The 1,153,433-nt window shown below is 39.5% G+C and overlaps 2 protein-coding genes, 2 long non-coding RNA genes and 2 pseudogenes across 14 annotated transcripts; 3 read left to right on the top strand and 3 right to left on the bottom strand.

The window, feature by feature from the left end:
- Window positions 1-28,114: 28,114 nt before the first annotated feature.
- LOC133260777 (uncharacterized) lies at window positions 28,115-33,917 on the bottom strand. The gene is made up of 2 exons (XM_061439482.1): window positions 31,748-33,917; window positions 28,115-28,466 (listed from the first exon to the last, which is right to left on the bottom strand). Exon 1 carries the CDS (start codon window positions 33,538-33,540, stop codon window positions 31,942-31,944), a length of 1,599 nt encoding a protein of 532 aa, XP_061295466.1. The 5' UTR covers window positions 33,541-33,917; the 3' UTR covers window positions 28,115-28,466; window positions 31,748-31,941.
- A 24,528-nt stretch (window positions 33,918-58,445) lies between these two features.
- LOC133260190 (poly(A) polymerase alpha-like) lies at window positions 58,446-64,170 on the bottom strand (annotated as a pseudogene).
- An 18,036-nt stretch (window positions 64,171-82,206) lies between these two features.
- On the top strand, window positions 82,207-92,469 carry LOC133260776 (uncharacterized). Its single transcript, XR_009740960.1, has 3 exons — window positions 82,207-82,982; window positions 90,092-90,253; window positions 91,669-92,469. It is a non-coding gene; the product is annotated as an uncharacterized LOC133260776 (long non-coding RNA).
- A 117,649-nt stretch (window positions 92,470-210,118) lies between these two features.
- RALYL (RALY RNA binding protein like) lies at window positions 210,119-1,036,360 on the top strand. Of its 11 annotated transcripts, none has more exons than XM_061439477.1 (9): window positions 210,119-210,318; window positions 572,448-572,726; window positions 866,444-866,519; window positions 899,991-900,023; window positions 940,933-940,980; window positions 952,351-952,514; window positions 976,199-976,312; window positions 995,304-995,525; window positions 1,035,380-1,036,360. In XM_061439477.1, exons 2-8 carry the CDS (start codon window positions 572,471-572,473, stop codon window positions 995,516-995,518), a joined length of 906 nt encoding a protein of 301 aa, XP_061295461.1. In that variant the 5' UTR covers window positions 210,119-210,318; window positions 572,448-572,470; the 3' UTR covers window positions 995,519-995,525; window positions 1,035,380-1,036,360. The 11 variants fall into 11 exon arrangements, with proteins under 11 accessions (XP_061295461.1, XP_061295459.1, XP_061295460.1 ...); XM_061439475.1 differs by lacking the exon at window positions 210,119-210,318 and adding an exon at window positions 210,793-211,063 and having other exon boundaries at window positions 995,304-995,476; XM_061439476.1 differs by lacking the exon at window positions 210,119-210,318 and adding an exon at window positions 210,845-211,063.
- LOC133260775 (uncharacterized) lies at window positions 858,132-907,387 on the bottom strand. The gene is made up of 3 exons (XR_009740959.1): window positions 907,260-907,387; window positions 892,634-892,755; window positions 858,132-858,488 (listed from the first exon to the last, which is right to left on the bottom strand). It is a non-coding gene; the product is annotated as an uncharacterized LOC133260775 (long non-coding RNA).
- A 100,670-nt stretch (window positions 1,036,361-1,137,030) lies between the features above and the next one.
- LOC133260244 (GTP-binding nuclear protein Ran-like) lies at window positions 1,137,031-1,137,612 on the top strand (annotated as a pseudogene).
- The last annotated feature ends 15,821 nt before the right edge of the window (window positions 1,137,613-1,153,433 follow it).

The raw sequence follows: 1,153,433 nt of genomic DNA, 5'->3' as shown, positions 1-1,153,433 counted from the left end.
ATAAACTGAGTATGATGGTCATTAGATTTCAGGGATCGCAAAATGGTTAGTCTGTCAGTTACTCCCGGTGGTGGCTGCCAACTCGTTATCATCAAAAAATAATTGCTGGAGAGTGAAGCATAGCTACCTTAATAAATATTGCAATGGCAGAGTACACATCTAAATTTGGATTTTAACTTGTATCTATTTATTAAAGTAATATATGAATTTGTGTAAGACCCAAGTAAGAGAGTTTAGAATGAAATATAACATTATCTTGTCTAATCCCTCCACATATTCATCTCTTTTAACTATTTTGCCTGGTGATCACACCCATATTGTCAATAACATGATGATGTTGATATGTTTTTCTTTTATCAACTTATTAAATGTTTGGTGCTTTTTGGTTACGATGTGTTCAACCTAACTCACTGTATTGTTTAGCCTGCAGTGTAATTACAATGCCAAATTTATATGTTCTATTGCTTAGTTTGGGTACATTTAAATGTTACTTATATTTTGTACACTAAAGATTAAAATATCAGGACATGGATATCAGTAATTTCTCTCTTTCTTCTTTTCTATCCAACTCTGCCAAGTGTACTTTTACTCTCATATTGTCAAGACTGATCCCATTCAACCCACAGAATTAGGTTCTCCACTTTTTCTTTACGTGGATTTTAAAGTGTGAAATGAATGCATTTTCCTGTTACCGCACATTTTAAAGTATTGACTATTTTGATGTCGAGAATTCTATTATGGCAGTTCAATTATTAGATATTTTGTGCTTCTTGCAGCTACTAATTGCCTTTAAGAAAAACAATCCATTTGCTTTTTTAGTGTACTTTCTGCTTTCAAGCACCACCATTATATTATTTAAATCTATGGAGATCAACTTGCCAGCTTCCCAGAGTAATCTTCCTTTTTGCTCCAATCTTAACTTTTTTTTATTTTATTTTTTTTTTTTTGGCTGTGTGGCAGAGCTGGTGGTATCTTCCTTCGCTGACCAGGGATTAAACCTGTGTCCTTGCTAGTGAAAGCATGAGTCCTAATTACTGGATCACCAGGGAATTCCCCCCATCTTAACATTTAAATCTGTGTACCAGTTTCAAGCTGGATTTTCGTTCATTGTTCTACTGGTTTAAATCCACTTTTTTTTTTTTTTTTCATTTTACTGAAGTATCAATATCTCTTAAAATAATGTGGTAAATAGGATGCATGATAAACAAACATTACGATTTCTAAAGTGTCTCAAAAGGGTTTTCAATCCATCCTCACACTTGATAATTGATTGATCATTTACCTGGGCACCAAATTGTCAGCAGAAAAGCAAAGAAATTGGGAGGAATTTTTCACTGTCCTCTCATGTCTACTGTTGCTGCCAAAATCGTGAAATCAGTTTAACCTTTCTTTGTAGGTGATCTATTTCATTTCTAACTTGTTTTGCTTTTTCATTCTGAAATTTCACTATCTTCTTTTTAGTTTTGGTGTTCCCAACTTTCCCAAAACAGCAATAGGAATTTTTTTTTTTCTGTTCCTAATTTCTTTTCTTTTTTTTTAATATAAATTTATTTAAATATAAATTTATTTAATTGGAAGTTAATTACTTTACAATATTGTGTTGGTTTTGCCATACATCAACATGAATCCACCACGGGTGTACACGAGTCCCCTATCCTGAACCGAACCCCTCTCCTACATCCCTCCCCATACCATCCCTCTGGGTCATCCCAGTGCACCAGCCCCAAGCATCCTGTATCATGCATCGAACCTGGACTGGCGATTTGTTTCATATATGATATTACACATGTTTCAATGCCAATCTCCCAAATCATCCCACCTTCGCCCTCTCCCACAGAGTCCAAAAGACTGGTCTATACATCAGTGTCTCTTTTGCTGTCTTGCTTACAGGGTTATCGTTACCATCTTTCTAAATTCCATACATATGCTTAGTCTACAGTGTTGTGATCTTCAGTCTGGGGAGTTCTCTATTATTTCTTTGATAATTTCTTCTCAGATTTCCTCTATTTTCTTTTTCTTAAATACCAATTAGTTGGATGTTTGGCTTCCTGCTTTAATTATCTGCATTTGTAATTTTTAAATAATATTTTCTGACTCCCTTTGTCTTAAATATTTCTGGGATATTTCCTTTTCATTATCTTTCAGCCATTCTATTAAATTTTAATTCTGGTGCAATTTAAATCTCATGAAACATTTAAATATTTCTTTCTTGGGTTCTAATTATTCCTTTGTTGTATTTTTCTTTTTGTGGAGATACACTATCTTCCTGAATGTCTCAAATACTACAAATTTAAATTTTAGATTTAAAAAAAATCCTCTTTTGATCCTGAAATTAACACTGCTAAACCAAATTGGGTTCTTGTAATGTAACTTACAAGTTTTGTTCTAAAACCTGGTGATCTTCAGTCACCAACTCCCTTCTCCAATCCAAGGTTCACAGAGCACTTCTATCCCCTTGGTTACAGCCTCCAACTTCCTTATCTTAGACTGCAGCTTCGACTTCACCAGTAACTGTCCTCAGCTGGCTTTTAGTATATCTCAAAAATGTTGAATCCTTTTTCCTGTCATCACCCGCTTTGATTTACCACTGTGAATTCTAAACCCTTTTTATTCCATTAATATCATCTTAACGACGTCTCAGAAGAAGGAAAGTTAAAAATGTGTGCTGTTTCTTTCTAATCCAGAAATGCAAATTTTCCATTAAAAAAAATTCTAAAGGGTAGCCATAAAACCAATGTTGATTTACTTGACTTTAGTGGATTGGTGAAGGATATTCTGGCTAAAATATGACTCATTTTTGCAGAACAAAATTTATCTAGGGTGCCTGAACTATTATATGTCCTCAATAAGTATGTTTTATTTGCTAGGGAAGTTGATACTTCTTTTAACCTTATCCTGGAATAAGGAGATAAAATTAGAAAGGAAGGAGTTTCTTTTTATTTTACACGTGTTTTAGGCATTATGTCTTCTGTGATATATCAAAAGCAATATTTCCACACATGACTATACACAATGTGTAGAATCTTTCCTCTGCTTGATGACCACCAGGATAGGTTAGGATTATGTAATTGATCTTTCTTCTATATGTAAACTGTCAACACTGAATGCTTGCTCAGAGTCTTCTTGCCTTTATTACTTTCCCGGATGTTTCCCTTGGTTAAATGGGGGGTTTGAACATGCGTTATAAGGTAGGGGAAGTTTTAAGGATGCTCCATGGTCTCCTCTGCCCCAGCCCAACAGCTGCCCCTCCCAGATGTACACCTGAGTATTCCAGAATGCCGACGGGCGATCAGCTCTCACATGACTGTCACATGACTCCTTTTGCAAATAGTTTTCTTCTATCTGGATTTTCTTCTCTTGAAGCTCCATACCCCTATCCACCTTCTTCTTCACAAGTTCTATGCTCCAAACTCAGCACATCATGAAACCATTCCCCACCCCCACCCCATCCCTGCCAGACATCCTGAAAAACCGCTCCAGCAGCTTTCTCTGCACCTTATCCTTCTCTCACACTTCCTGTGCATGTCTATTCAAGGCACCTACTACACGGCAGTGAATACCGGCTTATGTGTATTCCAGCCTCGCCTTTCATAAAACAATGGGTCTTACAGTGGATGCTTAATAAAATCAACCAGAGAGCTTTTAAAAATTAAGCCAATCACCATTTCCTGGAAGGAGACTCATAAGTCTCCAAAGCTCCCCAAGTGATTTATTATACCTGGTGGAAAACAACGACTGTTAGACCTCAAGAATAGGAACATATTTTGTTTGTCTTTGAAATTTCAGTCACTGATATAGTGTCTAAAACAGAGTGATTACAATATTAAAAGAAAACAGTATTAGTACATGTATTAGTACAGTATTAGTCATGAAATTTCATGACTCAAAATTAAATGGTTTCAAAGTATTCTTTAAACTTCTATTTCAAAACACTGAAAATATAAACAGCTATAATTTATCAAGCAATTCATGTGTATTTGGAAAAGACTTAAGATAATTTAATAATGACCCCCACAAATTAAAACATGAAGAAAGCATTACATGAAATTAAATATACCTGTCTTCACATGTGCATATTGCTCTATGTATAACTAGCTACACCCAAAACTAGACACACATATACACACCTACATACACACTGATGCAGCTAAGTTGTAGGTTATATTCTTGTATTATGGGTTTTCAGTAGTCAGGGGACAGAATCTTTTCCAGAAATTAAATAATATTGCTCTAAAACAGTGATTTAAAACAGGCTGATGGAAACTAAGCAGATACCAGAGCATGCTGTGTCATAATGGGATTAGTTATATTTTTCCATTACATTGTAAAAATAAAAGTAGAAGGGCAGAAGAGAGATGGAAGGAAATAAGTACCAAACAAAGTAGATCTCATCTTGAATTTAAAGCTAGAGATTAGCACTGCAGGTAGACAAAGATTTTGCTAAAGAAACCATTAACCAGAAGCCCTGCGTTCTATTGCCTAACACTGGCGTTGAAAGGAAAAATGCATATGGATAAACTGATGGATTGATAGCTTGATTTCATACATAAAGCAGATCCAGAAATAGATTCAATTTCAAAGAAAGTGCTTTGTTTTTGTTGTTGCTGTCAGCAGTCCTCTCAAAACTGTCTAGATAATACAGATTGTTATAAAATGTTTTAGGTTACAAAAAAAAAGCATTCAGCACCCTTATCTGAGAGAATCCAGCGTACAGAATTCCTCGTAAATATTACTTTCTAACATATTAAGTCACAGATTCCATTTTAGGAAAAAATAAAACTGATAATTGGTAAGTGCAACATGGATTACTTGAGAATTCAATACAAATAACTTGATAACAATGTCAGCAGCCTGTGACATAACCTAAGTGTCAAGCAAATGACTTCTTTTAAAAAGGCAACTAGTCGTGGCCACTTAGCTCAGTTGGTTAGAATGTGATGCTAATAAAAAGGTGCTAATAAAATGTTTGGTCTTGCCTATGTGTTGAAAACAACAACTTGTTATGTGGTAGTCTAGCCAAAGAAAAAAATATCCTGCCCCATTAAAAAAAAAAAAAATTTCACAAGTGTCCTTTTTACATCAGGAATGAGAATAACGTTGGCCTGGGCAATCAATAGACTATTTTTACAACTGCAGTATGATTTTCAAGGAACATAAAAGCATTTGAAAGTGTCTGGTAATATCAGGAATGCACCTCCCATTTTCCAGCAGTGCAGAGATATCTGGGCATAAGATGCATCAAAGAAAAAGTGCACTGCAGAGAGTTAAACAGACGTGGAATACTTCACTCTAGATTACTGCCATAGAGGAGAAAAAACTGAGCTCAAATATACTGAAGCAAAAGACAGAAGGATTTTTAAGTGCTTGGGGTGAACTGCTAGAAAAGTCCTGGAGAATATTCCATGGGAGATTGGTCAGTGGGATTAGGCCATCTGTGTTTGCTAATTTCCTCTTCCCCTCCCCCACAGAGATTGGAAGACAGAGGAGGCCATCCTCTCCAAGGATGACCCTTCACTGGAATGACCTTCACCCAGGTCCTTGAGGAAGACATTCCCTAGCAAATAAAACTGGCAAGCACTTGGAAGAAGATTTACATCACAAAAGGGCTGAGAAAGTATTTATTTGAAATTTTTCTAAAGTAAATGTTTAAGAAAAAAAGAAGCCAAGGGCCCATAGTAAGAAAAAAAGAAAAAGAAAAACACTGTCTAAAGCTTAGTCACGCTGAGATAAGCATTTCTGCAGTCCTTGGTCAGACAAAGAGCAAAAAGATGAGCTTTCAGGGTGCGAAAGGGTCTGTCACTGTGCCTTGCTAAGGACGACCATTCCACAGCATCTTCACTAAGTGTGGGAAACCGGCTGCGTTTCAGCAACACCTTAGCTGCTTGCTAGCTGTTTGAGCTTGAGCAGTAGTTTGATTATGATCAATGGAAGACAAGATATTAAGGCAAACAATGGTGCATGTCTTCCTCTTTACTAAAAGAAGCACCTCCACAGGACTGCTGAATTATAGACAAACTCCAATGTGAAGAGTCCTCTGAAAGAATGAAATGAGAGCCAACAATTTTTTCATGATAAAGTAAGAGGTATCTGGCATGTCTTTCACAGGATAGAGGGTAGGAGGATAGTCCTGAAAAGGAGTTGTCCAGCAATAATAATCTCCTGATGCCATTATAGCTCTTCAGTTCAGTTAAGTTCAGTCACTCAGTCCTGCCTGACTCTGTGTAACCCAATGGACAGTAGCATGCCAGGCTTCCCTGTCCATCACCAACTCCCGGAGTTTACCCAAACTCATGTCTATTGAGTGGGCAATGACATCCAACCATCTCCCATCTCACCCTCTGTCGTCCCCTTCTCCTTGTGCCTTCAATCTTCCAGAGCATCAGGGTCTTTTCAAATGAGTCAGTTCTCTGCATCAGGTGGCCAAAGTACTGGAGTTTCAGCTTTAGCATCATTCCTTCCAAAGAAATCCCAGGGCTGATCTCCTTCAGAATGGACTGGTTGGATCTCCTTGCAGTCCAAGGGACTCTCAAGAGTCTTCTCCAACACCACAGTTCAAAAGCATCAATTCTTCTGTGCTCAGCTTTCTTCACAGTCCAACTCTCACATCCATACATGACCACAGGAAAAACCATAGCCTTGACTAGATGAACCTTTGTTGGCAAAGTAATGTCTCTGCTTTGAATATGCTGTTTAGGTTGGTCACAACTTTCCTTCCAAGGAGTAAGCATCCTTGAATTTCATGGCTGCAGTCACCATCTGTAGTGATTTTGGAGCCCAGAAAAATAAAGTCTGACACTGTTTCCACTGTTTCCCCATTTATTTCCCATGAAGTGATGGGACTGGATGCCATGATCTTCGTTTTCTGAATGTTGAGCTTTAAGCCAACTTTTTCACTCTCCACTTTCACTTTCATCAAGAGGCTTTTGAGTTCCTCTTCACTTTCTGCCATAAGGATGATGTTATCTGCATATCTGAGGTTATTGATATTTCTCCCAGCAATCTTGATTCCAGCTTGTGTTTCTTCCAGTCCAGCGTTTCTCATGATGTACTCTGCATAGAAGTTAAATAAACAGGGTGACAATATACAGCCTTGATGAACTCCTTTCCCTATTTGGAACCAGTCTGTTGTTCTACGTCCAGTCCTAACTGTTGCTTCTTGACCTGCATACAAATTTCTCAAGAGGCAGATCAGGTGGTCTGGTATTCCCATCTCTTTCAGAATTTTCCACAGTTTATTGTGATCCACACAGTCAAAGGCTTTGGCATAGTCAATAAAGCAGAAATAGATGCTTTTTTGGAACTCTCTTGCTTTTTCCATGATCCAGCGGATGTTGGCAATTTGATCCCTGGTTCCTCTGCCTTTTCTAAAACCAGCTTGAACATCAGGAAGTTCACAGTTCATACATTGCTGAAGCCTGGCTTGGAGAATTTTGAGCATTACTTTACTAGCATATCAGATGAGTGCAATTGTGCGGTAGTTTGAGCATTCTTTGGCATTGTCTTTCTTTGGGATTGGAATGAAAACTGACCTTTTCCAGTCCTGTGGCCACTGCTGAGTTTTCCAAATTTGCTGGCATATTGAGTGCAGCACTTTCACAGCATCATCTTTCAGGATTTGGAATAGCTCAACTGGAATTCCATCACCTCCACTAGCTTTGTTTGTAGTGATGCTTTCTAAGGCCCACTTGACTTCACATTCCAGGATTCTGGCTCTAGGTCAGTGATCACACCATTGTGATTATCTAGGTCGTGAAGATCTTTTTTGTACAGTTCTTCTGTGTATTCTTGCCACCTCTTAATATCTTCTGCTTCTGTTAGGTCCATACCATTTCTGTCCTTTATCGAGCCCATCTTTGCATGAAATCTTCTTTTGTTATCTCTGATTTTCTTGAAGAGATCTCTAGTCTTTCCCATTCTGTTGTTTTCCTCTATTTCTTTGCATTGATCGCTGAAGAAGGCTTTCTTATCTCTTCTTGCTATTCTTTGGAACTCTGCATTCAGATGTTTATATCTTTCCTTTTCTCCTTTGCTTTTTGCTTCTCTTCTTTTCACAGCTATTTCTAAGGCCTCCCCAGACAGCCATTTTGCTTTTTTGCATTTCTTTTCCATGGGGATGGTCTTGATCCCTGTCTCCTGTACAATGTCACGAACCTCATTCCATAGTTCATCAGGCACTCTATCTATCAGATCTAGGCATAGTCAATAAAGCAGAAATATATGTTTTTCTGGAATTCTCTTGCTTTTTCCATGATCCAGAGGATGTTGGCAATTTGATCCCTGGTTCCTCTGCCTTTTCTAAAACCAGCTTAATCATCTGGAATTTCATGGTTCATGTATTGCTGAAACCTGGCTTGGAGAATTTTGAGCATTACTTTACTATCATGTGAGATGAGTGCAATTGTGCGGTAGTTTGAGCATTCTTTGGCATTCTTTCTTTGGGACGGAATGAAAACGGACCTTTTCCAGTCCTGTGGCCACTGCTGAGTTTTTCAAATTTGCTGGCATAATGAATGCAGTACTTTCACAGCATCATCTTTCAGGATTTGAAATAGCTCAACTGGAATTCCATCCCCTCCACTAGTTTTGTTCATAGTGATGCTTTCTAAGGCCCACTTGACTTCACATTCCAGGATGTCTGGCTCTAGATGAGTGATCACAGCATCGTGATTATCTGGGTCCTGAAGATCTTTTTTGTACAGTTCTTCTGTGTATTCTTGCCACCTCTTCTTAATATCTTCTGCTTCTGTTAGGTCCATACCACTTCTGTTCTTTATCGAGCCCATCTTTGCATGAAATGTTCCCTTGGTATCTCTAATTGTCTTGAAGAGATCTCTAGTCTTTCCCATTCTGTTGTTTTCCTCTGTTTCTTTGCATTGATTGCTGAGAAAAGCTTTCTTATCTCTGCTTGCTATTCTTTGGAACTCTGCATTCAAATGGGAATATCTTTCCTTTTCTCCTTTGCTTTTCACAGCTATTTGTAAGGCGTCCTCAGACAGTCATTTTGCCTCAATTCTTCTTATAAGTGTATAATTAGGAAAAAATAATGGGATCTATTAATGGCATAGCTATTAAAGATTATAAATGCAAGTTTTAAATTAAAATAAGAAAAAGGTTTTTTTTTTCTGTACATTTCTACAAAAACTGGCATAAGCTTTTAATCCCAATAGTATATGTTAAATATGCTAAAACCTGTGTAGAGACAAATGCAGAATGCAATTTCTACCATGGCATGTGTCAAAAGAAAATTCTACAACTCTGTTTTTGAGCCGTTTTATCATACATGTAAGTATATGTTTCAGTCAATCTCCAAAATGGAGGATTTAAATGTCTTATATCAGTGTTCTTACAGAAATAAGTGGAGCTCAGATTCACTCTCTAGAGCTTGCTTTTGAATATTTTTAATTGTAGGTTTTGAACATTTTTTTAGCAGCACTCCAAATAAGTATGGAGTACAGCTTATTGATTCCTTCATAATAGGAATTCTGGCTATATATCCATTATTTTGCATTCAGTTATTCACTAATTCACCAGTTGTCAAGAATTAATTATATTTAATGAGCAAGAATAATACTTATCCCCTGAAAATTTTAATCTAGTAGGAAGGACCCAAGCAAATACTATATAAAACAGCATATACTGTCTATTTGGTAAATATATGCTTGTTTAGCTCTTTGTTTTAGAGGAAAGTATAAACTACCTCTAGATTTCCTCCCTGATTTATGTACTGTTATTGCTAATCTCTTCTTGAGAAACTCAGTTTGAGACTCTCTGAATCTTAAGAGAAACCTCTTATTTAGAGAGTATTCTTGTGAACAGTTTGGACACTTACAATATACACATACATATTGGTACACATACAAATGAGTACCAAAAAAACTATCATTTTATCACAGAAAATTTAATATTAAGATCATTTAAAAGGCAACCATTTCAGAAAAGATGAGGTACTGTTTCCACAAAGGTTTCCGTTATTCAAAAAACAGGCACGCACTGCTGATTTCTTCCGAGAGATTGTTCAATACAATCTTTATATACCATTAAGTTCTGTACTGCCGAACTCTAGGAATTAATTTAATGATATTCATCTAACAAAGTGAATACAAGGGGACCTATATTTCACTTAAGTGTTCACTGAAGACAAGGCCTACATTTACTAGAGTATGTGTTTTGTATCTGTACTTATCTAAAGGTTTTATATATAGTGTGTGTATATTTATATATGGCCTTAAATATTAATTTCTATGATTAAAATATATACAAATGCTAAGTTAGAAAGTTAATAGTTTGTATAATATTTATAGGGATATTTCCTCTACAAAGAAAAAAATAGTTTTTTTTTTTAACCTTGGGTAGATGTCTACATTTGTTAAATATGTCATTAAATAATTTTCCCTCTTCAAAACTTCCAGCTATTTGTTCACTACCCTTTCATGAGAGTGTGCTTTAAGCTTAACAGCATTAAAAAAGAACGTGATTTTTTTAAAAATTGAATATAGAACATATGAAAGTCATAAGGTGTAGAAGCAAAGATAAAATAGCTATCTCTTTCTGGAAAGAAGAAGGCAAAATAATTCAAGGGAAGACAAGTAGGGAAGAAAAACAGCAAGTTTAAGATTAAAAATGAAACGCATCATGCATATAAATGTGTGGATCAGAAAATGGGATGGCAGGACTCCTATATGCTTGATTTTCAGAAACAGCAAAAGAAAATTAAATGTTAAAATGAAAGAAATAAGACAGTTTGCTTTAGATCATATACTCACTTAAATCATTCTCTGGCTATTTTTCCAGGTTCAGGTTTTCTGAGGACACATCTATTAAAGAGTTTCATAAGGTCTCAGTCTATTGTCTAGGATTTCTGATGCTTTTGAGAAAAGTTGAAAGATGGTTGGATCGTTTTTTAAAAATTACATATACAGTCACATGTGTACATGTGGGTTGTGAGTATGTATGTTAAGTTTTAAATTGCCCTGAAAATACTTATGTTAAAGTATCTATATTGCTTAATTTCTAAAATAAGTCTATAAGACAGGTGCTTGTCTTTCTACTTTAAAAATTAAAAGTCTCAAGAAGAAAGTCATCAGGTAAATTGTCCAAAGTTAAATAGTTAACAGTAGTTGAGAGCGCACTTATTTGGATGGAAATGTTCAGATTTCAGAACCTCCTGTCTTAATTACTAGTCCAAAGAAACTTAAAATAAAAAGCTCTGCAATTTATTTTCCACATGTACATGGCTTTAAAATTTTATTGATATTAAAGCTTCAGTATATTAAAATTTAGACATTTTCTCTTACATGTTTCTTAAAACATTTATATTTTATTGCTCCATTTTTTTCTGAAAGGAAGCAGCAAAATTTCAATAGTATTTTAGCCTATTTCAAAATATAATTAACATAGCAAGTAATATGTCAATATCCTATGCCTTCTATATAATCATAGAAAAAGAATACAAGAGTTTAATTATCTCCAAAGTCCAAGTCACAAAGAAGTCAATGTCAGTATCTAAATGGACTTATGATCTCTTGAGATACAAAATTGAATTTACTGCCCTCTAGAATATAAAATACTACAATGTTATGATAATGAAACATATAATTCATCTCTTCATTGAAACCCATTTATCAAGTTAAATTTTGGAATTGATCCTAATGACATTAAAAATTTATAGAAAAATGAATTCATTATTAAAAATTTTTGTATATGTATAATTTGACAGCTACGCTTGCATCTTGATTAAAGCAAATATTTGTACTCAGAAACTTTGTCTTCTATAATGTTTATTCTAAGTTCAGTTCAGTTCAGTTCAATCGCTCAGTCGTGTCTGACTCTTTGCCACCCCATGAATCGCAGCATGCCAGGCCTCCCTGTCCATCACCATCTCCCGGAGTTCACTCAGACTCACATCCATCGAGTCAGTGATGCCATCCAGCCATGTCATCCTCTGTCGTCCCCTTCTCCTCCTGCCCCCAATCCCTCCCAGCATCAAAGTCTTTTCCAATGAGTTAACTCTTCGCATGAGGTGGCCAAAGTATTGGAATTTCAGCTTTAGCATCAGTCCTTCCAAAGAAATCCCAGGGCTGATCTCCTTCAGAATGGACTGGTTGGATCTCCTTGCAGTCCAAGGGACTCTCAAGAGTCTTCTCCAATACCACAGTTCAAAAGCATCAATTCTTCTGTGCTCAGCCTTCTTCACAGTCCAACTCTCACATCCATACATGACCACAGGAAAAACCACAGCCTTGACTAGACAGACCTTTATTAGCAAAGTAACATCTCTGCTTTTCAATATGCTGTCTAGGTTGGTCATAACCTTCCTTCTAAGAATATACAGCAAATAGAGAAACACAAGTTCAAAAAAATCAATTAAATCATGATTAAAACACTGAGAGCCTGCAACATTTGAGGAGTGGCCTGCTCCCTTCCTCTCCACTAATAAATGCAATAGAAGACCTACTCTGTCTATGGTTGGTTCTGATTTCTCTTTACATCTGCCAGGGCACCGGATTCTCATTCCCACCAAGTCTGTGTAGCAGTCTATTCTGGGCAAGCGTATCTAAGAGGTCTGTGCTTTCCCTCATCTACCCTGTGCCCTCAAGAGGGAGGAAGCTTTACTTTACAGGGTCAAAATACTGGACTCTGATTGTCTTTGCCCCTTAACAGTCAAACAGAGCACAGCTAAGGGCTAAAATCAATATCACTCATGGAGGAAGAGGATGGTAGGGTGACTTCATGCATATCCAGGATTTTTCCTTGTGAGGAGTCACATCAGAAGAGCTGCACATAGTGTAAAAATATACCCAACTCAGTACTGAAATTCTTACCAAGAATCATCACTGATTTATGCATCCTCTCCTCTTCCTGAACCTCCCTGACATGAACAAACTACACTTAAAGAGCCCAAGCATGATGGGGGCGGGGTGAGGGGGAATTTAAGCTACATGGAAAAATCTAAACAAAACATGTAGTTCCTAAATTTTAGAGTCTTGTTTGCAACTGTCAATAGCTTTTATGAATCCTTGCTTTGCTTCCACACACTTGCATGGTTTCAAGTTCTTGCCCACATTCCTTTGCTACATTTTTGTTATATTAATTTCTGTTGAAAGATTTCCCAAGGTTATCACTAAAGCATCCTTTGGGAACAGCTCAAATACTCATGATATTTATTAGATTTCATTGGTTAAGAAGGCACTTGTACAGGTATGAAAGAATTCTGTTGCTAAAAGGAAAGCTAAAAGTCAAAATATATTGGCCTTCTTTCTTGTTCAACAGATCTCCTGAGAACAAGAAATGGTGGTTTAGTCCTTCTACACATAGCCTGCAATCATTGCAGCTAAAGCCAGTTTTGCAATATTATTCTTCAAGGTGAAACTAAGCCATTGTCTGTCTTTATATTAGGTGAGGAAGATGAGAAAGAACATGATTAATAGTGGAAGTGAAATTTCAAATAGGTTTTATGTCAAATAAAGAAAGAAGAATGCCTTTTCAACTCTCCCTTACTAAAATAGTTTTCTGCTTCTTGCAATCTGGTTTACATCTACTACTGTATTAACATTTGAATTCGAATTTTAAAGAATGCATTTTGTTCATATAACCACTATAAATACTTCCGTAAACTTCGGGTAAAATACAATCACGCATTCATTTCTCCGATGCCTTACCTGAAGCTCCGCGCACTTTAATAGCAGCAAGTCCCACACTTACCGCTCTCTTGAAGCATTGCTGAGAGACAGCCCCAGGGACCGAGAAGGGACGAGCAGCGAATCCGCCTAAGCAGCAGGGGGAGTCCTTAAGTCTGAGGAACCTGCCCGGCCGCCTCTCCTGCGGTGTGGCGTGGCTGCTGAAGCTTACTCCGCCTCAGAAAGAAGCAAGCAGCGCCGCTCGAGCTCCTGCCGATTCAGATCTATGCGGAGGGCGCTGGCCTCGGGTTTCTTGGGAGAAAAATTGCTCCCCCCTTGCACGTCTAAAGTTAATCTACAGACCTTAATTGACCTCTGAAGGTCACAGCTTTCTTTGTGAAACACTTTTTGGTTCCATCGTGCAAGCTCTCCGTGTGAAAACTGGCACAGAAAGCTGTCAGGCCGGGTTAGAAGAACTACCACCGGTGAAGGGCCGGCTTTCTCCCCGCTTCCTCCTCCGGAGCCCACTCAACAGAAAACAGGCGGCCATGTTTTTATTTTTTTTATTTTTTTTTTCTCTTTTGTGCCATTGCCTTAAAAGCTAACAGTGCACATTTGCATCTTTGAAAGTTTCTAACTTGAAGGTTTGTATGTAAGAGACTTACTGTATTACCACAGCCATGTTTTTAAAAGCTTCAGAAGACAGTAGAACCACTGATAAATTATTGACTTCAGTTTTGGCAACTAGCCTTATACCGAACCTGAAAGTAAGGATACCTTCACTAATTTTCCCAAGTTTCTTCATGAGTCTACTTCCATTTCTGTGAGTTTGAGATAATATCAGAGAGTCCAAAATTATTTCTGTCACAGGAGAAGAGATAATAGACCATGAAGAACCTCTTGGTGAGGCATTAGGCGATGTGTATATTTTCTTCCATACAGGGTACTGTGGTTCTTACGCTGAGGGGAAATTAGAATGTAACATTTTCATATTATATTCAGTGATTTTTACACAGTGAACAAAATTAGGAAATTTTCTGTAAACATACCCTTTCTCAGCACTACTGAGGTATAACGCATATCCTGTATAATTGACACATCTAAAAATTACAATGCAGTGTTTTCTTCCGAGTTGTGCGGTTATCATCAAAAACTAAGTTTAAAACATTTTTGTCTTTCCAGAAAGAAATTTCGTATTTCTCAGCACTCTGTCCCCACTCTTGCCCTCTAGTACTAGCCCTGGGCTAAGCTCATATTCTTTCTATCTCTGTAGGCTTGCCTATTATGGACATTTTATATCAATGGAGTCATATGCAGTCTTAGTATAATTTTTTCCAAGACTCATCCATGTTGAAGTGTGCATACATACTTCATTCATTTTCATTGCTGGATAATAGTCCATTGCACAGATATACAGCATTCCATTGAATCCTACATTGACAAAGGAACGTTTGGGTCCTTTCTATTTTGGGGCTACAATCAATAGTGCTACTCAGAACATTCAGGTACCAGTTTCTGTGTGGATTTCTGTTTTCATTTCTCTTGAATTTGCTAGAATTGCTGAATCTATTGGTAGCTCAGGGGTAAAGAATCTGCCTGCCAACGTAGAAGAGGCAGGCTTTATCCTTGGGTCAGGAAGATCCCCTGGAGAAGGAAAAGGCAATTCACTCGATTACTCTTGCCTGGGAAATTCCGTGGATGGAGAAGCCTGGCAGAATACAATCCATGGGGTTGCAAAAAGTGGACATGACTTAGCAACTAAACAACAATATTATTTATCTATATATAATATAGATATATAAAATGCTTAACAACCTTTTATCCCCTTACAAGGTTATTATAATATTATTGACCCATTCTTTATACGATACAGTACATGTGTGTATGCATGTTGGTTTTTCAGTTGTGTCCAACTCTTTGTGACCCCATGGACTGTAGCCAACCATCACCTTCTGTCCATTAAATTCTCCCGCAAGAATGCTGGAGTGGGTAGTCATTCCCTTCTCCAGGGACTCTTCCCCACCCAGGGATCAAACTTGCTTCTCCTGCATTGCACACAGATTCTTTACCATCTGACCCATCAGGGAAGTCAGTATAGTACATAGGTACAAAGAACAAATGAGTAGTTCCCTAAGGAAGGGAGACACAGAGTTGGGTGGACTTGAGTGGTATACACTTCTGATTATAAAATAATTAATCCACCAGAAGTGAATACCACTTACCCCCTGACACTTAGTTTACCCAACTCCCTATCTCCCTTCCTTTGGGAACCACTCATGTGGTCTATGTACCTATAAGTCTATTTTCATCTTAATCTGTTTATTTGCCTTTTTTTTTTTTTTTTAGTTTCCATGTATAAGTGAAAACATCCATTATTTGTTTTTCTCTGACTTATTTCACTAAGTATAATACCCTTCCAGTTCCATTCATGTTGCTGAAAATGACAATACTTCCTTCTTTGTTGTGTTAGAGTAATATTCCACTGTATATATACCACATCTTCTTTATCCATTTATCTGGCAGTAGATGCTCAAATTGCTCACATATTTGAGCTATTGTAAATAATGCTGCAATGGAAATTGGGGTGCACATATATTTTTGTTTAGCATTTTTATACTCAAGAGTCAAATCTCTGGGTTGCACGCAGTTATACGTTTAATTTTTTGAGAAAGTTCCATACAGTTTTCCCTAGTGGCTGTAACAAATTAATTTCCAGCAAGAGTACACTAGCATTCCCTTTTCTTCACGTCCTAACAAAGTTGTTATTTGTTGTCTTTTTGATGATAGCTATTCTGACATGTGTAAGGTGATATCTCAGTGTGGTTCTAATTTGTGTTTCTGTGATAATTAGTGATGTTGACTATCTTTTCATGTGCCTGTTGACCTTCGATATGTCTTAATTGGAAAATTATTCAGTTCCTCTGCACATTTTTTTTTTTAATCAGGTTGTCTTTTTGATATGGAACAGTATGTGTCCTTTGTATATGTTAGATGTGTATGTGTGCTCACTCACTCAGTTGTATCTGATTCTGTAACCCCATGGACTGTGGCCTACCATGCTCCTCTGACCATGAAATTTTTCAAGCAAGAATACTGGAGTGGATTGGCATTTCCTTCTCCAAGGGATCTTCCTGACCTAGGGATTGAAACTGTGTCTCTTGCCTCTTAAATTAGCAGGCAAATTCTTTACCACTGTACCACCTGGGAACCCTATATGTTAGATATTAATGTCTTATTAGATATGCCATTTATGTACATCTTCTCCCATTCAGTAAGTGGGCTTTACATTTGATGGATGATTTCCTTTGCTGTGCAAAAGACTTTTAGCTTGCTGTAGCCCCATTTGTCTATTTTTGCTTTTGCTTCTCTTGCCTGTTGAGACAAATAAAAAAAAAAAATAAATGTTCCTAAGACCAGTGTCAAGGAGCACACTGCCTATGGTTACTTCCAGGTGTTTCACAGTTTCAAGTTTTACATGTACGTCTTTAATTCCTCTGGTTTTATTTTTGTATCTGGTGTAAGTGGTTCAGCTTCATTCAGTTTTTCCAACACTACCTACTAAAGAGGCTGTCTTTCCACCATTGTATACTCTTGCCTCCTTTGTCATAGATTGACACATATAAGCATGAGTTTATTTCTAGGCTCTCTATTCTATTCCCATAATCCATGTGTCTGTTTTCTTGACAATATCATGAAGTTTTGATTACTATAACTTTGAAGTATAGTTTTATATCAGAAAGTTTGTTATCTTCATTTTAATTTTTTCTTTTCAATGTTATTTTAGCTATCTGGGATCTTTTGTGATTCCATACAAATTTTAAAATTGTTTGATCTAGTTCTGTGAAAAATATTATAGGTGTTTTGATTGAATCTGTAGACTGCCTTAGGTAGTGTGGTAATTTACATGATATCAATTCTCCCATTTAGTGAGCATAGTATATCTTGCCATTTGTTTGTATTGTCATCAATTTCTTTGATTCATGTTTTAGATATTTCAGAGTATAAGTTTTTTACCTGTTTGACTAGATTTATTCTTAGGTATTTTATTCTTTCTGATGCAATTGTTAGTGTAATTGTCTAATTTGGTTCCATTTCTGATAGTTCATTATTGGTATATAAAAAAATAAGGTTTCTGTATATTGATTTTGTACACTGCAAGTTTATTGAATTTATTTATTACTTCTAATAGTCTTGGTGGCATTTTTAGAGTTTTATATATATATATTTTTTTCATGTCATTTGCAGATGCTGGTCTAACACAATGAGTTCAGAAACATTCTTTTCATTTTCGGAAATAGCTTAACTTATTTGCAGAGTACATTATGAGAAACGCTGGACTGGAAGAAGCACAAGCTGGAATCAAGATTGCTGGGAGAAATATCAATAACCTCAGATATGCAGATGACACCACCCTTATGGCAGAAAGTGAAGAGGAACTCAAAAGCCTCTTGATGAAAAGTGAAAGAGGAGAGTGAAAAAGTTGGCTTAAAGCTCAACATTCAGAAAACCAAGATCATGGCATCCAGTCCCATCAATTCATGGGAAATAGATGGGGAAACACTGGAAACAGTGTCAGACTTTATTTTTCTGGGCTCCAAAATCACTGCAGATGGTGATTGCTGCCATGAAATTAAAAGACGCTTACTCCTTGGAAGGAAAGTTATGACCAACCTAGACAGCATATTAAAAAGCAAAGAAATTACTTTGCCAACAAAGGTCCGTCTAAGTCAATGCTATGGTTTTCCCTGTGGTCATGTATGGATGTGAGAGTTGGACTGTGAAGAAGGCTGAGAGCCGAAGAATTGATGCTTTTGAACTGTGGTGTTGGAGAAGACTCTTGAGAGTCCCTTGGACTGCAAGGAGATCCAACCAGTCCATTCTGAAGGAGATCAGTCCTGGTGTTCTTTGGAAGGAATGATACTAAAGCTGAAACTCCAGTACTTTGGCCGCCTCATGCAAAGAGTTGACTCATTGGAAAAGACCCTGATGCTGGGAGGGATTGGGGGCAGGAGGAGAAGGGGACGACAGAGGATGAGATGGTTGGATGGCATCACTGACTCGATGGATGTGAGTCTGAGTGAACTCCGGGAGTTGGTGATGGACAGGGAGGCCTGGCGTGCTGGGATTCATGAGGTCGCAAAGAGTTGGACACGACTGAGCGACTGAACTGAACTGAGGATAGAATTTAACTCTTCCTTAAATGTTTGATAGAATTCACCTGCGAAACTTTGTCCTGAATTTGTTTATTGGGAATAATTTTTTTAGTTATTGATTTCATTTCATTATTAATTGGTGTGCTCATATTTTGTATATCTTCCTTATTCAATTTTATATGACTGTATATTTCTAGGAACTTATCCACTTCTTTTGGGCTGTGCAGTTTGTTCATAGTAACCTGTATGATCCTCTGTATTTCTGTTTATCAGTCTTCTTTCATTTCTGATTTTATTTAGGTAGATTCCTTCTGTTTTACTCTTGGTGAGTCTGGTTAAAGCTTTATCCTTTTGTCTATCTTTTAAAAGAACCAGCTCAGTTTCATTGATACTTTCCATTGTTCTTTTTTTTTTTCAGTCTTTTATTTATTTGTTAACTGATCTTGGGGCTTCCCCAGTGGATCAGTGGTAAAGAATGTGCCTACAGTTTGGGGGCTGCAGGGGACATGGGTTTGATCCCTGGGCTGGGCAGATCCCTTGGAGGAAGACACAGCAGCCTCTCCAGTGTTCTTGCATGGAGAATCCATAGGACAGAGGAGCCTGGTGGGCACAGTCCATAGGGTTGCAAAGAGTCAGACATGCCTGGTGGCTTAGCACAGCAAAGCACATAATTGATCTTTATTGTTTCCCTCCTTATACTAACTTTAGGTTTTGCGTGTTCTTTTTTCTAGTTCCTTTAGGTGTAAGATTAGATTGTTTGAGATTTTTGTTTTGCTTTGTTTCCTGTTAGGTCCATATCACTAGAAATGTCCCTCCTAAAACTGCTTTAGCTGCATCCCATACATTTTGGATCTTGACTTCAATTTTTACTTGTCTCCAGGTATTTTAAAAATTTTCTCCTTGATTTTTTTCTTCACTGACCCATCAGTCATTTAATAGTATATTGTTTAGCCTCCACATGTCTGTATTTTTCTCATTTTCTTCTTTTAATCAATTTCCAGTGTCATACCGTCATGGTCATAAAAGATTCTTGATGTGATTTCAATCTTCTTAAATTTATTGAGACTTGTTTTGTGGCCTAGCATGAGATGTATCCTGGAGAATGTTCCACATGCACTGGAAAAGAATGTGTATATTGCTGTATTAGAATGAAATGTTATATGTATATGTACAGATAGATAGACACACACACACACACACACACACACACATATATATATATATATATATATATATATATATAATCTGGTCTAACTTTTCTATTAAGGCCAAATTTCCCTGACTGATTTTCTCTTTATTATCTGTCCACTGATGCAAGTAGGGTGTTAATATCCCCTACTCTTATTGTATTACTTTCAATTTCTCCCTTTATGTTTGCTAATATTTGCTTTATGTAGTTAGGTTCTCCTATATTGGGTACATATATATTTAAAATTGTTATGCCTTCTTCTTGTATTGATCGTTATGTACTGTCCTTCATTATCTCATAGTAAAGTCATTGTACTAAATTCTATTTGTCTGATATAAATATCACTATCCTTGCTTTCTTTTACTTTCCATTTGCAAAGAATATATTTTTCCATCTCCTTACTTTTAATCTGTGTGTGTTGTCAGACCTGAAGTGAGTCTCTTATTGATAGCATACAGATAAGAGATATTAAGCAACAAAACAAAAGCACTCAGGTGGTAATCTGTAGAACTAGGAGTACCTGCCTTCTCTAGGAGTCTTGTAAAAAAGCTCTCTGACAACTCGGAATCTGCTAGCACTAAGAAGCTAGTGGTTCAAGAGATATATATGTGATTTATTCCATTATAGATTCTGTTAAAATCATTAAATGTTTGGAAATGTGTTATTTACTGTTCACTACATTTTTTTTACTAATTCTCCTAGCCCTTTTCTCCCTGATTTCTCAGTCTGCATTGTCACCAATCCACAGCAGTAGTCATCCCAGGTAAAGACAAATAGTAATTTTTTGAGGTTGTTTGAATCTTGGTTATCCTAAAATAACAGCAAGTGATAAAAGATTCACTCATCAGACTAATCACAAATCCCTACAAATATGTACAGATACATATGGTTTTGCAGCTATGTCACATGGAGGTCATAGATAAGATTTTGTTGAATGTATAGTTTGTAGCTACATTTCGTTTGTATTCTTTGTGACATTTTATTGGTTTTCATTTTATTATGGATAATAGGATGATGTCCATAGAACCAGAAATGGCAGAAGAATGTTTCTTCTTTTATTTGTGTTTTTCTTTATTTTAAATAAGAAAATCATAAGAGGAGCATAGTAGGAAGGTGTCTCCAGTTCAAATTAAGAATTGCATACTGCAACCAACAAAGGATAATGAAAAAACCGTTCTGTATTTTTCCATTGAAAAGCATTTTATTTTTGATTCAAAAGCATGAAGTTGTTTATGAGGTTATAGGGTGATTCATAGACGAAATAGTGATTGTAGTTTATTTGCTTTGTGGCCATTTGCTAATTGTAAAGAATTAACACTTTAAATTTTACCAAATCATTTTAATTCTTTGTGAATATCAAATGAGCAGCTTGTTCAATAAATTGTAAATGAAATAAATGTTGTGTGGTTAAAAAAGAACACCAAGGATGAGGTAATTACATATAAAATAGAAAGTGTAATGGGAATTTTGTCTGACTAAAATAATATAAATCTCATTACTTGTTGCATTTAAGAATATGAAAAGATGAATCATTATGAAAAATATAATTTGATAGTGTCACTTAGTAGCAGTGTTTCTTCATATGTGGTCAACTAGACAAATTAAGAAAAGCTGATTACGTCCTAAAGAATTAATCAGTAATTTATGAGACTGAGACAGGAAGATGAATGCACAGTAGCACTCCTGAAAGATTATTTTATTGCAAGCTTCTTTGCAGCTGAAAGGGTTGCTATTTCCTTAAATAAGATTTACAAAGTGGGAGAGCAGGATGAGGAGTGAAAAGAGAGGAAACAAACAGATACTGCCTAGAGGATTATTAAAAATGGATAAGGCACAAAGCAGCAGGCGTCTATTCAGGCCACGGACTTGCCTTTGGAATTTCACTTAATTAGAACACAGAATTGTCAATCGGTCATTCCTGCAAAGACAAAACAGAACATGTATCAAATGTAACAAAGAAAGAATGACTCTCAAGCAGGTAGTGTTAACCTACCATAGAGATAGGAAACTTATTTTCCAGTGATGTAAGCGGCATATGAATCAGCCTAAGGGATTTCATCTTAGAAAGAAACCTCTTCTAAAATTGTCAAATTGTAAGTAAGATTTATTAAAATTTTTAAGCAACATAATGCATTTTTGTGATGCTACATTGCAACAGTTTATTTCTTCCAGGTAAGAAGATGTTGACCTGGAAAGTCAAGTTTGGAAGAAGACTTGAAAACTTCAGAGATGTAGTACATGGCAAACCCCTGTAATTATTTAGTAAGTCTTTCTCTCTCTCTTTCTCTTAAATTAATTTATATTTTGCATTAAGAAGCCCTAAATATTAGTTTGTTTACATTTATCCCAATATAAAATATGCTATTGATATCTCATCATTTTATTGGTTTCTTATACTAGATAAAGGATTCTTGGAGTGAAAAATTAATTCATAGGTTCTTAATTTTATTTTTAAGTGCATCTTATTCCTAATACCTTTCTCATCTGAAGAAATATAAGAGACATTATGTTTTAGGAAGAGAAGTTTAGTTCATACAAAGTTGGCAGATGTGCAGTTTCACTGATTTTTTTCTTTTCCTTGAGAAAATTTGTTGCATGGTTAAGCTCGAGGATCAAAAAATAACAATCATTATGAGTCTTTTACATAAGTTGAGTAAAGTAGTTGATTCAATAGAAAAGCGAGATCACCCTACTCAGTAAGTACAGTTTATTTCTACCTTGGGGGAAACAATAATAAATGTGTCTCCTCACCTGTTAATGACTGTACATATTGTTAGAAATAAACTTGCAAGATCTGAAATAATCAACCAAACTAAAAAGACAGCTTGACAAATTTAAGCACCTGCTCTGAGCAAAAAAAAATCATTTAAGCAAATCTTTTTCACAAGGTGGTTCAGTTTTAATGACAGCATGTGAGCTTTGGTTGAATGCCCAGATGCTGTATTTTTTTTTTTCCTTGCTAGTTTAGTGAGAGCTGAAATCCTGAAGTAGCGATTGAAGCAGTGACAGCACACAATTAGTAAGGAGTCTGAACAGCTGACTCTTCTTACCTTTTACTGCACTTGACTTCGTAGGTTTTGGATTCAGCACATTTTTTATTAAATATTCTCCTTGTGGAAATGACTGTCATAGTAAAAGGTAAAGAAATTAATAAAAGGAATTGTATGATTTTTCCCTCCAAAAACTGTCAGGGTTTTAGAAACATAGCTGTATCTAAGTGGGCAAAGTAAAATTGAAAGTTAAGAAATTTATCTACCTAACAAGGAGAAAATGTCCTCCTCCATTAAAGGAAAAAGAAAACATTTCAACAAGAATGCATATTTACATTGTCCAGATACCTGCTCGATCCCACCACATGTGGAAAATACAGCGTTTTAGCCTTATTATACTTCATATATACATCTCATTAAAATTAAAATGTCAATAGTGCTCCTTTATTTATTTATTTATTTATTTTTTGCTTTTGTCAGGCTGAGCAAAAATCTGAACAATGGGCTTTCAAAAATAAAACTTCTGTTCTCTCTTATTTGCAGTGGGAGGATGGTATGAGGGATCAGTGGGAAGCTGCTATGGAGTAGAACACAGCTCTAGTGAAATCAAAATAGCCACCATTTACTGCTGTGCTGCCATTTACCAAGGATGGCGATTATGCAGGAACTATGCTACCCTCAAATAAGCTTAGGTGTTAAAACAACTCTTCTGCCTCAGTGTCCCTGTTGAATTGTGAGTCTGCTATCAATACAAGAGCAATGCAAAGATTGTTTTCCATATATCCAGCTCGTAAATTAACACAGACAGAAAGCCTAATTTGCTATCTAATCACCTGGTAGATGGCAGAAACTACTGTAGTTTCTGAATTTTTTTTTGTTTCCTACTACACTATACACAGAAAATCCCATATTGTATTCATTCATATATATCTCTAGACCCTAGCATGGAACATGGTAAATGTTTAATAATGAATGAATGGGGTTTTTTGTTTGCTTGACAAAGAAAGCTGAAGGAAGGGAGGGCGAAAGAAAAAAGGGAGGGAAGGAGGTAGGCAGGAAGGATGAAGATTCACTCCAAAGAATACCGGTATCCTACCTTGTATGTGCCAATACAGCTTTCTCAAACGGACAAGTACAAGAACACAGTTTTACGACTACATGGATATGTCTCCTTGGGAAAAGTTGGTATTAGGGTCTAACTGCATGCACGCTCAGTTGGTCAGTCATGTTTGACTCTTTACAACCCAATGGGACTGTAGCCCTCCAGGCTTCTCTGTCCATGGGATTTTCCATGCAAGAATACTGGAGTGGGCTGTCATTTCTTCCTCCAGGGTATCTTCCTGACCCAGGGGCTGAAACCTCATCTCCTACATCTCCTGCACTTGCAGCCAGATTCTTTACCGCTGAGCTACCAGCAAATAGAAATATGTACATCGTTCTAGGAGAGTCACTGGAGCCATCAGTGGATTTAAACCTTTGAAGCAAGCGTCTGGCTTAACTGTGTACTTAAATATTACTGTGGTCCTCATATTACAGATGAAATAAGTCAGTGGTTATCAAATTTAAGAAATGTGGCCACCTAGTGAATTACAGACAACCAGAAAGTGACACATAGGCAGTAAGTGGCACTCGATTAGTAAACAGCAGGGTTGGAGCGTGATTCAGTCTTCCTGATGCTGCCAAAGATGATGGATATCACCAATTAAAGTGCCACATGGGCAAAAAGCACGCTTTGTCATCCCATGACCATATACTGAGTACCTAGCAACATGCCTGATACAAACTAGATAATCAATGGTAGGTAACCAATAAATATTTATTACATGAATTAGGGAGTTAAAGTTACCTAATCACTCTGACCCTCAGTTCTGTCATGTATTAAACAAGAATTATAGAAATCTTGCAAAAATACCGTTAATATTAGGCATAGTACATGAATAAGTTTTATCATATATCAAGCACACAATTATGCTGTGTTTTCTTCTGTGCTTGGTCATGTCCGACTCTTTGCGACTGTAGCCTACCATACTCTTCTGTTCATGGGAATTCTCCAGGCAGGAATACTGGAATGGGTTGCCATGCCTTCCTCAAGGGGATCTTCCAAAGCCAGGGATCAAACCCAGGTCTCCCACATTGCAGGCAGATTCTTTACTGGAGTGGGTAGCCTTTCCCTTCTCCAGGGGAACTTCCCAACTCAGGAATCAAACCAGGGTCTCCTGGATTGCAGGTGGATTCTTTACCAGCCGAGCTACCTGGAAATCCCACACAATTAATGGTGGTCATAATTATTACATATATGCCAAGAAAAATGGCAGTTGATTCACTCTGTTCTGATCTCTAATGACCAAGCTTGCTTTTAGGGATTTATTATGTAAATATGTTAAATAAACACAGACACATTATTTTATGCAAGTGGAGGTGACATTTAAATGTTAAAGCCACACATTGCTACATTAAGGATATCTTTATAATTGACACAGGAAGTAAACTTTAGGTTTCATTGTCCTTGTTTGTTTTCATCTTCGTAATAAGTGAAGAGCCTTTAAATACCATTCAGGTCAGAAATTGTCTCCTCTACAACAAATGACAAATTATTTAGCCCTTCCACAACAGTGAAGCCTGGATGAATTCATTCCCAAGCAGCTGCAGCACATAATTAAAATGAACATGTTGGTCGACAGCCTGCATCTTCCTAACCTCTAGCATTTTCATGAGTCTGCTTGTTAAACGCAAATAGAAATGATAAACTATTGCTAGATAAATACAACTGATGAACACACTAAACCCAAAATTCCAATTATTGAGCAATACAACTGGAGACACTGAGAACTCCATAAATAATCTATCATATTCAAAATAAGGAGAGGGTCAATCCAAGATGAATAGACAAAAGTCAACATGGAGTATAGGAAAGGACAAGGATGAGAGAGCCTGGCATGATTAAGGAAGAACAGAATCCAAATGCAAGCAAGAGAGAGAGAGTCCTCCTGTCCTTTCTTAATAAAGGCTCAACCAGGTACCCAGTGGGAACGAACTGGGTTAATCTCAAACAAAAATTCTTTAGGATTATTTGTACAGCTAAGCTTTCATGTTTACTATATTGTAAATCATCCAATAAGGTAAGCTCATTACTTATCAAAAAATTTGTTTTGTTCTTGTGGAGGTTTATATAACCGCCCTTTCAAGAGGTTTTCTAATGAGAAGTGAAAGGTTGTTGTTGAATCACGCGAATACACCGGGATTCTTGGCCCCCGGAGGAGAAGAATTCAATCCGGGGCCAGAGACGAGGCTTGATCGCTCAGAGCTTTTGTGTAATAAAGTTTTATTAAAGTATAAAGGAGATAGAGAAAGCTTCTGACATAGGCATCAGAAGGGGGCAGAAAGAGTACCCCCCTGCTAGTGTTTAGCTGGATGTTATATAGTCACTAGCAGTCTGTTAATGAAAGAAAGGAATGTCTTAAAATTCAGAATGGCACCAGGCCCCTCACCCATAAGATGCATTTTGGGATAAATGGTTTATCCTGGGCCATAAAATGATTAACTTGAATCTTGAAGAAGGGCAGACCACCATACAAATAGTTTCATTTACATAGATTAGGGGAACAATATCCATACTGGTTTGTCAAGTAGGTTCTGGGCCAAGAGGCGGAACCGACTTGGAGACAGAGTTTTGGGGTAAAGGCATAGTACATTAGCATAGCTTAAGACAAACATTTCCATAAGAAAAAGGCATTGGTTATCTCTAGACTCGAGAATAGCTAACTTCAGGCGAAACCGGGTGTCATTATGGCAACACAATATTTTAAGAGAAACCTCCCTTTAAATTTGTATAGAGAAGGAAAAAATATTGCTAGTTTGTTTCCTCCTGCCGCTTAAGAGAGATAAAAATGTCTGACACTTGCAGGCTATTTCCTCTATTTGGAGACCCCTGGCCTTCCTGCCTGTTACCCTCTCATTCCCCCCTTTTCTTTTAGGAGAATTATGTTGCCTAGGGAAAAGGGGCGTCGTTCTCATTCCATAACTACTTCCGAGCTGACAAGGGGCGTTGTCCCTAAATTGGTGAGGCAACATATTCTCCTAATCCTCATATTGAGGATATCTGATCCAGGGGCCCCAAATAGTAGCTGGAGGTAGCTACAGTAGTAGCAGGAGTTTGAGCAACCATTTGTAACTTAAAAGCTTTCATGCGGCTAGAAACAAATCCAGTTATACAATTACAGATGCAGGGAGCAAACAGCAAGAACAAAACAACCAGAATTATCGTAATTAAGATAGTTGTCCACCATGGGGAATTAGTTAACGTTTTCCAAAGTGAAGCAATTGAGGCTTCAGGAGTGTCCATGGCCCTAATCATCTTGTTCATGTGGTTAGTAAAATGAGTAACATTCGTGCTCATATCAGGTATATATGTACAGCATTGGGTATGAATAATGGCACAAGTTCCTCCTTGTGCAGCTGTCAGAATGTCTAGAGCCAATCTGTTTTGTAAAACCACCTTTCTAATTTGTGCTTGTTCAGCATTAAGAGCTGAAATAGCCTTTTGAGAATCTTGTAATGCCTGTTGAGTAAAATTAGTCAAAGCATCCACTCGTAACATAACATCTGTAGTTCCCAAAGAGGGAACAAACGCTGCAGCCAAATAATCATACCAATAAAATACAGACCTTGCCCACCGAGTTCTAAGGTGGGGTAAATTAGCAGGCTTTTCTGGAAGCTCTGAAAATATAAAGCCATGAGTAAAGGCTAGACCCAGGGTGCATCTCCCTATCCAACCAGGGGGAAGCCATGCCCATAGGTAAGAGCCACATATCCAATAAGTTCCGTTTGGAGCAAGCCAGCGCGACTGAGATATCCAGTCCCAATTCGTGCCTGGCCAGACAAAGGGAGAACCTGAACTGGGATTGGAAAACACGGGAATGATTACATTGCATGTTTCCCGAGACAAATATCCCATTTGTTTCCAATCATTGTAATTAAGTTGTTGGCTAACTTTTGGGGACGGCTCTGTTTGTTCCCAGCATATAGAGGCAGTAGATATTAAACGTCCTTTTTCAGGAGTTAGCCATGTAACCTCATCCCATATTTGATAAACGTCAGGTAAAAAGCCATTAGATCTAGACCTATTTACCTTATATGTAGCAAAATAGTCATTGAACTGAGACAATGTATAATCAAAATTAAAAGTCACATTATGTCCATAGTTAGAGTACAAAGTGTTGCACCAGTCCATTTTAGGGTTGGTAGATGTCATCAGATGACGAAGAGGCATCGCATGTGATTGTTGTCGAAGGTATTCACAGACTTGGAGAAAGTCTTTTCCTTGAAGTGGGGATGTCCACCACGGGAAGCCTTCCACTGACGAAGAGGGGAGCGCTCCGCAGACCCAGCAGTTAGACCGATTGTGGAATGCAGCATAGGAGTGAGCCCAGGACAGGAAGACATTGTCTTGAGGATCCAACGGCAGACTCAGGATATTTGGAGTCAGCAGAAGTAAGCTCACATAGGTTATCAGGCCCATCTAAAAGGTACAAAGTCAGAGCATAGAAAGTAAAGACATAAAATGAAGTCACTTAATTTTGGTCAGGGTGCCACCTCTTAACTCGAGTATGATGTACCCACGAATCAATTCCTGGCACTTTGACAGCTGTGGGAGAGGAAAGAATAACCTGGTAAGGACCTTCCCAGAGAGGCTCGAGGGATGGCCCCCCAGATCCCACTGTTTTTATGAGGACCTCGGTTCCTGGCTCAAATAGAGGCCTGCTTGACTCGGAGGCTGAGTCAGGAGTCTTCTCCCGGAGTTCTGTTAATGTCTGTTGAAAAGCTGAGAGCTGAGTTACATAATTAGTTAATTCCAAGGCTTCAGGGTCTATAACAATGTCTGTGCGTAAGAAAGGCCTTCCATAAATACATTCAAAGGGGGACAGTCCCTCTTTTTTGGGAGTAGTTCGAGCCCTCATTAAAGCTATGGGTAGGACTTTAATCCATTTGTCCTGCGTCTCTTGAGTTAATTTGCGCAGATGCCTTTTGATAATGTCATTAGCTTTTTCAACTTTTCCGGAGGATTGTGGTCTCCAGGAACAGTGTAAGTGATATTCTATTCCTAGAGCTTTAGATACCCCCTGAGTTACAGCAGCTTTAAAGGCGGAGCCATTGTCACTCTGAAGGCTCCGTGGCAGCCCAAACCTGGGGATAATTTCATGAATTAAAATCTTTATAACCTCCTTAGCCTGTTCACTACGACAGGGAAAAGCCTCAATCCATCCAGTAAAGGTATCTACCCAAACTTGTAAGCAAGAATATCCATTAGCTTTTGGCATATGAGTAAAATCAATTTCCCAATCCTCTCCAGGATACTTCCCACTTCGTTGTAATCCAGATTTTGCTAGCTTTTCAGTCTTTGGGTTATTTTTTTGACAAATCTCACACCTTTTGATAATATTCTTTAAAGTTTTCATTACATTTTTACCTTCAAACAAACGAGAAACCATTTGGTAAGTACTCTCAGCACCCAAATGAAAACTCTGATGTAAACCCTTAAGAATTTTCCACTGAGCATTTTCAGGAATTATTAATCGTCCATCCTCGGACTGTAACCATCCTTTATCAGTAATCTTTGCTCCTCGTTTCTCATATCTTTCTAATTCTTCTTCAGTATATTGTGGTCTTTCCTGTTCCACAGGACCTGTCCAGATCAAAGGCGTCTGTAGTGAAGGGGTTTCGTAAAGTGCCGCTTTTCTGGCTTGACAGTCAGCCAGATGATTACCTTCGGCTATTTTACTCCCATCCTTGCTGTGCCCTTTGCAGTGCATAACAGCTACTTCTTTAGGACAATATATAGCAGTTAAAAGTCTCTCGATCTCTCTGAAATGCTTAATAGGTTCTCCTGTTGCTGTTTTAAAGTGTCTCTCTTTCCATATTGCAGCATGAGCATGTAAAGTCAAATAAGCATACTTAGAATCTGTATAGATATTTACCCGCTGCCCTTTGCTTAACTCTAGAGCTCGGGTCAGGGCCACAAGCTCCGCTAACTGAGCACTAGTTTCCTGGGGGAGAGATTTTGCTTCTAAAACCTGTTCAGCAGTCACCACGGCGTAACCTGCTTTACGCTTTCCATCCTGAACAAAAGAACTGCCATCTGTAAATATTTCCATGTCAGGATTGTCTAATGGGGTATCCTTTAGATCCTCCCGAGCTGCATAGTTTAAAGTTAGGAATTGAGAACAATCGTGATCAGGTGTTTCATTTTCCTTCTCAGGAAGGAAAGTGGCAGGATTTAAATTTCCACAAACTTTAAGCTTAGTTACTGGTCCTTCTAACAACAATGACTGATACTTAAGAAGCCTACTGTCTGTCATCCAAATATTAACCTTAGAATTTAAGATTCCACTCACATCATGAGAAGTCAGTACAGTAAGGTTTCGTCCATTAATTATTTTTAAAGCTTCAGGTGCTAATAAAGCAGCTGCCCCAATTACTCTTAGGCAGTGGGGCCACCCACGTGCAACTACATCTAATTCTCTGCTTAGATAAGCAATAGGTTGTTGGTGAGGCCCTCGGGGTTGTGTCAAAACTCCCAATGCCACACCTTTTCTTTCAGTGACAAACAAATTAAATTCTGACCCTGTGGGCAAGCTCAGAGCTGGAGCTTGCAGGAGAGCAGTCTGAAGAACCTTAAAAGCCTTTTGAGTTTCTGGAGACCAAACCAGTTTGTCAGTTTGGGCCTGCTGAGTTTCAGCTATAAGTTTATATAAAGGCCGGGCAAGTTCCCCATAACCCGGAATCCAAATGCGACAGTAACCTGTGATTCCCAAAAATCCTCTCAATTGTCTTAAAGTCATAGGTAGGGGGTGATTTAGTATAGGTTTAATTCTCTCAGGGCCTATGGCCCTAGTCCCTTTTGATATGATTAGGCCCAGATATCTAACCGATTGTTGACAAAGCTGAGCCTTTTCTCTTGATGCCTTGTAACCACAGCCTGCCAGAAAGTTTAAGAAATCTTCTGAGGCTCGCGAACAAGCTTCCTCTGTCTCAGCACAGAGCAAAATATCATCTACATATTGTAACACCACTGCTTCAGAGCTATTAAAGTTTTGTAAATCCCGTGACAAACTTTGTCCGAATAAGTGAGGACTGTCACGAAATCCCTGGGGCAAAACTGTCCAGGTTAACTGAGAAGCTGGCTGCGTAGGGTCTTCAAAGGCAAATAGGAATTGACTTTCTTCCGCCAAAGGCACTGAATAGAAGGCATCCTTTAAATCAATTACTGAGAAATATTTGGCCCGTTCAGGAATTTCAGACAATAGAGTATAAGGATTAGGCACCACGGGGTGTAAAGGAACTACAGCCTCATTTATTATTCGTAAATCTTGAACTAGTCTCCATTTACCATTCGATTTCTTTATACCCAAAATAGGAGTGTTGCAAGGACTGTTACAGGGAATTAATAGTCCCTGTTCCTTTAAATTTTCGATGATGGGTTTTAACCCTTCTTTAACTTCAGGTTTCAGTGGATACTGCTTCTTATGTGGAAATACGTGTGGGTCTTTGAGCTTAACAACTACAGGAATAGCATTTTGTGCTCGACCCACAGATTTTCCATCAGCCCATACTCTAGGATTTACATTTTGTTCAACTAAAGGGAGAGAAAGGGAGGGCTCCATATTCATGAAAACAGAGGCATGGACCTTGCTCAGTATATCCCTTCCCAAAAGGGGTGAGGGAGATTCTGGCACAATCAGAAACTCGTGTGAAAACAGCACAGAATCCCAGTTGCAAGATAAAGAATAACTGAAATAATACCTTTTGGCTCGTCCAGACAGTCCCATTACGGAAGCGGATCGGGAAGAAAGTGGGCCAGGGGCTTCAGTAAGCACAGAATAAGTTGCCCCAGTATCTAAAAGGAAATCGACGGATTGGCCCCCCACAACTATTAATACCCGGGGTTCCTCAGGTGTAATTAGGACGGGAGCTTGTGTGGGGACCCCCGGGCACCTTCAGTCCTGATTGTCTTGAGAGTCCGACCCCGGAGACCTACGCCTCTGGGGACAGTCTCTCTTCCAGTGTGGTCCTTTGCAGACCGGACATGGAGCCGGGGGCGGCTTAGATGCCTGAGGGCAATCCCGCTTGAGGTGCCCCTCCTTCCCACAGCAGTAGCAAGCCCATCCCTTTTCACCTGGGCCCCTCTGGGCATTTTTCTCAGGCTGTTTAAGAACGTTTTTCATAGCCATGGCGAAGGCTTCCGCCTTTTCCTTTGTCTTTTTTTGCCTTTCTTTCTTTTCCTCATATTCCCTACCATAATAGACTGTCTGAGCCAGTTGTAACAGAGTATCTAAAGACTGATTTGGTCCATACGCCTGTTTTAATAGCTTACGGCGGATATCTGGAGCCGACTGAGTGAGAAATCTATCCTTTAAGATCACTTTTCCCTCTTCACTTTCGGGATCAATCTCAGTGAATCTGCGAAGGCCTTCTCTCAGTCTATCTAGGAATTTACCAGGAGCTTCTTTCTCTTCCTGTTCTATATCTGCCAATTTGCCATAGTTTAAAGGCTTAGAACGCGCCTGCCTAAGTCCTTCAAGAATACATCTAACAAAATGACTCTGATCCCATCTTCCTTTAGCTGTGTTGTAGTCCCAGTCTGGTTCTATAGTTGGGACCGCCTGATTCCCAGTGGGGAGGGCCGCTATCTCGTTCTCCCTCTTCCCTACTGATTCATTACCAAGCCACTCATCTCCATAAGCAACCGCTTTTCCCAAAACTCGAGTCTTTGACTCAGGAGTCAGCGTTTGTCCCAAGATATACATCACATCCTTCCAAGTGAGATCATAAAGCAAAGTAACACCTTTAAAAGCTCTGATATATTTTTCTGGGTCCTCTAAATAGTCTCCCAGATCCTCCTTGATTCTTTGTATTTCTTGATAAGAAAAAGGCTTATTAACTCTCATGGACTGATTATTTCTCCCGGTGGGTGTTTCATAAAGAGGCAACAGCTTGTGTGGCTGTTCCTCAGTCTCTCTGGCTGCTCTGCGCATATGATCCCAGGGATAGATTGGAGAAACCTGTTTTTCCTCTTCTCTTTGTCTCCTGTCCTCCATCTCATCGCTTACTTCGATGGTCTGAGTTTCTACTGAAACCAGAGTAGTCTGAGGTCGTACTGAGACAGGAGTTGTTTGGACCTCCATGTGGGCAATTTGAATCCCAGTTTGGAGTCCCAGGTACGGGGGCAAAGGAAGAGGATAGGGAGGAGCTGAAGGTTTCACACCCAAATCTATACCCTTAGGACATAAGTCTGGCATATTTCGCAGAGAGAAAAAGGGCAACACATATGCTACTTCTACCCATTTCCCTTGTTCCTTACAGAACCGGTCTAATTGTAGAACAGTATTATACTTAAGAGACCCTCCAACTGGCCACCGTTCGCCGTCCTCCAATGGATACCGTGGCCATGCAGTATCACATAGGAAGACCAGGTGTGTCTTCTTTAAGCCCTGGGGATCAAATCTATCCCAGTTTTTCAGGATACAGTTCAAAGGAGTGAGGCTGGAATTGTTAGCTCCCATCTGTAAGAGAGAAAAAAAAGCGACCAGCGCCATTTTTTCTACCGGAGGCGTCCCTCCCTGCTCTAGATGGGGGTGTAGACAGACGTTACACCAAAAGCTTTTCCTTCCTGGTCGGACTTAGTCTGTCCCTTACCGACGCAGGGGCCGTACTCGTCCCTCCCGGTTCTACCACCGAGATGGGGTGGGGATGTACCAGGGGTAGACTTGATAGCATCCCTACTTGACGTCCAGCTCTTCACCCTTAACCTTGCTTGCCTCTGATGTCACCCGGGGTGAATCAGAGTAACCTCCCGGAATGCCTCCCAAGCTAAGACCGCTGTAGGAAACATTCGTCACCTGAGTGCCTGTGCACGACCCTGAGTATTTCCTGACCACAATAAGACCGACGCGAACATTAAACTGAGATGTTCTTTCCAAGCATCACCACACCAGTATAACAGCCTCCTCTGATCCACTAAGAGCCGGCATTACCAAAGGAAAAAAAAAAACCCATCGCAGTCCCAATCTGAGTAACCTTTAACCTCAGAGATGTTCTGGGAGCTAGAGCTCCATCTAGCTTCCGAACTTTCGATTCCTAGCGAGGCTAGACACTTTCTTGACTACCAATCCAAGTTTGGGACCTAAGCCACAGTACACAGTAACAGTATAGATCACAAGTCCCTTGAAAGTCTATGATCCGATAGATTAGGTTAGTACTTCTAATTCCCAAGGAGTTATGAAATGGTCAAAGAGACCGAAAAGTTTGACCGAGAAAGGACAGTTCGGTCCACACGCTTTGCCCATTTCTGGTCGGTTCCCGAAGGAGACATTGGGTGCCTCTTGGCATTGGCAGGTCGGTATAACGCCCCGACAGGTTTCTGCCATGAGCCGTATGAGATCACCGTGGAACCGCAGAGCAGGGCTCCTTACTTGTTTCACGCAGGGCATGCCATTCATTCACACAAGCACACGGTAGAGTTAGTAAAGCATAGCAGAAAACGTGTTCGCTAAGAGAACAAAGAACTAAAGCTCCAAGCATCCTTACCTTGTCCTGAAGGATCCCGGACGAGCCCCCAAGATGAAAGGTTGTTGTTGAATCACGCGAATACACCGGGATTCTTGGCCCCCGGAGGAGAAGAATTCAATCCGGGGCCAGAGACGAGGCTTGATCGCTCAGAGCTTTTGTGTAATAAAGTTTTATTAAAGTATAAAGGAGATAGAGAAAGCTTCTGACATAGGCATCAGAAGGGGGCAGAAAGAGTACCCCCCTGCTAGTGTTTAGCTGGATGTTATATAGTCACTAGCAGTCTGTTAATGAAAGAAAGGAATGTCTTAAAATTCAGAATGGCACCAGGCCCCTCACCCATAAGATGCATTTTGGGATAAATGGTTTATCCTGGGCCATAAAATGATTAACTTGAATCTTGAAGAAGGGCAGACCACCATACAAATAGTTTCATTTACATAGATTAGGGGAACAATATCCATACTGGTTTGTCAAGTAGGTTCTGGGCCAAGAGGCGGAACCGACTTGGAGACAGAGTTTTGGGGTAAAGGCATAGTACATTAGCATAGCTTAAGACAAACATTTCCATAAGAAAAAGGCATTGGTTATCTCTAGACTCGAGAATAGCTAACTTCAGGCGAAACCGGGTGTCATTATGGCAACACAATATTTTAAGAGAAACCTCCCTTTAAATTTGTATAGAGAAGGAAAAAATATTGCTAGTTTGTTTCCTCCTGCCGCTTAAGAGAGATAAAAATGTCTGACACTTGCAGGCTATTTCCTCTATTTGGAGACCCCTGGCCTTCCTGCCTGTTACCCTCTCAGAAGTACCTGATACTGATTGGCACAAATGTCAATTGTCACTGTCATTCTACTAAATAAGTTCTTGGATTCAATGTACAACATGGTGATTATACTTACTAATTACTGTGTTGTATATTAGAAATTTGCTGAGAGTAGATCTCAGGTATTTGACTGTAGTCATCAGTTCACTAGGTATATGAGTATCAAAAGATCGTGCTGTACATCTTAAATATATATATATATGTATATATAAAACTTTTGTTAAATAAAAATTGAAAGAAAGGTATTCTACCAAATATATTTGTCATCGTTCAGTTGCTCAGTCGTGTTCGACTCTTTGTGACCCCATGGACTGCAGCACACCAGGCTTCCCTGTCCTTCACCATCTCCCCAGAGCTTGCTCAAACGCATGTCCATTGAGTCTGTGATGCCATCCAACCATCTCCTCCTCTACTGTCCACTTCTCCTTCACAAACATATGGAAATAGTATATTTAAAGAGCATTCCTCATAGATGATGATTGAGAAGGCCTTTCTAAATTGAGTGATGATATATGAAAGATTTTAGTAGTTTCAAATAGGAAGAAATTGCAAAGGATATACCTAACTCACACATGCAAACAGTATTTTGGATTATTATTTGATATTTCTTTTTAAAATTATTCTCTGATTAAGCAAACTATAAATCTGCAGGATACATTTCTATAAAATTATACTTTAAAATTAGGGAAGAGATTTAGTAGTTCATTAGTATAACACTGTAGAGTCAATTCTCCCTTACATAGCAGGTATCATATATTATTGCTGCCCTTATTTCTTGCTACAGATTTTATAACTATTTTGGGATATGGTCCTATTTCAGTCTGATTTAAACTCATTACTACATGCACTTGGTGAGAGAGAAATTATCTGTCATCTTGTATTTGACAGGATGTTCTCCTGGGCTGTATATTTTAGGTTCAAATATAGACTTCACCTCCTTCTGTCGTTTTGAGTTTTATCTAGTTGAAATGGGTAACCAGGTGGAGAATGCTGTATTTGTTTGATGCCATACCAATACATATAGTTAACCTAACAGAGGAACTGTTATACTTCCTTTACTGCAACATGTTAAGTGATCAATTTTCAAACTGTTTGTCAGACTAGCTTCAGTTGGTGCCTAAATCTTGAATGCATACCAATCTCTGTTTGGGAAATAGAATCCAGAAACTCCACATCCCTGTGAGGGCCAGGACAGCTGTGTTTTGGAAATAGACATTTCATGAGTGGTTCTGATATTTTTGTAAAAATTACTATTTTTAAATCCATCTTATGAAAGAATACTTACCACATGGCTAAAAGATGAAGTCATTTCAAACTACAAAGTAGGAAGAAAAATTAATCTTTCCCTGAAACCAATTCTACAAATGTTAACAGAATTATTGGCTATAATGTCAAACGCTATCTCTTCTTATTTGTTCTTAGTGCTAGGTTTTGTTTTTTTTTTCTCAGCATCATTAAAATTTTGTATCTCTTCCAGTGGCATATCATCAATCTTATAACATTATTTCCTAGTTGTTTTTAAATAAGGAAGTAAATTATTATAAAATATACACATTTTATTAACAAAACTTTTGACCTATTTTATTCTAGCACTGGGGTGTCTTCTACTTCAATAATTATTAAATTCTGCTATATCTTAGGTACAAACGGCTTATTTCTTATATATTTTTTGACAATGTCAGGAAAATAAAAGAAATTGACCCCAGTATGATTAGATTAATTCACCTTAAAATATGACTCAGATCATCATTATAAATGTTTCAAATCTATTCTATATATAAAACAGGAAAATATTCTAACAATATTCTTGGATATACATCTATGGTGAAAAGACTAAAATTTTAAAATGACAGCATCAAATCCACATCATTAGTTTCCAAGGGAAAATATTTGAAAGACTATTTTAAGAATTGAACAGTATCTAAACCACAGGCAAATATTGCCAATATGTGTGGGTGTATTCAAAAATATGTACACATCTGTAAAACTAGATTTGCAAAGCTGATGTTGTTTCCTGGTGGATAATAAGGAAGAAATGTCTGCAAAGTAGTCAGAAAACATTATAGTAAGATAGGAAAATGACATTGGCTCTAATGTTTTGGGGAGAAAAAATTGTGAATAAATATTTAAAAATTCAACTGGCAAGGAGAAATATATTGAAACACTATCGGTCCTTCCTGGTGGTTTTTGTTTGTTTGTTTGTTTTTGTTTTTTTGAGTGATGCACTACTGACACTATAAACAATCTCACCAGGACAATAAGTGCAAATAATAGACCCTCTCAATTAAGCCAAGTAAACAGGCTACCATAACTAGACAGATGATTTGTAGAAATGCTAGTAAAAAGGTTAGACTGGCACTGTAGGAAGCCAGCTTAAGGGCAAGCTAAGTGAGATTCATGGACTATAGTCTGAAAAACACTGAAGAAGCATTAAGCCCATTCCATCAGTTAGTTATAGATTTTACTCCATTATAATTTAGAATATATATCTACTGGGTTCTCTTCCAGCTTCCCCGGTGGCTCAGCAATAAAGAACCCGCCTGCAATGCAGGAGTCGCAGGAGACGTGACTTCTATGGATTGGGAAGATCCCCTGGAGGAGGGCATGCACCCCACCCAGTATTCTTGCCTGGAGAATCCCATGGACAGAGGAGCCAGGTGGGCTATGGTTCATGGGGTCGCAAAGAGCTACACACGACTGAGTGACTTAGCATGCACGCACGTGCACAAACTGACTTTAGTTACCTGAAATGCAATTTCTGAATGTTTCCTTTCAATTTCCATTTATACCCTTCCTTCCCACATTCGAAGCCAAGTGAGAAGCAAAGGAAGCAAATATGGCTGAAAGAGATATGCGTAGTTTTGACCATTAAAACACAATCAGGAAAAAAGCGATTCAATAGATGCATAAATGGGATTGCAAAGGAGACTGTGTCTTATGAGGAATCCTAAGAGAGGTAGAAACGGCTGTTGAGTCACTTGTGATCAAACAGTATGAGGTGATGCTAACAAGTTTCATAAATAACACGCTTCCCTGGTGACTCAGACAGTAAAGAATCCGCCTGCAATGCGGGAGACCCAGGTTTGATACTTGGGTTGGGATGATCCCCTGGAGAAGGGAATGGCAACCCACTCCACTAATCTTGCCTGGAGAATCCTATGGACAGAGGAGCCTACAGTCCATGGAGTCACAGAGTCAGACCCAACTGACTGATACTATAAATAATATTATTTATTACTATCATTGATAATATCAGCCAACATAGAAGGTATTTGGTACAGAGTTCTAGATACATTGCATAAAAAAATTCTTTAAATCTACTTACAACTTTATGAAGTAGGTGTGACTATTGCCTTGATTTTGCAGATGAAGACACTGAAGCACTGTGAGGTTATATAATTTGCTCAAGGTCAATCCCAACTGATTTGTATCTGAAATGTTTGCAGTTAAATGTCAAACAATGGAATTATGGTTCTAGAGACAGACTTGTCCAATGATAGAATAAGCCTCCCCCAGATTTAGAGAAATTCCATAAGGAACACGTACTAATTTATGGTTAGATGAGGCAATATTTCTATACTGTCTATTTATACCCTCTCTGATTTTAGAGTTAAAAAGACATGTGGCCCATATTAAGGTTAAAAAAAATCCATATTTGCTTGTATATAAGTATTATAAAAGAGGGAAATGGGTTAGAAAAAATATTACATATTCCTATACTTACAGCTCGTACATATACTCTAGTCCTTAACTTTAAGGATTAGAATTTAGTTGTGATTATTGAAAGTTTGTGTGTGTGTGTGTTTGGTCTTTTTTTTTTTTTTTTGCAGTATAGAAAGCTATACTGCAACCTTAAGTTTTAGATGATATTAACATATTTAACGGAGAAGGCAATGGCACCCCACTCCAGTACTCTTGCTTGGAAAATCCATGGATGGAGGAGCCTGGTAGGCTGCAGTCCATGGGGTCGCTAGGAGTCAGACACCACTGAGTGGCTTCACTTTCGCTTTTCACTTTCATGCATTGGAGAAGGAAATGGCAACTCACTCCAGTATTCTTGCCTGGAGAATCTCAGGGACGAGGGAGCCTGGTGGGCTGCCATCTATGAGGTCGCACAGAGTTGGACAAGACTGAAGTGACTTAGCAGCAGCAGCAACATATTTAAACTTAATATCAGCTACTTAATATTGACCACCAGAACAAAAACTTTAATATTTTTTAATTCCAGCTTCCTCATTTATAGAATGGGTAAAATATTTCAACTAACAGTAAAATTTCACCTATAAAAATACCATATCATTCAGTATTTTTACTATTACTTTTTCACTGTAGAGTACATCATGAGAAACTGGACTGGAAGAAACACAAGCTGGAATCAAGATTGCCAGGAGAAACATCAATAACCTCAGATATGCAGATGACACCACCCTTATGGCAGAAAGTGAAGAGGAACTCAAAAGCCTCTTGATGAAAGTGAAGGTGGAGAGTGAAAAAGTTGGCTTAAAGCTCAACATTCAGAAAACGAAGATCATGGCATCCGGTCCCACCACTTCATGGGAAATAGATGGGGAAACAGTGGAAACAATGTCAGACTTTATTTTTCTGGGCTCCAAAATCACTGCAGATGGTGACTGCAGCCATGAAATTCAAGGACACTTATTCCTTGGAAGGAAAGTTATGACCAACCTAGATAGCATATTCAAAAGCAGAGACATTACCTTGCCAACAAAGGTCCATCTGGTCAAAGCTATGGTTTTTCCAGTAGTCATGTATGGGTTTGAGAGTTGGAGTATAAATAAAGCTGAGTGCTGAAGAATTGATGCTTTTGAACTGTGGTGTTGGAGAAGACTCTTGAGAGTCCCTTGGACTGCAAGGAGATCCAACCAGTCCATTCTGAAGGAGATCAGCCCTGGGATTTCTTTGGAAGGAATGATGCTAAAGCTGAAACGCCAGTACTTTGGCCACCTCGTGCGAAGAGTTGACTCATTGGAAAAGACTCTGATGCTGGGAGGGATTGGGGGCAGGAGGAGAAGGGGACGACAGAGGATGAGATGGCTGGATGGCATCACTGACTCGATGGATGTGAGTCTGGGTGAACTCCGGGAGTTGGTGATGGGCAGGGAAGGGAGGCCTGGCGTGCTGCGATTCATGGGGTCGCAAAGAGTCGGACACGAGTGAGCGACTGATCCTACCTGATCTCACTGTAGAGCATAATATACACATAGTAAAGGCACAGAATACTAAAGTATAACTCAATAAATGATCCCAAAGCAAACATCCATTCAACCACCACCCAACCCAAAAAACAAAGATTTTCAGTAGCTCAGAAGCCTGCTTGCTATCCATTCCTACTCACGATTCTCTTACTCTCCAAATAGAACTGCTATCCCAGCTTCTGACAATACAGCTTAGAGTCTGCATTGGATCTTGCTTTTGATGGACTTGTACAATATGCTTTCCTGATAGTCCTTCTTTGATCAGTATCATTTCCTAATGTGTTTCCCTTTTTGTGTATTGTCCCATTGAATGAATATGCCAAATTTATTAACCCACTACACTCTTCAAAGACATGGATTCCGGCCCCACCCCACCCCGCCCTGGCCCCCAAGGGCCATTACAAATAATACTGTATGAGTAGACTTCTCATTTGCTCTCTCTATGTTAGGAAAACTTTAAGTTGGAATTCTGCATCATAGTGTATCTGCTGTTCAAATATAGGTAACAGTCAAATTTGAGAGACTATTTCAGTGCTGGGAAGTCTAGCAATCCCAGAATATTTAATTCAATCAAGGGATGAGATTAAAAAGCTGTTTCTGTGCCTGCGAGAGATGATCTATTCTGGTTCACTCCCACTTGGTTGGTTCTTTATGCCAGCCACACAAAACTTTGTTGTTTTACCAGGATTTTCCTCCTTATCTGACCCTAGATCCAAATTCCTCCCTCTGAATGCCTGTGTTAGTCAAAACTACTACTCAGGTTTTGAGCTGCCAGCCATATCTTTTGGAATTAGCAAATTCCTACAAGGAAAATAAATATTATATTCTGGATTGTTCTTTTCTCTCTGTGCTTATAGTGATTCATTTCCTCAGTGACTTACGTCTTCAATCATATTTACTTTTTTTAAACATAGCTTTCTTTAATTTCAGCAGGAGGTTTGTCTGAATCAGCTGGTTTACCAATCTGAGAAATGAGACTTTTCAAGCAATCCATATTTAATGGAAACAGTAAGATAGGATATCGGAGCAAATATAGAAGAATGAATAAAATCAATAAAAACTGTAATTTATTATATAAAGTGTTACTTGTAGCCATTCACAAAGAAATCAAACAATAATTACAACAACACAAAAATGAAATTACTAAGTAAAATTCATTTGAATGAAAAAAATAATGTAGACTCAAAATATAATATGCCAGAGTATCAGCAACTGGAAATATATGTCTATTTAAAATCCAAATGAAAATATGTCTCTGTAAAAACATTATTTTTATAGGCAGATATAAATAGTTCATCACACTCCAAAATATAACAATTAAAATAAATCTGTATTTATGTACATATTAATTAGCACTGTCAATTACAGCTCATCAATCACAATAAATAAAGCTATATGTTTAAAATAAAATGCAATAAAACATCAAATTAATGAAAGCTACCTTAAAATTCAGTACCTTTCTTTAATCAATGTAATAATTGGACCTACAGTTTATAATACTAAGTGAAGAAAGTCAGAAAAAGAAAGATAAATACCATAGATATCACTTATATGTGGAATCCAAAATATGACACAAAATGATTTATGAAACAGAAGCAGACTCACAGACACAGAAAGTAAACTCATGGTTACCAAAAGGGAAAGGAGATGGGGGAGGAGTAAATTAGGAGGCTGAGGCTGGCATATGCATACTACCATATACAAAATAAACAACACCCCGCCAGATAGCACAGGGAGCTACACGCAATACCCTGCAATAAACTGTAAGAGAAAAGAACATGGAAAATCACGGGATCATTCTGCTATACATCAGAAACTAACAGAACATTGTAAATCAACTGTATTACAATTTAAAGAATTCCAGAAAATAAGCATTCCTTATGTTAAATAGAAACAAAATTACTCATTTACTCATTAAGTCTCATCCAGTGGCATACACGTAGTAGTAGCTTACGGTATATAATTAAAGCTATGTTCAAAGGAGAAATTCCTGCTTTGACATTGTCATTGCTAACAGGAAAAAATGAAAAGAAATTGTGCTTTGACTACAAGAAAACTATGATGGAAAAGCAAGTAAACAAGAATCTATATAGAAATTAATTAGAAAAGAGGAAAGCAAGAAAAAGCATTAAAAATTTGTTCAAAATCTGGTTCTTAAAGACACATACACACAAAAATACACAGAAAGAGAGAGAGTTCCAAGAAAATATATTCAAAGAAAAAAAGAAAGAAGATCAAAATATATGAATTAAAAATGAAGAGGGCAGTATATTCTCTGGTGTGGAGATTTAAAATGAGATAAAAGATTGAAATATCTAGTCTAATATAATTGACCCTCCCTGTTAATCACATTTTTCTATGAAAAGTAATTAATAAAATTTATTCAGAAGACAATGATTAAAAATAAAATTAATTTTTTTTCTATGTTAATAAATTAAATTCAGGAGACACATAAACTGACTAAGAATAAAATATGATAGTTTTACCAATGCTATTTTCAAAATAAATGAAAAATAATATATGAATTAATACATGAATTATTTTGACATTATATTTCATGAGTTATAACATGGATTGTCATATTGTAATATGACATTTTATAGTCATTGTGTAGGAACATAATGCTGGTTTAACACAGCAAATTTCATTTATTAATATAAATAATATCAATGTATTAATGTAGAAACATAATCATCTGAATCAATGATAAATTAAATTTTTTATCTCAAAAAAAGTTACTTCTAGACAAACATTAAGATGGACACTATCAAAAAAACAGAAAGAACAAATGTTACCAAGGTTGTAGAGAAATTAGAACCCTTGTGCATTGCTGAGAGGAATGTAAAACAGGAGAGCCACTCTAGAAAACAGTATGATAGCTTCTCAAAAAATTAAAAACGGAATTACCAATTAACCTCACAATGTCAATGCTGCATATACACACACAAAATCGAGAGCAGGGACACAAACCTGCATTTGCACACCCACGTTCAGAGCAGCACTGTTCACAGTAGCTAAAATGTGGAAACAACGCACGTGCCCATCAAGTAATACATGGACAAGAAAAATGTGGCATCCGTAAAGAATGGACAAGAAAAATGTGGCATCCATAGCCGATGGGGTGTTATTTAGTCGTAAAAAAGAAGACAATTCTAACAGGCTCCAGCATGGATGGACACTAAGGAATTATTCTAAGTGAAACAAGCCAGTTACAAAAAGATGAATGCTGTTTGGGGTTCACAGTGCAGTCAGAACCCTAAAGGCAGACAGAAGAATGGTGATTTCCAGAAGCTAGGGCAGAGACGACTGTGATGATGGGAGGTTATGTTTAACAGGCATAGAGCCTCAGATGAAAAGAGCTCTGGAGATGGACGGTGGCGATGGTTGCACAACAGGTGACTGTTTTTAACTACTGAAGTGTGTACTTGAAACTTTAAGATGGTCAGTTTTGTGCACTGTGTATTTACCACAATTTTTTTAAGAGTACAAGAATCAAGAGAACATAATTTGGGGCTTTAAAAAAATGTATGCGAAAATGCACATTTGCTAATAAAATAGTTCATAGTTTTAATATGATCCCAATCAAAACATCAAAGATTTATGGGAATCTAGCAAAGTAATTCTCAAAGCTATCTGGAAAAATTTATCTAGGTTTATACCCAAAATGAGTAGGATGTGCAGGTATCTTTGTTATTTCTCTATTGCTACATAAAAAAAAACACCAAAAAATTAGCAATTTCATAAAATCCAAATATATCATCCCGTGGCTGCATGGGTCAAGAACGGGTAGGGTGCAGCTGAGTCCTCTTGGTCATGTAGCTGCAGTCAGAGTGCCAGGCAGGTTGCGTTTTCCTCTGGAGGGCTGATTGGGGAAGAATCCGCTTTGAATCTCATTTGCTTCAGGGTTAGCAGAAGAACTTCTGTCCGTTTGGTCAGCTAGAACAAAGTCTTATATAACGTAACAATTAAGATCGTGAGACTCTGCCATATGCAGTAACCTAATCAAAAAACTGGCATCCCACTGCTTCTGCCATATTCTATTGATTGTAAACACATCTTCTATCGAAAGCAAGTCACAGCTGTCACCCACACTCAAGAGGAGGGAGTCATGTAAGGATACAATCTACTGCGTCGCTGCAGGCTGTGTCTGCAGCAATGTATATACTAACGGATATTGCTAAGTAACAACATTTAAAACAATCTAAGCCACCTATGGCTGATTGATGTTGATGTATGGCAGAAACCAGCACAACACGGTAAAGAAATTATCCTCCAATTAAAAATAATTATTATTTTTTTTAATCTAAGCAACAGCATAACAAGAGTGAAATAAAATAAGTTTAGCAATGAACTCTGGGTATGTATGTGTAAAGCAGTTTAATATGTGTTAAGGGTGCATTTAACATAGAAAGTAGCTAAAGTATCTATGTTTGTATAGATAGTAAAACATTGAGTTTCATAAAAGAGAGTGGGGAAAATATGAAATAACCTTTCAATTATCCTTGTGTCTTTATGTAGAGTCTAATTATAGCTGGGCAAGTACTTCTAAAGGGGAAATGTCCTCAGAGTCTGGTAACAGGTAATCTTTCCGTCCTAGTTTTCAGCTTTCTTCTAAGTGAGTGAATCTGTGTGTATGTGTGTGAATGCATACACGTGGGTATTTTATTATAAAATGCTGATAGTTGCATTAGTGTGCCAAGGCCATGGGCTTCCCTGCTGCCTCAGTGGTAAAGAATCCACCTCTCAATGCAGGAGACACAGGTTTGATCCTGGGCTTGAAAGATGCCCTGGAGAAGGAAGTGGTAACCCACTCCAGGATTCTTGCCCACGAAATCCCATGAATGCCTGGTGGGCTACAGTTCATGGAATCAAAAAAGAGTCAGACATGACTGGGTGACTTTCACCTAAGTATAAATCGCAGATTGAAGTATTTATTTTAGTAAGCCCACTAAAATGCAAAATGTCATTTGTCCTTAGCAGATTTATTTTAAAATCTCAAAAATGGGCAAAAAAAATTCTCATTGAGTGACATAAACATAGGCATATTCTGTCATTTCTTAATTTCTCAAAATCATGATACAAATAAGTAGCAAAATTACAGAACATTAACATTCTCACAACCAATTGATAGTTCACCCCAGAAGGGTTTATTTCAAAAAATGACACAAAAATATTTTGAGAAAATGAGAATTATCTGCCAAAGAGAAATTAGCAAACATAGAATGAGTTGGTTTTATAAACTTAAAAAACATAAAGTGATTAGAGAAAACTTGTAAGTATAATAGAAAGTAATATTTTAAATGTTTTACTTTCCTGAGTTATGAAAAATTGAACATTCCTATTCAATTATTGCATTTTCCTTCCAAAATCAACATATGTCAACAAACATATGTCATGTAATTTTTTAAGGGTACTTTTGAACTGTAGTTACACATTATCCTTCTAATTTGATCAGCCATTTTAAATTCTGAAAATCTAAAGTAAAAAAGGTTTTTGAACAACTAAACATTTCCAAAAGTAGAACCTAGGATACTTATTTAGAATAGATTAGATTTTGTTGTAATGAAAAATACACATATGATGCATCTTGGTTACAGATAATATAAAAGACCACCATCATCTTCCGAGGTTTTTAACAGAATTATAAAAGCTATTTGTAAAATGTATAGTTAGAGGGAAAAGTCATACACTTATAGCAGCCTCATTTATGTGAAGTGGTGATACTGGTTTTTTAAGAGTTAATATTTTAAACTTAAAAAAAAAAAGCAAGACCTCCAAAACTCTACCTTTCTGATAACCACATGTCTTCAGACAGTGAGTAAAAGAGCAGGACTCAGTTTCAAAGGGATGATATTCTTTTCCTTTCATAACTTCAGATTCCAGCAACAGGTAAGAACAGGACAACTTAAAAGCCAATTTTAAAAGTCACTTTTAAGACCCCCTGGCATGTGAAAGAGACAGGGCTCAGTTGTGCTGAGCCAAAATGAGCATCACATACCTTTATAAAACACTACTGCATGGGGACACAGCTAGTCCTAATTCATCTGTTGTTTGAAAAATGTATAAAGAGGAGATGAAATAAATCATCTAAATATTGCTTTGAAAGGGCTTTCTCTGTTCTATGTTCTGTGGCAACTGTCCTAAACTGATTCAACTGGTCTCTTTTCCATTTTTTTTACATTTTAATTTGGGTTTGTTTAATTCATATTTTTCCCTGGGAAACATGGCATATGTTTCTGATGATTTCTGTAATTTACAAATGTGACGTCAGTATTATTAAACTATCGTTAGATGACAAAATAAAGAAAAATATTATTTAATTTGAAATTAAACTAGCTTTCAAAAAATATTTCTAAAGGAAGGGGGAAACATTGTACTAGTAAGAGATACATCAGTTGTTTCAATAATGTGAAATCTATTGGTTAAATATCAAATAATAAAATCTGATAAAGTGAATTATGGTTTCACCAATAAAACTGTACAAATGATGGCTGGTAAATCTTCAAGATAGCTTATCTAGCTTTGTAATTAATGAAGTCTTTATAATCTTTGTCTTATTATTTACTTTGAATAATTTATGTACTTATAATCATCATTCCAATGATAAAAAAAAAAATGCCAAGCAGAGTAGAAGATAAATACACAGACCAATATTCAGAATTGATCATTAACCTAATCCATAAAAATGAATTTATCACTCATCTATAGCTGATACATTTTGAGGAATTAATTAGACTTATACTGTGCATGGGGTTCTCCAGGCAAGAATAATGGAGTTGCTGCCATTTCCTTCTCCAGTGGACCTTTTTTTTGTCAGAACTCTTCACTGTGAGCCTACTGTCTTGGGTGCTCCCACACAGCATTGCTGGTAGCTTCATTGAGTTACACAAGCCCTTGTGCTACCACAAGGCTGTGGTCCATGAAGGCGTATTCTTCCCTGGAGAACTGCATGGCTAGCTGCTGCTGCTGCTGCAGCTGCTGCTCCTGCTGCTAAGTCACTTCAGTCATGTCTGACTCTGTGCGACCCCAGAGATGGCAGCCCACCAGGCTCCCCGTCCCTGAGATTCTCCAGGGAAGAACGCTGGAGTGGGTTGCCATTTCCTTCTCCAATACAGGAAAGTGAAAAGTGAAAGTGAAGCTGCTCAGTCGTGTCCGACTCTTAAGGACCCCATGGACTGCAGCCCACCAGGCTCCTCTGCCCATGAGATTTTCCAGGCAAGAGTACTGGAGTGGGTTGCCATTGCCTTCTCCCCATGGCTAGAATGAAAGGCAAAAATATGACACTAGAAGATGAGCCCCCCAGTCAGAAGGTGGTCAATATGCTACTGGGAAAGAGCAGAGGGCAGTTATTATTGGCTCCAGCAGAAGTGACATATCCAGGTCAAAGTAGAAACCACACTCAGCTGTGGGTGTGTCTGGTGGTGAAAGTAAAGTCCAATGCTACAAAGAACAATGTTGCATAGGAACTTGGAACGTTGGAACCATGATTCCAGGTAAATTAGACGTGGTCAAGCAAGAGATAGCAAGAATGACCACCCACATTTTAGGGATCAGAGAACTAAAATAGACAGGAATGGGAGAATTTAATTCAGATCACCATTTGTCTACTACTGTGGGCAAGAATCCCTTAGAAGAAATGGAGCAGTCCTCATAGTCAACACAAGAGTCTGATGTGCAGTACTTGGGTGCAATCTCAAAAAAGATAGAATGATTCCTGTCCATTACCAAAGCAAACCATTCAGCATCGAAGTAATTCAAGTCTATGCCTCAGCCACTGATGCCAAAGGAGCTGAAACTGACCTGTTCCATGAACGCCTACAATATCTTCTAGAACTCACACCCCCAAAAGCTGTCCTTTCCATCATAGGGGATCAGAATGTAAAAGGAGGGAGTCAAAAGATGCCCGGAAGTAACAGGAAAGTCTGACTCCAGAGTACAAACTGAAGAAGAGCAAAGGCTAACAGAGTTTTGTCAACAAAGCACACTGGGCCGCCGGTGGCTTGAAATGCAACTTTAGAAAGACTAATATCATGGCATCTGGTCCCATTACTTGACAGCAAATAGAAGGGAAACAGTGAAAGCAGTGACAGATTTTATTTTCTTGGGCTCCAAAATCATCCAGTAAGGTAAAAGACACTTGGTCCTTGGAAGGAAAGCTGTGATAAACATAGACAGTGTATTAGAAAGCAGACATATCACTTTGCTGACAAAGGTCCATATAGTCAAAGCTAGGGTTTTTCCAGTGGTCATGTATAAATGTGAGAGTTGAACCATAAAGAAGACTGAGTGCTGAAGAATTGATGCTTTCAAATTATGGTGCTGGAGAAGACTCTTGAGATTCCCTCAGACAGCAAGGATATCAAACCAGTCAATCTTCAAGGAAATCAGTCCTGAATACTCATTGGAATGACTGTGGCTGAAGCTGAGGCTCCAATATTTTGGCCACCTGATGCAAAGAGCCAACTCGTTGGAAAAGACTGATACTGGGAAAGACTGAAGACAAAAGGGGGAAAGAGTGGCAGAGGATGAGATGTTTGATAGCATCATCGGCACAATGGACATGAATCTGAGCAAACCCTAGGAAATAGCAGAAACAGAAGAGCCTGGCCTGCTCCAGTCCATGGGGTCTCCAAGAGTCAGACATGACTTAGCAACTGAACAGCAACAGTTAGACTTTCGCAAATTTACCCCATTGCAATGAGCAGGTCTCTTAAAGGATTGGAAGTCATTCAGTTAATTGATTCAAAATATGTATTGTATTGATTAGTGTGCTTCATAATACTGGGAAATACTATTGGCTAAGAAACGTTTCCACCTCTTAGTGAGTTTATAGTTAAATGGAAGTGGAAAAGAGAAGAAATTTCAATTTATTACTATGGCATATATAAAATTCAAAACTTCACCTCTTTCATGCTTAAAAGTTGCAGTTAGCTGTAAATGCATATGAGAATAAAGGATGATGAACTATCAGTTCAATTCAGTTGCTCAGTCATGTCCAGTTCTGCAATCCCGTGGACTACAGCATGCCAGGCTTCCCTGTCTATCACTAACTCCCTGAGGTTATTCAAATTCACGTCCATTGAGTCAGTGATGCCATCCAACCATCTCATCCTCTGTTATCCCTTTCTCCTCCTGCCTTCAATCTTTCCCAGCATCTGGGTTTTTTCAAATAAGTCAGTTTTTTGCATCAGGTGGCCAAAGCTTTGGAGCTTCAGCTTCAGCATCAGTCCATCCAGTGAATTTTCAGGACTGATCTCCTTTAAGATGGACTGGTTGGATCTCCTTGCAGTCCAAGGGACTCTCAAGAGTCTTCTCCAACACCACAGTTCAAAAGCATCAATTCTTCAGCACTCAGCTTTATTTATACTCCAACTCTCAAACCCATACATGACTACTGGAAAAACCATAGCTTTGACCACATGGACCTTTGTTGGCAAGGTTATGTCTCTGCTTTTTAATATCCTATCTAGGTTGGTCATAACTTTTCTCCCAAGGAGCAAGCGTCTTTTAATTTTATGGCTGCAGTGACCATCTGCAATGATTTTGGAACCCCCAAAATAAAGTCTCTCACTGTTTCCATTGTTTCCCCTTCTATTTGCCATGAAGTGAAGGGACCACTTCTGTAGATAGGATCTACAGAATCAAAATTTGCTGAGGAGTAACTAACGGCAGAATGGCCCCAGAAACAAGACAAAGGATAATGTGACTTTCCCAGGCACTGATCATACTGCTTCTTAGCTGTTGCGTTGTACTGTACCTGAAACTCAGGAGGATACTGAGCACAGAAGTGAAGCAGCATGGTAGCTCCGCTATGCAGAGGCTGTGGTGACTTATTGCATCAAATCTAATTAAAATTTTCTCTACTTTTAGGTATTTATACGGTCTACGTTTTCCAATTCAATAAACACTCTTGTATACACATTTTTGGGCTTCCCTGGTATTTCAGCTGGTAAAAAATCTGCCTGCAATGCAGGTGACCCAGGTTTGATTCCTGAGTCAGGAAGTTCCCCTGGAGAAGGGATAAGCTACCCACTCCAGATTCTTGGGCTTCCCTGTTGTCTCAGATGGTAAAGAATCCATCTGCAATGCAGGAAACCTAGGTTCAGTCCCTGGGTTGGGAAGATCAACTCGAGGAGGACATGGTAACCCACTCCAATATTCTTCCCTGGAGAATCCCCATGGACAGAGGAGCCTGGCGGGCTGCAATCCAAGGGGTCGAAAAGGGTCAGACAGGACTTAGCACAGCACAGCATAAGCACTGTCTGCACTCACGATTCTGTTCTCTCACAGTAAAAAGTTCAGTGTGAAATTTTTGGGTCAGAGAGAATGGAATTATTATGTCAGAGATAAAATATTTAGGAAATTTGGTGCATAAGCCCAGATTTCTTGAAAAATTATGATGTATAGCTATTTTACTTATGATATGGGGAAAAACATATATTTCAGTTAAAACTCTATAACTTCACTGTCCAGCAACTAATGATCAGAAATTATTAAAAATTATAATTTAATTAATTGAATAAATAAAATTAAAATTCATTTTCTCAGTCACACTAGACATATGGCAGATACTCAATAATCATATATGGCTAATACATATCATATTTGATACTAAAGATACAGAAAATTTCCATCATCACAAAAAGTTCTGTTGGACAGAAATACAATTCAGTCAAAGTTTTAAATCATTTTCTATATGCTATAATAAGATGATATTTTGTTTCACTACATTTTCTATTAAGGTTGGATATCTTTTTTTTTCATTTTAATAAATATTTGCATATTAGAGATGTGACCCTGTTTCTTTCAGATTTTGTTGTTTTGTTTTGTTTTCCCCAGAGAAAAGTTATTTTTCTCTTTGAGTGGTAAAGCTGAGAATGGAGATGTTTAAGCATGAAGGTAACAAAGATTTTCTCTTATTTCTGAATTTTTGAATTCTGAATTTCTGAATTTTGAAATTTCTGAATTTCCTATGGAAACTCTTTTTTAAAACAAAATTATAATTTTTTAAATTTATGATTTCAATAAATCTGGAAATATTTCATGTGATATATGAGATTGGTATCTAACTTTCTATTTTCAAATGAAAAAATCTCCTGTCTATGTAACATTTATTGATAAAATTTCCTTATCGCACTGTTTTAAAATATGTCTATATCTTTCTAGACATTCATCTTTGGTTTCACTGATGAGTCTATTTTTGCATTTTACTTATTTTTGTTAAATCATATAGTGCTTAATCAATTTAAAATTGAATATCTTCTCAATCTTTTTCTTAAACATCCCAGGTATTTTCACATTTCTTTTTGTAAAGAATGTCTGGAATAATTTTTCCAAGTTCAAAAATGCTGAATTATTTTTCAAATTGTATCAAATTTTAATTCAGGGATTGTATATTTTTAGAATATCTGATTTTTAACCATCAGTTATATTGCATGCTGCTACATTTGCCCCTCCTTTCTTCTTCCTTACTAGAATACTGTGTCTTCTTGTCATGTAAATCCCTTGTATGTTTCAAAAAATATTCCCTACCATACCATGATCATTACTGCTATGCATCTAGTTCAATCTTATTTCAAAACAATTATTAATGATACATTTTTTAAAGCTTGATGTTTGTACATTCACATGGCAACTGACTACAACCCTGAACAATTCTATTTACTTTAAAAGTTTTGCATTGATGTTTCTCTTTAATGCACATGATCATGATATCTGAAAATATTGATGTTAGTTAAAAACAAAATTCCATGGACTAAAGTCATTTTTGGTGAGGACAGAGTAATTTCTTTGTGCTTTGGCTCCTCCTCCATGGAAGTGGCCCCGAAGGAACATCTTCTCAGTGGTGTCCTCTTCTCGTTAGACCTAAGTCTCCTAGCCTAGACAGTATTGTCATGAGTAGGAGTAAATCCCTGCTACCTTTAAGAAACTGGATTAAAGAAAAATGGAAGAAATGATGGTATGCTTTATCCTTGACCTCCATTTGAACCATTAAATGCTATTTATCCATAGTGAGGGAAGGAAGAAAAGAGATCAGATCAGATCAGATTAAATCAGTTGCTCAGTCATGTCTGACTCTTTGCGACCCCATGAATCGCAGCACGCCAGGCCTCCCTGTCCATCACCAACTCCCGGAGTTCACTCAGATTCACGTCCATCGAGTCAGTGGCACCATCCAGCCATCTCATCCTCTGTTGTCCCCTTCTCCTCTTGCCCCCAATCGCTTCCAGCATCAGAGTCTTTCCCAATGAGTCAACTCTTCGCATGAGGTGGCCAAAGTACTGGAGTTTCAGCTTTCCTTCCAAAGAAATCCCAGGACTGATCTCCTTCAGAATGGACTGGTTGGATCTCCTTGCAGTCCAAGGGACTCTCAAGAGTCTTCTCCAACACCACAGTTCAAAAGCATCAATTCTTCGGTGCTCAGCTTTCTTCACAGTCCAACTCTCACATCCATACATGACCACAGGAAAAACCACAGCCTTGACTAGAAGAACCTTTGTTGGCAAAGTAATGTCTCTGCTTTTGAATATGCTATCTAGGTAGGTCATAACTTTCCTTCCAAGGAGTAAGTGTCTTTTAATTTCATGGCTGCAGTCACCATCTGCAGTGATTTTGGAGCCCAGAAAAATAAAGTCTGACACTGTTTCCAGTGTTTCCCCATCTATTTGCCATGAAGTGATGGGACTGGATGACATGATCTTCGTTTTCTGAATGTTGAGCTTTAAGCCAACTTTTTCACTCTCCACTTTCACCTTCATCAAGAGGCTTTTGAGTTCCTCTTCACTTTCTGCCATAAGGGTGGTGTCATCTGCATACCTGAGGTTATTGATATTTCTTCTGGCTATCTTGATTCCAGCTTGTGTTTCTTCCAGCCCAGCATTTCTCATGATGTACTCTGCATAGAAGTTAAATAAGCAGGGTGACAATATACAGCCTTGATGTACTCCTTTTCCTATTTGGAACCAGTCTGTTGTTCCATGTCCAGTTCTAACTGTTGCTTCCTGACCTGCATACAAATTTCTCAAGAGGCAGATCAGGTGGTTTGGTATTCCCATCTCTTGAAGAATTTTCCACACCAAGCTTCGGTGAGTGAGGCCCACAACTTTATTTTCAAAAGGAACTTTTATACCTTGACTTGTACATAGAGGGAAATGAAAGATGCAAAGTCATACAGAGTCAGCCCAAACATTACATCTGTTTTGTCTTTATCAAAACCAGGATTTTTTCTGCATACTTTTCCCAAAACAATGTTGTGTACAACATCTTCTGGCCTTGGAGGCCTGTGGACATTTTATGACCCTTTTTTGATAAAGGCTGCTCAGCCAGAAAACTTGTTTTCCCTTAAAGTGTTTCTTCTTTATTTCTCCCAGCCTCAGAAAGTACTAAACAGAGTTACATTCTCAGGGAGCAAAGGTGCAGTGAGTTACAACAAAGAAAGAACCAATTAGCTCAAAGGTCTGATGTGGTTGATTCCGAGGCTGCTGCTTGTTGTCCTTACATTCCAACTATGCTAACCAATGCACTCCCAGGCGCACAGTGGGTAAGGGATGTGGGCACCTGGCAGCAAGCACTGGCCCAATAATGAAGTCCTACACCAGCACTACTCTAATAGCTTTTAACTCTTTGAAAGGCTCTATATTTTTAGAATGTTTTAAGCTTACCATGTCTCTCACAGTGGGGAGGCTGTAATCAATCACATGCGTAGCTGCAAGAGTCTGGATAAACCTGTCAGGCAAGCTAGAAAGCCATCAGAGGGATTTGAATTGAAACACTCCTATCATGCCCAGTAGACTTATTAACTAAAGCCCTAAGTTGACTTTTTCCAGAGAAAGGTGGTCGGGGATAGCCTTAGAAGAGTTGGTGAAAGGCACAAAATAGTAAGACAGACAGATTCTGGTTTTGGGGCAGACGCTCGAGCAGATCCAGGCAATCTCTCGAGCCATGATCCGCCTTGCTCGTCATGGCTCTTCCACATGACCTTGTCATGGGTGGGATCTCCCGTGGTGGCTCCCGGCAGTGGCCCACGGGCTGAGTTGCTCCTTGGCATGTGGAACACTCCCAGACCAGGGGCTGAAGCTGCACCCCTGCACTGGCAGGAGGATTCTCATCCACTGTTACCCCCGGGAAGCCCCTCACTCACCTTATGGTCTACACACACACCCTTCACTAACCTCTCCAAAACGGGGAATGTTGATGGAATACGCCAAACGTTCTTTAATTTCCTTCCTGGAACACCGCGATGCTTTCCCGGAAAAGGAAGTCATGCTCCTGGTGTCTTCATCAGTTTTTCTGGAGCATTTTGCATCCAGCAAAGTTTCCTTGAGGTTGTGTTTTGCTACCTTCTCATGTTGCAATTTCACTGCCCATAAATGTTGGGGTTTTATTTTAATTGTGTTATCTCCTTCTTCTTTTCTTTCTATACTTGTGCACTTTTTGCTCAAAGAGAGAAGATAGTCTTATTCTCAGCTTCACCTTTTATATTATAGATTTTTAATATTTATCTATACCCAAAAGCTGTTTCCTCCCCCAAGTCAAGTTGTGAAACTACCTAATTCCAGCTAGTCTCAAATACCAGTTTAGTATTTCTAAATGCTTAAAGTTATACACTACTGTGAAACTGAAGTAAATAAATAAAAGTAACTAAGGTATCAGAATTATATAAAAATTTTACCAAAATGAATACTAGTATGTCTAATCATGTTGATAAGACAGCCTCTTGAAACCCCATGGAATCTTCAGCCTTCAGTTCCTCTGGTTTTATTGATATTCTTTCCTATATCACCCTTCTGGGACACTATAGCTTCTTACTTTCTCAGTTTCCTGAAGAGCTCCATTCCAGCTGAAAAGCCTCCTGGGATAGACAGGGCGGAAGAATAATGATCCTCACTGTTAAAAGGCTTAGGTAAGATTTGACTTTTTAAGATCTCCACCACCACCACGACAGTTTCATATTGGAGAGGAGCTTCCCCTATTCCCTAGAGTCTCTGAAAAAACCAGAAGTTCCAGTCTGGTTGTACATGCTAAGGAGTTCATGTGTAATAAGAAGATCTTCTTGCATTAACATTTTCTGAATAAGGAGGCTAGACTTTCAGCTCATGCTAGCATCTTCCTGGGAGTCTAGACTGATAATCACAATATCAGTCTGTATTGGAAGCTGTGACCTCCCCCCGAAAAGTGGAACTGATGACTAAAATTACTTACATTGTATTTTAAAACATAATTTACCATTATCCCAAAATATGAATATGTGGCTGGATTTCTATTATTTCAAATCACTGAATCATCTTTTTAATTCCTATGCAGAGTTAAAACCAGCCAGAATCATGACGAGTAGGGGCATTTCAGCTATTTCATGAGTCAGTACTGATCAGTGTGTGCTTTGTCACCCAGTCAAGTCCGACTCTTTGTGACCCCATAGACTGTAGCCTGCCAGGCTCCTCTCTCCATGGGGATTCTCCAGGCAAGAATACTGGAGTGGGTTGCCATGTCATCCTCCAACGGATCTTCCCAACCCAGGGATCGAACCCAGGTCTCCTGCATTGCAGGTGGATTCTGTACCTACTGAGCCACAAGGGAAGCCCCTGATCACTGTAGCTAAATTGATGTTTCCTTACTCAGTCTCAATTGTGAAGTTACAAAGTTTATGTGAGGCTTGGGCTGCAGTTAAATGGTCACGTGCATTAGATAAACGTCAGTGGGATGATATAATCAGTAACAATTGTGACCTTCTTTTCCATTGCAATTTTCTTTTTATTGGATTACCAGGCTAAAATGTAGCTTGATTTTTTAAATTAGAAAATAACTTTTAAAGTTTTAAGATTATTCAAAAATTATCTTAAAAATCGTTCCTTCCCTTCCTTGCCACTTCCTTCAAAAAAGAAAATAAATGCATTACCATCCATACCTCCCACAATTATGATGTGATCACAGCTCTGCCTTAGGCCCAGAGGAGAATGTGGGGAAAAGAAAGCAGTTTATTTGTTAGTGTGATGAAAGTGTTTTGGTATTTCCTTTATAGTCTACGCTCCCATTATTATTATTGCTTTTCATTTATCAATATTTAAATATACCTAGTATTGTGATTCTCTTGTAAATAAATTATTATTTTCCCTCATAGTTTATAAAGCTTCACCTAACGTTAACAGCATCCTCTTCACTGTTCTGAATCATCTAAATACATTTATTGGTTGCTGTTGTTCAGTGGCTAAGTTGTGTTTGACCTCTTTACAACATTTATTGGTATTTGTTCTTAATGCTTCTCATTTTATGTAATATACATCATGTTTTTAAAGCCTTCCTAAATATCTATAGAATTTAAGAAACTATAATTCAAGCATTGTTATATATCTAACACCAGGATATTGTACTCTTCTGGATGACTTTTCTCTGATCAGCAGCCCTTAATATTCTCTTTGAGGCAGAAAAAAGGGAGAGTTAATAGTTGTCAAAATTAAAGGTCTACTGAAATGTATACACTACTATGTATAAAATAGATAACTAATTTATCTTCTGTACAGCACAAGGAGCTCTACTCAGTTCTCTGTGGTGACCTAAATGGGAAGGGAATCTAAAAAATAGCGGATATATGTATATGTATGACTGATTCACCTCACTTCGTGATACAGCCAGAAATTAACACAACACTGTATAGCAACGATACTCCAAATTAAGAAAAAAAAATAAAATAAAATGCAGAACGAGAGCAAGGACATATGTTTCTATCAGGATGAACTCCCAATGCAAACACTGGTAAATCTGTTTATATCTGTGCAATGAATGTAACTGTTCACCAGTCAATCTAAATGGAACACATGCATGTATAAAACAGGAAAAAAAATTTCTGCACATAGTAAAAAGAAGACAATTCAAATGCATACTTAGAAACCATAATAAAAACATTACCTTGAGATTAAAATTTTGAAGTTGAAGGAAAGTTTATATATATATATATATATGCATATATTTCCATTGTGTAAATCACAAAGCTAGTTAGTCCATATGCTAGAGTCAGAACATAGGCCTTAATAAAGATGTGTGGTTTCCACTACAAGACACTCATAAAAATATAAGCAAAACCCATCGGAGAAACAACTGCTACCCAAAGAAAACACACTTTTTTTTTCAAACAGTATTTCAGATTTCAGAAAAGAAATCTTTTTGAAGCACTTCTGTGTTCATGAAAATAATAGTCATTGATTTGTCTTTCCTTGTAAAATGTAAGAGAATAATAAGGCCACTCTACGAGCAATGTCAAAGAAAAATGTGCTTTAATTCAGTCCATGTCCACGCTGGATGCAGAATTCTTCACTGGAGTGTGATGCTCACTCTCCTCACTGCATCTGAGGTGGCTAAAGATGCGCTTCAGATCATGCCAATATTTCTTTACTAATTTTGCTTTGGTCAAAAATCTCAAATATCTTTGTTAATTAATCAATGAAAGATCTTACTGTTCTTTAATTTCACTTTATACAGTATTGGGAATAATAGTAAATTTGCTCATTACTGGATACTAAATTTTCTTTTTTTTTAGTATCCTTTTATTATTATTTTTTTAAGTGCAAATGCTCACACAACTTTGACTTATAAGGTAGTTCTATATATAAATTGTTAGTGACTTTGATATTATAAACTACGTACAATTAAACATGGTTCCAGGGTACATAATTACGCTTCTCACACCAGAGGACAATTCTAGTTGAGATTAAAAAGAAAGTGTGATACGAATATGTCCACTCATACGTAACAGAATGGGAAGTCTCCCTCAGTTTATGCAGATGACTTCTACTCGTTATTGCACAGTGCGAATTTGTAGGGGAAAAAATAATACACTAACCCTTGGGTCCCATACAGGCAAATTACGATTGCATTCTTCAGGCTGTTTCAATAGGACTGGATTTGGCCATTCCCATTTAGAAAATACCAAGAAAAATTTATGTACAAGAGTTGATGCTATTGCATTTGGATAAAGCTGGCAAGTTCTTGCTACTAGCACAGCCAGGAAACACCACCAAGGAAACCTAATATATTGGAATAGATGTTGTGGCGTTTGGGCCACAGTTTGATAGCTCTCAGGGTTAACCTGAAGTTGTCAATGTTTGGTACTAGATGTAAAATTTCATCGGTTACCCTGCAACCGTTAAGACTTCTTATACATCTTATATCTAAATTTTTAAGCAGACTGTCATCTCTTAAGTCCAAGTCTTCTGGAATAGTCTGCAGTGCTAATCTTGCAAACGAAATATCAATCTCTATCCCATCAAAACACAGTTTGATAAGTGGTACAAATGCCTCTTCAACAGCTCTTAAATCTTTTACTTCTTCCTGTAATTTCAACTTATCATAGAGTGAGGTGAAAAAATCACTTCGATCAACATGTCTCAGTGCAACACACAGTGCATCAATATCAGCACCTTTTGTATGTACTCCTAATCTATAAGATCCAAATGTAAAAATTTTCCCACCAACATTTTCAGTTACAGATGGTGGAAGATTCTTGCTTTCACTGATTTCTCGTATCCACTCTTTTACCAGGTTATTTAATTTTCCCAAAATTAAAATCCTGCGCTGCAGTTCCTCTTCCTCTTCAAAAAACCCCAAAGGGCTTCAGAGTCTCAACTAGCTTCTGTGTGAGTAGGCAGTCAGTCTCCTTGGGGGCTGCTAAGCTGATGGGAGAAGTAATGCCATAGTGCTTCTGTGGTGGCCGTGTTTGCTGCAACCGCCGCCGCTGCCGCCCTGGGCATGATCCACTGAGGCGGGAGGGAGGGGGTGCGGGCCTGCCTTAGCCCTGGGTCCTACCCGACTCCTGCACCCGCTCCCGCCGCTTTAAGCGCTTCTCCTCCTTCCCCTTCGTCCTAACATGGCCTGGATACTAAATTTTCATCAGAGATTATACTGTTGCATTTGACATAGTCGTTGACTGAAAAATAATTGGCCGAGATTCGGCCAGCCACCACGAATAGGGCTGTCTGGTGGGGAGCTTCAATAGCTTCCCTTTCAGAAATAATGTTGTCTTAGAATTTGGCAGCTGGCATCATTTAGTGTTCTATAGCCCCTTGTCATTCATTACTTGTTACTTGTTACAAGCAAATATTTATTGAGCATCTAATGTAGTTTTCCTATGCTTTGAGTAGAAAGATGCAAAAACCACTACTATCAACTCTCTCATCGTGTATTTTAAAGTATATTTGACCAGAATATGCTTTGATATTCTGGGTTAAAAGTGGAAGTTCCTTTCTTAACATTTAGTAGTTAGCTGTATCTTTATAGTTATATACATCTACCTCCATAATCTATCCTTGCTTTGGAATTTATAAAAATAATGCTGTATTTGAATGCCTAAATTTCTCTCAGGTAATGCATTAAACTACAATAGGTATTAACAGCCTTACTGGGTAACTGATTCAAAAGCAGAGTCCAATCTCTTACAAATTACATGAGCTGAGTTAAATACATCAACTTTTCCAAGTTTTTTCCAATGTTTCCAACATGTAAGATTGGTTTTGAAGCACATCACAGGTAATACAGGCTTTACATAGTGGATGTGTGATAATAATAATATTAATAAATGATAATTAAAGAACTAAGTCTAATGGAAAATTCACTGAGTTTACAATTTAATCTGAAGGAAATGTAATGTAAGTTTCAAGTTAAGCACACATTGCTATCTTTCCTAGACTGTGGCTCTACATTCTAAAGTTTTTAAAGATTGGTGTATATGCTATGCTAATATGTAGCCAGTACATCAGAAACTGACTGCTTCTAAGTAACAGAATAAAATAACCTTAAAATGGGGCTCTGCTCAGATTGAATTATATGAGCAGCGAAAAACTTAAGCCCATATTTTAATACAAATCTAGAAACATTTAAAAAATTTGAAAATACATTTTAAAATTACAACTGCACATCAATGCTCTTTATGGTTACAGTGTTAATAAACTGTCATAAAATTAAATGTCTATCAAAAATCGCCATATGAATGAAATATATTTGGTGGTGAGTGGCTTTAATATCCACTTAAAATTTGCAACATAAAAAATCAAGAATGATGTTGCAAAAATTGAAGGTAAGTACTGTGACATTTTTAAAATCAAAGATGAAAATTCCAAGACTTTTTAAAGTGAATATTTCTTATTTCCAGAAGAAGGGTTTCATGAAAAAAAAAATACAATTATATAACACAAAGTCTCATCTAGGAAATATTAAATATTACCCTCTGTTAATATTTAGAGGCAATAACTTTATGACTCTTTCTAACTATGGTAATTCTTAACATTTTTTTCACATTCACATTTTTTGGTATTTTTCACTTTTCTAATTTTTAAAAATTGTGGTAAGATGCACATAACATAAAAATTTACCACCATAACCACTCTGAATTTTACAGTTCACTAGTGTTAAGGACAGACTTCCCTGGTGGCTCAGGAGTAAAGAATCTGCCTGTAATGCAGAAGCTGTAGGTCTGATTCCCTGGTTCGATAAGATCCCCTGGAGGAGGGCATGCAACCCACTGCAGTCTAGCGTGGAGAGTGCCATGGACTGAGGAGCCTGGTGGGCTACGGTCCACAGGGTCACAAACGGTCAGACACAACGGGACAGCTGAGCACGCAAGCAGGCAGTGTTACAGACACTCACACTGTTGTGCAAACAGTCTTGAGAACTCCTCTTTTGTAAAACTGGGAATCTATTTTTTTTTAAAAAAGCAGAAAATAACAAGGTTGAGCCAACATGTAGACAAATTGAAACATTTGTCACCTGCTGGTGAGCATGGATACCAGTGGGTGACGTCCTGAATAAATTAAAAATATAATTGCCATATGACCCAACAATTCCACTTTGGGACATAAACCCAAAATAATTGAAAGCCGGATCTCAAAGAGACACTCATGTCCATAAAATATTATTCACAATAGTCAAAAGGTGGAAGCAGTTTAAGCATTCACCCAGTGATGAATGAACGAGTAAATGAGTAAACAGGCAATGCAGGAGAGCCGGGTTTGATGCCTGAGTTGGGAAGATCCCCTTGGAGAAGGGAGTAGTCCGCTCCAGTATTCTTGCCTGGAGAATTCCATGGACAGAGGAGTTTTCAGGTTACAGTCTGTGGGGTTTCAGACTCAAACATAACTGAACGACTAACACACCACACACACACACACACACACACACACATAAAGAAAGGAAATTGTCCTCTAATCAGTATAGAGATAAGAGAAATGATTATAAGTGATGTGTACTCTCCACGATTAGCATGATAAAGACGTTGCGACTTTACCAAATTATGAATGATTGAAGCCAGAGAACACAGTGAAAAATTGATGCATTCATTTTCAAGGGTGAGGTTATTTTCAAGGATCTTAAAATACATTACAATGTTTTTTCATCTTGATATTATGCTAGACGTCTATAAAGAAGAATGATTCTGATCTCAGATGCATCCAGATTCAGTTGTGCCACTTGTACCCATATGAATCCTGTAATTCTCGTTTTTCATGACTTTATAGTTCGCAATAATGCCTTTCTAGAATGGGGTTAAATAAAGCTATATTTATAGGTGACATGATTATATATATATACATATATATACACAAAATAACTTAAGGACACATTAAGAACTTTAGAACTAATAAACAAGTTCATAAGCGTTGCAGGACAGAGGATCAATATAGAAAAATCTGTTGCTATTTCTATACATTACCAATGAGCCATCAAAAATTGAAATCACAAAGCAATTCAATTAACAATGGCATCAAAAAACGAAATACTTAGGAATAAATGTAATGCAAATCCAAAGGTTATAACCTAAAAACTTTGACATTGCTGAAAGAAATTATAGAAGACTTAAATAAATGAAAGAAAAAAAAAAACATGTTCATGGATTATAAAACTTAATAAATGATAAGATAGCAATATGCCTCAAACTGATCTTAAAGTAAATGCAATTTCTATCAAAATCTCAGCAAGCTTTTTTGCAGAAATGGACACACTGATCTAAAATTCATACAGAAATACAATCTTTACAAAAAGAGAAGTGATAGGGGAAAAGAACAGAGCTGAAGGACTCACTTCTCAATTTGAAAACTTACAATAAATAGTCAAGAATGTGTGGAACTAAAATAAGGAGAAATATAGAGAGACAGAGACATAAATAGTCAATTGATCAATCAATGTGATAGAGCTGAAGGTTCAGAAATAAACTCTTATGTTAATGGTCAGTTGAATTTTGACAAGAGTCCCAAGACAACTCAATCAGAAAGAATAGTCTTCTCAACAAATGGTGCTATTCACATACAAATGTAATAAAGTTAAAACTTCTTTCTCTTGCCATACAAAAAAAATGAACTCAAAATGAATCATAGATCTAAGTATAAAAGCTAAAACTGTAAAAATATAAGAGGAAAATACAATAGTTAATCTTCAAATTCTCGGGTTGGACAAAGTCTTTTTAGATAACTGCAAAAACAAAAGGGACAAAATAAAAAGCAGATAAATTAGACTTCAGCAAAATTAAAAGTTTCTGCTTCAGTGGATACCATAAAAAAGTGATCTTAGCCAAGTGACCAAAGTGAGCGTCAATGGTGATAAGTCATCTTGACGATATGTAAGCTTAATGCTATGAAAAGAATTTTTCACCTCCAAAGCATTCTCAGTAAAAATCTATAATCCTAGCCTAATCATGAGAAAAACAGTCAACAAGCCCATGAGGAACACTGTATGAACTGCCCATTCAGTACTCAAAACTGTCAAGGTCATGAAAAACAAAGAAATTCTGAGAATCTATTACAGTCAAGAGGAACTTCAGGAGACATGACAACTGAATGGAACGTGGTGCCCAGATGGAATCCTGGAACAGAAAATTAGGTTAGGCAAAATGTAAGGGATCTGAGTAGAATATGGACTTTAGGTAATAAAAACTGTCAATATTGGTTCATTGATGCAAACAAATTGACCATACTAATATAAGACGCTAATAATATTGGAAAGTTGGCGTGGCTAGATAGCACCACCGCCTCAATGGACATGAATTTGAGCAAACTCTGGGAGATAGTGAAGGACGGAAGAGCCTGGTGTGCTGCAGTCCACGGGCCCACAGAGAATCAGACACGACTTAGAGACTGCACAACAAAAATAAATTATCCAGTTTTAAAAAGATCATGTTGATTTAAAAATAAGGATCAAAAGTATATGTTGATAATAATATTAGACAAAATGGACAGTAAGACAGTAAATACTATGAGCAAAATAAAAAAGCATTTTAAAACAATAAAGAGCTAACGAACTCAGAAATTATTCAATTTAAAATATACTAGATAAACATGGTCTCAAAATATATAAATCAAAAAATAATTAGAAGTACAAGGATACTGGCAGTGGGCATGAAGCTCCTAAGTCAAAGGCAAAAGTCAACGTATTTAATTTACAACAGGAGCAACAGACAGACTAACACTCATACCAGTTCCCTGAGCACCAGGGCAGGCAGGACACTGTGAGTAATCGGATGATGCTTTACAGCAGCGGGATGCATTACAGGAGTGAACCCGAGCTAGCAGAATCTCCAGTCTTACAAGAAGGCTGCTAGCAAAAGCAGCCCATACGGTGTTCCAGGAGAAGGCTTTGTTGTCATCCTGGTCAGAAAATAAATCTCTCTACCCAACGGGAGGCCCTATCTCTACCTTCCCAAACTATTTCCTATAAATCTTTGAAACAACACCCAAAAATAGGAGCAGATCCCAGATGTGCAGAAACCCCATGGGGAGTTGTCCTCCACACCATTGAAAGAGTGAAGAAGGAAGCATAAAAGTGAAAGAATATATTGAAAATCCATATGACCTAAAAGGGACTTGTATCAAAACAGAAATATTTCACACATATCAATAAGAAAGAGATGATATAATTTTTAGAAATGAGCCAAGACCAAGACTCCTAGTCCAATTTAATCTCTTCTACTCACACCGAATCTGTGTAGAAATATCAAAAATGTTTGAAATAATTTATGCATAATAATAATGAAACTTTTAATTATAGAAATTTAGTGAGCACCAGGTCTTGTGTTTAGGAGAAGGTTTTGTCATCATTTAAAAATAGAGAAGACTTTTGATATTTTAAATAGCACAAAACACTTTAGATATTAGTCCTTCATTTTTAAAAGAATCAAATACTCCAGTTCAGTTCAGTTCTGTTGTTCAGCCATGTCCGACTCTTTGCGACCCCATGAACTACAGGACGCCAGGCCTCCCTGTCCATCACCAACTCCCAGAGTTTACCCAAACTCATGTCCATTGAGTCGGTGATGCCATCTAACCATCTCATCCTCAAATACTTCCTAGAAGACAAAGTTCAGAAAGTAGAACTTCTTTAGGTATTTTCTCCAAACTGTCTGTTCTTTCATTATTGAAAAATCTGTGGGAATTTAAACATCTAAAATTTTTCATTTCTTCCTGTAATTATAATTTAACACATAATTGTTATTATGTAGATAATCTTAAAATATAGCAACCCAAAATAGTAATATTTTAACTTATGATATTAAAGGAATGTCAGTTAAAAGAAAGGAATCTTCTAAAGTGAGTTTTGACTTAATCTGTAAAGTTGTAACTATTTAATGTTAAATATAATGTTAAATTATAACTTATAACAATAAAATGATCACATAATTATAAAAGGATATTGATGTAAATTAAATCTTGGTTAATCAAACACATATTACAAAAAATGGTATATAGGTGTAATAACTTTTCTACAGTTTGCATTTTAGATTTCACTAGCCTTTCTTTTATCCTGAAATAGCAACTGAATGTATTTCCAATGAAACACCTGAGTTTTCTGTGATTAGGAAAAGCTAGTCTTTCTTGCTGAGTTCCTGTTTAAATTAGGAATCTGTGATTCTTTAAGCATTACTTTATGAATAGCAGCTTTGCAGCCACTGGAAATTTGCAGTTTAGGGCTGTGATAAGATGCCAGAGTCATTCATTACTTTAAGACACAGTTTTATATACAAAATTAAAAGCAGAAAAAAAAAATAAAGATATTTAGGCCTGGCTCCAAAGAAGTTGCAATTCTTGGTATTTATTTTTGGATCAAAGAAATAAACTAGATGATATAAATGAGATACTCAATTATCAGCACAATTACAAGGAAAGTAATATGCATACTATTCCAAAAAGAGTAACAAAATAATCAGTTTTATAGTCAAAAAAAGTATTGGTTATAAGAAAAGAAGGAAAGCTAATAATGCCATCATATAAAGGTGCTTTTACCTCTTCCTGTAATACTGTCCATAAATTCTCTATGCTCATCTGTCAGTGAAAATAATTGTTTTGAAAAAAATATAAGCCATAAATGAAAAGAAATGTTATCCCAACTTTACTATCTCTCTAAATATTAAGACAAATAAAGCTCAGTTCCCTTTTGCCATATAAGAAAGCCACCCCCAAACTGAGGTGTATTCACCTGGTCAGTTCTAGTTTCTACTTCACATGATGTCCGTGGAAGTCATTCATGTGGCTCCGTTCAGCCTGCAGATGCAGTGGGGGCCACGGTTCTCCTGAACAAAATCTCAGTCTCTTCCCTCCCCTCCATTCTGCTCATTCGTCTACTCTCCAATAACCATCATTAAAAGTGAAGAAGTGAAGTGAAGTCGCTTAGTGGTGCCCGACTCTTTGCGACCCCATGGGCTGTGGCCTACCAGGCTCCTCCATCCATGGGATTTTCCAGGCAAGAGTACTGGAGCGTGTTGCCATTTCCTTCTCCAACCATCATTAAGAAGCCGGTTTAAGCTTCTTTACATGGTAACCAGATGAAAATGGAAGGGTTCGATGCACGATACTGGATGCTTGGGGCTAGTGCACTGGGACGACCCAGAGGGATGGTATGGGGAGGGAGGAGGGAGGAGGCTTCAGGATGGGGAACACATGTATACCTGTGGTGGATTCATTTTGATATTTGGCAAAACTAATACAATTATGTAAAGTTTAAAAATAAAATAAAATTTAAAAAAAAATAGAAACTGGAAGTTTTCTTAAACTCAGGCCCAGAAATTATACAATGTCATTTCTACTGTACTCACTGAAATGTCACAGGGCCTGTGTAAGTCCAAAGGGGGTGAAGTGAAGTCGCTCAGTCGTGTCCGACTCTGCGACCCTATGGACTGTAGCCTACCAGGCTTCTCAGTCCATAGGATTTTCCAGACAAGAGTACTGGAGTGGGCTGCCATTGCCGTCTCCAGGGTATCTTCCCGACCCAGGGATCGAACCAAGGTCTCCAGCATTGTAGGCAGATGCTTTACCCTCTGAGCCACCAGGGAAGTCTAAAGGGAAGGGAAGTATCATCTCTCATCAGTGGAGGAGTGGAGCGTTCACACAGCAGACAGGCGGGATTCAGAGACTGATGTGCACATCTTTGCAAACAGTCTACCGCTGTCTACCCTCTGGCCACAGCAATTTACAGACCTCCCACATGCAAAACACATCCCTCCCTCCTCCAAAAGCCCCGTGCCCTTCAGGTTCTGTCTCGGAATCCAGAATGGCATCATCTGAACTATGTCCCTGTGTGTCTGAGGTTTATTGGACGCAGCTGCTCGGGTTGAGTTGCTCTGGATCCAGAGACATGAGAAATAAAATAATAGATTGTCAACCACCTACATATGCTGGTAAAACACAGTTAACATCATTGCAATGGACACTTGCATTTTAAAAGAAGAATAAAAAGCAGATTTTTGTCACTGGCCCAAGGCAATACTGATTCATGTCGTTGCTGTTCATTGTTCAGTCGCTGGGTCGTGTCTGACACTGCGACCCCATGAGCTGCAGCACACCAGGCTTCCCTGTCCTTCACTCTCTCCCAGACTCTGCTCCAACTCACATCCATTGAGTCAGTGATGTCATCCACTATCTCATCTTTTGCTGCCCACTTCTCTTGCCCTCAATCTTTCACAGCATCAGGGTCTTTTTCAGTGAGTTGGCTCTTTGCATCAGGTGGCCAACATTTCCCTTTTTCTTAGACACCAGGGATAGTCTCAGTGGAGTGTACTTCTAGTTCCTAATCCTTTGTTTTACAAAAGTCTTGGCTTTGCCTCAGAGTTAGCCCAGCTTTTCTGGAAGAAGTAGCCAGTATTTGGAGCTAAGTATCTCTTACTCTGCGTCTTGCCCTTAGAAGTTGGGAACTTTTTGCATTTCAAAATATCTTTGTCCCCTTTAGTCCAATCAGGTGGTATTTTTGATAGTCCAGGGCTCTTAAAATTTGAAGACTTTTCTATACATTTCATTAGAATTCACTTCATGCCCCCAAAACAATATCCATATTTTTTTCAAGGTAGAATTATTTCTATTTTGCATGTGTGAGTATACTGTGAGAAAAAGCTATGAAGATTCTCAGAAGAACTTAATGTCTAGTTGAGAGAGTCTAGTTGAGGGAACCATCTCAAACTTTTCAGATTTCGTAGCCAATGGGCTTATAGACAATAAGTATGATCTTTCCTGTGAGGCCGTATTCTACTTGGCGAGTCCTAGGTTGTTGCTGTCGAAATCTTGGCTTTCTCTGCCCACGGGAGCCAAATAAGAAAATACAAAGACAGAACTTGGAGGACATAGAAAGATGGCTTTAATCCCCAAGCCAGCAGAGAACATAGCTCATGCCTCAAGAACTGTGTCTCCCCCTATCATGCAGAATCAAAGGGATCATATAGCTGAGGCTCACAGTCAGGCATTGGATATAAAGAGCAAAGTGTAAGGATCCTGTATTCTTTCTTTCTGCATTGTTTCAGAACAGTCAATTGGCTGACATCAGGTGGCCAGGGCATTTGGATCTGGCAGTCAGTCCCTTGGGTACACTGTCTTTTGTGGATTGCACCATAACTTTCTTTTTGTAATACAAAAAGAGGGAAAGCAAGCTACTAGGGGGTGGATTGCAAAGAGAGTACCATAAAGCTAAGGCATCAGGATGTGATCAGCAAAAAGCCAGAAGAGGGAGAAGCAAAGGACAAAGGGCGGATTGCTGAGAGAGTGCTGTAAAGTTAAAGCCCAGGATGTGACTAGCACAAAGTTACAAGACAATAGATGTGGAGTGTAGTTCACGCAGAGTTAGAGGGGAGAGGTGCAGGGCATGTGGTGTGTGTAACAGGTGGGTCCTCCGAAAAGAAGAAAACAGTGATCAGTGCAGATTGTAGATCAGGAACAATTAAAGTGGAGAAGGATTCAAAAGGCAGAAGAGAAAAAGAAAACTTTTTGGTCAACTGGACCGTGCCAGAGGAAAGGATCACCCACTTGAAGAGAGAAGATAGAAGTCACGTTACAAAAAGACATGTTGCCATGAGAGATCGGGTTGGAACTTTATGTGGAAATAGCCCATCACATTATTTTTTTATCTAAATTACTTTTAAAATTTTTACTCTGATTGTTTTTCCATTTTCTTTCACTATTGAACAAAAACCTGAATGTGATATATTATACAACACCACATAGCCTTGAGCCATCAAATAAGTCCTAAATATTTTATGCTAATTGCATAAATAATTTTATGGCACAAAAATACCTTTTCATCTGACCTATAGAGAGTGGGACCAGTGAAACTTCTTGATTTATATTTCTGTGTGTAATTGCATAAATTATTTTATGTATGTTTATTTCAGATTTTATATCTTTATATTTGTTGACAACAGAATGAATTAAATCATACTCAAAAGTATTCAATACCACTTACACACACCTTAGGGTGGCTGTTATAAAAAAATGATAGAGAATAATGAATGTTATCAAGAACGTAGAGAAATTGGAGCCCTTATGCATTCATTGCTGGTGGCAATATAGAGTGACTCAGGCCCTAAGAAAAACAGTATAGCTGCTCCTCAAATAATGACACATAAAATAACTGTATGATTTAGCAATTGCACTTCTGTGGAATATATCCGAAAGAGCGGAAAGCAAGGATTTAAACACGTACGTGTGCACTCATGTTCACAGAATCACTGTTCACAATGGCCAACCTCAGTGCCCATCACTGGATGAATGGAGTTTAATGTAACAAAGACTTCAATGCACACTGAGTCTACTTTGCCCTCTTGATTCACTGAGGGCAATCATAAACTAATTTAAAAGAGAAGAGGAAGCTTAAGGCATAAAATATAAAAAGTATTTTGCAAAAATAATTGAATAAAAACGTCCCATCTCATTTCAGAAAAATGACAATAAATCTTTTAAAAAACTGAATGTAATTAAATAATGCAAACATTAACTTGAATGAGACTGCAAAAATAAAAATTAACTAAAATTCTTTGTCATGATAATAAAATAAAGCATGTATAATTATTTTTTTGCCTGCTGTGCTTAAAAATATTGGGACGATTGCCTACAGATATGTATTTTATAACTTTCTCAGCAATAAAGTTCTAGTTTTGAAAAACACTGCAGTATCTGATCACTAATATTAAATGAAGTTTCTTGCTGAAACTAAAGAAAGCATGTACATCCATATGTGACAGTAACATTATACATATAATTAACCCTGATAGTAACAACTGCGAGCTCAGTCGTTTGAGATGTGTTCAGCTCTTTCTGACCTCCATGAACTGTAAACCATCATGGGATTTCCCAGGCATGAATACTGGAGTGGGTTGCCATTTCCTCCTCTAGAGATAGTAACTATTTCTACCCTTTAAATGTATTGTGATTTTTAGAAGCATTAAGAGCAATTATAATTCTCATATTTGTTTTTTTAACTATCTATTAATTATTGTTAGGAAAAAATAGCTTATTCCTCTAGAAAGTGTTTCTAGTTTAGACAAAAACAGTAAATCCTGCAGCCACCCTACCTGATGTTATTTTGCCCTAGAAGACATAAAGAATGAACCTTATATTGTGCCATTACTTGATTGCTATGATTGTTATCTTGATCTCATTTAATTTTTAAAAGAATTGCCTTTTCTAAGTGATGGCATTTTGCAAACATTTCAAACTTTGATAAGTAATCGCACTGATGGCTCAGAAAATTGTCCTTCCTCTTGAGAGTCCAGATTAAATCAATTTACAAATTAAAGGGGAGGGAGCAATCAGATAGCAATCCAGAAAACATTCTAAACTTTATTATATCCGAGATATCTTAAAGGGAAAAAAGAGCAAATTGAAAATGAGCTCTGCCTTCCAAGAAGAGGCTGTTCTTTTCCGCTTTGGCTTCTGCTGCTTGTGGCAGCTTTTTCTGCACTAACTACCCTAGCTTGCCCTGACTTCACTTTTAGATGTCTCTGCTGCTGCTGCTGCTGCTAAGTCGCTTCAGTCGTGTCCGACTCCGTGCAACCCCATAGACGGCAGCCCACCAGCCTCCTCCGTCTCTGGGATTCTCCAGGCAAGAACACTGGAGTGGGTTGCTATTTCCTTCTCCATTAGATGTCTCACTGGAGCTTATTTCAGATGTAGAATCCATTTTACTTATGCCTTAAGACTACAGCCTTCTTGCTTTATTAGAAAATACTAAAAATGTTCAAAGTTAAGTTAGACAGTTGCAGCTTTTCCATGGTTGTTTATAGGGCAATGTTTTGATAACACTTGCAAGTGGGGGAATATTACAGAGAAAGATACACAAAAGATGCACTTAATTTTTTTTATTAAAAACAAATCCTAAATGGAATTATGCACAGAAAAAGTTTTCTTGGTTTGAAAGATCTATTGAATAGGAAACTAATTAGAACTTAACTTAATGCAAGATAATTAGATGTACTTAAATTAGCTAAATACCACCAACATTCTTGAACTTGAGATTTTTTGTTGACTTGCCAAAAATGTCTAATCTTATTTTCTAAAGTAAAGAAAATTGAAAATAAATTGTTTCATGGTCAGAATGTTATGGAAATCTAAGTTTAAAGTGAAATTTAAGTCAGTTCTAATGAGGTGGATGGACCAAGAGCCTGCTATACAGAGTGAAGTCAGAAAGACAAACATTGTATGAGACACATATATGGAATCCGGAAAGACGGTATCAGTGCGCCTATGTACAGGACGGAAAAGAGACCAGACATCAAGAGCAGATTTCGGACACAGTGGGAGAAGGAGAGGTGGGATGATTTAGAGAAGAATATTGAAATATATACATTTCAATGTGTATACATATATATATATAAAAATATATATAAATAAATTGTAATAATAATGTGTATATATATACACATTACTATATATATGGTAATATATATGATGTAATGTATATACACCATATTACATATATATGTATATATACTATATATACATACACATACGTGGTATATATACCATATTACATATATATGTTATGGATACATACATACCATAAATATGTAAATGGTATATACACCACCATATTACATATATATGTATATATACCATATTATATACATATATATGTAATATATATAGTAATGTATATATATGATGTAGAGAACATGAACCCAGCACTCCGTGACAACCTGGACGGATGGGATGGGGAGGGAGGTGGGATGCGGGTTCAGAAGGGAGGAGACACATGTATGCCTATAGCTGATTCGTGTTGATGTATGGCAAAAAAATCACCATATTGTAAAGTAATTATCCTCCAATTAAAATAAATAAATTTTAAAAATAAAATAAAAGCTAGTATCACACAAATTAGAAGCAAATATTCCCACTGGATATTTTTAACTGCTTTGTCCAGAGAAAATTCTTATTATCTAAATTTTTGCAAAAAGTTATGATGCAGAGTGTCTATAAATTGAAATTTTTAGTTTTAGTCCATGGCTCTAAGACCTTAACCAGGATAGTTGAAAGACTGGGAAAAGTAAATACATCTGTGCTGTGCTAAGTTGCTTCAGTTGTGTCCAACTATTTGCGACCCCATGAACTGTAGCCAACCAAGCTCCTCTCTGTCCATGGGACTCTCCAGGCAAGAATCCTGAGGTGGGTTGCCATGCCCTCCTACAGGGGATCTTCCTGACCAGGGACTGAACCCCTGTCTCTTACATCTCCTGCATCGGCAGGTGGGCTCCTTACCACTAGCGCCACCTGGGAAGCATAAATTGTGAAAGTTTAGTTGCTCAGTTGTGTCTGACTCTTCCTGACCCCACAGACTGAGCCCACCAGGAACAGGTAGCCTTTCCCTTCTCCAGGGGATCTTCCCAACCCAGGGATCAAAACGGGTCTCCTCCATTGCCAGCACATTCTGAGCCACCAGAGGAGCCATAAATAACTCTACAAGTTATCTTAAAAAGAAAGAAAGAGACTGGTTCAAGTGTGAGGGTCTGCATACCTTTGAAAAGATTAGGAGATGAAATTTTTCTGCTGAAAACAGGAGCCACTGGGAGTTGCGTTATAGCAGTGGTTTCTGACTTGGCTGCATGTTGGAATCAACTTGGAAAAAAATGTTAAATACAACTGCTTGGGCTTAATCTTCAGATTGTTATTTAATTGCTCTGATGTGAGTCTGATCATAAGAGAATACATCTGCTTTGGTGAATCAATAATAATTCAATAAATAATTAAAATTAAAGCCAGACTTAAGAACCCTTGGTTAGATCTCTAAGGGGTAGCAATAAGTTTTGGAATTACCCCTGTGAATAATATTCCAGGAAGCAGCCCATAACACAGTGAAAGAATAAATGGGTATACACACACCGCTATGGAGTTTGGACCCTCAATAATCTCACCACTCCACCTGCTCATATAGTCTTTTGTACTAGTACTCAGATGTCCAACGAGTGAAGACAAAGAGATGGTTGAAATTTCTAGGAATGGTGAGGCCTTGAATAGAAGAATCTCCTGAGATATAGTGCAGATGAACAAGGATCTAGGGTTGTTAAGGAAGGAAGCTGCAAGTGTCCAGATAGACTAGAAGAAAACAAAGGAATTATGAAGCCATAGAATCAATGACTTCAGATATAAGATGATACCACTCTTATGGAAGAAAGTGAAGAGGACTCAAGAACCTCCTGATGAAAGTTAAAGAGGAAAGTGAAAAAGCTGGCTTAAAGCTCAACATTCAGAAAACTACAACCATAGCATCTGGTCCCATCACTTAATGGCAAATAGATAGGGAAACAATGGAAACAGTGACAGACTTTATTGTCCGGGGTGATTGCAATCATGAAATTAAAGATTCTTGGTCCTTGAAAGAAAAGCTATGGCTAACCTAGATAGCATATTAAAAAGCAGAGACATTACTTTGCCAATAGAGGTCCATATAGTCAAAGCTATGGTTTTTCCAGTAGTCATGTATGGATGTGAGAGTTGGACTCTCTTTTAAAGAAAGCTGAGTGCTGAAGAATTGATACTTTTGAACTGTGGTGTTGGAGAAGACTCTTGAGAGTCCCTTGGACTGCAAGGGGTTCAAACCAGTCAATCTTGAAGGAAATCAATCCTGAGTATTCGTTGGAAGGACTGATGCTGAAGCTGAAACTCCAATACTTTGGCCACCTGATGCGAAGAACGGACTCATCTGAAAAGACCCTGATGCTGGGAAAGATTGAGGGCGGGAGGAGAAGGGGACAACAGAGGATGAGATGGTTGGATGGCATCACCGACTCAATGGACATGAGTTTGAGTAAGCTCCAGGAGATGGGGAAGGAAAGGGAGGCCTGGGTTTTGCAGTCTATGGCGTCGCAAAGAGTCGGACACGACTGAGCGACTTAACAACAAGATGTACGGTGAAAGGATAGATACAGCAAGGGCATATTTGAGATAAATGTTTAGAAGTGTAGGCCAACAGTGTGTTATTTAGCAAGACGTTTAGAAACAGCTACAATGAACCAGCTCTGAGTCTGGAGTGCAGGATAAGGTGCAGTGAAGGCAGAGATCAGCTGTAACTGAGGGGATTACAGGACTGCATCTGAGGCGCTACATGTGCTGCCAACATTGGCGATAAAGTCACTTGAGTTCATTTCTGTAGAAAATATTTTATTTGCATAAGGGAGATCAAATAATGGTTTGGAAACCAAAATAGGAAGCGAAAAGAATTCAGAGGGGTTACGTCACTTGCTTAGAAATTTAAATAAACGTTTGGTCCCTAGACAAATATTGGCCTGGTTCATAATAAGTGCTGAAAAACTATTAGTATTATTAGTTATTATTACTATTTCTATTATGATAAATAGGTAAATAGAGCTAAAACTAAATGTATCCAAGTCAAAAGAACATTTTTTTTCAAATATATTTAGAAGTTTTTATTTCAAATATACTTAAAAGTTTTCTACCATTTAAGTATCCACCAAACCCAACAGTTCCCTCTGGAGAACACAATTCTACTCTAAACTCAGCAAGCTGGCTAGAATTGCTTACATGAAAAACCTTGTCAGCCTCATTAAAACAGTCTTACGCAGAAAGCTCTCAGATTAATGGAGGCTGGTGAAGGCCCAACTATCCCCAAGGAGCCCGTTCTCTCTGCCTTTTCGCTAATTACTACCGCTATCATCATGGTGACCTCAGGGAGGCACTGCCTCTAGCACTCTTACTGGGGCCAATATAGACAGGCTCGAATATTAAGCCGCTTCTTTAAAGTCTGGGGAATATCTGGTAACTCACATCAAACAGTAGCACACAAAATCAGTGATTCACAAGCTTGGCGTGCATCAGAGTCTTGGGGACATTTGAATTCTAACATTTAGAGAGGACATCCACGCTCATTTTTGGTAAGAACTTGGGAGAGCAGCTCCTTGCATAATCTGCTTGGCCGTGGTCTGAAGATCAGCCCAGAAAAACACTGCATCGTCTCCATGCTGTATAAACTTGTTGATCATAGGAACCGTCTGCTGCGTGCATGCTCAGCCTCTCAGTCATGTCCAACTCTTTGTGACCCCATGGACTGTAGGCCACCAGACTCCTCTGTCCATGGGATTCTCCAGGCAATACTGGAGTGTGTTGCAACTTCCTGCTCCAGGGGATCTTCCTGACCCAGGGATCAAAACCACAGTCTCTTGCATCTCCTGCATTGGCAGATGGATTCTTCACCTCTGTGCCACTTGGGAAGTCCAGAAATAATATGCTTTAAGGAAAAGGGTCAATTTTGTAATTTTATTTTCTTTTTTACTTTTAGTAATTACCCTAGGAACCATCTGGGATAATCATTAAAAATAAATAAAATTTGATCCTTTTCCTTAAAGTATATTATTTTATATATAGCAACAAGACTTAGGACTCTGTATTTATGAGAAGAACCTCCAGGTGTTTTTTTCTGATAGAAGGTTTGGAAAAGTCTGCATTACTAACTTGACTCAGTAAGATTCTCACATCCTTTAGTCAGTAGCTCCTAGAGGTCAAAGCGAGGTCAGAGAGTCCACAGCAGTGGTATCACCTAGAAGAATTTTAGAAAATCAGAATCTTAGACCCAACCCCAAACTTGTGAGTCAGCATCCACACTTGACTAAAATCACAAGGTCATCAATGCTGTGGTCCATGTGTGGGTTGGAAAATAATTTCTAAACATCAGGCAGAGAGGAGAATAAAGTTTCAGAGAGTGGGAGATGCTGTTAGAACATCAGGCCAACTCAAGGGAGAGCCAAAACCTTTCACGGGCTAGAAGCCAATTTTTATAGCCTTGAGACAGAGAAAATTCCTACTACAAGGGTGGCATTAAGTGATTTGGTTAGGATGTTATAGGCTGGGTAATAGGGTGGGTATTTTAACTAATATGAGGTCAGGGAACTGGCCATACTTTGGCCACTTGATACAAAGAGTTGACCCATTGGAAAAGACCCTGCATCTGGGAAAAGTTGAGGGCGGGAAGAGAATGGGACGACAGAGGATGAGATAGTTGGATGACATCACTGGCTCAATGGACATGGGTTTGAGTAAACTCCAGGAGTTGGTGATAGACAGGGAGGCCTGGCATGCTGCAGTCCATGGGGTTGCAAAGAGTTGGACACGACTGTGCAACTGAACAGCAACAACAAAATCTTCAAACCTGCAGAAAAAATGTACCTGAAATTTAGAGTGTCTTCCTGGAGATAATTTGACTTGTTTCTTTACATTTGAAAAATCTGACCCTTTCTCAAATTCTGCCATCAGTATAATAGTTCACCATGAGCTTATTGCTTGGCAAAACTCAGATTATCCCACTGACCTCTGTATTTGATGATAGCTAATAAGCTATATGATGTGTGAATACATACAGGCAAACATATACACAAACATGCACCCTACAACCCAGGAGGGGGAATTGCCAATCCAGTCCTGTGACTGCCCTTTGATAAATGATGGCACAATTGCATCAGCAACTGCCATTGGAATAAATTGCTAAGATGGTTAATATAGTCACATTGGCTTTATGGTGTTCTGGTCATTTCATGTTTATAGCTCAGTTCTTGCAAAGTCACTTTAAATGGATTTGAGATAGGAGCATTTCTTCAATCAGCCTTCATGACAACTAGTTCCATGCTCCATACTGATGCAATAAAAATATTGTCATTTTTCCTTTTGCACCTCAAGAATGAAATAACACATGCTACATAAACATTCTGATATTGCAATGATTTATCATCCAGAAAAGATGAGATTCCAATATTACTTTGAAGGAGATGGGGAACTGCCATGTAAACAGTCACAGAGAATTCTCATTTCACTGAATCAGATGCATCTGAGCCTTTTTGTTGTTTTTCAATCCACATTTTATAGTGTAAATATACACTTTAAATAGTATTAATGTAAAATTGAAATGTAATTTTTAATAGCCAACTTGGTATACTTTTAAAAATCTAGTTCTAAGTTGAAAAATCTGTTGGAAACACACATCTATGGTTACCTAAATTATGACAAAGGAGGCAAAAATATACAGTGGGGAAAAGATAGTCTCTTCAATAAGTGGTGCTCAAAAAACTGGACATCTTCATATAAAAGAATGAAATTAGTATACTCCCTAACACCACACAGAAAAACAAACTTAAAGTGGATTAAAGTCCTATATGTAAGGCCAGACACTATAAACTTCTTACAAGAAAACATAAGCAAAACACTCTCTGACATAAAAAGCAGCAACATCTTTTTTGACCCACCTCCTAGAGTAATGAAAATTAAAAAAAAAAAAAAAAGCAAACAAATGGTGCCTAATTAAACTTACAAGCCTTTGCACAGCAAAGGAAACCATAAACATGAAAATATAGCCCTCAGAATGGGAGAAAATATTTGCAGATGAAGCTACTGACAAATGATTAATCTTCAAAATGCATTAAAGAACTCATGTAGCTCAATATCAAAAAAATAAACCAAGAAACAACCCAATCAAAAACTGAGTTGAAGACCTAAAAAGATATTTCTCCAAAAAGATGGCCCAAAAACACATGAAAAAAATGCTCAACATCACTAATTATTAGAAAAATTAAAACCAAACTCCAATGAAGTATCACCTCACACCAGTCAGAATGGCCATCATCAAAAAATCTACAACATTTAAATGCTAGAGAGGGTGTGGTGAAAAGGAAGGCATCTTACACTGTTGGTGGGAATGTAAATTGATACAGTAGAGAACAGTATGGACATTCCTTAAAAAGCTAAAAACAGAACTCCTATATGATTCAGCAATCCAAGTCCTGGGCATAGATGCAGAGAAAACCATAATTCAAAAAGACACATATACTCCAGTGTTCATCGTAGCACCATATACAATAGCCAGGACATGGAAGCGATCTAAATGCCCATCAACAGAGGAATGACTAAAGGTGATGTGGTGCATATGCAAAATGAAATATTACTCGGCCACAACAAGTAATAAAATTGTGTCATTTACAGAGATGTGAGTAGACCTAGAGACTATCACACAGAGTGAAGTGAGAAAGAAATTAGAGAAACAAATAGCATATATTAACATATACATGTGGAACCTAGAAAAATGGTAAAGGTGATCTTATTTACAATGAAGAAATAGATGCACAGATGTAGAGAACAAACATGGATACCAAGCGGGAAGTGGTTGGATGAATTGGGAGATTAGGATTGGCGCTGGACTGGAAGAAGCACAAGCTGGAATCAAGATTGCCAGGAGAAATATCAATAACCTCAGATACGCAGATGACACCACCCTTATGGCAGAAATGAAGAGGAATTCAAAAGCCTCTTGATGAAAGTGAAAGTGGAGAGTGAAAAAGTTGGCTTAAAGCTCAACATTCAGAAAACGAAGATCATGGCATCTGGTCCCATCACTTCATGGGAAATAGATGGGGAAACAGTGGAAACAGTATCAGACTTTATTTTTCTGGGCTCCAAAATCACTGCAGATGGTGACTGCAGCCATGAAATCAAAAGACACTTACTCCTTGGAAGGAAAGTTATGACCAATCTAGATAGCCTATTCAAAAGCAGAGACATTACTTTGCCAACAAAGGTCCGTCTAGTCAAGGCTATGGTTTTTCCTGTGGTCATGTATGGATGTGAGAGTTGGACTGTGAAGAAAGCTGAGCGCTGAAGAATTGATGCTTTTGAACTGTGGTGTTGGAGAAGACTCTTTCGAGTCCCTTGGATTGCAAGGAGATCCAACCAGTCCATTCTAAAGGAGATCAGCCCTGGATGTTCTTTGGAAGGAATGATGTTAAAGCTGAAACTCCTGTACTTTGGCCACCTCACGTGAAGAGTTGACTCATTGGAAAAGACCCTGATGCTGGGAGGGATTGGGGGCAGGAGGAGAAGGGGATGACAGAGGATGAGATGGCTGGATGGCATCACTGACTCGATGGATGTGAGTCTGAGTGAACTCCGGGAGTTGGTGATGGACAGGGAGGCCTGGCGTGCTGCGATTCGTGGGGTCGCAAAGAGTCGGACACGACTGAGCGACTGATCTGATCTGATATACGCTATTATGTGTAAAACAGAAAACAAGACCCTACGCACTTCACAGCACAGGGAAATCTACTCAGTGCTGTTGGTGACCCAAATGGAAAGGAAACCCAAGAAAGAGGGATGTGTGCACACATGAGGCTGACTCACGTGGCTGTGCAGCAGGAACTGACTCTACACTGTGACACAACTGTATTCCAATTTAAAAAAAAAATCCATTTGAAAGAAATTGTAGGGATTCATTTAAAAATGAATTAGTGAAAATAATTTCAGTAGTAAAACAGTAATTTAGAAACTTATTTTGATAATATTAGAATACTTCATAACTCCAGTGCCCGGTTTCCTGGGAAACAGAATTATAGTTCAAATAACAATAAGTGTGTGAAAGCAACAGTTACATCTGAAAATAGATCTTGTTTATGAGACTGAAGTTTGGCATATTGATTTGTGGTGTCTGTACATCAGCTATGCATATTAAAGCAAATTTATCTTTTATTATTCATATCTGTGGCATGGACCCAATCATTGTAATCACCCAGGGACAAAAAGTCCATACAACATCAGTCACTTGAAAATGTACCTTCTGAGCATTCTCTCCCTCTTGTCTAGTGCTCAAAATGCATCAGTGTCCACACTGAGTCAGAGTCATTACTGGATGGCTTTTTCCTATTTCTCCAGGTCCAATTTTGTGCTTCTAACTAGAGGCACTGATTATCAATGTAGGATAATATTATGGACTAAATGCTCCATGTCTCCTCAGAATTCAATGTTGAAGCCCTTAACCCCAATGTAATGGTATCTGGAGATGGGGCCATTGGGGGATAGATAAGTTTAGTGAGTTTATAAGGCTGGTGCTCTCAGGATTGGAATAGCATCCTTATAAGAAAAGACACTCGGTATTTTTATTACTGTATGCTTTCCTTCTAAATCTGGAACCTGTTCTCAAGTTTATCAATTCACTAGTGATTTATTTTCCACAAAAGCAATATATGTGAAAGTCTCTCAGTCGTGTCTGACTCTTTGCTACCCCATGGACTATACAGGCCATGGAATCCTCCAGGACAGAATGCTGGGGTGGGTAGCCTTTCCCTTCTCCAGGGGATCTTCCCAACTCAGGGATCGAACCCAGGTCTCTCACATTGAGGGCAGATTTTTTACCAGCTGAGTCACAGGGGAAGTCCAAATCAATAATACGGATTTTAACTATTTTACTAATTTTTTCTTTCAGTCTTTTAAACATTTCACCTCTATTTTCATCTTAGATGCTGACTTTGAGATAAATCCTTTTCAGTTATTTTTAAGCTCATACAGTTGATCCTTGAACAACATGAACTTGGACCTGCACAGGTCCATCGATATTGACACACAGATTTTCTTGCAGTAAATACACACTGTGGTATTACCCAGGCTTCCCTGGGTCTCAGCAGTAAAGAATTCACTGGCAATGCAGGAGACAAGGGCTTGGATTCCTGGGTGGGGAAGACCCCCTGGAGAAGGGCGTGGCGACCCAGACCAGTATTCTTGCCTGCAGAATCCCATGGACAGAGGAGGCTGGTGGGCTACAGTCCATAGAGTTGCAGAGAGTCAGCAGAACTGAACAGTTCCAGCATGCATGCATGCATAGTACTATACAACCCAAGGTAGCTTGAGCCTGTGGATACAGAACATGGACCATAAGCTAAACATGGGCTTTCTACTATGCAGGAGGGTTTCCAACCCCTGCACCATCCAAGGATCAGTTTTATTTTCCTATAGATTCTGTTTTGTGCTTTTTCAGAGGCAATGTGATTCTAACCTGTAAAAACACACAATATGCTTAAAACTTCTAAGATGTAACCTATTTTATGAGGCTTGCTCTAAATCTTCAGAATAAGCTTCTAATTTCATTCTATAGCCTCTAACAACAGACCCTAGCATTCTATTTTTTCTTCTTCATATCAATTTTGTCCAGACAGAGTTTCACTAACCAACCTAATACAACTATGTTTATTCCACTTTACATTCACTTAGATGTAGTAAGAATAGTTTTATGAAGTCTGCACACAGAGGGTAGGTTGTTTTAAACAACCATTTTGCATGTGGGTAGGCATAGCCTTCAGTAGAGCCCCACTGAAGGCCGATAAAGCATCCACTTGCTCCGTGACTGAATCTCCCATGTGGTGAATGAACAGACAACTCAAAGACACTGATACTGTTATGCAGTGTGGCCAGCACGCTTCCTTTGCCCTCCACGACACTCACCCCCCCATGCACAGCTTCACTATTTGAAGTAAGATGCAGTGATTCATGCCAGTATCCCCCCTCAAGGTCTTTTTATTGTATTTTTTCAGTTATTCACATAAGCCATTAAATGAGGTGACAATATAATTTGGGTCAATAAAACACTACTTTGGGTTCTTCTTCAAGCAATGCTGGCACAATGAATACGTCACTATTCAGGCCTGATCGCTGGAAGGATCTTTGAAATAGTGCCAGTGGAGCAGAGAACAGACATTGCTTAATTCTGCTTATTTTCAGGACAGTGTGTTTGAATTTGCTGTAGTAGACATAGCAAAACATAGTTGTCTCATCAACTTCAGGGGCCACTTCAGTACCAGAAGTTTTATAGTTAGTGGAAAGGCGTTCCGGATTTTGCCAATCTATTGACTCTTTTAAAACTTCGTGGGCAATGTTATTAAAAGTTTTGATACTCACAAGTATGTTAGATAGTTTGTTAAGGCTAGCAAAGAAACAGCTAAGGAGATATCGTTTTACCAGCAGTCACCTTTAAACTATTTTTCACACAGTAAGCAATATACTCAAGGTAAGCAATGGATCGTCAATTTGTTGCCGAGTCCAATCTCACTCTGTTTGCTGCCAATAAATCCAAGACACAAGGTGTTGAGGCAAAAAATATGCTTTTATTTGGAAAGATGACTGAGAAGATGGAACGACATCAAGTCCTAGCTCGCTGCACTCCCCACACGACAGGCCACGGAATCCGAGAGAGGAGGTGTCGAGGCAAGGAAAACAGCTTTTTCCGAAAAGCAGTGGGCCAACAAGATGGCAGGCTGGTGCCTCAAAATAACCGTCTAATCAGGGTCTGGACGCCAGGTTCTTCAACAGATCAGGGGTGGAGGGAGGTGAGGAAGCAAAGTAAAAAGGCCGTTAGTCTTGCTAAGCTCTCCTAGAATGGCAAGCCTCAGTCAGGGGATGTGTCAGTTTCTTCCTTCCTGCCATCCACAGGTGGACAGGGTTCCGATCAAAGGCACTTTTTAACGGGCAGAGAGGCGGTGTTCTTCTAAGTAAGTCATTAAGTGCGACTGTAATAGCAAATGCAACAGAAAGCGAATCCAAGAAGCGGTTCCAGCACGGAGTCAGGTGCTTCCTCCCTGCACCGGGCTCGAAACAGCCGTTTTGTCGGGACCTGATGTCCGGTTCTCTCGTGGATCAGAGATGGCGGAGTTGGTGAGGGAACAGTAAAAAGACCTCTTGAAAATGTCTCCTAGAAGGACAAGCCTCAGGCGGGGGGATGTGTTCATGTTAATGTCTCTCCTCCTGAAATCTAGGAAGGGCCAGGGTTGTGAACAAAGGCGCTTCAGTCAACAGCCGGGCAGAAGGCGGCAGTGTTCCCTGCGGCAGGCCGTTATGGATGCTGCAATAACAAAAGCAGCAAAAAAAAAAACAAGCATTGAAGTCACAGAAACAGGTAGGCTATGGAGTCAAAATTAACTCTTCTCGTTACAACTTTAAGCCTGAAATATACAGAGTTAAGCCCTAAAGTAAAACGAGTTAGGAAAGTTGCCATTCCTTTTCAAGTTGCAGTTGAATCAAACACACTTAACGACATTATGTGAGGCGCTACATTTACAAACGCGTAGCCTCTCCTATTGCCAAGCGATGCTCACAGGAGGAGAGGAGGCGGAGGAGGCTGAACTAATTAGAGGGCATCCTAATTACTGTGTTGATATTTCAGCACAATCAGCTCACTAATCAATAGTAGAGTCCAAGCAAAGAGTCGGATTTTATGCTGTCTTTAAAAGCTCCGTGGATTTTCAAAGACATATTTAGCATTCTGGTAGATTGCCTATGACCTTGTTCATTTGTAATGAAATATCTCTAATACACTAACTTTAAAGTTCTCACTATTAAAAAACAGGCATCTGAGTTTCTGGGACCTGATAACACGTAAGTATTACTGCTGGTCGGGACACTTTATATAGCTCCTAGATGACCCTCAGCATCAACAAAGCAGCATTTGGTGTTGCGTTTGTCTTCTTAGGGGACCATCTGGGACTAACCCTAATCTCTTGTTTTTAATGCCCAGTAATTGGTATATACCTATATTTCTCTTTTGTGCTTGTGTTAAGTCACGTCAGTCGTGTCTGACTCTTTGTGACCCCGTGGACTGCAGCCTGCTAGTCTCCTCTGTCCATGGGATTCTCCAGGCAAGAATACTGGAGTGGGTTGCCATGTCCTCCTCCAGGGGATCTTACCAACCCAGGGATCAAACCCGTGTATCTTTGTCTCTTGCATTGCAGGCAGATTCTTTACTGCTGAGCTATCAGTGGAAGCCAATTAACTTCAAGGCTTCTGATGTGAAACTTTTATTTTCCTTAGGCTAGGAACACTGAGTACATTAAACTGACCTGATAGTTGACATCAGAATTTCTACAGACCAATATGTGTCTTGTCAGGCTTTGAGTTATAGCTCAATGTTCTCTGGAAGAACCTCAGTGCAGTTTCACTGGATGGGCCTAAGAAACGCAGGGCACAGGTCTCTCCCTCAACTCTCATCATGCAATTAATTTCTGTTCCATCTTCAGAAAAAGAGGAAATTAAAATGTGAACCTGAATAGTATAGTAGAAAACAGTACACTCTGAAGCCAGGAAGCATCAGTCAGAATGCTATAGAAAGTTCACATATTTATTAGAGGAGTGATACTGTATATGATATTTAAACCTCTGGTGTGATTGGACACACACATCATAGGAGAGCTCTGAGGTCTGTATGACTTAATTTGAATAACTGAACTTGCAAAAAATTTTTGTGAGGAATTGCTTCCTCTAAAAACTCTGCCTTCTCAATGGTTTCCTATAAATATGGAATGGGAAAGGAAATGCCCACTGGACTAGCTCAAAGTCAAGGCTTCCTGTACATTATCTGAACTGATGATTTTTGTAAAATAAGGTAAATAAAAAGAGTTAAAATATTTACCCCTTAGAAGTAGTTGCCCTGTGGCAAACAGTAACCAGTAAGATTAGTTGCTTTTTCATATTAAAACCAAAAATCTGTACATTTATAATATTTTGAAAAATTATTCTTTCAAGCAGAGAGCTTAAGTTAGAGCAGTAATGAGTGACCATTTTTATTTATTCATAAATATTTACTGGGTGCCTACTAATGTCTGACCATCATTCCAGGCACTGGGAGTATAAGAATGAACTAAGCAAACAAGTGTCCCTAATCTGTGGAACTTGCATTCCAGTGGCAAGAGATAGACAACATAATGCTTAAGTAATAATCTACAGATGTAGAAGCAAACATGTATTCACATATATTAGAAGGAAATACGTGATACAGTTGAAAATTGAAAAGTAGAAAAGTAAAGTTTAAAAGCAGAAGAGGATCAGAAGGTAAAGGGGTTTAGGAGGGTTGGGAGTGAGATTACAGTTTAAATAAAATGGTCAGTTGCTACGAGGAAGACGAAATCTGAGAAAAGACCTAAAATAATATTTTTAAAAATCATTTTGGATAATAAACAAAGGAATCATTGAGGTGGGAGGCTAAAAACTTTCCATGATCCTGAAATGTTAACTAAATATTGAAGTAAGCCAGGCCTTAAAAAAGTTAAATAAACCCTGATTTTGAAAAAAGCTTAAACGTCTTAAGCAAAAAAAATGTTAATAATTGCATCAGATAAGGGTTGTAGTTTTTCCCACTCTGGGCACCAAGCTCTTGACCAAAATAGTCACGTGCATAAAGAATAGCCTTGCGGTTGCCAGGAGAAGAGGAGGGATGTACTGGGAGCCTGGACGTAGCAGATGCAAGCTATTATACACGCTGTGGATAAATAACAAGGTCCTACTCTATAGCAAGGAACTAGTCTCAATATCTTGGGATAAACCATATTGGAAAATAATGTATACATGTAACTGAGTCCCTCTGCTTTATGGCAGAAATTGACATATAAATCAACTTTACTTCAATGATTTAAAAAAAAAAATAGTGAACAGATTCAAATCCTAAAATATCCTTTTAGGATTTCAAATCTTAAAGATGATGCTGCGAAAGTGCTGCACTCAAAATGCCAGCAAATTTGGAAAACTCATCAGTGGCCACAGAACTGGAAAAGGTCAGTTTTCATTCCAATCCCAAAGAAGGCAATGCCAATAAATGCTCAAACTACTGAACAATCGCACTCATCTCACACACTAGCAAATTCATGCTCAAAATTCTCCAAGCCAGGCTTCAGCAATATGTGAACCATGAACTTCCAGATGTTCAAGCTGGATTTAGAAAAGGCAGAGGAACCAGAGATGAAATCACCAACATCCGCTGGATCATCAAAAAAGTGAGAGAGTTCCAGAAAAACATCTACTTTTGCTTTAATGACTATGCCAAAGCCTTTGACTGTGTAGATCACAATAAACTGTGGAAAATTCTTAAAGTGATGGGAATACCAGGCCACCTGATCTACCTCCTGAGAAACCTGTATGCAGGTCAGGAAGCAACAGTTAAAAGTGGACATGGAACAACAGACTGGTTCCAAATACGAAAAGGAATATGTCAAGGCTGTATATTGTCACCTGCTTATTTAATTTATATGCAGAGTACATCATGAGAAATGCTGGGCTGGATGAAGCACAAGCTGGAATCAAGACTGCCAGGAGAAATATCAATAACCTCAGATATGCAGACGACACCACCCTTATGGCAGAAAGCAAAAAACTAAAGAGCCTCTTAATGAAAGTGAAAAAAGAGAGTGGAAAAATCGGGCCTAAAACTCAACATTCAGAAAACTAATATCATGGCATCTCATTCCATCACTTCATGTCAAATAGATGGGGAAACAATGGAAACAGTGAGAGACTTTATTTTGGGGGGCTCCAAAATCACTGCAGATGGTGACTGCAGCCATGAAATTAAAAGTCGCTTGTTCCTTGGAAGAAAAGTTATGACCAACCTAGACAGCGTATTAAAAAGCAGAGACATTACTTTGCCAACAAAGCTCCATCTATCAAGGCTGTGGTTTTTCCAGTAGTCATGTATGGCTGTGAGAGTTGGACTGTGAAGAAAGCCGAAGAATTGATGGTTTTGAACTGTGGTGTTGGAGAAGACTCTTGGGAGTCCCTTGGACTGCAAGGAGATCCAACCAGTCAATCCTAAAGGAAATCAGTCCTGAATATTCATTGGAAGGACTGATGCTGAAGCTGAAACTCCAATACTTTGGTCACCTGATGTGAAGACCTGACTCGTTTGAAAAGACCCTGATGCTGGGAAAGATTGAAGGCAGGAGGAGAAGGGTATGACAGAGGATGAGATGGTTGGACGGCATTGCTGACTCAATGGACATGAGTTTGGGTGAACTCCAGGAGTTGGTGATGGACAGGGAGGCCTGGCGTGCTGCGGTTCATGGGGTCGCAGAGAATCAGACACAACTGAGCAACTGAACTGAACTGACTGAATGAACAGATTCATCACCTCAGCAAAAACTCTCATGGCAATTCTCCCAAGCTTTGTTTCTATCATCTATTCACCATTCAAAGCAGAAATATTATTTTGGTTTAGACCATATAAGATTATCAGAATAGTTAATTGAAAAAGAAACCACAATATTTTTTCAGTGTTAACTTAGGTTCATGGTATATGTATATATACATAGACACAGATGTATATGTATACATATACATAAATGTGTATTTCACCAACCATGCAGGGTCAATAGCTGTAGCATGGACATGAACACTAGACTCAGCTAGGGAAAAGCATCTGCCTTATATGTCTATTTCTTCTGCTGATTGCTTTCATTAGCGCTTTTATGAATCCTCTGGTATTCATGTTAAGAGTAGTCTTATGTTTATTAGGATCTTTGTCTCACTCACCAATCAAGAACCTGAAGAAATTTTCCTGTGAGTTTCATCTATTGATTGCTACATGAGTTGTTCCCCACACAACAGTTTACAACAAGCTAAAGGCCTGCTTCCTTACTCACCTGTGAATGGATAAGTTCTGCTTCAGTCATTTCTATGAATTAGAAATGCTGAATTTTGCCTCCTTGGTAGAGCCAGGATTGTACTAAGTCAGAATTTTGAGAGGCATATCTAACACATAACCAGCTGTGCAAACTTAGGCAGTTTTTCAACTCATCCAAACACTACTCTTCCTGTATAGAAATGAGAAGAATACTATCTGCATCAAAGGGTTATAATGAGCATTAAATAAGACCAGGGATATAAAGTTTGACAGTGCTTGATACATTATTAAAGATCTATAAAAGTAACTCTTAATTTTTTTTTTTTTGCCAAATTCTCTTCCAGACATATTCTAAAACTTATGTGAGAGAAATTAGATCTGATATCTCTGGTATTCAACCCCTCCTCTGTGGTAGTAATGTCTCAGTTGCAAACATCTTCCTTGGGCGGCTGTAGAATGCCTGGACAACAACAATTGTTCAGGCTGTAACAATTCCCAAGAGACAAAGGCACTGGATACACCTAATCAAAATGACTACACAGAACCAAACCAAGAAACGTCACTACAAGCTTAGCCATGAACTGAAATGACAATAATTAGGTACAGTAAGAAATTCTTTCCTATCTTCAAGTCGTATCCTGCCGTCACTAAGAAAATGTCTTTAGATGACTAGACTGGCCCCTAGTAAGACTAATTATTACATTGACAATAATTAGGAGCTGTTTTTTACTTTAAGAAAAAGCGGAACAAGAGGAAATCGGTCTAGTTTGTAACATCGGAAGAGGTTACCAGTGGAGAAACAGCAGCTCACACGTTGAAAATCTTTAAGCCATTGCCTCATTATCTGGGGCAGCTTAGGCAAAGCGACTCTGAGCACAGGAGAAAGGATTACAAGACCTCCTCATCCTATGCCTCGCTCTGTGCTTCTGTGAGTCACCAATCGGGAGCAACACAGGAAGACGTCAAAGTTTCTCCTGCCAAGAGACGGCTTTCTGCCTCTACGGCCATAAAAATACAGTCAAGGGGTAGCTGAAGATTTGGATAAAAACGTGTGTCCAGTTTGCATTGTACACCCACATTACTTGTAACCAGTAAACAAAAATTTGCTAAAAGCAAATTTGCTAGCCTAACTTGTTCTTTGGGAATACTGATTTTTTTCAGATGTTAACACATTGCGATACAATATAGTATCATACAGCTTGACTTAGGCAGTATGCTTTTGCCTAGTTTAAAAGTATCACTAGCTTCTCTTTTCTCAGGAAATGTCCCTTATGATTATTAACGAACCGCAGCCACCTCGACGTTATTAAACGTAATTGTCTGTTTACGGAGCATTTGACCCGTTGTTTCTTCTTTAAGATCTCTTCCATTTTGGTCATTTCACTACTCATCCAAAACTACCTCAATAGGGGCTCAGAGAAAAAAAGAAATGATATTCATCAGTTAATTGATTCCTTTTTAATAGCATAGAAACAGTTTGATGAAGCTTGAATATATTTGATAAAATGAGGTTTGAAAGTTATTTATGATTGACGTAACACTTTCTGTATTCAAATGCACATGGTCAAGGTTTGATTGTACTGAATTATAAGTGGGTTTCTGTTTTATAAGAGGACTTTGCTTATCACCAATCATTCTTGTCATGAATGTTTACAAATGCTGATAGTCTCCAAATGTTTACATATTGCTTTTATCTTTTAGGCACTCAAATGCTGTCCCCCAGTGACTCATTTAAATCTACCATGAATAATAATCAAAGTAAGGAAAAAATGAATTCTCTCAGGACGGATATATGTCTTCTGCTTTCCTTGAAAACAGCCAACAACATTCTCTGTCTTTTTTCTCTTTCTTTTGGAATAACTCAAGGCTTCCCCCCAAGGAATACTTTTCTGTTCCCCAAGGTGATACACTTCATTTAGAAATGTAGACTAGCATTGACCTTAAACTTGCTTTCCTGTAAGTCCACTCCCACCCAGGGCACCGTGCCTGTGGGCTGCTCCTAAGAATCAGCCCCTCCAAGGATAAGATGTTCATAGTCAGCTGTCATAGCTTCCCATGTTGTTTCAGCAAACTATGGCGGTGGTTTAGTCTCTAAGTTCTGTCCAACTCTTGCGACCCCATGGACTGTAGCCCTCCAGGCTCCTCTGTCCATGGCAAAAACACTGGAGTGGGTTGTCATTTCCTTCTCCAGGGGATCTTCCTGATCCCAGAATCAAACCCCAGGTCTCCTGCATTGCAGGCAGATTCTTTACCGACTGAGCCATGAGGGAAGCCTTTCAACAAACTACACGTGTTCAGTTCTGATTTTTGTTCTTACATCAAATACTTTAGCTCCCATTACCTTGCATTGCTCTTTCCTGACTTCTTCCCTAGTTTTTATTTCACTTTCTCTCAGACAGGAGAAGCCAATGAACAATTCTAAACATCTCCCTGGCACTGTGCATGAAGATGCAGTGACCCAGTCCTCTCCTGAGGCGATGACCCCCCAGTGTCTCCTATGAGGGTCTGTGATAAGGCATCAAGATTCAGTAGAAACCTATTCTAGATGAGAAAAGAGTGAGTGGGGTAGAAGGCGATTTATCTCACAACAGTCAGAGAGAAATTATGTTTCCCCCCAAAAGGATTGCAAACGTGAGGAACGATCAGACCTAGTGGGAAATGTCACTGAAAGAAAAGCATTAACCAATGTGTCCAAGCCTTTTGTCTAAAATTGCTAAAAACCATTGAATCTGTACTTAGAATGAAGAATGGTCTGGATTCCTCTCTTCATTTCAACTTAAAAGGTAAGTGTGTAATAAATTTAATGGTTTAGATAATATCTAAAAATACAGTTTATGTAACATAATCATGGCTGGAGTAAGCTAGTTAATTTTAAGTATCTCCTTTTACTGAAGTCAGAGTCACAGGCACAATACCTTTTCCCTCTTCCCTGACCCCCATACTAACACAACACACACACACACACACACACACACACACACACACCCTTAATATCTGCCTCTAATGCAAACTATTCTGAGTAAGTGCCTTAATAGTAGAGACTTATCCATAGTTGCATCCATTAAACCCAAATAGATGTGTAAATACATGTTTGTTGAATCACCTAATTAATTACAGAATGAAAATAAGTTAGATGAGACCATGTGGATGGCCAAGACTAAGGCCAATACTAGAAAGGGAAGAAAATCATAAAATATATATATATATATATATTTTAAAGTCAGCATGCATGTTCAAAGCCTGAGTGTAGAAATGAGATTTCTCATTGTTTTTTTATTTTGTTGTAGAAAACATTAATCCTAAAGTATTACATAAAATTAATCACCTCCTGTTTTCAAAGTTCTCCCATTTCATATAACCTCTGAAATATAGACATCCTCCTTATTCAAAAGAGCACAACAAGTAGCTAGTTCCTGAAAGCTTGCTCCAGAGAGTGGCAGCATGCTCACCAAGTTGCGTTTGGACCTGGTGATTTACGTAAGCAGTCTGACAAACCTCACTCCTGTGGGGAAAGACTGGCGATCTAGAACAAAATAACATATGCAATCAAAACAGGCTAGACACTTTTCTAAAAGAAATCCTTAAATATCTGCTACACCGGAATTGATTGAATAATCCATTTGAACAATGATATCTGTAAAACAACACACAATGGATTTTTCAGGATAAAATGAATTTCTCTCACAAACCTCTCATTGGTGCAGAAGTTCACACTCTTTCAGTGTTTTAATTTTAAAAAAAAGACAGCTCTTTTGTTTGACCTCCCTGAGATAGGTCTCCCTTAAAAAAAAAAAGAATACTGAAATTAATTATGTTATCAAAGCTCCTGTGACCACACATCTTGGACGCATTTATGGACATATTTCTTTTTGAGTTTGGACACTGATTTCCAAACCATTCCAGATGGTGAGGTTTTTTTTTCAATATCATTTTCTAATGATCTATGAACCCTAAATATTTTTTCTTGCACCATATAAATAAAGTCCTCTTCTTTAACTTGAATGCCCATGTCTGGTACACTTTTATCTCTCACCTCCCATGCTTTGTCACTGTTTTGTTCTTTTCTAATAATTAAATATTTTTGTTCTTGTGTTTCAGGTATAAATTGCAGCATTCATTTCACACTGAATAGAATTCTATACTTTGTAAATATTCAAACTTCAGAGTTTTAATTGTATTCTGCAATTTTTGTCTCCAGAAAAGCCCTTCTGTTTACGGTGAAGAATGGTTAGTTCCCCTTCAAATTGTAAACTCTTCAGTTGGTGAAACAAAACCGAAGCAGCAGCAATAACCACTCGGTTTCCATTCCTCATGATTCCAAAGCTAACAGAGGTTGACCTGTGCGTGTGTGTGTGGAGAGTCATGTCCAGCTCTTTGCGACCCCGTGGACTGTAGCCTGCCAGGCTCCTCTGTCCGTGAGATTCTCCAGGCAAGAATAGTGGAGTGGGTTGCCATTTCCTCCTCCAGGGGATCTTCCTAACCCAGGGATCTCCTGCATTGGCAGCAGATTCTTTATCGTTGAGCCACTCAGGGCTGACAGTAAGCTAAAACGGGCTTGATGTGGCCATACCTCTCAGAGCGGAGAACATGAAGCTGCAGCTGTCTGTGGACTGCTTTGATGATCTGTACATGAATTTCATTATAAAAACCAAGATAAAGTTTGCTAGTAAAGCTAATGATATTATAAAATTTGTGAATCAATTTTAATATGTATTTTACTTCCACGTGATGACAAGTATTACAACCTTGTAAGAAGTAGAATATTATCATCAGGTTTGTTTTTCTTAGTTTGAGCAAGTAGCATTTTCGTTTAAGCAGATTTGCCTCAAGGCCAAAGCTTCACTTTCATCCTTCTAGATCTACTCTCTGCATCATTAAGTTATTTTTTTCTTACATTTTAAAACAAAAAGCTAATTGATATGAATATTTCCCCTGATAATACTTATATTCCCATTCCTTGAGATGATGGTTTTAATAAAAGCTGTGATATTTATTAAAATTTTATTAATTTGATGCTTGAAATATACTACAGTAAATTATAACATAAATTGAAAGTGAGAGTGAAAGTGTTGGTCACTCAGTTGTGTTCAACTCTTTGAGATCCCATGGACTGTAGCCCACAAGGCTCCTCTGTCCGTGGTATTCTCCAGGCAAGAACGCTGGAGTGGGTGGCCATGCCCTTCTCCAGGGGATCTTCCTGATCCAGGTATAGAGCCTGGGTCTCCGACATTGAAGGCAGATCCTTTACCACCTGAGTCACCAGGGAAGCGCATACAATATATTACATGCATCTATTTCACAGTTTCCATTACTGAAAATGAAATATAAACTCAAATCCTGTGCATTAATGTATATATATTTATATCATGCTTATTAAGCATGATAAATGAATTATGTAAAATATTTCAATATAATTTCCTGTTTACCTTTTTTTGGAGGGTAAATTTTAAGCAGATTTGTAGATAAACACAGCCTATACTGTATGGAACTGAACCATTTAATAGCTCCCAATAAATACTGTAAGTATAAGGGGCACACTAGGAGCTGTACAAACAAGTTGGATATAAAATTGGAATCTAAAATTTCGAGTATCAACATGCATAACACATCAATAATGAAAAAGCAAAGTCACATTACAGTACAGAAAGGATCTAGGGCCCCCCAAAATGAAGTTTCTCTCTCAGAGTGATGTTTTAGCAGCGGATGTACATGCAGTATAAGCACTGAAGAGCCGTGCTTTGGCAGAGCCTGCTGAAGCCCTGTCCAAAGCAGATGACTTTCCTGCCAGTGACTCAATCACAGCAGCTCCTCTGGCAAGTCCAGGCCTCTCATGCTCAGACGCCAATAAATATCTGGATCATAAGACTTTCTGTCCTGCTTCAGCAAACTTCCACGTATAATTTGGCTTCCAGTGTAGACCTGCTTAAAGGATTATTGTGCTGGCCAGGTTTCTGTAAATATGCATGTCCACACGATAGCTCTATTTCCTTCTGGAAATTAGCAACTGACAACATGATTTGACATATCATTTCCTTGTGATATGTGATTTGAATTCATCCTCTAATGCATGTGCTGTGTGCTGTGCTCTGTCCCTTCAGTCGTGTCCGACTCTTGAGACCCTGTGGACTGCAGCCCGCCAGGCTCCTCTGTCCATGGGATTCTCCAGGCAAGAACACTGGAGTGGGTTGCCATGCCTCCTCCAGGGGATCTTCCTGATCCAGGGGATCAAACCCACGTCTCTTTAGACTCCCGCGTTGCAGGCAGATTCTTTCACCTGCTGAGCCAGCTGGCAAACCCCTCTGATGCATGGTAAGAGCTAAAAGCTATTCATTGCATTTGTAAAAGTCGCTCAGTTGTGTCCGACTCTTTGCAATCCCATGGACTATATAGTCCATGTAATTCTCTAGGCCAGGATACTGAAGTGGGTAGCTGTTCCCTTCTCCAGGGGATCTCCCCAACCCAGGGATCAAACCCAGGTCACCCACATTACAGGAGGATTCTTTACGAGCTTAGCCACTAGGGAAGCCCAACTCATTGCATTAATGAATGAATAAATAAACAAGAACTGGGCTTCCCAATGGCTGAGTGGCCAATACTCCATGTGCCACAATGCAGGAGATGTAGGTTTGATCCCTAGGCCTGGAGGATCACTGGAGAAGGAGATGGCAATCCACTCCAGTATTCTTCTCTGGTAAATCCCTGAAAGTGTAAGATGACTCATGAGGCTTCTTGACAATCTGACCACTTTCTTTCCTTGAAGGCACATTTCCTCATGCAGTTTTTATTTTATACTTAACAGATTGTATCACTATATCTAGAGCAACAAAATATTTTTGTACTTTTGCATCCATCTTTACTATCTGAGCTACCAGGGAAGCCCCATACATAAAGAACAATACCCGCTGTTCAGTTCAGTTCAGTTGCTCAGTTGCGTCCAACTCTGTGCTGCCCCATGAACCACAGCATGCCAGGCCTCCCTGTCCATCACCAACTCCCAGAGTCCACCCAAACTCATGTCCATTGAGTCAGTGATGCCATCCAGCCATCTCATCCTCTGTCGTCCCCTTCTCCTCCTGCCCTCGTAAAAATAGGTAAATAAACTGGATCAAAAATACACACTTTATGTTCTTTTCCAAATCTCAGCTTCAGTGGTATTTTTAAAAGACCCATCAAGTATAACAGTAAAGAGACAATAGAACAAAAGTTTAGAATCTGAAAGCAGAAGAAGTGGGAAGTAATTTATTAAAATAATAACAATAATGATGAACCGTGTATCTAAAGCTACTGACACAGGGTAAGCAGAAGATAAATTCAGTCTGCAGAACTTACAATAAGCCTAGAAGTAAGTGGCAGCAGGACTCCTGGAGAGAGGAATGAAAGCTGTAATAACAGTAAGGGGCTGCTGAAAGTCTGCTTAAGAAGCAGGTGGGTGACCTTGCTCATCTTCTGACCTACACCACGCAGGTGGGTGATGGGGCCTACCAACCCCGGCAGAAGAATGAAGTTCAGAGAGCAAACCAGTGTGAAAAAGGCAACATAGCTGTCAGACCTCTGGTCTCACTCTCTTTATGGGAGGTATTAGCTATGATAAAGGACGAAGTTAAAGGGTAATACAAGAAACAACCAAATCCAGCGTGTAGAATATTCCATAGTCTAAATAAGCTGGCTTCTTCTGTGAAAGCTCAATGGGAAAAAAATTAAAAAATGATTAATGATGAAATAGTGTTTTAGAATGAAAAAAATTTATGTACGAATGCACATAAAAGTTAAAATGTGTGGACTTTGCATCTTTTTCCTCTATTATATTTTTAAATGATTAAAAATGATTATATATGATTATATGAATTAACATATATTTGTATACATTATAATATATACTGTATATCATAGTAATATAGATATAGATACTATACAATATATAGTATAGTACACAGAGATATCTTATAACACATGTAATTAAGTATGTGAAATGGTTATTTGATGACCATTAGATAAAGTACTATATATGTACATGTATCTATAGATGTAGATATTCATTACTATATCTGTATCATGTATTTTATTTATGTAAATATTAATATATAGTAATATGTTAATATATGTAAATAATATGTATTATTTATCTATATCATATATCATTTATTTTATTTTATAACATATCATATATGTTATATTTTTATTTATATATTTTTATATTGTATTTTTTACTTTTCATTTTATATTATAGTTGATTAGCAATGTTGTTTTAACTATACCTATAAATGATATTCTGTTTCAAATTCTTTGCCATTTAGACTTCCCTGCTGGCAAACAGTAAACAATCTGCCTGCGTATGTGGGAGACCTGGTCTTGATCCCTGGGTCTGGAAGATCCCCTGGAGAAAGTGCGGGGAGCCGGTGAGGCATTCTGCTCATGACAAAGGTCATGAGGAAGGAGGCTCGGCATACGCAAAGGCGGGATAGAGCCTCAGGAGTCCCCCCGGATATTCTCGAGCATTTTCCCCCAAAAAACCAGAGTCTGCCTACTTTATTGCTTTGTGCTCTCACCTCTGACTTTACTGGGGGCTGTCCCCTACCACCATCTCTCTCTCTCTCTGTCAAAGAGTTAACTTACAGCTCCAATTAATAAAGTTCCTGGGCAATTAGGAGTGTTTAAATCCAAACCCCTCAGATGGCTCTCTAACTCACCTGACAAGTTTACCCGGACTCCTGCAGCTATGCATACGATTGTTTACAGTCTCCCATCCTCCAGAGGCCTCAGAGAGTTAAAAACTGTCAGAATAAACTAGTAAAGGATTTCATTGATGAGTCAATGCTTGTTGCCAAGTTTTCACATCCCCTGAATTGTATCCTTGAATGTGTATTAATTAATAGTTGGTATATAGTAAAAAATAAGTAGTGGCCTTGGTGTTAGTAACTTTAGACCCTTAAGGTAATAAATTCTTTTCTTTGTTGTAAGCCCATTACACATCCGCCCTATAGGAATGCAATTTTATCTTTGGAAGATGGTGCCAAACCTTAAAATAATTACTCTTAGAGAAAATAAGTCTTTGTTGATAAGTCCTTGTCAAGAGTCATAAAATGTTAGTAGGCCTTCTGGCCAGAAGATGATGTAAATCACCTAAACCATTTGTATACGATAAATTTGCAGGAAAGAAACCTTGGTTTTTGATAAGGATCAAAGACTGCTGACTTTGCATCCCCTATCATCCTCTATGTGTAACTTAGGGTATAAAAGCCCCTGTTGAAAATAAAGCTATGGGCCTTGTTCACCAGCGCTTGGTCTCCCCATGTCATTCTTCCCTTTAACTTCCAGCTGAGTCTCCATCTGGAGCGCGGAACCCACCACGCTTACTAATTATGCCTGGGCTTCTAAGACCCACTCGAGAAGGTGTCTAGGGTGAGGCACCTTCCGCTATTCGAGAGGGCGCCTGCGGCCTACGTAAGTGGTGCAAACTTCTTGTCTTGAAGTTTTATTGGTCTCCTGCGTAAACCAAGCTACTCAGCTTCTTTTCTCCACTGAATTTTCCTACTGAGCTATCCTCATTCTATTGTTCTCTATATCTCTAATTAGCATATAAATAGTCGCCTAGGCCTTCTCTCCTTCGAATACCCTGGATCAGCTGGGGCTGGTCCCCAGCAAGAAAGGAATGGCAACCGACTCCAGTATTACTGCCTGGAGAAGTCCATGGACAAAGGATCCTGGTGAGCCACAGTCCACGGGATCACAAAGAGTCAGACACCACTGAGTGACTAACACTTTCACTTTCGGCTATTACAGAATATTGAGCAGAGTTCCCTGGGCTGTAGGTCCTTGTTGTTCATCTATTTTTAAATATAGCAATATGTACACTTCAATCAAAAACCGCCATCTATCCCTCCCGGCCACATTTTTCCTTGGAAATGGTACATATTTCCCTAAGTCTCTGAGGCTGCTTCTGTTTTTAAATAAGTTTATTTGTATCATTGTTTTAAGATTCTGCATATACGTCATCTCATATGATACTTATCTTTCATCTGACACACTTCACTTAGTATGACAATCTCCATGTAGCTGAAAATGGCATTATCTCATTCCTTTTCACAGAGGAGTAATACTCCATCGTATATGTGTACCACAGCGTCAGTACCCATTCAACCACCAATGAACATTTAGGCTGCTTCCGTGTCTTGGCTGTTGTAAAGAGTGCTGCAGTGAACCCTGGTGTTGTGCATCCTTCCAAACTGTATTTTTTCCCTCTGGATATACGCCTAGGAGTGGGACTGATAAATCATACAGTAGCTCTATTTATTTTCTTAGGAAACCTCCACACAGCTCTCCAGAGTGGCCGCACCATTTACATTCCTGCCAACTGGGTAGCAGGTTCCCTTTTTTCTGTACCCCCTTCAGCATTTATCGTTTGTGTGTTTTTTAATAATGGCCTTTCTGACCAGTGTGAGGCGGCATCTCGCTGTAGCTTTGATTTGCATTTTTCTAATAGTGATGGTGATCATCTTTTCATGTGCCTCTTGTTCGTGTGTGTTTTCTTTAGAGAAATGTCTACTTAGGTCTTCTGTCCATTTTTAGATTGGACTGTTTTTTTGATACTGAGCTACTTGAGCTCTTTGTACATTTTGGAGCTCTTTGTACATTATGGTTGCATTGTATGCAAATATTTTCTCCCTTTCTATAGGTTTTCTTTTCATTTTGCTTATGGTTTCCAATAGCAAAAGTTAAAGCTTTTAAGTTTAACTAGATCTCATTTGTGTATTTTTGTTTTTATTTTCATTACTCTAGGAGGTGAGTCAAAAAAGATCTTGCTGCAATTTATGTCAAAGAGTTTTCTGCCTATGTTTTCTTCCAAGCATTTCAGAGCATTGGGTCTTAACTTTAGGTCTTCAATTAATTTTGAGTTTAGTTTTGCAGATGGTGTTAAGGAATGTTCTAATTTCATTTTTTGACATTCAGCTCTCCAGCATTGCCAGCACCTTTTACTGGAAAGACTGTTTATAACTCCATTGTATAGTCTTGTATCTTTTGTCATAGATTAATTGACAATAAATGCGTGGGTTTATCTCTGGGTTCCGTCCTGTTACACTGATCTACATGTCTATTTTTGTGCCAGTCTGATACTGTTTTAATGACTGTAGACTTGTAGTATAGTCTGAAGTCAGGTAGCTTGATTCCTCCAGCTCCGTGTTTCTTTCCCAAATTGCTTTGGCTACTCAAGGTTTTTGTGTCTTCGTGCAAATGTTATATCTTTTTCTTCTAGTTCTGTCAAAAATGCCATTGGTGATTTGATGGGGACTGTATTGAATCTCTGGATATCCTTGGGTAGTGTAGTTACTTTGACAGTGTCGATACTTCCAATCCAGGAACCTGGTGTATCTTCCCATCTCACTTGGCACATTCCTATCAGCAACCAATGTGCTCACCTATGTCTGTCATGCCTATAGAGGGAAACAGAAGGTCCACTGGGTTAGAATTCTAGAAACTAAAGAGAGGAAAACAAAGTTAAAGACTCAACATACTTTCTGTTGAGTATGGCTCCTAATTACTTGACTTACTATGAACAGGGCAAAAGATGTTTAGATACTACAATCCAGGGAGATAATTACTCAGAGCATAACTCCCTGCAGAAAAGGACAGACAATGGACCTCGCGAGCCGATGGAGAAGACCTGCCTGATTCCCTGCTGCATCGAGAATTATAACCGCAGCGCAAATGTGTCTCCACAGCTCACAAATGTGAACTTCAAAAGTGTAAAACATTGTAGTTAGACACCATTTTAGAGATTGCAGAACCAATGATCCAGTTTTGTAGAAACCATTTTGCTTTCTCTCAACAGAAAAGCTGTTTTTTAAAAGTATTAATATGTATAATATATTTCATAGAAATGATAGTAAATACAAAGATAATTAAAATTTAAACAGAAACTTTGAGCTTATTTTTCCACTCATTCTATTTTACTTTTTCCAATGAGTTTCTCTTCACACTGTTTTGAACTGTCAAGGCTGTCTTTTGACTTCTGAGTCATCCCAGACTGGCTGTTACTCAATTGGAGTTTAACTACTTACTTTTGCAAATGTTGGCATCTGTTTCTGAGCCAGTTATTTTTGTTGATTCAGCTCCCATAATTGCATGAACAATTCTATCTTTCCCTATTTTGTACCTCAGAATAGCCAGTAAAAAAGTAGGTAAAGAAGTAATAAGCAAAATCATTTTGCTTCTAATTTGGAGATAAAAGGGACTTTCATATCAAAGCTCTATTTTACCAAACTTGTGAGATACTGTAAACAACCATGATCCCTAGCCCATTTTACATAAGCAATTTTTTTGTTTTTGTTTTTTTTTAAACTGAGCTTCAGCATGTGTTGTACAATCTCTGCCTCATTATCCACCAAATCCCATCAAATTGTAGCCTTGATTATCCTCACAATGAGAGTTCAAGGGGGAAATGGGCTGGTAGGAAACACTTTTTCCATTTAAAGTTGAGACGTTGTTACAAACCACTGGATCTCTGAAGCCCTTGGTGCCAGACAGCATGTATATATGCATTGGGATGGGGGAGATTAGGCTCTTGAAAAGGAAAGTAATAAAATAGACTGAGGAAGAACAGACATTATGGTAAATGATACATTCTATTAAAAAAGAAAATGAGGGCTAGAGTAAAGGAGCAAATCACGGGAACTGAAAATTTAAATATGACTAACAAAATAGACTGTCATGTCTATTTGCAAATAGCAAATATTTAAATTTCACCAAATGACTCTGATACTTACAACAACAAAGCCATCTTAAATAAGGGTGCACCAACGCAGGCTCGTGTGAGAAAAGTGCGTGCATTCTCAGTTACTCAGTTGTGTTCAACTCTCTGCGACCCCACGAACTATAACCCACCATTTTCTTCTGTCCATGGGGTTATCCCAGCAAGAACACTGAATGGGGTTGTTATTTGCTCCTCCAAAGGATCTTTCCAATCCAGGGAATCGAACCCATATCCCCTGTGGCTCATATATTGGCAGGCAGGTTTTTACCATTGAGCTACCTGGAAGCCAAAACCTCAATATGAATGCTATAAATCCCTCTGTCATAACTGCTAAGTGTATCAGTACCTATGAATCCTCATATCTAGAGAACTGAGTTTGCAATCTTAAAATTATTCTTGGCAAAAAATTGTGTAGAAACTATGTCTAAATTTATATTTTATATATTTTATATAAAATAAATGTGATCAACATAGGCTGAGAGAAAAGCACATGCATGCTCAGTTGCTCAGTCGTGTCCAATTCTATGCAACCTCATAGACTGTAGCCCTCCAGACTCCTCTGTCGATAGAATTCTCCAGGCAAGAATACTGGAGTGGGTAGCCATTCCCTTCTCCAGGGGATCTTTCCAACCCAGGGATTCAAAGCCAGGTCTCCTGCATTGCAGGCAGACTCTTTACCATCTGATCCATCAGGGAAGCTCTATATTTTACATAAGCTAATAATAAATAACCAACTCTAATCTGAGCTGAATTTTATGCCCATGATGTAAAACAAAATTATTTAATCTATCATTAATTATTTAACTTGAGTTTTGTACATAAGAGGTACCATGTTTATAAATGTTTTATCTATTGGTCCATACACTAGAGAAATATTGATGATAAAACCTAGAGATAATTTCAAAAATGTAAGAACAAAGTTAAGACTTACTACAAGCTTATATGACCTGGACTGCATTCAGCACTGGGGCTTTGTTTCATTGATTAAAATGTCTTATTTGCTTTCTATAGCAAAAATTTTGTATTAAGCATATACATAAAGGAGCTTATGGAAAAGTAACCAAACTAAACAGTGAAGAGAGAAGCAGCAAAGAAAAATGTTTTTTTAGTTTTCAACATGTGAAATCATTGATAGTATCAATGTGATAAAATATACAAGACATAAAATAAGAAAAGTGGAGGAAAATGGTTGCTTTATAACAGATAACACTTTTAGCATATGTTATTTCATGCAAATTGTATTAAAATCTCATTTTTTATTATTTTAATTACAACCTTAATATGTATATATGTAACTTCAAGATTATATAGACTAGATACATAAAATGTCTGATTGGTAATAATAACCTGCTATCTTATTAAGTCTTTTAATACTGAAATTATTTCTCACATTGTCAGACAAAAATTATATTGCTATTGATCTTTGGTGATCTTTGGTATTCTGCCCTAATAAATTTTTATTGCTTCCTCTGTCCATTCATATATGATATCATTTTATTCATTACTCAGGTGATTCTCTGTTGAGACTATTCCTTGGTCTTATCCAATAATTCATTTAAAGATTTCCCCTCGCATGCATATATATGTGTGCTGAAAGCTCAGCCAGAAGGAAATACTCACTCTTATTTCAGTGTGGCTAAAGTTCTAATTATTTTTCACCAGGAAATTTTGAGGAATCATTAAATCTTACACCCTAGGGCTCTGTTACTGCCACACAATTTTGTAAGTCTGAAATACTCAATACATATCCATCTAAAAACTGCAGAATATTGTCCTGTGAGAACCGCAGTCTTTTACACATTTGTAAATGGCAGGAAAATTTCTGCTGTCTTTAAAATATGCTAATAGAGAAAAAATTATATAAAATAACAAATAAAATGAAAAATAAGAGGGAATACTAAAAGATTGAGAACAAAGGAAAACTCATATCTAAAGAAACAGTCAGATCATCTGAAAAATGAATTTAAAGTGATATAAATGAATTAAAAGGCAACCTGTAGTTTAATTTTAAATGAGTATTTAATTGAGTATAGTTGGAACTAGAATGGATTATCTCAGCCACTTATAACAAATTCTAGGTAACTTAAACCTAAATAAGTTTGAGAAGCACCACAGAATCTTTGTCTTGAATGTTCACCTTAGTATTTCATTTCCAAATTTAAAATGAAAGAAGTCAAAAGATCAAACACTTTAGCTTGCTTAATCTAGTGTTTTACTTTAAAGAGCTGGTTTTCTCTGGAGCACCACCCAGAAGACACTAGTCTATGCTCCTGTTGAGTTTGCTTTGACTCAATCTCCTGTGTTTCCCGGGCGCCTCTGATAGTGCCCCATTGCCGCCTGTAAGGGCTTTCCAGGTGCTGGGCTTAGTCACTCAGCCCTGTCTGCCTCTTGGCGACCCCATGGACCATAGCCCACCAGGCTCCTCTGTCTATGAGGATTCTCCAGGCAAGAATACTGGAGTGGGTTGGTGGTGCTAGTGATAAAGAACCCGACTGCCAATGCAGGAGATGTAAGAGATGAGGGTTCGATCCATCCATTGGAAGGTCCCCTGGAGGAGGCCAGGGCAACCCACTCCAGTATTCTGCCTGGAGAACTCTAAGGACAGGAGTCTGGCGTGCTACCATCCATATGGTCACAAAGAGTCAGACACGACTGAAGCGACTTAGCATGCACGCTGCCAGTAAGAAACAACCACAGATTTGGTGGCTAAGTATAACACCAGACTCCTGGATGATCTCCTAGAGGTGTGGTTCAGCATCCTGGAATAAACGGGGCACGGCCAGTTCTCCGCTCTAGGTTACACAAGGCCAAAGTCAAGACGTGGGCAGCTCTCGGTTCCTTTCTGGATCTCTGAAGATGAATCTTTTCGTAAACTCAGTCGCCTTATGTGCAGAATTCAGTTCCAGGAATTCAGGCCCCAGTGTCCCTGCTGCTTGTCAGTGAGGGGTTCTTCCTCAGTTTACCTGCATTTTTCAGCACCTTCCTTCTCTGTCCTCACAGCAGACAATGGCAGGCGGAGTCCTTCTCACACTTCAAACCTCCCATCTCTTTACTGCCTCATCTCTGCCCTCTTCTAGCAGGAGAAATTGCTCTGATTTCAAGGGCTCAAGCAATTAGATTGGGTGCACTCAGATGATCAGGGCTTCCTTGATAGCTCAGTTGGTAAAGAATCCGCCTGCAATGCAGGAGACCCGTGTTTGATTCCTGGGTAGGGAAGATGCCCTGGAGATAGGATAGGCTACCCACTCCAGTATTCTTAGGCTTCCTTTATGGCTCAGCTGGTAAAGAATCTGCCCGCAGTATGGGAGACCTGGGTTGGGAAGATTCCCTGGAGAAGGGAAAGGCTACCCACTCCAGTATTCTGGCCTGGAGAATTCCATGGACTGTATAGTCCATCAGGTCGCAAAGAGCTGGATACAACTGAGTGACTTTCACTTTCACTTTCCGATTATCCAGGACAAATTTCTGATTTCACAATTTCTAACCTTAATCACATCTATAAATTTCCATTTGCATGTAGTGGCTCAGAGGGGAAAAAAAAATCTACTTGCAGTGCAGGAGACCAGGGTTCAATTCCTGGGTCAGGAAGTTCCCCCAGAGAAGGAAATGGCACCCCACTCCAAGATTCTGGCCTGGAGAATTCCTTGAGCTGTGGAGCCTGGCAGGCTACAGTACATGGGTGGCAGAGTCAGACAGGACTGAGCAACTAACACACGTTTCCATACACACAACAGATTCGCATGTTTCAAGGATTGTGTGTATAAACCTTAAGGGGAGTGAAGCCATCAGTCTCTGTCATGGTACCTACCCTTCCTCCAGCCTTTTTTTTATCTCTGATCCTCTCAAGAATCTGGCCACCACAACCCACTGCTCCTCACAGAAGAGTGATAAGCTCACTTCTACCTTAATTTCATGCCTTCACCTGGGCCTGAAATACCTCTCTCTATAGCCTGATTGTTTTGACCTCCCTTTCTCTTTGTGACTCAACTCAAATTCTACTTACTCATGAATTCTTCACTGTTTTTATATTTGCAAATTCCCTATCTGAAATTGTTTGCAGAGCTCAGTGAGCCTTTGGGTCTTTTCTTAGAATGTAACCTTCTAGAGAACCACCATAATTCAAGTCCTAAAGGCTAAATGCGTGAGTTCAAATCCTGTTTCTGTCTCTATCTTAGAGCATAAATCCTAGCTGTCTTTCTAAAATGTGACTAAAAACAGGAACACCTGTCTCTTAGGTTTTGTGTGTTGGTGGGAGGATTATTGAGATAACACACTTAAAATATTTGGAATTAGGCCTGGCAAAGGAAAGCCCTGGATGACAATTATCATTTCATGTGTATCTGTACCAAATTCTGAAAAGCTACTAAAGCTCCTGGGGCATCAGTTAAAATATGCTTCAACTGCAAAATAACTAAAATGCCTCGCTCGGACTGCCTTAATTAGTAAGAAAATGTATTTTGTATATTGCATGAAGTCTAGAAACGTGTATATAGTAAATGGGAAGTGGCCTTATAGTGACTTGAAGGTGCTTCCTTGGTGGCTCAGGGGTAAAGAATCCGCCTGCCAGTGCAGGAGAGGTGGGTTGGAGCTCCGATCTGGAAAAACCACACTTACCTTGGAGCAACCAAGCCTGTGTGTCCGGACTGCTGAGCCTGTGATCTAGAGCCCCGGAGCCGTCATCACTGAGCCCACGAGCCGTAACTGCTGAAGTCCGCACGCCGGATTGCTCGCGCTTGGAAACAAGAGCAGCCACTGCAGGGAGAGGCCCGCACACGGCAGCCAGAGAGGAGCCCCGACCACCTCAGCTGGAGAAAAGCCCAGGCAGCAATCAAGACCCGGCACACCAAAAGAAAAAGAGTCAGTTGATGCAGTGATCCAGTTTTTTCAATTCCTCTGCTCCGTCATCCACCACATGGCTTCATCCTTGCAAGCACAGCAGAGGGGCCTCTGCTATTGCAATGGGCACATTCACATGTCATAACAGCAAACACAAACAAAAACAAAGAAGAGACATCATTAGGTTGTCTTTTTTTTTTAGAACGTGGACGTTTTTCCGTAAGGTCCACAGTATTCTCATATGACACGGCCTGGAGTAGTTCACGGAGTCGTTAGTGAACCCCGGGTCCAGCAGCAGCGTTAGCTCTTCCTCGAGTTGCGTAGGGTTCGTGGTGGAAAGGGGGGCTGCAATGCAAGCAAAGAGTGAAGGATACTCTCATAAGCCCAGTTTCTACTGAAAAGGAGCAAGAGGGAATGACTGGAGAACAGACAGCTGATATGCTACCTTCTAAAGCAAATGTATATTTATCTACGTCACTTTGAAGTTATAGTACCTGGGATTAAGTCCTGCACAAGTTAGGAGATCATGAAGTATTAATGTTGATGTTGCTGATGTTGAAATGTTTTCAATAATATGCAAGTTTTGATTAGCTCCAGAAATCACAGTTATTCACTCTTTAGAATGTTTACTACTATCCTAATTAGACATTGATTTTATCACCTGTTTATTTATAACATTCCTTATCAATAAAAACAACTCTTAGAGAGTTTCTTCATCCCTTCAATATGCTGTCAAAAGCGAGTTCACAGAAAATGCACAGTACTGGAGACCGAAGTACAGGTTTGCGTTTGAGAGCAGGGGGCACATTTCATCTGAAGTCCCCCTGCTTCCTGGGTGCCACGCCCTCTTCCCCCACTAACACCCAAAACATGCACTCTGCACCCCGCTGAAACCCATCAGTAGACTGGCTTGACTCTACACTTATTTCACATTTGAGTGGAGCACATGGTCCACAGGGAGATGGTTTTCTCATTCAACAGTTGGCATGTCCTCCCTTTACTTCATTAGTGACGAGCTATTTGGGCATCAGTCCCACTGATATCATAGGGGCCTCCCTGTTCCAAGCAAGGTCAGAGTGGAGCTCTACGGCTTCCTTTGGCCCTTTCCCGTCTATAGTAGAAATGCCCTGGGAAAACATCATGTGATAGACATTGTGTCATTTGCTCTAAGAAAAATAAAAGCGGTATAAAATACACTCCTGGTTCTCAGGTAAATTAGAGTGTAATTGTGAAGCATCATAGATGTAATTTAGTACACATGTTTAATAGTTTTTATTTTTCTATTAAATAGATGATCCTAAAAGTATGCCACATAAAAATTTAAAAATGTAGAAATTATTATGATTTGTACAAATTGGAAGACTTGGAAATCAAAATAATAATCACTTCATGTGAACTAAAAGTCTGCAATAAAGATTGTAATAAAATTTCAGAATCCTAATAATATATTTGGTTGCCTGAAAGCCACATATTATATGACTAATTTCAAAAAAAGGTATCAGGTTGGACAGTTTAACCTGAGACTAAATGAGTAAAATATTAAGATGATTTTAAGAATTGTTCATTTTAAATGTTTAACAGTGACTCACACAAATTGGACGTGGGAATAAAGAAAGATAATACAAAAACAAAATATCAAAGTTAAATACAGACATTGCATTGAAATTTCAAAATACACTAAAATCATCAATTATCTTTATTTGGCAAAGAGAAGGCAATAACACTCAAGTGCATATCGGCACCAACTGTGATGTGAAGCTTCCAGCTCTAAAGCTCAGTTACAATCAGGCTGGTAATGATGTACCATATGCACTGATCTGCAGTTGCCCGAGGATCCCTAACCTGTGGCGCACTTTTTTCTGTCACATTACCTTGTTAAATATGGAGTTGAGAATGTTTGTTTAAGTATTCATAAGATTGTAGATGGTAAAAAGGTAGAGAATTTGAGCAATGTATATTTTTCTTCTTGCTTTATGAAATACTCTCTATATATTTTAATTTGCCATGTACACTTGTTTCCAAATTTTAAATATAATAAAAACTATTTATATGGAGTAAAGCAAGTTAGTCATTTTGACTACAGATTTATAAATGCACTCTGGTAAGGGACTGGTTTAATGTGAAGATTACAGACGCCTACTAATCAAAGTACTGATCAGAAGTGATAACGAAAATGATCCATATTTTATCACCATCTTCCAAGCTACCTAGTTCTTTGCACTTCTTTGTTATTCACCTTTATAAATAATTCAGTGCCTATTCTCTTTTCCATACACTTACATCTCTTTCATTAACACCTGTGAAAGCTGAGATTTTATACTGAAGCTAGAAAAACTGCAGCTATCCCTGAACATTTTCCATTTTTAGATCTGAGAAATTATTAATAAATAAGCTCTGGGTCTATGAGATAAGTACAATAACACTTTTATTTACATGTTGTTGGCAAATGGATTATTCACATTATTTCCTTTTTCAGGCTCGGCGGTTTGTCCTTACTAAATACGTATGTTGTCACTAGGATTTTCTCAGGAAGAAAAAGCCATCTTTGCAGTCACTACATATAGCTACACAATTTTCAAGCTTGAAACTTAACACGTGAAAAGTTTAAGGCTGCATGTGTGAAATTTCATCTCCACCAAGCTAACTGACCAGTCATCCAGATTGTGAAATACAGTACATGTGTTTGGTGGTAAGTAATTACCTTCAAAATTACTTACCTTCAAAATTAACTCATTAAAATTCTTTGCTATCAAGTGACTTAATATGAAGAATCTTAAACTGTATTACTTGAAGATATTAAAAGTCAAATATTTTATTCTCAGGACATCCCTTTGTCTCTCTCTCCCTCCTTTTCTCCCTTCTTTTAGATGAATTACTCCAGAAAACCCTCATGCCTTTTCAAAGAGGAAAGGGATTTGAGTCAAAACTGATTCCAAGTGGGACTTCCTCCCACTTTTTATCTATCTGCTTGCTTCCCATCTCCCATTATATGTGAATTATAACATTAATAGTTTCTGAAAGATTTAAAGAGGAAGAGCATAAATATTTATAATAATGAAGTAAAATAGAAGCTTGTTTTGTCATTTGCACACATTATAAAATATGAGTCAAGACATTTTTCCTATAAATGGTCAGCTAGGAAATATTTCCTATTTTGTGAGCCATACAATATTTGTCCCGTGTCCTTTCTGTCATTTTAACACAAATATGTAGATAAATAAATGTGCATGTATTCTAATAAAATATTATTAATGAACACTGAAGTTTGCATTTTATATAAATTCACATTAGAAAATATTCTTAATGTTTGTAAAATGACATATAACGTGTCTTTAATATCTAAAATATAAAAACCATTTTCGCTCTCTGTACCAAACTGGATGCCAGGCTGTATTAGGCTTATATATATAATAATACATAGAATGGCTTCTAGTTAAACCTGATTCAGGTGAAGAACCAGTGCACATAAAATAATATCTCCCTAATCTCATTTTTTTAGTTGATCAGCATAATGTTGCTGCTGTTCAGTCACCAGGTTGTGTCCAGCTCTTCACTACCCCATGGGCTGCAGTGCACCAGGCTTCGCTGGCCCCTCACCATCTCCTGAGGTTTGCCCAAGTGCATGTCCGTTAAATCAGTGATGGATCCAACCATCTCATCCTCTGTCACCCTCTTCTCCTTCTGCCTTCAATATTTCCCAAGATCAGGGGCTATTCCAATGTCAGCTGTTTACCTTAGGTGGCCAAATTATTGGTTCAACATAATATATAGACCATGAACTTCTTATTGCAAAATTCAGACTTAATTTGTAAAACATGGGGAAAACCACTAGGGCGTTCAAATATGACATAAATCAAATTCCTTATGATTATACAGTGGAACTGACAAATAGATTCAAGGAATTAGATCTGAGGGAGCGCTTGAAGAACTGTGGATAGAGGTTCATGACATTGTACAGGAGGCAGTGATCAAAGCCATTCCCAAGAAAAGAAACGTAAAAAGGCAAAATGGTTGTCTAAGAAAAGAAAATAAGTGAAAGGCAAAGGAGAAAAGGAAGGATATACCCAACTGAATGCATAGTTCCAAAGAATAGCAAGAAGAGATAAGAAGCCTTTTTAAGTGAACAATGCAAAGAAATAGAGGAAAACAATAGAATGGGAAAGACTAGAGATCTCTTCAAGAAAATTAAAGATACCAAGGGAAAATTTCATGCAAAGATTAGCTCAATAAAAGACAGAAACAGTGTGGACCTGACAGAAGCAGAAGATACTAAGAAGAGGTGGCATGAAAACAGAGAAGAAAAAAGATCTTCATGACCCAGATAACCATGATGGTGTGATCACTCACCTAGAGCCAGACATCCTGGAGTGTGAAGTCAAGTGGAAGCATTACTATGAACAAAGCAAGTGGAGGCAATGGAATTACAGCTGAGCTATTTCAAATCCTAAAAGACGATGCTGTGAAATGATGCACTCAATATGCCAGCAAATTTGGAAAACTCAGCAGTGGCTACAGAACTGGAAAAGATCAGTTTTTATTCCAATCCCAAAGAAAGGCAATGCCAAAGAATGCTCAAACTACTGCACAATTGCACTCATCTCACAGGCTAGCAAGGTAATGCTCAAAATTCTCCAAGCTAGGCTAAACCAGTACATGAATCAAGAACTTCCAGATGTTCAAGCTGGATTTAGAAAAGGCACAGGAGCCAGAGATCAAATTGTCAACATCCATTGAACCATATGAAAAGCTAGAGAAATCCAGAAATTCATCTGCTTCATTGACTATACTAAAGCCTCTGAGTATGTAGACCACAGCAAACTATGGAAAATTCTGAAAGAGATGAGAATGTCAGATCACCTTACCTGCCTCTTGAGAAACCTATATGCAGGTCAGGAAGCAACGGTTAGAACTGGACATGGAAAAACAGACTGGTTCCAAATAGGAAAAGGAGTATGTCAAGACTATATATTGTCACCTGCTTATTTAACTTATATGCAGAGTACATCATGAGAAATGCTGGGCTGGATGAAGCACAAACTGGAATCAAGATTTCTGGGAGAAATGTCAATAACCTCAGATATGCAGATGACACCACCCTTATGACAGAAAGTGAAGAAGAACTAAAGAGCCTCTTGATGAAAGTGAAAGAGGAGAGTGAGAAAGCGGCTTAAAACTCAGCATTCACAAAACTAAGATCATGGCATCCAGTCCCATCACTTCATGTCCAATAGATAGCAAAACAATGAAAACAATAAATGACAAAAATAAATGACAAAAAATAAATGACAAAATTTATTTTCTTGGGTTCCAAAATCACTGTGGACCATGACTGCAGCCATGAAATTAAAAAAGATGCTTGCTCCTTGGAAGAAAAGCTAAGACAAACATAGAGAGTGTATTAAAAAGCAGAGATATTACTTTGCCTACACAAGTCCATATAGTCAAAGCTATGGTTTTTCCAGTAGTCATGTACGGATGTGAGAGCTGGACAGTAAAAAAAACTAAGGACCAAAGAAGTTATGCTTTTGAACTGTGGTGCTGGAGAAGCCCCTTGGACAGCAAGGAGATCAATCCAATAAATCCTAAAGGGAGTCAACCCTTAATATTCATTGGAAGGACTGATGCTGAAACTGAAGCTCCAATACTTTGGCTAACATGTAAAGAGCCAGCTCATTGGAAAAGACCCTGATGCTGGGAAAGATTGGAGGTGGGAGGAGAAGGGGATGACAGAGGATGAGATGGTTGGGTGGCATCACCAAGTCAATGGACATGAATTTGAGCAAGCTGTGGGTGATGGTGAAGGACAGGGATGCCTGACGTGCTGTAGTCCATGGGGTCGCAAAAAGTTGGACACCACTGAGCAAATGAACAACAGAACAGCAACACATAGATATTTACAAGGTCAAATATTTTACTCCTATGTGTTTTATCCAGTTTAAAGGAAATTATTCCCTTAAACATACATATATGTGTATGTATTTGTACATATGTGTGTGTATGTTTGAGTATCTGCATTCCTTCCTGATAAGATGTTATAATCCAAATAAAATTTATATTAATATTTTTCAAATCATAATCAATATGTCCATTCTTCCTAGGCATCTACAATCAATTTATACTCTTTGAAATTAATTTTGAAATATACTTGGGACAAAGTTGAAACAATACTTGATAACTTCCTAACCTTTAGTTCCTGACCCTTCTGTCTGAAGATGCAAAACCTCTTTAAGTGTGGGTGTTTAGAGATTCTGGCATTGCTATGTCCATTTGTGTGGATGTATAGCCGTCCACTTGTGCATCCCACCTATAGCCTCCAGAAACACCAAAGACCTTGTGGCCCCTCCTGCTTGGATGCACATACACTTCAGTGGTAGACCCTTGGCTCATTGAAAATGTTGCCTTGATTTTATTTTTAAAAGTGAACTTGCAGCTTAGAGGAAAGTGCCTTTAAAAGAGCTGGTTTTACATTTTTAAATAAGCTTCCTTCCTTACTTACTTTGGGAGTTATTATATTTTTGAATCATCACTTCATATTTTTTGTTTTGAATGTTTTCATTTATTTAGAATATATATATATATATATATATATATATATATATATATATATATATGATGTCAAAGAATTAGAAACCTTTTTAGGATTTTCTTTTCTTGGGGTTTTACTTCAGACATCTGCAGATACAATGTTTTTTTTCTCAAAAGATATAAATTCTCTCCCAGCCTCTTGTCAGTTTTATAACCTAAGAATATCTTTCTCAAGGACCTGGGAGTCATCCCTTTCAAATATAATCACCAAGAAAGACAGCATCCTTATCCCTCCATGAGAATGTAGTGTTTAACTTTGATCAAGATCAGTACCAATTTGCAGACATAGATGGTCTAGTCCCACTGACCAACCTCCCCTCTAACACCCTCCAGCAATGCTCCACTGGCTCACCCCAGTGTTTAAAAACTTTCCTTTTTGTTTCAGCAGATTTAAGTTCAATCTCACTCCCTTATTTAAATATTTTTGAATAAAGACTTCCTTTCCTATTTCACATCTCTGGGCCAATTTTTCTTTGACAGTCTCCTGCATCTGTTTTACGTGAAGTAAGTATGAGTGTTTCTGGTAGCAGGCTACATACATGTACAAACACACACACTCGCACACTAGAAGGAGAAATGCAGACAGAAATCATTACAGAACAGAATACAGGTGCGATAAACCTACTCCTTGTTTACCTCCCCCCCCCCCCACCCACACACACACACAGAAAATAATCCAGAATCACAAGAAGTGGATTTGGCGGAAAAGGACAAAGAGGGCAGTCTAGTTAATTAAAAGTTTGGTGAATTCTTATCTGCTACAAATGCTATCTCTTATTCACATATAATGGAATGTGATTGCATTTGCAAATACCTGCCCATGGATTATACCTTGCTTCTTGATTCATTAGATAGGTGTATTTTTCATGGAAAAAGCAAGAGAGTTCCAGAAAAACATCTATTTCTGCTTTACTGACTATGCCAAAACCTTTGACTGTGTGGATCACAATAAACTGTGGAAAATTCTAAAAGAGATGGCAATACCAGACCACCTGATCTGCTTCTTGAGAAATTTGTATGCAGGTCAGGAAGCAACAGTTAGAACTGGACATGGAACAACAGACTGGTTCCAAATAGGAAAAGGAGTACGTCAGGGCCGTATATTGTCACCCTGTTTATTTAACTTATATGCAGAGTACATCATGAGAAATGCTGGACTGGAAGAAACACAAGCTGGAATCAAGATTGCTGGGAGAAATATCAATAACCTCAGATATGCAGATGACACTACCCTTATGGCAGAAAGTGAAGAGGAACTAAAAAGCCTTTTGATGAAAGTGAAAGTGGAGAGTGAAAAAGTTGGCTTAAAGCTCAACATTCAGAAAACGAAGATCATGGCATCGGTCCCACCACTTCATGGGAAATAGATTGGGAAACAGTGGAAACAGAGTCAGACTTTATTTTTCTGGGCTCCAAAATCACTACAGATGGTGACTGCAGCCATGAAATTAAAAGACGCTTACTCCTTGGAAGGAAAGTTATGACCAACCTAGATAGCATATTCAAAAGCAGAGACATTACTTTGCCAACATAGGTTCGTCTAGTCAAGGCTATGGTTTTTCCTGTGGTCATGTATGGATGTGAGAGTTGGACTGTGAAGAAGGCTGAGCGCTGAAGAATTGATGCCTTTGAACTGTGGTGTTGGAGAAGACTCTTGAGAGTCCCTTGGACTGCAAGGAGATCCAACCAGTCCATTCTGAAGGAGATCAGCCCTGGGATTTCTTTGGAAGGAATGATCCTAACGCTGAAACTCCAGTACTTTGGCCACCTCATACGAAGAGTTGACTCATTGGAAAAGACCCTGATGGTGGGAGGGATTAGGGGCAGGAGGAGAAGGGGAGGACAGAGGATGAGATGGCTGGATGGCATCACTGACTCGATGGACGTGAGTCTGAGTGAACTCCGGGAGTTGGTGATGGACAGGGAGGCCTGGCGTGCTGCGATTCATGGGGTCGCAAAGAGTCGGACACGACTGAGCGACTGATCTGATCTGATTATTTATTTATTGCCACACAATGTAATAGAGCATATCAGTGGCATACAATAATAAACACGTCTTGGCTCCTGAGCTTGCGAAGTCCAGCTGCCCTGGATTGGGCTCTGCTGATCTTGGTTAGTCCTGGTTGTGCCCAGTCGTGCTTCTGTGGACAGCAGTGGGTCAACTAGGCAGTTCTAATGCCCTCACCTGGCCCCTTTCACTTAGCTAAGGTTTATAAAGGAAGTCTTCAGCTGAAAACTCAATTTGGCTTTGTTCCACCATCTTTCATCCCCCAACAAACTAGCTCAAGCATGTTCTCTAGCAAAGGAATGAAAGGCAAGCAGAAATAAATTTCTAAGTCTTTTTTGCATCACATTTGCTAACGTTCCACTGAGCTAGAATTCATCCAAGATAGCAACAAGGTTAATTTGGATTCACGGTGGTGGTGGTGAGGTAAGGATGAAGGTGAAGTCACTCAGTCATGTCCGACTCTTTGCTACCCCATGGAGTATAGCCCACCAGGCTCCTTTCCATGGGATTTTCCAGGCAAGAATACTGGGAGTGGGTTTCCATTTCCTTCATCCAGGGGATCTTCCCAACCCAGGGATCGAACCCAGCTCTCCCGCATTGCAGGCAGATGCTTTAACCTCTGAGCTACCAGGGAAGCCTCAGATGTAAGGATGAGGAATACAGTAAAAAAAAAAAAAAAAAAAAAAAACCTGAAAGTCACATGGGAAAGAACATCAGCACAGTGAGCTGCAGAGAATCGGGGCCTTTCACATGCTTGGTCTACTATGGCGTAAACAGTTTCTCTCTGAAGCCTATTTCTGCATCCCTTTTTCGGTTTACAATGTCCTACATTGTTCTCAGTGCTTGGAGGAGAAACAGCTAATCATTCTGCAAATATATTTACACATATGGTTTTAGTGTGAGTCTTTACCATCCAAACTATCATCTGCTATGTGATACGGCACAATGCTCCATTTTAAGTATATAACAATCATGAGTTTGGGAATAATGCGTTATCTCATCTTTGGCTGAAGTTTTTTGACTTGTGAGGAATCTTTACAAGAAAGGAAGTAGAGGAAGTTAAGCATTATAAAGTCTCCCATTTGAAACACTTTAATTAAACTTTGGAGGTTTTACATTTCACTTTACCCTTTTGCGTTATCTCACATTTGGGGGAAAAAATAATGAAAAAGACACGCGCTGTTCATGTTTTATTAAAGGGTGGAGGCTAAGTCAGTTGAAATAGATGTTCAACATTCTGCAGCACTAGCCTCAAGGATTTGCTACATACAAACCCTTGAGGCAAAGTTTCCACTTTTGATAAACACACCATCTCATCTCATTTTAGGCATGATCCTGTGTCTTTTCTGCATTCACAAACAAAGACACTGCACTTCCATTGTTTGTATGGCAGCTCAAATTATGCAGATGTTTGATTCATTGTATTCCTTGATTTTCTCTATCAGCTTGTATTCTTGCAGGGCCAGCTAGATGGTAATACTTCCTAATTGTAATCTTCCTGGTCGGCCACAAGCAGCTGGTGGGAAAAAAAAAACTCATATTTTAGTCTTTAAATTTCCCACTCTTTTACTTGAATTTGCTTCAGAGCACAGCAGCAGTCATGCTAACAAGAATACTTGCACACAGCATGCACAAAAGCTATGCACAAAGAATACTTGCATAAAACTCCGGATATATGACTAGAAAAGTAAAAATTCAGAGACTCTACAGTTCAGAATATTCAATAATCCACATTTTTTTTTTCTCTAAGAAACTTGCAAAGCATTAGCTTCCATGTTTTCAAGGGGTGGTCTATGTGGACATCATTTAGAATTTTCAAATACTTTATCCAATTAGTATTTTGTTCCACTGATTCAATATCCATATCCATCAAGAAGCACACAGGAAAAAAAAAAATCCCCATCTCTGTACTATTTTGACCTTGGATTTGGGTTTGAAAAGATAAAATCCTGGTTTCCTTTCTGTTCTTCAGCATTATTAACTATGTGATTTTGGCATGTCACTCCTCATATCTGAGTCTTAATTCACATTTAATATGAGTTTAATGTGATCTACCATCCATATTTCAGAGTTACAAGCAAAGCTACACAGGTCCCAACTCAACGACTGGTAGACTGTTAGAATAATTATCATTATTATTAAACTGTTTGGAAGTCAAGAATACTTGTACAACACTAATAACAAATCCACTTTTTTTAAAATTTATGAAGCCCCAGAAAACCTGTACAAACACTCGTCATAGAGGTTCTGCTCACGTGTTCACATGTTTGTGCAATAGACTGGGTACTTGTTTTTTTTGAGAGGATGAGTATTTTTAGTCAATTGATAAATTCATAATACAGAAGATTTAGACAAATAAACAGGCATTATTAATTTTAAAATGGTTGAACTGTGGTAGCTTTGCTCAAAATGAGTGAAGAAGGCCTTAGACTCTGCCACAGAAAAATAATTGGGTTTAAAACTGACTTCTCTGTGGAAGACGTCCTTTGCAGCCTGGAGGTTTGGCTTAATTTTGGTTATTTTTAAAATAACATTTCAAGATATATGAAGTTTTTATACACTCAAGTTGATTAAAAATGACATGTTCTGTTGAAAGTGGAAAACATTAAATCATATCTCTAGTCATAAATTTACTCTTCATAGGGAAAGTAGTCAATTATACGGAGCAGTGACAGAACAATCCTGGCACCAGTTTTCATTACTGGGCTGTAAGCACTGTGAAAAAACATCAATTTTTGGCTTTTTGCATGTCTGTGGGGTATTTATAAAATCTGTGGAATCTAAAATTTCATGAAATTACAGTTATATGCCAGTGGTAAATATAATTTAATTCCCTTTATTCAGGAGGGACTATGATAAGCACTTCCACACACATCATCTCCTTTGATGAGCTGGTGAAGCTATTCTGTGTTTACAAAAGATCAGTTTTTATAGGTAATATCTTTGTTGAACAGCAAGAGTTTTTGAATCAGCAGGACAGAGCTGCTTACTCGCAATGGTTCCATTTGTTACTATCATATAGAAGTACCACAGCCAAGTATCTTGCGTGTTAAACTCTGCATTTCCAAATTTTGTTCTTTATTTTTCAAGAACAGACAATAAAAGAGTTGACATTATATAAATTTAATGCTAACGTTTCCTGTTAAATAAGAAATACCATACTCAGAAGTATGAAATAATAGTTCCTACTGGAAGTCTTAGCAAATCACTGCTATTAAGCATAAAAAGACAGTTATTAAGTAACAGGTTAGGCACAAACAGGGCTAGACTCAGAACAAAATCATTTTACCATAGGATAAAATAACACATAAAATTTTTTAATCTCAAAGAGCGGGAGAAGTACAAGATAAATAATATTAGATATTACATATAATACTTGAGTAGTTTGTCCCTGAATATTCCATCAGAATTTCCAACATTAGATTAGGACTTTGCTTTTTTTTTTTTTTTTAACCACCAATATATTATGTATGTTTCTATTCTTAGTTGATACACTCATTTTGATCCCACCAACCTCATAGTGGGTGAAGTGGATCACTCTGAAATCTGGAATTTTATTTTCTTGTCATCTGCTCAGGATCCAACAGTTTACTAGACATTCTCTTTGGTTTTTTCAATAAGCAACTCCACCCAACTATGTCAAAGGAATTCTCTTTTTTAATTTTTTTTTATTTTTTGCTTTACAATATTGTATTGGTTTTGCCATACATCAACATGAATCCGCCAGGGGTGTACATGTGTTCCCCATCCTGACCCCCCTCCCACCTCTCTCCCTGTACCATCCCTCTGGGTCATCCCAGTGCACCAGCCCCAAGCATTCTGTATCCTGCATCGAACCTGGACAGGCGATTCATTTGACATATGATATTATACATGTTTCAATGCCAGTCTCCCAAATCACCCACCCTCACCCTCTCCCACAGAGTTCAAAAGACTGTTCTATACATCTGTGTCTCTTTAGCTGTCTCACATACAGGGCTATTGTTACCATCTTTCTAAATTCCATATATATGTGTTAGTATATTGTATTGGTGTTTTTCTTTCTGACTTACTTCACTCTGTATAATAGGCTCCAGTTTCATCCACCCCATTAGAACTGATTCCAATGTATTCTTTTTAATGGCTGAGTAATATTTCATTGTGTATATGTACCACTGCTTTCTTTATCCATTCATCTGCTGATGGACATCTAGGTTGCTTCCATGTCCTGGCTATTATGAACAGTGCTGTGATGAACACTGGGGTACACGTGTCTCTTTCCCTTCTGGTCTCCTCAGTGTGTATGCCCAGCAGTGGGGTTGCTGGGTCATAAGGCAATAACCCTATTGGACACCCATGATGGAGACTTGGATTTAATCTGAAATTGTTTCAACATGCTCAATAACTGCTTCATAAATGCCTGTGTTTTCCACTCTATACCTATTGCAAATAGTTTCTTGGTTCAAATCACCATGATTCTTCGATGACTTAGTGCTATACACAACACTGAAATTTGTTGTGGAATGCGACTGCTTAGCTGTTTCATGGTTACAGGCTGCCTTTAAAGTCTGACGGTAATTTGAAAAAGTTGCCACAAGATGGTGTTTTCTTCTTTTTACTTTATTAATTAAACAGACATTTGAAGCCTTTAAGCCATGCAAGACAGGTATGATACATGAATTACATTTTCATCATAGAAGGATTGGCGCTTCCCAGGTGTCGCTAGTGGGAAAGAATCCACCAGCCAGGGCAGGTGACACAAGAGACCGCAGGTTTGATCGCTGGGTCAGTAAGACCCCTTGGACTACAAAATGGCAACCCACTCCAGTACGCTTTCCTGGAAAATTCCGCAGACCGGGAGCCTGGCAGACCAGGGTCCATAGGGCCACAAAGAGTCAGACATGACTGAGCACGCGCAGCACGCAGCACGCACGCATTGACGGACTGACATTAGGAAGTAGTCAATACGTACAAACTCAGAGAGTGCGCCGACGGAGGCGAAATAAAGAAGTGCATGGTGTGGTTGCTGATGTTGTTGCTGTTGTTGCCCAGTCGTGTCTGCCTCTTTGCGACCCCGTGGGCTGCAGTACATCAGGCTTCCCTGTCCCTCACCATCTCCCAAAGTTTGCCCAAGTTCGTGCCACTGCACTGGTGATGCCATCCGAACATCTCATCCTCTGATGCCCTCTTCTCCTTCCGCCCGCAGTCTTTCCTCGCCATCAGGGACTTGCCCAATGAGTCAGCTGTTCACATCAGATGACCAAAACTCTGGAACTTCAGCTTCAGCATCATTATATGGTACCCTGGTTTAAATCACCATTTTCAAAGGTTTATAAGCAATCGTGAATGGTGGGTAATACCATAATCCACGTATACTATTAACCTTCAAAGAGATTCTACACGCTAATAAGAACCTTATTGTTGAAAGTAAGACAATAATTTTACCTGAAGGGAGAAAGCAGCACTGGAGATGATAAATAAGATTAGTTTTCTAGTTTTCAAACTTTTCACTATCTTGCATTCCATAAGTTCCTGGGCCTTTTGTATTCAATATTCTTTTGCTATTACAAATTTTTTATTTCCCAGGTCAACAGTTTCTATAAAGATGGCTTATGGCTCTCCAGCCCAAAGCTGTGTGTGAACTATACTTTCCAGAGCCACATATGCATTAATATAAGCCAATTTATTTTCCAACATTCAACAGTTTCTCTTTACAGCTTCAGGTATCCTTATTTCTATAAAGGTCAAAATATGAATCGGAGTCTTTTATTATATCCTCTTTCTCATTCTGTCTCTATACGCACATCCATCCAAAAAGATGTCACATGTATGTTATTCTACTCTAATTGTTTATTCCTTTGTCTTTATTCTAATGACTTTAGGGCCACTTTCCTCATCTTCTAGCTCCAGAAGTCACTTTACATGTATAAACGCTCACATTCATCTCACAGAAATGCAACACACACATATATACACACAAGCTTTTGTTTTTTCAAATAATAAAATAATATAAAATAAAATAATAACACAATATATATTGACTAGAGATGACTAGAGAAGGCAATGGCACCCCACTCCAGTACTCTTGCCTGGAAAATCCCATGGACGGAGGAGCCTGGTGGGCTGCAGTCCATGGGGTCGCTAAGAGTCGGACATGACTGAGCGACTTCACTTTCACTTTTCACTTTCATGCATTGGAGAAGGAAATGGCAACCCACTCCAGTGTTCTTGCCTGGAGAATCCCAGGGATGGTGGAGCCTGGTGGGCTGCCATCTATGGGGTTGCACAGAGTGGAACACGACTGAAACAACTTAGCAGCATCACCAGAGATGTCTTAAAGAAAATTAGAGATACCAAGGGAATATTTCAAGCAAAGATGCATACAATAAAGAACAATAACAGAATGAACCTAACAGAAGCAGAAGATATTAAGAAGAGGTGGAAAGAATACACAGAAGAGCTATACAAAAAAGAAATTAATGACCCAATAACCACGAAGGTGTGAACACTCACCTAGGACCACACATCCTGGAATGTGAAGTCGAGTGGGCCTTAGGAAGCATCACTATGAACAAAGCTAGGGGAGGTGATGGAATTTGAGCTGAGCTAAAGCCTCTTGATGAAAGTGAAGGTGGAGAGTGAAAAAGTTGGCTTAAAGCTCAAAATTCAGAAAACAAAGATCATGGCATCCGTCCCATCACTTCATGGGAAATAGATGGGGAAACAGTGGAAACAGTGTCAGACTTTATTTTTCTGGGATCCAAAATCACTGCAGATAATGACTGCAGCCATGAAATTAAAAGACGCTTACTCCTTGGAAGGAAAGTTATGACCGACCTAGATACCATATTCAAAAGCAGAAATGTTACTTTGCCAACAAAGGTCCATCTAGTCAAGGCTATGGTTTTTCCTCTGGTCATGTATGGATGTGAGAGTTGGACTGTGAAGAAGGCTGAGCGCTGAAGAATTGATGCTTTTGAACTGTGGTGTTGGAGAAGACTCTTGAGAGTCCCTTGGACTGCAAGAAGATCCAACCAGTCCATTCTGAAGATCAGCCCTGGGATTTCTTTGGAAGGAATGATGCTAAAGCTGAAACTCCAGTACTTTGGCCACCTCATGCGAAGAGTTGACTCATTGGAAAAGACTCTGATGCTGGGAGGGATTGGGGGCAGGAGGAGAAAGGGATGACAGAGGATGAGATGGCTGGATGGCATCACTGACTCAATGGATATGAGTCTCAGTGAACTCTGGGAGTTGGTGTTGGACAGGGAGGCCTGGCGTGCTGTGATTCATGGGGTTGCAAAGAGTTGGACATGACTGAGCAACTGATCTGATCTGATTTCAAATTCTAAAAGATGATGCTGTTAAAGTGCTGCATTCAATATGTCAGCAAAATTGGAAAACTCAGCAGTGGCCACAGGACTGGAAAATATCCGTTTTCATTCCAATCCCAAAGAAGGGCAATGCCAAAGAATGTCCAAACTACTCCACAATTGTACTCATTCCACATGCCAGCAAGGTCATGCAAAATTCCTCTAAGCCAGGCCTTAACAGTACAGGAATCAAGAACTTTCAGATGTTCAAGAAAAGGCAGAGGAACCAGAGATCAAATTGCCAACTTCCGTTTCAATCATAGAAAAAGTGAGAGAATTCCAGGAAAACGTCTACTTCTGCTTCATTGACTACGTTAAAGCCTTTGACTGTGTGGATCACACTAAACTGTAGAAAATTCTTAAAGAGATGAGAATACCAGACCACTTTACCTGCCTCCCGAGAAATCTGTATGCAGGTCAGGAAGCAACAGTTAGAACTGGACATGGAACAACAGACTGGTTCCAAATAGGAAAAGGACTACTTCATGGCTGTATATCGTCACCCTGCTTATTTAACTTATATGCAGAGTACATCATGAGAAACGCTGGGCTGGAGGAAGCAAAAGCTGAAATTAAGATTGCTGGGAGAAATATCAGTAACCTCAGACATGCAGATGACACCACCCTTATGGCAGAAAATGAAGAACTAAAGAGCTTCTTGATGAAGGTGAAATGGCAAAATGAAAAAGCTGGCTTAAAAACAAGGATCATGGCATCCAGTCCCATCACTTCATGCATACAGAAGGGGAAATAATGGAAAAAGATACAGACTTTATTTTTCTGGGCTCCAAAATCACTGCAGATAGTGACTGCAGCCATGAAATTAAATATGTTTGCTCCTTGGAAGAAAAGGTATGACCAAACTAGACAGCATATTAAAAAGCAGAGACATTACTTTGCCAACAAAGGTCCATCTAGTCAAGGTTATGGCTTTTCCAGTGGTCATGTATGGATGTGAGAGTTGGACTATAAAGAAAGCTGAGCACTGAAATATTGATACTTTTGAATTGTGGTGTTGGAGAAGACTATTGAGAGTCCCTTGGACTTCAAGGAGATTGAACCAGTCAATCCTAAAGGAAATGAACCCTGAATATTTGTTGGAAGGACTAATGCTGAAACTGAAACTCCAATACTTGGGCCACCTGATGTGAAGAGCTGACTCATTTAAAAAGACCCTGATGCTGGGAAAGATTGAAGGCTGGAGGAGAAGGAGATGACAGAGGATGAGATGGTTGGATGGCATCATCGACTCAACGGACATGAGCTTGAGGAAACTCCAGGAGGTAGTGAAAAACAGGGAAGCCTGGCATGCTGCAGTCCATGGGGTTGCAGAGAGTTGGACACGACTGAGTGACTGAAAAACAACATGGCCCTATATGGATGTCCTATAATTAATTTTTCCCTGTAATGGCCATTTATGCTATCTCAAACTTTTCACTATTGCCAATAATGTTACACAGACTATCCTTATAAATGTGTCTATTCAAGATTAATTTTACCTTCTGAAATGGGATCTCATATTATCAATGATTTGGCTTTGTATTTTAAAAGTTTTAGTAGCTACTTTAAGTTACCCTTTAAAAATGACATATTAAGTTGCATTATCACCAGGCTGAGGAATTGCCCATTTTTACTTATACTTAGCAACAAAGATATTATTATTTCTTTAGTATTTCCTGAATTTAACATAGACTGCTGTTTTTTAAATTTGCATTTATATGCATGTTTAGTGAGAATCATAAACTCATTTTACTTATTGGCCATCTTTATATTACTACCTTGAATATTTTATATATTTGCCTATTTTTCAGTTGATTATTAAAATCTATCCAGTCCATTTATTTGTAAGGGACTTAATATAATACATGTATGTGTGTATATTTATAGCTACTATTGTTAGGATGTCAATTCTTCACCAAGGTTTTTAAATTTATAAAAAATTACACATATTTCTGATCAAATATACTTTTTGCTTCTCATATTTCTGAACTTTCTACTATAAACATGTGAAATTTTTGTTCAGGAAAAGAAATCACAAATATTGCTTAAAAATATGCTACTAGTAGAGTTCAATGGGTGGGAGGATGATAAAATTAGGGTTCTATCAGTCTTGATCTTAAGCTGAAAACCACCTTTTTTTCCTCCCTCTTCCTGCATTACATCTCTGGAACTTGAACCCACAAAGAAAGTCAGTCATATCACAAGAGAGGCCAGTGTGAAAAAGAACAAGAGTTCCTTATCGTATCTACTCAGATTGGTTAGTGCCTGTGTTATACCAACTGTCAAGCATTTTAAATACCACTTCTCCCAATGCCAAGTGTAAACTTGATTTAAGGTCTCTTCTTTTCCATTTGGAAATAAAATTCTACCCTTGCCTCCTCCTCCCCCTACAATGGCTCCGATGGTAACTAAACCTTACACAGCTTCCGAAACCCACCGAATACAGTCACGCATCTCTTCTCATGATGTTCACCAAAGTGTGAGAAACGGAGAGGTGTGACTAATATTTGCAGTAAAGAAAAACAGAACTGAAACAAAACTAAGATGTTTCTCAACTAGTATAATACTATTCAACGTAAAGTGTTGGAACCAGGACTTGAACTTAGTTTTTCTGATGATACCTATATATCAGTATGGCTTCTCTGTTGAACTGAATTTCTCATTTTTCCCCCAAACAATCCCTGACTTTCACCAACCTCCTGTATTTTATAATAGTTTGCTCTATTTGGAATCCTCTCTTACTAGGATTGGGCTTCCCTAGTGACTCAGCAGTAAAGAATACTGCTGCAGTGCAGGAGACACAGGAGATAGGAGTTCGATCCCTGGGTCAGAAAGATGCCCTGGAGGAGGACATGGCTACCCACTCCAGTGTTCTTCCAGTGAAAATCTCGTGGACAGAGGAGCCTGGCGGGCTGTGGTCTGTGGGGTTGCAAAGAGCCGGACAGGACTGAAGAAACTGAGCATGCACACACTTACAAGATTGCCACGTATAGCAAATAAAAATACAAAATACCAGTTAAATTACAATTTTGGATAAATGAGTTTTTAAAATAACAGGTATGACCTTTATACTATATAAGCCATGCTGTTGTTGTTTAATTGATAAGTCATGTCAACTTTTGCAATCCCATGATTGTAACCCTCCAGACTCCTCTGTCCATGGGATTTTGCTTGTGCAAAAATAATACTTACTGGTTTCTGAAATGTTGCTTTAACTCAGAGGCCTATATTTTACCTGGCAACTCAATCTCCACTCCTGTTTGTTCTCATCATCTTATCCATTCTTTAACAAAATGGATTCTTCCTCCTTGAAATGTTCCCTGATCTTCCAAACTAAACTAATCTCTTTTCTTGTGTCTTATTAAATTCTACCTTACATCACAGTTTTGTGGCTTCCCTTTCCTTTCTACTAGGTTACAATGACTTTGAAAGACACAGGTTATTCATCCTGTAACAACCCAACACAGCTAACACTTTGCACAGAGTAAATGTTCAAAAAACTTCACCAACTAGAGTTGCTGCTGCTGCTGCTGCTAAGTCGCTTCAGTCGTGTCCAACTCTGTGCGACCCCATAGACGGGCTCCTACCAGGCTCCCCCGTCCCTGGGATTCCCCAGGCAAGAACACTGGAGTGGGTTGCCCATTTCCTTCTCCCATGCATGAAAGTGAAAAGTGAAAGTGAAGTCGCTCAGTTGTGTCCGACTCTTCGAGACCCCATGGACTGCAGCCCACCAGGTTCCTCCGTCCATGGGATTCTCCAGGCAAGAGTACTGGAGTGGGGTGCCACTGCCTTCTCCACTAACTAGAGTTAGTATATGCTAATCTCTAGCTATCATTTCAATTTACCTGTATGTATGACCTGTGACAATATACACTACTAAGGAAAAAAAGTGCTTGTAGATGTTAAAAGAGAATTTGTCTGAAATATATTATTAAGATATGTGTATATTAGGCGTATCTGTACTTCAAGGAAAATGATTTTTAATATCACTATATTTTATATTTAAGTGTTATATCTATTTTCTAGTTATATATATACTTAACTTTCTATCTGTTTAGCTATCTTCCATTTATATAAAAATTGAAAGAAAGTGAAAGTCACCCAGCTGTGTCCAACTCTTTGCCACCCCATGGACTATGCAGTCCATGGACTTCTCCAGGCCACAATACTGGAGTGGGTAGCCTTTCCCTTCTCCAGGGGATGTTCCCAACCCAGGGACCGAACCCAGGTCTCCTGCATTGTGGGCGGATTCTTTACCAACTGAGCTATCAGGGAAGCCTATATAAAAGTTAAAAAATGTTAAATAAAAGTCATTCTAAGAAAATTGTACATGATATTAGCAATTCTTTTGGATACATAGATGCAGAAAGCAATACAATGTCACCAAGATTCAAGTTCCCTCCGTGACTAACCTAACTCAGGGCCAATTAATCCAGTTATCTCCAGGTACAAACGGCAGATTTGAGGATTGTCCACAGAATTCTGACCCAGATGATGCAGTGATGGTGTTAAATGCATCTTGGAAAAGAACAACAGCATATTTATGCTAGGTTAAAAATACAAACCCCAGTCAGAATTTTCAGCACTGAAAAGTACAAATAACAAATGCCAGAGAGGGTATGGAGGAAAAAGGAAGCCTCCTACACTGTCGGTGAGAATGTAAATTGGTGTAGCCACTATGGAAAACAGAATGGGGTTTCCTTAAGAAACTGGAGTTGCCATATGATCCAGCAATCCCACTCCTGGGCATCTATCCCAATAAAGCTATTACTCAGAAAGACACACACACCCTATGTTCATAGCAATGCTGTTTGCAATAAATAGCCAAGACAAGGAAACAGCCTAAATGTCCATCAACAGACAAACAGATTAAGAAGATGTGGTACATATATACAATGGAATGCTGCTGCTGCTGCTGCTGCTAAGTCGCTTCAGTCGTGTCTGACTCTGTGCAACACCATAGACGGCAGCCCACCAGGCTCCCCCGTCCCTGGGATTCTCCAGGCAAGAACACTGGAGTGGGTTGCCGTTTCCTTCTCCAATGCATGAAAGTGAAAGTGAAGTCACTCAGTCATGTCCGACTCTTTGCGACCCCATGGACTGTAGCCCACCAGGCTTCTCTGTCCATGGGATTCTCCAGGCAAGAGTACTGGAGTGGGTTACCATTGCCTTCTTCGGGTTTCTGACCCAGGGACTGAACCCTGGCCTCCTGCATTGCAGGCAGATTCTATACCATCTGAGCCCCCATATCAGTATGTAAGTATGTCAGCTCACTCAGTAGAAGTGTCTTTTCTGAGCTCAGCATTCAGTTTAGAGTTCAGCTTACCTGTTAGGAGGTAAGTTTTGTTTACCCTTCTTTCTGTGACATCCTTTATTCTAGGACCTGCCTCACACAGTATTGCAAACATGAAGCTTAGCTGTTTATGCTTAGAGTCTATCCATTTGCGTCAGATGTACCTTGTTAAACTCTTCCTCTGCTGGAGACTTTTCTGTTACAATTTTACAGCGTGGGTCTTCTGTAGAGTTTAGCACCCCAATTTTATTTAAATTCAATAAAATAAACATTTGTTCCCAAAATTTGGTCATGAATTTAGCCTAGGATTTATGGGTAAGTTGGGTAAGTAAAGTATGTAATTTTTAAAAGAGCTAAACCTATTCGTATAAATAATGTTTAATATCTTTTAAGAACATATTGAACATGTCAATTAAATTTGTTAAAGTATATACACAAGTGTTTCTAGATAAAAACATATTTTAATGAAGCGAAATTCTCTATTTTGTACTGTGTTTTCACAGAATGGATACAGCGTAGGCATCGCAAAAGAGCTTTCCAGTGTTCTTATAAAAAATGTGTCAACCATGCTGTATACAGAACACCTCTATGGGTGAGATGATAGTTGGGTGAGAATGTTGATTCAGGCTGTCGCACTGACAGAGACTGCCAACAAGAGGGCCCTTGCCAGCTGGCACCCATTCCCGTGGCTTTTCCCCTCATGATAATTGCTTATCAACTGAGAATTTCATTTATTCATTGGCACTATAAATTTCACTTTAGTTTTTCAGGCAAGCTCTGATACCTCCAGAATTTTTGTCAATAAAATTATTTCATATTTTTGATTAGACTAGTGTTTGAAAACATGGCATTGTTGGCTGATTTTGTTCCTCTTCACTGCACTAATTGTTTATAAAAATTACACTCCATAAGCTTTTGGAGGAGACAAGTACTTTAACGAGCACACCATTTTTAAAATTGAGGATAATTTAAGGGACGTAAGAGCCCAGACACTAGAAATTTGTCTCCAATTATTTTAAACCTATCATCCAGCGATCATTATCTCACAAATGTATCATAGGCAAAATTCAGAAAGGTTATGATTTTATGTCTACCCAAGTGCGACTCAATGACCTGCTGGAGGAAAAGCAGGAAATTGGCTTGTCCTTCTGCCCCCTCTGATCAACATGAAGTGCCCTGGAAGGAGTTCTGCTACTGCAGGTAACACACAAGCGGAGGGGGGTGGAGGAGAGACCTCTGCTCGGCTCCAGGGTCCTGCAGCAACAGGAGGGAGAATCCTGCCGTTGCTGTGCAGAGAGTCAGGATGCCGAGAGCACTCTACCTCGGAGGCCCTGGTGGAAAATGTCTACCAGGGACAGAGCAAGAGAACCAAGAGCCTCCCCCACAAAGAGCGGAAAAGGAACAGGAGAGGCTTCTGTGGCAAAGACACGGCGAAGTTGGGGGGTAACAGAAGTGCCGAGAAATTCTCCTCAACACAGCAGACCTCACATTCTGCACAAGATATTAGCTGCCTACAACCAAAGACGCGTGCAGCGTCTGGTGCTCTGATGATAACCAGGGCACCCACAAAGCCACCCTGGGCTCAACTTCAGCACTGACCCTCTCCTCACGGCAAGAAAAAAGCAGAGGTGTGCACATTTTTAGGTGTAAATCCTGCTTACCTCAGCCTTTATGTTCTTTGACTTATACTATCTAGCAGTCTGTCAAAAATTACGAGCCATTCACAGCAATGCAGCACAGGAGTATAACCCATGGCAAGGAGGAGTAAACAGCAAAACAAGATAAGCAGAAACAAACCAAAATACTGAAAATATTAGAGATTCCAGCATAACCATGTTTAATACACTGAACCATGTAGGGTACAAGGTGAAAAATGTGCATGAACAGGTGGGGAATTTAAGCAGAGATGGAACTTTTAATAAAGAACAGACGAGATTGGATCAAGATGGCAGGACAGTAAGACATGAAACCCACCTTCCCCCACAGACACATCTAAAGCCACATACATGTGGAACAATTCTCACAGAAAACCAACTGGAAACTGGTGGAGGAATTCTTATACACCCAAACCTGCACAAAAGCTTCCACATAAGCAGGTAGCACAGGGAAAAGGCACAGGTTGTGACCTCCAGCCCAGGATGAGGAAAAGAAGCTCTGCACAGGTGACCCTCATCCCGGGGAGAGAGCAGGCTGAGATACATGCTGAGCTTTCCCGTCCTGGGATCCTTCACAGAAGACACAAGCTTGCTTGGCTGCTGGGAGAACTGTAGGGCTATGGAAAGGCTGGAGAAGTCAAGCTCCTACTCACAGAGAGTGAGCAGGTGCAGGCTTGCCACCAGTCAGAGCAGAGAGAACCCTGCATTAGTGGCTGTGGCCTCACTGCCTTCCCAGATCCACCTAGGGTGAACACCCAGCTCTGTTTTCACCACCCCACAGGGTGGCATAGGCTCTGGGTCTAGCTCTGCAGAGACAGCCCAGAACCTGGGATGGAGCTGGCTGGTCATGGCCATTGTTAGCACTTACTCAAGCCGTCCCAGGAGCTAGCATGCCTGGGTCCTCACTTCAGGCCCCAGCTCCCCCACAAGGGAATTCTCCACCCCAGTCACTGCATACCATAACCTGACGCAGGATCTGGGGCAGACAAGTCCGGGAGGATCCGCCGTAGAGACGGCCCAGATCCGGCTCAGCCGCTACGCTGGCCCCACCCACTCCATGCCATGGCCTTGCAGTAGGTCCGAGACAACCACAGCTGGGGAAGGCACAGGACCTTGGGTTGCACCTGAGCAGAGTTGAGGACACCTTCTCAGGTGAGCCTGCTTTCTCAGGTGAGCCTGGTGGGCTGCCGTCTATGGGGTCGCACAGAGTCGGACACGACTGAAGCGACGTAGCAGCAGCAGCAGCTCAGGTGACACTTCAGTCCCTCTCAGCACACTGGCCGAGCTTGTTGCAGCAGACCCTTCCTCTGGGGAAAAGCATACACTGAAGGGAAATGGAACCTGATTGAATCTGACCTTCAGGCCTCTACTACAACTCGGCAGCAGACTCGACCCCGAAAGGGCAGCAATGCCCACAGAGCAGAAGGAAGTCTTGTCTCATCCTCTGCACAGGTTTTAGATACTCCAGTACCAGCTGTGCCTCCAATCAAGGTGAGAGTGGCTGGTATACCTTTAGGGAAGATGCAGCCGAGGATCATATTGAAACCAAGCAGGAATACTGATATAAATGAGGATCGCTGTAACAAGGAACCAGAAGCTATAAAAATAGAACAGAAACAATCAAAAATAGATAATACCCTTTCTGAGATTAAAAAGCCCTCAAACAGAAATGAATAGCTTACTAAATGACAAAGAAGAATGAATATCCAATCTGGAAGTTACAGTAATGTAAATCACCCAACCAGAACAGCAAAAAGAGAGAAAAATGGAAAAAAGAAATGAAAGCAACATACAAGATCTGTGAGATAACATAAAACATGTAAACCTATAAATAATAGAGGTTCCACAGGGAGAAGTGAGAGCGAAAGGGATCAAAAGGGAAAGATATGGAAGAAATTGGGTCTGAAAAATTCCCAAATCTGAAGAGAGAAACAGATATTCAGGTACAGGAAGCTCAGAGGGTCCCAAACAAGATGAACTCAAACAGACCCTTAACAACACATAATTAAAATGACAAGAGTTAAAGAGAGACTCCTAAAGGCAAAAAGAGGAAAACAAAGAGTCAGTTGCAAGGGAATTTCCATAAGGCTATCAGACAATTTCTCTGCAAAAACTTTGCAGGTCGGAGGGGGTACCATGATATATTCAAAGTCCTGAAAAGGAAAAACCTACAACCTCAGTTAATTTATACAAGATTATCATTAAGAATAAAAGGATTGACAAAGAACTTCTCAGACAAGAAAAATTAAGGGATTCAGCAATACTACACCACCATAAAGGAAATATTCAAGGGTCTTTTCTAAATAGAAAAGAAGCAGTAATCTATAGGAAACTCCAGTACTTTGGCCACCTCATGCGAAGAGTTGACTCATTGGAAAAGACTCTGATCCTGGGAGGGATTGGGGGCAAGAGGAGAAGGGGACGACAGAGGATGAGATGGCTGGATGGCATCACTGACTTGATGGACGTGAGTCTCAGTGAACTCCGGGAGTTGGTGATAGACAGGGAGACCTGGCTTGCTGCGATTCATGGGGTTGCAAAGAGTTGGACACGACTGAGCGACTGATCTGATCTGATCTGATCTGATAGGAAAGGGAAAATCACAATAGGAAAGGGAAATATATAATAAGAATTGAAATTCATGTAAATAAGCCAGCATGTAGATTAAAAATCAAACAAGAAAACTATAAAAAGGATTATAGCAACAATATATAGTAAAAGGATAAGCATGATGATGTAAAACAGGAGATCAAAGTCACAAAATGTGAGGAGTGGGAGGATAAAGATGTACATTAGTAAGAACGCATTTGAACTTGAATGACTGTCAGTTTAAAGCAAGTAGATATGCTTATGGATCAACATATATGACCCCATGGTAAGCACAAATCAAAAACTAAATAGATTTACAAAAATCAAAAAGAAAGGAACTCAAACATACTACAAAAGAAAATCATCAAATCACAAAAGGGAAGGGAAATAAAAGAACTTCAAAAACAATTTAAAAACAAAGAATTATATGGCAATAAGTGCATATCTATCTATAATTACTTTAAACATCAGTGGACTGAATGCTTCTATCGAAAGACAGAGAGTGGTTGATAGGACTGAAAAAAAGAACCTGAAAAAAACTTCCTGTTAGACACTTATTTCAAGGTGAAAATATATACACACTGAAAGTGAGGGGATGGAAAAGGATACTGTGGACAAACGGAAATGACAAGAAAGGAGTATGTCAGTGCTCAGTTGCATCTGCGTCCTTGAACTCCATGGGCTGCGCTGTCCATGGAAACCTCCAGACAAGAATACTGGAGTGGGTTGCCATTTCCTACCCCAGTGGATCTTCCTGACCCAGGGATCAAACCCAAGTCTCCCACATTGAAGGCAGATTCTTTGCCACTTGAGCCACCTGGGAAGTTCATACCAGACAAAACAGACTGTAAAACAAAGGCCATAAAGAAAGACAAATAAGGGCATTATGTATAATATATGTGATAAAAGGATTAATTCGATAAGAGGCTATTATGCTTATTAACATATATGCACACAATATGGAAGCACCTAAATATATAAAGCAAATGCTAACAGAGATAAAGTGAGAAATCAACAAGAATAGTAGCAAACTTTAATCCTCTGTCTTTGAATTGCAAGAGTTAGTATTGCTAAAATGGCCAACATGGATAGCCAAAGCAATCTATAGATTTTAATTAAATCCTTATCAAAATATCCAAAACATTTTTCAGAAAACTAGAACAATCATCCTAAAATTTATATGGAACCAGAAAAGACACAGAATTTCCAAAGCAATCTTGAGGAAAAAAAAACAAAGCTGGAAGTAGGATGTTGCCTGACTTAAAACTATTCTGCAAAACTAAAGCAATCAAAACAGCATGGAACTGGCAAAAAAACAACAACAAATAGACATATAGACCTATCGAACAATAAAGAGAACCGGGGAATATACCCACACACCTATGGTCAGTTAATTTATAACAAAGGAGACAAAAATAAAACACAGTGGAGAAACAACAGTCTCTTCAACACATGGTGTTGGGAAAGCTGGCCAGCTGCATATAAAACAATGGAATTAGAGCATTTCCTCACATTGCATGCAAAAGTAAACATTAAAAGGCTTAACTATCTACGTGTTAGACATAATGTTATAAAACTCCTAGAACACAGGCAAAACATTTATTTGACATAAATCACAGCAATATTTTCTTAGATCAATCTCCCAATGCAAAAGAAATAAATGTAAAAATAAAAATGGGACCTAATCAAAATTAAAAGCTTTTTCACAGCAAAGGAAACCACCAATAAAATGAAAAGATGATCTATACAATGGGAGAACTTATTTGCAAATAATATATCATCTCTTTAAGAATTTTCCACATTTTGTTTTGATCCACACTGTCAAAGACTTTGGCATGGTCAATGAAGCAGAAGTAGATGATTTTCTGAAATTCTCTTGCTTTTTTTATGATCCAACAAATGCTTGCAAATTGATCTCTGATTCCTGTGCCTTTTCTAAATCCAGCTTGTACATCTGGAAGTTCTCAGTTCATTTACTGTTGAAGCCTAGCTTGAAGGATTTTGAACAAAACTTTGCAGCATGTGAGTGCAATTGTGGAATAGTTTGAACATTCTCTGGCAGTGCCCTTCTTTGAGATTAGAATGAAAACTGACCTTTTCCAGTCCTGTTGCCACTAATAAGCTTTCCAAATTTGCTGGCATATTGAATGCAACACATTAACCCAGCATCATCTTTTAGGGTTTGAAATAGCTCAGCTGGAACTCCATCACCTCCACTAGCTTTGTTAGTTGTCAGGCTCCCTAAGTTTTCCTTAACTTCACACTCCAGGATATCTAGCTCTAGGTGAGTGATCACACCATCGTGGTTATCTGAGTTACTAAGCCATTTTTTGAATAGTTCTTCTGTGTGTTCTTGCCACCTCTTCTTAATATCTTCTGCTTCTGCAGACGTTGACTGCAACCATGAAATTAAAAGATGCTTGCTCCTTGGAAGAAAAGTTATGTCAAACCTAGACAGTATATTTAAAAGCAGAATCATCACTTTGCCAACAAATGTGCACACAGTCTAAGCTGTAGCTTTCCAGTAGTCTTATATGGATGTGAGAGTTGGACCATAAAGATAGCTGAGCACCAAAGAAGTGATGATTTTGAACTGTGGTGTTGGAGAAGATTCTTGAGAGTCCCTTGCATTACAAGGAGATAAAATCGGTCAGTCCTAAAGAAAATCAACTCTAATATTCATTGGAAGGACTGCTACTGAAGCTGAAGCTCCAATACTTTGGCCACTTGATGTTAAGAGCCAACCATTTGGAAAAGACCCTGATGCTGGGAAAGACTGAGGGCAAGAGGAGAAGAGGGTGACAGAGGATGAGATGGTTGGATAGCATCACTGACTCAAGGCACGTGAGTTTGAGTAAACTCTGGGAGACAGTGAAGGATGGGGATGCCTGGCGTGCTGCAGTCCATGGGGTCACAAAGAGTTAGACACGACTTAGCAACTGAACAACAAATCTTTCATGAACATAGATCAAATAACAAACATAGAACAAAATCCTCAACAAAAAAAGAATAAATTTAATCTAAAAATGTTTGAAGATAATTCCACACCACACCAACTGAACTTCTCCCATTTATGCTAGATTTGATCAACATGCAAAAAATAAGGTAATCCATCATATCAACCAGGTAGAAAAGAAAATCACATCACCATATCAATAGACACAGCAAAGCATCTAACAAAATCCAATAGCCTTTCAAGATAAGAACTCTCAGGAACCTAGGAATGGACGGGGATTTTCTCACTTTGACAGCACTCTCTAGAACAAATCTCCAGCTAAACAACACAATTATCGGTGAGAAGTTCAAAGCTTTCCCTTTAAGATCAGGGACATTCCATCTCATAACTACTTCTCACCATCTTGCTGGTAGCTCTAGCTAATGGGATAAAGTCAAAAGTCTCTCCCTGTGTTCAGTTGATCCAACTCTATATCTAACTGCACATTCAGATATGTGTCGGTAATTTGAAATTTTTCCCATGGTGGGATTATTTACACCACAGAAATTAGCCAAGACTACAATCTGGCTAGGGCTTTCCAGGTAGCTCAGTGGTAAAGAATCTGCCTGCTAATGCAGGAGTCACAGGACACACGGGTTCAATCCCTGGATCAGAAAGTTTCCATGGAGGAGGAAATGGCAACCCATTCTAGCATTCTTGCCTGGGAAATTCCAAGGACAGAAGGGCCTGGTGGGCTACAGACCATGGGGTTGCACAGAGTCAGACACAGCTGAGCACTTACATACAATCAGGTTGTGTTTTTTTTCTTTATTTCTTTCCTAGAGATCTGGTTTGTTACTTGATATACCCTAATTGTTAATAGTTTTTTCAGAGTTATAGGATTGTGATTTTTTTTTTTAATTTTCCACTCTTCCATAGTGAGTATGCATCTCTCTTATAATAAAAATTAAATGATGCTAAAAAATACTTTTTTTAAGGAATATGAGGTATTCAATTTAGTTATTCCTTCTAAACACAATTCAAGTACCTGAAGGAATCGTTGTAAACTGTCTTTAACAGGAAGGAAACACATTTCTTCTTCAATTAAATGAAAGGACTGCTTTACACATCATAAACTCTATGAAGAGATATATGAAGGCAGCAACTGAGTGATGTGAAAGTTGCTCAGTCGTGTCTGACTCTCTGGGACCCCACGGACCATACAGTACATGGAATTCTCCAGGCCAGAATGCTGGAGTGGGCAGCCTTTCCCTTCTCCAGGGGATCTTTCCAACCCAGGGATCAAACTAGGTCTCCTGCATTGCAGGCCGATGCTTTACCAGCTGAGCCACAAGGAAGGTAGCAAAAGTTGTGACTAATGCATCTTGAACTTATAGAGAATTATAAAAATATTTTACAATCATCCAATCTTGAGAGGCAAAAGTGACTCAGCAAAGGGTTCAGACTGCTCTTTGAAAGTGATGATTTTTCAAATCTATTTAGTCATAGACCTCTCCCTTTGAAAAAATCATACCGGGAGATCGAAGACACGAAACAGGTAGAAGGGAGTGCTGGCACTGCTGAAATAAAGATGGCACGACCCTCAGCAGTGCCTTCGGTGATACCCTGGGACACAGTCTAAAAATCACTTTCCTGAAGTACGAAAAAGAGCAATAAAAGTAGAATTGAAGATATTAATAGCAAGCAGGCCCTAGTATATACAAACATGATCCCATGGGTGGTAAAATAGAGCAGATCCTTCAGATGAGTCCATGAACAATGACAGAAAAGAACAGGAAAAAATCAAAAGAAAGCACGCACAGCCCAGAAGCTTGCCCTGGCTAAAGGGCAGAGATTTATGCTGGCGGCAGTTAATGAAAAGACTAACAATACCGTGCTGCAAGAAAGCAAAAGAGAACACATTTTCATAATCACTACCTCACAGGAGAATTCCTCCAATTTTGAATACACAATTTATAATACAACTGTGGTGTTCACAAGGTGAAGGGAGAGCCAAATAGGGTTTATAAGTCTTTAAATATCCACTTATTCACTGGAAACATTGTGTACATAATACACAACATAAAAATATGTACAGGCAATTGTACCACAAGATCAAAATTAAGCATGACATTTCTATAGAATGCTGGACTGAAGAGGAACAAAACCAATTCCATCTAATATAAGCCAAGTCAAATGTGCTGCAGGCAGCTGTAATTAGCATCTTGAATGAATAGGATTGACGGGAGGTTTTAGAAAACTTAATTATTCTCCCTTTGTCCATTCAAATGCTTTCTGTGGGTTAGGTTCTTCCCCTGACTCTGGATGCGATCTAGTGCAAATTTATTATCTCAGATAACGAAAAGTCCTCCAGATTCAATGATGGGTATTCTCAGTCCCATATAACAAAAGCAAACACGCTCCACCTTTCATTTAAAGGTAAATCTCCAGTTCAGGTTCAATATCTTGCATCTGTACTCTGTTTCAGAAAAGCTAAGAAGAGTTAGCTCAGGCCAAGGAATGGAGAGGAGGACAGAGAAGGGGAGGGGAGAACGTCTCTCAACTCATTGCAAAAGGATGGAGCTCCCTGCAGCCTTGGAGCTGCTTCAGGCTGCCACCAGGCTGAATGCTGCGGGTCCTGAGTGACACTTCTCTTTCCTGGTAGCCAGTTCCCCAACACCTGCTCTTCAAGCTGCCTCTGGCCTCCTCATGGCTAAAGAGAGGGAGGGAAGGATGATAGAGGTAGGAGAAAGAAAACGTCACACTTGACCAGTGTCAGTCTAATCTGAGCTCCATTTCCTATGACCTGATCAGATGTTTCACAACAAACTATGGAAAATTCTTCAAGAGATAGGAATACCAGACCATCTGATCTGTCTCCTGAGAAACCTATATGCAGGTCAAGAAACAACAGTTAGAACTGGACATGGAACAACAGACTGGTTCCAAATAGGAAAAGGAGTACGTCAAGGCTGTATATTGTCACCCTGCTTATTTAACTTATATACAGAGTACATCATGAGAAATGCTGGGCTGGATGAAGCACAAGCTGGAATCAAGATTGCTGGGAGAAATATCAGTAACCTCAGTTATGCAGATGACACCACCCTTATGGCAGAAAGTGAAAAAGAGCCTCTTGATGAAAGTGAAAGAGGAGAGTGAAAAAGTTGGCTTAAAACTCAAACATTCAGAAAACTAAGATCATAGCAATTGGTTCCATTGCTTCATGACAAATAGATGGAGAAACAATGCAAACAGTGACAGACTTTATTTTGGGGGGCTCCAAAATCACTGTGGATGGTGACTGCAGCCTTGAAATTAAAAGATGCTTGCTCCTTGGAAGAAAAGCTATGACCAACTGAGATAGCATATAAAAAGCAGAGACAATACTTTGCCAACAAAAATTCGTCTAGTCAAATCTATGGTTTTTCCAGTAGTGATGAAAGGATGTGAGAGTTGTACTGTAAAGAAAGCTTAGCACCAAAGAACTGATGCTTTTGAACTGTGGTATTGGAGAAGACTCTTGAGAGTCCCTTGGACTGCAAGGAGATCCAACCAGTCCATTCTGAAGGAGATCAGTCCTGGGTGTTCATTGGAAGGACTGATGCTGAAGCTGAAAGTCCAATACTTTGGCCACCTGATGTGAAGAACTGACTCATTTGAAAAGACCCTGATGATGGGAAAGATTGAAGGCAGGAGGAGAAGGAGATGACAGAGGATGGGATGTTCGGATGGCATTACCGACTCAACAGACATGAGTTTGAGCAAGGTCTGGGAGTTGGTGAAGGACAGGGAGGCCTGGCGTGCTGCAGTCCATGAGGTCACAAAGAGTCGGACGCAACCGAGTGAGTGAACTGAACGGGACTCATCAGGTGTTTAAAGCAGAATCTTTTCTCTTAGTCCCTGTCCTCTCTGGGTCATACTAGCTGCAGCTGCCGTGGGAAGGGGCTGCCATCTATTTGGCTGGCTGTTCGAAATCTCCCATCAGGGTCTGTGCCTGTCACCTCATCTGACTAGGGCACTAGTCTCCATCTGACCTGGGCCCCACTGTCGGTGCTGGCAAATCAGTCCCTACAGAGCCTGTTTCATCGAGTTCTGTTTAGCTATGGACATAATCCAGGCATTCGTCTATTGTCCCAGGCTCCAGGGGACACAGGTTAACTCTCACCTAAGGGTCATTCTCGGGTTAACTGTCTTTCTTGAGGCTCCTCTCCCCAGGGCTTGGGGTGATTAAAAAGCAAACTGTGCATCCCAGGAGTGGGAGGGAGCAAAGCAACTTACCTCACAGAATCTCGTCCGTAATCCTCAGGCCGCTTCAGTCCCTTAACACTTCGCGTGGGCGCAGGGGTGCAGAGCCCGCTGCAGCGCCTCCTTCGCAGTCCCGCCACGTTTTCTGGAAAGAGGGAGGACGCACAGCTGCAGATTTGTATTTGCCCTTGGAACCTGAGCAAAAACTAAGGCAAGAAGTGCCATTTTAACATCCCGCAATATTAACTAATGGCGCAAAGATGCCTTTCATCCTCTGCACATGAAATACAGCTTCCACAGTGACGCCAAAAAAATCATATCGGAAATGAAAACATGACTATAATGACAGAGAAGCCTATAAATTGGACTCATTTCTTTACAATGTGTAGGAATCGCTGTATTTATATATATATATACATGATCCTGGTAAAACAATAAATCATCTCTTATCAGTACGCAATTAAAAAGCTAGCACAATGAAGTTTGAAGGACAAAAGCTAATTTAGTTTTTGTCTCCCTGAAGTCAAATTTTAATATTCTCCAACACCCCTCACACACACACACCCAGACTCACTCACATGCACACACACACTCTCACACACACATCGCACTGATTAAACTGATGGCTGCTTCCTGTGATTTGGAAATGGTTATGAACACAGAAGGATTTGCACTTTCTTCAGGTTTGCATAATGACTCTGATACTTCTGATACCACAGTAAAAGCAATCCAGGCACAGTATATGTATAGAAACAAAGGTAAAATGGATAATTGAAACAATTATCTTGCGCATTCATGCCTAATTTGCTGAAATAATCCCTGAGATATTCAGATAGTAACAATTACATGCTGTGAATATAAAGATTCTGGAAAGAGGAATCATCTCAAACCCGTGCTCCACTGTCTGGCAAAGTACTGCTGCTTTTTGAGGAAGTGAGGTTTTTTAAATTTTCTGCCTAACATGTGGTTGCAAAAGGCAGGTGTCTTCCTCCAGGAAGAATCACTAATGAGCACACGCTCCAAGAGCTGAAATCTGGTGGCAGGTTCTGAATATGCAGGGCAGTCTTACCCTAATTTACCATTGATGATGGGGAAGAGCATACCAAGTTCTCTGAACACTTTCCTTCCCATCCAGTTTGCTGAATCACACTGAGCAGAGTTCCAGAGTTATACGGAAGGTCCTTGTTGGTGACCCTTTTAAATGTAGTAGTGTCCATGTCCATCCCATTCTCCCTAACTATCCCTTCCCTGGCAACCATAAGTTCAGAACACATACTTAAATTAAAAAAAAAAACAAACAATTTTTTAGATGAGTTTGACATTCCCAGGCTAGTTGGAAAACTGTGTTACCTCCTCGCCCGATTTTCTCAATTATAATGTCTTATGCTACCAGGGTGTATTTAAAACAACTAAGAAACTAACCTGGCCATGTCACTATTAACTCAGCTTACACTTCATGAGCCTTTCCACTGACCTTTTTCTGTCCCAGAGCCCCATACAGGGCACCACATTACATTCAGTAATCATGTCTCTTTAATCGCCTCTGGTCTATGACAGCTATTCTTTCCAGGGTTTCCTTGTTTTTCATGACCTTGACAGTTTTTTGAATATCAGAAAGGTGATATTAATATATAACAGCTCTCATTTGGAGTTTGTCTGATATATTTTTTCCTAGTAAGACTAGGGTGAGAGTTCTTTAGGAAGAACATCACAGAAGTGAAGTTTTCTTCTCACAGCATAGCAAGAATACAGGTTATCCTTGATGACGGTCACCAAAATCTACTGAATACAGAATCTATAAGTATAGCAGAATCCTATTTTGGAGAAAAACAGCAGTTCCATGCAGATCCTCCTGTTGCTCCCAATAGGTTTTCAATTTGAATTGTCTTCTCGGGGGTTAATGCAGTATGTGCCTGAGTGCACTCCTGTGTGTGTCCATCTATATGCATGAGAAATTAATATCCCAAATATATTTTTTAGCATTGAAGGGAAATGGTGCATTTATAAATGCATGATACCTAATATCTGACAGTAATTTAGCAGTATACCAATTATCTTAAGACCTAAGTATACTCATAAATAATTTATCCCAGTATTTATAATAAACCTTTATTTTTTCTTGGACTGAATACCATTAGTACCATGGACTGTAGCCGGCCAGGCTCCTCTGTCCATGGGATTCTCCAGGCAAGAATACTGGAGTGGGTTGCCATGCCCTCCTCCAAGGGTTATCAACTATATGTACTTATAATTCTTTCTATTCAAAATGCCTTTCAGAGTGAGTACATTTTCCTTTTGTAGGTGTAAATATCATTTTATTGTCCAAACCTTAGGTTAACCTGTCATAAGTAATTGGAGAGATTTTCTCAACCTTACAATTATATAAACCATGCTGCATACATTTCATATAGGATTTCCTCTCGCCCAGATAATTTTTCTCATTATTCATGATCCATCAACTGGATTATGTGAGAAAGTGAGAGCAATATAGTCAAAGGCATGTGGAAGATCGGTAGCTAGAAAAGAAATTTAGTAATCTAACATATGCTGCTGCTGCTGCTGCTGCTGCTGCTGCTGCTACTAAGTCGCTTCAGTCGTGTCCCACTCTGTGCGACCCCATAGACAGAAGACCACCAGGCTCCCCCGTCACTGGGATTCTCCAGGAATCTAACATATGAGAACACTTTAAAGAAAGGCACAGGTTAACTTTCAGTGCAGAATTTTTTTTTTTTTTAGTTTAGTTGAGTGTAGAAATATTCACTTATGCAATCAATAAATGTTTATTGATTTGTTGAGTACCAACTACATGATGGTCACTCTTCTAGATATTTGAGTTTTAGGAAAAATTGCCTGCCCTTTTAAGATTGTTTTGGACATACTGTTTAACAAGTATGCCCGGGATTATTTAATTATGAAGCAAACATGTTCTTGTTGACCAGATGCTCTGAACTCAGATGCTCTGAAATTATTTGGTACTTTTGTCTAGTGGATATCCAAATGATTTTTTTTTTCTGATAAACATCTAATCCCAACTTTATTATTGTATTTACCTGCAATATATTAACCATTTTTATTTCAAAGCTTTCAATATTATTCCTTCTTCCATATCCAACATATTCAGTTCCTCAAAGGTGTGTTGCCCATTTTATCATTCAGTTAGTCCTACTTAATGAATTGAATAAATCTTTAACATGGTCTACTCAATATTGTATAATTCACTTTTACATTGACATGGAGATTCATCAGGAAAAACAGCACCCCCTAAATGCTTGTGCAGCTGTAAACTGTGCTGTGGTCTTGTGCTGCATGGGTACTCTGTTGTGTCCTACTCTTTGTGACAGTCATATCCAACTCTTTTCAACATTTGTGTCCAGCTCTTTGCAACACAGTGGACTGTAGCCGACCAGGATCCTCTGTCCATGGGATTTTCCTGGCAAGAATACTGGAGTGGGTTGTCATTTCTGAGTTCAGGGGCTTTTCCTGACCCAGGGATCGAACCTGCATCTCTTGTGTCTCCTGCATTGGCAGGTGGATTTTTCACCACTGAGCCATCTGAGAATCTGTACCGTGGTGGGATGGGAGCAACATAGTTCTAGACATTAATAAATTATTATATAGAGGAATAGAGTAAGAGAGAGGAAATGCACGAACAGAAATTGCAATTTTAAATGAAGTGATTAGGCAAGGCCTCACAGTGAAAGTGATATTTGAGGGAATATTTGAAGGAAATGAGAGCATGAGTTATTGGAATTTCTAAGGGAAGAGCATTTCCAGGGAGGAAGCAGCTTGTTCAAAAGGCTTGAAATGGAAGCATTCCTGGCATAAGGGGGATGAGGCAGGAGACCAAAAATATCTGGAGGCAGAAGAGGAGGCTGGGGACTTTGCTGGTGGTCCAGTGGTTGAGAATCCACCTTGCGGTGCAGGGGCATGGGCTTGATCCCTGGTCAGTGAATCAAGATCTGACATACTGGGCGCAGCTAGGGCCGCTCCCCGCAGTCACTGAGCCTGTGCACGCTAGAGCCGGGGCGCCGCAACTGAGACCCGACACAGCCAAATAAACAATTAAAAATATGTATATGATTGCAATAGGGAACTACTGGAGATTTCTGAGCATCTGTTGGCATAATCTGATTTATTTTTTAAAGATTCATTTTTGTTTTTGTTTGCTTTTAATTTAATTTTATTTTTATTTTCTTTTTTTAATTTTTATTTTTAAACTTTACATAATTGTATTAGTTTTGCCAAATTTATTTTTAAACTTTACAAAATTGTATTAGTTTTGCCAAATATCGAAATGAATCCGCCACAGGTATACATGTGTTCCCCATCCTGAAACCTCCTCCCTCCTCCCTCCCCATACCATCCCTCTGGGTCGTCCCAGTGCACCAGCCCCAAGCATCCAGTATTGAACCTGGATAAGAGTAGAACGTGGGAGTCAAAAGGAGAGAAACCAGTTAGGAGGTTGTTACCATACCGCACGTGTGAGCGACAGCAGGGGCTTGGACCCCCGTGGTGGTGATGAAAGAGGTGAAAGGTATTCCGGGGTATATTTTGCCCTATGTGAGTAAATAAGGTGCTATTCACAAAGATGATTAATCAGTCAGACCATAGAGAAAAACAAAAACAAAAAACAGCCAGAGTAGCAGAGGGCCAGCATTACGTCAGTGTAACAGGGAGGGGAGAAAAACTGAGCAGCTGAGAAAAGAAAACCATTTCTTCCCTTTGTGAGATTCTGTTTCCTGTGGGAAAGGGCACCATGCTACCTTAGGTGAGGGACGTTTCTAAAATTTTATTTTCTGATTATATTACATGCTTATTATAGAGCAACGGCAAAATACAAAACGGTGTGTATAAAAAGTTGAAAACAATTAATATCTGAAAGAAGCTCTCATTCAAGAATAATTTAAGCAACAAAACCCTCCACATACTGTGATTTAGGCTGGTAGCCCTAACACGGGGCCTGGGGCATTGTGTTTAGGTCATAAGATTTTTGGTTTTAATTTTAAGTCATTGAACTCTCTGTGCAAGTAATAACACTTTGTGTTAGTAGGAAGAGAAATATATAAAACAGTTAAATGTAAATCCTCTTTGCTTGAAACTGGGATCCGGGAGAGGAACTCAAACTGGACCCTTTGCCTCTGCACCATTCTTTTATGAGTTACCAGGGACATCCAGCGTGCAGGTAAGCATGATGGCGTCCTTGAGTGGGGCTTCATTAAACCCAGATATATAGGTACCTCTCTTCAAAGGCTATCTGTTGAATTAGATTCTTACGCAGTAGATAATATATTAAGAAAATAAAGCTATAAGCAACAAAAACAAAGTCAGGGACTGTCTCAAACTAATCTTCTTGTATCTAGTACTTCAACATTTAGCATCTAATAAATTCACTTTCTAAGAGTTTTAGAAGGAGCTTTCCAGTAAAAGCAAAACTGAGGCCAAGACTTGGGATACCAGTCCAGTAAGTCAGTCTAAAACATACTGCAGATTTATATTTCTGATTCTTGATGATCTCATTTGTTAAATTAAGTTGCAAGATTAGAACACAATATTTTGCAAAATATTTGAACTTCTTCAAAAAAGGTTGAGATTTTTTTATAAATTTTTTTAAACAAAAATAAGATGTTAGAAAAGAAAAATATAATTTTCTTAGCATGTGCTGCTGCTGCTGCTACTAAGTCACTTAAGTTGTGTCCAACTCTGTGCAACCCCATAGACGGCAGCCCACCAGGCTCCCCTGTCCCTGGGATTCTCCAGGCAAGAACACTGGAGTTGGTTGCCATTTCCTTCTCGAATGCATGAAAGTGAAAAGTGAAAGTGAAGTTGGTCAGTCGTGTCCACCCCTCAGTGACCCCATGGACTGCAGCCTTCCAGGCTCCTCTGTCCATGGCATTTTCCAGGTAAGAGCACTGGAGTGGGGTGCCATTGCCTTCTCCGGTAGCATGTGCTATAAGGTCTTTATTCTGTTTTCTGTCTCCAAGTGCACCAATACAATTAAGTATTGTATTGTGCACCAGTACAATTGCACCAATACAATTAAGTAATACAATTAAGGAGCATACTTTATTCATGAATGAAAAGCTATGAGACAAGGAATTGAACTATTTAGAGTGTCCCTTAAACATCTAGCATTAATATTATCTGATTGTGATCAATAACAATCTGGGGGCTATATTTTCAAGATAAAAACAATTAAGTGTTAAAGAAGACCTTTGGGTGTAGATTTGTTTTAACTTAATACAAACCACAAAGATAAACCATAAAAATTCCCCCAGAGTTCGCCAGCACTCACAATGCATTTCGGTAGTGGATTGGTTTAAATGAAACTGGGTCACCTCATGACCAGATTCAGCACTTTGCAACAACTGCAGAGAAGAGACCAGCTCCAGGTAACCTTGGCAAGGGCTCCAGACCTTTCCTACGGGCTCTTCAGTCATCTTTTCTTGGCAATAAGGCTTCCTTCTCCTTGACTCTCTTCTTCCCTGTCTTATCAAGCCATAAAACTGCCACCAGCCTTCCTGCTCTCTTATCTCATCCTTTGCATCCCCTGCCTGCTCTCCACACCCTCAGAGCAGATATATGCATTTTCTCAAGAGCTTTATCAAATGTTCATTTACTCATCAGACCCTGTGTTCATCCTTTTAAAACATTTTTCAAAACACAGCTTAAAAATAATTGAAAACTTTTCTAGGGACTCACTCTTAAGAGGCGTCTGGGGTTATCACTAATCTTCAAGATTTAATGCTTTGTCTTTATCACTATATTCAACAAAAAGAAACTCATGCAATATGTTTTGCAAACCACTTTTATAGTCATAATTGTGCTATTTCACCCATATTATTAAATATTTTCAAAAACATTATTTGAATGGCACCTATCATTTGCCATTTATGTCTCTTCAATTTTCCTTCATAGTCAGAAATTCCTTATGTAGTCTTCTTTTTAGTCAAATTCTTGATAACTTTCATGATTTCTTAAGAAAAATTCCTAGAAAATAAATTTGGGGGTCAAAATATATGAATATTTCTAGACAGTTAATATATTTTACCAATATTCCCTGTGAGTAGGTTATTGATTTTTATTTTATTGCTTACTGAAATGCTTTCTCTCATTTCTTGGATCCTATTTATCCAAATCATCAGTTGGCTTCTGAACTGGCAGAGTTCATTTTACAGTTTATAGTGGGGTTTATGGAGAAGGCAACGGCATCCCACTCCAGTGTTCTTGCCTGGAGAATCCCAGGGACGGGGGAGCCTGGTGGGCTGCCGTCTATGGGGTCGCACAGAGTTGGACACAACTGAAGCGACTTAGCAGCAGCAGCAGCAGTGGGGTTTACTTAAGCACTTCTCCACCTACACTGTAGGTAATAATTGCTCACTTTTTATTTTATTGATTCTTAATATAAAAGTAAACTGGATCTGGCAGCTTACACACTTTCATTATGAAAAACATCCATGCTTTTTAGTATTTTTCCCTGCCTCTCTTTTTCCCTAGGATAGCTTTAAAACTACTGTTTCAGACTGCACAGTAGGTCCTGTGATTCAGAGATTCAGCATGTCTACTTTCTAAAATTGGACAGTAACTGTTAAAGTCTAGCTCACATAATTATTAAAAGTTTTGCCAAACAGAAATGTTAGCGATGGTAATGTGAGTTTGGGTTAGGAGTGAGTCATTTAGTTAATGCATCTCATATTTTATTTATTGGCAGACTCATCTCTGTCATCTCTAGGGAGATCACTAATTCTTGTTTACTGTGAGAAATAGGGCCTGAAAAAAAAATTCACCTTATAAATTTAGAGCAGAAATATTAGACAAAACAATGGGTTTTAAGTGGGTATCATTGAGAAAATAGAAGCCTTGCTTAAATAAAGTGGTGACACTCTAGCTTCCTTGTAGATCTAATCTAAGCTATTTTTGCATTTACCTCATGGTGAGTAGAGAAACCAGGGCAGCTCTTGCCACTTCTCAGCAAGGCCCTTGACAATATGGTTCATCAACATAGAAGTAATACCTCAGAGACTTTAAAAACTACTAAGCTGTGTTTTGAGGGTATTCACAGCAAACACCTACCTCTTGAAGAAAATGAAGCTCAAGTTAAACCCGAGAACCAGCACAAATATTTCTATTAAGCTTCTGAACAAAATATTACAGTGAATAAAAGTTGATATTGAGAATTTTAAGAATTTAACTGGAGAAGCAACTTTGGCCAAATATGTACCTGCTAAAGCTTAGCTTCCCAAGCCAAAAACCTTCACAGAAGGGAAGGACCAGAGGCCAGAAGAAAGTAGTCCATGAGGACAAGCCTGTTTATGTTGGAAGAACACACTTCCCTGACCAGGCAAGCAGTTAATCCGTGTGCTGCTCAGCTGTAATCACCATTCATCACCATTGATTCACTTTGCTGACTCAAAGAAGTTCAGAGTTAGGTTACTCCAGTAATAATGTAATGTACTATGGAGTTTATTTTAATGGTAGAATTAATTTTAACAGCTTTATAAATTACTTTAGTTCCGTATTTATAGAACCATGAAGATTTTGAAGGGGTCAGTCATATTTTCAGTTATACTTTACTGCATTTATAAAGAAAATTATATGTTATCTTGGTATGGGTGAATTAACAGATTTCAAAAGCTCTAAGGGCACAGCACTCAAGAATCTACTCTACTCCGAATCATAAATTATGAATCCTTCCACCCTCTGCAGAATCTACTATTTTAATTTTACACTTAACTGAATAATTCTCCCTAGCACTTGCTTTCTGATGAGAATCAACAAATTCTGAAAAGCCTACAATATCTTTAAAAAGTAAAATGCTGATTAACCAAAGGTAAAACTGGTGTATTTTGTAAGTGCCTCCAGTATTTTTCTTTTTCATCCATCACGGCCTTTTACTTTAAGCAGAGTGTGGCCAGCCGGAAAGATATGAATTACAGAAGCAAAGTCAGAAAAAACAGCCTAAATAGTTCTTCCCTCCAACGTGTCAAGGGTAAGAACTCTATGTAGAAGCATAAGAGAGAAAACTGCTTGTCAAAGAGGGTACAGGAAAAGAAATATATTGCATGATAATTAGATTCTAAAATGTTAAGATTTCATGTGATAGTGCCTTATATTCATCTTTGAAATTAATTGAGATATTTATTAAAAATAATTACCTCTAAGACTATGGACTCAAGAAAAATCATAAAGATGTTGTTAAACATATTTCAGTAAGCAGCAAATGAACCTCACTTGCAACCATAAATCATTAATCTTTAATCACCAGCCAATTTCTCAGTAAGCTCATTGGCATGGAAACTCGAAGATACTCAAAGGATAGTTCTAGCCGATCTGGCATGCATGGTTGGCTTGTGTGTTTAATTACTGTTTATGCGTCGGCAGGATCCAAGCTTTTGTATGTAATAAATAGAATGCTGTCATAGTGTCCAGATGGTTTTAGACGCAAGGCCCAGGGAGCATGTTTGGAGATTACAGAACTGATTTACTTTCTGTTTGTACCAGTTCAATTGTAAAAACCCTGCTAATAGTATGTATATCAAGAATTCTGCATTATGGAAATAATTGCAGAGCTATATTGCTTCCTTTGAAGGACATTTAAATTTGACTTTACCCTTATCATCAGAAAAGTTAAGGAAGCTGTGAAGCAAAATTAATATCTTTGTTTAATATTATTTTATTTTTGAAGGAGATAGAGAATACCCACCTAGGGTCCAATAACTACCCCATAAAATGTTTTTTTTTAATTAAATGAATATCTGAGCAGATGTTTTCTAATAACACCTCAAGACAATTCTTTCAAAAAATTATCACTACTCATGATAGCGTTCTTAATAAGTGGTGTGAGTAATGAAAGTATACGCATTGAACCAGATTTTCTCCCCCTCCTTTTGACTTATTTTAATTCCATATTATAATATTTTTAGTGACAGGACCTGAAATAAAAGTGATTAGATAAAATATCATTTATTGATAATTATTTTCCACATGTGATTTATGTTTGCTTTTGAAAATTTCAGATAGAGGTTGTTAAATTTAAGTTTTGCTGAAATAGTAGAATATTTTCAATGTATGGATAATCCACAGTTCTTCAGTATCACTCTAACTGGTTTGAGACATGAGCTCTGCAGTCACTCGTATGAAAAAGAGGAGAAAAATAATGTTTTTAAAGTTTAATCCTCTTTTAAATGACTGGTTTGAGGATTAAAATCAGAATAAGCTGGGGGGCGGGGGGAGAGGATAGTCTGTATTCCATTTCAACCTCTAGAGGAACATTTCTATCAAGGAAACCAGAATAGAACATTTATCGGTGTTTGCTGAAAAACCATCTATAAAAAAGAAAACTGTTCTAAAACTGACCTTTGACAGAATCTGTGACCTGATAGGATCTACTGTCCCTTATGGGAAATAATTAGGATTCCTGATACAACATCCTAGTAGTTTTTTAAGAGACACTAATTATCTTAGAGTCACTTTGAAAAACATATCCATTTGTATGTCATTCTACAGAAGAAGCCTAAACAGATTCACAAAGAGATTGTGATCTTTAAGGAGAATACACTTTAATAATGATCATCTAGCTACTCTATTTTCCCTATAAAATGTCTTTAGCTTGTGATGTGGCAGGTTTGAAATGCAATTTTAACAGTGTTCTTAACTGTCTGAGAAGTTGTAATAACATCTACCAGTACATCTAACTTAAGGACCAATGAAAACCATGGATCAAGTAACAGAGAAGTAACATGTTTGCATAACGAATAACAAGAATAGTAAATAGATTCACATACATATAGTCATTTGATTTATAACAAAGGCAACCCTGAAATATATTGGGTAAAGCATGTTCTTTTCACTAACCCTGTTGAATCAAATGCATATCAACAAGGAAAGCAATCTTTTTCCTACCCCACATCAAACAAAAAAATCAATTCCTATGACTAACAAATCTACTCCTGGGCATAAATGTGTTAAAATAAGTATCAGAAATATGAAAAAGAATGTTCATAGAGGCATCTTTGCCATGGCCCCAAAGAGTAAACAACTCCAAATCTATAAATGGTAGAAAAGAAAAACACATTTAATATACTGATGTAATTATTTATATTATTGAATGTCTAGCTGGATATATTTATTATTCAAATAAATTTCACAAGTAGAAAGTTAAACATAGCCAACAAAGAGTATATACTGTATGATTCAATTTTATAAAGTTACGAGCAAACAAAATGTGAGGCTTTCCTGGTGGTCCAGTGGTTAAGAATCTGCCTTGCAATGGAAGGGACCCAGTTTCCATCCCTGGTCTGGGAACAAAGATCCCACATGCTACTGGGCAACGAACCCTGTGCACAGCAACTAGAGAGCTTGTGACCCGCAACGAAAGAGTCTTCAGGATACAGCAACGATCCCAAGTACCACAGTGAAGACCCGATCCAGACAGATAGATATTTTTCTAAAAACATGCACAACTAATCTATTGTGCCCCCAAATATGCTAATAATGAATTAGCAGTGACTGGAAGAGAGCCCAGGAATGGATTTATGGATGTTAATGTTCTGAAAATTGAGTTAGATGTTGGTCACATGTGTGTATTCGTTTTTTGGCACTTCATGAGCTTTCTGTGTGGGAGTATTAACATTGTAATATATAACTATAAATAATGTAATATAAAATATTATATAATAATGCATTATAATATAACGCATGTTATCTATAGCATTTATAGAAAGTATGGAATCCATTTTCTATATTAATATATAATATATATCATTTATAATGTATGAAACATATAATATATAAGCATATTATTTATTTAAATTTTATATGTTATACTTATATTGATATATTTAAATATATCATAAAGTGTAGTAAAATTGAGCTTCCCTGGTGGCTCAGATGGTAAAGAGTCTCCTGTAATGCAGGAGACCCAGGTTCTATCCCTGGGTCAGGAAGAAGGGAATGGAGAAGGGAACGACATGTATACCTGTGGTGGATTCATTTTGATATTTGGCAAAACTAATACAATTATGTAAAGTTTAAAAATAAAATAAAATTTAAAATAAATAAATAAATAAAACAATCCTGGCATATGTATTTAAAATATTGCTGGCATAAGCCCTTTTGAAAGAGGTCACCATTTGGCCTCAGGCCAAACTACAGGGAGGGAACACAGCCCCAGCCATCAGCAGAAAATTGGATTAAAGATTTACTGAGCATGCCCTGCCCATCAGTGCAAGACCCAGATTCTCCCACATTCAGTCCCTCCCATCAGGAAGCTTCCACCCTGCTTATTTAACTTATATGCAGAGTACATCATGCGAAATGCCAGGCAGGATGACGCACAAGCTGGAATCAGGATTAACGGAAGAAAAATTAATAACCTCAGATATGCACCTGACACCACCCTTATCAATTCAGTTCAGTAGCTCAGTAGTGTCCAACTGTTTGTGATCCCATGAACTGCAGCACACCAGGCCTCCATGTCCATCACCAACTCCCCAAGTTTACTCAAACTCATGTCCATTGAGTCACTAATGCCACCTAACCATCTCATCCTCTGTCGTCCCTTTCTCCACCCACCTTCAATCTTTCCCAGCATCAGGACATTTTCCAATGAGTCAGGTCTTCACATCAGGTGGCCAAATTATTGGAGCTTCAGCTTCAGCATCAGTCCTTCCAATGAATATTTAGGACTGATTTCCTTTAGGATGGACTGGTTGGATCTCCTTGCAGTCCAAGGGACTCTCAAGAGTCTTCTCCAGCACCACAGTTCAGAAGCATCAATTCTTCTGCACTCTGTTTTCTTTATAGTCCAACTCTCATATCCATACATGACCACTGGAAAAATCATAGCCTTCACTAGATGGACCTTTGTTGGCAAAGCAATGTCTCTGCTTTTTAATATGTTGTCTACATTGGTCATAACTTTCCTTCAAAGGAGCAAGTCTTTTAATTTCATGGCTGCAGTCACCCTCTGCAGTGATTTTGAAGCCCAAGAAAATACTCAGTCACTGTTTCCACTGTTTCTCCATCTATTTGCCATAATGCGTTGGGACCGGATGCCATGATCTTAGTTTTCTGAATGTTGAGTTTTAAGCCAACTTTTTTACTCTCCTCTTTCACTTTCATCAAGAGGCTCTTTAGCTCTTCTGAATCAAACCAGTCCATCTTAAAGGAAATTAGTCCTGAATATTCATTGGAAGGACTGATGATGAAGCTGAAACTCTAATACTTCATATTTCATACCTGATGTGAAGAACTGACTCATTGGAAAATATCCTGATGCTGGAAAAGATTGAAAGCAGAAGAAGGGGATGACAGAGGATGAGATGGTTGGATGGTATTACCAACTCTATGGATGTGAGTTTAGGTAAGATCCAGGAGTCGGTGTTGGACAGGGAAGTATGGCGTGCTGGAGTCCATGGCGTTGTAAAGAGTTGGACATGACTGAACAATGAACTGATCAGAGATCAGATAGAATGGAAACCACAATTACAGAAAACTGACCAAAATGATCCCATGGACCATAGCCTTGTGTCACTCAGTGAAGCCATGAGCCATGCTGTTAATACCACCCAAGACAGACAGGTCACGGTAGAAAGTTCTGACAAAATGTGGTGCACTGGAGTTGGGAATGGCAAACTGCTTCATCATTCTTGCCTTTAGAACCCCATGAACAGTATAAAAAGGCAAAAAGATTGGAAGTGGTCAAAGGAGAGATGGCAAGAGTACCTCGATATTTTAGGAATCAGTGAACTAAAATGGACCGGAATGGGTAAATGTAATTCAAAGGACTGTTATATCTACTACTGTGGGGAATAATCCCTTAGAAGAAAGGGAAGAGCCCCTGTAGACAACAAAGAGTCCAAAATGCAGTACTTGAGTGTAATCTCAAAAATGATCTCAGTTTGTTTCCAGTAATCCCAGTCACTAAACCTGAATAAGATGAAGTTGAATGGTTCTATGAAGACCTACAAGACTTTCTAGAACCAACACGCACACACACACAAATGTATTTTCATCATATGGGACTGGGATGCAAAAGTATTTTGCAAGAAGTCAAGAGATACCTGGAGCAAAAGACAAGTTTGGCATTGGGAGTACTGAATGAAATAGGGCAAAGGCTAACAGAGTTTTGCCAAGAGAACGCACTGGTCAGAGCAAACACCCTCTTCCAATAACACAAGAAACAACTCTATACATGGACATCATCAGATGTTTAATACCGATCAGATTGATTATATTCTTTGCAGCTGAAGATGGAGAAGCTCTATACAGGGAGCGAAAACAAGACTGGGAGCTGACTGTGGCTCAGATCATGAACTTCTTATTGCAAAATTAAGGCTTAACTTAAAGTATAGAAAACCACGAGGACACACAAGTGTGACCTAAATCAAATCACTTATGATTATACAGTGGTAGTGACAAGTAGATGCAAAGGATTAAATCAATTGGCAGAGTTTCTGAAGAACTATGGACAGAGGTTCATAACATTGTACAGGAGGTGGTAATCAAAACTATCCCCAACAAAAAGAAATGCAACAATGCAAAATGGTTGTCTGAGAAGAGCTTACAGATAGCTGAGAAAAGAAGAGAGGCTAAAGGCAAAGGAGAAAAGGAAAAAATATACCCATCTGAATGCAGAGTTCCAAAGAATAGCAGAGAGAGACAAGAAAGCCTTCTTAAGTGAACAATGCAAAGAAAGAGGAAAGGAGTAGAATGGGAAAGACTAGAGATCTTTACAAGAAAATTAGAGATACCAAGGGAATATTTTATGCACAGATGGGCACAATAAAGGACAGAAATGGTATGGACCTAACAGAAGCAGAAGATATTAACAAGAGAAGGCAAGAATACACTGAAGAACTGTACAGAAAAGATCTTAATGATGGAGATAACCAGGATGGTGTGGTAACTCAACTAAAGCCAGACATCCTGAAGTGTGAAGTCAACTGGGCCTTGGGAAGCATCACTATGAACAAAGCTAGTGGAGATGATGAAATTCCAGCTGAGCTATTTCAAATCTTTAAAGATTGTGCTATTAAAGTGCTGCACTCAATATGCCAGCAAGTTTGGAAAACTCATCAGTGATCACAGGACTGGAAAACTCAATTTTCATTCCAGTCCCAAAAGGCGGATCCAAGAGTGTTCATACTGCTGCATAAGCGTGCTCATTTCCCATACTGATAAGGTAATGCGCAAAATCCTTCAAGGTAGACTATAAGAGTTGTGAACTGAGACCTTCCAGATGTACAACTTGGATTAGAAAAGGCAGAGAAACCAGAGATCAAATTGCCAACATCTGCTGGATCATAGAAAAAGAAAGGTAATTTCAGACTTTGTTTCATTTACTATGCTAAAATCTTTGTGTGGATCTCAACAAGCTATGAAAAATTCTTAAAGAGATGGGAATACCAGACCACATTACCTGCCTTCTGAGAAACCTGTATGCAGGTCAAGGAGAAACAGAACCAGCCTTGTAACAATGGACTGGTTCAAAATTGGGAAAAGAGTAGGCCAAGGCTGTATATTGTCACCCTGCTTATTCAACTTGATGTACAGTACATCATGCAGAGTACCAGGCTGGATGGATCACAAGATAGAATCAAGACTGCTAGGAGAAATATCAATAACCTCAGATAAGGAGATTGAAGGTGAAAGAGGAGAGTGAAAGAGCTGACTTAAAACTCAACATTCAAAATACTAGGATAATATGGCATCTGGTCTCGTCATTTCATGGCAAATGGATGGGGGGGGGGATGGAAACAGTGACAGGCTTTATTTTCTTGGGCTCCAACATCACTGTGTATGGTGACTGTAGCCGTGAAATTAAGACACTTCACTCACTCCTTGGAAGAAAGGCTAGGACAAACCTAGGCAGCATAATAAAAAGCAGAGACATCTCTTTACAAACAAAGGCCCAGATAGTCAAAGCTATAGTTTTTCCAGTTAGTCATGTAGGGATGTACCATGGTACTGGCAAATTTTGGCTGTTGAAATAAGAATGTAATTTGTATGTTTTCATGTCAGATTTCATAAATAATTTTCATCTAGCATTGTTTTAAACGCCTGAAAGTATTAAAAATCATAGAATGCGTGTCTCTCAGTAGCACTAAACACTTGCAGAAGAATTTGCACAGAAATTATATAATTTTGGAAAGTAAATCTTTAAGGAAATCAACCTAAATTACTGAAATCATGTTATAGACTTGGTTAGGAAACATAAGTACTCTCTACTTAAGAAAAACATTACCTTTCTTCTTTTTTTTTTTTTTTTAAAGTAATGTGCTCTTTCTGTGTTATCAGCAGTCCCAGATACTAAGAAATGTTATTCTTTTATTTCAGTCTTTTATTTGACTTTTTCAAATGTTGATTAATACGATAAACATGGATACCTTTTTCCTGGTGAATATAGTTCTTTACAATATTATTTTAGTTTCAAGTGTACAACATATGAACTCAATGTTTTTATAGATTGTATTCCATTTGAAGTTATTACAAAGTAATGGATGTGTTTCCGTCTACTTGAAAAATGAATGTATCCCCATTGCTTATCTATTTTATACATAGCTTTATCTGTTAATCCCTTATCACTTTGCCACCCCGCCCATTTCCCTCCTGAATGATATCCTCTAGCTTGTTTTTAACATCTGTGAGTCTATTTCCGCTTTGTTATATACGTTTGTGGGTTTTTTTATTGTTTAGATTCTACCTCTAAGTCCATACAAACAGTATTTGTCTTTCTCTTACTTTTTACCAAGAATAATATTCCCTAGAACCATCCATACACTTCATTGCAAATGGAAGAATTTCCTTCTTTTTGTGGCTGAGTAATATTCCAGTGTGCATGCATGTGTGTGTGTGCTTCTTTATTATCTCATCTGTTGATGGACACATGGATTGGTTTCATATCATTAAACAATGCTTATGTGAACACTGGAGTTCTTGTATCTTTCTGAGTTTAGTGTTTTCCTTCTTTTCAGATATATACCCAGGAATGGAATTACTAGATTACATGATAGATCTTTTTTCAGTTTATTTAGGAATCTCAATACTGTTTCCACACCTGCAACACTGATTTATGCTGCCACCAACACCGTATGAGGGTTTCCTTTTCTCCATATCCTTGGAGACGTTGGTTATTTGGAGACTTTTTCGTGACAGTCATTCTGACGAGTGTGAGGTGATATCTTATTGTGGTTTTGATTTGCATTTCCCGATGACTAACAGTGCAGAGCATCTTTCCATATGCCTGTTGGCCATCTGTGTATCCTTGGAAAAATGTCTGTTCTGGTCTTCTTCCCATTTTTAAGCTGTTTTTTTTTTTTTTTTTATATTGAATTGTATGAGTGTTTTATATAGTTTGGATACTAAATCCTTGTTGATCATATAATTTGCAAATGTTTTCTCCCATTTAGGTGATTATCTCTTATTTTGTCAATAATTTCCTTTGCTGTGAAAAAACCTTAAAATATAAATAAGTCTCATTTTAAAAAATTTTCACTTTTATTTCTTTTGCCTCAAGAGACAGATCCAAGGAAACACTGCTGTGAGTTATGTTGAAAAGTGTTCTGTCTATGTGTCTTCTAATTTTATGATTTCAGGTTTTACATTTGTGTTTATTTTTGTATATGGTGTGAGGAAATGTTCTAGTCTCACACTTCTACATGTAGTTGTCATTTTTCCAGTACCATTTAATGAAAAGATTCCTTTTTTCCCATTATACACTCTTGCCTCTTTTATCTAGATTCACTGACCACAGGTACATAGGTTTTCCTGGCGGCTCAGATGGTCAAGAATCCGCCTGCAATGTGGGAGACTTGGGTTCAGTCCCTGGCTTGGGAAGAGCCCCTGGAGAAGGGAACAGCTGCCCAGTCCAGTCTTCTTGCCTGGAGAATTCCATGGACAGAGGGGCAGGCTACAGTCCATGGGGTCACAAAGTCAGACACGACTGAGTGACTGTCACATTATTTCCAGGCTCTCTATTCTGTTCCATTGATTTATAATAATATTATATTCTGTAAAAATGTCATGCTGCTTTGGTGACTGTAGCTTTGCAGAGTAGTCTGAAGCCAGGAAGTATGTAGCTCCTGCTTTTTTTCATTTTTTTCCCCTCAAGATTGCTTTTTAACTTCAAGATCTCTTGTAGTTCTATATAAATGTCGAGATCTTTTTTCCTAGTTCTGTGAAAAGTATCCTGAGTATTTTGATAGGAATTGCATTAAACATGCAATTGCTTTGGATAGAGGATTGTTTTGGATAGTATGGGCTTTTTTTTCAGAATTTTTATTTTTTATTTTATAACATCAATGTACTTATTTTAATTGGAGGCTAATTACTTTACAATATTGTATTGGTTTTGCCATACATTAACATGAATCCTCCACAGGTGTACATGTGTTCCACATCCTGAACGCCCTCCCACCTCCCTCCCCATCCCATCCCTCCAGGTCATCCCAGTGCACCAGCCCTGAGCACCCTGTCTCATGGATTGAACCTGGACTGGTGATCCATTACACATATGACATTATACATGTTTCAATGCCATTCTCCCAAATCACCCCACCCTCTCCCACAGAGTCCAAAAGACTGTTCTATGCATCTGTGTCTCTTTTGCTGTCTCGCATACAGGATTATCGTTACCATCTTTCTAAATTCCATATATATGCATTAGTATACTGTATTGGCAGAGAAGACAATGGCGGAAAAGGCAATGGCACATTTTCAAGTACTCTTGCCTGGAAAATCTCATGGACAGAGGAGCCTGGTAGGCTGCAGTCCATGAGGTCACTAAGAGTCGGACACGACTGAGCGACTTCACTTTCACTTTTCACTTTCATGCATTGGAGAAGGAAATGGCAACCCACTCCAGTGTTCTTGCCTGGAGAATCCCAGGGACAGTGGAGCCTGATGGGCTGCCATCTATGGGATCACACAGGGTTGGACACAACTGAAGCAACTTAGCAGCAGCAGCATATTGTATTGGTGTTTTCATTTCTGGCTTACTTCACTCTGTACAATAGGCTCCAGTTTCATCCACCTCATTAGAACTGATTCAAATGTATTCTTTTTAATGGCTGAGTAATACTCCATTGTATGTACCACAGCTTTCTTATCCATTCGTCTGCCGATGGACATCTAGGTTGCTTCCATGTCCTGGCTTTTATAAACAGTGCTGCGATGAACATTGGGGTACACGTGTCTCTTTCAATTCTGGTTTCCTCAGTGTGTATGTCCAGCAGTGGGATTGCTGGGTCGTATGGCAGTTCTGTTTCCAGTTTTTTAAGGAATGTCCACACTGTTCTCCATAGTGGCTATACTAGTTTGCATTCCCAACAACAGTGTAATAGGGATACCTTTTCTCCACACCCTCTCCAGCATTTATTGCTTGTAGACTTTTGGATAGCAGCCATTCTGACTGGCGTGAAATGGTACCTTATTGTGGTTTTAATGGATAGTATGGACATTTTAACAATGTGAATTCTTTCAACCAAAGACCACAAGGTATCTTTTCATTTCATTGTATCATCTTTGCTGAAGCAAGCGGGGCCTGTGTGGGCTTGTGGTCTGTGATGCAGGCAGGCAATGGTGCTCCAGCTACAGACGGAGGGCACTGCCCATGCAAGTACCAGCAATGGCTGTTCCTGCCCTACTCAGATGCTTTAAGCGTGTCCTGTGGCTCAGCTCTGCTCTCAGTCTGGGCAGTCCTTTCTCCAGTATGGAGCTGTGATGTGAAGTAAGGCTGGAGCATTTGCTCAGCTTAGGCTGGAGAGTATGATAGCTGTCACAGAAAACTGGGCAGCTCCTAGAGCAGTTTTCAGTCTGCCCTTTCTGCCCCATCTCTGCAGCAAGTCAGTGTGCACGAGCTCCTCACAAGTGAGTGCCCACTTCCCACAGCTGTGCTGTTCTTCCCGCTGCCTCCAACCAGCCACGCAGGCTCATATTCCCTGTGTCAGGCTCCGTGGCTGGGGCACCCCATACGTGGCTCAGCCTGCTCACTGCAGAGGGCAGATGTGTGCCCTGTATACCCTTCTTTCCTCTGAGACCCCTCCCAAAGGCGCAGATACTTGCCTGACCTCGTCTTTTCCCTTCTCACCCAGTCCTCTGGGATCTTTCTCATCACCTCAGGTGTGCAGGACGCTTTCTGCCAGTTTGCAGTCAGTTTTCAGTGAGAATGTTTGACGTGTAGATGTATTTTTGAGGTATTTGTGGGTGGAAGTGAGTTCCAGGTCCTCCTACTCCACCATCTAGATTGATCACTTCAGATTACTTTTGTGAGTGAAAAAAATGTTGCCTGCCATACCAGTAAAGAAAGGATGCTGTGGCCATCAGGCGATCCCGTTATAGATGGTCCGAAGGGGAGCCCCGAGGGAACTAAGGATACAAATACAACACCAACATCAAGTCATCGGCCACTGCAGCCACTCCCCAGGGCACGCCCTGAGCACACTCAGGGTGAACACTCAGGACCCTGGCCCAGACAGCTGGGGCACAAATCACAGGAGTGATTTCAATAAGCCCAGACCTTTGCATCTTCCCACACCAAGAAAAGGACTAAATTCCTTAACTTGAGATATTTGGTTTTCTTTAATTAAAAATAATCTTTTAATGATTTTTTTTTTCTTTTTATGTTCTTAGTTGCAAAACTCCTATATATCCTGTCTCCTCCCTTAACTCTTCAGAGCAGTCTCTCAGAGCTATCTGAGAAACTGCATCCTGGGCTTAAGTTCTCAGTTTAGCTTGCCAAGGAAAACATAATTCTCAACTTTTAGGGTGTGTATTTTTTTTATTTTCAGTAGGCACTTTCAAGTATAAAGTTTGCAGAAAATTTGTCATCAGCATGCAAGATCTCAGGAAATGTTTTCCCCATGAGTCTTCATTTTAAAATCTACTAAAGAATCAGCTTCAGTTCACAACCAAAATGACTGAAAAACTTTGACATAATGACTGATGGTAAGGATTACAGATAGAGTGATTTACCTATAGAAACAAATTTAATGGAGTCTTTAAAGGTGAGAGTAAAAAATATATTAGCAACATATTCTGACCTTGGGTACATAAAACTGTGAATGAGGAGAGCGTTTGCAAAAATGACTTTTAAACTAAATTGGTGCTAATGTTGGTATTATTATTCTAGATATACTTTGTATGTAATGTACCATAAAATAAACAATTCTGTCATCTCCAGTATTCTTGCAATTCAAGACAGTCAATGTAGGGGGAAGGAAGTATGCATATTAAAAAGTAGAGGTTAACTTTTATTGAATTATCAGTAGAAGTTCCATGTAAAATCAAAAGATGCTTTATTTTTTAAATATCTCTTTATATGACTTTGTCTACATATATTTAGGTGGTTCAGTTTTTAAAGAATCCACCTGCCAATGCAGGAGACATAAGAGACGTGGGTTCAATTCCTGGGTCAGGAAGATCCCCTGTAGGAGAAAATGACAACCTACTCCAGTATTTTTTGCCTAGAAAATTCCATAGGGAGAGGAACCTGGTGGGCTACAGTCCACAAGATCACAAGAGTTGGACACGACAGCTCAAGCACATGCACACATATATATTTATACAGATAGATAATATATACACAGATTATAAAAAGATGATAGTGATAGAGGGATAGAATACACATGTATTTTCTAGTTCTGTTTCCTAGAAAAATAGAGAAACAATGATCAATCCATTAGAAATGAAACTCCTTTGATCAGATTGTGATCTCAAAATACCATGTCCTACTCCAAGGAACCAGGGCTGCTTGCATAAATAACTGACTCCAGGTCTGAAGCAGGAAATGTAGAGCATTCTGATAGCAAGGCATCTGAGCAGAGATGCAATAGACGGGGGAGAGAACATGCTGGCTTCTGCGAGAGAACACTCCAGGTGGAGGGAACAGCAAGTGCCGAGTCCACTGGTGGAACTGTGTGCTATCTTGAGAAAAGCTTAAAAGATCTCCGTGGCTGTGGCTCAGTAAGTGAGGGCAAGTGTAGGCAGTGGGGGAGGGCTTGGAGGTGGGCCAGACCACGAAAGGCTTTGCAGACCCTTTTAAACAGTTCGGTTTTCTCTGAGAGAAATGCTTCATAGGGTTACTTTGAGTAGAGAAGTAACATGCTCTGGAGTTTAGTTTTGAAAGCATCATTCTGCTGCTGTGCTCCACTATATTACTGGGGTCAGAATAAAAGCAAAAGCAGATTTGCACGGGAGCCTGCTGCAGCAACCTGGGCAAGATCTGCTGGAGGTGAGGCCTCGCGCGAGAGAGCAGGTGGGGAGGAGAAGGGGCAGGATTCCAAGTATCTTTTGCGTGTATGGTCAGGAAGGTTTCTGTGCTGGCTGAAAGCAGGGTATTGGAAGAGAGACCTATTAGGGACTGTCCCAAGGTCCTGGGCTTCTCTAATTGTGAAAAGGGAGATGGATATTCCTGGGAGAACACAGGCTGAGATGTCATGAGGTAATAAATCAAATGTGAATTTTTGTATAATTGTTCACCCCATTATTCAAATTATACTAAGATGCTTGTTTTAAAATTTTTTTCTGCTGCTACATGTCACTAAATATTGTCAACCCTTGCAAAAGCTTCTTTAATGTTACAGGCTTTGTCAAAATAAGGACAATTTTTTCAGTCTTCTAACACATTTAAGAAAGTGTATCAACTTCACTTCTTCCTGAGTTGTGAGAAATAGCACCATTTCAAATTAGATCTGATACTGTGATATTTTGGAAATATTTGTCATATAAATGTGAATATGTGATCTCAAATTATAAACTGCTGATTACACTATAAAAATTATAATACAGTTATATAAAGTGTTCTTTAAGGAGCTAAATTAAAATACAATGTACCTATTTGCAAGGGAGATATTCACACTATAGGAAAAATTATTCAAACTTGTTAAATTCTTTTGATTTTTTTTCTAATTACAACTGATGATCTCATTCAAAATGAACATTGGTTTGGATTGAGGCTATTTTAGAAGAGTGTGTCTTACCCAAATATTATCCTCTCACTTAAAGTGATTGTGATAGCACATTTTAATATGAAAAGCATTGTGCGAGCAAGTATAAAGAGCAATTCTATTTTTAGAGTGATCAGGTTTTTTGGGGTAGGGGAGGGGTGGGTATAGAAATTGGAACAAACAAGTGAAATAGATTCAAATAAATAATTATATCCCTCTCCCAGATTTTTAAAAATCTTTATAATGTTCAATCTGTGCAACTCCACTGAACCTTTATTACCTTTACTGATTCGTCATTCCAATATTTAAACATTACTGTTAAACGGAACTTCAGGGAGCAAGCTGTATTTGTATCTTTGCAACCAACACCAACAACAGAAAAAAAAAAAAACAAAATTATCAAATCTATTTTGGTTAACACTTTCTTGAAAAGACAGCATCATCAAAATACATTCACTAGAATTTTAAAGATTAGTTATGTTCCACAAGTTAATAAAGACTGTTAGTCTGATAACTTTTAATTACCACTAATTTACATTTGGAGGAATTGCCTAATGACATATGTTACCAAATTTCATTTGTTGCCAGTATATAGGGGGATAAATAAAGCTTTCTTCAAGAACTAAGAAGTGATTTTTGTGCCATTATTTTTTAAGGAAACTAATATCACTCTTGCAGGGTTAAAGCTGAGATTAATGCACATAGTACAAAGAAGAGCTATGCAAAGTCTTCCTGTGAAGCAGTGCTCTGAAACCATGGCATTCCGGACAAAACTGAGAGTATTTACGCATTTAAAGAAAGAATGTATCAAACAGAAATGGCTGGAAACCCAAGGAAAAGGAAAGAAAGCAAAGCTGTACAGGTGTTGGCACATCCATGTGTCCAGGGACAAAAGCATTTTGCCTAAGTTGTCTGAGCTCATTGGTGAAACTGCTCTTATTTGAGATAAACACAAAAGACTATATTTTTCAATTTCTCTGACCCTACTCATCCTGATTACATGTTTTACAAGAGAACTTCTGACTACACTTTTTTACAGGGAGAGAATAATCTGATTTCATCAAATCATGTTGAATTAACTCAATTTTTTAAAAAAATGAAACAGGATTTGATCTCACATATCATTCTCCAGTTCTTTGCACCTTTCTATATCATTCTTCCAAAGAGTCATCTGTTATCTCTCTTGATAATTGCTCCTGGCCTAATTTCTTTTGGATGTACAGAAACCATTGTGATTTCTTGTGAAAGTCACCACTGCAAAGCCAATGCCACTGTGAGTTCTTATGAAAGTCACCACTGCAAAGCCAATGCCAACAGTCTTTTGGTAATCGTATTACTTAATATCAGCAGATTTAAAAACTATTGTTAATTTTTCACACATACACAATAGTATAAAAAATAATAAATGAAACCCCATGTCAAGTTTTCAGTATTCTTTCCTAACGTATCCTTCTGTTTGTTTGTTTTGTAGTAAGAATTAAGCGACCTTATCAGATCAGATCAGATCAGATCAGTCGCTCAGTCGTGTCCGACTCTTTGCGACACCAAGAATTGCAGCACGCCAGGCCTCCCTGTCCATCACCAACTCCCGGAGTTCACTCAGACCCACATCCATGGAGTCAGTGATGCCATTCAGCCATCTCATCCTCTGTCCTCCCCTTCTCCTGCCCCCAATCCCTCCCAGCATCAGAGTCTTTGCCAATGAGTCAACTCTTCGCATGAGGTGGCCAAAGTACTGGAGTTTCAGCTTCAGCATCATTCCTTCCAAAGAAATCCCGGGGCTGATCTCCTTCAGAATGGACTGGTTGGATCTCCTTGCAGTCCAAGCGACTCTCAAGAGTCTTCTCCAACACCACAGTTCAAAAGCATCAATTCTTCTGTGCTCAGCCTTCTTCACAGTCCAACTCTCACATCCATACATGACCAATGGAAAAACCGTAGCCTTGACTAGATGAACCTTTGTTGGCAAAGTAATGTCTCTGCTTTTCAATATGCTATCTAGGTTGGTCATAACTTTCCTTCCAAGGAGTAAGCGTCTTTTAATTTCATGGCTGCAGTCACCATCTGTAGTGATTTTGGAGCCCAGAAAAATAAAGTCTGACACTATTTCCACTATTTCCCCATCTATTTCCCATGAAGTGATGGGACTGGATGCCATGATCTTCGTTTTCTGAATGTTGAGCTTTAAGCCAACTTTTTCACTCTCCACTTCCACTTTCATCAAGAGGCTTTTTAGTTCCTCTTCACTTTCTGCCATAAGGGTGGTGTCATCTGCATATCTGAGGTTATTGATATTTCTCCTGGCAATCTTGATTCCAGCTTGTGTTTTTTCCAGTCCAGCGTTTCTCATGATGTACTCTGCATAGAAGTTAAATAAACAGGGTGACAATATACAGCCTTGACGAACTCCTTTTCCTATTTGGAACCAGTCTGTTGTTCCATGTCCAGTCCTAACTGTTGCTTCCTGACCTGCATACAAATTTCTCAAGAGGCAGATCAGGTGGTCTGGTATTCCCATCTCTTTCAGAACTTTCCACAGTTTATTGTGATCCACACAGTCAAAGGCTTTGGCATAGTCAATAAAGCAGAAATAGATGTTTTTCTGGCACTCTCTTCCTTTTTCCATGATCCAGCGGATGTTGGCAATTTGATCTCTGGTTCTTCTGCCTTCTTTAAAACCAGCTTGAACATCAGGAAGTTCACGGTTCACATATTGCTGAAGCCTGGCTTGGAGAATTTTGAGCATTACTTTACTAGCGTGTGAGATGAGTGCAATTGTGTGGTAGTTTGAACATTCTTTGGCATTGCCTTTCTTTGGGATTGGAATGAAAACTGACCTTTTCCAGTCCTGTGGCCACTGCTGAGTTTTCCAAATTTGCTGGCATATTGAGTGCATATTGAGGGACCTTATAGAGAAGGAAATGGCAACCCCCTGCAATATTGCCTAGAAAATTCCATGGACAGAGGAGCCTGGTGAGCTACAGTCCGTGGGTCACAAAGAGTCCGACAACACTGAATGACTAAAACTTTCACTTTCAAGAACACTTAACATGAGATTCTCTTAGCAAATTCTTAAGTGTATAATACAGTATTGTTCACTACAGGAAAATATATATTAGATCTTTGGAACTTATTAATCTTGCATAACTGAATCTTTACACTGTTAAATAGCAGCTCTTCATTGCCCCCTCCCCTCTCAGCATCTGATGCCTATACTCTCTGTGAGTCTGACCTTTTCAGATACCTCTTGTAAGTATAATCACTCGGTATATGTCTGTCTGTTACCTGTACACTTTAGGAGGGAATGCAAAATGCTGCAGTTGCTATGGAGAACAGTATAAAGTATCCTCAAAAAATTAAAGATAGAACTATGATATGATCCAGTGGTCTCAATTCTGAGTATAGATAAAGGGGGGTAAAATCAAGATGTTAAAGAGCTGTCTGTCTACACTTCTATGTTCATTTCAGTTACCATTTACAGCAGCCATGATTTGGAAACGAAGGTCTACTGATGAATGGATGAACAAAGAAAATGTGATTTACACATAAGGTGGAATAGTATTCAGCCTTTAAAAAGAAGGAAATTCTTCCACTTGCCTCAAATATGGATGAACTCAGAGCATAAAATGCTAAGCCCTTACATACTCAAACAATGCCCCTCACTCAGATTCAACCACTGCAAGAATTTTGTCACATCTCTTTTTTCATTTGCTAAACTATATAAAGCTCATGAAGCTGAAATGTGTTAAAGCCAATTTTCAAATTATCACTATCTTCTTCAATATGCAATTCTAAAAAAATAACATTCTCTTGCCAAAACCCCCAAATATGTGATCACATCTAGGAGAAAAAACAGGGACAAAATAAACAACAAAATAAGATAACCAAATTTCTCCAATATCTAAAAACTGTGTTCTTACAGTTGCTTTATGTCTACAGCTTCACTATTGATGTTTTCAGAAATACTTACATAACGTATCCTCTTATTTCAGTTCACTGCTCAGAGAAACGTGCCCTGACTACCCTATCTAAATGGTGCCTTCTTCCTGTTACTTTTTAACCCTTTACTCTGATTTAATACTCTCCATGCCTTTTCCAGTTTTCCTCCAGTTTAGGAGTGGGGCACCCTGCTTCCTGCCCATGCAGTGCTAAGTCCCTTTGGCTGTGACCGACCCTTTGTGACCTTATGGACTACATCCTGCCAGGCTCCTCTCTCCTTAGCACCACTTAATATACAACACCTATGTTTGTATTATTCTCCTCTCTCTTTTGACTCCCATAGACCTTAACTGGGCTTCCCAGGTGGCACTAGTGGTAAAGAACCCGCCTGCCAAAGCAGGAGATGTAAGACATCTGGGTTCGATCCCTGGGTGGGGAAGACCCCCTGGAGGAGGGCATGGCAACCACTCTAGTATTCTTGCCTGGAGAATCCCATGGACAGTAGGTTACAGTCCATAGCGTAGATTCAGACAGGATTGAAGCGACTAGCAGCAGAGCGCCTTAACTAGTTTTTCTACTTTTCATTAAAAAAAAAAAAAAATTCATTTCCACTCTTAAACATTAGGACTTTTACCATTATTATTTTTTTCATAATATCAAACTGCCACCATTTCTGGAGATTCCTATCAAATCTTGATAGTTGTTAGGTAAAAGTGTAACAACTTATCCTTCAAAAAATGGCTTGTCTATTCTTGCTCTTTGTTCTATATATCTAGGAATCAGCTGGTCAAGTTCCATGACATTAGTTTGTGGAAATTTTAAGTGGAATTATGCTGAAATGTTTTATTATTTTGTTGGAGAATTTGCACCTTTACATTCCTGGTTTGTCCTTTCCTTACATATAATGCAAATTATTTAGGTGTTTAATATCCTTCAATAAGATGTTCTGGTTTTCTGGGAAAGATCTTTCTCATGTATTGTGAGAGTTATTTTTACCTTATATTTTTGTTTATACTCATAGATAACATATATTTTCAAATAAAAGTTTCTCTGCTTTCCTGGCATAGAGAAATGTCTTAGAATTCACATTATTTGTAGCAATTACTTTCAAATCTCTCATTAATTCTGTCTGTAGATTCTTTTGGGGTTTCTGTGTTGGAAATCATACGTCTGTGAATGCTGACATCTTTGTTTATTTTTCAGAACAGTATGTCTTTCCCTTTCCTCTTACTCTAGCTAATCCCTTTAGAACAATATTGATCCTTGTCTTATTCTTTATTTAAAAGAGAATTGCTTTTAACATTTTACTATTAAATGTTATTTTCTTCTATAGATTTTATCATATTAAAGAAGTTCTCCTCTATTCTTACTTTGCTAAGTAATTTTACTTGCAATTCCTGAAAGATTTGCATGATCATTTTATGCATCTATTGGAATCATCATGCTTTAATTTGTAAATGTAATAGTTGTACCACGTTAATATATTTTCTAATATTGAGTTAACCTTGCATTTCTAGAATCAACTAACTTATCTGTGCTATTACATTACTAGTTTTGGTATACTAATATTAACTTGAAGATGTTCCCATCACATATACAAAAGAGGTTACACTGTAATTTTAATTTTCATATGGTTATTTTATGTTTTGCCAGCAAGGTTAGACTCATGACATTGAAAAAGAAGTTAAGGATGAGTTACTTGTTTTGAAAAACTATCTCACAGACACATGCAAGGTATTAAATATTTTTAATTTAGGTGTATGTTAAACTTGCTGCAATAGTTTCTTTGTGGATAGCATTTAAAATATTCATGCAATTTCTTTAGTGATTGTGCGACTCAAACTTCTAGAGTTGAAGTCTTGCTATACTAAATCTTCTGTGTTTACCTGCTGGCAATGTTATTGACTATGCCAAAGCCTTTAACTGTGTGGATCACAACAAACTATGGAAAATTCTTAAAGAGATGGGAATACCAGACCACCTGACCTGCCTCCTAAGAAATCTGTATGCAGGTCAAGAAGAAATAGTTAGAACCAGACATGGAACAACAGACTGGTTCCAAATAGGGAAAGGAGTAGCTCAAGGCTGTATATTGTCACCCTGCTTATTTAACTTCTATGCAGAGTACATCATGAGAAACGCTGGGCTGGAAGAAGCACAAGTTGGAATCAAGACTATCAGGAGAAATATCAACAACCTCAGATATGCAGATGACACCACCCTTATGGCCGAAAGCAAAGAAGAACTAACCAGCCTCTTGATGAAAGTGAAAGAGGAGAGTGAAAAAGTTGGCTTAAAGCTCAACATTCATAAAACTAAGATCATGGCATCTGGTCCCATCACTTCATGGCAAATAGATGGGGAAACAGTGCCAGATTTTATATTTCTGGGCTCCAAAATCTCTGCAGATGGTGACTGCAGCCATGAAATTAAAAGATGTTTGCTCCTTGGAAGGAAAGCTATGACCAACCTAGACAGCATATTAAAAAGCAGAGACATTATTTTGCCAACAAAGGTCCATCTAGTCAAAGCTATGGTTTTTCCAGTAGTCGTGTATGGATGTGAGAGTTAGACTATAAAGAAAGCTGAGCACCGAAGAATTGATGCTTTTGAACTGTGGTGCTGGAGAAGACTCTTGAGAGTCCCTTGGACTGCAAGCAGATCCAACCAGTTCATCCTAAAGGAAATCAGTCCTGAATATTCATTGGAAGGACTGATGCTGAATCTGAAACTCCAATACTTTGGCCACCTGATGCAAAGAGCTGACTCATTTGAAAAGACCCTGATGCTGGGAAAGACTGAAGGCAGGAAGAGAAGGGGATGGCAGAGGATGAGATGGTTGGATGGCATCACCCACTCAGTGGACATGAGTTTGAGTAAAGTCTGGGAGTTGGTGATGGACAGGGAGGCCTGGTGTGCTGCAGTCCATGGGGTCTCAAAGAGTTGGACATGACAGAGAGACTGAACTGACCTAAACTGAATGTTATATAAAATAAGATATATGAAATACATCATATTCTAAACTCAAAAAATCTTCCTATTTCAAAACAAACACAAAGTCCTCTAAGAACTTTGGTAAGAAACTATGATCTTCTCACTGAATTTCTATACCTTCTTACTCAATTTTTGGTAAGTTAGATTTCCAAAAGTTTGCTAGTGATTCAGAGGGTAAAGCCTCTGCCTGCAATGCGGGAGACCTGGGTTCGATCCCTGGGTCAGGGAGATCCTCTGGAGAAGGAAATGGCAACCTACTCCAGTACTTTTGCCCTGAAAATCCCATGGAAGGAGGAGCCCTGTAGGCTACAGTCCATGGGGTCACAAAGAGTCAGACACAACTGAGAGACTTCACTTTCACTTTACTTCTAGTACATATTTATGTATATTCTTGTACATACTTAGTACATAATTCTTAGTACATGTTCATGTATATTAACATCTTGCCAGATGTTAATTGCGTTGACATTTAAAACAAATTTAACTTTCTTAATTCTATTGCATCACAGTTTTATTTTTTAATTAATTTCTGTTCTGATACATATTATTTTTTCTCATATTTATACATATTGGTTTTAATATTCCTTTTCTAGCTTTATGAATTAGATACTCAGATCATAATTTATTATGCTTTCTCTTCTGTTTTAATGAAAACATTTATGTTTCATTTTCAATGCATATCACAAGTTTTGCTCTGAACATTTTTTGTTATCATTGCTGCTGCTGCTAAGTCGATTCAGTCATGTCCGACTCTGTGCAACCCCAGAGACGGTAGCCCACCAGGCAAGAGGACTGGAGTGGGGTGCCATCGCCTTCTCCATTGTTATCACTAGCGCTAAGTATTTTCTAAACTCAAGTATGACTCTAGTTTGATTATTATTTAGAATTATTTTTCATATAATTGTTCATGCTTTTAAAAATATCTAATTTAGTATTGTCAGAAAGTAAGTGCTGTATGTTTTTAATTTTTTTAAACTTTCTTCATTTATAGTACATTTAGTTCAAAATGTTACAAATATGTTATTCTAGGAAAAAATTAAGTTCTTAAATTTGAAGGTTAACTTTCTATCATCAAAACTCTGAGATTTTGCTTTCTCATATAGTAAATGAAAATAAAAATAGCTACATTAAGAGGATTAATAGTGACATATAAAAAATATCTATCACAATTTCATGCCATAGTAGATGTTTTTTTTTAAAGTAGCAACTAAATAAACACACACTTCTTGGGTGCATATAATTTGTGTTTTATGTGGTTTATTATATTAAAGTCTTCTTGAGAGACATGAGTGTTTATTTATTTTTGGATTATTGCAATATTCAGTCCCATCACATCACACAAATAGATGGGATAAAAGTGGAAACAGTGACAGATTTTATTTTCTTGGGCTCCAAAATCACTGCGGATGGTGACTGCAGCCATGAAATTAAAAGACACTTGCTTCTTGGAAAAAAGCCATGGCAAACATAGACAGCATGTTAAAAAGCAGAGACATCACTTTGCCAACAGAGGTCCTATAGTTAAAGCTATGGGTTTTCGGTAGTTATGTATGGATGTGAGAGTTGGGACCATAAAGAGGGCCAGCACCAAAGAACTGATGCTTTCGAGCTGTGGTTTTGGAGAAGACTCCCAGAGCCCCTTAGAGAACAAGGAGATCAAACCAGTCAATCCTGAAGGAAACCAATCCTGAATATGCGTTGGAAGGATTGATGCTGAAGCTGAAGCTCCAATACTTTGGCCTCCTGATGCGAAGAACTGACTCATTGGAAAAGACCCTGATGCTGGGAAAGACTAAGGGTAAGAGGAGAAGGGGGCAACAGAGAATGAGATGGTTCGATGACATCACTGACTCAATGAGATGGTTGGATGACATCACTGACGCAATGAAAATGAGTTTGCAGATAGTATGAAGGACAAGGGAGCATGGTCTGCTGCAGTTCATGGAGTATCAAAGAGTAGGACATGATTTAGTGACCAAAAAACAGTGAGTAGTTTCTACTATAATAATGTAGCTTTGAAAAGTGAAAGTCACTGAGTTGTGTCTGACTCTTTGTGACCCCATGAACTGTAGCCCACCAGGCTCCTCTCTCCATGGAATTCTCCAGGCAAGAATACTGGAGTGGGTTACCATTTCCTTCTCCAGGGGATCTTCCCAATCCAGAAATCGAACCCAGGTCTCCCGCATTGCAGGTGGATTCTTTACCAACTGAGCCACCAGGGAAGGGAAATCCATGGAATTTTAATCTAATGTAATTTTAATCTAATGTAATTTTCTTTCTTGCATAAGGTTATACTAAATACTATCTGTGATTGATTGATTGACTATTTAGACGATTACTTATAAGTCAATCTTTCATAACTTTATATAATTTTTTAAATTCAGATTTCAAATGTTAATATTAAACAAGAAGAGCACACAATGCTGACTAATGATTGTTTACTGCAAAGTGTTGAATTCATTGCTCTGCCTCATATATGGAGATTTCCTGAAAGAATGGTTCAAAGAATGATCCCCTGTGGAGAAATGTTAAGGGTGAATCTTAACACAGAGGCTCTGCAGAGCTGCATATGTATGTGTACACACACAAACACACACACACACTAATCCTTTATTAAAGTCTGTTGCACATATTCAGTATTTAAAATATTATTATGGGAATTACAGGACATAATTCCTACTGCAACAGAATTTGGCTGGAAAAAGCAGTATCACAGCAAATGTGCAATGATTCCAGTGTGAAAGAACAAAGCTCAGATGGACTCGAGGCAGACAGTGAGAAGCGTATGACATGAAGGAGTAGATGTGGCTGAAGATTTGTGACGGGTGTGAGTCATCTTCCCTTCCCACGTGTATCATGAAGGGTCCCTCTCGAAGAAAATGAGACTGAATCTTGTGACACTCAACAATGGGCACTTGGTCTACTTCTCCAAGCAGGTTGACATTATCCCTGATGAGAAAATTAAATTGCATACACGCTATCCACTACTCATGCAAACCAAACTGGGCTTCTGTCAGCAGCAGCATTTGCAAACTTCTCTACCCATCTATTAAATATTGCTTCTCCAACAGCTCGTTTTCTGAAGATGTTTTCTCTTATTCTCGCATTCCGTCTCCATTACCTTAGGTGACTCCAGCTCCCGATGCTGCCGCATGGCCAGTCCAACCTCTGAGCCCTCAGTATGTTGCCCTTAGCTGATTTCAGCTTCCTGCTCCTCTTTCTACCCTCCTTACTGACTCAGTCTTTTCATCTCTACTCTCACCAAAAGTCCTGATTTGAGTGTTCTTCTCTGATCACAACCCAGTCTCCTCCATCGTACTCACCCAACTGTTCACATTGTGTCTGCTCAATTAAATATTGTGAAGCATTACTACAACTCTTACCCTCATAATCCTCTACATACATTTTCACCAACTCCTTTCACTTTTAGTTTTACTTTCAAAATATATCTTATATCTGCCACTAATTCTAGTCCTCCAAACGATCATGCTTTCTTTCCTGGACAATACAGTGGCACACACACAGCCTGCTGCACTCCCTGTGGTTCCTGAGCAATCGGCAGCCAAATGGATACTTTCTTAAAGTCCATCTATTCCCTCATCCCTCCTTCACCAGGCTTAAAGCACTATTGAATGTTTGCATTATTTTTAAGATAAAGACCTAAATCTCTATATACTCCAAAAACATCTTTTTCCTATCTACTTCTCCCTGCTCATTAGCCTTCTTTCAGTTCTGAGAGCCCCTGCACCCACTGGCTCTGAATCTGTGTTCGCTGCAGCCTCTCCACCTCATCGTCCCACCTCAGCTCTCTCCCTCCAGCCAGTTCCTGCTCTCCTAGCAGAACAGTGCTTGGTCGTTGTTCAAATAAAGATCTATCATTGTGACAATGATATGCTTAAGACAATTCTTTGATATACACTTAAGGAAAATCCTTATCCTTTTCTTTGATAAGAATTGGTTAGACTTGGTTGAATAAGCAAAAATGATCACTTCCGAAGCAAAACAAATATCAGGAAATCCATAATACTAGAACTTGACGGTAAATTTCTGAAACCATCAAATTAATTTTATGTCTATTTTCCAAAACTATTTCAAAGTGCTAATTTTATATATTTACCAAGGGACATAATGAATAGGGAATAATCAATATCAATGGAAAAACATCTAAAACTCCCTGCTTGAGTTTAATTAACAATGTTAGTTTAAGTAAATGTAAAATTATAACAGAAGAAAGCATGGTAATCAAACAAATTCAGATGTGATTTTCCTCTGTGATTGGTTGACTTAATGAACAGAAAGTTGGCTTTTCCTTCTGACTTTAGGTATTTTAGACACTGGACACAGAGCAGTCACATCAGCAAGAGGCGGAGTAGCGAGGCAGAGCAGGATACGGAATGACAAGGGTCTCGGGATTTGGCAAATAGTCAGCTACTTGAGCCTTTGGAGAGAGCAAAACGACTGAAAAGGGAGTCAGAAACCAGACTGTTAAGGGTTAAGGGGAGAAAAAGAAAAAGATGGGCGATAAAACCAAGATAAGAATGCCAACTGTTATTGCTAAGGCATGGTTCTGAGAGGGATGGAGTAAAGGGGCAAGCAAGGAGATTAAAGGTCCTTCCACTTGGGGACGGTAGCTAGAAAACACCTGGGAGACATCCGTGTGTTAATGATTACTCAAGAAAGCGAGTGTGCTTAACCACACAAGCGAGCAGGCTTGTTTAGAAACAAAACCACGGAGAAACATACCCCCAAACCACAGAGCAAAGGCGGCGTAAGACCCACATCCCGCCCAGCGAGCTCGGTAAGTTAGGACATGCTCTCTCCACACACACACACCGATAGCTTGTGGACCCAGCTTGACTGTGTAGGCACAAGTAAATTCCCTGCCAACCTGGAGGAGGACCTGATGAGGGAAGCCTAGCGTCTACTCAAGAAAGACAGAGAAGTTCTCACCTGCCCACTTTTCTTTTGATTCTAAAACTGTAACCCAGTCAAGTTCTTGGGGTGCGGCACCCCCTTACCCGCTGACTTGTAAGCCTCACTTCTTACCTATCACTTTGCTCTTGCTGAATTCTTTTGAGACGTAAAGGACTTTGGTGTCGGAGCTCTTCAGAGCCCCTTGAAACAACACCCAGTGGTTTCAGTTCTAGGGAGAAGAGTACTGGAATGCTAGGTAAGATTGTAGAAAGAATAGGATCTTTCTCTTTTTATTCTCCTCATCCTCCTCCTCTTGCTCCTTAGAAAGATTAGTTGAGAATATTTACATGCTGAAAAAAATAGTGCTAGTGTGTACAAATGAGTGGAAAGGAAAGGTGAGACGTGGCAATATTTGTGAGCTGAGATTATCAGATGAGATCATAGAGGATTGAGTTTACAGTGCAGGTAAAGTGATGAGTATTATCAGACCAAACTTAAATGGCAGGTTTTTAGTCAAGTTCTAGGAATTATTAAATGAAGGCAGCATTTTTTAATTGAACATTATGTAGGTGGCAATTTTGAGAAAACAAGATAGAGAAGTAAGAAAGAGATATGACAAAGAAAAATAAATACAGTTTGTTCCTTCAGTAATCTAGTAAATTTGTTGGAAAAAAAGAGAAAGAAAAACAGTAGATATGTGCCAGGCACTGTGAGGGACACATTAATGCATTATCAGAAAGATCCTCTGGAGAAGGGAATGGCTACCCCTCCAGCATTCTTGCCTGGAGAATCTCTTCGACAGAGGAGTCTAGTGGGCTACAGTCCATGGGGTAGCAAAGAATCAGACAAGACTGAGTAACTAATGCTTTCAATTTTTTTCCTATGTAATCCTGTAACATTCTGGAAGGGAGCATTGTTATTTTCTCATTTTACAAACAAAGATAATGAAGCTGCAAAAGATCAAATAACTTGCCCAGCTCACAAAGCTAGTAATTGACTGACTTGGGATTCAAGCCCAGATCTGCTTGAATGTAAAGCTTATCCTTCATTCATTAAGGTACATATTTGAAAAAAAGTGCTTCAAATTCTAAATGATCCTTATGTCCTCTTGATAATTGAATATATAGAAAATTGAAAACTAGGCAGTTAGATTTCACAGCTTATGGTTTCCTTTCTGCCAAAATGAGACTGGTTGGTTTGAATAATTGTATTTGTTATTCTGATAACTTGGACAAGATAACGTTTTGAGTATCAAAAGGCCATGAACAAACTCATTTATATTGTGCATATATCAAAATTGTAGGAGACAAGAAGATAAATTATTTTAATAATGTGATTATAATACTTAACTTGTACACATATCCAGACATTCATGTTCTGGGAATATTTTGCAGTTTGAGGAAAAGTTAAGTGGGAACAATATCCAGCTTCTGCTAGAAAAAGCAGAGATTTCCATACAAATTTAGATGTTTGGCAACTTTTTTAATTTGTGAGAGAAAGAAATCTAAACCATTCTTTTGATATCTAATGTGTCATCTTGTCCTTTATTATGATGCTAATAGCAGTGCTGCCATGGTGCTTGACATGAAGCATCTGGTACATTTGGATGGAAGCGTCTAAATTCGAACAATGCACGCATTGAATCTCAGACACTGCTATATGGACATATTTATTGAACAAACTAAGGAATGATAATTTGCAGGAATTTTGTATTTATTTATACTTAATTTTAGAATTTCTAAAACTAGGGTCCACTACCTCAACGACCCTTACGCTTTCTTAGGTAGCCATGAGTTAGGAGCTTTGAAAATCTAGATGAGCAACTGATGATCGTGGAAAAAGTGCCCATACAATGTATTAACTCAGCTGGAACACATTTCAGAGCAAAAATGCTAAAACGTATGGAAACGAGCCCAACAGGTCTTATTAGGACTCGCCAAGGGCAACCAATGCGTTCTCCAGACTAGCTCTGAGTAACGTGAGCCGCCAAAGGGCCCGGCTGTCCGTTCACCCTGCCCCCTCTGCACCCAGTCTACTCCACATTTTAATTTGCCTGCACAGGTGAACTGAGCATCAGAACACATGGAAAGGGAAAGGGAAAAATATTTTAGGATGTCTCAGGGAAAATCAGAAGTGAAAAAATTTATAATATTTTCAGACTGCAGATTTCTTGAGGGTGTTTTAATAATGGAACTTTAAAAATAGAGAAAAATTAAAGAAAAATTTGTTCTGTGATTAAATGATTAAAAAATATTTGCTGAACAACTTCTATATGGACTTGATCAAATACTCTGATAGGAGAATAAGTTGGACATAATTCATGCCTTTATTAAGTAGAGCAAATGTGTGTGATCAGTTCTACAATAGAAGAAGAATTTAATGCATTTTACATTAAGGAAAAACAATTTTAAGACCACTCAATAAATCTGATTAATTCACTAAATAATAACTTTTTCATGTTGCGTATTAATATGAAAGAATGATAAGAATTAACATTGATAATAATTTGTTAACCTCACTCTACTTCATAAATATTTCTTGGCTTATCGCTAATTTACATATAGAAAATCTTCAATATACCACAATAATAAAAACAAAGACATAAATGCAAAGAATGCTTCAGAATGTAATCTCAGTGACTGAGACAAATGCAATTAGTTTAAATTCAAAAACAACATAATATTTAATACATTTTATCAAATGTAATGACCACTTGGCAGTGCCACAGAAAACCTAAGCCACTGAATAACATGCAGAATACAGCTAATAGCAATAACAGTATTTCGTTTGAGGCATCCAATACCTAAGAAGTGAGCAAGGATATAAAAGTAAGTCAAGTAAGACCACAGTATTATTTTGTTTTCTATTCTGTAGCATATATTTCTTTAGGAGAGATCATTTTATGGGTCGTCATTTTCTTTGCACGTAAACACTTCTGAAAGTGAGAAGACAATGTCACAAATTGGTCATTTTATTCCATAGGCTGTATTCCTGAAACTGAGCTATAAAGCTGTTGAGTGCTCACGTGTGCTCGGTTGCTCAGTCGTGTCCAGCTCTTCCAGGCCCCATGAGCTGTAGCCCGCCAGGCTCCTCTGTCCATGGGGTTTTTCAGGCAAGAATACTGGAGTGGGTTGCCATTTCCTCCTCCAGGGGATCTTCCAGACCCAGCGATGGAACCCGCGTCTCTTGCGTCTCCTGCACTGGCAAGTGGATACTGTACCCTAAATGCTCCTAAGTCACACAGTGACTGAGAGGCAGAGCCACCCCAATCCTGTGACACTCACACAACAGCCTTCCTACACTTTTACCATGATGACTGTGGCTGAAATTAACCTTGAAGTGAGCAGCCCAGAAAGAAACTTCCAAAGACTGTTTCCCCAAGTTATAATTATTTTTATGACTAATTACTCAAAATGTAAACATTTTCTTTTTACTATGTCAGACTTCTTGCTTTCACCCTCCATAAATTCAGCATTTTACTTTTTTTAAATTTCAGGTTACCTAAATGAAAGTGAAGTTTTTATCTAAGAGTCATAAAATATTAACTATAAGGATGTTGCAAATAGGTATTCTAAAGCAATTAGCTGAGAAAAAAAAAATTGAAAACCACTAATGAAAACCTTGGGTCATTTAAGTCTATTTTGCCTCAAGGAAATAGTAATAGATTTCTGGATAAATCACTTAGTGAAAGATGCCAGGGTCATACTGAAGAGATTTTAAGTCTTCTGTGTCGTTCATGACAAATGTGTTTGAAGACTAAGCTTTAATAGTAGGTTTCAATCTCTGTGGGTCTTGAACCTCTAATACCCCATAACTCTCCTCAGATCTCTAAAAGACAGCCTTCTCAACTAGCATATTAGTGCCTAGCATTTAGTAGACACTCAGTAGATAGAAGTTGACCGAATCAATGAATGAATGAACAAGTGAATGATTAGGATGAGAAAATCCCCAAATATACTCAGTCTGCATATGTTGACGTTTTACATTTGATCTTAGTTAACATTTTAAAAGAAAAATAAATTGCAATATCAAAAAATTCACACCATATAATACAGTCATTGTTACACCCCAGAGGCAACTGGGTCAAATTTCCAATGTTGATGCTAGTTAGGTACGCAAGTTTGGGGAAAATGGCTAAACCTCTGTTTCTATTTTCTCTCTATAATCATATTAATATTAGTGTCTACCACGTAGCAGCTTTAAAGAGTAAAAGTGTTACTAGATACAGTGTGCTTAGAATTGTGCCTGTCAATTGCTCTATTGATATTTGCCATTTGTATTTCTAAGACTGAGTAACTTGAGACCCACTGAAAGCAGCTCTTGGGCCCTTCTCCTGTTTGTCTTTTTCTGTTCCCCTCTAACCTTAAAGAACTTAATGATAGGAATTAAATCGCTAGGCAGTTTAGCTCCTGGCTTGAGCCCTCCTGAAGGCACACGATGCTTTATCTAAACTGCTGACGTTTTCCTAGATAAAAAGAAGTCAGAAAGAAGAATTAAGCAGATGAAAGGTGACCAGTTCGTCCCCAACAGTCCCCTCAGCAATCCTACAGACAGATCTCAGGGGCAAGATACCATCTAAAGGAAGAGGCGACACGTTTGGAATAGTGATTCCGCACAATGGGGAGTGAGGCGGAGCCCAAACTCCCGCCTTGAGGATCCGTGCAGAGTCTGCTTTCTTCCCTTTTAAAAACTGTGGTGGCTGAGCAGGATCTTTGGAGACGGTCTCTCTCCCAGGTTTGGAGAGTCCCTCCCAGAGGGACTCTCTCTCCCCAGACTGCCGATTTTTCTGATGAGTAGGTTTCCTTTCTATCGACACTTGCCTCTTGAATTACTACTGGCTTACAAGTGGCTAGTGATTGAATCTGGGTTCAGTCACAGGGCCACCAAACCCAATTTTAAAATAATTCCATTTATCAAAAATGAGAGTAGGACAAATGCCATATGATATCACTGATGTATGACACCAACAAACCTATCTATGAATCAGAAACGGAATCATGGACACAGAGAACAGACCGGTGGTCCCCAAGAAGTCTTCATTCCCATTTCTTTTTACCTAAGAAAAGAATCAACAGGTTAAGCAAGGCATAGCGTGCATTCAGGAGTTGGGTTAAAGTGCCTAGTGGTTTCATTTCTATTGTTGGGTCCTTTTAAGGTTAGAGGGTAACAGAAGTGGACACACAGGAAAGGGGCAAAGGACAGGGAGAAGGAAGGAGTGGGAGGCTGGGTTTAGCATATGCGAACTTTCATATGCAGAATGGATAAGCACCAAGGACCTACTGGATAGCACAGAGAACTATACTCAGTATCCTGTGATGATAAACCATCATGGAAAACATATTTTCAAAGATGTTTGAGCCAGTGGGGCTTCCCTAGTGGCTCAGATGGTAAAGGATCCTCCTGCAATGCTGGAGACCCAGGTTTCATCCCTGGGTTGGAAAGATCCCCTGGAGAAGGAAATGGCAACCTGATCCAGTATTCTTGCCTGGAGAATTCCATGGACAGAGGAGCCTGGTGGGCTACAGTCCATGGGGTCATGAAGAACCGGACACGACTGAACACATAACACACACACACACACGCACACACACACACATCTGAATCATTTTGCTGTACAACAGTAATTAACATAGCACTGTAAATCAACTCTACTGAAAAAATAAAAGTGGGTATAAAGAAAATGGTTACCATGGAGATGAGAACTCAAATAAGAGGCCCTTAGAGATCAAGGTCCTCTAGTATTAGCTTTCTTCAGCATGCACAGAGAATTAGAAGTATACACACAGCATATTCTAAGTTCTGAAATTATGGTTCAGAGATAGTAAACATGTTGCCCAGAAATAAACAGCTTATTAAAAGCCAAGCTACCAAGAGTTCTAATTCAGTAATGCCAGAATGATATTAACTAGGAAATGCAAATTAAGAAGTATTTCCTACGTAATATCTTTAGAAATGAGGAAATTCTGAGAGAGAAATGGTGATGTTTACTGGGATATTAATGCATTGCCATCAGCAAGGTACTACTGGAAGAAATGTATGACCGTGTGAGGACAAATACAAATTGCAAATAAGTAGCTTGATCCACCTTGTTGAAAATAAATGAAGAGATTTTGCTCCCTTCCTTTTTCTTACAACATTTGCTTTAAAAAACTTCTAAGTGCTTTTTCTTGTCTTCCAAGTGTATATAATTCCTTTTGAAACCAGATAGGCTTTTTTCCTCAGCTTTGTGAACCAAGGATGTCTCTCCAAAGACCTTGCTAGCCGTTTCTTTGAAATGTAAATATCAAAGAAGACAGCACCCCTAACTCCCACTTTCTATGGGAGAGTAGGAGGCTAACTTTGGCAGGACCCTTGCTCCAACTTGCAAAACTCCTGTCATAAAGACGGAGGACGTTTGTATTGCCTTTGGATAAAGTCAGTTAACTAATACCGATCATCACAATTACCTGGTGAATCTCAGGTGAACTATACATGTCAAATGATGCTGTCCAGCCCTCTTACCTGAGGACTAGCATTGTTTATCTTGAGAATTTGTAACAGGTGGAAATGAGATTTCTTTCTCTCTTCAATCTCTGCCTTATAGTCTGGTTTAATGCTTGCTTAATAATAAAGTTGTTTTCTCTTTCTACTATTTTTATGAAGAAATTTTGGGGGTTGGGAGAAGATTTTGTTTTGAATTTTACTTCCCCAAAACTAGTTAACTAAGAAAACACATTTCTGTTATCGGTTTTGTTGTTGATTGTTGTTGTTTACTCACAAGTCTTGTCTGACTCTTTTGCAATCTCTTGGTCTGTAGGCCTGGGTTTTCCCAGGGAAGCATACTGGAGTGGACTGCCATCTCCTTCTCCAGGGAATCTTCCCAACCCAGGGATCAAACCCACGTCTCCTACATTGACAGGTGGGTTCTTTACCACTGGTCTACCAGGGAAGTCTGGGTGGTATTAAATTCAGTGATATAAATAATCCATTCATGATCAATGTTTGGGATAGCATGGAGACTCTTTAGTTATTAACCAGGAATTATTTTCAATTTCTTGATTATATCAGTTCAGTTCAGTCACTCAGTTGTGTCTGACTCTTTGTGACCCCATGGACTGCAGCACGCCAGGCCTCCCTGTCCATCACCAACTCCAGGAGCTTGCTCAAACTCATGTCCATTGAGTCGGTGATGCCATCCAACCATCTTATCCTCTGTCTTCCCCTTCTCCTCCTGCCTTCAATCTTTCCCAGCATCAGGGTCTTTTCCAATGAGTCTATTCCTTGCATATATTTGACCTTAATAAAATCTGAAGAAATATACAAAGAGAGATAGGAAATATATCAAAATAATATCAAGTAATTAAAAAGCTAAATGATGGGATATTTTTATCATTTCAGTTAGACATCTACCTAAGCATTCTAGGTAATTAATATTCTAAAGGTTGAAAAGTATAAATAAATCAATAAAGTAACAATTATGGTTCAGTTGCTAAATGCTTTATCCATCAATTAATCAATTTATTCACTGAATATTTTATTAGAGCATCTAATGGGTGACAAACAGTATTCTGGTCTCTGTGAAGGATGCCGTGAAATAAAACAGAATGTTCTAAAGGACCTGGGAATCAATTAACTGTTGAGCGTGGCCAATGCCTCTCAATTTTACCAGCGGGACCCGGCAAAATCTTGGTCTAAAAACATACAGACTGAACTGAGTATGCGTCTTATTTGACTGGCGTCAACATTCAGAAAACTAAAATCATGGCATCTGGTCCCATCACTTCATGGGAAATAGATGGGGAAACAGTGGAAACAGTGTCAGACTTTATTTTGGGGGCTCCAAATTCACTGCAGATGGTGATTGCAGCCATGAAATTAAAAGATGCTTATTCCTTGGAAGGAAAGTTATGACCAACCTAGATAGCATATTCAAAAGCAGAGACATTACTTTGCCAACAAAGGTCTGTCTAGTCAAGGCTATGGTTTTTCCTGTGGTCATATATGGATGTGAGAGTTAGACTGTGAAGAAGGCTGAGTGCCGAAGAATTGATGCTTTTGAACTGTGGTGTTGGAGAAGACTCTTGAGAGTCCCTTGGACTGCAAGGAGATCCAACCAGTCCATTCTAAAGGAGATCAGTCCTGGGTGTTCTTTGGAAGGACTGATGCTAAAGCTGAAACTCCAGTACTTTGGCTACCTCATGCAAAGAGTTGACTCATTGGAAAAGACCCTGATGCTGGGAGGGATTGGGGGCAGGAGGAGAAGGGGAAGACAGAGGATGAGATGGCTAGATGGCATCACTGACTCGATGGATGTGAGTCTGAGTGAACTTCGGGAGTTGGTGATGGACAGGGAGGCCTGGCGTGCTGCGATTCATGGGGTCACAAAGAGTCGGACACGACTGAGTGACTGAACTGAACTGAACTAAGTGCACACCTCTTGCACGGAGCTCATTTTCCCTACTCCCTCTTCCCTACTTATTCTTGGAGAACTACAACCTTTGATAACAGCAAGCACATTCTCCTTTTATTATAAATTAGATCATCAGTACTGTTAGAAACGATGCACTCATTGCTGCGGGTGCCTTGTGCTCTCTCATGGATCAGTCTATGCTCTGGATTGATGATGGTTTTCTCCTTGCTCCCTGACTAACCAGCAACATCTCTGAAGATTAAAGTAATTCATTAACATATAAAAGCCAGATCCCAGGACCCCCCAGAAGCTGGCTGCTCTGGAATAAATTCAATTCAATAAAAGAGTCTTTTCCTTTTCTGGCAGAATTAATATTAGATTGCATGAGTTTTAAATTTTGCTTTATCAATTGTTAAGCACTTACTAAAAAAGAAATATAGCACTTAATTCAAATATCTTTTCGATAAATAATATAGTATGTATCTACAAGATTTTCTTGTGCTGAATTTTTATCCTTATCATAGCTTTTTATGTGATCTTTGAGCAGTGATATAGTCATATCAGAGGTCTTTGATTATTTATGCTTCAAACATTTCTTGTCATATATCTAAGCTACATATTTTCTTGTGAATAACAATTTTATAATTTTATATACTGCAATAGTATATGTTTACCAACATTTTCTCCAGAATCTTTATAGTTATGTCAAAATATTAACTTTAAAATGTATGTTAAATTGTTTGATATTATCTGGCACATAGCTTTAGGATATGAAAATTACTCAAAGCCTCACCTCATCTGAAGTCAGATTATTAATACAAAAGTCTTCAGATGGTTGCTTCATTCACTCGATCGAATTTGTAGTTGACGTTTTGTTGGCGCACAGGTGCTGTGGGTGCATGGTTGCGTTCGTTTCCACCGTACTGCAAAGGAATCGGCCGTACATACGCATGTATCCCCGCCTTTCTGGCGTTCCTTCCTGTTCAGGTCACTACATAGCATTGAATAGGGCTCCCTGTGCTATACCAGGTGTCCTCATTAGTTATCCACTTTATACAGCGTCAATGGCATCAAAATGTCAATCCCCATCTCCCAGTTCCTCCTACCACCTCCCTTCCCCTTGGCATCCATATTTTTGTTTCCTGTGTCTCTATTTCTGCTTTGCAAATATGATCATCTATACCATTTTTCCAGATTTCTATATGCATTAATATACGATATTTATTTTCTCTTTCTCACTTCACTCTGGGTGACACTCTCTCAGTCCATTCCACATCTCTAGTAATGACCCAATTTTGTTCCTTTTTATGGCTGAGTAATAATCCATTATCTTCCCTAGTAGCTCAGTTGGTAAAGAATCTGCCTGCAATGCAGGAGGCCCAGTTCTATTCCACTATATACAGGTACCTTGCCTTCTTACCCATTTCTCCATCGATGGACAGTTAGGTTGTCTCCATGTTCTAGCTATCGAAAACAGTTCTGCTGAGAAATTAGGGTACATGTAGTTTTTTGAATGGTGGTTTCGTCTAGGTATATGCCCAGTTGTGGAATTCCTGGGTCATATTTTAGTTCTATTTTTAGTTTTTTAAGGAAGCTACATACTGTTTTCCATAATGGCTCTATCAATTTACATTCCCACCAACAGTGCATGCTGCTGCTGCTGCTGCTAAAGTGCACGAGGGTTCCCTTTTCTTCACACCTCTCCAGAATTTATTGTTTGTAGATTTTTTTTTGATGATGACCGTTATGACCAGTGTGAGGTAGCACCTCAATGTAGTTTTGATTTGAATTCTCTAATAATTTTGATGCTGAGTACCTTTTCATGTGTTTGTTGGCCATCTGTATGTCTTCTTCAGAGAAATATCTATTTAGGTCTTCTGCCCATTTTTTTGGATTGAGGTATTTGTTGATATTGAGCTGCATGAGCTGTTCGTATATTTTAGAGATTAATCCTTTGTCAGTGGCTTCATTTGCAAATATTTTTAATATGTATCTACTGGGTACCTAATATGTATCTATAGGTAAGAGACTCTGTCAGGTACTGCCTGTTGAAATTAAGGTGATAAAAAGAAAGGTCAATAGATACCCATATAGTCAGGCTTTCCTGAGGAATCAGAAACGTAAGAAGAGAAATATATCTAACCTCTGGTCCTCAATATTTGCACAGAGGAACTCAGTTACATCATTTTGAGGCCATGTTCTGACTCTGCAGAACATTTGCCCTTAATCAAACATACAGCAAACAAATGTTTTTTTGATGATAAGACAACTGCTGAGAAGATCTGACCTAATGACTCTAGTGATTTTATTCTCTATTAGGGAAGAATAAGCAGTCTAAGGAATGTGAGGTTGTTCTGATAACTATAGTAAAGTGAAAAGGAGTGTGAGGACTCTAAGTGCTACTGTCTCTAAAACTGCAGTGCCTGAAATCCTCCCTCATCACAGGAATAAGACGTGCTGTGTGGTGGAGTCAGACACACCTTGATACAAGCCTCAGTTCTTCTCTTTATTATAAGTAATCTCTGTATTATCACTTTTTCTGCCTGAATGTTCTCATGTATGACATAAGTGTTGCCTATAAAAAATACTGGCCTCACCTAGGGAAGAGCGTTTTAAATCATGCCTAAAGTTTCTCCAAGGTATACTGAAAGAGACATCCTCCCACAATTTGGAAAAATTCATACACACTGAAAACTAGAAAACCAAACTTCTTAAGATACTTTTTTTTTCCTCTTTCAATATTTTAGAGGGCAGTGTCTCCTTAACAGGATTAAGTTGAGAGGGAGGTAAAAGTTCTTGGGTAAATATTTTTCTGGGTCCCTGCCAACATAAATAGGTTAATTAAGATGTTTAATATAAAACTCATGGGTCTCTATGAGATATAGCTATGTATCAATAAATGCTTAACTAGTGGGTAGATAAAAGAGTGTTACATACGTGCTGATCCTTCAGTCCCTGCATGTGAGACTGGTTTATGTCTAGAAAGCATTTCTTCCTGTTTTTTAATGTCAAATGTTTCATTAGTAGCTGATTTCATATTTTCCACCATGAGACAAAGGTTTTGGAACCTGTTTATATTGAAACAATTTAGCCCTTCCTCTGCCATTTCCTAATCCCATTCATGTAATGCTGGTTACATCTTTACTCATGATCCTAGATTATCCATCATGATGTCTGAGTGTATTGACTTCCAATGACTTTCTCACAGGTTATTCTCATGCTTCAGATCCTCTAAATGCTAATCTTAACCACAGAAGGCAGAAATGTGGAAAACCATTCATTTTCTGATCATCTTAAATTTACTACCACAGTTTTATAGAGTAAACATACAACACAACTTCCAGCTAATTTTTTTTTTCTTTTGAAATCTTTAAACTGTAAATAACCACATTTCTCAGAGAAGGCAATGGCACCCCACTCCAGCACTCTTGCCTGGAAAATCCCATGGATGGAGGAGCCTGGTGGGCTGCAGTCCATGGGGTCGCTAAGAGTTGGACACGGCTGAGCGACTTCACTTTCACTTTTTCACTTTCATGCATTGGAGAAGGAAATGGCAACCCACTCCAGTGTTCTTGCCTGGAGAATCCCAGGGGCAGGAGAGCCTGGTGGGCTGAAGTCTATGGGGTCACACAGAGTCCGACACGACTGAAGTAACTTAGCAGCAGCAACCACATTTCTAGAATCTGATATCTCTCAGTGGTGACCATGATCTCCCAAGGGATGTATGTAATAGCTATGACTTTGGGCATCTTCCAAAACACTCAACAATGAAAAAAAAGTGTTGAAAATGAGGGCATTTTCACCTTTTCTGGAATCACAGTGGAAAGCTTGTCTATTTCATTCATGGCAAGCTTATTACAGTGTATCACACTGGGACAAATGAAATGCCATGAAATAGGTAGGAGGTAAGGTTGAAATCCAAAACTCAAAACAGAGCCTTTCTTTTAAGTACTATGAGTGATAAGTCACTTAAATAATATTAGAGGGAAATGCCAGGCAAGCGTCAGGGGATGTGCAGCATTTTCTAGGACTTTTTAATATACCATATAGGGATCCTGAGCTATGGAAATCGGTTACCACATTGTCTAACGCAAAATAAGTATCTGAAATAACTCATTTCACATGAGAACCTTCAGTTTTTGTGTTTTTATTAGATACTACAGACCATGAATTTGCCAAGGAAATCCCAGATCGTTAAGTCTAACCGAATCATGCGGAGGAAGGAAGATACCAGATATTTAAGAATGATCATTTACATGTCTTGCTTGGTAAGGAGAGCGGATCTTATTTTATTTCTCAAAAAAACATGTACTATAGACAGTGTTATTTTCACTGCATTCCATTCCTGAAGTGGAAGACCACAAACCAGCAATCTCTGGTATAAAGCAAAGCTCTGCATTTACACTGCGGCCACGTGATCAGGCTGACTTCAGTGGGACCAAGCATGCCTCACTTGCTGAAAAGGAAACTGCTTGCCCTGGGCACCTTCCTGTCTTTTTCCTTTCCTCTGAGCTGGAACACAGAAAATCAGAGCTCCAGCATAACAGCCAGAAATTAAGGACTGTGGTGAGCACTGGGCAAATCAAACTGAGACCTGGGTCTCACAGAGATTCTTGTGAAGAAGATAGGCCCACCAACCTGGACGTGCCTGACACTCAGGTGAAAGGGAAATAAATTCCCATCTTAGTTAAGCCGCTGTATGCTTTTCACCATTTTTGTAGCTGATCGCACTCTATCATTCTAATGAATACAGATGATCTTGTTCCCGGATGGCCTACCCACCTGGCATTGACTTTGAACTTGTGGAGTTCTAATGGGACATGGTGAGTACTGGGTGCTCATTCTCCTTTGACTAAATTACCTGCAATTTCAGTGTATCCACCACATGCTGCTGCATCTATTTTTGCTGATTTATCATGAGAATATAGAGGATGTGAGCAAATCTTGCAAATGAAGGGGGTTATCAGCACAAATTGTTCAAACGGTCCACTTTGTTTACAGCAAATTTCACACAAAAGACTGTATCTCTCTGTGCAATTCTAAAAATGCTAAGGCTTGAATCCCATTGCTTTTGGTTTTTAAGATTCACCCTAAATTTCTTTAAGAAATCTGCTTAGCAAGCAGGAATTTTATATGTATTCATATATTTTCTGTGCTTGCGTGCTCAGTCGCTTCAGTCATTTCCAACTCTTTGTGACCCCACGGACTGTAGCCCATCAGGCTCCTCTGGCCATGGGCTTCTCCAGGCAAGGATACTGGAGAGAGTTGTCATGCTCTCCTTCAGGGGATCTTCTTGACCCAGGGATCTAACACACATCTCTTACCTCTCCTGTGCTGGCAGGCGGATCCTTTACTACTAGCCTACCTGGGAAGCCAGAAGCCCGTTTGTGTATTTTACATATCTATGTAACCATCCCCATGGAAAGGAAATGCAGAAAAGCAAAATGGCTGTCTGGGGAGGCCTTACAAATAGCTGTGAAAAGAAGAGAAGCAAAAAGCAAAGGAGAAAAGGAAAAATATAAGCATCTGAATGCAGAGTTCCAAAGAATGGCAAGAAGAGATAGGAAAGCCTTCCTCAGTGATCAATGCAAAGAAATAGAAGAAAACAACAGAATGGGAAAGACTAGAGATCTCTTCAAGAAAATTAGAGATACCAAGGGAACATTTCATGCAAAGATGGGCTCGATAAAGGACAGAAATGGTATGGACCTAACAGAAGCAGAAGATATTAAGAAGAGGTGGCAAGAACACACAGAAGAACTGTACAAAAAAGATCTTCACGACCCAGATAATCACAATGGTGTGATCACTGACCTAGAGCCAGACATCCTGGAATGTGAAGTCAAGTGGGCCTTAGAAAGCATCACTACGAACAAAGCTAGTGGAGGTGATGGAATTCCAGTTGAGCTATTTCAAATCCTGAAAGATGATGCTGTTAAAGTGCTGCACTCAATATGCCAGCAAATTTGGAAAACTCAGCAGTGGCCACAGGACTGGAAAGGTCAGTTTTCATTCCAATCCCAAAGAAAGGCAATGCCAAAGAATGCTCAAACTACCACACAACTGCACTCATCTCACACACTAGTAAAGTAATGCTCAAAATTCTCCAAGCCAGGCTTCAGCAATACGTGAACCGTGAACTTCCAGAAGTTCAAGCTGGTTTTAAAAAAGGCAGAGGAACCAAAGATCAAATTGCCAATATCCACTGGATCATGGAAAAAGCAAGAGAGTTCCAGAAAAACATCTATTTCTGCTTTATTGACTATGCCAAAGCCTTTGACTGTGTGGATCACAGTAAACTGTGGAAAATTCTGAAAGAGATGGGAATACCAGACCACCTAATCTGCCTCTTGAGAAATCTGTATGCAGGTCAGGAAGCAACAGTTAGAACTGGACATGGAACAACAGACTGGTTCCAAATAGGAAAAGGAGTACGTCAAGGCTGTATATTGTCACCCTGGTTATTTAACTTATATGCAGAGTACATTATGAGAAACTCTGGGCTGGAAGAAACACAAGCTGGAATCAAGATTTCCAGGAGAAATATCAATAACCTCAGATATGCAGATGACACCACCCTTATGGCAGAAAGTGAAGAGGAACTAAAAAGCCTCTTGATGAAAGTGAAAGTGGAGAGTGAAAAAGTTGGCTTAAAGCTCAACATTCAGAAAACAAAGATCATGGCATCCGGTCCCATCACTTCATGGGAAATAGATGGGGAAACAGTGGAAACAGTGTCAGACTTTATTTTTCTGGGCCCCAAAATCACTACAGATGGTGACTGAAGCCATGAAATTAAAAGACGCTTACTCCTTGGAAGGAAAGTTATGACCAACCTAGATAGCATATTTAAAAGCAGAGACATTACTTTGCCAACAACGGCCCGTCTAGTCAAGGCTATGGTTTTTCCTGTGGTCATATATGGACGTGAGAGTTTGACTGTGAAGAAGGCTGAGAGCCGAAGAATTGATGCTTTTGAACTGTGGTGTTGGAGAAGACTCTTGAGAGTCCCTTGGACTGCAAGGAGATCCAACCAGTCCATTCTGAAGGAGATCAGCCCTGGAATTTCTTTGGAGGGAATGATGCTGAAGCTGAAACTCCAGTACTTTGGCCACCTAATGGGAAGAGCTGACTCATTGGAAAAGACTCTGATGCTGGCAGGGATTGGGGGCAGGAGGAGAAGGGGACACCAGAGGATGAGATGGCTGGATGGCATCACTAACTTGATGGACTTGAGTCTGAGTGAACTCTGGGAGTTTGTGATGGACAAGGAAGCCTGGCGTGCTTCGATTCAAGGGGTGGCAAAGAGTCGGACACGACTGAGCGATTGAACTAAACTGAACTGAATTGATGTAATCACATGGGCTTCTCTGGTGGCTCAGATGGTAAAGAATCTGCCTGCAATGCATGAGAATTGGGTTCAATCCCTGGGTTGGGAAGATCCCCTGGAGAAGGAAATGGCTACTCACTCCAGTATTCTGGCCTAAAGAATTCTGTGGACTCTATAGTCCATACAGTCACAAAGAGTTGGACATGATTGAGCAACTTCACTTTTACTTCATTTTCATGTAATCACACAGACATGAAATTAAGAGAACTGCCGGAGTCCAGCTCCAGCAGCCAGGGGATCAGCCTGAAGGGATGAGCGGTGTCAGCCGGAAATGATGTAGCCTCTGACTGGAGGTACAGGAGTACATGTTATTTCAAGCATCAGGTCCTCTTCTATACTTTTTCAAAAGCATTAAGTCAGAGGTTTGACATTTTCAGTTCCCCCTCACCCGGATTATTGTCTCATTGCTGCCCTTCAAACAGAGTTCCTGCTTCAGCCATTCTCTCAGAATCCTGTTTACTTGAGATTACATTGTAACTCATGCTTATGTCTGGGCCTCATACCACATTCCTCAGTTTATTTCTTATCTTTTTAAATCCTGCTCGCCCCTAGTATCCTAAACTCACTATCTCCTAAAAAGCCTTCTAACTATTCTTAATTATTCCTAAAATCTAAACTCAGCAAACTTCTTTTGACATAAACATTTCCCTCACAAACAGGTCTCAGATAACAATCTTTCCCATGGCCTCAAGCTATGGCCTACGTGCTCATCCTGGGACATTCTTTGCAAAAATCCTTGAACAAATGTCGATGGTTACTTTATAGATTATTTTCTGGGCACAACTGCAGAAGGCTTTGTGCTTTCTCACGCTTCTCTCAAGAACAATAAGCACCTTAACATTCCTTCCAGCCAACTCAACCGAAGAAAGGAAGAAACAAGTCAGAATCACAAGAGCTAACTCCTTCATCCTGGGTCCCTGCCTGTGGAATGAGGAGAGGGGGCTGGGGCCATGCCTCCATTTTGTCAGTAATGCCTCACGCAGCTCCCGACAGAGAGCTGTTTTGGAAGTCTTCAGCTCTAAATCTTCAAATGAGCAAAAATAAATATACATACCACCTATGGAAGAGGAGTATACTTGGGCCACCTGATGCGAAGAGCCAACTCACTGGACAACACCCTGATGCTGGGAAAGATTGAGGACAGGAGGAGAAGAGGGAGACAGAAGATGAGATGGTTGGATGGCATCAGTGACTCAACAGACACGAATTTCAGCAAACGCTGGGAGATAATGAAGGACAGGGAAGCCTAGCATGCTGCAGTTCACAGGGTTGAAAAGAGTTGGACATGACTTAGCAACTGAACAACAACAACAAAATATATATATATATACATACATATATACGTATGTACAATTGACCCTTGGAAAATGCAGGTTTGAACTGCACGGGTCCACTTTTAAGCATATTTTTCTCAATGTAAATACTGCAGTACCACACAACCTGTGGTTGGCTGAGCCTGAGAACGTGGAATATCAACTATGGGGATTTGATCAAAATGGATTTTGATATCCATGCGGGGCCCTGGAGTCAATCACCTGCAGATTAAGAGATGACTGTATGTATACAGTTTTTACAATGGTCATCTCATGTACATGATCCACATAAACATCACTAGAGACCTACCTAGAAGCCCCTTTTGTGCTCTGATCCAGAGTTGAAACTTCTCAACACACACCTGAAATGATCGCTTTTATCTAATGACTACTGCTGCTGCTGCTGCTAAATCGCTTCAGTTGTGTCTGACTCTGTGCGACCCCATAGACTGATGGCAACAAATTCCCAGCATTAGTTTAATCCATTTCAGTTATAGTGCTCTTTGTAGATTTCTCTTGCTAAATCTGTTGTCTGGCAGAAATACTAGCAACAAAATAGAAAGTATGAAGGAATGAGATAAAAGAAAGATAAATTTGCTCTTGATAGTGAAAGTGGATAGAGTATATGGGGCCATTTGCAGAAAAGTGGACTTGAGTGCTGAGACTCAATCACAAGTTTTGGGTGCCTAAATGGGAAGGCATAAAAAGTGAATGATACACAAAATCACTAAGAGTGGAAATAAAAGAGGTAAAGAGAAGCCCAAGTCACATTTTGCCTGCTTCCCAGGGTTTCTCCATCACAAGACACCAAGACCTTTGCTCCAGACAAGTGTTTTACAAGATGTATAGCTGATCTCAGCTCCCTGTATTTATTCTTCTGGAATAATCACTTCTTAAAAGGGAAGGGTGATCTTAAGGGAGAGATTATAGCTAAAGAGATTTTGTCCAGGAAATCCAGGAAGGATCACTCTTTATAAGGTTAGAAGTTCATCTCTGCCACACAGCACGTCTCCTGCGTGGGACAGTTCTAAAGCTGCAAGCATTCTCAATCACTTTGATTTATCTCTCCTCCTTGGAAGTTATAAGAAATTGCTCTATTCGAAACTATCTCAGATTTGTTATTATGGATAAGATCCCATTTTTCCAGTTTTCCTGATCTAATCTATAGTTGAAATGTGAAAAGAATAAACAAGGAGGTTCTGGGTGAGGGTTACGCAGACATGAAGTCAAGAGAAATGTTTAGGAAGGCTCAGTCTTAAATCTCAAATAAGCGTATGTACACTATCATGGACATAAAAAGTTTCCATTTTTTACATTTTAGCAAGAAGGAAAGGGAGGAAGAGAGAGGAGAGGGGAAGAGAAGTTCCTATTTTGGAGTATTTGCTTGTTGCTACATTCTCTTCACATTGCATTAGATGTAGTATTACGGTTCATCTTTTCCTTGTTAAGGACTTTCCTTGTTTTTGATGACTTGAATAATTTGGGGACGGCACTGCTCAGATATGTCACAGAATGTCCTGCAGTTGGAGTTTATCCCATGGTTAGACTGTAGTTAAGAATTATGGGCAGGAGACCACCAACAAAGGAGCCGTGCTCATCACATCATAAAAGTCAACATTCTTTCAACATGAATGACTGTTAATGTTCACCTTGATCACCGGGCTAGGTGCGTGGTTGTAAGGTTTCTCCACTGCAGAGCTACCTTTTGGTCCCTTTCCAGACTATACTTTTTAGAAGGAAGATGCCACATACAGCCTACATTTATGGAGTAGGGATTTATGCTCTCCTTCCTTGAGGACAGCATGTCTACATGAGTTATTTGGAATTAATCCCCGTGGGAAACTTGTCCATCCACCTTCATTTGTTTACATATTCAGTGTTTCAATTCAGTACAGACTTGTGGATGTTTATTTTATACTCTGATTATAATACTAACACTACTTTGCTGCTCAAATGTGTGTGTGTGTGTGTGTGTTAGCACATCCTTACACTACACTTACATTAGCACTACAAGATGCCCCAGAACCACTTGTGTATCCCCTTCCCTAGCCATAAATTCAGCCATTTCTCCAAGCAGTCCTGGCTCCTTTAATTAGAGAAAGGGGCTATGAGCCAAGCTGTGGGTGCTATGTGGACTGGGCACTTTCGAAATTCTTGATTCTCTTCATTCACCAGGGACTGAGAACCTCGGTTCCTATCTATTGTTTCAGATTATTCTGTGCCTGCCCCTCAGATGCTGGTACTTTTATCCACAATCCCTGAGGTTCCCATTCTATACTGTTTAAGTGATTTCATCTATTTTCATGTGTTACATTATACCCTGTACATTGCTGGCTCATAAACTCTGAACTTTCCCTCCAACTAAAGACTCCAACTGCTTGATGAACATAAATGAATCCCACAGGTGACTCAAACCAGACATTACAATTTACAATTTACAAATTACAAATTACAATTACATTACAATTACTGAATTTGCCATTATTCCCTCACCAAATGGATTACTCTTCTCATAATCCCCATTAACAGCACCACTGTCTACCCGGCCAGCCAGCAGCTCGCTAGAACTATTCTAGTCTCCTCTCTTTCTTCCTCCTACTCAACAATCAAGCCCTGTTCATTTTACATCAGGATCACCCCCTCTCTTTTTTATCGATCCAGTTTCCTTAGTTCCAGTCTAGTTCTAGTCTCTACCAATTGCCACGAGGGCTACTGAAAGTCTCAGTGTTTCCATTTTTGCCTCCTCAAAACCTCTGTCTAACCTGAGTTCACAAGGATTTGTTATAAACACTAATCAGATTCTTATCATTTCCCTATATATATCATACATTATTACAGTTTGAGCACTTGGCATGAGTCTGACAAAAAATAAAAGCATATACTAATAAAGCACCCTGAGCACAACAATACCCCAAGGTTTTTATTAGAACTGTGGGGGTGCTGGAGCAAGGAAAGATTTCATTTTAATGGAGAGTAACATTCCGTTGTACGTATGCACCACATCCTCTTTATCCATTCCTCTGTCAGGGGACATTCAGGCTGCTTCCACATTTTGGCTATCAGACACAGCGCTGCAAGGAACACTGGTGTATGCCTCCCTTTGGATCATGTTTTTCTCTGGGTATACACTCGGGAATGGGACTGTAGTGTCATATGGTACCTCTGTTTTTAGTTTTTAAAGGAATCTCCATATTGTTCTCCATGGTGGCTATACCAGTTTACATTTCCACCGAAAGTATAGGTGGTGGTTCCCTTCTCTCCACACCTTCTCCAGCAGTTACTGTTTGTGGATTTTTTTTTTTTTTTGATGGTAGCCATTCTGGCTAGTTTGAGATGATATCTCACTGCAGTTTTGATTTGCATTTCTCTAATAATTAGCGATGTTGAACATCTTTGCAGGTGCCTCTTGGCTATCGGTATGTCTTTTTTGGAGAAATACATATTTAGGTCCTCTGCCCATGTGTGGATTGGGTTGTTTGTTTTGACGCTGTTAAGCATCATAAGCTGTTTGTAAATGTTGGAGACTAATTCCTTGTCAGTCACATCATTTGCAAATAATTTCTCCTGCAGCGGTCTGGATGGACCGAGAGATTGTCCTACTGACTGAAGTAAGTCAGACAGAGAAGCACCGCTGTTGTGTGGCATCCGTTATGTGTAGAATCTAAAATGAACTTTCACTAAACAGAAAGAGACCCACAGACTTGGAGAATGAACTAGCGCTTGCCGAGGGGAAGGTATAGTCAGGGAGGCTGGGATGGACATGTACACACTGTGGTATTTAGAATGGACGGCCTAAAGGGACCCACTGAATAGCACAGGGAACTCCGCACATTATCAGCAGCCTGGATGGGAGGGGAGTCTGGGGGAGAAGGGGTACGTGTGTGTGAATGAGAGTCCCTTCACTGTCCACCTGAAGCTATCACATTATTAACTGGATATACACCAATACAAAATAAAAAGTTTAAAAAAATATTCCAGAAGAGGTCTCTCATGTTCTAGCGAATTGACTGGAAAAGGAATTCTAAAAATTCACATCAAGAAGGAAAGCATCATACTTACCATGATAGGAGAGTTATCTAAGAATCAATGTAATAGCACTTTAAGGGAAACCCAATCATCAAAATGCAATGCTGTTTCTTCATGCAGTTATCCTTAATTGCAGGTAGCAGGGCTTTGATGTAACACTCATTTTTTTTTTGCTGTTGTTGTTGAGACCATGGACAATTTGCTGCTTCTAATAAAGCACTGAAATATGTGAATGATTTTCAAGTTTGAGTAACTAAATTTTGGAACATATCCATAAAACAGTGTCTGTTTGACTCATGTCTATGGTGACGTGCTTTCTTGAGAGGAAGAGTAAAGCTGTGCCTGAAGTTAGCAAGCTGGCAACCCTGGGGAGTTCTTCAAGCATCTGAACAGCCCTCTCCCTACTCCAACAGAAAATCAAAGAGGTAAGAACTGCTTCTCTATGTACCAGCAAAACAGAGCTGCCGCTGAGGTCCTTGGGACTCTGAACTGCTTTCACCAACAGTATCGGGCCAATTCAACGTGACGGATCCTTATATCTGTCCCTGGAGGATCACTCAGTCATCGCAAATGTTTCTTCAACAGGCATTTATTCCAATTCTGTGCAAAGCGTGAGACTAACAGAGCTCCACTGCTAGTAGCGGCTTTCAGTATCATCCTGTTTAAGGTGGACATCCCTGTATTTTCCATAAATAAGTGGATTTATGCCATAGCAAGTATTTAAGAAGCTAATAGTGTGTGTGTGTTTGCACACCAGAGGGTTGAAGAACACAGAAATAATGCAGTAGATTAATTCCACGTTCCCACATTCTGTTCCGGATAACATGGCTCAGCTTACTGCCAACCAGGATATAGGTTTATTTTTTATTCTATCCACCAATATGGTGTCTGACACAAGTAGGGTAATTAGTACTCACTGGCTCTCAGTGACTCTAGAATCTGATTAGAAAAATAAGACTCTCTTTCTCTTTCCCTCTCTTTTGCACACACACACATACAATCACACACAGAAACACGTATTGTTAGAGATATTTACACAGTAGATATCCAAACCGAGTGGTGCACATAAAATAAAGATATTTGCCATCTATTTTTGCATAGTGTGAAGATGTCTGAGTGGATTTTCAACACATTTCGAGCGTATATTTGGAACTGAAAGTGCATGCTCTGTGGCACTCACAGAATTCACCGAGGAGAGCCTTGGTGGCAACGTGAAGAGAAGACAATAATGCTGCCCTGCTGCTGCTGCTGAGTCGCTTCAGTCGTGTCCGACTCTGTGCGACCCCAGAGACGGCAGCCCACCAGGCTCCCCCATCCCTGGGATTCTCCAGGCAAGAACACTGGAGTGGGTTGTCATTTCCTTCTCCAATGCAGGAAAGTGAAAAGGGAAAGTGAAGTCGCTCAGCCGTGTCTGACTCTTTGCGACCCCATGGACTGCAGCCCACCAGGCTCCATGGGATTTTCCAGGCAAGAGCACTGGAGTGGGGTGCCATTGCCTTCTCCGAAAATAATGCTAGAGAAACTGAAATGGAAGTCCGAGAAGCTCACATTGACAGATGCTAACTGCAACAGGTCTTCCACACTCATTAGGCAGTTTGGACACAGAAAAAACTGTTTCAAAATGTGAGACTCGAGTTACAGGTCACGAGGGCTGGTGCTGCAGTGCGTAGGTATTGGCTTGTAACCGAGGTGCATCTTACTTTGGGAACCCTATGAAGCATATTCCAATATAAAGAGCAGGATAGATTTATTTGTACACTGGTTTATGAATTTCCAAACAATATGGCAGAAGTCGGTCAGATGCCAAGTGTGATGGATTCAGCAAAGGAAGAAATTGCTGTTTGCTAATATGATTGGAGGGAACCATTAGAACCTGATTTTAATTGAATTTAAGCCTTCCAAAATGTCTATATTTTGGATTAGAAACACAAGGAGTAAGGTTTCTTAAGACGAGGAAAGAGATACCAGGACATTGCCTGTCTTATGGGCTGACTCCCAAGTTAGACCATTCTGTTTAGTTACTACTCGGATGCGCTTGTGATGGCTTAGCCCGGACTTCAGTTCATTGCATCTCCCAAGTTCCCAAATGTCAACCAAGCAGTTGCTTAAAGTCCATCTCTCTGAATTCTGCTATGCTCCCCTTTGTAGTATAACTTCTATTTTTATAATTTATTTTAATTAGAGGATAATTGCTTTCCAATGTTGTGTTGGTCTCGGCCATGCAATAGCGTGAAATAGCTGTAAGTATACATATCCCCTCCCTCTTAAGCCTCCCGCCCGCCTCACGTCCATCCCCCTCCTGTAGGTCATCACAGAGCCCTGAGCTGAGCCCCCGGAATACCGAGGCTTCCCACTAGCTGTCTATGTTACACATGGTGCAAACACAGGTCCACTCTCTCAATCCGTCCCGCCTTCTCCTGCCCCCACGTGGGTTTCTGTTCTCTAAGTCTGCATGCCTATGCCTGCCCTGCATCAGTACCATTGTAAGTACACGACTCACCAAGCTTCACTTTCATCAGAAGATCGTGTTACCCTATCCTTTTCAAAGTCACACGGTATCCATCCCTCCAACACTTTTCTTTTTAACCAAACAAAGCAAAAATGAAAATCATGCTTTTTTGGACTCTTTTCCCTCTCAGCAGGAATTCTCTTTCCACACTTCAGAGGCTTTCCCAGCTACCCGGAAACTAACCCCTTTCTGCTCCGTTCTCTTTCCGTGCAACTGCTCACCTAGTTCCATTTTTCGTTCACATCGGTTAGGGAGCCTTCCTTTGCAAATAAGGAGAATATTCTACACTCTTCTGCCAAGGTGTTCCTCTGAAGTATTTCGATTGCCTCATCCTAAAATTATGTGTGTGTGTATGAAATTCGTTTTGACTGCTATGAATAACAAATACCTAAAAGCCAGAAACTAATTTTAGCTCTGCAGTAGCTCTCATTTTAAAAGAGCTCAAAAAACGCTGTTTTGTACTTACGCTTTGTAAGGTTGTTATGGCTGAAGTTTGAGAATAAGATATTTAAAAAATCATGTCTGCATAATTTATGTCCTTGATTTTACCTCAACTTTTTTATGTCTGACTAATTTTTAGCATCATTAGGCAAATACTACAGAAAGTATGATAAATTATAAATATTAGCCTACTAAAACATAGACATTTTCTTTAAGGTTTCTACATAGACATTATAATGTGTAACAGCTGAATTACAAAACCTGTGCTATTTTTCAATGACTGAAAAGGGTGACTTTTCTGATTAAAAAGATTTTTTGCATAAGAGAGTTTGATTAGTGCTTCATACTGCAGGAATGCAAATAATTATCATTTTATATCCATAAATTTTTCCTTAAAAGTTTTCACAATTAGTTTTTGCTAAAAGGCCTTGGAAATATTTTTATCTTCTGATAAATAAACATTGTCATTAAAACTTAAGATACTCAGATGGCACCACCTTTATGACAGAAAGTGATGAGGAACTAAAGAGCCCCTTGATGAAAGTGAAAGAGGAGAGTGAAAAAGTTGGCTTAAAACTCAGCATTCAGAAAATTAACATCATGGCATCTGGTACCATCACTTCATGGTAAATAGATGGGGAAACAGTGGAAACAGTGTTAGACTTTATTTTGGAGGGCTCCAAAATCACTGCAGATGGTGACTGCAGCCATGAAAATAAAAGACCCTTGCACCTTGGAAGAAAAGTTATGACCAATCTAGATAGCTTAGTAAAAAGCAGAGAAATTACTTTGCCAACAAAGGTCGATCTAGTCAAAGCTATGGTTTTTCCAGTGGTCATGTATGGATGTGAGAGTTGGACCATAAAGACAGCTGAGTGCCGAAGAATTGATGCTTTTGAACTGTGGTGTTGGAGAAGACTCTTGAGAGTCCCTTGGACTGCAAGGAGATCCAGCCAGTCCATCCTAAAGGAAATCAGTCCTGAATATTCATTTGGTTCAGATCAGTTCAGTTCATTCACTCAGTCCTGTCTGACTCTTTGGGACACCGTGGACTGTAGCACGCCAGGCCTCCCTGTCCATCAACAACTCTGGGAGTTCACCCAAACCCATGTCCATTGAGTCAGTGATGCCATCCAACCATCTCATCCTCTGTCGTCCCCTTCTCCTCCTGCTCTCAATCTTTCCCAGCATCAGGGTCTTTTCCAGTCAGTTCTTCGCATCAGGTGGCCAAAGGATTGAAGTTTCAGCTTCAGCATCAGTACTTCCAATGAACACCCAGGACTGATCTCCTTTAGGATGGACTGGTTGGATCTTCCTGCAGTCCAAGGGACTTGCAAGAGTCTTCTAGAACATCACAGTTCAAAAGCATCAATTCTTTGGCACTCAGCTTTCTTCACAGTCCAACTCTCACATCCATACATGACCACTGGAAAAACCATAGCCTTGACTAGATGGACCTTTGTTGGCAAAGTAATGTCTCTGCTTTTTAATACGTTGTCTAGGTTGGTCATAACTTTTCTTCCAAGGAGTAAGGGTCATCATTACCGTCTTCCTAAAGTCCTTATATATGCATTAATACAGTGCACTGGTTACAGTACTTAACTGGTGGCTCTGACTGTAAAGAATCTGCCTGCAACGTGGGAGACCCAGGTCCGACCCCGGGGTCGGGAAGAGTTAAACACAGTCACCTTGCAGGCTTTCCTCACCTTTTTGCCTTTTGACCTTCTCTCCTTCCTTCTGAGCAGAAGGTAGAGCATTCATTTTGGTACTAGGATGAAAGCCACAGTCTCAGCTTAGCAGAAAAGACCTATGGAAGACGTTGGGTCCTTGAGGACTTGTTGAGGCAATGCCTTAGTCCTGGAAAATTGAGGTGTTGATGCAGGACAGAGTGAGACAGAATTGGCAGCATTCACACCTATAACTCTTTCTTGACTGCTAATAACTGAATCCAAGTACAAAAATAACTTCCTTATTAACAGAGATTCTGAAAGTTGGGTAGAATATTAAGTTTTCTTAGGAAATATCTCTTTCAACATAGCACAAACATTCGTGAAGACGCTTAGGTGTTAATTTTGGGTGCTCAATATATTGACAAAGGCACACCAAAAAAACTTTAGAGTTGGCTTTCATGTTAAAACTGAAAAGTAAGACGTACCAGATCATGCCATCTGCAAACTTCCACGAGATAAAGTAAGCTAAGCTAAGTTTCTGGTTAGAAAGCCTTAGTTTGGGTGTAGTTAATAATTCTCTTCTTATTCTAACTGCATAATGTTGATCAATTGAAATAACATTCAATTTTTATAAAAAATGTGTCTGAAGTTAATTTCACGGCCTGCCCCCACCACTTTCCAAGAAAGATAGTGCGGGCCTTGTTATTCGTGCCAGCTTTGGTACTGTTTCAATTATCTCATGGTTCAGGGAGTTGTTGGGTTTTAAATGGATACTCCCGCTATGGGAAACGGCTGCTGTTTTTCACCATATTTTCTCTTATCATCCACAGATAATTAGTTCTGCCTGACAAAGCACATCACAAGGGACAACTCCAGAGCTTTCATAAGCATCTCAGCAGTATCTTCCTTATGGCTAATTCTTCCTGAACCTGTTTAAAACTGCTTCATTATAATTATTATTCCTCGTCACTTGTCCACACTATAAATATAGGCAGTATTAGCAATATATGTAGCAGATATCTGCATGTCATCTTTTTTAATGCTCCTAGGTATTAGTATAGCAGGAAATTTGGGCACTAAAAAGCAAGCCTGTCCCTCTGACCCTTAGCATTGATACATATTCACCACCACTGGAGCCCTGAATAGATCATTATTCTTAAATTCCTAAACATATCAAGTCCTCCCAGTCTTTCCATAACCTAAGCTAATATGAAAGATAACAAATAGTCTCTCTCCTTTACAGTAATACTATAGCTACAAATCATAAGTGACCATCTAGGAGTACTAGCAAAATGCATTTTTAGATTCTAGGATACTATAAAATTTAAGCTGCAACATATTCTTAGTAAGAGCTTCTCAAGAATGGAAAACACCTCTATATTAACTACATATGTCTATTATAAAGTATGACAATCAAAATATGTTAATATGTGACAATGTGTTTCTTATCAAAGAAATATGGTAATAACATATTTATACTGAGTTCATGGGCTTGTCTGGTGGCTCAGATGGTACAGAATCCGCCTGCAATGCGGGAAACCTGGGTTCGATCCCTGGATTGAGATGATGCCCTGGAGGAAGGCATGGCAACCCACTCCAGTATTCTTGCCTGGTGAATCCCATAGACAGAGGAGCCTGGTGGGCCACAGTCCATGGGGTCTCAAAGAGTCAGGCATGACTGAGCAGCCAAGCACAGCACAGCATACCACTGAGCTGATACTTAAGCACATTTGCAAAAAAAGTCTGACACCTCTGTGCTCTCTACTGAAAGTCTCTAGCAGCTCCTTTTCCATTTGGCCCCTTCTTCTACTTTGGTCTTTAATTCTAGACTTCTGAAACTTTAGTCCCTCTGATCTCGACACATAGTTCCTTTGGAGGCTCAGACACTCAAAGAGCTTCTGCTTTCAAAATCCATAGCAATTACTCTCAAGACTCTGAAAAGGCAACTGAGAAATGTAGGGTACAGAGAGCACATTCTTCTTATTACCTACTGAGTAATTCCATTTGTGGATCTTGCTGTCACTTCCTGCACAGTATGTCTCCAAACTAACGGAGTAACTTTTTCCATCATGAGTCGCAACCCCAACATCTCCTCCTGCTCTTAAAAAAAAAAAAATCCAGTAACTGTGTTCTTCCAGGAAAGACGGTATTCAATTATCTATTCTCTTTTCTCTTCAGTCTTCCAAAATCTGGTAGTGAAACAGCATGGGAAACACTGACGAGCTCAAATTGGTTTTGTGTCTTTAAGTTGCTGATGAATCAAACCTTGAGCTATTTTACAGGGCCCACCCTAGGCATGTTCCAAACCAGGTTGCCGTGGAACCCAGAATCTTCAGTCTACAGAACTCAGTTAGAAATGTTGCGCCTGGAGCCCCTTTATGAAGAAGTCTTCCAGTATGGAAATTCTGACCTCTAGAAGCCCAAGTAGCTTGACTGATGATTTGAGAAATCACCGATCAGCTTCTGCACCTAATCTTTTTAATCCCCCTGAACCCTGAACCAAGGAGACAAATTTGAGAGCTTTGGAATAAAGCTTGTTCTTTTCTGAAAAGCTGGAGCCATAGTACTAGCTTCTATGTGAGTTGGGCAGTAACAGCAGCAAAGTAATCTCAGTTTCACCTCTCAAGTGGCAATCTTGTTACACTTGGTGGTTCTCAAACTCACGAGTTTCCTGGATGAAATTCAAAACTCCCTCCTTGCTCCGGACATGAAAGCAAGTGTCCAAAGAAAGGCAAGAGTCCAAAGAAAGTCAGGAATTGACATGTGCATCTTGGTCTAGGGTGGTTGCAAGGTTAGTGGATCTCTGCACCTCCGCCAAAATCCTAATGTTTATACAGAGTCCTTAATGGCGCTCAGCGCTCAGTCCCCTATACAGTACACATTGTTCTCCTAAAGCTTCCTCCTTGAAAAGGTTTCTGATATATGAACAGAGGGTGGACTGTGCATGACAGAAGGAGGTGGGGTGAGGAGCTTCCAGCTTGCGGGTGGTGGTGGTCAGGTCCCCTTGAGGACCTTCTCCAACCACAGGATGATGTTTTCCCCTCAGGCAAGAATAGCAGGAGCAAACCCCTCTGGAGCTGGGCTGTTCCGATTACACAGTTCTCACTCGTACTTTTAGCATCTTTCCCATGCTTTTCTTCACATCATTTGCTTTAGGACAAAAATCACTTCTTTCCCTTGAACAATCAGCAACACTGACCTCTCTTGACCACTCCGGCCTCCTCGAAACTAGCCTAGTTTTCGTGGCATTCTGGTAGCTCCTTTGCATCCTTAAATGTTGGGAGCTTGTTCAGAGCTTGGAGTAACACTGTCGAGTGTGAATTCTGGCTTTGCAGAATGGTGTGTAACCCTAGATAAATCATATCACCTCTCTGTGTATTACTTTCCTCATCCCTGACATGAGGATACTAAGAATGTCTATGCCATAACAGTCATTATTTATCCATATTTACAAGCTCTGGTTTAGATCACCCTCCTGAGCCCCAGATAAATGTTTCCAATTATGCAACAGAGATTTTCATTCAGGTCTTTCACTCTGTCTTCTCTTCACTCTCACACGCCCTCACCTGCCACCTCCGTACTTCCTCCTACCTTTTAAAACTCCAAATTCTCCTACAAGCTCTAGCTTGGCTGCAACCATGTGCAGGAGATAAGATTAAGTGCTGGGAGAGAAGAGAGCAGTAGAGGTGCAAAGGCAACCAAGGAGATCAAGCACAGACAGATTTGTAGACCATGCAACAATGACTGGAGACCCTTCATCTAGAGGTGTGTACCAGGCATAGCCACTTGCTTCCTCTGTGTCTTCCCAGCATCAAGCACTGTGAAGAAAGCATTGCGTGTCGGAAATAACGCTCATTTCCATGAGTAAAAGAAACTCATAGATGAGCAAAGAAATAAGTGAGTAAATAAATAAATGATATTACCCATGCCTCTGAAAGGATTTCCCTGGTGGCTCAGATGGTAAAGAATCTGCCTGCAATTCAGGAGACCAGGATTCAATTCCTGGGTCAGGAAAATTCCATGGAGAAGGGAATGGTTACCCACTCCAGTATTCTTGCCTGGAGAATTCTATGGACAGAGGAGCCTGGTGGGCTACAGTCCATGGTGTCGCAAAGAGTTGGACACGACTGAGCAAGTAACATTGTATGCCTCTGAAAATTTTTGTTTCTTGGTATTTCAGGTGGGCACAAATCAATAGCATCTATAAAAGTGATCTAGTCTTGAGTAATTACTACCAGAAATAAAAGTTTCATAATTTTATTGAATGGCTCTTTGGAACAAGCATCCTGCATTGTTTAAAGGATAATGATAAGTAATTTCATTCAATAGACACATGGGCTTGGATACTTCCGGGAATGCTTTTAAGCTCAATGTCCTGCCAGATCCCTAAAAATGTAGATCTGTTCAATATCAGAGCTGTTTTTCATTTGGGCTGCATTTTGAAATAATTGTCTTTAAAAAGGTTTAGGGCCTTGTTGCTCTTTTTTTCTTTTGTTTTTTCTTCTTGGCAGGATTATGTATCTTCATAGGATTTGGTGCCAAATTGCCCGGTGCTTTTTTAAAAGCAAAAATGTGTACCTATCTATGGGAATCTGTCCTTCATCACAACCCTTTGGAGAAGTGGCCTGCTTCTCCACCTGAGTGAAATAAACATACCAAGCCCTGGATTCTCACAAAGAATATCATTTCTGCCACCTGAATGCCTGGTATCTAAAGCATATGGATATCTGTTCAGCAATACCTTCTATCCGGACTTCAGGCGCCTGTCAAAGAATTCAACCATGATTTGACTATGATCTAGTACTTGGGAAAAGCTTGCCTGAAAATCTGATATTTAAGAATGTGTTGGGAAAACATTAACTGTCCAGGGCTCCACATTCTCAAAAACCTAACACCGTGTGATTATAGCACAGAAAACAAAACCCTGCAGAAGTGCTTTCACTGAGGTGAGATTGAATGTTAGGCCCTTAATTTTGACACAAGGATAACATAAAATATTTATCTGAAAATAAGTCTATATTTATTATCAGAGAGTCATTATAAGAGAGTCACAAAGCAAAAAGAAATAAAATCCTTTAAGATCTCAGCATTAAATAAAGTTAATCCTTCTGGTGAATTTGTGTGTTTCCTTGATCAGTCAATACTATCAAAGGTTCAGAAAGATATGTAATCCCTTGTTAAAAAAACGAACAGTTGCCAAGTGCCTAGTAGACTGGTTGCTCCGCAACTTTTGAAGATAATTTGTTTTATTAAACAAAATCATGCTTCTTAACCAATTGAAAAAAATGAAATAGGATCAATAAACAAATATTTTATGGAATTTAAGTATTTTAATCTAATTTGAGAATCTTTACATGACATACTTTGGTTTTATCTTATTTAAATCTGAGACTCGAATAAAGAAATCCAAGACTGAATTTTTGAAAGTCTTGTATGATCCATATTGCAAGTGTCTCTGGGAGAAGTGAACTGAAGCACACGTTTCTTTGAGTACAACTTCAGAGTCACATTAACAAAGTCTTAGCTCAAGATTATTCAATCAGTTTTTCCTCATTACCCACCCCTAACCTTGCTTGAATAGGTTAAGAAGTAATTTTGCATATTGGATAATTGCAAATATTCACAAGCTTTAGGCTACCAAAGGAGCATTTCTTTAACACAGAATAAATTTATTTCCTGTTAACAAAGGAAGGTCTTTATAATCATTATTTAAATTGTACACAGCTTGTAGTTTTAATAGTATAATCTACCTCTTTAATCTGTTATCTACTTAAATGTTATACTTGCCAATTCATTGTTATAGTCACTGGATTTTGTTGTTGATGAGAAAAATACACTGTAAATAACATTTAAATTAGCATATAATTATGAGATATTATGTTTCAGGATTCTAAAAAATGACCTTATCCTGAACAGTAGAGACTCTAGTTTTACTGGTAATTATACTCAACTTGAGGACCATCAAGCAACAGAGCAGGCTGACAGAAGAAAATTAGGAGATGCATTATTTTTGGCAAAATTTTATCAACCAAATCTCAACATAAAAAGGAATGTGTTTTTAGTGGAAAATATAAATTTTAATTGCCTATCTTTGTTTTCTCCTTGTAAATTTTCATTTAGTGTACTATAATATTTTGATAATAGCCTTTTAAATTAATTGTGTCTTCAGTCAATAGCTGAAGAATATTTTTCTGATTTCTTCTGCTAAGCTTTAAAATAGGTTATATCTATGACCGTACAAGTGACAAAAATTACAGATTACCTTTATTTGTAAAAAAGAAAAGTATCAAATTTAAATATTAAATTTTGTCTGGAATTTATCCATTTTCGTTATTTCCTGGGCTTTGAACATAGTTGATTTAGACACTACTAATAAAACATGCTCTTTAAGTTTTTTAGTTACCAATTCTTCTTGAAAACAAGCAAAAAAATGATGTGTATCAAATTTTAATGAAATCTTTTCCAGTTCTCTATGTGACAATAGAGAAAAGCCCGATGTTTGATTTTTTTGTAATTTGTAAAGATAAATGCATCTGAAATTGGCACGCATGCAGGAACATGTGACTACTTATAATAAATGGTGCACTATTTTCCTGTGATGTGAAGCTTAGCTGGAATTTATAAGTATTTATAAGTTTGTAGTTTGAAATATTCATATTTTGCCCAGTGGCTGACTAGTAGTTCATTATACTTTTATATGGAAAGTCTGTGTTTGATCCTTGTTATTCTTTGCTCTGGAGCTTTAGATGAATAAAATAACAAATAATTTACTGCCCAGAAGCCAAACAGCCAAAGGCTGTATCTTTTTAGATCTTAACAAGTTTGACCCCTCTCCACACTGAGGAGGGAGCTATGTGCAGGGGGAAAAAAGGAATCTGGGGAATACAGACATATACATATCATGCATAATTGACTGTTCCCTAAAATCTTTTTTAGCCAAATGTCTACTAGCACATTAGCTAGTACTACCAAAGATTTCTATTAATTAAGTAAAAGTAAAGGTCAAGGAATTATTGCATTGCCATGTCCTACCCCTTCCACACATACACAATGAATATATATAGGAAGATAGAAGAGTTCTGAGATAGACAAAAGAGAATAGAGAATATCAGCGGAAATTAAGAATATAAAATATAACATTTACATAAAAACAACCTCTTTATTATTTCAATGCGACCACAATGGGAATTTGGAAAATACAAAGCTACACATGTCACAACTGAGATTTAATTATCTTCTGTAATCATTTTTTAACCAAAGGCCTATTCACACATTTGTTAGTACAAAACATGTACAGGAGCGAATATTGATTATTTAAGGGTCCAATTCTGGAGGAAGAGGCTTACAGTGTATATGGTTACAGAATTTATCAGCATAAAATGATTTTACTGTACTTACCTGGCTTGTGAAAACCCAATCTCATTTCTAGAAAAATTTTGTTTTAAAAAGTAAGCTTTATATTAATAGAAATAACTAAATTTCATGGAAATTAAAAGTGCCTCTTGACAGGAGTTGGTTAATAATAGGAAACTAATCTTAGGCATTCATCTCTTGAATGCTATAATCCTTAAACAAACAGCAAATGAATAACCCTTACCTTAAAGGAAAAAAAAAGTTGAGAGTTTAATTAAATTAATACTGATACTTAAAAGCAGATCATCTCTAAGCCCCATGTTTTAAAACATACAAGTAAACAAAGATTTAAAAAAATCAATGGGAGAATCATACCTTTAACTATGCAACTATAGCAGTGTACATTAAGGAGTTATTTCATACTTGTCAATTTGAGATCTTTGTGGACGCAGTAAAATGCACATTTTTCCTCATGCATCTTCAGGATTCTTCTCCTTAGGCAGAATTGTTTTTCCAGTGAAACCATACTGACTTCTGTTGCCAGTCTGGGTCATAGGATAAATCAATTTCTTGATCTTTGAACACAAATGAAGATAGCTCTTTCTGGTGTTCTCTCTCTTAAAAAAATGTTACTTCTGCTGCTATACAGTTTTGTTAACCTCAGCAAGATTGTTTTCTGGAGTTTTCAGGCAACATTCAGCTTCACCAGAGAAACATGTTGCAAAGTTTGCAGTGTTTCTCTAACGCGCTTTCGGTCACCCGTCTTTCAGGCCTCCTCCGCGTGACCCAAGTCTGTCCACCGCGTGCACTCGTCTTACGTTCCTCACGTTGTGTCTCTGGGGGAAGATTTTCCAGTTCCACCAGCCGGCCGCTCCTGGTCCCACACCTTCTCTTCCTCCTTCCTCCTCTCCTCCGCCCTTGTTCCTTTCTTCCTTTCCTTCATCCCTCCCGCCCTTCTTTCTGCCCAGAATTCATTCTCCTCCACTAGCGCCCTCCACCCACTATCGTTTTCTGAGTTTCTTAGCTGTAGTGAAGGTGCTGTGTCATTAAAACTATTTCCCCACTGCGGGGCCTTTAGCTCTCTCACTAGATAGGAAAGCTCTTCTGTTCCTTTTTAAACTTTTTTTTCATTCCTGTGTCCCTGAGCAGAGTCTTAGAATCTGAGTTTCTAATTATGAAAATTTTATGACAGTACATTTGTCAAGCAGCTAAAACATAGCAAGCAGTTATTAAATAGCACGTATTTTCCTTTTCTGATATTTTTCACTTGTGTTTTGCTTTGTTTTGCACGATTTCTCCTTGTTTGTCCTTTTCAGGCTCTCTATTACTTTATATTATGTTAATGCAGAAGAGAATGTTTTAAAACCGACAATATTTTTGATCTATTCAGAGGCCCGTTTCTGACTCTAGGATTGTCACGTTTTCATCTTTAACTCTTGGAATATAAAGAGATACCGTGGATAAACCTGTGGCTTCTAAATTTAAAAACTGACGTAATTTATACCCTCTTTAGAATGGATGATTGACACATTAGCAATCGATGAATAATAATAAATGGTGCAGAACACTGAACATGTCATCTACCACTCTGTTTCCTCTCTGTGTCTAAAGTGTGTTTATCAGGAAACTCATCAGGGCTCTTTTGTGTACCCACTTGAGGTCACTTTATCACAGAACTACACTCAATCTAGTTAATACAAAATAAACACATTCAAAATGAGAGTATTAGTAGTCACATTAATGTGTTTTAATCGTCTTAGAAATATAAGCATTTTATTAAATTTATATGGAAATAATTATGAGCGTACACACATTATAGAGAATTTTATATGTATTTCATTCTACATATCTGATTTTTTGAATTCTACAAAATATGTGAAGAATAAAATATCTTTTAAATATTAAATTATACAGAAACTTTGATAGTTCTTTCTTCCTTATTTCACTCATGCCATCTTGTATTGTTACTATTTATTTTCATATCTTTTAACGACTTTGACCAAAAGTATTTGACAAGTTTTGGCATTTGCAGTTCCTCCAGTAGAAGTTTGGGAAAAAGTAAAAGAGACCATCTAAACTTGAAAGAGAAGCATAAGGGAAGTATGTTGATAGGCAGATATTGCACATATAATGGGAAAAAAGTAAAATGAATGAAAAATTAAAATCACTGTTGTGAAAAAATTGTCAAGCAAAACAGAAGCAAATGACTTGAGGGCCCTGGATGTAAAACTGTACACTGAATCCAAGATATTGTAGCACATAATTTTTAAGTATATATTCATTTGTCAAATATATATGTGCACATATGATTCACGTATTTCAATATTTTCTAATGGGAAAAACATTGAAATTATGTAGCATAGACTTCAAAATAGATTTTTCTTAATCATCATTTGTTTGTCTTATTGCAAACTTTGTATACTTTATAGTATACTTTTCAATTATGATTCTTTCATAACTTGGTTCAGAATAGATATATTAATAAAAGGTCACAGTTCATAATTGCAACTTTGCTTTAAGAAGTTTCTTTCATTAACTCCTGAAGATGTGACCAGGATATAAATGACCACATTTGCTTGTACAGATTTATGCTAAACAAAAAACTTAACCCCTTCATCTCTGCTTTTGAAGATTTATTTCCTTCTCCATCTGTCTTATGAAATCAGAAAAGTGAATGAAAATATGTGGGCAATAATATAGCCAAATCAGTTCCCACGTATTTATTTTAGATCTACTTACTTAATTTAGAATAGCATATCTTTATTAACTGGCATCAGCAGCAGTATTTGAAAATATTTAGTATTTTATTCTAAAAATACTTCCTTGTATTTTTTGGAAATATTTTATTCTACCTGGAAAACTAGATAAAAGTTTGGTCCAGTTCCACCTATAATACTAACAATGGAATGCTTGACAAATTTTCTTACTTCCTCTGACTTTATTTTCCTAATCTGTAAAATGAGTATAACAGTATCAATGTCATGCAGCAGGAGGAAGAACTAAATGAGAGGCTTTGTTCGGTGAATACTAGTTCCCTTGGTTTAAGTTTGTTTATTTTTGATGATGCAACTTAAAAAAAGAAAATGGCATGCTGGAAATAAGTGGAATATTTTGAGCACCTTACTGTAATTACATAAGTAAATGGAAAAAAGCAGAGAGGATATTGATGTCTTGCTTTTTCTTCAGCAGAACTGCATTTAACATAAAGGGGAGTCATTTTATTGAATAATAAAAGTCTGACAATCACTGTGATTGGCTGACGGCCATTACTGCAGTGTAATTCTAAACAGCTTGTTTTTCAAAGTTCTTCTTGAATAACTTTCTAAAATCTAGGCACTGCCCAACCTAGTTTAAGGGTTCAAAACTCATTTTTAAAGTGGAGTTTCTCACATTTGAACACTGAAAAATGTGTATTAAAAGAATGTTTTCTTATTAAATTATTAGAATCAGGTATTTTTTGAAATGGGAGGAAAATTTAGCAAACTAAGGGCTTAATGGCAGAAAAGAACTAATTCATGACTCAGAGAAGAAAAAGACAACATTTGGAGAGATCTTATTTATTTATTTTTTTAAAGAAGCCCAAGGTATTTTGCAAGTGAAAAGCACAGTGTTTGTTCTATACGATCCAGCTTAAAATCCTGCCATTTCTGAATATAACTTAACAGGGCTTCCAAAATTACCAGGTCCACTTTGAAGGATTCATCTTTCTCAGTCAGTATTTCTAATCAGCAACTCTCACTTTAAAGTAGGGATAATAAGTGGGGGTAGAGTTGGCAACTCATCAAAATCAATATTTAATGATATCTTAATGGTTATTTTGTTTCTTTTATTGAAATTGTGGATTCATACTTCATTTGGCCAATGAATTCTGAACCAGAATGCTTGAGGAATATTTTTTGTCCTAGATGTGTACTTAATTTTCAGAACTGTCCAGGTTAGATTATCTTCGATGGAGGCGTGTTATCTTAACAGTCAACACTGGAAACACGGAGATATAGATCAGGGGCGGCAATCTGTGAACTGCATTAGTGTGTTAATTGCTCCTTCTCAAACAGAGCAGTGCCAATTAATGCCACACAACCCAGATCCAAAGCAGCACGGGGGACGGACCTGATATTACTAGTGCACAAATACGAAGAAAAAAAAAATAGATGTCTTCCAGTGCTCAGAAAACTGATTCTTGAACAGGCAGCAAGAGCAGATGCTCAGTGCATCCAGCGATTGGCCGATGGGATCTTTGTTCAGGCGACCGGCTTCCTAAAGCCAGGAGCAGGTGGAGAAATCCCCGCGTCGCCCTCACCTTCACGATCCATGGCTCTGCCACCTGGGCTCCGGCGGGGTGCGCCGCCGCCTCCCGGTCCTCTCTCCGCCGAGACCCCCCCACTTCCCGGGGACCCGTGACCCGGGCTCTCCGCTGTCCCCCGCGCCGCCCCTGGGACTTCCAGCTCCGGCCCGCAACTTGGGCAGGAGTCGGGCCCGGGCCTCTACCGCCGGGCAGGACCTCCCCCGGGCGCCGGGAGGCGCGCGCGCGCGCGACGAGGCCGACCATGCCCGGTCCCCGAGCCAAAGGACGATCGGGACCCCCGCCCGCGGGAAGAAGCGCGGGACCCGGCTGCCTAACGCGGAGATTTCGTTTTGTCTTTCCAACTGCCGGTGTGCCCGGTCGGAGAGATGCCCTGCGCGCTGCTGGCAGTCAAGGCCCCTGACAACGCCCCCCGGTAGCGCGCCGAGCCAGGCTCCCCGAGATCCGCGAGGGGGGCGCGCAGATCCGGGGGGCGGGTGGGGAACCGCAGAGGCGAGGGCAGCTGGGGAGGGATCGGGCGAGAAATCGGGGGGTGCGGGGAGGGCGCAGTGGGTGCGTTCGATCGCACGTTCACAGTGAAACTTCTGGAGAGAGAGGGTTGGCATCTCTCCGCAGGTGACCACCCTGGTGTGGAAAACAGAGGCGAACAGGGGAAGTGGCGAGCGACAACAAGTTGGAGGTGGGCGGCAAGTTGGTGGCTTCCTCCCCGGCGTGCGATCGGCGACCCCCAGCTGCCCCAGGGCGCGCGCTCCCCGCCGTGGGCGGCGGTGCCCGGGCCTTGCTAGCCGCGGCCGGCCCCGCGCTGCGCCCCCTCTCGCCCGCCCTGCGTGTGCGTGTGCGTGTGCCTAGCGCCCGCGTGAGCGGCACCTGCTCGTCCGGGCTCACAGCGGAGCCGCCTCGCCGGGAGCTGCCGCTCGCGGGCTCCGGGCTCTGCGCTCCCAGCCGCCGCCGCCGCCGCCGCGGCCGGAGTGGGGCTCGGCGGGCCCCCCCACTTGGCAGCCCGGGTCCCCCCCGGCCGTGCCTGCGAGTCAGCCCGGCTCCGAGTCACGTGTCAGTGCCCGAGGCAGAGACAGAGAAACACGCGCTTCAGTCCTTCTTCCACCGCCATACTGTATTTTATCCTAAATCTCATTTTTATTCCAACATTTTACTCCCGCTCGGTGAGTACCTTCTCAGTGGCATTCTTGTCCTCTTCTTCTTCTTCTTCTTTTTTTATTTTTATTTTTGCCCCCCCTTTGTTTTTGTGTTTTTGTTTTTTCTTCTTCTTCTTCTTCTTTTTTTTTTTCTCCACTTCTTTGATTATTGTTTGCATTTGGGAAAGCTGGAGGAGCATGGTTTTGAGTCTTTTCCTGAATCCAAGTTTTTCTAGCATGCGACGGTTCTGTAGACGAGGCGCTGCGTCTGGGAGTCCGCGGCGACCGTGCCCGCGAGGAGCGACTCCCAAGTCCCGCAAAACGTGCAACTGGTTTGAAGGAAAAAGCGATATGAAGTATGGTGCCTGTTTTTTTTCCCCCTTTGTAAAAATAAAAAAAGCATGTTTCTAACTCTTTTTTTTGCATACTATTTTTCTGATAAGATTTTTGTATAGGTGGGATCTTGCGGCAGTGTTTACAAGTTTGTGGTTTTGCTATACGAATACAAACCACTGAGCAAAGACATGAATTTTCTTATTTATTTTTTGTGTGTGTGTGCTCTTTTTTGGAAGCCGGGGAGAACAAATTCGTTTTTGTTTTTTGTTTCCCCCCCCCCCTACTTGTTTTTGATATCCATTGATAACATGAAACTTTTCTTGCAGCTGGTTCCTGGGATTATTTTTAAGCAAATACTTTTTTTTCCTCCTTTAAATTAAGTGTGACTTTTGCACATCTGCCTTTTTTTTTAAAAAAACAAAAACCCAAGATCATTTTATGAAAGATATCCTGATATCTATATCTATATTATCCCTTCTTCCTCCCTCTCCCCTCCCTGTAAATCCATTTTCAAATGATGGCAGTGGAAGGTTTTTCTGGGAAAAAAAAAATGAAGTGCGGTTTGGTTTCCTTGTCAACGGAAGATGAAGTGAACAGCTGAGCAGCTCGCACAGAGCAGGTACTTGGTCCCTTTGGAGGCGTTTCCCGGGTTTGCAATGGCAACTCTGGTCCTGGCAAAGAAACGTGTGTGTGTGTGCGTGTGTGTGTGTATGTGTGTGTGTGTGTATGTGTGTGTGCGCGCGTGTGCGCGCTCGCGGCCCCGGGCAGCGTCCGAGCCCGCGGTGGGGAAGCCGCGCCGGGAGCCGGGGGAAGCCCGGGTCCGTGGCCGGCCTGGGCTGCTTCTGAATGAGCGTGAAACGCCGCCCCTCGGTCGGCGGGAGGCGTCTGCGCCCCGGGCGGCGCCGGGCGGCCGGGTAAGTTCTCCGAGGGCCACTTGCGGAGCCGCAGGAGCGCGGGGCGCGGGCGCGGGCCGGGCCGGGGGCGCCCGGGAGACCGCGGGCAGCAGCGGCCGTGCCGCGTCCTCCGGAGGCGCCGGCTTCTGGCCGAGGGCCCGGGCCCCGACCTCTCCACATCCCGGCGGTGGCTCCCGATGGCGCGGCGCCCGCTGCTCCTCTGCCTTGAGTCAACAACGCACTCGGTTTTCCCCTGCCTGTTTTGCCCGTTTGCTTTCTTCCGCGGTGGTGTCTTTGGAGCTTTGCTTTCCCCGTGGTGTTTGTTGCTCTGGGTTTAAGTGCCTGGCGTCTTCCAAGGTGGAGGAGATCGCTACTTTCCGTGATGGTCAGTTGGGTTTCATGTTGAAGATGAAAGCGCCAGTTTGCATGAATGAGGCTACACCCGTAGGAGGAGTGGTAAGGGGACAATGTATTGTCCCTCTTTTTAACCACCTGATGGTGGTCGCAAAGGGTTTCCCCTGAGAGCCCGGCACAGGACAGGGCTTGGGATTTGTGATGGTGGTGATAGAGTCCGTTGTGTTGGTGGCAGAGCACAGAACTCAGTGTTGAATGTGTTCTATGGAGTTTATGTTTTATGATCGTCGTGTTCGGTTCCCGGGGTAATCTGGTACTACTTCTTGGAGATGCACCACGGTTGCTAATAAAAAGCTTTCTCTGTACTTAACACAGTGACAGAATCTGTTGGAAAACTTGCTGTCCAAACAAATTTTGTGTTATACTTTAAATCTTAAAGTCTGGAGGTCATTATTTAAATGATTTGATTCTGGAGTGTAGAGCTTGGATTCTATTAAAATAAATATAAAGGCGAGTGGAATAATTTACTTCTCAGATTAGGTTTTCTTCTAGGTTATCTATAGGCATAAAAACTAAATCCAGAGCCCATAATAAACATGTTAATGACATATGCTATGGCTTTTTTCAAACAAATATTTAAGTCTCTAAGCTCAGTTTGTGGAATGAAGTTTTATGACTGTGTTTCTTTACTCTTTGTGGTAACGGAGGAGGACAAGTCATTTATCTGTAGCAGGTTAAAAATTATCGTAATGTCTAGAAAGCTATGTATTTTTTAAATTCACAATGCATTGTCCCATTTCAGAGATCTTTGAATGTAGCAATCAATGTGTGTTACTCTTGTATGTAGGGTAGCTTTTCTCTGTTAAGAAAGTCCTGTTGCATTTATATAAGGAAGATAGTTTAAGCCCTGTGTGTGGACCTCCAGGCTTGATACTCTGAAAGGCATAGTTCTAAGATTTGACACAAGTATTATGTAATAAAGCTTTAAGTTTTTATTTTTTTGGTTGTGGTAAGCATACTACTAAAATATAGTCTTTCATGTGGTTTAAACAGGGAGCAAATCATTTAAAATGCCACTTGGAACATTCTGTTTTTTAAATCACTTTCATCATAATAAAGTATTATGTAAGTAGAAATGCTCATTTATGTAAAAATGCAAGACAATGCATGTGTATAACATTTCTTTGTAGGTTGTATGTACTGTACGTCATCTAGTTCCTTTAGAAGAGAGAAACAGTGAATGAGAAACAAAGCTTGAGTATCAAACCATAATTTTCATTATGAGGATCACTTGCTGCCCTAAGGTGGGGTAACTGTCTTAAGGCTGGTACAGAACGCAGACTGCAATGTGTGATATTTCCAAATGAGATTGAAACCCTGATGGGATGGAAGATATTCATAAGGTTTCAAGTGGGAACAGATACAGTAGTTGTGCTTTGAATTTTGTAAAGATCATGCTAAGAGCCTTTAGTCGTATTAGGTTTTCATTAAATATTGCTTGTTCATTATACTACATACTTATGTTAAATTTCTATTATATTGAAATTTTGAAATCTCTTCCTCCATAAATTATGCTGGGGATTCTACAACTCTGTGTGTTGGTTTAAAATCTTTGAATATGGCTTCCAAGATTTAGCACCGCCTACTGGTTTCTCATGGAAAAATAATGTTCTTAAATTCAGCAAGCAACCCACTTTGATTCTGATCAGCTTAATCATGCAGATTACTTTTAACTGCTTACTGACAGCAAAATAAATATTTGGCTGCAAGAGAGAGGGTTTGGAATGAAGGTAGAGGATGAGGGAAAGAAGACACATAAATTTAAAGTGGCTGCGGGACCACTAACTGACTTTATTTTATTACCTGAATGTGACAAATAAATAAATCACACATTTAAAGCCGCCTTCTACATTTGCTAGAACTTTTCTAGGGGATGCCAAAATTTGGACATTTTGAAAATCCAGGATTACTGCATTAACTTTATATTGTATGTCCCACTCTTGAACATTGTAGAGAAAGAAAACCCTAGTCAGAGTTCTGTCTTGAGTGTGTGGTCTGTCCAAGAATTTTTAAATGAAGAAATTTTAATCATAAAAAATAGACATTTAATCATTTCATATTTTTTCCTACATGATTATAAGCTAGCAAGGAGCACACTAATTTTTTTCTTGGTGTGGATGAAGCAGCTACATGGTGATGCTGGTATATAAGGGGGAAAGGTTTCAAACACATATTTATAAAGGCACTCTTTTAACTACAATAGATATATTGCTTTAAAAAAAACATAGTTTATTTTTTCTAATTGTAATGAAAGGTTAGTGGTTAAAAGAGTTACCAAACTTGTGCAAACTGATGATGCCATTAGAAGGTGAAAATAAGGGGATACAAAAATAATGCACTACATCTGATATACAAAAAAATATATTTTCCTAGCTAGAACAACCACGTGCTATATGGATAACTGCTTCTTTACTAGAACAGTTTTAAAGCAGCTTTTTAAAAAAGAAGCTAGTGAGAAGAGTGTGGAGGAGCTCCCTATATCAGGAAGCATTTGACTGGAGTAGGAGTGCAGTCATGCTTTGCTTACTGTTTACTAATACTGTAAGCAACTAATTACGCAGTGCATCACATCAAGTCAGACTACACTGGAAGCAGAAGAGAAGTGAAGTCGATGTTCAGAATCGTTTGCATGCTAAAAAGGAAATATTTACTTGCAATTTAATTTTTTCTCCTCTCTGACTTTTGAACATTTTATTTTTTAAATGTAATTAGCGGTGCCTTAAAAGAAATACAGCTGTTTTTCTTTTATCACATTGTCACTAAGAAGATTCTATTTTGTGTATAAAAAACCAAGGTAATGATAAAGTGTATTCTTCAAGGTGTCTGTGGGGCTCTGGAAATAAATTAAAATCTAATTAAAAAAATTCCTTACTGGTCTGAGGTTGTTGTTATTATTTTCTTATTATTTGCTACTTCTAGTGACATGCACAAATACCTTTAAAATCCCATTTTCATGGTTCAGTATGACGTTTTCATAAGTCTCACTTATAGTGGGGCAACGAATTTTCATATTAGTGACAGCAAGGACGGTTAGCTTTACTGCGACGTGATTTTGAGGACAAGAATTATTGAAGAAAATGTAAGTAATAATTTGACTTTTGAAAGTACCAAAAATTAGTTACATATTTAGCAAGTCTTATAAAAATGCCAGTCGCCACTCTTCTTTTTATTATTAAAATTTGGCAGGTAGACTATGTACATCTAACCCCTGCTTTTAGTAGTCTTGCTTCTTCCTGAAGCTTTTTAGATTTTCAAGAAAATATTGGGGGGCATTCATTGTTTGTTTTGTTAGACTCACTGACATTGTGGGAAATGGATTTTGTGCTTCTCTAATTCTCCCATAAAATTAAAAGTCTTTCACTGATGATTCAGTTATTCTGGGACTTCATTCTGGTAAACACAGAGTTATTGATTGCCTTTTTCTTTCCATTCCTAGATAGAGAGGGTTAGTAGGAGAACTTCAGTTAATTCAGGATAAATGTCTTCTGGACTGTCTTTGGAGCCTGTGAAGCTGGGGTCAGTACTGCAAGATTTATTTCTTGGGCCATGTAGAAATCTAAATGGAGAAGAGAATTATAGCAGAAATCATGGGGACCCTACCCAGATTTTCTGAAAGATGCAGCGAAATGCATCTTATGTACCTTCATACTTAAGAAAAACTGGAGGTTTTATTTGCATCAGTATGTCTCATAAAATCACATCTGACACATCTATTTCTCTACTTTGCTTAGAATAAAGTAGTTGAATATTTTGTCTAAATTTTAACAGTGGAAATTAATTGTGTTCCTACATCATCCATGTATTTAGACGAAATGTTTATACACATTTTGATAGCCATATGCTAAATTATAACAGGAGCAACATATTTTTGAGTCACTTTGGAAACTTAACAGGCTGGAGTAGGGAAAGGCTATTTTTCATTAAATCAAGAGGAAAGGGAAAGAAAAGTAGGACTAACACGTCCTGAGGTGCCCTTCCTTTCCATGAGTAGGTGATAGCATCATTATTTTATATTTTGGGGGAAACTGAGGCTTGGGGAGATGTAATTTGCTCACGTCTCCATAGGGAGTAAAGGGACACATGGCAGGAGTGTCTGAATTAACACCCGTGGCCCTCCTTCTGTACAGGAATGCTCCACTTGAGAAGACGGAATTCTCTTTGTCCGTTTCTTTCACTCAATGCACAACAACCGCTGTGTGTGCGTTCTTGGTCCGTTATCTTAGGTGGTTGTATTTTGGCACGTTTTCACTACTGAGTGCTGCAGCCAGCAATCCCAGAAAATGGCACCATTTACAGAAAGACTCTTACTGGTGCTGAAAGGGTCTTCAAGTGACCAGGCATCACGCGGGTCAACAGGACCGTGGGGATTTTGAAGAGACCCAGTCCATGGACATTTGTGGAAGGCACTCATGCCCTGTGGTCAGGACCGAACAGATGGCCCTGTGTCCACAGTGCTTTTGCCGAGGTTGTGGGCAAAGCACTCTACAAATATTTAGCCCCAAGTGGAGTCTCACCTCTTGAAGCGTTTGTGGTGTGATGTGGAAGAGGATTCTTTTACACAAGGCAAACTGAAGAGCCACTTCCTTCATAACACAGCCAGTCTATAAATATAGGTGTCTCTTCTGTCTACCGACATCTCACGCTCAGCATCATCTCCAGCTCAGAATTGCACTGTGACACACATTTGAGTGTGACATTTTTCAAGCTCACTTTATCTGTTTGTTAATAACATAACACTGCAAGATGTTATTTTAGGATGCTGTTTTTAATTGCCTCTTCGGATGTGTGAAAAAGGATTCAGTTATTAAACAATCTCCTTGGAGCTTGAGAAAAGTGAATGTTTTTCAGTAGAAAATGGGAAACATAAAGTATAGTGGGGGCAGTGTGAATGAACACCATGAAATGGATTTCAAAGTCGATGATCAATCGACACGTCTACACTGGTTGGAGGCCAAGATGGGGAAACTATCAAAAGCTGCTTTTGAGTTTTAGAATCTGGATACCTTGAAAGCCTGGAGTATGAAACAAGCCAGGAGAAAATAAGGATATCTAGAAGGGAGCCTGATTTGCCTGGGGGTGGGAGAATGGTTCAGTTTTGGACGCATCACTGGTATGAAGTTCCAGTATTAACCTGGATAAAATGACTGATGTGCAATTGAAATTCAGATCCAGAGCTGGAAAGTATACTGAAAGCTAGAAAAAGATGTTACAAGATTATTGACATTAACATTTTAGGAGGCAAACATTTGGGAAACACCTGTGTTTTCCTGAGTGGATGTAAAGGAATCTGCTTAAGGGCAGACAAAGAGAATAAGGAGGATAGCCACTGAAGCTTAGGAGTGTGTGTGGGGGTGTGGGGGGGTGGGTGTGGGTGTATGTGTTGTTCAGCAAGGCAAATGCTGTGTAGGCTTGAAGGAAGGTGTTACCTGCGAAAAAGACCCTTGATCCTGTGATTAAAATCCATTACTTTTAAGAAGAAACTCAATGAATGATGCATATTAGACTTAAGTGAGAAAGCTTTCCATGGTTCCGGGTGTGGTGTGACATACCACATCAGGTCAGTTCCCAAGATTGTATGTGTCACATTCTTAGTGTGTGTATGTCTGTGTGTGCATTTGAAAATGTAACATGACTAAACAGGAAGATCAGTAAGAAGGTTTTCTGCAACTAGGTAAATTAATTTTAAATTACATACAGAAGAAGTTTTTAAAAAGCGGGAGTAACTAGGATAGGTCAGGAAAAGAAAGGTAAAGAGGGGTCTAGGCTGTCAGATATTGAAATACACCACACGTGCCTTTTAAGCAGGTTTACTAGCTGGCTCCTTAAGAGACTTCCAAGCAGTGTGTCCAGAAGCAGTGAACACATCCAGTGCACAAATCATGGCTTCTAAACACCATTTCCCATTCAAGGGGCCCAAACTCTCTGGAAACTTGGCCGATTCTAAGTCTAGGCAGAAGAAGTACCAGATGAGCCCAACTTCTCTCATTGTTCTGGGAAGTGAGGAAGTGCCCGCAAACAAATAAGGTTGTGCAAGCCTATAGTGTTAATTAGAATGGTTACCAGGAGCTAGCCTGAAGGGCCTCTCAGTTGCCAAATTCAGATAAATTTGAGCATCAGTGGTTGTTGGTTCCCAGACTCTTTGCAACCTATGGACTATAACCCGCCAAGCTCCTCTGTCCGTGGGATTCTGCAGGCAAGAATAGTGGAGTGAGTTGCCATTCCCTTCTCCAGGGGATCTTCCTGACTCAAGGATCCAACCCGGGTTCTGCATTGCATTCAGATTCTTTGCCGTCTGAGCCACCTGGCAAGCTGTGATGTCAGGCAAAATTAGAAATTGGCCCCTGGACCGGGAGGGCAAAGAGAGACTGTAGAAAGAAGTAGACCACTCCCTCTTGGTGGGTGGAAGTTTTAACCATCAGGATAACTTAGGTGCAAGGCATGTCTTTGGCAGCTGCAAGGCAAGTCCATTTCTACATCTACCTACCAGGAGCTTAAAAGTTTGTTCAGGTCTCCCCCACTCTCTGAATGGCCATGGAACCTTTTGTAAACGGAATGGTGTAAAGTGAAGAAGCAATCACCCTAGGACACATCTTGCTAACAGCTGCACAAAATAAGTTGATATAAAGCACAGATGCTCTTAGGCACAAGTGAAGGTAGAGAGGCTTACTGCTGAATGCCGAGTGCGGTTCCCGGGGAAGGAGCTCGATGGAGCCCCTCTCTGCTCTGGTCTGTTCTGCCTCTGTAAAGCCTTGATGGAAAATAACGAGCGCTGTTTTCACGTCTTGCTTTTGTGCATAAAATGAAAATCCTCTTTGGATTTGTTTCAGTTTGTGAAAATAGGTACTAATAAAGATCTTTAGTAAAAGTAAAGTGGGGGATCCCTGTAGAGAAGCCTTCATGGGGTTCAGTCACCTTTCCTTCAGTCAGGATATTCTCAACAACACATGGCTCTCAAGACTGAGGCCTGAAGGGGCTGAATATACATCCCAAGGACAGCAGAGGGGACAGGAAGCCTCTGACTGTTTGGGTCCCACTGTAGGGTCATCCAGTGGTCACATGCTCTCAGTGAGCTCCCGCAACAAGAGTGACTGTAACAGATAATACAAAATTGAAGAAAGTCCATGAGTCTGTTGTCATAGTATAAGTTAAAAAAAAATTAATAAAAAGCAATTCTGACAATAATTAATGCCCTCAGTGATCTCCTCCAACAAGAATGACTGTAACAGACAGTACAACATTGAAGAAAGTCCATGAGTCCATTGTGGTAGTCTAAATTAAAAAAATAATAATAAATGATTCTGACAATAATTAAATTGAAATAAATGGTTAGCCTGCTTTTTAGGAGGAACTCTTGTGTAGTTGATGAAAGACAGCTCTTCTTTACAAAATACGTAAGTTAGTACATCTAGCAAATGGTAGAATGAGAAAATTACTGTTTATAACTCTCAGTGAAATAAATGATTCAGGCAAGAATCATCAACAGGTGCTAAAACCATTAGTTACAAATATTTTGAGGAATAATGTGTTCTCTTTGTACTCAAGATTACTGTTTTAAAGAATATTTTACTTATTTATTAATTTTTTGTTCTCAGGATCTTCCTTGCAACACGTGGGCTTTCTCTAGTTGCAGAGAGCAGGGGCTCCTCTTTTGTGAGTTTCTGGGCTTCTCATTATAGAGGCTCCTCTTGATGCAGAGTTTGGGCTGGAGAGCCCGCAGGCTTCACTAGCTGTAGTGCACGGACTTAGTTGCTCTGTGGCATATGGGATACTTCTGGAGCAGGGATCGAACCCATGTCCCCTGCATTTGCAGGTGGATTTTTTAACACTGAACCACTAGGGAAGTCCAAGCATTACTTCTTAATTTTATCTGGCATCCACCTTCTTAAGCAGCTGTGTGATCAAACCTGGCATAGCTAACAGACAGCCCGATGCCATGAGCCTCGGAGGGATGCAGTCTGAAGTCTTCATTGTCATTTGTGAGATGTTGTTGATGGAATGTTTGAGATGAATCTAAAACCTGTCTAGACAGAGTATGAGCACCAACTCGATGGACATGAGTTTGAGCAAGCTCCGGGAGATGGTGAAGGACAGGGAGGCCTGGTGTGCTGCAGTCCATGGGGTTATAAAGAGTTGGACACAACTGAGTGACTGAACAGAATAAAAAACCTGTTTAGACTTAGTTTCTCATTTACAGAAAAATATAGAGAAAGTAGAACCTGTTAAACTGAATGAGGAAACATACAAATTCACAGGGTATAGTACTTTTTATGGAAGATACCAGACAGTGGCCTAGTCTCTTCAAAAGACATTGCCGTTGTGGGGAGAGTTTTTAGACTAAAAGAGACTAAAGACAACCAAATACAGTTTTTGGAGATTTATTTGATTTTTTTTTTTTTAACATAAGGCCGCAAAAGATCAAGTAAAGAATCCACCTGCAATGCAGGAGACCCTGGTTTGATTCCTGGGTCAGGAAGATCCCCTGGAGAAGGGATAGGCTACCCACTCTAGTATTCTTGGGCTTGCCTTGTGGCTCAGCTGGTAAAGAATCCTCCTGTAATGCGGGAGACCTGGGTTCAATCCCTGGGTTGGAAAGATCCACTGGAGAAGGGAAAGGCTACCCACTCCAGTATTCTGGCCTGGAGAATTCCATGGACTGTGTAGTCCATGGGGTTGCAAAGAGTTGGACATGACTAAGCGGCTTTCACTTCACAGAAGATCAAAATTGGGTTGAACAGGGAAAATTTGCTCATGGGCTAGCTAATAAATGATATTAGGAGATGCATACTGAATGACTTAGGAATAAACGCCATGATGTCTGTGGCCTAATTTCATGAGTCATGGTAAAATGCATATGTGTGCGTGTGTGTGTGTGTGTGTGTGTGTGTAAAACATCATTTGTTAATAATTTTTGAATCCAGAAAGTGACTATGTAGGTTTTATTGTATTATTTTTTCAGACTGAATATTTTCAGTAAAAGTGTTGAAAGTCTGTTAGTTGCCATTGAGAAAAAAATGTGCATATTAGGGTTAAATAGAAGCAGAAATCCAGATCTGTAAAATTTCATGTCCCTTGGGGCCTTTGAAGATATGAGACAAGAAGAAATTTAGTTCAGGATCAGTTGTGGAAATGAAATATTATTCAAGGGAGTAATATTGTTGGTGTGTGTGCTTGGCGTGCTGTAGTCCATGGGGTCGTGAAGGGTCGGATATGACTTGGTGACTGAACAACAACAATGTTGTTGGACAAAGGATGTATTTTTAAGCTCTAATAAAGGAAATATGCATGTATATTAATTGCTTTCAGAATGGCATCTCCTTAGCTAGAAGAGATAGAGGTATTGTGGAGGTGGAAATAATTTTCAGGGGCAAATTTCAAGATGTTCTAAGAAGGTTGGTGTGATCAGTGGTAGCACAGGAAGACTGGTCACCTCTTGGAAGAAGGAAGGGAATTGGATCAGTTCGTTAGTTAGCTAAATGCATTGTTTATTCAGCCCTGTCCTGGAGCATGGAAACTCAGTGGTAAATAAGACTAGCTAAGGGCCCTGTCCCCACGGAGCTGACCATCTGATGATTAGTTTCCTCAGATATTCTCAAGGTGGTAGGTTGAAATTAACTAGCATGAGGGTAAGAATTTAGGGAATGTAGCAGAGAATATTCAGAAGGTCCAAAAAGACTCTACAGCCATGGGGAGGAACTTGGCAAAATTAACAATTTGTTGTTACTAGTTGACACAATTGCATCACTCTCTCTGGCAACAGAAAATGTAATCTGAATGGGTCAAGCAAACAGTGAAGTTTTCCTTAAGAATATTAGCAAGGCCTGCACGATGCAGAGCAAAGAGCTGTGCTTTCTAGGTGTAGTGCGTATTTCACGTCAGAGTGATCATAAACCTGGCTGGGGAGGGAGCTGAGGAGACTAGGAACAGAGAGGATTAGAAAGCCTGGAGGGCAAGGTCTAGACCAAGAGTGGTAGGTTCACTGGTTCTAACAGGATGAAAGAGGTGTGAGGATGGACGGTTTTGGTCAGAGGAGAATGTTGTATTTCCAGATTGTGAAAGTGGAGCAGAGTCAAATGGAGTGAACGTGTTTCACAGTTTTGGAAGGCTTGCAGTTAACTGAGGCAGATGCTGCTGAGGTTGAGAAGTTGAGAAGTGTTGTGAGAAGGAGCTGAGTGTTGAAGGGGTAATTTTTAACACTTTTAAAAAATTCATAAGGGGATGATAGGGAATAAAGTGAAAAGGAAAACTGAACATGTGCTAAAAGGATCAGTGACGTTCCTGGAGGTTTATGATCAAATGATACCATAAAGGAATTTTTGTTTTCTTTTGTGATTGCTGAGATTTTAGTCTTTTGGAACATTTTGAGGAGAAATGTAGATAAATTGTGTGCGTGTGTGTGTGTGTTTATCTTGTTTGCGTTTGATTAGATTTTTAGATAATACAGAATAAATTCTGCAACCAAAAGATGGTTGCATAAAAAATGGGTACCGCAACCAAAAGTTCAGTGTTACAAGGATGTACCTGATCAAAACCAGAGAAATAAATACAGGCTACTACAGTTCAGTACTTTCTAAACAAAGCAGCAAATGATTCCTGTTGAAAAGAACATTACATAGTGTCTGCCTGTTGTTATACTTCCAAGCCCAGTTCACACTTTACTGTTTTTAATGAGGAGTCCAGTTAGCAGGTAGGTAGACTGTGGCTGTTGCTATTGCCAGGTCAGTTGCTGCAGCTGCTACTGCCTCAGTTCCATTGTCAGATCATCCCTCCTGGCCCAGACTGATGGCTGAATGCTTAGTCCTATTGTGCCTCATCTTTGTAACACCCTGGAGGAATTTATCATTATCCTAGATAGCAATATGGGGAAGAAACTGAGGATCAGACAAGTGTCTTGTCAGATGTCTCAGAGCTGTCACATTGCTGAATAGAGACCTGAAACCCCAGACTTTTTGGCTCCAAAACTTGACGGCACACTCCAGTATTCTTGCATGGAGACTTCCACGGACAGAGGAGCCCTGGTGGGCTACAGTCCATGAGGTCGCAAAGAACAATTTGAGTTACACCCCCGTGCCTTATTTAAAATATGCAGGAAAAGAGATACTTTGATGTGTACATGGATAGATCCGTGACATTTCGTCATAGACACACACCAGCTCCCTGTGTATGGAAGGTTTAAAAGCACACAGTGCTTTTGGCTAGAACTGTGCTGCTATATACGTTCCGATTCTTGTCTTCTCAGAGTTCCATGTAGTGTTTCGCTCTAGGCATAATTAGTGAGATTTTGATACTTGCCCATTCATTTAGCCAGTGCTCACCGGAAATCTACCGTATCTAAGTCATTGTGTTTTAAGAGACTAAAGAGGTTTACAAACAAGACCAAACGTTGGACTTACCCTCATGAACTGACCGTCTACTCAGAGAAGGAAATGGCACATGTGAAAACTGACAATGCATGAATGATTAGAATTCAGAAGAGTAGCTGTGATTAGTTATGGTTATTTAGGTCATTAAGACACTTGCAAATTTTGGAATGGAGTGCCCCTCTCTTCTCAGTGACTTGGCAAGGTCCTTGGGTTGGGAGATTTGACAGCACTTTATTGATATTGCTATCCAAATCAGGAATATATGGGTGTGTGCAGGGGTAGTGTGTAGCAGGAAGAGATGAGAAGCAACAGAAAGGTTTAGAGAGGGCCATCTGGAAAGAGAATTGGGAGATGACAGGGATCATGGGTTTTTGAGGAGAAGTAGATGCCAGAAGAAATTAATATGTGAAACTTTGTATTTATACACATATTAGGCCCTGAAATACAGCCCATTGTTTGGGGAAATGAATTTTGTGTTGGAATACGTTGAGATTATTCAAAATTTCAAATAAAAATATCTTATTGGATTCTCAAATACAATAAAAACTGTAAAATGAGTTCAGAAATGCCTATGCTTTTTTCTCTTTCATATGGACAACAATATAGCTTTATTAATAATTTAGTGAACCAACAACATTAGAATAGTTTGTTTAATTTCTGAGCTCTTTCCATCATGTTTGCAGTCTTTTTTTTTTTTTTTCAGAATTGCGATATCATCCCTCCCTATTCCTGACCTCTCTCCTGACATTGTTGCGGTTCTAGAAAAGAAAAATAAAGCAGAAGAAAGGAAAGAGTAGAAGAGGGAAGAGGGGAGAGAGGAAAAGGCTGGTTAATAGCAGTGACAAGCACTCTCCAGATCAGCACTGTCCAGGGAAAACACAGCGCAAGCCACAGAAGCAGGCCTCCAGATGTAATTTTGCATTTTAAAAAGGACATTGAGAAAGTACAGATGAACAAATGAAGCTAATTTTCATAATATATTTTATTGAACTTAGCCTATCAGAAATTATCATTTCAATGAGTGATCAGTATGCAATTACTTTTTAAGTAGACTCCATTTATTCGGCTAAGTTTTTGAAATCCGGTTTGTGTTTGACACTTACAGCACAGACCTAGCCAAGGTTAAAGTGTGGAGGGGTCACGTGTGTGAGGGGCTACCCCATAGGGTCACTCGGATCGAGAGAGGTCAGAAGATCTCAGGACGATGTCATGGTTTTGGATTCTTTTTGGCATCTTGCTCCTTACCAGAGATTAGTCAGGACATAGTTTAAAGTACTCTCTGATTGTCTCAATTTTAGCTATCACATTTTATTATGAAGCTGAACCAAAGCATGTTGAAGTTCATTTTTACTAAAAGGTGATCCTAAAATATGGTCAGTTGGCAAAGAACATCAATTTCTATCCAAAAGTATTTCCTGAAAATTTACTTTTATTTATTGTGAGTGTCATCAGATACACCATAATGTAGGAGAATGGAGCTTTCAGTGCAGGAGCTTGCTTTCAGTGCGAACAAATTCCATAAGAAGTAAAAATAAAATTCTGGGATAAAATGGTTAAAATGGTATCTTATTCTTATATTAAATAAGAGGCTTACTTTTTCTAATTGCACTCACAAAATAGGTTTCTTAATTCAATGAATAAAGTCAAACCAGGTTTGTTGACTCTATGTGAAATGGTACATTAATTGAAGCACCTCTAGCTTGTATAATATTAAGCAATTTGTTTTGACTCCGAGCTTTAAAGTGATTTAGTATCTTTGGTTAAAAGATACTAAACCGGTGACTTGTGAGTCACCAATAGTTTGAAATTATCATGTGTGAAGTATGAGCATTGGATTTTTATTTATTATCTCTCATTGTTTCAGAGTGAAGCAGGTATTTCCCTTTTAAGTCTTTCAGGGAGTGTCCTTGTGTAAGCGAGGGCAGATATGCCTGTGAGTGCGTGTAAGAAGGTGGGGAAAGGACTGTGTGATTATAAACATCTTTACAAAATGCTATTAGATATCTCGTTGCCATATGGAATCAAATTTGGGGAGTAGTTCTCATTATTTTTTTTCCCATCTATTGGATACCATGTCTCTTTGTTTCTAAAAGATGCCTGATATTAAATTTCTTTGTTTTACTGTGAGGTGGACTTCCTGTTTTTGATATCCATGAAAGGAATTGGAAATACTCAAAGCGTATTAATGCCAGATCTTGGGTTCTGAATTTTTGACTGAATACGCTGTGGTTTTGGTTCAGAAAAGTACAAACTCATTAATTTCACAGTATTAATGAACACATGATATTTTTTTCCTTCATATAAAAAATACTCTTGTGAATTTAGTATCTTTATTCATCTAGTATGCGTTATGGGTCTCACTATCAGATCTTCAATTAGGGGAATATTCCTTAGTTCCTCTTGATCTAACAAGAAGCAGTTTAATGTATCTATCAGGTACCAAAATTCGATAATCTCAGATACGTTATAACATACTGGGAGAAAGGATAACTTTGGATTTGTTACAAATGAAAATAAGCTGTGTGGCCTTGTAATTTCTTTTAATATTAGGAGTGAGCAGTTTGATATAGAATGTTCAGTTCAGTTCAGTTCAGTTGCTCAGTCATGTCCAACTCTTTGCGACCCCATGGACTGCAGCATGCCAGGCCTCCCTGTCCATCACCAACTCCCAGAGCTTGCTCAAACTCATGTCCATTGAGTTGGTGATGCAATCCAACCAATATGCTGCTGCTGCTAAGTCGCTTCAGTCGTGTCCAACTCTGTGTGACCCCATAGATGGCAGCCCACCAGGCTCTGCCATACCTGGGATTCTCCAGGCAAGAACACTGGAGTGGGTTGCCATTTCCTTCTCCAATCCATGAAAGCAAAAAGTGAAAGTGAAGTCGCTCAGTCGTGGACTCTTAGCAACCCGGTGGACTGCAGCCCACCAGGCTCCTCTGTCCACGGGATTTTCCAGGCAAGAATACTGGAGTGGGGTGCCATTGCCTTCTCCAATCCAACCAATATGAATAGAATATTCATTCTTAAAATTCAACTTTTAAATTTTATGCTCTACTAGATGATTTTTCTCCAAATAAGTAAAATGATGTACATATTATAAATATATAACTTTTAAAAATAAAATTTAAATAAAAAATGCTCAAAACATCTTAAAGGAAACACTGTTCTTATAATAGTGTTGATGTTGAAATGTTAATCACATTCTAGAGAGAAGGTTCAAAATTACATTTGCCTCCTTATTTATATTATTTGGTATATACCCTTTCAGGTTTTGTTTAAATAATTAATGATATAACTTATAATATATACTTGTAATTATATGATACATTATATATTTATGTAGTTTATATATAATAATCTCATAAATGTTTATATGTATAATCCATACAATTATTTATAGCGAAAACTTTTCTCCACTTAACCATATACTTTAAGTACACTGTCATTACTATTATTTGCAGCCTAAGTTTAATGGTTATATAGTATTTCATTGTAGTAAAGTACCTTACCATACTCCACTGTGAATATTTTAGTTGGTTATTTTTACTTTTTCTTTTGATTGTTATTTTAAAGAATGTGAATTTCCATATTTCTCTCTTTTTGTGTTTATTTCAGGGTTGTAGGATTGTATACTTTTGATTTATATGAATTCATATATTTTTGGTTATACTTTTGGTGAAAACACAAGCCTAGTCTTTCGTCTCGTGTTCATTCAAGGAGTTTGTTTCCTTATCCAGCATTGGTAGATAAAACTGACTGGGTTGGACTTAGTTACAGATGAGATTAAAAAAAATATAAATTAATGTGTAAGTGGTATAAGATCTATCAAAGGTATTCTTCAGGAGCAATTTTTACAAACCGTAGATGATAACTCTAAAACCTAACCACCAGGAAATAGGCTATGTAATTGCATTTTGAAAAAAAAGTGTTTTTTTTTTTTTTTTTGCATAGGCAAAGACCTTTTGAACACTTAATGTTTAGAAATTGCCAAGCATTTTAGAATTTAAAATTTAAAATGCTGTGTTGTTTTCTTCGTCACTGAGTTGTGTTTGACTCTTGGGATACCATGGACTGTATCCCGCCAGGTTCCTCTGTCCCTGAGATTTCCCAGGCAACAACACTGGGGTAGATTGCTGTTTCCTTCTCCAGGGGGCCTTCCTGACACAGGGATCAAACCTGGTCTCCTGCCCGGGCAGGCAGATTCTTCAGCGCTGTGCCGCCAGGGAAACGCCACTGGTTTCTTAATATTTTCACCACATATATATGTATAAGGTATGTTTTGAGTACTATAGTGGCTTATTAAGCACAAATAATAGCAATTGTTAGGAATATAGCATTCACAGGTAAGAAGTACTTGAAACATATTAACTTAAAAATACTATTACATGGGAAAAGAGTAGAGACATCAGTACTTTTTGAAGTTGTAAATTATTTCCAACAACACAGTAAAGAAATGTTAGTTATTTTCAAAAGGAAGTGAATGGGAATGAGAAGGACACCTATGGCATCAACTCATTGCTGAGGGGAGTGGGCTTTTTAGCTGCCATCAGGGCAGTGCCTGGTGCCTTGAATTGTTTTCTAGAGGAGAGAAGCTGTTTGTCTCCTCTTGAATCCCACAGAGCTGCCAATTCGAGCAGGATCAGTGGAAAAGAACCGCGGCCGTGTGGTGTCCTGTTATTTATTGCTTGATTAATATTTTTGTCTGTTGTGTGAATCACAATAGAATTCTGGAAAGTACAAGATGAAAATGATAATTTTCTCCGAAGATTATCCTAAACTAATTTTAATTGAAGTCTTCAAATGCTTTTCTTTCATTTACTTATGGGTTAACTAGGATATTTTCCTATCACATTGTTGAGTACAATAGTCAAAAATTGTGCCGCTCAAAATATAGTTTGAAGCCTGTAGGTTGCTAGCTGGGCACAGGAAATTGAAACTTCCTATCAATTTTACAGAATAATTTTATGTCTCATTGTATGTCTCTTTTTATTGTTCCTTATTTTTTCAAGTATTTTTTTTTTATTGTATCTTATAAAATACTGCTTTGCTTTTGGTTGGGAATAAAGAAAAAAAAAAAAGGTCATTCACCACAAGTTGGCTTCAGAAACACTGGTACAAAACTTATTTAGCACATTGTCAGATCAGATCAGGTCAGATAGTTGCTCAGTCGTGTCCGACTCTTTGAGACCCCATGAATCGTAGCACACCAGGCCTCCCTGTCCATCACCAACTCCCGGAGTTCACTCAGACTCACGTCCATCAAGTCAGTGATGCCATCCAGTCATCTCATCCTCTGTCGTCCCCTTCTCCTCCTGCCTCCAATCCCTCCCAGCATCAAAGTCTTTTCCAATGAGTCAACTCTTCGAATGAGGTGGCCAAAGTATTGGAGTTTTTCAGCTTCAGCATCATTCCTTCCAAAGAAATCCCAGGGCTGATCTCCTTCAGAATGGACTGGTTGGATCTCCTTGCAGTCCAAGGGACTCTCAAGAGTCTTCTCCAACACCACAGTTCAAAAGCATCAATTCTTCCGCGCTCAGCCTTCTTCACAGTCCAACTTTCACATCCATACATGACCACTGGAAAAACCATAGCCTTGACTAGATGAACCTTTGTTGGCAAAGTAATGTCTCTGCTTTTGAATATGCTACCTAGGTTGGTCATAACTTTCCTTCCAAGGAGTAAGCGTCTTTTAATTTCATGGCTGCATTCACCATCTGTAGTGATTTTGGAGCCCAGAAAAATAAAGTCTGACACTGTTTCCACTGTTTCCCCATCTATTTCCCATGAAGTGGTGGGACCGGATGCCATGATCTTCATTTTCTGAATGTTGAGCTTTAAGCCAACTTTTTCACTCTCCACTTTCACTTTCATCAAGAGGCTTTTGAATTCCTCTTCACTTTCTGCCATAAGGATGGTGTCATCTGCATGCATTTTTAGTCCTTTCTAGATTATAAGCTTCTTAAACATAAAGACTAAATTCAGTCATTCACTGATTCACATTCACTCATTCATTCATCAATACTTGTCAGTTGACACTGTTAGTTACTAATATGTGTGTTAGTCATTGCAACCCCATGGACTGTAGCCTACCAGGCTCCTCGGTTCATGGGATTCTCCAGACAAGAATACTGGAGTGTGTGGCCATTTCCTTCTCCAGAGTTACTCTTATGCATAATAAATATCCTATTATTTATTAGCATTGTCCTATGTCCTTGGACTGCAAAGAGATCCAACCAGTCCATTCTGAAGGAGATCAGCCCTGGGATTTCTTTGGAAGGAATGATGCTAAAGCTGAAACTCCAATACTTTGGCCACCTCATGCAAAGAGTTGACTCATTGGAAAAGACTCTGATGCTGGGAGGGATTGGGGGCAGGAGGAAAAGGGGACGACAGAGGATGAGATGGCTGGATGGCATCATTGACTCGATGGACGTGAGTCTGAGTGAACTCCGGGAGTTGGTGATGGACAGGGAGGCCTGGCGTGCTGCGATTCATGGGGTCACAAAGAGTCGGACACGACTGAGCCAGTGAACTGAACTGAACTATGCCTCAGCATCTCCAACTCCTATGAGAGTAGCTGCTCCAGTGTTTGTAGATCCAATAAACATTCTTAGAATTACTGTATGATTTAAGTAAATAAACATTTGTGTGTATATCCACTTACAGTGTTTCTGGCTCTTTAAACTTTTAGCTGTGTGCTAAGTTGCTTCAGTCATGTCCAACTCTTTGTGACATCATGGACTGTAGCTCGCCAGGCTCCTATATCCATGGGGATTTTCCAGGCAAGAACACTGGAGTGGGTTGCTATGCCCTCCTCCAGAAACTTACAGCATTGCAAGTAAATTGCCTAGCATTTCATAATCATTGCAGTCAAATCATATTGAATTATTTGTATAATTTAATATTTTGAATAAAAAGGAAAAATATATAGAGACTGATTCTCAGGAGTTTGCTCAAATGATCTGAGAAAATACCAGAATCATCTATTGATAGGCATACCCCAGCTCAGAAAAAAATTAAAAGCAAACGGGAGCACAAAAAAATAGTTGTCTTTCTGTTCAGATTAAAATATCTAGAATAATACTGATAAAATATATAAATAATATCACGTGATTGTCTGAAGATATTTTTTCTCACAGAGATTATATTTGGATGCAGTTGGTTCTTGTTGAATGTATATAAACCTTCATTGTAACGCTGTGTATTATTACTGCCTACAGCTTCTACCTGTTTATTTTACATAACCCTGATCGGTATCAATTTTACTTGAATTATCTGTTTTTTATTTTCTTGTACAAAAATGTTATCTCACTATAATATGTTCCCACCATACCAGAGTGACGTTTTGCTTTTTTATAATATTTGGTAATTCTTAAACGTATCTTTTTTGTGCATGCCATATGTTCAATGGCTGTCTCATATTTCTTCACAAAGATTATGTGGGTATTTCCAAAATCATTTCCAAAAATAATTTACTCTGAAAACATAATTTTAGCAAGCAAAAAGAGTATTCACTATTACTAGGTTTAAAAATGAATGCATAATAGCTATTTAAATTTTTCCAGTGGACTGGGAAAACAAGCACATAGGTTTCTGAGGCTCATTGTTTCTCATAATATACGCCACATTGCCTAGGATTTGATTATTTCCCAATATGACCCTTTGTCTTATGCGTTTGGGTTGCTATAATTATACCACAGACCAGATGACTGATTAATAACTGAAATGTATTTCTCACAGTTCTGGAGTCTGGAAAGTCTAAGATCAAGCTCCTGGCAGATTCTTTTCTGATGAGGCTTTCTTGTTCATAGACATCAGTCTTCATGTTTTTACCCCACATGATGAAAGAGGTGAGGGAGATCTCTGAGGTCAGTTCTACAGGGGCAGTGATGGCGTTCCTAAGGGCCCCCTGTGATAATCACTTCCCCAAGCCTAGCTCACACTTCCCCAAGCCTAGCTCACACCCCCGTGATAATCACTTCCCCAAGCCTAGCACCCTAGTACTCTCACAGTGGGGCTAGGGTTTCACCATATGGATTTTAAGGGGACATAAACATCCAGTCCATAGCACATCTGATGTTGATTATTTTTTCTAACGAGCAAAATCTGTGTTGACCATTTAGCATGTCCTCAAAGCCATCCATCTCAGATAATGCTCTCAATATACCGTTATTGAATAGTTGCTACCTTGGTTCAAGCCAGCTGAAGTCACAACAGTCTATAAGTTTTACTCCCCACCCCATTATAGCTCTTGTCTCTAGTATCTAAGGGTAAGATAAATCAGAATGAGGAGGGCTATATGTTTGAAATCAACTACATGAAGCCCTTTCTTGTTTAGAAATTAAGGGTTGGTCTGTTTAAATGAGGATTGGAGAGGATTCTAAAAACATTGTAACCCGAGAATATTGCACAGTCCCCTCCACACGTATGCAAGGTATTAAAAGGAGAAACCACTGCTGCTCTTTTACCTGGATCTTTTATCTTTTCATTATTTGACTTTCACTGCAGCTCATTACTTCAAGGAACAAGTAACCTAGATTTGGTGAATCTTTGCTAGGGACTCTGGGGCTAGAAATAGCAGGACTTTTCTGAAACACCAAGTTAGCAATAGAAAGAACAAAGAGAAATCCATAATTTCAAGACATTTAGTTTTGTAAGCCAACCTTAAAAATTGTGGTCAGAGAAAGAGAAAGAAATAACACATTACAAGTTTTAATCCAGCAAATAAATGATGAGTATTACGCTAGTTTGTTAGGGCTGCCATAACAAAATACTCAGACTAGTGGCCTGAACCATAGAAATTCATCTTCTCACAATTCCAGAAGCTACAAGTTCAAGATCAAGGCATCAGCAGGTTCGGTTCTTCAGGCCGGAATGCCAGAGTGTGTAGCCATTCCCTCCTCCAGGGGGTCTTCCCAACCCCGGGACAAACCCAGGTCATTAGGGTGGATTCTTTAGAAACTGAGCCATCAGGGAATCCTGGTAAGGATTAATCCTAATCAGTTAATCCTAAACCATTTCTTAGGGGAGTTGTGGTTGTGATGGTTCTTAATCCCTTCAGGAGCAGCGTGCACTTTCCAGAAGGAGAGCTCTCAGCTCCTCAAGCAGGGAGAGCCTTGGAAAGAGCCTGCAGATGTGCGGTACTTCCTGCCCTGGCATCTGCGTGGACATCTGCACTCACATGACACTTTCTTTGACTGAGCCTCGGTTTCCCCATCTGTAGAAAATGGCTTTAAATCCCTTTGCCCATTCTAATTATTGGAGTGGTGGACAAAAATGAACATTTAGTGTTATTCAATTACATTATTTCTTAGTTAAATGTGCCATTTCAAAGCATAAGGAATTTTTTCCTTTTTAAAAAAAATCAGTTTATTTTAATTAGAGGATAATTACATTACTGTGATACTGTGGTGTTTTTTGCCATCCATCTACATGAATCACCACAGGTGTGTACATGTGCCCCGCATCCTGAACCCCCCTCCCAGCTCCCTCCCCACCCCATCCCCCTGGGTTGTCCCAGTGCACCAGCTTTGGCTTCCCTGCTTCGTGCATCGAACTGCACTGGTCCTCTGTTTCACGTATGGTAATACACATGTTTCAATGCTGCTCTCTCAGATCATCCCACCCTCGCCTTCTCCCACGGAGTCCAAAAGCCTGTTTTTATATGTGTCATTGTTGTTGCCCTGCATATGGTATCATCGTTCCTGTCTTTCTAAATTCCATATATATGCATTAATATATAGTCTGTGTTTCTCTTTCTGACTTACTTCACTCTGTATAAGACGTTCCGGTTTCATCCACCTCAATAGAATCGACTCAGATGCATTCCTTTTTATAGTTGAGTACTATGCCACTGTGTAAATGTACCACAGCCTCCTTATCCATTCATCTGCCAGTGGACGCCTAGGTTGCTTCCATGTCCTGGCAGTTATAAACAGTGCTGAGTGAACATTGGGGTCCATAAAACATGAGGAAGTTTTAAATCAGGGATCACAAATAAGGTGAAGCCACCCCTTTGTGACCCAAGAGGATTCTCTAGTAGCATGACTACCTGAGAGGAGCGGCTCTATCTCATGACGAGTCTTTTGTATCCAGCATTCTGCATCTAGCTACCCTGGGGTAAAGAGGTATAAGAGAAGGAAGGAGGCCATTTAAAATGTGGGAAGATTCTCTTGACTACACGAAGTTCCCATCCCTTTGGGTGTTATGCAGTGTTCTGTTTTAATTTTGAATTAGAGAAGCCTGTTGCATACACACACACAAAATGGAAATAAATAAAATGTTAAAAAAAGAGATAACCAACAAATACTGCAAATATGCTCCTTCGCCTCAGAAAGCTCTCCGTATCAGATATACCAGGGAGGCTATTTTTTCAAGAGGTATTGTCTTTGGGATACTTGCTGACGTCCCACAGATTCCCATGCCGTTTTCAAAACAACGCTGCTGCTGACTGAACAGAGCGTTACCGCTGGTTCTTTGTGAGTCTCCTTTCACTGGCCACTTTGTGGCCCCAGATGTAAATTCCATGAAAGCTTTTTGGTTTACATCTGGTATATTGTGCAGAGCACATCTTTCGAATCAGACAGATCCGGGCTCACATACAGGCTTTGCATCCTAATCTCAAAAGCTTCCTTTTGTTGTCTGGAAAATGGGGAGAGTAACGTCTGCGTCTGATGGCTGCTGTGGGCATGAACTTTCATAAACTGAACCAGCACACGATAATGTTTTTAATCAAGGGTGGCTTCTGTCTTTTAACTCAGTGGCCTTACATCCAGTTTAGAAGCATCTGGGAGTTGAAAAAAATGCTCTGTGCTCTGACTGTGGCCTTGAAACTCAGATCCCTGGAGATTTAGACTGGAACTTGGAAATCTCTGTATTAGAACTTCCCTGTTTTTATTTTAAGGTGCTTTGGGGTTTTAACCAGTGCTATAATCCCATCAGGTAAATAAAAAATATTACAAAGTAGGTTCAGCATCCTGGTGTGCTGTTCTTGGACCTTTGTACCCCCAAGTGTGTGTGTGTGTGTGTGTGTGTGTGTGTGTGTGAGAATGCATGCATATGTACGTGTGTATATGCACATGTATGTATGTGTTCCAATACAGTGACTATTTCTGAATAGGAAAGTATCATTATTTTTACAATATGCTCCTTCTTTGTATTGTCATCTTACTTTCAGTTGACAATTTATATTGTGTGATGGTGAAATAAGGCAGCTACTTTTCTCCTATGGCAACACCTATACAAAGGCACTTATTAAAGAGGAGTATGACAACCTCATTCGAATAAGTGTGTATCTGTGAAGCTGACAACTTTGGATTGACAATACAGACACCAGGGTGCATATTCTGCTGTGTTATAATAAAAATGAATCTCACTTCTTTATATGCTGTCTAACTTTGTAGTCTCAGAACAGTACAAGCTTTGTCATATACTTAGATGTGTATATATATCTTCTTAATTATTTTTCAAAATTTAAAAATTACTTTCATAGATTCTCTGCATTGACAGCTGATAAACCTAGACAGTGTATTAAAAAGCAGAGCCATCCTTTGCCAACAAAGGTCTGTATGGTTAAAGCTATGGTTTTTCCAGTAGTCACATATGGATGTGAGAGTTGAACCATAAAGGCTGAGTGCAGATGAATTGATGCCTTCAAACTGTGGTGCTGGAGAAGACTCTTGAGAGTCCTTGGACTGCAAGGAGATCCAACCAGTTCATCCTAAAGGAGATCAGTCCTGAATATTCATTGGAAGGACTGATGCTGAAGCTGAAACTCCAGTACTCTGGCCACCTGATGTGAAGAACTGGCTCATTGGATAAGTCCCTGATGCTGGGAAAGATTGAAGGCAGGAGGAGAAGGGCATAACAGAGGATGAAATGGTTGGTTGGCATCATTGAGTCAATGGACATGAGTTTGAGCAAACTCCAGGAGATGGTGAAGAACATGGAAGCCTGGCGTGCTGCAGTTCGTGGGGCTGCAAAGAGTCAGACATGATTTAGCAACTGAGCAATAACAACAAAGCCTTTGAGTCTTATCTTTAACATTTTGATAACTGGTATTCAATACATTATAGATTTCTCACAATAGATTCCTGTAGTAGGCCTCTATATAATTAGTGCCAGAATGAACTGCTTTTTTCTCAATTAATGGGTCATCCATTAAAAATCTATCCCATTTGCCTCCAGAAAACACAAGAAGCCTACTACGATGTAAGCAAAATATATACAAAATCCAAGCAGAAATTAAGTGTACATCATCTGCTCTTCTGGGTCATTCCCTCTACCAGTGCAGAAAGTGGGGAGATGCTTGTAATGTATGGTACTGTATTTTGTTTTCCTCTTTGGCAGAATCCAAGCTGTAAGGCTCTGGGTCGCTGAAAGTTTATTTTGTGATTGGCTCAACGGTTTTATAGTTTTGTTTTCACAGCCTTAGTTCTTTTTTAATCAGACTCTGTACTGATCATGCTTATGTGAGAGGCACACGTACACAGATTATTCATTTCACTGTTTCCATGAGTTGAATTGTTAGCACCAGCATCATAATCAACTTCGCCTACGTCAGGTATGGTGGGCAACGATATACAATGACTAATGCAATCTCCATGTTGTTCATATAATTCCAGCAAGTGATAATGCAGCTGGGTATGATGCTTAAATGTTGGTTTCCTCCTTAATGCATCTGATAATTTCATGATGACCAGCGAAGATCAGCACCCATTCCTGAATACCATCCATGTGCCAAGTATTCTGTAGTCGTTGTCTTTAGAATTGACACAATCCCTGAGAGGTAGATGCCTTATGATCCCCATTTTATAGATTATGGAACTGAAAATTTGGGTCACTTGCCCTATGTCAGTTAGCAAGTAGCAGAGCAGAGATTTGAAAATATGTGTGTGACTTCATACCTGACGGCTTTCTTGTGAAGAACACTGTTTTATCATCATAACCTCCACTTTACACTTGCTGTTACTCAAATATCCTAAGAATCAGATTCCCCAGAGTTCCTTAGTTAATTCTCTAACAGCTCATCTCGGTTTGAAATGTGCAGCCCCTGGCTCTCCAGTCCCAGCTTGGACTGGGGCCTAAAATGGTCTGCTGAGTGTTTGGTTGTGTGAATGACTGCAGCAACTCACCCGTCTCCTCCATCAAGCTACTGAATAGTGATGTAATTAGATCCAGCTCTGAGATTTTTCTTCCTCCCATGATGTTTTTATCATCTGGTGATTAGATTACAATGTCAGTGATTAGCATGCATGGTTTCCCCACTGTAAGCAATGAGAAAGTCTGTATTCTATGTTTGAGGTTGGCTGCTGGGTTAATCCACTAACTGCCTGTACCTTGATCCAAAATGATACGCTGATGAATGGTGATGAATTCTATGAAATTCAGGAAACTGCTGTGTTGGCTGACATCAAGATGTGTTATGATTTGATGTGGCTGTGTATAAATGTTTATAGTCAGCCCAGGAAAATATAGTAAGGATATAGAAAACAGAATTCATGGATCTGGAGAACCATCTGTAGGGGGAAATCTATGCAGATAGTAGTTTAATAATGCTAACAACATTCTCAAAAGCTTTTTCAGTACTTGACTAGTTTTTACTTTCCAAGCAATATTCTAGCATACGTCATGCATTAATATCTTTAGTAATCACAGTAAGCATTGAGGAAATTCAAACACAGGGAAGGTAAGCCCAGGTCCCCCAGACGGGCAAAGCCAGGATTGCTGCTCAGGCAGTTTTATTCCAGATTCTGTTTGTTGGTTGTTCTTGTTCTTCTATAGATTATGGCAATGTTATGGAGATACAATTGACATATAAAAATTGTGTATGTTCTAGGTATATAACTTTATGTTTTGGGTATATAACTTGATGTTTTCATAAACATACAGGCTGTGAAATGGTCACCACACTCAAGGTAATAGTCATATCCATCACCCTAAGACTCTTGTGTTCTTAACCATTGTGAATTCTGTCTTACAGAAAACTTCATGTGGATGTAAATGCAGTTCTGAATATAAAATGCAGATTTAATTTCCACGAGGATACTAGTACAGAGATTAATAACTCTAAATTTTGAGTGAAAATTATGTTTTCTGGGAATTAGTGTTGTTTCCCGGCCAAAAATGTATAAGTTTTATATATTTCACATTTATTGTTTTTAAACATGAAAAATGCTGTTGTAGCCATCTGTCTGGCCATCATGACATCACCGTCTTTTGTTTCTTTACATTTTATTTTTTGAAAACTATTTTTAACAAGTAAATTGATGTGATCCTCATCATTCCTTTGTGTTTTGGGGACAGGTGGTGTTTTCTAAACCCATTAATGAGGAGGTTAATCACGTAGATGTTTAAAGAGTAGCACAAAACCCCCAGCAAGTGAATCTGAGGCATAGAAGGAGAACACACGTTTGATCTCTGAAGAAGCAAAGGCTGTTGCATCATCCAATCATGATGGCATAGCTTCACAGGCTGCAGGAACCGAATTTTCAGATCGTGTCTGGGGAGCTGCAGGTGGAGGACAGGTAGCAGGGTGGGGATAATGGAGAGCTGAGAACTGTGTGGAGGGCAGGTAGCAGGGTGGGGATAATGGAAAGCTGAGAACTGTGCGGATACAGCAGTTCCTTTTGAAAAGCAAGACATAATTTCAGTATCTCACTAAACAGTATTCTCTGTGAACTATACTTGAAAAAGATCATTATTCTCTTAATCATTCTTTTTTTTCAACTGCCTTTTCATATTTTGAGACACACTTGTATTGGCAATTTTTATCATGACGACTTTATGAGAAGATTTATGTATGTAACAGAAATGGCATTTCAATAGTAATTAATAAGAAAACAATTTCCATTTATTTCAGTCTACCAAACAAAGTACATTTCTTTTAGCCTCTAGACATTGTTCTTTATGCTATGCCTCAAGAATTATCCTGCTTTTTTCTCCTTACTTTCTGGGTTTTTCTAAGAATAGAGACATAGCGGGTAACTCTCTTACTGAGGGAAAATAGATTTTTGTATGTAAGACAAAGTTATTTTATGTTTAAAATGATTATTATTTTGAAACACTGCATCAAATTTTACATAAGAGATCCCCATTATTCTTAAATTTATTTTATTTGGGATAAGTAGATTATGTTTTCCTCAAAAGGAAATTATGTGTGTGTGTTTCTGATTCAAGATAAAAGCAATGACTTAAAACACTGAAGCAAGATGCAAATTAAAAATCAGCTCTCATAAATCCATCCTTGTCATTTTCAAAACAAATCCATGACATGATTTTAATATGTTTGCCATTATTACACTATAAGGAGTATAGTAATTGCATATTTGTATTTGGATCCTGTCCTCAGAGTATGTATTTGAATATTCACAATTAATATATTATGTGGAGTTACGCGCAAAATAACTGTCAAAGTATGTACCATGAGTGTCCTCTGCATATGTTGTTAGTGTAAGAAGGATTTCCGTGTAAACAAAAGTATGCCTCTTTCACTGGTATTTTTGGAAGTTGAATGAAAAAAGTTCAGCAGTTTAATAAAAATAAAAAATTGTCAATGTTAACATTCCCTTTCCGCCACCCCCCGCATTATTAACACTACTTCAATTTTCTTTGTCTTTAGCTAATTTAATTAGCTATGGCTGTGGTTCATTATTGTTATCAATTGTCATAACTTGTACCTAATACTTTAGGTCTATTATATACAGAATATGCTAAATTAGGCCATATTTCAGTTGTACCCTTGGGTGGAAAAGATCAGGCAAGGTAATCAGACGGTTTATAAATCAACTTTGAAAAATGAAAATTGATAAGTTGCACGGAAGAGATTTATGTTATTTCATATGTATATAATAGGCAGTAGAGTTCTGGTATGTTAATAAGTTCAAACTGTCTTTTGTTTGCAGAATTTTTATAGATTAAGAGGTAATATGTGTTTGTGCCTTATCAAGTTTATATAAATTAAGTAGGTAATGTATTTGCATACATCTTCATATTTGATATCAATGCAATCACATATTTACCAAAAAAGCCTATTTAACTGTTCAGTTCAGTTCAGTCTCTCAGTTGTGTCTGACTCTTTGTGATCCCATGAACCACAGCACGCCAGGCTTCCCTGTCCATCACCAACTCCCGGAGTCCACCCAAACCCATGTCCATTGTGTTGGTGATGCCATCCAACCATCTCATCCTCTGTCGTCCCCTTCTCCTCCTGCCCTCAATCTTTCCCAGCATCGGGGTCTTTTCAAATGAGTCAGCTCTCTGCATCAGGTGGCCAAAGGATTGGAGTTTCAGCTTCAACATCAGTGCCTCCAATGAACACCCAGGACTGATCTCCTTTAGGATGGACTGGTTGGATCTCCTTGCAGTCCAAGGGACTCTCAAGAGTCTTTTCTAACACCACAGTTCAAAAGCATCAATTCTTGGATGCTCAGCTTTCTTTATAGTCCAACTCTCACATCCATACATGACCACTGGAAAAACCATAGCCTTGACTAGACAGACCTTTGTTGGCAAATTGATGTTTCTGCTTTTTAATACGCTGTCTAGGTTGGCCATAACGTTCTTTCCAAGGAGTAAGCATCTTGTAATTTCATGGCTGCAGTCACCATTTGCAGTGATTTTGGAGCCCAGAAAAATAAAGTCAGTACTGTTTCCACTGTTTCCCCATCTATTTGCCATGAAGTGGTGGGACCAGATGCCATGGTCTTAGTTTTCTGAATGTTGAGCTTTAAGCCAACTTTTTCACCCTTTTTTCACTTTCATAAAGAGGCTCTTTAGTTCTTCTTCACTTTCTGCCATAAGGGTGGTGTCATCTGTATATCTGAGGTTATTGATATTTCTCCCAGCAATCTTGATTCCAGCTTGTGCTTCCTCCAGCTCAGCATTTCTCATGATGTACTTTGCATATAAGTTAAATAAGCAGGGTGACAATATACAGCCTTGATGTACTCCTTTTCCTATTTGGAACCAATCTGTTATTCCATGTCCAGTTCTAACTGTTGCTTCCTGACCTGCATACAGGTTTCTCAAGAGGCATGTCAGGTGGTCTGGTATTCCCATCTCTTTCAGAATTTGCCACAGTTTATTGTGATCCACACAGTCAAAGGCTTTGGCATAGTCAATAAAGCAGAAATAGATGTTTTTCTGGAACTCCCTTGCTTTTTCGATGACCCAGCGGATGTTGGCAATTTGATCTGTGGTTCCTCCGCCTTTTCTAAATCCAGCTTGAACATCTGGAAGTTCACCGTTCACGTATTGCTGAAGCCTGGTCTGGAGAATTGTGAGCATTACTTTACTAGCGTGTGAGATGAGTGCAATTGTTCAGTAGTTTGAGCATTCTTTGGCATTACCTTAACTGAATATTTCTAAAATACTCAAAAAAATTTATCTTGTCTTTTCAGCAGCCTGTTAAAATTTTCAAATATTGTGAAAGAAGTAATTTAATTAACATGTCATATAATAGTTATAACAACATATATGTATATATGTACATGTATATGTGTATGCTGCTAAGTCACTTCAGTCGTGTCCGACTCTATGTGACCCCATAGACAGCAGCCCACCAGGCTCCCCCGTCCCTGGGATTCTCCAGGCAAGAACACTGGAGTGGGTTGCCATTCCCTTCTCCAATGCATGAAAGTGAAGTCGTGTCCGATCCTCAGCGACCCCATGGACTGCAGCCTACCAGGCTCCTCTGTCCATGGGATTTTCTAGGCAAGAGTACTGGAGTGGGGTGCTATCGCCTTCTCCGGTATATGTGTGTATATATATACAATAACATAAGTGTATATATGTATATACATATACATATATATACATATTTGTATATATACAAATATAAACTTATATATATGTATATTTGTGTATATATATATATTTGGGGGCTTCCCTGGTGGCTCAGTGTAGAGAATTGCTTGCCAATGCAGGAGACACAGGAGACGTGGGTTCAGTTCCTAGGTCTGGAAGATCCCCTGGAGAAGGAAGGGCAACCCACTCCAGTATTCTTGCTGGAAAATTCCATGGACAGAGGAGCCTGGCTGCCTATAACCCATGGGGTCACAAAAAGTCATATATGACTGAGCATACATCTATCTATCCATCCATCTATATCTGTGATCAGAATTATTTGAGACAAGAATCTTTTGAGACATTTTTGTTGAATTGTATGTTAATTCTCTTTCCAGGAAAAATCTGTGTGGTATGATTAACTCAGAGATACTCAGAAGGTGGTCTGTGGGGCCACAGTTACCTCACTAGTGGTTTGTTTTGGGTTTGCCAGGAAGCAGAATCCGAGAGTTAATGTTTAGGTACCTTTATAGCAAAATAACAGAGTAATTTTTACCTACTGAGTCTGATAAAAATTTCCTCATCCATTCCCAAGATTGCAGTGAGGAACATGGACAAAGGATCTTTAAAGAACATTTTAAAAAATGATTCATTTGAGTAACTATGCATGTGGTACAAACACACAAATAAATGATACAAAAGGTATAAACCAAAATTGAAATCTCTCTTCTTTTCACTGTATCCACTTCTTAGAAGAAACTCTACCAGCTACTGTATGAGAAAATGTACATATTTTATACATTTATACATATAAAGACATATACTCACAAAGATTATTCATGAAGTCAGAATTTATAGTCTCAGTAAAATATTTGAAAGTAAATGATTGCTTCTGTAAATAATGCCTTGCATTTACACTTACCGATAAGGCATGTTAAAAGCATCCTCTCTATTAAGATATTAGCTTGGGTGTAGTTATCACTCTGGTCCACATGAAAGTGGGCCTTACATGTTCAACACACATATATGTATTTCTGAGAAAAATCAAACATTTTGCTAAATCATGCACCAAAATTTATAAGGCTTATGGGGGAAATGGACCTAGGTTTTTTAATCACTCAAAGTCTATATAACCAGGTCATGAAGAAAAATAGCACTGTTTTAATAGAGATCTCAGCACTGTTAAAAAGAAATGTTGTTCCCAATAAATGAAGTAATAGAACAGATGTAAAAATTAACCTTAAAATTGATGGAGGTGGCAACTGGAAGGATGCAGGGATAGGAAGGGATAGAGCTGTGAAGTTATGAAGATGAGTGAAGAGCACAAAGGTCAGGAAGAAGCATGCAGTAAGCACATTAAGACTGAGTGTCTGAATCAAGCTTCCCTGGTAGCTCAGCTGGTAAAGAATTCACCTGCAATGCAGGAGACCCTGATTCGATTCCTGGGTTGGGAAGATTCCCTGGAGAAGGGGTAGGCTACGCACTCCAGTATTCTTGGGCTTCCCTGGTGACTCAGACAGTAAAGAATCTGCCTGCGATGTGGGAGACCTAGGTTTGATCCCTGGCTTGGGAAGATCCCCTGGAGGAGGGCATGGCAACTGACTCCAGTATTCTTGCCTGGAGAATCCCATGGACAGAGGAGCCTGGCAGGCTACAGTCCATGGGATCTCAAAGAGTCAGATATGACTGAGTGACTAACCACAGCACAGCATCTGAGTCAAGAGGATAAAGGAGGCATGATACATTACAGAATTCCTGTTGCTTGAAGCTCTGCAAGTGAACTTTGTGTTCACTTCTACTTGGTGGCATAGATCCTTAACTTCTTGGGCAAATAGTAAGTATGATCTAGTTGCTAAGTCGTGTCCCACTCTTTGTGACCCTATGGACTGTACACCCCCTCCCAGGATCCTCTGTCCATGGGATTTCCCAGGCAAAATTATTGGACTAGGTTGCTATTTACTTCTCCAGGGAATCTTCGTGACTCAGGGATCGAACCCTTGTCTCCTGCATTGGCAGGTGGATTCATTACCACTGAGCCACCAGGGAAGCCCCAATAATAGGTATAAACTGGTGCTCTTGTCAACTTGAATAGTAAAACAGCCAAGAGTCAGTTTATTCAGGAATAGCCAGAGGAATTGCAATTAAGGATATTAGAACTATGAAGGACCACAGGCAATCCAGAGAACAAGGAAGGGGGGCTTACTTTTTTAGGAAAAAGCGGGTATTTGGGGGCACTCTAATATCCAAAGGGCTTCCCAGGTGGCTCGGATGGTAAAGCGTCTGCCTGCAGTGTGGGAGACCCAGGTTCGATCCCTGGGTTAGGAAGATCCCCTGGAGAAGGAAATGGCAACCCACTGCAGTATTCTTGCCTGAAAATCACATGGACGGAGGAGCCTGGTAGGCTACAGTCCATGGGGTCGCAAAGAGTCGGACACGACTGAGCGACTTCATTTTGCTTTAATATCCAGAATCCATTGAAGGAAGTACGGAGACTTCTCATTGGTTGGGTTACTACAGTCTCTGGCTGGGCTGTCATTGGCAGATAAAATTTTGTTCTTCCTGGGGGTTAGTAGAGTAGGCAACTCCGTCCTGTTGGAGATGTAGGCCTGCTGTCTTTTCCTGTTTGGAGTCATTGAGGATGCGTGATGGAGCATGAGAGCTCCCCCTATTTATGTGACGAGGGAAACGCTGTACAGTAGCAACAATATGAATGATTGTTCGGTCCAGTAGCCGCGCATGGCTAAAGAACACTGTAGATGTGATTACTGTATGAGCGACTGAACTGAACTGTGTTGAGAAACTGAATTTTTTTTTTTAATTTTATTTTATTTTTAAACTTTACATAATTGTATTAGTTTTGCCAAATATCAAAATGAATCCGCCACAGGTATACATGTGTTCCCCATCCTGAATCCTCCTCCCTCCTCCCTCCCCACACCATCCCTCTGGGTCGTCCCAGTGCACTAGCCCCAAGCATCCAGTATCGTGCATCGAACCTGGACTGGCAACTCGTTTCTTACATGATATTTTACATGTTTCAGTGTCATTCTCCCAAATCTTCCCACCCTCTCCCTCTCCCACAGAGTCCATAAGACTGTTCTATACATCAGTGTCTCTTTTGCTGTCTCGTACACCGGGTTATTGTTACCATCTTTCTAAATTCCATATATATGCATTAGTATACTGTATTGGTGTTTTTCCTTCTGGCTTACTTCACTCTGTATAATAGGCTCCAGTTTCATCCACCTCACATTTAATTTTAACTTATGTACATTCAATCCCTTCAAGTAACCAGTGGCGACCAGACTGGGCATTGCAGGTATAAACCAGTTGATTTTCACATTATACTAATATCATTCTCCTATTCACTAATCCATATAAGCTAATTCACTTTCTACATAGAGATGGCGCATCAGATCAGATGGATCTTATAACCAGTTTTCTATGTTATTGTCCTGAAAGAAAATGGAACGAGCTTACGTATTTCGGTGCTAGTAGATTAATGTCTATAATAGTAGCAGAAAGGGTTGTGGTGCCTCAGAGTCCTGTTTAATAGAAGCCTGCTCATCACTGAACACTGCTTAGCCTCTGAGCTTGTGCAAACTCTCTGTGTCATTAATATGTAAATCTCACCTTCTGCAGGTAAGCTCTTTCAGAAGTGTGATCCACTTAGGGTGTCCTTGTTTCTCTGTGAATAATCGGTCCAGACAAGCACATTTTGCATTTTAATTTGCTGTGTGAGTTTAGTTTTTAAAACTACCATGCCTTTTAAGGTCACTGTTTTCTATTACAATAAAGACTATTACAATTTCCAAAATAAAAGTTGTTTAGGAAATGCATGTTAAAAATCAATTTTGAAAATGTCTTAAAGTATTTAAAATATACTAAATATTAAATAATGTTTGAAAAAAGTTATTCTTCAGGGTGTATGTGTACAATACTAAAAAATTATCAAAAGAAGATGACAAATTATATAATGTTAAAGAACTGGAGGCTGACACTTAAGCCTAGATCAGCAATAATGAGAAGGAAATCATTATGAGTTAAAATTGAGAATATACAGTTTTAAACCATTCATATCTTGGTCTTACATGTGTTTTCTTTTCAGATTTGTACAACTTGGACCATGTAATAGTAGGAATTCTCAGATCCACTTGAAAAACGGAATGCTCGGGAAGATTTTATAGGAGATCATTCTTGGAAATAGTTTTTCTCTCACTATTTGATGTTTCATAAACATGCCTGTTTTGAAATGCTCTGCATAATCAGGCTGCAAAATAATGGTTGAGAATAAAACTAGTGGGATCTTTTATAAGCTGGTTCTCTGCACTGATCCAATAGGATAAGCACTGTATTAACATATTTTCTGGAAACAATTAGACTCCTTAGAAGAGAGATTTTGAAACATTTTATTTCACCATTTATGAACAGTATGGGCAAGTCACAGCCATTTCTCGTAAGTGGTTAGTGTAGTTATTGAGAATTTATTCAAGCCACTTTCCAAGTTGATAGCAGTGATGATGATGGTGTTTAAATCTTTGTGGAGAGGGACGTGTAGCTCTTTATAAATGGAGAGCAGCTAGTTATGTTATCCCAGTAGATATATTGCCCACCTAATATTTCGCAGAATGATATCTTCCTGGTATCCTCAACCTTATGCCACCTGTGACTGTCAGAAGTATCTTTATTGTATGCACTGATAAGGGAAAAATGCTGTCAATTAAACAATGCCATGCTCTCAGTTGTATGATATGACTTTCAGAGATGTTAAGCGGTGAAGAATATGTGCCTAAAATGTTATAAAATAGGGCAATAATTTTATTACAAAAATCCTCTGGTGCAACAGCCTTTTGCAATACTGCAGATTGATATCAGGGTAGACCTTCACACCTCACATGTTAGAATTTAGGGACATTTTGCTCCCTCTGAAGGCTTCCCTGATAGCTCAGTTGGTAAGAATTTGCCTGCATTGCAGGTTTGACCCCGGTTTGATTCCTGGGTCAGGAAGATCTGCTGGAGAAAGGATAGGCTACCCACTCCAGTATTCTTGGGCTTCCCTGGTGGCTCAGCTGGTAAAGAATCCAATGCAGTGTGGGAAATCTGGGTTCTATCCCTGGGTTGGGAAGATCCCTTGGAGAAAGGATAGGCTACCCGCTCCAGTATTCTGGCCTGGAGAATTCCACGGATGGTGTAGTCCATGGGGTTGCAGAGTCGGACAGGACTGAGTGACTTTCACTCTCCCTCTTCCACTACCTCTGAAGAATGCTCCCAGTGTAGGTCTGACGTAGGTTCCCTTCCTCTTGGCTCCTACGAACTGTGCGCAGCTCTGAGGAAGCCTATCTCAACAATTTATTGCTCTTCTGTACCTACCACATGGCTTCTGAGCCTCCAGGGCATATGATAAACACTCAAATTCATTGTATTGTGCCGAGCACATGGTTGGTGTTAAATGACTTTTTCACAAATGAATGCGTGGATGAGCAATAAATAGAAAGGGTGCGGATGACGTAGGATCCACAACAGCGAATGAAGGTCTTCTCTTTAAACTCTTCAACAGGCTAACGGTATGCCTTTCCCACATTTGAATCACGGTTCAGTGACATTTTCCAGTTACCCTGGAACCTGTAACACGGTGCACCCTTAGATCGTGTGAGGTCAGACTGAGGCCTGGAGTTCCTTACAGTGAACATAAATTAAAAACTATAGGCAAGGAGAGTTGAGACTGTGTAGTTTGTGGGTTTTCTGTTGTTTTTTTTTTAATATAATTATCAGTGTGCATTTTTCACTCACACTTTGTGTTAAGTGCAACTTAAAATGAATAGAACACCTCTGTGATTTTTCTTTTTCTTTTTTTCTTAACAAAGTGGGGAAAGTAAGCACATTTTCCTCAAGGGAAGTAAATTAGGATGTACGGTGTAGCACAGCATATGTGAACCAAAGAAATAAAAAGAAATTCTAACATTGAAAATGATTAGCTTTAGGTGGGTCTCACGCAGAGAGTAGGTAAGAAATATAACATGAGCACCAGGCTACTGCTCTCCCCTTCATCCTAAGAGGTGCTGACAACAGAAGATGCACGTGGGCATGCAAAGAGGAATCCTGAAGTTAGTTAGGATTTCTTCCTGTGCCTAGATGGTGTAGAACAACAAAAAAGGAGTCCTTTTTTCTTTTTTTTTTTTGCTGTGACGGCAGTAACAATTCGATGTTTTTCGTTGCATTGATATTCCTAACCCAGTCGTGGAAATGAATGTCTGACTAGGGTACTCTGCAAAGTTTGGATATATATTTTCCTGTGTGATATGTGTCATCCAGGTGTTCCTAACAAGGTAGATAAGTGTGATTAGACAATGGATAGATTATCTGATTATGTGGTTATCTACTGTATTATCATCTCTTTAAAATATTGTATTACTACTTTAAGAGATTAATGCCGCTACTATTACAGCGGAATTACAAGCAGAATATACAAGCAGAAACCTGTTTGTTCCGTAGTAATATGTTCAGTCATTCAGTTTGTTATCTATATAAGTGTAAGGCATTTTGGAATGATTTGACTTGATATAATATGTATGATTTTACTGTGAATCAAGGACAGTATTTCTGCATATGGCAAAATGCGGTATTTTTTGTACCTGATGAATCGACAGCTGGAAAGCAGATACATTTTTGTAACGCTATCTTTTGGGAAATGTTTATCCCAGAAATGATTGATAGAGAGTTGGCTGTTTTTATTTTTCTTGAAGATTTGGTAAATAATAATAAAAAAAATAAAAACAATCCACTTCCAAATACCTCATGATTTTTACTTAAGAACATAAATTTTATGCATACATAATAGCTATTTGAAACAATTTCCGTATTAACCAATATTTTATTTCCCTCAGGTGATGAAACTAGCCACTCATTTTGAGTTTCTTTTGCAGTGATTTTCATGAAATTAAACCAAACATGAAGAACAATTTCTATAAACCACAGTCTGGAAAAATTAAATAGAATTTTCACATAAATGATTAGAAGTACATTATTAAATAACTATTTTTTCCTATACTTCATTAAAATGTATCTCAAATGTATTCACTTTATTCATCTAAAGTGCACTGTCTTACTAAATCTGAACTATAAATCATTTAAAATAGACTACTAAATATATCATGATATTAGCTTGTATCTTGCTGAACCCTTTACACAACACCATCTTGAACACTTTTAGGTGAGGTGGAATGTATTTATCCTGCATTTTCTCCTAATGCTATGGTTGACTATAAAAGAACAATAATCACGATCGCCTTGGAGTAAATAGGCTTTGAGATTCATTAACCACCTTAGCTTTGCCTCAGCTATTAATCTGAGAATGCATTTATTACTTTGCATATTACAATGCAGTGGGGAATATTCATTAATTAGTTCCATTGGGAGGTTTTGGTACCACCATAAACAACATTTAAAAAATAAATTAGTCTTATATGAACATAGAGAGTAGAATATATACATAATATACACAAAAGAAACAGAACTGCAAGTAATTATTTTCACATTCATAGAGGGACAAGTAGCTATTAGTCAGCAATTCACAGGAATGGAGGAAACAAGGGGGAGAATTTGATTCAGAGAAGTCAGCAGTGTGTGAACTTGGGGAGTCTTGGGTTTAGATACTTAGTGTATTGATTATTAACAGTGAAATCTTACTTTTCTTCTCTAAACCTGGGCTGCATCCACGTATAATGGAATGATGACAGTATTTTTAATTGTTTGAAGAATTTAACAGAAAGTATGGTAAACCACTACCTTGTATTAAATAAGGTATTATAAAGTGTTCAAAGTAATGCTAAATAAATCGTATCTGTTTGGTATTAGATATCACAAGTCCAGGTGATAGAAATGTGTTTTTCCCAATCTTCTCATGACATAAAAGAACATCTAAAATTAAAATGAGAAAAACACATTTCTCATGTTTCTGTATTCACACACTTGGATGTAGGTTAACCGGAGTGCAGCTGCAGCGGAATTGTCTATGCTCTTTGGATTCTGGTGCAGACCATCTTCCTAGAGTCTGCCAATCTTGTTTTCTTGTTTGTTTTTAACACAAAGCTGACAGTTGCTGGGTTTTATGAAAAAGTGAGTGTGAGTTGCTCAGTTGTGTCTGACTCTTTGCCACCCCACGGACTGTGGCCATCCATCCTCCGTCCATGGGATTCTCCAGGCAAGAACACTGGAGTGGGTTGCCTTTCCCTTCTCCAGGGGATCTTCCTGATCCAAGGAACAAACCTCTTTTTTTTCTTTTCTTTCTCTCTTTTTTTTTAACCAGCTGAGCCACCAGGAACACTAAATAATTTTTTTTTATAATTATGATTTATTTTAACTACCCGTTTTTGTGTTTAAATAGAATATGACTATTTTAAATATTTTGGAGTAGATGGATACTGGGCCATCATATTAGGCAAATAAAATGTGCATTACTTAACCACCTGCGTGCACTTCCCAGATGGTGCTAGTGGTCAACAACCCACCTGCCAGTGCAGGAGACGAGAGAGGTGAGTTTGATCCCTGGGTGGGGAAGATCCCCTGGAGGATGGAATGGCAACCCACTCCAGTACTCTTTCCTGGAGAATCCCACGGACAGAGAGGCCTCTGGGGCTACAGGCTACATAGGATCACAAAGAGTCAGACACGACTGAAGAGACAGCATGGCATGGCAATCACCTGTGTAATTGGTACATAGATATCAGTTCCTATAAGAGTTTTCTGAGGTACATTTGAGATTACTTATCCCCTGGAGGAGGAAATGGCAGCCCACTCCAGTATTCTTGCTGGAAAATCCCATGGACAGAGAAGCCTGATGGGTCTACAGTCCCCGGGGTCACAAAGAGTTGGACATGACTGAGTGACTCACACTACTTGAGATTACTTATGTTCTGAAATAGTTTATTAGAAAACATAAAAATAATATGCAGAAGTAATTATTATGCTTGTAATACTTAAGTAAAAAGTCTCTTTCAAGCATAAATTGAAATTTGCCCGTATAAATCAGTAAAAGTCCACATTATTGAACACCTGCCATCTTCCATCCTCTGTGTTAATCTGTCTTATTAACACACTAACTTTATTTATCCAACGATGTGTATTTAGCAATGCTTGTGTATTAGCTAGGTACAGAAACAAATATACAACCTGGATCCTGAATTAAAGTGCAGGGTGTTGAGCGCCATAATGAAAGCAAATATAGGGAGGCATGGATTTATTGATCAGGTCTGATTTATTGATCAGAGGATCCTGTGAGGGTTTCCTTAAGATGTGCTTGCTTGTATCTCAGTCGTGTCCAGATCTTTGTGCTCTCATGGACTGTAGCCCTCCAGGTTCCTCTGTCCATGAAATTGTGGGTGATGCTTAAATCTGAGTGGAGAACATGGAGAACAATTTCCTCTGTCTCGATTTGGGAAATGAAAAAGCACATGTCCTCCTGTACCATGGAAGTTTATGCATAAAAGTATTTTATGGGCTTGTAAAACCTCACTGGAAGGATATATTAAATCTCTTTGGCCAGTAGTAATCTGGCCCCTGATGTACGAAGTTCCTTAAGGGTTCATATGCCACTGATGACCAAGTAGCATCTAAAGTAACTGAAAGCGGGGAAGGGACGGGGGAACGAATGCTATAAAATGTCCAGGTCTGTGGTTGTGCACTGAGGCTGTGTGAGTGTCTGTGACACATGTGACCGGATCCAGTAAACCCCTGAAAAGAGAGCCTTATAAGAACCCAAATAAGCACCAGAGGATCAGAGGAGCTATTACCATAGCATCCTCTACCTGCCACCTTGGAATGTTTATCCAGTAAAAGCATGTGGTATCTTCAAACTCAAAGTGGGAATTTGGGGGTCACATAGGATGGAGGCATCTTCTCGATCTCTTTCTCTGTCTCTATCTCTTTCTCTGTCTCTCTTTCCCCCGCTTTCTCTGCCCCATCCCCTTCTTTCCTCCCCTTCTCTTTCCACATGTATAGTTTTACACGTGGAAAGTGCTCTGTGGTTATGCTGGCAAGATGCAGAGAGGCTCTTTTCCCCTGTCTCTTCTGACCAGCTCAAGAGTGATCACCCAGAATGAGATAAAGGTCAGGGAAAGCACTTGCCTCTTCGGTACCGCTCAAAGATAGCAGGGCATTGTGGGCAAGGACAGTGGCAGCGATTTGGAATAGTCACAGTTAGAGAATCAAGAGCGAGCTAAGGGATGGCATTCTTTCTGCACAGGTGGCAGGTAGCACGCAGTTTGTGCACCTTCTTCTAACCCCGTCCTGGAACACACCCAAGTTATGGGAGAATCTGCCTTCCTCTGGAAGTTTCTATCTCAGTTGATAGCACCAACACCCACCCAGTTGCTCAAGATAGATGGTGTGACACAACCTTGATTCTGCTCTTTGCTTTGCCCCTTCTTCCTAATCCCGAGCGAGTCTTATAGATTCTCTTACAAAATGGGTCTTGAATGTTTCCACCTTTTTTTCCTATCTCCCTCCCATTGCCCCAGGCCAAGTTGCATCATTTCTGGCCTAGATTTACAGTCTCTTAACTAGCCTTTCATGTTTACACTTCCCAATCCATTCTCAACACAGCAGTTAGAGGTGATCTTTCAAAAATGTAAATCAGATCACTCCACGAGTTGCCTTAGCCCTTCAGCGGCCTTTCCTTACACTTGGAACAAAGTCCGGCCTCCTTGCAGTGATTTACAAGGCCCTGCCTCCTTTCCTTCCTGCTTATCTCTCCAACCTTGTCTTGTTCCCTCTTGTTGATTATGTTGCAGCTACAGTCTTTCTCGGTTCCACAAGGGAGTGTTATTTCTGTCCAGAAAGTCTTGGCCAGTTCTCTGCATGGGAATTTTGCTCTTAGCTTTGTGCGTGACTGATTTCTTCTGATTTTTGAGGTCTCGGGTTGTACTGCACCTACTCAGAGAGGGTTTCTGTGGTCTCAGCCTTGGTGGCCTCTCCCGCTCCCGATTTCCCCCTCACAGCTCCCTGCACATGGGCTTCGTCGCACAGCGTGTCCTCTGTAGCACAGGCTGCGTGTCTACTTGTGTGTGTGTGTTCGTTGCTCAGTTGTGTCTGAGTGAGTTGCTGAGAGCCAGGGATGGAACCCAGGTCTCCTGCATCGCAGGCAGATTCTTTACTGTCTGAGCTGCCAGCTGCCGTCTACTTGGCTGACACCAGTTGGCCTCTGTAGAGTGAATACTCCATGAGCACAGACGCCAGGCCTCTCGTTTTATCCACTGTGTGTTTATCCCGAGGCCCTGTGCCTGACACATGTGCAGATCCAATATGCTTTTGAGAGAATGGATGACGGAGAAATAATAAGAATGGGTTTTTTAGTGAGTTTTTAGTAAGAGTAGGAGAGCTGATCACTATAGGTAGCAGGATATCAAAATTACAATTTTGATACTAATATATCAAGGGGGTGAGCATGACTACCTGTTTATTTAGATCAAAGAGGTGTTGCATTTCTTCAAGTTAGGTCTTATATCACTTCACAAATTTCAAATGCTTATCAGGTTAGTGCTTGATATTTTATTTATAAATTTGTTGAGTACTTAAACTTATCATTCACACCTTCATCTATCCTTATTATTTCAACTTATTTGTATTGCTCATTTAAAGCAGCTATTACTCAATGCAACAGTCGAAATGCAAAGAATGTAACTAAAAGAAACATAAAATTGCTGTACTTGCAGTTTTAAGTTTGGGAGAAATTATCATTCAGAAGTCTGTTAAGAAAGTATGAAAATTGATGCACGTTTGCAGAGAGTTTTTGGAAAGTAGGTTACCTTGCATGTACTTCCCTGGTGGCTTAGATGGTAAAGAATCTGTCTGCAATGCAGAAGACCTGGGTTTGATCCCTAGGTTGGGAAGATCCCCTCGAGAAGGGAATGGCTACCCACTCCAGTATTCTTGCCTGGAGAATTCCATGGATAGAGTACCCGGGCGGGCTACAGCGCATGGGGCTGCAGTCAGACATGACTGAGTGACTAACGCTTTCACTGCATGTACTAGTTTGGATATTGCTTCATTAAACTTGATTCATTTATGTGTTTGTAAATACTTATGTTGAGTGCATGGATGCTCAGTTGCTTCAGTCGTGTCCAACTCTTTGCAAGCCTGTGGACTGTAGCCCGCCAGGATCTTCTGCCTCCAGGTAAGAATACTGGAGTGGGTGGCGATGCTCCTCTCCAGGGGATCTCCCAACCCAGGGGTTGAACCCCCAATTCCTGCATCTTCTGCATTGCAGGTGGATTCTGTACCCACTGAGCCTCCTAGGAAGCATTGCATTTATGTTTTCTTTCTTTGCATGCTAAGTCGCTCAGTCATATCCGACTCTGTGCAACCCCATGGACTGTAGCCCACCAGGCTCCTCTGTCTATGGGGATTCTCCAGGCAAGAATACTGGAGTGGGTGGCTGTGCCCTCCTCCAGGGGATCTTCCCAACCCAGGGATTGGAACCGTGTCTCTTACATCTCCTGCATTGGCAGGCAGGTTCTTGGGAAGCCCTATCTTTCTTTAGTAGGGCTCAAGAAAAAAATGTATTTCTTGAAAGAATTGTGATTAAGAAAAATAAAAACATTTGAAGCTGCTGTTCTAGGTGCTATCATTCTAAAAACTTTGTGTCTAATTTTTGCCAGCTCAGTCTCATGCAGAGTTGCACTGAGCAGGAATTCAATAGTTATTTGTAGGTGTAACCAGAAAATAAGAATTTAATCTGTACTTAACAAACAAAAGTTATATAATCTTCTCTACAATTAAAATTTATAAATTCATGTAAAAATGTTGTTTTTTGATATTTTCATCTGAGTGACCCCTGTCATATGAGTCACACTCTGTGATGACATTTTCCCCTGACAGCTATTCCTCCTGACTCCCCTATTCCTGTGAAGGAATGATGGAAACTTGATAAGAATTATGGCTACAATAGCTATGGGTCATCAGGCACCATGCAGCAAGCCTTAGAAATTGTTTTCATTATTGCAATAGTGATTTAGAAAGCAATTTTTCTTCTTGGACTTTTAAAATTATTACTGTCATATGTGACAGTTAGGTATCTGTTTATCAAATATCACTCAAGGGACTATTTTGTCCCTATCACTGCAAATTAAAAGTTACCCTTCTGGTCCACCAAGAATATGTATTTAAACAGAGGACACAGACTCCTAAACAAATACCCTTATATAGTGAGATCAGTGCTTCAGTAGGCAGAGTGTAGAACGGTAAGGGCGTGAACTGAAGAAATGCTCTTTCATTTTGAGTGTTCAATGTGTCCTGAAAGTGTTATTTCATCTGAGACATGAAGAATGAATGCAGGTTAACCCCCAAATATGATTGAGGTAGTTCACGTTCCAGCCAGAGAAAATAGCATAGTGTGAGAGGATGAAGGTGGGGAGGGCTGTGAGATGGAGGGGCCAGAGCAAGGGAGACCAGCTAAAGGGCTTACACCCCAGTCCTGGGGGTGGAGCACTCCCGAGTATTCAAGTGTACGAGAGCACATTCAAAATTACCGACATAGAGGGATCTCGGTAGCACTGCTGAGCAAGTACACTTGACCTCTGGATGGCTGGGTTAACACTAGACTCTTGAGAATAAGACTAACACTGGGCAGCATGAGTATGAAATGACAAATCCTGTAATTTTTGTGTAGAGTTGGAAATGGTAATAGCATCAGTATTTCTAAGAAAAACTTCAGAGTTTTGAAACAGAGGAGGTACCTGTACTCTCTTATATCATTTGCTGTATTAAATGTGAATGAGTCATCAAAGTTTTATTTCGTAGGCATGCACACACACACAGCATATGTAAGAACGTATGGGGCACCCCCATGCTGTGACTTAAACATCATCTACTCTCTTCTTTAAATGGCCCTTAATACTCAGATCCCAGATCTTTCTTCAGTTTGATCTCATGCTATTCATTCACTCAGTTTTCGTTTATAAAAATATTGATATGTTCAGAAAATCTTTCAATGATTGAGCCATATTTGGGGCAGATTATATAAAATGGGGTATACTTCCAGTCTCTTTGATAGGCAAAATAACCTGAAATGTAATTCTTTGCCTTTGAAGAGAAAAGAGGATGTGTTCAGAGTCAGAATGGAAGTGCATGTGAGTGGCCCTGCCCTGTGTCTTCGTAAGGAAACCAAGGATGGTCTCATCAAGGTAGTGGGACTTGACCTGGACCCTGAAGAATGAGCAGTTTCAGCATGAGGGGTGCGCAGCAGAGGACCGGCGGGTCTCCACTGCAGAGGGGAAACCCACGTGAAACAGGCAGTGACCAAGTTCCTCTTGTACGGCTTCAGCCACGAGAGAATTTGGAACGATTCATTCCATAATATTAACTTCTTGTTTGTCATGTAACTGAGACTCACTGACTCCAAGATCAGTCGATGCTAATTTAACCCATACACCTTTTCTCATTTTTATCATCATCATTTACGTAGCTGCTCATATCTCTCACTTCATGTTAAAATGACTCAGGGTTATAATCTGAGTAACTGGAGAATAAATAGAGACTTCAGAGCCAAAAAAAGAGAATGGATCTTATAGAAGAAAGAGATGCTGTGAGTAAGAATAACTTACAGGTATTTCCTGTTGAACATTCTCATTTTACAGATGAAAATACAAGTGAGGTGACACCTGAGGTCAGGTGTTCTTGTCGTGGCGCACCTGGAGCTAGAACCCGAGATCCCTGACTCGCAATGAATTTCTCCTCATGTTAAGAAGATCTGATTATGTGATACAGGGTAATAAAACTCTGCCGAATTAATAAAATAGCAGAACTTAAGTGTGACATAAATGAAGTGCACAGTTGCTAATTGTCCCTTTTATTGTACACTGTTTACTGTATCCCACCCCTAATGAGTTAGAAAAGTAGACAGACGTAAAGGACAAAGAATTTATACTTCACTAAATAAAATTTAATCTAATAGAGTCCATAGATACAGGGTTCATTGTTAATCTCCATTAGTGCCAGCAGACTACATAATGATAAAGAAATTTATTCAAATTTCTATTTTTATTTATTTTTTATTTATTATGTTTTTTTTCAAATTTTTTTAAATTTTATTTTATTTTTAAACTTTACATAATTGTATTAGTTTTGCCAAATACAAATTTCTGTTTTTAAAAATATATATAATAGTTCATAAAATTTTCGATGGTGCTGATTTAATTAAGGAAGTTTGCATTTTTGTTCATAATGTAATTAAATAACATAAAATGTATGAGATAATTTATACATGAAGAGTTACCACCCCATAACATTGTTCAGTATTACTGAACAGTTTGTGAAAATGACACTAATCCATTAATTTGGGTGAGGAAAGTAATAAATAATAGCATGTATAAACAGCACTTGAGTTTCTTTAAATGTAATTATATTTGTGAATTTCGTAAATTATCCTATGAATAATGTGAACAAAAGAAAATTGTAGTATTTAAAAACTTATGTATTTATATAAGTTTATATAAATTAGTTGTATAGTAAATTATTCTCTAGTTAGTCTCCTTAGAGAGATTTTTAAAAACCATGAAGAAATGGAGGTTTTTTTCTTTCAATTTTCATGTTGCTGCTGCTAAGTCACTTCAGTTGTGTCCGACTCTGTGTGACCCCATAGACGGCAGCCACCAGGCTCCTCTGTCCATGGGACTCTCCAGGCAAGAATGCTGGAGTGGGGTGCCATTTCCTTCTCCAGATCTTTCCGACCAAGGGATTGAACCCATGTCTGTCTCCTGCATTGGCAAGCAAGTTCTTTACCACTGAGCCACCAAGGAAAGAAATGGTTATTACTATGGACTCAACTCAATGCAAGTTATTTTACTACAAATGGCTACCACTATTGGCAGGTATTTTATGCCTAACGCTCTACCAAGTCCTTTTTTTACATTGGAAGTGAAAGTGAAATCTGCTCAGTCATGTCCGACTCTACAACCCCATGGTCTGCCCATGGAATTCTCCAGGCCAGAATCCCGGTAGTCATTCCCTTCTCCACGGGATCTTCTCAACCCAGGGATCAAATCCAGGTCTCCTGCATTGCAGGCAGATTCTTTACCAGCAGAGCCACCGGGGAAGCCCTGTAATTCTAATAATGCTTACAAGTTTCTTTTTCATCATTCGCATTTCACAGATGAGGAAATGGGATCTTATGAAGAAAAGGAAATTACTCAAACAACCGTTAAATAGCAGAGGTGATACTTAAGTCCAAGCCTTTCTGATTCCAAAGCATTGCTTTTAACTTCCATGTTAAACTACATTTGTTCCGTCTACATCTATTTAGTGGGCCTCCATATAGCAGCAGCAGGTCGCCCTGGTGGCTCAGTCAGTAAAGACTCTGCCTGCATTGCAGACCTGGGTTTCCATCCCTGGGTCGGGAGGATTCCCTGGAGAAGGAAATGGCAAACCATTCCAGTATTCTTGCCTGGGAAATACCACGGACAGCGGAGCCTGGTGGGCTACGGTCGTGGGATTGCAGGAGTGGACACGACTGAGTGTCGGACTAAACCACTGCCACCATCATACAGAGGGTCCTTTCAGATCCGAGTGATGCCAGGATACATGCTGGGGTTGACATACACATACTACTCTGTATAGAATGGATAGCTATGAGAACTTACTATACCACAGGGAACCCTACTCGGTGCTCTGTGGTGACCTAAATGGGAAGGAAATCCAGAAAAGAGGGGATATATGTAGCCATCTAGCTGATTCACTTTGCTCTACAGCAGAAACTACCACAGCGTTGTGTAGAAACTGTACTCCAATAAAATTGGGAGAAAAAAAGAATAGCTTTGGCCCTTTCAGGCTTCTCCGGGAAGAGAAGATGTTTAAACAAATAATTGCAATGGAATCTTCCAAATGCTATAGGAGAAAAGCATAAAGACATTGAACATAGCAAGAACACCAAATAGAGCATATTCTTCCTTCCTTGTATTTTAAAGGAAAGACTTTGTGTAAGAAATGATACTTGTGCTAAGACAGATGGGAAGTGTTGGATGGATGAAGGAGGGGAAGGGTCACCCAAATTTGGGAATAAATAAGGGACCATGACATGGTGTGTAGAAATGTATGATTTTCAGATTGACTGAAGCAAGATGTAAGACTAGAGGAAAAGGCGCGTACATATCATAATTAACTTATGTCAATTAGAAAAGTGAAAGTCACTCAATCGTGTCTGACTCTTTGCAACCCCATGGACTATATGGTCCCTGGAATTCTCCATACCAGAATACTGGAGTGGGTAGCCTTTCTCTTCTCCAGGGGATCTTCCCAACCCAGGGATCGAACCCAGGTCTCCTGCATTGCAGGTAAATTCTTTACCAGCTAAGCCACAAGGGGAGCTCAAGAATTCTGGAGTGGGTAGCCTATCCCTTCACTGAGCTATCAGCGAAGCCCAATTAGGAAGTCCAAATAGAAGGAGGTTATAATATATCCCACAGTTCTTGTGATGCTATTGATGATTTTATAGGATAGAAGAAATAGTCACATTTTTCTGTGATCACTCTGGACATCCTGTGCAGTGCCACGGAAGAAGTTTACACCAGGGGGAAGGATTACCAACCTCTTGGCTTCCCTGGAGTTCACTGAGACTCACGTCCATCGAGTCAGTGATGCCATCCAGCCATCTCATCCTCTGTCATCCCCTTCTCCTCCTGCCCCCAATCCCTCCCAGCATCAGAGTCTTTTCCAATAAGTCAACTCTTTGCATGAGGTGGCCAAAGTACTGGAGTTTCAGCTTTAGCATCATTCCTTCCAAAGAAATCCCAGGGCTGATCTCCTTCAGAATGGACTGGTTGGATCTCCTTGCAGTCCAAGGGACTCTCAAGAGTCTTCTCCAACACCACAGTTCAAAAGCATCAATTCTTCAGTGCTCAGCCTTCTTCACAGTCCAACTCTCACATCCATACATGACCACAGGAAAAACCATAGCCTTGACTAGACGAAACTTTGTTGGCAAAGTAATGTCTCTGCTTTTGAATATGGTATCTAGGTTGGTCATAACTTTCCTTCCAAGGAGTAAGCGTCTTTTGATTTCAGGGCTGCAGTCACCATCTGCAGTGATTTTGGAGCCCAGAAAAACAAAGTCTGGCACTGTTTCCACTGTTTCCCCATCTATTTCCCATGAAGTGATGGGGCCGGATGCCATGATCTTCGTTTTCTGAATGTTGAGCTTTAAGCCAACTTTTTCACTCTCCACTTTCACTTTCATCAACAGGCTTTTGAGTTTCTCTTCACTTTATGCCGTAAGGGTGGTGTCATCTGCATATCTGAGGTTATTGAGATTTCTCCCGGCAATCTTGATTTCAGCTTGTGTTTCTTCCAGTCCAGCATTTCTCATGATGTGCTCTGCATAGAAGTTAAATAACCAGGGTGACAATATACAGCCTTGACGGACTCCTTTTCGTATTTGGAACCAGTCTGTTGTTCCATGTCCAGTTCTAACTGTTGCTTCCTGACATGCATATAGGTTTCTCAAGAGGCAGGTCACGTGGTCTGGTATTCCCATCTCTTTCAGAATTTTCCACAGTTTATTGTGATCCACACAGTCAAAGGCTTTGGCATAGTCAATAAAGCAGAAATAGATGTTTTTCTGGAACTCTCTTGCTTTTTCCATGATCCAGCGGATGTTGGCAATTTGATCTCTGGTTCCTCTGCATTTTCTAAAACCAGCTTGAACATCAGGAAGTTCACGGTATTTAGTGTATGATTAAGGCTGACATTTCAGACAATCATAAAAAGGCAGCTACTACAAAAGAGGCTTTGATAGAAGGTAGTTATTTAGGGAAAAAAAGCCTGGTGAGTACTTCAGTCCTTATTTCACTATGAATTCCAAATGCGGGAGACATCTAACTGTAAAGTGTCTTTCTTTTCGTCACGTCTGACTCTTTGTGACTGCATGGCTCCTCTGTCCGTGGAATTCTCCCGGCCAGAATACGGGAGCAGGTAGCCATTCCCTTCTCCAGGGTATCTTCCCGACCCAGGGATTGAACCCTGGTCTCCTGCATTGCAGGCAGATTCTTTACCATTTAATTGTACATTGTACATTTAATTGTACATTGAAACAATAGAAGTATTAACTCAAAATTTAGGTGGCTTGGAATGTAAAGAGTTTCTTTTTAGTAAGTGATACAAAGGACAAAGATTCAAAGAGAAGAGATACCTTTAGCTGTATAAAATATAAAGTTTTTCTACTGTAAAAATAATATGTACAAGTTGAAAAAAAAAGTAAAAGTTGTTTTCAACATGTGAGATAGGAGTGGTTAATTGGCCAATAAATATGGAAACATATTCATATTTTATACTAATCTAATAAATGCCAAAAGGCAGTGAGAGGTCATTTTAGGCTATCCATTGAAAATTATTTTTTCAGCTAACAATATTCAGTGTTTTTCTGAGTGAAAATGGACATTTGAATATACTGTTGGTGGGTGTGTAAAATGATGTACTTTTGGATTTCATTTTGATAATATGTATGAAAATGTTTAAAACTATATATATTTAGTCATATAATATGTATATAGATAGGTAGACACATCAAGTAATGTACCCAGAGAGATAATCATACAAGTTAATAAAAGTGGTGTTCAACAAAGGTATTTTAACAGTTATCAGTTTATGGGTAAAGTCAAAACATTTGAAACAACTTTAATTCCTATCAAGAAGGAATTAGTTAAAAGCTATGTAATTTAAAAATATAGCCATTTGAAAGTGGCAAAGCAGATTGATATTTGTGGACATGGAAGATCCCTTGATTTAGATATATTAGGCAATTAGGTTTTGGATAATTTCTTTTGTTCCCGTATTTGGATTTTTATTTACGACACATTTAATAGAGGAAAAATGCAGGCTTCCCTCTTATAGGGAGAACTCTGGTTTGAAGGAGATGTGTTGATTCCTGTGGCAGGCCTTCGTCTACAATGCTAGCATGGGCGGGTTCCAAGCCTAGCAGCTAAGTGGCTCAAAGCCCCTGACTGCAGCTTTTGTTGCCTGTGGCTTAGGAGCTGAGCAGAGTCAGAATTCGCAGTTTAGTTTTTGCAATTCTGAGGGAGAGGAGGAGGACGGGCACCGCTCCCGTGTTGCTGATACGCCGCCCCCATTCTGTATCTGTCCGTTTCAGACGCTGACATTCTCTGTGCGGTTTCCCTTCCTTTGTTGCGGTCACCCTCGCTGCTTACCGAGTCCTATTAATTCTCCCCTCCATGTTCTTTTTATTCCACTTGAACCGACATCCTCATACTTTGGGCTCTTGAGTGCCTGGATGATGCACTAACTTTCCAATTGGTGCTTCCTTCCCTCTCTTTGTCTTTGTTCTAACGCCACGGCTAAAACACTGCTGGAAATGTCCTGATACAGCTCCGACTCTTTATGCTACTCTTCATCACCTGCTGGAGAGTGGCTTTTTTGCTTTTCGTGCTTTTGATGTTGACAGTGAAACTTTTAGCTGGGCAGCTATTGTTCCACTGATGCACGCTTGACTTTCCCATCTCATTTGTCTAAAATATCCTGCTGCACCTTTGATTACCTCGCTTTTCCTTCCTGTTTTTTGGCAGCTTTTTTACCTATTTATTTTTTTGTACCTCACTCTAGTACAAACAGAAACACAAAGGAAAGCTAGATGACTTCCCTAATTTTCAGTGCATTAGGGGATTTTGGAAAAATTCCACAGTTAAATTGCTCATATGCTCTCAAGAGCCTAGTCATTTCCAATCAGTCCTTTTTGCTTGGCCGTTTCTTAGTTTTGGCAGGTTCTACCATTTGTCCATTTGTCTTTTGATTCGACTGAAAAAAGGACTCTTGCTTTTAAGAACACTATCGCATATAACTTCTATCATTTTTTTTCTGTTCAGTATGATGAAATGACATGTTTCTGTCTCATATCTCCAACAGAAATCACCTGATTCCTAGGCTTTTATACCTGATGACCAAGATACAGTATGATATGGAGATTAAATGTTTGATCTGTAACGATAAGAGAGAGGGATTGGTTTAACATATTTAACAGATGTAAATATCTCTTTCATAACTGATCAGGATGGATGGCTTTGGGAAAATTCTTTAACTTCCTTAAGCTTTCCTTTTCTATCTCGAAAGAGCTGCCACATTTGAGTGATTTGCCTTCACTGGAATGTCTGTTCCTTTCTGTCACCTTTTAAAAAATTTGCAGCATATTGTGTTTTTCAGTTTGTAAATTTTCTCTTTGGGCCCTTGCCCATTTACCTCTATTAAAGCATTCATCTCCCTTTATTATTGATTTGTCAGATGTGTTTTTATTTATTTCTTCCAACTTTATTGAGATATAATTGAAATATTGAGACATAATTGAATTTCTCAATATTCTCAGTTGAGTATTGAGATATAATTGAATTTCAATTGAGATGCAATTGAAATTCAACTGAATAAGCTTGTGTTGCTTTGATACACTTGCATATTGCAAAACGACCATAACCATAGCATTGGCTGACACCTGTATTGCATCACAGTTATCATTTTTTTGTGGTGTGAGTGTTTAAGATCTGGGCTTCCCAGATGACTCTAGTGGTAAAGAATCCACCTGCCAGTGCAGGAGACGCAAGAGACATGGGTTCAATCCCCGGGACAGGAAGATTGTCTGGAGGAGGAAATGGAGACCCACTCCAGTACTCTTGCCTGGAAGAATTCCATGGACGGAAGAGCCTCGTCGGCTATGATCCATGGGGTCACAGAGTTGGACACAGCTGAGCACACCCTAGGCTGCTGCTAGCAGCTTTCAAGTATATGATACAGCATTATTAACTGGAACTCCTGCATACATACAAGAACTTACTCATCTTCTAACTGAAAGCCTGTGTCCTTTGACCAAAATATCTCCCCTAATACCCCACCCCTCCACCCTCAGTAGTTCCTGAGTAACTACCGTTCTAGTCTGTTTCTATGAGTTTATTAGCTGACCACTCCATCAGGGTTTTCCAGGTCTTTAAGACCCTTTTCTGTACAGTTCTTCGGTGTATTCTTGCCACCTCTTTTTAATCTCTTCTGCTTCTGTTAGGTCCGTTTCTGTCGTTAACTGAGCCCATCTTTGCATGAAATGTTCCCTTGGTATCTCTAATTTTCTTGAAGAGATCTCTAGTCTTTCCTATTCTGTTTTTTCCTCTATTTCTTTACATTGATCACTGAGGAAGGCTTTCTTATTTCTCCTTGCTGTTCTTTGGAACTCTGCATTCAGATCAGTGTGTCTTTCCTTTTCTCCTTTGCCTTTTGCTTCTCTTCTTTTCTCAGCTTTTTGTAAGGCCTCCTCAGATGGCCATTTTGCCTTCTTGCATTTCTTTTTCTTGGGGATGGTTTTGGTCCCTGTCTCCTGTATAACGTCACAAACCTCCATCAGTAGTTCATCAGGCACTCTGTGTATCAGATCTGTTCCTCTGGATCTATTTGTCAATTGCACTGTATAGTCGTAAAGAATTTGATTTAGGTCATACCTGAATGGGCTAGTGGTTTTCCCAACTTGCTTCAATTTAAGTCTGATTTTTGCAATAAGGAGTTCATGATCTGAGCCACAGTCAGCTCCTGGTCTTGTTTTGTTGTTGTTGACCACATAGAGCTTCTTCTCCACCTTTGGCTGCAAAGAATATAATCACTCTGATTTTGATATTGACCATGTGGTGAGGAAGCAACAGTTAGAACTGGACATGGAACAACAGACTGGTTCCAAATAGGAAAAGGAGTATGTCAAGGCTGTGTATTGTCACCCTGCTTATTTGACTTATATGCAGAGTACATCATGAGAAACGCTGGGCTGGAGGAAGCACAAGCTGGAATCAAGATTGCCGGGAGAAATATCAATAACCTCAGATATGCAGATGACACCACCCTTATGGCAGAAAGTGAAGAGGAACTCAAAGGCCTCTTGATGAAAGTGAAAGAGGAGAGTGAAAAAGTTGGCTTAAAGCTCAACATTCAGAAAACGAAGATCATGGCATCAGGTCCCATCACTTCATGGGAAATAGATGGGAAACAGTGGAAACAGTGTCAGACTTTATTTTTCTGGGCTCCAAAATCACTGCAGATGGTGACTGCAGCCCTGAAATTAAAAGACGCTTACTCCTTGGAAGGAAAGTTATGACCAACCTAGATAGCATATTCAAAAGCAGAGACATTACTTTGCCAACAAATGTCCATCTAGTCAAGGCTATGGTTTTTCCAGTAGTCATGTGTGGATGTGAGAGTTGGACTGTGAAGAAAGCTGAGCACCAAAGAATTGATGCTTTTGAACTGTGGTGTTGGAGAAGACTCTTGAGAGTCCCTTAGACTTCAGGGAGATCCAACCAGTCCATTCTAAAGGAGATCAGTCCTGGGTGTTCTTTGGAAGGAATGATGCTAAAGCTGAAACTCCAGTACTTTGGCCACCTCATGTGAAGAGTTGACTCATTGGAAAAGACTCTGATGCTGGGAGGGATTTGGGGCAGGAGGAGAAGGGGATGACAGAGGATGAGATGGCTGGATGGCATCACTGACTCGATGGACATGAGTTTGAGTGAATTCTGGGAGTTGGTGATGGACAGGGAGACCTGGAATGCTGTGATTCAGGGGGTCGCAAAGAGTTGGACACGACTGAGCGACTGAACTGAACTGAACTGATGTTGTGATGTCCATGTGTAGGGTCTTGTCTTGTGTTGTTAGAAAGGGTGTTTGCTATGACCAATGCACTCTCTTGGCAAAACTCTGTTTGCCGTTGCCCTGCTTTATTTTGTACTCCAAGGCTAAACTTGCCTGTTACTCCAGATATCTCTTGATTTCCTACTTTTGCATTCCAGAGAGTATATTTCACTATTGATTATTTACTGAAGTCCCCTCAAAATCTGGGAGACCTTCTTAGCTACCTAGTTCATGGATACATCTTTGGACTTAATTCACATAAGAGGTATCATTTTGGCTTTCTGAGTCTCTTTTCATGATCTTTGTTTTACGTACTTTCTCAGAGATGTGCTAAACAAATGTCTCATGACTTCAGTTGATTTACACATCTACCTCAGATTGACAGTTTGAGTCCTGAACCATAGTCACGGACGACTCTAGTTGTGAATTTTGGAGTGTCCTTCTTAGTCTGTGTTTAACTGTGTCACTGTAATTTAAGGACCACTTGAAATTGTGATGATCAGAGGAATATTTTGTAATGTTTGCAAGATATTGATACACTAGGCATGTAAACTATAAGAGTGTGAACACCAAAATGGCCATTCCCTTAGACTGATTCAACTGTGTGTTGTCTCCTTGCCCTGGCAGCCTGGTGACTGCTCTGTAACTTCTCCACCTCCGTAAGGATGCTAACTGCTTGACTACTGAAGCAGAATTCTGGGGATGAACGATAAAAGATATGTGAGAGAAAAGTAATACATTACATAATCTATATAAAATGTGAGCAAATGTTCTTGAAAATCCTTTTTTATAATTTTTCAAGTGTTGATTACTCACCGTGCCATATGTCTGCTTTAGCTTGCATGCGTGGGTGCTTAGCTGCTCAGTAATATCTGACTCTCTGCAACCCCATGGACTGTAATCCATCAGGCTCCTCTGTCCGTGGGATATCGCAGGCAGGAACACTGGAGTGGATTGCCGTTTTCTTCTCCAGGGGTTTTAGCTTGTGTATGTGTGTTCAGTTGCTCACTCGTGTCTGGCTCTTTACCACCCCGTGGACTGTAGCCCGCCAGGCTCCTCTGCCCATGGATTTTCCAGGGAAGAATACTGGAGTGTGCTGCCATTTCCTACTCCAGGGGATCTTCCTGACCCAGGGATCCCACTCGAGTCTCTGTCTCCTGCATTGGCAGGCGGTTTCTTTAACACTAGCTCCACCTGGGAAGCCCCTTGAGGTTATGCAAATGATTAAGAATCATCTTTGTAGTAGAGGGGCTTCTTTTCCTTCCGCCTCCATGGAAAACAAGCAGGCATAACAGTAAGTAGTATTTACTGTTTTCATTTAAAAAAAATGGTTTTATGGAATTTGATAAAGGAGTATTTCTGCACAGGGTGTTAGAGATCTTGCATTGGAGATTGTTGTATACTTCTAAATTTATGAATGAAAAGGCTAATGTTTTGAAACTAAACATTTGATTTAGAAAAAAAAACTGTGCAAAGATGATGTAAAGTACAGGATACTACATTTTAGGTATCAGAAAGTTCTTTATTTAACAAATAAAGGATCCATGAAGTTCCTTGAGGAAAGCTAAACCTTTTAAGGAAAACAGTTTAGTCTTCTGACTTGTTTACCATTCCTTAGTTTCTTGTGGGTTTTCTGTGCCAGAAATAGAGCCTTGAGACTTTGTATGGAGAGCAGGATACTACATTTTAGGTATCAGAAAGTTCTTTATTTAACAAATAAAGGATCCATGAAGTTCCTTGAGGAAAGCTAAACCTTTTAAGGAAAACAGTTTAGTCTTCTGACTTGTTTACCATTCCTTAGTTTCTTGTGGGTTTTCTGTGCCAGAAATAGAGCCTTGAGACTTTGTATGGAGAGCAGGTGCCCTCGATAATGCATCCGCTCACCCTCTCTGCCTGTGGTCAGCGCATACAGTTCGTTCTTTGGGAGCCATCTGGTGGGGGGGATCGTTAAAACCCTTAACCTGCCTTAATTGTTGCTGCTTAACAGTTGCCTTCTCTGGTGGCTCAGTCAGCAAAGAATCTGCCTGCAATGCAGGAGACCATCTGCAACGTAGGAGACCTGATTTGATTTTTTTGAGTTCAGTCCCTGGGTCAGGAAGATCCCCTGGAGAAAGAAATAGCAACCCGCTCCACCATTCTTGCCTGGAAAATCCCACCAGGAAAAAGCCCTCCAGGCTCCTCTGTCTGTGGGGTTTCAAGCCTAGGACCTGACTTAGTGACTAAACCACCAATTATAGCCAGTTGTATCTCCTGGAAAGGCAGTCAGGAAACTGCAGTTCTAAATTTCAGTCTGCCCCTCCAAATTGGTATGAAACTAATTTTTGTTGCTGTAAGTTGAAGACGACCTGAAGTTCTGATAGCTGGAAAGTAAGCTCAGAATGTCCAGCAGGATTTCACTATCAAAGGACTCCAGGAATGAAAGCCCCAGTGTTAGCATCTGACCACAAGAACGGTGCTGGGTCCTGACACAGAAGCTGGTAATTCTTAGGGCTTTTTGTAAGGACTGTATTACCGATTCAAATTGGATAAAACTAGACTGACATGAAATACTACATCTTGTGAATTTCTAAGATATAACCAACATGATTCCACTTATTTAAACCTGCTTAGATGGCTGAATTTCTTAGTTTATCCAGATAATTAATTGTAACATACGCATCCAATGTAATCAACCTGAGTAACACATTTTGCAGTGTGTGTATACACAAGTACACATACATTACATGTAACGCATGTAATACGTTATACATGTGTATACACAAGTACATGTACAATGTACACACGGTATATTAGGGAGGACGTGAGCTGTGATGCTTGTTTTAGTCATATATTTATGAATAAGTGTTTGATTTCATATCTATCCAACAAAACGAAGTTGTTCAGGATGAAAAAGGAACAATGAAAACAAATGACTTACAGTTATCAAAGTTCATGCTAAGGATATACAGGGAATTGAGTGAGAATGAATTTTTCCCCATCAAATGAGCAGTGATCGAGCGTTACTGATTCATAGTCTTTGCTGAGTGACCCTCCCCATTAGGAAGGCTTCTTCCTGGTTGTTGTTGTTGCTTTTCTTTGTTTTCCATTCAGGGTGAGTATTTGAATAGAGTTAGGGCCTGCTCATAATTGATACTTGTTCTGGAGTATAGTGATTCTGGCCTAATCCAGCTGATCAGCTTTTCACTTCTCTCTCTAATTAAAGTAAAGCACCATGTCTGTGCCAAAAGGGAAAGAGATGTGGGCAGGGCCCACTGGATAACTTTTCCACAAAAGACTGCCTTGCGTACACCAGATACAGATGTTGCAAGGAGTCTGCTTTCTGATCGGTCAGTATGCTTTTGCAAACAATAATTTCATTCAGTAAACACAATGATAACACTTGACCATGTCAAAATACTAAGACATAATAAAGTGAAAAAAAAAAAGAAGAAAGAAAAAGACAGTGGTTCCAAGCTTGAGATATGAAGACAAGATGACAAAATAATTGGGGATGACATGTGCTTTAATAAAACTTTTATTACACTGAAATAAATCAGTTCAGTTCAGTTGCTTAGTTGTGTCTGACTCTTTGTGACCCCCTGAATTACAGCATGCCAGGCCTCCCTGTCCATCACCAACTCCCTGGGTTCACTCAGACTCAGGTCCATCGAGTCGGTGATGCCATCCAGCCATCTCATCCTCTGTCGTCCCCTTCTCCTCCTGCCCCCAATCCCTCCCAGCATCAGAGTCTTTTCCAATGAGTCAACTTGTCATATGAGGTGGCCAAAGTATTGGAGTTTCAGCTTTAGCATCAGTCCTTCCAATGAACACCCAGGACTGATCTCCTTTAGAATGGACTGGTTGGATCTCCTTGCAGTCCAAGGGACTCTCAAGATTCTTATCCAACACCGCAGTTCAAAAGCATCAATTCTTCGGTGCTCAGCTTTCTTCATAGTCCAACTCTCACATCCATATATGACCACTGGAAAAACAATAGCCTTGACTGGAAAGACCTTTGTTGGCAAAGTAATGTCTCTGCTTTTTAATATACTATCTAGGTTGGTCATAACTTTCCTTCCAAGGAGTAAGCGTCTTTTAATTTCAAGGCAGCAGTCACCATCTGCAGTGATTTTGGAGCCCAAAATAATAAAGTCTGACACTGTTTCCACTGTTTCCCCATCTATTTCTCATGAAGTGATGGGACCAGATGCCATGATCTTAGTTTTCTGAATGTTGAGCTTTAGGCCAACTTTTTCACACTCTCCTCTTTCACTTTCATCAAGAGGCTTTTGAGTTTCTCTTCACTTTCTGCCATAAGGGTGATGTTGTCTGCATATCTGAGGTTATTGATATTTCTCCCGGCAATCTTGATTCCAGCTTGTGCTTCCTCCAGCCCAGCGTTTCTCATGATGTACTCTGCATATAAGTTAAATAAGCAGGGTGACAGTACACAGCCTTGACGTACTCCTTTTCCTATTTGGAACCAGTCTGTTGTTCCATGTCCACTTCTAACTGTTGCTTCCTGACGTGCATATAGGTTTCTCAAGAGGCAGGTCAGGTGGTCTGGTATTCCCATCTCTTTCAGAATTTTCCACAGTTTATTGTGATCCACACAGTCAAAGGCTTTGGCATAGTCAATAAAGCAGAAATAGATGTTTTTCTGGAACTCTCTTGCTTTTTCCATGATCCAGCGGATGTTGGCAATTTGATCTCTGGTTCCTTTGCCTTTTCTAAAATCAGCTTGAACATCAGGAAGTTCATGGTTCACATATTGCTGAAGCCTGGCTTGGAGACTTTTGAGCATTACTTTATTAGCGTGTGAGATGAGTGCAATTGTGTGGTAGTTTGAGCATTCTTTGGCATTGCCTTTCTTTGGGATTGGAATGAAAACTGACCTTTTCCAGTCCTGTGGCCACTGCTGAGTTTTCCAAATTTGCTGGCATATTGAGTGCAGCACTTTCACAGCATCATCTTTCAGGATTTGGAATAGCTCAACTGGAATTCCATCACCTCCACTAGTTTTGTTCGTAGTGATGCTTTCTAAGGCCCACTTGACTTCACATTCCAGGATGTCTGGCTCTAGGTCAGTGATCACACCATCGTGATTATCTGGGTCATGAAGATCTTTTTTGTACAGTTCTTCTGTGTATTCTTGCCACCTCTTCTTAATATCTTCTGCTTCTGTTAGGTCCATACCATTTCTGTCCTTTATCGAGCCCATCTTTGCATGAAATGTTCCCTTGGTATCTCTAATTTTCTTGAAGTGATCTCTAGTCTTACCCATTCTGTTGTTTTCTTCTATTTCTTTGCATTGATTGCTGAGGAAGACTTTCTTATCTCTTCTTGCTATTCTTTGGAACTCTGCATTCAGATGCTTATATCTTTCCTTTTCTCCTTTCCTTTTCACTTCTCTTCTTTTCACAGTTATTTGTAAGGTCTCCCCAGATAGCCATTTTGCTTTTTTGCATTTCTTTTCCATGGGGATGGTCTTGCTCCCTGTCTCCTGTACAGTGTTACAAACCTCCATCCATAGTTCATCAGGCACTCTGTCAAATCTAGTCCCTTAAATCTACTTCTCACTTCCACTGTATAATCATAAGGGATTTGATTTTGGGCATACCTGAATGGTCTAGTGGTTTTCCCTACTTTCTTCAATTTAAGTCTAAATTTGGCAGTAAGGAGTTCATGATCTGAGCCACAGTCAGCTCCTGGTCTTGTTTTTGTTGACTGTATAGAGCTTCTCCATCTTTGGCTGCAAAGAACATAATCAATCTGATTTCGATGTTGACCATCTGGTGATGTCCGTGTGTAGAGTCTTCTCTTGTGTTGTTGGAAGAGAGTGTTTGCTATGACCAGTGTGTTCTCTTGGCAAAAACTCTATTAGCCTTTGCCCTGCTTCATTCCATATTCCAAGGCCACATTTGCGTGTTACTCCACATGTTTCTTGGAAATAGTATGCTATAATGTAATCTATTTAATTATCTCCTAATTAGTGAATAAATCTGTGTGGTTCTTAAATGATAAACCATCTAGATTACTTCAGGTTAAGGATGGCTTTTTAAATTTGGTCTCTCCAAACATCCTACCCACCTCCCCGCCCACCAAAAAAAATATTGAAATCAACAAGGACAGCAAATAAGATTGCTTTTAACTTATTCCTACAGTAACTAGGAGACAAAGAATTTCAGGCTTCAATATAGTTCTAAATGGGAAGTAAGTTATATGGAATCTTTACAGCCAGTTCCAAAGCCCATGCTGGAAGGAAGAATCAGGTGGAGACTGAGCAGTGAACAGATGAGTTGTGAGGATTTCTCTGGTGGCAAATACAGATAAGGTCTTGTCTGGGAACAGGTCAGGCACCTGGAGGATCATAGCACAGGCTAGCAGAGAATATGAAAAATATAGCGGAGGCTTGCCTAAGGGGGAAACGAAAGGAGGAGGAACCCTTCGGGGCTGTGAGGTGAAGGAGAAGAAATAAGCAGATGGTAGAAATTAAGGGTATTAGAGAGGGAGAAGGAATATCATGAACTCATACAATGCACCATCCTCTTTCTGCCTAATAGTTAATTTAAAAAACACACTTTTAAAATAATTGAAAACACATTATAATAAAATGTATTATACTTAATATAAGAAAATACACTTATTACCCCCAAAAAGAAGGCACTCTTGAACAATAACACCAAAAAATTTCAAATCTTTCACTCCTGGATAGAACCATTTTCTTGCTGATGCACAAAATCCCAAGATAATTTAAAATGAACAGAAAACATCAGACAGTATCCAACTACATTACTATAAAAAGAAAACAAAAGGTAAGACTGAATATTTTTATCAGATGGTTACACTTCCCAGAGACCATCCGCAGAGCGGAAGAAAATGTAACATGCCATGCATATCATTAAGTCAGTATTTGCATATGTGAAAGAGCATTGCAAATTGGAAATTCGAAAACGCAGAATATGAATGGACAGAAACCTGAAGGAGATGAAGCAAGAGTTGGTAAAATCAGGAAATATAAGAAAAAGAAACATGAAAGTATTTGGAAAATAGGTGTTAAAATATGAACTGGTACAAAGATATTAATTTTTAACATCGTTTTACTTATTTGATTTTATTTTTGGCTGTGCTGGGATGTTGTTGGTGTGTGGGCTTTTCTCTGTTTGCAGAGAGCAGGCCTACTCTTCTCTGAGGGCATGGGCTTCTCCTTGTGGGAGCTGGTCCTGCTGCAGAGGCTAGGCTCCTGGGCTCAGCAGTTGCAGTTTCCAGGCTCCAGAGCACAGGCTCAGTAACCATGGTACATGGGCTTAGCTGCTCTGCAGCCTGTGGGATCTTCCCGGCTCAGGGATCGAACCTGTGTCTCCAGCATCAGCAGGAAGATTCTGTACCACTGAGTCACCAGGGAAGCCCACGAAGACATTAATTTCATCACAAAGTTAATTGATCCGTTAATCTAAAATTGCTTGTGCAGCAGTTAGCAAGATGAACGTATTTTGAAGTATGATCCACCCTTTCTCCTTCATGAAGCTGCTGCTGCTGCTGCTAAGTCACTTCAGTTGTGTCCGACTCTGTGCGACCCCATAGACGGCAGCCCACCAGGCTCCCCCGTCCCTGGGATTCTCCAGGCAAGAACACTGGAGTGGGTTGCCATTTCCTTCTCCAGTGCGTGAAAGTGAAAAGTGAAAGTGAAGTCGCTCAGTCGTGTCCAACCCTCAGCGACCCCATGGACTGCAGCCCACCAGGCTCCTCCGTCCATGGGATTCTCCAGGCAAGAGTACTGGAGTGGGGTGCTATTGCCTAAATACTATCAAAAGAGAAGGTGCGTGTTTTTTTCAGACAGTTTGACATTCATTAGTGAAAGAAAACTTGGGGAATATTTATATAATCTCTCTGTGGCGATTCCCAGAGGTTAATCCTGTGCATCCCACCAGAGACACTGTGCTGTCGCCTTGCCTCACATTTACAGATATGTGTTTTGTATACATAGATACGTATATCTGCACCGATTTATCTATATTTCTTCAGTGATTGCCAGTTTCTTGAAGGCAGACTTCGTCCTTCCGTGTTTGTGTTTCCATCCCCAGAACCGTCGCGATGCTTCGTGCATCCTTTGCTCACAGGTAGTGCTTGTTCCCTGATGAGAGCACCCATCAGCCCGCTGCTTCTTGCCTTATATCCTCCTGTGTTTAGTAGAGGATAACTTTTCTTTTTATGACATCATGAAATCCGTTTGAATGCAAGGAATGGGATCAGAGAGGGGTGTTGACTGATCTCAGCAGGGAGGCTGTGCGGAGGACCGGGAGTGGGGAAGCCTGCGGCGACAGGTGTGAGGAGGAGACGGAACCCGGAGCTTCCCACTCTGGGCCCAGCGGGGCCAGCACGTTCCCAGGGGACGTGGGGTGACGGCAACCTGGAAGCAGAAGGCGCAGCCGTAGCTGCGGCTTCGCAGTCTGTTAATTCTGGCTCTCTAGTCGAAAATACAGTGAATCCCGCATGGTCTAATTTTATGACCATCTGTATCATAGGATGCATTTCCTAGGATGCATGCCGGATTGGAGGCCACGCGTGAACCATGCGCCTTACCCTGGCTGTTCCGAGGTAAAGGCATCTTGAGGCAGACCCCAGGCTGCCCGGCCACAGGTAGTAGTAGCAACTTCCTCTCTTACAGCTACTGGGGATCAGCGTACTGGGCGTTTACCTGCATACATTAAAAGCAGCATGGAGCTACTCAGTCACATTGTTGGGGTTTGTCCCCTGATTTTTAGCTTTACGTTTCCAAAATTAATGGGAAATGCCTTTTTACAAATTAAGGTGGAGGACTTCCCTGGTGGCCCGGTGGTTAAGAATGCAGGCTTGCAGTGCAGGGGACGTAGGCTCAATCCTTGGTCAGGGAACAAAGAGCCCACATGCCAAAGGGTAATTCAGCCTGCCGGCAGCAACTGCTGAGTCTGTCTGCTCTGGAGTCCACACGCCATGACTAGGGAGGCCATGCTGCACAAGGAAAGATCCCCCGTGCCCCACTAGCTGTTGAAAACCTGACACAGTCAAATGCATACATAAATAAAAATTTTAAAAAATTAAAATGGGTCTTCCCCGGTGGACCAGTGGTTAGGACTTGACCTTCCAATGCAGGGGGTGTAGGTTTGATCCCTGGCCAGGGGGCTAAGAGCCTGCGTGCCTCCTGCACAAAACACCAGAACATAAAACAGAAGCACTGTTGTAACAAATAAAGACTTTAAAAATGGTCCACATCAGTAAACAAATAAATAAAAATTAAGATGTTTTTATGATCGGGAACAGAACAGATTCTCACCAACTAAACATTTATACAGCTGATTATTCATTCATGACCACCTCAAGTAGAACATATTCTGATACTCTGATAACTGTAATTGATTCCCTTCATGCACTGAACCATGGGGGCATTTTCTAGTTCCATCAGCACAGTAAATACTTCATAATCAAATCAGAATATGCTTATCTGCAGAAATAAGAGTATGCTTCGCGAGTGGTTCAGATGGTAAAGAACCAGCCTAAAATGCAGGAGACCTGGATCCAGTCCCTGGGTCAAGAAGATCCCCTGGAGAAGAAAATAGCAACCCACTCCAGTCTTCTTGTCTGGGGAATCCCATGGACAGAGGAGCCTGGCGGGCTACAGTCCATGGGATTGCAAAGAGTCAGACACGACTTGAGTGACTAACACTGTCTGCAAAAAAGACTAACCCTATCTGCAGAAAACTTTACTCAGATATATATATATACATTTTAAAATACCTACATTGTGTTTATAATGTGCCTGGAAGTGCTTAAAGCCTTGGCATGTGTCAGCTTATTGAGTCTTCATGGTAGTATATGCCCATTTTACAGATGAAGTGAGTGAGGTACAGTGAAGTTAATAATTTACTCAAGATCCCTCAGATGATGGCTGCCAAGATTCACACTAAGGCAGTCTGACTGTGGCACACGTGCCAAAAAACTGCATCATGCTTAGTACATTTTCTTCAAAATGGATTTTACACTGAAAAAGCAGTAGCTGAAAACCAGAAAAGTATTATTATTTTTTTATTTATTATTTTTTTGAAAAGTATTATTTTAGTTCATTGTTGAAGAATCATTAGTCAGCATGACTGTTTTCTAAAATGATTTACCAGTGTTTGTTAATATGATTATAAGCAGACTTTAAAAATTACATGTTTCCTAAACCAGAATTGAGACAAAAAAAGTCCCTAACCTGTGAATTTAGCTGATTTATAAAAGTATAAAATAAAGTAAAAATTATACTCTTGATTAGTTATCTTTATTTAGAAATTAAATCATGTGAAAGTTTGGAGTTTTCCGTAAAATTACTCTATCTAGGATTCTCCTCAGCTCTGATTTGATGTGTTAGAAACTGTGTTCCAAAATTCTAATTGGTGTTGGTGAAGGTGTTGCTGATTGTGACCTTCTGACTTCCTGAGATCTATAATATCGAAAATCCTGGCCTCTTTCCTATAATCGATTACAATCAACAGGCATTTATTGAGCGGCTACTAAGTGCAACACTGTTTCAAAGTGTCTTTAGTAATATGCATTCTTGTAGGGACGTTTCGTTCTTCAAGCTAATGCAAGAAATGCCACAAATGCCAGTAGGACTCACTGCCACATGAGCAGAACAGACAGCCAGGGCTGTAGTCTCTGAGAGGAGAGAACTGTCTGAACTCTGCTTCACAACGTGGCTAACTGTGTTCTCATGGCAAGACCGGTGTGCGTTAGCCATTTATGGGAACGTTGACTCTGAAACATTTAAACTCTTTCCAGCTAAGCTACAGACTTTCCGTCTTAACAGCAAACAGCAGAAGGGGTGAACTACAGAGGCTCAAACTGGAGAACCAGCTATATTCTAGGAGCAGCGTGTTATGTTTTACAAATATGTATTTTTAATTAAAGCAATAGAGGCGCAGAGCTTAAAAATAAAACAGTAGTAGCAGGCTTCTAAAGAAAACAGCAGATATAGACCCTACCCTCCACCTCTCTTCATTAAAAGAAAAGCAGCTTCAATAGTTCTGTTAAGTATTTCTTTTACTATTTACCTGCATACATTAAAATAATACAGGATGCTGCACGTGCACACAGAAAGTGTATACAAGGACGTGAGCTATTGGTTTTTCTCTAACAGTGGTCAGACACACTTTCTGTTAAACAAACATGCGCGTGCGCACACCATCGCGCGTCTGTGCACGAGCACACACACGAATGCCGCCCCTCTGATTGCTTCCTGGCAGCTCTTAGTAAGCTCAGCTGCTGCTAGTGTGCTTGCTGTTATTTCTTGGCCGTTTCTTCTTTGCTTTCGTGGTCTCTGTTTCCTCTTGGTTTTATTTTTCTGCGTGTTTTTGTGGGTCTCTCTCTTTCTGTGTTGGGTGCTTCCTCGAATGTCTCATGACCCCTGCTTATGCTGATATTTAAGAATAGGCCCTGAGGCTCTGTGTGCTTGGACCGTTTAGAGGGCGTGACGTGGGGGGCGGGACAGCTGAGTTGCCTAGAGGGTGACCCATGGTCTGGGCTGAACTGTCTGTTGAGATCTTCCCAGTATCAGTCTCCATAGCGTGTTTCTTTGAAGTTCCTCAGGTTTTCCAGAGTGGAATGCTCAAGTTTTCCATCTGGGAGGTATGTGCCTCTCTACTCAAGTTCTGGAAGCTCAGAGAGAGAAAAAGAAAAGAGCTAAGTGTCCCGTAGTTAAATATATAGACTCAGTTGCAGTCCCCCTGCCTCCTCATTTTGCTTCATGAGTTAATTTGACGTACTCTTCTCTTTACCATGGCGCACGTGCTGCCCTCCAGGGTCTCTCATCGTTTGTCTCTTAGGAGACACCACCTTTCTGGATTGTCAGTCCTGGTGCAGCACCATGAGGGTGTCCCCCTCTGCCGCTGGGTCGGAGGCCTGCCTTCTGAGTCCGGGGATCTGGGGCGACATGCGTCTGCGCCCCTCTCTTGGCTGATTCTCCTTAGACTGCCTCGGTGCTGCAAGCTCTATTGGCAATCTTTTACTTTTTAAATTTTTTTTATTTTTGGCTAGAGGAAAATTGCTTTACAATGTTGCATTGGATTTCTGCCATACAGCAACGAGAATCAGCCATAATGGTACATGTCTCCTGTCTCTCCCTTCCCTCCCTCCATCCCAGCCCTCCAGGTCATCACAGGACACCGGGCTGGGCTTCCTGTGTCATATGGTAACGTCTCACCAGCTGTCTGTTTTACACGTGACAGTGCCTTATATCACTGCAGAGGGTGACTACAGCCATGAAATTAAAAGATGCTTACTCCTTAGAAAGAAAGTTATGATCAACCTAGACAGCATGTTAAAAAGCAAAGACATTACTTTGCCAACAAAGGTCCGTCTAGTCAAGGCTATGGTTTTTCCTGTGGTTATGTATGGATGTGAGAGTTGGACTATAAAGAAAGTTGAGCACCGAAGAATTGATGCTTTTGAACCATGGTGTTGGAGAGGACTCTTGAGAGTCCCTTGGACTGCAAGGAGATCCAACCAGTCCATTCTGAAGGAGATCAGTCTTTGGTGTTCTTTGGAAGGACTGATGCTGAAGCTGAAACTCCAATACTCATGCGAAGAGCTGACTCATTGGAAAAGACCCTGATGCTGGGAGGGATTGGGGGCAGGAGGAGAAGGGGATGACAGAGGCTGGATGGCATCACCAACTCGATGGACATGAGTTTGGGTGAAATCTGGGAGTTGGTGATGGACAGGGAGGCCTGGCATGCTGCAATTCATGGGGTTGCAAATAGTCGGACACAACTGAGTGACTGAACTGAACTGAACTGAATCATTAGTGATGTTGAACATCTTTTAATGTGTTTATTAACCATTTATATATCTTCTTTGGAGAAATGTCTGTTTGGATCTTATGCCCATTTTTGGATTGAGCTGTTTGTTTTTCTGGTATTGAGCCACGTGTATATTTTGGAGATTAATCCTTTGTCAGTTATTTTGTTTGCAGTTATATTCTCCCCTTCTGAATGAGGGTTGTCTTTTAATCTTGCTTGTTTCCTTTGCTGTACAAAAGCTTTTAAGTTTACTTGGGTCCCATTTGTTTATTTTTGTTTGTATTTCCGTTACTCTGGGCGATAGTTCAAAGAGGATCTTGACGTGATGCATGTCAAAGCGTGCACTGCAGTGTTTTCCTCTAAGAGCTTTATCGTTTCTGACCTTGCATTTCCGTCTTTATTTCATTTGGAGTTTGCTTTTTGTGCATGATGCTAGGAAGTGTTCTAGTTTCATGCTTTTACATGTAGCCGCCCAGTTTCCCCAGCACCACTTATTGAAGAGGCTGTCTTTTCTCCCTTGTGTATTGCCTCCTGTGTCACAGATAAGGTGTCCATAGGTGTGTGGGTTTATCTCTGGGCTTTCTATCTTGTTTCATTGGCCTATATTGCTGTTTTTGTGCCAGTACCATACTGTCCTGATGACTGTAGCTTTGTAGAATAGTCAAAACATCTATTTCTACTTTATTGACTATGCCAAAGCCTTTGACTGTGTGGATCACAATAAACTGGAAAATTCTGAAAGAGATGGGAATACCAGACCACCTGACCTGCCTCTTGAGAAACCTATATGCAGGTCAGGAAGCAACAGTTAGAAGTGGATATGGAACAACAGACTGGTTCCAAATAGGAAAAGGAGTACGTCAAGGCTGTATATTGTCACCCTGTTTATTTAACTTCTATGCAGAGTACATTATGAGAAACGCTGGACTGGAAGAAACACAAGCTGGAATCAAGATTGCCAGGAGAAATATCAATAACCTCAGATATGCAGATGACACCACCCTTAGGGCAGAAAGTGAAGAGGAACTCAAAAGCCTCTTGATGAAAGTGAAAGTGGAGAGTGAAAAAGTTGGCTTAAAGCTCAACATTCAGAAAACGAAGATCATAGCATCTGGTCCCATCACTTCATGGGAAATAGATGGGGAAACAGTGGAAACAGTGCCAGACTTTATTTTTCTGGGCTCCAAAATCACTGCAGATGGTGACTGCAGCCCTGAAATTAAAAGACGCTTACTCCTTGGAAGGAAAGTTATGACCAACCTAGATAGCATATTCAAAAGCAGAGACATTACTTTGCCAACAAAGGTCCGTCTAGTCAAGGCTATGGTTTTTCCAGTGGTCATGTATGGATGTAAGAGTCGGACTGTGAAGAAGGCTGAGAGCCGAAGAATTGATGCTTTTGAACTGTGGTGCTGGAGAAGACTCTTGAGAGTCCCTTGGACTGCAAGGAGATCCAACCAGTCCATTCTGAAGGAGATCAGCCCTGGGATTTCTTTGGAAGGACTGATGCTAAAGCTGAAACTCCAGTACTTTGGCCACCTCATGCGAAGAGTTGACTCATTGGAAAAGACTCTGATGCTGGGAGGGATTGGGGGCAGGAGGAGAAGGGGACGACAGAGGATGAGATGGCTGGATGGCATCACTGACTCGATGGATGTGAGTCTGAGTGAACTCCGGGAGTTGGTGATGGACAGGGAGGCCTGGCGTGCTGCGATTTATGGGGTGGCAAAGAGTCAGACACGACTGAGCGACTGATCTGATCTGATCTGATGTCAGAAAGGTTGATTCCTCCATGTCTGTTTTTCTTTCTCAAGATTTCTTTGGCTGTTTGGGGTCTTTTGTGTTTGGAAAAGAAGTAAAACTCTCACTGTTTGCAGATGATATGATAGTATACATAGAAAACCCTAAAGATGCCGCCAGAAAATTACTATCATGAATATAGTAGAACCCAAGATATAAAATTAATACACAGAAATCTCTTGCGTTCCTATACATTAACAATGAAAATCAGAAAGAGAAATTACTGAAGCAATCTCATTCATAATTGCAACAACAACAAAAATACCTAGGAATAAACCTACTTAAAGAGACAAAAAACTGTATGCAGAAAACTATTAAGACCCTGATGAAAGAAATCAAAGATGACACAAACAAATGGAGAGATATACCATATTCTTAGGTTGGAAGAATCAATATTGTGAAAATGACTATGCTACTCAAGTCATGTCTGACTCTTTGCAATCCCATGGATTGTAGGTTGCGTGGGTCCTATGTCCATGGAAGTCTCCAGGCAAGAATACTGGAGTGGGTTGCCATTCCCTTCTCCAATGCTATCCAAAGCAATCTATAGATTCAATGCAATCCCTGTCGAACTACCAATGGCATTTTTCACAGAACTAGAACACAAAATTTCAAATCAGTTGTCATTCCTCTAAGAACTTTCTATCAATTTACATGGGTGTTCCTCTCTTTCTTGTTCTTTGTTCTCTGTTGCCATGGTAATGATCTGGGGGGAAGGACAGGAGATGATCGTATCTGTTCAGTCTGCCACAATGAAATAGAAGCAATTGTATTATTATTGCTGTTTTTTTTTTTTTTAATAATAAACTTCCTAGGAAGCCTGTGAAGTTATCTTATTTAGCAAATAAACTTATCAACATTCAACTAAGGTTAAATGAAGCTAGACGGAAAAGCTTATACTTTTCCCGCTGGATCTCAAGAAGGGTAAAGGAACATGAAAAGAGAGGATTCCAAACTTTTCGACATTAAGGACAACTGTTTAACATTCTCTTCATATTTTGCACTTAACATAATTTTATCAACCAAGCTAACTGTATATATGAGGTTATACACCATTGCATTATTTTTCCATTTTATGTTTATCCAAGTACATAGACAGATTTTCCGAACAGCGTTGAGTAGCTGGAATTGTCCCACAGGGCAGAGGTATCTTTCTTCCAGATGTCAGTATCATCTTTTACTTTCCTTTAAGTCATCCTGAAGGCCATCAGGCTTCCTCTAACAGATTGTTTTCCCCAGAACGTTCCCAACTTCTGCCCACCACATAGGCTCAAGTGTGCTGAAATATTTATAGGTTTTTGGCAGGGCAGCACCTCACTCCCACGTCTCAGTTGTTTTTGTGGCTAACTCAATTCCCTGACAACCTATTGGCTTAAAACACTTATGATCATTCATGATGGCACACACCATGAACGCAGACAGCCCAGAAGCTCTGGCTAGTCTCTGCATTGTGTTATCTGGGGGTGGGCTGGAGCAATCAGAGGTTGAGGGCAGGAATAGTCAATAGTCTCCTACACTAATACCTGAACATGGATGCTCAGTGTTACTTGAAATTCTTGGTAGTTTGTGGAGAACTGTGAAAGTCCTGAGGCTGTTCTCAGTGTGTTCTCAGCATCTCAGATGCCAGCAGAGGATACAAGACTCCCACAGTTAGAGGCAAAAGACCAACTCAGAGCACAGCAGCCAGCATGGTTCTCACATTCCCATTGTTACACTGTCCTCAACCCCCATGGAGGGCAGGGTGGGGGGGAAGGTGATTTAGGTGGATGCTGGACACATAGAGAATATACATCACAGCTGTGGAAGCTTCCAAAACCTCAGACTTTTCAAGGGGTTGCAAGGAAACTAGCTTCAGCTTTGTACTGGAAGGCAGCACTATCTGTATTAATATAGTTGTCAGCGGCAAATCTACCTTTGCTTCAGAGGGAGACACTATGTCTGCCTCACAGTGTTATTTGCTGACACACATTCTTGGAAAGGGAATCTGGAGCAAAGGATGGTCAGTGTGTCTGGGCTTCTAAGATGTGCAGAAACACACAAGACCTGCTGAAAGGCTTGTCTCAATGTAAGGAAGAAGCAGATGGATACTGAAAACAATCAGCAACTCCTGACACAGTGTTTATTAGAAATAACTAAATTATAAAAAAATAATTTTATGTAAGTGTAATAAATATGGTGTTGGAGAACACTCTTTAGAGTCCCTTGGACAGGGAGATCCAACCAATCTATCCTAAAGGAAATCAGTCCTGAATATCCTGAATATTCATTGGAAGGACTGATGCTGAAACTGAAACTCCAATTCTTTGGCCACCTGATGTGAAGAACTGACTCATTGGGAAAAAACCCTCATGCTGGGAAAGATTGAAGGCGGGAGGAGAAGGGAACAACAGAGGATGAGATGGTTGGATGGCATCACCGACTCAATGGACATGAGTTTGAGTAAACCCCGGGAGTTGGTGATGGACAGGGAGCCCTGGCGTGCTGCAGTCCATGGGGTTGCAGAGTCAGACACAGCCGAGTGACTGAACTGAATAAATAAAAAGGAATTTAAACTTCTTATATTGGTGGCCTGAAAGCAATCCGGCATATTCTGCTTGGGGGCTTTGATTCAGAAAAAGCTTCAAATAGAAAATGTTCAAAGGGAGCAAATGCGATACTGAGGAAATCTCCTATTGTTGTCTTATTGTTGTTATTGTCGTTAGCTGTTTGAGCATATGCATATGATTTATCACATCTAAGATGCTTCAGTAGTTTTGGATGTCATATTGTCACAAGAACATTTAATACAATTAAAATAAATGTTTTGCCGGGGAAGGATAGACTCAGGACCATGCATGATGCCATGCTTAAGTGATGTGGAGTGCTGTAGGGCGGTGGGGAAGGAGCTTACACTGCTCCAGGATGTGGACTGAAGATCAATGAATAAAGATTGTAGGGAAGCAGCTTTACCCTCACCCCACAGCAGAACTGTTAATAATTAAAGCACAGACTGGGAGGAATCTTAATTGACAAAGAGAAAGTGCAGCTTTGAAAGCAAATGCAAAGAGCTTCACAGGCAAGCGAGCATGGAGGAATCACAACCTGAATACTCTCCTGCCAGGCACAGGCGTTCCAAAGCTGAAGTAAGATGGAACAGAGTAGTGGCCTGAGCAGAGAAGTGCTCCCTGAAAGAGTGACAAGCATTGACTCAGTTTGCCGGTGAAAAACTGATGAAGGTCAAGTGCCCTGAACCTAACTGGCAAGGACCAGTTTGTACCCACAAGAGATGGCCAGTGCCACTGGAGGTGCATAGAACCAGCTTGAAAGCGAGCACCTCCCGCCCCTTCCCACTCTTACCTGCCCTTCCTTCCTTCCTTCTCTCCATCCCTTCTGCCCTCCTTTCCCTTCTTGCATTTTTTTCTTTCATCAGATAAGCACTTACTTTGTGCCAGGCCTTATCCTAAACCAAAGATTACAGTAGTCAACAGAATGTATAGTCTTTACCATCAAGAAACTTGCAAGTTATTGAGAGAAGCCAAAAAAATATATGATTGCAATTCATGAAAATACTCTGAAAGAAATAGACAGAGGGCATTGAAAGAGATTTTCAGGGAGAACTAAAGGAGATGAGGAGAACAGAAAAGTTTCTCTGAGGAAGTGATATTGAAGCAGAGAACCAAAGCTAACTAAGAGATTGCCAGGGAAAGAAAGCAGGGACTGTCATAGAAGGGATGGTGGGAGAGACCTTAGCAGACTCAGAAAACGACGGAAGGCTGCAGGGGGCTGGGGGGACGCTGACGTGGAAAAGGGGTCTAAGATGGGCTTGGACAGCTGTGCAGGGTCTAAAAGCTGAACTTGGCATCTGCTTGGAGAACTAACTGGTCGGTGGTGAGGAGATGTACACCAGGATGGACCTCCAGGAGGCTACGGCCACAGTCCAGGTGATGTATGTTGGTGGCAGACACTAAAGAGCTGGCCTTGGGAGAGAAATGTGGAAGGATGCTTTTAACGTGACTGAGTAGAATAATTCACCAATGCTTCTAGAAGAGAGACATCATCCAGCAGCATTAATCTTTATGTATCGTCAGTTGTATTTGGCCCTTTGAAAGCATGAAGGCTGACAATATAGGCTCTGGAGTAAGCCTAACTGTGTCCAGATTTTAGCTCTACCACTAACTAGCTACATGGACTAGTAGGTATGCACTAGTTCATAACTACATAAACTAGGAAAGCTGAACTCCAGGTCCCTAAACTTTAAAATATGTTGCAAACAAATAGCCTTTTTGTATTATTGGGATATTGTCAGGGTAGCGATGGTAATATGTGGAAAGACAGCATAGGCAAAATATCTGAATTTGGAACTCAAAAGTAGGAAGTCAAAGCTACCTGGAGTAACAGGCAAATTTGGCCTTAGACTACAAAATGAAGCAGGGCAAAGGCTAGTAGAGTTTTGCCAAGAGAATGCACTGGTCATAGCAAACACCGTCTTCAAACAACACAAGAGAAGACTCTACACATGGACAGCACCAGATGGTCAATGCCAAAATCAGATCGATTTTATTCTTTGCAGCCAAAGTTGGAGAAGCTCTATATAGTCAGCAAAAACAAGAATGGGAGCTGACTGTGGCTCAGATCATGAACTCCTTATTGCCAAATTCAGACTTAAATTGAGGAAAGTAGGGAAAATCACTAGACCCATGCAGTTATGACCTAAATCAAATCCCTTAAAATTATCAGTGGAAATGAGAAATAGATTTAAGGGACTAGATATGATAGAGAGAGTACCTGAAGAACAACTGAGGGAGGTTCATGACACTGTACAGGAGACAGTGATCAAGACCATCCCCAAGAAACAGAAATGCAAAGGGCCAAATGGGTGTCTGAGGCCCTACAAACAGCTGTGAAAAGAGGAGAAGCTGCAGGTGAAGGAGAAAAGGAAAGATGCACCAGTTTAAATGCAGAGCACCAAAGAATAGCAAGGAGAGATAAGAAAGCCTTTTTTAGTGGTCAATGCAAAGAAATAGAGGGAAACAATAGAAAGGGAAAGACTAGAGAAAATAAGAGATACCAAGGGATCATTTCATGCCAAGGTGAGCACAATAAAGGATAGAAATGGTATGGACCTAATAGAAGCAGAAGACATTAACAAGAGGAGGCATGCATACAGAAAAGAACTGTACAAAAAAGATCTTCACCACCCAGATAATCACGATGGTGTGATCACTCACCTAGAGCCAGACATCCTGGAATGCGAAGTCAAGTGGGCCTTAGGAAGTATCACTACTAACAAAGCTAGTGGAGGTGATGGCATTCCAATTGAGCAATTTCAAATCCTAAAAGATGATGCTGTGAAAGTGCTGCACTCAATATGCCAGCAAATTTGGAAAACTCAGCAGTGGCCACAGGACTGAAAAGGTAAGTTTTTATTCCAATCCCAAAGAAAGGCAATGCCAAAAAATGTTCAAACTACCACACAATTGCACTCATCTCACAGGCTAGTAAAGTAATGCTCAGAATTCTCTAAGACAGGCTTTAACAGTACGTGAACCATGAACTTCCAGATGTTTAAGCTGGATTGAGAAAAGGCAGAGGAACCAGAGATCAAATTGCCATCATCCATTGGATCATCGAAAAAGCAAGAGTTCCAGAAAACCATCTACTTCTGCTTTATTGACTATGCCAAAGCCTTTGACTGTGTGGACCACAACAAACTGTAGAAAATTCTTAAAGAGATTGGAATACCAGACCACCCAACCTGCCTTTTGAGAAATCTGTATGCAGGTCAGGAAGCAACAATTAGAACTGGACATGGAACAACAGACTTGTTTGAAATCAGGAAAGGAGTACGTCAAGGCTGTATATTGTCACCCTGTTTATTTAACTTATATGCAGAGTACATCATGAGAAATGCTGGATTGGAAGAAGCACAAGCTGGAATCCAGATTGCTGGGAGAAATACCAATAACCTCAGATATGCAGATGACACCACCCTTATGGCAGAAAGCAAAGAAGAACTAAAGAGCCTCTTGATGAATGTAAAAGAGGAGAGTGAAAAAGTTGGCTTAAAACTCAACATTCAGAAAACGAAGATCATGGCATCCAGTCCCATCACTTCATGGCAAATAGATGGGGAAACAGTGGAAACAGTGTCAGACTCTATTTTTGGGGGCTCCAAAATCACTGCAGATTGTGACTGCAGCCATGAAATGAAAAGATGCTTGCTGCTTGGAAGAAAAGTTATGACCAACCTAGACAGCATATTAAAAAAATCAGAGACATTACTTTGGCAACAAAAATCCGTCTAGTCAAAGGTTCTTACAGTAGTCATGTATGGATGTGAGAGTTGGACCATATAGAAAGCTGAGCTCTGAAGAATTGAAGCTTTTGAAAGGTGATGTTGGAGAAGACTCTTGAGAGTCCCTTGGACTGCAAGCAGATTCAACCAGTCCATCCTAATGGAAATCAGTCCTGAATATTCACTGAAAGGACTGATATTGAAGCTCTAACTCCAGTCCTTTGGCCACCTGATGAGCAGAACTGACTCCTTGGAAAAGACCCTGATGCTGGGAAAGATTGAAGGCAGAAGGAGAAGGGGACCACAGAGGATGAGATGGTTGGATGGCATCACTGACTCAATGGACATGAGTTTGAATAAACTCCAGGAGTTGATGATGGACAGGGAGGCCTGGTCTGCCGCAGTCCATGGGGTTGCAAAAAGTTGGACACGACTGAGTGACTGAATTGAACTGACTGGGTGGCAGTGGTTGTACAGAGCAGGAGACTTTCCACCTTTCCCCCATTGCAGGAAGAAACGTCCCAGACCCTCAAGTTTGTCAGAAGTGCCCCAGCATTCAACTGACCAGAAGGCTGTCAATGTGACTGGTCTTTCTTGATGTTTATTTTGCCGTTTTTATGTGATAACCTTAGCCACTTTTGACGTGTTGCAATATTTATGATTGTTCCTTAGGTGCATGTAACTAATACTCCCCAGAGTCTTACTGCATTTTTCTTAAGGTTAGAAAACCTGTGTCTCTTAGCAAGTCAGAGATTTAGGTCTGTTTGAAGTTTATTCCTGCAACTTTGTACAATGATTTAATGACATAATTGAGTGAAATACTTGGTCCAAACCTAGAAGATTGTAATACATAATAGAATGCAGGCATTGGTTATTAGCCAATTGTAAAATGTGCTTTAGTTTTGTGCATCTGTGCCCAGTTGCTCAGTCATGTCTGATGCTTTGTGACCCCGTGGACCATAGCCCACCAGGCTTCTCTGTTCATGAGATTTCCCAGACAAGAATATGGAAGTGGGTTGCCATTTCCTCCTCCAAGGGATATTCCTGAGCCAGGGATCAAACCTGTGTCTCTTGTGTCTCTTGCACTGGCAGGTGGATTCTTTAACACTAGCACCACCCGGGAAGCCTGTGGTTTAGTTTTAGTTATTGTAAAGTCTGTTCCTCAATTCTTTTCTAAAAAGAATTTCTTCTATTATTTTCCAAGAACCTATAATAAAACATCCCTTCAAGTGTAATAATCCAGACATGTCTAAATGATGTGAACCAGCTCACCATCTGCTCACAGTTCTGCTGTTTAGGCAGGGATAACTGTGGAAAGAGCCACCAGACTCTTCAGTTAGGCAGATAAAATAAACATGGACACCCAGACACCCTTCCTTTGCATTAATTTATAAGTCTTAAAAGATAACCGAGTAGGAGCAGTCCCTCTAAGTATTATGTCAACTGAATATATTTTATAAAGGCTCTGTTTTAAGTGAAACGTTCCAAAATACTAATGTTACTGAACTAATAAATTACATCGGTATCAATAATAATAATAATAATCACCAATGAGTTTCATGTGGTTTTATTCCTTCCTTAATTTGCTTAAGGGATGCCTCTATGTGCTTATGAGGAAAAAAAAGTACGATCACTAATTAATATGCTGCCCTGTGCGACCCCATAGACGGCAGCCCACCAGGCTTCCCGTCCCTTGGATTCTCCAGGCAAGAACACTGGAGTGGGTAATTAATATGCTAGATAGTGAAATATCTGGCTGGGACACATTAGGTCGGGCACATCAGGCTGGCACAAGACATCTCTTCAGAATACTCATAAAGAAATTGGCCAGGTCAAGGCTTAGAGCTTGAGGAATGATTCAGAGGCTCATGGGAGTAATTAAAAGTAAAGATTAGTCTGTAATGGCCCTCCTCAGCAAATGTATCAAGCCTGGACCAAATAATGTGCTGACAGACAAACAATGCCATGCTTTCCCCGGGGGATAATGCCTGATTTATCCCTCTTAATACACCTAGGATCTCCTGGTTGTCAGAATTCAGACATCATTAAAGATTATTCCAATATAGTTTCCCCAGAATAACAACATTCGATCCTCTCTTGCTGTGAATAGAGCCCGTCTTTCTATAGTTCTTAGTCATCTTGTGTTCACCTCCAGAATTTTCTCTCCTGGTTGTAGATTTGCATCATGATGTTGCAGATGGGAAAAAAAAAAAATTCTCTCAACCCTCTCTCTTGCTATTTGTCCTGATGTTATTGCAGATTTTGAGTTCAGAATCAATAGAGAGAGGGAATTGAAAAAAGAGAAAGTAAAAATAAATATCACTTTATATTCATGCTTTTTTAAAATATACCTGTTTATTTCATACTCATGGAAGAGCTATTTCTTGAACAAAAGTAGGTATTCATTGTGATTAAAAGGACAGCATCATGAACAACAGTGAACTGTGCAGCCAGTATTGAAACAGCTGAATAGGAAAATGAAGAAAATGATATTTTTTGTTAAAAAAGGTATTACCAAATTGAGGTAAGAAATTAAAAGAGTACCTGGAAGTTGAGAAATTATGTTATACAGTTACTCTGTTCTTCCTTTCTCCCACTATGTGAAATTTACTATAGTTAGCCAGGTATAGTTACTTGACACTAGAATTCTCTAAATTTTGCAATTAAACAGATGCATTGGAAGAGACCACATCAATGGTTATTCCTCATCTGTTTGAGATTCACATCAATGGGGAGTAATCACAGTACAAATCTCATTTAAATTTTTTACTTTGAGATTCTCCAGCAACTTACATTTTATCAATAAGCTATTAAAATATATTTATTTATCAACACATTTCTGAGATAGTAAGTAAAACTTTTAACTTCATTTTTACAGTTCCTTTTTTTTTTTTAAAGACAAACACTAGAGGAAGTGAAAAAGATGAAAGTGGAATCTTGTAGTCTTAAAACAGAAAAGAATTGAGGATATTCACTCTGTGTCTTATAATAACTTTACCTGAGTTCTAGAAAATCAAAGGATGCTTGCCAGTTTGTTTCAAAGCCAGGACTGAACTCAGATTTCTTGATGTGTTAGAGAATGTCTTTTTCACTCCACTATACTGGTGGCTCAGACGGTAAAGAATTTGCCTGCAGTGCAGGAGACCTGGGTTCAATCCCTGGGTCGAGAAAATCCCCTGGAGAAGGAAATGACAACCCACTCCAGTGTTCTTGCCTGGAAAATTCCATGCACAGAGGAGCCTGCAGGGCTAGAGTTCATGGGATTGCAGAGTTGGATTTGACTGAGTGACTAACACACACACACACACACACACACACACATACTACATTTAGAAGAAGATTTTAAGTCTTGAAAAATTTCCCAAAGAGAAAATATGAAAAATAATACTACCTCTATTTAAAGTTTCTTCTTTATACATACATATTTGAACTACTAATAAGACATTAATGGGAAATATATGAAACACTCAATTTTTTGACCGTAAGGAAAATGTTTCGAAAATTAGTCCAAAGTTTATAAAAAATGAATATAGGATTTTTGGTTTTAGTCTTATTTTAAATTGGCTTATTATAAAGTCCAATTTCTTACTTCACTAAATAGCTAAGATAATATAGAAAAAGGAAGTGGAGAATCCACTTACATACATATACCTTTTTAGCCTCAGGGAAGCAGGGTTTCTAGAAATCAAAAATTTTAATATCATGACAGCCAAATAGCAGTTAACACCTTGTTCTAGAATTTGAGTTGCCAGTCCAGATTCGATGCACGATACTGGATGCTTGGGGCTGGTGCACTGGGACGACCCAGAGGGATGGTATGGGGAGGGAGGAGGGAGGAGGGTTCAGGACGGGGAACACATGTATGCCTGTGGCGAATTCATTTTGATATATGGCAAAACCAATACAATATTGTAAAGGTTAAAAATAAAATAAAATTTAAAAAATGATGAGTTTTACCAAATATTTTCTCTGTATAATTGAGTTAATAAAATTATTTTCTTCTTTCATAACACAGAAAAAAAATAAAAAACACTAACTTATTTAAAAAAAAAGAAAGAAATTCTGTGTGAACTCCAGCTCCACATAAGCATGTGAGCAGTTGATGACAAAGCAGAATTTCAGGTGTGTCCTGGCTTTGTGTTTCATACAAAATCTACTTAATTTACGTTCAGATTTAGTGTGGTGATATTGTATTCCAATTTTAAGTGTCCTTTTTCTATTACCTCATGAAATAATGGTCATTTTTATATTGTAATGGACAAAATGTGCTCCGGATCTTAATTAATACAGAATTATGGGAATTTTGTTTAGAAAAAAGGAATCAAATAACATACACACACTGCTGAATTGCTGGAAAAAAATCATTCAAAGTCTAATACTATAGTCAATACTGATTTTCTTTAGTATAAAAGGTGATTTCTAAAAGCAGAGTCTGCCATGTACTCAGAGACTTTTACTACAGATTTATCAGCAAGTTAAAAGCAAAGTAGGGTCTAATGAGTAGAAGATAGACTTGTAAGCAACTCAATTTCTCCCAACCTTGATATGTTAGAAAGTAACCATTCTAAAGTCATACTTTGGAAAACTGTCTCCGTTGTCTACCTCTTCTCAAGCATGTCAGATGAGTTTTGTATTTTCTCTGAAAACCTATTTGCCTCTTATTCTCCAGTATTAAATTCTTTTTTAAGTTCTACAGTAAGAGAATAATGTTGAAAGAGTGTTCCCTGCATGCAATATGACAGAAAAAGAATCTCTAGGTGAGGTTTACAAGCCATTTTTACCTAGTGGGCCTTTTTTTTATCTCACCATATTCTTGTAAAAATGTAGTTGAGGAAGATGGTAGTCTGTCTGTACAACTGAAAACTGAGGCAGGTAGCGTTTCAGTGGTGGATTCTCCCTTATATAGTGTTGGTGTGGATGGAAATGTCTGCAGCACTCCGGGAATTCCATATGAAGCTTCCTCAACAAGGTAAAAGGGGGCTTGTCACTGAGGCCATCCAGAAGTCTCACTTCTGGGTGTATGTTCAGAGGAAATGAAATCATGATCTTGAAGAGCTATCTGCATCCCCATGGTCATTGCAGCATTACTCACAATAGCCAAGATACGGAAATAACCTGTCTCTACAGATGAAGGCAATGGCACCCCACTCCAGTACTCTTGCCTGGAAAATTCCGTGGATGGAGGAGCCTGGTGGGCTGCAGTCCATGGGGTCGCGAAGAGTCGGACACGACTGAACGACTTCACTTTCACTTTTCACTTTCATGCATTGGAGAAAGAAATGGCAACCCACTCCAGTGTTCTTGCCTGGAGAATCCCAGGGACGGCAGAGCCTGGTGGGTTGCCTTCTATGGGGTCGCACAGAGTCGGACACGACTGACGCGACTTAGCAGCAGCCGCAGCAGCTACAGATGAATAGATAAATGCAATGTGGTATATATATACACACAAAGAGATGTTACTCAGCCTTAAGAAAGAAACATATCCTGCCATTTGGAACAACATGTATGAACCTTGACTAAGTGAAATAAGCCAGGCAGAGAAGGACAGATGCTGTATGATCTCATTTATATGTGGAATCTAAAAGAGAGGAACTCATAGAAACAGAGTAGTTAGGTTGTTGCCAAGGGCTGGAGGTGGAGGAAATGGGTAGATGTTGGTCAAATGGTACAAAGTTCCAGCTGCTGCTAAGTCGCTTCAGTCGTGTCTGACTCTGACCCCATAGACGGCAGCCCAACAGGCTCCACCGTCCCTGGGATTCTCCAGACAAGAACACTGCAGTGGGTTGCCATTTCCTTCTCCAATGCATGAAAGTGAAAAGTGAAAGTGCCTTTTCCAAATTTGCAGCCATCAGATGAATAAATTCTGCAGATCTAATGTACAGTGGGGTGGCTGATGTACTTGAAAACTTGCTAACAGAGTAGATCTTAATGTTCTTACCACAGAGACACACAAACACACAGGTGAGATGATGGCTGCGTTAACTGTGTTATTGTGGTAATCATTTTCCAGCCTGTGCATAAATACATATATCAAATCATCACATTGTATACCTTAAACTTATACAATGTTATATATTAATTATATCTCAACAGTGCTAGGAAAAAAATAAACAACAAAATAGAATGCATTTACCTCATTGAGGTTCTGGAATGCAGACATTAGACTCGATCTCAGAAGCTCTGCTGGCCAGATCAAATAATCAACTCTCTGTGAGGTATTATGTCAGGTTACAGGAATTTAAGGTGCTAGTATATTGATGTTGAATTTTAGATTATTACTTACTTTTGTTGTCAAGTAGTTAGTCTCCTGGTACAAAATAAAATAATTCTTACAATAGTAATATTATTTACTTGACACTACTTTGAATTTTGGAGCTTCTCTGGTGCCTCAGAAGTTAAAGAATCTGCCTTCAATGCAGGAAACCCAGGTTCTGTGTTCAGGTGGGGAAGATACCTGGGAGAAGGAAATGGCAACCCATTCCAACATTCTTGCCTGGAGAATTCCATGGACAGAGGAGCTTGGTGGGGTACAGTCCATGGGGTCACAAAGAGATGGACATGGACCGGAAAAGGTCAGTTTTCACTCCAGTCTCAAAAAATGTAATATCAAAGAATGTTCCAACTACCACACAGTTGCACTCATCTACACACTAGCAAAGTAATGCTCAAAATTCTCCAAGCTAGGCTTCAACAATACTTGAACTGAGAACTTCCAGATGTTCAAGCTGGATTTAGAAAAGGAAGCGGAACCAAAGATCAAATTGCCAACATCTGTTGGATCATAGAAAAAGCAAGAGAATTCCAGAAAAACATCAACTTCTGCTTCATTGACTATGCTAAAGTCTTTGACTGTCTCAATCAAAACACACTGTGGAAAATTCTTAGTGACGGGAATACCAGACAACCTGACCTGCCTCTTGAGAAACCTGTATGCAGGTCAGGAAGCAACAGTTAGAACTGGACATGGAACAACAGACTGGTTCCAAATAGGAAAAGGAGGACGTCAAGGCTGTATATTGTCACCCTGCTTATTTAACTTATATACCGACTACATCAGGCAAAATGCTGGGCTGGTTGAAGCATCAACTGGAATCAAGATTGCCAGGAAAAATACCAATAACCTCAGATATGCAGATGACACCACCCTTATGGCAGAAAGAGAAGAGGAACTGAAGAGCCTCTTGGTGAAAGTGAAAGAGAAGAGTAAAAAATCTGTCTCAAAACTCAGTATTCAAAAAAACGAAGATCATGGCATCAGGTCTCATCACTTCATGGCAAATAGTTTGGGAAACAGTGACTCCAAAATCACTGCAGATAGTTTCCGCAGCCGTGCAGTTAAAAGACGCTCGCTCCTTGGGAGAAAAGCTGTGACCAACCTAGACAGCATATTAAAAAAGTTCCATATAGTCAAAGCTATTGTTTTTCTAGTAGCCATGTATGGATGTGAAAGTTGGACCATATAGAAAGCTGAGAGACAAAGAATTGATGCTTTTGAACTGTGGTGTTGGAGAAGACTCTTGAGAGTCCCTTGGACTGCAAGGAGATCCAACCAGTCAATTCTAAAGGAAATCAGTCCTGAATATTCGCTGGAAGGACTGATGGCTGAAGCTGAAACTCCAGTACTTCGGCCACCTAATGAGAAGAGCTGATTCATTAGAAAAGACCCTGATGCTGGGAAAGATTGAAGGCAGGAGGAGAAGGGGACAACAGAGGATGAGATGGTTGATGGCATCACTGATGCGAAGGACATGAGTTTGAGCAAGTTCTGGAAGTTCATGTTTGACAGAGAATCTAGGCATGCTGCAGTCCATGGAGTCGCAAAGAGTTGGACAAGACTGAGTGACTGAACTGAACTGATTGTTAATTTCATGTATCAGCTTTCTTGGAGTAACAGATGCCTAGATACATGTAGACATTTTTTCTGGGTGTGTCTGTGAGAGTGTTCCTAGATTAGCATTTGAATTGGTAGAGCAGAAGTCCCCTTCCTGGTGGAGGTGGTTATCCTTTCACTTGTTGAGGGCACAACCGGAACAAGAAGCCAAGGAAGGGTCTGTAGGGTCTTCAGCCCTGTGATCAGTGCAATAGCCTTCAATGAGAGAGGTGGATAAATCTTCATTTAACTGGGTCTAGCCTAAGTACTCTTCCTGAGGGCTCCAACTGTTTTCGACTTTTGAAAATGTATTCTGAGTTCCAGAATATCAGTACTTTGGGAATTCTAAAGTGTGTGTGTTAAATGAGAGTGTATAGGTATGTCAGTTTTGTATCACAGAATGGTGCATGCTCATGCTGAAAATTGTAATTATTTTTAAAGTTTAATTCAAAATGTACTTGATGAATAGCTTTTATATGTAATCTACCAGAATGTATAAGACATACAACTTTAGATACAGACTCTGCCTTCACAGAATTTCCTTATAGTACTAAAGAGTTGCCAAACTCTTTAGTACATTTTGTACTAAATTTAGTAAATTATTAGGCTGCAAAGCTTGAGACGTCATATAAAGGTGATTTAAAAGTGTTGGAAAGGAACTATTTCTGGTTGGTGGAGATCATGTAAGAATTATTTGAGTTAATGTTAAAAGGTACTTTGAACTTAGAAAGCATTGAGAGAAGTATATGAAAAAAAATTGTTTTAGAAGAAATAATACATGAAGTGTGTAAGGTCAGGATGTACTTGAAAATTTGAGAGGTTTACCTGATGCTCCAGGACATTGATGTAGGTTAGTGCTAATTATTCTGGAGAATTTTGCTAGGACTGTTGGGTAGACACCTTTGAGGTCCAGACTCAGGAGTTTAACATATTTATAGAGAAAATTTTCCGTATTTAAATTTCTATCCATAGAATGTTGCCTAACAGGAGACACTCAATAACCTATTTCTTAAAATGAAATCATAAAAATATAATTGTAACTGTACAATCTGAAATGACTGTGTATGTGCTTAAATGCACTCACATAGAGTTCTTTTTTTTTTTTCTTCAGGAAGTTTATTTAAATTTTTCAGAACCAATTTTATGGAAATAGATGAATAAATGAGATTTCCATATAATTTCACCGTAGACTAAATTGGAAGGTTTTTTTCCCCTTTAGTAACCAGAAGCCTAAGTAAGGATACCACTTAACAAAATTATTATCATTATGGTAAGGTTTCATTTAAAACTATGTTGAGAGACATGGATTGAATATCATGGAATACCCAGTGTCACGGCAAAAGAAGCAATTTGCCACAATTGCACAGGTCCATCAAAGGCCAGAGCTGCAAAGGGCATGTCTGAATCCTTGTGAAGGGTGTAATTATCTCTGAGGTGACTTGTTTGCCAACATCTGTCAGCTGTTCCAGGGTGCCACATTCTGTTCTAGTTTTTAGCCTTAATATTTACAAGTCTCAAATATCTTAGACATTTGAGTGGAGTTACATGCAAAAGTATAAGCGGGTTTTTTTTTTCTTCCCTCCCCCGCCAGCCCAGACATATGTTTTTCACAAAGAAGAACATTTCCAGTTTCTGAAAAGGATTTTTTATTTGCCAGCAGAAACTTATGTTTTGATACATCAGTTTTTACTAAGTCAGGGTGTCTTAAATAGTGGGTAAAAGTTTTCCTGTGTAATAAGTAGAAGTGACTTACATTAAAAGATATCCTCTGACATAAACAACTTTTGAAGGTTATCGTAGGACCTTTAGAGTAACCTTGGCCCTACTTAATATCCCTATCTTGTCTACATCTTTTATTTATTTATTTTTTCTAAGAAAATGGAATCTTCATGCAGCCGTGGTGGAGAAAGGGAACTGGAATTGAGTAACAGAAAGTTATCAGAATCAGGGAAGTTCTACTTATTGACTATGTAACTTTCAACAAATGATTTAACCTCTCTGTGTCACAATTTACTTTTCTTATTCTAAGGGCTTTGTATGAATAACTTATTTAATTCTCAGACCACTCCAGGAAGTAGATACCACAGCAGTCATAACAGAACATTGAGGTAGTAGTAGTTTATCAAAGCAGATAATGTCTAAGGCTAGGAACTGAGACAGGCGTCTCTCCCCAGGGATCCCCTGGTGGCTCAGATGGTAGAGTCTGCCTGCAGTGCGGGAGACCCGGGTTCGATTCCGGGTCAGGAAGATCCCTTGGAGAAGGGAATGGCAACCCACTCCAGTGTTCTTGCCTGGAGAATCCCCTAGACAGAGGAGCCTGGTGGGCTACAGTCCATGGGGTCACAAAGAGTTGGACACGACTGAGCGACTTCACTTTCTTTCTGTCCCGAGTCATAACCTTACCCATTTTCTTCTGCTGTTGTCCGTTCCCTAAGTTATGTCCGACTCCTTGTGACCACATGGACTGTGCCACCCAGGCCTTCCTTTCCTTCACCATCTCTCAGAGTTTCCTCAAACTTATGTCCTTTGACTCAATGATGCCATCTAACCATCTCATCCTCTGTCGTCCCCTTCTCCTCCTGCCCTCAGTCTTTCCCAGCATCAGGGTCTTTTCTAGGGAGTCGGCTCTTTGCATCACGTGGTCAAAGTATTGGAGCTTCAGCATCAGTCCTTCCTGTGAAAATTCAGGGTTGATTTCCTTTAGGATGGACTGGTTGGATCTCCTTGCAGTCCAAGGGACTCTCAGGAGTCTTCTCCAACACCACAGTTCAAAGGCGTCAGTTCATCAGCATTCAGCCCGGACCTATCAAGTACTATCTATTTTATGATTCTTTTGAGGCATAAATGATATAATACCTGAACAAGTAGGTGTTTATTAAATGGTTGTTGATTCTGATTGTAAACTTTTAGAAATTAAAGATTTTAAAAGGTTTAATCTTTTACAAATTTTTATTCTTGATAAAGAAAACTTGCTGGTAAAAAGACTGTGAGAACAGTGTGGCCAGTACAGGTAATTGGAAAACACTCAGGTGGTTGATAGAGCCCCCATTTTCAGCCTGAATTACTTTATGGAGCATTAGGTCACAGATTGTTGAATCTTAGAATTATAGTGGAAAATTTATGCAGGATTTCATTGTTTTTGCCTACTTAAATTCCAATTACCAAAGGCTATGCCTGGAGTTGAAGGGTCATAGTCAGAGCAATGACACTTGGAAGAAATGAAGACCCACTTAATTATTTAATGGAACTGCAAAATGCTGTGTATGGCCATAAAATGCTAAAGTTCATAGCAGGCAAATCTTTTGGTGTTATAAATTTTCATCATCATCATGGTGATACTAACATATGCCTTCCGGTACCAGGTCAGAAATTACATCATGCTTGGTTTGTGGTCAATTGTTGGCTGACTGCGATTGACTCCAATGCAGTAGACCATAGACTCACGTCATACTCAAAGTATCGTTCCTCTGATTCTATAAGCTTACCTAACTGGACAGGTACATTTCCTGAATTTGCATTGACTTGGTTTCCCAGTAAAAATTTTAAGTGGGATGAAGTATTTGTTTTAAGGTATTTTAAGCTAGTAGGGGGAAGCAGGTCTGGAGGACACATGGAAATAACTAGACATTTTGAAACATTGGGTCTAGAGTCCTTGTGGAGTATCTGTGTGAAAATTCTGGAAGATAACTGGACATAGAGTACTGGAACTTAGGAGAGCTAGTGACTTTAAACATCAATTTTAGAATCGTCAGCTTCTTTGGAGCTGGAAGAGTGGGCACTGAGTTAGACACACACCCACAGGTTTGCAGTGAAGGGGAGTGCCATGGCAGTAGGATTTCCTTATGGACCTCTTCTGCCCTTCATTTTTTAAATCATTTTTTTAGTGATTTAGAGGGTGGGCATTTCAGAATTTCAGATATGAAATGGATGGTCGGAGTACTTGAAGAATTGAGTCAGATTCAGTTATTTTCATTTGACTGGAATTAGTGTCTGAAAACAAAATGGCAATTTAGAGGAATAAATATTAAATTTTACATTGAGGTTGAAATGGTAAATACAGCTCTGCAGACAGAATAGGAAAGCCAGGCTTTTAAAAGGCTCAGTTTGAAAATGGACTAGATTTCTTTTATTTTATTTTTTGCACATAAGCCATAGTTTCTTTGTGCCTCTCCTTCTCGCCCTCCCTACTCCCACCCAAACAAGTTGTTATCTTGGGCGGTATCAACAAGAGAGTCTCTATTTCAGAATCTGTGACTTGGGCTATTGTGTCTTTCGTCTTCTTCCTTATTCTTCAATCTGTAGCACATTCAGAAGATCATGCCGGTTTGCCTGGGTGGTGGGTGGATCTGCAAATTATGTACCATGATGTTAATGTAAACACTGTTTAAGAAATTAGAGGGGACATATCAGCTACATGTAAATGACTGAATAGTTGTTACTGTTTATGCTTTTTCACAAATCTTTTTTTTTTCCAGTATTTCTGCACTAACTTATTCTTATAATTACCTGTCAAGACTCAATTCTAGAGATGCATTCTCTGTGAAAACCTGCCTGAAGATCCCAAGTGGATCTGGTGCTTCTTTTATTTTCTTTCTGTGTTCCTGCCCCATCCTTAGAGTTTCAGCACTCCCCACATGCACCTCTTTCCACTGGCCTGGATGACTGGGAGAGCACAGACCTCGTCTTAGTGTCCCGTGTTATTGATATCTGTAATTCAAATACCAGTTCAGTTTTTGATGGTGTGCTCTTGTACTGAACCACACTGGAGGTAGAAATGTTCTCGTTGTGCCGTAGGAAAGAAATAGGGCCAAAGGGCAGAAGTGACAAGGACACAGATTATTTAAGTTCATTACTAGCAATTAGAGCTGTCTGAAAATGAAATGACCTGCAGTTACAATGTAGGCGAAGCCCAAGGTGAATGATAATGCAGAAGAGATGTTGCTTAGCTTGACCTCTAAATCCCCCTCCAGCTCCTGTATTCTATGCCTTACATTTTTCTCATGTGTCATTAACTACCCTCTTGGGTAGTCCCCAAAAGTACTTTCATATATATTATCTCATTTATTTGAACAAATTTCCTGTGATGTATGTAGGGGCAGGGATTCTCATTCTAATGGTTCAGTAAAATGAGGCATAAAGATGTTAAGCGACTTGAACAGGGATACTCCGTCAGCATGAAATTTGAGACCAGAATATCATCTCCCTCACGGTCGTTTAACATTCTTTAATAGATAAAAACATCTGAAATGATCCGATTTGGACATTTAGAGTATTACATACTCATTTATACATTCATTAAGAAATATATTTTTCCTTGTTTATGCTTTTATGCCTGCCTAATTTTTTAAAAAAATGACCATGCCAGTACTTGTCTTTTTCATGCTACTTTTAGTAATTGTGTTTTTTATTGTTCTGAGCAGCAAGGACAAGAGAAAAGCATATATATATACACACATATATATGTATATATATAAATATAAATCAGTGCCTAAGAGGAGACCGTGATAGCGTATCCCGTGTTTCGGAAGTCTGGGTGTGTGACAGATGTCTCTCCGTGTGAGCATGATGCGCCCTGAATTTCCCATCAGGACCCCTGAGAGTGGACTCAGGGCTGCCACAGGCCAGTGGCCACGTTTGACAGCAGTACCTGGCTTCAGCTCACACCCTGGCAAGGCTAGAATCAGAGAGGGGTTCATTTGGATTGCATCAAGTACCCTTTATGCGTTTTATTTTATTGTGTCCTGTCTGTATTCCTACTCTGGCGGTTATACATGAAGGATCACACTTAACATTAGATATTTCCTGCAGTAAGGTTGAGAATCATATAAGGAAGTAAACTGACTGTTTCGGTTACCTGCCGCTGGGTAACAAACCACACAGAAGCTGGTGTGACACAACAGCAGCTCTCTTTTCCTCATGACCCTTTGCGTTCACTCTTTCTCTCTGGTCTTAGCTGTCAGCAGTTGTGAAGCTACTTTCATCTGGTCGTAGGACTCTGAAGACTCTGGTTTCAGCCAGAGCCCCAAGTTAGCTGTCCTCCGGGTGGCCTGCCTACACGGCTATCTGGGTGTCTCATGGCATGGGGGTCTGAGCCTTCTAAGGGAGGAGTGGCAGCTGCCAGTCCTATTCAGGCCTGACTCTAATGTCCGAGGATGTGACTTCACGTTTATTATCAGCCACGCTGCGTTGATGAGAGTAACTCATGAGGCAGCTCAGATTAACGGTAGGAGCACTTCTGAATGAGTGAAGGGGTAAGGCAGAGCCTTGCTGCCCTTTGTTGGTGGCCGTAGGTGTATGCAGCTTATTACACTGGCCAACCAGGAAAATCGTGACGTGCAAGAAGGAAGACGTGAGCTCTGGGATTACATCGCTGCTTTGTCAAGATAGTAGAAATAGTCGTCTAAAAGTTACATGAATGATGCTTCTCTCCATCCTGATTAAAAAGTCTAACAATCCTGATTTTCTTAGAGTAAACCAGGTTGCCATTAATTCTGTAGTTACGATTATGCCTTTCTTATCTGTTTAGTTATTGTTGTAATTTTGAGGTGATATAAATACTTTCTAAAATATAGCAGATGATAATTTTGGTATTGCAAGTTTCTGTCATCAATTTTTAATTTTAATTCTGTTATTGATTTTTAAACTGTTTGTGCTTCTTTAATTATATTTAAATATGATCATTCCAACCAACTTTTATGGATGTATAGAAAATTGTTTCCAAATACTCCTTCATTATGTATTTGTCTTTGATTGGTTACTGAATTTTATTCAGATAGAATAAATCATTTTTCAGATAGAATAAAGAATTTTTAAATCAAATTCTTCAATACATATCTAATTTGCTTATAAGTTATCACAGCAAAATCCTGAGTCACACTTGCTTTCATTTATAATTTATTGATCAATATACAATAAAAGTTCCATTTCTCCATATGCTCTTTTGCAATAGGAACATATGGCTCCATAATATTAGTCCAAAATGTTTGGACAGGTCTTCATTAATTCTATCTGAATTTTTCATTTTCTAGGCATTGATGCTTGAAAAGTTCATTTTCAACATGTTTATTGCTTTATTTATGATATTGCATTAAAATAGCTATCTTAGTGGTTTTAAGATGTATAGATTGCTTTTTTGGAAGTTCATTACATCAATTCACATTTTTGTACATTTAAAAATAAAATCCATATATGTTCATAAACTAATTGCTTGACAATAGACTTAACATTATAAACCACTTGACAGGAAATTTTGTCTCAACGTTTACTCATCTTGAACCTGTTTGTTTTTTTCAAATAGTTTTCTCATCAGTACATACTTAGAATATTTTCGTAGGAACAGTCAGCTCTTCTCTGTTGATAGAAATTTGTGTGATACTGATGGCTGTAGGAGTTATGGTTCCAGGTCAGAAGTTTTTGATAAGGTTTCTGTTTGTAGATGTTATTAATTTCAGTGTTTCAAGCCTAGCCTTCTGGTTTAACATTTCATTCTGGAAACCGTGTTTTTTCACTAGTGGAAAAATATAGTGCACTCTTTTATTGCAGCTTTTATATGCATAAGAATGTTTGTTCTGATTCACACTGGAGACTCAAAATAACATTTCCAGTTTACTTATGAGCTAAGAATATTTACAAATACTAAACTGAAAGCAGACTGTCTTTCAATGTGTTTATCAAAATGTTTATAGTTTCTTTTTCTGGTGACATCAAATAGTAAATATGGAACAAAGTCTGAATCTGTTTTTTAAGCATTTTTTGCCAACAGAAAGTGGACGAACTCTAATTACTGGATTTTATAACTCCCAGTGGGCTTCCCAGGTGGCTCAGTGGTAAAGAATCTGACTTCCAAACAGAAGACAAGGGTGGGTTCGATCCCTGGTTTGGGACGATCCCCTGGAGAAGGAAATGGCAACCCACTCCAATAGTCTTGTCTAGAAAACCCCATAGACAGAAGAGCCTTGTGGGCTACAGTCTGTGAGGTTGCAAAGAGTCAGACATGAGTGAATGACTAAAACAGAGCAGCAGCATAACTCTTTGCATAGTGAAAGATACAGAATTTAAGCATAATTTAGCAAATTGTCTTATCCTGTTCTGTAAAATAACTCCTATGAATTATTTTCTACATATATTTCGAATTGAGAAAAAAATTTCAAAATTTTTAGATGAATTGTGTAGAGTGTTCTGGAACAATAGTTTTCCAGCCTATTGGTCATCTATTCATGGTTGATGACATTAACTTTAAGCTAAATTCAGCATTTTTAGAAGGGTGGACTAGAACTGAGTACACTGGATTAGAGGAGAAAAGGGCAGGGTACACAGGCGTGCAGGAAGTCGATGTTTGGTGTAAGTCCTGTTTCGGTTTTATATGTTTCTATGCAGTTGGTGACAGTGTACAATATGCCTCTGGCTGAGAGTCGTGGTCAAGTCATTTTTAAAATTATCTGTCTGTATGTCATTTTAATTCCTCAGTAACACACGTACACCATACTATTGACCTAAGTTTGGTGTCTCCAGCTGTGTATTGATGAAACACAGGCTGCTTTAAAGATGAGCGATTGTTAGTCAGGAAAAAGTGTGAAATTTTGGTCTTACAAATTTTAATTCAATATTGGCCTCCTATTTTAATATTAAAATACTTGTGACTAATCTATTGACTTAACTCACGGTTTTCAGTGTATTCTTCATAAGCATAGGCCAGTTGTCAGTCATTCTTGCAGTAATTTGACAGGAAACTTTCTGTTGATAGGAGTAAGTCTATTTATTTATAGGACAGCAAGAACTGTAATATTAAGGAATATATGGTTCTGCTAATCTTTGTACTCATGGGCTGACAAGATACTTTCAAAATGAGATGATGGATAGTAAATCATGCCAATTCTTCCATTCTGAATGCGATTTAAATCACTGGTTTATGCTTAAATGGCTGTAGTTGTTGACCAAAGGTTAATATGTTGCTTTGATATTGAAGATTGATTTTTTTTTTACTTTTTGTACTTACTTATTCATGTATTTAATGTTTAAGCCTTGGCTTAGCATTCTGCTAAAGCAGCAGAAATGTGAGTCTTCCTTCACGAAGCCAGCATTTTAGCTGAAGAGACAAACTATGATCCTAAAATGCATGAACTCCTTGAAGTCGACAGTGCTGTATACGCATATTTGTAACAATTACACCTTCAGGATTTCCTTTGAGAAAACTCAGTATTGTTGAATGAACGGATAATTGAATGAATTAATTTAATGTAGGAAAAAACAAACAAACAAACTATGGCATTGCTCATGAGTTTAAATGCTCATGGAAAAGCATGAAATAATATGAGCTCAGTTGCTTTGGAAAAGATTTTAAAGGAGATTGGACCGCTGCTGAGTTTTAAAGGCTAGAAAGGGCTGGGTCCTAGACTGGGGAGATTGTAGGAGCAAATCTACTCTCCTGAGCTGGATGTGTTTGTAAAGCCTGGTCTTTGCTTTCTCTTTGCTCTTTCCAAAGGAAAACAGCTTTCTCCACAGGCTTTCCCATTTAGGTGTTTGAGGTAGGCAGAATAAAAGGCACCTTCAACTTGTCTATATGCTTATCTTCAGAACCTGCGAATGGTATTTTATAAATGGAAGGACTTTGTAGATGTGATTAAGGGCATGGGCCCTGGGACTGGGGGGTAACCCTGGAGGATCTAGAGGGAAGCGGTACGAAAGGAGGAGCAGTCCTATCTTCTCTCTGCTGCACACTGTCTCAAGTTTGAGGACCTCGGTGGTCTATTTGCTCCGGGTGTGCATGGTTCCAGCAGTTGCTAGTAACTCTGAGCCGTTTTAACGGGCACTACCTTTGTGCTATTATTCAGCCTTGAAATCTGCTGCTCAAACCTTGTCCCCACTCACTTGTTATTTTTTATCAGGACCAGACATTGCAGTCTTTGAGCAGTTCTGGTTCTCACGTTCCACCCTCTTTCTGCTTTCTCCATTTATAATCCTAGCCTGATCATGTCTTGACTCACCAACTACATGAGCCTCTTCTCTCCCATCCCTTCCATCTAGTCTTACCTAGAGATAGCTCCACAATAATCTTTTAAAACTCCTTTTGATCTTGTTGCTGCCCAAGTCAAAAACTTTAAATGGTTCCCTGACATTTATGGGCTCCTCTGTAGTATAGCTTTTAAGCTACTCCACAGCCTAGTTTCTACGTCCATTTATCATGCCTCACATCCCATTATATTTCTACAGAAATCATCTTCGCCAGCCAAGTTGGCTCACTGCAGACCCCCTAAATACACCTCTTGGTTCTTTGCCATTGCGATTTTTCGCCTGTCATCCTTCTCACCTTCAGCGCAGTCCCTGACACACTTTGTCTATTCAGACCCTAGTCCTCTCTTGTTTCCTGTCTTTCCAGCTGGGGAATACTGAGCTTCTGGAATAGATTGTGGTGCTATTATCTTAATAACAATGAGAGGGAGACTTCAGAGCTCCGAGAGAACAAGACCAGTGAGATTTATATTTCCTTTGCTGCCTATCAAATGGCAGTGTCAGGTTATAGTAGGATTTTTTCCAATATCACTTTCATCTTTGGTCCTAAAGGTGGGGGTCTGCAAATATGAAGCTGTCTTAGACTTCAAAGCTGGGTCAGACAGACCAGGCTAGTCCTGTGGCAAGAAGTTGCTTTGACCCTTTGCTTTTCATTACTTTCCCTGGGACAGAGATTGAGAGCTCCCGGAGAAATCAAATTACAACCTCAGTAGGTAAATGCCAATCCTTTCCATTGGTGTGAGAAACAAAGGGATGCCTCTCTGCCTCATCAGCATGCAGGGACTTCTCGGAGAAAGAGTGTAAACACCGGGCCTTAAGCAGCAGATGCGCTCATTATTCACTCTGAGAGCAAATCTGCAGGAATCTTACAGGAAAGGGCAGAACGATCTTGCTTGGCAGTCTTGATAGAGGAGAACAATCATAATCTGTTCTTTGCATCTTTCACACAAGAAAGAATTGTTTCATGTAATCTAATGTAATCTGTGCATTTTGGGGCTCTGATTACTTTCCCAAGGATCCTTGAAGACTCCCAGTTCTAATTCTAAATCCCTTTTAGCTGTGTTACCTACAATGTCCTAAATTCTGAACCCCTGCAGTACCTAAAGGATCCATTGCTGATTAACCCCAGAGTGGCTGATGCCTCTTACGCATGGGCTTTTACTCTTTTTTAAATTGTATATTGTAGTTTCATTGTCTACTTCTGTCACAGCTTGATAGCTAAATCGCCACGTCCTGGAGGGAAGCCACTGCTGCTTATTTCCTGTTGTGCCTCTAGAGGTGTCCCCAAGAGCTTCCATTAAAATAATATTTGCTAAGCATTTGCTGTGAGCAGAGCACTGTTATGCATACCCGCATCTTGACTACAGACATTCTTTTTCTCTTCTCTAGAATGCCACTTAAAAGGATCTGTTAGCAATCCCTGGAAGCTGTATCTAAAAACATAACGTGCTTGCTCCTCAAATGTTCACTGATGCCTTTGCCCTGGATACAGAATACCTTACCTGATTGGGCCACAATAATTCAGAGTTTAGGGTCAGTGATTGAGAGCTGTTTTCCACCAGGGTTTGCATAATCTCCATCACTGCAGTAGAAGTTAGAGTAGAGGGAATTTCAAGAATTTTGTCTATACCAGCTTTAGTATCAGGGGACTAGGCTACTCTATTCTAGATTTTATTTTCCAAAGGCTTATTGCCAAGATTATCAATGTTTACTGGTCTCAGAACTGCCTCGTTTTTCAGGTCATTAAAAAATGGACAATATAAAAAAAAATGGATAATATGCAGAATGGTTTCAACTGAAAATTGAGGGAAAACTTCTGTATGGATCCCTGAGAATAACTTAAACAGCTTGTGGCAGCTGTGAATGGTGGCAGGGCTAATCCTAGATGATATGAAGCTATCAGAAGTAGGGTACATCTTTTTTTAGCAAATGCTTCAGGATATTGGGCTCTAGTCCAGTATAGTGAGGGGCTCTTCAAATAGCTGCAGTCATGAACTGATGGAAACATTTCATTTATCTTAGGGAGGCTGTTTCAAAGATTATTATTCTGCCTGTTTCAGCCATACCCGTACATTTACAAGTCATAATCACCTCCATGAGTGGCATCACTCTGCAGTCCAGTGTAAAATGTGTCACATATGTGGAAGAAGTGATGTGGTAACCCATGGGCACCACACTTAGCAACAGCGGTACTTGTTCTCAGGGGATATCAGTTCCATAGGGCTTCCCCAGTGGCTCAGCTGAAGAGTCTGCTTGCAATGCAGGAGATGCAGGAGGCACGGGTTCAATACCTGGTTCAGGAAGATCCCCTGGAGGAGGCATGGCAACCCACTCCAGTATTCTTGCCTGGAGAATCCCATGGACAGAGGAGCCTGGCGGGCTACAGTCCGTAAAGTCACAACGAGTCAGACACGACTGCGGTGGCTGAGCACGCACATCACACACACATCAGCTCAGCATCTGGAGGGGAATGGGAGATGTGGCCCAGGCTCACACGAGGTAAGAACCTCAGCTTAGACTCCTCCAAAGGCTTCCCCCTTCCATCCTCCCTCCAGTGAAAGGAGGTTAAAAAAACTCTGACCAAGGAAGCTCAGAAGGTCACGTCTCAGGATTTCTTCAGGGTATGAGTGGGAAAAAATCATGATTCTTTTGGGAGAGTGCAGTCCCCAGTTGGGCTGTGTGTGAGTGTGGAGGGTGATTTAACACCAGGCAGGGTGTGGAGATCAAAATGTAAAACCCCAGAAACCTCCTGTGACCAGCAAAAGCAAACACAAAACCTCTTTATGGGTTTCCACAGCCCAGGGATAGCGGACCATCATCAGAAGAGAGAGAAAAGGTAAATAAGAAAAAAGACACATTTTTGAACAGAAAGTCTATTAATGCTATCCAAGAGATTTTGACTGAAGGAGCCACTGGATTGTACTTGAGTGCAAAGGAAATGGTACTCCCAAAGACTTTCTTACAACTCCAAATAAAAAGACAAAGAAGCCAATTTAAAAATGAGTAAGGGATAAGACGAGACATTTCACCAAAGAGGATAGACGAATGGACAATAATCGTGTGAAAAGTTGTTCAAAACCATTAGCCGTTAGAGAAACGCAAGCCAACGTCACAAAACCTACTACGGTAGCTATACTCAAAAATACTGAAAGCAGTAAGTCTTGGTGGGCCTGTAAAATGATGCATCAATTCTGGAAGACCATTTGGCAGTTCCTCAAAATGCTAAACATGTGGAGTTAACCGTAAGACCTGCATTTCCAGCTCTAGGTATATACACATAGGAATTGACAACATGTTGATGCAAAAACTTGTTCATCAGTGTGCACAGCAGCATTGTTCCTAGTAGCTGAAGGTGGCGTGACTCACATGTCCACTAGCTGATGAGCAGATAAATAACACATGGGAAGCCGTATAATGGAATGCCATTTAAAGTTTAAAAAAGGAGCGAAGTACTAATACATGCTGCAACATGGATGAACCTTGAAATCATACTAAGCGAAGGAGGCCCAAGACGCACATGGTATGAGCCCACTTATGTGAAGCATACAGAACCTGCAAATCCACAGAGAGAGAAAGTAGATAAGAAGTCTCTGGGGACTCAGGCTAAGGGGGAAGGGAGACTGTCTGCTAGTAAATGTGACATTTTGGGGGAGGATGAAAATACTAATATCTTAAATTTAGACACACCTCTATTGAGTTGGTGCAGAAAAAGCAATTTACAATCCAGTGTATAAAGTGTAGGTTCAGAAACTAGTGTTTTCAGGAAATTTTTGGAGATAAACTTGGCCTAAAGTAAAGTAGAATCATAGAATAAAAGAAATCGTAATAACAATGCATTTTCTGTGATTTATTGTATTGCTTTGCAGTTTATTTCCTTTCTTGTTTGTTTCAGTAAACCATAGGTATATCCACTTTACAAATTAAGAAAAGCTAAAATTATTACAGTGATTGTTGACATTTAGTCCCTCAGTCACATCTGACTCTGTGACCCCATGGACTGCAGCATGACAGGCTTCCCTGGCCTTCACTATCTCCTGGAGTTTGTGCAAACTCGTCCATTGAGTCGGTGATGCCATCCAACCACCTCATCGTCTGTTGTCCCCTTCTCCTCCTGCTCTCAGTCTTTCCCAGCATCAGGGTCTTTTCCAAAGAGTTAGCTCTTTGCATCAGGTGCCTGAAGTATTGGAGTTTCACCTTCAGCATCAGTCCTTCCAATGAATATTCAGGGTTGATATCCTTTAGGATTGACTGTTTTGAACTCTTACTGTCCCAGGACTCTCAAGCATCTTGTCTAGCACCACGGTTCAAAAACATCATTCTTCAGTGCCAGCCTTCTTTATGGTCCAAATTTTACATCTGTACCTGACTACTGGAAAAACCATAGCTTTGAATATACGGACCTTTGTCAGAAAATTGATATCTCTGCTTTTTAATATGCTGTCTAGGCTGGTAATAGCTTTTCTTCCAAGGAGCAAGTATCTTTTAAAATTTCATGGCTGCAGTCACTATCTTCAGTGACTTTGGAGCCAAAGAAAATAAAATCTGCCACTCTTTCCATTTTTCCCCCATCTGTTTGCCATGAAGTTATGGGACTGGATGCTATGATCTTAGTTTTTGGATGTTGAGCTTTAAGCCAGCCTTTTCACTTTCCCTTTTCACCATTATTAAGAGGCTCTTTAGTTCCTCTTTGCTTTATGCCATTAGAGTAATATCATCTACATATCTGAGGTTGTTAATATTTCTCCCGGCAATTTTGATTCCAGCTGGAGCTTCATCCAGCCTGGCATTTCTCTGATGTACTCTGTATATAAGTTAAATAAGCAGGGTGACAATATACAGCCTTGATGTACTCCTTTCCCGATTTGAAGCCAGTCTGTTGTTCCATGCCCAGTTCTAACTGTTGCTTCTTGACCTGCATACAGATTTCTCAGGAGGCAGGTCAGGTGTTCTGGTATTCTCATCTCAGAATATTCCTGAAAGATTTTGCTGTTTGCTGTGATCCACACAGTCACAGAATTTGGTGTAGTATGGAAGTAGATGTTTTTCTGGAATTCTCTTGCTTTTTCTATGATCCAGCAGATGTTGGCAATTTGATCTCTGGTTCCTTTTTCTTTTCTAAATCTGTTGAAGTCTAGCTTAAAGGATTTTGAGCATTACCTCACTAACGTGAAATGAGCAAAATTTAATGGTAGTTTGAACATTCTTTGGCATTGCCCTTCTTTGGGACTGGAATGAAAACTGACCTTTTCCAGTCCTGTGGCCACTGCTGAGTTTCCCAATTTTACTGACATATTAAATGCAGCACTTTCATAGCATCGTCTTTTAGGATTTTGAATAGCTCAGTTGGAATTCCATCACCTCTGCTGTCTTTGTTCATGGCAAGACTTCCTAAGGCGCACTTGACTTCACACTCCAGGACGTGTGGCTCTAGGTGAGTGACTACACCGTCGTGGTTATCCTGGTCATCAGAACCTTTTTTGTGCAGTTCTTCTGTATCTTGCCACCTCTTCTTAATATCTTCTGCTTCTGTTAGGTCCATACCATTTCTGTCTTTTATGGTACCCATCTTTGCATGAAATGTTCCCTTGGTATCTCTAATTTTCTTGAAGAGATCGCTAGTCTTTCCCATTCTGTTGTTTCACCTATGTCTCTGCATTGATCACTGAGGAAGGCTTTCTTACCTTTCCTTGCTATTCTTTGGAAATCTGCATCCAGATAGATATATATTTCCCTTTCTCCTTTGCCTTTAGCTTCGCTTCTTTTCTCAGGTATTTGTTAGGCCTCCTCAGACAACCATTCTCTTTGGGCTGGTTTAGCCACTACTTTCGGTGTTAATTTGGAGTGAAAATGCAGAACAAAAGCCGTCTTAGGACTTTTCCTGTCTGCCAGCATAATTGTTCTGCTCAGTCCATTTCACCCAGGTGATGTCCATAACCAAGTATTGCTGACTGTCGTGTGCTGTCTGTTGTTTAGCAGTTAAGTAGTGTCTGACTCCTTTGGGACCCTATGGACTGGGGCCCACCAGACTCCTCTGTCCAAGGGACTTCCCAGGCGAGAACACTGGAGTGAGTTGCCATTTCCTCCTCCAAGGGATCTTCCCAGCTTAGGGACTGAACCCACATCTCCTGCATTGGCAGGCAGCTTCCTTACCACTGAGTCCCAAGGACGCCTTCACGTGCTGCAGCCTTCTCCAGTAAGGAGGACTGGATGGGTCCTTTCCATCTCACATCTGAATGAACGTTTCCTGCTTTCTTTGGCTTCTAAGTTCTTCTAAGCAAAGGAAGCGTATTAATAGCGAAGCGGGTAGGAGAAGACTTGCATGTTATGTAGTAACCTGTTAGCATATACAGGCAAATTAAAGACAGTTTAAAAAGTCACTCTGACAGTCCTCCTATTGCATATAATAAGGCCAGGAAAGGAAAGAGTACTGAATGATTAGTGGTGAGTGTAAACAGTGGTGTTGCTAGCGTTACAGATGTAACACACTGCTGGTGTTGCTGCGTTTCAGGTGACCACTGTGAGTTTGTAGCCCATTTTTTCTCTAAAGGTTTTAGTGCTTTCAAGCTCCCTTATTTTACACTGTAGAGATTATAATTAATATGAGAAAGAATGTCTCTACTACGTAGTAAGAGTAGAAGTGTATTGGTGAATACAGATAAATTAAAAACTAATTAACTTGAAATTTATGGACTCGTGGCCACTTACGCCATGACACAGTGAATGCTTTAGTAAGCAACTGCATTATTCAGCACAAGTCTTAGTGGGACTGATTGACAAATGTGGGGATGTAGGTCTCCTGTTGTGAATACAGATGGAGTCAGCAGGAGCTTATTGCCTTTAGTCATTATTTAATGACTGTATGGTGGTTGGGGACATTAGCTCTTCTTTCTTTCATTACAGCTTTCCTTAATCAATTTTTGAAAACTACATATTTTTATATTTTAAGAAGTCCATATTTGCTAATGACCTCACCTTATGAAAATAGATGCCTTTGATTTTGTCTTTGTTATGCTTGTGAAACAGTTGTTTTTTTTTTTTATTCAAAATTCTTATTTCAAGTAGGTCACAGAGTACACACACATTATACACACACAGACACACATGTCAAGCTAGAAATAACCCAGAAATAACATAAAAAGCAGTAAGAATCCCATTCAGAATAGTTTCTAAGAGATGTAAATGTAAAAAATAGAATTATGAAACTTCTAAAAGAAGTTTTCAACCTTTTTTGGGTAAATATTGGCATATGATTTAGTGATAAATGGAATGGACTACTGATTCATGAGAAAACATGAATGGATGTCAAAAATATTTTGCCGAGTAAAAGCAGCCAGCCATGAGAAACTCCATGTTATATTAATGTGTGTGTGTGTGTGTGTGTGTGTGCGCACTCAGTCCTGTCTGACTCTTTGCAACCCCATGGATTGCAGCCCACCAGGCCCCTCTGTCCATGGAATTTTCCAGGCAAGAGTACTGGAACTGATTTCATTTCTGCCTCTATGGGATTTTCCTGACCCAGGGATCAAATCCATGTCCTTTGCGTCTCCTGAATTGGCAGGTAGATTGTTTACTACTGTGCCACCTGGGAAACCCTACCTGTTATTTCACTTCACTTATACTGAAGTCTAGGAAAAACCAAGCTGTAGAGACAGAAAGTAGACCCTTGGCAGCTTGAGGCTGAACGGGAGTGGTGATTGACTGTAAATGAGCACAAAGCAATTCAGAGGGATTCCAAGCATTGTATTCCAATGCTGTATTGTGGTGATTGCTGCCCAGCTGTATAAATGTGTTCAAACTGACGTGTGGGTTTAAGATGAGTGAATTTTCTGGTACTGGATTAACTCATTGACGCTGTTAATAATTATCAGGCTACCCTCAAAATAAGATTTTAAGATGACTTTCTATTATTAGTAGAAAAATTATATACATAAATGTGAGTGTGTATATGTATATATGTTTATTTAAAAGAAAGAGACTGAAGTTTGTAAAAGCATCCATCTGAAGAGAAGACTAGGAAGCCATTACCTGTGAGATTTCAGAATGATTTTCATTAACTTGGTCAATTTACTATGATAGAAAACATTTTATCAGAAAAAATGAGAAACACCATTGTCACATGGGCCAGAACAGTAGTGTCCATATAACTAGTTTATTTACTACTTTAGACAGAACTTTGTGGTAAGTGAAATGAAATTTCATTTATAAATCATGATGAAAACGCACTGAAATATTTTGGGGAATAACAGAAGCAGAGTTTTCACCCTGTATGAATGCCTTTCAAGGTACATCAGAAAACTGCTTGATAAAACAGGCAGAGCTAGTGTCGTTAATCAGGATACAATAGCCTGTTCACTCTGTTTTGCAGCAGGGATGGCCTTTTCTGTAGCCAGTCAGCCCTCTCAGATAGGTGACATGATATAAATATGTAGGTACAGATATGCAGGTAGAGATATAAACATAATTATATACTTTTGCTAGATTGATGTCTTTCAGTCAAGCAATTATTCACTTTGGCTGGGTGGATTTGCATTTTTCAGCACTGAAAATGAATTTGTCAATCATAAGTTTTCACAGTTTGAGGGCAAATTTATTGCTTTTTGTGTTAGCTGTGTGTTACTACACAGTCAGAGGAAGCACCTTAAAGCATCAAACATTTATTATCTCTGCCTCTAGCTCGGGAATCTGGCATCTGGTGGCCTCTGACTCAGGGCCACTCCCAAGGCTGTGGTCCAGTCATCTCAAGGCCCTTCTGAAAGCGTGCTGTCCCAGGCTCGGTCACGTGTGACCCTTGGCAGGTCCCGGGTCCTCTCTGGCTGCAGGCCACGCACTTGGCACATGAGCCTGTCCAAGGGGCAGTTCACGCCGTGGCAGCTGGCTTCCCCCCGAGCAAGGGAGCAAGACAGCATCTGAGTAGAAGCCAGTTGTTTTATTACTAATCTCGAGTCAATCGCGTCACCTCTGCCACGATGTATCCAGTAGAAACGAATCGTTAAGTATCCACTCAAGGGGATAAGATTACACAGCGGCCTGAATACCAGGGGACAGGGATGCTAGTCATCTTCCAGGGTGACAGTCACATTTTGGTTTGTAGATTTAAGGGGAAACCTCACTTCAGCTGCCAACTTTGTTTGAGATGTCATCAAGGATGAAATATATTTCCTGCAAAGAAACATTGAATTGCAGAGCAAAAATCAGACTATAAAAAATAAGAAAGGAGAGAAGAGATATGTTCTATTTGGTGGGGGAATGAGAGACGCAGGATTATTAAATACAGTAAACATCATGCCTCTCCATGTGAACTGTCACTGTTTGTTTATTTTTAGGCAGAAAACTAGGTTCGACTAGAGCTCAGCTAAAACAAGCTTGAAAGCCCAAAGATTATTCTTCTCTTATCCATTTGTGTGCCAGAAATTTGGGGGAGAAGGAAAATATAGGAAAAATGAAAAGAAAAATGTAATTTGTTTTAGTATTTGTTATTCTATATTTAACAATACTAGATGGCAAAGCCATTGTGAATAAAAGGCTATTTACACATTTAAAGAGAGAAAAATAAAAGCTAGGAACATGTAAGCATGAAAGAGGCGACTTTTGCGTCTCCCGTGTCCACGGGCTCTGTATCCTTGTCTTCTTCCTCATTGTAAAACTAATGCTTGCCTTTTGATTACTTAATTTCCAAAGTACGTTTTCGAGCTGCTCTGAGGCCTTCAAAATCCAGGTTCAGAATCCAATGTCAGTAATGACATTTTGTTGAGATTTTAAAAATCTTCCTACTTAAATGTGATAATAGTGTGGCGGTGGTGCGCCTGTGTGCTTAAGTAAACGTAATAAATGTTACAAATCTGAGTAAAAGGCCTTTACTTTTTCCTCCATAATAACTTGTTTTTATGATATTTTATTTACTAGTATTATTTTGCTTTGCTATCTGAGTATTATTAAAATCTAATAATTGAGAGGGAAGATACACTGATGTCCTCTGTTGGTTAAATTCAGAGACCTAGCTGCATATTCTGTAATTAGTACTCTGCATAATCTGAACGTAATATCTTGAAACTAAGTTTACTCGCTCTTGGGTAATATTTAGAGAAGTAGCTCAGAAGGAAGAATAGACTTTTCATTCTCCAAAGTGAAACTGGTGTCCCACGTGGTGCTGGTGATAACGAATCCACCTGCCAGTGCAGAAGACGCAGGAGACGTGTGCTCTGTCCCTGGGTTGGGAAGGTCCCCCGGAGAAGGAAATGGCAACCCAGTCCGCTATTCTTGCCTGGGAAATCCCTGGACCGAGGAGCCTGGCGGGCTACAATCCATAAAGTTTTAAAGAGTCGCACACAACTCTGCACACACACCATAAGACTGCAAGCACAGGTGTTTGTATCTACGATTTCTGTTTTGAACACTAAAGTAAATTGAAAACTTTTTGTTTTTAGCCTTACCACTGACATTCATAAAAATGTTGATGCCATGAAGGACTGTTCCTTTGGTCTTGATGTTTTTGTATGATTCAGAAATTCTTTGTCTATGGCTCATGGAAATCCAATTTGTACGAGCCCAGAAGAAGTTGAGATTTTACAGAAAGATTCCTATATTACTGAAAAGAAGGTTAAAAAGCAAAGCTGCATGAGAGTCTAGAGCTTTGTCCAGACTCTGCCCTGTCTCGTCCTACAGTAGGTCTTCACCATGTGGCCTGAGAGAGACAGTCCTCAAGGATCCGCTGCAGAGATCTTGACCCTCAGAGTGGAAAATCCCCAAGACGTTCTCTGACAGTGCAGGATTCGGGCAGGTGTCCGCCCTGGGGCCAGTTATCTGTGTCCCGGGATCAAGACCCTGTAACGAACACGACTTGGGGCTGGTATTTCTCTTGTGCTGATGAGCTACAACCCAGCAGGTGGTGTGATACGCAGACATGTAAGCTATAAATCAACTTCTTTAGCCTTTACGCCTAATACGCTGTGTATATTTTTTATAGAGTTCTATTAAAAATATTAAAGAAACACTGTCTCCGTGCTCCAGGATTACACTGGAAAACAAGATAGAGTAGAAAGAGGAACAGTTTTCAAAGGGAGGAAAGGATGCTAGGAAAGTTTGAAACAATCACCTTTCCATCTCTCAGCCTCTCATATTTTTGAAGATTTAGCCTGCTATTTGTTGAGTATGTTGTGTCATCCAATCAAAGTACTTCACCTGCTAACACACTACCTTGTAACTGCATCGGGAAGGGCAGATGCAGATGAATTGGATACCAGTGTTACATTTAGAATTCTTATACAAATAACTTACATTTCCAAAATCAATGGAACATTATTTCTTTCTCAGAGGTAGCCTTTGGAAAGATGCAGTAGCCCCTCTGATCCATTTTTCTAATTTCTTAGTGAGTTCTTCATGGATGTCATGCCTGACGTGAGCTAACTAGGAGTCGATGGCCTTGAGACACTCTTTGTATTTTGGTTCTTTAAGGAAGAAATGAAGCTTACTTGCACAAACTCATTTTTAAAAACAATATGATATCTTTCAACTCAAGCTCAGTAGCCTGCACTCAATGGGATATGAGAAATCATATTGCTTTCATTATTATGCATATGCTCTTAAAACATAAAAATTTCACTGTGCCATATATATATATGGTTTGTGTATGAGACATAACCTTTGAAGTAAAAAGAACCCATTGATAATAAGCTGCTTGTTTTCTGTTTATTTGTTAATAACTTTTAAGGCTTTGGAAAGAAGTTGAGCTTTGGAGACAGACTTTGAATCCCGGCTCTGACACTTATCAGCCAGCATGAATAAGGACATGGTTTCTTCTCACTGTCTTTGAGCCCCAAGTTCTCCTGCACTCAGTTGCACTTGGGAAGGTTAAATGCTGTGACGTGTTTCCAGGTGTCTTTGTGGACCATAGCATGGCTTAGAACACGTGATTTCTCTTCCCTCTTCTTCTAGACTCTTGCCTCCACAGCACTCTGCAGTTTGAAAAGCTCTTTCTTATAATTTGTGGTTTTTGAATCTTGACTTCTTTTTATGGTAAGAAAGCTGTCTTCTCCATTTTTCAGTTACGTAACCTGAGAAACTATTGAAGTAGTAGAGTTTAAGCATGCATCTTGAAAGTTACTAAAAGGCATCTGATCCAGGCTTGCCTGTTGTAAGTCATCCTGTTGACTCAGCCCTGTGTCATGATAGGCAGGCCACAGTGGGATGGAAAGGACTTTAAGGAGAAATCACTGAGGATGAGGAAGACATGAATCTTAGTGATGGTGTTTAAAGTTTAAATCGGGCTAAATTTAAACATACTTTAGGGCAATGGCACCCCACTCCAGTACTCTTGCCTGGAAAATCCCATGGACGGAGGAGCCTGGTGGGCTGCAGTCCATGGGGTTGCGAAGAGTTGGACACGACTGAGCGACTTCACTTTCACTTTTCACGTTCATGCATTGGAGAAGGAAATGGCAACCCACTCCAGTGTTCTTGCCTGGAGAATCCCAGGGACAGGGGAGTCTCGTGGGCTGCCATCTATGGGGTTGCACAGAGTCGGACACGACTGAAGCGACTTAGCAGCAGCAGCAGGGCAGAGAAGAATAGATTAGAAATTAGAGAACAAATAAAATGTTTTAATATGTGCACCCCAGTGAATTTTAGGCTTTTCAGGAAAGCAATTACACTTACTGCATTGTAATTTTATACAAAAACATGTTTACCCTCATCAATTTTTCCTCCAAGAAATAAACAGCGCTGACGTAACAGTGAAGAAAGCACACAGTTGTCAGAGGAACAAAGTCTAATGTGCATTTCCATATCTTTTTGCGTCTCTGTTACCTCTCCTGTTTCCTTCTTCAACACTTATGTAGCAGGTACTATGTACAGGACATTATTTCTAGTGCTGGGGTTTGGCAGCCAACAACATAGATAAGCTCTGTGCCTACATTAGGAATTTTATATTCAAATTTGGTGAAAATTTTGGTAAAAAAAAATACAATTTAGAAACAAGGCAATCAGGTGAAGGCAAGTGCTATGAAGAAAATGAAAATTAAGTGTAGTAATTTCCTTTTTCTATTTTTAACTTAAAGCAAGACACATTCATTTTCTTACTGTTCTGGAGATTAAATGTCTGAGGCCACGGTGTTGGCTGGGCTGTATTTCTGTAGTCCTCAGGGGAGTATCTGTTTCCTGTAGCCCTCCAGGCTCCTCTGTCCATGGGATTCTCCAGGCGAGAATACTGGAGTGGGTGGCCATTTCCTTCTCCAGGGGATCTTCCTGACCCAGGGATCAAACAGGTGTCTCTTATGTCTCCTGCATTGGCAGTCAGGTTCTTTATTACTAGGACCACCTGGGAAGTCCGTATCTGTCTATCTACACACACGCACATATGTGCACACACACACACACGCATGCACACACACACACACACACACATGCACACACTAGGTCATATTAGTAGATTCATAAAGTTCTTTGGGGGAAATGGTGTGTTCCCTCACATAAGTGGTTAATCTGTGTGAAAACAAATCTCTTTTGGGAAGAGATAATACATTTGTTGTGACCCCATGATGTACAAATGTGGAGAGCAATCAGATTGATTTTGTCACTTGAGTTCACTTTCCAGTGTTCGCGCGCTGGGCTGCTGTGAGCCGTGTTTCCACACTTCCCTGGCACTGGGGGGATGTGTGTTATCAGCTGGGTGGAGGCAGCATGAGTGAGAATCGCACTGGTAGCCATGCAGCTTTCAATAGACTTGAAATTGGGGCTAAGCTGCTCAGAAGGGGAAGTTTCTTAGGCCTGAGTCCTGGCTTCCTTTTTCTAAGCGTTGTTCTGGATTGAAGACCCAGCTTGTGGTGGGAGATCTAAGTGGAACAGTTTCTTAAAAGCAGCCAGGACACTGGAATGTCCTAAGTACAACTGGAGAATTTCTAGATATATGAACAAAGGCAATTTTATTTAATTTTGTCCAGTGTGGATTCATCATATGAATGTTGCTCCGTCTGTCTTAAATATCATCTTCTCTTGGAGAGACAAGTGGGAAGGAATAGTTCTATCCCCACACTTGAGTATGTTTTTTTTTTTTTTTTCAAAAATGGCTAAAAAATGTAGGTTTTTAAAACACATGAATGAAAAAAAGAATGCCAAATGTAACTACCTCAAATGTTCTTTTTTGAGTCGATACTACTGTTTAACTTCACTCCCTTGACATTTGCTATATACTTTATTCTGCTACCATCTTCTTCAAACTCTAGCATATGAATTATCAAAGAGTTTTTAGAAAGTTCAACAGAAACTAGTCTATCCTAAAGCTCTACCCTAAATTTTTTTCTTTAATCTAGCCACCTGAAAGCACTAAAAGGTAATGAGATATTATACATATATGTATATACATATATATATGAGATGAGAATACCAGACCACCTGACCTGCCTCCTTAGAAATCTGTATGCAGGTCAAGAAGCAACAGTTAGAACTGGACATGGAACAACAGACTGGTTCCAAATAGGAAAAGGAGTACATCAAGGCTGTATATTGTCACCCTGCTTATTTAACTTATATGCAGAGTACATCATGAGAAACGCGGGGCTGGATGAAGCACAAGCTGGAATCAAGATTGCTGGGAGAAGTATCAATAACCTCAGATATGCAGATGACACCACCCTTATGGCAGAAAATGAAGAAGAACTAAAGAGCTTCTTGATGAAAGTGAAAGTGGAGAGTGAAAAAGTTGGCTTAAAGCTCAACATTCAGAAAACTAAGATCATGGCATCCAGTCCCATCACTTTATGGCAAATAGACGGGGAAACATTGGAAACAGTGACAGACTTTATTTTTTTGGGCTCCAAAATTACTGCACATGGTGACTGCAGCCATGAAATTACAAGATGCTTCATCCTTGGAAGAAAAATTATGACCAACTTAGACAGTACATTAAAGCAGAGACGTTACTTTGTCAACAGATGTCTGTCTAGTCAAAGCTATGGTTTTTCCACTGGTCATGTATGGATGTGAGAGTTGAACTATAAAGAAAGCTGAGTGCCAAAGAATTGATGCTTTTGAACTGTGGTGTTGGAGAAGACTCATGAGAGTCCCTTGGACTGCAAGGAGATCCAACCAGTCCATCCTAAAGGAGATCAGTCCTGGGTGTTCATTGGAAGGACTGATGTTGAAGCTGAAACTCCAATCCTTTGGCCACCTGATGTGAAGAGCTGACTCATTGGAAAAGACCCTGATGCTGGGAAAGATTGAAGGCAGGAGGAGAAGGGGACGACAGAGGATGAGATGGTTGGATGGCATCACCAACTCGATGGACATGAGTTTGAGTAAACTCAGGGAGTTGGTGAAGGACCGGGAGGCCTGGTGTGCTGCAGTCTATGGGGTTGCAAAGAGTCAGACATGACTGAGTTACTCAACTGAACTGATATCAATGTATATTAACACATTATGAATATATATGCATAACATATAAACATATATTACATTTATATGTATTTATACATTATATGTATAAATTCATATATATACATATGTTAATAATAGTCATAATCATACTATGTATTATATATAACACAATTTTATAATAATAATATCCACTTACTCTCATATAATGATTTTACCCTGTCCTCCTACCCTCATTTGAAAGCCTCCAGTGATTTCCCATTTTACTTGAACTAAACCCTGATTCTAAATTACATCATGATCTATCCCCTGCCTACCTTTTTATTTCATCTTAATTCCACTCTTCTCTCTGAACCATGTGCTTCGGCCTTGGAGGTATCCCTTCACTTCTCTGGACAGACCACGTTCTTTGCTCTCTCAAGATGTTTCTTCTCCTTGGAAATGCCTTCCTCCTCTTATCCTTCATGGGTCTGTTCTCCTCGGTCCTTCAGTCCTTAAGAAGCACATTCCTGGAGAGACCTTACTCCCCTGGGAAGTGCCTCCACGTTGCTTCCTTAATCCAGTTTGCCCTTTATTACTACATGTGCTACATAGCGTATATGCACATTTATAGGACTGAAGAAAATGTTGGTTATGGATCTTTGTTGGTTGCAGGCTCACTTTCTCACTAGATTAAAGGTTCTACACGACCAGGGACCCTACCACTCTGTTCTGTAGTATATGCCCAGTGCTTAGGAGTATGCTGCTGCTGCTGCCACCAAGTCACTTCAGTCGTGTCCGACTCTGTGCGACCCCAGAGACGGCAGCCCACCAGGCTCCCCCGTCCCTGGGATTCTCCAGGCAAGAACACTGGAGTGGGTTGAATTTCCTTCTCCAATGCATGAAAGTGAAAAGGGAAAGTGAAGTCGCTCAGTCGTGTCCGACTCTTCGCGACCCCATGGACTGCAGCCTACCAGGCTCCTCCATCCATGGGATTTTCCAGGCAAGAGTACTGGAGTGGGGTGCCATTGCCTTCTCCAGTAATATGGCTGGCAGGTAATAATTATAGAAGCATATTTGGATGAATTAGTGAGTATATGAAACAGGGTTGATTTCCCCCCTTCTCCTTACCCTCTGTTGCCATCCTTTGCAAGCTCTGAACGTTTTGGCCTGCTGGGCACAGAAAGGCAGCCGTGGGTGGGGAGTGGGAATGGCTCCTAACCCTAATGTTCTTCCTTCAGCTGCACAGACACTCCGCCACAGTTTGCAAGGACATTTTATGTATTTGTTTTGCCATTTTTCTTGAGCCACTGGTAGTAACCAAGGGAGAATGCTGTTTTAATGGCAGAGGAGCAGACATCCAAGCAAGAAAAATAAATAAAATATGTGAGGTTGGCAAAATCAAGTCACCATGTGTGTGTCACCCAGACTTTATGGGCTGGACCAAACACAGAATGGGGAATTAACAGAATTCTTTTGTTTTTTTAAATTTTCAAAAGTCAGGTGAGCCAAGAGAACCATTTGAACTTGACAAAATAGAGTAAAGCATTTGACTAAGTGAATTATCTGCTTTAGTCCTGGTTGGCATAGAAGTTAGACGCTTCTCTTCCCTGGTTTTTAGTGGCCTAGGTTCTTAAAACAAGTTTGCAGAAAGGATTCAGAAAGAATTTGTGCCAGCAAATTAGGATAATGCACAATTTTTGAGTGGAGAATGAGGAGTTAACCTGAGCCTGCTGCTGGGCGTTTTCCATGGACGTCGCTGACCTGCTGCTTTTCCTCTTGACTTGGGTCAAGTTGCTGGAGCAGAAATCATGTTTGTGCATCCATGTTTCCTCCTCCTCTAATGAAAACAACCATTCCATTTTTTCTCCACTGCTACTTTGTTCCTGGGATTACAGTATGGGAACGTGATCCTGGAGAGGTAGAATCCATCTTGTGATGATCATCATATAATTAAACTGAAGTAGAAATCCCAACATGATGTTGCAATTGGTTAAAAGGATTTAGGTCCTTGTATGACCAGTGAATGAAACTTGGAGCCAGACATCATTTTATTAATCAAATAATATTCTTATGATTTGGGCCACAGTTAGTTGGGTGCTATAAGCATCCCTTATAGATTTGTTACTCTTATTATCAGCAAGGCTTCTGGGCTTCCCTAAGACAAGGGGGCAGAGGGTGGCATATATGAAAGACTCAAAATTTCTTCTGAGGTGGAAACTTGGAGTATACATGATGCCAAAGAATTCTCCTGGTTAGAAATGAAGAAATATTCTAATGGAATTGTAAGAGGTATTGATTCTATTTATTAAACAGAATATTATTTCTAGACCAGTTAAGAAATTAAAGAGATTACAGGACAGCATGTTAAAAATCAATTACAATAGGTTATCATTTTATCAAACACACTGTAGTTTTGTTTTAAAGGGTAAATAAAAGATTAAACAACAAACAGATGGAAATATTTGCCAAAGTAGGCTTCAGAGAATTATTCCTGTTCTGTAATAAAATGTGGCTAAAGAAAATATTGCAATGAGATGCAATTTTTTAAAATGATAGGCATAAAGTCTTTCCTTCCTCAGATTGCCAGGTGTGAAAATATCTAATTTAGTAATACTATTTTCTTCCAATTTTCCATTATGTAAAACGTTAGTTATTCTCAGAAAGTCAAGCAGTAATGCAGAAAATTGCTCTGGTTCAACTATTGTTGTTTAGCCTCTAAAGCCATCTGTGGTTTAGCATTAAAGAAACGTATAATGTTTGGCTATATAAAACTCATTTTTATTCTCTTATAACAGTGACACTGGTGTTTTGTTAAACAAGCCAGGGCATTTCCAGTTAAATAATGAAATGTTTAGATTCTTAAATACATCACTTAGAAATATTTAAGGACCAGTTATATAGCTTTCAGGCTTTATTTTTTGTTGTTTAGATATTTTTGCTATTTCATAATAGAATTGTTGAAGGAGAGCTTTGCAGAAGTATTAAAAAATTTTCAGTGCAGAGAGTTTGTAGATGATTAACAGTATTTAATGTTATCATAGTCAGGCTGGCCTTTCCGGGAGATATTTGGATTAAAGGAGCCTATGAAGTCATTAGATGAAGAGGCACAGGTTAAAACTCATTTGGAAGAGACCCTTCATATCCAATAACGGCAAAAAAATGGTTAGGGCCAAAGTCTTTCTTTCTAACTAGTGATTTTCCCCATTATCTTAAAACATTCACTTTGAATTATATTAATTGCAGTGAAAGATACTGTAATTTGGAACCCTAAAATTAGTGTCACTTCTAATGCTAGGAGTATTTTCAACACAAAGCCTGGCTGAGTGTCTGTATTTAAACTGAAATATTCAAGTGAATTCACTTCTCTGGGGGGAAAAAAAGTGAAGTACAAAGGAATGGAGAGTTGAAGAGAAAAGAGGGAAGGAGAAATGAGAGGAGAAAAATATACTTGTATGTGATGCTGGAAAGCAAAACTTAGTAAGTTCATTTTCCATTTCAACACATTAATTCACCCTCCATGAGATTTTGGATATTCTTCAAATTTCAGATATTGCTATCTTATACCATTGAGGATCTAGGAAGTTCAATCAGACTTACAGTGGTACACTTAAAAAACACAGTTAAAAAATATCTTTACATGAGTTCAAAAATTTAAAAAGTCATTTAAGTATAACTGTTCCAAAGATTAGATAATATGTTCTGTGATTTAAGAGTTAGCATTAATAATGCATAAGGAGCTAATTGTTAGATGGCAAAAAATGTTACTAAGATCTACACTTTATACCACATTTTCAAGATGCAGGGACTAAATCCAAGGACAAGCCTACCAAAGGAAAATAGATAATGAATAAACAAAAATAAATTATATGGTGTGATGAATGGTTACAAATGCCATGGAGCGTGGAAGGGAGGTCAGCAGTGTTGGGATGGAGAGGTTACAATTTGCAATTAGGTAGTGATGGAGAAGATGACTTTTGATAAAGCCCTGAAGGAGATGAGAGTTATATGGATCTAGGGGAAATGATTCTCATTCAGGAAACAGAAGTGCAGAGGCCCTGGGGTGAAAGTGTGTCTCACGTGTGAGAGAAATGGCAGGGAGGTCTGTGTGCCTGATGAAGAGTAAGAGAGAACACTCACAGAAAACCGAGCCAGAGTAATAGAGGCGACTGGGTGCGATGGTGAAGCCCTTTTCACCGAGTGATGGTAGAAGCTTCTGGAGAGTTTCGAGTAGGAGAGTAACATGATTTTGAAAGGATACCTCATCAATTTTAAAAAGATACCTATGCATGCTGAGCTGATGGAAACAAGGGAGACCACTGAAGAGGCTATTGCAATAGTAACAGTGAGAATCAAGGGTGGTTTATACCATGGTAGAATTGAAATGGTGGCAAGCTATCATGTATACTTGGATGGTTTAACTGACAGGATTTGCTAAGATTTGAATTTATGAGAGAAAGAGTGAAGTCAAGCATAACCTAAATACCTTTGATTTGCATAACTGAAAAGGTGGAGTTGCCGTTAGGCACAGTTTTGTCTTTTTCTCCGTCTATGTTTGATTATGTGCAAGCAGAAGCAGAGTATGGGGAGAGATAAATGTATGCAAGTCTGATATTTGCTGTGTGAGTACAGTGGGGCAAGAGATCGCTTAAGGAGTGTTAAGGATGCTGAGGAGTTGGGTGTATATACAAAAAGTTATCATTTTATGATGGGTCAACAATTTAACCTGGATAAATAAAAAAGCGAAGATGGGGTGGGAGTGGAAGAGGTAGGGTGGGGATTGCTTCATGGGAAAGAAGAGGTCAAGAGATTATGGCCCCAGTTTATTGCAAAGATCACTGAACTCACCAGCAATTATGAGTCAGAGCTGGAGAGAGTGACAGAAACCATGAGCTGACGTCCTGCAGGAAGGAGGGCAGTTGACAAGGTGGTTGGTAGATTAGTAAAATGATGAGGGGTTATAGGTCGTATCTGATTTCACAACAGGAGATTTTAGGAAGCATGGAGGGACCTGAACTGATAGTGGCTAGCAGGAAAAACTGTTGTTTCAAGGATTGTGGGAGAGAAAACAGCCACCTTGATTTAAAGGGCTGTGAGAGAAGCATTGTTCTCAGGGACAGACAGGAGTTCATTAGAGTAAGGATGATTAAAATATCCAGAGAAGAATGTTTGTGGGTAAAGAAGTTTGCTGATAATCAAACCTGAATTCTGGAAAAATCTAGCGACTTCAGAATTGGAGAGTGGTGGGTGGTGTCCATCGGGGGATGTGGAAAGCTGTAAAAGGTTTTTGTTGGGGCTGAACCACGACCTTGGAGCCTGGGCTTCTTGTGATGGCAGACATGTGGGCAACCCTCGCTTGGCCCAGTTTTGTGATTACTAAGATCAAGTCGTGTTACCATCAAATCTCAGTTACCATAGAACTGTGCAAAGCAAGGACGGCTGGTTTTCTGAAATAAAAGGAGTAAGGAAATTAATGCAGCTCCAGTGGGCAGAGAAAGCCCCCAGGCTGAATCTCAGGTTGGAAGTCAGGACAGCGCGTACGTGCAGACAGTGAGCTGACGTGGAGGGACACACGCAGAGCACCAAGACTGTCGGTTACAGTGGTGGTTCTGTAGTATTTTTGCATATTAGAAACATCTGGGGCCTTTAAATAGGTTTCAACCCTCAGGCCACACCCCCGGCACCAGTAGTTTTTATTATCCCCCAGGCTGGCTCCAACCCACAGCCAAGCTTGAAGACCACCATGCCGCAGTATCTCTTAATCCTACAGTATTCAAATCATTGAAGGTGTCTGGCATATCATCATTGCTGATTTTCTCTTCTTCAGCTGCTATCTGTTCCAACCTGATAAGACCTCAATTTTCAAGCGGTTCATTTGCTACACAAATAGTTAAGAACTTCACAATCATCAACTGCATGAAATTCTGCACATACGGAAGATTTATAATGCCACTTGGTGTTCATTTTGCATTTTAGTTGTGTATTATTGTTCTGTTGGCCTTCCTTGGTGGCTCAGACAGGAAAGAATCTGCCTCCAAGGCAGGAGACGCAGGTTGTAACCCTGGGTCAGTATTGCCTTGTATTGCCCTGTTTGAAACAGTGATTAGCCAGCTGATCCAAAGAATGGGAATAAGTGCATGGTAGTTTAATTTTATGGAGAAGGCAGTGGCACCCCACTCCAGTACTCTTGCCTGGAAAATCCCATGGACGGAGGAGTCTGGTGGGCTGCAGTCCATGGGCTCGCTAAGAGTCAAGCATGACTGAGCAACTTCACTTTCACTTTTCACTTTCATTCATTGGAGAAGGAAATGGCAACCCACTCCAGTGTTCTTGCCTGGAGAATCCCAGGGATGGGGGAGCCTGGTGGGCTGCCGTCTACGGGGTCACACAGAATCGGACACAACTGAAGCGACTTAGCAGCAGCAGAGGCAGCAGTTTAATTTTATACTTCACTTCCCTACAGAGTTCTACTTAAAAATCTGTGTGTAGAGATTTGTAAAAAGAAAAAAAAAATTCCTCTGATGTATTTTATTTTTTTCATAATTCTTATAATTTAAGGAATTTTTATCACTGAACATGTAATATTTTTCTTTTTGCTATCAAAAATCACACATAAATACAGTTGCATATACCTTTTTATGCTTCCAAACTAAAAATTGCACTGCACAAACTTAAACAGGAAGGGCAGACTTTATTTAAAGCTATCACAGTAGTGGAGAGAGGGTGTGAAAGTCACTCAGTCGTGTCTGACTCTTTGTGGCTCCATGGACTATACAGTCCATGGAATTCCCCAGGCCAGAATATGGAGTGGGTAATCTTTCCCTTCTCCGGGGAATCTTCCCAATCCAGGGATCCAACCCAGGTCTCCCACATTGCAGGCAGATTCTTTGCCAGCTGAGCCACCAGGGAAGCCCAAGAATACAGGAGTGGGTAGCCCATCCCTTCTTCACTGGATCTTCCTGACCCAGGAGTTGAACTGGAGAGAGACCAGAACTGAAATCAACTCTTTTAAGAAGTGAAGGGCAAGAGGACTTTTAAATGCTGGGGTGAGAGGGAGACTAGAGGCCATCTGCATTTGCTAAACGTTTTTACTCAAAGGAAAAGCAAATTTTCTTTCACCTTTGTGTCAGGAGGTAGTTTTATAATTTGCAGCAAAGCATAGGCGGGAGTTAGACTCTCCCCCTCTCACGGACGCGGGAGATAGGGATGCTGTCTCCTCTGGTGTCACATTTCTAACAACGGCTCCCAGGCCCTTGAGAAAGATTTCGCTGGGACTTAAAGTAGCAACAAAGGCACGTCTAGTCAAGGCTATGGTTTTTCCTGTGGTCATGTATGGATGTGAGAGTTGGACTGTGAAGAAAGCTGAGCGCCAAAGAATTGATGCTTTTGAACTGTGGTGTTGGAGAAGACTCTTGAGAGTCCCTTGGACTGCAAGGAGATCCAACCAGTCCATTCTGAAGGAGATCAGCCCTGGGATTCCTTTGGAAGGAATGATGCTAAAGCTGAAACCCCAGTACTTTGGCCACCTCATGCGAAGAGTTGACTCACTGGAAACGACTCTGATGCTGGGAGGAATTGGGGGCAGGAGGAGAAGGGGACGACAGAGGATGAGATGGCTGGATGGCATCACCGACTCAATGGACATGAGTTTGAGTGAACTCCGGGAGTTGGTGATGGACAGGGAGGCCTGGGGTGCTGCGATTTATGGGGTCGAAAAGAGTCGGACACGACTGAGCGACTGAACTGAACTGAAAAGTAGCAAAAGGCTTCTAAAACAGATTTATACCTCAAAGGACAGACAGAGATTTTGCAATTCCAACTTTTCTAAAGTAAACACTCCAAGAAAAGGGAAGTTAGAGCCTAGAGTCAGAAAGATTTCTGACTAAAGTTTAGTCAAGGTTATCTTCATCAATGGACATCTCATAACGTTAATTCTTAAGCAAGAGCTGTGAATTGCATGGCGAGTGCAAGAATGCTTTCACAATTTGAATCATAGTAGAAAATCACTGTCAGAATATCGGAATGTTCTGTTTTAATTTGTGTTGTCACCATTAGGGCATGAGGGGTTCCATTTTCCTATTTGAGTGCCAGTATGGGTGTGGTTCAGTTCAGTTCAGTCGCTCAGTCGTGTCCGACTCTTTGCAACCCCATGAATCGCAGCACGCCAGGCCTCCCTGTCCATCACCAACTCCCGGAGTTCACTGAGACTCACGTCCATCAAGTTGGTGATGCCATCCAGCCATCTCATCCTCTGTCGTCCCCTTCTCCTTCTGCCCCCAATCCCTGCCAGCATCAGGGTTGTTTCCAGTGAGTCAACTCTTCACATGAGGTGGCCAAAGTACTGGAGTTTCAGCTTTAGCATCATTCCTTCCAAAGAACAAGGGGCTATTTTCAGCTTTTATTTTGAACAGTGTATGTTTTACAACTTTATTTTATTGAAGTATAGTTGATTTAAGTGTTGTGCTAGTTTCTGGAGTTCAGCAAAATGATTCCGTCGTCCTTGTGCGTAAATGGTTTGCCTTTGTGAATCCTGAGCTCCCTGTCTGTGCCGCCCCACTCCACCTCCGTCTTGGTAACCACAGGTCTGTCCCTATGTCAGGGAGTCTGCTTCTGTTTTCTAGATAAGTTCATTTGTTTTCATATTTTAGATTATACACACAAGTGATATCAAACGGTATTTGTATTTTGACCAATTTTTAACTGCAGAATGAATATCATACTTCTAATTACCAGTGAGAATGAACTTTAAAACATGTATTTATTGTCTATTTGCAATTCCTCTGTTGGCAATTGCCACTTCTTCAAGTTTTCTTTTTTCTCTTAAACTGTTTATATTGTTTTCAAAACAAAACCGCAGTGTCACTCTGCTTAACAGTTCACAAATGGGAGAAAAATCAGTAAAACGTATCAAGACTTAACTGCAAATCCAGGTATTTGTTTTTCCCTATACATTTCAAACCTGGTTGTGAGTGAATTCCTTGGTTTTGAATAAGAGCAGCTGCAGTCAGAGAATATGTCTAGTTCGAAGGTATTTTCTTCATTTTGGCTTCAGGCAGAAGGAATTGCTGTGTCTTAGCTTTAGTGAAATATTAGACATTGACGTTTCTGTTGCATAGAAGACACTCACTGCTCATTGGAGGGAGTAAAGGAGAGGATAAGTATTTTACAGGAAACATTAAATAACAGTCAAAGCTCTGACTAAAGAAAGAAAACCTTTCTTCTCTGACTGCCCACCCCCGCCCCGCCGCCACACCTCAGCGCACCCGGCGTGTATCTTAAATGTTTCCGCTTGTTACATTAAATGCTCTTGGTTGTAACACGTCCGCCGTCACCTCTTGTTTGCACACTTGGTCTTTTTAAAAGCGTCCCCATTCCTACGTGTTCATTAAATTGTGAAAGCTTCAGTTTTTCTCAGAAGGAGTCATAAATCACTGGAGAGAAGTAGCACATTGAAATGTAATTCTCCTTCCAGGTCTTTCTGTTCTTTGTCTGTTAATTTTATCCTCCTGTTGCCTTTCAAATAATTAATGAGGCGATTGCCTGTTCTGACACAGACGGTGTATGTTCGTTGGGTTTGAAATACTGATATGAAACCCTACATGCTCATTCTAGACAGAACAGTCATAAAACACGCAGTTTCAATGCTGTGTATTTAACTACAGGCTTGAACAAAGGGGTGAAATTCGGGAGGGGTGAGGGAGGGTAACTTAAGTTCATTACATGTCTTCTGACTGCCAAGCCCTGAGGCAGGGCTAGTCTCACTTAAAAAAAGATCTGTGAGAACACTGTTTACATTTAATCTTCTCAGAATTTACCATGGACCTGACCATAGTAGGCATTCAATAAGTTCTTGCTCAGCAGAAATATATAGAAGTTTGGAAAATAAGGGACATTTAAACTGGTCTTAGAAGGTATGTGGAATAAATGAGCAAGCGTTAATAGATTTTTAATGTAATATATAAATTTTCATAAATATTATGGATATCCAAACATCACATATTTTTGTCCCTAAAAAATATTAATTATAAAAATAATTATTTTAAATCATTGCCTAGGAACTAAAGCTGACATTTTACTGACTTGTTAATAACATGACTTTATTGCTGATTGAGAAAACTAACAAAGCTATTTAAATATCATGCGATGTATGTTAATTATGGAAATTATTGTAAATATAATTGGCATCTAGTTTCAAGAGGGCTTATCATTTGAATGGGAAGGGCTTGCCTTTGAAAAAAATGACAATTTCTATCTCAATTCATAATCAGTAAAATCGCATTATATTTTTGTAGAATCTCAATGAAGCTGCATGATAATCAATTATGCTTTCTCTAATGAGCTGTTAGATAAGAAAGGATATTACTTCAAATTCCTCATGGCTCAATTCCAAGAAAGTAATTAAAATAAAGATATAATTGTATATGTAATCCACACATACAGGGAATATATATATTCTATACTGAATATGTTAAGAATATATATTAGCTGTATATACAGGATATATATGTGGAATATACACATATGGAATTTGTATATATATGAAAATATATGTATGTATGTGAACATATTTATGTTAAATGCATGTATATGTGTACATACATAATCTTCAAACACATCTATCCTGGAACCCCAGGTTACAAGTTTACAAATGGATGCTATTCTATTCTTAGCATAGCATTGATTTGAAATTTGAGTCTCTCTGATTTTTCCTACTAACATGGGATTGTTAACTGAGAAAACCCAGTTTAAAACCTGACCTCAAACCCTCAGGAAATAGCTTTTCATTCAGTCCTCCCTGTCCTCATCACGCTTGGGTGCTTTGAATATTAGAATGCTAATATTTTTTTTAATTACTTCTATATTGCATTCTCGGAGAAGGCAATGGCACCCCACTCCAGTACTCTTGCCTGGAAAATCCCATGGACGGAGGAGCCTGGTAGGCTGCAGTCCATGGGGTCACGAAGAGTCAAGACACGACTGAGCAACTTCACTTTCCCTTTTCACTTTCATGCATTGGAGAAGGAAATGGCACCCCACTCCAGTGTTCTTGCCTGGAGAATCCCAGGGACAGGGGAGCCTGGTGGGCCGCCGTCTATGGGGTCGCACAGAGTCGGACACGACTGAAGCGACTTAGCGGCGGCAGCAGCAGCATATTGCGTTTTGCTTAATATGATAGTGGGGAAAGTAGAAAGAGGAATTGAAAAAGAACTACTTCTAGACTTACAGTGCAAGCCAGATAAATCATTATCAATACCAACAAACTCACCAATAAGGGTCATTTGTGAAAAAAAAAAAAAGAGAGAGAGAGAGAGAAACAAAGAAAAAGCAACCGCTAATTGTGAGTCTTTACTCACCAGTGATTAGCTCTTATATGGCTATAGTTACAGAACCATGTGTTGCCTGGAGTTCCCAAATTCTCTGGCCTTTATTCTTCCTTTAACATGTAAGTACAAGTTAGCTAAGTTTCCATCCCAATTATTATAAAAACAGTCACCACTTCCCCACACAAATACTTGGGATCTGCATTTCTTCCACCCACCTCTTGGTCTGATTTCACATTTCCTTTGCAGTCTCAGTCTTCTGACATCTTTGTACACTCTCGGTTGATATACATACATCTCTTTTCTTTGGTTCTTCAAATTACTCATGATCACAGAGCCCTTGAATTTAGCACAATTTTTCTAAAACCAGTCTGGGGGACTTCCCTCTGGTCCAGTGGCTAAGACTCTGTGCTCCCAACACAGGAGCCTGGGTTCGATTCCTGGTCAGGAAACTAGACCCCACGTACTGCCGCTAAAGACCCCTTATGCCATAACTAAGACCCGCATTATAGGCAGACGCTTTACCGTCTGAGCCAACAGGGAAGTTTACTAACTAAGACCAGGGGCAGCCAAATAAGTAAATAAAATGTTAGGAAAATAAAAAGGCAGTTTGGGTTGTACAGTATAGAAAACTAACAAATTGATCCTTAGCATATTATTAACAGTCCGAGGTATTCCCACTCTTGAGATTTCCCCCAGGCTGTCATTGGTCAGTGGACATCCGCGTCCTCACTGCTTGTGACACGTGCTTAGATTCACAGTTCCCACCGTTCGACGACTGAAACCTTCCCCACTATTTTCCTTCTTCCTAGTTTCTCCACATTTTATTATGTTTGAAATTTAGTTCTCCACTTTTCTTGTTTGCAGAAAGCTCTGACTTTTTATACCAAAAGCAACCTGAAACGTGATTTTTCTGAGTAGTCATCCACCCTGGAGAAAAATTACATGCCTGTCTCTGCAGGCACGTTGTAGGTTTTCTTTCTTCCTGGCCTAAGAAATTGCAGGATATTTTTTCCTTCTCCACTCTCTATAAGAAAAAAAATAATAAAGGCCTCTATAGTCTACTTTTTAACTTATTTTGATTCCTTTTGAAAAAATAGATACCTGGAAAATATCACTGACATTTAAGAAGGATTTAAAGGTAGTAAATTGAGAGTTTAGCATTATTGTAAGTGGTGCTGAAGAAAATAAAAGTGAATTGTGATTAGATAACCAGGTATTGAACTAAAGAATGAAAAACGAGAGAAGTAAAGTAGAAAACTTTTTTTTTTTAAATAGGCAGGATTTGATGGTGAACTTTATATGTGAACTAGATTATGTTGTTCAGAAATGCTTGCTTTTTGTATCCTGATTTCATGTAAGGAAATTAGTAGTATCCAGAGCTAAACTAACTTTTAAACTACGGGATGGGCAGGGAGTTTGTCACTTTCTATTAGAAACTTGGCTAAAATATTAGTAGTTCTGAAGCGTATGCTGCCAGATCATTCCTTCTAAAAGCTTCTCTGATGTTTTTGAAATTCTGTGGTCAAAAACCAACTCCTGTAGAAAACAAGGAGGACTACTGAAGTGGGGAAAACAGAGGCCATTTAGTCTGAGCTGGTCGTTAGAGTGGAGGCAGCCCCCATCATTGTATTGGGCAGAGGCTCAGAGGCAGAAGGGAGTGGGGAAGCTTAGAGTAAAGCAGTCTGGGAAGGTGTTCATATTTCTCTGAGGATGTTGACATGGGAAGCGGGAAGCAGATGGTCCTGATTGGAGGACAGCTTTTGTGGCTGGTTGGAGAGAGTATTTGACCCTTTCTGGTCGGGCCTGAATTTGCAGTGAGGCCAGAAATCAGTGAAGCTGGCAGTCACTGACCCAAGTCCTGACCCCTCTGAGCCGCTTGCTAATGTGACTGTGGGCTGGCACTCCCCGGCCATCACCAACCAGAACCTGCTGATAAGACAAAGCCGAGTTTATCGCTTGTCTGAATCGGGGAGAATGCCACCTCACAAAGCTTCGACAGTGCTTTGTTGTGGGGGAGTTAAAGAGTCTGCTGAGAATTTTGTTAAAAAGTACAGCGAGGTGTGGTGTTGGCTCTCCGTGTGCAGGGTGACAGTGGGTAGCTTTAGTTCTCTCTCTTCAAACGGACCATCTCCTCTTTGCATCCTGTAGATGCCCTCGTCCTGTGTTGAAGGTTGCATAATAGATGGAATAGTCCTGTTCATTTCATCGTCCTGTTTCCACAAAGCATTTCTTCAGAGTTGTACCCTATGTTCCATTGTGAAAGACAGTGAAGGGGAAGTTGCTCGGTTGTGTCCAGCTCTTTGCAACCCCACGGACTGTAGCCCTCCAGGCTCCTCCATCCATGGAATTCTCCAAGCAAGAATACTGGAGTGGGTTGGCATTTCCTTCTCCTGGGGATCTTCCCGACCCAGGGATTGATCTCAGGTCTCCCGCATTGCAGTCACTCTTTACCCTCTGAGCCACCAGGGAATCACTGTAGAGAGATATTCTCTGCAAATGCTGTTTAATCCATTCAGAGGTTTCCGGTATGGGTCTGAGAAACCTTGGGTCATTCAGCACTTCATCTTGTCTGGTCCTGCTGATGATACAAAGGACACCTTCTGTGAACAAAATCCGTTAGTGAAGTTTGTGTGTCTGGAGCATGGTGACATCATACTTCTGCTGGTCCCAGGAGACTCAGAGCTGACAGGGCGGTGGGAAGCACTGTTCGCTCGGTGAGTAGCTGCAAGATAGGTGTCGTCCTCAGTCGCGGAGGAGTGGGAGGCTCCGGAGTGTCTGGAAAGTAGATTTTTTTTTTTTTTCACATTTTAATTTTATTTTATTTTTAAACTTTACATAATTGTATTAGTTTTGCCAAATATCAAAATGAATCCGCCACAGGTATACATGTGTTCCCCATCCTGAACCCTTGTGTTCAGTTTTATCTGCATGACAGACATGCCCTTTTTTTTTTGACTGTATGTGTCTTTCAAGTAACTTGAAGCTATATTATCCTCAAAACTATAATGTGGCGTCTACTACTGGCTGAAAGGTTGCCTGCAGAGGTAGCAGTTATTCAAGGCATGAAAATTTCCCTAATAATAAACTCAGATCAGAGAGTTCAAAGCCAAAAGAGTCCCAAGCAACCAGAGTCTTATCTTAGTGAACAATGCTTTTAATCCCACAGGTATATCCCAGGATACATATTTCCTGGGGCTGTGACATTGTATCCTGTTCTCTGCAGTCATCTTCCCATTCCCTTGAAAAGGCCCCAGGCTCCTTATGTTAATTATTCCATCCAGCTTCCAGAGCTCTGCATGTAAAAATGTGGCATACTGAGTCAAAAAAATGGTCCAAGAGACATTCCTCTCTTGCATTTATTTGACTGAAAGGTAAACCACTAAAAAAAAGTAGTAAAAATTAAACCTGTTCCAAGCTTGGTTCTTCATAAATCTAAAGTAATGAGTAGTTTCTCTAGCTTAAAAAAAAAATCAGTCAATCAAATCAGGTAATGAGCTTTTGATAGGGACACCCACTTACTATTGCACAACTGAATGAATATGTAACGATGGATCAGCTCCTTATTTCATTTCCATCTGTTTCTTAAAGAGACTTAGAAACATTGGCATTGTTACTTCTGTGGAGTAACATGTGCTGGGAGGCCTAAGTAGTTGAATTGGTCATGGAAGAAAATGGGAAACTGGGGGTTGATGTGCTGTAAGGTAAGAATTAAGAGAGTACAGATATTTCTTACTTTGTAGGGGAATGTGGCTCTGTTTTTAAGTTGTGTTTGACTCTGCAACCCCATGGACTGCAGCACACCAGGCCTCTTTCCATCACCAACTCCCGGAGTTTACCCAAACTCATGTCCAATGAGCCGGTGATACATCCAGCCATCTCATCCTCTGTCGTCCCCTTCTCCTCCCACCCTCAATCTTTCCCAGCATCGGGGTCTTTTCACATGAGTCCGTTCTTCACGTCAGATGGCCAGAGTATGAGAGCTTCAGCTTCAGCATCAGTTCTTCCAATGAATATTCAGGGGTGATTCCCTTTAATGGACTGATTGGATCTCCTTGCAGTCCAAGGGACTCTTGAGAGTCTTCTCCAACACCACAGTTCAAAAGCATCAGTACGTTGGTGCTCAATCTTCTTTATGCCCCAACTCTCACATGACTACTGGAAAAACCATAGCTTTGACTATGTGGACCTTTGTTGGCAAAAGTGGGAGTGTGAGACCATAAAAACGACTGTGCAAGCTGAAACTACACAAAATAATTTTGATAATCATTGTGCAAAATTATGATTGCTCTATGACCTTTGCATTCTTGTCAGAATGTCGAAAACTCTCTTACTCTAAAGTATAAATGTATAAGTAAATTTAAAAAATTTATAAAACTAATATTTATTTAGCATACTGTAATTTAAATCATAATGTTATATAAAAAGCATTAAAATTAGAAACATTGAGAATTATTTTATTTTTTAAAATAACATTAATTTTAGTTTGAATAGTACTTGTCTACCTGTTCTTATCATATGTTTTATGATATGGAGTGAACATATTTTCTTTGCCATGGTAAATTGTTGTATTCCTTCCTAAGAGTGGATCAGAGTCTAATATTTTATCCATTGCACTTGCCATACCAAAATGTATATCTAAAAGTTTCTTTAATGAAAGTTGGAGTATCCTGTAAGAAGCCTGACATGGCTCCACTCCCCTGCACAAAGTAAAGCCAATCTATTGACACCAGGTTGTGAAGGGAAGTGCAGCGTTGACTGTAGGTACCAAAGAAGGAATGCGGGCAGCTGATGCTCAAAAAACTCAGACTCCCAGCTGAGTTACAGGAAAGCATTTTAAAAGGCAAGCTAAGGGAAGGGACTCACAGCGTGTGTGGCCAGGTCGTGCACAGTCCTCTGCTTGGTTGGTGAAGGACAGCTTGGTATTGCAGGAGTTAGCATTATCCATCCTCAGACTTCAGTAGGTTCAAGAGTCTTGTGCCCATGGCCATCGTGTTGTTTACTTCCTGTTTGGTGGGGGTTTTAGCATCTGTAAAACAGCTCTGGACATGTGCATCAGATATCATTATCTAGATGCTTCACAGAGGACCTGGAGACTCTGTGACTGATGTATGGCTGCTTTACTGTTGACAGTGTGACCCATTCTCCTGGCCCAGATGCTGTTTTCTCACTACATGTTCACAGCCTTTCCGTCAGTAATTCTTGAGCCAGGTTTCCATGACTCAGGGAGGCCTGGGAAGCTCTGGATTTTCTCCCTATAAGAAGCAGTTAGAAAAAAAAAAAAAGAAGCAGTCAGAAGACGTGGTGGTGGGTCGCAGGGTCTGTCCCAGGAAAGCCCTAGATGGTCCTCTTTAGTTATATAAGATCAGTGGAAAGGCATTTAAAAGTATATGTAGGCAGAAAAAAATATAATACATAGCTTTGCATTCTTATAAAAAATATCTATGCAGAATTTTTAAAAATGACGTGGTTTTAGGGAGGGGCAGTGGCATCTAGAAGGGGTTTAATTATAAATCAAATAATGGGCATTATCATTTACATGATTAGTGTAACACGTAAAGCTTAAGCAGTGGAGTATATGGACACACGAGGCATTAAGGCAGGGAACTCAGTGGCTTTGTGTAACCAAATGATTGTAGGCACTGGAGGAGCCCCAGGGCATTAATATGCATGGACTGATTTTTATATGAATGGAGTGGATTTAAGAATTCTGGAAGGAGGGTATTCTGTCCAGTTTCTCCTGGGGAATGTCAGGGAGGATGAAGAGCCATGGTCTCAGTTTCTTGACCCCACTCTGGTGACCAGGTCGAACCCTTAGGAAAAAAAAAAAGGAGAGCTGTAAATACGAGTAAGATGTACATTTTTTTTTTTTTTCCCACAAGGGACTAACACAGGGGTCAGAGGCTCACTACACAGGTGGCAGTGTGTGGCCAGAGTCTGGGCTAGCAGTGCTCTTAGCGTCCCTGTGCAAAATAGACCCCGGCTCTGGCACAAGGAGGAGTGAAGTCGACCTGTTTGGATGCTTAGGTGTGAACAGCTTTTGGAAAACGAGACAGTACCAGAGGGAGGGCCGCTGTTCTATAAAGAGCACTGGCAGGAGATCCACTGCTGAAGGGAGTCCTCCAGAGTCCTCTGAGGTGATGAGCATTCACAAGGATGCTGGGGCAGAGTAATGGGAAATGACCAGTGAAGAATTTATACTGGACACTGGAGGCACTCCCAGAAATAATTTGAGAGTCTTTGAGATGGAGCATCTTAAGTCCTACAGTTTTGTAGATGGGAGTCTATGAACCAGAGACACTGAATTTGAATGCTAATATGATTTTGTTTTTACCAACATTTTGCTGAGGTTAGGGAGCATTCAGGGTACATTTCCACTTATTATGATAAATTAAATTATTCTCTATGTGTGTCTGTCTCTTCCACTAAACTGTAATCTGACTGATGGTCAATAAGGTGACATATTGATGTTTCTGTCTTAGTAATAACACAACACCTGGCACATATTAGAAATATAAGAAATGAGTGTTAGCTCAGTGAATGAATAAATGAAAGGGACAATACGTAGTTGTCATTCAAATTACTTTGCTGCTGCTAAGTCACTTCAGTCTTGTCCGACTCTGTGCGACCCCATAGACGGCAGCCCACCAGGCTCCCCCGTCCCTGGGATTCTCCAGGCAAGAACACTGGAGTGAGTTGCCATTTCCTTCTCCAATGCATGAAAGTGAAAAGTGAAAGTGAATTCGCTCAGTTGTGTCTGACTCTTTGCGACCCCATGGACTGCAGCCCATCAGGCTCCTCCATCCATGGGATTTTCCAGGCGAGAGTACTGGAGTGGGGTGCCATTGCCTTCTCTGCAAATTACCTTAAGTTGGGTAAAATGTGCTATCATTATTTACTGTGTTTAAAAATAGACTGAGTTAAAGCTTAGTAATGAAGAGCCACATTATAAACAATACAGAAACCATTTTCAGATAACATTTAAATAGCTTTACAAGTGTGTTTTAATGAAGTTTAAGATATAGCTTCCCCTATAATTGCTAACAACTGTGTTGTTGTAGGTTTAAGATCATGCCTGCTTATCAGAAGTCTTATTGACTTATACTTGTTCTGTTTATTGATTACTTAATTAGTTTTCCAAGATAGCTAATCAGGGGGAGATGTAGGTATTTAGGTGTCTTTCATTAAACCATGCTAAGAAATTTAAAACAGAAATATGTGACCTGAAGCTAAAGCTTAGTAACTGCAGAAATTCCATGGTTTTAACATAATAATCATGAGTAATGTGGTTACAATTGAATATTTTCATTGTCTTCTTCAGAATAACAATATTTTCGTTTTTGGTCCTTTGCTTGGAGAAAGACAGCATATGTACACATCTCTGATCGTATGGATAGTTCAGTTTCCATCTGAAACATAGGTTAGCAGAAGTATATGCATATTTCTATGGCCTATATTTGAAGCACAGTCTTTTCTTTTTATTAGAAATTTATTGATAAAACATAAAATTCACCATGTCTTTTCCATGTTGTAAAGTGGTATTTTAAAGTCTGTATCAATTTTGCATTTCTGGTCACCTGTTAATGTGATATTATTGAGATATTTTACCTAGCAATCCTTTAACTTCAGTTACTTCTTTTGAAAATACTTTTTCTAAACAGTTTAAAACCACTGGAAGTTTTTAATCATATTCTTTGTTTTATGAGAAATGAAGTCCCACAAATAGTTATGCTCTTTTAAAAAGGAGTGATTTCTAATTTTTTACTTTTTGAAAAAAGTTATAGAATTATTTTGCTTCTTCAACGTAATTGTACATTCTGATAGAAGGATGGCTGTTTTACGTTTTGTAATATTATAGTTTATAACGTTGGGTCAGAATAAATGGGGTTGTGCAGCGATGAGAGCAGAATGTTGATGTTGTGCATGTACTTTTAGATAAGCACATTGATTCCAGAGAATTCTAGATGCCGACTTGACTTACGGTAAACCCAAATAGTTTCGGATCTTGGAAATTTTATGTACTAATGATAAAAGCTTTTGTTGGCAAGTTACATTATTTTCTTATTAAAATTATTTTTCATGTGATGTTTGGAAACAAAAGTTACAGAGCTGACTTGTGACAACTACTTGAACCTAACAGAGTGAGAAATTGAGATGATAAAACTAGAAGATAGCATTAGCTTTTCTGTTTTAAGCTTAAAGTTTACGAGATACATGAACTATTGAGTAAAAAAAAAATGCCACTCATTTATTCATCCTTTCATCCAAGCATGAAAGCATCCTTTCATAAATAACCAGTATTTATTTAGCATATAATATTTGCTCATGTGAAAACTGAATCAAGAGAGCTTTTTGTTTCAGGGTAAATTGTTTTCATTTAAAAATTCTTACCGTGGAGTACTAAAAGACTTGTATGTACCTCTAGCTGTCACTGATTCCTTCCTTTAATAATTCATCAAGTCATTCAGCTGATATTTATTCAGCAACAGATGCTCATTTACATAAAATAAAAAACAATATGTTCAGGAATGGAGGGAGATGAAAAGCACATAGTTATTTAGAAAGTATGAACAAGCTTTAATTTAGTGGGATATATATGAGGCAATTAGAAAAAAATCTATATAGTTTTTATTGTGTGAAATGTGAAGAAAGGGAACAGAAATTGCATGACAAGGAAACAAATAAAAAGAATGTGTGTTTTCCAAATTCCGTGAATTGTAGTTGTTTGTTTTCTTGTTATTTATGGATGCTTTAGAAAGAGTATAGATTGGATTCATAATGTGTCATTTGTCATATTTACTTACTAAAAAGCTTATATTTCACTTTCTAATCCCATTCTTACTATTCCTCCATTATTGGTAAGGAAACCACACGGGCTGGTAATTGAGTGTAACAGTGACCATTTATCCCAGGAGGTGACATAGCCTCCTTTACTGAAGAGTCAACACCAGTGGGATGACTTGGATTGAGACGCTGAAGGTAAAGTAAAATATCACTGTGAAATAAATGCAGGCATTCTACAATCCTTAGGGGAAGAAAACAGGAGAAGAACAAGTAGTCCCAGGACCTTAAGGCAAAGAGATTTCAAAAAACAAGTAATCCTTTCAATGGCAAAAATTATTCCAAAAATTTTCAGAATAAACCTTAGATATCTATGACTATGCTCAAAGAGGATTTCTTCAGCAAATATTTTGGCTGTGATGAGTTTTTAGGACATTTTGTAAATGATACGTAAAAAGAAAAATATGGTTTTCAAACCTAGATTTTGGGTGGGTCTGCTAGGTAGGTTGATGCTGGAATCCTGTCTACCAGGCTAAGTGTTTTTAGATTATCATCTCCCAACAAGCTCTGGTCAAGCTTTAGTGCCGTAGGGATTCAGTGGAGCTCCTCCTTCACCCTCCTCAGGGCCGGTTTACCCTTCCCCGGCTGCCTGGAGTACCAGGGGTCCCTCCCTTCAACTTTAGGAAATTGCCTGGCCAAGGTTACATCTCCTCGAGGGGGACAGTCCATGGCCATTGACTGGCTGAGGCAAGACTGGCCCCCTCGCTTCAGTTCAGCTGGAGGAACTACCCCTGTTTGATAGGGGAGGACATTGGACATGGACACTCAGCACAGAGACTTTGAGGATTAGGGACCTTGGACAAAAATGAAGGACAAAGCCTTCCCGTAACTCTAGGAGACTTGTTCGACAAAAGCAGAATACTTATCCTCCTGGGAGGAAGTTCAGTGACCGCAGTTCTGTATCCTGGTGCTAAGATCAGGAGCAAGAAAACTGGGGAGAGACGCCGCAAGTTACCCGGGGGGAACATTTTCCATTCTTAGTGTGTACCTCGTGGGGCATGGAATTAACAATTCGAAAGCCTTTGAGAGCCTTCCATCTTGGGTGGATGTGGGAAGAGTGACATCTTCTATTACAGTATCTACATGGGCAAAGCCGACTCACCTCCGTCCTGCAGAAGCCGCAAGGCAACGGTAAATGGGGGCGCATGCTGGCAGCTGCCGTGACGCTTTGCGTTCATTACAGAGGAAAGGGTCTTTCTCTGAATTCGGAGTAACACAGAGCCTGCTTTTCGAGAATTCGTCTGTGCATTTGCTTGAAGAGTAGGCTTGCCTTTCTTCCTTCCTTTTGATTCAGCCTCTTAGGGGTATATTTCACCCTGGCCTCTAATGTGATTGGTCAATTTCTAAATGCCCCGGACAGTGGTCTTTGCTTTAAAACCTAGGAAAATACATACAGTGGGTCTTTGATCAGAAAAATAAAAAGTAGAAAATAAAAAAGTAGAAAAGTAAAAATAAAAAGTAGAAAGTCTATCTTTCCTTCTAAATTCTAGTTTATATATTTTCACTCTTCAGAGCCAAATTTTTAAAAATACATAGCCATGTATTTTTTAAGTAATTTGTATTGATTAAGGTGATATGAATTAAAAATGATGACATTAAGAACACATATTTCCTTTTTCTCCTTCTGAAAATTGTTCAAGGCCAGGAGCAGAAGAGAAAACAAACTTCTAATTATATTTTTGGAGACAGTAAATTAGAAAGGTTGCCCGACCCGTGGAGAGGAGAATTAGGAAGAGAGAGGAGTGGGAACCCTCCCAGTGCGCGTCTCAGAAAGCCAGTCAGATTCACTTTTCTGAGGGCACATTCTGAGGCAAAAGACCAGGTCCTTTATTTGAAGAACTTAGAGTGGGGTGCTTTGTCTGAATCAGGAACTTCCTGAAATGTGGATGGTTTCCCACAGAGGGTGAAGATAAACGAAGACTATGCACCTAAAATGTATTCTTAGGACAAGTCTGTCTCCATAGCAGGGGAATTAAGGAAGTCCTGGAGTTGCCAGTTTCGATTAGCTATCAATAAATAAAGGTTTATTGAGCCTCAACCCCAAAGTCTATTTAAGAGGAAGAAAATCCCACTCATCTTGGGACTTAATTCTAATTCCTCCTAAATGCAAACAACATATAAATAGATCAGCAAGGAGAAACTCAGAGACTTAAAGAATGAGTAATCAAAAAGGAACCAGCAAAGTGTCTGTAAAAGCTTCTGTTAAAAAAAAAAAAAAAGACAGAAAGAAACACAGAAGTCAGAAAACACAAAAAAGTAGGTACTAAAAATCTGTAGCCACATAGTAGAGAAAAATTTTGTTGGAAATTTAAAAATCTTATCCATCTATGACCAAGTACCAAACAGAGAGAAACAAGAGTTCATAGGATACATGGAAAGACAAGGAACTTGTTATTATTACAGGTGAAGTCTTTGAGAAATCTAAAACAGCCTCCATCCCAGGTTTTCACATGCCTTTGATTTGATGGATCCTGGCACTTTCTAGGTCTCTTCCTAGAGTGATCAGCAGAAGGTTTCAGGTAACGGTCAGATGATCCTTAAATGGTTTGCTGACTGTGGATGTCCAGCCACGCCACCAGAATGAGGGGGAACGTAGGATACTTCTCAGATAGTTTGTGCGTGCCTGGCGGTGAAGCTGAAACAACCTCTACCCAAAAGCAACAGTAGGAGGCTGAAGGGTGTATTACTTCATGGATTTTAATATTCCAGCCCAATTTTAGAGATGTTAAGTGGGAAAAAATGCACATATTAAAACAGACAGAATATATTAAAATGAACGGTCAGAACCAAGATAAATATTTGTGATATAAATAAGTATGGGTTTAATTATACCTATTAAAATGAAAATAATATTCAATCACAAATCAAAGCTCAATTTTGTCCTTTAAACAACATATATTTCCATAATACATTGATTCTTAATGATTGATTAAGGGAATTCTAGAAAAATATATAATTCCACTTCAATGACCACGCTAAAGCTTTTGACTGTGTGGATCTAAACAAATTGTAGAAAGTTCTTAAAGAGATGGGAATACTAGATCACTTTACCTGCTTCTTGAGAAACCTGTATGCACCTCAAGAAGCAACATTTAGAACCAAACATGAAACTATGGACTGGTTCAAAATTGGGAAAAGAGTCCGTCAAGGCTGTATATCGTCACCCTGCTTGTTTAACTTGTATGCAGAGTACATCATGGGAAATGCCAGGCTGGATGAATCACAAGCTGGAATCAAGATGACAGGGAGAAATGTCAATAACCTCAGGTATTCAGCTGAAGAACCACTCTAATGGCAGAAAGCCAAGAGGAGCTAAAGAGCCTCTTAATGAGGGTGAAAGAGGAGAGTGAAAAAGCTGGCTTAAAACTCAACATCCGAAAAACAAAGATCATGGCATACAGTCCCATCACTTCAGGGTACTTAGATGGGGAAACAATGGAAACAGTGACAGAGTTTCTTTTCTTGGGCTCCAAAATCACAGCGGACTGTGACTGCAGCCGTGAAATTAAAAGGCGCTTATATCTCAGCTGGTAAAGAGTCCACCTGCAATGCAGGAGACCCAGGTTGGATTCCTGGGTCGAGAAGATCCCCTGGAGAAGGGATAGGCTACCCACTCCAGTATTCTTGGGCTTCCCTTGTGGCTCAGCTGGCAAAGAATCCTTCTGCAATGTGAGAGTCCTGGGTTCAATCCCTGGGTTGGGAAGATACCCTGGAGAAAGGAAAGGCTACCACCCACTCCAGTATTCTGGCCTGGAGAATTCCATGGACTGTACAGTCTGTGGAGTGGCAAAGAATCAGGCACAACTGAGTGACTTTCACTTTCTGCTCCTTGGAAGAAAAGCTATGACAAACCTAGACAGTGTATTAAAAAGCAGAGACATCACTTGCCAATTAAGGTCCATATAATCAAAGCTATGTTATTATTATTTTTTTTTTGTTAGTCACGTACAGATATGAGAGTTGGGCCATAAAGAAGGCTGAGCCCCAAGGAACTGATGGTTTTGAGCTGTGGTGCTGGAGAAGACTCTTGAGAGTCTCTTGGCTAGCAAGGAGATCAAACCAGTCAATCCTAAAGGAAATCAGTCCTGAATATTCATTGAAAGGACTGATGCTGAAGCTACAATTTTTGGCCAATTGATGTGAAGAGCTAACTCATTGGAAAAGACCCTGATGCCTGGAAAGATTGAGGGCAGGAGGAGAAGGGGCAACAGAGGATGAGATGGTTGGATGGCATCACCAACTCAGTGGACAAACTTGATTGTGAACAAACTCTGAGAGACAGTGAAGGACAGGAAAGCCTGTGTGCTGTAGCCCATGGATTGCAAAGAGTCAGACACAACTTAGTGACTAAACAATGATGGATAATATAAGCTTGACAATAAAAATGTGGGCAAAGACAAAACAAATGCTAATAAACAGCTATCAAAGATTGTGACTGTTAAATTGCAAAATGTTGATTAAGGACAATAACTGCTAATTGAAACACAATCATAATGTAAAGTATACATAATACAATGAATCCTGTGGTCATGTATGGATGTGAGAGTTGGACTGTGAAGAAAGCTGAGCACTGAAGAATTGATGCTTTTGAACTGTGGTGTTGGAGAAGACTCTTGAGAGTCCCTTGGACTGCAAGGAGATCCAACCAGTCCATTCTGAAGGAGAACAGCCCTGGGATTTCTTTGGAAGGAATGATGCTAAAGCTGAAACTCCAGTACTTTGGCCACCTCATGCGAAGAGTTGACTCACTGGAAACGACTCTGATGCTGGGAGGGATTGGGGGCAAGAGGAGAAGGGGATGACAGAGGATGAGATGGCTGGATGGCATCACTAACTTGATGGACGTGAGTCTGAGTGAACTCCGGGAATTGGTAATGGACAGGGAGGCCTGGCATGCTGCAATTCACGGGGTCGCAAAGAGTCGGACATGACTGAGCGACTGATCTGATCTGAATACAATGAAAATAGAGCAATTACAATAATTTTGTATACAAACAATATAGCTTAAATCCATACAAGCAACCTGTAAAAGGAAAGACCTCCAGAAAGAGCAGAAACCATGAGATAGAACCAAATAGAACAGAATCACATTATTAGCAAACAGTAATTGGCCACCTGATGTGAAGAACTGACTTATTTGAAAAGACCCTGATTCAGGGAAAGATTGAAGACAGGAAGAGAAGGGGAGGACAGAGGATGAAATGGTTAGATGGCATCACCAACTCAATGGACACGAATTTGGGTAGACTGTGGGAGTTGGTGATGGACAGGGAGGCCTGGCATACTGCAGTCTGTGGGGTGCAAAGAGTCAGACATGACTGAGCGACTGAACTGATCTGAATTTGCCTGTCCCAGTGAATGATAAACTAAAGCATGGAAGAGTTAAATAATGTAGTTAGTAAGTACATTATATTAATATTTCTATACTACTATAATCTAAAAAGATCAAATGTACCTTCATCGTAGGAACTGATAACGTCTTAGGTTGTAAAGACAGTTTCAATCAATCAGTCCAAGTAGAAGTAATTCAGAAAGCATTCTCTAATGAAACTCATCAAAACAAGAAACTAATCACAACATTAAAAAGTTACTGACTAAAATAATAAAAAAATGATTGATAACAAACTTCTATTTGAAAAAGTAATCTTAAAATTTTGTAGAAACCCTAGACAATTAATAAAATAGAAATTATTACTATTAATATCTAAATTTTTGGGGTGAAGGCAGAACTCAAGAGATATATTCACATACATAAGATTTATATTAGGATAAAACAAAAAAGAACTTAAATATGCTAAGTATCTAGTTTATGAAAACAATGGATTTAAGAAAAGTCAGCAACATTAATATAGACAGTTTTCACTCCAATCCCAAAGAAAGGCAATGCCAAAGAATGCTCAAATTACCGCACAATTGCACTCTTCTCAAATGCTAGTAAAGTTATGCTCAAAATTATCCAACCCAGGCTTCAACAGTACATGAACCATGAACTTCCAGATGTTCAAGCTGGATTGAGAAAAGGCAGAGGAACCAGAGATCAAATTGGCAACATCTGTTGGATCATCGAAAAAGCAAGAGAGTTCTAGAAAAAAAAAAATCTAGTTCTGCTTTATTGACTGTGCCAAAGCCTTTACCTATGTGGACCACAACAAACTATGGAAAATTCTGAAAGAGATGGGAATACCAGACCACCTGACCTGCCTCTTGAGAAATCTGTATGCAGATCAGGAAGCAACAGTTAGAACTGGACATGGAACAACAGACTGGTTCCAAATAAGGAAAGGATTACATCAAGGCTGAATATTGTCACCCTGCTTATTTAACTTATATGCAGAGTACATCATGAGAAATGCTGGTCTAGAAGAAGCAAAAGCTGGAATCAAGATTGCCAGGAGAAATATCAATAACCTCAGATATGCAGATGACACCACCCTTATGGCAGAAAGCAAAGAAGTACTAAAGAGCTTCTTGATGAAAGTGAAATAGGAGAGTGAAAAAGTTGGCTTAAAGCTCAGCATTCACAAAACGAAGATCCTATCACTTCATGGCAAATAGTTGGGGAAACAGTGGAAACAGTGACAGACTTTATTTTTCTGGGCTCCAAAATCACTGCAGATGGTGACTGCAGCCATGAAATTAAAAGATGCTTGCTCCTTGGAAGAAAAGTTATGACCAACCGGGACAGTGTATTAAAAAGCAGAGACATTACTTTGCCTACAAAGGCCACTAAAGTCAAAGCTATGGTTTTTCCAGTCGTCATGTATAGATGTGAGAGTTGCACTATAAAGAAAGCTGAGCACCAAAGAATTGATGCTTTTGAACTGTGGTGTTGAAGAAGACTCTTGAGAGTCCCTTGGACTGCAAGGAGATCCAACCAGTCCATCCTAAAGGAAGTCAGCCCTGAATATTCATTGGAAGGACTGATGCTGAAGCTGAAACTCCAATCCTTTGGCCACCTGATATGAAGAACTGACTGATTTGAAAATACCCTGATTTTGGGAAAGATTGAAGGCAAGAGGAGAATGGGATGACAGAGGATGAGATAGCTGGATGGCATATCCGACTCAATGGACATGAGTTTGAGTAAACTCCGGGAGTTGGCAATGGACAGGGAGGCCTGGCGTGTTGCAGTCCATAGGATCGAAAAGAGTCAGACACAACTGAGAGACTGAACTGAACTGAAGTGTTGGCATTATTTCTAAACAATAAAATCTGAAGAAATAGCTAAAAAGAAAAAATAATCAGAACGTAAAGATTAATGAGGAGAAACTAGCCTTACCAGAAATTGAGATTTTTATAAAACCGTGATTATCTGAGAAGTGTGATACTGTACATAAACACAGAGGGACTGCTGGAACAATAAAACTAAAACGAAATAAAAACAGAAATAGAGAGCACACAGGCAGGAATTTATGATAAGATCAAAGTGACATTCAAATTGGGTGGATTATACAATAAATGATATTGGGCAAAAAGAAGAAAGAAAGAAAGAAAATTATTGTACTATCTTAAACCCACAACATTCCAAATTAAGCAGAGAATACATATATAAGTAAAAGAAAAATACGAGTAAAATATTGGGAGAAAAATCATTACATGTACATATATATGTATATGCAGCATATAAATGTGTGTATACATGCATATATGTGCAAGATTTTTTAAAACATGATACAAAACAACTCAAACCCAATTAAAAAAATACATGAACACTTCAGAAATATTCCGCGGACACAGTACCGTAAACAAAACATGATAAAATGCAATGATGAAAGTGACAGGCTGTGATACATGTTTTTCTAAGATACATAAAGAGTGAATATAAGTTCCTAAGAGAAAGATGTCTTCTGCACTGGCAGGCAGGTTCTTTATCACTAGCGCCACCTGGGAAGCCGAGAAAAAAGTGAACAATTCATTAGAAAAATAGGCTAAAGATATGAGGTACCAATTCACAGAAATAAATAGCTCTTAAACATATCAAATTCCTTCAAAATCCCTCTCTGGTGTGTGGCTTCCAAGAGGCAGATTATATCATCCAACTTGGAAAGCAAGTTGGCAGTTGTTACTGAAATTATTGCACATATCTGAGAATTTCCCAATAGATATATTCTCATATGTATAAGGGGATGTGGGCTAAAATGTGTTCAGTTAATATTTTCTGTGATAATAAAACATTGAAAACAACAATAAAATAAAAAAATAAATCAATAAAAAAATAAATCACATACTATACAACAACCCATCTTAAACGTTTCCAATGTATTTCCATATTTACATGTCATATAAGAACAGCGTTTCAGCTGTTTGTGGTCTACCCTATAGAATAATGCGCCCCTTAAAACAGCCCTGAGGAAAACTCGGGTACTGATGTGTGGTAATCACTCAGTCATGTTAGATGATATGCCAGTAGTATGTCCACTAATTTTATATCACTTGTATACAACTATTTGTACCAAAGACATGCAAAGAATAGTCAAACATGTTTGTTGAATGTGCACAGTATGTACCTAACTTTATAAAGAGGGGGCTGATAAAACTTGCATCTTGGAGGAAGAGAACTTTCAGGTCTGAGAGAGAATTGCATGTTGGGAGACTTTCACTGACTGCCTTTTTGGTACCTCTTGAATTTTGAACCATGTCATTCTGCCTTATCTTAGGTTGAATAAAGAAGATTATTAATTTCCGGGGAATCTACACATTGATCAAAGATGTTGAATTAGCCGACCAATTTCTTAATATTCTAAGTCTGGTTAACTAGGCTTTGCATATTAAAGTACAGTGAAGCTTCTTGTAGCCTATTTATGGAATGTAACCCAAGAGTGTAGGATAGTCACTAGCTGCATATAGACAATTCTGAATATTTGAGTGAGAAATTGCCTACATTCCGCTACCCCACTGCCTTGCAATTTTTTTTTCTGTAGGTACACACATATTAGAATTGTATATAATATCTCCTTGAAGTTCTAAATTTAATGAAAATTATAGGTTGCTTTGATAATAGTTCATTAAAAATTGAAATAAGATTTAGCTTTTAGCATAACTGATCATGTTTAGTAAAATTCCTTGACTAAAAAGCAAAGAATCTAATGCTTTATAAAAATATTATTTTCAGTTTGGGAATGGCACACGCATGTGAGTACTGATGTATGTAATATCTGTGTCTTCCACTTTGCTAACTTAGAAGTCCAGGTAATCAGACATTTGTAGAAAGTTTTTTTACTCAAGTTTCTATCATAATGTATCAAAGCCAATCTTTAGTTTGATTTCCCAGAAATTACTGGAACTTCTCTTGTTAATCAGTTTACTCTTCAGCATCTCTGATATAACTATACGAATGCCTGGTTTGCAATTTACATTTGCAATTTACAGAAATTCTGCTTAAGAAAGATATAGAATACTACTATTGGTATTCCTTTCTGTAATCATATGTCATGTGCTCAGAATCATTCATTAGACTTTTCTCCAAAACTATTTGTGTATATCATGCTCAAAATTGAGAAAGATAAATTATTTAATTTCTATAAGTTTTGTCAAGTTAGTATTAACATTTGTATTAACATGTTTTGTTAATTGATACAGAAAATTAGATATAAAGTTAGGAAAGGTGATTGTTATCAATTACATGTGCATTCTGTTAAGTGCATGCATACATGCTAAGTCACTGCAGGCGTGTCTGACCCTTTGCGACCCCATGGACTGCAGCCCGCCAGGCTCCTCTGGCCATAGGTTTCTCCAGGCAAGCGCAGTGCCGTGGGTCACCGTGCCCTCCTCCAGGCATTCTGTTAAGTACAGTTAGAGTAAAAGCTAAATCATAATGGATGTATTCTTCTGTCCAATGTCCTGTCTACCGTTGGCTTAAACATTGTTGAATTTAATTGTAGTTGTTTCCCTGGTGGATCTACTTACGTTTATTTCAGCACGTGCAAATGTTTATTCTCATCCTACACCCATAAATTCAAGGATTTAAACTCAGCAGCTCTCAATAATTTGAAATTTAAGACACTACCCTTTTTTACTTTCAATACCTTGGCCACCTGATGCGAAGAACCAACTCATTGGAAAAGACCCTGATGCTGGGAAAGATTAAAGGCGGGAGGAGAAGGGGACGACAGAGGATGAGGTGGTTGGATGGCATCACGGACTCAATGGACCTGAGTTTGAGCAAACCCTGGGAGTTGGTGATGGATAGGGAGGCCTGGCGTGCTGTGGTCCTTGGGGTTGCAAAGAGTCGGACACGACTGAGCAACTGAACTGAACCCTTTTTTACATCTAGAACCTTTATCGGTCTCTATACTGACCACATTAAAAATAAGTCCAGATATGAGGCTTCCTATTTCAGCAGAGAAAATAATATATTAAACCCTTTTTTAAACACAACATAATTTGAGATTACTAGACAGCTGCATTTATTTGTGTGTGTGTGTGTGTGTGTGTGTGATCATTTGCTAGGCACAGTTTTAGTTATAGATCAGATTAATTTTGAATAGCACATGTTAATTAAAATTTAATAATATTTAATTAGGTTAGGTATTCTCAAAAGCACTCCAAAGCTCAACTTTATGATTTGTAGAAGCAAAGATACTTGTTACTCAAGATAATGATCCCATGTTAAACGGAATATAGTGAGAACAGCAGGGGTGGAGTCCATGTAAATCAGTACCAAATACTATTTTGTGATATTTTAGCTACACGCAATCCTTGGCTCATAAATTAACTCATCTTTCATAACATGAGATACAGTTATAAGATTGAAAACACTGCATTAGATGCTTAGGGCAAAGCAAAGATGAACAAAACAGCCTCTGACCTCAAGGATATTAAATCTAGTACAGGGTTAAATAAAATGAATTTTATGATTGCATATTAGAATTGCTGAAGTAAGTGCTCAAAGGCTCTGTAATTCAGCCACCGAAAGTGGGGTTTGGGTATCTTGCTGAGCTTGGAGTCTATTTCCTCACCGTGTCAAGAGGGCTGCACTGATTCTGGGTTGCATGGTAAGGTCAAGTGGAGAAGACGGGGAGGAAAGACTGGATGTGTTTCTTTAGCAATGGGGAGGTATTTTCAGATGCTCTCAAGCACATTTCTCATCATACCACATTAGTCAGAACAGTCCCTGTTTCTAAACCAATAGCCAGCAGAGGCAACGGTTTTTCTCCCAATTGTCTTACTGAAGAGGGGTTTCAACAGAACAAAATCAGGCCTCTGGGACCAAGGAGGAATGGAAAAAGGCCTAGGTTTGGTGTCAGTAACCGCTAATATCTGCGGTAGTATTAAAAACTTTTGAGGAGTAAAGTGTCAGGATCAAAGCTGTGCTTGCTGTCTTGGCACAGTTGGAAAAGCTCACGCTAAGGTTCACAGGAGCTGGCTGTGTTATGCTTCTGATTTTGTTTCTTCCCTTCCTTCTCTTTCTTTCTTTCTTTTTGTTCTGTATTATTTCATGTAATTGTCGTTTCAATGATTAAATATTTATCACCCTTTTTTTCCTCTTCAATATCATTTCCTTCCATCTCCAGCTTAGTTTTACCGTTATTTCTTTTGTAGACAACTTCAATATCATAAAACCTGTCTGTCTCCATCCCCTGTTGACCCCCTCCAATCGGATTGGCTACATCATTTGTGAGGCCAAGTGCAAAATGAAGGTTTTGTTTTCAAAAATGTATTAAAGGTTTAATATAAAGCTTAATGCTAAGTCGCTTCATTCGTGTCCGACTCTGTGTGACCCCATAGACGGCAGCCCACCAGGCTCCCCCGTCCCTGGGATTCTCCAGGCAAGAACACTGGAGTGGTTGCATTTCCTTCTCCAATGCAGGAAAGTGAAAAGTGAAAGTGAGGTCACTCAGTCGTGTCCGACTCTGTGTGACCCCATGGACTGCAGCCTACCAGGCTCCTCCGCCCATGGGATTTTCCAGGCAAGAGTACTGGAGTGGGGTGCCATTGCCTTCTCCGATAAAGCTTAATAAAAAGGCAACAGCAGAGCATTAAACTCAGCACGTGGCTCTGCAGCATCTGCAAGGGCTACGTTCCCTTGAGCCTGGGCCCTGTTGACACCTGGTCCGCCACGCTGTCCCCACGGAGATCTGTTCTGTTATCCTCAGCACGAGGACCTGCAGTCTTACCATGAGCTGGATGTGTGGCCTCGTTGTCTGCGCCTGCAGCACCCGAGTTTGTGCTCTCAGCTCCCTGGAGTCCAGCTGTAGACGTTTCCTTTCACTGCCCTTCTTCCACCAAGTCACTGGACATTTGGCCGTGTTATGCGGTTGGCCAAAGAGTTCTTCAAGCTTTTTCCATAACATCTTACTCGAACAAGCTTTCTGACCAACCCAGCATTTGCACTGTCATTCCCTTTGGCCCTGTTCATTTTTCAGTCACATCATTCGTCACATCCTTTGAAAACGTCCACTGACTTCGTTAAGTGCGGAAAACTTCCACTGTGCGGCCCTGCTTTTTTGTAGCCATGGTAACATTTATTAAGTACATTTTTTCTTGTTTTGCATACTTTTTTTTTTTTTTTTACTGTTTTCCTGGCCATTTGCTCAAGAAGATCAAATATTTTTATTTGGGATTAGAATTTTACTGTCTGGTACATTGTCAGGCACATAAAAAGAAATGTGTCCATAAATACTCAGCAACTGAATGGCAGAATGGGGGCGATGAAGACAGAGTGGAGTACAGGCCAATTCTAGGTTTTGTTACAATAATGTTTATAACATGGACACAGAGTGAGGTTCTATGGAACTAGTGCTTCATTTCACTGTGTATAAAATTCTAATGTATTTTAAATTAAATCAATGAAAGATGATTTGTCACTTTTCTCCTGATCTAATTCTTACAGGTTTTCTTGGTGCAGAATAGAGTGGCCTGCAACACGTGTTGGTTTTGATATGGATAAGACCATTTTGCTTAGGAATGCCCGTTAACAGAGTTAAGTGAATTGAAGTGCTTAATACACTCTGCACTGATGCTCCACCAAGAGCATTTTCTTAAGGGAATTTGAAATGTGCACGTTTCCCTGTGTGACTCAGTCTCAGACTAGTATACACCTGAAGTGGGTGCTGGAACACAGTGTTCAGGTGGGCATCTTGAAGGAGGTCCATCTCCCCTCTCGGCCCACAGAATCAGTAGATCGATTCTACTTAAAGAAATGGTCATATTTATTCTTGATGCTAAGATTGTTTTAAGTCAGCTGGAAATAACTTCTCAGTGCTAAGAGAACTTTCTTCCTGGTACTTCGTCTTCATAGTGAGTTTAGATGGTAAAGTTTTTCTTAGAAATGTTTGATTTTCCAATGGGTCAGAGGTAATTTTAATACTTCAGACCCTTGGTCTAAAGGTAGTTTGAATACTTGTAATAGAATCTGAACTGCATTTATATTGTGAATAGTTGACCAAATGCATAACCTTCCCTCCTTCTGAGGAGAGGGACCAAAATTTCTTCTCGTTTTCTGTGATAGCAAGACATGGGGGGGGGGGCTTCCTTAGGTTCTTCTTAAGCTTACTGCAGATACCAAGTGACATGCTCAGAGTGCTTTGCTGGTCGTCTTTTAAACTTCCCATTCCTTTATTCATAGCTTGGAGACAGGTCTTTTAGAAAGCTTCGATATTTTCCAAAGGTAAGTAAAGCTTTTATTAGCAGTTTTTGAGTCATTGGTGCATAGAAAAAGCTTAGGAGAGATGAAGCTATTTGAAGCGAAGAAACACATTTTTTTTTCATCCTTTCATCACTTAAATATATTAGAATGTGTTCCTGTTCAACTTCCAAAGGAAATGTATCTTTTGAATGGTGTTAGTCACAGAAGAATTGTTTTTCAAACCGTACAAATTCTCTAAGGAATTTTGTGAAAGTAGAATTCAAAATGTAACCAGTTTTATTCTCTTTCTTGTTCTCCAAATTATTTTAAATATATATGTAAGATTCTTGCAATATACTTAAAATACAGGAATGGTGTCCGTTGTGCATAAGTCTTTAAATATGTTTTCTTTTTTAAAAATGTAACCTAGGTAAGTGCTTTATCTGTATTCACATCCCAACAATTATAGTAAAATTTCTGAATTTTTGCAATAGTAATTACTTTATAGGAAAGCACATATAACTATCAAAGTCAGAATAATGATATGAGATTTAGATTCTGTATATTTGCTTAGGTTTATTATGAAGGGCATAATGCCAAATGATGATGTGTGTTCTCTTATGTAGACTGATATGAACTATAAGTAGGTACACAGTGGGCATTCTGTTGTTGTTCAGTCGCTCGGTCGTGTCCGACTCTTTCAACCCCATGGACTGTGGCAAGCCAGGCCTCCCTGTCCCTCACCATCTTCCAGAGTTTGCCCAAGTTCATGTCCATTGCATCCGTGATGCTGTCCAGCCATCTCATCCTCCGACTCCCTCTTCTCCTTCTGCCCTTGATATTTTCTAGCATCAGGGACTTTCTAAGCTTGAAATTTTCCTTATCTATTCAAGTTGCCAATTCCCTATCCACTCTTCTCTCTCTCTCCATGTATGTATGTATAGCACATATACCTACACATGTATGGCCTATATGTGCATATATGTGTGTGTGTGTGTGTGCGTGTGTGTGCGTGTGTGTGTGTGTGTATGTATATATATATATGAGATGGCTGGATGGCATCACCGACTCGATGGACGTGAGTCTGAGTGAACTCTGGGAGACGGTGATGGACAGGGAGGCCTGGCGTGCTGCGACTCATGGGGTCGCAAAGAGTCGGACGCGACTGAGCGACTGAACTGAACTGATGTGTATATGTATACATATGTGTATATACAGGTGTATATACACATAGACAAAACAAACAAACCTCTTTCCCACTCTCTGTTTATATCACTGTAATAAAGTTGTATTCAATATGTAATTACAGTTGACCTTCGAATAATGCAAGGCTTCGGGGCATCAGTTCTATCTCCTGCAGGAGAAAATTCTCCTATAATTTTATAGTCAGTCCTCTAAATCTGCTGGATTCAGCCAACTATGATTGTGTGGTACTGTAATACATATTTATTGAAAACAATCCGGGTATAAGTAGGCCCATGCATTTCAAGTGTTTGTTGTTCAAGGGTCAACTTTACAATACATGTACATGTATATACACACATATATGTAGTAGGTAATGCATATATAACACATATACAATTATATACACATATAGTACATACACTGAATATGCATATACGTGTGTATATATATATTTACAGAAGCTTCCTAGGTGGTGCTAGTGGTAAAGAACTCACTTGCCAATGCAGGAGATGCAAGAGACCTGGTTTTGATCCCTGGGTCAGGAAGATCCCCTGGAGGAGGGCATGGCAACCCACTCCTATACTCTTGCCTGGAGAATCCCATGGACAGAGAAGCCTGGCAGGCTACAATCCATAGAGTCACACAGAGTCAGACGTGACTGGAGTTTAATCATAAGATTACAGAACTCTCCCCCTTCTCTGCATATTACCACCATGCTAACAGGGCTCTAGTATAGTTATGTGGTGATTTTAGCTGAAAAGGCTTCAAGACACAGACCTAGATGTAAAGGAATGGAGGAAAATATACCCTGCTCAAAAGAGACCTGATGTGCCTCTTTTAATTCAGACAAAGCAGACATCAGAAGGAGGAAGTTTATCAGGGAAAAGGGAGTACAGAGAAGTGTAGCAGCTTGCCAGTGACAGAGCCAAGGCTCAGACAGAAACCCTGCCTTCACCGGAACCTGACTTTTCTGATGCTATAAATCCGGTGTGATTAAGACTGTCTTTCATGAAGCTGAGCCGGGTGCCCGACATCTAGTGGGCTTCATTCGTCGGTAAGCGTTGTACAGGCTGACTGATTCCTGGCACTGTTCCTCCTGTTTTCCCGGGTCCTTTCCCTAATCAGTTTCCCGACTCTCGAACTCCAGTTCCCTGTTGGATCTCAGACCTTCCTCCCCCTTTGCTATAAGGCTTGTTTTACTCTGCGGATCAATTTAGAGCTGTCGTGATGCTTGAATAAACTACACTGCCTCCATCACTTAATGTGATTTAAATGAGTGAAAAGGCTATTATTATAGTAAAGTTAGTGACTTGGTCTGCAAATAGAATTTGGAAGTATCAACTATCCTTGGGTTATGGGACCACGACTGGTGTAGAAGCTAGAGGAGATGGTTACAATGAGGAGACCATATTTTTTCCTCCTAAATTATCATATATATTCCACCAAGCAAAGATGGACTGCAGTACTTGACATGATTCTTAAGGGCAAGGGTCATAACTGACTCATCTCTGTTTCTTACAACTTGGGATTTGCAAATAGAAATTGTTTTAATGAATGTTAGAGGAGTTGTAGTCCTTCATAATTGTTTAAAATAGTAAAACATGCCTCAGGTTTTAGGAAAAGCTCATAAATGTATGATAAATATATTGCATAGAAAATTAAATCTATTTCTTACAAAGGAAGGCAGTATGGCATTCAGATAGCACATAAATAAAATAACTCTGTTGTGTCATAAATTTGGCCTAAATCTAACAAGCTAGCTATAAAAAGCACTTCCATTTTCTTGTTCCTTTAAATTTAAAATCGTTTGATAGAGGATTTTAGATGACCCAGGTTTCTGGAAAAAACCGTCTTTGGATCTTTGAATCACGCTTCCTTTGATCTCCATATATGTCCCTTAACAAACAGAAAGTCATTCCATTTCTTAGCCTAGGGCTGGGCTCTTCCAAAAAGAAGTCTGCTTTCCTCTGCAATTCAGTGCAGTGTTCAGTTGCTAGACCGGTACAGCAGTGGGTAAAGGTACTTGAGATGTAGTTCTAAATTAAATATCTTCAAATAAACCAAATTAAGAAAAGCAAGGACTGCCTACATGACCACTCATAGTGACTTACTAGGAAGGGAAGTTTCTCTTGTGTTCTGATTTCCATCATTCATCATCAAGCAAGTGTTTTGTCAGTTAAAATTTTAAACCTGCCGTCTTAAAGCAGATGAGTGCTCCGGCATGACTCAGTGCTAATTATTCTGGTAATCACAGGGTTGGAATACTAGAATGTGTTAAAAGAGCTTGGAATGTCACTACAGCAGTTACGTAATCATCTTTTTAGCTATTTTTCATATAGCTGTGTTGCATAATTGAATCACATAACGTGCTTAATAGAATATTTGCAACCACAGAGCTGTGCTGCAGTGCATCCTGACGTCTGTGTCTGTCTGTGATCATGTGTGTCTGTGTTTGTGATCGTGTGTGGGTTGTGAATGATGAGACTTTATCTACTGAACAGATATTTTGAAGAATTAAAGGGTCTCTATTTCACTAGCTTTTTTAAGATTCGTGTATTGGTGATTTGCACTATTCAACTAAGTCAATTGGTTATTTGACTATTTGACTATTGAATATCTTGGTTGTTTTACTGTTGAATCAATCAGGTTTTTTAATTGATCCATGGCTGATTTCCCTCTTTCTCTCCCTTCCTCCCTTTCTCCTTCCTCCCTTCTCTCCTTCCTTACTTCCTTCCTGCCTGCTTGCCTGCCTGTGACTGCGGATAACACCATTCACAGTCTGTACTTCAAACAAGATGAACTTCAACTGGCGATATAGTTTAGGGCCATTTCCTACTGACCTTTCTTAATTACTCCATGACTCAGTTTCCTCATTTAAAGTTACCTTCATTAAGTTTTCTCAGTATATTAAGAACCAAATCTGTGCAGTTTCATTGTGAGGGCTGTATTCCTTTTGAAATCTTTCAAGTCTTATCAGTGAGGCTTCTCTGGTGGCAGCAGCGGTAGAGAATCTGCAAGAGATGCGGGTTCCATCCCTGTGTAGGGAAGATCCCCTGGAGTAGCAAATGGCAACCCACTCCAGTATTCTTGCCTGAAACATTCCAGGGACAGAGGAACTGGGTGGAATACATTGTATGGGCCCACAAAGAGTCTGACATCACTGAACGACCAGACACACACACACGCGTGTCAGGAAGGATTTGGCTTAAGATTAACTCTTGGTAACTGGTGTGATGCTCTTGTTTTCACTAGGCTTAGCTTGACTATCATAGAGCTATTCACACTTTCTTGCGTCTTGCTTTCTTCCTACTTCAGGAATGCATGAATATTGATTCCTGCATGGCTTCTCACTTGAAGAAATTGGTTGTAGCCCTTAATTGCCCAGCTGGGATTCTGAATAAATTCATAAGTCTGTCCCTGACATGTGCCTCCCACATGACCTGTACCACCACGCTCTCCTCAGGACATGGTCCTAAATATATCATGCAGGCTTTTTACCTACTGAACTGTTACTTGCTCTGGTACTCTTAAAAATTCTAGGAAGCTTCCATAAAACTATGTAAATAATTCCTCTATGCCCAGATTTTAAGTTACCTTTCCCCTTGTAACATAAGGATTGTTGTACTAGTGGAGAAAGCGTGCCATTTCTTCCTTCGCCCACGCCTCTGTAGAATGTTCAGTGGAGACCAAGTTCATGTCTAAGAGCCTCTGTTATGCGGAAAGAGCACCTCACCACTCACCCTTGAATACCACCTTCATCATTTCATTGTCATCAAGCTACATGTATTTTTAATGAGCAAGTGATTCTTTTATATTACAATCTTAATGTCCTAGTCAGTGTTATTCACTGACTTTTAGATTTCCCCTTTCCTGGATAAGTTCCTGTAATTATACTGTTCTCTGACAGCCTCTGCAATGACTTCATAACTGATGAGATATCCTGAACTCATAGTTTCCTGATCTCCTCAGCTTCCCTGGTATCTGACAGGCCTTTACTTCAGCCACCAGTGGTTATACCAAGGCTTGAAAATCATCACCCTTCAGAAGTACTCCACCTTCAAGCTGACAAGTAACCAACTGAACTGACAGATCTGAATGTGAATTTAACCCTGTTCTATATTCTTCTTCATTTATCCACCTCTATTCCTCTGCTGGACGTGAAGATAATTTGTTTTAAAGTTTCCCAGTTAGTATCTCAAGATGGCCTACTTCTTGGCCTCCCACCATTCTTTATGGATAGCAGGTAACTTTTGGTTTGTGTCTCTTGGGGAAAAATCAAGAGTAAAAACATTTTGTTATGTGTTATTTAAAAACAATAAATAACACTTATTACAAACTACTAAGTTTATTTCATATTTACAATTTAATATACATATATGATTGCATATATTATAGTACCATATATGACTGTATAGATTACAAGACCTGGATTTCAGTGAAAACTCTCTTTATGACTGTAATCCTTGATATGCTGTTTAAGATAATCTCATGGTCCTTTATAAACTATATCAGATTCTAGCCTTTCTGATTACTTCTCTGCTAATAGCCACTTACTGTCCTAATTGAGCTGTTCATTCCTTTTCTAAGAGATAAAATTAGACTGTTTTCTCTTTACACTTAGCCAATTCCTTAACTTTTCCTATCCCAAGCCAAATAATTGCTGCAATAGACAGTTGAAAATTTTAATCCTCTAGTTTATGCCTTAAACATTTAGTTAATTTTATTTAAAAATAATATTATAATTAGCAATATAATAAAATTATAATAATTAGCAATAATTAGGTATTTAAAAAATTTGTACCCACTTAGTACCTAAATATTTTCATATTCTATAGCAACATGTTTTAAGATCAGAATATTGACATTATGTATCAATTTTTAATAATTTATAATTATAAAAATTATAATTATGTTTTTATATAATTAAGATGAAAATGTAATCAGTGTATGATAGACACTGAAATGAGAGTGATTTTAAAACATAAGTTTTTTCTCACATAAAAGTACATCTTTTCCCTTTAAGGGCAAGACCTTGAATTTGCATACATTAGTTCTGTGCTAATCCCACTAGATAAAACTGGTTGCCAGGGAGGCTTTAAATATGGTCATTTTCAAATATATCTGCTATATTTAAAGTAAAATGTCTTCCATGGAAAAAAAAAAAATAAGGTCTTTTTTTTTAAGGCAGCCATCAGTTCAGTTCAGTTCAGTTGCTCAGTCGTGTCTGACTCTTTGTGACCCCATGAATCGCAGCACTCCAGGCCTCCCTCTCCATCATAAGCTTGTTGAAAATACAAGCTCTTCTACTAAGGATGTTAATGGTTATTGAGAGGCAACTAGCAGTCTCTACCTTCTGTAAGTAAGACTTCTCTGGTCTTACTTCAGAAACAACCTTTTTTGAGCTCTCATCATAAGCTCAGTTCAGTTCAGTTCAGTTGCTCAGTCGTGTCCCACTCTTTGCGACCCCATGGACTATAGCCTGCCAGGCCTCCCTGTCCATTACCAACTCCCAGAGTTTACTCAAACTCATGTCCGTCGAGTCAGTGATGCCATCCAACCATCTCATCCTCTGTCATTCCCTTCTCCTCCTGCCTTCAATCTTTCCCAGCATCAGGGTCTTTTCTAATGAATCAGCTCTTCGCATCAGGTGACCAAAGTATTGGAGTTTCAGCTTCAACATCATTCCTTCCAATGAACATTCAGGACCGATTTCCTTCAGGATGGACTAGTTGGATTTCCTTGGAGTCCAAGGGACTCTCAAGAGTCTTCTCCAACACCACAGTTCAAAAGCATCAACTCTTCAGCTCTCAGCTTTCTTTATAGTCCAACTCTCACCTCCATACATGATTACTGGAAAAACCATAGCCTTGCCTAGATGGACCTTTGTTGGCAAAGTAATGTCTCTGCTTTTTAATATACTGTCTAGGTTGGTCATAAGTTTTCTTCCAAGGAGAAAGCATCTTTTCATTTCATGGCTGCAGTCACCATTTGCAGTGATTTTTCGAGCCCAAGAAAATAAAGTCTACCACTGTTTTCACTGTTTCTCCATCTATTTGCCATGAAGTGATGGGACCGGATGCAATAATCTTTGTTTTCTGAATGTTGAGCTTTAAGCCAACTTTTTCACTCTCCTTCACTTTCATCAAGAGGCTCTTTAGTTCTTCTTCACTTTCTGCCATAAGGGTGGTGTCATCTGTGTATCTGAGGTTATTAATATTTCTCCTGGCAATCTTGATTCCAGCTTGTGCTTCTTCCAGCCAAGCATTTCTCATGATGTACTCTTCATATAAGTTAAATAAGCAGGGTGACAATATGCAGCCTTGATGTAATCCTCTCCCTATTTGGAACCAGTCTGTTGTTCCATGTCCAGTTCTAACTGTTGCTTCCTGATCTGCATACAGGTTTCTCAAGAGGCAGGTCAGGTGGTGTGGTATTCTCATCTCTTTCAGAATTTTCCACAGTTTATTGTGATCCACACAGTCAAAGGCTTTGGCATAGTAAATAAAGCAGAACTAGATGTTTTTCTGGAACTCTCTTGCTTTTTCGATGATCCAGTGGATGCTGGCAATTTGATCTCTGATTCCTCTGCCTTTTCTAAAACCAGTTTGAACGTCTAGAATTTCACAGTTCCTGTATTATTGGAGCCTGGTTTGGAGAATTTTGAGCATGTCTTTACTAGCGTGTGAGATGAGTGCAGTTGTGTGGTAGTTTGAGCATCCTTTGGCATTGCTATATCATAAGCTAGATCCTGGTAATTATAAATGAATGGAATATAATCTTTACCCTGGAGGTTTTAAGCTAATCCTTGTGATAAGGAGAGGCGGAGGACAGGAGTAAGATACAGTGTCAACTTCAGAATTGTTGTTTAGTTGCTAAATTGTGTCTGATTTTGCAACTCCATGGGCTGCAGCAGGCTAGGTTTCCCTGTCCTTTAATATCTCCTGGAAGTTGCTCAAACTCATCTCCATTGAGTAGATGATGCCATCCAATCACCTCATCCTCTGTCATCCCCTTCTCCTCCCACCTGCAATCTTTCACAGCATCAGGGCCTTTTCCAATCAGTCCGTTCTTCACATCAAGTGGCCAACGCATTGCAGCTTCAGTTCAGCATCAGTCCTTCCAATGAATAGTCAGTGTTGATTTCCTTTAGGATTGACTGGTTTGATTTCCTGGCTATCCAAGGGATTCTCAAAAGTCTTCTCCAGCATTACAATTCTAAAATATCAATTCTTTGGCACTCAGCTTTCTTTACAGTCCAACTGTCATATCTGTCCATGACTCCTGGAAAAATCATAGCTTTGACTAGATGGATCTTTGTCAGCAAAGTGAAGTCTCTGCTTTATAATATTCTGTCTATATTTGTCATAGGACTGGGGTCATTAATGCAGTTTATAGGGGAGGGGTGAGAAACCTCTAGAGAAGATTAGGTATTAGTGAATGAATTTTAGTTTAAATAGAATTTTCCAGATGAAGAATGGGCTAAGACATTCTAGGTAGTGAAGTGTATCAGAATACATATCAGAATAAAAGGATTCCTCTTTGGAGCTTTTAAAGCAGTAGAAGTCCATAAATTGGGGGGCTCTTTCAAGAGAGTATGGAATAGCAACTTAATTGGGATATCCTGATATAATAACTTTTGTTTTGCTTTGTTTTTGTTTTATTGTTAGATTATGTTTTGAGAGTAGAATAAAAAAGAATCAGAAGAGCATGTATTATAAATAGTTTGTTTAATGCCACTGGGAAAAGTAATTCAGAAAGGATTATAGAGTTTGCCAAAAAGATATTAGAGTTTGCTTTAAAAGGTCCAAAACTTTTAACACTGAAAGAGCTGATGGGCTTTGGTTGCTATTTTAATTAATACTTGAGTTTGTCTTCATTTAGTACTTTCACAGTGGGGTCAGTTATCGGGAATTGTCCTGGCTGCGCTCATTGTCACACGGCACAATGGGTGCTCTTACAGCAAAGCAGTCGTGGGCCACGACGCGCACGAACAACTGCAGGGAGCGTCAGGGTGAGCTCACCCTCTCACTAGACTGAGAAGCTTGTCAGTTTTCAGAGTGACTTCTTTCAAAACCAAGCAACCTCAGGTTTTCTTCAATGTGAAGCTTTTAAAGAACTCTTCATGAAGTTGTCGTACGGTGCTAATGCACAATGCACATCATTCATTAAGCCTACACTAATCTGACAGACATCATACTTCAAATAATCACCACCTGCTGCGCTACCTTTGTCCTTCGTGAGCGTAAAGCTCACCTGTCAACAGCAGTCACTCTGGAGTGTGGTATTTGTATATACAAAAGCCTTGCCTTGGCAGATGTGTGCTTGAAAGGTAATGCCTTAAGCCATGAACTTCTGCACTTTTGTTCACTTCGTTTATTGCCTTTTTTTCATAGAGTTTTAAGGTTAATTTTCATTGTGTGATTTTTCTGTTTGTTGTAATAAAAGTATTTTCTTTTACTAATGCAATATAAATCACTGTTGCTGCTGCTGCTGCTGCCGAGTCGCTTCAGTCGTGTCTGACTCTGTGCGACCCCATAGATGGCAGCCCACCAGGCTCCCCCATCCCTGGGATTCTCCAGGCAAGAACACTGGAGTGGGTTGCCATTTTCTTCTCCAGTGCGTGAAAGTGAAAAGTGAAAGTGAAGTCACTCAGTCGTGTCCGACTCTTAGCGACCTCATGGACTGCAGCCCACCAGGCTCCTCCATCCGTGGGATTTTCCAGGCAAGAGTGCTGGAGTGGGTGCCATTACCTTCTCCAAAATCACTGTTACCTGCCATTAAATAAGCAGATTCTATTAGAACTTCTTTATCCTCATAAAAATTGAATTTACCATGAGTTTCCTGGATTTTAAATGACAGCCATGTTGTGGAATTACACTTTGCTTTGTACACTGAGCATATAGAGTGATTTGATGCCTTTAGATGCAGACATTGGACTTTCTGTTTTTAGGAAGTCTCTTCCGCATTGGAAAGCACATTGGATGAAGCCCTTCAAGACATTTTAAAAGCACAAACTGGGTAAATGAGAAAAATAATATATTATCATGAATACATAAAGAACTTAAAAATCATAAATAAAACTGATACCAAACATTTAGCAAAAATATGGATATTAAGTTTGTCAATGCAAATGGGTAATAAATATGTGAAAAAATGCAAAACCTTACTGGGATAACAGAAATGCGAATTAAAAGCATGATGAAATACTAATATTTCTACTTATCTGATTATAAAGATGAGTAAGAAGTATTAGGTTCAGTAGTTTGGGTCCATAAAAACATAAACACTTTAATCTTCTGTTTACAACAGACAGTTTTCAGTCTTTCTGGAAGACCGTTTGGCTATATTTACTACAGTTTAATGTCATGTTATTTACATCCCCATTTTGATAATTTTATAGAAATAAATGCTAAGGAAATAGTAGTGCAAGGACATAAAGATGCATGCATAATATGGCTCATGTGACAGATTTATTGGTCCTAAGAACTAGAAACATCCAAAGTTATCATCCACTGAGAACTGGCAGAATACTGTATGGTGCCCTCATCAGATAGTTATTAAGCAGCCCCTGTGCTGTAAGCGGGGCTTCCCAGGTGGCACCAGGGTAAAAGAACCCGCCCACCCCTGCAGGAGACATAAGAGATGCAGGTTCGATCCCTGGGTAGGGAAGATCCCCTGGCGGAGGGCATGGCATTCCATTCCAGCATTCTTGCCTGGAGAATCTCGTGGACAGAGGAGCCTGGTGAGTTGACAGTCTATAGGGTCACAAAGAGTCGGACACGACCGAAGCAACTTAGCACGCACGCATGCATATTGTAAGTGATGAGTAAAACAACAGTTTCTTTCTCTTCCAAATACTCTTCCCTTTGCTTCCTTCACAGTATACCTATATTTGCCTCTGAGTATCTGGATTTTGCCTGTCTTGGAAGGTTCATCTTCCCCAGCCTAGCAGTTAAATTCTGGATTTCACGAAGTTCTACCTCTCACTTCCTTTCTCATACTCCCCCTCAGTCATTCTTTTTTTCTTTTTTCAAATTGTCATTGTTGACCAAGTCATGAGTCATGAAATCAATACAGTGAGTAGTAACCAAGAATTTGAACATTTATTGCAAGGAAAATAGAGTGTGCAGAGGTACAGATACACTGGCAGTTTTGAGGGATTTCTGTAAACTAAACTGTTATATACATCTGGGAAGGATTTATGAGTTGAGTCTGGTGAGAAGACCCAGGAGGGCACTGTATGCTATGCACAATGGACGGCATTTTATCTTAAAAATGATGAAGAGACACTGATATTTTAAGCTAGATTTTTTTTTTTTTTTTGGCGGAATTTATTATACTTTCTCTATGGGTTTCCCAGGTGGCGCTAGTCGTAAAGAACCCACCTGCCACTGCAGATGTAAGAGACACAGGTTCCATCCCTGGGTCAGGAAGATCCTCTGGAGAAGGAAATGGCAACCCACTCCAGTACTCTTACCTCGAGAATCATGGAACAGTTCATAGGGTCACAAAGAGTTGGACACGACTGAAGTGACTTAGCAGCAGCAGCACTCGAGAAACAGGAGGAGTTGTGCAGATTTATTCCATTTACTGAAAATGTGCATAAGACATTGTAACATCCGGATGTGTAGGATGATATTTATGCTCATCAAAACATCTCTGCAGAAACTGATCTTGTATAAATAATACTTTAGGAAATAATTCAAGTAGCTAGTCACCATAATATTCATCATTGTAATTTCAGGGATATTTCACTTATAACAACTATCTGTGATCTTTACCATTATAGCAGTAGCCAGAGCACATGTGTCTGAAGTTCCAGAATGACGAGTGTTCATCTTATCCTGTACAGTTAGGATATGTGTGGCTCTGGCGTCCCAGCATTAAATTCTTATAATCCTCCTCATATCATCTGGACGTGTGCACACATGCTAAGTTGCTTCATTAGTGTCCGACTCTGTGAGGCTGTGGACTTTAGCACACCAGCCTCCTCTGTCCGAAAAAACCCAAATTTACCTTTTAAAGTAGCAGCTATTTTTGATAGATTATAGACTCTGTGAAATTGGACTCCACATATTTCTTCAAGCATCCTCAGAAATTCCCAGAAAGCTCTGTCTTCATTATGCATACTGAAGTCAATAATTGTGCTTATAGTCAGAGTCCATGGCAGAGATGAAGAAAGGCCTTGTGAATAAGAAAACCTTACCTGAAAAGCCTGTGCACATTAACTTTTCCCCAAAATCTTTGTCAGTGAAGTGCATTTTGCTATTACTAAGCTATGCAGAAAAAAGTCAACCAGTTTATCATTGTCTTATTTTCTTATATCAATGGCAATGTGGGAATAAATATTATACATGCCCTGACTTGTGAAGCATAATATTCTGTAAACAAGTGCATAGCTTCCATCTTTTCTGGATGATTCAGTCATGATTATAGTCTTGCAAATCATAATGATTCCTTAAAGTTATACAAAACATTATGGTGAATAGGTATAGGCTGTATTATATGAATCATGGGAAATTACATGTTTGTGTTACGAAGTTGATAAAACAGTGAAAGCTGTTTAACTGTTCATGTAACAGCCCCGCCTGCAGCATTTGGCAGTTCTTGAATCTCCTTTTTGTAGGTCTTCTACTTTCCATGTCTTACAGGATTTTAGCTTCTCTTGGTGCTGTAGCCAATGTGGCTTTCTCAAATAATGTCTTTCCTTATAAAGAAAAGACAGTGACTTTCATGTGTAAAACAGAAGGGCATTTTGTTAAAATGTCATCTTGAAGTGTCATCTCACTTTTTCTGAGCCTTACGGGTCTGGTTGCCTGTCATATACTTTTCTTTTAGTGCTTTCAGGGTCAGAGTCTCAAGAAAATACAGGAGGCATCTGGGAAGGGAAAGGGTCTACAGCCGGAGAAAGGGAAATGAAAGCATTATACAAGGTTTGATCCAGTGCCCATTATTTTTAGATAGTCTGATTCAAAAAAAAAAAAAAAAAAGACAAGGCAAAGGAGAAGGAGAAGACATTCACAAGCATGAGAAATGAAAACAGAAGGATTATACAAGGTTTGATCCTATTAAAAAATATCAGACACATAAAACTAGTAACCAAATTATCAGTGAAGGAGCAAGTTACTAAAGAGCCATCTTGACTTTACTTTTTGCAAAGAATATTGATATAATATTCAGGTATTTAAGGATTTTCACCTCTCAAATGTCTCTGAGTTTATGATTTTAAACTTTTGCCTACTTTCCTGTTATTGCTGGCTGCTAGTGTCTTCCTAGTGACTTTCATAAGAGGATCTAAGAGCTGAGAAGGACTCTGATACAAGTACGCCTGGATAATGGCAGCCAAGATGTGTCCCCAGAGCCCATTCTTTGGATTCAGAGATGAGTCAGAGGGAAGGAAGGGTGACCTGGAAACTAAGCTAAGATCCAGAAGTAAACCTAGACAATTAAATCTTATAGAAGGTCCCTGGGTGTTTTCTCTAAAAATATATCAGTGGTTCTTTTATTTCACACCACTTAAGCATAAAAACAGACTGTACTACCTTCCTGAGCTAAGGAACAAAGTTTCCAGAAAAGGAGAGAAAGACAGAAAAACTCTTAAAATATTTTATGGAAGCATAATCATAGCTGCTCCAGACTCCATTTACTTGTGGTTAATTGTGTACTACTTACTTCTTTTGGTTTTCATTTTTTTTTCATTGCCAGTAAAATTATCTAAAGCCTAACTATGAATTAATACCTTTTTAAAAATTGTGGTCCAAACACTTAATAGGAGATCTGTCCTTTTAATAGAGTTTAAGAGAACAATACATTATTGTTGACTATAGACATTACGTTTTACAGCAGATATCTGAGCTTATTTACCTTACCTTACTGAAACTTCGTGCCCAGCGATTAATAACTCCATTTCCCTTCCTTCTGAATTTACACTTTTAAATAGATAATTCATACCTTACTTTTATGTGCTAATATGGGACAGCTAACTACATTTTTTTCAGTTGTTTGATCAGTCTTTCATGAATATCAGTTAAATGACATATAAAAGTAGAGAGCCAGAGGTATCTTTTAATATTAATGTTCTTCTTATAATTGAAACACCTGTTTAAGGCATGATGGACACTATTAACATGAATTAAAAGCAGAGTTTATCTTTAGAAAGTTCCCAGACTAATAGGGAAAATAATACATACATCTTAATAATAACTAAAATAGAAAAATATTAAGAACCATTAATATTTTGAACCATGGTGTTGGAGAAGACTCTTGAGAGTCCCTTGGACTGCAAGGAGATCCAACCAGTCCATCCTAAAGCAGTTCAGTCCTGGCTGTTCATTGGAAGGACTGATGTTGAAACTGAAACTCCAATAATTTGGCCACTTGATGCGAAGAACTGACTCGCTTGAAAAGACCCTGATGCTGGGAAGGATTGAGGGCAGGTGGAGAAGGGGATGATAAAGGATAAGATGGCTGGATGGCATCACCGACTCAATGGACATGAGTTTGGGTGGGCTCCGGGAGGATGGACAGGGAGGCCTGGCGTGCTGCAGTCAATTGGGTTGCAAAGAGCGACTGAGCGACTGAACTGAAACTGAAACTGAGGACCATCAGGAGAACCATAAAGTCTTCTAACTTGACTTTGAAATGGCCACTCATTGTCTACCCCCGTTTCTTTAATAGTAGTCCATGGAGATTTTCCTTCTCTCCTTACCTGGCTGGGTCAACAATGATCTCCTCCCCAATGGGTAGATTGGTCTAGAAAGCTTGCAGACACCTTCATTTTTAGAAAAAAGTTATGACATGTTGCAGTTTGGGTCTGATGACCTTGACTTTATAGAACTGAGTCAAATGGCTTCTGTGGGAATTGGAGTCTCGATAGCTATCTTTGGAAAAGTCAATGGCTGAAAGTTTTCAGATACAGATAATCCCCTAGAGTATTCACCTCAATTCACTGTCGTGTTGGAGAAGACTCTTGAGAGTCCCTCAGATGGCAAGGAGATCAAACCAGTCGATCCTGAAGGACATCAAACCTGAATATTCATTGGAAGGACTGATGCTGAAACTGAAGCTCTGATAATTTGGCCACCTGATGTGAAGAGCTGACTTCTTTAAAAAAGATCCTGATGTTGGGAAAGATTGAAGGCAGGAGGGGAAGGGGACAACAGAGGACAAGATGGTTGGATGGCATCACTGACTCAATGGATGACAGTTTGAGCAAGCTCCGAGAGATGGTGAACAGGAAGCCTGGTGTGCTGCAGTCCATGGGGTCGCAAAGAGTCAGGCACAACTGAGTAACTGAGCAACAACAAATTCACCTCGATTGCATTTTTTTAAGAATTTTACAAAAAGGCTAGCTTTATAAGTCCATACTTTATCCTTTAAAAAAAAATAGATTTTGGCCCATTTAGCTCACCAGAATCAATATTTAAAATCATTTATATATTTGATCATCAAAAACTTGGCAGAAGGAAAGCAGAATTTTGTGGCTTTATTTTTGTCTGTCTCAATCGAGCTGCTAATATGCTCTCTGATATTCATATGGGGGAAATTTCATTTCCTGATTGAATTTGGTGCCTGTCAAGCTGAATATGCTTTCATTTTGACACCTACATTGTACTTTTTAACTTCCATACTGTTTTCTTGGGCATCTGCTTGTACATGGGCAATCTTTGACTTATGCTGTCCATACTTTTGCAGTATTAATTATCTCTGCATTGACTCTCAGTACAGAGAGGGCATTGACATTTTGAGGCAAGAGAATTATTTTTAGGTAATTCTTCTAGCATTTAAGGCAATAATCACAGTAGAAAGTTTCTTTTTAGATTTATATTTAAATAATCTGACATTGATTAATGGTAACATGTAGGAATGATGCTAAAGCTGAAACTCCAATACTTTGGCCACCTCATGCGAAGAGTTGACTCATTGGAAAAGACCGTGATGCTGGGAGGGATTGGGGGCAGGAGGAGAAGGGGACGACAGAGGATGAGATGGCTGGATGGCATCACATACTCGATGGACGTGAGTCTGAGTGAACTCCGGGAGATGGTGATGGACAGGGAGGCCTGGAGTGCTGCGATTCATGGGGTCGCAAAGAGTTGGACACGACTGAGCGACTGAACTGAACTGAACATATGGGATAAATGTAGAAGCAGCTTTTACAGTGTTTTCAACCTGGATGCCAACATCATAGAATACATTTTAATTATCTCCTTTTTACTCTCTATGGTCCTTTTGCTGATACCATGGTCCCAGTAAAACATGGACCTTTCACTGCCACTTTAACTTGGAGTAACTGTCCTCCAATCTAGCTTGATTTGTGGAATGAAAGGGTTCAGCTTTGTCTACCCAAGGAACTTAGTAACAAAATAAAACAAATGAAACTCACTTGTCTTGAGAAAGAAGTTTCCCTCTTGTCTCACTTCATTGAGTTTTTAAAGACAAAACAAAGAAACAGTGTTTATCTGTGTCCACAAAATGTGGACTTAACCCCTCTAATTTCTGATTCGTTAAATGTACTGAGTCAGGAACAAATGGCATATGTAATAAGTCTTGGTCAGTTTAGAAAACTCACACATAAAAAAAAAATCAGAAGTGATTACATTCAGAAGATGGTGAACTGTCATTAAAAGAAAAGTCTACCATCAAGATGGCATTGTCTTGCTACATTGAAACATAATACATCATTTAGGGAGCATGGGGCGAACCATAGTTTTGGTGATAAGAATCTGCCATAATCACTTGAGGTATGAATTTAGTGAATGGGACTATGGTTTCCCGATTCTGGTTGACTAAGGAAAAGTGTTTTCCTCTAGTTTACATCCCAAAGTAACTGCCTTGAAATCTATACTACAAGCTGGCGTGTTATTCCCCTTCCACATAGCACAGTTGGCGATGAAGCTAATAAAGAGCCCTGAGAAATGTCCTGTCTCTAACACACTCCAAGTACCACTCAGTCATGTAAATCCCTGTCCTTCCCTGTATTTACCGTTATTAGATTCAGAGTGTTTTTCTTTTTTTCCCCACTTTTGAGAGTCAACCGTTCTTTGCCTCAAAATTACAGACCTAACTTAAGAATATAGAAAATATATTATTTCTCGTAAGGAGATAGGCTCAAAACATGAGTTTTCTACCTCTAATCAAAAGCATTTTACTTGTTAAGAAAGCCCCAAAGAACATCTTTTTATGATGCTTTCCAAATTTCACTTAGCCCTGTCTGTTTGGACAGGAATCTGTTATGGGCTTCAGGGGATTGCAATCAGTATAGAACGCAGATAATTCTGGTTTTCTTGGAGAGAACCTCTTAGTTTTACCGCTAAATCCAGTATTACAAATATGCGATGATAACTTGTGCTCTGAAGCCTCATTCTGCCACGGTTGCCTTTGCCATTAGGCTTTTAGTCACTTGGTCCTTGTTTCCAGCTCTCACACTCCTTTGTCTCTGTATTCAAGCACTCTGCTTCGTAGCTTTTGCATTTATTTGTCCCTTTTTCTGGGTCATCATATACCAAGTGTTTGAATAACATTTCTTAATATTATTAAAAATTAAGCTCATATATAATCTACTTGCCCTATATCTCCCTTCGCCATGTTTTAGGTTTTCATCATGCTTGGCGCTATCCAGAACCATGCTGGCTATATAGTAACTACCAGCCACACGTAACTTTTAAATCTGTTAAAACCAGATGAAATTAATAGTTCAGTTTTTCAGTCATACTAGGCATATTTCAAGTGCTCAATGGCCAGCTTTAATTAGTGGCTATCTTATTCCATATTACAGATCTAAAATTATTATGTTCAATTATTCCTTTAATCTTGTATTATCTATTTCCTCTCTATGTATACTTATGCCAACTCTCTTTCTGCCCTTCTCAACTAGAATAAAAACCACAGGAAACCTGAGATGTTGTTTATCTTCTTTACTGGTATTTCTCCAAGCCTGAAACTATTAGGCAAATAGTGGATTCTCGGACACTTGCTCAATAGATAAGTTAATGAATATTAAGAACTAGAATGAATGGCTTTCAAATGTGCCACTCCAGAATAGTGGTCAACATTCAAAGGATGTTTCTCAATATGGAACTGATTTAAACATGGAAAATTATACTATAAGTCATCTACTGCGAGTCCAAGACCATCCTGGGAACTTTGTGTATTTTTCAAGCTTGTTTGGTTACACTGCTGTCTACAGTACAGTGACTTCTCTTTATGGACTACAGGGAATTTTCTCTCAGTGTTCAATTCTAGGAACAGTTATATTTCTTCTGAGTAGCTTTTTTGTTTTAATGCTGTGCACCCTGCTTTTCACTTGCAATGACCACTATATCCATTGAAGCTAATATCATTGTCCACCTCGAGAAAATGTGCAAAACTCTAAGATTCAAGTTTTGTCTATAGATACAATCCAGGCTTATTTTATTTGCCTTCCATTTCCATGAATTTCTTCACTTTTCCCTTCAATTATAGCCTGGCATGAGAAAAATTATTTTTGCAACAGGAAAAATATGAATAAATTTATTAGAAGGATAGATAGTAATATTTTATTTCATATCAGGGAAGAACTTCATTCTAAGTTTCTATATGCATTAAGGACAGGATAGGATGCTTTTTAAGTATATAAAGAGTTAAATGTTCTAGTAGATCCCTTTAGAGTGATTGGGGGATTATTTAAAAATCAGACAAATCTGTAATATTAGGAATGTTTCAAATTTCTTTAGATGACGTACTCTGAGAAAAAGAGGCCTTATTTTTTTTCATGGTTTGAAATAGCTTCTGATGACAGTTTAAGTAGAGCTGTAACCGTAGCTGCCACTGACACTAATAGCAGAAAGGGAGGGCCACCATTCAGAGGCCATGGTGGGACCGAGCCGATGGCATGTGGTGTTGGGAGATGATGCTCACTGCGCACTTAGCAGAGCCTAGGAGAGCAAGGCTGTCCTCAGACACTCGCCTGAACACTGCGCTATTTGCAGTGAATTAAATGCAAGACTGAAACCCACACGTGGATTATTATTGGCTTGGTCATTTATTTTTATTTGGGGATAATCATTCTGTGCAAGCCATGTGTGTGCGTGATTGTTTTAGTCTGCTTAGTCTTGGGCTTTCCAAGGTAGAGTTGGTAGTAGGTCATTGCAGTTGACTGTGTGTGATGTCTGATCATCTTTGCAAAGGTTTAATTTGATGGCAACATTTTTATTCGAAACCTACATCACAGAATTATACAGAGTGGAAAGCTAAACTATTGCTATTTCATTTTCACAAGTATTTGAGTGCTTATTTGGTTCATTTCGATGTTGTTAGAAAATTAATACAGCATTATTTTTCTGATGGTGTTTCCCGTTGTAGTCACTCTAGAAATGGAGCTAATCACACCAGCTCATTCAAGGAATATAGCTTCAGGAATGAATGTTTTTTTTCCTTTATATTGAAATGGTAGTTTTCTAATAGAGGTACTGAATGTTGTGTATTCAAATATCTTTAAAGGAATACTTAATTCAGAATTGAGTGCAAAGAAGCTGTAGAAGATTATTCATCCATGTAGATACAATTATATCGTGGTAGATAATGGATTTGTGTTATTCTGAATGTCTATACATGGTTACAGCGAGACTGAAGTTGTTTTTATAACTTTTCAGTACACTGAACGAAAGAAAAGTATGACAGTAGAAAGCATCTGATAAATTAAATGTGACATGTTTTTTATCCGTATAAAATGGTTTCTGAGCAGCTGGTAATTGTGAATATTTCAGCAGTCATCTTTGATGTGGAATACTTCTTCTGTGTTCAACACTAATGAGTTGTGAGTCGTACTTCATCAAACTGACAGTCTCCTTACTCTTGTAAACAGGCACGTGATACACCTTGTAAAACTGGGAAAAGATGCTCAACTCACCTTTGGAGCACACAGAGCTCCTTCTTTTCTCTCTCTCTCTGTTTCACCATCAGCTTTTCCTCCAAGGACAGATAATATAAAAGGAGCCTCACATGCTCTAGGTACTTGCTCATCCCCAGCATCGTTCTGTGCACCAGAGTACATGCCACCCATTAGACGCTTTTCACCGTTCACGTCCACTCGAAAGCAAAACGTGAACCTACACATTGGCCAAACTAATAAATGAGTGCAGCAAGAAATCAGAGATTGTTTAAATTGCTTTGATATGAAATGTTTGGCTTTCTGGTTTTAATATAAATTCTTTTTAGAAAACAAAAGATACCTTATATTCGTCCAACTTTTATAAAACTTTAAAGAATATTTTTACAACACCCATATTCTTAATAATTCCATGAAATGGGAAGTTTACACACTATCCCATTTTAGAGGTGAGGGAAGTTACACAGAGATGAATGCTCATAACAGAGAGAGAATGCCATGCTGACACTTGTACTTTAGTATATAGTTCTAATTTCCTAAGTGATAGAAAGAAATTAATCTAACTGCAGTAGGAACATGAAAGCACACAGAATAAGAATTATCCAAAGAGAACTAAAGATGTTAAGATCAATTAATCAAGAGGTACATTTTAATACATCTAAAAGGCTGAAATTAGCTGTGATGCCGGAATGACTAAACCACCTTGGGGCTGATTGAGTGTTATTAGCAATATTAACCCAACTCATTCTCCGGAGAAACATTTAAGATTTCTATTAAAATAAGAACATTACTGTAAACTTTGAGTGGAGATGAAACTTATTGTGCAGCTGCCGCCAGGCTTTCGAATCAACGCCTTCTGATCTGTTTTATACTCTGGGATTCTATGTAGTATTACTGTGAAAAAAGAAATCCAGTGCTGACTAACAGATCGCTTCACTGCTACTCATCTATATCTTCAGGCAATCTTCCAGGGATAACAATTTAGAATTTCAAGAAGAGAAATAATGATGAGACTTAGTAATCTTGTAGAAAGTGGAATTGAAGGCGCTCAGTCTTGTCCGACTCTTTGCGACCCCGTGGACTGTACCCTATCATGCTCCTCTGTCCATGGGATTTTCCAGGCAAGAGTACCGGAGTGGGGTGCCACTGCCTTCTCCAGAGGATCTTGCTGACCCAGGAATCGAACCCAGGTCTCTCCCGCATTGTAGGCAGATGCGTTACCATCTGAGCCACCAGGGAAGTCCACCAGGAAAGTTCTACTATTGTAAAACATGATGGTTTTTCCAAGGAATTTCATTTTGATGCTTCTGGAAAATAGGTGAAAATTGGTAACCTGAAATCACTTCCAGACAGTATAAATAAAATGTAGTATCTTGTGTACAGGCATACAAGAGTTCACAAACAATTAAGGGATGTCCTCAAAAACCATGAAAGTCAAAGAGCACCACATACCAAAAGAACCCCAAAACTCAGACCAGGTCAGATGTGGTCTGAGGCTGGGGTTAACTCAGAGCTGAGGGGGAACTCCATGGAGTAGACCAACAGCAACTTAGGACCACCAAAAGGCTGTAACCTCGATGGACTAGAAAATGCCTCCATCAGCACAGGGAAATGACAAGGAAACTTTCCATTAGCTGAAATTTCCTTTGGCCCTTCCGGCCCTGCTGGCAGAAAGCTGTAATGCAAATCAGATGTCTTCATGAAATCACTCCTTCACTTTATGAGATAGGCATCATGTCTCTGTTAAGCTTTGCCTTTTCTACTCTAAACATTACCAGTCTTTCAGGTATACTTATGTGGCATGATTTTGATTATTAGATAACCACATTAACTTTCCTCTTAACTTGGTTAGTGTGTAGAAATTCTGAGTTCAAATTCTAGCTCTTTGAGCCCACTTTCCTTGACTTTAAATTTGAGATAATTGTTGCCTGAGTCAAAAATGAGGTTAGTAGACATGCAGTTCCTTAACACCTGCTGATTAGTAAGTGCTTAATATTTTCCTTTTTAAATTGCTGTTTGTTTTGTAAACTGAATCACTTTGTTGTACACCTGAAACTAATCCAACATTGTTAGTCATCAATACTCCATTATAAAATATCAGTTCAGTTCAGTTCAGTCGCTCAGTCATGTCCAAATCTTTGCGACCCCATGGACCGCAGCACGTCAGGCTTCCCTGTTCATCACCAACTCCTGGAGCTTACTCAGACTTGTGTCCATTGAATCAGTGCCATCCCCTTCTCCTCCCGCCTTCAGTCTTTCCCAGCATCAGGGTCTTTTCCAGTGAATCAGTTCTTTGCATCAGGTGGCCAAAGTATTGGAGTTTCAACTTCAGCATCAGTCCTTCCAGTGAATATTCAGGACTGATCTCCTTTAGGATGGACTGGTTGGACCTCCTTGCAGTCCAAGGGACTCTCAAGAATCTTCTCCAACACCACAGTTCAAAAGCATCAATTCTTCGGCGCTCAGCTTTCTTTACAGTCTAATTCTCACATCCATGCATGACTACTGGAAAAACCATAGCCTTGACTAGACGGACCTTTGTTGGCAAAGTAATGTCTCTGCTTTTATTGCTGCTTATCTATAAAGAATCAGTTTTGCATTTATATACCTATAAGCATCTTATGTCAATGTGATTCAGTAGGAAAGAAAACCATTGTTTAGATATGCTTCATTCTTCTTGAAGTCACTATTCAATTCACTATTTGATAATAACAAATATCAATTATTTGGAAGTTGTTGAAGTTAGAGTCTTTGAAGTCAAACAGCCTTTGGTTATTGAACTCCACTTCTTAACATTAACTTCAGTGGGAATCTGGAAAATTCATTTAACATCTTTTTCAGTCTTCCTATGTGTAGAATGTAGTAGGCAATAATAGGTCATACCTTACAGAATTGTAATGATGATTTAGTTATGTTACATACTAAAGTGATTAACACAGAATATGCTCTGCTGTGCTTAGTCGTGTCTGACTCTTTGCACTCCATGGACTAGCCCGCCAGGCTCCTCTGTCCATGAGGATTCTCCAGGTTAGAATACTGGAATGGGTTGCCATGCCCTCCTCCAAGGGATCTTCTTAACCCAGGGATCAAACCCAGGCAGCCCACATTGCAGGTGGGTTCTTTACCACCTGAGCCACCAGGAAAGCCCAACACAGAACATGGCACATGGTAAAGAGTAAATGTTATCATTATCATTATAGAGATAAGAAAAAAAATATTATAAGCAAACAGCACTGACCAGTGAAGTGTAATATAAACATGCACACACACTAAAATTGATATACTTTATCTTCAAGGAGAACCAAACTTACTCAAGAAACCATTGCTAAGGAATGTTTTTAAAAGGAAGTAAAGAAGAAAAGCCTATCATAAAGTCAGTTATAATTCACAATAGTAAAAATTGTTAACAATACTTTGACAGTGAGTGAGGATACAGAACAGTTTAAAGATCCCCTGGAGCAGGAAATGGCGACCACTCCAGTATTCTTGCCTGGAAAATTCATGGGCAGAGGCGCCTGGAAGGCTATAGTTCATGGGGTCACAGAGAGTCAGACACGACTGAGCACACATACACACACATAAACTCAAAAAGCAGGGTCATCCCAAGTCATTTAGCATGAGAACAGCCAGGCCTACAAACGTTAATCGTTGTGAATGCCTCAGCATGGAGATAACAGAGAAATACCTAATGAATTTCATAGAAAATGAAAATGAAACCAAAAGCTGGGGTCTTTAAGTTGTGAGTTTCCATTATCTAAAGAAATCAGTGAAGTAGGTGTTTATTTCCAAGTGGATAAGCCAAGGGTTTCCATAATTGCTTACTGAATAGATAAACACTTGACCTAAGCTTCATTTGCCAAATAATCCTTGATGTGGGACAGTGGGACTCAGCTAGCCAAGGTCATGCAGATTCGTCTCATGTCGCTTCTGCGTGCCTGAGTCATATTTTGTTGAGTCAAGTGCTTTGCTTTGGCTTCCTGTGGCCTATCAATATATTACAGAAAAAAGAAATGACCTGCGTGGAAAAGTCTACTGAAGCTGGTGTTTCCTCCTGACTGTAATCACTGTGTATAATGTCTATCAGATAAACAGAATCCCGGTCTGGCCCCCAGCTTTTCTACAGTTTGGAATTTGAAACAAGAGCCACAATGGAAGTATGCAAATCTCTCAAATGCAAAGAAACCCTAAAAAGTGATATAAAATGCTCAAGCATTGATTATTTGGTAGACATTAGAAAGGCAAAGAATTACGTCACTCTAAATTCAGAGTGGAACAGAAATTGACAACTCCTGATCCCAGCATTAAAGAATAATTTCTATCATACGGGTGTATTTTAAAGATTTAGTTCTGTAAGTTACCTCTTAATGAAAATTCATGGGAAAATCCTCCCACAGAAAGTCACAAAGGATATTTACTGTCAATAGCTTTAGACTATTACCAAGTTATATTCACAGTGGTGTGAAATATTAGTTCTGTCAGTTATTTACAATTTATGGGACTTTTGCAGAGCTTCAGCAATGCAGATAAGCATTGCTGTGCTCACTCAGAATATTGGATACATCCTCCTCACACTTTGAAAAGCAAATAAAGTACATTTATCAATCCTGACATTGATCCCTTTTTACCTAGCTCAGCAAAGAATCATGTAAATAATACAAAATTGAAAAACTGGAAGACCAAACAGAATAAGCAGTCTTGTAGATTATAATTGAAATATTTAAAAGAAGAAATGAGTTAAGTAATTCATGGGGTCGCAAAGAATTGGACGTGACTGAGTGACTGAACTGAACTGAACTCTGATTTAAAGTTATTCCTTTTGTTAATTCTCCCTCTCTAAAAAAAAACTGCATATAAACAGATGACTAACCACAATCTCATATGTTTTCACAAAAATAAAACAGAAATTACATATATAAAATGTATCATTGTTCTGTGGAATCTCCACTGAGGTACAGCAATTGCTTTACTGATCATGCTTAGAAAAATCCCCAGTGTGTCCAATTTCACATTAAAATGACTAGTACTTCTTAAAATGTTTAGTACTTCTTAGAATGTTATTTTGTGTAATAGGAATTTAATTTTCATAATAAATCATTTGCCACAGTGAGAGGGAACTTGAAAAGGAACTGATTTCCTTGGTTTATCTTTTCTGGCATTGCAGTGTGTGATCTCACAGAGAAATATACAATTAAGTATATATTACGAATTAACTTATTAAGAAATGCTTGTCTTTCTGACATTTAATTAAAAAAAAAAAACATGTTTTGCTACATTACAGTTAGAAAATTGTATTGTTTTTCATAGGAAATACTGTTTACCATACTTTCAAATTCTACAGTTTTCCTTTGCTGTCTTGTTTTTTATGTAAAGTAGGATAATACCCTTAGACACCCTTTGGGCACTGACACAAGTGAATAAAATGACTTCAGCAGGGAATGGGTAAGATTATGGCATCCATCTGGTTCTAGTTTAACCAGCATTAACACTTGCCTTTTATACTTACTGTTAAAATTATTTGGGAGGCAAAGAGAATACAGTCTTGTGATGTACTAGGCTAGGTACAGCCAACAACTAAGGCTTCCTTTTAATGTCACCTAGGAAGATGTTCCCAGAGCCTGTTAGCTCCACGGTACTCAAGTGCTTTGCGTTAGGAAATGTCAGCCTCTTCTCATAAAGGCAGTTTGGAAAAACATCTTTAAAAAGGTAAACAGAGTTCTATCGTATTTACGAAAAGGTGTTACACTAACCCAATAGCATCTTTTGAATATACATGGGTCTTCTCACGTTTTCCCTAAGCAATAAATGAATTTCATTGGTTGAAATATTACCTTTGAAAGTGAAAAGTGAAGTTGTTCAGTCATGCCCGACTTCTTGCGACCCTGTGGACTGCAGCCCACCAGGCTCCTCCATCCATGGGATTCTCCAGGCAAGAGGACTGGAGTGGGTTGCCACTTCCTTCTCCAGGGAAGTAAAGTCTAAACTTCTTTCGAACGTGATCAACACCCTCTTTTAAAACCCTCTCCAGCCCCGCTTCTCTTTGCTCTTCTTTCTGGTTCCATATTCTAGAATACGGGACTCGTTCCTTCACTTATCCAGGAGTGGAAATCAAGCACCGACGAGCCAGGCCCTGAGCTCGATGGCGGGGTTAAGTACCAATGGCCCAGAAGGACCCGGTCCTGTTCTTGGGGGGTCTCTCAGAGGTCAGTGGGGATGTCCCCAATAACTGCGACTCCGAGGCCCGGCGCGGGGCCGCTCAGGGCTGAGTGTGGGGGCAGCAGTTTTCCAGGCTGCCTGCTGCTGGGAATAAGCTCTACCAGTGCTCCCCCTGCGGGAGTCCTCCTTTCAGCCCTCCAACCTGCATTGCTTTTCGTTATTTGGAAACACCCTGTACCTTCTATGAATTTCTTTTATTTTGCTTCTCCGTAATTACTCTGAATGCAGTGATTTTCCTGTGTGGATGCTTTCACCCTGAACTGAAATTTGTAACAAGTGCACAATTTTATCTCCTTTGCAGGCCTGGCCCTTGGCAAGGTGTCCAGCCCTGTGGCACTTATTCAATGGGCAATAATAATAGTGAATAAAACAGTGCAACAATAATAATAAGGAATACAGTACGACAGTAATAATAATGAGGAATGAAACACAGCATGGCTTAATTGTTTAACATTATATAAATTAGTATTGAAACAAGTTGACATCCATGCTCTGACTTGATTTGCCAAGTTCAGAAGATTGTTAACTTCAAATGCTTCTATTAATAGTGTTAATGATTGACTGACAGGCTAGTTTTTCTTCAAACATAGTTTTATTCCTACATGTTGATTTTTGTTTTTTAAAATGGGTTCTGTTTACCCAGAGAGTATGTTTGTATTTATAGTAGGGACTTAATAAATATGAATTGCATGAATGAATGAATGGTTATTCTCATTGCAGAAGAAATTGATAAATGACATTTTCTAATGTTTCTTTCAGGCCTGGAATTTTTATGCCAAAATATTGATTTTATTGGAGACTTGAAAATGAATACAGGCCCTAGCTTGAAAGCAAACATGTCAGAATACATAAAAGTATACACAAGTAACATTTCTAATAATACAGAATTTATATTTATGAAATATTCACAGTAAGTATGTTTACTAGTGTAGTATTTTTTAACTTCTCCATCTTTTTATTATTAAGAAGTCTAAGCTCTCAATCTCTTTGCAGTCCTTCCCATTTCTTTTCCATTTTTGTATCTTTCTTTGCAGATCCTGTGCTTGGCCATTCTCTGCCACCCCATCCATATCACGTCTCTGGTATACCTAACCTCTCTCCTTCTTCCCTTAACCATTGATGACCTTGCTGTCTGTATGTTGCTACTTCATCTGTGATTCTGGGCTTCAGAGGAACCTGCCTAATCCTCCGCCATATCCTCTCTAAGGTGAACGTTCTGTCTCTTGTCGGTTGGTTAAAATCTCTTCCTATTTAGTTCATTTCAATTTGTAATGGAGGATAACTGCCTTAGGGTGCGTTGTTGGTTTCTGCTGTGAATCAGCCATGTGTATACATACGTCTTCTCCCTCGTGATTCTCCCACCCCCCCAGGTCATCACAGAGCACCAGGCTGAGCTCCCTTGCTCTACGGCAATGCCCCACTAGCCCTGTAATGAACACACAGCAGTGTGCACGTCAGTGCTCCTCTCTCAGCCCATCCCATTCTCTCCTGTCCCCATCGTGTTCCCAAGGCCTTCTCTGCATCTGCATGCCTATTCCTGCTCTGCAGATGGGCTCATCAGTATCGTTTGCCCTATCCTTCATATTTTCCCTGCAACGACTTTTTGCTCAGAGGTTCATCTTGGTTCCAGGCAACGGTCTAGTCCTCTACTGCCTGTTTTCTAAGAAGAAAAAAAAAATCAAATATGCATAAACTGCATCCAAATATTTTAATCCTCTAATCATTTGTGTTGCTTAGCTTTGACTGGAACTGGTGACTCTAGCTTCTCTGTAGAGGGTTAGGTTCTGCAGCTTTGCTCTCAGGCTCTGTTGCCAAAATCACGTTTGAGTCAAGATTTTACCTTTGATACCTCTGTGCTGGGCCATCTGGTCAAATGCTGTGACTTTTCCAGAGGTTGGTTTGTTGTTTGAAGTGACAACTGAACTTGAAATTGGTTTGCATGCAGTTTTTCCCCGTGTCCTCTGTTTACTGTTGCTTCATTTCAGTCAACCTTGCAAGAGTTCATTGAATGTCCCACTGACATCCATTCCTCTCAGGTGGTTTTGCAGCTAGATTGCCATGAACGTCACTTTACAAAGCGGGTTATTTTACTCAGTTGGTTGTCCATGTAATGTAGAGAAGTGTATGGATGGTGGTGAGCAAACCATTGCACATCGCCAAGGCAATTAAACCACCAGGAACTATTACTGCTTTACCGACCTTGACAATTTTTCTGAAGTTCAAAATAACAAGAAAACCATGTTCCAGCAGCTTCTCAGAAGCATTTAATTTATGTTTAATCCAGTCCCACAAATATTTATTGAGAGCTAACTTGTTTACAGATTCCAGGTCTATGATAGAAGGTTTATGGTGTGTGAGTGTGTGTGTGTGTGAAATTAACATGAGATTAGTGGTGAGTCTGACATTCCCGGTATACTCACCTGTGGTTAAAGTTGCCCCACCTTCAGGCTGAGCTTTGTCCAGATCTTCAGGCAACGCTGACACGTGCTGCCAGGGAAGAACAGCCTGACATCACTGCTGTCGATTTCCTGCCTTATGCCTTGGGGTCGTTGTCTCTGACAGTAGTATCTTGGCACCCCCATATCCAGGAGGTAACCACAGAGATATCATATTTTCTGACTTCTCCTGGGTTTGTCTTTTTAAGTTTTGTCATATTTTCAGACCATACCTGGAACCAGGAGTAAAACCCATTTTGTTTGGTTAAGATTCCTGATACCCCATTTAGCACTTACACCTGCCTCTGTCCTGGGCTAGGTCTACAAATTAGGTGAGTCATCCCAAAAGACTCAGCTGTTGCCCCTTTGTCATCTGTAACAACAACCTATATGGACAGCTGTGCTAAGCACTTTACATAGATTATATCCAGTTCTCACAATAACATTATGTGATGCAGTTTAAAAAACTGAACAAGTAGAAGAGCTGAGATCCAAACTCACATTGGTCTCTGACTTAATTTGGGGTACCATAAGCCCCCAGAACATCTGTTGCTGCACCCTTTGGGGCAGATTGGACACCCTTGCACAGCCGGTCAATCATGTGTAGTTATCTGAGCTTTAGATCTTGAGTCTGCCTTCATATTTTTTTTTTCTCCCTGCAATGCAATCTTGTATCTAGTTAGTAGCAGTGATCGTTCTTAATTGCAATCAGTGGATACAGGCTTTAAATAGCAAAGGTATTCATTATAAGGGACTTGATAGCTCACAGAATTGGTGGGCGTCCTGGAAAACCAGGCTTGAGGCTGTGTCATCAGGAGCTAAGCTAACATGCGTGTACAGGAGCGTTAGCCCTGCGACTACTATGCAATAGCATGGAGGAATGCCTACCATCCCAGTGAGGTTACCTCTGAGCCAGGAACTTGACCTTGCATCATTTGGGTCATTATTGCCCCTGATGCTTTCACCAGGAATAGCCAGAGGCTACTGAAAACCCCCCACACCTCCAACAGAATTAGAAGCTTCTTCCTCACATTATTCCCAGCCGAATGCAATTTGTCTGTTTCTGCAACTGATTCTGTAGCGTGGATAGCACACCTCCATCTCAATTTAAGGGAATTTGGGTATTTCAGTTTGTGCTTTGAATGGAAATGGAGAAAGTCATATTTTGAAAATTTGTTCAAGCACCAAAGGGCTTTTCAGTAGGCAGTGTGCAACCCCATTTGTGACTAACATCCAGCATAGTTGGCTAGCCCTGTAACTTAATTACCTCTGTGTACTTTTCACTCCTAAATATCTCCTCCAGCTGACCAATTTACAGGCCCCCAAATGCAACTTTAATAACATTTAATAATACATTAATAACATTTGCTGTACAGAACTATGCAGAAGCAATTGCAATCGAGTGCTGTGTGCAAAGCTTTTTCTAAAATGAAGGAATTGTTTCCTAATATTACCCATAAATTCAAGTTTTACATTTTATTTTTCTTGTGTTTATAACGTTCTTTGGAAATCTATCCTGTCCTTGGCTTACCCAGTATTATACTGGTCTGCCTGGGGTCCCCACGATGAAATAAGCCAATACGCAAACAAGCAAATAATAAGTAAAAACAGATGATGAACAGGTCATGAGTGCATTGCTCTAGGGTCAGGGCACTGGTACAATTGACGAAGGCGCATTAATCAGAGTGCTGCACCATTTACGATGACGGGCGGCCCCTCCTTATTATTCCTGGGATGATACGGCCAAATAAGCAAAACACAGATAAACTCTCCAGAGGAGAGTAGCCACAGCCAACAGGGACAAGGGCTTTGTGGTGACTAAAATGCTGTAATTAGCGGAGAGGACTGGAGCACCAATTGAAGGAGAGGGATGGATCGAAGAGTTATTTTCTCTGCTCAGAGAAGCTTTTTCAGCTATCTTTGTTCAGCAGCAAAATGGAGTTATTTTGGAGGAGAAAATGACCTCAGGCTTTTAGGACCTGGGACCACCTTGGGTTGGGAGGGGCCTCCTGGAGCTGGGGGTTGTGCTGTAGCATGGCTTTTTGAAATCATGTTGTCAATAGCAAAACAAGCTATGAAAAAATAATGATGATTTATTGCCTTTTGTTTTGTCCTGAGTTACTCTTCCTTTGAACATTAAATATCATACAATATTACTGTAGGTGAACTGCTTGTTTATGATACCCAATTAAAGCCAGTTCAGGGATGAATAGTTATTTACTGTCATCTTGGATCTGATTAAGTAGGTTTTTTTTTTTGAATGTTCTAAACTGATCCATACCTGAGAGGATACTTGAAATCTGAATTTACTGTCCTATATTCCTTTATGGAAAGTGATCATGATATTGAGTACTTATAGTCTCATGTTTTTTTCCTAGGCTATTTCTTATTGTGGTTTACTTTGAATGTGTATTTTGTATTGGGGCATCCATTTTAAAAGGTGGTTAACTCTGCAGCACTTTGTACTTAGCGTTACAGAATCCCATGAAACAGAGGGACCTTACCACCTCTCAGGGATGACTTGAATTTCCCTCTACTACATTTCTGACCAGTGGATAACTGGCTTACATCTACAATATCTCTAGGGTGTGGCCACCTGGCTGTTCTTGAATACAGCCCGACTTCGGACTATGCTCGTTATCAATCTGAACATGTTCCGTTGGCAGTGTCTTCTTTTTGTCGCAGTTAGTTCCGTAAGATTGGTAAATTTTGTTTCCATTTCTGCTATCAGTTGCCCCACAGCTTTACTAGGAGGGCGTATAAGCTGCTTGATATTGCAGAGTATCTTGAAATACATATTGTGCTTATCTAGTCGTAATAATAAACATTTTGGCATTCTAATACATTGGTTGCATTTTCAGTTTACTTAGGAAAGAAAAGAATTTAAGTTTATAGAGACGGAATGGGGTAGGAGGGAGAGTTTGCCAAGTGATATAGAGAAGTTAATTTCACAGCCTGCAATAACTGTTATTATTTATATTGAGATAGATCCCTCCATGGTGGCTTCCTGGGTGGCTCCATAGTAAAGAATCTGCCTCCCATGCAGGAGCTGCAGAAGATGTGGCTTCAATCCCTGGGTTGAGACGACCCACTGGAGGAAGGCATGGCGGCCCGCCCCACTGCTCTTGCCTGGAAAATCCCATGGACAGAGGGTCCTGGCGGGCTACAGTCTATAGTGTCCCAAAGAGTTAAACGCAGCTGAGCACACAGGCAAACACAATTTACCTGTAAGCCTGACTTTCAACCCTGCAGTGAGAGGGAGCTGCAGAGATTGTTCTCTTGCCCTTAAAGTAAGTTGATTACAAGAGCGCCTCAATTAAGAAAGTTTTATCCACCAATATCTTTACAATTTAATTCTTTCTTTGTTTTTGGAGATACTAGAAAATGTTCTTTTTCCTTTAATTTGCTTTTCCAGGGCCAGTAATACAAATCCCCCTGTGCTAAGTTCAGAGGAAAAGATCCTCCTTGTTTTTAATTTCACCTGGTTCTTCCTTGGGTGACATTCTTCAGTAATGCAGAACCTTTGAAAAGCTGAAACTCCTTCAAAAGGTTGCTGTTTTTTATTATATTCCCTTAATTTATAGATACTGCACCAGAATTAATGAAGAATAAGAATTGAATAATGAAAACAAATCAACAGGAGATACAGACATTATAAATACTGAATAGAAATAAATCTTTAAAAATTCCAGTGATGGTTGGTGGTTTAGTCATGTGTGACTCTTGTGATCTGGTGACCTGTAGCCTGCCAGGCTTCTCTGTTCATGGGATTCTCCAGGGAAGAATACTGGAGTGGGTTGCCATTTCCTTCTCCAGGGGATCTTCCCGACCCAGGGATTGAACCTGGGTCTCCTGAATTGCTGGTGGATTCTTCACTGACTAAGCCACTAGGGAAGTCCCCCTCTCTCCCAAAAAATCCCAATAGAGAGACCTCAAATGAAATTCGGATATTTAAAAGGCAGATTGACATGCTTTTGTGATGCTTGTGAGTGGGTACCACTTTGATTCCCATTTTATAAAAGAGGAAGCTGAGGATCAGACAGTTTAAATACCTTACCCAGAGCCACAGGACTAGCTGATGCTTGAGACTAGGTAATCAGATGATGCGTGGAAATAAGGTGCATTTAGAAAGACTGCCAGGGAAATGGAAAGGGATCTCATACCCACTGAGTGTAAACTGTGCGACAAATGATCTGCTGTCATTTGGTGCCCAGTTATTCCTCATCTCAGCCCTGTGGATTAGGTTTTATCATTTCCGTTCTGCAGATAAGGAAATACAGGCTTAGTGGGCTAAGTTGTTCTCCTACACTGCCCATTTGAGCAACCGTCATTTGACCATTGAGCTCTGACTGCAAAACCTATGGCTTCTCTACTCTACAAAAGAATTGCAGACTCTTCCTTTTATTTATTTATTTTTTTAACTTTACACTATTGTATTGGTTTTGCCATACATTGACATGAATCAGCCACAGGTGTACACGTGTTCCCCGTCCTGAACCCTCCTCCCACCTCCCTCCCCATCCCATCCCTCTGGGTCGTCCCAGTGCACCAGCCCCGAGCATCCCGTATCATGCATTGAACCTGGACTGATGAACCTGGAATGATGTGAAACATCATTTCACATATGATATTATACATGTTTAAATGCCATTCTCCCAAATCATCCCCCCCCTCCCTCTCCCACAGAGTCCAAAAGACTGTTCTATACATCTGTGTCTCTTTTGCTGTCTCGCATACAGGGTTATCATTACCATCTTTCTAAATTCCATATATATGTGTTAATATGCTGTATTGGTGTTTTTCTTTCTGGCTTACTTCACTCTGTATAATAGGCTCCAGTTTCATCCACCTCATTAGAATTGATTCAAATGTATTCTTTTTAATGGCTGAGTAATACTCCATTGTGTATATGTACCACAGCTTTCTCATCCATTCCTCTGCTGATGGACATCTAGGTTGCTTCCATGTCCTGGCTATTATAAACAGTGCTGTGATGAACATTGGGGTACACGTGTCTCTTTCAAATCTGGTTTCCTCGGTGTGTATGCCCATATGGCCGTGCAGACTCTTTCAAAGCAGGAAAATACTAGAATATAAAGAAGAGATTCTGGGCCTTCATACAGAGGTTTTTACTGCCGTCACTACTCCAGTGAGTCCTTTAACACACAGTCTTGATAATATGTGTACATGTTCCATCTAGGCTTTATGCCCCTATAGGACAGGACTTGTGTTTACTTAAGTTTTGTATCTCTTGTAAACATCCACCATGGCAGTATTCTCAATGCACCCCTTCTTTTACATTTTTCTCAATGATAAGCATATAAACTTACAGCACATAGATTCCAGCTGGGATGATATTTGTAATTTCCTAGTAGCTTGAACTTTCATCAAATTTCTACTTTTAGAAATGCAAATTTGCAATTAGTCAAATGAGTCACTCAGGAAGTAAGATTCGTTCTTTGGTCATATGGCATAGATAAATGTTACAAAGTATGAGACTGAACAGGCTTCCCAGGTGGTACTGTTGGTAAAGAACCCAGCTGCCAATGCAGGAGATGTAAGCGAGAGATGTGGGTCCCAGCCCCGGAATCGGGAAGATCCCTTGGAGGAGGGCATGGCAACCCACTCTAATATTTTTACCTGGAGAATGCCATCGACAGATGAGCCTGGTGGGCTACAGTCCATAGGGTCTCAAAAGGCTGGATGTGACTGAAATGACTTGGCACACACACGGGATTGAACGTTTACTGAATTTCTCACTTTTGGAAAAAGTTTCAACCACTTAAAAAGATTTGTGAGAATTTGTTAAAGAACTAGGAGTTCTTCTCTCAGTAGTGTTAACAGTGGCTGAGTAAATTTTTCAATAAGATCTTCTAAAATGAAATATCAATATTTTCACTCAGATTTGATAGTGTCAGAAAGTACCTTTGTTCCTCTTTGAAAGTTATTATATTACAAAGTAATTATGTAAGAAGTTTTCAGTTTTCAAACACATGGATTTGTTATTAAATATTCTAGGATAGTTTTTGAGAGTCTGGAGTTATTGCCAATTGCTAACCGTGAAAAAGTGCTATTTGTATAGACCTCTGTTTGCATGCCTGGGCAATTCTCATTAAAATATTTTTTCATAGGGCCCTTTTTTTTAATCAGGATTTTTTTTTCCAGGCTTTACTGAGGGGTAATTGGCAAAATTGTGTGAAATTTAAAATGCACAATGTGGTGATTTCACGTATTGTACATATACATCGTGAAAGGATTTCCCCGAGTTAAGATATCCACTGCGACATTTTTTCCTTTTCTTTGCTCAGAATACTCAAGTTCTCCTTTCTTAGCAAATCCCAGTTGTATAAAACGGTGTTATCAATTACTATAATCACCGAGCCATGCATGAGATCCTCAGGTGCGATCTGTCTTGTAACTGAACTTGTGCGCCCTTTCGCTGACTTTTCCTGTATCCTCCACCTCTGTCCCCAGCAGGTGCTTCTCTATAATATTTCTCTGAGTCTGACTGTTAATATTCCACATGTTAATGATACTGCACACCGTTCTTCTCTTTTTGTCTGGCTTATGTTTTCATTTAGCATAACGCCCTCCAGATTCATCCAGTCTATTGCAAATGACAGGATTTCCTTCATTCTTAAGGTTGAATATCTACTTGTTGATATCTATCTACCTCCCTCCCTCCCTATCTCCCTACCTGTCTCTCACATTTTCTTTATTCATTTACCTGTCAAGAGACACCTATTTCCATGCCCTGCCTATTGTGAGTCATGTTGCTGTGAGCATGGGAATATGTACATCTCTTCCAGATAATGATTTCATTTCCTTTAGGTATATACCCAGAGGTGAGATTGTTGGATCACATGGCACTTCTTTTTTTAAATTATTGAGAGACCTCCATACAGTTTTCTAATAGTGACTATATTAGTTAATGCTCCCACCAACAATATACAAAGTCTTCACTTTCTCCACATTCTTTGCAGCATTTGTTATCTCTTGTCTTTTTGATAATGGATGTCATAACAGGTATGAGATGCCATCTTATTGTGGTTTTGATTTGCCGTTCCTACGTGATTAGTGATATTGAGCACTTTGTCATATGTCTGCTGATCACTGCTATGTCTTCTTTGGAGAAATGTCTATTTAGACTCTATGCCCATTTTAAAACTGGTTTGTTATCGTTTTTTACTATTCAGTTGTATGAATTCCTTGTCAGTTTTGGATATTAACCACTTATGCGATATATAATTTACAGATATTTTCTCCCTTCACACTGGTTGTCTTTTCATTTGTCAAAGGTTTATTTTGCTGTGTAGAAGCTTTTTAGTTTGATATAGTTCCACTTGTTTATTTTCATATCTGTTGCCTTTGTTTATGGCGTCAATTCCAAAAAAATTGTTGCCAAGACCAATGTCAAGGAACTTAACTTCTATGTTTTCTTTTATAAATTTTACTATTTCATGTCTTATGTTTAAATTTTTAAATGATTTTAAGTTGATTTTTGTGTATGGTATAGGTTGAAAATCATTTTTATTCTTTTTCATGTGACTGTCCAGTTTTCCCAACATCATATATGAGACAGTCCTCCATTGTGTATTCTTGGCTCCTTTGTCATAAACTAATTGACTATATATGTATGAGCTTAGTTCTTATATCTGCATTTTGCTCCATTGAGCTATTTTTGTTTTTATGCCAGGACCACAGTGGTTTGATTACTGTGGCATTGTATTATAGTTTGAAATTGGCAAGTGTGATGCCTCCAGCTTTATTCCTTCTTTTTAAGATTTCTTTGGCTCTCTGGGTTTTGTTGGTGGTGATTGTGGTTCCATACAAATTTTAGGATTGCTTTTCCTATTAGTGTGAAAATGACGTTGGATTTTGATAAGGATTGCCCTGAATTGTAGATCACTTTGGGTCATATGAACATCTTGACAATATTAATTCCTCTCATCCATGAACATGGAATATCTTTCCATTTATTTGTGTCAATTTGTATTGAGTTCATCAATGTCTTATAATTTTCAGCGTTCAGATCTTTCTCTTTCTTGGTTAAATTTATTCCTAAGTGTTTAATTCATCTTGATGCATTTATAAATGGGACTATTTTCATAATTTCTCTTTCTGATAGTTACTTATTGTTGTGCAAGAACACAACTGATTTTTGTTGATTTTGTATCCTGAAATTGACTTAAATCATCTGTTATAACAGACCTTTAATGGAGTCTTTAATGTTTTTTGTATTTAAGATCAGGTCATGTGCAGACACTGACCCAGCAGTACTGGAAGTTCTAGTTAGGAAAAAAAAAAAAAGAAAGCCATCCAAATTGGAAGGAAAGGACAGTGAAAGTGAATGTGGCAAAAGCAGGCATCATTGTCTTGTTTCTGATCTTGTAAGAAAAGTTTTCAACTTCTCATCATTGAGAATGATGTTAACTGTGACCTTGTAACATATGACCTTGGTGTTGTTGAGGTATGTTGTCTTTACAGTTATTTTTCTGAAAGTGTTTTTCATAAATTGGTGTTCAGTTTTGTAAAATGCATTTTTACATCTTTTGAAATGATTGTATGATTTTTGTCCTTCATTTTGTTAATTCAGTATATCACATTAATTGATTTGTGGATGTTGAACATTCTTTGCATCCCTTAATCATGGTATATGATCTTGCTAACATTGTTGCATTTGATTTGATAATATTTGTTAAAGAGTATGTTCATCAGGAATATTGGCCTATACATTTATTTTCCCTCTAGTGTCCACATCTTGCCTTGTTATCAGGTCAATTTTGGTTTCATAAAATGAGTTTGGAAGCATTTCTTTCTCTTTGGATTTTTTGGAAGTATTTGATAAGGATTGGTATTTTTTTCATATTTATTTATTTGACTGCATCAGATCTTAGTTGCAGCACATAGAACCTCCACTGTGTTATGCGGGACCATTACCATTATGCCATGGCTTGCAGTCTCCAGAGCATGAGGCCTCTGTGGTTGAGGCATGTGGGCTCAGTTGTCACGTGGCATATGGGATCTTAGTTCCCTAGCCAGGGATTGAACTTGTGTCCCCTGCGTTGCAAGAAGGATTTTTAACCACTGGACCATTAGGCATATCCCAGGATTGAAATTAATTCTTTAAATTTTTAGGAGAACTCATCAATGAGGTCATCTAATTATGGACTTTTCTTTGTTGGGAGATTTTTGATTACTGATTCAATGTCTTCATTAGTAGTTGATCTGTTTAGATTTTTTATTTCTTCAGAATTCAGACTTGTGAGGCTGTATGCATCAAGGAATTTATCCATTTCTTCTAGATTGGTCATATTTTTTTTTTTGGCATTTAATTATTCATAGTGGCCCCTGATGATCCTTTGTATTTGTGTGTGGTATCAGTTGTAATGTCTCATCTTTCATTTCTAGTTGTTTCTTTGCGTTTTCCTTGTTTTTTTCTTGGTAGGTTTAGCTAAAGGTCTGTTGTTTATCTTAAAAATATAGTTCTTAGTTTCATTAGTCTTTTCTCTTGCCATTCTATTTCATTTATTTCTTCTCTAATCTTTGTAATTTCATTTGACTCTTTAAAAGACATTTCCTGGTGGTTTCCCAAATAAATTTTTAGAAGCTGTGTTAAGGATTATAATTTTATTCAATATATAATAATGATTTTTCCTTTGATTCAGCTTGGGGAATGCCATCCTAGCTGAAGACGGTTTGTTAGAAGTTTCAAGTTTGTGGAAGGCAATTTACTAAATGTATTCGGCAAACTTGGTAATCCTACATGCCTGCCCTAAGGTTTGATCTCCTTTAAAATAAAATATAACACTAACTCCAGACAGCTCTTAGAATTTTTACTCAGTGTTTTTAATGCGCAGTGGGGTAGGATTGTACGCCGTATGCCGTGAAGCAAACTTCCTAAGAATCATTTTCCTCCTCTTTCTCAGTGTCAGATTCATCCAGACACCTCTCTATGGCCATGCTAGCTCACGTCCCCTCAGTCTCTTTTTCAGAATTCCGGCTTTAGCTCCAGGCCTTTCTCATACCAGTTTGAGCCTCTTAACTTTACATTTTCTGTGGCATGTAATTCACTCTTATGTACCTCATTTTAGCCTCTCAAGAGGTCTTCTAGTTTTCTCTGCATTGAGTTCCTAAATCAATACAAGAGATTTTAGAGCCAAGTAGAGCAATGGAAGAGTCCCTCTTAGAAGGGATGGATGGCAGAAAGCTTGTGGTATTTGTATTTTGGTATTTTTGTCCTTATCAGAGTAAGAATTTAAGATTTTAATTTAATTTGGGGAAATAGTCCTTTGGGAAAGCCACATCAGTAGGGGCTTACAAGTTGGATTTACTTGGCTAAATATACCATCTCTCAGCACTGTAGTGAATCTGATTTTTGTGAGCATCGAAGAGCACTTTTATCTCACACTAATCACAATTACACGAGACCCATGTGTAAAATCAAAATGCGAGCATGCGTGCTAAGTCACTTCAGTTGTATCCACCTCTGTGCAACCTATGGGCTGCAGCCTTCCAGACTCTGATTAATTTATATGGGCAAGTGCAGCTTTTAAGAGAGGTCTCTGTTTGAAATGCCTAGTTCATTTCCTCCCTGAGGATCTAAGGAGAGAGCCACATTTTATCCCAGGAAAATTGTTTGCTGTGTCCAGAATCCAAATGAGGAGATCGAACGGTTCATTGTCCCATCATTCTCCCGGCATCATTTGGTCACTTAGTCTCCAGCAAGGACTCTGCAGGGCAGCAGGCCTGCAACGATCAGTCTGTCATATGAACTACTTTCATGTTGCCTCGTCTTCATGAGAATGAGTAACTCCTGATTGACTGAATATATGGATTTGAAAGGCTTTTACAAGGACGTGATATTTTGAACTGACTTTACCTGAAAGTGACTATGAATTAGCGATGCAAAGTGAGTGTATGTGTGGAGTGGTGGGGTGGTAGAGACCAGTGGGAAGAATAGTTTTTCAAGCAGGGGGAATAGCTTAGCTAATGTGTAGACTGCAGGATTCATGGTATGTACCTGGTTAAAGTTTTTGGGAATTTGTTCTGCAGTAAGAGGAAGATTCTTTTTATGAGAGAACTAATATGACTAAATTTATATTTTAAAAAGGTAAGTCCGTCATGGCTAGACTGTAGGGGTTGAGGGAGACCATTGAGGTCAATTAGGAGGCTGTAACAGAATATGCAGCTAGAACGTGGTGGTCATGCTGGCTTAGGACGTTGAAAGAGGACAGTGAAAAACGTAAGTGGACTTCACATAGTTATGAGGTCAGATCCACAGTGCTTAAGACTGCTTAGATGCGGGTGATGGATAGCGATAAACCTAACTCTAAGGTTGGTGGCATTAACGGCTGGGTAAGTGGTGTTTAAAACAGTGGGTGATAACTAGGTTTGAAGGCAAGATACTCAATTCAGCTATGCACCAGGTACAACTGATTTAGGCTCTGTAAAATCTGAGTAACAGTCATCTAAACCATGTAAAATATATCAAAAGTAGTTCCAAGGAGATCTGATGCTTCAGTGGCATTTGCCCTTTTATTCCAAGCTTGTTGCCACGTTTTGTCACAGTGTAGTCATGTTCTCACTGAAGGCACAAGAATGGAAGAGTCAAGATTGACAAGACCTCCTCTCATTCTTTCCCCTTTTAGAATAAGCAGGAAGCAAATGCTTTCCTCTAAGACCACCAGAAGACTTCTTTATAGCATTCCCTGGCCTTGGCCTCCCCTTGCTGCAAATAATGGTGAGTGCTTAGTAAAAGAGGAAGGGATCATCACCATTGGCTTAGAACAGTGGTTCACAATCAGGTTAGACACCAAACTCCCTGTTAGGAATTTGAAATGAAATTCATGAACAATATAATCTACCTGTATACCTCATAAGAAAAATATATATATCATGCTCCATTTGTCATAAAATAGAAAAAAGGATGCATAAATGTTTAGGCAAGATTCAAAATGAGGTAGTTGGATGCTTGCCACTGTAGGGTAAATACTGTTTGCAGCAATCTGTAGAATCCCACAGCACAGCACTGCTGATGAGACTGGCACGTGCATGCTGCATTGCTGTCACAAACAGAATGCGTGCTATTGCTATCAACCATTTTGCAAACTCTTGCACAAGTCTTGGTAGCATCGGTGAATTTAAAACACACACACGGGAACTAAGTCAGAACCTCGGAGAGTCAAACTTCACAGCAGTCCGGGAGCCGAAAGGGGGGAGAACAAGAGCAGCAGCCCAAAGCCCTGGTTCTCGGGAGCCTCAAGTTAAAAAAAAAGATAAATAAAACACACACACACACACACACACACACACACACACACACTAACCACATGCTAAGTCCGATCCTGGAGGCACGTTGAAGAGTGTGTGGAATGGAGAACGGTTCGTCCGTGTGTGCTTTTTCCCTCGTGTTGCAGCGAGGCCCTCCCAGGAACCGACCCCCTCCCAACACACACACACACACGGGCCCGTCTATGCCAATAATGCCTCTGATCTTTGTGACAAGCAAATTTCCAGGGGAAAAAAAGTGTGATTGGCACACTGTAGATCAGAGCAGAAATGTGAGAGCAACTGAAGGCGAAGAAAGATTGATTTTCCTGATTTTGAGTGGCATCTCATATATTCCCACATACTGCCAATAGCTATGACAGACATTCACCATAAACCTGAATTAAAGGTTACCCTGCATTAATTCTCATTATGTGTCTAGCCCTCAGGGATCTGATTAATTCTGTCCAGGGTAACACTAATTGTAAGATTAAAGTTTCCTTGCAAAATCTTGCTCAATACCTTAGGCACTGGGGAAATGTATCCACTGAAAACAACCTTTAATCCATGTTCTCAAGACTTGCAGTGAAATACCTAACTTATAGTTTTGAATCTCTAGAAAAAAATTTCATCACTTTACGATGTTTTCTTTTAACTTATTAGTTCATACAGTTTCTCATCCTGTACCAAACTAGCCAGACTTCAACTATTTTTTTTCTTATTATTCACTGTAATCTAACTTGCAAAACATTTTTTGCTGAAGGGTATTTGCTCATTAAAAATCAAAACTTAAAAGCAGTTAGGTTGAAAATGATGAATTGAGAAACAAAAAGAAATTTAATTAGTATAATAAAGGTTAATTTCATTAAAACTTAAATGATTGAGTTTTTTCTTCTGCTACATGAAGGAAATAAGAATTTTTCTTTGCAATCTGGTTCTCCATCTGCATGGATAGCCCAATAAGAAAACAGTTTTTAAATAAAAAAATAATTTAGAAAAATCCATTGATATTTATAGAGCCATTAAAATTGCATTTAAGGTAAATTAGAATTATTTCACTAATCAAACAATTTCAAGTAACAAATAGAAATAGATGTTGAAAAATGAATTTAAATTTGAGGAGTCATATTTTATTGTTTTCTACTTGGAATTAAAAAAAAGATTGGTCACGTCATGTGGCATGTGGGATGGCAGTTCCCCGAGAGGGAATGGGACCCATACCCTCACTGGAAGCATGGGGTCTTAACCACTAGATAGCCAGGGAATTCTGTCATTTGCAATTTCTTAGTAAAGGCATTGGTTTTTTAATTTCTCAATCCCCAAACTATGTTGAATAAAAGTGGTAAAAATGGACGTCTTTTTCTTGTTCCTGAACTTGGGGGAAATGCTTTCAGTTTTTTACCATTGAGAATGATGTTTGCTATGGGTTTGTGGTATATGGCCTTTATTTTGTTGTGTTCCCTCTATCCATATTTTCTGGGGAGTTTTTATCATAAATGGGTGTTCAATTTTGTTAAAAGCTTTTTTCTGTTATCTATTGAGATGATTATATGGCTTTCATTCTTTACTTTGTTAATATGGTATATCACATTGATTGCTTTGTGTATACTGAAGAATCCTTGCATCTCTAGAATAAATCCCACTTGATGATGGTGTCAGTTCAGTTCAGTCGCTCAGTCGTGTCGGACTCTATGTGACCCCATGAACCGCAGCATGCCAGGCCTCCCTGTCCATCACTGACTCCCGGAGTCCACCCAAACCCATGTCTATTGAGTCGGTGATGCCATCTAGCCATTTCATCCTCTGTCGTCCCCTTCTCCTCCTACCTCCAATCCCTCCCAGCATCAGAGTCTTTTCCAATGAGTCAACTCTTCGCATGAGGTAGCCAAAGTACTGGAGTTTCAGCTTTAGCATCATTCCTTCCAAAGAAATCCCAGGGCTGATCTCCTTCAGAATGGACTGGTTGGATCTCCTTGCAGTCCAAGGGACTCTCAAGAGTCTTCTCCAACACCACAGTTCAAAAGCATCAATTATTCTGTGCTTAGCTTTCTTTATAGTCCAACTCTCACATCCATACATGACTAGTGGAAAAACCATGGGATCCTTTTAATGTGCTGTTGGATTCTGTTTGTAAGTATTTTGTTTATGATTTTTGCATCTGTGTTCTTCCCTCTGCAGTTTTTTGGAAGAGCTTGAGAAGGATAGGTATTAGCTCCTCTCTAAATGTTTGATGGAATTTACCTCAGATGGGAAGCCATCTGGTCCTGGACTTTGGTTACAGGACTTTACAGTGGAATTTTGAGAACACTCCAGAATCACAGTGTTTAGGCAGGAAGACAAAATTATGTGTGTCTGTGAGTGTAAATGTATGTTTTGGAAAATAATAAAGACTACTGCCTCAATTAATATGTGAAATTGTGTAACTTATTGCTATGAGGTTTGAGATCAGGAAACTCTAAAGCAGGACTGATTAGAAAAGATTAAGGAAGAAATTGCTTCCCTGGTGGCTCAGACAGTAAAGAATCTGTCTGCAATATGGGAGACCGGGTTCCATCCCTTGGGAAGATTCCCTGGAGAAGAGAATGGCAGCCCACTCCAGTATTCTTGCCTGGAGAATTCCATGGTCATAGGAGCCTGGTGGGCTGACTGCAAAGAGATCAGACACAACTGAGCGACTAACATACATACATGAGGAAGAGGTTAGTGAATGATGGATTAGCAAGCGATGAGCATTTTTTTTTTCAGGGTCTTGAAGGAAATGATGAATATGTGACAGTGAGAATAATGATATGATGTTGAGGGCTAAGAAAATAGGGAGAAAATAAGGCAGTCTTGAACTGGCTATGGAGGTAGAATGACTTAGCTGCCCTGATAAAAGTATGTTAATGAAGAATATAAAATGGTTAGAAATATGAATGTTGAGAGAATAAGGAGATGGATGATTTAATGTCATAGATTCAGATGAAAAAAATGTCAAAATCTTCCAGAGATGCTGCTTTAGGTAAGAGGGTAGTGTTAGAAGAGTTCAATATGAAATAGATTTATGGTATCTTATTGGATAAGAGCAAGGTTAGAGGGATCCAGAATGGATGAAAAATTGATGAAGTAGTTCAATTATGAGGTGGCCAAAGACTAGAAGATTAAATTGCTGGCCAAAAAAATATGCTGATACTAGAGATAGAACTTGGTAATGAAAAAAGACTTATGTGTATCTAGTTATCTATTTATGTATCTATAGGTGGATGAATATATGCATATATACACACACATTATTAAACCAAGTTAATCAATTTTATTAAATATGTATTAAAATAAACATTATTTTACTCACTATTTTATAGTATATAACTTATTTTATTTCCTAGAGGAAGAGGGTGGCAGTGAGAAACTCTGAATTATAAGGTAAAAATCCTTAAATTATTTTTGAGGCACGGTTTTAAACAAATCCAGACAGAAATTTCCATAGCTTAATGCTGTTGTCTTGTAGGTTTCTACTGAATCAGCAAAACTACATTTGTTAAATTAACCTTATATCCTTGTGAAGTGAACAGAAGGAAGGGTTGAATTATCTACTGGATTAGAAATGAATCACTTGTAGATGTAAAGATAAATTTATTTAGGTAAATAAAGAAAGCATTTATTCTGCTTACAAAATGCTTATTTTATACATGAACTTAATATTTAAACCTTTAAGGTGCTTAACTCTCTTCAGGAATTGTTTCTTTTATTTTAGTTTAAAATAGAGGCATCTTTAATGATAACTATTTTATATTTAGTTTTAAATTTAGTCATATTTTTTAGTTAGAAAAATATTTCATATTTTATCTAATCACTTTGAAAATACTGTATAATAAAATAAAAAATAGATTTTCCCCAGTTTGTTTAGAAAAAAACGGACACTTTGAGAATCTGAATTCAATCTGTAGTAGGTATACTCTGAGATTAAAATAGAAATAAAATCCCTTTTCTAAAATTTAATAATTTCCAAATAAAATTTCTAAATATAATTTTAGAGTTGTATTTACTAGACAGGCCCTGTGCAGTCCAGTAGTTATTAGTTATGTATGGCTCATTAAACTTAAATTAATGAAAATGAAATACAATTAAAAATAGTGTGTGTTCATCTCTTGCTGTGGAGCACAGGAGTGTTGTTTGAATACTCTTTGACCATGTTAGGGTTTACTTGTTGCAGTTAATGTAGAATTTGGAAACCCATACTCTTCTCAACTATTAAGAAATATTTTCTTAGACCATCCTAGGTAAGCACTTCAGTTCAATGACAAATGTGAACATTTGTATTCATCCAATATTTCTTGTGACTATTGTAAGACATTGTTCTGTTCAGTTCACTTCAGTTCAGTCGCTCAGTCGTGTCCGACTCTTTGCCACCTCATGAATTGCAGCACGCCAGGCCTCCCTGTCCATCACCAACTCCCGGAGTTCACCCAAACTCATGTCCATCGAGTCAGTGATGCCATCCAGCCATTTCATCCTCTGTTGTCCCCTTCTCCTCCTGCCCCCAATCCCTCCCAGCATCAGAGTCTTTTCCAGTGAGTCAACTCTTTGCATGAGGTAGCCAAAGTATTGGAGTTTCAGCTTTAGCATCAGTCCTTCCAAAGAAATCCCAGGGCTGATCTCCTTTAGAATGGACTGGTTGGATCTCCTTGCAGTCCAAGGGAATCTCAAGAGTCTTCTCCAGCACCATAGTTCAAAAGCATCAATTATTCAGCACTCAGCTTTCTTCACAGTCCAACTCTCACATCCATAAAAACCATAGCCTTGACTAGATGGACCTTTGTTGGCAAAGTAATGTCTCTGCTTTTCAATATGCTATCTAGGTTGGTCATAACTTTCCTTCCAAGGAGTAAGTGTCTTTTAATTTCATGGCTGCAATCACCATCTGCAGTGATTTTAGAGCCCCCCAAAATAATGTCTGACACTGTTTCCACTGTTTCCCCATCTATTTCCCATGAAGTGATGGGACCAGATGCCACGATCTTCGTTTTCTGAATGTTGAGCTTTAAGCCAACTTTTTCACTCTCCACTTTCACTTTCATCAAGAGGCTTTTGAGTTCCTCTTCACTTTCTGCCATAAGGGTGGTGTCATCTGCATATCTGAGGTTATTAATATTTATCCTGGCAATCTTGATTCCATCTCGTGCTTCTTCCAGCCCAGCGTTTCTCATGATGTACTCTGCATAGAAGTTAAATAAGCAGGGTGACAATATACAGCCTTGACGTACTCCTTTTCCTATTTGGAACCAGTCTGTTGTTCCATGTCCAGTTCTAACTGTTGCTTCCTGACCTGCCCATAGGTTTCTCAAGAGGCAGGTCAGGTGGTGTGGTATTCCCATCTCTTGAAGAATTTTCCACAGTTTATTGTGATCCACACAGTCAAAGGCTTTGGCATAGTCAATAAAGCATAAATAGATGTTTTTCTGGAACTCTCTTCCTTTTCCCATGATCCAGAGGATGTTGGCAATTTGATCTCTGGTATTAACATTAAAAACTACCTACTTGAAAAAGATATTGAAATATTCAGAAACACTCTAGTGAAAGAGACACTGAAATGTTCGAGAAAGTTTAAATGAGTTATTCATTCCAATGGAGATTGAAGGCCAATAAATAAGGCAAAACAGAAAGCACCCATTATTTTTATTTAAGTATAGTTGATTGACAATATTGTGTTAATTTTAGGTGTACAGCAAAGTGATATATGTGTGTGTATATATATACACACATATATATATATTAAAGAAAGCATCCACTCTTGACTACAAACAGGACAAGAGGAAGCAGAGGACACGAAGATACTATAGAAAATGTGATTTTAGTTAGATATAAAGAAATGTTTCCTGGTGTGGAAAGTAATTGCACATTGAAAGGATTTATTGAGTGAGGTTATGGGATTTTTGGAAATCTTTAAAAGTAGAATGGATTTCAGTCTCTCTAGGGAGGTATGTGATATGCTGGTAGGCATTGAGTGTGAGGATGAATTAGATTCATTGCCGTGGTTTTTTCACACCAACAATTCTATGAATCTGTAGAGGACAATAAAATTGGATAATTCTCACTGTGATCTTCAGGGAGTCAGGTTTCCAGACTGCTATTTCTAACAGTGAATCAGGGCCAAAATATTACCTAACGTTCAACAACTTTTCAAATTCAAGAAATTAAAAAAAATTAAAACCTGAAAAACACAAAATGCTAGTGTTTTGCCATTTTGAGAAGCAGTGTTTCTTGAAGTGGATTAGCATTTCCTTTCCTTTCATAAGAAGGAAATTACTTGAATCCTAATGTAAACACTATTCTTGGAAAATCTCATATTCTTATTATGCTACTAAGTTGAGAGAAAATTGTATTACTATGACTTGAGAATACATGCGAAATAATGATCTGTGCCTTTAATCTGAGTGGCAGAGTTTTACACATAAGCCCCACTCCTCATTTTGTGTGAAATTGTTCCATCAGACTGACACAAGCTTGGTATTCCAGCCGATATTCAAGCCTGTGGCTGTGGGTACTCAGGTCAGAGCCACAGAGAAGCGGGCAGCTGGGAAGTGGCCCAAGATACCCACTCGGGAAGCACTGGAAGAGCCCGATGGGTAGGAAACTGGGACAGGAGCTGAGCTTTCTGCCATGGAGGATGGTGTGGCTGCTTCAGAGCTGCAGTGATTCTAGTCGCACATCTGGTACATCAAAGAGGAAATCCAGAGCCACAACTCACCCAAAAAGCCAATGACTAGTTTTTTTTTTTTTTTTTTTTTAATCCGTTGATGTAATTCTTAGCCAAGTTTAAAATGGAAAACAGAAGCAGGTCAGGCTGAGTCATACTCACAAGGCAAAATTTGGGAGAAGCAAGAATCAAAGTCTGGAGACAGATGGCATTTTAAATCTGCAGAAAACTGTGTTGAGAATAGCTGACCAAATAAACAAAGAAAAATAAGAACTGACCCTGGAAAGAGAACACTCTCCAGGGACATGAGTGGGTGAGGAAGTCAAGATAAAATTGTCTACTCGAGGCAATTGTCTCTTGGAGTGAGAAAGTCCTTTTGATAGACAGCGTGACATTGCAGAAAGTCCTTGCTTTGGGTTGAGACAAACCCAGGTTTAGGTTCACATATTGGCTGTGTGATTCTGAGCAAGATACTTATCTCTGTTTCATCATCTGTAAAATTCCAATAATAATTCTTATCGTCCAGGTTACTGTATTTAAAATTGAACAATCACTGTGCAATTATAATGCAGTAGAGATTCAATGAACATTATTACATTGAAGTTTCAGTGGGTGGAAAGTGCTTTCAGCATTCATTCATTCACTGCATTATGACTTCATTCATCTGCTCAATAATTCTTGAATAGACACAGACTGCTGGAGGCAGAGGATACAACCAGGAGATGGTTACACTTCCTTTAAGATACAGATCACTGGTATCAAAGTATGACCATAGTACTCACTTTAGAGAGGAGGCACCAAGCTTTTAAGTCAAGTACAGAGAGGAACTGCAAGAGCTGGGTATCTTTTCTTACAGGGATCCTAATGGTTTCAGACCTCTCAACAAGTCCTGTGTCTGTAATTATTCTCTCCAGGGGAACTTCTTCCTCTTTGGTTAACAGCACTTTAGCCAATCTCACAGGAATTGAGGTGCTGCTAAAGGTTTTCATACATATGAAATTATATATATATATATATATATATATGAAATTCTGTTAGCGTTTGAGTAGGAAATGCATGTTCACCATGAGTAAATAAGAGTTTCATTTTTTATTGGAATTAGTGTAAAAAGCTCTGGGGAAATAAAGATCTGAAAAGGGTGGTTGAGGAGTCAGAAAAAAACACGAATGCCTGGTGAAGAAGTTCTGTGGAAGGCCTGTGGAAAGTGGCTACCGCAGATGGGCGTGTGGTTTTGGGCATGACGTCATCATGAGTCAGCTGGGCAGCTGGATGTAACAGAGATAGAGCAAGGGCAAGCTGGAACCCACAAGGACAAACTCCAAGCTATTTGGACAATCCAGAAGCCACTTCCATCTGTTGCTACATCTAAGCTCAATGTGTCAATTGGTCATCTGCTGAAGAATCCGGTGGCTTCTCCAGGGACCTGAAGATGCGCCTCACTCAGGACGCCCAGGAGCAGAAGAGGATGCACGAAGGGCGATTTTGGATGAACTGCCTGTTTGGCTGCTTTTCTGTACTCATAATGAGCCATCAGATCAGCCCCCAAGTGAGTGAAAGGCAGTGCCTCCCCGGGCCCTGAGCAGGCCTCCTGAGAATAAGGAGTGATGCTTTATCCCGCCTTCCATACATCATGCATATTCCTGTATTACCAACCTAACCCAATGCCACCCAGGAAAGAGACTTCTGGGAGATTCCATTTTCAGCCCTACTAGGTCGGCACAGGGCAAAACCACCCTTGAGAGAGGGAGCGCTTTTGGTATAGCTGTCCTCATAGCCAGCTCCTGCAGTGTGGTTCCATTTAACCCTGTCTGCACCTGGCATTCCCAGTAGGAGGTGGAGGAGCGGTTGGGAAGTCTAGACAGGTGACGAAGGGGAGGCACCCAAGAATCACATGTGGAGCTTTTTCTAACTTCTCACTTCTGCTTCTGTTTCTTCACCTCCCAACATACTGAGAGTTTAGGTATCGATTTTGATTTAGAGGAAGAGAACTCACCCTGCTATCGCTGTAGTCACACACAGAAATCACCAATGCTGGTGGAAATGTGCATCTTCCATTGGGTGTATCTGTGTGGAATAAAGATGAGGACCCCTGTTGTGTATTCCATAGTAGTAATTGTTTGTTTTTAACTAATGGATTCTTGGCTCCTTAAAGGCAAGAAGAGAGTCTTGTATAACTTTTCTTCCATCTTTCATGCATGCATGCTCAGTCATGTCTGACTCGTTGCGATCCCATGAACCATAGCTCTCCAGGCTCCTCTGTCCATGGAATTTCCCAAGTGGGAATACTGGATTGGGTTGCCATTTCCTTCTCCAGGAAGTCTTCCCAACCCAGGGATTGAACATGTGCCTCCTACATTGGCAGGTGAATTCTTTCCCCTCAGTCACCTGGGAAGCCCTTCCATCCTTTATACTGTCTTACAATTTTTATTTAGTCTTGTTATGCAGTAACTCTCAGCTCTCAAACTCACGTGCCCTCTAGGCCAGATGTACAACACAAACATGAGACCAAAGAGGAGGGTGAGGGTTGAGTGCTAGAACTAGAGCAGCAGTTGTCCTTGTCCTTTAGTAGATAAGTCGTGTCTGACTCCTCTGTGACCCCATGGACTGCAGCCTGCCAGGCTCCTCTGTCCACGGGATTTCCCAGGCAAGGATACTGGAGTGGGTTGCCATTTCCTTCTCCAGGGAATCTTCCCGACCCAGGGGTTGAACCTGCGTCTCCTACGCTGGTGGGTGAATTCTTTACCATTGAGCCACCTAAAGCCTTTCAAATGAGGGGAGTGGAAGAGGAGGGCTGGGAGGGAGAAGTACGAGTGAGAGTTTGAGAGGGAGAGACCGAGTGACAGGTGTGTGTCATCGCCCCTGCCCACGCCCGGTGTAGTCGGAGCTGGGACCTCTGCATGCTACCTGCCATCGCTTCCCAGAAAATGGCAAATGTTACCATTTACATATAAAAAGTTCTTTTATTACTAGGGTCATAAGTTTCACTCGGTGTGACTTATATGAAATAATCCAGTATTGTGGATTATACCATGACCAAAAAATGATGTTCATATTACAAATATCAAACAGCTGTGACAATAACCCTGTAATGGAAGCTGAAATAAAAGTATTTTAATAGTTAATGAAGTAGCATATAACCTATTGAAAAAGCCCTTTATTGCAACTTATTTTTATAAGTTGGAAGAAAATAAGAATGTATTAATACCTAAGGTTGGCTTATTCTTCCCCCAACTAATAATATTAGGAGTTTAATAACATTAAAACTGTGACTGTAATTTGGTATTGAATAAAATTCCATCTACTGTTATGATTAAATTAAGTTACTAAAAGGCTAAGTGATGCTGAAATAAGAAAAATAAATGATATTTGTTAGTAAAAAGTTCTGTATCTTATGATACATATTAGGTTTCATAAATGCTAGCTTATAAAAGTGCTTTGCAATTTTAGAATTTTGCAAACAACACTTATTAGTAATATATGTTCTACACTTGTTCTTCAGTTTATAATTTTTTTCTAGTTGTTCAGGTTAAGTTTTTTTAAATATTGTTAAAGCGTTACATCAGAAAATTAATTGAATGCATTTTAAGAGAAATTAACATATGATTTAGCAAAGTTTACCATATATGAGATACAGAAATATAGAGAAAATCTTATTTTCAGTTCCAAATAAATGGTTTTGAATTATTTTAGGTTTCTTTCTATGTCCCTCCCATGCATTCCAGTGCACGAGCCTCTTCTGGCAGTGAGAGGCATTATGAAACTTTCATAGATAATAAACCAGCTATGACAGCTGGCACATAAGGTTGGTGCCTTTAGAACTGTTTGCTGATAAACAGATAAATGAATGAATAAGTGAATAAATGAATGATTTCTACCCTTTATTAACTAGTCTTCCTTTTAATGGTAACCTGTCTACTAGTCAGTTATAATATTAAAATGCATAGCTGTTTTGGAGTTGTGAGATACACATGTCTGATGTATTTTATACTTTACATAATATTCCACCATTGCATATTTAAGACACAAATATTTCTCTCATATATTCATCCAATGTTTTTCTCATTCTCAGCTAGACACTGCTTGTTTTTCTTTTTCAGATTGCCTTAATGACCTATAAATCAGTCTTCATCTATAGGATGAAACAGATTTACAGTGTTGCAAAACTAATGTTGGCCACAAAAGTCAATACTTTGCCTACAGTCTATAAGCTATTTATATAAATAATTGATGTTAGTAATTATAACCCAATTTATACCATGAATAAAAGGATAAAAAATTGAACAATTAAAAAGAAATTATTGGCAGCGGAAGGTACTACTGATAGTGCCTAGGAAATTAAAGTAAATTTATTTCATGAAAGCAGTGACGTTTATATGATGGAAAAAGAATAAACCTTTAAGGGTCAGTGAGCTTGTGTGTTAACTCAATACTGACATTCATCAGAGTTTTTGGTTTAAACAACAGAAAACAAATACTGGTTTTAAACATGAAAGATGGTTTTTTGGAAGGAAGTGGTCAGCTCAGAGAATTACACCACGGATTTAGACATTATTAGGAACCTAAGGCATCTATTTGGCGAAACCATGCCGTTGGAATAGAGGCGGGGAGATTCTATGCTGACACTGGACCCCGCTGACGCTACGGGCCCAGACGCAACTCTCGGGCGGTGCACTGCGGCTGCAGTCAGCATTGGTTTTTGTGTGCCTGCTGAGTCGCTTCAGTTGGCTCCCACTCCTTATGACCCCATGGACTGTAGCCCTCCAGGCTCCTCTGTCCATGGGATTCTCCAGGCAAGAATACTGGAGTGGGTTGCCATGCCCTCCTCCAGGGGATCTTCCCGACCCAAGGATGGAATCAGTGTTTCTTATATCTCCTGAATTGGCAGGCAGGTTCTTTACCATTGGTGCCACCCAGGAAGTTGACTTTTAACCTGCCTCGAATTCTTCCAGTTAGGTTGGATGGCATCACCAACTTGATGAGTTTGAGCAAGGTCCGGAAGCTGGTGATGGACAGAGAAACCTGGCATGCTGCAGTCCATGAAGTCGCAAAGAGTCAGACACGACTGAGCAATTGAGCTGAATTCTTCCAAGGGAAGACATTAGTCCCAGATAATGTCTTCTAGTGGCTGACCTGAGTCACATGTTTATACTGTGATGCCGGTAGCCAGAGAGAGCAAGTAACTGGAATTTTCTGGTTCTGCTGTGGGAGTTGGAAGACCCTACTTCCAACTGGAAGCTATAGAAAGTTAGAGTTTATGAATTATATGTATGTAAAATGTGAAATTTACATGTATCAGAATAGCCAATGAGTACTAAAACCATTAGAAAGCTGTGTGATCCAAGAAGGCATATAATTTGACTTCTCTGGAGATAATTTTCAAACCTATCGAATAAAGACTGGGAAATCTATAATATCTCCCTTAAAGCAGCACAGGGTTTAGGTTCACTTGGAAAGATAACGCAAACACACTGAACTAACACAACAACCACTGAAGATCTGAGTCAGCGGGGGTGAAATGATGGCGTGCTGGTGAGGAAAATGTTCACACTGTCACTAACGCGCGATACAGAGATGGGTGACTTGGAGGTTAGTTGACAAATGATGATAGCGATTCACCGCCTCCATGAACACCATAATATCAACTAGATATTATTACTCTTAAGGCAAACTTTCACAAGAATGGTGGACAGGGTGAGGGATCTGGGGAGTAGCAGGAAATAGACTGTGACAAAACACAGCAATTTCTCAGGTTATTTACAACAGAAAGTGAGGCAAGCCACACTGTGGAGTTTAGAGAAAAACACTTCTTAGAAACTCTTTTGAAAATAAAGCCAGCTATATAGTGATTTAAGAGAAATGTACCTCATATAATATACCACTGTATGTTTCATAATTTTTCATAACTTTCAATATAGTTTACATCTGTCAGAAAAAAATACATTTTTTTCATATGCCTTAACAAGTTCAAAGGTTAGAATCAGCATCAGATCAGATGCTCAGTCGTGTCCGACTCTTTGCAACCCCATGAATTGCAGCACGCCAGGCCTCCCTGTCCATCACCAACTCCTGGAGTTCACTGAGACTCACGTCCATCGAGTCAGTGATGCCATCCAGCCATCTCATCCTCTGTTGTCCCCTTCTCCTCCTGCCCCCAATCCCTCCCAGCATCAGAGTCTTTTCCAATGAGTCAACTCTTCGCATGAAGTGGCCAAAGTACTGGAGTTTCAGCTTTAGCGTCATTCCTTCCAAAGAAATCCCAGGGCTGATCTCATTCAGAATGGACTGGTTGGATCTCCTTGCAGTCCAAGGGACTCTCAAGAGTCTTCTCCAACACCACAGTTCAAAAGCATCAATTCTTCGGCGCTCAGCCTTCTTCATAGTACTCTCAGTACTCAAATATTTTTCAGAATATTTTGAGTTTCACAAATTTTGTTACAAGACATAACAGGCTCTTCTTCTGATAAGAAATAATACTTTTATACCACCTTTCATCCAAGACTACTTCTGTATGTATTTTTATAAGTTTTCCCTATCCTTTTGATCATAATTTAGCTAAGATATGTGAGCAAATAAGTAAATCTGAAAGGACTCAAATCACACAGTGGGCTAGAATGCTAAGAAAGCTGTGTCTCATTGTTTAAATTTAAAAATTTGAAAAAAAAATTATATAACCACACCATCACCAACTCTTTGTGCTTAGAAAGTCACTTTTTCTTTCTCCTCAGTTTTCTCATATCATATGACAATGAGGGAGTATCCTAAATGATTTCTAAAATCACTCTCATCTCTGAATCTGTGTGATTCCATCACCACTCCTTACTTCAGCAAGTTATAATCTAATACTGTGTGCAGAAGTTGTTTTGAACTGATATTTCTTGATATATTTAACTCTCCTGTTAAAAATGTGTATGTGAAAATGGAAAGTTAAATGTGCAAGAAACACAAATATCCATATATCTATTTGGATATGTGCTCTCTCACTCTCTCAGAAAGAGAATTATAGATATAGGAAGATAGATCTCTATTCTAAAATTACAGTAACATTATTTTGTGGATATTTATATTTGTACTATAATAATTCCTGATACACAGTCTCCTCTCTGAAACCTTTAGGAGCGTGTTATGGAACTTATACTCTGCAAAGTAATATAATGCTTATACTCTGCTTTATATAACAGCCCCAGAAGAATTTGGGTGGCAACCCATAATCAAACACTCTACAATTATTTCTACATTCAAATATTTCTATATTAAGGTGTATTTACTGTGCACAAATAAACTCTGCAGTTGAATGTTTGCCATGTGCATGTATTACACTTAAAATATCAAAATGGTATTTAAAAATGAAAAAATGCAGAATAAGTACACTTAGAAAATAAAACCTCGATAAAAAAAAAAAAAAAACAAAAAAAACTGTGTTAGCCTCGAATCAGGCTCATGCCTAGCCTGCCAAATTAGTTGGGATGAAGTCAAGTTTTGCCATCAAATGGGATCAAATGTTTATAAAACAAAACCTTTAGTTCTAAGAGATTTTTAGATTTTATCTATATCATAATAGATATTGAACTTGTTCGTATTTTGTTTCCCCAGAAACTCCCTCTTTTTGAAAACAGCTTTTGGGTTTGCTTTTCTGATCTACCTAGATGTTTTGCACTGAAGTTTAATGGTGTCTACAGACCACCTCCCTAGCTGGACACAGTTGCTTGGTCCACCTGGACCACATTTGACTCCAGCTATGACAATCATATTTTTCGTTGGCATTTTTAAGTTACTGCAAAAAGGCCCAGTCCATCTGTCACTTTCTCGCTGGCGGCAGAGGTTTGAGAGCCATCAAGAGCTGTTTTTGGCCTGGGGGAACAGCTTGGCCGCAGAGGGTAAATGAAGGGAGCCGCTGGAGAGGTGCGGGGGTGAGAGTTGGAGGGCATCCAGTCCGCGCTGCAGTCCGTGATTCTGGTTCCTGAAGCGTCCCATCTGCAACCCTCACATTCCCAGGAGTTTTGTGAGTCTCCTGGATTCGACCATCAGTGTATATTCATTTACCTGTAATAGTGTGAACCAGGTTTCAATTATTTTCATCTGAAAGAGCCTTAACCAACAGTGAGAAATCTTTTTTGAGTCACAGATATTTATTTTGAAATTTAAGCCTCTCCACCTGTCTTAAGAATCCTGCGGAGAAACTCCAAAATAAAAGTGAAAGTGAAGTCGCTCAGTCGTGTCCAACTCTTCACCACTCCATGGACTCTAGGCCGCCAGGAGTCCTCCGTCCATGGGATTCTCCAGGCAAGAATCCCGGCGTGAGTTGCCATTCCCTTCTCCAGGGGATCTTCCCAACCCAGGGATCGAACTTGGGTCTCCTGAATTGGGGGCAGACTCTTCACTGCCTTAGCCACCAGGGAAGTCTCAGAACAACCCAGGTGCCCACTAATACTTCGTCTCTAAATGGAAAGCATGTTTACTCATAGAGAATGCTGCGGCAGCAACTTAACCCTGAAATCTCCCTTGCTTAACAACAAAAGTTTGTTTCTTATTGACAGTTCCTCTAAGTCGGCTTGAAGAAAGCTCTGCCTCACATGCTCTCTCTCGCGGGCCAAGCTGACAGAGGTTCCACCATCTTTTACTTGTAGCTTGTGGGGAAGGTGGTCTCTCAGTCACCGTGGAAAGGAGGAGAGGACTGAGACATGAAGCTCAAGCTCTGACCTGCTTGCGTCAGGAGTGACGCACACCACTTCCGTCTCTGACCTGCTTGCGTCAGGAGTGACGCACACCACTTCCATCTCTGACGCGCTTGCGTCACGAGTGACGCACACCACTTCCATCTCTGACGCGCTTGCGTCAGGAGTGACGCACACCACTTCCATCTCTGACGCGCTTGCGTCAGGAGTGACGCACACCACTTACGTGCACAGCCTGTTGTCCAGAAAGAGTCAGTGGCTCCACTGCTGGGAAGGACAGCACATGCGTTAATGAGCAGCACCCACAGCGTCCTCTTGGAATCCAGTAAAGTCTAGACTGGAGAACCGGAATCAAGCTGAACAACTGCGGTGGGCAGGGCAGACTTTTTTTTTTCCTGGGAAAATAAGTAATCGGTGTAGGTCAAAGGAAAAGAGATTGAAAGCAGCCTGTCTCGGGGACTGTGTGCCTGTTTTCTGTCAGTAAAGACTTCTGATGGGAGTTCTGGGTTCTGGGTGGTTTCTCTTCTTCAGTCATTTCCTAGAGGTCTTCTGATCAAGAGGTAATGATAGATGACAGGAACTGGGAAAGGTCAGTGGGAGAGTAGCTTGTGGAAACAATTGCAGGAGAACTTCATTCTCTTTTACTCACTAGTTTTGCCTTCACTCCAGCATGTTATTTTAGATTTCCTTAAGAGTATATTTATTTTGGACCTCCTAACACTGCAAATCAGCTAGCTGGGCTTCATATTGTAAAAGAACAAAGAAAACAAATGATACTAGTGAGTAGAAAATATTAATCTCTCACATAATGCTTTAGCTTAAGTAGTTATAGGAAAGTGCTCTCCTATTAAAATAGATTAGCCTATAGCAAACCATTAAAAAATTCTAATGAATCCTTTTCTTCCCAAAGAAAGCTATTTAAGCATTCAATCAATTAATGTAATAGATTAAAATAGAACATCATTTAGGTGGCACAGTTTCAAAACAGAAGGATTAGAGACATTCAGATACTGAACATTCAACACAAGCTACAATTTCAGCAGGGAGCCTTGTTTGGCCTTTCTTCATTCTAATTCCATCAATTTCAAATTTCATTAACAGCAATGGGACACCATTCCAACAGTGATGCTTTACAAAACCCTGCAAGTTTCGAATAATATTGGTCTTTGTCATCATTTTATTTCTAAGTATATGCGTTTATATTCTTTTGCTAGGAGGAATAACTCATTTCTCCCAATGGGTATTGAAGAATTAAGTTTAAAAGACAATGAGTATTCAATTTCACTACGTATAGCTGCTGCTGCTGCTGCTGCTAAGTCACTTCAGTCGTGTCCAACTCTGTGCGACCCCAGAGATGGCAGCCCACCGGGCTCCCCGTCCCTGGGATTCTCCAGGCAAGAACACTGGCATGGGTTGCCATTTCCTTCTCCAATGCATGAAAGTGAAAAGTGAAGGGAAGTCGCTCAGTCGTGCCCGACTCTTCTCGACGCCTGGACTGCAGCCCACCAGGCTCCTCCGTCCATGGGATTTACCAGGCAAGAGTACTGGAGTGGGGTGCCATTGCCTTCTCCCTACTTAATCTGTTTTTATTTGGTTTTGTCTGACTCTTTGTGATCCCATGGACAATAGCCCACCAGGCTCCTCTGTCCATGGAATTCCAGGCAAGAATACTGGAGTGGGTGGTCATTCCCTTCTCCAGAGGATCTTCCCAACGCAGGAACTGAACCTGGGTTCCCTGTATTACAGGCAGATTGTCTCCAACTGAGCCACCAGGGCAGCATAACTTGGTTATGTGTAAAAATTTGGGTAAATAAGACAAAGACGAGTTGCATAATATTCTGAATCTACTGCCGAAATAGATTGTTAAGAAGTTATTATTTTCATATAAATGAAAGGTATTTGCAGAGTACTTAGAACAATAGTAATATGGGAAGGTATACACACACCTCACCTCCACCCATACACACCTATACACGCATAAAGTGGTGTTTGGTGTTTTAGTGTATATCGACCATCAATTGTGTAAATGGAAAAACATGATTTGTTCAGTAAAATTGGTGTTTTACAGTGGTAAGGGACAAAGGAAGTGGAAACAAAGGAAACCAACGAAAGTTTTGAGTTTCGAAACAGTAGGGGGGAGGCAGGTGATTATCAATGTAGAATCTTGAATACTGCTATATATGGGCAGTTAGCTCCCCGTATTAGAACTTGAATGGTCACACAAACTACCAGTGGGCAAGTGATGAGAAATATTTTGACACTGTGAAGGAGCAAACTTGCAGAAGCCTGGCAGCCGGAGGCCAGGCTTTTATTCACTTCCGGGGAATTAGGAGGTGAGTCTGGCTCTGTGGCCAGTAGCTTATCAGATTTATCAGAGGTTATCAAACAAAGTCTTAGATTATCAGCGGTTACTTAAATGCTTTGTTTCAGAGACAAGGGAGGAAATGAGTCTTTCACTAATGAGATGACTATTGTTATTTCTGGGTAAAATATCCTCAAAGAATGGTAGTACTGAAAGCGTGAATTATGAGGCAAACACACCCTGGTCTGTGATGCTGAGAAGGAGGACTGCTGTGACACCCCTTTTCTTCATAACCCGTCTCTTGTGTGCCTCCTCCCAGAAGCCCACTGACTTTGCATTATGTTTAGTTTCCTAAAAGTATCCCAGAATCTCTGTCTCTACTTCTTCTCTTCCTCTGTTAAATCTTTGCAGTTCCTCTTTATTCAGTTTACTATGTGCCAGGAGCTGGACTAACCACGATAATGTATTTAATATCACCTAGTTAAACAAATTTGTGACCACAAGCCTTGACACCACTTTCTTCTTCACCATGAAACCTATCTGCAGACAATATCCTAGGAGTCACATGTTTAGAGATTTTTTAGTGGAAATGTTTAGTGACACTTAGTAGCATTTAGAATCCCAGGGACGGGGGAGCCTGGTGGGCTGCCTTCTCTGGGGTCACACAGAGTCGGACACGACTGAAGTGACGCAGCAGCAGTACCCCTGACTCTTTCTTTCCAACAAATGAACAAACCAAAAAACAAAATTCCAGACAAAATTCTTCATAATTTATTATTTCCTTCGTATGTTTCTGTATTATATTCATTGTAATTGTGACAGAAACTGTAGTGAAAAGAGAGCAATGTAAGATCTCTGGAGTTTAAATTCAGGAAAAAATAGAAAATAAATTTATAGTAATCATTTATATCTGAAGAAGAAAATGGCAACCCGCTCCAGTATTCATGCCTGGAAAATTCCATGGACGGAGGAGCCTGACGGGCTATGGTCCATGGGGTCACAAAGAGTCGGATACGACTGAGCACACACACAGTCATTCATATGTTTATAGAGGAAACTTTTGACATCTTATTTAAGTGAACTTACTAGACACTCAAATTCAAAGTCCTTAGGAGGCTACTTTCTGAAACACTGATTGATAAAATTAAAAAATAATAATTATTAGGCTTTCTGGGATGATGGTCTCTCCATGAGAACATGCCTCTCGCAGAGGATGTCCTTCATCCCGCTCCAGGAGCAGAGGAGACTCAAGAAGAAGCACCTGGTGCAGAGCCCCGATTCCCGCTTCAGGAATATGAAGTGCCCGGGGTGCTGGAAAATCACCAGTGCCTTTAGCCATGCACAGCCGTTTTGTGTTGGCGGCTTTGCTGTCCTCTGCCAGCCTGCAAGAGGAAAAGCAAAACTTACAGAAGAATGTTTATTCAGGTAGAAACAGCATGAAAAACACCCTGAATCAAGATGAATGGGAAACCATCCCATTAAACACATTTTGGATAAAAAATAGAGATGAGAAAAGCTTTAGATCAGTCAGCAATTTGGAAAACTGTTCATAAAGGTGAACTCTTTGAAGATGTTTGCCTTCATGGGCCGTGTTTTTGAAAAATAAGTAAAGTTGGTAAATTTTAATTTTGATGAACTCAGGAAACACAGTGAGAATTCAGTAAGATAGGATTCAGGAAGATAAGAATGACCCTGCATGCCACCAGCTTATAAGACACTTAACAGCTCTGATTAGCGATAGCATAGCCTGGCCAGAGAAGTATTCTACCTGAATTTAAAACATAAAAACCAAAATGATTAAAAAAAAAAAAAAAGTATTTAAAGTGGTTGGCAGCAACTGAAGTAATTTCTGTATACACAGTGCTAGAGATTTCAAAATACAATAAAAGAGGCGGAACAGTGGAGACGTACCTCTTAATTGCTAATGGAGGAAGTCCCATACTCCTTCACAAACTCACAACATCAAACAAAAGTCCCTGGGCCCATTTTTTGGTGAACATCCCTGACTGTTCTCTACCGCCCGGGGAGAAGAAAGACCAGGCACCGGCCTTCCGAGAACCCTGGCAGAGGAGGGGAGGACCTTGGATGACTCTCACTGGGTCATAAGCACCCTCCTCGTGTGTGCTCAGTCTGGATGTGTCATTGAGAACCACAGGGTTGCCTTGGTTGTTCAGTGGTAAAGAATCTGCCTGCCAGTGCAGGAGACATGGGTTCCATCCGTGATCCGGGAATCGTATGCCACGGAGCAACTAAGCCAGTGGCCGGAACTGCTGAGCCTGCGCGCTGGGGCTGGGAGTCACCACCCTGAGTCCACGTGCGCAACTACTGAGGCGCGTGCGCCCTACAGACCGCGCTCTGCAAGCGAGGCCGCCGCAAGGCGGGGTCCCACGCACCGCAACTGGAGAGCACCGGCCGGCAGCAAGAAGACCCAGCATAGCCACAAATAAATAAATACTAAAAAGCAAATAAACTAAAAATTATATATATATATATATATATATATATATATCAGGATAGTATCAAAAATAAATAGGATCAAAAGTAAATAAAAATTATATATATTTATGAACAAGAATAGTATCGGATCTATTTTGCAAGTAGCAGCAGCAACAGCAGCCTGTGTAGGGTAGTAGTGTGAGAGCGAAGGAGCCCGCGCAGCTGAGCAACAGTCTGTGAAGTCATCTTGGGTGTTTTTCTAACTACCAGGTTTCCTTTGGTTTCTGAAGATTTTCAAGCCTAAAGTGCCCTCATGCCCATCGACTCTATGAACCACCCGTCATCTATCCATTAAGGTTCTTTCGGCTCGAGATATACAGGGTCATTTTCTATTTTTTCCACCCGGAATCTTGACTGCAACCCGTGTATGATACCCAGATATCAGTGGATACAAACTGTCCCAGTTTCCACTCTGAGCCAGATCTCAACCGTATGATTCTTTACTATTGTGAGCTTCTTAAAGTTTAGAATTATAGCTTACCATAAATTTACTGCTTGCAGTCTGGAAGACAGCACACAGTGATATTTAAAAACAAAACAAAAAAAAAACACAAAAAAACCACCTCTTGAACGAAGGATTTAACTAGGCATTTTATGCATAATTCAGTGGAAGTTTGAGCCTCACAGATGAAAAGACCTGAAGCTCTTTTACAGAACACACTAAAGCTGGTAACAGGAAGCTATAGAGAGAATTACTTGATCACCTTCTTGGGAAAATTGAACACAGGCAGGGGTATTAATAGTGCCATGGTGGTAGGCAAGGATATGCCACATGCTTTAAGAAAGACTTCCATTTCTAATCATTTTTAATCAGTTTGTTAATATTCTAACACATACTAATGAACATTCAAGTTAATTTGTTGAAGTAGATATAAATAATTTATAAAGATAATGTCATTCAACACAGGACTTAAAATATGTAAGAGTGAATATAAAGTCTTTGGTCAAAACATATCCAATACTCTGATTAATGTACCAAAATCTTGGTTGATGAAGCAATGTGACAGCCATCTTCAAAAAAAGACTAGTGATTTTCATGTTCTCATCTTGCAACCTGGTGGAATTAAACAAGCAGAATAGAAGGAAGAAGGTAACAGTTTCAGAAGGGCAAAGCTTCTAGAATTCTTTGAGGAAAAAACTAAATATGTTTACAGGGAAAATGTACCATGCCTAATGTGTCTGCAGCTTTAAGAAGCCGTTTGTAAAGGCTACACACTAAAGACCATTTAAGATTTAAGTCACTGTAGGATGGCTTATTTTGTCATGGATAGAGAATCGACTTACAGGCAGGAAACAAGGGATAAAACAGGTGCTTCTTTGCTTGGAAAAACTGTGAACTAAAGCTTGGTACTGGAAATAGTTGCATTTTACAATTTTACCAAAGATCTGACAAGAGTGTGTTTGTAATTGGCAGGTAATACTGAGGGTTTCCAGGTATGCCAGAAATACTTGTGAAGAACATAAAATTGTGTGTAAGTTTTATTGTCAACAAATGTAAGATAATGTTTTGGAAGCAGGCAATGTGCATATGGCTAGAAGGTTACTGCTTAGGTCTGCGCATCAGAGGCAATTACTAGCATGTAGTGAGGCCTATGACAGAGACAAAGGCAGAAACCCAGGTCACAGGGGGGCTAGCACATATAAAGTACGACCTCTCTTGTTAATTGGACCTCTCTGGTAGCTCAGTTGGTAAAGAATCCGCCTGCAATGCAGGAGACCCTGTTATATTCCTGGGTCGGGAAGATCCCCTGGAGAAGGGATAGGCTAACCAGTCCAGTATTCTTGGGCTTCCCTAGTGGCTCAGCTGGTAAAGAATCTGCCTGCAATGCAGGAGACCTGAGTTTGATCCCTGGGTTGGGAAGATCCCCTGGAGAAGGGAAAGGCTACCCACTCCAGTATTCGGGGCTGGAGAATTCCATGGATACAGTCCATGGGGTCACAAAGAGTCAGAAATGTCTGAGCGACTTTCACTTCATTTCACTTCTCTTGTTAATTAAGCAGAGTATTTGGTAAGTTGTCAAGCTTGAGCCTCAAATGACTGGAATTAAAGAAATTTAATTACTCCAACTTGCATACAACAGAGTAACCAGATTAGTGAAGAAATGGGCCAATGTTGTAACAGAACTCACTGCAGATTCATTTCACTTTGATGTTCATGAATTTCTTTATTTCTTATTCATCGAGAGCATCTTCCTATCTTTCTGATTAAAGTTCATGTTTATTTCTGACTTTGGAGGCCAGCTGTATTCTGCCATTCAATATCTCTAACCTTGGCTAAGAATAGAGCTGTATAATGGGGAGAAGGATTCAGGCAAGTCAATTTATCTGGTCTAGAATACTATAGCATTTGTTGTTGTTGTTCAGTAGCTCAGTCATGTCCAGTGTTTTGTAACCCCAGGGACTGCAGCACACCAGGCTTCCCTGTCCTTCACTAGCTCCAGGAGTTTCCTCAAATTCATGTCCATTGAGCTGGTGATACCACCTAATCATCTCATCCTCTGTCACCCTCTTCTTTTCCTGCCTGGAGTCTTTCCCAGCATCAGGGTCTTTTCCAATGAGTCAGTTCCTCCCATCAAGTGCCCAGAGTAGTGGAGCTTCAGCTTCAGCATCAGTTCCTCCAATGAATATTCAGTGCTGATTTCAAACTTAGGCCTCAGATGTGAAAAAATATATATAGCAAAGCTGAAAAACAGCCACTAAAATGAAAAAAAAAAAAGTTTAATTTTCAAATGGAAAAATATGTAAAAATAATGTAAAAGAATTTGGGGATTAAGAAGTAAATCAAGTGAATAAAATTGAAGTTGGTCCTCATAGACTAAACACAGGTATATTGTCCAAATCTTGGATCATTTGTGAAAAACAATACATCAGGGGATTCTAGACTCCATATTTTAAGTATCATAAGTGGTATGAGATAAATGTACAGTTTCTTTTAAGTGCTCTAGGAGTCTGAATCAAGTGCCGTGAGTTCCACAAGCAAGCAAGTTTGGGACACGTTGAAATGCATCAGTTCAGTTCAGTCTCTCCGTCACGTCAGACTCTTTGTGACTCCATGGACTGCAGCACGCCAGGCCTCCCTGTCCATCACCAACTCCCAGACTTTACTCAAACTCATGTCCATTGAGTCAGTGATGCCATCTAACCATCTCATCCTGTATCATCCCCTCCTCCTCCTGCCCCCAATCCCTTCCAGCATCAGGGTCTTTTCCAATGAGTCAGGTCTTTGCATGAGGTGGCCAAAGTATTGGAGTTTCAGTTTCAGCATCAGTCCTTCCAATGAACACCCAGAACTGATTTCCTTTACAATGGACTAGTCGGATCTCCTTGCAGTCCAAGAGACTCTCAAGAGTCTTCTCCAACACCACAGTTCAAAAGCATCAATTCTTTGGCACTCACCTTTCTTTATAGTCTGTGTGTAATCCCTGGATTGGGAAGATCCCCTGGAGGAGAGCATGGCAACCCACTTCAGTATTCTTGCCTGGAGAATTCCATGGGCAGAGGAGCCTGGGGGCTAGGGGTATAGTCCATAGCGTTGGAAAGAGTCGGACAGGATTGAAGGGACTTAGCATGCATGCATGCCTAGTTATAGATGTAATGGGTTATTAAGGGAAGCTGCAGGGATTGCTTTGGAAAAATAGCCTTAATGTTTTGAGGAGACATTACTTAGGGCAGCTGTTTTCCCACCAAACTTTATTCTTTGAAGTTAATACCACTTTTCACGGTCTGAGGCGGTAGGAAATTTGTACCCGTATGTTCTGCAGTAGGCGTGGAAACTTACGTCTCCAGGGAGAGGTTTTGTTTCAGTTTTCTTGAACGTGGGAGATGATCCTTTTCCATACTAACAGTTTTTGAAATATTCTTGTGTTTTATCTATCCCTCCTCAGACACAGCCCACAACCTAGGAACCAGGAAATAGGATTATTTTCGTGTGAAACAGTTGTGAGTTTAAACTTTGACTCTCCAGGCACAGTCAAAATTCCAAATCCTTGAAACCAGTGTTGACTGCTCTTATGCTTAGACCAGAACTCCTCAAAGTTTCAAGATGCAGTTGGCTCTTGAGAAACATTGGTTTGAACTGTGCATGTCCACTTAAACGTGGATCTTTCTCACTGAATACGTAACAGTACTACAGATGTGCTGTTGATTGAATCTACAGATACAGAACCACAGATATTGAGGGCTGAGTGTAAATTATATTTAGATTTTCAACTGATGGTAGGGTAATGGTGCCCCAACCCCACATAGTCCAAAGGTCTACTGTAAATTAAGATTACCAGTATTACTAAGTTGTCAGTGTATACCCTCTTGAAGAAGAAATAATAAAATGTGAGAATGGTGAGTGAAGATTTTCCCATGCCTTATTTAAAGAATTTAGCAAAGCAGTAAGATTATTGGCTGAATGATGCTGCCCACATGGTGCTTTTGAAGTAGTGTTTAATAGAGTGGTCTCTTTCTAGAACACATTACTTTGAGAATTTCCTGCTTGGAAAGATGAACTGTGTACTGCTCTTAATTATCCTTAAACAGTGATAGTTAAGTGTGGATTTTCACATAACAATTTTGTGAAAATTCCCTTTGAGGGAATTATAATATTTCATATCTTCATAGATATTTAAGAAGATATGTGTATATTTACAATTTAATTGCATAGAAGCCAGCATCCTTCTAAGAAAAAAAAACGGTGAGTCTGGAGAATTGAGCTTCATAAAAATCTCACTATGGTTGTGGCTGAGTTATTTACTTGTAAAATGGGGGAAATGCTTTACTCATAAACGATGGCTTTTTGGAATACAAAGCAGAATCTAGAGTGATGATTATTATGTGGTTCCCACAAGATTTCACCAACCTGCCATGATGAGATGGCAACTTCTGTCCTTGAGACACCTCATTTGGTTCTTTTCTCTGCTCTCCAGAAGAAAGTAAAAGTCCTTACCTTGCTTTGAGTTTGCTGTAATATGGCATATGATAATGTGGCATTATAGTTTATTGCTTCAGGTAAACTCACAAATTTTCCTAATTTTTGAGTGCTCCCTAGATAACAGGTGAGGCGTTCTAGCTCTAGATTTCTATTGTTGGCCCTTATACATTGAACTGGAGAAGGCAGTGGCACCCCACTCCAGTGCTCTTGCCTGGAAAATCCCATGGATGGAGGAGCCTGGTGGGCTGCAGTCCATGGGGTCGCTAAGAGTTGGACACGACTGAGCGACTTCACTTTCACTTTTCACTTTCATGCATTGGAGAAGGAAACGGCAACCCACTCCGGTGTTCTTGCCTGGAGAATCCCAGGGACGGCAGAGCCTGGTGGGCTGCCGTCTATGGGGTCACACAGTCGGACACGACGGAAGTGACTTAGCAGCATACATTGAACTGCGGGTCGTCTGTGAACTTGGGTTTCAAATGCAGTTTTGCCCGCGGAAGCTGCCCGTTCTCTCAGTACCTGTTCTGCTCTTGTTGCTGCCTGCTCTCTCAGACTCTGTGGATAGGTCCCAAATCACTTTCTCATTTAGATCAGGCTTCAGTCTGGAACAGGGAAATTTACATTTGAACAGTGCGTTCAAAAACAACAAAATTCTAATTGCCTCCATGGGAACTCTCACTCTGGGACGCATTGGGAAGATACTTAACAATTTTTGTACTCCTCTGATGGATTAGTTAATGATGATTTAATTGTAGTAATTATCAATAATAACAGTGGTGAGAGAGGTGACCAAATTAGGACCAGATTAAAGTGTTTTTCTTTGGTTTAAAAACAGTGCTTTATGTCACTTTGATTGATTGCACAACTTTCACTCACATATGGCGAGGTCAAGAGTTGTTAGTACATACATGCAAGTACTTGTCAATAAAAGAGGAGTACTTCTTAGAATTCATATTATCTGACAGTGTATTTATATATATATATATATTACTGTTATCAGCTTTAGTAATAAAGACAACTTGCAATAAATTTAATGACAAATTAAAAAATTTCACAGGTGCCAGCTGTGCACTGCATTGAAAGATTTTCATCTGAACTGTACTGTCCTCCAATCTCAGTGAAAATATTGCTTATTTTGTCTTAATACTGGTTGATTAATGCTGGGAGGTTTCTACTGAGAGTTTTCATGACTGACCAGATTTCATAGGATATTTAGCGAATTGTGTTTTATCCATCTCCCTATCATAAGAAATTTTAATGCTGGTGTCTATATATTTCTTGAAAGATTAGATAATTTATTAGTAGAAAGAATATGCACTTTGGTTAGAGTTCTGTCTTTGCCCCTGTTTGATCCTCTGCAGGTAACTTAATTCTTCTAAAGCCTCAGTCTGTTTATTTGTGAAATGGGATGCATAATGTCTGTTTCACAGACTTCTTCAGTCTTCACACCCAATCCGTTATTGATCCCTGTAATTTCTTCCTGTAGAAGAATATTTAAGAAGCATGATATTTCTGAGCTACATAAACCAATGCATCTTTTCCCTTGGTAATCTCTGGTCCCCAGTTGCCATAGGTCTGCATCAACAACCACCCGTGTGGGACCGTCACTGGAGAATTACTTTCATGTTATGGAGAAGGTAATCTTTCCACCTGAGTTCACTAGACCATGAGGCTTCCTGCCTCTGTGAATGAGGACCAGAAAATGGAAGATAAACTTAGATCACATGGGAAGAAAAAGAGGCTAGCTTGTTCCTTTTACTCATTTAGAGTGTAGGTCAAACAAAGCAAGCCGCCAGTACATGTACAAGCAGAAGGGGCTTGGTGCTCAGGACCTCAGCGCCCCCACCCTCACTGTCCCCAAACTATACCAAGTTTGTGTGTGTTAGTTGCTCAGTCCTGTCCGACTCCTTGCGACCGCATGGGCTGTAGCCCACCAGGCTCCTCTGTCCATGGGGTTCTCCAGGCAAGAATACTGGAGTGGGTAGCCATTTCCTTCTCCAGGGGATCTTCCTGACCCAGGGATCAAACCCAGGTCTCGTACATTGCAGGCAGACTCTTTATGGTTTAAGCCACCAGGGAAGCCAAGTTAATCTGTGACCTAATTAATAAGTTAATTGACCTGTTTTTATCCTTCGTTTTGAGGCTTCCCTGGTGGCTCAGATGGCAAAGAATCTGCCTGCAATGAGAGAGACCTGGGTTTATCCCTGGGTCAGGAAGATCCCCTGGAGGAGGGCATGGCAACCCACTCCAGTATTTCATGCCTGGAGAATCCCATGGGCAGAAGAGCCTGGCGGGCTACAGCCCATGCGGTCGCAAAGAGTCGGACATGACTGAGCGACTAAGCACTCATCTCTCATTTTAATTGTCTTGATGCGTCTAACATGGCCTGCTATCTTCTTGATACAGTTTTCTTCACTACTTTCTGTGGTGCTGTTTTTCTTTTATTTTCTTTCTATATACCAGATCATTATGTAGGTAGCTTGCTCTTTTCCCTTCTAAGTATTAATGACTTTTTATGTAAGAAGAAAACTAAAAGCATCTTTTGAAACATTTTTGGTCTGTTGATTACATAAGTTTCACTTATGATTGGAAATGTAATTTGTCTAATGTGGTTTTTTAATACCTCTAAATTATAAATAAATTATATGATCAAATTAATATCATCAAAAATTTATTTTTTTGCATTAGAGATGTTTTCACTCTTCTTTTTTGTCTCTGTAATAATTGGACATACTGTATATGAGAATGTCAAAAAGTGAACATCTGCTGGTTAAAATACATTTGGGATGGGAATGAAATATATGTTCTTTCTCAACATTAAATCCACTCTGTGATAAAAAATTACTGCAGTAAAGTTTTTTTTTTTAATTGCAATATGACTAACATATCTCTTTAGAAATAGTTTTTCTTGAGGTTGGCTTTCATTTTTCCCTTGGTTAAACATGGTTAATTAAGTCTATAAAAATCTATACATAATACATACTGAAGCATAAAGAAACTCAATCAGCTAACCAGATTATTCGATGATACCTTAGATTATCAAACATTTGCAAGTTAAATTCAATATTACTGTAAAAATTTAAAGAATTAACTGAAATTAACATAGTTTATCTGTTCTGTTAGTGAAGAACCAAAATTTTAAAGTTCTTCAGGCTAGGTTATTATATGCTTGTTTGGGTAATTTTAATTATTCATTTTTATTAAAAAAATAAATGATGTTAAACATAGAGTGTTTGATGAATATAAAAATATATGCTATTGAATTATAGATCATCTCCCCTCTAGCTGCCAACTTGAAATGCCAAGCGTTTCACTGATCTTCATGCTTCATGTAATGTAGAACCATCTATGTTCCCTGTGCTGCCAAATGGAAAATGGCAATACGCGTCAACCATCTAAGCGTCATAAAGCCAAAAGGTGTTGCTTCGTTTGTGAACTTCTTTGTAATAAGTAGTGGTTAACTCTTCTCTCCTATTTTCCTTCTTGACTTTACTTGACGTTGGGCAGGCAGCATCCCATGGAGGCTCTTTATTGGGTCTCTCCATGGCAGGAGAGCGCGAGCTCAGTGAGGGCGGCAGCTGGTCTTTCTGACTTGACATGATATTCTCAGCACTTAACATAATGCATGGTTAGCGTGAGTGAATGCATTTATTTTCAGACTTTTGTTTCTGTGCTTTTGAATATAGTTATTAAGTAAAAATGAGCCACCCCTAGATTTTCATCACTGCTTGGTGCCTGAGGGTGTCAGAAAAATATTAAAACATGTTGCCTCCTGTCAGAGGCTTTCAGCATAACTGAAGGTACAGATAAATGAATATGGATTAGTATAAGACATTATATAATTAAGATACTGCTTGAATTTCACAATGTATAAATCATGTAGGTATTCATTAATGAAGGCCTTCCAAAGAGAAGCAGAGTCACGGAAGTGATAGCAAAGGAGAAGGTGTGGAGAAGAGCTATGTGCAAGAAAGAGGGGAACTTTGGTTTCTGCATGACGGAGTAAGACTTTGAAGGCTTCAGGAAGGAAAAATCATAGAGCACTGGAAGGGCAAGAGGACCCAGGACTCATTAAAAGAGGGAATAGAGTGGCTGGAAGTTGGATAGCATTTCTATGTTCACAAAAAAAGAATTCTGAAAGGCAAGTGAAGTATTCTTTACCTTAAAGAGAGAGAGAGAGAGAGAAAAAAAATATATATAGGGATCTAATGAATGTTTGTGAAGAAAAGAATCACCTCCTATTGCAGGAGCTAAGGTAAGTTGTAAATCAGATAAACTCAAGTACAGTGTGAAATTGAGTGAGGGAAGATCTGGAATTTAGGTGGACACAGCAGGGATTAAAGAGAAAGGTGAGGGTGATTAATTTCGGACAGTCAATAAAAAAGAGGTGAGCAAACTAAACCATGCTGTCTAACTTGGGTAAAGATGTAAATTGGGGTTCTATGGTTAGGGATTAGACAATTGAGAGATAAGGGTTAGTTTTTAACATGAAATTTTGAGATGGTAGCCAGAAGTTACATGGTAATATCCCCCCAAATAAGGAAACTACTTAAATCCTATTATGCAAAATAACTTCCCAGGTCCACCTACTGGCATATACATTCACACAATTTCATTCTCTTTAATTGTGCCTCTTTCTCCTAGAACATTTCCACCTTATAAATTTTACTTACAAATTTTACTGGGTTTTCAGTAACTCTCATTTTTAAAATGTATTCTTATAAATGAGTGTTTACGCAGGCTAGCATAGATATCAAGAAGAGTGAAACATTATATAATCATTTTAAATACAAAATTACTTATTTGAGAGAGATATAAAGTTTCTCTTTCTTTAAAATGTAGATGATACTTCTTGCCCTACCTAGCTCATGGGGTTGTTGCAAGGATCAGAAGAGATGATGGGTATGAAAGCACTTTGAAAACTAAAATCCCTTACAAATGCAAGCTATCATCATTACGATTATACAGTGCCCTCTATGTGAACCCGAAACAATTCTCAGTTTTCATCTGTCACGTCACTCGTCACTCTTCTAAGTCCTGCAGAGCATGTCCCACAGATTTTTATCATAGGACTCTATTTTAATCAACGACAAATGCATTTTCATGAAAGCATAATATTGTTTCTATAATAGATATTCTTTGAACTCTGGATGAAGACTAATACACATTTCAAGGACCATTATACTTCTGAGAGTTTTTCCCCATCTCTTTCATTTTATAGCTTCCTTTTCCCCTATTACATGGATGCAGTGAAATGATTTCAGCAGGTAAAGTATCATATAAAAATGTAACTGTCCATCCCCTCCTCCTTTCTCCTCACCTAACCTTTTGCCTCCCTGTGAGTCAGGGTTGTAGAACAAACACCATCCATGGGGCCTACCCAGTGGTGCCAGTCTGTCCTAGAAATCAAACCGGACAACGAAGGTGTTGTGAAAACACAGCACCGTCAGACCCATCATTTAAAGCAGACTGGAATTGGGGCTTGGTTCCAACCAAACCCAAAAGCTATATGTCAAAGAAAGTTCTAAGTTTTCTTAAGTCTCTCTCACCTGCTGTATGCGCGTGCTAAGTCACTTCAGTTGTGTCCAACTCTTTGCCACCCTACGGACTGTAGCCCACCAGGCTGCTCTGTCCATGGGATTCTCCAGGCAGGGTTGCCATACCCTCCTCCAGGGGATCTTCCTGACTCAGGGATCGAACCCATGTCTCTTTTATCTCCTGCACTGGCTTACGACCAGCACCACCTACTGCTCCAATGCTTACAACATTTGTTTGGGACATTGACATAACAATGACAATTGTGGCACAATTACTTGGGTAAGTGCAAGTTTTATAATTCCCATCTCCTTCTATCCCCCGCCAAATCCAGGAAAGTAAACAGTTCATTCAAATTCTCTAGATATGCAGTATATATTAGAGCATTTTACAAGCATATGGGTAATCAAATGCTACATTTACATATGCTGAAGTTGCCAGTTTTGGAAAAAATTAGCAAATCTAATTGTTGTAATACTGGACTACTTTTACTTTCCAAAATATTTTATTAAGGAATAAAAGCATTGCTGATTGGAATAGTAAATGCAAAAAGTTAAACTTAACTTCTAAGAGGTATATAAATGTATTTTTAGATAAGCCAAATTTTAGATATGTACTGTTATTTTTTTAAAAGTCCTTAAAGACCATCTAATCTTATGAGAGAAAAGTTATAATAAAATGAACCTTGGGTATTATTCTTCCTTCATCTAAAGATCATTTTAGAATGAAAAGGGCAGGGACTCTGATTCCCCATCCATTTACCCTCAGTCCTCGGTTCTGAAGGAGTTCTTCCCAGGTTCTGGGAGGAATAGGCCCACTGTTCCTGGGTTCTGGCCCACTCATGTCTTTATTCCTTGCGCACTCTTTACTCCTATGCGCACCACTGCATAGCTTGTATCGTTGTTCCTGAGCACCTCTTCCCTAGATTCTTCCCAGGCCCTTTCTCGAGGCTGGCTGTCTGTATCAGAGCCTGATTAGCAGGTCCTAAGTTTGTGAAGCCCGTGGTGCTCTGCCTTGCGACTTTCCTAGCTGCACCCAGGCAAGGTGCCTGAGATGTCGGGGCCAGCCTTGGGTGTTAGGTAGTTCTCAGACATCCCACACACTGCACCCAGGAAGCTGACCGGTGGCTGGCCCTGACCTTGACCGTTCTCTCTTCTGATCTAAGTTTGTTAGTCCATCTCATCATGCTTCTAAGTGACTATAGGGAGGGACTGATTCCAGGAAGAGATGCTATCTTCTACCCCCTACATCCTTCTGCTGCTCACAAGACGCCCTCATTATATTCCACCCTGATAACTTGAACTCTCTCCCTCCTTTTTCCTGGCACTTATTCAAAGAAATGCAAACATCCACTTAGGGAAGAGGGCATCTGTCAGGGTTGGCTCTTTTCTGATACTTGGATTAGGTCACCGAGTCACCGCAGATTTATAAAGAGAAACCCAGCACTTGACAATTTGCTATGATTGCCACAAGCTCCAAACCTGTAATTACTGTTGCTACTCTGAGACCTTCAAGTGAAGCGTCCATCTTTAGCTTTTGCTCTTAGCCATCCGGACTTCCCTGCCATATTTTTCTTGTTTGCCTTTGTTAGAACTTACAGTAGAAATACAAATGTTAAGAATCCAGCTGAATGTTTTAGGACGAGTACAAAGAATGAGTTTTTAAAAATTTGTTGAATGTCCATCATGTATTAAAATGCAGAGGGGAAATTTAATCGGTGGTAATCAAAGTAATTGTTCATTGTGAAAAACATCGGGGAGAACTGACTGGCATTTTCAGTGTTTGAGCTCATCGTGTCAGATTTTTGTAGCACTTTATAATCTAGCATTTCAGTAGAGCTCCATTTCAGTAGAGCTCCATGATAACTCCAAGGTGTTATCTTTACTCCGTATAAAGATGAGGACACTAAGCGGCTTTACAGATGTTTACAGATGAGGATCGGAGAAGGCAATGGCACCCCACTCCAGTACTCTTGCCTGGAGAATCCCATGGATGGAGGAGCCTGGTGGGCTGCAGTCCATGGGGTCGCCAAGAGTCGGACACGACTGAGCGACTTCGGACAGACTGAGCGACTTCACTTTCACTTTTCACTTCCCTGCATTGGAGAAGGAAATGGCAACCCACTCCAGTGTTCTTGCCTGGAGAATCCCAGGGACGGGGGAGCCTGGTGGGCTGTCGTCTATGGGGTCACACGGAGTCGGACACGACTGAAGCGACTTAGCGGCAGCAGCAGCACAGATGAGGATACTGGGAGGTCAGGAAAGCTCACAGATCAGGCTGATTCAGCAACTAGGGACTCTCAGGCTGTAACACCAACTTCGAGGTTCTGTGTAGAGATCCCCGCGGGGCAGTGACCACTTCCTCACTTAAATTCTCTCTTGCTTCCGCACTGTATTCTGGGTAAACAAGCAAGCGGAGTTCCGGGTCTTTCCTGACATCACTCCCTCCTGCGGCTCTGTTCCCCTCTAGCTACGTCCCTTCCTGCACCTCTTGTAGAGCCTAGCATTTAGAAATTTTGTCCCTGCTTTTTGCCTGGATAATTAACTCTAATTTTTTTGGCCAGATCCTTTGGGGAAGCCGAAGTGTAGTCTTAGTTGGCTTCCGAAGACGCCTTGTACTGTCTCTGTTTGAGCCATTAGTGCTGTTAATGGACTGCTCTGCTTCCCTTAGATTAAGCTTCTCATGATAAAGACTGCCTCTTTCACTTTTGTTTCCTCTTTCTCTTAATCTGTAAAATAAATATAATAATAGCTGCCTTGTAGATTTATTGGGGGGATTAGAGGCAATATATGTAAGTAAAGTAACAGTGCCAGAGACATGGTAATAAAACTAACAATAACTCATATTTATTAAACTCATTTTCTGTGTGCCAGGTACTATGGAAGGCATTTAACATGTATTATCTATAATCCTTAAGTAACGATTTTGTTCACTGATCTGGACTCAAAGCCAATATAAGCAGCAAGCCCCTTTAATTTTTTTTTTTTTTTTTCTGCAGCCATGTTATCACACATTCTGAACCTGAGATCAGGTACTATGTTAGGCAGAGGCCAGAGTTTTTCAGACCGTTGCTTATAAACACAATTTAATTTCCACAACTGGAATTTATTGTGTTATTAAAATTTCCAAGCTGTCCTTAATTCAAATAAAATTCAAAATGTCTCGCATCGTCTCTGTTCAAGCCTACCACTAGCTCTAGCCCTGCATTTTAGAACAATTGTTTAATTGACTGGGTTTTTCTAGTCTCAGTGATAGGTAACTCTGTTACTGACAAGAGCTAGCAGCCTTGTGGTAGACTCTTTGGAGCCTTACTGTCTCTCCCATACCCCACTATTTGGGACCTCAGCTCTCAGACAACGGGCATATGCGTTTTAACTATCACCCAACTCCAGCACAGAGTAATCAATCCTCTAACCTCCTTCTCTTACTTTGGCAGGAAGCTCTTTTCTGTAGGAGCCCATAAGGATATCTGCTTACTTTCTGAGAGATGCGCTGAGCCTATAGGAGATGCAGGCATTCCTGTCCTGCCCAGTAATGGAATGCAGGTCTGCTTTACTGTCTTCCAGCAAGCATTCTGCTTTCTAAATTCTCCAGGAGGGAAAGGGACAGTCATCTTGATGTTCAAATGTTTCCCCAAACTCCAGGGGCCACAAGTCAGCTTGGTCCAAGGTCTTCTCATCAAGAAACTGTGATGAGGAACTGCAGTTCTGATTTCTCATGCAGAAACTGGCCGGCACATTTCTGCTCAGCAAGCCTGTGGTCAGAATCGAGACACTGGTCTCCAGGGTTGAAAGTGACCCACTCAGTTTTTTAGATCCCTTGGAGCTGGCCCTCTCACCTTAGAGTGTGCCGTGTGTGCAGGGGAGGGGATAAGCCTAAACCCCTCCCTTGGATAATGTCTCATTGCCTTAAAGGCTTTCTCTCCCCATGCACTCAAAATTCCTGCATTTGATAATCCGGATGAAGGGCTAGGTTTGTAGCCAGTTTCATTGCTTGATTAGAAACCCTAGGAGGGGTGCCTAGCAGCTGTTCTTTAGGATCCTTTCTCTTATTGTTCTCATTTTAGGCTTTAGCTGAAGTGTTTGAAGTAACAGGAAAAGCCCTGCTTCGCGTCTTGTTATATATATAAAGCACTCATTTACATCCGACGAAACTGTGTCTCTAGAAGTTAGGTTATTTTTCCTATGGCTTCTAAACTTATTTCGTGAAAGTCAAAACCCAATTTGCACCCAGGTTAGTCTGATCCCAAACGGACTGTTCTGTTCACTGCCCTGTTTATCTCTGAATGCAATTGTTCAACCAGAAGTCATGACCAAAGGGTGTCTACAACCTGAGACACACATCAGTGGCATTCTTTGGGATTTATTTAGATACTTCCTGCGTAAAATGGAGCTCTGATGCTGTAGGCATATCAAGGCTTTTTCCAACTTAATTGACTCCTGCCTTGGTGCTGAAACTATTAGTAACTATTAGTGATTTTCTCCCAGTTAAGTGAAGAAACATCTGATACAGCAAATTTGGTACCCTGCTCACTTGCAGAATTCAGTAAATACGTGTTAAGTGAAAGACTGCGGGGATTCCAAGTCTCCCGGTGCAGCCAGTCCTTGCAAACGCTGACTACTGTGGACTTGTGTTGACTGCGGTTCATCCGTCCATCATCAGCTCTTACATTCAGGGAAATGTCTTGAGCATTTTTATTAGGTGACTGCATGTCTCTTACATGCAACTAGGAGAAAGACCGGTTGTTCAAAAGCAGCCTGATTGTGTCAGAGTGGAAAATTTAATCAGCAAGAACCAATTCAAAAGAGCCAAGTTGTAGCAAAATCTAGAGAATTCTAACTCTAAATGTAAAATCCTTTCCTGCTTCACTGTAACCTCAACATTCTTTCAGTTGTTAAATTAAAAAATGCTGATAAATGGGCACTGCAGAATAGCTTAATTTTTCTCTCAATGTTCAGAGGGGAAAATTCTGGATATATCCCAATGATCTTTGAGGAATTTTAGAAACTCTTCTCTTGGTCAGATTAATTTATTAAAGATCAATTAGTAAAAATGCAGTTGGAAATAGTCTCTTTCTTATAGATAATATTATCCATTTGTAAAGAGAATCTATGGAAGAGATTTACATATGAAATTATGAAAGAAAAACAAAAGTATTAAATTCAGCTACAGCTAACTTATAGGGTCTGATATCTTTACACCTAGTGCATTTGCAACACACACGAAACATTTGAAAACATTTCTGTGTATGAGATTCTAGACAATGTAAAACCCTACTGAGAAAAAACCCATCAGTAAGTAGTTGCCAGAAGGAGTCAGGAAGGGGGATTGAATGCAGGGGGACACAGAACTTTTCCAGGAGTTGGAAATGCTTCGTATCTTGATGGTGATAATGGTGACATGACTATTTCTCACTTCAAAAATTTATCAAACAGCATACTTGTGGGTGAATCTTTGGTATCTACGTGATATTTCAATAAACCTGGGGTAGCAGGGGAGAAAAAAATGTTACTGAGTTTAGGCTCTTTCACGTGTATAATCTTTTATTCTGACAAAGTATATTGGGCCATCATGAAGAGTCTATTTCAATGATGTTCTCCATGTAATAAAAATAGACTCTTACGTTTCAAATTCTCCTGAAGATCATTTAGTTTAATCTTTGCTTCTTTTGTTTGCTCTCCACTGAGTCAGTTGACATTCATAGCTTCCTCTGTGTTTCGGGAACTGGGACAGTGCTGGATACATGAAGCTGCATAAGGTCCTTGCCTCGGGAAGGTGTATTAGGTGTCTACTGCTGTGTAACCAATTATCTCCAACATTTAGTGGCTTCAGAGGATGCACATGTATCATCTCACAGTTTCTGTGAATCAGAAATCCAAGCACTGCTTGCCTTCTATTTCGAGATGTCTTACAAGGCTGCGGTTGAGATGCCAGCGAGGCCTGGGACCTCTCATCTGAAGGCTCAGCTGGTAAAGGATCTGCGTGTAAGCTCACGAATGTGTTTGTTGGTGAAATTCAGTACCTTGAGTTCCTTTGCACCTAGGGCCTCAGTTCCTTGCTGGCTGTTGACTAGAAGCTGCTCTCAGTAACTTGGCTAAAGGCCTCGTCCAATACAACCCCCTCCTTAAAGGGCACAGACTGAGAAGGCAATGGAGAGAATTGACTAGAGAAATGAAGTTATAATTTTTATAATTGAACAAAGGTGGTAACTGGAAAAAAGCTATGGGTTTTTCCAGTAGTAATTTAATGATTGTGAAAGTTGCACCATAAAGAAGACTGAGAGCTGAAGAATTGATGCTTTAAAATTCTGGTGCTTAGAGTCCCCTGGATGGCAAGGAGATCAAGCCAGTCCCTCCTGAAGGAAATCAACCCTGAATGTTCATTGGAAGGACTGATGCTGAAGCTGAAGCTCCAATACTTTAGTCACCTGATGCGAAGGACGGACTCATTGGAAAAGACCCTGATGGTGGGAAAGACTGAAGGCAGGAGGAGAAGGGGATGACAGAGGATGAGATAGATAGCATCACTAACTCAATGGACATGAACTTGAGCACACTTGGGAGACAGTGAAAGACGGGGGAGACGGGCATGCTGCAGGACATGGGGCTGCAAAGTCAGACAGGACTTGTTAACTGAACAACAGCAACATCAACAGAGAGTCATGTCCCTTCAGCATTGCCATATAATCTTGGTTAGAAACAAAATACTCAAGAGAAGGGAATTAACAAAGATATCAATACCAGGAAGCAGGGGATCATTGGAAAGCATCTTAAAAGCTGCTTACCACAGGAAACCTAATTGATTCAACTAACTACCCAGGCTTAATCCATCAGAAAAGCATCAGCAAGTGCTTTAATTCTTTTTCATATTACAGAATAGAGAATGTAAGTGGGGGCCTTCTAATCAGACTCTTTATTTAACTTCTGGTTCTACCACTTACTAGCCATATGTCTGGGAATTTATTAAACTCTTTAAGTATCAGTTCCCCAATACCCAATAAACTTTCCTTGAAAATTAAACACAGCAATAAATGTAAAGCTTTAGCATGGTGCCTGGCAAATAGTAAGCATTCAATGAATATTATTATTTATTTTAATCTGGGTACAAATCTTACTCCTTACCTGAAATCTAGCTCTCTGAAATTTCCTCCTGTTAAACTTAGTTGAAAAGATGGGACTTACTAATCAAGTCAGATTCACTTTCAAGTGTTAGCCCTGCCTTTAAATTACGTCAGAAGACAGCATATGTGTTGGCTCCGTTTTTTCCCCTCCCTTGCACGTTCCAGGTCTCCTTGGAATGTTCCTGTAAATGTTCCTTGTACAGCACGATTTCAGCTTGTGAGTCACTCTCTTCTCAACATGTTTGTTAGATTATATTCCATCTGTAAATTGTTGTACAAAACCGAAAAAAAATTTTCAGGTATATTTTAATCCATGCAAAACAAATAATTATTTATGAAAAAAAGAGAGGAAGGAAGGAAGAAAGGAAGGATTATTACTGATGGATGGACAGCCTATCATCATAGAACAATTTTAAGTAATTCGATTTTGACTAGTACAGTGATATTCATGAAGATGATTCTTGGAGATGATAGTAGTTTACAAATGATCTAATGGTGGCTATTAATACTTACCTCCTCACTAAAATACAGATTCATGAAAATAGGCATGAAACAAACTGAAAATGAAGTGCAGCCATGCAATTTGATATGTCGTGATTCTTTTATCTGTTTCATTTAACATGAGTCTGATGATTGGGCAATAATATACTCAGGATACGTACAGTGAAAAATCCCATTTCTGTTATTGCTCAATATTAATACAAGCCTAAAAGCAAGTTCTGAGGTTGAACTGTAATTTATTCCTTTCTACAAAGAAAGAGATATTTCTTATTTTTTGAATAAAATATTTCATTCAATGCTTATTTTGATTAAAATAAGCATTTAACAGCTTGGTCAGATTTTTTTCTTAGAGTTATAAATATGCAGTGTTTATCCATATGCTATGATGAAATCTTAACCCAGTATAAATATGATGCTATAAATGTTTTTGACCATGGATTTTCATGACTCAATAAAATACTCTGTCTTGATAATTCACAATTTTGTGCAGAGGATATCCACAAAAGCATAAAAGTAGCTTTAATTTTTTTTTTTAACCAAGTGAATAGTTCTTATAAGTTCACACACAAATAGAAACTACTGTTTAAAAAAAGTCAGGCATAGCGTTTTCTGTTTTTGCTCTTTAGAAAATATAGTGAAACTAAGTTCATCTTTAGTTTGTCTCATAAATTAAACATGAAATATATTTTTAACAGAAAGATCAATATTGTTTAGTTCTGCTTACTAAAATAATACATGTTCCTGGAAAAACATTTTGCAGACACTCAAGATATAAAGAAGAAAATAAAAATTCAATGTAACCCATAGACAATCACAATCCACGTTTAATGCATATTCTTTCCGACATTTATCATATGCCCATTTTTTATTGAGATAGTGCTTTATTTAATAGTTTTTAAAATGTCTCTGATTTGTTTAAACATACGTATGTGCATAATACAGATTTAAGCTTTGTGTGTTCTTTGTTCCTATCTTTATTGCAATGTTTAAGACGCTCTATTTCCACTGCTGATACTACCCCAATACCCAGTTCCCGCTTTCCCATTTTCAATTAAAACATAGAATAAAATATTGTGAAATTAATTTCCACGTGTTTTCCTAGTGTATTATGCAGTATGGTTGTTTTCAGTAACTTGGAATTTTGAATTGAAAATATTTGAGGGTTTCTGTAATCAGATATTTATGTTTGTTTTCTTTTGTAAAAAGAAGTGCCATTATAATTAGTTTCACAAATCTTCAGTGTAAAATGTAAATGAAGTAATTTACTGTCAGCATTTGCCTTTTCCTTCAAGTTACAATAGGAATTCAAATCAATAGCATTTATCATTTTTCTATTGAATACATTTAACATATTGCAAATATTTACATTATCACCAACATTTTTTAAAACATCAACAAAATTTAGTATGCACATGGGATCCTGAGGTAATGGATATTAGTATGAGGGTAAACTATTTTACATAAATGAGTTCTCTTTCCTTTTTGAGATTGATAGTGAAATAAAGGTCTTGTCTTTGGTTAAAAAAAAAATCTAGAATGAGAAATATGAAGAGTGCAGTAGTTAGGAATTAAATATACCTGTGAGGAACTACTTCACGTATATTTTCCAGAGATATAAATTTAAGTCAACTAATTTTAATTTACAGATTGTTAAAATGATCTTCCTTTTTAGATAAGCTTCTAATCCCTGACATGATCATATATTAATTTGGAAGTTGATTTTTGTAAACAATTTTAAAGGAAATATATTTTTAAAGTATTAAATATATTAACTTTATTTAATTCATTGTTTTGTTGCACATCAGTTATTTATCAATTAAATATTTATCTCATGGCTTTGATATGAATTATAGCAAAAGTATATTAACTGTTCTCGCAAATTCAGCAGGTTGTTAGAAACATGTTGAACTTGTCAGGGATCTAGAGTAGATCCTAGATCAGGATGTTTCTGAAATGAAATGAGAATATTTGTGGATCATTTTTAATTGAAAATGTTTCCATTGTAAGACTGACTTGTCTTATTAAGGACTTCTTTAAAATATACTAATGTGTATTTGAAATAAGGCTTGTCTGACAAAAACACTTATATGGTTCTTAAAAGTTGACTGACCATCAGATTTGAATTCACTATTTCACACAGTAATTCTACCTTGCTTTAAAAATGTGGAAAGGTAAAAGTAAAGTTTTGTCTTTTAACATTTCAGTTCAGTCAGTTCAGTCGCTCAGGCGTGTCCGATTCTTTGCAACCCCATGGACTGCAGCACGCCAGGCCTCCCTGCCCATCACCAACCCCTGGAGTTTACCCTAACTCACGTCCATTGAGTCAGTGATGCCATCCAGCCATCTCAACCTCTGTCGTTCCCTTCTCCTCCTGCCTTCCCCTTCTCCTCCTGCCTTCAATCTTTCCCAGCATCAGGGTCTTTTCCAATCAGTCAGTTCTTCGAATCAGCAGCCAAAGTATTGGAGTTTCAACTTCAGCCTCAGTGCTTTCAATGAATATTCAGGACTGATCTTTACGATGGACTGGTTGGATCTCCTTGCAGGCCAAGGGACTCTCAAGAGTCTTCTCCAACACCACAGTTCAAAAGCATCAATCCTTCGGCGCTCAGCTTTCTTTATAGTCCAGCTCTCACATCCATACATGACTACTAGAACAACCATAGCTTTGACTAGATTGTAACATTTAGCTATCTGAAACAGTTTCATTCACTCATTCATTTTAATAAACATTAAAAAAAAACTTTATGTTTTAAGTTCTAGGTATCTAAGCACTTGCAAAGCACAAGGGAATGACAAGACATATTAAAAGGAAATAATTAATGAAAATGGCTTTGACACAGATATTTTAGTCTTATCTGTATTTGAAATGTCTGGTTACTCTTAATTAACAGAGAGGAGCAACTCATACATTTATATATTTAAAAGCTTATCAGTAAGCTTTATAAAGTTTTGTGAAATATGGCTTTAGAAAATATTACTTTGAAAAAAATAGTCACGTTACAATTACTGAGATTTTCTTCTAGTTTTATTTGCAATGAATACACAGGGGACCTAATACCTAATGTGCAAATACATTTCCATTAAATGATTACCTTATGGGCTTCCCTGGTGATCCAGCGGTTAACAGTCCCCCTGCCAACGCAGGGGACACGTGTTTGATCCATGGTTCGGGAAGATTCCACATGCCCCAGGACGATTGAGCCAAAATTGCTGAGCCTGCAACCCCTGAGAGCCTGTGCTCTGCAACAAGAGAAACCGCCCCAGAGAAGCCTCAGCTGGAGAGTGGCCCCTGCTCCCCACAGCTAGAGAGGGCCTTGTGCACAGAACACAAGACCCACTGCAGCCAAAAATGAATAATAAAACTTCCTTTAAAAATTAGCTTAGTCCAGCCTCATTGTAGAAAGAATAATGGCTCCCTAAAATGTTCACCTCCTAGTCCCCACCTCCTGAGAAAATGTTGCCTTCCGTGGCAGAGGGACTTTGCTGATGAGATTAAGGATCCTGAGATAGGAAGATATCCTGGATGATCTAGCTGAGACTGGTGTATTCATAGCATCTTTATAAGAGATCAAGGAAAAGACCATCAAGGACTGAAGATGTCATGAAGAAATGGAGACTGGAGGGACATGCTTTGAAAGCAGAGGAAGGGGCTCAGGCCAAGGAACGAGGGCCGCCTCGAGGATCAGGACAAGGCAGGCAAAGAGGTTATGGGAGCCTCCAGAAGGAATCGGCTACCTCATATTTTAATTTTAGCTCCATAAGTCTCGTTTGGGACTTCTGCATTGCTAAGCTGTAGAGAATAAATGTGTATTGTTTCAGCCACTAAGTTTGTGATAATTTGTTACAGCAGCAATAGGAAACAAATACACATTTACACGTAATAACACTGTCAAGGCCTCTATTTTGCTAATTTAATTAGAATCCTAAATTCATTCACCAGGTCAATCACTGCAGAGATGCTTACCTCGTAAAATGTGAAAGTGATAGTCCCTCAGCCGTGTCTGACTCTTTGTGACCCCGTGGACTGTAGCCTGCCAGGCTCCTCTGTCCGTAGGATTCTCCAGACAACAGAGTGGGTTGCCATGTCCTTCTCCAAGGGATCTTCCTGACCCAGGGATCGAACCTGAGTCTCCTGCATTGCAGTCAGATTATTTACCGTCTGAACCACCGGGGAAGCCCCTAGTCCATCAGAATGGAGAACCTTTTTATTATTTCCAGAGAAACATAGGTAGGTAGCTTCTAACTCTTCCCATCTTGACAACTAAGTCTTCAAAGCAGCACAAAAGCAGGCACTGGTGGGACCTGGGCCAGGGCCGTTGGGTTTCTTGATGGTCAAGTGCGCCTATGTTAGCTGCCCAGTCCTGTCCGACTCTGTGACCCCATGGACTGTAGCCTGTAAGGCTCCTCTGTCCATGGATTTCTCCAGGCAAGAGTACTGGAGTGGGGTGCCGTGCCCTCCTTCAGGGGATCTTCCTGACCCGGGGATCGAATCCACATCTCTCGCATCTTATGTCTCCTGCGTTGACAGGCAGGTTCTTTACCACTAGCGCCACCTGAGAAGCCCTTGATTGTTCCAGTTTTTGTTTAACAGAATCTGCAGATACCCCTTGAATTTTAGAGAGCAACATGAGAATAAAGCATTTGAATGTGAATATCTCAGATGCTTCCTCAATTGTTACACACTCAAAAAACAACCTCTCCCGGTGAATAATCTGAGCGGTGCTGTTTGGATATCAGTCTCAGACAAGCAGAAAACTGAACCCTATCCTGCTCTTCCTGTTTTCTGGATGTATTCAGTGTCAGAGAGATGGATAGTCTTTTTTTTACTGGGTGAGAGGAAAAGCTGTAATAGGTTCTGTGCCATTATTTTTGAAACTCCAGAGTTCATTAAAACTCTCTTTGGCTTTCTTCACTGCCATCTTTCTCCCTCCTTATGAATTATTCAAGGCAGATTCCAGTTGAGGTAAATAGTTTGATTTGAAGGTTTTTGTATCTGGATTTAGATGCAACAAGAAGTGTTAAATGCTCAGAATTTTAAGTGTACAGAATGGCACAGGCTCAGCTACTGAGATGGAAGGCATTGCCGTGAGCACTCTGGGCTGCTGTTGCGACTTCAGCTTGGTGCTATTTGTCATTCTGAAGTAGGTAGGCATTATGATGTCTGAGGTATAAATCAGCCTTTACAGAGTGCGCAGTCCCCAAGCACGTTGAACATTCTAATCCACATCTCAGTTAACAGAACATTTTTTGATTTTTACAAGCTAAAGTTTCCCTTTTTTATTTAACCTTGCCAATGCATTATTAATCTCTATTATTTTTCAGGTATTATATACTGAACAACAATTTTAGCCTGCATGTGTTCTCTTGGATAAAATGGAGGTTATAAGTTTTGAGTTTTTCTTTCAGAAAATAATGTGAAAGCTAAGAGGACCTAAGAAACATCTCATTTTTATAAAACTCAAGATAAGCGTGGATTTTTCTTTCACAGTAGGCATCTCCTCCTTGCATTCTCTGCCTTAATTTTAATTTTGTAAACACTTAGCTCATGGTGTTACATACCTAAAAACATGATGTATGAAACACATGGCTGAAAACTACATTGCTTTAGAACTAATGGTCAGAATTGTTTTGGTGCAATGTAGCACATTTAAAAACCAATCCAAGGAAATCTTATTATACTTCTGTCATTTACTAAAATTCACTTCCCTAATGTCAGTTCCCATTAAAGCAGTCTCATAAAAATTATGTTCGTGAAATTATGCCCAGGTGCTACTGCTTTTAGGCAAAGCATTTTACTCATGTTCTCTGCTCTAACACGATGTCATTAGCAGCAGGGGTTTCATTTACTAAAGAATAATGAGAACTAACATTTATTAATTACTATATGCTAGAGCATGTGCTAGATACTTCACATGCCTTGTCTAGCTTAATGCACTGGCTTTTCCAATCTTACAGCTAAAAGTAGCTTCCAGAGCAGTAGTCTTGAATCATCTTCTCTGACATCAAAGTCCATGCTCTTAAATACTCTGCCAGTAATTGAAAATTCAAACATGTAGAACACAGATTTATGAAGTTGCAAGTAAAATGTACTATGGAATGGTGGAGACTGTAGCAAACTGATTATAAATTAAATGCATTTATATTTAAACTACACACTGGGCAACCAATCCATATTTGTGGATTGCATTCAGCTTTCCAGTTGAGCTATTTCAAATCCTAAAAGGTGGTGCTGTTAAAGTTCTGCACTCAATATGCCAACAAATTTGGAAAACTTATCAGTGGCCACAGGACTGGAAAAGGTCAGTTTTCATCACAATCCCAAAGAAAGGCAATGCCAAAGAATGTTCAAACTACCACACAATTATACTCATCTCACATACTAGTGAAGTAATGCTCAAAATTCTCCAAGCCAGGCTTCAACAGTTCATGAACCATGAACTTCCAGATGTTCAAGCTGGTTTTAGAAAAGGCAGAGGAACCAGAGATCAAATTGTCAACATCCACTGGATCATAGAAAAACCAAGAGAATTCCAGAAAAACATCTACTTCTCCTTTATTGACTATACCAAAGTCTTTGATTGTGTGGATCACAACATACTGTGGAAAATTCTTCAAGAGATGGAATACCAGACCACCTTACCTGGCTCCTGAGAAATCTGTATGGAGGTCAAGAAGCAACAGTTAGAACTGGACATGGAGCAACAGACTGGCTCCAGATCGGGAAAGGAGTACACCAAGGCTGTATTTTGTCAACCTGCTTATTTAACTTATATCATGTGAAATGCTGGGATGGATGAAGCATAAGCTGGAATCAAGATTGCCAGGAGAAATATGAATAACCTCAGAAATGCAGATGACACCACCCTTATGGCAGAAAGTGAAGAGGAAGTAAAGAGCCTTTTGATGAAAGTGAAAGAAAAAAGTGAAAAAGTTGGCTTAAAACTCAACATTCAGAAAACTAAGATCATGGCATCTGGTCCCATCACTTTGTGGAAAATAGATGTGGAGACAATGGAAATACTGAGAGACTTTATTATTTTTGGGGGGCTCCAAAATCACTGCAGATGGTGACTGCAGCTTGAAATTAAAAGACCCTTTCTCCTTGGAAGAAAAACTATGACCAACCTAGACAGCATATTGCAAAGAAGAGACATTACTTTGCCAACAATGGTCTGTCTAGTTAAAGCTATGGTTTTTCCAGTAGTCATATATAGATGTGAGAGTTGGAGTATAAAGAAAGCTGAGCAGCAAAGAATTGATGCTTTTGAACTGTGGTGTAGAAGACTTTTGAGAGTCACTTGGACTACAAGGAGATCCAACCAGTCCATCCTAAAGGAAATCAGTCCTGGGTGTTCATTGGAAGGACTGATGCTAAAACCAAAACTCCAATATTTTGGCCACCTGATGCGAAGAGCTGACTCATTGGAAAAGACCCTGATGCTGGGAAAGATTGAAGGCGGGAGAAGGGGCTGACAGAGGATGAGATAGTTGGATGGCATCACCGACTCAATGGACATGAGTTTGAGCAAGCTCCAGAAATTGGTGATGGACAGGGATTGGAAGAATTTATGTAAGATCCAGTCTGTGACATTAACTGTCTTATAGTCACAAATAGGGGGATGATGGGCGCTAGAAAAGGCAGCTGAGGCAATACTTCTAAGTCAGCTTTCTATTTTTGTAGGTGATTGTTCCCAGGTAGCATTAATGGTAAAGAACCTTCCTGTCAATGCAGGAGACCTCTGAGACACAGGTTCCATCCCTGAGTTAGGAAAATCCCCTGGTGGAGGGCACAGCAACCCACTCCATTATTCTTGCCTGGAGAATCCCATGGAAGAGGAGCCTGGCAGGTTGTGGTCTATAGGGTCACAAAGAGTCTGACGTGACTGAAGCCTGCACTTCCTAGCCATGGTAGAAAGTAGACATGGATCATTTTTGAGGGATGAGGGGTGAACTGTATGTAAATTTTGCACATAAAAATGTTAAGATAGCAAAGTACTCAAATTATCCAAGAAAAAGCTATGAAAAATCTCTGCAGGTACCATTAGTTTCATTAGGTATGGAAATCCATTTAAGGGACCTTCATTGCCTAGTTTTAAACTAACAAAAAAGGATAGGAAAACATTTGCTATTTGATTATTTAAGGAGAAAATATATTTTCTTCTGAATTAGCACAATCTTCTGAATTAGCACAATGTAAATTAGATACATTTAGTTAAGTTCTCCCTTCTCAAAAATCTCCAATAACTCTTCATTTTATTTACAGCAGAAATCCTTAATTTCATGAGTTATTTAAATCTTCTGGGCTTTAATTGCTATATTGCTTAGTGTGTGGTTTGTAAAATTTTTTCACTGGCTGTGATAATAAAATATGAAATTTGAAAGTCACTGACACTGTGCTTGATTGGGTCCCTATGAGCTCTAAAATCCAACAGGTCAGCAGCCATTTGTGGAAATATCCTCATTTCTTGGTAAATATTTCTGCTATAATGCACTTAATGTATTCCCTCTATTGTATTACTTCCTTTTTTCACATTTTTATTTTTTTAATTTTTTTAAATTTAAATTTATTTATTTTAATTGGAGGCTTATTACTTTACAATATTGTATTGGTTTTGCCGTACATCAACATGAATCCGCCATGGGTGTACACGTGTTCCCCATCCTGAACTCCCCTCCCACCTCCCTCCCCGTACCATCCCTCTGGGTCATCCCAGTGCACCAGCCCCAAGCATCCTGTATCCTGCATTGAACATGGACTGGCAATTTGTTTCTTATATGATATTATACATGTTTCAATGCCATTCTCCCAAATCATCCCATATTGCATTACTTTCTATTTCTAAAAATACATTTCACTGAATCCTTGACTCAGTGCTAGATGTGGGAGCAGCTGACCACTAGGAGGCATCTGAAAATGTATGGGGAGTTTTCTGTTTCTCCATAAGTAAAATAATGGAGGGAACCTGTTTAGTAGCCAGAGGCCAGGGATATCGTTAAACATCCTACAGTAGACGGGAAAATGTTGTTGTTCAGTCGCTCAGTTGTGTCCATCTCTTTGTGACTCCATGGAATGCAGCACGCCAGGCTTCCTTATCCTTCACTGTTTCCTGGAGCTTGCTCAAACTCATGACCATTGAACTGATGATGCCGTCCAACCATCTCATCCTCTGTTGTCCCCTTTTCCTCCTGCCCTCCATATTTCCCAGCATCAGGTTCTTTTCCAATGAGTCAGCTCTTTGCATCAGGTGGCCAAAGTATTGGAGCTTCAGCTCAGCATCAGTCCTTCCAGTGAATATGCAGGACTGATTTCCTTTAGGATTGACTGGCTGGATCTCCTTGCAGTCCAAGAGACTCACAAGAGTCTTCTCCAACACCGCAGTTCAAAAGCATCAGTTCCTCGGTGCTCAGCCTTCTTTATGGTCCAGCTCTCCCGTGGGTCCATGACTACTAGAAAAACCACAGGTTTAATTATGCAGCTGTTTTGTCAGCAAAGTGATGTTTCTGCTTTTTCATATGCTAAGTTTGTCATAGCTTTTCTTCCCATGGGCAGGCGTCTTTCAATTTTGTGACTGCAGTTAGTGTCTGCAGTGATTTTTGAGCCCAGGAAAATAACTCTGTAACTGTTTGCATTGTTTCCTCATCTATTTGCCATGAAGTGCTGGGACAGGATGCCATGATACTGGTTTTCTGAATGTTGAATTTTGAGCCAGCTTTTTCATGCTCCTCTTTCACTTTCATTCTGCTATTAAGGTGGTGTCATCTGCATATCTGAGGTTATTGATGTGACTTCTGGCTGTCTTGATCCCAGCTTGTTATTCATCCAGCCTGTCATTTCACATGATGTACTCTGCATATAAGTTAAATAAGCAGGGTGGCAATATACAGCCTTGACGTACTCCTTTCCCAATTTTGAACCAGTTAGTTGTTCCACGTCTGATTCTAACTGTTGCATCTGGACCTGCATACAGGATTCTCAGGAAGCATGTGAGATGGTCTGGTCTTCGCATCTCTTGAAGAATTTTCCACCGTTTGTCATGATCCACACAGTTCAAAGACTATGAGCACACGGATCACGGCCTTGTGTAACTTGATGAGAGTATGAGCCATTCCATGCAGGGCCATCCAAGACAGACAGGCCATGGTAAAGAGTTCAGATAAAATGTGGCCCACTGGAGAAGGGAATGGCAAAACACTTCAGCATTCTTGCCATGAGAACCCCGTGAACAGTCTGAATAAGCAAAAAGATATGACCTTGAAAGATAAGCCCCTCCAGTTTGGTAGGTATCCACTATGCTACTAGGAAGAGCAGAGAAATAGCTTCAGAAAGAATGAAGAGGTGAGTCAAAGTGAAAATGACGCCCAGCTGTGGATGTGCCTGCTGGTGAAAGGAAAGTCCAATGCTGTAAAGAACGATATTGCATAGGAACCTGGAATGCTTGGTCCATGCTACTGCTGCTGCTAAGTCACTTCAGTCATGTCCGACTCTGTGTGATGAATCAAGGTAAACTGAATGTGGTCAAACAGGTTGGGAAATACTTTCATGAAAAAGATGATTCGTACTTCTTATGCGAAATATCATGAGTCATTTCCTTGAAGTTTGAAAACCACTGAAGTGAAACGTCTTCTTTTTCTGATTGGAACTTTCCTTTCTTGCTTTGCTCATGCTTTCTCTGAGCACATCTTTTAGTTACCCTGTCCAAATCCTGCTTGTTTGTTTTTTTAAGGCTCAGCTCAGATCTCATCTCTTTGATGAAGTCACTTGTAAACCTCCCACTTAATGCTCAAAGATCTTTCTCTTCTTTAATGGCCCTTGTGTAACCTCTCTCTTGAATGCAAGTGTGAATAATCTCCAAAGGCACAGGCAGGCGGAGAATAATGTCACTCCCTGTTCCATTTCTTCTTTCCGCGTCAGGTTTGGCAAAGAACCTTGTAAATGGTCAAGGGAGTTGGCTTTTGTTTTGTTTTATTTATATCAAATTGAAATCCTACAGAGAATTCAGTGATAAATAATGAAATAATGCCTTGTTCTCAGCCACAAAGGCATATTAAACATGTTACCTGAAGTGAAGAACCTGAGAGCTCACCTTACGTTGTGCATTTCTGTTAATTTCACTTCAGGAATTAAATGAAATCTGTTCTTTAATATCCTTTGCTGTTTGTTGTATCTTGAATACATGACTTAAAATTCAATATGCAGACTACGTAATGGTAATAAAGATTTTTGCTTTATAGAAATAAAGTTATCTTCATGACTTCTCTTAAAAAATAAAAAGTATTTCCTCAACTACCTACTAGTTGACTGAAACAAGATCAAATACATCGGCCCAGTAGTGAATAAAGGAGTTAATGCTATCCTTCAGCTTGACGATTTTGACTTTAAGAAGCAAGAAGTGCTGACTCCTGCTGGATGCTGCTGGTGAAATTCCCTCCTGCTAACATGGTTTTCAAGACTTGCATGTGGAAACTATGTGCTCATTCAGATTTTAAAGTCATTTCAGAAAGATTAACATGCCCTTTGAATTGTAGTATGAAAGATGACTTTGACATTAAAGTTTTAATAAGAGAATAGAATTATTTTTTTGAATATACTAATCTATTTTGAAGAGGTGGCAAGAATACACAGAAGAACTCTACAAAAAGATCTTAAGGCCCCAGAGAACCCAGATGACCAGATAGCCCTCCATTTCCCTTTCTGTGAAATGGGGGTCATCATAGCACAAATAGCATAGGTTTGGTTTGAGGGTGAAATCAGGCCTAAAAATGACACACAAAAGCCTGACTTACAAGTGATAAGTACTAATACTCGCCTGTATGATCCTTTAATGTTCTTTTTTTCAGACACGGGCATCAGGTTGCTTTTAGAACTTGATTTCTGTGGTGTATTTATATGTCTCTGTGTACACTTTCACTGAGTGGTAAATCCTTTAGTGGCTTCTGTTCTTGTTAGTGGGCGTCACTGATGGTGGGATATGTGCCCCTACACAGGTTCCTGCCTTCTGCATGATGGCCAATGATTTCAGAGTTGAATATCAGTTAAAAAGCCGAGAAGAGTCTTATATTTTTCTAATTTATATTATGGTAAATTTCAAGCATACAAAATTAGAGACCGTGATTGAAGGGAACACATATACCTATAACCTAGGTTCAACAATGATCAACAGTGGCAAGCAGTGTTAGAGCAAATAATTCGCAGACATAATGAAAATATCTTGACTCAAGACTGAGCAGGTTCAGTTTCCCATGAATTTTTTCTGCACCTCTTTTTAAAATAAACTTTGCTGAATCTCTGTCACAAAGGACTGTGCCTGCTGGCGGTGTTCTGTCTTCAGACAGACAAGCTGGAGAAAACTAACTGAATTAACTTTTACTGGAAAATGAAATTTTAAATTATAAATGTTTGAAACTGCTTCACTTTGGAAAGCTGATTCTATTAATAAAGCATGTTGATAGATCTTTCATCAGCATAACAACAATGATATTATTAGCTGTAAATATTGATCAAGTACTCAGAACTAGACACAACATCATCTCAGTTCTCACAGCAACCTTATTAAGGAGTACAATAATTTTTTATTATATAGATGAAAAATTGAGGCTTTTTCCTGATTGTAAACTGTCCAAGAGAGGTGGCAAGACTAGAACATAAATACAATGCTGTCTCCAGAGATTACTCCTAAGCGCTATTTATTCTTCTGGTTCAGTCGCTAAGTCAGGTCCTACTCTTTGCAACCCTGTGGCCTTAAGCACACAAGGCTCCTCTGTCCGTCACTATCTCCCAGAGTTTGTTCAAATCCATGTCCATTGAGTCAGCGATGCTGTCTAACCATCTCTTCCTCTGCTGTCCCCTGCTCTTGTTGCCGTTAATCTTTCCCAGCATCAGGGTCTTTTCCAATGAGTCAGCTCTTCCCGACAGGTGGCCAAAGTACTGGAGCTTCAGCTTCAGCATCAGTCCTTCCAATGAATATTCAGGGTTGATTTCCTTTAGGTTTGGACTGGTTGGATCTCCTTGCAGTCCAAGGGACTCTCAAGAGTCTTCTCCAACACCACAGTTCAAAAGTGTCCATTCTTCAGTGCTTAGCCTTCTCTGTGGTCCAACTCTCACATCTGTACATGACTACTGGAAAAAACATAGCTTTGACTACATGGACATTTGTTGGCAAAGTGATGTCTCATTTTTTAATACTATGTCTAGGTTGATCATAGCTTTTCTTCCAAGGAGCAGGCATCTTTTAATTCCACATCTGCAGTCACCATCTGCAGTGATTTTGGAGCCCAAGAAAATAAAATGTGCCACTGCTTCCACTATTTCACTTTCAAATTGCCATGAAGTGATGGAACCAGATTCCATGATCTTAGTTTTTTGAATGTTGAGTTTCAGGCCAACTTTTTCACTCTCTTCTCTCACCATCATCGAGGCTCTTTAGTTTCTCTTTACTTTCTGTCTTTAGTTGCCGGTGCAAGCCGGCAAAGTCGATCAGGTCCCGAGAACGTGCACGGCAGGGCTAAGAAAGAAACTAAAGCAAGAGACTACAACAAAGATGGGGTCGAGAGGTTCAGACACATCTCCACGAAGGGACGCAATCTGACACCAACTTTATTCAGCATCTTATATTTATACAGAAAAGCGTAAGAAAGACAAGACAGTTAACTTTTTCTTGGTTGACCTATACATCTTACAAACAGTCACAAGAAATCTTGAGAGCATGGGAATGGCACCCTGTTATTATTTCTTACACCAGATAACATTTTTCTGTGCGTGAGAAGTTTGCACAGAACTCCAGGTGTCTGCAGTAAATAAGCGCCTAATCTCTGGGGTGGCGGGACAGAGAGCTATGTTTGCAAGCAAACCCTCAAGAACTGAGGCAGCTCCCAGAGCTATGTCCTTCGGACAAAGGACCCCATTCTCACGGGCAGCTCCCCGCATTTAGTGGTGTCATCTACATATGTGAGGTTGTTGATATTTCTCCTGGCAATATTGATTCCACCTTATGATTCATCCAGTCCAGCATTTCACATGATACACTCTGCATAGAAATTAAATAAGCAGGGTGACAATATATAGTCTCATCATACTCCTTTCCCAATTGTGAACCATTCCATTGTTCCATGTCTAATTCTAATTGTTGCTTCTTGACTCTCATACAGGTTTTTCAGGAGACAGGTAAGGTGGTCTGGTATGCCCACCTCTTTAAGAATTTTCCAGTTTGTTGTGATCCACACTGTCAAAGGCTTTACAGTAGTCAATAAAGCAGACATTTTTTCCTGAAATCCCTTGCTTTTCCATAATCTGATCAATGTTGGCAATTTGATCTCTAGTTCCTCTGGCTTTTCTAAACCCAGCTTGTACATCTGGAATTTCTTGGTTAGCCTAATAATCTAGGAATAGAAAGGGTATGAAATATTTTCTTATTTAAAGATAAAAAAATTTTCAGTATATTTATCATTTTAATTATACCTGCAATGGTATAACTTTAATATACATATTATACATATGCATGTGTACTCAGTCCCTTCAGTCATATCTGACCCTTTGTGGCCCCGTGGACCGTAGCCTCCCAGCCTCCTCTGTCCGTGAGAGTTCCCTGGTGAGAATACGGGAGTGAGTTGCCATGCTCTCCTCCAGGGCATCTTCCTCACACAGGGATTGAAACAGCATCTCCTGCATCGCAGGCAGATTCTTTACTGCTGAGCCACTTGGGAAACCCATGTTATATATATGAGCTAAGTCATCTGCTGCACTGCTGCTGCTGCTGCTGCTAAGTCGCTTCAGTCGTGTCCAACTCTGTGCGACCCCATAGACGGCAGCCCACCAGGCTCCCCCGTCCCTGGGATTCTCCAGGCAAGAACACTGGCATGGGTTGCCATTTCCTTCTCCAATGCGTGGAAGTGAAAAGTGGAAGTGAAGTCACTCAGTCTGTCTGACTCTTAGCAATCCCATGGACTGCAGCCCACCAAGCTCCTCTGTCCATGGGATTTTCCAGGCAACAGTACTGGAGTGGGGTGCCATTGCCTTCTCCCACTAATAGATCTAAATATGTATAATGGCACAAAGTGATGGAAAGTTCATTCTTGTCCATTCTGATGGCGTGGGGTTAGTTAACATTATCTATGCAGCTCTACCGTGTTTAGTTATTTCGGAGCCCAAGCAGGTTGAGGATTCTGCATTTACCACCTGGCTTTTTGAAAGGAAAGAATTTGAAGTAGGTTTGTAATGCATGATCTGCCTCATTTGGGGATCCCCCAAAAGAAGGAAAGGTAAACAAATCAAATCTTTTTGTAAGCAAGCTGACTAACGACAGGCCTCCTATAAAAACACTGGTGATATTTACCATCTGGAGAGGTTTTTTGTTTGTTGGTTTTGTGTTTCATCTATTGGAATGTTCCTGGTTAGACTAAAATTATGTGCAAATTTATGACACATAAATCCCTGGAAATTGTCATATAAAGGACATAAAAATGAAGTATCAAATGGTGATGCTTCATGAAGAAAATCTCTGTTGTGTTAGGGATGACTGTATTTATCTCTTAGACATTCATGTTCAATCTGGGCAAGAACGAATCCTAAAGTGGTCCTAAGCGTTCCTCTGCTTTGCCTTGCCTTCTGGTATCATGGAGATGATCAATAAAGTTTGACGTTGAATAAGATCTATGAGTGTGTGTGTGTGCGCGCGTGTGTGTGTGAGTGTGAGTCTGAGTTGATAGTCCAGGGCTCACAGTGTTGACCTGATAAGTATAAGAAAGGTTCTCCACTACTGCTAGTTTAATGGGCAGAAAGCCCACAGGATCACTCAAGATGAAATTTTGTGGGACTGACCTGGAAAGGCCACACGATACTTCCTCTTCCTGTCTGGAACTCAGCAGTGTGGTGCCACATTTCCAGGTCAAGAGAACCCTGGGAAATACAACCCAGCTGAATATCCACAATGAAGAGGAGACTGTGGACTTTAGTGAGTGGCTATCAGTTTCTTAAAACCCATTCTGGAGAAATGACTAAACTGTTTGGTACATTTTTATTCACAAGAATAATTAAAATGTAGCTCATACTGATCAGTTGCATACTTTCTACTAGGCTAATCAGCTCATTTACTCATCACAATAGCTCTCATTGAAACATGTAAAATATCATGTATGAAACGAGATGCCAGTCCAGGTTCGATGCATGATACTGGATGCTTGGGGCTAGTGCACTGGGACGACCCAGAGGGATGGTGTGGGGAGGGAGGAGGGAGAAGGGTTCAGGATGGGGAACACATGTATACCTGTGGCGGATTCATTTTGATATTTGGCAAACTAATAACAATTATGTAAAGTTTAAAAATAAAATAAAAAAAAAGAAACCAATGTTGTTACATTTTACATGTGAATTCTGAATCATTTGTTGTTGTTTTGTAGTTGCTAAGTCACGTCCAACTCTTTTCAACCCTATAAGCTGCAGCACGCCAGGCCTCCCTTGTCCTTCACTGTCTCCTTGAGTTTGCTAAAACGCATGTCCGTTGAGTCAGTATTGCCATCCAACCATCTCATCTTCTGTCATCCCCTTCTCCTCTTGCCCTTAGTCTTTCCCAGCATCAGAGTCTCTTCCAATCAGTGGGCTTTTTGCATCAGGTGGCCAAAGTATTGGAGCTTCAGCTTCAGCATCAGTCCTTCCAATGGATATTCAGGGTTGATTTTCTTTAGGATTGACTGGTTTGATCTTGCTATTCAAGATACACTCAAGAGTCTTCTCCAACACTACAGTTAAAAGCATCCGTTCCTTAGCACCCTCAGTTATATATTATCACCTAAGGACACAACACCAGGACATGGCAGAGGCAAGATATGCAGGCCCTTCTGACTACCATGGTGCTTTTCAAAGTGCTTAAACCTATCAGTTAAGAAGTCTAGGAGTAAGAATGTCATGCAGGTAGGGTTTCTAGATTTAAAAAATATAATAACAGGCTGTATTGCTGCTGCTGTTGCTAAGTCACCTCAGTCGTGTCTGACTCTGTGTGACCCCATAGACGGCAGCCCACCAGGCTCCTCTGTCCCTGGGATTCTCCAGGCAAGAACACTGGAGTGGGTTGCCATTTCCTTCTCCAATGCACGCATGCATGCTAAGTCACTTCAGTCGTATCCGACTCTGTGTGACCCCATGGACAGCAGCCCACCAGGCTCCTCTGTCCACAGGATTCTCCAGGCAAGAATACTGGAGTGGGTTGCCATTTCCTTCTCCAAACATGCTGTACTAGGGACATGCTTTTACTAAAAATATATTTAGTGTTTACCTGAATCTTAAATTTAGCTGGATGCCTTATATCATTCTTTGCTAATTATTTCTAGCAACTCTACATTGTATGTAGGATTAAAATTTAAAATAACAAGAGAAATTATTGATCTTGCATTATGCTGCTGCTGCTGCTAAGTCGCTTCAGTTGTGTCCGATTCTGTGCGACCCCATAGATGGCAGCCCACGAGGCTCCCCCATCCCTGGGATTCTCCAGACAAGAACATTTTGCATTATACTTTTCTATTAATGTTTAGAAAAATATTACCTTTGAATGCACAGCAGTGTGATGTAATTAACCATAGACGTCCTCACTTGGGACAAGGAGTCAGATAAATTTGTCTTGATTATATTATGGGGGGAAAATGCTTGACTTCCCTGAATGAGATGACCAGGCTTAGAAGCCATGCCCACCCCTTACTAGATCACACATAATGTTGCATAAACTAACTTTAATATAAAATATCTTAGCATTTGAAACAACATTAAATATATATTTTTATATCTTGTTGAGTTCTCTTTACCCATCTGTGATGTTATTTTGTTCATTATATATTAAAAATAGTTAAATATTATACTAGGTTCTCTAGGATATACAGGTTAAAATTATCACTATTTCTGATTCTTTTTAATGTGAATAATTTATTGGCTAAACTGGACACCATTGAGAAGTAAAGGAGTATCTTTAGTAATTATCCCAGAAAACAGGTAAAAATGAGACAGTGATGAGGAACTGGAGCAAAAGTCACGACTTTGGGCCACACTGTCTTAGGATTCCAGATTATGATTGGTCCAATCTTAGAGGAGAAAAGCTTTCACAGACTTCATTTAACATAATCTTATGTTATAGACTGAGAAATCTGAGGGTGAATAAACAATATTTTCTATAGATTAACATATCTCATTGAAGTTGATGACATTCTTTAATAAGGAGGGATTAATATGACAATTTTCCCATCATTCACTGCACATCTATAAATAGGACCTAAGGACATTACCCTCTAAAACAATGTTAACTTCAGCTGAGATTCTAAAGGCTAGAATTAAATCCTGCACATTCGTGACAGGTATCTGTATTCATTCGTTTAGAACACATATTCATTTCTTCTAAACCTACTAAGAATGATGTATGTTTTGTGTAAGTTTATTATATATGTATATATTTTCATCTTATGGCCCAGACTACCATTTTTATATCCTAATGATTCTATGTTGTAGAACAAATGGCCTGTCTCTCCTTGACAGACTCGGAGCTGAACCAAGAAATGGCCAAGCCATAGAATCTTCATTAATATGGCCTTCAGTAAACATAAGAGCAGAATACATCTTTGGTGTTTTTAGAAATAACTAAAATTACTGAAATTACTATATTATTCTTTGTCTTTCATATGTCAGCAAAAAATACTCTCTATAAATTTGCCTCCAATTAGCATATATTTAAGCTTTCTCTTTTTTCTACAATATTAAGTAATGTTAAGAATCTGTATCTACAACCAGCCTAACTGAGTTCCTTTGCTGATGCCAATAACCCTAGCTTTTGAAATATGGGCAAGTTTCTTAACCACTCAGTGTTCTCATCTATCAAATGGGATTTATAATGACTGCATAATCTTATTTGAATAAGTAAATACTATAGTTTATAATAACAAAAGAATGTTCTGTCATATATTAAGCACACAGTAAATAAATTCTAGTCATTGTATTATGTCCTTTCAACAAAATAAATCCCTTATCTCATTGCCCTGTTATTTTTGGTTTATTTCTTTTAATAAACAAGTTCACAAGTGTGAACTTGTGAATGATACACCAGTGAAAATAAAAAGAAATTGCTATTTATAATATCCAGTTTTTAATTAATTGTTAAGGCCAAACTCTAATAGAGAATGACTCTGTTAACCTACCACAGTGATACTATGTTAACTTTTTGAGCATTTTATGAAGTGAAGTGAAGTGAAGTCGTTCAGTAGCGTCCTACTCTTTGCGACCCCATGGACTATAGCCTACCAGGCTCCTCTGTCCATTTAATTTTCCAGGCAAGAGTACTGGAGGTGGTTGCCATTTCCTGCTCCAGGGGATCTTCCCAACCCAGGGATCGAACCTGGGTTTCCTGCGTTGTAGGCAGATGTTTAACCGTCTGAGAACCAGGGAAGTCCCTAGCATTTTAGAGATTAAGCTAAAAAAAAAAAAATGATTTAATAAGAGCCATTTTCTAAGTTTGATTAAAGTGTGTTTATTTTATTGTTTTCATCTTAATGCTTAAAGAAAATATTACTGAAGTATTTAAGTTGGAATTTTAAAGTGTATATTAAACCAGAGAAAGGAAATGCAATTATTTTCTGCTTGAATTCCAAGCTTATGTTATACATACAAAGCGAGAAAGGAAATAAACTCTAGGATGAATCTCATTTAAGTAAGTTATGGCTGTTTTTCTGAAAGTAAGAGATTTTTTTCAGAAGCACTCAGTGTTAATAAATACTCTTATTCTAGATTTAGAAACTAAGATAACATGTCCCCCCCCCGTCCCAGAAATTGCTTGAAAATGAAATAAATGCCATATGGATGGGAATTTGGCAATAACTAGGACAGTGTTTTTTTTTTTCCCCTCCAAAAATGTGTGCTGTTTTCAGAATGAGCGAGTCAAACGTTTTATGCTTGACTTTTTCGCACCCTCGCATCACTGAGGACCCTTAGTCCAACACCTGCGCTTTCCGCGGCCGGCCTGAATCGCAGAACGCGATTAGGGAAAGCGGAAGAGCCTGCTGCCTGGGTCCGCTACCTATGGCACTTCAGGTTACCTCTCAGCTGGTATTTCTCTCTCTCTCTCTCTTTTTAAATTTTCAACAAGTTAATTTTGTTATCCTTTCAGTGGCTTTTCCAATATTTGTCATCAGTTTCACCACATTCTTTCTATTCCCTCTAACCCGGGTGATCTCAAGTTCCTTAATTTAAACGGAGATGGCTGAAGGTTTTTCCTGGTTTTGCTCTTTAGAACAAGCAGTTTAGTTTGACATTTTCTACCACTGTCTGTCTTCAAGGTACTTTGGCAAGCAGAGCCCTCACCATCTTGAGGATTAAATGAGGTGATTCATGTAAAATGCTTAGCGTCATGCCAGGCATGTAATAATGATAACTATTATTTATTTTTTCCATATGAAATAGTGGGGAAAGGTTCAACAATGGATTACTTGTTTAAAACCTGTGGGGTTTTTTCCTTTTGTTTTTTTTCAGTAAAAATAACCTTTCTAAACAAGATACATTTCCAACTGTAATAACTGCATAAAATAATGGTTAGAAGCAAGGGACGGAAGTCAGACTCTCTAGACTCAGATTTCCCCTTTGTCACAGGATGAATATCCAGACACTTAAATTTGCCTGTTTCCTCACTGATCAAGATGGGTTGGTTATAAGAGAGTCTATAGCCAGGGCAGTGAAGAGGAGGGCGAATATTAGTATATGTGTGGTGCTTAGAACAGCCTGCAAGTGCTGAACACTCAACAATGTTAGCTATGACTGTTCTCACGGTGTTCAGCATTCATTATTTCAGCAAATATGTTGAAACTTTAATCACTATGACTTTAGAATGTAAGACAATTTAAAGTATATTCCTTCTAAAGAGTAACAAAAATTAATTAAATAAATACAAAAGTACAAAACTGCAAACTCTATTAAGAGCTAGCGAGCAAAGCATCCGTGCATTGAGGGGCCTGATTGACCGTGGATCGAGTGTGAGGCCCTAAGGTGAGGAGGTGCTCACTTGAATTTCATTTCATTTTATTTTGTTTTGATGAGGTACTGTTTGGTTTTCTGAATGCAATAGAGGCCAAAGCATCATCTGTGTTGTTTACCTGATGTTCACTTAGATTCTTCTCAGAGGGATCCAAGACTGTCCCTTGTTAAGGAAAGCAGGGTGCTTTCAGTCTAGAGAGATTTTACTATGGTTTTCATTTATATCACAAGTGAATTGCAGATCCCAAAGGCTTTTACATTGTAAGATGATATTAGTAATTGGGATAGTAAGGTCCCAGTTTTACTTCTTTAATAACCTCCTAATAACAGGCTTTTTTTCCCTTTTTTTCCAGCCTTTATATTAATGATAAGAGTAATCTGCAATCTCTCTGAAATAACTTTTATGCTAAAAGCAATTAAGCAGATATCTTCTTGGCTCCTTAGAGAGAAAATAGGTTTCGACACACAGGAAAAACTTTGTTATTAAGGGCCCAGGTAACTGCAATTCTCTAACAGTTAATAGTACAAGAAATTGGGCTCAGGGGGCAGCATACAGTATAAGGTAAAAACATTTTGCTCCAGAATTCCAATGTGCTTTCATAATTGGTGAACTTAACGAGCTTCCATGGTGGCTCAGGTGGTAAAGCGTCTGCCTGCAATGCGGGAGACCCAGGTTCAATACCTGGGTGGGAAAGATCCCCTGGAGAAGGAAATGGCAACCCACTCCAGTACTCTTGCCTAAAAAATTCCATGGATGGAGGAGCCTGGTGGGCTATAGTCGTGGGGTCACAAAGAGTTGGACACGACTGAGCGACTTCACACTCATATACCAAGAGGTTATGAAAGCAAAACCCAGCAGACTTCAGAGGATGGACAGCACGTTCACGAAAAGGAAAGCAGAGAGAGAAATCCAAAGGGAGGGATGAAACAGAGGAAAAGCAAAAGGGTTAATGAAGGTCTTGCTAAAGAGACATTTACTATAATCCCTTCCTCACTGCTGCTTGGTCAGTGTGGTGCTGATCATAGGTATTAGTTACATAAATAATAATGTGTAAAGTACTGAGATTTCTCTATTCAAAATCCACTATCAAAAGTAGAAGTCTCCAATGAAACTGTCATGTTAAGACAGCTAACAGCAAGTCTTGGGAATTTAAAAAATATTCATATATTTTCTTTTATTTTATTTTTTAACTTTACAATATTGTATTGGTTTTGCCATATATCAACATGAATCCGCCACAGGTATACACGTGTTCCCCATCCTGAACCCTCCTCCCTCCTCCCTCCCTGTACCATCCCTCTGGGTCGTCCCAGTGCACCAGCCCCAAGCATCCAGTATCGTGCATCGAACCTGGACTGGTGACTCGTTTCATATATGATATTATACCTGTTTCAATGCCATTCTCCCAAATCATCCCCCCCTCTCCCTCTCCCACAGAGTCCAAAAGACTGTTCTATACATCAGTGTCTCTTTTGCTGTCTCATATACAGGGTTATTGTTACCATCTTTCTAAATTCCATATATATGTGTTAGTATACTGTATTGGTGTTTTTCTTTCTGGCTTAATTCACTCTGTATAATAGGCTCCAGTTTCATCTACCTCATTAGAACTGATTCAAATGTATTCTTTTTAATGGCTGAGTAATACTCCATTGTGTATATGTACCACAGCTTCCTTATCCATTTTTAGGTTATTTTCAATATTTTTAAAGTTGTCCATTTCTCAGGTTTTGTTATATCGTGTGTACCCTTTGCAACCCCACGTGCCATAGCCCACCAGGCTCCTCTGTCCTTGGAGTTTTCCAGGCAAGAATACTGGAGTGCATTGCCATTTCCTACTCCAGGGGCTACCTTGTGTAATTTTCATTAACTTAAAGAATTATATAGATTTTAGGGTGAAATGTAGGCATTATTCTGACTGCTCATTATGTATTTAAAAAAATCCCCTCTTCATGTCAGACATAACTATACTGACACCCAAATTCTATATACTTAGAAATGTTTTTGGGTGAGCAGTTTAACTTAGTTGGACTTCCAGCATCTTTCCGTGTATGCTTTGCATGTGAAAAAGGAGAATTTATCTCACTTTGTCTTATTTTTTCATGATTCTCTGGAATGTATTCCTTGTAGAAAGCCTTACATTTAAAGTTGTCAAACACAGTTGATCTTCAATTAGAACATGCATAAAAGTGCAAATTGTTATAATGTCTATTTCATGCTTTGCTCAAAATGAAGGAGAAATGCATAAGGTTTTATATGAATTGAATAGATAATCTTCATTTCACAAATAATTTGCATATAGAATGAATGTTATTATAGGGAGTTACTAATGTAATCAAGAAGATCAGTTTCTTGTTTTCCATTTTAAGTCATGATCGGAATCTTTCATCGCTAAGAATGTGGCTTAGATTTTGCTGACTGGAATATATTATTATTTCTAATCTTAGTTTCCTTTGTTTGGCAAATATGTTGGGGTTTTCTACTTATTGAAATCTCATTTTGGTATTTCAGAATTTTTATTATATTCAATGTAATCTCAAATCTTTTTTTAGGTAAAGAAATCTTAATATGAATTTGTAAAAGAATATACTTAACTACAGTGTGTTACAAAGAGGTTTGTCATACTCCTCCCCCTTGGTCCCCTATGAGATTCATTTTCCCATAATCTCATAATTTTCTTAAAACTTATATTTACCTCTGTTAATATAAATTCTACATCAATGGTTATTCATTGTAGTAAAGAAACATTAACATTTTTCTGTTTTTATCCAGTTTTGGTCTATTTCTGATGGTCTTTCTTTTATTTTATTCAGAGTACATTAATGTGATTTTCCCAGGAAAGGTTGGCTGAAAATAGCCTCTCTTATATGTCACTGTGGTTTATAAAGTTTACTTATGTCAATATTTCAAATGACTAAATATCTTTAGTGTGTTTAATGGTAGGAAAAGGAAAGCAAATAGAGAAGTAGACCAAGTGTAACTGAGGGACACAAACCTTAGAGTGTCTGCTATTCCTATGATTTTGTACTTTGCACTGTGATTTTATAGCATCCAAGATAAATGATTGTGAATGTAGTTGATGTACAGATTTATTTAGGATTCAACTACCAAAATTTACATCATTATTAAAATTTAATAAAGTTTGGGTGCCATTTTATCCCTACCGGTGATATCTGAATATCGGAAAAGAAGTGATTTTTCTTTCTTTCTTTGCGTTTTTATGGCTTAATGGTATTTATACTTTATTTTCACTCAAAATAATTAAAGAAAAATATTGTTCTGGGGGGTGCTTTAGAGGTCCACGTTAAGTTGCTTCAGTCGTGTCCGACTCTGTGCGACCCCGTAGATGGCAGCCCACCAGGCTCCGCCGTCCCTGGGATTCTCCAGGCAAGAACAGTGGAGTGGGTTGCCATTTCCTTCTCCAATGCATGAAAGTGAAAAGGGAAAGTGAAGTCGCTCAGTCGTGCCCGACTCTTATCGACCCCATGGACTGCAGCCCACCAGGCTCCTCCATCCATGGGATTTTCCAGGCAAGAGTACCGGAGTGGGGTGCCATTGCCTTCTCCAATTATATGGCTTAGAAAATCTGGAATAAGAGAGGTGATTGCAGTGATTCTGTGTTCTAGTCGCATCCCAGTACTGTATTGGTTCCTATCCCTGAATGTATATGGTAACCATCTGGAGCTCTTTAAACAAGATTAGACCTATACCCTGTTGCTGCTGCTGCTAAGTCGCTTCAGTCATGTCCAGCTCTGTGCGACCCCATAGACGGCAGCCCACCAGACTCCCCCGGCCCTGAGATTCTCCAGGCAAGAACACTGGAGTGGGTAGAGTGGGTCCTAGGCATTCCTAATTTTTATATCTATAGTGATTATGATTGTGATGGCCTGTCAAGACTGAAAATATTTCATGCATTTTATTTTCCAGAAAGAATATAAGAACACAAGTAATTTCTTACTAGCAGAATTGAAGTTAGAATTAGGCCACCTGATACTCTCATTTTCAGTTTAAACACAAACTCGGTGAACAGTTTCCTTGCCTGGATCCACCAGCCTGTTCTGCAATTCTAACTGGATTGCTAAACTCCTCTGAGTCCTAGAGGCACTGTGTCCGGATGTGCAGACCATGTCTAGAAGTAAAAACCGATATTCCTGTATAGATGACAAAAATAAATTGCTGAGTTGTCATGGCAATACCACTTAATTATTTAATAATGTGTATCCCTTGGGTGTATACAGTTTTTATGTATATTTTTTATAGGAAATGCACTCATCCTCTGTTATTAGCATGCTTCTTTCTTATTCATTTATGAAGTATTCAACCTTTAACACATCTGTTACTCTTGGATACCAACATCAGTCATCAGACTTTTTCAGTGCCAACAAAAGTACATGATTAAGGATCATTTAGAGATAAAAGGAAGGTTACAGATATCATTGTATTGTATAGCATCACTCTTATCCTTGTACAAGCAACATATTGAGTGAGTGAGTTTGGTTTTGCTGAAGGTCATTGAAAACTAGGATAATTGTTTTCCTAGTTGGCCCTATTGTAACAGTCCTAGTGTGTGCTTTTCCAGACTTAATTATTATTAGTGACCTTTTACTAAGTGTGTTCTAGCTTGGATGATACTTTTTTATGATCAGTCTATTTAAAATGAAAGCCAGTACTTTTTAAGTCAATTCTTGTACCAAGTTACAGAGAAAGGAATTTTTTAAATTCATACCCTAGGAAAACACAGCTTTCTTAGATGTTTTATATAGTTTACACAAGTTCTTGCCATAGAGCAATAAACCAACCAATCAGTATTTAAGCTTTTTTCTTCCCTTGCTTCCTTTTCTTATTTCAAAGAAATATTTGAATATTTACTGAATATCTACACTGTGTCTGACTGAATGCTAAGAAATGAGTACAGAATAGTGAAGGGGGATGACGAAGCAATGAATCTGAGGAGGTTTTTGAGACAGCATAGGAGCAGCTGTACTATATGCACCAATTAGGAAAGGAAAAGAGTATTTTTAGAGTTCCTGGAGAGTAGAGTCCATTTCTTTGTGTTCCAAACATATGTATGAAGTGAAAAATCTGTTCTTGCAGACTCTTTATGTCCAAAGCTCCATGAACCATTTTGACAAGGCAGGGTGGAAAATGAAAAGTCCAAATTAGAATCTGCAGTATTCAGTAGATGGAGGAAAAATGCTGGGAACATAGTCCATGTTCCCATGTAAAAACATGGACTATTTTCTTTTGATAGTGACAGTAATTTTCTTTTGGGTTGCAACAAAATTCAAGGGGCAGAAATGGTATCACAAGATCAGATGGAGACCCTTAGCCCTCCAGTGTTTTTTTTCTTCTGTGGCATGCTTTCCTTGATGGACTGAGTTTTTTTCATGGTCCTTATTGCTGGGACTATAGTCATTTTTTTTCCCTTACTCTCATTACATGGTATGAGATTACTACCTACCTACCTTCAGATACCAAGTTGGGAAGGGGTCCTCCCTATGCCATCACCCCATACTTGTATCCTGATGTTATCTCAGGGTAGAGAAAACAGGCAAGACAAAGGCCTGTCCCAGAGATACACTTCATATTGACACTGATCTTGTTCCAGCCCAGTTCTCTCTTTTCGACCCTATTCCAGAGAACACCTAGTATCTCTCAGTTGGGAAAATATTAAAATCCCAAGTATTTTTTTTTAATTTATCGCTTGTCTCAGCGCATAAGCTCGTGGAAATCAAAAGTCAAGAATTTTGCCTTTCTATTCTGTCCCTCATCTCTCTTTTTTTTTTTTTAAGTGTAAAAGCACCTTCTTGAAGGCATAAAGGTCTTCTTTCTCCTTAAGTGGCTGAACAGAGGATGATCAAATGACCTAAAGGAAATGTGGGATTAGAAATTGACTCTGTAATGCATCGCCTGGTTTTCCTGGCGTAGAGTAATTGCTGGCCTCTTTATATTCCAGTTAAAGTGCCCGAGCACACACAATCGAGGAGGACGGTAGCATCTACTCTGGGCGTCCTCACATCACACAGTGGTGCTCGAGCACTGCGCTCATGCACCCTCATGCACGCCATGCGACGCGGTGTTTAAAGTCAGGACTGTGAGGCAAATGGCTGGATTTGAATTCTAACTCTGTCACTTACTGATTATGGGACTCTGAGCACGTTATTTAGGCTCAGTGTGTGTCTGTTTCCTTATCTGTAAAATGGAGGTAATAATAAAGCCTTATCATCTTCTGTTGGGAATAAAATGATATAATCCATATGGAATGTACAGCACAGTCCTTGGCATATATTAGGCACTCAATAAATGTTAGCTAGTATTATAAATGTTTAATGGCAAGTTAATTTGCATGTTATCCAGAACTGCTGTCTGAATAGAAATAGTCAGGAGAGGAAGTTCTGACCCCAGACTCCCTTCCCCAATAGAAATGAATCATTTCCTTGCTTGAATGCAAGAGTCTATAAACTCCAAATTTAGTACTTAACTAAAGCTTACGTTCATTTGAAGGTAAGTGGGACTCTGAATTTAGTCTTCTAGTTTTAATGTAGTTCCATTAAGATCCTTAAATTCAGTGAATGTAGTTGACTCTCTGTCCCCTTTCAGAAACCAGCCTCTCGCCCGTTGATCTCCTCACGTCCCTCATAGTGCTAACACCTTTGAGCTTTTCCCACCATATCGCCTGGAACCTCCTTTAGATCTTAAGTGGCCCTCCCCTGCATTGTCTCGAGGTCTCCCTGGGATTTCCAGCACTCTCTTGAGCCACAAACTCCCTAGTTCTTTCCTTAAGGTGTCATTTCCTCTGCAGCCGCCTCTGGGGGCCGCTGTTTTCTCTCCAGTTATGTGGAAACATAAGGATGTCAGGGAGATGTTATGAGCATCTCAATTCATATTTCTGCTTTCTAGGCTTTTTTTGTTGCTTGTTTTGTCCAGCCTCCGCTTTTCTGTAGCTGATAGCTCTCTAGCCACGCTGTGTTTTATTTTTTCCTGTGACCCTCTTGTAGATTTGTGGAGGTCTTTGCTTCATGGCTTGTTTTCACGTTCATAATTTATGCCATGAGTAGAGCACCCAAACCTCCTTGGTCCCTTCAGTATCAGTGCTCATGAATTCTGCCCTAGGAAACTTAGCGTGTCATCACTTCTGGTTTGGCTTTTGTTGTTCTGCCTGGAACTCGCTCTCTCTCCAGCTTTTCAACTCTTTTGTCCCGTTCTACCTGTAGCATCATCCTTCCTACCTGCGTTAATCTAAGGACTTTCTTGTCTAGTCCTATACTGAGGTGCCTGCTAGAATTGCTAATACAAATTATCTTAACTCGTACGTATTCTTCAACAGCTTCTTGTCTGATTTTGCAAAACAGCAATTCAACACTTTTCTCTCCAGCTAATTATCAAAGTAGATGTTCTATACTGGCTCCACTGGAAACTTGATCAGCCTAATTGTGGGCTCCAACTGCAGCATCAGTTGATAGGAAACAAAATTGTGTGTGTGTGTGTGTGTGGTGCTTGGAGAATAGCGTCAATAATTGACAACTTGAGGTGCAAAGTAAATATGGGTTTGGTTGCTACCACTGCAGCATCTGGGCAGCAGCACTTGAGGTGATGAAACTGAGAAATAAGACATACTCACTGGTGGCTCAGCTGGTAAAGAATCTGCCTGCAACGCGGGAGACCCAGGTTTGATACCTGGGTTGGGAAGATCCCCTGGAGAAGGGAAAGGCTACCTACGCCAGTATTCTGGCCTGGAGAATTCCATGGACTGTATAGTCCATGGGGTTGCAAAGAGTCGGACATGAATATCTTTTCAGCCAAAGATAAGTAAAAAGATGTACTGTTACCCTGAATTTCTTTATACTTTGGAATATATATATATATATATACATATATATATACATATATATATATATATATATATATATACACACACACACACACACACACACACACACATAAATATAAATCCAGGGCTGTTTTACTAATTTTGCAGTCCCATTTTACCAGGGAAGCCCCATTACTAAGATAAAAACAAAGAGGAATTTGCCTCCAGTTATTCAAAATGGAAAAGAGCAAATGTGTATGTTTTATTTTCATTTTAGGTTGGAAGGATTTGTTAACAAAAGAAACTACTCATTACACACAAATAATTTCAATTCTTTATGGAAGATTATCTGATTTAATTTCATGATACACTTACTAAAAGGAAGGAAATAGAAACAATAGAGAGAAGTAACAGCGTATACTCACCAAATTGGGTCAACCACCTATACCCAGATTTGAACAGAACTGGGAAGCCCCTCATATTAACAGCCATGTGGAGTCCATTTGGGAAAGGGTCCGACCCGGGAGGTGTGGCCACTACCCCCAACCCCCCACCCCGACCCCGACACCCTAGATGAGACTTCAAACTGCAGCTTTGGGGGCTTCTGCTTATAATGCAGGTTGATATCATCATCAGTTTATAAGCAGAAATGCAGCTCTGGTTTTTCTTTTTACAAGGCTATCTGTTCCCCTTGTGAGTCAGAACATTTCCTTAGGCCCAGAGGAGGATGGAGAATGGGTTGCCTAGACCCCCAGGGACTTAAGAGATTGCAAACCCACTCCTCTGTTATCTAAAGTGCTGGTTGACTTGCTGGTAACAATTGGTGTGTTTACCAGCAGACATGTAGCCCAGGAGGATCCAGGCAAGGTCAGCAGGGGGTCAGGGTCTTGTCCCCCTACTTCTGAAGCCTAAACAAGACTACCTCCATTTCAATTTCCCTAACAGCATACATGGGAGGAGCGTTTTAACAAGATGATGTAGACAACAGTTTGCCTCAGCAGTTGGAATAGCAGGTCAACCAGGTGTCCAGCCTCTGCCTCAGTGCCTCCAGTCCTTTGGACACTCTCTTCAGAGTCTTCTTTGGAGAAAGAAATTGATAAGTTCTTATTGCACTTTATCTGGGAGTGACTCTCAAATTTAGACTTCCACAGAAGCTCTTGGGGGGCTTGGGAAAATGATGATTTCTGGACTGCATCCTAGAGATTTTAGATTCTGAGCTTGCCCAGCAATCTGCATTTTAATTAAACATGCTGTGTTTCTCTATTGCTGCTGCTCCAAAAATCACATTTTGAGAAAACATTGACCTACATAATGATGTCCAAACAAATTTACATGAAACAACACACTCTTCAAAGTCCATTTTTTACTATCGTTTTCTGCTATCTGCTCTTAAATATGTGGTGCTTAGGTATTACTTGTCTTCTCGTGTTCTTTCTCCATGCTTTGTATGTATACATGTGTGTATACATACATACATACATATAAAATTATTCAATATACTTTGCTTATATTGAAATTATTTTTAAAATGAGCTCTGTAGAATATATAAAATTAATGTATTATTTATAATTTTATTTATAAAGGATATTTTTATTTCTCAAAGCTAATGTTGGACTAAAAAAACATTCAGGTGGCCAGATGGTCATTGATCATAAGAGCTCTTGATTCTGTATTCATAAAATTTCCATCACTTCTAAGGAGTCCTGTGTGTATCTTGGCTTCATTCTAACATGGACTGTGAAAAATTGGTTTCATTTCAGATTTAGAGTTTAAATGATTTACTTTCTTTTGTCTTTTTTAGAATACAGCTAATCTGAAATGGCTCATGGTTAAACAAAACTTAAACACAGAGCTCTTGTTCTAAATGGATTCAGTCAGCCTTAATCCAGTTAAAGACCTCTTTCTTTCCTTGACCCTTTGTCAATGTCTTCGCTTATTGCATTCAGAAATTAAGTTAGAAAATCTGCTCTAATATCTCTATCAATTTCTATCCTTTTTTATTTGTTCACAATACATGCTCACGTGCACAGACATACACAGACACACACATATAATATATTCATGAGATGAATGAACCCACAAAGGTAACATATGGAAGCGGGAAGTTACCTGCTATAACTACCATAAGACTTTCTCCTAGTTTATCTGCCAAACAAGACATTGAATATGAAGGCAATTAGCTGTTGGTTATGTCTACTAAAATGTTTCAAATTATAATTCGTAAACCACTTTCAAGATAGAATTGACAAACTATTTTAAGGGAGAAATTGCCTGTTGTTCAGTTTTTCTTTTATATATTTCCCTGGATTTATTTTCATGTGAAAGATTTATGGTTTTTTTTTCCATATGTTTGTTTTAACAAAATTTATGTTCACTTTTCCTTATCCAAAGAAAGCCAAGCAAAGCGAAACAAAACCCAAACCCCTTTTGATAGGGAAGGCAGAGTGTCTGAGTGAGAGGGTAAGGAAGGGGCAAGAAGAAGCATATTCTATGGTTTAATGCTCTGGGCTTACAAAAGCCTGGTGTTGGAATGGTAATTGGATTTCTGAGCATTGCTTTTGAGAATAGTCTGCTTAAATCATTGAAAAGGAAATCATTGCAGAAAAGAAGCAGTGAAGAATTGCACAGGCTGTTTGAGTACTTACAAAATAAGAATAACATAAGGAACAATGAAGAATCGGTTTAGTGCTGTTGAGATTTGACAAGTTTAAAAAGCTGATATTGTAGCTGTGGTTTTGATCTTTATTCCATTGTTGAATAAAGTTCCAGTGTATTTTGGACCAATATCTTAAATAAGAACTGAAATAAATGAACCCTTTTAAGTGTTTTTAAGGGAAGAAAACCAACATTTTTCCTCCAAAGGCTACATTATACTTCTGCATGAAAAACAGATGTAGACAGGTATACATCTATTTTTAGTTTGTTTCACATGTTTACTGCTGAGGCAGTTGAATTGCTTTTCTTAACATGTTAGAAGACCGCTAGGTCCTGAACTTTCATTAAATAGAGTAGCAGGCACAGAGGAAACATTTCCAAATTATTTAGAGGTCGGGGCAGGTGTTGGGGGAGAGATTAGATGATAGAAATGGGGGAAAAATCTAGGTATTAGCCTCTTAAATCTCCAGTTAAGTTTCGTATCAGCAATTTTAAATAAAATGTTGCATTTACTAGGCAAATAGAGTTTACTACTCTGTTTTCAACAATACCCATGATCACTGTATGGATGGCACGGACGTGGGCAAAACTCTTACCTTCAGATAACCTAAATGTGTTGGAAGTGGAAGTCGCTCAGTCGTGTCCGACTCTTTGCGACCCCACGGACTATACAGTCCATGGAATTCTCCAGGCCAGAATACTGGAGTGGGTAGCCCTTCCCTTCTCCAGGGGATCTTCCTAACCCAGGGATCAAACCCAGGTCTCCCACATTGCAGGCGAATTCTTTACCAGCTGAGTTATCAGGGAAGCCGTTATCATTCCTGCCCCCAAATTTTAGCATTTTGCTCTAAAAGAAGAGGGAGGAAACAACAAAAGGCACAGCATGGACTTCTACAGAGAGTTTGCTAAACAAATTGTCCCATTTTTTAATGGAGATTATGCAACTTAGATTTTCACTTTCCTTTGTTAGATTTGCCGCAGTAGGAACATTTGTTGAGTGCGTGCTCTGTGTTAGACAATCTGCTAGTTACCTGAGTTCTATATTTAGTATGTTCTTCACAATAACCTTTTCTCGCTTTTACAGTGAGAAAATGGAAATCTAGATACTGTTGAAAATTTTTCAGAGATGTCCGTAGCTTGGATTTCAATCCACTTCTGCCTGCCTCAAAAGCATGTTTTTTTTTCCCCCTTTTATCATCCTGTTGTATATTTTAAGCATTAGTTAAATTTGAAGACAGTTTTGTCTTTGGGGAATATTCACTGCTTTTTGGAGATCCTTTTTATTTCTACACTCTGTTGTTAAGTTCAAATGCAAATGTACTCTTCTTTTTGTTCAAAGTGAGGAAAGAAAGTCACTTACAAAGTGGTAATGTGCAGAGACTAGAAAAACATTCTTATTCTCCACCTGAGACTCAGCTTTATAGAGACAGTAAGAACCACTGTGAGAAAACCAGTGTCAGTGGCTTACTCTAGTGTAAAATTTGAAATTATTTCATGAAAGGATTTTCAGGGAGGACATTTTAGAAATTAGAAGCTTCATGTTTTATCTGTGAACTGTCATTCCAGGTCAGGGTTTAAGTGCCTAAATTACCAGCATTAAAGAGTTACTCATTTGAAGCGAAAATTCAAATACAATTTTTTCTTTCTCCCGAATAATACACTTGTGCTTTTTTATTTTTTTATAAAGTTCTTAGGATATAAAAATCAAGGTAGTTTTGTAAAAATACATAAAGTAGTGTAATTATATAAAGAGCTATTTATAAAATCATGCATCACAAGATACAAATGTATTTTTTAAATAAAATGATGAATAATAGCTTTGTTTTTAATATTGTGAGCATTATTTAAAATTTCCTTACTAGATAGATTCATACTATATAATAAGCAAAAATATGTGAATCACTTACTAACTTTCAGATTATGGCAGTGAGGAAAATGTTCCTGTAGCATGTTTCTTTTATACCTGGGGTTAATTTCGTGTATTTCTCAATGAGATGGGACAGTGCCTGCCACAGCATCAAAGCAGCGTGTAATTGCAGACACCGTGTCCGCTCCTGAGTCACTCCGCTGGGTTTCATGATGTCACATTTACCTTCTCTGTGATGTTAGGCTTGTGAGTTTACCTCCTTGAGCATGAGTTTCTTTTCAGTAAAGTGGGACGTTAGCATCCATCTCATAATAATTGCAGGGAGAATTAAGCAACCGACGTAGGAGTGTGGTGATGGCAGCTAGCATAGTTGGTGCTTAGCACTGTGTCCACAGTCTTCTCATATTTACAGGCATGAGTACATTTATCCTCACAGCAGCCTTGTAAGGTATGTCTGCGCAGGCCACTTCCACTTAACACATGGGGGCGACTACACGGCATTGGAAGCCAGACGCTTTTACTCCATAGATCAACGCACGATGTACGTGGTCAGTTTAGCGTGCTGACGCCCCCCACCTACAACACAGTAAATTTCTCTAACAAATATGCCCGCCATCTATCCTCCATCTCTCCATCTGCCTCTGTAGTTGTGCTTGAAATTGTGTCTCCTGAAATAATACGCTACCATCCTGACCCCCAGGACCTTAGAATGGGACCTTATTTGGGGAACAGGTCGCTGCAGACGTAATTGGTTACGATGAGGTCTTACTGGAATAGAGTGAGTCCCTAATCCAGCCTGATTTCTATTCTTATAAGAAGATGATGCGAACATACAAAAGAAAATGCCGTGTGAAGACGGGTGCGGAGATAGAATTATGCAGCTCCCGACAAAGGAGCAGAAAGGATTTTAGGCCAACTTCAGAATCCAGAAAGAGACGAGGACTACCCAGAGCGTCAGAGGGAAAATGGCTCTGCTGACATATTGTTTGGGGCCTCCAGCCTACAGAACGTGAGAAAATAAATTTCTGATGTGTTAAGCCACCTAGATTGTTAACTCCTGATCTTCTTTATAGGACGTCTAGGAAAATAATGCGGGAAATATATAATATGTATCTGATATGTATATAAAATTATATATATATGACTGTAAGCAATGTGTTAGGTATGATAATCACTCCATCCATGTTTATCCCTATCTTTTTATAGGTTAGTGGTATGGGAATCTGTGCTTATGGCAATCTTGTAAGAAAACCTTCTTCCTGTATATCATTTTCTAAAGTTAAAAATCTGCAAACCTTGAAATTCTTGTATACTCCATCAGGAGACAGATATATATGTCTGTAAACATAGGTTTTTCTTTCTCTGCACCCTAGTAGCAAACGCACCTAGAAATTGCCATTCATAATACTCACAGCACTTAAAATTTATGTCATTCAGATGGGCATCTGTATGACTGTGCAGTATTTATTTTTATTTCATACGTGTTTTTTTTTTTTTTCCCTGTATTTCAATTGTAAAATCTTAGAGAACAGGGATTTTATTTTGTACTGTTTTAAAAAACATAACACCTAAAACAGAATGATGTTTATGCATGGGGTATAATTTTTTTCAATTTTTTTTTCAAATTCAAGAACTATTTTTACAATCAGTGATATTCACATCAGAAGTTTGTAAGTGAGAGCCACCATTGTCCACCTCCATGGTGTCTCTTATTCTCAAGGGAAACAGTGCAGAAAGGCCTACTAGTGTGGTGGGAGGGCTGGCATAGCAAGAGGACCAGCGGCCGTGCAGCCTAAAACCCGTAAAGCTGTGCCTCACAGGGCAGGAGGGCGCTCAGACCAACACGCGGCCGAGCTGGCTTCTCTGAGGCGTCTCTCCTTGGCTTGTAGATGGGCTGTCTTCTCTTGTGCTTCCGCATGCTCTTCTCTGCACAGGCCTGTGTCCTAACTTCCTCTTCTTACTGCTAAGACACCAATCACGCTGGACCAGGGTGCTCCTTACTGTCCTCATCTTAACTTAAAGGCCTCTTTAAAGACCTCATCCCCAAGTGCACTCACCCTCTGAAGTCCTGGGGGTTAGGACTTTAACATTTGAATTTTTGGAGAAACACAGTTTGGCCCAAAATAGAAGGTATGAAATAACTCGTGTGTATGGATTTTTAGCCGAGGACTAAACTAGCTTTTTAAAGCCCTGAGAAATATTGGAATATAGAATCCATATGGCTAGTTATTTTACCTTAAAGGATTTGAAGTCAAGTGAAGTCAAGTCGCTCAGTCGTGTCTGACTCTTTGCCACCCCATGGACTGTAGCCCACCAGGCTCCTCCATCCATGGGATTCTCCAGGCAAGAGTACTGGAGTGGGGTGCCATTGCCTTAAACAAGCATCAATGTTTAATAGTAATAGAATTGTTTCTCAACCTGGTAATTTTCTTCAGGTAAGAAAAATAAGTGTATTTAGTTTGAGATTTCATTTTTGTTGATATTTATTTTGTTAAAATACCTGCTCAAACTGGCGATATATGTTTTGATTTTGTATAGTTTTTTCTCTAATATTTCAAGTAATAATATCTCTAGAAAATAATGAATATTTATTAATTTCATTAATATTCTGAAGATACTAATACAACTATTCTAAAAAATATAACATGACCTAGTCACTTGCACCCATTGGTTTTAGATGGAATAAAACGACATTAGTCTTTTAAAGGATGTAATGTTTCAGTCTGAGAAACTTTGAAGAGTAAGGAAAATAGCTAGTGTGGAAAAAAAGGAAGCTTTTACATTCTTTGATGTGTCGGATTCTGTGATTCTAGGAATCTGTGATTATTTCACTCTGTACCAGAGCTTAGTAGCCGACACAGATATTACAATTTATAGTTTTATGTAACTCAAATTTATTTCTGTATGTGAGAAGAGATGTGATTCTCTTTTCTAAAAAACACCTAGTAGAGACATAACATTGTCACTGTTATTGGTAGAGATGTTACAAATCTTGGATGAAAATTTTTTCTCAAAGTGCAAATTTATGGGGCCAAGTGTATTGACTCTCATTCAGGAATGTCCCGAAAAGAAGAACATTGAGTAATAATTTGTGGTTTGCAGAATATTCACAGAATAAGAGAAAACAGGGGCTTTTAATTTGACTCCAGAAGCATACATTAATGTAATGAAATTAAGCATGTGCTGCAGTTACTTTATGGGTTTCCTAGGTGGCACAGTGGTAAAGAATCTTCCTGCCAATGCAGGAGCCACAGTTCAATCCTTGGGTCAGGAAGATCCCCTGGAGGAGAAACTGACTACCCACTCCAGTACTCTTGCCTGGAAAATCCCTTGGACAGAGGACCCTGGTGGGCCACAGTACATGGGTCATACAGAGCCAGACAGGACTGAGCACACATGTACAATGACTTCATCAGCTCAGTTCAGTCACTCAGTCATGTCCGACTGTTTGTGACCCCATGGACTACAGCACGCCAGGCCTCCCTGTCCATCACCAACTCCCAAAGCTTGCTCAAACTCATGTCCATCAAGTCATTGATGCCATCCAACCATCCCATCCTCTGTCATCCCCTTCTCCTCCTGCCTTCAATCTTTCCTAGCATCAGGGTCTTTTCAAATGAGTCAGTTCTTCGCATCAGGTGGCCAAAGTATTGGAGTTTCAGCTTCAACATCAGTCCTTCCAGTGAATATTCAGGACTGATCTCCTTTAGGATGGACTGGTTTGATCTTGCAGTCCAGGGGACTCTCAGGAGTCTTTGCCAGCACCAAAATTCAAAAGCACCAGTCTTTTGGTGCTCAATTTTCTTTATGGTCCAATTCTCACATCCACACATGACTACTGGGAAAACCATAGCTTTGACTAGACAGATCTTTGTAGGCAAAGTAATGTCTCTGCTTTTTAATATGCTGCCTAGGTTTGTCATAGCTTTTCTTTGAAGGAGCAAACATCTTTTAATTTCATGGCTGCAGTCAGCATCTGGAGTGATTTTGGAGCCCAAGAAAATAAAGTCTGCCACTGTTTTCACTGTTTCCCCATCTATGTGCCATGAAGTGATGGGACCAGATGCCATGATCTTAGTTTTCTGAATGTCGAGTTATAAGTCAACTTTTTCACTCTCCTCTTTCACTTTCATTAAGAGGCTCTTTAGTTGTCCTTCACTTTCTGCCATAAGGGTGATGTCATCTGCATATCTGAGGTTACTGGTATTTCTCCTGGCAATCTTGATTCCAGCTTGTGCTTCATCCAGCCCGGCATTTTGCATGATGTACTCTGCATATAAGTTAAATAAGCAGGCTGACAGTATACAGCCTTGACAACTACTTTATATGTACCCGCTATATAACAAGACCGGGTCATGTGAGGTGCTTTACATAGATTTTGTCATTTGTATCTGAAAATATCAGATCCTACCGCTTCCTTTTCTCCGGGAATCAGATGTTCAAAGCAACCACTCCCATGATCAAAAAGAGATAGAGGCCAGCCTGTCTTCCCTGAAGCCCGCTTGCCCTCACTTACTTCTAGAGCTGCCTTTTTTTCACTCGTCAGACGAGGCAGCACACCGTGTTTTAAGGTCAGGATCGAGTCTCTCCTACTCTTTTCAGCACAGTCTCCCCCAGATTTCGCTCGGCCAGCTGTCTTTCTAAGGGAGACTCAGGATTGGAGAGAGAGGATGTTCCTCTCTGGAAGCACGGCCATGGTGGATTAATTATCTCCCACCAGCAGACTAATAGGAGTAATTTTTATTTTCTCCCTTTTTTCTGATGTGTTTTCTCTACTATCCTTGTAGAGACGCTCTTATTTCATATGGCGTAGGGGGCGTATCTAGAAGTTGCCAACTAGATTAGATCAAATGCTAATTTCAGGCCTAGGTATGCATAATAGAAGCAGTTTTGCATGTTATGAGTTTATTGATATGATCTTTTCTTTCTTTATTATGGAGACTAGATTAATTGTGATTGATATTTTGTTCCTATATATGAGTGTGTCTGTGCTACCCTGATGGCTCACACAGTAAAGAATCTGCCCGCAGTGCAGGAGATGCCAGTTCAATCCCTGGGTTGGGAAGATCCCCTGGAGTGGAAAATGGCAACCCACAGCAGTATTCTTACCTGAAGAATCCCAGGGACAGAGGAGACTGGCTGGCTATAGTCCATGGGGTCACAGAGAGTTAGATATGATTGAAGTGACTGAGCACACACAGAGAGCATGCACGTGTGTGTGTGTGTGATGTTCCTAATTTTAATAATTAAAGCACAGATAATTATATAAGTATTAATATCGTCTTCAGTCAAAATTAATAACATGTCAGATTCTTATGGTTATACTTAAGATAAATGTTTTTCAAAATGTGTTAGTTTCTTTGCATTTAAAAAAATCATTTGATTTGCTATGCTGGATTTATACTTGATAATCCTTCGTAGGTGCATACCAATACCCTTTACTTTTAACTTCAAATTATTTAAAGTAACATAATACATGATGTGTGTATTTATAGTTATTATTAGAAACAAATTGTAAAACAGTACATTATAGTGATTATTAACTCATAATATCTCCGTGTTATGTTACTTTATATTTTTAAATCATTATAATTAAGGCAGAATGTAGGAACTTATCATGAAATATTATGAGAAAGAAAAAACTTAGAGCATTTCATATGCAAATGACTTTCCATATTAGAGTTTTAGAAAGGTAATAATTTGGAATATTTATTGACCAACACTAGTGATGTTTATTAGGATTTTGAACGCACGCTTTCTTAAAGGACTGAAAAAGTATATATGTGTTAAGGGTAAAAGTCATCCCTTTTATGGTATCTATGAATAAAATTTTGACATGGCCCTAAAAACTCTGAGACAGAATAGAAAAATGGTTAAAAATAAAACCTGAGTTCAAATTCTGCTTTTTAAAAAAAAAAAATTCATGGTCTTCTCAGAGGAGATAAAAGATGGTTTCTGCTTTGTATAGGGTTGTATTGGAGGGGATGAATAAGATAATGGTACCTACGTGGCAAGCACGCAGGAATGAAGCCACAGCAATTTCCCAAGCTACGAATGAGTTCCATTTTGAGAGCATGTTTGTCCATCCAAAAAGTTACCCTAGGCACCAACAAGCACAACCAGCTATATACTACTGCATTGTAATGTGTTTGCAAGAATTTCCTCACAAATAAGACATATAAAACAAAAAATAAAGAAAACTGTTTCAATCTTATGGGACAGTAAGCGCAGTCCTGAAAAATACGGTCGGACAGTGCAGCAGCCGGCACACGGGGGCGGGCGCCGAGCGAACCCTCTAGAAGAGTTTACCGACTGGAGGAAGGAAAGGGGTGGGAGACGGTGGAGCTGAAGTTTCACCAGCGACAGGAGATGGAGGGCGAGCTGCAATTTCACTCGTGCCTGATGTTAACGGCACAAGTTCTGTTTTTTTTTTTTTTTTTGCCAGATTCAATTCTATCTAAGCACTTACAGAAGTGATCCAGTGACGTCTGGGTGGTAGCTGTATTTTCCTGAACACAGATGACATAGCAGCCCCGGATTGCATTCTGAGCAGCTCCTGCAGCCTTCCCGTGCCTTCTACCTCTGGGTCCTGTGCCTCAAAAGCTAACAGCGCCTTCTCAGATCCCCTTGCCATCTCCTGCGTCGTGAACCTCTTCGTCTTCAGTTACTTCTTCCTCTTGTCTCTTTTTGTCCTTTCTCTGGGCCTCCACTTCCATCAGGTGTTCATCAGTAAGCTCCATGTTCACGTCTCTGAAAATTTGCAACTTGAAGGTTCATGTGTAGGCAACTCACTGTACTCTTACGGTTAATCTGCTGTATTCTCCTGTCCCTGCCAAAGAGAAATCAGTTTTCTGTCCCTATAGTTTTGCCTTTGCAAGAGTGTCATTATGAATATAAACGTACTGTATATAGTCTTTTTAAAGTCTTGCTTCTTTTTTCACTTAGCAATGGATGCTCGTCCACTCTGTTCCACGTATCAGTAATCCGTTCCTTTGAATGCTGGGTAGTATTCCATTGTGTGGATGTCACAGTTTGCTTATCCATCACCTATTGAGAGTTTGCCATTTTGCATTCTCACCAGAAATAAATGAGAGTTTTAACTGCCTGACATTTGGGGCATTATTTCTATCAGGATTGTGTCTAATAGTTATGAAGTGCTTCTATTTTACAAACTCTTATGAACTTTAAATTTTCTTGCCATACTCATTTGCGTATAAATATGAAAAAGACTATAAATATATATCATTGTGATGACACAGCTAAATTTAAGTGGTAACAAAATATTTTATGGATGCTCCGTTTTTAAATTAGGATCAGTTTATTTTAGCACTTTCAATTTGATTCTAATTAAATGCTTCAAATTTAAAAGTTGCATATAGAATCTATTTTCCTCAGTATTAAAACCTTTATAGTGTTTTTATTATTTGTTCATTCCCTCATTCATCATATGATGACCGTTTTTGCTTGCCTTCTACATATCAAGAACTATAAAAAATTTTAAGGCACACAAGTGAGTAATATCTCCTTCCTACCTCAAGGTGCTTAACTCAAATTTGGGATGAAGTTTCCATCAGTTCAGTTCAGTTCACTCAGTCCTGTCTGACTCTTTGCAAGCCCATGAATTGCAGCATGCCAGGCCTCCCTGTCCATCACCAACTCCCGAAGTTCACTCAAACTCATGTCCATCAAGTCGGTGATGCCATCCAACCATCTCGTCCTCTGTCGTTCCCTTCTCCTCCTGCCCTCAATCTTTCCCAGCATCAGGGTCTTTTCCAATGAGTCAGCTCTTCGCATCAGGTGACCAAAGTATTGGTGTTTCAGCTTCAGCATTAGTTCTTTCAATGACTATCCAGGACTGATCTCCTTTAGGATGGACTGGTTGGATCTCCTTGCAGTCCAAAGGACTCTCAAGAGTCTTCTCTAACACCATAGTTCAAAACCATCAATTCTTTGGTGCTCAGCCTTCTTTATGGTCCAGCTCTCACATCCATACATGAAAAAACTATAGCTTTGACTAGACGGACCTTTGTTGGAAAAGTAATATCTCTGCTGCTTAATATGCTGTCTAGGTTTGACATAGCTTTTCTTCAAAGGAGCAAGCGGTTTTTTTGTTGTTGTTTGTTTGTTTGTTTTTAATTTCATGGCTGCAGTCACCATCTGCAGTGATTTTGGAGCCCAAGATAATAAAATTTGTCTCTGTTTCCATTGTTTTCCCATCTATATGCCATGAATTGATGGGACCAGATACCGTGATCTTAGTTTTATGAACGTTGAGTTTTAAGCCAACTTTTTCACTCTCCTCTTTCACCTTCATCAAGTTCGTGTTTGCTTTTGGCCACAAGGGTGGTGTTATCTGCATATCTAATGTTGTTGATATTTCTCCTGACAATCTTGCTTCCAGCTTATGCTTCATCTTGTCCAGCATTTTGCATGATGTACTCTGCATATAAGTTAAATAAACAGGTTGACAATATACAGCCTTGATGTACTCCTTTCCCAATTTTGAACCAGTCCATTGTTCCATGTCCGGTTCTAACTATTGCTTCTTGACCTGCATACAGGTTTCACAGGAGGCAGGTAAGGTGGTCTGGTATTCCCATCTCTGTAATAATTTTCCACAGTTTGTTGTGATCTGCACAGTCAAAGGCTTTAGCATAGTCAATGAAGCAGAAGTATTTTTTTTTTCAGAAAAACATGCACTTCTGCTTCATTGACTGTAAGGATTAAGACAGTGAATAACAGAAAACAACCAGGATTTGGTCATGAAAGAGTTTTCATAGCATGCTAGAGACTTCTGTCTATTTATTTCCCATTTACCGAGAGGGAGCCAGCATGTTATGTGGGGCAAGTATCTTGCTCTGGTTTGTGCAGTCAATATGCCTGGCTTCCACCTCTGACTCTGACAGTGCTCTGCTCTGCATCTGTCCCTCTACCCATCGGTTTTCTGATCTGTAAACGGAGGAGGGGATACAGACAAACCTTACAAGGCTGTTGTGAGAGCTGATTCTATCAATGCCTGTGAAGATGAGAAGATCGTGGACACACTGTTAAGTGCTTAGTGTTAACTAAGGTCCACCTGCCATTATCACATTGCTACATGGGCTGGTGAATTGTACCCACAATTTTTATGAGACGCATGTCTAAATGCCCTACTTCACAGAAGAGAAACTCATGCTCAGGGAGGTTAACCGACAGACATCACACAGGAAGTAAATGGCACCTAACAAAGCACCACTGCAGATGTTTTCTGCAATTATAAAATATCTTCAGGGAGTTGCACCTCTGTGACTCGAAATTAGGGACTCACTGACACTAGTTAGGTTAAAAAGCCCAAAATGAAGACAAGGAGAATAGCTACTATGTCCTGGATATTTTTATTTTCAATTAATATGTGGTAATTCATCTCTCACAGCCTGGCGTTTCTGTCTAATCCACCAGCGAGCCTGGCTGGTTGCCTTGTGGTGAGAGCGTGGACTGGGAATGTGAGTTTCCTGTTTGTTTACTTCGTTTTTGCCTACGGAGCCCTTGGTTCCTGCTGGCACAGAGTGGGTACTTGGGTCATGTGCTGTGATCACAATCTCAGTGCCTCTGGGAACAGGCACACTCTGAGGAAGGCAGCAGGTGTAATTCTGTCACAATTTCTTAAGTTAATTCTTTCGCTGCAGAACATTTTCTTTGACTCTTTCTTGAAGTGTGCAGCCCTTTTTTTAAACTTTAATTTTCCCATTTTTTGATATTGGCTTGGGTAGAAAAAATGCATCACTATCCTTTTGTTTATGTCCTAGTAAATAAATCAGCACAAACTAAATGATGAATAAGAATCTCCAATACCAGTAAAGTGACGTACCGCGAGGATGCTAATAAATTGAGGAAACCACGCCACACCTAAGCAATCGTATTACATAGCTCCGCCTCACTGCGGATGGATGAAGCCCCCGTATTTTCATTTTTTCCCCCATTTTTCAGGGAAAGCTAGAGTGGTGGAATCTCGTGTTTTATTTTTGTTTTTGTGGATAAGTGATAAAAATACAAAACAAAACGTTGCATGGGCCAACGGTATAAGAGCTAGCCAAAACACTTTGCGTGCGCTCCCAGTCAGACGCCGCTGTCTAGGTGAGGAGACTCTCAGGAGAGTGTTCAGCAGCAGATCCATTTGTCTACCTGTGATACCATCCCAGAGGTTGTAGTGAAACCATGAAAGAATGTAAGACTTCCGGAGAGTTGGATAAAATGAACAAAGAGCCCATGTTGAACCCTGGGCATGACAGGTAATGAGAGAAGGGCGTATAGAGAAGCAGAAGTGGTGGATCTTCACAGTGGAATATTACCCAGCCATTGAAGAATGAAATAATGCCATTTGCAGGAATATGGATGGAGTTGGGGATTATCATACGGTGTGAAGTAAGACAGAGAAAGACAGATATCATACGCTTGCTTATATGTGCGATCTAAAAAATAATGGCACAAATGAAGTTATTTACCAAAAAGACACAGTCTCACAGACTTAGAGAACAAACTTACTGTTACCAGGAGCTAAGAGTGGGGGAAGGATAGACGGGAGTTTGGGATTGGCATGTACAGAGTGCTATTTTTTAAAAAAAAATCAATAAGGACCTACTGAATAGAACAAGGAATTCTGTTCCATACTCTGTAATGACCTAAATGGGAAAAGAATTTGAAAGCTCCCTGATGGCTCAGAGAGTAAAGAATTTGCCTGCAATGCAGGCACCTGGGTTCGATCCCAGGATGGGGAAGATCCCCCAGGGGAGAGCATGGCAACCCACTCCGTATTCTTGGCTGGAGAATCCCAAGGACAGAGGAGCCTGGTGGGCTACAGTCCATGGGGTCACAGAGAGTCAGACACGACTGAGCACAGCACATATGTATCACTGAATCACTCTCCTGTACACCTGAAATTAATACATTATTAATCAACTATACGAAACATACATATGAGCACAGCACATATGTATCACTGAATCACTCTCCTGTACACCTGAAATTAATACATTATTAATCAACTATACGAAAAATAAAAAAAGGAAGAAATGGAAGAAATGATCAGAGAAGAGGAACAAGTTTAGAAGAAAGAAACATCATATGCTTCCAAAATAGCCAGTGAAATAAAGACTTTGAATTTGCTGGGAAATTAATCTGAGGATTTTTGGTAGACAAAGAATCATCATGGGCAGCGTATGCTACTCTTTTGAGAAATGTAGACCAGGAAGGGAAGAATAGGTGTTTAAAGTAAGTAAAAGGGGAAGTGGCTATTAGGAAGGAGTTTACATTTATGAAATGGACTTAAAAATATTTATTGCCAGGGAAATTTCTATAATGCTTACTCAAAAGGGGAAGGAAGCTACCTTTTTTTCCCCTGATTTTATTTAGTTATTTATTTTAATTGAAGAATAAATGTTTCAACAGAATTTTGTTGTTTTCTGCCAAATATCAACATGAATCAGCCACTGGCATTCATATGTCCTCTCCCTTTTAAACTTCCCTCCCCATCCCACCTGTCTAGGAGACGACTTTTTATTAAGAATTACCAAGTGTCAGCTCCACATGTTTTTAGATTATCTCATTAACTCTCCTAACTCTGCTGAATGATAGCTAAACATCCTTCTGTTATAGGTGTGGGAAACTTAGTTTCATAGTAGTTACATATTTTTCAGGAAAATATATGACTTACAATCAGTATTTTTCCTTTTGTTAGATATTCATCCAATGGCTGTTCTAGAAAGATTTAAGTTCATTTAGAAGGATAGTACATAATTATGAAACAGGAGATAGTCTTGACTTTTTTCTTCAGAGCATTATACATTTGAGCAGTGTATTTGACTTTTTAATTTTTCTATTAAAAGTGTTTTACATGTTTCATTTGCTTCTTGCATATCAAGAAGAGCATATCATCTTCTAGTTCTGTTCAGGAAATAAAACATTAAAAAATTTTCCCTCATCTTTTAACCAGATAAAGTCAAATGAAAGGGAGATGTCTGCTGATATTTAATATTAATTTATATCTTCTTATCAATAATAGGTTATAGTATAATATTTAAAACTTTGTATTTGATCAGGATCAAATTACCTTCATTTTATTTATTTGCAGTGTGTTTGAATTAGTTGAAAAACATGGGCTCCCTCTTGTGACAAAATAAGTTATTTTTAACATTTTTCTGTGCCCAACTAAATCAGTCATCTATGTCCTTTAATTGTTTTCTAATAATATTATATATAAAATTATTTTATAACTTAATAGTATAATCTTCTTTGTTAATTAATTCTTCCATGTTTTTGCAAAAGAGACCAATATTAGATTCTGATTTGTATTAAAATGTGTATATATTTTAATATATTAAAAGTTATGTTGAAAATACCAAGGAAAAGAGGAAAGAACAAATTTGCCTTCTTTTGCATTTTGTTTTTTTTTTTATAGTAGTACAGTTCTATTGATGTAATTTCAAAAACAAGACAAAATTAAACAATAATTTTGGGGAGGTACACATACTTAGATAGTAAAATTAAAGAAAAGCTATGATACTATTATAATCAAATTCAGAAGATTGTTTCCTTGGTGAGGATAGGTGGAGGCAAGAGAGGGGTTTTGGAGTTCTAACCAAGTAGTTGTTATATGCTTTTGATTTGCAATTATTTTAATGAGCTGTATAAGTTCTGTCTCTTTTCCTAATGTACATTATATTTGGAAATAAGAGATTTAAAATCAAAATTATAAAAAAATGCTAGATAGAAAATGCAGCTATTAATTAAACTGACTATAGACTTTAGAACAACATTAAAAGCCAGAAAACAAACAAGTGAAAAAAAACTTACATTAATGGTAGGCAAATTAACTATAATTAATTGATTATTTTAAGTTTTATACTCATTAACAGCAGATCGGGATTTTAAAGCAAAATAAAAATCAGTAATAGGCTGTAGAGGAAAAATGTTTTCCTCTTTTGCATTTTGTATGTAGCAATATTAGATTTTTTGAAAACTTTTTGGAGAAATTAAATTAATCCTTGTAATATTTTGGCTGATTGGCACTCCCAGGTATGCCTACTATTTACTTTATATTTTGAATATTCCCATGTGACAGATGTGCTTGTATTTCCCATAATGTGTGGGATTTCTGTTCGTTTTGCTCTGCAATCTGTCCACACTTATTGTTTCTACATTGCCCAAGGAAGCAGTGTGCACTGCGAACTATTAAGAACGTCCATAATGAGAAAGCCTAACAAGAATTAAAACTACAGCTATTTTTAAAAGGAAAGAATATATGTTATGTGTCTATGCCTGTGTGTTTGCATGTGAGAATGTAGCGGGGGAAAAAAATTGCTTAATGGTTAATTTTATAGACCCAGCTCTGAAGGGTCTTTCAAGATCATTTCAGTACCAGGCTGTGAAATAAAATAACTAGATTTAATCTTGGCCCTGTTATGAACTACTTGCCTAACCTTAGGCAAGTCATTTTCCTTCTTGAAATGTGTATTTTCTCATCTGTATAATAATTAAACCAAATCAGTGCTTTTCAACTTATTTTCTACAGGAACACATCTGTGGGAAATAGCATATTTCCATGATTCACTTGTGTATTAAGCATAGAGGCACTGTCCATGGGGTCATAGAACAGGGACTCTGGCAGCTTGTGAGTGTAAAGACTCGAGTGAGGGCTGTCAAACAACAGCCCGAGACGAACACGCTGTTCTGGAGCTGACAGTGGTGCCACGGAAGGGCCATTCCCCTGTGGCTAATCACAAACAAGCTAGAGTCCATGTTTTACATTTTAAATTCTGTGATGGCTAAACCATTTTGGCATTGCCATACTGATAGGTGGTATGAGAACAGGGACTCGGATTTTACTCTCCCACCAATGTAGTTCTTTTTCTGTTTTAAAATCTGTAATTCACAGATGGCCCAGCGTTGTGCTGGAGTCATGAACTATAGGTTGTATATAGCCCATCAATTTCAAAAGCTTAAATTCAGGGCGTGGGCTTGCTTTCCACCGCAAGTTCTCTCAGTCTACTGTTTTCTACTGTTTTTTCTCTTCCCACAGCCTGATTCATCTATGGCACTCGCAAGGCTCCAGGAGGCCTCTGAGTTTGTGTTCTGAAATGGCATCCCAGGGCCTGGCGCCCACCACCAGCTGGTGTCCCTCGTGCTGCCTTTTGCCCCAGGAACCTCTGTGTCACTAGCAGTTCCTCGGGTTGAGCACAGACGTCTCTAGGGATCTCAGGTTTCCCCTGCTCAGGCATCACTTCACTTCTGAACCACCTTGTCTGGACCCCTACATCCTTGGTGTCATACTCCTAGACGTTCTCCTTTTTCAGTGACACCTGTGTGGACTGCTTGCCTTGCCCTTGATTTCCTTGACTTCGGGGCTACACATCTCGGATTATGCACAGTCGTGGCTCATAGACCAGTTCTTCCTTTTTTTCCCTGTACTTTGTCCAAGCACTGATTCATCTGAGATCAGCTAAAACGAGCCACAGCAATGGGTAGCTGGGTATTTAACACAGTCATTCATCTACTCCTAGTTTAAGCTAAAACATTTACTGAATGGCTGCAATGTAGCAATTAGCTTCCTTTTGCGTTAAAAAATTTGGTACCAGATAAAAACCTTTTGTGGGAAGCTCAGGACAGGGACCTGTTTCTGATCCTTCAGAGATATATGAACAAATCAGATGGACATGAATATCTTGGTGTGGACAGCCAGAACTACAGATGCATGTGTATTTTTGTTTATTCAAAGACAGCTATTTTTTGTTTGTTTTTATCTTTCTTAATTTATTTATTTTTTAATTGAAGGATAATTGCTTTACAAAATTTTGTTGTTTTCTGTCGAACCTCAACATGAATCAGCCATAGGTACACATATATCCCCTCCCTCTTGAACCTCCCTCCCAGCTCCTTCCCCATCTCACCCCTCTAGGTGATACAGAGCCCCTGTTTGAGTTTCCTGAGCCATACAGCAAATTCCCGTTGGCTATCTATTTACATATGGTAATGGAAGTTTCCATGTTACTCTCTCCATACATCCCACCCTCTCCTCCCTCTCTCCAAGTCCATAAGTCTATTCTCTACAGAGACATCCATTTTTTGCCTTCTATGTGTTGAATACTATTTTAAGATTCTCCTGAGAAACATGGATTTGAAGGCAAGGAATACATTATAATGTACATTATGCAGTGGACAGTGGGAGAACACGCATACAAGATACTGTACATAAACAATGGTGTGAGCCTCACTCTGCCTGGCAGCTCTCGAACTAAGAGGACTTGCATATGGCTTAGTATTTGAGTTTATATATAAGTGACCAGAGCCGATATCATTTTTCTTGCAGTTATTAAAAGAGATGAATTGCTAGGAGCGGCTACATAGGTGGGAGGAAGAACCTTCCATTTCTTAGCAACCGCTGTCCAGTCCAACCACCCTACCATCCATTCACACAGACCTAGTTTCTTATCCTAAGCATTATATGACTCGTGTTCCTGTGCCTATGTATGAGCGTGTGTGTGTGTGTGTGTGTGTGAGCAGATGTGTGTGTGTTTGTGGTAGGCAGAGTTTAGAGGTTTCCTTGTTTGGTTGTTGACATGTCTGAATTGATGAACAATTCATGGACAATTTCCATTTGATGACTTGTTAAAAATGTAAATTCTGAAAAGGTGAATTTTTTGCCTCAGTTCAGTTTCTTGGTCTCCAGATCAGATCAGATCAGTCACTCAGTCGTGTCTTGTGTCCGACTCTTTGTGACCCTATGAATCGCAGCACGCCAGGCCTCCCTGTCCAACACCAACTCCCAGAGTTCACTGAGACTCACGTCCATTGAGTCAGTGATGCCATCCAGCCATCTCATCCTCTGTCGTCCCCTTCTCCTCCTGCCCCAAAGTGCACAGTTTATGAAGATGGATGATGAACAGCATACAAGATTTCATACAGGATTATTCACAGTCTAGAATTTGTGCTGTCTTGACAAGCTATTGGTAGAAACGTGTCTTCTTTTGTTTTTCTGCAACAGAGAAATAATGCCAGAGTATTTCCTCTGTGACTGTTTTTTTTTTTTTTTTAATGTTAATACTACGCTTATTTAAATAACCACGCCTAAAGCATTATATATCATGTAATGGGTATTTTAAAATAAGTGAGTTTTGAAATAAATAAGGCTAGGTCCCTTCACTGTTCACCTGAAATTATCACAGCATTGTTAATTGGCTGTACCCCAATACAAAATGTATACTGTATACAATACAAAATGTTTTTGGTATTAAAAAATAAAAAGAAATTTTGCACCAACTAGGAAGTGCTGTAAGTGTAACATCAGATTTCAAACATTTTGTACAGGATGGGGGAAAATCTGGTCTGTGACTCTGAATGGGGGAATCCTTGACCCTAGGTAGGTAATAAAGAAATAAAAGCCCAAAATGAAGATTAAAGGGAGCAACCATCATGCTCAAAACAGGGACTAAGAATCTCTTTCAGGTTAAAGGATATATGAGTTTCACATTTAAAACTCTGTGTGATACTTGATGCAGACTGGATGCTGGGGTCATAAGAGTTCCTTTCTCCTTCTCTCTGCTTTCAGTTCAGTTCAGTTCAGTTTCTCAGTTATGTCCAACTCTTTGCGACCCCATGAACCACAGCACGCCAGGCTTCCCTGTCCATCACCATCTCCTGGAGTTCACCCAAACCCATGTCCATCGAGTCCGTGACGCCACCCGACCATCTCATCCTCTCTCATCCCCTTCTCCCGCCCTCAGTCTTTCCCAGCATCAGGATCTTTTCAAATGAGTCAGCTCTTCACATCAGGTGGCCAAAGTATTGGAGTTTCAGCTCCAACATCAGTCCTTCCCATGAACATCCAGTACTGATCTCCTTTAGGATGGACTAGTTGGATCTCCTTGCAGTCCAAGGGACTCTCAAGAGTCTTCTCCAACACCACAGTTCAAAAGCGTCAATTCTTTGGTGTTCAACTTTCTTTATTGTCCAACTCTCACATCCATCCATTACTACTGGAAAAACCATAGCTTTGACTAGACAGACCTTTGTTGGCAAAGTAATTTCTCTGCTTTTTAATATGCTTTCTAGGTTGGTCATAAACTTTCTTTCAAGGAGCAAGCGTCTTTAATTTCATGGCTGCAGTCACCATCTGCGTTAGTTTGGAGCCCCCGCAAAGTAAAGTCTCTCAGTGTTTCCATCGTTTCCCCATCTACTTGCCACGCTGTGTTTGGACCGAATCCCATGATCTTAGTTTTCTGAATGTTGAGTTTTAAGCCAACGTTTTCACTCTCCTCTTTCACGTTCATCAAGAGGCTCTCTGCTTTACATTCTCCCCAAAGAAATTCAGAATATCAAGTGCTATAAGGGCGGTGTTTATCCCCATATATAGTGATGCTATGAAAGTATAGAGCAAATAGGAGATCCAGTCCCATCTAAATAATGGAACCAAGGTATTAAGCTCAGAGTACAGGGCCTGTGGACTGTCTGATTTTCTTCTTAGTTTCAGCTTCTATGCTAATTGCAGAATGATCTCCTCTCAAGAGATTAAAAAGTAAATCCTTAAAGAACAGAACTTTGCCTCGCCTAAAACATGTCTGTCTGTACGTAGCTGTACCTTTTTATCTTTTTAAATCGCTGCTGACATTCAGGACACAGCAGGACAGGACGAGGTGCGTCCTCACCAAAGGCAGAAGCAGGGGGCTCTGAGGCACCTTAGCACCGTCAGCACCAGGGAGAGAAGGGATGCGGTGTTCCTTGATGGATTCGGGGGAGAAAAAAAGCTTATGATCCTATTTGAGTGCGGCCTGCAAAGCTCTTTCCCATTACTCAAAAGCCTTTCCTTTATAGCTGTAGTCTCTCTTCCACCATAAATGTCCCCAAGAGTTCTTTGGCTAAACTAGCGGCTGAGAGAGGGATTTGCTGCTTTTAATTCTTCAATGTCCGTGTGCAGAGCTTCCCAGACCAGGCTGCCTGAGAGTTTCTGAATCGTAACTCAGAATGTTAGTCGTTTGAAGCTAAGGTTCAGAGGCAGCGCATTTTCATATCATGGGTGTTTAATAAATCTCAACTGAATAAAACAATGGACTTAATTAAAGTTTTATTTTTTCTCAAAGCTATCCTCTCTCCCATAATTGATTTGCATTATTAATTTTATTCTTCCATCCAGTCTTTTGAGTTTGCTCCTAATATGTGGAGGCAGTAAGGGGAAGTGGTGTATGGCAGGGTGTTAATACATTCAGCTGCTCAGGTAACGGCCTCATTATTGCTTTTCCCACATTCTACTGCAAAAATTTAAGTACCTGTCTACCTAGAGTAGACTGTGATCCTTGATGGAGGGACCATATCTTCCTCATTTTCATGACCCAGGACACAGACTCATGTCTGAATTTGTAGAAGGTGTTTAGTAGGAAAAAATGAATGAATGGATGAGTTATAGCATCATTCGGATATCTGTTTAAAATATATATGAAAAGTTCTAGAAGTATTTTAATTTAAGCATGTATTAAAACCTTTGCCGTTACTCCAAAAATGCTGTTTAAAATGATACCGCCTAAGGGACGGGGTCAGAATTCAGTAAAACTAATAAGGAAAAATACATCGTTTGGTTCTGAGGCAGTTTACATATACATTAAAGAATGATTACTAGGGAAATGACTGCTTTTAAAGGATCTGGGAGGACTGGGAAACTTTTGACAGGGGAAATCAGAAATGTGCAGTCCAGTGAAGAATTAAACTACTGGGAGTAATAATATGGGCTGATGCACTCAATATAGCAGTAATGCCCTCTGAGAAGGATAGGAAATAATTCAGTTCCTCCAGCCTGCATGGGAGCTAAATACAGTATGACAAGAAATAGTAGCAGTACTCATTATGTCTGATTGCTAATTACCCCTTTGAATGATTCAGTTATGCCTGCTACTAGATAATTAGTTTAGTAATTTATGGCTGCTGCGCAAACTAGTATTTTAATTTTTGAAGCACAACTTTCACAATACCTACAGTTCAGATAATATCTTTCTTTTTTATTCAATTTTAAATTGCTTTCTTGAAAGCCTATAAAAGAGCGAAAATCCTTGCATTTTTTCCCACATGTATTTCATGCAAAAGTTAGACACTTTATGGAATTTTATTTAACTTTAAACTGAAGGAAAATAACATCTTATTGAGTCCTGTTTCATTCTGCTTAGTTGTCCCAATTTTGTGGACAAAAGGGGTGAAATATTTTAGAAGAGTCTATAAGTCACTTAATTTAACTGCTGCCAAATTTTATGGCCCAAAGACACTGAACTTTTGATAATTCACCTTCTCCTTTTTATAGGACTTCCTAGGTGGCGCTAGTGGTAAAGAGGTCACATGCAACACAGGAGACATAAGAGACTCAGGTTCGATTCCTGGGTTGGGAAGATCCCCTGGAGGAGGGCATGGCAACCCACTCCAGTATTCTTGCCAGAAGAATCCCATGGACAGAGGAGCCTGGAGGGCTACAGTCCATGGGGTGGTAACGAGTAAGACATGACTAGAGCAACTTCACATGTACGTGCTTCGCATTTTATAAATTTGTGTTACAGGCATGGGTTCTGTTCATGCCTGGGCATCTTCTCTCAAAACCAAGGAGGAGCAGACAGCTGTGCCCCACTGCCACCCGAGTCTGGTGTCGCACACAAATGAGGACAGAACTAGATAGATCAGTTCTAATATCATCCTCGATTCTCGTTTGAGTAAATGTAATTAATTCTAGCCAAAGAAAGTAGAGCTGAGTCACTCTGGGTGCATTTTGGTCTTGGACTGGTTCCTTCTTAAACCCACCTGGAGTCCTCCAATACTGAACCTACACTGATGGGTATTGTAGTGGGGGTAATGGTCATTGTCTTAAAATATATTATCACTATTCATAAACACCTAGTTTTAGTTCAACATTCCCATCAACTTATAGATTGTTTCCCAAATTCAGGTATTGCTAAAAATCTACATCTGCAGGAGTGCCCTGGTGTTCCAGTGATGAGCTAAAAAATTCTGACTCCAAAATAATGTCAGGTTTTTGGCCCAAAGGCAGCATTGATAAGTTAAATTCACATGACAGTTTCAAGTTAGTTATATGTTTATTTTCTTTATTTGTGTACATAGTGGACACATTTGAAAACTGTTGAATAATATTGTAAATTACTGACTTATAATACACCTTACTTAGATTTTGGATGAGGGCCTGAATTCTGAGTAGCTGATAGAAAAGTTGTGACTTAAAATAAGAGTAATTAAGACTGGGTAATTTTCACAATGAGAGGGAGCAACATCTTAGAATAACAAATTTTTAAAATCTTATTAAGCATTTGGTTTTGCCATCCCCACTATATCAAAACAAGTGTTCTGAATATTAGTTCACAATACCCCAGACACATGTGCCTTATGGCTAAGACTTTTTAATCTAACCTCTCAAAATTAAGAATATCTGGCACTGCTTGCTTCTCCTCTTTGCTTTCTACTTGGCTCTTTGCTTTTAACTGTAATACAATTCAAAATCCCCAAGGTTTGTACTTTCTCTATTGTTCTTGTACCTGATATTTACCAGTGAGGGATCAATGTTCTAAAGGGCAGTCCTGACAGTGTTATTTCAGTGAACATCAGGCTGGTGTTTATTACAGACTGAATCTATGCCCTTTATTGCCAACAGTCTAACTTGAAATATGTGTTCCTTGACCCATTTAATAAATGGTTCCCCACAGATAGGGCAGTGTGCAACTCTTCCATTTTTCTCAAGATGGCTTTAAAAACATCTCTTATCCATAAGGCAGTCTGTCTAACCATCAAAGCATCATCTTGACCTTCCCAACTTTGATCAGGATGACAGTGGTTGTTGATGCTTTTTTTCCCCTAAGTTGCTAACTAGAGAGCCGACAGAACGGTATGTCACTAGGGTCTGAAGCCAGTCAACTGTGTTCACATGTGTAGCTCATTCTTTACTTACTTCAGTTCTAATTGTAGATAATCTAAAATAGAACACAGCTGTTAGAAAATGTATATGTGTCAGTTATGTTAGGCACAAAATGTACATATAGATCCCTGCCAAATTATAAAGCCCAGTAATATATTACATTTTAGTCTATATTATAACAGTATTTTGATTCTCCTCCCACTGGTAAAAAAAAATAGAGAAAGCATTGGTTATCAATATTGATATATTATATTGTTAATTGAATTGTTTATAAAACTCTTTAGAAGGAAAATACTAAATCATGGGTTATAAGTCTTAGCCAGCTCAAAATTTTTTCAAGAGTTGAAGAAATATCATCACAATTTTCAAAAATGCATTGTTCACAAAACATTATTTTATTTGGTGCTGAACTTTTAATGTATTCTTTACACTTCTTCCTTGACCTTTAATTTTCTAAATGCAAAATATAATAGATCATGAGATAAAAACATCTAAGAAAAAGGAAAATGTTCTTTACATTTCCATATATGTGTATTACCTATAATTAAGATATTTTTGAACATTATTCCTCAGAGGAAAAATCAGTTCATTTCCTGATCTTATAAATTTTATTTGAGTGGTCAGTTTTATCTTATTTGAGTACACTGTTTAAATGGTTTCAGTGCAGTATTTCCTACTGCGTCTCATCAGTGCTTCTAAAGAATTAATTAGCTTGACACAGAATTTGATAGTTTAAGAGCTAAGAACTTTTTACGCATGGTAAATGGTGTTATGTTGCATCAAATAATTTTATATGAATAAGCAATATTTTTATACTCACACCCTCACAAATACATGTGTGGATGTATATGTGTTTGTACACATAGAATACGATTGGAACTCTTGGCTTTTTCCAAGTTCAGCCTTTAGAGGTGCTTAATAGTCCGAATAGATTCGTGTATAGTCACTTTAGACATGATATCTCTGAAAGCAAGGGGATGAAGGAGAGTGAGTGAGCGTGGACATAATGACTGATGAGGAAGCAATGTTTTAGCACACACGTTATTTATTTGTTTGGTTACGCTTAGTGAGCCACATGCCAAGAATACAAACAGGAATGTAAACAGGAACAAGCCAGACTCCATGCCTGCAATGAGTTTAAAATCTAACAAGAGACATAAATGAACACACATAATTTACAGTCAAAGCGAGAGACGGCAATCAGAGAAATAGACTCAAAGTGCTAATCTGACCCAGCGAAAGGAAAGGACTATTAATTTAGCCTTGAACAATTGTCTCAGACTGATGCTGACATTGTCCTTATTCAGGGTCACAGTGTCAACATCATCAGTTTCGTTAATGTTATTTCAAACAAGTTTCACAGGTTTTTAAAGATATTGCATACTTTGGGAGCATATCGATATAAGCAGACATAAAGAAAACAGTTGAGAGCCTTAAGAGAAAATGAAACTTTGCCTTTCTATATTTGCAAAATTTTGTACCATTTTATGTATGTATGTATATATGTATGTATATTATTTGCCAAACACAGGAGTAGGCTAACTCAGTCTCAAACTTAAAAAGCTAGCAGAAGTTACAGTCTGGTATAAAGGCATGTCTAGGATTAGATGGAGAAGGCAATGGCACCCCACTCCAGTAAGTACTCTTGCCTGGAAAATTCCGTGGATGGAGGAGCCTGGTAGGCTGCAGTCCATGGAGTCACACAGAGTCAGACACAACTGAAGCGACTTAGTAGCAGCAGCAGCAGCAGCAGCAGCAGGATTAGATACAATAGAGGACCTCCTGCAGCTCCAGAATTCCAGTATCAGAAGTAGCACACCTCTGATTTCAAGGTAGACTGGATACTTCCACCAAGAACGAAATGAATATAGTGTAATGTGAGTGTCCCACAGGGGGTACCAGCAAGAAGGGGGCAGAGCCTCTTTCAGGTAAGGCAGACAGCTGGAGAAGACTCTTGTGAGTCCTTCAGACTCCAAGGAGATCAAAGCAGTCAATCCTAAAGCAAATCAACCCTCAATATTCATTGGAAGGACTAATACTGAAGCTGACGCTCCAATGTTTTGGCCACTTGATGCAAAGAGCCGATTCATTGGAAGAGACCCTGATGCTGGGAAAGACTGAAGGCAAAAGAAGAGGGAAGCAGAGCAAGAGATGGTTAGACAACATCACCAACTCAATGGAAATGAATCTGAGCAAACTCTGGGAGACAGTGATGGACAGGGAAGCCTGGCGTGCTGCAGCCCCGGGGTTGCAAACAGTCAGACACAGCTTAGCGACTGAACAACAGAAATGGACAGAATACCTTTCCAAACCAGAGTCATTCCACAGATGCAGGGTGGGGGCAGTGGTAGCTCGCATCGTGTAGATAGACAGTTAGACATAGAGAAACTGTTTGTTTGGGAAGGTAGGGCACACGATTTTGAAACTCTGGTGTGAGCTTTTGAATTCTTCCAAGAAAACTGCACAAATACATACAAACTACTGTTACATAATCTCGTGAACTTCATAGACCATGTGAAAGCTCTACCAGGTAAGTGGAGTCAGGGGTAATGGAAGGAGGGCATTTTCCTTCAGTTGCTAAAGAACCTTACATCTCAGATCAGCCTGATGCGTGTTCAGTATAACATCCTTGTCTCTTTTCGATCTCATGGACTGTAGCCTGCCAGGCTCTTCTGTCCATGGAATTCTCCAGTCAAGAATACTGGAGTGGGTTGCCATCCCCTTCTCCAGGGGATCTTCCCAACCCAGGGATCAACTTGGGTCTTCCACAGGGGAGCCCTCCCTGATGGACACCGGCATTAAAACCACAATGTGGAGGTCTGCGGCTAGAAGTCACTTGGCTGACCTGGTCATGTGCATTGCTGGGATCTTTGGTGGCAATTCTCTGTGCTCTGTCTCGCTTGTCCTAGTCTCTGTCATCTAATTTAAGAACCGATTCATACATTTAATCCTTCGGGAAGCTCGCCCTTACCATTCTTTGTTCAGTACCTTTTTTAATCTCATAATTCTCTTCTGTAATAAAGTCACAGCTTTGGGGGAGAACAAACTGTGTCTTGTTTATTTCTGAATCTCCGTTTCCAGCACAGTGCCAGGCACGTGGGAGAAAATCTTTGTCTTGTGAATGAATAAAAGCCAGCTGCTATATTGTATACAGAAAGTTTTGCTCTGTGCTAGGAACTAGGATACTTTTCACAGCTTCAGAAATTAAATCAATGCATAAAAAATTTCATGTAATCTGCAACAAGGTTTTTATATGGGTTGAATTGGGACGCACGCACGCGGTATAATGTAAAATGCAGTGCCATGCCCGGGGGGACAGAAATGAACCAAGCATAGCACAGCGTTTGGGAGCGCTGACTGGCGAACAGTTCTGAAGTAGAGGTCTATTATGTAAGCAAATCTCTGGGTGTTAATCTGTCTCCCCTGATTGTTCAGCTGGCGCTTCAAAACAGACTGTGCTTTCTTCCCCTTAACCCTTTTTTCTTATTGAAATATCTCAAGGCTTCAGGACCGGCATACCTTGAGTCTGGTATAAAAGATAAGGCATTCACTGTGGAATACAAAACCAGAAAAGTGGGATTATTTTCCTCCAACAAGAAAAAAAAAAAAAGTTTATTATGAGAGAAGAGGTTTTTAATTAGAGTAGGGAAAACAAGTTCAAATACAGTAGGATAAATCTGTGATTTAGCTGTCTTCCAAAAGTACTAGCCTTTGTTCAAATAAGTATCCCAAATCACTGATGTTTGTATTTGTAGAGAAAATATATAATTTTATAGGACTCTGGACCATGTTCTTAGTTTCAAAGAATTATGTCATTTAGGACTTAAATATCAAAAAATAGGTTTAACCTAAACCTGATAGAACACAAAATCAATCTCAAAAATCTACGATAATCAAATATCAAGAGCTTCTTTATATTTACTTGTTTTCCTAAACATTAGTAAATAATTTCAGTTCTTCAGTCTCTTGCTTTTAGGAACTTTAAGTTAACTGGACTGAAATCATCTGCATGTCAGCTTGCATATCCATTTTCGCATCTGTTTAGTCATTGTACTTGAGGTCATAGAGACACACGTGTTCTCCAAACATTTTACACAAAACCTTACCCATGGTCATTTTCCTAGTCTGATGGCTTAAAATCTTTCTAGTAGCCTCTCAGTTCCCAACTGTTTTCATCTTTGCTAGTTTTTTCTGCCTAGAACCCTAAATCCAATCTCAGTTTTATCTGATAACTCTTTAGCCCTTACTTATCTTTTAGAATTCAGCTCAAGTCTGCCTTCTGGCGTTTTTCAGTCTGTTTGGCTCGGCTTTGAGTACAGTGTACACAACTCTAAAATACCTTTGTCTCTGCCCCACTTTGGCTTTTGGAGACAAGCTGTGCAAGAGGTTACTCACTAGTGCACAGCAGATGTTGGACCACAAGTTCTCAAACATTTTGCAGTACATTAATAGATGACCTTTCAAGCTCCAATCTTACAGCCATTCTAAGCACTTCACAGTTATTAACTCATTTAGTACAACATTCATCTGATCTTGCTGTCTGTCTTATACCAAAGAGGAAGGCAGAGAACACTAAGATAGAGATTAAGCCGCTTTTCTGAGGTCAGACAGCTAGTAAGTGGTGCACTAGTTGCTATAACAGAATAATCACGATAATTGTGATAACGACCCTAGGCCTCTGCTGCAGAGCACACTCTCCTGAATATCTCCTTTTCCTCGCCTGATATATCTTTGAAAGTACTGGATGATTGACCTTGTTCCCAAGAGAATGATGAATGATTTATTGCTCGTATGCCTGCTCAAAGTATTTATTAACCTCAATCTCGTCATTAATTCAATAAATATTTATTGCATCCCTACCCTGAGGCATGCACTGGGAATATACAAATGAATAAATACACACTGACTACAGGTGACTGAGACTCATAAAAGCAAAATGTTTTCTAACATTTTGCATTTTGTTAACATTGTGTCCCAGGAACGCTTGTTCTATATTACTTCATTTTAGAATAAGTGCAATGACAATTTTCAGAAAAGCTTAAAAATTTGTCTTCTATCAGGTAGACATTTGACTCTGAGAAAGATATTAAAGTACATTTTGTAGTGAATTATCATAATTGCTCTCCATAGCTGCTCGATTTTAGGAGTTTGTTTGCATCTATACATTTCTCTGCAATTCACCAAGTTTATAAAGCTATCAGAAAATAAAAACATTTCTCTGCAATACACAGTTTATAAAACTATCAGAAAATAAAAAGCCTAATCTAAAATTAAGTATCTCTATGTTATTTTTCACTGACAATGAAAATGCTTATCTAATTTTTTAAAAAAAATTATTCTCTGTTCACAACCAAGCACAACTTTAACACTTCTCACATCTTAGTTTCCTTTCCAACTGTCATTCTGAAGAATAAGTGGAATATAGAGTTTGGAAGTTATATTTGCTTTGCATGAATAAAAAACAATAAAAGCTGTTTTCCCCCATCCCTGAATTATGTAGCAATGACTCTTAGAGCAGATAAGGGATATTACAAGGTGTCATTGTCACAGGCACTTTTCTAAACCTGGCCATGGATAATATAAAAACTTGAATATACTTTAAAATTTTTAAATGCTCTTTGATGGCAGGAGTGGCTTTCATTTTTGTGTTTATTGACAGCATTTTCCTTTCCTGATTTGACCATAGTCTAGTAGGCCATTTCACTTTTTACAAAATGTCTTGCAGCTCTTTACTATAACATGTCGTTTTGCAGCATTATAGAAAAGGGGCATAGTGCAGTGTTTCCATGTTAGAACATTCCTTCCAAGGAAGAGAATCACTTTATAATTGTGCTGTTGCATGGCACCATTTGAGATTTATAAAACTTTGTGGCTTGTGTATATTTAATGCATTCTGTTATATTTTTTGCCTTGTCTATTTCACTACCCTAGATATGGGAGTCACTGAGCTCTTGCTTATTATTAATGTCTTTCTGTTTCACCTTTAATTCTACTCCTTCTTATATTGATAACAAACATAATGTTATACTAAAGTACAATAATGATAATTCTTCAAAAATTTACTAATTATGCAATCTTTTAAGAAAAAAAATATTTTAAAGTAAATCCTCTAAAAGAGAGCTTTGAGTGTATCAGGATAGTCTTTTAAAGCATTGGTGGAAATAATTACTAATGGTGACCAAAGGATTATATTTGGAAATTACAGGTGATGACTAACAAAGAAGATTTAATGCTTTGTTCAGATTTTTACTGTTGCAAATATGATTGATGAGTATATTTGTGCTGTTCCTCAGAAATTGCTTAACTCTTTCTAGCTTCTGAGATATCTACCTATGGATCTCACCTTCCTAATGAAATGAGTAATATCATTGTTAGATAAGGCTTGTTCCACAGTGCCTGGATTTAGAAAACAATAGATAGTAGCTAAAATTACCTAAATTTGTGCTCTTTTTAAGTCTAATTGTTCTTTCCAGATGCTTCTCTCCTTTTCATTCATTTTGAAGAAATGAACTTGAATTACTCACCCTTTTGAACTGAATATTAGGTCAGAAAAAGTTATATTTCCTTCCCTTGGTGTTTCTACAACTCTTTTGGCTTTCTTATATTATGACCAATTACCACCTTATATGTAGTTAACTGTCTTCTGATTTATATGATGATATCCACAAGATATCAAGCTCTATCTTATTTATGCTTTTAGCCCTACTGCCAAGGATAGTGTCTGGCATAGAGCAGATCCTCAATAAGTATTTTTAGACTTCTGAAGAGTTTACAGTATAAAAGACCTTAGGCATCTGTGCAAAAATTTATTCTTGCAGTCAAATAAATCAATACTTTGCTTAACTTCAGCTTAATTGTCAGGAAATAATGTTGAAATAATCAACTTCAACTGCACTTTTCTTTACTAGTTCCTTAAACACAGCAGTTGATTCTTTGCTATTTAAATGATATAACTAACGTCAAATATGATTGACATGTAGTCTTGAATCCTCATATCCAGGTCAAGCATAGATAGTTGTAGAAATTTCCATATAGGTAAAACCATGACATCACAGAAGCACGATTCTAAATTTCCAGACATGGCTCAAAATTAAATCTCTCCACCAATCATTTTAAAGAACATTGTTTAAAGTTTCATACTGTATCTAAAATTGTTGTAATGTTACAATATTATATATGATGTGACATGACATAACAATGTTGGTTATATCAAGTCTTGAGTCTTGGGACAGGAATTCATTTCTCTTTTCAAAATTTTCCTCACATGACACTGTTACATGCTTTCTCCTAGTATAGAGCTAATCCATTATCTTGCCTTTCTCTCTTCTTAATTAAAAACATACACAGAAACGAATGAGAAAAATTCAACATAAAATATACTTCAAAAACATGTAAAAGGAAAAGATAGATCTAGGTTGGAACCTACTAGTATTTATCATGTTACCTTAAGTTTATAACTGATAAAAAGAATGAAATAGCACATAAAGAGAATTTTAGTTAATTTGAAAAAAATTTTAAAGATTTTATTATGGCCTTAAAATATAAAATCAGAAAATATATATTTATAAATGGATCTTTATAAAGCTATTATAAGTGGGTGATTTTTATTTGATCACTCTCTACTCCAAATGAAGTACATACTTTTTTTCGATTAAGTGAGAAAGCACAAGAATATAGTTTTCTCATGGAAACAAAACCATAATGATCAATTAATTTGATTTTATTTTTAAATAAAAGCATCTGGCATTAGATACTCATAAGTTAGTAGTTAAGTGTAAAAAAAGATAGAAGTTAAGTAACAAATCTAAGTCAATTTATGTATAAATACTTTATAACATTTTATTTAGTTTCTACTCTGTATGTACATCTAATGCAATTGATATACATAATAGATAATTGTATATATATGATAAATGCTATAATTAAAGTCTACAAATTGACCTTGAGACCATCTAGAAGTGACATCTGACCAAAACCAAGGGGGGGTCTAGATTTTTCTAGAAAATGTCGCATTTGGGTTGAGTCTTAAAAAAGTAGGAGGCATAACTATGAAATAGTAAGGAAAGTGAAATACATTTCAACAGGTAAGAGATTAGGGCAAACATGGCAGATTAGGGAATTGTGAGGAAGTTTAAGCTGTACATGGAAGTGGAGACATAAAAGTGAGGAGGCAGGAAGCGTTCAAATCCATAAGGACTGTTTAGGTGACGTTAGGGAGTTTATCTTAAAGGCAATGGGGAGTTATTGAAAGAAGTTAAGCAGGAGTGGCTCCTTGGAAAATACCCTGATGCTAGGAGAGATTGAAGGTAGGAGGAGAAGGGGACAACAGAGGATGAGATGGTTGGATGGCATCACCGACTCAATGGACATGAGTTTGAGCAAGCTCCAGGAGTTGGTGATGGACAGGGAGGCCTGGCATGCTGTGGTCCATGGGGTTGCAAAGAGTCGCACACGACTGAGTGACTGAACTGAACTGAAGCAGAAGTGCCAGTGTCAGTCTTAATCCTTTTTTCTTCAGCCAAAGATGTTGATAATCAAAGAGGAGAGGGAGTCTGGAGAGAAAGGAGAGTGTTTCTCTTTGGATAGCCTCTATTTTCTCTAGGAGTAAATTGCTGAAGTCGTCCCCTGAGAGTGAGGATGAGGAACGCGGAGTAGCCTGTTTATGGACTGTGCTGAAGACTTAACAGTATCATCTGTGGGGAAATGGGGCAGAGAACTGACGTGCGAAGTTGTAAGAAGTGACCAATACACACTGTCAGTCTCTCCTTTCAGTCTGTCATGGCACTGGTTCACATCCAAGAAAGGCCAGGAAACACTGCAGCTAAGTCCCTAAGGCACAGACATCTGAGTTTAGGTTGATTTGAGATTTGGGCTTTAAAAAACGTAAGAAACAGGAACAGAGGTTAAGGATATGGGAAGGCAGCCAAAGTGATAAGCTGCAGAGTCTTGACTAGATATAGAAGAGAGTGAAGACAGGATGGAGCAACAAATTAGAAATTGGTGCTTACTAGTCCATGGGGTCGCTAAGAGTCAGACTCAACTGAGCAACTTCACTTTCACTTTTCACTTTCCTGCATTGGAGAAGGAAATGGCAACCCACTCCAGTGTTCTTGCCTGGAGAACCCCAGGGATGGGGAGCCTGGTGGGCTGCCGTCTATGGGGTTGCACAGAGTTGGGCACGACTGAAGCGACTTAGCAGCAGCAGCAGCAGTCTAGATCATGTTTAGAAAACACAAGGGTATGAGAATCTTGAAAGAGCATATGATCATGTTCAAAGTGTAGAGCATTGGAGTTTACAGTTTTAAAGGTGGAGGTATTCTGGGAAAGTTCGAGAGATTCACCTTAAAAACTTTCAGAAACAATGATGTAGTTTTGTAAGAGAATGAAGTCAAAATGTATTAAACAATCTTAAAGGATCCTATCATTATTATCTCTATAATTATTTGCCAGGAAATAATTCAAGATGGCACAAAGATTATTAATAACCTAGGATATTCACTAGATCTTTGTAAATAATACCAAATTATTACAAAAAAGTGAGTGTGTGTGCGTGCACGTTCAATACCTCGGTCATGTCCAACTCTTTGGGACTCCGTGGACTATAGTCCACCTGGTGCTTCTGTCCATGGGATTCCCCAGGAAAGAATAGTGGAGTGGGTTGCCATTTCCTCCTCCAGAGGATTTTCCCTGACCCAGGGATCCTGCAGTAACAGAGAAGGGTTTAAATGAATTATGACAAACAAAATATCTGTGGAGGTATTAATTGGTAGAGCCTTTATGGAAGCAATTCAGTCTTGTCCATCAATTTTAAATGCAAATCTCATTCAATCAGGAATTCCACTTCTACAAATTTGCCCTAGAGATAAATTTATATATATGCAAAATGAACAAGGCAGTTTGTAACTGCATCGTTGGTAAGAGTAAAGTAGGGAACTCCCTGGTACATCCATTTAATGGGATATTAGTACTCTTGCCTGGAAAATCCCATGGACAGAGGAGCTTGGTGGGCTGCAGTCCGTGGGGTCGCTAAGAATCAGACACGACTGAGCGGCTTCACTTTGACTTTTCACTTTCATGCATTGGAGAGGGAAATGGCAACCCACTCCAGTGTTCTTGCCTGGAGAATCCCAGGGACCGAGGAGCCTGGTGGGCTGCCGTCTATGGGGTCTCACAGAGTCGGACATGACTGAAGAGACTTAGCAGCATGAAGCTATAAAAATTTAATTTGAAAACTCTTTCCTAATGTGAAATGTTCTCCAAGATACATTGTTAATTGAAAAAGTAAAAAACATTTTCAGAACAGAGTATGTGGTATAATGCCATCTTATATTGAAAGGGAAAAGCCATACATGTATTTACATACATATCTATGTGTGTACAAATCAGTTTCAGGGGAGTTTAGTCACCGATGAGAAGAGATTTTGAAGGGTGAGGAAAACAGAATTGGAAAAACTCTCATAGCTATTTTATTATAGATCTTTTTCATTCTGTGAATTTTGTTTTTTTTTTCCCCAGTGCCCCCCAAAATCAGTTATATTTGGTATATTTCCTTCCAATAATTTTAATGCTTGATATGTTGATATTTTTATATCTGGATAGATATTATATACATAATCGTAATTATAATTCTTACATCAAATTCCAAGAATTTTCTAATATCTTTAACTACTCTTCAAAAACTCCATTTTTAATGGCTGCATATTATTATTTTGAATCATAAAAATGTATTACTATTTGGAAATTTAAAAAACCCAAGTTATATAATAAATCTAAACATAAAAGTTATTGTAAATTTTTATTTTAGTGATTTGTAAATACATTCAAAATAATTATCTTGGGGACACAGTAGAGAAAATTCAAAAGATAAAGCTACATATAGCAGGCATAGTAAGATAAGAAAGTACCCCCAAAGTATCAGTGTGGATATAGCAAGTGGTAGGATTGCATTTCAAGCAATATTTAGTCTCTACTTTTCGTTAAAGAACAATCGTGTATATATCTCAATGCATATACATTGTGTACATTTGGGTAAATTGGAAAGTCATTTTAGAAAATACTTTTCAATAATTCCTGAAACTCCATCCTTTCAAATGTGGAAATGATATTTCAGATTACAGTAAAATTTAATAGAGATAAGTGTGATTCTTCTATTACATCTTTCATTTGAATAGAAGATCAGTCTTGTGTGACAGATATACCTGTGAAGAACTTTTATCTGTTATCATAAATAAAGTATATTCACTGATATAAATTAAGAAAAAGTTGCAAGAATAAGTCTCCAAGAAAAATCTAATGAATAATAATATAGATTTTTAGAAGGCCCTCATAACTCATAACTGAAATGAATGGCTATTTTGTTTTATATCTTTGACATAATTGACAATAAAGAAATAACTTACATTAAACATTCAGAGGAGCATATCTTAAAAGTACAACCTCTGCAAAATTTTGGTTTCAGGCAGAAGGTAAGAATTTTAGTAAAACTGTAAAGTAAAATCTGAAATACTACTGTATTTTTTCATTTGCTAATTTACAAGGCTATTAAATGTGTAGTCATGAAAGAGACGAAAGAGATATTAGACTCATTCATAGGACAGAATAATTATTTTAAAATATTTATATTTAATGTATCCATTATAATTACAATTCGATTCTTTGAAATATTCTTTGAGTTATAATAGAAACTTCTGCAAATTCTTTTTTTTTTTTTTAATTGTGAATGTTTTTTTTTTTTATTTTACAATATTGTATTGGTTTTGCCATACATCAACATGAGTCTGCCACGGGCATACACGTGTTCCCCATCCTGAACCCCCCTTCCACCTCCCTCCCTGTACCATCCCTCTGGGTCGTCCCAGTGCACCAGCCCCAAGCATCCTGTATCCTGCATTGAAACTGGACTGGCGATTCTTTCCTTATATGATATTATACATGTTTCAACGCCATTCTCCCATATCATCCCACCCTCTCCCTCTCCGACAGAGTCCAAAAGACTGTTCTGTACATCTGTGTCTCTTTTGCTGTCTCACATACAGGGTTATCGTTAGCATCTTTCTAAATTCCATATATATGTGTTAGTATACTGTATTGGTGTTTTTCTTTCTGGCTTACTTCACTTTGTATAATAGGCTCCAGTTTCATCCACCTCATTAGAACTGATTCAAATGTATTCTTTTTAATGGCTGAGTAATACTCCATTGTGTATATGTACCACAGCTTTCTTATCCATTCATCTGCTGATGGATATCTAGGTTGCTTCCATGTCCTGGCTATTATAAACAGTGCTGCGATGAACATTGGGGTACACATGTCTCTTTCAATTCTGGTTTCCTCGGTGTGTATGCTCAGCAGTGGGATAGCTAGGTCATAAGGCAGTTCTATTTCCAGCTTTTTAAGGAATCTCCACACTGTTCTCCATAGTGGCTGTACTAGTTTGCATTCCCACCAACAGTGTGAGAGGGTTCCCTTTTCTCCACACCCTCTCCAGCATTTATTGCTTATAGACTTTTGGATTGCAGCCATTCTGACTGGCGTGAAATGGTACCTCATAGTGGTTTTGATTTGCATTTCTCTGATAATGAGTGATATTGAGCATCTTTTCATCTGTTTGTTAGCCATCTGTATGTCTTCTTTGGAGAAATATCTGTTTAGTTTTTGGCCCATTTTTTGATTGGGTCGTTTATTTTTCTGGAATTGAGCTGTAGGAGTTGCTTGTGTATTTCTGAGATTAGTTGTTTGTCATTCGCTTCATTTGCTATTATTTTCTCCCATTCTGAAGGCTGTCTTTTCACCTTGCTTATAGTTTCCTTTGTTGTGCAGAAGCTCTGAAATTATGTTAGCTTTTATCCTTTCCTCCTCATCACCACTGTTGTTAACATCTTATATTTATAGTGGCACATGTATTATAAATAATGAACCAATATTGATGCATTGAAATTTATTAAAGTTCATAGTTTACCTTAGGCTTCATCCTATGTTGTACGTGAGTTCTGACAAATGTATAATGACAAGTATCCACTATTATGTTATTATATAGACTGTTTTCACTGGCCAAGTATTGCATTTGCACAAATTACAATACCGTTTCCTATCCCTGTCAACAATGAATGAAAGTTCCTGCTGATCCGCTTCCTTGCTAGCATTTGGTGCTGCCAGTGTTTTGGATTTTAACAGTCCTAATAGCTGTGTAGTAATAGCTATTGTTTTAATCTGCAATCCTCTGTTAACATGTGACGTTGAGCATGGTTTCATGTTCTTACTTTTTGTCTGTTTATTTATTTATCAGTGAGGTGATTGTTCAGATGTTTAGCCCACGTTTAGCTGTGTTGTTTTTCATATTGTTGAATTATAAATGTTCCTTGTATATTTTGGTTACCAGTTCTTCCTCAGATGTATATTTTGTGAACATTTTCTCTCAGTTGGAGACTTGTTCCATTCCCTAAACAGAGTCTTTCATACAGTCTACATTTTTTATTATAATGAAGTCTAGTTTATTTTTTCTTTCAGAGATTAAAATGGTTTTATATCTAGAAAATCATCACTAAATGTTAGGGCACTGAGATTTTCAACTATGCTATCTTCTAGGAGTTTTATATTTTTGCATTTTACATTTAGGTGTATAATCCATTTTGAGTAATTGTTGTGAAGAATGAAAGGTCTGTGTCTCTATTCACATTCTTGTATGTGGATGCATAGTTGTTCCAACATCATTTGTTGAAAAGCTTTCATCAGAAAAAAAAAAATTTTTTTTCAATTTTATCCACTGACTTTCTATTTCCATGCACAAATTGCAGGGATTCAAGTTCGTTTCTACTCTGTACCTCAAGTTTTCTCCCCAGAATACTATACCTTTAGAAGAAGCCTTCCATCTTTTTACCAACCCCTTGTCTAATGGAGTAATGTCTTTCATAGCATCCCTGCACCTTATCATCAAGTCCGTATTAATGGGTAGGTGATGACTTAATAAAGCAACTCATCACTGGTTGGATAACCCAAGTTGTAATTCATTCATTCATTCAAAATACATTTCACACTCACTGTATATCAGATACTGAACTAAAAACTATACTGAACCTAAAAATAAGATTTTGGTCTAGCTCTCTTGAGCAATATACAAACACTGATATCCTCTTTTATGCAGATTTTGACAGATGTTAGAATGCCCCTCTTTCTGTCTTTCAATTTAACACTTTCCTGTTCTTTCAAACATTACTAATGTGACAGTGATGTACCTTAATCAGAATGAAATTTCATTTGTCTGTGTTCCTCTCAAAACATTATTGACTCAGATAGATATCCTGCTCTAGAAGTCATCTGTCTGGTAGAGTGCAGTGCGTCTATTTATTTTCTGTGACCTGAATGAAATCTCTATGAAGCAAGACTTAAATCTTTGATGTGTTTGCAGCCAAAATGTCATCATACACCATTATATTAAATTCACTATGAAGTTAGCGTTTGCCTGGTGGTAATGTCCAATATTGTTTTTAAATATGGAAAATCTCACTATGAGATGCCTTGAGTGAATTTAGGAGTTGGGGATTCATTTTAATTGAATCAAGTATTAAAATTATCTGAAGAGGCAACATACTATAATAGGAAAAATGCTGGATTTGACATTGGAAGACCCAACTTAAGCTTGTTTCTGATATATATACTAGCTGTTCTCAAGTATTTCTCTGTATTCCAAGTATTTCTCTGTGAAATAGTGAAGATAGCAATACTTGCCCCATCTGTCTTCTAGTAAGCTTTGGGAAATATGCACTCATTTCTCATGCTGGTATGGTTATGCTCAAAATCCTTCAAGCTAGACTTCACCGGTACATGAACTGAGAACTTCTGAATGTGCAAATGAGGTTTAAAAAGGACAGTGGAACTAACGATCAAATTACTAACATCCACTACATCATAGAAAAAGCAAGGGAATTCCAGAGAAACATCTACTTCCGCTTTGTTGACTACATATTCCCAGAAGCCTCTTTGTAGTACACCTTACTGCTGCTGCTGCTGAGTCACTTCAGTCATGTCCGACTCTGTGTGACCCCATAGACGGCAGCCCACCAGGCTCCCACGTCCCTGGGATTCTCCAGGCAAGAATGCTGGAGTGTTATGGAAGTGAAAAGTGAAAGTAAAGTTGCTCAGTCGTGTCCAACTCAGTGATCCCATGGTGCAGCCCACCAGGCTCCCCGTCCCTGGGATTCTCCAGGCAAGGGTACCGGAGTGGGTCGCCATTGCCTTCTCCGGTATTCCACCTTAGCAACCACTAATATTCTATGTGTCCTGATGGTTTTGCCTTTTCCAGAATGTCCTATAAGTGGAATCATACCGAATGTGGCTTTCTTCACCTTTGATAATATTCTTTGACACTTACCCATGCTACCATATTTATTATACTTTGTTCCTCTTTGTTGGTATATGAAGAAAAGGTGTCCTTAATTGTATCGAAATCCAATTAATATATTTTGAGAAAAAGAATAGAAAGTATTGCTTTTATGAATTTTTCTTGTTAAGTTACTGAATTGAATAAAAATATGTAATACACCTTTTACCATAAAATAAAACAATGGCAATTTAATAGTTCTCCTAAGCCCTGTACCATCATTTTGGAAATATATATATATATATATATATATATCTTTCTTTCAGATGAAAATTGAATTCCCAAGGGCATAGTTTTCAGAAAATATAACTTGGTGATGTTTTTAGTCATGTAGTTTGAAATGAAATTAAAAACAGGAGGTGGCTTTCTTGAAACATGTGAGACTGAAGGCCAAGGTATGACTGACTATGTAGGATTCTTTTTTCTAGTTGCCAAAAAAAGCTTTTCTGAGCTGAACAAGACAGGTATAAAATTAAAGTAATTGCACACTTCAGATTTTACTAGCAACATGAAATCTTGTGGGCAATTTGCTGCTTTACAGACATCGTGGCCTGCCGGCACGGGGCGGAGTGCATCACATGTGAGTGCATTTATTGTTCCCAGCGACTCTGAATGATCCTGTGGAGTCGCTCTTACAGCAGTGCGTGCCGGCGGCATGCCAGCTTGTGTTCCAGAGCCTGCCTCTTTAGATCTGAAAGTTATTCCATTTCCTTTTTTTTTGTTTTGTTTGTTCCTAATTCATTGGCCATGTGTGTAATTATAGGTTGGAGGGATGATTACACAAACGAATTACAATCAAACTTGGCTTGTGAGCATACAGAGCTTTGGTTGTTAATCACAATTATTTAAGCAGGAGCTCCCTCTCCCTGAGATGCAGATGGCACGTTACTCTCGTTGATACTTCCGCAAGTCAGACTCTGCTGATGTCTCATGAAGACCATGTCTGTGTCCCGTTCAGCAGGTCACCTTTATATAACATTGGATGTTGCTTCTTGGCTTTGAGATTGCTAAGACTGGAATCAGTACACAGACCTGGTATCAGAAGTAGATGTCTCCTCAAAATGATCTTAGAAAATCAAATTATACCACACCTAGTGGGAAATATATTGAATTCGTGTATTTCCATGTTATTGCTCTAAATGGAAATAATGGATTTTTAAAATAAAGTTTTTGATTTGAGGCTTTTTAATGTAGACAGAAGACAACAGGATTAAAAGATTCCCAGTCTCTCAAATGTCACATTACCATAAATTAATACATACAGATTTATCATACAGCCAAAAGCACTTTGCAGAGCACACCACACTTGAAAGATACAGTATAGACTATGTATCCTCACGATGACTTTGAGCAAATCTCCTGACCAAGTGAGCATCAGTTCTGAATCTATAAAATGAGAGTACTAACCTTTCTCAAGGAATTTTATGAGGAAGAAATGAATTATATTGGTAAAGTTCTTGGGACATTTAGTTGGCTCATAAAACATAGAGGATTGTTTATTATATAAGAGAAATAAATCCAGTAATCTTGGCACTATATTGAATTACAATACTTTGGACAGTGATTTACACATAGAAATTAGGGGCTCAGTTGAGTTCAGTTCAGTCGCTCAGTTGTGTCCGACTCTTTGCGACCCCATGAATCGCAGCATGCCAGGCCTCCCTATCTATCACCAACTCCCACAGTTCACTCAAACTTATGTCCATTGAGTCAGTGATGCCATCCAGCCATCTCATCCTCTGTCATCTCCTTCTCCTCCTGCCCCCAATCCCTCCCAGGATCAGGATCTATTCCAATGAGTCAACTCTTCACATGAGGTGGCCAAAGTATTGGAGTTTCAGCTTCAACATCAGTCCTTCCAGTGAACACCCAGGGCTGATCTCCTTCAGAATGGACTGGTTGGATCTCCTTGCAGTCCAAGGCACTCTCAAGACTCTTCTCCAACACCACAGTTCAAAAGCATCAATTCTTCGGCGCTCAGCTTTCTTCACAGTGCAACTCTCACATCCATACATGACCACAGGAAAAACCATAGCCTTGACTAGACAGACCTTGCTGGCAAAGTAATATCTCTGCTTTTGAATATGCTATCTTGGTTGGACTTTCCTTCCAAAGAGTAAGCGTCTTTTAATTTCATGGCTGCAATCACCATCTTCAGGGAATTGGGAGCCCCCAAAAGTAAAGTCTGAGACTGTTTCCACTGTTTCTCCATCTATTTCCCATGAAGTGATGGGACCAGATGCCACGATCTTCGTTTTCTGAATGTTGAGCTTTAAGCCAACTTTTTCACTCTCCTCTTTCACTCTCATCAAGAGGCTTTTTAGTTTCTCTTCACTTTCTGCCATAAGGGTGGTGTCATCTGCATATCTGAGGTTATTGATATTTCTCCCAGCAATCTTGATTCCAGCTTGTGCTTCCTCCAGCCCAGAGTTTCTCATGATGTATTCTGCATAGAAGTTAAATAAGCAGGGTGACAATATACAGCCTTGACATACTCCTTTTCCTATTTGGAACCAGTCTGTGGTTCCATGTCCAGTTCTAACTGTTGCTTCCTGACCTGCATATATGTTTCTCAAGAGGCAGGTCAGGTGGTCTGGTATGTCCATCTCTTTCAGAATTTTCCAGAGTTTATTGTGATCCACACAGTCAAAGGCTTTGGCATAGTCAATAAAGCAGAAATAGATGTTTTTCTGGAACTCTCTTGCTTTTTCCATGATCCAGCAGATGTTGGCAATTTGGTCTCTGGTTCCTCTGCCTTTTCTAAAACCAGCTTGAACATCAGGAAGTTCACGGTTCACATATTGCTGAAGCCTGGCTTGGAGAATTTTGAACATCCCTTTACTAGCGTGTGAGATGAGGGCAGTTGTGTGGTAGTTTGAGCATTCTTTGGCATTGCCTTTTTTGGGGACTGGAATGGAAACTGACCTTTTCCAGTCCTGTGGCCACTGCTTTGTTTTCCAAATTTGCTGGCATATTGAGTGCAGCACTTTCACAGCATAATCTTTCAGGATTTGAAATAGTTCAACTGGAATTCCATGACCTCCACTAGCTTTGTTCATAGTGATGCTTTCTAAGGGCCACTTGACTTCACATTCCAGGATGTCTGGCTTTAGGTGAGTGATCACACCATCATGATTATCTTGATCATGAAGATCTTTTTGTACAATTCTTCTGTGTATTCTTGCCACCTCTTCTTAATATCTTCTGCTTCTGTTAGGTCCATACCATTTCTGTCCTTTATCGAGCCCATCTTTGCATAAAATGTTCCCTTGGTATCTCTAATTTTCTTGAAGAGATCTCTAGTCTTTCCCATTCTGTTGTTTTCCTCTATTTCTTTGCGTTGATCACTGAGGAAGGCTTTCTCATCTCTCCTTGCTACTCTTTGGAACTCTGCATTCAGATTAGGGGCTCAGAGGTTGTCTATTACATGACAAACTTCTCAGTTAAAATGCACTTATGACCTATTCACAATGAGTACTTTAATATTTATCATTTTATATAAAATATCCTAATAACTATCTCGGATTGGCTATTTTTTCATCTGCTGCTAGTCCAGTAGCCATGCACTGATGTACAACTTGTAAAAACTTTTTGTTTTTCAATTCATTCTTTCATATGACATTCACCACTCATTCATTCATTTATCATTTATTAGAATCTACTGTGTCCCTGGCTATACATATCTGTACGTAGAAAGTGTTCGACCTCTCCTTTCCTCTTTCAAGGAAGATAAATATGTGAATTTCTGTAATACATGGAAGTAAAATGTTACCGAACACAAGTGTGCTCTACTCACTGTGAAGCCAAAGAAAGCAAAATGTGGGGATAGGGGCAGAGAAAGGTTTATTGCATGACCATGCAAGGAGACAGGTGGCACATATGCCAAGAATCCCAAGCTCCCTGAAAGACTTCAGCAAAACAGTTGAGGCCAAGTGAGGGAGGGGCGTGATCGTTCTGGTGAACTTCTTGGTGTTGGAATCCTTTGTGTTTGCAGCTGTCCATGTTGGTCAGGTCATGATGTACCTGTGAACCTCCACCAAGACAAGTGTTAATCTCCGTTCTGCAACCTTTTAATATCTATATGAATGGACTTTTAAAGGTCAGAGCTTTGAAAATAGGCTGTCCTGTGTATTTCAGGCTGTAGATAACAGTCTTTAAGACACAGAGCCAGCGTGGTAAGCACAGGGAAAGCAGTAGATCTATATGGAGTCCGATTTTTTCTTTCCTATTACAGAAAGCTTTTGGGTGGCAGAAGAAAGATGAAAAGTCCTAAGGGAGTTCAAAATTGTGGCACTATTGATTCTCTCTGAGAGACTGGGTAAAACTTTAAATTGAGAGGAAGAAACACTTTAGGACAAGCAGAGAGAGAATTCTGGGCAAAGAAAACTATAGAACCAGCAGTCAAGCAACGTACAATGTGTTAGTACTGGGAACCTAGTCCCAGTGGTATGATTGGAACACATCAAGTTCATAAAGAAGGACTGGGGACATGAGATTGGAAATATAGTTGGATCAGATCACAGATGGCTATGAATGCAAATGAGATCTTTGTGCAGAGTGTGCACTCAAACCTGGAAAACACTGGATGATTTCATATCTTTTAGTGAAATCAAACTGGATACTATTTAGAGATTTAAGGAGGAGGAAAAATACCATTTGACTTATTTATTTTTACTTTTCTGAAAGCTCTCCTTTGTTCTAACAACTCCAAAAATATTATTTTCTTCTGAAAACTGTTCTTTGTGGATTACCTACTGACTTACTCCCTTACAAAGATTTATTTTAATGGATTCTCTTTGAAATTGTGCCATAAGACTCTTCTTATGGCAACTGTGAGACCAAATCCTTGACCTTGGTAGCCCACAGCTTTAAAATTCTGTCAGACAAAAACAAAGAAAAAGTGAACAAGTTAGAAAGCTTTAAATGAATTTATTGTAGTCCTTTACATTCCTGAACATATCTTTGAGGCAGGGAGAGGTTCTCTGATTCATTTATGTACTAATATATGGTTTATTTTGCCTCCTTTTCATCTTTTCAACTGACTTATTCAGATTTTTTTTAAGAATTAAACTCTCATATGTAATAGAATATTTGTGCAACAAATTCTTAAGAAGTCCTTAATTTAAATTATATATTTAAAAACAAAGGAATGTCAAAGGAAACATTTTAGATTGAGCAGATAATCCAGTTAGGTAAATAATGTTAGAATACACAACTCTGTTTAGAAGGGATATGTTAGACTTTATAGGCTCTTACTAGCGTCGTTATCATCTTGAAAATATTTAATAGCCTTTAAAATACTTTTACCAAGAGACAAATGAAAAATTTAATGTAAATTTATGCAATTAACATTTAGTGCAAAATATTCAGATTTACTTATTACTTTTATTAATAGATCTCCTTTATTAATTATTTTTCAAACTTTGGATGCTTTAAAGAATGAAATCTTATTTATTTGATCTTTTTTTTTTGCTTTTAAAAATAATCCTCATATGATAAAGTATTTTAAATATAATATGCATTATTCTGTGTATCTCACATTGTTGTATATTTTATGTACATTTCTTATTTTAACAATGTGCTTTGAGTTTTCATTAGTTACTAGAAATCATTTTAAGTTGAGAAAATCTTAACATTCCAACCTGTTAGATAAAGACAGTGTCAATTCAAGAAATGAAAATTTCCATACATTTATAGGTACTGAGCTGTAATTATTTATGCTACATTTATTACCCTGGTCTGGCTATGAAACCTGCATATCATGCAAATAAGTTCTATATGAAGTACTCTGTGTTATTGCTGTTGTTATTATAGATATTATTAGGACTGTTATGCATAAAATCTATTTGTAAAAATCCCTGCCTCAAAGAATATTAATAAAATGGAATATGGTTTATTGATATGAAATTCTTGTTTCTGTTAAAGTGCCTTCTAATTAATGGAATTGACCTTTCTGATTTATTAAGTAACCCATTAGATTCTTGTCATCGTAAGGTAAAGGATGAAATATAAATTGAGCTTATTTGCTGTTTCAATAATTGATTTCTTGTCAGTTTCACCACTGCTGGCACCATCTTTGCTACAGAATTTAACATGGGAAAGAAAAGGAGGCTTACCAGTGAAATGCACTGTTGACTGAAGGTTATTTCAGAGTAGAAAGGCTCGATTAGCTGAATACAAAATGTTAATAACATAATTTCCACTTTAGTAGTTTCATGCTTGTTTCTGTAAAAGGTCTTATTTTCATTTGCCCCAAATTTTGGAAATCTCTGGAAATGGTTGAGTTAAAAAAAGTCTTTTTAATAAAAGTTAGTAACTGTTCAGGTAAAGTAAATTTCTAATTATTTTTCCTGGCTGGAAATGTGTGTTAATTAGTTATAAAATATGGTTATAACCAGGAAATGGGAGAAGTGTAAGTTCATGAGCAAATTGCATGGTGCTTCAGTAAATTTTCTAGCTCTTAAAAGCATTGTGTAAGTGGAGTAAGTTCCTCCAATGGAGTTTCAAGCTTCGTGGGTCACCATTTAGGAGATACATTTGCAGTTACAGAATGTAGTAATTTCTCAGGCATTACCTTGACTTTGTCCTGAGGATGAAGACTTCCGTTGTCTGGCATTGTAAAGAGCTATCCCTGTACACGTACTTCCTGGAAGCGCTCTTGCTGAGGAAACTTTTATGCTTTTAGAAGTATCTTTGACTAAATTTTGTGTGGTGAGTGTACTCTGTACTCTGCTATTTCTTTGAAATAACCAAACAGAAAAATCACGAACGTAAGCTCCTTTCTAAAGGTATTTTAAAATGTATAAAACAAGTTTGGATGGATGGGGAAAATCTCTACTGCAAAATTTCTGAGGGCAAACAGCCCTAGCTTCGTGAAGGACCAGAAAAATAGAAAAATAGGTTTAGATATATACTAAAGAGTGGGGACTGTAGTTTCTTTCATGTGGATTGCGAAAAGTTGCTAGCTGATTCATTAGACAGTGTTAAAAGAGGCTTCTAATAAAGAAGATGTTTTTGGCACCTAATGGCTAAAGAAATTATTGGCAGTATGACTGCTGTTTTATTTTTGCAGTCGTCCTATCTTGTCACTTTGGAGTGGATCAAGTCTGTTGCACTAATGAACACGTTTGAGAAAACATATTAAATTAGCATATTTTGGTTGAATGCATGATAATTAAAAATATTATTTAGTCAAAGGAATGACAGTACAGGAAATTTTTCAATTTAGCTTTAAGATTACTAAATGATATGAGGTGAAGCATAAAGCAGTTAAGAGGTCCAAAGGACTATACTAATAGCAAGCAGTCATTCAACAAATATTTGAGTTATTATTATCATGTGTCATGGATAAAATGGTGACTGAAAATGAACACAGCTCCTGCCTCTTCTGTACCTTGTAATCTGAGATAGAGGTGGCCGTGGGCTCCATATGGAAAATCACCATTAAGATGAGGAATGTAGTTACAGAGGAGCCTGTCTGCAAGATGGTGAGATCAGAGGCTATGCTCAGTAAACTGTGAGGTGAAAATGAAAGGTGAAAGTGTTAGTCACTCAGTCGTGTCTGACTCTCTGAGACACCATGGACCCCGCCAGGCTCCTCTGTCCATGAGATTCTCCAGGCAAGGGTACTGGAGTACGTTGCCATTCCCTTCTCCGGGGGATCTTCCTGACCCAGGGATGGAACCCAGGTCTCCTGTATTGCAGGCAGATGCTTTCCTGTCTGAGTCACTTCATTAAAATGAGAGATGAATGTAATCCTATTTCATATATCCAATTGATTATTTACATCAAAGGAAAGCTAACATAGAATCACCTCTGGATAAAACTTTCATGTTCCACAAACAACCTATTAAATATCAAAACATGACTCAAGCTTCTACTTCCATACCCAACACCTTAACTCTGTGGAAAATTGGTCTTGCTTTCTAAAATGATCAAAATCAAGAAAATTGAAGTATCCTTCATCTTTTTTAAAAAAGAAAAATCTTATCAAAATGGTTTTTCTTCAACTCATCATTATCCTTTGAGGTTAACTAACAGAGGTTTGCTCACTGATAATCTCTAAAGATTTGTCTTATTCCTCTTCATACCTGAAGGTCCTTGGTTCATACTATCTCTTCCAACCCATGTCTATCACAGGAGTATCTTTTCCACCTCATTGCTACATTTCTTAAATACATTTACTCTTTTTATAAAGATATCCATGGAACCAGAGCAAATACCTTTCCTACCCTCTCCCAGGCTTGTGTCTCACTAATCTGGGAACAGTTGGAGCTCTAAAATGCTGCAGAAAGGCTACAGCATATTTGGCAAAACTAATACAATATTGTAAAGTTTAAAAATAAAATAAAATTAAAAAAATAATAAAATTAAAAAACAAAACAAAAAAAAATTGTGAATGTTTTTATTTTGAAGAGGCTCTGTAAATAACTGCAGTAACTATACCTGGCTGCTGCTGCTAAGTCACTTCAGTCGTGTCCAACTCTGCGACCCCATAGATGGCAGCCCACCAGGCTCCCCCGTCCCTGGGATTCTCCAGTCAAGAACACTGGAGTGGGGTGCCATTTCCCTCTCCAATGCATGAAAGTGAAAAGTGAAAGTGAAGTTGTGTCCAGCTCTTAGCGACCCCATGGACTGCAACCTACCAGGCTCCTCCATCCATGGGATTTTCCAGGCAAGAACACTGGAGTGGGTTTCCATTTCCTTCTCCAACTGTACCTGGCACTCAGGTATAAATACACCTGTAGCATTCGATTTGTATGTGGTAATTAAGGCACAGTTTTGGGAGGTGAGGTGAATCAGAGAGAGAGCATAGAACAATAGGAACACAGGGAATACTTCTGGACTCTCCACACAGGGCAAAAACGTTGTGAAAGAAAATGTGGGGTCACAGTATGCCACTTTCTTTGTTTCTGTTTTTTTCACTTATCCCTTTATAAAGTATAATACAAGTTTCATCCTTACTTTGTTCTCTAGATTAAAGCTCAAATCATTCTGATCTTATTATCCCACTAAGCTGCACTGGTCATTTTGACCTAACTCACAGATGGCTTTGCACTTCTTTACATCTTTGTCTAAATGTTATTCCACATGTTGTAAGTGTTGGATGTTCGAGTTTCTTCTTTAGCATCCAGCCCTGTGTCTTTCTCACCACCAGCATTCTCTCTATTTGTTGAAATTCAATGTGAGTCCCAGTTCCCTTTCATAATCACTTTATGCAAAGGTAAAAATACTCAGCAGTTTTTGAAACTTGCACTTCAGACAAAAGAATTGGATTATAGCTTCATAGAAAGTGACTTTTAACATTTCATCTTGATTCTCAGAGCAGAAACAATAGCATTTTAGCATTATTTATCATAAAATGACTACCAGTGATATCTTTAACTCCCTTCAGGATTCAGAGGAAAGATATGATTCCTGTCAAATAGACTTAAACAGTAATTACATCAGACCCAGCAAGTAAAGTATGAGAGTATCAGAATGGAACCTCCTTTGTTTTCATAGTGAGGAACAGTTTTCATTAATTTTGGTAATGTCTCCAACTAAATAATTGTTGAATAAATAAAACAGTTTTTAAAATTTAACTGCTCAAATAACATTTTAATTTTTCTTACTTTAAAGTTCTGTTCCTATTTCTTTCAAGCATGAATTCTCAGTGTGAAATTATCAGTAAAAGTGTGATACAGAGTATGAGTTAATGTGAATTAGAATAGTTTTAAAATCCAACATTTTAATGTATGTTGATACAGCTGTCACTTACTTGTGCCTTTTACTCATGCCTTAACAAAAACTCTCTCTACCTTTGTTCAGAATATTACTGATTTAGCCTACTAAAAGATCATAAATGGAGAAGGAAATAGCAACCCATTCCAGTATTCTTGCCTGGAAAATCCCGTGAAAAGAGGAGCCCAGCGGATTATGGTCAATGAGGTCAAAAAGAGTCAGAGGTGATTGAACACACACTTACTCACACACACACACTCACACACACACACACAGAGCCACAAATGTATCCAGGTTAGAGAGGTAAAAGTTTACTGCCAAATGGAGGAAAGACAAAAAGATAAATAAATAAATACAAAGCGTTATGACATGTTCTGAAGATGGGAAGCAACTGAAGGGTATAGGAGAGAGAGAAGAAAATGTGGTCTATGTCTACATGAAAATAACTACAATGTCCATATTTCTATGATAATCACTTTTTACATAAGCAAAATACTAAGCAGTGTATCAATACTGTCTATATAGCAGAATCATCCATTTGGCCTTAAAAATTACAGATGTCTCACCCTACCCTAAATAAATTAAATCAGAATATTTGGGGATGTAAGCTGCTTCTCAGCATTTGAAGAAGCTCTAGGTGTTATTTAATGACCTCTGGAAGTAGGATGATCATGCATCTTGTTTGCCCCAGTCTCAGCTTCCACGCACTAACATGTGAGCAGTCGTTCCGTCTGTCTCTCTCTCATCGTTTCTCTCCAGAAGTGTCCTCCTCAGGCTCTGTATCACCACCTTGCTTTATCCATTCAGATGCTACACGCAGGACTCTGCATACCTCTTGTACATTCCCCTCAATCTCACACATTTTGTAGACAATTCCTTTATTAAAATCTCCTGAATTACCCTTCATTCAGTGTGCTTCATTTTCCCAAAGACCCTGACTGTTTATCATCATTATGCAGACATACAACATGACAGTTGGATGCTTAACACAAAGCTCCTGATTTCGATACAGAAATCAGTCTCTCCTGCCTCCCCCATAAATACTGTAAGTGAAGGTGGGCAGCGTAGAATAAGCACCAAGGAACGTTTGGGTCAATCATTTTATTAGCCACAAAAATGGTGCAAGATTTTTCCCAAAAATATGACTGGAACCTGTGTTTAGCCTTCAAATAGTGTATGGCATTCCAAAACTACGGATCAGTTTCACCTTGGAAACAATGAGTAGTTATTTTCAGATTATTTTAATTCATATCTTCAAATTAGTCAGTCACTGACAGTGTGGGGGCTTTGTTCTGGAAACGTCGGTATATTGTTAGTCGGTATATTCTTATATCCTAAAAGAATGATTATTCTTGTGGGAGAGGAAATTTGTAGCAGCAGGAAGTGCACTTCACAGCTCACTTGGCTACTACTTGTACTATTGCTGCCTCCTTCCTTGTCTGGTTCCTAAACGCTAGCAACAACTTTTATCATAATCCTATGGAGAAGGAAATGGCACCCCGCTCCAGTACTCTTGCCTGGAGAATTCCACGGACAGAGGAGCCTGGCAGATAACAGTCCATGGGGTCACAAAGAGTCGGACGCGACTGAGTGACTAACACACACACACACACACACACACATGCGCTTTATTGTAGTCCTAAGGTATCCTTGTTTTAAAAATTGAAGTATAGCTTCTGTCTAATACTATACGTTACATGTGTACAGTATTGTGTGATTCGTAATTTTTAAAGATTACTCCAATTGTAGTTAATATAAACTGCTGGCTATATACCCCATGTTGTGCACCACATCCTTGCAGCTTATTTTGTACCTAAGAGTTCCAACCTCTGACTTTCAGCCCTGTATCGCCCCCCCAACCTGTCCCCACTGGTCACCTCTAGTTTGTTCTCTGTGAAGGTGAAAGGCTCTCAGATGAGTCCAACTCTTTATCTGTGAGTGTTGTGTAATTTTAGATTCCATGTGTAATGATATCACAGAGTATTTTTCTTTCCCTGACTTATTTCACTTAGCATAATGCCCTGCAATTCTAGCCATGTTGATACACAGTAGTCTCTTAATTAAAGTCCAACTGTTTTTCATTTGAATCAATCTTCCCAGAGTGCATTACTTAATCTGCTGAGAATTTGGAAACGTTAACCACTTCTGATCATCAGAGCATATTTTAATGTCCAGCAGTTGTCACAGTCTATTTTGACTGAAGTTGGAAATTACATCCTGAGGTTTTGCGTTCAGAACTGATCTAGGCAAATTGATTTTTATCCATAATAACATCATAGACTACTCTTACTGGAAAGAGAAAGATAGATAGAGAATACTGGAAACTAATTTTGTTTCCAAAGGAACTGATATCAATTAATTCCCAGGTATTTACTGAGAGCTTAAGTTATGCCCTGCTTGATATAATTAATTATTTTCCTTTTTAAATCCTCTAACACATAATAAACTAGTAGACCAGTGGGGCCCAATCTTGAATCCTTCCTTGCGCCTACTGTTGTCAAATAAATAGGCTTTGGTTATTAATTATATTTAAAAGTGAATATAAAAAATATTAGTCAAAGCCTTTAAGAGATGTTCATCTAATATATATTCCACATTTGGAACATTATGATGAATAATGAGACTATAAGGTAGAAAATACACTTTAATTGTGACTCATGACTGTGACTCATCTTTATTATCAAAAGCAAACTAAAGTGGGTTAGTGATCTTGCGTTTGACTGTACGTTTGGGCTTCTAATGATCTTGACTCACTGAGGGGAAAAATGCTTAGTTTAAGAGCTGTCTATAGGATTCCCTTAGGAAGACAACCGTCTTTTCTAGCAAGGCATCTTATTGAGTGCCTTTAGCTTTGTAATTAAAGACTTCTCTGCGCAGCCTAAATTGGATAGAGTAGGGAAAACAGATTGCTTAAAAGCTTGGTGAGAGGAACTACTCTGCAGTGAGATACACAGAGAATTCTGGACAGGGTAGACAAGTAAGCCAAAGAGGAGATGGAGAGAAGAAAATAAAGACGTGCAGCAAAAGAGTAGGGTTCAAAGTAGTGTTGTCGTTCCTACTGGGTGGAAAGAGAAGTCATTTTCTGGAGTTCCAGGTAGAAAGTAGAAGGACCGGTGATAGTGGAAATGACTTTTTTTATCCCTGCAGATTACTGATTCTGAGCAGTAAAGCAGAGGCACGAAGGTGTGCCCAAGGTCCATTTAATAATCTTGGTTGTAATCAGTTCGCTGTGTAGCTGAGGGTGGTGGCCTTCTAAAGAAAAGAGCTGGTAAAAGTGGTCCATGGAAAGTTTTAAAATGAAGCAAATAATTGACTATCCCTTTAATGTTTTTATATTAATATAATGCTTAGTATCTTCTGAGTTTACAGATCTCTGAATGTATTAGCTACACAATACATACTTTGTTACCATAGCTAGTTATTATAATAAGAGGAGAAATGGGATACAGTGTGCTAGTGGAAGGAGGTGAAGAAATCTTGGCCAGGGCAGGATATAAAGGAAAACCAGAATGTGAGAACAGTCTGTTTTTAAGGGATTATTTGTGCTGTAAACATTCATCACATTTAAAGGTTTCCTCCTGTTCTCCTTATTTACTATTTTTGTCTCCAAACTCAGTTATATACATTACATATGTACAGCCTTTTGGTATATTATATCTTAATGACATTGCTTAAAACGATTTATGGTTATCATAAAGTATATTTTTCTAAGTCTCATTTTCCAAATGTTCACTAGATTATATACAAATAAAAATTCTTTTTGTATATTGACTACATCCTACAGTGTTACATAATTGAGGTATTGATCTTCTAGATTTTTTGTAACATTTGTAAGGATATTTTCCACAAACAATGATGTTGTTAAGGACATTGACCATTCTTTCTTTCCAATTTTATGCCTCTCATTTCTTTTTCTTGGAGTATTGCGCTGGCTAGAAATCCCAGCATTGAAATAAAGCAGTAATAGGAGACATTTTTTCCTGGTTCCTTCTCCTAAAGGAACTAAGTTTGTATCTCATGATTGTGTAAGGTATTTACTGTAGAACTTTTCCAAGATGCCCTTTATCAGACTAAGTTCTCTTCCTATCTTGAATTTTATCAAAAATATATTTTCACTTGTGCTCACAGAAATCCTGGAGCACAGTATTTATAATCAGCAAAACCTGAAATCAATCCACATGTTCATCTGTAAGAAAATGGGTAAAATACTTGAGTGGATCTTAAACATAGTAATATGTTCATACTCAACAATAAAAAGGAGAGGAACAGCTAACACATGGATAAATCTTATAGACATTTTGCAAAACATAAGACGCCAGACAGACAATAGCTTATGTTGCATTTCATTTGTATGAGGACATAGAAAAGTTAAACTAATATTTGGGATTAGAAGTTAAAATGTTGATTGCTGGAGACTGGATAGTATGATTTGATAATGAATAGACAAGATACTGGTAAATTGTTTTATGTTTAGTTTAAATAAAATAAATAATAAAAAATAAAGTCAGCGACTTCCAAAAACTTAAATTTAAATAAAAAATAATTATTTTTATTAGTCTCCAGGTATTTTTTTTTATTTCTTAAGTAATTCATTGATAATAGTGTAGCAAATTATTTAGCCTTCGTGAGAGTGTTGGTGTTTCTTTATTTTGGAATTCTTGCCTGCAGTTTATTACTAGACTCATAGCATTTTCATTAGAAAATAAGTTTGATATGATTTCAAACTTCTTAAATTCACTGGAACTTGCTTTGTAGCTTAGCATGTGATCTATCTGAAGAATGTTCCATGTGCGCTTGAAAAGAATATACATTCTGCTACTTTGAATGGAATGTTTGCTTTGCCTCTCTGTCGGTCTAAGTCCCTCTGATCTAATTTGTTGTTTAACTCTTTGTTAAAAACTTTTAACTTCTCAACTCTATTCATCCAATTTATCTTGAGTTCTTTGAACATCTTTAAGATCATTAAGTTGAACTCCTTATCAGGTAGATCATTTATCTCCACTTCCCTTAGTTCTTCTGTGGTTTTATCTTCCAGGTATTTGTTTGGAACATGTGACTTTGATGCCTCATTTTCCCTAATTTGCTGTTTTTCTTTCTGTGTTCCACCTTGGTAAGTTGGTTTTGTTGCCAAACTTTGGGGAAGTAGCCTTTTGTAGGAAACATCTTATGGGTCTCCGGTCTGGTGACCAGAAGTCTGTGCTCTGAGAATGCCCCCTATGTACACTGCATAGGTCTTTCTCTTCTGGCAAAGCTAATACCTGTGAGCAGTCTGGGAGGCGTGGCTGACCCCTGGCCTAGTTCATTGCCAGGCTGTCTCGTGTAGAGGCTACTGGTGCCTGGTAGGCAAGCTTGGGTCACAAGGCGACTTTCTGCAAAGCCTTTGCGGGGAGGATGCCTGGCCCACTGGTTGGAGAAGTTGGGATCTGGGGTTGGAGACTCTGGGGCTCTGGGACCTGGGTCTGTTTTTGACCTGGTGGCAGGTGGGGCCAGTTCCTGACACTGCTGGCTGAGCTACCTGAAGGGTCCAAAGTGCATGCCGGCCTGCTGGCAAATGGGGCTGGATCCTGGGGAAGCTGACCACGTACAGAACCTGTTCCCAGGGTGTCGGGGTGAAGGACAGTGGGCATTCTGGAACTGGCATCTCCGTGTTAGTGGGTGAGGCCAGGGCCCAGGGAGGGCCCTTGTGAATGTGACTGCAGGTGAGTGAGGATGGTGCTGGAGTGATGGCCAGTCCCCCTGTAGGTACAGCCTGGTCCTGGGGTCCCTGGCGGCAGGGCTTTGAGAGTCCTGGGGGCTACTAGTTGGCACACTGGTGTGCAGGGTGAGTCATAAGACCTTTAGTATAGGGGTCAATTGCTAGGATGGCTGTGTGGTCAGGAGTCCTCAGGCAGCTGCCCTGCTGGTGCATGGGGCTGGGTCCCCTCCTGCCTAGTTGCTTGGCCTGATGTGACCCAGTGCCAACTTCTGGGCATGGCCAGGTCCCCAGGGTAATAAGGGAGAAGGAGGATTCCAAAATGGTGCTTGTCAGCTCCAGTGACCTAACGGTAAGCGAGCACTCAGAGTGGGCTGATGCCAGTATCTTATGTCCCAGGGTGAGCGCCACTTCTTGCCTGCCTCTCCGAAAGGCTTTCAAAGATCAGCACATGGATCTGAGCCAGGATCTTTTCAAAATTGCTGCTTCTTCCCTGGTTCTCAAAGGGCAACCCACTCCAGTGTTCTTGCCTGAGAATCCCATGGACAGAGGAGCCTGGCGGGCAACAGTCCATGGGGCTGCAAAGAACCAGGCAGGACTGAGTGACTAATGACAACTACAACGGAGTGTGTGAGGTTTTGTGTGCATCCTTTAGGTGTCGATTCTATTTCCCACAGCCCTCTGGCTTTCCCTAAAGTAAGTCCTCCTGGCCTTCAAAGCCGAAAGTCCTGGGGACTCACTTCTCCCAGTCTCGGACCCCAGCTTAGCGCTCTGTCTCCGTGCTCCCAGGGGAGAACCTCTGCAACTTGCTCCCTCCTCTCCTTATGCCTGGTTCTTAACTCTGCTGCATCTCTGCCCCTTCCCCCGCCTTGTTGTTCACACTTTCTACTGTGGATTGTGGAATGTCTTTTCTGCTGGTCTCCCAGCATTGCTTATTAATAGCTGCTCAGTCTGTCTGCTAAGTCACTTCAGCCGTGTCCAACTCTTTGCGACCCCATCGACTGTAGCCCGCCAGGCTCCTCTGTCCATGGGATTCTCCAGGCGAGAATCCTGGAGTGGGTTGCCATTTCCTTCTCCAGGGGATCTTCCCAAACCAGGGATACAGTTTTTCTGTAAATAGCTATAATTTAGGTGTGCCCTACGGAGGTGAATTTAGGATCTTTCTACTCTGCCTTCTTGACACCTCCCTTGCTTGATTGGCCCAAATTTCCAGTGATTCTCAAGTTAGGTTGGAATTAGTACATTCTTGAAATTTCAGGTTCTAATTGCAAGTCTGCTGAATTTTTTAAAGAAGAATTTTAAGAACCAGAATTTGGCACTGCTGTTTTAGTTCAATTTATTAATGTTTAAATTTTAAGCTAATACAATTATATATCCCTAGATAATTTTTGTTTTACATTTTTTAAACATTATAATTCCTCAGCATTAGCTCCCGTGGTGAAGTTTGAATCTAGGACTTAAAATCTTTGCTCTACATATGTTATCCACAAAATAGATCCATTAAATAAAATTGTTCCTTTGATTCAAAACGGCAAAGATTGCTTTGTTATTCCCTGTACAGAGTAGACACACATGTACAACTGGCTACAATATAGACATCACAGCAAAAATAAGGACCAGAGTCTAGTTTTTCTTGGTTGTTTTAGGACACACCCCCTGAAAGAAGCACATACTTCTCCACTGAGAACCCAGATATCGGTCACAATCTAGTCCCTTGTTGGTTTCCATTAAAAGAAAGAAAAGGACAAGAAAATACCCTGGGGTCATAGAAATGCACCACAGCTTGTTTGGGCAGTACTGTACAAATGTGCCCAGTTGTTAGGCTTCATAAAATTGAATATTTAAGTGCTAATTTTATAACAACTAACTTTTAAAAGGAATAAAAAATTGAAAATTTAAAAATAAACTGCATTCTAATATTGTTTTAGAAACTTACATGCAAAACCATGTTAATAAAATTGATAAATATATTTAGTAGTGGGTTTCCTTCAGTTAATATATGCTTATGCTTTACTTTAGTACTTAAAAACAGAATAAATAAAAGAATACATAAAAAATTGGTAGAACCACATTATTGAAAACAGAGGAATAGCATCTTAGTTCTTCTTTTTAAATTTTCCAAATATGGATAAAAATAGTATCCCATATTATGTAGCATTTTAAAATATACCTATGTAACAAAATTATTTTTGTTTTTAATCTTATGGTCTGTAATAAAGCTACCTTGCTGGTTTGGTTAGAATGAATACTTAAAACATTAATTTTATTTTGTTTCTGAATTTTTTTGTGTGCTTTTTTACACTCAAAGAATAGCTTTGTTTATTTGTTCATTTTTTCTGTTAAATGATTGAGCTATTTAACCGTACACTTCTGCAAGATTTAGCTAGTCTTAAATCCAATTCAACGTATAGCAATCTCAAAACCTCCTTCCATCTGCAATTACCTACCCTTAAGTTGCTAAAAATGCTCTTGAATAAAGACCAACAGAACACAGACGTGCACTACAAGGATGTGTGTGTGACAAGGAATATTATTCAACAGTGTTCACAGTGGTACTTGCTTTTATTTTAACAGTTGCTATAGGGAGCTGTGTGTTTCATTTCCTGCTCTTATAGATACCAGATGACCTCCACTAATGCACCCATCATTAAAACAATTGCATTATAACCAAATAATTTGGTGTGTGATGGCATAAGTGTAATGATATTTGCACTTTCATGAGAAATAGTGACACCCTTGTAGGTCACCGATTCACTATTGATAAATAAAATCCTAAGCAGATACAGTAAAAATAGCACTTTTGATTTTATCCCTAGATTGCTAAGACACTCAATATAAGAGCTATATTTGAAATTATTTTTCTATATTCTGTCTCAATCAACCTCCATATTTATACTTTTGTGATTCTTTGCTGTACAGCATACACTTAAATGATCTTGACAATACACAAAGCAGAGAATGAGAGTAAAATCAACATGAAATGCAGCATTCATGGAGATTTAACATTTAAAGTAAAATTAAAATTGTTTGTTCAAATTTCTAATGGAAAATCTCAGTTTTATGTCTAAACGTGAAATTATATTCTTCTAATCTGCATACCTGTGTAACATGACAGAACCTCCCTGGTGGCTCAGCTGTAAAGAATCCACCTACAGTACAGGAGCCAATTGCTTGGATTGGACCCTTGGGTCCTCAGAAGATCTCCTGGAGGAGGAAACAGCAGCCCCCTACAGTATTTCTGGTGGGACAATCTCATGAGCAGAGGGGCCTGGCAGGCTGCAGTCCGTGAGGTGGCAAAGAGTCAGACACAACTGAGCAAGCTCATAACATGCTATGGTGCTTTGCTAATACTCTGAAAAGGCAGAGCTTAGCATTTTTCCTCTGGAGATGAGCCATCGTGTTTTCAGATACTAGAACTGGTACTTGTTTTTTCCCTCTTCATCTTCTCCTTGAGTTGGAGAGTATTAGTTGCTGCTGCAACGTCGACCCTGTGAAGTCACTGAACACCTCTGAGTGCTTGGGGTCAATCGGGCTACGAGGCTGTAACTGATTAATAACTTTCTTAGGATGCTGATACTCTGAACATTTTAACAACCCCTTAATAGTCCTCTGTTCTCTGTTTAATAATAACACAAATGATTGTAAATCATTTCAATGATGTACCTTTGTCCTCAAGCTTAATGCCACCTACATGAAACCAAGCAAGGACATCATCAACTCAAGGGTGGTAAATGTCATAGTTGATGAAAGGATGAGATGATTAATGGGGAAGGCAGTTATTATCAAGAACAGAGAGATAGAATTATCGTATTTTTGCAAAGCTATTAAGAGGCAAAACAGACTGAATTAAATTGAAAGCCATTTTTTAAGCAATGTCATTTTCTAAGACAGAATATAGTTATACTGTAAAATGCTTCACATCTTATTTCCTTTATCTACTTATGTACCTTCTGTTCCTGTAAAAATGTTTAGATCTCCTTTTAGATAGACACTACTGAATTACATCAATCCATACATGTAAATAACTTTTCCATTTAATATTTCTGAAATTAAGTTGCACTTTTAAACTGGCATATGTTTAATACAGATTCTCTTTCTGGAAAATCTTTTGTTAAGTCTACAGGTTTTCTTGGCATAGATACCACCTTGAAAATCAAGAAAAAAACTGGGTCATTCAATAAACTCGTTCATTTAACGAATATTGAGTGCCTCCACTACCAGAAATAAAGCTAGATGCTAAGAAAGTTGCAGCAAGGGCGGACAAAATTTCAATTTTCTTAGAGTTTTAGAAGGTAAAATGAATATGTAAGAAATTAAATAGAATAAAAACTAGTAAATTATCACTGCAGCGTGATGTAGGTGTATTTATAATGCCATAGGATAACCAAAGAGGGAGTTAATCACTCTGGATGTGCTATTCAGAGGGGAAAGAACTTATCAAGTGAAAGGATCCAGGCAGGGAAAAGAACATAAAGCAAAGGCAGGGAGGTGTGAAATGTCAGGGTGTGTACAGAGAATGATGAGCAGTCTAGAAGAACTGCAGTCTAGGGCCAATTCTCTTAAACATGAGTAATGAACAGAACACTTCCAAAGGAAAGAAATAGCTTACCTGTCTGTAGTGCTGACTCAAATTTTGTACTACGTTATTTCAAATCTGTAATATTTATTTCATTCTGCAACAGTAAAGTTCCAAATGTACTTATTCATTAAATATGAACAGAATCACAAAACCAATTACAATCTAATTATCAACATTAAAGTGATGTGTGAGTTTCATTTTGGGAGCCCTGTAAGCTCCAATTAAGCTGTGAACTAGTTTCTGAACTAGTTTTTTTTTCCACTGACCTGTGAATTAGATACAGATCAATCAATTTAAGTATATCACAAATTATACTTATTATAATTAAAACTAACAATTGTACTCATCTCACACGCTAATAAAGTAATGCTCAAAATTCTCCAAGCCAGGCTTCAGCAATATGTGAACCGTGAACTTCCTGATGTTCAAGCTGGTTTTTGAAAAGGCAGAGGAACCAGAGATCAAATTGCCAACATCCACTGGATCATCGAAAAAGCAAGAGAGTTCCAGAAAAACATCTATTTCTGCTTTATTGACTATGCCAAAGCCTTTGACTCTGTGGATCACAATAAACTGTGGAAAATTCTGAAAGAGATGGGAATACCAGACCACCTGATCTGCCTCTTGAGAAATTTGTATGCAGGTCAGGAAGCAACAGTTAGAACTGGACATGGAACAATAGAACTGGACATGGTTCCAAATAGGAAAAGGAGTACGTCAAGGCTGTATATTGTCACCCTGTTTATTTAACTTATATGCAGAGTACATCATGCGAAACGCTGGGCTGGAAGAAACACAAGCTGGAATCAAGATTGCCGGGAGAAATATCAATAACCTCAGATATGCAGATGACACCACTCTTATGGCAGAAAGTGAAGAGGAACTAAAAAGCCTCTTGATGAAAGTGAAAGTGGAGAGTCGAAAAGTTGGCTTAAAGCTCAACATTCAGAAAACGAAGATCATGGCATCTAGTCCCATCACTTCATGGGAAATAGATGGGGAAACAGTGTCAGACTTTATTCTTTTGGGCTCCAAAATCACTTCAGATGGAGACTGCAGCCATGAAATTAAAAGATGCTTACTCCTTGAAAGGAAAGTTATGATGAACCTAGATAGCATATTCAAAAGCGGAGATATTACTTTGCTAACAAAGGTTCCTCTAGTCAGGGCTATGGTTTTTCCAGTGGTCATCTATGGATGTGAGAGTTGGACTGTGAAGAACGCTGAGCACCAAAGAATTGATGCTTTTGATGAAGACTCTTGAGAGTCCCTTGGACTGCAAGGAGATCCAACCAGTCCATTCTAAAGGAGATCAGCCCTGGGATTTCTTTGGAAGGAATGATGCTAAAGCTGAAACTCCAGTACTTTGGCCACTTCATGTGAAGAGTTGACTCATTGGAAAAGACTCTGATACTGGGAGGGATTGGGGGCAAGAGTAGAAGGGGACGACAGAGGATGAGATGGCTGGATGGCATCACCGACTCCATGGACGTGAGTCTGAGTGAACTCTGGGAGTTGGTGATGGACAGGGAGGCCTGGCATGCTGCAATTCATGGGGTCGCAAAGAGTCGGACACGACTGAGTGACTGAACTGAACTGAGCAATTTAGTTTTATTGAGTGCATATTGTTTGCCAAACCCTGCACTTTTCTTTTTTTTTTGCTTTCAGGCATTATCTTATTCTTGCAAAGGCTTTTAAATTGGCTTCATGTATATCATATGGATGTGTTCTTCCTCTTGGGTTAGCCTGCTCAAGCAACTTTGCTGATTGATACTTTTCTTCTAAACCTCTAATGCTGGAGTAATTAAGTGTTCCCTCTTTGGTTCCGTATACACGGTTGTTTGGTAATCTTGTTCAGTGCCGTGGATTTCATATCCTTCTCTATCCTAGTGACAATCACCTTACCACAGTCACAACTAGCCGGTTGGATAGGGAAATGTGATTGTTGCTAGGATAGAGAAGGATATGCAGTCCATGGCTCTGAACAAGATTGCACTCCTTGCCCATACTACAAACTCATATATTTGACTACTTCCTTGACATCACCACTTGAGGAGCAAATAGACATCCTGTACTCAACACAACCAAATTTGCATTCCTAATCTTCTCACCAAGCCTATCTCCTTTACAGCCTTCATGTCAGTTGATAACAGTTCTATTTTTATAGTTGTTGTTCTTGTTTAATTTCTAAGTCATGTCTGACTCTTTGTAACCCCATGGACTGTAGCCTACCAGGCTCCTCTGCACATGGGATTTTCCTGGCAGGAATACTGGAGTAGGTTGCCATTTCCCTCTTCGGGGAATCTTCCCAACCCAGACATCAAACCTATATCTCCTGTATTGACAGGCGAATTCTTTACCACTGAGCCACCTGGGAAGCCCATTTTTACAATTATTCAGCACAAAAAGTAAAAAAACAAACAAGCAAAAAAAAAATAACTTGGAGTTCTTCTTGAGTTATGTTTTTCCTCTCATCTCAGATTCAGAATTGTCCAGGAAGCAAAATGTGTTTAACTGTCGAAATATATCCAGAATGAAGCCTGCTCTCACAACTTCATAGTTCCCACTATTATCTACTACGTTATCTGTTATTTTTGCAGTAGTCTCCTGATCAGTCTTCTTGTTTCTATGCTTACACTCTATAATCGATTGCACTGTGTTCTGAAGAAAGCTGCCAGTTTGATCATTTTATAATGTGAGTTATCTCACTCTTCTAATTAAAAAAATATATATATATATGCAAACTTTTAATTTTTATTTTATTTTATATTGGACCATAGTTTGTTAACAATGTGTTAGTTTTAGGTGTATAGCAAAATAATTCAGTTATAAGTGAATACATGTATTTTTTTTTCAAATTCTTTTCCCATTTAGGTTATTACAGAACACTGAACAGAATTCCTTGTGCTGTACAGTAGGTCCTAGCTGATCATCTATTTTAAATATAATCGTGTGTTAACATCAGTCCCAAACTCCCAGTCTGCCCTACCCGCCTTCCCCAGCGCCCCTGAGCTTGTTCTCCACGTCTGAGGCTGTTGTCCGGCTCCGTTCTGTGCGTGCGTGCTCAGTTGCTCAGTTGTACTCGACTCTTTGCGACCCCACGGGCTGTAGCCTGCCAGGCTCCTCTGTCCATGGAATTTTCCAAGTAAGAGTACTGGAGTGGGTTGTCACCACTAGGCTGCCTGGGAATCCTGTTTCTGTTTTGTAAATAAGTTCATTTGCATCATTTTTTTTTTTAGATTCTGCATATAAGTGATATATCATATTTGTTTTTCTCTTTCTGACTTATTTCACTTAGTATGATAATCTCCAGGTCCATTGGCAGATGAGTAGATAAGGAAGATGTGGTATACACACACACACACACACACACACACACACACACACATATATATATATATATAATGGAATATTAATCAGCCATGAAAAGTAATGAAATAATGCCAGTTGCAGCAACATGGATGGGCCTGGAGCTTATTTTTCTCTAAGGGTCAAAATTCTGGCAGCGGCTTTTAGGGCCCATATGATCTGCCCCTTAACTCTGTGCCTGCTACTCGTAGAGGATTCTTGTTTAAGACTCCCCTCCTCTAGACAAAATATATTTATTCTATAATAATTATGAAATGAAACAAGTAATCATAACAGCCAGAAAAAGATTACAGTCAAATTTTTGTTTTATTGAACTTTGTGTGTGTGTGTATATATACACACACACACACTAGTAAACATAAATAAAAATTAAAAATAAAACAAGTGTTCAGTAATAGTCCTTAGTGGGCAAATTATATTAATACATTTTTTGGAAAATAAAGGAAAAACCTACCTATCTTTTAGTTAGTCACAAAAATAAATGCTAACATTTTGTTTTCAAGCTTTTACTTCTGCAACTTTTTAATGACTTTGTCCAAATTACTCTTCTTTGTCTCTTCATGTTTAATAGACAGTATAAGTAGATTTGGTGTTCTATCTATGCTTATAGCTGGTTGAAGAATCCTTCTATTAGCTTTGATTTTAAAAAACTTTTCCACAGGAAGCAGAAGATATACACAAGCCTGGAGGCATATTCTTAATACAAGGCTAAAGTAGTTGCAAAAACATTTCCATTTCACAATAAACTCCAGAAAATTTATAAATACATAAAACAGCAAGTAATTACATCAAATGACGGGGATGAAGTACCTCATGTTCGGTTTCTCCCTGCGTATAGTCACCGTATCATTCTTGTTTATACCTAGCCTGCTGTTTAAGTGCAGGGATATGCAGCAGCACAGGGGTTAGAAATACGGATTGTGCCAAAAGTGAGTTCAAATGATCCAGAATGTCACAAATTTACTCTTGAAAGAAATACTCATGCATGTCTCAGAACCTGTTTAACAAAGTTTCCTGAATTAATGTCCATGTAGAATGTGTTTTTTTTTCTTTTTAAAGATAAACAATAAAAACGGAACAATTTGAAACTTACAAATAAAGCATTAACATTTTAAAATAACGAAAACAACTGTGTAGATTTTAGGCCGATCAATAACATTTTTCAGGGAAAGGATTTTTTTTCATTGATACTAGTTAAAATTGCCTGCACGCTGGTGTATTGTTCCCACTGCCCACCCTTGGTAAGCTAATGGATTATAGGATGACAATAATGAGTTAAATTAGGTAAATATACTTTAATGAACTTATTTAGATACATTTGCAGAAATCAAGTTCTGCTTCACTTTGGCTGAATCTTTGATATACAATAAATACACTTTGGAACTGGTGGTTGGTTAATAAATTAAGGAAAAATTCTTTTATGTACGAAATTATTACCCAATTTTTTAATATAGGGCAGAGGTCAATAAATTATGGTCCAGAGGTCAGATCTTGTCTACCACCAGTTTTATTGAAACATAGTCATGCTCATTCATTTACATTTGTCTATGACTGCAGAGAGATCCAACCAGTCCATCCTAAAGGAGATCAGTCCTGGGTGTTCATTGGAAGGACTGATGCTGAAGCTGAAACTCCAATACTTTGGCCACCTCATGAGAAGAGTTGACTCATTGGAAAAGACCCTGATGCTGGGAGGGATTGAAGGCAGGAGGAGAAGGGGACGGCAGAGGAGGAGATGGCTGGATGGCATCACCAACTCGATGGACATGAGTTTGGGTGAACTCCAGGAGTTGGTGATGAACAGGGAGGCCTGGCGTGCTGCGATTCATGGGGTTGCAAAGAGTCGGACACGACTGAGCGACTGAACTGAACTGATGACTGCTTTAAGCTACAGTGGCAGAATTGAGTATTTGAAATAGATACCAAATGGCCTGCAAAGCCTAAAATGTATACTCTCTGCCCATTTATAAGAAGGCTGTGAACACCTTTTCTATTACATTTGTGAACAAATTAGGTGTTAAAGTTTACTTTATAATTAATTTATTTATTGAACTCTGTTAATGAGAAACAGAAAAGCAAATAAAATTGATCTACTTTGGCAAAGATGTATGCAGTAAGGATTTACTATCAGAGGAAAATGTTACTGAGGCGAGTGTTTGTAACAGGGCTGTGAACTCAGCAGAGGAAAGATGTTTGTTTCCATGTTTCCACAGAGTGAGATGATGAAACATTAACTCTGCTTTTGCATTAATATTGGAACCAAAATAGCATTACAGAGAAAGAATGATTGAAGTGTTAGCATCTGGGCAAGGTAGAGTAACAGGAAATATTTATCATGAGATAATTTATAACTTCACTTTATAGAGACAGTTATTTTCATGGTACAATCACTTCATATTTGGAAAAGATCATAACAAATGTGATTTTTTCCCCCTTCAGCTTAAGTTGTATGACTTGCTTCACAAGTTTGGTGGTACAAATATGATTGAATGTTGTGCTTGTCCAATTAACTGCATGAGTTATCACCTATAGGGTTTAGCAAAGGGCTTAATATTAACTTTCAGAGGCCTCGTCAATCCAGAATTGCAGTGGATTTGAGGTTTCATAGTCTAAAAAAACATGTCCTTAGTCACTCAGTCATGTCCAACTTTTTGTGACCCCATGGACTGCAGCCCACCAGGCTCCTCTGTCCATGGGGATTCTCCAAGCAAGAATACTGGAGTGGGTTGTTATGTCCTCCTCCAGGGGATCTTTCCAACCTAGGGGTTGAACCCAGGTCTCCCGCACTGCAGGTGGATTCTTTACCAATTGAGCCAGCTTTTAGAGGCCTCGTCAATCCAGAATTGCAGTGGGTTTGAGGTTTCCTAGTCTAAAATACATACCCGTAGTTTGGACCCCAGTCAGTACCCAAGAGATTCGCATTTTCACACACGCCTGGTTCTTATTGTTGCCCCTGTTTCATTGCTACAAACTGCTCCTAAACATAAAATTCCAGTCTTCTCTGGGCCCTGGGCTGAACCTCTGTGTTTCGCTCCGTTTCTTCCCAGGAGGCTCCCTGGACTCTTTTAATTGATCTCTTTCCTCTTTCACATTCATTTCTTATTACCAAAGAACACTGGCTGCGGAAGGGTTAGACTGGAAGGTCAAATTGCCCCCAACTCCTGTTCTCTGAAAGGTGATTACTTGCCAGACATTTGCATTGCTCAGAGGCAGTTAGTTGACTCCTATAAAGATCATTTCCAGGGTAATTCTGGGCCCACCTTGGAAATAAATGGACTATATATAGCTTCCTGTTTCTAAAATAAGGTTTAACATCTGCCTCCCAGTGTTGCCCAGAAAGGTTCCTGGAGCCAAGCAGCTTCCGCGTGTTGGTGTTTGAAAGTTACCTCTAGACAATGAAGGCTGGAACTGTCAAGTAAGAACATGAGCCATTGAGACAAATAAATCTGTTGAGACATTTGACTGCAGGAGGGAGAAGAAAAGGAAGACTGGGGCTAGACGACAGTGTGAGAAGAGAATACATATTTATTATGGGAAGGAAATGGATGTCTCCAGGAAGGCTTTCCAGGAAGAAAAAGATTTGAGCTCAATTTATGCTGAGGCCAAACTCAGAGGGAATACTTCAATTTTAAGAATGGCAGTTGGTGGTAGAAATTCTCTGGGGAGGAAGCAAGGATTTCTAAAGCACAGATAGAAGAATTCTGGAGGGATCATTCAAAATGATTTAAATTTACCTTCATATACACTTCAAATATTCATTCATATTTTTAGACATCCTTCATATAGAGGAAGAATTTCATTTACATTGTGGAATTTTGTAAACAGATTTGAAGACCTCTGGGAGGAGTCAAAACTTGGAAGAACTTTTTTTCCCCCAAAACAAGAATAGATTTATCATTTCCTCTCCTCTGACAATATAAGTAATGCATGACAATAATTTTTAAGAATGAATAAAAGCATGGGTAAGAAAATGAAAAAAAATCTTAAGTTCCATTACAAAAACCTCTTTTGGCTAAGTATTTTCATACTACTTTCTCTATAAGTATCCTTACATATAGAGTTGAGGGAAATAGAATTATATGATACACAGTATCTTCATCAGGGGTGATTTTTAAAAATAGTTTTAAAAGTATGATTCTCTTTTCTTTTGCCCCTTTTCTTTATACTCTCTAACATTACATGTCTTCAACTCAGATAACCATAGTTAATTATGTTGTATATTAATCTATAATTTAGAAGCCTTTATACTGTTTTCTCTGTTGTTTTTCTAGTTTCCTAGGATATAAGTAAGAAAATCTTATTTTATCTATTTCCCTGTAATTTTCTTTTGTCTAGAAGTCATAAAATTTCCTCTGACACTTTATGTGGCTATATATATGTGTATTTAAAAAAAATTCTGTTTGGAATTAGCCTTTTTGTGATGCAGAATTAAATCTTCCTTTAAACTAGGGAACTTTTGTATTATTATTTTTTAAATTTCTGTTGCTTCTCCAGTATTCTAGCCTGTAGAATTCTGTGGATGGAGGAGCCTGGTGGGCTGCTGTCCATGGGGTCGCACAGAGTCGGACACAACTGAAGCGACTTAGCATGCACGCATGTACTGGAGGAGGAAATGGCAACCACTCCAGTGTTCTTGCCTGGAGAATCCCAGGGACGGAAGAGCCTGGTGGGCTGCCGTCCATGGGGTCGCACAGAGTCAGACACAACTGAAGTGACTTAGCAGCAGCAGCAGCAGCAGCTTCTTCATGAGTTAATATTTTTCCCTCTACTATGACTTGCGTTTGCATTTTCTTTCTCCCAGTTTTGTAATAACCTCCTCGTTATTATATTTCCATGGATATTTTTATCTTTTTGAATGTTTTCTCTCCGTTTCAAAATATATTTTGCTTTTCAGGAGTGAACAATATTTTGTCTTTTAGTTCCTGACGTTCTTAAGTCTTTAGGCTGAATTTCTCATTAGGGGGCTCCTTTTTCTTCTTTCTTTTCTTTCTCCTTTCTTTTTTCCATGAAAAGATAGGGGTGAAGCTTAAATGCATGATTCTAAGTGACAGAAACCAATGTGAGATGGTTACATACTGCAGGATGCCAACCATATGACATTCTGGAAAGGAAAATTATAGAAACAGTTTGTCTTTCCTCCTTTCTTTCCTCTTTTCCACCTTCTTTCCTCCCTTTCTCCTTTCCTTCATTTCCCTGTTCAGGAATCCTCTTTCTGGTTGCGCAGTTATATCACTGCCAAAGCGAAGTGAAAGTAAAAGTCACTCAGTTGAATCTGACTCTTTGTGACCCCATGGACTGTAGCCCACCAGGCTCCTCTGTCCATGGGATTCTCCAGGCAAGAATACTGGAGGGTGTTGCCATTGCCTTCTCCAGGGGATCTTCCTGACCCAGGGATCAAACCTGGGTCTCCCCCATTGCAGGCAGATTCTTTACCATCGGGGCCACCAGGGAAGCCCTAGGAGCCATCTATTCTAGTACTGTTTCCCCCGACTTTTCCCTCGATCTGAGATCTGAGGTGCTTCGCTACTCTCTTTTATCTTCTCATGTCTTTGGTGAAGCTTGGAGCAGGTCAAGTTAGTGGGATGTCTCAAGAGAAAACAAACCAGCAGAAGTGAGGAGCAACAGTGTCTTCTGCTGGCTGGCTATGTATCAACTCTGAAGCTCTCTGTCCTGCATTGAGAAGACTCTTGGATCCCAATTCTTTATGGTCTCAAGACCACGTTTCAGATGCAGGGATAAGACAGAAGTCAGCCTACTTGGATAGTTTTCAAAGCAGGTCTTACTAAGCCAGGGAGACTTAGTAGGTGCTCCTTTCGAGGAGCGAGCTGCCTGGCCTGGCCTCGTCGGGTGTGCACGGCTCCAGTTCAGGGCCACCATACCCCTAGGCTATCACGACAATGCATCTAGAATGGTCCAGCCCAGCCCAGGGACCAGGGAGAGTGGAATCTTCACTTCACCACCATGCTGCTTCAGTGTGGTCCACAGACAAGCCATTCTCTCTCCCTGTACCTGGCAGAGTGCAAATCCTCCTCCCACAGACAGAGCCAGCCCTTCTGTGCGTGCCAAACTAAGTGTCTCAGGAGAGTTTGTTAGATTCAATCTGTGGCGTAGGGCTGTTGCTGCTGCTGCTAAGTCGCTTCAGTCGTGTCCGACTCTGTGCGACCCCATAGACGGCAGCCCACCAGGCTCCCCCGTCCCTGGGATTCTCCAGGCAAGAACACTGGAGTGGGTTGCCATTTCCTTCTCCAATGCAGGAAAGTGAAGAGTGGAAGTGAAGTCGCTCAGTTGTGTCCGACTCTTAGCGACCCCATGGACTGCAGCCCACCAGGCTCTGTTTCTTAATGCTTTAACAAAAATTAAAGATGAAAGCTCCAGGAGAAATCTTTCTACTACCAAGTAATATTTTTTGAAAATTAATTTGAATGTCATAAAATAAGTAGTTAACCTATTATTTAAATCAATCTTACAGACCCTTACTGATGATTTTAGAGAAGTTGTAGATTCACAAAAGAACTGAGAGAAAGAGAAATTTTCCATATTCCCTAGCCCCCAAACAACTTGTTACCATTGGTGAACCTGCATTCTTGCATTGAAATTACCCAGATCCATAGCTGGCTCACTCTTGGTGGTGTGCATTCTATGGGTTTGGAATAATAAGCTGTGTCGGTAAGCTATCATTTTAGTATCATAGAGAATATTACTGCTGCCCTACAAATCCTCAGTCCTCAGTCTATTCACCATCTTCCCAGCCCCTAATAACTGGGGCCGGTTATTTAGTGTTTATTGTATCTATAGTTTTGCCATCTCTAGATTATCATATAGTTGGATGTAGCTTTTTTAGAATGACTTCTTCCACTCATTGTTGCTAAGTTGTGTCCAACTCTTTGCAAACCCATGGACTGCAGCACACCAGGCTTCCCTGCTCTTCACCATCTCCCAGAATTTGCTCGAACTCATGTCTGTTGAGTCGGTGATGCCATCCAACCATCTCATCCTCTGTCGCTCCCTTCTCCTCCTGCCCTCAGTCTTTCTGAGCATCGGGATCTTTTCCTATGAGTCACCTCTTTCACTTAATAATATGTATTTATGGTTTCTCCATGTCTTTTCATAACTTGAATAGCACGTTTCTTTTTAATGTTGAATAATATTTCATCATCTGGATGTACTAGAGTTTATTACCACTTTCCTACTAAAAGATATTAGTGCCTCCTAAGATTGGCAGTTATGAGTGAAACTGCTATAAATACCCAGATGAAAGGTTTTGTGAGGATATAGATATTTAACTCCTTTGGGTAAATATCAAGGAGAATGATGGCTGGATACAGTAAGAGCGTGTTTAGTTTTCCTCTTCAGAGATCACAACGTTGTCATGACAAAGGGCCTTGTGTGACTCAGTGAAGCTATGAGCCATGCCATGCAGGGCCACCCAAGACTGACGGGTCACAGTGAAGAGTTCTGACAAAGCGAGGCCCACCGGAGGAGGAAAGGGCAACTCCCTGAAGTATCCTTGCTTAGAGAACCCCATGCATAGTATGAAGGCAAAACAATATGACACCGGAAGATGAGCCCCTCAGACCACAAGGCATCCAATATGCTACTGGGGAGAAGTGGAGGGCAGTTACTATGGGATGGGTGGGTGGCAGTGCTGACTCAGTAGACATAAATTTGAGCAAATGCTGGGAGATAGTGGAGGACAGAGGAGCCTTACACGATACAGTCCACGAGGTCACAGAGAGTCAGACATGACTGAGTGACTGAACACCAACAACGTTTAGCTTGTAAGACGCCACCGAACTACCTTCCATAATGATGGCAGCACTGGCACCCTCACCAGCAGTAAATGAGAATGCCTGTTGCTCCATACCCTCACCAGCATGTGGTGATGTCAGTGTTCTGGATTTTGACTATTCTAATAGCAAGAAGAGATAAGAAAGCCTTCCTCAGCAACCAATGCAAATAAATAGAGGAGAACAACAGAATGGGAAAGACTAGAGATCTCTTCAAGAAAATTAGGATATGAAGGGGACATTTTATGCAAAGATGGGCTCAATAAAAGACAGAAATGGTATGCACCTAACAGAAGCAGAAGATATTAAGAAGAGGTGGCAAGAATACACAGAAGAACTGTACAAAAAAGATCTTCACGACCCAGATAATCACAATGGTGTGATCACTCACCTAGAGCCAGACATCCTGGAATGTGAAGTCAAGTGGGCCTTAGAAAGCATCACTATGAACAAAGCTAGTGGAGATGATGGAATTCCAGTTGAGCTATTTCAAATCGTGAAACATGATGCTGTGAAAGTGCTGCACTCAATATGCCAGAAAATTGGGAAACCTCAGCAGTGGCCACAGGACTGGAAAAGGTCAGTTTTCACTCCAATCCCAAAGAAAGGCAATGCCAAAGAATGCTCAAACTACCGCACAGTTGCACTCATCTCACACGCTAGTAAAGTAATGCTCAAAATTCTCCAAGCCAGGCTTCAGCAATACGTGAACCGTGAACTTCCTGATGCTCAAGCTGGTTTTAGAAAAGGCATAGGAACCAGAGATCAAATTGCCAACATCTGCTGGATCATCGAAAAAGCAAGAGAGTTCCAGAAAAACATCTATTTCTGCTTTATTGACTATGCCAAAGCCTTTGACTGTGCGGATCACAATAAACTGTGGAAAATTCTGAAAGAGATGGACATACCAGACCACCTGACCTGCCTCTTGAGAAATCTGTATGCAGCTCAGGAAGCAACAGTTAGAACTGGACATGGAACAACAGACTGGTTCCAAATAGGAAAAGGAGTACGTCAAGGCTGTATATTATCACCCTGCTTATTTAACTTCTATGCAGAGTATATCATGAGAAACGCTGGACTGGAAGAAACACAAGCTGGAATCAAGATTGCTGGGAGAAATATCAATAACCTCAGATATGCAGATGACACCACCCTTATGGCAGAAAGGGAAGAGGAACTCAAAAGCCTCTTGATGAAAGTGAAGGTGGAGAGTGAAAAAGTTGGCTTAAAGCTCAACATTCAGAAAACGAAGATTGTGGCATCCAGTCCCATCACTTCATGGGAAATAGATGGGGAAATAGTGGAAACAGTGTCAGACTTTATTTTTCTGGGCTCCAAAATCACTGCAGATGGTGACTGCAGCCATGAAATTAAAAGATGCTTACTCCTTGGAAGGAAAATTATGACCAACCTAGATAGCATATTCAAAAGCAGAGACATTACTTTGCCAACAAAGGTCCAACTAGTCAAGGCAATGGTTTTTCCATTGGTCATGTATGGATGTGAGAGTTGGACTGTGAAGAAGGCTGAGCACCGAAGAATTGATGCTTTTGAACTGTGGTGTTGGAGAAGGCTCTTGAGAGTGCCTTGGACTGCAAGGAAATCCAACCAGTCCATTCTGAAGGAGATCAGCCCTGGTATTTCTTTGGAAGGAATGATGCTAAAGCTGAAACTGCAGTACTTTGGCCACCTCATTCGAAGAGTTGACTCATTGGAAAAGACTCTGATGCTGGGAGGGACTGTGGGCAGGAGGAGAAGGGGACGACAGAGGATGAGATGGCTGGATGGCATCACTGACTCAATGGATGTGAGTCTGAGTGAACTCCGGGAGTTGGTGATGGACAGGCAATGGCAACCCAAGCCAGTACTCTTGCCTGGAAAATCCCATGGATGGAGGAGCCTGGTAGGCTGCAGTCCATGGGGTCGCTAAGAGTCGGACACGACTGAGCGACTTCACTTTCACTTTTCGCTGTCACACAGTGGAGAAGGCAGTGGCAACTGCCACTCCAGTACTCTTGCCTGGAGAATCCCAGGGATGGCAGAGCCTGGTGGGCTGCCGTCTATGGGGTCGCACAGAGTCAGTCACGACTGAAGCGACTTAGCAGCAGCAGCAGCAGGGAGGCCTGGCGTCCTGTGATTCATGGGGTCGTGAAGAGTCAGACAGGACTGAGCGACAGAACTGAACTGAAGAACTGTTCATAATTTTCTGAAAATGATTTTTCATTGATGCTACAGAATCAATTCCCATATTAAGCAGCAAGTAGCCTTATAACTCTTACAGATTCCTTTCTAGTTTTATGTTTCTGTTGGTGCATTAGATCCAGCCCTTTATTCTTACTCCCTGGATACTTGTCATTGTACTTTTTGGTAATATTATGGAAATTAATAGGTGAATGGCAATTTGTGCTATCCTACTTTTAAAGGCAAAATTTTTCATACAAAAGTCATACTTCTATGACTTTTTCTTAGAAGTCATACAATAATTATAGAATCAATATTTAACTTAGGATTATACATAATTAAGTTATTTGGTACATTGCCAGTTGACAATAACAAAACTTTATTTGAGAGAATGAAAGTTTCAAATATATCGCATAATGTAATGAGGATTTTTTTTCCACTTCTGTTTCTTCTATTTAAATTCAATGTGAAGATAATTCAGACCCATGGTTTAAAAAAATAAATGATATATAATCAAAATCACTTCCGTCCCAAACCCAGTACAATAATTCCTGCTCTTAGAAGCAATTACTCTTAAGAAATTCATTTATATAATTCAATAGTATAAGTTAAAGCAGAGCTTTTGAAAGAGATTTGATTACAAACTATTTTTTGCAAATATTTAGATAACTATTTTATATCTCTGCTCCAAACACAAGCAAACAAATGCTTCAATAAATCCTCTTTGCTCTCTAATTACATTTAAACGCCTTCGCTTAGCGTTCAGAATCTCTACAGTCTGACCTTAATTTGTCTTTTCAGCAGGTCTCCAAACTGCTTTTTATATGTATGTAGTGCACTCATCAAACTGAATATTCTATGACGCTATTCATGTTTTTTTCATCTGTTGAAAACCTTTCTCTTTAACTAACCATTAAAATGCCTCAAGCTTCCTAGAGTATACTGGATACCATAGAAGACTGTGTTTTTACCTACTATGAATATCCATAATACAAATGGGTATACATTGTAAAGTGAATGAATACATCTTTGACAAGGCCTCACACATAATGGTTTTTTGTGTCATAGTTATATTTGTATTTATGGTTGTATTTGCCCTTTAATAGAGTATAAACTCTCAGAAGCATCCCAGTATTGCATATTTTCCATACCAGAACACCAACTGGAGCAGACAAAACATCCATTAATCTTTGATATACACAATAAAGACTAAGATCTTCACTTTAGCTCTTCCTTGGGAAAAAATTTTCTATTAAAAAAAATCACCTGCAAATTACCAAATGGTGAATACTTTATACGCCCTTAGATGTGCCTACAGTGGTACATGGATTCTCCTTTTCACAATAGCTAGTGCAGTGTCAGAGAGATGTAAGCAATTTTGAGACATCAATTTAAAAAGTGTCATACTGAGTTTGTGATGGCTTATTTGAAACTCTTAATTTTTTATTTTCTGTTTTTAGTGCTTATTATTCTTTAATATTTAAAAACTATCCATTAGACAGTGATCTTTTAAAGAAATAGAACTTGATATGAAACCATGAAATTTCATAATTTCCCATTTTTACCTGGCATAGGAACAGGTAACTAATTTATTTGTATAGGGCACATGGTATTCAAAAGTTGTTTTCACTCTCTTATGGACCTTTCATTTCTATTTATCTCTACTCTGAAAACTTTTGGTAGGTACTCACCTTTCCTTGTCTTACCTTTTACAACCTTAAAATTAAACAGTTTTGGGTTTTCTCTTCTCTCTGGCTTTGGGCTCCTTTTCACAGTATGATTAGAAGTGAACGCACAGGGCGGCTCCTCGGAAGAAGCAAGGATGAGGAAGCCGCCCGCTGGTCGCTGCGCTGCACTCAGCCTCAGTCGCGCCCGACCTTTCGACCCCACGGGCTGCAGTCGGCCAGGCTCCTCTGTCCGTGGGAGTCTCCAGGCAAGAATACTAATGTCAGCACAAAGGAAGACTACTCTGAATTTATGATTCTTTATAGTTTGTAATTTGAAGTTTAATCATAGTGTTGTGGGCCGTTTAGACCCCAGCCTCTTTTCCATGTGAGGAAGGACCGTTTATATACGGGACACCAGAGATGGTCACGGTCCCAAGTGTGCACACCTGTGGGCACCGCCGCTAGGTGCTCAGGTTTGGGTTGGAGAAGTGCATTTGGAATGCTGTAGGTTCCCTGCAAGGGCCCTGTGACGGGTTTCCAGGTTAGTGCCCTTCAAGTGTGCTCGGAGGCTTACCTCTGTAGTAACGTCTACTCGTAACCATGCCTTCATTGGCACAGTTCTCTGACCAAGCAAAGGAAGCTACTGAGTGTATACTCAGACCCTTTCAAGGCATAACTATCATTCCTATATATGTATCTGGGAATACTTATCTAAATATATCTCTGTGTATCTAACTATATTTATATGTGTTTGTGTATGTAGATAACTATTGCTTAACTAAACTATAGATACATATACACACACACATACATATGTATAGTTAGACAAATATATGTGTATGCAGTTAGTACATATAGTTAAGCCCTGACTTAACTTTCCCAGAACACATCAAACTGCAGTCAGTCAGATCCAGAGAAATGTAATTGCGGTTTGTCTTCAACGTTCTCCCATGTTTTCGTGTTCATTATAAGTAATCAGTATAATGTTAGGACACTTTTGATGTTTTTCCCATGGTATTATGGCCTCTAAATCAAAAACAAAACAAAACAAAAAAAATGGAAATCTTCCTCTCCTTCTTACTGAAATTCCCAGTGAGGCTAAATACATAAAGAACAATTGATAAGGACCCAAATGTGCCTTAATAGCTGCTGGAACACTTAATATTCTAATTCAAACTCTGGAAAAACTGGGTCATGACACCACTTGGGCTTGTGATCTAGTAGCGGTCTAGTAAGGGACCCCTTACTATCCCTTAAAACCTTCATCCAGCTCTTGGGGTCCTACTGCCATCCGACAGTGGGTAGAGAACTGGTCAGCACTGCGGCATGGTGTAGAAGCATGTCCTCGGGATCTGTATTCATACATGTGTGTGGAGAAGGAACTAGAGAAAGGGAGCTTGTAGACCCTCTTGAATCGGCCTACTGCCTGAGTCAGCCTGCTGACCGAGTTCGCTAAGACAGAGAGCAAAGTATGGATTATCACCTTTGACGCATGGTGACCACACCTGCCGGGCACTGCGGTTTATTAGATGACACAAAATCAATGTACCTAATTAACTCCTGCTTCCTAATGTGTACATATGTGCAGAATGGAAAGAGCGACCTTTGGGGAAGAAAGTTAACTTTCTCCCCTTTCATGATATACTAAACACTTAAGACTGTATACACAGGAAAAAACAGTGTGTACATTATTAACAGTGTTTTCTTTCATCTAAGTAATAATAATAAAAAAAGAGGAAATGAACTTCAGAAGAAATGAATCACTTTTAAGTTTGCTCTTATTTTTGTGTAGTAAAGAAACTGCAGAAGGAAATGGCAGCCCATTGCAGTGCTCTTGCCTGGAGAATCCCAGGGACGGGGGAGCCTGGTGGGCTGCCGTCTATGGGGTCACACAGAGTCGGACACGACTGAAGTGACTTAGCAGCAGCAGTAAAGAAACTATCCCATTCCTATTTTGTGGAAGCCAATGTAGCTTTGCTGTAATTATTAATCATGGAGAGCAACATGATTATCACGTGCCCTGTAGAAGCTAGTATAATACCCAGGTTTGTACACTGGAAATTCATAAAAGAGTTTCATGCTCCAAACGAATAAACTCTCTTGAGTTTGCATTTTGTAGACTGAGCATCATCACCCTAGACTGAGCATCATCACCCTAGGGTATTATTTCCATTATATGATTAGCTCTTCGAAATTCTAACCACTTTATTGAGCGATATCAAGTCCTTCTTTTTATATTCAGTGTCATTTTCTGTGATTGAATTGAATAATAACCATTATTCATAATTCCATTAATTACCTACTTTGACTAAAAAGCCTCATTGCAACTACTAGTGGATGTCTTTTAGGATTTTTTAACATGGAACCTTGAATAAAGCACTCACTGCTTGATGGAAGTATGTACTTCTAACCTTCCTAGTATTGAAGCTGCCCATTAACAGGACTTTTAACCTCTAGTGAGGGATGTAGGAGATACTTGAATTGATAGACATTTAAGTTCAATCTTCAAAGCTTGCATAGAGCTCTGTATATGTTTTGTTCTTATTCATATCCCAGTGAAACGGCTTTTTTCTAATATATTCTTTTAGGAAGAACAGGATAATGATTACATACTTTTCAACATATTAAGTTAAAATGCTTTCTTTCCTGAGATGATAGGAAAGACATTTTATGATTCCATAAGGAGCAAGCCCAAATAATATCCAGCATGATAATTATATTCATAGCTTATTTTTTGCTTTCACCTAGCTATGACTGGAGAACTCCTGTTTATTCAGGATATAAAAGATTTTTTGCTGATACTTTTCTCTTTCTATGCTGCCTTAAGACATGTTTCATTAGGCAAAACTTTATTAAGTATTTACTATTGAAATAGTCTTGTGAATAAAAAGTAGAAATACAATACTGAGAATATGCAACCATCTTTCTTCAGTAGCTTATATTGTGGCGGAAGAGCTTACAATGAATTTTTAAAATTGCTTTTCAAGCTCATGGTCTTCCTTGTTATCAATAAAATACTGATTTGGGGGAAATAGGAGGAAATATTAAGTCTTAGCAAATCTTAGCAAGCTTTAAAGAAACAAAATGTTCACCATAATCATGCGCTAGCATGACATATGCACCACATCACAGCTTTATCATTCTCCACCACCAAGCACACATCCTCACAAGGATGCTTATCTACCCTTTTAGCAAATTTCGAGTATATACGCACATTGGTGTTCACTGCAGCATCACCTCTTCTTGGCTCCCTGGGACTTATATAGTACTGAAACTTTGTACTATTCGGAAAACATCTCTCCCTTTCCCCCTCCCTCCAGCACTGAAGATAACAATTTCACTCTCTGCTCTTATGAATTTGACTATTTAAGATTCTTTATGTAAGTGAGATCATTTCACAATGTTTACATATGTTAAAAATCAACTTGCACACCTTAAATATATATAATTTTTACTTGTCCATATTACTTCTGTAAAGATGAAAAAACCAAAATGAGAAACATTGGAAATCATTAATTAGATCTGAGAATTATTTTTAAACTTCTGTTAAAATATAGTTACTTTACGATGTGTTAGTTTCAGGTGTAAAGTTGTATATATATATATATATATATATAATTTTTATGTTCTCTTCCAATATAGTTTATTCCAAGATATTCAGTAAAGTTCCCTGTGCTGTAAGTAGGTCTATATTGGTTATCTATTTATATATACCAGTGTATAGCTGTTAATCCCAAACTCTTAATTTATCTCTCTCCTCCCTCCCCTTTGTAACCATAAATTTGTTTTCTATTTCTGTGAGTCGATTTCTGTTTTATAAATAAGTTCATTTGTATCCTTTTTTAACATTCCACATATAAACGATCAATATACTATGATATTTTTCTTTGTCTGGCTTACTTCATTTGGTATGATAATCTCTAGGTCCATGTTGCTGCAAATGGCATTATTTCATTATTTTTATGGCTGAGTAATATTGCACTGTGCATGTAGACAGCATATTAAAAGCAGAGACATTACTTTGCCAACAAAGGTCCATCTAGTCAAGGCTATGGTTTTTCCAGTGGTCACGTATGGATGTGAAAGTTGGACTATAAAGAAAGCTGAGTGCCAAAGAATTGATGCTTTTGAACTGTGGTGTTAGAGAAGACTCTTGAGAGTCCCTTGGATGGCCAGGAGATCCAACCAGTCCTTCCTAAAGGAGATCAGTCCTGGGTGTTCATTGGAGGGACTGATGTTGAAGCTGGAACTCCAATACTTTGGCCTGATGCAAAGAGCTGACTCATTTGGAAAGACCCTGATGCTGGGAAAGATTGAGGGCAGGAGGAGAAGGGGACAAGAGAGGATGAGATGGTTGGATGGCATCACCAACTCTAATGGACTTGAGTTTGGGTAAACTCCGGGAGTTGGTGATGGACAGGGAGCCCTGGCGTGCTGCAGTCTGTGGGGTCGCAAAGAGTCGGACACAATTTAGTTCAGTTCATTTCAGTTCAGTTCAGTCGCTCAGTCATGTCTGACTCTTTGCGACCCCACGAACTGCAGCACACCAAGCTTCCCTGTCCATCACCAACTCCTGAAGCTTGCTAAAAGTCATCTCCATCAGGTCAGTGATGCCATCCAAGCATCTCATCCTCTGTCATTCCCTACATATATATCACATATATGTTTATATATATGTGTGTGTATTGTTAGTGAATTGTGAGATACATACATCTCACATCTTCTTTATCTGTTCATCAGTCAATTGACAGTTATTTTATTTAAATTTTATTTACCTATTTCACTACCTTTCAACCACCTAAGCAGTTGTGTTTTTTTAAGCACCGATCACAGACGGTGGAGACCTGTTGTGTCTTATGCTTTTACAGTTTAATTTAGGGAACTCTCAGGCAAGGTAGAGTCAATCAAGAAAAAAATCATGGTGCTTCCTTACCTTCTCAGCGAGGAGATCTAACTTTGGATACTTAATTGAAGGGTCATTAAACTCACTGGCATTTCTTGAGCAAAAACCTATTCTCTTGTTTGAGAGTTTATAGACAAGCTGATTTGTAAATTATTTTCTATAGCCAATATAATCTGAAGCAGTATAAATTTAACATCATATATGGAACACTAACTATAAAGCTGAAATATGATTTTTTAAATGCAATTTTCCAACTACTACAAGTGGTTGCTTTTCAGTGATGTTCAGAGCTGCAGTGTTTATTTGGCAACCTTTTTCTGGCCTTGTACTTCATGCCATCTGGTAAACTTTACTGATAATCAAGGCTGAATAACTTATAACATCTATAATCAGTATGTAATCAAATCTGACAAAAAAAGCATTTACACATGCTTATTTCATTCATGTATATATAGGTATATATAGTTTCTTTAAGTAACTATTTTTAAGTGCTGCTATTTAATGCCTTTTCCTGTAGTGCTAGAACTAGAAAAGTTCTTTTTGTTATTGATGTCCTGATATGAGTGGAAATATTCAAAATTAATGTGGTGTTAATGATGGCAATTAAAATCCTGGTCTTCATGCTTTTCTTGGTTTGTCCTTATCTTCAATCCAGTACTGATTTGGGGATTAATTCAGGTATTTGTAGGAAAACTGCCTTCTGAGGAGTCACTTCTAAATACTTGGCATCCAAAATATTACTAAATGAAAATTAATTGCTTTTCATAAAAAAGAACATTTTACAACACTTTGTAATCATATTAAAATAATGACTGGCCTCACTAATGAAAATTAAATGTGATGCTGGGGGTTCTGACAGTGTGGCCTGGGAGCTCGGTTTGCATGTAAAATTGCGATTTCTATCCTCGCTGAGCAGATTTTTTTTCTCAAAATAATTAGTTCTGTCAAATAATTAATGTTGTTGACAGGACTAAGTTGAGAATTTTCAACCTTCCTCACATATATTATAATTATTTGGAATGACAAGATGATATTAAACAATAATCTTCAATTCTGGCTGTCAAACTTGATCAGGTCATTTATTTTAGTACTGAAGTTCATTTAATAACCTTGAATGTAACATATAAGTCATCATCTATAGTGCCATTACATGTGGAATATTCATTGTAGTCATCAAATTTGCTTTGTGTGTGTATAGAAATTTACTGTTTTTACAAAATACTGCAGTTAACAAGGAGATAAGTCCTAAGCCAGTATTCCAATTTTAATATACTGTTTTCTAGAACTCCTTAAAATGATGCAGTCATATAAATTGTTGTTTATTTTGCTTTTCAAAATTAAGTAACATTTAAAATACATACTGTTTACTCTTCAAATGTCATTTGCACATCCAATTTAACTTTCTTCATAGATATTTTAGCATGCCAGAAATAATACATCACATCTTATATACACATTTACAGACAATTTACTTGCCAACATAATTCTTTATAAAACTGTGAAAGTTTGTGATATTACAATTAAAATCATCAAAAAACGTCCTATTTAATATTACTCTGTAAGTCAATGCAATAAGACAAACATAAATGAAATTATCATTTCCTGCAGATCACATAAAAACCATTTATATAAACCAAAAAACATCACTATAATAAACATCAGTGTTCAAGAGAGTTAGATTATATTGATTTATTAATCTATGTCTATTTTTAAGTCAGCATTTCTGGCTCTCTCTCAGTCTCATAAAATCCAAATCTTTGGGGATGGCTTCCAGGTGCATTTTTTAGGAACTCCTTACGAGGTTCTTTTGTACTTCCAGGACTGGGGCCTGTTGATCAGTATTTAAAAAATTAGAATTGTACCCAGAATTTAAAACTTTAAGTAAATGAAAATACATTAAGTAAATGAAACTTTAAGTAAATGAGAATACACCAGCCGTGTTTCTAGAAGGCAGGATTGACTATTGTAAGATATAGATTCTTTTCAAATTAATTTATGGTTTGTACAGTAATCCGAACAAATGCCAATTTTTTAAAAACAGTTTAGGAAGTGGCATATTAATCGAAAGTTCATATCTAAAGGTAGTTACATCTCTATGTACTATTTGAAACAAGTGTAGTAAGAGCAGCACTATTAGACGCTCACATAATATACGTCTGTACACACAATACTTAGCGTAATCCTGATGTGTATGAGACTGTGTCATATCGTACAGAAATGTATTGCAACCATTGGCTAACCAAATGTTTGTTCACTATGTGGCGTTGGAATAATTGGCTTTTAGTAGGCGGGGAAGAATTAAATGAGGGTCTGTAAGTCCCATACGTTCCTTGACCAAAATTGCCCTAAAAATGATTGAAAATGCTGCTGTATAGTCAGACTTAACACTGAAATACCCTTCCTAAAATTTAATTTGTGTATTTAATTCAAATTCCAACAAAGACATCTTTTTAATTTTTTTTGGTTGATACCTCCGTGCCATGCTGAATAGACGTAGTCATGGGAAATATACTTGGATTTTTTTTTAACCATTGAGGGAAGAGCTTCAAGTTCTCATCTTTAAAATGATGTCTGGTGTTGATACTTTTCTCTGCTTTCTTGAGATTTCATTGACATTTAACATAGTGTAAGTCCCTTTAAGATGTACAATATGATGATTTGAAACATGTTTAAAAAAATCCACTCTTTTAAAGAACTGGAAAAGTGATTTAGAGTTTATTTTGAAGAATGAAGTCGAGAGAAAAAAAAAAATCGAATACCAAAATGAGAAACATTGGCATTGCAATACAGAAAATATGGAAAGTATTTAATTATTGTGAGAATTTATATAAAGAGGCCCCATTTGTTGCTATGAAGACTTACAGTTCTTCCCTCAATGATTAAAAAATAAATTCAAGTATATTTCCCATGACTGCTTCTATTCAGCATGGCACTGGAAGTATCAACCAATTAAAAAAAATGTGCCTTTGATGGAATCTGAATTAAACATACAGATTAAATTTTAGGAAGGGTATTTTCATGTTAAGTCTGCCCATACAGCAAAATTGTATAGTTAATAAATAATATTGATATATTGCGCCATCCATCTATAAAAGGTCAGTTCTACAATTCTGTTGTTAGTATTCGGTGACAAAGTCGTCTCTGACTTGGTGTGACACCATGACTGCAACATTCCAGGCTCCCCTGTCCTTCACTATCTCCCGGAGTTTGCTCAGATTTATGTCCTTTGAGTCAGTGATGCTATCTAACCATCTCATCCTCTGCCCCACCCTCCTCCTTTTGCCTTCAATCTTTCCCAGCATCAAGGTCTTTTCCAATGAGCCAGGGGACCAAAGTATTGGAGCTTCAGCTTCAGCATCAGTCCTTCCAGTGAGTATTCAGAGTTGATATCATTTAGGACCGACTGCTTTGATCTCTTTGCTTTCCAAGGGGCTTTTCAGGAGTCTTCTCCAGCACCACAGTTTGAATGTATCAGTTCTTCAGTGGTCAGCCTTCTTTATGGTCCAATACTCACATCCATACATAGCTTTGACTATACTCACCTATGTCGACAAGCAATGTCTCTGCTTTTTAATATACTGTCTAGGTTTCTCATAGCTCTCCTTCTAAGGAGCTAGTGTTTTGTTTTGTTTTGTTTTTTTTAATTTCATGGCTGCAGCCACCATCTGCAGTGCTTTGGAGCCCAAGAAAATAAAATCTGTCACTGCTTCTTCTTTTTCCCCTTCTATTTGCCAGGAAGTGATGGGACCAGATGCCATAATCTTAGTTTTCTGAATGTTGAGTTTTAAGCCAGCTTTTTCCTGCTCCTCTTTCACCTTCTTTGAGAGGCTCTTTAGTTCTTTTTCACTTTCTGCCATTAGAGTGGTATCATCTGAATATCTGAGGTTATTGATATTTCTCTTGGCAATCTTGATTCCAGCTTGTGCTTCATCCAGCCCAGAATTTTGCATGATGTACTCTACATATAATTTAAATAAGCAGGATGACAATATACAGCCTTGATGTACTCCTTTTCCTATTTGGAACCAGTCTATTGTTCAATGTCTGGTTCTGTTACTTCTTCACTCACACACAGGTTTCTCAGGAGATAGGTAAGTTGGTCTGGTACTCCCATGTCTTTAAGAATTGTCCACAGTTTGTTGTGATCCACACAGTCAAAGGCTTTAGTATAGTCAATGAAGTGGAAATAGATGTCTTCCTGGAATTCCCTTGTTTTCCCTGTGATCAAACAAATGTTGGCAATTTGATCTCAAGTTCTGCCTTTTCTAAACCCAGCCTTTACATCTGGAAGTTCTCAGTTCACATACTGCTGAAGCCTAGCTTGAAGAATTTTGAGCATAACCTTGCTAGCATACAAGATGAGCACAATTGTACAATGGTTTGAACATTCTTTGACACTGCCTTTCTTTGGGATGGGAATAAAAAGTGATCTTTTTCAGTTCTGTGGCCACTGCTAAGTTTTTCAAATTTACTGGCATACTGAGTACAGCACTTTAGTAGCATCATCTTTTAGGATTTAAAGAGCTCACCTGGGATTCTGTCACCTCTACTAGCTCTGCTCGTAGTGGTGCTTCCTAAGGCCCACTTGGCTTCACACGCCAGGGTGTTTGACTCTAGGTGAGTGATCACACCATTGTGATTATTGGGGTCATTAAGACATTTTTTCTATAGCTCTTCTGTGTATTCTTGCCACCTATTCTTAATCTTCGCTGCTTCTGTTAGGTCCATACCATTTCTGTCCTTCATTGAGCCCGTCTTTGCATGAAATGTTCCCTTGGTTTCTCCAATTTTCTTGAAGAGATCTAGTGTTTCTCATTTTATTGTTTTCCCTATTTCTTTGAATTGTTCATTTAAGAAGGCCTTCTTATCTCTCGTTGGTATTCTCTCCTTGGATCTCTGCATTCAGTTGGGTATATCTCTCCCTTTCTTGGGGAAGGAAATGGCAATACCGTCCATGGGGTCACAAAGAGTCGGACACGACTGAGAGACTTCACTTTCACTTTTTCCCTTTCTCTTCTCTTCTTTTCTCAGCTATTTGTAAAGCCCCTCAGACAACCTCCTGAAACAACCATTTCTTTTGAAATGCAAGAGGGCAAATTCTATCCCTAAAAAAGTAATGAAAACAAACCAGAAGACTGTAAAATTTAGTGAAGATTAATTATTCAAGTATTAAAAGGCTAATTAGTAACATTTTAAAAAGATAGAGGAATGTATATTAATGGAGACATGAAATCAAAATGGCTTAATGAAAAATATTAATGTATTATCTGATTTCATAGAAATAAAAATGCCTTGCTGATGAAAATCACCATAGAACCAAGATACAAAGAGAATCCTAGAAGATACTTAAATAAAATAAAGAATTAACTATGGTTCTGTGCAAAGAGCAACTAAAAATTAAAAGAAAAATAAAACTAATTTAGTTTAAAGAAATAGTTGGTGTATGGCAAAAAACCATCAAAATATTAAATAAGTAAATATTTTTGAAAAGAAATAGACAAATAGCCTTAGCAAGCAATTCAAAGGAAGGCAAAGCATATGCATAATAAATATAGGAAATGATGCTAACAATCTATTAGTACAGAAATGTGAAGGGAAATAACAATGAGCTATCCATTTCACCCTTCACATTGGTAAAAAGTAAACTTTTAATAATCAATGCTTTTGTGGGACTAGAAGAACTGGCACCCTCAAACCTCAAATGTTTTTGGAACTGTGAGTTACTATAAATAATAAATGTGGAAGTTATTATCATCATATCTAATAAAATACAAATATAATTTTGCTCAGTAATCACTTTTGATAATTTTCCTACATATACAAAAATGCCAATATAGTAAGCATGCATATATGAGTGCTAAGTCACTTCAGTTGTGCCCAACTCTTCATGACCCTGTAGGCAGTAGCACTTACAAGCATCAAATATTTTTAAATTATTTATTTATATGGCAAAAATCAAGAAGTGTTTGCCTGGTAATTATATAAGGGACTGGTTAAACAAGATATATTAACATTTAATTTGGTGTAGAAAATAGTATGCAAGATTTAAAAAGAATGAATCACTGACCTGACGTTTGTACTGACCTGAAAAGATGTCCATATTGTATTGGGAAGTAACATAAACAAGTTGCAAATAATGTGTGTAATATGACACTCAGATGTGTTAGGTGAATTATAGCATACGCAGGACAAACAGACACGTGCCCACATACACACACACCAAGTGAAGCTGTATTGTTTCAAACGTAGCTAGTCAGAGAAGAGAAGGAGTGGAGAATTTTGGATGATTTAATATTATATGAAACAAATCTAAATTGCATGAGATTAGAAATACTTTTAAGTGTTAAGCTTGAAATAGAATAAATAGAAACCATAAGGGAAATTCATTAAAATTTCAACAATAGTTGCTTGGTAGTAAGGTTTAAAAGGCAAGGTTCATAAAAATGTTGGCAACAATACATTATGCATGGGAATCACTGAATATATGGTAACTATTTTATTTTGCCATTTTCGCTCATGTGTAATTACCATTATGTGTTTATTTTTCTATTTTGTGTATCTTCTTTATATTTGTTAGTGTATTGTGATATGGAACTCCACGATTCCTATTTAAGTCATAGTGGTGACAAAGTTAACATTGATTAAATTGACCATGACGTTAGATGAGCCTGTTCTCTGCAACTTCTGATCTGCTTCCCGGCATCGTTGTTCCTTTCCTGTTATGACCAACTCTGTTCCAGCTGGATCATCTGCTGTCTCTAATCTCCTGAGTGTTGACTGTGTGCCCAGGGGTGGTAATAATTGCCTGCACCTCCTTTCCGGGTTTATGAGAAAAGTGGTATCATTATTCCAGTTTTACAGAAAGAGTAAACAATGGTGAAGGAAGGTAAACACCTTCCCCAAAGACATACAAGTGAGAGGAAGCTGTGCTCCATTTGAACCGAGGCCCTCTGACTCCAGATTTAGTGCTTTTAGTTCCGTTATTGCCTCCATGTCCATAACTTGATTCACAGTAAACTGGAGTTTTCCAAACGTTATCTGTCTCATTAGTTGTTATATATATATGCGTGCATGCTCAGTCTGTCCAACTCTTTGTGACCCGCCAGGCTCCTCTGTCCTTGGAATTTTCCAGGCAAGAATACTGGAATGGTTGCCATGCCCTGTTCCAGGGGATCTTCCCGACCCAGGGATGAAACCCGCATCTCTTGTGTCTCCTGCACTGGCAAGTGGATTCTTTACCATTATGCTACACGGGAAGACATGTTTATAATTCACATTATCATTTTCTAAAGCACTAGTAATCAAAATATTTTGTGAAGTATGAGGTTGTTGGGTTTTTTTTCAGATTTGGGAATATATTTAGTTATGCTAAATGAAACAGTGATTTTTCTTATGACAAGGATGTTAAGTAGCTTTTCTAAATCTAATTTGAATTAAAAATGTTCTTGAAATTTAGGTTAAATAATAGATTTAGTCACAGTAGACTAGTTTCCAGTTACTTTGTATTTGCGCCCCCCCCAAAAAAAGATAAATGCACACAAAATAAATCTACACGCATGAGATACGCATACTATTTGTGACTTTTAAATAGTTTAGTTGAGGTAGAATACAAGTAAAAATTTACCTTGTTGAAATATCATTTTTAGATTGAATCCTTTCAACCTAAGTCAATCTGCTCTTTAAACTTTCATGATATCTGATATTTTGGTTTTTTCTGAAGGTAACAAAGGAAATATGTCTTCATATCCAAAATCTGTCACAAGGCAAAGCTCAATGTAACCAAAAATTGTATATACTTACATAATCAGAGAAAAGCTATTATGTAACTGGTATTTATTTAGAAACCACGTTCTTTGAAAAAAGTATCTGAAACATACAGTAGAACTGTTTTTTTTTTCCTTCTTTCCATTGACCTGGTAAATTAATGATCGTGGTGCTGGTATTGTTCTTCACTCTTTCTCCTCTACACTTTCTCTGCTCCATCTCTTTTTTCTTAAAGAAAAACAGAAATGTTCTAGAATTCCTAAACTAGTGTCCCCAAAAGCTATTTATCCATTAAATCTAGAAATATAATTATTTAGAAATCAGTCTTACTAACCTCAAGTGCACTGAATTAAATTAAATCTCAGTTCATGAGACACGGGCATCATTGGTCCACGCGTGACCCATTTTTACTCTAATTAATTATTTAATTATCAGACACTGAAATCTAATTATGAATTCTTCAAACGTGGGTCCTCAGGAAAGCAGTATGTAGAGACTGTGGCTCGGCGGGATAAGCGAGTAGTTTTCCGGTCTGAGACGCAGGCTGTGGCACCTGGTCAGCGTCCTGCAATTAGGGGGACACACAAAGGTCTGCCCGTGTACAAAGCGTATTAATTTGCCATCAAGGATGGATGGTCAAGTCTCATTAAACACATAGGGCTTTTCATTGCCCCTTTGTTGCTCTGTGACCCAGGAGATGAGCCCCAGTGACTTCACAGCTAACAGAGGTTTATTTTTCCCTCCAGTGGCAGGGCATGTATGGCACAGAGAAAGCCTTGCCCTGTGTTCGTAGAGGTGAGTTCTAGCCAATGACTTTGGACCCTGGCATAGACAATTACAAGGCATTTCCTTGGGTTTGTTTGTTCACACCGTAATTATTAAGTCCCAGATAACAGTCTACTTCACTGTTAGCCAAAAGAGAATGGTAGGGTTTTCCCCTGGAAGGCCTGGGATACAAAGCTAATCCTTTTTAAAGGAGGGAAATTAAGGACGTATTTCAGAGTTGATACCTGATAGTACATTGATGACTGGTATTTCCGAGACTCTGTATCAAAGAATTTGAATAAACGCTTACTAACATGATGTGTTAGAGTCTACACACTCTTGTCACCATCACTGTAAAGTGAAATGATTCAGAGAAAAAAATTAAAGGAAGGTATGGTAGGCCCATAGAAAAGATCTTGTAGAACTTCAGAAACACTGCTTTTAAAGCCTATTATCCGTCAGAATGGAATTCTCCTACAACGGGATGTTCAGGTTTGCACACCTTGAGGAGAAACAAGATCCTCAGATCTGTGAACAAGGTAAATGAGTGCCTGAGACCCCCACTGAAGCTGCAAGGAATGACTTAGTCTAGTGTTTATACGGAAACGCATCACAACAGAAGGAGTGTTGTATAACGTAAACGCTCAGTTAGGTGTTTAACTGGCCCCGAGTACTCAACTCTGTAGCTATATGATCAATATCACTGGATATTTGAACCTTAGTTGGCTCTCATGTAGCAGCACCAGAGTTATAAGTCCCATATATTTCACAAAGTTTAAGAATCAATGAGATAATAATAATTAAGCATTTTGTTTCATTTAAATAAAAAATTGAAGGGAGATGTAGTGTGACACATATGCTGATCATTAACATTTATTAATTAGTACAATATGCCATTCTTTGGCATTGCCTTTCTTTGGGATTGGAATGAAAACTGACCTTTTCCAGTCCTGTGGCCACTGCTGAGTTTTCCCAATTTGCTGGCATATTGAGTGCAGCACTTTCACAGCATCATCTTTCAGGATTTGAAAGAGCTCAACTGGAATTCCATCACCTCCACTAGCTTTGTTCATAGTGATGCTTTCTAAGGCCCACTTGACTTCACATTCCAGGATGTCTGGCTCTAGGTCACTGATCACACCATTGTGATTATCTGGTTCGTGAAGGTCTTTTTTGTACAGTTCTTCTGTGTATTCTTGCCATCTCTTCTTAATATCTTCTGCTTCTGTTAGGTCCATACCATTTCTGTCCTTTATCGACCCCATCTTTGCATAAAATGTTCCCTTGGTATCTCTAATTTTCTTGAAGAGATCCCTAGTCTTTCCCATTCTGTTGTTTTCCTCTATTTCTTTGCATTGATCACTGAGGAAGGCTTTCTTATCTCTTCTTGCTATTCTTTGGAACTCTGCATTCAGATGCTTATATCTCTCCTTTTCTCCTTTGCTTTTCACTTCTCTTCTTTTCACAGCTATTTGTAAGGCCTCCCCAGACAGCCACTTGGCTTTTTTGCATTTCTTTTCCATGGGAATGGTCTTGATCCCTGTCTCCCGTACAATGTCATGAACCTCATTCCATAGTTCATCAGGCACTCTATCTATCAGATCTAGGCCCTTAAATCTATTTCTCACTTCCACTGTATAATCATAAGGGATTATAAGAATCTCTAGATAGCATATTCAAAAGCAGAGACATTACTTTGCCAGCTAAGGTCCGTCTAGTCAAGCCTATGGTTTTTCCAGTGGTCATGTATGGATGTGAGAGTTGGACTGTGAAGAAGGCTGATGCTTTTGAACTGTGGTGTTGGAGAAGACTCTAGAGAGTCCCCTGGGCTGCAAAGAGATACAACCAGTCCATTCTGAAAGAGGTCAGCCCTGGGATTTGTTTGGAAGGAATGATGCTAAAGCTGAAACTCCAGTACTTTGGCCACCTCATTCGAAGAGTTGACTCATTGGAAAAGACTCTGATGCTGGGAGGGATTAGGGGCAGGAGGAGAAGGGGATGACAGAGGATGAGATGGCTGGATGGCACCACTGACTTGATGGACATGAGTCTGAGTGAACTCTGGGAGTTGGTGATGGACAGGGAGGCCTGGTGTGCTGCGATTCATGGGGTCGCAAAGAGTCAGACACGAATGAGCGACTGAACTGAACTGACAATATGCCAAGTACTGCACAAATTATCTGTAATATTTTTAAACTGGATTTTTCAAAGTTTTTGTGATTAAATTTTGAGTTTTAGCTAATAAAAAATATGAGCCTTTGTACTCAGAGGAAATCAAAAATGCAAAGAAGTTCTGCATTTGCTTTAGATTATGTTTCTTAAGCTACTGTTACTCCTTTTGTACCCGGTTGATGATGCATTATACAAATGCATTTGAAAAGACCCTGATGTTGGGAAAGATTGAAGGTAGGAGGATAAGAGGGTGAGATGGTTAGATGTCATCACCGACTCAATAGATACGAGTTTGAGTGAACTCTGGGGGTTGGTGATGGACAGGGAGGCCTGGCGTGCTGTGGTTCATGGGGTCGCAAAGAGTGGGACATGACTGAGCGACTGAACTAAGACATGTTTAATAAAATCTTAGAATCAGTTAAAAGAAGGATAAGTATCCATAAACATGTTAGATAAACATGAATGTGATTCTGGTTGATAAACAAATAAGTTTTGGATTCTAAAAATACTCTTCTACTTACACATTTGCTTGCTAAAAATTTTAGAACATAAAATCATTTTTCTAAGTACACATTTGTTTGCCAAAATTTTTTACAACAAAAATAAAACATAAATAGCATGTTGATTACACATATGTATTACATTGCAATAGGCATTTGTTTGGAGAAAGAGAAGTTTCTAAAAACAATGTATTTTATGCTACAGTTTAAAGAGGTAGGGGTTTATCTGCATGGATGGACACTTCTTTTGATATACATGTCAGTAGTGTTGATGCCGGAGAAAGCAATGGCACCCCACTCCAGTACTCTTGCCTGGAAAATCCCATGGATGGAGGAGCCTGGTGGGCTACAGTACATGGGGTCGCTAAGAGTCAGACACGACTGAGTGACTTCACTTTCACTTTTCACTTTCATGCATTGGAGAAGGCAATGGCAACCCACTCCAGTGTTCTTGCCTGGAGAATCCCAGGGAGGGGGAGCCTGGTGGGCTGCCGTCTATGGGGTTGCACAGAGTCGGACGCGACTGAAGCGACTTAGCAGCAGCAGCAGCTGTGTTGATGCCATACCTTCCCAGGTGGGTAGAGAATCCACCTGACAACGTAAGAAATGCAGGAGATGTGGATTTGATCCCTGGGTTGGTAAAATCCCCTGGATTAAGAAATGACCACCCACTCCAGTATTCTTGCCTAGAAAATTCCAGGGAAAGAGGAGCCTGGCTGTAGTTCACGGGGACCTACACAACGGAGCAACTGAGCGTGCATGTACATGCTAGTACTCCAAAACCCTCTTTAAGGGAGGGATCTTCTGAGGATAAGAAGGGATTGCGTGCATTTGAGCTGCTCTGCCTCCTTATCAGTGCCCCAGTACTGACATGTCCGCGTGAGCCGTGCTGCTGCAGGAGTCGTGATGACGTAAGGCGCTGCGGCGAGGCCCACCCGGCTCTGAATTCGGATTCCACCGTTTCGTAGTTGGGCCACTTCAGACAAGTTCGCCTTCGTGTGCCTCATGTGGTTGATTAGTGACATGGGAGCAGTACTGCTGGCTTGCTATGCCTTTTCAACTTCGGAGTAGTTTACTGACTGCCTGGGACCGTCTCTGACACACGTTGGGGCCACCAAACGGCAGCTGTTAGTAACTCCACGGAGACCGACAGGAGGAAATCTAGCTAAATCCTCGATAGTTCATTTGGTTCTGTTTGTTTTTTTGTTCCCCCTTGGTTGCTAATTTTTTTTTCCCCTCCCTTCTTAATTTTCAGTCACCAAAAAGCTTTTGTCCCATGTCTTAGTTTTTTGTTGGTTTGTCTCATTTCTCTGCTTAGAGGTCATTACTTAGGACCAACACACCCAACTTCAATGGTGCCCCTTCTCTGTATTCTCTCTACATGGACAAACAAGACATATGTAAGCGCTAATATTGTTGAAGTGTTACTTTTTTAAGTGTTTAAAATGTGCATAACAACTGAAGGTAATAAGGATTCATTTTCCACTGACTTTCAGTCCTTATATCAATACCTTATTAGTATAGAGACTTACCAGCCAGAGGAGAGTGTTTAACAAGTGGTGAACATCTATGGGGAATATAACTACTGACTCACTGAGGTCTGTAGTCCACAATGCACAGACTCACGATCTTGAACAATTTCTTGAACATCCTTCTCTGATGTTTAAAATCAGGAAGTGACTTGTTACATTTAGACAAGGTTTCAATAGTTTTTTTGTTTTTTAATGATGCATGTATTCTAAATTAACTTTCTTATTGATAATCACATAATAGATTAAATTAGTTGTTTCATAAAGTATAAAATATGGAAGAAAATTAATATTGATGAAAGCATACTGGGCTTCCCAGATGGTACTAGTGTTAAAGAACCTGCCTGCCGATACAGGAGACATATGAGACATGGGTTCGATCCCTGGGTGGGTAAGAGCCCCTGGAGGAAGGCGTAGCAACCCACTCAAGTATTCTTGCCTGGAGAATTCCATGGACAGAGGAGCCTGGTGGGCTACAGTCCATAGGGTTATACAGAGTCGGACACAACTGAAGTGACATAGGACACACATGCACACCTCTAATAAAACTCCTTCTTTGAAGATCAGAGACACCAACGTGTCACACCCGTCTGCGTCTCCTGGCTTAACTTCAGCTTTACAAACTAAGGAAATACAACACTGCTTCTAAAATCGCAGCATCCTTTACTGCCATTGCTGTGTCATAAGCACTAACACAAGCACTCATAGTGTGGTAAGATCTTCTGACTGATTTTGTTCGATCTCCAGTGTTTTTAAAGGTTAACAGTGGACATCACTTTTCTGACTCTAAGAATAGGTATGATGAGCCTTTATCCAAATTTTAAGCAGCCTTCGTGTTGTGTGTGGATTGCAGTCTACAGATGTGGGCTACCCCAGAAAATACACAGGGTTTTGAATATGCTTGCATTATTATAGATGAGGGTGTCCTCTGGAGGGCCCCTAGAATTCTAGCAGATGGTCCTCTAGAAGTGGCTGTTACATGTAGAGTGTGTTACAGAAGTCAGAGATAATCAGATAACACTACAGTGAGCGCCCGATGGACGTGCAGGAGGTAAGAAAGTATCAGAACTCTTTTAAAAGCCATTCTGGCTCCTGGATTCTCAGGCCCATAAAATCCACTCATGTATTACAATATCTATGTTTCTCTGTACAAATCTTTGCGAAGTTGTGGGCCTTACTGCTTGTGTTTATGACCCTAAGTGACATTCAATTTTATTTTACTGAATAAACTACAGTTATCATCTAAACAATAGCTACCATAGGGATAGCTATTACTTCCAAATATACTTTAGTAAAATGCAGGCTTTTTCTTTATACAATGGAGGGAACCAGTCCCCAGCCAATTTTTTTTTTAATAGAGCTTCTTTCCTGTTTGAATCTATTGGGTATTGTGGATGTTAAAAGTGTTTTCATAGAGAAGAATGTGTTTACACACCATTTTAAAATAATGAGATCTATTCCAAATATAGAATTGCATGTCCCTTAATCCAGACTGAGTACATATTCCTTTCAAGGCTGTTCACAAAAATTGTGAAGATGTTTAAAAACATATCACTAACAATAATAATCTAAAACATTTCTTACATACCTCTGATTCTCAGAATTGTGCTTTTTCTCTCCAAAAGTATGATAATCCCTGCCATATTGTGTATTTCAATCTAGTTTACATATGTATTTAATTTATCTAGGCTCTTCTATTTGATTTAGATGCTTAGCTAATGCCAAAAGGACAGTAATCAAACTTCGCATGCGTAGGACATTTACATATGGAATAAATTTTCAGTTGAAAATTCTATGTATATATGTGTGTGTGTGTGTGTGTGTGTGTGTGTGTAGAATATATCATATGGGCTTCCCAGGTGGGGCTAGTGGTAAAGAACCCATCTGCCAATTCAGGAGACATAAAAGATGTGGGTTTGATCCCTGGCTTGGGAAGATCCCCTGGAGAAGGAAATGGCAAACCACTCCAGTATTCTTGCCTGGAGAATCCCATGGACAGAGGAGCCTGGCGGCTACAGTCCATAGGGTAGCAAAGAGTCGGACATGACTAAGCAATTAATACTTTCACTTTCATACAGCATCTCAGATTTGTAGGAGAAATTTCCAATATATATGTTCAAAAAGAGCCCTGATCAACGCTATTACTTGAGTACATGAAATGACAGCTCAGATGAAAACTGGATCCGCATAGTCATTGTGGTTCCTCTGCAGGCTTTTGCAGACTTTGCTTGCAAAATCAAGGACTCAAGGAGAAGATACATAAAACATGAAAGTCATTTCTGAAAGTGTATGTACAGACCAAAACACCAGAACTTCTATAGCACCAGATCCTCGGGTATATGCCAGAGATGTTTAAGGGCTAGGTCATAATACCAAAGGCAAGATACCTGTCCAATCACAACTGCTCAAGAATACATGATAAATATCAACCAAGGCTGTGAAACACCTCCAGTATGTTGATTCACAAGACAGCCTTTTGAGAACAATGTGCTGACTTTAATATTGCAATGATCTCAGATGCAATATTACCTGGAGCTGTGCCATATCTCTAGAGTGCCCTACAAAAGCACTTTGGGAAACACTTGGTGTAGAGCATTAGAAACCAGAGTTCAAATCCAGCCTCAGAGAAGTCATCAGATTACCAGAACATTGTCTGATAGTCTGGAAGCATTCAAAGGGGAGGTGTAAATTATCCTTGACTCTACTCTATGTACCTGAAAATGGATAAATACTATATTCACTGAAAAAAAATAGTCCAGGGCATGAGTTTCTAACCTATCTGTATATTCGGAATAATAACTCAGCTAACATCTTTTAATCAATTCCTATGTGGCAAATGTTGCATTCAGTGTTTTACTACGCTTAAGTCTCTTTTTCTATTTTATTTTTTTAATTTTCTTTTATTTTTGAACTTTAAAATATTGTATTAGTTTTGCCAAATATCTTAAGAGTCATATCAGTGGTTGGTATTGTTATTTCTAAATTTCGGATAGGAAATGAGCATTGGAGGTTAAATAACTGCTCAAAGTTACTCATCCACAAGGAAGCAGAGTTAAGACTGGAAGCCTGGTTTGTATAACCCTAGTAACAGCATTCTTTAAGAGGTAGGTTCACTCCTCAAGTGTGACGAGTTGTACTAGTTATGCTGATATTACAACCTAGCCCATGTTATCTGCCATGTTCGAGCTTATACTGCCTGCCACACAAGAGGTCAGTAAATAAAGAGACAAACTGCTGGGGAAGGAGTAGGGACCTAATTCAGAAAGCCAGCAGGGCGAGAAGATGGTAGGCTACTGTCCCAAAGAAACATCTTGCCCAGGTGTGGATGCTGTTCTTTTATACAAAAAAGAAGGAAGTGAGGTAATAAAATAATAAAGGCATTAGTTGTTGCAAGTATTTCTTGGTTTTGGATGTGTTAATTTCTTCTTTCTGGCAGCCATGCATAGACAGGTCTGGTCAGAATATTTCTTGTGAGCTGAATGCAAGTATGTTAGCATAGAGTTCAGGCATGGGAGGCGAGGTTCGCAGAGATGGGCCAATATGTAAACTTTAAACTACAGATAACATCCATTTAGTGATTCAGTTCAGTCACTGTCTGACTCTTTGCGGCCACATGGACTGCAACACGCCAGGCCTCCCTGTCCATCACCTACTCCCAGAGCTTGCTCAAACTCATGTCCATCCAGTCTGTGATGCCATCCAACCATCTCATCCTCTGTCATCCCCTTCTCCTGCCTTCAGTCTTTCCCAGCATAAGGGTCTTTTCCAATGAGTCAGTTCCCCGCATCAAGTGGCCTAAGTATTGGAGTTTCAGCTTCAGCATCAGTCATTCCAGTGAATATTCAGGACTGATTTCCTTTAGGATGGACTGGTTGGATCTCCTTGCAGTCCAAGGGACTCTTAAGAGTCTTCTCCAACACCACAGTTCAAAAGCATCAATTCTTCGGTGCTCAGCCTTCTTCACAGTCCAACTCTCCCATCCATATATGACTACTGGAAAAACCATAGCTTTGACTAGATGGACCTTTGTTGGCAAAATAATGTCTCTGCTTTTTAATATGCTGTCTAGGTTGGTTATAACGTTTCTTCCAGGAGCAAGCGTCTTTTCATTTCATGGCTGCAGTCACCATCTGTGGTGATTATGGAGCCCAAAAAATAGTCTGTCACTGTTTCCATTGTTTCCTCATCTATTTGCCATGAAGTGATGGGACCAGATGCCATGATCTTAGTTTTCTGAATGTTGAGTTTTAAGCCAAATTTTAGTGATTAACTTGTAGCAAAAGCAATATAATATGATGGTTGAAGTAAAAGAAACAGACCTCATATGGAGTCAGGCTTGTACTTCCTTACTGTATACAGTGAATACAAGTGACTTAGGACACTTAAGCAGCATGGTTATCTTACCTAGAGTCTATCCTCCCCCTAACAACTATTTCTGAAGTAAAATCTTAACAAATGTGAAGTTTTACTAAGCTTATGAATGTGTGATCATTAATAATAGCTTTATGTATTTCACTCCAAAAAGAGCATCCATAATTTTTGATTTCTACATCCCCTGGGATTTTCTAATGTTTTGTGGAGATTCTGCATTACATAGTTAAGGCGAGGGGAGAATTGTGATGTCTTGTTTGTCACGATAGAAAATTATATATACAGGGCTGGGATTTATTCCACCAAAGGGAAAGTATGTTCTGGAACCAATTTGTTTTTGTTTTTTTGTGATATATGGATTGTGAGATGCTGTCATGAATAACACTGCATCTGCCTTCATAGCTGTTGATTTTAAGGAATTTGTAAACAACAATTTTATCTGATCTAGACATACAGTAGGCATTTTCACTATATTATTTTTATTGCTACTTGATAAAACCCCAAAACATTCATGTTTGTGGAGGGAAATTCACCATTGCACTTATAGTAGGGCATTTTATTCATATTTTAAGAGAGTACAGAAATTTTAGGGGATGGGTTGTGGGATTTAAGACCTTTTACTCTAGGGCCAGTCTTCCAAAGCCACATCAATAATGACTGAAAATTGTTCATCTCTGCGGGCAGTCTTGTAGCCTACCTGAAATCACTCAGTGGTTTGGATCTAACTCTTTCGGAAACTGTCATGATTGACAGTTTGAACAAAGAAGACAAGAGTGGGATGGACCTGTTAAGTAGGAGCGAGTGAATTTCTCCTTTGGGCATGACAGTGTTTACCTCCTGCAATTTAGCCTTAACTGACCTGAGAGTCTTAAAATGGAAAAAGGATGCTTTATTCAGTGAAGGCACATAGGGGTAGAGCAGAATTTTATTTCCGTGAACACACAAGAATAATCCTCTTAGTATTTCTCCACTGCTGGCTTCATATCATGCGTCATGCAGATGAAGGTCACGATGCTTTTCCTTTGAATTGCCGTATTTTCCTTATTAGACTTGAGTAAGGGAACTATGCTATGCCATGCTCTCCTCTGTGACTCGCGCGAGTGGGCTTTCCCCCTCCGGGGTGTCTTCCCCACCAAGCATAGAGCCCAGGTCTCCTGCAGTGCAGGCAGATTCTTTGCCATTTGAGCCACGAGGCCTCCCTGTGTGATTCACGTTGCTGTTGTTCAGCTGCCCAGTCGTGTCCATCTCTTTGTGCCCATGGGCTCATTGTGACTCGTAGAAGGCAAATACAAAGTTGGAGTTGGTAAACAGATGGGTCTTATATATTCTGAGAAAAAAAAAATCAAAATAATCCTGGCATTCTCAAAGGACGTGTCCCCTGTCACTCTTAACACAGTGTTTAATATAAACCTCGGATGAAGTCTTGGCAGTTTGTGGTTACTCCTGGCAGTTTGTGGTTACTCCTGCTTCCGCATAAGTTGAGTAGTTGCGGTGGTGAAGAGGCTTCTCGGTAAAGAACCCTTGGCCACTATAGTGTTCGGCGTCTTCCTTAAGTAACTTGGAACTCTTCTCTGGAAACACTCAAGATCTCAGAGAAAATGAGGGTAAAGAGTAGCACCCTCTCCTTACTACTGTATGTGAATGAATATTTTGTAAGCACTTAAACCAAGAGCAGGTATATAGTAAGTGCCCTGTGTTTATTAGTGAAAGTCTCTCTGTCGTGTCTAACTCCTTGACACCCCATGGACTACAGCCTGCCAGGCTCCTCTGTCCATGGACTTCTCCAGGCCAGAATACTGGAATGAGTTCCCTTCTCCAGGGGATCTTCCCAACCCAGGGATCGAACCCAGGTCTCCAGCATTGCAGGCGGATTCTTTACAGTGTGAGCCACCAGGGAAATGCTTGTTAAATATACAGTATTGTTGTAAAACTGCTTTTGAGATAGGTTTGATAATTTATAAGCCATCTTTCCAAATTCAGAACTTTCTAAATGGACCCCCTTTAGCAATATTTGTTAACAGACATTTTTAAAAACGGAGGTGTGTGACAAATAATGAAGTGGTCCTGAATACTTGTTCTGTACTTTATTCTGACTGCATGGTACCAGTCCCCTAAGGGGTCTTTTCAAATAAGTCTTGGTTTCTACACAGGTGTGGTTAACTAGTCACAAACTGAGGTACTGGGTCTTGTGGTCCATGGCTCTCTGACGGATAATAGTTCAAACAGCAGTTAGTGCCCTGAGACTGTGTCTGTCCTGGGCTCATGATCCCTGATAATACAGACAGAGCACCAATTTCAGCATCTTCGGTAGTTCAGAGGAAGCTTGTTTCTTAATCATTTCCTTTCGCAAAACCCTTATGTCTCAAGCGGGTACCAAATCTGATTGAACTATTCCAGCCAGTCAAGTAGAAAGCATCTAATTATTGTTGATTTGACTTCCATGTATAACTCAAAACAATCTTCTGCCTAGGTCATGTCGACCAGTGGAAAGTTATCCTGGAAGCACAATTACAGTCATTATCCTAGACAGTTTGTGTGACTAACGGCTCTGTTTTGCAGAATAGACTATCATCTGTAGTAAAGGCTCAGCTGATAAAGAATCCCCCTGCAATGAGGGAGACAAGGGCTCGATCCCTGAGTTGGGAAGATCCCCTGGAGAAGGGAAGGGCTACCCACTCCAGTATTCTGGCCTGGAGAATTCCAGAGACTGTATAGTCCATGGGGTCAAAAAGAGTTGGACATGACTGAGTGACTTTCACTTTCTCCTAGAATTATATCAACTTGTTCATATTCTGCAGGATATGAGTATAAGTGTATCTAAGGACTCATAAGTGTATTAAGTGCATATTTTTTATTTATACAGTAACTCAAATACCATATAACTTTTATCTCTTTGAATCTTTTGATTTTAATTTAAAGTTGATAGCTAGTTTTTCTTATTTATATATATTTCACTGGAATATTTTACATTGAATATAGTGATGAGATAAATAGACAATGTTTACATGATCCCTGATAGAATAGACACAACATCAATTACAACATCTCTAGTGATTCAGAGGAAGTTTGCTGGAATTCCAGAAAGTTCCAAACACAAATAGGTTCTTAACCTTGGGTGATGTGAGCATGTAAGAACTAAACCATATCCCCTCCGAAACTCATGCATTGAAGTCTTACCCTCCAGTGTGATGTTGGGAGGAAGAGCCTTTGGGAAGTAATGAGGTTTAGATGAGGTCATGAAATAGGAGTCCCATGGTGGGATCAGCACCTTATAAGAAGAGGAAGAGAGGCCAGCGTGCTCTCTCCACCACATGAGGACAGGAGAAGGTGGCATCTGAAAGCCAGGAAGAGAGATATTGCCAGGAAATGAATGAGTTGACACCTTGATCTTGGACTTCCAGGCTTCAGAACCGTGAGAAACAAACGTGTGCTGTTTCAGCCACCCAGCCTATGGTCATTTGTTCTATTAATAGCACTCCAGGATGACTAATGTGTGAGCAAAAAAAAAAGTTACACTCATTATCTGTTTCCTGAAAGTAAAAGTCAGTCAGTCGTGTCCGACTCTTTGTGACCCCATGGACTATACAGTCCCTGGAATTCTCCAAGCCAGAATACTGGAGTGGGTAGCCTTTCCCTTCTCCAGGGTATCTTCGCCACCCAGGGATCGAACCCAGGTCTCCTGTGTTGCGGGTGGATTCTTTACCAGCTGAGCCACAAGGGAAGCACAAGAATACTGGAGTAGGTAGGCTATCCCTTTTCCAGGGGATCTTTCTGACCCAGGAATCGAACCAGGGTCTCCTGCATTGCAGGCGGATTCTTTGCCAACTGAGCTATCAGGGAAGCCCCATTTGTTCCCTACTTTATGTTTAATGCTTGGCCCTGCCCAGCCAGTGTTCTGTTGGATTGGTCATGATTTCCACATGGATCTGTCTGACCTCACACAAACCTAGGTGATGGTCAGTCTCTTAGAGATGTAACCCTCTGCTCAGTAATGATTAGATCTGCAGCAACTCATTAAACGTTTCCCAGTAGATGGTTTAACACTTCTCATGCCTCTGTTGACCAAATTTACCAAACATTCCTGCCAGTGCAGGAGACATAACAGATTCGGGCTCAACCCCTGGGTTGGGAAGATCCCCTGGAGGAAGGCGTGGCAACCCACTCCAGTAATGTTACTTAGAGAAGCCCATACACAGAGGAGCCTGGTGGGCTACAGGCCATGGGGTCGCAAAAGAGTTGGACATGACTAAGGGACTTAGCACACATGCGTGCATAACACAAAATTGATTAATATTCCAAATTCTTAACTAAGTTTGAAATGTTGTCTTACCAATATTCATTGCTTTCTAACTTTATAGTCATAATAATCAATAAAAATCATTAACTCTTTATAACTATAATTGTTACCTTATTTATAAGTATATATTTATTTTTGCTCTCAAGTCAACTACTTGAACTCTAAAATGAAAAATGTTTATTTCTTAGTAGTTAATGAATCTAATCAAATATACTCATTGCTATGAAGCTATATTAGCTAATACTGATTTAGAAAATTAATGCCATTCTTATTTATGTATAGTAATTTTTCAATTTTTACACAATTTTATTAAATATTTATATTCTGCCTCAAGCTATTGAATTAATTGTCTCATTTTAAACCTTGCTATATCATATTGTCATTTTAAAATACTTTTCTTTCAATAGTATCTCATATTAATCCATTTTATGAAATTTATCATATCATATTTATTATTAGTGAGTCCTTATTAAAAGAAACCTATTTTATATTTTTAAATATTTTTACATACAGATTAGTAGTTATAAAAGGAAATGAAAACTGGGTTTCTAGTTTCTTATATGGTACTAATGCCACAATATTACACTCAATTTCTGAGGAGCATAGTTTAAGAAAGTTATAAAAAATAATTTGCTGTGAATATAAGCAATATGCTTTCAAGATCTGTATAAGTAGAAAATTCATTTTTTTCCTGAATGTCTTTCATAGCTGTTGCAATTCAATTGCAATATTAAGATAGAAGGGCTTTCTATCTTATCAAATATTTTAATATGTAATTTTTAATTTCTGTTTTAACAATTAAAAATTTTAATAAACATTGAACACATGCTATTCACCAATATTTTAAAACACAATATGTGGACTTAATAAAGTATGCATTTAACAAATGAAATCAGAATAAATTTTATTACATTTTTTAATACTGAGGACTTTGATGATGTGCCTGGTAAGCTCCAAATATTAATTCATGTTCCCTGAGACCAGGAGAATTTTGCTGCTTCTATTATTGGCCTGTCTAGCTAAGCTCTTAGACAAACTTCCTTTCCTTCATTGCAGAGATCAGATTATCCCTCTCTCACTTAGCTCATGGTCTGCCCACTCCTCCCCTACAGCCTGCAGAGTCAGACTCAAATACGTGGGGAGGAGCTAGCAGGCATCAAACTATCACAGAGCAGGACCCCATGGGCTTCCCCTGGACAGGCCTTCCCAAATCCTCTGCTCTGATTCCTCTCTGCAATGCCTAGAGAGCTGTTTGAGGCATATTACTGAGTTATCTGGACAAGGAAATGGCAACCCACTCCAGTATTCCTGCCTGGAGAATCCCATGGATAGAGGAGCCTGGTGGGCTGCAGTTCATGGGGTCGCAAAGAGTCGGACACGACTGAACGACTTCACTTCACAGAGTTATCTTTACAGATATGCAAGTGTGAAGGTCGCTCAGTTGTGTCCGACTCTTTGTGCCCCATGGACTACAGTCTGTGGAATTCTCCAGGCCAGAATACTGGAGTGGGTAGCCTTTCCCTTCTCCAGGGGATCTTCCCGACGCAGAAATTGAACCTGGGTCTCCCACACTGTAGACAGATTCTTTACCATCTGAGCCACCAGGGAAGCCCTTATGATATGAAAACAGATATGATACGAAACATAGGAAAACAGATATGAAAACCCCTCACCAGACAGAAAGCCTTTACTACTTGCTGACCTCGAGCATCTAGCATCAGGCCTCCTGGAGCGGAAGGACTGATAATGTTATTCCCTGTGACCCCATCCTGTTTCCTCACCATCAGCCAATCAGAGAATTGTGCCTGAGGGACCACATGCCCTGTGACCGCCTCCCTCAGCTGGCTTTTAAAAACACTTTGGCCAGTCCAGGTTCAGTGCAGGATACTGGATGCTTGGGGCTAGTGCACTGGGACGACCCAGAGGGATGGTATGGGGAGGGAGGAGGGAGGAGGGTTCAGGATGGGGAGCACATGTATACTTGTGATGGATTCATTTTGATATTTGGCAAAACTAATACAATTATATAAAGTTTAAAAATAAAATAAAATTAAAAAAAAATAAAAACACTTTGGAATCGTTTTAGGGGGCTGGGGCCTTCAGGGCAGCCCGCATCTCCTCGCACGGCCCTGCAGTAAACCTTTCTCTGCTCCAGACATGGATGGTTCAGTGTGTTCGGACTCCCTGTTCATGGGACAGAGAACTCGGTGCTAACAAAACCGCTTTGAGGTCCTAAAATAGCCACTGCTGGGAGAGAGGAGCAGTGTGAAGTATTTCTGGAGAATAGCTGAACATTGATAATTAAACAACTTTAAAAACATCTTTTTTATCTTTTTTTTTTACCCAGAATTTGCCAAAATGTCCATCTGAGATTTTTTGCAATCTGAAAAATTGGAAACAAGCTTAATATTCATGAAGAGAATGAAGAGTATTATGCTATAACTTTATTACCATGCAACTATTTGTTAAACCCCCTAAGGTTATTTAATAACACAATAAAATGGGTATTGCAGTAATAAGTAATGGCACTTGGATGTAAATTATTTGCAAGTAAATTATGATGACTTTTTTTTTTTGTAATTTACAATTTTTATTAAAGGCTAGAAAGAAATGAAAAATACATCAAAGTTTTAACAATAAGTATCTTTTCAGGTTGGAGTTATATTTTTTTCCTACATTGCACATGTCCCCTAAAAATCTTTACTTTTGAAAAGTTGCTCTGATTTATTTCAAAGTAGGGAGCAGTTCGAGGTTTAAGAATTGAATCTTAATTGTAATTGTGACATTTGTCTTTAAGAATGGTAGAGGTATCACCAGATATACTGGTGATTGTCCTATTTTCACAAAATAGCATTTATTTATAAGATCTATTGAAGAATTGTCACTGCGCAGGTGGATATAAGTTATATACTTCTGAATTGGGGATGGTTTTCTAAAGAATAAATTCTGACTTTCTTTTGGTTTATTTTGTCCAGGAAGAGATACTTAAATACATTAGTTTATTTCATTTCAGTTGTTTTTCTAATTATAAATCGAAGTAATTTATAGCGACGCATTTTATGAAAAAATCAAGAATGTGTATGTGAGTTAAAGTATTTGAAAAACATCTTTCTGTAAATACTGAGAAGTTAAAAAGATGCCCAGTGAATTCTGAATATCATTTAATGGTTAATTCCTATATCATTTGCTTCAAGAAGTTATCTTTGCTCTTCATATGCTCTTTTTTTTTCATATATCACAACGTTAGTTTTATATCTTACAGCATTTGCCAGGTTTTACTTTATTTTTTATGATTTTTTTTTGAGTACTAGGTTTAAATTTCAGCAGATGATGAATTTTATGGTATAATTTGGTTTTATAAACTCATTTTTGGATCCCTTTAATCTCTTTTCAGGTTCTTGAATACAGTGTGTGTTAATATTGTTGGCTGACTTTTTTGAATACCTGGGTATTTCTCATGAGTGTCTGAATGAATCTAAAATTTAGATTGTAAATTCAGGACCATAAAATGAAAAGAAGGGTATAGTTTACTGACCTGTTAATTTTGCCTGTTCCAAAAATATTTTCTCTTAGGTACATTTTAACATTGCCTTTAATTCATAATTAATGTATATATTTTAGATTAGAGAGTAGAAATATCTTTCAAATACAAATAAACATCTTTTTCTAAACATGTTCTTTAAGATTTTACAGAACAGTCACCAACTCAGTTTATATTTCCAGAATGAAAATCCTACTCTTAAATTAGTCCTCATGTGGTAGCTATTTGACTTTTTGTTTTTCTTCTAAAATATTTCTAAGACCATAACTTTTCATAAGTTTCTGGCACCAATATCATACCACAAAATACACAAATAGCTAATTTTTTTCTTATTTATATTCACCTTATGTTTTTGAAAGACCAGAGATTTGTTAGCCTTTTGGGTAGAGAAAACCATTAAATTTTACTTTAATTTTATTTGAGTAAAATTAAAACCTTAGTACCTTAAGCTTAGAAGCGACATTTTAAGTCCTGAAAAGTCACCTGCGGACACTGACTACCGTTTTGGATGGTGCAGATGTGGAGTTCTTGCATCACTACAGAAGGTTCTGTAGGCAGTGGTGCTTTACAGTTTTCATAGACACTTAACACTGCTGCTGCTGCTGCTAAGTCGCTTCAATCGTGTCCGACTCTGTGCGACCCCATAGACGGCAGCCCACCAGCCTCCCCCGTCCCTGGGATTCTCCAGGCAAGAACGCTGGAGTGGGTTGCCATTGCCTTCTCTGTGACACTTACCACTAACTCCATTCAAACTTCAACTTAAAAATAAAGAGACAAATTTTGGGTTTAGTTGTACTTTCAACTAAATACATTTTAGTTCATTTTAACCTATCAATTTTTTTGAAGTTATAACATTACTTTGACTGTTGTCCTTTATTCCCCCCCCCCCCCCTCTTTAGAATGTAGGCATTTTCCAGTTCCTGAGAACTCCTTGGTTTTCCTCTTTATCACTGGTTTTCTGTAGCTGGATTATGATGTGTCTGGGTGTGGTTTTGTTTCTGTTTATCCTGCTTAGGATTCAGTGAAATTCTGGAATCTATGGGATCATGTAATTTTATAAAATCTTGTAGGTTTTTGGCCAATATTTTAATATTTCTGTTTCTCCAGGACTCTAGATATATGTCTGTTAAATAATTGATACTATTGTATGATTCGTTGAGTCTCTATTTATTTTCTGGTGTTTAATCTTTTTTTTAAAAAAATATTTACTTATTTGTTTATTTTTGGCTCTGCTGGGCCTTTGCTGCTGCACAGGCCTTTCTCTGGTTGCTGTGATCGGGGGCTCCTCTCTAGGTGCGGTGCCGGGGTTTCTCACTGCAATGGTCTCTTTTTCGGAGAGCGGGCTCTAGAGCGTGGGGACTCTGTAGCTGCCGCACGTGGCCCCGGTAGTTATGGCCCCCAGGCTCTACGAAACAGACTCATTAGCTGTAGCGCACAGACTCAGTGGCTCCATGGCATGTGGGATCTTCCCCGACCAGGGATCAAACCCATGTCTCCTGCTTTGGCAGGAGGATTCTTTACCACTGAGCCACCAGGGAAGTCCCAGTGTTTAATCTCTTTGATACATTTTGGATATTCACTTTTTCTACAACTTCAAATTCACAAATCTGTTCTAGAGTCTCTTAAGGTATAACGTCTATCAAGTATAATTTTTGATTTTGGATATTATAGGTTTTGTCTTTATATGATCCACTTGATTATTTTTATATCTTTAACTTCTTTCCTGATTATCCGTCATGTTTTCTGATCTTTGGATATCTAGGAGGTTTTAATTAGATTTTAAAGATTTTGTGTTTTATTCCTTAGTGTCTGGGTTCTAGTTTTCAAAAAGGAATATTATGCTTTGCTCTCATAGACAGTTGCTTTTGGTTTAGCTTGATCATCGTGAGAGCTGTTTTTAAATTGTGTTGGGGTGGTCCTTGAGTTGGGCTGCAAGAACTGTTTATCCCCATTACTAAGTCCTGACCCTTCGGATGTCTAAATTTAATGCTTCAAGATGTCTATTTGGACTTTCCACTGCTGCTGGTAGGAGCTGAATGATTCACAGCCTTTTGTGGTTCTGGGAGGCATTCAGCTCACAGCTTTCCAGTAACTTTTTAACCCGCCTCATAGAAATTCACCCACTGCATGCGTATCCTGGGAATCAGCATAGATTCAAGGGATCTGTAAGACAGTTGTGGGATTGCTTCTTTGTGTAGCTCTCTTCTCTCTAGAAATCTGCCTCACAGTTTCCTGCCTTAAACACTGATCTACCACTTAAATTCAGTAAGGCCGCTGTCTGCTTTCAGTGATATACATGCATGCCCTCACACGTGCACACACACTCACACACACATGTGTGCACACACACACTCACACACACACTCTCCAACACATGCACACACACTCACACTCGCGCGCGCACATGCGCACACACTCACACACATGCACACACACTCACACTTGCACGCACACACACGCACACACACACGCACACTAACACACACAGACACACATGCACGCACGCACACAGACACACTGTGTGCACACACCTCACACACACATGTGCACACGCGCACACACTCACACACACTCACACTCGCACGCACACATGCACGCACTCACACGCTCACACACACACACACACTCAGACACACACACTCACATGCACACACACACTCACACACTCACACGTGTGTGCACACACCTCACACACACAGACACACACTCAAACACACACACACACATGCACACACACACACAGACCAACTTTAGACATGAAATATACTTTCCAGACAAAAATCTAAGGCTATCCTAGAACTTGCTTTATTTTCTGTTTGTTTTGCTTAGATACCATAGTTTGACACTGCCTGTGGCTTTATGTCAGAAAAAACCTTTGTTTCATGTACATGAGCCTTATTTTTCAATTGTTTGAGTCAGAGAGTTACTTTACCCCTTGTTAATCCATCATGGCTGAAAGTGGAAGTCTTCAGCTGATGAAGATTCATGTAACAGAATCGCAAGCTGAATATTACATCATGTTAAAACTTAATTTTACAGAGGATGTTGATAGTGTACAGCACAATGACAAAAACCTGTCGTTAAAACCTGATAGAAACTGGCAAGTCAGTCTTCTTGTGAGAGATTAAATACATACAGATTTAAGGTGATCAGAAGTCATTAAATGGAATTATAAAATGGCAGCTTGGACTTACAGTTATGAGAGTCAGCTGCATAAAGTATAAGGATGTTCTCAGAGAAAGCATGTTGACACAGTGAAAATTCAGAGTGGAACTGTGCCCCCATTTTAAATTTGACCCAGGCTTACTGTCAAAGACAGACCACTGGGATCTGTAAGCCATGTTTACAACTTAATTTAACAATTCTTGTGTTTGCATTTTGACCAATTTATTCCTGCCCAAGAAAGAAAACATCAGCTATAAGAATCATAAACTCTTGAAAGTAATTTTATGGTGTTTCTAAAAATATACATCATATAAGAGCAAAAAGTAATAATATTACTTCTATGTATAGCATTACTGATGTTGACTTAGAGTTGTAAGAAAAATAATCCTTAATACGTTCTGGAGCCACAAACGGGATATTTAGCTTATTTTTTCTCCTCAGTGTGTTTAAAATCTACTAAATTATATGAAGAAGCTGAATGTTTAAAATACATGTGTACACCTTAATTATTTTTTGTTTGAATTGATTCTCAGAGCATTAGCTTGAGGCATGGGCTTCCCTGGTGGCTCAGTTGGTAAAGAACCCACCTGGCAATGCAGGAGACACAAGAGACACCGGTTTGATGCCTAATCTGGGTAGATCCCCTGAAGAAGGAAATGGCAACCCACTCCAGTATTCTTACCTGGAAAATTCCATGGGCAGAGCAGCCTGGTGGGCTAAAGTCCACGGGCTCACAAAAGAGTCAGACATGACTGAGCAGGCACACACACTCACTCACTCATGCAATAGCTCCAATTGCAAAACTAAGGGAAAAAAAAACTATCAGCTTTCCTTTCCTTCAGCCCTAACCTTGAGAAATTCTTAAAGGAAGCTCTAAATGTAGCTAAGATAAAACAAGGCAACAATATAGTCCCTGTTTTTACTGATGCCATACTTTTAATTTTTATGTGAATTTCTGTTTATGAAGTCAACCTTCATTATAAGCAGATATATATATATATATATAATGTGTCCAATACTTAGTAAAATTTTAGTAATCTAAGAACTCATAATTAATAACCTAATTTGAAACATTTTATGATACACAGTTGCTCTTGATTTTAGAATTAGCTAGTTTAAACAGGTAGTGAGTTGCCTTTAAAATTTCCACATCTTTAGTGCTCAATTTAGAAATGCCATTTTTAAGTATTTTTTAAAATAAAATGCACTTGTTAATTATTTTATAGCTGTAACATTGTAAAAGAGATTATTTGTACAGAAATATAATGTTGCTGATAAAATTTATCCATTAGCTAGTATTCAACATTGATCATCAATATTAGAGATTATATCCTTGCTGAAATTTTATTTTCACCATACTAGTTCTTTAAATTTTTTGGCACTTTAGAAAATGAGATCTGTCAAAAAAAAAAATATATATATATATATCATGCTTAATACATATTGTTGGATGAATTGATGAATTTTCAAAAGCTTAAAAAATAAATTGTAAGTGCTGGAGTACTTGGAAATAAAAGTTTCATTAAGTTTAATTAAGCACAATTAAATACTCTGCCAACCTCAGAAAGCAGTTTTTAGAAATACTAGCAGTCCTTAGGCAACATATGAGCTGACAGTTAAATGAATTAAAAATGAGGTTGAGAATGGATGTTTCCACACAGATACCCAGTCTCTACTATTTGTTGATCATTGATGAAAACTAACTATACACGCTGTTTCTTTTTAAATGACTTCTGATGTTGGCTCTGCTAAAGAGAATATACAGAACCAATTCTGGTTAAATAATTTACCATCAAAATTATGTTTTTTATGTTAAATTTTCTAATTAAATTTTATTTTTAATACCTTTTTTCTCTTCTACACTATTTATTGAAATGAATTGTTAATTTCCAATAGAAGGATTTGGGTAATGAAACAGCCAATATGTCTACCTATTATAGAAAATGTAGAAATAAAAATGCAGGGTTTCAACAATAAATTACAGTACCATATTCCATCATCGGACCATAGTCATATTGGATTTTCTTTTTCAGTAATAGAAAATGTGGCTTGTTTCTCAAACTTGGTTATGAAATACTTCTAGACACAGTAGGCCTGAATTTTAGATAAATTAATCAGGGATGTATTTGTAACTGTATGCTAGATAATTACAATTATTTTTCTACTTCATTTTGCAATGCAATATTCATCTTTTATATTACCAAATTTTCTTCTCAATAAAATTAATAGTACTTGGGGATTTGAGGTTACCTGGTAACTACTGAACTACTGAAAACTTGCTGAAAGCCAGGGGTATCCATTCAATCTAATTATTTTCCTTTTGGTCTTTCTTTTGTTTAAGGATTGAAACAAGCTGAGCCAACCATGACTGGCAAAACACAGACCAGCAACGTCACCAATAAGAATGACCCTAAGTCCATCAACTCTCGTGTTTTCATTGGCAACCTGAATACAGCCATCGTCAAGAAAGTTGACATTGAAGCTATTTTCTCAAAGTATGGAAAAATTGTTGGCTGCTCAGTTCACAAAGGCTATGCATTTGTACAGTACATGAGTGAGCGCCACGCAAGAGCGGCAGTGGCTGGAGAAAACGCCAGGATCATTGCAGGCCAACCACTTGGTAAGTCCTGCTGACTGTGGCTTCACGTTAGAGTTCTACTCTCCAAGCACACTTGGACATAACGTTGTTGTTGAAAAGCCAGTACTACCACGGTATTTATTCCTTAACCAGTTAGAGCGCCCTTACATTTATAACTGATATTGTTTTCTTGTTCTCATATTATACTAATTATAAGTGTCTCATTTTCTCTACAAGTTATAAGTTTGAGATGAAGGTTGATTTGTAATACTTAGTACCACCACCAGGCTTAATAGGCAAGTGAAAGATATGCATCACATTTAACTTTGTTTGACTTGATTAATGTCTTATCTTCCAGGAAATACTATGTGAAGCAAAAGAATCATAATAATTAATTTTTATACTTATAGTACTTATTCTGAGAGGCTAATGTATTTCCCTCACTTATTGTTTTTATTTTGGGAGGAGAAGGGATAGAAAATAACAAAAAGAAGTAAATCCTGAGAACTGGAAAAGGAGTATAAACTACCCTTTCTTCTCTTGTCCATCGTGCCTTTTCAGTCATGTGCAGTAATCAGATTTATGTCTCATATCCAGAAAATAATATAACTCTTTCTTCAAAGAAAGGAGCATACAGTCTGAAGTAAAAAGAAAATTCTTAGGAGAAAATGTTTTGTAGTAAGTATGCAGATAAAAATAAAAAATTAGACAATCTTTTTTCTACTTAAGTAAAAAGTAGAATTAATACCTCAGTGATTCTCTAATTTATATCTCTTGTCATGTTCAGACTCTTGCATTAAACTGATTATACATTGCCTTCTTTTGGATATCCAACAAGCATGTTGGCTTCATATGCCTAGAGCACATAGCAGTACTCCTGATTTTTCACATCACAACTGTCTCCACCCTCACACTTCTCCACTGTAGTAAGTGGAAGCTTCATTTATCCAGTTTTCAAATGAAATCCTGAGTGTCAACCTTGATTCTTCTCTTCCCCTCACACTCCGAATATAATCCATCATCACGTTTCTCACCATTAGTATATCCCAAACCCAATCGACTTTTAAATCTATACCAATAGCCATCTTATACAGGCCACCATTATCTCAGGGGGACTCCTGAAATAACCCCTTAATTGGTCTGTCTCTTTCCACTCCTGCAAGAATACCCGTTTAAAAACATAAGTGAGATTATGCCATTAATTTCTCTTCCATCTCTAATACATTGACATTGCTCCCAGAATAAAGTTTCTATTCTCTGCCATGGCTATGATGCTACCACCTCTTCAACTCCTTCTCTCTGCCTTCTTGTACCACTTCAGTGTCACTGGCTGTCTTGATAGATATACCTCAGACATTCAAAAACTGTTCCTGCCTCAGAGGCTTTGGATTTACTGTTCCCTCTGCTCAGAAGACAGGTCTTTCTAATTATTTTTCCCTGTTTTATTGTATGCCATTCTCAAGTTCTACTTTCTCTGAAAGGGTTTTCTGACCGACTTATCTAAAATAAAATAGTCTTCTGACCTCTTACCTGCATTGTCTATTGGATTATTATACTTTTTATTTTTTTTCATGGCCCTCATGTATCTGGAATTACATTTTTTTGATATTTTGTGTCCATGCCGTGAGGCTTGCATGATCTCAGTACTCCTGCCTGGGACTGCAAACAGGCTAAGAAGTGAAAGCTCAGAATCCTAACCACTAGGCCACCAGGGAACTCCCTGCAATTACAGATTTTAATTTATGATGTTACTTCTAACATGTCCACCAATGTAAAGATGAAGGTGCATATAAAAGAAACAAGATAAAAATGCATAGACAAAGCAAGCTGAGTGTAAAGAATGTTGCATTAAAGGTATATAATTTAATTATAAAAATTTTGGGAGAAGGTGTGGAATTCAATATAGTGAGAATAAAATCTTAGGTATCAGTTTTGAGGGGATAAAAGAAGTTTTATGTAAGTGCTTGCAATAAAACCTCAGAATACCATTACCATATAGGAATATAGTTTTATTTATATTTCTCCAATTAACTTTTCTGTATTTTAAAGAAAAATAAAGCCTTCCAAAATATAGTGGTAAGTTTCTATATTTGTCCTTTGTTTTCAATGTCACCATTCTGCTCCTTTACCTTGATATTGGAATTTTTTGACCAATTATGCCTTACCTTCTAAATTGAAATCTCTACTTCAGGGCCACATCTGAGCCAAGTATCAGAGAAATAACCATTTATTACCTGTATCATGATTATTATAAAACTAGTACATATTTGTAGAAATGCATTTAATTACTAATTTAAAAAAAAAATTGCCAATATAAAGTCAGTTAAAAGCTAATCTCCCAGAGTCCCTTTTCCTACGTTGGAGAGGGGGCCATTTCCCCCCTCTACCCATCTTGAGTTCTTGTGAGTGGGCTAATAATAAAATCGACACAGCTCAGATTAACAGGAGAAAAAGAAACAAATTGTAATTCAGTCACATGGAGGTCTCACAGAATTGTGTGAGAAATGGCCAAAGCAGGCAGCTTCTATACATTTTAGACAGAAATAAATAAATAAAACAATAAATTTGAAAAGAATTGATGGGACAAAGAAACAGGCTTTGGGACTTAATTAGTAAGGAATTTAAACAAAGTTTGAGCTTGGATAGTAACATTAGTAAAGAAGTGAGAAGAGTTGCTTTCATACAGGTTTTTCTGCCTGAATTCCCTATCTCTGAAAATAAGGCTGTCCTTCTTCCCCCAGTTGTAGGGAGGGCACCTTTCACATGAGAGAGATTTATTTCCTGACTTTAGAGAGACAGAGAAGTGGTTCAGCGTCCCTCTTGCATCAACTGCACTTTATTTCAAAATAATCCATATGCCAATGAGGCATCCTCTGGGGCCACCTATCCTTGGTCCAAACACCCATCACCAGCCTTTATCAGAGAAAAATGCAGTGGCGAAGAGGCAATAGCCACACTAAACATTTAGCGCCTTACTTACCCAAGGGGGGAGAATGATGACGCCAAATCACTGTGCTTTGAGAGCCACAGAATTAAGCCATGCTTCTGATAAGAGGCCAGTTTTCCCTTTTCAGTCATTCTGGAATCCTGTCTCAGATGTGTCCTCCATTTAATCTCAGCACGTGACTAAATCAGTCTTAATCACCCTTTCTGCCTCAATCCAAGTAAAAGACTTCATTCCTTTACTGTAATTGAAATCTAGTTTCTCATTCCTTGTGTCTAATCAGAATGCCTTTTCATACAAAGTAGGTGTTTTATAGCTTCATAACTTTTGCTTTTCAGGATTCATGTTTCAGTATACCGACCTGGTCTTAAACCATATTGCTAGAGACTCAGGCAAAGGCTTGTCTTCCAGATGTTCCTTATAGGACAGCTGGTTCCTGAAGAAAATACTTTCCAGGAGGTATACCCACTTCTGGCTTTATATATTTTGTTTTTGGTGACAGGGGGATACTTAGGTGTAGGTCAAATCACTTGCTTCTTGAAATTTTAGACTCTCAATGAGATTGTTTATGATTTGCAGCTCCTACTAAACCTTATAAGCTCTTAATTTCAAGTGAATTGATTATGGATCAAATAATAGACCCCGTCACATAAAATTGATAATTAACTTCATGTACCTCAACCTATATAAATATTTTTCTTTTTATTTATAATGAGAAGAAAATTACTATTAAGGCATGCAGTGGGCTAGTACTTTTCCTATATTATCTTATCTCAGTGTGTATTCAAGTAACTTTAAGTAGAAACAATCTTCACATCACCGTGTGCTTAAATTTTTTATAATGCAATTTAGAAATTAAACTTCAGTAGTATCAGAAAAAAAAATTAAACATCTTAATGTGAGTTCTCATAGTTCTATGGAATTATAGGTATACCCTTAAACTGAGAATTGATTATGCATGTGATGAAACCTAGCTTTTATCAAGTGGAAAATATTAACAGCCATTTTGTGTCTGCAAGTAAGGAGACACTGAAATGTTTTAAGTTGTTGAAAATTTTTTATTGAAAGAATAATCCATTAGCAGTTTGATGGATTAATTAATGTGATATAAAGCTAGAAACAAGGACATGTGTTGGGAGACTACTAAAAGAGTCCAGGTTTCAAATTATAGAAATGAAGAGGGAAAAATTAGGAAAATGATGTAGAATCAATAAGACTTAATGGCTAGTTCTCAAAAATGGGTGAGCCAGAAAGAAAGAAGAATCAAGAATGATTCCCATATTTCTGGTTGAGTTCTCTGTTGAATTGCCTTGTGGATCACGAGGATGGTGGAGAATGATTTCCAAAGGAATAAAGATTTTTTCATAGGACAGTGAGTTCAGGATTGAATAGATGTATTGAGATTGATGTACTTCAGGATATCCAGGTGTATGTATCTCATAGAATCTTGCAAGTTCAAACTAAGAGGAGAGATTTAGACTAAAAGTAAAAAATGTGTGTCATCAACACAGTGTTAACACTATGGAGATGGATAAGCTCACCCTGGGGAAGTATATAGCATGAGAAGAGTGTTGGCTGAAGATGGATATGTGGAGAAATCTTTGAGTCCAAATAACTAGAAGAGTTATAATCAGCCTTCTGAAAATCTCCATCTGAACTGCTTTTGCACAGCTCTTTGCTCTCCCAATTCTAAATGGCAGTTACAGTGCCCTTCCTAAACTTCCTGTATTGATGACTGCTTTCTTAGCGATTGATCCTTATGTCAGTTCCATTATACTATCAGTACTAATGATTTCCAAACCTCCAAGGCCATGTGTACAAGTATTCTTATTTATTCTAATATTTAAAAATCTCATTTAGGAGAGCTTGAGCCTATTATCTTCAAAGCTGGAGTTTCTTTTCATGTCATTGTCTTCTATACTCAAAGTCATTTGCTCAGCTGAGTAGCAGAGAAAACTTCATCCAACTTGCCAAATTTCAGTGTCTGTCTTTGATAAAACCACTGACATAAATATCTTTCAACCAAGTGCAAGTCAGTCACTGCAGACCCAGTCAAGATGATTTCACTCACTTGACTACATTAGTATACCTGAACAGTTAAGAACCAGAACTCCATATACCTGTATTATAAAATATTCTGTATCTTCTGGTGAAAACATCTTTTAACCATGAAATTATCATCAAATTCTCATTTGAAATTTTAAGCAAGTATATATTTTACATTCTTCTCAAATTCACATAAAATGAGAAATTATTTTTTAAATTGCTGGATTCTACCAAAAAATTATAGTGCACAGAGTACTAAGGGAGCTCAGAAATTAGAGCTCAAAATATTGGAACTCTAATTTGAATTTTGAAAGTAGGTCACAGTCTAATGTTTTGATTAACTTTTCTCTCTTGGATTTTTTATTCATACTATGCTGACAACATTCCTAAAATTTATACCATAACTTATGAGAAGACACCTTGAATAAGTTCCATGGTCTAGCCATTTTACCAACATGATAATGAACCCAAGGACTATTTTATGGAATACATAGTTTGTTTGCTGAAGTCGTTTCCCTTAAAGGCTTATAGCACATAAACTAGTAATTAAGGTGATATGTTTCCCTTCTGATTAGACGCCTATATATGTGTTACTCCAGAATGATTAAACAAAAAACAAAGAAAAATATCTATTTCCTCAAACCACACTGAATGTCTCCATTCTTTTTTAAATCTGTGATCAAGTCATGCCCCAAACCTGACTGTGAATTTGACGTGTTTACTAGGGTGCCTTCTCCCCTCTCCTGTGCTACTTAAAGTTTATGCCTTTGTTTTCAGTTCACAGTTCACTCATTCAAACTTGTGTGGCACGTGGCATCGTGCCAGCTGTGACCACAGTCTGTGACATATTTCAGAATGATCCTCTCTTCTTTTCTCCATTGAGATCTCCTCTTATTCTCAGGGCACAGTTGACCTTCTGAAAAAATTTACCTGATAAATGCCCTTTATCCTTTGCTTGGAGAAGTGATATTTGAACACATTGCTGCTGCTGCTGCTGAGTCGCTTCAGTCGTGTCTGACTGTGTGACCCCATAGACGGCAGCCCACTAGGCTCCTCTGTCCCTGGCATTCTCCAGGCAAGAACACTGGAGTGGGTTGCCATTTCCTTCTCCAATGCATGAAAGTGAAAAGTGAAAGTGAAGTTGCTTAGTCGTGCCTGACTCTTAGGACCCCATGGACTGCAGCCCACTAGGCTCCTCCGCCCACGGGATTTTCCAGGCAAGAGTACTGGAGGGGTGCCATTGCCTTCTCCCTATTTGAACACATTAAAGGATTTTAAATAAATAAACTGGGTGGAGAGATGGATTTTGTGTACTGCTGCCTCCCTAGTACCCACAGCATACCTTGTGGGTATGATAAGGAAGAAATGTGGGAAAAATTTAATTTTCTTGGCGTATACATCTTCAGTTCTTCAACACATCTTTTGTGCTACAGTTGAAAAAGTGATGCCCTTTTTTTATCCCTGGTGTCCTGCCTTTGATATGTAATGAATGATTGCTGAACTGTGGAAAAGAACAATTAATTGCATTTCATCCACAGTACTTGGGGATTTTAGAAAATCAGAATCTAACTGTGAAGTTATTCTGAATATGTTTTGTAAAAAAACATAATTTTTATAATGCACAGCTCTTTACAAAAATGCATTCCAATTTGGTTATTTAACATAATTTAAATTTAAAAATTTAAAAGAGAATCCTCTTCTTAGTACTTCGTTGAAATTGAATTCTAGGTTTTGTTAATGTTAGAAATATTTATTATATTTTTAATCCAAATTTAGCCAGTGGAACTACTTTTTCTCAAACACGTTATGTGAGAGATGAAATAAACATTTGAAATGTCTAATACTGACAATTTTTATATGCGAGGTCACACATAAAGTGTCATCTTGTACCGAAATATCATGCAGAGGTTGGGACTAAGTCTAGATCAGTTCCAATTTGCACTGATTACAGTGGGCTTGATTACAGACAGCCTATAAATAAACATTTGTAATGTCTGTATTTTTAGATAATTTCACTCATGATGGTTGCAGGAGCACAATTTACGAACTTAGGAAGTCAGTTATTAATAGTAGGAGAAATCCAACACTAAAAAAATCATTTATCGGTCGAAACCATTTTGCTGTGACACCTGTATACAGGTTCCTGTTGTTGAGGTTCAAAGTCTAGCTTAAAAGAAAGAACATAAAATAGATAATTAGATTAATTTGCATTTACACTATAAATCTCCTGAAATTGCTTAAGGAATTCAAAGAAAGTGCATGAAAAAGGATTGCTAATTTTAAAGTAAATATGGTGAATAATTTTAATCCGGACCATGAGAGAAGTGATGGAAAATGAGTTGATAAGAAGAGATATTGGAGAACAATCCTGAATATGGACAAAGCAGTAAGGAAACAAATGCTGGTAATACACCAGTATTGCTCCATGCTGGTAATACTCCAGGCATGTCCTATGAGTAATGGCTTTCAAAAGTGCTTTTATTCTCAGCCACTATTTTGCATTCGGAGTGATCTTTTCAAAAGACAAATTTAACCATATCACCCTTTGATAAAAAATTATCTGTGGTTCCTCATTGTGCTCAGAAAAGAGACTGAAACCCTGCCTGTGGCCTTCAACTTTCCCTGAGATTTGTTTTCTGCCCATCTGTGGACTTACCACATTGCCCTCTCAGCCTCTCTCGGTGCTCCATCGAAGTCAGCTTGTTCTTTGAACAAGTCGTCTTCTCTCCGTCACCAGGACTTTTGCACACGCTGTCTGAGCTTGTGGAATATGCTTCCTTACCAAGCTCCCCGCCGTCCCACCTCACTTCTCCACTTTAGCACTCCCTTCAGTGGCTGTTTGTCCTTCAGATCTCAGGTCAAATGTTTAAAGAAACCTACTTTGATATCTCAAAACTACTGGCATCCCTTTCTAGTGCATATCTCTTTTCAGTTCTATTTTTATACTGACTATTTTGCGATTGGTGCCTGTTCCTTCTCCCCACAGGTCCGTTCCTTGAGAACATGGACGACGCATGTTTATATGCATCTTTCTGGCACCTTGGCGTGTGCTGACACTTTCATGATAAATGCTCCATGTGTTCTGGGCGAATGAATGAACATTTATAGGAACAGGTGGGTTTCACTACAGGCCCTTTTGTGCCCAGTTGCTTCAGTCGTGTCCAACTCTCTGGACCCCATGGACTGCAGCCCACCAGGCTCCTCTGTCCACAGGATTCTCCAGGCAAGAGTACTGAGTGTGCCTTCCTCCAGGGGATCTTCCTGACCCAGGGATCCAACCCACCTCTCCTGCACCTCCTGCACTGCAGGTGGATTCTTTACCACTGAGCCATTAGAGAAGTCCCAAAGGGCCTTTTACCCCCATTGAAAAGTGTAACAGAAAAAGAAAGACAGGGAAAGAAGGAGAAAGAGGAGGAAGAGAAGGCAGAGAAAGAAAAAGGGGCGGTTGCACGTTCCCAAGGAAGGAAGTAATTATAATGGGGTTGGTGTAAAGAGAAGGCTCTGTGGCCCCCTTGAGGGGGGATTCAGTCTCTCAAAGTCAGACGCCCAGAAACAGTGATGCAATGCATGCCAAGTGGCTTCAGCCATGTCCGACTCTTTGCGACTCTATGGACTGTAGCCTGCCAGGCTCCTCCGTGCGTGGGAGTCTCCAGCCAAGGATACCAGATTCTGTTGCCACGTCCTCCTCCAGGGCATCTTTTGGACCCAGGGGTCGAACCTGCATCTTATTTATGTCTCCTGCCTTGGCAGGCAGGTTCTTTACCACTAACGCCACCTGGGAAGCCCAAGCTATTCAATAGTCCTGACTTTATTTTTCTAAAAATAGCCCAGTCTTTAATAAGCATCAAATATCAACATATACATGTTTTGTCCAAATGTTGTAGTAAATGATATGTGGGTTTAGAGAGAGATTTCATTCATGGAATGCTTCCTTTCCAGTCCTTAAAATGGCACCCATTAGTAGCTTTTTTACTATCATTAGTGGCTCACGGAGAAGGCAATGGCACCCCACTCCAGTGCTCTTGCCTGGAAAATCCCATGGATGGAGGAGCCTGGTGGGCTGCAGTCCATGGGGTCCCTAAGAGTCAGACACGACTGAGCGACTTCACTTTCACTTTTCACTTTCACGCGTTGGAGAAGGAAATGGCACCCCACTCCAGTGTTCTTGCTGGAGAATCCCAGGGATGGGGGAGCCTGGTGGGCCGCTGTCTATGGGGTCGCACGGGGTCAGACACGACTGAAGCGACTTAGCAGCAGTAGCAGTGGCTAGGTATTGTCACAGTACCTCATCACTGTCAAAGCTTCGCCAGCACGGATTATCTTAGTTGATTCTCACAACAGTGCTGAGAGGGATGTAATATGAATAGTCATGTATATTCTGCTGGCTAGGAACTGAAGTTCAGAGAAAGAAACTTGCCTCTTAACACACAGATGCTGTCTGCTGCTGGATGTAAAACTCACATAATCTCATTCTAATTATTTTCACTATTTATTCTTTCTCCAAGAAAAGATTATTTATCTCTGCTTGGCTGTGCTGGGTCTTAGCTGCTGCGCGGGCTTCCTCTAGATGCAGAGAGCGAGAGCTGCCCTCTAGTCGGGCGCGTGTGCTCCTGATTGCGGAGGCTTCCTTGGTGAGGAGCTCAGCCTCAGGAGATGTGGTTCCTGGGCTCCAGAGCACAGGCTCAACCACTGTTGCACCTGGGCTTAGCTGCTCCACCACACCCGGGATCCTCCTGGACCAGGGTTCGAACCCACATCTCTTGCATAGGCAAGGAGATTCTTTACCACCGAGCCACCAGAGAAACCCCACTCTTCATTCCTGCCAGCAATTTTTTTTATCTGAATATATCATTAGAGCTACTGCACATTGTATCATCCAAACCAGGATGCTTCTGAGAGTGAGAAGGGATGCTATCAATGATTGTGCTATGATCCCAGGCTTACACCAGGCACCCTGAAGGCATGGTCTTTATTATCTATTGCACCTTTACTGAAAGTAGATTTGTCAATTAGCTTGTTATTTCTTATAGGACAGTTGTTGTACAGTATTTTAGTTAAAGTATAGTAGCCTCAGTGCCAGACAATCCCCAACATTTTAATAGTTAACACAGTAGAAATTTATTCCTTTCTCACATAAAATACAATCAATGTGCTAAGGAGGAGATGGGTGAGGATGAGAGCTCTGTCCCTCTTTAATACAGGGTCCAGGCTGTAGGCTGTTCTTACATTTTGTGGTTAGTGGATACTGTAAGGAAGATGAAACTTTTCTTTCTTCTCGTCAAGGTTCGCTAGAAGATCTAATTATTAAATTGATGTAAGAGAGAGTAACTGGAGAAAAACAAATTTGCTTTGTATGTACAGGAGCTTATCAGAAATACTAAACTCAAAGAAGTGACCAAAGCAGGCAGCTTTTATAGCTTTTAGACAAAGAAACAATAAATTTGTGAAGAGTTGACAAGGTGAAGTGGTTTGGCCTTGGGGTAGTGAATTATTTAAGAAGTAACGAAGTTTGTTTATACAGTCTTCACAGCCTCAAAATTCCTGATCTCTGGTAGTAAGGATGTCTCTCTAACTCGTGGTGCAGAGAGAGTGAGTACCTTTTCCATGAGAGTTTTATTTATTGATTTCAGGGGGACAAAAAAGGGTCAGAGTGTCCTTCTTGCATTGGCTGTCTCTCAAGTAACTCTGGGAGAAGGCAATGGCACCCCACTCCAGTACTTTTGCCTGGAAAATCCCATGGATGGAGGAGCCTGGTGGGCTGCAGTCCGTGGGGTCGCTAAGAGTCGGACACGACTAAGCGACTTCACTTTCACTTTTCACTTTCATGCATTGGAGGAGGAAATGGCAACCCACTCCAGTGTTCTTGCCTGGAGAATCCCAGGGACGGGGAGCCTGGTGGGCTGCCGTCTATGGGGTCGCACAGAGTCAGACACGACTGAAGTGACTTAGCAGCAGCAGCAGCAAGTAACTCTAATTCTAAATAATATAATAATAAATATGCCAAAGTGGAATATTTTGGCATCTCCTGATCCCCATAACTACCATGGATCCAGAAAGATGTCAAACCAGGGACGAGTGGGAAAAGAGGGCGGTGCCCTGGCAGCTTTGCATTTCACTCCCCTAAATAGTGCTCATCTGACTGCTCCTGTCTCATTGCCCGCACCTGATGCTAGGGGCTCCCCAGGCAGCGCTCGTGGTGAAGAACCTGCCTGCCGTGCAAGAGATGTAAGAGATGCAGGTTCCATCCCTGGGTCGGGACGATCCCCTGGAGGAGGGCATGGCAACCCACTCGAGTGCTCCTGCTGGAGAATCCCATGGACAAGGAGCCTGGTGGGCTACAGTCCATCGCATCTCCAAGAGTTGGACACGACTGAAGCAGCTTAGCAGGCGTGCAGCTTGACGCACACGGGCTGCCACTCCCCCCAACAACCAGCAAAGCTTTAGTGGGCAGATGCTTTGCCGCATCTGGTAAAGTAACTTGAAGCAGGTATTCATTCAGAATCCATTTCCTAATCTGTAAAGTGGAAATAATAGTGTTCAGTCCAGTGTGTAATACAGAACTCATATATTTGTGAAGGGCTTAGAACCTTACTTGCATATGGTACAAACCTTGTGATAAAAATGTGTACATGGTGATTTCAGCCTCTGAAATCATTCTAGTGCTGTGAAAAATCCTCCCTATTCTGTTTTTGTTTGTTTGTGGGTTTTTTTATTTATTTATTTTTTTTGCTGCATCATTCTGGGCAGATTTTGAATAGATGGTATAGACTGTCCATAAGAGTAGAGTCAGTAACTGCTGAGAATAAGAAATTAATTCAGGTGATTGCAAGTGTGATGAGAGATGACTCTATAAAAGCAGATACTTAGAATCATAATTGGAAGGATGGGTGGATATGGAGAGGTAATTCTCCATGGCTGAAGCATTATATCTGGAGTCCTAATTCAGGCAGAGGTGAATAAAGGCCTGTGGGTGAAGAATAGTCTCATAAGACTAAAGAGAGATTAGATTGATGCCAGGCTGTACAGGATCTTGCAAGATATATTATTGAATCTAATTATATAGAAATATTTATGAGATTGTATTCACTCTAATGAAGATTGGCTTCAAAAGAATATCTTATATTTGTTAACTATCATTTAAGTTGCTGTTACATTTTAGTTATGTAATATATTATTTAATATGCATATTATTTCCTTGTACTGTTGAAATATTCATTCACTTCTTCCTTCATTTGTGAAAGAATTATTAATGGTCTGTACCAGCCAGGACATCAGCTAGGGTGAGGTCTGCTGGAAATGAAGATTACGCTCAGATTTAGTGCCACTGTACATGCTATTTACTGAGGATTTCATTTTTATTCTTTGTTGTTATGGTTATCTGTCATTAAGTAACATGGTGTCTGCACTTTGAAATCTCTGGTGGACTGTATATGGCCATAGACATCTTTAGAGCAATATTTCCTAACCTTGGTACTGTTTAAGTTTGGGGTCCTTGTTTCGAGGGCTTGCTCTGTGCACCGTAGACTGTTTAGAAGCAGCCCTGACTTCTACCTACTGACACTAGCAGTACCCACTCCCAGTGGTGATCATGAAAAAGTCCTCTGAGGGGCAGAACCACTGCTGCTTACAGTCAGTGATGCTAAGCTGCTGCTAAGTCGCTCAGTCGAGCCCGGCTCTTAGCGACCCCGTGGACTGCAGCCCAGCAGGCTCCTCCATCCATGGGATTCTCCAGGCAAGAGGACTGGAGTGGGGTGCCATTGCCTTCTCCAATGCATGAAAGGGAAAAGTGAAAGTGAAGTCGCTCAGTCATGCCCGGCTCTTAGCGACCCCGTGGACTGCAGCCCAGCAGGCTCCTCCGTCCGTGGGATTCTCCGGGCAAGAGGACTGGAGTGGGTGCCATTGCCTTTCTAGCGCTCTTTTAAAGCAATCATAGCAAAAGAAACTCCATTCATTTAGAAAAGTTTTAATGGTTTCAAATAAGATAACCTATGTGAAAACACATGGTGCTTGCCATTATTTTAGCAATAACATCATTTATAATATTGACACATCTTTTCTGTTTGTCCAGAAAAAGAACACTCAGTAGGTGCATTTCAGAGAAACTATTATAGGGTGTTTATGGCCATAGCTTACCACTTGTATCGCCAGTTTGTTTTAATCCTTAAAAACACGAAGACCAGAAACAAATTAATCCATCTGTACAGTTGACAGGTTCATATGTTTATTGATTTAAACAGTTTTAAAAGCTCTCTTTCTCTTCGCATCTTTAGTATAGTACCTTGCAGAGATGTGATTTCTTTCATTCAATCTTTCCATTCAAGCATTTCGGATCACCACTAGAAATTGTGACGAACAAGCCTTATAAAAGTGGCAAGTGAAAAATATTGAGTGTTGAGACTGCTCAGTTGCTCAAATATATGTGATTCAATGGTAGCTCTAAAAGCTTGTTAAGCAAAGAGATTAGAAGTGCAGCATCCCTAGGTGGTGCTTTCTCTAACAAATACATCGGCTCTCCCACTGCGTCTGCCCTCCTCCATTTTGGTGAGAGTTATTCTCCTTCCTGTGCCTTCAGCTACAAATCAGATGTGATGTCCGAACATACAGTGAGGACAGACAGTCAGATAACCTCAGCCAAAATGATGAGTGCTGATGATTATTTTGGATAAGCTAGACCGTTGCAGAATGCCTTGAGACATGCACAATCCTTGTAGGGGCTTCTAAGTCATGAAAATCTTGTAGAAAACTTCCAGAGTACTGCTGGTAATAAGGAGCCTTTTTTAGTAAGGCATCATTATATAAACCTATTGCAATTTTTACTGATAAGAAATTAGTTTTTGCCTGCCTCAGTATCTAAAGAGTGTATTATTAACAGACATTATCAACTTGATAGTTTTACAGAGTTTTTATTTCCCAAGATATAAATTATATGCTAATCTTTCAGTTAATTTGAACATTAGCTGCAATAAGAATATGAACATTGAATTATTAGTGAATCTTTGAACCTACTTACCTCTCCACCGTTCTTTCTCCCCTGATGTCCAATACATCTCTATATTTTAAGCAACCAATTTTCCAACAATTTTATATTATCCAGATATACAAAATGGTCGCCAGTTACAAAATGTTGTATTTAGATGACCATTATATTTGTTTTCAAAATTTTATTCACAATTCGGTGAAGGCTCTTGAATGTTATGCACAAGTGAAATACTTATTGGGTGGTATTCAATATGTCACTTTTATCTTTTCTGTAATTGACAGAAATGTGCTACTATTTTACAATAGTAGGATTTAGTAAGAACATTATCAACTCTACATTATCTGCACTCACCGAAATTCTCAAAGAAATTCAGGATTCGCTTTGTTACATTTAAAAACCTTATCTTTCCAACATTTGTCATGGATTCTAGATTGTTACTTTAATTAACTCCATTTTACAAACAGCAAATCTTATAGCATGCTAAATGTTATAGAGAGCATCGTTTCATGAAGACAGAAGTCTTAGAATTTCTTTCTAGTATTTTTCAAGACTATTGTAGGTTATTCTTAATTCTATCTGAACTATACATATGACATCTGGTAATTGTTTAAGAAGTCTTCCTCCTCTTCCTCCTTCCATCTTCATCTTCATCATTCACTGTTCTCAGATAATAACTATTAAAAACAATACTCTGTAGACTGCAGCACAAAAGACTTTTCAGGTTTTCAGTAAACAGAACTACAATATTTCATGCTCTCTAAACAAATGCTAATTAGCAAAATCCCAGAATAAATTGAATTGCAGAGTTAACGATGTCAGCCCGGGAGACACATGCCCCCACATATGGCAGAAAGCCTGGGGGCTTTTCTTTATATTTCCTTTTTGCTTTGACTGCGCTGTGTCTCATTGCTGCACACAGCGGGCTACTCTAGTTGGCGCGCGAGGCCTTCTCATTGCGGTGGCTTCTCTTGCAAAGCACGGGCTCTCGAGCACGTAGGCCTGAAGAGCCACAGCACGTGGGCTCAGTGGTTTCAGCTCACGGGCTCCAGAGCGCAGGCTCAGGAGCTGTGGTGCACAGGTCTGGCTGCCCAGCAGCACGTGGAACCTTCGAGAACCCGGGATCAAACCCATGTCCCCTGCGCTGGCAGGCAGACTCTTAACCACTGGATCACTTCTTTATCTTTTCCACTTCTAAAATTGTGTATTTGACTCAATCACTAAACCTAGATTAGTTAAAGCAGTGCTAGATACTGTTCCTGAGCAATTTTTCATTTAATATTCTTACAGTTGCTGCTGCTGCTAAGTCGCTTCAGTCGTGTCCGACTCTGTGCGACCCATAGACGGCAGCCCACCAGGCTCCCCCGTCCCTGGGATTCTCCAGGCAAGAACACTGGAGTGGGTTGCCATTTCCTTCTCCAATGGATGAAAGTGGAAAGTGAAAGTGAAGTCACTCAGTCGTGTCCGACTCTTAGTGACTCCATGGACTGCAGCCCACCAGGCTCCTCCATCCATGGGATTTTCCAGGCAAGAGTACTGGAGTGGGGTGCCATTGCCGTCTCCAAAGCAACAGTTAGAAAGACCTTATTTGCTCTAACGTGTTCAAATTTCTTCCCTAGAACAAACCTAGACACACTAATAGATAAAATAAAATACCTTGTTATCCTTTAATCTTAACAAAATGTCTGAAAGTCACTTGGGAATTCATCTCAAAGTACAGTTCTAATAAAAGCATTTATTCTTTCCCCAGGATTTGTATAATTGTTAGAGTCTAGTCAGCCCATATGAAGCACGAAAGGAACATGGAAACAGAAACACAATGCCACACCCAAATAAAGTGAAGTAACATAAAGTAACATATAACATAAAATAATGCCCTCAGAAAGTAAAGTAGACTGCCCTTAGAAAATATACTGTGTAGTAAAATATGTACATATCAAATAGTCTGCAAAAGAAGATGGCAAATACAAGATAAAGCTTGTCATATGCATATCAAGTACCATAAAAGTTAAGTGTTATAAGTTAATTGGGGCCACTGTGGAGTAAAATATACAGGTGTGACATAGACACAATAGAAGGTAGAAACTATAACAGTAAATCATACTGTAATGCACGTGAAGTATTACGGGAAGTTTTTGAAAGGATTGCAATATTTTGAAACTGTTGGAGAAGGTCTTTGGGGAAATGTAGATTTCAATTTAAATAGCTGAGAAATATCTAAAATAGGTACTAAATATTAGAGCATTAACTCTTGAAAAAGTATAGATACTGCAATTCTGAATTTAAATGAATTGAAATTAAAACACAGAAATTGAAATTAATCTTTCCGTTGTTTGTGAAGGATAGTGATTAAGAGCACAGGTTCTGGCTTCAGGCCTCCTGGGTTGGAATTCTAGCTTTCCACAGACCAGTTGGATAATTTGGGGCAAGTTACTAAAGGTCTTAGTATTGGTTCCTTGTCTGTAAAATAGAGATAATCTTAAGAAAGTCCACCTCACTGATTTGTTTTCAAAATTAATGCTTCCATAGGCAATGGCACCGCACTCCAGTCCTCTTGCCTGGAAAATCCCATGGACGGAGGAGCCTGGTAGGCTGTGGTCCACGGGGCCGCTGAGGGTTGGACACGACTGAGTGACTTCACTTTCACTTCTCACTTGCATGCATTGGAGAAGGAAATGGCAACCCACTCCAGAGTTCTCACCTGGAGAATCCCAGGGACAGGGGAGCCTGGTGGGCTGCCTTATATGGGGTCGCATAGAGTTGGTCACGACTGAAACGACTTAGCAGCAGCAGCATACGTAAAATGTTTAAAATATCACCCAGGATACACAAAGTGCTGTAAAAAACAAAGGAAAGTGAAAGACTAGACATCCTATTAGGCTTCCCTGGTGAGGCCCAGGCTCGATCTCTGGGCCCGGAAGACCCCTGGAGAAGGGAGTGGTTGCCCAGGCCAGCATTCTTGCTTGTATATTGTGCCTGCTCTTTTTGTTCTGTCCAAGAAACGTCTGTTCACTCAACTCTCATGAATGCATTCTCCAGGTTTCCTTCCAAGGAGACTTTTAAATTTTACCATTTATATTTAGGCCTTATCACTGTACATTTGGAATTGAATTTTTTTTTTTTTATGTTGCCTGTCAGTGAAGAAATTCCATGGACAGAGGAGCCTGGTGGACTGCAGTCCAAGGGGTCACAAAGAGTCAGACACGACTGAGTGACTAACACTTTCACTTTCAGACGTCTGATTAAGTCCTATCGTTTAATGATTTTGAACCCCTCCTAACACTGAATTTAGAAGGTTGGAGCCCAGGTCTTTAATTTGAGCTTTCTGGAGGCGTTGAGCCTATTCACGAACTTACATGCCTGCGTTCTTAGTCATGTATGAGCAGAGCATGGGCTCTGAGTCCCCCAGAAGGACTCATGTTCATTACGGCTCCTGCTGTTTTTGTTCTGTCCAAGAAGTGTCTGTTTACTCAACTCTCGTGAATGCATTCTCCACGTTTCCTTCCGAGGAGTTTTACCATTTACATTTAGACCTTATCACTGTACGTTTGGAATTGAATTTTTTTTTACGTTGCCTGTCAGTGAACATATTCACTTATTTATTCCCAAATATTCAGCTAATTACATTTCTGAAGACTTTATTCTTTCCATACTGCCCTGAAATGTCAATCTGAATATAGAACAAATATGTAAATACTTGTATATAATATAGAGTATATTATATATGTAATTGGAGAAGGCAATGGCACCCCACTCCAGTACTCTTGCCTGGAAAATCCCATGGACGGAGGAGCCTGGTGGGCTGCAGTCCATGGGGTCGCTAAGAGTCAGGCACAACTGAGCGACTTCACTTTCACTTTTCACTTTCATGCATTGGAGGAGGAAATGGCAACCCACTCCAGTGTTCTTGCCTGGAGAATCCCAGGGACGGCAGAGCCTGGTGGGCTGCCGTCTATGGGGTCGCACAGGGTCGGACACGACTGAAGCGACTTAGCGCCAGCAGCAGCGTATATGTAATCAGACATAGAATTGTATTTAGTATCACTGTATGTATAGAGTTACGTTTGTTCTATAGATACTGCACTGTAAATAGCATTGGTATTAATGTAAATGTCATCCTTTTAGATATTCCATCTCCTAATTGTTCATTAGGAGTTAGTCACTCAGTAGTGACCCCATGGACTGTAGCCTCCCAGGCTCCTCTGTCCATGGGATTATCCTGGCAAGAATACTGGAGTGGGTTGCCATTCCCTTCTCCAGGGGATCTCCCACCCAGGGATGAAGCTGAGGCTCCTGCATCGCAGGTGGATTCTTTACTGTTTGAGCCACCAGGAAAGTTCATCACTGGCACACATATTGATATATTCACATGTCTTCTGAATTCACTTACCTTGTGGTCAGAAAAGGTACTTAACATGATTTCAGTCTGGTCAAATTTATTGAGACTTGTTTTGTAGTCTGGCCTGTGATCTTCCTTGGAGAATGTTTCATATAAATTCAAATGGGATATCTGTTCTTCCTTTTTGGATGGAATGTTCTTTATACATTTGGTAAGTTCATCTGAACTAATGCTCTGTTCGAGGCCAGTGTCTCCATGTTGATTTCCTGTCTGGATGATCTGTTGATTGATGTAAGCAGGGTGTTCAAGTTCCCTACTACTATTGTAACTCTGTTAATTTCTCCTTTTACATTTGTTAACGTTGGCTTTCTGTATTAAGTGCTCCTATGTTGGGTGCATATATATTTGCAAGTGTTGTGTTTTCTTGTGGAATTGTTCCCTTTAACATTGTGTAATGTTCTTTATCTCTTGTTACAGTCTTTGTTGTAAAATCTAATTTGTCTGATATAAGTACTGCTTCTAAAACCTTTTTTTTGTTTCCACTTACATGGAATATCTTTTTCCATCAGTTCACTTTCAGCCTGTGCCTGTCTTTAGATCTAAAATGAGTCTCTCGTATGCAGGTTATACATGGGTCTTACTTTTTTATTCAAGCAGCCACCCTATGTCCTTTATTTGAGCCTCTTTTCTACTTACATTTAAAGTAATTATTGATACATATATCCTTATTGCCATCTTGTTAATTGTTCTCATTTGTAGTTGTTCTCTTTTGCTCACTTCCTCTGTAGTAACTGTCTTTTGTATTATATTTGGATTTATTTCTCTGTATTTTTTGTGTATCTATCATAGATTTTCAGTTGTGGTTACTTTGAAGTTTGTATATAATGAGTTACATATATCTGTCTATTTTAAGTTGATTATCTCTTAATTTTAAATGCATATAAGTTCAGTTCAGTCGCTCAGTCGTGTCTGACTCTTCAGGACCCCATGAATCGCAGCACGCCAGGCCTCCCTGTCCATCACCAACTCCCGGAGTTCACTCAGACGCACATCCATTGAATCAGTGATGCATCCAGCCATCTCATCCTCTGTCGTCCCCTTCTCCTCCTGCCCCCAATCCCTCCCAGCATCAGAGTCTTTTCCAATGAGTCAACTCTTCACATAGGTGGCCAAAGTACTGGAGTTTCAGCTTTAGCATCATTCCTTCCAAAGAAATCCCAGGGCTGATCTCCTTTAGGATGGACTGGCTGGATCTCCTTGCAGTCCAAGGGACTCTCAAGAGTCTTCTCCAACACCACAGTTCAAAAGCATCAGTTTTTCGGCGCTCAGCCTTCTTCACAGTCTGACTCTCACATCCATACATGACCACAGGAAAAACCATAGCCGTGACTAGACGGAAAAGTCCTAAATGTTTGCTTTTCCTACAGTGTTTCATATTTTCTATATTTTTATCTTGTGTCTCCTTTAACTGCTTATTTTAGTTGTAGATGATTTGCTCCTTTTGGCTTTTACCTTTATTACTAGGTATACATATGGCTGAACCAGTAGCTTTACTATTTGCCTCTACTGGTGAGATTTTTTTTTTCTTTTTTTAAATTTCTAGTTGTAGCTGTTTCTTTTCTGCTTAAAGGTGTCCCTTTAATGTTCCCTGTAATGCCAATTTAATGTTAATAATTTTTTTTTTAGCTTTTACGTGTCTGTAAAATTCATTATTTCTCCTTCAATTCTTGTTTTTCTTTCTTTCTTTCAATTCTGAATGATAACTTCACCATGTAGATTATTCTTGTTTGTCATTTTTGTGTGTTTGCTTTCTCATTTTTCATTTTGGCACCCTTTAATATATTGTATAACCCCTTTCTTGCCTGCAAAGTTTCTGTGGAGAAGTCTGCTAATAGCCTTAGGGAGTTCTCTTCTATGCAAATAGTTGCTTTCTCTTACTGCTTTTAAGAATCTCTATCTTTCTTTTTCGCCATTTTAATTATAATGTATATTGGTGTGAACCCAGGGATTCATCTTTTTTGTGACTTTGTCTTTCTTTGACCTGTGTGTTTCTGTTCGTGTGTGTGTATGTGTGTGTGAGGGGGGGTTTTAATGTGCCTGTGTACTGAATTTCATCAGACTTTATTTTACCATCTGTGGAGATGATCAACCATCCTTGCATTACTGGAATTAGCCTCACTTGACCAGAGTGTGTTTGTTACTGTGCTACTATATTCTGTTAGATACATTTTAGAATTTAGGATTTTACCTTGATTTTTAAAGTGAATTTGATTGGTTTATTTTTTGAAGAAATTTTTGTCCGATTTTGACAATAATATTATAGTCTCTTCATTATATGAGTTAGTTTGGAAGTTTTCCTTCTTTTTCTGTGCCAGGTGTATGTTAAGTAGGTTTGCGGTTATCTGATCATTTAAAGATTTGGTAGAATACTCCTGGATAACTATCTGTGTTTAGGTGCTTAAATTACCTTGTTTATATCTTCAATAATATTTGTGATATCTTACCTCTCCCCACACATTTAATTTTCATTATGATGGTTCTCTATTTTGTTGAACTTTAAAAAAAATACTTCCAATAAATAATCAATTTATTATTTTATGTGTTCTGTTTTCATCTTCAATATGCTTAATAATTTTTCTTTTCTAGACTTCTGAATGTGCCGCTTTTATTATTGATGTTGATTTTGTAATTGATATTGATTATTAGCGTTACTTGTGGCATTTGATATCTTATGCTTTCATTCTTATTTTTTTAATTCTGTAATTTTATTTTTATCTACATTTTGATCCCAGTTACTTAATAGCATTTTTCTTTTACCTCTAAGAATACTATTTTTTAAAATTCGTTTCTTGCCTTACTGAGATTTTCTTTATAGTCTAAGATGGAGCCACGCTTTGGTGAATATTCATGTGAGGATTCCATATTAACTTCAAGAAGTGAAGTCTCTAGTATTATTTTTTATAATTTAATATACTGCAATAACAACTATCTTACTGATTGTGTTGTGTATTTTAAATGCTCACCACAAATACTTAATGGTTTTGTCTTAAGCCTGATTTAAGCAGATTCCTCAGGAAGGCTCATGAAAATAATAGTCCCTGAGTTTTTGCATTTTTCCTCAAAGTTCTAGTCTTTATTTTTGAAAGTCAATTTGAATTGATATGGAATCCATGTCTTACTTTTGCTTTACTTGATTCTTTTTTTTTTTAATTGTAGTATAGTTGATTTACAATATTTTGATAGATACAAACAAATCACTTGTGATTCATGCGTGTGTGTTCTCTTTGGGATTCTTTCTCATTATAGGTTATTAAATATAATTCCCTGAGCTCTACAGTAAATCATCACTGCTTATCTATTTTATTCATGTAGTGTGTATCTGTTGCTTCCCTTGATTCTTAAATACATTTCTGGATGATTTTCCGCTATAAAGCTTTGCTGTAGGGCTATGATAACTGATTTTCTTGCCATTATAAGTGACTTGATATTTTTGAAGGAATTTTAAAACTGTGGATTAAGGATTTTTAAAGTATGTTTTGAAAGACACTTTGTTTAGACTGTTCGTGTTGGCTATTTTCGTCAATATTCTCAGGCATGCAATGTGTTCTTTTAGTATATATTTTAAAGTTTGATTTTAGGAAAGCATTCTTTAATTATAATTTATAGTTGTTACCTCATTTGAGGTTTTTTGCTGTCTTCTATATAACTTTTCTCAAACTCTTTTTCTCTTTTTTCTTCACTTAATTTTTATTTTTAAAATTTGCCTCCTTTCTGTCCCTATTTCTCCTAAGACATCTGACGTGTTCATTTGTTCAATGTGTTAGATGTTCTTTGAGAAAATATTTTTCTATTATTTCCAGAACTTCCAGGTTCTGTTATGTATTTACAAATATCTTCCATTCAATTTTTTTTTTTTTTTTGGCTACACCACAGAATATGCAGGGTGTTAGTTAAGGAATAGCCTGTGCCCCCTGCGGTGGAAGCACAGAGTCTTAACCACTGGACCACCAGGGAAGAAGTCCCCTCCACTCACTTTATTTCAGAGATTTTCTTATTTTAATTAGTGTAGTTGATTTGTAAGCTTCTACACTTTCTTTAAATTTTTAAACTAATTTAAAAATCATAAGGTATAATTTTGTTCTTTTCATGCATTTCTGGTGTACTTTTATTGCTTATATGAGTATTTTTTATCTTCCTTACTTTATTTTCTCTTAAAACTTATTTTGATACTTGTGTATCAGTTGTATTTGCTTACAATTTTAAAATTAAATTCATTATCTAATGTTTTCAGAAGAGAGGTCAGAATAGGTTCTGTAGTTTCACAACTTTAAAATTCATACCTTGTTTTCACACGTGACTTTAAAATATGTCATCTTACAACTTGAGATCTCTTTCCTGGGTTCCTTTATTCAGTTTTACCTGGAGTTTTAATTTTCTTCATTTTCCCCTTTTGCAGCCTTTCTGTTAAATTTAGAATATTTTTGTTCAGTTTTGGGGAGAGATTTTACTTGGAATAGCGTTGCTAGTTGTTGGTTAAGAGTTTAAAGGTCAAAGCTTCTCTGGAACAAAAAGACCCCTCTTTTCAACAAATTGTATCATAGAAGCCGCCTTAAGGTTTTGCCTGCTGTTTCCATACAGCCTATTACGTTTGCAGGGAGTAACTGCTGGTATGCTGGACCAGTTATTTTCACTCCTCTTTCTCCCACACGGATACAGTGATTGCATTTAGGTCTTTTCACAGGTGATAATTTTCTTCCATGCACTTTCTAACCCTTGGAGGTTCGTGGGCATACTTTTGTCAGGATCAGCTGAGCTGGGGAAAGCCGAGCTGCCAGATATCAGAGTAGCTGATTAAAACAAGAAGCCAAAGTGAAAATAATGGCCAAGCCTTTCATCATTTACTGTGATGAAAGGTTATAAGGAAGATGTTAAACTGAGGAAAGGGCCAAATCCTCCCTGTTTGCTTTTTCCCCAAGGGTTGCCACACTGGTTGAGGGTCAGGTAGATGGGAAGAGATACGGGGTCATCTCTGTCTTCTCATTGCTGAAGGAGACGTGAACATATGGATCCTGCCGTTTTATGAATGTGACGCTTAAAGGGAAGAGCAACGAGCAGGGCTTGGTGTGGAAAAGTCCTGAGTATTGAGTCAGAGTGGGAAAGAGCGACTTCAGGGTTTCCTGCCTCCCGCAGCTAGTAGGTCTTGGCAGAGACTCCGAGGAAAATATCTTGGAAAGGCTCCACACGAAGAGTTTAGAACAGAGGTCCCTGGGCTAGTAATGCAGAAGAGTGTGGCTTGGGGGGGGGGCACCCTAGGTGCTCAACAGCTCTGCAGCTCCGCTCAGAGACCGCCGTGCACTGGCTCTGCAGCACTCCTGGTGCGGGGAGTGCAGCTTTCCTCCATGAGGCCTGCCGGGTCAAGCCTTGCCATTGCATATGCTGAGACCTGAAAAACCAAGAACATTCCTAGCTGGGAGCTGAACTTTTCAGCCTCCTCACTGATATTTGTTGCATATGTCATATTTGGATTGGTACCGCAACCATCTGAGTTGCTGTGTTAGAATCCACGCTCCCAGCACCACCTGTCCCTAGTAATCTACACGGAGAAGGTTGCTTTCACGAGTTATAAAAACTGGGTTGGCAGTTATTTTGTTTCATCTCTTTAAAGAGTCCAGAGAAGTACTAGGGGAAATAACAGAGATATTTTCTAAAAATTGAACAGCCTTGATAAACACAGCAATTAAAGTTTAATCAAAATACGTGAACAAAATTATTTGCTTTATGTTTCTTCCATGATATTCAGAGTGTATTTAGACTTCAAATTGTATTATGGCATTCCTTGCTTAACCACTTAGTCACTGAGTGAATTGAAAATCTGCCCATGGAGATTTAGTTAAAATAATGCTTATTCATTTCTAAAAAGATATACTTTTTATTATACAGCTTTCTACCTTAGTTTGCCAAAGCAAAAGGAGGTTTATATTATAGCAAAAATATTGTAGCCCTTCAGAAACTCATAAGATAGTCTCATTATTTCAGAATATAAAAGCTATAAATGGAATTTCTACAAATGCTATATTCTGAAAATTTCTCTACTATTGAAAATAAAGATTTACAATAAAAAAAATAGACTTTCCAAATGTCTTAGTGAATTTTAAAAACTGTTTACTAGCTAAAAATATCATAAGAAACATAGAAACAAATTATTTTTCAAGTTAAGAAAATAATTACTCCATGGCAATTGAATCTTTGTTCTATAACTATTACTCATGTTATAAATATAACCTAACATTAAAAAACATCAAGGAAAATTAAGTACAAGAAGAATTTTCAAAGCTATAGACATTTAGATGCAAACCCAGGAGGCATTAACAAGAGAACATAGCAAATCTTCTAGTTTTAAAGTTAAATTTACTGTATTTGTTATAATTTCCTGGGTTCTTTTTTATTCAAATTTAGATATATTCTAGATAAACTCTAGGGCAAACATACAAATGGTCCACAAAATTGGCCTGTTTAAATAATTATACCAGAAACATCAAGCGTTTTTCACAATATAACTTTTTATATTTTCAGTAAACAAGCTTTTTAAAAAACGGTTTGTTGATGAGCATTTTGCTTCTGGTTTGAAAATGAGAGTAATATATGACACAGCTCATACCTCAGAATCTTTCGAGTCCAGATCTACCTATAGTTCATAGAATGAACAGATTATTTTATATATACTTTCTAGGTGAACGTGGTGTGAGAAGAAAGGAAGTTGTGATAGGAGTAATTAGGTAAAGCTTTCTTTTCTACAAGGTGACTTTTCGGTTGAAACGTTGTCATTAATGACTTGGTAGAGATGTAGGTAACCACATTCCTGTTAAGAGGAGTAACTTTACAAAAAGCTGTAAGGAAAGAAAATTCTTAAGCGGATGGTATGCTGAGGTACGTAAAGGCAGTGACTGCCTACATTGGAGAGCAAGGAAAAATAATTACAAAAGATAAGTACTTTTGGGGACAGAGGTCCACATTAAGTTGTTCAGGGTTGTATCCCCACTTCCTAGGCTAGTGAATGGTGCTGAATAAATATTTGTGGAAATAGATCCCTGTCATTTCTTACATGGTAGGACCAAAATAGTAACTAAAAGAAGGGGATTCATTTAATCATTCATCCTCAACTCTGCTTTGAATGCCTACCGCAAAGGGAATAAAACATTGCCCTGGTTCTACAGATCTTCACATTTTCCTGGAGGCTACAGAATGACAGGAATATATATATATATATAATTTCAGTACATTTTGATAAGTTCAAAAGTATTGTGATGAATAAAGTAGGAGTAACTCTGTCAGAAACTTTTAGGGGAGGAAATTTCATGACTTGGTTATCAGATATGGAAAATGAAAAAAAAAGAGAGAAAACAAATTTGAAAATAACTCCAAAGTTGTGGTGAACTTGGAGCAATGTGGTTTCAGAAAAGTTGTGTGAAAGTAATAATAAGACAGCTATACTTCCAATTAAATTTAGGACATATATAGGTGTTTGTTTTATCCGTCATGTGAATTTTAGTGAGATGTGTATTTGCTTGGGAAAATGGGGATATAGCGATGGTAACTGTCACAGTGGGGTCATTGTTGTGTGTCTGTCTGCCTATATGGTCTCATCCATATACACGTCTTGTTCTTACGGGATAAAGCAAATTAGCCCAACTTTCTGATGAGAAGAATCGTACTTATAAGCAAAAACAAACAATCCTGTTCAGATTATGTGCGGTCCTTCCCTGATATAGCCGGGTTTATAATCATGCTGTTGTTTGAAACTGGTGCTGTGATTTTGGATCTTTGTTTTGACTTTGGCTTCCTGATGAGACCCACTTTGTTCTTCATATTCCAACTGCCGATGTCTCGATATAGCTTCGTGGAGCGGAGCGCTCGTATTAATTCTATCCAATTTACCAGCCTTGCATTTAAAATACTTCCATCAAATCATTACATATAAGAAGTAACTGTTGAAATAAAGTTATTATATTTAAAGAGTCTTCGACATGAAACAGAATGATAACAGAGAGGCAGCTATTCAATAAAGGAGTTTAAGATGCTGGACTGAAAGTCAAAAGGCATTAGAGAGGAAAAAGTCCACATGCAGACATAGACAGACACGCACACATACAGAGACTCACACAGACACACGTAAATGATCTGTATGAGGAAGAAAGCAATCTTATGCTATCATTCAAAATAATTACATGTCAAAATCTGCATATTTTGAACCATTTCACATTCATATACAGTGAATACACAATCAAATCAAAATTTGCTAAGGAAACAACCCCACTCCTTGTTCCCAAGCATGGAGGCGAGGCCAATACTATATTCTGGGACTGAGCAAGTTATTTTTTGCAGATTTCACCTAGGAGCCTTGCATCACCCCTTGAGTAAGGCAAGTTTAGGGGGCTGAGCTCTGTACCTCAAACCGTTTCAAGGCAAAAATAGTAACATGGAACATTAGAAGTGTTCCTGTAAGAGTCCCTTGTAAATTATTTAGTAACCTCTAAAAAGAACTAGAGTAACCTTTTCTGGAGGTATGCAGAACACCATGAAAATCAGTAACTTCCTGGCCTCTATGCCTGGAAAAAATATGAATGGGAATTTAATGAAAATCAGGTCATAAACCCAAGTAAAATCAAGCTAGAGGTGACAGTGGACCTTTAGGAGAATGAATGTTCTTGGCCTTTGCTGCCTGTTTCCCATTTACACGTGTGTCTCTGTTAGTAGGTATTTACATTAGCCCACTGATATGAAGTGGTGGAGACAGAACAAGTAGCTATTGTACAAACATTTGCTGAGATGAATCATCTTTCCATACACATAACTATTTTAAGATAATTTAGAATGCTAAATTGACCTCTGAAAGCCATTAGAACAAAGAATTAATGTGACATAATCACATTCTTAATGGAGTTTTATTTTCTCATATTCCTTTAATTCTCTTACTGAATTGAAGTTTAATAGGTTTCTTTTGGAAACTTGATTATCGTGAGGTAATAGTAGTTTTATAATAACAAAATTCCTTGCAAAGTTAACCAATCATGGCTGAAAGACATTTATTCATGTTTGTAGGCAACAATGTTTTATCATTAGCTGAAATCATCTCAGTATATTTCACTTTAAGTTAATTAGACTATCACACATTTAAGAAACTGAAAATGTAATAAATGTGACAATTTATTGCAATTTCTGGCAATTCATTGTGTTTTGTTTTTCCATCAGAATGAGTTCAGTCAAATGTGAGTGCGTCTGACTTATTTCAGAGTATCTTGACAATCTCTATATCAGACACAGAAAGAGAAATGCTATCTGATACTGCTTATATGTGGAATCCTAAAAAAAGTGTGCAAATGTACTAATTTACAAAACAGAAATAGTCACAGAGATGTGGAAAACAAACTTGGTTATCAAGGGGGTTAAGGAGGGACAGATGCATTGGAAGATGGGACTGACATATACGCACTACTCTATATAAAAGAGATATTAATAAGAACCTTCCGTGTAGCACTGAGACCTCTATTCAATACCCTGTAATGATCTATATGGGAATAGAATCTAAAAACATGGTGGATATGTGCAAAACTGACAAATCAGCATAACCGATTCACTTTTCCGTATGCTTGAAACAACACAACATTGTCAATCAACTATACCCCCGTCATTTTTTTAATCTAAAAAAAAAAAATATGAGTTTGTATCTTTTGAAGCCAAACTAGCAAAGTAATTTAATTGCTGTCCAGTGGGTTTCCCAGGTGGTGCTAGTAGTAAAGAGCCCACCTGCCAGTGCAGGAGACATAAAAGACGTGATGTGGTCCCGGAGGTGGGAAGATCTCCTGAGGGAGGAGATGGCAGCCCGCTCCAGTGTTCTTGCCTGGAAAATCCCATGGACAGAGGAGTAGAGTCAGACATGACTGGAGCAGCTTAGCTCGCACACAGGTTTCTATTGCAAATTCACAGGTTTTTCTGTCTTTGCAAGGAACACTTATAAATAAACACAGTTGAACAAAGCAAAAATATAAAACTTGCCAAATTATATTCCAGTAAATGTTGGTATCGATCAAAAAATGCTAAAGAGATTCTAGGCATGTTGTTCCAATAATCCTTCCACCCTCTGACCTATTGTTTTCTTCAATGACTGGTACTTCTTGGGAGTCTTATTCTCCTGCCTCAGAAAAACCCTTTTGCCCACAATATATTCCATTTTTTTAAATCACAAACCAAATGTCAGTCACCTCCAGCCTCATTTCACTACTTCCTTTGCAACATTCGCAAGGGCTACATCTGGTTCCCTAAGATAAGCAATCCTAGATAAATCCAAGTGAGTAAAAGTTAAATGTCTAAAGCATTCTTTAGGTCTAATATAGAATTTTTTATAAATTATTTCTTCCAAAAAATAAGGAGTATGGCAAAGTATCAGCCTTCAGAATGAGTCTTACATGTTTGGTCCATTTAAGGAATTTTTCGAGGATAATTTTGAGTCTTCTTTTTTGGGGGGGGCCTCATATGCTATCTCTAGCTCCTAACTTTGTGTGATGTGTTTACTCCCCCACAATTATATAACGGTTCCTTCCTTATCTAAATTGTGATCTCCATGGCTGTGGGCCCAAATTGCTGCTACATATCCCAACACATTCCCAGTGGCTGGCAGGTAACCTGTTGGCATTCTTTGGGCTCCTGATTGGCCCTGGAGACCCTCATTAGGCTGTCCCATGCCACAGACTCACTGCAGGAGATTGCTCCCTTCTCTTTTCATAAACGGTGTAACTCTACTCCAAGAACCATTTTCCTACCCAATGAACACTTGAATGAGTTGACGTAATGCTAAGGTTTTGGTTAGAAATTTTCATTTAATATGTTCCAAGGTTTTATTTAGTTCACTGAAGCTTTCTCTTTTTTTGGAAATAGATTTAGCTTCTAAAATCTGACCTCCCATCTTTTGGAAACAGCCCCATGCTCCACATATAGAACATTTCCTAAGTGTATGAAGATCATCGTAGGCTGATAATGTGTCGTCATTTAGAAATTCTGACAGTGATACATAACCGTGAAGCTACTGGCTAAGAGTTTAGTGTGAAATAAATATAGCATGTAGATACTTGCACTAGATACTGGAAACGATTGAAGGCAAAAGGAGAAGGGAGCTTCCCCAGTGGCTTAGCGGTCAAGAATCCTCCTGCCAATGCAGGAGACGCAGGTTTGATCCCTGGTCCGGGAAGATCCCACATGCCTTGGAATAACTAAGTCTGTGCGCCATAGCTATTGAGCCTGTGCCCTAGAGTCTGGGAGCCCCAAGTACTGAGCCCAAGTGCCAGAACTCCAGAACTCATGAAGTCTGTGCCACCTAGAGCCTGCCCTCCGCCATAAGAGAAGCCACGCGATGAGAAGCCTGCACACCTCGGCGAGAGAGCAGCCCCCGTTCTCTGCAGCTGGAGAATGGTCAGTGCAGCCACAAAGGCCCGGCACAGCCAAAATAGATAACAAATAAATAAAATTATTAAAAAATAAAAGAGGGGGATGGTAAAAGATGAGATGTTTAAATAGCATCACCGAGCCAACGGACATGAATCTGAGCAAACTGCCACAGATAGTGGTGGACAGAGGAGCCTGGCGTCCTGCCATCCGTGGGATCCAGAGAGTCAGACATGACTTAGGACTGATCGACAACAATTTACACCAGAAAGAACAGGGCGGTGTATAAAATTTTCACTGTTTTGGATAATTTGCTTTTGTAAAAAGTCATGAACGTTAAAAAGAATGTCAGAACTTAAAATGACCTGATGCTCACTTGGACTTACTTCTCCAGAGTATTTTTTTAATGGAATTTTTGTATTCTCTTAGAAGATCAATTGCACTTATATACATTTGCAGGAACAATGTGACAAATGATGAAAACAAAATAATGTCATTTTATTTCATTCAGGACAAGAGTGATTCATGCAAAATAGTATTAAAAATGACTATTTAAATTGCACATTGCCTGTACTTTTCAGAATTAAAGTGATATATGATGTAGAGATGATGGATGAGGGAGCAGTGGAAAGCATATTAATATACAAAGTAGCTTACATGTTCTAAAAGGATATTTAAGATTTTTTACACTACCTCATTTAATACTGAAAATAAAGCTGTGAGACAGTTATTATTAATTTTTTAGATGAGAAAATGGAGGCAGAGACAATTTTCTCCATACAGCTAATGAGTATCAGAGTTGGACTCATATCAAGGCTATTTGACTTGGAAGACTGAGCTCCTAGCCACCATGAGGAATTTGTAAAAGATAAGAAAATTGGCTGTATTGCTTAATCAGATCCCTAGCACATTATTTAGAGTGGTAAGTTTTGTAACATTGGGCTCAGTTTTGGACTTCTCCCAGACTCTTGCAGTGACTCCTTGTAGGCAGAATATTTATTCATCCTGCTGATGAAACTCATTTTGGGACTAATAAGATGAATGGAGGTGAAATGTGTTACTTCTAAGAAGCAACTTCCTTTACTGGTGTTGTTTAGTCTTGCCACTTCTGTTTCTGACCACTGAAAGTTCAACAACATGACTATGTCAGGGCCACTGCTTTAGCCTGAGTCTCTGAGAATTCAGTGGCGTGGATCTGAACACTGACCGCAGGGACCACAGTCTGATGCACAGACGTAACCCATATGATTTGAACGGGAGATAAGTATTAAAGTCACTGGTGTTTTGGGTGTAGTGGATCTTCAGCCTAACTTAGAGAAACCTGAATAATTCATTTACCAAGCATCTGTGAGATACTCTGCTAAGCTGTTTCAGTTGTGTCTTAACTCTTTGCAATTCTGTGGACTGTAGCCCACCAGGCTCCTCTGTCTAAGAATATTAGAGTGGGTCGCCATGCCTTTCTCCAGTGAAATAATCCAAATGAATCTAAATTGACCATTGGTTGCATTTTACAGTAGAAAACCTAACTTGTCACAGTCCTCTTTTAATTTTTATAGAAAACAGGAAGTTGTTCTAGAAAAATGTATTCATCCTGTGTAGATGTGTGTGTGCTGTATTTAGTCGTATCCGACTCTTTGTGACACCTTGGACTGTAGCCTGCCAGGCTCCTCTGTCCTTGGAATTTTCTAGGCAGAATACTGGAGTGGGCTGCCATTTGCTGCTCCAGGGCATCTTCCCAACCCAGGGGATCGAACCCTTGTCTCTTGTGTCTCCTTCACTGGCAGGAGGATTCTTTCTCACTGTGCCATCTGGGAAGCCCTATGTAGATAGCACTGGTTAAATTTAATCTAATTCTGTTGACATAGACAGGATACAGTTTGCCAGCATAGTTTTGTTTACCTGATACCAAGAAAGGGCTTCTCTAAAAATACATATCCTTCTCTAAAAATACATATCCTTACAATACATATCCTTACAATGGTAGGGGACAGAAATCGTTCGTTCTGTGTAAGGGTGGTTTCTCTGCATAGATGCTGTCCTATAAATAATCCTGGGAGTGTTTGCTCATTACGACAGCAGTGCTGTCCTGTCTGTGTGTTCATCAAAGTGATTTTCTCCCTGGTTGGATAGATCTGGGGTGGATCCTGAGTGATCAGTATTCACTGGATAGGGAGGAAAGGATGGAAGCCTAAAAGCAGAGGGAAAAGAGGCACAGGCCGAAGACTAAGAGGAATATCGTGACTTCCTTTATATCACTGTGATCACTTTATAACACAAGCTGGCATAAGAAAATATATTATTGGAGCTGACACTTTCTCTTTAAACATTCTAATATATGTATCATGGTTTGTGGGTGAGAATGATGCACCATAATCTGAAGTATATGAATGACCATCTTTTAAATGTGTATCCTGCACAATTTTGGTGCTGCTGCTGCTGCTGCTAAGTCGCTTCAATCGTGTCCAACTCTGTGTGACCCCATAGACGGCAGCCCACCAGGCTCCCTCGTCCCTGGGATTCTCCAGGCAAGAACAGTGGAGTGGGTTGCCATTTCCTTCTCCAATGCATGAAAGTGAAAAGTGAAAGTGAAGTCGCTCAGTCGTGTCTGACTCTTAGCGACCCCATGGACTGCAGCCTACCAGGCTCCTCTGCCCATGGTATTTTCCAGGCAAGAGCACTGGAGTGGGGTGCCATTTCCTTCTCCATTTTGGTGCTAGAAACTTACAAAAGTATGTGTTTGCAATAGAGTTGACACCAAATGTCACAGCTATGATTTCCTGGACTAACAGGAAGAGAACAAAGGCTAATGTAATAGGCCACTGGTACATTTGAGTGAAGAAGAAAGTTATGACTTCAAGTCACACTGCCCGAAGGAAGATGATGCAATAGGTTAACAAGAAAAGCCATATAATGGTGTCATTAAGCACATCACCCTGGGGTTTTCCACAAAGCAGAAATCCGGAAAACCTGCATCGCACAGCCAAGTTATGTGTTCATTGTGTCAGCTACAATTTAGTCTGTGACACAACCTTATCCACCACGATAAATTTATATTGATAATTTGAGTTTATTGATATTATGGCTTTCTTTTTAATTTGTGTGAGCTTAATTTTATATGTTTAGTTTATCTGTTAATTTTATACCTAATTTATATATTGATATACATGGTTTATACTTAGTTTCATGTTTATCTATTTTTAAGTAGTGTCATAAATAGAATCTAACAACACTGAGGTTTGCAAGAATTTTGTTTTCTCTTTATAGCTTTCTACTCATTAAAGAAATCCGATTCTCCAAGTATATATATATACACATATATGTATATTGCTCAGTAGTGTCCGACTCTTTGTAACCCCATGGACCGTAACCTACAGGCTCCTCTGTCCATGGGATTTTCCAGGCAAGAGTACTGGACTGCGTTGCCATTTCCTTCTCCAAGGGAATATATATATAGTATGTCCATTCTTAAACTTACAAAGAGAGCAAACTATGAAGTTTGCAGTTAAGATTCACAAATGATTTTGCTTTATAAAAAATTATCCTACTCAGCAGGGCACGGGATAGAAAATCTGTGTCAGGTGAATGAATATTTAGAGAGAATGAGATTGGAAGTCTTGAGTTCATAATCTACTCTAGTGCAAGGAAGTTTGGGAAATGGTTGTGACAAAGCCTGCTCCTGAAAGAGCCCGATTTTAATTTCATGTGACATATGATAGCTATATTTGCAGCTAACATAATGCGATATGAAAGTATTTTTTTGTTTGAAGTCCAGTAATCTCTACTGACAACATTTAGAATCCTTTAAAGGCAATTGTTGTTTGATGTAACAACAGCAGTGAAAAGCTTCATTCACAGACACTAGCCTCTTTATGCCGGGTTTTGAGACTGTTGACAAGCATCCAAGGTGAAGAAGGAATTATGAGTCCTAAACTCAGTCCATCCTTAACTGCTGCTTTCCTTGGCTCCTTATGCACTCAGATGTTGCACTCATCAACCCAGATTGGTGTTTTCAGATGTTTTCCTGTACAACAAGGTGCCCGTTAGATGCCCTGTAGTTCTCCCAACTATATAACCCAGCACCCCGGAAATCTCAGTGCATGAGAGTTCTTTGAACAGCCCTCCTCTTCCTGGAATATGTAGGCTGTTCACTGGAATATCTGAGTATTTTGGGAGTAAAGTGGCCCAGTTTCTTGGTGTGATCATTTTAAACTAAAATGTTGAGTTCCTCAACAACTCAAATGTTTATTTGTTCCTCAAAGTAATATTAGATTCAGAAATTTCATGCACAGAAATTTCTCCCTTGAAACTGATCCAGCCAATGCACCTGTGTTCCTGGCCAAATTCCCTTTGATTCTGAATGATAAAAACCTTTTTCCATTGAAAAAAATGCATCAAACTCTTTCTTTTCAACTGACATTTATGATCCATCTGAGGCTGTAGTTTCTTGGTGAAAAGATTCAACTCTGCAAAACTGGCCTTTAAGAGGTGAGGAGTCACTATTTCTGAACTGTCACTTACAGACTTTCTTTTTTAGAAGATTAGACTATTTCTTGTATTACATTAAAGAATGTCTTTTAAAAATTTGGTTTGGAATGATAGTTGCTATTTCTGTTAGCAGCACTCACTTCTGTACCATTTCTGTTAGCTGAAATCACTTCTGTGGGCTTAATTTATTTCCCAGTTTTGCAATTATCAGTTTTCTTTTTTTTTTCTTTCTGGGTTTATGTTGACCTATATATACTAAAATTTGCATTTAAAATTTCTGGTCGCCGGAGATGAAAGTTCCCCTACAGAGATAATTAGGCAGTATGGCTGTAGTTTTTCAACATGTGCTGTAAATTTCAGTGAGGACTGTCCTCTGTAATTGCTTTTAGCACTTTCTGATTTTGTCCTTGGCACCACGCGTTGAGTTCAGCGGCAACTGAAACACATCAGTTCTCTTTCTTCAGAAGAAGGTCACTAGCCTTTGCCCTCTGCAGCTTCAACTGTCCTGAGACTGTGACAGAACACAGTAGCAACCAACAGTAACGTTATGCTATAAATAATCCAACAGCACATTAAACGTTAATCACATTTTCATGTAATTATATTTTTTTTTCTGAAAACTCATTGTTTGTTTGTTCCCTTAAGCTCAAAATAGTACTTTACATTCATTCATATGGTTCTTTCTGTAACATTTCTGTTGAAATTATTGAGTGATATTTGCTCTTTATTTGGGAAGAAAAGATGATAAAATGATATTTTTGTCTTCATATTAGAATTTTGATTAGTGAAGTATTTTTATAGCAAATTTATAAGTATTTAATGCAAGACTTATTTTGAAATCATAAAAATGCACAGTGTGATGACATAGAGAAATAACTGTATTTATGGAAGTAGGAGCAGAATTTTCTTAGAAACAAACTAGACTTTTATTTAATCTCCACTGCAACTACAAAATACATCTAAGGATATTCTAAAAAAGCAGAAATAAGACTCCTTTGTTCTTTGCTTTAAAAAAAATTTTTTTTAAGTCATTAATATAGTCTTTGCTATATAACCCTCTGGACAGTTTGAAAAATATTTATCTTTGGTGAACTTAAATTTTTATTTCATGCTGATTCATTTCATGTAGATGATCATGATTTTAACTTACTATATTGAACTATTACTTTGAATAATCGTGAGAGCGTTAGAAATGGTTTAGTAGAATGGGGAAGATTATCATGATTTTAACTTACTATATTGAACTATTACTTTGAATAATCATGAGAGCATTAGAAATGGTTTAGTAGGATGGGGAAGATTAGTATATGATTACCAAATAAAGAGTAACAAGGCTAAGGTCTGGCTGATAAATATTACTGTTAATGACAGTGAGAACTTATTTCAGAATATATGGGGCACATGTTGGGAAAGTTAGACTTCTCAGGATATGAGCAGTCTGTGGTCAAGTTTTTAAAGTAGACGAGATCGAGTGAGAGCAGGAAACTAACACAGGTCAGCTGTGAATGAGTGAGAGATGGGAGGAAAGGGAGGATGCTCGAGACAGTGGGGTCGGGGGGCAAGTTCCAAGGGAGCTGCAGGGGCATCATGAGAGTGTTGCACGGCAAGAGTCATGCACGCCCAAGCAGTGCCTTCCGGTTTTTTAAATTCCCAGAGATAGATGCTAACTCTGGCTGGTGTAAGCAAAAACAGAATTTATTGAAAGACTATGCAAGAGCTTATAGCATCCAGCAGAAGATTAGAGAACCAGACGTGGAGAACAATAAATCCCAAGTGACTCTAGGAAAAAGGATGAGTGCTTCCTAGACTCATGGGGGCACATTTTCAGTTTTTGTTCTTACGTATGATTCAAATTGTAAGGAGAGGGTGCAAATGCCAGGCTCGGGTTATCCAGCTACCTCTTGGCTAGAGAAGGGCAATACAGCTTGCATAAGGCTTGCCTGGGCTGCAAACTATAGGAGAGGAGACAAATTCTCAAAAGAAGAATTACCCAAAGAAGGAGAAACGGATGCTATACAACTACAACTATTAATAATTCTAATAGCAGCAAAAGATCAAAGCTGTCTAATGCCACGGATAATTCTATAGACACCTAGAAACTTCTGAAGGAACAACGCAACAGAAGTAGAAGTACCGTTCAGTCCAGTCACTCAGTCGTGTCTCACTCTTTGTGACCCCATGAACCGCAGCACGCCAGGCATCCCTGTCCATCACCAACTCCCGGAGTTCACTCAGACACACGTCCATCAAGTCGATGATGCCATCCAACCATCTCATCCTCTGTCGTCCCCTTCTCCTCCTGCCCTCAATCTTTCCCAGCATCAGGGTCTTTTCAAATGAGTCAGCTCTTCCCATCAGGTGGCCAAAGTATTGGAGTTTCAGCTTTAGTATCAGTCCTTCCAATGAACACCCAGGACTGATCTTCTTTAGGATGGACGGGTTGGATCTCCTTGCAGTCCAAGGGACTCTCAAGAGTCTTCTCCAACACCACAGTTCAAAAGCATCAGTTCTTTGGCGCTCAGCTTTTTTATAGTCCAACTCTCACAGCCATACATGACCACTGGAAAAACCATAGCATAAAATATAATGATATTTTTATTAAGGATCCATCACAATCACTATTTCAGTTTCATAATTGTGATTACTAGTTGTAGCAATGGTTTTCTTCCCTAAAAAGGCTATGAAAAACTCTCATAAAAAAAAAACCTCTCATCAAAAATACCAAAGATAAAGCATGTCAGTTAATCTACTTTTTAAATTGGAACTAAGTATATGTGAATACATAAAGAATTCTAAAGAATAATGTCTAGGCAAAGGCTCCGGAAGAAGAAAGAAAACAAAATTGGCAAGCATATAAACATTCTGTGTTTCTCTTTGCAAACCTGATGGTTAAAGGAACTGCTTTGGTTAAGGTCATCCACGTATTTTGAAGTATGGCTGGAGCCTGTGTCTCTGAACTGTTTTCAACTACGCCTTTCAGATTTAACTCAGCAGTCTTTCTCTGTTTCCAGCATGGAGGGTAGTTTTATCTGCTGTCACCTTGCAGGGCTTCACAGTCACGCCAAGCTTCAGAAGCTGTAGTTCAGCTTAACGTCCAAGGGTTCACTTATCTGTCCTGCTTATGTTAGGGCTTCCCAGGTGGCGCCGGTGGTAAAGACTCCGCCTACCAATGCAGGAGACACGAGAGACGCAGGGTTCAAGCCCCAGGTCATGAAGATCCCTTGGAGTAGTAGGCAGTGGCAGCCTACTCCAGTATTCTTGCCTGGAAAATTCACAGACATAGGAGTGAATAAACGTCCAAACTCAGTAGCCGAACACTTTTGGATTTGAATTCTGATCACGCCACTGGCCACTTGTGTGATGGAAATATGTGCTTTCAAGTCTCTTTCTATCGGTCTGCAAAATAGTTAATCTAAAAAATGCCTGCCATGTTCATGTAAAACAGTGAATCAAGCACTGGTGCATAACTAGCACTCAAGCGATATTATCTGTTTCTACATCGGTGTTCAGTTCACTGGGCTGCTTTTCTTACAGAGACATTCTGGAAGAATTCCATCTGAGTGACCCTTGTCTGGGTTTTGATCAGTTGGGCAATTATAGAAAGCTGATGCATCTTGTTATTTAACTTTCAGTAAAAACCCTCTAGAAGACTGGTTACAATCATTTCCTTAGTTTTGTTTGTATTTTGACCTAGTAGTCCTACTTTTCGGAGAAGGCAATGGCACCCCACTGTAGTACTCTTGCCTGGAAAATCCCATGGACGGAGGAGCCTGGAAGGCTGCAGTCCATGGGGTTGCTGAGGGTTGGACATGACTGAGCGACTTCACTTCCACTTTTCACTTTCATGCATTGGAGAAGGAAATGGCAACCCACTCCAGTGTTCTTGCCTGGAGAATCTCAGGGACGGGGAAACCTGGTGGGCTGCCGTCTATGGGGTCACACAGAGTCAGACACGACTGAAGCGACTTAGCAGCAGCAGCAGTCCTACTTTTTAATTGTCTTCTATTGTTTGATAATTAGAAATATAATTATACAGTATAAAAATTCCCCATAATCCGTGAAGCACAGTGACTTTGCATATAGTTTTCCTGACACAGGTTTCTATGTACTCTTGCCATCCTTTAGAGCTGGGAATGATTCACATGTTTACAGTATAGACTGTAAGCTCAAAGATGGCATATACTAATTATTCTAATTTACATATTATGACCCAACCCCAAATGGACTTGACTCTCAGTAACAAAAGCTAGGGAAAGCAATAAAAATTACATCCTGGCATAGAAGTCCATCAGCACAAGAATGGATAAGAAAGCTGTGGTACGTATACACAATGGAATATTACTCAGCCATTAAAAAGAACACATTTGAGTCAGTTCTAATGAGGTAGGTGAAACTGGAGCCTATTATACAGAGTGAAGTAAGTCAGAAAGAAAAACACCAATATAGTATACTGATGCGTATATATGGAATTTAGAAAGATGGTAATGATGACCCTATGTGTGAGACAGCAAAAGAGACACAGATGTAAAGAACAGACTTTTGGACTCTGTGGGAGAAGGCGAGGGTGGGATGATTTGAGAGAATAGCATTGAAACATGTATATTATCATATGTGAAACAGGTGACCAGTCCAGGTTTGATGCATGAAACAGGGCACTCAAAGCTGGTACACTGGGATGACCCTGAAGGATGGGATGGGGAGGGAGGTGGGAGGGGGGTTCAGGATGGGGGACACATGTACACCCGTGGCGGATTCATGTCATAGTACATCAAAAACCACCACAATATTCTAAAGTAATTAGCCTCGAATTATGATTAATTATTTAATTAAAAAATTCTATCCTGGCTCAGTAGTCCATAATCATACCAACTCAGAAAATGTGCAAAAGGAATGAGCTGCCACATTTCATAGCAGAAGTGTCCAACAGTGCAGCAGTGCAAGAAGTCAGAACTCTGGAGGGCATCCCGACACACCTGGTCTGTGTCCTCTAAGCCTCGTGCACAGAGCCCAGGTGCGTATCAGGCTGCCCTGCAGCTCCAGTCCTCTCCAGCACCTCCTGTTTACTCTCTAAGCCCTTCCCCTAAGGTCTCTTCTCCGATTCCCCACCCATATCTGCCCAATTCCTTTCACCAGAGGGGAGCTTACCAGGTATCATATGAACCCATCCCTGATTGATAACTTTTTATTTGCCTATGATTTTCCTCATTACAGTATAATTTGCATATGGAGAGTGAACTGCAGTTGTCCATCACAGTTAGAGCTTGCACAGTCCTTTCTGCCTTCAGGTGGTTAATTCTGCCATAACATCGATGCCCTCCATTTTTAATGGTATCAAAAATCTAGAAGCAGAAGTTATCCATGTCTTCATATATGAACACAACACTGGAAAAAAAAAAATAGGCTTACCTGATAGCTCATTTGGTAGAGAATCCACCTGTAATGCAAGAGACGACAGTTCGATTCCTGGGTGGGCAAGATCTGCTGGAGAAGGGATAGACTACCCACTCCAGTATTCTTGGGCTTCCCTTATGGCTCAGCTGGTAAAGAATCTGCCTGCAATGTGGGAGAACTGGGTTTGATCCCTGGTTGGGAAGATCCCCTGGAGGAGGGAAAGGGTACCCACTCCAGTATTCTGGCCTGGAGAATTCCAGGGACTATATGGGGCTGCCATGAGTCAGACACCACTGAGCAACTTTCACTTTCACTTTCTACACTAAAAATTCACCACTTTAATGTTTATATGAATACATTTACATTGATATAATCCACAAATCATTTAAAGACAAGCAGAATTATGAAATTATTTTTTTACATCATCTTGAACCAAATTCAGTTCCTACACAGATTATATAATCTAATGAGGTTCCTTAACCTCCTAAAGCCCATTTGTAAGTCTCTCTAACCAGTGATGACCATTCAGGATTGCTTGCAATAACTGCCTTGTTTACTTTTAAATCACAATCACTTCGCAGGGTCTTTGGCACATAATAGATTTTCGATATATGTTTTTTGAATGAATGAATCAAGCAACCATTTTTTCTAGAATATAAGGATCCCTACAGGCTTTGGTATACAGCAATATTTAGAGCATAAATATTGATTACTTTATCAGGTAATTATTTAATTTAATGGCACTTATTTAAATAAGCAAATACATAAACACTTGAGGCGTCCATGCCAATTGTCTTACTTGAGTGTCCCCAGCAATTCTACTGTGTCTACTTATATTTCTGTATCAGGCCATGGCCCAAACCATCAGAGCAGATTGTGCCAGTTATTCAAGGTCAGGACCTGGAACTGGAGTGGCGATTGGAGTCAAAGAAGCCAAGAATAATATCAAAATGTTATGAAAAAATGAATTCCAACCTGTTGGAACTAGGGACTCCAGCAAGCTGGCAAAGGAGTATAACAGGAATTTCATAGGAAGAGGTTCTCGAAAATGAAACAAACGGCGTTCAGCTTTAGCACTTCGCATCATTCATTCATTGAGCTGGACTCCTGACCCAGGGGTATCTCCATACCCTGCACCTAAGGGCACCCGCAGACAGGGCACTTAAAGGAAGTTTAGGAATATGGAAATAAGAATAGACTTAGTTGCCACTTTTTTCTGTACAAATTACTACTAACTACATCAACTACCTCCTTCTTATACAAAGTGTGGTCTGCAGACCCAGAAACGCCTACCTTACCTGGGAGACGTTGGAGCCCAAATGGAGAGCTACTGAATCAGAACCTGTATTTTAATAAAATTTCTAGGTTTCTTTTTTTTTTTTTTTTTTACCTTTTTGCACACATGAAAGTTGGAAGAAGCATGTTAATCTCCTGAGATGAGCAAAGATTGATCAGAAACCAAGCAGAGAGGCCCTGAGGATAGGATTTAATTACCATAGATGTAGTGTAGGAGCCTGTAGTTCTATGGCACAGAGTTCATGGGCTATGAGGTCAGAATACTTGAAACTCACTTGGCCTACAGTGAAGTTTAGTTTTTGGAAATGAATTGCAGTCACTTGTACATGCACAGTTCTAAGAGTACGTATTTGGTGATTCCTTTGAAACAGGTGAATGGCTTTGGTGGTAGTACTGAGTGTAGCTGTCTTCTTTTGAAACAGATCAACTACACAATACTGGCCTTGACAGCAAGGACATCCGGGAATAGAGATACGGCCTGATGCCTTCAGTTGAAGACTGGTTGCTTCCCAGCTGGTATATCAAAGACCTATAGAATAAAAGATTCTACATAAGATTGCTTCTGCATAAAATTCTATAGCATCTTGACCTGATTCTCATAAGAAAATAGGTTCATGAGAAAACAAACAAACAGAAAAAAACAAGAATAACAATAAAATGTCCCTGAGCACACTGAGACATTATACAGAAGAAAATTGAGGAAAATAATCATCATAGACATCTGCTAGGGAGGAAGTACAAATTGGAGGAGACAGACCATTACTTTCACCAAACAAAAACGAAAACAAAAGCAGCCAAGGGAATCTATTGCATAAGAATTTACACTGTGATGACAGAAACATTTGACTCTAAAAATTAAATAAGTGAATTAAAGAAGAGGAGGGTTTACTGCTGAGAATTTTATTATTATCCTAGAATATCTAGAATAAGAAATACTTAAAAATGTATAGCCAAAATGCAAAAAAGGTAGAAACCATGAAGGAAAAGGTTGAAATGAGATAAAGCATTTCAAAGTAGTGTTTTATAGGAATTATAAAGAAAAAGTTAGAGATGGAGGAAAATCAATAAGTAAAACATAATAGAGAAGCATTTTCCTGAGAGGACATATTGAAAGGGCTATGGGAAAGCTTGATTACAAAAGAAATTACTTAGACATATCTTGCTAAAATTCTCAAAATCTAGGTCTAAAAAAGAAAAAAAAATGCAAGTTTTCATGCAAAAATAAGAATAACAGAATAGTCTGTTATCAGACTTCTCATTTACAGCACTATAAGCTTGAAGACAATAGAATAAATTTGACAGATGACTACTGAAGGAGAAAGTGTACCACCGAAGAAATACATACCCAGCCAAAACACCATTCATCTGTCAGGAAAAAAAAAAAAAAGAAAACTTGCAAGAGCACAAGGACTCAGGGATTATATTCATTTTATTCTCTGTCAAAAATGCTCCTAAGATCACTTTGTTAAAAGTACTCTTAATGAATCGAAACAGAAACCTCAAGAAAGGAGTAGGAGGCTTGGTAAGGAGGCAGCAGCAAGCAGTGAGGCTTGCAGAGTCCCGTGTGTGCACGTGCACGCGTGTGTATGAACCTTCATGAAGAGTGTTCAAGTGACTAGGAATTTGTAATAAAATAAAGATTTTTGTAATAGAAGAACTGTGCTTAGAGAAAAACCTAATAATTGCTTGGGATTAAGATTTTTAGACCATCTCAGTAGAGCCAAGGTGGCAGAGGAGGGCACTCAGTGGAGGGAACGCATTCTATGTAGGAAGCGGGGGCGGGCAGTGAAGAGCCGAAGCAAAAGGCATCAAACTGCAAGGGAAGCAAGAAGACGGAGGTGGGGGAGTAACCCAGCCGGGCAGGACAGGACGGATACAGCTTCTGTTTTATTTTCATGCGATAGAGAAACACGTGGTTGACTGCAATTGTGGAAGTGGAGAACAAACCTCTCCCGAATGCAAAAGGAAACGGAACTAGACAGATAACAGTCATCAGACCAGCCCCTCTGAAAGAGGCCATGGTTAAAAATTCAGTTATCCTGAGTAGGACAGAAGTAGAATATAGAAAGATTTAATGCTAAGAGTCAGAGTGTTGTTAGAATTACTTAGATTTTTTCAGAGTTGACAGTGGAGGCTAATGTTTAGCATCAGTTTTACTGTCAATGCCGTTTAATATTTAATGACATAATAGTCACTTTATATCTTTAGAATCGTAAAAGTGAACTCCTGATAGATACTGTTTTTATATTTTTCAGCAACATGTGGAAATCTGAAGTTCCTTACTGTCCAGATTCTGGAGTAGGAGCAAGTTATTTTTATCAGTCATCATTAACATGAAAAAAAATATCAAAAATAGCCTTTTTTTAGAAGGGGAAGTTATCAGATGACTTATCTGCAAGGGATAATTGCTCATATTTATGGTTGGAATCTTTGAATGCATGTCTGAAAGTTCACTTTGAGCATCTGAAATGATCCCAAACTTCATGAGCTTGTTTAAATTTTTTTCAAATGATAGCTTGTTGTTCTGTGTGGTTTAACAATGTAAATGTATGTCTGAAGTTTAACCTGACTAGTCAAGAGATTATATTTCACTCAAACTCAAATATATTTCAGAACGTAAAGAGTAAGCATGCCAATATGATATAGCTATACATGATGACAATTTCTTTATCTAAGTCTCAATTTTGTCATCTGTAAAATGGGGATAATGTTTTAACTGCACACAGCCCTGGGCAATCTGAGTCAACCTGTGTCCTCATTTCTGAGTCCCTTTCTGCCTCCCACCACCCCACTTCTCCACGTCTCAAAATAGGCAGTTTCTTCAGCAGGACTGTGTCGGGGTCATAACATGTTAAATCTAGCCTAGTTTAGGCTAGTCTAGGGGTTGCATATCTTCAAAAAGAGAAACAGGAAGAGATACCTCTGTTGGAGAAAAGCTAAGAATGGTGAATGTATCTATTTATCCATAAACTTACCTTAAATCACACAACCACAGGGTTGCAGCTGAGGATTAGGATGCAATAGAGTTGATTAAACGGAGAAGGCGATGGCACGCCACTCCAGTATTCTTGCCTGGAAAATCCCATGGACGGAGGAGCCTGGAAGGCTGCAGTCCATGGGGTCGCTGACGGTCAGACACGACTGAGGGACTTCACTTTGGCTTTTCACTTTCATGCATTGGAGAAGGAAATGGCAACCCACTCCAGTATTCTTGCCTGGAGAATCCCAGGGACGGGGGAGCCTGGTAGGCTGCTGTCTGTGGGATCACACAGAGTCGGACACGACTGAAGTGACTTAGCAGCAGCAGCAGCAGAGTTGATTAAAAAAAAAGAGAGAGAAAATCTTGTTCTTACTCCATGGTTACCATAATTATCATAGCAATTGCGCCGAGCAAGCCCACAAAATTACTATGGAATTCAAGTACCTAAAAATATGAAATACAATTCTAATCTCATGGAAACTGATATTAGATACAGAACATGGTTATATATGATTAATGTATATCATATATACATTATGTGTTCTTTGATTTGATATTTTTTAAGTAGTTAAGCACATGGATAGGTGGCTCTCTTTATATTTCGTGTGACTCTTTGAACAATTTTCTGCAGAGATGTAATTTTGGGTACCAAGGGGACCTCAGGGAAAGCTCTGTGCTTTATCTTAGAAACACCAGAAGTTTGGGACAGATTTAGAGTCTTTAGTATAAGCAGAAATAGAGTGATTAAATTGGGGAACTCTTCCCTTTTGTGTGTGTGTGAATTCCCAGAAGTCAATATGTTGCAGTGAACTTAGATCTTTTCTTTGTTGTTTTTATGTGCAGGAAATTGCTTCACTAGAAATAAAACTTTTCCTTAAACTGTGGCTAAAGATAATGTTTTAAAGGAATGTTTCTTTGTTATTTAACCTTAAAAGTTTATGGTATTATGAATCTGTTGCTTATTTTAACAATAAGATTCTATATATGTTTGGCAGATATACTTTATGGTTCAGTTCAGTTCAGTCGCTCAGTCGTGTCCCCAGGGACTGCAGCACACCAGGCCTCCCTATCCATCACCAACTCCCGGAGTTTACTCAAACTCATTTCCATCGAGTCGGTGATGCCATCCAACCATCTCATCCTCTGTCGTCCCCTTCTCCTCCCACCTTCAATCTTTCACAGCATCAGGGTCTTTTCAAATGAGTCAGCTCTTCGCATCAGGTGGCCAAAGTATTGGAGTTTCAGCTTCAGCATCAGTCCTTCCAATGAATATTCAGGACTGATTTCCTTTAGGATGAGCTGGTTGGATCTCCTGGCAGTCCAAGGGACTCTCAAAAGTCTTCTCCAACACCACATTCAAAAGCATCAATTCTTTGGTGCTCAGCTTTCTTTATAGTCCGAATCTCACATCCATACATGACTACTGGAAAAACTATAGCTTTGACCAGAAGGACCATTGTTGGCAAAGTAATGTGTCTGCTTTTTAATATGCTGTCTAGGTTGGCCATAACTTTTCTTGTAAGGAGCAAGCATCTTTTAATTTATGGCTGCAGTCACCAACTGCAGTGATTTTGGAGCCCAGAAAAATAAAGTCTGTCACTGTTTCCACTATTTCTCCATCTATATGCCATGAAGTGATGGGACCAGATGCCATGATCTTGGTTTTCTGAATGTTGAGTTTTAAGCCAAATTTTTCACTCTTCTCTTTCACTTTCATCAAGAGGCTTTTTAGCTCTTCTTCACTTTCTGCCATAAGGGTGGTGTCATCTGCATATCTGAGGTTATTGATATTTCTCCCAGCAATCTTGATTCCAGCTTGTGCTTCACCCAGCCCAGAGTTTCTCATGATGTACTCTGCATATAAGTTAAATAAGCAGGGTGACAATATACAGCCTTGATGTACTCCTTTCCCAATCTGGAACCAGTCTGTTGCTCCAGGTTTTGCCAAATGTTTTCTTTTTTTTTTTGAGGACCATAATTTTAATAGTTAAAAAATTTCAGTATTAATTCAGGATTTCCTAGATTTTTACACTTATGTGAAAGCATATTTGAAAATTTCCATAGAAGAACTGACGATATATGTCTATACAAAAGATGTATTTATATAAACTATTTCAGGTGGCTGGATATTATGTTTTCTTACTTCTCTCAGATGTAATTTTTCTAACCATGTTTGTTTGGTCAATTCCAGCCTAAAGATCAATATAATCGATGAAAAAATTGATACAAAAATTTAAGTTAAATAGCCCTGCCTCTCTCTATTATCTCTTGATATACATCTCCTTTTGGTAGATGCTTGTATGTACTCAGAATAATGAATCCTAGGACATAGGGTGACATTAGCTATCCCTTGCTCAATGTCATAGTCAGTGTAGAAATGCCCCTGGATATTATCTGTTACAAATGATAATTTGCCTTCTCTTGTATGCTTTCAAGAGTTATTAATACTGTTGCAAAATATATTTTGGATTAAATTTTTTGGATTAAATTTAAGTCTGCATTTTTCTAATGTTTAATATTGTCCTAATATGGGACAATAAATATGTCCCAGTATCCCAAAGTCTCCATCTGTATCTGTAGAGAAGCTTAAACCTTTATCCATATAACATCCATTCAGATATTTAACCACTGCTATCATTATCCTATGAAAGTCATATTTTCTCTGTGCTAAATAGTCCAAATCCTTTCTAGATTCTTCCCATGGATGGTTTCTAGTGTTTTTATTTATGTGCTTATCCTTACCCAGTTCCTACCCAAATGTTGGTAACTTTTGTGAACAATTGGGATTTTAATTGTATACAGACTTATTCAATTATTGTCTGAACATGAGAAAGTTTTCCTAGGTCCAAATCTCTTAAGCTATACTTTACCATATCTATGCAAATATGACCCAAATTTAATGGGTGTCTTACTTAGCAATGTTTTATTTTACATTGTAATGATTTTTCAATCAAAAAATATTAAAATCTTGTTCATATAAAATACTATTTAGGAAAATGCTCTTTCATGATGTGTTCATGCAATTTATTTATCTCAGTGTAATACAAAGGCATTATATCTATCACTGTTAGCATTCATTTTATTAACTGTGCTTCATAATTTCCTATTAGGAAATTGTTTTAATTTTTAAAAATTTTATTTTCTAATATATTAGCAACCACTCGCAGACTTCTGTTATCTATCTTTCAGTGACTCGTGAATGTGTGTGTATATATTCAGTTGTGTCCGACTCTGAAACCCCATGGACTGTAAACCCCCAAGCTCCTTGGTCTATGAAATTTTCTAGGCAAGAATACTGGAGCAGGTTGCCATTTCCTACTCCAGGGGATCTTCCTGACCCAGGGATCAAACCCACATTTTTGTGTCTCCAGCATTGGCAGGCAGATTCTTTTACCACTGCGCCAGCTAGGAACTTGACTAATGAATGGGGCGCTATAAAATGATATCTTAGACAAACTCTTCAGAGCTATATAAATGACCTAGGTGGATGATGATAAAATAAGATAATTATCTAATACTATCTGAGTGCAGAATTTCAAAGACATAAATTTACCAAGCTGTTTATCTAACCATACTTCTGTAATATTGCCTATTGGACTAGCACAGGAAAATTTATGACATATCTTGCCAAAGTTAAGATTTTCAATTGCTGTAGCTTTTAATTTATATAAATTAGTATTTATATAATACTAGTATTCAATTAGCAAATATTTACTTTAGATTATATTAGCATTTCAGTATCATTTAGTTTTACTATACTCAAGCTAGTTTCTAAAGAGTTCAAATAACTATCTGAGAATTAGAGAGCTTCCATAGTAGTCCTAAACAAAACTCTTATTTCTGGTAGCTACAGGGTTGATGTAGCCGAAAGTGAAACACAAAATGTAGTTGTGTGGATGGTTGTATTACAATTCCAGTTGAATTAACAGTCTCAGCAAATCTCTCGTGTGACTCAGAGCATTTACTGGTAAAGAATGAGACCCCGAATCTTGGAAAGTGAACTTCTGTTGTTCAACATAGATGAAATTGCCAATCTTGAGCCCCCAGATCACTTTGAGACGCCCATCCCAGTGGAAGTAGCTTTCCCTCCAGTATCTGAGGATGCTGATTTTCTTTTGTTTGAAACCTTGTGACAGCCTCACTTTGGATGAACATCTGAAAAAGGAATCCAGGCTGCAAAACCCACTACTTCCTCTTGCTACTGTACTCGTAATTGGAATAAAATATTCCAAGAGGGACAGATATGTAATACTACCTCAGAGAAAATAGCTTAAAGAGCAAAAGAATTGCAAATCTTTGTAAATATATATCAACAGAAATCTGAAGAATGGGTGAGAATAGATTCAATCATGAAGAGTGGAATAAAAAATGAAGTCTGGCTGAGTCATAGATAAGGATGGACCTGCTGGAGAGTCTGTTCTTATTAATTAGCTCTGCAGCTGAAGATGACTGAAAGATTACTTGGTTCACTGATGAAAAGTTACTGGACACCATGGCAGTAGTAGTAGGCCTTTCCAGGCGGTGCAGTGGTCAAGAATCTGCCTGTCAATACGAGAGACACGCGTTCAATCCCTGGGTCAAGAAGATTCCCTGGGGTAGGAAGTGGCAACCCACTCCCTTGCCTGGAAAATCCCATGAACAGAAAAGACTGGTTGGCTACAGTCCATTGTAAGAGTTGGACATGACTGAGCAACTGAGCATGCACACATGCATTTCAGTGCAGTTCAGTCGCTCAGTCGTGTCCAACTCTGAGACCCCATGAACCGCAGCATGCCAGGCCACCCTGTCCATCTCCAGCTCCCAGAGTTTTCCCAAACTCATCGGTGATGCCAGCCAACCATCTCATCCTCTGTCGTCCCCTTCTTGTTCTGCCCTCGATCTTTCCCAGCATCAGGCTCTTTTCAAATGAGTCAGCTCTTCCCATCAGGTGGCCAAAATATTGGAGTTTCAGCTTCAGGATCAGTCCTTCCAATGCACACGCAGGACTGATCTCCCTTAGAATGGACTGGTTAGATCTCTGTGCAGTCCCAGGGACTCTCAGGAGTCTTCTCCAACACCACAGTTCAAAAGCATCAATTCTTCGGCGCTTAGCTTTCTTTATAGTCCAACTCTCACATCCATACATGACTACTGGAAAAACCATAACCTTGACTAGATGGACCTTTGTTGACAAAGTAATGTCTCTGCTTTTCAATATGCTATCTAGGTTGGTCATAACTTTCCTTCCAAGGAGTAAGCATCTTTTAATTTCATGGCTGTAATCACCATCTGAAGTGATTTTGGAGCCAAAAAAAATAGTCTGACACTGTTTCCACCGATTCCCCATCTATTTGCCAGGAAGTGATGGGACCAGATGCCATGATCTTAGTTTTCTGAATGTTAAGCTTTAAGCCAACTTTTTCACTCTCCCCTTTCACTTTCATCAAGAAGCTCTTTAGTTCATCTTCACTTTCTGCCATAAGGGTGGTGTCATCTGCATATCTGAGGTTAGTAATGTTTTTCCCAGCCATCTTGATTCCAGCTTGTGCTTCTTCCTGCCTAGCGTTTCTCATGATGTACTCTGCACATAAGTTAAATAAGCAGGGTGACAATATATAGCTTTGACATACTCCTTTTCCTATTTGGAACCAGTCTGTTGTTCCATGTCCAGTTCTAACTATTTCCTCCTGACCTGCATACAGATTTCTCAAGAGGCAGGTTAGGTGATCTGGTATTCCCATCTCTTTCAGAATTTTCCGCAGTTTATTGTGATCCACACAGTCAAAGGCTTTGGCATAATCAATAAAGAATAATTAGATATTTTTCTGGAACTCTCTTGCTTTTTTGATGATCCAGCAGATGTTGGCAATTTGATCTCTGGTTCCTCTGCCTTTTCTAAAACCAGCTTGAACATCTGGAAGTTCACGGTTCATGTATTGCTGAAGCCTGGCTTGGAGAATTTTGAGCATTACTTTACTAGCGTGTGAAATGAGAGAAATTGTATGGTAGTTTGAGCATTCTTTGGCATTGCCTTTCTTTGGGATTGGAATGAAAACTGACCTTTTCCAGTCCTGTGGCCACTGCTGAGTTTTCCAAATTTGTAGGCATACTGAGTGCAGCACTTTCAGAGCATCATCTTTCAGGATTTGGAATAGCTCAACTGGAATTCCATCACCTCCACTAGCTTTGTTCATAGTGATGAGGGCCCCTAAGGCCCACTTGACTTCACATTCCAGGATATCTGGCTCTAGGTCAGTGATCACACCATCGTGATTATCTGGGTCATGAAGATCTTTTTTGTACAGTTCTTCTTTGTATTCTTGCCACCTCTTCTTAATATCTTCTGCTTCTGTTAGGTCCATACCATTTCTGTCCTTTATCGAGCCCATCTTTCCATGAAATGTTCCCCTGGTATCTCTAATTTTCTTGAAGAGATTTCTAGTCTTTCCCATTCTGTTTTCCTCTATTTCTTTGCATTGATCACTGAGAAAGGCCTTCTTATCTCTCTATTCTTTGAAACTCTGCATTCAAATGGGTATATTTTTCCTTTTCTCCCCTGCTTTTCACTTCTCTTCTTTTCCCAGCTATTTGTAAGGCCTCCTCAGACAGCCACTTTGCTTTTTGGCATTTCTTTTTCTTGGGCATGGTCTTGATCCCTGTCTCCTGTACAATGTCACGAACCTCATTCCATAGTTCATCAGGCACTCTATCAGATCTAGTCCGTTAAATTTATTTCTCACTTCCACTGTATAGTCATAAGGGATTTGATTTAGGTCATACCTGAATGGTCTAGTGGTTTTCCATCCTTTCTTCAATTTAAGTGTGAATTTGGCAATAAAGGAGTTCATGATCTGAGCCACAGTCAGCCCCTGGTCTTGTATTTGCTGACTGTATAGAGCTTCTCCATCTTTGGCTGTAAAGAATAAAATCAATCTGATTTTGGTATTGACCATCTAGTGATGTCCATGTGTAGAGTCTTCTCTTGTGTTGTTGGAAGAGGGTGTTTTCTATGACCAGTGCGTTCTCTTTGCAAAACTCTATTAGCCTTTGCCCTGCTTCATTCCATATTCCACGGCCAAATTTGCCTGTTACTCCAGGTGCTTCTTGACTTCCTACTTTTACATTCCAGTCCCCTATAATGAAAAGGACATCTTTTTTGGGTGTTAGTTCTAAAAGGTCTTGTAGGTCTTCATAGAACTGTCCAACTTCAGCTTCTTCAGCATTACTAGTCAGGGCATAGACTTGGATTACTGTGATATCGAAAGGTTTGCCTTGGAAATGAACAGAGATCATTCTGTTGTTTCGGAGATTGGATCCAAGTACTGAATTTCGAACTCTTTTGTTGACCATGATGGCTACTCCATTTCTTCTAAGGGATTCCTGCCCACAGTAGTAGATATAATGGTCATCTGAGTTAAATTCACCCATTCCGGTCCACTTAAGTTCACTGATTCTGAGACTGTCGATGTCTACTCTTGTCATCTCCATTCCAAAGTGGAATTTGACCTCTTCCAATTTGCCTTGATTCATGGACCTGACATTCCAGGTTCCTATGCAATATTGCTCTTTACAGCATCGGACATTGCTTCTATCACCAGTCACATCCACAACTGGGTGTTGTTTTCATAACTCCAGAAAGAAATAACTCTTTCTGGAGTTATTTCTCCACTGATCTCCAGTAGCATATTAGGTACCTACCAACCTGGGGAGTTCATCTTTAAGTGTCCTATCTTTTTGCCTTTTCATACTGTTCATGGGGTTCTCAAGGCAAGAATACTGAAGTGGTTTGACATTCCCTTCTCCAGTGGATCACATTCTGTCAGACCTCTCCACCAGGATGGTAGGTGCTGAGAGAGGGCATCAGAGGGCAGACAGACTGAAACCACAATCACAGAAAACTAGCCAATCTGATCACATGGACCACAGCTTTGTCTAACTCAGTGAAACTAAGCCATGCTATGTGGGGCCACCCAAGACGGAGGCAGGGGTTAGGAACTGGCAAATGAGTGAAGGGGTCAAAAGGTTAATGCCCTATATAAATTACCAGTTATGAAATGACTAAGTCCTGGGAATGTGATGTACAGGCTGGTGATTATAGTTAATGATACTGGATTTCATATTTGAAAGTAGATAGGAAAGAGGATTCAAATTTCTCATCATAAAAAAAAAATTGTAGCTCTGTATGGTGACCCATTTTAACTGGGTTTATTGTGGTGATCATTTTGCAATATATACAAATATTAAAGCAGTTAATTACACACCTGAAGTGAAATATCATGATATTTCACTTATATTGCAATAAATTAAAAAAAAATTAAACGCAATGGACAGAACAGCACAAAATTGTTAGTTCTCTTCATTTTTTTATCCCATTCTTCCCCCCAGTAACTGAAAATGAAAAGGATTGACTGCCTTGTGCCTTCATACATTGAACACAAAACCAATTCATTTGAATTAGGTCAAGGAGGATTTCAGTCATTTGGCTACTGGTATCCATCCATAATGGATGTATGATGGTGTGTGTTTTTTCATGGCAGCCATTAGACTGTAGGCCATTTGAATGTCTTTAGAAAAAAGAACGATGATTTGAATTGCATAGAACATTCCGTGCTTTCTCATGCTATAGCCTTTACTCTTTGCCTTTTTAAGAGAAGTCCTTCTGCAACAAGAGAATTGAAAAACTATATCCTGATGATGTAGTGCTATATTGGATAAAAAATTACAAACACCCAAATAAATTCACAGTATACAAAAATCAGTGGAGTCAGTATGGAGACTATTAAAAAAAGCAATCAAAGCAAGGGGGATGTGTTTCTGACTTAGAAACAATTATAGACGAAGTGACTGAAGACTTTAGAAAGCTATGGCACAACAAACGATTTCTTCCTCCTTTATATATGCTAGAGCTGTTTGCTTTTCTCTTTGATTTATATATATTTATTATAGAATTGCATTTATGTTTACTGAATATATGTGTATAAACTGCATTTATTATTTGCTTTCCTTAGTTATTTTGCTTATGCTCTACAAATGCATATCGACCTTGTGAATGTCTGTTCAAAAGTAATGTAACTAAATGAGACATCATATCTGTGATTTTTTTCAGATGTTACAGACATTTATGGTTCAATTATCTAAGTTAATAAACAAATAGAGTCAGACAGCTAATCCTGAGAGTCTATAATCCAAACTTTACTGGGTAATGTAGTATTTTTAAAAAGCTGAAATGAGACAGGCAGTTTTCTAAAACCAATTATTATATCAAGGGAAGTTATTTAAATTATTGAAATGCTCTATGCCTCGTTTTCTCGGGTTACACTGTTTTGTACAACCAGAATATTCTTTAGTCTGTGATTATATTAGGTTTTCCAGACTGTGTTCCAGACTGATTATATTCAAATTATACATTTGAATATAATTATCTTCTTTGACAGTTTCTTTTTAAACTTCTCCTATATTCTGGAACAACTTCTTCCTATTCATCATTTTCATTGAATGTGGACCGAATCGCATCTTCGAGTCATTTAAATTATCAGCCTACATCATTTCTTGCCGTCATTTTCCCTCATGGCTTCTCGAGGACAAAGAATACTAATGGTATAGTTTCAGAGGCTTTTTGAGGTCTTTCTGGGATGCAGAATATAAAAGGAAAAAAATAACAACTTAAGCCATAAGGATCCCTCAAATGACCTGCGGTAGTAAAGCGTGATGTTTTCTGCACAAAGAAATGTAAATTGGGATTTGCACTAGGTGTAATAATTGAAAGTGTATTGGAATCTAGAAATTAGTGGTTCTCAAAATTTGGATTGTTTCAAACATGTTAAATTTTAAAGGTCCAAGTCCTGCCCCAGATTTACTGGGGTAAAGGGAATAAGACTGAGGAATGGTAGACAGCTATGTTTTTAATGGAATTCTGATGCATCAAAATTAACCCTTTGTCATGACAAGTATTTAAGGCCTGAATATTGGCATGTCTTCCTACTTGAGTGATCATATAATACATTCTCTGAATAAGGATTCATTTGAGAGTGAAAGAGGGCTTTCTTTAATAATTATGTCAGTACACAAACAACTAATCTCAAAAATATACAAGCAACTCCTACAGCTCAACTCCAGAAAAATAAATGACCCAATCAAAAAATGGGCCAAAGAACTAAATAGACATTTCTCCAAAGAAGACATACAGATGGCTAACAAACACATGAAAAGATGCTCAACATCACTCATTATCAGAGAAATGCAAATCAAAACCACTATGAGGTACCATTTCACACCAGTCAGAATGGCTGCGATCCAAAAGTCTACAAGCAATAAATGCTGGAGAGGGTGTGGAGAAAAGGGAACTCTCTTACACTGTTGGTGGGAATGCAAACTAGTACAGCCACTATGGAGAACAGTGTGGAGATTCCTTAAAAAACTGGAAATAGAACTGCCTTATGATCCAGCAATCCCACTGCTGGGCATACACACTGAGGAAACCAGAAGGGAAAGAGACACATGTACCCCAATGTTCATCGCAGCACTGTTTATAATAGCCAGGACATGGAAGCAACCTAGATGTCCATCAGCAGATGAATGGATAAGAAAGCTGTGGTACATATACACAATGGAGTATTACTCAGCCATTAAAAAGAATACATTTGAATCAGTTCTAATGAGGTGGATGAAACTGGAGCCTATTATACAAAGTGAAGTAAGCCAGAAGGAAAAACACCAATACAGTATACTAATGCATATATATGGAATTTAGAAAGATGGTAACAATAACCCTGTGTACGAGACAGCAAAAGAGACACTGATGTATAGAACAGTCTTATGGACTCTGTGGGAGAGGGAGAGGGTGGGAAGATTAGGGAGAATGGCATTGAAACATGTAAAATATCATGTAAGAAACGAGTTGCCAGTCCAGGTTCGATGCACGATACTGGATGCTTGGGGCTAGTGCACTGGGATGACCCAGAGGGAGGGTATGGGGAGGGAGGAGGGAGGAGGGTTCAGGATGGGGAACACATGTATACCTGTGGTGGATTCATTTCGATATTTGGCAAAGCTAATACAATTATGTAAAGTTTAAAAATAAAATAAAATTTAAAAAAAGAAAAAAAAATTATGTCAGTACAAAGGGTAGGACTTTTGAAGCAAATCAAAACCAGTACTTAAAAAATTTTAAAGAGCATTGAGAAGCTTACTTGCTCTTGTGTAAAGAGCAAGTAACATCTTTTCGAATCAGTTTAATGCTGTTTGACGCTGTAATACTTTGCTTTAACTTCCCCCTTTCAAAACTCATATTATTTGTCTACGTGGTACAAAGATAAATTGCTTTGAGGATAACAAAGGTTTCTGATAGCAAATCACAACCTGTCTTGTCTCTCAATCTTATTAAATCAACTCTTTTACATATTATGGAAACATGTGGAGATTTCATTTTTAGTAAGTTAGGTTTACAGAAAGATTTTAAAAGATTGATTATATAGACTTTGCCCTGCTTAATTTACAATCAAGTAAATGAAAATAAAGTCATACTCATGAGCAGAAATAGGTTATAAGCAGAAGAAAACTTTATAAAAGACATGCTGTACAAAAAAGACTTAGAGGGAAAAAAATCAATGTTGAATGGATTTACTTGTGAGAAGGGAGTTTTTAGTAAACACTTAAAGAGAAATAGATGGCTTTTGGATTAAATAAGAAGATAAGAATGATTCAAAAAGGAAAACAAACAAAAAAAAAACAAAGATTGTTAATCAGCCTTTTGTTCTTTAGTCGCTCAGTTGTGTCTGATTCTTTGTAACTCCATGGACTATAGCCCACCAGGCCCCTGTGTCCATGAGGTTTTCCAGGCAAGAATATTGGAGTGGCTTGCCATTTCCTTCTCCAGGGGATCTTCCAGACCCAGGGATCAAACCCACGTCTCCTGTGGTGGCAGGTGGGTTCTTTACCGCTAAGGCCCTGAGATGTCCAACCCCAGTCATGAGCAGGACCAGCTGCAGAGCTGGATGTCCAGAAATGTTTACTGTTTGCGATTATTAAATGTTGTCAAACTGGCCAGGCTATAGTGTCTAGTCATATGATCAGACACTAGTCTAGATGTGGTTCTGAAGATAGGTGTAGATGTGGGGAACTTTTACGCTTATTTGCCTTTCGTGTAAAGGATAGTACCCTTGATAAAATTGATGGACCTCATCCATTAAGTTAAAAGCCTTACACACTGAGGTTTCCTGGAGAAGAAGTAATCCTGATTGAAAAGCATAACATAGAAATCCTTTCTGACACTTCAACTTGACCTACACATTGTGCACTCAAGACTGTAACACCAACTTTTGCCTGAGTTTGCTGCCTTATGGACTGCCCTGTTGATTCTGGATGTGCCTGCTCCTGCAGTTGTGTGAGCCTGTGTCTTAAAATTACACACACACATACACACACATTCATTTTGTTGATTCTTTGGAGAGTATCTATACACTGGTATTGACCAAATTAAGACCCATTATTTCAACTCATTTCACTGCTCATGCCTTCCCTCTTCTATTTAAATAATAAATAAAATACTTTAACTACTAAATAAATAAATGCTTTAATAAATCAATTTATTAATTAATATATAGAGTTCGAGAGATACCGCTATACGCCCATTAGAATATGGAACAGTCTCAGGCAGACCACCATGCAGACCCCTGACCCTCATGTCCTCATAGCTCCCCATTCTTCAGCCCTTTACCCTAGATATTCCAGCTGCTTCAGTTTTACCAAACATATATCTGCCCCCTCAACTGAGAAAGTCCGCTGTATCTGCTCATCTCCACCCTCTTTCTACCTTCCTCTCCAGCACCTTGATCTGGGAAAAGCCTCCTGGCAAGACGCTGGGGCTGTTATCACAGGATTCATTTCACATGTTTCCTGCTTCTCTGTTTTTTCAGTCTTGTGCTGTCTGCTGTTCAGAGTCTGAACGTGTTTGCTTTATATGTATTTTTTAGATTTATGGCAATGGGGCAAGATGATTTTAGTAATTCTGTCATGGCTGAAAGTGGGAGTCAATAATGCTTTACCTTGCATTTTTAAGCCATACATAAAGCTACCTGTTTGGGTATGTCTCCATTCTTCTGTCATCATACAAAATTGTTTAAGAATCCTCATCATATTCTTTTCTTTTGTGTCCCTAATTGGGCAACTGTTGTTTATGTGGCATATAAGGTAAAAGTCCCTGGGATGCAGAAAATTCTGACTGTCTTCACCCCATGTCACAATAATTACAATGCAATTTTGCTTTCATTTTGTTACGATGAGGATGTAAGTCTCCAGCCTCAGATTTGTGAATTAAAATGGAAAAAAAATTGACTGTGACTTATAATAACATTACTTTTTTATTCTGCAGCAGAAATTTAAAATCTTTCTATTTAGTTCAGTGTTGCTGAGTCTCTCATTTACTCTCCCATTAAAATCTGACGTATGTCTGTTGCTGGTCTACAAGTCAAAACTAAATGTGTGTGTCTATTGTTTGTCTATAATAAATATTAACATAAAATATTATATCTGAGATATTTTATATAAAGTAGGGAAAGCTGATTTTTAAAAAATCCTAAAAGGGTAACTAAAGATAGTTTGAAAGACTTGCCTCTTTCCATAAAATCCTAGGAGAGGACAATTGTTTTGCTTTAGTAGTTTGAGAACAGTTTTGTCCATGAAACAATTTGCTTTACATTTTTAGGCATTTGTGCTGGTCAATAATTGTCTAGTGCAGCATGGAAATGGTCTCCCTCACAAGACTGAGAGGGACAGTTCAGTCAATAAAGGATCATTCTTGTGGGGCTTATCTTGCTGACACAGCAAAAGCTCATTCCTGACGCACAGGCTCATCAGTGAGAAGTGGTGTGCCATAATGAATACAGGCTTGCATGCTCCCTTCTTTTCCTTAATCAGGTCAAGGTAATGAGAGAGAATTCTGTTATTGTATAGCCAAGAGTCTGTATTTGAAAATTAACAGAAGCCATGTCAATCACCTAAATTTGATGGTTAGTTTTGAGACAGCAATTAGAGACAGTCCCAACTTTGATTATCCTACAGTCTAGAAATTGCAGTACTGGATGTGAAGCAGGTGTTTATTATAGCACATCCCACCTTAACTGTAAAACAAAAAGAATACTTTATAATAGTTTGTCTAGTAGTTAATATTAAAGAGGAAATTATCAGTCATTTATTTGATCATGAAATTATCTACCAAATGGGATAACCAGTGTATATCTTCTTTTGCGTTGTTTGTTTTTCAGTTTTAAATTTTTTTAATTTTGTATTGGAATATAGCTGATAAACAATGCTGTGATAGTTCCAGGTGAACAGCAAAGGGACTCAGCCACACATACACATGCATCCATTCTGCCCCAAACCCTCCTCCGATCCAGGCTGGTGTATAACACTGAGCAGTGTACACTTTCTCCAACCACTTACTTGTTAGTGAGAAAAAAAAGACATTAACTCTATATTTTAAACTGTGAAAATGAACACCTTTCTTTTATATGCAGTGTGAAGTTTTTAATGTTAGTTTCTTCTCTACTGTAGAAATATAAATAAATGCTGTTCACCTGAAAATATCACAACATTGTTTGTTAATCCTCTATACCCCAATAAAAAATAAAAAAACACATTATAAATCAACTACACTTCAATAAAATAATTAAAAAATAGTTCAGCTATTAAAAAAAGAAAACAAGCAGTGAACTTAAATATTAAGGAATCAGTTCAGTTCAGTCTCTCAGTCGTGTCCGACTCTTTGCAACTCCATGGACACGCCAGGCCTCCCTGTCCATTGCCAACTCCTGGAGTTTACTCAAACTCGTGTCCATCGAGTCGGTGATGTCATCCAACCATCTCATCATCTGTTATCCCCTTCTCCTCCCGCCTTCAATCTTTCCCAGCATTAGGATCTTTTCCACTGACTCAGCTCTTCACATCAGGTGGCCAAAGTATTGGAGTTTCAGCTTCAACATCAGTCCTTCCAGTGAACACTCAGGACTGATTTCCTTTAGGATGGACGGGTTGGATCTCCTTGCAGTCCAAGGGACTCTCAAGAGTCTCAAGAGTCTTGTCTAATACCACAGTTTAAAAGCATCAATTCTTTGGCACTCAGCTTTCTTTATTATCCAACTCTTACATCCATACATGACTACTGGAAAAACCATAGCCTTGACTAGATGGACTTTTGTTAGCAAAGTAATGTCTCTGCTTTTTACTATGCTGTCTGGATTGGTCATAACTTTCCTTCCAAATATTAAGGAATAAAAGTATAGGAAAGGCTTCTTAAAGCATGCAGTTGGATTGTTACAAATCAAACTGTTTCACAGTTAGATATTTCTATTTAATTTTGGATTGCATGAAAACACATGACCAGAATTCAGGAAAATTGTGCCAATGTTTATTTTGTCTGGGATTGCAGATAAATCAGTTGCTAAACTGAATGGCAGGCTGGGTATTTTTGCCCCAAAAGTGAATGCCTTCAGACAACACGTCTGTTTTTCGGGTTGACACAGATGCCACTACTCTGGCCATCAGGGTAGCTTGAGATTAAGATGGCGGGCTCCAGACGCAGCAAGTTCAAGACTGAGTCCCACACTTGGTTACAGTGTGTGACCTTCACAACACTGCTCCAGGCCCTTATGGCAGAAAGTGAAGAGGAACTAAAGAGCCTCTTGATGAGAGTGAAAGTGGAGAGTGAAAAAGTTGGCTTAAAGCTCAACATTCAGAAAACGAAGATCATGGCATCTGGTCCCATCACTTCATGGCAAATAGACACAGTGGAAACAGTGTCAGACTTTATTTTTCTGGGCTCCAAAGTCACTGCAGATGGTGATTGCAGCCATGAAATTAAAAGATGCTTACTCCTTGGAAGGAAAGTTATGACCAACCTAGACAGCATATTAAAAAGCAGAGACATTACTTTGCCAACAAAGGTTCGTCTAGTCAAGGCTATGGTTTTCCCGGTGGTCATGTATGGATGTGAGAGTTGGACTATAAAGAAAGCTGAGCGCCGAAGAATTGATGTTTTTGAACCGTGGTGTTGGAGAAGACTCTTGAGAGTCCCTTGGACTGCAAGGAGATCCTACCAGTCCATCCTAAAGGAGATCAGTCCTGGGTATTCATTGGAAGGACTCATACTAAAGCTGAAACTCCAATACTTTGGCCACCTGATGCAAAGAGCTGACTCATTTGAAAAGACCCTGATGCTGGGAAAGATTGAGGGCAGGAGGAGAAGGGGACAACAGAGGATGAGATGGTTGGATGGCATCACCAACTCAACGGACATGGGTTTGGGTGGACTCCAGGAGTTGGCGATGGACAGGGAGGCCTGACGTGCTGCGATTCATGGGGTGGCAAAGAGTCGGACACGTCTGAGTGACTGAACTGAACTGAACTGAACTGAAAATGAGGAGAATTACATTGTACCTTATATCACTTTTGTGACAGTTGAGTGAATGTATATAGATATTGCTTGAAGCTATATCTGACGTATAATAAAACCAGCGACCATAGCAATGATGCTGTTAGCAGTAATAATAATATCTGGCCTTTCCACTAATATTTTGCCCACTTGGCTCTGAAAACATTTGAACTTTTAACAGAAGCTCTAAACCCCCGTGAGCATCTTGCGCGGACCCAGAAGAGAGTGACACGGTGGTTGGCAGAACTCGGGGCCAGGCTGCTTTCCAGCCCGCAGCATCCCCCGCTTTTCATGGCATCCCCGCGCCCTGATGTCTTCCTGCTCGCTGAACTGGTGACTGTAGGAAGAAGCTGGCAGGTGTCTCCCCGGGGCTGACACCGGCTGCTGCACACAGCTGCTATCTGACGCGCCCGGGTCCTCCTGAGCAGGGCGCAGGGCGGGAAGGCCATCAGACAAGCAGGCCGCCGGCGGTGCAATTACACCCTTCCCCGGGGAAGGAACCCGTCAGTCTCACGGCTTTTAGTGGGGCTGGCACTCTCCCCCTGTTTTGCAAGGTACATCCACAGAGTCCGAGCAGTTGATTGACTGAAGCTGAGGAGGAAAGGCTAAATGTCAGGCTTTTACGTTGGAGCCGGTGCAGCTCTCTCGCAGCCTGGCAGGTCGAGTGACGTCTGGAATGAAGAGTGGCAGGGAGAGGCGGGCGGTGAAGGGAGACTGCTCGCTGGAAAAAAGCCGGGCTGCGCTTAGAGCACCTGTGGGGTTTGATTAGCGGGACAAAGCCTAGAATGTATACGGCTTTGTGCCTGCACGGTTATCTCACCATTCAAAAGAGAAACGTCCACAGTTTTCGTAAAATCAAGCTTTCAATCTCTTTACTTAAAAAAATGATAGTATAAATTCCTCCTTTTCAACAGTATAGTGAGATCCTGCTTAAAGATCATTTTATGTATTTATTACATTTTTATTATGCTGGTTTCTGCTTTAAGGGAGGTGAAAATCTAGGAAAATATAAATAAATGACATTGATAAAATGGCAGAGAGTAGAGAAAATAAATTTAAAGTTAATAAGAAAATAAAATGTGAAAAGCTTGATTCATGGTATTTCCATGTAAAAATAAAGAAAATATTTTAAAACAATCAGAATTTAAATAGTACAAGAAAACAGTAAATAAAACATTCTTGCTTTAATGAAACTAAGCATCTAATGTAACACCATTAGCTGTGTGTTTCTTATACTAACTCTTCCCCCCTTATTTTGAAATGAGAGACAATTAAAATTCATATATTAATGAGTTGGTTTATAGAAGTCATTAGATAAATTAAAACCAGTCTTCTTGCTTTTTGGAATTGAAGAAAATTGTGACAAGATGAGATTTATTAATTAGATTCTGTTCCACTTTTTTATTAGTTAAGTAGCTAATAAGTTTTCAAGAAAGAATTATGGTTATCCAGTTCTGTCCAATAGACATACAATATGAAACACAGTTAAATTTAAAATTTTCTAGGAATGAGAAAAAGAAACAGAAGGAATTAATTTGCAGTATATTTTATTTAACCTACTATTCAAAATATTATTCCGACATATATTTCACCCTGGGCTTCCCAGGTGGCACTGGTGGTAAAGAGCCCGCCTGCCAGTGCAGGAGACGTAAGAGAAACGGGTTCAAGCCCTGGGTCGGGAAGATGCCCTGGAGGAGGAAATGGCAACCCACTCCGGTATCTTTGCCTGGAGAATCCCATGGACAGAGGAGCCTGGAGAGCTGCAGTCCACGGGGTCGCACAGAGTCAGACACGACCGAAGCCATGTAGCGCATGCACACACAGTCAATATAGAAACTACTGAGATAATGTCCAAAATATTTCTTAAGTGGTTCAGCAATATAATATTATTAATGAGATTTTTACATCATTTTTCATAGTAAGTTTTCAAACTCTGATGTGTATTTTCTACTTACAACATTTCTCAATTTGATCAATAGCCACATGTGTCTAGTCACTACATACCATAACCAATCTCACTGATTTAGATAATTTACCTGTATTCATTCACTATATCCTTAACAGTCATAAATGAGATATTAATTAATGCTAGGTGTATTTTATAATCTAAGTTCAGTTCAGCTCAGTCGCTCAGTCGTGTCCCACTCTCTGCGACCCCATGAATCACAGCAGGGCAGGCCTCCCTGTCCATCACCGTCTCCCGGGAGCTCACTCACACTCACCGGGTGTCTAATCTGGGAGCAGCGGGAGACGTGAGCTGCCGCATGGCCCGGCCTCTGACAGCGTGGCGCCCCGAGGTGGCGGGACGTTCCCCGCAAGGCTCAGGGCCGTGAGTGTAAGCGTTCCAGCTAAGGCCCAAGGTGCACTGGCGTAACACCCACCGTGGCATTTTCACTCCTGTGGATTGATTAGGTGCTGGTCATTGAGGTTCAGTCCATATTCAAAAAGAGGTGACATGGACCTCAGCTCTCCATTCGCGTGTCAGAGAATTTTAGAACATATTTTACAGTCGTTGCATAATTTTTCCTTCTGAAAACGTTGCTTCCCCATGCCCACAGTCGTGTGTGCTCTTTGAGTCCCCCTCAGTCTGCATTTATTGTAACTCCAGATAATGACTGTGTTCAGAGATTTCAAAGGAGATGGATCTCATTTCTGCACGCCCAGAGCCTGATACAATGCCACCTTACTGCACACATAATTTATGGACTTGTGAGGATTGCCTTACCTGATCACACGGTAACCATTCTGCAGAGGCTTGGCACGCTCTATATACTCAGTAACTGTTAGCTTTAAGTGTCCTGGAGAGCTATGACCATAATGATAAATCTTTGTTTCAGTTCCAGCTCCACTGCCTTCTACAGGTTTTGCCTTCATTAAATTGCTTGAGTTCTCTAAGCCTGTTTTTCCCTTTTGTACAAGGATGATAATAATAGTCAATTTTATAGGATTTTAGGAATAATTCATATAAATGCTCATTATAATATCTGGTACACAGTAAGCAAAATATTTTACGAAAATTTGTCCAGAAGTTTTAACTCCAACAAATTTCTCTATAGATTACTCCACGGAGGAAGAACTTTTAATCAACAATTCAGAGGAAGAGGTAGTTATCTACTCTAATCAGTATAGGGGCAAATCTGGGGCACTTTAATTATGATATATGTTATCATATAATACATTTGTGTCCTTGACATAGTCTAAGACTAATCAAAGTAAATTTCCAGATTGATCTTAATAATACAGAGCATTGAAAACATTTATAATTAAATAAAATTAGGATAATTAGGTGTCTTCTCACATGACTGATTCTTATGCTTCTGTAGAACATTAAAAGAGCTCCAAACAATATTTCATTGTGGTTTCCCATTCTATATATTTCGGTGTATCCAGTACTTCCTAAGTGGCTAAGAATTGCTCTTCGTATATGTTCAACCGTAACTTCATTGTCCAGTCATGACTAATAGAGTTTAAAGCTGGTTAATTTTATCAATAAACATTGAAGAGTTATTGAATTACAAAAATAACTACTGTTACAGCAAATATAATTTGGATGTTTGTTCAAATTTTACTTTTATTTCCTGAACAGAAACAGATATAAATCCATAAAGAATCACATGTTTTTGAAAACAGTACACTGGGCTGGCGAGTTAGCTGCAGCTCTCACCCACTTTACAATGTGACTGAAAAAGAGCCAGGTGTCCTCCTTAAGTTGTTAAAGGCTGTGTCATTTTTCTACACGACCCATTCGACTGATATTACTACAAATGCACAATATTTTCTGAAACACTGTTTTTACCCTACTATTTAAGGTTTACATATAATGATAAGAAAACTGTTTTAAAATGTAGGTGAAGTTACTCAGTAAAAACATCGCTAAGATGAGAGTTAGGACACCCGCGTTATAGTCTTCTCTCAGTTGCTAACAAATTAAATGATTTTATTGCTTCTGGGCTGGTTTGGGATATAATGGTTGGTATGATTTAGCAAATATGAGGGCTGTGCTAAGTCACTCCAGTCGTGTCTGACTCTTTGCCATGCTATGGATTGTAGCCCACCAGGCTCCTCTGTCTATGGGATTTTCCGGGCAAGAATACTGGAGTGGGCTGCCATTTCCTCTTCCAAGGGAAACACACAACTCTGGGGACTCCTGCATTGCAGACAGATTTTTTTTACCGCTGAGCCAAGGGGAAGCCCAAATATGAGGTCATTTACCTACAAATGTTCTTTTTTTTTTAAATTTTATTTTATTTTTAAACTTTACAAATTGTATTAGTTTTGCCAAATATCAAAATGAATCCACCACAGGTATACATGTGTTCCCTTGATTTCATAAACTACACATAGATTTGTGTCTCCTTATAACAAGCAATATTAAATATACAATTTTATAGACTAAAATCTATATAGAGTTTGGGATGTTATGAAATACTAATTTAAATTTCCTTTGTTCCTAAGTAATCAATGACATTCTTGACTCTCTTCCTGACTCCCATCTATCTGCATACTAAAAGACGTTGAGCTGTCTTAATAACAAATCAATAACACTGATTTGGTCTTTCATTTCCTTGTTTAGTGTTTTATTTTTCCAGTAAAAACTGGCCCAGTATTTTCTTGATCTTCTGATAAATAACAGTGCTCTTTCTGTGAAATGAAATAACTTTATAGACTTTTCGATCTTTAGTTCACATGTGAACTTATTAAAATCAGTCTTGTGGCTAGTTAGGGTAAGAATAGGTCCAGATTGTTAAGTTTGAAGTTTTTCTAAATTAAATGTTGAATTCCAGAATACGGGTAATAAATTTAATTGATGAAAACCATGTCGATATACATTAAACTTTCTTCCTATCTACTTTCAGACCTTAAGATGATCTTTAGATTGTTTTAAATTTCCGGAAGAGTGAAGGAAACATCTCTGCATAATTATAAACTTAGTCAACAATAAAAACCCTACCATCATGACATACGACATATGACAACCTAAAATATATTGCATCATTAAATCCTTGCAGCAAGGATGGAAGTTATTATTGAAAAGTTTAGAAAACAGAGGCTTAAAAAATAGTGAAGTTATTAGCCACATTTAATTTACCTGGGAAAGTTTAGAGCATGCATATAACCCATGATCACAAAGTTTTGGGTAGCCACACATCTGAGGATATTTTTAACTGGAAAAGAATTGGATGATATCAGAACAGATTATATGGAGGAATATATACAGAAAGCTTATGCAAACAAATACAGCATATTTCCATAATTTCATACCTTTCTTAAACACCATCAGGGATTTGCTCTTTACTATACATCTTTACTCTTGCTCTTTACTACACAGCCACAAGATTCCCTGGTAGCTCAGACAGTAAAGTGCCTGCCCACAAACGTGGGACATCCGGGTTCGATCCCTAGGTTGGGAAGATCCCCTGGTGAAGGAAATGGCAACCCACTCCAGTATGCTTGCCTAGAAAATTCCATGGATAGAGGAGCCTGGTGGGCTACAGTCCATGGGGTTGCAAAGAGTTGGACACGACTGAGCGACTTCACTTTCACTTTCATACACCGTTAGGGATTAAAGGATGAAGTGAGATGGCTGCATGGCATCACTGATGCAGTAGTCATGAACTGGGCACACTCCAGGAGGTGGTGATGGACAGGGAGGCCTGGAGTGCTGCAGTCCACGGGGTCAAAAAGAATCAGACACGGCTGCTGATTGAACAGCAACAAGGACTAAATGGATTACATTTAATAAGGATTAATACTCTGATTATTTTTTTCTTATTCTCTGAAAAAATTATTAATATTTACATGTATTTTATTTCAAGTTTCGTTTTCCATCAAGTAACATTATTTTGTAATCACCTGAGATACACAGAAGCAAAAGAAATTTGATGACAGGTATGTTAAAGAACTGAGATTGTAAGTTGAGAAAAAAATAAAGTATCACACAGGGGTAACAGATCCACTAAAACACACCTCTTTTCCACCTTCTAATATTTTCTTAGGATCACGAAGAAACTGCTAAACGGATGGTTTTTCACTTCCACTAAAAGTTTTTTGGTTTTGTTTATGTTTTGTGAATGGAATTTCCTAGAGCAGCTCTGTTGTATGTCATGTTACTAGCATCTAGGGAAATGTGACCCTTGTTTCTGCCTCACTGATTGTTTAATGAGCAATATATCTGGGGTCCTTCTTTGACTTGAGACATTTAAGTCAACCTTCACCCAGAATGTGTGCTTAAGTCTTGTGGTTGTTAGGGGTATTTTCGATAACCGCATTGACTTGTGTTAAGCAGTTTAGAATCTCGCTTTCCTCTTAAGCATCAGGCATTGATGTATGTGCCGTGATGTCACTCACTTTTTTCCTGCATGCATTAACCTTCATTCTCTGTGTTTGTGTCCCGTCTGCCTGTCTAATTTGGAATTGAAGCTCTCTGGGAAAAGTCTAATTTGGTGCTATGCACATTCTAAAGTCACTGCATGAGCTAAGTAAATGTTTATCAATGAGTATAATTGTCAACATTAATAGTGGATGTTATTGATTCATAGTAGTGATAATAATATGCATTGATTCTTACTGGAAGTAGATAGACCTAAGTTTTCTTAATGAGCAAAATACAGTTGTGTGTATATATATAGATAGATAGATATATGCTTAACAATGATTGTTTTCCATATCCACAGAAAATGTTTCTTGGATGACTGTCTTACACTTCGTTTAAGTATACTTTAAAATGACAATGGAAGTAGGCAGCATATATCTAAATATAGCAGGCATTTGAGTTAATTCAGTAAATACATTTTATTTATACATTACCTTATTTGTCAAATGTATTGAAGACAAAGGAGACACAAGAGATGGTCTCTCTCTTCAATTTGCCTGTCATGCAAGGTACATTGGAGTAAGCAGACACTTGCAGCTCAGGGTGCTAAATGCGGAGATGGGTCAGGGTGGAAAGTTAATCTAAGAGTCCCTTAGGAAACTTGCCTTCTATAAGTCTTCCTGTATTCCAAGAGGGGGCCTTGTTAAGCATTATCATGGACTAGCCAAAGTTAAGCTTCAGAAGAACCGTAAGAGGCATTGCATTTCCATTTCCATGTGAGAAAACTGCAATTTTGTGATAGTTGTGATTAACTTGTCCAAAGTCTCAGAGTAGAGATTTGGATTCAGGCTGGCCACACATGAGGCCAAAACTCTGTCTACTTAATGACTCCTTTATAAAGCTCCCAGATCCAAGCACTTAGAAGATTAGGAAGCCTTCCTTCATTTCATCTACTTACGGATGTATAATGAACCTATGGTTTGAATTATTAACAGATATTATCCATAGAAGAATGATAAATAATATTTAAATTCTCAGTATCAAGCTAATACTATAAAATTAAGCTAGAAAATAATACTAGCATTGTTTAAAAAAACACAAAGAAGATTTCTATATGCTTTTAGGGCTAAAGGTAAATTTAATACTATTCTTACTATTTAAAAATATGTCTCTTGACCTGATAATACTCTGTACTTACAGGAGACGTACATTTTCTTACACTTTGACTCAGTAATTCTAGTGTGTATTTGAACACACACACGTGCAAATGTGTGCACACTCAGTTGTGTCTGATTCTTTGCAACCCCACAGATTGTAGCCCACCAGGCTGCTCTGTCCATGGAATTTTCCAGGCAAACATACTGGAGTGGGTTGCCACTTCCTACTGCAGGGAATCTTACTGATGCAAGGACTGAACCCGCGTCTCTTGCGCCTCCGGCACGGGGAGGCACACTCTTTACCACGCGCCCCCAGAGAAGCCCAGTGTCAGAGTGCCATATGGTGTATGTTTGTGATGCCCATGCCATTTCACAACAATCATATGACTCATTTGATTCACTTTGGTTAAAAAGCAACATATGTGTCCAAGCCTGAAAAATGAATGTTTACAATTCAGTTCAGTTCAGTTCAGTCGTTCAGTTGTGTCGGACTCTGCGACCCCATGAATCGCAGCACGCCAGGCCTCTCTGTCCATCACCAACTCCCGGAGTTCACTGAGACTCACGTCCATCAAGTCGGTGATGCCATCCAGCCATCTCATCCTCTGTCGTCCCCTTCTCCTCCTGCCCCCAATCCCTCCCAGCATCAGGGTCTTTTCCAATGAGTCAAGTCTTCACATATGTATCATTATATACAATAGTCAGCGACCTCAGCACAGGCTTCAAGTAGCAGTACTAACTCTTGAGGAGCAAAAGCTACAGACATAGCCCTGGAAAATTCAAGGCTGTTTTCTTGGCGCTGCCATTCATCTATTTGTAGAACGAAAGGTTATGAAATAAACATGTATTAAAAGTGGTCATTTTATTCACTCCTTATGATGGCAACATTTGAGATACAGCCTTTTTGACTAAATGTTATAGTGTCAAACTCTATTTTGTATTAATTTCTAGACCTACATGAGGCTACAAGTTTCTTGAGATGGAACTGCAAGAGACTTAAGTCCTAGAGAATCACTCACTTCTTAAGGCATTGGTAACTGGTGTTAACCTACAATCCATTCCCGCTTTAGAACTATTGCATTGAATTTCAGAAAGCTGTATGTTAGCTTTAAATGTTATTTTTTAAATATCTGTTCCATAAACTGTGTTCTTAAGATACTCATTCCACAAGATAGAAGAGCAGTTCATGCAGAAAAGTTATGCTGCTTAAAAAAAATTAAGTACATTTTTTCTATAACACTTTTTAGAGCTTTTCATCTCCCAGAAAGGTTATAGAATGCAGCACTTCCAAACTTATTTGACTAAGAAATATTTTATGATTAGGAACTAAAATTAAGTATTTTCCAGACAAAATATTGCAATAGGCATAATATACTATTTTATTAGCTGAAATTTTAAATTAAGCATAAGTATATATACTTGAATGAAGCATCCATATGTAAATTAAGAACCAGTTCAATGGAAAATTCTAGATATCTCAGATTATTGTTGAAACTCCAAAACTGAGAACAACTGATGCTAGTCCACAATCTGCTTAGAACGGAAAGGTGCATTCATTACACCTGAGTAGGCAGGGGTGCTCAGCAGTTTTAGGTCTCCTTCAACCCATAGACGAGAAGGCCAGCAATTCAACAGGATGGTGGCCCAAAGCCCGGGGAGTAGAGTTGTCAGCCTCACTAGAGACTGAAATGTTATCCCATGCGCCTACTTCCCTTCTGCGCCCATGTCATTCCTACACACGCGCACACGCACATGCGCACACACACACACACACACATACACACGCACGTGCACACGTGCACGCACACGCGCACACACGCACACACAGGAGTGGGGAACGCGACTGCCTCTCTAAGCCAAAGGAACTACTTCGCAGCCTCGTGGCTCACTACTTCGCTCTTCTCAGCTGGTGAGGTGCTGAAGGAATGGGTAGAACTCACATGCGCATTTAGCAAAATGACTCTTCAGAGAACTTGCTTTAGGTCAATAAATTAAGGAATGTCCATGAACATGGAGACGAGTACCAGAGTGTCATGCCTCAGATTTTTCAAGCTGTGGAAAGTTATGGTTTACACGAAGGAATGAATAAAGAGGTCTCTGTTTCTGCATGTCCAGAGTGTGTAGAAGGTATGATTTTAATGCGGACCAAGTGGCCCGAGCGATTATCAAACCAGGGCGGCCACTGAGAAAGCAGAAAGAAGCTTTGGTGGGAGAAGTGTGAGAGCCCCCGACTCACCAAGGCATGGTGCAGAAGTCTGCGCGAGCAGTGAGGTGTAGGGCAGTGTCCCTGAGGATGCCTCTAGGGCATCACAAGTCTGCCTCCCAAAAAGCTCTTATTTGCAGACATCCGCAGTGGAGGGCCTGGTATGGTCAGCCTGTTAGCCGGATGAGACCTGCAGGGGAGCTGAGATGTCCACGTGTCTGCCTGAAATTCCCCTTCACGTGCTCTGACCTTGGAAAACGCAGGAGATGCAGGTGCCAGGACAGCCGATGACTAAGCCGCGCTGCCTTCCCCGCGGCTTCCTCGAGAACCACACTTTGGACCCAAATGAAGAGGGGAGAAGAAGGTTTAACTGGCTGTCAGGGTGAATTTCAGATGTATTTAGGACTGGGGCGCTAAATAAATAAGAGTTTTTGTTTTTGTCCTTTCCCCCATCACTTGATAACAGGATTTTTTTTAAAATTAATGATAGTGACTGTAAAGCCATCACATGAGATATATTCTAGAGCTCCAAGGATGCCCCAAAGAGCACATTGAGCACATAGGCTTGAGTTTTTCTCGTCTTTATTTTTAAAGACTTTATTTTCTTTATTTTTAAAGCTTCTTTACTGAATCGTTTCCTATTAGACTCTGCTTACCTAATATGCCAGTTTCAGACATTATGCTTAATTTCCTTGAAACTGACTTTATGTTGAATTATCAAGTTAAGTATTCATCATTAAAATAATATAAATTTACTAACTTCAGATGAGGTTACTGATGTAACCATCTAGGAAGTAGCATATATTTCCTATACAGATATGTAATTTGTAGGATAATAGCTAATGAGATAATAGTGTAATCCATTGTGAGAATACATATTTTAAAACATCAGACTTTGTATCAGGAAAATGCTTTAAAATAGCTAATATTGTGTTCTGTCACCCTAATTCATAGCTCAAAGCCCAGTTATTATATTAATCATATTCTGCTGACCGTATCTAACACTGTCAGAGCAAGGGGGCTCGTGGCAACTTAGATTAACCGTCTGTGTCACACTTTAGGAGAAGTACAATAAGAATGCCGAAAGGGGAAAAGGAGCATAGGAGTGTGAAATAAATTCAGACATTTGGTTTTGTAAAATTATTTAAAAAGTCATATATAATGTCTCCATGTCATGTAGCTGGTGGCCAAGACATCAGTCATCATATTATCTGTACATTGGACATGATGAATTGATTGTGTTCCAATGAGAGGACCTAATTACTTAGAGAAATGAAGAGGACATATGAGAGCTCTTTAGCTCCAATGGCCATATATTATCACTAATAACACTGAACCCTGTGTGGTTTAATTCCTCTGTCCTGTCTGTTTTGGAGCACATAATCTTCCTAATTCATTTCTTTAGAGACAAGTCAGATAATTAATTTATCCTCCTCCTAAAAATAGCAAGGGAAAATGTCACAGGAAGTTCAAGCAATAATGACCCAAAGTTTTGCACTTGTGATTTCAATTTCCAGTCCTTGTTAAACTTCCATAGGTAACTAACATAAAGTTTGTGCATAATCATTGGTTCAGAATGTAATTGTTAAACTCATTTAGTAATTTCCGCAGCATATCTGACCATCAAATTATGTTGTCATCTTGCTATGGATATAAAACAAAATCAAGACTCAGAATTATTTCAACCGTCTGGAATTTAAAGTCAAAATCTGTGAGGTGAAATTTAACGGGAGAAATGGAAACATGTGTTTGGGTGTTAGTGATCATTTGTGTGAATGTAGTATATGGAGACATATGTTGACAAATGAACTGCTGAATAAGCCCAGTTAAGAGTGAGAACATCACGCAAGAAGGACACTCTTATGGAAGGATTAGAGCTGTAGGCAGGTGAAACTATGGGGTTTAATCTTTAGGCAGTTTTAAATTCAAGAAATAACGTGTTAGCAGCCAGATATCAGAAGTGGAAATGACTGCGCTGCAAGATGGGGAGTGCTTTGTCCCTAGTGTCACTGGATGTTTCCAAGCAATGACTGTACAACTATGTCAGGACGTCTGACTATGTAAAAAGCATTTCTGCGATCAAATCTGGAAGACATGATTATGTCACTTGTGAGGTTTCTTTGATTTTAAGATTCCTGGATTGTATTGTTCACTTATGTAACCCATCAGCTCTCTCACTGGCATTTATATTCTGTCTTACTGAACCGTGGCTACTTATGTAAGCGTCTAGTTTCACGCTAGATTTTTTTCTTACACAGTGCTAAGTCGCTGCAGTTGTGTTTGACTCTGTAACCCTACGGACGGTAACCCACCAAGCTCCTCTGTCCATAGGATTCTCCAGGCCAGAATGGTGGACTGGGTTCCCATGCCCTCCTCCAGGGGATCTTCCCAACCCAGGGATCGAACCCACCTCTCTTAAGTCTCCTGCTTTGGCTGTCGGGTTCTTTACCACCAGCGCCACCCGGGAAGCCCTGCATAAGACTAGTTCAGTTCAGTTCAGTTGCTCAGTTGTGTCCGACTCTCTGTGACCCCATGAATCGCAGCACGCCAGGCCTCCCTGTCCACTGCATTTTATTTGTAATCTTATGTCCTAAAGGAGGTTGAGAAGCCTTGAACATAAAAGCACACCATAAATATTGGGTATATTATAAACTTAATATATCATAGTGCTTTCCTGAACAACATATAAGAGAAATACTCAGCGTAGTATTAAAATACCATTTTCATGAGAGAGAGCTCTCAAGAACTATGAGCTTGAGAAAATATGCACCCAACGTACATGCTAAGAGGTTAGTTCTATCTCAGTTTTATAGATGCTGACCACACATCCAAGATTCTTGGGTCAGAGAATGTTAACAGAGGACCCAAGATTCCTGGGTTAGAGACAGAGGGATTTATTACAGTACAGCAAAGAACACCATCATCAGCATATGTGCCTCCATAATGCATATGAGAGAAGATGCATATGGGAATGCGTATGGGAGAAGATGGCAATGCATGGACCCAGTGGGCTGCATTGGGGAAAATAAATTTGAGCTTTAAAACACCAAACGTGTTATAATGGATAGTAATCATGTTTTCCCCTCTGCTCCAGGGGGAGATCATATCTTTGTCTTCCTAGGCTGTTTGTTATTTGACTACATTTGGATGAAAAGCTAGTTCAAAGAAAGTTTAGTTGGTGCTTCTCACAAGACATCCGCAAATGCGAGAGACTCGTGAAGAACTGTCTCAAACTCATAAAACGTTTCTGCGTTGTGAACAGAGAAGTGTCTGATCCAGCCTTGGATGCAGCGCTTTGCAGCAATGACGGGGAAGGAGTAAGAAACCGTGGAGCGTGAATTTCATAAACTCCTTGTGCTAGAAGTGGCCTCAAGACTGGGAAACTTGCCTTTAGATAAATAATTAGCACACGTCTGACTCAGATCTAATAAGGTGGATGAGCCTAGAGATTATTATACAGAGTGAAGTAAGTCAGAAAGAGAAATGCAAATGTCATATATTAGTGCATATATATGGCATCTAGAAAGATAATGCTGAGGGACCTGTCTGCAGCGCAGCAGTGGAGACTCGGAGAGAACAGATGTGTGGGCGCAGTGGGTAAAGGAGAGGGTGGGACGGATGGAGAGATCCATCACATCACCATATGTAAAATTAGCTAGCGGACATTTTCTGTATGATGCAGGGAGATTAAATCCGGTGTTCTTTGGTAACCTAGCGGGGTGGGATGAGGTGGAAGAGAGAGGTTCAAGAAGGAGGGGACACATGTATACCGATGGCTGATTCACGTCGATATATGCCAGAAACCAACACAACATTGTTAAGCAATTATCTTCCAATTAAATAAATTTAAACTTAAAAACAATAATTTGTGCAGTGTACAGAGAGCAGTGGCTAGCTATGGGCGCATGATAGCTGTAGCTATTTTTATTGCTAGAACACCTCTGATTTTATCTTCACAATAGTTTGTTTCTTCCTTGTGGTTCAGATGTTACTTTTGAACCTTTGTTAGTCTGTACTTTAGCTCTTATTTCACTGGTCACACGCGTGAGCAGCTAGCATGTCATTTTGGGGAGATGGTGGCCCTAACCAGGATGGGACACTTAAAAATTGACCTATAAAAGCACAATCTCCAAAAAGCCAGGTCCTCTATAAACATTTCTGTAACTTGGTTGGTTTTCATACTTCAGAGACCAGCAATTCCATTTAAAGAGATAGGAAGATGACAGTAGATATTATCATGAAAATATACAGGAACAAGATCCTTTTTTACTTTAAAAGTTTGAGAGATAACAAGTTCCCTTTCCAAAATAACAGTGTTCACTCTATTCAGAAATAACCAAAGCCTTCATTCTCTTTGCTTTCTTTTTTTTTCCTTCGGTAGATAGGCAAGGTTTGTAAATTATACAGCTATGTCTATTTAGGATGCCTGGAATGTACGTTTTAAATTTCTTTAAATTCTGTGCAACTTTTTGCTATAAATTATTACTAATTTTAATTTCATGGAATCTGTTCTCATCATGAACGTCAGCTGCTATTTATGAAGTACTTAATTGAATGGGAGCCTTTGAATAGTATTGAACAAGGATAATTAATGCATATGAAATCAAGTAGATGATTATAATGAGATATAAACTTTCTCACAATAGTACCTGGAACAGAGGAAGTACTCCACAGCTTATAGTTGAACTGAGCAGACTGAGTTTTTGAAGACAAAGAATAAAAATCACGATTTTCATAAACTGTTTCAATAATTATAAAATGAACTGAATGTCATTTTCTTTATTATTTGTCATTTCTGCTTTCATCACTGTCTGATTTATGCACAAGGATAAGGATACCATCCGCCAATAGATTAGCATTGTCACATTTAGTAGGTGCGTTTTTAGCTAGCAGGCTCTTTGAAAGTCCCTGAGACTTGCTTCCTGGGTAGATAGAATGCACTTAGACTCTAAAACTGCATTAAAAGCATTGACTTTAGACATGTACTTTTACACATTATGTTCTTACAGTAAACTTTAAATGTTCCTGTTTGGATCTTATTCTTTTACTTTAGCAGACGAATAATGAAATGCCTATCTTATTTGTTTTCAAAGAGAAGACAGTGTCTCTAAAGGTTAGACCGAGGTCCCAGAGACACTTATCCTTTCTGTTTGACAAAGTGATTCTGAGCACAGGCGGCAAAGCGAGCTGGGTGGGCTCTCCACTCTACCCTCAACTCTGCTGCCTTCACCGTCTCCTTAATCACCAACTGAATCCTCAGGTTCCTCCTGTTGAATAGTGACCGTTCCTATCAGACTAGGGTCTTGCATATCAAATATATATGTAAAGGACTGAGCACAATCCTTTGCACATATTCAGCTATATTGTTTCAGCTTGTCTGGGTCTCACTTTCTTTATCTCTAAAAATAAGACCAGACTATATGATCCCTAAGGCATTTCCAGCTCTAAGTGTGTTGGGTTTTTTACCTAAGGTTCCTCACTTACTATTGCATGTGGCTCTCCTTGCTTTTATTATCTTTTTAGAACAATTTCTGTTCGTTTGTTTTTATCCACTGCCTGAGTATGTAGGGCCTAGGGACTAGAATACAAATGTGTGATCACATACTCCACACCATCACGATAGACATCTAACAGTCAGACGTGACACATGAGGGTTTTTCATCCATAGCCTTGCTCCTTTTCTAGCTCTGGTTCCCCTTTGATAACCAAATCATTGATAAGGACAAGAGAGAGAGACAGGGAGCAAGGGAAAGAGGAACCAAGGCAGAAATCAGGGGTCGATTGAGCATGCTGTGGATTCCACGACGTGAATACTCCCAGATTAGGATTAAAAAGAAGGATGGACAGGGCATGACAGAAGCCGTAAGTGTCCAACAGAATTCAAGTTCCGGGATGTAAGGCCGGTTTTCACTGAGAACAGCTCTTGACATGCAGAATGAGCCTTACGTTTGTAAAGGCCAATTGACACAGTGTTGTTAGACAACTCAGTTGTCTCCCAAAGTCTAGATATTATCTGATGCTACCTTAGATATTTAAAAGTAGTTTAATTTTTTTTTAAGTTTAAAAATTTCTTCAGCATGAAAAATATCAGTAAAGCAGGGTCTCTAATATCTTTTACGGGACTAAGCAGAGTGAAAGCGTGTTAGTCTCTGAGTCGTATCCAACTCTTTGGACTGTATGCCACCAGGCTGCTCTGTCCCTGGAATTTTCCAGGCAAGAATACTGGCTTGGGTTGCCATTTCCTTCTCCAGGGGATCTTCCCAATCCAAGGATCAAACCTGGGTCTCCCGCCTTGCAGGCGGATTCTTTACTGTCTGACTTAACAGTTGCCTATTTGCAGAAAAAATGACCCACTTTCTTCGAAGTTGTATCTGTAGATGTTTTAATTTTTGAGAGGGGACAGGCATACACAGGGGGCTTCCCAGGTGGCACTAGAGGTTAAGAACCCAGCTGCCAGTGCAGGTTACATACAAGACGCAGGGTCAGTTCCTGGGTCAGGAAGATCCCCTGGAGGGGGGCATGGCAACTCACTCCAGTATTCTTGTCCGGAGAACCCCATGACATGAACCATGGAGGGGAAACCCAGAGGAGCCCAGCAGGCTATGGTCCATGGGAATGCAAAGATTCGGACACGACTGAGTGTCTAAACAGCAACAGCAAATCACAGACATACATATAAATAACTGGTTAGAGACCTCATGGCCGCTGTACTATGCAGAAGTCCAAATGGGTTTTCTTTTGTCTACCAATGTAGTTACAGATTTAGGACTTGATGGTATATCATTTAGATCACTGTTGGTATATCTGAGATAGCCTTCTTTTTCTCTGGACTGCAGGTAGCTAAAGGATTATGTGTTAGTTGTTGATACAACACTAAGGCACAGAAAATGCCACCGTCTCTGCCCCTGAAGAAATACATGCTGAAACAGCACGAAGTTGAACACTTGACTTTTCTCTTTTGGTCTAAAAATTTCACAGATGTGGAAAACTATATGGTTACCAAAGGGGAGGAGAAGGAAGAGGGGTAAATTAGGAGTTTGTGATTAAAATGTATACACTCTTTCATATGAATAGATCACCAACAAGGACATACTGTGTATCACAGAGTACTATATTAATATCTCACAATAACCTATAATGGAAGATAATGTAAAAAAAGAATATATATTTATATGTGTGTATGTATAAATGAATCACTTTGTTGTACACCTGAAATGCACCTTTGTAAATCAACTATATTTCAGTTTCTAAAAAGTAAAAAAAAAAAAAATTAAATCAACCTAATATCTCTTAAGTGAATAATTTAATGTCACTTAAAATATTTCTATAAATCTTACATATTTTTTTCTCATAGAAATGCTGGTTTGGCTTTTCCAAAGGGTCTTCTGTGGTCTTCCAAGGTGAAATGTATGGAGTTCATTTGAATAGCTATAGGGCTTTTCTCCTCCAGACAGATTTCCTTGAGAGAATCTTCTGTCTCAGCAGTTCAGTGTTATAACAGAAATAAGCTAGCCCACCGCTCTCCTAATAGGATGTGGGCAAGGCACTTCCTCCCTCATGAACCTTGCAGAATGCTCCTGCCTCCTTGAGGTTCTCCTGAAATCCCCTAGACATGGTTAGTTGAAGTGTTCTCTCTAAGCTAGCAGTGCTTTGCAAACACTCATTATAACAGTCATGACCTTGTATTGTAGTGTGTCATCTTTGTCTCCTCTGTTAAACTGTAGATTGCCTGACTCTGCGAACAACCAGCGTCTCTTAGTATGTCATCACGAGGGTGCCCTCCTTGAGTCCCGTACACTGAGCATATCAAGTCCAGAACATGCCAAGAACAGCACACAAGATCTCTTGCAGTCACTTATATCCAGCCCAAATGAGAATGAACTGAACAGAATACTTTAAAATTATGACCTAAAAAGTATTATTTGCAATGAACCAGCTCCTCTGTTAACATTCCCTGTATTATTCTCCAAAGAAAGAAATATTTTTCCTCATCTCAGAATCAGTTGATTGTTACAGATGAGGTTGTAGAATTAGATGAGGTTGTAGAATATATCTACTTCTAAAAATATATGTCCTTTACCATGATATATAAATAAATTCTCTGTGCATTTTAAATAAATTCTATGCCTAGCACAGAAGTAGCATACAGGGAACAAACATCCATTGTTTTGTTAATTTATTACTTTCAGAATGTTGACATAAGTTACAATATTGCAATAAAAAGACTTTTTCCTGTGAGATATTTAGTACCATAGTTAAAAAAAAAAAAAGCACTGTGATCCTATAAATCTCAGGGTTCCTGAGGTGAACAGGGTTCCTTGAAAGAAAGCTGAGGTCGCAGTGGATTTACTTGGTATGTCAGATGAGTCACCTTTGGGCACTGTGTTAGTTTCCAAGGGCGACTGTAACAAAATACCAAATTGGGTGGCTTCAAACAGAAGAAATTTACTTTCTCTAGGTTCTGGAAGTTAGAAGTCTGAAATTAAGGTGTTAAGAGTTGGTTCCTTCTGAGCTTCTGGGGCTGACCAAAACCCCTTGGCCTTCCTGGGTGTGTAGGCGCATCCGTCTCTCTATCACCGGCATTCTCCTTGTGTGTCTCTGCCACTTACAATTTCTTTAGTCGTATTGGATTAGGGCTCACCCTAATGAGCTCATTTTAAACTGATTACATCTGCAAAAATCCCCTTTCCATATCTGGTCACATCCACAGGTACTAGGGGCTAGGACTCCAACTTACCTATTCATATTAGATACATATGTGTTTATTATATCAAACACAACTACTCATTCAAAAATATATGCTTACAATTCAGCGTCTGACAAGCACAGTTGAGTCAGGGTTTGTAATTCCAGCACTAGAAAAACGAAGACAGACACCACTTGAAATTTGTAGCTTTAGCTATATTAACAAACACTATTGGGTGTTTTGGGGCCTTATATCTCTGTGCACTAGTATATCAGTTCTATATTAGGAAAACAATTGGACACAGTATATATGACAGACACACAAAATAACCGTTGTAAATAAACTGAGAGGTTTGAGTAGGAAGATCATTAAGCTTGTGGTCTAGACACCTGATTATGCAGTTATGACAGTATGAATATTAAAACCTAGGCTAGTCTCTTCACCTCCTTCTATGAATTCTAAAGTTTAATTTGTGAAAAAAAATTGCAAGAAGATGCTTATAATATATATTGACACACTGGTTTTTCTTAGGTAAAATTTTGAAATTGCCTAAAAATAAGAAAGTCTCTATTTGAACCAAGACCTCCCCCAGATAAACCTATGGGATTTTTCTACATGGCACTCATTCTAAACGCCCAAGCACAGAATGGTTTCTGCTGATTAGATTCAGGGACTTTTCCTTTTCATTCTTATTAAAGATCTTCCTCATAATCCCTTAGCTTCATAGCACACACTTAAGACAGTGGGGACTGTGAAATCGAAGACATCTTCATGTGAACTCGCCTGTCAGCATTTTCTGAATTCATATAGAACAGCCAAACTTGCATTATATACTAACAAGGGTGATTCATGTGATGGAAAATGTGGAAACGGGCAGATAGTTACCTGTGACACAGCTAGAATACAAGGGAACAGCAAAAGATATGTCACTATAATTTATGGACCTTGAAAAATTATTAGTAAACTGATAGAGTCTATCTTTTTGATAACAGCTTGTTAAGCTGTTTCATATATATACAATCCATTAATTTAAAACCAGAAGGGAAAGAGACACATGTACCCCAATGTTCATCGCAGCACTGTTTATAATAGCCAGGACATGGAAGCAACCTAGATGTCCATCAGCAGATGAATGGATAAGAAAGCTGTGGTACATATAAACAATGGAGTATTACTCAGCCATTAAAAAGAATACATTTGAATCAGTTCTAATGAGGTGGATGAAACTGGAGCCTATTATACAGAGTGAAGTAAGCCAGAAGGAAAAACATAAATACAGTATACTAACGCATATATATGGAATTTAGAAAGATGGTAACAATAACCCGGTGTACGAGACAGCAAAAGAGACACTGATGTATAGAACAGTCTTATGGACTCTGTGGGAGAGGGAGAGGGTGGGAAGATTTGGGAGAATGACATTGAAACATGTAAAATATCATGTAGGAAACGAGTTGCCAGTCCAGGTTCGATGCACGATGCTGGATGCTTGGGGCTGGTGCACTGGGACGGCCCAGAGGGATGGTGTGGGGAGGGAGGAGGGAGGAGGGTTCGGGATGGGGAACACATGTATACCTGTGGCAGATTCATTTTGATATTTGGCAAAACTAATACAATTATGTAAAGTTTAAAAATAAAATAAAATTAGAATAAATAAATAAATAAATAAAAGTTAATGGATTTTTAGTATAATCACAAGGTTGTATGATTACCAGAGTCCATTTTAGAACATTTTCGTCACCCAGAAAAGGAGACCTCATGCCCTTTAACACCACCCCTTCCACTTCCCTCTCCACCCGAGCCTGAGCCAATGACTAGTCTACTTTTTGTCTTTATGTATCTGCCTATTCTGGACACTTCTTATAACTCAAGTCATACAGAACGAGGTCTTTTGTGACTGGCTTCTTTCCTGTGGCCTAATATTTTCAAGATTCATTCTTGAAGTGCCATGTGGATATACTACATTTTGTGTATTCATTTGTCAGTTGATGTAAATTTGGATTTTTCTCCTCTTTGCCTATTATGAATAATGTTGCTGTGAACATTTGTGTGCACATTGGCTTTCTTTTTTCTTGTGTATACACTTAGGAGTGGAATTGCTGAGTCATATGGTAACTTTATGTTTAACATTTGGAGGAACTGCAATACTGTTTTCCAAAGTGTTACCATTTTACATTCCCACCAGCGTTGTAAACGTGTTTGACTGCTCCTCTCCTAGGCCAACACTCTTCTGTGCCTATGATTATAGCCATTCTTGTGGATGTGAAGCGGTATCTATTATTTTAATTTGAATTTTCCTCTTGGCTATCTAATGATGTTGAACATCTTCTAATGCACTTAGTAGCTATTTGTATATCTTCTTTGGAAAAATATTTATTTTATCAAACATATGATTTATAAGAATTATCCCTTATTCTGCAGTTTTTTTGGTGTTTTATTTTTTTTCACTTCCTAGACTATCTTTTTCAAACACAAAGTTTTTTTTTTTTTTTAATTTTGATGAAGTCCAATTTCTGTATTTTTTTTGGTTGCTTGTACTTAAAGTGTCATATCTAAATGATCAAGAAGATTGATCTTAATCCAAGATAATGAAGATTTGCATCTATGTTTTCTTCTAATAGTTTTATAATTTTAGCTCTTACATTTATCTTTTGCTCCACTTGAGTTGATTTTTGTATATGATTTGAAGTAGAGGCTCAAATTCTTTTTTTTTTTTTTTTCCTGCTTCTGTAGGTCTTAGTTTCAGTTCAGTTCAGTTCAGTCGCTCAGTCATGTCCAATTCCTTGCGACCCCATGAATTGCAGCACGCCAGGTCTCCCTGTCTATCACCAACTCCCAGAGTTCACCTAAACCCATGTCCATCGAGTCAGTGATGCCATCCAGCCATCTCATCCTCTGCGGTCCCCTTCTCCTCCTGCCCCCAGTCCCTCCCAGCATCAGGGTCTTTTTCAATGAGTCAACTCTTCACATGAGTTGGCCAAAGTACTGGAGTTTCAGCTTTAGCATCAGTCCTTCCAAAGAAATCCCAGGGCTGATCTCATTTAGAATGGACTGGTTGGATCTCCAGAGAAGGCAATGGCACCCGACTCCAGTACTCTTGCCTGGAAAATCCCATGGATGGAGGAGCCTGGTGGGCTGCAGTCCATGGGGTCGCTAAGAGTCGGACCCGACTGAGCGACTTCACTTTCACTTTTCACTTCCATGCATTGGAGAAGGAAATGGCAACCCACTCCATTACTCTTGCCTGGAGAATCCCAGGGACGACGGAGCCTGGTGGGCTGCCATCTATGGGGTCGCACAGAGTCGGACGCGACTGAAGTGACTTAGCAGCAGGTTGGATCTCCTTGCAGTCCAAGGGACTCTCAAGAGTCTTCTCCAACACCACAGTTCAAAAGCATCAATTCTTCAGTGCTCAGCCCTCTTCACCGCCTTCTTCTCACATCCATACATGACCACAGGAAAAACCATAGCCTTGACTAGACAGACCTTTGTTGGCAAAGTAATGTCTCTGTTTTTGAATATGCTATCTAGGTTGGTCATAACTTTCCTTCCAAGGAGTAAGCATCTTTTAATTTCATGGCTGCAATCACCATCTGCAGTGATTTTGGAGCCCAGAAAAATAAAGTCTGACACTGTTTCCACTGTTTCCCCATCTATTTCCCATGAAGTGATGGGACCGGATGCCATGATCTTCATTTTCTGAATGTTGAGCTTTAAGCCAACTTTTTCACTCTCCACTTTCACTTTCATCAAGAGGCTTTTTAGTTCCTCTTCACTTTCTGCCATAAGGGTGGTGTCATCTGCATCTCTGAGGTTATTGATATTTCTCCCGGCAATCTTGATTCTAGCTTATGCTTCTTCCAGCCCAGCGTTTCTCACGATGTACTCTGAGTATAAGTTAAATAAGCAGGGTGACAATATATAGCCTTGACATATCCCTTTTCCTATTTGGAACCAGTCTGTTGTTCTAGTTCTAACTGTTCAGTTATGTCCAGTTCTAACTGTTGCTTCCTGACCTGCATATAGGTTTCTCAAGAGGCAGGTCAGGTGTCTGGTATTCCCATCTCTTTCAGAATTTTCCACAGTTTATTGTGATCCACACAGTCAAAGGCTTTGGCATAGTCAATAAAGCAGAAAGAGATGTTTTTCTGGAACTCTCGTGCTTTTCCCACGATCCAGCAGATGTTGGCAATTTGATCTCTGGTTCCTCTGCCTTTTCTAAAACCAGCTTGAATATCTTACCTATAACCTAATTTAAACTCTTCCCTGTATATCTGATCTTCTCTACCTCTTGATTCTGCTACTCATAACTTCTAATTACTCAGTTTATGCAACTCAAGCTTTCAGATGTTTCATATTATTTATTCTATCTTAAAGACTCTTGGCTTCCAATCTATCAGTTGATAAACTTTCTACACGTATCTCCAATCTCTATTTGAGAATCTTGAAAAAGAAAATCTAGGTGATACTAAACAACAAGATCTCAACTTGGGCAGAACTTCTGAAAAATCTCCGTAGCAGCTTATCAGCTGATTTTTAATCTAGTAAATGCACATATTCTTTTTTGCATCTACCCTCGTATATGCAATCATATGAGACAGCATGTGGATATAGTATATTAAATAACATGTAGCTATGTGCCTTTTAACTTAGCCATGAAATTAAAGGATGCTTGCTCCTTGAAAGAAAATCTATGAACCTAGACAGCATATTGAAAAATAGAAGTAGAGACATTATTTTGCCAAAAATGTCTGTATAGTCAAAGCTATGGTTTTTCCATTGGTCATGTATGGATGTGAGAGTTGGACTGTGAAGAAGGCTGAGCACCAAAGAATTGATGCTTTTGAACTGCGGTGTTGGAGAAGACTCTTGCAAGTCCCTTGGACTGCAAGGAGATCCAACCAGTCCATCCTAAAGGAAATCAGTCCTGGATATTCATTGGAAGGACTGATGCTGAAGCTGAAACACCAATACTTTGGCCACCTGGTGTGAAAAGCTGACTCATTTGAAAAAACCCTGATGCTGGGATAGATTGAAAGCGAGAGGAGAAGGGGACAGCAGAGGACGAGATGGTTGGATGGCATCACCAACTCAATGGACATGAGTTTGAGAAAGCTCTGGGAATTGGTGATGGACAGGGAGGCGTGGCATGCTGCAGTCCATGGGGTCGCAAAGAGCTGGACACAACTGAACAACAGTGTGCCTTTTAAGAGAGCAGAAGTGATAGAAATGTTAGAAGGAAAGCTTTAGGTACATAAGTACTTTTGAATTTATGTACCCAGTATAAATCTCTGTACATACAGACTATTTGTAATTTCATAGATTGTTTGTTTGTTTGTTTGTTTTTTGTCCTCAAGCTGATTCACTTAAATCAGAGGTGAGAATAGCTTAGGGATTATTTGCCTTAGGCCTAGGGGAATACTGCATATATTTCTTTTGCTTGAGGTATAATTTTTCCTTTGCAAGGTGAACATCTACCGTCATAGCTGCCTCAGTTTAGCTCTGGTCCTTCTTCTTTTTCCTAGATACCCAGGCATACACCAGTCTTTCTTAGGTCTTTCCCATCTGCTTGCTTAAATTTACCTCCCACTTGACTATATACCTCATGACTCACTATTCTGTCTTATGATGGTAGCATTTGCGCCCATTTTAATGCCTCTTGTAGCTCTTTCTACATCAATTCCCACCATGTTTTCTTACATACCTCAACATTTTCCACTTAGATTCTTTTGCATCCATATCTCTGCTGCAATCCTCATGCAGTTTATATATGTGGCTTATATATTGGAGCTTCCCTGGTAGCACAGAGGTTAAAGCGTCTGCCTGCAATGTGGGAGACCTGGGTTCGATCCCTGGGTCGGGAAGATCCCCTGGAGAAGGAAATGGCAACCCACTCCAGTATTCTTGTCTGGAGAATCCCATGGATGGAGCTTGGTGGGCTACAGTCCATGGGTCGCAAAGAGTCAGACAGGACTGAGCGACTTCACTTTCACTTTCTAATTTTCCAACCCACTTTCAATATAATCTATTATTCAACTCCCATGCCTAAAAACCATTAATGTCTCTGAACTATTTATTCTTATTTAATAATTTAAACTTTTGTCAGAAATGAAAAGAATCATGGTACAGTCTGCAAAAAATTAGACAGAATAGGATATCTTAGGCAATATAACCATGTTACGGTGCATTTGTTAGCCGCTCAGTCATGTCCTACTCTTTGTGACCTCACTAACTATAGTCCGCCAGGCTCCTCTGTCCATGTAATTGTCCAGGCAAGAATACTGGAGTGGGTAGCCATTCCCTTCTGAAGGGGATCTTCCCAAGCCAGGAATTGAATCCAGGTCTCCTGCATTACAGGCAAATTCTTTACTGTTTGAGCCTCCAGGGAGGCCCTAAAGAGAGAAGCGTCCCAGGGTGGGCATTTAATGGTATCCTAAAACATCTAAATTATTAAATTACTCGTCGTAAGACAAAAAATTCTTCCTTTTTTGGTCCACAGTGAAAACTTTTCAAAGATTTACTTTATTATCAATACTATATTATATATCTATATGTAATACTGAATATAATTAGTTATAAATAATTTCAATTTTCAGAATACATTATTATAAATAGCACTGGGGAGAAAATAATTGATGCATTATACTTTTAAAACATGGGCAAACCACAGTCAGCCTATCTTTTTAAATAGATAACATGTTTTATTATCATAGCACAAATTATTATTCCTCTTGTCTCCACAATCTTCACTTCAGTTAAAACCAAATGTGCTTTTGGCTAACAGAGGAGAGGAGACATTTTCAGGTTGACAGTCCTGAGGTTCTTTTAACTTAAATGATTCCAACCTATTGATCCTGCATCCACATCTTCAAATAAAACTGATTCATTTCATTAAATGGAATATTTAAACCAGAGAAGTCTATCAAGTTGGGGTTTCAGCTTGAATGAACCACCTCCATTTAGAAAATTGATCGTCCAGTCACACTTTTATTAACCTTGAATTTTTAGAGCATGGTTGCTTTTAAAGAGAGAGAGAGTGGGCAAGCAGGAAATCTTCTCCAGTAATATTTTACATCATTGACAAGTCTGAGTCAGTGCTATAAGAGGGACATTAGGGCTAACTAACTTTGTTTATAATAACCTCCCCACACACAAGCTACATGAATAATGCACATGTTTCAACATGCAAGCTAGATGACCTGAGGAGCAGTAGAAGGAGGTATTATGACAGAGCTGCTAGGGCTCAGTGCACACTGGTGATTCTAAAAAAAGAAGAAAAAACTCCAGTAAAAATAATAATTCCTCAATGATAACTTTCATGCATCAAATTATGAGAATAAGTTAATGAACTACTGAGCCATATTTATGAACAGTTGAAAATGTCCTTGAACAAGCAGCTATACAACTTGCCTCTTGACTCATTAGGAGGAATTGTTGGGATTTGCCTGGATCTACGGAGTTTGGTGCCCAGAATGAAATGGACACAGAGTGACTATCTCAATCTAAGCAGCTCACAGAGCACTCGAATACTTCCTGGAAAACTGATTTATAAGGAGACCGTTTGGTGGAGTAGCAAGCACGCAGGTTTGGAGTCCAGCAGAACTAGGTTTAACCCTGGCAGCTGTGCTTGAAGTTTCACATCTCTGGGTAAGTTTCTTAATTTCCAGTAGCCCTTTCGTTTGGGTAACGTGCTTCCATAAATTTGCATGTTAGACAAAATATCTGTAGTCGTGACTTCTAAAATGCAGCCACTGTATAGATAGTGGCAATAAAATATGAAACATAACCACCAAGGGCCACAGAAAAATTCCATCTTCTGGCAAAAGCGTTTCCCTCTGTAGAAAATCATAGGGAGTGAAATTGAAGTCAGAAAAGTTTTTTTTTTAGAGTGCAAGAAATCAGAGCAAAAAGGGTTGAAGGGTTTGTGCCGTGAGCCTGATGTTTAAGAGGTGCATGTCCAAAAAATAAAAAAAAACACTTCATGAAAACTGATCAGGCATGAACTTCAGTGAGGTTAATCTTTCCAGGGAACAGAGTTCAGTTCAGTTCAGTTCAGTCGCTCAATCATGTATGACTCTTTGCGACCCCATGGACTGCAGCACTCCAGGCCTCCCTGTCCATCACCAACTCCCGGAATTTACCCAAACTCATGTCCATTGAGTCAATGATGCCATCCAACCATCTCATCCTTTGTCATCCCCTTCTCCTCCTGCCCCCAATCCCTCCCAGCATCAGGGTCTTTTCCAATGAGTCAACTCTTTTCATGAGGTGGCCAAAGTATTGGAGTTTCAGCTTCAGCATCAGTCCTTCCAATGAACACCCAGGACTGATCTCCTTCAGAATGGACTGGTTGGATCTCCCTGCAGTCCAAGGGACTCTCAAGAGTCTTCTCCAAAATCCACTTCAAAAGCATCAATTCTTCAGCGCTCAGCTTTCTTCACAGTCCAACTCTCACATCCACACATGACCACTGGAAAAACCATAGTCTTGACTAGATGAACCTTTGTTGGCAATGTCTCTGCTTTTGAATATGCTATCTAGGTTGGTCATAACTTTCCTTCAAAGGAGTAAGTGTCTTTTAATTTCATGGCTGCAATCACCATCTGCAGTGATTTTGGAGCCCAGAAAAATAAAGTCTGACACTGTTTCCACTGTTTCCCCATCTATTTGCTATCAAGTGGAGGGACTGGATGCCATGATCTTAGCTTTCTGAATGTTGAGCTTTAAGCCAACTTTTTCACTCTCCTCTTTCACTTTCATCAAGAGGCTCTTTAGTTCCTCTTTGCTTTCTGCCATAAGGGTGGTGTCATCTGCATATCTGAAGTTATTGATATTTCTCCCAGCAATCTCGATTCCAGCTTGTGCTTCATCCAGCCCAGTGTTTCTCATGATGTACTCTGCATATAAGTTAAATAATCAAGGTGACCATATACAGTCTTGACGTACTCCTATCCCTATTTGGAACCAGTCTGTTGTTCCATTTCCAGTTCTAAGTGTTGATTCTTGACCTGCATACAGGTTTCTCAGGAGTCAGGTAAGGTGGTCTGGTATTCCTGCCTCTTTAAGAATGTTCCACGGTTTTACAGAGTTTTACAGAAACTCCAACACCTGCTTCCCAAACGTCTCCCTCTCTCCATCCAGTTACCACACTTCAAGTGACATACATGTTCCTTAGATGGGACAAGAGAATTTGCTCAGCTAAGCATTTCTTAGACATCTTATTAGTTTACTATAAAATGGACCAAAAGATAACACAGCTCTAAAATTTGCAACATCTAAGTCACCATCTTGTTTACTTGGCCCCAGTGTAAAGACAAGAAAACTCAGGGTATTATGGCTCATCAAATACACTGACATTTTCAAACAGGTCTACAAAACCTTTCCCTTCTCCAGGGGATCTTCCCAACCTTCCCAACCTTCGGAACCCAGGTCTCCCACATTGCAGGCGGATTCTTTACCAGCTGAGCCACAAGGGAAGCCACTATTTTGTTACATTGTCCATTTATTGTCATTATTGCTATTGGCAGTTTTGTGTTGCTTTGTCTTCATATAACTTACTGCATTTTATTTGCTCCATATTTTAGCTCTTTCAATAGTTTTTTTTTTTTTTTTCTCCCTCAGTGACTACAGGGATTCTAAAGCTATCTCTCTCTCCTTTCTGGCAAAGTCTCATTTTGAATCCTCCTCTGACACCTGGTTCTAAATTCCCAAGAGGGTTTGGGAAGGTGCCATCAGTTTTCCAGGGTTAGAAAAAACAGTCTTACTCAGCAGAGAACACCTACATCCCCATCTGTTTTTGTTAAGCTATGCCTGTTGGCAATTTATGTACTTTCACTCCTATATTTCCTCAGGGGATTGGGTCCAGGACCCCCAGGGATACCAGAAGCCATGGATGCTCAAGCCTGTTATGCAAAACGGTGTAGTATTTGCATATAACCTATGCACACACTGCGGTGTACTTTGCATCATGTCTAGATTACTTACGTGTGTGCTAAGTCGCTTCAGTCATGTCTGACTCTGCGTCCCTATGGACGGTAGCCCACCAGGCTCCTCTGTCCATGGGGTTCTCCAGGCAATAATGCTGGAGTGGGTTGCTGTGCCCTCCTCCAAGGGATCTTCCCGACCCAGGGATTGAACCTGTGTCTGCGATTCCTGCATTGTAGACGGATTCTTTACCACTGAGCCACCAAGGAAGCTCTTCCTATAATACCCAATGCGACCAATGCTATGAAATAGTTGTCAGGGTACAGCAAATTCAAGTTTTGCTTTTGGGAACTTTCTTGCATTCTTTTTCTCAAATATTTTCTATCCAGGTTAGTAATCTGAAGATGCACACCCCGCAGATACAGAGGCCTGACTCTAAGCTAAACATCCGTGGCCTTAACTGCTTTATTGTTATTTTTCCTGCTGGGGACCGTCTGGTGGGAGCAGGGGTTACAATGAAGGCAACCCAATTACAGAAACAAAAGTCAGTTTACTTCTCCTGTCTCTAGTTTTCTTTCCAGCCTGCTTTCTGATTCCTAGGGACGAATTTTTTCTCGTGCCAACTCCCTTCAAAAATTCTTAATTATCCAGGTCAGGGTATACAGACGACAGGACTCCCTGGGTTTGCAAGCCTTTTATGTTTTTCTTTCATTGATTTTCCTTGATATGCTCTTGCCTTAGCTTCCTTCTTCCAGCTCTTCAGCAATGACCAGCGCGAGCTCAGCTGGGCTCTCCGGGGGAGTTAGGAAGGTCCGGTAGTTAATCCAGCGTAGACACACATCAATGTGCTTGGCACCTCCCAGGCCTCTTGCAGTGTTCAAAGTTACATTTGTTGTCCAGCAACAGAAATCCCAACTGGGAGTTTAAAAAAAATAGTTGATTTCCATTCATGTACTTTTCTTTATTTCCAACTAATACACTGTGTTCAGATAAGAACATTTTATAAGATTTTTAGTTTTTGATGTTCAGATGATAGTGACAATAAAAATCACTTATAGGTTTTTTTTTTTTAATAAATTTGTTTTCCAGTTACCAAACTATTTCTTCACAGGTTTCATTTTGTTTCATAAGACACATATCTTTGCTAACACTGACCTTCTGTATGGGTCAAGGACTTGCTTAAAGTTTCTACGAAGGCAGACTCACAGATTCTACTAAAAACCCAGTGACTTGTATCTGGCAACTAGAGGAATTTGTATTGATCAATGGAGCAGAAAGGAAGAGATTGGCAGATTCTCCCTGTTCCTTAAAGAAGTGACATGCAAGCTTAAGGTAATATAAAATAAATAACAGAAAACAGATTAACAAACAAAAATCCAAGAGGCTACAGATTCAATAAACTGTATATAAGCTTCAATAGGAAAATGAACCATTTTAAAAGCTGTTGCTGCTGCTGCTAAGTCGCTTCAGTTGTGTCCGACTCTGTGCGACCCCATAGACGGCAGCCACCAGGCTCCCCCATCCCTGGGATTCTCCAGGCAAGAACACTGGAGTGGGTTGCCATTTCCTTCTCCAACGCGTGAAAGTGAAAAGTGAAAGGGAAGTTGCTCAGTCGTGTCCGACTCTTAGCGACCTCATGGACTGCAGCCTACCAGGCTCCTCTGTCCATGGGATTTTCCAGGCAAGAGTACTGGAGTGGAGTGCCATTGCCTTCTCCAATTTTAAAAGCTAGCTTCTCTGAAATAAGAAAATTTGAACTAACGCAAGGGGTTCAGAGCAGTGAAGTATGTTCATAAATGTAAAAGCAGAGAGGACAGGCAAGTCTTTCCAAAGTAATGAAATATGGCTTAGTTAGTCCATCCAGTGAGCTTCATCGCTGTGGCTTTTAAGTCTCTCAGAACTCTCTAAGTCTATCGCTGTTTGCCCTGATCCAGCCCCACTCTCCCTGACTCCTCAGAACTCTCTATCACTGTGAAGTAATATATAAAGTAATATTCATATATTCTTGATATGAAAATCATATTAAGTTCAGATTTCTGTATCCATAACTAAAGCTTGATTGGATCAGGGCCACACGTCTTTAAGTTATTGCCTGCAGGTGTTTTTGCACTTTTAACAGTAGATGTGAGTAGTTGCAATAGGGACCGTAGGATCCATGAAGTCTGAAATACTTACTGGCCCTTCACAGCAAGAGTCTGCCCAGCCCTGCTCTGAAGCACAGAAATGACCCCGTGATTCCTCTGCTCAAAGTCTTTTTCTGATGCTTCGTCACCTACAGGACAAACCAGCCTCCCGAGCATGATGCTCAGACCGTGGTCAGCAGGGCTCTGCGTGGTTCAGCCCACCTCTGCCTGGGGCCCTGCGCTTTTCTTCCTGGGATGCCCCATTCCTCCCTTTGGAAGCTTCCTGTTTCTCCTTCCTTTAGCAGTACCGAGGCCATCTCCTCCAGGGAGCTACCAAGACTTCCCTCCAGAGCGATGTGTCCTCCCTGACATCTCATGTCCCACATGTTACATTATTTTATGGGCATTGACTTATGCTGTCTAAAGAGCAAGCTCTGGATGTTACTTCACTAGCTGAAAAAGAGTACTGTTTATTTTTCTATCTCCAGTGAATATCACAATGTCTTTCACTTAATATTGGCTCAAGTAGTGTTTGTTGAATAATTTAAAATATCTGGCACATGAGTTAATTAGCAATAACTTAAGTCTGAAAGAGAACTTTTTGCATAATTATAAAAAAAATCATTCTGTCACACAAATGCATTAATAACATAAAATTTTTCCAAACATTTAATTTGTAGATGTCATTACAAAAAATATGATTTTCAGTTTGGGAATATTGCAGCAAAAATATATACACTTAAGCTACTTTTTTACATGCAAAAATAAATTTCTATCATAGGGCTGGATAACACATTTAATAAATATTTAAACAACTAAGCTTGTCGTTATCCCTTATTAACATGTATCATTGACCATTAAAAATGTCATAAATGTACTGGTTATAAATAGAGAAAATTAAAACCTCATGTAGCTGAAATATTTTATGTATGCAATCTTGGCTAGAAGAAAAGATTTAGTATGGTGGCATTAAATTTCTAGATGATATTTTGTTTATATTTTGCACATAAACAAACTGTATAGCAAAATAAGCTGCTTCCTCCCACAGGAGTTAATAAAATAACCACAGTAAATATATCACTATTTAAATAGTAGTGAAATGTTATTTTAAAAATTTAAGACAGTATTTATCTAGTGAACTTACTATGGCTAAAATTTACTTGAAATTATCGACATAGGAAAAGGAATTACTTTCTTTGATATTTCTAGGGGGAAAAAAATCTAGTGTTTTAAGTGTTTTATCATTCATTCCTTTTATCCCCTCCCTTTAAAAGAGCATTTTGATTTATTCAATTATATGGAAAGGGATGTGTGTGTTTTAAACAAGGGAAGCTTTGTTTCTGATATTTAAAAAAGTTATTTTCCTTCAAGCTAATTGTTCCAGAAAAGGACACTCTACTTTTGTTATTGCAGAGTAATATGAGAAATTTGTTCAGGGTTTCAGTGCTCGCTAAATCGCTTCAGTGGTGTCTGACTCTGTGGGGCCCTACAGACTGTAGCCTGCCAGGCTCTTCTGTCCATGGTATTCCCCAGGCAAGAGTACTGGAGTGGGTTGCCATATCCTTCTCCAGGGGATCTTCCCAACCCAGGAATCGAACTCACATCTTTTAGGTCCCTTGCACTGGCAGGCAGGTACTTTACTGAGGTTTAAGAGGATCAAATATTCATTCTCTTCCCCTGATCTAATCTGAGGATAGGATCATGTTCTGTTTTGAATGTAATTTTTACACTGCCGCTCTTTGCCAAATTGATGGGTAATATTCTAAGCGCAGACACTGGTGGGTTTTTACTCATTGTTTGACTTATTCAATCCTGAACTTTTAATTTGAAAACTTGTTATTTTTTGCCTTTATATTGGTTTTATTATTTTGTTTTGTTTTTTCACTAAAAGCAAAATAGCCGATGTAATCTTATATTGGGATTCCCTGGTGGCTCAGACAGTAAAGCGTCTGCCTGCAATGCTGGAGACCCGGGTTCGATCCCTGGGTCGGGAAAATCTCCTGGAAAAGGAAATGGTGACCCACTCCAGTATTCTTCCCTGGGAAATCCCATGGATGGAGGAACCTGGTGGGCTACAGTCCAAGGGGTCCCAAAGAGTTGGACAGGACTGAACGATTTCACTTTCACTTTCACTTTCAATCTTAAACTTTTCTTGGACCCTTAAGTTGGGATCATCCTCAGTTCACCAAGTATAATCTTTTCTTTAACTTTTTATTTTATATTGGGGTATAGTTGATTAAGTAATGCTGTGTTGGTTTTAGGTGTACAGCAAAATGATCCACTTATGCACAGACATGTATCTATTCTTTTTCAAATACTTTTCCCTTTTAGGTTGTTTATAAACATTCCCTGAACTATACAGAAGATCCTTGTTGGTCATCTGTTTTAGATATTCCATTGTGTCCTTGTCAGTCCCAAACTCCCTACCTAACTGCTTTCTTAAAGCATATAAAATAATAACACCTCTCCCGGGGATGAGCTGAAGTGTTCGTTCTTTTCTGTACAGACAAGTCACAGACTGATCGTGAGCTGTTTTCCCACATTTTTGGTTTATGTTAGAGTGTACTCCCAGCTTGACTTCCGCAGTTTATCTTGTGGCCATCCACTCTGTGTTGTTTGCCTGCTGAGCGTGCACGCTTTCTTTCGCTGACTGGGTAGAAAGGTCTTCTCTTTAAGACGTTAATAGGTAAAGAGAGATTGGTATTTGAGGCAAAATGTGTTTCCCGGAGGCTGCTCCTCACTGACCTTTCCTTTCCTTGCAGATCAGCCAGTCTGAATTTGCAGGCCCTAGGGCTCCAAGCACAGCACATCTGGTGAGGGAACCCTAAGCCAAGATGATTTGGATATGACTAAGGAGAAGGAAGAGGGAGCTGGAAAAAGTTGTTGTTATAGTGATTTGTTTTTCGTTTAATGCAAAGTCCCATTGTTAGAAGGAACTCGATTCTACCATCCTGAAAAAAATGGCACCATCAATAGAAATAAACATCAACAAGAGCCTGTCAAAATGTCTGTGTATATTGGGAAAGGCATTAGGTTTAAGATTTTGTGTATTTCTGCTCAACAGTTTGTATTATTGTGCTGTTAGTTACCATCAGGAATTAATTAAACTCAGCAAGAGGTTCAGGAAACAGTTAGTGAGTTCCTATGAAGCATAAAGCAAGGTTATAGAAATCCTAGATGTGCAGAGATACCTAAGATGTGCTTCCTTCTCTCAAGAAGGTCCCCAAACAGCAGAGCTAAGATGCAGTCAGAGAGAAATATAGATACAATTTATATATACAGTTAGGACAAAATTAATATTGATAACACGTATCTTAGTATTATATATTTTTACTCCACTAAAGTATGATATATATTATTGCATTTAATAATTTAATCTTATGACAAGTGATCTTCAGTTTACAAGGGTGAAAACTGAAGACACGGGTCTGTGGCCTCATGTCCCACAGGTCATCAGGAGTGGAGCCTCTCTTAGCCTAAGATATTTAGCAATAAGCAAAAATGCCTAGAGAAAGAGAAGACAGAGGAGAGGAAGCCAGCAGTGTGCTCAGTGCCCTGGCAGACCTCCGTTAGAAATGGCATAAAAAGGAAAGATCCATTTTTACCAGCCTTCCTGAAATAATGACCTTGGAACAGATCCTGCCCCAAGTCTGCTGATGAGTTCTTAAGTACATCAGATGAGGCTGATACCGCTTCTCTTCGCCCTACCCTGTCTTCCTGCCTTAAACATAGGTTCAATGGCCAGAGTTGCTGCCAACATCTTGCAATGTGGGGAAAAATTGCAAGAGATTCTACAGACCTTGACTCTATGGAGTTGATGAGCATTTCTAGTAGCTGCCCTCCTGCACACTATTGTTTCGTGAGAAAAAGAATGCCCTACTGCTTGAAGCCATTGTAAAGCAGGTTTTCTGATATTTGCAGCTGAACAAATTTAAGTAACAAAATCCACCTTTAACCTAAGGTGGTTCACTGAGTAAAGATTCCACCTGCAATGCAAGAGACACAAGAGACAGGGGTTTGATCCCTGGGTCGGGAAGATCCCCTGGAGGAGGGCTTGGCAACCCACTCCAGTATTCTTGCCTGAGAAGCCCATGGACAGAGGAGCCTGGCAGGCTATACAGTCCCTGGGGTCACAAAGAGTCAGAAAGGACTGAAGTGACTGAGCACGCACGCACATTGATGCTATAATGCTATTACCTTCTTCCCTTTGGACGTTTTTGCTTTCATGATTTTCATAGCTTTACCTATTCTTGGTGTCAGGATAACCGTCTGGTGAGCCATACTACATTTCTTCTGTAGATTCTTTCACTTCCTGTCTCTGTCCTATTCCCACTATTCCTCGAGGTTCCATTCTTTCCGCCCCCCCCCCCAGGTTTATTGAGATATAAATGATATGTAACCTTAAGTTCAAAGAGTATGATTTTATTCATTTATATATTGCAAAATGATTATATGACCTGACATAATTATCATTTCTTCTTTGTGATGAAAATGTTTACAGTTGACTCTCTTAGCAACTTGTAAGTATAAAATACAGCATTATTAATTATATTCTTCACACTATCCTTTAGATCTCAAGAATTTATTTATCTTGTAACTGTAAGTTTGTACCCTCTGGCCAGCAAGGCCCCATTTCCCCCAGCTCGTGGCAACCACAATCGCTCTACTGTTACCATGAGCTTTGCTTTCTAAGATTCCGCATACAAGGGGCATCATACAGCGTTTTTCTTTCTCTGTCTGACCTATTTCACGTAGCATGATGTTCTTGAGGTTCATCAGTGCTGTTGCAAACTGAGGAGTCCGTCATTTTTCATTTCATATATATCTGCCGTATTTTCATATGCCAATTTCATATTTTTGTATATGCCAGTATGGCATATATATAGGCCATATTTTCTTTGTCCACATATCCATTCGTGGGCATGAGGTTATTTTCCACATCTTGACTACTGTGTCTGATGTTGCAAGAAACATGGATAACGAATATCTCTTCCATGTCGTGATTTCATTTCTTCTGGATATATAACTGGAGATGGGTTTGCTGGATCATAAGTTACTTCCATTTCTTAACATCCTAGAGAACTCCTTACTTTTTCCATAACGGCTGTGCCACTTACATTCTCACCAACAGTTCACAGAGGTTCTCTTTCACCACATTCTTACCAGCACCCACTGTCTCTCGTCTTTTTGACTACAGCTATTCTGACAGGTGTGAGGTGATATCTCACTATGGTTTTCAGTTGCATTTCTCGGATGACTAAAGATGAGCATTTTTTCATATACTTGTTGGCCTTTTCTGTGTCTTCCTTGGAAAAACAAAAGTCTAGCTCCTCTAATATTGATTGGGTTGTTTCTGTTTTTGCTATTGAGTTCTATGTGTTCTTTATATATTTTGCATATGAACCCTTTATCAGATATAGGATTTCCACATGTAGTCTCCCATTCTGTTGGTTGCTTTTTCATTTTGTTGATTATTTTATTGTGCAAAAGCGTTTTGGTGTGACACAGTTCCACTTAAGAACTTTTGCTTTTGTTCTTGTGTTTTTGGTGTCATCTCCAAAAATTAACAATCTCCTAAGACTATTGTTAAGGAGCTTTCTCCCTGTCTCTTCTTCAAAGGGTTTTATGGTTTCAAGTCTAATGTTTAAGACTTTAATACATTTTGAGTTACTTTCCTGAGTAGTGTAAAAAAGGGGCCCAATTTCATTCTTCTGTATTATGTGATTATCCAATGTTCTGAACACCATATGCTATAGGGATTTCCAAATTTTCCCATATGTTTGGGAAGTATTAAGCCATTATTTCTTTAAATAAGCTTTTTGCCTCCTTCCCGGACTCTTCTCCTGCTGGGAACTCCAATAATTTGCAAATTGATTCTTTTGAAGGTATCCCCTAGATCACATAGACTTTCTTCACTCTCTTTAATTCTTTTCTTTTTTCTCCTCTGTGTGATTTAAAAGGGCCATGTCTTCTAATCCACAAGTCTTTTTCTTCTGTTCTTTTCATATGCTGACGCTCTCTATTTTATTTTTTTACTTCATTCATTGTATTCTTCCGCTCCAGAATTTCTTTATGATTTTCTTATAATTTCCATCTCTGCTAGCATTCTCATTGTGTTCATGGATCACTTTTCTAATCTCATTAAATTGCTTTTCAGTGTCGTCTTGTTGCTCAATGGGTTTCCTTAAAAAACTATTATCTTGAATTCTTTGTCAGGGGAATCATAAGTCTCCGTGTGTTTGGGATAGGTTACCAAAAAATTAGTGTGACTTTTTTTTTTGCTGATGTCATAGTTTCTTGATTTTGTTATGGTCTTTGAAGTTTTGCACCGCCGTCTTTCTCATGAGGTCCTCAGTGCCTGTGGAGAGACAGGCCTTCTCACAGCCGGCTGACGGGTGCCTGAGGCTCTCTGGCCTCCTGTGGTGCTCCCTCTGTGGTCTTGCTCTTCTTGTGGCAGAGGTCCTAAGCTGGCGTGTCTTTTCTCATCCTGACGTGTTCCAGGCTGGGTGAGAGCAGCCATCCTTTGGTTTCTCTGAAAGGTGGCACTAAAGCGCCAGGGTGCTCACTAGCCACGTGCCAAGCTCTCTCCTGTCCCCACTGTGGGGAGTGTCCGGGGACCTCGCCCCTGGTTGGGGGTGGGTGCCCGTGAGCCGCGTGCCCGCGGGGGCGCCCCCGGCCGGCTGTGGGCTCTGCAGCCCAGGTGTCCCCGGGGCACCCAGGTGGGCCCCCTGGCGGAGTCTGCGGCTCAGTCAGCGGCTTCCCCGCCCCTCAGGCCCTCTGAGGGCTCTGCCTGCCTCTCCCCAGCCTTCCGGGCGCAGGCCCGCGGCTCCCGACCCCGCACTCGGGAGGAGGCGGGCGGGAACAGCCGCGGGGGTGGAAGCCGGCCCCCGCCGCCTCGGGACAGACCGAGGGCTGAGCCTGGTCCTCAGCCGGCCGCCTGAGCCGTGCGGGGCGAGGGCAGCGCGCTGCGGGCACAGCCAAGCCGCTCCCCTTACCCTCCCCAGTGCACCTAAGCTGCCTTTGGGGGCCCAGTGGGCACTGGAACTCCTCTGCAAACGGGGACTTCGGCGGAGGCGCGCTGGGCCGTGGGGATGGGCGGACACGCTGAGCCTCCAGATGCAGCCCGGAGGGGCCCGGTAGGACCCGCAGCCAGCACCGGGGTTTGTGTGCTCAGCACCTGGGCTGTGAGACTCATCCTGGGCCCCTGGGCAGTTGCTGTATCTCACAGCCCAGCCCAGGCACTTTGTCTGCGGACGGACGCCTAAATGTCGCTGTTGTTGGGGCAGGCCGGGGCGGGAGACAAAAACGACGGATGTTGGATCGGCCCGAAGCTGATGTCACTCCGTGCCCCTTTCTTCCCAATATCCTCACCACAGAGGCCCTCCGTGAGTTCATCCACCCCCGGCTGTCTGCCGAGTAGCCATGCGCCCTCGCCGTTAAAGCACCCTGCTCCAGACATCATGTGCATCAGACTCTCCAGTCCGGATCCTAGACCTCTCACCTGCACTCCAGACCAACACACATCCCGAAGCACTTTAAGCTCAAACCCCTCAACACCTGCCTCTCATCTTCACACACAAACGTTGTGTTATCGTCTCAGTTGTCCAAGTCGGGAGCCTAAGTCCTTTTAGATTTCTCTGCATTCTCTTTTCTAGTCACGCACCAACCTCTGTCCGTTTGTGATAAGCCATGAATCTAGGCGGGCCAGCCTTAGAGCTGCTCACGTAGCCTACACTCTCGCAGCATTCAGCACCTGAATTCCTGCAGCAGGCTCTTGATAGATCTCCCTGAATTAAGCCTGTCCTGACTTCAATCAGTTCCCCTGCGTTTTCTCCCAAACAATTTTCTGTACTGAAACAGGCATTGGTTCCATGCGTTCACTAAGATCCTTCCAGGATTTTCCAGAGCTTTTAGGACTTAGTTGCATGCTTCCAGCATGGCGCTTCCTGACCTTTGCGTGGTTATGTGACCTGTTCTCTAGCTGTCCTGCCCCTGTACTCACGTCCGTTTATCCACTAAAGAAGCAGTTATTGAGCACGTGATGTGTGTGAGAACCAGGCTAACTGCTGGAGTTGAAGACTTCTCCTGACCTCCACTGTGCTTACTGTTGAGTAAGGGAAGCAGACAGTTTTAAAAGTCAACGACAGGAGATCAACTTGTGATGAGTAAAATAAAATAGATTTCTATCATTGAAAACAATGACGGGGACAATAGTTTATAATGGATGATCTGAAAAGGTCACACTGAAATACAGCCTTGAAGTTAAGACTTAAAGGATGAGAAGGACTCAGCTACATGGAGTGTTGAAAGTAATGATATCCTAAGCATGAGGATCAGGAATTATTAAATGTGTCAAAAAGGTAGAGGCTGGAAACTTGTCAGAAGGCCTATGATGGAGGAGAATAAGCAGTGAGAAAGATATTAAAATTATGTCTCAGTTCAGTTCAGTCCATCAGTCGTATCCCACTCCTTTTTGTGACCCCATGAATCACAGCAGGCCAGGCCTCCCTGTCCATCAGCAACTCCTGGAGTTCATCCAAACCCATGTCCATTGAGTCGGTGATGCCATCCAACCATCTCATCCTTTGTAGTCCCCTTCTCCTCCCACCTTCAATCTTTCTCAGCATCAGAGTCTTTTCAAATAAGTCAACTCTTCGCATGAGGTGGCCAAAGTATTGGAGTTTCAGCTTCAACATCAGTCCTTCCAATGAAAACCCAGGACTGATCTCCTTTAGAATGGACTGATTGGATGTCCTTGCAGTCCAAGGGACTCTCAAGAGTCTTCTCCAACACCACAGTTCAAAAGCATCAATTCTTTGGCACTCAGCTTTCTTCACAGTCCAACTTTCACATCCATACATGACCACTGGAAAAACCATAGCCTTGACTACACAGACCTTTGTTGACAAAGTAATGTCTCTGCTTTTCAATATACTATCCAGGTTAACTAACTAACTAGGTTGGTCAAGGTTAAAGCGTCTGCCTCTAATGCGGGAGACCTGGGTTCTATCCCTGGGTCAGGAAGATCCCCTGGAGAAGGAAATGGCAACCCACTCCAGTATTCTTGCCTGGAGAATCCCATGGACGGAGGAGCCTGGTGGGCTACAGTCCATGGGGTCTCAAAGAGTCGGACACGACTGAGCAACTTAACTAACTAACTAGGTAGGCCATAACTTTCCTTCCAAGGAGTAAGCGTCTTTTAATTTCATGGCTGCAATCACCATCTGCAGTGATTTTGGAGCCCCCAAAAATAAAATCTGACACTGTTTCCACTGTTTCCCCATCTATTTCCCATGAAGTGATGGGACCAGATGCCATGATCTTCGTTTTCTGAATGTTGAGCTTTAAGCCAACTTTTTCACTCTCCTCTTTCACTTTCATCAAGAGGCTTTTTAGTTGTTCTTCACTTTTTGCCGTAAGGGTGGTGTCATCTGCATATCTGAGGTTATTGATATTCCTCCCCGCAATCTTGATTCCAGCTTGTGCTTATTCCAGCCCAGCATTTCTCATGATGTATTCTGCATAGAAGTTAATAAGCAGGGTGACAATATACAACCCTGACATACTCCTTTTCCTATTTGGAACCAGTCTGTTGTTCCATGTCCAGTTCTAACTGTTGCTTCCTGACTTGCATACAGGTTTCTCAAGAGGCAGGTCAGGTGTTCTGGTATTCCCATCTCTTTCAGAATTGTCCACAGTTTATTGTGATCCACACAGTCAAAGGCTTTGGCATAGTCAATAAAGCAGAAATAGATGTTTTTTCTGGAGCTCTCTTGCTTTTTCCATGATCCAGTGGATGTTGGCAATTTGATCTCTGGTTCCTCTGCCTTTTCTAAAACCAGCTTGAACATCTGGAACTTTATGCTTCACGTATTGCTGAAGCCTGGCTTGGAGAATTTTGAGCATTCCTTTACTAGCGCGTGAGATGAGTGCAATTGTGTGGTAGTTTGAGCATTCTTTGGCATTGCCTTTCTTTGGGATTGGAATGAAAACTGATCTTTTCCATTGCTGTGGCCACTGCTGAGTTTCCCAAATTTGCTGGCATATTGAGTGTAGCACTTTCACAGCATCATCTTTCAGGATTTGAAATAGCTCAACTGGAATTCCATCATCTCCACTAGCTTTGTTTGTAGTGATGCTTTCTAAGGCCCAGTTGACTTCACATTCCAGGATGTCTGGCTCTAGGTGAGTGACCATACCATCGTGATTATCTTGGTCATGAAGATCTTTTTTGTACAGTTCTTCTGTGTATTCTTGCCACCTCTTCTTAATATCTTCTGCTTCTGTTAGGTCCATACCATTTCTGTCCTTTATCGAGCCCATCTTTGCATGAAATATTCCCTTGGTATCTCTAATTTTCTTGAAGAGATCTATAGTCTTTCCCATTCTGTTGTTTTCCTCTATTTCTTTGCATTGATCACTGAGGAAGGCTTTCTTATCTCTCCTTGCTATTCTTTGGAACTCTGCATTCAGATACTTATATCTTTCCTTTTCTCCTTTGCTTTTCACTTCTCTTCTTTTCACAGCTATTTGTAAGGCCTCCCCAGACAGCCATGTTGCTTTTTTGCATTTCTTTTCCATGGGGATGGTCTTGATCCCTGTCTCCTGTACAATGTCACGAACCTCAGTCCAGAGTTCATCAGGCACTCTAGCTATCAGAACTAGTCCCTTAAATCTGTTTCTCACTTCCACTGTATAATCATAAGGGATTTGATTTAAGTTCATATCTGAATGGTCTAGTGGTTTTCCCTACTGTCTTCAGTTTAAGTCTGAATTTGGCAATAAGGAGTTCATGATCTGAGCCACAGTCAGCTCCCAGTCTTGTTTTTGCTGACTGTATAGAGCTTCTCCATCTTTGGCTGCAAAGAATATAATCAATCTGATTTTGGTGTTGACCATCTGGTGATGTTCATGTGTAGAGTCTTCTCTTGTGTTTTTGGAAGAGGGTGTTTGCTATGACCAGTGCATTCTCTTGGCAAAACTCTATTAGCCTTTGCCCTGCTTCATTCCATATTCCAAGGCCAAATTTGCCTGTTACACCGCCGCCCCTGACCTCCCGTGTGGAGTTGCTCCTCTCGCCTGCCTCCCCTGACCTCAGGCGTGGGGTGGCTCCTCTTGGCCATGCTTCTACGAGGTCCGTTGCATCCAGTCAATCTAATCACACGGACCACAGCCTTGTCTAACTCAATGAAACTAAGCCATGCCCTGTGGGGCCACCCAAGACAGGCGGGTCATGGTGGAGAGGTCTGACAGAATGTGGTCCACTGGAGAAGGGAATGGCAAACCACTTCAGTATTCTTGCCTTGAGAACCCCATGAACAGTATGAAAAGGCAAAATGATAGGATACTGAAAGAGGAACTCCCAAGGTCGGTAGGTGCCCAATATGCTACTGGAGATCAGTGGAGAAATAACTCTAGAAAGAATGAAGGGATGGAGCCAAAACAAAAAACTATGTCTAATCTCCCTCCAAAATGACATTCTCTCTAGTATCTCTTCTTTATGCGTGCTTTTATAATTGCAATGACATTATTGTTCTTGTTACTATTATTTTAATTAGTACTACCTAAAAGACTTCCTTCTTTTACCTTTGTCAGGTTCAATTCTGGTCTTTTTTTTTTTTTTTTTTTCAAATTCCTCTAGGGAACAAGAGTTAGGTATCCCTTTCTATCTTCTCATTTACACTGTGAATAACTCTGATAGTAATGATCACATTCCAGTATAATTACATCCTTGTTTCTCCCCTTAGACTAAACTCTTTATAGGCTTATGCTGGGATTTATTCATCTTTAAATCAACAGTAGCTAGCAGAGAACCTAGTGTATAATTAGAACCTAATGAATGCTTATTGGATAAAGGAATGCATGAATAAAGAATTGTACCATTGTAGTATTGCTACCGTGTGATATCTGAGAAAATATTTTAAGAATCAGGAAAAAGAGAAGAGGGGAAGAAAGAAAGGACTCTGAATTAGGTTTGAAATTTCACTGGGCTTCACAGAACAAGATGCAGAGAGGGTTATCATTCTCTCCACTCTAGAGCAAAAGAACAGAGGAGAAAGAGGCCAGGTACCTCCCCCAATTTGGTACCTGAATAAGTAAAAGAGCTCGGATGAGACCCTAACCTGGCTGGCTGAAAAGCAAGTGCTACCCTTATAAGTAACACTTTCTGTAACAAACACGGACATTTGCACAGGTATGTCCCTGTGGTTTTGGTTTGATTAAATCTAGTATCTGTGTAGCTCAGCGTCAGTCGGTTTACTCAAGTCTGCTAAAATAACACTTCTTGAGAAGTGCTTTCCCAGAGTCTCATTTAAGAGAAATCTCAGTATTCTTGCTCTAGACCTTCTTTCTCAGTTTTTTTTTTTTTTTCTTTCCTTCCTATTTTGTAAATAGCACTCGTCCCTATCTGGTATTTTCTACTCACTGGCCTACTTTTTATGAGAGCAGGGCCTGTATGGACCAGTAACTTGAGTGAGAAAGCTAAAGCCTAGCTTTTCCTTCTCAACAAGTTTTCTCAGATCAATTCGAAATAAGATGAATATTTTTCTCTTTTAAAATCAGGGCCCTTTACTGAAGAGCACGGCTTTAGACTAATCTATTCAAACCTCTAATGATAAATTATAAATTTCCATGTCTTACTCACTGGAAATATTTTATTTTGGCTGCCTGTAAGCTGTGAGCATTGGGAAAATATTCTAAATAACATGGGGCTTATCGTCTGTCAACACAGGATCTTCGTTTGGCTTCCTTTTTTGTTGATCTTAACTTTTATCTTCAACCTCCGCTGCCTACACAAGGGGGCACATGCTAACCCATGGAATAAGGTGGGTCTGAGTGCCCTCCACGTCCACGTGAGATTGATGAGAAATACACCGAGGACCGTCTGCACTTCGAGGGCCAAAAACATCATCGCGTTTCCCTGCTTGTGCCAGCAGAGCGCACTGTGGTTCTGGGCAGTAATTCCCACAAACTCTTAATTTGCATAATTTATGCAAGGCATTTAGACTATTTCCACAAATATATTGAATATATAGAAAGAACAGCCACACATTCTTTAAGACGTTTATTGTTTCTGAAATTGTGGGACATTTTGATAGGGTTGTTTTCTTATTCCCTACCTTAACCTCAGATCAATTTGAAATTCATCGACGTGTCTCATCTGGGATTCGCTACCGAGAGAACTGCACTGCCAGGCTTCCTGCTCCCTTTCAGGGGATGAAGAATGCTCTGTAGCTTTTAGTTGTTACGTGTGACGGATGAAGGCGACCAGGGAATGCAACAGATGTGCAGGCAGGAAGGCTGTCTTTGAAAAGCCCCTTGGTGCCACCTTGTGGTAAAGACGTGGTGTTTTTCAACTATTTTCACATACTGGTTTCCTCACTCTATTTGTACACACATTATCTTCCTAAAATCCTTTCATTATCCCTGAAAATGGCAACCCACTCCAGTGTTCTTGCCTGGAGAATCCCAGGGACAGCGGAGCCTGGTGGGCTGCTGTCTATGGGGTCGCACCGAGTCGGACACGACTGAGGCGACTTAGCATAGCATACCTTCCTAAAATCCTTTCATTATCCCTGAAAAGGTGATTTAAGAAAAAAAAATTATAAAGTAAATCAAAGAAGTGTCAGAGATTGATTTGGAAAGCATTTAACTTTTCAGCCAAAATATTTTTATGTTTTTTTTTTTCTTTAATGTGAAATGCAGAGAAAGTCTTAACTCACAAGCTTCATTTAAGCATTTAAAAAAAGAAAAAAAAGACCATTATCTTTCTTTTTTTTTTATTATCTTTCAACTAAATATGTCTCATTTGCGTTTCCCTGTTAGTGCACAATATAAAGCAGGGGTATATTTGCGCTCCAATTAAAAGAGCATCGATCCTGTGACTTTACGGAGATTAAAATGGCTTACTAGAACCTCGGCACTGCTGTAAGCAGTCCGCCAGAACTGACATTCAGCCTTTTGCCGGCCTTTCGCAGTAAGCGCCGTCACCCCAGCCTTCGCTGTCGTGTCCGCGGTCTCCAAGCCTGTGTGGGCCGACAGCCCAGAGCCCCGTCTCCACCGCCCGCGGGGGACCCACTGCTCATCCCCACCAGTCTCCAACCTCCGCGGAGGCTCTCAGCTGCGGGCAGGGCTCCCAGCCTGCAGGCTCGGCCCTGTCCGGTTGCTCAGGGGCGGGGGGTCCCTGTCAGCAGCCGCAGCGGCCTCCAGTGCGTGGGAGCCGTCCCTAGCCCTAGACTCTGCGGTGCTTGGAACGAGCCCTGCAGATGCTCAGGCCCCCTGGAGGTCCATCATGCTTTCTCCCTGTGCTGTGGGTCCAGCCAGCATGAGCTCCTGCCGCAGTATCCGAACACATCCCTTACTCCGGAGTGAAGAACACTACCCCGAATACTGACCTTCTGTAAGTGATGGGACTGTGATATTGAGCCTGGGGCCTGTTGAGAGCGGTCTTCCTATTGAAACGCCATCCCTGCCAGGTCAGACCTACCAGGGACCAGGGGCAAATGAATTTGTCTGCAGGTGAGGTGGTGCTAGTGGTGAAGAATCTGCCTGCCAGGGCAAGAGACAAGACAGGCAGATTTCCATCCCTGGGTCCGGAAGATCCCCTGGAAGAGGACATGGCAACCCACTCCAGTGTTCTTGCCTGGAGACTCCCATGGACAGAGGAGCCCGGGGGGCTGCAGTCCGTGGGGTCACAAAGAGTCAAACACAACTGAAGTGACTTAGCAGGCACTCATGCTCTTACGCACAAGCTCGTTCAAGCGTGCCTCGCACTGGCGTCCATTCCCGTGGCCCTAACTCCCTCCCAGCTCTGCCCCAGCGTGTTCTCTTATCAAGAGCACAGGCTTCCGCGCTGCTCTCTGACGCCTGACTCCCCCACTTGCTCCGGGTGCGTCCCTGTTCCTGGGACGCCCCTGCACCCTCACACACACAGCAAACACCTTCCTTTGTAAAAAAAGCACTGCTGACATCCTTCGTTTTTCATGAAGTTTTCTCTAGTAGACCTGAAGGACAGAATTGAGCCGTTTCTTCAGTCATTGATAGAATATATATCATTGTCAGCAAATTATCTGTCTCTCCATTGTTTGAGCAGGAACAGGCTGAAAGCACTCGTGACCTTGCTCTGCATTTAGTGGGTGGTTGCACTTGTGTCTGAAATCTTGGGACTGAGAAAGACTGAAGGCATATTTTATGTTATTTTACTTAAAAGCGCAAGAACATAGCTCTAGAGCCAAATATCATTCTGTGTATACAGAAAATAGCATGGCGTCCTGATTCACTTCATTGAATATTATTTACTTTGATGCTCCTTTAAAGACAGCTGTGTATTTTAAGTGTTTCTATACAGAAGCGGAGGATCTTTCCCCTGCACGCACATAACTCAGATGTGACAGGTGTAGGCTTCCAAATGTTTATCCAACCTGATGTTGCTGTTCTAGGGACCTTTATTCATGGCCCTGGGGATTTTCATAGTTAATAGACGTTGTCTTGTGATAATGGATTTCTTTTTTTTTTTTTTTGCAAGAGGAGTATAAAATGTCTAGTCATTAAAGAGTAATATGCTATAAATAAACATGCTTAAGGTCATTCTATGGAGCAAAAAACTCTGGTACACAGGTAAGGCACGGAGTCATAGAATTGAGTTCTAATTCTGCTCCTGCATGAATGACTTCTCAGCATTCCATTTCAGTGAAAAATGTCAATGTTCACTGAGAAAGTAATGCTGTCCTTCTAGAAGTGGTATATTTGTGTGTGTGGTTGGGTGTGTGTGTGTGTGTGCATGTGTTGTGAATCAAGATGATAAATATAAGTTGTTGTATAGGTGATTGCTAGACTTTAGTTGTTCCATAATGTTTAATTTTTTTAATTTTAATAAAATTAAAACAGCATTTCTCTCTCTCGCTTTTTGTTGCTTCCCGTCCCTTCTTGTTTTCTTCTGCTTGTCTTTCCTTCCCTCTCCTTCCTCCTGAAAAAGCAGTAGAAGGTGAAAAAGAAGCGATTTGTATTAGTTTTTACTGGTCGATTGCTTCATTTCCTGTGACCCTCTCTGGCCAAAGTATAGATAGAATTTGCAGCCATTCAATACTAAATTTAGGAACATTTATAAAAGTAATCTTGGTTGGAGAGGCATTAAATATGAATTCAGACCCTAAAATGGATTTTAAATTGCAGGAATACATCTCATGTTCCAGGTTAGAGAAAATTAACAAAGTTTGACTCAGCAAATAATCACTCAGCAGTGGAGGAAGGACCCTGGCAGGTTAGCAAGCCTGGGTGTGGTGCTTGGTGGGTCACGGGCTGAGTGGGCCATCCGACCACGTTTCTCTTGTTTCTGAGACATAAGATGGGGTGTGAGCTTTTCGCTCTGCCTCTCTGATACAGTTACCGTTAGAGTAAACTGAGGCAAACACAGGCCTTTAGAAACCATTTAGTGCTCTAACAATATGATTATTTATGGAAGTGTTGAGAAGAGTATGATTAAGAATATAGTTATTCTCAATATAATTATCTTCTCAAGGTATATATTTTCTTTCCTATTTCCCTAACACATACAACTTTGAAACCTTCATATGATGCTATTTTATAATTAACATGAAATCTATCCCTGCTCCTAAAATTTCATTTACCAGAGAGTATGAACATATGTTTATTTTCAAGGTTTTTTTAATAAAAAACAAAATCCATTTTACATCAAAAAGAAATAGGCCTCCTAAGACTGTTTAATTCCTATTTAAATACACACTTTGCTAATGACTGTATGACTAAGTAATTACCTCATTAAAAACCATAAAAGTAATTTATGCTGAAAGGTTGAAACTTTGGTGATAGACCAGTTTTAAGGAAATATAATTTATATACAGGTGGCTCAAATGGTAAAGAATTCGCTTGCAATGTGGGAGACCTGGGTCGGATGCCTGGGTTGAGAAGATCCCCTGGAGGAGGAAATGACAGCCCATTCCAGAATTCTTGCCGGGAGAATCTCGTGGACAGAGGAGCCTGGTGGGCTACAGTCTAGAGGGTCACAGGGTCAGACACCACTGAAGTGGCTCAGCACAGCGCAGCACGTTACATAATTTATTTGGAATTTTTCTCATATATTTATAAACTTACTCAACTATTTATATCACCATGAAGTCATGGATATGCCTGTACACACAAATATGAGGCTTCCCAGGTGGTGCTAGTGGTAAAGAATCCTCCTGCTACTGCCGGCGACATAAAAAACACAAGTTGATCCTGGGTTGGGAAAATTCCCCTGGAGGACAGTACAGCAACCCACTCCAGGATTCTTGCCTGGAGATTCCTTTGAACAGAGGAGCCTGGAGGGCTATAGTCCATAGGGTCGCAAAGAGTCAGACATGACTGAAACGACTTACCACACACACATGTATGCATATACATAACTGTATAGTTATAGCTACAGTTCAGTGGTTGGATGGCATCACCAACTCAATGGACGTGAGTTTGAGTAAGCTCAGGGAGTTGGTGATGGACAGGGAAGCCTGGCGTGCTGCGGTCCATGGGGTCGCAAAGAGTCAGACACAACTGAGCAACTGAATTGAACAGTACCTTTTTGTTCACGCTGCTCCAGCTTTGACCATTCGGAGAGCTTTCGGTTGGGCCCTGTGCTTTCTGACATAGCCTCTTCAGTGTTTGAGTGTGTGTGCTGCAGGACTTTCTTACTCTCTGATGCTACAGGATATTCCAGGCTCGTGTTGTCTACCCTCCGTCCCAGTCCCAGAATCAGCCATTCTCCAGGGAGCTCATGATTTTGCTCAATGGAGAAGGACTTTAGAAACTAAGATCCCAGCACTGGGTGTATTGCTGCTCCTGGCGTGCTGTTTCTCTCAGGCATTCAGATCTCAACGTCCACATCCACAGTGTTATTTTACCATGGTTTATCTTACCTTGAAAAAATCTAGAAGTGGTGTTCTATGACTAGGCCATTGGGTGCTTTTTGTAATTATCTTATTCAATAGGGTTTTCCAGTAAGTGACTCATGGGTTAATGCATAGAGAAGGTCATTAACATCCTAGAAGTTATTATATATATCAAAGAGGTAAGGTAATTATTTTTATAAAAATTAGCAGTGATATACTGCTAATATTTTCTATTTTGCTAACACTTTTTCTTCAAAGGGTGACAATATCCCAGTTTTCCTGGGCCTGAGGGAGTTCCCAGGATGCAGTACCTTGATTTTTAAAACCAGGAGAGTTTTAGCAAGCACTGTCTATGCCCCCCCCCCTTATCCAGAGCTCCTATAACCATGACCATTGGGTGTTAGGCATAGACTCAGGTAGAGATGAAGAGGTCTCTCTGTTTATGTGTTCATGTATGTGTGTGTGTGTGTGTGTGTGTGTGTGTGTGTGTGTGTGTGTAAACACTCACAAGCACATATGAAAGTTGGGATTTTACCTGGCTATTTTCATCACATTATCCCTTGCTTAATGCCTGACTCACAGTTGTGTTAGCTGTTAAGTCACGTCCAACTCTTTTGTGACCCCATGGACTGTATCCCGCCAGGCTCCTCTGTCCACGGCATTCCCCAGGCAAGAATGCTGGAGTGGGCTGCCTTTTCCTTCTCCAGGGGATCTTCTCGACCCCAGGATCGAACCCGGGTCTCTTGCATTGCAGGCGGATTCTTTACCATCTGAGACACAAGAGAAGCCCAATTCACAGTAGGCACTCAATAAATATGTGTAAGTTAAATGAATGATCGATTATATGATCATTATATGTAGCATGTTTCATTAATGCAATAATTATGTGGCCAAGCCTTCTGTTAGGCATTTACATATCACATTTCTGTTTTTAGAAATACTTCCCATCTGCTTTCTTTTCATCATAGTTCATTGATCCGTATTTCCTCTATCCTAGAGATATGTTGTGATCTTGAGAATAGTTTAGAAATTTTACGATTACAGCCACAGCTGTGGTGGGTGCACAACCCCATAACACAGAGCGTTATTGTTTTGATGGATAAAATATGGGCTTCTCTTTTTTTGAGCTTCAATTTTTTCCTATGTTTTTGATTATTTGTCTTTGTTTTCTTACGAATTCACTATTCCTTTTTTTTGGTAATGTTTACTTCTATATTTGTCTTACTAATCAGATCTCTTTCTTAGTAATGCTATTAACCTGTTTTCTAATATAGGCTGAACTTTTTCTCTTGGATTGTGGTTTGTCTGCTTCCCATACAGAAGTTTTCTATCTAGAGAAGTTTTGTTTCTCATGGTCAAATAAATTTATTTTTATTTAGGATCTCTGGCTCTGGTGTCATCTGTGAGACCTAAAAAAAAAAAAAAAAAGTTATTTATTACAAAAACAGCATCAAAAGTGGCTCCTGCGGTTTTCGGTGTGTAACTCAAGCCATGAATACCTGGTCATATCCATTTCCAGAAGGCAGATGTCGCAAGAGCACAGCAGAAAAGCACAGTGCCTGTGACAGAATCTCACGTTGCGTGCTTTGCTAGCAGTGCATATGGTGCTTATCTCTGAGCCAGAACAAGACCTCTGATGCATTTTGTAAAGCCAGTAAGCAGCCGTTACCTGCTTTGGGAAGTATCTATGAGAAAGAAAACAGACCCAGCCTGTTGCTGTGCTCCAGAACAAGACACAATAAAAATCAGTAAGCTTCAATATTCTTTTCGGAGAGCATATGATTCTTTTATTTGAGGCATCACATTTTCTTTGCTTTTGGTTACAGCAGTATGAGAATTTTGAGAAATGTACATCGCTGTGTTACTTTGGGAGGGCTGTTTTGTGTGGTTCGGTGTAAGATGTAAAATTACCAAAATCATTTAAATGTGCTCTGAGTAAACAAGGGATAAAAAGAATATGACAACTTTGTTCAATGTGCTTAGAACAGCATTGCTAATGTAAGTTTAAAATGAACCCATAGTGACACCGTGCAAAGAAAAAATTGTCACTGCATGTAAACTGCTTATATTTTCCAGTAAATATAATTTAGTTATGGTAGTAAAATGCACTGTGCAGAATGGATTGTGTTCACTCCTTCCTTTGAAGGTGGCTGCAGAGTGTTTACTTACGATCCAAGTTCAAGGAGTGCAAACGCTCTTGAAAAGATTAGGGGTTTATGTGCTACTTTGATTAAGTAAATCAAATACTGGAAAATATAAAATATATAGGTAAACACAGAATTTCAATGTCAAAGAATTTAAATGGAAAGAGTTATGCTTGTTTTATAGAATTGCAATCAGAAAACTGAGTCTCTGTTTTCCTAAGACCTAAGAATGAATCCTTTAAAAAAATAAATGTTAGCACAGTAAGTTTCGTTGCAAAGAGTAGAAACATAAAAGGTTCACTTCTTTAAAAATATATAGCCCTAAAGATGTTTTACCATGTATTCATCCTTTCAAGAAATAATTGATTCTAAATATAATCATAAAATTTTGGCAGAAAGCTCACATGACATTTTCCTGACTTTTAATAATAATCCTGAAAACAATAGTTAGAATGTACTGAATACTTACTTGCCAAGTGCAAGACACTGACTCTTAAGAGTGGCTCAGTGGTAAAGAATCCGCTTGGCAATGCAGGAGACACAAGAGAGATGGCTTTAATTCCTGGGTTGGGAAGAGCCCCTGGAGGAGGAAATAGCAACCCACTCCAGTATTCTCGCCTGGAGGATCCCAGGGACAGAGGAGCCTGGCTGGCCCTAAAGCTTTGGTCCATAGGTCGCCAAGAGTCGGACACCACTGAAGTGACTTCACACGCAGGAATCCATTAAAATAAAGTAATGCATTTGAGAAGGAGTTAGGCAAAGCTTTAAGCCCCTGAATATCTTTGCCAATAACTGCGGAAGCAGCAAAGCCATTTATATAGCTTTATAAATACATAGTGAGGCCATAACGTAATAACCATGGTAACACGGAGCTAACATTGACCGACTCTTCCCGTGCGCGTCACCACGCTAAGGATCATGCTGCGATATTTAATTTAGTACCTGCTCTTTTCCACATCTTGCAAGTGAAGATTCTGGGACTTAGAGAAGTTATGTGATCTGCCCAAACTCACAAGGTAGTCAGCAAAGTGAAGACACAGACCCATCCTGGCCTCAGTGCGTCAGTGCTCGTCAAAGCTAACGTGCTCACCTGCCACCCGGGGATCCTGTGAGTGGCGCAGCTTCTGACCCGGAAGATCTGAGCGCAGCCTGCGAGGCCGTATTTCTAAAACCCTCTCAAATGATGCCAGTGCTTCTGGTCAGAGCTGGCTACGATGGCTCAGTGGGTAAAGAACCCACCTGCCAAGGCAGGAGACATGGGTTCGATTCCTGGTTTGGGAAGATTCCCCTGGAGAAGGAAATGGCAAGAGAGTCCAGCATTCTTGCCTGGAGAATCCCATGGATAGAGGAGCCTGGGGAGCCACAGTCCATGGGGTCTCAAGTCAGACATGACCAAGTAAACAGCAAGAACAGTGCAAAATGCATGTGGAGCCTCTGGTTAATCACGTCTGAAAATGGCACAGCATAACTCAAGTTCAGGTTTTCTTAGGGCTGCTGTGCAGGTCACAGTGTCACAGAACCAGCCAACCACACAGCGAGGACTGTGGGGTCACCATGACGTACGCTCTCTCTCTTGTCCACGGATAGCTAGTGCTTTGTGTAAATGCTGGGCTGTCCTAAGATATCAGTAATCTCTCTGATAATTTCTCCTTTAAGTTTAACTCTACATTAGAAAGAACTCATTCCCGTGCTTCTCCTGACATGAGAATTTCTCAAGGTTAGGTTCCTATTGTGCTTGGCACATAGAAGTCACTCAGTCTAATGTAGATTCTTTTGAGATCTTCAGAAGTTTTTTTTTTTAACTTTTCTGAGCACCACTTTCTTCATTTTACACTGTGAAAAATTACTCAGCCTTACTTAATTAAAGGATCAATATTATCATCTCTCAAATATTTTGCAATCTCTCAAATATTTTCCTAATTTACACTGTATTACACTTGATCTTTGAAAGAAAAGTTATGACCAACCTAGACAGCATATTAAAAAGCAGAGACATTACTTTGCCAACAAAGGTCCGTCTATTCAAAGCTATGGTTTTGCCAGTGGTCATGTATGGATGTGAGAGCTGGACTATAAAGAAAGCTGAGCACTGAAGAACTGATGCTTTTGAACTGTGGTGCTGGAGAAGACTCTTGAGAGTCCCTTGGACTGCAAGGAGATCCAACCAGTCCATCCTAAAGAAGATCAGTCCTGGATGTTCGTTGGAAGGACTGATGCTGAAGCTGAAACTCCAATACTTTGACCACCTGATGCAAAGAGCTGACTCATTTGAAAAGACCCTGATGCTGGGAAAGATTGAGGGCAGGAGGAGAAGGGGACAACAGAGGATGAGGTGGTTGGATGCCATCACTGACTCAATGGACATGAGTTTGAGTAAACTCCGGGAGTTGGTGATGGACAGGGAGGCCTGGCATGCTGCAGTCCATGGGGTTGCAGAGAGTCGGACACAACTGAGCTAATGAACAGAACTGAACTGAACTGTGAATTATTTCTTAAAATCAAAATTTTCTCTGCAGCTTTTACTCAAAATAATTTACTTCGTAATGCTTGAGAAATTCCATATAGAAACTTTTCCACTCCTACGTCAAAAGTTACAGAATTTGAGGCCGACAAGCTACCTTTCATCTTTGGGCTTCATCATACAGTATTTTGAGACACAGTGTTTGCCCTTTCAAGTTAGAACTCTACAGTTTATAAGCTCTGTGCTGTGCTGTGCTTAGTCGCTCAGTTGCGTCTGACTCTGTGACAAAGTATCCTCTGTCCATGGGATTCTCCAGGCAAGGATACTGGAATGGGTTGCCATGCCCTCCTCCAGGGGATCTTCCCTACCCAGGAATTGACCTGGGGTATCCTGCATTGCAGGCAGATTCTTTACCAGCTGAGCCACCCGAGATTAAGCGGTAAGCCTTCTTGTCCTTGTCTGGAAATGAGATCCTATAATAGGAACTTCCCCAGAGGCATTCTTTTATGTGCAGCTCAGTTCAGTTCAGTCGCTCAGTCGTGTCCAACTCTTTGCGACCCCATGAATCGCAGCACGCTAGGCCTCCCTGTCCATCACCAACTCCCGGAGTTCACTCAAACTCATGTCTATCGAGTTGGTGATGCTATCCAGCCATCTCATCCTCTGTCGTCCCCTTTTCCGCCTGCCCCCAATCCCTCCCAGCATCAGAGTCTTTTCCAATGAGTCAACTCTTCTCATGAGATGGCCAAAGTCCTGGAGTTTCAGCTTCACCATCAGTCCTTCCAATGAACAGCCAGGACTGGTCTCCTTTAGGATGGACTGGTTGGATCTCCTTGCAGTCCAGAGGACTCTCAAGAGTCTTCTCCAACACCACAGTTCAAAAGCATCAATTCTTCAGCACTCAACTTTCTTCACAGTCCAACTCTCACATCCATACATGACCACTGGAAAAACCATAGCCTTGACTAGATGGACCTTTGTTGGCAAAGTAATGTCTCTGCTTTTGAATATGCTATCTAGGTTGGTCATAACTTTCCTTCCAAGGAGTAAGCATCTTATAATTTCATGGCTGCAGTCACCATCTGCAGTGATTTTGGAGCCCAAAAATAAAGTCTGACACTGTTTCCACTGTTTCCCCATCCATTTCCCATGAAGTGATGGGACATGTGTAGTTAGGCATGGCATATACTAGCTTTTTACCAATTCCCCTGTTTGGGATTCAACTTGAAATCCTGGTATGATGTTTTCCTTAATATTTTATTAAATTACATTTTGAAATTATAAAAATAGTAGCTATGTCATAGAATTGATATGAGCAATACTGTTTGTTAAGATTAATTTTCAAATATCAACAAATTTGAAGCACCATCTCTGTGCCTGCTTAGTCCTTAGTAAGGACTGAGTAAGTTTTGTTGTCCCTATCATGAGTGGGATTAGTAGTTCATGCAGTGTAGGTTGCAATGTTGGTGTCAGCGTTGATCTTTCAAGAACAGGGGAGAAGTCATTCCCTCTGTGCCGGGATTCCGTGCTGAAATTATAAGGGTATAATCAACCTACACCTCCCTGTCTCTCCAGTGGACTCTGGGCCTAGCTCTTCACTCTGCACTAGAATAGGTTGCTTAACTTGCCCTCGGGACACTTTGCAGATCCTTCGATGTTTGAGGTTGGAAGCGACCCTGGATGTCATTGAATTCAACTCCCTTGTTTCTACAGAGGTCTGTAAAATGAGTGTGCTAGCTGATAAAATGCTGGTACCACAGTCAAATGTTTCTTCCCTTTTTTCAGTGTATTCTTTTGAAAACACGTGCATATTTTGCATGGTGAGGAGGATGCTTCGTCTATGTTGCATATGGCATTTCGTGACTTCAGGAAAACATCTTCCTGATTCCTGCCCTTGGGGAATGATAGCATAAATTACTGTAAAATTAGACTATGTAAGCAGAAGCCACTTATTTCCTTGTGTGCCATATTTTCTTTTTATATTTTCATCATCTTTTCTTTTTTACAGTACCAATAAAGTACCAATGGCTAATAGGTATTTCAAAAATATTTAATAAGTAAACCTAGGCACATTTCCTTTTAAGTAGAACCTTCTCATAATGTTCCACTTTAAGATGCTTTGTGATATTCTATGGAAATTTTTCTGGAATGCATTATCACTTTTTTGCTATACTCTTTTTACTAAATTGAGTTTAGTTCACCTAATTTAACTAGTTTCAAGGAAGAGTGATGGAATCTTTCTCTCCTATTAAATCTTATTTCCCAACTATATCAGCTTTCAGCAGCTAGCCTTCTTTTTCCGCTATCATGTTAAAAATTATGAAACTTTTTTTTTAAAAAAAGGAAAACCAGGCAGCGTCTTAGTGCTTAGTTTGGGCTTTTGCACAGAACATGCAGTCAGTGTTGGCATGAGGTTATGTCCTATCTCATTCATAAAAGAATTTCAACCACCGAGTCTCTCAACAAAAGTTTTGCAGAGTCAAATCAAGTTCGATTAGTCAGCGTTAAACAATCGACTACCTCTAAGTCAATAGGTTCCATGAGAACTTGACTACAGAGCCTTCATTAAGAACAAAAACAACGTCAGTGCAGTCCAGCATTTGTTGTATTAATTTACACTATGGGTGGCAATAACCTCAAGGATGCTAAGACAGACTGTAAAGGGTGGGTTCTACATTTCAACCCACCCTCTGAAAAGTGACTGTTTTGAATGTGTGTGATGTCAACCTTATGAGGATTCCTAAATCTAGGGTGTGTTAATTCGGGCATTATTTTTAGGTCCCTCTTTTGTGAAGCTAATTTAACCATTAACACAGGCTTCTCTAGACATAGCACTTATTATTCATGAAACTATATCTGTATAATTATTTTAATAATGTAGATAGTTTAAATATTTGAGTTAAAATCTTGAATGTATGAAATGAATCAGGAGAAGCCACAGAAAAGTGATGCTATGTCCATAATGGAACTGTGGAGGGAACCATTCAAGGCAGAGGTAGTGGTGAGTGAGAATTGGACCTGTGCTTCGATAAACATGAGAGGACAGATGGGTTTGATGCCTCAAAGCGGAGACAGCAGTGGGTGGTAATAACCTAGAGAGATGCAAGCGAAAAGCTAGTCCTGAGTTGTATTTCAGCATGAAATCCTTCTTCAAAGTTTATTCTAGGGAAAATATAGAAGTCTTTGCTTTATTGATAATGTCAGATAAATCTGAAGAGTGATTTTCTTCCAACTCAGAATTCAGTCTCAGACATGAACATTCATCATTTACTGGCCAGACCATATCCCAGGCACTGAACAATCTTTATAACCTAATTGGAGCCATTGAACTTCGGGCAGGTTTTTACAGAGGTGGTCAGAATTTCCCAGAAAAACAGCAGCCACAAATGTTGGAAGAGAAAGAATTCCCTGAGGGCTAGTGTGCCTGGGTGAGAAGACAGGCCCTGCGCTCCACAGAATCTCATGGGCACTGGTATAATTTTTCTAGAAAAGTCCTTTAAAGCTCATAAAATAAACCCCTGGTTTCCTTACTATCCTATAAGAAGGATCCAAGCATCTACGCAGTGTGTAAACTCTGCCAACATAAAGTCCTGTGGATCATGAAAAGCTTATGTAGTATATAAGGAGAAATAAAGCGAGAAAAAGTATTTTGGGGTTTGAAAAACAGACCCATTCTTATTTCAAGGCGTAAGATTTGGAGTAAAAATCCAAGTTGTTACCTCTATGGGGATAAACTATTAGATGATGGATCTGAAGTCTTGTATAAAGTGAGAACTAGACAGATTTCATGGTTTTATGAGATAGTCTTGTAAAATTTTAAGTGACTATCTCTTTTGAAGGCTTTGTACACATCACATGTGCTCAAAATACAAGATGTGTGGCTAACTAAAAATTAATCATGATTGCAGTATACAAAGTTCTTAGTAACAAATAATGATAATAGTTTGATAAGCCTAACAAATTTGCATGTGTCCCTGTATGAAGAACTTGTTCTTAGTTTCATTCCATTTTCAAATATTAGATCAGTTCTGTTCCTCAGTTATGACATGCAGTTGTATTTGTTATTTTATTGTTTAAAATTTCAATAGGAGCAGGTTGTGCATTAGGTAAAGAATTGATGAGTTAAATTATTAGTTCAAAAGCATGAAACAATAGCTTGATCTAATTCACCACATGAAATAACGACTACCATATTCAGTTTTAAAAGGCATTGCTTGTTATGTATGGGAAGTATAGTGGTTAGAACAGATGTGTTTGTGAAATTAATAAATCTCCCAATTAGTATTTTGCAAAACACCCTTTTCACTTTTTCCAGTGGTAAACCGCCAACAGCAGCAGAATTGAATTTGTATTCTCTTAATATTGAGATCGTCACTGACCTTCATGAAAGTTCTCTCGGGGAATGGTGGGGAGGGAGTTTTCAATTGGGTGCATTAAGCAGAGGGCGCAAGGTGGGCACATGGGATCAGGAATTACAAACTCCTGGAAGGATGGTTTGCAGTTCACTCAGTTAGAGGACAGCTGCCCAGGGGGCGCTCATGGTCAAGAACCCGCCCGCTGGTTCTGGACACGCTGGAGACTCGGGCTTCACTCCCGGGTGGGAAGACGCCCTGGAGGAGGGCATGCAGCCCGCTCCAGTGATGTGGCCTGGAGAATCCCATGGAGAGAGGAGCCTGGGGGGCTACAGTCCGTGGGGTCGCAGAGTCGGACACGACTGAGCGACTTGCACCCACGCAAGTCCGAGCGAGGACCCCCGGGCAGAAGACAGGGGAATGTGAGCACCCTGACCCTGAGCCCCCGGATTCCAGGCGGGGCGCGTCTGTGCTCCGTTCGCTCTGCCTGCTTTACGCTCTGAACGGTTTGTCAGCAAGATTCTGAATATCGAAATAAAGAGTACCATATAGAAAAGTCACTGCCACTCTACTGCCGTTGTATTACTCAGCTTTAACCACACGATGGAGCCCTTTCTCCATTTTCCCTCATACTAATTTGGAAGGAACGATGCTAAAGCTGAAATTCCAGTACTTTGGCCACCTCATGCGAAAAGTTGACTCATTGGAAAAGACTCCAATGCTGGGAGGGATCGGGGGCAGGAGGAGAAGGGGACGACAGAGGATGAGATGGCTGGATGGCATCACTGACTCGATGGACGTGAGTCTGGGTGAACTCCGCGAGTTGGTGATGGACAGGGAGGCCTGGCGTGCTGTGATTCATGGGGTCGCAAAGAGTTGGACACGACTGAGCGACTGAACTGAACTGAATTTTGAAGAAAATCCATGCAGGTAAATACTAGATGTAATAAATGACGTTTAAACTTACCAGAATATTCCTCTGAAAATTTTAGGTTCCTTTTGACAAGGGAATTAATTAATTAAGTTCACAACCAGCCACAGACTGTTTCAGATGAAATTTCAGATGGCTGAAAAAAATCAGCTCAGGAACATTGATTTTAATAATTCTTAGAAGAGACACTGAAAAAAAAAAAAAACATAAATATACAACCACTTCAGAAAAGAATGCTATTTCATTGTGATTGATTGAATGCAAATTTTGTCAACGTTTCACCAAAAGTTTCAACTTTCATCTCAGGTTAGAAGGATCTGTTAACAACAACAACAAAAACACTCCTTATACACAAATAAACAATTCCAATATTTAATAAAGAGTTATCTATCTTATTTTCAATAAGAAATCATTAAATGGAAAGAGAAATAGAACAGTAAAGGGGAATACCAGTGCATACATCTCCAAACTGGGTTTTGAGTGACTGGCAGACAAACAGCACTGGGAAGTCCTGTATAAGAGCAATCTGGAATCCCAGCTGGAAAAAGGTCACTGGAGTGTGTCTGTCCCACTGGTGGGACTTCAGGATTGCAGCTTCAGTTGTTGTTGTTCAGTCCCTCCATCGTGTCCAACTCTTTCCGACCCCATGAATCGCAGCACACCAGGCCTCCCTGTCCATCACCAACTCCCGGAGTTCACCCAGACTCACGTCCATCGAGTTGGTGACGCCATCCAGCCATCTCATCCTCTGTCGTCCCCTTCTCCTCCTGCCCCCAATCACTCCCAGCATCAGGGTCTTTTCCAATGAGTCAACTCTTCGCATGAGGTGGCCAAAGCACTGGAGTTTCAGCTTTAGCAGCATTCCTTCCAAAGAAATCCCAGGGCTGATCTCCTTCAGAATGGGCTGCTTGGATCTCCTTGCAGTCCAAGGGACTCTCAAGAGTCTTCTCCAACACCACAGTTCAAAAGCATCAATTCTTTGGTGCTCAGCCTTCTTCACAGTCCAACTCTCACATCCATGCATGACCACAGGAAAAACCATAGCCTTGACTAGACAGACCATTGTTGACAAAGTAATGTCTCTGCTTTTTAATATGTTGTCTAGGTTGGTCATAGCTTTTCTTCCAAGGAGCAAGCATTTTTTAATTTTGTGACTACAGTCACCATCTGCAGTGATTTTGGAACCCAGGAAAATAAAATCTGTCATTGTTTCCATTATTTTCCCATCTATTCATCATGAAGTGATGGGGCCAGATGCCATGACCTTAATTTTTTGAATGTTGAGCTTTAAGCCAGCTTTTTCATGCTCCTCTTTCACTTTCATCAAGAAGCTCTTTAGTTCCTCTTCACTTTCTGCCATAAGTGTGGTGTCATCTGCATATCTGAGGTTATTGATATTTCTCCCGGCAATCTTGATTCCAGCTTGTGCTTCTTCTATCCCAGCATTTCTCATGATGAACTCTGCATATAAGTTAAGTAAGCAGGGTGACAATATACAGCCTTGACGAACTCCTTTTCTAATTTGGAATCAGTCCATTGATCCATGTCTGGTTCTTTCTGTTGCTTCTTGACCTGCATACAGGTTTCTCAGGGGGTAGGTTAGGTAGTCTGGTATTCCCATCCCTTTAAGAATTTTCCACAGTTTGTTGTGATCCACACAGTCAAAGGCTTTAGTGTAGTCAAAGAAGCAGATGTTTTTCTGAAACTCTCTTGCTTTTTTGATGATCCAATGGATGTTGTCAGTTCTATCTCTGATTTCTCTGCCTTGTCTAAATGCAGCCTGAACATCTGGAAGTTCACAGTTCACGTACTGTTGAAGCCTGGCTTGGAGAATTTTGAGCATTCCTTAATGAGCGTGTGAGATGAGTGCAATTGTGCAGTAGTTTGAGCATTCTTTGGCATTGCCTTTCTTTGGGATTGGAATGAAAACTGACCTTTTCCAGTCCTGTGGCCACTGCTGAGTCTTCCAAATTTGCTGATGTATTGAATGCAACACTTTCACAGCATCATCTTTTAGGATTTGAAATAGCTCAACTGGAATTCCATCACCTCCACTAGCTTTGTTCATAGTGATGCTTCCTAAGGCCCACTTGACTTGTATTCCAGGATGTCTGGCTCTAGGTGAGTGATCACACCATCATGGTAAACTGGGTCTTGAAGATATTTTTTGTAGAGTTCTTCTCTGTATTCTTGCCACCTCTTTAATATCTTCTACTTCTGTTGTTCCCATACCATTTTGTATTTTATTTTGCCCATCTTTGTAGTTTGAGGGTTCCCACTTACAATCTCAGGCCTTAAACTGAAAGGATCATCAGTTTGCTCACAAACTGCTGCTCTGGTTTTACGTTAATCTTTCTTACAATGCTGTTTGCTTTGTCTTGCAAATCTTGGAGTGTTGTTAAGCCCTAGTTTCAGTTGGCCAGACCCCCTCTAGGGACTCAACACTTTCAAGACCTGCCTCCTTTCTTATCTGTGGTGCTCCTTGTCTTGCTCTCAAGCAAGCAAGCCATCAGGCAAGTTCCCGGCAGGTCAGAAGCCTGTGTGCCTGCTTTTGCCTGAAGCCTGAACAGAGGACTTCCATTTAATATCCCTAACAGCCTGAACCAAGTCTTACAGTTATTAAAAACCACTGAGTACTTGTACAGAAGTGTGTCATCAAATTACATTCCATTGTATGTCTGTTTCTGCCAGATTTAGCATGTATTACCAGAGATTATCTGTCTTTGATCTTTGATTAATAATGTTTTAGAGTAGTTATTAATCAAATATCTAGATAATGATTTAGATAATTTAGAAAGAGTAACACCACCATGAGATATTTGAATGCCATCACCAACTCGATGGGAGGTGGTGATGGACAGGGAGGCCTGACGTGCTGCACTCCATGGGGTTGCAGAATCGGACATGACTGAGCAACTGAACTGAACTGAACTGAACTGCACACCACCAAATATCTGGTGTTGATGGAGAAGCTTGCAGTTTACTGTGTGTTCACGGGCTTTATTTCACGTAATGCTGAAGGACCAATCAAATCTCTATTTCAAAGAAAATTTAAAGCCCTGATGGATTCTGGAAAAAGTAAAATTGGTACCATTACTTCCCTCCATCTTAAATATTTATACCACCTTCGGTATGCTTCTGTTCTTTAACAGCCTATCTTTAATTTGACATGCTAGGTAGCTTTAAATTATTGCAACCATAAAAGGGCATGGTTCATGTCATTTTTGGACTGGGCTAAATGACCTAATCAGTGCCGAAGAATTGATGCTTTTGAACTGTGGTGTTGGAGAAGACTCTTGAAAGTCCCTTGGACTGCAAGGAGATCTAACCAGTCCATTCTAAAGGAGATCAGTCCTGGGAGTTCGTTGGAAGGACAGATGCTAAAGCTGAAACTCCAATACTTTGGCCACCTCATGTGAAGAGTTGACTCATTGGAAAAGACCCTGATGCTGGGAGGCATTAGGGGCAGGAGGAAAAGGGGACGACAGAGGATGAGATGGCTGGATGGCATCACCAACTCAATGGACATGAGTTTGAGTGAACTCCAGGAGTTGGTGATGGACAGGGAGGCCTGGCGTGCTGCAGTTCAGGGGGTCACAAAGAGTCAGACACGACTGAGTGACTGAACTGAACTGAATGACCTAAAAAAAAAAAAAAAACTTCTAAAATCTTAACATTTAGCATTCCTCTCCCCAGTTCAGAATCCTATTTTTCCAATCGTTCTTTTGGAACGATTCCCTTTTCAACTGTGATACTTTTCCAATTCTCTGTTCAGAACCAGGGTCTCTGAAATTCCTGCCTATGGCAATGTCTTTGTATCAGGACATTGTTTGGAGGAAGCTCTAGTGCTAATACACTCGTTCTGAATCTCGCTATCACCTGAATTTCCTCCCAGTCCTCTCCAGAAAGCCGTCTTCCTGAGCTCTTCGGCAGTGGCCGGGCTCGGAACCCGGGGGCAGCTCCCAGTGCTCTGGGTCTCTCAGCTCTACATGTGCCTCTCTTCCTGGGGTGCTCTGTGCTTCCAGGTTTCTGGCTGTGTTACTGGCAAGTCTTTATCAGTTTTTTTTTTTTTCCCCTATTTCCTTCACTTCTGACTCCATATTCTGATAAACTCCAGACTTATTTCTCTAGGTCAGACCTCTTCTCTAAGCTCATGCCTTGTAGCTAAAGTTGAATTCTTGATGTTTTCCGCTAGCCCGCTGCAATGAATGGCATGATCGTCCATTCCCTCGCTCATGCAAGTCAGGAAGCTGATGCCTGAGTCTGTTCCCCTTCTCCTCTAATGTCCCCAATGCCGACACATAAGCAGACTTTATGCAACGTATTCCAAATCAAGTACCCAGCTTAATTTACTCCTATTTCTTTCTACTCCTATTGCCATCAGCTGAAACAGACCACCATGTCCCACCCAGACTATGGTATTAACCTTCTAATCCTTGTCGTATTTTTCTTTCTTTTCCTTCATTCAATCCATTCTCTAGAGCCTCAAAGTAATCTTACAAATAAGCATGGTGTTACTCATTGTGTGAAACACTTCAGTGAATTATTTTTGAATATAGAATAAAATTCTGCTAAGCTACCTGGTCTGGTTTGACAGGCGCTTACCTCTCCTCCAGTATTTAGAGTCACTTTTCCGTCTTCTACAGCCACCAGCCTTGAGGCATCTTCTTAACATATTAGGTATTTCTTTTCAGCACAGGATGTATTAGGATTCACTTCTCATGTCTTTTCTCATCTTTCAAGTTACAAATTGAGTAATAACACCTGAGAAAACCTTCCTTACTAGCTTGTCCCACTAAATCTCCATTAGATGTTGTCTGTTTTCTTTCCATTGCTTCTTCATTTGTGCACATTTGTCTTCATCCTTTATTACAATATAAGCATCTTTGGAGATAAACCAGCTTGTTTTTGCTCACTCACTACAGGAAAATTTTTAAAAATTAAAGTAAATCCTAAACAGTAGGTGGTTTGTTAATATTGAGTAAATGTATTGCTTACCAGCTGACATGGTAGTTAAGTTCTGAAGAAATGACCATGGAAAATGACAAGCAGGATCATGAAATATTATTGATGAAAGTGTTGGGATAGAGTGCTGATCACTGAGCCAGCATCAATGAGGATCATTGAGCCTTAAAAAACAAGTGAGAATCAGGGTAGATTGAGAGGCGGAACAGAAAGAATAGAAGCCTTTTGCAAGAGAATTCACAGTCTCAAATTGAAGTATCAGTGAAGAGAAAAGACATGAGAATTTTCAGCATTAATATTTTGGTAAAAATAGCTATTGTTGTTCAATCACTCAGGCATGTCCGACTCTTTGCAACCCCACAGACTGCAGCACACCAGGCTTCCCTGTCCCTCACAGTCTCCCAGAGCTTGCTCAAACTCATGTCCATTCAGTCAGTGATGATATCCAACCATCTCATCCTCTGTCGCCCCCTTCTCCTCCTGCCTTCAGTCTTTCCCAGCATCAGAGTCTTTTCCAGTGAGTCAGCTCCAGATCTTGCTTTTACTGGCTGTATAAAGCTTCTTCATCTTTGACTACAAAGAACATGATCAATGTAATTTCAGACCAACTGGTGATATCCATGTGTAAAGACATTTCTTGGGTTGTTGGAAAAGGAACACTCTTGACAGAACTCTGTGTTAGCCTTTGCCCTGCTTCATTTTGTACTTCAAGACCAAACTTGCCTGTCATTCCAGGCATCTCTTGATTTCCTACTTTTGCAATCCAATCCCCTATGATGAAAAGGACATCTGTATTTTTTGGTGTTAGTTCTAGGTGTTATCCGTCTTTGTAAAACTGGTCAACTTTAGCTTTTTAAGCATCAGTGGTTGGGGCATAGACTTGGATTACTGTGATGTTGAAATGCTTGCTTTGGAAATGAATGAAAATTATTCTGTTGTTTTTGAGATTTCACCCAAGTACTGCATTTCAGACTCTTTTACTCCATTTTTCTAAGGGATTCTTGCCCACAGTAGTAGATATAATGGTCATCTGAGTTAAATTCACCCATTCTCAGCCACTTTAGTTCACTGATTCCTAAAATGATGATGCTCAATCTTGCCATCTCCTGCTTGACCACGTCCGGTTTACCTTAATTCATTCCAGGCTCCCTTGCAATATTGTTCTTTGCAGCACTGGGCTGACTTTCACCACTAGGAACAGCCACAGCTAAGCGTCATTCCCTCTTTGACCCAGCCACTTCATTCCTACTGGAGCTAATAGTAATTTTTCTCCACTCTTCCCCAGTAGCATACAGATTATTCTGCTCTAAGCCTAATTGCTGATTTCTCTGACCACAGTTCTCATTTTGTGGCATATTAACTTTGCCCAACATGAGGCTTATCTTTATAATACACTTTGAAAAACCCAGTAGAGAGGGGAAAATAAAGACCAGCAGCATGGCCATAAAGCTTTAGCAAAACCTCCACAATGAAGTGGACTATTCTTTCCCTGAAGCCGAGTCTTTGAACAAATGCAGTAAATGCTTAGATTATGAATTGTTTGAACTTCATTTTCAATAAAATATTGGCTTTCGTAATTAAAAAAAAGTTTGCTTTTAAGATGAAAAAGACCTATGCTCAAACAGAAAGAACTATGGTGAGTAAACTTGATTGCTCAGAATACACATGGGTTTAAAGGGAATTTGGAAACTTTTATGGATCAGAAAGGGCTTTCCTGATAGCTCAGGTGGTAAAGAATCTGCCTACAATACAGGAGACCCAGATTCAATCCCTGGGTCTGGAACTTCCTCTGGAGAAAGGAATGGCAATCCACTCCAGTATTCTTACCTATGAACAGAGAATCCTGGAAAGCTACAGTCCATGGGGTCACAAAGAGTCAGACATGGCTGACCGTGCATATGAAAGGAATGAATAAGTCAGATAATTCTTCCAAGCATTGGCGTGTGCATTATCACTTTGTTAGATGTTAAACATGGGGAAAATGACTGATGCAGTTTCCCTTTTTCTTCCACGTTTTTCCTCAATAAAGCTCAACTTCAAATTAGGAACTGCAAGAATTTGATATTGAGAAAACTAAAGATCAGAACTTTTTTTTTTTGGCATGGCTAAACTGGGAAGTATTGTAGTAAGAGTGGTAATAACTGTATTTCAGTGCATAACTCAATGGCTGTTGCTTCAGGAAATATCTGGAGGACAGCATAAATTGCTCAGAATTTCAGAGAAAGATAAACATTTTAATAAATCCATCTGCATTTCCAAGGGATTAAATCCTACAATACAAGAAGAAAAGCTTGATCATGAAATTTGATTTTGTAAAAGTCAGGGAACTTTGGATAGTATTAGGTGAATAAAACATAATTATCAAGAGCTAAAATTAAAATGTATTGTGTACTGCTTTATACTATAGCTTGATAATATATTTTGAAAGAAGAAATGGTGATAGTTCTAGCTTGGTTCTTCTTTCTAGAGATTGTTTTGGCTATTTGCAGACTTTTGTAGTTCCAAGTGTGTTTTAAAACTGTTTATATTTCTGTCCATTTGGGATTTTTATAACATCTCATTGAATCTATAGATCATACTGGACAGTATGGACATATTAACAATGTTAATTGTTCCAACATATAAACGTGATATGTCTTTCCATTTGTTTGTGTCTCTTTAATTTCTTTAATCAGTGTTTTATAGTTTTCAGTGTATAGTTCTTTCACTCCCTTGGTTAAGTTTATGCCTGTGTATTTTATTATTTTGAGACTGTAGTAAAAATGTTTGCTTTCTTAGTTTCTCTTTCTAGATAGATTGTTGTAAATACATAAAAATGAAGCTAGCAGGAAGACAAGCATGTAGACAGATACAGAATAGAGAATCCAGAAGTAAAACCATGCATATGCAGTCAGTTACTCTTCAACACGCATGCCAAGAACAGACAATGGGGGAAGAATAGATTCTTCAACAAATAGTGTTGGGAGAACTTTCTATCTGCATACAAAAAAGAAGGGGAATTTAGACTCTAATCTTATACACAAAAAATGAACCCACAGTGAATTAAAGACTTAAACATACGACCTAAATCTACAAAATCCCTGGAAGAAAGCATAAAAAAAACTTCGTAACTTTGATCTTGGCAATTATGTCTTGGATATGACACCAAGAGCACAGGCAACAGCAGTAAAAATAAATAATAAGGACTGCATCAAACTAAAAGAGGTGTACCTGCAAAAGAATCGAGAATCAAAAGAGTGAAAATCAACAGAGAAAAGACAACGTCTCATTCAACTGAACTGAGAAAACATTTGCAAATAAGAGATCTGATAAGGCACTAGTATAGAAGACAGTTAAGGAATTCCTTTAACTCAGTAGCAAAGAAAAAAAGAATTAATTAATTTAAAAATGGGCAGAGAAACTGAATAGCCATTTTCCAAAGGACACAAGTAGCCAACAGGCACATGAAAAGATCCTTAGCAACACTAATCACCAGGAAAATACAAATCAAAACCACAGTGAAGTATCACCTCACACACCTGTCAGGATGGCTTTATCAAACAAAAGTTAACAAGTGTCCGTGAGGAAATGGAGAAGTTGGAGCCCTTGTACACCGTTGGTGGCAATGTAAAATGATCCAGCCATTGTAAAAAATAGTATGGAGGTTCCTAGAAAAATTACAAACAGAGCTGTTATATGATCCAGCAATCTCATTCCTGGGTATTTATCCAAAATAATTGAAATCTGATCTCAAAAAGATATTTGCAATCCTGTGTTCATTGGCGCATTCACTCACAAGATTCAAGCTGTAGGAATAAGTTTAATGTCCATCAGCAGATGAATGGATAAAGAAAAAGTTAATACAATGAAATATTACTCAACCTTATAAAAAAAAAAAAAGTCTTGCCGTATGTGGCAATCTGGATGAGCTTGGAGGACATTATGCTAAGTGAGGTAAGTCAGACATAGAAAGACAAAGATTACATGATTCCACTTGGATGAGGAATCTGAAGTAGTCAGACACATAAACCAAGTTCAGTGGTGGCTGCCAGGAGCAAGGGGAAGGGGGACTGTGAATTGCTGCTCAGTGGGATGAAGTTTCAGTTGTACATGATGATTAAGTTCCTAGAGAGCTAATTTTCTACCTTGGGTTTGTAGTTAGCATGATATTGGACACTTAAAATTTTGTGGAAAGGGTAGATCTCATGTTAAGTGTTCTTACCACAGTAAAAAATATTACATAAACAACAGACGGATGAAGTTGAGAATAATTCCCTGTACAATTCTGGAAAGCATGCACTTGTTTTAGGAACATTCTAGAAAAAAAGTGGTGATCACGAGAGGACAGCATGTGACTACTAACAAGCCCCATGCTTCATTTCCTTTTCTGATGCATTAATGGGTAGATAAGCTCGATTAAATGCCTTTGCTGCATCTCTGAATTTAAGCAAAGTCCTCTTTTTTAATTATTGAAAATACAGTAAGATCCATGTGCACATATATACATACACATGCTACATGTATGTCTATTTGCATGCATGCATCACGCACATACATACACACATAGACATGTGTCTTCTACTCTTTTCAGTATCTTTCTGTCTGAACATTTAATATATTCCAGTGTAGTAGTGACCTTGATTTAATCTTGCTGAAAGCAATTCTTTAAATGCTATTATTCTGTAAAGTACTGCACGGAGACTGTCTGGAAGATAGTTTTGTGGAAAGCCATTGGTATATCTCCAAACAAGCATTATTTTGAATAGGAAATGAAGTAGAGCTTTCCCCAGAGGAATATGCAGTGTTTTTATCTCAGCAATATTGAATTCTCACTGCACACTACTTTCAGAGCACATCTCTATAACGACTTTATGCTGTGTATATCACATTTCTGACCAGAATGAATGCAGTTTAGTTTAAATATCTATCTCACAAATGTTTATGATAGTAACTGCAATTGACTACTTTTTACTGGCCATAAAATTGGAGAGTTAGCCACAGATTTAGACTTGGGATAAATGAGTTTGTTTACTACAGCTGACAGAATTGAACATTTTTCCAAAATTCAGACATGACTGAAGTGACTTAGCACACACACACCCCCTAATATTGCCTGTGGTTGTTAGAATTCTGAAGACTTGTTCTTGAGTATATCTCCATTTATTGCATTTTTCCAGAGATAACGCTATAAACTGTATTACTTTAAAATACCCTGTTTCTCAGTAATGAAATTTACGGCTAGATACGATCACAAACTGATGACGCCCAAACACATCATGGATGGTAAGAGATAACTACTTGCGATATCAAGTAAATAAAGTGGAAATTGGATATCCACTGTCTTTTTTTTTCTTTTGATCCGCACAATCTGAGATATCAAAAGATAGCTGTTTCAATAAAAATAGCATTTTAAGATGGATTTGGTATTCAACTGAAATACAGAAACTTTATAAAATAAAGTCCTGATTATAATTCCTTTTGATAAACACGTTATTCCTTTTTAAGTTAAGAGAAAGAAAAAGAAAGTGAAGTTGCTCAGTCATGTCTGGCTCTTTGCAACCCCAAGGACTGTAGCCTGCCAGGCTCCTCCATCAGTCAAACCTAGGAATGAATACTTCTGCAACTTGCAATTGTTTTCATTTGGGGCAAGTTACTCAGCTATTTGAAACCTGTCTTCAAAATGGAATTATATGTTTGTACATTAAGAAGGGTTAACTAACAAACAAATGATATGTTGAATGAACTAAGCACAAACAAAATCCTCATTAATTAGTAGTTGTCTTCATAGTTGTAAGGATTACAGATGAGATTAAGATTCAACCAGATTAATTTTTACCTTAGACTAGAATAGAATTTTATAAGATTATTCTTTGTGCGCGAGTTCCAAACTGAAATGAGCGCGCACGCAAACAGGATGCTCCATTCATGCAGTGTGTGCGCTGCCCTTAGATGCCTCCTCCTCACTTACGCTTCTTTCCTTCATGTTTTTGACCAGCAAAGCCTTCCCTTGCCTTCATACCTGCTGTTCAAAGACATACGCATTAGTGAAAACCCAGCTGAACCGTTCTGTCTTCCTTGAAGTCTTTTCAGATATTGCAATTCGAATAAATCTGTCCTTGTCTGCCATTCCCATAGTATCTATTATGTTCAACTTTTGCAGCTATTTATGAAATATCCGTCTACCCCATTAGACCAAAATATGCATGTATTCAGTTCTATGTTCTCTGCTGCTTGTAACACAGCCTTGTGTACTCAATACATTTATTTGTTTACCACAAAATTTTCTAGCTGTTTCTATTTGCAAGTCACTGAGGGAGTATAAAACATCCATAATAGTAAGTGATAACAGTGTGTGCTTTATGCTAAGGATTTGACTTGTCCAGTTGTCACATTTCTGGTAGACTCTGCTATCAAGAACACAGGTGTAGATCTAAAATTTTTTAAAAAGGCAGGGGGTAGGGGGAGATGCTTCTAAATACTAATGAATACAATTCTCCTAAAGCCTATAGCTTAATCTGTGGGTTTCTCAGTGCTCAGATCAGAGTGCACAGACTTAACTATGTATATATATATAAAATTAAACTAAGGGATTCATATACTAGTTACCTGGTTTCCACTGGCAACTGTTAAGTCCTAAGTCCGAGTACCGTAGACTATAATCAGGGATGAAAGGGAACCGCTTGGAGCATACTCAGTGACAGCATTATAGAGTGTCAGTGGTGAGGAATGATACAGAATATATTATAAGAATGGCAAACTGGACCTTTTAGTGGGAGAGCACCCAACTCTACTTACGTCAATAGATTGTGAAGGGTTCCTACGGAGTAAAAATAAAGTGTTTATCACCAAGGATAAGCATGCCTCCAACAAACAGCAATCTGAAGCTATAAAATGATCCAGCATCAGCGGAGATGAATGCACTCATCGTAACAAACGGCTGTAAACCATTAGGGGCTGCAGACAATGAACCCCAGGGGCTTACACAGGCCCTGATGGTCATAGCAATGCATCCAAGCTGAGAACAGACTCACATGTTTGTACGCTATCTTTACCAAAACAAGTATTCTGCAACTATTTAAAAGGACTTTTTCAATAGTGGATAAAATTTTCCTAAATAATGTCTCACAGGTAATTAAAAGACATAGTCCATATATTGAGGAAATCCAGCTAGTCAAGACTCATGTTGATTTAAACATCAGTTGGATGGATGATAGATTAACTTGGCTATGCATTCAACAAGAACAGTGAGAAGAGCAGTTAGTTCTCAGGCATAGTCTGAAGTATCTAATTTTAGATTGTATCATTTGTTGAGCTTGGGATTGATATTGTGACATGAAATGAGGAGAGAACTATCATATATCTGGCTTCCTGGAAGAATTTAGCACTGTTCTCTCGGTGGTGTCCGACTCTGCAACCCCAGGGAGTGTAGCCCGCCAGGCTCCTCTGTCCATGGGATTCTCCAGGCAAGAGTACTGGAGTGGGTTGCCATTCCCTTCTCTAGGGGGATCTTCCCAACCAAGGGATAGAAGCCACCTCTCCCGAATTGCAGACATATTCTTCACCATCGGAGTCACCAGGGAAGAACATAGGAGATACTGACTTTAGATTAGCTGTGGTCAAACTGAAATTGCAGTGTTTAATTAATAGCCGATTAGACAGTTGAGCTAATCATTTCAAGGATTTGACGTCATCAGCATACAAATTACAGTTGAAACCACGGAATTAGATACACACATCACCAGATAGAGTGCATAGAGTGTGAAGGCAGCGAATCCTGTAGGGTTGAAGTTTGAACAGTGGAGAAGGTTCAGGAAAGAAGCAGAAGGAATGGTCAGCGAGGTCAGAGGGAAACGACTATGCAGTGAGTGACCGAGAACACCAGCAGCCGGGGGAGGTCAGTTTGGGGAACGGACAGCCTCTCCAGTTCTCATGAACGTGTCCTCTGACGTGCAAGTGCTGGGAAAGCGATAAACCACTTTGTTCCACTACGTTGGCTCCACTTTCTTTTTTGAACTGAAGCCTTTTACTCTGGAAGTCACACTCCAAGTTCTGTTTTTGAGCCCAGAAAGTCCACAGCTATATATTCACCATGTGGTTAGGGGGACCTGCTATCTGCCAGATGATGGTGATATACGGGTATGCAAAGGTAGTCGTGATTCCTGATTCTTGCCATTATGAAGGGTACATCCTAGTTACTAAGGGCGGTGCTTGTTGAACATTCACAGTGAGTTAATTAATGTGCTAAGTATTCTCTGCATGTTTTCTCATTTGATTCTTACAATGATTCTATTAGGAAGGCTATCATATTATAACCTGTACTTAAGACAAAAAGTGAAATACATTTTAATTGCTCTGCTACGTTGGGAGAAGATGGAATAAGTCCAGTTATCTTTTATTTTACACCCTTTCCAACTTTTGTAGCAACTGCCATGTTCTGTAAGTACTGCCTTTTACAGAAGAGCTATTCCTTTTATGACAAAATTTTCAAGCCTTTTGTCTTCCTAGATAAATTTATCAAGATATTCTAACTGGGCACAGTGACCTCTTCTACAGCATTGTTGGGTATAGTCTTTCAAACACAGTAGAATAATTATCTCTTTTATTGTATAAACTCCAGGTCTCCTGACATGATTTTATAGCCAGCTTTTCTGCAGGTATACGCTGTCGAGAGATTTAAACAAAAGTCATAAAAACCTGTCATTCTTTCCACATAAAGTGAAATTATGTCACCTTGTCCTTGGATATGAATAATCTGGGGGTCATTGTTTCTTTAGTTCTAAGCTAAGCTAAGTCACTTCAGTCGTGTCTGACTCTGTGCGACCCCATAGACGGCAGCCCACCAGGCTCCCCCGTCCCTGGGATTCTCCAGGCAAGAACACTGGAGTGGGTTGCCATTTCCTTCTCCAATGCATGAAAGTGAGAAGGGGAAGTGAAGTCGCTCAGTGTTTCTGACCCTCAGCAACCCCATAGACTGCAGCCCACCAGGCTCCTCGGTCCATGGGGTTTTCCAGGCAAGAGTACTGGAGTGGGGTGCCATTGCCTTCTCCATTCTTTAGTTCTAGTAGATCAAATAAAATGTCACTGAAAGCACTGAAAGGTCTAGAAGGGATCGTATTCCACATGCAGCTCTTCTTATGCTGCCAGGGATACACATACTCAATAAATCCCAGGGCCTTTTACCATCACTCTTTTGTTCTAGAGATGAGGAAACTGAAGGATTAAGATTTCTCACTCTTAACAAACAACTTTATTGGGTCTTTTTGACCCAATATATGGATTTAGGGAACCTTTGGTTTTCTCATTCTGAAAATAACAAAGACCACTTTGGCTCGTGAACTCTGCTTATTCCTAACTTGAGGCCTTCAGTTCAGTTCAGTTCAGTTCAGTCGCTCAGTCGTATCCGACTCTTTGCGACCCCATGAATCACAGCACGCCAGGCCTTCCTGTCCATCACCAACTCCCGGAGTTCACCCAGACTCATGTCCATCGAGTCAGTGATGCCATCCAGCCACCTCATCCTCTGTCGTCCCCTTCTCCTCCTGCCCCCAATCCCTCCCAGCATCAGAGTCTTTTCCAATGAGTCAACTCTTCGCATGAGGTGACCAAAGTATTGGAGTTTCAGCTTCAGCATCAGTCCTTCCAAAGAAACCCCAGGGCTGATCTCATTCAGAATGAACTGGTTGGATCTCCTTGCAGTCCAAGGGACTCTCAAGAGTCTTCTCCAACACCACAGTTCAAAAGCATCAATTCTTCGGTGCTCAGCTTTCTTCACAGTCCAACTCTCACATCCATACATGACCACTGGAAAAACCATAGCCTTGACTAGACGAACCTTTGTTGGCAAAGTAATGTCTCTGCTTTTGAATATGCTATCTAGGTTGGTCATAACTTTCCTTCCAAGGAGTAAGCATCTTTTAATTTCATGGCTGCAGTCACCATCTGCAGTGATTTTTGAGCCCAGAAAAATAAAGTCAGCCACTGTTTCCACTGTTTCCCCATCTATTTGCCATGAAGTGATGGGACCGGATGCCATGATCTTCGTTTTCTGAATGTTGAGCTTTAAGCCAACTTTTTCACTCTCCTCTTTCACTTTCATCAAGAGGCTCTTTAGTTCCTCTTCACTTTCTGCCATAAGTGTGGTGTCATCTGCATATCTGAGGTTATTGATATTTCTCCCGGCACTCTTGATTCCAGCTTGTGTTTCAGGCACCATTTATTTTTCAGCCCTCCCGCCCTAATTCACTCCGTGTCTTGATCTCTTTCTGTAATGTAAAGTATGCTTTTCCATCAAGAGCTCATTTGAGAGTCTAGTAGCACTATACACTTTCTTTAGAGCTTCTGAATTCTTTTCTTACCAGAAATCTGGTTGTTTTACCAGAATTTAATTTTGTACACATTCAGATAAAGCCACCTTCCTTTCTAACATCACTCTTTGAAGTTATTATTCTTATATTTGCTATAAAATTTCTGCATTGCACTCCTAAAATGTGGAATCATGACCCTTATCAGTGCTTCCCTTTTGGAGGATATAAATTCAAAGTTGGAAACATATGCTTCTCTCTCTGTACTTGGTTAAGCTGAAGCAACTCTCTTTATTATTAGGGAAGAACGCTTCCTGTGAGACTTGTAAGTGGGACAAGTTAAGAGCTATACACATTTCATTTATAGGAGTAAAGGAATCCAGAAGAAACCTCCAGTAGGAGCTCTCCCGTGTGACGTGTTGCTTCCGTCAGCTGGGTGACCTGTAGCAGGATCAAGTTGCCATGCCCTCTGTCCCACTGGCCAGCCTGTGTGGAACACCTTCCCACAAGATTAGCACTTTGCCTTTTTATTTTTTTCCTTTCATCAGCACCCAAATGTTTCATCTGGGATCTTAGTTTCCAGACCAGGAATCAAACCTGTGCCCCCTGCATCAAAAGCACACAGCCTTCACCACTAGATCACCAGGAGAGTTCCCACAGGCACGGGTTCTTTTATAGCGTTTTTCTTGTTGACAAACAGGGCTATTCCATACTTACTTTTTAGACTGTTTTCTTTTTAACCAAGAAAGCCTTCCACAGCCAGAAGAAAATCTCACTCACAGTGACATTGATTTTTTTAGACTGTGAGAAGAAGAAAAATGCTTAGCAGTATTAAAGTACATCTTCAAATCTATTTAAGAATAAGATAATATCTTGCATTCCCTGCAGAAAAAAACTCCTTCACAGCTTACTTTTCTCCATTTCGCCAACCAGAAGGGCTCTTTATTTGACTTCTAACTATTGTGCTGTTGCGTGTCTTTATCTTTGTGAAGCTTGAGTTTAGGGTCACATATGAAAATTAAAATAAGAATGCAGTCAAACTTCTTCACTTTTCAGAAAATACACATAGAGCTATGTATATGTAGAGCTGTATATAATAGAGCTATGTTTAATGATAGTATCAAAGTTTACTATACTTCATGTTCCAAAATTCTATGAGTTTATGATTCTACATGCATGTGAGACACACAAGTTGTTACTTCACTTGATGTTATTAAAGCTATCGATAATTCACATTACAGATGGTCCTAAATGTACACCTGAACACCCTAAAATGCTTTTCGATATTTCCTTTTCGTTAGACTTATACACGATGAAAATGGGGAAAGGGAAGAAAATCAAGGCTAAAAAAGAACCGTATGTCTTAATATCTGTAGCTCATATATCTTGTGGTTGCTTACCACTTGTGTTTTCTTGCATGTTGATTCATTCAGTGAGTTTGTGATGGGTGGATATTGAAGGCAGGAATTGGAGTATGATGTGTACTATAGTAATTAAATTCTGTTGAATTAAAATATGTTTATTCCTGCATTAAATTTTACTGCTACTCAATAGAAAAGTGTTTCTGTCGATGAAGAAGATGGTGTAGAGAAAGCTGGAAGACCAGATTTCAGCCGTCTCATCCAAATACCAACAAGCAGATCAGACTCCTTCAATTAGTTTTTGTTTCCTTTAGGATGATTTTGGTTTTTCAAAACAACATTCCAGGGTGTTTAAGGACATAAGGAGCTAGATTTGAAATGTTTACTATCGTTACTATTAGTATTATTATTATTAAAGGCATCCAGAAGTCAGGTGAGCCTTTGCTAAAGATTGTATTGCATTTTCTCTTGTTTTCACATCACAGGTGAGAAAAACAGATAAAGTGTATTTATTCATTCACTTAACTGATATTTACTGAGCAGTTTTTTTTTTTTTTTTTTTGACCCCAGAGACTTGTTTTCATTTCACCCAAACAGGGAAGGTGAGCAAGCTGTGCCCTCCGTCTGGCCGTGGCCTTGGCTCTGATAGGCCTCCCACCCTGGGCGTGGTGGCCCTGTGCCCAGCTGGCAGAGAGGGTCCCTCCTGGTCAGCTGGGGTCGGTGGGAAGAGAGAAGCAGGCATGGACCTGGGGGTCCTACAGGCACTGCCGCCCCCTCCCCACCCACCCTGAACCTCCAAGAGCTAGGGGCCAGACAAGCCAGGAGACCAGAGAGGGAGCTCTGAAAACAGCCCACCCCAACATTCTAGAAAGTCGGTGCACACCCATTCAAAAGCAGGTGAAATATGTGCCCTCATGGGCTGGCGTGCTAACAACAAATTCACTCACTTATTACCAGACACAATAAATGAGGTAAACTATATGTTAGAAGTGGATACGTTCTTTAGAAAATAAAAAATAAAACAGAACGAGTGGAGCAGTGAGGAGGATCCGACTGCTGCAGTGACGACAGGGAGTCTGGGACAGTAAAGAGTGACTCTTCCCTCTGTTAAAGCTTTTGGTTTAAATTCGGCTGCATCTGATATCAGGACTGTGGTCTCTGAACTCTTACGCGTCATCTCGTCTAGTAAACTGTGCCTGTTTCTTTGGTTTTCAGAGCTTGAATCACTGTGTTTCAGGTATCTCTTGTAACAGGGTAGGGACTGATTCTGCTTTATGAGCCAATTGAAATCTGTTTTTTCATTAAATGAGCATACCTAATGACATTTATTATATTACTAATATGTTGGGTCTCAGTTCTGTCATACTATCTTATAATTACCACGTGTACTGTTATCATCAGTTCAGTTCAGTCGCTCAGTCGTGTCCGACTCTTTGTGACCCCATGAATCGCAGCACGCCAGGCCTCCCTGTTCATCACCAACTCCCAGACTCACGTCCATCGAGTCAGTGATGCCCTCCAGCCATCTCATCCTCTGTCGTCCCCTTCTCCTCCTGCCCCCAATCCCTCCCAGCATCAGAGTCTTTTCCAATGAGTCAACTCTTCACATGAGGTGGCCAAAGTACTGGAGTTTCAGCTTTAGCATCATTGCTTCCAAAGAAATCCCAGGGCTGATCTCCTTCAGAATGGACTGGTTGGATCTCCTTGCAGTCCAAGGGACTCTCAAGAGTCTTCTCCAACACCACAGTTCAAAAGCATCAATTCTTCGGCGCTCAGCCTTCTTCACAGTCCAACTCTCACATCCATACATGACCACAGGAAAAACCATAACCTTGACTAGACGGACCTTTGTTGACAAAGTAATGTCTCTGCTTTTGAATATGCTATCTAGGTTGGTCATAACTTTCCTTCCAAGGAGTAAGCGTCTTTTAATTTCATGGCTGCAGTCACCATCTGCAGTGATTTTGGAGCCCCCCAAAATAAAGTCTGACACTGTTTCCACTGTTTCCCCATCTATTTCCCATGAAGTGAGGGGACTGGATGCCATGATCTTTGTTTCTGAATGTTGAGCTTTAAGCCAACTTTTTCACTCTCCTCTTTCACTTTCATCAAGAGGCTTTTGAGTTCCTCTTCACTTTCTGCTATAAGGGTGGTGTCGTCTGCATATCTGAGGTTATTGATATTTCTCCCGGCAATCTTGATTCCAACTTGTGCTTATTCCAGCCCAGCATTTCTCATGATGTGCTCTGCATAGAAGTTAAATAAGCAGGGTGACAATATACAGCCTTGACATACTCCTTTTCCTCTTTGGAACCATTCTGTTGTTCCATGTCCAGTTCTAACTGTTGTTTCCTGACCTGCATACAGATTTCTCAAGAGGCAGGTCAGGTGGTCTGGTATTCCCATCTCTTTCAGAATTTTCCACAGTTTATTATGATCCATACAGTCAAAGGCTTTGGCATAGTAAATAAAACAGAAATAGATTTTTTTTCTGGAACTCTCTTGCTTTTTCGATGATCCAGCGGATGTTGACAATTTGATCTCTGGTTCCTCTGCCTTTTCTAAAACCAGCTTGAACATCAGGAAGTTCATGGTTCACGTATTGCTGAAGCATGGCTTGGAGAATTTTGAGCATTACTTTACTAGCGCGTGAGATGAGTGCAATTGTGCGGTAGTTTGAGCATTCTTTGGCATTGCCTTTCTTTGGGATTGGAATGAAAACTGACGTTTTCCAGTCTTTTACTCTATTTTCACTCTATTTTTGTATATCCTCTTTGTTGTTAATATCATTTCTTAAAATTTTTATACTATACTTTGGTATTTTATACTGTATTTTGATATAAATTTTATATTATATTTTGTTATTTATTATATAAAAGTTTTGGAGAAGGAAATGGCGACCGACTCCAGTGTTCTTGCCTGGAGAATCCCAGGGATGGGGGAGCCTGGTGGGCTGCCATCTATGGAGTCACGCAGAGTCAGACACGAGTGAAGTGACTTAACAGCAGCAGCAGCAGAATTATGCTTATTATCCTCTTTCTGTTTCTGTATTGAATCTCCTATTTAGCTGTCAGGCTTCTCTGCGGGCTCAGACAGCAACAAATCTGCCTGCAATGCAGGAGACCCGGGTTCGATCCCTGGATCCAGAAGATCCCTTGGCGAATGGAATGGCACCCCACTCCAGTGTTCTTGCCTGAAGAGTTCCAGGGACAGGGGAGCCTGGTGGGCTGCAGTCCATGAGGTAGCAAAGAGTTGGACACGACTGAAGCGACTTAGCAGTAGCAGCAGCATATAAAGGTTTCTATCTTTGTTCTAGTTATTACTATGTTATTATACTTTTGTGTGGATGCTAAGTCACTTCATTTGTGTCTGAGTCTTTGTGACCACATGGACCATAGCCCACCAGGCTCCTCTGTCCATGGGATTCTCCAGGCAAGAATACTGGAGTGGGTTGCCATGCCCTCCTCCAGGGGATCTTCCTGACCCAGGGATCACACCCAGGTCTCTCACATCTTCTGCGTTGGCAGGCAGGTTCTTTACTGTTAATGCCACCTGTTTGCAGTGATTTAATTTTCCTTTCCTTTACTCTCTCTTTTAAACATTTATATCTCTTCTGTTAGTTTTTTAATTTGACTCCAACCCAATATAGACGCAATAGTTAATGAACTAATCCTACTTTCTAATCTCCTCACTTTTTCTTTGTTTCATTATTTTACTTATCAGAGTATATTGTATTTACATAGCCTTCTTCTACAATTCTTAGTTTTATAATTAAAAATTAGAATTTTTTTTGTTTTTGTTGCTGTTGTTCAGTCGCCAAGTCACGTCTGTCTCTTTGCGATCCCGTGGCCTGCAGCATGCCAGGCTTCCCTGTCCCTCACCATCTCCTGGAGTTTGCCCAAGTTCACGTCCCTTTATCAGAGTTTCTCCTGTTAGCTTTTGACTGGGAAAAGCTCATCCTCTAGTGGATTCCTTCAGAAAGGTGCATGTGTTCTTTGAGATTTTGCACATTCAAAACTGATTTCTAACATATGATATCATTTATTAGTGGAATCTAAAATATGATGCAAATAAATTTATCTACAAAGCAGAAATAGACACACAGGCATAGAGAACAGACATGTGATTGCCATGCAAGGGGAGTCGGGGAGAGATGGGATGGGAGTTTGGGGTTACCAGCTGCAAACTAGTATATATGGAATGGGTGAATACCAAGGTCTTACTATAGAGCACAGCGAGCTATGTTTAATATACTCTGATAAACCATAATAGAAAGCAATATAAAAGAATGTAAATATATATGTGTGTGTAACTGAATCGCTTTACTATGTAATAGAAAATTAACACAATATTGTAAATCAACTATATTTTAATTAAAAAATAAAATTTTCAAAAACCTCATTTTCTATTATTTTTACACTTGAAAAAGCTCATGTCAGGATTTTTTTTTTTTAATTTCTGGAAATGCTTCTTCATGTTGCATTGATTTATATTTCATTTTTGAAAAGTCTGATTGCCTGTTTACTTTTCATGCCTTTGTCATCTTTGGGGGTCCTGAGAATGTTCATTTTCTTTAAGGTCTAATAGTTTTAATCAGATATATTTTGGAGTTGCTTGTTCTAGTTCAGTTTTTTCTGATAAGCGTTTGGCCCTTTTGATATACTGATTTAAGATTATTTTATGGAAAGTTGTCTTGGATTATAGTTGTAAATGTTAGTTCTGTTCCAAGGTTTTACTTTTCTTCCTCAAGGACTCCAAATATGCAACTTTTGCACAACCCTTGCTCCTGTCTGCGATGTTTGAGGAAGTAAATGGGAGGCGGAGAGGGCTGGAACTGATGTGATGCGGCCGCGGCTGTAGCTGTGGGGAAAGAGTCCGGTGGGAGGTCAGAGGGGTAAGGAGATGTCGGGCACTGAACGGGGCGAATTAACTGGTCTGAGGTTTACAGCTGGTGGAGCTGATATTCAAATCTGTCTGCCACCTGTGTTCCTTGCACAATATGCTCTTCACGAAGAATTTTATGAAGTTCACCCAAATTAAAGCTATAACCCAGACTCTTCAATTTTTGGATTGGTACAATAATGTTCTGGTGTGGAAATATGATTGGGGACCCAATTTATCTTTGGTCTTTGCCCTTCCCCTGAGTCAGCTAGACATTTCCCCTGCCATCCCTGCACACAGTTCTAGGAAATAATTGAACCCTTTTAACATGCTATTCAGACAAATAGACAATCCTTTATCTCGTACCTTTGTAAATCTTTTAAAAATATAGTAAATATAGCAGCTAAGACAATAAACCAAAGATTTATTAGAAGCAAAGAGGAAACAATGAAATAACAAAACCTGTAATACTGACATTATGTAGTGCCTATTATGTGCTAGGAACTATCGTAAGTCCATTATGTATATTCAATCATTAATTCTGCAAAACAATCCTAAACTAGGTATATTGTCAATTCTATTTGAAAGATGAAGAAATTGGGCACAGTTAAGCAGCCCATGGAATTTTAGCTGATCTGGTTTATAGAATCATCTCTCTGCACAAGTATAAGTACATTATCTCTATAAAAATCTATTGAACTCTTAGAGAAAGGTTAAGTCCTTTCTTCTAGCTGCCTTTTCCTATCTCTGTATTTCTCTCTTGCTGTCAATCCCAGATAATTGACACGAGGCTGTTATCTCGTTCTCATGTGACTCCACTTCCTTAGCAAAGGGATATGTCCTTCCCTTTTAACCACAAAGAAATAAATTTCATAGCACTTTTACTGGAAATAAACTGGGGTAAGACATGGATTTCTTTAAAATAACCTAGCGGAGATTGTATTGTCTCTCTTCTGTGTCTTAAATTTCTTTGTACATTTCAAATATCTTGGTACATTTCAAATATCTTAGTTCATTACTGGGTTTATTGAAAAAGATAGGCAAGTCTGATTTCCCTTTTGTGTTGTCTTCCAGTTTGTTAGATACATGCTTTCTCATCAGGAGCACTGGGAGTATCCAAAAAGAAAGCCTGAAGAAGCCTTTTTAACAAGTGTACTCCTTTTAAGCAGTGGAAACAGTGTCAGACTTTATTTTTCTGGGCTCCAAAATCACTGCAGATGGTGACTGCAGCCATGAAATTAAAAGATGCTTACTCCTTGGAAGGAAAGTTATGACCAACCTAGATAGCATATTCAAAAGCAGAGACATTACTTTGCTAACAAAGGTCCCTCTAGTCAAGGCTATGGTTTTTCCTGTGGTCATGTATGGATGTGAGAGTTGGACTGTGAAGAAGGCTGAGCCCCGAAGAATTGATGCTTTTGAACTGTGGTGTTGGAGAAGACTCTTGAGAGTCCTTTGGACTGCAAGGAGATCCAACCAGTCCATTCTGAAGGAGATCAACCCTGGGATTTCTTTGGAAGCAATGATGCTAAAGCTGAAACTCCAGTACTTTGGTCACCTCATGCTAAGAGTTGACTCATTGGAAAAGACTCTGATGCTGGGAGGGATTGGGGGCAGGAGGAGAAGGGGACGACAGAGGATGAGATGGCTGGATGGCATCACTGACTCGATGGACGTGAGTTTGGGTGAACTCTGGGAGTTGGCGATGGACAGGGAGGCCTGGCGTGCTGCGATTCATGGGGTCGCAAAGAGTCGGACACGACTGAGCGACTGAACTGAACTGAACTGAACTGATTCAACACTATATAGTCAAGTAACCACTTTACTTGCTTCTGAGAGTCAGGAAGCAAACTCAAAGAAACGAATGCATGGGGTTACAAGGATGGGTACAATTATAAGCTGATCATTAAAGCACAGGGCAGTGGGTGCTGTAAATACAGAAGGTCAGAGAGAAGACCCACGATCTTCGGTCAAACAAGAGAAGCCAGGGCGTCCTGACCGTCCTTCCTCGCCGTGGTCTATCAGCTGAATGCTGGTCTGCGGCCGCCTCTGCATCTTCAGGAAGGCCCTGCAGAGAAGTGTCAAGCATGCAGGTATTTGCTCAGGCACATGAGAGACAGCATTCCTACTGTGTGCCTGGTACATGGAAGCTACTCGCCAGGAATATATTAAATCCTGGAGAAATGAGTGTTCACTTGAGGTGTGTCCTTTTTCTGATTAATTCAGAGGAGTTGAAAAGTAAAACTCTTGAATGGCTTAAGTTAATGAGACACTGGCCATAGTGGTGTTGTGAGCAGGGTGAAAGGATCATAGCTTGTGGCAGCAGAAAGACCATGTAAAGAAGCACGGATTCATATCCTAGCTTTACCATCAAGTGGGCATTCATTAATTTACTCATTTAATTAACAAATGTTTACTGATCATCTGCTCTGTGCCAGGGACTGTTTTGGGGCTGAGATGACAGTCATGATAGAAAACAGTTAAAATTCCTAGTATCATGCAATTCACATTCTGTGGAGGGAGACAGACAGGAAGCAAGATACATGCAATGCGTGCTATAGTGGTAATTACTAAACAATGGAAGGAATAAGAAATGTGAGGGGTCTGGTGTTCAAAACTTCCAGCACAGTTGCTGGAGAAGTGCTTACTGGAAGAAGTGACATTTTAATGGACTACCTGGGACTCGAGGGGCAAGATGTTTAATCTCTCTGCCCTTAGTTTCTCATCCCTAATTTGGGTTAGGATTAAACTGAATCATTTCTGCTAAAGGAAATAGCTGAGTAACGACACCTAACCAATGCTTTCTACACAGTTGTCCTTCTGACGCCCAGGCTCAAACTCAGCACCACAGAGGGTGGTGTCAGCGGTTTGCCAGCAGGGTTTAAGTGCTTTAAAGGAAAAAAAAAAAAAAAAAAGACACACAAGAGAGCCAGTTCATGCCGGTAAAGATTATCTTGGCCTCTGATTAGACATTTCAGCATGAATGTCACCTGTGGAGATGGGCCCCTGCAGACCACATTAAAGCAAGTTTTCATTCGTGATTAGAAGGCAACCTGGGATTCCAAGGGCGCAGCATACATTTACCGGCATTTCTGATGGCATCAACGACTGTCAGCGTCGATGGCTCAGGCTGCTCATCAGTAACAAAAAATAAGAAAGAAAGATGATGTTTCATTCATTCAGTACTAATTTGCATATGTCTTGATACAAAAAAATTAACCAATTCAGCCAACAGATGGTGCCAGAGAGTTGCTTCTCACTGTAAGGCCAAAATAAGTGTTTGCTGGGATTGTAACTATTTGAAGAATTGTTAACATAAGAAACCTGGAGAAGGAAATGGCAACCCACTCCAGTATTCTTGCCTGGAGAATCCCATGGAAGGAAGAGCCTGGTGGGCTACAGTCCACAGGGTCACAAAGAGTCGGACACAACTGAGCTACTTCACTTTCACTAACATAAGAAAAATCTAGAACTTTGTTAGATTCACGTAGTACATGGAGTGGATGCTTATAAATCTGTTCAATAACTATTTAAATTCAGAAATTTCAAATGAGTTAGAAAGGAAAAAGTTAACTCTAATGTTTCATAATCATAATTAAACAACTTCCGCATTTTAGTAAAAATATTACACACATGACTTGAATATATATTCAATGTATTGAACTATGAATATGTATGTGTGTGTTTGTATACACACACATGTATATATTTTAATAATGCTGGAACAGTTTAACACAAATTATGCATGGAATACATGATGATGCTCTCCACCTATCTCTGGAGGTTTTCTCACCAAATTATTTCTCACTGAAGTGCGTTCTGCTGGGTGAAAGGAAGGCCCTATGTCATACCCACCCACCAGGCTTTTGATCATGATGACATTACATAGTTTCATTCATTCAGCAAATATTGTTTGAATTAAAATCTCACATAGTGATATTTTGTTTTCAAGACCTCCCACCTTCTGTATTATTTTTATAAAACGTTGTCTTAATAATATTTAATCTTCTCTTAGGTATACATACTGATTACCCATGTTTTATCCAAAACTTTGTTATAATATGGAATATATGAATTTTTAAAACCATTAAGTTCTCTTAGAATAGTGCCAGGCAGCATGGGGAACATGGTATAAATGTTGTTATTAATTAATTCATGTTTGTAACACTGTTAGTAACATGCGTAGAACCACAATATTCGACAACTTATTTCAGAGTACAAGGAATGATAAAAATATATATCACATTAAGACATAATAAAATTTAATGAACCCCAGAATGTACTTCTAACTCCAAGTTTTGGCAGTATTTAAGTTTAGAGATAGGAGCAAATGTTGTCTGTGTAATAAAAAGGGTTTGAAGTTATTTCATCTGAGTTTGAAGTGTCAAAATTAAGCAACAGAATCTGTAGATTTGTCATTTGAAATATATTACAGATTATGAAAATTGTCAAAAGTTAAGATAACTATTGAAAATTACCATAATTCCATAAAACTTTGCATATTATACAAATTTTTTTTAAAAAATAGAAATATACAGTCTAGTAGAAATGAAGAAATAAAGATAATCATTGAAGTAAATTTGGGGAGCAAAATAGATAATTATTGCTACTGCTGCTGCTAAGTCATTTCAGTCATGTCCGACTCTGTGCGACCCCATAGACAGCAGCCCACCAGGCCCCCCGTCCCTGGGATTCTCCAGGCAAGAACACTGGAGTGGGTTGCCATTTCCCTCTCCAATGCATGAAAGTGAAAAGTGAAAGTGAAGTCGCTCAGTCATGTCCGACTCTTCTCGACCCCATGGACTACAGCCTACCAGGCTCCTCTGTCCATGGGATTTTCCAGGCAAGAGTACTGGAGTGGGATGCCATCACCTTCTCCAAGGTAATTATTAAGAAGGTCAAATTCTGTGAATAAAGGCTGGGGAAGAAAAACTGATTGACATTGGAAAGAGTAGCAGGAGTCTGAATATCTTGAATTTCAGAAAATGAGAATATTTTAATATCTTTTATAGAAAGCATCTTAGAATCTTTGGCCAGTACAGTCAGATTTGTGTTTGACATGAAAATGGGATGTGTTGTTAAATCTCAAGAGCACAGAATGTCCCATGAGGACTCCCAGTAGGAATCAGAAGTGCGAAGCGATTTGGTGGCAAATGTGTTTCAACACTAGATGTGGCATCGGACTATAATTTTAAGAGGAGGGGAAATTGTCAATCTCTTCTACCAAAGAGACTTTTGTTATCATAACTCCCCATTTAAGTCAATCAATCTGATACCGAAAAACTTAAAAATTGTTTCTCTATCATGACGCTCATTATTCTGACATTAAGACTATGGATACCATGTTTCATGATTCCATCACTTCCATTATTATGATTTAAGCTAAAGAAATAAGGACTGCAGTATTATTCATGCCAGAGTACACTCATAAACACTACTGGCTACTTTGATCCTCACTAAGTAGTTATAGTTCTACACTGCTGCTGCTAAGTCGCTTCAGTCGTGTCTGACTCTTCGAGACCCCATGGACTGCAGCCTACCAGGCTCCTCAGTCCATGGGATTTTCCAGGCAAGAACACTGGAGTGGGGTGCCATTGCCTTCTCCAATGCATGAAAATGAAAAGTGAAAGTGAAGTCGCTCAGTCGTGTCCGACTCCTAGTGACCCCATGGACTGCAGCTCACCAAGCTCCTCCGTCCATGGGATTTTCCAGGCAAGAGTACTGGAGTGGGGTGCCATTGCCTTCTCCGAGTAGGGCCTTAAACTTAGCCCAGGAGACTTTTATAGTAATCCCCTTTCAATAATTTCTATAGTAATGGAATATAATTCTTTCAGACTTCCCATTTCTGCTTCCATCTGATTCTTTAAAATGGTTCTGTCCTGGACATGTTTGCGTTTTCACCTGAATAAATTCTCCTAAGCAACAAAGTTAGGTTTCCTAACTCCATATTATGGGTCTAACACAGCCTGGGTAGCGTCCATAAGAGGAAAGGCCGTTTTTCAATTCTAGGCACATTGATAACTTCAGGACTCTTGTTCGATCTGTCTCCAGGGCCCATATGGTCTGCTTGTCTGGGACAGTTCTGATTTATGTCCTTCCAGTTCACCATTTATCCTCCACCAAAGTGTCCTACTTTAGACGATAAACTGAACGGTCACTCTAGATCACACTAAGAACCCAGAAGTACTTAATCAAGATTCAGACACAGAATCAATTCACGGGAAAGCTAGAAATGTGGTTTCTACTTAAGAGCTTTACAAAATTTAAAAAGAGAATCCAAGCAGCTATTCAAGTTAGTATCTAACAGATATTTGCATGAGTATCAGTGTGTACACCAGGTAGCCTAACACTAAAAAAAAAAAAAAAGATATGAAACATGGGGGTGAGTACTAGGGATTGGTATTAGAAACTTGCATGCTGCAAACACGATTTGTAGAAAGAATCTGTCCCTGACTAAAATTTACTAATAAAGGGTGCTCTTCTTCAAGTGCTTTTATAGTAATTCCCCACCACTATTTTTCTAAGTGACTTACAACAAAATAGGTCATGTTTTCATAAAAGTATTATCATCAAAATAATTATCTATACGTAGATGCAGACGAGCTGAGCATCTGGTCAGTTTTTGAATGACCCCTGGAGCCTTGGAGGTTGGCATTCCCTGTACTTGGAATTTTTTTTCCTTTTGAGGTTCTCGTTGCTTGCTTCTTCTCCATCAGATCTTTGCTCAAAGTCATCTTCTAATGCAAACCTGTTTACCTGAACTAAAACAGCACTCCCCTCATTCTCCACACACCTTATTTTTTCGCTGTTTGACTCTTCTCGGCACACTCGTGCTTTCTAACATACTGTATCGTTTACATATTTCTGACTCTTTACCCACCCCTCTGAAATGGAGGAGGGCAGGGCAGCCCTCCCTAGTGTTCTTGCCTGGAGAATCCCACGGAGAGAGGAGCCTGGTGGGCTGCAGTCCATGGGTCGCAAACAGTCGGACACGACTGAGCGACTAACACACAAAATGCTACCCCATTGAGAACAGGTTTTTATTTTGCTTTGCTTTGTTTTTTAGTGTCTATTTCTTTCACTAATATTCTTGCAATATATAACATAATGTCTGACATATTGTAGGTCTTCAATAAATGTTTGCTGACGAAAAGAATAAAGACATAGATCCTGAATATGCTGAATTTCAGCTTAGAGATGAATGCTCTGACACTCTTGTTGGAAGCATGTTTCAGAGATTAACGTGGTGATTCATGGGAACGGCAGCGTCCTTTGGTTACTCGGATATTAGCCATCTCTGAGAACCAACACTGGTTACATCTTTTGTGCATGCTGCTGCTGCTGCTAAGTCGCTTCAGTCGTGTCCGAGTCTGTGCAACCCCATAGACGGCAGCCCACCAGGCTTCCCCTCCCTGGGATTCTCCAGGCAAGAACACTGGAGTGGGTTGCCATTTCCTTCTCCAGTGCATGAAAGTGAGAAGTGAAAGTGAAGTCGCTCAGTTGTGTCCAACTCTAGCGACCCCATGGACTGCAGCCCACCAGGCTCCTCCGTCCATGGGATTTTCCAGGCAAGAGTACTGGAGTGGGGTGCCATTGCCTTCTCCCTTTTGTGCATACGTAGTACCAAAACTCACAATAATGCTACATGATAGATATGAAATTAAATAATATGACTCTTTCTTATAGTTATCGACCAGTCAGTCATTTTTTTGTTTGCTTGTTTGTTGTTTTGTCTTTCCTATTGCAATGGGACACTTTTGCAGTGTGATTGAACACAAAGTTTAAGACTGATGTTCTTTCTTGGATTGTGAATCCAGCCTCATTTCCTTGTAGTTACACCATATTGAAGAGCTGATTCTCAAGGGCCCAAGAGAGCTTTCTTTCTGATATTACTGAGGTTCCCATTTGATAGGCAAATATTAATCAGTGATTCTATGGGCAACCGTGAAAAACACTTGTTCCCTTGAAATAGCTTTTTCCATTCAAAGTAACATGACCAATCTCATTTAGATTAACTCATGCAGATGGGACAATAAAGAAAAATAACATCACAGACTGACTACTGACTATATGCTAGGCAAACCCAGTCATCATTTGAAATTTACAAGGTTATATTTTTTAATTAATTTTTTATTGGAGCACAGTTGATTTACAATTGTGTCTGAATTTCTGCGTGCAGCAAAGTGAATTAGTTACTCATATATGTACTCTTTTTTTAGGTTCTATTCCCACATAGGTCATTACAGAGTATTGAATAGAATTTCCTGTGCTGTACCATAGGTTTTTATTATTTATTTATTTTATATATAATAGTGGGTATTGGGGGCTTCCCTGGTAGCTCAGCTGGTAAAGAATCCCCCTACAATGCAGGAGACCCTGGTTCAATTCCTGGGTCAGGAAGATCCCCTGGAGAAGGGATCGGTTACCCACTCCAGTATTCTTGGACTTCCCTGGTGGCTCAGATGGTAAAGAATCCACTGCAATGCAGAATACCTGGGTTCGATCCCTGGGTTGGGAAGATCCCCTGGAGGAGGGCATGGCAACCCTCTCCAATATTCTTGCCTGGAGAATCCTATGCACAGAGGAGCTCAGCGGGCTGCAGTCCATGAGGTCACAAAGAGTCGGACGTGACTGAGCGACTAAGCACAGCACAGTGCATATACGTCACTCTCAGTTTTCCAGTTTATCCCTCCACTTCCCTCCCACCTTGGTAACCAGAAGTTTTCTACATCTGTGGTTTGTGATTCAATTTCTGTTGTGTAAATAGGCTCATTTGTAGCTTTTTTTTTATTCAACATATAAGTGATATTTATCCTCCTCTGTCTGCCTAACTTCATCCATGTTGCTGCAGTGGAATAATTTCATTCTTTTTTATGGCTGAGTAATGGGGTTATTTGGAAGGAACGATGCTAAAGCTGAAACTCCAGTACTTTGGCCACCTCATGTGAAGAGTTGACTCATTGGAAAAGACTCTGATGCTGGGAGGGATTGGGGGCAGGAGGAGAAGGGGACGACAGAGGATGAGATGGCTGCATGGGATCACCGACTTGATGGACGTGGGTTTGGGTGAACTCCGGGAGTTGGTGATGGACAGGGAGGCCTGGCGTGCTGCGATTCATGGGGTTGCAAAGAGTCGGACATGACTGAGCGACTGAACTCAACTGAACTCAACTGAATATTCCATTGTATACATGTACAGTATCTTCTTCATCTGTTCCTCTGATGATGGACATTTAGGTGCTTCCATGTCCTAACTGTTGGAAATAGTTCCACAATAAGCAATGGGAATGCATGTATCATTTTGAATTATGGTTTTCTCCAGATAAATACCCAGGAGTGGGATTGCTAGGTTATACGGTAGCTCAATTTTTAGTTTTTTTAAGGAGTCTCATACTGGTCTCCATAGTGGCTGTAGCAATTTACATTCCCACCAAAAGTGCAGGAGGATTCTCTTTTCTCCACACCCTCTCCAGCCTTTATTGTTTATAAACTTTTTTAGGATGGCCATTTTGACTAGTGTGACGTGATACCTCATTGTAGTTTTAATCTGTATTTCTCTGATAATTAGTGATGTTGAGCATCTTTTTAAGTTCTTTTTGGCTATCTGTATGACTTCCTTGAAGAAATGTCTCTTTAGACTTTCTGCCCACGTTTTTGGGGGGAGGACTGTATTACTGACAGAGAGCTGCATGAGCTATTTATTTTAGAGATTAATCCCTCATCAGTTGCTTCATTTGCAAATATTTTCTTCCATTCTATGGGTTGTCTTTTTGTATTGTTTATGGTTTCCTTTCTGATGCAAAACTTTTTAAAGTATAACTAGGTACCATTTGTTTATTTTTGTTTTTATTTTCATTACTCTAGGAGGTGGATCAAAATAGATATTGCTGTAATTTAGGTCAGAGAGTATTCTGGCTGTGTTTCCAGAGTTTTATATGAGTTTTATAGTGGCCAGCCTTACACTTAGGTCTTTGATCCTTTTTGAAGTGTGTTTTGTTTTTTTTTTTTGGTATGGTGTTAGAGAACGTTTCAACTTCAACCTTTGCACATTTAGCTGTCCAGACTTCCCAGCTCCAATGACTGAAATGACTGTTTTATCTCTGTTGTATAGTCTTGCCCCCTTTGCTGTAGATTAGGTGACCATAGGTGTTGGGGTTAATTTCTGGTCTTGCTATCCTGTTACATTTATCTCTATTTCTGTTTCTGTACCAGTGCCATACTGCTTTGGTGACTGTAGCTTTATAGTATAGTCCGATGTCAGGAGCCGGTTTCCTCCAATTCTGTTCTTCCTCAAGATTATTTTAGCTATTTGGGGTCTTTTGTGTTTCCATACTAATTGTAAAATTTCTTTCTTGAATTCTGTGAAAACTGTCATTGATAATTTACAGGAACTTTATTGAATTTATAGTTTCCTTTGGGTAGTGCAATCATTTTCACAATACTGGTTTTTCCAATCCAAAAACATGGTATATCTCTCCATAGGTAGGTTTATTCCTAGGTATTTTATTCTTTTTGATTCGATGGTAAATGAAATCGTTTCCTTAATCTCTCTTTCTGATCTTTCAGTGTCAGTGTATAGGGATGAAAAAGATTTCTGTGTATTTATTTTGTATCCTGATACTTTACAAATCCATTGAGGAGCTCTAGTAGTTTTCTGGAAGTGTCTTTAGGGCTTCCTATGTATAGTATCATGTCATCTGCAAATAGTGACAACTTTATTTTTTCTTTTGCAACTTGGATCCTTTCTTACTTCTTTTTTTTCTCTGATTGCTGTGAGTATGACTTCCAAAACTATGTCAAATAATAGTGGTGAGAGTAGACATCCTTATCTTGTTCCTGATCCTAGATGAAATGCTTTCAGATTTTCACTATTGTGAGTGATGTTTGCTGTCAGTTTGTCATATGTAGTCTTAAATTGCATTGAGGTATATTCCCTGTATGCCCACTTTCTGGAGAGTTTTTATCATAAATACGTGTTGAATTTTGTCAAAAGCTTTTTATGCATCTTTTGAGATTATCATATGGTTTTTATTCTTCAGTTTTTTAATATGGTGTATCACATTGGTTGATTTGTGTATATTTAAAAATTCTTGCATCCTTGGGATAAATCCTTCTTGATCATGGTATATGATCCTTTTAATGTGTTGTTGAATTCTGTTTGCTAGTACTCTGTTGATAATTTTTGCATCTATGTTCATCAGTGATGTAGACCTGTAATTTTTATTTTTTCATGATTTCTTTGTCTGATTTTGGTACCAGGGTGATGGTGGTCTCATAATGAGCTTGAGAGTATTCCTCCTGCAATTTTTTAGAAGAGGTAGAGAAGGGCAGGTGTTAACTCTTCATTAAATGTTTGCTAGAATTCACCTGTGAAACCATCTGGTCCTGGACTTCTGTTTGTTGGAAGGTTTTTAATCACAGTTTCAACTTCTATACTTGTGACTGGTCTTCTCATACCCTCTAGTTGTTCCTGGTTCAGTCTTGGAAGGTTTTACCTTTCTAAGAATTTGTCCCCTTCTTCTAGGTTATTCATTTTCTGGTCATATAGTTGCTTGTAGTAGTCTTTCATGATATTTTGTATTTCTGAGGTGTCAGTCGTAACTTCTTTTACATTTCTATTTTTATTGATTTGAATCCTCTCCCTTTTGGTCTTGAGGAGTCTGGCTAAAGGTTTATCAATTTTGTTAATCTTAAAGAACCAATTTTAGTTTGTATGAGCTTTGTTATTTTCTTTGTCTCTACTGTGTTTATTGGTGCTCTGACACTTATGATTTCTTTCCTTCTACTAATTTCAGGTTTTGTTTGTTCTTTCTCTAATTGCTTTAGGTGTAAGTTTACACTGTTAACTTGAGTTTTTTCTTGCTTCCTGAGGTAACATTGTATTGCCCTAAATGTTCCTCTTAGAATTGCTTTTGTTGCATCCCATAGGTTTTGAATAATTGTGTTTTTGTTGTCATTTTTCTCTAGGTACTTTTGTATTTTCTCTTGATTTATTCAATGATCCATTGGTTGTTTAATAATGCATTGTTTGGTCCCCATATGTTTGTACTTTTTACAGCTTTTTTACCTCTAATTGATTTCTAATCTCATAGTGTCTCAGTTAGAAAAAATTATGTTTGAAACAATTTCAATTTTCTTAAACTTACCAAAGTTAGATTTGTGACCCAAGATGTGATTTATCCCTGGAGAATGTTCCATGTGCACTTGGAAAGAAAGTGTATTCTGCTGCTTTCAGATGGAATGTCTTATAAGTATCAATTAAGTCTATGTGGCTTATGAGTCAATTAAGACTTGTGCTTCCTCATTAATTTTCTGTCTTGATCATCTGTCCATTGGTGTAAGTGGGGTGTTAAAGTCCCCCACTATTGCTGAGGATTCTCCCTTTTATCATTTTATTTATTTACCGTCTATATTGCGGTGCTCCTATGCTGGATGCATAAATATTTACAATTTTTATGTCTTCTTGGATTGATCATTTATCATTGTGTAGTGGCCTTCCTTGTTTCTTGTAACAATCTTTAAAGTCTATTTTGTCTGATATGAATATTGCTATTCCAGCTTTCTTTTGATTTCCATTTGCATGGAATACTTTTTTCAGTTCCGCCCCTTTCGGTCTGCATGTGTCCCTAGGTCTGAAGTGAGTCTTTTGTAGACAGCATATACATGGGTCTTATTTTTGTATCCAGTCAGCCAGTCTGTGTCTCTTGTTTGGAACATCTAATCCATTTACATTTAAGGTAATTATCAATATGAATGGGCTTCCCTGGTGGCTCAGATGGTAAAGAATCTGCAAGCAATGTGGGATACCTGGGTTCAATCCCTGACTTGGGAAGATACCCTGGAGGAAGCCGTGGCATCAATATTAATGTTCTTATTGCCATTTTCTTAATTGCTTTGGGTCTATTTTTGTAGGTCTTTTTTCTCCCTTTGCTGTTTTGTTCTCTTATGTTTTGATAACCATCTTTAGTGTTGCATTTAGGTTGCTTTTTCCTTTTTGTGTGTGTATTTATTGTAGTTTTTGACTTTGCTGTTCCCATGAGATTTTGATTTCAGTTCAGTTCAGTTCAGTCGCTCAGTCATGTCCGACTCTTTGTGACCCCATGCACTGCAGCATGCCAGGCCTCCCTGTCTATCACCAACTCCCGGAGTCCACCCAAACCCATGTCCATTGAGTCTGTGATGCCATTCAACAATTTTGATTTAGCAGTCTATAAATGTATAAGGTTGTTTTAAATTGCTGTTCTCTTTCTCACCTAGAGAAATTCCTTTAGCATTTGTTGTAAAGCTGGTTTGCTGCTGCTGCTACTGCTGCTAAGTCGCATCAGTCATGTTTGACTCTGTGCGACCCCATAGACGGAACCCCACCAGGCTCCTCTGTCCCTGGGATTCTCCAGGCAAGAATACTGGAGTGGGTTGCCATTTCCTACTCCAATGCATGCATACATGCATGCTAAGTCGCTTCAGTCGTGTCCAACTCTATGTGACCCCGTAGACAGCAGCCCACCAGGCTCCTCTGTCCCTGGGATTCTCTAAGCAAGAATACTGGAGTGGGTTGCCATTTCCTTCTCCACTGGTTTAGTGGTGCTGAATTCTCCTAGGTTCCACTTGACTGTAAAGTTTTTTATTTCTCTGTCAAATCTGAATGACAGTTTTGCTGGGTAGAGTGTTCTTAATGGTAGACTTTTCCCTTTTATAACTTGAAATATATCTCACCACTCCCTTCTGGTCTGGAGGGTTTCTGCTGAAAAATCAGCTGATGACCTTATAGGTCATTAGCTTTTGATATGTTTTCTTTGTCTTTAATTTTTGTCAGTTTGTTTAATACATGTGTTGGCATATTCCTCTTTGAGTTCATCCTATATGGGACTCTGCTTCCTGAACTTGAGTGAATGCTTCCTTTCTTATGTTAGGGAATTTTTTCAGATTTAATATACTCAAATATTTTCTCGGACCCTTACTCTTTCTCTTCTCCTGAGATAGGGAAATTATAATTATTCATATTATATCCCTATAATGTGAATTCACATTATAGGGATAATGTGAATGTTGGTGTGTTTAATATTGCTCCAGAGGTCAAGATGAAATATTACTATTCTGATATTGTAGTTTAAAAAAAACAAAAACAAAAAAACAGAGTCCTAAACTAGTTTCACAATGCTTGGTAGCAGTAAACATTCAAAAAGTGTTAGTGCCTTTTATTTTCTTCACCAGCCCTTGGAGTTCCCTTGTATTTGAAAACTGAATGTAAATATATGAACTTACCCAAAATTGAGTATGGATTTCCTAGAAATTAGAGAAATTGTGAAAATTGAAGGAAGCATTACCTATATATTTGTAAATATCCCTTAAATGCATACAAAATGAGTAAAACTCATTATGTCTTAAAATGCATTAAGTTTAAGGAGCCATATGAGGTTAATCAATTGTCTGTTCTCCCATTAAATATCTAAAGTAGCTTGGGAGGTTTTTTCTTTCATTTTACTTGACTTTGATTATAATTTTATAGCTAATATCATTCTCAAACACATAAGACAGTGGAAAAATCTTCTACATGGCAGAATGAGCTCACTTTAAGATGCTGATTCAGATTTTACATGATGCTAAAAATTGTTTCAGTGATCACTTTATGCAAGTGAAAGGAATTTCAGCTGCTGACACTATAAAGATTGCTTTCATCGTACTTTTATAAAGCATACCAAAAATCTATAGGCTTCAACAGACTCACCACATTGCGACAAACCCAGAAATTGCTGTGCTGCTTTAGTGATAATTTCTGTTTCAAATTGTTTAATTGGTGTTGGATTGTCTTCAATCTCTTGTACCCTCAAAAACTGTCCAGAGCAATGCCTGGTACATAGTAATTGTTTTATAAATGTTTGTCCATTTTTCAAATTAGTTTTCTTTTATTGAAAAACAAATGAATATGCTTTCATAGTAAAAACTTCCAATAGCTCAAAATAATTGCAATCCAAGGAAAGTGTCCCTTCCTTCCTAGAATCCCAGTCTTATTGCCAGATGAACGTCATCCAAGTTTCCTGGAAGACTTCTAGCTGACAGAGAGCATTCGTATTGATACCTTTTCCCTCATGATACTATATTAATAAAAGGATTTAAAACAATGTACACTAGCCAGTTTTAAAAGAACAGAATGGTGCTCATCTGCAAATACCTTCAACAATTCCAAGGAGACCAATTTTGATGGAAGAAAGTCAAATGAGGAAACAGAAGAGAGAATGTCCCAAAGTGAAGCAACACTGTAAGGGGGAGCCAAGGGGTCACTCCAGGGTGTCTTTCTTATAAATGGGGGAACAAATCAAGAAGGAAGAAAAGAAGTTCAGGAGACCCTGCATCAAATTCCAGATGAGACTGTGCAGCGGAGAAGAGTATCTTAGAAGGAAAGAGTGTCCTTCATTTAACATAGGGTGCTATTCTCCCTTTTAAGTTCATATCTATTTTTAAAGTATGGATAACATTTCTTTGTAAAAGCAGATATTTTCATCCTTTTTCCTTCTCACTATTATTATGAAAATGTATACATGTGAAACCATGGATAAGCCACAAAGTTTCAGAAACAGCAGGAAGTGTGCCAAATACAGAGTCACTGGTACTGATGACCACATAGGAAAAGGTTTGGACATTGTATTACAAGATGTTGGATTAGTCAATAGCCCAAGAGAAGAAATGACCCCTCAGAGCTGATGGCCTGTCTGCTGGAAGATGAAATTTTTCTGTGTGGCTCTAAGACTTATAAAAAGACATAAATAAGGAAGCATGAAATAAATAGTGTTATGGATTGAATGTGTTTCCTCGAAATTTATCTGCTGAATCCTAAACCCAATGTGATAGTATTAGGAAGTGGAGCCTTTAAAAGATGATTGCATCCTGAGGGCTCCATTCTCAGGCATGGGATTCGTGCTCCTAGAAAATGGATCCCAGAGAATTCCTTTGCCCTGTTCCCACCATGTGAGGATACAATGAAAAGTCAGAAATCTGCAAAGGGTTCTCACCAGGACGACCATGCTGGCAATCTGATCTCAGACTTCCAGCCTCCAGAGGTGTAGGGGATACATTTCTCTTGTATACAAGGCATCCAGTCTGTGGTAACAAAAGTTACAGCTGCTCAAATTACGACAAACAGAAAACTGATGACAGACCTTCTCTGTCCAGGACTCTTCTGACGCAGGCAAGGGGTGGCATCAGGAGAGGAGTTGGGGGAAGAAAGAGAGGGAAGGAGAGAATGAGAGAGGGAGAGAGAAGACTGAATCTTGGACTTGTGTTTAACCGGGTTCTCCTTCTGGCTTTATGTCTCAGTTGGCAGCTGGATATGGGATCCCTCAAGAGGTAAGTGTGCCCCACTAGAGAAAGGATGAAGGGAAGTCTTGCTGGATGGACTCTGACTTGCCCCCAGTGAGGACAGTTTACCACAAGTGGGATGGCTGAGAAAGGACACCTGGGGGATATTTCTTTAGTACTAGTAGTTTTTGGCTGGATGGCATCACTGACTCAGTGGACATGAGTTTGAGTAAACTCCGGGAGTTGGTGATAGACAGGGAAGCCTGGCGTGCTGCAGTCCATGGGGTCGCAAAGAGTCGGACACGACTGAGCGACTGAACTGACTGAGTAGTTTTAGACTCTACCGGCGTTCTGTTGGAGAAGGCAATGGCACCCCACTCCAGTACTCTTGCCTGGAAAATCCCATGGACGGAGGAGCCTGGTAGGCTCCAGTCCATGAGGTCGCTAAGAGTCGGGCACAACTGAGCGACTTCACTTTCACTTTTCACTTGCATGCATTGGAGAAGGAAATGGCAACCCACTCCAGTGTTCTTGCCTGGAGAATCCCAGGGATGGGGGAGCCTAGTGGGCTGCCATCTATGGGGTTGCATAGAGTCGGACACGACTGAAGTGACTTAGCAGCAGCAGCAGCAGCGTTCTGTTCATTGGCCTCTGAGCAAAGTGCTAGTCACACCAGAACAGCATGGTTGCAATTGGGTTCTCCAGGAAGCAGACTCTGGGATGAAATTAGTACCAGGGATTGACTGTAATAGGGATCAAGAAAGGAAATGGCAACCCACTCCAGTATTCTTGCCTGGAGAATCCCAGGCAAAGAGCAGCCTGGTGGGCTGCCATCTATGGGGTCACACAGAGTCGGACACGACTTAAGTGACTTAGCAGCAGCAGCAGCAGAGAGGAAACAGGATTGGGCGGAGGGAGAAGTGGACCTGTGATGCGGCTTCGACAGCGTCAGGCAATCCCAGGAAAGCTCTGGAGTGAATACCGTCTGTCCGAGTTGCTCTCCATTGGGCCCAAAATGGGAGCGCTTTTATCCCCCTGCCTGGATCAGCTGTCTTCTGAGAGCCACCCTCAAGTATGTGTCCTTGGTGTATGGTCAGTGCAGCTCTCTGCATGTGAGGCAATCTGGCGAGGACTGTCAGCTGAGAAAAGGCAGCTTGCTGGCAGAATTTTCAACTGCTGAGGCAGGTTCTTCCTTAAAGGGGAGCTAAGTAGTGTCATAATATGCTTGAGACATCAGAAAAGCTAGACAATGACACAGGCAAGGGAAAAAATAGAAAAGGAAAAGAGGACTATTTTAAAATCTGTGACAGTGGACGAGCAGGAGGGAGACAGTCAAGGTAAAATTTTTCAGGAAGTTGATATAATCACCATTTGTCTTTACGGAGCCGTAATAGCCTCAACATCATTTATTTCTTTGATTTTATATTCAACCTGCTTAAGTTCAGAAGACTGCTAGTTATGAACCAAAATGCATTTGTTCTTCACACCAATAATCAAAATTTAAAATAATAGAGAATTGGTGTTTGGGAGTAGAAAGTAGAGACAGAAAGAGCAGAGTTACAAGGCAAAGAGGGAAAGCAAATATCAAGTATGTTAATGGGACAAGAAGTGGAGGTTTAAGTAAATTATTCAAATTTGCATGGTTACCAATAGTGAAATGAAAACAGTAATGTGATTATATTTCAAGGAATGACACGGGAAAATAATAATGATAGTGTAAATAAGCTATCTTGTAACGTGAGAGCAGGAATCATATTATTGAGAGAAATATAAGAACCTAGCTGGAGGATGTTTTAGAGCTGTTGAAAGTTAAATACTCGCAGGGAAATAATATAAGTAGAGGGAACTGAGGCAGAGAATGGCTGCTTTACTTATAAGTTTCCACACTATTTCTATTCCTAAGTATTTATATATACAAAATATTTTTAAATTTTGAAAGATTTCTGTTGTATATTTCTAAAAAGTTTCTCTGGACCTTTTAGATAACTAGGATCAGTCTTGTTGTTCTGCATCTTATTATGTTACAGTGAGTGTTTTTCCTTATTAGCTTATTTGTTTGCAATAGTATTCTAGTGAATAAATATTTCATTGTTTATTTAACTAGTGCCCAATAGGGAACTGTAGACACAGTGCAGGTTTTCCAAAGATGTTGAATCCATATCTCCTCACACAAATGGTGTATGAGCATGCCTGTTTCATCATCTGCCCCATGTTTAAAATGTGTCTTATAAAACTTGTTACATTCATTAATGTGGTGGATAAAATATATATTCTTGTTGATTGATGTGCATTTCCTTAGCTATAAATGAAATTAGTTCATATGCATAAGCTTTTCCTGTGATGCACATATTAATATTTGTTATTATATACTTAAGTCTTAGATTTTTTTACTTATTTGCAAAACATTTTCTATGATAAAGTAAATGCATTATCATTTTAAATTTTTACTTGCATCGTGACCATTTAAAAATTTTTACTTTTAAAATCATATCTAGAAAAAGCTTTGTAGTCTAAATAGTACTGATATGCAGTCAAATAAATCAAACTTTAAAATGTTTCTTTCTCTGTGTACTTCCTAGGAGGTTCTTTTTTTCTTCTTCTATTTAAAATTTTTGGGCCTTGCTGTGCAGCATGTGAGATCTTAGTTCCCCAACCAGGAATCGCACCCAAGCCCCCTGCAGTGGTAGCATAGAATCTAAATCACTGGGCCACCAAGGAAGTCCCAGAAGCTGTTTCGTAAACAAGTTTCTTAGAAAATGTTTCTTCTAGAAATGTTGTGATTATATTTATATTTTTATCATTAAGACCGTGACCCACTTGAAAATATTTTAGATTAAGAAATAAGGTATTTTTTCTGTGTCAGTTTAGTTGTCTCAATGTCACTACTTTCAATAAAACATATTTACCTACTGATATGAAATGGCACTTCATAATATTAGTTATCTTGAAGCAATTTCTGGAGTATCTTTAGCGTTTCATATATATGTATACATACGTGTATATATAGGTTTCCCTGGTGACTCAGTACAAAGGATCCATCTGCCAATGCAGGACACGGGGGTTGAGTTTGATGCCTGGGTCAGAAAGATTCCCTGGAAAAGGAAATGGCAACCCACTCCAGTATTCTTACCTGGAAAACCCCATGGACAGGGGAGCCTGTCAGGGTAGAGTCCACGGGGTTGCAAAGGAGTTGGACATGACTTAGAAACTAAACAACAACATGTGTATATATAAATATGTATATATATATACACACACATATATGTATGTATACATATAAATATATAAATATGCTATGCTAAGTCACTTCAGTTGTGACTTAGTGACTTAGTTAAGTCACTAAGTGAACGACCCCATAGACAGCAGCCCACCAGGCTCCCCCTTCCCTGGGATTCTCCAGACAAGAACACTGGAGTGGGTTGCCATTTCCTCCTCCCATGCATGAAAGTGAAAAGTGAAAGAGAAGTCGTTCAGTTGTGTATGACTCTTAGCGACCCCATGGACTGCAGCCTAAAAGGCTCCTCCGTCCATGGGATTTCCCACCCCATGGAGTGGGGTGCCATTGCCTTCTCCAATATATATATATATTTATATTTATATAAAATATATTTATATAGTATATATAATTATATATATACAATATATAATATATATAATAAATACAAATACATTTTATATATATATATATATATATATATATATATATATATATATATATATATATATATATACACACACACACATATATATGACCAACAAAGGTCCATCCAGTCAAGGTTATGGTTTTTCCAGTAGTCATGCAGGGATGTGAGAGTTGGACTATAAAGAAAGCTGAGTGCCAAAGAATTGATGCTTTTGAACTGTGGTGTTGGAGAAGACTCTTGAGAGTGCCTTGTACTGTAAGGAGGTCCAACCAGTCCATCCTAAAGGAAATCAGTCTTGGGTGTTCTTTGGAAGGACTGATGCTAAAGCTGAAACTCCAATACTTTGGCCACCTGATGCAAAAAGCTGACTCATTTGAAAAGACCCTGATGCTGGGAAAGATTGAGGACAGGAGGAGAAGGGGACAACAGAGGATGAGATGGTTGGGTGGCATCACTGACTCAATGGACATGGGTTTGGGTGAACTCCGGGAGTTGGTGACGGACAGGGAGGCCTGGCCTGCTGCAGTCCATGCAGTTGCAAAGAGTCAGATATGACTGAGCGACTGAACTGAACTGAACTGATAAATACATATATACATATAAATACTAGTACCAACTACCAAACCCAGCTTTATGATGGGTTTATATTTTCTAACATCTGATATGGCTGTTTACTTTCAATATTTATTTTATTTCTACCTCTCTTCCCTATTCAACCCCAATTATATCTGTTCTTAGATGTTTATTCTTTCTGGATCACATTTCAAGTCTCCCAAAATGATGTTTGGAATTTTATTATTTGTTTGCTTTTTTGGGGAAGAGTATACTATATTGAATTTTCAAATTCATGTGGAAGAATCACCACCTTTCCAATGTTGTTTGCCTATCTGAGAATAAAGTATATAGGACATTTATTCACTTGGGGTTATAGTATGCAATTTTTGCATCACTGTGGTTCATGGGGTCACAAGGAGTTGGACACGACTGATCGACTGAACTGAATTGATCATAAATGTGATCAGGCCATAGTTTTATTTGTTTTGTGACTATATCTTTACCAGGTTTCAGTCCAATGATATATGGAATTTTTTAAAGAGTTTTGAAGTTAAAATTTTTTTTCTAGTCTTAATGAACTTTGAATCGGTTTAAATAATAGTAAAAAATATATATTCCATTGATGTTTGATTGGTTGCACCTATGAAATCATATCAGCACAACATTTTACCAATTTCTTAACTTCCTGTATTATAGTTGATCCATTAGTGTTTAGTTTCTCATGATGTACTCTGCATATAAGTTAAATAAGCAGGGTGACAATATACAGCCTTGATGTACTCCTTTTCCTATTTGGAACCAGTCTGTTGTTCCATATTCAGTTCTAACTGTTGCCTCCTGACCTGCATGCAAATTTCTCAAGAGTCAGGTCAGGGGGTCTGGTATTCCCATCTCTTTCAGAATTTTCCACAGTTTATTGTGATCCACACAGTCAAAGACTTTGGCATAGTCAATAAAGCAGAAGTAGATGTTTTTCTGGAACTCTCTTGCTTTTTCCATGATCCAGCAGATGTTGGCAATTTGGTCTCTGGTTCCTCTGCCTTTTCTAAAACCAGCTTGAACATCAGGAAGTTCATGGTTCACATATTGCTGAAGCCTGGCTTGGACAATTTTGAGCATTACTTTATTAGCATGTGAGATGAGTGCAATTGTGCGGTAATTTACATCATGAGAAATGCTGGGCTGGAAGAAGCACAAGCTGGAATCAAGATTGCCAGGAGAAATATCAATAACCTCAGATATGCAGATGACACCACCCTTATGGCAGAAATTGAAGAGGAACTCAAAAGCCTCTTGATGAAGGTGAAAGAGGAGAGTGAAAAAGTTGGCTTAAAACTCAACATTCAGAAAACGAAGATCATGGCATCTGGTCCCATCACTTCATGGGAAATAGATGGGGAAACAGTGGAAACAGTGTCAGACTTTATTTTGGGGGGCTCCAAAATCACTGCAGATTGTGACTGCAGCCATGAAATTAAAAGACGCTTACTCCTTGGAAGAGAAGTTATGACCAACCTAGATACAATATTAAAAAGCAGAGACATTACTTTCCCAACAAAGATCCGTCTAGTCAAGGCCATGGTTTTTCCAGTGGTCATTTATGGATGTGAAAGTTGGACTGTGAAGAAGGCTGAGTGCCGAAGAATTGATGCTTCTGAACTGTGGTGTTGGAGGAGACTCTTGAGAGTCCCTTGGACTGCAAGGAGATCCAACCAGTCCATTCTGAAGGAGATCAGCCTTGATATTTCTTTGGAAGGAATGATGCTTAAGCTGAAACTCCAGTACTTTGGCCACCTCATGCGAAGAGTTGACTCCTTGGAAAAGACTCTGATGCCGGGAAGGATTGGGGGCAGGAGAGTGACAACAGAGGATGAGATGGCTGGATGGCATCACTGACTTGATGGACATGAGTCTGGGTGAACTCCGGGAGTTGGTGATGGACAGGGAGGCCTGGCGTGCTGCGATTCATGGGGTCGCAAAGAGTCGAACATGACTGAATGACTGAACTGAACTGAACTGATTAGTGTTTAGTATAAATAAAGATAACTCATGGATAACTATGAACATAGATTTGAAAATTGAGAATTATTTTAATATTTTCTTTATTTTTCCAATTATTTTTCTAACTTTGTGATTTGTCCATTTGACTCTTAGTTTGCTTAATAAAAGTTTGTCTATTTTAATATTTCTTTCAAAGAACCACCTGTTGGATTTGTATATTAGCTGTACTGTATTTTCACCTTCCTAATGTCATTAGGAGGATGGGCAGGTCATGGTGGAGAGGTCTGACAGAATGTGGTCCACTGGAGAAGGGAATGGCAAACCACCTCAATATTCTTTCCTTGAGAACCCCATGAACAGTATGAAAAGGCAAAATGATAGGATACTGAAAGAGGAACTCCCCAGGTCAGTAGGTGCCCAATATGCTACTGGAGATCAGTGGAGGAATAACTCCAGAAAGAACGAAGGGATGGAGCCAAAGCAAAAACAATGCCCAGCTGTGGATGTGACTGGTGATAGAAGCAAGGTCCTATGCTATAAAGAGCAATATTGCACAGGAACCTGGAGTGTCAGGTCCATGAATCAAGGCAAATTGGAAGTGGTCAAACAAGAGATGGCAAGAGTGAATGTCGACGTTCTAGGAATCAGCGAACTGAAATGGACTGGAATGGGTGAATTTAACTCAGATGACCATTATATCTACTACTGTGGGCAGGAATCCCTCAGAAGAAAGGGAGTAGCCATCATGGTCAACAAAAGAGTCCAAAATGCAGTACTTGGATGCAATCTCAAAAATGACAGAATGGTCTCTGTTCGTTTCCAAGGCAAACCATTCAATATCACAGTAATCCAAGTCTATGCCCCAACCAGTAATGCTGAAGAAGCTGAAGTTGAACGGTTCTATGAAGACCTACAAGATCTTTTAGAACTAACACCCAAAAAATAAGTCCTTTTCATTATAGGGGACTGGAATGCAAAAGTAGGAAGTCAAGAAACACCTGGAGTAACAGGCAAATTTGGCCTTGGAATACAAAATGAAGCAGGGCAAAGAGTAATAGACTAATAGACTAATTTTGCCAAGTAAATGCACTGGTCATAGCAAACACCCTCTTCCAACAACACAAGAGAAGACTCTACACATGGACATCACCAGATGGTCAACACTGAAATTAGATTGATTATGTTCTTTGCAGCCAAAGATGGAGAAGCTCTATACAGTCAACAAAAACAAGACCAGGAGCTGACTGTGGCTCAGATCATGAACTCCTTATTGCCAAATTCATATTTAAATTGAAGAAAGTAGGGGAAACCACTAGACCATTCAGGTATGACCTAAATAAAATCCCTTATGATTATACAGTAGAAGTAAGAAATAGATTTAAGGGCCTAGATCTAATAGATAGAATGCCTGATGAACTAAGGACTGAGGTTCGTGACATTGTACAGGAGACAGGGATCAAGACCATCCCCATGGAAAAGAAATGCAAAAAAGAAAAATGGCTGTCTGGGGAGGCCTTACAAATAGCTGTGAAAAGAAGAGAAGTGAAAAGCAAAGGAGAAAAGGAAAGATATAAGCATCTGAATGCAGAGTTCCAAAGAATAGCAAGGAGATATAAGAAAGCCTTCCTCAGCGATCAATGCAAAGAAATAGAGGAAAACAACAGAATGGGAAAGACTAGAGATCTCTTCAAGAAAATTAGAGATACCAAGGGAATATTTCATGCAAAGATGGGCTCGATAAAGGACAGAAATGGTATGGACCTAACAGAAGCAGAAGATCTTAAGAAGAGGTGGCAAGAATATACATAAGAACTATACATAATAGACTTCATGACACAGATAATCACGATGGTGTGATCACTGACCTAGAGCCAGACATCCTGGAATGTGAAGTCAAGTGGGCCTTAGAAAGCATCACTACGAACAAAGCTAGTGGAGTTGATGGAATTCCAGCTGAGCTATTCCAAATCCTGAAAGATGATGCTGTGAAAGTGCTGCACTCAATATGCCAGCAAATTTGGAGAACTCAGCAGTGGCCACAGGACTGGAAATGGTCCATTTTCATTCCAATCCCAAAGAAAGGCAATGCCAAAGAATGCCCAAACTACCGCACAATTGCACTCATCTCACACGCTAGTAAAGTAATGCTCAAAATTCTCCAAGCCATGCTTCAGCAATACGTGAACCATAAACTTCCTGATTTTCAAGCTGGTTTTAGAAAAGGCAGAGGAACCAGAGATCAAATTGCCAACATCCGCTGGATCATGGAAAAAGCAAGAGCATTCCAGAAAAATATCTACTTCTGCTTCATTGACTATGCTAAAATCTTTGACTGTGTGGATCACAATAAACTGTGGAAAATTCTGAAAGAGATGGGAATACCAGACCACCTTACCTGCCTCCTGAGAAATCTGTATGCAGATCAAGAAGCAACAGTTAGAAGCAGACAGGGAACAACAGACTGGTTCAAAATTGGGAAAGGAGTACGTCAAGGCTGTATATTGTCACCCTGCTTATTTAACTTACATGTAGGGTACATCATGTGAAATGCTGTGCTGGATGAAGCACAAGCTGGAATCAAGATTTCTGGAGAAATATCAACAATTTCAGATATGCAGATGACACCACCCTTATGGCAGAAAGGGAAGAACTAAAGAGCCTCTTGATGAAAGTGAAAGAGGAGAGTGAAAAAGTTGGCTTAAAACTCTACATTCAGAAAACTAAGATCATGGCATCTGGTCCGATCACTTCAGGACAAATAGGTGGGGAAATAATGGAAACAGTGACAGACTTTATATTCTTGGGCTCCAAAATCACTGCAGATGGTGACTGTAGTCATGAAATTAAAAGACGCTTACTCCTTGGAAGGAAAGCTATGACAAACCTACACAACATATTAAAAAGCAGAGACATCACTCTGCCAGTAAAGGTCTGTCTAGTCAGAGCTATGGTTTTTCCAGTAGTCATGTATGGATGTGAGAGTTGGACTATAAATAAAGCTGAGTGCTGAAGAAATGATACTTTTGAACAGTGGTGTTGGAGAAGACTCTTGAGAATCCTTTGGACAGCAAGGAAATCCAACCAGTCCATCCTAAAGGAAATCAGTCCTAATTATTCATTGGAAGGACTGATGCTGAAACTGAAACTCCAATATTTTGGCCACCTGATGCAAAGAACTGACTCATTGGAAAAGACCCTGATGCTGGGAAAGATTCAGGACAGGAAGAGAAGGGGACGACAGAAGATGAGATGGTTGGATGGCATCACCGACTCAGTGGACATGAGTTTGAGCAAGCTCCGGGAGTTGGTGATGGACAGGGAAGCCTGGCATGCTGCAGTCCACGGGGTTGCAAAGAGTCAGACACAACGGAGCAGCTGAACAACAGCAATGTTGTTAGTTTCTGTATTTCTTAGATTTTCTTATCTGTTTCTTTAGAGTTATTTCATTTATTTTTAGTTTTTTTAGTTAGCTAATTAATTCAATTTATATTTTCTGATTTTGATATGTATTTAAGACTATAAATTTTTCAGTAGTGGCCTATGTGACTTGTATTATAGGTATTGTTTTTTGGTGTTTTTTAATGAGTTTGAACAAACTGCAGGAGATAGTGAAGGACAGGGAATCCTGGTGTACTGCAATCCACAGGGTTACAAAGAGCTGGACATGAGTGAGTGACTGAACAACAGCAGCAAATCATTATATTAAGACATTCTATAATTTTGTTTTTGCTTTCATTATATTCCATATTTTTATTTGAAATTGTCACTAGAAATCTAGGTATATATAATTCATAAATTGTGGAATTCCCTAAAGAATAATTGGAGCCTAAAATGTAGTAAATTTTGAATATATATCCAAGAGAATTTGAAAGAAAGTGTATTTTCTGTTTTCAGGGTATAGCATTCAATATAATCTTATACAGCTAAAATGCCTTACATATGAATTATATTTTAAACCTCTAGTCTATAAATTCTTACCATTTTACGCTACTTGATGAGCCATAGATTAAAAAACATCAAGTCACCCACTTTTTTATATCTACTTCATTCTCCAAGTATTCTGTTTCCATTTTTGCTTTATACATTTTGAATGAAAAATCTTTATTTTGAATTATAAATATACACAGTCTTGTCTTCTTTAGCGATTTGACCTTCAAGTCAAACATAACTTTTACTATTATAATAATATCTCCATTCTTTTTCTTTGTATCAAGATTTAATTTCTAGACTCTGAGTTATTTTGTTATAGGCAAGCCTTTTGTTTATAGCAATAATTATTTTTATATATTTATCTTTTATTGTGCATGTTTTTTTTAGAAACAACAGGGGACTTTACCTGATTGTATGCTCATTTGATTTTGCTCCATTTCTTCCCAGGTAAACCTGCCTGGCCAATCTAGTAGAAATTCTGCAGAGTGCTTTTTCTCTTTTCCTTGAGTTGAAGCAGCTCTTCATATTAACATTTTTATTTTGTCATAGTAGCATCTTTATTTTGTCATATTCATATCTATGTTAACATTTTTATTAGCATATTAGCATTTTTATTTTGTCCTCTCCTCATGGACCCGTACTAATGACAGTTATCCAAATTGGAAAGTTGCTTTCCTCATGATCTTACAAGACCTGCAAGTTCTGTTCTCATAGAAAGTTTAAAGTCAGTCCAGAAGTTTGCAGGCTCTGAAACCCGTGATTCAACACACAACCTTTTTTCCAGCTCCCTTAACTTTACTCAATTTCTTCTACTTTAAAATATATGCACATCTTTAAACACTTGGGCTTCCCTTGTGGCTCAGCTGGTAAAGAATCCGCCTGCAATGCAGAAAACCTGGGTTCAATCCCTGGGTTGTGAAGATCCCCTGGAGAAGGGAAAGGATGCTGCTGCTGCTGCTAAGTCGCTTCAGTCGTGTCCAACTCTGTGTGACCCCATAGACGGCAGCCCACCAGGCTCCCCGTCCCTGGGGTTCTCCAGGCAAGAACACTGGAGTGGGTTGCCATTTCCTTCTCCAATTCATGAAAGTGAAAAGTGAAAGTGAAGTCGCTCAGTCGTGTCCGACCCTCAGCGACCCCATGGAAGGCTACCCACTCCAGTATTCTGGCCTGGAGAATTCCATGGATTGTATAGTTCATGGGATCGCAAAGATTCGGACACGACTGAGCAACTTTCACTTACTTCACTTCAAATCCTTAAAATAATTCAAAGGCTTCTCTTGTTTTCATGATAATGCCAAACTCCTTCATGTTAACTTATCATGCTTTCCTGATAGGAATATATTTTTATTTCCTACCTTGCTTCTGAAAACTTCTTGCACTCTATGCTACAATCACACTAACATACATTTTAGCTCAATTATTAATTTATGAATCTAATTTGGATCTATATTTGAACCATGCAAAAAGAAATATATCTTTGAGACAAAGAAATTTGACTGCTAATTGGATTTTTGATGATATTAAGAAATTATTGTTAAGGTTTATAGATGTGGTGATTGCTTTGTGTTTTTGTTTAAATAAAACTTAACCTTTAGTTATGCTGAGATATTTAATGAAAAACATGATATAATGTCTAGATTTGGTTCCAAATAACCTGAAATTGGATAGTAAATAAAACAAAGTTCTTTTGAACTGACAATTATTAAGCTGGATGATGGGTGCATATATTCATTACACTAGTCGTTTGACTTCTGTATATGTTTGAAACTTTCCATATTAAAAAATAAACAAAAAATAGTCTTGACTAAACCATCTGATGTAAGTTATTTTTCAGCTTTCTCATATCATCAGATGGAGAAATCATGCTGAAAGGAACCATCTGGCAACAAGGAATGGAAGCAATACTGGGCCAGTTTCTGCTTAATCTAGTATTTTCTGGAACATACATATTTGTTCTTGGCACATTGAGAACCGGCAGCCACTTTGATGGCATGTGCATTGATAGATTCCTGGATCTGTATGCGATACATTTAAAACAAAGATAGCAGAACTTTGATTCTGTTAGCCATGGTTGACTCTACCCTTGCGTTAGGAAGTAGCTCTAACACAAATATCCAACCAGCATAATGTATTTTGCATTGCTATGAAAAACCCATGTTGACTTCATGGCCTGTATCAGGAACACCAAAATGAGGGCACTCTCTTGAAAAAGAGTTTTCATATACATTCACACGAACAAGAGATGGAAGAAGTATGCATACGGGCAAACACAGTTATACGGTTAGCGCGTTAACACTGCAAACCAGGCTCTGAATCAGGATCCGAGTATAACAATGAAGGCTGTACTAACAGGAGGTTAAAGTTTGGAAGACAAAGTAGGGTAAGTGAAGTTGCTCAGTCGTGTTCGACTCTTCTGACCCCATGGACTGTAACCTACCAGGCTCCTCCATCCATGGAATTTTCCAGGCAAGAGTACCTGAATGGGTTGCCATTTCCTCCTCCAGGGGATCTTTCCAACCCAGAGACTAAATCAAGGTCTCCCGCATTACAGGCAGTCGCTTTACCATCTGAGCCACCATGGAAGGCCCAAGGTAGGGTGGAAAGATATTAAAAACAGTTACAGTTCTTCATCCAACCCCACAAGTGTATCTCCTCGAGATTTAAAAAATAATATACCTCGGTTCCAGCCAAAATGAAATCAATCAGAATCTCTGGAGTTGGGACCAACTTGACTCGATGGACGTGAGTCTGAGTGAACTCCAGGAGTTGGTGATGGACAGGGAGGCCTGGCGTGCTACGATTCATGGGTCGCAAAGAGTCGGACACGACGGAGCAACTGATCTGATCTGATAGGTGTTTTTAAATTTTTTCCAGATAATACTAACATGTAGCAAATGCTTAGAACACTGATAAACAAAGGTTTGCAAGCCTTTTTCTGAGGTCAGAGGCAAAGCTTTTTTGCCACTTTGCCTTCCATTGTTTCCTCTCCTCTCAGATCTGGTAAGAGGAAAAATGAGTTATAAAGATAGGCGAAGTGGCAATTAGATGGTGCTTGGAATTTAGTCACTCATTTATTCTGCAAAAATTTATTGAGCACTTGTTATGCACCGGATGCTGGACATTCTGGTAGTTGCTAGTAATAAAATTAGTTAAACACTGAGCTTGTTCTGTCTACTGGGAAAGACAAGTAAAAAATCTGATCACAAATCCTAATGATAAGTGCTGAGTTGTAAGATAAATTTCGGTTATCCAGGTGAAAGTGAGTAAGTGGAGTGGCTCTACTGAAACAGAGGGAAGAGGTCTGCCTCTATCTTGTCTGTTTTTCCACTTAATTCATTTGTGGGAGAAGAAATGGGCAACTTGTCCCATGGTAGTTTTAACTTTAATCTTCTAATTTTTTAAATATTTGTTTCCACTGCCCTGTATTTCCTATAAACTGCCCTGTATTTCCTATAAACTGCAAGTTAAATCTAAAGATGGATCTGGTTCTGGTTCAAGTCTTATAGAGGACTACTGTTACATGTCATGGAGCTGTGTACCTGTCAGGGTTTGATGATGAGCAGAAAATGATGACTGAAGACTCACTATGTTAGGGTTAGGGGATAAAACGTGATTAAAACTTTATTTTGCCTCATCCTTCAGCTCACTTAAATGGTGCTAAATGCTACTGTGGGAACCCAGAGAAGGAAGTGAGAAGTGATGAATTCTCCTCGAGCGAAAGAGACAAGCATTCGAGAATGAAGATTTTTTTTGTTGTTGTTTTTTTAGGAAGATGGTTTTGAGTAAAGGTCTGGAAAGGAGTAATACTTTGGTTTTGGGGGTACGAACAGGAGATGGAGAATAGAGTGTAAGATATTATTTAAAACAACTGGGACATCAGGAGTAAAAACGAGGAATTTCCAAGGGGTGGCTGATCCACATGGTTATCACATAGAGAGCCTCAGCGGAAGTTTGACTATTGTGCTGAGACACTTGGGTTAGTTTGTTAAGGCAGGGGATCCCTTAAAAGATACTATCTGAACTTAGGCATTGCTGTGAGAAGTAAAGAGATTGTAGAGACAGAGCAGTCATCTTGGTGAATGCATATAGGGGGCGGGATTTAAAGAAGACAAAAAGGGACTCTCTTGGCTATCCAGTGGCTAAGACTCCACATTCCCAATGCAGGGGTCAGGGTTCAATCCCTGATCATGGAATTTGATCCCACATGCTGCAACTAAGACCCAGCACAACCAAAAAATAGTAATTAAAAAAAAAAGATGGCAAAATAATTTTGTTTTGATGACTGGTATTATTCGGTTGATAATGTAGTGAGACCATCCCAGGGTAGTCAAAGCTCAAAAACAACCAAATATTAAAGAACTAAAAAAGTCAAGCACTGTAAACAGGTCAACGAGGCAAGAATCATAGAGATTCACTAATAAGTGAGTTATTTAGCAGAATTGGGGTTAATTGACTTGCTCAACACCTCATTCATTTATTTATTCACTTACATGAATGAATGATCATATTTATTCATTCACATTCTCTCTGCCCAGAATCATCTTCTCAGCATAGTACCCAGATGTCCGCAGAGGTACTTTATACTGCAAACACACATATCAGCTACCCTTTCAACTCTGAAGTCACTGTTCATTGTAACTTGCTATGTTCAAGAAACAGAAAAATAAATGTGGTCCTGCCCTTGGATCTGTTACAATATAGAGGTAAGTTATAGCTAGCAGGTGATAGAAACTTGAAATAACCTAGTGTGAGTTTCATCACGACACCTCTAACCTGTCCTATCTCACTTGTGTCTGCTGTTCACTCTTTGACTCAATATTTTTTACCAAAGGCAACGTCACGTTTGCCCATTTTTGCTACATGTTGACGTTATAACTGATCATGAAGAGTCTCTGTGCTCGGGCAGGGCCATGTGTGGAGTCCCACTTCAGAACCCTCGTGTGAGTGTGTTTGTGAGTCTGAGCATGTTTATGATCAACTCTGTCCAGAGCACATGTTAAGGAGTCATAAGGCCTCCTCAGTGAAGTGTGACAGTTCACCTCTTACCATTCGGGCCTCAAGTGAAGGGCATGCTTCTATCACTGGCGGAGCTGTGTCTTTTACCCTGCTTCTACACATTAGATTAGGGCGTCCTGGGTGGCTCAATGGAAAAGAATCTGCCTGCCAGTTCAGGAGTTGCAGATTTGATCCCTGGGTTGGAAAGATCTCCTGGAGAAAGAAATGGCAACCCACTCCTGTATCCTTGCCTGGAAAATCCCATGGATAGAATGAGCCTGGTGGGCTACAGTCGATGGAGTCACAAGAGTCAGACACGACTTAGCAAATAGTGTGCCTCAAAAATGATGCCCAGGCCTTCTTCTCTTTTCTTATACTCATCTTCCTTAATTTAGTCTCAAAACACCCCCAAGTAGTTGAAGCTGACTCTTGCTTATTTGACATCAAAATTCTTGAAAGCTTGTTCCTCCGCAGGAGGGTTTAACTTTTTTCACTCTAAGATATCTTCTCTAACTATTTCACACGGACAGAAAAGAAAACCCATCTTCTTCCATCTATTGCCCTGATTTCCTCCTGCTGCTGGATCCTGGTTATGAACTTTCTGCTCAGGATCAGTTCTAACTTTTTTCCCCTGAGAAGACACCTAAATAACTTCAAAGATATGTTTTGCCTTTATTCTTTTCCTGTATAAGGAATTACTCGTAACTCTTTCTGCCAAGCCTTCAGTGCGTTTTGTCCACAATGCTTATAAACCTATTAACAATGGCTCAGTGTACCATTCCTTTAGAAGACACTTTGGGAAAGGAACATCATGGATTACTTATCTTTCTTTGTGAGATGATTGCCAAAAATGTGAGAATTTTAATAATCTCACAATAATCTCAGCTCCTCTCACCAAGAAGTTCTGATTTCTAAAAATGTGTTCTTCTAATTGTGTTGGACAAATTTGCAAAGATTTTGCTTTACTAACTTGACTATGGTTTAAAAAAAAAAAAGAGTTACTGAATTTTCAGAATTGGAAGAGACGGTAGGTTGAGTTTCACTCTCTCATTTTTTGGGTGATTGCCCCGAGGCCCAGAGAAAGGTGGGCACTGCTAGATTCTGCAGGCTTCAGGAGGATCAGGTTAGGCCTGGACTTCCTGCTCCCTGCCCGCTCTCTCTGTTCATCACACTCTTCAGCATCACTCCTGATGTCAGCTCCTCTCGGGGGATCCTCTGGCCTCTTCTTGCACAGACCCATATGTATAGTCAGGATGATTAGACAAGACTTCATAAGTATCAAAAAGGTAGTTTTTCTTATATCTTCAAGACTGAATAATCCTGGTAGACAGCATAATTTTCTTTATGCTTTAGCATATTTTAGCATATACTGGACACTCCATAAAAATCCAGTGTACAAACAACTCTCATATGTGTATTAGTGTGGTCCATTCTTGCTTACTAAGTAACACAAGAAGTACAACCTTACAGAATATTTTAGAGTAATCCCTTCAAAGGAAACAGAGGTTAATTTAAATGTGGTCCTTAGATTTGATCTTACTTACTTTTACATTAAATTCGATTATAAGAGGGCATATACCAATGTTTTTGGTGCAACAGAAAAAAAGACAAAATTCAATTTTATCTATTAAGTTGCTTAGAGTTCTTAAAATATAAATATGCTTAAAGAACTAAAATAAAGCATTTTTCAAACATAAAAACCATAATTAACAAGATTTTCTGTACTGCCAGTTTCAAATTGTTTGATAAATACATTATTCTGAAAGGTTAACAAATATATCAATTGAAAATTACTTGTATTTTCCCATGAAATTTGTTTGCTGTTGTAGTTCGTCGCTAAGTCATGTCCAAATATTTGTGACCCCATAGATGCAGCATGCCAGGCTTCCCTGTCCTGCAGCATCTCCCAGAGTTTGCTCAAACATATGTCCATTAAGTCAGTGGTGCCATCCAACCATCTCATCCTCTGTCACCCGCTTCTCCTCCTGCCCTCAATCTTTCCCAGCATCAAGGTCTTTTCCAATGAATCTACTCTTAGCATCAAGTGGCCAGAGTATTGGAGCTTCAGCTTTAACATCAGTCCTTCCAATGAATATTCAAGGTTGTTTCAATTAGGATTGACTGGTTTGATCTCCTTACACTCAAGGGACTCTCAGGAGTCTTTTCCAGTGCCCCAGTTAGAAAACATCTTGACTCTCAGGAGTCTTTCCCAGTGCCCCAGTTAGAAAACATCTTGACTCTCAGGAGTCTTCCCAGTGCCACAGTTAGAAAACATCTTGACTCTCAGGAGTCTTCCCAGTGCCCCAGTCAGAAAACATCAGTTCTTTGGCGCTCATCCTTCTTTACAGTCCAACTTTCACATCTGTCCATGATTACTGAAAAAACCATCCTTTGGCTATGTATGGGCTTCCCTGGTGGCTCAGATGGTAAAGCGTCTGTCTACAATGCGGGAGACCTGGGTTCAAGCCCTGGGTTGGGAAGATCCCCTGGAGAAGGAAATGGCAATCCACTCCAGTACTATTGCCTGGAAAATCCCATGGACAGAGGAGCCTGGTAGGCTACAGTCTATGGGGTCGCAAAGAGTCAGACACGACTGGGCGACTTCACTTCACTTCACTTTGGCTATATGGACCTTTGTCAGCAAAATGATTTCTCTGCATTTTAATATGCTGTCTAGATTTGTCATAGGTTTCTTACAAGGAGCAACTGTCTTTTAATTTCATGGCTGCAGTTATAATCTGCAGTGATTTTGGAGCCAAAGATAAAATCTTCCACTGTTTCCATTGTTTCCCTATCTATTTGCCATGAAGTAATAAGACTGGATGCCATGATCTTAGTTTTCTGAGTGTTGAATTTTAAGCCAACCTTTTTACTCTTCTTTTTCATCTTCATAAAGAGACTCTTTAGTTCCTCTTCACCTTCTGCTATGAGGGTGGTATCATCTGCATATTTCAGGTTGCTGATATTTCTTATGGCAATATTAATTCCAGCTTTTGATTCATCCAGCCCAGCATTTTACATGATGTACTCTGCATGTAAGTTAAATAAGCAGGGTGCCAATAAGTCTTGATGTACTCCTTTCCCAATTTTGAACCAGTCCATTGTTCCATGTCTGGTTCTAACTGTTGCTTCTTTATCTGCATACAGATTTCTTAGGAGGCAGATAAGGTGGTCTGATATTCCCATGTCTTTAAGAATTTTCCAGTTTGTTGTGATCCACAGTCATAGTCAGTGAAGCAGAAGTAAATGCTTTTCTGGAATTCCCTTGCCTTTTCTGTGATCCAACGGATGTTGGCAATATGATCTCTGGTTCCTCTCCCTTTTCTAAATCCAGTTTGTGCATCTCAGATTGCATAGTGTTGAAGCCTAGCTTGAAAGATTTTGAGCATTACGTTGCTACCATGTGGAATGAGCACAATACCTCTGTAGTTTCAGCATTCTTTGGCACTGCCTTTCTTTGGGATTGAAATGAAAACTGACCTTTTCCAGTCCTGTGTCTACTTGTGAGTTTTCTAAGTTTGCTGGTGTAATGAGTGCAGCATGAGCTTCCCTGGGGGCTCAGATAATAATCTGCCTGCAATGCAGGAGACCTGAGTTTGATCCCTAGATCAGGAAAATCCCATGGAGAAGGAAATGGCTACCCACTCCAGTATTCTTGCCTGGAGAATCCCATAGACAGAGGAGCCTGGCAGGCTACACTCCATGGGGTCGCAAAGAGCTGGGCATGACTGAGTGACTGACGCTTTCACTTTTCTGAGTGCAGCACTTTAACAGCATCATCTTTCAGGATTTTAAATAGCTCAGCTCAAATTTCATCACCCCCAGTAGCTTTGTTCATAGTAATTCTTCCTAAGGCCCACTTGACTTTACACTACAGGATATCTGGCTCTGCGTGAGTGACCACAACATTGTGGTTTTCTGGGTCATTAAGACCTTTTTAATATAGTTCTGTGTATTCTTGCCACCTCTTCTTAATCTCTCCTGATTCTGTTAGGTCCTTGCAGTTTCTGTCCTTTATTGTGTCCATCTGTGCATGAAATGTTCCCTTGGTATCTCCAATTTTCTTAAAGAGATCTCTGGCACCCTACTCCAGTACTTTGCCTGGAAAATCCCATGGATGGCGGAGCCTGGTAGGCTGCAGTCCATGGGGTCGCTAATAGTCGGATACGACTAAGCGACTTCACTTTCACTTTTCACTTTCATGCATTGGAGAAGGAAATGGCAACCCACTCCAGTGTTCTTGCCTGAAGATTCCCAAGGATGGGGGAGCCTGGTGGGCTGCCGTCTTTGGGGTCGCACAGAGTCGGACACGACTGAAGTGACTTAGTAGCAGCAGCAGACTTTCTAATGTTCTATTGTTTTCCTCTATTGCTTTGCATCATTTCTCTTAAAATTGCTTTCTTATCTCTCCTTGCTTTTCTCTGGAACTCTGTGTTCAACTGGGTACATCTTTCTTTTCTCTTCTCCTCTGCCTTTCACTTTTCTCTCTTCTCAGCTATTTGTAAGGCCTCCTTAGACAACCGTTTGCCTTGTTGCATCTGTTTCTTGTGGATGGTTCTGGTTACAGCCTCTTGTACAATGTTATGAACCTCTGCCCATAGTTCTTCAGGCACTCTGTCTACCAGATCTAATCCCTTGAATATACTTGTTATTGCCACTGTATAATCATATGGGATTTGACTTAGGTCATACCTGAATGGCCTAGTGGTTTTCCCTAATTTCTTAGATTTAAGCCTGAATTTTGCAATAAGGTGCTCATGATCTGAGCCACAGTCAGCTCCTGGTCATTGCGGACTGTATAGAGCTTCTCCATCTGCGGCTGCAAAGTATATAATCAGTCAGATTTCAGTATTGACCATTTGGTGATGTCCATGTGTAGAGGTGTGTCCTGTGTTGCTGGGAGAGAATGCTTGCTGTGACCAGTACATTCTCTTGGAAAAAACTCTGTTAGCCTTTGTCCTGCTTCATTTTGTACTGCAAAGCCAAACTTATTTGTTACTCCAGGTATCTCTTGACTTCCTACTTTTGCATTCCAGTCCCCTATCATGAAAAGAACATCTTTTTTGGTGTTAGTTCTAGAAGGCCTTGTAGATCTTCGTAGAACCATTGAACTTCCTCTTCTTCGGCATTAATGGTTGGGGCATAGACTTGGATTACTGTGATATTGAATGATTTGCTGTGGAAATAAACCAAGATCATTCTGTTGTTTTTGTGATTGCACCCAAGTACTGCATTTGAACTCTTTTGTTGACTATGAAGGCTACTCCATTTCTTCTAAAGGGTTCTTGCCTACGGTAGTAGATATAATGGTCATCTAAGTTAAATGTGCCCATTCCAGTCCATTTCAGTTCACTGATTCCTAACATGTCAGTGTTTCCTCTTGATATCCCCTGCTTGACCATGTCCAGTTTGCCTTGATTCATGGACCTAACAGTCCAGGTTCCTATGAGATGTTGTTTTTACAGCATTGGACTTTACTTTGACCACTAGACACGTCCACAACTGAGCCTTGCTTTCACTTTGGCCCAGCCATTTCTTTCTTTCTGGAGCTATTTCTCTGCTCTTCCCTAGTAGCATATTGGACACCTACTGACCTGGGGAGTTCATCTTTCAGTGTCCTATCTTTCTGCTTTTTCATACTGTTCAAGGGGTTCTCAAGGCAAGAATACTGATTTGGTTTGCCATTCCCTTCTCTGTGGACTGCGTTTTTTCAGAACTCTCCACCATGACCTGTTCATTTTGGGTGACCCTACACAGCATGGTTCATACCTTCACTGAGTTACACAAGGCTGTGATCCCTGTGATCATTTTGGTTAGCCTTTGTGATTATGTTTTTCTCTGTGGAGGCTGTTCAATTATAGCTCTTATTTCTCCTGTCTGCCCTCTGATGGATGAGGATCAAAGGCCTGTGCAAGCTTCCAGATGGGAGGCCCTGGCTGTGGGGAAAACTGGGTCTTCCTCTGGTGGGCAGGGCCCTGATTAGTAAATCAACAATCCCAAAGAAGTTTTCACACTATTGCAAAGATCTAGGCCCCACGTTAGACTGCTCAACCTGGTGATCCAGCAAAGGCACAGGGAATCCCCAGTGAATCTGACTTAAAAGGACAGCAAGATTTGATACAGAACTTCCACGAGACTGGGGGAAACACAGACTCTTAGAGGGCACCAACAAAACCGTGTGCCCACCAGGAAGCAGGGGAAAGAGCAGTGACCCCCCAAGAGACTGAGGCCGACCTCCCTGGGAGTGTTTGAGGGCCCCTTGAAGAGCCTTGGGTTGGCAGCAGCCTGTCGTGGGGATGGAGGCATTGGCGAGCGGCAGTCCTGGAGTGTCTGTTGGCCTAAGTCCTTTTGAAGCTAGCCTTCTGCCCTGCCATCAAGCCTGTGGACTCCAGGACCGGACCGCCTCAGGCCAAGCAACCAACGGGGAGGAAGCACAGCCCCACCCATCAGCAGGACTTTCTTAGATATGTTTATTAAATGTAACTTTGTATAATATGTGTCACAGATCAGTTCGAGGAATTTCTTTTTTCAAAAATGTATATAAGCATAACCAATTTACCAGTTCAATTGTTTTTCCACTAATGTTTTTACCTAATTTATCTTAAATAAAACCTTACAAAATACTCTTTAAATACAGATCATAGGGGAACTGTAGGTAATTGCCTGATTCCCCAACTAATAGTTTAAAATTCGCTTCAAAAGTACAAAACTGCCATCCAAAACTTGGGAAATATTTTCAAAACTAAATTACTAACTGAAATTTTAGAAGATGATATTTAATTTAGGGAAAGATATCTGATGGTATTCATGCCTCAAACATAAATATTATCAAATTCAAACATATCTTTTCTTCTGGAAGACCAACTTTTTTTCTTTGTCAGATTCCTTCATGATACAGACACATAAAATCTGTATTTTCTAGTCCTCCATTTTCCATAGATGCTACACTGCATGTCTTTTAATAATAACTTACAGATATTGGGTTATCTTTTCTTAATGAAATGATGATCATGGGATATACGATTTTTTAATGTCTTTACTTGAAAGAAGTTTTCCCTCTTGGAGATATAGTCTGATTCATGAAATCCCAAAGTGAAGGAATAGCTGATCTAGAAATAAAAGTGTTAAATTAGGATTGCTTATCCTATGATTATATTAAAAGTGCAGTTTATTCCTTTCTTCAAATAATCTGTGAGATTTTGTAGCTGTCCATATGGCAGAAATAGACCTTAGTTTGTGACTTGCATGTAAATGTATTAATACGAAGCTTGATTGCAGACATGATACTTCTACATGTGGATTTTTTAGGAAGATGCTGCAATCAAAACCATGGCCTAATATTCTTAATGTGCTCCAAAATCCCATGTCTCAAATAGCATTTAGTCAGGAGAGAAAACTGATCTTACAGTTTCCTGTAAAACTGTAAGCCATGAGCTGTCCAAATCTGTCTCTATGGATTTCAGTGTGTTATATGTAAGAGCAGATGACAATTTAAGATCCCCACCCAATCCTTTAAAAATGTTATGGATTCCACTCAGCTAAATAATAGCAAGTCATGCCATAGTTGTGACCAACCAAATGATTATCAAGGGCCTTCTGTGTTCAGCATTAATGAGGAACACCAGAATGAATAGAATGAATGAAGAGTTTATAATCTTCTAAAAATGTTTTCTGTTGCTTAAGCTTCATTACGTACACTTTGGAGGAATAAACTGGGAATTAAAGGAAAGAAGACGCAGAAAAATTTAATCAAAGCGGGACCATTTGAATTAAGCCTTAGAGACTTAGCTTGTTTTCTTCCAACTGTCCAAGTCCTGGATGAAATGAAATTTGACCTTGATTTGTCCTTGCCAAGTAAGATAGTAAACAGGTAAAATACAGTGGGAGTAACACGGTTCAGCTGTTTTCAGACAGTACTAAATACAGATTGGAGATGATGTGAACAATTAAAACCTGGCCATGATTCTTCTTATACCTTTAAAAAGAAATACAAAGAAAGTATGGTAAATGGGAATAAGAATAGATTACCTATTTTAAATGTAATATTGTAATATTAAGAATAAATAATTTGCCTATTCCTTAATGATCACAACAAAATGTGTTTTTCAGAGACTTTCTGAATCAGAAAAATGTACCTACAACATACTCTATCTAACAATTTAAACTGGTGATAAACCTGGAAATGGAAAAGAACGAAGATTGCTTCTGAATGGAAAATGCTTAAGACCAGCAGTATTTATTGATATCTTGTGCAATAAAAGAAAATAAAAGATGCAATTACTTCAACTACTTTCTCAGTTAAAGCAGTTTTCTCAGGAAAACTTCTTAGAGCAACTGCTAAACTGGCTCCCACATGAGATGACTTTTTTATGACATTTTCGATGTACCTTCAGTGCTTGTGCTCCTCGTCTAAATTATTAGCTTGAACGACTTTCCCTTTACCCACTTCAGACAGCATTTTTAAAGAAATAAATACATATAGCCCAAATGGAAAATAAAACCACTTTTTCTTTCACTCTTTATAGGAGGTTGAACTTCTTTGGATTGCTGGAGCTATAGACTTTTCAGGATGTGTGTTTCAAAGTGAAGTGATATTACTTTTCTCTCAAATTATGAGTCAACTGAAAAAAAATTAGATCCAAATTTCAAATTCCACCTATATTGTAAGTTATACAGGAATATTTTACTTTTTTCACTTTTTTAAAAAACATTGTCTATATGAGAATGAACAACAACTGATTATTAGAGCTGAATTTTCAGCTTTGTGGATTACCTATTATTCGAAGAACCTCCTGCAGCATTTTCTAACACAGACAACAATAAATGTGTGATAAAAATTTTTTCAAGAGGCTGCAAAAGGTCAGAAAAATTATTTGAATCTACTTCAACATAATGTTGTTTCTCAAGTCTCTTTCTTATTTTCACATTTCCCAAAGAAAGCTAATGCTGATTGAGCACTAGAGCATAACATAAGTATTGGTAACAACTGCCATTTATTGAGAACATGACATTCTGCCAAGTCTCTGTGCTGGGCACATCTGTTTGTTTGTTTGATACATATTTATGGAGTATCTGCTATACATCCGGTAATATGGAAAAATTAAAATAAGAGAAGTGACCACTGTCCTCAAAGAACTTATAATCAAATATTGAAATAAATGTCTTTAAAGCAATGATAAAGATATGCTATGGGAGTTATTATGGAAGAATAGACTAGCCCTTAGCAAAGTTTTCTGGAGGAGTTGAGGACAGAGCCAAATCTAAATGATAAATTAGAAGATTTTCACACAAAGGCCAAGAAAGATGACATTCTAAACAGAAATTTGTATAAACAAAAGTATTAATGGGAAAGCACTATGTACTAAGGGAGCTACTGAGATTTTGGTATTGAGAAGTTAGACTGATGAGCGGTAAGGCTGGGAGGGTATGTAGAGTTAAAATCAGGAACTGGTGTGACAGCCAAAGATATTTAAACTTTATCCTATAGCTTTGAGAAACCAATCAAGAGTTTCAAAAGTTCTTCATTGCTTATATACATATCTTACATATATTTCAAAGTAGAGTTTGCATTTATGGGGATATATTAGCTGCAGAAATAAATTACCATAGACTAGGCAGCTTAATTATCATAGACTAGGCTTCCATGATAACTCAGTTGGTAAAGAATCCACCTGCAATGTGGGAGATCTGGGTTCAATCCTTGGGTTGGGAAGATCCCCTGGAGAAGGGAAAGCCTACCCATTCTAGTATTCTTGGGCTTCCCTTGTGGCTCAGCTGGTAAAGAATCCACCTGCAATGCAGGAAACCTGGGTTCTATCCCTGGGTTGGGAAGATCCCCTGGAGAAGGGAAAAGTTACCCACTCCAGTATTCTGGCCTGGAGAATTCCATGGGCTGTATAATCCGTCAGGTCGCAAAGAGTCGGACACGACTGAGTGACTTTCACGTTCATATTCAGGCAGCTTAAACAATAGAAATTTATTTTTTTCACATTTCTGAAGGTTGGTAGGTCCAAGATCAAGTTGCTGTAAGGAGGGTTTCATTCTGAGGCTTCTTCCCTTGGCTTTTAGGTCACCATTATGTAGCTGTGTGCTCACATGATTGCTTCTTTGTGCTTGAACAGAGAGGGAGAAGGGGAGAGACAGCTCTACGGTATGTCTTCTTCTGAGGACACTAACGCCATCACGAGGACTGTACCCTCATGACCTCTTCTCACTTTAATTACCTCCTAAAGGCCCCATCTTCAAATCACATCACTTTTGGGGTTAAGACTTCAACACAGGAATTTGGGGAGGATGCAAACATTATGTTAACAGGAGAGCAAATGGTTGTCATCGTAGTAAGGGGGTAGGATAATGAAGCCTTCACGTAGAGGAGTAAAAGAGCAGTTACGAGATGAAATCAGTGGGTTTTGGCAATTGATGTTTGGAGCTGTGGGACAAAAGGCAGTCCACGTTTTCCATCTTCATTGTCATCCAGCAACTCCAAGACACCAGTGAGGCTGCTGCTCAGCCTTTATCCTGGTTTCCCTCCTGCACATCACACATCACCCAGTACCCACCCATTATTTCCACTGCGGTCCTTCACCCACCCTCCTGGGTACATAGTGACTCTGAACAGCTTGCTTCAAGTCCCTGATTCTCTGGACATTCTGGTGAAAGAAATAGATAAGTATACAAAGAAATGCAACCCCGTATGCTAAGTACGACTGGATTACAGAAGAGGAAGCGACTAATGAACGTACAGTCAGTTCTCTATAATACAGCATATGCTTTTCTAAAGATCACCACACTATGAGAAATGTGCAATTAAAAAAAAAATACAGGACTAAGATCTGGGTTGGAGCATAACGTTAAAACATTTCATTAGTGACACAGGTTTTACATTGATAGGAATCTAATAAAAGTATCGCACTGTTTATATATATTGCTGTTGTTAGTTGCTAAGTCGTGTCTGACTCTGCAACCCCATGGACTGCAGCTTGCCAAGCTTCCCTCTCCCTCACTATTTCCCAGAGTTTACCCAAGTTTCTGTCCATTGAATCAGTGATGCTATCGAATCATTTCATCCTCTGCTATTATATATATTAATATATTGATACCAATATATAACTGTGATATATATATATATATATATATAGTGTGTGTGTGTGTGTGTGTGTGTGTGTGTGTGTGTGTGTTGCTCAGTCCTGTCTGATTCTGCAAAACTTCATGAACTGTGCAGGTTCCTCTGTCCATGGGATTTTCCAGGCAACAATAGACTCTGATGCTGGGAGGAATTGGGGGCAGGAGGAGAAGGGGACGACAGAGGATGAGATGGCTGGATGGCATCACCAACTCAAAGGACGTGAGTCTGGGTGAACTCCGGGAGTGCGTGATGGACAGGGAGGCCTGGTGTGCTGCGATTCATGGGGTCGCAAAGAGTCGGACACGACTGAGCGCTGAACTGAACTGTTTGTCAAAGTGGATTGCTATCAAATATATAAATAACACAACATATAGGCTACTTTTACCTTAAAACCTGACGTTTGTATTTGCCACTGGAAGAGTTATAGCTGTGCATTTTTGCGAGGGACAGAAGGAATGGAGAGCTGAAATCAGAGGGAAGGTTGTAGCTCACGCAGATGGACGTGGCTAACGCGTGCAGTGAGCTGGCAGCATGTCTGAGGGGTGTGTACGGCGCATTTTATGTGTTTCTACTCAGCTGAAGTTCAGCCAACGCCATTTTTGTATTCACTCCCTGTTTCTCACTGAGGAAATCACACATAAGCAAGCTCAAATCGTTCCCTTCTATCAATTGTTCTGGAACAAATTCATGTTTTCAAAATAAGCATCAGAGCAGAACTGAGTGTAATTGAGCCTGAAGCAGATGGGAAAATCGCCCTAAAGGTGGTGACGTGAAAACGTGTGAACCAGCAGGAAAGAGGGACGAGAGCTAGGCGAAAAGAACAGTGTGCATGCTCAGGGGGCCAGGTGTGAAAGGGAATTCCACCTTTGGCAAATTTCTCAATGTGGGATTCTCTTATCTTAATCCCTTATACATATTTTTTATTGTTTTGAAAATTCTTTTTTCCTCATGGTAACTGTTCCTAATTTGCCTTCATTTCCAACACTTGATTTGTTATTGTTTATAATATTGGGGGAAATTATTTGCCTTCACTTGATATCTCAAAAGCATCTCATGTGTGTGTGTGTGGTTTGTTTTTTTTTTTCTGTGTAATTCACCAGATAATATGACAACTTTGTGCACATTTCAAATGCCTTCATCTTAACAACTGAGCTGGCTTTGCCTCGGCGTCAAATATCACAGACAGTCCTTCCAGGTCCTAAATTAAGGGGGATTTACATTCTTGGAATGAGTAAAATTAATTCCATTTAAATACTTATAATGAGTAAAATTGCAACTTTATGAATTCTAATCCAGGGATAATCATGTTTTTATTTTATCTGTATTCTCAAATATTGCAAATGTAGTGACTAAAATTACTGTTAGAGTTTCTAATTCAGTTAAATAAATATTGCTCCCAGGGGTTTAATTTATTTAGTCTATTCAGTTCAGTCCAGTCACTCAGTCGTGCCCGACTCTTCGCAACCCCATGGACTGCAGCATGCCAGGCCTCCCTGTCCATCACCAACTCCCGGAGCTTGCTCAAACTCATGTCCATCGAGTCGGTGATGCCATCCAACCATCTCATCCTCTGTCATCCCCTTCTCCTCCTGCCTTCAATCTTGCCCAGCATCAAGGTCTTTTCTAATGAGTCAGTTCTTCGCATCAGGTGGCCAAAGTATTGGAGTTTCAGCTTCAGCATCAGTCCTTCCAATGAATATTCAGGATTGATCTCCTTTAGGATGGACTGATTGGATCTCCTTGAAGTCCAAGACTCTCAGGAATCCTCTCCATCACCACAGTTCAAAGTCTATTACAAGTTAATAAGACAGAAGATGTGCTCATATTACATGGATTCATTACATTAATTAACAATCACTTATTAAATGCCTGCCATATGCATAATACAGTGGTATATGATTCTATTTCATTTCAATTCTTACATTGTAAGACTTCCAATGCTCCCTCCTGCACTGAGTATCACGGATATATTTTAACAACACTTTTGAAGGAAGTACGCTGAATGAGAAGAAATACTTCAACAAAATACAACAATATTATTTCATTCACTCAAATGATTGTGTTAATTGATTTCCTGATAGACATGGTCCTTGTTTTTCCAGATGGATGATCAAATTTGTTTTAGAGTCTAATCCTTTGAAGATTAGACTGGAATCTAAGTTTCCCCATAACTTACTACTTCATACTGGTAAATATCTTTTTAGATGAAGCAGTCACTTAAGAAATGAGTATTGTAGCAATGAAAAAAACATCACATTATCAGCAAGATCATCGAACCTATTCAAGCTGTGTAGTACACTGTCCCCTTCAGGGTGCTCTGAATTGGTTTATGAAATGTTCTAAATATTTCTTTTATTATCCACAAAAAATCTTTAGTACTTTAATGTTCTGGGTATTCATTAACTCTCCCAGCACATTTTTTTTTTTTCCAGCACATTTTGAGGATGCTTATTTTACTCAAATCTCAGAGATAGTTACTGTAGTGACTCTTATTATCTAAGAACTGCTATGCAGATTCTTTATTTTTTCCCTTGACCCTTCCTGACCTTTTGCTGCTGCTGCTGCTAAGTCGCTTCAGTCGTGTCTGACTCTGTGCGACCCCATAGACGGCAACCCACCAGGCTCCCCCGTCCCTGGGATTCTCCAGGTAAGAACACTGGAGTGGGTTGCCATTTCCTTCTCCAGACCTTTTGCTGATTTCACTTAATTCACTTTACTTTAGATATTTTGCAGCTATAAATAGTATGGCTTAATAAACTTAGTATCAGTTAATTTTACTATTGTTTATTGGGATAAATCAAAGTAAAAGATTATAATGGATTAATGAGAACTCTAAATATTCACTTTATTTAGCTCTTTTCTCCAAACACCATAGATTAATAGGCTATTTCTCTATTCTTCATTGTTTTCTTTCTCTTTTTGTTTAACTTTGGATGAATATTTGTAACATAAAACAACTGTGGGTAAGTTAGCTGTATGTTTTAAATAATATGTCTTGTTCATCAGTATCAAATTTATTTGGAGTCCTAGGGCTTCCCAGTTGGTATAGTTGGTAAAGAATCAGCCTGCTCAGTGCAGGAGACACAAGAGACATGGATTCAATCCTTGGGTCAGGAAGATCCCCTGGAGGAGGAAATGGAAACCCACTCCAGTATTCTTGCCTAGAAAATTCCATGAACAGAGGAGCCTGGTGGGCTACAGTCCACAAGGTCATAAAGAGTGAGACACGACTGAGCATGCGCACACTTTGGAGTCTTATCATTCAAGGATGTTAGGCGGCAAAATGACAATGGACAGATACAGTCAAAGGTGTGTCCATTGATATTATGCAAATAAAGTAAATTAGAGATTACTAGTGTAAAATGTCAAAGAACACTTACAGCTTAAAATTACTTTCATAATCATCTACAAATAATATAAAGGAGAGCATCAATCTTTCAGTTTTATGACCAAATATTAAATACTTAAGGCAGGAAAATGAAGAGAAGTGGATGATAAAGTCTCAGGAGCTGGAGTGTGATCACCCAGTTTTTTGACACAGCCTATGCCAACAAAGGTCCATTTAGTCAAGGCTATGGTTTTTCCAGTGGTCATGTATGGATGTGAGAGTTGGACTGTGAAGAAGGCTGAGCACCGAAGAATTGATGCTTTTGAACTGTGGTGTTGGAGAAGACTCTTGAGAGTCCCTTGGACTGCAAGGAAATCTAACCAGTCCATTCTGAAGGAGATCAGCCCTGGGATTTCTTTGGAAGGAATGATGCTAAAGCTGAAACTCCAGTACTTTGGCCACCTCATGCGAAGAGTTGACTCATTGGAAAAGACTGATGCTGGGAGGGACTGGGGGCAGGAGGAGAAGGGGACGAGAGGATGAGATGGCTGGATGGCATCACTGACTCGATGGATGTGAGTCTGGGTGAACTCCAGGAGTTGGTGATGGACAGGGAGGCCTGGCGTGCTGCGATTCATGGGGTAGCAGAGTCAGACACGACTGAGCGACTGATCTGATCTGATCTGATCTGATGCTAGTTCATATATTTCTATAAGTTTATCAATGAAACTAAGTCATAGAAATGTGAATCTGCAGGCAAAAAAAGAAAAAATAACCACTTTAGTGTGATTGCCAGAATTCTTGTCCTTGTAAAAGTGATTTTTGAGGTTAAAAGGAAAAGAAATCTAGCATCTGTAAGCATTTTACTCTTATAGCATTTTCACAGGCAAGTTAAAGCACTGTTTGGAGAATTTCCACATGGCTGGTATTTATTAAACCTAAAAGTTAAAATTACTTTCTTCAATTTTATTGTGGTGCATTTTGTATTGTTTGTCAGGATAACTTTATAAACGATCTAGAAATGATAAATATGCTGCTGATGAACCACTACTGAGGAGAGCCAAAGGGACGTTGGTTCCTGTCACGTGTGAAGTATGGCGTTCGCATTACAAGGAGGGTTATCTTTGTCTACACATCTCTCTGACATAGAATCTGGGACATTCTAGCCGTCTCTGGCTAGTTGAAAGTACAGATTATTTTTTAGGTTTCTGAGTCTGTTGCCAGACAGAAAATTAAATTGCGCGTTTTAATAAGAGCGGTTTATTTTCATCACTGCAAAGCTGGGGTGAGAGTAGATTCAGAACAGGCATTGTGTGCTGCGTGCTTAGTCGCTCAGTTGTGTCCGACTCTTGCAACCCTATGGACAGTAGCCTGCCAGGCTCGTGGGATTCTCCAGGAAAAAATACTGGAGTGGGTTCCTCCACCAGGGGATCTTCCGACCCAGGAATTCAACCCAGGTCTCCTGTATTGCAGGCCTACTCTTTACCAACTGAGCTACCAGGGAAGCCCAAAGAAAAGGTACAGTAAGGATCAAAGATGAAGAGTAAAATCTCCAAATTATTATCTGATTGTGTTCCTAAGGGAGGAATCACCATCCCATTTGATTTAAGAAAGATCAGTGGTATACCTCCTAGCTGCAAACACTGGCATTCTGTTTCTCCTGAGTCTGGTGTGGCAATGGCCAGGCCTATCACAGAAGAATGCTCTAGGTGCTACGGAAACCCCAGAAGAGAATGGCTCCATCTCACCTGAAAGAAAGGCAGGGAAGGGGTACCCCCACAGAAAGCAAGCTCGTGCAAAAGAAGCAATGCTAAACTCAGTGGAGCAGGAAACTCCAGTCTGACTTTTCTATGTGCGTAAGTGCAAAAATCTAAACAAGAGTAAGTCAAATGCAGTAATCCACAGGAAACATAACATTTAACATTGATCAATAATGTTGATAATCAATAGCATTGATTGCATTGAGTTTGTTGTAGAAAGCAAGTCTGGTGTAACATTTACAAATCAATAAAAATATTTCAGAATAACTGAGAAAAAATCACATACATCAGTAGATGCATAAAACATTTGACAAAACTCAACCTTTAATCATGATTTTAAGGAAACTCTTGGAAATAAAGGAAAATGTCTTTAATGTGCTTAGGTGTTTCTGAAAATAAAAATATATGTAAAAAAGAGTTAAATCATACTTGCTGGTAATTATTGAAACTTTTTGCCCTGAAATCAAAGTTACAAAAGAATGCCCACTCTCACCATTAATATTTAGCGTTACACTGGAGGTCATAGCCTTTGTAGAAAGGAATAAAAACTATCCTTATTTACAGATAATGTGATTGATATATAAGAAATTAAAACAATATAGACTGTTACAATCAACTAGTTTAGCAATTCCAGAAGGTCAGTGTACAAATTCAACATTTTTTGTCTATACCATCAAAGGCAGCAAACATGAAAAGGCAATTTTAAATACAGTATTTAAATTTTTCTTAAAAATCCCAGTATTTCAGAACAAATCTAATTGAACATGTGGACTGAAACTTTCAAGACCTGTTCATGGATTTGAATACTTGCTATTAAGATATCATTTCTAAACAAATTAATCCTTAGATTCAATGCAAACTTAATCAAAACCCCCAAAATTTTTAAATAAAGACTGATAATCTTATGCTAAAATTCAATATGGAAATACAAAGGACTAAGAATATTAAACACTCATGAAACGAAACAAAAAAAAATTGGTAGGCATAAACCATTAGATATCTAAACTCATTATAAAGTTACAGTAGCTGAGACCATGTGTGTGGTACAAGGATAAATCAACAGACTAGAGGAAATGGGTATATAAACTCCAGAAGTGGATTTACCCATATATAGTCAATTAGTTCATAACAAAGGTAACTCTACATTTCAGTAGGAAAATAATAGTCTGTTTAAATGATGTGCAATAAATTGGATCTCCATTAAATAAAAGCTCTAAATCTCGATGCCCTACCTCACACCATACAATAAATAATTACAGATCAAAAGATGAAAATAATAAAACATATATAAGTAACCATAATAGCATATTTTCATTATCGTGATGGGCACAAAGATTTCTTAAGAATAACAGACATAATAACTACAACAGGAAAGAATTGAAAATTTGGATCTTATTTAAAATTAGAACTTCTCTTTGGAGAGTGAGAAGCAAACCACAGTGCAGAAGAAATTTGATGTATTTTTTTCCTACTGCTGCATGATTTTTTCTCATTTATTCTGAAATATTTGATTGATTTTAAGTGCTGTATCAGACTTGCATTTCTAAAACAAACCCAATATGATCATGATATGCCCTCTTTTCTTTGGATCACCACATATGATTTGCTAATATTTTGCTCTGGTACAGATTTCTGCATCTATGAACATGAGAAAGCTTGGGCTATATTTTTCCACTCCATCACTTCTTTTGAATGCTCTACCTTTCTGTATATATATGTATATACAAAGGACTGTCATCCAGAATTTGTAAACAATTCCTACAAATCAAATTCAAGGAAAAAACACTGAAAACTCAACAGAGAAATGAAGAACAGCTTGAAATAGCATTTTAAAAAAGAAGATATGCCAATGAACAAAATGTAATGGTTTTCAACCTCACTTAATCACCAGGGAAATGCAAATTAAAAGTATAGTGATATCCCAGTACATAGCCACCAAAGTGATTAAAATAAATGTACTGACAAATGTTAGCAAAGATTTGGAACATCTTGAACTGCCATGCATATCTGGTAGGAATGTAAATTAGTATAAGCACTTTGGAAAACATTATAAAGCTACAATAATTAAAGCAACTTTTTAGGCATATCTATTAACACCTGATTGTGCATTACCTTATGAATTAGTAATTCTATTCCTACATATAAATATATGCCCCTTAAACAATATACATATTTACCAAAAGACTCATTCAAATATATTCATAATACAGTTAATTCTAAAAACCCCAAACTGAAAGTACCTAAAAGTCCATCGATAGTAGGATGGACAAAAAAAGTTGTTTTAATTGATACAATCAACCACTACAATACTAATGACAATTGATAGAATGTATGGCACCCACCAACATGTTTAAATATCCCAAACATAATTTTGGGCACAAGAAGCCAAGCATATGGAGTGAAAGTGAAAGTCCCTCAGTCGTGTCCGACTCTTTGCGACCCCATGGACTGTACAGTCCATGGAATTCTCCAGGCCAGAATACTGGAGTGGGGAGCTGTTCCCTTCTCCAGAGGATCTTCCTGACCCAGGGATCGAACTCAGGTCTCCCGCACTGTGGGCAGATTCTTTACCAGCTGAGCCACAGGGAAGCCCAAGAATACTGGAGTGGGTAGAGGGTATGATTCCATTTGTAAGCAATTTGAAAGCACAAATAATTCGTGGTATTATTAGTTGGCATGGTGGTTACTTTGGGAAGAGGTCACTGGGAAAGCACAGGATGGAGAGAATTTCTCGATGCGAATGCTAAGTTACATAGTGTGCTCATTTTGTCAAAATGTACCAAACTCCTCACGTATTCTGTGTTCACTTCTCTGTGTGTATATTATCTTTCAATACAAATTTTGCTCACATGAATATTGCATACAGAGGTATTAGTTTTGGCTTTTTGGAAGAAGCAGACAGAAATATTTACATTTAATTATAAAACAAATCCCACTATAGTCTATTATAGTAGATTGTGATCAATACTGTAAATAATTAATTATGTTGACATAAAAAAAGGAAAAGCAAATACCCGGATGAGGGTATTTGAAGAAAGCTTCAAAACAGATGTTCTCTTTGAATTAACTAAGGTAGAAGGGAGAACCTTCAAAAATAGACATGCTGAAAATATTACTAATTGACAGTTAAGTTTATGAAACAACCTAAATCCATGTACTCTGCCTATTTTATGAAAGATGGAGGAAGCTAAGAATATGAAAGAAAAATTGGTGCAGATCATAAATGTCATGCCAGGAATTTTAAATGGTATTGTCTAGTTATTTGGAAGCCACTTAAACAAGGCACCAAAATGGGAGGGGGTGAGGAAACATCCTGGAAGCAACGTGATAGCTAGATTGGCCAAGTGAAAGATTGGAGCTGAGAGACCTCTCCATTACTAGTGGAAAGATTTGAGTGGGAAAAGGTGGTAATAGTATAAATGGGGTATGTTGGGAGATTAGTAATCACATGACTAGTTATCAGAGGAGGAGCCTTAGAATATGAGTAAAAAAATAGCTTAAGTACGGTATACCACTCACTCAATGTGGAAGACAGAATAGTGTTCTTAGAATATCCACGTCCTTGTCCCCAGAACCTGTGAATACATTAACTTAAATGGTAAACAAGACTTCGAAAATGTGGTTAAATTAAAGATCTTGAGATGGGAAGAGATTACCCTCTGTTATCTGGATTGGCCTTATAATCAGAAGTGCTCTTATAAGACCTACAGTATGATCTGCCCTTTTGAAGATAGAGGAAAAGGCCATAAATCAAGAAATGCCAGCAGCCTCTAGAAGCAGGAAATGGCAAGGAAATGGATTCTGCAGATTCTACCCTGAAGCATCTAGATGGAATGCAACTCTGCCTACAGTTTTAGATCTTCCACCTCCAGACTTGATAAGATTTGGTTGTTTTAAGCCACTATTATTATGACAATATGCTACAGCCACAAAATGAAACTAATAAAAGATTTTGGTACCTAGAAGTGGGGTGTAGTTGGAACAAATACCTAAGCACTTGGCAGTGGCTTTTGAATTGGGTATTGTAATGACTAGAGGCTGGAAGAAATTTTGAGCATGATAAAAATCCTAGATTGCATTAAACAAATTGTTGTTAAGGATATGGATGTTAAAGTTGTTGCTAGACAGGACTCAAAAGGAAGTGGGTAGCAGGATAGAGAAAATCTATATTGTCCTGGAGAACACTTAACTCATTAAGAAGAACATTGGTAGAAACATTACATTAAATCTGAACTGAGGAATGCTGGTGAGGATTCTAAAGGAAAAGAGGAATATGTTATTGAAAACAGGAGGAAAGTTGATCCTTTTCATATAATGGTATAAAGCTTAGCTGTGTTCTGCAGTTTTGTGGAGAGCAGATGAATTGTTATGTGAACATATAATATAGCCATGTGGTAAATTATGAGCTTGGATATTTAGCTGAGAAAATTTTCAAGTAATAAATTGAAGGTATGACCTAATATCTTTTTGCTGTTTGTAATAAAATGCAAAAAGAAAGAGATAAGTTCAAGAAAGTACTGTTAAGCCAAAAGGAACCAGGATTTGTTGATGTGGGAAATCCCCAGTCTATTGAGACTGAAAAAGGTGCTAAAATAAATAATAATAAAGTTCACAGCCAGGAATGCTTGTTCTGAAGATATTGCAAAGTATATGACTGCACAATTTTTTGCTAGTGCTTTGAGAGGATAAGTATACTCTGTGTATTCAGTCACACAGAGAGCTCTTTGAAGAGATAATTAGCATGTGTCTCATGGATTCTCTCAGTTATCTCAGCAGAATCCAGAAATAGAGGTAGAATTATCCACAAGAGAACCGTGGATGATCTTGTCTGATGGAGTCAGACCCCATACCCTTCATGGGAGATCCACAAGGTTCTTAAGGGCCTTATACAGGTAGAGATGCTGCCAGCTCCAACCGAAGGGACAGAGAAAGGACAAAATAAAGGCCACTGAGCTCCCCAAATTCTGCGGTATTTGGAAATACTTTCCTTTGCAAAAAGGAAACAGTATGATACAATTTCTCTATTGCAAACGTTTGCTACCTTCAAGAAGGAATCAGAACGTCTCTGAGGGTGGAGCTTCAGGCTCAGAAGAAAAAACCAAGGACCCAGAGGGTTGAGCTCTGGTCCTCAAGGGAAGAACCGAGAAACAAGTAGGGTTCTTCCCAGGCCTTGAATCATGATGAAAGTTTCCCAGTTGGATTTTGGATTTTTGAATCGATGAGATAAAATGAAATTTTGAGCTTTAAGTGGATGATGTAATGGTCTGAGACCTCATAGGACGCATGCTGTACATGGGATAGACATAATTCTTTGGGAGCTAGAAGGAAGACTGAAGTGAAAAGAATAACAGCTTTCCTAATATGTCCACATCCCAGGCTCCGGAATTTGTGTGTATGTTACCATATTTGACAGATGGATTTGGCAGGTATGAATAAATTAAGGATCTTAAACTACTGGAATTATCTGAGTGGGCCAGTACAAATGTAAGAATCTCTATAAGAGAGAGGTGAGAGGGTCAAAGCAAGAAGGAAATATGGTGATGGAATAAGTGACTGGAATGATGAATTGTTAAGGTGGACGAATGGGGCATGAGCCAAGGAAGATAGACCTCTAGAAATTGGGAAAAGAAGAACAGAGTCTCTTCTGAATTCTTCAGAAAAATTATAGCCTGCTGCTGCTAAGTCACTTCAGTTGTGTCTGACTCTGTGCGACCCTATAGCCTAGCTAACACCTTATTTTCAATTTCTGACTTTCCAAATTATGAGAATAAATTTGTGCTATTTTAAGTCAGAAAATTTGTGGTAATTTTTGCAGCAAAAATAGAAAACCAATATACTAATTTATAAATAAATAACTGTGGAGCAACTAGTATATCTCAGATACTGAGTGGGATGCCAGGGATATAGTAGCAAATAAGATAGACATAGTAGATCATAGTGTTATAACTTTATGGTATGTTGTAATCTGTCCAGAAACAATAAAAGAGAAGCACCCTGTTTTTTTTTGCACCATGTTGGATTCGATACGACTTTTGAACATCTACATGAATATATTTAGCAGTAATACCTATTAGGCTGGTCACTGTTCTAAACATTTTTTATTTATTAACGTGCTTAATTCTTCTAACTATATTAATTATAAATAATAATGTGCAGATGCGATAGATGAGGAAACTTTTGCAGATGAAGAAACTGATATGTATATACAAAGCAACTCGCCCAAGATCACAGAGCTGGTGAGCGGCAGAACTGGTATTCAAATAAACCAAGTCAGTCTGGCTCAGAATCTTGAGCTTGAAAGCACTTTTAGCAAATATAGAAGTTGAATCTGTAATTCTGCATAGTTGGATCTATAAATATTAATACATTGAATATTAAAAATTAATTAATATTCATATTAAAATTTTTTCTGGTATAGAAAACAAGAAACAACAATGGCATATAAGCCAAGAAGTGGAGTTTTCAAGAAAATAATAATAATATTTTCAAGTATTGATTAATTAATATCAAGTAGAATGAAGATTAAGCAGAAATGCTTTGATTTGGTGTTCTTTTCATAAACTTTTCTTACCACCATTTTCTACATTTATATGTATTAGTCACTAGTTCTTAGTAACATGTCAGGTCTTTGCACATACTTTTCGGCAGTTTCTTTGTTTCATCTGTTTCAGTGTATGTAGGCAGCTGCCACTAACCCATTCATGTGATGGTCACCAACTCACATACATGTATCTTGGCTTACGTTTCTGCGATGTTCTCTAGGACAGATATTATGTCTTCTACTTCCGTTGAAATTTCCCAAAATATCTTATCCAATGATCTGCATGGAATGAGCTCTTGTCAGATACTTACTGACTTATTACACAAATTTCTATCACCACTCACTGCCACTTTTGCAAAACTAGAAGCAGCGTTTAGAATGTCAGGGTTCCGGATACATTTATTCTCTTTGATACAGACACATATCTTCATTAAAACATAACTTTTAAAGCCTTTAGACTCCCCTACTATCTATTAGTAAATAAAAGTTTAAGATCATAACCATTTTACTGTCTTCCTCTGCCTTTCGTATCTTATCCAAGGATACACTTAAGTTTTTTGTGGGATGGAGTAATGAGGAATAGAATTCTATTAACTACTATTGTCTTTATTTGACTAATGAACAATTATGTGGAATATGATGACAACTGGAAACAATAACTTTTATTAACACTATCTGTTGAATACCAGTGGTATATAATCACTGACTTTCTATATCAACACATGTGTTTCCTAGAAGCTTTCCACTCATCTCAGTAATTCTCTCACTAACACTTTACGATCACCCATGACTGCTCTTTCAGCCCATCGTCCATGGCACTCCTCCATGTAACCTCAGAGGAGACCTAATTACAATGGACCTAATTACTGTCAAGGACTATTTTTTTTATACATTCTGAATAGGACTGACTGCACATCTACTTTCAGAATACCTATTCTGAACCTATAGAATATATTCTTTCCTATCACTCAACTTATTACTCAGTTCATATCTATATTCCACACTAAAATAAAAGCTGCGTAAACAATCACATCTGCTTTTGCTCAGAGCTCCAAAGTGTACAAAGTGCATATATTAGGTATATGGAAGAAAACAAGTTAATTTAATTTCAATGAAGGTGCATATCTGGATATTAAATTAAATTAATATCTGGGAAAAATGCCCAGAAAGGCCAGCGGACCCAAGGGAATCCACTCTGAAGTGCCAAGAAGCAGGTGACTCTGATGACCTGATGTCCAGGAGAGTGAATTTCGATCACACGCTTTTGTGACCTTCCCTGGGACGCAGTGACCCCACAGAGGCCAAGAGGCAGAGCAGGGCCGAGTCTCCCCAGAAAGACCTTCCGGGGCAGCCAGGCTCCAGGTGGGTTCTTGAGACACTCTACCTCACTTTGCAGTAGCAGGAACAGCAAAGAGTTGGACATGACTGGGCGACTGAACTGAACAGAGGCCCCGGGTGGTGGTGGCAGCCGGTAGAGAGGAGCCTCTGTCTCTGGAAGTGAGGTGCAATATGCGTGTTCACAGGTACTTGCACATTTCTCCCCATCATTGCCCTGCAGTGTGTTCTGCTTAGAAACAGGCCCTGGTAGGAAGCTAGGGACCCAAGAGGTGTCCACGTCCGTATTTCCCCTTCCTGCCCCCAAAGTCCCAGCACAGGGACGCTGCTGCCAGGATGCCCTGACTGCTGTTGATGGCGCAGAATGCAGCTGGTTGCTCCTTTCTGAATCCTGAGCTGGCTCCTCGGTAAGAGTTTCAGGGTGTGGACACTTGGCCAGGTGGGGCTGTGTCTCTGGGAGTGTAGAAGGATCTCGAGCTGGCCGGGGTGAGCTGGGGGCTTTCATCGTGGCCCAGTGCCTTCCTCAGAGGTGGGCGTCCCCCTGCTGGAGGGCTGTGAGCAGCTGCGGCCGCTGATGCTCTGCATCCAGGTTTCACCTGAAGTCGCCAGATGGCATTTTAGAAGTGGACTCCAACCCTGAGTCCTCAGCAGTGTGGCCGTGGACAGTTGTGTGCCCCCGTCCCCCCGTATTGAACTCCCCACCCTGACTTGCCGGAAGCATAGTTGGAATGTCTGTATCAACCTGTGTGTCAGTGGCCAGTCCCTGAACTGTGCTTTTGTATGACCACTGTATTTGTGTCCTTAACCACCATGTAAACAATAAATTAATGATGACTTCTGCCTTCCAAAAAAAAAAGGCTTAATATTAAAATAATAAAGAATCAGGCTAACCTGATCCAGGTGGGAACGTGGGTAGTTATGCTATCAGAAACTTGTACAGCTCCTCCAGAAAATAGAAAAAGCAAAACATAATTTCTTTTCATTTTATCAAAGTAGTTTTTCTGTATAAAATTAACCATAAAAACATCCACATCTTCTTCACTGACTATGCTAAAGCCTTTGACTGTGTGGATCACAACAAATTGTGGAAAATTCTTAGAGATGGAAATACCAGGCCACCTTACCTGCCTCCTGAGAAATCTGTATGCAGGTCAAGAAGCAGCAGTGAGAACCTGACGTGTTACAACAGGCTGGTTCAAAATTGGGAAAGGAGTACGTCGAGGCTGGATATTGTCACCCCACTTATTCAACTTCTGTGCAGAGTTCAGTTCAGTTCAGTCACTCAGTAGTGTCTGACTCTTTGTGACCCTGTGGATTGCAGCACGCCAGGCCTCCCTGTCCATCACCAACTCCTAGAGTTTACTCAAACTCATGGTGATGCCATCCAATATCTCATTCTCTGTTGTCCCCTTCTCCTCCTGCCTTCAGTCTTTCCCACCATCAGAGTCTTTTCCAAGGAGTCAGTTCTTCACATCAGTTGGCCAAAGTATTGGACTTTCAGCATCAGTTCTTCATGTGAAATGCTGGGCTGGATGAATCACAGGGTAGAATCAAGATTGTCTGGAGAAATACCAACAAACTCAGATATGCAGATACCACTCTAGTGGCAGAAAGCGAACAGCAACTAAAGAGTCTCTTGATGAGGGTGAAAGAGGAGAGTGAAAAGGCTGGCATAAATCTCAACATTCAAAAAACTAAGATTATGGCATCTGGCTCCATCATTTCATGTCAAATAGATGGAGAAAAAGTGGAAACAGTAGCAGATTTTATTTTCTTTGGCTCCAAAATCACTGCAGACAGTAATTGCAGCCACAAAATTAAAAGATGCTTGCTCCTTGGAAGAAAAGCTATGACAAACCTAGACAGCTTATTAAAAAACAGAGACATCATTCTGCCAACAAAGGTCTCTATAGTCAAAACTATGGTTTTCCCAGTAGTCACATATGGATGTGAGAGTTGAACCATAAAAAAGGCTGAGCGCTGAAAAACTGATGCCTTTGAACTGTGATGCTGGAGAATACTCTTGAGAGTCCCTTGGACTGCAAGGAGATCAAAACAGTCAATCCTAAAGGAAATTAATTCTGAATATTCATTGGAAGGACTGATGCTGAAGCTGAAGCTCCAATCCTTTGGCCACCTGATGTGGAGAGCCAACTCATTGGAAAAGACCTGATGCTGGGAAGGATTGAGGGCAGGAGGAGAAGGGGACGGCAGAAGATGAGATGGTTGAGTGGAATCAGCAGCTCAGTGGACGTGAGTTTGAGCAAACTCCGGGATGTAGTGAAGGAGTCTGGTGTGCTGCAGTCCGTGGGGTCACAGAGTCGGATGTGACTTAGAGACTGAACGATAACAACAAATCCAGGTAGTTACAAGCTGAAATCCCCCTTCCTTCTCCGTTATACTATTTTCTTACAATCATTTCCCTAGTTGGTCTTAGAAGTTAGGAACCAAAGGTTTTTGAAATTGAATAATCACTTTACACACTCTGTATTTGTCTTCATTTTTTGTGAGCCTCTTAATGACTTGTATTGCACAATTCAGGTGGGCTTTCTAAAGCTTTTGAGGTATAATTTAAAGACAGCATGCAATATAGCATTCACAGAGCTAAAGGAGACAGTTTGGGAAACAAGTGGAGACTCTTTTTTTGCATCTATAGCTCCTGTTTCTATATCTAAACCCATTTAAGTAAACATCTAAAAATGGTTTTTATGACAGTAAGAGAAAAGAGAATTTCATTTACATATTTACTCTTCACATACTGCTGTGCTGGTAATGGCAAATGCAGAGTTTATTGAAATAGTTGTCTTTGAACACACATGCGAGGTCAAAGACTATCCAGGTGGCTCTGAGCCCTTTAGCAGACACAAATACACACAAAATGAGGGTTGGAGTTGGATTCCTGAAATACCCTTGGGCTATGTAATGCTAAATTATACCTGAAAATTCAATCTATTCAACTCAGCAGGCTGAAGTAGCTCATCAATGTGATAATTATAACTAAATATGAACAGGAAAGAAATTAGGAGAACAGGACTGCTGTGTATACTGCTTTATAGACAGGCTGAAACGAATTCTATTAGTATATACTTAAGATACTTTATGCACATTTTACATTGGAAACGCTTAGACATTTTGAAGTAACAATTTTGATATTATCGTTAGAAACCAAAATGTGCTGAATGTGATCCATAAATAGAAATTTGTTTTTATCACATACCTAGTTTCTTTGCCTATTTAAAATATTATATTTTAAACAATGAAAATTATTGTAATGTCTAGCCTAATGTTTTCAATATTTTGTGTGTATGCGTACTTAACTTTTTGACCTAATTTTATCCATTTTTAGTTGAAAACTTTTTCTGGATCATTCTGAATTGCTTAATTCATTTTCCTGAAGAATATTTTAAAAGTCCATAGTAGGATTTCATGCATTCATGATCATTCATGTCCAACTCTTTGCGACCCCTTTCCCAGGAGAGAATACTTGAACAGGTTGCCATTTCCTACTCCAGGGGACCTTCCTGACCCACAGATCAAACTTGGGTCTCTTGCATCCCCTGCATTGGCAGGCAGATTCTTTATCACTAGTGCCACCCAGGAAGCCCAGAGCCTCCAGGGAAGCCCCTGTACTAGACCTTACTGCTACTGCTGCTGCTAAGTCGCTGCAGTCGTGTCCGACTCTGTGTGACCCCATAGACAGCAGCCCACCAGACTCCCCAGTCCTGGGATTCTCCAGGCAAGAACACTGGAGTGGGTTGCCATTTCCTTCTCTAGTGCATGAAACTGAAAAGTGTAAGTGAAGTCACTCAGTCGTGTCCGACTCCTAGAGACCCCATGGACTGCAGCCTATCAGGATCCTCCACCATGGGATTCTCCAGGCAAGAGTACTGGAGTGGGGTGCCATTGCCTTTTCTGGTACTAGATCAGATCAGATCAGATCAGTCGCTCTGTCGTGTCCGACTCGTTGCGACCCCATGAATCGCAGCACGCCAGGCCTCCCTGTCCATCACCATTCCTGGAGTTCACTGAGACCCACGTCCATCGAGTCAGTGATGCCATCCAGCCATCTCATCCTCTGTCGTCCCCTTCTCCTCCTGCCCCCAGTCCCTCCCAGCATCAGAGTCTTTTCCAATGAGTCAACTCTTCACATGAGGTGGCCAAAGTACTGGAGTTTCAGCTTTAGCATCATTCCTTCCAAGGAACACCCAGGGCTGATCTCCTTCAGAATGGACTGGTTGGATCTCCTTGCAGTCCAAGGGATTCTCAAGAGTCTTCTCCAACACCACAGTTCAAAAGCATCAATTCTTCGGTGCTCAGCCTTCTTGACAGTCCAACTCTCACATCCATACATGACCACAGGAAAAACCATAGCCTTGGCTAGACAGACCTTTGTTGGCAAAGTAATGTCTCTGCTTTTCAATATGATATATAAGTTGGTCATAGCTTTCCTTCCAAGGAGTAAGTGTCTTTTAATTTCATGGCTGCAGTCACCATCTGCAGTGATTTTGGAGTCCCAAAAAATAAGTCTGACACTGTTTCCACTGTTTCCCCATCTATTTCCCGTGAAGTGATGGGACCGGATGCCATGATCTTCGTTTTCTGAATGTTGACCTTTAAGCCAACTTGTTCACTCTCCACTTTCACTTTCATCAAGAGGCTTTTTAGTTCCTCTTCACTTTCTGCCATAAGGGTGGTGTCATCTGCATATCTGAGGTTATTGATATTTCTCCCAGCAATCTTGATTCCGGCTGGTGCTTCTTCCAGCCCAGCGTTTCTCATGATGTACTCTGCGTATAAGTTAAATAAACAGGGTGACAATATATAGCCTTGACGAACTCCTTTTCCTATTTGGAAGCAGTCTGTTGTTCCATGTCCAGTTCTAACTGTTGCTTCCTGACCTGCATACAGATTTCTCAAGAGGCAGATCAGGTGGTCTGGTATTCCCACCTCTTTCAGAATTTTCCACAGTTTATTGTGATCCACACAGTCAAAGGCTTTGGCATAGTCAATAAAGCAGAAATAGATGTTTTTCTGGAACTCTCTTGCTTTTTCCATGACCCAGTGGATGTTGGCAATTTGATTTCTGGTTCCTCTGCCTTTTCTAAAACCAGCTTGAACATCAAGAAGTTCACGGTTCACATATTGCTGAAGCCTGGCTTGGAGAATTGTGAGCATTACTTTACTAGTGTGTGAGATGAGTGCAATTGTGCAATAGTTTGAGCACTCTTTGGCATTGCCTTTCTTTGGGATTGGAATGAAAACTGACCTTTTCCAGTCCTGTGGCCACTGCTGAGTTTTCCAAATTTGCTGGCATATTGAGACTGAAAGTGCATATTGAGTGTAGCACTTTCACAGCATCATCTTTCAGGATTTGGAATAGCTCAACTGGAATTCCATCACCTCCAATAGCTTTGTTTGTAGTGATGCTTTCTAAGGCCCGCTTGACTTCACATTCCAGGATGTCTGGCTCTAGGTCAGTGATCACACCATCGTGATTATCTAGGTCATGAAGATCTTTTTGTACAGTTCTTCTGTGTATTCTTGCCACCTCTTCTTAAGATCTTCTGCTTCTGTTAGGTCCATACCATTTCTGTCCTTTATCGAGCCCTTCTTTGCATGAAATGTTTCTTTGGTATCTCTGATTTTTGAAGAGATCTCTAGTCTTTCCCATTCTGTTGTTTTCCTCTATTTCTTTGCATTGATCGCTGAAGAAGGCTCTTATCTCTTCTTGTTATTCTTTGGAACTCTGCATTCAGATGCTTATATCTTTCCTTTTCTCCTTTGCTTTTCACTTCTCTTCTTTTCACAGCTATTCGTAAGGCCTCCCCAGACAGCCATTTTGCTTTTTTGCATTTCTTTTCCATGGGGATGGTCTTGATCCCTGTCTCCTGTACAATGTTATGAACCTCATTCCATAGTTCATCAGGCACTCTATCTATCAGATCTAGGCCCTTAAATCTATTTCTCACTTCCACTGTATAATCATAAGGGATTTGATTTAGGTCATACCTGAATGGTCTAGTGGTTTTCCCTACTTTCTTCAATTTAAGTCTGAATTTGGTAATAAAGAGTTCATGTTCTGAGCCACAGTCAGCTCCTGGTCTTGTTTTTGTTGACTGTATAGAGCTTCTCCATCTTTGGCTGCAAAGAACATAATCAATCTGATTTCGGTGTTGACCATCTGGTGATGTCCATGTGTAGAGTCTTCTCTTGTGTTGTTGGAAGAGGGTGTTTGTTATGACCAGTGCATTTTCTTGGCAAAACTCTATTAGTTTTTTCCCTGCTTCATTCCGTATTCCAAGGCCAAATTTGCCTGTTACTCCAGATGTTTATTGACTTCCTACCTTTGCGTTCCAGTCCCCTATAATGAAAAGGACATCTTCTTTGGGTATTAGTTCTAAAAGGTCTTGTAGGTCTTCATAGAACCGTTCAACTTCAGCTTCTTCAGCATTACTGGTTGGGGCATAGACTTGGATTACTGTGATATTGAATGGTTTGCCTTGGAAACGAACAGAGATCATTCTGTCATTTTTGAGATTGCATCCAAGTACTGCATTTCAGACTCTTTTGTTGACCATGATGGCTACTCCATTTCTTTTGAGGGATTCCTGCCCACAGTAGTAGATATAATGGTCATCTGAGTTAAATTCAGCCATTCCAGTCCATTTGAGTTCGCTGATTCCTAGAATGTCGACATTCACTCTTGCCATCTCTTGTTTGACCACTTCCAATTTGCCTTGATTCATGGACCTGACATTCCAAGTTCCTGTGCAATATTGCTCTTTACAGCATCGGACCTTGCTTCTATCACCAGTCACATCCACAGCTGGGTATTGTTTTTGCTTTGGCTCCATCCCTTCGTTCTTTCTGGAGTTATTCCTCCACTGATCGCCAGTAACATATTGGGCACCTACTGACCTGGGGAGTTCCTCTTTCAGTATCCTATCATTTTGCCTTTTCATACTGTTCATGGGGTTCTCAAGGAAAGAATCCTGAAGTGGTTTGCCATTCCCTTCTCCAGTGGACCACATTCTGTCAGATCTCTCCACCATGACCCGCCCATCTTGGGTTGCCCCACGGGCATGGCTAAGTTTCATTGAGTTAGACAAGGCTGTGGTCCTAGTGTGATTTGATTGATTAGTTTTCTGTGAGTATGGTTTCAGTGTGTTTGCCCTCTGATGCCCTCTTGCAACACCTACCATCTTACTTGGGTTTCTCTTACCTTGGGTGTGGGGTATCTCTTCACGGCTGCTCCAGCAAAGCGCAGCCACTGCTCCTTACCTTGGATGAGGGGTATCTCCTCATCACCACCCTTCCTGACCTTCCACATGGGATAGCTCCTCTAGGCCCTCCTGCGCCCGCGCAGCCACGGCTCCTTGGACAGGTGGTTGGTCCTCCCAGCACTAGACGTTAGGTTAATACAAATATATCATATGTATTGGTTAGCTCCTATACTGCCATTATACAAATATCTTCAGAATTCTCATATATGCATCTCTAGAATCCTTTATTTGGAGTAACTAGGATGGGTGAGTATCAGCATGAATTCTATACTGAAATTCTATATATCAAATTTATTTTCCCATTGTATCACACATTAAAATCAGGTTTGTTTTCTGAAACAATTGCAGTAACCCCTAGCAATTCAAACAGAAGTAAAATCCTAGACAGTGTTCTCCGTTATCTGCTGTTTTCTGAGTTTGCTTTTATTGTCTAACATTTGCTTGTTCAGTGTGTAAGGCAGCAGTATCATGGACTGGCATGACTTTTGCAGCCCCAACTTGGATTCAAATTCCAGCCCCACTTCTTGCCAGCTCTGTGAACTTGACCCCTGAACCTCCATTCCCTTAGCTGTAAAATGAGGTGACAACTCCATCCTCACACAGCTGTTTTAAGGTTAGATAAAGTAGCATAAGGGTATTTTATAAAATAATAGCCATAAGCCCAGCAATTCAAATTGAAATAAAATGCTGAACTGTGTTCTGAAACAAAGGAAGCACTTAATAATTGTTTATATGATTCCATTCAATTTTTATAATTAGTGAACAGTTCTTAACTGAACTATCTCGTGTGTATTTACATTGCTTATGTTATGAGACTAATATTGGTGGACTCTAGAGATGGTGATGTGAAATTGTAGTATTTGATCCTAATCATAATATGGTATGCTGTTTAAAGCAGTCAATACAATGAATCAAACAGTAAAGTGATAAATCTCATGGGTCAGCCTTCTTTGTCATCATGTGCTTCTTCCTTGCCTAATACCAATAAGAATTCGAGGTAATTAACCTCAGTTTACTCCACTATACGTCTTTACAATGAAGTGTAGTTTTATAGAGACAAGAGACAGCAAGAAGGAAAGATGACAGACAAGAAACACAAGACCAGATGTTTGATGAAAGGAGCTAACAGAGAAAGAATCAGCCAGAAAAAGAGGAAGGCAGGGCCCTGAGAAATCCATAGTTGGGGCAACAGGACTTCTCGCACTTCTTTTCTCTGTGGAGCTTACTTCGTCTTGTCTTCCGCTGACCTGAGTGCCGCGTGGTGGTCACCACTCTGGCCTGCATCTTCTCCGCCTTTTAAAGCATCCTCTCCAGTTCCATTCCAGCCACTGGAGTATGACATACTCCAAGCACCCCGGAAGCTCTTCTGCTAGGTAGTTCTACAACTCACAACTGGTTTTTAAGATAGGTAGGTGGATAAAGAGATAGAAAGTATAGAGAGATAAGAGTATATGTGAAATTCTATGCATCATTTTCATAATCACAGAAACCATTATGACTTGAGGGATGCGATGCTTTCTCATCACTGTGCCTTGTAAAGCTGCCTTAGTGTCCCTCCATCTTAGGACCCAGTGGATATGGTGTTTCTGAGACAGAACAGGGAACCGCTGAGCACGTGTTTTTCATAAATAAAACACCTCCCAGGAACATGGCACAGCAATTCTCCCACATCATGCCCACCTCCAGTGAATTATATTACTATGTTCCCGTGTCTGTGAGGTAACTTGTCATAGGATAGTGCCTTTTATGTGGCTATGATCTCAAAGTGAAAGTGAAAGTGTTAGTCGCTCAGTTGTGTCCAACTCTTTGCAACCCCATAGACTGTAGCCCGCCAGGCTCCTTTGTCCATGGGATTTTTTTCAGGCAAAATGCTGGAGTGGGTTGCCATTTTCTTCTCCGGGGCATTTTCCTGACCCAGGGATCAAACCCACATCTCCTGAGTCTCCTGCATTGCAGCAGATTCTTTACCCACTGAGCCATCAGGGAAGCGCCTATGATCTCAAAGAGATGGTTTATTTAGGTCTAGGATTATTAGACGCAGTAGCAGCAGCAGCAGCAAGATTATTCCATCTTTCTTGGGTAATTTGTTAACAGCATTTATTAAGATATGTTGAAGTGAGGTAAACTATTTACACAGATATAAATAATTCACTTCATATTCTGAGAAAGTCAAGGTTTATTTAAATATATGTTTTCAGTTCAGTTCAGTCGCTCAGCTGTGTCCGACACTTTGTGATTCCATGAATTGCAGCACACCAGGCCTCCCTGTCCATCACCAACTCCCGGAGTTCACTCAGACTCATGTCCATCGAGTTGGTGATGCCATCCAGCCATCTCATCCTCTGTCGTCCCCTTCTCCTCCTGCCCCCAATCCCTCCCAGCATCAGAGTCTTTTCCAAAGAGTCAACTCTTCGCATGAGGTGGCCAAAGTATTGGAGTTTCATCTTTAGCATCATTCCTTCCAAAGAACACCCAGGACTAATCTCCTTTAGAATAGACAGGTTGGATCTCCTTGCAGTCCAAGGGACTCTCAAGAGTCCTCATCAACACCACAGTTCAAAAGCATCAATTCTTCAGTGCTCAGCTTTCTTCACAGTCCAACTCTCACATCCATACATGACCACAGGAAAAACCATAGCCTTGACTAGACGGACCTTCGTTGGCAAAATAATGTCTCTGCTTTTGAATATGCAGTAAGCGTCTTTTAATTTGATGGCTGCAGTCACCATCTGCAGTGATTTTGGAGCCCAAAAAAATAAAGTCTGACACTGTTTCCCCATCTATTTCCCATGAAGTGATGGAACCAGACGCCATGATCTTCGTTTTCTGAATGTTGAGCTTTAAGCCAACTTTTTCACTCTCTCTTTCACCTTCATCAAGAGGCTTTTTAGTTCCTCTTCACTTTCTGCCATAGGGGTGGTATCATCTGCATATCTGAGGTTATTGATATTTCTCCCGGCAATCTTGATTCCAGCTTGTGTTTCTTCCAGTCCAGCATTTCTCATGATGTACTCTGCATATAAGTTAAATAAGCAGGGTGACAATATACAGCCTTGACATATTCCTTTTCCTATTTGGAACCAGTCTGTTGTTCCATGTCCAGTTCTAACTGTTGCTTCCTGACCTGCATGCAGATTTCTCAAGAGGCCAGTCAGGTGGTCTGGTATTCCCATCTCTTTCAGAATTTTCCACAGTTTATTGTGATCCACACAATCAAAGGCTTTGGCATAGTCAATAAAGCAGAAATATATGTTTTAGTCTTCTTTAAACATTTTTGTTTGTTTGTTTGTTTTTTAGTAACCATTCGGTATTTGGCCCCATCCACATGGTTGAATGGTATCATCAACTCAGTGGACATGAGTTTGAGCAAACTCTGGGAGTCAGTAAAGGACAGGGAAGCCTGGTGTGCTGCAGTCCATGGGGTTGCAATAAGTTGGACATGACTGAGTGGCTGAACAACAACAAAAGCATGTGATTAAAAAGATAGAATGTCATTATCCTTGAGATGATGCAAATGTACCCAAATAAAAATGGGCAAATAAGTCAATGAAGATAGAACTAAGTCTGAATAATCATCTTTTTTTTTTTTTTAATTTTTTTATTTTATTTTATTTTTTTTTATTCTTCCAATTTTATTTTATTTTTAAACTTTACATAATTGTATTAGTTTTGCCAAATATCAAAATGAATCCGCCACAGGTATACATGTGTTCCCCATCCCGAACCCTCCTCCCTCCTCCCTCCCCACACCATCCCTCTGGGCCGTCCCAGTGCACCAGCCCCAAGCATCCAGCATCGTGCATCGAACCTGGACTGGCAACTCGTTTCCTACATGATATTTTACATGTTTCATTGCCATTCTCCCACATCTTCCCACCCTCTCCCTCTCCCACAGAGTCCATAAGACTGTTCTATACATCAGTGTCTCTTTTGCTGTCTCGTACACCGGGTTATTGTTACCATCTTTCTAAATTCCATATATATACGTTAGTATACTGTATTTATGTTTTTCCTTCTGGCTTACTTCACTCTGTATAATAGGCTCCAGTTTCATCCACCTCATTAGAACTGATTCAAATGTATTCTTTTTAATGGCTGAGTAATACTCCATTGTGTATATGTACCACAGCTTTCTTTATCCATTCATCTGCTGATGGACATCTAGGTTGCTTCCACGTCTTGGCTATTATAAACAGTGCTGCGATGAACATTGGGGTACACGTGTCTCTTTCCCTTCTGGTTTCCTCAGTGTGTATGCCCAGCAGTGGGGTTGCTGGATCATAAGGCAGTTCTATTTCCAGTTTTTTAAGGAATCTCCACACTGTTCTCCATAGTGGCTGTACTAGTTTGCATTCCCACCAACAGTGTAAGAGGGTTCCCTTTTCTCCACACCCTCTCCAGCATTTATTATTTGTAGACTTTTGGATCGCAGCCATTCTGACTGGTGTGAAATGGTACCTCATAGTGGTTTTGATTTGCATTTCTCTGATAATGAGTGATGTTGAGCATCTTTTCATGTGTTTGTTAGCCATCTGTATGTCTTTTTTGGAGAAATGTCTATTTAGTTCTTTGGCCCATTTTTTGATTGGGTCGTTTATTTTTCTGGAGTTGAGCTGTAGGAGTTGCTTGTATATTTTTGAGATTAGTTGTTTGTCGGTTGCTTCATTTGCTATTATTTTCTCCCATTCTGAAGGCTGTCTTTTCACCTTGCTAATAGTTTCCTTTGATGTGCAGAAGCTTTTAAGGTTAATTAGGTCCCATTTGTTTATTTTTGCTTTTATTTCCAATATTCTGGGAGGTGGGTCATAGAGGATCCTGCTGTGATGTATGTCGGAGAGTGTTTTGCCTATGTTCTCCTCTAGGAGTTTTATAGTTTCTGGTCTTACGTTTAGATCTTTAATCCATTTTGAGTTTATTTTTGTGTATGGTGTTAGAAAGTGGTCCAGTTTCATTCTTTTACAAGTGGTTGACCAGATTTCCCAGCACCACTTGTTAAAGAGATTGTCTTTAATCCATTGTATATTCTTGCCTCCTTTGTCGAAGACAAGGTGTCCATATGTGCATGGATTTATCTCTGGGCTTTCTATTTTATTCCATTGATCAATATTTCTGTCTTTGTGCCAGTACCATACTGTCTTGATAACTGTGGCTTTGTAGTAGAGCCTGAAGTCAGGTAAGTTGATTCCTCCAGTTCCATTCTTCTTTCTCAAGATCACTTTGGCTATTCGAGGTTTTTTGTATTTCCATACAAATTGTGAAATTATTTGTTCTAGCTCTGTGAAGAATACTGTTGGTAGCTTGATAGGTATTGCGTTGAATCTATAAATTGCTTTGGGTAGTATACTCATTTTCACTATATTGAATAATCAAATTTCAGCTAAAAGGAAAGGTGAAAACTGAGATAATATGCAATGGAAACCACACAAAGAAAGAGTAGCAAGCAAATGTGAAAATGTTCAAAAACAATTACCACTCAAGAGATGCAGTGAAAATAAAGTCATTTCTAATGTGAGTTATAAAGGAGACATATTTTAACTGTATTTAATACTCCTAAGTATTAAATGTTTCAAAAAATTAATGATTTCAAAGACTTGTCTGATATCAGAGCATAAGAAATTGGAGGAAGTCCAAAGAAATAAATGAATACTTAATAATAAAATCCAATTATAGTTTACAAAAATCTTTGAAAAGTCTTTTCCAGCTACCTAACAATGTTTAATGAACCAAAATGAGGAACACAAAACTGAGTTGTTTGTTCATTGTTTCACTTTCAACAACGGTCAAGTATGAAGAAGTATCATTCAGGAAAGTTTTTCCTTCATTTGAACCAAAATTGCATCAAACATTAAGAAGTTTTATGTTTCTTCTGATTTAAAAAGAACAATGACAAATATATTAGTAATATGAGGTGCTAGGTAAAATGAAAAGATTTTTTTTATATGCTAGCCACTCAGTATTTTAATTAACAACTATTTTCAAATTATCCACTTACAGGAGAGCACTTGACTCTGGACAAATAGCCATGGGTACAGTTTCAGAGGTATTAGGCAAGACAGAAAATCATTTAGTGTAGACATGTACAGAAAATGCAGATAGATTTTCTTAAACTGTTAAAAAGGATTGGTGATTGTGCTGGGGAAGAAAATTATTGGATGCTATCCCTGAAAGAACCCGAGGAAAGGACTTCTGTCAAAAATGTATAGGCACCGCACTAGCAAGGAGATGGTTCAGTAAAGAAAATAGCTTTCATGGAAACTAAAATATAACGTAACTGAACTTACCCATGAAACAGAAACAGACTCACAGATCTAGGGAAGTGATTCGTGGTTGCCAAGGAGGATTTGAAAGGGAGGGTTGGATTGGATGTTTGAGATCAGCCCGTGCAAAGTCTTATGTATAAAATCAACAGATAACAAAACCCTACTGCATAGCACAGGGAACTCTCTTCAATATCCTGTAAAAGCCGTGATGGGAAAGAGTGTGAAACAGAATATATGTATAACTGAATCACTGCTCTACAGCAGAAACTATCACATTATAAATCAAATATTCCCCAGTAACATAAATTTTAAAAAAGAAAACAGAGTTTCTGAGAGGAAAGGCAGCAGAGCTCCCATGGGGCCAGCTGGCCTGGTGGCTGGGGAAGGACCGAGAATGCCCATGTCTGAACACCAGCTACTGAGGGATAAGAAGGTCGTAGGAGAGAGCTTAGCTCTCTGTCCAATCTGGAGGAAAACAGACCAAAGGAGAGCTGAGCTATCACATACATCACTTAAGGATGTAGTTTCAGAACCATTGCATTCAGAGTGGGGAGCTGTGGGCTCACTCTGAGGGACTGGCTGAAGTCACTGATGGAAGTACTGGCATCTCAAGGCTTGAGGTCATCCTCACAGCCACCTTCCATTTTCCATCCTTCACCACAGAGCTGTCTGTGATGGACCAAATATCTATAAATGAGGGATTTTGACAGCATAACTTCATTACACTTTTTCAGTTTCAACATTTTATTATCCTAATAATACTCTGAAATATAGTTCAGTTCAGTCACTCAGTCATGTCTGACTCTTGGCGACCCCATGGACTGCAGCACACCAGGCCTCCCTGTCCATCACCAACTCCTGGGCCTTGGTCAAATTCATTTCCATTGAGTTGGTGATGCCATCCAACCATCTCATCCTCTATTGTCCCCTTCTCCTCCCGCCTTCAATCTTTCCCAGCATCAGGGTCTTTTCCAATGAGTCAGTTCTTCGCATCAGGTGGTCAAAGTATTGGACTTTCAGCTCCAACAATCAATCCTTCCAATGAACACCCAGGACTGATTTCCTTTAGGATGGACTGGTTGGATCTTCTTGCAGTCCAAGGCACTCTCAAGAGTCTTCTCCAACACCACAGTTCAAAAGCGTCAATTCTTCTGTGCTCAGCTTTCTTTATGGTCCAACTCTCACATCCAAACATGACCACTGGAAAAACCATAACTTTGACTAGATGGACCTTTGTCAGTAATACAAGTATTTATCTGAAATATAAGTGTCATGCAATTCAAATGAAATATTTATATTTGGGCTGCATGTGATGTCCTGGTAAAATTCTTAAAAGTTTTATCCAGAAAACCAGGTAAGGATGTTAGAACTCTGGGCATTCTAATAATTCGATACTCTTTATATTCTTTAAATGTCCTTCTGGTGTTTTATTTGGAGGAAAGGGTGAAGACTGGGCCTGGGGAGAAGAGGTGGGGAGATGCCCGTCTGACAAAGGGGAGCCACGACTGCCGCAGAGATGAGCAGACTTCTCCTGTCCGAGTGGTCTGCTGTGCGTCTGAACGTGGCTGTCCCTGCCAGAAGCCAGAACTGCAGTTCATTACAGCCACCCGGCTTAGAGTGTAGTGTGACACCGCTCGTCGTTATGGAAACACGTCCCTTGTGAGTCCTCGTCCACCACCGCCTAACTAGCTACTGAAAGTGTCCCTTTAGCCTCACACTGCGTGTTCTAGTGAACCGGCTCTGGAGATATACCAGCCACTTCAAAGCAGGGCACGGCCTCTTGCTCTCTGGGAGACTTCAGTTGGAACGCTTTTGCGCTCAGCCTCACTCTACTGAAATGTAAAATGATGATGACGGTAATAATAAATAATGTGAAGATGATGATAACAATGATAATAAGTCCATCATAGAACTGTTTTCAGGATGCATGGAGTAAGGCATATAAAACTTGTGGGAAAGAGCCTAGCACCTGATGTGAACTCCCTAAGTGAGTGTTAGCTCTTATTAGACAACACAGTGTTCACTCCCTGTGACGCGCTCCAGCAAAGGTCATTTTGTTGATTTCAGGACATTACCTCTGACATTATGGTGGCCCTTTTAGTAAGTCGTCTCCAGCCACTGCCCCGTGCAGCGCCCCCTCATTCAGTCCTAAAATCATTTAGGTTTAGTTCTTGGTTACATGTTCTCAGCACGACTGTGTGAGTCGTGCAGTGTCCCTGAATGTTACCTGTCCTTGTCCTCGTTTGGTTAAAGTCTGCTGCTGCTGCTGCTAAGTCGCTTCAATCGTGTCCGACTCTGTGTGACCCCAGAGGCGGCAGCCCACCAGGCTGTCCCGTCCCTGGGATTCTCCAGGCAAGAACGCTGGAGTGGGTTGCCATTTCCTTCTCCAGTGCATGAAAGTGAAAAGCGAAAGTGAAGTTGCTCAGTCGTGTCTGACTCTTAGCGATCCCATGGACTGCAGCCTTCCAGGCTCCTCCATCCGTGGGATTTTCCAGGCAAGAGTACTGGAGTGGGGTGACAGTGCCTACTTATTTCTAAATCAGAGTTAAGGATACCGAGGGAACAGGAGTCTAGTGAAGATTAGTGACACAGTACATCACTAGCCTAGTGCTCCACACACAGCACACAGTAGTTCTCTCTTTCATTCACACACACACACACAGAGACACACACACAGAGACACACACACAGAGACACACACACACAGGCACACAGACTCATACACACACACAGACACACGCACAGACTCACCCACACAGAGGCTTGCTTCTTCCCTCCTCTTTTCCTCTTTCTCTTTCTTTCTCTTCCTTTCCTTTCAGTATGTGTTATTCACTCGCTGTTAAAAGATATATCCTTCTCTTTGCCAGGTACTTTTATTTCAAATTGATTCCTACCATCCACAAAGGAAAACTGTTGATATAATCATTTGATTTTAGATGGGAACTCATCCTTCCTCATTAATCAACATTCATTGAATTTATGTTTAACTACAAAGTAAAAAGATTGATCCCGTTAAAGGAAATCATATTGCAGGGGAGTAGGCGGGAAGATATTTTATAAAGCAAGTGAGCTTTGACCTCTGTCCATGATAGGCATAAAGCTGATTTTGAAGTCAAAACACCTCTATTCAATCTGGATTTTTAAAGAGGGTGGGAAAAAAGAGGGATACGCCCACACAGGTCCTCTCTTTAATGATCTATTGTCCCATTGTGTCTGCATCCTTCTGCTCCATTCTCCTGGCTGAAAGTTTCCAGGTTCTGGTTCTGCTTTTAGTGAAGTGCTTCTTCTCCCCAGCCCCTGCTCCTTCTCTTTCTTGTCTTCCTACCTGGACTGCATCGTGGGACTCATCAGTGTGGCCTTACCTAATCATGTATATCTGAGATCCACGTTTTGTGCTTTAAAACAGGATTTAAGCCACTGGCCCCAGATATAAGATTTAGGAGTAGATGCTCCATATACCCTGAGGTGAGAAAAGTAATGTAGAAAGGACTTGATGGGATGAAAAACCCTATGTAGAACCTAAGAAAGTCAACTTTGGTATAAGAGGTGTCAAATATTGACAATCATGAGTCAGGATGTTTGCTTTAACATGTATCTGTGTGCACGTGTGATGATGAATGAGGCTGGATGAAGGATTCTTGTGTGTGTGATGCATATGTGAATGAAGTTAATTATTGTGTAGGTGAATGAAAGGATTGTTGCATATGTGAATGAAGTTAATTACATTGCTCATGAGCCTTGAAAAGAGTGTTCAGGTGGATGTTAATTATAGATAATGAATTTAAAATGACATAAAGAAAAACTACAGATTTGATTGTACAATGAAATATTATTAAAATTAATAGCATTTGTGCCATTATGTAACTAGACTATTTCTGCCTAATAATCAGTAATGACATGGTATTTCATATCAAAAATATATACACCACAAATCTCAGACAAACCCTGTTTTAATTTTGTTTCATGATGATAGGTTTTATGTTCATTGGTCTTATGGAATGAGCAATTTTTATAAAGGAGAACTTATTGGTTTAATAAAGGACAACCAATTGCTTATTGGTTGTGACGTTGCTTATTTTAAAATACTTTAAAAAATATATCTTCACATCTCTTCCCTGGTGGCCCAGATTGTAAAGAATATGCCTGTGATGCAGGAGACGCAGGTCCAATCCCTGGGTCAGGAAGATCCCACGGAGAAGGGAATGGCAACCTGCTCCAGTGTTCTTGCCCGGAGAATCCCATGGACAGAGGAGCCTGGTGGAATACAGTCCATAGGGTCTTAAAGAGTCAGACATGATTGAGTTAAGAACACACAACACACACACACACACACACACACACACACACATCTTGGTATATAAACAATTTCATCTAAATCAGTGAATTTCTTCAGACCAACCTGAGACCAAAAGATAGATGTGAAATGACAAGTACTTGCATTAAGTAAAAAAGTAATTCTAGTCAATAAGTATGAAATTGGCTGTTGTACTAATTTATCAAAAAATAATCTGTGATCATACTGTTTTTGTAATTTAAGTTTGCTCATAAAAGTCATTTATTCAGCAAATGTTTACCGAGAGCCTACTTTATGCCCAGCACTGACATACTGTCTGGCGATGCATCTCTGTAGAGAAGAAAGCTCCATCTTCTGGAAGCTTATGTTCCATAGACAGAGACAGACAGGAGGGAAGTAAGCAAGTGAATAAAGATCGTGTCAGGTGGTCACAAGTGCTACGGAGAAAAATTAAGCAAGTAAGGCTGTGGACCATAAGGTGGGTTATATGTCAGTCAGAAAAGGCCTTCTTTTTGAAATATTTTTATCTCACTATTATGGAAAACCCGAGGCAAATCCTCCTAGGGTCTCACATTTTATGTAGATAAATACAGATACTGACTGTGTATCAGTATTGTTAAGAAATTATTGTTAAGAAATACCCACCATGGTCTTTGACGGAGTCTTACTAAATAGTGCAGTTTCTTAGTCTGAAATCAAGGGAACTAGAGAAGAATTCCTCTAAAAACTTAAAATGCTGTTCTTGGTATCTGGGAGTACAAACTGTAGCAATTACTTACATACAAAGTATTAATGACACTGAAAGAGTCCTTCTATTGTGGAGAGTTGTGGGAGTGATCCCTCCTCCTATTAATAAGCAGCTTGAGTTCGCTAACACTAAAAAAGAATTTTGTCCGTTGAAGTTGTTTCCTGGTTTTGGCTGGAAGATGAAGGTTTCTGCATAGTCGAGTCATAGCACACAGAAAGTCTTTACTAGTGTAAATTCTTCTGTATTTTAAGTAAAAACTGCATTGCAGACACCCCAACGAGCATGTGAAGGCGGTTTGAAGTCAGACATTCCTGTGCAGGAGTTGAGAGGGGGTTAGGCCCTGGGCTTCAGCTGGGCGCCAGGCACAGCTGTCAGAGGGGAGAGAGCCACACATACAGAGACAAAGCTTCCTCAGTCGAGATGCCGCTGTTCAGATAAGGATGTGCCCAAGACACTGTGAAAGCATGCTGTGAAAATAGAGGTTTGCGGACTCACCCGAGGTGGCAGGGTGAGGGCAGGAGGGAGCTTCATGGCAGGCTTCTTTCTGGAGGGGACCAAGCGTGGAGCCCAGAGTAAGGCACTCCCCAAACCTGAGGCCATGGTGTGTGGTCTGCACTAGGCCTGAGGGTATAACGTGGAAACATGCAATTCCTGCTTTGCCCGAGAAACGGTCTGGTTGGAGAATTAGACAAAACTAAAAGCGAGAATGGCTTTAATTATTGAACCCACAAAGTGCTTTGGGAGCTCAGAGAGGGAAAGAACTTAGTCGTTTCAGAGTAAAAGGCAAATCTAAGCATTCCAGAGTGGCTGAAAGACATGGGGACCCGCAGGATGGTTTTTAATTTCTGTGAATATCAAACAGAGATTCTTATATTTCACATTTAGATTTTTGAGGTTTACTATTCTTGCTAAATATATGAATCCTTTCTTAATCCAACATTGCTTCGAGTACAGCACTTTAGCAGCAGAGATTTTATTAGAGAACTTAACTGATACCGGTTGGGGGAGGTGAAGGAACTACAGTTTGCTCTAGAAGATTTGCATTAGAGAGAGTAGTTACAGGCTGTAGCGTCTCCCCTGTAATTTTATGAGAATGGTATTACCCTGGCTTTCCCTGTGTGACTGCTGGTTACCTTCTGTCAGTGAGCAACAGACTTACTGCAAAGCAGGAGCACAACCCGTCTCTTTGTCTCCGTGGTCAAAGCAATTACTTCTTAGAAAGTCGGATTTTTTTTTTCAGAATGACCATGTACAGGAGCAAACGCAGACATCAGAGATGTAAGTAAATTCAGAACCAACTTTTTCATATGGCTGTGGTGGGAGAAACATACTCGATTTCTTAAAAGACTAATCATGACTTCAGATATATCCTGGGAGTAGAAAAGATATTGTAGCTTTTTTCAACCTAACCTTCATCTTTATCCCTGTTACATGCTTGAAAAATGTTGGGGGGAATCGGACTGATTCACTTGTTACTATGGAAACCTTTGGAAAGGTTTACAAAATCAACAGAGAAACAGATCAAATGCAATTTCAGTCTAGCTCAGCATCCTTCATACAGGCATGGTAACTGGACAGTTCTCTCTCCCTCTTTCTCTCTCTCTCTCCCTCCTTAAAAAAAAAAAAAACTTCCATTTATTCATTCAGTTTCAGTCATAACTCTCAGGGGAAACAAAACAGTTCTGAATGGAGGGGAGAGAATTAATTGTGAATGGCAAGCTGAATATGTAACAGGATCTTCATTGCCAAACTTCTTGGTCCAGAGCATGTTTGTAACATAATTCACTACAGGCACCGTTTCCAAGGGTTAAAAGGAGTCATCTGTAATCTAACCTAAAGGGGCTGATTCTGACGGGAAAAGAGCAGCACCATCACCCTGGCCTAAAGTCCAGAACAAAGATGATTATGGGACTGAAAGCCTTTAGGATGCGGCTAAAAATCAGAAGTCCTACAGTAAAGCTGTGTTTTATGGTAAAGCAACATGCCTGTCATGGAAAGCTCTCCAGGCACATCTGTCTCCAGGGAGCCCAACTCTGGATGCCTTGCTCTCCTGCGTTGCCTGAAGTAATTATCACCGTGGTGAGCCCACTGTGCCCTGTCACTGACTCTATTTGCCATCTTAGACAGGTGACTACAACTTGTTCTACAGCCCAAGTCGGCACTTTTCATGATCCCTATGATACCTTTACGTTATCAAGTATTTTAAAATATAGGAATACTATTAACATTAATCACTCCATCAAAAGACCAAACTATGATAGACGTGATCTTTTTGAGTGATTTTTTTTTTTTGCTCATTTTTAATTTAAGGTATGAGCACTGACATTTCTCTTGCTCAAAGTTTTACGCAGCACAGAAGGCTCTGAGGGATAGGACTTCCAGTCTGATTTTCTATGGCTGATTGCCTTTTGATACTATTTCTTTCTTGTGATTGAGAAACAACAGGCAATAATTTGCTACTTTTTTTCTTATAGAAGTGATTGGTGCAAAATCTACAAATATATTGCTGATTAATTCCCTTGTGATTCCCTCCCACAAGAATGAATCTAAATTGTGCATGTACTTGAAAACCATCTCGCACCTTTACTCCTGTATCTTTTCTACACCCCCTCATTTCTTTCCATGTGAGTAATCGTTGCCTTAATGCCCATGACAAATAAAAGATTCACAGAAAAATCATACTGAATCTCTCCTCCTAAAATGTGCTTGCTGAAGTCTGCAATTAAGCAGCAGGAAGAAATTGTGAATTACATGAGACAAGTTAGAAGAGTAGGATGTACTGAATGGTTTAGTTAAAAAAAAAAAAAAACTAATGTGTTACTTATGTTTAATTGTATCAGTTAGTTGTATTACATTGAATTAACTTTCTATATTCTAACCATATAAAATATTGGAGAGCAAGAATATAAGAAAGTATATAGGAAGCTTAGCAATAAAAGCAAATAGAATCCTTAAATGAAGTTGTTTCTTATACTAATAACACTTGCCAAAGTGGAATGTAATGCAATTATTTGCTATCTGAAAATATCTGAATTATCCTATCACCAAAATACAGTGCATTTCCATTTTAAATCATGTCTTTTATGTGTTTTTGATCATGTGAAGAACATAAACTAACCTAGAGGCAATTGTAATCCAATTAAAGCAATAATTGCACACTTATCAAATTCCAATGTGGGAAAGAAAGTGTTCTTATGATTTTTTTTGAATTGGAACATTACATAAGTAAAGTTTCTAATGTCCTCATTCCCCAGCAATCTAATATAATGTCCTTTAGTAAAAATAATGCAACTTTCTTTTAGAAGCTCCAAGAGGAGAAATAGGAAAGTGCAGAAGATTATGCCAGGGGTTTGAAAAGAAGCAGGAGAGTGAAAATCCTAGAAAAGACATTTTCAAGTATACACTGCACCAAGTCCTTAGAAATCCATGGGGGACTGTGAAACCCACTCCTTAATCATGTCTAGATTGGTTATTTATAATTCCCGGTAGAAAAGGAGGAGAGAGAGGGAAGACTCTCCCTTTCCTTGCTCCATCAAAATGGAGCGATTGTTTTAGAAAAGGAAACTGCTTCAGTGTTCATTCAGATGGCAGATCTTACCTGTGCATAACTGCATGAGGACTTTTAATTAGATACAGGATTTTTCAAGTGGTATTAAAAACATTCTCCTGTGTCAGAGATGTATTTTGTGAGAGCCAAGCAGGTAGAAACCACTTTAAGGAACTCTTAACATATATAAGCCTGTCTGTACAAATTAGGGTGGGGCGGTAATCATCACCAGTATAAATTTTTCTTTTAGCATTTAAATATTGAATTTTTATACATATTGAATCAATCCGTTTACTGAAGTATGTGGCTTATGTTTAATTTTCAAAAATCTTTATTATGCATAAAATAAGGTACACCTGTATTCTCCTTTGCTGAAATTCCAGATGACCTTGAGAAAATAATTTTTGGTTTTTAGAAGAGATGTAGAGATACATTCTTAAAGATGAATATGTTTTTGAAATAGAGACTTAAGAGAAAAACTATAGTGGGATCCATATGATATTAGATATAGAATTTGAAAAATATTACAATCCTTGTACCATGGAAGACAGACCTGTGTACATTGAATTTTAAGTGTATAGCGTTTTGTTTTACTAACTAGGAACAGGTTTTTGATTGCTAATGATATGTTTGGGGGATCTTATCCATCGTATTATGGAAATAGGTGATGAGATCACTTCAGGAATCTGAATCCTAGTTATAGTTCTCGGCTCACAATCTCAGCCGATACCTGTTATCTCTGTGGGTTGCAATTTCTTCTTCTCTAACTTCAGCAGACTGTGCAGAGATGTTTTCCACGGTGTCTTTCCTCTCTAATCCTCAGTCTTTCACAACATAGGCCTCTCATGTAAGCTTCCTACCGAAAGACAGGTGTAAATTCTCATCCCCTATGCCGTGGCTTTGTCTCGTGGGCTTCCTGTCCATGTGACCGTGGTTTTACTGTGAGAGACTCTAGTATCCATACGGATTATCAATCACTGCCCGTATAATGATAAAAACATGTATATGTATATTGTATACACATACATATATACCCACATGCCCACATTTTTTTGGTTCTAATGAAAACTAATGTATTTAAAAGGCCATACTGAATTTTTAACGGCTTTTAATGCCATGTATTTTATATTTAAGAAAGACAACCATACACAGGGATCTCGGGTTTCAATGTTTCAGAAGGTGTTTTCATATTCTCAAATACTGGGAGTTGCTGAACTAGAAGATGAAGCACAACCATAACCTTATAACACAGACACTGACGTCATTGTCACTCACAGCTCACTGCCTTCCTGGTAAACTATATTCTAGCCTTTATCGGGCTACGTCATTACCCCCAAATTCATCAGGTGCTTGCTCGTCTGTGTGTCTCTTCCTGTTGATGGGAGGCCTCACTTGCCTCTTCATGTATAGAAAGCATCTCTGCCATCCAGGAAGCAGGGTTTGCTCCTTCATTTCCCTTGGGTGTCTGATCCAGTGTCACCTTAATCCCATTGGCTTTTCCTGACCACCCCACTGAAAAGTGAGAGCCGCTCAGTCACGTCCTATAGCCCTCCAGGCTCCTCTGTCCATGGGGTTTTCCAGGCAAGAACACTGGAGTGGGTGGCCATCCCCTTCTCCAGGGGAGCTTCCCAACCCAGGGATTGAACCTGGGCCTCCTACATTGCAGACGGATTCTTTCCTGCCTGAGCCACCAGGGAGCCTCCTATTTCCCACCCCATCTTCCAAAACTCCTTTTCTGCCATTTGCTCTATTCCTGGATAGTTCAGGAAGAAACGGCATGTGCAAGGTGCCTAAGGTACTTGGATATTGGAGGGCCACAGAGGAGGCAGTAAGTGGAGTTAATGAAAAGACGTGAGACTGAGATTAACAGATACACACTACTGTATATAAAACAGATGAACAGCCGCGGCCCACTGTAGGCTTCCGTGGTAGCTCAGCTGGTAAAGGATTCGCCTGCAGTGCAGGAGGCCCCAGTTTGATTCCTGGGTCAGGAAGATCCCCTGGAGAAGGGAATGGCAACCCACTCCAGTGTTTTGCCTGGAGAATCCCATGGACAGAGGAGCCTTGTGGGCTACAGTCCATGGGGTCAAAAAGAGTTGGATATGACTAAGCACAGCACAGCATGGCCTATTGTATAGCCCAGGGAACTATATTCAATATCTTATAATAACCTATAATCAAAACTAATCTCAAAGAATATATATATATATATATATATTTAACTGAAGCACTTTGCTGTATACCTGAAACTAACACTCCATTGTAAATAAATTATACTTCGAAAAAAAAATTTTGAAATAAAAAGCATTGGGAGCACTGACTGGGTAGACCAAGTCATAGAATTAAATGGAATGGTATATTCTATGTATAATTAAATTGAGATATGAAGTATATTTATTAACTTTTAACTGACTCATGCAATGCTTTGATTAAAATGACAATTGTGAGACTGCTCTAATTTCATTCCACTTTATACTAGGCAAGGTATCCAATCATTAATTGAATGACAGTCAAACAGTGGTCATCCAGAGGTCAGAAAGACATTATTTGAACAAGAATATTTTCTGATTTATCTTCTTATAAATACCCTTATATTCTTGATATGTTAACACTTTCTTTAAAAATCTTGTTATGAGAAAAAATAAGTTTATAGTTTGATAGAATTGCTATTAGACTTCTTAAGGCTTGGGCAGAAAGACACAAGATCACGGTACTCTCTGGAGTACGCTATTAAATTCAATCCTTGATTTTTCTGTTATTGATGCTTATTGGGAATTCTGCTTTGACATCTGAAATTCCTCAAATCTTTTTTTCTCTCAAGTTCTTAATATGAATTCTATGACTGGTATGAACTGATAATTTGTGACTTGTACATTCCTCCTTGGAATCATGTCTGCATGGATAGAATCAGGATGATCTGACTGAGCATGCTCAATGGGACCATAGTCTCCAGTTTGGGAGCGGAGATGTACAAAGGCTGAGTGATGAGACTCTTGATACACATTGACCTTATATGGAAATGCATGTTGGTCTGCCCTGCATACCTTAATCATCTGCTTGGCTGTTACAGGCTCCAGCCTGCGACTGATTCTGTCTCTGGGAATACTTACTCATTTCTCTCTCTGTCAATCTACTCCATGTATTTTTCAATCTAACAATGCTCTGCAAAAGTAAAGGTCACTTTGTGAGCATTTGTACATTTTCTTTTAGCTGATCTACATTCAGAAAACAATGTGTCTCTCATATATCACCTGTTCTCTTAGGTTCTCTAGTCTAACAATCTGTGCTGCATTTTTATCTAGACCTGCATAAAACCCATGGCATCGCCTCTGCCTCAAGATGTTCAGGTAAATGTTCTCTACAAATGGCATTTCTCTCTCAAAGACTGTTATAGTTAGAAATTATGCTGTAGATTTGTATTTATTGAGCACAGAAGATACACATGTGGCAACTAGGCTCTTAGCACAATAAGATTACTGTTAAACTGGATATCAACACACCTTTTGAACATATTGTCATGAATGCAGGAGTGTTTTACATGATTATATGAAAAGATGACCATTCAAAAGCATTGATGGATAGTGGAAAAATATAGGAAGTAGTCTTCGTCCCACTTGGAAAGCAACTTTCTTAAAAACCATAATCTAGTATAATTATGTTTTTTGGACACTCTATGCATTTGGTTGAGCCATTTTAAATTGTCATTTTTTGTAAGTAAAAAAACAGCAGTTTCACATTGTTAAATGCAAATACCAGCTATGACAGAAGTTGGCCCAAAACAGATGGGGCCAGATAGCGAAAACATCAACGCAAGCTGACATTATAAAGGTCAAGGACATTTCTAGCTAAGCATGAAGGTGTTAGTTGCTCAGTCGTGCCCGAATCTTTGTGACCCCATGGACTGCAGCCCACCAGGCTCCTCTGTCCATGGGATTTTCCAGGCAAGTACACTTGAGTGGTTTGCCATTTCCTTCTCAAGAGGATCTTCCCAACCCAGGGATCGAACCCCAGTCTCCTGCATGGCAGGCAGGTTCTATACCAACTGAGCTACCAGGGAAGCCCTAAGCTAAGGATGAGTATTTCATATGCTAAAAGAGTAGAATTAGGTAAAACTGTGTATTCATTGTTGTTCTTTATGGTAAGTAAATTTAACCTTCCCCAAAGAAAGTGTATTCAGCCTTGTCAACAGAGGTTAATTAAGACGACCTTTCTTTTGCAAGTGAAACATCCTACTGGGCTTCGAACAGTATCGAAATTTTTGCCATTCTTCCACCAAACTTAAAATGTTTATTTTAAAAATTTGATTTCTAGTTTTACATGATTTTAATGTTAGAACTTTGCTTTCATCGAAATGAAAAATAGGACTTCTGTAAATGAATTAAAAATAACACCAAAAACAATAAAAATAACATTAGACATTTATTAAATTCTTGCTATAGGCCAAGTATTGTTTTAAGCATTTTGGTACTTCTGGCTAATGTAATTTATGTAATAGAACAATAATTGAACATATAAAAGCAATAATATAGTAATCCATGGCACTTTTGATTTTTATTGCACTTTCAAAATGTTATTTATAATTTTGATATCTAATCTTTAGGAAATTGTATGCCCAAAGTTAAATTAAAATACCTATTGACTAAAGTGAAAGAATAAGCTTATATGTCCCCTGAGGAAACTAAGAAATTAACTTTAAAAAGGCAAAATATAGTGTTTGATCAATATCCCTATTCTTTGAGTCATATAAAAACAGAAAAAAAAATATCCTGAGGAAAAGTTTTACATAGGTATATATTCAATGAAATGTTCACATATGAATGAATTTACTCTGCGTGCTATCTTTTCTGCAAACAGATTAAAGATTTCAGGACTTAAAAAAGCAAAGTGCTTTACCGTGATTGAGTAATTCACTGAGAGTCCTTACACTCTTCTTGTTTTAGAACACCTAAATTGTTTGGCATAACCTTTTGATTCATTTTCCTTTTTGCAGTTATTGATTTTCTTGGCAGTATTTACTGAATTGTACTCTCATTCTGACTATGGCATTTCAGACACCTTTACTTATACAGAGCTACATTATATATGTATTCAAGTTGATTCAAAGTTTTAATGGTCTCTTACATTGACGCTATATTATCTCTATAACTTCATTTGTATTTTAAAATAAAGATAAAATCCATATCTATTTCCTTGAACTCCTTATAGAGACTGTGGCATATATTTTTGCAATGTTTCATGCCTTAGGCTGCTTATCATTGGAAAGTATATTTTTATATTATATGATTCTTTTGACCCTCGGTGAACTTGAAAATGCCTTAGAGGAACAGCTGGATGTATTTCCTTAAATAAACACACATTGTTCTTTAAATTGCTAGTATCTGTCTTCTTAATAGTCTCCACAGGCAATGGGAATTTTGACTTTGAAGTCACCTCTGCTGGGTGCATGTAGGTGTCTGGCTACTTTATACCTTTTTGCTTCCATAATTGAACAGTGTCTTTCAACTCAAGTGTATTTTAAAATAAACTATATGACAACAGCGTATAGTCATAACTTAACCTTTACCTGTACTTTTGGGTTATAATATTTTTGGTGTTTTATTTTATATGATAGCAAACATAACCTAAATACAATATCAAAAATACACTACACCTGTAAAGATACAGACGCCCTGGAGGATTTAATTCCACTTAATTTATAGTGTCAGTAATTAATGAGAGATTAGTTCAGAATTAAATAGAAATTCACATAGAAAAATTCAGAAAACAGTTATTTTTATTTGGAGTGAAAGGAAAAATTCATTTACTTTTTCACTTTGGCTTTGCTAAGGCAGCAAGGGAAAAATGGACACTGGGATTTTAAAAGTGGTCACAAAATGTTTCTCAGCACTGAATTTGTCCTCAGAGAACTTTTTATGTGAAAGTAGCCTCTTTCCAATGATCATTTCTAACAAAGATAGTACACTCAGATGTGATTAATGGCTACAGAGTCTTCCAAAGAGGCTGAAGCAGTGATGCTCTGTGAAGGTTTCTAGGATTTGCTTGTTTATTCACAATTTAGACATAAAACATCTTCAGATGATTCACCGTGCCAGTTCTCCAGAACCCAAGCTTGATTTGGAGGGAGGAGGCTATTTGAATGGACATGAAAAATTTATTTGAAATTGAGAGAAAAACAAGTCACTTAAAATTCTTTAAAAAATGTTCTTGGTTACTTGAATATTTAAGGAAGAAGTTAATAAGCCAGCGCAAGAACAAGATATAAGAAATTGTGTCATGAAGATCATAGATATGGCTGCTGCTGTGATTTTCTTGAGTCTATGGAAATGGGGCTTTGGAAATTGGAAACTTACTAAGTTAACTAGTAATCTATCAGGTTAGAGATGCTTATAAGTTGTTTTTGTCTGATGGAAACAGTCATCTAATGTACTTAGTTGGGGAAGCCATTAGACATAAGTGTGAAATGAAACGTTTCTGCCCTACTCTCTACCTGTAAACAAGCCTTTTCCAAATAAAAATTCCTGAGTCCAAGTGAAATAAAGCCAGCTATTCTGAGGCCACCAGCTACGTCAGCTGAGGAGCTGGGGGCTCTGAGGGGCGGCCGTCCACCACTCCTGGCGTCTCTGATGGTAAACAGGGAATTAAGTTGTGAGCAATTAAGAAAGCAGGATTGGCCCCACGCAGATATGAAAGAAAGGATTTCAGTAACCCCAGACACTTGCCCCTTCCCACACAGAGAAGATCACCAAATCTCTTTACCTGAGAGACCTGGGTTTTCTGAATTAACAGGAATCTTTTGATATTCAGATTACCTGCCCCTTTGCTGCAAACTTGTATATAGCCCGGCTTCTCCCCCACCTCCTTGGAGTCAGCTCTCTTGAAGTCACCTGGGATACTGCCTCCCAGACTCAAGTCCTAACATTCCCACGGAATAAAAACTCCCAACTCTTAGGTTATGCCTATTTTTTTTGAGTCAACATAAGTAATACTATTTCTCCTAGATTACCACTGACAGTACTTAAATCAACAGTTGTAGTAATTTCCCATGTACTTTAAGCCCAATTAAGTAAATCTTGCCTTGTTTATCTGAACATCAAAGGATCAGGTGGCTTAGAGCCCAAAATCCTCAGTAAGTTGCCCACATTGTTAACGTATATCAGAGTTAACCTAGGGACTGGTTGTAAAGAAGTATCTAATGTAGTATTATTTCCCCAAAAGCATGCTCTAAATATTGTAATTCAATATAGTCACATCGTTATGACAATATAACTTTATTTTGGGACCAGGAAAATTAAAAGCCTGGAAATATATAAAGTATGTTGTAATGATGACTAGATCCCACTAATCTTTGGAGATTTTTTTGTAATTTTAAAAAACGTATTGGAGTATAATTGATGGCGAATGATTGAAGGCAAAAGGAGAAGGGGGCTGCATAGAATGAGATGGTTAGATAGCAACACCAACTCCATGGAAATTTGAGCATACTCCAGGAGATAGTGGAGGACAGAGGAGCCTAACGTGCTACAGTCCATGAGGTCCAAAAAAGTTATACATATACACATATCCGCTCTTTTAAAATTATTTTTCCATATATGTCATTATAGAGCATTGAATATAGTACATATGCTATACAGTAAGTCTTATTAGTTATCTATTTTATATATAGAAACTGAAGTAGCTCAGTCATGTCTGACTCTTTGCGATCCCATGGACTGTAGCCTACTAGGTTCCACCATCCATGGGGTTTTCCAGGCAAGAATACTGGAGTGGGTTGCCATTTCCTTCTCCAGGAGATCTTCCCAACCCAGGGATTGAACCCGGGTCTCCCACATGATAAGCATTATAGGCAGACACTTTACCGTCTGAGCCACCAGAGCATTTATATATATCAGATCAGATCAGTCGCCCAGTAGTGTCCGACTCTTTGGGACCCCATGAACCGCAGCACGCCAGGCCTCCCTGTCCATCACTAACTCCCGGAGTTCACTCAGACTCACGTCCATCGAGTCAGTGATGCCATCCAGCCATCTCATCCTCTGTCGTCCCCTTCTCCTCCTGCCCCCAATCCCTCCCAGCATCAGAGTCTTTTCCAATGAGTCAACTCTTCGCATGACGTGGCCAAAGGACTGGAGTTTCAGCTTTAGCATCATTCCTTCCAAAGAAATCCCAGGGCTGATCTCATTCAGAATGGACTGGTTGGATCTCCTTGCAGTCCAAGGGACTCTCAAGAGTCTTCTCCAACACCACACTTCAAAAGCATCAATTCTTTGGCGCTCAGCCTTCTTCACAGTCCAACTCTCACATCCATACATGACCACAGGAAAAACTATAGCCTTGACTAGACAGACCTTTGTTGGCAAAGTAATGTCTCTGCTTTTGAACATGCTATCTAGGTTGGTCATACCTTTCCTTCCAAGGAGTAAGTGCCTTTTAATCTCATGGCTGCAGTCACATAGTAGGGTGTATATGTGCTTCCCAGGTGATGCAGTGGTAAAGAATTTGCCTGCCAATGCAGGAGATGCAAGAGACACAGGTTGGATCCCTGGGTTGGGAAGATCCCCTAGAGGAGGAAATGGCAACCTACTCCCACATTCTTGCCTGGAAAATACCATGGACAGAGGAGCCTGGCAGGCTGCAGTTCACGGGGTTGCAAAGAGTCAGACACAAGTGAGCACACACACACCGTGTGTATATATCAGCCCCAACCTCCCAGCTCTTCTCTCCCCTCCTTTGCTTCTGGTAACTCTAAGTTGGTTTATTTTTTTTACATTTTTGACTCTTTCTGTTCTTTAAATAAGTTCATGTGTATCATTTCTTGACTAAGATTTCAGTCACTGGGTACAGACTGATACTTAGAATATGACTGCCAAACAATTCTTGGTTCTTGGAGACTTTCGGGTATAGTGGACAATGTTTACACTTCACTATACTTTTCCTTGTTCTAATGTAAATAAACTTGAACTGCCAAGTTTCCTTAACACCCATGTAGGTCTAGAGGTCATTTCAGTTGACAGGCAAGCATCATCGCTCTGTGTTATCAACTAGAATTCTGTGGGCTGCACCTTTCAGTTATTCTGAGTGAATGTCTACATCGGTATTAAAGTCTTCCTATCACTTGTCCCTCTCAACTTTGTGGCGTAGCTGTTGTAGAGAAGGGGCCAGTTTAGATAATCACCTCCTGCTCATTAATTTCTCTAAGCTCCGCATGACTAGTGGAGTTGACATTTATGTGTATTCCTGTGTACTAATGTGTGCCTGTGTGTAAATTATAATGTATCCAATCATTTAACTATAGCCCCTGAGGACAGAGACTAGACCCCTTTCTTCACTGCTACATCCCAGCGTGGTCTGGCATTGGGAGACCCTCAATCAATAGATGTTGAAGGATTAAAGGAATAGATTGCTTTACTTATGCACCTCCTTCACAAAATAGAAACTACAGTTATCCCCCCTCCAAAAAATCACTGTGATAGTCTATCGATGAAATATCTCTTCCTTTTTATATTTAAAAATATCTGTGGATGATGTTCATGTACTAAGTCCTTTAGAGCCTCAGCTTTTAGAGTTGTTTTTCTCTATCAACAACTCTAATATACCTAACAGGAATTAAAAGAAGATGTATTAAGAGGAATCTAAAACCAGTTACATTATGTCTTGGGTAATTTAATATTGCTTACCCAAAATTAAAGGCACACTTTTAAAGTGATGTGAAATAATAGCTTTCTCCCAAGGACTTCTGTTGCACTAATCATTGGGCTGCTGCTGCTGATGCTGCTAAGTCGCTTCAGTCGTGTCTGACTCCATGCGACCCCATAGAGGTCAGCCTGCCAGGCTCTGGGATTCTCCAGGCAAGAACACTGGAGTGGGTTGCCATTTCCTTCTCCAATGCATGAAAGTGAAAATTGAAAGGGAAGTCGCTCAGTCGTGTCCGACTCTTAGCGACCCCATGGACTTCAGCCCACCAGGCTCTTCCGTCCATGGGATTTTCCAGGCAAGAGTACTGGAGTGGGTTGCCATTGCTTTCTCCAATCATTGGGCTAATTTCTAGTTAAAGTTTCCAGATTTTTGGATCATTACAAGAATTGAAGACTTAAAGCTGATAACACTTTCAGAATTAAAACTTGCTTCTCTGCATTCTCAGTTTTTTCCCCTATCCAGGGTTGGCTCTATTTCTAGGTTTCATTATTTGTTAAATCAATTTTGCATCAGTTAGAAGAACAAATTGTTTGTTTCTCCACAGATTTGTAGCTATTAATCTCAGCAGTAACTCAGTGGCTGATTTTTTTCAGACCTCAGCATCACAGAGACAGACTAGAAAGAGTAACTCGAACCAAGTCCAGGACCTACTGGCTGAATCTATGAAAGTTGAGACTTCATGTCATACATAATACATCTGTGTTACTAAGTGGTGATGTCACTTTTCAACTTTGGGATATAATTAGAATGATCAGATAAAGTCATTTCACTGCCTACGTTTTTCTTCTTTTCTTTCAATGTCCTTTCTATTATTTTCACTATTCAGTAGTGATATCAACTAGAAATTCTTGAATTGTAACTAAAAGTGACCTCATTTCCAAAGCACTTAAAGTTATTGCAGGTAAAAGCTCTCTCAAGGGCTTTCAATGTTTCAAATATGTGGATGTACAATCCGTGTCAATAATGAATACTGCACATTAAATTGACCTGAATGGTTAGAGCACAAAATTTTTTCTCAGAATTGGCAAATTTCTGACATAAATGCTTAGAATGGAACAGCTGAAAAGAAGCTATTAGAGTAGCGCAGAGACCCTGAAAAGATCTGCATGCTACATGTTTTTTTATTTTTTAAGTATAATTGAGATTTTTAAGAATTTTTACTGACAAGTCATTTTACTTTCTGGACTTGGTAATTGAAAAAAGGATAAAATTGTTAGAGGAGCAATAAGGAACTCAATAAAGAAAGTAAAATATTATGTGCTTGATAAATGTATTTCAAATGTCTTACCTGAGTTGGTTAAAACACCAAGCTAAAGGCTCCAAGGTCACAGATTTGAGCTTTCTATGGCCTAGATGGCTTAACCCCTTTACTGGATCAGGGACCATGTGGTCACCCTGCCCAGCCATCCTTCAAAGAATGACCTCCTTGCAAGATAACACGGATGAAATGAGGAAGACAGACCAGGCTAGGGCCAAAACACAGCCATCAGAACTGCAATGTCTCCTTCATATACTTTTATATATATATAATATTTGTGCCACATTGCTTGTGACATCTTCATATACAAAATGGAGTACACCTCTGTTCGAATAAATAATTATTTGTTTTTATTTTGCCTTATAAAGGCAGTAAACTTAAAATTCAACCACCTTAACCTTCTTTTTTGGAGAAGGCAATGGCACCCCCCTCCAGTACTCTTGCCTGGAAAACCCCATGGACCGAGGAGCCTGGTGGGCTGCAGTCCATGGGGTCGCTGAGAGTCGGACACGACTGAGCGACTTCACTTTCACTTTTCACTTTCATGCATTGGAGAAGGAATGGCAACCTCCCCAGTGGTCTTGCCTGGAGAATCCCAGGGACGGCGGAGCCTGGTGGGCTGCCATCTATGGGGCCGCACAGAGTCGGACACAACTGAAGCGACTTGGTACTTAGCAGCAGCAGCCTTCTTTTTGGTCGAGTGTCAAGTGTGTTCACTTGGGATTTCACGGAATACAAACATGTATGATTTCCAGAAAGGCTTGCTTCACAGAAGGATGTGAGGTTAATTTCAAATAATATTTTTCATTATAGTCTTTCACTTTAGCAGGCATAAGTTAAATTTTAGATATTTTGAAGGACACTAAACTAATATTCTATTATCTGTTCCTTCAAGGCTTCAGAGGAGCATGACTAAATTTCTCTAAGAAAATTTACTTTGCTGATCATGAAAGAATCTAAGATTTGTTTCATTGAGGAAGAATTGGGATGTATTCAGGTCCTGCTTTAAGTAAAATTAGTAGTGAAATTTCCAATATTATCTAGTTAGGATGACAGTCTTTTTAATAACCACATCTTACACCTCCGTTAGCAGTGTAGATGACAGAATACTGATTTTCTTCCAGTTTGAGCCTAAAGTTACCATGTTCACCACACGCAATCACAGTGCTCCATAGGCGGGTCTGGTTGGATAGAATTGCCAGGACTTTCATTTGATTCATGCTCCAGTTTTTATAAGTGTTACCCAACAATGACATCAGTTCAGTTCAGTGGCTCAGTCGTGTCCGACTCTTTGTGACCCCATGAATCGCAGCACGCCAGGCCTCCCTGTCCATCACCAACTCCCGGAGTTCACTCAGACTCACATCCATCGAGTTAGTGATGCCATCCAGCCATCTCATCCTCTGTCATCCCCTTCTCCTCCTGCCCCCAATCCTTCCCAGCATCAGAGTCTTTTCCAGTGAGTCAACTCTTCCTATGCGGTGGCCAAAGTACTGGAGTTTCAGCTTTAGCATCATTCCTTCCAAAACAATGACATAGAACCAAGCAAAAAGACTGCAAAGTTATTTCTGCTAATGTCTTCAATTTCACAGAAGAGAAATGGATTTATTCCATTACTCATCAGCATTTATTGTGACCAATAAGTGGGGGAGTAGGGGTTTATTCAGCTCTAGTTATTGCATTAAAAATAACATTGTTACTGAAAAGCTAAAGTTTAATAGAAATACATGTGATAATGTTCTTTTCTTATATTCAAATGAAAGAAAGAAAAAAGTGAAAGTGTTAGTGGCTGAGTTGTGTCTGACTCTTTGCAACCCCATGGACTACAGCTCATCTCTGGCCATGGGATTCTCCAGGCTAGAATACTGGAGTGGGTTGTCATGCCCTTCTCCAGAGGATCTTCAGCTTTCAAGTAGCTCTTTTTATTATTACAATCGTCTATCTTCCTACGTACAGCCACCTTTTCTAAATTCACCATTCTGCTACATGACATGTCCTCCATGCTCTTCCACTATCCTTTATAGTATCTAGTGAAATACCATACTGCAAGTTCTATCTGTTTCTTTGCACAGGTCTAGATTTATTTTTAACCTTTGTATCTTGTACTTTACCTGACTCTGTACCCTGCTCATGGTAGGACCCGTGGACTGTAGCCCACCAAGCTCCTCTGTCCATGGGATTCTCCAGGCTAGAATACTGGAGTGGGTTGCCATTTCCTTCTCCAGATGAGTGAATTCACTAATATAGTTAAGTCTTTGACTTTAGTTTTATCTTTTCCTGCTGGATCAGAGGGTAAAGCGTCTCCCAATGCGGGAGACCTGGGTTCAATCCTTGGGTCAGCAAGATCCACTGGAGAAGGAAATGGCAACCCACTCCAGTGTTCTTGCCTGGAGAATCCCATGGACAGAGGAACCTGGTGGGCGATAGTCCACAGGGTGGCAAAGAGTCGGACACGACTGGGCGACGTCACTTTCACTTTTCACTTTTACTGTATTTTTTAACTTACATGATTACACTCAGTAACATAAACTAACACACATATTTACCTTCTAACGAAATTGTTCCTGAGGCAGCCATAATATTCTTCGCGGTTTTAAAAATATTTATTTGTTTTTGGCTGTGTCAGGCCTTAGCTGTAGCACATAGAATCTTCACTGCGGCACGTGGCTTCTCTCTAGTGCCTGGGCTTGGTAGCTTGCAGCCTGCAGGATTAGCTTGCTCTTGGCATATGGGATCTTAGTTCCTGACAAGGGATTGAAACTCTGTCCCCTTCATTGGAAGACAGATTCTTTACCACTGCACCACCAGAGAAGTCCCTCTTGGCAGGTTTTTACAGGTGCAAGATTACAAAGTTTTAAACCTCAACTCCTCTTCATGGTTGGCAATCTAATAATTATTCCAAATTAATAATGTGAAAACGTCAGTGTCTGTATTTCAGTAACGATATAAAGACAGGTTTCACATCTGAATTAAGGATATTTCATCATAATTTGTTCCCCTCTTTAGAGTGCTAGGAACCTTTATTATAGATATTCAGTTAGCCATTTGTTTATCTGTGGTATAAGAACAATGTCCAAGACTCTTGACCTACTGCTCCAATTTCTGGCAAACTTAAAAAGTATCATCTTTGACATTCATTTACAATCCATCTTTTCTGTCTTTTCTGGCCCAGAGCCACAGGCTTTGACTGAAGACTTCTAAAGCAACTTGTTCTAGCCTCTGCCCTGTTACTTACCAAATCATTATATAACCAAGTCCAAAAAAAAAAAAAAAATCCTCCTCTATATTTTGACTATGTGATTACCAAAATTCTCAACTATTCCTCTGGGTCTTACTTCATCATCTCCCCCCTACACTATGCACATTACACTGTTTGATATTTTATAGGCAAGTCCCTCATTTCCTGAAATTTGTGTTTGGAACTTCACCAGATAACTGTCAAATCCATAGTCCATAATCAAGCTCTAAGTAGAAGTACTCTGTATTTTTCACAATGCCTAATTAATCTCCCCCAATGGAACACTTCAGTATTATTTTCATAATAGGAATAGTATTATGAGTTTTAAGAATATTCTATTTTGCAATCACATATTAATTATGAGCATAGCTTCATTCATTCTTTTCCATGATGTGCAATCAACCTGCTATTTATCATGGTATGAATTTAATAGCAGGTAAAATCATTGTATATACTTTAATTGTATGTATTTAATGAATATTCTTTAAATTTCCCTCTGCTTAAGATCTTCCTAAACCAGTATTATTTTTTTTAATCATCTGAGCACCAGTGTTATTCAAATGCATATGTGTCAAAATGTTACTTTCTTCTTTTGAGAAGTGGCTTAATTACAGTTTTTTTTTTTCTTTCTAGATATAACTTAATTGCCAGGGTCATTAAATTATATATGAGGATATATTGTCATGACAAAAACCCAACCAAGAAAGGGTATAGGCCACACTGGTTTCTTTCCCCATTGCTATAGAAATTTGATTTGTGATAATGATAGTTAATTATTTTGAACAATGAATCCAATCAATCTAGTCAGTTTACCAAGGAAAAAGGATAGCATTAAATAAGAAGTTTGATAAGATTAGAATGGACTACTAAAATAGATTAATTAGTTTAATGCATGCTTTAATCAAAAAGTGTTGTAGTGTCCTTTAGTAGAAAACACATCTGTTCATGCTTTAAAAAAAGATGTTTATTTAAAAAAACGTGATTTTCCGTTCCTTTAATAATAATTTTTACATTCCCCATGTTCTAGTTGAGTGTGAACATCATGTAGTATACGTCTATGAGTCCTTCAATTTAGAAATATGAGTTACTGTGAGAGAGAATAAAACTGCCAGAACCCAGATACATGAATCTCATAATGAATGATACAGATTTCTATATACTCTACTCATAAACACTGGAAATGATGAAAAGCTTAATCTAGTTGTAAACAACCTGCATAAATACATTTTATGTTTTTTTTTTCTGGATGCATACAGGAGTAGCAAACAATTTAATAACATTGAGGAATCTGGTTAGAAATCATTGGTCTCCTTTAAATTTTAGATGAAGATTATGAAAATAATTACTTTCCAAGCAAGTAGCTTTGTATGTTCATTGGATATAAAACAATAAATTATTACTACTTCACAAAATTTTAAGAGAACAAAACTATAAAATGAATTCAGATATTTAAAATGACCTTAGAGAAAGTTGAATGTATAAAATCAAGAAGCCTTAAATAACTATCATTTTGAATAGCTTCATAATAGACAAACCTGCTAAGAGGCAACATAATTGATCCAGATTACATTTACATAACTTTTTTCTGGGAGTGTAGTCATATGTAATATCTTCCTTGCAGATAATTTTCATAAAATTAGAGAAAGTCCGAAAGAGATGTTTTAGTTACCACCTAGCAGTTTACTTGGCTTTTGTGGGCTATAACTAAAGGATAATCATTAACATAATATGATTTAAACTCTATTTAGACTTTCAAAAGACAGAAACAGCATATGCCATTTTTAACAGCAATATTTATAAAACATAAATTGGCTTAAATCCATGTTGGAAACAAAATATGCAATATCATATAAAATACCCATAAATTATATATGGATATTTTAAGTGATAAAAACATTAAATTCATTCACATATTTAGCAAATGTTTATTTGATAATAAGCTATACTAGGGGCTGTAAATAAGGTAGTAAAGAAGTTTATACAAATACAACATAAACTGTTCTCAAAATTCACTTGTCATCTTGAGAAGATAAGATTATTCCTGCTATGATATTTAAAATTTGAAGGGCAGGTAGACTATTGGTGATTGGAAGTAGGGAGGAGGTTATACAATGAAACAGAAATGGAGATGTGGAAGTTCGTGGTTTAGAGAATAAAGAGGGGTTAAGTTTATCCCCAAGATGGAAGTCCTCTTGAACAATTCTGCTGGAAAGGGAGTTATGAGATTTAAGTATGAATAGACATTGGATTGGAAGATCTCCAATGGTTTACTTTGGAAGTGTGACATTCATGCATTCTGATAATGACATCAACTATTAAATATCTCCTGACATGTATGAGGCATGATTCCAAGCATCTGAATGCATTATCTCAGTGATCCTCAGAACAAGCCCATAAGGAGTCAGTGTCTCCATTTTTGGAAGAGGAGTCAAGCCCTAGAGACACGTGGTAGTTCCCTCTAAACGGGTGAGTGCCTGAGCCAAAAATCAAACCAAAAAACACAACAAAGCAACCCCTTCTGACTCCAAAGATCTAAATAAATCCTCATCAATGAAAAGCTACAAAAGGTTCCGAGCAGCATAATGAGACGTGGTAAAAAGTTTAGGAAGACTAATCTGACAGGGGGTGGGGGGTGGGCTATCACATGATTTGGAGGTGGCAAGTCCAGAAGCAGTGACACAGTTCATCTTAGGAGAGGGATGAAAGAAGAAAGTCCCGTAGTCGCTGGGGGTAACGGGAATGGAAATAAAAGGGCTAATACACCAAGGGAAGGAAAAGTCAGGTTGAGGTGAATGAATATGTTAATGAGTAAGAAGAGATGGGAGGAGGAGAAAGAGAAAAATGCTAACTACGGTGGGTGTGTGGAGGAGGAAGGGGAGAAATGGAGATACAAGAGGAGAAGATACAGGAGAAACGGGTGGAGGAGAAGAAAAAGTGAAGAGGAGGAACAGGAGAATTTACTCCCTGAAAAATCCCATTTGACAAACACACTAAACAAGAAGGCTACATGGAACGTTTATTTGCTTTTTATGACACTTTATACAGTCAGATAGCATTATCTCCGATTTGTACGGGGGAAATGATGGCTGGGAAAACCTCCCTTGCCGGGGCCACAGAGCCTGCAACAGAGGAGACAGAACTAGGGGGCAGAGCTCAGGATCCCTTGACCTTCCAGTGACTCTGAAGTGAGCAGGATGGGTTTGGTAACCTTCTTTCAAGGATAAAGCTCAGAGAAGCATTTTACCTGAAAGCATAGGGTGGGATTTTCTGCTTTAAAAACCTCCCTCTATTTCAGAATAAAGAGAAGCAGCATGCATAATGATTATGCAAGCAATTTATCTGGTAATCATCCTTGAGTCTCTTTTTCCTTTATCCTCCATCTTGACTCCATCCCTGAACCTCACTGACTGTATCTCTTAAATCGTCCTGTAGTCCATCCACTTCTCCCATCTTCACACCTACCGAGCAAGCATTAAACGTCTTGTATCTGGGCTACTGCAATAACCTTCTAAAGTGGTGCCTCCCACATCTGTTAGCTCCATGCTGCAGTTTATTTTTTATACTCTAGCCAGGGTGATGTAAAAACTCAAATCTAATCTTCACATTTAGCTCCCCAAAATAAAAATAAAATACTGATACAAAACATCTTAATGGCTTCCTACTGCCCTTAGTACAAGACTGAAGTCCTTCAACCACCGACAAGGTCACACCCAGGCTGGCAGGACCACCCCTGTACCTTCTGCCTACATTCCATATCGCTCTGTCATCTCAGCCACCCTGCCATCATTTTCCATCCTTCAGCGAGCTGGGACTCCATTCGTGATGTTTTCTTTCATAAACCATTCTTAAATCCTCACTCCCACATTTTCTTTATGTAACACACATTTCGTGTCCTTGAAACCTCAGGTCAAATGAATCTTCCTTTATCTCCCATATTAAGAAGGTCTCCCTTTTATGGGGCTCTCAAGCTCTCTATAGAGCTTCACAGATGGTGAAGGGGTAAAGAATCCGCCTGCCAATGCAGGAGACTTGAGAGACGCAAGTTCGATCCCTGGGTCAGGAAGACCCCCTGGAGGAGGAAATGGCAATCCACTCCAGTATCGCCTGGGAAAGTCCACGGACAGAGGGGCCTGGAGGGCCGCAGTCCATTAAGTCACAAAGAGTTGGACATGACGGAGCAACTGAGCATGCACACACAAGCTCTCCTGCTTTTCTGTAACCCTCACCCCTGTTGGGACATATGGATTCACAAATGTGTTCTTTGTTTACTATCTGTCCCTTCCATTTGTCTAGAAGCACCCAAAAAAGAAATCACATGTTGTGTTCATTGTTTTATACCTAGAACCTACACCAAGACAAAGTAGGTGTTTAGTAAATATTTGTTCAACTGAAGCATGAATGATTAATAGCCCCATCTGTGTTTATAAACTAAATTTACTAAATGCAAGGCCTTGGATAATTTTCTTAAATTCCAGAAACTTTTCTTTCCCTACTAGATGAAAAGGGATAGTATACAATCCAATGAGTAAGGTTATTCATGCAAAACTCTTAACATATATATATGGTACTCAAAAAATGCTATTATTATACTGTAAAAATATCAGACATCAGAGATCTCAAAGGACAACATTAATATTAATTGGAGGGAAAATGTCTTTTCATATAAATTAAATAAAAATACTTTTTAATTATTTAGCATTGTCTAAAAAGGATGTACTTATAGCTTACTTGACAAGACTATTTTTTAATTTTTTAAAAAAATTTATTGAAGTATAGTTGATTTGCAATGTGTCAACTTCTTCTGTAGAGCAAAGTGGCTCAGATATGTTACAGATACGCTTGTTCATGTTCTTTTCTATTATGATTTGTTGTGGGATATTAAACATAGTTCCCTGTGCTACATGGTAAGAACTTGCTGTTCCTCCAGTAGTTTCCTCTGCTACTCCCAAGCTCCCAGTCTGTCCCAACTCCATCCCTCCCTTGCCACAACTCTGTTCTCTATGTCTGTGCATCTGTTTGACAAGACTATTTTTATAATCATAATTTTAAATACTTTGAAAATCAATATGCTTTTTATCCTGATCATTTTGGGGCTCAGAGTCACATATTAGTTTGGGGAAAGTCATTTCACTGGTCATTCTCCAACGAAAAATCAAATCTGTGACCCACCATACTATCATGGTACCTTTTTGATATGCTAATATTTACTGCTATCAGGTACATGGAGATTATGAAGTGTTTAAATGAACAAATAGGACACAGGTTTAGAGTGAAAAGAGCTTCCCTGGTGGCTCAGTGTTAAGAATCCACCTGCCAATGCAGGAGTCGCATTGTCAACTGGCATCCACACATCGCTAGTTTCAGATCCCCAAGATATGCTTTCTCATTCACGTGTACAAAATATAAATGTCCTCATATTACCAAATTAAAAAATTAAACTAACCTAAAACTGTAGGATTTCTTTTCATTCCGACACTGCATGGTTTTATCCCCGATCTGCCCATCATTGTGAACTTCGGAGCACGGCGCTTTATGTGAGTACACAGAATGAAGAAGTACGTTATGTTCGTGCTAGTACCGGAAACAGGAAGATGAAGTTAGTCCCGACGATGGAGGAAACGGGGAAACAATATAGCGGCATTTATGTAGTCTAAGCTTTATAGGAAACGAACTTACGGTTACCGGAGCGAAGTGGTGGGGGAGGGATAACTGAGGAGAAGGGGATTAGCATATACCCTTCTATATATAAAATAGGTAACCAGCAAGCACCTACTGCATAGCACAGGGAGCTGTACTCAACAGTTTGTAATAACCTACAAAGGAAAAGACTCTGAAAAGAATATAAATACATGTGTACAACCAAATCTCTGTCCTGTACCCCTGGAACTAACATGACTTTGTAAATCAACTACGCTTAGATGAACAAAGAAGCCCTTTGCTTGGAATCAAGTGGGCTAAAGTTAGAACGCTTTCCCGCCTCACTAGCCTGGTTGCTCATCTGTGTAAGTAGGATTTACATCATATGGTTGTTTAGGAAATAGGAAAGTTTCCTCAAAAGCCTTAGCCCTGTGCACGGGCCACAGTGAGCCCTGGATGAATGGTAGTCAGCACTGCAACACCAGTCCTGTCGGAGTCAGTGAAGTCCAGAGATGGGAGAGATTTGCAGCACAAATGTGCCATCTGCGTCTGGATGGACCTTCTCAGGTGGCGCTAGTGGTAAAGAACCCCCCTGCCCATGCACGAAAAGTAAGAGACATACCAAGGGGTTCAGTCCCTTGGTACGGAAGATCCCCTTGGAGGAGGGCATGGCAACCCACTCCAGTGTTCTTGCCTACAGAATCCCATGGACAGAGGAGCCTGGTGGGCTACAGTCCATGGGGTCACAAAGAGTCACACACAACCGAAGTGACTTAGCACATACACATACACACAATCAGCCTCTGGATTAAATGTTTAAATGAGGTTAATGAGGCTATTAAAAAGGCAGAACAGTGTTTGCTGTTGCTGAAAAATAAATGTGAGTGTTGACCTACTTACAGAGTATGCTTTCTGTTTGAAAAGGCACACAATCATTATACTTGGGGATACTGTTGAAAATGAGTCTTGCTTTATGTGTATGAACTGCATGATTTATGCACAGAGATTGCAATATACAAATTCTACACAGTCTATTTGAATCAGCAAGTGGGCAGTCAGATTTATTTCTGCTTATCCTTGAATATCTTGCTGTTAATTCATTTTCTATTTCTGTTGTGCCTATCATCACTCAATTTAAATCTCTGAAAACTAATTTACTAAATGAAATTGTTTTTAGAGCAAAATATTTTTTCTCATTTAAAAATATTGTAATTGACTAAAACAATGAATTTTTTGTATTGTTGTTCAGTCACACAGTCATGTCCAACTCTTTGCAACCCCACGGACTGCAGCATGACAGGCTTCCCTGTCCTCCACCATCTCCCAGAGCTTGCTCAAACTCATGTCCATTGAGTCAGTGATGACATCCAAACATCTCGTCCTCTGTCATCCCCTTCTCCCCCTGCCTTCAATCTTTCCCAGCATCAGGGTCTTTTCCAATGGGTCAGTTCTTCGCATCAGGTGGCCAAAGTATTGGAGCTTCAGCTTCAGCATCAGCCTTCCAATGAATATTCAGGATTGATTTCCTTTAGGATTGACTGGTTTGATCTCCTTGCTGTCCAAGGGACTCTCAAGGGTCTTCTCCAACACCACAGTCCAAAAGCATCAATTCTTCGGTGCTCAGCTTTCTTTATAGTCCAACTCTCACATCCATACATGACTACTAGAAAAACCATAGCCTTGACTAAGGTGGACCTTTGTTGACAAAGTAATGTCTCTGCTTTTTAATAAGGTGTCTAGGTTGATCATAACTTTCCTTCCAAGGAGTAAGTGTCCTTTAATTTCATGGCTGCAGTCACTACCTGCAGTGATTTTGGAGCCCCCAAAAATAAAGTCTGCCACTGTTTCCACTGTTTCTTCATCTATTTGCCATCAAGTAATGGGAATGTTGAGCTTTAAGTCAACTTTTTCACTCTCCTCTTTCACTTTCATCAAGAGGTTCTTTAGTTCTTCTTCACTTTCTGCCATAAGGGTGGTGTCATCTGCATATCTGAGGTTACTGATATTTCTCCTCATGTGTAAGCATAATTCCAGGATAATTAGATGTTTTCAGATCAGGTAATGAAAATCTATCATGTTTTTTCATTAAAAATATACTGGTTACTTACTGTATGTCAGACGTTTAGCTAGGTATTGACATGTGATCAAATTATATATGTTCCTTCCCTTGATGAAATTGCAGCCAGATATTCAAGTAAACAAATCAATAATTTTAGTAAGTACTATGATAAAGGGAATCAGAGATTCCCATGGGAGCCAGAGGAACACCATTCAAATCAGATGGTGTAATTTAGGGAAGGTGGAGGAGGTGCAACTTGAGTTGAGTTTGAAAAGCAGGAATTCAAAAGAAGTTAACATTGCGGGTGGAGAAAATGGAAGAACAGCATCAGGAAGTCCTTAAGAGTTATGGTTAAGACGAGACTAGAGCCAAGCTATGATTTACTCATGTGCCAAACTAAAGGTTTAAATGCTCTCCTAAAATCCATGAGGAGTCATTGCAGGACTGTTAGCAACATGTGAGGTTAGATCTTATAGAGACTCTTAAAACCTGGATTTGCCTCATTGTCAGCAAAACTCGTACAGATATTTTTAATACCCTTTGTTACTTTGTATTTTTTAACCTTCTCCCTAAATAGCAAAATCCTCTGGGAAAATATAAACAAAAATCACCTTTGCAGCTACATCTGGAGCATGGCATATACATATATATAGTTACTAATGTGAGCATCATAGATAACAAAATATTACTCTGTAGTAACTAAACATACTTTAGTATACTCTGAACCACATCTTTGAATGTCTTGATATTTTGGGGCTTATGGTTTTTGAAATAACTGTAATGTTACAATAAATGTAGTGAAGCTTAATAGAATCGTTTAAACAGTAACTTTCCAAACCTATTTATAAGGGTTTAAACTTTGCAATTGTTTGGCGATTTAAGGTTGATTATTTTCTTAACTGATGAAGCTTAATTGTAAAATTAAACATTTATTCGTAAACTAACCATTCAGTATGAAGCTGATTAAGAGATAAATGGCTCATTAAATAAGAACCATTTTTAACATATAAAAACGTATTGCTTTTTGAAGGTGACATTGGAATTACCAGCAAAAACATAAATAATGTAGATTATAAAGTTAATTAATGTATTTACCCATTTTTAAGATACAGTTTTTACTCTGAATGTTTAAATTTGTATATTGCTTCTTCCATAGTTCTCATTGAAAATTAAGCTCATTAGTATGACTAAATTTAGATTAAAAGTGTTCAGGCTGAGGCTATGGTTTTCTCTTTTAGGTTCATAAACAATTATCAAGTGCCTCTGTTGATTCACAGACAATTAACAAGTGCTTCACGTTGTATTATCACTTGAAAGAGAACTCTCTCAGTTATCAGTTAACCAGTTGAATTAAACACTTTAGTACAAAAGAAACTAGAAAAGCTTAAGATCAGATAGAAACATGGAAATAGAACAATGTAAATGAACTGTTGGTCCACAATCTCAGGAGCCTCCTGGCATAACCTGAAACCTCCATCTCCTTACAAGGAGGGCAAGGAGAAACCTAAGGAAAACACACACCACTCCAGTTTGGAAGGTGGCAGGTATTTTTGTTGCTTTTGTGTTTTAATTGGAGTAAAGTTGATTTACCTGTGTTAGTTTCAAGTATACAGCCAATTGATCCAGGTAGACATACATATATATCTATTTTTTTCAGATTTTTCCCGTATAAATTATTGCACGATATTCAGTATGTTTCTTTGACGTATACAGTAGGTCTCGTTTTGTTATCTATTTTGTATATAATAGTATGCATATGTTAATCCCAAGCTTCTAATATATCCCTCCCCACTTTCCCTTTTGGTAACCGCGGGTTTGCTTTCTATGTCTGTGGGTCTATTTCTGTTTGATTTATAAGTTCATTTGTAACCTTTTTTAGATTCCGCATATAAGTGTTACACAATTGTCTTTCTCTATCTGGCTTACTTCACTTAGATCATGTCTGGGCCTATGTTGCTGCAAATGGCATTGTTTCATTCTTTTTTATGGCTGAGTAATATTCCACTACACACGCACGCGCGCACACACACACACACCACATCTTCTCTATCCATTTCATCTGTCCACGGACGTTTAGGTTGCTTCCAGGTCTTGACTATTGTAAATAGAGCTGTGATGAACATTGAGGTGCATGTATATTTTAAAATTATAGTCTTCTCCAGATATATGCCCAGAAGTGTGACTGGCGTGTGGCAGTTTTAATAAGCAAGGGAACTTACTTGTGAGACTTGTCTTGGGCAGCCACAAGACAAGTAGATTTCTGCACCTACTAACCAGAATCTTAGAAGTTTATATAGAAGACCTCAGTGGGTTCAGTCACCTGTACTGCCCATGTTGGCTCATCATCCCAGTAACATCTCAAGCTGTGTCCTTGGGGCAGCGTCTGGGAATAAGGAGTGAAATAAGGACACGCATGCCAAGGACAGGTAGGGGAAGAGGAGTCTCCAACTGCCTGGGTCCTGCTTATGGGCCAAACTGGTAGTCAAGTCTCCTCCATGATCTCCCCAAATAAACAACTGGGTAAAAGCCAAGGAAATGAGAAGTATAGACACAAAGAGCTATGAGCTCAAATTTTTCAAAGAGAAATGCTATGCTCGGTGTCTTGAGGAAAATAATGAAAATTATTGATCAGGAAAAAGTGAAAATACATTTCATGTAGAAAAAATATTTGAGCAAAATTATGAAGGAAACAATTAGCAACACATCTACAGGATGGATGAACATGGTTCAGTTGAAGGAAGCAGATGAATCATTTTTAGTAACAGTGAAAGATCACTTTGGAAAAATGCAGCTGAGAGCTATTGAGTATGACTTAATGGGACTCTTTAAAGTGAAACCTCAATATAAAAGAGTCAAAAATAACTAAGACACCTTAACAACAACAACAACAAAATGAAATTATATAAAAAATTAAATAAACATGTGTAAAATGAACAGAACAAGAGAGCCAAGCATTCGCCCAGGTGAATGTGTTTGATGGGTTTGTTTGAGGGGAGTAGCTAGAGCAGTTGAAAAGAATCATCCCATCATGAGGGCTTAGTTCTATGGTGAATGTGGTGAATAAACAAAGCCAAAGAATAACTGAGAATCGTGGTCTAGTGGTATGAAAAAAATTGGAGAAAGGCAACACTGTTCACGCGTAGGAAAGAGCCGATGGAACAGATTTCCTTAGGAAAGGAAGATCAGCAGTTTAGGTTTCTATGTTACATGTTAGCTATATATCATTTTCCTCTGGAAACAGACGACTTCAAAAATGAAGTGAAAAGATTTTGAGAGATCTGGAGTCATCCATGGGAAGATAGCTTTGAAACTTGAAGAGTTAGTTTCTCTAAGTAGGATGAATTGCTGAGGAAAAAGACAAAAAGACTAAAGTCCTGGGTGTTACTGTTAAAATTCAGGAGAGAAAAAAAAAGAGGAACAAAGTTTTCTCTCACTGGTTGTAGAGTAAAAGCAACCAGTGACAGAGAAATTATATAACAGAGTATGATTTATTCAAAAAAGGGAGTCTGTAATTCAAAGAAAAGATTTAAGGATGCACTGAGATGCCCAAAGCACATTAACAATTTCTGAACTTGCAGTATAAGTCCAGAGGTTTACATTATATAGGGCATAAGGTTGATTGCTCCAACAAGTGGCTGAGAAGTTTCTGTGTTATTCTACCAAAAGCATTCAGTAATTGAAAGCTATCCTAGTCTTAACAGGAGGCTTCAGTGGTGACAAAACACGGGGAAATGCAAATATGATGACAGGATTATGCTCCTAATGTAACCAAACTGCGAGATGACCCCTATTGTGTTAATATTATAGTTGCACATTAATAGGTTATGTCTTCTGAGGCCTGAAGAGTCTTGCAAGAAACATAAAAAAGGAAGATGAGAGAGAAAGAAGGAAAGAGGGAGGGTACATGTCTTGAACTAGAGAGCCATCAGAAAAGGAGTTGTGGTTTATCAAACCAGTCCCCCACATGGACTCGGAGGAGGGGTTAAAGGGGTCTGACCCCACCCTAAGGCTGTACTGCTTCACTGTCTTGCTCTAGATGAGACTCGGGCAGAAACCCTGAGGAGAAGGAACACAGTGTCTCATGCAGAGAGTGGAAAGATGAGGACGGCAGGGCAGTTAGCCTTTGGGGCAAGTCTCTTTCAGGCTCATGATCCATCACTCCACCACTGCTGTCTGTTCCTGGAAAGTGATGTGCAGAAAGTCTAGGTAATTTACAGAAGACAATGTCACTTTGAAAAGAAAGAATTTGTGCCATGGCATAGACTGGAAAAGGTCAATTTTCATTCCAATTCAAAAGAAAGGAAATGCCAAAGAATGTTCAAACTACCATAGAATTGGACTCATTTCATATGCTATCAAGGTCATGCTCAAAATCCTTCCAGCCAGGCTTCAACGGCACTTGAATTGAGAACTTCCAGATGTACAAGCTGGATTTAGAAAAAGTCAGAGGAACCAGAGATCAAACTGCCAACATCTATTGGATTATAGAAAAATAAAGGGAATTCCAGAAAAACATCTACTCCTGCTTCATTGACTATGTGAAAGCTTTTGACTGTGTGGATCACAACAAACTGTGGAAAATTCTTCAAGAGATGAGAATACCAGACCACCTTACCTGCCTCCTGAGAAACCTGTATGCATATCAAGAGGCAGCAGTTACAACCAGACATGGAACAATGGATTGGTACCAAATTGGGAAAGGCTATATATTGTCTATATATTGTCACCCTGCTTATATAACTTCTATGCAGAGTACATCATGCAAAATTCCAGTCTGGATGAGTCATAGGATGGAATTAAGACTGCTGGGACAAATTTCAGCAACCTCAGTTATGCAGATGATGCCACTCTAGTGGCAGAAAGTGAAGAGGAACTAAAGAGCCTCTTAATGAAGGTGAAAAAGGAGAGTGAAAAAGCTAACTTAAAACTCCACATTCAAAAAACTAAGATCATGACATCTGGTCCTTTAACTTCATGGCAAATATAAGGTGAAAAATAGAAGTAGTGACAGCTTTTACTTTCTTGGGCTCCAAAATCACTGACGATGGTGACTGCAGCCACAAAATTAAAAGACTGTCTTCTTGAAAGAAAAGCCATGACAAACCTAGACAGCATATTAAAAAGCAGAGATATTACTTTGCAACAAAGGTCTTTTAGTCAAAGCCATGATTTTTCCAGTAGTCATGTACAGATGTGAGAATTGGACCATAAAGAAGGCTGAGCGCCAAAGAATTGATGCTTCAAAATGTGTTGCTGGAGAAAAGTCTTGAGAATCCCTTGTACTGCAAGGAGATCCTGTTGATCCTAAAGGAAATCAACCCTGATTTTCATTGGAAGGACTGATGCTGAAGCTGAAGCTCCAATACTTTGGTCCCCTGATGCAAAGAGCCAACTCATTGGAAAAGACCCTGATTCTGGGAAAGATGGAAGGCAGGAGGAGAAAGGGGTTACAGAGGATGAGACGGTTGGATGGCATCACCGACTCAATGGACATGAGTTTGAGCAAACTCCTGGAGATAGTGAAGGGCTGGGTAGTCTGGCGTGATGCAGTCCATGGGATTGCAAAGAGTCGGACGTGACTTCGCAACTGAACAATTCCAACAGACAGACAGACATAAATAGCACATAGACAAGCCTTCCTGTAAGAACCTTGCTTAGTTTAATGAGATTTTAAAATTTTCACCATTGTCTGTACTACATATTCTTTAAGTTGGTAGCTGATTAAAAATGTGAACCAGTATTATCCAAGGTTTGGAAATTAGACCGGCCATTTATTTCCAAGGCTGTATTTTTTTAATTTAGCTTCCCCCTCTTGTCTGAGGTTGGGTGCAGAATAGAGTGGATGTAAAGACAAAGAAAAGATGAAAACTTATAAATGAGAGGTTGATAGTCAAATCAGGATTAATTTTTAAAGGTTCAAATGTCCTTGATAACCTTGTCTATTACGAGTTTAGGTAGAAAAACCCTGGCAAGGCTCTAGGCAGGCATTGGACTATAGCCTTATGAATTTAATGGATAAATATCCAGTATAACATCAAATACCTTCACGGACAATTGGTTAGCATTTTATATATAATAGCAAAAGTTTCTGCCAACAAAGGAGTTTGTGTTCTGATAAAACAGTACTTTAAAAATTTTTTTGTGATAATTTGAACTATCATGCAATTTTGTGTTTGTGTGTTAATCACTCAGTTGTGTCTGACTCTTTGCGACCCCGTGGAATGTAGCCCACCGGGCTCCTCAGTCCATGGAATTCTCCAGGCAAGAATACTGGAGTGGGTTGCCATTTCCTTCTCCATCATGCAATTTTAGTATTCCTGAAAAAATTTCCTCAGCAGATAGTATACAATTACAAGCAAGCGGTAACTGATCAATTCATGAAAACAATAGTAAAGTCCAGGACGTTAATTAGAACAAGAATATTTGTTCAAAAAAATATCAATCCCCAAAAGTTGACTCTATGCAAAAGAAGAAGAGAGGGGGGATACACCCAGATAACTGTTACCTCCTGTTTCAAGTTTTATCAGCTGTCTGCTTCAGTTACATGTGTCATAACTGTGACTCCAGGCATAAGAAAGATCTACAGAAAATTGAGAGAGGTAGACATCAATTCCTTCAGGTCAATGATTTTGAAGTGCATCAAGCATTTAAAGCAAGGAAAGGCAGATATAATGGAACATCCCCCAAAGGAAAACAATACCTTTCCTAGGATAATACATTACACGTTGGTCCTGGCGAAGTGTTACAGAGAATCAGCCTGTCCTTCAGCAATCAGATTAGATTATCCATCAGTCTGACTTGGGCACTTATAGTTTAAATCAGGAAAGAATAGATAGTTGTCCTAAATTTTGTGTGCTCCTAAGGGGAAAAATAATTGAAAGCAGAAATTAAAGCTACTTATTGACCAAGTGAGATCATTGAATAACATTAAGTTTGGCATTATTCAATTTATCTCTCCCTTGTCTGGTACCTGATAGAGTTATTTCTCTCCTGCTATTTCCTGGCAATCCCAAGAAAATAAATTACAGTCACACTATCTACTAGTTTTAAAAATGTACTCAATTATTCTTGTATCACTTTTGACAGCTGTAACACTTGCTCACTTCAGACAAATTGACTGCAGGATTAATGTAATCATTTCTATAGAAAGCATTTCAAAGCTTTAAAATGACAGCCTTCTAAAATAAGGTAGTGATTCCCTGACATGGGATACAGCTCAATGGAGAAGTTTTCTACTCTTTGCTCTTTCCTCTGCTTCAAAGGTCACATTGCATTTGAGTGTGACTCTTCACTCCTTCATCTGAAACAGTTCAGCCACAATGAGTATCAGAAGATAGGAGGTACTGCCCCAGGAAATGCCACCTAGCTCTCTTGCTTGTCTTGCCCTCACCAAGCTGAACGTCCCTCTTGTGGAAACATGGTCAAGTTGTGCTCCATATTTTAAAACAGATTGATCTAAGAGAATGGTTTCAGCATTTCAGTCACCAATTTTATTCCTAGCTGGAGAGTCAGTGGATAGGACTCACTGTTTTAAAAGCTCGAATTATTCAGTCTGAAGAAGAAAAGCCTGAGGAGTAACAATATTTTCAAGCCTATGGTGTCAACCATGAACATCTGGTCACACTATCCTCAGCACTGCCACAAAAAAGGCCAAGACATAGAAGGTCTAGAAATAAACGCTTAGACTTTTTTTCAGTTCAGTTCAGTTCAGTTCAGTTGCTCAGTCGTGTCTGACTCTCTGCGACCCCATGAATCGCAGCACGCCAGGCCTCCCTGTCCATCACCAACTCCCGGAGTTCACCCAGGCTCACGTCCATCGAGTCAGTGATGCCATCCAGCCATCTCATCCTCTATCGTCCCCTTCTCCTCCTGCCCCCAATCCCTCCCAGCATCAGAGTCTTTTCCAATGAGTCAACTCTTCACTTTTGGTCAACATCAAAAGAAAGTCAGAGAGGAATATTATTCAGTCTTAAAAGGAAATAAATTTTGACACACGTTACTACGTGAATGAACCTTGAAGACGTTACACTAAATGAATCAAACCGGACAAATGTTGTTTGATTCCACTTATGCAAGGTAGCTAGAGTGGTCAGACTCAGTAAGAGAAAACAGAATGGTGGGTGTCAGGGTTTGGGGGCACAGGGAAGTGAGAAGTTGCTGTTTAATGAGTAAGCAAGGTTTCATTTTGGGAAGACAAGACAGTCCCAGGGATGGATGTGGTAATGATCACACAGCAGAGTTAACACCAGTGAACTGTGCTCCTAAAAATGGTTAAAACAGTGATTTATGTTATATTTTATCACAACTTAAAAAAAAAGAAAGGAAATAAGGAGGAAATATTGGAGAATTATGAAAGGGATGGAATAAAAAGCAAATCGTCCATTAGTTACTGCTTACTCAGCAATATCCTTAATGCTAAGCTCAAAGCTCCCGGAAACGCCCCTGACCCACAGACGCCACTGGCTCTGGCTGGAGGGGTAAAGGGAGGCGTGGGCGCCCCACTGTGAGGCCCACCCGCAAACCCAGCATTGCTCCGGTTTGCCTAAAAGTGCTGCTGGACTGAGCCAGGCCTTCTCTTGCCCTTACCTTTGTCTCTCTGGGTCCCAACAAAGTAAAGCAGGAAGTCACACCCTTAAAAGAGACAAGAAATCTAAACCTACCCCAGCAGGCTCAGAGCACTGACTGCTTGGCCTCTTTGGGAAGACACTAGATCCCATTTAGTTGTGTGGTCTCATTTAAAACACAACGCAGCCTGTGTAGGGGTCAGCTGTTTTTTTTGTGAACCACATTTTGAAAATCACCAACTTAATCTACTCACGAAAGGTCAAGGTCGTTCAAGATTTCATAAGGTAGGATCCCTCATAGAAGGCCCCGAATTGCCTTCTGTTTTAGTGATACTAAAATTAGAGGGAATCATTTTGTTTAGAGAAGGAGAGATCTGGGACTGGTATCAGAATGGTGCTTCTGTTTTAAACCATTTCACCTACACTGGAGATGATGAAGAACAGATGATGATATTCACCCTTGAAGTGCAGGCAGTTATTCTGAAACTGTGAATCTGTTCCAAAATAATTAATCTACTAAAGAGTAAGCATAACAGGAATTATCTCTTTGCGTCTATAAATTTATCTAGGAGAAAGATTAAATGAGCGTAAAACATTCACCCAGTTGAACCTAGCCAAGGATGAGCACACAGCCGCTACCCCCAAACATATACACAGAAACACACCCTCAACACCTGCAGCTAAACGCACCAGGCACCTTAGTCCTCCCATACCCGCTGCTCCGGGCTCCCCTGCGATTTCAGCACCTGAGTCCTCCCATACCTGCTGCTTCGGGCTCCCCTGCGATTTCAGCACCTTAGTCCTTACATACCCGCTGCTCCGGGCTCCCCTGCGATTTCAGGTCACCCCGCCCTCCCGACGCCTTCCACCAATTCACCTCGACTCATAAGTCACAACCTTTCCACAAGCAAGTGTCAGGGTTTTTTTGAGATCAAGTGCTATATTTATTGCAATGTCTATGTATTTCTCAATAGCTTAGCATGTGTAAAACTGCTAATGTTTTTATTAGGATCCTTTCTTTTTTTGTAATGTATCACTGATGGAGTGCTTGAGTGCTGAACAACGACCCACGTTTCCCCATAAACTCCGTGGTTTCTATTGAGCAGCATGGCAGAGTCTGGTGTTTGTGGGCACCTATTGTAACAGAGATGGGAATACTAGATCACCTGATCTGCCTCTTGAGAAATTTGTATGCAGGTCAGGAAGCAACAGTTAGAACTGGACATGGAACAACAGACTGGTTACAAATAGGAAAAGGAGTTCGTCAAGGCTGTATATTGTCACCCTATTTATTTAACTTATATGCAGAGTACATCATGAGAAACGCTGGACTGGAAGAAACACAAACTGGAATCAAGATTGCCGGGAGAAATATCAATAACCTCAGATATGCAGATGACACCACCCTTATGGCAGAAAAGTGAAAAGGAACTAAAAAGCCTCTTGATGAAAGTGAAAGTGGAGAGTGAAAAAGTTGGCTTAAAGCTCAACATTCAGAAAACGAAGATCATGGCATCCGGTCCCATCACTTCATGGGAAATAGATGGGGAAACAGTGGAAACAGTGTCAGACTTTATTTTGTGGGGTTCCAAAATCACTGCAGATGGTGACTGCAGCCATGAAATTAAAAGACACTTACTCCTTGGAAGGAAAGTTATGATCAACCTAGATAGCATATTCAAAAGCAGAGACATTACTTTGCCATCAAAGGTTCATCTAGGCAAGGCTATGGTTTTTCCTGTGGTCATATATGGATGTGAGAGTTGGATTGTGAAGAAGGCTGAGCACCGAAGAATTGATGCTTTTGAACTGTGGTGTTGGAGAAGACTCTTGAGAGTCCCTTGGACTGCAAGGAGATCCAACCAGTCCATTCGGAAGGAGATCAGCCCTGGGTGTTCCTTGGAAGGAATGATGCTAAAGCTGAAACTCCAGTACTTTGGCCACCTCATGGGAAGAGTTGACTCATTGGAAAAGACTCTGATGCTGGGAGGGATTGGGGGCAGGAGGAGAAGGGGACAACAGAGGATAAGATGGTTGGATGACATCACTGACTCGATGGAAGTGAGTCTCAGTGAACTCTGGGAGTTGGTGATGGACAGGGAGGCCTGGCATGCTTCGATTCATGGGGTCACAAAGAGTCAGACATGACTGAGCGACTGATCTGATCTGATCTGACTGTAACAGAAGTGGCTCTCTTGGGTAAGCTGGTGTCTCAAGGTCACTCTCAAAAGAAAGCGTGGCTTCTCCATTTGTCTGCAGCTACTCAGTTTTCTCCATGAGGCTCCCACTTCACAGGTAGCATATAGAATTGTACACTCATGAGGTATATCTTATTTAGGCAAGTTATGTCAGTCTGGAAACTGTCCTTCAGAATCCCGCACAAAAACTGGCAAGAAAGCCTAAAATGTTGTCTTCTCCTTCCATCCAGTCACTGCATTTTTGATGTATAGGTCGCACTGCCTACCTCCTACATCTATTCCTATTCCTATATCCCTTGCAGTTAAAAGTGTTCGATTTCCATCTCTATAGTTTTTGGCTTGGACTTCTCTTATATGTTATGTTTCTTCCTGAGGCAACTAGCCTCATGGTTCAGGCAGATTAGTTGAAGCACCGACTTCTTTAGGCGATGGAAGAACCTAAGGTTGGGTCTACAGGGAGTCTCTTGATATTTACTAAGGAAGAGTAAAGGAATAGAAATTCTTTTATCTCTCAACAAAGCCTGGATTTCAAGATTGTTTTCTAGTTTCCGAATCAAACAATCCCCCTCTGGATATCAACATTTGAAAGTTTTTTTTTTTTTTCCTAAAAAAAAAAAAACCAATGTTTTGTTTTGTTTTTTTCTTTTCATTCTGTGATAACAATTTGAATCCAAGGCAGTAGACCCTTACCACCTCCCACAGGATGGGAGAAAGTCACCCCCCCCCCAAAAAAAAATATGACATAATAATGAAAATTTTTTCAACAAATATTAGTTCTGTCACAAGTATATAACCTATTTAGACTGACATCAGTTCAGTTCAGTCACTCAGTCATGTCCAACTCTTCGCGACCCCATGGACTGCAGCACACCAGGCCTCCCTGTCCATCACCAACTCCCGGAGTCCACCCAAACTCATGTCCATCGAGTCAGTGATGCCATCCAACCATCTCATCCTCTGTCATCCCCTTCTCCTCCTGCCCTCAATCTTTCCCAGCATCAGGGTCTTTTCCAATGAGTCATCTCTTTGCATCAGGTGGCCAAAGTATTGGAGTCTCAGCTTCAGCATCAGTCCTTCCAAGGAACACCCAGGGCTGATCTCCTTTAGGATGGACTCGTTGGACCTCCTTGCAGTCCAAGGGACTCTCAAGAGTCTTCTCCAACACCACAGTTCAAAAGCATCAATTCTTCGGTGCTCAGTTTTCTTTATAGTCCAACTCTCATATCCATACATAACCACTGGAAAAACCATAGCTTTGACTAGGCAAACCTTTGTTGACAAAGTAATATCTCTGCTTTTTAATATGCTGTCTAGGTTGGCCACAACTTTCCTTCCAAGGAGTAAGTGTCTTTTAATTTCATGGCTGCAATCACCATCTGCAGTGATTTTGGAGCCCCCAAAAAATAAAGTCAGCCACCGTTTCCACTGTTTCCCCATCTATTTCCCATGAAGTGATGGGACCGGATGCCACGATCTTAGATTGACATAGGCAGGAAAAAAATCTATTTAAAAACATGTAGAATGTGAAACTCTAATCATACTTTGAGTCCTTTGAAAAAAATCATATTTTTTAAAATTCTCAGACAATTTGGCAAAGAGTAAGTTTTTAACTTCAGAAAGGGCACAGCAATTTCTTCATCAGAACATAGATAAGGCAGAGCATATAATGAAGAGACAATCAGGGGATCAGTCATGGTCCGTAAATTGGAGTCTTGTGGCCTTTTAATTTTATTGGACTATGCCACCAAACACAACTCTTGGAAGGCATTTTTTTCTCATGGAAGGCATTTTGTAGGGAGAAAAATAAATTATATTTATAACCTGATAAGAAGTTGCATTGAAATGGCCTAGTACTCCCCAAGCTAGCTCAATAAGAAACTAGCTCCATGCATAAAACTGAAAGAATACAGAGAAATCTGTCAATTTACCTGAATGTCAAACATTGAAAAATAATTGTTCAGTCACTAAGTCACGTCTAACTCTTTGCAACTCCATAGACTGCAGCTTGCCAGACTTCCCTGTCCTTCATTATCTCCCAGATTTTCCTCAAACTCCATCTGTTGAGTCAGTGATGCCATCCAACCATCCCATCCTCTGTCACCTCCTTCTCCTCCTGCCCTCAATCTTTCCCAGCATCAGGGTCTTTTCCAGTGAGTCAGTTCTTCAAATCAGGTGGCCCAAGGATTGGAGCTTCAGCTGCAGCATCAGTCCTTCCAATGAATATTCAGGACTGATTTCCTTTAGGATGGACTGGTTTGTTCTCCTTGCAGTTCAAGGGACTCACAAGAGTCTTCTCCAGCAACACAGTTCAAAAGCATCAGTTCTTCAGCCTCAGCCTTCTTTATGGTCCAGATCTCACATCTGTACCTAACTACTGGAAAAACCATAGCTTTGACCAAATGGGCCTTTGTCAACAAAGTAGTGTCTCTGCTTTTAATATGCTGTCTAGGTTTGTCATAGCTTTTCTTCCAAGGAGCAAGTCTTTTAGTTTCATGGCTGCAGTCACCATCTGTAGTGATTTTGGAGCCCAAGAAAATAAAATCTGTCACTGTTTCTACTTTTTCCCCTTCTATTTACCATGAAGTGATGGGACCAGATGCCATAATCTTAGTTATTTGAATGTTGAGTTTTAAGCCAGCTTTTTCACTCTTCTCTTTCGCCTTCATCAATTGGTGCTTTAGTTCCTCTTTGCTTTTGAGCATTAGAGTGGCATCATCTGCGTGTCTGAGGTTGTTGATATTTCTCCAGAAATCTTGATTCCAGCAGGTGACAATATACAGCTTGGACATACTCCTTTCCCAATTTTGAATAAGATCATTTTTAAATGTCCACATCTGTTGCTTCTTAACCTGCCTACAGATTTCTCAGGAGACAGATAAAGTGGTCTGGTATTCCCATTTCTTTAAGAATTTTTCACAGTTTGCTGTTTTCCACACAGTCAAAGGCTTTTATGGTCCTTCAAAATAACTAATTAGATTTACTTAAAAACCAAATAATGTGCTACAATTTAATATTGTTGTTTAGTGGCTCAGTTGTGTCTGATTCTTTTGAGACCCCATGGACTGTAGCCCGCCAGGCTCCTCTGTTTTGGGATTTTTTCTCAGGCAAGAATACTGGAGTGAGTTGCCATTTCCTCCTCCAGGGGATCTTCCTTATCCAGGGATTGAACCCGCATGTCCATGTCTCAGATACTTCATGTGTAATGTTATATACACATGTATAATGTTAAATATATAGATATTTAAGTAAGTAAAATTTATTTAAGTATGTTCATTTTTGCTCATTTAAGTTAATTTTTAAGTTAATTTTTAATTTATTAAATTACACATTCAAGTCTTAATTTTCTTAAGATTTAGGCTCATTAGTCTTATATAACTTTAAGTTATGCTTATACTTTTAGTAATTGTATTAAAATAAAAATAAGTGCTTATTCTTAATATATTCTTTGAAATTTAAGTTAATTCTTTTCTAAGAAATTGAATTTCTCTATAAAACTAATCCAATTTACAAACAATTATAATGTCTTAAACATTCATGAAACTAAATATATAACTTTGGTACATCTGGTTCTCTCAATATTTTAAATGCCTAAAAGGGAAGATATAAATATAGCATGCACTCTTTTTCCAAGTAGATAAATATTAAGCTATAATTATTATTTCAAGTAGCTTAAGTAACAAAGTTTAACAGATTACACTAAATATTTAAAAAGTTAACAGAAAAATTATAATAATGACTTAATTTAATTTGCCTTTTCTCTACTTATCTTTTTCATCTTTTCAGAGTTTAAAGATACTTAGGGAGGAGAATAGAGTTTCCACTGTACTCAGAATCCAAGATCATCATATAGACATGTGTCTCTTTATCACGTATTTGTGCCCAAAGGAAAACACTGGGCCCTATGTATTCTCTCAGGTTCTAAGCAAGGTGCAGGTAAATGCCTTGACATTTTTCTTGGAGTTAATTCCATATGCTTGGTCACAAATAAAGGACACGTCCACATATTTCAGCTGAGAGTTTGTTTTGGACCTTAGTGAATCACTTTTCTTTTACACTCTATTATCGTCTCTTGAGTCTGTTTTCAGCTCATTGGACGGGGAAGTATAATTTTGTTACCCACTAAAGTGAAACTCCAGTATGTTGGCCACCTCATGCGAAGAGTTGACTCATTGGAAAAGACTCTGATGCTGGGAGGGATTGGGGGCAGGAGGAGAAGGGGACGACAGAGGATGAGATGGCTGGATGGCATTACCGACTCGATGGATGTGAGTCTGAGTGAACTCCAGGAGTTGGTGATGGACAGGGAGGCCTGGCGTGCTGCGGTTCATGGGGTCGCAAAGAGTCAGACACGACTGAGCGACTGAACTGAACTGAACTGACGGAAAGTGGCAGGTAGCTTCCAGCACTTGTTAAAGGAATTCACCTAATCTTCTCACTGCTTGAGAGGATTCTGAATTCTTATTTTTTTTTCCCCTCTAACTCTTGGCCATAATTCCACAGAAAGTTTATTAGCTCAACTGTATCTTTGCAGGTAGAAATAGTAGATCTGGAGTGGAATGTTAAGCATAGTTTACCCAAATGTCAAATAAAATATGCACCTTTCAGTCATCACAGTACAAGCTTGAAAAGTATGTGGATAATAGGGATGGAAGATGAGTAAGTTAGGAGAGATGCAGCTCAAATGAAAAATGATAAGATCTACCGCTAGCCTGACTCTCGTATCTAATCTTTGAAAATCACTGAGAGAAAGATGATCTATTATAATTCTGCCTCAAGTTTCTATACCTGAAACTCTTTCAGTGACATAAAAAACAAAGGAAGTGGTATATTGTCTGGAAAGATTTTGAAGCCAATAGCTACTGTAGCTATATATATATATATATATATATATATAAAACTTACAGTGAAGCATCGCTTCCTTGTGTTAGCATTCTACATGAATGGATCACTTCAAATACACTGACTTTGCATCCTGACTTCAAACGAAGCCAGTGTTTGGCCCTTTGATCAGAGTCTGGAGTCTGCTGACTGGTTGAATGCAAATGTTTAATATCCGTTTATATGTGTATGCATGCTCAGTTGTGTTCAACTTTGTGCAACCCCATGGACTATAGCCTGCCAGTCTCCTCTGTCCATGGGATTCTCCAGGCAAGAGTACTGGAGTGGGTTGCCATTCCCTTCTCCAGGGGGTCTTCCTGAGCCAGGGATCAAACACGGGTCTCCTGCATTGCAGGCAGATCTTTACTGTCTGAGCCACCAGGGAAGCCCTAATATTTGTTAAATAGTCTAGAACTGTGTAATCATACCAAAGTTTCCCAAATACCATTATGAATACAAGCCATTACTCTTTAACCTATTGATTATATTTTGATGTAGGTTTTCGTACAATACAAAGTATCAGTGAGCAGGCATTTTCTGTTATATCTTTTATGTCCTTTGTCTCCTTACGATTTTCCTTGGCAATCTTCACTTGCCCTAACATCTGTTCTCTGCAATTAACTTGATCATTTCTGTTTTAAATACTTTCTGAAGAGAAAATTCTCCATAATGGCAGTGGCATTGTTCTGAGAATTGAACTGAATGATAAGTTAACCTCCCCACTGTCCAATAACTAGTTAAGTGAGGTAGTGAAGTTGAAAGAAAATTATATGCCAAATGTTCAAAGAAATATAAAGTCTAGATATGAGAATCCTGTGACACATAATGGGAGTTGGAAGAAAATAAATATTACTAACTTTTTGCAGTGTTCTAACCCCAAACACTAACACTGTTTATGGCCTTTTTATAATTTTTCATCCACATCATTTTAATAATGTCTTAACTGATCCCACTTTATGATGCATTTGCTGCTAACACTTTCCTACAGACTTGTGGTCATATCACTTTGTCTAGAGCACAACTTCTAATTATCCTTCTTTTGAGTCCTGTGTTCATTTATCTTGCAAGCCATTTTTAAACACTTATTATGTGCTGAGAAACTGTTAGGCACTGTATTTTAGGGAAAGTCACCAATAAATATATTCTATATACTGTGAAAGATGTACCCTTGAACTGCATGGAGAAAGGAACTTTACCAAGGAGTCCAGGAAAAATTGCCCTGGAGAAATGATAGCTAAACTGAATTTTAAACCAGTCAACCTAGATAGCATATTCAAAAGCAGAGACATTACTTTGCCAACAAGGGTTCGTCTAGTCAAGGCTATGGTTTTTCCTGTGGTCGTGTATGGATGTGAGAGTTGGACTGTGAAAAAGGCTGAGCACCGAAGAATTGATGCTTTTGAACTGTGGTGTTGGAGAAGACTCTTGAGAGTCCCTTGGACTGCAAGGAGATCCAACCAGTCCATTCGGAAGGAGATCAGCCCTGGGTATTCCTTGGAAGGAATGATGCTAAAGCTGAAACTCCAGTACTTTGGCCACCTCATGGGAAGAGTTGACTCATTGGAAAAGACTCTGATGCTGGGAGGGATTGGGGGCAAGAGGAGAAGGGGACGACAGAGGATGAGATGGCTGGATGGCATCACCAACTCGATGGAAGTGAGTCTCAGTGAACTCCGGGGGTTGGTGATGGACAGGGAGGCCTGGCATGCTTCGATTCATGGGGTCGCAAAGCGTCAGACACGACTGACCGACTGATCTGATCTGATCTGATCTGATGGCCTAAATAGGCTCCTTTGGCAAGGAGTTCGGTCTCTGGAGAGTCCAGGTATCAGTCTGATATCCAATTAGTGGGAACACTCCAACAAGTTCTGACATGTGCAACTTGTTGTCCCCAGGTTGAGGCCATTTCAGGCAAGTCTACAATTACCATCCATGGATAACTCATACTTGTCAGTGACAGAATAGAATCCTGTTTATGAAATCAAAATGGTGATCCTTGCCCCCTGCTAATCTACCATCCCAACTTTCTTGTTGCTGTTCAGACACTAAGTCATGTCTGACTCTTTGTGACCCTATGAACTGCAGTGCATCAGGTCTCCCTATCCTTCACTAGCTCCCAGAGTTTGCTCAAACTCATGTCCAGTGAGTCGGTGATGCCAACCATCTTATCCTCTGTTGCCCCTTCTCCTCTTGCCCTCAGTCTTTACCAGCATCAGGGTCTTTTTCCAATGAGTAGGCTGTCCCAACTTACCTTCTCCCAAGTTCCCCTTTTCCTTTGCAGGTAGCTCCAGAAAGGTAGATAGGCTAAGTGATTAGGTAAAAATCCAATGACAAAGCTATCAGTAGTCCTTTCATGTTAAAATCATTGCATTTTATGAGTGATTTTCTTGAAATCTTTAGAGGTGTACTCAAGTTGGGTACCACTCTCACCTTTCTCAATGTGAAGAAGAAAGGAAGAGATGGGTCATAAGTACTGCACATTCCAACTAGGCAACTCTACCCACCACAACACCGCCTCTTTTATTAAATAAAGTTCAGAAAGATAAGGAGGAAAGAGAAGTTATGGATAACATCACCCAATAGCCATTATTATACAACCCACGTATAAGATGGTGGAGTAGAAGGATGTGCTCATATTCTCTACGATTTTTCTACACCAAAATCGTAGCTAGCTGCTGAACAACCATCAACAGGAGAATGTTGGACCCCATAAAAAAAGAGATACCCTGCATCCAAGGGCAAAGGAGAAGCCCTAACAAGATGGTAGGAGGAACACAATCACGTTTTAAATCAAATCTCAGACCTGCCAGAGACAATCGGAGGGCTCAAACAAAACCTTGTGTGCCCAGGACCGAGGGAAAGGAGCAGCAACCCCCACAAGAGACTGAGCCAGACTGTCTTTGAGTGTTTGAGTGTCTCCTGCAGAGGTATGGGTCCCAGTGACCTGCCACGGGGCCCTGGGGGTACAGCGTGTGGCCTAGGTCCTCCTGGAGGAGGCGCTGTTATCCCTACTACAGAGCCACAGAGCAGACAACCCCCAAACTGGAGAACAATTGTATCAAAGACGTTCTTGCACTGTTGCAAAGGTTCTAGGGCCCACAAAGATTTCCCAACCTGGGGATCCAGCAAAAGCACTGAGAACCCCCAGGGAAACAGACTCTTGCAGGGCACAGCTAAGTGCACCAGGACCCAGTGAAAGGAGCAGTGACCCCACAAGAGACTGAGCCATATTGCCTGTGACTCTCTGGGAGTCTTTGGTGGAGGTGTGGGCTGACAGTGGCCTGCTGAGGGTCAGCGGCACTAACTGCAACAGTCCTGGGAGCTGAAGCATGCTGGCGTCAGTGCTTTTGAAGGAGGTCACCATTAATACGATTACAGCTACCATAGTTTGGCCTCAGGCCATGCTACAGGTAGGAAACACAGCCCCACCCATCAGAATAAAATTATATTAAAGATTTATTGAGCATGGCCCTGTGGTGTTGGAGAAGACTCTTGAGAGTCCCTTGGATTGCAAGGAGATCAAACCAGTCAATCCCAAAGGAAATCAGTCCTGAATATGCATTGGAAGGACTGATGCTGAAGCTGAAACTCCAATATTTTGGCCACCTGATGTGAAGACCTGACTCACTGGAAAAGAACCTGACTCTGGGAAAGATTGAAGATGGGAGGAAAAAGGGACAACAGAAGATGAGGTAGTTGGGTGGCATCACCAACTCAGTGGACATGAGTTTGAGCAAGCTCCGGGAGTTGGTGATGGACAGGGAGGCCTGGCGTGCTGCAGTCCACGGAGTCACAAAGAGTCGGACATGACTGAGCGACTGAACTGAGCATGGCTCTGTCTACCAGTGCAAGACCCAGTTTTACCCACTTCCACCAGGAAGCTTCCACAAGCCTGTTATCCTCATCCATCCGAGGGCAGACAGAATGAAAACTACAATCACAGAAAACTAATCAAATTGATCACATGTATCACAAAGTTGTCTATCTCAATGAAACTATGAGCCATGCGGTGTAAGGTCACCCAGGATGCACGGGTCATGGTGGAGAGTTCCAACAGAATGTGGTCCACTGGAGAAGGGAATGGCAAACCACTTCAGGATTCTTGCTTTGAGAACCCCATGATCAGTATGCAAAGGGAAAAGTTATGACACTGAAAGATGAACTCCACAAGTTAGGTGCCCAATATGCTACTGGAGAAGAATGGAGAAATAACTCCAGAAAGAAGGAAGAGATGGAGCCAAAGCAAAACACACCCAGCTGTGGATGTGACTGGTGATGGAAGTAAAGTCTGATGCTGCAAAGAGCAATATTGCATAGGAACCTGGAATGTTAGGTCCATGAATCAAGGCAAATTGGAAGTGGTTAAACAGGAGATGGCAAGAGTGAACATTGACATTTAGGAATCAATGAGCTAAAACGAACTGGAATGGATGAATTTAACTCAGATGGCCATTATATCTACTCCTGTGGGCAGGAATCCCTTAGAAGAAATGGAGTAGCCATCATAGTCAACAAAAGAGTCCAAAATACAGTACTTGGATGCAATCTCAAAAATGGCACAATGATCTCTGTTCGTTTCCAAGGCAAACCATTCAATATCACAGTAATCCAAATCTATGCCCCAACCAGTAACGCTGAAGAAGCTGAACGGTTCTATGAATACCTACAAGAACTTCTGGAACTGACACCCAAAAAAAGATGTCCTTTTCATCATAGGGGACTGGAATGCAAAAGTAGGAAGTCATGAAACACCTGGGGTAACAGGCAAATTTGGCCTTGGAGTACAGAATGAAGCAGGGCAAAGGCTAACAGGTTTTGCCAAGAGAACACATTGGTCATACCAAACACCCTCTTCCAGTAACAAACGAGAAGACTCTACACATAGACATCACAAGATGATCAACACTGAAATCAGATTGATTATATTCTTTGCAGCTGAAGATGGAGAAGCTCTATAGAGTCAGCAAAAACAAGACTGGGAGCTGACTATGGCTCAGATAATGAACTCCTTATTGCTAAATTCAGACTTAAACTGAAGAAAGTAGGGAAAACTAATAGACCACTCAGGTATGACCTAAATCCAATCCCTTATGATTGTACAGTGGAAGTGAGAAATAGATACATGGGATTAGATCTTACAGACAGAGTGCCTGAAGAACTAAGGACAGAGGTATGTGGCATTGTACTAGAGGTGGTGATCAAAATAATCCCCAAGAAAAAGGAATGCAAAAAAGGCAAAATGGTTGTCTGAGGAGGCCTTACAAACAATTGAGAAAAATAGAAGCAAAAGGTAAAGGAGAAAAGGTAAGATATATCTATCTGAATTCAGAGTTACAAAGAATAGCAAGGAGAGTGAGAAAGCCTTCCTAAGTGAACAATGCAAAGAAATAAAGGGAAAAAATAGAATGGGAAATATTAGAGATATCCTCAAGAAAATTAGAGATACCAAGGGTATTTCATGCAAATATGGGCACAATAAAGGACAGAAATGGCATGGATCTAGCAGAGGCAGAAGATATTAAGAAGGGGTGGCCAGAATATACAGAGAACTGTACAAAGAAAATCTTAATGACCCAGATAACCATGATGGTGTGATCACTCACCTAGAGCCAGACATCCTGGAATGCAAAGTCAAGTGGGCCTTAGGAAGCATCACTATGAACAAAGCTAGTGGAGGTGATAGAATTCCAGCTGAGCTATTTCAAATCCTAAGAGATGATGCTGTGAAAGTGCTGCATTCAATATGCCAGCAAATTTGGAAAACTCAGCAATGGCCACAGGACAGGAAAAGGTCAATTTCATTCCAATCCTTAAGAAAGGCAAGGCCAAAGAATGTTCAAATTACCACACAATTGCACTCATTTCACATACTAGCAAAATAATGCTCAAAATTCTAGAAGTCAGACTTCAACCGTATGTGAACCGAGAATTTCGAGATGTTCAAGCTGGATTTAGAAAAGACAGAGGAAACAGAGTTCAAATTACCAGCATCTGTTAGATCATAGAAAAAGCAAGAAAATTCCAGAAAAATATCTACTTCTGCTTCATTGACTACGCTAAAGCTTTTGTGTGGATCACAACAAACTATGGAAAATTCTTCAAGAGATGAGAATACCAGACCATCTTACCTGCCTCCTGAGAAACCTGTATGCAGGTCAAGAAGCAACAGTTAAAGCCAGACATGAAACAACAGACTGGTTACAATTTGGGAAAGGAGTACATCCGGCTGTATATTGTCACCTGCTTATTTAACTTATATGCAGAGTACATCATGCGAAATGCTGGGCTGAATAAAGCACTAGCTGGAATCAACATTGCCGGGAAAAATATCAATAACCTCAGATACACAGATGACACCACCCTATGGCAGAAAGTAAAGAGGAACTAAAGAGTCTCTTGATGAATTTGAAAGAGAAGAGTGAAAAAGCTGGCTTAAAGCTCAGCACTCAGAAAATGAAGATCCTGGCATCTGGTTCCATCACTTCATGGCAAATAGATGGGGAAACAATGGATACAGTGACAGACTTTATTTTCTTGGGCTACTAAATCACTACACATCGTGACTGTAGCCATGAAATCAAAAGACGCTTGCTCCTTGGAAGTAAAGCTATGACTAACCTACACAGTGTATTAAAAATAAGAGACATCACTTTGCAAACAAAGTTCTGCCTAGTCAAAGCTCTGGTTTTTCCAGTAGTCATGTATGTATGTGAGAGTTGGACCATAAAGAAAGCTGAATGACAAAGAATTGATGCTTTTGAACTGTGGTATTGGGGAAGACTCTTGAAGTCCCTTGGACTGCAGGGAGACAAGCCAGTCAATCGTAAAGGAAATCAATCCTGAATATTCATTAGAAGAACTGATGCTGAAGCTGAAAGCCCAGTACTTTGGCCACCTGATGTGAAGAGCCAACTCATTGGAAAAGACCCTGATGCTGAGAAAGATTGAAAGTGGGAGGAGAGGGGGACGACAGAGGATGAGATGGTTAGATGGCATCACAGACTCAATGGACATGAGTTTGAGCAAGCTCCAGGAGTTGGTGATGGACAGGGAGGCCTGGTGTGCTGCAGTCTTTGGGGTTGCAAGGAGTTGGACAACTGAGCGACTGAAGAACAACAATAGGCATAGGAGGTGGATGATAATAAGAAGAAGAATAAGAATTGAAATAAAAATCACCACCACAACAGCTAACCATTGACTGTCATATCATGATATGCCAACCTCTCTCTAAAAGTTTTTCATGTACTCTTTCACATAATTACTCCCCTAAGCATTTTGAGGTAGTAGAATATTTTTTTTTTTGAGGCATCAGGTTAGATAATTTTCTCATTTCCAGTCTAGTGAGTATCAAAACTACAATTTGATTCCAAGCAGTCTTGCTCCTGAGCCTGGTGCTATGATCAGCTACAAATATAATGATACTTAGGCACCATGGGACCTTGAGGTTCAACTGTCAAGATAACGGAGAGTGCATATCTACAATTTAAAGGAACTACTGAAACATGGGGAAATGTCCTGTGTATGCTCTAAAGCTATGAGAGAGGGGATGAGTCAGAATACAATTCCGGTGTGGCCAAAGAAGCAGTCATATCTCCTGCAGACAGATGCTACGTTCCCTAAACCAAGTAACAGTTTTTTGAAGGGATGTTGAAAATCATTTTTGACCCCATATCAGTCTTTTCTGTCACAGCTGCACACATGAGCAGCATGCTGTCAACAGAACAACCTTCTTAAGGCTTCAAGGACGCCGATGTATAGCAGGTACTTTAAATCTCAACGATTATTGAGGCTTCTTTTGTACTGTTTAAATATGCCCACGCATCTAACAAATGCTATAACCATGAATAAAGTGGACATAAATTGAAACGTTTAAAGATTTTCTAGTTAGAACTGGTGAAATGTTGCTTTTACTGAATTTGTAGATTTCTCAACATGGTTGACTTTGTATGTGTATGACTGCTGTGTCTTTATAAAGCTGCCTCTTTATGAAATAGGAAATTACCTATCTTATGTTGCTTTACAATATTCAAATGCACGTATTTTACATACTAATGCAAACGTAATAATAGAATTATACGGCCACAGTAGAAATTCAAGATGTTAATTATAGAATATTGTCACTAAATTTGTAATCTACTTAATTTAATCATTGTTGCAAATGTTTTATGGCTTGACAGCGGTTAGAAGAAAGGTAAAATGTGGCATACTGTAAAAAAAAATCAACCTTTTACTGAATGGTCTTAACACTTGTGCATGTGTGTGTGTGTGCGTGCTCGGTGGCTCAGTTATGTCTGACTTTTTGTGACCCAATGGACTGTAACCCTCCAGGCTAGTCTATCCATGGGATTCTCCAAGTGAGAATACTGGGATAGGTTGCCATTTCCTCATCCAGGGTGTCTTCCCAACCCAGTGATCGAACTGGCTTCTTCTGCATCTCCTGCACAGGCGGGCATCAGCTTCCTTTACTGCTGAGCCACCCGGGAAGCCCCCTTGACGCCTGACAGCACCTAGAAGTTAAAAGTACAGAAGTCAGAGTCCTAAATCATGTGAGCTATGTTAACCTGAGTATCTCCAAAAAGATTTATAGAAGCAATTTATAATTTATTGCCACCAACAAACAAAGGTACCCTACAGCTTTTTGAATTTTAATTATATACCCATAAAGTATAAGGGACATACATTATCTATACCAACATACCATGGATTTTATTACCCATATGGCATCTACAACCTTCTCCCCACCAAAAACAGCAGGAATGTTGAAATATGAAGTGATAAAATGTTGCAGACACTTCAGATGCCTAACTTCTAAGTAAACAAGAAAAGAAACAGTAAAGCAAAACAGAGAGGTAAATGAGAAGTATGGGTGGTACAAATTTATTAGTAGCAGCACTTAAGTGAAGGGAAAGGTTATGGGGGTAGCACACAAAATACCTGAGTGGCTTCCGTAAAATCACGGATGGGCCATAACAGTCCTGCGGTGGTAGTTCCCTATTCTTTCCTACAGATAGACGTTTAAACATGCTAACACACTCTAGTAACAGTTACATCGTCTTCACAAACCACACCTACAACTGAAAATGTTGGCTTTGCCAGCATTGAATTGTCGCATTTCTAAGATAAAATACTGATGGTTTACTGTCATTTTATTTTTGTGTATATTTTAGGAACCCACTCACAAGGTGACTCTCTTCCCAACAACTGCCTTGTTAGCAAAATAATTTATACAGCATCTCCCGCTGATAGTGGAGCTCCACTCTGAGGAGGGACGCGGTTGTGTATAATTAATTATATTCACATTTTAATATTCATATTGCTGGCCATGATTTATTAGCCAAGCTTTATATGCAGGGCAAAGGCATAATACAAAAGCTATTCTACTTTTTGTTAGCAGAACTAATTGATTTGTAGATGAGCACATTTTCCTTTACTTAATGGAAGCACATTTTGATTACCTTGTGAATAAAATTACGATTACTTTTCCCTTTTTAAAATATACACAAATTATTTTTCTCATTTATCAATTTCTTACTTGATTTAGGGACAACAACCATGAACTCTACCATTCTTATTTGAAATTTTCTGTGGTACTATACCTTGTCCTCCTCTTAAATTTAGCAGTAAAAACATATATGTTGATTCACTAACAAAGAAAATTTAAAATAAGGAGAAAAATTACTTCTGAGAAATAGAACTCCACATCTTCTATGTAGAGATGTGGAGCTAACTTGTTGTTACTGAGTATTAGTACCCTGCTTATTTAACTTATATGCAGAGTACATCATGAGAAACGCTGGGCTAGATGAAGCACAAGCTAGAATCAAGATTGCTGGAAGAAATATCAATGACCTCAGATATGCAGATGACACCACCCTTATGGCAGAAAGTGAACAGGAACTCAAAAGCCTCTTGATGAAAGTGAAGGTGGAGAGTGAAAAAGTGGCTTAAAGCTCAACATTCAGAAAATGAAGATCATGGCATCCGGTCCCATCACTTCATGGCAGATAGATGGGGAAACAGTGGAAACAGTGGCTGACTTTATTTTTCTGGGCTCCAAAATCACTGCAGATGGTAATTGCAGCCATGAAATTAAAAGACGCTTGCTTCTTGGAAGGAAAGTTATGACCAATCTAGACAACATATTAAAAAGCAGAGACATTACTTTGCCAACAGAGGTCCGTCTAGTCAAGGCTATGGTTTTTCCTGTGGTCATGTATGGATGTGAGAGTTGGACTGTGAAGAAGGCTGAGCGCAGAAGAATTGATGCTTTTGAACTGTGGCATTGGAGAAGACTCTTGAGAGTCCCTTGGACTGCAAGGAGATCCAACCAATCCATCCTAAAGGAAATCAGTACTGAATATTCATTGGAAGGACTGATGCTGAAGCTGAAACTCCAGTACTTTGGCCACCTGATGTGAAGAGCTGACTCATTGGAAAAGATTCTGATGCTGGGAAAGATTGAAGGCAGGAGGAGAAGGGGATGACAGAGGATGAGATGGTTGGATGGTATCACCGACTCAATGGACGTGAGTTTGAGTAAACTCCAGAAGCGGGTGATGGACAGGGAGGCCTGGCAGGCTGCAGTTCATGGGATCGCAAAGAGTTGGACACGACTGACTGACTGAACTGAACTGAATAGTAGTAGAATTTATAAATATTTGTGATAACATGAATATGTAGCTATAAATTAAGCTCAGATCAGATCTAATATCAAATATTACTGTAGCGGTAGAGGACACTGGGCTTCCCTGGTGGCTTAGCAGTGAAAATCTGCCTGCCAGTGCAGGAAATGAGGGTTTGATCTCTAGGTGGGGACGATCCCCTGGAGAAGGAAATGGCAACTCACTCCAGCATTCTTGCCTGGCAGATCCCATGGATAGAGAAGCTTGGCTGTCTATATAATCTTTATCCACTAGAAATGTCCTTAGGAGTTAGTTTCAAAAGGTAAAACTAATGCTGATTTCACAGAGTAATCAATAATAGATACTGATTTATATAACATAATGATTTTCCCTACTGCAGCATTTAATTAGGGAAATTCATTAAACTCATGCAGACAAATCCCCAGTGTGCAGTTTGTGCATCTCCTTTATATTTGAACATGAGCTGATTAACATATAAGTCAATATTTAAACTGAATTTGGGGAATTATATTTTAACAATACAAGAGCAGTGGATTTGATTAAATAACATTTCCATTTAAAAGAAATTATGAGTGCTGAGTTTGTGATCTGAATGTTAGTCAAATTAAAAAAGAGGATGGAGAGAAGTTGGCTCCTTCTCATGTGGTAAGTGTAGTGTGGATAATAGTACATATATTTCGCTAGTTGAGACGAATGACACTTATAATAGGAAAAAAAGAGGCTCTGTTTGAATAATCATATTCAATTTGAAATTCAACTTAGGAGTATCATGAAGTTAATGTCTATTTTCTTTAGCTGATGTATATATGCATATATATTTTTGGCTGGAAATCATTAAACTTTATAAATTACAGCCTACAGAATATTTCTATATAGAAATTTAGAAAAGCCCATTAATTAATCTCAGTTTATGACGTGCTTTGTTCTATTAAGTATAGACTTCAAGGGAAAAGCAAAATACAAGAGAAGAAAGAATAGAGGAAAAAATCAGAGGTTAATTGCCTTAGTTTATCACAGTAGTTTTGACAGCTCTGATCCATTAAAATATGTGTAAAAATGGATGATTGTATTTTTAGTAAAACTGTGTTTTGAGAAATTTTATTCAAATATTGGTGTTTTAATTCCATTTATAATCTGAATAGGACTTCCCTGGTGGCTCAAATGGTAAAGCGTCTGCCTACAATGTGGGAGACCTGGGTTCAATCCCTGGGTTGGGAAGATCTGCTGGAGAAGGAAATGGCAACCCACTCCAGTACTCTTGCCTGGATAATCTGAATAAAAGCTGAATAAATTACACTTATAGAAATGTAAACTTTTGTATGTATACATTGTTACATTTAAAATATCATGTTTTTCTTATAACTTACCAATGAAATAAGCACATTCACATCACTTTATTTGTAGAAAAGGAGAAATATTCACCTAAGTTGCATTTTCTTTTCTTTTCTACTTGTTTCCTCTTTTAGCAGGTAAATAAGAAGATTAGGGGAAAAAAGAACATTAGAGAAACTGTATTAATTATCTACTGAAAAAAGAAATGGCAACCCACTCCCGTATTCTTGCCTGGAGAATCTCATGGTCAGAGAAGATGGGCGGGCTACACAGTCCAAGTAGTCACAAGAGTCAGAGGCGACTCAGCGGCTAAATCACCACCACCATTAGTATCTATAACTACATAACAAGCTATCATAAAGCCTCAATCTAAAATAACAAGCACTGACTATTTCATGATTTCTGTGGGAAAAGAGGTTAGAGCAGCTTACCTGGGTGGTTCTGATTTAGAGCCTCTCACAAGGCTTCCGTCCAGGTGTCACCTGGGGCTACAGTCATCTTAGGGTTTGACCGGGGAAGACATTCTTCCTGGTTCATTTGGGTGGCTGCTGAGGGTGCTTAGCTCTGCACCATGCGGCTTCTTCACAGAGTGACTGATGACGTGCAGCCAGGTCCCTGGGAAATGCAGAAGAAATCCAAGAAAAAGTGAGTGTACCCGAGATGGGAGGCGCCATCTTTTTAGAACCTAATCTAGGAAGTAATATTCCGTTTTCTGCTGTGAAAGTGAAAATGAAAGTCGCTCAGCATACAGTCCATTGAATTCTCCAGGTCAGAATACCGGAGGGGATAGCAGTTCCCTTCTCCAGGGGATCTTCCCAACCCAGCGATCGAACAAGTTCTCCCACATTGCAGGCAGATTCTTTACCAGCTGAGCCACCAGGGAAGCCCATTCTGTCTCCTGCTAAGTTCTGTTTATTAGAAGTGGGTCTCACATTCTACTCATTAGATGTAAGTCCAGCCCACACTCACACAGAGGTGAATTACACTCTACTTGTTGAAGAAAAGAGTATTATTTTACATTTATATTGCTGCTTTAACAAATGATAGGCATACTTCACTTTATTGCACTTTGCAGATAGTGCATTTTTTTTTTTTTTTTTTTTTTTAGCAAATTGAAGGTTTGTGGCAATCCTGCATCAAGCAAGTCCATCAGAGCCACTTTTCCAACAGCATTTGCTCACTGTGTGTGTATGTCACATTTTGGTAGTCTTATAATACTTCTAACGTTTTCATTATTATTATATTTGTTCTGGCTCTATATGATCAGTGATCTTTGATATCAGTATTGTACCTATTTGGAGTTACCAGGAACTGTGCCCATATGAGATGACAAATCTAATTAGTCATTGTGGACATTTTAACTGCTTCACCGACCAGCTGTTTACCCCTCTCTCCACTTCTCGTCAGGCCTCCCTATTCCCTGAGACACAACGATATTAAAATTAAGTCAGTTAATAACCCTGTAATGGTCTCTGAGTGTTCAAGTGAAAGGAAGAATCACATGTCTCTCAGTTTAAATCAAAAGCTAGAAATGATTAAGCTAGTGAGGAAGGCATGTCGAAGGCTGAAAGCTAGGCCTCTCACATTAAACAGTTAGCCAAGTCGCGTATGTAAAGGGGACATTCTTGACGGAAATTAAAAGTGCTGCTCCAGTGAACACACAAATGGTAAGAAAGCAAAGCAGCATTGTTGCTGATAAGGAGAGCGTCTTCGTGGTCCAAACAGATGATCAATCAGCCGCAATATTCCCTTAAATCAAAGCCTAACCTAAGGCTAGGCTTTAACTTTCGTCAATTCTGTGAAGCCTGAGAGAGGTGAGGAAGCTGCAGGAAAAAAAAAAAGTTTGATATTAGCAGAGATTGGTTCATGAAGTTTAAGGAGAGAAGTCATTTCCGTAATATCAAAGCACAAGGTGAAGCAGCACGTGATCAAGTAAAAGTTGCAGCAAGATATCCAGAAGCTCTAGCTAAGACACTTAATGAAAGTGGCCACACACAACTGCAGATTTTCAATATAGATAAAACAGACTCCTATTGGAAGAAGTCATTTAGGACTTTCATAGCAAGAGCTGACATCAATGCCTGACTTCAAAGCTTCAGAGGACAAGCTGACCCTCTTGTCAGCGGCTAATGCAGCTGGCTACTTTAAGTTGAAGCCAAAGCTCATATACTATTCCAAAAATCCTGGGCATCTTAAGAATTTTGCTCAGTCTACTCTGTCTGTGGTCTGTAAATGGAACAACAAAGCCTGCATGACAGCACATATGTTTACAATGTGATTTACCAAATATTTTAAACACACTGTTGAGACCTACTCCTCAGGAAAAAAAAAAAAAAAAAAGATTTCTTTCAAACGATTACTACTCATTGACAATGCACCCGGTCACTCAAGAGCTCTGATGGAGATGTACTATGAGATTCATGTTTTCATGCTTGCTAACCCAACATCCATTCTGCCGTCCATGGATCAAGGAGTAATTTTGAATTCTGAGTCTTATTATTTAAGAAATATATTTTTTAAAGCTATTGCTGCCATAGATAGTGATTTCCCTGATATCTCTGGGGATATATCAAGTAAATTTTCCAATTTTCAAGTCAATTGAAAATTTTGTGGAAAAAATTTATCATTCTAGATGCCATTAAGAACATTCCTGATTCACAGGAGGAGGTCAAATCTCAATATTAACAGGGAGTTTGAAAAAGTTAATGCCAGCTTTCAAGGATGACCTGGAGAGATTCAAGACTTCAGTGAAGGAAGTACCTGCAGATGTGTAACTACCAATAGAACTGGAATTAGGAGTAGGTTCTGAATATGTGACTGAAGTGCTGCAAGTTCATGATAAAGTTTTAATGATGAAGAATTGCTTCTTATGGATGAGCAAAGAAGGCGGTTTCTTGAAATGGAATCTGCCTCTGATAAAGACGCCGTGGAAATTGCTGACATGACAGTAAAGGATATAGAATCACCAAAACCTGATGAAGCAGCAACAAGATTCCAGAGGACGGACTCGTTTTGAAAGAAGTTCTACCATGGGTAAAACGCTATTGAACAGCATTGCATGCTACAGGAAGAGTCAGTCAAGGCAGCAAACTTCATTGTTCTCTTAAGAAATTGCCTCAGCCACTCCACCCTTCACCAACCACCACCCTGATCAGTCAGCAGTCAGCACTATCAAGCCAAGCAAAAAGATTACTACTCCCTGAAGGCTCAAATGTGGTTAGCATTTTTTAATGATAAAGTATTTTTGAATTAAGGAATGTACATTTTAGATGCAATGTACAGCTATTGCTCACTTACTAAACTATACTGTGTGTGTGTGTGTGTCAGTTGAGTCCAACTCCTTGCAACCCCCATGGACACCCACCAGGCTCCTCCCTCCATGGAATTTTCCAGGCAAGAAAACTGGAGTGAGTTGCTATTTCCTTCTCCACGGGATCTTCGTGTCCCAGGGATCGAACCTGTGTCTCTTGTGTCTCTTGCATTGGTGGGCATATTCTTTACCAGCTGAGCATAAATTTTGTATGCACTGGGGAACCCAGAAGTTCACGTGACTCACTTTATTGTGAAAGTCTGGAACTGAACCTGCATTATCTCCTAAGCACGCCTGGACCATAAATTTAGAGAATTAAAACAATATGAATTTCTTATCTAAGAGTTCTGTAGGTCAAAAATCCAGCCCAGGTCTCACTGGGTAAAAGCAAAGGGGTCAGCTGGGCGTGTTCCCTTCTGGGGCGCTTAGGAAGACTCTCCTTGTCTTGTAAGCTTCTAAAGGCTTCCCACGCCCCTTTGCTCATGGGCCCCTTCTTCCAAAAATAGCGGACTGATTCCTTCTCACCCTGGGTCATTTTGACCTTCCTACTTTTTCCGTACTTAAGGATCATTGTTATTACACTGTGTCCACCCAGATAAAATAGGCTAATCTCCCTATTTCAAAGTCACCGTAGTTACCCTTTGCTCTGTATTGTAACATAGTCCCAGGTTCTGGAACTCAGGGCATTCATGTCTTTGGGGGATGATTATTCAGCTTACTACATGTTTGAAAGAGTTTGTGGACATGGACATACGTGGAATTTTAAGCTACCACAGTAATCAATCACAATCAATCACTATCATATAAAGTCCCTAGAATCTGTCTCCTTCACAAATGCGTGCACTCAAGATCCTGTCCGTTAAAGATCTTCATCAGACGCTAATAACTCATGCAACAGCCGCCTGCACTGGTCATTCAATATCCAGTGGAGATAAACATCTCTTCCTTTCTTTTTCTCAAGGTTTTGCGATTGCCAAGAACAATAGCATAAAATTTCTACCCGTAAAGCAGGAACAGATAATTGGGGTATAGTTTGAAGACTGTACCTTTGGATTCAGAAAGAATCTAATTTAAATGTGGATTTTGCAAGAACATTACCTGAGTAGTCTTATGCAAGCTATTTTTCTCTCTTGCCTAAAATTTAATTACCTGTAAAATGGTGAAAACAATATAGAACATTGCATAGGTATTGTGCAGGTTCGTTTATAATTCAGAAACATTATTTAGTCTTCTCTATTGTCCAAAATCTAATATATTTTTATTAAATGGTTACTATTAACCCCACTACATGTCTGTGACATTAAATTTTTCCTTTAGTGCCCCTAAGTCACTAATAAGCAGTGTTTATTTAAAGCCAAATTCTAGACATTCCACCAATTATTTGTAATTCTGAGCCCCTGAGACAAGTGCCTAACCTATACATCAAGAATTCCTTTTGAGGAAAAAATTAAAATTAGGAACTATCATATGACCCAGCAATTCCACTTCTGGGTATGTATCCAAGGAAATAAAAATGTTAAAGTGAAAAGATATCTGCAAGCTTATTTCATGCAGCATTTTTATAGTTGCTAAGAATCCAACTAACTTAGTGTGAAACAAACTTTGTGTCCGTCAGTGAGTGAATGGATAAAAAAACGGGGAAGGAAATTTTGCCATTTGTGACAACATGGGTGTGCTTTGACGGCATTATGCTCATAGATCTCTGTATCATTGATACAGATAACAGATTAGTGGTTGTCAGAGTTGCAGAGCGGGGGTGGGTGTGGTGGGGGGTGGGTGAAATAGGTGAAGACTGTGAAAGTGGAAGTGAAGTTGCCCAGTCGTGTCCGACTCTTTGCGACCCCGTGGACTGCAGCCCACCAGGCTCCTCTGTCCATGGGATTTTCCAGGCAAAAGTACTGGAGTGGGGTGCCATTGCCTTCTCCAGGGGATCTTCCTGACCCAGGGATCGAACCTGGGTCTCCCACATTGTAGACAGATGCTTTACTGTCTGAGCCATTATAATATAAATAAGACACGGGAATATAATGTACAGCAGATGTACACCACCCTTATGGCAGAAAGTGAAGAGGAACTAAAGAGCCTCTTGATGAGAGTAAAAGAGGAGAGTGAATAAGTTGGCTTAAAGCTCAACATTCAGAAAACTAAGATCCTGGCATCTGGTCCCATCACTTCATGGGAAACAGATGGGGAAACAGTGGAAACAGCGTCAGACTTTCTTTTTATGGGCTCCAAAATCACTGCAGATGGTGATTGCAGCCATGAAATTAAAAGACACTTACTCCTTGGAAGAAAAGTTATGACCAACCTAGATAGCATATTAAAAAGCAGAGACATTACTTTGCCAACAAAGGTTCGTCTAGTCAAGGCTATGGTTTTTCCTGTGCTCATGTATGGATGTGAGAGTTGGACTGTAAAGAAAGCTGGGCGCCGAAGAATTGATGCTTTTGAACTGTGGTGTTAGAGAAGACTTGAGAGTCCCTTGGACTGCAAGGAGATCCAACCAGTCCATTCTGAAGGAGATCAGCCCTGGGATTTCTTTGGAAGGAATGATGCTAAAGCTGAAACTCCAGTACTTTGGCCACCTGATGTGAAGAGCTGACTCATCTGAAAAGACTCTGATGCTGGGAGGGATTGGGGGCAGGAGGAGAAGGGGTCGACAGAGGATGAGATGGCTGGATGGCATCACTGACTCAATGGAGGTGAGTCTGAGTGAACTCCAGGAGTTGGTGATGGACAGGGAGGCCTGGTGTGCTGCAATTCATGGGGTCTCAGAGTCGGACACGACTGAGAGACTGAACTGAACTGGTGATAGATGTTACTTAAACTTATTGTGATGGTACTTTTGCAATATATGCATATATCAAATGATTATATTGTACACTGAGACTACTGTAATGTTATATGTCAGTTATATATCAAAATGATTTTTTTTATTTTTTAAATAATTTTTCAATTGAAGGATAATTGCTTTACAGGATTGTGTTGGCTCCTACCAAATATCAACATAAATCAGGCATAGGTAAACCTCCCAGTAGATCATCTCTCCCATCTCCCTCCCCTAAAATAATTTTGGTGGTGGTTTAGTCTCTAAGTCATGTCCAACTCTTGTGACTCCATTGACTGTAGCTCACCAGGCTCCTCTGTCCATAGGATTCTCCAGGCGAGAATATTGGAGTGAGTTTCCATTTCCTTCTCCAGGGGATCTTCCAGACCCAGGGATTGAACCCAGGTCTCCAGTACTACAGGCAGATTCTTTACCAACTGAGCAACCAGGGGAGCCCTTAAAATAATTTTGATTCATTCTAAGATAAAGTTGGTATATACACTATGTAAGTTTCAGGTGTTCAGTGCTATGATGAGATGTGTGTGTTCCTTATAAACCGTTTGTCACCAAAGCCTAGTCACCACCCTTCTCCATGCACCGGACTCCCTTCAGCCATTCTGCCTCCTCCAGTCCCCTTCCCAGTCCAGTAACCACTAATCTGTGTCTATGTCTGGGAGTTTGTGTTTTATAGTGCTTTGTTTGTTCACTTTTTTCAGGCTCTGGGAGTGAAATCATATAATTTTTGCCTTTCACCTTTTCAATTTAATTCACTTAATATAACACCATCAAGTCTACTCATGTTGTTAAAAATGTCAAGATTTCATTCTTTTTTATGGCTGAGAAGTATTCCACTGTGTATACACACAAACATCTTCTCTATCTATTCATACATCAATGGACACTTCATAGCTTGGCTATTATAAATAAAGCTTCTGTGAACATATATCTTTTCAAATTAAAGTTTTTCTTTTTTATTCTTTGGATAAATACCTAGAAGTAGAATAGCTGGATCGCATGGTGGATGTGTTCTTAACCTTTGGAGGATTCTCACATGTTTTTCACAGTGGCTGCATCGATTCACATTTCCACCAACATTGTCTTGTCGTTTCCTTTTCTCCACATCCTCTCCACCACTTATTCCCTATCTTTTTGATGATAGCCATGTGTGAGGTGGTATCTCACACCTGTGGTTTTGATTTGCGTTTCTCTAATAATTAGTAATAATGAACGTATTTTCATGTATCTGTTGACAATCTGTATGCCTTCTTTTGAAAAATGTCTATTCAGATCCTCTGCCCATTTTTAACCTGTTGTTTGTTTGTTTTTTATTATTAAGTTGCATGACTTCTTTATATATTTTGGATATTAACCTCTTGCCAGATATGTGGTTAGCAGACATCTTCTCCCACTTAGTAGGTTGCCCTTTAATTTTGATGGCGCTTCCTTCACTGTTCATTTGATGTGGACCCGTTTGTCTGCTTTTGCTTTTCTTAGCCTTGCCTTTGGAAGCAGATCCACAAAAACATGGCTAAGCTTGGGGTCACAAGGGTAAGCCCCTAAGTTTTCATCAGATCTCAACATTGAAGCCTTTCATTCAGTTGGAGTTATTGTTTTTATGTAGTGTTGAGAGAGTGGTCTGGTTTTCTTCTTTTGCTTGCGGCTGCCCGATTTTCCAAATACCAGTTTCTGAAGAGACTGTCCTTTCTCCAGCGCATGCATGTTCCTGATCCTTTGTCCTAAATTGGTTTTCTGTATATTGTGAGTTTATTTCTGGGATCTCAATTCCAATCCATCGATCTGTGTGTTTGTTTTTATTATGATACCATTACTGTAGCTTTGTAGTGTACTTTAAAATCAGGGAACATGATACTTCCAGCTTTTTTTCTTTTTTCTTAATGTTGTTTTGCCTACTCAGACTCTTTTGTGGTTCTATGCAAGTTTTAGAATTATTCTAGTTCTGTGAAAAATGCTGTTGGACTCTTAAAATGGATGGCATTGAATCTGTAGATTACTTTAGGTAGCATGGACATTTTTGCAATATCAATTTTTCCCATCCATTAGCACAGAATACCTTTCCTTTATGTGCACTTTCTTTAATTTTCCCCATTAGTGTCTTACAGGTTTCAAAATATAGGTCTTTCACCTACCTGTTTAACTGAATTACCAGCTATTTTATTATTTCTGATGCAATTATAAATGATATTGCTTTCTTGATTTCACTTTCTGAAAGTTTTTTATTAGTGTATAGAAATTCCACTGATTTTTAGGTTGATTTTGTATTCCACAACTTTACTGAATTCATTTATTAGTTCTGAAAAGTGAAATGAAAGTGTTAGTCATTCAAGTCATGTCTGACTCTTTGAAACCCCATGGACTGTAGCCTGCCAGGCTCCTCTGTCCATGGAATTCTCCAGATAAGAGTACTGGAGTGGGTAGCCTTTCCCTTCTCCAAGGGATCTTCCCAACCCAGGAATCGAACCTAGGTCTCCTGCATTGCAGGCAGATTCTCTACCATCTGAGCCACCAGGGAAGTCCTTATTAGTTATAACAGGGTTTTCTTTTTGGTGGAGTCTTTAGGGTTGTAGCAGCTCTTTTGACAGTCTTTAAGGTTCTCTACATAAAGTATAATGTTATCTGCAGATGGTGATGGTTTTGCTTCTTTTTGATTTGGATGCTTCTCATTTACTTTTCTTGGCTAGGACTTCCTATACAATGTTGAATAAAAGTAACAAGGGGGCGTCCTTGCCTTGTTCCTGATCTTAGAGAAAAAGTTTTCGGCTTTTCACAATTATGATGTTAACTGTGGGTTTATTATGCATAGTCTTCATTATCTTGAGATTCATTCCCTTTATACTCACTTTGTTGAGAACTTTTATCATAAATGTTGAATTTTGTCATATGGTTTTCCTACATCTGTTGGGATGATAATATTTCTTTTATCTTTTGTCTGGTTAATATGGTGTATCACATTGATTAATTTGGGGATGTTGAATGCTCTTTGCATCTTTGGAATAAATCCCCGTTGATTACGATTTATGACCCTTTTAATGTGTTTTTGAATTCAGTTTGCTAATATTTTGTTGAAAATTTTTGCATCTATGTTCATTAAAGACATTTCTGTAGTGATGTTGTCCAGGTTTGATATTAGAGTAACGCTGGCCTCATAAAATGAGCCCTTCCATCTTCAATCCTTTGGAAGAGTTTGAAAAGTATAGGTTTTAAACCTTTCAGTTTTTGATAGAATTCACTAGTGAAGTCATCTGATTCACTTCAGCCTTTACTATTTCTTTCTTTCTACTGACTTTAGGCCTTGTTCTTTTCCTTTTTCTAATTTCTTTAGGAGAGAGTTATATTGTTTCAGATTTCTCTGCTTTATTGAGACAGACTTGAATTGCAATGAATTTTTGTCTTAGAACCACTTATGCTCCATGTCATAGATTTTGGATGTTTTATGCTTGCACTGTCTCTATGTATTCTCTATTTTTTCTTTGATTTTTGATAACCCATTGATTATTCCATAGCATATATTTTAATCTCCACATATTTGCACCTTTTCCAGTTCAGAATGTTCTGATTGTATCTATTAAGTCAATCTGGTTTAGTGTGTCATCCAAGGTCTGTGTTTCCTTATTTATTTTCTATCTGCTTGATCTATCCATTGATGTAAGTGGGGTATTAAAGACCCTGCTTTCATTGCATTGCTGTCAATTTCTCCCTTTATGTCCATTAATATGTGTTTTGTATATCTGAGTGCTCTTGTGGTGGGTGCATATGTATTTATAAATGTTATATTTTATTACTGGATTTCTCCTTTATCAGTAATATGATGCTCTTCTTTGTTCTTTATTGCTGTATTTGTCTTAGCATCTGTTTGTCTGATATGAGCATAGCTACACCGGCATTCTTTTCCTTTCCATTTGAGTGGAATAGCTTCTGCATCCCTTTACTTTCATTCTGTATGTCCTTACTTTTGAAGTGAATCTCTTATAAAAAGCATATAGATGAGTCTTGTGTCCGTCTTTTTTTTTTTTTTTTTTCTTTTTCCTTTTTTTATTCACCTAACCACTCTATCTTTTGATTGGAGAATGTAGTCCATTTATGTTTAAAATAGTCCCTGACATTTTGTTTACATTTGATGTCTGTTTGCTTCCCTGGTGGCTCAGATGGTAAAGACGTCTGTTTTTCTAGTTGCTCCTGTTTCTTTCTTCTTCCCTGTCTCTCCTCTCTTGTGGCTTGGTGGCTTTCTTCCTTGTTCTGTTTAGATTCCTTTCTCATTTTCTTTTGTGTATTTACTATGAGTTTCTGTTTGTGGTTACTGTGAGGCTCACATATTGCTCCTGTTTTAAACTGATAGCAACTTAAATTTAAACACATTTTAAATGTTTACATTTTTACTACCCCCCCATCACGTTTTATATTTTTGATGTTTCTTCAACTCTTCCTATTTTAATTGCAATTCTTCTTTGTGTGGATTTCTTTGGATTCATTCTATGTGGGAGGTTTTGGGCTTCCTGCACCTGAATATCTACATTTTCCCTCAGGTTGGGGAAATTTTGTTATTATTTCTTCAAATACATTCGCTGCCACTTCTCTTCCTGTTCTTTTCATGAGAACCCTATAATGAGAATGTCTTCCACTTAATGCTTCTCAGTTTCCTTAAAGAATTTTAACTTTTTAATTTTTTTTTCTTTCTGCTGCTCTGTCTGGATGATTTTCATTGGTTTGTCTTCCAAGCCAATGATTCATTCTGCTGCTTCATCCAGTCAGCTGTTGACTCTCCCTAGTGTATTTTTCAGTTTAGCTATCATATTCTTAAGTCCCAACACTTCAGACCTTTCTTATATTTTCTCTCTCTTTGTTGAAAATGTTGCCATGTTTTTCATTCTTTATCTGAATTCATTATCTTTATGACCATTACGTTAACCTCTTTATCAAGTAGATGCTTGTCTCCATTTTATTAACGTCTTTTTCTAAAGTGTTTTCTTGTTCTTTCATTCAAAATACATTTCTCTGAATCCTCACGTTGCCTGATTCTTTGCTTGTTTCTGTGTATAAGATGAAACTGCTGTCTCTGCCAGTCTTGAAGGAGCAGTCACTGGAAGACTAGGAGTGTGTTGTGGTCTGTCTGTGCAGTGCTTTGGTGCCAAGATCTGTCTGTGTTTCAGCCTCATAGGGCCCAGAAGTGCTAGGAGTTGAGTGGGATTCTTTGTGTGACATGCACACACCTTCCAGGATCAGTGGTATGGGGGCTGCAGTAAAGCTGTTCCAGGCCTGGGTGAGCACGGCCACCAGATCTGGTGGAGCAGGGGTTACTATGAATGGGCTTGAGACAGGGCCAAGCCTGTTCACCAGTTCTGGTGGGAAAAATAAATTTCTTTTTTTGAGGATCCACATATCATCCTGGATTCTCATCCTATGAGCAATTTCTAGCCATAATAATTAGTCTAAAGGCTTAAATAACAATAGTTAATTATTTTATTCATAACTTTTATAAGGCCATAAGTTAATTTACTTATGTGCATTAGATACTTATTTTAAAACCAAAACCCTTATAGTTATATTTGGAATGGATGACCAATGAGTACCTATGCTATAGCACTGGAAATTCTGCTAAAGGTTATGTGGCAGCTTGGATGGGAGGAGAGTTTGGGGGAGAATTGTTCAGTTGCTAAGTCATCTCTGACTCTTTGAAACCCTGTGAACTGAGCATGCCAGGCTTCCCTGTCCTTCATTGTATCCCTGAGTCTGCTCAAACTCTTGTCCACTGAGTTGGTGATGCCATCCAGCCATCTCATCCTCTGTCGCCCCCTTCTCCTCTTCCCCTCAATCTTTCCCAGCATCAGGGTCTTTTCCAATGAGTCAGCTTTAACATCAGCCCTTCCAATGAGTATTCAGAGTTGATTTCCTTTAGGATTGACTGGTTAGATCTCCTTGCAGTCCAAGGGAATCTCAAGAGTCTTCTCCAGCACCACAGTTCGAAAGCATCAATTCTTTGGTTCTCAGCCTTTTTTATGGTCCAACTCTCACATCCATACATGACTATTTGGGGGAGAATAGATACACACACACACACACACACACATATATATGTATATACACATACATATACATATATGCCTAAGTCCCTTTGCTGTCCACTTCAAACTACCTCAACATTGTTAATCAGCTATATTCCAATACAAAATCAAAAGTTTAGAATGAAAAGGAAAGAAAATCTTTAAAAACAGAAAGAAAATCAATAAAAATTTATAATAATAGATACATATATGTAAAACAAAAACCCTTATTCTTGATTACTAAATGATTACTGTGAAATTGCTGACATTATATGTGAATGATGGTTTAAATTTACTTTAAAAATTCAGCATTGAAGATAAAATAATGTGACCTTTGTAGTGATACTTTGAATACAACTTTGAGTGGAATACAGAATGGTGGTAAAAAATAATGACCTTAGTAATTTAGGAGACATACAAATTAAAATACATTTGGAGTTGGTTATGTTACATAAATAACACATTATGTTATATAACATAACATTAACACATTAATAACATTAAACAAATGCAATTATGTGATTTCTACTGATTTATACAAACTGAGCTGTATCACACTTTATAAATATTTTATGTTTATTAAGTGAAAGTCTCTCAGTCGTGTCCAACTCTTTGCAACCCCATGGACTATACAGTCCATGGGATTCTCCAGGCCAGAACACTGGAGTGGGTAGCCTTTCACTTCTCCAGGGAAAAATCCCAACTCAAGGATCAAACCCAGGTCTCCGCATTGCAGGCAGATTCTTTACCAGCTGAGAAACAAGGGAAGCCCAGTTCTGGAATGCAAAGTCAAGTGGGCCTTAGGAAGCATCACTACAAACAGAGCTAGAGGAGGTGATGGAATTCCAGTTGAACTATTTCAAATCCTAGAAGATGATGCTGTGAGAGGGCTGCACTCATTATGCCAGCTAATTTGGAAATCTCAGCAGTGGCCACAAGACTGGAAAAGGTTAGTTTTCATTCCAATCCCAAAGAAGGGTAATGCTAAAGAATGCCCAAACTACTGCACAATTGCACTCATCTCACTTGCTAGTAATGCTCAAAATTCTCCAAGCCAGGCTTCGACAATACGTAAACCATGAAGCTCCAGATGTTCAAGCTAGGTTTATAAAAGGCAGAGAAACCAGAGATCAAATTTCCAACACCTGTTGGATCATTGAAAAAGCAAGAGAGTTCCAGAAAAATATCTATTTCTGCTTTATTGACTATGCCAAAGCCTTTGACTCTGTGGATCACAACAAACTGTGAAAAATTCTTCAAGAGATGGGAATACCAGACCACCTTACCTGCCTCCTGAGAAATCTGTATGCAGGTCAAGAAGCAATGGTTAGAACTGGACATGGAACAACAGACTGGTTCAAAATTGGGAAAGAAGTACATCAAAGTTGTATACTATCACACTGCTTATTTAACTTATATGCAAAGTACATCATGCAAAATGCCAGGCTGGATGAAACACAAACTAGAATCAAGATTGCTGGGAGAAATACCAATAACCTCAGATATGCAGATGACACCACCCTTATGGCAGAAAGCAAAGAAGAACGAAAGAGCCTCTTGATGAAAATGAAAGAGGAGAGTGAAAGAGCTGGCTTAAAGCTCAACATTCAGACAACTAAGATCATGGCATCCAGTCCCATCACTTAATGGCAAATAGATGGGGAAACAATGGAAAAACTGAGAGACTTTATTTGGGGGGCTCCAAAATCACTGCAGATGGTGATTGCAGCCATGAAATTAAAAGACGCTTGCTCCTTGGAAGAAAAGTTATGACCAACCTAGACAGCATATTCAAAAGCAGAGACATTACTTTGCCAACAAAGGTCTGTCTAGTCAAAGCTATGGTTTTTCCAGTGGTCGTGTATGGATGTGAGAGTTGGACTGTGAAGAAGGCTGAGCGCCGAAGAATTAATGCCTTTGAACTGTGGTGTTGGGAATCTTGTGATTCCCTTGGCTTGCAAGGGGATCAAGCCAGTCAATCATAAAGGAGATCAGTCTTGAATGTTCATCGGAAGCACTGTTGCTGAACCTGAAACTCCAATCCTTTGGCTACCCATGCAAAGAACTGACTCAGTGGGAAAGACCCTGATGTTGGGAAAGATTGAGGGCGGGAGGAGAAGGGGACGACAGAGGATGTGACGGTTAGATGGCATCACCAACTCAGTGGACATGAGTTTGAGTAAACTCTGGGAGTTGGTGATGGACAGTGAAGCCTGGCGTGCTGCAGTCCATGGGGTCACAAAGAGTCAGACACGGCTGAGCAACCGAACTGAACTGAACTATGTTTATATAGTCAGAAAACCACACTACGAAATTTTTCTGATGAATTTTATTTTGAACTAAAAAGGCAATGTGAGTGTGTTACCATCTAGTCTCCCTTTGCCACCTATCATCAGTTGAATTTTAGAAATTTTGAGCTTTTGAAGAACTACTTCGCAAATCCTTTTAATGTTGATTACATTTTGCTCAAAAGTAATTGGAAACCTCTCACTGGAATTGAATGGAATTGGAATTGGAGTTGGAAAATTCAAATTTTGAGTTTTTAAAGAATTTCCATATTAAAAGAAAATCTTACAAATGAGAAGACAAATTCTTACAGAAGCAAAGGACTGGAGTAGATAAACAATGAATGTTATAAAGATGTACATGATTTAATTTTGATTTTTCTATGACAATGTTTTGAAATAACTCAACTTGTCTATTGATGGGGCTTCTATTTATAATTAGATAGTTGTATTTTATACCAGAATGAAAAGAAATTGAGAATGCTTGTGGTTGGATGGCATCTACATTTGCTGGAACAGTCAAAAGGACATTAAACATGTTGGAGAAGTTTTAACTTATTAAAAAAAATATGCCAGGAAAAGGACTCTATGAATGGTAAAAAGATAGTACCTATGAAAATATTTGGGCTAATATATTTACACATATCAATGTAAAAATTGATATGTGTAAGAATTGAGACTGTTTTCCACTAATAATTATTACTGATATTATTTCCCTCAACACCTATAGAAGTATTTTGTCAATTAAAGTTGGGAACAAAGACAATATTTATATCTGTTTACCAAATCCTTAGCGCAGTTCCTGGCATGTTCTGTACGTTCAATAATTATTTGATAAATGAAAATGAATGATTTGTAGCATCTCTATTTTCTTCATAATATAAACACTGGAAGTAATAGACATAAATAAAAATAAGCATCCAAGTATATATGCCTCGAAGGAGGCAATGGCACCCCACTCTTACCTGGAAAATCCCATGGACGGAGGAGCCTGGTAGGCTGCAGTCCATGGGGGTCGCTAAGAGTCGAACACGACTGAGTGACTTCACTTTCACTTTTCACTTTCGTGCATTGGAGAAGGAAATGGCAACCCGCTCCAGTGTTCTTGCCTGGAGAATCCCAGGGACGGGGGAGCCTGGTGGGCTGCTGCCTATGGGGTGGCACAGAGTCGGACACGACTGAAGTGACTTAGCAGCAGCAGCAGCATATATGCCTGCTTTTTTTTTTTTCTTACTTCAGTTTCTATTGGGGTTAAAAGCAGTTTGAATCTGAATAAGGCATACAATGATCAGATTTACCAGTTAATTAGTAATTAGTTCAAGTTTCCATTTTCATTTGTCCTTGCAGACGGGGCCTGGGAGCGTCAGGGTGTTTTCTGGTAACAAATGGGAATCTGGCCAACCAGTGATCTTTGCATTAGCATTCTAGTAACAGAGACCGGCGTACCATAGAGCTGCGTCAGAGCCAATTTATGAAACTAGATCCAAAGGCTCATTAAAACGGTCACAATTCAGTGACTGCCTGGTAAAATTAGACTACAGTTTCATTCCCATAACAGAGAATATTTTAACATGCTATTAAGGATATACATCAAGTATGAAAACTAGCTTTGAATCTGTGAAGGGAAAAACAACAAGATTAGAAAGCCATTTACTTTTGTGCGGAATTGGCTCCACTCTCAGATTTAGGTTTAAAGTGCTTCAAATGGTCATATTTTAGAACATACGTTTACCTCTGCAAATCTGGTGCATTTTTCTCTCAGAGTAAAAGCACTTTGGTAAGGAATCTGCCTGCGATGCAGGAGACCCGGGCTTGATTCCTGGGTCTGGAAGATCCCCTGGAGAAGGGATAGGCTACCTACTCCAGTGGTCATGCCTGGAGAATCCCATGAACAGAGGAGCCTGGTGGGCTCCAGTCCATGGGGCGCAAGTGTCGGACACGACTTCGCAATTAAACCAAAAGCCCTTTGGGGCAGCTCCATCAAACTGTAGGGTTGTAAGCCTGCCTGGCCAAGACACATCAAGCAGCTCAGTTGAAAGTCAAGTTTGTTTCCCCATTGCTGCCAGCCAGGTCTTCCTGCAGCATTCTTTTATCATACATCTTCCTCAGTGATGCCACAGCTCCTGGGGATTCAGAATGTATTATTTTACAGGTCTTTCCACAGTCAAACCAGGTTTAAGCGGCTAAGAAATATGGCATCCAAAGTCTGGTTAAGAGCAATGCGATAGTACAGAAAATTCTAGAACATGAATCTGGTGCAGTGCCCTACTCTCAGCCATCTCTCGTGGGGCAGGGGTAGGGTACCCCCTCTCTTACTAGTTCAGTGCCTGGCACCTGTGCCATGTTCAATAATAAAGACGAGAGTAAAATGAGCTAACGATATTATTAGGAAAGCCATTTAATTTCTCGATATCTCAAACATCTATATACATGACACAGAAATAAAGACCCCCTGCTCTGCTTATTTCACAGGATGGGCTGAGGCTCTAAACTAATAATAACTGCAAAGGCACTTTTTAATGGTACAGTGCTTATACTAGGGTGAGGTATGGTTTTATGCATTCATTTGTCAAACATAACAGACTATTTTCTTTACCTCCTGAATTTTTATTCAATGGAACGGTAATGAATCCCTAAATCTTCCAAATGTGAACAATAAAAGACTCTGAATGACTTTTCCTGGCAGTCTATATGCCATGGATGAATTATTTAAACTTTTATTTAAACCTGAGGAAAGAAACAAACACAAAACAATCCCAAGAGTAAAGACGCTACTTTTAATTAATTTCTTTAGAAAAATATCTCTTTTCATTTTTCCTCATCTACAAAAAAAACAAACAAAAACACCTTGATAATGTGGGTGCCTTATTATCAGTTAGAGGTCACTTCAGTATCAAGCATGAATTTCTCTAGAAGTAACAGATGCCATCAGGGTTCACTGTTGGCAGGGATAAGTAACGAGTATTTGTTTATTGTACTAGTGTAATTCAAAATGTTAAATTATCTTTCCAAAAGGGATATTCTAAGTTGAAAACACAGCAAATAAATAAATGGGAAATATTTTTGCATGTATTTCAGGGTATCTCATAAACCAATGTTCAGAGGCATTCTGTTCTGTTGGATGTTAACAAGTGTGCTGTCCAAAAACTTATCTCTCTCTCTCTCTCTCTCTCGTATGCATTTGAGTTAAACACCATGGGATGTTTCTTGCTTCCAGAATCTTTTTCCTTTGATATGCATTACAAATATCTGAGAAAGAGAAATATTATCACACTTTTACCAAATTTACTTTACCATGACTTGTTTATTTGGCAACATACTTATTAACACCTTCCAAAACATTGTTTAGATAAATTCCACTTTAGGAAGTGCTCTGACAAAGCGTGTTTGGCTGGACACATCACGACCGATGCAAGAACACAGCCTGTGGCTTGTATGAGTTTGGTTAACCAGTGGACTGCTAGAGCACATACGACACCAACAGCTCTGTTCAGGACACTGAAGAGCCTGCGAAGCTGAGCTGCGACTACGCTTTAGAAGTCCAAAGTCAGAGGGACAAACACTCAGCAGTCAGTTCTGGGAGAAAGATGTAATGAAGTAAAACGGGGAGTGCAAAGGAGGGTCACGTCTGTTTGGGTGCAGAATTGGAGGTATCTTCCCAAGAGTCCAAAGCATCAAATTATTGAAAGCTTTTACTCTCGTCTTTAGTAGTACCCTAACAAGAATTGGCCAAATAAATATATTTGCGTGTGTTGGATATCCTTTTCAGGGGTGATGCTTTGGAACGGTACCGGTCTCCCATTTGCCTCATCTCATTTACCTCAAACCAGAATAGGCTCAGCTCATTGACTTTTTTCAATTTTGTGACTTTATAGCATATTTCTCTCATGGTATTAGCTTCATTTATTTAGTTTAAAAATAAAGAAGAAAATTGATTAGATTTTGGAACCCTTAATATACTTCAAGCAATTTACTGTGAAAAGACATAGTTAGCAACCCAGTGGGATATGTTTCAATTGTTTGAATCTGAAATTTAATAGTAGAAGGATCATTTTAGAGTTCATTTGAATTTTTTCATGCTCATTTGAAATATTAAAACTTCAAAGTAGACATAGGATCTGTTCGATCAGCTTCATAATTAGTTCTTACCGAGGTTCATAATGTCATATGACAAAGTGCAAATGCCTCTTCTCCCTCCATGTAGAGGTCTGCAATCTCCAGTCATCTCCTAAAAGAAAGCGATAGTCGCTCAGTGGTGTCCAACTCTTTGTGACCCCATGGACTGTAGCTCACCTGGCTCCTCTGCCCATGTAGTTCTCCAGGCAAGAACACTGGCACGGATAGCCATTACCTTCTCCAGGGGATCTTCCCAGCCCAGGACTCGAACCCAGGTCTTCTGAATCACAGGTGGTTTCTTTACCATCTGAGTCACCAGGGAAGTTCCAGGCAGAGATAAAGCTTTAACTCCGTTTAGCTGCACTGTCTTTACACCTGGACAGGGTTGGAGGTGGGGCGGGGCTTGTCTCTACACAGGTGTGATATATGGTGAACTTGTTACTGACCAGTGCTCTTGACCTCTTTAATCAATACAAATCGATCAGAGACCAGACAAGCAATTCTGGCAAAGCTTTATTGGGCCCATCATCCAGCAGGAGGCAGAGAAAAACAATGAACAGCTTCTCTTGTTGCTTCCCTGCCTTCTTGCTCAGGGGATGCAAGTTGCTTCCTTCTACTGGGTGAGGGTAGGAGTGTGTTCAGAGGTTGGGCTGGAGGGGTGGCTTAGGTGGGTTGTCCACTCCTTTGGTGGTGTTTGTACAGAGATCCTGTGCAGCACTCTGCTTTTGCTTCTGACCCCCCAGCTTTTGCTCCCTACTCTTCAAAATTGGTTTTGGGCTTTGTTGGTCTTCTTGTATCTTTTTGTCCAGAATTTGCCTCAACTGTGCATGCATGCAGTTATTTTTCAGTTCAGTTTAGTCGCTCAGTCGTGTCCAGCTCTTTGCGACCCCATGGACTGCAGCATGCCAGGCCTCCCTATCCATCACCAACTCCCGGAGTTCACTCAAACTCATGTTCATCAAGTTGGTGATGCCATTCATCCTCTGTCATCCCCTTCTCCTCCTGCCGTCAATCTTTCCCAGAATCAGGGTCTTTTCTAGTGAGTCAGCTCTTAGCATCAGGTGGCCAAAATATTGGAGTTTTAGCATCAGTCCTTCCAAAGAAATCCCAGGACTGATCTCCTTTAGAATGGACTGGTTGGATCTGCTTGCAGTCCAAGGGACTCTCAAGAGTCTTCTCCAACACCACAGTTCAAAAGCATCAATTCTTCGGTGCTCAGCTTTCTTCACAGTCCAACTCTCACATCCATACATGACCACTGGAAAAACCATAGCCTTGACTAGACAGACCTTTGTTGCCAAAGTAATGTCTCTGCTTTCTAATATGCTGTCTAGGTTTCCTTCCAAGGAGTAAACATCTTTTAAAATCATGGCTGCAATCACCATCTGCAGTGATTTTGGAGCCCAGAAAAATAAAGTCAGCCACTGTTTCCACTGTTTCCCCATCTATCTGCTGTGAAGTGATGGGACTGATGCCATGATCTTAGTTTTCTGAATGCTGAGCTTTAAGCCAACTTTTTCACTCTCCTCTTTCACTTTCATCAAGAGACTCTTCAGTTCTTCTTCACTTTCTGCAGTTATTTTTAGCCCCTTATAATTTCTGTAATTTGTTGCTTGAGGAGACATTTGTCTAGGTGCCAACACTGCAGCATGGCCACAAAGGGCCCAGGTCTCAGCCTGTCTCAAACCCAAGCAGAAACTCTTCAGGAGACTTCTGTTGCGTAGTGCTTGTCTAGTTTTATCAACGCCCTCTATGAGAATATGATTTTAATTCTCCGATAATACAGTCCATCACCTTGGTATATAAGTACCTCGATATGTACTTTTGCATAACAAGTAGGAATTTAACTAGGATTTTTTTTGACCCATTTCAAAAGCATTTGTTGCGATGATGAAATCTACATTCTTTTTTGAGGGTAATGTAAGATTTTTTAATGTTGGTACTTACTGAGAATCTTTGCAAACTCGGGAATTTAAGAAACGCCACTTTATTTTTTGTATCTCAACCTTTTGTTCCAAAGTTCATGTCTTGTGAGAGTGGCAGAAAATTGGACCTTGGTCATTCTTCCTCTGGTCCCTCCTGTGGGTGAGTTGTACAGCCCCAGCACAATCAGGGAAAGAAGTCTTGGGAGGTCTCTCTGCAGCTGACCACAAAGTTCAGGGTCGAGAGGCTATTTACACTGTCTGGAGGCTTTCTTCAAGGCCAGCAGCTTTTGAGATAGAGGAACCTGAACTTTGCCTTCCAAATAAGATGGGTTGTTCCAAAAACACAATGAAATCTTGTGTCAATAAAGCTAAACACAAAGGAAACACTCACTCATCCAGACCCTGGACATGCTTTATGTTCCTTGATTTCCTGAGCTCACGCCCACTGTTCCTGCTCCCCTGTCTACATCCAGCCCCTCTCACACGCATCCCTGTCCACTAACACCAGGACATGGATGATCTTTACTATAGCCGTGTAACATACATAAATTTCCATATTTAACCATACATTTATAAACATTCAAAGGAAAATGATGTGTTTGAACACTATTCAGTGTTCAGACTTTATCCAGTGTCTCTAAGAAAAAAAGATTCTTTGCACCTGCTGTCTGAAATTGCTGTGTGACAACCTTTCATAAAACATCTTCCGTTGTGTGTTGGGGCTTCCCGGGTGGACTAGTGGTAAAGAGTCTGCCTGCCAAAGTAGCAGTTGCAGGTTCAATTCCTAGGTTGGGAAGATCCCCTGGAGTAGGAAATGGCAAACCTCTCCAATATTTTTGCCTGGGAAATCCCACGAACAGAAGAGCCTGGCAGACTGTCTCCCATGAGCTGTAGCCTCCCAGGTTCTCCCGTCCCTGAAATTTTCCAGGCAAGAATAATAGAGTAGGTGGCCATCTCCTTCTCCAGTGGATCTTCCCAACACAGGGATGGAAGCTGCGTCTCCTGCACTGGCAGGCGGATTCTTTACTACTGAGCCGTCAGGGAAGCACTCCATCGGATGTAGTTAGTGTTAGTCACGCAGTCGTGTCTGACTCTTTGCAACCCCATGGACTGTAGCCCACCAGGCTACTTTGTCCATGGAATTCTCTTGGCAAGAGTCTGGAGTGGGGAGCCAGTCCCTTCTCCAGGGGATATTCCTTACCCAGGGATCGAGCCGGGTCTCCTGCCTTGGCAGGCAGATTCTTTACTGTCTGTGCCACCAGGGAAGCTCCCCCACTGTATGGATCCACCATCAAACTCAGAGCCACTAGCTACAGATGATTTTTAAAACGGATGTTACAATACTTGTTGTGATAGTCTTAAGTCTCTCTCTCTCTTTTTTTATTTACTTATGAGAATGGTTTTTTTGTTTGTTTGTTTCAGTTCAAAAGTAAAGAATTCTAAGATAGAAATACAATAGTGTGTCTAATGATATTTCCTGGATATGTACCTCTACCATCATTACGGAGCTTATAAAAATAACAAATCTTCATTTGTTTCACTCACTTTTTTGTTCCAACTCTGTCATGTGTGAAGGGTTAGACAGCCTAGATCGTTGGGCCTTATTCCAAATTATATAAGAGTCAGTGTCTTCCTAATTCATTCTCAGGACTGTTTTTTACTCAGAATCCAAAGTTATTTCCCACTCAAATCAGATGAAAATTTCTAACTGGAGCTCTAATAATCTTCTCCCATCCAGTAATCCATCCTCCCAACAGCTCTTTTCTTCTATTTACCCACTCGCCATCTCTCCTGAAATCCTTATTCACCAAAACCCACTGCCCTGACCTGAATAGTTATTGACACACACCTTACCACCTTTGTTATCATTTTCTTTTATAATTTTGTATTAATTATTATACAAATTAAAAATTTGGATACACATTAAATATAAATATATGAAGACAATTAAATATTTATATAAAACTTATATTCAAAATAAAATTTATAGCAGATTTAAGTTATACAGTGTGATGCTATATTATAAACTTACTTCCTCTATCCAGCTTAAGAAAGAGCACATTATGATTAACTTTGAAGTCCTTTAGATATCCTTCACAAGTCCCGTATCCTCATCTACCCCTTTAGAGGTAACCTTCATCCTGAGCTCATTTACTCATTTCTGCTTGCTTTTCTTAGTTTTATTACGCATATTTTCATTCCCATGCAGTGTCCTGTTTAAATTTGTATTTTTATTAACATAAAAGGATTCAGTCTGTCACTGTTCCTCCAGGATATCATCTTTTGCTCAGTGTTGTTCCTGATTCTTCAGTACATCAGCGTTGTAGCCAATAGCTCTGTGTTTCTCTCTCTCTACCCCCTACTCTTTCCTGCTTTGTAGTATGCTTATGTGTAAATGTATCACAAAATTCTTTTATCCAGTTATCTGCCAATGAATGTTTGTGTTTTTCTATGAATTTTTTACTATACTGCAATAAACACTCTTACAAGACACACATCCAAGAGTTTCTGTAGGTGCATGCCTCCTGGGTCACAGGACTTAGCATTTTATGTGTATTATAAACCACTAAATTATTTTCTAAAATAGTTTCACTAATTTATGCTTATAGTCACAATGTATACAGGTTTGACTTGCTCCAAAGCCTCATCAACTTTTGATATTGTCAGACTTTGTAAACTATTGTAAATCCAGTGGGTATCAGTTATGTCATCACTTGCATTTACCACTTCTACTGAGGTTGAGACTATTTTCATCTGTTTATTCAGCATTCATATTTCCTCTTCTGTAAAGTGCCTTAACTAATTTTCCCAATTTCCTATTTGGTGGTTTGTCTCTTTTTCCTATTACTTGAATGCTTTATATATACCTGAAACAAATCTTTCATCAAGGATTTCTTTATCTAAGTTGTGACTCTTCATTTTTAATGTGACTTGGATGGGCAGAAGCACTTGATTTTTATCGTAGTAGAATTTATCATTCCTATGTTTTAAGGCTAGTGCTTTTTATGTCTGGTTTAAGATTATCCTTCTATACTCTGATCTCATAAACATATTCTGCTGTATTTCCTCCTAAAAGTTTTATATTTTGCCTCTTACATTTAGGTTTTTAATCTAATAAGTAATCTATTTTTAACAGATTTTAATAGATTTTAATTATTTTAATTAGAGGTCCAATTTCATATATTTCCTTGCTACAATAACCAGTAACCAAAAATAAACAATAACAACCAATAATTGATTGTTACAGCATCAAAAGTCTATCTTTTACTCACTTGTCAGCTGAACCAGCTCTATCATAATTTAAGTATTTCATCTATTTGTAAGTTAGTTTGTGGGGTCTATAGTCTGTTCCATTGGTTTGTTTTCTCTTTTTGTATCAAAACTGCTCTCTTCATTATTACAGCTTTAAAATAAATCCTGATAAGGCAAATTTGCCAGCTTTTGTTTTCAAGTATATTATGGATATTTTGATGTTTTGCTCTATCATATAAATTTTAGAATCAGCATGTCAAATGCCCCACAGACATGAAAAGAGTATTTGGGGATTTTATTGTGAACATGTAGAATCAATATATCAACTTGAGGAGAATTGATAAATTTATTTATCAAGCCTTCCAAATTCTCTTTTTATGTAAAATAACTGTAAAATCTCCCAATACAGAGTTATAATTTTCTTCATAAACATCTTTCAAATTTTATAATGTATTTATCCCTTGGTACTTATATGTCACACAAGTGGCATCCTTTAAAATCGTGTGTTTAAATATGTATTGGCGTGTGGGAGCATGCAGCTGAATTTTGTGTATTGGTGTGTGGGAACATGCAGCTGAATTTTGTATATTGGCCTTGAATACAAGAAACTTGTAAAGACTCTTTTAATTGTAGTAATCTGTGGATGCTTCAGAGTTTTTTTGTGGACCCACATGTTATCAGCAATTATGACAGCTTAATTTCTTCTTTCCCATTTCTGATATTGTTTTCCTGTCTTACTTCACTGTCTACAATATCCAGTACAGTGTTATATAGAGATGGTGGTAGTAAAAGCCTTTGTAAATCCCTTGATCTTGAAGAAAATGTGCCCACTGACCCACTATTAAGTATAGTGTTTACTGTGGATTGTATATTGATATTCTTTGGCGGGTGGAAGAGACTTCCTTCTCTTCCTAGTTAAGGATTTCCCCACATATGGCTGTTGAATTAGATGCGCACGCATTTCCTATCCTTCAGTATGGGCCCTGCCTCCTGTCCCCTCAGATTCTGAAGGATGTGAGAACAAAAGCTCAAGTTCTGGTTTCAGCAGACATCTTCCAGACCAAGCCGGGCTCAGTGTTCCATCTCCATTGGCTTGCCACGCCCACTCAGATGTTGGCTTCTGTGAATGCCTTACTTTGATGTTAGCCCAATGTGTTTTTTAAAAGAGATAACATTATGCTATTTGAAGCAACATGATTAGAATTGGAGATTGTCATACTGAGTGAAGTAAGTCAGACTGAGAAAGATGAATATCATATGAAATCATTTATATGTGGAATCTAAAAAATGTGTACAAATGAACCTATTTACAAAACAGAAGTAGCATCACAGATGTTTAGAAAGCAAATTTGTGGGTACCAAGGGGGAAGAGGGCAGACAAATTGAGAGACTGGGATTGACATCTACACACTACTATATATAAAATCAATAACAACAAGGACCTACTATATAGCACAGGGAACTCACTGAATACTCTGTAATGGCCTATATGGAAACGCAGCCTAAACGAGCAGTGGAGAGAGGTATACGCATAACTGTCATTTCATTAGACAGCAGAAGCCAACACAGCATTGTGAATCATCTATACACCAGTGTCAGCTACTTTAAAAGAGATCCATTATTTTCCATCTAGACATTTTGGTTGCTTTTACTGATGGGTGGTCCAACCATCCCAGACAGTGTATGTAGCCCCCTGTATGCAATGCAGGATACCTGAGTCTAATCCCTGGGTCAGGAAGATCCCCTGGAGAAGGGAATGGAAACCCACTCCAGTATTCTTGCCTGGAGAATCCCAGGACGGGGGAGCCTGGTGGGCTACAGTTCATGGGGTTGCAGAGTCAGACACAACCTGAGTGACTAACACTTTCGTTTTTCACTTATGAGAAATAGAACTTTGCCTTTCTTTTCTGTCAAAATAATGCCCCTCACTTCTTCCAAAGCTTTTCTTAAAGTTCACTTCCTTTAGATTTTCTTTTTTTATCATCCTCTGGAAATGTTAACTTTATTAAATATAACAGTTTATATCACTTCTCAAACCTTTACCACCCTTTACCATAACAGTTTTACACATTTTTTAAAAATATTAAGGTTGGTAATTGATGCAAATGCTCTCTTGTCATGTACTTAATTTAGGCATCTTCTCATCTTATCTTAGAGACTCTGTTATAGTTTTAGTTCTTGAAAGCAAGCGGTGTGCTGTCTTTTCCTCAGATCACTCCAGAACTCTGTAATTGAACATGCCAGTTACCGAATGCGTCTTGCTGTTCCCTCAGTAAACCTTGTCTGCTCTATAATTCCACCCTTCTAACACTTCTTCTCTGCTTATGTGGAGAAGATATTACCAAAGGTAATGTAACAATTCCTCTCATGAACAAAGCTTAATTCTATGAAAACATCTATACAGAGACATTCCAGGCAAAACTGCAAATCAGTAGGACATCTCATTCTGCCTCTTTATTTTATTTAAATTAATTTTTATGGGAGTATACTTGCTTTACAATCATTCTCCCTCTTTCCCTTTCCAGTTTCAGTGAGCATTCCTGATCCCTCTACCTTGTCCAATATTTGCTATTTTCATTGTACTTTGCACCTTCTGATATGTTACATCGTTTTCCTATTTGTTATGTTTGTGGTTAACTATCTATGCCCTCCCTCCCCATAGAAGACAAGTCCCACAAGGGCACGGATCTAATACATTTGGTACATGAAATACCTCAAACAGAGCCTGGCCTAGAGTAGGTGCTCAGAAAACACTTAGGAATAAATGAATGTCATATAACATTTTACAGACAAAAACAACAACAACAACAACAACAGATAATGCAACTTCAAGATTTACTTTCACAAATGGTTTAATACTTTCTTAATCAGTGCTATTTTGTGTTTTCAGATATCAATATGGCAGGAGAACCAAAACCATACAGACCAAAACCTGGAAATAAGAGGCCCATTTCTGCACTTTACAGGTGAGTACGCAAGCACTATTTTATGATTTTGTTGTTCAGTCACTCAGTCATGTCCCACTCATTGTGACCCCATGGACTGCAGCATGCCAGGCTTGCCTGTCCTTCACTATCTCCCAGAGTTTTCTGAAATTCTTGTGATGCCATCCAAACATCTCATCTCATCCTCTGTCGTCCCCTTCTCCTCCCACCTTAAATCTTTCCCAGCATCAGGGTCTTTTCCAATGAGTCAGTTCTTTGCATCAGGTGGCCAAAGTATCGGAGTTTCAGCTTCAGCATCAGTCCTTCCAATGAACATTCAGGACTGATCTCTTTTAGGATGGACTGGTTGGATCTCCTTGCAGTCCAAGGGACTCTCAAGAGTCTTCTCCAACACTACAGTTCAAAAGCATCAGTTCTTTGGTGCTCAGACTTCTTTATGGTCCAACTCTCACCATGGGCACATGACTACTGGAAAAACCATAGCTTTGACTAGATGGACCTTTGTTGGCAAAGTGATGTCTCTGCTTTTTAATATGCTGTCTAAGTTTATCATAGCTTTCCTCTCTAGGAGTAAGCATCTTTTACTTTCATGGCTGCAGTCACCCTCTGCAGTGATTCTGGGGACCAAAGAAATAAAGTCTGTCCGTGTTTCCATTTTTTCCCCATCTATTTGCTATGAAGTGATGGGACTGGATGCCATGATCTTAGCTTTTTGAATACTGGATTTTAAAAGTGAAAGAGGAGATGAAAAAGCTGGCTTCATCAAGAGGCTCCTTAGTTCCTCTTCACTTTCTGCCAAACGGTTATTGATATTTCTCCTGAGAATCTTGATTCCAACTTGCGCTTCATCCAGCCCATCATTTCCCATGATGTACTCTGCGTATAAGTTAAATAAGCAGGGTGACAATATACAGCCTTAATGTACTCCTTTCCCAGTTTGGAAATTTGTTGTTCCATGTCCATTTCTAACTGTTTCTTCTTGAACTGCATACAGATTTCTCAGGAGGCAGGTCAGGTGGGCTGGTATACCCATCTCTTGAAGAATTTGCCAGTTTGTTGTGATCCACACAGTCAAAGGGGCTTTGACAGAGTCAATGAAGCAGAAGTATATGTTTTCCTGGAATTCTCTTGCTTTTTCTATGATCCAACAAATGGTGGCAATTTGATCTCTGATTCCTCTGCCTTTTCTAAATATAATTTGTACATCTGGAAGTTCTCAGTTCACGTACTGTTAAAGCCTAGCTTGGAGGATTTTGAGCATTACTTCACTAGCATAAGACATGAGTGCAGTTGTGTGGTAGTTTAAACATTCTTTGGCATTGTCCTTCTTTGAGATTTACTGGGGTCCAGCCCCGGTGGATCCAGGGAATTCAAAGGGGAGATCGCTTCGGTGATCAGGATACGATAGAATTAAAGATAAAAAGAGTGATCAAATAAGGATAGCTCAGTGAGAAAATTCAGTGGAGAAAAGAGGCTGAATAACTTGGTTTACGTGGAAAGCTAATAAAATTCCAAAGCAAGGAATTTACGTTACCTATGTAGGCCGCAGGTGTCCTCCCGTTCTCCCGAAGGAGAGGAGACACTAAGGCCTCCCCCGTCAGATCTTAGAAACCCAGGCAAAATTAGTAGGCTTGACGAGCCTCCACGCTCAAAGTGGGAATTCAGCCAGAAGGTGAGAGAAATAACAACATGGGGAGACCAAGTTTCATTGAACAAGGCCCGCACTTTATTTTCCAAAGTAGTTTTTATACCTTAAGTTGTGCATAGAGGATAATGGGGGAAGGGGTAGAGTTAGCAGTAAGCCAGGCTTTCTTCCTGCAAACTTATCATATGCAAAAGTTTAGGTGAATTACATCTTCTTCTGGCCAAGAGGGCTGTTAACATTTCAAGATCCTTTCTTCAGGAAACTTATTTTTCTCTAAAGGTGATTATTCTAAAGTCAGGCGCCACCCTCCAAAAGCATTAGATAAAATTGCATTCCTATAGGGCAAAGGTGTGGTGGGCTATAACAAGAAAAAGAATTAACTCAAGGGTCCAAGGTTACAAACATTAAAGGTACTACTTACATTCCTATACACCAATTATATTAATCAATACACTGCCAGGGACACAGTAGGTAAGGGATATGGAGCCTTAGCAGCAAACATTGGCCCAAGAAGAGAAAAACCCTTCACCAATACAATTTCTAATCAATCTTTTAACTGCTCAAAGGAATCTGTATTTAGACAGTTTAGAACATCTCATGCCTCTCACGGCTGGGAGGCTGTGAACAATTACATGTGGCCGGAATAACCTTCAGAGGAGTCTGTAGGTTGAAACACTCTTGTCATGCCCAGGAACTTTATCAACTGGAGCTGTAAGTTAACTCTTTTTCAGAGAGAGGTGGTGGAGGAGAGCCCCCCGTAAAGTCAGAAGTGTAGATGAGAGCACAAAGCAGTAAAGTAGGCAGACTCTGGTTTTGGGGGTAGACGCTCGAGAATTTCCAGGGGGACTCCTAAGGCTCGATCCCACCTTTGCGTATGCCGAGCCTCCTTCCTCATGACCTTTGCCACGCGCGGAGTTCCTCATGCTGGCTCCCGGCAGAGATTGGAATGAAAACTGACCTTTTCCAGTCCCGTGGCCACTGCTGAGTTTTCCCAATTTGATGACATGATGAATGGAACGTATTAACAGCATCATCTATTGGCATTTGAAATACCTCAGCTGGAATTCCGTCACCTCCACTACCTTTGTTCATAGTAATCCCACTTGACTTCACATTCCAGGATGTCTGGCTCTAGGTGAGTGATCATACCATCATCATGATTATCGGGGTCGTGAAGATCTTTTTTCTACAGTTCTTCTGTGTATTCTTGCCACCTCTTCTTAATATCTTCTGCTTCTGTTAGGTCCATACCATTTCTGTCCTTTATTGAGCCCATCTTTGCATCAAATGGGAAAAGGCAATGGCACTCCACTCCAGTACTCTTGCCTAGAAAATCCCATGGACAGAGGAGCCTGGTAGGCTGCAGTCCATGGGGTCGCTAAGGGTCGGACACGACTGCCGAGGTCCAGCCCCGGCTGATCCAGGGTATTCGAAGGGGAGACAGCGTCGGCGACCTATTCAAATGTTAATTCGAGATATAAAGAGTAATAGAATGAGGATAGCTCAGTGGGAAAATTCAGTGAAGAAAAGAGGCTGAGTAGCTTGGTTTACGCGGAAAATCAATATAACCCGTGACACCAGGTTAGCTCTGACCACGGAGGCCGCAGGCGCCCTCTCGAATAGCAGAAGGTGCCCCACCTTAGACACCTTCTCGAGTGGGTCTTAGAAGCCCAGGCAAATAAATGGTCGCAGAGGACCTCCACACTCCAGATGGAGACTTTAGCCAGAATGTGAACAGAAAGAATGACACGGGGAGACCAAGCTCTAGTGAGCAAGGCCCGTAGCTTTATTTTCAACAGGGGCTTTTACACCCTAAGTTACACATAGAGGATAATAGGGGATGCAAAGTCAGCAGTTTTTGATCCTTATCAAAAACCAGGGTTTATTTCCTGCAAATTTATCATATACAAATGGTTTAGGTGATTTACATCATCTTCTGGCCAGAAGGCCTATTAACATTTTATAACTCTTGACAAAGACTTATCAACAAAGACTTATTTTCTCTAAGAGTAATTATTTTACGGTTTGGCGCCATCTTTCGAAGATAAAATTGCATTCCTATAGGGCGGATGTGTAATGGGTTTACAACAAAGGAAAGAATTTATTACCTTAAGGGTCTAAAGTTACTAACACCAAGGCCACTACTTATTTTTTCTACATACCAACTATTAATTAATACACATTCAAGGATACAATTCAGGGGATGTGAAAACTTGGCAACAAACATTGGCTCATCAATGAAATCTTTTACTAGTTTTATTCTGACAGTTTCTAACTCTCTGAGAGGCTCTAAGCTATTTGAATATCTTAAGCTTCCCGTGCCTCTCGAGGCTGGGAGACTGTAAACAATTGTATGCATAGCTGTAGGAGTCCGGGTAAACTTGTCAGGCGAGTTAGAGAGCTATCTGAGGGGTTTGGATTTAAACACTAATTGCCCAGGAACTTTATTAATTGGAGCTGTAAGTTAACTCTTTGACAGAGAGAGCGAGATGGTGGTGGGGGACAGCCCCCAGTAAAGTCAGAGGTGAGAGCACAAAGCAATAAAGTAGGCAGACTCTGGTTTTTTGGGGGTAGATGCTCTAGAATATCCAGGGGGACTCCTGAGGCTCGATCCCGCCTTTGCTTATGCTGAGCCTCCTTCCTCATGACCTTTGTCACGAGTGGAATGCCTCACCGGCTCCCGGCACCTGACTGAGCGATTTCACTTTCACTTTTCACTTTCATGCATTGGAGAAGGAAATGGCAACCCACTCCAGTGTTCTTGCCTGGAGAATCCCAGGGACGGGGGAGCCTGGTGGGCTGCCATCTATAGGGTCGCACAGAGTCGGACACGACTGAAGCAACTTAGCAGTAGCAGCAGCAGTTGCATCAAATGTTCCCTTGATATCTCTCATTTTCTTGAAGAGATCTCTAGTCTTTCCCATTCAATTTTTTTCCTCCATTTCTTTGCATTATTCACTTAGGAAGGCTTTCTCATCTCTCCTTGCTATTCTTTGCAACTCTGCATTCAGATGGGTATCTCTCTCCTTTTCTCCTTCACCTTTCACGTCTCTTCTTTTCTCAGCTATTTGTAAGGCCTCCTCATACAACCATTTTGCCTTTTTCTTGGAGACGGTTTGGATCACTGCTTCCTGTATAATGTTATGAACATCCATGAATCATTCAGGCACTCTATCAGATCTAATCTCTTGAATCTATTTGTCACTTCCACTGTATAATCATTAAGGATTTGATTTAGGTCCTACCTGAATGGTCTAGTGGTTTTCCCTACTTCAATTTAAGTCAGAATTTTGCAATAAGGAGTTCATGATCTTACCTGCAGTCAGCTCCCAGTCTTGTTTTTGCTGACTGTATAGAGCTTCTCCATCTTCAGCTTCAAAGAAAATAATCAATCTGATTTCGGTGTTGACCATCTGGTGATGTCCATGTCTAGAGTCACGAGTTGTGTTGTTGGAAGTGGGTGTTTGCTATGACCAGTGCGTTCTCTTGGCAAAACTCTGGTAGCCTTTGCCCTGCTTCATTCTGTACTCCAAGGCCAAACTGGCCTGTTACTCCAGGTATCTCTTAACTTCCTACTTTTGCATTATAGTTCCCTATGACAAAAAGGACATCTTTTTTTTTTTTTTTTGGTGTTAGTTCTAGAAGGTATTGTAGGTCTTCATAGAACCATTCAACTTCAGCTTATTTGGCATTAGTGGTTGGGGCACAGACTTGGATTGCTGTCATATTGAATGGTTTTCTTTGGAAACAAACAGAATTCATTCTGTCGTTTTTGAGACCACACCCAAGTACTGCATTTCAGACTCTTTTGCTGACACTGAGAGCTACTCCATTTCTTCTAAGGGATTTTTACCCACAATAGTAGATACAATGGTCATCTGAATTAAATTTGCCCTTTCTTGTCCTTTTTAGTTCATTGATTCCTAAGATGTCAGTGTTTACTCTTGCCATCTCCCATTTGATCACTTCCAATTTACCTTGATTCATGGACCTAACATTCCAGATGTCTATGCAGTATTGTTCTTTACAGCATCAGATTCTACTTTCACCACCAGATACATCCACAACTGGATGTCTTTTCTGGTTTGACTCAGCCTCTTCATTCCCTTTGGAGCTATTTCTACACTCTTCTCCAGTAGCATACTGGGCACCTATGGATCTGGGGTGTTCCTCTTTCAATGTCATATCTCTTTGCCTTTCATACTATTCCTGGGATTCTCAAGGCAGGAATGCCAAAGTGGTTTATTTTATGATTTGTGGTAGTAAAAATTCTTACAGTTGTAAAAGAGAATATAACCTATAAAGAATCAAATATTCTGAAGAGAAATCCTTATTGGCATAAAGTACAGCAAAATGTTGGTGGTATAGCTATATCAAGGAGCATTGGTAGGGATCTGGCCTAACCTTTTCATTTTCACTTAAGCAACCCTTAAGAGCCCTCAAAAGATAGCTTGGAGCTGTGTTCTTGCCTTTGTTCTCTGAAAATTAGCCTATCTCCTTTTCAGCCACTCACAGCTTCGTTTCTCGGACTATAAAGTAAAAGGGTCAGAACTAGATGAGTTCTAAGGTCCTTTTCACGCCTAATATCTATAAGATATTCCTCTAGTAAAATCTAATAAAAGTCTCTCGTGACTCTACCTAACAAGTGGTAGAAGGCTAACATTTGCTCACTAGTGCATGTCATGTACTGCACATATTTTATATATATTATTTAATTTTCACAGCAATTCTGCAGTGTAGATGTTGCTACTCTCATCTTGCAGATCAAGAACCTGATATGCCATTTCTTAGAAATCTTCCCTAGGTCACGCTACTGGTAAATAATGGTTTGGTTCAGTTCAGTCACTCAGTCATGTGTGACTCTTTGCAACCCCATGGACTGAAGCACGTCCGGCCTCCCTGTCCATCACCAACTCCTGGAGCTTGCTCAAACCCATGTCCATCAAGTCGGTAAATGATGGCGCCAACTATCAAGCTCATGCTTTCTGATGCCATGCCCTGACTTCTTTCCAGCAGATCATGCAGCCTCTTTGTTACAAAGAATGTGTTTCTTTTACCTCTATTTCCTCGAAAAAACAAGTAAAATCCTTCTCTTTTCTAGAGAGATATTAACTAATTCCTTTAATCTTTCCTAATATACTTGAATCTGAGTCAGTTTAACATTCCAGTCTTCCTCCTCTACATGCCCTGATTTAGGGTCATTGCTTATAGTCTCAATTTCAGATGGATGGAGTAGAACACACTTACTTAGACTAGACTGTATCGTTCTATATAGACTTCTGTTTGGTTAAGTAAAATTCAACTGATTTGGAGAAGATGTCAAGATTAAACTCATAGAAATTTTGATTCTTTAAAAACAGCCACTTTTGGGGAAAAAAAAAATGTTCCGCTGCTAAGCTGTATATCCCACTTCATGTACTTTTGCCATTGCCTTTTGTAATCTAGGTGCTGACTCTGCATCTGTTAAATCCCCTTTGGTTAGACTTAGCCAATTGTTCCACGCTGTTGAGATCGCCTATCATGCAATTTATATGGCCCTGTCCCAGATACGTATCTTCATTCTGTCAGGGTTCATTCCAAAGAACTAATGTAAGTGGTGAGCGAGGCCCCTTTCTCCTGATATCATTTGAATAAAAGAGAATTGAGTTATGCATATCAAAATCGATTATATTCTGATATACTGTAGCATGAAGAGCCCTCAAAAGATAGCTTGGAGCTGTGTTCTTGCCTTTGTTCTCTGAAAATTAGCCTATCTCCTTTTCAGCCACTCACAGCTTCGTTTCTCGGACTATAAAGTAAAAGGGTCAGAACTAGATGAGTTCTAAGGTCTTTTTCACGCCTAATGCCCCAGGGTTCTCTAAGGTATGACGATCAGCAATCTGAAAAGACACACTGGAAATATATCATAATTGCTTTTTCATTTTGGCCATGTCCTTTTATTTAATTTAATAAACATTTTTATATAAAAAGAGAAAGCTACAGGACTTATCAAATGTTGGTAATTGGTCATAAAGCAGTATTGATATTAAAACTCAGAGATGGAGTCATCAACAAATGCCAAATGATGCTTTCTGTACCTTGTTAGAGGTAAAGGACAATGTTTAAGAAACCGAGAAGTGCAAATAATTTGTAATCAGATAGATTTTTAAATGTATGCATAGACTTGCAGCTAATGCAGAATTTTTGAAATGTCATAATTTCAATTATTATCAGAAAAAGCTGCCAATGGCTTTTCTTCTCATCAAAGAACTTCCACTGTCTGTGCAACGATGTTAATTTCACATTTTCCCTGTTCTTGGAGTGTTTCTGTTTTCTTTTGAGAATAGAAGCTTATGACAAGAAACAAATGTCTTTTTAACTGTTATTTCTCTAAGTTATGTTGAATTGTGAATGCAGAAGACTTAGAAGCAGAAGTTTATTTAAATCTGATACTTTGTATACAAAACATTAGAGGGGAAATGCTTATTTATCCTAGTTTCATCTATTTACACAAAAGAAGGCTGAGACGTTCTGAAATTGCAAGAAAAACGAGAACAGAGGGAACAAAAGAGCGTGAACATGCAGTTCAGAAATCCTTTTTATTCACATGCCCCCATTCTTACATAAGCTTAATAATAATAATACCTTACTTTATGCAGACCAACCGTGATTTCACAGTCATTATTCATCAGTTCACCGCAGAACACGACCAAGTTGGTATTATGTGCCTTGCTCCATAGATGAGAAAACTAAGTTTCCAAGACAATAAAGGATTTTCCCGAAGAAAGGTAACAAGATTAGGAACTGAACTCTGGTTTTCAGCCTTCGAGTCTAAAGATCTTGTCCCTTGATCACAACTCCCTGTGTTTATTTACCTACTACCACATAAACAATACAAATTCTGAAGCACAGAGATTTCTGCCCACCAAAACCAATAATCTATTATGTTTCTGTTCCATGAATATCTTGCCAGCAGGTGACAAAGGAAAGCCTATAGACTCTACTTAGCATGAGAACAAGAGTTGCCACTGATCTGTGTTCTCATAGGGCACAGGTTTTGCGTTTCAAGTTCTTTACCTAACGTAATAGCTGTACCATTTTTCTTAATAATATAAAATGGAATAATTGAGATGAAAGCACAGTTCATTGGAGGGAATATAGTAGCAGCTTGAAAAAGGGTGGTTTCTACTTTGCTACTCTTTGCATCTTTGGGTCTCTTTCCTCATCTGTAAAATGAAAGAGCTAGAATAATTACATTTGTTCATTCATTCTTTCATACAAGACATATTCATTCTGTGTCTACTATGGTCTAGGCACTGAGGTAGCTGCTCTTCTGGACAAATGATCCAGAAAATGCAAAGGCCGCAGGGCAAGGAGAAGGCATAATGAAATAAACGGAAACCATCTTTATGGTTATGAGTAACCTCTGATTTATCTTTGTGCCCTAAACTACTGTGTCTCTATGTCTATTTCCTCTACTGGGGATGTCAGTGATCTGCCATTAGATTTTTTTTTTCTTCGCTTCTGTCCATTTTATCTGCGTCATCAACCACAAAGTAGTATTTACAATGGAATATTCATGGATGCATCGCTTGGATTTGTTACTTCTAACAGGATTCTCAGTTTAGCCAAGCTTCACTGAGCATATCACTTGTGCTAGAATATCACGGTACACAGAGATGCTATTCTTCAAAAGCACAGTAAGGCTTCAGTATATTAATATCATATATATAAGTTAGATACACCCATACATAAGGAGCATACATGAAGGACACATACAGTTCTATGAGGAAATACATGGGAGAATTACAGGTTCTGCCTGGTGGACAGGAAGTGAAAAGCCTGGTTGACAATTAGGCCAACTTCTGAGGAAGCAGGCGCTCACTCCACAGACAAAGGACTTGAGGACAGGCACGCCAGGCGGAGAACACGTGGGGACAGTCACAGAGATGAAGACGGCATCTCGTGCCAAGAACCGGGATACACCTCTTGGATCACCAGGCCGTGGTGGCTCAGTCATCCCTCTATGACTGCTGATCAGACAAAGGAATCTGGCTCTTATTCTGCTGGCAACAAGGAGCCATTTGAAAATGATGAGTGACTGGAAATGGGGTGTTAGGATGAGTGTGAGTTACAGATATGTCCCAGGTTTCTAGCTTAGGCAACTGGGGGGAATGGGGGGTGATCACTTGATTCTACTAAAGCAGTAAGAAAGGCATGATGAGCAGCAGAAAGTTCAGGTCTGCTGCTGCTGCTACTAAGTCACGTCAGTCATGTCCGACTCTGTGCAACCCCATAGACGGCAGCCCACCAGGCTCCAGTGTCCCTGGGATTCTCCAGGCAAGAATACTGGAGTGGGTTGCCATTTCCTTCTCCAAGTTCAGGTCTGGGATTGGGGAAAAGAAGTAAAAAATAAAATTATTTCATTCTTGCCCATGAATTCATAGACAGACAATTCATTAAAATAACACTTATAATAAAAATGAGGCTATTTGTAAATGAAATGTAATTAATCATTTGCGAACACTCCATAAATATTAGAGCTAGTCCTAATGATGAATAGCAAATCCATTCTCTAGGAAGAATGTTGTCACTTTTCATAAATTGCTGCTTCACATGTGCTATGCACATTACAAAGTATCCATGGTGCTCTGAAATAATCACTCTCCCCCAGGAAGTGAGTTTCCCAGCATGCCAAGTTCCAATTACTGCTAAACAATTGCTAAATGAGAAAAACTGTATGATGGTTTTGCATCTGCTTGTAAAGGAGACAGACCTTTCCCTTCTGATGTGAGTAAAGCTGACAACTAGAGAACAAAGATATTATTTATCAAAGCTGAAGAGCACAGGTTTTAACACCCAGAGGAAGCTCTCTGGGTCACAAGGAGCACAGCTCAGTAAGACACGTAAGGCATCAAGTGTCATTCCACTCATCGCATGGATATTATTAAGGATCATTCCTAAATATGGCTTTGTTGCTATTATAAACTTGTTTTTCATAGCAACCTTCCCACCCCACAGAGATGACCATGGAAATCAAGATTGCCACTTCAAATGCCAACAAGAGTCCTTAAGATGGTCACAGAGTAACCTATAGTATTACCATCTCACGATCACCAAAGTTAGAGGTGAACGCCATGAATGCAGGTTACTAAAGGAAAATCAATGATCAAAATGTTTCAAAGTGTGGGCCGAGCAAGGTGACTCTGCAGCAGAGTATCTGTGGTGACTTGTTTCCCACTTGACTTATTGAGTTCTACTGCCGTTCCTCACAGTGACTCTGGCACATCACAGCAAAGAGGGACCCTCGGGGATCCACAATGTCCCGCAGAACCTTAACAATAGAAAGGAAAGCAATAGAAGCTAATTTCAGCTAATGCTAAGCCCCCCAAAATCAATGTGAAGCAAAAGCGTCTCGGTATCTCCACTGTATTGATTTGCTCTGTGTACTAAAAAGATGTTTACCAGTTAGCTATTGATCATTTGTTTTACATCTTCTTGTATAAGGTCGAAGATAATCCACATTCACTTTCAGAAGCTCAGTCCTTCCAGTGTCAGTGTCCCCGTTTACACTGGTTGCTGCTGCTAAGTCGCTTCAGTCGTGTCCGACTCTGTGCGACCCCAGAGACGGCAGCCCACCAGGCTACCCCCATCCCTGGGACTCTCCAGGCGAGAACACTGGAGTGGGTTGCCATTTCCTTCTCCAATGCATGAAAGTGAAAAGTGAAAGTGAAGTCGCTCAGTCGTGTCCGACTCTTCGAGACCCCATGGACTGCAGCCCACCAGGCTCCTCCATCCATGGGATTTTCCAGGCAAGAGTACTGGAGTGGGGTGCCATTGCCTTCTCCACTTTACACTGGTAAAGGCGTCTATTTCACCTGCCGAGTCTGGTGAACCCCCTCAGAAATGGGCTCTGGGGCTTTTAAATGGACTGTACGGAGAACAGGGAAATGTATTCCTACCCCCTATACTAATGCATCCTGTCTTGAAATGGATACAGGCCCAGCCTTGATATGCCTATAAGCTTCAGTCTGAAAGCAAGTTGTCGCCAGGGCTGTGTAGAAGTCATTATCTCTCAAATCACTCTCTCTCTTTTCTTCTTGCTTCTAATCCAATTTTCCCTGGGCAACCAACTTACTATCACGGAAAAGTGCAGTTGCCAATACCCACGAGAGAAACTATGCACCAAACAGTGTCTGCTTCTAAAACTCAAAGCTGAACATCCATGTATCTGGGTAACTGAGGGCGACTTCTCTTTAGTTCACGCTTCCCAAGCAAACATAAAATGCTTTTGAGCCAGAATAGGTTCCAAACACTTACTTTGTGGTTGCTTCATAATTGTGCACATGTTTGATGAAGAGAGTTTTTAGGTGGCCTGGATCCTAAAACTGGCAGGGCAAAATCACCAGTAATTCAACTAAACTAAAATCACCAGTAATTCAAAGTGGAGCTCTTATTCTTTAGTATTTTCAGCTTCATAAAGGAAGAGGAAAAGTTTTCTGAAAGATAATATGTGTTTAAAGAGCCTGGAACTCTGATAGATGTTGTCCGTATCTTAGCTATTCTCATTATTATGATAATTTTTTTAAAAGTTCTATAACAAAGTATTTTAAGAAGCTATTTAAAATGAGCTGTGAGCTATGATAATGTTGCTAAAATTCACAGTTAACTAAACAGGTTAACATTTCCTTTAACTGCCTAAAGAGGAGACTTAAAAATAAGCGATTATGCTTACTTATAGTATATAGCTCATATTTCAACATGAAGCAAATATAATTTATAAACCTTTTAATGTAAAATGTTTAAAGAAATGCTGACACAATACCCATTAAAATAGTTCTGCTGCAGGCAATTCTCTGCTAGGTTAAAGGATGACCTATTTGCAGTCTTCTGTTATGTTCTTAATGCATAAATATCCATGAATAAATTCTTGCTTATAGAAAAAAACATGGTACTGGTACAAAGAAGCTGAATAGTACAGTTCCTTGATGCAGAAAATTCATCTTTAAAACTTTTTGAAAGACTATGGTTGTATTCGTTTGATTTGAGGCAACTTATGATAAAATCAAAGGAAGCAAAAATCATACAATCAATTTTAAGAAGTAAAAGCCAAGAACGAGGTAGAAGTTGGGAGTGTTGCGGCGGGTGGATAGGATCAGGAAAATTGTACTTAGAAGATGTGTACAATAATAAGATATTGAAAGTGGGCATCAGATTTAGCTATGAGATTCCCTGCAGTCAACCCAAAACGGAATGCATGATAATCTATTAATCATCTATTAAAGAGAGTCCTCCAATCCGTGACAAGAAATTGATTTTTTTCCCTAACTCTCTTTTCTGAGAGGATTACTACTGCACATGAAATCATCTAAACAGCATAACAGATACAACCCTCAGTAATAGTTATGCAACACACACACACTATTTTTAGACTAATGGGAGTTTTCTCATCAAGTCTCTCAACAAAAATCAAGGATAAACGGCAGTGCAACAAGCCACACAGTCTTCCTTTCTGCTTCTCCCAAAGCAATTTACTATCCTGTAATGACCACATGAAACTCAAGAAGAGTGGTGTCCCAAGATGGCTAGATCTGCAGACCAGCACTGTTCAGATCAGTCACACGGCTGCCTGATGGGAGGAGGTGAAAGCTAGAGTGGGCTGCCCAGCCCCAGAGACGGAAAGAGAAGCGACCGCGCCTGGATGTTATGATCGTCACACGGGGGCCTCTGACCTCCTCTTCTGGAACTGGGAGAAGCGGGAAGGGGTGATAGATGTAGCGTGGGAGGGAGGGCCGAAATGTCACCCCATCCCGGGACTGGCCGCTGTGACGAAGACGCACAGCTCTCTTCTTCCAGCTGGCGATTTCACTGTGCTTTAGAATCTCCCGCACGTCATGAAACAGTTGTTTTCTTTCATTTGTAAAAACAAGGTTTTCTGTTGAACAAAAGCCTCCTGAGAAACAGAACTCAGGTGCCCTTGCCTTTGTGTGATGGATTCTCCGTGTCTCACTCTGTGTTCATGCTTTGCATGATGAGATATCGAGAGTTAGAGCACCAGCAGTCATCAGGGAGGTGCTCTCTGCCAGAGTAGAACATGCTTTTGGATTTTTTCTTCTAAAAGACACTGCCCTGGCTTGGTCACAAGATGGAGTGTATTCACTATCAGTACTGATTTCTTAATTTATTCCCATTTGTAACATTCTGGGATCTTGCTGTTTACTTTCCAAGCCAGAGAGTAAAGTAAGGCATAGGTTCTTCATTAGCAGGTTTATGCTTTTATTCCTTCATACTCTATCCAGTATCTTAAAATATTCGTATCTTTTGATTTAGTAACTCCATTTCCAGAAGTATGTCTAAGTGAATAATCCCAAACATCTGAAAACATAAAAAAGTGAAATTATTCCCAAGATGTTCTTTGTGGTTGTATTTATAATACTGAATAATCTGATTCAACCCAAGTATTATGCAGTAATTATATGACACATCCACTAGATAGAATGCTTATAAGGTATTCAAGTAACAAGGGAAGAGATGTGAGAGTTGAATTTAAAAAAATAGAGAGACAGCATATATAATAGCATCTAATTATATAAACAGTATGGATTATAGGCACAGAAAAACAAAATTACTTACAAATGAAACAAATATATGAAGAGAAAAAATAGAGATCAAAATATTAGCTGTAATTGTCTTTGGACAGTGAGAATATGTATAGTATTTTTATTGCAACTTTAATACCTAATGCAAATATCTTTAATGAGAATTTTATAACCAAAGAGAGAGAGAGATTTTAAAAGCAGATTTTACCAGCAATGAATGATAAGCACAAAAGCATGCAAGCAAGTAAGCACGAGGACTTTTGTACTCAGTGCTGTGTGAAACCAGTTCAACACATATGGCCTTTCATCTTTAAAGCCAGACTCTCAGTCACTGTGGTTGTTAGAAAAGTTAATTTTCTAAAAGGGCAACATCATTAACATTTGTCTTACAGTTCAGCTCAGGCCAGCAGCCCCACGTGGAGAAGGGGTCCCTGCCGGGGCTAAACGCAGGGTCAGGAGCTCACAGTGCAGAGAGGAGTAGGGTACAGGCAGGGATGAAGCTGAAGTCATCCGATCTTCAAAAACAAAAAAGTCAAAATTTATGAGCCCTTCAAGTGGTGCAATAAAATCGCTAATCAGGGATGCACGGGGAGGGCAGTTCTGACTGCAAATTAGTGAGCCAGTAAGGAGGCAAGCGGTGACTGTCTGACACTAACCGGCCCGTTGCACTGAACGCTGTGTCTCAGCCACTTTGCCCCCGCTGCTGTCGCTGCTGCTTGGAAAGGGCACCGTGCAGCGAGCTGCAAAGAGCAACCGAGTAGTTCCAAATAAAGTGCAGGTGACAGCCTCAGTGCACAGCGTACGGCCCACGGCAGAGAGAGAGGGCAGAGGCTCTGTGCTCCTGACTCTGCACAGAGAAAACCTATCACGGCAGAGAGAGAGGGCAGACACTCTGCGCTCCTGACTCTGCACAGAGAAAACCTATCACGGCAGAGAGAGAGGGCAGACGCTCTGCGCTCCTGACTCTGCACAGAGAAAACCTATCACTGCAGAGAGAGAGGGCAGAGGCTCTGCGTTCCTGACTCTGCACAGAGAAATCCTATCACTGCAGGACAGCCAGTCACAATGAGTCTGGAGAGGGTCAACACGTGTTAGACATCATTTTAGGAAAATAATACTCCAACCAACAGCTATTTTTGAAAAGGAAGCAGAAGGAAAATATGGACGATCGTGTGTAAAACAGCATTTTGAGTTGGATTGCCTAGCAACTGTTAGAGGTCCCTTACTAAAACTATCCACAATATCAGGGTGAAGGCATTTCTAGAAGAACTTAAGTAGAATTGGAATGTCTAATTTCTTGATTTGCTGAAGACTTTGTTTTTCTTATTTGTTTTACTCCTTATTACCTAAGCTCAATATAGCACAGCTCACGTTTAGAGGGTTGAGAAAAGAAATATCACACAACCAATATTTTAAAATAAGAACTAAATCGAGTGTAAAAAAAGTTGAAGTGTGGCATGAAAAAACCCATAAAGATAGTATGAAAGAAATAAGTAATACCAGGCATTCATTTTTAACTGAAAAACCAGGTATATTATTTTTTAAGTATAATGCTGAAGAAATAAAACTCAAGAAAGAATGGCTTTGTGTATAGATGAGAATAATGTGGGCAGGCAGTTATCAGACAGACATTCTATACTCAGCCTGGCCAGAGAGAATTGTCTTCCAGTACCTAAGCTGTGAGCACTGACCATAGATCCTGTTCCAGAACAAAGTCCCAGTCCTGGGATACTGACCGAAAAAGGATGAGAAGGTGGCAGGGCAGCCCACTCAGCTTCTTTCCACGAGGGATCTTGAGATGGCACCAGTGGAACCTCAGATCAGATCAGATCAGTCACTCAGTCGTGTCCAACACTTTGCGACCCCATGAATCACAGCACGCCAGGCCTCCCTGTCCATCACCAACTCCCGTAGTTCACTCAGACTCACATCCATCGAGTCAGTGATGCCATCCAGCCATCTCATCCTCTGTCGTCCCCTTCTCCTCCTGCCCCCAATCCCTCCCAGCATCAGAGTCTTTTCCAATGAGTCAACTCTTCGCATGAGGTGGCCAAAGTACTGGAGTTTCAGCTTTAGCGTCATTCCTTCCAAAGAAATCCCAGGGCTGATCTCCTTCAGAATGGACTGGTTGGATCTCCTTGCAGTCCAAGGGACTCTCAAGAACCTTCCCCAACACCACAGTTCAAAAACATCAATTCTTCAGCGCTCAGCTTTCTTCACAGTCCAACTCTCACATCAATACATGACCACTGGAAAAACCATAGCCTTGACTAGCCTCTCTGCTTTTTAATATGCTATCTAGGTTGGTCATAACTTTCCTTCCAAGGAGTAAGCATCTTTTAATTTCATGGCTACAATCACCATCTGCAGTGATTTTGGAGCCCAAAAACATAAAATCTGACACTGTTTCGACTGTTTCCCCATCTGTTTCCCATAAAGTGATGGGACCAGGTGCCATGATCTTCGTTTTTGTGAATGTTGATCTTTAAGCCAACTTTTTCACTCTCCACTTTCACTTTCATCAAGAGGCTTTCTAGTTCCTCTTCACTTTCTGCCATAAGGGTGGTGTCATCTGCGTACCTGAGGTTATTCATATTTCTCCTGGCAATCTTGATTCCAGCTTGTGCTTCTTCCAGCCCAGCGTTTCTCATGATGTACTCTGCATAGGAGTTAAATAAGCAGGGTGACAATATACAGCCTTGACGTACTCCTCTTCCTATTTGGAACCAGTCTGTTATTCCATGTCCAGTTCTAACTGTTGCTTCCTGACCTGCATATAGGTTTCTCAAGAGGCAGGTCAGATGGTCTGGTATTCCCATTTCTTTCAGAATTTTCCACAGTTTATTGTGATCTACACAGTCAAAGGTTTTGGCATAGTCAGTAAAGCCAAACCTATTAGGAGCCAAAAGAGAAACTTACTAAGAGCTAGAACCTATTAGGAGCCAAAAGAGAAACCAAATGCTAGAGACAACTCAAACTGATAGAGACAGAGGGGTGGGGGTTAGAGATAAAGGATGAAATAGGAATTTTACATGGGGGTCAGTCTCAAGAGTATACGGCAAAATAATGGAGACCTGGAGAAGGATCTCTGATCCCAGCAATTTTAAATGGCTCACACAGACTCCAACCTGGAAGAACGACTTATCTCTAAGCCTCTGTAAACAGGGCTAGCTCAGGGATTGACCAAATTCAGCCCATATTAGAGACTCTTAACGGATCTGGTGGAAGAGAAGAAAATACAGGTTCACTGATACAATCATTCATGAAATCATTATTATACACTGGCTGAACTTGGTTCTGGGAATTGAGAGCACCAGCTGTTTACCAATTAGGCTTCTTATCCCTGTCCTTGCCTTCCAGTGTGACGTAAGTGATGATAAACAAAACTAAACAATTAAATTAACCATAAGTTAGAAGGTAGGAGGTATGAAAGAAAATGCAAAGCAAGGAAAGAGGGATAAAGGAGTAGAAAGGGGAGAAGTGTTGCAATTTGAAATAAGGTTTTCCATGAAGACATAGCTGGGAAGGTAACATTTGAGCAAAGACTTGAAGGAGGTGATGAGCAGGTGAGGATTTACCTGGAAGAAAAGCATCCTAGGCAGAGGGATCAGCAGCACAAAGGCCCTAAAGCAGAAGCATGTCCATGTGTTTGAGAGAAAGCAAGGAGGCAGATTTCCTCCAAGCAAATGGCAGAGATTTAATGGGCGCACCAAGTCATGTAAAGCCTTTTGAAAGTGAAGTGAAAGTTGCTCAGTCGTGTTCGACTCTTTGCGACCCCATGGACTATACAGTCCATGGAATTCTCCAACCAGAATACTGGAGTGGGTAGCCTTTCCCTTCTCCAGGGGATCTTCCCAACCCAGGGATCAAACCCAGGCCTCCCACATTGCAGGCGGATTCTTTAATCTGAGGCACAAGGGAAGCCCAAGAATACTGGAGTGGGTAGCCTATCCCTTCTCCAGGGAATCTTTCTGACCCAGGAATTGAACCAAGGTCTCCTGCATTGCAGATGGATTCTTTACCAACTGAGCTGTCAAGGAAGCCCTTAAAACATTATAGACCATTGCAATTATTTGGCTTTTACTCTGAGTGAAATGGAAGGTCTTTGGAAGGTTTTAAGCAAAGTAGTACCATAACAGGACTTCAGTTTCAGGATCAGTTTCAGTTTCAGGACTTCAGGATCATCTTAGCTTTGTGCTGGGAATAGGTTATGAAAGGTCAGGGAGGAACATGGGAAAACAGGCAAGAGATTATGGAGACTCAGATAAAATGGTAGCATCTGAGATGAAACCCGTAGTTATGCTATGGTTATATTTTGAAAGTAGAGCCAATAGACTTACTGACAGATTGAATGTGAACTGCTAGGGAAGGTACAGAGCCAAGGATATTCTTACCCACTGCTATGGAAAATTTACTAGCTTAAAAAATGTATATTTGTCATACCCAGGACTCTAAGTTGGGTTCAATTGAGTGCTTCTGCTCTGTGTGGTGTCCAAGAAGGCTTCTTCACTGACATATCTGGTATCTCAGCTGGAGCGGCCTAGAACAAACCACTGGGCTGGCTGAGCATCTTGTTCCACACGGTCTTTCCATGTGAAGAGCTCAGAATTTATCCCACCACTGTGAGCTGAAGGTAATCAGAGTTTCACTTAGAGACTGAGTTCAGGAAGGAAGAAGATGCTGCCTATCCTTGTAAAATCCAGGTTGGAAGCCGCACAATGTCACATCTGTCAAGTATTCGGTTCACTGAAGCAAGTCACAAAGCTAGTCAATATACAAGTTGAGGGGTATAGATTTCATCTCTTGATGGGTGGATGGAAGGAACTTATGATGGTCAGACTATCTATTATAGATGTTTTCAAGATTTTTGGACTGAGATCCTAACATGTGAAGTTGCAATTAAATGAGGTAAGAAATACTCAGAGCAGAGGTCAGAGAATGCCAAGGTAGGTGGTAGAGATTAGGAGTGCAGCTTTTAGACATACTAAAGTTGAGATATCTTTTAGACATCCAACTGAAGATGTCAAGTAAATAGCTCAATATCCCATCTGGAGTTCAGGTAGAGGGCTGGACTGGGTATCCACATCTATGAGTCATCAGTATGTAGATGGTACTCGAAGCCGTGAGGCTGGATGGAAACAAACACCAATAGTGTAATTAAAGATGGACAAGAGGAGAATTCCAAGGACCTGGCTCTAAAGCACACTAATATTTGAAGTCAAGAATAAGCAAAGGAGACTTGAAAGAAACAACCAAGGAGGTAGTTACACCAAGTGGTATGAAACCCAGAGAAGAAAATGTTTTCAGGAAGAAGTAGTCACCTGGGTCAGTGCTCTCCAAAGGTCGTGTTAACTAATAACTCACCAGTGGACTCAGCATTCTGGGGAGTGTTGGAATCTTTAACAAAACTGTATCCATCAGGTCTGGAGTCATGGTCAGATCCTGCAAAGGGAGCAACCCAGGAGGGGCTGGAACCTAGAACCATAAGGCCATGCTCTTGTGAGACAGCCACAGCGGTAGAGTTAGAAGAACACTAACATGGATCCTTGCCCTGAAACACAGCCTCACTAGCCGGGTGGAATTTTGAACACAGTCCAGGAAGAGGTAATACTGAGTAGCCCAGGTAGATAATTCGCATCACAGTTGTAACCAGTTGTGACCACATGGCACAGATGTGTGCCAGTTGTGACCACAGAGTTCATTAAAGTCTGATACTAAGAGCCAGAATTTTTTTTTTTTTTAAACCAGCTGGTTGAGAAACTGTGTCTGAAAGAACCCAAGTCTTCCAAGACAAGAACTCAGCCAGGAGACTATCAGTTGGACAAGTGTATTACTGGGAAGAGCAGGGGCTGAGTTAAGCCGCACACGTGAACATGAGCTGTTTCCAAGCCTGGATCGGACATTAGCTGCAACTTGGGCTGAAGAAGCCTCACGTGTTTTATGAAGAGAGAGCGGAGGAGAGGGCTGAGGTTGTACCTGGGACCAAAATGGGTGTGAGAATGTGGGGCACAGCTGAGCAGCGGAGGCCGGAGGAAGGCGGAGGGGCTGTGTGTGGGCAGGAGAGACTTGTGAGGACAAAAAAGGACACGCATCTCGGCCGACTGCGGCAGCCCCGCAAACCCGCGTGTTACGTCATTTAGCACCATTCACACTCTGAACAACTCATTATGACTGGCGATCAGAAGACTGCACCGAAGTGTACTGGCTCTGATAGGTTCACTTAAAATAAAGGAAAAAAATGACGTTGGAATTCTGCAAAGCGCGGGACTAAGGATTGAGATGGGAAGCTGAGTGGCTCTGTGACTGATTACCTGCCTTCCTGTCTGTGCTCTGGGCCGTTGCACAGTTTCTCTGCAGGATTTAACAGCTGTTAGCAAGTAACTAAATAAGACAATGGAAAGAGACAGCTGAGCAACCACTTGCGAGCTTTTCTTGAATTTAACTTCCCTTCACTACGTAGGGTTGGAACTGAGAGGAGCAAATCTTCCAATGAGAAAATAAGGGAGTTTGAAGGTCTCTCATCTCAGAAAATCATTTTTCTTATTTCACTAGAAACATCCAGAGTTGCGTGCCTTCCCCTGCAATGTGAGGGGTGACGAGGTTGATTCTGGAATCAGAGCAGAGCAGTGTTTGGACACTTTGCTAAACATTGCAGGACTGTTGGAGAAAGCACTTCAAGTCTCCCAGGGGAACCTGCCAATGGTTGATGGCCTTTCTTACCAGGAGATTCCTCTCCATTCTTGACCTCCATCCCTCTTGCCGTGGCTCAAGCCTCTCGGTACAGCTAGGAAAGCACATTATGCCTGTCCAAGGGAGATGAGCCCTGCAGACTCAATTTCCAACGTGGCAAAAGTCATCACTGTGAGTGTCAAAGCTGCCCCTGAGATTCTTGGTTGACACCACAGCCATCCATCAGCTTGTCCCTGGGGTCAGCCACACAGATGGTGGTGACTGTGAATAGAATGTGCCAAGGAGACTGAGAGCCCTAAGCAGAGATTTCAACTGGGCGTGAAAGCCCTTGAAAAAAAGTATCACAAGAAATAAGAAGGAAAGCTTTTCTTTTGTTTTTAAACTCCCAGAGAAAAGGAATCCATTGTAGGCAAATTCCACCAGAGGATCAGAGGAGCCTGGCTCACTACAGCTGTGAGGTGAATTCGATACCTCAGTTGGTAAAGAATCCGCCTGCAATGCAGGAGACCCTGGTTCAGTTCCTGGGTTGGGAAGATCTGCTGGAAAAGAGACAGGCTACCCACTCCAGCATTCTTGGGCTTCCCTGGTGGCTCAGCTGGTAAAGAATCCACCCGCAATGCGGGAGACTTGGGTTCAATCCCTGGGTTGGGAAGATCCCCTGGAGAAGGGAAAGGCTACTCACTCCAGGATTCTGGCCTGGAGAGTAAGCAAGAGGATCTTAGAATGATGAAAATTCATGTGGATGTGTTCATATTACAAATGACTAATGATGAAATGGAGTTGTAACTGTTCAGTTGCTAAGCTGTGCCTGAATCTTTATAACCCCATGGACTGCAACATACCAGGCTCCTCCACTAACTCCTAGAGTTTGCTCAAATTCATGTCCATTGATTCGGTGATGCTATCTAACCATCTCATCCTCTGCCACCCCCTTCTCCTCTTGCCTGCAAACATTCCTATCATCAGGTCTTTTGACTTTTTGCATTAAGTGGCCAAAGTTTTGGAGCTTCAGCTTCAGCATCAGTACCTCCGATGAATATTGAAAGTGATTTCCTTTAGGATTGACTGGTTTGATATCCTTGCAGTCCAAGGGACTCTCAAGAGTCTTCTCCAACAGCACAATTTGAAAGCATCAGTTTTTTGGTGCTCAGCCTTCTAATTGGTCCAAATCTCACATCTATACCTGACTACTGGAAAAACCATAGCCTTGTTAGACGGACCTCTGTCTGCAATACGTTTTTGTTTTTTAATACACCAACTGGGTTTGTCATTGCTTTCCTTCCAAGGGGCAAGCATCTTTTAATTTCATGGCTGCAGTCACTGTCTGCAGTGATTTTGGAGCCCAAGAAAATAAAATCTGTAACTGCTTCCATTGTTTCCCCTTCTATTTGCCATGAAGTGATGGGACTGGATGCCATTATCATATCTCTTTCACCTTCATGAAGAGGCTTTTCAGTTCCTCTTCACTTTCTGCCATTAGAGTGGTATCATCTGTATATCTGAGGTTGTTGATATTTCTCCCAGCACTCTTGATTCCAACTTGTGATTGATCCAGCCCGGCATTTTTGCATAATATACTCTGCATAGAAATAAAATAAGCAAGGAGCCAATATACAGCCTTGCCATACTCTTTTCCCAGTCAGTTTTTCCATGTCCAGTTCTGTTACTTCTTGACTTGCATACATGTTTCTCAGGAGACAAGTCAGATGGTCTGGTTCTCCCGTCTCTTTTCCACAGTCTGTTGTGATCCACACAGTCAAAGGCTTTAGTGTAGTCAATGAAGCAGAAGTAGATGTTTTTTTCTGAAATTCTCTTGCTGTCTCCATGATCTAAAAATGTTGGTAACCTGACCTCTGGTTCCTCTGATTCTTTGAAACCCAGCTTGTACATCTGGAAGTTCTCGGTTCATATACTATCGAAGCCTTGCTTGAAGGATTTTGTTCAGTTACCTTGCTAACATGTGAAATGAGTGCAATTGTATGGCAGTTTAAATATTCTTTGGCTTTGTCTCTCTTTGGTATTGGAATGAAAACTGACCTTTTCCAGTCCTGTGCCCACTGTTGAGTTTTCCAAATTTGCTGACATATTGAGCGCAGCACTTTCACAGCATCATTTTTTAGGATTTTAAACAGCTCAGCCAGAATTCCATCACCTCTACTGGCTTTGTTTGTAGTAATGCTTCCTAAGGCCCACTTGACTTCACACTCCAGGATGGCTTGCTTTAGGCGAATGACCACGCCATCATGATTCCTGCAGCATTAAGACCTTTTTAATATAATTCTTCTGTGTATTCCTGTCACCTCTTCTTAATCCCTTCTGTTTCTGTTAAGACTTTTAGCATTTCTGTCCTTTATTGTGCCCATCTTGGCATGAAATGTTCCCTTGATATCTCCAATTTTCTTGAAGAGCTCTCTAGTCTTTCCCATTCTATTGTTTTCCTCTATTTCTTTGTATTGTCCATTTAAGAAAGCTTTCCTATCTCTCCTTGGTATTCCTTGGAATTCTGCATTCAGTTGGGTATGTCTTTCCCCTTCTCCCTTGCTTTTCACTTCTTTCCTTTCCTCAGCTCTTTGTAAGCCCTCCTCAGACAGCTACTTTGCCTTCTTGCATTTCCTTCTCTTTGGAATGGTTTTGGTCACTGCCTTCTACACAGTGTCATGAGCTTCCATCCATAGTTCTTCAGGTGCTCTGTCTACCATATCTAATCCCTTGAATCCATTCATTACTTCCACTGTATAATCATAATAGATTTGATTTAGGTCATATCTGAATGGTCTAGTGGTTTCCCCTACTTTCTTCAGTTTAAGCCTGAATTTTTCAATACAGAGCTCATTACCTGAGCCACAGTCAGCTTCAGATCTTGTTTTTGCTGACTGTATAGAGTTTCTTCATCTTTGACTGCAAAGAACATAATCAGTCTGATTTCAGTATTGATCATCTGGTGATGTCCTTGTGTAGATTTTTCTCTTATATTGTTGGAAGGGGTGTTTGCTATGACCAGTATGCTCTCTTGATAAAACTCTGTTACCTTTGGCCTTCTTCATTTTGTGCTCCAAGGCCAAACTTGCCTGCTACTCCAGCTACCTCTAATCTTCCTACTTTTGCATTTCAGTCCCCTATGAGGAAAAGGACACCTTTTTTTGGTGTTGGTTCTGGAAGGTTTTGTAGGTCTTCATAGAACCAGTCAACTTTAGCTTCTTTGGCATCAGTAGTTGGGATATAGACTTGGATTTCTGTGATGTTGAATGATGTGCCTTGGAAATGAACTGAGATCATTCTGTCATTTATGAGGTTGCACCCAAGTACTGCATTTCAGACTCTTTTGTTGACTGTGAGGGCTACTTCATTTCTTCTAAGGGCTTCTTGCCCACAGCAGTAGATATAATGGTCATCTGAATTAAATTCAGCCATTCCTGTCCATTTCAGTTCACTGATTCCTAAGATGTCAAAGTTCAACCTTGCCATCTCTTGATTGATTATGCCCAATTTACCTTGATTCATAGACTTGACGGTCCAAGTTCCTATGCAATATTGTTCTTTACAGAACCGGACTTTACTTTCAGCACTAGACTCATCCTCAACTGAGCATCATTTCTGCTTTGGCCCAGTCACTTCATTGTTTCTGTAGCTATTAGTAATTGCCCTCCACTCTTCCCCAGAAGCATATTAGACAACTTCTGACTATAGAACATAAAGATGTTCATGGGGTTCTCCTGGCAAGAATCCTGGAGTGAGTTGCCATTTCCTCCTCCAGTGGACCATGATTAGTCAGAACCCTTCACTATGACCCATCCTTTGTGGGTGGCCCTGCATGGCATGCCTCATAGCGTCATAGCTTCATTGAATTATCCAAGCCCCTTCACCACTATCAGGCTGTGATCCATGAGGGGGGATGAAATGTAGACTAAATTTTAAGTATCAAAATAAGATTCCTATAATCCTTCAGAAGGTAATTAAGCTATTTATAAAATAACATATCAAATTATTCCATAAGTAAGGAACAGTTGGTTAACAAATATTAACCCGCAGCGGCCTGGCCCGCTCTGTGTCCCATATGGGGCCAGAAAGACCAGAGGTCTAGCCAGCAGAGCGTTTACTGTGTCCTCTCCCATTTCTTAGAGGATGGAGCAGAGGCTCAGATACAGATGTGGGAGACAGGCCTGCAATTGAAGTCAGCCTCTATAAAATTTCTGTGTGAGTTTGAGCAAATTAGTTAACATTTCTGAACTTCAATTTTCTCATCCGCTCTCGTCAAAGTTAAATGTGTCAGAGAGCCCAGCGTAGGTTCTGGCACACCGTTAGCTCTGCCTCTGGTGATCATTATTACTCTCTCCTGGGGCTTGTGGAGAAAATGATGGAACAGATAGGAATCAAGCACACCATTCTCTACATAAAACCTTTGCACCCATGTTTGTCTTTAAAACACTATTTGAAATGTAGAGGAAGATCAGTCTTTTTTTAAGAAAAAGAAAGTATGCAATGAAATAAAAGCCTTGCATCCCTTTAATAGAGTAATTCATTCATTCATTAAAAATTATATGTCAAATGTCACTAGATTTTAGTACTAGCTTTGACCTATAAATAGACTCTGATCTATATTTAAGAATGAAATCCTCCTCCATTTCTCCTCCTTTCATAGCTTAGCACATGTGGGCTACTTCAAGAGAGAAACCTTCCCTTTTTTAATTTACTCCTATCCCACAGAACTGACTGAAGGCTGGTGAGAGATCCAGGAACAGATTTGCTCCCTCAGCCCACGCGGTGGGCCATCAGCTCTGTGTTGGGAGTCATGGCAGTTACAGATGAGTGCCAATGGCCACAGTTCTCCTGCCCTCTTCTGAACTCTGCACTGACCTCTGGAAGCCTGCTAGTGATTCCAAATATTCTCCCCAAACCCTTTTTTCCCATTCTACACACTCCCTCTGGGGACCCTCATTATCTCCTATGATGTCACACACTAACTCTGTATTGATGACATGACGCTTAAATCTATTTCCTCAGATGAGTTCCAGGCCTGCATTTTCATCTATTGCCTCCAGTATATCTCACCAACATAGCCCAACATATATAACTGCTACAACAATTTATTCCCAAACCTGGGTTCCCTGTAAGTGCTGTATTTAGTTATTTATCTAATTATCTCAACATCCATTAAGAGTTAGATTTATTATTACCTCCATTTTGCAGATGAGATCATTGAGGCACAAAGAAAAGCACCTTACTTTTTCAAGATCACACAATCTGAAGGTGGCAGAGTCAGGACTAGAGTCTGGCAGTCTGATTATGCAAATTGCATCCTTTGGTTCATCCATCTGAAATGTCGGTCAGGTGTGGGTTATCATTGCTAGAGAGGATAGATTAAATAGTAGTAAAGAATTGCTGTTGCTTCAAAATTTTAACTACAAGATCATATAAATATAGTAATGGATCATATTTATGTCTCTTTAGTTTCATAAAAGATTACTAATTTTATAAACCTCCTCCAAGAGCCAATCCTTATAATCCTACTTCAAGAACCAATGTAGTTGAAGTCATTTCTGCAAAAACCCAGTAAATGCCAAAGCACATGGATTTGAGGAAGAAGATGCCGCCCAACAGTGCTGTTGGCTCAGCGTGGCTGGAATACAGAATCTGAAGTGGTAGCAGACAAAGTCAGGGGAGGCATCCTAGAACCAGACTGTGAATGAACTTTAGGTTATACTAAAGAATTGGGACTTTATTCTGTAGGCAAATAATGGAAGTAGGGGTCAAGGAGCCAGGCACAGAAAATTCATTTGACCAAATCATTTACTAAGACAGTCTTAATGAGGAGCTTGGAAAATATACCTACAGTTTGTAATACATCACGATTAAGTGTTACAGGGGGCTATGGGAACAGTTATGAAGCACTCCTAACCACCCTATGGTGCCTTATAAAGGAATGGTTCCCAGAAGCACTCAGGTATTTGCAATGAAAGGAATTACATGATAACACTTGTATTGTAGAGAGATAGTTTCGCCAGTAGATACAGCTATTCCAAAGAAATACAGAATAAGGGGGGGCGGTCACTGAGGACATTATTTTATTAGCCCACCTAAAAGTTGATGATCACTAGAACTGTGATAATAACTGACAGGGAAAAACAGAATGAAGAGGACTTTTGGAAATAGGAGCAGAACTAGGAGAATCTACTGAAAGTGAGTGTTGCTGGAAAGGAGTTAAGGAGAAAGATTCCAACCTTTCTAGTCTGAATATCTGGGAGGTCGGTTATGACACTGAGTTAGGGGTAAAGCAGAGCGAAGGGAGAGAAGAAGGTGAGTTTCACTTGAAACATGTGAAGTTAAAGGCATCTGCAGCTGGAGATGTATAGTGGGTGGATACAGCCACGCATCAACAAATAGCGTGGTGCTGCAGACATAAGTTTATGAATATCCATCATTTGGAGACAGCTGAAATCAGACAAGGTTTCTCAGTAGAGAACTGAATGTATAAAGAGAGGGAACGTGGCGGTGCCAGAAGGCACACGTACAAATAAAGCAAAGCCGACAGAACCAGTAGACTGGTGCCAGGCAGCACACCAGGCAAGACATGACCACGAGAACTCTGGAGTCAGACGCCTAAATTCAAACCCAAGTTCAACCCCTCTTCATCTCTGTGACCTTGTGCAAGACAGTTAGCATCACTGGGTATCAGTTTCCTCCTCTGCAAAATAAGATCTACTTCAGAGGCATCATGATGCGAAAAGAAGCCAATGTTTATAAAGCATTTTGAGTAATCTTGGCCCTTAGTAAAGACAGCTTAGTTTTTTTTATTGTTGTTAAATACAAAGTATTATAAATCCTCTAGCCCCAAACATTGATCTTCATTTCTCATTCCATTTTATTCTCTACTGGCTCTTATTTTTCTGAAGGCTATCATTTATTTATCTTATTCTACTCCTAATTCTAGGGAGTCCTGAATAAAGTATTACCAAATGCACTACCTACTTCATGTTCAAAGAAAATCCCAGGAAAGATAAAATCAATCTTCTTCTTCACAAAACAATTATCTTACAAAAAAGCTCAGAAAAGTTCTCTCTGGGCATATCACAACATAATCACCTGTTGCTAAGGGTAAAATTGATAAACAATTTTCTCCAAAGGTGTATTTCTCTTAATAGTTTTTTTTTTCTTTTACATTTTTTCACTTTTCAGAACTAAAATTGCAAAAAATGAGCTATTTATAGATTCAAGGCAGTTTCATCCCTTAGAGTTAACTATTAATATCTGTCTTTGGGACAGTCGTGGCTGGCAAGATCCCCTCTCTGCCAGGAACTGTGCTAGCTTTTCTGTATTCTTCATTACAGCCCCTTGAGTTGATTATGATGTTTGCTATAAAATTAATGAGAACAATGTAAGGCTCTCTGAATCATCTCAAGGTGAGAAAAGCTGACTTCACGTAATGAGCAAGGATTGGATAGTTGGTCACAAAACACAGCAGGATCCAGTGTGGATCAACTGTCCCTTTCCTCTGCTGTGTGTGATCATCTTGAGGATAAGACATGAGAGGATTTCCTGGTGGTGCTCCCCACTAAGATTTCCTGTTCCCTGTCACCACTGGAAATGCTTGGGAGTCCTGGTACCTTGTCTTCATGACTTAATAGTGACTACTGGGCAATAATCTTGCCTTTCTGCTCAGCTGATAGCATCACCAAGTACGTCCCCCGTGAGCCCATTGGAAGGCTTAGCACAGAGTGTCAGGAGCTTCTTATCCAAGCAGAAACACAAGTTTAATGTTCTTACCAGTCTTAATGAAACTCTCAGGTAGCCTATTAACCAGGATTAATGTCCTGAGACTAGGACATAGTGATAGAGATAATAAGTAATAGAAGCCTAAGACAGGATGGTCCCTGGAAGATGAAGGTGTCAGGACTGGCTTTTTAAATTAGATAAACTCAAAAGATAAATAGAGCATGATAGAGAAAGGAAGGGGGAAACAGTATTCCAGTATAGGAGCAGAAATTACACCAAAACATGGCTAAACCAGATTTGTTTGGGCTATAAATAGACAAATCTCTTGGAATAATATGGTTGGCAAGAGAAATGATTTTTAAAAAAAACAAGAAAAGTTGATATGGGGCGTGTTTGTGAAGAGGTTTTAAATGGCAAGCTCGAAAGTCTGGGCATCTTTCTATGGTTAGTAACATTATCAAGAAAGGTGGTAACATGAAATTTGTATTTTAGAATTATTCTTTCACTAGGCTCAGAGACTGACTTGGTATTATAGAGAAGAAATGCAAATTATTTTGAACTTTGAAGTCTGTATCAAAATAAAGAGTGCCACATTTGAGTTGTTTCCAGTTCCTTCCAACTGTATCATTTTTCATCTAATGGCAGCTTTTTTTCTGTAAAGATCATATATTAAATATTTTAAGATATAGACCCTGTTGCAACTACTCTCAACTTACTATTATAGCACAAAACCTCCTTAAACAATATATGAATGAATGAGCATGACTGTGTACCAATGAACTTTATTTATGGACACTGAAACTGGAATTTCATATGAATTTTCAAAAGTTCACAAAATATTCTTCTTTTGCTATTTCCAACCATTAAACTTAAAAAACCCCTTAGCTTGTGGGCTGTGTAAAACCAAGTGGTAAGCAGGATTTATACACCCTTGGTTTATAGCACATCAGTCAGAATGCTGTGCAGCATCATTTTGAAAACTTTGGATTCTCTTCTGAGATCTTCGGTTGAGAACTTGGAAGGAGATAGTTGAAGTGGTGAGTGATGTGGTGAAAGTGGAAGAAGGTAAATAACTAGTAAGACTAACCATGTTAACCATTGGGGTCAGGGGGCAACATATGTACCTTATATGCTCCAATCCACCAGCTATTTATATGAAACCTTCAGGGAAAAAAAGGGGGGAAATCAATCAATAATTATTTTAAACACATTCTGAATTCAGCATTTTAGTTATCACACAGGGAAAGGCAAGTGGTGGGTCTTGCTTCTGTTAATGGCAACCCACTCCAGTGTTCTTGCCTGGAGAACCCCATGGACAGAGGAGCCTGGAGGGTTACAGTCCATGGGGTCGCAAGAGAGTCAGACACAACTGAGTGACTAACATGCACAGGACGCCTGTAAGGAAAATAACACAGTGCAGCCCCTAAACAAGTGGGGTGGGCAGCAGCGTGGAAGGAAGCTTAGTGCAAGTCACGTGCACCAAGCTAGAGCAGCTCTGAACAAAGAGTTTCCATGTGGAGAGACCAGCCAGGCTGGGATCGGGGAGGAGAATGAGCCTGGGAACTGAGTGATGAGAGACATAAGAGGCACATAAAAGGAAAACCCACTGAACATTGCTAACTGAGACATGGAGAGGGAAAGAGCAGTCAGACAGTCAGCATTTCCACACTCTCTCTGCATTGCTCAGTGCTAAGAAGCACACAGCACTGAGGGGCATGGGGCCAGCTGAGGCCGTGGGGAATGAAGAAAGACGAGACAGGACCCGAGCACCTTCAGTTCAGTTCAGTCACTCAGTCGTGTCTGACTCTGCTTCCACATGGACTGCAGCACGCCAGGCCTCCCTGTCCATCACCAACTCCCAGAGTCCACCCAAACCCATGTCCATTGAGTCGGTGATGCCATCGAACCATCTCATCCTCTGTCGTCCCCTTCTCCTCCTGCCCCCAATCCCTCCCAGCATCAGAGTCTTTTCCAATGAGTCGACTCTTCGCATGAGGTGGCCAAAGTACTGGAGTTTCAGCTTCAGCATCATTCCTTCCAAAGAAATCCCAGGGCTGATCTCCTTCAGAATGCACTGGTTGGATCTCCTTGCAATCCAAGGGACTCTCAAGAGTCTTCTCCAACACCACAGTTCAAAAGCATCAATTCTTCAGTGCTCAGCCTTCTTCACAGTCCAACTCTCACATCCATACATGACCACTGGAAAAACATAGACTTGACTAGACGGACCTTTGTTGGCAAAGTAATGTCTCTGCTTTTTAATATGTTATCTAGGTAGGACATAACTTTCCAAGGAGTAGTGAAGTAAAGTCGGTCAGTCATGTCTGACTCTTTGCGACCCCATGGACTGTAGTCCACCAGGCTTCTCCATCCATGGAATTTTCCTGGCATGAGTACTGGAGTGGGTTGCCATTTCCTTCTCCAGGGGATCTTCCCGACCCAGGGAATGAACCCAGGTCTCCCGCATTGCAGGCAGACGCTTTACCATCTGAGCCACCAGGTTGGACATAACTTTCCAAGGAGTAAGCGTCTTTTAATTTCATGGCTTCAGTCACCATCTGCAGTGATTTGGGAACCCAAAAAAAATAAAGTCTGCTGCTGTTTCTACTGTTACCTCATCTATTTGCCATGAAGTGATGGGACCAGATGCCATGATCTTTGTTTTCTGAATGTTGAGCTTTAAGACAACTTTTTCATTCTCCTCTTTCACTTTCATCAAGAGGCTCTTTAGTTCCTCTTCACTTTCTGCCATAAGGGTGGTGTTATCTGCATTATCTGAGGTTATTCATATTTCTCCCAGCAATCTTGATTCCAGCTTGTGCTTCATCCAGCCCAGCGTTTCTCATGATGTACTCTGCATGTAAGTTAAATAAGCAGGGTGACAATATACAGCCTTGACGTACTTCTTTCCCAGTCTTTGAACCAGTCTGTTGTTCCATGTCCAGTTCTAACTGTTGCTTCCTGACCTACATACAGATTTCTCAAGAGGCAGGTTAGGTGGTCTGGTATTCCCATTTCTTTCAGAATTTTCTGCAGTTTATTGTGACCCACACAGTCAAAGGCTTTGGCATCGTCAATAAAGCAGAAGTAGATGTTTTTCTGTAAGGTCGAGTACCTTACACATGCAAATAACACACTTAAAGTGAAGTCTGATTGACGTTAGGTTGAATCACTGGCAAACACGGAAAGGAGGGCTTCTATTAATACCCACATGTTGGCTATTTCTCAAGTATTATTAGATGGAAAAATAAGGGAGCAGTGATATCGTGATGATTTGCAAATAAGTAAACAGTCTCCTGAATCACATAATATAGAATCCCCCTTATTTCTTCAAGGTAATTTCTTTTGATCATTTGTCAGTGGTCATGTCTTATAAAACAAACAAACATATTTCATTGTTTATCTTCAATGTTTTTCTCTTAGATCTGTTTGCCTATCCATACCATAAATATATGGGGAAAACAAGCATATAATATGACCAATAACTTACGTGGAAGTCTTAATAATATTGGAATTCAGTAAGGGGAAAAGTTTCATAAATATATGTCTCCAACTCAACACCAGCAATTGATTTTCTCTGTTTCTTTCCTAAGTGTTGCTGCTCAAAGGGACCCTAGGGTGCCTGCTCCCTAAAAGAGTCCCTTCCTGCTATAATACTGTTCACCAAGCAGCAAGGCTTTAGGCAGAGAGCCATGTGAGCTCATCCAGTAAGCAGACAAGGAATATTTCTAATAAGCCATTTTTATATATACAGAATGAAATAGAGACCAAAATGATATTATTGTCTTCATTGTTTAGACTTGTAAAAAAGTAAAGATATTTGGCTTAATTCTAAAATAGTCCCTTTAGCTGTCCATGTCAAAATACAATCATCTGGTGATCAGTGAATTTTTAGTGCAGAATTAAATTTCTTGCCATTTTCCTATAACTATTTATGAATAAAATAGTTTAAAAGATGAAAGTTTCTCAAAAATTTTAAACACTGGGGTTTAGATTAAAATGTCCTCAATATTTGCCTATATTTACCCCATAATTATAAGTTGAAAAGCTTACATGAAAATGAAGTGGTCAGTATACACCCAGTAGCTGGTCTCCATAGCTATTATTAGGAAATATTTAGAAGTAGATCCTTTCCTGATTCATTTACCTTTCACAAATAGTTAATTTATGAAATCATAAAATTAGCTAGGAGCAAATCCTAGCCTGTATTATAGTGGAAAAAGCAAGCCCCAGAAGGTTTTTAATCGGCTTGCACAAGATGCCACAAGTAGCTGGAAGCTTCGGGATTATAATTCTCCTTCAAAGTGTTAGGAAGCACAAAAACAACCGGCTCTTAAGAAACACAGAGGAGGCAGGAGTCCCTAATTTCTCTCCTCCAGCCCTAACTGGGGTTGCTTCTAATAAATGACCAGGAACAGTATGCTGCTTCTCTCTTCATCACTGGAAACAAATTATTCAGTCTATATTTAACCAAATGCATTACAAATTGCTTCACTACTACATAACCATCAACAGATATATTAAAACTTCCACAAATTACTATTAAAAAAGGAAATAAGTAAATGTAGAAAGTACAAATCAGAATTAGACTAACAATATTATCTTAATGTATTATTTAAATGCTACATTTCCATTCCATGTCTCTCTCATCTTATTTAGCTTCTGCATTAATCCAGATAGAATTTGAATTAGTCTAGATTAGGTCTTAATATATTATTTAGTGTTTTAATGGAAAGAAATTGTGCATTTTCCTCCAAACAAGTATAATAATTCTGTCATTCAAGTAAAAGAAAAATTTTCAAAATTCTATCATTCATGTAAAATAGAAAATTGTTATATTAAAATAAGTTTTTCATGTTTTTTTCATAGACTTGAATCAAAGGAGCCTTTCCTGTCAGTTGGGTGAGTATATGTCTAAATTTTCAAAATCTCAGTTCTCTAACATCTTTAATTCAAATTAACAAGGTCTTCTGAGATAATGTTTTCAGTCATCAAACCCCATATTCAAGGTCATAACCTGCCACCGATGCATCGTTTCCTCAGTAATGTGGCTATTTACCTTTAAAAGACAACTAAAATGCTCCTTGAGACCACTGTTTTGTGGTCTCAGAAATTTAACTAACCAGTGTATATGAGATCCTGTATCCTCTATAAGAGCTAAAAAAACGTTCACAGTGATTATCTCATCAGATGAAGGTATGGTTTGATGGTTTTAAAAATCCCTCTGAACCACAGCTCACTCTTCCTAATCACTCTGCTCATTTTTGTACTGTTGGATTTCATCTACCCCAGTCAGTGTTTCTTCCCCTTTTCCTCTAAATCTGTCTCCAAAATCTTTATCTTTTCCCGTCTGTCATGTCACTTTTATTTCGCCACTGCTTACACTGACTGCTTCTTTAAACACAAAGCTGAGGAACCCTGGAGCAGATTAAGTAAGACTAACGCTTGCCCTCTCTGATAGTATCATTCTGAGTCACAGAACGTGTTCCAAAAATAATATACCGTTGACAAGAATACACATGTACTGTTTTTAGGTGTTTAGCTAATTGAGACTCTGCAAAAATGTTTTCACTGATCTACCATGTAATCTTTCACTAACATACCAAAATGTCTTACTAAAGGACTTTTGCAGCATTAGGGTGGATGTTTTAAAATATCAGAAAACATTGGAAGATGTGACATCTACTTCAGAAGAAATCATGCTGTTATTTGAAGAGGGGAAAAAAAAAAAATCACATGTCAGCAGCCAAGGCCAGAAACATGGGATGGCATCACATTTTTCAATGACGGCACTGGATTTCGTTCATTACTTTGTTCGCAGCCATTGAATATTTCTCGCACTCACTGAACACGCTTCCCTCTGTCCTTCTGGTCCTCCTAAAAGCGTTTCAGGAGGCCATTTGAATCAGAAGAATCACAGTAATTGCTGGGGCTTCTGGGAGAGGAAAACGGAGTAGAGGCCCTTACTGGAGGACTTCATGAAAAATGAAAGGTCAAGTTGGACTGGCCCCCAAAATCGTTAGACCATGCTTCTTCCTTCATTCATCATCAGCTCCCATTGTTAAAAACCTTTAAGCCTAAAGTGATCTTTTTAATTTTGAATTCATGTGCGTCCCGCCCTCAAGTCCGGAGGCTGAAATCACTTTTCTTCACGCCTCACTTGACACAGTTGTTCGGCCGCATTTCCCGTTCTCTTGACTACTTGAGACAAAAACCCATTTATTGCAAACTTCTATTTTACAAGGGCAAACCCTGAGAAATCTTTGTTTTAAACGTCTCAGAAGTTTAGAACTTGGTATGAGAGGACTGAGAAAAAGTTTCCCGAAAAGAATGATCTATTACTCAGCAAATACTACTCAAAATGGGAAAACCAGTGTGGCAGCAAGAATATATTGCTTTCCTTAGATATGTCTTAAAATAAAGTGGGGTGAAACAAGCAGCCCAAATAGTCCTGCTGACTGGCTATTTTGATTTATAGTGAAATATCTCCATTCCCCTCCAAGAAAATGATTTTAAATAAGACCATTCAAAAGTATATATGAATCTCACTCCTTACCCTGTTCAGTAAGAGGTATGATGAACATAATGGACACTTTTGAGCCTACTAGGCAACAGGCAATCTACTATGAGAACCATGATTCAAATTTGTGACTGAATTAATCCAGTACCTTGGCAAAGGGAACGAATAATCTGATGTATTGTCTGTGGTATCAGTTGACATGTGAGTATACACGATTGAGTTTTTCTAGAGCCCTGTACACCTTACTCACATTCATTTTAATTCTATAGTCAGTAAAACTTATATTAATGAATAAACCAGTACTAAATATTGCATGTTTCAGTCCATTGCCTGACAGAGTCTGAAAGCACTTTTATGTATTTATGTACAGAAGTATGTATAGGATTTTCTTTTGCCTTCATAGGCTGTGACATTTATAAACTAGTTTTATTGGTTTCTGCAGTTACGTAAACTCCCAAGCCTCAGATTCCTAATTTGTGAAATGGAGATCAAAACAGAAAATTTAGATCAAGGATTTAGCATTGTTCTTATCACTGTTGACAGCTCTCAATGAGAGAGCTCTGAAATAGCTCAGAGAATAAACCTCTACTTTTACAGATTATCCCTTGATTTACATGTAGAAACCAAAGGAACTTTTTATGTTGCTGTTGTTTAGACGCCAAGTCCTGTCTGAATCTCTGTAACCCCATGGACTGTAGTACTCCAGGCCTCCCTGGAGTCCCTTACCGTCTCCTGGAGTTTGCCCTAGTTCATGAAATTCCAATATTTTGGCCACCTGATGCGAAGAACTGACTCATTGGAAAAGACCCTGATGCTGGGAAAGATTGAAGGCAGGAGGAGAAGGGGATGACAGAGGATGAGATGGTTGGATGGCATCACTGACTTGATGGACATGAGTTTGCACAATTTCTGAGAACTGGTGATGGACAGGGAGGCCCGGTGTGCTGCAGTCCATGGGGTCACAAAGAGTCGGACATGACTGAGTGACTGAACTGACTGATGTCCATTGAATCAGTGAATGCCATCCAGCCATCTCATCCTTTGTTGCCCTCTTCTTCTTCTGCCCTCAGTCTTTCCCAGCATCAGGGTCTTTTCCAGGGAGTTGGTTCTTTGTATCAGGTGGCCAAAGTATTAGAGCTTCAGCATGAGTCCTTCCAATGAGTATTCAGGATTGATTTCCTTTAGGATGAACTGGTTTAATCTCGTTGCTGTCCAAGGGACTCTCAAGAGTCTTCTCCAGCACCACAGTTAGAAGGCATCAATTCTTTGATGCTCTGCATTCTTTATGGTCCAACTCTTGTTATCTGTACATGACTATTGGAAAGACCATAGCTTTGACTATATTTCTCTCCAAAGCAATGTCTTTACTTCTTAATACTATACTCTCTAGGTTTCTCATAGCTTTTTTTCCAAGAAGCAATCATCGTCTAATGTCATGGCAGCAGTCACCATCTTCAGTGAGTTTAGAGCCCAAGAAGAGGAAATTCGTCACTGCTTCCACATTTTCCTCTTCTATTTGCCATGAAGTAATGGGACAGGATGCTATGATCTTTGCCTTTTTAATATTGAGTTTTAAGCCAGGTTTTTCACTCTCCTCTTTACCCTCATCAAGAGGCTCTTTAGTTCCTCTTTGCTTTCTGTCACTAGAGTGGTATCATCTGCATATCTGAGGTTGATGATATTTCTCCCTGCAAACTTGATTCTACCTAATAACTCATCCAGCCTGGCATTTCACATGATGTGCTCTGAATATAAGTTAAATAAACAGCCTTGTTGTTTTTCTGACATAAAAATTGTAAATGGAATAAGCATGAGTGTAGATATTCTGTTTCATATTTCAATGATGAACACTAATTATTATTTAAATTTTTAATGGAAAAATATTGATAAAACTTTAACGTGCATCTCTTAATGTAAATTAGGGAGCAAAATTCCTCCTTTGATAAATGTGCTACAGTAATTATGAATAAAAAATTTAAATATTACAAACATAAATTCAAGCTAAAGATTCCAGTGGAAAAATTTGTCACAGAAAGTTATAACACAAGGAAATATTTGCTTATGGAAGAAGGTTAGGGAATGATGAAAGGAAGTTAAATGAAATTTCAGATCTTAGACCTTCAACTGTGTGGTGATATGAGAGGAACTTTCATATGCACCAGTGAAATATTAGTAAAATAATATCATTAGGAAACATTAAAATAAACTTGAGTCTAGAGTGAGACATGAAGGCTCATCCCAGAGTCTGAGTCTGTTAATTCAGGGAGGTCAATGCTAAATTGCGTCAGTCGTGTCTGACTCTGTGCGACCCCAGAGACAGCAGCCCACCAGGCTCCCCTGTCCCTGAGATCCTCCAGGCAAGAACACTGGAGTGGGTTGCCATTTCCTTCTCCAGTGCATGAAAGTGAAAAGTGAAAGTGAAGTCACTCAGTCGTGCCCGACTCTTCGCGACCCCATGGACTGCAGCCCACCAGTCTCCTCCACCCATGGGATTTTCCAGGCAAGAGTACTGGAGTGGGGTGCCATTGCCTTCTCCAGGGAGGGCAGTAGGTGCAGTATTTTCCAAAGCTATGTAGGCGGTTCTGGTACCAGCCAGGCCTGCAGCCACCGTCCACATGGTTTGCAGCCTTCCTCATCCTGTCTGTACAAACGGTCACAGGTTGTTCGTGCAGACATTTAAGGTCGGTGGAATCTCTCCAGACAGTCTTCACACAGCTTCCCATGGGTCTCTTCCTGTCTTGGATGTGTACGGCGGAGGTGGACACATTGATCTAGAGTTGTCCACCAGAGACCAGGGTAGATGTAAAGACACCAGAAGATGTGCCATGGAGGTCACCATGGTTCACAGGGAGCACAGCACCTATGCTCAGGGGCATAAAGCTCGTTCCAATGTTGTCCTAGACCTAGGGTTGGGGTATTTAATAAATATTTTGTTATAGGAAAATAAAATGTTTTATATTTAAAATATTAATTATTAAATACTATATTTAATATAGTTTATATGTGACATGCATTACATATGTAAACTGATTAAAATATATCACATAGAATACATTTTATTATAAATATGATCAATTTAAATAATAGATTCAAAAATTCAAGTATTTTCCTATCTCACTCACCTCTCAATAGTAAAAAAGAAAAATCAACTGTATTTAGAACAAAGCTTAGCTTGAGTGCTAAAAAGTGCTAGATGGCTCATAGTCTGTTGATCCTCAAAACATTGCATTTTAGAGTGATTTAGAAAACTCTTCTGGCAAATGTTTTCTTGTATGTGGCATCAGTTAGATTCTGATTTTGGAAATCAACTGAGAGAGAACAGACGCCAAGTTTGCGTTCAGCAAAGTGAGTAAGAACCCGGTGATGGTCCCAATTAAAAGTCTAAGATATAAATCTTAGTTTAAAACGTCTTGCCTTAGAAAAGTTTTACAGCTTTTTAATGAAGAAAGAGATGAGGGGAAAGGCAACTCCTGTTCACTTGACATTTGAGATTCATAGAGTAAAAGGACATGTCAAGACGATGCATGAATTCCCTTCAAGAGCTGTGTCGACAGTTTGCAGACACTGAGCCACTTGAAAGTACACTCGAGGCACTAAGTGAAAATTCCCATGTGAACTGTTTCTTCTTATCTCTTTAGCATGAAGTTAACCTTCTTCAAAGAAAACTTTTCATGAGTTGTATTTTAGAATCGAAATTTTGAATCATACCAACTTTTCGGTTGATGAATTTTCCTCTAAGTAGCTTTATTAGATGGAGAAGGCGATGGCACCCCACTCCAGTACTCTTGCCTGGAAAATCCCATGGACAGAGAGGAGCCTGGAAGGCTGCAGTCCATGGGGTCATTAAGAGTCGGACACGACTGAGCGACTTCACTTTCACTTTTCACTTTCATGCATTGGAGAAGGAAATGGCAACCCACTCCAGTGTTCTTGCCTGGAGAGTCCCAGGGACGGGGGAGCCTGGTGGGCTTCTGTCTATGGGGTCGCACAGAGTTGGACACGACTGAAGTGACTTAGCAGCAGCGGCAGCAGCAGCTGTATTAGGAGGATGGCTATTTACTGCATGGGTAAATTTTTTTTTTTCAGGCTTTTTCATTGTATTAGAATAATTTAATTAACTCAGAAGAATTTAAAATTTTTTATTAATATAGCTCAGAATGTGTTGTCTCTCAGGCTTGGCTGAGAGAGATTCAAAAAACATCAAGGATAAAATTATCAAAATTATTATATTTATCTGTTAAAGCACTGGCTTTAACAGTGAGTCGATCATGCCCCAGCCAAGCCTGGAGTTCCCACAACCCTGACAAGTCCCTGACCTATTCTACTAAGTCCAGCTGAGAAGGAGCTTACACTGTCAAAAGAGCAAAGCTCTGGACTGAACTGAAGCTCTGGACTCTGCAGCTAACAGTATCCCTCATATAATTGCCAACACCTACATTTTGTCAAATAATTTTCCTTGGGGAATATTTTCCCCTTTTCTTTGCAGTCCTGGAACTGAATTTGGAGCTTCAGTGTACTTCTGCTGGTGTTATACAGATGTTATTACACTTTGACATTCTTATTAGGTCAAAGATTTACATTAGTTTACTTCTATCCATGTTTTGTTTGAAACTTTGTGTTTACTGGTGCTTTACATTATTATACCATAGCTGCCTGTTTTAAGAGACTAAATTCTGCCATTGATTTCCTTGATTTAAATTCCATTCTGTCATTTCCCAGCTAGGTGCCTTGGGCAATTTAAGTCCTCTGAACCTCCATTTTCTCCCTTGAGATAATAACTAACTATTAGGGCTGTTGTGAATGAGATAATATTGCAAAGTACTTAGAACAGTATCTGACATATAGTAAACAGAAAATAGATATCATTTGTCATTAACACTTTGTGCAACAACTAAGTTATATTATAAATCTTTCCTAAAGAAGTGAGTTCTTCCAAATGGCAGAAATTCCAGCTAATTAAATCCAAAGGCCTGAATATTCTAGAAAAGTGGTAATGGAATTGAATTCTTGGAGAAGAAGCTCCGAAGAGAGTGAAATCAGCACAGTCGTGAACAGTGACTTTACCTTGGAGATCTTTGAGGAAGATAGACAAGAAAAAAATAGCATGAAGACAGGACACAATTTTGGAATGTGCTTACATTTATATAAAATAACAAGTACAGTATTTAAAACTCCAATAAGAGCATGAAAATAGGAAAGCAATACCACCGTAGGGATAATTATAAAAGAGCTTCAAAAAGTAAACAAGAGAATCATAGACTACTGTAAAATGATTGGTGTTGGTCAGTCACTTAGGGATTAAAATGTTTGATCTAGGAATTGAGACATTAAAGAAATTAGCCAAATTGTCCAGAGAATTTTTAAAACAAAAAGTAGAACTTGAGTCTATCCTCCATGTGAACTAAGAATTCAATGGAGAAGTAATAAGAATAGTGTCCCCAGAAGAAGGAACTGGAAGGAAAAATTGGCAGCAGGGAGAACTGACTGCACCGAGCACATCAGGCACCCCAGTCCAGCAAACTTGAAGGTTCGTGAAAAGAGAGGAGAGATTAAGATTGGCGGGTTAAATTAGTGGTTGTTTGCAGAGAAATTATACTAATGCAAAGAACTTTCTTTACCTTCTGTGGGTTTAGTAGTCATTGAATTATTGTGGGCTTCCCTGGTGGCTCAGCTGGTAAAACAATGAGGGAGACCTGGCTTCGATCCTTGGGTTGGGATGTTTCCCTGGAGAAGCGAAAGGCTAACCACTTCAGTATTCTGACCTGGAGAATTCCATGGACTATTCCATGGGGTCGCCAAGAGTTGGACACGACTGGGAGACTTTCACCTTCACTTTTCACTTTGAATTGTTGTTATGTGTTTTGTTTGTCTGTTTTGCTTTTAACTGAAGAATGTTCTCCAAAGTGAGGTTGTAACAGAGCCGCATAGAACACTGTTGCAGTAGCTCAGGCATGACTTGAAAAGAATCAGAACTTGAGCAGAATGACATCACTTTCACCTGTTAGGATTCAGTTCGGTTCAGTTCAGTCGCTCAGTCATGTCTGACTCTTTGTGACCCCAGGGACTGAGCACACCAGGCTTCCCTGTCCTTCACCAACTCCTGGAGCTTACTCAAACTCATGTCCATTGAGTTGGTGATGCCATCCAACCACCTCATCCTCTGTCGTCCCCTTCTCCTCTGCCTTCAATCTTTCCCAGCATCAGGGTCTTTTCCAGAGTCAGCTCTTTGCATCAGGTGGCCAAAGTATTGAAGTTTCAGCTTCAGCATCAGTCCGTCCAATGAATAGTCAGGACTGATTTCCTTTAGGATTGAATGGTTGGATCTCCTTGCAGTCCAAGGGACTCTCAAGTTTCTTCTCCAACACCACGGTTCCTCTGTCCATGGGATTCTCCAGGCAAGAATACTGGAGTGGGTTGCCATTCCCTCCTCCAAGGGATCTTCCCAACCCAGGGATCGAACCCACATCTCTAATGTCTCTTCATTGACAGGTGGGTTCTTTACCACTAGGGCCATATGGGAAGCCCTTCATAATGTGTACGTAATTTCAAAACATCATGTTGTATACCTTAAATGTATGCAATTTTCATTTGTTAAAAACAATCAAATCTCAAAGAAAAAAAAAAGAATGGAAAAGAAATGCCCGATGAAATATTATTTTCTTTAATAGTATCAGAATCAGTGAGTGATTGAGTGATATCTTAGGGAAGTTCAACTGAATTGGGTGGGATGTGGTGACAGAATGACAGGCTAAAATCCAGGTGTAACACTGAAACTAAGGAAGAGTTAACAAGAAACTGCCTCTAAGCTTTAAACACACCCATCAGACATCATGGGATCACTAATGGCCAATTCAAAACCTATCTTTTGATGGTGTGGATCCAATTTTCTCTAGGTCTCCAGGGAAAAAGGGATAAGGGGATAAAGTCAATTTTCCTCTTCTAAAAATCTATTTTTAAAATTTTTTTAGACACTGTGCTACCACAAAATTAATGATTCTTTTAGCAACTGCACTTGTTTCATTTTTTCCAAGGTCCTCCAGGCTACTTCTCTAGAGAGTACACAAAGTTTCCACAGTGCTATTTTTGTAATCTAAAGCAGTTGTGCTTTCAGGCCTGATGCTACAACTGTAATTTTAATTTATCAACCTGCCACTCAGTAAAATGCTGTAAAAAACATTTGAACACTTAAACCCATCATTTGTTTCTGCACTTGTCGATGACACTCTTCTGTACTTGTCAAAATCATTTAAACTGCACTATGATAGCATACACAATATCACCAATAAATTGGATAATCAATCATGTATGTATATATTTTGACAGTGGTGTCTTGAATGGGTTCCAGGACACACTTTTAAGAAGCAATCATTATGCTTCAATACTAAAAAAACAGTACAGTCATCAGAGTCTTCCTCAATTCTTACAATTTAAAAAATGTCTTAGGAAGCAGAGAGGCTGATTATGACTCAAACAGCTTTTACTGCTTCAGTGAAATGTTCTCCTTGGGGAAAAGGAAGTAATTGCAGATTATAGCAGGCAGGAATATAGTGTTACTTGGAGGGAAGAAAATACATAGGATCATTAAATAGATTTATTTAAGTTCTGCTTATAAAGAAAGCAGTGGTGCAGGACTTTATAGCTGATGATATTTCAGAAGAGTGCTATCAGCACTTTCACTACCATCTAATTTGTTCATATAATAAAGTGTCACATTAAGCCAAATGTCACAATTCATATCAGATTTATTTTGAAATTGTTGTCATTATATATCATATAGAGCCTCTCTCCAAAATTTGGATGAGATCTTTGATCATAATTGTCATTTAAAATTAATTTATCATTTGATATAAATACATGTAGGAAAAAAAAAAGCACCTGTTCAGTCATTAAGTCCATTCAACCCAGCAACAAATCTGGTATCATATAGGCTACATGACTGTTTAGCATAAATGTTGTTAAAATTGTAAAAATAATATTGACCAATCTAACTGCACCATCTGAACTCTCAGCCATTACAATTTTCACCATTTAATTATTTTTAAAAGGCAAATCTAATGAGACGACAAAATCTGTGGAGGATTTAAAATCATGTCTTTATCACACAATTCTAACTTATCCAAGCAAATTTATGGACATCAAATACCTATATATAAGAAAATAAATTGCTAAACTTGGCATACATAAAATTCCACAATGAGAAGAACTAATCTCGAGTGATTTTATGGAATCAAATCAAAACAATTAAGGCTTTGACAGGTATGTTAACTAACACAACTACCACTGTTTCCATATTGCCACTGATACTGTTTTTGAGGAATTAGTTTTTAAAATGTGAAGCCGCATTGGAAAGGGTAAGCATATAATCTGATTGATGATAGATATGTTTACTGAATGTATTTATGAATAAAATAGAAATGGTGGCTCAGATAATTTAGATGTCATATGTAGAAATATCCAATTTGAAATAAAATCGTAGTCTTATGTGCTTATGGACTCTGTCCTGAACACAATCACTCACTAGAAGTAAGTATGCAAAATAAAGTGCTTTGCTTTCATTCATCTGAAATCAACCCAGCTCAAAGGAAAGAAAAGTAGTTAAGCTTATTTGAAGAGAATAAATTCTTGCTTTTTTTTTAGCTCCATAAAATATACCTAAATCTGGCTTTCTAGTTGAATCATACTTGATTATCTAAATAATTCCCTAGCAGTAAATATTTTCCATAGAGGGCTCAAGGTATTGATTAGCTTTTATTTTTTGTTGCTCATTGAATCGTTACTAACTCTCATGTAGCTACTATAGATATTATAATTCTTTCAATACAAGAAAACAGAAGGAAAAATGATGTAATGTCCATAAAGACATACGGTGTATCGGTAGCCATTGGAATGGAATCCAGCTTAGGCTTTTTTTAAACAGCTGCCAGTTTCACGCATACTAACACTTCATGCTCTCTTCTGAGTTTCATATTCATTTGCGTCATCGTGAAGGCCTAAATAATACCCTTAATTATTCAGAAAAATACATAAAAAGTTATTTATTGCTTTCAGAGACATTACAAATCCCAGATTTGCATTATAAAAGTGCTGGCAAGAGTTTCAAAGCCTCACTTTCCAATTAAATCCTGTTCATCCAGCCAAGAATTACTGATCTTTATTTCTTCAATCTCAAAGTTGTGACCTTTTAAACATTTTCAATGACATTTTCAAAACACAGAATACTTTTTGATTCAAAAGGTTTCCTGCTTAACTGCAGAACAAATCAGTTATCACAGCATAATCAATAGTGGCCAAATATTAGCGTAAGAGATAAGAAAGCCTTCCTCAGTGATCGATGCAAAGAAATAGAAGAAAACAATAAAGTGGGAAAGACTAGTGATATCTTCAAGAAAAGTAGAGAGACCAAGGGAAGTTTTCATGCAAAAATGGGCAAAATAAAGGACAGAAATGGTGTGGACCTAATAGAAGCAAAAGATATTAAGAAGAGGTAGCAAGAATACACAGAAGAACTATACAAAAAAGATCATCATGACCCAGATAATCATGATGGTGTGATCAGTCACCTAGAGCCAGACATCCTGGAATGTGAAGTCAAGTAGGCCTTAGGAAACATCACTACAAACAAAGCTAGTGGAGGGGATGGAATTCCAGTGAGCTATTTCAAATCCTGAGAGATGATGCTATGAAAGTGCTGCACTCAATATGCCAGCAAATTTGGAAAACTCAGCAGTGGCCACAGGACTAGAAAAGGTCAGTTTCATTCCAATCCCAAAGAAAGGCAATGCCAAAGAATGCTCAAACTACTGCACAATTGCACTAATCTCACACACTAGCAAAGTAATACTCAAAATTCTCCGAGCCAGGCTTCAACAATACGTGAACAGTGGACTTCCAGATGTTCAAGCTGGATTTAGCAAAGGCAGAGGAACCAGAGATCAAATTGCCAACATCCGCTGAATCATGGAAAAAGCAAGAGATTTCCAGAAAAACATCTATTTCTGATTTATTGATTATGCCAAAGCCTTTGACTGTGTGGATCACAACAAACTGTGGAAAATTCTGAAAGAAATGGGAATACCAGACCACCTGACTTATCTCCTGAGAAATCTGTATGCAGGTCAGGAAGCAATGGTTAGAACTGGACGTGGAACAACAGACTGGTTCCAAATAGGAAAAGGAGTACGTCAAGGCTGTATATTATCACTCTGCTTATTTCACTTATATGCAGAATACATCATGAGAAATGCTGGACTGGATGAAGCACAAGCTGGAAACAAGAGCTCCAGGAGAAATATGAATAACCTCTGAAATGCAGATGACACCATCCTTATGCCAGAAAGTGAAGAACTAAAGAGCCTCTTGATGAAAGTGAAAGAGGACAGTGGAAAAGTTGGCTTAAAGTTCAACATTCAGAAAATGAAGATCATGGCATTGGGTTCCATCACTTCATGGCAAATAGATGGGGAAACAGTGGAAACCATGGCTGACTTTATTTTGGGGGGCTCCAGAATCACTGCAGATGGTGACTGAAGCCATGAAATTAAAAGAAGCTTGCTCCTTGGAAGAAAAGCTCCAGCATTTCTTTAATATGCTGTCTATGACTAATCTAGACAGCATATTAAAAAGCAGAGACATTACTTTGCCAACAAAGGTCCGTCTTGTTAAAGCTGTGGTTTTTCTAGTAGTCATGTATGGATGTGAGAGTTGGACTATAAAGAAAGCTGAGAGCCGAAGAATTGATGCTTTTGAACTATAGTGTTGGAGAGAAGACTCTTGAGAGTCCCTTGGACTGCAAGGAGATTCAACCAGTCCATCCTAAAGGAAATCAGTGCTAAACATTCATTGGAAGGACTGATGCTAAAGCTGAAACTCCAATATTTTGGCCACCTGATGTGAAGAACTGACTCATTTGAAAAGACCCTGATGCTGGGAAAGATTGAAGGCAGGAGGAGAAGGGGATGACAGAGGATGAGATGGTTGGATGGCGTCACCGACTCAACGGACATGAGTTTGAGCAAACTCCAGAAGTTGGTGATGGACAGATAGGCCTTGTGTGCTGCAGTCCATGTGGTCGCAAAGTTTCGGACATGACTGAGCGACTGAACTGAACTGTAATGTTAGCAAAAGCCTGGCATTTCTTGTACTTCTAAAGCTTATCAGGAAAAAAAAAAGAAACACACTGAACAGCTATATTTTGGCATGCTAACTAAGGTGTAATTTTAAAATGAAAAGCCAACTCCCAAATATTTTATGTTTTTAAAACCTTATTATTTCTTTTGTGTAGTTTTTACTAGGTCACATTTAAAACTCAGTGTTTACAACCTGCAGACCATGTTCAACTTCAAAATGATATAATGGTGCCTGTAGTTTGACTCAGTGGTAGGCAAACCTTGACAATAACCTCTCTTTCGCTTCAATAAAAAGCATATAAAAGATGAAATACTTGATGAGACATTTTTCTCAGAAACTGGCTAAATTATCATAACATGCAGGCGGTATTTCAATGAAGTATGTGTTATAGCCCAACTGGATAGTAACAATTTTGAAAACCTTTTTTAAAAAGTGAGGGTCTCTAGAGAAGTTATTTTAAAATTGTGTTCCTTGACCATAGGCCCTTGATTATCCACATTAATCTCAGTAGGCCCATGACAGTCTAAATTCTCCAACTTTCTGTGTAAGCCCACCAGGTCACAGATTAAGGGTCTGCCCCATAAATTGGAGCATCTTAATCCTAATTTTCTTTAGTCATCAGGTTTTGGTTTGAAGCTGGTGAGAAGGGATTTTATAGCATCTCTGCCCCTTGTATAATGAACAGCCATTCAATTCCAATAAGTGCATCAATTCATTATTTGAAGGGCACTGTAAGAATGTGTGCAAAATATTATGTGATAACAATGTCAGCTGCTGTTCTAAACCAGGCACTACACAGGAATAGTTTCCTACTGTCATGACTGAATATTGAGCTTTCCTTCCATATTGCAAAGATCACACCAAATTACCATTGCTGGAGAATTTTGTAAAATGTTTAGACATTTATTTTTGACAATGACAAGTGAAGGATGGTGACAGATTATTTAGATTTAAATATCTAGTATGAAAATATTCTGCAGTTCACAATATTGTTGAGCAGTGTTAACTGCTTAACATTTAAACTTTCAAAGCGAACATTAAAAACAAGAAGTGGATGTTTGCTATGATATCATTTCATTATAATCAAGACTTCATTTCCAAGATTTTTATCCTTAGTTCTGAATATCAAATCAGTTATACTTGGATGAAATTTATGCGGTGTAAAATCCTGTTAAAGCCATCTTGCCAGGTGCAAAGCAAGATAAAAAGGTAGACTAGACGAGTGTTCCTCACCATCATCTCAGTAAAACAATGCCAATCCATGAATTGTTTTTGACCAGTGTATGGCTAATTAAGGTACAAAAGAAGAGGAGTAAGCATTTAGAAACTTTTATAGCATTTTTGATACTGCTGTGACCTCTAATTGTTCGATTTTGTATTTTCTGAAATCATCAATTTGTGATGGATTGGTAATTTTAAAATTAAAGACCTACTCCCTCAACACAATAAGTTAAGAAGCCTTGGCTAAGACGAAGTCTTTAGTTCAAGGATGTTATTTAATAAAGAGGATAAAGCAAATGAGCTGATATCTTTAATGTCATACATTGCTTGGTAACTCTAATCTAAAGAAGATAAAATAGGGTAAAATAGGAGGAAACAGAATTTGCTTCTACTCACAAGTACATCAAGAGTACATCTACAAATGGAAGAGTTCTCACAGATCAGCAGCTGAACACTAGCAGAAGGAAGACCTGAGACACCTAAAGGCACAAGAAAATCCCCACACAACCGGGTTAGACAGAAGAAAGGAAAAAAAGAAAAAATTGGAAGGGACCATCAACCTCGACAGGTAGCTGAAGGTGAAAAGAAATCCCTACACTTGGAAAAGCCCCTCTGCAGGGAAACCAGCTAGAGCAGAACAGGAGCTCCAGGGGGTCAGAGGGGACCGCAGCAGCTGGTCTGCGGAGGGCAGGGCAAAGGAAGAACTACACGCGGGGTCAGCGCTGCGGTCCTGCAGGCCCCAGGCTGAGTTGTGTGTCTCTTGGCGCAGAGGGGGACCGAGCCCTGAGACGTGGGGTTTGGAGAGCAGACCCAGGGAGAGGACAGCTGTCGGCTGTGAAGAGGTAACCTGACGGGACGGCAGGAAGAAGCTCCCCAACCAGGAAAGTTCTCTGAAGAAGCCCAGGACGCCCTAGAAGCAAGGTGCCACGGTCGAAGGGTCAGGCTCACCACTGCAATGCCTTCCCTTCCTGCAGCCCCCTGCCTTCACAGACACCGGGAGAGGCCCCGGTCTGAGCAAGCTCACCCGCACCTCAGGCCAAGGCCTCCTCAGTCCACACAGCCTCCAGGATCGTGGGAGGGATTCGCACCGGAAAGAGTGCGCCGCAGTCTGTTGCAACTTCCGGTCCATCGCTGCCACTGCGGGCACTTCACACAGACCCCAGCTGTGGCTGCCTTATTCCTCCTAGCCTGAGCGAGTAAGTGTGCCCCCCTCAGCTGCTGCTTTCACTCTTTCTCACCGGGGCAGGGGACAGACACCCAGGGGGGTCCACACGCAGAGCTGGACCCGAAATCAAAGTTGAGGCCCAAGGGCTGTGTGACTAAGGAAGAGGAATGGCAGTCTTTACTTGCAGACACACAATCCACAGATGCCAGAATTGCAGAAGCCGTAGTCACTCAGTCGTGTCTGACTCTTTGAGACCCCATGAACTGTAGCCCACCAGTCTCTTCCATCCATGGAATATTCCAGGCAAGAATACTAGAGTCAGTTGCCATTCCCTTCTCCAAGGGATCTTCCCAGCCCAGGGATCAAACCTGGGTCTCCTCCATTACAGGCAGATTCTTTACCATCTGAGCCACAAGGGAAGCCACAGATTAAATACCCACTATCAGCTTCTCTGGTGGCTCAGAGGGTAAAGCGTCTGCCTGCCATGCAGGAAACCTGGGTTCGATTCCTGGGTCAGGAAGATCCCCTGGAGAAGGAAATAGCAACCCACTCCAGTACCCTTGCCTGGAAAATCCCATGGACAGAGAAGCCTGGTAGGCTACAGTCCATGGGGTTGCAAAGAGTCGGACACGACTGAGCAACTTCATTTTCACTTTCACATAAGCTTGGTAAATCCTGCATCTGAAGAGTATCTGAATGGACAACAAACGCTTCCACAGCTGAGATTCATCTAATTTTAGCAGCAGTGGACTTTGGGAGCATGTACACGTGGGAGTTGGGCTAGGTCAGAGGCTGAGTTGCACCCACAGACCCAGGGGCCTACCTAGAGGTACTGGAGTGCCTCCTGGGAGGTGGGGGTTGGCTGTGGTCCACTGTGGGGGCAGGGACACTGATGGCGGAGGCCCCAGGAAAATATTATTATTACTCTTATTTTTGTTTGTTTCATTTTGTTCTGTTGTGGTGGGGGTTGTATTTTATTATTTAATATATTTCTTCTTTTAAAAATAATATATATTTTTATTTTTCTACATTAACTTTTTGTTGTTTTTTCTTATTATTCTTTATTTTGTTTTGTTTTGATCTTTTTAAAATAATTTTTGTGTATTTTCTTTATGTTTACCTTTTCTAGTTTGCTTTCTTTCCCTGTTAGTTTTGTTTTTTACTTTGTTTTCATTTCAGAGTTCTTTTGTTTGATTGTTCTCTTGTTTTCTGCATTCTTTGTTTTTTGTTGTTATTACTGCTTGTTTGTTTTTGCTCTTTGGTTTGAGTTTTATTTATCTGTTTTCTTACTTTTTTTTTTTTTTCTTTTTTTGCCATGCTGCAATACTTGCAGTGTCTTAGCTCCCAGGCCAAGAGTTGGTCACAGTATCCAGGGTGGGAGTACCAAGTCCAGGATCTGGACCTGCAGAGAATTGCCCTGCCTCCCTGCCCCCCGCCCCCCCTCCCCCACCCAGGAAATATTTGTCCATGGTATCAAGATGGAATCATCTTGACCTGGTAACACCCAAATGCCTGTGGGCTCCAGTGCTGGAGTCTCATGCCAACCAACCAAGAATACAGGAGCACTGTGACACTGCCCCAGCCATCAGCAGACAGGCTGCCTGAAGTCCTACTAAGCCCATAAACCCACCCCAAAACACACCACCTAACCCAGCCCTGCTCATCAGAGGGGCAAGACCCAGCTTCACTCAGAGTGCAGGCACTAGTCCCTCCCAGGAGGAAGTATACACAGGCCCGTGGACTAAATTCACCCGCCAGGAGGCAGACACCAGAAGCAGGAGGAGCTACAGCCCTGCAGTGTGGGGGAAGAAGGTCAAAAACAGTGAGTTAGACACAATGAGATGACAGATAAATATTTTTTCAGACAAAGGAGCAAGGCAATAATTCACAAGACAAGATAAAGGAAGAGGAAATAGGCAGTCTACCTTAAAAAGAATTCAGAGTAAGGATAATACAAATGATTCAAGACCTTGGAAATAGAATGGAGGCCCAGATGGAGAAGAAACAAGAAATGTTTAATAAGCATCTAGAAGAAATAAAGAAAAAGCAAATAGTAATAAATAATACAATAGTTGAAAAAAATACACTAGAAGGAATCAATAGCAGAGTAACTGAGGCAGAGAATGGTGGAAGATTCTGGAAGATAGAATGGTGGAAATAACTGCCATGAAGCAGAATAAGAATGAAAAGAAATGAAGACAGTCCCAGAGACCAATGGGATAGCAGTAAATGCACCAACATTTGAGTTATAGGGATCCCAGAAGAAGAAGAAAAAGAGAAAGTGTCTGAGAAAAATATTTGAAAATCTATAGTTAAAAACTTCTTTAACATGGGAAAGGAACTAGTCAACCAAGTTCAGGAAGCACAGAGAATCCCATTGAGAATAATTTTGAAGAGAAACACATCAAGACACATATGGATCAAGCTGAAAAAAATTAAATACAATGAAAAATATTAAAAGCAGCAATGGAAAAGTAAAGATAATATACAAGGAAATCAGACTGAAAAGTGAGGAAATAGAAACGATACACTGTGCAAATGGAAATCAAAAGAAAGCTGGAGTAGCAACACTCATATCAGATAAAATAGACTTTAATATAAAGAATATTACAAGAGTCAAGGAAAGACACTGTATATTGATGATGGAATTTATCCAAGAAGATAACATTTGTAAATATTTATAAACTTAACATAGGAACTCCTCATGCTGAAGCTGAAACTCCAATGCTTTGGCCACCTGATGTAAAGAACTGACTCATTGGAAAAGACCCTGATGTTGGGAAAGATTGAAGGCGAGAGGAGAAGGGGATGACAGAAGATGAGATAGTTGGATGGCATCACCGACCCAATGGACATGAGTTTGAGCAAGCTCCAGGAGTTAGTGATCGACCAGGAGGCCTGGCGTACTGCAGTCCAACAGAGAGTTGGACGCAACTGAGTGACTGAACTGAACTGAGAGCTCCTCAATACAAAGGCAATCACTAACAGTCATAAAAGGGAACACCAGCAGTAACACAATAATAGAAAGGGACTTCAACACTCTAGTTATATCAATAGATATGTCATCCAGAGAGAAAATTAATAAGGAAATACAAGCCTTTAATGACACATTACACCAAACAGACTTAATTGATATTTATGGGGCATACCATCAGAAAGCTACAGAATACTTTCTTCTTAAGTGCACATGGAACATTCTCCAGGATAGATTACATCTTGGGTCAAAATTGAAAAGCTTTGGTAAATTTGAGAAAATTAAATTCTTATCAAGCATCTTTTCCAATCACACTACTATCAGATTAGATGTCAATTACAAGGCAAAAAGAAAAAAATTCAAAAACATGGAGGCTAAACAATATGCTATTATATAACCAATGGATCACTGAAGAAATCAAAGTGGAGGCAAAAAAATACCTAAAAACAAATAACAATGAAAACATGACAATCCACAACCTATGGGATGTGGCAGATGGAGTTCTAAGAGGGAAGTTTATAGCAATACAATCTTACTTCAAGAAACAAACAAAAAAATCTCAAATAAGTAACCTAACCTTCAATGTAAAGCAACTGGAGGAAGAACAAACAAAACCCAAAGTCAATAAGAGGAGAGAAATCATAAAGATCAAAGCAGAAATAAATGAAATAGAAATGAAGAAAACAATAGTAAAGATCAATGAAACTGAAAGCTGGCCCTTTAAGAAAATAAGCAAAATTGATAAACCTTTAGCTAGACTCATCAAGAAAAAGGAAGAGGACTCAAATCAATAAAATCAGAAATGAAAAAGGAGAAGATATGATTGACACCACAGAAATACAAAGGATCATAAGAGACTACTGCAAACAATTATATGCCAATTAAATGAACAACCCAGAAGAAATGAACAAATTGTCAGAAGGGTACAACCTACCAAGACTAACCAGGAATAAACAGAAAATAAGAACAGATCAACCACAAGTCCTGAAATCGAAACAGTGATTTTAAAATGTCCAACAAACAAAAATCCAGGACCAGATGGGTTCATAGGGACATTCTATCCAACATTTAGAAAAGAGCTAACACATATCCTTCTCAAACTCTTCCAAAAAATTGTAGATGGAGGAAGACTTCCCAGTTCATTCTATGAAGCCATCAACACCTGGAACCAGACAAGGATATCACCAAAAAAAAAAAAAATTATTACAGGCCTGTATTACTGAGGACCATATGCCATGATCAAGTGGGATTTATCACAGGGATGCAAGGATTCTTCAACATATGCAAATCAATCAATGTGATGTGGTAAGTCACTTTAGTCATATCTGACTCTTTGCAATCCCATGGACTGTAGCCTGCCAGGCTCCTCTGTCCATGGGATTCTCCAGGCAAGACTACTAGAGTGGGTTGACATTTCCTAATGTGATACACCATATTAACAAGCTTAAGAATGAAAACTATATGATTACATCAGTAGATTCAGAGAAAGCATTTGACAAATTTCAACACTGATTTATGATGAAAGCTCTCCAGGAAATGAGGATAGAGGGAACCTACCTCCACATAATGAAGGTTGTTGTTAGATTTGGTTGATATTTTGTTGAGGATCTAACAACACATTAAAAATATCAAACATCATGATCAAGTGGGACTTATCACAAGGATGCAGGGGTTGTTCAATATATGGAAATCAATCAAAACTATATGATCACATTAATAGATGCAGAGCAAACATGATCCCACCAAGAACATGGTATATCTCTCCTGGTGTTTGTGTTATCTTTGATTTCTTTCATCATCGTCATAGAGTTTTCTGAGTATAGGTCTTTTGCTTCCTTGAGAAGGTATATCCCTAGATATTTTTTTATTCTTTTTGAGGCAATATGGCACCCCACCCCAGTACTCTTGCTTAGAAAATCCCATGGATGGAGGGGCCTGTTAGGCTGCAATCCATGGGGTCGCTAAGAGTCGGACACAACTGAGCGACATCACTTTCACTTTTCATTTTCATGCATTGGAGAAGGAAATGGCAGCCCACTCCAGTGTTCTTGCCTGGAGAATCCCAGAGATGGGGGAGCCTGGTGGGCTGCCGTCTATGGGGTCGCACAGAGTCGGACACGACTGAAGTGACTTAGCATAGCATATATATATATGTATATACATATATATATATATATATATATATATATATATATATATAGCTGATTCAGTTTGCTGTATAGCAGAAACTAACAAAACATTGTAAAGCAACTGTATTCCAACAAAAAATAAAGAATATAAAATGAGCTAAGCAAATATCTGCAATGTAAGGCATTACTCTTCCTCTGTCTCCTCCCAGTTCTCCAAATTTTCTGCCTCCACCTCTGCTTTATCTCCTCTTTTTCCCTTTCTGCTTACTCTTTCAGATTCCTCATTTGTAAAATTTATATGTGCTCTCCCAAAGGAGCTTATGTCTTATTGTCTAGTCCTCAACTATTCCCTTTGCTTCAAACCAGATTTTACATTAGAAGGAATGATGGGATATGTGAGATGTTTACTGTGTGCCAGAAATCACATTAACTGCTAACACTCCAACCTGTATCCTAGCTTCAAAATTGAGGAAAAAAAATTTCTGCCACTATTTTAATGGCCTATGGAACAATTAAGGTAAACCCAAAATACCATTATTTTTCACCATTATACTAGGATAAGACTAATTTTTGTTTAAGACCTAGCAGTTTATCCTCACTAAGGAAACTGACTATTCCAAAAGACCTGGAGACACTGACACTTTACAGTCCTAATAAATTCCTAGGACACTGGCCCATCGCAGTCTAATGACACTAGCAGTTGGTAAGACATGCGTATGCACACACACATATGTGCACACACACACATGCATTTACACTCACAAAGAGCTACTTGTCAGGTTTTGAGTGCCTTGCTCTGAATTGTGGCCAAGAAAGGATCACCATATATTTGAAAAATTATTCTAACATGAAACAAAAGACACCCCAGAGAAAATCAGAACTCCACAAAAATAGAGGAAATATAGAGAGTATAAAAGTAAACTAACCAAACCAACAAAAACTCTGAAAATGTATAATTACTATCCCTATAGATACCTCTGTTTCATTGACTACTCTCAAGTCTTTAACTGTATGGATCATAACAAAAAGCTCTTAAAGAGATGGGAATTCCAGACCATCTGACTTATCTCTTGAGAAACCTGTATGCAGGGCAAGAAGCAACAGGGACTGGTTTCAAATTGGGAAAGCAGTACATCAAGGCTCTACATTGTCATCCTGCTTATTTAACTTATATGTAGGGTACATCATGTGAAAGAAATGCCAGGCTGGATGAAGCACAAGCTGGAATCAAGATTGCCGGGAGAAATATCAATAACCTCAGATATGCAGATGACACCATCCTTATGGCAGAAAGTGAAGAACTAAAGAGCCTCTTGATGAAGCTGAAAGAGGAAAGTGAAAAAGTTGGCTTAAAACTCAACATTCAGAAAGATCATGGCATCCGGTCCCATCACTTCATGGCAAATAAATGGGCAAACAGTGGAAACAGTGTCAGACTTAATTTTATTGAACTCCAAAATCACTGCAGATGGTGACTGCAGCCATGAAATTAAAAGACGCTTACTCCTTGGAAGAAAAGTTATGACCAACCTAGACAGCATGTAAAAAGCAAAGAAGTTACTTTGCCAACTAAGGTCTGTCTAGTCAAGGCTATGGTTTTTCCAGTAGTCATGTATGGATGTGAGAGTTAAGCTATAAAGAAAACTGAGCGCTGAAGAATTGATACTTTTGAACTGTGGTGTTGGAGAAGACTCTTGAGAGTCCCTTGGACTGCAAGGAGATCCAACCAATCCATCCTAAAGGAGATCAGTCCTGAATGTTCATTGGAAGGACTGATGTTGAAGCTGAAACTCCAATACTTTGGCCACCTGATGTTAAGAGCTGACTTACTGGAAAAGACCCTGATGCTGAGAAAGATTGAAGGTGGAAGAAGGGGCCGACAGAGGATGACATGACTGAGTGGCATCACCAACTCAGTGGGCATGAGTTTGAGTAAACTCCAGGAGTTGGTGATGGACAGGGAGGCCTGGCGTGCTGCAGTCCATAGGGTCTTAAAGAGTCAGACATGACTGAGAGACTGAACTGAATTGAACTGAACTGATAGACAAGGTGACTTATGCTCTGGACTTTAATTGGTTGTATTGATGCCTTGATTCTCCCATTTATGAAATCAGGATAATATTAATACTAAGAGGATTTTTAAGACAAATGATCATTCAGTAAACATTATCATTGATGATATTATTATTATTGCTATTCTTCCCATTTGACATCACTCCCAAATATTTTAATGTTCATTTATACCATGGGGAACATGTGCAGTTGATATATTTACCCTTGAAGGAAAACCATTTACAAGAATCATTATAATTCAATAAATTAAATAATAGTAATAATAAAAATATCAACTGTACAAGCCATGAAAAAAGGGTCACTTAGAAATAAAGGACGTGTATCCTTTGGCTGTATATCACATGTGTCACTGTCTTGTTTAATTCTGTTGGAGTTTTGTTGATTTATAGTGTTAATTTGAGGTGTACAGCAAAGTGAGGGTTTCCCAGGTGGCACTGGTGGTGAAGAGCATGCCTGCCAATGCAGGAGACGTAAGAGACGCAGGCTTGAGCCTTGGGTCAGGAAGATTCCCCTGGAGGAGGGCACGGCAACCCACTCCAGTAATCTTGCCTGGAGAAGTCCATGGACAGAGGAGCCTGGCTGGTTACAGTCCACGGGGTTGCAGAGTTGGACGTGGCTGAGCGGCTACCATTTTCACTTTCTGAGTGTAAATAGCGAAATGGGAATATACATGGTTTTTGAATAGCTAAAATGCTAAAACATGTACTTACTCAAATGTATTGCAGTTTTATTCCAGAAAGACCCTAAAAGCAAAACTTGAACTTGTTATAGGCTGGGAATTATTACATAGCAATTACATTGTATTAGGTACTATGAGTAACCTAATGTGTGTGTGTGTGTGTATATATATATTATTTTTCATATTTCTTACCCATATAGTTTATTACAGAATGCTGAATAAAGTTTCCTGTGCTTACAGTAGGTCCTTGCTAGTTATCTATTTTATATATAGTAGTGAAAGTGAAAGTGTTAGTCGCCCAGTCATGTTTGACTCTGTGACTTCATGGACTGTAGCCCTCCAGGCTCCTCTGTGCATGTTAAGCCCAGTCTCCTAATTTATCTCTCCCCCAGCATGTTTCCCCTTTGGTAGTCATAGGTTAAATCTGTGAGTCTGTTTCTCTTCCATAACTAAGTTCATTTTTATCATTTTTAATTAGATTCCACACATGAATCATATCATATAATATTTGTCTTTCTCTGTATGACTTACTTCACTTAGTATGATAGTCTCTAGGTCCATGCATATTGCTTCAAATAGCATTATTTCATTCTTTTTTATGGCTGAGTAATATTCCATTGTATATATCATCTCTGTTGATGGATATTTAGGTTGCTCCCATATCCTGGATATTGTAAACACTGATGCAGTGAACATTGTGGTGCATATATCTCTTTGAATTGTGGTTTTCTATGGGCGTATGGCCAGGAGTGAGATTTCTGGCTCATACAGTAATTATATTTTGAGTTTTTCTAAGGAATTTCCATACTGTTCTCCATAGTGGTTTTACCAATTTACTTTCCCATCAACAGTATAGAAGGGTTCCCTTTTCTCCATACCCTTTCCTGCATTTATCATTTGTAGACTTTTTGATGATGACCATTCTGACCAGTATGAGGCAATACCTCATTGTAGTTTTTATTTGCATTTCTCTGATAATTAGTGATGTTGAGTATCTTTTCATGTGCTTTTTGGCCATCTATAAGACTCTGATGCTGGGAAGGATTGGGGGCAGGAGGAGAAGGGGACAACAGAGGATGAGATGGCTGGATGGCATCACCAACTTGATGGACATGAGTTTGAGTGAACTCCAGGAGTTGGTGATGGACAGGGAGGCCTGGCGTGCTGCAATTCATGGGATTGCAGAGTCAGACACGACTGAGCGACTGAACTGAACTGATGTCTTCTTTGGTGAAATGCTTAGATCTTCTGCCAACTTTTCAGTTGGGTTGTTTATATCTTTAACATAGAACAGCATGAGCTGTTTGCATAGTTTGAAGGTTAATTCCTTTTCAGTTGCTTCATTTGCATGTATTTTCTCCCATTCTATGGGTTGCCTTTTCATTTTGTGTATGTTTTCCTTTGCTGTGAAAAGCTCTTTAATTCAGTTAGGTCCCATTTGATTACTTTTGCTTTTATTTCCATTACTCTAGGAGATGAATCAAAAAAGATCTTCCTGTGATTTATGTCAGAGAGTTTTCTGCCTATGTTTTCCTCCAGTAGTTTTATAGTGTCTGATCTTAAATGTGGGTCTCTCATCCATTTTGAGTTTGTTTTTGTGTATGATGTAAGAGAATGCTCCAAAGTCATTCTTTTATGTGGAGGGTCCATTTGTCCCAGCACCACTTGGTGAAGAGATACTCTTTTCTCCATTGTATATTCTTGCTTTTTGTCATACTTTAGGTGACCACAAGTCTATGAGTTTATCTCTGGACTTTCTCTCCTGTCCCATTGATCTATCTTTCTATGTTTTGTTCCAGAACCACACTGTTATGACTACTGTATTTTGTGCCAGTGCCAGCACAATAAAATGATAAATGTCCCATTGATCTATATTTCTGTATTTTCTTCCAGCACAATAGAAATACCATTTTGAGTGCTGTAGCTTTATAGCATAGTTTGAAGTCAGGGATCCTGACTCCTCCAGGTCCATTTTTCTTTCTCAGATTTGCTTTGGCTATTCAGGGTCTTTTGTGTTTCCATACACATTTTAAATTTGTTTTGTTCTTGTTCTGTGAAATATGTCATTGATAGTTTGATAGATATCGCATTGACTCTCTAGATTGCTTTGTGTAATATGGTCATTTTCACAATGTTGATTCTTCCAAACCAAGAACATAGTACACTTTTCCATCTCTTTGTGTCATCTTTGATTTCTTTCATCAGTATCTAATAGTTTTTTGACTACAGGTCTTTTGCCTCATTCAATTCAGTTCAGTTCAGTCACTCAGTCGTGTCCGACTCTTTGTGACCCCATGAATTACAGCACACCAGGCCTCCCTGTCCATCACCAACTCCCAGAGTTCACTCAAACTCATGTCCATCGAGTCGGTGATGCCATCCAGCCATCTCATCCTCTGTTGTCCCCTTCTCCTCCTGCCCCCAATTCCTCCCAGCATCAGAGTCTTTTCCAATGAGTCAACTCTTGGCATGAGGTGGCCAAAGTATTGGAGTTTCAGCTTTAGCATCAGTCCTTCCAAAGAACACCCAGGATTGACCTCCTTTAGAATGGACTGGTTGGATCTCCTTGTAGTCCAAGGGACTCTCAAGAGCCTTCTCCAACACCTCAGTTCAAAAGCATCAATTCTTTAGCACTCAGCTTTCTTCACAGTCCAACTCTCACATCCATACATGACCACTGGAAAAACCATAGCCTTGACTAGACGGACCTTTGTTGGCAAAGTAATGTCTCTGCTTTTCAATATGATATCTAGGTTGGTCATAACTTTCCTTCCAAGGAGTAAGCATCCTTTAATTTCATGGCTGCAGTCACCATCTGCAGTGATTTTGGAGCCCCCCAAAATAAAGTCTCTCACTGTTTCCATTGTTTCCCCATCTATTTGACATGAAGTGATGGAATGAGATGCCATGATATTAGTTTTCCGAATGTTGAGTTTTAGGCCCGATTTTTCCACTCTCTTTTTTCACTTTCATTAAGAGGCTCTTTAGTTTTTTGCTTTCTGCCATAAGGGTGGTGTCGTCTGCATATCTGAGGTTATTGATATTTCTCCTGGCAGTCTTGATTCCAGCTTGTGCTTCTTCTAGCCCAGCATTTCTCATGATGTACTCTGCATATAAGTTAAATAAGCAGGGTGACAGTATACAGCCTTGACATACTCCTTTTCCTACTTGGAACCGGTCTGTTGTTCCATTTGCCTCATTAGGTAGGTTTATTCCTAGGTATTTTATTCTTTTTTGATGCAATGGTAAATGAGATTGTTTCCTTAATTTCTCTTTCTGCTTTTTCCTTATTAGTGTATAGGAATATGGAGATTTATGTGTATTAACTTTGTATCCTGCAACTTTACTAAATTCACTAATGAGCTCTAGTAGTTTTCTGGTAGTATTTTCATGACCTTCTATGTATAGCATCATGTCTTCTGCAAAGAGTGACAGTTTTACTTTGTTTTCCAATTTTGATTCCTTTTATTTCTTTTGTTTCTCTGATTGCTGCAGCTAGGACTTCATAAACTATGTTGAATAAAAATGGGCATCCTTGTTTTACTCCTGATCTTAGAGAAAATGCTTTCAACTTTTCACCATTAAGAATGATATTAGTTGTAAGGTTCTCATAAAAGAAAGAAAGTGAAATCACTCAGTCATGTCTGACTCTTTGCAACCCCATGGGCTGTAGCCTGCCAGGTTCCTCCATCCATGGGATTTTCCAGGCAAGAATACTGAAGTGGGTTGCCATTTCCTTCTCCAAGGGATCTTCCCAACCCAGGGATCAAACCTGGGTCTCCCACATTGCAGGCAGACTCTTTACCATCTGAGCCATCAGGGAATCATAGATGATTTTTATTATGTTGAGATAAGTGCCCTCTATGCTCAATTTCAGAAGCTTTTTTATTATCATTAAAGTGTGTTGAAATTTGTCAAATGCTTTTTCTGCATTTAATGAGATGATCATATGGTTTTTATTCTTTAGTTTGTTAATGTGGTATACCATGCTGATTTATTTGCAGATATTGAAGGACACTGCATCCCTAGTATAAATCCCACTGATCATGGTGTATGATCCTTTTAATGTGTTGTTAGATTAGGTTTGCTCATGTTTTGTTGAGAATTTTTGTGTTATGTTCATTAGTGATATTGGCCTATAATATCCTTTTTTTTTTTTTTTTGCAGTATCTTTGTTTGATTTTGTCATCAGCATGATGCTGGCCTCATAAAATGAACTTAGGAGAGTTCCTCCACAATTTTTTGGAAGACTATCAGAAGGATAGGTGTTAACTCTTCTCTAAATGTTTGACAGAATTTGTGAAGTTGTCTGTTGCTGGACTTTGATTTGTTGGAAGGTTTTTAATGACTGTTTCAATTTCAGTACTTCTGATTGGTCTCTTCATATTTTCTGTTTATTCCTGGTCAGTCTTGGTAGGTTGTGCCCTTCTAAGAATCTGCTCATTTCTTCTAGGTTGTCCATTTAATCGCCATATAGTTGTTTGTATTAGTCTTTTATGATCCTTTGTATTTCTGTGGTGTCTTTTGTATCTTCTTTTTCATCTCTAATTTTACTGCCAATCTTTCCGCCAATATAAATGATTATTATCTTGCAAAGTATGGCTAACTACATAAGGATGAAAGAGACTGAAAAGCAACATGAGAGGAGAAAACGTAGGGAATGATTAATATCTCTGTGGCTGAAGAAGAGTATCTAAGGAAGGAACATCCTAGAAGACCCTCTTTCTCCTAGGCTAAGATGCACATCTTATTTGGAGAGAGGTGTCCTCAGCCCTCTGCATGTCAGAGAGGTTTGTTGAAGAATTGATGGACTGCGGATAATGGGTAGGCACCCTCTTTCTGGGGTGCCAGTGAGCTGTAGTGGGTGTCCTGTGTGGTGTGAACAGCTGTGCCAGAAAAGCAAGGAAGAAAACACATGGGAATTTGGAAAAAGAAGCCCCTTACTCTTCAGTGCCTTTCCGTTTTCCTCCAAAAAGACTCTACTAACAAACTCTAACATGGTGCATGTATGCTCAGTCGCTCAGTGGTGGTGCCAGCTATCAAAGGAAACGTGTTTACAAGATTCAGCTCCATTATCACGAAGCAAGAGCAAAAAGGAGGTAGATTCAGAGCTAAGAGGCAAAAAATTGATTCTTATTGGCAAAAAAGTTCTGACCCGACATGGTCCAACCTAACTGTAATGATCTGTATGTTCTAGTATCAATCTTCAGGTCTCTAAAATTCTAATACAGACATTTGATTTCCTTAAAAAGAACAATAAAAATAAATATTGTAGTGAAAAGTTCCACATAAATCTAATATTCAATTGAAAAAAAATATCTACTGGGTGCTACAAACACCCAGTGTCAAGAGGGAGATGATATATATGTATGACATATATGTACATGTATATGTATATCATGTATGATATATATGATATATATGTATGTATATATGTGAATCAGTTATGACTGATTCACATTGTTGTACAGCAGAAACCAAAACAACGTTATAAGCTGATTTTCCTCCAATTAAAAAGGGGAAAAAAAAATGCCTTGTGTTTTCAAAGCTCACAATCTTGTGAGATAGAGTCATGTATTGTCAATTACAATATAAGACTGAAGCATGCATAAGAAGCTGTAAGAATATAGTCCACACATTTGTGAATAAATTCACCTAAGACAAAAAGATGCATAATGTGCTACAGGATTTTGACAAGAGTCATCCTAGAATATTTTACTCTGAAAGCTTCAGTGTCAAGAAAATCAGACAAATTAGATTAAGTTCAAAGATGGAAGACAGGAATGATAAATGAAATAGATTGGTTTGTGAAAGTCTAAGACAAATCTATATATTAGATTAGCTCTATGACAAGAAAAGAAGAGAACTAACAAGCATGCTGCTGCTGCTGCTAAGTCGCTTCAGTCGTGTCTGACTCTGTGCGACCCCACAGACAGCAGCCCACCAGGCTCCCCTGTCCCTGGGATTCTCCAGGCAAGAACACTGGAGTGAGTTGCCATTTCCTTCTCCAGTGCATGAAAGTGAAAGTGAAGTCACTCAGTTGTGTCTGACTCTTAGCGACCCCATGGGTTGCAGCCCACCAGGCTCCTCCGTCCATGGGATTTTCCAGGCAAGAGTACTGGAGCATGAGTCAGATGTAAATACAAAAAATTGTAATCAAACAATAGCACAGTAAGTGGAATTTAGCCTAAGTCTACAAACTTTTTAATTGGGAAAGAGATAGGGCTTGAGTTAGGTCCTAAGTATGGATACATATTCAACAAAAAGAAGACACATGTGTTGACAAATGGAGAGTTTGAGCAGAGTCTCATTACAGGAAATTTCTGTTGAGCTGCCAGTTGGGCTAATGCAGAAGATTGTGGAGAGATACAAGAATACCTGTGTGTGAGAGCAAGGAGCTATTTTTTCCACCCAGAGAGTAGGTACGGGGAAAGTCTGAGTGAATAAAAGAGTAATTAAAGGAATTGTTAAAGAATGTCAGAAGAAGGAGCTGCATGTGGAGAGTGCTGAAAGTATGAGTCTGACCATTGCCTGGAGACCGTGGGGAGTCATTGGAGGGTTCGTTGCTGTTCTCTTGTTTATTTTTTATATTCTGTAAAAAAAAAAAAAAGAATTGTGTAAACACAATTTTGGAACTACATCTGTGAACATCCTTCCTATGGGAACACAGCATAAATAAGGGTAAGAATCATACCCCATTTAAGATGACACTTCTGAAATCAGAATTCCTGTGTTAACCCAGCAAGAGAGAGAAAGGTATTTTTCTTTTTTTCCTCCTCTTTCTTATTCCTAGAATTTACTTTTCACACAGTCCTTCAATAAGTAATCATCCTTTAAATGTGTGAGACTGTAAGTTTGACTCACAACTAAGAGACCAGAACTCTTAAATGAGCTGACTGGATTGTTTTAATCTTTGAACTTCCTAGTCACTTCACCTTTCTAAGCTGTCAGGTCAGTTAGCCAGAAGTTCTATGAATGTGCCATAATCCTTGGATCCCTGCCAGCCTCCTTCCCCATTCCAAAATCCTTGGTAGTCAATCTGAGTGTTTTGCCAAGGCAGTGTAGACTTCATAGCTTATGCCATTGTTTTTGCATTTTCACACACACACACACACACACACACACACTCCAAAGTAAATATACACATTTATTTGTACTCCTTAATGAAAATAGATTTTTGTCCACATATTATCTTAGCAAAATTTATAAGTCTGTTCAACTGTATATACTATGACAGTCAGAAACCCACATCAGATTTTGTAAGTTAGAAGTAGAATCCTGTATTTTCTCTGAGGAAACTTTTGATTTACTGGGAACCTCAACCATAGGGAAATTTACTCTGGAAATTCAGCTGTCCAGTATTATAACTTTTGCATTCACAACTCTGTAGGTATCTGAAGAACAGCTGTGATAAAGAGGGAATAACATCATAAACTGTTGTTTCCATACTTGTTCCACATTTTCTACCACTAAATCTTGCCATCTAGAAGGACTACCTCTTAACATTCACTTGTCAAATACCTGTATCCTTTTTCAAGGACTAATTAAAACATCATCTCTCTTATGAAACCTTGTCTGAGTCCTTGTCCCAACCACATCCTATTTCTTCTGCCCATACGCCCTCATAGTAGTTTTAATTTTTATTTTAACATTTGTCAAATTTGACTTTGAATTATGATCATCTGTGTATTTACCTATCCCTTAAACTTTGATATTCCTTGAAGTTAGAAGCCATGCTCTGCTGATATGATATCATTATTCACAACTCCCAATATTATATTTAAAATATATTTCAGTAATTTGATTTAATTTATAGATCCAGATATAGTAATTGAGAAGGCTTCAATCATTATTTGTAGGATGTCTGCTAATAAACAATTAAAATGCTCCCTCCTTGTGCTAAGAAATTTATTAATATTCTTAAGAGTACATTTTAATAACATTCTATGATAAAAAATAAAAAAGTACTTCTGTGTATTAGTCTACTCATATGAAACTGGCTTTATGAATTCAAAAGGGTTATATAAAATGGACCACATATATTGCAAAACCCAATGAAGTGTGATTTCTTCTTCTATAAATGAAACAGTTTCAGTGAAATTCCAGGAAAGTTACTAGATCTCATTTACTCTCCAATAATGAAAGAAAGCGTGTGAGTGTGCAACTCTGAACAATCATTTTACCAATTTCTATTTCCCACTAAATTTCTAGGGATCTGAGCAAATAGAATAAAGGTACATTGAAAAGTAGAATAAATGTTGTAAATGTGTACAATATTGTAAATTTCAAATATAAACTGTATTAAATTCAAAGCTATTGTTTCACTTTTCTAGAAAGTCAAGTACTTGCCCTTTGTCACTGACCGTACTCCCAAATGACAAAAACATTTTCAATCGCTGGAATTAACTTCCTCCTGGACAGTGCCCTAAACATCTCTTTTATTCTCATTTTTATTTCAATGGCCTAAGAACCAGATTGTCACACAAAACGACCACAATGAAAGTTGCAAAAGTTCCTCGTCTAAAAACCAAAATATGTGAAACAGATCACCAGTCCAGGTTCTATGCATGAGATAGGGGTGCTCAGGGCTGGTGCACTGGGATGACCCTGAGGGATGGGATGGAGGGAGGTGGGAGGCAGTTCAGGATGGGGAACACATGTACACCTGTGGCTGATTCGTGTGAATGTATGGCAAAAACCACTGCAGTATTGTAAAGTAATTTGCCTCCAATTAAATAATTTACAAAAAAAAAAAAAAGAAAGCCAAAATAGATTAACTCATGAGCATAACTCTTGGCTTGTATCAGGGAAAGAGGATCTTTTCTAATGTAAAAGATCAGTTTTTCCTGGGACCACAGTTCTAGGATACATAAGATACTTACAGTGCTGGATATGACTCCTGGAAATGTCACTTTTTGACAGCTAATTTCAAATAGAGGTTCACACAAAAAGAAAAAAAGGAGGGATTTTATGAGGGAGAGTCTGTGAGAGAAAACAAAAGACAAAAAAGAATTGAGAGCAGGAGGAATCCTGAGGAAAGCACTTGGCAGGCACAGATCAGACTTGCTCTGTGCGAATCTCTTTTCATCTCCTTGAATCTCTTCCTCTTCCTTGGAAACCCAGCTTGATTTTACAGCTTAGGCCCTGAACCAACTACGGCCATGGCACTTTTGCAAAAGTCCAAACCATTAAGGCAAAAGCAGCCTTGTCAAGATTACACAGAGCTGTTTGTACACTGTATTTCATTTTTAACTTGACAGGTGAAATTGACTTTATGATGGCAGAAAGTGCAACTTGGAGATCAAACAATTTAGGCTGCTTAGCTATAACTTGTCCTTGCAAATATGCCTCACCAGTCAGAATTGAGCAAAAAATAAGCAGACTGGACAAGATAATTTAAGCATCAAATGAGAAAAATAAAAATGAGCATTTTTCTCTCATGCACTCTTCAATTTCCTGAAGGCTGGTAAATTATTGAGGTATTTCTTAAAGGTATTAGAATTATGAGTAGAATCATCACTCTCATCCATATTAGTAACATGTCATATTTTCATCTTACTCTAATATAATATTTTTTAAAAGTTTCAGAATAAAAGATGAAACAATTTACCTACATATTCTCTCTATTCAGTCACATCAGAAAATATTGATAATTTTCACTGTGTGAAAACTATTGTCCCATCAAACAATAGCTATTAAAAGCATCTAAAATGTCTATCACCATGTATGATACTTAAGTTAATATCAACTTTATCTATTCAAGTAAATAACTTCTCAACATTATATAATCATTATCATTAGCATGACTGGTATAATTTAATTTCAAAGACAGTTCCCAGGTCCTTAAGAAAGACAAGGCATGAGACTGGCAGATCATTTACACATGTGAGTGGCAGAGAACTTACAACTACAATTTACAGAGAGTTCTAAAGTAAATACTCTAATAAAAGAGAGGTCAGAGGCCCATGTTCAGGAAGAAATCTGCCAATAGTTTAGTCAAGATGGACAAGATATCAAGAACCATCTTAATCACCACTTCAGTTCAGTTCAGGTCAGTCACTCAGTCATGTCCTACTCTTTGTGATCCCATGAACCGCAGCACGCCAGGCCTCCCTGTCCATCACCAACTCCCGGAGTTCACCCAGACCCATGTCCATTGAGTCGGTGATGCCATCCAACCATCTCATCCTCTGTCGTCTCCTTCTCCTCCTGCCCTCAGTCTTTCCCAGCATCAGGATCTTTACAAATGAGTCAGCTCTTCACATCAGGTGGCCAAAGGATTGGAGTTTCAGCTTCAGCATCAGTCCTTCCAATGAACACCCAGGACTGATCTCCTTTAGGATGGACTGGTTGGATCTCCTTGCAGTCCAAGGAACTCTCAAGAGTCTTCTCTAACACCACAGTTCAAAAGCATCACTTCTTCGGTGCTCAGCTTTCTTTATAGTCCAACTCTCACATCCATACATGATCACTGGAAAAACCATAGCCTTGACTAGATGGACCTTTGTTGGCAAAGTAATGTCTCTGCTTTTTAATATGCTGTCTAGGTAACTTTCCTTCCAAGGAGTAAGCGTCTTTTAATTTCATGGCTGTGATCACCATCTGCAGTGATTTGGGAACCCAGAAAAATTAAATCAGCCACTGTTTCCACTGTTTCCCCATCTGTTTGCCATGAAGTGATGGGACCAGATGCCATGATCTTAGTTTTCTGAATGTTGAACTTTAAACCAACTTTTTCACTCTCCTCTTTCACTTTCATCAAGAGGCTCTTTAGTTCTTCTTCACTTTCTGCCATAAGGGTGGTGTCATCTGCATATCTGAGACTATTGATATTTCTCCCGGCAATCTTGATTCCAGCTTGTGCTTCCTCCAGCCCAGCGTTTCTCATAATGTACTCTGTGTAGAATCACCACTAGACTGAGATTTGTGAGCAAAAAAAGTAACTATTTCACTTCTAAACCTAAGTGCCTAATATAGTTCCTAACCATAGGTCCTTAATCACATTTTGGTAAATGAGTATATGAATGACTGTGCTAGAATCCTAGAATACTTATCTGTGTTAGAATACTTATCTGTGTTATTTAGGGTATTTAATATCTCTAGGCCTCAGGGTCCTATAAAATTGGAAGAACGTTCTACATCTTATAGGTTACTGTTAAGGCTGAAACAGCTTATGTATGGAAAGGCACTGAGAATATTGTTTCCATAACTAGAATGTTTCCCCCTCAGCTACCATTCTTCATAAACTAAACAAAACTCTTCAAATAATATACTGCTTTGTCTTTTCCTTTTCCTCTGCTTTGACTGGTAGGAAACTCTTCTGTGTTATCCAAACATGAATGCTATTACACATATATTTGTATTCAACCAAAGTATTCTTCTTCCCCAGCTTTTTGAGGTACAATTGACATAAAACATTGTGCAAGTTTAAGGTATACAAGATAATAATTTGACACACATACCACAAAATGATTACCACCATAGAGTTAGTTAACAGGTCCATCACCACACATCACTATCACTTTTAAGCTGTGTGTCATTAACTGAATGGATAAAGATGTGGTATGTATATATAATGAAATATTATTCAGCATGACAAAGAAGGAAATCTCTTCATTTATGAAAGATGGCGGACCTTGAGAGCATTATGCTAAGTGGAATGAGTCAGAGAGAGACAAATCCTACGTGCTGTCACCTGTATGTGGAATCTGAAAAAGCCAAACTAATAGAAACAGTAAAATGGCAGCCGGCTGGGACTGGAGGCGAAGGACACGGTGAGGTGTCGGTCAAATGACACAGACTTTCAGTTGTAAGATCAGTAGGTTGTGGAGATCTACCAACATGGTCTTGAAAATAATCAAACCTAAGAGACAACAGTGATTACTTATGACAAATATGTAAGAAAGTAGCATAACTTCACTTGAGATTTTAAAAAACTTTTGGCTAAGGTGCCATCATATCTCTTCACAATGAAAATTATATGCACTGCTATATCAGGAAAGTTTCGAGGTGAAATTTATCCCTTGAATTTGATGATAGCCAATAGGTTATCTTTAAAATCCCTTGCCTCAATGCCATAGTTGAGTCTAACACCAATCAGTCAGTCAGTTCAGTCGCTCAGTTGTGTCCAACTCTTTGCGACCCCATGAATCACAGCACGCCAGGCCTCCCTGTCCATCACCAACTCCCAGAGTTCACTCAGACTCACGTCCATCAAGTCAGTGATGCCATCCAGCCATCACATCCTCTGTCGTCCCCTTCTCCTCCTGCCCCCAATCGCTCCCAGCATCAGACTCTTTTCCAATGAGTCAACTCTTTGCATGAGGTGGCCAAAGTACTGGAGTTTCAGCTTTAGCATCATTCCTTCCAAAGAAATCCCAGGGCTGATCTCCTTCAGAATGGACTGGTTGGATCTCCGTGCAGTCCAAGGGACTCTCAAGAGTTTTCTCCAACACCACAGTTCAAAAGCATCAATTCTTCGGTGCTCAGCTTTCTTCACAGTCCAACTGTCACATCCATACACCAGTAATATCAACTAAAGCACAAATCTTTATAACTTTAGCAATCTTCAACTGTGGGACTAAAGTAGGGACTTTTGTTCTTACTGCTTTGGCAGTGGTCTCCTTGTCTTCTTTGGCTTGCAGAGGTAGATAAACAGCAGTATTGCTCTGGTTAGACAATGCTCAGTCTTCCGTCTAGACATTCACATGAAGTAGGTCTCCACTTTACATTCCAGAACGTGGGTTCAAACTCAGTGTGTTCAGTCAGGCTGTGTTGGACAGGAACCAGCCCTATCTGATAAGCCAATTGTGCTGGGTCAGTACCCCTGCCCTGTACATAGTGAGTGTGAGGACAAATACGTAATCTATACTGAAAACCATGAATGACAAGCCCTCCTCAATATGTTCTTTCAATTTTCTTAACAAAAGAAGTTATAAAGGACCATTAAATTGATATTTGGGGAATATAAAATTACTTGCCTGTTGTATGGTGGTTAGATACAAAATTACCCCATGACTTAGCAATTCTACTGTTAGGCATATACTCAAAAGGGGTGAAAGGAGCCCCCCCAAAAATGTTTGCTCACCTAAGTTCGTAATAGGATTATACACAACAGCCAGAAGATGGAAGCAATTCAGATTCTATCAACAAATGAACAGATAAACAAAAATTCACACACACACGAGTGGAGAATTATTCAGGCATTAAAAAGGGATTGAAATTATGATATGTGCTAGAACATAGATAAGACTTGAAGAATTACACCAGGTAAAATAAGCCAAGCAAGAAAGGACAAACAATATATGATTCTACTTATATGCAGTATCTAGAGAAGACAAATTCACAACTATAGTAAGTAGAATAGCAGTCACTGAGGCTTGGGGAAGGACCAAGGGAGCAAGGGAATGAAGAAATATTGTCTAATGGGCACAGAGTTTCTGTTTGAAATGATAACAAATTTTTGGAAATGGTTAATTGCTCAACATTGCCATTGAATTTTGACATGTGAAATTGACTTAAAGTGATTAGAAATGTAAATTTAGTTATGCATATTTTATAACAGTAAAATAAATGAGTATTAAAAATTACTCCCCTGTAATACCAATATTCTATTTAGCATAAGATTAAATTTCTTCCAGGCTGCAGAGGGCTGCATGGTGATGAAAAACAGCTCCAGATATGGATTCAGAAGTCTTTTCCTCCAGTCTCAGCCCTGTCACTTACAAGATATAAAATTTGAGCTAGCCACTGAGGTCCCTTGCACTTTAATTTTTTCCAGTTATAAAAACCAATACAGCTGTTTTGAGAGCTTAAAATTATTAATAAAAAGTAATAATGCATATAAAGTGTTTTGTAAACTCTAAAATTTATATAAGTGGATGGGGAAATTTTTTTTTTTATACTATTTATATTCCTTAATCCCACAAAGTACTTCTCCCCTCTACTGTCTCACCTCTCCCCCTGTCAGAGAGAGAGAGAGAAAAATTCTCACCACGGTCTTCTTCTTTTTTTTTTTTGAAAATATGTACCATGAGGTACTTTAGTTATTTTCAGTATTCATCCCACTAGCATAATATCTAAGACAGAACTATGTCATACCATATTCTTTTTTTTTTTTCTGAAAAATTTCACAATATAATGTTGATAGTTTACCATGAAGAAATTAAGAAAAGAGAATAGTTTCTAATGTTTATCCAAGTATTGACTGTTCATAGTGCTCTTTACTCCTTCCTGTATTTCCCAGTTTTGTTTTGATATTATCATCATTCATAAAGGACTTTATCATTTTTTATAGCTCATGCATGCTTCCTTAGCTTTCATTTCTCTGAAGGTGTTTTCACCCCCATTTCAAAAGATACTTTCAATGAATATCTATTACAGAATTGACAGCTTTAATTTTTCAGCACTTTATTTTTTTTTTTTTTTGATAAATTTAACACCTTTTATTGCCATACCTCATTTTACTGTGCTTTGCTTTAGTGAGCTTTATAGATACATGGTTTTTTTTTTTTTCCCTTGTTAATTTTCTGTTTAGTTGATCTATCCATAAGTGTGAGTGGGGTATTAAAGTCTCCCACTATTATTGTGTTATTGTTAATTTCTCCTTTCATACTTGTTAGGATTTGTCTTACATACTGCGGTGCTCCCATGTTGGGTGGATATATATTTATAATTGTTATATCTTCTTCTTGGATTGATCCTTTGATCATTATGTGGTGACCTTCTTTGTCTCTTTTCACAGCCTTTGTTTTAAAGTCTAATTTATCTGATACGAGTATCGTGACTCCTGCTTTCTTTTGGTCCCAATTTGCATGGAAAATCTTTTTCCAGCCCTACACTTTCAGTCTGTGTGTGTCCCCTGTTTTGAGGTGGGTCTCTTGTAGACAACATATGTAGGGGTCTTGTTTTTGTATCCATTCAGCCAGTCTTTGTCTTTTGGTTGGGGCATTCAACCCATTTGCGTTTAAGGTAATTACTAATAAGTATGATCCCGTTGCCATTTACTTTATTGTTTTGGGCTCGAGTTTATACACCATTTTTGTGTTTCCTGTCTTGAGAATATCCTTTAGTATTTGTTGGAGAGCTGGTTTGGTGGTGCAGAATTCTCTCAGCTTTTGCTTGTCTGAAAAGCTTTTGATTTCTCCTTCATACTTGAATGAGATCCTTCCTGGGTACAATAATCTGGGCTGTAGGTTATTTTCTCTCATCATTTTAAGTATGTCTTGCCATTCCCTCCTGGCTTGAAGAGTTTCTATTGAAAGATCAGCTGTTATCCTTATGGGAATTCCCTTGTGTGTTATTTGTTGTTTTTCCTTTGCTGCTTTTAATATTTGTTCTTTGTGTTTGATCTTTGTTAATTTGATTAATATGTGTCTTGGGGTGTTTCTCCTTGGGTTTATCCTGTTTGGGACTCTCTGGGTTTCTTGGACTTGGGTGATTATTTCCTTCCCCACTTTAGGGAAGTTTTCAACTATTATCTCCTCAAGTATTTTCTCATGGTCTTTCTTTTTGTCTTCTTCTTCTGGAACCCCTATGATTCGAATGTTGTAGCGTTTAATATTGTCCTGGAGGTCTCTGAGATTGTCCTCATTTCTTTTAATTTGTTTTTCTTTTATCCTCTCTGATTCATTTATTTCTGCCATTCTATCTTCTAATTCACTAATCCTATCTTCTGCCTCTGTTATTCTACTATTTGTTGGCTCCAGAGTGTTTTTAATTTCATTTATTGCATTATTCATTATATACTGACTCTTTTTTATTTCTTCTAGGTCCTTGTTAAACCTTTCTTGCATCTTCTCAATCCTTGTCTCCAGGCTATTTATCTGTGATTCCATTTTAATTTCAAGATTTTGGATCAATTTCACTATCATTATTTGGAATTCTTTATCAGGTAGATTCCCTATCTCTTCCTCTTTTGTTTGGTTTGGTGGGCATTTATCCTGTTCCTTTATCTGCTGGGTATTCTTCTGTCTCTTCATCTTGTTTAAATTGCTGAGTTTGGGAGTCCTTTCTGTATTCTGGCAGTTTGTGGAGTTCTCTTTATTGTGGTGTTTCCTTGCTGTGTGTGGGTATGTAGAGGTGGCTTATCAAGGTTTCCTGGTTAGGGAAGCTTGTGTCGGTGTTCTGGTGGATGGAGCTGTATTTCTTCTCTTTGTTCAGTCGCGCTATGGGGAGGAAGGGAGGGATGCTGCAAACAAATGACACTGGCGTGCGCTCGCAGTGCCTCAGCCACACTGGGTCTGCCCCCGCTCACGGCGCGTGTAGCCTCCCTGCCCACACTGCTCAGGCTCTAGGTTGTTCCGCCGGGAACAATCCGAGGCTGGCCCTGGGTTGCATGCACCTCCCAGGTCCAAGCCGCTCTGGTTCAGGCACTCAGGTAGTCCTCAGAGGCGCAGACTCAGTTGGGGCTGCGTTTTGGGCTCTTCCCAGGTCCGAGCAGCTCAGGTGATGAGGTGTTTGGCGAGTGCCAATGGTGCGACTTATCGCCTCCCCGCCACTTGGTTATCTGGGTGTAAAACCGGCACACCTTCTCAGGCAGATGTTGACCGTCCAGACCCCCAAGAAGTTTTAGTTAGCAAAGAAGCCAGTTTTATAGATAATGTCTCTCTGGGGCTGCGATTGCCCCCTTCCGGCTCTGGCTGCCTATCACCGGAGGGGGAAGGTTTGCAGCCGGCTACCTCTGTTTAGTCCTTTGTCCCGTGTGCGGGCTGGCGGTGTCTTAGGTTAGGGCTGGCTTTTCGCATGGTAGATATCTCACAGTCTGGTTTGCTAGCCCAAATTATTTCGCTCAGATAGTGCTCAGGGTATTCAGGCCAGATTCTTACTCTGAGCGATGCAGCCCGCGCCGCGCCTCCCTGCCCAGCCCCCGCTTGCTAATGGCGGATGCAGGCGTCTGCGCTGCTTCTCCGCTGGAGGAGTTACCGTAGGGCTCGCAATCTGCGAGTTTTAATTGTTTATTTATTTTTTCTCCCTGTTATGTTGTCCTCTGTGCTTCCAAAGCTCGGCACGGATTCGGCAGTGAGAAGGTTTCCTGGTGTTTGGAAACTTCTCTCTTTTTAAGACTCCCTTCCCGGGACGGAACTCCGTCCCTCCCTCTTTTGTCTCTTTTATTGTCTTTAATATTTTTTCCTACCTCCTTTCGAGGAGTTGGGTTGCTTTTCTGGGTGCCTGATGTCCTCTGCCGGCATTCAGAAGTTGTTCTGTGGAATTTACTTGACGTTTAAGTGCTCTTTTGATGAATTTGTGGAGGAGAAAGTGTTTTCCCCATCCTACTCCTCCGCCATCTTGGCGCCTTCCCGGAAATTTTTATTATACATTCATTTAAGGAGCTTAGTAATAATCTTATCCTTGAAATGTGCTTATTAACTCTTCTGTAAGTGCCCTACAATATTGGTATTGTTGGTAAGTCTCAAAGTTTCTTTTTTGTTCATTTTTCTCTGCATCAAGTACTGAAGAGCAAGTTTTTAGAATAACAAGAATATGCTGAATTTCTGAGGAAACCATTTTGTATTTACTTTACTTACATTAAACTTTTCCATTTATATTATTTATATACCATTTGTTTATTGTTTATTTAGCCTCATTATACATACCTCAGGAAGAAGGAATAGCTATATTATATATTGTCTGGGGACAAATGGTTCTACAAGTATTAAAAGTATTTAAAAAATTAATTTGGCTACCTGTTCTCATCTTCATTCCAAACCAACTCAATCCATTATCAGTGTTTACATTATCAAACCTATAATGAGTTTGACATGGCAGTATATCTAACCGGACACTATCTTGTAAAGTCCTTTGGATACATAATTGCATTGGAAAATAAATATGCAAAAGTAATATAAATTTATTACACTTACATTATAGATTAATACCAAAATTACTGTGATGTCAACAACTAATTTCTTGTTTCCCTCCTCAGTGGTTATGTCTTTGACTATGACTACTACAGAGATGATTTCTACAATCGGTATGTAAATTTCTCATCCTTGTTTCCCTTTGATTTAAATTATCTTTTAACTCTTCTGTACCTTTCATTCACAGATATTATTGATTAAATGATATTTTACAGTAAAAAAGTAAGTTTCAATTAAATATAAGATGGACAGATTTTCATCTTGTGATTGTACCTACTACAGTATAGAAGATCTTGGGCTTTTAGACTTTGGTGGTGCTTAAGCCTAAAATTTGGTTTCTGATATTTGGATGATATTTTAAAGATTTATTAACCAATATTATTTTCCAGATCTTGAAATTGGAATTCTTGACTTGGAATTCTTCAAGACTGAGAGATTTATAAATTCAGACAAAGAGTCCAACCTTCTAAAATACATCTACTTCCACACAACACGCACATTCAGTAAAAATTGCGGACACGTCTCGCTCTGCACGGTAGTGTGGGACCGGAAAGGAAACCGGGCAGAGTGACGTTAATAGTCAATAGGAGAAATAGGGTTGTCCGTGACCTTTAAAAAATTTCTGTCAAAACATTAAAAACTCTATGTTATAAATGTATATATGCATATATACATACATATATAGAAATTCCTCATGCATACATATAGGAAAATACAGTGAAATGGTTATTTAGTATACTAATTTAAAATTGGAACATTTTAATGTAAAAATACTAAGAGTTAATGTACTTTTTTCTTGTAAAAATGACTTATCAAAAGTAATTTGACTAGTACTAGCCTTCTTCTTTTATTATGATATGAGGCAAGCACCTCTTCTACCCCTCAGTGAATTGTTATGCTACTAATACTGGGTCAGCTTTGACATTTTATCAGGGTTGTGAACTACCTCTAAGATTTCCTCAAGATGATTCCTTTTCTTTGCCAATTTCACTTCCTCTGGGACATCTTCTTCCCTTTTCAGCACATCACAACCACTTACCTCATTTATGTCAGTATGTTTTATTTTACTAAATTGCTCTGTCTCCATCTCTAGAGTCTCTTGAGTGGAAGAGTATCCACATCCCTACAAACAGCTATTTCTCCTATAATTCCATTTACATTTAATTTTAATTTTACTCCCAGTTTCACTCCTCGGTTCTCTGCTATACCAATTCCCTCTTTTGATTACCCATTCTTACAAAATCCCACATGGACTCATCACCAGGAAGCAAAAAGATCTGTGTGTGAACTAACAAATACACAATGACAAATCCCTGACAGACTTTGAAAGAGGTGACCTGATCGTCAGGAACGTCTGTTAATTAGGTAGAGATTTGTGGACTGAAAAACCAGTAGCAAAGCTTGGACTTTATGAAATTACTCACAGTTAATATATGTGGTAAAACTGAAATTTGACTTTTTCTGTTGGGGGCATTGGTGTCATTTAACTTAGGATTGGCAAATGAAATTCTGATAGTAGAGATATGCGAAACAAGAATTATCTGTGCTAGGTCAATGGACCATACACACACATACAAAAACAAAGTAAATATTGTTTAAAATTCTATTCAAACAAACAAACAAATATGCCAAGGCATAAAAATGCAAAGCTTGAAAAACAGAACATTTTATGTAGGGAAGAAACTACATAATCCCTCGTAAGGGTCTCCTTTTTGCTCAGCCGCACGGGTCCTCTCCCAGCCCCAGGAGATCTCCGTGTTCCTTCCTGTCTGGGGACCTTCCTCTGCGCACTTCTGCTCCTGCCTCTCTCCACCGTCTAGTTAAGGACTCCATTCTTCAGGTCTCAGCGTGGACTCCTCTCTCAGACTGAATGAGGTTCTTCTGTTTCCCTCTCTGCACCTGTTACTGTTCCTTCACAGTACTGCTCCTCGTTTATATTGCTAGATTTCTCTCTGCAGTAACAATATTTGGTTTATTTCTGCTTGCTTTCCTTCCTCCCAGAGGGCAGGAAAGATGCTCAGCTCTGCTTATTGTATCCTCAGGCACTATCATTAAGTCTCACGCATACTGGAAACTCAGCTTTTGTTATTAATTCATTTCCTTAGATTTAGAGACATTTTGCTTTCTCCAAGGTCACATAGTTAATTAGTGGCAGCACTACAATCATAAACTAGGTCTCCATTTATATTCAATAACCAACTGTGCAGATACACACAACAGAAGGGGAGCAATATTGGCCTATGGTTTTACATAAAAGGAAACAGCCTTATCTACACAAAATCAAATCCACAGCCATACCTTTAGCACCACTGTGTTCAAAGCTAAGCAAGTGACTTCTCTAGTCATCCTTTTATGACCAAATATAAATTTTTAAGGATGACTTTCTCAAATAATTTTTAAAATTTATGTAAAATATAATATTTAATTTTAAATACTTAATAGCTTGTAATAACCCATCCTAACAATGATGTAAAGATCTGGCAGCATTAAAATAATCCCATTTACTGAAAAAAAAAGATAACATTTAACTAGTCTTTCAATTATTTGAATATTTCAGTTTTTGACAATTTAAAAACATTTTCTGATACTCTTCTGTGTTTCAGGATACAGAACACTGTCTTCATTGCTATGAATAAAGTTGCCAACTAATATACATTGTCTTTTAGACTGTCAATATGAAACTGTTTTCACATTGTTATCACTTAAATATTTTCTATCATGTGACTTCCTTGCACATTTAAGAATTTCTACTTAAAATGGAGTAGATGGTAGGAGACCCAAGTTCTGGTAATCAACCTGTAAACTTTGGGTCAGGTTTACAGTTTTCTCAGCGACCCAGGCAGCACTCGTGGTAAATAGCCTGCTTGCCAGTGCAGGAGACATAAGAGATGTGGGTTCGATCCCTGGGTGGGGAAGATCCCCTGGAGGAGGGCATGACAACTCACTGCAGTATTCTTGCCTGGGGAATTCCATTGGCAGAGGAGCCTCACAGGCTACACTCCACAGGGTCACAAAAAGTCAAACATCAACTGAAGCAACTTACCACTGGCCCAATATTTGCGTTTTACTGTGTATATATTACAGCTAAAAAAATCGTAAGATATATATGTAGGTAGATGATAAATAAATATATTTTACAAGCAAACAAACAAGAGCCTTAATCAGCAAGTAATTACAGAGCCTGAAGCTTTCAGATGGTTCTCCATCTCACACAAAAAGCTAACTCTGAATAATTTCTGAAATCATTTGCTTCTCTTATATAAAACCTGTTTGGTTTGTAGGTGTACAGAGATGAGTATGGGTGTGCTGCTAACAGACTGTCTGAGCAGCCTGTGCTCTCATTAGTTAATTTCCCATCTTCTGCATTTGGCTAAGAGAGAGAGAAGCATCTGCCATAGTAGACACAGTCAGGAGTTCCCTGTGAACCTAGATTCCCCAGGAAGGGACAAGAGTGGAGAGGCTGGACAAGAGAAATAGCCTAACAGGCCAGTGCTAACAGTTTTATCCACAGTAATCCCTCCTTAGTTACATTCTGCTTGTGTTTATCGTTAACTTTTTGCTCTTTTTACTAACGGCACAAGCGTGGGCAATCTATTTAACGCCACAAAAACTTGTCTCATCGATGAAGTGAGCATGAAATTAATGTCTACCCCATAATACTGTTCTGAGGATTCAATGAAGTAGCATTTTTATGACTTGCATTGTGCCTGGTGTGTTTTTTGTACTTAATCAATGTTAGCTGCTGGTAGCTGACAGTAACCATTAATAGTGGCAGAGAATATGTTCCTTATACTGATATTCAAGTAGCAATGTCCCTGTGACTGAGGAATACACTGATTGGTCAGCTGTCCTTTCATAGTAAGTCCATTGTGACACCTCTGGATCATTCTTTTTGTATTGTTTTCCCTCCTCCTGCCCCCTAGAGCATTCCAGTTGCAGCTGAACACTCTTATCAACACTCAGCTATTTCCATTCACTCCACGCTGCTTGGTTTTCTGTCAGGAAAACAGACATCATACAGTTATGCTGAACAAGGAGAATTGCTTGTAAGAACTTTCTATGTGTTAAGGAACTAAAAAAGGCAAAAACAAATAACAACACAAAGCCCACAGTGATATGATGGAGCCAGCAAACTACCTCGTCTCTACCACCTCTGGGGCTGGAAAACAGGAAAAGGAAGGATTATCAGATATCACTCTAGAAAAGGGGGCTTCCAGAGCTCACAGTGAGCGTAGGAAGTTCTGCTTAGTTGCTGCTACTGTATCTGAACCCGGAGAAACCCACGGGGCTGGAACCCAGACCTCTAAAGAAGCAGTGCCACCTGATGCCTGGGTCTCTGAGGAAGTGTGGAGACTGTTCTGCAAATGTTGCAAAAGTTTTCAAACTGGATTCAGCTGCCACTTCTGGAATGCATTGCTGCTGTCAGGGTGAAGAAACAAGGCTGCAGTAATGCTGAAAAAACAAGAAGCCAAAACAAAACCAGGAAGCAAAACAGAAAGCGTCAAGTCCTCTCTTCCTGTTCCAATCTTAGTCTCTTTCTCAAGCCCTTAACTGGCTGAGCCTAGAAAGGAGCCAGCTGGCCCCAGCAGAAGTGTGGCTTACCGAGTCTCAACTCCAGCTGTTACTAAATGCCTCTCATGAAGCTGAGAGGTAATGTCTCAGTAACTGACATTCATTTACATCCTATTGTTAGCCTGTTTCTGCCAGGCTTGGGAATTCTCATATAATGGGCGAGTTTCAACTCTCGCATTGTTTTAGCTTAGAAAACTTCTCTACACAAAGTTCCATCTTAATGTGAATGTTTCAATACATTATTCCAACAGTAACTTTTCCAACGGAGAAGGCAATGGCACCCCACTCCAGTACTCTTGCCTGGAAAATCCCATGGACGGAGGGGCCTGGTGGGCTGCAGTCCATGGGGTCGCTAGGAGTCGGACACGACTAAGCGACTTCATTTTATTTTTTCACTTTCATGCATTGGAGAAGGAAATGGCAACCCACTCCAGTGTTCTTGCCTGGAGAATCCCAGGGACAGGGGAGCCTGGTGGGCTACCGTCTATGGGGTCGCACAGAGTCGGACACGACTGAAGCAACTTAGCAGCAGCAGCAGCAACTTTTCCAAAAACTAATTTCGTGTCTCTCCATGGTTTCGGGAATCATGAACTGAAAGTGAAGTGATAGTCACTCAGTTGCGTCCGACTCATTGTGACCCCATGGACTGTAGCCCTCCAGGCTCCTCTGGCAGTGGAGTTTTCCAGGCAATAATACTGGAGTAGGTAGCCATTCCCTTCTCCAGGGGGTCCTCCTAATCCAGGGATCAAACCTGGGTCTCCCACATTGCAGGGAGAGTCTTTCCTGTCTGAGCGACCAGGGAAGAGTATCACTAACAATAGACTTTCGAAGTTATTCTAAGCTGTACCAAAAAAAACTGCCCAATTTACAGCATTCAATGGCGTTTTCTTTCAAAGGCCAACTATGACTCTAAATGAAGGACATTACATGTTATTAAAATGAAACATAAATATTTGTACTATCCCAAGTAAAGTAAAAGGAGAAGTATAGCTAAAATTCGGAATACCCCCAAGGAATGTTTTCAGTTTCTGAGATATCAGCAGTTTTAATGAAACCTCTCTTCAATAGTACCAGGAAAGGCACTGAGGCATTTATCACCTCCAGTAATGAGCAAACTTCTATTGATAGAAAAAAAAAAAAAAGAAGAAGAAGCAATGTCAGAGCTTCCTGACCTTAAATATATATGTGTGTGTGTGTGTGTGTGTGTATACACATACATACCAGTGATTCAAAATGGGGCATTGCTCAGTTCTGGATCCATTTTGACATTGAGTAAATTAACATAGGAGAAGCTACGAGAGTTGCAGTTAATGAAAAACAACTCTAAGTCACGTTGTACTTGTCTCAGATCATTGATTATGGAGCACAGTATATATTCATGAATATTGGAAAAACATATTAGCAAGAAGCAACGTCTGTTTCACTATGCAAATTTAAATTACCATCTGGTAAAATGGGATTCCACTTAAAACACTTGGAAGGCTTAGCATGGCACGGTTGACGAAGGATGTGATTCGGAGTTAGAAGACAAGTTGCAGGTCTCAACGCATGTGTGTTGACTGGTTAAACTTGGGGGTGGGACGGTTATCTCATCCATTTCCCACAAGTTTCCTTCATGGGCAAAATGGCTTAACAATACACATGTTACAGAATTATAAGAATTAAATAGAATCAGTTTATTGATTAATAACCTCACAATTGCTACCTGAATCCATTCACTTTTTAACAAGATACCAAAATTGTACAAAATATAAAGATTAGATTAAGGTCAAGATATTGCTAAAATAGATCATTGATGATCACAGTCAATGCTTTAAAAGCATGTTCAAGAAGCATTTGTACAAGACCAGGGATGGGGCTTGCTGGCAGGGGGTGGGCTGTTGGCAAGGGTGGCTTCACGGAAAATCATGGAAAAGTTTAGTGACAAAAAAACAGAAATAAGAATTATTCATTTACTGGTCTCAAGTGAAGTGTGCCTATAAAAAGCATTTTTTGGATTCAGCTGTAACCAAAAGCTTATTTGAAGTCAAAAGGTAGAAATTACAAACAGATTTTATGAATTTCAAGTAGTTCAAACAGTACAGAAAGCAGATATTCTAATAGGCTAGAATCATTCATGTGGATTTCAAATATAGCCTTTTTAAAAAATGAATGGCATCTTAGTTTGGTTTTATAGATTCTGTTTATCAGAAGTCAAATAAGCTGAAGACAGAAACCCTTCTTGTCATTCAACAAGGTTGAATGAAGACACAGCCAGAGATCACCGATCCTAGAGTTATTGATCTTCATTTATCTGCTAAAAGCGTCCAGGGAGAACATGGCCCTGAATAGGTGGTCAAATTTTGGTTCTGGGAAGGCCAGTTGTTTAACCCAAAGTCCAGACTACACTTTTTGGTTAGCACTTAATCCCATAGTGACTGTAAATTTGGGTTCGTAAGTAAGGAAAATGAAAAAGTATTTTTATGTGGGAAATTTAGAAGAAAACAGATAATTACTGATTTTTAAGTTATTATTTATCTAAATGATAATCTAGTGTTCAGTGACAAAATAATACACAAATATTACATTTTCAATTTTTTTCATGAATTTTAAAATCACATTGGTTGACAGTTAAAGTTCAGTTCAGTTAGTCGCTCAGTCGTGTCTGACTCTGCAACCCCATGAACTGCAGCACGCCAGGCCTCCCTGTCCATCACCAACTCCCAGAGTCCACCCAAACTCATGTCCATTGAGTTGGTGATGCCATCCAACCATCTCATCCTCTGTCGCCCCTTCTCCTCCTGCCCTGTCTTTCCCTGCATCAGGGTCTTTTCAAATGAGTCAGCTCTCCACATCAGGTGGCCAAAGTATTGGAGTTTCTGACAGTGAAAAATGGGCATCAAATTAAAAGTCCAGCAATCAAGTAATGATTTATTAGACTGTGGTATATCTACTTGTGAAAATGCACCACAAAACTTAAACGTTGTGAATGAGTGAAGTTCACTCAGTCACGTCCAACTCTTTGCAACCCCATGGGCTATACAGTCCATGGGATTCTCCAGGCCAGAATACTGGAGTGGAATAGCATTTCTCTGCTCCAGGGGGATCTTCCTAGCCCAGGGATCGAACCCAGGTCTCACTGCATTGCAGGTGGATTCTTTACCAGCTGAACCACAAGGGAAGCCCAAGAATAATGGAGTGGGTAGCCTATCCCTTCTCCAGCAGATCTTCCCTACCAAGGAATCGAACTGGGGTCTCCTGCATTGCAGGTGGATTTTTTACCTAATGAGCTAAAAATAAACATTAGAAAGACCATTTAGCAAACGTGGGAAATGTTTTTAATATAAACCAAAGAGAATTAGCCAGGATACATTATGTTTTCAGTTATGTAAAAAAATACGAATTCTTGTAGAAAAAAGATTAGAAAATGACAGTAATTGTTTTAGGGTAAGAGATAGGAGGTTATTTTTTCCATATATATTTTCTGAAAATACATTAAAATGTTGCTTTTTTATTGTTGAAGTTTAATAATAAAAGCCTTTTAGTAAAAACAAGAATTCAAAATTATATTAATTTCGTACATCAATGTGCCATTAAATTGTCTTTGTCCAAAAAGCAACTGTTAAAAAGAATATCCTTATTTTTTATAGACACAAGCTGTGTATATTTTTTATCAATAAATCAATATTAAAACTGCTTACCACTTTTCAGCTTTTGTTTGATAATGAAATGACACATCTCAGATATTATTAAAGCAAACAAAATTCCAAACAGAAAATGGTCCCATGAAAAGTAGAAATGTTTATTAAATAAAATAGACCTTCAAACTTCCTCAACCTGCTGTTTTTATTAAAATCTGACATTTGCTTTATTTATTGCTTGAGAGTAGGTCTTTTAAAGTTTTTGTTTTAAAATAGGCCTTAGAGAAAAGAGAATTATGTGTTTGACTTTAAATCATTATTTGTTTGACCTGTAAACATAATGGGAAAAACAGTATTCTAATAGTATTAGGGAAAATGAAGGGCCATTAAAGGAAAGGAAAGGGAATACAATTCTGAGAATGGAAGAACAAAAATCAAGAAGAAGGAAAGAATTTAAAGTTTTCAAGTGACCTTGGAGATTTGAATTCCATTGAATTCTATCAGATGGAAATTTCTCTTGGACTATTTTCTCTGATTTGCTGAGGACAGGATTCTGATGAGAAAGCCAATGTTTGTGTCTCCTTCATAGGCTGCCTTTCACCTACTTCCTTCTGTATTTAGAAGAACTGCTACATCTTGCAATCCTAGAGAATGGCCTTGCTTTCCATCCTTATCTTGTTATTAATATGTTTTCATGCTTGAAAACAACTCCCAGTCTTCCTCCTCTTGGTTTCTGGTAAGCTCAACTTTGCCCAGTGAAAAGTAACAAACTTCCAGCTCCATTAAAATTTAAAATCATGCTCTCATATGAAATGCCCTTTTAGCTTTGTCTGTGTGTTACAATATCACTTTTATCAAAATCAAGTTCTAATGCTGCATATCTTCCCAACAGAGAGACAGAATGAATTGGCAAAACCTTACCTGATTCTGTAACGGGAAAGGAGTCATCTTTCTTTGAAGTAACACATCCAAATATTCAGAAAACAAGGACCTCTCCCTATAGCAACTTACAACAAAGAACACAACATATACTGCTTTACTAAAATGTACATCCTATGCTAAAAATGTGTCACAAATATAGTGAACAAATGCAGCTCCGTTTTTTCAGCATGAGATCATACCTGGCCAACACTGGAAGTTTTGTAATCCTTGTCTGGGGGGAAACAACAGAAATATTGATGAACAGTGCAGTTCTAAAACATTATTGAATTGCACTATCATTAAAGTAGTAGAGAGTATGATGTCTTCACCTGACCTGACATCCAGTATAGCACTGTTACACCATTTTATATTTCAGTTGTGCTTTAGAGAGTTTCTTAACTCAGTGTGTAGATTAGTTTATTTCATTAACCTGCTAAATGGCATTTTGACGTCCTGGGGAAATGATTCCTCCACAAGAGCTCCCCTTTCATCTCCAGCAGCAACTTCCACCCTGGAAGAGACGGGTCAGTTGTCACGTTTCTGCTCTTTCGGTAACTTTGCGGGCGGTAGCTCACGAGAAGCGCCTTTTGTGTTGTGGTTCACTGACTTAGGTTGCTCTGTGAATTCAACGTATAAATAAATAATGTAGGTCCTGTTTTGTGATTGAAATGAGGGGCAGGCTTAGTTGACCCTTCTGATTTTCGAGCCCCTAGTGGTATGAAAATGGTCCACGGCGCCTTTCGGCCTCATCGTCCTGTACCCTTTGAAGTCAGCTCTAATGTGTGGGCATCCGTGACCTGTTCTTTGCTGGCAGCTCCTCGGCTCTAATGGACTTTGCTTATGCGCAGAGGATGACCCCTCTCTTGAACTCTGTCTCCTTTCATTTCTTTTCCTTTCCAGACATCTCTTAGTATTTCCTAGCATGTTCCCAAATCATTGTTTTTGGGTCTGTTAGCTCTCTAATATTAAAGACATTCTTAGTACCAAGGTCTGCTTCAAATGTGGTTTGTGTACATCCGACTTTTCTTCCCTCTAGTGTCATAGTATTCAGTGTTTCTGAATGAATACTTGGAAACCAGCCTATCTTAATCATTATCTTTCATATACTATTTTCCAAAAAGAGATTATCACGTTTCCATTGGTATATACAAATGAGATGTAATTTTATGAAATAACCAATTATAGAAGGTTTTAAATATTTTAAAATTTAAAGCTGTTTTCATTTTCTCATTTCTGTCTTTCACATTAGATTTTCTATTGACTGTTTTAAACCAACTTTGAGAATCCATATAATAGTGTCATAATAAAATATATAATAACCATCATTTTAATTCAATAATGCTATTTTATTTATAGTAGACAATGCAATAATACCTCTGCCTCAGTGGCAAATAGTTTTAAAAATAAATGAGTATATATATATATATATAATTTTTCCCTCTGGTCCTTTTATGCTGCTCAAATATGCTTAATCACACAAAAATTTGTTGTGTGTATGCAGTATGAGACTTTGAATATATTAATTACATATTTTTATAAATATGTAAATACTCATACTTTATCCCTTTCATTGTCTAATGCAAATGCATATCATTTTTCACTTTTAAGCAGAAGCTTCAGCATTTTATTGGTATTCTTTGTTAGAGACATTTTTAATAGCTAACTACAAACATCTCTAGTCTCAATTTCCACATCTACCAAATGGTCAGAAAAATAAAATATCATCCTGATAAACATTTTCTATCAGTTCTTTAGTCAACAAAGTTTTGTGCTCATGCTACCAGCCTTTCATCCAAGTTCAGCTCCCTTTTTTCTAGTCAGAAAAATTTTTCATTACTTAAGAAAGTCTTTAGTGAGAGGGAAGGAACCATGTTGATTTTTCTCTCACAGCTGCCCTCTTTAAACTAGTCATACTTCTATTTTTTTCCCACCTTCTGAGATATTTTCTGATTATACACTAATTTTCTTTGCTCTGTCCCTGATTCTGCATGATCTTTTCCTCCTTTCAAACTATCTTGCTAAGTATCTGATGTGGAAGGGGAAGATTTCTGTTCCTAAGAAGGATAAATCTGTTAAATCAAGCAAAGAAATATACTTGGGAATGAAGGTCAGAATAACTCCAACATGTTGCAAAGTTCTTTGTTCTTTCATGCCTTTATAAAAGTGAGTTCATATGGAGTCAGATTTTAATGTTCAGAAAGCATAGACTATACTAGCATCCCATTCCTTTAGTGAAAATGAATCTTCCTGATTACAGTATTAAAAAACGTGTTGACGTTTTTTCAAGGCCATTCTCTTAATCATCTCAGACGTTTGGTAGAACGCGCAGGTGTGAGCCACAGCTCTCAGCCGCGTTTGTGTTTCGTGAAGGTTGTTCGATTACCACGGCCGTGTGCCTCCGCCGCCCCGCGCGGTCATCCCGCTGAAGCGGCCCCGAGCGGCAGTGACGACCACGCGCAGGGGAAAAGGAGTTTTCTCCATGAAAGGAGGATCGAGGTCTGCTGTCAGCGGCTCTTCTTCGTCGGGCTCGAAATGTAAGTAATCTTCTTCGCTTCCCCGTAAAGAAGGGTGGGGGTGTGGACCATTGCATGAATGTCTGTACTCAGTAAATTAATCAAGAATTATGGCAGGGTTGCTATGTACGATGTATGAGCGAAATATCAAATGGATAAGAAACGGTCTCTGCTTTCCACTCTACTGCAGTGGAGTAGTGTGGTGGAGACAGACACCAACATGACTAACGCAAACCTGGAAGCGATCAGGAAGGTGTTTTATTAGAGCGAAGAATAGCTCTGACGCACCTAGCTTGTGACACGTCCAAGTCTTGCTGCTTTTGGTGAAGAAACAAATTTCACTTCCAGAAAGAGTCATAGAGTATCTTTTCAGAGAAGCAGAATGCAAAATCAGTGCATGCTTTGAATATTTGAGCCCTGGGATAACCAAGAGGGGAATGGTAGAAAGGCTAAAAGGGTAACTAACTTTCCATACTATTCTAAATCAGGAGAATGGTGTCTGAAACCATATGTAATGTCATAAAAAATAATATTGACATAATCTCACATGAATTAATAAAAAGTAGAGCTACAAGCCTCCCAACGAAACACATTGTTAAGTTTTTATATGGACAGATCCAGAAAAATATAATTTGTTATGAGAATATTATTCCTAAAGTAGAGATAGCAGTTTTTCTTGCATTTCTTGAGGTTACAGCCTACAAAGAGACAATAGCAAGCAAGGTAAAATCTGAGGTTTTAACACGGTAGATCATCACTATGTCAAAGAATAAAGTAGAATAAAGCGACAGAGAAAGAGGAGAGCTGTGTTTCATGGCATGGTGTGTGGCCGCCTCTCTGACAAGGTGCTGTGTGAGCAGAGGCAGGGGAAGGAGTGTGTGCATGAAGCTGTCGGTGGCAGAGCATCTGGGCAGAGAGAAGGGTCAATACAGAGACCTTACCCTGGAACAAGGAAAGCAGGGCCGCAGAGTGAAGAGGAAATGTGGTGGGGATAAGGTAGAGCCAAGGCAAGTCCCAGTGCAGCCTGTTAGGTCCCGTGGGGGGTTTCTAGTTACTTTAAATCTGTCCTTCAAGACAAGTGAAGCAAATCCTTTATCCTAAGTTTACTGATGGGTAAGCACAGAGAAGCTAAATCATCAAGCAAAGAACTGACTCTTTGGATAACACCCCGATGCTGGGAAAGGTTGAAGGCAGGAGGAGAAGGGGATGACAGAGGATGCGATGGTTGGATGGCATCACCGACTTGATGGACATGAGTTTGAGCAAGCTCTGGGAGATGGTGATGGACAGGGAGGCCTGGCGTGCTGCAGTCCATGGGGGCGCAAAGAGTTGGACATGACTGAGGGACTGAGCTGAACTGAAGCACAGAGAATGTTACATTGTTAGTAGATGGTAGAGCCAACACTAAACCCATATTCCTTCATTCTCATCCCTGTATATGCTGTCTACTCTAGAACATTGCCTTGTACCTTAGCACCATCAGAAATACTAAGAAAAAACACCGTTGAGATACTTTGCTTTTATATGAAGAAGTGTGAAAAATAGTTACCCTCAGCACTGATGCTTCTGTTAACTAAGTTTGGTGCACTCAGAATTTAAACTAGCTAATCTAAACTAAATAGCAAATTACATAGATTTACATTTATTTCCCCATGTACTGACTCATCCATTTGTCTAATTCTTCTACGGATATAAAAATGTGAATTCCCTTTTTGAGTCTTAGTAATAAAAGAAAATGAGTTTCTGCAACAATCTCTAAACAATCTTACATGCTGTCTGTTTTCAAAAACAAAGAAAGTTCTTGAATTTTGTTCTTGCTATGGAAAATTGAGCATTGAATTGTCTGCTATGTTTATAGAAGACTTTTTTTTTTTACCATAGTAGTATTAAGTTAATTTTAAATAGAAATATCTTGAGCATCTGTGGATGCTTTGCCCTGGAGTCGTTTTTAGAATGCTGTTTAGCAATGGGAGTAGTATTGATGTTTTGGCCATGGCAGTTCTACGCTGTGAAAGAATATTCCAAGCTTTGCAGAACATTCAGCATCCCTGACTTTCAAACCTTCAAGGCCAGCAGCACTCTTCAGGCTTTTTAATAACTGTATGTGTGCTTATGCATTTCTAAATTTTCCTTAAGGAGATGTAACCACCCTGGTTTAGAACCAGTGGTTTCTGGCCATTCTCGGGTGAGTACAGCTTTGTACAACTCAACCAGTTGACTGCTATAAACCTCAGTGATGCGGAGAAGAGTGGTAGTTTCCAGGAGTTATTGTTATGTAAATAGCTTGATCTTCAAATAGTTAAGTTGTTTCTGGCCTTTTATTTTTGATTTCTAATCCTCTTGGGTCATGGAGAGAGAATGTGAATTATAAGATTTTTTGAGTACCTTAGAATTTATCTTAGTTTCATAATAATGAGATTTTGTGAGTGGGAAATAGGATCTATTTTCTGCCTTTGGTATAATACTGTGTGTGTCTTTTATCTTGGTTGTATCATCCGATACTCTGTAGACTTTGTTCTTTTGTGGCAAGTTGATAAGTGAAATTCTGAAAGTAATTATTTAAAATTCTCTACCAATTAGTGACCTTATAAAGTTCTTCTTTTCTTGAGGTTTTATTTTATATTCCATGTTGCTTGGCTAGTATTTATATGGTGTTTTACAGTAATAGTTAAATAATAGCTAACATTTTTTTGATGTTTGCTTTATGGTAGCTATTGTTTTAAACACATTAATACATAATTTTCATATATAAATTAAATATATTAATTCATTTGTTTCTCATAACTGCCAATAACTGAAATATTATTATCATTCCCATTTTATAAGTGTAGAAAAGTTAAGTAATATCCCTAAAGTCGCGAGCTATTTAATAACAGAGCCTGGAACTACAGCCTGATTCTAGAGCATCTGTTTCTAGAGTATAGGATCTTGTGTCTGTGCCCTTTTTAGTACTTCTTCTCTAAAACTTCTTGGAGAATTGTAACTTTCACATTTATGTAATACTTCATTTTCTATCCGTACCCTAGAATTTTGCTCTTTTTGATACGTTGCTTGGTCCTTTACTGATAAGACTCTCTTTTGGTTTGCACTTCCCTGGTCTACCTTTTATTTTCCACCTTTCTCTGTCATTAGTTTCCCAGGGCACATGTGATAAATTATGACAAACTGAGGGTTTAACAACAAATATTTAGAGTTTGAACGTCTGAGATCAAGGTGTCCCAGAGCTCTTCTCTGTTTCTGGAAGTTCCACGGACAGTCTGAGACTGTCTTCTGGACAGTCTGTTCCATGCCTTTCTCCTAGCTTCTGGAATGCTGCAATCCTTGGCATGCCTGGGTTTACTGACCAGTCTCCGCCTCCATCATCACATGCCTTTGGACAGTCTGTTCCATGCCTTTCTCCTAGCTTCTGGAATGCTGCAATCCTTGGCATGCCTGGGTTTACTGACCAGTCTCCGCCTCCATCATCACATGTCTCCTGGACAGTCTGTTCCATGTCTTTCTTCTAGCTTCTGGAATGCTGCAATCCTTGGCATGCCTGGGTTTACTGACCAGTCTCCGCCTCCATCATCACATGTCTTCTGGACAGTCTATTCCATGCCTTTCTCCTAGCTTCTGGAATGCTGCAATCCTTGGCATGCCTGGGTTTACTGACCAGTCTCCGCCTCCATCATCACACGCGCTTTTCCCCTGTGTCTTTGTGTCTGTGTGTCTTCTCCTTTTCTTATGAAGACGTTAGTCATGTTGGACTAGGACTCACTCAATAACCTCATTGTAATTACATCTACAAAGATGTATTTTCCAATAGGTAACATTTACAGGTACTGGGATTAGGACTTATCTTTTGAGAGAACATTTTAATCAACACCACTATCACTTTGTTTTTGCATAAATTTTTTCCTAAAATAACATATATGTGGACCTTGTTTTTGAAAGCAATATGGAAGTCTTTGTTTTTTACAGGGAAATTTAATTATTTTACGTATGTTTTACTCACTAGCCTGCTAGATTAGTTTATATTTCGTCCATCCTAACTCCAATTTAAATTATCGTTTCCTCTTTTCTTCCTTTCCTTATGCTTGTTTAATGAATTTGCTTTTAATTCTGTCTCTTCCTTCATTACAGTCTTAATTTGGATATTCTACTACATCCCTCTTTTTCATTAGTGACTATAATAATATATTAAACTTTTATAGATAAAACTATTTTATCTATTTGTCTCCTAAAATCAAATAATACCTATTCTAACTTGCATCGAAGACATGAATTTTAGAAAGCTTGTACTTCATCGCTCCCAAACCACCTGTGTCCCTCCCTCTTGAACCTTCCTCCAACCCCCACCACGCCCCACCCCTCTAGGGTGTCACAGAGCACCTGGTTGAGCTCCCTGTGTTGTACAGCAACTCCCCACGAGCTATGTTTTGCATACGGCGCATGTATATTTTTCAGTGCCACTCCCTCAGTTCCTCCCACCCTCTCCAGCCCCCACTGTGTCCACAAGTCTGTTCTTTATGTTGCATCTCTATTCCTGCCCTGCAAATAGGATCCTCAGTACCCAGTACCATTTTTCTAGATTTCATGCATGTGCATTAATGTTTGATATTTGTTTTTCTCTTTCTGACTTACTGCACTCTGTATAACAACAGGCACTACCCTCATCCACCTCACCAGAACTGACTCAAATGCACTCCTTTTCATGGCTGAGTAATATTCCATTGTATGTATGTACCACAACTTTATCCATTCATCCGTCAACAGACATCCGGGTTGCTTCTGTGTCCCAGCTACTGTGAGTAGTGTGGCAGTGAGCATAAGGGTACATCTGTCTTTTTGAATTATGGTTTTCTCAGGCTATTCAGGGCTTCCTAGGTAGCTCAGCTGGTAAAGAATCCACCTGCAGTGCAGGACTCTCTGGTTCAATTCCTGGGTTGGGAAGTTCCCCTGGAGACATGATAAGCTACCCACTCCAGTATTCTTGGGTTTTCCTGGTAGCTTAGATGGTAAAGAATCCACCTGCAATGAGGGAGACCTGAGTTGAATCCCTGAGTTGGGAAGACCCCCTGGAGGAGGGCCTGACAACACACTTCAGTATTCTTGCCTGGAGAATTCTCAGGGACAGAGGAACCTGGTGGGCTATAGCCCATGGGATCCCAAAGAGTCAGACGTGACTAAACATAGCAAAGGGTATATGCTCAATAGTGGGATTGCTGGGTCATGTGGTAGTTTTATTCCTAGTTTTTTAAGGAATCTCTATACTGTTCTCCATAGTGGCTGTATCAATTTACATTCCCACCAACAGTGCAAGAGGGTTCCCTTTTCTCCACACCCTCTCCAGCATCTGTTGTTTGTAGATGTTTTTGATGGTGGCCACTCTGACTGCTGTGAGGTGACACCTCATTATAGTTTTCATTTGCATTTCCCTGGTAATGAGTGACGTTGAGCACTTTTTATGTGCTTATTGGCCATCTGTATGTCTTCTTTGGGGAAATGTCTGTTTAGGTCTTCTGCCCATTCTTTGATTGGGTTTTTTTTTGTTTTTTTTTGTTTTTATCTGATATTGAGCTGTGTGAGCTGCTTGTATATTTTGGAGATTAATCCTTTGCCAGTTGCTTCATTTGTAATTATTTTCTCCCATCCTGAGGGTAGTCTTTTCATCTTATTTATGGTTTCCTTTGCTGTGCAAAAGCTTTTATGTTTATTTAGGTCCCATTTATTTTTGTTTTCATTTCCATTACTCTAGGAGGTGGGTCATAGAGATCTTGCTGTGATTTATGTCAAAGTGTTCTGCCTATGTTTTCCTCTAAGAGCTTTATAGTTTCTGGTCTTACAATTAGTTCTTTAATCCATTTTGAGTTTATTTTTTGTTAGGAAGTGTTCTAATGTATTCTTTTACACACAACTGTCCAGTTTTCTCAGCACCAAGTATTGAAGAGACTGCCTTTTCTCATTGTATACTCTTGCCTCCTTTATCAAAGATAAGGTGCCTACAGGTGTGTGTGTCTACCTCTGGGCTTTCTATCTTGCTCCATTGGTCTGTATTTCTGTTTTTTGTGCCAGTACCATACTGTCTTGCTGACTACAGCTTTGTAGTATAGTCTGAAGTCAGGACCATTGATTCTTCCAGTGCCCTTCTTCTTTCTCCAGACCTGCCAGCATTCTTTGTATCTCCTTCAGTGGCAGATTCAGAGGCATTGCTTTTAGTAATGTTTGTTAAATTCTAAATATATATATTAAACAACTCCCTGTAATAATGTTACACCTCACAATTATAGTGTAAAGAAAAAACGGTAAAAATAAAAGTGCATTTCTTACATTAAATGAAACTACCCAAAGCACATAAATATAATCTATGAAGTTAATGGAGATGACATATACTAACCTATTACACAGAGAGCAGAAATGTGTAAAAATTAGAAATGGAGAACAAAGAAAAGAAGTTTAAATATTAGGCTTAACTGTGCTTAGTCTCTCAGTCATGTCCGACTCTTTGTGACCCCATGGACTGAAGCCCCCCACGCACCTCTATCCATGGGGATTCTCCAGGCAAGAATACTGGAACGGGTTGCCATGCCCTCCTCCAGGGGATCTTCTCAGCCCAGAGACCAAACCCAGGTCTCCCACATTGCAGGTGGATTCTTAACCGTCTGGGCCACCAAGGAAGCACTAGGTTTAACTAGCAGGCCTCTTCCAAAGAGATCTTTGTCATGAGGGACAAGCATAAGAAATGAACATAAAGTTAGCATCAGTGTCAGTTCCTCGCAGGCTGTGGTTTTTCACAGGGGTTTTGATTTCATTTCCCTGATGATTAGTGATGTTGAGCATCTTTTCCTGTACCTGTCAGCCATCTGTATGTCTTCTTTGGGAAAATGTCTGTTCAAACCCTCCGCCCATATTTTAATCAGACTTTTTTTTTTCGGCTATTGAGCTGTATGAGTTCTTTGCATATTTAGCATATTGGCCTCTTATCAGATAAGATTTGTAATTATTTTCTTCACTTATTAGGTCGCCCTTTTATTTTGGTGGTGGTGGTGGTTTTGTTTTTGGCTGCACAGAAGCCTTGATGTCTGATACAGTCATTTGCTTATTTTTCTCTTGTTGCTTTTGTTTTTGGTGTCATATTCAAAATGTCATTGCCTGGACCTGTGTCGTGGAGGTCACTGCCTACATGTCCTTCTGGGAGGCTTATGGTTTTAAGTCTTGCATGCAAGTCTTTAATCCATTTAGTTAATTTTGGGGTGTGGTATAAAATAGTGGCCCAGTTTCATTTTTCACATGTAGTTGTCCAGAGTTCCCAACACCATGTTTTGAGGAGGCTATTCTTTCCCCGTTGTACATTTTTTGCTCGTTTGTCATAAATTAATCGACCACTTACGGATGGGTTGCTGGTTTTCTGGGCTCTCTATTTTGTTTGCTGACCCACATGTCTGTTGTTGTGCCAGTGCTATTCTGTTTTGATTATTTATACGTTTGCAGTATAGTTTGAAATCAGGGAGCATTATGCTTTTTCCAGCCTTGTTCTTCTTTCTTAAAATTGCTTTAGTGATAAAGTCCCATTTTGTGGTTCCATACAAATTTTAGAATTGCTTGTTATGTTTTTTATTCCACAAACAATCTTGTCTTTCTCGTGTGTCATCAATGGAAAATTTCTTCCTGTCTCTTTTCCTTTTGACATGTATTTGCATATATGGGCTCTAACTTCAGTCCCCTGTGTCCTTATCATTCTTTTTTGTTTGCTTGTTTCTATTTTTACTCTTTATTTTGTGATAGCTTCTTTCAACCTTTGCTCTCCTAAATTTTCTTTTTAGCAGTTTTAGTAATAACACTTTTTTATTCAAAAATCAAGTTTTTAGTTCTAGAAATTCTTGTTTTACTTTGCTCCTGTTTAAACGTTGCTGCTGCTGTGCTTTGCTCAGTCATGTCTGACTGTAGCCCACTAGGCTCCTCTGACATGGAATTTTCAGGCAAGATACTGGAAAAATACTGGAGCAGGTTGCCATTTTCTACTCTAGGGGACCTTCCTGACCCAGGGATCAAACCCGTGTCTCTTGCATCTCCTGCAGTGGCAGGTGGATTCTTTACCATGACTCCACCTGAGAAGCCTGATTAAGAGCTGAGGCCATGGCACTTTTATCAACATTTTCTATCACTGATTTTGCTTCTTCAGTATCCATCTCCTCCAGTTATTTGCCTCATCTCTCTCTTGCAAAACAGGGCTTCCCTGATAGCTCAGTTGGTAAAGAATCCGCCTTCAATGCAAGAGACCCCAGTTCTATTCCTGGGTCAGGAAGATCCACTGGAGAAGGGATAGGCGACCCACTCCAGTATTCTTGGGCTTTCCTTGTGACTCAGCTGGTAAAGAATCCACCTGCAATACGGGAGACCTGGGTTCGATGCCTAGGTTGGGAAGATCCCCTGCAGAAGGGAAAGGCCACCCACTCCAGTATTCTGTGCTGAAGAATTCCATGGACTGTATAGTCCATGGGGTCACAAAGAGTTGGACATGACAGAGAGATTTTCACTCTCTTGCAAAAACCTGCTCCATGAGTCACTTGCTTTCTTGTATAATTCCCTGACACTGTGCACCCCAAGCTACTTTGGTCCCTCAGAAAATGAGGAGCTAAAGGTCAATGTGATTTCTAGTCACCTTGACTAGTAGCTATCTTGGGCCTCTTTTATGACATATGAGAAGACTTCTTTGCTCACCAATATCAGTTCAGTTCAGTTCAGTCGCTCAGTCGTGTCCCACTCTTTGCGACCCCATGAATCGCAGCACGCCAGGCCTCCCTGTCCATCACCAACTCCCGGAGTTCACTCAGACTCACGTCCATCGAGTCAGTGATGCCATCCAGCCATCTCATCCTCTGTCGTCCCCTTCTCCTCCTGCCCCCAATCCCTCCCAGCATCAGAGTCTTTTCTAATGAGTCAAGTCTTTGCATGAGGTGGCCAAAGTACTGGAGTTTCAGCTTTAGCTTCAGTCCTTCTAATAAACACCCAGGACTGATCTCCTTTAGGATGGACTGGTTGGATCTCTTTGCAGTCCAAGGGACTCTCAAGAGTCTTCTTCAACACCACAGTGCAAAAGCATCAATTCTTCAGCACTCAGCTTTCTCCACAGTCCAACTCTCACATCCATACATGACCAATGGAAAAACCATAACCTTGACTAGACGGACCTTTGTTGGCAAAGTAACGTCTCTGCTTTTGAATATGCTATCTAGGTTGGTCATAACTTTCCTTCCAAGTATACACTGAGCTAACTGTGCACTCAACAGTGCCTCTTCCCACAGGGAATACCTTTAGTGTCAATGGGACTCTCAGACTCTCCCAGTGTACGTTGCAAGGTGTTAGGCATAGTCCTCATCACTCTAAGAGAATTTATAATGGACTCCTCTCTTCTTGCCCAACACGCTCAGGGAATGTTAACATTCTTTCCAGTCTCCCAGGAGAGGCAAGTTAGCCCTTTCCTGAACATCTATAAACTTAGCGTCTTTCCTTGCCCCTACATGTGCACATGCTGCAATCTCATGCCTTTTTTCAGAGGATATGAGGTCTTATAGGTGCATGTGGATGTGCCTCCCATTTCCATGGCAGCCACAGTTTATTTTACTTTATTATTTAATTTAATATTATATTTTTGGGGTAGAGTCATCCAGGCATAGCGTGTTTCTATCTCTCAGAAATACCCAAGTACTGAAAAATCTAATGACTTTTTTCTTGCATTGGAATAAATCAGTAATGAAAGGACGTTTGCAGAAACACAAATTGCCAAAGTCAGCTACTTGAGAACATAATTCAAACTAGCTTTCTGTAAAGACCTTTGAGTAAAATAATTATTTGAAATTTATTATAGATGTATTAATTCTCAAATATGCTAATTTAAATAAAATTATTAATATTTAAAGGCAACAGACTGATCAATTTTGTGCATGTTTCATACAGTTCTATATATTTAAAGACTCAATTCGCAAAAACTGTAGTTTAGTGTTATTATAGTGAAACATGAATCTAAATGAGATTTGTATATAATTAATTGGCAAGATTAACTAGACTCACAATTGCATATTCTCTCTAAAAGTATATTAGCAGACTATATTATATATGGAAGCGAGTGAATACAAATATTAATTATTTGATAGTACTTTTACAATTAGCCTGGTCTGTGGGAACAATAATTTTTGAATTCAAATCACACATGAAAAACTTCAGTGAAGTATGAAATACACTATGTTAATATTGGCTTAAGTGAATGACTATTTACTGAGGTATATATTTTGCTCTTTTATTAATAGCTATTTCCCAGTACTAAATGACTTGGTAAGTTTAGAGGAAGAAATTAATGTTATAGCTTAGGCAATTTGTCATTTCTTATTTCAGAATTTGTAATAATGTTTAATTCTACTGAGGAGAAAAACTATATAAAGAAAATATATTAGTGCTGTAATTTGCCAAGGTTGAACACTGATAAGCTTTTTAAATGGATTGCTGTTTTAAAAAATTATATCTCCACTAGGTATTTCTGTCCTTTTTCAAATCAACTTGAGCTAAAACTATAACCAGCTTGTCCCGTTCCACATCATGGGATCATAAAATAAAGATGTAATGTGGCTAATAAACACTTTATAAAAGAGAAGACATAAACATCTACAAGCTTTGGCAGATGTTCTTAGTAGAAAAAAAATCAGCCTTCTGAAAAAAATATAATATTAAATAAATCTCTTTAAGTAATTAATTTAAATCCTAGGGTCTAGCAAGAGAAATCCCAATAAGTTTTTATGCCTTTGGAGTTCTGTTGGTGCAGTTTTCAGTTACATAAGATCCTTGAAGCACCTAAAGGGCAATTAAAGGCAGTTCAATTAAATTTAAGAAGTAGTAGTTGAGAACTTATCCTCAACACTAGGTTAGTATTGCGTTGGTTTTTCCCCCCAAATCCATATGATTTTAGTATAGAGTTGAAGCATCAATCAGAGAAACAAATGTTAATATCCAGCAAAGTATCACTAAATATCCCTTTCCATCCATTATTTTGGCCAAGGTATTTATTACGCTTTCAAATATTTGGCCAGCAGGGTTAGAGAAGTCTTAATAGTATTGAGAATACTGAATTGAGCCTAGAAGGATAGGTGAGTTTGGAAACAAAGTACAAGAAACTTCCATTTCCCTGAGTTGAGAAGAGCAAAGGCTTTATTCTCAGATTGTCTGGGATGGAATTCGCATTGCACAACACACTAATACTGTGGCTGTGAGGAAATCCTTGAATCTGTGTGTGCCTGTATTTATTTTCTATCTGTAAAATGGAAATAATAATACTTTATATATAACACTTTGTCGTGGGAATTAAATGACTGATGCACATAACGTTCTCAGGCAGGTCTCGTTAAACAGCGAGTGATCGGGGGTTTACTGTCTCTGTTGGTGGTACTGGCACAGCAGAGTGCAGCAGGGAAGAGGGTGGGGCGCGAAACTGCTGTAACTTGAATCCAGCCGTGGCTCCCAGCCGTGGCTCAGCCGTTTGCGAGCTGTGTGCCTCGGGGGAAGGCTCTTGGTTTGCTGTGCCTTAGTTTCCTCGCCTATAACCTGGGAATGGTAATCTCCTCACCGCTTCCATAAAGTTTGTGTGAGGATTAAATGAGTTAACCCGTGCAGAGCTCTTAGAATAGTGTCCCCCATGAGGAAGTCTTAATTATAAGCCTAGTAATAATAATGTTGTTATTACCGTCCAAAGCGAAGATCTATCACTAGCGGTGTCAGTTAAGAAGCATTATCATAAGTTAAGATATTATGATTAACCAAAACAAAAGATAAAGAATGGTTAACAAGAGAGTGAAACACTGTGGAGAATGTTGAAGGATTGAAATTTTATCCAGGGCTGAGGGGAAAGACTCTCAGAAAGATGCTGTCTGATCAAAATGATATTAGGAGTTTAAGAACCGTATGTGATGGTTGTGTTCACGTGCCGAGGCTGCTGTAACAAAGCACCGCACACTGGGCGGCTTAGAGAACAGGAAGCCATTTCCTCAGCGTTCAGGAGGCTGGGAGTGGAGACCCGGGTGTCGGTCACGTTGGTTTCTTCCAAGGGCCTGAGGGAAGCGTCTGGGTACCGCCTCTCCTTGGCGTGCTGGTGGCCGTCTTCTCCCGGAGTCTCCACGTCTTCGGCCTTCTGTATGTGTACTTACTAGGGTTCTAGTCATATGGGATTAGGGCCTCCTGGTCCCGTGACCTCCTTTTAACTCGATTACCTCCTTAACTGCCCCGTGTCTAAATAGACTCACGCTGCGGATGGCACTGGGGCTAGAACGGTCATATATAGAATTTGAGGTGGATGCAGAATTCCTCACATAACACAGGGTTATGTGCGTATAAAACATAAGCTAAATTCAGAGATCTCAGCATACACTTCAGCTCTTTACCTTTTGATAATCAGCTTCTTGGATATTTTTTACTTGGCTCATCCTGGTAAACACATTGAATTTCTCAGACACACATGGCTTCACAGTCTGGACACTGATGAGCACTTTATATAAACAGAGTAATAAGTCCTTACTAAAATCCCCACCTGATATTTAGATACACAGCAGCCAAACCAAAACCGTTACTGTGTGCTTAAAATAAATAAATACATTTGTAAGCATCTGTGCTTGGCTTTTCCGCTAAGCTTTAATGTGGCTCATTTAACATAACCAGATTTTAAAATGCAGGCAGAAAAGAAAGAAAATAAAATGTTAGATAAAATCTTTATATCAACATAGGCTTTGAGCATTTGAAATGGTTTTCTCAGTTCTACTGTTGTTGTCCTCGTTCCATCGCTCAGTCGTGTCCGACTCTTTGCGACGCCATGGACTGCAGCACGCAGGCCTCCCTGTCCATCACCAACTCCCGGAGCTTGCTCGAACTCATGTCCATTGCAGCAGTGATGCCATCCAGCCATCTCATCCTCTGTCGTCCCCTTCTCCTCCTGCCTTCAATCTTTCAGCATCAGGGTCTTTTCTAATGAGACAGCTCTTTACTTCAGGTGGCCAAAGTATTGGAGCTTCAGCATCAGTTCTTCTAACTCAGGATTGATTTCTTTAGGATGGACTGGTTTGATCTCCTTGCTGTACATGAGACTGTCAAGAGTCTTCTCCAGCATCACAGTTCAAAAGCATCAATTCTTCGGTGTTCAGCCTTCTTTATGGTCCACTCTCGCATCCATACATGACTACTGGAAAAACTGTAGCTCTGACTATACAGACCTTTGTCAGCAAAGTAATGTCTCTGATTTCTAATATGCTGTCTAGGTTTGTCATTGTTTTTCTTCCAAGGAGCAAGTGTCTTAAATTCATGGCTGCAGTAATCTGCAGTGATTTTGGAGCCCAAGAAAATAAAGTCTGTCAGTGTTTCCATTGTTTCCCCATCTATTTGCCATGAAGTGATGAGACCAGATGCCATGATCTTCATTTGAAAGTTGAATTTTAAGCCAACTTTTTCACTCTTCTCTTTCACTTTCATCAAGAGGCTCTTTAGTGCTTCTTCACTTTCTAAGGTGGTGTCATCTGCATATCTGAGGTTATTGCTATTTCTGCCAGCAATCTTGATTCCAGCTTGTGCTTCTTCTAGTCCAGCGTTTCTCATGATGTACTCTGCATATAAGTTAAATAAGCAAGGTGACAGTATACAGCCTTGACGTGCTCCTTTCCCAATTTGGAACCAATGTGTTGTTCCATGTCCAGTTCTAACTGTTGCTTCTTGACCTGCATGCAGGTTTCTCAGGAGGCAGGTCAGGTGGTCTGGTATTCTCATCTCTAAGAATTTTCCACAGTTTGTTGTCATCCACAGTTAAAGGCTTTAGCATAGTCAATGAAGCTGAAGTAGATGTTTTTTTCTGAAATTCTCTTGCTTTTTCTATGATCCAATGGATGTTGGCAATTTGATTTTTGGTTCCTCTGCCTTTCCTAAAACCAGCTTGAACATCTGCAAATTCTTGGTTCATGTACTGTTGAAGCCTAGCTTGCAGAATTTTGAGCATTACTTTGCTGACCTGAAATGAATTTAATTATGTGGTAGTTTGAACATTCTTTGGCTTTGCCCTTCTTTAGCATTGGAGTGAAAACTGACCTTTTCCAGTTCTGTGGACACTGCTGAGTTTTCCAAGTTTGCTGGCATATTGAGTGCAACACTTTCACAGCATCATCTTTTAGGATTTGAAATAGCTCAACTGGAATTCCATCACCTCCACTAGCTTTGTCTGGCTCTAGGTGAGTGATCACACCATCATGGTTATCCAGGTCATGAAGATGTTTTCTGTATAGTTCTTCTTGTATTCTTGCCACCTCTTCTTAATATCTTCTGCTTCTATTAGGTCCATACCATTTCTGTCCTTTATTGTGCCCATCTTTGAATGAAATTTTCCTTTGGTATCTCTAATTTTCTTGAAGAGATCTCGAGTCTTTCCATTCTATTGTTTTCCTCTGTTTGTTTGAATTGTTCACTTAGGAAGCCTTTCTTATCTCCTTACTGTTCTTTGGGATGCTGTGTTCATATGGGTATATCTTTCCTTTTCTCCTTTACTTTCACGTCTCCTCTTTTCTCAGCTGTCTGTAAGGCCTCCTCAGACAGCCATTTCACCTTTTTGCATTTCTTTTTTGGGAGATGGTTTTGTTCATCCCCTCCTGTATAAAGTCACAAACCTCCGTCCATAGTTCTTCGGGCACTCTGTCTATCAGATCTAGTCCCTTGAATCTGTTTGTCACTTCCACTGCATAATTGTAAAGGATATGATTTGGGTCATATCTAAATGGTCTAGTGGTTTTCTCTACTCTCTTCAATTTAAGTATAAATTTTCAATAAGGAGTTCAAACTTTGAGCCACAGTCAGCTTCCAGTCTTGTTTTTGCTGCCTGTATAGAGCTTCTCTGTCTTCAGCTGCAAAGAAAACAGTCAGTCTGATTTCAGTGTTGACCACCTGGTGATGTCCGTGTGGAGAGTTGTCTCTTGTGTTGTTGGGACAGGGCATTGCTATGACCGGTGCGTTCTCTTTATAAAACTCTGTTAGCTTTTGCCCTGCTTCATTTTGAAATCCAAGGCCAAACTTGCCTGTTACTCCAGGTATCTCTTGACTTCCTACTTTTGCATTCCGGTCCCCTATGATGAAAAGGACATCTTTGGTGGTGTAAGTTCTAGAAGGCCTTGCAGGTCTTTGAGAACCATTCGACTTCAGCTTCTTTGGCACTAGTGGTTAGGGCATACGGTTCTACTGTAGAATTTATGTTTTTTCATTGTGCTCCACTAACAGCACCAGAAAAGTTATAATTGTTCCAGAAAGAATAAGAAAGAAAGTTGGAGAAGGAAGTGGCAACCCACTCCAGTACTCTTGCCTGGAAAATCCCATAGACAGAGAAGCCTGGTAGCTTACAGTCCATGGGGTCACAAGAGTTGGATACGACTGAGCAAACTGTTCCAGAGTGGGATTATAAAAGTTTGTGAGCATTAGGCCTAGTCAGTAAAATTTAACATTTCTAGCCTCTGTTTCTTCCTCTTCTGTTCTTTTCCTAGGTCTGGGCCTAATAAGCAAATCCTTGACTACTCTAATAGTCTCTTACTGATTAATTTTCCTGACTCTGTATTCTTCCCCAATCTCATTAATTGCATGACCAACTGCAAGATTATTCTAAACTAAATGCTTTGTCACTTCCTCACTCAAAAGTCAAAATTACTCTCATTGAGCAGGTGAGGATCCAAGCTCCTCACTGTAGTTCTCCAGGCAAATCTGGTCTCCCATTCCTGGTTCTGCCATTCCCAGTTCTCAGCTACTCTTCTCCTGGCTTAATTGAACACGTAAATGTTTCTGGACTTAGGTTCATGTACCTCCACGTGGAAGTCCTTTCCTTTATCACAAGAAATGTGTTACCAACACATTATCTACCTCTTATAGACAAATTAGTGTGATTCACAGAATTACCTGTCTTTCAAATCCAACCCGGGGAATGCCATTCTTGTGAAACAGGTTTGGACCCTCCTGTGGCACAAAGGAGGCATCTGTCCTCTAAAGCCAAACCGGTTGTTCGTCTTCCTAATTAGGATACTTAAGGCTTCTGCTTAACTGCATAGCTGTTTCCATGAACGTCATTCCATTTTAGATTACAAATTTGCCCTTCAAGTCACCCTTGCACAAAGCACGTTCTCAAATATTCATAGACTGTGTCATCAGTGTTCTTTTGGCTTCTTGTGTTTTGCCTTTTCTGTGCACGCTGTGGTTGGCCAAGACCTACATCTTTAGAATTCTACTCCGTTGTTATTGCTGTTTAGTCTCCAAGTCCCGTCTGACTCTTTTGCGATTCCGTGGACTATAGCCTGCCAGGCTCCTCTGTCCACGGGATTTCCCAGGTGAGAAAACGGAAATGGCTTTCCACTTCCTTCTCCAGAGACTCAGATCTAACCTTCCCAAGCTTCCAGCTTGTCTGTATTAGGGAACAATTGCATAACAACAAGTTGATTTAAAATATTATTCTTAGTAAAAAAAATACTCCTGACTCATGGTATCTGCTACTCTCTATAAAAATAACTCGTGGTGTTATATCCTCCACAACCCATCTTTAACGATGAAGATTATGCAGTCAGAGTACAGAGGTGGGACTGGGAAAAGAGTCTTGCCCAAGTCATGGGTTAGTATCATATTCCTTCATCACAGTGCTTCTGATGGAGAAAAGGCATATTTTCATGATTGGTTTTTGGGTTTTTTTTTTGCACTGCCTGTCTGCCTGTCTATCCCCCATTAGACAGTCAATCCAAAAGTATTGCCAGGACTTACACAAAGCTTTTAATAAACTTTGTTGGTCTATTTGAAGTTGGCATGAAGTGGCCATATCTGTAATACATAAGCATGCCTACAGATTTTGTGGTATTTGCTAATTCTGACTGTAGCTCAGATCATCAGCTGCTCATAGCCAAATTCAGGCTTAAAGTAAAGGAAATGGGGAAAATCACGAGGCCAGCTAGGTACGACTTAAATAAAATCCCCTATGAATATGCTGTGAAGGTCATGAATAGATTTAAGGGCTCAGGCCTAGCAAACAGTGTGCCTGAGGACTATGGATAGAGGTCATAATATTGCACAGAAGGCAGTGAACAAAACCATTCCAAAGAAAAAGAAAAGCAAGAAGTCAAAGTGGTTATCTGAGGAGGCTTTACAAATAGATGAAGAAAAAAGAGAAGCAAAAAGCAAGGGAGAAAGGGACAGGTATTTCCAACTAAATGCAGAATTCCAGAGAACAGTGAGGAGAGACAAGAAGGCCTTCTTCAGTGAACGGTGCATAAAACTCGAGGAAAACAGCAGAAGGGGAAAGACTAGAGATTGCTTCAGGAAAATAGATATCAAAGGAACATTTAACCCAAAGATGGGCACAAGAAAGAGACCTATAGATGCTGAAGAGATCAAGAAGAGATGGAAAGAATACACGAAGAATTGTAAAAAACAAACAAAAAAAGATCCTAATGAACTAGATTACTACAATGGTGTGATCAGTCACCCAGAGCCAGACATTCTGGAAAGTGAAATCAAGTGGGCCTTAGGAAGCACAGCTGTTAATAAACCCAGTAGATGCAATGGAATTCCAGTAGAGCTATTCAGAATCCTAAAGGATGATGCCATCAAGATGCTGCATTCAATATGTCAGCAAACCTGGAGGACCCAACAGTGGCCACAGGTCTGGAAAAAATCAATCCTCATCCCAATTCACAAGAAGGATAGTACTAATGAATGTGCTAACCATCAGACAATTGCACTCATCTCCCAGGCTAGTAATGTCATGCTTAAAATTTTGCATGCTAGGCTTCAGCATTGTGCAGATGAGAACATCCAGATGTCCAGGCTCAGTTTAGAAAAGAAAGAGGAACCAGAGATCAAATTGCCAACATTCACTGGATCATAGAGATAGCTAGGGAATTCCAGAAAAGCATTCAACTCTGTTTCATTGACTACGCTAAAGCCTTTGACTGTGTGAATCATGACAAACTGTGGAAAGCTCTAAAAGAGATTGAAATACCAGACCATCTTACCTGTCTTCTGAGAAACCTGTATGCGGGTCAAGAAGCAACAGTTAGAACCCTGTATGGAACAACCGATTGGTTCAAGACTGAGAAAGGAGTATGGCAGGGCTGTCTACTGCCACCCTGTGTGTTTAACGCATACGCTGAGCACATCATGAGAAATGCCGGGCTGGATGAGTTACAAGCTGGAATCAGCTAGGCGGGGGAAACAACAACCTCACATATGCAGATGATACCACTCTAATGGCAGAAAGTGAAGAGGAGCTAAAGAGCGTCTGGATGAGGGTGAAGGAAGAAAGTGAAAGAGCTGGCTTAAAGCTAAATATTAAGAAAACTAAAATTATGGCATCCAGCCCCATTACTTCATGGCAAGTAGAGGGGGAAAATGTAGAAGCAGTGACAGATTTCCTCTTCTTGGGCTTTAAACTCACAGTGGACAGTGACTGCAGCCATGAAATCAGAAGATGATCGCTTCTTGGCAGGAAAGCTGTAACAAACCTAGACAGTATGTTGAAAAGCAGAGACATTACTCTCCTGACAAAGATTCGTATAGTCAAGTCTATGGTCTTCCCACTGGTCGAGTACAGTTGTGAGAGCTGGACCATAAAGAAGGCAGGCAGGATGCCAAAGAACTGATGACTTCAAACTGTGGTGCTGGAGAAGGCTTCTGAAAGTCCCCTGGACAGCAAGGAGATCAAACCAGTCAATCCTAACGGAAATCAACTCTGAATACTCAATGGAAGGACTGATGCTGAAGCTGAAGCTCCAGTATTTTGGTCATCTGATGTGAACAGCCAACTTATTGGAAAAGTCTCTGATACTGGGAAAGATTGAGGACAGAAGAAGAAGATATCAGAGGATGAGATGGCATCACTGACACAATGGACGTGAACTTGGGCAAACTTTGGGAGATGGTGAGGGACGGAGAGGCCTGGCACGCTGCAGTCCATGGGGTCACAAACGACTGGGAAACTGAACAACAACTGTGTTTAATACACTGAACTAAGTTCTATTAAGGAGAAGGCAATGGCACCCCACTCCAGTACTCTTGCCTGGAAAATCCCATGGATGGAGGAGCCTGGTGGGCTGTAGTCCGTGGGGTCGCTAAGAGTCGGACACGACTAAGCAACTTCACTTTCACTTTTCCCTTTCATGCATTGGAGAAGGAAATGGCAACCCACTCCAGTGTTCTTGCCTGGAGAATCCCAGGGACGGGGGAGCCTGGTAGGCTGCCGTCTATGGGGTCATGCAGAGTCAGACACAACTGAAGCGACTTAGCAGTTAGCAGTCAAGTTCTATTAAGAATGCAAAAAGATGAAGGCAGGCAGGAAGGAAGGAACTAGAGGTAGGGACAGAGAGGAAAGAAAGTGGAAGGAAGGAATTGGATGTTCTCTTTTCATTCAAAGAGTTTGGCTGTAGAGAACCTAGGAAGGGGTAAATCCATTAATATGCCTTGCTTCAGACAACTGTCCAAAATTTCTTCTCTTTGAAATGTTGTGTCATGAAAGATCTGAATAACTTAAACCAAAATCTAAATACTTTTCCGTGGATGTTATATAATAGAAAACAAAAATTGTCATTAGGTACCAGTCTGATACAGGATCCCTTCTTAAATCTGTTGATGTCATTTTGTAATTAAGGGGGACAGACACTAAAGCCCACGACCTCACAGTAAGCATCTGAAGTCTCATTAGTCAGTAAGAGGAGAAAGAAAGTGAAAGTGTTAGTCACTCAGTCATGTCTGACTCTTTGTGACCCCATGGACTACAGCCCAGCAGGCTCCTCTATCCATGGGATTCTCCAGGCAAGAACACTGGAGTCAGTTGTCAGTCCCTCCTCCAGGGAACCTTCCTAACCCAGGATGCAACCTTCCCACACTGTAGGCAGATTCTTTACCATGTGAGCTACCAAGGAAGTCCAAGGAACTTTTCATAAGAAGAGAAGGAGCTTATTAAACACAGAAAAGCATGACCCCTCAAATTCTTCAATGCCTAATTAGATCTTCATTCTCAAAAAGCTTACAATTTAATAGGAAAAGTAGATATATAAAGGAAAACCCAACAAGCATATGGTGTCTAGCAGTAAATGTGAAATGCTGTTAAATAGATTGCAGATGAGAAATCCACCTTCCAGTGGGCTGAACTAAGAAGAATTAATAGGGGAGGTAAGATTAAAACTAAGCTCCAAAAAGCAGATAGACATAATAGAGAAAAAAAAAAAAACTCTTTGCTGGAAAAGGTATGTAAATAATAGTAATGGTATTTTCTGCTTCTGTCATGTATTTCGCTTGATGATATTCTGGTCATGATGCTAAGTGCTTTATGTACATTGTTTCATTAAATTCTTATAACAAGTCTTTAGGGTAAAGGGTGGAAGTTAAAGATAAGGAACCTGAATCTTAGTAATTACAAGTGACTCTCCAATAAACATAGATGCAAATCAGTCTATCTGGTTGCACACACTATTAGGTCAAGCATTAAGTTATCCTGTTCAAATGACGTTGCTTTGATAAACAATGGACCATATACCTGGAAATATACTTTAGAGCAGACCCTGAAGACCAGTTTGAAGAATGGTGCATGTGTTCAGTTCAGTTCAGTTGCTCAGTCATGTCTGACTCTTTGCAACCCCATGAACCACGGCACGCCAGGCCTCCCTGTCCATCGCCAACTCGTGGAGTTTACTCAGACTCATGTTCATTGAGTTGGTGATGTCATCCAACCATCTCATCCTCTGTCGTCCCCTTCTCCTCCTGCCCCCAATCCCTCTCAGCATCAGGGTCTTTTCCAATGAGTCAACTCTTTGCATGAGATGGCCAAAGTATTGGAGTTTCAGCTTTAGCATCAGTCCTTCCAAAGAAACCCCAGGGCTGATGTCCTTCAGAATGGACCGGTTGGATCTCCTTGCAGTCCAAGGGACTCTCAAGAGTCTTCTCTAACACCACAGTTCAAAAGCATCAATTCCTTGGGGCTCAGCTTTCTTTGTGCTTTTGGTCTTTTTTCTATAGGAATCGGGACATTCTGGAAGTTTTCAATAAGGAGGACTTATGGCTTTTATATATATGACTTTGCATTCACTATTTAAGAGGCGGTGTGAACTAAAAGCAGAAACCCAATTAAGAGTTTAGTGGAAATGGATAGGAAAAGAAAGGTGTAAAAAGAAAAGAAAGGAAAATGGACAGGGATGCTTTACACCTAAGACTGTCCTCAATTCTGAACTGACTTTAAGTTTTCAAAAAATGTCCGACATCTAAGTTGCAAAATTTTTAAAACTCTAGGTTTGGGAATCTATAGTTGTAAAATATACATCTATTTTGGCAGAGTAAGTAAAAACAAGCAGGAGCTTAATCCCAGGTTCAGTAGAAACATTCTTAACAAGAGCCCCACCTCCCAAAGTACAACAAGGCAGAAAAGATTACAGACAAAGGCATATTGGACACAGAGATGGCTTGTCTCAGGAGCATCATGTGGAAACCAGATACAGCAGCCCAGACCCAGACCCCACCTACAGATAACCCTACTGAAAGAGGAAGCTCCAGGACTGCAGGCTAGGTGATCGGGCAGCCTTCTCCCGGGAAGAGCCCTGAAGGGCACGAAGCCAACAGCTTTCCCAGTTGCTCAAGAAGCAGCCAAGATTGTCTAGGCCCTAATTTGCAGGACTGTAACGAGCATCTGCTGCTCACCATCCCAAGAGTGGAGCTGGGCCATTTGCACAGGGCTGAAGGCTGATTCAGAATTCCCTGGTAGGAACAGGGAGGAGAAGACAGGTTACATTGTTAGTTTTATCTAAGCTTGAATCGCCTTGACTAAGTAATCCGAAATTTTGTAGTAATATCACTCCAATCTTAAAAGACATTCTATTAAGTAGGATATTAGTGATTTATTTGTTTATGTCTTTTTTAAGGAGATAGTCAACCTCATTTCTGGGCTGAGGAGTGACCCCACTTACTGAAAATATATATTCTATTAATCTCCAGCCACAGTCCTATTTCTCTTAGCCCAACATCTAATGTTTTAAGACAAAATAGTTTCTATCATGTTTGATAGATTTAAGTAAAACTACATGACATGCTTCCATCAAAGGAAATTAAAATCATTCTTCAAAGCAGAGTCAATTTGCAATTATGACAGATGATGATTTTCAAATTTAGTTGAGATTCAACAATGGCACTTTGATGTCTTGGAAATAATTGATGTAGGAGTAATTCTCTATTTTAAACTGTGTTCTCCTTTCAATCTGGTTCTTCATAATAGAAACTCTCTATGGGGTCACTTATTCTTGCAGTTTTTATTTTGCAAACTACTTTATATCATAAATAAAAATTTGCTTGTTATGGAAATTTTCTTATTTTATAATAGAAAATGTTTTTTTCATGTTTATATTGGAGAAAGTCTGGTGAGCAATTAACATATATTGATGCCTACTTTATCATACGGCTTATATGATATGCCTTAGTTGACAGATAGCTCTATTTCAAGCAAACATATGTTGCATTCAGTTTTTTATTACTTACAAAAATTCAGGAAGACTAAAGACTCAAACACTCAATTTCTTCAGGAATATCCAACCAAGATTATTATAAACTTGAAAGGAAAAGTGAAAGAGATGGATAGTAGACTGACATCAAAATCCTCACAACAGATATTGAGGCACAGCTCTCCACTTGAGGCATGGGTACCCAAAAACTCACTTAATGAAAGCTCATAGACAAGTATAGCTCTTCTAGAGTTATAGTTTTAAAAATCTTTGATCTTATTACTGAGGGTTCATGACAGAGTTTCCAGTAGTTCTCAGAGAAATGAGAAAATAAGAACAAGGCAGTGAATTTTTCATAAACATAAGCATTTTTCATTGAAACGATTGTCCTTAAATAGGAAACTGACCTTTTCTTAAGTCTATCACTTTATAAAATAATTGTTATTATCATTGATAGTAGAATGTTTGTTGTTATTTTTAACATCCTTACTTGGCAAAATTAAAAATAGTCAATCTTGTGTTAATCCCATTTTTTAGTTGGTCCCACTAAACACCCAAAACCTCGAAGAGGAACCACTACTGTAGAAAATATCAGTGGGAACTTCAGTGAATTTCCTTTCCTTCCAGCCGCAGGGCTTAAGAAGAGGCATGTTCAACCCACTGCTGCAATTTTTAATAAAAGAAAGTAGCCAAAGTCCAGCAAGTTGGAGAGAGTTCTCTAGCATTAAAGATTTTTCTCTAGTGGATAAATGTTATGCCCTGATTTCAATACGTCATCAGGGAACTGGATTCAAACTGACTGCTGAAACATATTGCAACATAGTTCCTCAAAGCGGTATTAACATACCTGTCATGATTTAACCATTTCTCAATCTGAATCCATCTGACAGAAGAGACTTACCCTACCATTTGCCAAAACTGAATTCAGTATCATTTAGTTATTGCAAAAAACATTTCTAGGTTCTTCTGTCCCACTGCATAACCTTTGGTGAAAAGATTCAGTGTCAAATGCTGAGAATCACTGCTTGTAGTTGTCAAAGTCATCCAGTATTCCAGGGTCCCTGGAAGCAATGAGAAACAGATAAGACTGAAAGGTATCCTGTGGGATGTGACAGAGTGTTGAGGAAATGTAGGGTGTCTGTGGGTTACATTCTAATTGGGTCACGGTGCATTTGACATTCTATTGCATTCTTTCCCTTCTCCCTTTTCCAGTGAAATCAGATGAGTTACAGACAATCAAGAAAGAATTAACCCAGATCAAAACTAAAATTGACTCCTTGCTAGGGCGCCTGGAGAAGATTGAGAAGCAGCAGAAGGCGGAGGCTGGTAAGTGAAAAAGAGCTGTGGCCGCAGACGTGTTGGAATCAAACCACTCACACCCTGTCAGTCACCAAGACAGAGCAGGTTCGGGCACACTGGCTGAGTCTAACAGCGTTTAGCACAGATACACAAACATCATCTTTAAACTTAGAACTGCGATGATGGAATCTGATTTTTTACTTTTTAAAGAAGATGAGCCAAGCTGCCTAAAATTCATATTTTTTAAAAGAGGAAAAGGAAAAGTATTTTGATGCTAATAAGTAACAGTTGGATTATATTAAAGGTTTATATCTCAATATCAAGTGACCTTTAAGAAAATATATCAATAAATGTTTCTATCAGGGCTAAGCTTATATTCATATTTCATTAAATTAACTGCAGCAAAATTGAACAGATTTCAGAAGCCATGATTGTAAAGTCCCACTCTTGAACTGCTGCAACTCCACAAAACTTCAGAACTCAGTTTCAGGATGTCAGTATCAATGATATGCCTGGCCACCCAAGGCCATTTCATTTGACTTAATTCTTTAGCTTAATGTCCTCTCTTTGAAATATCGGCCCTGACCCTAGTTCCATGCTAATACTCTTTATTTATTTATTTATTTGTAATTGGAGGATAATTGCTTTACAATATTGTGTTGGCTTTGCCACACATTAACATGAATCAGCCACAGGTACACATGTGTCCGCTCCATCTGGAACCTCCCTCCCACCCCATCCCACCCCTCTAGCTAGTTACAGAGTGCCAATTTGAGTTCCCTGGTCTAATACCCTTTTTTACAGCAACCGAGATTTGTAAAATTATGCATTTTAAACAGAACTGGCATAAACTCAGAGAAGAGCTAGTGCGTAAATTGCAAATTGCATTCTGCTGGGTCTTTGATGTCTCAGAAGCTCCTTGAAATTGAGCTGAGGGCTGAAAGGAGACCTGGGAGATGGAGGAACTCATGACTCCTCCAAACCCGGCCCTTTCTCCAAATAATGTGGCTCCACCTGTGTCTATTTTATATGTTGAAATTCATCATAAGATTTCCCTGGCTGAAAGAGCTTCACTTTTCAAAATTAAGCAAGACAGTTTTGAAACCTGCTCGTCAAATCCAGCTTTCTCATTTTGCAGATGAGAAAAGGAAGGCCCAAGGAAGTAAACTGACTTTTCCATGACCACATGAATGGTTCGTGACAGACCTAGAGTCTCAAAGCCAGCTCTGGCGAGGGAAAGCAGTGCCTCCTCTGAGGTATCAGCCTCAGGTTCCGCTCAGGGTCTGCCTGCAGTGAGGCTCCCTGGGTAGCAACCGATGATGAGATCCAGCCTGTCTGTTGCACGGGTCACTGGGCAGGGGACCAGCAGTGACCTTCCGGTGATGAGTGACACGGGGTTCAGAAATGAAGCTGGTGTTGAGGGGGTGTCGAACCCAGTGGATGAGAGACATGCCCTGTGGTTCAAATCCTCACACGCCACCTAGCCTCCGTTTTCTCGTTTACCAAATGAGAACAGCAGTGGCTACCTGACCTTGTGAGAAGTGAGTCAAGTGGCAAATGTAAGTTACTTACTAGCCCAGAATAAATGCTTCACAATTGGAGCCATTTAGTGTCCATAGGAATGTAAGCATATATAGACAAATACTTCCTACGACTTCCATGACACCAGCTTTTTAAATCAAAAGCCATATACCTAGATTCTCATTAACTTTTACTGAGTTGGTGTGGAGGAGAGATGATAGATAAATAATAGACAAAATAAGATCATTTTTATTACAAATTTCAGTCACATTTTCCATTGAGAAAAGATATGCTGCCTATACTTCTTAATGGAGAAATTTAGATTTCAGAAAGTTTTTTATGCGCTGTCTATGGCACTAATCTAAACTGTTGCCAGAACTCAAATATCCTGTGATGTTGCCTGAATCAATGTTTCCCTTTGAGGAACTTCTGTGAAATTCGTTATTATGTAAAACAACCCTTACAGCAAAGGACTTTGATAACCAATTTGCACTTCAGTTTAAAGGATTATGGAGAACTCATTTAAATATAAATCACCTCAAAGAGAAAAATGTGATCCTTATTCCATCATATTATAACTTCCAGTTTCCTGCAATGAAAAATGCCTTCCACATATCTTCTTAGAAGATCATCTATAAACATGCCACTAAAATTCAAAGCTTGCATTTTCTTTTCATGAAAGGCTGTCACCTTATTTTTGTATGTTTTTCGACTTTCCCAGTCACAAGGCAGTTATCTTTAAAATGATGGGCTTAAGCCTTTGATATTTATGTCTTTCCTACTTGAACATGTAGGAAGAAAATGGAATTATTTAATTTGTCATTTCATTCTCTCAGTAATTGTCTCCTGAACAATATTCATATTTATGGAGTTAAGACGATCACTTTCTAAATTTTCTTTATGAAAAGAAATCAGGGTTGCACGGTGTCTGTACTACATGGTAGAAAGTGGAGAGAAATATTTTAAATCTTTTTAAGTGCCCGATACCTCCTTATTGAATTTAAGGGGATACTCATTTTATTGTCCATTTGGTTGCAGGCCAGTTATTCAGTAGTTAACATTCACTCTTCACTATTGCTCTTTTATAGACCTCTCATTTCCAACTTAGTCCATCTGATGACAAAAATGTCCAGCTTAGGATAGTGACAGCAAAGAGATGGAGGGTTACAAGCAGGATAAAGCCACACAGCGTGGAACTTGTCCTGAGTTCAAATGTCACAGGATCATTTTTTTCTTTTTTGTATGAAATCCTAAGCTATCAGGAGTAATTGTAATGAGGTTATAATGACATCATTTTGGATTTTTTATGTGTTAAATTGCTGCTAATAGATGTTTGCATAGTATCTTGTCTCTTCCTTTGAGATATGAACTTCCTCAGAACAAGGTCATGTTTTCACTAATTTTTCTAAATCTTCAAACACTGTGTGCTGTGCACGAGGCATGACTTAGCAAGTCATTTAACTTCTCTAGGTCTCAGGCCCCTCAAATGAAAACTAGTGGAAGGGATTACGGCCTCAAACATATGTTCTAGCTTTAAAATCATGATTAATATGAATCCACTCTGCAAGTGTTATTTTTTCCCACTTGAATAATTCAAATAACATTGCTTTGGAATATGGTGACTATGGATTATTATAAACAACAAATAACATATCAGTTTACCTCCAATTGTCCTTCTTAGATGATCCTTTTAAAAGAGAATCATAAATTGACACATACGAAGAGCACAATTTATGTGTGGTTTACACAGTGATGCAAAATGACCATAAAAGGTAAAAAGGAAAAAGAAATAAAACTAAAGACGATATCATACAATGGACAGTGACCTCTTTTTAAAAAAACAAATTCCCTGCAAAGACTCTCTGATATGAAAAGGCAATTAGGCATTCTTTAATTCAACTTTATTCTCAGTGGTAGGCCTCATGTGTGACCTGTCAGACTCACTTGGACAATTCCAGTGAAAATAGCTAACCTATCCTACCCATTAGACCTGACCATTAGAGAGGTCACACTTCAGTCCCACAGGATAAATTCATCCTGCCAGTATGTTTGGTATATACAAAAAGGCAAAATGGCTGTCTGAGGAGGCCTTACAAATAGCTGAGAAAAGGAGAGGCTAAAGACAAAGGAGAAATGAAAGATATACCCATTTGAGTGCAGAGTTCCAAAGAATAGCAAGGAGAGATAAGAAAGCCTTCCTTGGTGATCAGTGCAAAGAGATAGAGGAAAACAATAGAATGGGAAAGACCAGAGATCTCTTCAAGAAAATTAGAGATACCAAGGGAACGTTTCATGCAAAGATGGGCTTGATAAAGGACAGAAATGGTAGGGACCTAACAGAAGCAGAAGATATTAAGAAGAGGTGGCAAGAATACACAGAAAAACTGTACAAAAAAGACCTTCATGACCCAGATAATCACGATGGTGTGATCACTCACCTAGAGCCAGACTATTTCAATTCTAAAAGATGATGCTGTGAAAGTGCTACACTTAATATGCCAGCAAATCTGGAAAGTTCAGCAGTGGCCATAGGACTGGAAAAGGTCAGTTTTCATTCCAATCCCAAAGAAAGGCAATGCCAAAGAATGCTCAAACTACCACACAATTGCACTCATCTCACACGCCAGTAAAGTAATGGCTCAAAATTCTCCAAGCCAGGCTTCAACAAACAGTACGTGAACTGTGAACTTCCAGATGTTCAAGCTGAATTTAGGAAAGGCAGAGGAACCAGAGATCAAATTACCAACATCCGTTGGATCACAGAAAAAGCAGGAGAGTTCCAGAAAAACATCTATTTCTGTTTCATTGAGTGCTCTAAAGCATTTGACTATGTGGATCACAATAAACTGAGGACAATTCTTAGAGATAGGAATACCAGACCGCTTTACCTGCTTCCTAAGACATCAGTATGCACGTCAAGAAGCAACAGTTAGACCTGGACATAGAACAACAAACTGGTTCCAAATTGGGAAAGGAGTACGTCAAGGCTGTATATTGTCACCCTGCTCATTTAACTTATATGCAGAATACATCATGAGAAATGCTGTGCTGGATGAAGCACAAGCTGGAATCAAGATTGCTGGGAGAAATATCAATAATGTCAGATACACAGTTGAACACCACCGTTATGGCACAAAGTGAAGACGAACTAAAGAGCCTCTTGATGAAAGTGAAAGAGGAGAGTGAAAAAGCTGGCCTAAAGCTCAGCATTCAAAAAATTAAGATCATGGCATCCAGTCCCATCACTCCATGGCAAACAGATGGAAAAACAATGAAAACAGTGACAGACTTAATTTTCTTGGGCTCCAAAATCACTGCAGATGGTGACTGCAGCCATGAAATTAAAAGATGCTTGCTCCTTGGAAGAAAAGCTATGACCAACCTAGACAGTATATTACAAAGCAGAGACATTGCTTTGCCAAAAAAAGTCCATCTAGTCAAAGCTATGGTTTTTCTAGTAGTCATGTATGTGTGTGAGAGCTGGTCTATAAAGAAAGCTGAGTGCTGAAGAATTGATGCTTTTGAATTGTGGTGTTGGAGAAGACTCTTGAAAGTCCCTTGGACTGCAAGGAGATCTAACCAGTCCATCCTAAAGGAGATCAGTTCTGGGTGTTCATTGGAAGGACTGATGTTGAAGCTGAAACTCCAATACTTTGGCCACCTGATGTGAAGAGCTGACTCATTTGAAAAGACCCTGATTATGGGAAAGATTGAAGGCAGGAAGAGAAGGGGACAACAGAGGATGAGATGGTTGGATGGCATCACTGACTCAATGGATATGAGTTTGAGCAAGCTCTGGAAATTGGTGATGGACAAGAAAGCCTGACATGCTACAGTCTGTGGGGTCACAAGGAGTCAGACATGACTGAGCAACTGAACTGCATATATTTTGTAAAAAATAGAGATTAAAAAAAAATAATGTCCAAAAATTAGAATATTACAAACATACACCACATATTTATGCATCAGTGCTCCTTATACTGAGCTGAAATAGACTTTGTTTGCATTTGGTTTATGTATCCTTTTATGGCCTCTGAAACTAAGCTGAATGTCTAATTTCTTGTAATAGAATAGAATGTAATAGCCAATTAAATACATAAAAGAATTATAGTATTGTAACCCTTCCAAAACTTCTGAATAAGAAGTCAATATAAGTGGCCATAGACGCTCAACTTAGTTGCATTCAAATTTTGGTCAAAGAATCTTTGAAGCCTTCTATTCTCTAGATCAGTTTAGTTCAATTGCTCAGTCATGTCCGACTCTTTGTGACCCCATGGACTGTAGCATGCCAGGCTTCCCTGTCTATCACCAACCCCTGGAGCTTGTTCAGACTCATGTACATCAAGTCGGCGATGCCATCAACCATCTCATCTTCTGTCGTCCCCTTCTCCTCCTGCCTTCAGTCTTTCCCAGCATCAGGGTCTTTTTTAATTAGTCAGCGTTTTGCATCAGGTGGCCAAAGTCTGGAGTTTCAGCTTCAGCATCAATCCTTCCAATGAATATTCAGGACTGATATCCTTTAGGATGGACTGGTTGGATCTGCTTGCAATCCAAGGGACTCTCAAGAGTCTTCTCCAACACCACAGTTCAAAAGCATCAATTCATTGGTGCTCAGCTTTCTTTATGGTCCAACTCTCACATCCATACATGACTACTGGAAAAACCATAGCTTTGACTAGATGGAGCTTTGTCGACTCTGGATAAATATCAGTAATTTTTTCAGCTACTTCTCCTGTACATTAGTTTTGGATCTTGAACCACTGTCATCCCTCTTCTCTGGGTATTCTGTAGTTTATTAACTGCAGACTGTGGTACTCAGAATGGAAAATGGTTCTCCAGATATAATCTGCTGCTGCAGCCTATAATGTGACTGCTAGTTCTGTTCTGAATACCTAACTGCTATCACTTAGACTTTGGATTAGATTGGTTTTGTGTCTGGTTACAGATGTTGAACTGCACACGTGAATTAAACTCTGCTCCCTCCTGATACTGCATTAAAATAATGTCTAGGTTTTAAAAAAGAAAATTCTTAGACATAAAAGAGAATGAGAACAAAATTTTAGAAGCTGGAAAGCTGAAGGAGAACTCTGCCTGACTTAACACATTCTAGAAATGAGTCCAGTTTTAACCACAGAACTCCCGAAAGGCTCAGAATCAAAGCTATCATATTCCTATGGAAAAGAGGGTATAAATGGCTAAAAGTCTCTTAGGAAACAGATTTCTTTGTCACCATTCCCAACTCTTCCTGGTCCACTAGAAGCCCTAAGAAGTTTCCTCTAGGAAAGTGAAAACAACACATTTCAGATGTAATAGACAACTAACAAATTTGAAGGCAGTTTTTAATGGAGAAAAGCAGAAATTTACAGTTACTATAGAAATTCCAGAAGAAGGCAATGGCACCCTACTCCAGTACTCTTGCCTGGAAAATCCCATGGACAGAGGAGCCTGGTAGACTGCAGTCCATGGGGTCGCTAGAGTCAGACATGACTGACCGACTTCACTTTCACTTTTCACTTTCATGCATTGGAGGAGGAAACGGCAACCCACTCCAGTGTTCTTGCCTGGAGAATCCCAGGGACGGGGGAGCCTGGTGGGCTGCCGTCTGTGGGGTCGCACAGAGTTGGACACGATTGAAGTGACTTAGCAGCAGCAGCATAGAAATTCCAAGAATTCTTTTCCCCTTCGGCTGCCAGACTACTGGTAGGCCACTGGAAGAGGTTTTAATTGGGAATATGAGCAACTTAAGAAAAAATATTTAAAGACATTGGCATGGGTACAAGCCAAGGAAACAGTATCACCCTTTAGAAACAAGATCCCATTATTCTTACAAAACTGCCCATCCATATTTTAATACTGTTAATATGAGCAGACAGGGTTCACCAGATGGCAGAAAGCATTTAACATTAAAACCAAATACCAAAAAAGAAGAGAAAAAGAACGAAAAAACTGGAGGAAGCAGATTGAGCAGGAAGAACAAAACTTCAAAATAAAACAGTGAACCGTTGATTAATACCCTCAGAGAGAAAGAGAAGATATTATGTTCACGAAATAAAAGCACAAGATTAAAACTCAGTATTTAAAAGGCAGATAAAAGTGGTTTTAGAAATTAACATATGATAGCACAAATAAATAATGCAGAATTGAAAGACAAAATTGAGGAAATTCTCCCAGACAATACAAAAGAAACTACAGATGGAAAATAGGAAGGGAAGGGTATGGAAATTACTAGATGAATATCTGAAAAACAGGGTTTCAGAAAGAAAGGGGAGAAGGATCATCCAAAAAAAGTTTTTCAGGGAAAAAGTTAACCAAAACTGAAGAACATAGTCAACAAGATTGAAAGGATGCCCTGAGTGCCTGTAACTGATGCACATCAAAGCAGGAAACGGTGACATTTCAGAACACCGGGCCAAAGATAAGATCCTATAAGCTCCCAGAGAGACATCGAGGACAAGAGACAGAAAGTGTTTTATGTAAAGAAACAGGAGTCAGAATGCCAATGGGGTTTTCAGCAGCCACACTAAAAGCTAGAAGGCAATGAAAACAGGCCCTAAAAATTCTGAGATAAGTATTTGCAGGCTGTAGTTCTATACCTAATTCCCAAAGCAAGGAGTTAGACTCCAAAAGGGAAACACGTGACTTTCCCAAAGCAGGGTATCCAAAGGCAAAGGGAATCCTGAGGATGATGGTGAGGAAGATTCTAGCATACGAGTTAAGAAAGAGACCTGGAAATAACTGAGTCCAGAGAGACCAGTTCAGAAGTTCCAGGAGAGACTTTGTCAAGAAGATGAAACGAGTCCGGTGGCTAATAGGTGGGGAAGTGAGTTCATTGAGATGAGACTTACACATGTGGCTGAGGAGCAGTAAGTTTACATAAGCATTTGTACAAATCAAAGAGGCATAGAAGTACGTAGAGAATTAAGTTAACAACACACAAACACCCAAAGGAAATGGGTGTTTCTTTTACCTCCAAAGAAAGTAAAATACTGTTTGGGAAAGAAAAAAGTACTCATTATATACTAACAGCTTAGCTTCCCAAAGTATTTACATAGTTAAATTTATGTAAAAACTGAAAATTGATCTAATCTAATTTATAATATAGCTCTCTAAGGAGATGGGAAGTGGGAACTTGTAGACAGAGAACTGAGTCTCCAATTTCCCAAGGGTGATGTCAGTAGACAATGAATAAAACTAATCAAGAAGTAGCAATAGAAACATCCTGTTTGGGAAACAAAGCCAAGTTTTTAACAGATTAGTTACGCAAATGCAAAGCCCTTAAAGAGCTTAGAATGGTGAAGCAAGTGGGACTTGCTATTTTTCTTAACAAATCTTATGGAAATATTTAACTACAAAAGTTGTTTTCAAGAAGCCCAATTTACAGGGTGACAGGGATGAGATTGAGTTGTCTTTAGCAAATGGATCAGAGCTTTCCCAACTACTTCTTGGAGAGATCCTGTGACATCCATCAGATAAGTGTCACTGGACACGTGTTAAAAATGACAAGGAAGACTTCACTCAAGACTGCTGTGGTCAGGGTCAAAACTATTGCAATTTCAAAAAAAAAAAAAAAAAGACTATTGCAATAGGGGATGGAAATTGAACTCAACTCTACTAAAACAAAAGGCAGGAAGGTTTTTAAATGCAAGAGTGCAATGATGAAAATGTATTAGAGGATATTAGTAGGGAGGTTCATCAGTAAGATGAGGCCACCTGTGTTTGCTGACTGTGCGAATGGAAGTCAGGCTCCTGTTGGTCCATGGAGACCGGGAGACAGGAGTCGTCCCATCTTTTTCTAATGATTGAATTTCAAAGGGAGGGTCTCCAGGTCTTGAGAAGACATGCCAGATTTGTAAAAAGATGTACACTTCAAAGAAGCATAGAAAGAACCCGCAGTTGCAAGGATTCTAAAGTAAACGCTCTAAGAAAAAGGAAGTCAGGACCATAGTCAGAATGAAGGCTGTCAAAGAGCAGTTATGCCGAGGCTAACAGCAAGGTTTTCTTTGTAATAGCGTAGTCATAGCCTCTCAGAGCGGACCTCTTTCTCCTCTAAATACACACTTCTTTCCATGTCCGACTTCTGTCACATCACCACGTAACAAATCCCGTCATCCACACTGCCGACCTCAACATCATCTTCTGACCCTACTATGACTAGCGTTGCAAAATCTGACCTTTGGCATCCTTTTACTCAACACCTTCTATTTTCTGATTGCTGTTCACTCGTTCAGGGAGTTGTGTCTGACTCTCTGTGACCCCATGGACTGGAGCACGCCAGGCTTCCCTGTCCTTCACCATCTCCTGGAGCTGGCTTAAACTCCTGTCTATTGAGCCAATGATGCCATCGAACCATCTCATCCTCTGTCGTCCCCTTCTCCTCCTGCCTTCAATCTTTCCCAGCATCAGGGTCTTTTCTAATGAGTCGGCTCTTCGCATCAGGTGGCCAAAGTATTGGAGTTTCAGCTTCAACATCAGTCCTTCCAGTGAATATTCAGGAATGATTTCCTTTAGGATGGACTGGTTAGATCTCCTTGCAGTCCAACGGACTCTCAAGAGTCTTATGCAACACCACAGTTCAGAAGCATCAATTTTTCAGTGCCCAGCTTTCTTTAGGTTCCAACTCTCACATCCATACACGACTACTGGAAAAACCATAGCTTTGACTATACAAACCTTTGTCAGCCAAGTAATGTCTCTGCTTTTTAATATGCTATCTAGGTTGGTCATAACTTTTCTTCCAAGAGCAAGCATCTTCTAATTTCATGGCTGCAGTCACCATCTGCAGTGATTTTGGAGCCCAAGAAAATTAAGTCTCTAACTGTTTCTATTGCTTTCCCAGGAACTTTTTCTGGAATTCTCTTGCTTTTTCTATGATCCAGTGAATGTTGACAATTTAACCTCTGGTTCCTCTGCCTTTTCTAAATCCAGCTTGAACATATGGAAGTTCTCAGTTCACGTACTGTTGAAGCCTGGCTTGGAGAATTTTGAGCACTACTTTGTTAGTGTGTGAGATGAGTGCAATTGTGCAGTAGCTTGAACATTCTTTGGCATTGCTTTTCTTTGGGATTGGAATGAAAACTGACCTTTTCCAGTCCTGTGGCCACTGCTGAGTTTTCCAAATTTGCTGGCATATTGAGTGTAGCACTTTCACAGCATCATCTTTTAGGATTAGAAATAGCTCAGCTGGAATTCCATCACCTCCACTAGCTTTGTTCATAGTGTTGCTTCCTAAGGCCCACTTGATTTTGCACTCCAGAATGTCTGGCTCTAGGTGAGTGATCACACCATCGTGGTTATCTGGGTATGAAGGTCTGTTTCGTATAGTTCTTGCATGCATTTATACCACCTCTTCTTAATGTCTTCTGCTTCTATTAAGTCTATGCGGTTTCTGTCCTTTTTTCCAGTGGTACTGCTAATACCCAAGCCCACTCACATGCTCTGTTGCCCTTTTCTTATTTTTTTAAGAACTTTTACCTGTTCTCTCCAATTCTAGTTTGTTTCCTCCCTAATTCATCTTCCATGGGACACATAGATTTATACTGCTAAAACATCCAAGGGCCCAGTCTCTGAAATTAACAGAGCTAGGTTCACATCCTACAAGAAACTTATTTCCAGGACTTACTAGCTGCAGAAAATTTGGAAAGGTCCTTATAAAATGTATAAAATGAGTAAAATAATATCTGTTCCTTAAAATTAGTGGGATTTAAACAAACACAGTATCTCAGTAATTTTTTAATGATTTTATTGAATTTTTGGTTACCTCTACTACCAAGGGTGCTTCTTGTGAACACTTTGAGGTCATTTTGTCCCAGAATGTACTGATGTAACTAATATTTTAATCTAAAAGCATTCTTCTTGAATAGCTTCCCTAATGCTCATTTATGTCATTATTAGTAATGCCAGTCATAAAATGTACATCTTTCTAATTGACATTTACTGGAATAATTGAGTTAAATTCATATTATATACAGGTGTTGCAGAATTTTTTAAAACTATAGTTTATATTTCCAATGCAAAAACAATGGTTTCAGGATACTAGCTGACTCTGATGAGTAATGTGACTGTTTTATGTCAACATCCTTTCCAACCATCTGCTAAGTACAATTCAGCTAGCAATTAGCTAGCAATTAAGCCAGCATTTCAAAAAACTTAATTGCCAACTCAACCAATTTTCAGAGTTATATTAATGATAATAGCTCTACAGCAAACTGAATTTAATAAAAATGCTTCTAACATAAATCCCAACCATTCTAACTTGTTTTCTAGATCATATATATGTGTTGAAATAGAATGAGATGTACAGGAAAAGCATTTGAGTATGAGGATTGAAATTTAGTATCAAGTTCTTTCCTTTGAAGGCTTCTTAGAGCCTGAGGCATTTTTCCTTAAACAGAGTATTTACCTGTCACTTGCACGTCTTTTCCTTTGATAGCCACTGCTTAGTTTGAACATGTATCCCTAAGCAGACTTCTTCATTCTTGAATTTAAAATTACCTGGTTCCTCCCTCCTACTCTGTTGGTAGGAACATAAGTTGGTTCGGCCACTGTGGAAAACAGCATAGATGTTCCTCAGAAAACTAAAAACGGAATTAACACACGAGCCAGCAATCCCACTCTTCGGCATATATCTGGACAAAACTATAATCCAAATGATATATGCACCCACATGTTTATAGACACACTATTCACAATAGCCAATATATGGGAACAATTTGCACGTCCATGGACAGATGAAGGGATAAAAAAGATGTGGTGTATACATATATATATCCACAATGGAATACTACTCAGCCGCAAAAACAACCAAATAATGTCATTTGCAGCAACATGGATGCAACTAGAGATTATCGTATTGAGTGAGGTAAGTCAGAAAAAGAAAGACAACAACAGATGGTATCACTAGTATGTGGAATCTAAAATATGACCCAAAGGAACCTGTCTATGGAACAGACTCAGAGACATAAAGAGCAGACTTGTGCTTGCCAAGGGAACTGGGGCTGGGGGAGGGTGAGCTGGGAGGGTGGGGCCAGCAAATGTCAGTTTTTATATACAGGACCAAGAAACAGGCTTCTGCTTCATTGCAGTAGTCCCTGCCGCCCCAGGAGCGACATTCAATAGCCTATGATAAACCCTAATAGAAAAGAATGCTTCTTTAAAAAGCCTGTGAGTGTATACAGACACACATTTGTGTTATATGTGTGTAACTGAATCACTTTGCCGGACAGCAGTAATTAACAGTATTGCAAACCAATTATACTTCAATAAAAGATTTTAAAATTAAAAAAATTTAAGCCTAAAAAAATTGTCTGGCTTCTGATTCAGCACTCACCCGGTGTGTTAAATTAGGCCTTTTTCTTGAGCTATGTTAGGAAACAACCCAGGCTGTGGAGTCAGACAACTTGTGATGGGAATTCCAGCTCATTGTAGCCACCCTCCCGAACATCTACACGCCTCACTTTCTCCCTCTGGTAAATGGGAAATAAGCCTGCCCTTCAGGACGCTTCAGTGCCTAAGGGTAATGAATGTCCCATAGTCAGCACTTTGTAAGCGCCCACTAACTTGCAGCCAAAATGAACATTTATCTGTTGGAATTCATAGTCTATATAATATTAGAGATACTTTTTAGGCACAAGCTATGAACTTGTTGGCTCCTGACATATTCTTTTTAAAAATCTAAAACTAACTCACTGTTCTCCCAAAAGAAATGTTGTGGTCACACTCACTCTGACTTGAAAAGTCAGTGAGGACTCCCAGACACCAGTGTTCAAAGGCAGCCTGCCTCCGACCTACACCCGAAGTCTTCACAGATTATTTTTCTCCTCAAGACCTGTCAGAATAACTGTGAACAACTTTTCTCTGAGACTCTCTCTCACTCCGCAATTGACTTTGCCTTAGCGGTGTGGGGCTCTTGTGTAGAATGTGGCAAGGAGGTTTCTTTTAGTTTCTTGCTGAATTTATATTGTTGCTACCATGGTGCCAAATTCAAAAATCGCTTTGACTCTGTGAAAAGAATTTGATGCCCAAACATTTATTTTCATTTTTTAGCTCCTTAAAAATTCAGGAATATATTCAACAAATATTTAATTTGCACATACGGCTCTGAGTTAAAAAATCTATAAAAATGTTTCTGACCCAAAGAAACTTCGGTAGTAGAGTTATAAATGCACACATGTGCGCACACACATACGATCACAATAAAAAGTAAAAATAAGTAGAAAAAGAATTGCAGATAAATAGACTGCTATGACATTAAGAATAAACTAAAAACCTACAACTACTACTAAGCTACTCATTTCTAGTAGAAGTAAAATTAGATAATTATTCAAAAAAAAAAAAAGTTGCTTTCTTTCTATTTTAACAATATAGTAACTGGATCAAAACTGCTTATTGTGAACCAACAGTTTAATAAACAAGATAAGCTTTCATGTGTGTGTTTTTTTTTTCATGAAACCTATCACCATTTAGTGATTATAACATTTTCCAGTGATAATGAAAAAATCTGTGATGACCACATTACTAAAGCACATATTGATTATATGTCTGTTAAACTCCTATGAATCGAGTAAGCCTTTTTTCTCAACTCAGATAATATCTCCCGTTCATTTAGCTTTCAAATTAATGAGTGGATGAATGAGGATGTTATAGGGTTTTTTGGAATACGCTATATTAATGCACAACTGCCTTTGAAATAGGTCATCAGAGGAGTTACACATATATTCCATATTAATACACAAAACAGAGTAACTTAAAACATCGTCTGTCTAAACAGAAATTAAGGGACCATGTCAAAGCCAAAATTGTCTTTGTAATATATAATTCTTAATGATCAGTAGTGATGAATTATTTTGCCATGGAAAATTTATCTATAGCCATTAAGCAATCCATACAGATTCAACTCAGTAATTATTTGGAACCTCCTAAGGTGGCATGTTTGTGTAGCCTTTATTTAAAAACATATTCACTTCTTTCTCCTCAATTGAGTACACTGAAACCCTCTGAAAGATGTTATTTTTATGCTCATCTTTCAGAGAAGAAAATTACAATTACTAGAACTAGTAATGAGCAAAAGTGTGGATCTCAAATCCTATATTCTCTCTAATACCTTCTCTCTTCTGTGTATGAGGCATTCAGTGAGGGGTACAGAGCACATCAAAATATTTCTTGATAACTGACTTGTATTGCATTTTTCACTTTACAAAAGATCAATATCTTTATTATCCGCTTAGAGTGTGACAATGACCTTTTGAAGCAATAGCTCAAGTTTCAAGGAAGCTTAAACACTAATGAGAAAAGGAGAGGACGACAGGGGAGCTATTCGATCCAAGCTTTGGTTAATCAAAGGAGAAGGGATTGTATTCAGCTAAGAAGATCAGGAAAGTCAGCTTGGATTCCAAAGATAACTGAATCATATTGTTATGTAAAGCCAAATGAGAATTACACAGCTCCTAGATCTGGTCCTGCATAGATTCTGTGACAGATTTTCTAGAATCGGCGGGGAACTATATATATATATATATAAACTTGCAATATCAAAAAGTGGCGATTTTTAAAGAACAAGTATTTCTGATATCATTAGAGAAGAAAGAGAGATGCCAGATTAAATGAATTTCCAATAGAATGTGAATTTTAACCAGAAGCCCATTTATGTATGATAACAAAAGAATAAACACAATGATTTAAAATAAGGAAGTTTGGCACTTGGAAAAGTTGTAAGGTTGGGAACATTTTTTAATAAAATACTAGTTATCCAATGCCAAACCTTCATTTTCTTTCTTTTTTTTTTTTTGGTCTTAAAATGCCAACACCAGGATTTGAGAGCCGGAGCATTTGAACAAGCATCGTAGTGACCCAAAGTGGCTAGAAGGAAGGGCATCAAGTGATAAGTACAAACTTAGGAGAAAGAGTAGAAGATCGGACCAGAGTAGCAAATCCACGTGCCCTCCAAGGGATCGTGATATAGACGCCGCAGAGTAGAGCATATGACACGATTAATGCCAGAGGAGTCCAAGCTTTTCTGTGCTCTCTCTAGTCTGCCCATCCTAGCTTTTTTTTAAATTTAAAATATAGTTTATTTTCATACTGTGTTATCTCCAAGTCTACAGGAAAATGATTCATACTTTTTTTTCTATTCTTTTCCATTATAGGTTATTGCAAGATATTGAATATAGTCCTCTGTGCTATACAGTAAATCCTGGTTGTTTATCTGTTTTAAATATGACAACTTATATCTGCTAATCCTCTAGTCCTGATTTATTCCTTCCCTCCCCTCCCTTCTGGAGACCACAGATTTTTCTGTGAGTTTGTTTCTCTATTTGTATTGGGCTGGACAAAAAGTTCAGGTTTTTCCATAAGATGTTACTGGAAAACCTGAGCAAACTTCTTGTCTAACCCAATACATAAGTTCCTCTGTACTGTTCTTCGATTTCAAATATAAGTGACATCGTATGACATTTGTCTTTCTTTATCAACTTTCAGCACTTAGTCTGATAATCTCTAGGTCCATCCATGGTGCTGCAAGAGGCATTATTTCATTCTTTTTATGGTCAAGTGTATTGCATTTTGTGTGTGTGTGTGTGTGTGTGTGTGACGTATCTTCTTTATCCATCATTTGTTGATGGACACTTAGGTTGCTTTCATGTCTTGGTTATTGAAAGTAATGCTGCTGTGAGCATTGGGGTGCAAGTGTCATTTCCGATTAGAGTTTCCATCTTTTCTGGCTATATGTTCAGGAGTGGGATTATATGTATAATCAGGAGTGGATTATACGGTAACTCTGTTTTTCATCACAGTTTTTTCTCAGCGGGTACTAGTCACATGTGTGTAGCTTGGTCAGCCTCAGTTAAAGGTCTGGAACTGCAGAAAGCAATGATATGTGAAGAGAGACGAGATGAGTAAAATCTCGCAATTTTCAGTAACAGTTAAGTTCACTGTGGTTTTGGTTGTATCTCTTGCCTAATTTACCTTTCTTTTAATCCAGATATTTAGGTTACTTTCTCTAGATTAAACTTTTTTTTTTCTTTAACCTATTTCCCTATTTGTAAATAAAATAAATAATTTTCTAGGTTTAGGGAAAAAAACCTTGGTTAGCTCTAACAGTAACCACTTTGCAGTGATCATAGGACTTTCTGTGTAAAATTTATTTAGATGTCAGAGAAAAGGGGAGAATTTATGCCTCTTGCTTCCATCAGAACATTCAGATATGCAAATGAAGATAAAATGTATAGCTTTCAAAGCAGAGTTTACATCATCATATTGTTACACAGAAAAATCTGAAGCTAACAAGTTGATTTTAAAAATCTATCAAGGAATAATATATAGTCCGCATCTATACATGTAAAGTAAATGTGAAGAGAAAGTGCCTAAGTGTTGTCATTTTAAAATGCCTCTACTAATTATTTTTAGCCTTAGTTTAATCAGTCAGCTCTTTTCTTCTGAATAACCTCAGTCCCACAGGTTTTTTCACTGTTATTCTCTGGTCTTATCAGCCTTCTTGTTTCAGACTTGTTGGTTTTGTTATTGTTGTCTTAACACATTCGCAATGAGATGTATACCTTTTTATATGTAACAATACACATTTATGTTATCTTCCATAGTCTGCAAACACTTCCCAAAAATAAACTTCATTAATCCTCATAATCTACATATTATTTTGAAAGCTTTTTTGTACTTGAGGAAAGGTCAGCTTAATATGTTTGTATGGCCTGACCAAGTAGCTAAACAGACTCAATCCTCTGTGTATAATTCACTGGTGAATAACTAAGCTGGAACTAGTAGTCTGTCCTGGGCAGCAGGGCCAGGGCACAACGCTTCTGTCTTCTTTTCAATACATAAACTTTATTACTTGAAGATGTAAAATGCAAGAACTCATTTAGAGGCATCATCACCATTTTTCCAACAGCATTTGCTTACTTCATGTCTTTGTGTCTCATCTTGGTGTTTCTTGAAATATTTAAATCCTCCACCAGCAAAATGATTATGACTCACTGAAGGTTCAGATGATGAATACGATTTTTCAGCCACAAAGTATTTTTTAATTAAGGTATGTACATTGTTTTTAGACATACTGCTGTTGTCACCTTAATAGACTATAGTGTAAACATAGCTTTTATATGTACTGAGAACCAAACAGTTCATGTGACTCACATTATTTTGATATTTACTTTTTTGCAATGGTCAAACTGAACCCACGGTATCTCCTTGACATTACACCTGTATTTCATAAGTAACTATTATTGCAATTTTAAATTATTTATAGAAGAAGATCTCTGCTTATTTGTACATAATGTTTATCCATTTATTGATTTACATATTTGCAAAGATTTGTTCTGAGTCACAATGTATATGACAATGTTTATTTCTTTTTTAACCCATATTATGAAAGAGTCCAGGAATGAATACCCCCAAAATATTTTGGCCCTATAAACTATCCTTACTGCTATAAAATATAAGCCCACTCAAAATGTAACATCTTTTAAAACTCAAAGCAAATATTTGGGTAACCATATGATCAAATAATAATAGCCAAAATGAGTGAAAAGCACCCAGCTTTAGGGATAGTTATGTACACATGGGAATAAGAGAAGGAAGTACCTAAGAATGATCTCATTTATTCAATACTCAATCCTTCCTGATATTTTCACAAAAGATGAAAACCAGCCACTAGGGAAAATAATTATTTTGTTGTCTGCATAATTCCCAACTTGGGCAAATTTCTGTTAATGGAATGCGCACACCCTGGTATTAGAAAGAGTTCTCTTCATGTAGAATGTAGCTTCATTTGTTGAGCACTTATTATTTGCAAATCACTAAGCACTTGGATCCACTACTTGAAGTGGTATCTATCCCCATTGTGTGGGTGAGAAAATGGAGGCATAAGGAGGGTTAATCATTTAAGAATCCCAAAGCTGGTAAGTGATGAAGCTCTTGAACCTGGCCCTCCAACCCCAGAATTTTAACCATTGCAGTTAATCACATCTCCCAACAAAATTTAGAATAAAATATCAAAGGATTGGTCACATGGACATGCTGTCTGACAGTCAACATACCTGTTTTTGCACTTTTTTCCTCAGTGAATTTTTGTCTTTTTCACTTGGGTTTGAACTTATCAATGAGCTTTCCTCGTCCTCCTTCCTTGAGTGAACAAGTTCTACTTTTATCTGATTTCCCCCTTTTTTCTTGCTGTATTTTCTCCTCAGAGGAAACGTTCTGATATAGCCAGAAAGATTAATCTGTTTATGTAAATCTTTGTTTCTTTGTATACACAAACCCTCTGGATTCCCCAAACTTCGCTAATTCTGTAACACATGATTACCTGTAAACACATGCCTGTATATGAACATAATTTACACAACTGAATTAATTTGACCTTAGCATGACTTTGTCTTCCTCACACCCTTCATAGTACGGTGTTTGCCCATTCCTAGTCTGCTTTTTCATGGTTTATCCAGTGGCTTGTGAGCACCCCAAGGTAGCAGTCGTTTGCTTTCTCCCCCTCCTCCAGAAGCTCAGAAGAAGCAGCTGGAAGCCAGTCTAGAGCTGATCCAGGATGAGTGTGTGTCAGAGAACGCGGACCACTCCGCGGAGGAGCCTGTAGAGGGAGCGCCCGACGCCGACGGGGAGGAGCTGACCGATGGCGTGGAGGAGGACTTCGACGAGGACGGGGCTCACGAGCTGGTAGGGAACAGTCCCGGCATGTCCGCAACCGGTTTGTTGTAAAGCAGAGGTGAATTCTCCGGGGCTTATTTCTTCCTCCTGTGCTCATGCTTAAGGCACACATGGACAGTGCTCTGCACATAATAAGTGCTCAATATACTTTTGCTAATTTCAAATATGAGGGAACAAATGAATGAACAAGAACATTATAGGTTAGAATTATATATTCGCAGTCTCAGATGAAAAATTCTCCTTCTCAAGTGCTTCATCACAACAGGAATCTTGCGTTTGAGCCATTACGCATGAGCTGCACGTGGGTATGAGATCCTGGCAATGAAAGTCATCTACTGCAAGACACATGGCCCTCCTCCCAGTTAGCAGTGTCACTCACTGATGACGACTGTATTGGTTACATGGTCAGCAGCCCTGTGCACTCTGCTCACTACGGTTGCCCTTCAGCGTGAGGCCAGTTTATCATCCCGTGTCTGTGCTGCTTGACGACCAGCTCTTATGAGCTGTAGATTTAAGACCTGATTCTTTACATGTTTTATTTCCCCAATGTTGTATAACTGTACTGCTCATTTCCAGATGTTCTTTCCTGTATAAACACACCAGGGAAATACATGCTGGTAATATTGGTAAATATATGCTGATGAGGATGCTATTTCTCATATTTTATCAGCCATGAAATTAAATATGCTATCTTTAAGGGGACTGACTAATACAAATGATGAGAAGGCAAATGTGTGTGTGTGTGTGTGTGTGCTGCCAACTCTCAAATATATATGGACTGCTTATATTAAACTTGACTTAATCCTCGGTAATACCAGATTCCCATCTGTTTGAATACCCACTGTTACTGAGGTAATTTTGCTGTGGTTGTTGTTTTAGCATGGTAACTACCCTGTCCTTGTTTCATCTGTGGAATTCTGTATTGATTTTTTAACATTCCAAATCTGTTTAAACTGCATGGTACCTTTATTTAAGCTTTTGAGATAGGAGCCTTTAACAACTATTCTTATTTCTACAAAAGTCTGCCTCAGTTTGAAGGGTTTAAGTACCTGTTTTTAGACTGTTTGGATTTCTGGAATCCATTGAGCAGGGACTAGAATGAAAGGCTGACGAGTGTCTCTGCTCCTCCTCAGGCAGGACTTTAATCCACCAACACAAGCTCCTCAGCCCATTCCAGTCCGACTTTTGTTGTCACTGTCTCAGCGTGACTGCTCTTGTTGAGGTCTCAGGACGCTTCCATGATGTCATTACTAAAGGTTGCCTCTCTGTTCTTATTTTAATTTACCCCTCAGTGGAATTTGGCTAGAAACTGTTTAGGAGAATTTCTCAGAATACCAAATGCTCATTCTTACCCAGCTGTACTAGAAACTTTGCCTCCACATCCCCACTTTAAATACTGAAGTCGCCCTGGGCTTTGTCGTGGGTCACCTTCTCTCTCTACACACTTTACCAATGTAACTTCATCAAATACCAGAGCTTTAAGTACTATTTATAGGCAAGAGATTTCTAAATCTAACTTTCTACTTCTTATCTCTTCCTGGAATTCTAGACTCAAGTAGATGCCTATCTCCTCAGAGCTGTTCGATAAGCAGTTGAAACTTAACATGCCAGAAACATTCTTGATTTTTCCAGCCATCTTATTCCTTTCCAGTATTCCTCATTCTCATACATAGCATCATCATCCACACAGCTGTTAAAAACCAAAAAGACTGAGATTACTTTTGATTTGTTCCACCTATCCCCATTAATTCTACCTCCAAATCGTAGCCCAAAGCTAGTTACATCTCCAGTACAGCTAAACTGATCTTTTTGCTTTAGCCCATGCAATCCATTCTCTGCACAAGAAGGATAAAAGTCATTTTAAACTGTAACCCAGACAATGCTGCTCCTTTGCTTAAACATCTACTTTTTATAATGCTTTTTATCATATTTCAAATCAAAATCCCCAAGTGTGTGAATTTAAATTATGATGAAGTCGGGTGGAAGAGGCCAAGAGAGACAGAGAACATGGTGAGAAAAATGGAGAAACTCCCTGGTGCTGATAGGAAAGAAGTCTAGGAACCTTCGACATAAAGAGGAACACTGTTTCATTGCAACAAACTGTATTAAGTCTGAGGATGTGGTGGCAGGTCCTTAAAGGAGTTCAAGCACGAATTAGAAGTCAGAAAGTGATAATCTCTGAAGCGTGAGTTGTTCAGTCGCTAAATTGTATCCAACTCTGTGATCCCATGGACTGCTTCCCTGACCTTCACTATCTCCCTGACTGTGCTCAAACTCATATCCATTGAGTCAGTGATGACATTCAATCATTTCATTCTCTTTTGTCCCCTTCTCCTCCTGATCTCAATCTTTCCCAGCATCAGGGTCTTTTCAAATGAGTTGGCTCTTCACATCAGGTGGCCAAAGTATTGGAGCTTCAGCTTCAGCTTTAGTCCTTCTAATGAATATTCAGGGTTCAGTTCTTTTAGGATTGACTGGTTTGATCTCTTTGCTGTCCAAGAGACTCTCAAGAGTCTTCTCTAGCACACAATTTAAAAGGATCAATTATTTGGTGCTCAGGCTTCCTTATGGTCCAACTCTCACATCCGTACATGACTACTGCAAAAAACATAGCTTTGACTATATGGAATTTTGTTGGCAAAGTGATGTCTCTGCTTATTAATATGCTGTCTAGGTTGGCCATAGCTTTTCGTTCAAGGAGCAAGCATCTTTGAATTTTGTGGCTGCAGCCACCATCCACAGTGATCTTGGAGACCAAGAAAATAAGGCCTGTCACTGTTTCCATGGAGTGAGGAGAGATGGGCATTATCACAGGTTTGAGGAGAATTGAGAAGATTTGAAGAAGCTAATATGAAAAGCATAGAAGACCACTAATTTGAAAATATATAAAGATTGATGGTTAATGTTCATAGCTAGTTGAGGTTAAAGACCAAGAATTAGAGTACTCCTCTAATTCTGCAAACTTTAAGGTGGATCAGAAGTACCTGGAGCTTGTTAACTCCCATTCCAGATAGTTAAAAATGCAGATTGCAGTGTCCCATTCCAAGCATCTCTGATGAGTATGCTGAGTGTCTCTGTTCAGTTCAGTTCAGTTCAGTCGTTCAGTCGTGTCTGACTCTTTGTGACCCCATGAATTGCAGCACGCCAGACCTCCCTGTCCATCACCAACTCCCGAAGTTCACCCAGACCCAAGTCCATCGAGTCAGTGATGCCATCCAGCCATCTCATCCTCTGTCGTCCCCTTCTCCTCCTGCCCCCAATCCCTCCCAGCAGCAGAGTCTTTTCCAATGAGTCAACTCTTCACATGAGGTGGCCAAGTACTGGAGTTTCAGCTTTAGCATCATTCCTTCCAAAGAAATCCCAGGGCTGATCTCCTTCAGAATGGACTGGTTGGATTTCCTTGCAGTCCAAGGGACTCTCAAGAGTCTTCTCCAACACCACAGTTCAAAAGCATCAATTCTTCGGCGCTCAGCCTTCTTCACAGTCCAACTCTCACATCCATACACCACAGGAAAAACCATAGCCTTGACTAGACGAACCTTTGTTGGCAAAGTAATGTCTCTGCTTTTGAATATGCTATCTAGGTTGGTCATAACTTTCCTTCCAAGGAGTAAGCGTCTTTTAATTTCATGGCTGCAGTCACCATCTGCAGTGATTTTGGAGCCCCCCAAAATAAAGTCTGACACTGTTTCCACTGTTTCCCCATCTATTTCCCATGAAGTGATGGGACCGGAAGCCATGATCTTCATTTTCTGAATGTTGAGCTTTAAGCCAACTTTTTCACTCTCCACTTTCACCTTCATCAAGAGGCTTTTGAGTTCCTCTTCACTTTCTGCCATAAGGGTGGTGTCATCTGCATATCTGAGGTTATTGATATTTCTCCCGGCAATCTTGATTCCAGCTTATGCTTCTTCCAGTACAGCGTTTCTCATGATGTGCTCTGCATAGAAGTTAAATAAGCAGGGTAACAATATACAGCCTTGACGTACTCCTTTTCCTATTTGGAACCAGTCTGTTGTTCCATGTCCAGTTCTAACTGTTGCTTCCTGACCTGCATACAAATTTCTCAAGAGGCAGATCAGGTGGTCTGGTATTCCCATCTCTTTCAGAATTTTCCACAGTTTATTGTGATCCACACAGTCAAAGGCTTTGGCATAGTCAATAAAGCAGAAATAGATGTTTTTCTGGAACTCTCTTGCTTTTCCCATGATCCAGCGGATGTTGGCAATTTGATCTCTGGTTCCTCTGCCTTTCCTAAAACCAGCTTGAACATCAGGAAGTTCACGGTTCACGTATTGCTGAAGCCTAGCTTGGAGATTTGTGAGCATTACTTTACTAGCATGTAAGATGAGTGCAATTGTGCGGTAGTTTGAGCATTTTTGACACTGCCTTTCTTTGGGATTGGAATGAAAACTGACTTTTTCCAGCCCTGTGGCCACTGCTGAGGTTTCCAAATTTGCTGGCATATTGAGTGCAGCACTTTCACAGCATTATCTTTCAGGATTTGAAATAGCTCAACTGGAATTCCATCACCTCCACTAGCTTTGTTCTTAGTGATGCTTCTAAGGCCCACTTGACTTCACATGCCAGGATGTCTGGCTCTAGGTCAGTGATCACACCATCGTGATTATCTGGGTCATGAAGATTTTTTTGTACAGTTCTTCTGTGTATTCTTGCCATCTCTTATTAATATCTTCTGCTTCTGTTAGGTCCATACCATTTCTGTCCTTTATCGAGCCCATCTTTGCATGAAATGTTCCTTTGGTATCTCTGATTTTCTTGAAGAGATCCCTAGTCTTTCCCATTCTGTTGTTTTCGTCTATTTCTTTGCATTGATCGCTGAAGAAGGCTTTCTTATTTCTTGCTATTGTTTGGAACTCTGCATTCAGATGCTTATATTTTTCCTTTTCTCCTTTGCTTTTCACTTCTCTTCTTTTCAAAGCTATTTGTAAGGCCTCCCCAGATAGCCATTTTGCTTTTCTGCATTTCTTTTCCATGAGGATGGTCTTGATCCCTATCTCCTGTACAATGTCACGAACCTCATTCCATAGTTCATCAGGCAGTCTATCTATCAGATCTAGGCCATTAAATCTATTTCTCACTTACACTGTATAATCATAAGGGATTTGATTTAGGTCATACTTGAATGGTCTAGTGGTTTTCCCTACTTTCTTCAATTTAAGTCTGAATTTGGTAATAAGGAGTTCATGATCTGAGCCACAGTCAGCTCCCAGTCTTGTTTTTGTTGACTGTATAGAGCTTCTCCATCTTTGGCTGCAAAGAACATAATCAATCTGATTTCGGTGTTGACCATCTGGTGATGTCCATGTGTAGAGTCTTCTCTTGGGTTGTTGGAAGAGGGTGTTTGCTATGACCAGTGTGTTCCCTTGGTAAAACTCTGTTAGCCTTTGCCCTGCTTCATTCCATATTCCAAGGCCAAATTTGCCTGTCACTCCAGGTGTTTCTTGACTTCCTACTTTTGCATTCCAGTCCCCTATAATGAAAAGGACATCTTTTGGGGGTGTTAGTTCTAAAAGGTCTTGTAGGTCTTCATAGAACCGTTCAACTTCAGCTTCTTCAGCGTTACTGGTTGGGGCATAGACATGGATTACTGTGATATTGAATGGTTTGCCTTGGAAACGAACAGAGATCATTCTGTCATTTTTGAGATTGCATCCAAGTACTGCATTTTGGACTCTTTTGTTGACCATGATGGCTACTCCATTTCTTCTGAGGGATTCCTGCCTGCAGTAGTAGATAAAATGGTCATCTGAGTTAAATTCACCCATTCCAGTCCATTTCAGTTCAGTGATTCCTAGAATGTTGACATTCACTCTTGCCATCTCTTGTTTGACCACTTCCAATTTGCCTTGATTCATGGACCTGACATTCCAGGTTCCTATGCAATATTGCTCTTTACAGCATCGGACCTTACTTCTATCACCAGTCACATCCACAGCTGAGTATTGTTTTTGCTTTGGCTCCATCCCTTCATTCTTTCTGGAGTTATTCCTCCACTGATCTCCAGAGCATATTGGGCACCTACTGATCTGGGGAGTTCCTCTTTCAGTATCCTATCATTTTGCCTTTTCATACTGTTTATGGGGTTCTCAAGGCAAGAATACTGAAGTGGTTTGCCATTCCCTTCTCCAGTGGACCACATTCTGTCAGATCTCTCCACCATGACCTGCCCGTCTTGGGTTGCCCCACGGGCATGGCTTAGTTTCATTGAGTTAGACAAGGCTGTGGTCCTAGTGTGATTAGATTGACTAGTTTTCTGTGAGTATGGTTTCAGTGTGTTTGCTCTCTGATGCCCTCTTGCAATACCTACCATCTTACTTGGGTTTTTCTTACCTTGGACATGGGGTATCTCTTCACAGCTGCACCAGCAAAGTGCAGCCACTGCTCCTTACCTTGGAGGAGGGGTATCTCCTCACCGCTGCCCTTCCTGACCTTCAACGTGGGATAGCACCTACAGGCCCTCCTGTGCCTGGGCAGCCACCACTCCTTGGATGTGGGGTTGGTCCTCCCGGCCGCCGCCCCTGGCTTCGGGTGTGAGGGCGTGGGGTAGCTCCTCCTGGCCGCCGCCCCTGACCTCAGACTTGGGTAGCTCTTCTCTGCTGTTCCTGCTCCGTTGCAGCCTGGCACTCTCGGCCGCTGCCCCTGACCTCGGAAGTGGGGTAACTCCTCTTGGCCGCCGCTCTTCGGGCATGGGGTCCTCCCGGCTTCTGCCCCTGACCTCAGACATGGGGTAGCTCCTCTTGGCCGCGCCTAGTGCGCCGGTCGCAGCCGCCGTCGCGCCTGGTGCGCCGGTCGCAGCCGCCGCTGCAGAGTGTGTCTGAGACTTCACATTTCTAACAGGTTCCCACATCGTGCTGCTGCTGACAGTCTGGGGAGCTCTTTGAGAACCGCTGTTACGGAGGCATCAGCCAGCATAGCTGTGAGGTTCTCTCCATCAGATTTTATCAGTTGGATTGTCAAATAAATCAAACACAACCAATAAATAGAGTCGAGGACGTAAGCAAAAAAGAGTGGAAATCATGGAATTGAACCTGAGCAGGGAAGTCAGGGAACAGAAGAGGGGACTAAGAAGAAGAAAACAGAGGCATAGAGTGAATAGAAGCCCCTATAGTGGGAAGGACAAGAGGAAAGAAGAGGAAATAAATAAGAGAAAAGTGATGGCTGTCCTCAGAGAGTGAGAGAATTCAGAGGTGTTGACAGATAATGAGAAAATCCATGGGCAGGGCTGATGGAAGTGGGATCAGAGGAAAAGTCCCTGAATCAGGAAGAATTCAGGAAAGCGAGGGGCTCGGATGCAAGACGGCTCATCTACATGTGCATGAGATCACTCCAAGTATTAGCTAGGAGTAAGAGGAAGACAGAAAATGCCAGCTGTCGTGAAAAAGATAGCAAGGCCCATTCTAGTCCCAGACCTGTCACTGTCTGATCCAGTCGATTCACCTTCATTGTAACTTCTCTCTCAACTTTCTTATTTGCAAATAGCAAAGTTAGATTGAAAATTTCTAAAATCAGTTCTGTTTGATCTTTCCTCTGAGTGAATCTGTGTTCCAGGAACACTGTTTCTGAAGGTCAAGGGTTTAGCATGAAGCCAGCGGAACAAAGCAAACCATGGTGTTCGGTTTATGCTCTAAAACGCACAGGAAGTAACTGATTAGAACTCTTGCTGCTGGAGGTTCTCAGGTTCTTTCTCCCTCAACCTCTGCTTTATAACTGGGGGACTTAGCTAATGGGAGGTAAGGACACTATCTCCAGTATCTCCTTTTGTTCCTAAGCCTTGTAAAATAATGAGTGAGCGTGAGTAAATTCAGTCCCTGTGGTGTAAATGGAGACTGCAGAGTCACTCCTAGGAACTGGCCAGGAGAAAATTCCCTGTTCTACTGTTCTCTCTTTTCCTGACCACATGATCTGAGTCATCCTTGGTTCCTAGAAAGGAAAGACATGTATCTTCTCTTTTTGAAGGGCAGATATGATTACAGATTCAGCAAGAATATAGTCTATCAATAATTAGGTTTTTAGTGCCTACAGTTGTAACTAAAAAGAAGAGCTGGTATCCATGTGCTTAGGCAGCTGCTCAGAGAAAATCTAAAATGAATGGGAAATAAGACTTGTATCTTGTACAATAAACAAGGGAGATCCAGCAAAATGTGTTAGAGGAGTAGCCATAAGTGGTGGCACCCCTTGCAGAGCTTGTGAAAAGCTGATGGCGTGAACACTAAGCTCTATGCATCGTCTAGATCTAAATATCCAGTTAGTGGGTTCCATTTCCACTAAGCAATCCATTCAGTCTACATTTAGGGGCCTGTTGTGTGTGAACCAGGTGCTATAAAAGCTGTGCAGATAGCTAAAATTATTGCTTTTCTATAAAATGAAATATTTAAGTCAATGGTTCTTCTACTCCAGTAGCTTAGTGCCTGGAGAAGACTTATTTCCTTATGTAAAAGTAGTAGACTTGGACCTGGTAATTTATGAGAAGTCAGCCAAGGCTAAAAATCTGTGACCCTACAATCATCTATGCCCATATATTTCATTAGTGCCTGTAAGTTAAGGTTTGAATATGTTTTAAATTGAACTCTAGATCTACACATTGTACATACAATTATCAAACTGCTGCCATACTCATTTCTGAATAAACCCACTAGCAAATATTTATTGATTGACCACTAATGAGATTTTTGCTATGGGAATAGTGACAGAAATCATATTTTTTCCCCTTAAGAAGGCGGTGAATTAACTGAGGATAAAGGCTATAAGAAAAACATACTAAGCAGTATATCATGATAAGACCCATATGAAAGATGCAATTTACAACTGGGGAATCACACATACCTGGGAAGTCAATGAAGGCTCCTGGCAGAAGAGATATTAGAAATTTACCTCAAAGGATGCTAAGTTAAGGAACAGCACCTGCTAACATGCACAAGAATATTCAAATCACCCTTCATTGTTTTCAGATCATTTTACGGAAAGTATATTTAATGTCCAAAATACATTAGGTGTTTCATATTATGTGGGGGTGGGAGCACGGATGGATAGACAGATAGCAAAGTAGATTTTTTGGTAAAACTACTAAAAACTTCACAAATAAAATATTTGCCTTTCAAACTCTTTTACTTTTTCCATATCCCCGTTCATATAAAATGACATAATCCATAAAGTAGTAATCTGTGGCGAAATGGAAATTCTATAGAGAAGTGAGGGCTTTGTTGTTCAGTCGCTAAGTTGTATCCAACTCTTTGCCACCCCATGGACTGCAGCACCCCAGGCTTCCCTGTCCTTCACTATCTCCTGGATCTTGCTCAAACTCATGTCCATTGAGTCGGTGATGCCATCCAACCATCTCATCCTCTGTCATCCCCTTCTCTCGCCTTCAGTCTTTCCCAGCATCAGGGTCTTTTCCAATTAGTCAGTTCTTCACATCAGGTAGCCAAAGTATTGGAGATTCAGCTTCAGCATCAGTCCTCCCAATGAATATTCAGAGTTGATTTGTGCCGTTAATTTAAAAGGGCAAATGAAATCTCCCCAGGTGCATGAGAAAAGATGAATGAGAAAGGTGACTGTGCACATCCAAGGACATCACAAACTGTCAACTTCATTCAGGAGACATTGAGAGTCTGATGAGTGTTTTCCAAAGCAAAGTTTTTGGTCGACTTATATCCAAAGGCCTAAGGTGCTTCTTAAAATGCTAATATAGATTATCTGGGGAAGAGTTCAGAAATCTGTCTTTTTATCAATCTGAGGTTTGAAATGACAGAGTGACATCAAATCCCAAAGGAAACTGTAGACAGTGCAAACATTTAAATGCATTAGAGAATTTGAGCTTTTTTGAATTCTACTTGTAATTACTTCTGCTGAGTACATGTAGTCAAATCAGGCAAATCTAGTAAGAATCCACAGTAGAATTACCTAGCTGGCGAGTCTCATACTTAGGTATGCAAGTTGAGTACTACATTAGAGTACATCTTTCAGCATTTAACAAAATATTCAACTAAGCAGTGAGTCACCTGGGCTTACAAGCTATTGAATTTCTGTGCACACTTGGGAAGGTGTGGACCGCAAATCCTGTGCTGTAATTGAAGAGAACTCAAAGCAAGCATTCTGATATACCATTGAAAAACTGCAATGCATAAAGCATTTAATCAATATTCTTGGTCTTTATGAAGTGGACTGAAAACATTTCCTTCTTTTTGAAGCTTTCTGTTTCTTTCCTAATTAAATCCGTCACCTGAACGCTCCCCCATATCCTCATGCTGCAGTCTCTTTTTAATATTGTCATTTGGACTAAACACTAGCTGGAGGACAAACAGGAATTTGGGAGGCACATTCCCAAAGGTGGTGCTAAGTGAGTGAGTTAGTGGTATGTATCACAAGGGAGCAAGAAAGTGTTTACTCAGCCTTTTGCTTTGAGTCTGTATTCAAGACCTTCATCTCGACCTCTGGCATGCCATCGTAGGCTGTCTTCCCAATCCTCCTGCCACAGATAATAAGGACAGAAAGAAAGTTTCCACCCATAGTTTGGAAGCAGTCAGGGATGACCAGTCCTGGTGCATGCGTACAGCATGCATGCCCTGCTTCTGAGGTGCAAAGGGCCAGGGCCATGACAGCTCCGTGACCAGCACTGCTCAGGGGAAATAGGCTATGGCTAAGCCTTTGATCAGCAGAAAAGGGTGTGCTAGGCTGACATTTCGGAGAAGGCAATGGCAACCCACTCCAGTACTCTCGCCTGGAAAATCCCATGGACAGAGGAGCCTGGTAGGCTGCAGTCCATGGGGTCGCTAAGAGTTGGACACGACTGAGCGACTTCACTTTCACTTTTCACTTTCATGCATTGGAGAAGGAAATGGCAACCCACTCCAGTGTTCTTGCCTGGAGAATCCCAGGGATGGGGGAGCCTGGTAGGCTTCCGTCTATGGGGTCGCACAGGGTCGGACACGACTGAAGTGACTTAGCAGCAGCAGCAGCAGGCTGACATTTCTGCTCTGGCGTCCCACCTTGGAATCCAGCCTCTTCCTCTGCCCTTTCTGTAATAAATGTTCCTCAGAGTCAATCTCACAGTAGTTTGTTTGGCATCTCCCTTGATTTCAATCAAGGAGAAGGTAATGGCAACCCACTCCAGTGTTCTTGCCTGGAGAATCCCATGGACAGAGGAGCCTGGTAGGTTACCGTCTATGGGGTGGCAAAGAGTCAGACGCGACTGAGTGACTTCACTTCACTTCTTCACTTTGCTTTGATTTCAATCATTTTTATTTTAGCTAAAGAACTCTGCTTAGACCATTAGGGTAAACTTTCATTTTCCCTGGAAGGCTAGATGGCTGGGTTGTTAAATCTGAACTCTGTCTTCAGGCTGACAGAAGCAGTTCAGATCTTCATGACTTTGGACAAGCTGGTTATCTGTGTCTTTCGTAGCCCAGAGCTCTCTGTGAAAAGTTTGCCACGTGCTTGAAGTTTCGTTGTAGGGCATTTGTATTTTGCACGTGTGTTTAACTTCATCCATTTAATCTTGTTACCTTGAATGCTTCCAGGCCTATCTAGGTGTAAATTAGATCCCGGTTAAGTTAACAGTAGAAGTCTAGAGCATCATAGGAACCCTCGCAGGGCTGCAGGACCTCGCCGTCCCCCGCCAGCCTCTCCGGTTGTTCCCGGGAGCCCGGGAGGATCCCGGCCCTGTGCGGGAGCGCGTCCCCTGCCGCCCGCCCCTCACCTGCCCGCCCCTGAGAGCACAGTCTTGCGGCAGCCCTGCTGCTGCCTTTGTGACAGAATATCTATCGCTCTGCCCTACTGGCAGACGGTGCGGACGAGGCACCAACGATGAGACACCCGCACGGCGCGCCTGGATCCGGATCCCCTCAGGCCTCCGCGTGAAGCCGCACCAGACTCAAGACTAAAACTGGGAGATCGGTAGCCCTCTCTCCCGCTCCACGTTAGACGTTACCACCCAGAGCTTGAAGCCTGAGCCTGTAAAATCTTTGAGGGCCGAGAGTTCGTGGAGAGCAGCCTCTTGAGCTGCTGCCTGAATGATTGCTGTGGCTCCCTGCTCCTCCCCTTCCACCCTCGTCCCTCTCAGTCAGTTTGGTCCTGTTGAAACTTAAGCCGGGTCATTCTGTTTAAACCCTCTGCTAGCCGTCCACCTCCTCAAAGGAGAACCGCAGGTCCCCACAGCGATCCCCACACCCCGCACCGTCTGCCCCCGTTCCCTCTCTGGTCTGCTCCGAACTCTCCCCACTCAGCCTGCAGCAGGCACACTCACCCCAGACTCACACCTGGCCCAGCTCCTGCCCTACAGCACATCTGGGGTGCCCCTGATCCTGGAGATCCGCAAAATGGAATCCACCTTGTACAGGGTTCTTGAGACTGTGTTAAATGTTTGAAGTTTATGCCACAATTTCATGTAAGTAAATCAAGAATTACCTGTACATAAGGAGAAGGCAATGGCACCCCACTCCAGTACTCTTGCCTGGAAAATCCCATGGACAGAGGAACCTGGAGCAGTCCATGGAGTTGCTAAGAGTCAGCCACGACTGAAGCAACTTAGCAGCAGCAGCAGCAAGAAAGACTTCACTTTCACTTTTAACTTTCATGCATTGGAGAAGGAAATGCCAACCCACCCCACTGTTCTTGCCTGGAGAATCCCAAAGACATGGGAGCCTGGTGCGCTGCCCTCTATGGGGTCGCACAGAGTCAGCCACGACTGAAGCAACTTAGCAGCAGCAGCAGCAAGAAAGAATTAAGATGCATGTAACCTAGCAGTCTGATGGAAATTTTTCTGGAGTGAGATAGAAGTAGGTTGTCCAGATTGAGCAAATAAAAACATAGGATACCAGTTAATTTTTAATTTCAGATAAACAATGAATAGTTTTCTAATATTATCATGTTCCCAATATTCCATGAGATATACTTGTAACAAAAGAAGTATGATTTATCTGAAATTCAAATTCAACTGATCTTCCTGTAATTTACCTGGCAACTCTCCATAGAAATAGGCTTGAATACTGGCCTTCAATACATTATTTAAGTTTTTTTAACTTCTTTTTATTGTTACCTATGAAAGTGGAATAATAACACCCCCTCATAAGGGCAGGAGGAGAAGGGGGTGACAGACGATGAGATGGTAGGATGGCATCACCGACTCAATGGACTTGAGTTTGAGCAAGTCAACTCTGGGAGTTGATGAAGAATGGGGAGCCTTGTGTGTTGCAGTCCATGCTGTTGCTAAGAGTCAGACATGACTGAACAAAATACGGCAAGGAGAGCAAACCAGTCCATCCTAAAGGAATTCAACCCTGAATATCCATTGGAAGGACTGATGCTGAAGCTGAAGTTCCAATACTTTGGCCACTTGATGCGAAGAACTGACTCATTAGAAAAGACCCTCATGCTGGGAAAGATTGAAGGTGGGAGGAGAAGGGGACGATAGAGGATGAGATGGTTGGATGACATCACCAACTCTATGGACATGAGTTTGAGCAAAGTCAGGGAGATGATGGACAGGGAAGCCTGTTGTGCTGCAGTCCATGGGGTCTCAAAGAGTCACACTGGACTTAGCAACTGAACAACATAAAGCTCTAGTAAGTTCTGAACTGAACTGGACAGAACTGAAGGATTAAATGAGATAATTCATGAAGTGCACTTAACAAAGTTTCCAACGTAATTTAAGATGTGAGTTGCAGCTATTATCATTATTAATATTATAGTTGCCATCTCATTTTGCAAATGAAGCTTTCAATAAAATATTACAGAATTTCTAGCAATATACTCTTTCATATGGAAGTTTGCGTCTTTAAAGTCTCTAGAGAGTCAAATTTGTTTGAAAGCACTTCTTATTTGATAAGAAAGCCTTCAGGAAACAAATGTAATATTCTGAGAATTATACTTTTGTTTTCATCTTGTAAAATTTTTCTTTGATTTTGTACTTGCTGGCTTATTCAATTCAAAAGAATTCCTTTTCAAGTCCTTTAATGACTTAAAAAAAAAAAAGATAATGCTAACTGTAGCCTACAGTGACATATGGCTTTTATTTTAGTTTTTGTTGTTATAGATTTGTTCTCTGGCTAATGTGATCTGGCCACCAATTTAATTTAAAAGATGGTCAGTTGTGGCTTTGAAGAATTCAAACATGTGAGAAGCCTTATATATCACATTTTCTGTGGTCATCCAGCCACTCATTCATTAAAAGAACCAAGAAATTTTTCAATGAAATAATGGAAACTCAGTAATGTACCAGATATTGTTAGTTGCTGAAGAGTCAAAGAACACAGCACAGTGGCTTCTGATTCCATAGGGCGCTCACTGGGTAGGAGAGGAACGTGCTGTAACCAGAAAAAATAAACAGATATTAACAAAACAGTGTGACAAATGCAGTTATCCCATGCATCAGGACAGTAGTGTGTGGGAAGTGAAATGACAGAGCAAATGAATCTGGACAGACTTCGCCAAGGTTGAGATATATTTGGGGTTTGGTTCTTAAAGAAAAAGCTTATACAAGGAAAACAAAGGCTTAGGTGGCATTACCAACAGAAAATGCCAAGAGGAAAGGCTTGACGTTAGTGTCTATTGGGATGTGGTTCTCAGTGGGTCATCCCAGGACCCACAGCACCATATCATGTGGAAACATTTCAGAAAGGCAGATTTCCAGAAAAGCACATTCTCAGACTCTAACTCAGACTCCCTGAATCACACTCTGGGGTGAAGCCCAGCAGTCTGTGTGTTAACAAGCCCTCTGGGTGACTCTGTTACTTATAGTTTGAAAATCACTGGACTACAACAGAGTTTACAAATCCAGGTGCACATAGAATTATCAAGAGTACCTTTTTATAAATCCCAGTGACAGGGGGCTCAGGCTGTAACAATTAAATCAGATTAAACTTGGGGGGTGGGGCCCAAGCAAAAGTCCAGAGATGGTTAAATGTGTAGCCAGGGTTGAGGACCCATGAGATAGAGCACACAGTACATGAAGAAAGATGAAAAGGCTCTTAACCAAAGAAGACAGAGATACGTAAGAATTCACTCGAAACCATTAGTATTTGTGAAAATAAAAATTAAGCCAACAATAAAGTAACATGAAACACCCTCCCCCAGAGTGGCCAAAATTGACTGGTAGGATCAAATGCTGGCATGTTGGCAAAGATGCAGAGTGCCGAAACTGTCCAACGTGCTTAGGCAGATTCGATGCAATGTATCTAGAATATTAGAATGTCTGGGAATTTCTTATAAAACTAGACATAACTGAGGCAGCAGTTCAACTCCTAAGCATTCAAAAGAAATGAAACTATGTGTCTAGGAAGTACTTGAATAAGAACCTTTTAGCAGTTCTACTCATAGTATCCCAAAACTAGAAACAGTTCATCAGTAGGACAATGGATATATAAAGTGGGGTCTATTCACACAATGGACACTACTTAGTAATAAAAGAGAGCAAACTATTGAGAAGTGAAACAATGTGGGCACATTTTAGAAACATTATGCTTAGTGAAAGAGACCTTGTACAAAAGAGTAGTGTGTGATTGCCTTCATGTAAATAGAAGTTGCCTGAAATGTAAGTTAGGAGTGGAGACTGACTTTCCTGAAATGGCATTCTCTTCCTTGTTCTGGTGAAAATCCATTTTTATTTCAATAAAAATAAATTCCTAATGCCATACCCTCTAGAAACCTTCCTGATACTCGCAGAGTTAATTGAGTCCTCCGTAACCTGTGCAGAACCTTATTCAGACACTCACTTCATTGCTGCTACTACTTTTTAAAAATGTCCATTTCCACCCCTTGCAGGCTGGATGGTTTCTTCTGGTTTGGGATTTCTCGTGCATAACCCAGCCTTGATCATCTGGCAGGGCATAGGGATGAGTGAGGTGGGTGGAATAGAGGGATGCTGGATTACTTGACAAAATCTGACGCATTATATCACACTTCTGGGTATACGCTGTCCCTCCCTCCTTGAATATCCTTCCCCACTCTTTTTTCCATCTGACTGGTCAACACATGCTGTCTCTTTAAGACCTGTGTTGTATGTCGTGACTCCGTCCCTGCACAAGGTCCCAGCCTGTTCTGGACACCACTGGGTTTGCTTCTTTCTTAGACCCCACTGTATGGGCTTCCTCACACTTAACTTGCTTTATTGTGATTAGCGATTTCCTTTCTTTCTGGCTCACTGATTTGTGAATTTCTCAGGGCCTGTTTTCTCTGGTGTTATTCCTTAGTGTGGTGCTTAGCACGTGCTAATGTTAATGAATATTTCTTAAAGAAAGAGAGAAACATATCTTCAGACTACCTCAAACTGGGAGTGCTCTTATCATTTTTAAGTACATTTTATTGTTTTATGTTCTAAATAACACAGGTGTGTTGCCCTCTGTGATTTAGAGCAATATTATACAAAGCAGAGGAACAAACAGTTTTCATTATAACTTACGCACTAGGTCGTTCAGGCAGCAACCTGCACTGTTGAGGCACTGAGGAGGAACGACAGCAGGAGGCTTAAAACCACACATCACAGTCAGCACGGCAGTGTTCACTCTGTTGTGTTGGTTTTCTGTGATTTTGTATTATTACCGCCCGTGAGGGATAAAAATGCAAATTTAAGTAACCCAAATTTAGTTCAGTTCAGTTAAGTTCAGTCTCTCAGTCGTGTCCGACTCTTTGCGACCCCATGAATTGCAGCACACCAGCCCTCCCTGTCCATCACCAACTCCCGGAGTTCACCCAGACCCAAGTCCATTGAGTCAGTGATGCCATCCAGCCATCTCATCCTCTGTCATCCCCTTCTCCTCCTGCCCCCAATCCCTCCCAGCATCAGAGTCTTTTCCAATGAGTCAACTCTTCGCATGAGGTGGCCAAAGGACTGGAGTTTCAGCTTTAGCATCAGTCCTTCCAAAGAACACCCAGGGCTGATCTCCTTCAGAATGGACTGGTTGGATCTCCTTGCAGTCCAAGGGACTCTCAAGAGTCTTTTCCAACACCACAGTTCAAAAGCATCAATTCTTTGATGCTCCGCTTTCTTCACAGTCCAACTCTCACATCCATACATGACCACTGGAAAAACCATAGCCTTAATTAGACGGACCTTTGTTGGCAAAGTAATGTCTCTGCTTTTTAATATGCTATCTAGGTTGGTCATAACTTTCTTTCCAAGGAATAAGCGTCTTTTAATTTCATGGCTGCAATCAACATCTGCAGTGATTTTGGAGCCCCCAAAAATAAAGTCTTTCACCGTTTCCACTGTTTCCCCATCTATTTCCCATGAAGTGATGGGACCAGATGCCATGATCTTCGTTTTCTGAATGTTGAACTTTAAGCCAACTTTTTCACTCTCCTCTTTCACTCTCATCAAGAGGCTTTTTAGTTCCTCTTCACTTTCTGCCATAAGGGTGGTGTCATCTGCATATCTGAGGTTATTGATATTTCTCCCAGTAATCTTGATTCCAGCTTGTGCTTCTTCCAGCCCCGCGTTTCTCATGATGTACTCCGCATATAAGTTAAATAAGCAGGGTGACAATATACAGCCTTGACGTTCAGTTAAATTTGAAATTTAGTTAGGAAAGCTAGAACACCAAGCTTTAAAACAAACAGAAACTAAGTTTCCCCATCTGCAATTTTTAAGTCCCAAAAGTATACAAAAAAAAACAAAAAATTACAAGTTCATAAGAAAATAAATTTCAGAGAATTCAAAACTAAAGTATGCCCAAATAAGTATACTAGATGTTATGATTCCAACTTCAGCTGGAGGGCAATGTGGTCTCTAGAGTTAAGGAATTTTGAGATGTTAAAAGTATTGGGGTAGACAGACAATTTCCAAATGGTCTCTCTACGAATGTTAAGAGGCAGAATAATAAATCTAGTCTCTCTACTAATGTGAAGAGGCAGAATAATAAATCTAGAGTATAGACTCAAACAAAATAAGATATTTTCACAATCCCAGAGCTTCTGTGAGGAGAGAAACAAAAGATGAAGAGAATGGTACTGAAGTCCTTTAGAAATGAGAGGCAGTCCAAAAATAAGTCTTAAGTGTACAAAAAGATGGGAAAAGCACTGATTTTCTAGTAACGCTGTAATGTGCTGGAGGGAAATAGAGCAATCTGAGGTACTAATGCTGACAGATTTCCAAAGGCTAGTTATGAGAGTTGTTGGAGAAATAAAACAATTCTGGCAACAAAAAGACCCTAGGCTACCAATATAGAAGAGAAAGTGCAATTTCTTGAGTAAACTTTCACACATTTGCATGCATGCAAGCACCAAAGTGACCACAAAGTTAATGTCAAAGAAAAATTGCACTGTATATAGACTGTACTAAGAGTTAAGGTTAGGAGATGATTTATTTTAAAGAATCATTGCAAGGAAAGATGGAACTATTCTGATAGCCTTGAACATAAGATCTGTGAGTATCTCCAGTCAGGCCAAATGGGTTTTTCTTTTAATAGAGAGAGTAAACAAAACTAGAAAGAACTGAATGTTAGGAAATGGGGTGAATGGCAATAATGGGAGCAGCCGGTTTTCCGGGAGGGATTCTTTCGGAGGGACTGTATACTGGCTCAGGTTGATGTTGGGCCAAAGTTCAGTGTCCTGGAAGGGAGAAGTTTATCCAAAGTTTGGTTAATGAGAATTTTGTTATCATTGATCAACAAGGATAAAACAGATTAGCTAGTCATTTATGGGTTCAAGAATAAGAATTCTCTGTGTCTACCTGTGTCATAGGTAAACAAGGAAACATCAGTGATCTTGCCAGAATCATAGTGGTTCTTTGCAGGAAACATTTCCCAAAACACAGAGGGTGAAATAGTGGCCAGTGGGGGCGTGGGGGCGTCGGGGTAGGAGGCAGGATTCTTGATCATCACTGTTTCTTAGGATCACAGGGCTCAAGTAAAATTCGACATTATTATGTAGGCTTCCCTGGTTACTCAGACAGTAAAGAATCTGCCTGCAGTGTGGGAGACCCAGGTTTGACCTCTGGGTGGGGAAGATCCCCTGGAGAAGGAAATGGCAACCCACTCCAGGATTCTTGCCTGCAGAATCCCATGGACATAGGAGCCTGGGGAACTGTAGTCCACGGGATTGCAAAAGAGTCAGACACGACTGAGTGACTAACAGTTTCACTTTCAGAGGTTATTTGGCCCATGATTTTGGAGATATCTCTACGCTGTAAACATTCGAGAGTAGAGTTAACTCCTGTTGAGATTTATTCCTGTGTCAAAAGTTGCAAGAAGGATCCAGATTCACTTGACCTCCAAACAGACACTCCAAACAACAAAAGCGGTGAGGGGAATTTGATTCCTTCATCCTTTTTATTTATTCATAAGTTTTATTTATTAATTTTTGTTTGCTCTGGGTCTTTGCTGCGTGGGCCTTTCTCTAGCTGCAGCGAACGAGGACGACTCTCTAGTCATGGCCCAAGGGCTTCTCATCGTGGTGGTGGCTTCTCGTTGCCGAGCACAGGCTCTAGGCACAGGGGCTGTAGTAGCTGTCTTCAATCTGAATGCAGAGACTCCAGTCCAAATAATCAAACACACACACACACACACACACACACACACAATGAAGTTTTATCTGTGGAAAAGAAGCATCCTATTCTGACTAACTGGGAGACAACCATTATTCCATTAAGGATGAGTAAGATTCTACACACTCATATTGGTAACATAGGATTCTTAAAGGAGCCCTTCTGTGTGGTCTGCTCATAATGCCTGTTTTTATGTCAAAAGGATAAAACCCATGCTGTCGTTCTCATGATGTCTAGCCAAACATTAAGTCAATAAATTCTTACAAGATTTGAAGAGGCAAAATTATCTTTCTCTTCCTATAAATTATTCCCAAATCCCAAAGGCCGAAAGCTATTGAAAAGAGGATCCTCAGTGACACTGAACTTTATGAAACATAAATAGTTGAGCGTAGATATATGTTCTTCCATTCATGCCATCTTAATTCAGAAAGCTAGCAAATACTTATTAGATGATTATTATACACAGGCACTATTTTAAGCACTGGTAAAAGAAAGTGAATAAGAAGGAAAAAACCTCTTTGGGGAAGTAGCTGAGTGGAAGTTTACGTTCTGGTTAATTGGTGCTCAAGCTCAGTCACTCAGTTGTATTCAACTCTTTGCGACCCTGTGGACTATAGCCCATCAGGCTCCTCTGTCCATGGGATTTCTCACCAGGCTCCTCTGTCCTTGGGATTTCTCAGGCAAGAATACTGAAGTAGGTTGCCACTTCCTCCTCCAGGAGATCTTTCTGACCCAGGAATCAAACCTGTGCCTCCTGTGTCTCCTGCATTGCAGGCAGATTCTTTGCCACTGGGCCACTGGGGAAGCCCTATATTCTGCTGCTACTGCTGCTGCTGCTGCTAAGTCGCTTCAGTCATTTCCAACTCTGTGCGACCCCACAGACGGCAGCCCACCAGGCCTCCCCGTCCCTGGGATTCCAAGAACACTGGAGTGGTTTGCCATTTCCTTCTCCAATGCATGAAAGTGAAAAGTGAAAGTGAAGTCGCTCAGTCATGTCCGACTCCTAGTGACCCCGTGGACTACAGCCCACCAGGCTCTTCCGTCCATGGATTTTCCAGGCAAGAGTCCTGGAGTTGCTCACTCACTCAGTCGTGTCTGACTCTTTGCGACCCCATGGACCACAGCACGCCAGGCCTCCCTGTCCTTGACCATCTCCCAGAAATGCTCAAACTCATGTCCATTGAGTCAGTGATGCCATCCAGGTGTTGGGGGAGTGTGTAATTTCTTTGGTTCTGTCTTGCCACAGCTAAAATTTGAAGTGGCAAACCAGTGTTACAGCTCGGTTACAGCTCAGTTTTATTTGGCAAACAATGAAAAATACATCCTCGAAGCATGAGGGTGAGCCGACCCAAAAAAAAAAAAAAACGAGCAGAGAAGACAGAGGCTCAATCTTGGCTCCTCTTTTTGTATGTTTTTCTCCTCCCTCTGAGCCTACCCTCTATAAACTGAGCTAGGTAGGAGGGCCATTTCTTTCACCTGAGGTTCTCACTCCAGTCCTTGGACCTTCCTTTGTTCTATTTTCTTTGTTCTATTTCCTTTGTCTTTTAGCCACTGCTATTTTGGACTCCTTTTTCCTATTCTAACTACCTAACACAACCGTCTCATCCTCTGTCGTCCCCTTCTCCTCCCACCTTCAATCTTTCCCAGCATCAGGGTCTTTTCTTAATAAGTCAGTTCTTCACATCAGGTGGCCAAAGTACTGGGGCTTCAGCCTCAGCCTGAGTCCCTCCAAAGAAATCCCAGGGCTGATCTCCTTCAGAATGGACTGGTTGGATCTCCTTGCAGTCCAAGGGACTCTCAAGAGTCTTCTCCAACACCACAGTTCAAAAGCATCAATTCTTCAGTGCTCAGCTTTCTTTATACTTCAACTCTCACATCCATACATGACTACTGGAAAAACCACAGCTTCGACTAGATGGACCTTTGTTGGCAAAGTAATGTCTCTGCTGTTTAATATACTGTCTAGGTTGTCTTTTCTTCCAAGGAGCAAGAGTCTTTTAATTTCTTGGCTGCAGTTACCATCTGCAGTGATTTTGGAGCCCAAGAAAACAAAGTCTGTCACTGTTTCCACTGTTTCCCCATCCATTTGCCATGAAGTGACTGGATGCCATGATCTTGGCATTTTGAATGTTTAGTTTTAAGCCAGCTTTTTCACTGTCTGCTTTCACCTTCATCAAGAGGCTCTTCAGTTCCTCTTTGCCTTCTGCCATTAAGGCAGTGTCATCTGCATACCTGATGTTATATAGAATGAGGCTAACATTCTAGTTAGAGACATATTCTAAAACATATTCTTCAATCTGAACCTAGTCCATAAAATTAATACAATCACTAGAGTATTCAATTAATATAGAGTATTAAAATAGAGTATTCAATGAACACTTGAGTGTTCACTGTTAAGCACTCCTTCATTATTTAAATTTTAACTTCCAAATTAAAAGGTCTACTTGGAATTCTCTGAAGAAAATGAATATGATAGATACTTTAGATAGAGGGCCTGTGAAAGGTGAATAGAAGTATAAGTACAAAGTGAATTCTGTTAACCACCAGTAATCACCTAAATTTTACCTTAATGAAACTAGTACTGAAAAATATGTGATATTTAAAGCTACTAAAATTTGCTAATATTTTTTAAATTTTTTAAAATTTTTATACAATTTTAAAGTGCTGCTTTCCTTTTACAGTTATTCTACCATATAGGCTATATTCCTTATGTACAGTACATCACTGAGCCTATCTTTTTTTTTCTAATTGGAGGATAATTTCTTTACAATGCTCTGTTGGTTTCTGCTATACATCAACATATCAGTCATGGGCATACATATGTCCCCTCTCTCTTGAACCTCCCTTCCATCCCCCACCCCATCTCACCCCTCTAGGTTGTCCAGAGCTCCAGGTTGAGCTCCCTGCATCATATATCAAATTCCCACTGGCTCTCTGTTTTACATGTGGTAATGTATATGTTTCAGAGAAGGCAATGGCAATCCACTCCAGTACTCTTGCCTGGAAAATTCTATGGATGGAGGAGCCTAGTGGGCTACAGTCCATGGGGTCGCTCAGAGTCAGACACAACTGAATGACTTCACTTCCACTTTCATGCACTGGAGAAGGAAATGGCAACACACTCCAGCTGTTCTTGCCTGGAGAATCCCAGGCACAGGGGCGCCTGATGGGCTGCCGTCTATGGGGCCGCACAAGTCAGAGACGACTGAAGTGACTTAGCAGCAGCAGCAATGTATATGTTTGAATGCTACTCTCTCAGTTTGCCCCACCCTATCTTCCCCTGCTGTGTCCTCAAGTCTGTTCACTTTGCATTAAGCTTATCATATGCCAAATAATTTGTGTCTCCCCACTACCCCTGTATCACCCTTCCCCTCACTGGTAACAGTTTGCTGTATTTTTTAGATTCTACATATGAGTGATATCACACAGTATTTTTGTTTCTCTATCTGACTTATTTCACTTAGCATAGCACCTTCTCAGGTCACGCAGTGGTTAAGAATCGACATGCCAATGCAGGAGATGCAAGAGACATCTGGGTCAGGAAGATTTCCTGGAGAAGGAAATGGCCACCCACCTCCAGTATTCTTGCTTGGACACTTCCATGGAGAGAGAAGCCTGGCGGGCTACAGTCCATGGGGTAGCAGAAAGTCAGACACAATTGAGTACCTCAGCAGGCGCACAGCACGAATACCCTCCAAAGATGGCGACATGGCTGAGCAGCATTCTTAAATACATATATGTCGCATCTTCTTTATCTGTGATCTTTTGATGGGCACTTAGGTTGCTTCCATATCTTGGCAATCATAAATAATGCTTCTATGAACACTGGGGTGCATGCTTCTTTTCAATCTAGTGTCTTTGGTGTTTTTCAGATATATGAGCAGGAGTAGAATTGCTAGGTCATATGCTAGTTCTGCTTTTAGTTTTTTGAGGAACCTTCATACTGCCTTACATAGTGACTGCACCAATTTTCATTCCCACCAGCAGTGTGCACGAGTTCCTTTGCTTCACATCCGCACCAACACTTCTTAATGTTCTTTTTGATGACAGCCTTTCTAAAAGGCGTGAGGTGACATCTCATTGTGGCTTTATTTGCCTTTCTCTGATAATTAGTGATGTTGAGTATCTTTTCGTGTACCTGTTGGCACTTCTGCATTTCCTCTTTAGAAAAAATGTTAGTTCTTCTGCTCATTTTTTAATTGAATTATTTGGTTTTGATGCTGAGTTGAACAGGCTATTTATATGGGTTGAATATTAATCCCTTATTAATCATATCGTTTGCAAATATTTTCTCCCCTTCAGTAGGCTGTCTTTTAGTTCTGTCAGTGGATTTCTTTGCTGTGCAAAAGGTTTTATGTTTAATTAGGTTCCATTTGTTTATTTTTGCTTTTATTTCCTTTATTTTAGGAGACAGATCCAAAAACATATTGCTGCGATTTATGTCAAAGAGTGTTCTGCCTATGTTTTCCTGTAGGAGCTTTATAGTATCGAGTCTTATATTTAGGTCTTTAATTCGTTTTGAATTTATTTTTGTATGTGTTGTAAGAGAACATTCTAATTTCATTCTGTTACATGTAACTGTCCAGTTTTCTCAGCACCGCTTATTGAAGAGATTGTCTTTCCTCCACTGTGTGTTCTTGCCTGCTTTCCCATAGATTAATTGCCCATAAGTGCGTGGGTTTGTTTCTGGACTTTCTTCTGTCCCACTGATCTATGCATCTGTTTTTGTGCTAGTGCCATACTGTTTTGATTGCTGTAACTTTAAAGTATAGTCTGAAGTCAAGGAACATGACTTCTCCAGCTCTTCTTTCTCAGTATTACTTTGTCCATTTGGAGTCCTTTGTACTTTCATATGAATTTTAAAATTGTTTGTTCTAGTTCTGTGCAAAATGCCATTGGTATTTTCATAAGAATACATTTAATCTATAGATTGCCTTGAATAGTATGGTCATTTTAACAATATTTAAATGACTGATACTTGTTCATGTAACAATCCGAGAGCCTGTTATATCTTTCCATCTGTTTGTGTTATCTTCAGTTTCTTTCATCAGCATCTTAAACCTACCTAAGGAGGCAAAAGATCTTTTTTCTGTAAATTATAAGATACTGTTGAAACAAATATACAGTATTTTTAAGAAATAAAGGGCTTCCCTGATAGTTCAGTTGCTAAAGAATCTGCTTGCAATGCAGAAAATCCCAGTTTGATTCCTGGGTCAGGAAGATCCACTGGAGAAGGGATAGGTTACCCACTCCAGTATTCTTGGTCTTCCCTGGTAGCTCAGCTGGTAAAGAAACCACTTACAATGTAGGAGACCTGGGTTCAACCCTTGGGTTGGGAAGATCCCCTGGAGAAGGGAAAGGCTACCCACTCCAGTATTCTGGCCTGGAAAATTCCATGGACTGTATAGTCCATGGGGTCACAAAGAGCCAGATGTGACTGAATGACTTTCACTAATCTTTAAGAAATAAAAATAGTTTGAGGAAATGATATAAAGCATAAGAGAATCAAAAAAATTAATTTTATTATTTTATTAATAATTTTATTGATTATTAAAATTGATGCTTTTATTTCAATAAAATAATTTTGAAATATGTGAACTCATGTGCTTATGAGTATGCTCAACAAAGCTTACTATATGTTTGTTAAAATGCTTCCATTTTTCTGTCAGTCACTCATGAGAAATAAATAACTCACTGATTGCCTAGTAAGTGTAGATTTGCTTCATTTGACTTTTAAAGGATCATTTTAACTAGAATTACTTTCAGTTTAGGGGAAACAGAGAATACAAATTGCATCTTGTAAAGGGGCCTTTTTAAAATACCCTGTAACCATGGAAATATCATTTTAGAGTCATAAAATTTTAACTAGACATAGTCCTGGTATCTAAAGCATCCTGTGTGCACCATGGCATATCAATGCAAATTCTATTAAATTCTCTGTGCCTTTTCACTGCTTACTGTTTTCAGATGGACAATTGTGTGTCAGTAAAGACTCCAGGCACTGAAGTGCATGTGAACGTGTTCACTGCGTTTGGTTAACAGCCAGGTGAAAATTAATGTCTTAAACCTTTCCTACCTATTTTATATTCAAAGATGTCCATGGAAGTAATTCATTTCATCCTGTTAAATAATGAATGTTGGATCCCTGGCACAATACTAATATATTCCTTCATTCTTCTGGCACTAATGCTATTGATACTAAATTTTTTTAATTATCATTTTATTCTTCTAGATGTGTATATTAGTAATAATTTCTTTTTCTATAATATCAAATCTATAAAACACTGAAAACTTCGGTTATGTTTTCTTTATTCTAAATCTAAAATGTTATTCACAAGTAATATTCTATCTGGAAATATCAGAAACTATTTCTTAGGTACATCAGGCAATTCATTCATCCAGTTTTAAAGTATATTCAAATTACACATGATGATGTTCCAACACTTGTCTATTGGATGGGTTAATAAACATTTCCAGAAAGAGACAGTTAATTGTAGATATAACCTCCCATTGTCTTATACAAAGGTTGTTGAATTTATTGGCCTAAGAATTTTACCCACAAAATGACTAGTGCTTTTTTTTTTTTTAAGTTTTGAATTTTAATGTTCCAAATATAGTTGATCTATTGCCAAGTATTATAAACATAGGACTCTACTGACTTTTTATTGCTAGTTTTCAAAATATTGAGTGTAATAAACTTTAAAAACTTCAGAACAAAAATTTTAAAAGTAGTTAAATGACTGATCATTTGATAAATATCAGAGCCAAAAACTTGTGCTTGAGTAAGCTAAGAGAGTCATTAGCAGCAGTATTTCTGATGGAACTAATGTTACACCTTTTCAGGCTACACTGAATCTAATAATCTGTGACAGAAGAAATGAGAAAAGGTGTGAAAGCTTTTCATTAGATCAGAAATTGAAAGAAAGGGGAAAAAAGGTTTTTTTCAATTTGATTCATAGCTCAACTGACAGGGTCCCAGTGGAAAAGAAATTAATTGTCTAAATGGTGCCGACCTTTTACACTCCTTGCCCCATATTCTGGAAGTGAATTCCTAAATCTATTTGCCTGTGATGATATGAAGTTTATACCCAGGCAGCATTTGAATTGCAAAGGGCATCTTCACTTCACATTCCCCCTCCACAACCCAACCCCTCACCCCCACACCGTGTGCCTTTATTACGAAGCAGTAGGGGCCTGTGTCTCGCTGTTCCCCGTGCTTAAAACCCTGGCAAGAGCAAACCAGTCCACACCATCAGCCCTGCTCTGTCTCAGAGTCTCCCCTCACGAAACTCCACGGTCTCTCGGCTTGCTCTGAATATGGAAAAATGACAAGCTTCAGGGTAGCCTGGGATGAAATGAAAGTTCAGGCCTTCGGAGGACTGATAAGAATGCTTATCAGCTAGAACCTGATAAGTATTCTGGATACCTTGCCACATTTTTAGGAATACATATTAATAATGTGCAGTAACATTTCCTAAAAGCACACTTTGCTAACCCATGGTCTACTGGAAATAACATCTATAGCTGCTGCCATTTAAAGCTCTGTGAATTGGATAAGGTGTGGAATCTTTGGGGGCTTAATTATTTCAAAAATGTGGAAAAATAGCTTATCTTACTGAGGCAGAAAACTGAAAATGTGTGGTACAATACATACATACTCAGAGACACACGTGCACACAGAGAGAGATTTTTATTTCATTCCAAGTCAAAAAATAAAAGAGGAAAAGGAAACTACTTTTTCCATTTTCATTTCCTTCCAGGAATAATAATGAGTTTTTCAATATATGTCATTTCATTTATTGCCTAAAATAATGTTGGGGAATAGGCATTTTATAAGTAACTGGTTTTAGAGAGTAACTTCCCTAAGGTCATCCTGATAATAAAGGCAGACTCAAAATTCAATAAACGTCTGTAAGATTCCAGTGACCTTAGATACTTTCACAGACTAGTGTTCACAGATGTTATTAATTTTAATCGGTGCTGTACCTTTATGATCCTTGGTGACAATTTAACTTAATTTTAAAATTAAATTGACTTATCTTTTTAATGTAAAATAAACATATCTTTAAAACTAAACTTTAGTTCAGCCCAGTAAATGGAAAACCATATAATCCTTTTCATAAGTAAGGAATATATTTTAAATAAATATAATGAAAAGACACGACTTTTTAAATTTAGTTTGTTGTTTTCATATGTTGAAAAATCTTGCATTCCTGTTTTTCTCTCTCACCCCCTCCCCTCTCTCACTGAAAACAAAGACAAAAAAATGTAGACAGTAGTAGAAAGAGATCAGAATAAGCGTGAGCAGAAACTTTCTCTTTAATGCAATCAGAACTGTAAGAACACGGAGCAGGACAATTTTCTCATGATGCGAGTCAATGTCTCGAATGCACCTTCGCACCTAACAGCTTCTTGGGCACCTGCTGCCGTTTGCTTTCCGCTCTGAGAACAGGGAGCTCAGCCATGCCGCCCTGCACTCCACGCTTGATGTGACTGAATGACACTCTGATTGGCCATCACCCTCCTACAGTCATCTGCCTTGTAGTTTTCTCCTTGAAATTGGCAGAAATTTTACATGCAAATTGACTTGTTAGCTCACAGTAGGAGAGTATGCCAAATTTTACAGAATTTGATACTTTTTAATCACATGCATACCTTCTCATTTAAATACCTTGATGCATCTCATTCCTCTGGATTTTCTGTGTGCTCAAAATTTGCAATTTTTGTTCCTATAAAAAGCATTCAATGTCATCTCTTTTAAAAATTTTTTCTTAACTTTTACTGTAAGAAAAATGTTAGTATGAATTGAAAAAGCTTAAATTATCATGGTATTTATATAAAAAGTAATAACTATGAAGTCAGTCTCAAATTTTATCCAGAATTTTAAATAGCCTTAAAATTTAAGCTTAATTTCATTTTCTAATCATTGAGGCCACATTTGAGCTCTGTAAATACTAATGCTAAGCAAGGACATTTTTCCTTGAACTATCTCTAAATCAAGTAACTATTTCTGAAAGTAAATTCTTCAGTGCTCAGTCATGTCCGACTCTTTGCTACTCCATGGACTGCAGCACGCCGGGCTTCCCCGTCCTTCACCATCTCCCGGAGCTTGTTCAGACTCATGTCCATTGAGTCAGTGATGCCATCCAACCATCTCATCCTCTGTCGCCCCATTCTCCTGCCCTCAATCTTTCCCAGCATCAGAGTCTTTTCCAATGATTTGACTCTTCGCATCAGGTCCAAGTATTGGAGCTTTAGCTTCAGCACCAGTTCTTCCAATTAATATTTAGGGTTGATTTCCTTTAGGATTGAATGGTTTGATCTCCTTGCAGTCCAAGGGACTCTCAAGAGTCTTCTCAGCACCACAGTTTGAACACGTCAGTTCTTCAATGCCTAGCCTTCTTTATGGTCCAACGCTCACATCCATACATGACTACTGGAAAAACCATAGCTTTGACTATGAGGACCTTTGTCGGCAAAGTGATATCTCTGCTTTTTAATACATTAAGTTTGTCATAGCTTTTCTTCCAAGGAGTAAACATCTTTTAGTTTTGTGAATGCAGTCACCATTCACAGTGATTTTGGAGCCCAATAAAATAAAGTCTGTCACTGTTTCCAGTTTTTTTCCATCTATTTGCTGTGAAATGATGAGACTGAATGCCATGGTCTTAGTTATTTAAATGCTGAGTTTTAGGCCAGCTTTTTCAACTCTCCTCTTTCACCTTCATTAAGAGGCTCTTTAGTTCTTCTTCACTTTCTGCCATAAGGGTGGTGTCATCTGCGAACCTGAGGTTATTGATATTTCTCCCAGCAATCTTGATTCCAGCCTGAGCTTCATCCAGCCCAGCAGGAAAATAAATTAGGTTGAAGACGTTCACCATAAAATTGATGTCTTTCCTATATGAGATATAGTATTTTCTTATGGAATATTTTCCTCAGATAAAATTAGTTACTTCTTTTCACAACTCAGATGGGTTTAGCCAATGAAATGATTACACTAAAATATTTAATAATGGGTAGCTGTTATCACCTTACAGTTATGTAGCCATTGATAGTGCTATAAAAATAAAAAATGATACAGAAGTCCAATTACAAAATACCATTATCTATGACCCTCTTAAATAAAGTTTATTTATTTAAAATGTTTTAAGGTTATGTACAAATAAGTAAATATTCGTAATTCTTCTTTGTGACTCAGAAGCCAGTTTCCTGTATTCTCTTATTTGCCTACATTGTTAGCAGAAAAATAGAGAATCTGCAGAATAGTGTCATAAACGCCTTCTCTATTGGCTTCCGAGCACTCATCTACCAAAACCCCACTAGACAAAAGGTTGCTTCTGAGGCCTGAAGAAACCAGCAAGTCGTTTGGGACATTCTGTCTGAAACTTCATCTGAGCCATTGTTTTCCCAGCACCTCCCATTGAGAACACACTTTTTTTTTTTTTTTTGCTTTTTTTTAAAATTTATGTTATTTTATTTTTTAACTTTACAATATTGTATCAACATGAATCCGCCATAGATATACACAAGAACACGCAGTTTTTAGAGGATGTTTTGTGCGGAGGGCACATTGTTGCCTACACTCAGACATGAGCCACCTATTCTTTGATGTTTATTCCAAACCACGTATTTATTTCAGTTTGGCCTTCAAACAAGGGCCACAGTGTGATTCTGGACTGGATTTATTTTACCCCTTTCAGTAAGAGCCTGGGTAGGTGACTTTCTTTCCTTATTTCCTCAGACTTCTCTCCATTAAGATTTGTGCATTTGTAAAATGCTATAGAAATCATTTATAGTTTCACATGTACATAGCAGTTGTAGGAGATATTGCATTTATGTGCCAGGTAATAGCACAGAGGGATGACTCAGCAATAAACACCAGGTATAGGTGATAATTACAGAGAGCTAGGCAGACGCAATGCCCTTCCTCTTTAACACACAGCACAGTTTAGTGGTCATGAGTCTTTCCTAGGTTTCCAAAGTCAAAGCCGATGAACAGATGATGATACTGCCTTCTGTTCAGGTCCATAAAGTGTGATTTCTTAGAGGAATCTAATTATAAAGGAAAAAATCATTTCCAATAAAAATTGGGGACACATTTGTTTACAGAAGTCTTCCAGAACTCAGCTTATCTTATTTCATCAATTTATTGAATTAAAATGCTCCAAGCTCTTATTTATCTTGACCCATACCAGAATGATCCTATAATTGATACTATTTCTAAATTCTACATTCTCTGATAGTATTAAAAAGAAAACAGAGGTAAGTGAGCTGGTATCCAAAACCTATTTCAAAAAGGCACGAGTAGGCGGTGTGATATAAATTTGTCCTATAAGACAAAGTCCAGTTTCCTCAGGCAGTGACTCTGAGATCTCTCTGAATTATTCAGGATTGTATTAGATCCAGCATAATTTGAGTGCCAAGAGTATTTTCACAGTATTCCAAAGCTTTAAACCTTAAGATTTTTTAATTAACTGAATTTCTCAAATATTGATAAAAACACTTTATTAATAAAATAATAGTATAATTATTTCTTTTACTTTACTATTTCACTTGCTCTCTCAGATTAATTTTGCTCAATTTTAAAATTGAAGATATTTTATTATGTTCTAATTATTTGACAAGTATATACAGTAAATTTAATTAAATTAAATGAAAATCGTTAAATAACCATGAAAACCTTTCCCTAGCTATTCTGAATGGTTGTGAATTAACTATGTTATTGTCAAGGGCTTTTAAATTTCAACCTCTAAACCAATCAATTCTAAATCACATTTAAGTTATATATAAAATAATTTTTAAAATATTTCTTCTTGTGTGCCAAAAGCAGTTACTCAAAGAACCGTAGAAAGCAATAAAATGTGTAAAATTTCAAAGTTCATAATAATCTTAGCATTAATCAGCTTTTGGCTTCTAGCATTGGAATTAAGCAATTTGGAGTATTATCCTAAAATTATCATTATCTTTTACCAGCATTGGGAGTAACTAATGGTTGTTAGACACTATATAATTAGCATGAGAAATCAGAAATCAGTGCATGATCAAATACAAGTTATGGGCCAAATAAGATTACTATGATTTATCAATTCAGCTACTCAAATATGATTGTCAGTGAGCTCAAAACACAATCATAATTATCTTCAGAAAGTATCAGAGGACAGTTTTGAAAGAATTAAGAGAAATATTAATGTGTTACTTTGTGTAACAGAACATTCAAGCTCTGGTAAATCATATAATTCAGCAATTATTTTTCAGTATTTAATTAAATTTTTACAGAGACATTTTAAATAAAACTTGTAACCCACATTACATAATTTTACTCTGAAGTTAAACATTCTTTTTTTTTTAATCAAATGTATTTTTACAACATAAAAGGTCTCCTTTAGACAGATGCCTAAAGTAAGATTTTAATTTAAATGATTTGAATTAATCCAAGGCAGAACTTTTAAAAAAAATCCAAACAGAGAAAGGTAGGCTGTATATGAATCCTAGTACTTTCTCAGTAATCCCGTCTCTTTTACCCGACTCACCGTCAGAACACCAGTGTATTTTCATATCCCAGTTGAGATCATCTCTGCTAAAATTAATATCGTGCCCAGTCTGAATCTGTCTGCAATGCAGATTGGGTTCGATCCCTGGGTTGGGAAGATCCCTTGGAGGAGGAAACTGCAAGGCACTCCAATTTTCTTGCCTGGAAGATCCCATGTACAGACGAGCTTGGCGGGCTACAGTCCACGGAGTCCCAGAGAGTCCGACACGACTGAGCATGCACACGCCTGACCCCCACTGTCCTGCTCACAACTAGGCAGGATAGAATGCCACTGAAAGCACCACTCCCAAATAAAGCACCACGGGTTTGATTTAGTCAAGACACTCACTGTCGGATCCAAGGATAAGTGACTAATATGAGGATGATTCTTGCCCAGTGACCTACCTCACTGGTTTGTAATTAAAATCAAACGGGAAATACTTAAAGTGGTCTATGAACTTTCACAGACTATATACATAAAATTTATTATATTGATTGTTGTCCATGCCCGTCTTAACCCAGTCCCAGATACTAAGAATAGCCCAAACACAATCAACTTGCTTGGGACAAATTAAGGGAGTCTTGGATAAGTAATTCAGATGCCACAGATTGTAAGACATTCTTGTTTTTCTTACTGTAAGTGTATTCATTGCTCCAGGTTTACTCTAACAACTGGATCATACTTTCTTCCTGGGAACAAATGGGGTCCACACATAGAAATGAATAAGTGAATCAAAACAGATTCCTGCCCTATTGTTTTGTCTAATACCAGTCCACTCCCCGCAGAGCTGGTCTCTGCCTTCCTCTCTCTTACTGTTTTGGAGAAATGACCTGAATTTCTGTCCCATGGGTGGGATCCTCCTGGTACCTCTCTACCTCTCAAATTCGGTCTGGCTGTCTGATCTTACCACACTCTCTAGGTTTTGTCTCAATAGATAGCGCAGCCAATTAGCAGATTGAGACTCAAAGAAGCAAATTCTCTTCTCCCCACTCTCATCCACAAATGGAGCAGGAGGCTGTGAGGTGAAGAGCTCTGTGCCCGTCAGCAGTGGTTACCAGGGAAAGCCCTCCTGCCTTGGCTGGGCAGTCAGGCCAGGTCCTCCTTCACTCACCAATCACTTTCTTAACCGCTCCATTACTCTGATTCACTAATGCTTCTGGGGTGACCATCGAGAAGAACTGTATGGCTCCTGATAATGTTGCATCTTATCACACTAAACAAATTGTTTACTGTGGTAAACAATGAATTAATGAATCCAAAAGAAGACTAGATCTGCCTCTTATTTGAACATTATTTGTGATTTCAATTAAATGACATGGACTCTAGAAACACAAATGATCTGTGTGTCTAGATGTAAAAACCATTACTGCGCTAATATATTTGTTAGAGACAGCAGCAATTAGATACAAAACGATGCAATTAACTCTGAAGAGAGTTTTTTAGAAATCACATACAGTAAGCCATGTCTCAAATCAAATATCCATAAAGAAAATGGCATTTTTAATTGTCATTTTACATTAGCACATTATTTTCAACTCAATATCAAAAACTATATTTTATCTATGCCATCAGTGTCATAAACTAAAATATGAATGTCATAAGTTTGGCAGTCACTTTATAATATTTGTAAGAACACAAGTTATTTGGATTTGGTAAATTTAAATTAATATTAATCTTGTTTTCTTTTTCCTTTTCTGATGGTTTTATAATATTGCTTTCTATTTTTCTTCATTTTGTAAGAGAGGACATCAAACATCTGAGCATTACCTTTGTAGTAAATCCAATGATTTTACAGAAAATGATTGATTTTTCTACTCTTTTCATCTTTCCATTTGGCATGAAATAAAACCTACGGATCTGGATATTTGTGAACCACTGTAATATAAACAGCTAGGGTTTTGTCTCATGGTCATACTTATTTGATGAATGTTGAAAGACAGATGGAGCATAAGATAAAGATATGGGAATATGGACAGAATCATGAGTGTGGATTATAAAGCTGAACTGTTAGGAATTGGAGGTAAAAACAAGTAAGGAGGAAGGAAATGGGATGGAGACAGGAAAGAAGCCGTAAGAGTGACCAGGTAGCGCGGCCAGAAGACGGTTGGCCAGTGGAGTCCTGACTTACTGAGAATCACTGGAGTTAGTGTGAGCTATAGGTCGGTCATCTGTTGCACCCAACTTAAATGCTTGCCGGTAGTTAGACAACTGAAGCAGAACTCCCACCAGAATAACTGTACCAGCTTGTAACATCTCTCAAGCTCCCTTCAAACTCCCTTTCTGCCTTTAATCCCCTAGTGGGATTTCTGAGTTTACTATTTAATTATCCTACTCAGCCCCGGTCACCAGGATTAGAGGCTGTCAGCCTCTAAGACTCACATAGTAGAGCAGCTGCGTTCATTTGTAGACGCAGCAGTGAGTCACTGCCCTCTTGGTTTTCATATGATTGTGGATCTTCTGCTGTGGTTCTTTCACTCTGAAGTATAATGCAATTTTGGCCCCAGAGTTTATCAATCGAAGGTAACATTTGATTTATAATAAACAATCACTGCTGGGATTCTGTTTATATTATTTAGAAATTTGGATTGAATTGAATCCCAGTTGTAATAAGGGATTTGTAAAAGCCAGATGTATTCACATTGCTTATAAAAAGTGGATGGTTGAATAATTACTCAGTAAACATGATTAGTGGTGACAAAAATATAGATTATTCCTGCTCATGAGAACTGCTTTTCCATAAAATGTTATATAGCTTCCATTACTCACATTTTCTTTTAACTTTTTTGCTTTTATAGAAATACAGATTATCTATATTTATTTATTATAATCTCAATTCAAAAAAGATTTCTGTCATGAATGAAAGACTATTTCTTTAAAGTATGTTTTTGTGGTAGAGTTTTAAATAAGGTGTATTTATGCAATATATTGCTGTACTTATTTTATTTCAAATATATTAATTCATGAGGTTCAAAATTAAATGTGCTTTCCCTGTAGATTAATACTCTCCTTTTCAACTTTGTCGAATAGAAGTAAATTGCTTGGTTCAATACAAACTAAGCCCGCATGAGTGGCTGTTTTTCTTGTTTTTCAGAAATAGGAGACACTAAGAGTTGAAAAAGCATTCATCATCAGGAGAATTTATTTTAAAAGCATCCAAGCTCCTATACAGCCAGTAGATAAATTATCCACTATTCAACAGAAGGAAAGCACAATTAGTTTCACATTATACTAAACAAATCAGCTCTTTAAGTGACAGTCGTTTTTGAGAAAAAGGCCGCAAGAATATCATAGTTGTTCCCTTTCTCCCATGTCTTTAGAAGCAAACAACTAGTCTTTTCTCAGACTACAGTTCTATGGGAAGCAGGGTGAATATATTTTGCTGTTGGTTTAGATAAGGAGAATTGTATTCATGCCTTGTATCCATATGGTTAATAACACCCACTTCATGTAATCTGCCATCACTTAACCTGAAGAAGCACGATTAGTAAACTTTGCATACACAGCTACTGCAGCATTTTAAGCAACTTCCATCTGTAATAATGAAGTGATCAATGGAGGTCTTGGAGGAAAGACTGCAATGCAAGCATATAGCCTCATGCACACATAAATCATCCGTCAAAACCCCCAAACCACAATGCCTTAAACTTGCAAGTCAGCCATAGCTCTGTTGTAAAAGAATCTGCCTGCAATGCAGGAAACCCCAGTTCGATTCCTGGGTCAGGAAGATCCACTGGAGAAGGGATAGGCTACCCACTCCAGTATTCTTGGGCTTCCCTTGTGGCTCAGCTGCTAAAGAATCCGCCTGCAATGCAGGAGACCTAGGTTCCATCCCTGGGTCAGGGAAGATCCCCTGGAGAAAGGAAAGGCTACCCACTCCTATTCTGGCCTGGAGAATTCCATGGACTGTATAATCCATGTGGTCTCAAAGAGTCGGAGAGGACTGAGCAGCTTTCACTTCTCACTTTTATCCTTCTATAGGCTAAGTTTAAATTTATTTATTAAGGTATTCATTCCACATTTATAAGGGATAATTTTTGATACATGTATATAAGAAATGTACAAAATGTCTTTACACCACACAAAAAGTAGCACATTGAGTTTGATCCTTAAGTTCAAGATTTCATTGTCTCTTTTCATGTAAATGCACACAGCCTGGAACTACATAAAGAACATGTAGAATGATGTCTTAATTTTTTAAAATACATATATATTTTATCAGTAAGGATAAAATGTATATTGTGTGAGGAAGAAGATAAGAAGAAAAAGAAAGTGGGACTAAGGGAAAGAAGCAGAGAGAGAGAGAATGTCAAAACATTAAAATGCACTTAAGCCTAACCCATGCAGTTTCTTTCCTGGTGATATAAGTTTTTTCTATGCTTTGACTGGAGAAAAGATTATTAAGGGTATATATTTTGTTATTTTTAGTTGTTTAATTTATGAAAGCTTTAAAATGAAAATGGCTAGGCATTAATTATTAGGATTATAAGTAGAGCAAATTTTACAAAGTACTTCTAAGAATTCTTTGAAAAATGATTGTCCCTGATTAATTAAATGTTGTAAATGACACTTGTAAATTTAACATATTGTTTATCGTGTTTTTAAGTACTTTAATTGTCTGGTTTAACAAATAAAATCTTTCTGAGAATTAAATAATTCTTAAAATCTAATAAGTTAAATATATGATGTCCTAAATTTTTCTTAGACTGTCCAGTATCACACTTGAATATAAGATATGGATATAAGACAGATCACAAAACTGAAATATTAAGTCTCAATTTTTAACTGCAAATTCTAAGACAAAATCATATGGCTGTCACATTAATAGACTAAATTACTTTAAATAACACATGTTTACAGTACCAAATGTTCACAGACTTCATAACACAAAAATATTATGGAGACCACATAATATAATGGAGACCACAAAATAATATGGAGACCACATTTTCTTAGCACAAAAATATAACACAAAAAAATTATAACATACTATGATTTCTGTTCCTGTAAACATATTCAACTCTAAGTCTTCTTAGAACTAAAAGGAATGTCCTCACTAAGGAAGATGACATCCAGTTAACTAAAGTCTTTGAGACGTACATCTGCTCTTGAGTGTGAAAGGCACATGCCCACGAAAGAAGAGAAAATACCTTCCAGGCTCCCTGAGTTCCTTTCAGCCTGGGAGCTTGACTGGACACGTGACATAAAGCTGCCGATGTCCAGGGCCATTCTCACCACCTCAACTGCTTTTTCAGTCTTTTTCATAATCTCTGTATCACAGGCCTCAAAACTTTAGTAGAAGGTCAAGTTCCCGGGTTCTCGGGCCACTCGTAGGTGTCAGTAACTACCGGAAAAGCAGCCTGTGTGCGTGCCCAGCCAGCCCTCACTCAGCCTCACGAGATAGGGCTTTGGTCTGCAACATTTTCTTACTGAGAAGTAAAGAGGCCACAAAGCTCTTGTGAGCCTCACAGCTTTGTACGGAAATATTGGACTGGCCAAAAAATTCCTTTGGTTTTTTAAGTAAAAATAAGAGACACATTTTTCATTTTCATCTAGAACTTTGTTTTGTTCCATTACCTTCTGCCATTTTTCAGCCAACTTCATAATTCCAAAATCTTCCCCAAACTTATCTTTTTGAGCAAAGAATCATCTTCCAGATAATTGAAATTGTTTTTCCTTTAAGAGAATTTTGCAAAGACCAAAATAAATGGACATCCAAAGATGCCTCCAAGCCAAGCTGTAAGGGTTTTTCCCTGGTCATCAAAGAAACATGTGGTCTTGCGATATCCTGATGGAGGAGTATGCATTTTCTGTTGACTAATTCCGGACGCTTTTCATGGAGTGATGTTCTCAGTTGGTCTAATTGGGAGTGTACTTGTTGGAATTAATTGTTTGGCTTTCTGGAAGGAGCTCAAAATACAGGACTCCTTTCCAATTCCACCATATTCACAACATTACCTTCTTTGGATGAAAACCTGCCTTTGGTGTGGTTGGTGGTGGTTCACTTGGCTTGTCCCATGATCTCTTCCATTCCACATTATTGTACAGTATCCACTTTTCATCACTTGCCACAATTAGTTTCAAAAATGAAACATTTTCGTTACGTTTCAATAGAGAATCATATATGGAAATTCTGTCAAGAAGGGTTTTTTTGCTTAACTTATGTGAAACCCAAACATCAAAGTGATTAACATACAAAGCTGATGCAAATGCTTTTCAGCAATACTTTGAGTATGCTGGCTATCTCCCCTGTGGTGTAACTTTGATTGTTCTCAATGAATGTCTCGATTTGATCGCTGTCAGCTTCAATTGGTCTCCTTGACCTTAGAGCATCGTCCAGCAAGAAATCTCTAGCACAAGACGTCACAAACCACTTTTGACATGGTTTGATCAGTCACAGAACCGTCTCTATACACTGCACAAGTTTTTTTCTTGCATTTCAGTTGCATTTTTAACATTCTTGCAAGAATAAAGGATATGCCAGAAATGCTGCTTTATTTTTTCATCTTCAATATTAAAATGGCTACACAAAAAATTCACCAGTTTTGATAGTTTTTTTTTTAATGCACAATGATATCCCAGCTGTCACAATACAGTCTAACAAAACTGTTTTCAATGAAGTTAAAGGCAATGAAAGGCAACTAGAGCCAGCTTACAGCGGGAGGCGGGGGGGGGGAGTGGGGAATGAATGAATGAACTTTTTGGCCAACCCAATACTTTTCTGGGTTTAAGTTAAATAAGTGTTCCTTTGTTCTGCTTAAAGGTGTAAAGCAGTGGTCCTCGGACACGCGTCTATCTTCTAGCATTTCAGACTCCGTGAGGGCGGGCTCCGGGTCATTTCCAGACAGCAGCGGGGATACACGTAGATAATTTGTCCTCCATCCGCTCTCCGGGAGACGCGCTAACCGTAGGGACCAGCACCACGCGGTTAGAGCTGTAAAGGGTCATCCCATCCAAAGCTTGATCACATCAGGTTTTGCTTGACAACCTTGGTACCACAATACCAAGACAAAAATGTTTGGAGTTCTCCCCTGGGATTGATCCTGCTAGGTATACTGATAACAGATGTATGATGTTCCTCTCAACAGCAACTCCCATCCTAATTGATTTGCTTGTCTTTGACTCTAAGACATAGGTTTCCCATCTAACACCAAAAAAGTCTTTGAAGTTGATGGATAGTGGGTTTAGTTATATATTTTACCTGAACAGAAAGACCTCAAACTTGATAGGATTGTAGAATAAATAATTGCCCTCTCCACTAGTCTAAATAGTCTTGCATTATTTTATCTCCATATTCATATTCAATTTCTCAATTCAGTTCTTCAGCCAATTGAATTTTCACTCTTAAATGGTTTCCTAGCTCATGGTTGCACCCCGACTCTTTCACTGTCCTTCCTGCCTCTAGATTCCTTCTTTTGTAACCAACATTGCGTAACTCAGATCAGATCCCTGCATTGATTTTTTCTCCTATCCTAAGAATATGAGGCTTAGGGATGCGCTCTTAAAAGCCTTTTCCAGGTGAAAAATACTCCATGTTCACTCTTTAGGGGCAATAAAGTGTCCTGAGCAGCTCAGACCTCTTAGCCTAGATCTACTTGTGGTTCTCTTCTGACCGTGACAAATAATTGAAAAATAATTGTTGGTCTCAATCAGTAAATCAACTGGATTAAAAAAAAAATCATTTCATGCTATAAACATAAATAATTTTAGTGTTGTGTACAACAAAGGATCTGAGAACTTAAAGCTTCTCAGAAGTATTTATCCTAGAGATCTAAGACTCCTTTTGTCTTTTGCTTCATTAAGCCTTAAAATCTAACTTATATATCTTTGCATGCTATCAGCAATGAAATAAAAATTTCTGTATTTTAAATAATTTTTCTTTCTCAGTTTCTACAGATAAAGTGATTTCAAGTAATGAATGACACCATCAAAGCAGAAAAGAGAAACTGTGAAAACCCCCAGAAATGTGAAAGGAGGTTTCCTACAGGATAACAGCATCTTCGGTTCAGTTTATAAAAACCCAAATTAATAAAATGGACAGTATTGTTCAATTTTAGAAATTCCATTTCTTCTATGTTCTAAGCTGTATAATTGTCAGGTTTTTATGGTTTAGATTGTAAATGTGTTCTTCCCTTTGCTAATTATGTTTTTTTTTTAAGTCTTAAAAGTCTTAAAATGTGAAGGACATTTATGAATGGTAAGGGAGACACTGTATACAAATGTATATTTGTAAAAGCTATTTTTATGATTAGCATGTTTTACTGTTGATCATATATAAAAGTCAGGTGATATTGCAATTATAAACTTAAAACTTATTTCCAACAATGTCATGTAAGAAAAGATACATTGTATGCTAGTTTTTATAATTTATTTTTAACTTATAGTTTAAAGTACTTCAGATCATAATGATAAAATACTTGAAAAATTGTATTTCTGCCCTCAATAAGCACCATTTTTATTAATAAAGAATGCAGATATTTCAGATGTGATTCAATAGTTAAAGGATTGTTGGTTTGACCTGTAATTAAATTGAGCATCCTCTGCTTAACTGAACTGAAATGATCCAATTAATACCCAATATTTCAGTCTGGGTAGGAGATCCCATGGATGGATTTTAATGCCAATACAGATGAGAACTAGATTGGCAAGGAAGATTGTTCTGCCTTTGGATCCAAAAGTTCAAATTAGTGCATACATCACTTCATTCCATCTCCTATTACTAAGGATTCTCCATTCCCTGGCGTTGCAAGTGTTTTCCAAATGCCCTTAGCTGGTGTCTTGTCCTGTGGAAATGGAAGAAACCATCTTCACAGACTAGGAGAATTAAGTGTATAATTTCTTAATAAATACTGCTTCTTTTAAAACAAAGTTGGTGTGCATCTTTCTTTTGGGGTGCATTTAGTTTTAATACTCAGTTTGAATTTTTAAGTCATTTGTAATGTCACAAAATCAGTGCAATAATGAAAGCAGCATAACCTTATTAATATGCAGATTACATGTTCTATATGCCTACATGTTATATGGGATGACATATTCTGGAGCACATTAATTTGGTATGTAATAGAAAGTCAGAGGGCCCTCAACCATGACTGAAGGAACAGCAGTATGGTTTATATTTCTAGAAAGCATATTTTTAATCCAAATACAGAATTTTGAGACAGTATTTCAGGATAGAAGGCAAAACTGCTTGAATATAGGTATTTATGTTCTGCCCAACTAAAATTCTGCTACTAAATGATTGTCAGCTCATCATCAAAGAGCAGATAGAAAACATGCAAACTATAACCTCACTTATAGGCTTAAGGCCACTTTTTTCAAAGAAGTTGAGCATCTAAAATCATCTTTGTGGGTTTTCTTTTATTTTTCTACTTTAATTTCACTAAGGTGTGTAATCCTCTTTCTCTGTCTTTTAATTGTAAACTAATACAGTCTTACACAATTTCATCCAACAAAGAATATTAAAAAAAAAAAACAAATTTTGAAGAACAAAAGGAACTCTGTTATTAAAGAAAATAAATATATTGCATTTTCCTATTTAAAGTGTTTAACAATTTGCCCACTACAACCTAGAGGCTGGATCAGGAATACGTTTCCTTTTTAAGGAAATGTGAAAGCCACAATGTAGTATACTGGTTTTAACCGTAATGGAGTATTGGAGATTTTATCATTGTTGTGTTTTAATTCTGAAGCTGCAAAGAGCCTGTGTATGCTTCTGTAATGGGCTTTCCTGGTGGCTCAGACAGTAAAGAATCTGCCTGCAATACAGGAGACCTGGGTTCAATCCCTGGGTTGAGAAGGTCCCCTGGAGGAGGGCATAGCTACCCACTCCAGTATTCTTGCCTGGAGAATTCCATGGAGAGAGGAGCCTGGTGGGCTACAGTCCATGGGGTCACAAAGAGTTGGACATGACTGAGCGACTAAGAACAGCACACTTCTGTATAAATCAACAAAGTGATTTCATAGTTTGCTGCCAAGCAGATGTGTTTGCCTGGCATAATCTGATGCTCCAGAAAGGGACTGTTGCAGGTACTGTCTGCTAGGAAAATACTCATGTGTATATTTTCCCAAATTTACCATTTGTCTGTCCTCATAGTAGTCAATAAACAGTGTAGCATCTATATAATTTATTATTATAAATTAAGGATGGTACACTTTCTCAGATATTCATTAACTGCTCCCAAAGTAAAATGAATAATTCAAATGTATGAAATAATTCTTTGTTGTTGGAGTTGATTTTCTCCACACAGGCTTTGAAATATAAAACCATGGGTCTTTTTCTTTATTCACTACCCATTCCTGGCTTAGGAATTTCCTTTGATGACAAGGATGGAACAAAATATACACCAGATCAACAAAATATAGATTATGGGGGATTATGATCCCTGAAGGTTCAGTTAACAAGGAAGGTTTTAATAAGGAGAGGAGTGTGGACTCCTAACTCAGATAACGTCAGTCTCATGGAAGAAAGAAAAGTGGCGTTTCTCAATGCAGTCAAGAAAAACATACGGGGCCACAGCCCCACTGCCGGGGAGTTAGGTAGACTGGGCACTGGTGATAACGGAAAGGGGAAATTCCAAGTTTGCATCCACCTGCTTCAACACAACAATAGTTTTCAAGCAGAAATACACACAAAAATGATAGAAGTGAAACAGAAGGTGAGAAGAAACTACTTTAAATGGATTGAAGTTCAGAAAACAGGAATCACAAGTGCAAATGCCTGCAGAGGCCTGATAGGAAATACAAACGCACGAATCAGGCCTGAAGTAAGTCAGCAGAACTTCAAGCAGCCATGAAGATGAGGAGACCCAGTGGCTGTCTAATTCAGAAATGCAGACCGGGATTCACCCGTTTTCCTGATTTTTCCAGAGGAGGCAGACATCCGGAGTTTTAAATGAGATTTTCTATTTTCTTTTGCTTTAAAGTGAATACGAATGAAACTGTACCTAGGATTTAGTAGTTCCAAAACAAAACAAAGCAAAAAAATTCTATAGTACGGGGGAAGGGCAGATTGAGAAAGTAGTTGGCACATACACACTATCATGTGTAAAACAGATCACTGGTGGGCAGCTCTGTATAACAGGGAGCCCCGCCTGCTGCTCCGTGAAGACCTGGAGGGGAGGGGTGGGAGGGGAGAGGGGGTTCAAGGGGGAGGCGACATGTGCATGTGATTGTAACTGATTTGCATTGTTGTTCGGCAGAAACCACAACAACATTTTAAATCAATTATCTTCCAATTGAAAAATTAAAAAAAAATTTCAAAAACCCTATAGTAATGAGAAAAACAAGTTCAGGTTTATCTCTGTTAAGAAAAAGAAGGGAAGCTAACTACTTTACAATATTGTAGTGCTCTTTGTAAAGTAATTAGTCTCCAATTAAATAAATTAGTTTTTTTTTTAAAAAGAATAAGAATGGAGAATAAAATAAGGGTATTTAATAGCATCTGTAACATTTTTTAATGTATTAGGAAAAATGTTTGAATCAAAGATAGATCAGGCACAGTGATAAAGAATCCACCCACCAAAGCAGGAGATGCAAGAGATGCAGGAATATCTGCTGGAGTAGAAATGGCAATCCACTCCAGTATTCTTGCCTGGAAAATCCCATGGACAGAGGAGCCTGGCGCACTACAGCCTATGAAGTTGTAAAGAGTCAGACATGACTGAGCAAACACACACATACACACTGGTGTTCATTTCACTTTCTCTATCCTTTTGCAGGCTTAAAATACCTTGGAATGATAAAGGTGTGGATTTATTTCAAAACATTTATATATAAGTACATAGAAATATACATACTGACGATATAGAGATATGGTGATATGAACAGCACGTAAAAGGTAGAAATTTGGAACCTTGAATCAGTCAGAAATCTGTAAGCTTGTGATCTGCCTTTTCTAGAGACGTTCAGACTCTAAAGACTAAAACTTAAAGAAAGAGCAATGCGTTACTCTAATGTTCTAAGCCATTCTTGCAGAGAGGAACTTATAAATGTATTTCTCATTTGTTAATGAAAAGACTTCCCATCAGCCTTTGAGGTATTTAGAACCACACTAGGAGCCTAAACATGGTTCATGCAAGAGTTTGGGGTGCCCGAGCATGTAGCATAGCCCTGTATTTATCTGTTGCATCTCTAATAATAAGGACTGTCTTCTCTTTGTATCCTGTACAAATGACGCCTTTTACTTAACTAGTCATTTCTCCATAAATGTCTGTGGAATTAAATGAAAGAGGATATGTTCTGAGTTTCTACCTTACTGTAAAAAAAAAAAAAAAGCTAAAGCTATAATTTGTTAAGCAGCTACTATGTTCTGAGAACTATATTAATACCTTTATATGCCTTATCACGAATGCACAGAAAAGCTGCAGGAGAGCTCTGGTTAGCTCCAGTTTCCAAGTCAAGAATGCAGATCATTTAATTGGTCAGCTTTTAATTGGGTACCAACTCTGTGCTAAGCGCTATTCCTAACAATAGGGTCCGGCTATAAACACTGAACACTGAAGAGTCCTGTCCTTGAAAAGCTTCATTCTTAAGGGGAATGACACACAACAGGCCAATTAACAAGCCAGTGCCCAGTACTGCGGGCAGTCATGATAACAGGCTAGACAAGCTGGGAAGGAATGAAAACCTGGAGAGGTTCTCCATGGGGGTCTACATAGGCTCACAGGGAAGGCTCCCTGCGGTGGCGTTGGGCAAGGACCTGGAGTCCGAGAGGGGGCGGACGGTGGGCCAATTCCGGCAAAGTGTCCTGAGCAGGAGGTGCGGGGTGGAAACCCCCTGAAGCATGGATGTACTCAGTGTGTTCAGGAAAAGCAAGGAGGGCGCTGCAGCTGGCTTAGAATGAAACGTGGGACAGGAAAGTAGATGAGGCCACACAAAAGCCGTGGTTTCGGGTCGCAGAGCCTTAAACGCGATTCCGAGTTCCCTGGATGTATTAGCGGCACTGGACGGGGAGATTTTGAGCGCAGGAATTACAGGATCCAACTTAAAAGAACCACTTGGGCTACCAAGTCCAGAATAGACTCTAGAGAAGTAAAGAACCCGCAAGTCCCTCTGTGTTGATAAACAGGTATCTGTGAGTCTGGCCTGTGACTAGACTGGTCTGCTCAGAGCAGAGAAGCCTGTTCACTTGTTCAGCAAATCTGTGTTGAGCCCTTACTGTATCCCATATGTGTACTTGATGGTGGGCATGCAGGGGTGACACAGAATCTCTTTGCTCAGGGCACCTAGTCTAGTGAATAAGAAAATACCAACATTATTCCAACCTTCAACCCTGTCTTTCCAGGAGCAGGCATACCTTTCTGAAGGGAGATCAAGCAGGTATCCCCTCATATCTTGATGGAAAGATTTGCCCTATGTGCTCCTTCCTAAATAACAACTTGTAAGAGAGAGAGAGAGATTTATATAACTGGCTTAGGTCAGTGGTTCTCAACCCTGTCTGTACATAAATTACTTGGGCAATTAAACAAACAACAACTAATTAAATTGGAATAATTAAACAACAAAAACTAATTGGAATAATATTGGAAACTAGCTGAATAAAGACAGAATTAAAAAAAAAAAAAGTTTGAAACAACATTGAAAATTAAAAAGAGCACTCTCTGCCCAAGTCCTGTTCCTTACAGCTCCAATGGAAGTGGATGGACATGCATTTTTTAATTTAACTTTGTTCAACCTGCTGAAACAGAGAAGCATAGGTGCTCCAAAGTATAAAGCGCAAAGCTTAGATTCACCACAGCTTTCTACCCTGATTCCTCAAATATTGAAGAAAATGAAGCTATTCCCCACATACAAAGAAACTCTCTTCGAAGTCAGTCACAGTGGTAACATGCCTGCGTGCTCATTAGCTCCTTCTTTTCCACAGCTGTGGAGACACTTAACTGCCCAGCACACAAAATCGGGAGTAGCTGAACAGCATAAAAATGACAGCCTGTCAGCCACCCCTTCTTTGAATCAAGATCCTGAAATGGTGAAGGACAGGCAAGGCTGATGGGCTGCAGTCCATGGTCGCAAAGAGTCGGACGTGACTTAGCAGCTGAGCAAGGGCTGCGAACCACTGGCATAAGCCAGTTATAGAAATGTATCTCCCTGACAAGTTATTATTTAGGAAGAAGCATACAGCACACTTCTTTCTAACAAGATATGAGGGGCTTCCTGCTGGATGTCCCTTCAGAAAGGATGTCTGCTCCTCAGAAGACAGAGGACAGAGTTGGGTTCTTTGTTCTTGCTTGCAAACCAAGCTGTGTGAGAATGTGAGGTCTGGGATTCCTACAGCCACCTCTCAATGATGAAGAAAGTAGCCAACATATTAAAAATAGCAGAGGAAAAAAAAAAAGGAAACTACCTGGGATTTTATAATGTCTTTGAGCCACTAAATGAAAAGGCCTGGATCCACACTGCCACTAGACTTACTATGTGAGTTAAAAAATATGTTTCTTATTTCAAATAACTTACAGTTGTGTTTTCTGTTAAATACAGCTGGACAAAAATCCCAAATAATTATTGTAGTTAGTTTAAAAAAAAAAAAAGAAGTTAATTAGAAGTAGTGAATATTAGAGGAAAAAGTTCTTAGGGTTTTGTTTTTAAATAATATATGTCAATAAAGAGCTCCCTTTTTTGCTCTATTATGGCAGAGAGCAAAATAGTTAAAATAGGAGAAAATATCTGTGAATCTCAGAACAAACCAAACTAGTCAAAGTCTTTCTGTGTATTGCAAATTGCCAGAGACTATGGCAAGTAACCTGCCGTCGAAGCCTGAATCTTGGACAAGGAAGTGACCTTCATGCGAGCAGTGAGAGCCAGTCAAGAAATCCCCCACACGCCCTGTGACTACAAACAGGAGACTCAACCCTGCATTCACAGATGGGCATGTGAGCAAAGAGAATCAACACAAAATATTTCTAAAACAAGCTGCATTGTAAAGAAGAGGGAATGTTTCAGCCAAAATGCAGAGATTGATCAAATTTCTAAAAGTACCTTTTTCATAAAACAGGAGAAAGTTTTTAAAACAATTGTTCTGTTTTTAAGGTATAAGATAATGAAAATGTAATAAAATGTGACCACAGATGCATTTTTAAAATAACTGATATAAACACAGTAATTTTTAATGAAAATACAAGAATCCCCAGAACAAAATAAACAACAGCAAACTTCTTGCTTCATCAAACCAAATAATTGTTTTGTAGGGAAAATTTAAGAGACTTCCAAAGAGTACAGAGTAAAAGTGAAGAGGTGAACATATAAAAAGATGACATTAAATGCTGACAGAATCCTTCAATTGAAAATAAATTAAAAAATCAAAAAACCCTGAGGGCAGAGAAAGAAGATCCAACATAAACATCACAGGTGATCCTCAAGAAGAAAACAGATCAAAACAAAAGTTGTGAAAATCAGACACCATTGAAGAAAATTTGGAAAGACTGAAAAGGCTTTCCATATTCTCAGAAATGTCAATTTTAAAAGAAAATTCAACATCATAAAGAAAAAACCTAGAAAGTTCTCAGTCATTCCAAAACACGGAAAATTGAAGTTCTGAGAAGAAACCTTTTATGTTCAAAATGCTACCAACAAACCTGCACTTAATGTGTTAAGGCACCAGTGAAATATTTCAGATATCTATAGACTCAGAACACATATCATTCACATTAAGTTTCTAAAAAAATTACAGAAAAATTTACCTGAAAGTATTATACTATATGATTTCAAAAACTAAAAACAACATTGTGAGAGACATTTATAATACGAATACCTAATGATAATCACTCCGTTCAATAAATCATAGAGAATTGCACATACGTAACTTATGATATTTATAAAATGAAATATGAAAATAATGAACAAAAACATAAAAAACATAATTTTATGTAAATATAATCGCTGCTAAACAACAACCCGGTTAATAATTCCAGATTGAGTTAGAGCAGTTCATTAGGAGAGGACAAGAGCAGGAAATATGTTGATGCCTCAGACCCATTCATTTAACAAATGACTGTGCATTGAGAGTGTCAGACTCTCTCCTAGGTTCTTAGAATGCATCAGTGAATAAAAGAGATGAAACCCTCAACTTTGGTGAAATTTAAAATCGCAAGTGTCAAGTCTATATTTTATATAAAAGCAACCATTAACAGAATGAGAAACAGAGTATAAATTCTCAAAAATGACAAAATCGAGCATGACACAGTCTGCACCTCAGAAGAGAAAGGAAGGTGGGAGAGGATGGTGGGAGGGAAGGAGGGGACAGAGGGAGGCAGGCAGGCACTTGAGCCTGAAGCAGAGCTTTATTTTTCACGCTGAAATACAGAATGAGAAAACACCATTTAGAATAATAAATGAAACCACTTAGTCACCCTCAGATCAGATCAGTCGCTCAGTCGTGTCCGACTCTTTGCAACCCCATGAATCACAGCACGCCAGGCCTCCCTGTCCATCACCAACTCCTGGAGTTCACTCAGACTCACATCCATTGAGTCAGTGATGCCATCCAGCCATCTCATCCTCTGTCATCCCCTTCTCTTGCCCCCAATCCCTCCCAGCATCAGAGTCTTTTCCAATGAGTCAACTCTTCGCATGAGGTGGCCAAAGTACTGGAGTTTCAGCTCTAGCATCATTCCTTCCAAAGAAATCCCAGAGCTGATCTCCTTCAGAATGGACTGGTTGGATCTCCCTGCAGTCCAAGGGACTGTCAAGAGTCTTCTCCAACACCACAGTTCAAAAGCATCAATTCTTTGGCGCTCAGCCTTCTTCACAGTCCAACTCTCACATCCATACATGACCACTGGAAAAACCATAGCCTTGACTAGACAGACCTTTGTTGGCAAAGTAATGTCTCTGCTTTTGAATATGCTGTCTAGGTTGGTCATAACTTTCCTTCCAAGGACTAAGCGTCTTTTAATTTCATGGCTGCAGTCACCATCTGCAGTGATTTTGGAGCCCAAAAAAATAAAGTCTGACACTGTTTCCACTGTCTCCCCATCTACTTCCCATGAAGTGATGGGACCAGATGCCATGATCTTCGTTTTCTGAATGTTGAGCTTTAAGCCAAGTTTTTCACTCTCCACTTTCACCTTCATCAAGAGGCTTTTGAGTTCCTCTTCACTTTCTGCCATAGGGGTGGTGTCATCTGCATATCTGAGGTTATTGATATTTCTCCCGGCAATCTTGATTCCAGCTTGTGTTTCTTCCAGTCCAGCATTTCTCATGATGTACTCTGCATAGAAGTTAAATAAACAGGGTGACGATATACAGCCTTGACGTACTCCTTTTCCTATTTGGAACCAGTCTGTTGTTCCATGTCCAGTTCTAACTGTTGCTTCCTGATCTGCATACAAATTTCTCAAGAGGCAGATCAGGTGGTCTGGTATTTCCATCTCTTTCAGAATTTTCCACAGTTTATTGTGATCCACACAGTCAAAGGCTTTGGCATAGTCAATAAAGCAGAAATAGATGTTTTTCTGGAACTCTCTTTCTTTTTCGATGATCCAGCGGATGTTGGCAATTTGATCTCTGGTTCCTCTGCTTAGTCACCCTACTGAGTGGTAAAAACAACCAATATTGGGCTAGCCACATCTGCGATGTGTTGCTTAGAAGAGTCATAAGAAAAATAACACTAAGAAGTTAAAAATGAAGAAATAAATCTTCAAAAGAACTGTAAGTTCAGTGGTTTCACAAATATCACCAGCTCTTCCTGAATATTCAAAGAACAGTTCATTTCCCTGCCATGAAATCCATTTTAAGATACATAAAATGACTTAGTCTACCAAATTCATTTTATGAAGACAGTATGACTATCACATAAAATCTTGATCAAAAAGTAACACCCCAAAGTCAGATATAAATAGCTCTCTAATATAGACATAACTGAAATTAAGCAAAACATAAGCAAAAAATGCAACAAGATGTAAAAGATTCTCTGTGATGAACTAGGACTTCATGACAAAAATTCCCACATCCCTCATACATAGGTGCATACCTGTGCATGAGCAACCATGCACACATTTCCCTGCTGATCCAGTGGGAAAGAACCTACCTGCAATGCAGGAGATGCAGGTTAGACCCCTGAGTTGGGAATATCTACTGGAGAAGGAAATGGTAACCCATTCCAGTATTCTTGCCTGGGAAATCCCATGGACAGAGAAGCCTGGAAGGTCCATGGGGTTGCAAAAGAGCAGAACATGCTTGGCGACTAAACAACAACCATTGCAAACACGCACCCTTACAAGAATCATAAAATACCATTACACTTCATACCCATACCAGATGTCACAGTTGAACTTACATTAATACAAGAATACCCTCTACTTAATATTTCTAACTTGTTCTAGATGAGCAAGTTAGTGCTGCTGCTGCTGCTGCCGCTGCTGCTAAGCTGCTTCAGTCGTGTCCGACTCTGTGCGACCCCATAGACGGCAGCCCACCAGGCTCCCCCGTCCCTGGGATTCTCCAGGCAAGAACACTGGAGTGGGTTGCCATTTCCTTCTCCAATGCATGAAAGTGAAAAGTGAAAGTGAAGTCGCTCAGTTGTGTCCGACTCTCAGCGACCCCATGGACTGCAGCCCACCAGGCTCCTCCGTCCATGGGGTTTTCCAGGCAAGAGTACTGGAGTGGGGTGCCATTGCCTTCTCCGGCAAGTTAGTGCAGTAAAGCAATAAAGAGAAATTAATAGTGACAACTAGAAAGATGAGAGCATCTTTTGATTGCATAGGATGTGATTGTCAACCTCAAGACCCAGGAAAGTAAGAAAAAAACACTATTAGGCTTAATTATGAGTTAATTTTTTCAATATTTAAAAAAGTAAAGGTGAATATAGCTTTATATTATACAAATAATAACTGTGGAAAATCTAATGAATAGTAATTGTTTTTATAATGTTAAAGTACCCACTTAAAATACTTAGGAATAAACCCAATAAGAAATGCACAGAGCTATGTAGTGCATACCACAAAATTTTATTCATAAAATAAAAGATACAAATATATGAATAGATAAAAGGTACCACCAGCTGGTAAGTTTTAAATAAATCAATCCCTTGTACAGTAATTCAATATAAACTTTTCCCTAAGTCTCAAAGATCTTGTCTACTCCTTTGCTTTCATGCCATTTTATATGCTGATAAATCCCAGAAGTTTACTTATTATCCTGGCCTCTCATTTTCTATAGCCAACTTTTCATTGGACAGTTTCACTTAGATGCCCCAGAAACATGTCAAACTCAGCTCTTGATCTTCCACCCAAAATGGATCCTACTCTAGAGAATCCATCTCTGTTAATGGTTACCCCTATCTACTCACCGTGAACGTGCTTAGTGGTGTCCGACTCTTTGTGACCCTATGGACTGTAGCCCACCAGGCTCCTCTGCCCATGGGATTTTCCAGGCAAAAATACTGGATTGAGTTGCCATTTCCACCTCCAGGGGATCTTCCTGACTCAGGGATTAAAACTATGTCTTTTGCATTGCAGGTGGATTCTTTACTGCTAAGCCATCAGAGTAGCCCATTTACTCACCATTAAATCGGAAATCGAGGAGTCATCTAGATTTCTTCTCTCTTACTTGTCTCCAATCTCCCACTGCATTTTGTTGCTTCTATCCGCAAATATACGCTGGGTCGTTTTACTTTTCTCAATTCCATCTAACATTCCAGAAATCACTCCCCAAATTAGCTCCTTGTTTCCACACCGCCTATAGCGCTGCAGTCCATGGCGTGACAAAGAGCCAGACATGACTGAGCGACTGAACTGAACTGATAGATCCAGTCTAAAAGTCATCTTTTTTTAATTTCAGTGTAAATTGTTACACCTCTATTTCAAAACCTAAATATTTTCTCAATTAGCCTCAGTATTAGCCTAAACATTATTTCAATTAGCCTACATATTTTCTTAAATCCATTCGAGTAAACCCAAAGCCCTTGCCATTCCCCGTGAGGCTCCAAAGAGCCAAGCCCTTCCCTGCCTCTTCTCTTTCTTCAACAAACCGGAGTCTCTTATACTTCAGCCTCTCACCTTTGCTAGTCTCGTGTCCAGAAGGCTGACCCTCCACCTCTTCATTACCAGCTAAGGGTTGACACCACCCTGAGGTAGTCTGCCCCATCCTTTGCCCTGACTCCGTTACTCTTTATCAAAGCATCTTGATGGTTTGTTTTGTGGCATTTCATGATTTGTCATTTACATGCTTGTTGATGTTTTTACTGCTTGTCTTCCTGACTAAACTATAGCTCTTGAGAAGAATGGGTTCTTGTGGGTCTGTTTGCTCAACATTCAGCATCTAGCTCAGTGCCTTGCAATAGCGTAAAACCAGAGACAGCACCAGTGAAATCTGGGTTTTAATGGAAATCTTGTTTATTTTAAATTCCACCTTTTGACCATTATAAATAAAATATATAACAAAATATTAATAATAAAGAATTCCAAGGATGGAGAACTTGGTATCCCATTACAACAACAATTAAACCAGAATGTTAAGAAATCAAAGACAAAAAAGTAGGAAAGAACTTAAAAAATGGCAGCAGATTATTAAATAGACTAGATCACCCTGGAAAGACCCCATTAATATTTGATAAAAGTATTTATTATATAAATAAAAATGATACAATAATTAATACATAAATCTGGGGCAGTTGATTAGGTACTTAAAATATATATAAAATTTAATGCCAATCCTTACACTGCTTATTATAATAAATTAAACATTTACATTTGAAGTTAGTATTTTTAATCAAACTTTAAAAACACTTTAAGCTCTCAACTAACACTATCCCTTCTCTGGATACAGAAGAACTTTCTATGCATAAAAACAGTAAGAACTCAGTAGGGAAAAGATTTTATCACCAAAAAAAAAAAAATGGAATGTTTGTAAGTCAACATTATCAAACAAATAAACTGTAAGAAGCTTTGAACATTTAAGATGAATATCCAATTTTAGGAAAAGATTAAACTGATGAGAGACTTCAAGCACATCACCAGATATCTTGGCAAATGGCACAAACAATTTGCAAAACCTGACAACCTTGAATCCCAGCCAGCTGGAGACAGGGCGGTCACCTGAGCACTGGCTCCCGGAACTGGACATGGTCTTCCTACTAATGTGCTTGGCTCGGGAGCTAGGATGACTTAGTTGTCTACATAACCTTATAGGAGAGTTGTCAGGATTATTCTTTAGCACTGGTGATGTGCTGCTGAATATAACAGAAACTGATGAAGTGATAATTCTGCTTCTTTTTCACCTTTGGAAAAGTTGCCAGCCCCACAGGGTGTGAGAACAATAAGAAAGTTGCATGGATATACATTTCATCTGCTTCTGCTCTGTGTAGCCATATCTTTTTTGATAAATTTTGCATCTTTATCCAGACTGGGGCTTTATAGCATGTGTATTTCATTTCTTCTGACTGATCCAAACACAATTGAAATTCTGCTATGACTAAATAGCTAATAAACATAAGATTGCAAATTAAAGTAGCATTGATATACTGTTTAACAGCTATAAAAATAGCAGATATTAAAACATATATAATATTCGGTTTTGATTAGGAAACAGTGGGGGTCAAACTCTAAAATTCACATATGTAAGTACACTCATAAAACGCTAGTGGGAGTATTAACTGGCAAACTTTCTGGAAAGGGATTTGATAATATATCTCAATATATTTCAAGAACATTGGCAAATTGTGCAACCATTCTGATTATGTAGAATTTCTAATGACATGGTAACAAGTTTAGAATTAAAGATGGGCAGAAACAGGGAGGGGGATCAAGACGGCAGGGGAGGATGGCCCCGAGTTCATCTCCCTGCATAAACACATCAAGAGGGCATCATCACAGGGAATAAATAGAACTGAAAACAACCCGAGGACTGGCAGAAGCGCTCTGCGACAACTGAAGCTCCCAGTCTTGTTTTTGCTGACTGTGTAGAGCTTCTCCATCTTTGGCTGCAAAGAATATAATCAATCTGATTTTGGTGTTGACCATCTGATGATGGCCATGTGTAGAGTCTTCTCTTGTGTTGTTGGAAGAGGGTGTTTGCTATGACCAGTGCATTTTCTTGGCAAAACTCTATTAGTCTTTGCCCTGCTTCATTCCGTATTCCAAGGCCAAATTTGCCTGTTACTCCAGGTGTTTCTTGACTTCCTACTTTTGCATTCCAGTCCCCTATAATGAAAAGACATCTTTTGGGGGTTCTACAAGGTATTGTAGGTCTTCATAGAACCATTCAACTTCAGCTTCTTCAGCATTACTGGTCCGGGCATAGACTTGGGTTACCGTGATATTGAATGGTTTGCCTTGATCATTCTGTCGTTTTTGAGACTTCATCCAAGTACTGCATTTCATACTCTTTTGTTGACTCTGACAGCTACTCCATTTCTTCTAAGCATCAGTCCTTCCAATGAATATTCAGGATTGATTTAATTTAGGATTAACTGGTTTGATCTCCTTGCAGTTCAAGGGACTCTCAAGAGTCTTCTCCAGCATCACAGTTCAAAAACATCAATTCTTCAGCACTCAGCTTTCTTTATGGTCCAACTCTCACATCCATACATGACTACTGGAAAAACCATAGCTTTGACTGTTCAGACCTTTGTTGGCAAAGTAATCTCTCTGATTTTTAATATGCTGTCTAGGATGGTCATAGCTTTTCTTCCAGGGAGTAAGCATCTTTTATTTTCCTGGCTGCAGTCACCACCTGCAGTGATTTTGAAGTTCAAGAAAATAAAGTCTCTCACTGCTTCCATTGTTTCCCCATCTATTTGAAATGAAGTCATGCCATAATCTTAGTTTTCTGAATGTTGAGCTTTAAGCCAGCTTTTTCACTCTCCTCTTTCACTTTCATCAAGAGGCTCTTTAGTTCTTCTTCACTTTCTGCCATAAGGGGGTGTCATCTGCATATCTGAGGTTATGGATATCTCTCCCGGCAATCTTGATTCCAGCTTGTGCTTCATCCAGCCAAGCATTTCTTATGATGTACTCAGCATATAAGTTAAATAAGCAATGTGACAATACACAGCCTTGACATACTCCTTTCCCAGTTTGGAACCAATCTGTTGTTTCATGTCCAGCTCTAACTGCTGCTTCTTGACCTGCATATGGGTTTCTCAGGAGGCAGGTAAGTTGGTCTGGTAGTCTCATCTCTTGAAGAATTTTCCACAGTTTATTGTGATCCACACAGACAAAGGCTTTAGCATAATCAATGAAGAAGAAGTAGATGTTTTTCTAGAATTCTCTTGCTTCTTCTATGATCCAATGGATGTTGGCAATTTGATCTCTGGTTCCTCTGCCTTTTCTCAATCCAGCTTAAACATCTACAAGTTCTCAGCTCATGTACTGGTGAAGCCTAACTTGGAGAATTTTGAGCATTACTTTACTACAGTGTGAGATGAGTGCCATTGTGCGGTACTTTGAGCATTCTTTGGCATTGCCTTTTTTGGGGAATGGAATGAAAACTGACCTTTTCCAGTCTGGCAAACACTGCTGCATTTTCCAAATTTGCTGGCATATTGAATGCAGTACTTTCGCAGCATCATCTTTTAGGAGTTGAAATAGCTCAGCTGGAATTTCATCGCTTCCACTAGCTTTGTTCATAGTGACTTCCTAAGGCCCACTTGACTTTGCATTCCAGGATGTCTGGCTCTAGGTGAGTGATCACACCATTGTGATTATCTGGGTCATGAAGATCTTTTTTGTACAGTTCTTCTGTGTATTCTTGCCACTTTCTTCTTAATGTCTTCTGCTTCTGTTTAGATCCATACCATTTCTGTCCTTTATTGTGCCCATTTTGCATGAAATGTTCCTTTGGTATCTCTAATTTTCTTGAAGAGATCTCCAGTCTTTCCCATTCTGTTGTTTTGCTCTACTTGTTTGCATTGATCACTGAGGAAGGCTTTCTTTTCTCTCCTTGCTATTCTTTGGAAATCTGTATTCAAATGGGTATATCTTTCTTTTTCTCCTTTGCCTTTAGCTCTCTTCTTTTATCAGCTATTTGTAAGGCCTCTTCAAACAACCATTTTGCCTTTTTGCATTTATTTTTCTTGGGGATGGACTTGATCACTGCCTCCTGTACCATGTCAAAAACCTCTGTCCATAGTTCTTCAGACACTCTATCAGATCAACAACTCCAGTCTTGGGTATATATCTGGAAAAAAAAAAAAACAACAACAGAACTACTAATTCAAAATTATATATGCACACCAATGTTTATTCCAGCATTATTTACAATAACCAAGACATGGAAGACACTTAGTACTTCATCAACAGCCAAATGGATTAAAAAAAAAAAAACTCAGCCATGAAAAGGAACAAAATGTGCCATTTGCAACAACATGAATAAAGCTGGAAGGTATTTTTCTCCATGAAATAAGTCAGGCAGAAAAAGGCAAATATTGTATATTAACACTTATATGTGAAATCTGAAAAGTAAAAATTTTAACTGAACATAATAAAACAGAAATAGTCTCACAGATACAGAGAATAAATGAGGGGTCATCTGTGGACAGAGAGTTAGGAAAGAGGCAAGATAAGTTAGGGGATTAAGAGGCACAACGTATTATATATAAAATAAACAGGCTGCAAGTACATATCACATAACACAGGGAATACAGCCAATATTTAACAGTTTCAAATGGAGCATAATCCATAAAAATATTGAATAACTATGTTGTATATCTGAAAGCATACAGTATTATAAATCAACTTTCAAAACATTTTTTAACCCAAAAAAGATAAAATATATAGGAGGTGAAAGACCTATATGCTGAAAATGATAAAATATTGATAAGGAAATCGAAGGTGATTCACAATGGAAAGATATCCCATACTCTTTATTAGAAGAATTAATTGTTAAAATGTCCATACTGCTGCTGCTGAAGTCACTTCAGTTGTGTCTGATTCTGTGCAACCCCATAGACATCAGCCCAGCAGGCTCCCCCGTCCCTGGGATTCCCCAGGCAAGAACACTGGAGTGGGTTGACTCCACTGAGTGAAGTCGCTCAGTCATGTCCGACCCTCAGCGACCCCATGGACTGCAGCCTTCCAGGCTTCTCCATCCATGGGATTTTCCAGGCAAGAGTACTGGAGTGGGGTGCCATTGCTTTCTCCAAAATGTCCATACTACCCAAAGCAATCTCCAGACTTAATGCTGTCACTGTTGAAATAGAGAAATGCACCTACAATATCACTACCACATATAGTCGTAGTACATGTTGATTTCCCTGAACCAAAAACCTTTGTACTGAACCTACAAATGGTCATTTTACAATATCAGTGCAACCGGGGCAAGAGATCTATCAGAAAAAAGAATCAGCAGATTTCAACAGCTTGTTACAAGTTGTTACAAATATTTCTACATTCTGTAAATGAAGCCCTCCTCAGAATTAGGGGCATGGGTGAACCGTGTCTAACAATTTTATAGATAGCAGTGAACTACTTACCCGTCAGTTCACACCCACTTTTGGATAATCTATCTTAGAAACTCAAATCTCAGCCCTCATTTCCTTGTTAAATTCCCTCCGGATACCATTCAACACTCAGGGTAAAAGCTGAGCAGAAAAAGACCTTATTCACTGGTAATCAGGGCGGAATTAAGGAGTGAAAGAAGTCAAGGCAAAAATCCATAAAATGCGCTAAACTGAGTTATTAGAAATAGAAGAAGGAAACAATTTTATTTACCAAGACATTTCTTGAAAAAAGAACTATAAGCATTTAGAAGGATGACTATGACTTCCCCTTTGCTCAAAGAAGGCCAATAATAAAGAAGGAATAGATGGAACCTTACTAATTCCGATCTTTTTGGTTCATGGGATATTTAAATGAGGGATCAACCTCCAGATATCCTTCTCCATTCTTCTACCTTTCACCTTCACATCAACACATGTACACAACACACACAAACAATTGTGTCAAAGAAATTTTTAATGATCATCTATTAGAAAATGCCCAAAGTTATTAGCCTGACACAGGCATCTAACAGGTTATACACCTCCTGGAGCATCTAGTCTGTAGGCAAAACTAGCCCAGTGAAAGATATTCTTTGCTTGTCTGTTTTGGACATTAATGAAATGCCAGCTAAACTGAAATTTTTCAAAATATGTCTTCTACATATATCCCGTCCACAACCCTGTCCCATGACCCAATAATCAATGTTTAGTTAGCTCCTTTTCAAGTTGAAACTGAAAGCCTTTTGAGTGAAGCCATCCATGAATTTCACAGTCTTCTGGCTTCTTGGGGTATAGCATTACATGCTATACAGTGATTTTTGAGCCAAAATCACTGCAGATGGTGACTGCAGCCATGAAATTAAAAGACGCTTACTCCTTGGAAGGAAAGCTATGACAAACCTAGACAGTATATTAAAAAACAGAGATACCACTTTGCTGACAAAAACCTGTATAGTCAAAGCTATGATTTTTCTAGTAATCATGTACAGATGTGAGAGTTGGACCATAAAGAAGGCTAAGCACCAAAGAATTGATCAAACCAGAAAAGACCCTGATGCTGGTAACGACTGAAGGCAAAATAAGAAAGGGGCTGCGGAGGACGTGATGGTTAGACAGTATTACCAACTCAGTGGACGAGAATCTGAGCAAACTGGGAGATAGTGGAGGATAGGGAAGCCTGGTGTGCTGCAGTCCATGGGATCTCAAAAACTCAGACAAAACTTAGCTACTGAACAGCAAAACCAACCATTTTTAAAGTTTAGAAAGAACAGCCCCATTCAGGGCTACTTATTCATCTCTCAACTTCAGTTCTCTCTGTTTACCCCCAAACAAACAGACAAAAAGAGCATCCAAGTTCAGCTTTGCTGTCAATTTTCTGTTCCAGTGAAAGAAACTTTGATGTAAAAATCCTCTCTGGAGTCATAATTTGCCTTTATGCATTGTGTTCTGTTTATGTTATTTTTAGATATATTCAAAATTCTAGTTTTACCCTTACGCTTGGGAGAAAGTATTATTAACTTTTTAATGATTTTGTTTGTTAGGCTTTAAGGCTGAAAGCACCTTTTCTTTACAGATAAATAGAAAAAAGTCTGTGTAGAAAACTAGCCTTCTCTTTAGCCTTCCTGAATTATTTTTCTAATGCATTAAATTCCTTCCTGACAACTGTAGGCTTCAAAGCAAGTCAAATGAGATTAGTTCATTGTAGTTAATATAAAAGGCTTTATCTTTTAAAAAGTGTCAAAACTACTATCAGAAACTCTCAGAAACCAAATGCATTTTTACTGACCTTTTTTCATTTTGATACTTTCTCTTTCACCTTGCTGTAACTGGCAATGCAGTGAAAGTTAGTCTGTCATTTAAAAAAAAAAAAACTTATCATTTCAGTATATTTTCAATTCATTAATCTTCAACATTCATCTTTAAATAGAATATATATTCTTACTTTCTGCTGCTGCTGCTAAGTCACTTCAGTCGTGTCCGACTCTGTGCGACCCCATAGACGGCAGCCCACCAGGCTCCCCTGTCCCTGGGATTCTCCAGGCAAGAACACTGGAGTGGGTTGCCATTTCCTTCTCCAATGCATGAAAGTGAAAAGTGAAAGTGAAGTCGCTCAGTCGTGCCCGACTCTTAGCGACCCCATGGACTGCCACCCACCAGGATCCTCCATCTGTGGGATTTTCCAGGCAAGAGTACTGGAGTGGGGTGCCATTGCCTTCTCCGTCTTACTTTCTAAATCTCTCTAATGCACAAATATGGTCACATTACTTTCCTTGTTTAAAAAAACAAAATTACATTACTCTTTAAAACATGAATGACTTGGCATTCCCCAAAATACTCAATCCAGCATTTGACATCCAGAATTATTTGGAATCAATTTACATTTCTGGGCTTCTCTGTCCCTACTTTCCTGTATGTGTGTGTGTGTTCAGTCATGTTCAACTTTTGCAACCTTTTAGACTATAGCCCACCAAGCTCCTCTGTGCATGAGATTTTTCAGGTAAGAATACTAGAATGGGTTGCCATTTCCTCTTCCAGGGGATCTTCCCAACCCAGAGATCAAATCTGCATCCCTTGTGTCTTAGGAGACACATTACAGGGAGGTTACCACTGAGTCATTGGGGAAGTAAAATGTTTTTAGCAAAAACAAACACACTTCAGTCTCTCATTTCATTAAAATTAAACAAACATAGTTGACTCTTGAGCAAGTCTGGTGTTAGGGCTGCCAACCCTTCAAGCAGTCAAAAAAGTCGCCTCAGTCGTGTCCGACTCTGTGAGACCCCATGAGGGCAGCCCACTAGGCTCCTCTGTCCCTGGGATTCTCCAGGCAAGAACACTGGAGTGGGTTGCCATTTCCTTCTCCAATGCCTGAAAGTGAAAAGTGAAAGTGAAGTCGCTCAGTCGTGCCCGACTCTTAGCCACCCCATGGAGTGGAGCCTAGGAGGCTCCTCCATCCATGGGATTTTCCAGGCAAGAGTACTGGAGTGGGGTGCCATTGCCTTCTCCATCATATCACTTACTGTCATCCAAATATACAGTTCCTCCACAGATCCAACTGACCACAGGTCCTGGAGGACTGTAGTATTTACTACTGAAAAAAATTCAGGTATAAGTGGACTTCCATATTCCAAGTCTGTGCTGTTCAAGGGCCAGTTGCATTTTAAATATTTGTATAATATCCATTGTAATTTATACACTATTCTGGCTAGAAAAGCTCTGCCTTTTCTGGGAGCTGCTAATGCTCTTATTCCCCCTTCTCATTTATATTTAATAAAACTTTGCATGTACATAAACATTTATATACACCCTATTTATTAGGAATGAAGGTGGGCACTATTTATAATTGTTTACTCATTTGCTCTCATTCAATGTTTATAGAGAACATCCTGCAGACACAAAGGATTGTAAAACAAAATCATTTTTTAAGAATTCACAATCTAGGGAGGTTGACAGAAGCATGAACTAAAGAGTAAATACTGAGTGATCCTTTTGTGCTTATACTGAATGGTGGCAAGGGTGAGCTACTCTGAAGGATGAGGTACCCACTCCAGCCAGACATGAATCACCAAAGGGAACACTGCACAGAGCTGGCTCCCAAGGATCAATTATTATATCCTGGTTGGGTTGACTGTGGACTCACTGATGTCTAGCAAGTCAGCAAGTCCCAGAATGCTGTTTCAACCCTCTTACTAGGACTCCATTCTCATTCTCTTCCCTTTTATCTAGTTTAAGCACAACCTATACATATGGCTTCATTTTAGATGCTGTGAAGACTGCCTTTCACACCAGATTTAAACCGCTCGTACTCATACTTAATGAATAAAACATGGTTATCAAAAATCTATCAATAATTTCACTACTGTAATTATGAAAAATGTTTCTGTCATTAAATTGCGCCACACTCTAGATTTTATTATCTTATTAATGTCATCAGTAAAGCTCATTTATCATCTATACAATGAACTAGATTAGAGTTTCGTTTCACTATATAATCAACAAAACTGGCCCTTTACAAAAGTTAGGGTGACTGTGAAATATTAAATTTTCTTTCTCATGTGCCAATTGAATTGTCATTTTTATTTTTTATATGTAATTTAAATAGAGCGTTTATTGACCACCTGTTGAATGTAGATCCCTACCTAATAGAAGAATACTACAAAGTAATTCAAACCAGAATTCAAGTTATAGCCTCAAGCAAAAATAAAATAAATAAGAATGACTTTTTCCAATTTGACTTCTAGAATAAAAGCTTCCCTTTCTATGCCTGAAGAGTAGAAGAGCCAAGGATATAAATGTTTGATAACCTGAAATAAATCTGTCAGGAAAGAAATCTAGCTGCTACTTACAGCAAAAGAGTAGCCAAAAAGGATATGAAGCAATCTGAATCCTCACTCTTGACAACTTCAAATTTATTACAGAAGACCTCACACCCTGGGAAGCTTCAGAATGTCTCAGTTAAATAATGTTCAATTCATTTTGGTTACCGCCCAGGATTCCTGAAGGATAGTTTTAGCAAGTGTTAGAGAACACTGAGGTAAAATGCCTTGTAACTCCTTTGAAGATTCCATGTTTAGGCAGATGAATCAAATACATGCAGCGTGTGAGTCTCTGAGTGAGGAGTAGGCTCTACCTGGGAAGCAAAAGAATACATGTGAAGTGCTCATTTTCGGTGGATTAATAACAGTCTCATCACACAAAATGTTCTATTTTCCCTCATAACAACAGCCTCAGCACAAGCTATAGACATTGGGTCAACATATATTTGGGGGGAAATGCTGATCCAGAAGCCACCGAAGACAGCTGGTCACGGATACAGCCCGCATCGAATATGGCCATGTTAAAACTGTGGTGTGTTGCTGATCCCGTTGAGGACGCCAACTGTCTTGCATTCGCACTTTTTGCTGAACCCAGGGTAGGCAAGGCGTGAGCTAAGAGGCTGGAAGAAGACACGAGGAGCCGGAGGGCCTGCAGACACGTTCATTCTCTCCTGGCTGACGCAGCAGCCGTAGCAGCAGCCATAATATTACCTCAGACAACATAACCATGGGGTCGCTCCAAGGTGACGCCGGTGCGGCCGGAGCCAGAGCTATCTCAGTGAAGCCCATACAGGTGTGCCTCAAAAGGAAGACCACGGCCAAGCACGCACCTCGTGACACACATGCACAGTGCTCTGTGTGGTCTCCGCTGGCGCATAACCGTGCAGAGTCACGGTCTGCAGAACATGGGGCAGGAGGGCGTGAGCGCGTGGGTGACAGAGCCCGACCGGCGCCATCTTACTGATTTCCTCACATACGGAACTGCGGACCTGGGACTCACACAGAGCGAGCAGCAAGAAGTCCAATGGCTGGGCATGCCGCTAATTGACCTGAAGCTTATCTGTGTACCTTCTTCTTGGCTTGTGAACAACTCAGAGGAAGAGAATCCGAGAGGAATCCCAGCTGATGTGTGTAGAATCAACCAACTGAAATAGTAACATCTAAATATAGCCAACAAGACTGAGGGACTTCACTTTCACTTTTCACTTTCATGCATTGGAGAAGGAAATGGCAACCCACTCCAGTGTTCTTGCCTGGAGAATCCCAGGGACAGGGGAGCCTGGTGGGCTGCCGTCTATGGGGTCGCACAGAGTCGGACACGACTGAAACGACTTAGCAGCAGCAGCATGAGCAAATATAGCCAAAGAACTTCTGGGTTAAACTTAGCCTGTAAGAGTAAAAAATTAATTTTCTGCAGCTCAGGAATAAGTGAACAAAAACATATTCAGTTATAAAAGAAAATCCTACATTTTCATCTTTGAGATATATGTTGTGCTTAGTCACTCAGGCACTCTATCAGATCTAGGCCCTTAAATCTATTTCTCATTTCCACTGTATAATCATAAGGGGTTTGATTTAGGTCATACCTGAATGGTCTAGTGGTTTTCCCTACTTTCTTCAATTTAAGTCTGAATTTGGCAATAAGGAGTTCATGGTCTGAGCCACTGTCAGCTCCTGGTCTTGTTTTTGCTGACTGTATAGACCTTCTCCATCTTTGGCTGCAAAGAATATAATCAATCTGATTTTGGTGTTGACCATCTGGTGATGTCCATGTATAGAGTCTTCTCTTGTGTTGTTGAAAGAGGGTGTTTGTTATGACCAGTGCATTTTCTTGGCAAAACTCTATTAGTCTTTGCCCTGCTTCATTCCATATTCCAAGGCCAAATTTGCCTGTTACTCCAGTTGTTTCTTGACTTCCTACTTTTACATTCCAGTCCCTATAATGAAAAGGACATCTTTTTGGGGTGTTAGTTCTAAAAGGTCTTGAAGGTCTTCATAGAACCTTTCAACTTCAGCTTCTTCAGAGTTACTCGTTGGGGCATAGACTTGGATTACTGTGATATTGAATGGTTTGCTTTGGAAATCATTCTGACAGAGATCTTCCTGTCGTTTTTGAGATTGCATCCAAGTACTGCATTTTGGACTCTTTTGTTGACCATGATGGCTACTCCATTTCTTTTGAGGGATTCCTGCCCGCAGTAGTAGATATAATGGTCATCTGAGTTAAATTCACCCATTCCAGTCCATTTCAGTTCGCTGATTCCTAGAATGTTGACATTCACTCTTGCCATCTCTTGTTTGACCACTTCCAATTTGCCTTGATTCATGGACCTGACATTCCAGGTTCCTATGCAATATTGCTCTTTACAGCATCGGACCTTGCTTCTATCACCAGTCACATCCACAGCTGGGTATTGTTTTTGCTTTGGCTCCATCCCTTCATTATTTCTGAAGTTATTTTTCCACTGATCTCCAGTGCATATTGGGCACTTATCGACCTGGGGAGTTCCTCTTTCAGTATCCTATCATTTTGCCTTTTCATACTGTTCATGGGGTTCTCAAGGCAAGAATACTGAAGTGGTTTGCCATTCCCTTCTCCAGAGGACCACATTCTGTCAAATCTCTCCACCACCCGCCCATCTTGGGTTGCCCCATGGGCATGCCTTAGTTTCATTGAGTTAGACAAGGCTGTGGTCCTAGTGTGATTAGACTGACTAGTTTTCTATGAGTATGGTTTCAGTGTGTCTGCCTTCTGATGCCCTCTTGCAACACCTACCATCTTACTTGGGTTTCTCTTACCTTGGACATGGAGTATCTCTTCACGGCTGCTCCAGCAAAGCGCAGCCACTGCTCCTTACCTTGGAGGAGGGGTATCTCCTCACCGCAGCCCTTCCTGACCTTCAACATGGGATAGCTCCTCTAGGCCCTCCTGTGCCTGGGCAGCCACAGCTCCTTTGTCGTGGGGTTGGTCCTCCCAGCCGCTGCCCCTGGCCTCGAGCATGGGGTTGTTCCTCCCGGATGAGGTTCGTGACATTGTACAGGAGACAGGGATCAAGACCATCCCCATGGAAAAGAAATGCAAAGAAGCAAAATGGCTGTCTGGGGAGGACTTACAAATAGCTGTGAAAAGAAGAGAAGTGAAAAGCAAAGGAGAAAAGGAAAGATATAAGCATCTGAATGCAGAGTTCCGAAGAATAGCAAGAAGAGATAAGAAAGCCTTCTTCAGTGATCAATGCAAAGAAATAGAGGAAAACAACAGAATGGGAAAGACTAGAGATCTCTTCAAGAAAATTAGAGATACCAAGGGGACATTTCATGCAAAGATGGGCTCGATAAAAGACAGAGATGGTATGGACCTAACAGAAGCAGAAGATATTAATAAGAGGTGGCAAGAATACACAGAAGAACTATACAAAAAAGATCTTCATGACCCAGATAATCACGATGGTGTGATCACTGACCTAGAGCCAGACATCCTGGAATATGAAGTCAAATGGGCCTTAGAAAGCATCACTACGAAGAAAGCTAGTGGAGGTGATGGAATTCCAGTTGAGCTATTTCAAATCCTGAAAGATGATGCTGTGAAAGTGCTGCATTCAATATGCCAGCAAATTTGGAAATCTCAGTAGTGGCCACAGGACTGGAAAAGGTCAGTTTCCATTCCAATCCCAAAGAAAGGCAATGCCAAAGAATGCTCAAACTACCCCACAATTGCACTCATCTCACATGCTAGTAAAGTAATGCTCAAAATTCTCCAAGCCAGGCTTCAGCAATATGTGAACCATGAACTTCCAGATGTTCAAGCTGGTTTTAGAAAAGGCAGAGGAACCAGAGATCAAATTGCCAACATCCGCTGGATCATCGAAAAAGAAAGAGAGTTCCAGAAAAACATCTATTTCTGCTTTATTGACTATGTCAAAGCCTTCAACTGTGTGGATCACAATAAACTGTGGAAAATTCTGAAAGAGATGGGAATACCAGACCACCTGACCTGCCTCTTGAGAAATCTGTATGCAGGTCAGGAAGCAACAGTTAGAAGCAGACATAGAACAACAGACCGGTTCCAAATAGGAAAAGGAGTACGTCAAGGCTGTATATTGTCATCCTGTTTATTTAACTTCTATGCAGAGTACATCATGAGAAACGCTGGACTGGAAGATACGCAAGCTGGAATCAAGATTGCCGGGAGAAATATCAATAACCTCAGATATGCAGATGACACCACCCTTATGGCAGAAAGTGAAGAGGAACTCAAAAGCCTCTTGATGAAAGTGAAAGTGGAGAGTGAAAAAGTTGGCTTAAAGCTCAAAAATCAGAAAACAAAGATCATGGCATCCGGTCCCATCACTTCATGGGAAATAGATGGGCAAACAGTGGAAACCGTGTCAGACTTTATTTTTTGGGCTCCAAAATCACTGCAGATGGTGACTGCAGCCATGAAATTAAAAGACACTTACTCCTTGGAAGGAAAGTTATGACCAACCTAGATAACATATTCAAAAGCAGAGACATTACTTTGCCAACAAAGGTTTGTCTAGTCAAGGCTATGGTTTTTCCTGTGGTCATGTATGGATGTGAGAGTTGGACTGTGAAGAAGGCTGAGTGCCAAAGAATTGATGCTTTTGTACTGTGGTGTTGGAGAAGACTCTTGAAAGTCCCTTGGACTGCAAGGAGATCCAACCAGTCCATTCTAAAGGAGATCAGCCCTGGGATTTCTTTGGAAGGAATGATGCTAAAGCTGAACCTCCAGTCCTTTGGCCACCTCATGCGAAGAGTTGACTCATTGGAAAAGACTCTGATGCTGGGAGGGATTGTGGGCAGGAGGAGAAGGGGACGACAGAGGATGAGATGGCTGGATGGCATCACTGACTTGATGGACGTGAGTCTGAGTGATCTCCAGGAGTTGGTGATGGACAGGGAGGCCTGGCGTGCTGCGATTCATGGGGTCGCAGAGAGTCGGACACGACTGAGCGACTGAACTGAACTGAACTGAGTCACTCAGTCCTGTCCGACTCTTTGCAAGTTCATGGACTGTAGCCCGCCAGGCTCCTCTGTGCATGAGGATTCTCCAGCCAAGAATATGGGAGTGGGTTGCCATGCCCTCCTCCAGGGGATCTTCCCAACCCAGGGATCAAACCCAGGTCTCCTGCATTGAAGGTGGATTCTTTACCATCTGAGTCACATATGGTCTTTTAACTACAAAAGCTATGATAGTAATATCTAACTGGTCCTGTTAGTATACAAGATTTTAAGTAAAGTCATGACAGGATTCAACTAATCCAGTCTCTGAGATATAAAGTACTTAAAGAGTTATTTTAAGCTATGTTTCTTGAAACGATAAAATGATTCTGTGAGAAATTGAATAATTAAAAGGAATAAAATTATTCTTCCATGCAATTCAGCTATTTTGAGAACAAGTTTAGGCAACAACTTTAAAATACTTTGTTACAGTTCTATTATTAATTTCCAAATATGCTTTGCTGTTATTGGTTAAAATAATTTATATTCAAATATTCACTCATTTTATTCATTAATTCAGTCAATGTGTTATTATGAAACCCCAAGAAGATCAGGCACTGAGGCTATAGAGACATAATCTCTCCCTGCAGGGATCCTATGATCTCATAGGGAGATAGATATATACACACATAATTATAATACCATGTGATAAATGTAACAGTACAATAATGAATGAAGTATTATGGTAGTGCAGGTTCAGTTTGGCTTGAGACAGTTAGCTAGCACTCGCCAGGCAGAAAAGGAGACCACGGCAAGCATCCAGAAAACATGGAGGTCGGCAGCAGTGGCATTTCCAGGGACCTATGAAAGAATAAGGATAATTTGCGTTTGGTCTCTGTGGTACTTCTATGCTTGTTTCCGGGGAAGCCAGGAGCCATGGGACTGACCCTTGGTCAAGAAAGAAAAAAATTGTCATAGCTGGTGATTAAAATGTGCTATTTAAAATCTACAAATCCCCGAGGCATTCTTTATTAGCTTGTCTACACTGTTTATTGAAAATGAACAGACTTCTGCTCCCTCCCAGTCAAGATGGAGTCACAGGGACTGGAACTAAAAACCTAACAAGATATATGAGACAATAGCTTTTGACATAGTTAAATAAAAAACGGTGTCCTGAGATTTAGGAAATAAATAAGGTGAGTCCTAAAATTTCCCCAGTTTACTGTCTGGAGATAAGTTTCTAGGTGATGGCAGAGACAAGCAGCTTAGGCAAAACCCTAGGTTAGTGTAGATGAATTGAAGACGTGGTACTGGGCCGTGCGTGAAAAGGCAAGAGCTGCACAGAGAGACAGCTCCAGAAGCCATTCGAGATTCTTCCTTAAGGACTGAGTTGAGTGCTAGTGAGCACTTGCATATGTGGAAACTACCTGAGTTTGAAGAATAACCATCCCCAAAGAAGAATAGTGCCCGGGGGTCTCGTAGCACTTGAAACAGTGTCAATACCCAACGGTTACAGTGGGAAACTTCATAATTAACGGGAAATAAATTATAGAAGTCAAAGGGATCTTGCTTCAGGAGTGGGGAAAAATTATCCCCAGGCTAAATGTGGCTCTGGTACCACCTGCTAAAAATTAAACGAAGACTCAAAGATCAACATGCTTTCTGGCATTGAATCAAAAATCATCAGACATGGAAAATACGGAAGGCATGGCCCATAATGAGGAGAAAAATGAATCAAATGAAACTAAACCAAAAATGATACAGATAACAGAGATAATGAACAAAGATATCATAACAGCATTCCTTATGTTCAAGAAGCTAGAAGAAATTTGCATGTGCTAAGTAGAGACATGGAAGATATTTTTAAACTCCCAAATCAAACTTCTAAAAATGAAAAAATACATTATCTGAGATTAAAAAAAAAAAGTACACTGAATGGAATTAACAACAGGTTAAGCATGGTAGAAAAGATTACTGAATCTGAATACATATCAATAGAAACTATTGAAGGTTTTCATATATTATAGAAATATATTAATAGTTTGCACCTGATTTCATCAGTCATGTGGTGTGGCTTTTAGCAAAGTGACCAGCAGCTTGTTAAAAGACCCCCATCAAATTGTGATTTGACTCCCTTAAGACCAAGGTATTTTGCACTCTCTTGGTAGTTTGCAATCTGAAGAAGAAGCATATTTTGTGGAAAAAATAAAGAACCTAAGAGCCCTATGAGCTGTGCCTAGATGTTTCACACCTTTCTGGTATTTATGTGTCGTCTTTCTCCTGCTATGCCAATATTCTTTATTAAAGTCTTAGATGACTATACCCTGTGCAGTTTTGTGTTTATCTATGTAACACTGTGTAATTAAAGGAAAATACAGTTTTTTTGAGGAAGGGGAAGTAGATTATGATCAATTAAAAAAATGATAATTTATGGTGGGATGAAAGAAGGCTATAAACAGATTGGAATTTTGTTTCTTGTGTGAAAAAGTGTTAGTTGCTCAGTCATGTCCAAATCTGTAATCCCATGGACTGTAGCTGCCAGGCTTCTCTGCCCATCTAATTCTCCAGGCAAGAATACTGGAGTGGGTTGCCATCCTTTTCTCCAGGGTATTTTCCCAACCCAGGTATCAAACCCAGGTCTCCTGCATTGCAGGCAGATTCTTTACCTTCTGAGCCACCAGGGAAATAGAATGAAATTTAAGAATGACAACATAGTGAGGTAGGTAAAAATATAGACCCCAGGATCAGAACTCCTTTGGCCTTCACCTAGTTGTGTAACATTAAGCAAGTTGTTTGAGCTTTCTATAGCTCAATTTCCTCCAGTGTTTAGCAAATCTGGTAGATAGAAAACACTGTATGATGTTTGCCATTAATTTGCTTTCATTTCTATCCACAGATTCACTGAGGTGTATTCCTATATTATTAATTTTACTAATTAATATCATACTTAAGATTGGGGTTAGATATTTATTCCAAAAACAAAACAAGGAAATAAAGACTGTATATGACAATGAATAAATTATCTTGTATCTGAAAATCCTTTACTCGCATAGCTATTTTCTTACCTGTAAACATCAATTTTTAAAAACTACTTTCTGTTGACAGGCCTACATAGAATTGATACATGCCTCAATAAATTAAATGCCCGCTTTTACCTTAAATAATATAAAAGCAAATGTATCTGAAATAGAGTTATAGAAATATTCTGGAATGAGTAAACAAAGAAAATTGAACAATTCAATAGGGAGAACAATGCCATACAAACATAAAATAAATCACTCCTTTTAAAATCACTAACTAGACTCAGAATCATCTACTGTATCTTGAAAGTTAAAGTCATTTAGTCATGTCGACACTTTGCAGCACCATGTACTACAAGGTCCATGGAATTTAGGCCAGAATATTGGAGTGGGTAGTTCTCTTCTCCAGGAGGGTCTCCCCAACTCAGGGGTGGAACCCAGGTCTCCCACATTGCAGGCAGATTCTTTACCAAGTAAGCCACAAGGGAAGCCCAAGAACACTGGAGTAGGTAGTCTATCCCTTCTCCAGTGGATCTTCCAGACCCAGAAATCAAACCAGGCTCTCTTGCATTGCAGGTAGATTCTATACCAACTGAGCTATCAGGGAAGACCCCAACAGTGAAAGTCATTCAGTCTTGTACAACTCTTTGCAACCCCATGGACTGTATGGTCCATGGAATTTTCCAGGCTAGAATACTGGAATAGGTAACCATTCCCTTCTCCAGGGACTCTTCCCAACTCAGGGATGGAACCCAGGTCTCCCACGTTGCAGGCAGATTCTTTACCAGCTAAGCCACGACTGTATCTTGGATGATTGCAAAATGAAACAGAAGAAATAGAATCATTTATATCACTATATTAGCCTAGAGGTTTTGAATATTAATAAGCCATTGATACCTGCTTCACTAGCTCAAGTGGTTATCAATGTACATCAGGTTATAATATTAATAACTCACAGTAAATTTAATGTTATTTCTTAATTTCAGCAGTAAGGAGGTCAAAAGACTTTGCATTTTAAAAGATTCTCTCTTCAAAGCACACTTTGAAAGTGAAAAATTATAATTATAGTAATAAAAACAGAATTTATTAAGAAGCTTTTGGAGGGAATGACAAAGTGAGAACTGTGAAAGGTTTCAAGTTTTACATGAATAAGTTGACCTGTTATTACTTTATTGATGCTGAAAAAGACACAAGGCTTCTGGGTCAAGACACAAAAGCCTATATTATTTATGCCACCAGGCCTCCCTGGTGGCTCAGACAGTAAGGAATCCACCTGCAGTGCAGGAGACCTGGGTTCAATCCTTGGGTTGGGAAGATCTCCTTGAGAAGGGAACTGCTGCTGCTGCTGCTGCTGCTGCTAAGTCGCTTCAGTTGTGTCCAACTCTGTGTAACCCCATAGACAGCAGCCCACCACCTTCCCTGGGATTCTCCAGGCAAGAACATTGGAGTGGATTGCCATTTCCTTCTCCAATGCATGAAAGTGAAAAGTGAAAGTCAAGTTGCTCAGTAGTGTCCAACTCTTCAAAACCCCATGGACTGCAGCCCACCAGGCTCCTCCATCTATGGGATTTTCCAGGCAAGCGTACTGGAGTGGGGTGCCATTGCCTTCTCTGGGAGAAGGGAACCACCCACTCCAGTATTCTGGCCTGGGGAATTCCATGGACAGAGGACCCTGGCAGGCTACAGTCCATGTGGTCATAAAGAGTCGGACACAACTTTCACTTCCACTTATGCCACGACATGCAATGTGATCTCCATATCTAGGCTTGCCAGTTCCCTTTGTCCCAAGTGCTGGTGATCAGCTGAGGCCGTGGTGGATGCCGTCTATACTCTCGGCTTCTGTCACAGCTGAGGGATCCGAAGTTTAGGCAACTAAAATCTCTAATCAGAGCGGCAAGGAAACCTACTTTTGTCCTCTGAGGAGCCATCTTTTTCATACTGGACAGTATAAAAGTTCACCTTTTCTTTGGAAAGAGACACTACATCTATCTTCCAAGGCTGTTCACTCTAAAAACATTCTTGCAAAGATGGTCTAGAACACAGGCTGCCAGTGCCTCTGTTTGCAAAACATTTATAAGCAAAAGAGACCCACGAGAATTGTCTCTTAACAATTCCTTAGGGTATTTTAATACCTAGTAGCTTACCTTCTATTTTGCCCAATTAAAACTAAGTATACTGGCTGAATATAAAATGAAAATGACATAAATTTGAAGTGGGAATCAAACACAGAATCTGACCAACCACACTGCCCTGTCACCATTGTATCTGCTCCTCCCTGCCTCTATGTACCACCTCTGGCAAGGTCTTAGCCACAGTTGGTGATTCCCTGAGGGACATATTGTTAAATCGCTTGATGCTTCAATCTTCTATTAATTGCAGTTTTGCTCAGGGCAGTGGTGAAAGGTGGTAAAGTCCAGGGAGGTAATGTTGGCCTCCATAGAGGAGTTGATGAACAAGAAACACAAGTGTTTCAGGGTCTATGGTAGCCAGTCGATGAAAACCAGATGAAAATAGCTGAAGAAATAATATCTGAGCAAGATGATGGACAAAACTACCAGCTTTCATGAATATTGTCATTAAAAATCCACTGCAATGTAAGACCGTATTTTGGATCTGGAAATACAATAGTGTTTGGAGCTTACAGATTAATTGAGTTTATAGTTTAAATGACAAGAAATAAAAACAATCTTAGGGAAGAAAAACAAAGCTGGAGATACCATACTCCCTGATTTCAAACTATACTACAAAGCGACAGTAATCAAAACTATATGGTATCAGCAAAAAAACAGACATAGATCCATGGAAAAGAATAGATCAGTGTAAAAGAATAGAGAGCCCATAAATAAACTCAAGTCTATGTGGTCAATTCATTTATGCCAAAGGAGCAGAGAATATACAGTGGAGAGAAGACAGTCTCTTCATTCATAAATGATGTTGGAAAAAATGGACAGGTATGTTCAAAAGAATGAAACTAGGCCACTTTCTCACACCACATATAAAGACAAATTCAAAGGGGATTAAAGACATAAACATCAGACCTGAACCCATAAAACTCCCAGAAGAAAGCATAGGGAATATGCTCTTTGCTATCAGTCATCGAGTTTCTTTTTGTATCTATCACCTCACATAAGGGCATCAAAAGTAAAAATAAACAAATGGAACTGCATTAAACTGAAAGACTTCTGAACAAGAAAGAAAATCATCAACAATATGAAAAGGCAAACAACTGGATGGGAGAAGATGTTTGCAAGTAAATATCTAATAAGAGGTTAATATACAAATGTAAGTTTCCCAGATGGTGCTAGTGGTAAAGAACCTGTCTGCCAATGCGGGAGACACATAAGAGATGTGGGTTTGAACCCTTGGTGGGGGCTTCCCTTGTGGCTCAGCTGGTAAAGAATCCACCTGCAATGCAGGAGACCTGGGTTCAATCCCTGGGTTGGGAAGATCCCCTGGAGAAGGGAAAGGCTACCCACTCCAGCATTCTGGCCTGGAGAATGCCATGGACCGAGGAGCCTGGAGGGCTGCAGTCCATAGGGTCATAAAGAGTTGGACAAGACTGAAGCGACTTAGCAAGCATACATGCATCTAAAATATAAATATAAAAGTATAAATAACTCCAAAATTCAATATGAAAAAACAAACAAGTTTATTAAAAAATAGGCAGAGGACCTGAACCTTTACCAAGGAAGACATATAGATGGCCAACAGATACATGAAAACATAATAACTATCACAATTCATCAGGTAAATGCACATAAAAACTACAGTGTGCAATCACTCATACTTATGATGGTGACTATTATCAAAAAGACAAAAATAACAAGTATTGGCAAGTGAAAGTCTCTCAGTCGTGTCCGACTCTTTATGACCCCATGGCCTGTATAGTCCATGGAATTCTCCAGGCCAGAATACTGGAGTGGGTAGCCTTTCCTTTCTCCAAGGGATCTTCCCAACCCAGTCTTTCCCAATCGAATCCAGGTCTCCTGCATTGCAGGTGGATTCTTTACCAACTGAGCTATGAGCAAGGATGTAGAGAAAAGGGAACTCTCTTGCACTGTTGGTGAGAAAGTAAATGAAAAACATTATGAAGTTTCCTCAAAAAATGAAAATAGAACTACCATAGATCTAGCAAACCAATTCTAGATATTTACTCAAAGACAAAATGCTAATTAGAAAATAGCTATCAGTTCAGATCAGTCACTCAGTTGTGTCTGACTCTTTGCAACCCCATGAATCACAGCATGCCAGGCCTCCCTGTCCATCACCAACTCCCAGACTTCACTCAGATTCACATCCATTGAGTCAGTGATGCCATCCAGCCATCTCTTCCTCTGTCATCCCCTTCTCCTCCTGCCCTCAATCCCTCCCAGCATCAGAGTCTTTTCCAATGAGTCAACTCTTCGCATGAGGTGGCCAAAGGACTGGAGTTTCAGCTTTAGCATCATTCCTTCCAAAGAAATCCCAGGGCTGATCTCCTTCAGAATGGACTGGTTGGATCTCCTTGCAGTCCAAGGGACTCTCAAGAGTCTTCTCCAACACCACAGTTCAAAAGCATCAATTCTTTGGTGCTCAGCTTTCTTCACAGTCCAACTCTCACATCCATACATGACCACAGGAAAAACCAGAGCCTTGACTAGACGGACCTTTGTTGGCAAAGTAATGTCTCTGCTTTTGAATATGCTATCTAGGTCGGTCATAACTTTCCTTCCAAGGAGTAAGTGTCTTTTAATTTCATGGCTGCAGTCACCATCTGCAGTAATTTTGGAGCCCAAAAACATAAAGTCTGACACTGTTTCCACTGTTTCCCCATCTATTTCCCATGAAGTGATGGGACCACATGCCATAATCTTCGTTTTCTGAATGTTGAGCTTTAAGCCAACTTTTTCACTCTCCACTTTCACTTTTATCAAGAGGCTTTTAGTTCCTCTTCACTTTCTGCACTTTAAAACAAGTATTGTGTTGTAAATCTGAATGTTGCTAAGAAAATATATCTTAAAAGTTGTCATTACAAAAAAAAATTCCCATAACTTTGCATTGTGACTGGTTGTGATAATTTTGTAATGTATGCAAATATTGGATTATTATGTTGTACATCTGAAGCTAATATAATGATGCATGTCAACTAGACTCCAATTAAAAAGTTAAAATGTCTGCCAATGGAGTTTTTAAAAAAGATGTATGCCCCTCTCTGTTCATTACAGCATCATTTACAAATAGTCAACATATGGAAGCAATCTAAGTGCCTATCAATAGATGAATGGATAAAGATGTGATTATATATATATATATATATATAGTATATATATTGTATATATCGGAGAAGGCAATGGCACCCAACTCCAGTACTCTTGCCTGGAAAATCCCGTGGATGGAGGAGCCTGGTAGGCTGCAGTCCATAGGGTCGCTGAGGGTCGGACACGACTGAGCAACTTCACTTTCACTTTTCACTTTCACTCATTGGAGAAGGAAATGGAAACTCACTCCAGTGTTCTTGCCTGGAGAATCCCAGGGACAGCGGACCCTGGTGGGCTGCCGTCTATGGGGTCGCACAGAGTCGGACACGACTGAAATGACTTAGCATAGCATAGCATTGTATATATATATTAATATTATATATATATTGTGTATATTGTATTATACATATATTGTTGTTTAGTTGCTCAGTCATGTCCAACCCTTTGTGACCCCATGGACTGTAGCCCTCCAGGCTCCTCTGTCCATGAGATTTCCCATGCAAGAACACTGGAGTGGGTTGCCATGCCCTCCTCTAGGGAACCTTCCTGACACAGGGATCGAGCCTGTGTCTCTTACGTCTCCTGCACTAGCAGGTAGGCTCTTTACCACTAGCAGCGCCTGGGAAGCCCCATGCTGGGATATACATGCATCTAAAAACAAAACAGAGCTGACTTATAGATGCAGAACAAGCCATGGTCAGCAGAAGGGAAGGGAGTGGGAGAATGGGGAAAATAGTTTCATGGGTTTAAGAAGTACAAACTTTCACTCATAAAATAAATAAGCCATAGGGATATAATGTACAGCATAGGGAATATAGTCAATTAGTCAATAATACTGTAATAATTTTGTATGGTACATAATCTAGAAAAATATTGAATCACTAATATATAATCACTCATATCTAATCACTAATCACTAATATAATCATTAATATCTGAAACTAATACAATGGGTTAAAAAGTAACAAATAACAAGAAACAAGGTCTATAAGTAAAATGCACGTGTCATATGATGTGCCCTGTCTTATGGTGACCTTCGTCTGTATCTGATGATGAAAATTCATCCTTTTTCAGAAGAGTGTGTGCTTAACATTGAACCACTGGATATTCTTTAAACAGAGAATATGGAGGAGGCACACTGGAGCTTTACACCACAGCACAACCACTGCAGGTGAACCTCTGATGACATCGAGTCCAGGCTGCTATTTGACACTACAATCTCTGTTACAATACCTGGCAAATGGTAATTTGGTTTTGTTTGACTAGTTTCAATGCCAGAGAGAGCACTATTTCAATTCCCTTTAAAAATCTTTATATACTTTTATTTTAGACATTTGTGCTCATCTTTCTGTAGGACAGATTGCTAAAAGTGGAGCTAATGAGGGAAAGGGCATGCATATTTCAGAGGCTGATGTAACAGTCTTTATTTTAAAGTCTATTTTGTTTGATATGAATATTGCTACTCCAGCTTTCTTTTGATTTCCATGGCATGGACTACCTTTCTCCATCCCCTCACTTTAGTCCGTGAGTGTGCCTAGGTCTGAAGTGGGTGTCTTGTCGACAGCGTATATGCAAGTCTCACTTTCGTATCCATTCAGCCAGTCTGTGTCCTTTGGCTGCTTTGACCAGTTACTGGAAGTTAAGTGAAGAGTACTATGACAGTGACTTCAGTCTTGAGGAGTCTCCACTCTTTCATGGGTTTTACTTCCAGGAAGCCCACCAAGTTTTCAAAGTGAAAGTATAAGAAGACTTCCCTTGGGTTTGGGGAAGAGAGAGAGAAAATTAACCATTTTGAAATATTCCCAAAGTAGCCTCCATAACAAAAACCTGTTCTCCAAATAAAATGACTTTCCACACCTTATCCACTGAGGACAATTACCCAACTCAGCTCCCTCTAGACTTTGTGTCACTTAAGAGGAGATAAAAGATGACTGAGAAACATGACTGAAGTGAGTCCAGAGGCCCAGCCTCTCAAAAAACTGGCATTTAATCATAAGATCCCAGAACGCTTCTCCTTCCACACATCTGACCACTATATCAACAGAGCTACAGTATAATCACAGTGGATTAAACTGAAAGATTGAATGATACAGAATTTATTTAATAAGGAGTTTTTAGGAAAAGGTGAAAGGGAAGAATGAAAAAAGCAAAGACACTAGGAAGTTTCTTTCAAATCCAGGAACAGTAAATGTTAAACATAGCTCAGCTCTGTTTAGATTAACACAAAACCTTACACAGGCTTATTTTCTGCCCCCTCTAGTCTGGCTACCAACAAAAAATTACAAGACAGGCCAAAAGGCAAGAGAAACACAATCTGAAAAGAAAAGTCATGCTTCCAAACCAGTTTCAGGTATGAGACAAATTTTGGAATTATCAGATACAAAATTAAAAACAACTTTGATTAATATCTCTAAGTCTGTAATTGGAAAAAAAATGGACAATTTGCAAGAATAGATGAGCACTGTAGGCAGAGAAATGAAAACTGCAAGAATCAAAAGGAAAGGCTATAAATTGAAAATGCCGTAACAGAAGTAAAGAGTTTCTTTAGTGGGCTCATCGGCAGCCTGGAAATGACTGAAGAAGGAATCAGTGAGCTTGAAGGCAAATCACTAGAAATCTCCCGTGAAATAAGAGAGAAAAGAAGAAAAAAAGAATGGAAAAAATAGAATACTTAAGGACTTTGGACCAATTACAAATATGTAACCTACACACACTAGAAATACCAGGAAAGAGGAAAATACTCTGAAGGAATATTTGAAATAATAATGACAGAGTAATTTTCCAAGTTAATGACAGATGCCAAACCACAGATCCAGGAATCTCAGAGACTATCAAGAAGGAAACATACCCAAAAATCTACACTTAAATCTATTAAAAATACAGATAACTTTTTAAAAAGCCATGGGGATCAGAGAGAGAAAGTTAGTGAAAAATAGCACTTAATCTACAGAGAGAAAAGAGTAAGAATTACATAATATTTCTTATCAGAAAACATAAGAAGCAAAAAGATTTTTACTGAAATATTTTAGTTGGTAGGGGAAAACCCACTAATCTAAAATACTATAGCCAATGAAGTGATTCTTCAAAAGTGAAGGAAAAATAGACTTTCTCAGATGACAAAATTGAGAAAAAATTTTACCAGTACACCTGAAAAGCAAAAATGTCAGAAGCAATCTTCAGTTTTTAACCACTCTTTTATGTTGCTTGTCTTGTAATATATTCAGAAAAATCATTTGATAAAGTTAAACCCTTCGTATAACTATACCAGAATACTAGGAATAGGAAAAAAAAATTTTTTTACATTAAAAAAAGCTGTTTATCAGAAATTTTTATATGTTAGATATATTTTGTTTTAATTTAAGGACTAAGAAAGAATACACCCTACCACTTCTCTTGTCCAACATTTATTCACTAAACAGATACTTGTTTATCAACCACTATACTGCAAGCACTCTCTTTGGCACCAGGGATACGGTTTGAAAGAAAACAGACAAAAGAATTAAAAATAGGTAGAAAGAAAGAAGGAAAATAATATATATCAGAAAGTAATCTACATAAAGAGAGGTTAGAGAAAGAATAAAGAAAAAATGTTTTATCCTTTCCATAATTAATAATAGTAACAAAATATTCGGTAAATATAGCATATGGATAAATAAAATGAATAATAAAACTGCTAAAGGGATGGGAGGGAAGAATTGAGATTACTCTGCTATATGGTATATGAATTATTCATGGATGGTATAGTGTTCACTGAAAATTGACTTAGATTAGGAAAAGGCAATGGCAACCCACTCCAGTACTCTTGCCTGGAAAATCCCAGGGACGGAGGAGCCTGGTAGGCTGCAGTCCATGGAGTCTCTGAGGGTCAGACATGACTGAGTGACTTTACTTTTACTTTTCACTTTCACGCATTGGAGAAGGAAATGGCAACCCACTCCAGTGTTCTTGCCTGGAGAATCCCAGGGACGGGGGATCCTGGTGGGCTGTCGTCTATGGAGTCCCACAGAGTCGGACACGACTGAAGCGACTTAGCAGCAGTAGCAGTTGTAAACACATATTGAAAATGTTAAGGCAATCACCAAAGAAATACCTTTAAGTAGCTAAGAGAGAATATAAAAATATAACAATACAAAATGCTTAATTAAAACCAGAGAAGGCAGAAAAAGAGGTGGAAATTAAAAATAAATAGCAAATGCAACGAGTATAAAACAGTTGAGCTTTCCCGGTGGCTCAGTGGGTTAAGAATCCACCTGCAATGTAGGAGACACAGGAGATGCAGGTTTGATCCAGGGTCAGAAAGATTCCCTGAAGGAAGGCATGGCAACCCACTTCAGTATTCTTGCCACGAAAATTCCCACAGAGGAGCCTGGCAAGCTACAGTCCATAAGGTCACAAAGAGTTGGACATGACTGAATTGACTGAATACATAAAACAGTTACAAACATGGTAGGTATTAATCAAACTGTAGCAACAATCAGTTTAAATGTGAATTACCTAAATATACCAGTTAACAACAGATGATCAGGGAAAATAACTAAGCAAGACCCAACTATATGTTTTCTGTAAGAAACTTGCTCTAAATATAAAGAAAAGGGTTAGAAGTTATAGGATGAAGAAAGTTACATATCTCTAACAAAGTAGACTTCAGAACACTGAAAATTATCAGACATAAAGAAGGCTGATGCATAATTTCTAAAAGTTCAATTCTACCAGAAGACCAATATTTAACCAATCTTTAAAATGCATGCACCTGTGACAAAGTGTCAAATACTTGAGGCAAAAACTGATAGAACCCTAAAGAGAACTAAATAAATCCAGTGTCATAGTTGGAGACTTCAACACCCCTCTTTCTGTAATTAATATAGATCCAGCTGGCAGAAAACCAGTAAGGATACACTTGAACTGAATAGCACCATTAATCAATTGGATAGTGACATTGATAGAATACTTCATCCCACAACAACATAATATACATCCTTCTAGAGCCCACATGGAACTAAAATAGAGCACATTCTAGGTCATAAAACACATCTTAATAAATTCAAAAGAATAGAAATCATGTATTATCAGAACAATGGGATTAAACTAGAAATCAACAATAGAAAGCTTCAAATTTCCAAAATATTTTGAGAAAAAAAAATATGCTTCTATATTTTAAAAACAGGTCAAAGATTAAGTTTCAAAACATTTAAAAAACATTAGGACTAAATAAATTTGAAAATACATTTTATAAAAACTGGGGGGATACTGTGAAATCAATGTTTAGAGGGAAATTTGTAGCATCAAATACATGTATTAGGAAATAAGAAAGATCTAAAACAATCTTAAGTTTCCATCTTAGGCAACTAGAGAAATAAGAAGCAACAGGAAAAAAAAAAAACAGTAAAAAATAAAACAGAAACCAATGAAATTGAAAATCGAACAGAGAAAGTAAATGAAATCAAAAGGAAGTTTTCAAAAAGATCAATAAAATTGATAAACCACTACCCGTTATAAACAAGAGAGTAAGAGGGAATATAAAAATTACTAATTTAAACAATGAATGGGGAATTCTCTGACAGTACAGTGATTAGGAATTGTTGCTTTCACTTCAGAGGTGTGAATTCGATCCCCAGTCGAATTCAGGGATTTTGGGGATCCCCAAAATCCACACAAAGAGAAATCGATCATTTGAATAGGCCCAGCCCTTGATGAGGGTGAAGGAGGAGGGTGAAAGAGATGGCTTAAGACTAAATATTAAAAAATCTAATTCAAGTCGGTGATGCCATCCATGGATCACACATCCATGGTGTGATCACTCACCTAGAGCCAGACATCCTGGGATGTGAAGCCAAGTGGGCCTTAGAAAGCATCACTACGAACAAAGCTAGTGGAGGTGATCGCATTCCGGTTGAGCTATTTCAAATCCTGAAAGATGATGCTGTGAAAGTGCTGCACTCAATATGCCAGCAAATTTGGAAAACTCAACAATGGCCACAGGACTGGAAAGTGTCAGTTTTCATTCCAATCCCAATGAAAGGCAATGCCAAAGAATGCTCAAACTACCGCACAATTGCACTCATCTCACACGCTAGTAAAGGAATGCTCAAAATTCTCCAAGCCAGGCTTCAGCAATACATGAACCGTGAACTTCCTGATGTTCAAGCTGGTTTTAGAAAGGGCAGAGGAACCAGAGACCAAATTGCCAACATCTGCTGGATCATGGAAAAAGCAAGAGAGTTCCAGAAAAACGTCTATTTCTGCTTTATTGATTATGCCAAAGCCTTTGACTGTGTGGATTACAATAAACTGTGGAAAATTCTGAAAGAGATGGGAATACCAGACCACCTGACCTGCCTCTTGAGAAACCTATATGCAGGTCAGGAAGCAACAGTTAGAATTGGACATGGAACAACAGACTGGTTCCAAATAGGAAAAGGAGTACATCAAGGCTGTATATTGTCACCCTGTTTATTTAACTTATATGCAGAGTACATCATGAGAAATGCTGAGCTGAAGAAGCACAAGCTGGAATCAAGATTGCCAGGAGAAATATCAATAACCTCAGATATGCAGATGATACCACCCTTATGGGAGAAAGTGAGGAGGAACTAAAAAGCCTCTTGATGAAAGTGAAAGAGGAGAGTGAAAAACTTGGCTTAAAGCTCAACATTCAGAAAACGAAGATCATGGCATCTGGTCCCATCACTTCATGGCAAATAGATGGGGAAACAGTGGAAACAGTGTCAGACTTTCTTTTGGGGGCTCCAAAATCACTGCAGATGGTGATTGCAGCCATGAAATTAAAAGACACTTACTCCTTGGAAGGAAAGTTATGACCAACCTAGATAGCATATTCAAAAGCAGAGACATTACTTTGCCAAAAAAGGTTCGTCTAGTCAAGGCTATGGTTTTTCCTGTGGTCATGTATGGATGTGAGAGTCCAACTGTGAAGAAAGCTGAGCGCTGAAGAATTGATGCTTTTGACCTGTGGTGTTGGAGAAGACTCTTGAGAGTCCCTTGGACTGCGAGGAGATCCAACTAGTCCATTCTGAAGGAGATCAGTCCTGGGATTTCTTTGGAAGGAATGATGCTAAAGCTGAAACTCCAGTACTTTGGCCACCTCATGGGAAGAGTTGACTCATTGGAAAAGACTCTGATGCTGGGAGGGATTGGGGGAAGGAGGAAAAGGGGATGACAGAGGATGAGATGGCTGGATGGCATCACTGACTCAATGGACGTGAGTCTGAGTGAAGTCTGGGAGTTGGTGATGGACAGGGAGGCCTGGCATGCTGCGATTCATGGGGTTACAAAGAGTCAGACATGACTGAGCAACTGAACTGAACTGAACTGAACTGATGCCATCCAACCATCTCATCCTCTGCCATCCCCTTCTCCTCCTGCCCTCAGTCTTTCCCAGTATCAGGGTATTTTCCAATAAGTCAGCCCTTCACATCAGGTGGCCAAAGCATTGGAGCTTCAGTTTCAGCATCAGTTCTCCCAGCGAATATTCAGGACTGATCTCTTTTAGGATGGACTGACTGGATCTCCTTGCCGTCCCAGGGACTCTCAAGAGTTCTCCAACACCACAGTTAGAAAGCATCAATTCTTCAACACTCAGCTTTCTTTATGGTCCAACTCTCATATCCATACATGACTACCGGAAAAAATACAGCTTTGACTAGACAGACCTTTGTTGGTAAAGTAACATCTCTGCTTTTTAATATGCTGTCTATGTTTGTCATAGCTTTTCTTCCAAGGAGCAATCGTCTTTTAATTTAATGGCTGCAGTCACCATCTGCAGTGATTTTGGAGTTCAAGAAAATTAAGTCTGCCACTGTTTCCCCATCTATTTGCCATGAAGTGATGGGACTGGATGCCATGATCTTAGGTTTTTGAATGTTGAGTTTTAAGCCAGCTTTTTCACCATCCTCTTTCACCTTAACCAAGAGGCTCTTTAGTTCTTTACTTTCTGCCATAAGGGTGGTGTCATCTGCGTATCTGAGGTTATTGATATTTCTCCCAGCAATCTTGATTCCAGCTTGTGCTTCATCCAGCCCAACATTTTGCACATGATGTACTCTGCATATAAGTTAAATAAGCAAGGTGACGATGTACAACCTTGATGGACTTCTTTCCCAGTGTTGAACCAGTCCATTGTTCCAGGTCTGGTTCGAAGTGTTGCTTCTTAACCTGCATACAGATTTCTAAGGAGGTAGGTCAGGTGGTCTGATGTTTCCATCTCTTGAAGAATTTTCCACAGTTAGTTGTGATCCACACAGTGAAAGGCTTTGGTATAGTCAATAAAGCAAAGTAGATGTTTTTCTGGAACTCTCTTGCTTTTGTGATGATCCAACGGATGTTGACAATTTGATCTCTGGTTCCCCTGCCTTTTCTAAATCTAACTTGAACATATAGAGGTTTGGCAAAAGAGAGAAATTTGGAAGTCACTTTTTGGCAATAAAAAACTAGCTAAGAAAACTGTGCAGCTAGAGCTTAGTTTTGGATTTGGGGAAACTTGGGACACCATAAGGTCTATCTCGATCTAGAATCCACCTGCAGTGCAGGAGATGCAGGGCACATGGGTTTGATCTCTGGGCCAGGAAGGTCCCCTGGAGAAGGCCATGGCAACCCACTCTGGTATTCTTGTCTGGAGAATCCCACGGACTGAGGAGCCTGGTGGGCTACAGTCCATAGGGTTGAAAAGAATCAGACACGAATTAAGTGACTGAGCATGTGTGCACACCCTAAATATCAAACCAAAGTTTGGGCGGCGGGGGAGAAATTTTTCCTTGATGATTTTATGTCCCTTTAAGAATAAAAGCTTTAGTATGTAGATACTGTCTTTCTTTGATAAGGCATGAGAAGGAAAATGAACAAAGAAATCATCAACAAACTTAAACACAGTGGAGCCTCTAGGAAACTTGATAACATCCAGATTAGCATTGAAGATATGTGAGAAATAGGAGGGCTTTCAATGAAACCCTGAAGCATTACTACTTGGATGATTTTTTTTCCAAGTGAAGGCAAAGAGGTATTAGCTAGCTTCATCAACTGGCATAATAAAGAATGCACTGCATAAATCAATTATAATAAAGAATCTACTTCCAGTGGGAATGGGTGTTAATAACACATGGGGTTAGGAACAATAGGATATTATGGGACAACCATGTTATTTATTTCTTGGAGGTCCTAGACACCCTCAGCCTTTAGGTTTTCTCATTGATAAAATGAGAGTATTACAGAGGCTAATACAAGGAAACAGTGAGGCCATGAGTCTTGTGGTATTTTATTATGGATTTTATCAGTGTGCCTTAAAGGGCTTCTTTACTTTAGAGTACTGATTAATTCTGGGAAGAGGTTTGGAGGGATCTGTTTAAACCTTGATAGAAGGTCACCTGTGAATTTTGTCATCATTAATTGGAGATTTTGCCCATAGCAAAGTTGGTAGCTGATCCAATGGGGACAAATAAGCAGTGTTTCTAGAATCAGGTCTAGAACTGTCAGAAATGGAACAAACGAAAGATGTCAATGGATCACTTGATCCACCTGGTTGGGTACTTCCATCAGATCAGATCAGATCAGATCAGTCGCTCAGTCGTGTCCAACTATGCGACCCCATGAATCGCAGCACACCAGGCCTCCCTGTACATCACCAACTCCCGGAGTTCACTCAGACAAAAGTCCATCGAGTCGGTGATGCCATCCAGCCATGTCATCCTCTGTCGTCCCCTTCTCCTCCTGCCCCCAATCCCTCCCAGCAGCAGAGTCTTTTCCAATGAGTCAACTCTTCGCATGAGGTGGCCAAAGGACTGGAGTTTCAGCTTTAGCATCATTCCTTCCAAATAAATCCCAGGGCTGATCTCCTGCAGAATGGACTGGTTGGATCTCCTCGCAGTCCAAGGGACTCTCAAGAGTCTTCTCCAACACCACAGTTCAAAGGCATCAGTTCTTTGGCACTCAGCCTTCTTCACAGTCCAACTCTCACATCCATACATGACCACAGGAAAAACCATAGCCTTAACTAGATGGACCTTTGTTGGCAAAGTAATGTCTCTGCTTTTGAATACGCTATCTAGGTTGGTCATAACTTTCCTTTCAAGGAGTAAGCGTCTTTTAATTTCATGGCTGCAGTCACCATCTGCAGTGATTTTGGAGCCCAGGAAAATAAAGTCTGACACTGTTTCCACTGTTTCTCCATCTATTTCCCATGAAGTGATGGGGCCAGATGCCATGATCTTTGTTTTCTGAATGTTGAGCTTTAAGCCAACTTTTTCACTCTCCACTTTCACTTTCATCAGGAGGCTTTTTAGTTCCTCCTCACTTTCTGCCATAAGGGTGGTGTCATCTGCATATCTGAGGTTATTGATATTTCTCCCAGCAATCTTGATTCCAGCTTGTGTTTCTTCCAGGCCAGTGTTTCTCATAATGTACTCTGCATAGAAGTTAAATAAACAGGGTGACAATATACAGCCTTGACGTACTCCTTTTCCTATTTGGAACCAGTCTGTTGTTCCATGTCCAGTTCTAACTGTTGCTTCCTGACCTGCATGACTACTGTCAAATACTAGAGTTGTTCCTCCCTGTGAGGAAGAAATTCCAGCATGGTACTTTTCTGAGATGTCCCTTGGCCTAATAAATGAGTGGGCAGAAAATCTAAGGAGGATATGGTGTGTGTCTCTCAAAGGACCTGATCAAAAAGCTAGTGATTTCGGAAGCCTGATCATATAAGTTAACTGAATGATCTCCCAGTTTTTATTCCAGAAAACTTATAGGGTTTAATCGAATCAGTGATTTTCATCCAGTCCTACACCTGGTCTTACCAACAAGTGTACAAACTAGCTGATGTAAGTCAGAAAAACCAGGCTGATAAATCTGAATGACGATATTAGACTCGTCAGCAAATCTGTGAGAACATTTGATTACTTTGAAAAAACCTTTGCCTATGGCTCACAGTTAAGCATTAGTCAGAGCGTGTAAGAAAGTAAGGACTTAGCTTTGAGGTCCTCAGAAAGCTACGTTTTAAGAGATATGTTCTGATAAGTTCAGTAGGAAAAGATGTGGGGAGAATTTCAACCAAAAAAGGCAACTTGAATGAGAGACCAGTGTGGGGAAACTGAGAGCTTGGAGGAGGTATAGGCAGTGTAAGAGAAAGGAGAAAGATTGCTGTGCGCACAGGTCCAAGGGGGAAGAGCTGGAAGCTTTGGGAGCCATTTCCTCTTTCCTTCCTCTTTTATCTTGGTTAAACTTAAAATTTTATTTTGCAGAGAATTAAGTTTAGACTCCTGATGACATCGAGAGGACTCAAAATACCAATCAAAATAAGCATTCCATCAAGTTCTGGACATTTTTGAGCAGTTATAGTCCAATTGTTGACTTAAAACTCAACATTCAGATAACGAAGATGATGGCATCTGGTCCCATCACTTCATGGGAAATAGATGGGGAAACAATGGAAACAATGTCAGACTTTATTTTTGGAGCTCCAAAATCACTGCAGATGGTGACTGCAGCCATGAAATTAAAGGACGCTTACTCCTTGGAAGAAAAGTTATGACCAACCTAGATAGCATATTGAAAAGCAGAGACATTACTTTGCCAACAAAGGTTTGTCCAGTGGTCATGTATGGATGTGAGAGTTGGACTGTGAAGAAGGCTAAGCGCCGAAGAATTGATGCTTTTGAACTGTGGTGTTGGAGAAGACTCTTGAGAGTCCCTTGGACTGCAAGGAGATCCAACCAGTCCATTCTGCAGGAGATCAACCCTGGGATTTATTTGGAAGGAATGATGCTAAAGCTGAAACTCCAGTACTTTGGCCACTTCATGCGACGAGTTGACTCATTGGAAAAGACTCTGATGCTGGGAGGGATTGGGGGCAGGAGAAGGGGACAACAGAGGATGAGATGGCTGGATGGCATCACTGACTCGATGGACTTTTGTCTGAGTGAACTCCGGGAGTTAGTGATGGACAGGGAGGCCTGGCGTGCTGCGATTCATGGGGTCACAAAGAGTCGGACACGACTGAGTGACTGAACTGAACTGAACTGATAGTCCAATTTTGGGTTTTTGGAAAATTAATCTTGGGGATTTCAAAAGTTCCCCACAATGATTATCAGTATTCTAAACTGTCTTTGGTCAGGTCACTTAGTTTAGTTAGAAATACCCAAAAGGAGGGCTTTCAATTCTTAAATATAAAATCAGCTGGACACCCCATAGGGGAGACACCTTCAAAATACTTAGATAACTGAGACCCCATTTCTCAGAGGATTTTTGGTTTTTTTTATAGAGTAAAAAATCAATTTTTAGACAGATCATACAGCTCAATTTAAACCACTTGCAAGCTTAAATACTAGCTGATTTTTAAAAAACATTTGGTCCCCTAGGAGCCAGGTCAAAGGCTTTCTTAGCTGATTTCCCAGAATATAGCCTCTTCCAACAGAATAGGCTAAAGGCTGAAAACCCAACACAGAATAGGTTAAAGGCTGAAACACCCGCACTGGGCTTTTTCACTTTTTCAGAGCTTTTTCAGTGAAAAAGCCCAGTTTCCAAAGAAATGGGCTGAAGGTATTTTCACATAGCTTCACCCTCGTGAGTCAGAGAGTGAAGAGTCCGCCTGCAATGCAGGAGACCCAGGTTCAGTCCCCAGGTCAGGAAGATCCCCTGGAGAAAGAAATGGCACCCAACTCCAGTGTTCTTGCCTGGAAAATCCCATGGATGGAGGAGCGTGGTAGGCTTCAGTCCATGGGGTCGCAAAGAGTCGGACAAGACTGAGCGAGTTCACTTTCACTTTTCACTTTCACGCACTGGAGAAGGAAATGGCAACCCACTCCAGTGTTCTTGCCTGGAGAATCCCAGGGACAGCGGAGCCTGGTGGGCTGCCGTATGTGGGGTCGCGTGGGGTCGCACAGAGTCAGACACCACTGAAGCGACTTAGTAGTAGTAGAAGCGGTCAGATCTCAAAATCAGATTCAAGTACCACGTTAGTGCTTGCGTATAGAACAAGGCTTCAGCCAGAAGAGTGAAAACTTAAAATCAATCTCAGATGAAACCTGGAGAGCTTCACCAATATATTTTCCTTAGTAATTAAAGGAGAAAAACAAAAAAAAAAAAACAAAAAAACACACAAAAAACTGGAATGCTTCAAACACAAAGAAGGCATGAACTCAGGTCCAGGAGAAAGACCCACTTTCAAACTCCAGGGTCAATGAGAAAAACAGTGAGCAACAGTGGGTCCCACACCTGTTTGCTCACGGATCCCAGAGTCTGTGGATCTTCTTTGCTCCCTACAAATGCTACAAAGATACTAACTGGAATAAACAGGCTCCCAGATATATATATATAGATAGATAGATAGATATAGATATAGATATTTTTTTTTTAGAAAACTGAATCACATGCAAGTTCCCGCATGGCAAGTGAAAAAGAGCATATTTATAGAGAGGAAAAGGAATTTGGGAGGGCTAGAGTAAACACAGAGTCCGTGGCATTTCAGGGCCAAGTCCAGCTTAGTGTGAGCACATACTTTAAAAAAAGGAGTTTGTGCCAAGGTGCCGTGGTGTTTCAATACTTTATTAAAAATAATGTTCAGAAATTCAGAATAAATATGATTTAAACACTTAGAAGATATGCAAAGTTTTTTATCTCATTATTTCTTCACTCATTCATTTGTTTGCTCTTTCATTTATATTTATGAGATGTCATTCAGTACTAACCATTTCCAGATTAAAAGACAAGCATCCATCATTGTGAACTGTACAAGTCGTTCTCTTATGTGTGTTTCTGCCTGAGAAGGAGAAAATGTGTTTTATAATCCCAACCAAGCTGATAAGATTTATTTATATTTCTGATAGGTAGAATACATGCTGCTTTTTTTTTGTATTTCCTTTGCTTAAATCTAGCAAATAATTTGTTTAAGAGACTTGCTTTTAGAACTTCAAATCTCCCCATTATTCTGATGAGGCAAGTGTAGGAAATAGTTAACGAATCATTAATCATTTTATAATCATTCTATCAAATAGTATATTATAAAAAGTCATAAACTAGAATTAGTAAGATGTTATGAAATTCCTTTGAAAATACTATTTTTTGAGAATGGGCAACCATCCACTACATTATTAAGTTTATAACCTAAACACAGAGACACTGAAGAGTTCAGATCATTGATTTAATGACAGAAAATGAATTCTCCCAAATGATATTAATTTCTGAACTGCGGTAGCTATTTTCCAAATTCAGGTCCCGTAACAAACTTGTTGTGCTTACACTGTGAAAATGAAATGGATTTTTTTAAACAAGCACATCATAATCTGTGCATCCAAGTATGTGTTACTACTCAAAATAGTCGTGTTAAAATATTTTCAATTTATTGAAAAAATGTTAGTATTCCTCCAAACATTTATTATAGCAGGACTAAATATAAGTCTCTATTTCTTCATATTGATCACTGAGGAAAGCTTTCGTATCTCTCCTTGCTATTCTCTGGAACTCTGCATTAAATGGGTGTATCTTTCCTTTTCTCCTTTGCCTTTAACCTCTCTTCTTTTCCCAGCTATTTCTGAGGCCTCATCAGACAATCATTTTGCCTTTTTACATTTATTTTTCTTGGGATGGTCTTGATCACTGCCTCCTGTACAATATAAACAAATAAGAGTAGATCAGTCTAAATTGTTTCTGCTCATGAAGGAGACTACCAACAAAATGAAAAGGCAGATTACGGAATGAGAGAAAACAGTTGCAAACTGCATATCTAATAAGAGGTTAACGTCAAAGAATGCAAGGAACTCCTACCACACAAAGCAAAAAACAAACCAGTTAGGGCATGAATAGACATTTTTCTGAATCAGACATACAAGTGGCCAACAGGTATATGAGAAGGTGCTCAACATCACTAATCATCAGGAAATACAAGTCAAAATCACAATGAAGTATCATCTCACAGCTGTTAGAATGGCTGTCATCAAAAGGGCAGGAGATAAATACTCGCAAAGATGCAGAGCACACTATTAGAGGGAGTGTAAACTGGTACAGCCACAGTGAGAACAGTATGGCGTTTCCTGGAAAAAGTAAAAGTGAAAGTCACTCAGTCGTGTCCGTCTCTTTGTGACCCCAAGGACTATACAGTCCATGAAATTCTCCAGGCCAGAATACCGGAGTAGGTAGCCTTTCCCTTCTACGGGGATCTTCCCAACTCATTGCAGGAGGATTCTTTACCAGCTGATTTCCTTAAGGTAGTAAATATAGAACTATGATATGATCCAGCAATCCCACTTCTGGGCTTCCAAAGGAGACTTTCCAGGAGGTGCTCTTGGCAATGCAAGAGATGCAAGAGACGCAGGCTTAATCCCTGGGTCAGGAAGATCCCCTGGAGGAAGGCATGACAACCCACTCCAATATTCTTGCCTGGAGAATCCCAGACCTAGGAGCTTGGCAGGCTACAGTCCATGGGGTTGCAAAGAGTCAGACACAACTGAGTGACTGAGCACACTCAGGAAAAATTAATAATCTTTTCACCAAATACAGTGTAATACACTGGAAAATGATTTTCCTCGAGAAGGGAAGGACAAGCCTTTCACTTCTAGGTTTTGCTTTTCTACAGTTGCTGCTTCCATTACAAACTTCATATGTCAGTAAAGCAAGAATAATGTACAATTCAAACTTAGGGCTCCAGCTTCCCAACTACATATCTTTATAAGCAGCACAGAAATAATGAGTGGCAGTAGATGAAGCCGTTTCTAATTTCAGACTAGACAATGAACTAGGTTGGTTATAATTACAATAAAAACTTGATGTTGTACATATAGTAACCTACAATATTTTCCCTTTTCTGTTTGGTTGGCACATGAAATTTTTATGTTCAATTTTTGGATAAAATGGTCCAAATCTATTCTATGAAAAGTCTGCTGCTGTTTAGTTGCTCAGCTGTGTCGGACTCTTGCAACCCGACGGATTATATCCCAGCAGACTCCTCTGTCCATGGAATATCCCAGGCAAGAATATGGAGTGGGTTGCCATTTCCTTCTCCGGGAGATCTTCCAACCCAACGATTGACCCCACGTCTCCAGCACTGGCAAGTGGATTCTTTAGCACTGAGCCACCAGGGAAACCATTATGAAAGAAAGGTCAATGTCGGTGCTTTTAAAATTTTGATGTGTGTACTAATCACTTAGGGATTGTGCTAAAATATATGTTTTATACAGCATGTCTAAGTAAAGGTTTGGGTTCTGCATTTCTAGCAAGCTCCCAGGTGAGGCTGATGCTGTTCTTTGAAGAGTTCTAACTGCATAACCCACGCTCCGGCCTTATTACCTAAGTCTGGCGAAATACAGGCTAGTCAGAAACATCTCGAATTCAGATTTCATCAAGCTTTGGAGGAACTTTCTAATAGACGATGTTTCCGTAGATGTGGGAGATAGGGATATGTCTGTCTAACAGATCCTCAGGTGGTGCTAATGGCCAGCCAGGTTTGGGAACCACGGCCTAAATTACAGTTTAAACAAATGTGACAACACCGGAATAGTCGCATAAAACCCAGATAGCAAGTCAGCGTGTCTCTGTTTACCACAGAATAAAAAGTTCCAGTCTTCCACACCATCAGTTCTCTTTATGGGCTTTGAACTCCCATAGAAGAATTAAATGAAGTCCTTAGACACTTGATGTGAGGAAATAACATTATTTTCCAAGCAGAAAATGAACAAAGTACCTGGGTACATGTTTGTTTTAAAGGCACTTGACTCCAGAGCGGGAGGTGCTGTAATATCCCCTGAGATGGACAGACGATGCAGTTTCCAAGCCGATTATTTTCATTTTAATCCAAGGCTTTAAAAGAGTCAAGAGTGCTGAATATAACATGTATTAGCATGTGCCATTCGAAGCTAGGTGAGAAAACAAATTTGCAAGTATCTTTCTCTAACCAGGGCTTTTTAACCACCTCTGTTTCCTTGGAAAGGAGGATGTATTCCAGGACTTCAGAAGAGCTTTGTGATTGAAGTCAGTTTTATAATGCTAAAATGGCTAATAAGCCAAATTAGCTTGAACAGAATTGATTCACTGACTGTAATATTCATATTATTTTGAATAATAACACATACCAATTTTGAATGCCTAAAATATACTAGGCTCTAGGCTAAAAATATTGTACTCACATAAATAAGCAAATATAGAACTAAGAGCTATTGCAAAATTACTAATATTGGAAGCATTTTGTAAATAAGGAAAACGGAGGCTGGAGACGCTGCCCATCTTGTGCTGTGTGTGTTACCCGCTCAGTTGTGTCCGACTCTTTGTGACCCCACTGCCTGCAGCGCGCCAGGCTCCTCTGTCCATGGGGATTCTCCAGGCAAGAGTACTAGAGTGAGTTGCCATACCCTCCTCCAGGGGATCTTCCCAACCCCGGGATTGAACCCAGGTCTCCCGCATTGCAGGCAGATTCTTTAGCATCTGAGCCACCAGGGAAACCCTTATTTTAATCCATACCTATGTACATCGATGGTGACTGCAGCCATGTAATTAAAAGACACTTACTCCTTGGAAGAAAAGTTATGACCAACCTAGATAGCACATTGAAAAGCAGAGACATTACTTTGCCAACAAAGGTCCGGCTAGTCAAGCCTATGGTTTTTCCTGTGGTCATGTATGGATGTGAGAGTTGGACTGTGAAGAAGGCTGAGTGCCAAAGAATTGATGCTTTTGAACTGTGGTGTTGGAGAAGACTCTTGAGAGTCCCTTGGACTGCAAGGAGATCCAACCAGTCCATTCTGCAGGAGATCAGCCCTGGGATTTCTTTGGAAGGAATGATGCTAAAGCTGAAACTCCAGTACTTTGGCCACCTCATGCGAAGAGTTGACTCATTGGAAAAGACTCTGATGCTGGGAGGGATTGGGGGCAGGAGGAGAAGGGGACGACAGAGGATGAGATGGCTGGATGGCATCACCGACTCAATGGATGTGAGTCTGAGTGAACTCTGAGGGTTGGTGATGGACAGGGAGGCCTGGCGTGCTGGGATTCATGGGGTCACAAAGAGTCGGACACGACTGAGCGACTGAACTGAACTGAATGTACATCGTATGCAGAAAATATAAATTCCACTATGACTTTCAAAAATCTGTTAATTGATAAAGCAGAAGTGGAGTCCACTCCAACTTTATAAAATTAAGGAACTGTCATAGCATCAGTGATCCCAGCTTTTAAGAAACCAGGGAAGTCGTTTTCTCTGTGCCAGAACACGCAAGGATACAGACCCTTTAAGACAGGAAGCCTAGTGTTTTTGCTTCACTTCAACTTTTAAGTTAGATCCCAAATTACAGCCTATCATATAAATAGACTTCCAAATGAAAAAATGCTCATAACCACTACTCACTGTGTTACCAGGAAGAAAAGTTCCACCAGCTTAGAGCAGCTTGGGGAGCCTGGCAGGAAATGTACAAAGTTGTGTAGGAAAGTCTTCGCAGAAGTGGTAAGTAGGACCAACCAGGGCGAATACCTCAAGGAAGAGATCTCCATGCTGATAAAATACAATTTCTGAAGGTATGTCTGAGGCTTGTTAACACTGCTAAAGGGACTTAGAAGGAAGGGTTCCAGAAAGACTACCGTTGGAAGAGACAGGAACACACTTTGGTAAGCTGATGCAGTGTTGTTTAGAGGTATCACCTACTAGCAAATGAAAAAGAAGAATGGAAACGGTTGAGAGTATGATCCCATTAAAACAGATTTTAAAAATCAGAGCAATTCTGACTGCAAAAAAGCACCCTATACTAAATAAAGTGCTCTTAACATAGCAGTGGAAAGAATCTTTGAAAGGAGAAAAATGACCAGAAATAAAGATAAAAGGAATTAGAGACAAAAACGATATAAATAAAAGTCATGCGAAGATTGTTGCATCAGCTTCCTGGGGTGGTGAGACCAAAACTACAGACTGCGTGGCTCATAACAACAGAACTTTCCGGTCTGTTAGTTCTGGAAACCGGAAGTGCAAAATCAGGGGGTCATTAGGGCTGCGCTTCTTCTGAAATCTTTTGGGGAATCCTTCCTTGCTTCTTCCTAGCTCCTAGCAATTTGCATGTAATCTTAGCTTTTCCTTAGCTTTTAGCTGCAGAGAAGGCAATGGCAACCCACTCCAGTACTCTTGCCTGGAAAATCCCATGGACGGAGGAGCCTGGTAGGCTGTAGTCCATGGCGTCGCTAGGAGTTGGACATGACTGAGCGACTTCACGTTCACTTTTCACTTCATGCACTGGAGAAGGAAATGGCAACCAACTCCAATGTTCTTGCCTGGAGAATCCCAGGGATGGGGAAGCCCGGTAGGCTGCAGTCTATGGGGTCACACAGAGTAGGACACGACTGAAGCGACTTAGCAGCAGCAGCAGCTTTTAGCTGTGTTAAACTCCAATCCCAATCTTAATTGACTTGAAAGAAATGGCGTTCTCTGAGTGTCTCTCTGTCTTCACACTGCTGTCTTCTTATAAAAAAAAAAAAAATCAGTCATATTTGATTAGGGACCCACTGTACTCTAGCAAGACCTTATCTTAAATAATTACATCTGCTCTGACCTTATTTCCCTGTAAGTTCATATTCTGTGGTACTCGGGGTTTGGACCTCAGCATAGCTTTCTTGGTGGGGAGGGTATAATTCAACTTACAAAATCATATATATGTATATGTGTGTTTTTCTCTGAAGAGGAAATCTAAAACAATTAAATACAAGTATCTAAAACCATGAGGAGGAAATGGCAACCCATTCCAGTATTCTGTCCATGGAAAATTCCATGGACAGAGGAAGAGTCTGGCAGGCTACCCATGGGGTCTCAAAGAGTCACACACAACTGAGCACACACATATATACACACATACACATCTAAAATCATAATTCAAAATTCAAGAAATTTTCAGGAATTAAAAATGGTGTATATACACTACAAGCAGATACATGGTAAATGATGTGGTGAAATGACAATAATGTTAATTAACTCTGATGAAAAAAAAAAGCTACTTAGAAAGAAAATTATCTTGCACACATAAGCACATTGAACTCCAGGAATAGTCACACAATATCTACTAGGTACTCAAAGCAATGAGTGTACACATTACATTTTCATCTAGCCTAGATGAACTTAAGTACCAAAATAATTTGGAAAATGCAGAACGGAGGAATATTGTACCCATGTGTTCTTCTTGAAGAATTTCCTACAAGAAATCTCCATTCAACCAATAAATAACTGGAGAAACTTCATTAAAATAGCTGATGGTGAGCAGTGGATTTATTTAACTAGAGGTCTAACATTAAAACAAAATTGGGGATTGGTGTTTTCAAAAAATACCCACAAAATCTTTGATATCCCTCTTTTTAAGAGGCCTGACTCTTCCTACTGGGTGAGAGCTGGACTTAGTGAATCCCTACAAAAAGAAAACAAAACCCAAAAAGCAGAAGCGATGATATGTGACTTTGGAGAGTAGGTCATAAAAAAAAAGAAAACCATGCCTTCCTCTTTCTTTTCTCACTCACTCTTGGAAAACCACTGCCATGTCAGGAGGATACTCAGGCAGCCCTGTGGAAAGGCCCATGTGATAAGGAAATAAGCCTTCTGTCAAAAGCCAGCCAGCAGTTAAGGCTTCCTGCCAACAGCCCTATAAGTAAGTCATCTTTGAATCAGAAGTTTCAACCTGGTCAAGCCTTCAGATGACTTCAGCCCTAGCCAACATGCTGAGTGTAACCTCAAAATAGCACTCAAGACAGAATCGAGTTAATTCACTCATGGATTTAAAAGCTACGTGGATAACAAAATTTTGTTGTTTGAAGTTACTAACTTTTGGGTAATTTGTTACATAGCAGTAGACAGCAATTACAAGTATCCACAACTATGAAGTCGAGTGCTCTCAAAGTTGTTGCTCAGTCGCTCAGTTGTGTCTGACTCTGTGACCCCAGGGACTGCAGCACGCCAGGCTTCCCTGTCCATCACCATCTCCCAGAGTTTGCTCAAGTTCATGTCCATTGAGTCAGTGATACTATCTAACCATCTTATCCTCTGCTGCCCCCTTCTCTTTTAGCCTTCAATCTTTCCCAGCATCAGGGACTTTTCCAATAAGTTGGCTCTTCACATCAGGTAGACAAAGGATTGGAGCTTCAGCTTTAGCATCAGTCTTTCAATAAATATTCAAGGTTGATTTTCCTTTAGGATTGACTGGTTGGATCCCCTTGCAGTGCAAGGAACTCTCAAGAGTCTTCTCCAGCACCACAATTCAAAAGCAACAGTTCTTTGGTGCTCAACTTCCCTGGTGGCTCAGAGGTTAAAGCGTCTGCCTGCAATGCAGGAGACCTGGGCTCGATCCCTGGGTCGGGAAGATCCCCTGGAGAAGGAAATGGCAACCCACTCCAGTATTCTTGCCTGGAGGATCCCACGGACAGAGGAGCCTGGTGGGCCACAGCCCACGGGGTCACAAAGAGTTGGACACGATTGAGCGACTTCACTTTCACTTTGACTTTCATTATGGTCCAACTCTCACATTCATACATGACTACTGGAAAAACCATAGCTTTGACTGTACAGACTTTTGTCACCAAAGGGATGTCTTTGCTTTTCAGTACACTGTCTAGGCTTGCCATAGCATTCCTAGCTCACATAGCAGACAAATGAAAATGTTGGTGTGGCTCAGGAACCTCGCAGAGGGAAAATCTGGAAGGACTGAAAGGAGATGGTTAGTGAAAGTCTAGAGTGCTTTGAGTAGGCTGTGAGTAGAAGTCTATTCTTTGAAGAGGCTGCTGGTGAAAGTTGAAGGGACTTGAGGAAGACGTGATTGGAAACGGAAGGAAAGGAAGTCTGTGTTCTGCAGTGACAGAAAGTTGAGCGTTACTTTGACTTGCCTTTATGTAGAAATTAGAAAATGTACCTAATTAATTACATGATCTAGCAAAGGCTTAACCATAATATTAAAATTGCCATTTGGCTTATTTTTTTTTTTTTTTTGCCACTTTATTTTTTTTAATTAAAGTGTATTTGCTTTACAGAATTTTGTGGTTTCCTGTCAAACATCACAAATCAGCCAGAGGTACACCCATGTCTCCTCCCTCCCAAACCTCCCTTTGATCTCCCTCCCCCTCCCATCCCTCTAGGTTGTCACAGAGCCCCTGTTTGAGTTCCCATACAGCAAATTCCCTTTGGCTATCTATCTTACATATGGTATGTAAGTTTCCCTGTTACACTCTCCATACATCTCACCCTCTCCACCTCCCCTCTCCCATGTCCTTAGGTCTGCTCTCTATGTCTGTTTCTCCACTGCTGCCCTGAAAATAAATTCATCAGTACCATCTTTCTAGATTCCATATATATGCACTGGTATGCAATATTTATCTTTCTCTTTCTGACTTACTTCACTCTGTATAACAGGCTCTAGGTTCATCCACCTCATTAGAACTGACTCAAATGCATTCCTTTTTGTGACTGAGTAATATTCCATTGTGTATATGTACCACAGCTTCTTTATCCATTCATCTGTCAATAGACATCTAGGTTGCTTCCGTGTTCTAGCTAGTGTAAATTGTGCTGCAATGAACATTGAGGTACATGTGTCTTTCTCAGTTTTGGTTTCCTCAGGACAAAGGAAACAACTGACAAAGAATTAATTTCCAAAGTATACAAGCAGCTCATACAGCTCAATATCAGAAAAACAAACAACCCAATCAAAAAGTGGGGAAAATACCTAAACAGACATTCCTCCAAAGAAGACATACAGATGGCTAACAAACACATGAAAAGATGCTCAGCATCGCTCATTATTAGAGAAATGCAAATCAAAACTACAATGAGATATCACCTCACTCCAGTCAGAATGGCCATCATCAAAAAGTCTACAAACAATAAATGCTGGAGAGGGTGTGGAGAAAAGTTTGAATCACCCAGAAAAGCCACCTTTGGACTGCTGACCCTCAGAAACTCCATGACATAAAAATATCTGTGGTTTTAAAGTAAGTTTTGAGGGTCATTTGTTACATAGAAAAAGTATTTTTAAAAACATAAATGATATATTGATAGCTAACGGCGAATGATGGTGGATTCATGATCTCCAAAGAAGAAGATTTTGCTTTGGGACCAGGGACCAGGCTTGATCACTCAAGAGCTTTTGTGTAGCAGAGTTTTATTAAAGTGAATGAGGGACAGAGAAAGGTTCTGACACAGACATCAGAAGGGGGCAGAGAGTGCCCCACTTACTAGTCTTAGCAAGGGAGCTGTATACTTTTTTAAATTAATTATTACAATAAATCAAAAAAAGTCTCAATTTTGTCAAGATTTTACCAGACCCACTCCCATAATATACATTTTAAGATAACAGGATTAGCCAGAAGGTTTTTCAAGAAGGAGAAACTGTCCTCAAGCAGGTTACATTGTTATACAATCCTTACGAAGGAATGTAGAAAAAAGCCATTTGTCCTTTCCTCCTCCTTGAGAATTCCAGACCTGCATCTCCTCCTTGAGAGCCCCAGACCCCTTTCTCCCCCTCTGGGACCCCTGACCTCCTATCAACCTGCCTAGGAACTGACTTTATGGAGAGAGGGAACCCTTCTACACTGTTGGTGGGATGTAAAAATTTGTACATCTACTACAGGAAATAGTATGGGTGTTCCTTAAAAAATTAAAAATAGAAATACCATATGACCCTGCAATCCCACTCCTGGGCATATACCCTGAAAAAAACATGATCCAAAAAGATGCATGCACCCCAGTGTTCATTGCAACTCTGTTTACAATAGCCAAGACAAGGAGGCACCCTAAATGTCTATCAACAGAGGGATGGATAAAGAAGATGTAGTACATATATGCAAAGGAATATTACTCAGCCATTAAAAAGAATGAAATAATGTCTTTTTCAGCAACATGGATGAACCTAGAGATTGTCATGCTGAGAGAAGTCAGGCAGAGAAGCAGGAACGTGGTATGACTCCCTATCCCTTATGTGTGGAAGCTGGAGAGCAATGGTACAAATGAAATTACTTAGAAAACAGAAACAGACTCACAGGCTTAGGGAACAGACTTATGGCTCCCAAGGGGAAGGACAGGCGGGAGGGACAGTTGGAGTTTGGGATGGCGTGTATACCTTCTCTATGTTTAAAATGGATAACCAACAAGGAGTTACTGTATATATAGCACATGGAACTCTGCTCAGTGTTATGTGGCAGCCTGGATGGGAGGGGGTTTGGGGGAGCGTGGATACAAGTATATGCAGGGCTGAGTCCCTTCACTATTCACCTGAAACCATTACATTATTAATTGGCTATACTCCAATGCAAAATAAGAAGTTAAAAAAATAATAATAAACAAATGGGAACCAATTAAAATGTAAAAGTTTTTGCACAACAAAAGAAACCATAAACAAGACAAAAAGACAACCCTCAGCACGGGAGAAAATATTTGCAAATGAAGCAATGGACTAAAATTAATCTCCAAAGTATACAAACAGCTCATGGAGCTCAATATGAAAAAAAAAGAAAAAAAACTAATCTTTTAAATCGCATTTTTATTACAAAATAAATGCACACAGGTGCATTACAGTTGAGATAAAAACCACTTGACAAGCCTTAGTTTCTCATTAACATGTAAACCAAGCCGTGTTAGGTATCATCTGCCAAGTGCAGAGTCTGCTGACAGTGAAGCCAGGACATTTCAAACTTAAAAGGACAGGCTTTCCTTCATTTGAAGAAATAACAGCATATTGAGGAAAAGGCAGTAAGGATGCTCTGCCCTCCAGAATCATGGTGTTCTGAATGAGCTGAGTTCAGTTCAGTTCAGTCTCTCAGTCATGTCCGACTCTTTGCGACCCCATGGACTGCAGCATGCCAGGCAAGCTGAACCTGAATATAAATACTTCGTTAAGGATCCAGAGCATGGTTTTATCCTTCAAGTTGCTTTTACCAATTGTATCTTATCACTATAAAATGTACTTTTATAGAAAAAGAAAATAATGCTAAGGGAAAAAACAGTACATGAATGCCTTCTACATCAGCTCTGCTCTCAAACATGAGGTAATTCATGGTGGAAAATGCACCATGAATAAAGTACATGGCCTCCCATAACAGTGACATACAGACAACTATTTAATATTTATTGACTGGAATTAAATAGGAGTACAAGACAACAAGAAAACTGAGGAGTACTAAATTTCTCACCAAGATGGTCAGAAAAATGTTACAAAGTTCAATTTCTTTTGTCTAGATATAAACCAAGCCTGCATGACAAAAAAAGAAAAAATAGACTTTTTTCTCCTGTAAATATGACCAACTCACCACAGTTAATGATCTAATTATAATACAATGTCTCCTTTTAGAGAGAAGATATTTATGTCTTTTTCTGCATGGCTAACACCATAATATAAAGAGTATATTGAATTTATCAGGATATTATACAGTCTCTTTCATAGATGAAAGAAAACTATAGTCCCCTAGGTAGTAGAAATAAAAGAACCTAGAATGAAATAACCCATATGTATATTAAATTAGAATTTGTGAAAATGAAGCCTGCCAGATATTAAAAGAAATGATCTCATTATAAAATCCTCAGGTTCTCATTTCTTGGAAAAAGCCTTAATTGTAACTTTATCTTTTTAGTGGCCAATTACTGTATTCAGCATATTTTCTGAAATAAATGCTTTGCTATTTTTATGACTTGCCTATCTGTATTTCCAATTCCAAGAATAATAATCTACAATATCGCTATTTTCATAAGTAAGAAATCTGGAATAAATGACATTGTTCTATCAAAACACAAGTGAGGAAAAAAGCCTTTAAATTTTAGATGAAATGTAAAATAGAAATCTTTTATTAGCATAAATAAAGTATCTTAGATGAGAATCTTGCTATCACTGCAATTTATCAGATTAGGTCGTTAGAGCCTTCCAAGAGAAGAATACACTCTGCTTGAGCCATACAAAGGAAGTTGGCCAACTTTGCTAAATGAGTTAGTTTCTTGTGTTAAAAGGAAATGGTAGCTGATTTGCATTCCCAAAATATAAAAGTTTTTAAAACTCTTATAATACTATAAACTTGTATATATATATACAATATAACTTGTCCTGTGCAAAATAATGTTCTTATTTTGCATTCTTGTTCATAAACTGGACATTCACAATATGAGCCCTGCTCTCAAGGTGACTGTATGTGGTGACAGAAAGGCTGGTGAAATGCATGTGGACTGGAAGTGTGACAGTGACCCCACAGCACACCTTCCCCCAACACACGCGCTGAGAAACACAACCCGAAAGAGACTCAGTTTCCTAAAGCGACCACTGTTCTAACACTTTATCACTGAAATCATCTGGAAGATTAAAATATATATATTATCCAACCTCACTAGAACATGTTTGATACTTGAGTATCACTCAGAAGATGATGGGCTATCACTGCTGAAAAGTTAGACATGGCCCCAGCTATCTGACAATTGATATGAGTGGATCCCCTTCCTCTAAAGAATTGGCTTTGGAAAAATAATCAGCTGACATAAACTGCTGGCTTCATATTGAGCAAATGAATGGAGTCCTGGTAAACCAGCTTGGAAACAAAGTCAGCCAAGCATTACAGAGAAAATGACACTTCAAAATTCTGAGTGCCTCTGGTTTACCAAGATGCTGAAAATGTCTTCTGAGTCTGATTTTCTAAATTTTAGCTTCTGAAATCACTTATTCTCTCAAATTTTAGGGTTTTTTTTTTAATAAACATAGTGAACTACTTAAGTAGTCTGGAGCTGAAACTGATACTCAAATCTCTCTTGGATTATAGTTTAGGGTTTCTCAGCAGCAGTAACACTGACATTTTGGAACAGATTATTCTTGGTTGTATGGGGCTGCCCTGTGCATTCTAAGATATTAACAGCATCCTTGACTTCTACTCACTAGATTCTAGTGGCAATCTTCCCACTCCCTCTCAGCAACTGTGACAACTGAGAATTCTTCAGACATTTCCAAATGTCCCTTGGGATAGAAACAGCTGTACCCACTGAGGTCCCCTGGATTAGTGTTGGGTTTTTTTTGTTTGTTTGTTTGTTTTTTTACATTTCTTATGGGGATGAAGAAGAAATAAGACTGTATAAATATTTGAAGAGAGGAGACTAAGAGTAGGAAAACTGCGAGCTCACCTCTTCACACAGACCCACCAGAAGTGCAACAACAGAGAGAGGAGCTCTCTGAAAACAGCTGAAAGGCAAGCAGAGGAGCTCTCCTCAATTAAGGGCATAAAGGGAACATTGCATCAAGATGCTTAAAAGGAGCAGAAAGGCAGGACCCGCAGCGCTGATGAGCAACCCAAAAGTCGAAGGGGAAATTAGAAACTCAGAGTGTTTCCACAGGAAGTGAGGAGTCTGAGCCCCATGCTGGACAAATCCCCTTACAGGGCCCACAGAGCTGTAGGAAACCGAGGCTCCACTCTTAAACTTATTTGCTTCGAGTCCCGCACAGAGGCAGCAGACTGAGCAGAGCCTGGTGCTCTACCAATCCTTCCAAGACCACTCTAGCACATCCCTCAGCCCACATCAAGCTCTGCTCCAGCCTCTGCCTGCCAAAGAGGCAACTTCGTCATGTCCCAGGAGAAGCCCCGGCTTGCTCCTGACCCTGGCTCCACACATGTCTACCAAAGCGGCAGGCTTGGCATGCCCCAGGAAAAACTTTGGTTCATGACCGATTTGGCTCCAAAGTGGAACTATTTTGGCTTCCCACCAAATCCATTTGAGACACAGTCTGCATGGGGGTGCTCCACATAAAGACATGCCTTTCCCATCCCCCTCCCCACCCCACCCCTCTAGGTGATGCAGAGCCCCTGTTTGAGTTCCCCAAGTCATGCAGCAAATTCCCGTGGCCTATCTGTTTTACATATGGTAATGTGAGTTTCCATGTTACTCTCTCCATACATCTCACCCTCTCCTCGCCTCTCCCATGTCCATAAGTCTATTCTCTATGTCTGTTTCTCATTGCTGCCCTGCAAATAAATTCTTCAGTACCATTTTTCTAAATTCCATATATATGTGTTAGAATATGGTATTTATCTTTCTCTTTCTGACTCACTTCACTCTGTATAATAGGTTCTAGGTTCATCCACGTCATTAGCATTGACTCAAATGTGTTCCTTTTTATGGCTGGATAATATTCCATTGTGTATATATACCACAGCTTCTTTATCCATTCATTTGTCAATGGACATCTAGGTTGCTTTGATGTTTCAAAAGGGAGGGGATATATGTATACCTTTGGCTGATTCATGTTGAGGTTTGATAGAAAACAGCAAAATTCTGTAAAGCAATTATCCTTCAATAAAAAAACAGATTAATTTAAATAAAGATACCTTTAAGACAGAGACAGGTAACCATTTCACTAATTCATAGAGACCAACACAGAAAAGCAAACAAAATACAAAAACAGAGGCATATGTTCCAAATGAAAAAACAAGATAAAAATCCCAGAAAAGTAGTTCTAATGAAATGAAGATAAGTAATTTATCAGATAAAGAACTCAAAGCAATGGTCATAAAAATGCTCACCAAACTCAGGAAAAGAATAGATGAAAACCGCGAGAACTTCAGCAAAGAATTAGACGATATAAAAAGGTCTAGAGCTGAAGAACACAACACTGAAATGAAAAGTGCACCACGGGGAGCCAACAGCGGACTGGGTGGCAGAGAAGCGTGCGTAAGTGGCCTGAAAGGAAGAACAGTGAAAATAAGCCAAGCCAGCAAAAAGAGAAGGAATTTTAAAAAGCAAAGAGACTTCAAGAGACACTTGAAGCAACATCAAGTGCATTAACATTAATATTATAGGGGTCCCAGAAAGAGAAGGGAAAGAGAGAAAAGAGCAGAAAATGTATTTGACAAAATAATGACTGAAAACTTCCCCAACCTGGAGAAGGAAACAGAATCCAAATCCAAGAAGCGAAGAGAGCCCCAAACAGGAGGAACCTAAAGCGACCCACTCCAAGATATATCATAATGAAATTGATGAAAGTTAAAGAGAAACTGTTAAAGGAAGCACAATAAAATCCAAGAATCATATACAAGGGAACTCCCATAAGGCTAGTACCTGATTTTTAGCAGAACCTTTGCATGCCAGAATAAAATGAAATGATACTATGTAAAGTGTTGGGAGCCAAAAATCCTCCAAGCATGAATACTTCAGACTGCAAAGTTATTCAGGAAAAGGATAGATCAAGAGTTTCTCAGATAAGCAGAAACTAAAAAGAGTTTATTAGCAATAAACTAGCCTTGCAAGAAATATTAAAGGGCAGTATTTTAGTGAAAAAGAAAAATTCATAACAAGAAATAAGAGAATATATTTTTAACACTTACTGTAAAAGTACATATATAGTAAAAGCAGGGACTCAAACTCTTAAAAAGCTAGTATGAAGGTTAAAATACCAAGGTCATAAGATCAAGTATAATCAACTTTCTTTTTTAACTCTAAGCAGTTAAAGAATAAAAGAAAATATCTAAAATATTTAATTAGAAATATGAAACACGTCAAGGGAGTACAAACTGTAGAGCTTTTAGAAGGTGTTCAAACTTAAATGACTCATGGCTTAAAAAATACACACACATGTTGATATATATGACACTCACATCTATACATGACTACTGGAAAAACCATAGATTTGACTGTACAGATACTGTCAGCAAAGTGATGTCTTTGCTTTTTAATACACTGTCTAGGTTTGTCATAGCTTTCTTTCCAAGGAGCAAGCATCATTTAATTCCATGACTGCAGTCAAAGTCCACAGGATTTTGGAGCCCAAGAAAATGAAATCTGTCACTGCTTCTACTTTTTCCCCTTCTATTTGGCAAGAAGTGATGGATGGGGCCAGATGCCATAATCTTTGCTTTTTGATCCTTGAGTTTTAAGCCAGCTTTTTCACTCTCCTCTTTCACCCTCATCAAGAGGCTCTTTAGCTCCTCTTCACTTTCTGCCCTTAGAGTAATATCATCTGCATATCCGAGGTTGATATTTCTCCCAGAAATCTTGATTCCAGCTTTGATTCGTCCAGCCCAGCATATCACATGATGTACCCTCCATATAAGTTAAATAAGCAGGGTGACAAGATACAGTCTTGTCATACTCCTTTCCCAATTTTGAGCCAGTTTTTCTGTGTCAGGTTCTAACTCTTGCTTCTTGTCTCGCATACAGGTTTCTCAGGAGACAGATAAGGTGGTTTGGTATTCTTATCTCCGTAAGAACTTTCCGCAGCTTGTTGTGATCCACCCACAGGCTTTAGCACAATCAATGAGGCAGAAGTTTTTCTGGAATTTCTTTGCTTTCTCTAAAATCTAATGAATGTTGGCAATTTTGTCTCTAGTTCCTCTGCCTTTTCTAAACCCAGCTTGTACATCTGGTAATTCTCAGTTCACACAGTGCTGAAGCCTAGCTTGAAAGATTTTGAGCATCACCTTAGTAGCATGTGAAATGAGCATAATCGTCCTGTAGTTTGAACATTCTTTGACATTGCCCTTCTTTGGGATTGGAATGAAAACTGACCTTTTCCAGCCACCCCCTCCTCCAGGAGACCACATTTTGTAAGAAGTCTCCAGTATGACCTGTCCATCTTGGGTGGCCCTGCAAGGCATGGCTCACAGCTTCACTGAGTTACCCAGGCCCCATGACAGGGCTGTGATCCATGTAGGGTTCCAAAGATGATATATAGATAATTAATAAGTACATCAAAGGATGCTCAAAGTTGCTAATTATTAAAGAAATACAAATCAAAACCATAATGAGGTATTGAGAACGGCCGTCCTCAAAAAGTCTGAAAAAATAACAAATATTAGAGAGGATGTGGAGAAAAGGGAACCTTTGTACAGTTTTGGTGGGAATATAAATTGATGCAATCACTATGGAAAAGAGTATGGAGGTTTCTTCTAAAACTAAAAATGGAATTCCCATATGATCCAGCGATTTCACTCCCAAGTATATACACAGAGAAAATGAGAACTGTAACTTGAGAAACATACATGCACGTCAATGTTCATAGAAACACTATTTTCAATAGTCAAGACATAAAAGCAACCCAAGTGCCCACAGACAGTTGTTTTAAGAAGAGGTGATAGATCGATAGATAAATAGACAGAAAACAGACATAGACACAATGGAATAATACAGAGTCTAAAAAGAAAGAAATACTGCCCTTCAGAGCAGTGTGGATGGACTTAAAAATGTGCTTCGAGAAATAAGTCAGACAGACAAAGGCAAACACCATGTGATATCACTCACGTGCAGAATCTAAAAAACAATATAAGGGAATGTATACACAAAACAAAAACAGACTCACAGATATAGAAAGTAAACTTGTCGTTACCAAAGGGGAGCCGGAAGGGGGAAGGACAACTTAGGGATATGCGATTAAGAAACTATTACATATAAAATAGATAAGCAACAAGGATTCACTGTACAGCCAGGGAAATATGGGCTTCCCTGGTGGCTTGGATGGTAAAGAATGTGCCTGCAATGCATGAGGCCCAGGTTCAGAAGAGCCCGTGCAGAAGGGAAAGGCTACTCACTGCGGCATTCCTGCCTGGAGAATCCCATGGACAGATGAGCCTGGTAGGCTACAGTCCATGGGGTGGCAAAGAGTCGGACACCACAGAGCGACTAACACACTCACTCACAAGGAAATATATCTACTCTCTTGTAATAACCTTTAATGAAATCAGATCAGATCAGTTGCTCAGTCATGTTCGACTCTTTGCAACCCTATGAATCGCAGCACACCAGGCCTCCCTGTCCATCACCAACTCCTGGAGTTCACTCAGACTCACGTCCATTGAGTCAGTGATGCCATCCAGCCATCTCATCCTCTGTCGTCCCCTTCTCCTCTTGCCCCCAATCCCTCACAGCATCAGAGTCTTTTCCAATGAGTCAACTCTTCGCATGAGGTCGCCAAAGTACTGGAGTTTCAGCTTCAGCATCATTCTTCCAAAGAAATCCCAGGGCTGATCTCCTTCAGAATGGACTGGTTGGATCTCCTTGCAGTCCAAGGGACTCTCAAGCATCTTCTCCAACACCACAGTTCAAAAGCATCAATTCTTTGGCACTCAGCCTTCTTCACAGTCCAAATGAAATATAATCTGCAAAATTCATTATATTTTAATGAAATATAATCTGCAAAAATACTGAATCACTATGCTGTACACCTAAAACAAACAATCTCATTTAAAATCACAAGACTCATCACATGTGCTTCTCCAAATTCCCCCAGACCTGACGCCGAGGTCCTCCACCACCTCTCCTTCAGCCTCTCCCATGCTCCCCTCCAACCTGCTCCCCTCCAACCTGCTCCCCTCCAACCTGCTCCCCTTCCTATCACTCCTCCTCTGCACCCCAAGGCCCCCTCGACTCCCCACACCTGTTCAGTGGCCTCATATCATGAACACTCTCAACCCCTTCTAAATCTTTACTTTTCTGTGAGGTGGCCAGCAGGGAAATGGGCCCTGTTTGAGTTCATATCCCCTTTCCTATGTCTGACTTGTCACAAACCAAAGGAATGAAATGGAATAAAGAGCCAAGAGGTAAATCCACTCACTTATGGTTAATTAAGCTACAAAAAAAGGAGACAAAAATATACAATGGGAAAGTCTCTTCAGTAAGCGGCGTTGTGAAAACTGAACAGCTACGCGTAACAGCATGAAACTAGACCATTTTCTCATACCACATACAAAAACAAAATTCAAAATGGAATAAAGACAGCTGTCACACGTGAAATAGTAAAACTCTTAGGAAAAAACATGGATGGTATACTCTTTGACATTGGTTTGAGTTATATGTTTTTGGATCTATCTTCTCAGGTAAGGGAATCAAAAGTAAAAACAAAACAAAAAAAAGCAAATAGGACCTAATCAAACAAAAAAGCTTTTGCACAACAAAGGATATCATCAACTATAGAAAAAGGTAACCTACTGAATGACACTATTTCCAAATGATGTACCTAATAAGGGGTTAATATCCAAAATAGATAAAGAGCCCATTCAATTCAATATCAATGACACAAGCAATCAATTTAAAATGCAAAAAAGTCTGAAATAGACAATTTTTCAAAGATGGCCAGCAGGCACACAAAAAGATGCTCAGCATCACTAACCATCAGAGAAATGCAAATCCAATGAAATATCATTTCACACCTGTCAGAATGGTTATCATCAAAAAAACAAGAAATAACTATTGTTGGTGAGGGTGTGATGAAAAGCGAATCCTTGTGCAATGTTGGTGGGAATTTAAATTGATACAGCCACTATGAAATACATTATGGAGGTATCTCAAAAAACTAAAAATAGAGCTGTTATATCATCTAGCAATTCCACTTGCATTTCTCAAAGAAAACAAAAAGATATATGCACCCCAATATTCATAGCAGAATTATTTACAATAACCAAGACATTTCTTCCTTCCTTCCTTCCTTTCTTTCTATCATAATGTAATGTTATTGTTTTTCAGTCACTAAGTCATGTCCAACTCTTTGCGACCCCATGGACTGCAGCACACCAGGCCTCCCTGTCCATCGCCAACTCCTGGAGTTTACTCAAACTCATGTCCATTGAGTGGGTGATGCCATCCAACCATCTCATCCTCTGTTGTCCCCTTCTCCTCCCGCCTTCAATCTTGCCCAGCACCAGGGTCTTTTCCAATGAGTCAGCTCTTCTCATCAAGTGTCCAAAGTATTGGAGCTTCAGCTTCATCATCAGTCCTTTCAATGATGGATGAATCCAAAATTACCCATGGGACAATTGATGTGAGATTGTTGCATTTAATGATATGTTGCTAAAGATATAAAAAAGGAAGCAAATACAAGAACCAGCTTACAACTTCCACAGAAGCCCAGATCTATCCTATTTTCCTTACCAGGTGACTAGCTTCCTCAACGTTGACCTACTTTTCGTGACTCGGAGCAGCTTACTTTTTTCACCAACATGACTAGCAACACTCTATTTATCAGAGCAAAGTGACTCTTCACTTCAGCCTAAGACCCATCTCCTGTACATTATCCTGACTTCTTCCAAGAATGATTGAAAACTAAAGTGGCTATCATTCCCAGAAGAAACCACACTTCTGCCAGTCCCAAGTGTGTGATCTAGCCCCATGTTCTAACAAAACAAGCTCATAAAAATGCAATAGTACATCTCTTTTGAAGTCAAACTCTTGGAGTCTAGTCTTACAAATGATCACCTGGTGATGATATAAAAGTGATCAGGATATGATAAATGTTTAAGATATGTTATTAGTGAAGAATCACTGAGTCAAGATCCAGGACAGGACAGAAACTCAGAGAAGAGAGTTTGGAATATTCTACCCTTAAAGTGAAGGGACGTTGCTCACTCGTGTCTGAGTCTTTGTGACCCCACGGACTGCAGCCTACCAGGCTCCTCCATCCATGGGATTTTCCAGGCAAGAGTACTGGAGTGGGTTGCCATTTCTTTCTCCAGGGCATCTTCCCAACCCAGGAAGTAGCTAATTCCAGAAAAAGTGACTGAATACCTGAGCAGCGTTCTTAAGAGCTTCGAGGCTGGTGGGGGTCGGGGGGAAGTTGGGTTGTGGTGCCTTCATGTTATGGAAGGGCTGCACTCCTGGGATGAGGATGCAGTGAAAGCAATTGCCCACACAAAGACCATATCCCAGCTTTAGGCCAGCTGGGTTATCCAAGAGAAAGAAAAGTTCTTCACAGTATTTACCTGTATTTGCACCACATTGTGGAGTTTATAGAGTGAGGAAGGCAGTGCATTTAGAATCTTGTCTTATGCTTGAGCAGATGTGTTCCCAACATTTGCATGAAGCTCCCCCACATAAGTGGTGGGAAATGGGTTTTTTTTTATTATATTGCTACAATTCAACCATATTCTTTTTTAAAAAGTTTGAGGTAACATTGGTTTATAATGTTATATAATTATCATGTGTACGATATTATGTTTCAACTCTTATATACACTACAGTGTGTTCCCCACAGAAAAGAAGGTGGGTGGTTTGGATCTTTCAGTTTAGTTCAGTCACTCAGTCGTGTCCAACTCTTTGCAACCCCATGATCGCAGCACGCCAGGCCTCCCTGTCCTTCAGCAACTCCCGGAGTTCACTCAAACTCATGTCCATCGAGTCGGTGATGCCATCCAGCCATCTCATCCTCTGTCATCCCCTTTTCCTCCTGCCCCCAATCCCTGCCAGCATCAGAGTCTTTTTCAATGAGTCAACTCTTCACATGAGGTGGCCAAAGTACTGGAGGTTCAGCCCCAGCATCAGTCCTTCCAATTAACACCCAGGACTGATCTCCTTTAGGATGGACTGGTTGGATCTCCTTGCAGTCCAAGGGACTCTCAAGAGTCTTCTCCAACACCACAGTTCAAACGTATCAAGTCTTCAGCACTCAGCTTTCTTCACAGTCCAACTCTTGCATCCATATATAACCACTGGAAAGGACATAGCCTTGACTAGACGGACTTTTGCAGGCAAAGTAATATCTCTGCTTTTCAATATGCTATCTAGGTTGGTCATAACTTTCCTTCCAAGGAGTAAGCGTCTTTTAATTTCATGGCTGCAATCACCATCTGCAGTGATTTTGGACCACCAAAAAATAAAGTCTGACACTATTTCCACTGTTTCCCCATCTATTTCCCATGAAGTGATGGGACCAGATGCCATGATCTTTGTTTTCTGAATGTTGAGCTTTAAGCCAACTTTTTCACTCTCCTCTTTCACTTTCATCAACAGGCTTTTTAGTTCCTCTTCACTTTCTGCCATAAGGGTGGTGTCATCTGCATATCTGAGGTTATTGATATTTCTCCCGGCAATCATGATTCCAGTCTGTGCTTCTTCCAGCCCAGCATTTCTCATGATGTACTCTGCATAGAAGTTAAATAAGCAGGGTGACAATATACAGCCTTGATGTACTCCTTTTCCTATTTGGAACCAGTCTGTTGTTCCATGTTCAGTTCTAAACATTGCTTCCTGACCTGCATATACGTTTGGATCTTTAGATTTTAAAAAATCAATTTCCTGCCATTTACATGGAAGAGCTTCACTCAAAAGTTGGAAATACATCTGCTCAAGCACATAAGAAGATTCTAAGGTTTTCCCGGGTGGAGCTGGTGGTGAAGAATCTGTCTGCCAATGCAAGAGATGCCAGAGAAATGGGTTCAATCCATAGGTAGGAAAGATCCCCTGGAGAAGGAAATGGCACCCTACTCCAGTATTCTTGCCTGGGAAATTTCATGGACAGAAGAGCCTGGTGGGCTACAGTCCTCGGGGTGGCAAAGAGTCGGACATGACTGAGACAGCACGTACCGCGCATACTGCAGCTGGTATGCAATAGTTCCTTGTTGGTGATGTGCGGGGAAATCGCACACACACACACACATACACAGAGGATTTGGGGTTCAGAATATCCATACATATGGCAAGATGGATTTTGTAGATGTGATTCAAGTAAGGATCTTAAGGAAACTATTCTGGATTACCTGGATGTGCACTCAATATAGTCACAAATGTTTTTGTAAGAGTGATTTAGTGTAGAAGAATTTGATATCATGGTGGAAACAAGACACAGTGGTGATCCGAGGAAACAGTCATGGACCAGGAAATGCAGATGGCCTCCAGAAGCCAGAAAGGGCTAGAAACAAATTGTCCTCTGAGCTTTCAGGAGGAACCAGCTCAGCTGACACCTTGACTTTATTTATGTTGGTTTAAGTCACCCAATTTGTGATAAATTGGTACGGTATCCATAGGAAGGTAATGTAAACTTTATCACCTTTAAAATTTTGGCCAACTTAATAGTTTTAAAAGTTATCTTGCTTACTAATGTTATTTTTGCTATTATCCAAAGTGTGGACATCTTTTCTTATGATTTTTTTGCCATGATTTTTTTTTTCTGTCAATTGTCTGCTAATATCTTTTGCCCCTTCTCATGTTAAATATTGACTGTAGATTTTCTTATTTACTCTTCCCATTTCTTTCCTCCCAAAATTAAGGCATTAGATTCTGAATCCTTTGAGAGGCTGGGGTCCGATCACTCATGATAAATGTTCCTAAAGATCTTGTCTACATTTTTGAGACACACCACTCATACATTGTCCGTTTCTAACCACTGCATTTTTGCAAAACCCACAGACTAATAATTCACCTTCTTCCTCATATCTTAACCAGTCCTGTGCTTACAAACTGGTAGACTTATTACTGTGATAGAAAGAACCAATAAATTCATCATTGTCTTTAAAAAAAAAAAGAGTTCTCCTTCATGCCTTGGATTTTAGATCACTGCTTTTGCTCCCCAAATCTGACAATGGCTCCCAGACATGCCACAAATGCTACTACTCCAGTCTGAGCTTTAATTTCTGTCATAGTTCATTTCTGTGGCTTTTCAAACAAGCACGCTGGACCCCCATCCCAGACCTACACAGTAATCCATTGCATATTTACCTAGCTCTGCAGATACTTGTTGTATGTACTCCCAGCAATAACACGTCCATGCTCCTTCTGGCCAGCTCTAGTCTAGTCCTTCTGTAACAAAGTGCAGAGCGGACTCCGTACTGGATCTATTTCTTTAACGCCAACCTCTGTGCTTTGTTGCCTGTGCTTAGTCATGCTGCCTACGCACCTCTGTGAGAGTGTTGCCTACAGCCTGAAGTATACATGAGAGTCCATCCTCAGGAATCTTACCTTAAAGGTATAACACTCTTCCATTCATATAGAGATAAAAAGTTGTAGAACAGAAAATAGCAATTGTCTTGTCAGAGGTTAATAGGGACATGGTGACCAAACCTGCTGGATAGCTACAAGAACAAAGGATTGCTGCACCAAGAAGTCTGTAACAACCATCCACATCCCCTCCCCTTTGAGTATAAAAGAAGCTTGAATTCTAACTCAGGTAAGATGGTTTTCAGGGACACTAGTCCACCATCTTCTCAGCTGCTGGATTTCCAAATAAAGATGCCATTCCTTGCCTTAACAATTTGTCTCTAGATTTATTGGCCTGTCAGGCAGCAAGAACTCAGAGTTTGGACTTGGTAACAGTTCCTGTTCCTGCATTCTCTGGTAGAAGAAGGTGCTTGTAGTTCATGGTCTTGCCAGGCAAACTCCCTTTCCACACATTAAAAACTGAGCATGTTGGACAGCCGTCAACACCCACACACTTTGTATATGAATATTGTTACATCTTACATAAGTTTTTTATGCAATAAAAAGAAAAATAAATAAGAATAAATAAAAGAAAAATAAAATAAGTTTTTTCTGAAACTGTGTCCTGTGTTTGCATCTTTACCCTTACATGCACACAAATACTCTTAACACTACTGCCCATGTCCAACCCCACTAAGAAACCCCAGACCCTTCCAACTGCTTCTTACCATAAAGTGTAAATTTTTTAGCTTAGATTTTATGGTAATATGATTTTGCCTACTACTTGAGGTAGTTAGGAGGAAAAAATATGGTAATGGATAAGGAACTGTGTACGTTTAAGCTATGACTGTTTATCAAGTTAGTTGAATTTGAAGTGTATTTGCAGTTGAATATGATCTATAGTGCTAAATGTAATTATTTTCAAGATTAGTATATACTATTTCCATTATTAGTGAAATGAGATATTATATCAAAAGAACTTATATCAAATCTTCAATAATATGTAATTGATATTAAGTGAAAATCTTTCTCCTGGATTTTACTTAGGAATCTATGTTTTACTTACTTTATTGAAAATCAGTCTAGTTACCAAGAACATAAAATATTCCAAGCACAGATTAATAATTATAAAACAAGCAGTTTTAAAAAGTAATCTCCATAAGTAATCAAGAGAGAATACCCAAAGGTAGTTACTTTTATAGTTTCAGAGGTATTCAAAGAAAATATTACCTTCATCCAGCATTTTTGAAGGTCTGAAATAAAGCTTTTATTACAAAGTAAAGAAAGTAACCTAAAAGCAAGGAATTGTCTCAAATAAATTGAAATGCTTGTATCTTAGCTTTCAATTAATTTTTGAGTACATATAAAAAGCTATTGGAATATTTTAAAAAAATAAGATTAATGATATTCCCCTGTGTCTTGATGGCCATGAAGTAAAATCACCAGATTGTTAATGAAAGATAATAAGACCATTCCAAATACAATCAAGGTAGCTAACTAAGAGAATGCTGAACAAACACATCAAAAATGCAACTACATATGGAGAACTGTCACTGAAAATAGTGAAAATTCTCACAGAAAATCTGGAGACTGGCAGAAAGTCTCTTCTACAACAAAGGCTATTTAAAAAGAAAAGAAAAGAAAAAAAAAAGATCAGCACTGACACTGGTAGGAAGGGAGGAAAATCAGTTTGGTCAGGACCCTCACTCCTGGCAGGCTCAGGGACCCTCCCGGGCTGGGGAAGGAATTCCAGCCACGTTTGGCACCCCAGCCCTAGGCTCCAAAACCAAAAACGCGAGTTCCCTCAGCTGGTTTGAAAGCCAGTGGAGCTGCTGAGGGCTGCGAGAAGCCCAGACTCCAACCTAGAAGAGCATCCACAAGTGTGGTTTACTCTCACTCAGCACTTGGACAAGCTGCAAAACGGGAGGACGCATTTGCAGATGATATGACGAATGAAAGGTGAGTATCCAAAATATATAAACAGCTTATACAACTCAATATCAAAGAAACAAGCAACCCAGTTAAAAGAAATGGGTTTTCCAAAGAAATATAAAAGACATATTTTTTCACAGACATACAAATGGCTAGCAGGCACATGAAAAGATGATCAACATCACTAATTATTAGAGAAACGCATTTTAAAACCACATATTAAAACCATCAGAATGCTTATCCTCAAAACGCCTACAGATAACAAATGTTGGCAAAGAATGTCAAAAAACTGAACTCTATACACTGTTCATAGGAATGTATATTGGTGCAGCAACTATAGAAAATAGTATGGAGATTCCTCAAAAAACGAATAAACAATAAGGATATACAGTACAGGGAAATACAACAATTCTCTTGTAACTACTTTTAATGGAGTATAATCTGTAAAAATACTGAATCACTATACTGTACACCTGAGACTAATGTAATATTGTAAATCAATTTTACTTCAAAATATTAAAAATAAAAGTAAAACAGTTTAAAAAACAAACATAGGAAAAAAGAAACAAAACAAAATGAAGAATAAAAATCACATGACTGTCTCAAGAGACACAAAAAAATCATTTGACAAAATTAACATTTATTTCCAATAAAAACTTTCATCAAAGTTGTTATAGAGGGAATATAACTCAACATAAATAAGGTTATTTATGACAAACGCACAGTTAACATCATACTCAATGGTGAAAACTGAAAGGTTTTCTTTTAATGTCAGGAATAAAATAAGGATGCCCACTCTGGCCATTTCTGTTTAAGATAGCATTGGGGACTTCCCTGGTGATACAGTGGATAGCAATCAGGTTGCAATGCATGGAACAGGGCTTCAATCCCTGTTCCAGAAAGATTCCACATGGCATGGAGCAACTAAGCCTAGGCGCCACAATGACTGAGCCCACACGTGACAACTACTGAAGCCCCTGTGTCTAGAGCCTGTGCTCTACAAGGGAGCCCACTGCGATGAGAAGCCCGTGCACCAAACAGGGCAGCAGCCCCTGCTCGCCACAGCTAGAAGAAGCCTGTGCAGAGCAACAAAGCCCCAGCACGGCCAAAAATAAACATATTTTTTTAAAAAGATAATACTGAAAGTCCTAGCCATAACAATCAGACAAGGGAAAGAATAAAAGGCATCCAAACTGGAAAGGCATCCAAAAGTGTCACTATTTGCAGATGAAACGTTACTAAATATGATGGCGATTTAGTTGCTAAGTCATAGGCAGAACGTGAAGAGGAACTCAAAAGCCTCTTGATGAAAGTGAAAGAGGAGAGTGAAAAAGTTGGCTTAAAGCTCAACATTCAGAAAACGAAGATCATGGCATCCGGTCCCATCACTTCATGGGAAATAGATGGGGAAACAGTGGAAACAGTGTCAGACTTTATTTTTGGGGGTCCAAAATCACTGCAGATGGTGACTGCAGCCATGAAATTAAAAGACGCTTGCTCCTTGGAAGGAAAGTTATGACCAACCTAGATAGCATATTCAAAAGCAGAGACATTACTTTGCCAACAAAGGTTCATCTAGTCAAGGCTATGGTTTTTCCTGTGGTCATGTATGGATGTGAGAGTTGGACTGTGAAGAAGGCTGAGCGCCGAAGAATTGATGCTTTTGAACTGTGGTGTTGGAGAAGACTCTTGAGAGTCCCTTGGACTGCAAAGAGATCCAACCAGTCCATTCTGAAGGAGATCAGCCCTGGGATTTCTTTGGAAGGAATGATGCTGAAGCTGAAACTCCAGTACTTTGGCCACCTCATGCAAAGAGTTGACTCATTGGAAAAGACTCTGATGCTGGGAGGGACTGGGGGCAGGAGGAGAAGGGGACGACAGAGGATGAGATAGCTGGATGGCATCACTTACTCGATGGACGTGAGTCTGAGTGAACTCCGGGAGTTGGTGATGGACAGGGAGGCCTGGCGTGCTACGATTCATGGGGTCGCAAAGAGTCGGACACGACTGAGCGACTGATCTGATCTGATCTGATCCAACTCTTGTGACCCCATGGACTGCAGCCCACCAGGGTCCTCTGTCCATGGGATTCTCCAGGCAAGAGTACTGGAGTGGGTTGTCATTTCCTTCTCCAGGGGATCTTCCTGACTCAGGGACCGAACCTGTGTCTCTACCATTGCAGATGAATTCTTTACCACTGAGCCATCAGGAAAGCAATATACAAAACTCTAAAATCTCCACGAGAAAAATATTAGAACTGTACGTGAATTAAGTACATATGCAGCATATACAATTAATACCCTAAAATCTGTTGCTTTGGTATACTAATAATGGACCGTCAAAAGAGAAAGAAAGAAAACAATTCTCCTTAAAATCACACAAAAAAAGAATAAAGTGCCTAGGAATAAACTTAATTAAGGAGGTTAAAGACCTATACTCTGAAAGCGATACAATTCTGATGAAGAAAACTGAAGGTAATACATATATCTAAATGGAAAGATATACCGTGTTCATCAACTGGAGTAATTAATATTGCTAAACTGTCCATACTATCCAAAGAAGTGTACAGATTTAATGTAATTCCTGTCAAAATCTTCATGACATTTTTCACAGAACTAGAACAAATAATCCCAAAATTTACATAAAATCACCAAAGACCTCAAATAGCAAAAGCAATCCTGAGGAAAATAAAGAGCAAAACCGGAGTACTATGCTCTCTGACTTCAGACTATGCTACAAAGTTACAGTAATCAAAACAGTATGGAAGGGCACAAAAACAGATACATAAATCAATGGGACAGAATAGTGAGCCCATAAATAAATAAACCCACATGCCCATGGTTAATTAATCTTCAATAAAAATATGCAATGGGAAAATAGCAGGCTCTTTAATAAGTGGTGCTGGGAAAGCTCAGCGATTAAGTCTGAAAGAATGATATTAGGCCATTTTCTCTCACCACATATAAAAATAAACTCAAAATGGATTAAGACTCAAAAGGTAAGACTAAAAACCATAAAACTCACAGAAGGAAACACAGGCAGCACACTCTTTGACATAAGTCTTAGCAATAATTTTCTGCATCTGCCTCCAGGAAAGGGAGAAAAAAAAAGCAAAATAAAGAAATGGGAGACAATTAAAAGCTTTGCACTGAAAGTTAAACTGTCAATAAAATGAAAGAACAACCTAGTGAACAGGAGGAAATATTTGCAAATGATGTCTGATAAAGTCTTAATATCCAAAACATAGGGCTTCCCCAGTGGCTTGGCAGTAAAGAATCGGTCTGCAATGCAGAAGACACAGGAGACACGGTTTCGATCCTTGTGTTGGGAAAATCCCCTGGAGGAAGGCATGACAGCTCACTCCAGTATTCTTGCCTGGAGAATCCCATGGACAGAAGAGCTTGGCAGGCTACTGTCCACAGAGCAGCAAAAAGTAGGACACAACTGAAGCAACAGCATGCATGCACGCATCCAAAGTATAAGCAGCTTATGCAGCTCAGTATCAGAAAAAGGCAAACAACCCGTTGTAAAAACGGGCAGAAGACCCAAATAGACGCTTTTCCAAAGAAAACATACTGACGGCCAACGGGCACATGAAAATATGCTCAACATCATTAATCATCCGGGAAATGTAAATCAGAACTACCGTGAGGTACAGCCTCACACTTGTCAGAATGGCTACTGTGAAGAAGTCAGGAAAAAACAAATGTTACTGAGGATGTAGAGAAAATGGAGCTCCAGGACACTGCTGGTGGAATGTAAGTTGGTACAGATACTATAAGAAACAGTGAAGCGCCTATTCTTAAATATAAAACTGCCACATAATCTGCAATTTCACTGCTGGATATATTTCTAAGGAAAAAAACACACTAAATAGAAAAAACATATGCACCCGTGTTCATAGGAGCATTATTTACAATAGCCAACACATGCAAGGAATCTAAGTGTCCATCAAGAAATGAAGGATGAAGATGCGGTGTATAGATAATAGAATAACACTCAGGCATAAAAAAGAATGAAATTTTGTCATTTACTACATGGATGGATGTGGAAGGTATTATGCTTAATAAAATGTCAGACAGAAAAAGGCAAATACCATTTTCACTTATATGTGAGTCTAAAAAACAAAACAAACAAGTGAATATAAGAAAACCATAACAGACTCAGAGATATAGAGAGCTAACTACTAGTTACATGTGGGGAGAGAGATATGGGAAAGGTCAAGATAGGTGTAGAGGATTAAAAAGTACAAGCTACTAACTATAACATAAATAAGATACAGGATATAATGTACAGCACAGAGAATATAACCAATATGTTATAATTACTTTATAATCTGTAAAAATATTGAACCACTCTCTTGTACACCTGAAACTAATATTGAATAACAACCATACTTCAGTTTAAAAATAGGAAAAATAAAAGAATTGGAGAAAAAAACATAAGAACAACAGAGACAAAAAAAACTACCCAAGAGACAGAAGACACGCTGGTGGTTGCTGTGGTCTGAGAGGAGTGGGGAAACGGAAGCAACTGCTCAGTGGATAATCACTATGTGGGTAGCAAAGTAATTGCACACCATTGTAAATACCCCCTAAATGCTACTGAACTGTTCACTTTAAAACGGTTAATTTATGCTATGTGAATTTCACCTCAGTTATAAAATAAAGAATAAAAACCAGGAGAAAGGAAGACAGTGCTAACACAGATGAAAAACGCTGGCCATGATTTAATAATACGTGTAAGAGAGTTTATACACTATTTTGCAAGTGTTAGAAATTTTACATAAAAATTAAGTGAAAGCAAGAAAAACAAAACCTTTGAAAAAATCAGTGAGCGTTTTTGTGGCAGAGACAGAGTTCTTTAATTTTATCCCAGATATCCATTTGTCAAACTAAAAAATAACTTATTCCAACTTCCCTCACAGCTCTGTGACTAAACCATGTGACTAAATGTGGGCCAATGAGTTGTTAGCAAAAATGTTATGTGGGTCTCCAAAAAGTAAGGAGATAACCTCAAGATAATAAGAACCTCTTATTCTTATTGCTTGCCTGCAATGTAGACATGATATCTAGAGCCCCAGCAGCCTTCTGTATCCAGGAGCTCTACAGTCACAAATTCAACCAACTTGGGATTTAATATATGTATTTTTAATTAAGACATTTTTAAAAAACAAAGCTTGAATGTTGCACAGGCTGGCAACTATTTATAGAGCATTTACATTTTATTAAATATTAAGTATTCTAAGTAACCTAGAGGTGGTTTAAAGTATATGAGAGGATATGTGTAGGTTATAGGCAAATATTGCACCATTTTAAGTAAGAGACTTGAGCACCCACAGATTTTGGTATCTGTAGGGGGTCCCAGAATGAATCCCCCAAGGAAACTGAGGAATGACTACTGAGATACAGAGCAGAAACGTAGAAACTAGGATGCCTGACTCACAGAGGAAAATCTGAACCATTCCTGAACTATCAACGTTCAGGCTTAGCTTATGAAAGAAGGAAATTGCTGTCTTGTTTATACCACTACTATTTGTGAGATTTTTTTTCTGGTGCATGGGTGTGTGTTTCTAAACCTAACCCTATCTACTGCTTTTCTAATTTCTAACTGGAAATTTCTCTTGCTAATAATTCATATATAAACAGTTCTATTTGGTTTCAAGCAACATTATATGCTTCAAACATATATTTCTTTCCCAATTCTCTAGTAGGCAGTGTAAAGAAGAAACAGAAATTTATCAACTAAGACTGTAGAGAAAACGTCACTAACAGGATCATGTATAAGTGGGGAAAATACATGGATTCGTTCAGTTCGGTTCATTTCTGTTCAGTCGCTCAGTCGTGTCCGACTCTTTGCGACCCCATGAATCGCAGCATGCCAGGCCTCCCTGTCCATCACCAACTCCCGGAGTTCACTCAGACTCACGTCCATCGAGTCGGTGATGCCATCCAGCCATCTCATCCTCTGTCATCCCCTTCTCCTCTTGCCCCCAATCCCTCCCAGCATCAGAGACTTTTCCAATGAGTCAACTCTTCGCATGAGGTGGCCAAAGGACTGGAGTTTCAGTTTCAGCATCATTCCTTCCAAAGAAATCCCAGGGCTGATCTCTGGATTACATGATTGCAAACATAAGTCACGTGTTTTTGTTTTTTTTTCCCCAGGTTCTCGACAAAGACGTGCAGAAACCTCTGTGACAAACTGAGACAATCTGCCCTTCCCAGTATCAAACGCTGGCTGGAATTAAACGGGATTGGGGTTATCGGGTCTCCTAATTTCTAATTATGCACCAATTAACAGAGAATGAAAATTATTAAAAAGTTTTCCTTTTGTATGTCTTTCTTCTTCCTAAGAGAAAGAATTCCTAGACTTATTTCTCTTACTTTTTCCAGCCTCAATACAGTATTTCCCGGGAAGTCCATTGTCCTTATAACCAATGGTCCTGGGGTGAGGGTGAGAAAGTGATCTTTCAAAACACCATTCAGGACCCTCTTTCTTAGACCATGAGCCCACTGACATTCTAAAATGTCAACATTAACAGATAAAATCCCTCAGTGTAATAAAATGCTTTATATAGGCCATTAAAATTCAGTGTTCAGATGAAACAAAAAATATGTATGTGAAACATTTTTCATATGTGGCTTTTTAAATCCTAGAACTATATTTTTTAATGGGACGAAAAGGTATTCTATTATCCTCCATTCCACTTTTCAAGACAGTTCATTGAAAAGAGCTGACCTAGAACTCACTCTAAGAATTTTATGGCTATTTAAGGCTATTTAAGAAATACTGCAATTTCAGAGCTTAGTCCAATATTCTATATGATAAAAGGTAAAGGTCAGATGCGCTAGACACTTCGGTACAGAACAGCTCTCAAGCTATTAACAGCAAACTGCGATATTTTCAGGGAATCTGTAAGGTTAAATTTTTTAATAAAACTACTTAGACATTTTTTATCTTTTTCATTTTACTGACATTTGCACTCTGAAAGTACAAAAACCAGTGGGTGAAAACACTGCTGTCTTAGTCTGAATCAAGGCAGTAGCTCAAACTATACGAGCACGCCTTGCTTTCTTCACCTCCACATCCATACACCCTCAGTCAAAAAAGAAAAGGAAAGAGCCAGTTTCACTTAAGATGTCTTCGATGAAATAGGAAAATAACTAGTTTTTTAAATATTGAGAGTTTAGGGAAACAATCTGCTACAATGTGGCTCTCCAGAAACTTTTCTTATGAGTTTAATAAGTAATGTGGTATCAACAAAGTAATTTTAAAAATACTGCACAATGAAATGTATCACCATTTGGAAGATCTGCATAATTAAGTGAACCAATATTCACCAAATGACTGAAAAAAATTCTAAAATCATGTGACTTTGTAAGAGGAAAAAATCTCATTAATATTGTTTTAGATTCCTCATTGCAATTTACTTTTAAGAACCTACAACTTATTGAATTTTGGTACATCAAAATACAATTGTCTGCAAAAGTTACAAAAAAAATTCTACTATAATACTTGTTTTGAACATTGGAATTTATTCCTACAATCATCACTGGATGGACGCAGAAAACTGCAGCCAGCTGCAATGAGCCGTGTAGGAATGCATAAAACCCACGCACGTGTCTCACAAGAATATCGAGATGCACCTACGCACGTCCGATGTCCCAGTGTTCCATTAGATTCCCCATCGCCCTCCTACCACCGCTGCACAGAAATCCACGAGGTGCAACCCTTCCGGCTGCTAAGGACACGGGCCCCACCCTCTTCCCTCCTTAGTCTTCTCCATTTCCTCTCTGTCGACCTTGTGCTTTTCCTGCATCTGTGTTCTCCTTTCTTACTTGATCTCTCTTCTCTCATTTTTTCTGTCTCTCTTGTTTTCTTCCTTTTGCTCTTAGCGTGGGAGCAGGTAGGCAGCCTGGCCAGGGTGCCAGACCTGGACAAACTGTCAGTCTTTTGCCAGGTACTGTGCGATATTATAGTATTTACTCATTTGTTATATTTAATGAGTAAAACTGTACTACCATTTTACTAGATGCCAGCCTGGTTTTGTTGTTGTTGTTCCTGTTGTGTGGGTTTCTTTCTTTGTTTTTTTTTTTTATAACTTTTAATTTTCCTGTCCATTTTAAAACTAAATTCCTATCTAGTTCTTTGTATCTCACTAAGAAGTTTTGAAGTGCTATATCCATTCCCAACCTCCTTTTCAGATAATTTTTTCCTGAGCTTTTTAGGAATGCATGCATGTCATTATTGCAGAACTGACTGTACGCCTTCCAAAGAATTTTTCATATACTTCTCTGAATATTACCTGTTCTCCATAAATTTCATCCAGATTTACTTCATATACTCAACCAAGACACTGTACTGTAACATCTTCCATGCAGAAGCAGAAATGTGAATCCATTGTATTCTATTAGGAAATAATAAACACAATGAAAGAAAACCCACAGATTGGGGGAGAATATTTGCAAATCGTGTGACCAACAAAGGATTAGTCTCCAAAATTACAAACAGCTCATGAAGCCTAACACCATCAAAGCAAACAACCCAGACAAAACATGGGAAGAAGGCTTTTAAATAGACTTTTCTCCAGAGAAGATATACAGACGGCCAAGAGGCACATGAAATGATATTCAATGCCACTAATTAGAGAAATGCAAATCAAGACTACAATGAGCTATCACTTCACATCAGTCAAATGACTATCATCAAAAATCCACAAACAATAAATACTGGACAGGGTGTGGTGAGAAAGGTACCTGTCTACACTGTTGGTGGGAATGTAAACTCGCGCTGTGGAGAGCCGTACGGAGGCTCCTTAATAAACTAAAAACAGAGCTACCATGCGTGCCGCACTGAGTTGCTTGAGTCATGTCCAACTCTGTGCAGCCCCTAGACTGCAGCCCACCAGGCTCCTCTGTCAAAGGTTTCCTCCAGGCAAGAATAATGGAGTGGGTTTCCATTTCCTACTCCAGGGGATCTTCCTTAACCAGGGGTCAAACCTGCATCTCTTGCATCTCCTGCATTGGCAGGAGGGTTCTTGACCACGTGTGCCACCAGGGAAGCCCAAAGAGTTACCATATGACCCTGCAGTCCCAGTCCTGGGCATGTATCTAGAGAAAAACATGATCTAGAAGGACACATACGCCCCAGTGTTCATTGCAGGTGTTTACAGTAGCCAAGACACGGAACAACCTAAATGTCCATCGACAGAGGGATGGATAAAGAGATGTGGTACATAAATATCAGTCATTAAAAGAAAGAAAGAATGTCATTTTCAGCAATATGGTTGGACCTAGAGAGTGTGGTACTGAGTGAAGTAAGTCAGACTGAGAAGTATAAATATCATATGACATCCCTTATGTGTGGAATCTAAAAAGAAATGATACAAACGAACTTACAAAACAGAAAGTCACAGAGTTAGAGAACAAACTTACGGTTGCCCAGGGGAGGGATGAGGGGTAGGGATAGTTAGGGAGTTTGGGATGGATGTGGTCACACTGGTATATTTAAAATAGACAACCTGGAGGGACCTACTGTAAAGCACATGGAACTCTGCTCAGTGTTATGTGCAGCCTGGATGGGAGGGGGGTCTGGGGAAGCATGGATGCATGCACACGTATGGCTAAGTCCCTTCGCTGTTTACCTGAAACTGTCACAACATTGTTAGTCAGCTATATGCTGATGCAAATTTGAAAGTTTTAAAAAATAAAATAAAAATGTACAAGCCATAAAAAATAGATAAAACACTTGTGAAAATGTACCAGGTCATCATTCTCAGGAATTTTTTGTTTTGGAAAGCATGATTATGTTTCATAAAAAGTTAACTGCATGAATATATTATTGTTATTTTCAGTTCAGTCGCTCAATCGTATCTGACTCTTTGCGACCCCATGAATTGCAGCATGCCAGGCCTCCCTGTCCATCACCAACTCCCGGACTTCACCCAGACTCACGTCCATCGAGTCGGTGATGCCATCCAGCCATCTCATCCTCTGTCGTCCCCTTCTCCTCCTGCCCCCAATCCCTCCCAGCATCAGAGTCTTTTCCAATGAGTCAACTCTTCGCATGAGGTGGCCAAAGTACTGGAGGTTCAGCTTCAGCATCATTCCCTCCAAAGAAATTCCAGGGCTGATCTCCTTCAGAATGGACTGGTTGGATCTCTTTGCAGTCCAAGGGACTCTCAAGAGTCTTCTCCAACACCACAGTTCAAAAGCATCAATTCTTCAGTGCTCAGCCTTCTTCACAGTCCAACTCTCACATCCATACATGACCACAGGAAAAACCATAGCCTTGACTAGATGGACCTTTGTTGGCAAAGTAATGTCTCTGCTTTTGAATATGCTATCTAGGTTGGTCATAAGTTTCCTTCCAAGGAATAAGCGTCTTTTAATCTCATGGCTGCAGTCACCATCTGCAGTGATTTTGGAGCCCAAAAAATAAAGTCTGACACTGTTTCCACTGTTTCCCCATCTATTTCCCATGAAGTGATGGGACCAGATGCCATGATCTTCATTTTCTGAATGTGGAGCTTTAAGCCAACTTTTTCACTTTCCTCTTTCACTTTCATCAAGAGGCTCTTCAGTTCCTCTTCACTTTCTGCCATAAGGGTGGTGTCATCTGCATATCTGAGGTTATTGATATTTCTCCCGGCAATCTTGATTCCAGCTTGTGTTTCTTCCAGTCCAGCGTTTCTCATGATATACTCTGCATAGAAGTTAAATAAGCAGGGTGACCATATACAGCCTTGACGAACTCCTTTTCCTATTTGGAACCAGTCTGTTGTTCCATGTCCAGTTCTAACTGTTGCTTCCTGACCTGCATACAGATTTCTCAAGAGGCAGATCAGGTGGTCTGGTATTCCCATCTCTTTCAGAATTTTCCACAGTTTATTGTGATCCACACAGTCAAAGGCTTTGGCATAGTCAATAAAACAGAAATAGATGTTTTTCTGGAACTCTCGTGCTTTTCCCATGATCCAGCGGATGTTGGCAATTTGATCTCTGGTTCCTCTGCCTTTTCTAAAACCAGCTTGAACATCAGGAAGTTCACGGTTCACGTATTCCTGAAGCCTGGCTTGGAGAATTTTGAGCATTACTTTACTAGCATGTGAGATGATATTGTTATTTTAGTGAATTATTAATATATAAATAGTTTTAACATTTCTCTTAATTCCTGGTAGGATAAATATCAGGAGATACAACCCACATAAAGCTTCTCTGGTGACTAAGATGGTAAAGAATCTGCCTGCAATGCAAGAGACACAACTTCATCCCTGGGTCAGGAAGATCTCCTGGAGAAGGGCCTGGCAACCCACTCCAGTATTCTGGCCTGAAGAATTCCATGGAGAGAGGAGGCTGGCTGGCTACAGTCCATGGGGTTGCACAGAGTTGGACATGACTGAGTGACTAACAAACCATATATAACCCACATACAGGAAAACTCTTTAGGTCCCTCAGCGTTTCAAGAGTATAAGGAGGTCTTGAGCTCAAACAGTTAAGTGTTTAGAAAAACATGTATTTATAAGCTTTTTGATTGTGATAGACAACATCCAGGTTGAAACACAATATCATAATTGCTGTCTATGCAAAAACTATATGAAGATTCAGTTTTCCACCTGGTAAGTGAAAGGTAGGTCCCTGGACCTGAAGCATTATGAGAAGAATCTCTTTGTTATTTTGAGTAGAAGTAGACAAGAAAGAGCTAGAGTAGTATGGAGAAATTATACCTAAATGTTCAGAAAAAGTCTAGGGGACTTGGCAGGAAGAGTTGAAACAGCAGGCTTACAGGCAACAATCAGAACATGCAATGACCCAAATCAAACCCTTGAAAGTCCCACCAATCACAGGAGGATTCTAAGTTTCCTGTGATAAAATTCAAAATAAGCAGACAATTATTTTATCGGTTATTAAAATAATATTGAGCCCAGAAAGCTGGAAAGTTTGGCATCACTCTGGTGTTTGTGATTGCATCAGACATCTCCCTTCTGTCACTGACACTTCCTCCGTGCCTCCACTTCCCTGTGTCAGAAGTGAGGCCAACCTGTTTCCCAGACGACACCAAGGGGTAAAAACTGGAGAAAAGCCAAAGGCTTTGTGTTTGCTTGTGTATCTAAATGCTAATCCACTTCTGATAATCTGTTAAGTTTCCTGGGTCTCAAAAAATAAAATAAGGCAGCAGGAGGAGCTCACTCTGCCAGTGAAATTATTCTTGATTTATTTCTTTGTCCCTTACCCTTTATGAAATGTATCCTGTAGGTCCATCGAAAGTAACACTCTGATGTAGACCACATAGTAAGTGAAAACCAGGGACGTGATTTATGCTGGAAACGTTTGTCAAGGTATGTCGTTTTCATTTTCTTTTTTGGTCAAACTATAGTAAGTATTATAGGGAACAAATTATAATTTCAATCCCATTAATTGATATTAAATCATATTATTTTGAAGATGCCCTTGATTTATTAGATTTTTTAAAACAAATGTATTCATTTTAATTGGAGGCTAATTACAATATTGTATTGGTTTTGCCATACATCAACATGAATCTGCCATGGGTGTACACGTGCTCCCCATACTGAACCCCCCTTCCACCCCTCTCCCCGTACCATCCCTCTGGGTCATCCCAGTGCACCAGCCCCAAGCATCCTGTATCCTGCATTGAAGCTGGACTGGTGATTCGTTTCATATATGATATTATATTAGATTTCTTACTATTAAATGTTGACTGTCTTAACAGTACACTTAAATGTATTTACATTATTGGACAGCATTTTTCTCTAAGAAGATAAATGCTGACGATAGCTGACAACCCCGGGTGAAGCTGCAGTGATGACCTTCTGCTCTTGCTGCCTGTAGTAAGCAGTGGGGTAGAATGAGCAACATGATCCAAATCTGGGGACCCCCCTTGTCTTTCTGGAACAGGCTATCGACTCAGCTCTGTCCATCTTAGAGAGCATCACGGAAGCTGTCCCAGGGGAACCACAGTCTCAGGAGTATGCACCGCATCTTCCATGTGAAATTAGACTTCTGAGGGATTTTTCATTCTCCTTCCATATTATTCGAACTCTGTAAATTCTATTCTCAGGCAAAGCATGAGTAGCTCACACACCAGGAATATGTGAGCTGTCAGATTTAGAAAAAAATGATCATCCTTTTTGCTGCCTATTGTCAACACGATTTCTCATTTTACTATGCTTTATTCCACATTTTTCTCTTAGAAAAATTAGGTAGTAGTAGTTGTTCCTTATTCTGTTTAGCAGTAGAGAAGTTGCAGTGATAATTATTAACATTTTGCTCAGCTTTTACTATTGTCATACCATTAGGTAACATTCACTATCTTTTTTTAACTATTTGAAGATTTGAGTTGGTAGCCTGTCTTGCAGGTGGGTAGAGAGGCTTTGGAACAGTATAGTATAACAGCAATCACTTTGATCTCTCCTCACACAAGAGTTTTTAGACAACACAGTCTTTTGTCTAACAAATGACTCATTCCATGATGTTTTAAAAAAAAAAAAAAAAAAAGTAATGGACACATAGGCACAAAATTATCCCCTAGGTAATATTAGGTGAACACAGAAAATTCAGTGCAGCAGAATTTTTAATAATCATTTATGAAAGGTTATTGATTGATCATCTTAAAATCTACTAATTATTATTGTTTCTGAAGGGAAAATAATGAGATAATTTTTCCTCCTAGATTGAAAGATCAACAAACTATAAAAATAAGCAATCCTAGGTATAATAAGAAAAGAGAAAACATCCAGATTCAGAGTAGTGGTAGTCCCTCTGTAGTTGCTAAAACCTAAATAATTTCTAGAACATAAAAGCAACTACAATTCTTGTCTCTCCTTGATTTCCTTAATAAAAATGGACTCAGTTACAAATGCAGCTCCAATGTGAAGAATGTAGCTTCCCTGTTAATGACCATCATCATGAAAATGAAGCTTAGAACATTTAAATAGCAAACAAGACTGTTTAGATGAGCCATGAAGTTCTGAACTATACTATCACCTTGGTATTAAAGTAGAGACAGATTCCAAGTTGCAGCTATTAATATTTATCATTTTAATAACTTCAAATGAGAGGTAGATGTAAATAAGCTTTGCTATTATTGTACCTAGGGGATCATGAGCATTGATGTGCAAGACTCCAGAATAATGAGCTTATGAAAGAGATGTTCCCACTCTGGAAAGCAATACAATTAACTAGCAAATTTTTCCAATACATTTTATAAAAATTAATCACATTGCAACAACTTTTTGAAAGTAGTCAGTAGTACCCCTTCTTTGTGATTTAACCACAGTTTTTTTTTTCTTTTTATTTCCTTTTTTGTGGGGCCTAATATCAGGAAAACTGTTGTGTCAAACCCCCGAATGTTTAAAATTCTTTGCCTCAGGCCTGTGAACTAAACCCCTGCCAGTTTCACCAGCTCTGCAAGCATTAATACTAAAGTTGAGGGTAGGAGGTACTGTCAACATTACCCCAAGTCTAAGAACTGAGAACTGTCAGAATTGCAATTTTTCTAAGTAGCCTGATAGATAACCTGTGTTACTATGCATTTCCTTCCTAGGGTCCATCAGATAAATCCTTTGAAGTCAAGGGTAATAATCAGAAAATGGCAAATGAACACTTGTGAAATCAACTTTAGGGTTTCATTTATCTTTTCAAGTAAGAAACAGAAATAGTGTTTGAGAAGGCCAAGAAAGTTGGGAGAATCATGTTTCTATTTGGACTTCAAGGATGAATTTCTAAATGCTATGCTATGCTATGCTAAGTCACTTCAGTCGTGTCCGACTCTGTGTGACCCCATAGACGGTAGCCTACCAGGCTCCCCCGTCCCTGGGATTCTCCAGGCAAGAACACTGGAGTGGGTTGCCGTTTCCTTCTCCAATGCATGAAAGTGAAAAGTGAAAGTGAAGTCGCTCACTCGTGTCCGACTCTTAGCGACCCCATGGACTGCAGCCCACCAGGCTCCTCCATCCATGGGATTTTCCAGGCAAGAGTACTGGAGTGGGGTGCCATTGCCTTCTCCAAATTTCTAAATAGAACCAAGAAAATCCCCTGATATTTGGGAAGCTTGGAACAAGAGTAACACAGAGTCACATGAAGTGAAGTGAAATGAAAGTTGCTCAGTCGTGTCTGACTCTTTGCAGCCTCCTGGACTATACAGTCCATGGAATTCTCCAGGCCAGAACACTGGAGTGGGTAGCCTCTCCCTTCTCCAGGGGATCTTCCCAACCCAGGGATCAAACCCAGGTCTCCCACATGGCAGGCGGATTCTTTACATGCTGAGCCACCAGGGGAGTCACATGGAACATGTCTAAATATTTAAAGTTATAAATCAAGCCAAAAAACTCTTAAATAAAATGTTATATCCTCCTCCCTTTGCAGCTCTTAGATTTCTCAGACTGCCACTCAGGAATGTAGCAGTCTAGGACAAGCCATTTCCACATCAGTGCCCACTTTGACCCCTGTTCCTCGCACCCCAAATCCACTGTACCTGGTGTGAAGATTCTCATGCCATAGGAACGTCTATTCCAGCCTACACATTCGGGCTGTACCTGCATCCCTCCGGCACAAGCAGCCACTCTTTAGCCACCCCTTGGGTCAACCACTGATGCTCCTCTCCATTTGGACTAGTCTGTCATTAGTCTTGCCAGATGTCAAACTCAGGGGACTCATTCAGACTCTGCTAAGTATAATGCTTTTGAGGAGTGGAATTCTGGTGTCCTGCATATTCAGAACATGGTCTAAATGGATTGATGCTGCAAAAACTGCAGAGTGTTAGTATTAGTCACTCAGTCATGTCAGACTCTTTGTGACCCCGTGGACTGTAGTCCACCAGGCTCCTCTCTCCATGGAATTCTCCAGGCAAGAATCCTGGAGTGGGTTGCCATTTCCTTCTCCAGGACATCTTCCCAACCCAGGGATTGAACACAGCTCTTCCACACTGCAGGCAGATTCTTTACCTACTGAGCCACCAGGGAAGCTGATAGGTATGTCCAATTGGACCCCATGGTCTAAACAGGATGATGCTGCAAAAACTGCGTAGGTATATCCAGTTTGGACCCATGGACTCTTTGACTGTGGAGAATGTCACAAATAATGAAGAACCAGAGCAGGGCAAAGGCCCAGCTCATTTGGGTGTAAGAATGGTATTACAGATTAGGATAGTCTATTGATTTTCCAGAAGAATTATCTGTGGGTAATATCTGTCCTTAGATGTTTTGTGGGATTTTTTATGTCATTGTATACTCCATCAATCAAATGGCCAGTGGGCAAGTCCAAGGCAAGTAAATTTAAATTTAAAAGATCAGGAATGTTGAACCAAGAGAAAGAGATGGAAAATCACTGGAGACACCCACAGACTCCACCATTTTCTAATGATGTCGTTTGTCACTGTTAAGAACGTGGAGCTTCTATCACCATGCAGCTGCCCTCCAGGAGGTCTGTGTGGCTGTTCAGAAGCACACACTATGCTTGTTCAAATCTGTTTCACTTTGGATAAAGTCTATCACATTGGAGGAAGTAACCATTGTTGTCCATTCCTAACAAGTACTCAGCACCAGGCATCCAAATGAACTCAGAGGACTGAGAATTTGTTGATCTGGAGAGTCATACTAGATGATAAATTGAAAAGACAGCAACTTACCTAAGAAAGCCTGGGCAAATTGGGCAGGTAGAACTCTGACCCCTCACACTGCAGGCAGAGGCAGAAAGGGCATTCCACAGGACTTTCCTGATTTAGTAGGCTACCTTGTGGCAGTTATATCCATAATTTATGTGTCTTCTGCAAAGAAGTGGTGACCAAATCCCAATACAAAGTAGAAGGAATGTGTCTCTAACGGTTTGTGCTTTTCCTTAACAGGACTCTCTGGCTTTCTTTATGGTTGGCCTCCAGATTCCTGGGGACCCCAGCACAGCTTCATCTGTTCACATCCACAGCTGGCCCAGTCATCACCAGCATCTCAAGGGCAGATCTGGGCAAGTCTTGTCACAGCAGGACATCACTCATTTCTGGAGCCACCAGATGCAAGAAATGTAAAGGGATTTTGTAATCAATTATCCAAATCCCTCATTTTATAGATGGGGACTAACAATTTAAGTGACATGTGCTTGATCACATGGCTTGAGAACAGAAGTCAGGGTGGTCGTGGTTTAGTCAATTAGTCATATCTGACTTGCAACCCCATGGACTGTAGCCTGCCAGGCACCTCTGTCCATGGAGTTCTCCAGGCAAGAATACTGGACTGGATTGCCATTTCCTTCTCCAGGATTTAGGGTAGAGGAAAGGAAAAGAAAGAGAAATAGCTAATTGGCAGCTGGTAGCAGTAGAGTTTTGCCAAGAAAATGCATTGGTCATAGCAAATACCCTCTTCCAACAACACAAGAGAAGACTCTACACATGGACATCACCAGATGGTCAACACCGAAATCAGACTGATTATATTCTTTGCAGCCAAAGATGGAGAAGCTCTATACAGTCAACAAAAACAAGACCAGGAGCTGACTGTGGCTCAGATCATGAACTCCTTATTGCCAAATTCAGACTGAAATTGAAGAAAGTAGGGAAAACCACTAGACCATTCAGGTATGACCTAAATCAAATCCCTTATCATTATACAGTGGAAGTGAGAAATAGATTTCAGGGACTAGATCTGATAGATAGAGTGCCTGATGAACTATGGACTGAGGTTAGTGACATTGTACAGGAGACAGGGATCAAGACCATCCCCATGGAAAAAAAAATGCAAAAAAGCAAAATGGCTGTCTGAGGAGGCCTTACAAATAGCTGTGAAAAGAAGAGAAGCGAAAAGCAAAGGAGAAAAGGAAAGATATAAACATCTGAATGCAGAGTTCCAAAGAATAGCAAGAAGAGATAAGAAAGCCTTCTTCAGCAATCAGTGCAAAGAAATAGAGGAAAACAACAGAATGGGAAAGAGTAGAGATCTCTTCAAGAAAATTAGAGATACCAAGGGAACATTTCATGGAAAGATGGGGTCGATAAAGGACAGAAATGGTATGGACCTAACAGAAGCAGAAGATATTAAGAAGAGGTGGCAAGAATACACAGAAGAACTGTACAAAAAAGATCTTCACAACCCAGATAATCACGATGGTGTGATCACTCACCTAGAGCCAGATATCCTGTAATGTGAAGTCAAGTGGGCCTTAGAAAGCATCATTACAAACAAAGCTGGTGGAGGTGATGGAATTGCAGTTGAGCTATTTCAAATCCTGAAAGATGATGCTGTGAAAGTGCTGCACTCAATATGCCAGCAAATTTGGAAACCTCAGCAGTGGCCACAGGACTGGAAAAGGTCCGTTTTCATTCCAATCCCAAAGAAAGGCAATGCCAAAGAATGCTCAAACTACTGCACAATTGCACTCATCTCACACGCTAGTAAAGTAATGCTCAAAATTCTTCAAGCCAGGCTTCAGCAATACATCAAGCATGACCTTCCAGATGTTCAAGCTGGTTTTAGAAAAGGCAGAGGAACCAGAGACCAAATTGCCAACATCCGCTGGATCATGGAAAAAGCAAGAGAGTTCCAGAAAAGCATCTATTTCTGTTTTATTGACTATGCCAAAACCTTTGACTGTGTGAATCACAATAAACTGTGGAAAATTCTGAAAGAGATAGGAATACCAGACCACCTGACCTGCCTCTTGAGAAATTTGTATGCAGGTCAGGAAGCAACAGTTAGAACTGGACATGGAACAACAGACTGGTTCCAAATAGGAAAAGGAGTGTGTCAAGGCTGTATATTGTCACCCTGCTTATTTAACTTATATGCAGAGTACATCATGAGAAATGCTGGGCTGGAAGAAGCACAAGCTGGAATCAAGATTGCCAGGAGAAATATCAATAACCTCAGATATGCAGATGACACCACCCTTACCGCAGAAAGTGAAGAGGAACTAAAAAGCCTCTTGATGAAGGTGAAAGAGGAGAGTGAAAAAGTTGGCTTAAAGCTCAACATTCAGAAAACGAAGATCATGGCATCCGGTCCCATCATTTCATGGCAAATAGATGGGGAATCGGTGGAAACAGTGTCAGACTTTATTTTTTGGGGCTCCAAAATCACTACAGATGGTGACTGCAGCCATGAAATTATAAGACACTTACTCCTTGGAAGGAAACTTATGACCAACCTAGATAGCATATTCAAAAGCAGAGACATTACTTTGCCAACAAAGGTTTGTCTAGTCAAGACTATGGTTTTTCCAGTGGTCATGTATGGATGTGAGAGTTGGACTGTGAAGAAGACTGAGCACTGAAGAATTGATGCTTTTGAACTGTGGTGTTGGAGAAGACTCTTGAGAGTCCCTTGGACTGCAAGGAGATCCAACCAGTCCATGCTGAAGGAGATCAGCCCTGGGATTTCTTTGGAAGGAATGATGCTAAAGCTGAAACTCTAGTACTTTGGCCAACTTATGTGAAGAGTTGACTCACTGGAAAAGACTCTGATGCTGGGAGGGATTGGGGGCAGGAGGAGAGGGGGACAACAGAGGATGAGATGGCTGGATGGCATCACCGACTCAATGGACGTGAGTCTGAATGAACTCCAGGAGTTTGTGATGGACAGGGAGGCCTGGCGTGCTGCAATTCATGGGGTGGCAAAGAGTTGGACACGACTGAGTGACTGGACTGAACTGAACTGAGCAGTAGAGGAATCCATTCCAGTATTCTTGACTGGAAAACCCCATGGACAGAGGAGCATGGCAGGCTAGAATCCATAGGGTTGCAAAGAGTTGGACACGGCTGAGCACACATGCACACACTCAGCATTAGGGAAGCATGTGCACTGTGCGAGGCACTTGACTCGGTTTACTGTTTTCAGTCTTCATATCAATCATATAGGATGTCTATTTATTCATCTCATTTGCAGATGAGGGAGCAGAGGCTCGGCTCAGCCACATGATTTTCCTGAGGTCACAGTACAAGTGGCAGAGCCAGGACCCACGCTCTATGTTCACTGCACCACATCAAGTGGCCTCTCGTATTCTGCACACTTTTATGTTGTTTACAATATTTGCAGTTCTTGTGGTGGGAATACCTGATCAGTTCATTTAGAAACAGACAAAGTAGGGTGGACCATGTGGAATTTCCTGTCTTCCTACTGGTGACATTGTGATGAAGATGGTGGCACACCACGGTTCCTTTCATCAGTCCACAATAATACAAGTAACAACTCACTGTGACTTTTATTTACAAAGCATTTTTATAATCCCAAGCCTGTGAGGTCATTGCCACTATTATCTTTTCCATTTTTAAAGTAATGAAACTGAGACACAACAAAGATTTTGAGAAACATGATCCAAGGTCATAAAGGTAAGTTAGGAAGCATAATAAAAACTTAAAAATGAGTTTTCTGACCACATATACACCCAAGATTTTGAAGAACCTAAATTTCTTAAAAATTTGAAGAGTATCTAAATAGAGACTACTTTGGACTCTGTGGGAGATGGAGAGGGTGGGATGATTTGGGAGAATGGCATTGAAACATGTATAATATCATATAAGAAATGAATCACCAGTCCAAGTTTGATGCAGGATGCAGGATGCTTGGGGCTGGTGCACTGGGATGACCCAGAGGGATGGTACGGGGAGGGAGGTGGGAGGGGGATTCAGGATGGGGAACATATGTACACCCATGGTGGATTCATGTTGGTGTAAGGCAAAACCAATACAATATTGTAAAGTAAAAAAAAAAATAATGATAATTGTAAAATGATGCTGAGCATCTAATAAAGTAGGAGAGAAGCCATTTGACGCCCCCCCCCAAAAAAGTAATAATAAATAAATAAAGACTAGTGTCTTATCAATGCTGGTCAATAAATATACATTTCTTATTAAGAAAATGACAGAGATTTACGACTCCTATTTACCACAATTACTTTGAAGGATTCACAGAAATTTAAACTCTTAATAACTGAGTTGGTAATTGAGCTTAGGAAGGCTGAAGCACTTGGCAAAATGTGTCACAAGTGAGACAAAGAGCAAGCCAAGAAGCTCATTAATCACTGCTTTCCATTCACTGATTACAGAAAAGTAAGAAACTCAGTGCTGCTAAATAGGGGCTACATAATTTCTTTCACAAAAACACATAGTCCCTGAATTTCCAGACAGAACATCTTTGAGTCATAACCAAAGTCAAATATGATTCTTTTAAAGGGTTTTCTTGCTAGTAATTGTATTAGCAAAACTATGGTAAACAGTATATTAACAAAGAGACTATTCTCTGATTTTCACATGTGATGTTTCTATGTATGTATCACTTTGGCTTAGATGAAAGCAATTAAGTAAAAAAAAAAATTGCTTCCTCTATCTCCACCCCCAAAAGTATTTAAAACAGCATCATGTAAAGTACCAGTTAACGCTTCTTTCATAAATCCATACACACACCAAAAAAGGGGGGGAAATGACTTGTTGAAAAATGTTTTGCATTTATCTTAATGTAGAGTGGTAAAAATTCTTTTACTCTAAGTGTGGTAATAGTATAATAAGGTTATATGACTGTCTTTTTTAAAATATCAAACATCTATTTTTCCAAGTAAGTGTTAGCCTTTCTCAACCTTTTGGAAATAAGGTGAAATATAAATGCACAATGAAAAGTGAATGATGTTGTCAGCTCACCATACATAATCCTGTAACACTTTCATTGTTCAGGCTCCTTCTATTTCCCTTTCAGAATCACTTTCAAAGTCTGTGGCACCTCATTTAAATGAATGTAATGACAGCAAGTGCGCATCCTTTCAGCAGTCTTTTATTTTTTGGAATTATAAAAATATCATTTTTCTCCAACTCAGGTAAGTTTGGAGAGTCTATGAAGTTATACATTTAGAAGTCTATTCCTCACAATCAAAGAAATCTTAACGTGAGCACTAAGAAAAGAAAAGTCTTAAACAGAATGCCAGTCCAGACCCTATAGATGTGAGTTTTCACTTTCAAGGATTTTGTTTTTGGTTTCTGTTATTAATCTCTCTCCCTCTCCCCATCCCCCCTCCCTGTGGTTAGGTGACAGTGGTAGAATGTGGACAGGTGGGTGTGCATTCTGTGTATCTTTTCCATGGTCTTCTGTCCGAAGAGAAAAGCTACTCAAACATAGTTCATATCTTGATTTCTATGTCAGCAATGTAGGTTAAAACACAAATATCATCCTGATTCTCAAAAATAAACTCCGAAAGAAACGTTCTAAGTGGATTTTCTAGGACCACTCAAGGAGTTTCCCAATTAACATTTCTTAAATTCATGCCCCTAAAAACAATGCCACAATTTTTTGGTGAATCTTCCCTAAGACAAGATCTGTAATATTTTTAACAAATTACGAAGAATGTGATAGCCTAAGCTAAGAAAAAATAGCATCTCTGTTTAAATTTTAATTTCATTTGGAATTAAATCACGTATTCATTACAATTAGTAATATTTGGATTATATTGGGTATTAGGTCCATAATGCAGTATACATACTGTCCATGTGAAATAGTCCTAAAGAACATAAGCTTTCCATTTTTTATAAAAAAAAATAAGTGGTATTATATTGGCCTTTCTATCCACCTGGAAAATTCTTAGGCCCAATATAAGATTCTGTGTTAATGTGAAGACTCTTCATTCCTCTAAGACAGATAATTGTAGGACATCGGTTCAAGATGAAAGAGTAGGACTCCTGTGAGAGTCTTTGCTCATCTTCTCCTGTGAGAGCACCAAAATCATAACTAGATGTTGAACAATCATCAGCAGGAAGATGCTGGAACATACCAAAGAAAGATGCTCCATGTCCAAAGACAAATGAAGAGCTTCACTGAGATGGTATGAGGGGTGTATGTTAAAGTCAAATCCCATATCCACTGGGTGGGCAACCCACAAACTACAGAACAATAATACCAAAGAAGTTCTCCCACTATTATGAAGGTCTGAACCCCACAGCAGCCTTGGGATCCAGCAAGGGACTAGGAATCCCCAGGGAATCTGACTTTGAAGACCAGTGGGACTGGACTGTAAGACTTTCATGAAACTGGAGGAAACAGACACTCCACTCCTAGAGGGCACAAACAATACTTTGTGAGCACCAGGAACCAGAAGAAAGGAGCAGTGACCCCATAGGAGACTGACCCAGACTTATTTGTGAGTGTTGGAGGGTCTCCTAAGGAGTCGTGAGTTAGCAGAGGTTCACCACAGAAATGCAGGCAATGGCAGCAGCAGTTCTGGGAGCTGCCCCTGGCATAAGCCCCCTTGTAGGTTACCATTAGTTTTACCATAGAGTGTGTAGACCACACGGCTGGGTTGCCCCAGGCTAAACAACTAACAGGGAGGGAGTGCAGCCCCATCTATCAGCAGACAATCGGATTAAAATTTTTCTGAGCGCTATGCACCAGAGAGACTCAGTTTTGCTCACCTCCAGTCCCTTCCATCAGGAAGCTTGCACAAGCCCTTAAGCCTCACCCACCAGAGGGCAGACAGAAGAAGCAAGAAGAACTACAGTCCCACAAGAAAGTCCAGAACTAAAGTCCAGAAAGAAAACCACAGTCACAGAAAGCCGATCAAAATGAAAAGGCATAGGATTATTTCCCAGATGAAGGAGCAAAATAAAACCCCAGAAAAACAACTAAATTAAGTGGAGATAGGAAACCTTCCAGAAAAAGAAGTCAGAATAATGATAGTGAAAATGATCCAGGACCTCAGAAAAAGAAAGGAGAAGATGAAAGAAATGTTTACCAAATACCTAGAAGAACTAAAGGACAGAGATGAACAGTACACTAGAAGGGGATCAATAACAGAATAACTGATGCAGAAGAACAAATAAGTGACCTAGAAAACAGAATGGTGGAATCACTGTCACAAATAGGATATAGAAAAAGAATGAGAAGAAATGGAGACAGTCTAAGAGACTTCTGGGACAACGTTAAAAGCACCAACATTCCCATTATAAGGGTACAAGAAGGAGAAGAGAGGGAGAAAGGACCTGAGAAAATATTTGAAGGGAAAATAGCTGAAGACTTCCCTAACATGGAAAAGAAATTAGTCAACCATGTCCAGGAAGTGCAGAGAGTCCCAGGCAAGATAAACCTAAGATGGAATACAACAAGACACACAGTAATCAAAATTAAAGACAATGATAAAATATTAAAAGCAACAAGGGAAAACAACGAATAATATACAAGGGGACTCCCATAAGGTTATCAGCTGATTTCTCAATAGAAACTCTACAAACCAGAAGGAAATGGCACAATATACTTAAAGTGATGAAAGGGAAGAAGCTATGACCAAGACTACTCCACCCAGCAAGACCCTCATTCAGATTTGATGGAGAAATTGAAAGTTTTACAGAAAAATAAAAGTTAAGAGCACTGCTAAACCAACTTTACAACAAATGCTAAAGGAATTTCTCTAGGCAGAAAACACAAGAGAAGGAAAAGTCTTACGGAAAATACATCCAAAGTAATTAGGAAAATGATAATAGGACCATACATATTGATAAGAAGAGGTTGCAAGAATACACAGAACTGTACAAAAAATATTTTCATGACCTAGATAATCAAAAAAGTTTAAGTGTGAATAAAATCAGCAAAGAAAAGTTATTCTAAACCACTTAGTAGATCAAAAGGAAAATTCAGATGACAACTCAAGGTTACTGACTTCTGCCTTCACATTTTATTTAACAGCTCATTCACTCTTCTTGTAATACAAATATTCTTACAGAAACAGCTAAAAATTTCTAAGCTTTTGATTGGAACCAAAAAGAGAGAGACAGATCTAAAATGACTCAAGTTTTATGCCCTTAGTATTATTCTTCAATTTGATAACTGTGTTTTCCCATTCAGTGAGTCATAGACCAACCTACAAGAGATTATTCATGAACACAAAGCACTCAGGCCAAAAACACAGTGGTAAAAGCTCAAACAAAATATTTGTAAAAACCTTAATTAATTCTGATGCTAAAACCTCTTTCAGATTGTTCAGACAGAGAAACTAAGTGAATAGTGTCATTACTTTCAAGCATAAATGTAAGAGGTATTATAAACACTCTTTTAAAATTATCCTTGCAAGTCTCAGGAAGACAGACGTGTGTCCAATAGCTCTGTGAGAAATACAGGGGGTGCTTCACAGCCCTAGAGGTAACAGCAGACAAGGGAGATTAAGACACTGGACCTGGGACCATGGAATAGCCTGGATCAAATTCAATCTCCACTGCTTTCTAGCTGTGTGAAATTGGGCAAGTCCTCAACATCTCTGATTCTTAGGTTCCTTTTCTATAAAGTGAGGTTAACAATAGCACCTGCCTCATGGGGTTATGATGTTACATGCTAATGCCTAGCAGAGTGCCTGCTTATATCAATTATTAGCTAATATGATTAAAAAATTAAGATCTCGTAAGCAAAATAGATGGCCACTTTACCTGCTTGTTCATGGATAAGCAACAAACAATGGCTGCATCAAAAGGATTCCAAAGAAAACTCCGTGATTTGACAGTCTGTAAGCAAAGCAGAGGAAAAGAAAACCCCCTGGAGAAAAACTGCCTCTAGCACAAAAATGCCTAGCTCCGGCTCTGCATTTTATTAACACATTGGGAGAAATTTAGAGTAATCTGGTAACATAGTTCTTAAAATGGGATTTTTCTCACATCATTTCAACAGTACCTTTCAACGCTCAAGTAAACATGTTCATTTAGAACCTAGTCTACCACAAAGAGCAAATCAAGAGAAAAAATAGTTTTTCTGCATTGTCAATCCAAGTCATCGCATAAGAATATGTCAGTAATACTCAAAAAGTGCCATGAATATAAAAATTACCATTTTAGAGACAGTTATTTGAGTAGTTTCATGCTGTTTGTCAGAATCAGAAATTAAGTGATTCTTCCAGAAAACTAGAGAATAAAATAGACGCGCTCCCTTCACAGTAGATGGTGTGGATGGGGGGTGAGAGTGCGGTTTGTTCATCAGGCATGTTGACAGTTTATAAGTTTGCAAAATGCCTGATACATAAATGTCACAGAGGCATGAAGTGGTTGTTATTAAAAAGTCATTCTATAGGCCAAGTACTTGACCTTTCAGTTCTATCTTTTGGATTGTATCGGAACTTTAGCCTTATAAGTTGTAGCCCATAATAAATACATTTCATTAAGTGAACAACAATCCTATAAGACAAATATTACAATTTGTATTATAGTTATGGAAAAACCACACGAAACTAATTGACCCATTCAGAGCCATGCCGGCTCAGCAGTGTAGTGGAAAGAATTAATCAAGCTGGGTTTGAATATGGTTGGCACCTTCCATTACCTCTCAACTCTGACACCTTAAGGTCTTTGAAATTCAATTTCTTCTTTGTCAAATGGGCATAGCAATATCTACTTTCAAAGTTACTGTGAGAAATATGCAAGATGCATGTGAAAAAGACTGGCACTTTATAGGCTGTCTATAGTCAGATGTACAAAGAAGTCCCACATTTCCAACAAGAAAAGAAAGTGAAGTTGCTCAGGCATGTCCAACTGCTTGCCACCCCATGGACTGTAGCCCACCAAGCTCCTCCACCCATGGAATTTTCTAGGCAAGAGTACTGGAGTGGGTTGCCATTTCCTTCTCCAGGGGATCTTCCTGACCGAGGGATTGAACCCAGGTCTCCCACATTGAAGGCAGACACTTTACCATCTGAGCCACCATGTATGTGCTGCTTAGAACAAGGTTTGGAATTTATTGATTGTAGACTGTGACAGGTGTCTTCCCAGTAACCCGGTAAAGGGAGTTTTCTGCTTCCAAACAGATGCAGATGGACATGACTGAATTTTTAATAGTATGGACTGTGCCTGTCAGGAAACTGACTGTCCACGCAAGACTGCAGGTCAGTTAGGATCCTATAGATGCCCACTGGGTAGGTGGTCCTCCCAATGAGAACTGAAACCAAAAGGCAAGACGTGGAATAAGCAATGGATCAGGCTCTCAGGTCTCATGGCCACCAGTTCAGAAAAAATAATAGGAAAAAAAATAGTGCATCCTCTATCTTTCCAACCCTCAGTAGGACAGGCACGGAGACGCTACTGGAAGTAACGCCATGAAGGCTGCCCAAGGAGAACCCCAGGTTCTGTTCCAATCTGGTTCATGATGATAGTGCTGGGAAAACGACATTCACGAAATGTCATCTGATGGGTGAATCTGAGATATGTGTAGCTCCTTTGGGTATTGAGGAATATCCTCCTTGAGCTCCACACCAACAGGGGGCCTATTAAGTTCAATGTATGGGATTCAGCTGGTCAGGAGAAATTGGGTGTTATGTCCAAGCTCAGTGTGTCATTATAATGTTTGAGGTAACCTCGAGAGTGACTTACAGGAACGTGCCTAACCAGCACAGAGATCTAAGACCCGTGTGTGAGACCATCCCTATTGTGTTGTGTGGCAACAAAGTGGATATTAAGGACGTAAAGGTTAAGGCAAGTCAACTGTCTTCCACCAAAAGAAGAATCTTCAGTAGTGTGGCATTTGTGCCAAAAGTAATGACACCTCTGAAGAGCCTGCTCTGGCGTGCTGGAGGGCTGACCAGAGACTCTGACTTGGAGTCTGCTGCCGAGCCTGCTCTTGCCCCGCCAGAGGTGGTCGCGGACCCAGGCTGAGCAGTGCGGTAGCAGCATGACCTAGAGGCTGCCCAGACCACTCCTCTCCCAGAGGGAGAGGGCGCCCTGTGAGAAAGTGAGGCTGGGGCCCCGCGTCAGAAGTCTCGCTCTGTAGGCAGCTGTCCTGTGATGTCAGCAGTGCAGTGTGTTTCCCACTTTTCTATACAGTGAAGCAGAACGTGTGTTTGATCTCTGGATGCTGAAGGAGGCAGGTGGGCTTCAGAGTGAATGTGGAGGTTAAACAAATGCCTTCACTTTTCGGACCTGCATATTTAGGTGTTTTGGAACATCATTGCTTCCTCCTTCAGTTTCAAATATAAAACTGCTATAGTTAAATTGAAGAAAGTAAGAAAAACCACTCATCCATTCAGGTATGACCTAAATCAAATCCCTTACAATTATACAGGGGAAGTGACAAATAGATTCAAGGGATTCAATCTGATAGACAGAGTGCCTGAAGAACAATTGACAGAGGTTCGTGACATTGTACAGAAGGCAGGGATCAAGACCATCCCCAAGAAAAAGCAATGCAACAAGGCAAAATGGTTGTCAGAGGAGAGCTTACAAATAGCTGAGAAAAGAAGAAAAGTGAAAGGCAAAGGAGAAAAGGAAAGATACGCATTGCAATGCAGAGTTCCAAAGAACAGCAAGGAGAGATTAAGAAAGCCATCTTAGGTGAACACTGCAAAGAAATAGAGGAAAATAAAAGAATGGAAAAGTCTAGAGATCTCTTCAAGAAAGTTGAAGATACCAAAGGAATATTTTGTGCAAAGATGGGCACAATAAAGGACAGAAATGGTATGGACCTAACAGAAGCAGAAGATATTAAGAAGAGGTGGCAAGAATACACAGAAGAACTGTACAAAACAGATCTTCACGACCCAGATAATCACGATGGTGTGATCACTCACCTAGAGCCAGACAGCCTGGAATGTGAAGTTGAAGTCAAGGGGACCTTAGGAAGCACCACTATCAACAAAGGTGGTGTAGGTGACAGAATTCCAGCTGAGCTATTTCAAATCCTGAAAGATGATGCTGTGGAAGTGCTGCACAGAACACGCCAGAAAATCTGGAAAACTCAGCAATGGCCACAGGACTGGAAAAGGTCAGTTTTCATTCTAATCCCAAAGAAAGGCAATGCCAAAGAATGCTCAAACTACCGCACAATTGCACTCATCTCACACAAGCAAGGTAATGCTCAAAATCCTTCAATCTAGGCTCAAGAATACATGAACTGAGAACTTCCAGATGTACAAGCTGGATTTAGAAAATGCAGAGGAACCAGAGATCAAATTGCCAATAACCACTGGATCATTGAAAAGGCAAGAGAATTTCAGAAAAGCATCTGCTGCTGCTAAGTCACTTCAGTCGTGTCCGACTCTGTATGACCCCATAGACAGCAGCCCACCAGGCTCCCCTGTCCCTGGGATTCTCCAGGCAAGAACACTGGAGTGGGTTGCCATTTCCTTCTCCAATGCATGAAAGTGGAACGTGAAAGTGAAGTCGCTCAGTCGTGTCCGACCCTCAGCGACCCCATGGACTGCAGCCTTCCAGGCTCCTCCATCCATGGGATTTTCCAGGCAAGAGTACTGGAGTGGGGTGCCATTGCCTCTACTTCTGCTTTATTGACTATGCCAAAGCCTTTGACTGTGTGGATCACAACAAACTGTGGAAAATTTTTAAACAGATGGGAATAACAGACCATCTTGTCTGGCTCCAGAGAAGCCTGTATGCAGGTCAAGAAGCAACAGTTAGAACTGGAGATGGAACAACAGAATGGTTCAAAGTTGAGAAAGAAGTACATCAAGGCTGTACATTGTCACTCTGCTTATTTAACTTATATGCAGAATACATCATGAGAAACACTGGGCTGGATGAAGCACAAGCTAGAATCAAGAGAAATATCAGTAACCTCAGATATGGATATGGCACCTTCCTAATGGCAGAAAGTGAAGAGGAACTAAGGAGCCTCTCGATGAAGGTGAAAGAGGAGAGTGAAAGAGCTGGCTTAAAACTCAAAATTCAGAAAAACATAGCTTATGGCATCTGGTCCCATCACTTCATGGGAAATATGGGAAACAATGGGAACGGTGACAGACTTTATTTTCTTGGGCTCCAAAATCACTGCAGATGGTGACTGCAGCCATGAAATGAAAAGATGCTTACTCCTTGGAAGAAAAGCTATGACCAACCCAGACAGCATAGTAAAAAGTAGAGACATTCCTTTGCCAACAAAGGGTCACCTAGTCAAAGCTATGGTTTTTCCAGTGGTCATGTACAGATGTGACAGTTGGACCATAAATAAGGCTGAGGGCCAAAGAATTCATGCTTTCAAACTGTGGTGCTGGAGAAGACTCTTGGGAGTCCCTTGGACTCGAAGGAGATCCAACCAGTCAATCCTAAAGGAAATCAGTCCTGAATATACATTGGAAGGATTGATGCTGAAGCTGAGACTCCAATGCTTTGGCCATCTGATGCAAAGAGCTGACTCATTGGGAAAAAGACCCTGATGCTGGGAAAGATTGAAGGCAGGAGGAGAAGGGGATGACAGAGGATGAGATGGTTGGATGGCATCACCAACTCAATGGACATAAGTCTGAGCAAACTCCGGGAGACAGTGAAGGACAGGGAAGTCTGGCATGCTGCAGTCCATGTGGTCTCAGAGAGTTGGACACAACTGAGCAACTGAACAACAATGAATAGTAACATGACAATACTGAGAGGTGGAATCTTCTTTGTTACTGCCATCCCCCATTTTTTTTTTTTTTTGTTTAGTCTGAATACAGTTATATTTCAAACACCTTAAAAAAAAAAAAAAAAAGAAGCAAAGGCTCGTTATAGGGGGATGGTGGAAGAGAAGTCATTATCTTTATCTGAAGCAGTGATGAGACCTTTGATCTAAAGATCTGAGACGTATTCCTGGGGATCCACACTGCCTCTAGATCTATCTGCCTTCTGTTAGCCAATAAATGTAATGCCACTAAATCGTTTAGTTTCTTGATTGGATAGAAAAACTATTACAGCTCCACCTGATTGTTTAGTTGACTAAAAGTCCTCAAAGAGAACTTTGATCTTCTTTTTCAAGAACACTTTATGTTATTGTTAAAACTCTCTTTTCCAGCTCAGGGTCAATTACCCAGTCACCCCTCTATCTAGAGGATATTCCCCTTTTTTTACTTTCTAAAAATTCATTCTTTCATCCTACCATCTAGTAGCTACTTTCCCTTCCCTGCAGCTGGTTATAATTAATAAATTATAAATTAGACACATTTCAGCTGTTTTCTCTTAGCAGCATCTTAGCAATGACTCTTTGTGGGAGTTTGGCAAAAAATATTTCTTCAGAAATGGTTCCAACTAAAAATTCAGTAGTTACCAAGTAATAGAGTCCAAATCTTCAAAACTGTCATTTTGGGATGAAAGCTGAGCTGTGAGGATATGTGTCTAGATACCCCTTTCTATTTAAAGAGCCAACACCGGAAACCAGTGTCTCAGTCTTCTGATTCTTGGTTAATTTTTGCATTGCTTCTTCTCTTAAAAGTTCAGTATAATTGAACAAATACAGAACATTTTTAACAGGATTACATAGAAATTTGGGGGAAAATAGACTGCTCCCATCAGATATACTCAAATGAGAAAAATAAAGACAGCTAGCCATAGGAGTCATAAAAGTCAGTGAGGTGTAGGAAGAGGATGATTTGAGTCAATTCATTAAATCAGGAGCTGCACCCTTGATACAGTTTCTCCAGAAGGACACTTATAAATGAGTCACCTAAATCTGCATTTATCGGATCACAAATAGCTTTGTAAGCAGAGGAAACTGTGATCCCCACACCTACCTGCAGATGCTAACTGCACGATAAAGATATTTATAACGAGTCAACGAGACAGTGAAACCAGAAATGTCAGTGAAGAATGTGATCGGGCAGGCACACAGGCCCCACGGTGATGGTTTTACTCTCCTCTTGGCAAGCTTGTTCACCTGCTGTCAAAGAAAAGTCACTGGAGGTTTCCTGAGCTGAGGCCTACACAGTAGGAGTTATGGGAGATACAAGATTAGCCTTATGAGACATGGGGCCTATCTTCCTATTGGGGCTGCAAAATTCAACATAAGCTAATGTAAGAACTGCATAAGTACTCTCTAAATGATAAAGTGTGGGTTCAGATATCAAATACTCACATCATCTAGTAATGGAAATAAAGTTATTCCATGTAAAGACTTCTGTGTCTTTGTTAATACCACTTTTTATGTATGTATACATATATTTATGCTTGATGCATGCTAAGTCACTTCAGTCATGTCCGACTCTTTGTGACTCTATGGACTGTAGCCCACCAGGCTCCTCTGTCCATGGGATTCTCCAGGCAAGAATACTGGAGTGGGTTGCCAATTCCTTCACCAGGAGGTCTTCCTGACCCAGTGATCAAACCTGTGTCTCCTGTGTCTCCTGCATTGTAAGTGGATTCTTTACCTTTTGAGTTACTGGGGCTTCCTATGGGGGCTTAAGAGGTACAAACTATTAGGGATAAAATAAGCTACAAAGATATATTGTACAAAATGGGGCATATAGCCAGTATATTATAAGAACTATAATATAAATGAGCTATAATAAATGAAGTATAAATTTGTGAATCACTATATTGTGCATCTGACCCCATGGACTGTAGCCTACCAGGCTCCTCAGTCCATGGGATTTTCCAGGCAAGTAGGTTGCCATTTCCTTCTCCAGAACTTACTTAATATTGTACATCAATGACACCTCAATTTAAATAAAAATACAAAGAAGGAACACAGATACAAGAGACTACATGAAGTTTGATGATTGGTTAAATCCTTAGGCTGGCTGGAGAAATGCAGTTTTGAATTTTAAGTACAGATAACCATAAAAACAAGTGTACTAATATTGAAAGCAGCAGAGAACTCAGGAAGAGGACTTCTCTTCTGTGAGAGGTAGCAAGGATGGGGAAGAAAATATGCTAAACTTAGGTTGATTTCATGCTAAGATTAGAGTTCAGAAGGATTTCTGGTTAAAGATATCCATAAGGTATATCTAGGACAAAAAGTTTCAGTCTCCAGGTCTGGATATAAAGATGCAGGACTTGTAACCAATTTTAAAATAATTGTTAAAGTGAAAAGTGAAAGTGAAGTCGCTCTGTCGTGTCCGACTCTGCGAGCCCATGGACTGTAGCCCACAAGGCTTCTCCATCCATGGGATTTTCCAGGCAAGAATACTGGAGTGGGTTGCCATTTCCTTCTCCAGGAGATTTTCCTGACCCAAGGATTGAACCCGGATCTCCCGCATTGTAGACAGATGCTTTACTGTCTGAGCCACCAGGGAAGTGTTGTTAAACTCACAGAAATAGATTAAGTGGCCAACTAGTGGAATATAGAAAGAGAAGATTATGGGCAAGACACCAAAGAACACTAACTTTTAGGGGATGGGAAAAGAAAAATAAGTCAGTAGAAGAAACAGAAAAATAGTCAAAAAACTGAAAGGAGCATCAGGGTGGGCAGTGTAAAGACACCGAGTCAGAAAAGCATTGCAAGGAGGAAAATCAACAAGGAAAATGCATCGGAGACTCCAAAGGAGTGAAAGGATAAAAGACTATTCGTTGAACCACTTGGTGGTTGTTACTCATCTTAAAAGAACAGTTTTGGTGAAATGTTGAGAACGAAAGCAGGAGAAGGCACAATGAGAGCTTTCAGTCAGAGTTCTTGGCCTACTTTCAAGAATTCTATCGTAGGAGGGAAAGAAATGGAAGCATAGCTTAAGAGGGAAAATGTCAAGGGAAGTTGTGTGTCTATAAGAGAGAAGAGAGTGGAAAGGGAAGCATTTAAGTGGCAGAAAAAGAGACACCGATTGACAACATTAGGAAAAAAAGGGCCAGCGTCAGGACACAGGGGTAGGGACCATGTTTGTAAAGAAGGAGAAATATTTTTTTCCTCAAGCAGGAATAAATTATCAGTAGACTGGAGAAACAAAGGTTAATTTTATGGCAGAGAAAAGATAAAGTCCCAGAAGCTGTCACTTAGGTTCTCATTCTTGATAAAGAAGACAAAAGTACACAGGATGATCAAGTTGTCACAGTTTTCCAAGAATTTTTCCGATTTTTTAGCGCTGGGCGTTCTGCTTTGTGGGAGACCCAGGCAAGCGGGGATGGTTGGTAATCGTAACCGTGTGTCAATTGAGTGCTGTTGATGTCGGGTGGGTGCTGGTTAGTATTTTGTTGAGATTAAGAGAAAATTTTCAGAATAATTTGATGGGGAAACTTGATAGGAGTTCATCGAAGATGGATGAATAGAAGCCTGAGCTGCAGGGATAAACTGTCTCACGTCACATCAGAGGACAGGAATCTGTAATGTCATTCATTAGAGGCGCTCAGCTGCACAGGCTTGCGCTCGGCAGTGAAACAGCATGAACAGTAAAAGAGAAAGCAGAGGGCGTGGAGAAGGGCGTGGAGAAGGGCGTGGCAACCCACTCCAGGATTCATGCTTGGAGAATTCCACTGACGGAGGAGCCTCTCGGGCTGCGGTCCATGGGGTCGCAGAGTCGGACACGACTAAACGACTAACACACACGCACACACACGCACACACAGGAGTGCAGTGCAGTGCAGTTTAGGGGATTTGTTTCAGCTTATTGTAGGTAATGCACATAAACTCTTATGACTATTTTCAAATGTGGGAAAACGTCAGTTTCTTCTATGTATGAGCTGAAAGATTTTGAATAATTTTTGCCAGTTAATTTCTGGCTCTGATGATTTCTCACTTTTTCTTCCTCTCTACCTTTCTACCTCTGATGTTGAGCACCAGAGGACCGGTTCATAGCACAGCATGACTCCTGGCCTTAGAGTTTCATGCATTGCTATTCAGTTAACTACTACTGTGGATTGTAGCATTCCTGGAAGTCACTCAGACAGTGAACAAAAACTTAGCTGTAAATAGAAATGACTGTGAACCACATAAGCTTATTTCACTTTACTCAGATAAAAGGCACACCCAACTCCTCTTCCTTGGGGCCAGATCTAAATTCCCTGTGAACTTTCACCACCACCCAACCTGGGAGATCCAACAAAGGGGAGTCAGGATGAAAAGGGGTCATCATTTTAACCAAATGCAGCTAAAATACTTTGGCAACTTTTATGCAAACATACAACCTTCTAAGCACATTGATAAGGCCTCCCCAGGCCTTTGGAAGGTGCTCGTGTGACTGAGGGATGCTGAAGCTCCATGAGTTTATGCTCAAATCGGCACCAGGGCACCAGGTTCGTGGCCAATACTTGGAGCATTGCTGCCTTACACGCACATGCAGAACTTATGGTTGGGCCTTATTAAAAGTCTATGGTTTCTAAAATTACCTTACTCCTTTATGCCTTTACACAGATGACTGCTTCTCTCTCAGAGAGTTTTCTAGGGGTCAGCTTTCCAGATGAAAGGAACAGCAAGTAGAAAGGCCCTAAGGAGGACACACGTTTGGTGAATACGTGGCTTGTCGATTTGGGGTTCAAGGAACAACAAAGAAGCCACTGCTGTTGGGAAAACATGAGAGGCGAGTGGGGCGATGTGGAAGCAGAGATAGGGACAGGCAGGGACCTGTCTCCCTGCAGAGACCGCAACTCTTGCTCCAAGTGAGCTGGGAAGCCAGGGAGAGTTGTGGGCAGAGGACTGACATGAACTGATGCATGATTTTAAGGTATCACACAGTTGAGAATAAATTCTGGCAACAAGAAGAGTTCCAGCTTATTCATCTCTGAGGTAAGGGTGGCGAGGGAATATTATTTTTAAAGCTGGCAACAGATTTCCTCTTGAGGGAAAAAAGTTTGTTTAGAAAAATAAAGCCCTGGGGACAAAGGCCACAGTGAACTCAGACAAAGGTACCAAGGACTGAATGGTTCCACATGATAGATTTGGAGAAACAGCGAGCTCTGGAGGATGCGGGAGACGGAGGTTCCTAGGTAGGCAGCCTTTGGAGAGAGGAGGGCAGCCCAAGGCAAGAGGACAGAAGATTCAGGAACGAAGCTCCCTGTGGTGGGAGGAAGAGGGACACTTAGGAGGAAAATATGAAATACTCCGTTTTGGATCATCTGAAACACGATCCCCGGATTAGGAAACCCTTCAGGAAACAAACAGTCTAACTCACACAGGTGCTTTCTGTGAGTGCTGTCTTGAGGAAATCAAGTGTTTTGAGGACCCTGACCATTTGGGGTTGACTTGAGGGAAGAGAAAGTGAAGTCGCTCAGTCGTATCCTACTCTTGCGACCGCATGGACTGTAGCCCACCAGGCTTCTCCGTCCCGGGGATTCTACAGGCAAAAATACTGGAGTGGGTAGCCATTCCCTTCTCCAGGGGATCTTCCTGATCCAGGGATGGAACCCAGGTCTCCCACACTGCAGGCAGACACTTTACCATCTGAGCCACCAGGGGAGCTGCTGAGGAAAGAGAAAACATTGTAAATAGAGGACAGTATGTGAATATACCTGATAGCTGAACAAGTATAAGTAGAAGCAAGAGAGGAATATAGAAACGTTTTCTTGGAAAAGATACTGGGTAGCTCATCATGGCAAGAAGGATTTAAACCATGACTATCTAAGTAGTAAAGGAAGGTCAGCTCTAATGCCCAATGGCTAGAGGGAGGTAACAGCCAAATATGACCACTGGGGTTACATTAGTATTCACAATATACTGTGCATAAGTTTTAAAAAGGCAAGAATGAATTAATCAATCGATGTCAAGGAATAAAATTCATTTTAAAAATGAATTTTGAACCAGCTAACCATGATTTTTTGCTGAGTCATGTGAAAAATATTATATCTAATATGTATCTATATGAGCTTTATAGTTCCATTATATGTTTACTTCTCAAGCAACATTTATTTGAGCTTACTGTATTCCAAACCCTATGCTAAAGATCATGGCATCCGGTCCCATCACTTCATGGGAAATAGATGGGGAAACAGTGGAAACAGTGTCAGACTTTATTTTTCTGGGCTCCAAAATCACTGCAGATGGGGACTGCAGCCATGAAATTAAAAGACGCTTACTCCTTGGAAGGAAAGTTATGACCAACCTAGATAGCATATTCAAAAGCAGAGACATTACTTTGCCAACAAAAGTCATCTAGTCAAGGCTATGGTTTTTCCTGTGGTCATGTATGGATGTGAGAGTTGGACTGTGAAGAAGGCTGAGCGCTGAAGAATTGATGCTTTTTAACTGTGGTTTTGGAGAAGACTCTTGAGAGTCCCTTGGACTGCAAGGAGATCCAACCAGTCCATTCTGAAGGAGATCAGCCCTGGGATTTCTTTGGAAGAATGATGCTAAAGCTGAAACTCCAGTACTTTGGCCACCTCATGTGAAGAGTTGACTCATTGGAAAAGACTCTGATACTGGGAGGGGTTGGGGGCAAGAGGAGAAGGGGACGACAGAAGATGAGATGGCTGGATGGCATCACTGACTCGATGGACGTGAGTCTGAGTGAACTCCGGGAGTTGGTGATGGACAGGGAGGCCTGGCGTGCTGCGATTCATGGGGTCGCAAAGAGTTGGACACGACTGAGCAACTGATCTGATCTGATCTGATCTGATCTGATGCTAAGTGCGCTATAAGACCTCTATAACCTAGATATCATTGTTGCTGTTGCTGTTCTTGTTGTTGTTGTTTAGTAGCTAAGTCGTGGCTGACTCATTGTGACCCCTTGGACTGTAGCCGTGTCCCTGGGATTTTCCAGGCAAGAATACTGGAGTGGGTTGCCATCTCCTTCTCCAGGGGATCTTCCCGACTCAAGGATCAAACTCACGTCTTCTGCCTTGGCAGGCATTGGCAGGCAGATTCTTTACCTCTGAGCTACCAAGGACTCAGGCTAGGTATCATTACTACCCCCCCTTTAAATATCGGAACACCAAGTCTCAGATAAAGTAACTTTCTCGAGCATGTACATCCCGTAAAGGAGGAAAGCAGGGCAGAGCCAGAGTTTGAACTCAGGTTGCAGAGTCCATAGTCTTCATGCCATCTCTGGATACTTCCATTTCACATGTCTCACATCCATCATCATGCTTTAACTCACACACATGGCATTAATTCAAAATATGGAAGAACCAAATCTATTTGAAAAGAAATCTGTAACAGATCCTAACACCTTCTACTGGAGGACATTCAAATCCTGTGGGGAAATTAACAAGTGTTTATATTAGAGGAAATCTAAACATTGTACTACAAAGGAGAAATGGACGAAGTGATCTATTCCATGGGAAAGAAAAAAAGAGACAAGAAAAGGAGAAAAAGCAAGTCATTACAAGTGAAGTCATTACAGCTTTGAAGATGTACATTTTCTAAACATCTTTTTGGAGCTCCGTGCTTTTAATACAATTGTTCTACCAGTTCTGATCCAGGCACTGTTGCTGTGGTTATGGTAGTCTGGAGACAAGGGGACTGGAGATTGTATAATTCATGATACAGGAAGAAAAATTTTAACCAACAATTGTTGGCCAAGGTTTTTATTTCTTCCAGTAGCTGCTTCCAAGATAAATTCAAAATGATGACTCAGCCATCCTGGTCCCATGGAAAGCTCACAATCACATCGTAACATGATTAGATAATAAGGGAAAGGACAAACTGTCAGGAAGAGATTAAGAAAGGACAGCCCTGAGATGCTGATAAGACTTAAACCTATATTGGCTTTTTTTTTTTTTTTTTTTGTAACTGAAAAATGTCACAGCTTATAAAGTAAGTTTGAAGAAGTAATGAGTTTTTTGCCCTTGAAATACTTTTTTGTTGAAAAAAAAACACGAAATGTATGTAGTTCAAGTTTTATGATATAATTGACTCTATAAGGAAGAAATAAAATATCTTTGGAAATTAATGAGTGCCCAGTATCTTGAATATGTCTGAGACTCTTGCCCCCAGGGTTGTCAGCTGTCCTCTGAAAGCAGGACTTTGGGGGCATCCTTTTCTTTCATTACAAGCTCATGCAACATGGCTACCTTCACTGAGCACGTGAACCTGTGAGACACTAAGGAGACATTGAAAACTATTTGTTCACCTAACAAATACAGGTTGAGCACCTACTCTGAGGTGAGCATCAGAACTTGGGATCCAAAGTTAGAGAGACACAGTTCCTAACCTTGACTCACAGTCTAAAGGAGAGTTAAACCTGCAAGCAATCAGAACTGGCACTTGGCTGGCGTGCACCAGATGACCTTTCTACCTGTTTACATTTCTGGTGCTTATACGATGCTAGTGCCTATGCCAAAGTGGTTATTAAACACTTATAACATCACCCCCGTGAGCAACTACAATTATGGTTATGTCCTATATTAAAATCACATATTTGATGCCAAAGAAACAGAGAAAAGACATTCATCACATCTTAAATTGAAATGGAAATAATGAATAGCTTCATGTGCTCCGTGACACTCCCCAAACATACCTTCCCACAGTAGTATGGATGACGATTTCTAAGGTCAGGAATGACCTTAGACACTAGCTAGACCAACCTCTTCACTCTGCGGCGAAAGAGATGAAAGGACAGAATGCTCCAGCGACCTCCCACAGTCCCCCACCCAGTTCAGACCAGAGATGGAATGAGAACCAAGTCTTCTCATTTCTGGTCCCCAAACTCTCTGAACTGCTCTTCCATGTAAGTCAGTAACTATGAGTCCTTAACTGATCCTTGGTTGCTTTATGCTCACTGCCCTGCCTTCAGCGCCTTCCACGTTTCTTCCCTAATGGCTAACAGTTTCCCCACTGGGATGCCAGTTAGGCTGGAGCAAAGCCCTGGGCTTAACAGTTTGGAGTCCGACCCCTGTTCTGCCCCAGCCCAGGAGGCTGTGCGCACGGCTCTGGTCTCCAGCCACAGCAGGTCCCACGGTCAAGGGGAGCCAGGCAGCAGAAGGAGAGTATGACCCTATCCCTCCAGCCACAGAGACAGTCACAGACCCGGTCCCCACGGCTGCAGCGGACACACCTACACAGCCCATGGCCCTACACGCCGCCGAGGCAACTGCAGCTTTGGTGTTACTCTCTCCTTCCCCCAAGACAGCAGTGGAGGGCTTGACCCAGGCAGCCTTAAATGCAACAGAAACACCTGCCCTCGCAGTATCCCAGAGGGTGAGACCCGGCACAGCCAAGCAGCAGGAGAGCACAGTGACCCCGGAGGCACCGCAGGAACAAGGACACCAGCAGCCCCTCTGTTAATCCCCAAATACAGCCGGAAGCAGCTCAGGTAAGACAAAACCTCTGCTGTGTGACGCCATCTACTGAAAAACAAAGAAAGACTTCTACTTACTAACCTGTAAAATTGTTAGAATCAAATTTTTTAAAATTTACCTAAAGAAGAGAGGTATCTGCTGTTAATACTTCAGATGCACTGGCATTGGAAGAACTCATCAAGCACCATGAAAAAAAAAATATGTTTTTCTAGAAACCAAACTTAAAGTCACGGAATATTGTGACTATGACTGATAAAGAATACAAAACACTATCATGAAGAAACTCAGGAGTGATAAAAACACTCAGAAAGGCAGTTCAACGAGCTCAGAAATAAAATTACTGAGTTAAATAAAAATTCTACCGGAGAGATTAGAATGCAAAAAAGGAACCAAACAGAAATTCTGGAGCTGAAGAACTTGATAATCAAGATATAGAATGCATTAGAAAGCACTGGAGATAGAGCAGAATATACAAGAGAGAATTAGAAAGTTGTAAGATAGAAATCTACAAATAATACATGTAGAAAAGGTGAGAGAATTGAGAGCTTTAAAAAATAAAGAAATTCCACTAGAAATATTTGACTCAGTTAGGAAGAGCAGCATAAGACAATGGGTATCCCAGAAAGAGAGGAGAGAGAAGGGAACAGGGAGTTTCTTTAAAGAAATAATAGCTGAGAACTTCCCAAGCCCGGGGAAGGAACTGGATATACAACTCCATGAAGCTGAGAACACAATTATCTCAACACAAAAAGATCTTCTCCAAGACATGTTATATTAAAACTGTAAAGAGTCAACAAAAAAATGACAAGTAGCCAGGAAAAAAAAGAACAGTAACCTACAAAAGAACCTCCATTAGGCTAGAAGCAGAATTCTCAGAAGAGACTCTACAGGCCGGGAGAGAGTGGAGTGACATTCTCAAAGTGTTGATAGATGAAAAACTCTCAGCCAAGAGTGTTGTACTCAGCAGAGTTATCATTCAGGTATGCAAGACAAATAAAGGCTTTCCCAGACAGAAGCTGAGGGAGTTTATCACCACCAGATCTGCTTTACAAGAAATGTTAAAAGGAACTTTTCTACCTGAAACAAAAGACAAGAGTACACAGAATTTTGAGTAGGATAGCAAACAGGTAAAAATCATCAAGTTGCAACTCTGCATCAGAATAGTTGTTAAACAACCATAGCATAAAGGTTGAAGGAACAATTAGCAATATAGAAAAGGGTCATTTGAGTCAACAAAATCATAAAAGAGGAAGAGAGAGGCAAGTGAAGGTAAGATGCTTTCAGCAGAAAAAGTACTATCTTATCTATGAGATGTTTGATATAAACTTCATGGTAACAACAAAATATAAATATAGATAAGACACAAACTTCTTTTTAAAGGAAACAGAAAACTTCATAGAAAACCATCAAATTAAGTAATAGAAACACAGGAAAAAAGAAACAACTGAGATATAGAGCAACCAGAAAACAAAACATAAAACGGCAGTACTGAGCTCTCACTTGTCAATAATCACCTAAGTGTAAGGGCTCCCAGGTGGCTCAGTGGGTAAAGAGCCCACCTGCAGTGGAGGAGAGGCAGGGGATGTGGGTTCAATCCCTGAATCAGGAAGATCCCCTGGAGGAGGGCATGGCAACCCTCTCCAGTATTCTTGCCTGGAGAATCCCATGGACATGGAGGCTGGGGGGCTACAGTCCACGCGGTCACGAAGAGTCAGACAGGACTGAAGCAACTGAGCACACACACACACACCGTAAGTGCAAAGGGACTGAATTACCAATCAAAAGACACAGAGTTTCCAGATGGATTTAAAAACAAAACCCAACTACATGCTGCCTACAGGAGATTCATCTCAGCCCTAAAGGTAAACGTGAGCTTTAAAGCAAAGAGATGGAAAATAATACTCCAAACAAATGGCTCTCAAAGAAAGCTAGTATAGCCATACTTATTTCAGACAAAATAGACAACAAGCCAAAAAGGAACAAGAGACAAATATGGACAGTACTAATGATAAAGGGACAGGTCATCAACTATTAATATAAATGAATATAGGAGAATCAAAATATATTAAGAAATTATTAGCAAACCTAAAGGGAGAAACTGACAGCAACATAGTAGTAGTAGAAGTCTTTAACAACCTGCCTTCCATCAGTGAATAAATCATCCAGACAGAACGACAACATAATAACCTCAGCCTTAAAGGAAACATTATATCAGATGCACTTAATAAATTTATACAGGACAACTCATCAAAATGCAGCAGAACACACATTCTTTTCAAGGGCATGTGAAACATTCTCAAGAACACACTGTGTGCTGGGCACCAAAAAAAAGGTCTCAAGAAGCTTAAGACTGAAATCACATAAGCATCTTTTCTGACCATGAGGGTATTAACTTAGAAATCAACTACCAAAAAAAAAAAAAAAAAAAAGCTGGAAATATCACAGACATCTAAAACTAAACAGCATGGTATTGAACAACTATTGGTTCCATGAAGAAATCAAAGAAGAAAACAACAACAAAAAAATCTGAACACAATATAAATGAAAATATTACATACCAAAACCTATGACATGCAGCAAAAGTAGTACTAAAAGGGAAGCAGACAAGAAATACAAGAAAAATCCCAAATAATTAATTTAAACTTATACCTGTGCTGTGTTGTGCTTGCTGCTGCTGCTGCTAAGTCGCTTCAGTCGTGTCCAACTCTGTGCGACCCCATAGACGGCAGCCCACCAGGCTCCCCTGTCCCTGCAGTTCTCCAGGCAAGAACACTGGAGTGGGTTGCCATTTCCTTCTCCAATGTATGAAAGTGAAAAGGGAAAGTGAAGTTTCTCAGTCATGTCTGACCCTCAGCAACCCCAGGGACTGCAGCCTACCAGGCTCCTCCGCCCGTGGGATTTTTCCCGGCAAGAGTACTGGAGTGGGGCGCCATTGCCTTCTTAGTCATGTCCAATTCTTTGTGACCCCATGGACCATAGCCTGCCAGCCTCCTCTGTCCATGGGATTCTCCAGGCAAGAGCACTGGAGTGGGTTGCCATGCCCTCCTCCAGGGGATCTCCCCAACTCAGGAATTGAAACCAGGTCTCCCACATTGCAGGTGGATTCTTTACCATCTGAGCCACCAGGGAAGCCCAAGAATACTGGAGTGGGTAGCCTATCCCTTCTCCAGGGGATCTTTCCAACCCAGGAATCAAACTAGAGTCTCCTGCACTGCAGGCAGATTCTTTACCAGTTGAGCTATTAAGGGAACTAGAAAAAGATGAATAAAGGAAGCCCAAAGTCAGTAGGAAAAAGGAAATAATAAAGATCAGAGCAGAAATCAATGAAATAGAGACTAGAACAACAATACAAAAGATCAATGAAACTAAGAGCTGATTCTTTGCATAGGTATACAAAATTGCAAACCTTTAGCTAGACTCCCTAAGAATAAGAGGTAAGACTCAGATAAGTAAAACCTAACATGAAAGAGAAGAAATTACTACCAATACCACAGAAACACAAAGGATTAAAAGAAATTACTATGAAAAGCTGTATGTCAACAAATTGGACAACCTAGGAGAAAATAGATAAATTCTTAGAATCACGCAAACTTCCAAGACTAAAACCTGAAGAAATAGAAAATCTAAGTAGAACAGTTGTTCATAAGGAGATTAAGACAGCAAAGGCTATCAAAAACACAAAAGTCCACTAC

Source organism: Bos javanicus, chromosome 14, assembly GCF_032452875.1.
Source record: "Bos javanicus breed banteng chromosome 14, ARS-OSU_banteng_1.0, whole genome shotgun sequence".
NCBI classification, from domain to species: Eukaryota; Metazoa; Chordata; class Mammalia; order Artiodactyla; family Bovidae; genus Bos; species Bos javanicus.
This window is presented reverse-complemented; position numbering and strand designations above follow the sequence as displayed.

Bases quoted from the DNA above. Each gene is read 5' to 3' on its own strand.
- LOC133260777 (XM_061439482.1), bottom strand. From the start codon at position 33,540: ATGGCGCTGGTCGCTTTTTTTTCTCTCTTACAGATGGGAGCTAACAAT.
- RALYL (XM_061439477.1), top strand. From the start codon at position 572,471: ATGACTGGCAAAACACAGACCAGCAACGTCACCAATAAGAATGACCCT. The intron at 572,727-866,443 runs GTAAGTCCTGCT...TTGTGTTTTCAG, and splicing joins CATTGCAGGCCAACCACTTG to ATATCAATATGGCAGGAGAA. The intron at 952,515-976,198 runs GTAAGTAATCTT...TCCCTTTTCCAG, and splicing joins TTCTTCGTCGGGCTCGAAAT to TGAAATCAGATGAGTTACAG.